At 40.6% G+C, this 991,924-nt stretch overlaps 4 protein-coding genes, 1 non-coding gene and 5 pseudogenes across 16 annotated transcripts; 3 read left to right on the top strand and 7 right to left on the bottom strand.

The window, feature by feature from the left end:
- The first annotated feature begins 9,432 nt into the window (after window positions 1-9,432).
- GLO1 (glyoxalase I) lies at window positions 9,433-33,823 on the top strand. Its single transcript, XM_002746507.5, has 6 exons — window positions 9,433-9,571; window positions 22,889-22,971; window positions 25,114-25,254; window positions 26,434-26,501; window positions 27,486-27,575; window positions 32,370-33,823. Exons 1-6 carry the CDS (start codon window positions 9,488-9,490, stop codon window positions 32,456-32,458), a joined length of 555 nt encoding a protein of 184 aa, XP_002746553.1. The 5' UTR covers window positions 9,433-9,487; the 3' UTR covers window positions 32,459-33,823.
- Window positions 33,824-64,020: 30,197 nt separating this feature from the next.
- On the top strand, window positions 64,021-564,570 carry BTBD9 (BTB domain containing 9). Of its 3 annotated transcripts, none has more exons than XM_054254942.2 (12): window positions 64,021-64,140; window positions 95,098-95,309; window positions 98,665-99,028; window positions 100,157-100,421; window positions 111,524-111,743; window positions 114,502-114,621; window positions 359,591-359,700; window positions 413,692-413,881; window positions 442,412-442,519; window positions 510,311-510,389; window positions 528,124-528,348; window positions 550,833-564,570. In XM_054254942.2, the coding sequence occupies exons 2-11, from the start codon at window positions 95,125-95,127 to the stop codon at window positions 528,319-528,321; spliced, it is 1,839 nt and encodes a 612-aa protein (XP_054110917.1). In that variant the 5' UTR covers window positions 64,021-64,140; window positions 95,098-95,124; the 3' UTR covers window positions 528,322-528,348; window positions 550,833-564,570. The 3 variants fall into 3 exon arrangements, with proteins under 3 accessions (XP_054110917.1, XP_035153584.1, XP_008992610.1); XM_035297693.3 differs by lacking the exon at window positions 550,833-564,570 and adding an exon at window positions 528,928-531,363; XM_008994362.5 differs by lacking the exon at window positions 550,833-564,570 and having other exon boundaries at window positions 528,124-531,363.
- Window positions 104,041-105,189, bottom strand: LOC118153122 (protein TFG pseudogene; annotated as a pseudogene).
- On the bottom strand, window positions 238,832-253,653 carry LOC144582281 (small ribosomal subunit protein eS26 pseudogene; annotated as a pseudogene).
- On the bottom strand, window positions 400,277-400,789 carry LOC100894890 (large ribosomal subunit protein eL42-like). The gene has a single exon (XM_003732659.4). It carries the CDS (start codon window positions 400,704-400,706, stop codon window positions 400,386-400,388), a length of 321 nt encoding a protein of 106 aa, XP_003732707.1. The 5' UTR covers window positions 400,707-400,789; the 3' UTR covers window positions 400,277-400,385.
- On the bottom strand, window positions 495,881-495,953 carry LOC118153360 (small nucleolar RNA SNORD45). The gene has a single exon (XR_004742599.1). It is a non-coding gene; the product is annotated as a small nucleolar RNA SNORD45 (small nucleolar RNA).
- ZFAND3 (zinc finger AN1-type containing 3) lies at window positions 554,584-889,911 on the bottom strand. Of its 7 annotated transcripts, XM_078369084.1 has the most exons (8): window positions 889,636-889,911; window positions 838,046-838,263; window positions 835,179-835,445; window positions 775,157-775,197; window positions 645,053-645,235; window positions 624,307-624,372; window positions 593,652-593,819; window positions 554,584-556,918 (listed from the first exon to the last, which is right to left on the bottom strand). In XM_078369084.1, exons 4-8 carry the CDS (start codon window positions 775,182-775,184, stop codon window positions 556,764-556,766), a joined length of 600 nt encoding a protein of 199 aa, XP_078225210.1. In that variant the 5' UTR covers window positions 775,185-775,197; window positions 835,179-835,445; window positions 838,046-838,263; window positions 889,636-889,911; the 3' UTR covers window positions 554,584-556,763. The 7 variants fall into 7 exon arrangements, with proteins under 7 accessions (XP_078225210.1, XP_078225214.1, XP_078225211.1 ...); XM_078369088.1 differs by lacking the exons at window positions 835,179-835,445; window positions 838,046-838,263 and adding an exon at window positions 883,543-883,666; XM_078369085.1 differs by lacking the exons at window positions 835,179-835,445; window positions 838,046-838,263 and adding an exon at window positions 872,719-872,827.
- On the bottom strand, window positions 737,639-775,198 carry LOC108591170 (small nuclear ribonucleoprotein G pseudogene; annotated as a pseudogene). Its single transcript, XR_013534205.1, has one exon. The product of XR_013534205.1 is annotated as a small nuclear ribonucleoprotein G pseudogene (transcript).
- LOC144582139 (large ribosomal subunit protein eL15 pseudogene) lies at window positions 780,564-832,391 on the bottom strand (annotated as a pseudogene). The gene has a single exon (XR_013534204.1). The product of XR_013534204.1 is annotated as a large ribosomal subunit protein eL15 pseudogene (transcript).
- Window positions 864,670-867,209, top strand: LOC103792421 (OTU domain-containing protein 5 pseudogene; annotated as a pseudogene). The gene has a single exon (XR_013534202.1). The product of XR_013534202.1 is annotated as an OTU domain-containing protein 5 pseudogene (transcript).
- Window positions 889,912-991,924: the final 102,013 nt, after the last annotated feature.

The raw sequence follows: 991,924 nt of genomic DNA, 5'->3' as shown, positions 1-991,924 counted from the left end.
TCTTTGAGAGTGCTTAAGCTTAGGTTTAGGGGGTGGCATGTGATGGCAAGTGGCATCAGATGTGCTCAGCAGTTACATCAAATGAGCTCAGAAGTTACATTAGAGCAAAAATCTCATCAAGGTTGGGGTTCGAGGGTGCATCTGGTTATAGATTATAGAGGCATACTCATTAATCCTATCAGCTATTATCTTATGTACAGGAAAAGACATGAGTTAGGATCCTTGAACTTTGGCAAGAAAAGATTCATGCAAGAGATGTTATCATCTTCAGGGGCATTGCTCTGGGGGCTGCACTTAGTCACTGAGTTAGGGGATTTGTGAAATTTGGCTGGCAGAGGATTCTCTGACATTCTGTTGGCAAGCAGAATGAGCAAACATAACTTCTTACATGAACTATTTTGTCTGGCAGTTGTTAAAGTCAGTCTTTGAATGTAGAGCAGATCAATGTGGAATGAGGAGTGAAAGGTCTGTCAACCGGAAAAAAAAGCAATGAATATAAAAAATCACAACTTAAACTGGTTCATCCATATTAACAGACATTACTCGGTGATTATACTGGGGGCAGGCAGTTGCTGCACATCTTTGCCGAGTATGCCAAAATGCAAGACCTACCTGCCCTCTAACCCTGAGCCACTTCTTAGCTAATGTGTAAGCAGCTAAGGAGGCCACGGTGACCATGCATGACAGGGCACAATTGCTCACTTCCCAGGGGAGAGGGACTAGCTTGTTTAATGCTCGATACAAAAGATGCTGAGCACTTAGCCCCAGATTCTTTACCTGACTCCCAGTCCACTGCCTGCATCTGAGCCCATGGGTTGCCCGGTGGGACTTGGGGTTGGAGAAACTGGCCTCCCATGTGATACTCCTACTATTTGTTGGCCAGTAAGTAATAAGTGCTCTCTCTCATCCATCGAATCTTGTTTACTTTTGGCACTGATGGAGCTGGGGCAGGTTTTATACTTGCCATCTTTTCCTGTCTCTGTTTTCTCTCTACTCTCACAGTAAGAAACAAAACAGAATATCATATCCCTTAATAAAGAGCTTTAAATATATTCATTCATTTGCTTTAACCTACAAATGCTTCTTCTGAAAATATATTCCTAAGAAATAATACTAAATATGGGACAGAGCTTTGGTTCTAAAGACATGGGTTGCTGTATTCGGTTTGTAGCATTGTGATCCCTGCAATAGTTTCATTAACTCTGGCAGAAAACTAGCTTCATGGAATACTGCCAAACGATAGCACCCCTGAGAATCCCTGAGATACAGGAAAAGTGTACCTTCCACAGAGTTCTCTTAAGGCTTAATAAACAGTAAACCCCATGCAGCACTTACATAAGACATTAAGTGCCCATGATCCTGAGAATTAAGTGTCCCTGAAAATACAAGGAGGGAACACACATAAAAACACTTAGCACGGTAGTACATGGTAATGACTAAATCAATGCTAGCTGTTATTTGTAATCATTTAGTATTAGTGTGTGCCGTAGAGAAAAGCACTGAACTGGTAATCAGGGAAACTGAGTTACTCCTGTGACTGTGCTACCCAATAAATAATGGTTTGGTTGACCAACCCTTGGATGTGAAACTGCTCTATGACTGGATGTCCTCATTTGTAAAAAGAAATGGGGGAGTTGAGATAATCTCTAAGTTCCCTTCCAGTTCCAAAAATGTCAACTCTATGATGAGTTTGGTTTCAAGCCTCATCGATTGAGAGAAAGAGGATACTATTGACAGAAATAAAAATGTCAAAACAACTACCTGGAAACGTCTCGGTACTGCAGGGAAGATGCAGTTAAGGTGCACAGATTATCAATATTTGTTATGTTACAATTGTCCTAAAGTACCACGTGATCATTATCAAATAACAATTCAAGTAGCCAGTTATTCAAGTAAAACATATATAAATATTGAATAACCATCCACAGCTCATTCCCTTGAGGTTTTCTTGAAGGATTGTCGGTTTGTGGCTATAATGGCACAATTATATCTTATTTATTGGTCCATTCTACTTGCAAACAAAAAGCTCTGCCATTGCAGAAACCCAAAACACCTGAGAGCAAGAACCTAAACAACTGTGAACCCAAAAGTATCTGAGACATGTCGCAATCAATTTAGAAAGTTTATTTTGGAAATATTTTGCCAAGGTTAAGTATGCACCCATGACACAGCCTCAGGAAATCCTGGCAACATGTGCCCAAGGTGGCCAGGGGACAGCTTGCTTTATACGTTTTAGGGAGATATAATACATGGGGGTGGGCCTTCTAGGCCATAGGTAGATTTTAAAATTTTCTGATTAGCAATTGGTTGAAAGAGTTATTATCAATGCAAAGAAATGTGTGGGTTACAATAAGGGGTTGTGGAGACCAAGGTTTTATCATGCAGTTGAAATCTCCAGGTATAGCAGGCTTCAGAGAAAACAGATTGTAAATGTTTCTTATTAGACTTAAAGAGTGTCCTATCAGTAATTCCAAGAGGGAGGAGGGTATAATGAGGCATGTCCAACCTCTCTTTCCATCATGGCCTGTACTAGTTTTCAATCTGTCTATTTTCCTACAGTTGGACATTTGGGCTTTATCATTTTTTTTCTTTTTTTTTTTTGCCATTCAAACCATGTCTCTTATATGTGTCTCCTGGAGTGCAGACACAATAACCCTTTTCATGCCCTTGGCCAAGAGGAGGGGTCCATTCAGATGGTTGGCAGAGGGGGCAAGGGCTTGCAATTTTATTTTTGTTTTACACAACTAATATAATGATGTTCATTAAGGAAAATAAATGTAATCATAAAAGTATTTTAAACATATTCTCAGCATTTCTAATCTTAAATCATTACCAAAAACAACAACAAAAAAAGCCATGTATATACCTCTTGTAATGGGTTGAATTGTGTATCCCCCAAAAAATATATCCAAGTCTTAACTTCCATGACCTGTGAATGTGACCTTATTTGGGGGAAAAAAAATCTTGGCAGATGTAATTAAGTCAAAAATCTCAAGGTGAAATCATCCTGATTTAGGGTAGATCCTAAATCTATGACTAGAGTCCTTATCAAAGAAAGTGGAGAGAAATTATAGACATCGAGACAGGAGGAAGGCCATGTGCAGATGAAGGCAGAGATTAGAGATACATTTCCACAAACTAAGGAACTCCAGGAGCCACCAAAAGCTGGAAGAGGCAAGGAAGGATTATCCGCAGAGCCTGTAAGTGGGGATGGCCCAGCTAACACCTTGATTTCACACTTTTTGCCCCCAGAATTGTGAGAGAATAAGTTTCTGTTGTCACCAAGTTTGCGGTAATGTGTTACATTGTCCCTGGGAAAATTAATACACCCCTTCTACCAAAAAGGAGAATGTGAAAGTTTTCATGTCAGTTTGAAATGTTTTATAAAAATCCTAAAATCTAAGAGTTAGAAGGGCTATGAAAAGAATGGTCTCATGCTTGTATGCCTGATAACAAAACTATCACAGAAGACTCTGTGAAGCTACGACCTTGTACAAAGTCCATCACAACCTTATGCAAAAAAATACTTCTGCAAGGACATCTGCCCAGGAATTCTGTCCTTCCTTAGATGGACATCACCTTTACCGTTGATCATTGTAGCCAAGGATAATTAAATCAATTACACAATCTTCCTTATTTTTCATTTAAAAACTTTTGTTTTCCTTTATCTCCCTGAATATGCACGTAGTTTAATATAGCACACATATTCCCATTGTGATGCCCTATGTTCAAATAAATACCCTTTTTTTTTTTTAAAGAGAACCTCTCTCTGTTTTTGTTTGTTTGTTTGTTTGTTTGTTTGTTTTTTGAGACAGAGTCTCACTCTGTTGCCCACGCTGGAGTGCAATGGTGTGGTCTTGGCTCACTACAACCTCTGCCTCCCAGGTTCAAGCAATTCTCCTGCCTCAGCCACCCGAGTAGCAGGGATTACAGATGTGTGCTGCCACATCCAGCTAATTTTGTATTTTTAGTAGAGATGGGTTTTCACTATGTTGGCCAGGCTGGTCTTGAACTCCTGACCTCGTGATACACCTGCCTCGGCCTCCCCAAGTACTGGGATTACAGGTGTGAGCAACCATGCCCAGCCCCTCTCCATATTTTAGTTTGACAAAGCACTTCTAAACTCTTTGGAATTTGTGTCTTCTCAAACAGGACCATTTCTAAACTTTTCCTTCCCCATTATCACTGTCTTCCCTTTTGTTTCTATATGTGGTGCTTGTTACTTTTTAGTTTAGACATCAAGACAAGGAGGAAGGCCATGTGCAGATGAAGGCAGAGATTAGAGATACATTTCCACAAACTAAGGAACTCCCGGAGCCACCAAAAGCTGGAAGAGGCAAGGAAGGATTATCCGCAGAGCCTTTAAGTGGGGAAGGCCCAGCTAACACCTTGATTTCACATTTTTTGCCCCCAGAATTGTGAGAGAATAAGTTTCTGTTGTCACCAAGTGTTAGTTTTTTAAAATGTGTGATAAAATATTTAAAATATACAGAGTTATAAAGAATAATACAACTTTCCATTTGCCCAACATCCAGCTTAAGTTATGAAACACTGTAAACACAGTGAAATTCCATAGTACATCCCTCCCCTATGTCTTCCGCTGCTGCCCCTTAAAGGATTTCATGTTCCTGAATTTGTTTATTCCCAGGCACTTCCTGTATCATTACTAGACGTGTATTTAGCCCTAGGAAATACATTATGTCATTTTGCATATTTTTAAACTTTACAAAAATGGCATTGTGCTATGTGTATTCTTCTGCAACTTGTAATTTTTTTCATTTCTATTAGATTTATCTGTGTTGGAATTGTACCTCTGGTTCATTCATTTTTACTTATGTGTAGTAGTCCACTCAATGAAAATAACACAAACTATTTTCCTACAGTTAGACATTTAAGCTTTATCATTTTTTTCTTCCTTTCCTTTTTAGCTTTTCAAACCACGTCTCTTATATGTCTGATGGAGCGCAGACACAATAACCCTCTAGGATACATACTCAGCAGTGGATCCCAGGATGTACTCGCTTCAACTTCACTCGATACTGTCAAATTACTTTCCAACGTGTGTCAAGCAGCAAGTGTTTATGCACTTCAGTTGTTCTACATCCACACCAACTCTTGATAGTGATAGGTTTTTAATTTTTTAATTTCTGTCCCTCTCAAGAGCATTAAAAACCCTCATTTTTATATTAAATTGCATTTCCCTATTTACCAGAAAATTAGAGCGATTTTTTTTTTTTTTTTTTTTTTTTTTTTTGAGATGGAGTCTCGCTCTGTCGCCCAGACTGGAGTGCAGTGGCACGATCTCAGCTCACTGCAACCTTCACCTCCCGGGTTCAAGAGATTCTCCTGCCTCAGCCTCCTGAGTAGCTGGGATTATAGGTGCACGCCACCATGCCTGGCTAATTTTTGTATTTTTAGTAGAGATGGGGTTTCGCCATGTTGGTCAGGCTGGTCTCAAACTCCTGACTTCATGATCTACCCCCTTCGGCCTCCCAAAGTGCTGGGATTACAGGCATAAGCCACCTCGCCTGGCCGTCTTTTTATTTGTTTCTTTTTCTCTTTTCTTTTCTTTTTTTTTCTTGAGACAAGGTCTGATTCTGTTGCCCAGTCTGGAGTGCAGTGGCATGATTTCGCCTCACTGCAACATCCACCAGGGTCAAGTGATTCTCCCATCTAAGCCTCCCGAGTAGGTGGGATTACAGGCATGTGCCACCATACTGAACTACTTTTTGTACTTTTAGTAGAAATGGGGTTGGGCAGGCTTGGAGCAATTTTTCATGTGCCTATATTATTTCTGTTCTGTCTTTTGTAAACTGCCTATTCTTCTCTTTGCCATTATTTTCTATTGAGTTGTGTGTCTTTTTCTCATTGATTTCTAACAGTTTTTACATATTCTGGATACTGAACCTTTGTTGGCCATGTATGTTGCCCATTATTTCTCCTGGTCTGTGGTTTAACATTTTACCTTTTAGGATGTGTTTTAGCTTTCTTTTATACATTATGTTTTTACATCTCATTAAGAAACTTCTACAACAAATTCACAAAGGCATTTTCTAGTATTTTATTCTTCAAGGTTTTAAGTTTTGCCTTTTCACATTTATGTCTGTAATCCTCTTGGACTTCTTATTTCCCTTACAGTATGAAATGGAGATCTTTTTATCATATACATAATCAATTGTCCTTAACCCATTCATTGAAAAATTATTAATCTTTTCCCCACTAGCACTAACATAACATATATCAAGTTTATATATATGTATACACACACACACACATACACACACACGACATCTGTGTGTATATTGGTTGCCTATTAATGCACAATGAATTATTCCAAAATTTAGCAGCTGAAAACAATAAACTTTTATTATCTCACAGTTTCTGTGGTTTAAGAATCTGGGAATGGTCTAGCTAGGTAATTCTGGATCAGGGTCTCTCATAAGACAGTGATTAAGGGGTTGACCAAGCAGCAGTCTCTTCGAAGCTCTACTGAAAAAAGGATCCACTTGCAATTTCACTGTGTAGCTGATGGCAGGCGTGTGGCCCTCACTGGCTGTTGACCAGAGACATTGGTTCCTTGCCACATGCATCTCTCCTTAGTGTAGATCACAATGTAACAACTTGCTTACCCTCCAAGTGAGAGATCAAAGAAATTGACAGAGCTCCCAAGATAAGAATCACACCCTTTTCCTTCTCTAATCTAAGAAGTGACACCTTATCATGTCTGTCATGCTCTTTGTATAAGAAGTGAGCCACTAAATCCAGCCCATATTCAAGGTTAGGGAAGTAGACAAGACTGTCAATACCCAGAGGTGGGGATCACTGGGGTTATCTTAGAGCTGCCTACTGCCGTTTCCATTTGTTGATCTATACTAGGATCCCCACCATACTGTCTTTTTTTTCATACCGTCTTCATTACTGTAGCTTGTACAAAGTCTTGTTATCTGGTAGAGAATATTCCTCTACTTAATTATTATTCAGTATGTCTTGTCTATTTGGGACCCTAAAAATAGAATCTAGGATCTGTGTGTTCATTTTAATTGAAAATCCCTGGGCCAGGCGCTATGGCTCATACCTGTAATCCCACTTTGGGAGGCCAAGGTGGGAGGATCACTTAAGCTCAGGAGTTCAAGAGCAGTCTGGGCAACATAGGGAGATGCTGTCTCCACAAAAAATAAAATAAAATAAATTGTCTGGGTGTGGTGGTGCATGCACACAGTCTCAGCTACTTGGGAGGCTGAGGTGGGTGGATGGCTTGAGCCTGAGAGGTCAAGGCTGCAGTAAGCTGAGTCTTCACCACTGCACTCCAGAATGGGCAACAGAGTGAGACTCTCAAAAAAAAAAAAAAAAAAAAGAGAAAAAGAAAAACTCTGTTGAGATTTTTATTGGAATTTCAGTACATGAACAGATTAATTAGTAAATGAATTTATAATTTATGATATTGAGTCTTCCTATTCATTTACATGCTTTATATCTCACACATTCTGAGAAACTCACCAGAAAGATTAATGCAAAAGAGCTGGGCACGGTGTCTCATGCTTACAATCCCAGTACCTTGGGAGCCCACAGTGGGTGGATCACGTGAGGTCAGAAGTTCAAGACAAGCCTGGCCAACATGGTGAAACTTTGTCTCTACTAAAAATACAAAAATTAGCCAGGCGTGGTGGCACGTGCCTATAATCCCAGCTACTCAGGAGGCTGAGGCAGGAGAATCGCTTGAACTCGGGAGGCGGAGGTTGCAGTGAGCCAAGATCATATCACTGCACTCCAGCCTGGGTGACAGAAGAAGACTACATCTAAAAAAAAAAAAAAAAAGAGTAATGCAAAAGAAGACAATTTGAGTGTCTTTTCAATAATTCAGTGGTAAAGTAGAGTAAATGGAGAGTTTGCGTATTGCCCCAATTCCTAGGTTTAAAAGGTTTAAGGTCTAGGTCCATATAGAAGTTCTATAGTTCTAATAGACTGTGTTTTGATGAAATACCCTCAATAAGTTTGAGGTATGCACAACATTTCTGCTGAAATCCTTATCCTGCCCATCCTTTGCAGTGGACATCTATGGTTCAGTTTACCCAGCAATCCTCCTTTCTTATAAAAACATAATTCCTCTTTTTTGGGGGTACGGATCTTCCCCAAACTCCAACCAAGTGGTTCTAATCCAGGTTTCCAATCACAGTGCTCCAATCACAGGAGTAAGCACAGGTCCTAGACCAGGCCAGTCACAGCGCCTTCCTAGCTTTTCCAACTCGATAAAATCCAGGCTGACTGGATAAAATCCAGAGGGAGAGTTTACTCAAAATGAAGCTGAGACACAGAAAAAAGCTGAGATGAGAGACATGGACATCTTAGCAGTGGCCAGGTGGTTAGTGCCATACACATCCCTGCCCAACCTCATTTTGGTTAGGTGAGCACTAGTCATTCTCATTTATTCTTTTAACAACAGAAGTATTTAATGAGCATCTACTATGAGCCAGTCATTGAAGTCACAGTGATGACTAAGCCTTCCAGTGATCACAAAATATGTTAATGTAAAAAGTATTGCAAGTCGTGGACATTTGGAACCTAAGTAGGCAAACCATGACTTACATCTCGTTTAGGCTGGGCCCAAGAGGCTAAGATGGGAGGATCACTTGAGCCCAGGAGTTAGCAGCCTGGGCAGTATGGTGAAACCCCATCTCTACAAAAAATACAAAAATTAACGGGGCATGGTTTTGCAACCTGTATTCCCAGCTAATTAGGAGAATGAGGCAGGAGGATTGCTTGAGCCCAGGAAGTCCAGGCTGCAGTGACTACAGTAAGCTGAGATCACACCGCTGCTCTCTAGTCTGGGTGACAGAGCCAGACACTGTCTTAGAAAAAAAAAAAAAAGAAGAAAAAGAAAACTAATTTAGTTCCCACTAAATCCTGTTAGGAAGCTCAGAGAGGGTCAGTAATTATTGCAAGCTTCTAGCGCTAATACATAGCCAAGACTTGAACATATAGAACCAAGACTTGAACATATGTTTTTGACTCAATTGTTTTAATTACTCTATGCTGCTTAAACTGAGACGCCTCTGAATCTTACAGTTTTAAAAGAACAACTCACAGTTCTCACTTTCCATCAGATTCTAATTTTCTACCAAACTGCAGCCCTGAGGTATGAATGGTTACCAACTTTAGTTAAACAAACAAAAGTTAGGTCATCAAGAAACAGAAAAACCACTCTTCCCAGCCTGCATTTGTTTGTTTAATGAGTTTGCCTTTTTAAGGGCAAGGCTCCTTGGGAGTTGTAGTCTGAGACATAGTCCTGTGGGTGGAGGCGCTGACTCACTAGGACCCAATCAGCAGAGAGTCAACTTGCTCTCCGCTCAGCGATTGGCTAAAAGTCAGCGGTCGCCCGCCCCGCGGCGCCGACGCGCGGTCCCTAGTTAAGGCGGCACAGGACTGGGGCCGAGTGTGGGTAGCTGCTCCATTCTTTGGGTCGGGTAGTTTGTGATACTGCAGCGCAGCCATGGCAGAACCGCAGCCCGCGTCCGGCGGCCTCACCGACGAGGCCGCTCTCAGTTGCTGCTCCGACGCGGACCCCAGTACCAAGGTGGGCACAGGACGGAAGGGAACGGCTCCCCGAACTCCGCTGGGCCGGGACTGGGCCGCATTCTATCCACCTCCATCCCGCCGCCGCTGCAGGTCCGCCGGCGTCAGGCGGACGGGAGTGTGCTGGGAAGAGGGATAATGGTGTTCGATGGGGGGATCCGTGGGGCCGGCGAAGTGTGGAGGGGATCCGTTGCCTCAGCCAGTTTCAAAGACTGCGACCTTGTTTTGAATTAACTTACATTGCGACGCCAGGCCAACCCAGGGTCAGGTTTCCCAAATCAATCGCCAAGGCCCACAACAGCGGTTTCAAAACTCCCAGAAAGAGGTTCAAAGGTCCCTGCCCTGTGCCAGCCCTGCTCAGCCTTGTTTTTCCTTACCGCCCTGACTCCAGTCTTAACTCCTGCAAACTGATTTGATCTAAGTTTAACCGCGCCCAGAATTTCACATTTGCTCGCTTGGCCTTTGCTGTTGCTCACTGCCGCCCTTGCCTTCCTTGCCTTCCTTGCCTTCGTGGGGCCCAGGAGAGAGTACAGAATCATAGAGTCTGGATCTGAAAGGAATCTTAGAAATTCCTTCTCTTACCCTCTCGTTCTGCAATAATAGCCCAGGAAGAGAAATGACCTGTTTGCATATGAAGGCTTTCACTTACCGAACGTGTCTTTACTGAGTAACAGTAACTCACTCAGGTGTGGTGTCTCGGTTGCATTAAGATCAGACCCAGTAACCGCTGTTTATTCCAGTGAAATCAGTGTCTGTAAATGCCTTTGTATTTATTCATTTGACAGCATCATGTGTAAATTCCTTGAAGATTGAATGTGTGTTCCCTGCAGACCTCTAAAAGGGGTAGGTGGATAAGTGGTCCATGACTCGGGTCCCTGCTTGTTCTTTACCTTCAGGGCAAAGAGTCAGACACCTCTCATTGCTAAAACTTTGACTAGCACCTGGTACTTGGTTTAGGAAAAATGTTAGTCATTGCAAAATTAAGGGGGGAAGGTAAAAAAAAAAATCCCTGTCACCTCATCCCACTTGTATATACCTTAATATTAATACCTGCTTATTTCATATAATATAAATTGAGTCACTCAGTGTAAAATAATTTCTTAGATACCTGGGAATTTTATGTAATGGGTTATTTCAAATAAACAAGAAAGATTCCTGGGAAACTTGTATAAAATATACTAAGCAAATGTCCTTGCATCTTAATTTACATTCTATAGTATCTAAATTTCTCTTGATGATTTGGAGTAATTAATTTTTGAGATCAGTAATTTTTGACCACAGAAAATACCACGTGGAGACATAAAATGGAATGCATAGTAATAGCTGGTATCTATGTGGCAGGCCCCGGCTTGGTATTTTAAGTACATTGTTAAATCCTAACAACAACCCTATTGACTCAATTTATATTATGAAGAAAGCATAATTATGATCTCTGTTTTACAAATAAGGACACTCAGGCACATAGAGGTGTTGAGTGATTCACGCAGGGAGGAGCCCACACTTCAGCCTCCACCCTGTTCTGCTTTGGGGGTGCTGACTCCAGCAGTAATTTTGGAGTTTCCCATGAAGGAAAATAAAAAATCTCAGTGAAGACTGGGTGTGGTGGCTCACGCCAGTAATCCCAGCACTTTGGGAGGCCAGAGCAGGTGGATCACCTGAGGTCAGAAGTTCAAGACCAGCCTGGCCAATGTGACGAAACTCCATCTTTACTGAAAATACAAAAATTAGCCAGGTGTAGTGGCAGGTGCCTGTAATCCCAGCTACTCTGGAGGCTTAGGCAGGAGAATCACTTGAACCCAGGAGGCAGAGGTTGCAGGGAGCCAAGATCATGCCACTGCACTCCAGCCTGGGCAACAAAGTGAGACTCTGAATTAAAAAAAAAAAAAAAAAAACTCTAAATGAATTAAATTCAGTTTGATCACTTGATACATTTACACTATATGTAAAGAAGATGGTAAGTACTTTGGGGATACTGGGATAAGCAAGATGAGGTCCCCTCCCTTCACCTGCTTAAATCAACTCTAATACACAGTGGACCTGGGATTAGTGTGCTATTGAAATTATAAATCACCCTGGGAGCACAGAAGAGGTAGAGGTTTTTAAAGGTAGCGTCAGTGGTATGGTGTATGCACAGGGTATTTGGAGCTGAAGACCTGCATTTGAATCCCCACTTCTGTCATTGGCTGCAGTGACCTTGGCAGGGCAGTTGGGCTGAGTTTGTAGAAGGAAGCATAAGGATATCTTAGAGAGCAGCTATGAGGATAAAAATGACATGTATTATGTTCTCTAAACTATGAAGAGTGATACAGACAATTCAGGGTTGTATTTCAGGAAAAATGTGGTTTTCGGATGGCAGAATTGCAATGCAGGGCAGGTCCTGGAGGGTTATTGGTGTTATGGTTGCAGTTGTTACGTTATTGGTTGCGGTTCAGGTTATCTAGGCAGCGGTGGGAAAGGCTATGGTAGGTTGGGGCCAGATCATGGAGACAGCTTTGGGCATCACATCTAAGGAATTTAGATTTTCTATAGATACTGGGGAATGAGTCAGGATTTTGAAGCATTCTATAAAGTAGATTGGAGGGGTCCAAGTCTGGAGGTGATTAGGCCATTTATAAAGCTCTTCCGGAAGGTAAGTTAAGTGATGAGAGTAGCAGTGGCACAGAGTTAACTTGGTTTTTGATCATTTGCATCTTCATTAAGTCCAAAGAATGTATGGCTATAGCACATTTTGGGCATCTTTCTTGGCTGACTTTCTTCGAAAGGTCAGATTCTCCTTCCAAATGGTGATCTCCTGGAGATCTTTTATTTTTTACTCTCTGTATCTGCATCCACTGATACAGTAGACAGTGTCCTCAGTGTTGCCATTATTTCTACCACCACTACCAATGTCCGCTTTCACATCATTCCACATATATGTATATATATGTATGAATGATGGGGCCCCTGTCCCATTGAGGTAGCTGGTAGAGTTGAATGCAGAAGAAGGGAGAATAGGGAATGGAAAGGAGGAAGAAGGACAGCGGCCAGATAAATGGGTGACTATTCTAGGCACTATTCTATCTGGGCATAGAGAATTATAATATATATAAAGGCATGATGGCATCAGAGAACGGAGGCAGGGAGTCACAGGTAACACAGTGAATGAAGTTATAAGCAGGGGGACTTGAGAGAAGGGTGAGCAAAACAATCATTGGGGAGCTCAAATAAAATATCAGAACTCCCATTATATTCATTTGTTTTTCCCACCCTGTAATGATTTCTATTTAAATGATAAGGCTATGAAATGGAAAATGTTTGAGATGACCAGTTGGGGGGAGTGGTGATAACTGCTGGTGTTAGAGAAGTATACAGGTACGTATGTGCCTGCTTTGGGGACTGTCTCTCAAACATGTTGAGGAACCACTGAGGTATTGATTTTTACCCAGAAAAGACATGATACGGTTTTCTTTATAGAAAGATGACTCCAAATTGCATGTAGATAAGCCTATGAAAAGCAAAGAGATGATCATCTAGGCAGGAAGTAGTGAGGACTTCTTGCTTACCTCAAGATATACTGAAAGCAGTTGAAAAGCTCACTTTTAAAAGTCTGGAGAACAACTTCGTTCATTTTTGTTTTGTGGGAGAAATGACACCTAGTAATAAAGAGTTAACAAACCCTTTCACCTTTTATGAAAATTTGACTTTTTAACTCCCTAGTTTTCCAAGAAACAATGAAAAAATGTGTTTATTGCTTATGGTAAAAACAACTCAATTGGTAAATTGCATCTGGAGAGGGAGAATTGTCAATACTTGACAGGAAGCCATAGCTTTAGACTTCATTGCATGTAGTGAATTTTTTTTTTTTTTTTTTGAGACAGAGTCTCACTCTGTCGCTAGGCTGGAGTGGTGCAGTGGCGTGATCTCGGCTCACGGTAACCTCTGCTTCCCAGGTTCAACTGATTCTCCTGCCTCAGCCTCCCAAGTAGCTGGCACTACAGGTGCGCACCACCATGCCCAGCTAATTTTTGTTTTATTAGAGATGGGGTTTTACCACGTTGACCAGGATGGTCTTGATCTCTTGACCTCATGATCCGCCTGCCTTGGCCTCCCAAAGTATTGAGATTATAGGCATGAGCCACTGCACCCGGCCTTTTATAACTGTCCCTTGTGGTGATTCTGGAAGCTGAGCCTATGGAGTTGCTACTAGAGATATTGGTTCCTGTGGTACATGGGACCTTCTGCCTTAGGGTGATTCTCATTTATACCCAATGTGAATCTTCTCCCTATACCTGATCTGCATAGACTCCTGTAAGGACTCCCACCGAAGAGGAACACCTGATACTTCTTTCCTAACTGATACCCTTTTGAGTAAACTGGCACCCTGTATGGCCTATGGCTATGGTTGTCTTATAAGTCTGGATGTTTAATTGAGTTTTAAGAAAACTTTTTGTTGGGGGCAATGTAACACCTTTAAAAGTTCTTTGAGAGACAAAGTAGATGGTTTCTAAAGGGAATTGGGTCAGTCTTATTAAGGCCAAAACCCAATGCTTTTTAAACCAGAGAAATTTTTTAATTTCTGAAAATGTGGCTAATGCAAGTGTGGAATTTCTCCTTTCTGAAGACTGAAGGTAATAGTGGTGCTATGCCCTGAATGTTTGTGTCCCCTCAAAATTCCTATGTTGAAATCCTAATCCCTGAGGCAATGGTATTAAGAGGTGGGGCCTTTTTGAAAGTGATTAGGTAGGACACGAGGACAAAGTCTTCATGATTAGGATTAGTACCCTAGAAAAGAAACTGTAAAGAATGATCAAGCTCTTCTGCCATGTGAAGTCACAGTGCAAAAATACCATCTATGATGACAGACACTAAATCTGCAAGTGCCTTGATCTTGGTCTAGCCTTCAAACCTATGAGAAATAAATGCTTGTTGTTTATAAGCCACCCAGTTTATGGAATTTAGTTACAGCAGCATAAATGGACTAAGATACAAGGCAATGAAGTTTTTAACTTTGAGTAAGATGTAACCTCTTACAAAGCTCTTGAGTAATACTCCTAGAGAAATAAGAATCTTTATCACTAGAAGAGAACTTGAGATTTCCTAGGTAGAAAACACAACGTCAAACAATGTTTTTTATCATTGTTGTGGCTTTTTGACCAGTTTTGATTCATCTTGAGAATAGACATATAGTAACCAAACACATTCATATCCCACTGTGGAAGGCAATTGTAATAAATTCATTTAGAGACTCTGCTTCTGGCAAAATGAAATAGACATGCTTTTCCTTATTCCTCTTGCTCAGTACAACTAAAAAACTCTGGACATGATATATAACACAGACATTGGAAGACGATGAAAGGTGGTGAGAAGAAGGTAGACTGGCTAAGGACCTTGAGACCCTAGGAGCAACATGGTGATGAGTTTCCTAAGTTTTCTTTTGGCCTCATACAGCCCAGACTTGAAGTGGAAGATGCTAGCAACCTGGAAATGCCAATGGACACAGACCAAAAAAAGCCTAATGAAAGCCTGCTCCCTAGCCACAGGACCTGGAAATGGGCAGTATTTCCTGGCAAGACAGAAAACTTATAAACAATAACTGCTCTACTCCAACTAAACACCATAGAAAAAACTGTGGCCTTAGTCCCACCCATGCCAGCAAAAACTGAGGGGGGAGCCTAGATTTTCACCCAACAAGATGTAATGAGCTGCCCAGCCTTCCCTTGCCAAATTGATTCTGGGGAAGACTGAGTAAGGAGCCAGGACTTTCATCCTGCCAGGCTTTCTCCTCTTGACATATCTAGTGGAGACACATGAAGAACCTAAAATTCTATCACAACCCAGCAGTGGAAATATTTAAGACAATTGTAAGTGGGAGAGGGTACATGGCTATAAAGAGACATGAGGTTTCTGTACCTTGTTCAAACTAATAAAATGATGTCACCAAATGACTATGATAAGTTATGTGTGTGTATATAGATATACACATGTATATATGTATGGACATATGTGTATGTCTATGTATATGTGTATACGTATATATATACCATATGTATATACATATGTTGTAACACCTAAAGGCACCACTAAAAAGCAAAGAGATACATACAAAAACACTATAGTTAAATCAAAATTGAATTTTAGAAATGTTCCAGTGACCCAGAGAAAGGCAAAAAAAAGAAAGAAAACATTAAAAAAGAAAGAACAAACAGAAAACAAACATGAATAAAATGGCCAACTTAAGCCCTAACATTGCAGTAATTACAGTAGATATAAATATGTTAATTAAGAGACAGTGATTGATAGAGTGGATTAAAAAACATACCCGAGCTGTATGCTGTCTACATGAAACTCACTATGATAGAGACAAGTTAGAAGTGAAAGGATAGAAAAGATGCATCATTCAGATACTCATCAAAAGAAAGCAGGAGTGGCTGTCTTGATATCAGATAAAGTAGACTTTGGAGCAAAGAAAATTACCAGAGATAAGAAGTACATTATATGGTGTTAGAAGAGTTGTGATTGACCAAGAAGACGTAGCAATCATAAATGTATGTTACTAAACAACACAGCTATGAAACACATAAAGCAAAACTGATATAATGTAAAGGAGAATCAGAAAAATCTAAAATTATAGTTGGAGACTTCAACACTACTCTTTCTTTTTTTTTCGAGACAGGGTGTCACTCCCGTCACCCAGGCTGGAGTGCAGTGGTGCATTCGGCTCACTACAACCTCTGCTTCCAAGGTTCAAGGGCTCCTCCTACCTGAGCCTCCTAAGGAGCTGGGACTATGTGTGTGAACCACCATACCCAGCTAATTTTTGTATTTTTTGTAGAAATGGAGTCTCACTATATTGCCCAGGCTGGTCTTGAACTCCTAGGCTCAAGCAGTCCACCCACCTCAACCTCCCAAAGTCCTGGGATTACAAGCATGAGCCGCAATGCCCAACCACACTCCTCTTTCAACAGTTGATAGAACTAGACAGAAAATTAATAAGGAAACAGAAGAACTCAACAACATCATCAACAAATAAGATTTAATTGGTATTTATAGAATGTTCCACCCAGCAACAACAACAGAATTCCCCTTTTTTTCAGGTGTCTAAACAACATATACTAAAGTAGACCATGACCTGGGTCCTAAAGCCAACTTCAGCAAATTTAAAAGAATTGAATCATGTATTCTTCAGCCACAATGGAATCAAACTAAAAATCAGTAGCAGAAACCTAACAGGAAAATCTTTAAGCACTGGGAAACTAAATAGCACACTTCTAAGTAAATAATCCATGGATCAAAAAGGAAATCTTGGGAAATTTACATTATACATGCATACATTATAAAAGAAGAAAGGTCTCAGATTAATAACTGAAGCTTCCTCCTAAGAAACTAGAAAAAGAAGAGCAAAATAAACCCAAAGGAAGGAAATAAGAGCAGAAATTAATAAAATTAAAATCAGTGAAACAGAACTGGTTCTTTGAAAAGATCAGTAGAATTGACAAACCTGTAGCAAGACTGACAATGAACAAAAGAAGACACAAACTACCAATACCAGGAATGAAATAGGGGATACACCACAGAACTTTCTGACATAAGAAATATTAAAAACTTTGTATACATAAATTTGACAACTTGAATAGGACAAATTTCTTGAAAAACTACCACAGCTCACCCAATATGAACTAATACGATGAGTCCTATAACTTTTTTTCTTTCCTTTTTTTTTTTTTTTTGAGATGGAGTTTTTGCTCTTGTTGCCCAGGCTGGAGTGCAGTGGCACAATGTCGGCTCACTGCAACCTCTGCCTCCTGGGTTCAAGCAATTCTCCTGCCTCAGCCTCCTGAGTAGCTGGGATTACAGGCACACATCACCACACCCAGCTACTTTTTTTGTATTTTTAATAGAGACGAGGTTTTATTATGTTGGCCAGGCTGTTCTCAAACACCTGACCTCAGATGATCCACCCACTTTGGCCTCCCAAAGTGCAGGGATTACAGGCGTGAACCTCCACACCTGGCCGAGTCCTATAACTTAAGGCAATTGAATGTATGATTAACAAACTTCCAAAGAAGAGCTCTCCAGACCCAGGTGATTTCACTGGAGAATTCTACCAAATGTAAAAGAAGAATTAACATCAGATATACACAATCCCTTCCAGAAAACTGAAGAGGAGAGAACACTTCTCAATTCATTTTATAAAGCTAATATTACCCTGATACCAAAAACAAATGAAGACAGTACAAGAAGAGAAAACTACATACCAATATCTCTAATGAATATCAATGGAAAACCCCTTAAAATAAACAGAATTCAACAATATATAGAGAAAGAATTCTACATCTTGACCTGGTTCAGAATACAGAAATCAGTCCGTATAATCCACTCTATTAAGAGGGTAAAGAAGAATCACATGATCGTATCAGTTGGTATAGAAAAGCCTTGACAAAGTTCAGGACTCATTCATTATTTTTTTAAGTTTAGAAAGGAATAGAAGGGCATTTCTTTAACTTGATGAATGCTTCTCTTAAAAAGTTAGAGCTAGTATTACACTCAATGGTGATGCTTTCTCCCTAATTTTGGTAATAAGACAAGGATGTCTGCTGTTATGACTCTTATTTGACAAAGTGCTGAAAGTTCTAGCCAGTGCAGTAAGTCAAGAAAAGGAAATAAGAGACATATAGGTTGGAAAGGAATAAATCAAACTGTCCTTATTTGAAGATGACATGACTGTCTACATAGGGAATAATAAGTAATTTATAGGAAGCTCCCAGAATTCATAAGTGAGTTCAGCAAGGTTGCAGGTTGTAAAATACACAGTCACAGAAATCAATCACATTTCTTTTTTTTTTTTTTGAGACGGAATTTCACTCTTGTTACCCAGGCTGGAGTGCAATGGCGCAATCTCGGCTCACCGCAACCTCCGCCTCCTGGGTTTAAGCAATTCTCCTGCCTCAGCCTCCTAGTAGCTGGGATTACAGGCACGCGCCACCATGCCCAGCTAATTTTTTTTGTATTTTTAGTAGAGATGGGGTTTCACCATGTTGACCAGGATGGTCTCAATGTCTTGACCTCGTGATCCACCCGCCTCGGCCTCCCAAAGTGCTGGGATTACAAGCTTGAGCCACCGAGCCCGGCCATCAGTCACATTTCTATATAATAGCAAAGAACACACAGTCACCAAAAATTAAAGAATACAGTACCATCTACAATTGCCCAATAAAAAGAAATACTTAGATGTAAATCTAATAAACGTTTACTGAAAGCAGCAATGGTGATGCAAGAAGCCATAGATGTAAGTAAATGGAGAGATCTATTGTGTACATGATTGTAAGACTCAGCATAGTAAAGATGTCGTTTCTCCCCAAATCAATATACATATTTAACACACTCCTTATCAAACTTTTTTTTTAGATAGAGACAGGGTTAAGGATTGAGAGGCAAAAAAAAAATAATAATAACAATTTTGGGAAAGAATAAAACGGGAAGAATTTGTCTACCTGATTTTAAGACTTACATAGCTACAGTAATCACTAATCGGAGGTATTGGCAGAGAGATAGATATATAGAACATTGAAACAGAGAACCCCAAAATACACCCACACTAGTATGCCCAACAGCTTTTTGACAAAGATGAAAAAGCAATTAACTGGAGGAAGGGTAACCTCAACAAATGGTGCTGACACAATTGGACATCCTTAGGTTAAAAATGAAGCTCTACCCTATTCTCATCCCTTATACCAAAAAAATCCATTTACTGGTGCTTAAAGGGGCCTTAATCCTCAGGTTCACATCCCTGCTTCATTTTTACAGTTTTGTAAGGATCGTATTGTAGGCATGTAGGACAGGCACTAGAAACATCCTCAATTGTACCTTTAAAGTTTTCTCATAGTCCTTTCGTTAATTAAATTTGGAGAATGACACTTCCCCAACTCCACCCCCCAAAAATCCCTTATTATGTCTATTGTCCCACCTTTTGATAAGACACAGGAGTAAATCTTTGTCATCTAGTATCCATCCCAGTAAAACCAAAGATAGTTTAGGCATAAAAGATGTCTTATTTTTATTGTTCTTTTTTTTTTTTTTTTTTTTTTTTGAGACAGAGTTTCGCTCTCATTACCCAGGCTGGAGTGCAATGGCGCGATCTCGGCTCACCGCAACCTCCGCCTCCTGGGTTCAGGCAATTCTCCTGCCTCAGCCTCCTGAGTAGCTGGGATTACAGATACGCACCACCGTGCCCGTCTAATTTTTTGTATTTTTAGTAGAGACGGGGTTTCACCATGTTAACCAGGATGGTCTCGATCTCTTGACCTCGTGATCCACCCGCCTCGGCCTCCCAAAGTGCTGGATTACAGGCGTGAGCCACCGCGCCTGGCCTTATTTTTATTGTTCTAAATTTAGAGCATGATAAGGGAAACATAAAGTTAAGGATTGTCAGGTGAGACAAGACACGAGCATAACATAAGTCTTACTTTTTAAAACAGGAGATACATGTATTTTAAACAACATTTTAGAATCATAATGCACAGCAATAATTTTTAGGAATTTTTTAAAACAGGAACTTTTTCTCAAGATCATGCAAGAGATACAGGGAGTTAACAGAATCTTTTGGTGAAAAAAATAAAACTCTGTTATCTGAGCATAGAATAACTTGATCATTTTATAAAAAATAAGCCCCACTTGTTTTTATATCATCCATATAACAAATTGTAGCAAAAGATTCCTAAGCCTCTATTTTATAGATAAATTCACTAACTATATCTTACTTTTTTGTCATGTATAGACTTTTTAAAGTTAATATTTTATGTGTATGTATTTAAGCAGATATAGTACATAGCTCTCTTAATAATAAAGGCTGTAACATTAATTTTAAGATATAATTAATCTCAATAGCATATTAAGTGGTATTTTCATATGCATGTGTGTGTATATATATTGTTTTTTAAAGTTCAGTATACTGTTGTGTAAATTCCCATGCCATTAGATTTAATATACCGTCTGTATATATCTCCATGCCATTTAATATACCTCTAAGCAGCATTTTAAATGTTTTTCATAATCTATTATGCCTGTGTCACACTATCTAACGATTCTTTGTTGTTAGAGGAAACTAGTGGTTAAAAGCAAAGACTTTGGAATCAGATTGCTTGGGCCGGAATTTTTTCTCTGCCACTTACTTTCTCAGCAGTAAAATGGGGATGATAATAATATGCATCTCATGGGGTTGTCGTAAAGATGACAAGATGGATGACCTCCCTCCAGAAACTGCAGTGTACTGGCTGAGCACCAGTGCTGGGAGGACAGCTTCCCCACCATGAGGCTTGCCAGCTAAAGTTTGTGTGATTGTGTGTGATCAGGCCTGAAAGATCATACTTAAGGCATTGTCCTGCAGGTGGCTTCCTCAAGCAAACATTGTAACCAATAGAGAAGCAGCTACCACTCATATTAGCTGGGAAAAAAAGGATGTTTGTTATTTTTATAGTGTTCACAGTGCCTTGTTTTAATATATGCTTAGACCAGAAAGTGAAGTGGACATGGTCTTGCTGCTTTAAGATTTTTTTTTTTTTTTTAATTTTGGTATCACTTCATGGCAGCCACAGAATGACTTTATGTATGTTCAACAGGAGAAAACCAAGGCCCAGCTGGGAGTACCAGGCCAGCACTTGGATGTGCACTTACTTTTCTCTTTCTCAGCTGCTTGATAAAACTGAGACCTTTAGGACTGTAGCATCTGACTGAGAAAAGTAACACAAATGTTCTAGAAACATGTAACCTGCCTGGCATGTGACTGATAATCGTGAATAAAGAATTTAATTATTATATTCATTAAGATCAGTTTTAGCCGGGCGTGGTGGCTCACGCCTGTAATCCCAGCACTTTAGGAGGCCGAGGCGGGTGGATCACGAGGTCAAGAGATCAAGACCATCCTGGTTGACATGGTGAAACCCCGTCTCTATTAATATACAAAAAATTAGCTGGGCATGGTGGTGCGTGCCTGTAATCCCAGCTACTCAGAGGCTGAGGCAGGAGAATTGCCTGAACCCAGGAGGCAGAGATTGCGGTGAGCCGAGATCGCGGTGAGCCGAGATCGCGCCATTGCACTCCAGCCTGGGTAACAAGAGCGAAATTCGGTCTCAAAAAACAAAAAAAAAGAAAGAGAAGAAAAAAAAAAAGATCAGTTTTAAGAAGATAAAGTAGTTTTTAGGCTAGTGTTGTTTTAAGTGAGAATTTTAATGCTTAAGAGTATATTTCAGTTATCTAAAATTTAGCAAAAGGGAAAAATGTAATTTCCTAATGATGCTCAATGAATTATATTTTGTATTTTATATGATATAAGGTATATAGGAGAAAGATGCCATGCAAACGAAGTGGTCAGAATTTTCAGGCCTGTTTTGTCAAGCCATGGGTATAACAGAAAAATCTGTTAGGAAGCACCAGTGAGGTTCACAGACTCATGGTCTGGAAGGTGCATACCAACAGCAAAGGGAGACCAAAACTTAGAGGCCTTGGACAGTTACTCACTCAGCGTCAGCTTCTCATCTGTAAAACAGGGTACGAATATCTATCGACAGTAATACCTCACAGAGTTATTCTACCTAGTTAAGTCCTAAGTAGGATTATTAATGCTATTGATAATCTTAACCCCATGAATTTACATACTTTCTACCCTTTTCTCAGTCAAGCCCTCTGGTTCCTGGTAAGTTAGTTGAACAGTTTCCCAAAGGTGTTAGCAACAGTAACTTTTTACCCTTTTAGTTATTTAGGAGTCTAGGATCTTGTGAATAACTCTTTGCTAATTTGCACGGTTACCAGTAAATGGTTCTGAAAGGGCATTTATAAATATTACAGTGAACAAACTCTTTATGTGTAAAATCAGTGTCTTAGTTTGGGTAGCCCCAAAGCAGACTAGAGAGATAGTTGTGGTTTTCAGTAGTTTTCTGAGAGGTGGTCACAGAAAGCTCTGTGGAGTTGGGGAGAGGGTGGTAATAGGTGTACACAAGTGGGTTACCACTGTGGGCAACTGAGGTTCAGTCCTGCTGGGGATTCTCTGAGGGACTTGGTGGTACTTGCCTCCGAATTGTCCCACCAAGGGACAAGGATGCCAGGATTTTTATCCACCATTGGTTGAAGGTGTCCTGGGGTAGAAACTTTCTGACACTTTGGACTTGCCCCACACAGGGGCCTGCAACCAGAAAATACCACTTGGCAGAGAGCCCTAGCAAGTTGCAGGTGGTAGGTTAACAATTGGGTTGTAATGGTGGACTGTTTTTGTATCTTGTTACAGAAAGCACAATTAACGTTGGTAATACATGGTAAAAGTTAAAGACGCTTAAATATTTTTCCTTAGGATTTCCTATTGCAGCAGACCATGCTACGAGTCAAGGATCCTAAGAAGTCGCTGGATTTTTATACTAGAGTTCTTGGAATGACGTAAGTACTTATTGGCACCTGAATATTTAAATATATAGCTTTGCAAATGTAGAGAATGTTTTCAGACACCTCTTAAAGTTGGTTTCAGAAGTAACAAAAGTTCTTTGGCCAGGAGTCTGTGATTAGGCCTGATGAGGCAGGGCTTCTCCCTTATTTTTCTTCTCTATCCCAGCCAGCCTCAAAGGGCAAAACAAGACACAAATACTTGGATTTTCTCCAATCTCCCTTCTGAGAGCGCCCAGCTAAATCCTTAACATGTTTAGACCCCTTTTGATGGTCTGGCCACTTTTAGCCTCTTGTTTACTTCAGAAAAGTTATAGATAATAAGGACTTATTACTCAGAAAGCGAATGAGTTTACTTAAAAAGTGACCATCTGTTCTATTTTTCTAGGCTGTGTTTTCTTTTGCTGAACAGTTAATATCCACTGATCTTGCAATCCTAAAGCATATTGATTTGTTTGTTTTCCTTTTTTTCTCCAGCTTTATTGAGGTGTATTGAGAAATAATGTTGTTATATTGTTGATTCATTTCCCTTAGTTATATGAGCATTTTGTTTGTTTTTGATCATATAGATATGTGAATAATGAAATAATCTTCAAATTTAGTGCCTAGATAACTTCCTTCACATTGAGAGAAAGATTGAAGTGATACATGTCTGTATTGAGAAAATTTGACCAGTTCAGGAAAATACACAATGAAAAGTGATGGCTTCCCTCCCCAAGTTCTTCTCTTAGAGTTAACTGCTGTTCAGTTTCTTGTGATTTTTTTTTCATTCATCGTCTGATCTGCTCTAATGCTGACTTTGTGTTCAGGTCCCCAAATAAGGTACAAGTTGACAGTAAACTGGAAGATAGGCACAGCTGAGAAAAGCCAGTTGCAACACTTCCATTTCCTTCAGTCCCATCCGATTGGTCCATAAGGTTGTGTAGTCTGCTTTACTAGATGCAGAGATTGTTTTTCATAATTGGAGTATTTGAGGTGTTTCATACTTTATTATAAACATATTAGAGTAAATCTTATTTGTGATAAGTCAATGCATGGATCTAAGTGGGCCAAGGCATATTATATAGCAGTGATCATGAAATAAAAGATTTGAAGCAGAACTCTAGAAACTTTCCATTTGTTATATGTTTCAGCCCTTTGCTCTTATTGATTATGAACAAGGTCATCTTTGAGCATTTAATTCTGAATAATCTGAAGAAAATCATATTTTATGCATTCTCATTCCACCTGGCTCCTTGCAGAATAATCCTACACCATTTAAAGTCACTTAAAGTTAATTACTTTGGTTATCTTTTTTAAAACCTCAGGATTCATAATTCATTCACTTTTTCTCTCATATCAGTCTCTTCTTTTCTACGATCTCTTTCCCCTCAGAGAAGCTTGAGTCTTCTCTGTTCTGGAATATTTCTTGCACTCTGCTCCCTTGCCCATCTCCCCACTGTCACCAACCATGCTTGCTGCTGTTTTACCTGCTCACCTGCCATTCTCTCTCCCCAGTACAACACAGGCCAGCTTATGCTTCCCCATGCTGCTGACATTGCTCTCACGGGAACTTTCCATATCTCATGACCTTTTCTCAGGCTTAATACTGTTTGACCTTTCTGTAGTATCTGATACCGTTAGCCACCTTACCATTGACATTCACGTCTTCTGTGATATTAGTCTGTTCTTCTTCCTGCTTTCTTACCACCTATCCTTAACTTCGTTTCCTAGATGTTTTGGCATAGTAAGAACTCAATAAATGTGTTTATGAATGGCATATTTATAAATGTGTTTGTATGTGTGTATGTATATGAAATATCAAGGCCCTTTATATTTTTTCACTACAAATAAACAAAATTCTCTTTTGGAGATAGCTGTTTCTATATGTAAACAAGTACCGTAATTTCAGCTAAATTTTATTATATTTAAAGAACTTATGAATTACTGAAGTTTTTAGTTTTTTTATTTCAAATATTTACAGATGTATTTTTTAAATGATACTTTTTCACTGATTTTTTTTCTCCTGCTTATCCCATTCAAATAGACTCACTATATATAGCTCTTCTTTTTAGTAAAACTTGAATATTAAGTTATGTTGATTTTAGTATGAGTAAGCCTTTCCTGTTGTTAATGATTCAGGATTTTTTTTCATTGCAGGCTAATCCAAAAATGTGATTTTCCTTCTATGAAATTTTCACTCTATTTCTTGGCTTACGAGGATAAAAATGACATCCCTAAAGATAAAGATGAAAAAATAGCCTGGGCATTATCCAGAAAAGCTACACTTGAGCTGACACAGTGAGTATGAGTTTCTATATTTGTATATATTCTCGATTTTTTAAGGTAGTTTTTAAAAATCTTTTTCATTTTGTTTACTTACTAGTATAATTCAAACCAGGTCTGCCTAATCACCTCACATTTGTAATAATATATTGAAGTGTTTTTATGCATCTTTTGATCTTTATATTGTTCTTGAGTAAATGAGATTCTTTTCTTAGAGACAGGCTCTCTGAAGCCTGTTTACTTCTAGGCAATCTTCCTGCCTCAGCCTCCTCAGCAGCTTGGACTACACGTGTGTGCCTCCACACTCAGCTTACTTTTTTTGTTTGTTTTTGGTAGAGGCATAGAGGCAAAGTCTCACTATGTTGCCCAGGCTTGTCTCATACTCTTGGCTTCAAGTGGTCTGCCCACCTTGGCCTCCCAGACTGCTGAGATTATAGGTATGAGCTACCACACCTGGCCCATTTGTCTTTTAGATACGGAATATAAGACCCTGAAATTGTAAGATATTTGCCATATTGTCACTAACTAATGTTTAGGTACTGTAATTAGTCTTCCAGCATCCAAAATTTTGTTCTTTTATTATTTTACTACATTTTTGATCCAGAAATGTGGTATCATACATTCCTTTAAAAACTCTTCAAACCATTTTATAATAATTAACATTCAAATTTGGTATTTTTATAACTTGAGCATTTAAAAATGTAAGCAACTTCTTTACGTTGTTTATCTGCACACTTTAACAACTACCAAAAGAGCATTTGTTTCAGAGTGTGTGATTTTGTGTGTCCCTAGATTCAAAATAAAGCTTTGGAATCAGGCAGACTTAGATATGAGTCTGTGGCTCTAAACAAGTAAGTGGCAGTTTCATCAATAAAATGGAGATATTCACATCTAGGCCATGGAGCTGTTTTAAGGGTTTAAATGAAATATATAGTACTTACCACAACACATGAGCATTATTAGTCTCATTATTGTTCTTATCTAGTACCTGTATTTACTGACTCCATAGTGTAATTAAAATCATACTTTGCCCATTTGCCCCTTCTATAGTTGAAAACTTAATATTTTTGTAGGAGGGGTTAGGCTAATTATGTAAAGTAGCATATAAACATGGTAAGATTTCAAAGATGTTACTTTCTTTTCAGAATATCTATTCCATAGGACATTATAGCTATGTTTTCTTTCCTTTTGTAGCAATTGGGGCACTGAAGATGATGAGACCCAGAGTTACCACAATGGCAATTCAGACCCTCGAGGATTTGGTGAGTTTGCCTGTTTGTATGTGATATATGTAGGTTTGTGTGATTTTGTCTTATGTATATAATTTTGATTTTAATAAACCTAAAATATTAATGGCCTAATTAAGTATGATCAATTTATTAGAAATATGATTATTTTTATTTTCCACAAATAATCTTATTTAGGAGTTAATTTCAGAGTCTCAATCTAAACATTACATTTACTCTCTCATGATGATTTACTTTTAAGTCTCAGAATTCATTTCCAGTAGACTTTAAAAAAAAAAAGCTATAGTTTATACTAATCGCAGTTTGTGCTAGCACATACACTTCTGCCTTATCTCCTATCTCTCAATCAAAATGACAGTATTCCAGGCTTCAGCTGGCTGCTGCAGTCAATGCCAACCACAAACCTATTAAGTATGAGTAAATGATTACTGTTTTTTCGTGTTGATTATTCTCTCTTTTTTTCTTTTTTTGAGAGCGAATCTTGCTCTGTCGCCAGGCTGGAGTGCAGTAGCGTGATCTCGGCTCACTGCAACCTCTGCCTTCCAGGTTCAAGTGATTCTCCTGCCTCAGCCTCCCAAGTAGATGGGACTACAGGCATGCGCCACCATGCCCGTCTAATTTTTGTATTTTTAGTAGAGACAGGGTTTCACCATGTTGGCCATGATGATCTCAATCTCTTGATCCTGTGACCTACCCGCCTCTGCCTCCCAAAGTGCTGGGATTACAGGCATGAGCTACCTCGCCCAGCCTGTTGTAGATTATTCTTAACTAATTGGATTGTGTATGAGCTGATACTGGTTAATTTTAAATAATTTATAATTCAGGGCAACTAATTAACTTATTATACCTACCCCATTGGACCTTTATTTGTTTTTTAATGTATTATACATTTTGAACCTACCTGACTAAGTCTGTTCTGGAAGCTACTTGTGATACTTGGACACCCTGTTGTAATTCTTTCTTCCTTCTCTCTGCTTTTTTCGGGGGATATCATGTAAGGTCACATTGGAATTGCTGTTCCTGATGTACACAGTGCTTGCAAAAGGTTTGAAGAACTGGGAGTCAAATTTGTGAAGAAACCTGATGATGGTGAGTCTACTACTTACTGTGTTCAGGCCTGTCTTTAGTCAGTATTTACTAAGCACCCACAGAGGGCACTGTTGTAGTAAAACCCTTTTGGCTACAAGTAACAGAAGTCTACACTTCAACCAGATTTTTAAAAAAGAGAAAGGCTGGGTACAGTGGCTCACGCCTGTAATCTCAGCACTTTTGGAGGCCAAGATGGGCAGATCCTGATCTCAGAGAGCCATTCTGGCCGACATGGTAAAACTCCATCTCTCCTAAAAATACAAAAATTAGCTGGGTGTGGTGGTGGGCACCTGTAGTCCCAGCTCAGGAGGCTGAGGCAGGAGAATCATTTGAACCTGGGGGCAGAGGTTGCGGTGAGCAAAGATCGTGCCACTGCACTCCAGCCTGGGGACAGAGTGAGACTTCGTCTCAAAAAAAAAAAAAAAAAAAAAAAGAGAAATAATTGGAAAACTATCCGAGTATCCAAGGGACTAGACACAGAACTGGGAGAGCCATCAAAACCCTGGGCTCTCCCACTCCCCAAACCTGCCACTTTCTTTCATTGGCCACCAGCTTTCACTATTTCAGTGTATATCTTTCTACCCAAAAATCAGTTTCTTAAAGTCCATTTTATCTGATATTAATGTAACGACACCAGCATTCTTTAGTTTATAATTACATGGTATTTCTTTTTCATCTTTTACAACCTTTGTATGTCCTTATGTTTTAGGTAGGTTTTTTGAAATAGCATATGTATGAATTTTGCTGGGATTACATGTATTGTAATTATTTTACTTAGATCTCTATCTGAAATATTTCAAATTAAAATTGAAATATTAAATATTTCAGAGTCTCAATCTAAAAATTTGAAATATTTCACTGTTTCATTTTAATCTTTTTTTTAATTAAAATATTTAATATCCGGCCAGTGCAATGGCTCACGCCTGTAATCCCAGCACTTTGGGAGGCCAATGCAGGCAGGCGGATCACGAGGTCAAGAGATCAAGACCAACCTGGCCAACATGGTGAAACCCCATCTCTACTAAAAAATACAAAATTAGCTGGGCGTGGTGATGTGCACCTGTAGTCCCAGCTACTCGAGAGGCTGACGCAGGAGAATTGCTTGAACCCAGGAGGCGGAGGTTGCAGTGAGCCGAGATCACACCACTGCATTCCAGCCTGGCACCTGGTGACAGAGCAAGACTCTGTCTCAAAAAATAATAATAAAAAATAAAATAAAATATTTAATATCCAAATCTTCTCCCCAAAAAGAAAGGAACTTGCTCTACTCCACCCTCACTGTGTCACTATTACCTAGACTGGGATAGTATTAATTTTATTTTTTAAAGATAATAATAAATATATCAAGGTGTTTGATCACCTTTTCTTCATATATCTCTTGTAGTATCTCCTTTGAGACAGGATCTCACTCACATCCAGGCTGGGTTGCTGCAGTGGCACTGTCATAGCTCACTGCAGCCTTGAACTCCTAGGCTCAAGCAATCCTCCTCCTAAGTAGCTAGGACCACAGGCACATGCCACCACACCCAGCTAATTGTTTTATTTTTTTTGTAGAGATAAGGTCTTGCTATGTTGCCCAGGCTTGTCTCAAACTCCTGAGCTCAAGCAATTCTCCCACCTTGGCCTCCAAAAGCATTAGGATTATAGGTGTGAGCCCCTACACCCTAAATACGTCAACCAAAATGGTCTTTAAAGGGTTTTGTTTGTTTGTTTTTGAGACACAGTTTTGCCCTTATTGTCCAGGCTGGAGTGCAATGGCGTGATCTCGACTCATTGCATCCTCCACCTCCTGGGTTCAAGCAATTCTCCTGCCTCAGCCTCCCGGGTAGCTGGGATTACAGGCATGGGATCCCATGCCTGGGATTACGCCTGGCTAATTTTGTATTTTTAGTGGAGATGGGGTTTCTCCATGTTGGTCAGGCTGGTCTCTAAAGTTTGACCTCAGGTGATCTGCCCACCTCGACCTCCCAATGTGCTGGGATTCCAGGCAAGAGCCATGGTGCACGGCCTTTTAAAGGGTTTTTAAGGCAAAACTTTTGAGACTGTATAACTGAGAACAATGCCTTTATGTGTGAAGGACAGTTTTAAGGAAAAGCCTACATTTAATTTCCTTCAATCTTAAAAATACTCTTCCATTTTCTTTTTGCATATGATGTTGCTGTTGAAAAATCTGTCAATCTCCATTCCTTTGTATATTCTTCTGTTTTGTTCTAGAAGCTTTTTATATTATTTCTTTGTCTTTGCCTGTGTTCTGGGAAATTTCCTCAAACTGGAATACCAGTTAGCTAATTTTCTCCCAAATGTGTCTGTTCTGATATTTAATTCATCTATTTTGTTTTTAAACACCTGTTATAATTTTGATCACTAATTTTTGCTTAATTTCCTTATTATGTTCTTGTTCTTTTTTTCATATTGTTAATATTTCATATTGCTTATTATTATTTTTTTTTTTTGAGATGGAGTCTTGCCCTGTTGCCCAGGCTGGAGTGCAGTGGTGTGATCATAGCTCACTGCAACCTCAAACTCCTGGGCTCAAGCAATAATCCACATCAGCCTCCTGATTAGCTGGGACTATAGGCAAATGCCACTATGTATGGCTAATTTTTTTTTTTTTTTTTTTTTTTTTGTAGAGACCAGGGTCCCATTATGTATCTCAGGCTGGTCTCAAACTCCTGCACTTAAGTGATTCTTCTGCCTCAGCCTCCCAAAGTGTTAGGATTACAGATGAGAACCACCACACCAGGCCGGTCATTACTTTTACATGTGTAGATAGTCCTTGGGGCTGGGCCTGTAATTGCAGCACTTTGGGAGGCTGAGGCAGGAAGATTGGGAGGATCACTTGAGGCCAGCAGTTGAAGGCTGCAGTGAGCTGTCATTGTGCCATTGCATTCCAGCCTGGGTGAAACAGCAAGACTTTGTCTCTACAAAAAGGTTTTTTTTAAAATTATCGGAGCATGGTGGCACATGCCTGTAGTCTGCATGCCTAGCTACTCCACAGCTGAGGTGGGAGAACACTTGAGCCCAGGAGTTGGATGCTGCAATGAGCTGTGATCACACCACTGTACTTCATTCCAGTATGAGTGACAGAGCAAGACCTTGTCTTCAGAAAAAAAAAAAATAGTTCTTGGTCCGTTATTCTAATATTTCTTCTGTTTGAATCTATAATCCATTGCCTTGGAGTTTTTTTTATGGTTATGTTTCTCAAATTCTTTCTATGTTGACCTCTGAGCTTTTTTTCCCTTGCAGCTGTTAGTTATTCTAACACATCAAGCAGTGTGAATAGGAGAATGGCCAGATCCCTGTCCTTAGCAACCCACTTGATCTCAGGACGATGGGCTGGATAAGCCGAGGCCAGAAATCCCTAGGCACCTAGAAATGAGACTTAAACATTTCACCTTCCACAAAACAACTTTTCAGATCGGATCTTCTCACTTTGTCCCACAGGGAAGCAGTAATAGTAGGAGACACTTCCAATAGAGTCATTCCTTAGCCCTGGGTATGGAGAGAGGGCTGGGGAGATCAGTCGGCCCCTACCCATTTTTGTCGGTTTCTCACAAGCACAAGGCTCCTGCACTGCCCTTGTTTACTGCTAAGAACAACTGAACAAGCGAGAGGGTAGGTGCTGATACACTTGGCAATAAGGGAAGAGCAAGAGCAAAACTCTCTTTATTCTCCCACAGCCATTATGCACTGCCTTCTGGTCCAGGCCAGAACTACCACCTCACACACAGCCCAAGTTAAAACTGTCACCCTACCCCATCCTCACCCATTCTTCTCCCCCACCATCATCAGCAGGGTTTCTTTTTTTAGTTTTTTGTTTTTGTTTTTGTTTTTTTGCATTTTCCATCTGTGTTCCTCTAGGATTGATGTTGGGGAAAGGAGCCAGAGATAAAAGTCAAACCAATTCAACATATTGGTCCCTAAATAAATTTCTAAGGCCACATTTTTTCCAAGCAATGTGTTTGTTTCCAAGCAAGCTGTTTGCTTGTTTGTCAAGCAGATAGCTCTGACATACTAGACTCTCAATCCCAGTTAAGAATTTGTGGGAGAAAGACTCTCAAAGAGCTTGACTTGCCTAGGATAGTGTTTAAGAGGGTTTGTATGACCCAAGCATCTAGGTCTTTTGTTCCTGGGGGTAAGACATGTTACCAGCTTCCTTCAGCACCTCCCTATTTTCTTTTTCTTCTTTAAAATAAGACAATTTCTGTAACTACTGAACTAGTAGCATGTTATCATGCAGGTGAGGCAAATGCCTGACGCCTGAAAGATCCCACAGTTTATTTCAGGAGGGCTGGTATTCACAATGTGTGCAAGATAACATTTTAGTCATTATGAAAAGTATGCATTTAGGTGACACTGACAATAAGAATTAAAAAAATTAAAACGCTAAACAAAGTAATACACTTCATTAAAATGCAAAATACAGTTTTAATTAATAAAAGTTTTTAAGGCCAGGTACAGTGGTTTGTACTTGTTATCCCAGCACTTCGGGAGGCAAGGCGGGAGGATTGCTTAAGGACAGGAGTTCGATACCAGCCTGGGCAGTACATTGAGATCCTGCCTCTACAGAATCAAAAGATTGGCCAGGCCTGTTGGTGCATGCCTGTGGCCCCAACTACTTGGCAGGCTGAGGGAGGAGGATCACTTGAGCCCAGAGGTCAAGCCTGCCTTAGGCCGTGATCGTCCCATGCACTCCAGCCTGACATTCAGAGCAAGACTCTGTCTCGAAAGAAAAACATTTTTAAGGTGTTTTCTTTTTTGGTCTTTTCAATAACAAAATATTTCATTTTACAGGTAAAATGAAAGGCCTGGCATTTATTCAAGATCCTGATGGCTACTGGATTGAAATTTTGAATCCTAACAAAATGGCAACTATAATTTAGTGCTGTGAGAATTCTTCTTTGAGATTTCAGAAAAAATGAAACCATTTGATTCAAGATATTTACATACCAGAAGGCAGAAGCATCTAGGACTGATGGATCACTGTCCCAATTCAAATTATTCTTCAGTCCATTTCCCCTTCCTATTTCAGCTGCTCTTTTCACCTAACTGTTCAGTCATTCTGGTTTTCAAGTAGTGCTTTATCTTATGTCCTTGGATATAGTTGTATGACTTTACTTTTTAGGTAATAATTAGAACAGTTCCCTTCAGAGCCTACATTTATCTTCTTCTGCCTCCTAAATATTACTTCTCTTCAAGTCTGCCTTTGAATTATCATTTTCAAAAAAAAACATTTAACATGTTTTTGTTGTGGTTATCTTCTGGGGTTTCAATTCCTCAGAAACAACTTTTTTCACTATGGAAAGTAAAGAATACTGAAAGTGTTCTTTCAGTAAAGTACAAAGTGTTTATTTTACAAAAGAGAAGGTACTCTTGAGAGCAATTCAGAATCATGCTGACAAGTATACTGATAGAAAAAGTAATTTCTTCTTATTTATAAAGTACATTTAAAGTTCAAGGACTGACCTCATTTATTTGGGAAAGGGGAGGAGGAAGGAAATGATACGGTGCCCAGACACTGGGCTAGGCTGCAGCTTTATCTCATTTACTCCCCGCAGCTATCATGTGAGGAAGAAAGCAGGCTAGACATGCGAAATAATGTTCATGGATAATTTAAGATAGCATAAATCGGCTTAACTCCTCAAGATTTCATCATCAGTTTTAGTATTTAGACCGTGCCTGAAAGTTGTAGTACCTCACAAGACCTCCTTCACTGGTTTCTTGTTGTAAAAACGTTCAGTGAGTTTGACCCCTTGTGCTCTTGGCTCTTGGGCCTGAGTACCATGGTGAGGGAATAAACACTACAACTCTTTAGTACAAAACTGTTCTAGGGACACCCGCTGATTCTTACATAAGTGATGTTTATATTTCTCATAAAGAGGCTTCCTACCCCAAGGTCTTCATGATGCCAGTAGCCATATTTGATAAATTATGTTCAGTAAGAACTTAGTTATCAGAAATCAGCTCAGTGGTCTTCCCTGCCATGATTGACATTTGATGGGTTTTTTAAAAGTCAAAGTGAGTTTTGAAACTCTCTAATGGCACAGAAAATGGAAACATCCAGTGTGTGGTTGACTATGTTTAGATTTTCTCTAGACTCTAGTGGAAAACCTTTGGAAAGGTCGTGCCACCCGTGCTTGTACTGCTGGAAGCACTTTACATGTCCTTTTTGGGTGAAATGGATTATTGGGAGTGCTTTAAACAAATAGCAATACTTATAGACTGAAATAAAATGAAACTTCAAATAAGACTAATTTGTAAACCTTTGTCCATCATGTTCTTTCTTTAAAAAAGAAAGAGAGCTGCCCTTAGGGAGTACTGAAAGGAGTTGAAAAAGCCTGTAGGCTCATTCTGAGCAGAGAACAAATGTGATTCTGTACAGCCTGTAAAGCCCTACATACTTTATGAAAAGTATGCATTTGGGTGACACAATAAGAATTTTTAAAAATTAAAACTATAAACAAGATAATGTACTTTATTAAAATGAAGTACAAGAAGTAAGCTGTAGCGTCTGGATAAGGAAGGGTGGGAAGAAGAAAGTGAATAAGGAATAGAGGATTGAAAGTACAGACAGAAGAAAGGCCAAATTCAAAAGGCAAGTAAGGAACTTACGAAGACCAGTTTCACATGTCGAATACTAGAACTGACAAATAGGAGGGCTAATACATTCACAAATTCAGTAACTTAAGCTGTATTTCCAGGGAAAGAAGCCTTCTCCTTTGCTTAGTAAAACTTGTCAAAAGATAGCCCTTTCTCATTCTTTAAATTCATTCCTATATGCATTTTTTTTAATGTGCAGTTGGCCCTTGAACAACATGGGTTTGAACTCCACTGGTTTATTTATATACAAGGATTTTTTGTCATGCAAATATGGGTTGAAAATACAGTACACAGAGCTCTGACTTTTCACATGCCCACAGTGGGACTTAAGTATGCACAAATTTTGGTATCCATGGGCAGTCCTGGAACCAACCCTCCACATATACCAAAGGACAACTGTATAAGATAACACTACACCTTGTTAGTGAAAAGAAAATTCACTTCCAAATTCACTTACCTGAGAAGTTGTATGAAAGTACAGAGTGGGTCACAAGAAGTAAGTTTTCTTATTTTCCATGATCACGGTCAATGTAAAACATCTCCCATGAGCCCTACATACTAAGGCTAGAACTGTTACAGTACAGGTGATTTGAATGAAGAGCAGATGGCTAAAAGGGAATCACTTGTGGCTTTCCTACACAGTATTTTGACCAGGATTGCATGGAGTGTGTCTTAGTTAAGGCAATTGTAACAAAAATGCCGTAGACTGGGTGGTATAAACAAACATCTATGACTCACAGTTCTGGAGGCTGGGAAGTCCAAGATCAACGCACCAGCAGATCCAGTGTCTGGTGAGGACCCACTTCCTGATTTGTAGACAGGCACCTTTTCACTGTGTTCTCACACATGCAAGAGAAATCATCTCTTAAAGAGGCACTAATTCCATTCATGAGGGTTCTACCCTCATGACATAACCTTCCAAAGCCCTCACCTCCAACCACCATCACATTGAGGATTAGCCTTAAACATAGGTATGGGAGGGAGTCACAGGACACAGTCAGTCCATAGTACACACATATAAATAATCCTCAGCCATACAACTGCTTATGAAGAGTGTTATATCAGTAAGGGTGCTTGCTATTGGCAATAAGAAAAAAAGCCAGCTTTCTGATGTAGCAGGCACTTAGGAGATTCTAAAATGGGTTGGTCAGCCAGGCACAGTGGCTCATTCCTGTAATCCCAGCACTTTGGGAGGCTGAGGCAGGTGGATCACTTAAGGTCAGGAGTTTGAGACCAGCCTGACCAACATGATGAAACCCCACCTCTACTAAAAATGCAAAATTAGCCAGGCATGGTGGTGGGCATTTGCAATCCCAGCTACTTGTGAGACTGAGGCAGGAGAATCACTTGAACCCAGGAGGTGAGCCAAGATCGCGCCATTGCACTCCAGCCTGGACAACAAGAGCAAAACTCTGTCTCAAAAAATAAATAAAATGGTGTAGTGGAAGGTTCAGAGATAATAAGAACCCCAGATTCTTTCCATCTTTCCCATCCTGTCATTTTTAGCATTCTTCTCGCTGGACCAATAATACGATCAAAGATGCTTACCATGATTCCAGGTGTCATGTGTAGACCAACAATGTTAATAGAGTTTGGCTGTGTTCCCACCCAAATCTCATCTTGAATTGTAGTTCCCATGATCCCCACGTTGCTGGAAGGACCCGGTGGGAGGTAATTGAATCATGGTTGTGGTTTCCCCCGTGCTATTCACGTGACAGTAAGTCTCATGAGATCTGATGGTTTGATAAGGGGCTTCCCCCTTCTCCTTCCTGCCACCCTGTGAAGAACGACGTGTTTGCTTCCCCTTCCATGATTGTAGGTTTCCTGAAACTTTTCCAGCCTGCAGAACTGTGAGTCAATTAAACCTCTTTCCTTTATAAATTACCCAGTCACAGGTATGTCTTTATAGCAGCGTGAGAATGAACTAACAAAAATGTCCAGTGAAAGAAAATAATCTTTTATTCCTCATGTGCCTTTAATGAGTGAGAAAACTTACTCTGAGCTCCTCAGCAAAATTCCCCTCATATCTCAACCTGTACTGGGTCACTTGCTTGTCTAATCACTGGCAAAGGGGGTGGGAAGACTCTGACTTAGATGGATCATATTTACCCAAGTTGGCTGCATGGTGGTGGACAGTGAATCAGAATTGAGACTGCCAGAATGGAGGAGCAAATAGGTGCTTCTGGGTGGATGTAAACAGAAACTGCACCCAGAGTCAAATTAGATATTGAGAATGAGATATTGGGTGCAGACTGCTGTAAGAAATGAAACATTCCTTGCCCTCAGAGCTGAGGTCCAAGATTGTGGTTCTCAATCATATTAGATTTAGCTCACCCTGTTTATAATAACATTGTAACATAATATCTATCACACCCACTATCCTGAAGTGGCATTCACATGATATAACCTACTTATTGACACCATATCAAGAAAGCTCAGTCAATACCTTTATGGTAATATGAAGGAGAAATATAATCAGGTGGTAATAAAATTGTGCATTTTAGTATTTCAGTGCTCACAGACTCACTAGGAGACAATGGAGTAGTCAGGTGCTTGCACTTATGTATGGAAGAAGAAAAATTTCAAAGAGTAATGTTGACACTTCAATATTTTAAATAAAGACTGGTTTATGATTCGTGAAGAGTTATAATTCTGAAACTTTAAATACATATTCATAACAGGTGTGTTTTACTGATAACTCAAAAACATGATTGATTTGCTACCATTGGAAACATTCTCCAAAATGTTGATCAATTCTTGCTAAAGTTTTGAATAAAAGAATAACTTTTTTGTTTATAGAATAGTTTTGTCCCTAGCAAATATTAAAATTATAAATGCAAATAAAGTTCTATGTTTAGATAATAAAAAGCAGGCTTCAATTTTTTTAAATTTTAGAATAGTTCTAGATTTACAGAAATGGTGCAAAGATAGTGCAGAATTCACATATACCTCATACCTAGTTTCCCCTATTTTTAAAATGTTAACATTAATATGGGACATTTGTCACAATTAATGAACCTATATTGATGTTATTAACTAAAGTCCATATTTGTTCAGATTTCCTTCATTTTTACCTGCTTTTTCCTTGCAGGATGCCATCCAGGAGACCACATTCCACTTAGTCACCATGTATCCTTAGATTCCTCTAGACTGTGAGTTTCTCAGAACTTCCCTTGTTTTTGATGACTTTGAGTGCTTTGAGGAGTACTAACTAGGTATTTTCCAAAATTCTCCCAGTTTTTCAACTGGGATTTTCTGAATTTTTTTTTGTCATGATAAAACTGGGGTTATTGCTTTTTAGAGGAATACCACAAAGACAAAGTGCTCACACATCAAGGGGACATACTATCAACATGACATGTCACTGATCTTACTAGGTTAACCTTAAGCATCCAGGGTAGTGATGAGGAAGAAACTCATTGTGTGAAGCCCACACTGGCTGAGGAGTTATGCTCCACCTCCTTGAAGGGAAAAGTAGGCTTTTTACCTATTTGAATACTCAGTGGGACTTTCCAAAGTTATACAGGTCATTTCACATGTCTAACATCCCTGCTCACCATCCACTGAATAACTACCAGAAATGCCCAAACAAAAATGCCCCTCAAATCTCTAAAGTAACCCCTAGGGGTCAGTACTGCTCTGTTGAGAACCGCTAGTCTAAGATTTCCCATTCAGACTTCCTTAGAGTGTGAACTTACAGCATTTATAAAGAAATCTGAGCACAGAATTCCTCATTTTATACTTTCCTCCTTATTTACAGATGCTTTTTTCCTGCCTCTAATTCAGGAGCTTATTTTAGCTATTTTCCTTTGAGTGCTCTTATTTTACCTAATTTTATTTTTTTAAAACCTCATATTTTACATAAACTCATTTTCTTTTTACATGAACTCATATTCTATTGCTTTATATAATATTTCACTAAATTATATATTCAAAATTACAAGGATGATTGGATTGAGCATGTTGGTAATAGACACGATTGACTTGACAAGTAACTCTTCTGAGGAAGTAGAAATGCACAGAGTGGCCAACTGGTTATAGTTACTCAGCCTGCCAGGGCAACAGTTCTTTACTGAGGAAATGGTGAGTCAGGTTAATCCAATAACAGGTTAAGTGGAAATTGGTTAAGAGAATTTCTACTGTAAATGTATCGATTTGAGTCCCATCGATATTAACAAAGGCTGAATGCAGGTGGCTCACACCTGTAATCATAACATTTTGGGAAGCCAAGGCGGGTGGATCGCTTGAGCCCAGGATTTCAAGACCAGCCTGGGAAACACAGGGAGGCCCCCATCTCTAGAAAACACACACAAAAAATTAGCTGGGTGTGGTGGCGTGCATCTGTGGTCTGAGCTATTTGGTAGGTGAGGTGGGAGGATCTCTTGAGCCCAGGAGGTCAAGGCTGCAGTGAGCTATGATTGCCACTGCACTACAGTTTGGGTGACAGAGTGAGACTCTGTCTCTGAAAAAAATATATATAAGAAAATATGACAAATGATTGTTTAAATGCCAGTACCTAGGATTGCTGTAGTTGTAATGAAATTGGTACTTTTATAGACTTCATCCAAACCACACATCAATTTCATAATACGTTTCAAGAGTTATTTTATAAAGACTTAAAATGTTCATATCTTATCTGGAAATATTATGATATTCTGGGAATTCTGTATCCTAAAAAAAATCAGAGAGAGTTTAGTTTTTAAATTATGTACAATTTATTGTTTGTATCACTTTTCATGATAGCGAAAAATAAACAAATGTCCAAAACTGAGGAAATTGTTAACTTTTATAGTACCCACAATGATAGAATATTATCAATTCTGCTTTAACACCATTAAATTGTGTCCCCAAAGAACACTTAAAGATGTAGAGAAATGCTCATGAAATATTAAGTGGAAAAAGCAAGCACATTATGCTTTTGTTTAAAAAAATACACATACACGGCTGGGTGCAGTGGCTCACACATGTAATCCCAGTGCTTTGGGAGGCCAAGGTGGGCAGATCACAAGGTCAGGAGATGTAGACCGTCCTGGCCAACATGGTGAAAACCCATCTCTACTAAAATACAAAAAATTAGCCAGGCATGGTGGCACACACCTGTAGTTCCAGCTACTGGGGAGGCTGAGGCAGGGGAATTGCTTGAACCTGGGAGGCAGAGGTTGCAGTGAGCTGAGATTGTGCCACTGAACTCCAGCCTGGTGACAGAGTGAGACTCTGTCTCAAAAAAAAAAAAAAAAAAAAAAAAAAAATATATATATATATATATATATATATATATATATATATATATATACCTGTACACATAGAAATGACTAGAAGGAAATATACAAATTTTGATTATTGCTGGCTGCTGGGGTTACCAATGATTTTATTTCCTTCATTATATTTTTCTGTATTTTCCAAATTCTCTAAAATGAACAAGTGTCATTTTTATAATATGGATTAATTAAGCCATATTGCTTAATTTGCTAACGTTTACTTTTTTACCTTTTGAGTAAAATGAGGTATTTTAACAAACATGTGTTGTCTGCTACCCAAACTTCTATTCAGGACAGTAGCATAGTCAAGATTAGTTCAAGATTCAAAATATAACTTTTATATATTAAGTTATTCAAAACTATGTATGCCCAGCCTTAATTTAAAATGACTTATAACTCAAAATGATCAAGTTCAATTTAGTGACAATCAAAATTTCTTTAATCATTTAAGAATAGTGTTTAGTCAATTTTTTTTTTAAGTTGACACAGGGAAGTAAAAGCCCGTAAAGGAAGTTAGCACTGTATTTTTATCTACACTGCCTTCTCTTAGCTGATTCTGAAGGAACTTTCTTTGTTGCTTATATTCATTGTGTATTTTAAAACTGTAGTCTAAAATTGTACCATAAACCTGTGATATAATTTGGCACAAATACCACCTTGTGTTCATGCCAGTGCATGTTGAAACCCAGCACAGTAGAGTTACCTTATCAGTATTCTGAACAGCCTCGCTACTCCAAGGGTGGCCTCTATACCAGCAGCATCGGCGTCACCTGGGAGCTGGTGAAAAATTAAGAATTTCAGGCTCCATCTCAGACCTCTGAATCAGAATTTGTATTTTCAAAGGATCCCCAGGTGATCTGTATGCACAATAAGGTTTGAGAAGCACTGTGGTAGACTTCTTTTTAAAGTCACTAGTATCAGCAGAGAAGCACATTTATGTCCAAAATATGATTTTTTTTCTTCCCACTCTTTAAATATAGTAAAACTCTTGTCATTTGTGGTAATAAATGTAAGGGTTTTGTGTATATAATCCAGAAACACAAGAATGTAACAAGTGGAATTTTTATTCTAATTCTAATTTTAAAGCCCCCTCCCTCCCCATTTTCTGAGAGGTTAGAAAATGAATCTCAAAAAGTCAGGATTTCTCCTGCTGCTTTTCTTTGGGGTAAAGTTTTGTCTGTTTGTTTGTTTGTTTGTTTGTTTGTTTGTTTGTTTGTTTGAGACAGGGTCTCATTGTGCTGCCCAGGCTGCTAAAGTGCAGTGGTGCAATCATGGCTCACTGCAGCTTCCGCCTCCTGGGTTCAAGCAATTCTCCCACCTCAGCCTCCCAGTAGCTGGGATTACAGGGGGTGTGCCACCACACCTGGTTAATTTTTGTATTTTTAGTAGAGACGGGGTTTCACTGTGTTGGCCAGGCTGGTCTTGAACTCCTGACCTCAGGTGATCCTCCTGCCTCGGCCTCCCAAAATGCTGGGATTACAGACATGCACCACTGTGCCCAGCCTTACTTTAAAGTCTTAAATTCCTATAAGGTCTAGACGGTTGGAGGGAGATGAGCATCTAGTCTTCCAAAGGTGACCCCTTCTATGGGCATTTGCCAAAATGTCAAATATCCCATTTGGTCCTTTGTTGTCAGTCTATATAGATTGCTGTTATACCATCATTCATTCTTATTGTTGAGGTTATCTCAAGTCTCCCTTGCTATTTGATTCTGCTATTTTCATGCCATGTCAGCATACAGAGAAATCTTTGGGGCTTAGATTTCTTCTCTACAACACTGACCCACAGAGCACTGAATCAGTTGCTCTAACAGCAAACAAGACCATGGGAAACTAACTCTATGAGATTTATAAAAAGTCCTGCTTAACAGACATATCTCATAGCCATTCTCAGGGAGCTTGCTGAGTTCCAAGGGTTCTACCTGGGAAATCAAATACGAGGACCCTCTTCTTTTATTTTTATTTATTTATCTATTTATTTTTAGAGATAGGGTCTCACTCTGTCACCCAGGATTGGAGTGCAGTGGCATTGTCACCTTAGCTGACTGCAGCCTCAAATTCCTAGGCTTAAGTGATCCTTCCATCCCAGCTTCCCAATTAGCTGGGACTACAGGTGTGTGCCACCATGCTTGGTTAATTTTTAAATTTTTTTTGTAGAGATGAGGTCTCACTGTGTTGTCCAGGCTTGTCCTGGACTCCTGGGTTCAAGTGATCCTCCCACCTCAACCTCCCAAAGTGCTGGTATTACAATCATGAGCCACTGCTCCTGACCACCCCCTCCTTTTAGATCCCCAGACACTTATGTCTCCAGACTCCATGATTTCTCTTACTTTAAACCACAGGTGCAGAGGAAGGTAGCATCTCTTCATAGGAGCTCATTGGACCTAGGGGCTCTACCCACTGACTCACCTCCCTACAACTCAGAGCTTGAAAGTTTAGATTTAGATTTAGATTTTTGGAAGTCAAAGGCCTTTTCTTTTTCCTTTGGTAACGTCCTTGGACCCATGGTCTAGCTGCCTGAATGGGGATGGGCCTTGTGTTACAAAGAAATGCAGGGAGAAAATATTTTAAAATATCCTATCATGTGAATAATAGGATAAAGGACTTAATGGGCTATGCACAGCGTGATCGAGAGCACACAATCACATGAAATGTTCTTATAGAGCCAGAGGGCTGCAAGTATGAGATGTAGATTCTATACTGAGAATATCATAATCTACAGATGCAAACTGCATAAAACAAAGACATATCCGCAAAATATAAACAAGAATAAAGTAGGTTTAAAACCAATACTAACTACACCATTTGGAACTCTTCATGAGGCTATTGGTGGCAAGTTATAGCACCTGAAGGATTAGTTTGAGGTGTTTACTCCTAAATCGACAGTTCTCAAAATTTGGCATGCATCAGAATCCCCTGGAGGGTGTGCCTAAATACAGGTGTCTGAGCCTCACTCTGATTCCGTGGCCCTGGGATGGGCTCTAGAATTCACATTTCTAACAAGTTCCCAGGTGACGCCGATGCTTGTATGTACCACACTGAGAAAAACTGCACTGAATATCAACATTTTCTATAGATTTGTGGGTTCCACTCTACAAACTCACTATAAAATCATCTATTCAGCAGCCCTTCCTGATATCCCTCATCCTTTCACCTGCAGACCCACCCAACATCATTAAAATGTGTCCTTCAGTTAGTCCCAATTCGCTTTCCAAAAATGGCATAAATGAAATCTCTATTCTTTTTTTTTTTAATAAGACAGAGTCTTGCTAGGTTGCCCCAGGTGGAGTGGAACTTTGTTCCACTGTAAGCATATTTTCCCACATTCTCAGCATTTCATTTCTACCTGCTCTCCTTGTTCAATAAGATTTCCAGAATCTGCTTCCAGAGATCTACCTCAATTTGATGCTTGTTAATAGACTGGAGACCAGCGGATGAGGAATGAATAAGCGAATTTAGTAAGATTGCTGGATATAGACTCAACATGGGCCCGGTGGCTCAAGCCTGTAATCCCAGCACTTTGGGAGGCTGAGATGGGTGGATCACGAGGTCAAGAAATCGAGACCATCCTGGTCAACATGGTGAAACCCCGTCTCTACTAAAAATACAAAAAATTAGCTGGGCATGGTGGCGCGTGCCTGTAATCCCAGCTACTCAGGAGACTGAGGCAGGAGAATTGCCTGAACCCAGGAGGCGGAGGTTGCGGTGAGCCGAGATCGTGCCATTGCACTCCAGCCTGGGTAACAAGAGCGAAATTTCATCTCAAAAAAAAAAAAAAATCTGTTGCATTTCTTCTTTTTTTCTCTTGAGATGGAGTCCTGCTCTGTTGCCCAGGCTGGAGTGCAATGGCATGATCTCGGCTCACTGCAACCACCGCCTCCTAGGTTTGAGCAATTCTGCCTCAGCCTCCCAAGTAACTGGGACTACAGGCGTGTGCCACCATATCTGGCTGATTTTTGTATTTTTAGTAGAAACAGGGTTTTGCCATTTTGGCCAGGCTGGTCTCGAACTCCTGACTTCAGATGATCTGTCCAGCCTTGGCCTCCCAAAGTGCTGGGATTACAGGCACGAGTCATGGCTCTGGCCAAAAATCTATTGCATTTCAATAAAACAATGATAAACAATTAAGCGATAACATTTTAAAAATAATTTCTAGCCAGGTGCAGTGGCTTACACGGATAATCCCAGCACTTTGGGAGGATCACCTGAGGTCAGGAGTTTGAGACCAGTCTGGCCAACATCTTTACTAAAAATACAAAACTTAGTTGGGCATGGTGGTGCATGCCTGTAATCCCAGCTACATGGGAGGCTGACATAGGAGAATCGTTTGAACTCAGGAGGTGGAGGTTGCAGTGAGCCAAGATGGCGCCACTGCACTCCAGCCTGGGCAACAGGGCAAGACTCCCTCTCAAAATAAAAAATAAAATAAATAATAATTTTATGGCCAGGTACGGTGGTTCACACCTATAATCCCAGCACTTTGGGAGGCCAAGGCAGGTGGATCACTTGAGGTCAGGAGTTTGAGACCAGCCTGGCCAACATGGTGAAACCCCATCTCTACTAAAAATACAAAAATTAACCAGGTGTGGTGCCATGTGTCTATAATCCCAACCACTCAGTAGGCTGAGGTAGGAGAATCTCTTGAACGTGGGAGGTGGAGGTTGCAGTGAGCTAAGATTGCACCACTGTACTCCAGCCTGGAAAACACAGTGAGACTCTGTCTCAAAAAAAATTTATTTAGAACAATATCTAAACATCAAATACCTAGGAATAAATCTAACAAGATACGCAAGACCTCTATAAACCACAGAACTGTAAAACTGTAATGACAGAAATTAAAGACATAAAGGAATGGATGGATATATCATTTTTATAAATTGGAAGTTAACAAGAAGTAAATTCTTCTGAAATCTATCTTTAGATTGAATGAAGTTCCAATAAAACTTACAGAAAGATTTCTATCGAAATTAACAAGCTGATTCTAAAGGACCAAAATAGTCCTTTTGGTCTGATCAAAGCAAATTGGATCCCATCCGATCTGCAGATTGGAACTGATCAAGCAAATTGGGTAACTTTCTCTGCCAGATATCAAGATTTATGACATTATAATAATTAAGGCAGGGTGGTACTGACAAATCAAAGGGACAGAATAGAAAGTCTAGGGACAGATCTTCATGTAATCTATGGACAACAAAGATTTAAAACAAAGCAGGCTGATGTGGCAGCCTGTAATCCCAGTATTTTGGGAGGCTAAGGCAGGTGGATCACTTGAACCCAGGAGTTTGAGACCCGCCTGGCCAACATGGTGAAACTGTCTCCACTAAAAATACAAAAATTAGCTGGAGTGTTGACACACACCTGGATTCTCAGCTACTCGGAAGGCTAAGGTTCGAGAATCGCTTGAAGTTGGGAGGTGCAGGTTGCAGTGAGCCAAGATCACGACACTGCATCTGGGTGACAGAGTGAGACCCTATCTCAAAATTAATTAATTTAATTTAATTAAAACAAGGTAGCACTGCAGAGATATAGGTAAAGGACAACGCTATAGGCAGGTGCCCAGGAAACAGGCTTCAAGATGGAGATGCACCTGCAGCTGTTTTATGGGGGAGTGCTTTCAGGAACAACAACTGTAAGGAAATAAAGCGCAATTGAGCAGGGAAGATCTAACTGTAATGCAGTTGCATCAGAGGCCTCAGCCAATCCCAGTCACCTTTTAGAGAGACTACAGTTTGAGACAAGGGGACCGTCCTTGGCCTTTGTACCCCTACACTAACCAGTCATTGGATGCAAGCAAGGGAACTTAACTTTGGATGATGCAGCTCCCTTCTACCACAGAAAATTCCTGGGGAAAGACTCAGTTATAAGCTATCAGCAGGCAACACTTCCAGTAGTTGGAGGAATGGGTATCTTGGTCCTGAAACAGGGATCTGGGAAGCTCACTACAGCCAACAATAAGTGGTAGCCCTTGTACCACTCAGATACTCCCTTTATATAATAAATTTCATGTATCTGGAAGCCATTCCTCTAGGATTCTGATTGGTCTTTTTTTCTAGAGAAACTTACTATGAGAGAAAGATTAAGTGGAATTAACTACTGATCCTACTTCTGCAGCTGATTTTGTGACCACAACTGATACTCATCATATCTCTCTTCCACTGCCACTGTAGATTCTCTTCATCTTCAGCTAACATCTACACTAGTCTGTGTAGCTCACCTGATGGTAACCCAGACTGTCATTTCCAGAAGCTCGAGCCCATGGTCACCATATCTCTCTGGGGCAAGCCAGGGTTCCTACATTTGTCCATTTGCTGTCAAAATTGAGCATAGGAATACCATGACCTAGGCGGATACCAAGACCAAGGAATGCTAAGCATATTACTTACTAACTGCTCCATTGTTCATCTACCATAGAAGATGCATTAAACAACCAAGTTTATACCAGCCAGCCTCTGTCATAAGCCATTGGTTTTGGACAACACAAATGAACTGGTCTCAGGGGCAGAGATGAAAGCCATTCATGGGTTCCATAGCATTGGCTCTCACTTTCCAAGCTGATGTAGCTACTGCCACTTAACTCTGCCAACCTGTCAGCAGCAGAGACCAGTGCTGAGCCCCTGATATGACACTGTACCTTGAGGAAAACAATCAGCGACTTGGTGGCAAGTTGATTTCATTAAGTCATCTTAATCTGTTAGGGGCAGTAATGTATCTTGACTGGAATCAGCATGTATTCTGGGTATGTGCTTACCTTTCTGACCGCAGGACCTCAGCCAGCATGAGTGTCCAAGGACCTAGAGAGCATTTGATTTAGCAACACTAGATTTTACATAATGTCTCATTAGACTGAGAGGCCCATTTTACAAAAAGATATATTAGGTTGTTGCAAAGGTAATTATGGTTTTTGCCATTACTTTCAATGGAAAAAACTGCAATTGCTTTTGCACCAACTTAACAGTAAAGGATACATGACCGTGGGATCTACTGGGCCTACCACATACTGCACTACCCAGAAGCTGCTGGTCTTTTCAAGGTACAGTTGAGGTGCCATCTTGGAGACCATACTTTGTGATGATGAGGTGATATCTTCCAGGACACATTAAATACCCTAAATAAATGATCATTATTAGAAGCTGTATTCCCAACAGGTATTATACATGGGTTCAGAAATATGAGTAGCCCCCTTATCACTGTTATCCACTCAGGGCCCTTGTGCTTCCCAGCCCCACAACTCTGGGCTCTGCTTGTCTAGATGTCCTGGTTCCCAACAGGAACCAATATGATGAGTACTATTAATTTTTAAGCTATCATTGCTGCCCTTCTACTTCAGGCAAAAAGAATAATCACCATTCTGGCAGAAGTAAGTGATCTAGTACTTAGGAAGAAGTGGGGCTGCTGCCCTTCCTGCTGCACTGCCTGTTCCTACTTTGGGCTCAACTCAGCTGGCAGCCTTGTGAGGTACTCAATAAATGAGTCTGGGTAATATTCACAAGTATGAGATATGCTGCCCTCATACTACAAAGAGGCTTTCCTGATGTTGTGCTTTGGTTTTTTGGTTATTGTTGTTTTTTGTTAGTTTGCTTTTGAGACAGGGTCTCATTCTGTCACCCAACCTGGAGTGCCATGGTGCAATCATAGCTCACTGCAGCCTTGATCTCACAGGCTCAAGTGGTCCTCCCAGCTCAGCCTCCCAAATAGCTGGGACTACAGGTGCACGCCACCACACCCAGCTAATTTTTGTATTTTTTGAAGAGACGGGGTCTCACCATGTTGCCCAGGCTGGTCTTAAACTCCTGAGCTCAAGCAATCTGCCCACCGCAGCCTCCCAAAGTGTTGGGATTACAGGTGGGAGCCACTGTGCCCAGCCTGTCCTCTGCTTTGGAGTGGATGACCTGTCATACCATAGACCCTGGAATTCCTAAAAACATCAGTGATATGTTCGGCTCCTGAATCTTTGTATGGTTTATTCATGCTTTTTGGAGTTCCTGTGTCTTACAAAGACCTTAAATATATTTGCCATTTCTTGCTCATCCAATTCAGTGAACATAGTGTCATTGATAAAGGGAACTAACGTGGTGTTCTACAGAATGTCCAGGTGGTCCAGGTCACTTCAAACTATGACACAGGGTGAAAGTCACCACAGCCTTAGAACAAGATAGTAAATGTATTATCTTGTCCGTCCCATGAAAATGCAAACTTGCATCTAGTCCTCTGGAAAAATACATCCAGATCAAATGGCTTCATACTGTCTAACTGAAGCTGTGTTAATCTGCCTAAACAAAGATTCCACATCTGGTAGAGCATCCATAATTTGGCTACTGCTTGTTGAACTTACGTTACAACACAGTTATCCTACAGGATGGACTTGGTGTTTACATAGGCCAGACTGCTGAGTTATATGGAGATAAGATGGGCTTCACCACCCTTGCATCCCTGAGATCTTTAAGGCTGGCATAAAGTTTGCCATTCCTCCCAGGATGTGATATTGTTTTTTTATTTACTATTTTGGCCAGAGTGGGGTATGTTGCAGAAATTTCTACATGACCTACCCCACTAGGATAGCTCTTACCCCACAGTCCAAGGAAATAATGTGAGCATTCTGTCAAATATAAAGTGTGTTCCAATTATATAGCCAGAGATTTTTTCATAATCTTTGATTTCTTTTGATTGTATAGATTAATACATTTTTTTTGTTCTGCTTAACATAATTCTTTTAATTACATTAATAGATTGAGCAACACTTTTGTTTGCTGCCCGTCTATTTTCCTTCTAGGGAGTCCATATTCTATTAACCTTCTCCATAACTCTCTCCAGATGATCCTCCTCTCCTCACACTGTCACCCTGACCTCACTGCTCATTACAATAATTGCACCCACCTTGTTTCTGAAGGCTAAGTGCACGACCTCTATTATTATGAGACCTTTCATCCCCATTATTGTCAGACAGCTTCGTTCTGCAACAGCATGTTTTGTCATCAGCTCTACAGAGTACAGAGTGACCACTGAGTTTTCAATGACACTAGTGTCATCACTGGCACTCTTTATTGTTTTGGTAAGTGGAATGTATTACAGGCATTTCTGTGGGGCACACTTAACTGATAGGTTTCTGGCCATACATAGACCATTCCCTCTGGCATGCCCTCTTCTCAAAATAATCCATTATATTACAAGTCAGGAAAATGGTTATTTTTGGGGAAGAGGGAAAGATAGTCACTGGGAGAGAGAGAATAGAGGTTTTCTGGAGTGATGGTAATGTTCTATTTCTTGATCTGGATTGCAAAAATCCAACAAGCTATATGGTTATTTGTGTACCTATTCTATGTCTGTCAGACTTCAATTGAAAACGAAAGTGCCAAGAGGAGCACTTTGTAGGTTAGAACCAAGATAAAGCATGTTCTTCCCAGGTTCTTCACGTGGATACCCCTTTACTGCAGAGTATGATTGGTCACTCAATAAAGAACACACAGTTTTCATTAAAAAAATGTTTTTTTTAATTCAATGGAACAAATGATATGGCCTTCCTTGAAACACTCCTTCCTTTGCTTCCATGAGACTGTACCCAACTCGTTCTGATCCTTCCTACCTGATTGTCCCTTCTGTCTCCATTTCTTCCTCTCCCCTTTGAATACAGACAAGATATACTGAGTAGAGAAGAAACCTCGACTCAACCACTCAACATGACACCCTGAGCAAATTACATTCCTGTGAGGAATCACGTCTTAACTATGGAGTCCAGATAGCGATATTCACTACTTCCTAACAGAGTTACGGCTAGATTCAAGGGAAGTGCGTATGATCCATTTTGAAAACTGCAGCATAGGAAAGGGAGATACTCCCCCAATATTCTATCCTCAGCAATAGCCTTTTATTTTCTGTAACATCTTCCTCCTTGGACAGTCTCACCGACTTTCATGGCTTTAACTATCATCTGTTTGATCATTATTTAAGGAGATAAAAGATTAAAGCTATAATATAGGCAGATCAAAACATAAATATAATATGTAGTTATATTTGGCCTCAGCGTCAGTCTTCCTGGACGTTGGGAACAAAGCTGGTAACTTATTTTCCCATATGGGAAAAAACTGCCTTTCACCTTTTGCTATTAATGTCCTTCTGGTGTCATTGCTTTTCTCTATCTCATGACCGGGGGCATTCCTCTTTTTTCATACTCTTGGTTTTTCACGTTCTCTCTGACTACTTCCTTTCCATTTCTACCCTAGGACAGCAGTTCTCAGATTTTAGCATATCAGAATTTACAGAGAAAAACACTATGCTTAGTGAAAGATGCCACAGAGGACTGCATGGTGTATGATTCCATTTCTATGAAATGTCTCGAACAGAAAAATCTGTAGAGACAGAAAGCAGATTAGGTATTGCCTGGGGCTGGGGATGGTGGTTTGGGGGATGAGGAATTACTGACAGCAGGAATGAGATTGCTTTTTGTGGTTATGTTTGCACAACTCTGTGAAATACTAAAAACCACTAAGCTGTACATTTTAAACAGGCTACTTACATCTCATAGTTGTTAGAAAAAAAAAAGAATCACAGGAAGGGCTTGTTAAAACACAGATTCCTGGTCCTCACCCAAAGAGTTTCTGATTCAGCAGGCATGATTCAGTAGATCTCTAATTCAGTTTCTGATTTAGTAGAAATTTGCATTTCCAACAAGTTCCTAATTGGTGCTGATGCTGCTGGTCCAGACCACACTGTGAGAACCACCACACTGGAGTAGTGCTGTCCAATAGAAAGGCAACACAAGCTACATGTAGAATTAAACATCTTTTCTAGGAGCCAGATAAAAATACAAAAAGAAACAAGTAGACCGAGCATGGTAGCTCTTGCCTGTAATCCCAGCCCTCTGAGAGGCCAAGGTGAGAGGATCGCTTGAGGCTGAGAGTTTGTGACCAGCATAGGGAACATAGCAAGACCTTGTCTCTACATAAAAAATTAAAAAAAATTATCCAGGAATGGGGGGTGGTGCACACCTGTAGTCCCAGCTATGCAGGAGACTGAGGTGTGAGGATCACTGGAGCCCAAGAGGTCAAGGTCGCAGTGAGCTATGATTGTGCCACTGTATTTCAGCTGGGAGGCCTGATGAGACCCTGTCTCTTAAAAGAAAAAAGTAAAATTAATTTAATATGCTTTAACAATATATAAAAAATATTTTCAATAGACCAGGCACAGTGGCTCACACCTGTAATCCCAGCACTTTGGGAGGCTGAGGCAGGCAGATCACTGAGGTCAGGAGTTCAAGACCAGTGTGGCCAACATGGTAAAACCCTGTCTCTAATTAAAAATACAAAAATTAGTTGAGTGTCCTGGTGCATTCCTGTAATCCCAGCTACTCGGGAGGCTGAGGCAGGAGAATCGCTTGAACCCAGGAGGCGGAGGCTGCAGTGAGCTGAAATTGCACCACTGTGCTCCAGCCTCGTTACAGAGCAAGACTCCGTCTCAAAAAAAAAAAAGTATGCAAAAATATACACTTGCTTCTTAAAACTCAACATTATACTGAAGTTAATCTGTGTTGATATGTATATGCTAATTAGATAATTCATATTCCCTGTTGTATACTGTGTTATTTTGTAAAATACCACAATTTATTCATTCTTCTGTTTCCAGATATTAAAGACTTTTCATATTTTTCTTATTGGAAGCAACACTACTATGAACATGCTTGTACATGTCTCCATAAATAGATATGGGGGAACGATTTCTTTTTCTTTCTTTTCTTTCTTTTTTTTCCTGAGACTGAGTTTCACTCTTGTTGCGCCGGCTGGAGTGCAATGGCACGATCTCGGTTCACACCGCAACCTCCTCCTCCCAGGTTCAAGTGATTCTTCTGCCTCAGCCTTCCGAGTAGCTGGGATTACAGGCATGCGCCACCACGCCCGGCCAATTTTGTATTTTGTATTTTCAGTAGAGACAGGGTTTCTCCATGTTGGTCTCCCATATCAATAGATATGGGAGAACGATTTCTTTTTTCTTTTTGAGATGGTGTTTCGCTCTTGTTGCCCAGGCTGGAGTGCAATGGCACATCTCAGCTCACGCTGCAACCTTCACCTCTCAGGTTCAAGCGATTCTTCTGCATCAGCCTCCCAAATAGCTGGGATACAGGCATGTGCCACTGTGCCCGGCTGATTTTTGTGTGTGTTTTCAGTAGAGACAGGGTCTCACCATGTTGGCCAGGCTGATCTCGAACTCCTGACTTCAGGTAATCCGCCCACCTCAGCCTCCCAAAGTGCTGGAATTACAAGCATGAGCCACCGCGCCTGGTCTCAAAAGTTCATTTATTTTTTTCTCTGAGAATTGTTTTGGTTACACAAGATAGCTTTTGATATATAAAGTGCCCATTCTTTTTTAATTAAAAAAATAGGATCAGAAAAGATAACTGTTGAGTGATGGGCTTAATATCTGGGCAATGAAATAATCTGTACAACAAACCCCTGTGATATGAGTTTACCCATGTACAAACCTTTACATGTACCCATCATAAACCTAAAAGTTAAAAGAAAATAATTGCAGTTTATATTTCCTCTATCTCAAGAAGATAATTTTTATTTTACAATTTTTTAATATTAATTCTAATTTAACTGTGGCTAGAGAACATGCACTGTATCATTTCTTCTTTTTGAAATTTACTGTTTTAAAATTTTCTTTGTGAACAAGCATATGATTGACTTTTGTGAACGTTCCTGGGAAAAGAATGTTGTATTTTCTGTTATAAGATACTAAGTTCTATTTAAAACTATTATATCAAGTTCATTGAGGATTTAATTAAAATCCTCCATAGCCTTGTTACCATTATTAGTCTATTTGGTACGTCAAATTTTAAGAAACACATATTAAAGCCTCCTAATAAAATTATAGTTTTATGAAAATCTTGCATTAAAAAAAAGTTTTTGCCTTATGGAGTTTGCTACTAAACTGCTTGATGTATCGAGATTTGTAACAATAGATTATATCTTCTTCTTCTTCTTTTTGTTTTTTTGAGACGTTGTTTCACTCTTGTTGCCCAGGCTGGAGGGCAGTCTTGGCTCACTGCAACCTCTACCTCCTGGGTTCAAGTGATTCTCCTGCCTCAGCCTCCCAAGTAGCTGGTATTACAGGCACGTGCCACCACACCTGGCTAATTTTTGTAGAGACGGAATTTCCCCATGTTGGCCAGGCTGGTCTTGAACTCCTGACCTCAGGTAATGCACCCACTTTGGCCTCCCAAAATGCTGGAATTACTAGTGTGAGCCACTGTGCCCAGCCCAATTATGTCTTTTTCATTTGGCTTTTTATCATTATAAAACAGTATTTGGGAACATACATTTCTCCTTTATCTTTCATTCTAATCTACCATTGCCTGATAGATCTCAATGGCCTAATCTGCACAGATGGTGACAGAATCCACGTAATATCAGTTAGTATGGGCTAGGTTATGCTACAGTAACAATGATCCCCCAAATCAGTGGCTTACAACAATAGAGATGTATTTCTCCTCACACCACACAGGCCACTGAGGGTCTCAGCAACAACCAATGGCACAGTCTTTCTCTGGAACACTGTTGGTTATCTTGGCAGAGGAACAGAGAGCATAAAAACTTCAGCTAGAACTAATACACATTAGTTTGATTCAGATTTCACTGGCCAAAATTAGTGTTCACATGATCTTGCTTCACTCGAGCAAGAGTGAAATCCTTTTACAAGGTGAGTTACTGAATATTTATGATACACACACTGATGTATGTAGACAATAGAAAAATTATAGTTATTTAGGGGTATTCAATAGCTTGAAGAAAGTAAACCAAGACACCCCCCCCCCCCAGAAAAAAAAAAAAAAAACAAAAAAAACCAGAATAGCTGACTCTTGTTATCAGTGGAATTAAATGGCTTCTCCTGGAGCTACTTTTCTCCTTCTACACCAGGGTCTACTGCCCCGGGTCCTTCAGGTAGTATTGCACTGAATATTCTTCTCCCCAGATTAGACAGAAGTAGGACTCTTTTGAGAGTGCTGGCTCTTTGATCCTTCTCTGACATAGTACTGCAGGCTTACAGATGTGTCCCTTTGCCTGTATCATAATATTTTACATCAACCACTCAAAAAAACCAGAGCTTCAGGCTGGACATTGTGGCTCATGCCTGTCATCTCAGCACTTAGGGAGGCAGAGGCAGGAGGATTGCTTGAGCCCAGAAGTTCCGGACCAGCCTGGGCAACATAGCGAGACCTCATCTCTACAAATTACAATTTAAAAGACATTAGCTGGGCACAGTGGCACACGCCTGTGGTTCCAGCTACTCAGGAGGCTGAGACAGGAGGACTGCTTGAGCCCAGAGGGTTGACGTTGCATTGAGCTGTGACTGAGCTACTGCACTTCAGCCTGGGTGACACAGTGACACCCTGTCTTAAAACAAAACCAAACCCAAAACCTTAGATTAAGATCCCTCTCAGGATCAAGCCTTTCTCTTAAAGAGAGAGGTAGTCAAGGGTGTTTGTGTACAAAACACTCTAACTCAACATTCAGTTCTTCATCATTTTGTCTTGGCTTCTTTCTCTAAGTCAAGAATTTCTCTAAAACTCATCCTAGCCTTCACATCTCTGGCATTCACCACTACTATGTGTGTCTGGAGGTCTCATCTGTCTTGCAGCATGATCACCATATTTCCTTTACCATCATTGTTGTAATCATTGGTTCTGCTCACCCTTATCTGGTTGTTTCTCTTTTGGACACATGGCAGGACTGCACTTTCTGGCTTCCTTAAGGTTGGTTCTGTGTTGAGTTCTGACATGTATTGTGAGTAGAAGTGATGACTGTCTTTTCTGGACTATTGTTAATGTGAGATCCTTTAGAGTTTTCTCTTTCCCTTTTGGAAAAATACATTGATGTTTTTGGATTTTTAATGTTGCATAACTAGCCTATCGTGACTGAAACATATCCTTTTTAAGTATCCAAAATGTACATGACAGATTAAAGACACTTATAATCTTTGATATGCCTTTAGACACCTAAAGAGTACAAAATGCTCCACAACACTTGAGGTACAAATGTACTCAAAGCACTCTTATCTTGCTAAGTCAAAATTAAATTGGCTCAAGCACCAGATGCCATTTAAATGGAAGTTCAGAATCATTCTATTAGGTGATTGCCACTTTCCCTACCTGATTTTTCTGTGTAGTCCACACGCCCTCTGCATCAGAATCACCTAGGATATTTGTTAAAAACACAGGCTCTCCTGGTACCTCTTAAATGAGAATATCTGGCAGCAGAAATCAACATACCAACCCCCTCAGTCATTCTTATGCATACTTCACACACGATCTTTCTGTCTGAAATTGCCTTGCCCTACTTTGCGTGTCTGATTCTCATATGACTTTTAGACAACACAATTCAAATGTACTTTCTGCAATAATAGAAATGCTGTATACATGCACTGTCCAATAGAGTAGCGATTGTGGCTATTGACAATTTTTTTTTTTTTTTGAGATGAGGTCTCCTCTGTTGTTGGGCTGGAGTGCAGCAGTGAGATCTTGGCTTACTGCAGCCTCAAACTCCTGGGCTCAAGTGATTCTTCTGCCTCAGCCTCCCAAGTAGCTTAGACTAGAGGCACACACTACTGCACCCTGCTATTTTTTTTAATGTACTTTTTCAGACATGGGGTCTCACTATTTTGCCAGGCTGGTCTCAAACTCCTGGGCTCAAGCAATCCTACGGCCTCGGATTCTCAAAGTGCTGGGATTACAGGTGTTTGAGTCACAGTGCCTGCCCACTATTGACTTCTTGAAATGTGGCTAGTGTGACCAAGAAACTGAATTTCTAATTCAATTAAAATAGCCTAAAGTGGCATGTTCTGAGGTGATATATTGACCACCTAAAAAAAAAATGAAATAAATTAAATTAAATAGTCACATGTGACTAAAGGCTACCATACTGGACGGTGCAGTTCTAGACTGCTAGTTCCTTTAGATTAGAAACTGTATCTTCAATCTCTGTATCCCCTCTGTGCCTGGCACAAAGTAACCAAATAAATGAAAATTGAAGTAGGAAATAGCCTAGGCTATTTTTGTTGTTGTTGTTTGTTTTGGTTTGGTTCAGGGTATATTAAACAAAAAATACAAAAATAGGACTACAAAACTTATAGAATATTTGACATGTTTATATTTACAAAACAGCTCAACTTTCCGATTTTCAAGATAATTACAGTATTAAAATATTAAACCAGACACACTGGTGTTGATGACAATGCCTAAGAATAGTCATAGTACTCAGCTACTTTTCTGCCTTCAGCTTAGCGAATATAACAGATGTATTAAGACAACAATGAATCTGCTTCAGAATCTTCCATGTGCCTTTAGTTAAAGTATGTGGAAATGGATACACTAGTGAATGCTATCAGATCATTAATATTTGAAATAAAAGAGTTTAAAACAAGGAGTAGGATTTAGATTAGACATATGGAGAGCTAATCCTTCAAATTCCAGCCTATTAGAAGAGAATACTGAGTGAGATTATGAGAAAATGATTTGATTAGAAAACCTGGGACTTGAAGCTTCCCACTTAATGCTTGCCAACCATTACTTCACCTATCCATCTCCCTCAGCGGGGGAAGGTGGGGGAAGCAGAGTTAAAAGAATGACATGCTGCAGAGTTGCAATAACATTAAAAGACAATTCATTGTTTTAGCTCTATTTATTTTACGTAAAATGCTGGAGAACTCATAAATAAGGTATATTCTTATCAGCATAGAAGGGTGTATAAGTTGTTGTTGTTTTCTGAGAAGAGTCTTGCTCTGTTCCCAGGCTGGAATGCAGTGGCACAATCTCAGCTCACTGCAACATCTGCCTCCCAGGCTCAAACAATTCTCATGCCTCAGCCTCCCGAATAGTTGGCATTACAGATACACACCATCATGCCTGACTAATTTTTGTACTTTTAGTAGAGAAGGAGTTTTACCCTGTTGGCCAGGCTGGTCTCAAGCTCTTGGCCTCAAGTTGATCTGCCTGCCTTGGCCTCCCAAAGTGCTGCAATTACAGGTGTGAGTCACTGTGCCTGGCCAGGTGTGTAAGTTTTAACTCTTGCCTGAAGTGAGGGCAAGGGACTAGGGATAAGATAGTCATCATAAGCATATTTACCATTCATTTTTCTAGTTTTCTCACTAACAACTTGAAGTGGCTAGTGAAATTATAAACAGAATGTAGAAAATTATAGATAAAGCAGAGAAGGAGAAAACCCAAATTAAGTACAAGATTCAGTACAAGTAGAAAACAAACTAGAATACAGATATACAGAACACAAGTTTCTACTCAGGCACTAAAATTGAGCCACACATTAGACTCAGAGCTTCATGGCAGCTAAGGTGAAAAGGAACACATATCCAGTTACACAATGCACTTACCGTAAGCAAGACACATCAGTTATTCAAGGGTAGCCAAGCATTTAATGATATCTGGCTCTGAAAAAAATTCCCGTGTGATCAAGTGCATAACAGTCCTATGGTAAATACTGTAGGAGCTTAGAAAATGATACCCCAATATATTGCACTTTCAAGTACTAAAGCAGCAGCTTCAAAGTCTGACACCTCTTCACCCACACCCCATTTCCAATCTTCTCTCTCCTAAAGCTCAGGATGAGGCTCTTCTCTAAAGTTCCCTTATATACCTATAAATTGGACCCACCAAAGAGGAACACAATTGCCTTTGATCCCCTCGCCGAAATTTCATTAACTAGAGATTAAACCTCATGTCAGAGGAAGAGACTGAAAATTAAATACCACATGCATAGCCCAAACTTTGTCCCTTCTCCTATCCTTCCCAATTCCCAAACAGAATCATTTACTAACCATTGCCTGAGCTTTGGGCCCATTTATTCCTCCTAAAAACAACTTACTGTCCCTTAAAATTACCACATCTCCCCCATCTCTCCTCTTGTGAAGAAGGGAATATAAGTATCTGGACCTCATTTTGTCACTGGATAATCATTCTCCTGTGATTCCTCTGTGTTTATATGTATTAATAAATCTGTATACCCTTTTGCCCTAATCTGCATATTGTCAGTTCATTTTCAGCAAATCTTCAGAGGGCAGAGGGGAAGCTCTGCCTGTTTGCCCACACGATGCACTGGTGGGCTCTGTCGAGTTGTCTCTTTCAGAATTGCTTAACACATGCAGAAGACATAATACTCAAAATACAAGCCATGAAAACACTCCTGGTGGTGGATGAGGAAGGTTTGTGTGCTCAGGAAAATATGGTCATGTATGCAATGTCCTGATATTGTGTGGCTGACTAAAGGCAGATGCATATTGTTTAGAATTCAGTAATCTAATCAGCAGATGGTAGAGGGCTGACAGCCTTTTGTGAAGAGTGAGTCACCCCATTAAGATTCTCACCTAAATAGGAACATTCCTCTCCATATGCTAGTGAATAGAGGGAGCCCCTGCAGGCAATCCAGAATTTTCCTTAAAAAACAACTCTTCAAAAATAAGAAAAAAATAAGTGTTCAAGACCATCAAATTCCATCCAATAGAACAAGAGATCTGCAAACTCAGACAACTCATATTTTTCTTTCTTTTAAAAAAATTCCCATTAGTTGCCATTATTTAGAGGTCAACAGATTTTAAATCTGGCAACTTTGGATGCTCATACCACATGGCAAATCTGCTGGGCTGAGTACGGAGTACTTACCTACCTGCCTGGACCATTTAGCATTAGAATGCTCTGTTGGAGAATGACCATAATTAGGACTGAAATTTTTCAAAGGAATGATCAGTTGCTCACTTGACCATAGGAAAATATGACTAATGCTCCCATAAAATGTATAGCTTTTAGTAAAGTGGCTGGCCATTAAATCTACCTGGAAGAATTACTGAACATACCCTTAAGTAAACAAATCAATCTGGTGTTTAGTTACTGGATTTAAGCCAATTAAATTTGAGGACATGTGCCAAAAAAATTATTTTAGTTTTGGAACAGGCGATCTTGATCCATTCTTTGGACAAATGGTGAGCAACAAGATCAGCTTTAAAGTTTAGTATAATAAGATATCATCAGCATATAGGAAGATAATAAGGTTTCTTATTTCTAAAGCAAGGGAGAATGTGTCCAAATAACCTAAAAGTGGTTTTAAATGACTAAGACATAAGTTAAAAACAAGAAGGGCTACAACTATTTTATACTACTTAAAATACTTTTTGATCCGTCTGAACAATTCTACTGATCTGGACTTTCAAGGTCACATAGAAGTCCTGGTTTTATATGAAGCTGGATTCTATATTTAACTCTTGCAACTTAACCTGAAACCAGCTCTTATTCAGAGTCAAAGCATGAGAAATCATTTAAAGCTGCAAACATTCTTTTAAGAACAAAGTTTATTTTTCTAATTATAAAAATTATCATTGTACACTGTCAACAATTTGGAAAATAAAGAAAAATTTACATTATTTTTCTCCCAACTATTTTTTAAAATTTCAAAGCAACAGAATACAGACATGCAAGCGAATCCACCCACTTCCAAACACCAAGCCAACAAATTTACTCAGAGCTTCTTGGCACTCAAAGTGAAAATGGAAAAACAGGCAGTTACATAATTCATATTGCCTATAAAGAGAAAAACACACCAGTTACTCAAGGGTAGCCAAATATTTCATGACTCGTGGCTCAGGGAGAAAATTCTCTTGTGTTCTTATGAGGAACACAGAGTGATATCACACACAACAACTTGTAAGCTATGCCTTCTAGAATCTCTCAGTGTAAGGGAAAGCGTACATAGTACGAAGCCTGGCGGTTAAAAGCATGGATTTGAATCCTTGCTTTATCACTTATTAATTGTACCTTGAGTAATTACTTAACCTATCTATACCTTAGCTTCCTGTTTTATAAAAAACTGTGAACAATATCACCTACTTCAAAGGGCAGTTATGAGGCTTAAATGAACTAATGCCTACAAAACACTTAAACAGAGGTAAATAGGTACAGGTACTATGTACCTGGCACAATGTAAACATCCTTATTATTAAAGCAAATGCTAAAATGAATGTGTGCATATGTTAACAGTACAGACAGAGGGCACTTAAACCAACTAAGGGCCAGTTTCCTGGAAAGAGGATGCTTGTGCTGGCTCTAAATCTTGGTCTACTCTGACCTCGGCCAAATTATTTAAACTTTGTACCCCATCTGCTAAAACAGAGATTTTGTCAGTGGGCTATACAATAAGCTAATGTTTACAAAATTAAGTGAGAGAACATATGAAGATTAGATAAGCAAATGTATTAAACCATGGCATTAGTGACAATGTTTCCTCTTGGATCTACTGAGAAAATATAAATTATTCTTGCATTTAACTCTTCTGTTCATTTTAACAATTAAACAATTTTAGTTTAGAAACAGTTGTACGTAAATATTCATTTAAATCACAACAAAACTACCTAGAAGGAATGTTAGGTGACATCACTGGTTTAGCACAATTCTCCTGGTCTTTTTTTCTCTCCATGGAAATGCCTTAATGTATTAGTGTCCATTTTTGAGGCATACTGTTCCTATCTGACAGTGTAGGTAAGTACAATATCCTTGACTTCCATTACATAGAACTGATTGCTCCCTTACCTGTATCACTTTATATAGCCCTCATTTTACTTCATACAGATTCTATTATAGTATATTGTATTATAATTACAATATTTACATCTAACTTTTAAACTTACTTTATTGTTTAAGACAGGGTCTTGCTCTGTTGCCCAGGCTGAAGTGCACTGGCAAAGTCATAGCTCACTGTAACCTCAAACTCCTGGGCTCACACAATCCTCCTGCCCCAGCCTCCCAAGCAGTTAGGACTGCAGGTGCCTGCCACGACACCTGCTAATTTTTAGAACATTTTTGTAGAGATGGGTTTCTGGCTACATTGCCCAGGCTGGTCTCAAACTCTGGGCCTCAGGTGATCTTTCCATTTTGGCCTTCCAAAGTGCTGGGATTACAAGCATGAGCCACCACAACCAGGTCTATCTTATACTTTATTTATATTTATTTATTTTTTTGAGACAGAGTTTAACCCTTGTGCCCAGGCTGGAGTGCAATAGCGCGATCTTGGCTCACTGCAACCTCTGCCTCCTGGGTTCAAGCGATTCCTCCGAGTAGCTGGGATTACAGGCACATGCCACCATGCCTGGATAATTTTTGTATTTTTAGTAGAGATGGGGTTTCATCATATTCGTCAGGCTGGTCTCCAACTCCTGACAAGTGATCTGCCCACCCTGGCCTCCCAAAGTGCTGGGACTACAGATATGAGCCACTGCGCCCGGCTTTTATACACACACACATACACACACACACACATATTTTTTTTTCTTAAAAAGAACTACAACAACTAGTTATATACTTGGTATTTTTTTCTCTCTCTCTCCAAATTGTGAGTTCCTTGAAAACTGTGTCATAGCCATAGTATCTAGGACAGAAGCTGGCATGTAATACTGGTTCTCACTGGTTGGTAAAATGATCTGAGAAGGATTTGAAGTGTGCTGTTATAAGCAAGTGAGTCTGATATAAAATTGCGGGGATTATCTAGGAATCAATGTGAAAATTATAGACTCAGCTTGATCCTATCCTTTGCCAGATGAGAAAACCAAAGCCTGGAATAGTTGAGGGATTTGTTCAGTTACCTAGCTAATCAATGGCCAGAATCAAGACTAGAATCACAAAACTGCAATCAACTCAGTCCAGAGGCCAATCTACTATTTTGGTCTGCCTTTCAGACCTCAGTGATTTGGAATCTATCTCTACTATCCCACTGAAGTTTGCTATTGTTGGTTACCAATCACTTTTCTGTTGCTAAATCCAGTGAATGGTTTCCAGTTCTTGATATACTTGATCTATTTGTGGTCTCTGACTCTGTTGACCCCTCTCCACCTTGCTTGAAGGGCTTCAGAGGCATTAGGCTCACCTATTCTCCTTTTCTCTCTCTGGCCATTCCTCCTCAGACTTCTTTTTGGGTTTCTGATCATCTGTACCTCCTTCTAAAGTTAGTGCTCCCCAGGGGCCCTATCCTTGGTTCTCCTTATTATTTCTTCTGTATTTTCTCATATATTCATCTCATCCATCCCTTGGGCTTAAATTACCAATTATAAATTTATTTCTTCCAAACCTATTTTAACTCAACCTCTTTCCTCATTCATAGAACTGTATAGTTTGACTGTTTACTGGACATTTTTCTCTAGATTTGGAGGTTCCCTCCATTAGGGCACAGTCTCTGAGGGGACCTACTGAATTGTACCCTTCTTTTCCAGATAAAGGAGAAAGCTGCAGGAAACCAACTATTGTCTTTATTACTGACTGTATTAGTTTCCTATTGCTGTTGTGACAAGTTACCACAAACTTGGTAGCTTAAAACATACAAGTTTATTATCTTACAGTTCAAGAAGTCAGAAGTCCTAAAATCAAGATGTTGGCAGGGCTGTATTCCCAGGGTGCTAGAGAAGAATCCATTTCCTTGCCTTCTCCAGCTTCTACAATTTGCTTGCATTCCTTGGGTCCATCTTCAAAGCCAACAGTACAGCATCTTCAAATCTCTCTGTCTGACCCCTGCTTCCATCATCACATCTCCTTCTCTGACTCTAACCCTCCTGCCTCCAGCCAAGTCAGACAATCCAGGATAATCTCCCTAGAGGCATCATTTAATCATATCTGCAAAGTCCCCTTTACCATATAATATATTCACAGGTTCTGGGTATTAGGATGTGGTCATGTTTTTTTGGGGGGGGGATCATTATTAGTGTATTAAATATTACCTGTGGACAGACAGCTTCCTAATGCCAAACTCTGGAATTAAATAACATTTACTCTCTTTGTAGACCCTTGTCCCCACCCATAGGCTCCAGGAGAAATGGAAGAGAATACCAGGACAGTTCCCTGAAGATAGCTCTCTTTTACGAGAAAAAGAATGGGATAGATATCACATGCCCAGTTTATTCACCAATCAGGAAGTCACTCCTCTAGGGAAGAGGGAGTTGGGGACAGGTGCAGTGAGAAGCCAGGAGACTATTACACTAATGGATGTCATTCCATACAGGAGACATTGTGAGTGGAGAGGAAATGTTTCCCCAACATACATATCCATATTTGAAATCATCATCATACTCCACATATCCCACCATCCTCCTAAGGAATGTCACCATCACTATCTATAATAGTAACGTAGACACCTGTAAATAATCAACCCTCATGTAGCTTGCCGTCTTGCTAAATGTTACCACTATCTCCCTTAGGACTTACACTGGAAACCTGGCCTACTCAAACCTGGCTGTGAATTCTACCACCTTAACGGCGCCAACATCTATCCACTCTTCTCTTCCCACTGCCAATGCTTTGTTCAATGTTCTTATCGCTTGTCTGGAGTACTGCAATATGACCTAAAAATGGGTCTCCCTACCCCAAGCCTTGCTTTTCCTGACCATTTTTACTTCCTACTTTACTCGTAGAGTTTCCTTTGCCTGGAATTAAGTCCTTGCCAATTTGTCTCCTCCAGCACGTGGTGGGTGGGGGGTCCCCTAGCTTACCCCAGCGCCGAGGGTAATTGACTCTCCCACATCAGCTAGTCAGAACTGCACCGGATTTCTAGGACTCTTATCTATCTGAATAGATACTATTTTTTTTGACACGGAGTCTTGCTCTATCGCCAAGCTGGACGGCAGTGGCACGATCTCGGCTCACAGCAACCTCCATCTCCCGGGTTCAAGCGATTCCCCTGCCTCAGAGATACATTGTTTTTTTGAGGCAGTGTCTTGCTCTCATCGCATAGGCTGGAGTGCAGCGGCACGATCACGGTTCACTGCAATCTCGAACTTCCAGGTCCGAGCGATCATCCCACTTCAGCCTCCAGAGTATCTGTGACTACAGGTGCGCTCGCGCCACCATACCCGTCTAGTTTTTGTCTTTTTTGTAGAGACGGGGCTTCACTATGTTGCCCAGGCTGGTCTCGAACTCCTGAGCTCAAGCGATCCACCCACCTTTGCCTCCCAAAAGTGCTGGGATTACAGGCGTGAGCCACCAAGTCGAATGGGCTTTATACTTACAAAGTACCTTTGCAGACTTATTTCATTTTCACCTCACAACTCTCCAGCTTAGGCTGGACCAGTATTATTATGCCCTTTTACTGAAAGAGGAAACTGAGAGTCAAAGTTGGGGCAGTTAACGAGCGTCACTTAGCAGCCTCGACATTAACCACGCTCTCAGCCCTTTCTGGTCCTACTCCTAGGAGAACCTTCCTGCACCTCCAATAACTTGCCGATCGGGTCTGCGGCGGTCTTGACGAGGTCACTCCACAGGCGCCCAGGACCTTCCCATCCGTAGTGACGCGCGCCGGTTACGTCATACAGTGACGTATGGTGACGCGACTTACCGGGAGCCAGGTGCCGGCAGGGCAGCCACACCCTGGGGTCCCCTGCTCTCGAAGCGCAGAAGGTCGGGCCGGTGCGGAAAAGCCGCAGAAGCCGCTTCTGGCGACCTTCCGGGCCTGCACCCCCGGACCCAGCAGCCGGCGGTCAATCGGTTGCTAAGTGACGCCAGCGCGCAGTGACGCGTGCGCGGCCACGGCGGAGTGCGTGAGGGTGGACGCGCGCCGCGACGGCGGCGGGGGCGAGGACGGCGGCCAAGGCAGCGACCAAGGGGGCGGTGGCAAAGAGGGGGGTGCGGAGCGGGCGGAAGAGGCGTCTGTGCCGGCGGCTAGGTCGCAGAGGAACATCGTTGGGGTGAGTAGCCGGCGCTTCGCAGGGGAGGTGGGGCCTGGCCGCACCTGCTGCGCGGGCCCGGGGCGCGGGGAGGCGCGCCCCCGCCGTATCTGCGCGCGCCGCTCTCCGCCCCTCCGCCGCTTTTTCCGGGGGCGGGGAAGGAGCGCAGACGGGGACTGACGAGAGTCAGTCTCTGGGCCCGGTGCTCTGGGAAGCGGTAGCCGGGGTCTGGGAAAGGCTCGCAGTCCACGAAGGTGTAGTGGGAAGTAGATGTCTCGGGGGTTCGGGGCGACTCTCCCAGCCTCCCAAAGAAAGGAGTTCGAATCAGGAGCAGCCCAGATTCCCTAGTAGCCTCGCATCCTGTCTGAGACGACGGTGCCCGGGACCAAGAGGAGCCGAAACCCCGGCCTCTGGGGTGGGGGTTCGGAAAGTTTGGGACTGATGGGGCCCTCATCTCCCCTGCCCTGGCCAGCCTCTGAGTAGGAGCTGGTTGTTATGGAGAGAGTTGTGAATCAGTGCTTGCGTGCGGCGTCAGACACACCCACGACCTAGGGAGGGTGACCTGTCAGTGTAGATCCGGGGCAGCCAACCTGTTGCCTAGAGTTTCCAACTTCATATGCATGTGCATCTGTTTCCTTGGCGTTTTAGTATATTGTTGCTACAGATTTTTAGACCAAGGTGCTGATAGGCATCCTCGTTTGTTACTTCCTCTTAGACTCAAATCTCTTGCTAAATTTCCCAGAACCGTGTTGTGCTTTTGTCATTAGTAGGGCCAAGGAAGTATGGAAGCATGTTTTGTTTGTTTGTTTGTTTTCCCTAAAGGTAGTACAGGCTGCTGTTTTCTGGGCAGAAAATACGGATTCTGTTCACTGTGTGGGCTGGAAAGTGTTGATGGGAGAACCCAGAGTGTAAAGGTGCAGCACATCATCAGCCCGGTGCTCTCTTCTCAGTGCTCCGGACTCTGTCATGGGTAGATGTATGGTGGTTCTAGGACCATACTTGGGAGCAAGGAGTATTGGAGACAGGGAAGAAGCCAATCTTTTCTTTCTGTTGATTAAGGCAATTAGAACCAGTGAAAAGATAGACTGTACTGAAATCTAATGTTTTGTGCAAGAGGATTGAGGAAAATAAGTTCAAGGTTCTCATTTAGGTCTAAGATTGTATGATTCAGTTTCATAACTGAGGATCTGTAAAATATGTTGCCTCTTGGAACCAGTAATAACCTTGCTTTGTAACACTTATTACTCGAAATTCGAAGTGTCTTCCTCCTTGCACTGTAATAGTTTTAGGACAGGAGTCACCTGTGTTCTCTTCCTTGCCCTATGTCCAACACATAGGAAAAAGGTGCTTGCCACAGAGTAGGCATGCAATGGCTATTTGTTATATATCACACTGTGCTCAAGTGGTGTAGCTGTTTATAGAAAGCATTTAGTTCAGTCCATCAAGTACTTAATTCAAGTGCCTCCCTCTGCGCAGTATCATGATAGATGTGGGAAGAGAATTATGGAGTTACAAATAACATAGAAGACCAATCTTTTTCTTTTTTTCGTTGAGAGCAGTAGTCTATCTAGAAGATATATATAAAATAATTATAAAACCAAGTTAAGTAGCATGTAACCAGTGCTGTTTGAGGACTATACATGTAGTAGAAAATCGGAAAAGATAGGATGTGTAGGCTGAGTTAGGGAACTCTTTGAAAGGGGTAAGATTTGAGTTGGTCTCTGGAAGAAGTGTAAAATTTAAATTAAAAAAGAAATAAACCAGAGGCTGAGAAAATAATAATGTGAATTTGGTTGTTGGAGGATATACCAAAAAGACTTTTGTGTCTGGTATCTGGAGCAGAAGGTCTCTTATAGCAGATTACTGGAGAGAGATGGCTTAGCAGGTTGGGAAGGCAAAGTGTTAAGGACTAAGGCAGGCCTATCAGGATCCCACTGTTAACAAGATAGAGGCTTCTTGTAAGGTGGGAAAAAGATTGTATTAATCAGAGTATAGTCTTTGACAAGAATAAGTGTTATCCTTACTTGAAAGTGGAGGATATTACACTTGAACCAATATCAGGTTGTTAATGCACTTTTGATTTCAATTACTAATTGGGATAAATATCTCACAAATGTGCATGAATTTTAGGTAGTCAGTGGTGCATGTCTAAGTTTCTAAAATCTGCCTGATGTACTTGGGCCGTTCTATTGGAAATTTACTGAAGTGATGTACCAGTAATCATTCAGTCACACTCAGTGACATAGTTTTACTTGGGTTCATCTCTCTGAGGTTTGTCATTACTGCTGATCCTGTAAAAAATACAAATGTTAGTTGGGAAAGGAGTCTTTCTGATGAAGGATACCTAAAAATACTGACAAAAGAGTTTTCCGAATAATTAAAGACACTAATGCTGAATATTGAACCCTTGGTCTTTATTCATAACATCTTCTGTTATGTGAAAGTTCTTTTGAGTGGTGTGTAAACCTGAAGTCGAATTGCTAACCAAGGTGTGCAAAGTTACAGCTGAAAATGTTGCATTATTTAACAACTCAGTAAATATTTACTGGGTGCTGGCTATGGCTTGCCACTCTATTGGGTGCTGGGAAGACAAAAAGAGGTTAAGACACAGTATATCCTCAATATACTAAGAGTTCTTTAGAAGAGATAAACCACTAACCATTATATGTTGTGATAAACTAATCACTGTTGGAATGAATAATGTGTTGAGGGAGCAGAGCGCTTTGGCTGGAGAAAAATTGATAGGCAACACATTGAGAAGAAGGCGATGGAGCTTATCTCTGAGGGTTAAATAGAATTTTGCCACATGTAGAGGGGGAAGAGAGCATCCCAGGCAGAGGGGCCAGCATAAGCAAAGTTGCTGAATATTAAAATTAAATGGCACTTTTGGAAATATCTTGAGTTGTTTTTTGTAAGCAAGAGAGAGGGGAGAGGGCTAAACTCAAGAACCCATTCCTGAGATAATGAACCCATTCCTGCTATAATGGCATTAATCCATTCATGAGGGCCTAATCACTTCTTATTGCATGGGAGAAGTGATGAGGCAGGAAGTTATTTTTGGAGCCAAATGATGAGGGGGTCTTCTCCATCTTAAAAAGTCTAGACTCCTCCCATCCATTGGCAACGGAGAGCCAACAAGAGTCATAATCAGAAAGTTGACAGTTTGTGGGAGAGGCAGGGTGACTAGAATGTAGGTGAGAAAGATTGGACAATAGGAATGGATAGATTTTGGAGACATTTTTAGATATTAAAATCTCTAAATGTATGACCAGCTAGAGGTGAGGGAGAGTGAGAAGTCGTTTGAGCAGCTGTTTGCTTATGATGACATTAAGTTAGAAAACACAGGAAGAGGAACAGGTTTGAAGTGAAGAGAAGAAATAATGGCAGTGTTAATTTTGAGGTTTCTATGGGGTGTTTAAATAGAGAGATACACTAAGTAACTGGAAATTCTACTTCAGAGTTTATGAGATGGTTAGGGACAACTGTAATATAAATGACAGCTGAGGTTATGGGAGTAGCAGCCTTCTAGGAGGCATGTTAGTATAGTAGTTAACTTAGTGTACTTTGGAGTTAGGAAGATGGCAGGTCAAATCTCTGTTACGCTGTTTATTGGTTGGCTGTCCTTGGGCAAGTTACTTAACATCTCTAAGGGTAGGCCTCCTATTTGAATTAAATAACTGTTGTAGAGATTAAGAAAGGTACTATGTGCACAGTGATTAACACAATGCCTGTCTTATAAATGCTTATGATAAGTGGCAGCTGTTGCTGTTATTGTTAGTAGTAGTAATAGATGTAGAGATAGTAGGAGAGGGCCCAACTACCCAGAATAATGGAGAATGAGAACTGAAAAAGATGGTGAACGGAACTTTTGGACACTTAAATCAGTATTTAAACTTAGATCAGTTCTTGTCTTAGTTTGTTTTGTGCTATTTCATATTTCATAATAGCAGCACAAAACAAGCTAAGACAAGAACTGATCTAAGTTTAATTTATAAAGAACAGACTGGTTAATTTATAAAGAAGAGAAATTTATTTCCTGATGGTTCTGGAGGCTGGGAAGTCCAAAATCAATGTGGCAGTATCTGGTGAGGGCCTTCTTGCTGCATCATAACATGGCAGAAGGCCATGGGTAAGAAGAGAGGGAAGGGGGCTGAATTCATCTTGTGAACCTATTCCCACTCTAATGGCATTATTTATGAGAGTGGAACCTTCATAATCACTAAAGGTCCCACTACTCACTGCAATTGCTTTGGGGATGAAGTCTCCTCCAACACATGAACTTTGCAGGACACATGCAAACCATAGCAGTTCTCAAACTTGAAAATGCATTAGAAAGAGCTGGAGGTGACCAGGCAGGGTGGCTCATGCCTGTAATCCCAGCACTTTGGGATGCTGAGGCAGGTGGATCACTTGAGGTCAGGATTTGTGACTAGCCTGACCAATATGGTGAAATGCCATCTCTACCAAAAATACAAAAATTAGTTGGGTATCTTGGTGCCTGCCTATAATCCCAGCTACTCAGACGGCTGAAGCAGGAGAATCACTTGAACCCAGGAGGTGGACATTGCAGTGAGCCATGATCAGGCCACTGCACTCCAGCTTGGGCAACAGAGCGAGACTCCATCTCAAAAAAAAAAAAAAGAAAGAAAAGGAAGAAATGGCTGGTGGCCTTGGTAAAGCACAGATTTCTGGGTCTCACCCCCATAGTTTCTGATTAAGTAGGTGTGGACTGGGGCTTGAAAAATTGTGTTTTGAACAAGTTCCCAGATAATGCTGATGCTGCTATTCCTGGGGCCACACTTTGAGAACCACTGTCTTAGAGGATAGGTGAAAGAAAAGGAACCAACACTAACAAAGTGGTTGAAGTTTATGGAGAACCAGGAGACAGTTTAGAGAAGAATAAGAATTTAACAGCCTCCGGACTCTCTAGGTCCACCAATGTGATTTCCAATTCCATAGACCTTATTTTTGTTTTCTCCAGAATCTATTATAATGCCTGATACATATCAATAACCTTTGAAGCTGCTTAATGCTGTCCTGGTGCATGATTGCATGTACCTCACACACAGATTTTATTTATCCTCTTTTATCTCTGATGATTCATGGGGAGGATATGATTTCTAATTTTACACACACACAAAATACAGAATATTTCTTTCATATATCCGATGTACAGCTATGTGCATTTGACTTTGTGTTAGATGCCCTCTCCCTTCTTTTTTTAAAAAAATGACAATCCAGTTTGCAAAATAATTGTTAATAATGTGTGTCAGGATTCCAGTCTGTGTCCTGTGTTAGGCACCTTGAGTCTTATAAGGGAAGCAAATAATGTATTCCCTGTTCCTGGGAAGTTTGCAAGTAAGATGGGTGAAATGAGCAAAACTCACAGGAGAGAAACAGGAAGAGTTATAATCACAGAAACGTGGATGTAGAAGAATCTGAATCTAAGGGCATATTCCTTGCTTGCCAATATTCTTTGGGTTTTACATGTACTGAAGCCTTTTAGCATATACTGAAGACTTTTGGCATATAGCACACATATTAGTCCTAGTTTCTAAGAGGAAGTTTAAAGAGTTCCACTACATAAGGAAGTAAAACAGTAACTGCAAAATTATAAACACATTTGTAAAAGGAGTGAAATTGGAGTCACATTGGAGCTTCATGACTGACAGGTTTAGCTACTCGCTGTTCTGCCTAGATGCTTGTTCTCTTTCATTTATCTCTTAGCTAACATTCATTAAGCATTTACAATGTGCCAGAAATCGTGTGAAGTGCTGGACATAGAGAAAAGGATAATTGCCTTGCACACCTAAGACTGGTTTTAGGTGGGGAAATGAGTGCGCACACATGTATGCATATTGTCCGGGCGAAGGTGCCTGACTTTTATAATCTTAAGATTATATTGAAGGAAGAGACATTGAGGACTTGAAGTTGAATTCATTCAGCCTTATGTATTCAAGGAGCCATGAAGACTATAGAGATGTATCTTTTTATTTTTAGCCATCAAATTTGTAATTTGATAGAGGAGAAAGAACACATTTGGAGTAATGCAAAGACTATGATAAGTGCTGTATAAATGTTGATTACAAACTAGGTATTCCTGCTTCTTAAGTAGCTAAGTGTTTGGTTTTAATGGCAACTCATAAGGTGTTGTAATGTTTCAGAAATTATAACATGTCATAAGTCCACATTAACCCCCTGGGCTGCCTTTGCATCTGCATATGAGACACAAAAATATTCTGGCAGTCTGTGTCTCTGTTTTCTTCATTTGGGAAGTATATTCATAATGCATATAAGTAAAAGAGTCATTAAAGACAAACTGCTGTTTATCTAATGGCTGTATTATGCAAGGCCCTTTCTATATACTGTTTAATCCTTATAATGACAACCTTGTAAATTTGACATTATCTCCATTTTTTTTCTGTTTTTGAGACAGAGTCTCGCTCTGCTGCCCAGGCTAGAGTGCAGTGGTGCAATCTCAGCTCACTGCAGCCTCCCCCTCCCAGGTTCAAGTGATTCTCCTGCCTCAGCCTCCCGAGTAGCTGGGACTACAGGCGTGTGCCACCACACCCAGCTAATTTTTTGTATTTTTAGTAGAGATGGGGTTTCACTGTGTTAGCCAGGATGGTCTCTATCTCCTGACCTTGTGATTCACCTGCCTTGGCCTCCCAAGGTGCTGGGATTACAGGTGTGAGCCACCATGCCTGGTCCATTATCTCCATTTTACTAATAAGGTAACTGAATTCCAGAATGGGAACTGTTTGTCTGTAGTTTGTGGCCAGTGAGAGGTATAATTATCTTTGTAAATGGTAGTTAATTTCAGTTAATTTTACAGTAAATATTTCTATAAATTTATAATTCTGCAAATGGAAAACTGTTAAATCAAATTCTCTCATGGGAGAATTGTGGGTCAGGAATTCAGGACCAGCTTAGCTAGGTGGTTCTGGCTAAGTCACTAACAAGATGCAATCAAACTTTTGACCAGTGTTACAGCAGTCATCTGAAGGCTTGACTGGGGCTGGGACTGGGGCTGGGGCTGGGGCTGGGGCTAGAGGATCTGCTTCCGAGATGGTGCACTCACATGGCTGTTGATGTGCACTCACAAGGAGGCTTCGGTTCCTTGCTGGCTATAGGCAGGGAACCTCAGAACTTTCATAGGGTTCCATGAGTATCCTTACAACATGTCAGCGAGCTTATCAGAGCAAGTGATGCAAGAGAGAGCAAGGAGGAAACCATGTGCCTTTTATGTCCTGTTTTTTTTTTTAGATGGAGTTTCGCTCTTGTTACCCAGGCTGGAGTGCAATGGCACATTCTTGGCTCACCACAACCTCCGCCTCCTAGGTTCAGGCAATTCCCCTGCCTCAGCCTCCCGAGTAGCTGGGATTACAGGCACGCGCCACCATGCCCAGCTAAATTTTGTATTTTTAGTAGAGACGGGGTTTCACCATGTTAACCAGGATGGTCTCGATCTGTTGACCTTGTGATCCACCCGCCTCGGCCTCCCAAAGTGCTGGGATTACAGGCGTGAGCCACTGCGCCCGGCCCCTCATTTGATTCTTTTTTGTGTTTAATGTTAGGCTCCCCTCTCTCCATTTTTAATTTTATTTATTATCCTTTTTTGAGTATGTGAAATGTTAACATGGTCCCGAAAAAATCAAAGTTATTCTGAGAAGTGTTACTCCCATTTCTTGTATCCCTTCTACCTTACTCCTAGCCACTCCCAGGTAGATAATCTGTTTATCAATAAAAAAGTTATGACCTTTTTGCACATGCCTCACAAGCACACCTTACTATAGGATATATGGAGCAGTTCTACAATTGCTTAGTCACATGATAGGCAGAGCTTCAGTTTTAGTAAATAATAGCAAACTGTTTTCTAAGGTGGTTAAACCAGTTAAAATTTTCTAGTTATTATTGATCCTTTTTATTAACGGCATGTGCATCACTCCTATCAAGCCTGCTAATACTCATGCTGCAGTTTTTAGTTAGTACCTTGATAAAGTCCTGGAGATGAAAGTCTAATAAATCTTTGTAACATCTCATCTAACCACTTGTTTAAAAAATGACTTTTTAAGGAGGTGATTTATAAACATGGCACAAAATTTTAAAATATGAAAGTGTTTACAGTGGAGATTAAGTCCCTCTCCCGTCCTGACTTCACAGAGGTCCAGTTCCTCCTCTCTGAAACAGCTAAACATTGGTTCACTGCCAACTCTGGTGCTGTTCTAGTGTTTGGGGATGCAGGGGTAAACAAAATAGGCCAAGATCCGCCTTAATGGAGCTTCCATTGTACTGGGGGAGATTGAAAATAATAAAGTTTCTTGCATATCTATTCAGAAATATGCCACATATATATGGTATATTCTAATGTTTATTCTTAAGCACATATGTATTGTACTGCATCTTGCTTTTCTCTCATTATATCTTGGAGGCTGTTCCATATTAGTACCTTAATGCCTGCAGAGTTCTATGTCATGGGTTTCTTAATATAAGCTTGTCCAAAAATGAGCTAATTTGGATTATGAGAATTTAATTTTACTAGTTTTATATGATACCTCAAACCTGGCTCATCAGCACCTCACTTCGTGAGTGCCACCTTTATTTTCCCACCTGCATTACAGGCACCATTGTGAAGCCATCTTTGCCATGGTGTAATTGGTGGGTTGGTGAAGTTCTCTCAGATAATTCATTTGCTGCTTTAAAGTAGTAATAACTCTGTATGCATTTGCATTGCTTTCATTGATTTCTTCGCTTTCTTTACTGTTCTGTCACTCCTAGATGAGAGGTTTAATTACCTAAACATTAAAATATGTATACTTTACCGAAGTAATTGTGTGCCATTTATTTCAGTGGTAATTAAATTCTTTTGATGGGGAGAAATCACCAGCTGAGTTTTTTAAGGAAGGTTAATTCTCCCAAGGCGGGATGTCTGTGTTCTACTACCTCTCTACCTCTTTGTGGTCAGTGCTGCTTTAGGGCCTTCAATTAATTCCTCATTTGTTTACCAGTAATAGAGAAACTTCTAAAATCATTTACACCTTTAGTTTTAGGCTTGATTACAGCAAGGAGCATGTAGTCACTGAGTGGAGTGTTGAGTAGCTCCTACTGTTTCTAACTTCTTCCATATAAATAGTTAAATTCATATAAGTTGAATTCGAGTATGGTTTGGCTCCTTGATGATAAGAATTGACCTAATTCAGGTAGAACTAGGAAGGAGATGCCCAGGCAGCTTCTCTTTCATCCATGCAAACATGTGTTGACCTGTTGCTAGGTAATATTAGGTGCTCTGGGTCCAAATAAGAATAACTTGTGGTTCCTGCCCACAAAATCTTGTAATCTAGTGGGAGATGATTAATGGGTACAAACAAATAAACAAAAAATAGAATACGACTTAGTATTTGAAAACACAACAGGATGACCAATAATTTTTTAATTGGTCAATAATAATTGTACATTTAAAAATAACTAAAAAGAGTATAATTGGATTGTTTGTAACACAAAGGATAAATGCTTGAGGTGATGAATACCCCATTTTCCATGATGTGAATATTATGCATTGCATGCCTGTATCAAAACATCTCATGTACCCCATAAATGTATATACCTATATGTACCCACAAAAATTAAAAAAAATTTAAAAGTATGTGTGGAGCACAGGGTTGAGCAGAAGGCTCTAAACTGCATACTCTCAACCCTGGGGAAGTTGGCTTGGGCTCAGTCCAACAAATTGAAAGTCCTTAAAACTTCTGGGGAGTATAGACTTAAGAGAGTTGGGGTCAGGTGCTTCCTCTGTAGCCTTCAGGTGACTCCAATTCTATAATTTGTTGTCAATGCAATATACATGTCAGAAAATCATCGCCAAAGTGCATCATCCTAAATTATATTTTGGCCAAAACAAAAACAAAAAAAAATGACCGACCCATGACTGGGGGGATTGTGGAGGAAACTGTGAGGAGGAAAATGATAGTATGAAATGACTGTTACATGTGAAGCACTGTACTATGTCCTTCATGTGATTGATTGATTGATTTGGTTGATTGAGATAGATTCTTGCTCTTGTCACCCGGGGTGGCGTTCAGTGGTACAATCTCAGCTCACTGCAGCCTCCACCTCCCCTGGTTCAAGCGATTTTCTTTCCTCAGCCTCCCAAGTGGCTGAGATTACAGGCGCCTGCCACCATGCCCAGCTAATTTTTGTATTTTTATTAGAGATGGGGTTTCGCCATATTGGCCAGGGTGGTCTCGAACTCCTGACCTTGTGATCTGCCCGCCTCGGCCTCCCAAAGTGCTGGGATTACAGGCATGAGCTATCACGGCCAGCCATGTGTTTTATTTTATCTTCATAGTTACCCTGTGGGGGCAGCTGGTTATGCCCATTTTCTAAATGAGGAAGTTGAGATGCGGTATCTCTCCTTATCTTATCCCAGGTTCTGCCTTTCAATGGCTGTGACTTTGAACAAGTCCCTCAGTTTTCTCATCTGTAAAAAGTCCTAGTTATGATGCTTAAGTTCTTTCCAGCTCTAGGTTCTAGGAATCTGTGAACATTTACTAACAGTGTTCTTATTTGGGCTAACAAAGGGCTATTCAGGGAATTACTCCCCCTTAGTGAATTAATAACTTAATAGTAACACTGTCAGGTTGTCCAGACCAAATAATTCATTTTCCCATCACAAAGTGAGTACCCATTATGTATATGGCCTTAGAAGGCTACTGTAAAATAAATCAAGTAAATAGGCTTGGTGACAGGCTCTCCATCAATTGTTACTAGCCCTGGGCACATGGGCAAATAGCTATCTGCAAGATTGTGTGATGATTTTAAAGCGTGTTATAGGTTAAGTGCTAAGTATTTTTATTAATTTAGGAAGTACTTTGGCATGTGGCCTTTAAAATTACATTATTATATTATCATAAATCTTGACTAAGGCAACAAAATATATTTACTATGGCCAACTTCACAGCTGGGGTGAAATATTTTATAGCATGTATAATGAGCCAGTAGATGATGATGATTTTCTCTTCACATCTGAAAAATGTGAGTTGGGAAATGAATTAGAAGTTTTAAAGGTCTACTTAATTGTGAGAATTAATTTCAAGGAATAGTGCCATGTACTCAGTGAGTACTTAATAATTGAGGAGGAGAAGGACAAAAGGGAAATTACGAAGCTTTCAAACCCAAGTCCATTTTGGAAAAAGGTTAGAATAAAAATATAATACTAATGTAACTATCAAAATTGCCTTACAACATGATATAACTTACAACTTAGCAAATACTAGACATTTTAAGATTAACTATTCTCCTCAATTGAAGTCCATGTATTCTAGGTACACTACCCCTTGAAACCAGTTCTTATTAGTGGAATCTTCCCTCATAGGGCATTATGAAAATTTATAGGAGCATCTTTGTCTTCTAGTGTAATTTTATGAGAAAACATTATTTCATTATAAATTATTATTTTTTATTTCTGCCTTATAGTTAGTGTTTTTCTTGGGGGGGTGGTTAGGATTTTGTGTACCATTCTGTTGCATACTTAGTGTATTTTTATTTTTATTTTTACTTTTTTACTATACTTGATCTTAGCCAAGAAGCCGAGAAGCAAGTTTTTATTTTTTTAAAGATGGGAGTCTCACTATGTTGCCCAGGTAAGTCTCAAACTCTTGGGCTCAAGCAGTCCTCCCACCTCAGCATTCCGAATAGCTGGGACTATTAGACATATGCCTGGCTTGCTAGTGCATTTTTTAAAAAAAGTGTTTAGTAGGTTGTGTATCTCTGAATCTTATTTCAGAATAATAGGTCGGTATAATAAAATATTTGTTATAAAAAGTGGGCATTGAATCTGATAGCATTGATGGCCGTTATGTAAGTAAAAGTCCAAGCATGACACAACTGGCTTCTCTGCTCAGGATCTCACTAGGCTGAAATAAAAGTGTCAGCAGGGCTGTGATCTCATCTGAGGCTCAGGGTTCTCTATTAAGCTCAGTGGTTGGTAGCAGAATTTGGTTCTGATTATACCACTGAGATCCTCATTTTCTTGCTGGCTGTCAGCTGGAGGTTGCTTTCAGCTCCTAGAGGCCACTCCCAAGTCCTAGTCAATGGGCCTCTCACAACATGGCAGCTTGCTTCTTAAAGGCTATTTGGAAAATCTCCCTCCAGTCAGCTACAAGAGTCTTATATAAAGTAAATGGAGTAACTATCCCGTATTTCCAAGTCCTGCTCACTCTCAAGGGGAGGGGATTATATAGGTGGTATGTGTACCAGGGAGCAGGGATCTTGGGAGCCATCCTACATTTCTGCCTACCATGGTCAATATTATCTCATCCGCATATCTGTAACTCTTCACTGTCAGTGGAGTTCAGTTATTTGAAAAAAGGACAGCAATAGCTAGGCATTCACACAGGTATTGAGTACCTACTCTCTATGGCAGGTACTTTTCTTGGCACTGAGGTGAATAGGGCAGAACCCTTGCTCTCATGGAGGTTATCTTCCAGGGCTGAGAGCAGTGAAGAAATTCAATTGGAGTAGAATGTTAGAAACAGTATGGGAGTGAAGAATGTAGTAGGGTATGTAGGGTGGTCAGGGAGCCAAGATCTGAATGGTGAGTGGCCAGTAGTGTGAAGCTTTGGGAACACAACATTCTGGTAGAGGGAAGGTAATGAGTAATAAGCTTTGACTGTGTTTAAGGAACAGGAAGGCCAGTGTGGCTGGAGCAGAATGTGCAGGGAGAGGAGTTGGAAATAAATTCAGGGAGGTGTTTGGGTTGCAAAGCTATAGATCTTGGTGGAATATGATTTTTTATTCAGCATGGGATAGGAAGGCATTGAAATGTTTTAAGCATTGGAGTGACTGACCTGATTTATATTTTCAAAAGATTTGTGTGGAGAAATGGCATGTAAGGGTGGAAATGTATAAATATAAGAGAGATACAATTTGTGAAGGAAAAGAACAGCCTTTTAAGTGCAGAAGACAAGAGCGCTGGCTAGACCAGGGTCAAGAAAGGCTGCCTGAGGAAATGGCAGCTGATTTGCACTTGATGATGGAAGATGAAAAGAGGAAGGGTGGTCCCAACCCAAGATCAACTTTGGCCAAGGCCCTATGGTATAAAGGAGCATGTCAGTGCTAGGGAACATCAGGGGAATGATTAGAGTTAGGCAGGACCCAAATTCCACAGGCCTTGCAGGCCCAGTTAAGTGTTTTTTTCTGTGGTTCTTTTAAGAGCCTTGGGATACCACTGAAGGGTTTTAAGTAGGGACAGGAGTGCTGGAGGGAGAGGCTAAGGGAAACAGTTCATAGTCAGTTTTGTAATTTAAGAAATTCTCTCTGCTGCATGGAGGACAGTTTAGAGGAGGTCTGAGTGGTAGGTGGTTGATCACTTAGGAGCTATGTGAGGGTCCGAGTGAGAGGTGAAGGTGGAGTGAACTAGAATGATAGCATGGAGGTTGCAAAGAAGTAACTCAACTTGAGAGCTATCTTAGGAGGTAAAAACAAAAGACTTGCTGATGAATTCGGTTGGGGGTGAGATGGAAGGCAGTGTCTTTCTGGCTTCCACAGCTGGATTGACTGAGCTAGGGAACATTGCATAAGGATAGGCTTTTACTGGGAAGGGTCATAGAGAGTGTGAATTCAGTTTTGAGGTACCTTTGAGAAAAGTAAGTGCAAATGTAAAAGTAGGCAATGGTATATAGGGATCTGGAATTCGGAAAAGTGGTCTGTTAATATCTGTATGGCCTCTTTTGTTAATTTTGAGGACGCAATGGTATATAGGGATCTGGAATTCGGAAAAGTGGTCTGTTAATATCTGTATGGCCTCTTTTGTTAATTTTGAGGACTTAAATGTGCCAGTCACTGTAAGGTACTGGGGATGTAAACATGAGTAAGATGTTATTCAGCATTAGTCGAGTGCCTGCAGTCTCTGTATTCTGGTTATTGTCCTCTGGGAGCTTACTTACCAACAAGACAGGTCAGTAACAAAATCATAGCAAGGTATGATAGGGCAGTGCTGGTGGAAACAATTTGACTGAAGAGCTGACCTAGATTGGCAGCATCAGTGAAGGCTTCTGCTCAAGGGCTTAAAGCCTTTTCTGAGGCTTGAAAGAGGCAGAATTAGCCAGACAAGGAGCATACAAAAAGTTCCAATAGTAAAAGACCTGGACGTGTGAGAGAAGAGACTTGACAACTCAGAAAAGCCAGCAGCTCGATGTCCCTGGCTCTCACTAACCTGCGAACAAGGTAAACAAACAGGAGGGCCCCTCACCGGCAAAATCTGCTTAAGTTGGATGTTTTTATGGTGGTAAGGGTTGTGGTGAGACTTGACAAAGCTGTTTGGAAGGAGAGGAAAAGAATATTCATAGTTGGAAGGGACTTCAGAGAACTTTTAGCCCTGTTTTCTAATTTACAAATGAGGTTACCAAAAGCCAAAGAGGACAGCTGTTTTGCTGAGAGGAAAGGTAGGGCCCACATCTCCCAGAATTGAGGTTCTTTACATGGCTACAGGAATGTCAATACCCCTTAATCGTTTATTCCCTTGCTCTCTCTGACATATAGAAACAAAATGTGCAGGAAATACACAGAATGCCGTCATTGAGTAATGCATGTGTCTGTATGAGCTGTGTTTTCTGGATCTGATGTCAGTTATATATCCTTCATGTATATGTTGAATGGACCTGTTCTTTAATGGGTCGCCTTGGATTTAAATGGAGTGTTCTCTCTGAGCTGCCAATATTTGGGCCCTCTCTGCATCTTATTTTCTAGATATTTGTACCTTTATCTTTTTCTTCATCATATGCCAGTAGTGAACAATAATCTTAGTTGTAATAGTGGCAATAGTGGTAATTCTTGAGTGTTTATTATATTCCAGGTGCCATATTAATTGCTTTACTTTGCCTCATTTAATTCTACCAACAGCCCCCTCAGGTAGCATTTTATCATTATTCACATTTTATAGAAGAGAAAAGTGAGTCTAGAAAGAGGTTAAATAATGTATCAAAGGTTGCAGAGTATTAAGTGGTGGTGCCAAGTTTTTTTTGTTTTGTTTTCTTTTGTTTTTTAAGATAGAGTCTTACTCTGTTGCCAGGCTGGAGTGCTGCACAATGTTGGCTTACTGCAGCCTCCACCTCCGGGTTCAAGCAATTTCCATGCCTCAGCCTCCCGAGTAGCTGAGATTACAAGGGACTCGCCACCATGTCTAGCTACTTTTTGTATTTTTAGTAGAGACGGGGTTTCACCATGTTGGCCAAACTGGTCTCAAACTCCTGAACTCAGGTGATCCACCTGCCTTGGCTTCCCAAAGTTCTGAGATTACAAGTGTGAGTCACCCACCATGCCTGGCATGAGATTTTAGTTTTGGCAGTGTGACTTTGGATACCCTTTACTGCCTTTCCTCAGACAGTCTCTAAAGCAGTGCTGTCTAACAGCACTATAATGTGAGATACAAATGCAAACCTTGTATGTAATTTTAAAACTTCTAATAGCTACTCTGAAGAAAAAAGTAGAAAGGACCAGTTTAAATTCATTTAATATATTTCATGAAGCCTAATATATTACCATTTTGACAGCTACTCAATAAAAAAAAATTTTTAACTAAGTCTGAAATATAATTTGTATTTTACACTTACAGCTCATCTCAGTTTGGACTTGCCATATTTCAGTGCTTAGTTCCCACATGTGGCAAGTGGCCACCATTGTGGCCATTGCAGCTCCAAAGTGACAGGAGAGTTGATGAAAAGTCAGACGCTGCATTTCTATTGCCTCATGAGCTTGAGAGAGCAAACCTTGCTGAAAATCAGCAGATGAGGCAATTGAAAGGAAAGAAGGTAAGAGTAGTAATTTCTGGGTCTGATACAGTGACTGCCCCCAGATCCCTTAGTCTCAGACTTGAAGGGATTTGGGGGTGGGGAGAGTGTGGAGAGTGGAAAAGAGTTAGCCCTTTTATTGCAGGGAGGCTAGTAAGGTTCTTCTCTTTCCAAATTGAGACTCTGCATTTCCCCACATTGTTACTCATCATGGTTAATTTCCATAGTACTCCATTCCTTAAGTCACCTTGGAAATAAATAGGCATTTGTGGGCTGGCCACCAGATGTTGTATCATTGCTTCCAAGGAAAAGACTTAACGAATTCTAAGGCTTATATAGAATTTGTTTTTGGAATGTCATCTTTTGTTGATCGTGGAGGGAGTGTTTGAAGAAGGAATCATAGTTATCTTTTGCCTTATGATCGCTAAGGTACAGCACAAGAGAAGGATTATAATCTTTATTAGTTGGTATCTGGGGTATCACCTGCTCTTTATTCCACTGTGGCTAGCTGGGCTTGGCTCAGAGTAGGCCTTTACCAATTGTTGGCTTGAATATTAGTTGAAAAGCAGACATTCTTGGAGCTCAGCTATGTGAATCATTTACTTCATGAACTTCCATTCTTAAACACTTGCTTTTCATAGATTCCTACTCATTGTAACTAAACTAACTAACTAACTAACATAGAAGTATAGAAAGAACAGAGTCCTAGCCTTCCTGTGTTCTGAAAATGCATATGTGTGCACTGTATAGAAACACCTGACCATGAGTTTTATATTTTTGTGAATGGAAAAATTGAATAATGATATGTCAGAGATTTTAAGGTGTTGATTTTCAGGATAATACCATTGTTAAGGTTTGTTTACATTCCACTCAAAGTATATATAAACTTAACAGTTGAAAAACAAAAACTAATGTAATCAATTGCTAGAGACTGAGAGAAAGGTGTGGTATGATAATTAAGTGGTTTTGTAAGTTTGAATACATTTGGAAAAAAATGAGAAAAAAAAGTGTGATAAGAAAGTAAAGTAGAAATGAGGAAACCAAATACCCACTGAATACGAGGGGAATGGTGAACTTCGTAATGAAAATATTTGATGATAAATAGTTGAGAGATATTTTTAAGATGGACACATATATTTTATAATCAACTCTCGAGATTCACATGGAGTCTCACATTTGTGTTTAGTGTCACAATCTTGTTTATTACATCTTGTGGAACACCAAGAATAAAGACCTAGTCACTGCCCTCCAGGATTTGCATTTGGGCACATATTTAGCTAATTCTAAAAAGTCTCTTAACTCGAATTCTATCTGCATCAGTGTTTGCTCATGTCTCATTGCATTGTTTCTTGGCACAAGTAGGAGGTCATCTATATTATTAAGAAAATGCATTTTAAAAAATGCATCTTTTTGACTCTTTTAATAATTTCCACTGTTTAAATTTTTCAAAATGTCATTTATGTAAAACAGAAATCCATTCTTGTTCTAAAAGAAGGAAACACTCAGAAATACATTGAATTTAATCGTAAAACTTCCCAGTTATTTCCTGTCTTCCCCCTCTGGAGGTTACTGCTGTCAATAGTATGATGTTTGTACTTGCAGTTCTTTTTTCTATGTGTATGCTTGCTTAATACTTAATAAATATTTAGGTACTTCCAGATGCCAGGCATGTACATATACATATATGTATTTAGATACACATATATCCTCCCATGTATTCCATATATTTAAATAAATGGGTCCTATTGTACTGAGATCTGCTTGCTCATGTCACTTACTATGCTTTGGTGCTCAAGTCAGAACATACAGATCTATTCCATTCTTATTGATGGCTGTATTGTGTGGATGCATTGTAATATATTTTCCATTCACTGTATTGATGAACATTTAGTCCCCCCAGCTTTTTGCAGTTACAAGCAATGCTGTAATTAATAACCTTATGTATTTTTAGAAACACAATTGCTGGGCCATAGGAAATGTATATTTACAATTTTGATAGACTGTGCCAAACTGACCTCCAAAAAGCTGAACCAGTTTATACTTACTACAGTATACAAGAACATGGTTTACTACATACATGATTTTGTTACAGTTTTAGAGCTTGAAGGACTACAGAATGTGGCTTCACCTTCCTTTCCCTTTTTTAAGGTGCTTAAAATGACACCCCCCACAGAACTACGAGTACTTTGCCATTTCTGATCTTTGTTCCTATGAAGACATCATAGTTTAGGCACATTTTATATTGCAGGGTTCTACCACAGTGTTTATTTGTTTCTGTCTCTTCTCTGTTGTTACTCAAAGCAAACTTCCTTTTCAGTCTCACATTTTCCGTTAGTGCCACTGAGTGTCTCCTCCCCTGGCTGTGTTGTCTGCATGGAACATCTTTCATTTAAAATCCTTAAAAAGCTACCTTCTTTAATTATTTAAACCTCACTTTATCCACAGGGTGTATGGGTTACTTTAGAATTACCGTGGCTACAGCAAAGAGAGTACTTTATGAATCTTATTTCGTCGTTAGCAGCTGATTCCTGTTAGCCAAGTAAAATGTAAACTTCTTGGTTTATATAAACTCTGAGAAGTTGACATTTGTCTGGTACAACATTTCTGCTACACTTGCTGGCTCTATGTTTGTCAAATAGTGTGATGCCATTTCAACTAATGAAATCTAGCATTTAAAAAATTCATTAACCACATTTTATTTTTTCTTTTACAAATGACCCTCAGAAAATATTCTGCTTATGAAATGTAAATAGGTTCTCTTCTTTTTGTATCAGTATATTTATTTCTAAGGTGCCTATATTGTAAGCTTCTGTTACAAAGCCATAGTTCCAGTATCTTCTTTTGACGGGCTATGAGAATTTGTGTCAGTGACATCCCAAGTTGGTGCTTTAGCTGAGTTGGTCACATACCAAGATTATGACTTCAGGTAAATAATCAACTGATGAAATTCTAAGGAACAGAGATCAGCCTTGATGCATATTTCAATCATGATAAAAGAAAGAGAATTCAATATTAGATGTGAATTAAATTTGGTCCATGAATGTTATTCAAAACTGAGGATAGCAACCTAATCATAAGCTCATCAATTATTCATTAGTGTCTTGAGGGTATTAGTGCACAGAATACAGAAGAACCATCTACTACCCTTTAGCATTTTTGTTCTAAAACAGAAGGAAAAGAAATATTATTCTCTCTTTTTTTTAATTGGATTTTATTCTCCCACCCTGTAGGTGAAGTGTATGTGTGGACAGAAGGCGGCGAAAGGCAGGCCACAAATTGGCTTATTCATGGGGGTTTGTGGAAGTCTGGTGGAAAAATTAAGCTTGAAACATGAAAGGCTGACAGTTTTATAGAAGTCTATTTTCCTAATACTGGGAGAGACATGGACTTCTTGGACTTAAGCTCTTTTTTTTTTTTTTTTTTTGAGACAAGGTCTTGCTTGGTCACCCAGGCTGCGGTGCGGTGGAATGATGTGCAGTGGAGTGATTATGGCTCACTGCATTCTTGACTTCCAGGGCTCATGTGAACCTCCTGCTTCAGCCTCCAGTGTAGCTAGGACCACAGGTGTGCGCTACCATGCTTAGCTAATATTTTCTTTGTTTGTTTTGAAGAGATGAGATTTCACTTTGTTGCCCATGCTATAAACGCTTTTTGCCTAAGCCTTTTTCTTCCTAAAATGGAAGTTGTTGGCTTGAGTTGTGCCTGTTCATTCCTTTATTCTTACATACACACTATAGATTTGGATTTGGAAGCATTCTTGGTCAATTTGGTGGCCCCTTAGTTCAGCCAGTCAATGGCTATAATTTTTGGACAGCCAGTAACTGGCTCCTAAGCTGTCATTTTGTACTCCTAGACTGCATGGGGATACTTGTTTCTGAATTTCTTTTTCTTCTGCTGCTGCTTTCTTAAAAATCACAGTAGAGAATGTTATGTTAGAGTTGGCATAAAGTCAATGTTCATAAAACAAATGGGGAACAGGTTATATGGGGGAAAAAGAGCAAAATACTAGTATAATTTGTGGAACATTTCCTTTGGATTATATTCTAGAATAGCACAAATACACTTATAAATCAAGATTTTATGTTGTACAAATTTCTGAGTTGATCTTTTTTTATTTTACAATTCCACAGAAAATAGCCAAGATACCGGATTTAACAAACAGTAGTGAAAGTATGCACAGTAGAACATTTTTACAACATTCTACAAATGAAAAGCCAATTTCCTTTACACAGACAGTAATGCAAATGTTCACAGTAGCTTTGCTACAAAGAAATTATATTGCTGCAATTGATGATTCCACTGCTTTAATGGGAGTTCATGCTGTAATAACCTTTATTAATTAGGAAAATATCATATAATTTAAATCTGAGCAAGAGTATTACAGACCCATAAGTTGCCACTGAAGAAATTAAACAGAAATGGCTTGTCTTGTGTTTTCAAATATTATTACAACTAATAACCTCTGCACTCATCATGACTTTTTCATTGCTTTTTGGCTCTAGGTGCATATATTTTTCTGTTCCCAGAATACAGATCATGCAGTTTTCAGTGACTCGGGACCAATAAGGCTGAGAGTATGAAAAAAGATAGTTATATAATCTCTGAAATACCTAAGTGATAGCAACTTCTTAGAGTTGCAATCTATGACTTGTCATTCCTAAAAGTCATCTTATTTTATGGGAGATTGCCTTATAAGGAATAACATACTAGAGCAAATGAGAAGTAAAAGACAGGGGAATGTTTGGTGGCTGAATGAGGTAGGTTATAGATAAACATTTAGAACTTAGATTATGAAAACCTGATCAGTTTTTGCACCTGATCGTTTCTGAAGGGAAGGAAGAAGAAAGCTTCAGGATTTTGGGGGACTTAAAAGTAGAATGAAGCTCAGTTGGGTCATTTGATATTTATTTTGTTGGAAGATATCTGATTTGAATGATTTTGTTTTTTTTTTTTTCACAGTTACTTGGGAAAGGATGTTTTTTTTAATTTTTTATTTATTTTATTTTATTTTTGAGACGGAGTTTCGCTGTTGTTACCCAGGCTGGAGTGCAATGGCGCGATGTCGGCTCATCGCAATCTCTGCCTCCTGGGTTCAGGCAATTCTCCTGCCTCAGCCTCCTGAGTAGCTGGGATTACAGGCATGCGCCACCACGCCCAGCTTATTTTTTTTTTTGTATTTTTAGTAGAGACAGAGTTTCACCATGTTGACCAGGATGGTCTTGATCTCTTGACCTTGTGATCCACCCGCCTCTGCCTCCCAAAGTACTGGGGTTACAGGCTTGAGCCACTGCGCCCGGCCGGGAAAGATGATTTAATAAGAGGTTGAATCCAGAGAGACTGAGAAAGGCTTGAATTGGATAGAAAATAAAAATAATTTGGCAAATTATAAATTGGGCCTCTTTTTTTTGCCTTAGGAGTCTTGATATTTTGTGATTAAATAATAAATAATAAAGGAGTAGCTTCTCCCAGCCACCACAGACTTAGTTATTATACAAAGTGAGCCTGGAGCATTTCATAGTCCAGAAGAACACTTCTCAAAAGATGGCCCAAGGCCACTGGTCCAAAACACATTGGTGAATAGCAGGAAATCTCATAGTCTTTTATTTATGTATATCCTTTAGCAACTTACTGATAACCAATCAAGTGAAGCATTAAGAGTATGGAAACTGTGGCATACATAAACCTACATTAGCATAATATTACAGTTTATAAAGGATTCTAATTTAAGTTTTCTACTAAGAAATTTGGATACTGTGCACTGCATAGCAACTTTGCAAAGCTTCACGTATGAACCTGTGAACATGCATAAGTTGGAATTACTTTACATTTTAGAAAGGCATATATCATCAGTATATGTTGAGTTGAGCTTTTCATTGGTTTCAATTATTTTTTCATTATAAATTACTGTTTCATTTTCAATTAAGTTTCTTATAAGTTGTTCACTTAACCCTGTAGTATATATTGATGCGTATATGTATTAACAGCATTCTTTTCTGTAACTTTTAAGTGACTAGGTTGTATATTGCAATTCTAATATTAATTATTCTCCTTGTATTAGCAAGGCACATCTATATGTAATCTTCCCAAAGAGGAGTGAAAAATAGCATTTGATTCTTATCACTCTTGGCATATTTTACCTGGTCTGAAGATGGTATGTTAAAGTTTGAGAAGTGCTGCTCTGAGGAGTTAGCTGGCAGATCTAGAAGTCAGAGTCAGAATCCTTTCCGACATCTTACATTCACTGTAGCAAGGTCTTTTAAGTTCAGGACCTTCACAAACCCTTTCTGAATCTGCTACTTACTGGGTATGTACAAGTTGAATGTTAAGTAAGATGATATATATAAAATGCTAGGACAGTGTCTGGCTTATAGTAAGTATTCAATAAATAGTAGCCATTGTTGTTAGATAAAAAGTCCTTTCAGTGGCCCTACTGTAAAATGGTCCATTTGTTACCGGATTCTAATTTTATTTTAAGCTTCTTTTCAGATTAAAACATCCAACAAATACATATTTGTTCAAGAAATATTTTAACGCTTTTTGTGTGAAAGTTCATTGTTAATTATATTGTATGTTTCAAATGATTTATTTAATCATTTAAAATAATCAAGTGTCGCTTTCTTATAAAATCTTTACTACTGTTAAGTAGTAAAGTTGTCATATTGGCCATTTTCTTATTATTTGTTTATATTGACAATGTTACCTTCAATCATTGGTTTCGTTGTGGAAAACTTTTTTATTTTTTAAGATAGGGTGCATTAGGGTTCTCTAGAGGGCCAGGACTAATAGGATAGATGTATGCAAGAAGAGATCACAAGAGATCACAAGGTAAAGTTCCACATTAGGCCATCTGCAAGCTGAGGAGCAAGGAAGCCAGTTTGAGTCTCAAAACTTCAAAAGTAGGGAACCTGACAGTGCAGCCTTTAGTCTGTGGCCAAAGCCTGGAGAGCCCTGGCAAACCACTGGTGTAGGTTCAAGAGTACAAAACCTGATGAACTTGGAGTCTGATGTTCAAGGGCAGGAAGTATCCAGCGTGGGAGAAAGATGGAGTCCAGAAGACTCAGCAAGTCAGCTGTTTGCATTCCTGCTTTTATGCTGGCAGCTGATTAGATGGTGCCCACCCAGATTGAGGGTAGGTCTGCCTCTCTTAGTCCACTGACTCAAATGTTAATCTCCTTTGGCAACACTCTCCCAAACACACCCAGGAACAGTACTTTGCATCTTTCAATCCAATCAAGTTGACACTCAATATTAACCATCACACAGGGTCTTGTTCCGTCACCCATGCTGGAGTGTAGTGGCATGAACATGGCTCACTGCTGCCTCAACTTCTTGGGCTCAACCAATCCTCCTGCTTCAGCTCCCTGGTAGCCAGGACCACATGTCCACACCATCATGCCAGGCTAATTTCAAAACAAAAAGTTTTGTAGAGAAAGGGTCTTGTTGTGTCGCCCAGACTGTGGAAACCTTTTTATAATTCACTTGCCATTTTGTGAGAAAGAATTTATTAAAACCAGATAACATTTAGAAAATTCATTTAAGCAAGCACACGTTAACTTAATACTTATCATGTGCTTTTAGCCCTGCCTCTTTAAGGAATTCCCTCTCTTTTCTCAAGTCACCTATTTATAACACAAATGACTGTTTTTCACATGTAGATTATGAGAGGGAGGCCATACTATCCATTTATTAAAAATTAGTAAAGCTGACTGAGTGTGGTGGCTCACACCTGTAATCCCAAGCACTTTGGGAGGCCGAGGCGGGCCGATCACCTGAGGTCCGGAGTTCAAGACCAGCCTGGCCAACATGGTGAAACGTCGTTTCTACTAAAAATACAAAAATTAACCAGGCATAGTAGTGTGTGCCTGTAATCCCAGCTACCTGGGAGGCTGAGAAAGGAGAACAGAGGTTGTAGTGAGCCGAGATCGCACCACTGCAATACAGCCTGGGTGACAGAGCAAGATTCCCGAAGAAGAAGAAGAAGAAGAAGAAGGGGAGGGGGAGGGGGGAGGGACTGATTTTTATTCTCATTTTTCCAGGTTAAAAGTTAATATCACTCCAGGCATGGGTGTGTGTACCTGTAGTCCCACCTACTTGAAAGGCTAAGGCAAGAAGAGAACTTGAGCCTAGGAGTCTAGCCTGGGCAACATAGCATGACCTCATCTCTGAAATACATACATACAAACACATCAATATAAGTGTTAATGTTTTCTTTCTAAATTCCTGTGGTTTGTATTGCAGTCTCCTTGGAATATGAGCAGCCCACTTTGGAGAGCATGTAGCCAGTTATTTGAATATTAACCCTTACTCTCATATAAGAATATAACTGATAATTTTCTGAGTTCCTGTTCATTTAATATTCTACTTAGCATCTTTGTGGTTGTTTTGGTATGGTACTTATGGAAGTATTTGACTTTCTAAATCTCATAAAATCATGGCCTGGCCTATGAGTTTTAGAATTTACACTATTTGTTATCTAGTCCTACTTTCCTTAGTAGACAATGCATTCTTCAAAGGTAGAGACTTTCATTATGTGTTTCTGTCACCTAGCACTGAGCCTGTATTGTAGAGAGAGCTTAATAAGTCTTTTATTGAACGAATTATATACATATTCAGAAACTAGTTTTTCCATTGGCAAAGAAATGGAGAATCAATGTGGTAACTGGTAATTGAAATTACATGCATACTCAATAAAATAATCTTGTGAAATATTTTTTATGATACAATTCTTTTTTTTTTTTTTTTGAGATGGAGTTTCGCTCTTGTTACTCAGGCTGGAGTGCAATGGCGCGATCTCGGCTCACTGCAACCTCTGCCTCCTGGGTTCAGGCAATTCTCCTGCCTCAGCCTCCTGAGTAGCTGGGATTACAGGCATGCACCACCGTGCTCAGCTAATTTTTTGTATTTTTAGTAGAGACGGGGTTTCACCATGTTGACCAGGATGGTCTCGATCTGTTGGCCTCGTGATCCACCCGCCTCTGCCTCCCAAAGTGCTGGGATTACGATATATTTCTTTAGTGGTCAAACCTGAGCATATCTAAAAACATTTATTTACAAACATAAAATAGAATGACAAGACTTTGGAGCTGAACTGGACACTCAGTCTTTCCCAGAGAAAAAGATACGTCAGGAATCCTATCATGTGAACTCCAGTCATGTCCTTACAGTAGCACTTTACTGAATGATCATTCTCTTCTGCAAGGTTTCGAATTGGTTTGCAAAATATCAGAGCCAAGGTTACGTCTAGCAGTATGGTCAGTCTTCACTTGTTTCCTTAGACTTTTAGATGACAAGGGCGGAGTGTATATCAAAAGAAGTGAAGTACCCTTCCTGTGAGAAGTAGAATGTGATTTTTATTTTGAGGGGTAGAGTGTTTAAGATGCAGACAGGACATCATTTATCTCCCCAAGAGATATTAATTTGAAGTTTAAGGAATACTACTTCAAATTACACACCACATGGGTACCAAGAGCAGAAAGAAATTGCTAAACCATATGCTTGTAAATGCCATCTCTTTCCTCAAGAGAAAGATAATTTATATTTTGCAATTAAAGAGCAGAAGGTCTTTCTTCCCATAAAAGCTTTTCAGTCAGGAAATACACTGGGCAGAGAGGGCTTCCCAGGGGAGATTCATACAGTGTTCAAGGACTCTTTGGTGTTCCCGCCTTGCGGAACCTCACTCTTTGACTATTTCCTTATTAAACACTGGAGAATAAACTTTAATTCTAAAAATCGTAGTTAGTTCTGGTTAAAGTAAAGTTTGTAAACAGATAAGTGAGCTTTAAGTAAAGAAATTATGTTTCGGTGAACTTGGTTTTTTCCCCTTTAAGGGGCAATTATAGCGTTACAGCATTATGTACTACATATGGTACTCTCAGTTTACTGATGGACTTTGTTTATTATTTTGGTTAGAACAAATGAGTGTTGGTTTCTTATTGCATAATAAGCAGGCAATAACCCTCAGGAGTTTAGTATTGCTGCTTTAGTCATTTTTGATTTTTAATGCATTTGAATTCATGAAAGTTAACTAGACAAGAAAAATAGTATAGTTTCTATACCACCATTCCTAATAAATAAATTCATATGAGGTCCCAGAATCCAAAACTAATAATTGTATATGGTACCATGAAAGGCACCATTTCCTGGTTGAGATACTCATGTCCTCTCAGTGTAAGTCCCTCGTCCCCGTACCTTTCTACCGTTCTTCCTCGCACCTTGAAGGGACAGTTTGAGTGAATAGATTACCCTTGCCTTATGCTGTGAGGATAAGCAAGTTTAGACTTCAGGACTGGCAGTCAGTAGGAGCAAATTGAAGAACATTTTGCATCTGAGAAAATCTGCCTTAAGTCTAGAAAAAGTCACACTGAAACCCTCTTAGGTAAAGATCTTTAGTTGGCATATGTCAGATGGAGTATCCTAGTAGGCCATGCTGCCCTGGTATCTGATTTACCTGTCCTAGTGTAATGAACTTTTTTTTCCTTGCTGGTTTTAGTGTAACGAACTCTGTGTCCTTGCCTTCAAGTTGTTAATTAATTTTTCTCTGTGCAGATAATATATAGTCCCTCTGCTTGCCATTTCTGTCTTAGTCACTAAATGAGGTTCTATTGGTTGTGGCAAATCCAAACACTTGTTATCTCATACACAAACCAATTTATTTTGTAATTTTAGTGGCCAAACTTCCTGAAATATTTGTTTACAGTTTTACTACAAATAAACACTTTAAAATTTGTAAACATTACAGAAGTATGTAGCACACTATTTAAAAGTGTGCCCCAATCTAGTTAACTCTTAGTTAATAACTTGATGTATATTCTTGCTTTTTCAGTGTTTTTTTTAAGCAAAATGTTTTACTATTGTTTTGTCTTTTGCATGTAAATGCACATACCTAAGATTTTTTCAGTTCATTAGTATCTAACTTTATTCTTTTTAAATCATATGTAATATTTCATTATATAGATGTACCATTATTTGTTTAACCAATTCTCTTTAAATGAGCCTTCAGGGTTTTTTCCCAGGTTTTTTTTTTTTTTTTTTTTGTTACAGAAAGTGCTGAAGCTGACATCCATATATATTTCATTTTGTACTTTAATGTGAATATTCAGCTTACTTTTTTCCAAATGGCTAGCCAATACCTTTTATTGAAAAAATTCTTACTTTCTCCCATTCAATTGAAATGCTACATTTATATAAATGATGCTTCTAGACTTACAATACGGTTACGTCCTGATACACCCATGGTAAGTTGAAAATATGGATCTCTTTATCATAATGGATCATTCTGTCCCCAAACAACTTATGTCTCTGTATTTTTCTTAAATCTTTCAGTAGAGTTTTATGATTTCCTTACATGTCCTATGAGTTTATTGCTATGTGTTACATGTGTTTTACAGTTACAAACTGCAGATCTTTTTACTAATATTTTCTGGCTGGTTGTTTTTGGCATGGAAGAATGCTATATATTTTCATATAATTATTTTATGTGGTCACTTTAGTGAACCGCTCTTATTTTCTCTAATATTCTTTTCAGTTGATTCTCATGGATTTTTTTATGTCAGCAGTCATTATCTGCAAATACTGATTATTTCACCTCTTTGTTTCCTAATCCATTTAACTTTAATTTGGTTTCCTTTTCTTTTTCTTTTTTGAGACAGGGTCTTGCCCTGTTGCCCAGGATGGAGTGCAATGGCACAATCATAGCTCATTGCAGCCTTTCACTCCTGGCCTCAAGTAATCCTCCTGACTCAGCCTCCCAGTTAGCTAAGATTACAGCCTCATGCCACCATGCCTGGCTAATTTTTAAATTTTTTTTGTAGAGACGGGGTCCTGAACTCCTGGCATCAAACAATCTTCACATCTTAGCCTTCCAAAGCGCTGGGATTACAGATGTGGGCTACTGTGCCTAGCAAGCATACTTTTTAAAATATATGTAGGTAGACTGAAACTATCACTTTGTAGATAAACTATCCCATTGGTGAGAAAAATACTCATTTTCTGTATAAAGTTGTGGTATTGGTAACTTTGTTAGTACCATTTGCATCTTTGCAATAAGATTCAAATTAAATTATATCCTAAATGAATTTTTTCTGTTTTTTTTTTTTTTTGTATATTTGCACACCTGAGCAAGAGATGGAAACCTACAACAATAGGAGTCTAAATCAGTGGCTATTTTTCTGAGTTGCTTAGTTGAAGCACTTCAAAATGGTGATTCCAGTGCCTCGGCCCCATTCTAGACTAGTTAAATACGAGTCTCTAAGGAGTGGGACTCAAGCATCTTCTTTTTTTTTTTTTTTAAGCTCCCCAAGTGATTCCAATGTTTGGCAAGCTTACTGAGAATCACTAGTCTAATTAAAATTCTATATGCCAATAAAATTGTGTTTATTTTATCCTAAGTGGCTATTTTCTGTACACGAAACAGTTTCATGTCTCCATTTGGAAAAACGTAATTAAAATAAAATGAAATTAGATATATTGAGAAGTAAAGATCTGGAGAACTTATTGTGGTAGATACATACATATATAATATTGTTTATGATATATCAGTTTAAGAATTATAAATTTCCCTTCTGAGCTGGTTAACCAAAAGACAATCATTGTTCATCAAGAGTCATTTAGTAAGTAATTTATTAGCCATGACATGGATAAAATATTAAGAAAGTTATTATACCAGAGAATATATTTATTGGGTATATACATTGCGCCTTTTCAGACAGGGAAAGTGTTTTGTTTAGAGTCATGCACAATCATTGAAATGTTGGATAGTGATGTGAGAGTTTGTATTGAAGAGGAATGAGGTTTTGAAGTCAGGTACCAGTAGCTTTCTGAATTTCCTGACCAACATAGGAAATGATCATAGATAGGAACATCAATTGGGTAACCCAGCAAAAAACAAAAAAAAATTCCCACTCTGATTGTTTGCCTAAAGTACAGTCAGTCAGTTCTTGATCACGGGTTATACCAGGCGTTAGCAAACTATGACCTGTGAGTCTAATCTATATCTTTTCTAGAAATAGTTTTACTGGACATAGCCATTGTTTGTTCATTTTCTTATTGTCTGTGGCTGCCTTTAGGCTCCTACCGTAGAGTTGAATCATTTGACATAGATTGTATAACCTGCAAAGCTTTATGTACTATCTGACCCTTGATAGAAAGTTTGCCAACTCCCGTATTACGCTGTTGTTATATATACACATTAAGACTATTGTATCACACATTACTTGCTCATACTCTCAAATAGATTCTCTTAAGCTGAATTTGGTCTTTCATACACAAGTGACTGGAGATCATTCTGTTCTTAGGGCTTTCAGATGAAGGCTGCAGTTGAGGGAGAGGGATTTACCTTGGCAGTTAGGGGATTATACTGCTAGTTCTCTGATGTTCCTACTGTAGGTAATCAGGATTTTGCTCACTTACCTGGGGCAGGTGTCTTCTTGCCTAGCTCATTTTCCATGTTCTTCTGCATCACTGCTGTTGCTCCCTCTTTTGAGGGTCGGTGTATGGTAGTAGGTTAACTGAAGCAGGCAGATTTGGAACCTGGTCCATGAAGATCTTCCATTGCAGTCACAGGAGAAAAAGACCATTTTGCACACACTTTGCTAATAATGGAACTGGATGAGGAAGATTAAAGATGAGGAGCTTTTCAGCCTTTAATTGTGGCTCAAGTGGAGAGTTAAAAAAGATGTGGAGATCTAGTAGAGGAGTTCGTATCTGGCTCAATTTCTCTAGTCTCGAATGCAGCAGAGGACTAGCTGGCTACCTCTGAGCTTCAGCTACCTCTTCACCTGGGGCATATGAATGCTAGCCAAGGTTCTGACATACTTGACCATTACTTACACTTATCAAAGCAGTACCTTTAATTAGCTGGCCATGATGGCACACACCTTTTAGTCTCAGCTATTTGGTGGGCTGAGGTGGGAGGATCACTTCAGCTGAGGAGTTCAAGGTTACAGTGAGCAGTGATTGCACCACTGCACTACAGCCTGGGCAATAGAGCAAACAGAGCAAGACCAACTTTTTTTTCGAGACGGAATCTCACTCTGTCGCCAGGCTGGAGTGCAGTGGTGCAACCTCTGCTCACTATATCCTCCGTCTCCCGGGTTCAAGTGGTTCTCCTTCCTCAGCCTCCCAAGTAGCTGGGACTACAGGTGCATGCCACCAGACCCAGTTCATTTTTGTATTTTTAGTAGAGATGGGGTTTCTTTATGTTAGCCAGGATGGTCTGGATCTCCTGACCTTGTGATCCACCCACCTCAGCCTCCCAGAGTGCTGGGAATTGCAGGTGTGAGCTACTGCACCTGGCCAACTTTTTTTTTTTTTTTAAACAGTACCTGCAAGTACATTCAGTATTAAAAATATAAACATTTTTAACTTTCTAAGACTATATCCCACCCCTTCTTACATGTAAAGCTGTTAATAATGTTTTAGCCCTTTGATTTTCAGGTACTTTTATAGAAAGGCATTGCATACAAAAGCAAGGAAGGTGCCTGTAAATGAGACAAAATGTAATGATGTGCTGGTAAACACTGGCAGCGTGATCATCAGAGCAACACGTTTGGAATAGAAGCTACAGTCTTGCAAAAAATATTGGAGTTATTCTTTTGTTGAATGTGAGAAGCTTAGGATGCTACTGCAAATGTTCATTAATAAATGTCAAGTTATTTTTGTGACTCCAGAAGATTGTTATTTTTTTAAATAAAATATTTGAGATGGTTTCAGACCAAAACTTTTTATTTGGAATCTCATTATTTCATCTATTCTGTTTGTAATTTAGGCCTAGATCTGTGCCTGAATGACTTTTCTATTGGGTGTAATTGTATCCAACCTTACTCAATATATCTATGTGAAAGAGAAGTTATTCTGATTGTTGATTTTTCTTTTCCTGAGGTACTTTAAGGAATGTGGGACCTGTGTTTGGACTCAGTTTTCTAGACTGTGATGACACCACATTCTGTTAGTGTTTGGAGACCCTGGCATTTATGCTTTCCTAGTGTGATAAGGCAATGAAGGGAGTACATTTAAGGGAAGCAGGCCGAATTGCTTCTTAGAATAAATGAGTTAATAAAGATACCACTGATTAACTCTCTCTCATGTGAATTTTTCTAAGCACTTTAAGTTTTTACTTAACTATGTTTATGGTATGTGATTTTTCTAAGTGTACTCCCCTCTCCCCACTAACTCTCATTCCTTCTTTATATGATAGATCAACAACTATCATCTATTCCACAAGATGAGTAACAGCCACCCTCTTCGCCCCTTTACTGCAGTGGGGGAAATTGATCATGTGCACATTTTGTCTGAACATATTGGTGCCTTGTTGATTGGGGAAGAATATGGCGACGTCACATTTGTTGTGGAAAAGAAACGTTTTCCTGCCCACAGGGTGATTTTAGCAGCCAGGTGCCAGTATTTTCGGTAAGTGTAATACTTTTTTGAAAATTCAGTTCACCTGTAGAAAACACTAGTATTTTCTGCTCTGTGAAAAATATGTAACCAAGCATAATGACAAATTCTTGCATCCCTCAATTGAATACCTATAAAGATTTCATCTTTGTAGACTTTGTTATTTTTTGAGAATTGCCTTTTCCTTTAGGAGCCATCTTAAAATTAAAGAGTTGGAAGGTTTCCCAGACCAGATAGTGCCCAATCAACCATTTTTCAAGGTCTCAAGAATGTTTCTCAGGCTGAGTCTTTGTTGTCCTCACCCTCTCCTCACAGTAGATGGCTAATGGGACTTAAGCTTCTTTTTGTGTAGGTAGACTGACCTCTGGACCTGCTAATGGGCACATTTACCCCCTTGGTTTGAGAATGCTGAGGTCTAGGACCTGTTAGTAACCCAGCAGGTCTAAGAGGTATACTTATATGCAGCTATTGTTTGTTACTTCAGTCCTTGATTTCCAGGGTTATAAATCTTAAGCTGATCTTTAACTAGCCTACATTTTACCTAATATTTGTCAAAAGTGAGTCATCACTGAATTACTGAGTTATAATTTATGCTTGATAATGGATCTTCTTCTATTTGTAAGGACAAAGATGGTCCACAGAGTTAGAGATTTATCTGGGAAACTTGGTACCTGAAATGGAGATGCCATTGGCTTAGAGAACATTTCAGTTACCATCTAGTGATAACTGCAGTCTGGCTTTTATAATCAGAATTAAGAGAGACAGCAATACCTAGAGTCAGACATTTCGTGGTAAAATGTGTCTCCTGGAAATATTTACTCTATAGCTAGAGCTCCTATGGTTTTTCATAAACTTCTTATCTTATGCATGTAAAATGCCACTGTAGGTGAAACCAGGAGCTTAGAAAAATGAGGAGTCTGTTAAAACTTCTAACACTCTCCTCTTCTTCCTAGTGGTCAACTCTACCAAGGCATCTGACCTTGGTCTAGTCATTATTTCTTACCAGCCTCTGTCCTCTGCACACTTTTCCTTTTGTCTTTATTTCCCTTTTAAAATGTTTGGTCCAGTCATTACTATTAAAGTGTTTTACAAGAGTCCACTTTTTATTAAGTCATAACTTCTCAGCCTGTGTTTATTATTTATTAATACTGTATACCTTGCCTTCTTTCAAAAATAATTTGAAACAACTCTATGTGGGTATCGTTTAGGTGATTAGTATATTCTTAAAAGAAACTCAAATACTTTTAGAAAGTTGAAGATTGTATTGAGTGAATGGAATATACTACCCCCACTTACTGACCTTGTTCTTGATGTCTTTGTAGATATTTAACCTTTGTAATATTTGCTGGCTCACTAAGCTAAGCTCAGAGTCTACCTTAGACTACCTTAGAGCTAAGCTCAATGCTGCCTTACTTAGATTCTCAATGCTCACAGTATTCATATGCAAAGGAGTGTTAATTGTCAGCTGTCAGAAGACGCCTAAGTACTGTCATAATAGTCTATCAATTCCCAGATAAGGAACTGTATAGGAGGAAACTTTTCATAGTAAACATCGAACCTGTGCCTGTCTTGGGGGTTCATATTTATTGTTCCAAGGGAGCCTCATCAAAACCACTTTTAAAGCATCGAGAATCCAGATAAATACCACAGATCATACAGGACTGGAGTTAAGTCTTGTTGAGGTCTCCCCCCAAAAAAGAGAAGTTATTTAATTTGGTAATTTTAGGGTAATGGGTTGGATGCTCTCTGGATTAATGGAAACCTTCAAGGGTATTATTAGGCAGAGTATAACCCAGTGAAGAGGTGTGCTCAGAATATTCATGAATCTTTGCTGGATGGTTTCAGCTATTTTCCTGGGGCAAGCAAGAATGCTAGGTCCTTGGGGAGTGTGGGACAAGTTCCAAATAGGTAACCCTGAAATGCTAGTCCTACTCAGAATTTTAGGAACAGAGAGAATCTCTTTCTTGCTTCTAGTCTCTTCCTGTCACTTTTCCATCTTTTCTTTCTCATTCTGTATTCTTCTCTCCCTTTTCTGTACTTCTCCCTTATCCTGTTCCTCTTTTCTTTCCTGATAGGTTGGAATTTTAATTGATTCATATTATTCCTTCCTGCTTGATTAATAGAGGTAGAAATTCAACACTTGATCTTAGCCAAAAGGCTGAGAAATGATCATAGAGGTAGAAATTCAAATTCATTACCTAACTGAATTATCTAGTTTTCATTTTTTTAGATAAGCAGTAATGTAGGGCTTTTGTTTAATCTGAAAGGAAAAAATAAAAAAAATCACCCAAATCCTATCAGTAATTTCATTTTTAATTTATAAAGTAACAAATGAAAGTCTTTGTGTCCCCACCATCTGATACCATTTCCCAGAGATAAGTGATGTTACAGTTTAATATGAATTTCCTCTGATTTTTAAAAAATCTTTAAATCCAATCTGATTTCCTCTGATTTGATTTAAAGAAATACCTGTATAGACATATGTGCATAAACATGTAAATATGTGGTTATATACTTTTTTCATGCAGTACATATGGATCTGCAATTTTACTTACTCAACTACTATGTCCTGGACATCTTTTCAAAACAGTACCTGTTGATCTCCCTTGATCTTTCTAAAGGCTGCATAGAATGTGTATATCAGAGTTTTTTTTTAACCATGTTGCTGTTGATGGACATTTAGATTTGTTCCAGTGTTTCAGTGTGCATTCTTACACATTTTTCTTTGGTGTATTACTTCTCTAGAAATGAGTCCTAAAAGAGAGATTACTTAGTTGAAGGGTATGCACATTTTAGTTTTGACTATATGCTACTAAATTTCTTTCCATAAAGGGCTGCGCATTTGTACTCTCAAAGCAGTGCATCAAACAACCTGTTCAGCCTGTTTTTCCATTGCTTTTGCAGCACTGATATTAACAAGCCTTTTAACTTCTGCCAATCTTACAGGGGAGAATGACATCATATTAGTGTTCGTCTTTATCTGGTTATATCTTTTCCCATAGAGTTTTACTTTTTAAATTGCCTTATTGACCTTTAACATCTTTTTATCAACTTCATTGTGCCTCTCAAAAGATCACACTCATCCTTCTATTTAATACCTATCACATATCTTGAGCTTTCAGAATATCTCAGAAAAAATTTCAGAATATTTCAGTGGTTTATAGAATTAATTCACATAGTTTTAAAATCATTCCTCTTGCTTCCTTTTAAAGAACCATTTTATATGATTACTTTGTGTTTTTTTCATTTGGATCTTTGTGTCATTAAACAAATTTATATTTGCATAATGTTGATAACTGTTATTTCCAATATTTTGTAGCAAATCCTATTTGAAGGTTTCTTCATGTGTTTCTTCCCTGATGTGCAGAGCATTATTGTATGGTGGAATGCGAGAGTCTCAGCCTGAAGCAGAAATTCCTCTCCAAGATACCACTGCAGAAGCATTCACAATGCTACTCAAGTATATCTACACAGGGCGGGCAACGCTGACTGATGAGAAGGAGGAGGTGCTGCTGGACTTTTTAAGCCTGGCTCATAAATATGGATTTCCAGAGCTAGAGGATTCTACTTCTGAGTATCTCTGCACCATACTTAACATTCAGAATGTCTGTATGACTTTTGATGTTGCCAGTCTGTACTCACTTCCCAAGTTAACTTGTATGTGCTGCATGTTTATGGACAGGAATGCTCAGGAGGTTCTCTCAAGTGAAGGTTTCCTCTCTCTTTCTAAGGTGTGTGTCATTTGTCTGCAAGTAATTTATAGGCATGCATTGTTTTATTTATACCTATAAAGCAGAAGTATAGCAATGAACTAAGAATAAAAAAATAAAAATCATTGGTATCAAAGAGGTTATCTGGTCTAGCCACTTGCCTCCAGCTACTAGGACTCTAGATCATAAAAGAGAGGGGCTGGTTGTTTGTGTTTTCTTTTAAGGTTCTTCTGGTAAGTTTTATGTGTGAAAGAGACTGTGCTGCTGAGTAGTTGTTTTCAGTGTAGAGACAACTACATAGGATCCTTTGTGGTATTGCATACTACCTTTTAGTTTTGTTTTTCTCTGACAGAGAGTGTGACTAATACTTCCTTAGAGCAAGCAGGGAAATTCATAAAAGAGATCTAATGCATCATTTGATATCTTTAAGTCACTGCTTTTTTTTTTGCTGGCTTAAAATTCAGTATTAGAGCTAGAGTAAAACTGTTTTGCTCAAATCGTCCTTTGAACTCTGGGTAGTGATTATCTCTCCATTTCTCTTGTTGTGTTCCTTCTAGAACCTGGATATTTCTAATGAGAAAACCTATTGAAAAGCTATATATCTTGATTTGAGTGTAGATTAAGATTTGTGTTATCCTATTTCTTTTTTTCTACTTGATTTTTAAAGGCAATTATCTTTGAGGGTTGCACCATTGTTGCTGGAGGTCAGTTTGGAGATCTGAGAGCCAAAAATATGGTAATGAAGTAATACTGTAAAACAAAACACTTGGAATTTTAAATGCCAGATGTATCTTTCTAACTTAAAAATGTACACCTTCTTGAAGAATCTGTATGTATTGACAGCTTTTCACTTTGGCATTTTTCTTTTTGCTGTTTTAAAAAAGGTAGATGCAGATGTGTTTGGAAAGACTAGATGTTTGTTGTAGTGGTACAAGATACCTGAGCATAAAAGAAAGGTGTTACCATCCTTGTTATTTACATAGCCATAATGAGCAGGAGAATATGTGGCACAAAGCATAAGGGAAGAAGAGGGTCAAAAAGAGTTAACTGACTAAATATAAGTTGTACTTGTTCTGTAAGCTTTTACTGATCGATCATGCAATGGTTGAACTTCATATGACTGGAATTTTACCTTTCTATCTTTTACAGACAGCACTTTTAAACATCGTGTTAAGAGATTCATTTGCAGCTCCCGAAAAAGATATTTTCCTAGCCTTACTAAACTGGTGTAAGCACAATTCAAAGGAGAATCATGCTGAAATCATGCAGGCTGTGCGTTTACCTCTCATGAGCCTCACTGAACTTCTGAATGTTGTGAGGCCTTCGGGACTGTTGTCTCCTGATGCCATTCTGGATGCCATTAAAGTGCGATCTGAGAGCCGGGATATGGACCTCAATTACAGAGGCATGCTCAGTAAGTACCTATCTATCCGAAACTCACCAAGAAACTTTATGTGCCTGTTATGCCATTCACGACTGCAAAGCTACTACAGAACTGTATAATGCAGGTGTACATGAAATATGTACATTGATAAACAGCTAGCTTTGCTTCCTGTGGAATGTCTTTCCCTGTCATTTTCCTGTCAATTCCTCCTGAGATTGATTATTAGCCTTTATAGACCCTAAAATAGATATTTCTTTCCATTCCTGGATAGATTTCTCAACTGCTCCCCCAGAATGTCAGAAATAGACACTTTCCTAAAAAGCTGCTTCTCATGTTAAGACCTTTTCTTCCTTCCTCCATCAAGTAAATTCTGAGTACATGATGTGTACTTATTATTTTGGGTACCATGAACATGGAGATTTTTTTTTTTTTTGAGACGGAGTTTCACTCTTGTTACCCAGGCTGGAGTGCAATGGCGCAATCTTGGCTCACTGCAACCTATGCCTCTAGGTTCAAGCAATTGTCCCGCCTTAGCCTCCCAAGTAGCTGGGATTACAGGTGCCTGCCACCATGCTTGGCTATTTTTTGAGTCTGGCTTATAAATATGGATTTCCAGAGCTAGGGGATTCTACCTCTGAGTGTCTCTGCACCATACTTAATATTCAGAATGTCTATATGACATTTGTGTAATAGCTTTTGTCTGCATATTAGCTAATACTTATGTAGTATTTCCAATACTTACCACCACTTAAGTGGTAATTTTTCTTATTAACGAATTCATAGCAATTAACACTTACAGAGTGCATAGTATGTATCAAGAACAGGTCCTACATGACCATTTAATTCTCACAATTCTTTGAGGTACATACTGTCATTAACTCCATTTTACAAACTGAAACAGAGAAATTAAGTAACTGCTCAAGGTCACACAGAAAGATAGCAGAGATGAGAGTCAAACCTATATAGTTTGGCTCCAGAAGCTCTGTAATTAACTGCTAAACTATGCTGTATAATTGTTACATATAGTATCTACTTCCGATCCTATTAATTTCATTGTGAAAATAAGACATAAACTCCCATGAAAAGTTAAATACAGCAATATTCAAGGGAGTACATGTTATAGAACTTCAGAAGAAGAAATGGCTTGGAATGATTGAGTGAGATTTCATGGAGGTTATGAAGCTTGAGTTGAGCCTTGGCACTTGATTCAAATATTGTAAGAGTTGGATGAATTTCAGATGGAAAGAATCATGAAGTTAATAGACAGAGGTTAGAGTATTTGAAGAGACCATGAATAGAAGAGCTTGATTAGAGTAGAAGGCTTTTATTGATTAATAGCAGAGAAACTATGTGAAGGTCAGCTTAGGCTAGTTTATGGAAGTCTTTGAAACTAGATTGGAATCTCCCTTATATGCAGTATGGAAGCAATTTGAGAGAGGAAGAGTGATATGCATACAATGGTGGTTTTGAAAAACTGATTCATAGTGCTGTATTTGAGGATTTAGAATAGGTAGGGGGAAACTGATTCAGGGAGACTAGTGAGGAGGGTATTCAATCTGTGCACAATTGATACTACCTTAAACCAGATTGGCAGCAGGGAAATTGAAAATAATGGATGATTAGAATGGACATTATGGAAAAAAATAGAACTTGGTGATTCAAGTGATTTAAATTTGGGAATTAAATTTAGGAGAGAGTTACCATTTGTTATCACATCTAAGAAGTCAGAAATTCTCAGGCACCATTATCTTATGTTCTACTAAGGAAAGAAACAATACTGCCAATTAACCATGACACAGTATGATGTCTACATTGCAATTTCAGAAATTTTAAAAACTGATCACCAAGTGTGTCTTAGTAATGAAATACAGTGAAGTACTTTTTTTGAAGAAGATGCTGAGCTTGTTTTAGATTGAGTTTGAGGGTTTTGGGACATGTAAGTTGTAAGTTCTGTCCTGTGCTAGTCATTTTCCTGAGTGTTCTCTTCTTGACTATGCCTTTGAAGACTCTCTGGAAACACTTACTGATCTTAAATAGATATCCTTAACAGACCTCTCTCCTGACTTATCAGGTCTAGATTTCTTTTCACTGATTATAGAAGAAATAACATAAGTTTTGGCTCAGACACATTTGACCTCAAATCCTGAATTAGTCACTTACTAGTTGTACGATCTGGTATTAAATTATTTAAAGAGTTTTACTTTTTATTTTATATCTCCAAGTATTGTTATGAGACTTAATTGAAATAATGTGTGCAAATAATATGTATAAGCTCTGTATAGGAAACTGTTGTTACCATATATCATTTTGATGTGTTTTTTTCTTTTTTCTGTACATCTGTGTGAGAATTACCACATTGATCACATTGTTTTAAACATTTTTGTTTACTTGTCTTTGATCCTTGAAGGCAGAGGTGATCTTTGTAGGCCTTATTAATCTCTATATTCTCAATATTTAACACACTTAATAGCATATAACGGGTACTTGGTGAATGTTACTTGTCTTTGATCCTTGAAGGCAGAGGTGATCTTTGTAGGCCTTATTAATCTCTATATTCTCAATATTTAACACACTTAATAGCATATAACGGGTACTTGGTGAATGTTTAGGGAATGAATGCAGGGAGAAATGTCTTGATACAAAGTAGGAACACATTACTGTTTAGGAAGCAGTCAGATCTGGTGATAAAAGAGTTGAAACCTGAGCTAGAGTATAGAGAAAGAAGTAAAAATCTAAGTCTGAGACTTGGAGAAAACCTATAGCCAGGGGACTTAAGGTAGAGAAGGAAGAAGGAAGATATTTGGGACTGAAGAGAGTTACAGAGGACAACCAGAGGAGAGAGCTTTCATATGGATTCAGTGGTCAGTGGTCTCATGATGGGGAGGTCAAGAAAATTCAGAGACAACTTTTGGATCTAAATCGTGATTAGTTGGTAAGTAATCTGGACAGAAGACTGGCTTCCGGGGAATTAGGCCATGGATGTTTGAAAACGTAGTAGAGATAACCTACTGCCTCTCTGATTTGTGAATTGGATTGAAAGGTAGTAAAAAAATAGTATTGTAGCTAGAGAGATCAGGCTGGGAGAGTCCAGAAAGAAATCAGAGGTGCTAGAGAATGGTATGAGTTATGGGTCAGCTTTGGATAAAATGTGGGATAAATGTATAAATACAAGGAAGCATGACACTTTTCTGTCAGACCTGAAAAAATAGTTTTTTTTTAAATTCAACCATCTTTATTAATCTATCAGTGTTACATTTTATACATAACATCTAGTTGTATTCTCAGAGGGCTTACTTTAGTACAACATCTTAATAGCAGAAAGCCAAGTAAGATGGCCAAAACTCACACTAGCATTTAATATCCTCTGGAAAAGGGAAGCTAGAAAGTCAGTCACTTTACATACATGTAAGAGTAGTGTTCCAAAATAAGAAAGAAGCTGCTACATTTTTAAGTAGGGAGGAAAAAACTTTCATTTTGGTCTCTGTGTTCCAGCAAATTATACTTTCAATTAACAGCAACAAAGATACCATAAAAAATGCTTTGCTTTTAAAACTTCTGAACTTCAGTACAAATTAAAATAGTCCTAAAGACTTTTTTTGGGAGGCCAATAGCTAGCAGCTACATTAATTGGTGTAGTTGAGCCTCCTTATCAATAACCAGATCCAGATTGGGTATAGCCCCTGACAAAGGGATTAGGATTAGGAAAGGATAAGGATTAGGCCTACTTGGAGGAAAGGTCATGGTACTTACAGGATGTGAAGTAAAACCTGGTTTTGGTCGATAGACCCGAAGTTGGCTTGGAGCCATTCCAGATTTAGAGATGGGGAGGTGGGGGGCCCAGTATAATTAGTAGGCTGAGAAATTTGGATATATAAATTTGTGCAGGATAATTGCTCTCGGTATTGCTGTGGCGGCTGAGCAGGCAGTTGTTGAGGCTGACCAGAAAGGCAGGAGCTGGTGCCTGGGTAGTTGGTTCCTGGCCATATTTCTGGAACTGCTGAGGTTATTGGGGTCCAGTCTGCTAACTATGGCTTGTCGAATACTCAGTACCATACTGTTGAGGCTGCTGAGGTGGAGCCTGCAGCTGCTGCGTACCATAGCTGGCCTGTTACTGTACTGTTGGTATAGGACTTTCAGTCTGACCTGCTTGTATCTCAGCTCCTGTATGTGGTGGTTGCTGTGGCTGAACTCCTGGTAGGTGAGCTGCTGCTGCTGCTGAGAAGGAGGCAATGCTGTCAGGTGTTCCTGAACAGTCTTCTGCAGGAGCACTGGGTTGCCCTGAAACCTGATCATCTGTTAAGCCAAATGACAACGTAACATTATTATTGATTTCATCTTGGTTTTTTAAAAGGATCAAAAGCTGACATACTTGCTGCCATAACCTGAGTAGACTGTTTTCCAGAAGAATCTGAAGAAGCAGGCTTTTCTTCCTTGCCATCCAGTGTCATTTTCAGGAATATTGGTGGAAGGTCCTGGTTCTTTATTTGGAAGTTCTGTCAGTTCTCGACAGGGATCACCTGACTTGATTCAAGGGGTCTTTGTTGACCATTAACAAATAATGTCAGTTTCGGTATCCTATCACACTGAATTGCAAAGGGAAGGTCAGAACTATAAAAAAATTGTTATAAGATCTTTATCTTTATACTTTTGTTACTTCATCATTACTCAGAAGCTTTCCCCTGAAAACTCGTTGCATCATTAGCACTAATTCATCATAAGTGATATTAATATCTTCATTATGAATAGGAATTTGCAGAATATCCTCCCCAAGTTGAGCTTTCATGATTAGCTTCCCACTTAGTTCATGGTGGACTCCAGGATGTTCTATATATTCAGCCCTAGAGAAAGAGGGCTTGTGGAGGTCACTGCCACCACCTCTCCACAGGTCTCCACTGACTGGGCCAATACCAGGCCACGAGGCTGGGGTGTTGTGGGGAGCCTGTGGTCACCGCCCACTCAGTTGCCCTCCACGGCTGCCGAATCTTGCTTGTAGGCTCATGTGGGCCCACCCGATTGCCACAGATAGGTTATTTTTCTAAGTAAATGTTATTTTACCATTCCTATTATTATTTTCTTTTATCAGAGTTCTTCACTACTAGGGGAGAAAAAGGATATAAAATTTCAGAACTATTCCTGGGCTGATGAGTTGAAAAGATAGGTCTGTTTGTTTTGAAATTATTGACAGAATTTAGTTTTGAGGTTGTTGTTCTTCTTCCCTGGATGTAGATTCTGTGTCTTTGGGGACTTTTCATGAAATGTAGAGGGGTTTTATCTTGGGACTGGGATATAAAGACGAATGCTTTTTCTTTGAGTTCGTTATCATCGGTTACTGTAAAGTTTAATTCTTAGAGCTGCATGTCCTAAGGCTTTTTACCAAATTACAGGGATTTTTTTCCCCCTTAAAAAAAAAAGAGGATCCAAAGGGTGTTTTAAACTTAACTATGATGGTCTTTATGGAAAGTAGTTTAGACTGGTTTTATGCATATATAATGATGAACTTTTTTCTATACAGCTGGGGAAAGAGAATTAACTTTTTAATGAAAATTTTTTTCTTAGGATATTTGAACTACCTGTACCTCTGCCTGACATTTAGCTTTGTCTTAGGTTGTGAAGATATTTCTGTCTGTCCTAAAAGTTAGTGCTTTTTTTGATTAAGGCTGAGTTATATTTTATTTTATATATCTCAGGTTTAATTTGGGGAAATTAAATTAAATTTAGATTTGGGGAAAGAGTAATTTCTTGTTTCTATACGTTTATAGTAGGGAGCATATCACAAATTCTATCCTCAAGATTTCTTTATTGAATAAAAAGTCAATCTGTTCATAGACTGCTAAGTTACATTATTGGTTAGTACATAAATGTGTGTGTGTGTGTGTGTGTCCTGTTCACATAAACATGTTTGTGTGTGTGAAGTCTGTCCTGTTTACATAAATGTGTGTGTGTGTGTGTGTGTGTGTGTGTGTGTGTGTAGTCTGTCCTCTTTACCCTGTACCTACCTATCCCTGTAGTTTTCATTCCCTAGACTGAGGGAGCCTGCTACTGTGGTATTATAATTCTTGGTTTATTTGCCTAGACTTCTACTAGGTTGAGCTTGTTGAGCAACATAATTATGCCATTTTGCCTTTGTTTTTCCAGCACCTCCCTAGCACAGTGCCTGAATCTAGACTTTTTTTTTTTTAAGTGATAAATGAGTGGCTGAATGAATCCATTCCTTGCTTCTAAACTGGAATTTAAAATTGTCTCATCTATCACATAAAGACAGTAATACAACAGTGAACCTGTAATACTTTCAAAACTCTTTGAGCTGGGTGCAGTGACTCACACCTGTAATTCCAGCACTTTGGGAGGTCAAGGCAGGAGGACCACTTGTGGCAAGGGGTTGAAGATCAGCCTGGGCAATATAGTGAGATGCAGTCTCTAAAAATTTTGTTTTTAATTAGCTGGGTGTGATGGGCCGTTCCTGTAGTCCCAACTGCTCGGGAAGCTGAGACAAAAGAATTGCTTGAGCCCAGTAGTTTGAGACTACAATGAGCTATAATTGTGCCACTGCACTCCAGCCTAGGTGACAGAGCAAGACCCTGTTTCTAAAAATATACAAATAAATAAAACTCGTTGACTTTGTATCTTCAAAGATAGAAGATACTTTTTGTATCTTCCCGATTCTGGTTTATTGTGACAGAGAAAATCTCATCTGTAAATAGGGATGTATAAATGATCTCTAAGGAGTATTCCTCCATGGGAGTGTGGTGTATCTGTGTCTGTGCTCTTGTCTCCTGAGATGGTGAGCTACGGAGGGCTTAGTCTAGTACAGAGAGCAGCATATAGGAGGCACCTTAGGATTTTTTTTTTTCTTTAATAGGATTAAGGTCCCTTTCAGCTCTGTGTTCTAAGTAACTTGTTTAAATTACCAAGTGAATTCAGTGCCAGAATTGGAAGTAAAGTGCTGGTCTTCTGACTCACCGGGCAAATGGTCTTCCATAGATTCTTCTGCCTGAGTTATTTTTTATTTGATTTTGTGGAGTGTTTGAGTACCAGTACTGTCAAATGTGGAAAGGAGGCCTGCAGAGAGTAGGAAAAAGGGGGAAATAAAGTTAAGGTAAGACAGGAATTGTCAAGAAAGTCGTTTGTAATGCTGCAGTTCTTGAGGATTATTCATAGGAAGGGAGCATCCATCCATTTCCTGGGGAAGTTGGGATGGGGAGTAGAAAATGATTTAGGTGAGAGAATTGGGTAAGTAGATTGCATTGGGCAGAAAACTAAGTCTGGATCCAGATATTCCACTGGGGTGAATGACCATGTTAACCTACTTGTAATAGAGAGTTCGATAAAAGATAATTAAGAACATAAAGCAATGAAAGAAAAGCACAAGGTAATTAACCCAGCACTCCTCTCAGATCTTGGCACTGTGAAGAAGTAGGTCCTGCTTCATTTCTCTTTATTTTTCTTGCTAATAATTAGCTAATTTCTAACTAGCTGTAGAACTTCAAAGCGTAATATTTTTCTTGATGCTTGTAAAATGCATTGAAATTATGTGTAAAACATTATGATTATCTACTATGTTGTTTATTCTCTACCACCTTGTTTTTTTGAGAGAGCCTTACTCTGTCACCCAGACTGGAGCGCAGTGGCACAATCTTGGCTCATTGCAACCTCCGCCTCCTAGGTTCAACTGATTCTCATGCCTCAGCCACCCAGGTGGCTGGGATTACAGGCATGTACCACCATGCTCAGCTAAATTTTTGTATTTTTAGTAGAGATGAGGTTTTGCCGTGTTTGCCAGGATGGTCTCAAACTCCTGTACTCAAGTGATCCACCTGCCTTGGCCTCCCAAAGTGCTGGGATTACAGGTGTGAGCCAGCATGCCTGGCCAGCACTTTGTATTTTTTCAAGAGCTTTTTTCTCTGCTGATAGACAGATATAGGCACTAAGAATATTTATGGTTTGATTTATTTTATTATGATTTGAATTTTCTCATGATCATTCTTCTTATTAAATTCATCACTTAGTTATAGATTTTGCAGAAAAATTCTTGGAGTTATATTTTTATCCTATGAGATACTCACATTATTGTTACCATGAGAGAATTTCCACTTGTGTAGATGTTCTCTGTTTTGAAGTGAAAAATATTCTCAGGAATGAATCTGTATCAAGAGTGGTTAGGAAAGTTTTCAAGTGCCCTTGAAATAAATTTCAAAAGAAGACTTAAACTTGTGGTAGAAATTTCATTTCCATTTTAGACTTTAGTCACAGTCACTTGAAACTCTTGTGCCTAGTATGTTATCCCTAGCTTGTTAAGTTTTAGTGTTGAAGAAGCTTATGTTTAGAGAAAATCCAAAGGTGGCATATTAGGTGGCATTAGTTTCTAAATCTGAGAGCTTGATGCTCCTGTCTTGGGCTTAGATTTTTTATTTTTTATTTTGAGATGGAGTCTCGGCTCTGTTGCCCAGGCTGGAGTGCAGTGGCACGATCTCAGCTCATTGCAACCTCTGCCACCCAGTTCAAGTGATTCTCCTGTCTCACTTTCCCAAGTAGGAGGATTGCAGGCTCATGCCACCACACCCGGCTAATTTTGTACTTTTAGTAGAGACAGGGTTTCACTGTGTTGGTCAGGTTGGTGTCGAACTCCTGACCTCAGGTGATCCACCTGCCTCAGCCTCCCAAAGTGCTGAGATTATAGGTGTGAGCCACTGTGACCAGCCTTTGGCTTAGTTTTGACTTGTGGTGTTAGGACTGCAGGAGATGGCTCTAGGGATCAGCAGCAACATACTTTGTACCTCCACATTTTATACCTAGCAAGAAGGGAAAACATGTTTATTTTTACCAAGTAGTTATGTATCACTGATTTCTGAAAAGTGTGGATTTGAAGCTTTTGTTTGTCTGCTTGCTTATAAAGTGCTTCATCTCTAGATTGGAGGTGTCAGGAGGGCAGGGCCTATCTCTCCAGAGTTCACTAATTCTCCCAATACCTTGCACATGGTACCTGGTACAGAATGAGTCCTCAGAAAAATGCTTTTTGACTGAATAAATGCTTTATGTTGCTTTAGCATATTATCTGTAGTATAATTTTTATGGTACCCTTATGAGGTTGGTTGGACAAAGTATTCTTTTTAGATGAGAGACAGATTCAGAGAGACTAACAGGCCTTACTAAAGGGGAGTTAATGATAGAGCCTGAATCTTAAGCTTAGGTTTTTTCACTTTAACATTTTTTTTTTCTCTGTCTGACTATTTGTTTCTTTCCTCTGGGTCTAAGGCAATCTTAGAGGGAAGTGGGGATTAGAAGGAGGGGGAAGATATGTCCATCCATCAGAAACCCTTCAAGAGGGAAGGAGCAGAATATTCTGTTAAAAATGGGGACCCTGCAGGCAGACTGCTTGGGTTCTAATCTCAGCTCTGCTACTTGCTGGCTCTGTGACCTGGGGCAAGTGAATCTGTCTAATTTTTCTCTGCCTCCACTTCTTATCTGTGAAATGGATGTGATAGTGGTATTGTACTCAAAGGATTATTATGAGGAATAAATCAAAGGAGTTAATATTTGCTAAGTGCTTAGAACAGCATCTAGCACATCATGTATTGTAGAAGATTTGTTAAATAGGAAGAATATGGATGATTATCACGCACTAATAGAATTTAGAAAGTTATAAATCGGTAACACTTAAACTTCTGATGGTAAGAAGTTACTAGGATGCTTTCTGTATTTTTGCTATGTTGCCACAGACTTTTGCTTCCATTTTAAACTTCCATTTTTCAGCTGTAATTTATTGTCCTCTTCTGGTGCCACTCTCTACTCATCTTTATTTGAAATTTAAAAAAAAACAATTTTTCAAGAAATCTCAATGATGAATTACTATCTTTTTGCCAAGAACCTGATTATCTCCCACACTTTTTCCTATTCAAATCATGCAGCCAAGATATATGTGTACTGTGAGAATCTGGCATTTTTTTTACAGTCTGTAAATTTGCATAGTTCTCTTATTATGTGCTTTTTAATATGTTTTCTTAATAGTAATGGCTATATATTTTGAAAAGCTTATATGTATGAGCAGAGCTCATAATATGCTTTACAAACGTCATCTCATTTAATTCTTAAACAGAAACACTTGGTGGATAGACATGGCCCTATTGAGAAATAGAAGTTGAGAGAGGGAAACTTCTCCAAAGTGATGCACCTGGCTGAAGATGGAGTCAGTGTTTAATCTCTGCCTCTTCAAGCTCTTAACATCTTTCTGTAGCCTCTTGTCTTTCCATGGAGAGTGTCAGTTTTAGAATGTTAGTACCTGGAAGATAGGTTCCACATCTGTGAAGCATAATTTACATAGAGGACTTCAGAGTCCCATGCACAATTGGTACTTAATAAATGTAATGTTGGTGAGGGAGGGGATTTAATAATAACCATAATACTGATTTTCATGACAGATTATCAGTTTTCATTTTTAAAAATTCTCAAGTGAAGAAAAAATATATCTTCCTTTAGACAAGCTTGTTTTATAAGCTGGATTAATTGAGTCAGCATTTTTATGTATGACTAATAGCTACGCTATATTGGAACCTTTCTTTTTCTGTTGTTTTATCAGATATCTGACCTGTTTGCTTTGCTTTTATACATTGTCCTCAGTCCAGATGGCAGGAACAGGTCATCTTAGATGCTATTTTTATTTAGTAGATATTAAAGTTACTAATAGAATGAACTCAGCAGAGCTGATTTATTTGTCCTATTACATGCCTTTTCTAGTTTTATTAACTTTTGAAAAATAACATTAGTCTCAAGAACTTTGTGGTTGTAATATTAAATTTAAACTCTAAGCAGTGTTCTGTTTTGTTTTGTTGTGAATAGGGACAGGGTCTTCCCATGTTGCCCTGGCTGCTCTCAAACTCCTGGGCTCAAGCAGTCTACCTGCCTCGGCCTCCCAAAGTGCTGGGATTATAGGCCTAAGCCACTGCACCTGGCCTCTGAATGGTGTCTCAGTCCTCCTAGATGTTCTGTATTTTCTATCCTCATAAACTTGCCTGTACTGTTCTTAAATGCAGATGCTAGAATAAACTGGAATGCTAGAATTGTATCTTTTTTCAAAAAATATAGAATAATTTAATAAATAGTCACTAACCCTGGGTTTTTCCTATTTTTAACTGTAGTACCAGAAGAAAACATTGCAACTATGAAATATGGAGCCCAGGTTGTAAAAGGGGAGTTGAAATCGGCCTTATTAGATGGTGATACTCAAAATTATGATTTGGATCATGGATTTTCGAGGCACCCAATTGATGATGATTGCCGTTCCGGCATTGAGATTAAGCTAGGTCAGCCATCCATTATCAATCACATACGGATACTCCTGTGGGACCGAGATAGCCGGTAAGTGATTAGCATGATTTAGAGAGAAACTGACATTACGTTTGACTGAGATGACCTAACTTTGTGGTCATCTGCTTTGGTTTTACAGATATGATGATTTATTTCTTTGTGATCATTCTGCCATCTCTTGAAGGTTAGTTTGGGGAAAGAGTTAAAGGGCATATTTCTTTAAAAGAAATACGCTTTTTTTAAATTATTGTAAAAACAATATGTATTTATTTTAGAAACTGTAGAAAATATAGAAAAGCACGTAGAAGAAAATAAAAATTGCTAGTAATCTCGTTACCCATTATCTTCATATGTATCTACCTAGTGTTTTTTTCAGTTATGCGTGGACATACACACAAAACAGAAACCTGCACATAGTTTTATAAAATGAAGATTAGACATACAAAAAGCTAATTTTACTTTTAAATTAATACATTGTAAACATTCTACCCTTTAAAAAAATTCCTCTAAAATGTATTTTTAATAGTTACTTGGTATTCTACCATGAGTTAACATTATTTACTTGATTCATTACTTTTGGCTATTATAACCTTTTAAGTGCATTTTACCCTATGGTGAAAAGAAACATTGTCTTTTAGTGTATAGATAAGTATTATCCTCAAAATGTGAAAAAATTCAGAGAACTCCAGTTTGGGAACTCACTCAGTTTCTCAGGGGCTTCAGGATTCTGCCTTTCTTCCAGCCACTGTGATGCTTCCACCCACTGTGGCCTGTGGGTTCATCCTTAGTGGCAAAAGTACCAGAGCAGTTTGGGTGACAAGGACTGAACTGTTTTTCTCATTGCATTGTTGTTTACCATAAACCTAAACCCTGGATACCCAGAAACTGTGTTCCAGGTATACCTCTTTCGATCTGGGCATGAAGGGCTTAAATAGTAATCGTGTTGATGCCCTGAAAATCTTACAATACGGTAGTGTGTTTCTTCTGTTAGCACTACTGCCACCACGCTGGCCCTTTGGGCCATTTGAGCCAAGTATGAGGGGAAGTGTTATGAAGTGTGTGTGAATCAGCATTTCCCATGTGCATAGGTGTGTGAGATTCCCCAGGTTATCTTTTCCTGTTTCCTTTTAAGAATATATTTTCTGATATGTATCTTATTGGATATAATTTGATGTTTTAAATTGGCAAAATGGAGCCAATCCACATATCTCATTTCCAAGAGTCTCTGATTAATAACTGCATAATCATAATACATATATTGCAGTACTTTCATTACGTATTATGTGGTAGACACTGTTCTAAAAGCTTTACATATTTCACTCATTTAATAGTGAAATTATTATAAAATATTAAAAGTTTAGTATGTTTGAAACAAAGTGGTTGTCATCATTTCTGTGACGTTAAATATTTATAGGCCACTTTGTTTTAGTATGTGCGTTACATTCATGGGGGATTTAGCTTTACCACCTAACTGTTCTTTCCTTACACAAGTAGTTATCATTCTAAGCAAAGGTGAAAAATTCAGAATCTGAAGCCAAAAAGATTCTGACATGTTGTAAAATTATATCCTGCGTTACTGATAACCCAGAGAGGTTCAATAAAAGGTTATAACCAGTTTGAGACTGAGCAATAAAATGAATGGGAGTGAGGGGACAGCAAAGAAAATGAGGGGATGACACAAAATAAGCTGACCTTTTCTGGTCACAACTGTGGGTTGCAGGCTGACATTTATGGTTACCTAAATCTTCCAAGATTGTTCCTGTTGATATTACAGTACAAGTAATAACTGCATCTCAAATTTAAATTTGGCTTATGACAGGGGAATATAGATTTGTTCAGGATGGGACCTGCATGCAATGGCTCAGAGTAGCTGACTAGGGAAGGATGATAGGCTGTTTTCATTACTGCCAGATTATCAGCTGGCAAGTTTTAAGTTGTACCCACGCATTATCTCTTGATTGGTGTCATTTATGTTTTTTGTTTTTTTTGTTTTTTTGCAGGTAGCTTGTGTGTGGGGGAGGGTAGGAGACTGGGAGGTAGCAGGAGATAAGCTGCCTTCTGTGGGGAACCATTTCAAGTTGGCTTTCTTCCTTAGAGGGGTGGCTAAACACGGTGGCCAGGGAAGGTAGAGAGAGAAGTTATACCTCCTGCTTCTCTATTTTCTGTTCTTTCTCTCTCTCGTGGCTTCATTTATCTTCAAATATGGTATAGGTGAGGCATCCTGACCATGTTTGAAAAGGAGTCAATATCTTGCTTGACTGATGTGCCAAGCATTGTGTGGGACCCTGGGGATGTGAATATAAATACAGGATGGCCTTTGTTCTTAAGCAGCTCATGATTTGAGAAGGCAGATGACAACCTGAGAGATAATTTCAGTGCATTGTAGGTGAAGGCTATGATAACATTCTCTTGTTATTAGAATTTGACTGTATAGAAAATGTAATTAGTTAATGCTGTATTTTTTGTACCTTTTAACATTTTATTTTATTTGTTAATCACTAAAGTAGAGAAAAACCAGATAATCAGAACACGCACACTGGCATTCAAAAATCTCCTCCGGTCCTGGCCGTTGCCAGGGAAGACTCCAGAAATATGTCTCATGGCCTTCATAAGGAGAATGCAGCCTCTAACAATAATTCTGCTTTCAGTGTATCACATTGAATATTACCATTCACTGCATAGCCCAGAGTTTGAAAAGCATTTCACTTCTCAAATGTTCCCTGTCCCTTCTCATTCATTCAGTATAGCTTTGTATTGTTATTTTAATGTGGTATTTTTTTTTTTTCTGCTTTCTCCTTTTGATTCACAGGTCTTATTCATACTTCATTGAAGTGTCAATGGATGAACTTGATTGGGTCAGAGTGATAGATCATTCACAATATCTGTGTCGTTCTTGGCAGAAATTATATTTTCCAGCCCGTGTCTGCAGGTTAGTTCTCAGTGGTTAATACATGATTTTTGTTTTTATATAAGGAGATTTGGACTTTGAGAAGCAGAACTGCATTTTTCATCTTGAAAAAAGTTTTTCAGGATGTCAACTAATAAACATATCCTAAGTAAAAAAAACTTAAGAAAGTATGGAAAATGATGCATCTTAGTATTTACAGTGTGTTGTGGAACTATTTATATAGCATGTCTTGTATGATATATGTATGTAGTACACACGTGAATGAATGAGAAGGGACAGGGAACATTTGAGAAGTGGAATGCTTTTTAAACTCTGGGCTATGCAGTGAATGGTAATATTCAATGTGATACATGAAAGCAGAATTATTGTTAGAGGCTGCATTCTCCTTATGAAGGCCGTGAGACATATTTTGAAGTCTTCCTGGCAATGGCCAGGACTGGAGGAGATTTTTGAATGCCAGTGTGCATGTTCTGGATATCTTTTTTTTCTCTAGGTTAGTGGTTAACAAATGGGGTTTGACAGAAGAGGTGTTTCAAGTGGGGTTGCATTTGGTGCAAATGATGCTTAGCTAGTGGGGCTCTAGGCTCAGACTCTTCAGCCAGAGCACCTCTGCTTTTATTGTTGTTATGTGTTGTAGCCCTCGGTATGGTTGTCTTTTAAAAGTATCAAAAAGCTACTGTTTTAATATTTCATCTTCTCCCTTTAGGTATAATACATCATTTAAAATGTCTGAAATTTTATGAAGCCTATACAAATTAGCGAATTTGTTTAGGTGATTAAAGACCCCCGAAGTTCTGTTGTTTTTTTCTGTTGTAGTTTTCTCACTGGAAATTGCCCTTAGATATTCTTTACCTTAAAGTCAAAAGATTAAAGGTAGAAAGTGATTGTTTGCTCAGGTGTGGCAGGAAGATAAGGGAAGGGATATGGTGAGTGGAAAGCAGGAAGAATGTGGGGCAGGCCCCTCACCCAGTGCCCTCCCTACCCTCACCCATGACCCCATCTGATCTGCCACTGTGGCTGATTGGGAGCAGATGGAAAGCACCACAGCACTTAGTCTCTTGGTCAAAGTTCCTCTTACACTTGTGAAACTTATGGTCTAACGGCAAGAGGCTGATTTTTTTCCCTCCACTTAGGAACTTCACAAAACTGTTCAGCCTCTGGTACAGCAAAGAATGTTGCCTACATTTTTTTTTTATTGGTATGACTGGACACAATATTATTATCCAGGGATATCTTGTGTTAAAATGAAGAAAATCAATTTTGTTTCCCCAAAGACAGACTAAAGTGTCTTAGGTCTGGCAGGTGCTCTTTTATCAGAGGAGTTTTGAATGGATTAAAATAAGAGGGACAAGAAATTGAGTGAAGATTCCATATTTCAGAGCTGCCTAGGGATACTTCTGGAATGACGGAGGGGTCTCCACGTGGAGGAGGAGATTGAGTCTGCATTGACTCAGGTTATTACCGTTGTATCTGATTAAAACATGGGCAGCATAACAAAGCGTCGGATACAGATTGAAGGACTGTGTGTTTGCATTTAATTTGAAGCAACAGGAACATGACTCCTACAACAAATCATCATGAATATAATAACACCAGCCATGACAGTCTATGTGCTTTACCCACCTGAAAGCTCCTTGTATGTGTGGAAACATGTGCCTTCGATCATGATCTCTGGCTTTTAGAAAATATACTTTACCTTTATACATTAGTGAGCATTATGATACTCTTCTTTCCTTATTTTGTCTTTCCTGTATGGCTGTGACTTTGTTGGCATAGTCGTTATGTGCTTAGGAGTTGGCTGTATTCATGATGATCGTTTTTGTCTTGGTATAGCCAGCTCCCTATTCTGGTTGAAAAAAACTGAGTCATGGTGATGTTAGAGATGAAGATGACTAGAAAAGGAAGGAGTCTTGGTATCCATGTTAATAAGAATGTTTTAAAAATTATAACCACTTTATTATATTAATTACTATTTTCCTTAGTAAACTACCTTTTTTACTAGATTATAATTTTGATAGTATTTAAAAATGAACCTAAGAATATGTCTCTATTGATTATCTGAGGATGTCTTGGTGTTTCTTATCTTCACAATTTATTGTCCACCTAAACAATGTACTAACTACACTTCTTCCAAGAACTTTGCTGGGTAAATACATTCTTTATTTCCTTAGCACGTAAGTGTTTGCATTATGTTAGTTAATTTGCATGTTTGTATGTCAGCTTTGTTCTTTAGTGTCCTTTGGGTGTTTATCTTGCCTCTGATACTAAAATTACAAGCTCCTCGAGGCAGGGAGTATGGATTCTAATCTTTTAGTATTCTTGCACAGTGCTCAGACTGTGACTTGTATGCAGTAGGTACTCGATAAATGTTAGCACAAGTTTCATGGTGCCAAGGCAATGACTGTGCAATGAAGAGAGATTGATTGAACATTAATATGTGCATTATTCATTGGGACTTTTTATCAATGTATTCATTAATACATATATGAGTGCTGAAAAATTCTCTGTAATAGTAATTGGATCTAAACTGTTTGCAAAGGTTACTTTGTTTTTTACTTCAGGAAACTGAATTTGGAGGTTAATCCTGAAGGATGTTAGTGTCATGTGTTGATGAAAGATTACATCTGATACATTCACAAAAATGATAATTTATTAATGGGAAATCTGAGATTACTCCGTCCTCTCTCTGAGTTAGGCTAAACTGCATGTAAATCAGAATCATGTAGTAGAAAAACAATGGACTGTGGAGTTAGGTATAGAGCTCTTCTCAAATTCTTGTTTAAAACAATAAACTGTGGAGTTAGGTAGAGCTCCTGTCAAATCTTTGATTCGCATCATCATTTGTGTTATAAGATTGTGCTTCTCTGAGCCCCGGTATCTGCATCCATAAAGAATAGGAATAACAACACCTCTTCATGGGGTTTGATGTGAGAGTTAGATGACAGCGTATTGACATCTTTGGGGCACAGTTCCTGGTAGAAAGGAGGGGCTCCATAAATGGCAGTCATTTTTATTATTTTTCCTAATTTTAGAAACTCCTGACTGGTGTTTGACCTTCAAAGAGAGTCATCCCTGCCATCTTTTTTGGTCACAGTGGCTCTCTTTGTGGGGTGACTCTCACGTCAGGAGCCTAGTGTTTTTGGTACTTTGTATTGCCAATCCATAAGTACAATCCCAAACATGCCTTAAACAGTCTTATCTTAACAACCTGCCCATCTTAGTATGTGTCTGGCAGTTTTCATGTATTTTGGTTGGTAAAATATATATAACATAAGATTTGCCATTCATCTATCTTCTGGAATGTAATTCAGTCAGCATTCACCTCCTCACCAAGATAGTCGATGTTATCAAATGGCAGATAACATCAGGCTTCAAAGCCAGTGTGATCCTGCCAGCCATGGTAATGAATGCAGGGAAATGGTCTGCTTTGCCTTTCTGGACTCTTTAGGAATGTTTGTGGGTTAAGTGGGGATTGCTTTTTGTAGCCAGAAGCTTAGACCAGTTACCCGCTTCAGCCTTTAACTGGAGATGGAGAAAAGGGACTTATCAATTCATGTTCAGTCTTTCATATGCTTTGAGAACCATGTTATGTCTTATCAGTCTTTTCTTTCTCGGCAAAGGCAATTTCCACTTTACCCATAATATGTAACCTTCAAATCAACTTCTAGGCTATTGGTAAACTCTCTCCCAGTCCTTTCCATAGCTTTCTTAGATGATTGAGCCTAGTACTCAAAAGAAAACACTAGTAAGGAATGGTGAATATCGAGTACCCTGTGATGCTTTTAAAATTTGTAGCTGTTCCTCAACATGGTGCTGTTAATTTGCAGCCATGCAATATTACTGAAAAATGAGAGAACTTGAAAACATGAGTGTGAATGGATAGAAGTAGAATTCAAAGTGTGCATGTGACTGGTGGCTGGAATTGCAGGTGCGATCTTGGTCTAAAACCTGGGAGCTAGGAGAGAAGAAAGCAGGGCCGAAAGCGAAGTTCTCAAGGTTTTGTCTATTGAGAGAGGGAAGAAGAGAGTAGGTGGGAGAGGTATTTGCCTCAGGGGCTGGTCAGAGATTAGAGGAGGAGTAGGAGTATTGTTTACTGGAGAAAAGGCCAAACAGGATGTTGAGATGGGTGTAAATTGACAATTTAGAGCATGGCATCAGAGAGATGAACTTGGTTAATACAAAACTGGGTTTCTTTATTTCCTTTTTAAAAAATTATCAAAGTGAAAATATCTCTCATCATAAAGTTATAATGTAATATATATTTTAAATATTGATAAAACTTGCCCTCTGGAAATGTACCCAGTTTTTATCAATTGCATGTAAAAATGCCCCTTTCTGTGAACCTTCACCAGTACAGACACTGTCACCATTTTACCAATGTAACGTATAATTTGTTTAAAACAAAAGTCCTGTTATGAAAAACCTGTTTTTGTCTTCTGCATATTTTTCTTCTGAGATAGTCAATCTTTTTCTTTTTGTCTTGTGAGAACTTTATATCAATGCATACATATGACATTATCCTTTGCTTGTCATATGTGAAATTTGTTACTCATTTTTAGTGTTTTATTGGTAGTTTTTGCTATGTAAAATTTTACTTTTTAAAAAATGTATTCAAATCTCTCATCTTTTTAATGATTTCTGGCTTGGTATTATTAGAAGATTATTTCTCACTCTAATATTAAAGAATGTTAAATATATGTATATTTTTCCACTACTTTTTTTTTTTTTTTAATTTTTTATTTGATTATAGGTTTTGGGGTACATGAGCAGAGCATGCGAGACAGTTGCGTAGGTACACACATGGCAGTGTGCTTTGCTTTTCTTCTCCCCTTCACCCACATTTGGCATTTCTCCCCAGGCTATCCCTCCCCACCTCCCCCTCCCACTGGCCCTCCCCTTTTCCCCCCAATAGACCCCAGTGTTTAGTACTCCCCTTTCTGTGTCCATGTGTTCTCATTTTTCATCACCCACCTATGAGTGAGAATATGCGGTGTTTCATTTTCTGTTCTTGTGTCAGTTTGCTGAGGATGATGTTCTCCAGATTCATCTATGTCCCTACAAACGACACGAACTCATCATTTCTGATTGCTGCATAATATTCCATGGTGTATATGTGCCACATTTTTCCAATCCAGTCTATTATCAATGGGCATTTGGGTTGATTCCAGGTCTTTGCTATTGTAAACAGTGCTGCAATGAACATTCGTGTACATGTGTCCTTATAGTAGAACGATTTATAGTCTTTTGGATATACACCCAGTAATGGGATTGCTGGGTCAAATGGAATTTCTATTTCTAAGGCCTTGAGGAATCGCCACACTGTCTTCCACAATGGTTGAACTAATTTACACTACCACCAACAGTGTAAAAGTGTTCCTTTTTCTCCACATCCTCTCCAGCATCTGTTGTCTCCAGATTTTTTAATGATCGCCATTCTAAGTGGCGTGAGATGGTATCTCAATGTGGTTTTGATTTGCATCTCTCTGATGACCAGTGACGATGAGCATTTTTTCATATGATTGTTGGCCTCATATATGTCTTCTTTCGTAAAGTATCTGTTCATATCCTTTGCCCACTTTTGAATGGGCTTGTTTGTTTTTTTCCTGTAAATCTGCTTGAGTTGTTTGTAAATCCTGGATATCAGCCCTTTGTCAGATGGGTAGACTGCGAAAATTTTTTCCCATTCTGTTGGTTGCCGATCCACTCTAGTGACTGTTTCTTTTGCCGTGCAGAAGCTGTGGAGTTTCATTAGGTCCCATTTGTCTATTTTGGCTTTTGTTGCCAATGCTTTTGGTGTTTTGTTCATGAAGTCCTTGCCTACTCCTATGTCCTGGATAGTTTTGCCTAGATTTCCTTCTAGGGTTTTTATGGTGCCAGGTCTTATGTTTAAGTCTTTAATCCATCTGGAGTTAATTTTAGTGTAAGGTGTCAGGAAGGGGTCCAGTTTCTGCTTTCTGCACATGGCTAGCCAGTTTTCCCAACACCATTTGTTAAACATGGAATCCTTGCCCCATTGCTTGTTTCTGTCAGGTTTATCAAAGATTGTATAGTTGTATGTATGTTGTGTTGCCTCCGCTGCCTCTGTTTTGTTCCATTGGTCTATATCTCTGTTTTGGTACCAGTACCATGCTGTTTTGATTACTGTAGCCTTGTAGTATAGTTTGAAATCCGGTAGTGTGATGCCCCCCGCTGTGTTCTTTTTGCTTAGAATTGACTTGGCTATGCGGGCTCTCTTTTGGTTCCATATGAAGTTCATGGTGGTTTTTTCCAGTTCTGTGAAGAAAGTCAATGGTAGCTTGATGGGGATAGCGTTGATTCTGTAAATTACTTTGGGCAGTATAGCCATTTTCACGATATTAATTCTTCCTAACCATGAACATGGAATGTTTCTCCATCTGTTTGTGTCCTCTCATTTCGTTGAGCAGTGGTTTGTAGTTCTCCTTGAAGAGGTCCCTTACGTTCTTTGTGAGTTGTATTCCAAGGTATTTTATTCTTTTTGTAGCAATTGCGAATGGCAGTTCGCTGTTGATTTGCCTTTCTTTGAGTCTGTTATTGGTGTAGACGAGTGCTTGTGATTTTTGCACATTGATTTTATATCCTGAGACTTTGCTGAAGTTGTTTATCAGTTTCAGGAGTTTTTGGGCTGAGGCAATGGGGTCTTCTAGGTATACTATCATGTCGTCTGCAAATAGAGACAATTTGGCTTCCACCTTTCCTATTTGAATACCCTTTATTTCTTTTTCTTGCCTGATTGCTCTGGCTAGAACTTCCAGTACTATATTGAATAGGAGTGGTGACAGAGGGCATCCTTGTCTAGTGCCAGATTTCAAAGGGAATGCTTCCAGTTTTTGCCCATTCAGTATGATATTGGCTGTTGGTTTGTCATAAATAGCTTTTATTACTTTGAGATACGTTCCATCGATACCGAGTTTATTGAGGGTTTTTAGCATAAAGGGCTGTTGAATTTTGTCAAATGCCTTCTCTGCGTCAATTGAGATAATCATGTGGTTTTTGTTTTTGGTTCTGTTTATGTGGTGAATTACGTTCATAGACTTGCGTATGTTGAACCAGCCTTGCATCCCCGGGATGAATCCTACTTGATCATGATGAATAAGTTTTTTGATTTGCTGTTGCAATCGGCTTGCCAATATTTTATTGAAGATTTTTGCATCTATGTTCATCATGGATATTGGCCTGAAGTTTTCTTTTCTCGTTGGGTCTCTGCCGGGTTTTGGTATCAGGGTGATGTTGGTCTCATAAAATGATTTGGGAAGGATTCCCTCTTTTTGGATTGTTTGAAATAGTTTTAGAAGGAATGGTACCAGCTCCTCCTTGTGTGTCTGGTAGAATTCGGCTGTGAACCCGTCTGGACCTGGGCTTTTTTTGTGAGGTAGGCTCTTAATTGCTGCCTCGACTTCAGACCTTGTTATTGGTCTATTCGTAGTTTCAGCTTCCTCCTGGTTTAGGCTTGGGAGGACACAGGAGTCCAGGAATTTATCCATTTCTTCCAGGTTTACTAGTTTATGCGCATATAGTTGTTTGTAATATTCTCTGATGATGGTTTGAATTTCTGTGGAATCTGTGGTGATTTCCCCTTTATCATTTTTTATTGCATCTATTTGGTTGTTCTCTCTCTTTTTTTTAATCAATCTGGCTAGTGGTCTGTCTGTTTTGTTGATCTTTTCAAAAGCCAGCTCTTGGATTTATTGATTTTTTGAAGGGTTTTTCGTGTCTCAATCTCCTTCAGCTCAGCTCTGATCTTAGTAATTTCTTGTCTTCTGCTGGGTTTTGAGTTTTTTTGATCTTGCTCCTCTAGCTCTTTCAATTTTGATCATAGGGTGTCAATTTTGGATCTCTCCATTCTCCTCATATGGGCACTTATTGCTATATACTTTCCTCTAGAGACTGCTTTAAATGTGTCCCAGAGGTTCTGGCACGTTGTGTCTTCGTTCTCATTGGTTTCGAAGAACTTCTTTATTTCTGCCTTCATTTCGTTGTTTACCCAGTCAACATTCAAGAGCCAGTTGTTCAGTTTCCATGAAGCTGTGCAGTTCTGGGTCGGTTTCTGAATTCTGAGTTCTAACTTGATTGCACTATGGTCTGAGAGGCTGTTTGTTATGATTTCAGTTGTTTTGCATTTGTTGAGCAGTGCTTTACTTCCAATTATGTGGTCAATTTTAGAGTAGGTGTGATGTGGTGCTGAGAAGAATGTGTATTCTGTGGATTTGGGGTGGAGAGTTCTGTAAATGTCCACCAGGTTTGCTTGCTCCAGGTCTGAGTTCAAGCCCTGGATATCCTTGTTGATTTTCTGTCTGGTTGATCTGTCTAGTATTGACAGTGGAGTGTTAAAGTCTCCCACTATTATTGTGTGGGAGTCTAAGTCCTTTTGTAAGTCATTAAGAACTTGCCTTATGTATCTGGGTGCTCCTGTGTTGGGTCCATATATGTTTAGGATCGTTAGCTCTTCTTGTTGTATCGATCCTTTTACCATTATGTAATGGCCTTCTTTGTCTCTTTTGATCTTTGTTGCTTTAAAGTCTATTTTATCAGAGATGAGAATTGCAACTCCTGCTTTTTTTTGCTTTCCATTAGCTTGGTAAATCTTCCTCCATCCCTTTATTTTGAGCCTTTGTGTATCCTTGCATGTGAGATGGGTTTCCTGGATACAGCACACTGATGGGTTTTGGATTTTTATCCAATTTGCCAGTCTGTGTCTTTTGATTGGTGCATTTAGTCCATTTACATTTAGGGTTAATATTGTTATGTGTGAATTTGATACTGCCATTTTGATGCCAAGTGGCTGTTTTGCCTGTTAGTTGCTGTAGATTCTTCATTATGTTGAAGCTCTTTAGCATTCAGTGTGATTTTGGAATGGCTGGTACTGATTGATCCTTTCTATGTGTAGTGCCTCTTTTAGGAGCTCTTGTAAAGCAGGCCTGGTGGTGACAAAATCTCTGAGTACTTGCTTGTTCACAAAGGATTTTATTCTTCCTTCACTTCTGAAGCTCAGTTTGGCTGGATATGAAATTCTGGGTTGAAAGTTCTTTTGTTTAAGAATGTTGAATATTGGCCCCCACTCTCTTCTGGCTTGTAGTGTTTCTGCCGAGAGATCTGCTGTGAGTCTGATGGGCTTCCCTTTGTGGGTGACCCGACCTTTCTCTCTGGCTGCCCTTAGTATTCTCTCCTTTATTTCAACCCTGTTGAATCTGACGATTATGTGCCTTGGGGTTGCTCTTCTTGCGGAATATCTTTGTGGTGTTCTCTGTATTTCCTGCAATTGAGTGTTGGCTTGTCTTGCTAGGTGGGGGAAATTTTCCTGGATGATGTCCTGAAGAATATTTTCCAGCTTGGATTCATTCTCTTCATCCCCTTCTGGTACACCTATCAAACGTAGGTTAGGTCTTTTCACATAGTCCCACATTTCTTGGAGACTTTGTTCATTCCTTTTTGCGCTTTTTTGTCTGATCTTGGTTTCTCATTTTATTTCATTGAGTTGGTCTTCGACTTCAGATATTCTTTCTTCTGCTTGATCAATTCGGCTATTGAAACTTGTGTTTGCTTCGCGAAGTTCTCGTATTGTGTTTTTCAGCTCCTTTAATTCATTCATATTCCTCTCTAAGGTATCCATTCTTGTTATCATTTCCTCGAATCTTTTTTCAAATCTTTTTTCAAGGTTCTTAGTTTCTTTGCATTGATTTAATACGTGATCTTTTAGCTCACAAAAGTTTCTCATTATCCATCTTCTGAAGTCTAATTCCGTCATTTCGTCACAGTCATTCTCCGTCCAGCTTTGCTCCCTTGCTGGTGAGGAGTTTTGGTCCTTTCTAGGAGGCGAGGTGTTCTGGTTTTGGGTGTTTTCCTCCTTTTTGCGCTGGTTTCTTCCCATCTTTGTGGATTTGTCCGCTGGTCGTCTGCGTAGTTGCTGACTTTTCGTTTGGGTCTCTGAGTGGACACCCAGAATGTTGATGATGAAGTATTTCTGTTGCTTGGTTTTCCTTCTACCAGTCTAGCCCCTTCACTGTACAACTGCTGAGGTCCGCTCCAGACCCTGCTTGTCTGGGGTGCACCTCTAGTAGCTGTGGCACAGCGAGGGATGCTACCAGTTTCTTTTTCTGCTCTCTTTGTCCCAGGATGATGCCTGCCTAATGTCAGTCTTTTGGATATAGAGGGGTCAGGGAGCTGCTTGAGGAGACAGTTTGTACTTTATAGGGGTTTAATTGCTGAGCTGTGCACTCTGTTGTTCATTCAGGGCTGTTATGCTGCTATGTTTGATTCTGCTGCAACAGAGCTCATTAAAAAACCCTTTTTTTTTTTTTTTTCTCAAATGCTCTGTGTTGAGGGGTTTGGGCTTTATTTTTGGATGTCCGATCAGGTGTCCTGCCCAGCTAGAAGGCAGACTAGCCACTGTTTGGCTGCCGAGGCTCCGCCCTGCTGTTGTGTGATTCGTGCTGTTCCTGCCGGCTCTGCTGTGGTCTCCGCCACGCCCTGCGGCGGAGTCTCTTCGTTGTAGCGTGTTGCCTCAGCAACGGCAGGCTGTGTCAGCAGTGGGCGTGTATCTCAGTTGGGGCGGGTTGCCTCGGCAACCGCTGGCTGCGTCAGCAGTGGGCGTGTATCTCAGTTGGGGCGGGTTGCCTCGGTAGTGGTGGACGCCCCTCCCCCACAGAGCGTCTCGGACCGTCTGCCCGAGATAGTTTGAAATCGCGGTTTTGTTCATCCCACTGGGTATCCCAATCCCTGCAATCCCCTGGGCTGGCCTATTGTCCAAGTCTCGTTCAGTCTCAAGTCCAGCCCTCTCAAGTCTCAGGTTGCCGGTTCAACAGGGCACCCGGACAAGCGCGCCCTGTGGGGATTGCTGGATAGGGCCGGCCGCCGCCGCCCCGGCTGCCAGCTTCGCCAGGCAGACCTACTGCCTGGCGTCCCGTGTCTTTTTTATACTTGGGAGTTTCCCCGTTCTGTGGGCAACAAAGATCAGTCTGGAAATGCCGCTCTGACTCACCGTTTGCAGATTCAACGAGAAGAGCTCCAATCCTGGGTTGTTCTCACAGCGCCATCTTGAGTCCTCCTACTTTTTTTTTTTAAAGCTTTATATCTAAGTATTTGATACAGTCAGGATATTTTGTATATATCTTTTCAGGTAAGGATAATTAGTTGACTAAAATCATTTATTTAATAATCATTTCTTGTTATCCTAATGTGATCATCCATATTTATCATGAGCTGGATTCTAGCATGCATTTTACTAAGTTCCACTAATTTTTTTGTCTCTTGCTGAAAGCCTTTTAGTTATTGTCGTTCCCTTCCCTCCTTTTTCTTCTTTTCTTAGAATGAGAAATTGTAGTGTGCCATATGTATCATAGAAAAATAAAAGGGTATCATAGAGCATCTGCTAGCCTGTCTTCTGGTTGCTGTGGTCACATTAGAGGCTCTAAGTGAAGATAAACATCTCACTAGAATGGTTCTACTTTCACTCACAGCAAGAAATTTAGGCATGCTTCACCAGCTAAGGAAATAGATTTCTCTTTATTTATTCACTTGTCACTCACCTGTTCAACAAATAAGTGCCTACTTTGTGCTGTTGGTGTACTTGATATTGAGGCCACAGCACTGAAGAGGGCTGCCAAGGTTTCTGTGCTCTTGGAATTTGGGAGAAACAGATATAAACAAACAAATGATAAGAGCACATCAGGTAATTTTAAGTGTTGTGAAGATGGTACTGTGATAGTAATGGAGGTCAGCAGCGAAGGGTTATTTTAAATAGGGTGGTTAGGGAAGGCCAGAGACGGGGGTAGGTGTTTTAAGCTGAGATGAAGGGGGGCTGATATCTTCGGGTCATTGTTTTATTTATTTATTTATTTATTTTTGTTTGTTTTTTAGACGGGCTTGCCCTGTCACCCAGGTTGGAGTGCAGTAAAAGATCTTGGCTCACTGCAACCTCTGCCTGCTGTGCTCAAGTGATTCTTCCATCTCAGCCTCCTGAGTGGCTGGGACTACAGGCATATGCTACCACACCCAAATACTTTTTTGTATTTTTAGTGGAGATGGGGTCTTTCCATGTTGCCCAGGTTGGTCTTCAACTCCTGGACTCAAGCGATCTGCCTGCTTCAGCTTCCCAAAGTGCTAGGATTACAGGTGTTAGCCACCATGCCTGGCCCATTGTATTAGATATTTACACAGTATGTGAATATTTTCTTTGGTGTACACTTAATGTTATTCAGCAGCAGCTGGTCTCCTGTAGAAGACCTCATTAGATGAATACCCTAAGTTTACTGTGTGTTGGTATATGGCATTTTAATCTCATTTATTGCTACTATACATTCTTCTAGGCCCTCCTCATTCCTACTGTCAATAGATACAGCATATTTTTTTCACCTGTTGTCATTAGATAATAGTACCTACACAGTGCTATAGATCTACATAAAAACAAATGAGAAAACAAGCATTGCTGTTTATAGAAGCATTCTTTCCCTACCGTATTAACACTTGTATAATGTGTGTCTTCTTTCATTTCTCTTTTGTTCCCTGCATCTCCACCCATAAGTGGGCATTGATATATTTATTTACTTTAAAAGGCAGACACTCTTACATTATTCAGTGTTCACTAGGTTGCTTTAGAATCCTAGCTAGAATAATGCTGAACCTTTACTTGCTTCTAGTGACTGGAGAGCTTCACAATTCAAGAAATGCCTTATTCAGATGTAAAAGAAACACAAATAGGGTTTCATTTAAAAAAAATAATCTTTTTGGTTCATACTTAGTTTGAATTGTCCATCTGCCTACAACCTTGATATTATAATTGAATTAGCAAGAGCAACCCTGCATAGAGGAACATTTTTCTTCTAAGAATGCAAAGCAAAATGTAGCCACATGGTGTCACTAAATTATAACACTTTTACTCTAAGCTAAAGAGAATTTAAAAATTGCTTTTTTACACCATCATATTTAATTATAAATTGTTCTGAAGGTGTGATTTGTGAAATAACATGCGAAACTATTTGTACTATTTAAGTCTTCCTGCTGATGTGGTGCATTAATTATGCCCAAAGTCCAGAGGTATATATTTAGGTGCTTGCTAGCTAGCTCTTGAGTTGTCATCTGCAAGGCATAGGAGAAATGTGGGCTTCTGTAGTCCAGTTATTCAGTTTCATGCAAATAAGTTTTTTTAATCTTCCTTTGGAATTTTGAAATAGAGGAGTAACTCAAAGGAGATAGGAGATAGATTCTCTAAATATTTAAAAGGAATCAGAAAACAGAAGAAAGGAGGAATAAGGATAAAGAGAAACAAGGTTATAGGACCTCAGAAGAGGGATAGGAAGGGAACAGTGTAACATTTATTGAACATCGTGTATGGGTCAGGTACATCTCATGACCTTGTGTAATTCTTATAATAGCCCTGTAGAAGAAAAACCACTACCTTAATTTTACAGATGAGGAAATTGAGCATTAGAAAAGCTAAATTTGTAACCAGGTCTGTCTGACTCCACATTACATTGCTGTTGCAAGAATCATGGCAAAGAAATAGAGTCGGAGAAGAAGGCATTGAGCCCATATGAAGCTCTCTTGCTGCCTCTTTGGAAGGAACAGTTTCCAGCAGTCCTGTAGGGGAGGGCCTGCTATGGCCAAATTCTGCTAGGGCTAGTCACAGCCACCCAGACAACACACACACGTGTACTAGTAATGATGACAAACAACCTCTGGGGATGTTTTCTGTTTTAAAATGCTCCAAAGGGAGTGCAGCAATCCTTTATCTAGGTATGTTTTTCAGTTTGTCTGTAGAGCTTTGGATTTTCCTGCCCCTTAGTTCTCTATAAGATCATTTAAAAAATATTATTATAGAGTGAACCTAATGTTCTTAAATCCTGGCTTGTTTTGATTCAGCTGTGTTTAGAAACAAATTGCACATATTTTGAAATTTTTCTTTACAAGATCTCTTCACATCTTGAATTGCTTTTTTTTTTCAGTTGGGAAATTTTCTGTTTATTATTTTTACCTAGAACCCTTTTATTGGGGGGGAAAGAACAATAACAACAACAAATTTAAAAACCCACCATGTTTTATATTCAGTAAGACCTTTGAGAAATGACTGTTTGTCCTTAAGTTATTCAGTTGAATCCAAGCTTTTTTGTTTTGTTTTGTTTAAAGGATAATAACATGTTAAGCTTCTTTTGTATGAGAAAATAGAACAGGGTTGCCCTTTTCCTTTGTATTGTATAATTTTAGAATATAAATTAATGTCTTAATAAGCTTATTGCTTGAGACGATGTTACTAACACTAATAACCTGTTGTTATTACTACAAATAGCCATTGTCTGTTTTTCATTCTGAAAAGGCAAAAACTATATTTGCTTCTGCTAACAGTTGCTTCCCAAGCAGTTAGGCCCAGGATTAAGTTTAGGTAGCACCTTCCATGTTGAACATCAAACATCTTTTTTCTCATCTTTTTCTTCTTCTCAGTACTCCTTTATTACTTATGAGACTTATTCATTCGGACATTGATGCAAGAAACCTTTATTGAACACATGCTGTATTGCAGGCACCTTGTTTAGGTGCCAGGCATAAAAAGATAAGCAAGACACAGTGGCTGCTCTCAAGAAGTTTATGATATAGTTTTTGCCCTTCTAGGCAAAATAGTGAATAAAAATGTTTTATGTATTCAGGACACTTAACCTAAGGTAGATTCTGCACTGGACTTGGCCACATCGAATCCCTTTTCTCAAAGCTCTCCATCATTAGGTCCTTCTGCTTCTATACTTGGTACTTACACAAATACCTTTTTTGTCTCACTAATCAAAACTGTCTGTTGACTATGTAAATACTCAGAGAATATATGTAAATGACAGTCTTCTCTTTCTATGTTACCTTGTATAACTGTGTCAGGTATCTAGGAGTTACTTGGTTTTAGTTAAAGCTATTCCTTTTAAGACTTCTTTCTACAAGATTAAAGGACTCCCTGTGAAGAACTGTAAATTAGGTTGTCAGATAAAATAGTAAAAATTCCCAAGAAGTAAATAAAGTCCCCACTTTGGAGCCAGGACTTGAGCTAGTGTCTTTTGCTTAAAAAAATAATACATTTCTGGGCCGGGCACGGTGGCTCACTTCTGTAAACCCAGCACTTTGGGAGGCCGAGGTGGGTGGATCACAAGGTCCAGAGATCGAGACCATCCTGGTCAACATGGTGAAACCCCGTCTCTACTAAAAATACAAAAAATTAGTTGGACATGGTGGTGCGTGCCTGTAATCCCAGCTACTCAGGAGGCTGAGGCAGGAGAATTGCCTGAACCCAGGAGGCGGAGGTTGCGGTGAGCCGAGATCGCGCCGTTGCACTCTAGCCTGGGTAGAATGAAACTCCGTCTCAAAAAAAAAAAATACATTTCATAGATATTTCATTGTTGGGTACATGCTGCATGTGAGGAAATGAATGTGAGTCTATCAGGTTTCCTATGCGAAATCTTTACGAGTCCATTTTGGTGTACTGCAACTCTCCCAACACTTATTTATGAAACTTAGAAAATCCTGAAGCAAGGAAGGAATAGAATGCAAAGCCATCTAGGACTTGGGGGCTTCTAAATATGAGCCAAGAGCCTCCAGCACAAGGAACACAGACAAGAGTGAGCTATGGATCTGGGAATGGAACCCAGGAATTAATGAAACTGATGAGGAAGTTTCCAGGACCTTCAGTCCAGCTTCTGAAGTGAGTAAGAAAATGCAGTCCATGAAATAAAACTTCATTGATTGCTTTTTGGATAACAAAGAAGATGGAAAGACAATTAAATCTTGCAGATAAACAAACTTAGATACAGATTTTGTGTGTGTGAATTGCATTGTCATTTTTCTATCCTGCTCACTTTGGAAATGGTACTCTGAAAAAGATATTGTTGAGTAAGTAGTAATTCTCTCAGTGGAGAGTTAAATCTTATACATTCAAATTTTACCCCATACTACTTAACAATGATTGCTCTGACCTTTCATAGTATTTATAGCTTGAATCACCCAATTAGCCATTAATTGTATATCTTGTATACTGTTACAATCATTTTGCAGTTCCTGGACCCTGCTTTATATTACTTTGATAGTAGTGGCTCATTAGATATCTTGTTGAATCTCTTTAGCTCTTTAAAACCCCTGAACACAGGTGTGTGGATAATAATCTATTTTTCTGGAAAATATCCTTTTAACACTGTTATTTTTTGCCAGTATTAGAAGAAAATAATAGGAAACAACATTTTATATTTTTTTCCACAGAAAATATATTTAAAGAAAACTGTGTACAAATACCATGGTTAATAAAATCATCAGAGCTTTCTCAGTTATCATTATAAATGGTAGATGTTCCCTAGATCAGGGTGCTGTCTGTGGATACAAGGTTAGCTCGCGGGAGAGTAGACCAGAAGTAAAACCAGATTGCTTGTCGGCTGCCAGAAAATCTGGGCAGAGTGCCAGGCCTGGTTCACCTTCTAAAAATTCATCTCCCATTATGAAAATAGAGGGCTCAATCCCTGCAAGGAATGGTGGTAGCATGAACACTTGGACTTCCTTCAGCCCAAAGCACTTTATAGATGCAAAGAACAGTGTAGGGAATGGATTGGAGTGGACTGTTGGCATTGACCTCATTTAAGAGCTGTAATATTTTCTTTAGTGTCCTTACTTATATTTTAAATTATAATTTTATAAGTTACTAATTGTTCTTCCAAATAATATGGGTCATATATACACATGAATATGTTCTTCTTGATAGGAAGCTATAGGTTTAATTTCTAATAGTCATAGAAATTCTGTGCACATTATGAAGCTATTAGAATGTAACAGCTGTTTTAGTTCATCTCATCCTGCAAAAGAAATGTGATGCAAACTAAAATGATCAGTAATTATGTATTTTGAAAGCTAAACCTTCAGTTATAGAAAGAACTAATTTACACATTAGTTACTGATAAAACTACAGTATGCTGTGAGTTTCAAAGTTAGTGTTATCTCCTGCCTAAGACTGAAAGTGAAATCTGTGCCAAAAGACGTTTTTCCTTCTTTGAAATCCTCTTTTGCATTGCCCGTTGTAATTTTGGACTTGCAAATCAACAGTAACGAAAAACTGCTTGATATTTTTCTAAGGAAAAAAATTAGAAGGACTGTTAGAGGGAGTAGGATTTAGAAGGACTTTATTTTATGTCTGTTGATCAGTGGCTACCATCTGCCTTCCATTTAATGTTGTAGAAGCATGCATGCGTTTCCCAGTTCTGAACAGATGATGTGCATGGTTTGTTGAGATATATGTGTATTCTGGATGTGTCTGTGTATGTATACCTACAGTGCTTAAAATCACACTTGAAGTGTAAAACAGATAATGAGTCTCCATTTTGGGCTCATTTGCATATTCAGCTCTTGTACACAAAACAAAAGACTACAATGACACTGATTTTCTTTTCTACTTGAGAATCAGCACTAACCAGCTGTCAACACATATTTTGATTAAACACTTTTCTTTATTGGGGAACTTTGGGGTACATTCTTTGTATAAACATAGTTTTCTTTGATCTCAAGGGACATATTTTCAATATGATTCATGGATACATCACACCGGTAAGCTGTCATGCACAAAAATATATTTTTCTCTGTAAACTTCCTTTTTACCATTGATTTCTCTAGGGCAAAAGTATGGTTAAGAAAAAAATTTCAGCTCAAGAAATTTGCCTGAAATAAAGGTGGAGAATATAGCTGCTTTAAGTAAACTGAAGATTTTAAAGTATACATTCATAAACTTGACTTCTCTAAGATTTTTCAAGATTTAGCCATTCTTTTAATACTTAAAATATGATTTGACTATAGAAAGTTTGTTAATATTTTGACATATATTCTAGCCTTCTATGTGTAATCACACATAAACATGTTGTTTACAAAAATGGTATTATGTAGTACATGTTATTTTGAAAGCTTACACATATATCTTCATATTTATTGTGGTTGTCATTCTATATCAGTAAAATCTACTTTCTCTTTACAATTTTTTTATCTTTAATTTTTTTTTTTTTTTTGTCAAGTGCAGTACTGAGAAGTGGAGAAAGAGTAGAATAAGGATTTCGATCTGTAACTGACTGTAAACAATCAATTGAGATAATTCACTACCTTCAGACCAGCCGACTTTATTCTTTTAAACAATAGCACAGTATTCTAAATGTATTGTTGCTTGTTGCTTACCAAACCAGTCCTCTAATAAGGGACCTTTAGGATGTTTCCAGTTTCGCAATTACAGAACAACGTAGTCTTTGCCCATTTGTCTGATCTAAACAAGCAGAGTCAAAGTATTATAATCCTCTCAGGGTGTGAAACATTTTACTAAATGCTATCTACAAATATTGTGCCAGTATATTTCTCTCCACAAATGATAGTTTCTATTTTCCCACATCCTTATCAACAATGGGCATTATCATTATTTTTAATCTTTGTTTGGACTGATAAGCACATCATGGTCTCATTTGTTTTATTATGCAGATTTTTGATTATTTGTAAAAGTTAACTGTGCAGTTGTTGTTGATAGACATCACAATTTCACAGAAAAGGTGAAAGTTGAGTTAGCCTCAAAGGATATTTAAGTTTTGATCAGATGGTTTTACAGGGCTTTCCCCATGAGGTGTCATCTCATAGGAACAGTGGTTCACAACTCAGGGTGAATTTGCTCCCCAAAGGTATATTTGGCAATATCTGGAGACAGTTTTGAGGGGGTGCATACTACTGGTATCTAGTAAGTAGAAACCATCTGTGGTTTCTCCCTACAACAAAGAATTATCCATCTGTAAATGTCAGTAGTGTCAAGGTTGAGAAACTGTTTAGGAAATGTTTGCAGTAATGTGATTAGTGAAGAGGGCTCGAATTAGAGTGTCTTTGGTTAAAGTGGTGAAAGTAAATAGCTGTGTAAGATAGTTCAGAATAAAAACCATTCAAACTTTATTACTGATTGAATATGGAGAAAAAAATCAAGAAGTTGAGCCCAAGAGAATTTTGAAGTTTGGAACCTAAGTGGTTAGGAAATGGGATGACATAGGTAGACAGAAGTTGTGAAGGAGTCAGTTTGAGCTAGTTGCAGAATTATTATTTAAGAAAAAAGTGGTGACATTTGCTGTTTTATCTGCTTTGTTTTTATATATAGTGAGATTCTTATTTTATGCTTGGTGCCAGGATTGAGTTGGATCTTGGATTACAAAATCTCTAACTAGTACCAAACATGTGGTCTCAGTTCCTCTTTCTGAAATGTTCTCCCATCTCCACTCTTGAAATCCCATCTATTGATTTAGCAAGCTGAAATGCCACTTCCTCCAGGGAATTTTTGATCTCCCAAATGAAATAAAATTATTTTTTCCTCATTTATTCAACAAATACATACTGAGTGCCTGCTACATGACAGGAACTGTACTGAGACTGGAACTACAGTGGGGAGTTTCAAACACACATCCCCTACCCTTATAGCTAACAGCTTAGTAGAAGAGTCAGATATTAAACAAAATAATTACAAGTAAAGAAAGAATTATAATATGTGATAAATATGGAGAGAGAAAAGCACAAGTGGGCATTAAAGGTGTAATACGAATACTTTTTTTTTTTTTGAGATGGAATCTTGTTCTGTTGCCCAGGCTGGAGTGCAGTGGTGTGATCTCAGCTCACTGCAACCTCTGCCTCCTGGGTTCAAGCAGTTCTCTTACCTCATTCTACCTAGTAGCTGGGACTACAGGCGCCCGCCACCATGCCCAGCTAATTTTTGTATTTTTAGTAGAGATGGGTTTTCATCATATTGGCCAGGCTGGTCTCGAACTCCTGACATTGTGATCTGCCTGCCTCAGTCTCCCAAAGTGCTGGGATTACAGGCATGAGCCACTGTGCCCGGCCAACAGGAATACAATTGAAACTGGGGAGTCAGGGGAGGTCCTTTAGGGAAGAGCTTTTTGAGACCTCAGTGATGATTAAGAGTTAGATAGGCAAAGACAAAAGGAGAAAAAGCAGAGACAGGTAGGAAAATCTTGAGGGAGGAAAGAACTTGGCTTGCTTAAGGAAATGAAAAGAAATCAGTGTGCTGGGAGTGCCAGCAAGGTAGAGGGAGAAGGGTGGGTAATGACTGGGTTGTTCAGGTTTGCATGTGTGTCATGGGCACCTTAAAGCACTTATAGTAGTCTATCAAAAGTGCAGCCCCTGGGAAGGTATTGAGGGATATCACATGATCTGACTTTAGTTTTTTAAAGACTTCTTGTGGGGAATGGATTGAGGTGAGTGGGAGTGGAAGCGGGGAGACCAGTTCGGAGACCTCTGTTGTAGTGTAAGAGAGGTGTGGTGGTCTTGTGTAAGGATGGTGGCAGTGGAGTCAGAGAGAAACAAGTGGATTTGAGATATGTTCTTCAGCTTATGCAACCTCTAGGTAGCACTGTTAGATACAGGCTTGAAGATGAAAAAGGAGGTCTGGGCTAGAAATAGAGACTTAAGGGTTGTTGTCATAGAGGATGATATTTGAAGCCATTCGAGCCAATTAGATACAAAAGAAATAGAATGTAGGAAAGTGTAGAAGAAAAAGAAAAGAGGACATAGGACTGAGTCTGAAGTGCATCAAAATTTGCTCAAATAGAAGAGGAGAAGTTGTAAAATGAAATGGAGAGGGAATAGCCAGCAAGAAAATGACAGTCAAGAGTGTGTGGCTTCAAGAAGGAGGGACAGGTCATCAATGCCAGGTGTTGTTGAGAGATCAAGTAGATGAGGAGTGTGAAGTGTCCATCAGCCCTGACAACGCAGAGCACTGTTCACCTTGGCAGGAGTAGTTTTATTGATACGGTAGTGATGGAAGTCAGATTAGAGTGGATTAAAGAAGTAAATTTATAATAAAATTAAACATACACACACCCATTGAGCCAGCAATCCCCTGTTCGCAAAATTCATTCAAAGAAAATATGTATGTAAGCAAGCTTATTGTAGCATTGCTTATAGCTTCAGAAAACTGAAAACTACCAAAATGCCTATCAATAAGGGAATTAATTAAAATTAGAAAGAATTAATTGTATCCATATGAATCAACCTAGAAGGATTTTAATAAAAATTGTTAAATGAAAAACACATATTAGAGATACTTCTTTGTCAGTAAACAAACAACTATACATACATGTAAATGTTTATTTGCATTTATATGAGAATAGAGAATGGTGTGGAAGAATATACACCAAACTTTAATATTGATTAAGCAAGTAATATTAAGATTTTTATTTGTCTTTTGTTAAACTCACTATACCATTGTTTTTAAAAATAAATAGGGTGTTGAAGTTACTTTGTAAAAGTTCTGAGAGATGAGGAAATGAAGAAAAAAAGAATAGATCACTTTTTTTTTGAGAAACTTTACCATGAAGGTAAATAAAGGTACCTGGTGGACACTAGAAATGTATATGCTTTTGAAAGATGAGAGGTGCTAAAGGATGTTTAAATACTGATTAAATGGATCCAGGAGGAAGAAACTGAAGAGGAAGGGAGAAAGACAGTCAGTGGAATAAGAAACACCTCCATTTTGTGTAACAGAAAGAAAGAAAAAATGTTACTTTTTTTTTTATTATGATGACTTCTGTTTTCCTATGCAATCTTCAAGACTGCAAGGCACATGTTTTTAAATGTATCCTACAGAATCTGGGTCTGAAGGAATCCAAATCACAACTTGATCTTTGCAGATTTTGGCTTTTTAAGAAAAATACAAATTGTTACATATTTTGTTTTGAAAATGGCGTTATCTGTGGGGTGTTGGTAATAAGGATAGATGCCTTATAGCGCTGGGTGCGGTTGCATGCTCTCTCTTCCTCTCTCTCTCTCTAATGTCAACTTTTATTTTACATTCAGAGGTCACATAGGCAGGTTTGTTACATGGGCATATTGTGTTTCGCTGAGGTTTATGTTACAAATGGTCCTGTCACCCAGGTAGTGAGCGTAGTACCCATTAAGTAGTTTTTCAGCCCCTGCCCCCCACCACCAGTAGTCCTCAGCGTCTGTTGTTCTCATCTTTATGTACATATGCACCCACACTTTAGCTCCCACTCATGAGTTAAGAACATGTGGTATTTAGTTTTCTGTTTCTGCGTTAATTCACTTAGGAGGATGGCCTCTAGCTGCATTCATGTTGCTGCAAAGGACATGATTTCATTCCTTTTTATGACTGTATTATTCCATGGTGTATATGTACTACATTTTCTTTATCCAATTCACTATTGATGGACACCTAGATTGAGTTACATCTTTGCTATTGTGAATAGTGCTGCAGGGCACATATGAGTACGTGTATCTATTTTGTAAAACAATTTATTTTCCTTTGGGTATATAACAAATAAAAGGATTCCTGGATTGAATGGTAGTTCTAAGTTCCTTGAGAAATCTCCAAACTGCTTTCCACAGTGGCCGAACTAATTTACATTCCCATGAACAGTATGTAAACCTTCCCTGTTTTTCCACAGCCTCACCAGCATCTGTTATTTTTACTAACAGCCATTCTGTATAAAAAAAATAACAGATGCTGGTGAGATTGTAGACAAAAGGGAACACTTATACACTGCTAGTGGGAGTATAAATTAGTTCAACCACTGTGCAAAGTAGTGTGGCAATTTCTCAAAGAACTAAAAACAGATTTACCATTCAACCCAGTGATCCCATTACTAAGTATATACCCAAAGGATTATAAATTGCTCTACCACAAAGACATATGTATGCATATGTTCTTTGCAGCATTATTTACAATAGCAAAGACATGGAATCAGTCTAACTGCCCATCAGTGGTAGACTTGGTAAAGAAAATGTGGTACATATGCAGCTGTAAAAAAGAATGAGATCGTGTCCCTTGCAGAAACATGGATGGAGCTGGAGGCCATTATCTTTAACAAACTAACCCAGTAGCAGAAAATCAAATGTTGTGTGTTCTCACTTATAAGTGGGAGCTAAGTAATGGACACAAAGAGGGGAATAGCAGACACTGGGGTCTACCTAAGTGGGGAGGGTGGGAAGAGGGAGAGGATCAGAAAAATAACTATTGGATACTATGCTTAGTACCAGAGTGATAAATAATCTGTGCATCAGACCCCTATAACATGAATTTACCTATATAAACAAACCTGCACATGTATCCCTGAACCTAAATTAAAAGTTAAAAAAAAATAAAAAACAAATTTCAAAAAAGGGAAAGCAAAATATTGTGTAGTTCTCCCTTAATGTCCTTTAATCCTTTAAAGGATTATATTTAGCGGGAATGTTATGTTTTTATTAATTTGCAAATATTTTGTGTACAAAAAGATTTTGGCTTTGCATATATACAAAGAAAACATTTTATTGCTTTCTCACAGTCAAAAATCATAGTAATAGTTATTATGACTAATGCAAGATGGAATCACATTGTGGTTTTGATTTGCATTTCTCTCATGATTAGTGATGTTGAACATTTTTATCATATGTTTTTTGACCACTTGAAGGTCTTTTGAGAAGTATCTGTTCATGTTCTTTGCCTACTCTTTAATGGAGCTGTTTTTTTTTTTGCTTGTGGAGGTGTTTAAGTTCCTTATAGATTCCGGGTATTAGACCTTTGTCAGATGCATAGTTTGCATATATTTTTTCCCATTCTGTGGGTTATTTGTTTACTCTGTTGATAGTTTTTTTTTGTTGTTGTGCAAAAGCTCGTTAGTTTAATTAGGTCCTGCATGTCAGTTTTTGTTGCTATTGCTTTTGAGGACTTAGTCATAAATTCTTTGCCAAGGCTGATGTATAGATAAATGGTATTTCCTAGGTTTTCTCTTATGCTTTTTATAGTTTGAGGTCTTACATTTAAGTCATTAATTCATCTTGAGTTAATTTTTGTGTATAATGAAGGGGAGAAGTCTGGTTTCATTTTTCTGCATATGGCCAGCCAGTTATCCCAACACTGTTTATTGAATAGGGAGTTCTTTCCTCTTTGCTTGTTTTTGTCGATTTCTTTGAAGATCAGATGGTTGTAGGTGTGCGGCTTTATTTCTGGTTTCTCAGTTCTGTTTTATTGATCTACATGTCTGTTTTTGTACTAGCACCATGCTGTTTTAGTTACTGTAACCTTATAGTATTATTTGAAGTCAGGTAATGTGATGCCTCCAGCTTTGTTCTTTTTGCTTAGGATTGCTTTACCTATTCTAAGCTATTGCTTTAGCCTCTTTTTTGGTTCCATGTGATTTTTAGAACAGTTTTTTATAATTCTGTGAAAATGATGTTGATAGTTTGATAGAAATAGCATTGAATCTGTGGATTGCATGGGTCAGTATGGTTATTTTCACAATAGTAATTCTTCTAGTCCATGAGCATGAAATGTTTTTCCATTCATTTATGTCATCTCTAACTTCTTTCAGCAGTGTTTTATAGTTCTCCTTGTAGGTATCTTTCATCTCCTTATTTAGATGTATTCCTAGTGGTGTTTTTGTTTTTGTTTTCCTCTGCATGTGTGTGACTGTTATAAACGGGATTGCATTCTTGGTTTGACTCTCAGCCTGAATGTTGTCAGTGTCTGGAAATGCCACTGATTTTTGTACATGGATTTTGTATGCTGAAACTATAATGGACACCTCTATGCGCACAAACTAGAAAATCTAGAAGAAATGGATAAATTCTTAGAAACACACAACTTCCCAAGATTGAATTAGGTAGAAATTGAAACCCTGAAAAAAACCAATATCAAGTTTTGAAATGGAATCAGTCATAGTAAACTTAGCAACCAACCAAAAAAAACAAAACAAAACAAACAAACCTGAAAAACAAAAAACCCTGGACCAGATGGATTCACAGCCAAATTCTACCAGCCATACAGAAAAGAGCTGGTGGTACCCATTCTACTGAAATGATTCCAAACAATGAAGAGGAGAGACTCCTTCCTACCTCATTCTCTGAAGTTAGCATCACCCTAATATCCTGGCAAAGACACAGGAAAAAAAACTACAGGCCAATATCCTTTGTGAACATAGATGCAAAAATCTTCAACAAAATACTAGCAAACCAAATACAACAGCACATCAAAAAGTTAATTATCCATGATCAAGTAGGCTTTATTCCTGGGATGCAAGGTTGTTTCAACATATGCAAATCATTAAAAGTGATTTACCACATAAACAGAATTTAAAACATATGATCATCTTAGTAGATGCATAGAAAGCTTCTGATAAAATCCGAAATCTCTTCATGTTAAAAACCCTCAACAAACTAGGCATCAAAGGAACATACCTCAAAATAATAAGGGCCATTTATGACAGACCCATAGCCAAAATCATACTGAATGGGCAAAAGCTGGAAGAATTCTCCTTGACAAAGGTAAAAGACAGGATGTCTACTCTCACCACTCGTATTCAACATAGTACTGAAGTCCTAGCCAGAGCAGTCAAGCAAGAGAAATAAATAATAGGCATTCAAATAGGAAGAGAGGAAGTAAAATTATCTCTTTTCATTGACAATGATTCTAAACCTAGGAAACCCTCTGGACTCCACCAAAAAGCTCCTTAGACCTGACAGTTTTTTTTGTTTTGTTTTGTTTTTTGTTTTTTTAAGAAAGTCAGGGTCTCACCCTGTCGTTCAGGCTGGAGTACAGTGGCAAAATCATGCCCCACTTTACTCTGGAACTCTTAGTCTCAAGTTATCCTCCAACCTCTGGAGTAGCTAGGACTGCAGGCACACACCATCACACTTGACTGGTTTTCTTTTTTCTTTTTTCTAGAGACAGGGTCTCACTGTGTTGCCTAGGCTGGTCTCAAACTCCTGGGCTAAAGTGATCGTCCTGCCTTGACCTCCCAGAGTTCTGGGATTATAGGCATGAGCCACCAAGAGTTCTTAAAACATCTCTTGGAGTCAGTCTTTATTTATTATCTTCATTTCACACAGCCTCAGAAATGTTAAGTAATTTCTCTAAGATCTCAAAATCAGAAAGCTTAGGATTCTAACTTGCCTATGTCCAGCTTCTCATTGTCACTGAGAAGGAACCTACTCTCATATCTAAATAACTTTCCCCCTCATTTGTAAGCCTTAGCAGATATGTGCCTTGCCTGGGACCTCTTTGTTTTTTGGGAAGCTTTGTTTTTAATATGGGCATTATCAGGGGATTCTGACAAAGTCCTCATGGTGATATTCTAATACCTTATTTTTCTAAACAGGTAGAAGGCTTACATTGTTATCATAATGCCTGGAAGAAGGAGGAAAATTATTGTTTATTAGCGAAGATATGGTTTGTAACATAGGTAATGCCCACAATTTTCCAAACACTGAGTATGTCATTTGGTCTTACCCAGGAGATACGTATTATTGTCCAACTATTGTGTTTCACAAATGAGGAAACTGAGGCTTAGAGAGCATATTGAACTTAAAATCACACAGCTAGTACATAACAGCTGGGACTAAAGCTGAGGTCTGTCTGACTCTAGAGGTCTTTTTAAACATACAGTACTGTCTTTTCCGTCTCTGTTTATCATCTTGTGGTAATATCTTTGTTTTTTTTGAGGCTTCGAATATTTTTTAAAATGTTTTATTTTGGACTTTGGATTCTGAAGCAATAGCTTTTACTCCAGGGCGATCAAATCTCTCTCTTTCAACTCTCTCTCTAACACACACACACACACACACACACACACACACACCCCTACCTCTTTATAGGACAAGGATACTGTCCATATGCTTGCTGTATATCTCTTAATATTCTAAAAGCATTTGCCATTTGACTTTCCAGACCCTTAGTAGGTCTGGAATCTGGGAGTTGTCAGATATACATTTGGATGCTTAAATTAATAAGTCAGGATTTTAATTTTGCTGTTATAGTTAGTAAATGGTGCCAGCTTGAAAACATTTTCATGATCAAAGAGTGGGATGCATACTAGTTATCATTTTATTTAGTCTGTTTATACTGTGATGATAGGCCATGCAGACAGGAAATATTAAAATGTAGAATGTTAGGATATACCTCTGGGATATGAATCTAGTCCCCTGAGAAACTTTTCTAGTTCCCGAAGACAGAGGCATTTCCATAATGACTGTGGCCTTTTGTATATGATGCCCTTGTTAGCTGAATATTCATTACCTCAAGCCTTGCAATTTTGAAGGTTACATAGGGAAACAGAAGTAATCATAGTATAAAAACGTTCACTAATGAACTGTCCACGTGTAAAATTAGTTCCCACTCAAACATTCATCCCTGATGAATTCTATTCCTGCCCATCCCATTAGTTATAGTGTTTTACTGATTGTTGGGAAGATGTAAAATCAGTGTACTCAATTGCAAAGTCAAATGGAAGATTTTGCAAAAATATGAGAAATAAAGATTTTATGAAATAGAGAAAAGTGAGGTTGAAGAGCTGCCAGACAGACATACGAAGCCATTGGAAAATAAAATTCTGGCATTATTAGACCAGTGAATAATTGAAAAAGAGAAAATACAACAAAATGATGACATGGTAGGCATTTCAAAAGAAGAATCTGACAATTAAAAATTGAGGGAATGTTGGTGATGTCCAGGTATTTTTGGAGGAATATTCTTTACTATAATTGTGCTGGGAAAGTTAGTAAATGCTAGAAAAACTAAAAGATATCTAACAACTGTTTATCACTGCTGCTACTACTATTACTATTTTGGTTAGCACATAGTTTCATTTATTAATACATTTTGTTAAGCAGAAAATTTAATATATACTTACATTTAATCTCAATTTTTAATGTAATGAAACCCCTTTTCCACATTCACTATGGAATTTTGATCCTTATTTTAAGTGAATTCACTTTAAATGTCCGTTTTCAGATAACTGTTGTTCTGGAGTAATGAGAACCTCCTATAATGGGTTATATATTTGTCTTTATGTGTCTATATGCCTTCCCTCTCCAGTTTTGTTGGTAATGAACAGTAGCAAGAAGCACTGGCAAGGAGAGTTAGAGAAGGGGTGAGTCATCCTTAATAAAATTGTCTTTTAACCAGTGAGACAAAGAAACAGAACCTTGATGAGCAATAATCTATTCTAGAAGAGTAGCCAACCAGCAGATTATACTTTTATATTGGAAAAAAGACTCCAGGTCACTCATTAAATCAAAAGGCCTTGCATAAATAAAGATTTCCAGTTTGGTGGTACTTCAGGGGACTGTAGCAGTATTGTTTTTGAAGTCTTTGTTTCTCGTTAGTAACATCATCCATAGCTTTAATGTTACTCAGACTCTAAGATTAATACATTTTGGAGCTTCCTGATCCATTTGAAAAGGAAAACGTGTTTGTAACTTTACCAGCCGTAATTTGGCCTGCTGGTAGATTTGGCAGGCTCCACTGCAACAGCAAGAGTGGAGTCTGATGTACCCTGCTGGCTGCTTTCACTGCAGCCAAGGTTCTGGAAGCCCATTATTTCTGAGGATAACATTCCTTTTTGGACTTTTTTTTTTTTAAGTCTTAAAGTCTGGGGAATACCCCAAGGTTGTGATAGTATCCAAGTATTCAGTATTTTGGGGATTTTGAAATCTGTGAAAAGAACATGTATTACCTGAAACTGTAATGCACAGTTGATTTTCTGGTAACTTCCAAACAGTGTGCAAGCCCCGACCTAATAAAATCAGAAGATTATTTTTGGGGAACTTGAAAAGTAAATGTATACCTTAAAGCCATTCTCTAAATAGAGCTCATTCATTATGACCCATATTTGCATTCATGCCTCATACATTTACTTGAACTTAGGCCAGAATATTTATCTGCAATTTAACTAGTAACACGTTAGCTAAGTGCTTGATTTAAAGTAAGTGGCTTTTCCATTTATTTTTCTTTTATTGGAAAAGTTCATACCTCTGAAAGGGGTTGAATTAGTCAGTATGAAGTTTAGATAAGTCCCTTAATCTGGAGGCAAAACATTCACAGGATTTGTGTGGCTGTCTGTATAGCACCTGTGTGATGGGTACATCATCCATCTCTTAATAGTTGTGAGATTGCTTTTCACTGAAAAGTATGAAAGTATGATGTGCGACCGACTCCTTCTCCTCCACTTTATGGCAAATCATCTAGCTTGTATATCATGCTAACTGTAAATCTTAATTTATGTTTGTCAAAGGATTTGACACTGAGATTTACCTTCTTAGAAGCTGAAAAGATTCAATACCATATGGTTTCTTTTATTAGTATGATCAAGAATATGTTTTCATCAAAATGTTGAAAAGTTGACACTGAGATTGCTAAACTAGTAACTAGTATATTTTGTTTAATGTCTTTCATGTGCCCAGTATGAAAAGAATATATAGAATTTCATTGAACCCAGAACTTCCTGTTCCCAATGGTTTAGTAATCAGTCTTAGAATTTTTTTTTTTTTAAGAGATAAGGTTTTGCCCTGTCATCCAGACTGGAGTGCAGTGGCGTGGTCATAGCTCACTGCAGCCTTGAACTACTGAGCTCTAGTGATCTTCCCATCTCAGCCTCCCAAGTAGCTGGGACTACACATGTCACAATGCTCAGTTAGTAAAAGATCTTTTAAATTCTATCATTTAGCTAGATTATTAATGGAAAGTCTTACCATTATCTCTTTTTTCTAAGGATGGAAGAATTATTTCTATTGGCTCTGGCTCTTATAGCAGAGAATATCCTACATTGTCTAGAATCTTGTAAAAAGGTTTTTTAGGGAGGTCTCCCTCAACTAGTATTAGGGACCGTAATGTAAGGGATAACCAGTTTGTTCTTTCCCAACACTCAAACCTTCAGGCTTAAAGATGCTAGAATTAAGTTAAGCTGGCTGAGATGACAGCTTTGTCTTGAATCTGTTTTAGTGACTAGCCTGTCCCCTCTAAATCTAATCAATTTCAAGTGAAATTATATTCCCTCACCACTATCTTGGCATTAATTTGACTTTCAGATTGACCCAACATGGTGTGGTAATCCAGTTCGTCTTCTGCTCCCTTCATCTTAGCGTCTGATGGCTTTTTCTAATACAGTCAGCCCTGTGTATCCACACATAGAACCAACTGCAGATCAAAAGTATTTGGGAAAAACAAAGAAAATTAAAATAACAATACAATTAAATATGTAAAAAATAATATAGTGCAACAACTATATACATAGCATTTAGATTGTATTAGGTATAAGTCATCTAGAGGTGATTTAAAGTATACAGGATTTGCCTGATGTGGGTTGAAGAAAAAATGTATACAGGAGGTTGTGTGTAGGTTATACTGTACAAATACTGTGTCAGTTGATGTAAGGGACTTGAGTGTCTGTGGATTTTAATATCCTTGGTAGCAGTATAGGGGTCCTGGAACCAATCCCCCAAGTATACAAAGGGATGAACATATATTAACAATATGCTCATCTAATTAGTCAGAGTCCAGGATATTGATCTGGCTGTATTTACCATGCAGCCATAGAGCATGCTCGCTCACGCTCTTGCATGCGCTCGCGCACTTGCGCCCGCGCTCACTCGCTCTCTCGCGCGCGCGCGCTCTCTCTCTCTCTCTCTCTCTCTCTCTCTCTCTCTCTCTCTCTCTCTCTCTCTCTCTCTCTCTCTCTCTCTCCCTCTCCCCCCCCCCCCTCTTTCTGTCTCTTTCTTTTTGTTGGAGTTTTTGCTCTTGTTGCCCAGGTTGGAGTACAATGGTATGACCTTGGCTCACTGCAACCTCCACCTCCTGGGTTCAAGCAATTCTCCTGCATCAGCCTCCTGAGTAGCTGGGATTACAGGCTCCCACCACCACACCCAGCTAATTTTTGTATTTTTAGTAGAGATGGGATTTCACCATGTTGGCTAGCCTGACCTCAAACTCCTGAGCTCACGTGATTCACCTGCCTCGGCCTCCCAAAGTGCTGGGATTACAGGCACAAGCCACTGCGCCTGGCCCATTTTTGTTTTGTTTTGTTTTAATCCTTGGGATTGGCCCAACTTTGCCATCTTGTTCTTCTCAAGAGTATCTTGCATACCTCATGAGGTAGTCCTGCCATTACTTCCTCTTTTGGACTACTTTTTTACTTCTACTTTCCATAGAGTCAGTGTAGTAAGTTCAACCAGAACACTTTGTGCCACCCAGGCATTCATCCTGTTGATTTCATTCTTACTCTGTCTTTGCATGAAGCCTACGTATGCTGGACACTGCTTCCGATTTCTGTACTGTGTGGTTGACTTGAAGATAGGAAAATTCCAAGATACAGAATTGGACTTAAGCAAAGATGCCCGTAATTGCATCTTGATCCTAAGCCAAATGTTCCAGTCCAGCTTTACTATATTCCTGCTATTTGGATGATATTTAGATCCTATTCCTGATATTTGGATGCTGAGCCACCTCATAGTATCATACTTTGATTTTCATTCAGTTTGTGATTTCTTATTCTTTTCTGTAAATGTAAATGCATATGGAGTGAATGGTTAATGGCAGAGTAGGAATTCCTGGGTCTTTGGCCACCACACTGAAAATCCCTAATAATTTCTACATTCTGGTGTTTGTAAAATCTTCCTTCCTGGGTGTTTGTAAAGTCTTCGTTTCTGTATACCCCCTGCCTTAAACCCTGTCTTCAACATCTTTAGCTTGGACCCTGCAAGTCTCTTTACCCTTTTCTAGTCCATTCTCCACATTGCTGTGGCCCTAAAATGTAGACTAAACCTGTTGTTCACCAGTGTAAAACCTTTGGGTGGCTCCTCCTTGTCTATACCATGAAACCCAAGATTCATAGCACAGAGGCAATATAGTACATTGGTTAAGGGTGCAGTTCTAGAATTAGTCTGCCTGGCTTTGAATTTGGCTTTCATTTAATAGCTGAGTGATTTTGGCCAAGTTACTTACTCTCTCTGTCATCAGTTTGCACACCTGTAAAATGGAGATAACAGTAGTGGCTTCTTTGTAGGAGAAGGTTTGCTATAATGAGTAAATTGCATAAAAATAGTATAAAGGAATTAAAACAATGCCTGGCATAGACTAACGCTTAGTAAGTGTTAGATGCCAGCTTACTTTAGTAGTCTCTTTTCCTGCTGAAACATTAAGCTCCAACCAAACCAAACTGCTTCTAGATTCCAAATGCACACTATGCTAGTCCATTGTTCGGTATCTTTAAACATGATATGCCCTTTTCCCAGAATGACCCTCGCCCTGCCTGATGCCTGAGCATTGTGTTCCCTCTGAAGATTTCCCAGACCAGTCTGAATAACCTGAGTACTGTTGGTATTGAGGATTCAGTGAAATACAGATTGCACAACATGTCTGTCTTCATGGAAATTATGTTCTAATGGGGAGAGAGAGAGACGACAACATAAATAAATCAGGGAAGAGGATGTTTATGGGGTAGATTTGCAGTTTCAAATAGGCAAGGCCTCATTATAAAGGTGACATCTGAGTAAAGACCTGAAGATTAATGAACAAGCCAATGTGGGCAAAGAGTTCGTGGCTGAGGGGACAGCAACTGGCCCTGATGTGAGAACATGCCTGCTATGCTTCTGAATAGTAAGGAGGCCACTAGGGGTGAAGCTGAAGAGAAAGTAGTATAAGATGGTGTCAGAAAAGAAGTGGGGTCATTGCATAGCACTTGGTTGAGTGAGATTGACAGCCACTGGGGGGTATTGAGCCAAGGAATCTTGTGATTTGATTGTTCTGACTACTAGGTAGACCTTAGGTTGTATAAGGGCAGACACATTCTAACAAGAATAATTTAGACAAAAGATAGTGGTAGCTTGGATGAGGGTAGAAGCAGTGGAGGTAGGGATTGCTTTAGATTCTGATATATTTTGAAGGCAGAGCCAATGGCTTAGCCAATAGATTTGATATGGGTAAGAAAAAAAGAAAGGAGTCAAGGATTATATCAAGATCTTTGGCTTGAACAACTGAAAGGATAGAACTATAGTAGACTGAGATAAGAAGGACTGTGAAGAATAGGTTTTGGAGTAGCTCATTTTGAACACTTTAAATATGAGATGGCTTTTAGATGTCCAGGCAGAGATGTTGATGAGGAAGTTGAATATATGTCTAACGTCCAAGGGAGAAGTCTGCACTGGGTACATAAATTTAGGAGTTATTAAGCAATGAGAGGTTCAGGACTGGAGAAGGTGCAGTATGCAAGATCGAGAAAGAGCTGCCTGTGAGGCAGGGGCAAAGTGGTGGCTTGGTGAGGATAGTTTTTTGAAAGCCAAGGAGGGAAGTGTTTTCACAGAGCATGGAGTGATCAACTATGTCGGGTGCCAAGAGGTCAGATGTAAGATGAAAACTGATGACTGATGACTGAATTTGGCAAAATGCAGATCCTGAATGCCCTTGAGAAGCAGTTTTAGAGGAGTGGTGGGAGGAAAGCTGAATAGGAGTGGGTTCAAAATGGAGAGAGGGACTGGGAGCAGCATGTATAGATAAGTATTTTGAGAAATTTACCTGTGAAAGAAAGGAAAGCAGGGTGCTGGTTTCCTACTCTCTGAAGGCTTAGCTGCACAGTCACCTCTGGTATCAACTGTCTGGGAAAACGTATTTTTGTAGAAACCTTGTTATTATCATTGTTTTTTTTTTTCTCCTAACAGCTGTCATTTTGGATTGCTTTTCTCCTTTAGTTTGACAGTTCCTAAGTTAGGACCTACTGAAATCTCACTTTCTTCTTGAAAAATATTGAGCCAGCCTGTTTGGGGATAAACATACTACCCTCTAAAGCAGGTTGCCAGGGCTCTCAGTTTAGAGACATCACGTTTCCTAAGACTTGGGGCAATGCCATATGAACAAAGGATAGCTAATATATATATTGAGTTGCTTCTGTGCTAGCGCAGTGTTGGGTGTTTTATATCCATTATCTATTTAACCATTATAGCTGTTTGGATGATAGAGATTCATAAACAGAATCTTACAGGTAAATAACTGGAATTTAGCATCATGTTTTATCTTACCAGATTTGATAGCTAATTGGAATACCGACGGATGTTTTATGAATGTCTCTGAAGTGCGAGGGACATTTATGAAACTGGGCATTAAAAGGAGTCACATTGTAGGTTACTTTTAAAAAATATTATTAACTTCTGGTTAAGAATATAGCCTTCACTTGTTTACACTGAAATGGTGGATTTGGGAAAAAACAGCCCAATCCAATGAAAACCCTCCAAAAGATCTTAAATCCTTAGAATTTACAAGTCAGCTTTACCCACGGGTTCTGTTGTCCCTTTCTGCAGTTATTGATTTTTCCTGGTGCCTTTTCTATAATGTCTGTCTCGCTGTATCCATTTCCTTATGGATTTATTGCTCATCTTTTTACATTGCTCTCTTCAGAGGAATATTATGTCAAACTTTTATCCCTTTTATCAGGTTACAACAATTTAGAAGTAGATTGTGCTCTTGGCCTAAACATATTGGCAATGACCCTTAACAATATTTGAATTATAGTGCGGTTTTCAGGTAAACATCTTAGTACATTGTTTCTTTTTATGTATGGTCTTCACTTCTTTACCTATTTACATATCTCTAGGGAAAGATTAATGCGTGAGTTGCGGAAAAAAAAGATATTTTACTTTGAAATTGCTCTATTCTTTCTTCCAAGATGCCATCTAGGAATGCACTATTTTGAACTTTGTAGGCACATTTTCATTTTAAAAGGAGAGGAAAATGACTTGAAAAAATGTGTTGGCGAAACCTGAAAAGAAAGCTCTACAAAAAAAGAAGTCTAGCCCTACAAGAGAACAGGAAGAAATTATTACTGATGATTTCAATTTTCAGTAAATTACAAAGCATACGTAATAGACTTCGAAGAGAGATGATTCCTATGGCATACTTCATGCTGCCTTCACAGATAAGTGTGTAAATGAAAGGGAAATGAATTGTTTCAGCCTGGCAAATCTATACCATTTTGGTGGAGTAAAAATGAGTGAAGTTGAAATGATTATGTTACTTCTTACTGAAAATATAACATATAAATGTTTTTGATGTGTTTCTAGAGAATAGTATACTTATAGATTTGCTGCAAAGAAACATAATATTGAATCAGAGATAACTAAATGAATATAAAAAATAAGGATATAATAGTGTTTTATGTAACTTTCATTGCAAAATTTGAAAATTTGAAATATTTCTGTGTAGGTAGGAATGCTTTTTTTAAAAAAACTCCTTAGAAATTAGCAAAATTTTCACAATAGAAAAGAAACTCATTCATGTATTCATTTAACATATAATTACTGAGAGCCGACAGTGTGCCAGGTAAGTCCCTGCCACCAAGGAACTTATATTTTAGAAGTAAAGATGGATAATAAATAAGCAGTTATATAGCTGATTCTACCATTTCACTTATCATGTGATATGTGCTGTGAAGTTTAGGATTCTTTGAGAGATCCTCCCTGAGGAAATGATGTTTAAGCTGAGACCTGAGGAAAGGCAGGAGGTAACCAGGTGAAGGGGAGGGAGAGGTGGCTCAGGAAGAAGGAACAGCATGCACAGAGACCCTGAGATGAGAAGGAACTTGATGGGTTCAAAGAACTGAATGTGAATGGAGCAAGTGAACAAGGGTAGAGAAGCTGAAAGTGCTGTGGATTTTGAACTTTATTTTGAGAGCAAGGAAAAGCTATTAAAGGATTTTTTAAAGCAGGTTTATATTTATTTTACATTATTATTATTATTATTTGAGACAGGGTCTTGTTCTGTTGCCCAGGTTGGAGTGCAGAATCATGATCATGGCTCATTGCAGCCTCCACCTCCTGGGCTTAAGTGATCCTCCCACCTCAGCCTCCTGAGTAGCTGGGACTGCTGGCATGTGCCACCACACCCAGCTAATTATTTGTATTTTTTGTAGAGAGGAGGTTTTGCCATATTGCTCAGTGAGAGATGTATCACTCTTCCTTTCACTTGAACACTTAGGGGGCATTGTCACATTATTAATTGGCCTACTTTCAATATTGTCATGTTTCAGGGAATAGGGAGGCCCGAGGAGAGAGAGGGACATGGGGGAACAGCCAGTTGATGGAGGAATCAGATAAATCGAGCAACATTTATCCTTTGAGTTCACCATTTTATATGGGTGAGGCTCGTGACACTCCAAATACAATTACAGTGGTAACATCAAAGATCACTGATAACAGATTGCCATAACAGATATAATAATAATGAAAAGGTTTGAAATATTGCAAGAATTACCAAAACATGAGAGAGATATGAAGCAAGCATACTCTGTTGAAAATACGGTGCTAAAAGACTTGCTCAACATAGAGTTGCTACAAACCTTCAATTTTTGAAAATCACAGTATCTGCAAAGTGTCAATCAAAGAGAAATAAAACAAAGTATATTTGCATTAAAAACATCACCATGTATATTAGTTAGGGATACATTTTAGTACAAATCACAGGAAATTTTGGCTTAAATAATTGGGGTGTTTTTTCTTATCAGATAATAGATTGGTATAGGAGTTCCACAGTACCTTCAGAAGCTAGACTATTTCTGTCTTTCCACTCTGATATTCTTGGTATGTTGGCATTTGTCCTCATTCTTGTCTTTGTAGATTCACTCCTAACCCCTTGTCGGTTTTCCAGGCAGTAAGAACAAGAAAGTCTTGCAGGAAGGGGGAGGGCCTGTTTCAGGAAAGAGAAACCTCCTTGGATAGAACCTTTGTGTCATCCTACATCGCTTTTTCTCATGTACCACCTCTAATCCATCAGCAAATCCTAGGGACCTACCTTCAGAATATGTAGAGAATTGTAACCACTTTTTGCCATATCCATTACTACTATCTTATCCAAGGCATCACCTTCCCTGTTAGATTATTGCCGTGGCTTGATACCTTGTCTGTCTGTTTCCATTCTCATATTCTGAGAGTCCATTCTCAATCCCTGGAGCATTTTGTGTGTTTTTTTAAAAAACATTAAGACATAATTCACATATGAAATTCATCCTTTTAAAGTGTGCAATTCAGTGTTTCTTAGTATATTCCCAAAGTTGTGCAACCATTGCCACTATCTAAACCCAGAGATTGTTCCTTTCTGAACATAAGTCAAACCTTCTTAAAACTGTCCAGTCATGGCCGGGCATGGTGGCTCATGCCTGTGATCCCAGCACTCTGGTAGGCCGAGGCAGGTGCATCACCAGAGGTCAAGAGGTCAAGACCAGCCTGGCCAACATGGTGAAACCTGTCTCCACTAAAAACACAATGTTTAGTTGGACGTGGTGGCATGTGCCTGTAATCCCAGCTATTTGGGAGTAGGCTGAGGCAGGAGAATTGCTTGAACCTGGGAGTGGAGGTTGCAGTGAGCTGAGATTGCACCACTGCATTTCAGCCTGGGAGACAGAGCAAGACTCTGTCTCAGAAAACAAACAAACAAACAAAAACCTGTCCAATCATTCTTCATCTCAGAGTAAAAACCAAACTTCTTGAATGGTCTGCAGTGTCCTACATGATCTGGCTTTCTCTTACCTCTCAGACTTCATCTCCTACAACCAACTCCTCTTATCACTCCTCTTTTTTTTTTTGAGATGGAGTCTTGCTCTGTTGCCCAGGCTAGAGTGCAATGGTATAGTCTTCGGCTCACTGCAGCCTCCATCTCTTGGGTTCAAGTGATTCTCCTGACTCAGCCTCCCAAGCAGCTGGGATTATAGGTGCTCGGCACCACTCCTGGCTAATTTTTGTATTTTTAATAGAGGCGGGGTTTCACCATGTTGCCCAGGCTGGTCTCAAACTCCTGACCTCAGGTGATCCACCTGCCTTGGCCTCCCAAAGTGCTGGGATTACAGGGGCGAGCCACCATGCTGGGCCCACCCCCTCATCACTCTTCAACTGCATTGGCCTCCTTGCTGTTCCACACCAGATGAGCTCCTGCGTTGGATCCTGTACACTTGCTGTTTCTTCTAGCTGGAATGCTTCCTTCCTCACCTCCTTCTAGTTTTCCTCAGATGACACCCTTTCAGTTGGCCCTTTCCTGACCACCCTCCTCTTATACATACATACACACACATACACATTGACTGACACACATTCGCAGCACTCCCTCTTTCCCCTTATATTTTTATTCAGTCTTTATCAGCTTATAATATATAGTTGTATCACATGGATACTAAAATCCACAGATACTCAAGTCTCTTATATAAAATGGTATAATATTTGCCTTTAACCTATGCGTATCCTCCTGTATATTTAAAGTCATCTCAAGAATACTTATAATACTTCATATGATGTGCATACTATGTAAATAGTTGTTATACTGTAATGGTTTTTAGGTTTGTACAGTTTTATTGTTATTTTTTAAAAATATTTTTGAACTATAGTTGGTTGGTTGAATCCATGGATGTGGAATCCATGGATGTGCAGGGCTAACTTACTATATATAATTTACTAACTTTTTGGTTTATCATCCATCCCTCCCTATTAGATTATGAATTCCTTCAGGGCAGGGTTTTTGGTTGTTTGATCTCAGTACCTTGAACAGGTGCAATGTATAGTTTTTGAATTTGTAAATGAGCTCTGTCATGGCACCCCAGCCTGCAAAAAAGGCTAGCCTATAGATTAGAAAAAATGAGAAATGAATTGTAAATGGATATTGACTGAGCCCATTGGAAATGATAAGAGCAGTTATTGTAGTGCATTGTTTATTTGACAAACATTTATTACTAAGTGCCAATCACTGGAATTACAATGGCAAATAAGACATTCATGGTCCCTGCATCATTTACATTCTAGAGGGGTGATATATACAATAGGTAAATAAATCAGTAAGCAAGGTAATATTAAAGAGCAATGATTGCTATGAAGAAAATAAGACAAGGTGATAGAAAGTGAACATGGTGAGGGCGGGTTATAAGCTTTGGTGGGGAAGTAGGAAAATACCTTTGTGGTCAGAGGAAACGTTTTTAGAGGGTCATGTTTGAGCTAACATCTGAATGACAGGGAAGAGTCACCCATGTGGATATCTGTGAGAAGAGCCTTCCTTGTTTGGTAGCAAGGACAAGAAAGAAGGCTTGTACAGATGGAGCATGGTGTGTCAGGGGAGGGGCAGGAGATGAGACTGGATAGGTCAGATTATGCAGGGCCTTTTAGGTAAGAGTTTAGATTTTTATTTTCAGACAATATGAAGTCATTAGAGGATTTAATCAGGGGAGTGATATGATCTGGTTCACATTTTAAAGAGTTAATGAAGTAAAATAGAATGTAGTTCACAAACTCATTTGCTTTCAGTGGCCAGGTAGCATAAAAGCATAAGATAGAACCTTATAAGCAAAATAATATTGCAACTGCATTGATAATAGCAACTTCTTTTGGTCTAAGTGTTAGGAGACAATAGAGAACATAGACTCCACATTAAGAGGTGTAACCTCTCATGAGTCCCACCCAGGTTAGGCCAAGTGGAATCATATGCCCAGTGTTGCCAGCTTTTTAAATTTTCCAAGAAAAGTAAGGAATCTAGAGTGTTTTTGTTAAACTCTTCAACTTATAAATATTATCAGTTAATTTAAGTAGTTTATAAAAATATTCTGGGCCAGATGGAATAGCCTTGCCAGTCAGATAGGATCTCGTAGATGGTACTTTGCAATCTCTGGATTAGAGTGATGGCAGTGGAAATGCAGGGGGAAAATGAAATTGAGGTATATTTTGAGGGTGATAATGACAAATGTGATGGATAGAGTGGCTGTGGAAGAGAATGGGTAAAGGAGAGAGTGAAAGGGAGACATCCTTGACACTGGGTTTTTGGCATGAACAAGTAGGTGAATGGGGTACATTTTGCTGAGATAGGGAAACATGGAAGAAAGACATACTGTGGGTATGGGAAGACCAAACATTTAGTTGAGACTTACCAAGTTTTAGATGCATGTAAGTCATCAAATGGAAGTTTCCAGAGAGAGTTGGCTACACAAGACTTGTTCTTCAAAAACAGGTCTTTTGTTATATGCATAAGATAACAAATTGAGAGTTACTGACATATAGTTTGGTTGAAGCTGTTGGGGTAGATGAAATCAGCTAGGGAGAGGGTAGAGAAGGCCATATGTCCAGCCGTAGAGGCATAACTGTACTCTCTTGATAACCATCTCTGCTGTCTCCTCTCTATGTATTCTCTGTATAAATTTATGGGTTAATTATATAGTCAAGTTCATAGAAGTTTCCTATTTCAGCAATACCTCTTTAGTAAGCATGGCAGAGATCCTAGGAATCTTAGAATTTCTACTCATATACAAATGGAAGAGATGGCTGGCTTTATATTAAACTTTCTAGAAGCAGAGGAAGAAAGCAGCTTTGACTAATTCTTAGCAGAGATTTCAGTGTGGGTCAATCCCAGAATGAAAGTTTTATAATTGGCTTCTATGTCCATCTTCCAGTTATAAAATACCCTCCTTTTTGAATTCTTCCCTCTTCCTGTTCTTATTTCCATATTCCTCAAATATTTTGAGTACCTTCTCTATGTAAGGTATTGTATATGCATTGGTAATATACTAGTAAAACAAAAAAACAAAACCATGGTCTTATTGTCTGTTGTCAGTAATAACATGTTCAAATATTTTATTATTCTTACATTCTTTTTTTTCGTGCTTTTTATATGGGGGAGGCTTAAAAACAAACATTTGAATAAATATGAATCATATGTACTTAAGGAGTCTTTCATCTGAGTTGACCAGAAACATTGTCTTTAAGTTTCTATTCATTGTTATACCTGTGTCCAACATTAAGACAGCTACTGTGTTTTCTTGACTTGATGTCCTTCTCATCAAGCTGTGAATGTGTGTGAAAGAGAAGGTCCTTGTTTAGTACACACCACGGGAAGGCAATGCTGTGTATAAAGTATTGCCACTCTAGCATGTAGCATCATAGAACGCAGCATGAGATACTTCACAGCTCTACTTTGCTTTGGACTTAAATTCAGAGTAGTGATTTTATGTTGTTAAAAAATTTATACCTAAACCCTTAGGTATCTTAACATTCGCTTCCAGTGAGGCACTGGTGAAGCTCTCCTGCTAGTCAGCACAAGTCTTTGCTGTCCAGGGATAGCAGTGTTTTCTTGAGATAGACTTTTTATTCTATAAATCTTTATAAAGTTTGCACTTTGGGTTGACCTTCAGGTATAAGACATACTGCTTTTGTTTAGTGCTTAAAAAAGAACAAAAAGTAAATCTGAACAGAGCCAGGCTTTTCTTTTTCTTAGAATTTTGTATCTGCTTTTATACCATATAAGTGCCCAGAGGCATCTTAAGATGGACATGATTTTATCAATCTTAAATAAAAAATAAATGCTTTATAGGTTTGGGATTTGCAAGTCTGTAATATGCTGTAAGCCAGCAGAATCTGTTGTAATACAATAAAGTTTATTGTAACATAAACCAATTTATCAAAAATATGGCTCATGGATTACTAGCCTAATCCGTAAAATCAGAGCCCCTATGGAGCATTTCATATTAATTTATTATACCTCCACCATTTGTATTATTACTTAGCATTTATTACATGCCAATGATTTCTTAGGCACTGAACAAAATCAAAAGATGGAACTTGACCCAGGCCAAAAGTTGTTTGATCTTTGGCACAGTAGCAAGGTAGAAGAAGAAAAATGCTACTTTTCTGTATGCCCCCTTTTGGTGCCTGTGCCCCTAGTATACTTTTGAGTTCCAAACTATTTCAGTCCCATTTTAAAATTTGGAGTACATATAGAAATGCTTATGATTAACATGTTCCATTCATTTTAGGTATTGATAAAGAGCCTTGACTTTTAAGAAAAAAGCACTAATAACATCAACATCTCTACTCTGAGAAACCTTTAAGATTGGCAGTCCAACCACCTAGAAGTTTCTAGAAATATTTATTTCTCTTAGCCTGTGAACTCTAATAGAGCACTATTTTTCTTTAGTTGAACATCTGTGAGCCTAACACAGAATCATGTTTTAAAATATTTTAATGCCTACAGTCAAATCTCATTTATCTCTTACAATTGGTTTACTTTCTATTTTATTTGTTGTGGGTTTTTGCACCCAAATTGAATTGGTTTAACCACTAGTTTTGCTTTCATCATTTGGCTTGTACCCAAGGAATATAGTCATTTTTCGTATTATCCTGAGAAAAATATAATCAAATAAATATCTTTTAAAAATTAATAGACCATTTAAAGCCAACTAATAGTGATTTGCAAATTATTTTTGATTATCTGTGCATCTGCCTTTGGTTAATATCAAAAGTTGGCTGTGGCACAATATAATTCTTGAGTAGAACAGTGGTCTTCTGGTTATAAATACTTGTAACATCAGCCACCTGGCCTACGTGAATTCAGACACCAGTGTCTCAGATTCTTTACTGAATGTCTACCCATATTTGAGATTAGTATTAACCCCAAGTTCATTTGGTTAGAGGAATAAATATACTTAATAAGACTGAAGTTGGTATTACTGGGTTGAACCAAGATACAGTCATTATTTTTACATTAAATATTGCAAATGTTATTAAAAATTTGGTAAACAGGTCTGGGTGCAGCCTCATGCCTGTAATCCTAGTGCTTTGAGATGCCAAGATGGGAGGATTGCTTGAGGCTAGGAGTTTGAGAGTTTGCCCAGGCAACATAGTGAAACTCTGTCTTAAAATTAGTTAGGTGTGCTTTAATCCCAGCATTTTGGGAGGTCAAGGTTGGTGAATCACTTGAGCTCAGGAGTTCGAAACCATCCTGGGCAACATAGTCAAGACCCTGTCTCAAAAACAAAAAAACAAAACAACCTCCCACCAAATTAGCTGGGTGTGGTGTTATGTACCTACAGTCCCAACTACTCATGAGGTGTAGGGAACACATGAGCCTGGGAGGCAGAGGTTTCAGTGAGCTGAGATTGCACTGGTGCACTCTGGCCTTGACAACAGAGCAAGACTCTGCTTCAAAAGAAAAAGAAAGAAAAGAAAAGAATTAGCTAGCTATGGTGACATATGCCTGTAGTCCCAGCTCCTCTGGAGTCTAAGGTGGAACGGCAGCTCAAGTCCAAGTGTTTGAGGTGACAGTAAACTATGATTGAGCCACTGCACCCAGACTAGGTGTTTCTTTAAAAACAAAAAGATAAACAAAGGCTATTTACTAAGGTAAATTTTGATGAAAAACTAATCTAGATAATAATTTGGTCGTATTGAAATCACTCCTGCTTATATATTAGAAATGTTAAAAGAAATTACTTCTGCTTATATATAAGAATGGTAAAATATTATGTAGATAATACCTGTCAGTCCCAGAATGTACTTGGGTTGCAGAATTAAAATCACAATGAATACTTATTCGTGTCTCCTACTCCTCCCACTCCCATTTGCCTTTTATTGTTAGTGTTGACAATGCGTGTGTTCCTCAGAAACCCCTTAATTTCCCCAAAGTAATTTGCAATTCTTTCTCTTGGGTTTAACACTATGGACTTAACCATTACTTTTTTATCTTAAAAAACTAATGAATTCCTAGGCATCAAGTGTGTAGGAATAGATTTATACTGAGATATTCTTTCTGACAAATTAGTACTTCAGTACTACAAATTTGCAAAGAGTGGTTTTGGACTCTAACATACGGGTCTGATGTTTAATTTTATCAGTAACTATTAGTAAGAGTACAGATTAATCAATTGCATCAAAGAGACCCAAGGACTTTGATAAAGAGTAGAAGGTTATTTTTCTTTCACTTAACAGTCCAGGGCTGGTAGCCAGGCTCTTTTTCATGACCTCATGGTACTCAGGCTGGTAGGGTGGCTCTGCCATCCTTCAGGGTGACTTCTATGGTTCCTTTGGTGGACTCTATGATAGCAGAGGAGAGTATGCCAGTGTATTAAGACTAAGGCTTGAAAGTGTTATATATCACTACGACTCGTATTTCTTTGGTGAGAACTTAGCTACTGGCTGTACTTACTGGCAAAGGAAAATGGAAAGTGTAGTCTTAAGTTCAGTAGCCATGTGCCAGCTAAAATTTGCTGTGGAAGAAGAGAGGACAAGTTTTAGACGTCTACCATTCAGTCTTTCATCTAATGTTTTCTTTGTGCAGAGCAGAAAATTCCATGTCATGTTGTCAATACCTGGTAATCAAAGTGAAGCACTTTCCCTAACTCCCCATTCTCACCTCTCAAAATTAAATAAAAATTAAAGAGAAACATTTGCCTTGTGTTAAAATGGAAGATTAACCAGACACATTAGTTCACAAAATCTGCAGAAATTGATAGAATTCTGTCCTGTCTTGCAGGAGTCTTTGATAATCTGTGTATATTTACATATCCACAAACATACATCCGTCAGAAGGCCTGCTGGCCATTTGTGGAAGATAATAAAAGGAAATTCAAACTGAAATAAATTCTGAGAGAGTATAGCTAAGCACTTTATAGGGGAGTGGTTGTTTCTGAGGTTAAGAGTATGGCTGTTGTAGTCATTTGTTCATTTGGATCATTTAACTCGGTTTTTTGGAGTATAGACTTATCAAGCACTACCTTAATTCCTATGTAATTCTCTATACACAAAGCAATGCAACAATTCTGCAATCTATAAGTATTTCCAATTAGATTTTTAAAGAACTTTTTGTGGCTGTGTAGTATATGTATATGTTTCTGAGTTACATAAGATATTTGATACAGGCATACAATGTGTAGTAATCACATCAGGGTAAATGGGACATCCATCATCTCAAGCATTTGTTCTTTTCTCTGTGTTACAAACAATCCAGTGATACTCTTTTAGCTATTTTCACATGTGTAATAAGTTACTGTTGACTGTAGTCACCCTATTGTGCTGTCAAATGCTAGATTTTATTCATTCTGTCTAACTAGATTTTTGTACCCATTAACCATCCCCACTTTCCTCCACTCCAGCACTCTTCTCAGCCTCTGGTAACCATGACTCTACTTTCTATCTCCATGAATTCAATTGTTTTCAGTTTTTTAGCTCTCATAAATAAGTAAGCACATGTGAAGTTTGTCTTTTCGTGCCTGGCTTATTTACTTAACATTACTATGTTGTGCAAATGATAGGATCTTACTCTTTTTTATGGCTGAATATTACTCCACTGTGTACCTCATTTTCTTTATCCATTTGTCAGCTGAGGGACATTTTGATTGCTTCCAAATCTCCGCTATTGTGAATAGTGCTATAGTAAATATAGGAGTGCAGATAACTTTTCGATATACTGATTTCCTTTCTTTTGGGTATATCCCTAGCAGTAGGGTTATTGAATCATATGGTAGTTTTATGTTTAGTTTTCTGAAGAACCTCCAAACTGGCCTCTATAGTAGTTTATACTAACGTACATTTCCACCAACAGTGTACAGGGGTTCCTTTTTCTCCACGTCCTTGACAGCATTTATTATTGCCTGCCTTTTGGATAAAAGCCATTTTAACTGGGATGAGATCATACCTCATTTCAGTTTTTATTAGCATTTCTCTGATGATCAATGATGTTGCACACCTTTCCATAAACCTGTTTGCCATTTGTATGTCTTCTTTTGAGACATGTCTGTTCAATGAATTATTATATTTTTTTCTTGTAGAGTGTTTGAGGTTCCTATTTAGTCTAGTTATTAATTGCTTGTCAGATGAATAGTTTGCAAATATTTTTACCCATTATGTGGGTTGTTTCTTCACTTTGTTGATTGTTTCTTTTTCTATGCAGAAACCTTTTCATTTGATGTGATCCCATTTATCCATTTTTGCTTTGCTTGCCTATGCTTTTAGAGTATTATTCAAGCAATCTTTGCCCACTTCAATGTCCTGGAGAGTTTCCTCAATGTTTTCTTTTAGTAGTTTCAAAGTTTGAGATAGTATATTTAAGTCCTTAATCCATTTTGATTTGGTTTTTGATGTGGACAGATTTTCATTTTCTGCATATGGATATTTAGTTTTCCCAGCACTATTTGTTGAAGATACTATCCTTTTCCCAGTGTATGTTTTCAGCACCTTTGTTGAAAATGCTTTCACTGTAGATGTGTTGATTTGTTTCTGGGTTCTCAGTTCTGTTCCATTGGTCATGTATTTTTTTTTTTTTTTAATGCCAGTAACATGCTGTTTTGGTTACTATAGCTTTGTCATACAATTTGAAGTCAGGTAATGTGATTCCTTTCAGTTTTGTCCTCTTGGGTTAGGATAGCTTTGGCTTCTGCAGGTCTCTTATAGTTCCATATTGACTTTAGGATTTTTATAGTTTTCATTGTAGACATCTTTTACTTCCTTTGTTAAGTTAATTCCTAGATATTTAATTTTATGTGTAGGTGTTATAAATGGGATTACTTTCTTGTTTTCTTTTTCAGATTGTTTGCCATTGATGTATAGAAGTGCTACTGATTTTTGTATGCTGATTTTTCTGTCTTGCAAGTCTACTGAATTGATCAGTTCTAATAGTTTTTTTGGTGGAGTCTTTAGATCTTTCCAAGTATAAGATCATACCCTCTTCAAACAAGGATAATTTGATTTCTTCATTTCCAAATTGGATGCTCTTTATTTCTTTCTCTTGTCTCATTGCTTTGGCTAGGGCTTCCACTACTACATTGGATAACGGTGAAAGTGAGCATCCTTGTCATGTTCCAGATCTTAGAAGAAATGATTTCAGTTTTTCCCTATTTAGTGATACTAGCTGCAGGTCTGTCTTATATGGCTTTTGTTATGTTGAAGTCTATTCTTTCTGCAACCAGTTTCTTGAGGATTTTTCTCATGAAGGGATGTTGAATCTTATGAAATGCTTTTTCAGCATCAGTTGAAATGATGATATGGTTTTTGTCCTTCATTCTTTTGAAATGATGTTCACATTGATTGAGTTGCATATGGTAAACTATCCTTGCATCCCTGGGATAAACTTCAGACTTCAGTCATGATGAGTGACCTTTTTAATGTGTTGTTCTATTCATTTTGCTAGTATTTTTGCATCAGTGTTCATCAGGGATATTGACTTGTAGTTTTATTTTTTCAATTTGTCTGTGCCTGGTTTTGGTATCAGGGTAATACTGGTCTTGTAAAATGAGTTTGGAAGTATTCCCTCCTCCTTTTTTTGGGCAGGGAGGAATAGTTTGAGTAGAATTGGTATCAGTTAAGCCATTGAGTCCTAGGATTTTCTTTGCTAAGATAATTTTTTTTTTTTTTTTTTTTTTTTTTGAGGCAGAGTCTCACTCTTGTCACCCAGGCTGGAGTGCAGTGGCACAATCTTGGCTCACTGCAACCTCCGCCTCCCAGGTTCAAGAGATTCTCCTGCCTTAGCCTCCTGAGTAGCTGGGATTACAGGTGCCTGCCACTATGCCTGGCTAATTTTTATACTTTTAGTAGATACAGGGTTTTGTCATGTTGGCCAGGCTGGTCTCAAATTTCTGAACTCAGGTGGTCCACCTGTCTCGGCCTCCCAAAGTGCTGGGATTATAGGGGCGAGCCACTGTACCCGGCCTGCTGGGAGAATTTTTAATGGATTTGATTGCATTACTTCTTCTTGGTCTGTTTAAGTTTTATATTTCTTCATGGTTCAGTCTTGGTAGGTTTTATGTGTCTAGGGATTGATGCATTTATTCTAGGTTTTCCAATTTATTGGCATATGATTGATTGCTCATAGCAGCCTCTAATAATCCTTTGAATTTCTGCAATATCAGTTATAAAGTCTCATTTTTCATCTCTGATTTTTTTTACAAAAAATGTTATCTTCTCTCCTTTTTTCTTAGTTAGATTAAAGGTCTGTCAATTTTCTTTTCAAAAAACTACTCTTCGTTTCATCTTTCATCAATCTTTCCACTTTGTTTGTTTCAATTTCATTTATTTCTGTTATGATCTTTATTATTTCTTTTCTTCCACTCATTTTTGGTTTGATTTGCTCTTACTTTTCTAATTCTTTAAGATGCATCATTAGGTTGTTTATTTGAAGTTTTTCTTTTTTGATGTAGGCACTTGTATCTGTAAACTTTCCTCTTACTACTGCTTTCATCAAATGCTGTAGGTTTCGGTATTTTCATTATCATTTGTTTGAAGAAGTTTTTCAATTTCTTTTTTAATTTCTTCATTGACTCACTGGTTATTCGGGAGCATATTGTTTAATTTGTATATGTTTGTATAGTTTACAAATTATTTTATTGATTTATTACATTGTGATCAGAAAAGATGATTAATATTATTTCAATTTTTTAAATGTTTCAAGACTTGTTGTGACTTAACATATGATCTAGTCTTGATAACATTCCATATGCTGTGGAAAAGAATGTGTATTCTGCAACCATTAGATGACATTTTCTGTAAGTATCTATTAGATCATTTGGTCTATAAGTACAGATCGAGCCTGATATTTCTTGTTGATTTTCTGTTTGGAAGATCTGTTCAGTGTTGGATGTGGGGTGTGGAAGTCTCCAGCTGTTTTTCTGTTAGAGTATCTGTCTTTAGCTCTAATATTTGTTTTACATATCTGGGTGCTCCAGTGTTCGGTGCATGTCTATTTGCAGTTGTTATATTCTTTTACTGAATTGACCCCTGTATCATATATAGTGACCCCTTTGCATCTTACAGTTTTTGTTTTGAAATCTACTTTGTCTGATATAATTATAGCTACTTCTGTTCTTTTTGGTTTCCATTAGCAGGGAATGTCTTTTTCCATCCCTTTATTTTCAGTCTATGTGTGTCTTTATAGGTGAAGTATGTTTCTTGTAGGTAATAGATTGTTGGATCTTGTTTTTTGTTTGTTTGTTTTGTTTAATTCATTCAGCCATTCTGTGTCTTTTGATTGGAGAGTTTAGTCCATTAACATTCAGTGTTATCATTGATAAGTAATTACTTACCCTGCCATTTTGTCATTTGTTTCCTGGTTGTTCTGTGTTCTCTTCATTCCTGTCTTCCTTTTAGTGATGGTGCCCGTTTGGTGCTCTGCTCCCCTGTGGCCAAGGTGGTACCTAAGGTGCAAGACAAAGCCCCTCTTACTTTTCCTTTCACTTTTCTCAAGCAGGAGTCTCTCCCTATAGCTACCACAGCTGGGCATATGCTGAGTCTCACCCAAGACCCATGGTATACTGCCTGGGTATTGCTGCTGGTTGTTAAGGGCCCAAGGGTGCTTTAGTCAGCAGGTGATGGATCCTGTGAGGACTGTGTCCTTCCCTTCAAGGCAGCAGGTTACCTTCTTGGCTAAGGTACGTCTAGAAATATCATTGGAGAGCTAGGGTCTAGAAAAGGGGCCTGAGGACTCTGACTGGTGTCCTTTCCTACTGTGACTGAGCTGGTATCCAAGATGCAAGACACAGTCCTTTTTACGGTGCCTTCTCCTCGGTTCAAGTGGAAGGAAGGGGTCTCTTTGGAGCAATAAGCTGTGCAGCCTGTGGTTGGGGAAGGGATAGCAAAAACACTCCTTTAGCTGCCCTGGCTGTTGTCTCAGTAGGTCACTTGACCCCTCAGTCCCTTGGCTCTGAGTCCAGTTCAGCACTATAACTCACCTAGGAGTTTAGTCTCTTATGGCCTAGACTGCCTTTCAATTTATTTAGGATCCCAGAGAACTTAAGCCCACGTTGGCGAGACTTGCTGAAACTCAAGTTCTAACTGCTGGGATTGGCAATTCCCCTCTGGCTAGGGCTCGTCTAAATGTTCCTCACTGTGGGTGGGCATCAGCTGAGTTCAGCCCAGTTTTGCTTTCTGCTATGACAGGGCACCACTGAATTTAATACAATGCCTTGCCGCTGCTGCTCTCCCTCTCCTAAGTGCACAGATTCTTTCTCTGCCTCATGTGGCTACTGCCAGGTGATGGGGAGCAGGTGGTGTTGGCCATTCAAGACTTCTTCCTATCCTCTTGGTATCTCTTTCAATGATAGGAAGTTAAAACCAGGTACTGTGAGTTCTCACCTGAGTTTTGGTTCTTATGAAAGTGATTTTTCTGTGTAGATAGTTGTTAAATTGATGTCCTTGCAGGAGCAAGGGTGGAGGTGATCAGTGGAGCCTTTTCTTCATCCACCTAGCTCTGCCTTCTCCCTGCCTCTCCCTGTTGTAGGTTTTTTGATTTGAGGTTATCGTGAGGCTTAACAATAATATAACCCATTATTTTAAACTGAGGACAACTTAATGGTGATTGCATAATTGCATAAACAAATACACAAACATAGAGAAAACTCATAAAAACTTTACACTTGAACTTTACTTCCTTGCTTTTTTAAAAACTTTGTTGCTTCTATTTATATATTATGCTGTCTGTCTTCAAAAGTTGTTGTAGTTTCTATTTTTGATCAGTTCGTCTTTTAATCTTTCTACTCAAGATGTGAATAGTTTACATACCACAATTACAGTTATAGTATTCCATTTTTCTATGTACTCTCTATCAGTGAGTTTTGTACCTTCAGATGATTTCTTGTTGCTCATTAACATTTTTTTTCTTTCAAATTGAAAAACTTCCTTTGGCATTTCTTGTAGGAAAGTTCAGGTGTTGATTAAATCCCTCAGCTTTTGTTTTCTACAAATGTCTATTTATCCTTTATGTTTGAATGATATTTTTGCTGAGTATACTATTTTAGGATAGAAGTTTTTCTCCTTCAGTACTTTAAATGTGTCACGCCTCTCTCTCCTGGCCTGTGAGGTTTCTTCTGAGAAGTCTTCTGCCAGACCTATTGGAACTCCTTTGTGTGTTGTTTCTTTCTTTATCCTTGACCTTTGCAAGTTTCATTATTAAATGTGTTAAGGTAATCTCCTTTGGGTTAAATCTGCTTGGTGTTCTATAACCTTTCTGTTCTGGAATATTCCTGTTTTTCTGTAGGTTTGGAAAGTTCAGTTATTAATCCCTTTGAATACCCTCCCCCCTATCCCTACCCCTTAAAGCTTGTAACTCTTAGATTTTCCCTTTGAGGCTGTTTTCTAGATCTTATAGGTTTGCTTCATTCTTTTTAAATTATTTTTCACTTGTTTCCTCTGATTGTATATTTTCAAATAGTCTGTTTTCAGGCTCATCATTTCTTCTGCTTGATCAGTTCTGTTAAGAGTCTCTGATGCATTCTTCAGTATGTCAGTTGTACTTTTCAACTCCAGAATTTCTGCTTGATTCTTTTGATTTCAATATCTTTGTTAAATTTGTCTGGTAGAATTCTGAATTCCTTCTGTTTCATCTTGGATTTCACTGAGCTGCCTCAAAACAGCTATTTTGAATTCTCTTTTTGAAAGGTCACCTATGTCTGTCTCTACAGAATTGGCTTCTGGTGTCTCATTTAGTTTGTTCTTGTGAGGTCATGTTTTTCTGGATAGTCTTAAAGCTTGTGGCTGTTCATCAGTGTCTGAACACTGAAACTAGTTATTTATTGTAGTCTTTATAGTCTGGGCTTGTTTGTATCTGTCCTTCTTGGGAAGGCTTCCGAGATAGTCAAAGGGATCTACATCTTTGATCATTGCAGCCATATCTGCTTTAAGGGGCACCTCAAGCTCAGTAACATTGTGGCTCTTGCAGACTCATAGAGGTACCACTTTGGTGGTCTTGGGCAATATCCAGGAGAATTTCTTGGATTACCAGGCAGAGACTCTTCTTTTCTTTCCCCAAAACAAATGGAGTCTCTCTGTGCTGAGATGCCTGGAACTGGCGGAGGGGTGATACAGGCATCCCTGTGGCCACCACCTGGGCTAGATCAGACCTGAAGCCAGTTTAGCAATTGGTCTTGCCTAAGGCCCACAGTGACCACTGCCTGGCTATGGCTGATGTTCACTCAAGGCCCAAGGGCTTGTCAGTAAACTTGTGGTGAATGCTGCCAGTCCTGATTCTCTTCCTTCAGGGCAGTGAGCTCCCTTCAGGCCCAACACAGTTCCAGAAATGCCACCCAGTAGTCAAGGCCTAGAACTGGGAGCTCCAGGTGCCCACTTGATGTTCTATCCCACTGCGGTCAAGCCGGCACCCAAGCTGCAAGACAAAGTCGCCTTTACTCTTCTTTTTCTTAAGCAGAAAGGATCTCTTCCTGTAGCCACCATAGCTGGGAATGTGGTGGGTCACATACCTGAAGCCAGCACAGTTCTTACTCTTACCTCAGGCCCACAAAGAGTACTACCTGCCTGGCTATTCCTGTTGTTTATGCAGGTCCCAAGGGCTCTTTAGTCAGCAGATGATGAATTCTGCCAGGACTGGGTCCTTCCCTTCAAGGGAACAGTTCCTTTCTGGCTCAAGATGTGTTTAGAAGTGTCATCTGGGAGCTAGCACCTGTAATGGGGGCCTCAGGATTCTGCAGGTGCCATATTCTACTGTGGCTATGCTGGTATTCATGTTGCAAGATAAAATACTCTCCCTTCTCCTCTCCTCAAACAGAGGGAAGAAGTCTTTCCCAGAGCTGTAAGCTGTGCTGGTTGGGATTGGGGGAGGGTTGTTCCAAGCACTCCTTTGGCCACCCTGGCTGGCGTCTCACTAAGTTATAATGCCCCCCCAGGTCCACTGGCTTCAAGCCCAGCACAGCACCACAACTTGCATAGACTGGACAGGGAAAATGTGGTACATATACACCATGGAATATTATGCAGCAATCAAAAATGATGAGTTCATGTCCTTTGTAGGGACATGGGTGAGCCTGGAGAACATCATTCTCAGCAAACTGACACAAGAACAGAAAATGAAATACCGCATGTTCTCACTCATAGGCAAGTGTTGAACAATGAGAACACATGGACACAGGAAGGGGAGCACTACACACTGGGGTCTGTTGCGGGGAATAGGGGAGGGACAGCATGGGGTGGGGAGTTGGGGAGGGATAGCATGGGGAGAAATGCCGGGTATAGGTGAAGGGGAGGAAGGCAGCAAATCACACTGCCACATGTGTACCTATGCAACTATTTTGCATGTTCTTCACATGTACCCCAAAACCTAAAATGCAATAAAAAAAAAAAAAAGAAAAAGAAATTGCAGTCCTTGTGGTCTAGACTGCCTTTCCAGGTCGTTGAAGGCCCCGGAACACTTTAGCCTATAGTGGCAGGGCTTGCCAGGACTTAGGTTCTGAGCCCTGGGGTAGGCGATTTCTATCTGGCTAGGGCTAGTCTAAATGCTCCCTCTATAGGTGCCAACTGAGTTCTGCCCAGTGCTGCTTTCTTTCCATTGTGACAGAATAGCACTGAGTTCCAATGCAAGTCCCATAGTCACTGTACTCTGCCTCCCTCCTAGTGCACAGATTCTCACTTTGTGCAACATGGCCACTATTGGAGAACTGGGGAGAGGTGTTGTAGGCGATTCAAGACTGTGTTTCCTATCCTCTTCAGTGCCTCTTCACTTAATATAATGTTATTATAAAAGCGGTATTGTGATCTCTTACCTGATTTTTTGTTCTTATGAAGGTACTTTTTTATGTGGATAGTTGTTCAATATGATGTTCTTGCTGGAGGGACAATCACTGGAAGCTTCTATTCAGCAATTTAATTCTACCTCCCTATTTCTGATTTTCACCAGAGTGATTTCTCATGATTAAAAAAAAGTGGGATTCATGGTGCTACAGTGTTTCCCTTCCTAGGAAATTAGTTTCTGCTTATGATTCTAACTTATATTGATGTGGTTTAACTACAAGGTAGAATGTGCTTGTATTTGTCCCTTTCATACTGCTATAAAGATACTACCCAAGACTGGGTAATTTATAAGGGAAAGAGATTTAATTGACTCATAGTTCTACATGGCTGGGAGGCCTCAGGAAACATACAGCCATGACAGAAAGGGAAACAGGCACCTTCTTCATGAGGTTACAGGAGAGAGGGCAAGCAAGAGCAGGGAAAACTGCCTTATAAAACCATCAACTCTCGTGAGAACTCACTAGCATGAGAACAGCATGGGGGATACTGCCCCTATGATCCAATCACCTCTCTCCCTCAACACCTGGGGATTACAGTTCCCTCCCTTGACACATGGGGATTACAATTAGAAATGAGATTTGGGTGAGGACACAGAGCCAAATCATACCATTCTGCCTCTGCCTCTCCACCACAAATCACGTCTTTTTTTTTTTTTTTTTTTTTTTTGAGGTGGAGTCTCGCTCTGTCACCCAGGCTGTAGTGTAGTGGCACGATCTTGGCTCACTGCATCCTCTGCCTCCTGGGTTCCTGCAATTCTCTTGCCTCAGCCTCCTGAGTAGCTGGGATTATAGACATGTGCCACCACCCCCAGCTAATGTTTATATTTTTAGTAGAGACAGGGTTTCACCATGTTGGCTAGGCTGGTATCAAACTCCTGACCTCAGATGATCCACCCTCTTTTGCCTCCCAAAATGTTAGGATTACAGGTGTAAGCCACCATGCCCAGCCATCTTTTCACATTTCAAAACCAATCATGCCTTCTCCACAGTCCTCCAAAGTCTTATTTCAGTGTTAATTGAAAAGTCCATAGTTTATAGTCCAAAGTCTCACCTGAGACAGGGCACACCCCTTCTGCTCATGTGCCTATAAAATCAGAAGCAAGTTAGTTACTTCCTAGATACAATGGGAATATAGGCATTGGGTAAAGACACCTATTCCAAATGGGAGAAATTGGCCAAAGCATAGGGGTTATAGGCTCCATGCAAGTCCAAAATCCAATGGGGCAGTCATTAAATCTTAAAGCTCTGAAATGATCTTTAACTCCATGTCTCTCATCTGGGGCATGTTTATGGAAGGGGTGCATTCCCACAGCCTTGGGCAGCTCCTTCATGGGCTGGCATAGAGTATCTGTGGCTTTACCAGGTGCACGGTGCAAGCTGTCAGTGCATCTACCCTACTGGGGTCTGGAGGACAGTGGCCCTCTTCTCACAACTCCAGTAGGTAGTGCCCCAGTGGGGACTTTGTGTGTGGGGGGGGTCCAGCCCCACATTTCCCTTATACATTGCCCTAGTACAGGTTCTCCATGAGTGTTCTGCCCCTGTAGCAGACTTCTACCTGGATATCCAGATATTTCCGTACATCCTATGAAATTTAGGTGCAGGTTCCCAGGCCTCAACTCTTGCCCTCTGCACACCCACAGGCTTAACATCACTTGGAAACTGCCAGTGCTTGGGGCTTGTATCCTCTGAAGCAACAGCCCAAGCTGTACTTTGGCCCCTTTTTGCCATGGCTGGAGCTGGAGTAATTGCAGTGCAGGGCACCGTGTCCCAAGGCTTCACAGAGCAGCAGGCCCCAGACCTGGCTCACAAAATGGTTTTCTCCTAGGTCTCCAGGTCTGTGATAGTCTCTGAAATGCCTTGGAGGCTTTTTCCCTATTGTTTTTGCTATTAACATTTGTTCTTCTTTACTTTTGCAAATTTCTGCAGCCAGCTTTTATATCTCCCCAGAAAATGGGGTTTTCTTTTCTACCACATGGCCAGGCTCCAAATTTTCCAAACCTTTATGCTGTTCTCTTTTAAATATTAGTTCCAGTTTCAGATAATCTCTTTGTTCATGCATATGAGCATACATGATTAGAAGCAGCCAGGCCATATCTTGAATGCTTTGCTGCTTAGAAATTTATTCCTCCAGAAGAAATAATCTCTCTCAAGTTCAAAGTTCAATAGATCCCTAAAGCAGGGGCACAGTGCTACCAGTCTCTTTGCTAAAGCATAGCAAGAGTGACCTGTACTCCAGTTCCCAATAAGTTCTTCATCTCTATATGAGACCACCTCAGCCTGTACTTTATTGTCCATATCACTATTAGCAATTTGGTGGAAACCATTCAACAAGTCTCTAGGAAGTTCCAAACTTGCCCTCATCTTACTGTCTTCTTCTGAGCCCTCCAGATTGTTCTAGCATCTGCCCATTACCCAGTTCCAAAGTCACTTCCACATTTTCTGTACCTTTATACCAGTATCCCACTACCTTGGTACCAATTAACTGTATTAAGTTCATTTTCACAGTGCTGTGAAGATACTACAGGACAGAGGTTTAATTGATTCATAGTTCTGCATGACTAGGGAGGCCTCAGGAAACTTACAGTCATGGCAGAAGGAGAAGCAGGCACCGTCTTCACAAGGTGGCAGAAGAGAGAGTAAGCAAGAGCAGGGAAAATTATCTTATAAAACCATCAGAGCTCTTGAGAATTCACTCACTATCCTGAGAACAGCATGGGGAAACTACCCCTGTGATCTAACCCTCTCCTTTGACATGTGGGGATTACAATTCAAGATGAGGTTTGGGTGGGGACATGGCCAAACCATATCAGTGCTGATCATGCCATCATGACATTCCCCATGCGACAAAATTTTAAATTAATAAATCATTCTAGTGCCTATGTCAGTCTTAAATGAATTTTACTAAGGGTGAGTCATATCAAAGGGCCTGATCACCCAGACACTGAACAGCTAGCCAGATTTTGCTGGCTTTCCTTTGTTTGACACTACCACCCACTCCAGATACAGAGAGATAAAGGGAGGGAGGAAGGAAAGAAAGGAAGGACCAGAGGAGGGAATGAGTGTTTCTGATCTCTGTTGACTCCTTCATTATGAGTCTTGAAAAATTTAGCTAGAGGGCAGAGTTCAGAACTCTTTATGGGTTTATTTTATAATGTTTATCAAGCAAGGGTGGCTTCAAGAAATAACTGAATTTGTTACTTGAATATTGCCAAAATGAATATCAGCTATGGCAAAACTAAAACTAGTTTCTAAATGAATGGAACTAGATAACCCCATGTTGTTTAGTCATTGTGTACATTTTTCAGAAGACTCATAATATTGGACTTACTGGACTGTAGTTCTGCATTGAAATCATGTTCTGTAAGAGATGACAGATAATTTTGTGGTCAAGGTATTTAATCATTCATTGATTAAATAAACATTGATTTAATTCTTGCTACATGCTTACTGTTCTAATACTAATCCATTTCTCTACTTTCAGGCAAGACTACTCAATTTTTTCTAGGCTTTTTTTAAACTTCTTAGGAATGTTAAGGAGAAGACAATTTTTTTTTTGCTATATCTTATACTTTATAATATGTAATCATTAAATAGTTTTTTCTTGATATTTTTCTAACATTTGGAAATGGAAACTCAGCTAAAATCAGCTTTCCTTTAATTAGACCTTCTACATACTTAAAAATGGTTTGAAGTCATCTCTCAGATTTTAAAATCTTGGCTAGTTACTCTTATTTCTGTCGCTTTCTTATATTTTTTATTTAATCTATAGATTAATATTTATTGATAGTGATTAGTAACTGTGAAGGAATCAAAATAATTAAAGGTTTACCCTCTGCTTTTTAAGAAATTTTTCTAGTTGGGGAGAAAAGATATAAGTATTTCTTGTAATCTAATAATTGAAGAGATGTCTCAAAGCAGCTTATAGACAAATGAACAGTATAGTCAAAATGCCAAAGGATTCAGTATAGGCAGCAGAACACAGTGGTTGAAGAACACAGACTTTGGAACCACACTGCTTGGGTGTGAACTGTGAATCTGCCATTCACCAGCTATATGTCTGAGCAGTTGCTTAGCTTTCCTGTGCCTCTGTTTCCCTATCTGTTAAATATAGATAATGATAGTACCTAACTTACAGCATTTTTATGAGATTTAAATAAAGTTAGCTACTATCTATAAAGAGCTTAGAAAAGTGCCTGCTAATCATGATGATGAAAAAATACTATAGGCTAAAATGTTGTTGGAAGAACTTATGGTGGGATTAAGCAGAAATTTGAAGAACTTATAGCATTTGAATCATCTTAGAGGAAGGGAGAGACCTGTCCATGCAAGGCAGGGAGACTCCAGGGTATGTAGAGGGCACTGGGTGGATTGGTTTGGTTGGGACAGGGTTCTCTGAAATATGAGGGTTTGAAGGCAGGGCATAAAGGTGGTAGGCTTTGACCCAAATCTCAGAGACTTGCTGACAGTCCAAACTGTCTGGAGTTAATCTTTGTAATTGGTACAGTACAAGCAGTATTTAATTTTGATATAAGATAGATTGCTAGATTGGGGTGATGGGTGGTGAATCGTGACAAGGTGGCCAGTTAGGATGTTATAGTACAGACCTAGACCGGGATGGTTCAGTAAAAATGGAGAAGAAGAAGTGTCTGCAAGAGGCATTGTCATGGAAAATTCAAAGGATTTTGCCTGCCTCTATGTTTTTTTTAAGTGAGACAAAGTCCCACTCTGTCACTCAGGCTAGTGTACAGTGGCGGAATCTCGGCTCACTGTAATCTCCATCTCCCGGGTTCAGGCGATTCTCCTGCCTCAGCCTCCCGAGTAGCTGGGATTACAGGCATGTGCCACCACGCCTAGCTAATTTTTGTATTTTTAGTAGAAAGAGGGTTTCATCATGTTGGCCAGGCTGGTCTTGAACTCCTAACCTTAGGTTATCCACTTGCTTCAGCCTCCCAAAGTGCTGGGATTACAGGCATGAGCCACTGCACCTGGCTCTGACTCTATTTTTTGAGCAGATTTCTTCTGCCTAGTGTACAGTCTCCCCACACTTGGTATCTTTCACTACAGCAGGAAAATCAGAATAAGGAGCTGTCTGTGGGTGGAATATCAGACTTTTCAGACACTGTTAGATTGAAAGACCAATTGGAAATGCCTGACCAGTAGTTGGAAATGAATGGCTGAAGCTTAAGAAGAAGGACTGAAACTGAGAAATCAGGACTGGAGTTAGATATATGGTCATCTCCTTAGAGCGACTACTTGAAGCCATAGGAAGCCTCAAGATCTCCAAGAGAGGGAATAGGAAGAACTGAGCTTATTTGTCGAAGAGCATCTGGTTTGAAAGAATGTGACAAAGAGCCAAAGAACTGGAAGAAGACTCAGATGGATGTCAAAGAAGCATTTGCAAACAGAGTGCATAGTCAGCAGTGTCAGAGGCTGCAGAACAGACAGAATGAGCCTAAAATAGTTATTGAATCTGGCAATAAGGCCATTAGTAGTCTTGTTAAGTGAGGTATCAATAGAGTATAGGGAACCAGGTTGTGGGATGTTAATTTGAGAAGTATAAATGTGAAAGGAAGAAGAAATACAGGATGGCTCTTATAGGTTCAAATTTTTTCCCCCCAAAAATGGCACATATATACATTTTCAGCCAGAAAGAGAAAAGCCAGTAGAAAACAAAGCCTAGCAGGCCCTATTCTAAGCATTTTAAAGATTGGGGAGAGGGACGTGGAATGAACTGGTGCAGATGGGAAGGATAAGATGGAGGCTGCGAGCTTAGCTTCAGAAAGGAGGAGGCCCGCGTTAGACAATGGGATGGCATCTTGTGCCTAGGACAAGGCACAACTGAATGAGGGAATAGGCTAGATGTAAAAACTGATTCTTAGAAATAGAGAGGAGGGTCTGGGCATAGTGGCTCATGACTGTAATCCCAGCACTTTTGGAGGCAGAGGTGGTCAGATCACCTGAGGTCAGGAATTCGAGACCAGCCTGGCCAACTTGGTGAAACCCCATCTCTACTAAAAATACAAAAATTAGCTGAGCGTGGTGGCAGGCACCTGTTATCCCAGCTACTTGGGAGGCTGAGGCAGGAGAATTGCTTGAACAGGAGGCGGAGATTGCAGTGAGCCAAAATTGCGCCATTGCACTCCAGAATGACAAGAGCAAAACTCTTGTCTCAAAAAAAAAAAAAAAAAAAAAAAAAAAAAAAAAAACAAGTAGAGAGGAGGTAGAAATGAGTGAATTCGTAGTGCCTGAGGAGTTAAAGTCTGTTACAGGTAAGCCTCCCACATCTCAAATTATAAAATCTCAATGCTCCCTAATCTGAAACTTTTTGAACACTAAAGCTTTTTGATGCTCAAAGGAAATGCTCATGGGAGCATTTGAGATTTCAGATTTCTTAATTTGGGATGTTCATCTAGTAAGTATCATGTATATATTCTAAAATCTGAAAAAAATCTGAAATCTGAATCACCTCTGGTCTCAAGCATTTCAGATAAGGGATCCTCAGCCTGTATTAAAGTAAAAAAGCTGTTGTTAATAAGAATGATAATAATGATAGTTAACATCTGCTGTGCTTCAAGCACCATTTTAAATGTCTATATGTATTATCTCATTTATTTCTCAAACTTGATAATAGTAAGATACTATTTCCCCATTTTGTAGATGGAGAAATTAAGGCATAAAAGATTAACTGATTTTCCCTAAACCATACATTTAATAAAGAGCAGAGTAAAGTCATGATTTTTTTTAAAAAAAAATGATTTTCAATTTTTGTGGGTACATAGTGGAGATAAGGTCATGATCTTAGCTCCTGCATCCCTGGCCCTGGGAAATAAATGGGAGAGTTAAGACACATATAAATATTTAGATCATTTACAGTGGGAATGGTGCCTAGGAAGCAACCCATAAAATAAATCTTTAAAAGTCTTTTTTTTTTTTGAGACAAGGTGTCACTCTGTCACCCAGACTGGAGTGCAGTGATGCAATTATGGCTCACTATGGCCTCTTTCTCCTGAGCTCAAGCATTTCTCCTATCTCAGCTTCCCAAGTAGCAGGGACTACAAGCATGCACCACCAGGCCTAGCTTATTATTATTATTTATTTATTTATTTATTTATTTATTTATTTATTTATTTTTATATTTAATAGAGATGAGGTCTCTCTATGTTGCCCAGGCTGGTCTCGAACTCCTGAGCTCAAGCAATCCTCCCACCTGAGCCTCACAAAATGCTGGGAGTATAGTGGTGAGCTACCATGCGTGGCCTTTTAAATATGTAATGGCAGTAAATTTCTTTTTTAAACTTTCTTTTTGGTTATTCTAAAAGTAATATATGGTTATTGAAGAAAATTTAGTAAGTAAAGTATAAATTTAAACAAAATCATCCTAAACCCAGAGATAACCAAAGTTGACAATTTTGTTTCTTTTCTTTTTTTTTTGAGATAGTCTTGCTCTGTCGTGTGATCTTGGCTCACTGCAACCTCTGCCTCCCAGGTTCAAGTGATTCTCCTGCCTCAGCCTTCTGAGTAGCTGGGACTACAGATGTGTGTCACTATATCCAACTAATTTTATTTTATTTAGTATATTAGAAGAGATGGGGTTTCACCATGTTGGTCAGGCTGGTCTCGAACTCCTGACCTCAGGTTATCCACCTACCTTGACCTCCCACATGCCTGGGATTACAGGCATGAGCCACTGTACCTGGCTGATAATTTTGTGTGTTTTCATGTGACTTTTTTCTGTCCGTTTTTTTTTTTTTTTTTTTTGCAAAATTGGATCATAATGTATATGTATGTGTGTATGCATGTGTATATAGTTTTATACATATAGTTTTGTGGGATTTTCATTTAATATTTTATCCAGAGTGTTATATCATGTCATCAAAAACCATAAAGTTTTCACCATCTTTCTTTTATTGAATGATCAGGTAATTTTTGTATTTTGTTCTTATAAGTAATGCTACAGTGGTCATCTTTCTTTGTCTGCAATGCTTATTATTACCTTAGGCTAGTATATTAGTCAAGACCGTGATTGTAAGCAGTAGGACCTCACCTTGATCTAGCTTAGGTGCAAACCAGAAGTTCTTGGCTTAACAGCTGAAATGGCAGGGATGCAGCTAGGCCTCAAGGGTAGCTGGAGCTGGAGACAACTTAGACAACTCAAAACTCTTCCTCTCCTTGTTTCTCATTCTTTCTGCATGCTCGTTTACTGAAACAAGTTACTTTCATACCCTGGAAAACATGACCAGAGAGAGCTCCTGAGCTGTTGCTCACAGCATTGCCAGCAGAGTAGGACTGCAGCTTGAGTTCCTCCCACACCCAAATTTTATTAGGAAGTTTTTCAAATGAAAAAGTAATGTTGAAAGGATTTTAAAGTGACACTTTACTATACGTTACAGTACAGGTATGTATAAATATAAGTATGTTACTCTGCTTGCTGTATCATATATCTATCAATCAGTCCCTCATCTGTCACTGCATCTTTAAAAAATATGCTTCAAAATAAATTGCAGCTATCAGTATGCTTTCTCCTAAATACTTCAGCATGGATATTATAGAGAGTTCAATACTTATTTGCCTTTCTCTTTTGATACAAAATGTACAGAGAAATACACAAGTCTTAGGACAAGTCCATACAACTGTGTAACCCAAATCCTTATGAGCGCTTTTCATCCCAAGTTTTTAAAACTCTAAGGAAATGACTCTGACTAGCTCACCTTGGGTCTGGCGCCCATCCCTGAGCTCAAACAGAATAAAAGAAGTCACATTTCCCACATGCAAGAGGATGCTGTGCACAAGTGATAGAACTATAGATATCTGGAGCAGAAAGCTTCCTGGAAGTTGAGTTACACTAATTGAATATAGTGCTACACAAGAAGCATATGTACTGGTTTTCTCTCTTTTAGAAAACTGCCTCTAATGTCCCTCACTGATGATTTCTTTATTCTGTGTACCTGTTGCTCCTTTATTTTTTCTTTAAGTGGCCTATCACCTTTTTCCCAATTTGTTTTATATCTCTTTTAAAAAATAGATTATAAGCTCTTGAGAGTGAAGACCAGTTCTTTTCAAATCTAACCTTATCCCTTGTATAATGGCACGTTATAGAAGCTATTCACATGCCTCTCCAACCAGCCAGATGCTTTATGCAGTTAGTGAAGGTGCTTGTAGCTACAAAGAAGAGGAAACTGACTCAAAGAGCCTTAAATAATAAGGAAGTATTATACATATCCTTATGTAAAAGCACAGAGATTGGCCAGCTCAGGGCTGGTTAATTTGGTGGCTTAATGATATTGTCAAGGATCTGGGCTATTCTATTCTTTAGACCCTGCCATCATCATTATGTAAGCTTTGTGCTCAAACTCGATCCTTTCATGATCACAGTATGACTGTTACAGGTCCAGGCATAAGGTCCAAATACAATACCATCTCTTCCCCTTATTGAAAGAGCTAAGAAACCTTTCCCAGAATCTCCCTAGAGATCTCCATATATAATTGGCTAGAACTAGTTGAAATTATCAGTCCCCTATCAATCATTGGTGAAGATAATTCAACCATGGTGATTATGATTCAAGATCTATGCTCGGAAAGGGCATTCTTTTCTTTTCACTTTGGGAGGAGAGAATACTGTACAATTAGGATTGACACAATTAGTAAGAAAATTCTGGAGGCAACATCTGTTACTCAGCATTATTCCTTAATGAAAATGCCTGATCTTGTCCTCTGAAGTTGGTTCTGGGGGCACATTAAAGAAATTCTATATGTAATTCTTGTTGCTGCCTCAGTGGTTTCTCAGTTAGTGATATTTACTAGGGTATTGGCTCTGGTCTTTTAGGTTTTTAGGTGTTTAATATTTTTTACTTCTTTTTAATATTTGTCATTCTTTGACTCTTAATATATTTTGAAAATGTGCATTTTAATGATTTCTTCTTAATTGCATCTGGAATTAATGCCAATAAGCCTACTGGCTAAGCCGTGGGTTCTCTGGCAAACAGAATCTGAGGCAAGTGTTAAGGTGTTAATGCTTTCTTGGAGGGTTGCAGGTACAGGTCTGTAAGGGTAGGGGCAAAGGAAGCAAGGAAAGATGCAAAGAAATGGATTTGGTGTGTTATTAGAGCCAGCTAGCTTTTGCTTTACAGCAAGCTATGAAGAGACATGGCAGATAACAAAGCAGCCATGCAGCTTTTCTCCGAAAGTGTTGCAAGGAGGAACTAGGAGTAGTCCTTGGAAAAGAAAAAGAAGGTGGGGGGGTAAAATTTATCTGCCTGATTTCTTCCTGTCTCCTGTTACTAGTTAATAGGAGTTTACTCCTCTATATGACCAAGCTGTGTCATTCTGACTCTCTGTGGCTACTCAGGATGCTAGATCCCATGTACTACAGTATGGTTTTTCATACAAGTCCAAAAGTGACTTGGATGGGGCACCAGCCAAGGGAAGGAGAGGGGAAGGTGGCCAGACAAAGGGTGGGGGAGGCAGAGAAGGAGTTGGCTACAGGTAGCTGAGAAGATATACAAGGTTTGTGTCCCAATATACCTAAGAAGGTTGAAGTCAAACTTTTTTTTTGCTGTAGCATTACTTTGATATTTAATTACTCAGAAGCATAATTTCAAAGTAAGCCAGATACTGCTTTTGTTATCCAAAACTCTAAAGTTTAAGGTCATCACCTTGTGGACTGGTTTACTTTCTCTGATCTGAGAATCTCTTATAAGAAGTGTTGGCAGTGTTCCAGAGCTCACAATTCATCTTGGCTGTTGTGGTCAACACTGACTTTTTTGTAGTCATTCTGAAATATGACCAAGGTAGAGTGGAGTGGCTTTGTGTACCCTTAGATTGTCCAGTCTCTCCAAGTGTATCAGGATTGATGGGCTCTTTGGAGCTCTGGACACTTGGAAAGCCTCTGAATATTAGCTTTGAATTCTGTAAGTTCTTACAAGGCCAACTTCATTTTAAAGAGAACAATTTTTACTTTTTATTCAGAGTGCAGTGAGACAATAGTGTTGAGTTGGTGGCAGAAGAGGCACAATTTGATGGAATGAAGGAAAGAATGTCTATTCTTGATTAGTCTGGTCTTGCATTCCTCTATATGTCCTCCATTTTTCTTTGGTGAAATATCTCTTTATTTCTTCCATTAATATACTTTACTCAGACTACTGTGACTGCTTAATAGATATTATAGAGTAATAGTAGCTGTTTTTGTGTAGGAGATAAATGGATGAACTTGCCAGAGATGACTGTTAATTGGGTGCACCTAATTAGCCTGAGATTTCCTGCCTCTGTGTCATCATGGGAACTGAGGCAGAGCATTTGGATCCTCCCAGCATGTCACTTGCTGAATGCTCTTGACTTGTTCTAAATTGCCTACACTGGGCAGCACAGGCATGACAGAGTCTCGGACCATGTAGACCTTCGAGCGGCATTGGAGGCGTGGAAATTCTTTGCTAGTCTCTAGCTTGTGCCATCCAGACTTTTTAAAGTGTTCTGAAGGGATCTGTGTTCTTTCAGCTGATTTTTGCTCCTGGCCTTAATTTAGGGACATAAAGTCACATTGGCTCTATTGGTGTTTAAACACATAGTTCTACATGTATCTGGTTAGTTGAACACCTCTATTTTTTTTTTTTTAATTCATGGAATGGCTGACTTATTTATTTCATTTAATACAACCTTGAAAATACAAAATATTCTCCTTCCTATTTTCTAGTCCAATGAAGGTGATCACTTTTCTCTTTCATTTACCTTGGTACTCGTTTCTTCCCTGAGGTATGAGGCTACTTGTAGGGCTGATTAAGGTGATATATTTTCTCCTTTTTGAGGCTCTACTTATGAGCTAGAATCATAAAAATTCAAGAATTGTGCCAAACTTTCTTTTGTTGATGACTGTGATTTAGTCTGTTATGTAACTACAATGTATAATTTACACATCCTGAAGATCATCAGTCTCTGTACAAAGTGACTATATTTAACCCTCACTTCTTTGGAAAAAGAGAACATTACCAATTATCTTCAAAACTGTGTTTGTGAGACAATGCACATCGATCCACCCTCTGTCTCCATTTTTAATTTTTGGTGCATCAAGTAGTGCTTTATGATTTATTCTGTGCTTTTCATGTATAAAGGCTAAGAAGAGAGAGAGCTTAGTAACTAGTGACTCTATATTGAGGCCTCCCATTGCTTATTTTGTCTAAACCAAGAATAATAGACATAATATCTCTGTCATCTCTCTTAATATGCAGGTCCAGAGAGAACAAAAGAGTAAATCTCTTCCCACTATTATCTTTCAGTTTCAGGAGAGGAGTGTGGAGAGAGGATATTGAAATAGATTATTTAATGCTGGACAGTTCTATGCTTAGTAGTAAGAAAATAACACTTTTTTCTGTGTCATGCTGCCATTAGTTCCTGTGTGATTTGAGGAGTGTTTGAGAAAGAAAATAGTATTTTCTTTCTGGTAGCCTTTTAAAGTCAAGTCTAGTTTTAAGCTCAAATTCCATAGTGATATCTTTTAAGCAAATTCACTTATTTACCACCCAGCATTTTGCTTCATTGCCTTGCCCCAGGCTCTGTTTGTATGAAGTTGTCATGATGTAAGAGGAAATGTTGACTGTTTTCATAGAGGACTATGTTCCCTTAAGAAAGAAAGCCTTGAATAAGAAAATGATGTTCTCATTAAATCAGCTCTTTAAGAGTAGGTGGGAGGAATTGCTATCGATCTAATGGATTTAATAGTTCATATAGAAAGTCTGTGGAATAGAAGTAATATTCTGCAGCTGAGTAACTGTAGATTAATCCGTCTTCAGACAGAATTCTGGAAGCATCTGTAAAACTGGAAAATTGCCTTTTTTTTTCCCACGCACAACTGGACTAAATGTATATCCCAAATACTTTGGAATTAAATTATATCCACATAAGTAGGTCTACTAAAAATTATATGAAAAATTGAAATAAAATCATAAAATATAAATGTTAGGTTCTTCTTGGCTACATTTACTCTTATGCCGATCTGTTTAGAAGGGCTGCAGTGTTGAAGGGTAACCAGAGTTCACTTGTAAAAATTCTTTCTTTGTTAGATGGTTCTCTAATAGCTAGTGATGGTCCATTTTAGTTTTTAGTTGGATGAAGTAGTCCTTTTAAGGTGGGTGGTGAAGTCAGACATTTAAGGTTCTCTTCAAGCTCTTCCTGTGACCCTTTTAAAACCTTTTTATTTTATTCCACTCACTGAAAGCACATCACCAAGCCCTCCTTCTTTGTCAAGAAAGGGCAGCTGTTTCTTTTCCCCTTCCTGCCCTAACCTTTAATGAGTGGTTGGTTCTGTGAAGATATGGGGACTCCCAGGACATATGAGAATTTTAATAGGTATGAGTGACATTTTATGGACGTTTGTAAGACATGAAAGGGGGTGGACTTTGTTCATGTTTCATTCTCATATAAATTACATATTTCATTCATGCCTTATACCTATAAGATATTCCATTTAAGCAGCATATCTTATTTGAAGGTTCTTGAAGAAATAAAGTAAAATAACAATGGTATTGACAATTACATCTCTTTATTGGAAATGAAAAAATGAACAAAGAATTGGGACTTTAAAAAATAAGTTTAAATTAAAAGAAGAATAGACACATATTAGGAATAACAGCAATAGGATGTATTTCTCTAGAGCATTGTAGTTAACAAAGCACTTTCACATACAGCATCTAAGTTTAGTTATACAATAACGGGTGCATTGGTTGGACCCAATGCCTTTAGCCTTCAGATCTCTAGATCCGCATCCTTACACCAGCTTATTTAATTGGCATTCTTACTGCACCATAAGACTGGTCAAATTGTCGGATAGTCTGCTGCTGGTAGCAGCTGTTCTTCATGTTTAATCCTTTCCCTCTTCTGCTTCTCTCATCACTGTCACTTTCTGGTTTGAAAACTAGAGCATATGTAGCCATCTTTATTTACTTTTGTTCTGTGCTAGCATTTGCCTTCTACTAAATGAGGTTGTCCTTTATGTGACAACTGGCAATTTGTTTCTACAGTCAAGACTCATATCCTGCATTTTGGAACCTGGAATATGTTAGTAAGGCTACAAAAATAAAAATATCTGAGTGAGCCTGCACTGGTGCACACACAGCCTTCCTCTCACCTGATTCCCAAAAAAAGCCACCATTGGGATGTGTCTAGTCATGGCATTGGTACTTTTGCTTGTCTCACCCACCTCTGCTGGTAGTTCTACAATTAATAATAGACTCTGAAAATAGCTATCAAAGATGTGTGTATGTGTGTGTGTCTTCATATTAATCTTTTTCTCCAAAGCAGAATCATTGCTTGGGTTCATTTTCATGAGTAGTAGTCCTAATTTGATTTTACTGTCAGCCCAAGGAACATCTCTTTCATTTACTTTGGAGTTGTTGGAAGTGCTGTGGGATTCTCTTTAACCAAGATGGGAGGACTTCTTTTTTTTTTTTGAGGTGGAGTCTCGCTCTGTTGCCCAAGCTGGAATGCAGTGGCTCGTTCTCAGCTCACTGAAATCTTCACCTCCTGGGTTCAAGCGATTCTCCTGCCACAGCCTCCCAAGTAACTGGGACTTCAGGCATATCCCACCACGCCTGGCTAATTCTTTTGTATTTTTAGTAGAGATGCGGTTTCTCCATGTTGGTCAGGCTGGTCTCGGGCTCTTGACCTCAGTGATCTGCCTGCCTCAGCCTCCCAAAGTGCTGGGATTACAGGTATGAGCCACTGTGCCCAGCTGGGAGCACTTCTTAAAATGAGCTTTTGTTAAATGAACCTTATAAGAAAAATTTTGTAAGCCAGGTAAACCTTATGATTGCCTGGATACTAATGAGTTTTATGGTTCGGGATTGGGGTAAGGGTGGGGCACTAAGATCTCCTTGGAATTTATACTAGGAGTGTATGGTCCAACACATTTAAGAACCACTGTACTTGTTAGCATAGCTTTTTTTTTACCAGCGTATTGTTATACTTTTGCTAACTTCAGTATTTTCAGGCTATACCTATCTTAATGCCTTGTTTTTACATTACATATACCATAATGTTAAACTTTAGCATTAAGCCTTATGGAAATACTTAGATCTCAACTGCAAAATTCTATCAATATAATAAACACATTTACACAAAGAACAGTTTATAATACATGTGAATTTATTAAAAATCTGCCCCTTCAGAGTTAAAAACTCACTTCTTAAAGGTAATGAAGATAGTTGGTGAAATTTGTTAAACTAGTGATGACTGCCTCTAAAAGAATTATTTGTGTGTTTGTTTTTATGTGGCTGAAAGGGCGGGCAAAATGGTTTACCTCCCAGCACAGTCCTGCTTGTTGTGGAAGCTGATAATGCTTTTGCAGGGCATGTTACTTAAAGGGGTGAAAGAATTCAATCAGCAAGCTCCCACACTTTTCTTGGCACTGGAGATGATACAGTGGTGAATGAGCCTGCATCCTTATTGTTAAATAGCTCGCAGTTTACTGGAAGAGTGAATTTTACATGGGTCATTTAAATGTTGACACCTAATTAATAGTCACCATATGGTGTTTGGTATGCATATGTTCCACAGGAATTCTCTGATTAAATGAGTGATGCAAACCATAGTATCTCTTTCCTTTTTTAAAACATAGTGGTAGGTTTTCATTGCTCTATGGATGAAACTCAAAATTCCCACTCAGCTTTCAAGAGGGCCCTAGATTATTTCATTCCCTTTCCTCACACGTACATGTCTAAGGTTAAGTCCTTCCCAGAAGTGCACCGTATGTGTGAAATGCCCTTCCTGTCATCTATCCAAGCAAATCTTTACCCTCTGCCCTTCTGTGTGAAACTTTTCCATATCCGTAAGAAAAAAATGACCCAAATATATGGTTTCTCCTCATTATTTGAATTGTACCTGATTATGAAGTTAATCATCATAATTTAGATAAGTTTCAAGCTACATCAAAGGTATTTACAGCCAGGAGCAGTGGCTCATGCTGTAATTTCAACACTTTGGGAGGCCAAGGTGGGCAGTTCACTTGAGCCCAGGAGTTCAAGACCACCCTGGGCAACATAGGGATATCTTGTCTCTACAAAAAACAAAATAATTAGCCAGCCGTGGTGGCAGGCGCTTGTCATCCCAGCTACTCGGGAGGCTGAGGCAGAGGGATCACTTGAGCCCAGGAGGTCAAGGTTGCAGTGAGCCCTGATCGTGCCACTGCACTCCAGACTGGGTGACAGAATGAGACCCTGTCTCAAAAAAAAAAAAAGGTATTTCTATGGGAACAGGCACAGAAGAGGAAGTGATTATGTCTGGGGAATTCAGACAATGTTTTGTAAAGAAGGTGACATTTTTCTAGGTCTTGAAGGATACATAGAAGTTTTTCAGGTGAGAAGGTTATTTGGGGCAGAGAGGACAGTAACAATTATGTGCTGCATAATAATCTTTCCATCAACAACAAGCCACATATAAAACAGTGATCCCCTAAGATTATAATGGAACTGAGAAATTCCTACTTCCTAGTGATGTCATAGCCATTACAACATGGTAGTACAACACATTACTCATGTGTTTGTGGTGATGCTGGTGTAAACCCTATATATAAAAGTATAGCATATGTAATTCAGCAATGCATAATTTTTAGAGTTATTTTAGAGCATACTCCTTCTACTTATATTTGAAAAAATTGCTGGAAAATGGCCTCAGGCAGTTCCTTCAGGAGGTATTTCAGAAGAAGGCATTGTTGGCCAGGCTTGGTGGCTATGCCTGTAATCCCAGCACTTTGGGAGGCTGAGGCAGGTGGATCATGAGATTAGGAGTTCGAGGCCAGCCTGGCCAAGAGGGTGAAACCCTGTCTCTACTAAAAATACAAAAACTAGTTGGGCATAGTGGCAGGCGCCTGTAATCCCAGCTACTTGGGAGGCTGAGGCAGAAGAAGCTCTTGAACACGGGAGGTGGAAGTTGCAGTGAACCGAGATCACACCACTGCACTCTAGCCTGGGCGACAGAGGAAGACTCTGTCTCACATTAAAAAAAGAAAAAGAAAAAGGAGAAGGAGGCATTGTTATCACAGGAGATGACAGCTCCATGCATGTTTCTGCCCCTGGAGGCCTTCCAGTGGGACAAGATGGGGAGGTGGAAGACAGAGATATTGATAATCCTGACCCTCTATAGGCCTAGGCTAATAATTATGTTTATGTCCTAGTATTTAACAAAAAAGTGTAAAAAGTTAAAAAAAATGTAAAAAACTTACAGAATAAGGATATAAAGAAAGATAATATTTTTATATAGCTATTCAATGTGTTTGTGTGTTAAGCTTAAGTATTATTTTTAAAGATTCAAAAAGTTAAAAAATTAAAAGTTTATAAAGTATTAAAATTTCAGTAAGCTAAGGTTAATTTACTACTGAAGAAAGAAAATTCTTAAAATGAATTTAGTGTAGCCTAAGTGTATAATATTTATAAAGTCAGTTGCAGTGTTCAGTAATGTTCCAGGCCTTTACATTCACTCACCACTTACTCGCTAACTCACCTAAAACAACTTCCATTCCTACAAGCTCTGTTCATGTTAAGTGCTGATTATATTTTTACTATCCTCTTCTATGTTTAGATATACAAATACTATTTTGTTAGAGTTACCTGCAGTCTTCAGTACAGTTACATGCTGTACTGGTTTATAGCCTAGAAGCAATAGGCTAGACCATCTAGCCTAGGTGTATAGTAGGCTGTAGCATCCAGGTTTGTCTAAGTATACTCCATGATGTTCACACCATGACGAAATTGCATTTCTCAGAATGTATGCTGGTTGTTAAGTATGAGTATATATGAAAACTGATGGCATCATGAAAGAACATGGCATGTTTAGGGAATGTGGCTAGACTGTATAGCATATGTGCTTATTTGTGGTGCTAGTGCTGGGAGACAAAGCCAACAGTAGGATTTGAATAATAATCTTGGAAATGCAAAAGCCAAGCTTATTTGGTTCTTTTGGTATGCTGTGTGCTAGCACATTACCAGGTAGGTTTAGGCACTTGATAAATATTTTTGATGAAACATGAAGCTGGGGTAACTGGCTCTTTGATCAGGATAGGAAAATATGAGTAATCCTTTCAGAACTGTGTTTATTTATCATTTATCAAGCATTCATTCAGCAAATATATATTGAGGCTGCTATGTTCAGGGCAACGAGGGAGATATAAAGATGTTTCTTCCCTGTTTGTGCAATGCCTCTTCCCTGAGTTCAGTTTTATTAGATTTTTCCTTTTGGAAGTGTTAATTCTGTGCCATTTTATTATATTTTATACATGCTTGCTACTAAAGTCCTGTGTTATTGCTGTCTCTGCAAGGTTCAGAACCGTTTTAACTCACCTCACTGCTTTGTTTCAGGAGTCCTCACTGCATTTTGAGGAAAGTACAGATGCTCAAATAGCTGGTGTTTTTCTGTGGCTTGTGCCTTTCCAGCCAGTATTTATAAGATCAAGAAGGCAAAGTATGCAGAATTATAGATGTGAAAGTTGGTTTTTACTGAACCTTTTAGGCCTAACATATCTTAGCTGCCATTCTTATGATGCAAAGAGAACAACACTGTTTAGTAGTAGCAAAGAAAAACTGTAACACCGAAAGCAAAATAGAAATTTCATTCTTAAAAACTGCATACCTAGTAGTATGTTCTTTTACCCTTGTGCAGAAGAACATCGAAATCTGTTCTTGAGGATTATTTTAAACGTATAGTCATTTCCCCCTTTCTCCTATTAAGTAACCTCCATGTGTCAGCACCATGGTGGGTATTGGGTTACGACAGCAAACACCACACTTCCTGTCTTCAGGGAAGTAAAACAGTTATCCCTCAATGCTGGCTGTGCATTAGCTATACAGGTAAGTCTTTAAAAGTACAGATGCTGTAGTCCCTATCCAGGAGACTCTGACTCACTGGTTCTAAGGTGTATAGGTAAGATTACTGACAAGTTAATAGGAAATTATAGTTCTCTGAAATAGGGCTCCGAGATAGTTCATGAGCACAGAACAGGATTGCCTAGCTTAGTCTTAGGTTAGGGTTGATAGAGGGGTGGGGAGGGTGTGAATACAGAATGTAAGTCAAAAGCCTGTCTTGGATTTTGGGGAATAACATGTATGGACTGCAAGAAGAAAAAGCATGGGAAATTGGTAGCTTTTGTGAGTGGAATGTAGAAGGGGAGGCAAGGAGTAGTGAGAAAGGAGACTGGAGAAGCAAGCAGAGTCCAAGTCATTAAGGGCTTTGTCCACCAGGCCAGGAAATCTGAATTTTATCCTGTAGACATTTGTAGCCATTGGTGGGTTTTAAGTAGTGGGGTGATGTGATAAGATTTGTTATGCTTTCATATAGTCACTCCTGCTGCTCTGTGAAAAATGGGTTTGAGAGGAATATGGAGAGAATTTGAAGACTTGCAAAAGTCTAGGCAAGAGATGCCAGCGGCAGGGGAAATGAAGAGAAGTGGACAACTTTAAGAAATACTTTGTTAGTAGAACATACTGAACTTGGTTAAAAGTAAATGTGTCTGTCTGGGGGAGGGGTTGAGGACATGAAGTATCAAGGACTGGGTTCTGAGCCTGGGGTCATGGGAGGGATAGAGGTACTATTCACTAAGATGGGAACACAGGAAAAGGCAAATTTGACAGAGAAAGGCGATAAATTCACTTTTAAATATGTTGAGTCGGTAGTGGCAAACTCTATTTAGTGGTTCTAAATAGAGCTGTCAACTAGATATTTGAGCAAATGATCTGAAGCATGGAAGCAGCATCTGGGCTAAAGATTTGGGAGACATGTTCATATTGATAGTAACTGAAACTCTACAAGTACATGAAATAATCTAGCATGTATATAGACAGAGGGTCACTAACATTTCAGTGAAAGAGAAGAGGGGGCCTTACAAGACTGAGAAGGAGTGGTAAAGGTAAGAGGAACATCAAGAGAGTGAATTGTTATTTAACTCAAGAACTTTTCAAGAAGGAAAGAGGATTAAATATCACAGAGAGGCCAGTAGGACATTTCCATTTGCTTTAACAACAAGCATGTCGTGTCAGACGGGAGAGCAGTTGCATGATGGTGAGAAGAGGGTTGAAGAGTGTGAAGTAAAATAATCATGAATAGACAATTGTTTCAAAAAGTTTCAGAGAACAGAATACATGGATAGGTGGTAGCTGGGGATGGAGGAGTTGAAGAATTGATGAGATGGGAGAAATTTGATCACTCTGTTCATTTCTTCCTGGAGTCATCTTTTAGTAAAAGTCCTCTGTGAGACACACTCTGTGTTACATGCTGAGAATAGATCCCAGTCCACATGGATCTTAATTTTAGGGGAGTAGCTACCCAATAAAAGAATAGCAAACAAATAAAGAATTAGAAGGGCTCTGAAGGAAGTAAGCAGCATGCTGTGGTCAGGAATAACAGTGAGGCCCCACTTAAGATTGTGTGGGGCCGGGCATGGTGGCTTACACTTGTCATCTCAGTACTTTGGGAGGCCAAGGTGGGCAGATCACTTGAGGTCAGTAGTTTGAGACCAGCCTAGCCAACATTATGAAACCACATCTCTACTAAAATACAAAAATTAGCGGGGTGTGGTGGTGCAGGCCTGTAATCCCATCTACTCAGTAGGCTAAGGCAAGAGAATCACTTGAACCTGGGAGGCAGAGGTTACAGTGAACCGAGATTGTGCCACTGAACTCCAGCCTGGGCCACAGAGTGACACTCTGCCTCAAAAAAGAAAAGAAAATTGTGCGGTCAGAAAAGGCCTTTTTGAGGAGGTGTCATTTCAAAATGAGATCCAAAGGATGCAAAGGAGACAGGTGTGAAGCACCTAGGAAAGAGTATTTCATGCAAAGAGAGCATCAGTACATTAGCTCTGGGATGGGAAAGAGCTTGGGTTATTCTAGAAGCCAGCAGGAACAGAAGATTTTTATGGCCATAGTATAAATGAGATGGTGCTGAAGAGATAGGCAATTATGAGACCAATTGGGTCATTTATGCCATAGTATTAGTTTGCATTTTATTCAGGAAAAATGGAAAGCCTTCGTAAGGTTTTAAGCAGAGTGACACAGTCTGATATGCATTCTTAAAAAAGTCACAATGACTGTTTTGTGGAGAATGGATTATAAATGGAGATGGGTCAAAAACAGAAGCAGAGGGATGGTGGCAATGGAGGTAGAGAGAGGCTGGCTAGTAAAATACAGATAGTCTCCAGTTTACAATGGTTCAACTTAGGATGTTTTGGCATTACAATGATGTGAAAGCAGTATGTGTTTAGTGGAAACTGTCTTTGACTTTTGAATTTTCGTCTTTTTCCAGGTTAGTGATACGTGATATAATATTCTCTCATGCTGCTGGGCCGTGGCAGCAAGCCCCGCAGCTCAGCCAGCCCAGGATCACAAGGCTAGCGGCCGATACTCTGCAGTTGACTTTGTTCAGTAAATTACATGAGATATCCAACCCTGTTTATAGAACAGGCTTTGTGTTAGATGACTTTGCCCACTGTAGGCTATTCTGAACACATTTAGGGTAGGATAGATAGGCTAAGCTATGATGTTTGGTAAATTAGGTGTATTAAGCACATTTTTGACACGATATTTTCAACTTATGATGGGTTTATTGGAACGTAACTCATTGTAAATCAAGGATCATCTGTGTAATGTATAGAATCAAGTTGATTTGGCTAATGTCTGAGGGATCAAGAGACAGGGAGGAAGGAATACCTTGATGTCTAGTTTTAGTATCAGCAGAAATGGTGGCACCATTTACTAAGGTAGGAAAAATGAGAGGGACCCAGAGTTTCAGTGCAGGTTGGAGCTAGGTGGAAATACAGAATTAAGAGTTCCCATTTTATATATACTGAAATTCAGTTGCATGGGGGATTTTTTTTTTTTTTTTTTGTCATCCAGGTTGGAGTGCAGTGGTGCGATCTCGACTCACTGCAACCCCCGCCTCCCAGGTTCAAGTGATTCTCCTGCCTCAGCTTCCCGAGTAGCTGGGATTACACCCAGCTAATTTTTGAATTTTTAGTAGAGATGGGCTTTCACCATGCTGGCCAGGCTGATCTCAAACTCCTGACCTCAAGTGAGCCACCTGCCTTGGCCTCCAAAGTGCTAGGATTACAGGTGTGAGCCACCACACCTGGCCTGAGAAGGGGATTTTAAGTTGGCAACTGAATGTAGACATGTGGAATGTAGACGTGGAAATTAGAGGAGAGGTTTGGTCTATAGATAGATACTTAAAATTTGTTGGCATGTAGATTTGCTTAAAGCCATGAAAATGAATGAGATCACCTGAGAAGAGGATGCAGGACTAGGCCTTGAGGAATGCCAGTATTTAGAGGTCAAACAAAGGAGATATAACTTTTAAGAAAAAAATTGAGAAAGCAGCTTATGAAGGAGGAGGAAACTCAGGAGAAGGTGGTATCGTGGAAGCTGAGCGACTGTCCTTCAGGATTTAAGGGGAAAAGCAACATGGTTAAATGGTTCTAATAGAGTCAGAAAAGTGCATATGAATTTGACATAATCTAGATTAATGGCTGCTGTTACAAAAGCATTTTTAGTGTTTTGGTGGAGACAGAAGACAGAAAAGAAGTAGAGCTATAGCAATTGCACTGGTATAGACCTAATTCATTCTTTTAAAGGCTGTATGATAGTTCATAGGTGGTTCTACCATAATTTATTCAACCTTTCACTCTTGATGAACATTTACTTTGTTTTTATTTTTGTCACCGAAAATAATACTACAATGAACATTCTTGTCTCTCTGTTCATCCTCACACACTGGTACATGTATTTATATAGGAAATATTCTAGGAGTGGGCTTCCTGGGTTGAAAGATGTATTTTATGTAATTTTAACTGGTATTGTTAATAACTTTTCCACAAGTCTAAAACAATTCACATTTCACCAGCAGTTTATGAGCGATTGATGATACTGGAGAAGAGGGATCTAACTGACCAATGACAGTGCAAAGTCCTCAAAGGGTGAGAGGAGATGTGGTCAAAAGTTTAATGGAGGGATTGGACTTTCATAAGGAAAGGGAGAAAGGAAAATTATAGATGCCCATAATTTTGTAGTTTGGGTGGTAGTAACATGAGGAAGTTCTATAATCTCAGTAAAAGAAAACATGGCAAATCATCAGTTGAAGAGGAAGTTACTTAGAAGGCTCAAAGTATAAAAGAGTTCCTAGAAAGTGGGAGCGGGAGTGTAGTAGGATTGCTGAGCAGTGTTGCATTTGAAATGAAGTTCAGTCGTGTGGTTTTTCTCTAGCTGTATACAGTTACTTGGGCTTGTGCCCAGAGAAGATGGATACTTGAGATCATCTAGGGCTGGAGTTTGCCAGGAGAGTGTGATGGAAAGACATGGACAGGGAAGTGAGGGTACACTGCAAGGGAATGATTATATGTAGACCATAGAATCTAAGCTGAACAGAAGACGGAAATGAGGGCAGAAAGGGGTTGTTAGACCATGATGGGATCAGTGAATTAGAAGGTTCAGTGAGGGGCAAGAATTTTTAGCAGTGGGGACGCTAAAGCAAATGAATAGGAAGGATGGGAAAGGATGTTAGAGTGTGATATGTTTGCATTTAGATTTTGGCAGAGTTACGACTTTTCTTGACCAACTGAAGGAGTTGTCCATGCATTTGAATCACTGAGGTATAGTGGAAGAAAGGGTTCCTGTAGATGAGGAAATGAAGAAGCTGGGAGTCCAATGTATTTTTTGCATAGTGTACATTATTGTTGGCGTGTGATGCCAGCAGTAGGAGTGGAGGAAAAAAGTGAGCCATGAGTATAAGTTTTTAGTTTGGTGGGATGAGTGTGAAGTTGATAGATAATGGAGACAGGTGTGGGTGGGGCCAGGGCTGTGAAAGGCAGGGAGAATTGCAAGCAAAAGGGGAAGATGTGGTTTGAGAGTAGTAAGGGGTAACAAAGACAGCTGCCTCCCATCTCCTGGCCCTGAGATTTATGCGGCATTGAGAGAAAAAAATGGTAACTTGAGAGGGCTGTTAGGGAAGCATGTTTAACTGCTAGTGATAAGAAATCAGGAGAGAGAGAGGTTGCAGATGGAGAGATTGAAGAGCAGAGGTGCCTAAAAAGGGAGATGGGATATAAAGTCTTGGTAGAGAGATTAGCCTAAGCCTTCTCCTGGAGTGAAGGGGGAGGGCAGCAGCCCTGTTCGTGGGTTGTTGGCTAGAGGCTGCTGCTCCTCTTTCATTTCTGCAGAGGGCAGCGGGAACAGCAGCTGAGAGTTGGGCAATAGGGAATTGGATAGGAGACATGAGAGGCATGGAGGAGGTCTGATGTAGCAGCTGTGGAGAATGGAATAATAGAAGTGACACATAGAAAGAGCCTCAGGAGACAGCAAGAGCTCAGCTGAGATTGGAAAGTGAGTTAGGCATGAACTCACTTCCCTCCCTTTCATTACACATATAATGTCAGTTTCCTTCTATTTCCACCAGACTGAATTAATTGCTTTCTCATCGGTTTCCATAGTGTGGAGCACCTACTTTTATATCACTTATTACATTGTGTTACAGTGATTTACCTGTTTTTCCTTTCAGAGTATGAGTTCTTGGACAGTAAGGCTTATTTATCCTCTCTTCATGATCACCTAGAATAATGACTAGAGTATAACAGGCACTCAGTTAACGTTCATTGAATTGAATCAAATTGCACAAGTATGGTCATTTTATTTTCCTAATAGCTCTTTCCCTTCATGAATCTGATGCCATATATTCTAAACAACTTACTCATTTCCGTGGGCACAGTGTGCTCATTAAGGATAAGCCATCCTATTTCTGTGTTACGCAAGAGTAAGACCTGTGCAGAAGATGAAGATATCCCACTCATCTCTGCAGGTTTGGTATTAATGTATTTGCCTTAGGGATTTCTGTCAGCAGAATGTTTGCCTCGTTATTGACCTTGGTCAATAGGACATTCTCGGAGTCCTCTTCCCTTAGCATTCTTTCCCTTCAGAGCAAATGATACTGGTCTTTGTGATTTGAACATTGTAGGAGGCTGGACATGAAAGAGAGAGCTTTTCTTGTAATAAAAACCCAACAAGCAAAATTTTAAAATCACCTTTCTTCCAAAATGTTGACATATTGTACCAACATGAAGAGAATACACCATGGGAAAACATTAATTTGCCCATTAATGTGCTCATATTGTTTCGTGAGTAGGAAAATGAAGATAAATTAAGTGTTATTCATATTCCATGTCAGTAGCCAAAGCTCTGAAAGGTTTCTCTAGGTTCTCTCTCAGATAGAATTATAGAATCTTATGTTAGAATGGACCATGGTGAGCAGCTGGCCCAGCCACCCAAGCCAACAGTTGAATCCCCTTTACAACATCCCCATCTGGCAGGTGTCCAGCATCAGCATCTCTAGGCATTAGCAGAGTTTTTGACAATAGAAACCAGCTTCTGCATTGACACCAGAATACTGCAGATTGCTGTCTTATAACAGTAGTTTTCAAGCTCTTGTTCCCAGGAGACCTTTATACTCTTAAAATTTTTTGAGGACCCCAAAGAGCTTTTGTTTATGCAGGGTATATCAGTATTTATTTATTTGTTTTCTTAAACCCACAGCAAACCCATTACATGTCAATATAGATATCATTTTTAATGAAAAATAACTATATTTAAAAAATAAATTTAGTGGAGAGAATGGCCTTGCAAATCTCCTTAATGTCTGACATAATAAATAGAAGACTGCTGGATTATCTGTTTCTCATTCAGTTTGTTGTGATAGAACAGGTGATGGAGCCTATGGAAAGCTCAGCTGCACAGACGTGGGAGGCAAATAATTTCTTCGAACTAAGAAGTTTTGACCTCACAGACTTCCCAGAAGGGGAACTCCCTGGACTCCCAGGAGTCCACAGACCACATTTTGAGAACTGTTGCTCTCTTATAACACCAAGGGATGGGATGAACTGGTGATGTAAATTGTTAGAGACTTAGTGAAAGAAAACCTCGATGCAAAAAGAGGCCAAGAAAAATGTACTTACATCTGTGATAACACGTGCTGAGTGTTTACTTGTGCCCAAGTGCAAAGCACTGAAGATACAGGTTGAGTATCCCTTCTCTGAAATGCTCGGGACCAGAAGTGTTAAGGATTTTGAACTTTTTTGGATTTTGGATAATTTGTATTATAGCTACTGGTTGAACATTCCTAATCTGAAAATTTTAAATCTGAAATGCTCCAGTGAGCATTTTCTTTGAGCATCTTCTTGGCACTCAGGAAGTTTCAGATTCTGGAGGATCTTGGGTGTTTGGCTCAGGGACACTCGTATCCGTTGTTCTCTGTCTTCTTCAATGTGAAGACTCATTTTGACCTAAAACAAATTTTAGAACTGTAAGTTAACTCTTTTACTCACAGGATCCATTGAGAAAGTAACAAAAAGCAACTGTGAATTTAGTTCTGGTTTTAATACATTTCTGTTTTATTAATCACAGCAATATCTATGGACATTAGATAAATTAATTAGAAGATGAATATTCTGACTGTGTTTTATACATTATACCTTTGGTCTTCGGCCAGTGCTTTGTACTCATGGGGATTTGCAGAACCCTTGCAGATACATCTGTGCTTGGCCTAGGTACCTGCCATGCCACCTGTGACCCACAGGTTGGGAATTGAATTCACTCATCTGTTCTTGTCACTAACATTAAAGACGATGAGTGATGGATTTGTTTTGGGGTTACTTTTAAGCCATTAAGACTTTTGATGCCTTCACTTAAGATGGTCGGGTATCATACAGAAAAGAAAAAGATGAATGCGTGTGCTTCCGGGGCTTCTGGTTCTCTTCACTTGTCCTTGTCTCTGAGAGCAATGGATAGGCATTTGCAGATCAGGCACTCTCACCTGAGCTGTAAGATGTTGCTCAGGGTTAATGGAAGAGAATTGTGTTGAGAGAGTTAATACTGAGTTAGAGAAAAGTGGAAGTGTGGCAATACTGCAAAGGGAGGAGTGAGAAATTAAATGGTATCTTTTTAGAAGTCTGCCTTATTGCAGTCTGCATTGCTCCTTGGGGATTTTTCTACTGAGTACAAGAAAATCAGCAAGCACTTTTTGAAAAACCCAGATGAAATTACTGCCATAAATTTTTATTTTTTTTTTTCATGGTATAAAACCCTTAATTTAGATGAGGAGGGTTTATTACCAGTGTTTTCTTGGCATGGCTAAGTTCAATTAATTTCAGATGACAAGCTCCAGGTCCCCCCTACTACCACCCCTCTGCTGCCTTTTCCTCCCCTCTCCAACTCCCCAATACATGGAAAATGCAATTTGTTATTGGTTTGCCTTTGGCTCGGGAGACCTCATTAAGGGCTAGAGAAAGAGCTTCTATCTCTCTTTCTTTGACACCTTTCTATTTTCTGCTGGGTTCAGACCATTTGCATTGCCACATGGAAAGTATGTGTGGTCTATGTGAGGGGAAGGTTAGCAGACAAATAGTAATGATTATACCTTTTAAATATTGATTTGAAATGACTCTTGCAAGTTAAGAAATTGTTAACCACAGTATTCAACTAAGATATGGAGCTCAGCTTAAGATGACATCTCTGAAAAGAATGTGGGCACATTTATACCATAAAACTTGCGCAGCTGCTGTGACGGTTCATATGTAACCTACCTGGTTGTTTGAAAGCAGGAGCAAGATGTCAACAGAATCTCACATTTACTCACAGTCCTAAGACATAGGATGCTGCTCCTTCAAGTCCTTGTTCCTATCAGAATAGTGTGAGCAAACAAGGGAAGTAATCTATGGTGTTTTGTTTTGTTTTTCTCTGCATGCTAATATAGAATCTATTGCAGTGTGAATAAAAGGAGTCACAAGAGATTCATTACTGTTTGTGAAGTGTACTGTCTGTGTCTTTCTGCATGGGATTCTTTATTTTACTTACAAAGCAGATATAAAAATTAGAATTGAGATGATAGAGAATATATATTACATAAATAAGCAATTTAAACAAACGGTTTACCATTATAACATATAAATAACGCTGCTTCAGAGGCTGGAGATTAGAATCCTGTTACATTAAACGCTTGACAATAGCTATTGTCTATAAAGTTCCCAAGATGACAAGTTACTTAAACACTATTATTAGGAGTATCTGGATTAGTAATAATAATGTTCAAGTGCCATGAGCAACAATGCGGAGATTTTAAAAATAAAAAGAAATGCATGTGATCACACTCAGAGTGATTTGTGTGCTGAGTGCCGAGCGGGCGGTCCCTGCGAGCAGGGTTTCCTTACCCTGCAGTGTGCAGTGGGCAATACTTGGCAGTGTGCTGAGGAGGATGAGACAAAAGTGCTTCATTTGTTAATATTTTTTCTCTGTTTTTTTATGTGTACTGCTTAACCTCTTGTCAAAATAGTTTTCACTTAGCAAAATTAAAGAGAAAATAAGAAAGCTGACAGAAAATAGGCTCAGCAAAAGACCAAGTATAAAAGATGAACCTCTAGCGGTTGCTGACAGGCATTGTTTAGACTCCAGTTATGTTAGATCATTCATTACTGTGGCTTTTTCTCTTTTAAATGGCACATAATTGATGTGGATAAAAATGTGTGGGGATTTAACTTGATTGTACAGGTTTTTGTTGTGTGGAATTTATGTATCTTTAGGGCTCCATTTGTTTTGAATGTAATTTTGTGAGAAGATCAACATGGAACTGAGGTCTGGCTCAGTATCAGTTGGGGTGGAGCATGGGGGATTACTGAAGTAGAGGGTACACACATCCGTGGTATGGTTAGTGAAGCTTTCAAGAGGAATGGAATGGGACTCCTTGGTTTTTAGAATCAAATAATTTTGAAATTGGATGGTGTGTAGAAGTGGTGCTGACACATATTTCATGTGTCCCCTTACATTACCCAGCCTTTGTTGCTGTTGGGTTTGGGCTTTGTGACTTGCTCAGGCCAATAAGCTGTGAGTGGAAGGAACATAGGGCACTTCTGAGCCCAGGCATTTAAAAGCTAGTGTTCCCCTTCCATCCCTTTCAGGGTTACTTGCTTTACTTTTTATCTTTATTTTAGTGCTAGGTAGAAAAAGATAGAACCATGCAAATTTTGAAATATATGTGTCTCTAAATAATGAAAGAAATTTAGCTTGTGTTATGTAGAGCTGTTTAGTACAGTCTGTTTAGAAATGTGCATAGCATTCCCTTGTCCGTGAACGCCAGACTCCATCCAGCTCTGGTGTTGTGACTCATCCTTGTTATCTCACCAGTCCTGGAACAACCTAGTTATGGAAAAACTGGAATAGGTTGGATTTGGGTTTAGATGTTATAGACAGGTGCCTCAGGCAGCTGAATTTGTACAGTAAACCACTTTTGTAAATGATCAGATTTCTGTGTCTGATAATTTGTTGGGAATCACTTGAATGTTGGTCATGTTAGAAATTCTTATTAATGTGAAAGACACTTTATAGTTATTGTTTCCAAAACGCCAACAAAATTCAAACAAAACAGAGCATCTTAGCCTTAAATCCATTTGTTTTCAGCATGCCTAACACACATTATTCTTATAAGTGCCTCTTTCTATAAACCTAGCTGTTGCTACCACAGTGGGTTGCTTGCAGTTTGACTCTAGCCTAGCTTACTTAATTAAGACTTAAAATAATACCTTCAGTTCTGCCTGGGACTTGAGAGAATAGCCAGCTCTGAAGGCTTTGCTTGCTGAATGGTTATTCAGTAGTTGGAGTTTTGTAGCAACAAGGTTTGGAAATCCTCTAGTATACAATGGCTTTATTGTTAATAGGTCTGGGTTTAAGTAGTTACCCTGATTGACATCAGTTCCTTCTTACTGTATACTTTATTCTTCTGTTTTCTTTTCCTCTCCATCTTTTCTGCTCTCTCCTTTCCTCTCCATTCCTCCCCTTTCCTCCCCTTCACTCCCTTTCTCGTTCTCTTTCTTTCCATATAATGAACTGGCAAATTTGCAAAAAGGAACTCTGTACTGCTGCCATCTGTAGGGTCTGGGAAACCTGATCATTTTGAAGAGCTAGCCCGTTCTAACGCTGTAGTTAGCAAACATCTTACTGAATGTTGCATCTTTTGTGATGGGTAAAATGACAGAGGGAATAGTTTTAGGGGAAAAATATAATCTTGGGTCCTACATTAGAGAGTATAAATCACATATCAATATCAATATAAAGTTCAGATAATACTAGATCATATAGAGCAACTGCATATGATAGCAATAGGAGGTAGGAAAAGTCCCCTCCATGTGTGCATTTTGAGAAATACACTGTTTTTATTTGGTACAGTTGCATATTCATTTCTAACAGACTGCATCCTAACAGAATTGGACTTTTATAGATTTCATGAATATTCAGAGAGTCACCAAAACCAATTTTGTCCTTTACCTTATGTGTCTAGACCCATCTGTCATTTGCTTGCTAGATGGTTGTAGTTGTCTATTGTGACATTTGCCTTTTGATAAAAAGGTATTTTCCGTGTTGATAAGGGGACATGCTGGTACCTTTGCTTCCCTGCTTGCAAGTTTCCACCCTCAGGGTAGATCTTGGAGAGAGCATGTGTGTGTGGCCAGGCCCTGGCTACTTGGCCGTCTGGCACCAGCTCTCTTAAGCTTTTAGGGCATTGTTTTAGACACTGATGGAGCAAGGGAAGGCATGGTGGCTGTTGCCACTAGTAAGTCATCAGGGTACTTGGCAAGCTGGCAAAAGCTAGAAGCCTTATTCATTTGCATTTTAATTGGAATGACCATTAGCCAAAAGCCCGAATTTAAAAAATTGTCCCATGAGTCCTTTTTCCCTTTCCCCTCTCATTTTCCTGAAGCCGATTTCCATCTGTTTTTCTTAAGAGACAGGGTCTTGCTCTGTCACCAGGCTACAGTGCAGTGCAGTGGTGTGATCACGGCCTGCTGCAGTCTCAGCCTCCTGGGCTCAAGCAATCCTCCTGCCCCAGCCTCCTGAGGAGTTGGGACTACATGTGTATGCCATCATGCCCAACTAATTTTTAAAAAATTATTTTTTTTTGGTAGAGACACAGTCTCACTGTGTTACCCAGGCTGGTCTTGAACTCCTGGGCTCAAGCAGACCTCTTACGTTGGCCTCCCAAAGTACTGAGGTTACAGGTGTGAACCAGTGTGCCTGGCTGATTTGCATCTTTAGAAAAATATGTTTCACAACATTAAAAAACTCGTCTCTTTTATAAACTTAGAAATCTTACATCTCCTTTAATATTATTTAAAATATTATAAAAAGTAAGAATTGTTAATAAAAGAAGGCAGTGATGACCTTAGAAGGTTGCCCTTTCTTTTCTTAAGTCATGTGAGTCATGTGTGAAAGTGGGGCTGGCTTGCTTGCCACAAGTGTTTTTCCTGTTCTTGCCAGTGTCAGAGCAGAGAGGAAGTTACTTTCACATCAAGCCTCTAAAACTGCTTTGTTTTTATGGTCACAATGGGAAGAAAGCCTGCTTCGCAAATGTTGTGTATTTTATTATAATTTTGAAAATGCTTTTTCAGATGACATATGTGCTCATCTCTTCCCTCCAAAAGATTCTGATAGGACTCCCATACCATTTCTCACCACCTCACTGCTCTTAATACTTAAATATGAAGAGAGAAACAGATGAAAGTAATTAAGATGGATAAGTAAGACATTCTTATTCATGGGCATATTGTCTCTCTGCCACCATCCCCATGAGGCTGTGTTATTGCGCTTCCTCTTCACTGTCTTACCCTCCTCCAGATATACCTGCTTGGTCATTTGGGCCCTGTCCTCCAGTCTTACTTGAATAAGAGGAAGCCAGCCTCACTGGTTCCCATCACAGTTCTAACGGCTCTGTAGAGTCCTGTGGTGCCCTAAGTAATACGATTATGTATAGAAAGGCTGGGTGCAATAAGTAGCGCATGAAGCATGTAGCAAAGGCCGGTTCTGTTCCTTTTCCTCTCCTTTCCAGAATTCAGTGTTTTTGCTTCCAGAACTATCTTTGGATCTTCTAATGTGTAATAAAGGAGGACGGGCTTTTCCTAGATGAAATTTTGAGTGAGTTTTATTGATTCATCCATGTTACTCCATACCTACTACCTCTGGTTCCAGTCCTTTTTCTGGTGAGAATAGATCTGCTTTCTTTTGTTGGTGAGAATGGATGGAGAAGAGAACTAACATTCTTTGAAGATCTCCTATGTGAGTTTCGGGCAGTCAGGCTTAGTATTTCACCTGTATCATTACAATGAATCCTCATCACATTCATTTCATAGATGAAGAAACTAAGCACAGAGATGGTATTTGCCTATCTTGGTCTGTGACAGTGGAAACAAGATGCAAGGCCAGAGCCATTGTTCTTGACATTGTGTAGAGTTGCTTTGTCAGTTTCAGGGAAAGGAATGATTCTTTCAAACATGATTAAACCTTTCTATTCTTTGGGTAGGCAGAAGACGGAAAAAATAGCTAATCATTATTATCCTTTTGACAATAAACTCCATCATTCTACCTAGTAGCAACTATTTGGTATAGGATCTGGGGCAATGCTATACACCCCCAGATGCCTTGCAGTTTTTACTTGGCAGACCAAGAATATTATAAGCGTTTACTCTATTGCAGTAGTTATTGAAAGTGGAATTTTGATCTCTTTTCATGTGAGAAATCAGTGTCTTTTCAAGAATCAAGTATTTTAAATTGGCCTAAGGGAGCTTTTCTGGTAACTTGCAAAGGGAGCTTTTCTGGTAACTATACAAAAAAGTATTTGGAGCTCTTTACTTTGGATTCATTTTAATAGGCATTGTAATAGTGAAAGAATGTGCATACAATGAAATCTTCTACACCGTTATTTAAAAAACAGAAATGTTCACATGTAGAAAAAATGAGTAAAAGATGTACTTACAACTTTGAACTCACCATATGTGCTCATCATGATGTGGATCAGGCTAAGTAACTGTATAATCTTACTCTGTAGTTTGGATTTTAACATTAACAAATTTATCATTACTACTCTAGTGCTGGCATTTGCCATTATCTGGGGCTTATAGATAATTCACTCTCATTGCAATTGTCTGAGTCCATGTTAGGTTTGTTTTGTTTTGCTTTGCTTTGATTTCTTTTTTACTTTTCAGAATGTTTCTGAGGAGAAACAAATCAGATTTGAATAGAATAATTTAAATTTGGTAAGGGAAATTTGGCAATAGAAAGATGGTTTGATATTGAAAATATGTGCTGAAATAATTATATTAAAAGAGAAAATAAAAGAAAAAATCAGCTGATGTTATCAGCTATTGAGCATGAAAAGATTTGCTCCGTTTGTCCTTTGAAACTGCATTTTGAATATTTGGCCACTGGAGGGCGCTGTGCTACTGCAAACCAGTTACTCAAGTCAGAAGTCATCAAATCTCTTCATTTTTTCTTCTCAGTAAAAAGATAAAGGATTTATATTCTTGTAATGCCAAATCAGTTCATACTTAACATTCAGCCTTTAGCTGCGGAAACTTGTTTGAATGACAGTAATGGCTTCATTTCAAGTTATTTAAATGTTTAATGCTGTGTAATTTACTCAAATGTGTGTAATCCTTTAACTAGATGAAAATAATACACTGTTAACATTGTTTTTAGCATTAATTAATGTTACCAATTAAAGTTAAAAACAGTAAAACCAATTTCCCTGTTTTGTTGCATGATGAGACTGTAGAGAGTTTTCCTCTGGCCCACAGTGATTTGGGTTCAGTGCTCATCTCCCCACAGCCTGCTCCATCCCCACACCTATCCCTGATGTTTTTGTAGTTAATTCAATTTCAGTGTGTCAGCGGCTACTCTTGTTAGCAAAACTGATTAACTGTAGATCCCTTTCCTCCTAAAACTTGTCTTCACAATGACAGGAATTTCTCAACATCCCTTTGTTATTCCAAAATGAATGAAGCAATGATTGAAATCACTAAATTACTACCAGCACTTAAACAAAGAGAAAACAGACCAACGCACGTGCAGACATCACTAGTCCTGGCAAATAGGAGATGGATGAGAACTCATTTTCCTCAGGAAAAGGTAGAACCTCAGTATTCCTGCCCAAAGACCCTGACAGCACAAATATTCTTGCCATCCACTGTCAATAATAAGGAGAAACAAAACCAAAAGCCCCTGCTGTTTTCAAAGCCTTAGTCTGGTCTTGGAAATTGAGTATAAGTCAAAACCTGGTAACACGTTTCTGGCTGCCTGTGTTACTGCTGTGATGTGTTACATTAAAACTACCCATTACGGTTCCGTGTTTGTAGGCATAAATAATTCTTTCTCATTAAACATTGCTCCTCCAGGGTTTCGGAGAAAGGAATATTTTTACCCAGTGTAATTGTTGATAAATATCCTTTACTCAAAGTAATTGGTAGGTTATAGCACACTTTCTTATTATTTTAAACTCTGTGGAGTTTGTCTTTAAGTTCGACAATTTTTTTTTCTTTATTGCGTAGTATCGAATGGGCAATTTTTTAAGGGTCAAAAATGCAGAAGTATCTCATTTTTAGATCAAATTCTAGATTAGAATTGTCTAAGTTTAAAGAACAGCTATAAACATAATTTGCCAACTCTTTCACATAGTATTTTATATCATCATGTAATTTTTTAATGTAGTGGTACTATTTTATTTTGTGAGTAAAATCTTAAAAGTGTACATTTAATTTAGAGCAAAATACAATTTTATTATTATTTGGCATATTGACACTGTTATTTGGTTTATCAACAATTTTAAAAAAGAATTTATATGCTATTTGTGCCACATAGTAATTTTCCTTACCATAAAATTTAAATATTATACATACATACAAAATAGTTCTCTCAGTTGATTCAAACAAATAATTGAAACAAAAAAATTATACTTATTCTTACATGTATACCATGTAGCACTTTTAGGAGATGAGGTTATGAAATTCATGAATGAGAGAAGTGATGTAAGTTTAAAAATCATTATCTTCGTTGTTTTATTCTTCTCTTTTAAATTCATAAGTAACACGAGTGGCCTGTACTTGAAAAGAGCTGGTTTCTCCATTTGAACTTTATAAACAGTGTGTTAGGAATAGGTATAAATATTATTTCCATTTTATATTGAAGGAAATGGAGGTATAGGAAGATGAAAATTACTTTCCCAAGATCGTTGAAATAGTATGGGCTAAAGCTAGGGCTGAGCTTCAGTTACCTGCACCTGGTCAGTGTTCTTCCCTGCACTCCTACCTCCTTTAAAAACTTAGGGGACAGTCCTGAAGGGGTGCTGCTGAACCCTGAATGGAGACTACGAACCAAACCGAGATCCTAGGAGAGGCCTTTGGATGGGAAGGCTGCCTTTGCTTCTCTGTGTATTACAGATGTGGGCCCATTTTCTCATCTCTGAAGTGGGACCCAGTTAATCTTTTTTCAGTTTTATCCCCAACAAAGTAAACAATAATGGAGTTTTAATTTATTGAGAACTTTGAGCCTGAGGGTAAAAGCTATTTGGAGTGTAGTTTTTGCCCTTCTGTGTTTTTTGGAAAAGGAAAGCTACTTTTTATTTACGTGAAAGTCATATTTCCAGCAAGCTTGAAAAAAGAAAGTATTGGAAGTGAACAGATAGATGAGGCATCCTTCATCACAGAAACACAAGGAAATATTACTTTAATAATTCTTAATACACTCCTTAATTATTCTTAATACACCCTGTTGGGCCAGACTCAGGATTTGTTTTTCTTCCTTCATTGCCTCCTTACTTTGTGATATTTTTCTCATTTGAACATGAGTTTTTTTAAAGAATATATTTATTGGTGTGTGATAATAGGCTAATTTTTTAAAGAGATGCAATGTCTTCAGTGTTTGACTGCTAAGATTAAATTAAGCCATAAATTAGGACATAACGTTTCCTAAAGACATTTTATGTTTTAATCGGTGCTAAAATGGAAAAGATAAATAACTACTAAAGTAACAATAAAGGGGAGAAAACCAACAGGTGTTATTACTTAATTTATGCAAGAAAAAATAATGAATTATTAAATACACATAAATAAATACTAGCTAGTTAGCAATCATTAATGTGATTTCTCATGACCCTGTGTCACCTGGACTCAGGGTTTTGTTAGTGGCACCCACAGCACAATGCCACTTTTATGTAACTATCATCTTACCTTTCTTGCCAGCACCTTAATACTTCAAAGCACATATTATTATTTCACAATATTGTGTTTGCAGGTATTTCCAAGGGAGAGAGGACATCCCTTTCATCTCTCCTACAAACCTGCCAAACTGTCTTGAGACCATTTCTTCCCCATGCTTGAGTTTCATTGTCTTTGTCATTTTTGTTTTTATGATCTGATACATACCTGCCCTCAAAGAGATGTCTCTCAACATGATGACCCTCATGAATAGCTTTTCCCTTTTACCTCAAAACCTGCACCACTTTTGTCACCCACATCCCTTTTGGATATTTTCATTCTGGCTTTTATGCCCATATCCAACATTTATAGTCCCCCAACTGGCTTAGTTGATTGGCGCAGTCAGATTACCTAGTGCCTTTTCTGGGGAAAATCTATGCACTAGAAGTAAGCCCTTTTTCAGTTTTGGTTCTCTGCTCCCTTTGACCTTCCAGATCATGCTGATTTACTTGAAATAAATTCTATAAGCTGCATGTCAAAAGGGCTGCAAGTTTTCTCCTGTCAGACGTTCGTTTTTACCATCTCTCACCTTCTTCCTTCTGCTCGTTGACAGGTCTCTCTGGGGTTGTGGATTCTGACTAGCCTGGAACATCTAGCATTGAGTTCCCTTCTTTCACATGTCAAATAAGAATGAGCATTACAACTGGATGTGTCAGCCAGGTGCAGTGGCTCACGCCTGTAATCCCAGCACTTTGGGAGGCTGAGGCAGGTGGATCACTTGAGGTCAGGAGTTTGAGACCAGCCTGGTCAACATGGTGAAACCTGGTCTCTACTAAAAATACAAAAATTAGCCAGGCCTGGTGGTGCGCACATGTAATCTCAGCTACTTGGGAGGCTGACGCAGGAGGATTTTTTGAACCTGGGAGGCAGAGGTTGCAGTGAGCCAAGACCGCACCATTGCACTCCAGCCTGGGCAACAGAGCAAAACTCTGTCTTAAAAAAAAGAAAACCAGAAAAGGTTGTGTCTTTTGAAATTGTAGCGTCCACACTTTTCATTTTGTTGATAGAGGGATATGGTACCCAGAGAGACTGGGAGATTTGCCTAAGGACTTGCAGCAACCAAGTAGCAAGCCCAGGACTAGCATCTGGGCCTCCTGACTCGTAGTCCATCTGGCAGCGTTTCTACTCCACATTCTTCCATCTGGCCACCATTGAGTGGAACCTCTGCGGGCTGTGCAGATTTGGGGGATTTACTCTGGCTGTTTTTTTAGAGACTAGTAGGTCATTAGCTAGCTTCAGTAGATCGTTCCTTACATGGCATTACAGAGGACAGATGCAGGGGATGTGACTAGCTGAAAATGCTGCATTTCTGGATTAAAACAACAACAAATTAAAAAGACAAAATTAAAAGGCAAATGGCAAAGTGGGAAACATACAATATTTATGATAGAAAAAAAGGTTAAAACCTTTTCTCTTTGGCTCTTATCATCAAAAAGAAGATGAATGCCTCAGAAGAAAAATGGGAATAGGACATGTGACATTGGGAACAAAAAATTTATAAAAGATGGCATATAAATAAATGCCACGTGAAGAAAGGATCAATGTCAGTGTAAGAGAAACCATTTTGTGCTTATCAAACGGAAAAAGATTTTGAATAATACTCATAGTCAGTGTTGCTGAGGGTGAGGTAGAACATTCTTCTTATAAGCTGGTCCTGGAAGTTACAGAAATTATTATACATATACACAATGGAATTGTATAATGTTAAGAGGTTTTAGGAAAATTTACATGATGCAAATATGCTGATGTTAAGTGGAAAAAAAATACTATAGTTAGTTAGTTATTTATTTTTGAGACAGGGTCTCCTCACTCTTGTCACCCAGGCTGGAGTGCCGTGGCACAGTCGTAGCTTATTGCAATTTTGAACTATTGGGCTTAAACTGTCCTCCCACCTGAGCTTCCCTAGTAGCTGGGACTACAAGCACATGCCAGCATGCCCAACTAATTTTTCAACTTTTTGGAGAGTTGGGGGTCTTGTTATATTTCCCAGGCTGGTCTCAAACTTCTGGGAATATTCTAATTTTTCAAATGGCATATGTATATCTGCATTTTTTAAAAAGCTGTAAGGGCCAGGCACAGTGGCTCACGCCTGTAATCCCATTTCTTTGGGAAGCAAAGGCAGGTGGATTACTTGAGCACACGAATTCAAGATCAGCCTGGAAAGCATGGTGAAACCCCGTTTCTACAAAGATACAAAAATTAACCAGGCATATTGGAGCATGCCTGTAGTCCCAGCTACTTGGGAAGCTGAGGCAGGAGGATCACGTGCTGGGAGGTCGAGGCTGTAGTGAGCCCTGATCATGCCACTGTACTCCAGTCTGGGTGACAGAGTGAGACTCTTATCTCAAAAAAAAAAAAGCTGTAAGGAAATAATAAAATGTTGAAAATATTTTATTATTGGATTGAGAGATGATGAATAATTATTGTCTTTAAATTTTTTGCATTTTCTTGAAAAATAATTTTCTTAATGAAAATTCTATAATGAATGTGTACCACTTTTGAAATTCAAGAAAGCATTATAAAAAAAGAAACACAAATTTTTCTTAATAAAATGTGTTGGGACTTCACCGTCAGATCACACATTCTTCGCAGAGCTTCTGGTTTTTGTTTGACCTTTTAAAAAGCTATCCACCACACCTGGTTTGCAGAGCATGTCTCTGTAATAAGGTAAAGGCCTCCTGGCACAGTGAGAATAGACCTGGCCCAGGAGCCTGGAGACAGGACTGTGCTATGCCAACACAGCACAGCCTGAAGTCACAGCCCTGTCCCTGGGCGTTTCTTCATTTACAGAGCTAGAGGACACTGGTCCATAGTTTCCATATGGTTCCTCTCAGCTCTAAAACTGGATAATTCTGATCGTTACTCAAGCTTTTCAGCATCTTCTTTTTCTTTTTTTGTCCCCTAATATCTCATTGATGCTAAGTTGGGAGGCCAGATCAATTTTAAAATCTGACTCTGGGAATCTTCATTGTTAATATTTAAAAAAATCTCTTGGACACTTTGAAAACCTACAGGGGCTGAGCATGGTGGCTCAGACCTTTGGGAGGCCAAGGTGGGAGGATTGCTTGAAGCCAGGAGTTCAAGACCAACAGCACAGCAAGACTATCTCTATAAAAAAGCATAAAAATTATCTCTATAAAAAAAGCTATCTCTATAAAAAGCATAAAAATTAGCCAGGGGTGATGGCATGCACCTGTAGTCCCAGCCCCTCAGGAGGCTGAAGTGGGAGAATCGCTTGATCCCTTGCCTCAAAAAAAAAAAAAAAGCAACCTTTAGGGAATTGCTTTTCTAACTAGGGACTTTATTCTCTATTACACCTATTTCATACTTTGTGTACCCATTTTTAAGATCTAGACCAGAGGTAAACAAACTTTTTTGATAAAAGACCAGATAATATTAAAATTTCAGGCTTTATGGGGCACATAAAGTCTCTGTTACATATTCTTCCTTTTCTAAACAATACTTTAAAAGTGTAAAATTTATTTTTGGCTCGCAGGCCATAGTTTGCTGACCTCTGTTCAAAACCTTAAAGGAGCAAGAAATTGTTTGAGTCATACCTGGTGATACTTGCAAACTTGATTTTTTCCCCCACCTACCTACCTTCCTTCCTTTTCTTTCCTTCCTTCCCCTTCCTTCCTTCCTTCCTTCCTTCCTTCCTTCCTTCCTTCCTTCCCTCCCTCCCTCCCTCCCTCCCTCCCTCCCTCCCTCCCTCCCTCCCTCCCTCCTTGTCTCCCTCCTTCCTTCCTTCCTTCCGTCCTTCCATCCTTCTGTCCTTCCGTCCTTCCTTGGTCTGGCTCTTTCACACAGAGTGGAGTGCAGTGGCTCAATCTTGGCTTATGCAGCCTCGACCTCCCTGGACTCTGGTAATCCTCCCACCTCAGCCTCCAGAGTAGCTGGGATTACAGGCGTGCGCCACCATTCCCAGCTAATTTTTGCATTTTTTTGTAGAGATGGGGTTTCACCACATTGCCCAAGCTTGTCTTGAACTCCTGAATTCTAGTGATCTGCCCTCCTCAGTCTCCCGAAGTGCTGTTATTATAGGCATGAGCCGCCACACCCAGCCTTCCTCCACCTAAGATAGGTCTTCAGATTAATATAAATAAATAAAATAATCCTTCAGAATGACAGAAGATAATTTATATAATGGATAACCACAAGCACATCATTTTTTCTCGTTCCTCAAATGTCTTTATAACCAAAAGCTCAAAGATGGAATCTACCTTACAGGACTGTTTTAAATTGTTCTTCATGTTGTATCCTTTGTGCTGTTCCTGAAAATATGTTAGAATCCTAGATTCGGGTACAGGTTCAAATGGTTAACTCTCCTGCTCTCAGCAGGGCCCCTCTAAACTCTCTCTTGTAAGCGTAAGCGTTAAGCACAGATTTTAGAGTTAAATGGACTGAATTAGGTCCCAAGTTGGTCATTTATCAACTGTGTGACCATTTGAAGTTAACATGAGAACAGTAGTGCTACAAGCATACCCCTTTTGGTTATACTTTACAGATACTGAGGTGTTTTGTTTTGTTTTGTTCTGACCAACCAAAGGTTTTGGCAAGTCCGTGTTCAGCAAGTCTGTTGGCCCTATTTTTCCAACAGCGTGTGCTTACTTAATGCGTCTGTGTCACATTTTGGTAATTCTCACAATATTTCAAACCTTTTCATTGTTATTACATCTATTGTAGTGATCTGAAATTGATGATTTTTGATGTTACTGTTGTAATTGTTTCAGACTGTCACAAGCCACACCCATATAAGACAGAATCTGATAGATAAATGTGTGTATTCTGACTGCTCCACCAACTGGTTGTTCCCCCATCTCTCTCCTCCAGCCTCCCTATTCCCTGAGACACAACAATATTGAAAGTAGGCTAATTAATAACCCTACAGTAGACTCTAAGTGTTCAAGTGAAAGGAAGAGCCACATCTCTCTCACTTTAAATCAAAAGCCAGAAATGATTAAGCTTTAGTGAAGAAGACATGTTGAAAGCTGAGATAGGCTGAAGACTAAGCCTCTTAAGACAGTTTGGCAAGCCACGAGGGCAAAGGAAATGTTCTTGAAGCAAAGTCCAGGCACTCTAGTGAGCACAGGAATGATAAGAAAGCAAAGCAGCCATTGCTGATACAAAGTTGGAGTGGTCTGGATCGAAGAGCAAACCAGCCCTACAGCCATTCCCTAAAGCCAAAGCCTGACTCAGAGCAAGGCCCTAACTCTTTAGTTCTGTGAAGGCTGAGAGAGGTGAGGAAGGTGCGGGAGAAAAGCTTGGAGCTAGCAGAGGTTGATTCATAAGAGAAAGAACAGAAGCCATCTCCATAACGTAAAAAAGCATGGCAAAGCAGCAACTGCTAATGTGGAAGCTGTAGCAAGTTACCCAGAAGACCTAACTAAGGTTATTGATGAAGGTGGCTTACGTTATAATGCAGCTTACATTATAGTAGGAGAGATAGAAAAAATGAGATGTGAAGAAATAAATATGCTACTGATTAGTCATGTTTTGACGAAATTGGAATGGGGGAATAAGCTAGCCAGTGGTTGAATTTGGGGAAGGAGCACTTGAGCAGAATGGTCAGGGAAGGCCTCTCTGAGGAAGTCAGTTGAGCCAAAACTTGAATTACAAGAAGTTGGCTATGCAGTAATCTAAGGGAAAAGTGTGAAGAGCAAGAGTAAAGACTGTGAAGTGGGAACTAGCTTAGGGTGTTTGAGGAACAGAAAGAAGGCCCTGTGTGTCTGAAGTCTGGTGGGTAGTCTGTAGGGTATTGGGAGGAAGGTATGTTTAGCAATGAGGGCAGACAAGTAGACAGGAGCCATGTCCTACAGGGACTTGGTAGTGTGGAATTCTAAGGGTTTAAACCAGGTGTTGAAATAACTTAGTTTAGATTTTTGAAAGATAACTCGAGTGTGATCTAGTGTGAGAATGGACTGTAGGGAAGACTAGGCGGCAGGTGGGCAAGGAAACGTGAATACAAGAAACTGGGAAGGAGCTGCCAGTGAGGCAGGAAGAAAGCAAGGACAGAGTTTGCATGCAAGTCTCAAAAAGTCAGTCTTTCAGTAAGGGCAGAGGGAAGATGGGAGTGGGCAGTAAGTAACAGAAAATCGACTCGTGGATGTAGCAGGATAGAGCTTAGTGGTGTCCTTTAAGAGCCATTTCAGTGGAGTCTAGGGAGAAGGGAATGGAGGCTGAGGAAGTAGGGGTAGCAGTACCTGTAGAAGATAAAGCATCACTGAGAGGGGAAGCAGAGAATGGTGAAGAGGATGGAGGGGGACTTAGGGTGAAGGGAGGATTATGTTAAGGTATGTGTGTGGATTGAAATGATACCACAGGGAGGGAGGGTTTGATAATACAGGAGAGTGGATCTTGGCAGGGGCCGTTACCTGATTATGGGAGAGGGGCTGGATCCCTAGCTCAAGTAGAAGATTGGCTTTAGGTTGAAGTGAGGTTCCTTCTTTTCCTATAACACGGGGAAAGGCAGAGTATATAGAATAAATGTGCACAGATTGAAAGAGGCAAAAATGGAAGCCTTACCTTCGTGTTCACAGTGCTTCTGTCTTGCCGATTTGTTGTGGTATGCCCTCAAGCTCTGTTTTTGCAGGTCCAACGAGTTATTTGTGCTGTATATATTCTTTTCCTACCCAGGCCATCTATCTCAGATACAGATCTGTTTACATGTTTGTCTCCCCCACTAAACTGGCATCTCTTCAACAAGTGTAGTTATCTTTGTATCTCTAGACATAGCTCAGTGTTTGGCAAGCACTGAGTTGAAGGAATGACAGCTACATCAGTAGAAAGGACTCATATAACAACTACACAAACGTGGTAGAAAGCACAGTAATTCAAAAGCAGGAATAAAATTAAGTGTCCATATCTTAGAATAAGTAATATGATTTCTCATTTTTATGTGGAATAAATTGTCACTGATCACCAGAATTGAGAAGTAGCTAAAAGGAAAAAGAAAAAGGATCACTTGACTACCATTTGGAAGAAGATGGGCTTTTAACAGCCCCTTTCAGTAGGGATGAGTTAGTTCCTGGCATGCTTTGGTGGGAGGTTCTAGGGTTCTAGGTTTAGGAGAAAGTGAGAACCAGCTGTGTATGGGAAAAGCACATCCCAGTGTGATCAGCTTGCTTGTGGAAGATTAGCGGGTGTGGTTGGGGGGCGGGGAGTAGAGGGCTTAGGGCAAGAGTAAATGTAAGGAGAGATGGCCTAGGCAACCTTGTGCCAAAACGAGTGAGAACAGTTTGACAGGAAGTTCAGCTGAGCGTAGGTAGCTCTTCCCCAAATGCTTAAGAAACACAACAAAACAAAATAGTTACTTTCCCCTTCAACATTATACAGCACATCCTAAATGAAACATTACTTTCTGAGTTACAAGCTGCCCCTGGCAAAGAGGCTGGTTGTAATCTCAATGCGTGCCCTGAAATTAATGTTCCATGGGCACTCCAGATTTGTGTGACATACTGTAAGTTATATCTAACTGAACTGTTCCTTTAACTGCCTGCATTAAGCATCGTGAAATGAGTTGCACTGAAAGGAACCACCTGAATAAAGGAGCTTTTATACCTTTATAAGTCCTCACCGCATGACCCCAGGTCACTGCTGTTGAACTTGGGAGCTTTCTCTCCCACTTTTCACTCTCTTGCTTTTAATGGATGGAGGTCTCCACACCAGGTTTTATTTCTCTCTTAGCTGCCAGGTGCTAGCAAATGGTGCTACCAGCCTCATTAGGGGAGGGAGGGGGGATGGTGTGGAGGCAGGCACTGGCCCCTCCGTCATATGCCCCGCTTCCCAGAGGCCTATGGGATACTGACTGAAAAGAGGTCGCTAGCAGAGTTACTCACCCCGGTGTTCATTTTCTCTAGACTCATTAAAATGCCGCCTTCACATTTCCCTTGGATTTTTACTTTTCAAAACACTTTACGATGTGCGGCCTCATTTTATTTTACATTAAGCTGACAACCTAACATCTCACCAAGTATCAACTGGGAATACAGTTTTGCACTGACTGTGCTGTGCCATCTTGCCAAGTTTTGTCTTTGTTACTCAGCTCCATTCAGAAAGGAACTGATTTGAATTATATGATGCTATGGTTGTCTCCTTGAAGAAGGGCTAGAATCTTGCACACCTCGGGAAAGTATCTATCGGAGAATGTACTTGAGTCCTCCAGGTTATATGCCATGCTTCTCTCTTCTTTCCCTTTCACATTATCGTGGGCTCTTCTCACGTTAGAATAAATCTTTCCATTTTGCCTTTCCCTACTCAATGGGATTTTCAAGGGTCTATTGTTTCTGTCTTCACTTCCTTTTACCTGGGAGAAGCTGATACTGATGGAAAGGCATTTTTGAGTCTTCGTATAAAGCTCTTTGTTTAAAGGGCATTTTTAGAAGAAGAGAATTTTTACATTGCCAAAAGTACCCAGGTGTTGCCTTCCTTCCCCATGAGGATTTTGAACAGAGCACACATTCATACCCATTATCTCTTAGTGTCCACCTGTGTGATGGCTATATGCTATCTACCAACAGTATAATCTGTTCAGGAAGAGCCAAATCTTGGATAGGCACTGGATCTAAAACTGGAGTCACCCACGTAGAGGAAGAAAGATTGAGGACAGGTGGGGAGTCAAACAGGCAAGTTGTCAGGCTTCTTTTCAGATGGTTCTCAGAGTACACTTCCATTATGTAGAACAGTGGCTTTGGTGGGGAGTTTTGGTGTGTTCTATAGCGTAGTGGCAAGCAAAATTAGAGCTTTTTACTTGTATACTTCTTTGCACGGAGATAGTCTCAGGGTCCCAGTTAAAGCACTGATTTCTTGAAAAGAGTTTGATGTTCTGGCCCATGTGTCATTTAAATGAGAGGCTAAAAGCAGATTGTGTAACCCACCAATGCCCCTGTGATAGGACTGCACCCATCTCCTCTACACTTTCATAAAAGCTCCTAAGCAGAGTGCTGTAAGAGTATTTATGGGTCTTCTGCCTTAACTCTAGGAATAGCAGAGTTAAGCTACTGTTTATTGAGCACCAACAAAGGGCAGGTACTCTAAGTGTTGAATGCATGCTGTCTCTCAGCCCACAAGAGCCCTGCAAAGGAAGTGCATCACTCCCTGTATTTATGGATGAGGAAGCTGAGTATCAAGAAGCTTGCCCAGAGTCATGCAGTTATCAAGAAGCAAGGCAGGGTTTCAGAGCTACATTTATCTGCTTCCAATGAGTATACTCTCCCCTCAATTCTCAGTGGTGCTTCTCAAGTAAATCTGAAGTACTGTATTGCTTTTTTCCCTTCTGTTTCTCTTAGCAGTCTTTTGAAAAGAGCATTTATTTAAAGATTTTAGTGCCCAGCTGGGTACAGTGACTCATGCCTGTAATCTCAGCACCTTGGGAGGCTGAGGTGGGAGGATCGCTCGAGCCCAGGAGTTCCAGACCAGCCTGGGCAATATGATTGAATCCCTTCTCTACCAAAAATGTAAAAGTTAGCTAGGCACGATGGTGTGCACCTATAGTCACAGCTACTCAGGAAGCTGAGACAGGAGGATCACTTGAGCCTGGGAGGTGGAGGTTGCAGTGAGCTGAGATTGTGCCCCTGCACTCCAGCCTGGGCAACAGAGCCAGCTTCTGTCTTAAAAACAAAAAGAAAAAGATTTTAGTGCCCCCTATAACCTGAGGCTTGGGTTCTGAAATGAAAGCTGTTGTTCTCAGATGTTTTGATTGAGCAGTAGTAATACAACTACATCAATGTGACTTGGTGGCCCAGTCACACAGAATTGGTCAGAAAGGGAGTGTTACCTCATACAGCAGTGATTCAAGCCTGGGCTTGGATTTTAAAATGTTGGAAAGTTTTGAAGAAATGGGATTTTTTTTCTTCCAAAGATTGTATTAACTTTGCCATTGTACCATTAACGTAATCACCACCTCCTGTTTGTCATGTGACCAATTTATGTTTTTACTAACATTGAGGAAAGAAATTTTTTTATGCTTCCTCCTCTCTGTCTTTCAGTTCTTTCTCATGTACACTGTGTGGGTCATCGATAAACTTAAACAGGAAGGTCAGTGCTCGCTTCCCTGGGGTTTGGACAGTGCTCAGTGAGTGGGAAGCCATCCTGAGAGGAGCCGGGCAGGTTGTGTGTCTGAACCCTTGTCATTTTGCTGTGCTCCTCATTGGGTCCTGTCAGCTTCCACTGACTTTTCATTGCATGTTTGGAAACTCTCATAACCAGGGCAAAGCCCAGGGAAATCTCCACTCTTATCGTGTTGGTTGCGTTCTTGTAGTTTCCATTTGATAGCAGCATAGTTTACAGATAACTTTTCGAGCTTTTGGAGAACTCCTGAGACTTATTTTGTCTTTGCCTGCAGCCAAAATAATTGAAGCATTGTCAGTCTATTTCAGCAGCACTTCTTCAGGTAGAATGTGATACTATTTGGGATGTTCAGACAGACCAAAGAGAACACAGATTGTAGCTCCTCCTGGAGCTATAATCCTGGTTTTATATATGATAAAAGTGAAATGGAATTTTAGTTCACAAGACATACCAAGGAAACTTGGTCATTATATAGTAGCAGCCTCGCTTATAATTTCCAAAGTTTCCTCTGAGTTTTAATCTGACGTTTGTTTATTCCATTCTCCAAGGAAAACAGGATTTCTCAGCTCTTCCCTGTAGCTGCTGAAATAAATTTACACAGAATTTGAAGGCAAGTGAAGTAGGTCAGAATCCATCCAGAAGCCAAGCAACCACCTCTCTTCCCTCCTTTAGTTTTCTGCTTTGTCTGCCCATCCACATTTCCTCTTAAGTCCTCTAAGGAGAGTATGTGAAGAAAGAGAGTCAAATTCAATGATGCAGAAAGTTTCAGAGAAAGTGGTTGTAGATGACTGATGAAATTTGATGCCATCCTCACTGCTGGCCCTGTAATTCTCTAAAAAAATAGGAGACAAGATAGAGATAGTCAAATCATACTAATAAACTATTTTTCAAGCATCCACATGCCCAGAGATGCTTAAAAGACCAGTAAAGGGATGTGTCAAATGATATATGTGAGTAAACTAATATGATAGTCAAATCAATAAAATAAAAACAAAATATTTTAAAGGTGGCAAACCTCATGAGAGCACAGTACTCACAAATATATAACCTTCTTTTGCACGTATTTCTCCTCACATATATACGCACATAATCAGATAGTGGTAGGAAAATTTTTGAACCTCTGACCCCTCCCCCTTCCTAGTAGGAAGCATTTGAGGGAAAAGAGAGGAAACAGCGTGTATTGACCACATGCTACTTCCTCTTAGGCACTCACAAATGCTTTTTGTCTTACCTAATCCTGTATAACATCCCTGTACAGCAGGGGTATTCTCATTTTTACAGATGAAGAAATTGTAGCTCAGAGAGGTCACACAGTTTTAAAAAGTGATGAGGCCAGATTTCAAAAACAGGTTCACCTAACTCTAAAGACCTTGTGTGAATTCTCTTTCCACTAAACCCTGCTGCCTCACCAGAGAGCCACTGATGTCTTTACTTGATGTGTTCATGGCATCTTTGCTCGGTTTGAGTTAAGTGAGTAATTCTTAAATGACTGTAGGATAAGAAGACCACCCGTAGAGGCTTTACAAAAAACAAATATCCCCAGTCGTATTGCTTTCATCCTCGCTCTCTTAACTATAATCAGCATTGATTCTTTCCTATTCCCTGATACCATTAAGTTATGATAACATTAGGGTGACAGAAAATAAAATCAGCAAATATAGATACTGCTCATTAGCTCAGTAAAATGTGAGAATTGGCAGTAAAGTAGGTCTTATCTAAAAGGTGGGACATAAATACAAAGCACAGGTTTAGAAGCATTTCAGATAAAGATAACTCTGCTAAACAAGCTTTTTTAGGTGTAAAGGAAAAGACAGTCTTGCTTCTGAGTGTCCTGTTGTAAGCATGATTCTGCCCCTGTGGATGAGAGTTTGCTCTTATAAAATAAGCCATGTCTGTTCAATTGTATTCAGATGTTACATCTAGTACATAGTAGGTACTGGGTAACAGTTGAAGTGAATTGCTCTTAGTCCCTAATAAAATGTCTTTTAACTGCTTCATTTTACTTCTGTTCCTTGTACAGCTGGATTACTTTACTCTCCTCAAATTTTGACTGTCATCCCCAGTGATTAGAGAAAGAAAGCACAGATTAAGCTTTCTCATTTCATTTCCCCAACTTCTGCCTCAGTGGAATTCTTGCCATTTCAGGAGCTCTTCCCTTTTAGGAAAGACATCTGTCTTTGTCATGCATCCCCTGGTCCTCAGTCAATCTTCGAAACCCCACCCATCCCAGGTGTCACTTCACTGAAGCCTGAATGTCACTGTCAGGGCCCCACAAAGTGTTATTGCTCTCCTCACTCCCTGTGCATATTTTAAAAATCACTTAACAAAAGTTTCTATTTAAAAGCTCCAAGGGAAAATTAGATATAGTAATAACATTTTCATATTATTATTTGCCATATTGGCATTGAGGCAGAGAAATCTGTTAGAAAAACTGTTTGCTCTTTTCCCATGTGTCTATATTGAATAATATAAAGCTGGATATGCTTTCTCTATTCTGAAGCTGTCATGTGTTATAATAACTGGTTTGACACTTATTATCTTTTTAATGCAAAGAGGAAATTGTCAGAGTTCACAACAGTAAAATAGATCTTTTGTTATTTGTATTATTTTCACTTGAAAGTATTTTTTACTGTCTTTGCCTTGATAAAACTGAAGTTTATGTGGTAAAAGACAACTGCATGACGTGAAATGCCAGAATTTGGACAGTATCAGAGCAAAGCAGGATTCAAATGAATCATTAATTGGTATTTTTTAGAACCAATGTTTATAAGCAAAGCTGTCAACTCAAATCACAGCCTAACCTCATAGGATCTGAGTTTTTATCAGAATAATTATTCATCAGTGACTTTAATATGTCTTCCTGGGATTGTTAAATGTGTACTTTTCATGCTGGTTCATAAGCATATATTATGCACCCTGGCTTCACTCAGGTCTGCATTCATTCATTCCAGGGGTATGAAAAGGGAAGATAAAGCCTCACAAATACACTGAATTATGCTTTTAATTTTATATCCCTGGGAGGAATTTGTGATCAGATGATTCTGGCCTTTGTGCTGTGCTGCCTTGAAAACAATTTTTAAAGTACTTAACAGTTAAGCTTAAAAACTACTTTCATCTACTTTCAATGAACCTTTGATATTTAATAGTGAAATTATACAGAGTGAAAAACACAATGAAAGCCCCAAATTAATTTTTTCCAGCCTGCCAAATGGACATTCAGGAAATGAATGGACATTTCCAGACTTAATTTGCCAGTTTACATTCTTTGAAGAGTTAGGGAGAAGAACTCTCAGAGTGAGCTGCCATAGGACAGACTGGGAGTAAGACCACTGAATCTAGAGCCATCATATTTCCAGGCCTGGCTCTGCTGCTGCCACTTCCTCCCCTAGAAACCCTCAGAGAGTCTCTCTGTACCTTCAGAACTCAGTGTTAATTTCAGGGGTCAAGCTAGACCTCACCTCATCTCTAGTCTCTTCCCTGTCCTAACAGTCTGTGATTCAAACTGGGAAGTATGGCAGCAGCTTTCGGCCTTTTAAAAAACAGCAGAGACCCAAGAGATTGTGGGTATGCAGTTTTTCTCAGAACCAAATAGTGGCCTTTATACTGGAATAACTTGTTCATTCTGGACAGTCAACAAATATTACATGCCTGTATAGGAGATGCTCTGCTTGGTGCTGTTGGGAAGGACAAAAGTCAGAAAACAGTGAATTGGACAGAGAAGATGAGAGTAAAGGCAGCATATGTTCTGTCAGATTAGTGCTTTCTGTAGTAAATGTTGAGAGCAGACTTTGGGATGCTAAGGGAAGCCTCACAGATCGATAGCTGCAGAGCAGGAGTATGCTATGTGCAGGCAATGGTAGAAGCGGGGCTGTGGGAAACACAGCCACAGATTTGAACAAAGATGGGTACAGCAATATGGATCTAGCTAAAGACTTTTTTTCCTGTTAAATGTAACTGTTAATAGGAGATTTTCTGAGAATAAAAGTATTACTATTGCAGAAAATTTGGAAAATAGAAAAACATACTGAGATGGTAAAAATCACCCATAATCTTACAGTCAGTAGATCACTAATTCAGTAGTACTTCATTTGACTTCTTTTTGGCCATGTGTATGTGTGTGTATTCTTTTTAAAATTGAACTTCAGATCATATTATGTATGTTTTATATTCTGCTTATTTCATTTAACATTGTTTTACTTTTCCCTACATTATTAAATGTTCCTTGAAAATATTTTCAAGGGGTGTGTAGTATTTCATTATATAGAGGTACCATATTTGACTTTTTCTGTATTGAAGCACATATAGATTGTTTCTGTTTTGCTGTTGCAAATAACACTCTGATGAATATTCTTGTATATAAATTTTTGTTTATCTGATGGAGATTTTTTTAAAGCATACTTTACTTTCATATGGAGTTTAATGTGGCAGTTGAATTTGAACTTTAGATTATAGGCATTAGAGATCACTTAATTATTTTATCATGATATGGACTAAAACTTTGGCTCTAGAAATGAATGTAATTATATCTAAGAGACTGGAGGATATCTCTATGCTGGGACAAGTAGAAATACTATGAAAAAAGAGATTTGAGAACTGTTGTTGGTATTGATTCATTTATTTATATGAACCAGGAGCTCTGCTAGGCCCTGGGAATGAAGATGGCTTTGATTAGTTCAGGTCACTCTCAGCTCTTTCCTTTTTCTGTTTTCCTTTCTGTTCTGTTTTCTTTTTTTCTTTCTTTTTTTAGGCAGACTCTCACTTTGTTGCCTAGGCTGGAGTGTAATGGTACGATCTCAGCCCCCTGCAATTTCTGCCTCCCAGGTTCCAGTGATTCTTCTGCCTCAGCCACCTGAGTAGCTGGGATTATAGTCATGCACCACCTCGCCTGGCTAATTTTTGTATTTTTAGTAGAGACGGGGTATCACCATATTGGCCTGGATATTCTCAAACTCTTGACCTCAGTTGATCCACCCACCTCAGTCTCCCAAAGTACTGGGATTACAGGTGTGACCTACCACGCCTGGGCTCATCTCTTTCCAGAACTACTGCAGTTCTACTCATAACTAGTTTTCCTGTTTCTACCCTTTCTTCTCTCTATTTTCTACCCAGCCATTAGAGTGTTCTTTTTAAGACGTAAATCAGACCATGTACATAACCCGTTACGATTCTCATTATATGGAAGTATGGAATAAAACCCAGCTTCTTAATATGGTCTGCAAAGGCCAGTGTACTGCCCATTTATTACCTCCAGCTTTACTGGCCTTTTGTGCATTTCCTAAAATGTACCAAGCTATTTCCTATCCTAGAGTTTCCCCATACATTGCCTTTCTTCCTAGAATACTCTTCCCCCAGTCTTCACCTAGCTATCTCATGCTTACTGTTTAGTCTCAGATCAGTTTTTACTATCAGAGAGAAGCCTTTTTGACTACCATCACCCCTTAATTAATTCCCCCATACCAAGTATTTTTCTTTCAAGTACTTATCACAATTTATTATTATTTCTTTATTTAATGTATGACTTCTCCACTAGACTGTAAGCTTGATGAAGGCAGGGATCATGACCATCTTGTTCACTTTTACCCAGTACCTATCACTGTCATTGTCATATGGTAGGGGTGAAAGAATGAATTAAAGGTGAATAAGAGACACCATCCCAGTGTACTTAGGATTTATACTCTTACTGAGCTTCCATGTTGGTTGAATGGATAAGAGAAGAGTAGGAATCAGAAGTGATGAATGGGGGCTTTAGTTTAGATGGTTGGTAGAATAAAAATAGCATTGACAGAAATGGTTAGGCAAAGAGATAAGTCAGATTGGGAAAGAAATGAATCTGGTGTTATGCATGTAGAATTTAAGGATGAAAACTGGATAATTCATTGGAAAAATTCATCATGCCAGTACCAGTTTCTTGCCTTCATAAAATAAAGCCATAACCCAAAACTATTGTTTGTTTCTTATTTGGGGACATTATTCATGAATCAGAGAACTCATTTATTTTTATTGAGGTTCTGGAACCCAATTTTTAAAAAGAATATTGCATTTGTCCCTGAATTGCAGATTGATAAACAGAAGAGAGAAAGCTGTCATTTTATTTTCACTTGAAGACATGGCATTCTGCCATCTCTATTACTGAATTCCTGATGACTTCTTGTTCTGTTTGGAATAGAAGTTGGACCTTTTCTTCCTTCCTCACCTCCCCAGCCAATCCTCACCTCCCATCAACTCTCACTTTATATTTTGGAAAAATATCTAAATTATAAATTTGAGGAGCTTCCATGGTGTTTTCACATACTTCATAGGATCCAACCATAGTATCAGGGTTACAGTATTAGATTTTTGAATACATTGTTAAAATCTTGATATTTTACAGAATGGCAAAGATACATTTAAATTGGAAGCCTATTTTCCCCAAGAAATCATAGAAATATTCTTTGCTCTGTGAAATGTGAGTAATGCAAGAGTGGGCTTGATTGTGACTTGAGCAGGATTATAGATCTTAGAAAGGCCTACCTAGATATAAGCTCATCTTTTCGCATTATAGGCTGAGCATATTTTTAGAAAACGAATAAAGGTAGGAACCAAAATTCCATCTCTGGCAGGTGCCTTTTGGCCTTTTGTCTGTAGAAACTGCAAAATTTTATTGCTGGACTGGTTGGTTGTTTTTATGTGTTTTCAACAAGTAAATCTGGGTTTCATATATAATTTTTTTAAGTTATGTAAAAGACTGAGGAATTGTCTTGCTGCTTGAGCACCTTTCTATGACAGCGCCCAACTCTCCTTTTCAGTAACCAACTCAGCCTGACACAGTTGTACTCTGCCTAACACTCTGTAAAATGTTATTTAAATATTTCTAACTTATTGTTTCATGCTGGGTTTTATGGAACATAAATTTCTATTTAGACCACTAATTTACAGTAGAAGTTTGTTACTAATATCACTGCAGGCTCCATCCATCTAAAAATATTGCTCATAACCTATGCTAAAAATATGTTATATATTTGCACTGTATGTAAACATTGTTGTGTTTTATTAGTGTGCAGTGCTTTGTCTATGGAAATGTTGGTATTGCAGCATATATTTAGCGGGGATAGGATATACGTGTGGTGGAAAGGCTACAGAAAAGTGAAATCCCTGCAGGATGGGATTTATGGAATTTTCAGAGCACTTTGCAGAAAATCTACATATAATACCCACATTTTCTACAGAAGCAAAGTGGAATCTTGCAGAATGTTCAGAGAAGCCCTGTTATTTCATGTATTCTCTGTATTTCTAACTGGCTAATGGAAGACTGAAATTGCAAATATATTCAGCTCAAAAGAGGCAGTCATTATTGCTTCAATGACCATGTTTTTACCTTCAAAAAATATTTTTTAAATGGGCCAGAAATAACGTAAGTTGGATCTTCTTTTTGGTAATAAAGAGACATAATTCCAATTAATGACATTTTGGTTTCTTTCTCTGAGTGACCTTGAGCTGGAGAAGATGATTCAGGGATGGAAGGTATAAGACTTTGGAAGAGTTTCTTTGGATCATTTTGAGTAAACTTCAGTCACAGCTGGGGCATCATGGCTAACACCTGTAATCCCAGCACTCTGGGAGGCTGAGGTGGAGGATCTCTTGAGGCCAGGAGTTTGAGACCAGCCTGGGCAACATAGTGAGACCTCATCTCTACTTAACAACAACAACAACAAAAACCTTTAGTGACTACAAGTCACTTAGACTTGTTACCTATATTTATTCTGAGCTCTAAATCTGCCTTTTATTAGTAGAAATGAGGGAAAGAGTGGATTAATTGTGGGTTAATAAATTGTTTAGTTGATACAAGTTGGCTTTGTCCTTGAGGTCCTAGCGGGTTGGATTCCTTAGGTGAGGCACACTGCCCTGACATGATCTCCCTTACTTCGACAGAAGCATCGCTGCTGTGTACCACCCGGTAAACCCAAAGTTGCTACCTGTTGACCAGTTGAAAAGATTATTGTGCTTTAAATATAAACTGGTTTAAGTTGCCAATTAGGTCACCCAGAGCTGAGCTTTTATCACTTTTCAAGGGTATGTTAAGATTTGATAACCAGTTTTATAAATGGAATGTCTTACAACTTGTTTAACATTTGCAGAAAATTAAGGCCACTGGTTCTGCCCCTAAAATAATGATGCTCTGGTAAGTTTACCAGCCTATATTTACATGTTCCCTAGAGCTCCAAAAGTCATCATCTTGTGATGAAGATTTTTTATAAACAACTCCCAAGGAATTTTAATGTAGCAAATGAATCTTGGAAAACTGCTCTTTTCTAATTTACTACTTCGTTCAATGCATGTTAAAGAAGCAGCAGTGAGTCATATAATTAAATATGATTTTAAAGGCTTCTGAGGTGGCACTTTCCAGTTGATACTCATGGCATTTTGCTTGGCCTGTTGGACTGAGGCAGGAGGGCTTCTAATGCTCTTCTCTTCTTAAGGCAGACTAAGTGTAAAGGGTGCTTTATCAGCAGAGTGCTGCTCACCATGCCTTTAGACGTCTCATGCTATCATCACCTGTTCTGCAGAGGCACACACTCTTTTCTTGCTGAGAACAAGGCCAGTTCTTCTCCTGTTGGTTATTTTACTTAGAAACTTCAAAAATGTTCACATTAAAACGCTAAAGCATTTTCTGAAAGCTAACCAGTAGATCACTAGGATAAATGGGATGCAATCTGCGTGATAAAGGATTTCTACAAAGGTCCTTTATTCTGAGTTCACAATAAAACCAACCCTCCCTAACCAGCCTTTATATCCACAGACAGGGCATTGTGTGCAATTCCTTTAGCTGTAACCCAGTCCCTCTTCAACCTATGCTTCCATTTTCAAGACCAAGACATCTTTTGGCGAGATAAACTTCCGTGGCCAGCATCATGGTTGTCCTCCAATCTCAGCTTGGCCAGTGCATACGCAGGCCTGTACTGGCCTGGATGATAAATGTGAAGACTGGACTACATTTCATGGCTAGGTTCTCCTCTTTGTTATTTTCTCTCCTCCTGTGGTTATTTTTTCTGTTCTTGTAGAAAAGAGAACAAAGCCCATTTAACAACTGCAAAGCACACAGTCTGCAGAGACCTTAAGGATTACTGGCAACAAAACATATTTATGTCTTTAATAAGGAATTGAAATTTACCACTCACTAAAAATTTTCCTTCTCTTTTCTTTCTCTGTTTTCTCTTTGGAAATGGTTGGAAATTTAGGAGGATAAGTCTGGTCTCCAGGATGTTATTTTGATGTCTTTTGTTTTCTGAGGAAGTGTTTTATAGTATTTTCTGACAGTGATACAATTTTGAGGTAATTCTAAATTCTTGTGTACATGCTCAATTTTGAATTAAGTATTAAAATACTTAGTATGGCTTCCAACTATTTCAAGTCTGAAATAGTATGTGGCATATAATAAATGAAAGTGAGAGTGAGAGTTTATTGAAAGGGCAAAATATGTGGCTGTGGAATAGAGGTGCTGTATTTCAAGATGAAATTAAATGATACTTGTACAATTCAAATTAAAACTATTCAGATGACAAAATCCTGGTGTCTGTGTAATGGTCCTCTAACAAAGTCTCTTAAAAGACAGGGAGGCTTTGATGCCACAAATCATGCAGGGTATTTTAAGAGGGGGTTCCTTATGTGCCCTGATCCTCCTTTTTGTACTCCTCAGGACACATGGTTAAGGAAGTTCCTAGAGACTTTTATTTGGAGCTGAGGGATATGAAAGCACTATTGAAAGTCAGTGAAATATGGTGAGGTAGGTCATCCACTGCAGTCAGTGAAATATGGTTAGGTGAGTCATCCACTGCTTTTGCTTCATTCAGATTAGTTACTTGTTCATCATTTATACGTTTCTAAATAGGCCTTTTTTTGATGCAACTTTAGATTTTTACAAACATCCCACTAAGATTAGTAGGACTGACATATGATATCTTATATCCTTCTTAAGGATTGGAATTCTTTTCATGGTTTTTTCAAAATGTTTTCATAGTCCTCTGAGTCCCAAATCTATCCTCTGGGGATTTTCCCTACATAGTCAAAGTTAACTATTTTGGTTGGGGAGTGAGGCTGAGAGAAGCTTTGCTCAGAGAGAGGTAAAGCAAACTTTGAGGAGGGATATAGAAACTGTATTTCTATCTGTACATGTTATTTTATTTAAAAAGTTTTATATTCTAAGGTTGTGATATTCATTCATCGATTCATTCACCAAACGTTTGAGTATCTTTTCTGGGTGTACTATATATAGTAGATGATTTGATCTCTTTTGAGTTGAATTTTAAAGGATTATCCTAGGGAAACTTGAGTTAGAGAGGAGATTAAAACATGATTTCTGCCTTCAAGGGGCTTACACTTTGATAGATGTAAAATAATAAAGTAGTGTGAATTAAGTGAGGTAACAGAAACACAAATGCTGTAGGAGTTTAGAGGAAAGAAGCCCGTATTGCAGGTACAATTTCCTAACAGTATTTGTACTAGACCTTGAAAGATGCATGGGATTTCTTTAGACAGGTGAGGCAGATAAATATATTTCTGGAAAAAGTGATAGGAGCGAGAAAGGACATATTTAGGAAATGGCAAGTGCTTCATTCAGTTTGTCTGCAATATAAGGTGCATGTGAGGTATGTAGGGAGGAGCAGGAAATAAGGTTGATATATAGGTTGGGGTCAGAGTAGAACTTTGAATGTGCCACACAAGAGGGGTTGAATTTATGTGATAGCTGATCTTGAAGATTGAAAACTAGGAAATTACCCAGTCAGACTGTGCTTTAGAAGGATGTGCTGAGGGGCTGGGCATAGTGGCTTACACTTGTAATCTTAGCACTTTGGGAGGCCTAGGTGGGAAAATTGAGGCCAAGAGTTTAAGAAAGATGTACTGGAAAGCCATGAGTAAAACAGATTAGAATGAAGGAGAGAGGGTACAGAGAAACTGGAATTCAGAAATTCCATTGGAATTACCTATAAAAAACAAAGGCAGCGCCACTTTAAATATGTACAGTTTATATATGCCAGTAACACCTAAATAAAGCTGTTTAGAGAAAAAAAAAATAAGGTATTATAATGAGGCCCTGAACTTGGAATGTGAAGGAAAGTTCAGATTTGAATGACATTTTGGAAATAGAATCTACAGAGGAGGATGGAAAGAGTGAAGAGTAGGAGTGGAGTCAAAGATGATGAAGTTTTTAAGCTTGGGTAATTTAGGAAAATTGTGGAGCCAGAATAGAAATAGAGAAGTCAAGAGGAGGGAGGAGAAAGCATCCTGATGAATCTCTTGGACACGTTGTAACCAAAGTATCCACAAGGTATCAGTGATTTTTGTCCAGGAGGCAGGTAAGAATGTGGAGTGGTGGTGCATGGCATAGGTCACCTTCTCAGTGGATGCTGTGCAAGCTGAAGCTATGGATATGGATGGAATAAATTGCTTAGCAATTTCTTGTAACTCTAACTTTCTGTGACCTGAGTTAAACTATTTCTAGCATATCTGAATAATATCTAAGTTGGTATTGTGGCCTAATATGGGGGGAGGTAATTTCTGTGATTTTTACATTGGTTTTATTACTAAGGTATTTGTATACATAGACTCTAACAGAACATAAATTCCAAAACAGATAAATATTTTTTACATTTGTTCACGTGAAAATGACAGGCATCCTCTCTCCTAGGTGTAGGGGGAGAAACTTTGAGGAAAAGAAGAGTCTGGGGGTTTCTGAAAACTGAAGCTAAAAGGGACAAAAATAGAATGAGATCCTTTTCTATCGCATTCTTTCTCTGTGATTTTAGGAAATTGTCTTAATAATTTCTTTTAATTCTGTAATTCTTTTTGTTTGTTTTAATTCAGGACCACAAATAGGAAAATCTGCCATTTGTATTTTTTGTTTAATCAGTTCTCTCATTAGCACATTCTAATGTCAGTGTTCCCTGATTTATTGACTGAAGTTTAGTGGATTCTCCATGTATGTTTGGTTATTTATTGCTGTTAATTGCTCTTGAATTTTGGGACTTTAATTTTATCAATAATAGAGCTCCTCTAGGCATGAGTGACGCTCCAGATATCTAGTTGTCTTGAAAATGTAGCCGAGGAAGGGCACGGTGGCTCACGCCTGTAATTCCAGCACTTTGGGAGGCTGAGACAGGCAGATCACTTGAGGTCAGGACTTCAAGACCAGCCTGGCCAACATGGTAAAACCCCTTCTCTACTAAAAATACAAAAATCAGCCGGGCCTGGTGGCAGGTACCTGAGATCCCAACTACTCAGGAGGCAGAAGCAGGAGAATCTCTGGAACCCAGGAGACAAGGATTGAAGTGAGCTGAGATTGCACCACTGCACTCCAGCCTGGGCAGCAGAACAAAACTTCATCTCAAAAAAAATTTAAAAGGTGATTGAAAAATGCCAGAGTTTACAATGAGTGGCAGGTATTTCTAGCTCTATTCATTCAAGGTGACTATTCATTCTTTGGGGTTAGCACTGTTCTACCCCACAACTCTACCTCTTTGGCTTTTCTACCTTGATTTTTGTATTTTTAAAATATTAAACCATTACAGTTTAGTACATAAATTATGTGCATATTCTAAAATATTTTATCCAGTTTTGTAACAGAATTGTACCTATAGAGAAATACTTTGAAGTTATAGTTCAAGACCACAAACCAACAAAAGGGGCCAGGTGTGTGGCTCATGCCTGTAATCCCAGCAGTTTGGGAGGCTGAGGAGGGCGGATCACCTGAGGTCAGGAGTTTGAGACCAGCCCCGCTAACATGGTGAAACCCTGTCTCTACTAAAAAAAATACAAAATTAGTTGGGCTTAAACGATGCATGCCTGTAGTCCCAGCTACTAGGGAAGCTGAGGCAGGAGAATCACTTGAATCTGGGAGGTGGAAGCTGCAGTGAGCCAACATGGCTCCATCGCATTCCAGCCTGGGTGGCAAGAGTGAAACTCTGTCTCAAAAAAAAAGGAAAAGGAAGTGTGGAGCTCAGATTTTCAGTCAACTTCAGAGATTTTGACATTAGTACAGATTCCATAGATAGTAAGACTACTAAAGAGCAATTTGAACAACTTTATGCTAATAAATTAGACATCTTAGTTATAATGGACAGATTTATTAAAAGATAAAAATTGTTGGCTGGGTATAGTGGGTGACATGCATGTAGTCCAGCACTTTGGGAACATGAGACAGGAGGATCACTTGAAACCAGGAGCTCGAGACCAGCCTGGACAGCATAGTGAGACCACCATCTTAGCTGGACATGTTGACATATACCTGTAGTCCCAGCTACTCTGGAGGCTGAGACGGGAGGATTGCTTGAGGCTGGGAGGTTGAAGCTGCAGTGAGCTATGATCACGCCACTGCACTCTGACCTGGACAACAGAGTGAGATTCTGTCTCAAAAAAAAAAAAGGAAGAAAAAGAGATAAAAATTACCTACGTCACTCAGGAAGAAATAAACAACTGAAACAACCACATATATTAAAGAAATTGGGCCAGGCCCAGTGGTGCACGCCTGTAATCCCAGAACTTTGGGAGGCCAAGGCAGGTAGATTACAAGGACAAGAGATAGAGACCACCCTGGCCAACATGTGGAAACTCCGTCTCTACTAAAAATTCAAAAATTAGCTGGGCATGATGGCACGTGCCTGTAGTCCTAGCTACTCAGGAGGCTGAGGCAGGAGAATTGCTTGAAGCCAGGAGGCGGAGGTTGCAGTGAGCCAGGATTGCACTACTGCACTCCAGCCTGGTGACAGAACAAGACTCTGTCCAAAAAAAAAATTGACTTTTTGTGTTTTTGAGACAGGGTCTCTGTCTGTTGCCCAGACTGAATGCAGTAGCACAAGGAGGGCTCACTGCAGCCTCAACCTCCCAGGCTCAAGTTGTCCCTCTACCTCAGCCTCCCAAGTAGCCGGGACTACAGGCACATACCACTACACTCAGCTTTTTTTTTTTTTTAAGGAGAGATGAGGTCTTACTGTGTTGCCTAGGCTGATCTTGAACTGCTGAACTCAAGCCTTGGCCTCCCAAAGTACTGGGATTACAGGCATGAGCCACCACACATGGGCAAGAAATTTAATTTAAAACTAAAAGATTTTCCACCGAGAAACACCAGGCTTAGATGGCTTTATTGATGAATTCTGCTAAACATTTAAGGAAGAAATGATGTTAATTCTACATAAACTCTTCCAGAAAAATTGAACAGAAGGCAATATTTCCCAGTTCAGTCTCTGAGCCCAGCATTACCCTACTTCCAAAACTAGACAAAGATATTACACAAAAAGAAAATTATTGGCCAGGTGAGGTGGCTGATGCCTGTAATTCCAGCACTTTGGGAAGCCAAGGCAGGCGGATCACCTGAGGTCAGGAGTTCAAGACTGGCCTGACTAATGTGGCAAAACCCCATCACTACTAAAAATACAAAAATTAGCCAGGTATGGTGGCGAGCACCTGTAATCCAAGATCGTGCCACTGCATTCCAGCCTGGGCTACAGAGTGAGACTCTATCTTAAAAAAAAAAAAGGAAAATAAAAGAAAAAGAAAATTATAGACCAGTATTCCTCATGGAAAACAGAATTTTAAATTTTTAACAAATTGAAACCAACAATTCATAAAAAGGACAACTCTTCCAAGTGTTTTTTTTTTTTTTTTTCATGGAATGCAAGGCTGGTTTAACAACCAGTGTAACTTAATATATTAAAAAAACTATTAGTTTGCCATGGCTGCTGTAACAATAAATCATAAATTAGATAAATACAACAACAGAAATTTATTTTCTCACAACTCTGGAGTTTGGAAGTCCAAAATTAAGGCATTGACAAATTTGATCTCTTCTGTGTTCTCTCTACTTGGCTTGCAAATGGCTGCCTTCCTCCTGTACTCTCACATGGTCTCTAAGGTGTGTGTGACTTTCTGTGTCTTAATTGCTTCTTATAAGGACACTTCTCAGATTAGAGCCCACCCTAATGAGTTCATTTTAAGTTAATTACTTTTTTTTTTTTTTTTTTTTGATACAAGTTCTCACTCTGTTCCCTAGGCTGGAGTTCGGTAGTATAGTCTTGGCTCAATGCAACCCCTGAATCCCTGGCTCAGATGATCCTTCTGTCTCAACCTCCCAAGTAGTTGGGACTACAGGAATACACCACCATGCCTGGCTAATTTTTGTATTTTTTGTAGAGATGGGATTTTGCCACGTTGGCCAGGCTGGTCTCCAACTCTTGGACTCGAGCGACCTGCCTTCCTCGGCTTCCTAAAGTGCTGGGATTGCAGGCATGAGCCACCATGCCCAGCCTAGTTACCTTTTAAAGTCTGTCTCCAAATACAGTTTCTCAGGTACCAGGGTTTAAGACTGTAACAAATGAATGAGAGAGTAGGAGGAACACAATTTAGCTTATTTGTAACACAAACTAAACATCATGTGATCTTAATAGAAGCAAAAAAAGAATTTTGTAAAGTCGAATACCTACTCCTGATAAATACCAGCAAATGAGAAACATAAGAAAACTTCCTGAAACTGATAAAGGGCTCTATAAAAATCCAGCAGTTAACTTAATGGCAAAAGACTGAATACTCTCCTCCTAATGTCAGGACTATGTTAGGGATATCCACTTTCATGTCCTCCATTCAGCTTTGTACTGGAATAGAAGTTCTAGCTAATGCAGTGAGGCAAGGAAGAGAAGTAAATTGAGAAGGAAGAAATAGAACTGTTTTTAATTCTCAGACATCATCATCTATGCAGAAAATCCAGTGGAATCCACAAAATTAATAAGTGAATTTAGCAAGTGGCAGGATACAAACCATTGTACAAAAATCAATTGTATTTCTGTATACTAGCCACAAACAATCAACAATTGTAATTGTTAAAAACTACGATAGCATCAAAAGATTTGAAATACTTAGGGGAAAAATCTGATAAAAGATGTGCAAGTCCAGGCACACTGGCTCATGCCTGTAATCCCAGCACTTTCGGAGGCTGTGGCAAACAGATCACTTTGAGCCTAGGAGTTAGAGACCAGCCTTGACCACATAGTACAATCCTGTTTCTGCAAAAAATAAAAAAAACTAGCTGGGTGTGGTGTCATGTGCCTGTAGTCCTAACTGCTTAGGAGTCTGAGGTGGGAGAATAGCTTGAGTCTGGGAGGTACAGGTTACAGTGAGCTGAAATAGCACCACTGCACTCCAGCCTGAGAGACAGAGTGAGACCCTGTCTCAGGGGAAAAAAAAAAAAACCACCAGGTACAGTGGTTCATGCTTGTAATCCTAGCACTTTGGGAGGCTGAGGCAGGTAGATCATAAGGTCAGGAGTTCGAGATCATCCTGGCCAGGCATGGTGGTGTATTCCTGTAGTCCCAACTACTTGGGAGGTTGAGGCAGAAGGATCATCTGAGCCAGGGATTCAGGGGTCTCTACTAAAAATACAAAAATTAGCTGGGCGTGGTGACAGTGCCTGTAGTCCCAGCTACTCGGGAGGTTGAGGTAGGAGAATTGCTTGAACCCAGGAAGTGGAGGTTGCAGTGAGCCGAGATCACCCTGTTGCACCCCAGCCTGATAACAGAGCAAGACTCCATCTCAAAAAAAAAAAAAATACTTGGAGAAATAGAGAGATTGTGTATGGGTCAGAAGTCTCAATATTATAAGGTTTTTGGCTCTCCCAGTATTTATCCATAGATTCAATATAATTCCAGTAAAATCCCAGCAGGCATTGTTGAAGAAAATGATAAGCTTATTTTCAAATTTATATGGAAATGCAAAGAAGCCACATTAGTCAAAATGAATTTGAAAACAACAAACTAGTGACCTAACATTTACCTGACTTGAAGATTTATTGTAAACCTACCTTACTCAAAACAGTATAGTATTCATATAGAAGGTAATGGCACAGAATAGAGAGCCTAGAGGGAGACCTGCACAATTATGGACAACTGATTTTCAACAAAGGTACAAAGGCAGTGGAAAAAAGAAAATCTTTTCAACAAATGGATATTCGTATGTAAAAATGAATTTTGAATTCATGCCTTGTGCTATAGACGAAAGTTGACCCCAAATGGATTATCGATCTAAATGTAAAACCTAAAATTATAAACTTTCTTTGGGAAAAAGAAAACATAAGAGAAAACCTTTGTTTTCTTTTATTTAGGCAAACATGATTAAGATATAGCATCAAAAGAACAATTCATAAAAGAAAAAAATTGAAAAATTGAACTTCATCAAATGTAAAACCTTTTGCTCCTCTAAAGACACTTTTAAGAAAATGAAAAGATAAGTTACAAACTGGGGGAAAACATTTGCAAATCATAAATGAACATTTATAACATCATAAGTTACAAACTGGTGGAAAACATTTGCAAATCTAATAAAGAACATATGAAGAATGCTAAAGACCTCAGGGGGGAAAAAGGCAAAATGTTTGAACTGATTCTTCACCCAAAAGGATATGTAAGTGGCAAATAAACAGATGAAAAGGTATTCAACATCATTAGATGTTAGGGAAATGCAAATTAAGGCTAAAATATGATACCACTATGTACCTATTAGTTTTTTTTAAACTGACCGTGCTAGATGTTGGAGAGGATATAAAGGAACTGTAACTCTTAACACTCTGTTGCTCTGTTGATGGGAATCTAAAATGGTATAACTGCATTGGAAAACAATTTGGCAGTTTTCTAAAAAGTTAAACATACGCCTACATATGATTCAGCCATTTCACTCTTAGGTGTTTAGAAAGAGAAAGCATATACCCTTACAGAGACTTACACATAAATGTTCATAGCAGCTTCATTTTTACTGAAGCAAAACTAGAACCAACCCAAAATGTTCATCAACAGATAAGTGGAAAAATGAATTGTGTTATAATTTATTGTGTACAATAAAATACTAAGTGATAAAAAAGAATGAACTATTGATTCATACAACAGTATGGATGAACCTCAAAATAATTATATTGGGTGAAATAAGCCAAACAAAAAATAATACATACTGTATGATTCATTTATATAACATTTTAGAAACCTCACAATAACCTATAGTGTCAGAAAGCACTACAGATTGGAAACAGAGGTAGGGAGTGGTGAGATATGAGAAGGGAGCATTACAGAATAGCACAAGGAAACTTCTCGGGGTGGTGGATATATTCATTATCCTGCTGTGGTGATGGTTTTACTTGTCAAAAAGTAACAAATTGCTCACCTCAAATATGTGCAGTTTATTTCCGTTAATCCTTAATAAAGTTGTTAAAAGCAAATAAAAACTTCACTTTCCGTAAGAAGGGAATATGAGATCTATAACAATAAAACTTACTGTGCCATTCCCTTTACCCCAAGAGGGTAAACGGAGTGAGCGTGAAATGCCTGGTTAGAACCAGGGACGCAATTTCTTGAAGAACCAAATTTAATTACTTTCATAGTTAGGTGAAAAACATTAAAGATTTCATTAATTATTAAAGTTATCCAGCCTTTAAAAACCCTGACTGTGAAATGATCAGTAATACATTCAGTGGGTTGGCTGAGTGTCTCTATGGTATATGAAGAAACATTTCTTTTTGTTTATTATAAATTCACTAGCTATTAGTTTAGAGTGTCCTATTGTTCTTACATTACGCTAGTAAATTCTTTTTTCTCTTGCAAGGGGAAATAAATAGACAACTGAAGTGTGCATAATGATGTTCAGACTAATGTTGTTACTAACCAAAAAACAAATAGGAATGTGTTGTCAGATTCCTGGGCAGAAATGACATAAGGGGCAGACTGGTTTTATCATTTCTCAGATCCAACCGTTTGATGATTGCTGTGATATTGCTAAATTGGAAAGGAAGAAAACACAGAACTTAAATATGCAGTACAGAGAAACTCATGTATTATAGAAATATGGTCGTTTACCTTTCCTTGCTGCCTAAGATTTAGATGCAGATCTTGGAAGTTTAGTGTCGTAACAGAGAAGTATGTTAACTTACGTGTTAAAATACAAACAGATTATCTCCCTGAAAGAATTGTATTAGCATTGACTTCCCACTCTATTAAATAGACTGTTTTCTAGGATTTTCTAATTGAAATTTATATCATAAGCTAGCTTGGGATGATCCTCTAAGATGATGAAACAAATGAAATAATATAAAGCTAAAACTCTATCCACATAATGTTGTAAATGACAATAGGCAAATCAATTTTGGAGATCACAATAAGAAATAAAATGGCTCTTTTAAAATCAAAGGCTACATATTGACTTCTACTTTCAAAGAAATAGTCTTTGTAAATAATTATACTTGCAAATTAAATGTACATGTGTAGTGAGAAGTGGGTTTTTTGACCAAATTATGGACATAGTTTTCAACTATGAAGGTATATTGGTAAGGATAGGCTAAGCTTGAAAACCTACCTTACTTAGGCTAAGCTGTGTTGTAATAACAGCAGCAAAAACAAATCTCAGTAACTTAGCATAACAAAGTCTTTCTCACTGACACTACACATTTGCCATAGGTCAAGGATTCTGTTCCTCATAGTCTCTCAGGGACCCAGGCTGATGGAGGCTCTACCCTCTTAGAGCTGTACCAACTAGAACATGTAGCTTCCTTCAGCACTGCAGCATGGGAAGCCAGAGTTGATGATTCGTACACCAGCATTTAAATTTTTCAGCATGAAAGTGACGTGTTCTTTAACTCGCAGCCCATTGGCCAGAACCAGTAACAGGGCTTCACCTAACTGCAAGCTAGTTGGAGAATTGTGGGAGAGCTCATGGATTTTCAGGGATAAATTTCTTTGTTATAAAAGGATGGACATAGCCAGGCACATGGCTCACGCCTGTAATCTGAGCACTTTGGGAGGCTGAGGTGGGGAATCACTGAGGTCAGAAGTTCAAGACCAGCCTGGCCAACATGGTGAAACACCATCTCTACTAAAAATACTAAATTAGCCGGGCATGGTGGCAAACGCCTATAATCCCAGCTACTTGGGAGGCTGAGGCAGGAGAATCACTTGAACCCAGGAGACAGAGGTTGCAGTGAGCTGAGATCGTGCCATTGAACTTACTCCAGCCTGGGAGCAGAGTGAGACTCTGTCTTCCAAAAATAAAAATAAATAAAAAAATAAAACCATGGTCAGACTTTTACATAATATGAATTCCACTTTGCCTGGCGTCTTTGAAATAATACCTTAAATAGAATATTTAATGTTATATAATTAAAGTATTCAACTGGTAAAGATGCTCATAAAATGGCCTTTTTATGTCATACTTAAATTTTTTGTGTATTCTCATTTGTTATAAGGAGGGGGAAAAGAGAATCAGTAGTTCTTCAATTTACCATTATTCATGTAAGTGGTAAATTGCCATTTTCCATTTTTCAAATAATCAAAATGACCTTGCTTCTGACCACAAAGTGAGATTTTTGTGTGTGTTATTTGTATAGAAATATGTTGCTACAATGAAAACTCACAGTATATTTCAAAAACTGCTAGAATGATTTCAGGTATCTTTGGTTAGGAGTTTCTCCTGTTAGGGATCTGTCTATTTTATTTTTTGCTGAGTTATTATGTTACATTTTTCCTTCCAGTAAAGCTAAACTGTTGAGGAGGGGAATCTTATATCTTATAGGATTATCCTGAGCTTTTGTTTAGGCTATTTTCTAAGCCTTTTAGGGAAGGCTATTTCCTGAGTCTTTTGAGAAGACAAATCAAATGTGAAAGGAATGTAGGGTAGCAGTGCAGGGACTACTGGGTCCTTTTGTATTCTTAGGAACATGAGAGGCTGTTCATACTCAGATCATCAAATCGGAGATATTCAGTTTCAATTTAGCCCAGTTATCTGACCTATTAGCTTGTAAACTCTAATAAAAGAACTCATTTTGCTGGTAGTAACTTAAAATTAGTAGAAAAGAGAACCCTCAGAATAGTTCTAGGTGAAAAGTGATTTCTTTTACTTGCAAACAAATATTTTAATCTGTTTTTTCTTCCCAATTGTGTTGTAGGAAACAATAATCTGCTGTTTTGAAGGGTTCCTTTTTGCTTGAGAGACTAGTTGCCCATCATGAATATGGCACATAAGGTTTGCTCTCTGGGACTATAGTCTCCTTAGGGTTGCTTGTCTTCACCGATCCTTATACAACACATACATGATGATGCCACCTTTCCTATTATGCCTTTGTGAGTTCCACAACCCTTAATAAGCACTTGTTAAGTATCAGGCAACAGGATCCATTAATTACCGATATGAAAAAGACATGATCTGTGCATCTGAAGAACTAACAGACCAGTTGGGGGAGAGACATGTAAACTGATATTTCAGTATGATGTTGGAGTGCTTAAGAGCTTGACTGAACTCCCTATTTTCTCTACTTATATTCTCCTTTCTTATACATGTATATGCTTCTAGCTGTCAAATTTAATCTCTCTGGCCAGGCCTCTCTCCATTGTGTTCTAGCCATTGACTTAAAATCTCTACTGTGCTATCTCTTAGGCATCCAGAACTTCCCAAATGGAAGTCTTGATTTTTCACTCCTCCAATCAGTTATTCTCCATCTCACTAAATGTCACTATTATTTATCCTATATTTTGGTCCCTAAGGCTAGGACTCATGATTGATTCTACCTTAAAAAAAAAAAAACAGCCAGCGCAGTGGCCCATGCCTGTAATCCCAGCACTTTGGGAAGCCAAGGCAGGTGGATCATGAGGTCAGGAGTTTTTAAGACCAGCCTGGCCAACATGGTGAAACCCCATGTGTACTAAAAATATAAAAATTAGCGGGGCATGGTGGTGCATACCTGTAATCCCAGTTACTTGAGAGGCTGAGGCAGGAGAATTGCTTGAACCTGGGAGGCGGAGGTTGCGGTGAGCCGAGATTGTGCCATTGCACTCAAGCCTGGGCAACATGGTGAAACCCTATTTCTCCTAAAAATACAAAAATTAGCCAGGCGCAGTGGTGGGTGCCTGTAATCCCAGCTACGCAGAAGGCCGAGGCAGGAGAATTGCTTGATCCTTGGAGGTGGAGGCTGCAGTGAGCGAAACGACATCTCGCTCACTGCAGCCTCCACATTTCAGTCCTTTGGAGAGTCATGTTGATTTTAATTCTAAAATAGACCTTAAATCCATCTACTGCAATTGAGTTGTACTACCACCACTGTAGTTGTCATTTCTTGCCCCAGATTGGGAGCCTCCTAACTGGTCTTCCTGCTAACTCCTCCACATAAAGTTCTTCTGTGGCGGCCAGAGAAATTTTCTTAAGGAGGATCAAATTACTCTCTGCTTAAAACTCTTCAATGGTGTCTCACCTCCAAACCCCTCCAAAGCCTATGCGACCTTAAATGGTTTGCTTCCTGCCTCTGCTTCTTGGTCTCCATCTGCTTTCTCATTCTGCCTCCCTGATTGAGCTCCAGCCAGGATGTTCTACGTTCTCTTCCTTGAACTTGCCTACCTTTTCTCTACCCCAGCGCTTTTGCTTTGCTCTTCTCTCTGCCTAGATATTCTTTTCTCTGGCTTCTCATCATTTAGATCTTAGTTTATAAATATCACCTTCGAGACTCTTTCCTGATAACTCTATCTTTATCATGTCACAGTATTTATTTCCTTCAAAGTCCTTGTTATAGTGCCAGGCCAATTTAGTGAAAGGGTATGGCAAATTGAGCAGGGGAATGATGCATTTCTTTAAATAGCTGATAATTGAGAAGATAAGTAAAAAAGGTTGGGGGGAAAATATTTGCAAACCAGATATATGACATAGGTTTTATACCCAAAATATATAAAGAACTCTCAAAACTCAACAGTAACTAAACAGAAAACCCAATTTTTTAAAGAAAAGAGAGAAAATATTTGAACAGGCCGAAAGATATCCAGATGGCAATCAAACACATGAGAAGATGCCCAGTATCATTAGTCATTAGGGTGATGCAGATTAAAACCACACTGAGATAACAAAAATTATTATAAGATAATGATTACACAGCTATTAGAATGACTTTATTAACAAAATAGCTGATAATACTGAGTCCTGTCAAGGATGGGGATCATCTGGAATCTGCTGGTAAGAATGCAAAATGGTATAACCACTTTGGAAAAATAGTTGTTCTTATAAAGTTAAACATAAACCTATATGTGACCCCGCCATTTCACTCCTTAGACAAATGAAATCTACGTTCACACAAAAACCTGAATAAGGATGTTTAGAACAACATTATTAATAGTTGACAAAAACAAGCTGGGCACAGTGACTCATGCCTGTAATCCCAGCTCTCAGGGAGGCTGAGGTGAGCAGATCATTTGAGATTGGGAGTTCAAGACCAGCCCAGCCAACATGTAAAACTGTGTCTCTACTAAAAATACCAAAATTAGCCAGGCATGGTGGTGGATGCCTGTAATCCCAGCTACTCAGGAGGCTGAGACAGGAGAATTGCTTGATCCTCGGAGGCGGAGGCTGGAGTGAGCCAAGATTGTGCCACTGCACTCCAGCCTGGGCTACAGAGCGAGATTCTGTCTCAAAAAAGAAAGGGGGCCACGCATGGTGGCTCACGCTTGTAATCCCAGCACACTTAGAGAGGCTGAAGTGGTGGATCACATGAGGTCAAGGGTTCAAGATCAGCCTGGTAAACATGGCAAAACTCTGTCTCTACTATAAATACAAATATTAGCCAGGCGTGGTTGTGGGTGCCTGTAATCCCAGCTACTTTGGAGGCTGAGGCAGGAGAATTGCTTGAACCCAGAAAGTGGTGGTTGCAGTGAGCTGAGATTGCTCTGTTACACTCCAGCCTGGGTGACAAGAGTGAGACTTTGTCTCAAAAAACAAAAACAGAAAAAAAGTTGACAAAAACTGGATATAACCCAGATACACTTTCAATTGATAACTGGATGAACAATCTCAATATTTCGATGAACAATCTGTGGTATATCCTATTATGGAATACTACTCACAATAAAAAGGAATGAGCAGCTTACAGCCACAACAGCATGGATGAATCTAAGTGAAAAAAAGCAAGATTCGAAAGGCTACATACCATATGATTCCATTTATATATCATTCTATACAAGGCAAAATAAGGTCAGGCTTGGTGGCTCACACCTGTAATCCCAACGCTTCTGGAGGCTGAGTTAGGAAGATGACCTGAGCACAGTTGTTTAAGACCAGCTTGGGCAATAAAGCAAGACCCCATCTCAAAAAAAAAAAAAAAATGAGGCATAATGATAGCAATGAAAAGCAGATCAGTGTTTACCAGAGCTAAGGGTGAGGTGAGAATTTCAGTACCAAAAGTCAGCACCAGTTCTGGGGTAATGGAGCAGTTTTGTGATTGTTGTGGTGGTAAGTATATGAATCTGTGCATTTTTTAAACTCATAGAATAGTACACCAAAAGGAGGACTTTACCATCTGTAAATTTTAAAATAACCTTAAAATGAAAGCAAAAAGATCATGGACAGTGCTCTTTATGTATTGAGTAAATCTTAATTTTGTTTGTTTGTTTGTTTGTTTCATTATAATGCTTGTTGTGCTGGCAGGCCAACAAAAATCAGTTTTATTCTTTCCAAAAAAGAGGTGTCTTGTTATAGGAAGTGTTGGTTCTTCTTGGACAGTCCAGATGGAAATGACATTCTTTAAGCTGATAATGTATGAATTCACTTCATTTATATTAGCTTTAGTTAAATGAGGTTTCATTTTATCATGAATTGGAATTATTATTTCCAGTATTTAATTCAATTTAATTTATTTTAAAGAGACAGTCTTGCTCTGTCTCCTAAGCTGGAATGCAGTAGCATGATCATTCATAACTCACTGCAGCCTCAAACCTCTGGGTTCAAGCAGTTCTCCCATCTTAGCCTCTCAGATAGCCAGGACAACAGGCACACACCACCAAGCCCCACATTTTAAAAATTTTTTGTAGAGATGAGGTTTTACTGTTTTGTCCGGGCTAGTCTCAAACTTGTGTCCTCAAGCGAGCCTCATGTGTCCTCCTCCTAAGTGCTAGGATTACAGGCATGAGCTACCACAAATAATATATTTAATTATGGTAATGATACTTCTTAAAAACCACTGTGAAAATATTTTTTTTAAAGTCTAATTTCCGTTTTATTTTTCTCCAGGTAATAGTCCGTCTTCAATCTTTTAAGGACGCAGCTCCTTACATGGGTTTTGGTGGGGCTTGTGGGGTAGCACCTGCAGGTCCAATTTGGGGTGGGGGTGTTCGGTCCTTGCGGGCTTCACGAAATCGATTCCTGATGACTTTGCTGTGAATTGCACAACTCACACAGTAATGTAGCTTCTTCTACAACTTGGGAAGTGCATAGGCATCAAAGACGCTCATTTCAGAAATGTTCCTGACTGCTTTGGCCTCCACTATGTTTCGAATGACGAATTTCTTAATGGCCTTGTCCTTGGGCATGCATCAGGCACAGTTCATGCAGCGAATAGGCTGCATGTGGGCACAGCCCTTTTTGGCACGACCATTTTACTTTTTTTCTTTGTCATCTTGGAGGCAGGGACTGGAGAGAGCAAAAGATGTCTTTAAGGTTGAATTTTCTTAAGAATGGGGCAGTTTTCTGTGCTTTACGATTCAACATTCCATATGTAAACTTTAAGGTCTTTAGCCTCAAAAATAATTCAACTATTTAGGTGTATAATAAAATATTTCTCCCATTTTTAAAGAATTTGTCCTCATATGCAATCAATAAAATATCTGTGTCCACTAGAGGACGTGAACATTGAGTTAACATTTATCAGACAGTGTTTTATACTTCATTATATTTTGTAACAATCCATTGTTCAAGTGTTAGGTTAATTACTTAAAACCCAGACCTACTTGCTGAAGAATTTTCATTTTGAAGCACATCAGAGTCATTAATCACTGCACCTTTTGATCTCCTTTGAAAAACTTCCTAGCATTTATTTTGCTATTATCTCCCTCAACAAAAAGGAACCACTTGTCCTGATGTATGACCTGGTGTATATGGCTCTATTTCTTGAGTATATAGAATACAGGTTTGGATTCGGAATGTGTCTTCAACATTCTTACACTATTTGAAACTTATTCCATTTTTGATATCTTCTTCCAAAAAGCAACTTGATTTATTTATATAGCAGTTATTGCAGTTGTAGCTTTTTTTTTTTTTTTTTTTTTGAGATGGAGTTTTGCTCTTGTTACCCAGGCTGGAGTGCAATAGGGCGATCTCGGCTTGGCTTGGCTCACCACAACCTCCGCCTCTTGGGTTCAAGCAATTCTCCTGCCTCAGCCTCCCGAGTAGCTTGGACTACAGGCATGCACCACCATGTCCAGCTAATTTTTTAGTAGAGACGGGGTTTCACCATGTTGACCTGGATGGTCTCGATCTCTTGACCTCGTGATCCACCCACCTCAGCCTCCCAAAGTGCTGAGATTACAGGCGTGAGCCACTGCGCCCCGCCAGCAGTTGTAGCATTTTAATTCCTTCTATCATCTTCTCTCTCCATTTGGGATGATATGCAGAGGGACATTTGATGTTCCAGTGGATATCATAAAAGAATGTTGAAGAGCTACGTAACTAAGGGGCATTCTTCACAGAGAATCTATCCAGTCGTCAGCCTGTCCTCAGTCAGAGGGGTGTTGCCGTAGCTACATCCTCAACTACATCATAGCATTTTTTTTTAACTTGTCATTTAAAAACGATAAAACCAAATACTTAAAAGCACTCTGGATGTTTACTTTGCTGAGCCTTACTGGTGATTTTGTTGTTTTATGGAATGCCGTAGAGGAGTCCATTGTTCATCACTTCCTAACCCTATAAAATATGTAACAAGCTGCTAAGCAGAATGATGACAACAGAGAACGGAGCTTCATTTGAATTCATGCAAATATAGAGGTTTCCCAGAAAGTCATTTTAAAAGTATGAGCCACATTTTGAAAATAAAACAAAGAATAACGCCTTGGAATAGAAATCCATAATGAAACCCATAATAGCTGAAAGATGACAATAAATTCTACGGAGAGAGCTTTCTATTTTCTGTTCCTTTTCAAATTCTAATACTAAACTCTATTAGTGGTCTGTATAAAATAATGAGACATGAAGCCCTGCTGGTGTAAAACTATTACTAATCTGTTACTTTGCATAAATTTTCACTCAAACTATTGTCTGTGGTCTCCTTATGAAGGACCTGTTACACGCTTTCTAGCCAAACAGATGAGACCTATTAGCTATCTCCTTTGAATGAATGGTGTTGCAATTTGCAGGCATTGCACTTTTTACGAGTTAGGAATAGAAAGGGACTGCATACGAGGAAAACAATAGTATTTGCTCCAGTCAGAGATCTGTGTTCTTAGGTGAATTGATATCCTTTTCCTCACTTTAAGCATCATATTAAGGAAAAGTCAGAACAGTATTTTTACTCTTATTTTAAAGATAGATGTATTGTAAAGTGAACACCTTCCTACATCTAAGTCATATCGTTGTTTTACTTTCAATAATAGTAATAAGAAATTTATCATTTTTCTCCCCCATAAACTCTGATCTTATCCTCGTTTTACTGATTTTTCACTTCATGGCACTCCTTTTGTTTCTTAGTCACACAGACTTATAATTTAAATCAGCTTTGATTCCTTTCCTCTCTTCATCTGTTTAAGCAGTTGCCAAGTTCTTTTGATTCATCTCTCATAATTTCTCCTATATTCATCTTTTTTTTTTCGATTCTCATTGCCAGCATCCTAGTGTAGACCATTATGGACTCATGCCTAAATTATTACATCTTTAATTGGTTTTCCAACCTCCAGTTAATTTCCTTCCTATCCATCTTGAACATCACCACTAGATTTATCTTACTAAAACATGGCTTTTGTTAAACTTAGCAATTTCAAAGTTTCAAAATGATTGCAATAGTAATTAAAGTTATTAATGTTATTAAGAGACAGCATAGTATAGTGGTACACTGTATTGACTTTGGAACGAAATAGCTATGGGTTGGAATCCCAGATTAATCCCTTAGTAAAGGTGTACTTTTGGGGACTGAGTTACCTGACCTTTTGGGGTCATAAGAATCCTCATTTGAAAATAGGGAGAATAATACAATAGTCTTATAAAAATTAACCAGTTTGTAAAATACGTAGTTTAGTGATATCAATTAATGATAGTTATTATTAGTAGAAGTACCGTTCCTGTTACTGTTATCTGTAAGGACAAAGTGGAGAAAGGGAACAGAGAGTAGAGGTTGGAACCAGATAGGATAGTTCCAATTAAAAGCATAAGGTAAAAGAGCCCTTCTACACTGGAAGGGCTGAGGACTTTTTAAGGTTTTGAAAGAATGAAGACTTAAAATTTTTAGTTCTTAAGATACTTACATTGTAAAATACATCTAGGTCTTCTCTCCTCAAGGACACTACAGGCAATATTTTTCAGGTACATGAACTAAAACTTCTTTGCAAACCCCAAGGATCAATGACCATTGGTTTTGATTATTAGAAACTTGATAGTGACTTTCCAGAGTGCAGGTCATAGAACAGTCAGTGTCAGATGAGAATGAAAAAGGTGGATAGAAAATAAATTATCAAGGATGAATCAAGACTTGGCAACAAATACTAGTAGTAGAGTAAACATGGTACTTGGGCCCTATCATCATCTTCATATGTGGTCACCACCGTCCTTGTTCTATAGAAAGGAGTCTTTGCTCTTTTGCCTCTCTTCTGCAACAATGTTTGCCATTTTCAAACAGTATGAAGGTATACATCTAAGGCTAGTGGGAGTTATAAGAGGTAATAGTGGCTACTATCTGAGACAACCGTTTGTAAAAATTTCTCATTACCTGAGAACCCCAAAAGAAAATGTCAGTTACTCATCAGTTAGTTTAAGTCAAGGTTTATCAGACCTTCTTGTCTATCTATGCACTGTGCTAGGACCACAGTGATAGAGATGAGCACCTGTCTTCAAAGAACTTACACTTTGGTAAGCACAAAATATCTATACTATAAGACATTTATTCGTTGAGCAAATATTTGTCAAGTTATGTTTATAACAAAGTATGTGGCTAGGCAATGAGAATAAAATGGGGAATGAGACAGAGATCCTTCCCTCAAAGTATTTTTAGTGATAGGTGAGTATTATTAACTCCATAGTGCAGTAAGAAGTTCCATTGATGTAGTACAAAGTAGTGATACGCAGGTTGAGTAATGGGGATCATATGTGATTGGAAAAGCAGAAAAGAATCACTTATTCATTTTAGCTCATCTTGAAGGAGTGGGTAGACTTTCAATAGACAGAGAAGAAGTTAGTGAAACCTGAGTTAGGATAAGTTTCTCACAGAAGCAACAAATAAAATTATCAAAGCAGAGAAACTATTTGGACAGCTTAGTGATATTAGAGGATAAGGGATAAATGAAGTTTCAAAGGTCAACTAGTCTAGTTATTAATCTTGAGTGTACGTTTGAATCACCTGGCAAACTTGTTAAAATGCACATTCCAAATTTTGTCCCCTTCTGAGTCACGGAACCCAGAGAGTGATTCAGGAACCTGCATTATTTTCTGAACTTCTAAGCCAGTGGTTCTAATTTAGTTTGTCCTAGAACGATACTTAGAGAAGCACTAACCTGATCCCAGACATTCAGTTAGGACTTAAACCTCTCTCTAAGCACCTCTGCTAAGTAGTTGTCTCCCTGTTGCCTGAACTGGGACTCTGTCACCATCTTCTTTTTTTCTTTCTTTATTTTTGGTTGACCCATAAAATTGTGTGTATTTATCATGCACAACATGATATTTTGAAGTATTATACCTGATGGAATGGTAAATCAAGCTAACTAATGCATTATCTTACATGGTTATCATTTTTGTGGTGAGAACACATGACATCCACTCTCTCAGCGTTTTTCAAGAATGCCATAAATCATCATTAGCTGTAGTTACTGTGCTATGCAGTAGATCTCTTGACCTTTTTCTTTTTGTCTAATTGTAAATATGTATTCTTCGATCAACATTTCCCCATCCCCTATTCCCTGCTAAACACCCCAGCCTCTGGTAATCACCATTTTACTCTGTACTTCTATAAGATCACCTTTTTTAGATTCTACATGAGAGTGAAATCCTGCAGTATTTGTCTTTTTGGCCTGGCTTATTTCACTTGACATAATGTCCTTCAGACTCATCTAAATAGCAGGATTTCCTTCTTTTTATGGATGAATACTATTCCATTTATCTATCTATATCTATATATATATAGATCACATTTTTTTATCCATTCATTTGTTGATGGGCACTTAGGTTGATTCCATATCTTAGCTATTATGAATAATACTGGAATGAGCATAGGAGTGGAGAAGAAGCTTTTTAGTTTGAAGCAATCCCATTTGTTTATATTTATTTACCTTTGTCGGCTGTGCTTTTGAGGTCATATCTAGAAAATCATTGCCCAGACTAATGTCATGGAGCTTTGCCCTTATGTTTTCTTCTAGTAGTTTTATGATTTCAGGTCTTACATTTAAATCCTCAATCCATTTTGAGTTGATTTTTATCTGTTTTTTTCTTTTTTAAAAAAATAGAGATAAGGTCTCACTATGTTGCCCAGGCTGGTCTCAAACTCTTGGTCTCAAGCGATCCTCCCACCTTGTCCTCCCAAAGTGTTGTGATTACAGGCACAAGCTACTGCATTCAGCTGAGTTTATTTTTATATGTGGTGAGAAATAAGGGTCTAATTTCATTCTTTTGTGTTTAGATAGCTAGTTTTCTCAGCATCATTTTTTTTAAAGAGACTGCCCTTTCCCCATTGTATATTCTTGTCACTTTAGTAAAAAATGTGTTGGCTATAAATACGTGGATTTATTTCCAGGGTCTCTATTCTGTTCCACTGGTCTGTGTGTCTATTTTTATGCCAGAACCATGCTGTTTTGGTTACTGTAGCTTTGTAGAATATTTTGAAATCAGATAGTGTGAGGCTTCCAGTGTTGTTCTTTTTGCTCAAGATTGCTTTGGCTATTCCAGGTGACAATCTGTCTTTTGAGGCATCCTATTCTTTCTTTGAGTAGACTTGCTGCTTAGAAAGCTTTTTCCTTTTATTGAGCTGAAATTTATTTACCTGTGATATTAGCTCTTCCCCCTTGAGGATACAGAAAACAGTAACCAGGTTTTATGAGAGCCCTTCAAGTGTTGGAAAGTCTCTCTTCTGTAAGCTGAACACATCCAGGTCCTCAGTTGTTTTGGTTTTGAGTTCTTTTCCTATCCTCAACATTTGCCTCTGACTATATTCCAGTTTTTTTTTATGACCTTTGTAAAGTGTAGCACCCAGAACTAAACACTATTACTTCAGGGTCTCTGAGTTCTAAGTGAATAGTGCCCAGATGGGCCATGTGGTTATATCAATTATTTTCTCATATGGTCCTCATAAATACTGTAATGGAAATCTGCGGTCAAGGGGCTGAGTGAAATAACCTTTATTAAGAGATTATATGCCACCAAAAGGGGCTGGGTGTGGTGGCTCATGCCTGTAATCCCAGCACTTTGGGAGGCCAAGGCTGGTGGATCACTTGAGGCCAGGAGTTCGAGACCAGCCTGGCTAACATGGCCAACCCTGTCTCTACTGAAAATACAAAAATTAGCCAAGCATGATGGCGCACACCTATAATCCCAGCTACACAGGAGGCTGCAGCATGAGAATCTCTTGAACCCAAGAGACAGAGGTTGCAGTGAGCTAAGATCGCACCACTGCACTCCAGCTTGGTGCTCAGAGACAGAATGAGACTCTGTCTCAAAAAAAGAAAAAGAAAAGGAAAGAAAAGTTTATATGCCTGCAAAAAAAAGAATGGGATAGGAACTGGCCTTTAGTGTGCTTGGTAGTTGTCAGCTACTAAATTTTAGAATGGAATATAATGAGCTAGAATATTGTCTTTGTCCTTTTTCCTTCCATGTTTAACTTTACTCTGTATCTTGGCTTATAAAAATATTTATCTCCCACCTTCATCTTCCGTCTTACATTGTATTCTTTCTCCCTTCTTCTTCTCTTTTCCTCCACCTTTTCTCAGTTGATAAGGATTTTGTATGTGTCAGGTTAGAGAGATTATCTGTGCTTTTCCCTCATCCCAGGTACTTTCAGGTGGGACAACATGATGCACTATTCTGGAGAATTTTGATTGCAGAAGAGGGGCTTTGAATGGGAATGAAGCAAAGTTTGCCATTTCTGTCCCTTTGGTTCCTCCTGTATGACCCTTGGCACACCCTGATTACTGTAAAAAAACTTGAGCTCTGCAGTTAACCAGAGCTGCAACTGAACAAGCTGAATTTAAATCATAAACTGCCTTTTGGAGAGTTACGTGAATATAGGTCCAGAAGTCTATTTTAAACCTATTGAACAAGGACTAAAGAATGTTCACATATCTTCCTTCAGTCTTCATTCATCCTATGACTAAAATTTTAATTTACTTTTTGTATTCCACCAGCTTCCTTAATTTTACCTGGAAAAGCTTAAATATCAATCGTGTCAAGATGGGATGTTTTTCTGACATAATAAACTATATTGTACGGTCTTCTTCCAATAAAGAGGCTGGTGAATAGGGCAAAAGAAGGAAGAGATACAGGGTTTTTTCTTTTTCCTGAGGCACACAGCTCCGTATTTTTTATTGCTTTTTAATCTCAATTATTGAGAAAAGCCGTCTAGTAATTAGCTCTTTTGTGTCAAAGTTCAGTATGATTGCACAGTCTGTACTGTAACATCCTTGAATTTTTCCCACTTTCTCACTCTTTAGCAAAATTGTAATTTGTTGATGACTGTTAGAGTTCTTGTTTCTTCTCCTGCTGGTGGTTTTCTTCTAGAATAAGGATGTCAGTGGGCTTAACATGAACACAGTCATAGTTTCCAAATATTACTAATGTTTAAGGTTCTTTTTGACTTTGCTGAATTATTTGCAATGTCTTTTGTTTGTTGCTTGTTATATCAGATGATTGAAAAGTCCCTTGAGCCTCTTCTCATTTTTCTGATCCCACAATTGACAGCCAAATTGTAATGAATTGCTATATACACTGACCCAAATTCTGTATCTCTAATTGATGGGTCATGCATGTTTCCATGTTGACAAACCAGCAGGATTTTTCGGAATCTTCACCCTACTGAAGCATTTTCCCTCAGTTCTAGTCAGCATTTACAGATCTTGATATATTTTCATTTACTTGCTAAAATACAAAAACTGTGGTCAGGTACGAGGCAATGACAATTGTTTGATGAGTTATAAAATGCTATTAAAGAAGAAAATATGAGTGGAGCATTGAAGAATTATTACTATTGATTTTTTTTAAACCAGGGAAGTTTTGAGGATCATTTAGACTTTCTAATTAGCCATGTGCACAGGAATTTTGCCTGCCCTGGTTTAATTTGTCTAGATTTTTATGCAGGGTTTCACTTTAGAACTTTGCAGTACATGCTAGAGAGATTGATCCCACTCTGCCTGTTTAGAATAGTATAGTGAGCATTTGCTTTGACGTCCAACAAACCGGGTTCAAGTTCAACTATATGACCTGAGGTAAGCTACTTGTTTAAGCCTCAATTTCCCTGTCTATAAAATATGGCTAAAGCTGGACCCTACCTCATAATTATTGCCAGGATTAGGTGAAATCATAAATGTAAAAATTTATATCAGTGCCTGACATAGAGTTACCACTCAATAAATGGCAAGTGTCAGTGGTGAGTAGGATCGTTCCATGAAACAATGGAAAATACAAGTGGACATGCCGAAATAAGGGGAGAGAGAGAAAGGAGCAGGGCATGCCTTGCAAAATGAATGTGAAAACACATGACCGAAACAAAAGTAAACAGCTACCTTATATTCCACTGCTAGAGACAGACTCTCAACAAATCCTTATAAAACTAGTTGTTTAGTTATGATTAACTGTGCTACATGGCAGAAGGACAGGGTGCATTTAAAAAGGCTGCCTTTCTGTGGTCAGTCTCTTGTGATGGTTTACACTGACTGAATGTGCTGTATCTTCAGCTGGACACGTACTTCTGCTAGAAAGTGGCAAGTCCTCAGTTATCTGAGCCATGTGACTGGAGCCCTCACTACTCACATGTCTCACTTTTTTTTTTTTGCTCTAATGTTTTACCCTTGGGTTCAGTGAGAACTTTCCTCAGAGGACCAGCAAGGCCTCTGTCTAGGGGGATAGAAATTGCATTAAAAACATTTAATATACTCTTTCTACTAACGTCTAAATTGTGTACTTCTAGAAATAAGTTTTCTAATTTTTTTTTCCTTTTCAGCAGTACTTGGCATGATAGGCTATATTTAGCCTCTCAGTAACTTATATTAGTCAAGAGATAAGCATGTAGCCCTTTGTCCCTCCCACCATACTTATCTTGCTAGATTATATGGTAACAGTATCAATACAAATGTCTTCTGGAATTGTAAATTCCACATATTCATTTTTAAGATCCGGTGATGCCATTTTTTATTTCAATATGTAGTCATTTAGAGATTTTTCTTTTTAAATTTGTGTCAGTATTTAATGAAAAAGCTGTAATGAGACAGATACCCAAAAAGAAGATTTTTTTTTTAACAAGTCTATTTTAGGAATATCTTTCATAAACAAATAGAATCTCCTGTATTCTTTGAATATGTAATACTTAAGAATAATAATGATAATACTAGACAGTATGACTTGGAGGAGACTTTGCTGGACCACACTAACTCTCTTTCAGGCTGACACATCTTACCTTACCTTGATAGCCACTGGTTGGTGAGTACCCTTCCTGGTAGACATTGACTTTCTCCAGCCTTTTATTAAACTCTTCAGCTTGACTCTGGTCAAATATGAGGGCAGTCAACAGAAAAATTGTTAAGATGAAAGAATCCTATCCAGGTTTCCTCTCCTATGGATTGATTAAGAAAGTAATCACCTGCAGATGTTATTATATCAGTCAGAATAGGGTAGGTGATACGATAATTATAGACAATTCTAAAATCTTAGTGCCATATTTCTCAGTCATACAACATAGAATTGGTAGGGTCTTTGCTCATTGTAGTTACTCAGGGACCCATGCTGACAGAGACTCAATACATGCTTCCATGATCACAGAGCCGGGGAAAAAGAGCTCTGGAGGGTCTCACTCTGGCAATTAAATATTCCAGCTCAGACATGACTCCTACCCCCTCCTACTCACAATTTACATGGCCCCAGCTAGCCAAAGAGGAATAGGAAATTTAGTCTTCCTTGTATACAAAGGGAAGAGAACTAGATCTGGATATCAATAAGTAGAAATAATGACTCTAATTATGTATGAATAAATGAATGAATTTTCTTGTAGTTAGTGAAAAGTTACTATGGGGGGCAAGTAACTTTTTAGCACTGTATTTGACAAGTCAGCCCATTTCCATAAAGCTCTTTTAACATTTAAATTGTGGCATACATGTAATATAAAACCAAGTAATAATAATAGTAGCTAACACCAACATAACAGTCTATATAATCCTCTTGGCAGTCCTATGAAAAAGGTACCATTTTATCCCCATTTTACAGATGTGGAATTTGAAGCACAGAGGGGTTAAGTAAGAAGCCCAAAATCATATGACTAGTAAGTAGAAAAGCCAGGATTTTAACTCGGGTGGTCTTGCTCCAGAGTCCAAGCTCATAATCACTAGGCTATAGGGTACTTTACATTTTTTTATAGCAGACCATTTTCTTTATTACTATTTGTTAACTATTCTATATGCTATAAGAAATACTCCAATTCTGTAGAGGAGGAGGATTGATGTCTCAGCAAAGGGCTAGACTAAGTAACCAAGAAATTTCCATCCAGCCATATGATTCTTTTATGATTCTGGAATAAGTTCACAAAATATTTATCAAGCATGCCAGGCACCGTGCTGACTCTAGGTATTTACCGTAGTGAATAAGACAGACATGACTGATCCCTGTTCTCAGAGTTTTTGTTCCCATGAAATAGACAGTCATTGAAGGAAAGCACAAAACATTCAATGGAGGCATATGGCCAGGGGATTTAACCTCTTCTAGATGGTTAATGCTGGCTCTTTGTCATTAGAGCTGAGATAGACAAAGAAGGGTGAAAGGTATGGACAAAGAAGGCCTGGAGCTTAGTGAGCAGGTACCCCGTGTGAAGAACTGGGAGAAGCCTGTTAAGAACAGAGCACAGAGACCAAGGGCAAGAGCAGATGAGGTCACACTGATGCAACGGGTAGAGGCAGGAAACCATGTTAAGCAGGGGAATGACACAAGCAGATTTGTGTCTTTCAAAACCACTCCGTTTTGAAGAATTATGCCTCTGGGCAGAGGTGTGGAGTGGATTAGAGAGACCTAGGAGTAGATCGGGAGACCAGTAAGGAGACTGCTGAGTAATTTTGGTGAGAGAAGAGGTGATAGGTGGTAGTTAGTCCACCTAGCTAGGGGACTAAGGTGGTAGCAACAGAGGCAGGAGATGTAAATAGATTTGAGAGATTTAGAAGGAAGCCAGTGTAGGACTTGGCGATTAATTGGATGTGTGCATGTGGGTAAGAGGTGGCAATGAGAGTGTGCATGTGCGTGAGAGAGAGAGACAGAGAGAGACAGACAGACAGACAAAGAGAGTGTGTTCAAGGCCAGTTTCCGGATTTTTGGCTCGAGCAGCTAAGTGCTTGCTAATCCCTATAATGAGAGAGAATGGTGGAGAAGCTGTGTTGGAGGAGAGAGGAAGAGGTAGCACTGTACAGTGGGAAATTGGGAAATATGAGTGGATATGCCAGAATAAGGGTAGAGTGAGACAGCGGCAGGGTATGCATTGTGAAATAAACATGAAAACACATGACAGAAACAAAAGTGAACAGTTAGGTGGTAACACATCTCTAGGCAGTGAGGTGTGGAAAGTTGATCCAGGGAAAACATATTCTCACCCCCTTCACCTAGAAGCAGGACCATTCTAAACTAATCTTAAGTGTGTTATATATTTGCTTTTCTGTTTACAAAGAACATTTATCTGTCAATGTCAGGGTTTCAGGCCCTGTTGATTCCCCTCACAGCAGCCTAAATTTTTCTTCTTCTCTGATAAAGTTAGTATAGAATTCCAGTTTTGTTTGTTAAATTGTTCATATGGTCCATTGTGTTACAAAGTTATACCACCACAACCCATTTGCCTGCTAAGTCAATATTTGCTTCACAAACATAGCAGAAATTAAGATGATTCTGTCTAGCTTAAGTTTCTTACAATTTTTTTTTTTTTTTTTTTTTTTGAGACGGAGTTTTGCTCTTGTTACCCAGACTGGAGTGCATTGACAACTCCGCCTACTGGGTTCAGGCAATTCTCCTGCCTCAGCCTCCTGAGTAGCTGAGATTACAGGCACGCGCCACCATGCCCAGCTAATTTTTGTATTTTTAGTAGAGACGGGGTTTCACCATGTTGACCAGGATGGTCTCGATCTCTTGACCTCGTGATCCACCTGCCTCGGCCTCCCAAAGTGCTGGGATTACAACAATTTCTTTTTTAATCCATGATCCTTTTATGGTTTTTTTTTTTTTTTGAGATGGAGTTTCGCTCTGGTTACCCAGGCTGGAGTGCAATGGCGCGATCTCGGCTCATCGCAACCTCCGCCTCCTGGGTTCAGGCAATTCTCCTGCCTCAGCCTCCTGAGTAGCTGGGATTACAGGCATGTGCCACCATGCGCAGCTAATTTTTTGTATTTTTAGTAGAGGCAGGGTTTCACCATGTTGACCAGGATGGTCTCGATCTCTTGACCTCATGATCCACCCGCCTTGGCCTCTCAAAGTGCTGGGATTACAGGCTTCAGCCTCCGCGCCCAGCCCCTTTTATGTTTAAGAGCACAAATGGGCTGAGCTCGGTGGCTCACACCTTTAATCCCAGCACTCTGGGAGGCCGAGGTAAGCGGATCACCTGAGGTCAGGAGTTCAAGACCAGCCTGACCAACATGGAGAAACCCCATCTCTACTAAAAATACAAAATTAGCTGGGCATGGTGGCATGCACCTGTAATCCCAGCTGCTCTGGAGGCTGAGGCAGGAGAATCACTTGAAACTGGGAGGCGGAGATTGTGGTGAGCCGAGATTGTGCCATTGCATTCTAGCCTGGGCAACAAGAGCGAAACTGTGTCTCAAAAAAAAAAAAAAACAAGCCGGGCACAGTGGCTCACACCTGGCACTGTGGGAGGCCAAGGTGGGCGGATCACCTGAGGTTAGGAGTTTGAGACTAGCCTGACCATCATGGAGAAACGCTGTCTCTACTAAAAATATAAAATTAGCTGAGCATGGTGGTACATGCCTATAATCCCAGTTACTCAGGAGGGTGAGGAAAGAGAATCGCTTGAAACCCGGAGGCGGAGGTTGCAGTGAGCTGAGATGGCGCTGTTGCACTCCAGCCTGGGCAACAAGAGCAAAACTCAAAAAAAAAAAGCAGCACAAATGAGACTGTTCTATATGACCTCCAACTTTCCTTCTTCACAGGAGGGACATTTGTTGTTGAACAATGTGGACTGGCTGAAGCTTCTGGGGGCATCATATTAACATCTTTGGGTGTATTCTTCCTCTCCATGTACTTACTACTTCAGTTTTTATTTTAAATATATATATAGTAAGACTCAATGGGTTTTTTTTTTTCTTTTTTTTTTTTTTTTCCTGAGACAGCACCTCACTCTGTTGCCCAGGCTAGAGTGCAGTGGTGGGATTTCAGCTCACTGCAACCTCTGCCTCCTGGGTTCAAGCAATTCTCCTGCCTCAGCTTCCCATGTAACTGGGACCACAGGCATGCGTCACCATGCAAGGCTAATTTTTGTATTTTTAGTAGAGATGGGGTTTCACTCTGTTGGCCAGTCTGTCATGAACTCCTGGCCTCATGATCTGCCTGCCTTGGCCTCCCAAAGTGCAGGGATTACAGGTGTGAGCCACTACACCCTGCCAAGACTCTATTATATGAGTTCACAGGCTAAATGTAGTCCCCACAGTATAGCAATGGAGTCTAACAAAAACCATCTCACCAACATCAGCATTATGAAGGCACTGTGATTTTGTGTATGTATTTCTATGCATTCCAGTACTGGGAAGCTATTCTCTCGCTATAGTTTTTTCTGGTCCCTTTAAATAGGAACTTGTACCATCTCAGGAATTTTCAGAGGAAGGCTTCATGCATAAAAGAGGGCTGTAGAACCAGACTGGGTTATCTCTCAGCTCTGTACTTTCTTATTGTTTCCCTTTAGGTATAACTGTATGACTTTAACTTTTGTTTGTGCCATATGTAAAATTGGACTGTTGATAACATCTACTTCATAGGTTGCTGTCAGGAATAATGAGGTAATATGCGTAAAGCACTTAGAATAGTATCTGGCACACAGTAAAAGCTCAATAAATGCCAACTATTATTGCTTTCTTAATATCTCCCAGAGGCTGGATGTGGTGGCTCATACCTTTAATCCCAATGCTTTTGGAGACCAAGGTGGGAGGATCACTTGAGCCCAGGAGTTTAAGACCAGTCTGAGCAACAAAGTGAGATCCGTTTTTACGAAAAAAAAAAAAAATTTTTTTAAACTATCCAGGCATTAGCGTGTGCCTGTAGTCCTAGCTACTCCTGAAGGTGAGGTGGGAGGATCTCTTGTACCCAGATGTTCAAGGCTGCAGTGAGCCATGATAGGCTTGTGTTGTCCAGTCTGGGCGACAGAGCAAGATCCCGTCTGTAAAACAAAAAATTCTCCCAGGACAAGGTGATAAGTTTTCTTCTCTGTAACTCTCTATAGTATCTCGTATAGGATTCTGTATTCATAAGCCTCCTGCAGCCATCTCCTGATCCACAAAATTGTAGGAATCGGCAAACAAGTGGGAAGGGGCTAGGTCCCTCCAGAGGATCTACTGCCACCCGAGAACACATTCTTACCCCTTTACCTAGAAGCAGGACCTCTAAACTGACCCTTTTGGGGTCACAGGCTACCTTGGCCAGCAACCCCATAACGCTTTGGGCCTAGAATTGGGTCATCCAGTGTTTCTGTGCTCCTTAGAAAGTTTCTCTTTTACCTTAGTGTTAGCTCTAAATTCTATGGAATTTACCCTCGGGGTTGTGATTCTGTTTATTGCCAGCTTCTCCATTTCTTCACAGGGTGTTTCTGGGAAGCATATGATAAAATGGATTATGTTTTCCTAGAGGAAAAATATAAGTGCAAATTACTTTGCTAACTTAGTAGTCAGTATCAAAAAAATTCTAGATTTGGCCAATAATGTATTAGAAAACCCAGATCTCCTGGCTCCCTGACCAATGTTGTATCTACTGTCGCTCATTATCTCTACCTTAAAAGTTTTATAAAATATCCATAAATCTTTAATTAGTATATGTGGTACAGAAGGCCCTAATACATTATAAAGTAGACATTCAACACATTAAAATATGATATGTCAATTATGCCATAAATTTGACCTACCTAAAAGTAATGTTACTATAATACACACTAAACATTTAATTCATATTAATGTTGCTTGCTTTTTACAATTTGTAAGGGACTTGATGGAAGAATTTTAAAAGCTTATCTAAGAATGTTTGAAAAAGAAAGTTGTCCAAAAATTGTCATGTTCTCTCTCAAACCTATTTCAAACAGGCCTCCCCTCACTTATACCTTTACACTGCTCTTATCAAGGTCACCAATTATTATTACAGTGCTGAGCCCAGTAGTTTGTTCCACGTCCTTGTCTTGCTTCACTTAGCAGCAGCACAGGGTTCAGTTATTAACACCCTGCTCCTTGAAAGATGTCATTTACATGACTTCCAGGACACCAGTCTTCCCTGGTTTCTTCCTACCCTACTGGCTGTTCCTGCATAGTCTGTTTGCCAGTTCCTCCTTCTCCCACGACCTCTAAAACGGAAGTGCCCTGGCCTTCATCTGTGACCCTCTTTTCTTCTCTACATACACTTGCTCAAATTTGGTGATCTCTAAAAGGCTTTTGAACCATTTCTATGCTGAACACTCCCAAATCTATATATCCAGCTCAGACTTCTCCCTTGAAATCCAGCTTCATAAATTCAGCAGCCTATTTGACACTTTTACTTGAATGTTTAATAGGATTCTGAAACTTAACATAAACAAGGCCATACTCCTGAGCTAGCCTCTACAGTCCCCTATCTTCTGTAGTCTTCAGGAGTTTGCTAGATAGTAATTCCAATGTCTTGCTTGGGCCATCATTCTGTCATATCCCTCATCTAATCTGCCAGCAAGTTCTGTTAGTTCTCACCTTCAGAATATTTCCAGAACATGTCACAGTAGATATGTGCCTATAGTAGCAGCTACTCCAGGAGGTTGAAGAGTGAGGATCCCTTGAGCCCAGGAGTTTGAGGCTGCAGTGAGCTGTTAAAATTGAAGCCCAAATTAAAAGTCACAGTTGTGGCCAAGCGCAGTAGCTCACGCCTATAATCCCAGCACTTTGGGAGACTAAGGCAGCAGATTATTTGAGGTCAGGAGTTCGAAACCAGCCTGGCCAACATGATGAAACCCCATCCCTACTAAAAATACAAAAATTAGATGGCCATGGTTGTGGGTGCCTGTAATCCCAGCTACTTGGGAGGCTGAGACAGGAGAATCGCTTGAGCCTGGGAGGCAGAGGTTGCAGTGAACAGAGATTGTGTCACTGCCTTCTAGCCTAGGCAACAGAGCGAGACTGTCTCAAAAACAAAACAAAACAGGCCGGGCGTAGTGGCTCACACTTGTAATCCCAGTACCCTGGGAGGCTAAGACAGGCAGATCACTGGAGGTCAGGAGTTCAACACCAGTCTGACCAACATGGTGAAACCCCCTTTCTACTAAAAATACAAAAAAAAAAAAAATTAGCCGGAAGTGATGGTATGCACCTGTAATCCCAGCTACTTGGGAGACTGAGGCAGGAGAATCGCTTGAACCTGGGAGGTTGAGGTTGCAGTGAGCTGAGATTGCACCATTGCACTCCAGCCTGGGCGACAAAAGCAAAACTCAGTCTCAAAAAAACAAAAAAACAAAATAAAAGTCACAGTTGCTACACAAGCCTGCAAGACCCCACATTATCAGGTACCCTGTTTTCTCTTGGACTGTCTCACTCCACTCTCTTCCTTGTTTTCTTCACTCCAGGACATGCTTTGCTGTTCCTGAACACACAAGGCACAGAGTTTTGCCACAGGACGTTTGAACTTGCTGTTCCCTCTGTTGGCAGCTCTTTTCTCCAGATATCTCCATGGCTTGTTTCCTCACTTCCTTCAGGTCTCTACTTCTATTCTGTGTTCTCAGTAAGGCCTTAGTAAGGCCAAGCATCTGTCTTCCTTCAGTTTTGTTTTTCTTCATAATATTAATCACCACATACCAAATATATTTTACTAATTTGTTTTGTCTTTTTAATCTATTGTCTCTATCTTTCCCCACTAAAATGAAGCTCTCTAGCACCTAGAACTGTACCTGGTACAGAGTGAATGCTCAATAAATATACTTGTAAGATTGAAAGAATAAACTTTCACCCTTCCTTGTAGTTTCCAAAGGAAAGGAATCTGTCCGTATAATCGAGACCTGAATGACTAAAAGGTTTATTTTCTAGTAGTGTTTATATTGGAAAGTGTTGCCTTGTTGGTAGAAACAGGAGATGTTTTGATTAGTGCTTTTTATTTCTTCCTCCACTGAACACATGCGCTCGCTGTCCCATCACTCACATGCCCCTGCCAGAGAATTAGAATTATCTGCTTGCCATCTTAGCTCTGAAAGACTGTCAGCTACAGTCTACACCTTGCACCATTTCTCCTCTTCAACGGTTTTTCTGCTGCCCAGCCTTATGCTGAGGATCCAAAGTATGTGAAAGCAGTTTTTATGTACGAAATTGCCATATTGCTTTTCCTCCCTCCCTCCCTCCCTCCTGCCTTCTTTCCTTCTTTCCTTCCTCCTCTCTTTTCTTCTTTCTTTCCTTTTCTTCTTTCCTGTTTGTCCTTACTGAATCAAGTAGTAGTATTCTTCAAGCTAGATCCTTTCCGCAAATTTTTTCAAGCTTCAGTAAGTGCTGTTGATGTGGGTGAAAATGTCCTCCCTTCGTATCCCAGGAGATCCCTGGGTTTTGGAACTAGTAGGCTTTGTTTAAATTAGAATTCCATCTTGAGCGTTTATATAGCCCTCTGTAACCTTGAAAAGATTTCTTAAAATCTGAGACTGAGTCTGACATGTCACCTTTCAACATAGGATACTTTCCTTTTCCTTTCCTTCGCCTTTTCTCTTTGTTTTCCCATTCCCCACCCAGAAAAGCCTGGGTGGGGAATGGGAAACTTGACCACTGGATTTTTCAAAGCCTAAATACAGAGATCTTATTTCAATGCTGTCCTCTCCTTAAAAATTGTATTTTAGTTTACTCTTGAATATTTCAGTATAATCTTTGACCTTAATTATCATTAATGAAACGTTCTTCTCTACGTGAACTCTGTACTAAGCAGAAAGCCTGGAATCTTTACAAGCATTACAAAGTAAGACAGATATGTCTTGGGTATAGGATTAAAGATGAAACACATCAGAAAACTTGTAGGAAGGGTATTACAGTTTTCACAGTCTTTCTCAAAATGTCTTTCCTTTTCAGAGAAATAACAATAAACCCAGTAAAAGATATATATTATTTTCACATGTCTTCTTTTCAGTGAATAGAAGTAAAAATTAATAATAATGGGAGAGAACATGAATCTAAATAAGGTATTTGCATCATCCTGTATTTCTTCCTCTGAAAACCATTGTGAGCTGACAAATCCTACAGTTGATAAACTCGAGAGCCATGAGGGACAGGGGTAAGATGCTGACTAGGACCACCCCCTTTCTCTATTGTCAGGAGTTACCAGCTGCTCTGACCCTCCCATGGCTACCCTGAGGCAGTGGGGTACATCCAAGGGAGCTTTGTCATTAGCATCTTTGGTTTCCCTCTGTCTTTGTGTCACATTGACCTTTCAATCTTAAACATATACACATAGTCATAGTTGACTCTGTATTTATGTATTCATACTCTTTAAGCCTTGGGTTTATTATAATTTGTATTAATTAGAAAAATGCTTCATATGCATTATCACCAACCCACCCCTTTTTGATACTGCATTTGATTCTGCATCTTTACGAGGATAAGGAAAAACTGACTTGCTTTAGATATCACAGAAAGCCACAAGAAAGCTGAGTGATTGAAGAGTGGTGTACATATACATATTCCTATGACTACAACTATTATCATTGTAGACTTGTGATTTATAGCACTTTCTGTTTACGGATACTGAGAGAAGATCACTCTGTGACTTGAATAATGCCAACAACCATCAGTCAGAGATGCTGTTCTTACTGATGATAAAGCTGAGGGGTGGAGAATGCAAGCAAGGCTTTTAAATCTGTCTGCACCCTTCTTTTTATAAAAAACTCCTTGAATGAGAATGTTAATGTCAACATGTATTCAAATTAGAATTGGGGCCAAGTGTGGTGGCTCATGCCTGTAATCCCAGCGCTTTGGGAGGCCAAGGCAGGCAGATCACGTGAGGTCGGGAGTTCGAGACCAGCCTGGCCAACACCACGTCTCTACTAAAAATACAAAAATTAGCTGGGCATAGTGGCACACACTTGTAATCGCAACTACTCAGGAGGCCGATGCCGGAGAATTGCCTGAACCTGGGAGGCAGAGGTTGCTGTCAGCCAAGATTGTGCTGTTGCAGTGAGCCAAGACTGTGTCATTGCATTCCAGCCTGGGCAACAAGACTGAAACTCAGTCTCAAAAAGAAAAAAAAAAAAAGAATAGGGGTAGATATTATTGCTTCATTAATTTCACATACAGAAGATTCTATAGCCTTTCTTCTCAGTGTTGGACAATAAAGTATTTATAAGAGGTGAAGTGGGAGATTTGGATTTAAGACAGGAAATTGGAATGTGCCTATTTAGGTGTTCCTCATTCTGCTTATGTTGACTATGGACAGGAATCTTTACCTCTCAACCTCATTTGTTACATTTAATGAAATGGTACTTTCTATTTATCTATTTATCAGTACTGGGCCGATTCTGTATAACTTTCTGTTTCAAGATACTTAAGGAATTTATGACATTTAATGATTTTGCTCCAAATTGTTAACTTTGTACTTAGAATGTTAATATTGAATGTCCCCATAATCAGGATACTCTCTGGGCCAGGTGCGGTGGCTTACGCCTGTAATCCCAGCACTTCGGGAGGCCGAGAAAGGCAGATCACGAGGTCAGGAGTTCGAGACCAGCCTGGCCAACATGGTGAAACCCTATCTCTACTAAAAATACAAAAATGAGCCTGCCCTGGTGGCAGGCACCTGTAATCCCAGCTACTCAGGAGGCTGAGGCAGGAAAATCGCTTGAACCTGGAAAGTGGAGGTTGCAGTGGGCCAAAATCACACCACTGCACTCTGGCCTGGGTGACAGAGTGAGAATCAGTCTCCAAGAAAAAAAGAAAGAAAGGGCTATGCGTTTTTTGTTTTGTTTTGTTTTGGGGTTTTTGTTGCAAAAGTTGGCTGTATTTTCTTTTCTAGTGTGTTCTAGATTTTTTTAGGATCAAAACTTTAACCATGCTATGTGTATATATATATATATATATATATATATATATATATATATTTATTTATTTATTTATTTATTTTTTAACATGGAATCTCGCTGTGATGCCCAGGCTGGAGTGCAGTGGTGCAATCTCAGCTCACTGCAACCTCTGCCTCACAGGTTCAAGTGATTCTCTTGCCTCAGCCTCCCAAGCAGCTGGGATTACAGGCACCTGCCACCACACCTGGCTAATTTTTGTATTTTCAGTAGAGACAGAGTTTCACCATATTGGCCAGGCTGGTCTGAATTCCTGACCTCAAGTGATCTGCCCACCTCGGCCTCCCAAAGTGCTGGGATTATAGGTGTGAGCCTGGCCTTACCATGCCTGGCCTTACCATGCTTTTTCTAGGTTTAAATTTAATAGTCTTCTGTGTCTCATGCTTTTGAAAGGCTGGGAGGAAAAGTGTGTGTACATGAGGCTGAGTCACTCTGGACTCACGGTGAGTGGTGACAAAAGAAGTCAAACCTATATTAAACATTGTATGTGTTCCTAGAACTTCTGGGATACAGAAGAAGTAAAAACATATTTCCTATTCTCTGAAAGTTTCTACATAGAGAGAAAGATATAGATATAAAACTAGCCCTCTGTATCTGTGTATTCTGCATTTGTGGATTCAACCAACTATGGTCAAAAACATTTAGGAAAGAAAATCTATACAACAGTAAAATTAGTACAAATAAAAAAATAGTAAAATTATTTAGATAACATTTTACATTGTATTAGGTAGTATAAGTAATCTAGAGATTATTTAAAATATACAAGAAGATATGCATAAGTTATATACAAATACACCATTTATTTATTTATTTATTTATTTATTTTGAGACAGTTTCGCTCTTGTTGCCCAGGCTGGAGTGCAATGGTGTGATCTCGGCTCACCGCAATCTCTGCGTCTCAGGTTCAAGGGATTCTCCTGCCTCAGCCCCCCAAGTAGCTGAGATTATAGGCATGTGCCACCACACCTGGCTAATTTTATATTTTTAGTAGAGACAGGGTTTCTCCATGTTGGTCAGGCTGGTCTTGAACTCCCGACTTCAGGTGATCCCCCGTCTCGGCCTCCCAAAGTGCTGGGATTACAGGTGTGAGCCAGCGCACCCAGCCAGAGACACCATTTTATATAAGGGACTTCAACATCTGCAGATTCTGTTATCTGCAGGGGTCCTGAAACGAATCTCCAGTGGATACTGAGGGACTACAATATACATACCTCGGTCTCTATAAAACAACTAAAACAAAATTTAGTGTATAATCACAAATTTTCTGAATGATAGACTACTACTGGGAGAGCATGTAAGAGAAGGCTATTTGGATTTCAATTTAGCCTTTTCTTGATGAAGAGTCAAACGATGTAAAATATTTTGAAGAGATTTATTTTGAGCCAAATATGAGTGACCATGGCCCGTGACATAACCCTTAGGAGATCCTGAGAACATATGCCCAAGGTGGTTGGGGTGCAGCTTGGTTTTATACATTTTAGGGAGGAATGAGACGTCAATCAAATATGTTTAAGAAATATATCGGTTTGGTCCAGAAAGATGGGAGAACTCAAAGCGAGGCTATAGGTACATTTAAACATTTTCTGGTTCACAATTGGTTGAGTTTGTCTAAAGACCTGGGATTAATAGAAAGAAATGTTCAGGTCAAGATAAAAGATTGTGGACACCAGGGTTCCTTCGAAGTCTTATAGTGGCTGCCAGTTAGAGACAGTAGATTATAAATGTTTTCTATTCAGACCTTTAAACGGTGCTAGACTGTCTGTTAATCTCTTCAGGATTGGGAGAGCCTGGAAGAAAAAGATCTAGCTATGTTAATAGAGATTCTTTACAGATGCAGATTTTGCCCCACAAAAGATGGCTTTGGAGGGCCATTTCAAAATATGGCAGAGAAACATGTTTTAGGGTAAAATATTTTGATTTTCTTCTTTGTCACATAATGTTATACCAGAGTCATATTGGAAAGTAAGCCACAATATATAGGGTTAGGTAAAATTCATCTGGTGAGAAAATATGGTTTTTGGACATGAATCCCCAGACCCCTTAGAGAAGAATTTGTCCAGCATGAGAAAAATCAGAGCTTAGTTCTCCTTTTCAACAAATATTGATTGAGCGTCAGGCACTGTTCCAGTCACTGAGTATGCAGCAGTGAACGCAACAGACATGATCTCTGTTGTTGTGGAACTTACATATTGTGGTGGAGGAAGGGAAGACAGTAAATAAACATGGCAGTTTCAGATATGATGAATGCTAGAAGAAAATAAAACATGGTAGAGGGATGAGAAACTTTTGAGTTGGATCATCATAAAGGTAAAGTTTGAGCTGAATGTTAAATGACAGGAAGCAATCAGGCAAGTAAAAATCTCAAGGGGAAGCATTTCAAGCAAAGGGAGAACTTTGCAGAATACTCAAGGATGGAATGAACTTGGAACAGTCAAGACACAGAGGAAGGCCTGTTTGTGCAAGAGGACAAACAAGTGGTGGTACGTGAGGCTGAAGATGTGGCTGAGAGCCTGATCACATAGGGTTATCTTATTCAGGTGTCTGTTGCTATAACAGAATACCTGAGACTGGGTAATTTATAAAGAGAAGAAATGTAATCACCTAAAGGGTTCTTCCTGCCTGCTGCACAGAGAAAACCAATTCACTGAGACTGTGCTATTGCAGTAGAGAAAGAGTTTCATTAATGTGAGGCTGGCCATGCAACAGAACTGGAGGTACCACTCAAAGCAGAAGTTAGGGTTTTTCAAGGATAGTTTCGTGGGCAGGGGTCTAGGGAATGGATGCTGCTGATTGGGGATGTAATCATAGGAGTGTGGAAAATGTTCCTCATACACTGAATCTGCCTCTAGGTGGGGAGGGTGGGTGCCACAAGACCTGTTGAATCATAAGTCATGAGTCCTGGGGTCAGTCCAGAATGCAAAAGTCTGAAAAACATCTCAGAAGACCAATCTTAGATTCTGCAATAGTGATGTTATGTGTAGGATCAGTCGTAGAATTCACAAATCTTATGACCTCTGTCCACATGATTCCTGAGCAATAAGGGGATTATAGAAACTATGCCTACATTTTAGCAGCATTCAGGACCCTCCCATAATCCCAATCATGTGGCCTTTCATTAGTCTTATGAAGGCTATCTTAGCCTCAAATAAGAAGGAGTTGTTTTAGGAAAGAGCTATTATCATACTTGATTCCAAATTCCTCCCATGGTTAGCTTGACCTGTGCTCAGGAATGAGTGAGGACAGCCAACGTATGAGGCTAGAGGCAAGATGAAGTCAGCCATGCTAGATATTTCTCACTGTCATGATCTTTGCAAAGGCAGTTTCATAACTGTATTTGACTTAGAGTGCTGGAGGCTGGGAAATCCAAGGGTATGGTAGCAGCTTCTGGCAAGGGCTTTTTTACTGCATCATAACATGGTGAAAAACAGAAGGACAAGACAGTTTGTGCAAAAGAGACAAAACATGATAGCCTCTCTTCAAAACAACCTACTCTTGAGGTAGCTAATCCAGTCCCATGAGAGGAAGAATTCACTCCCTTCCACAAGAATTAACCCAGTCCCAAAGGGCAACATAAGACCTTCTTAAAGATCTAATCATCTCTTAAAGGCCTCATCTCCCAACACCACCATACCAGGCACCAGATTTCCAACACATGAATTCTTTTTTTTAATTGCATTTTAGGTTTTGGGGTACATGTGAAGAACATGCAAGATAATTGCATAGCTACACACGTGGCAGTGTGATTTGCTGCCCTCCTCCCCTTCACCTATATCTGGCATTTCTCCCCATGCTATCTCTCCCCAACTCCCCACCCCGCACTGTCCCTCCCCTGTTCCCCCAACAGACCCCAGTGTGTAGTGCTCTCCTCCCTGTGTCCATGTGTTCTCATTTTTCAACACCCGTCTATGAGTAAGAACATGAGGTATTTCATTTTCTGTTCTTGTGTCAGTTTGCTGAGAATGATGGTCTCCAGATTCATCCATGTCCCTACAAAGGACACGAACTCATCGTTTTTGATGGCTGCATAATATTCCATGGTGTATATGTGCCACATTTTCCCAGTCCAGTCTATCATTGATGGGCATTTGGGTTGGTTCCAGGTCTTTGCTATTGTAAACAGTGCTGCAATGAACATTCACCAACACATGAATTCTGAGGGACACACTCAAACCATAGCAAGACCCCTGTAGGCCATGTCACAGGGTTGAATTTTATTACAAATTAGATGGAATGCTATTAGATTTTAAACAGCTTTTTAAAAACTAAAAAAGGCTCTCACTCTTGCTGTAATATGGATATAGACACACAAGAGTAGAAGCCCAGAGATCAGTAAGGAGGTACACTATTCTTTTATCGCTCTAGAGAAGAAGTGATGAGGGATGTGCATTGGGTGCTAGCAGTAGAAATAAAGAGCTGTGGTCAAAGTCAGGTCATGTTCAGAATTTGCTGACAGAGTAGATAGAGATTAGGAGAGATAATTTTTGTTTGAGCAAGGGTGTGAACAATGGCAGATAAGACAATGGGGAGGAGCAGATTTCAAGGATGGGAATGTAGGGTTTTTTTAGGCTATCTTAGTTTTTAAGTGCATGGTTCTAGCATTTATTACTTGTAAAATATTGAACAAATTATTACAACTTCCTCATCTGTGAAATGGGGTTGGTAATAGTATGTAAACAGGGTTGGTAATAATATGTAAACGGGGTTGGTAATAGTATGTATGCTATATGGTTGACATGAAAATTAAATGAATTAATGCCCTGAAGCATTTAAAACACAATTGGACACATATTATGTGTTCAGTAAATGTTAGCTATTGTTGCTGCTACTATTATTAATATTATTTCTATTACCCATAATCATAGTATTAGTATATATCCAAATGAAATATTGAAGAGGCAGTAGGATTTATGATTCTGGAACTCAGGAGAGAAGTCAGGACTGGAGACAAACTTTGAGAGTTATTAACATACAGATGGTTATTTAAAACCATGGGATTGGATGAGATTTCCTATGGAGAAAGGAAAGAAGAGAAGAGAGACAAGGACTGAGGAATGGGGCCCTCCACCTTTAGATGTCAAGACAAAGAGGCAGAGTCAACAACGAAATGAGAAGGAGCTGTCGAGAGGAGGTAAACTTGAAGGATGCGGCGTCATGGAAGCAAAGTATAGAAAGCATTAAAAGACAGAAGTCAACCATGTCAGATGATACTGAGAAGAGTAAGACCAGGACAGACCTGACCATCGAGTTGGCAAAGGGTTAACTGATGGCAGCCTTGACAGGAACCATTTCAATGCAGTAGTGAGAAGGAAAACCCCATTGGAATAGTTCACGCTGTAATCCCAGCGCTTTGAAAGGCAGACAGGCCGGAGGATCACTTGAGGCTAGGAATTAGAGACCAGCCTGGTCAACATAGGGAGACCCTGTCTCTACAAACAATTAAAAAACAAAATTAGCAAGGACTACTTAGGGTAGTCCCAGCAACTCAGGAGGCCTAGGCAGGAGGATCACTTGAGCCCAGAAGTTGAAGGCTGCAATGAGCTGTGATCATGCCTCTGCACTCCAGCCTGGGCAACAGAGCAAGACTCTGTCTCAAAAATAAATAAATAAATTTTTTTTTTAAATTGGTCAGCTCTGGTGGGTCACACCTAGCTCTTTGTGAGACCAAAGTGGGAGAATTGCTTGAGGATGGGTATTTAAAATGATCCTGGGCAGCATAGTGAGACCCTGTCTCTAAACAAAACCCTTAAAAAATGAGCTGGATATGGTCATGGCACAAGCCTGTGGTCCCAGCTAGTTGGGAAGCTGAAGCAGGAGGATCCCTTGAGCCCAGGAGTTCGAAGCTGCAGTGAGCTATGATCATGCCACTGCACTCCAGCCTGGACAACAGAGTGAGGCCCTATTTCTAGAAAAATAAAATAATTTTAAAAAATTTAAAGCCATATTTTGAATAATAAGGGGGGAAAAAATAAGGAAAAGGATAGTCCCCACCAAGGAAAAAATCATCTGATATTTTTTGCTATCAGTGACAAAGCAGAATTATAATCTCCTATCTTACTTTACTTTTCTTCAGTAAGAAGTTTGGCCTTCAAACAGGTAAGGCAAAAACAAACATGTTTGAGAAGGTATTTGAAGCCCAGGGTAGGTAAGAGAGTCAAAGGGAGAGGAAATGAGTATCTGCCACTTTAAATTATTTCTAATATCTAAGTTCTGCTGAATTACATCCCAGGAAGCTCAGAGATCTTTCAAATCTGATTTTGGAATTTTCATTCAGCATTATTTCTAACAAGAAGGCTAGTATTACAGGTGATTTTTTCCCCCAAAAGGAGAAATTCTCTATGCAAAGATTAATAGGCTTAGCTTTTATTCCTGGCAGTCATACTAGAACCAGTGATTAACCTGATGGTTTGAGCATTTGAGGAAAAATGCATAACACTAATAACCAATTTGAATTTTCTAAAAATAAGTCATTCCCAAATAGATTTTCCTTTAGGGTTTTGTTGTTAGAAAATTAGAACAACACTGTAGATACAGTGTATCTTTATTTTAGCCAAGTATTTGATGGAGTTTCTTAGGACATTTTGCAGATAAGAGGAAGGATAGGTTAACATTTAAGTACTTATGTGTGCAGAATGCTCAATAAGATAGTAAAATTATATTCACAGTCGTTGGATTTTTTTTTTTTTTTAAATTGAGATGGAGTCTTGCTCTTGTCACTCAGGCTGGAGGGCAGTGGAACGATCTCGGCTCATTGCAACCTCTGCCTCCTGGGTTCAAGCGATTCTCCTGCCTCAGCCTGCTAAGTAGATGGGATTACAGGCACCTGCCACCATGCCTGGCTAATGTTTGTATTTTTAGTAGTGACAGGATTTTGGGGTTTCACCATGTTGGCCAGGCTGGTCTCAAACTCCTGATCACAAGTGATCAACCCATCTCAGCCTCCCAAAGTGCTGGTATTACAGGCATGAGCCACTGTACCTGGCCCATTTGTTGGTTCTTGAATCAGACACCCATGAGGTGTCTAATGGGGTATGATGGGATTTTGGCTCTTGGCTCTCTCCTGACCAGAAACGAAGAAGAAAACATAATAGGCAAGTGGAAAGAACTAATGCAGTATGAGGCAGGAGAATCAATTGAACACGGGAAGCGGAGGTTGCAGTGAGCCAAGATTGCACCACTGCACTCCAGTCTGGGCAATAGAGCGAGACTCCATCTCAAAAATAAATAAATAAATAAATAAATAAATAGAACAAATGCAGTAGATGACAGAGTCAAATGAAAAATCATTTCAATGCCTGAATAATCTGTCTTATTTAACAGTTGTTTGGGAACTATTCATTGGTTCATTCATTTACTCATTTCTACGGAGAGCTATTGTGTCAAATACTGTTCTTGGTATTGGGAATACATAAGAAAACATAGAGAAAGAAGTCATGGATCCTGTGTCTTCAAGGATCTTATAGAGTGTGCCAAAAAAAATGTGTTAATATGGATCAGGAGAGCCCAGGAGTTCGAGGCTGCAGTGAGCCACAATCATGCCACTCACTCCACCCTGGGCAACAGAGACCATAGTTTTAGTAGGGAGTGGAGGGAGGGCATTAATAGAGCAAGAGCTAATATGCTAACATAGAGTTATGTACAAAGGTTTTTGGGGACCTAAAGATGGAGTGGTCAGTTCAACCAGGGTGTTAGTCTACTGCATGCTGTTTTTTCTTACAGGTGCCCAACTCCTGAAGAAGTGTGAGTTACCACTTCAAACTTATCAGTCCCCTTTTAAAAAGTCCTTCATGAAGTACCTCTTGATGTCAGGGATGTATCTCATTAATTTTTGGTGCCTGTTCTGCCCCACTGTTAACCCTATCACCCAAGAAGCTCCCTTCCTAGAAACTCCAGCCCTCAGAGTAGCTGCTCCTTGTTCCTCATTCCTTTGAAGGGGTCTGCTTACCTCTTTCTATGCAAATATAGAAAAGTACCTTCACTTATGCAAATGTTGAACATTAACACTTCCTAGTGCCCAGGAGCAATGTTCCCTCAAACATTACACTGTTCAGGAGTAACAAACTATGAAGGTTAAGCGCACAGGAACAGTTTAATCTTGTAATCAAATAAAACTTACTCTAGTTAACGCAGCACAGGTAATAACATACCTCATCGTTATTATGTTCATTGTAATTAGTCAAGTAGAGAATGGTTGACCTAAGAGAATGCAATTAGTATTTCTTTAATATGGTGAAAGCAGATCTTTGTGGGTTTTCTCTTTTTGTTAGTTCTCCATTACCTATAATTATCTTTACTGTTGACAGTTTTTTTTTTTTTTGAGACCACTATAATTTAATCTTTTCGGTTCACTCATAAACACACACGCAAATACTTTGACACACAGGTTAGAAAAACAAAACTCCATCATTTCTAGCTGCAGCGATTTTCTCTTTTCCTTTCTAGGGAGGTTTCTTTTCTGTGCATGGCTAGCCCATGCAGTATATGGTTGCTTTTGCTCCCTGATATGTACTTTTCTCAGCTTCAGCTGTGCACTGGAATCATTTGGGGAGCTTTTATAAAAGCCCAGTGCCTACAGCTCACCTCACAGAGAATCTAATGAAACTGGTCTTGGGTGGATCTGCTATCAGTATTTCTTTTTCTTTTTCTTTTTTGAAATGGAGGTCTTGCTTTGTTGCCCAGACTGGTCTCAAACTCCTGGGCTCAAGCAATCTTCCTGCCTCAGCCTCCTGAGTAGCTGAGATTATTATGGCTCCCTCCTGAGGTGGGAGCCACCATACTCAACATGGCATCAGTTTTTTGTTTGCTTGTTTGCTTTTAACCCCCTCAGGTGATTTAAATTTTCAGCTAGGGTTGAATTGCACTGCCACAAAGGGATACAGACAGGTACAGTGGTTTCTTGGTAATTTGTCCATGAGAACGAACATGGATATCAGGGTGTTGTGGAGGGCAGAGAGGTGATACAGCCCTAGGATGCAGAATACAGAACAATAGAGTCTGGGAATCTGGGGAGATGGGGAATTGAAGCTTCATTCAGGCATTTCAGGGGGCACTCGAGGCTGGATGGTGTCTCTCTCTTAGTCCAGATATGACACCACATCAAACATTCTCCATTAATTACTGCATCCCCTGGGAACAGGCTTGAAGCAGCTCAGGACAGGCGCTCCTCACCATCTGGAGGTCCATCTGATCCTGCTTTTTGTAAAGACATCAAGAATTATATCACACTGAGCTTCTGGGCTGGACTTGCTTTTGTTTTTGTTTTTGTTTGAGACAGGGCCTCACTCTATCACCCAAGTTGGAGGGCAATGGCTGAATTGTGGCTCGCTGCCGCCTCAACCTCCTAGGCTGAAGCAATCCTCACACTTCCACTTCCTGAGTAGCTGAGACTACAGGCACACACCACCAAGCCCTGCAATTTTTTTTTTTTTAATTTTTGGTAGAGATGGGGTCTCACTATGTTGCCCCAAACTGATTTCAAACTCCTGTGCCCAAGTGATCCTCCCACCTCAGCCTCCCAAAGTGCTGGGATTACAAGTGTAAGCTATCATGTCCAACCTTGGTTTATCATTAAATAATATGTGATTGTAAGGGAAAAACTAGAACTCCGTCTTCTATTCCCTCTTCCTGTGTGTACCTTACATGTAGTATCTCAGAGCCTAAAATGAAGCCCACATAATTCCTTTCATTTTTAGGTGAGATACTGAAACTGGTAGAATTAAATGTGCTGCAAACTGTCACATTAGTGTTAGAAGTGTTAGAACTAGGGTCGGGCATGGTGGCTTACACCGCCTGAATAGCTGTGATCCCAGCACTTTGGGAGGCCGAGATGGGCAGATCATGAGGTCAGGAGTCCAAGATCAGCCTGGCCAAAATAGTGAAACCCCATCTCTACTAAAAATACAAAATTTAACTGGGCATGGTGGCATACACCTGTAATTCCAGCTACTTAGGAGGTTAAGGCATGAGAATCACTTGAACTTGAGAGGCAGAGGTTGCAGCGAACCGAGATCATGCCACTGAACTCCAGCCTGGATAACAGAGCAAGACTTCATCTTAAAAAAAAAAAAAAAAAAAAAAAAAAAAAAAAAAAAAGACCGGGCACAGTGGCTCATGCCTGTAATCCCAGCACTTTGGGAGGCTGAGGTGAATGGATCACCACCACCAGCCTGGCCAGCATGGTGAAACCCTATCTCTACTAAGAATACAAAATTAGCCAGGTATGGTGGTGTGTGCCTGTAATCCCAGCTATAGGAGGCTAAGGGAGGAGAATCGCTTGAACCTGAGAGGCGGAGGTGGCAGTGAGTCGAGATTGTGCCACTGTACTCCAGCCTGGGCAGGAAAGTGAGACTCTGTCTCAAAATAATAATAATAAAAAAATAAAAACACAATTAAAAAGTAGTCTGGGTGTGGTCGTACATACCTGTAATCACAGCACTTTGGGAAGTCAAGGCGGGTGGCTCACCTGAGGTCAGGAGTTTGATTACAGGTGTGTGGCACCATGCCCAGTTTGAGACCACCCTGGGCAATATAATGAGACCTCATCGCTACAAAAAAATAAAAAAATTAGCCAAGCATGGTGGCAAGTGCCTGTAGTCCCAATTTTGCGGGAGGCTTAGGTAGGAGGATCACTTGAGCCTGGGAGGCGAAGGTTGCAGTGAGCAAGATTGAGCCACCAACATGGTGAAACCCCATCTCTACTAAATATACAAAAATTAGCCAAGCATGGTGCCACACACCTGTAATACCACCTACTTGGGAGGCTGAGGCAGGAGATTCACTTGAACCTGGGAGGCAGAGGTTGTAGTGAGCCAAGATTGCGCCACTGCACTCCAGCCTGGGCGACAGAGCAAAGATTTTCCATCTGACAGAGACTCCATCTCAAAAAGAATAAAAAATAAAAATTTATATATATTAGCTGGGCATGGTGGCAAGCACCTGTAGCCCAGCTACTCTGGAGACTGAGACATGAGGATCACTTAAAACTGGGAGGCAGAGGTTGCAGTGAGCTAAGATTGCACCACTGTACCCCAGCCTGGGGGACAGAGTAAGACAATGTCTCAAGAAAAAAAGCTATTTATAGCTTTTATAACTCATTCAGATTCAAGCCTTATAGGCTGAGAGATCTACCTAATATTTGTGGCTCATAATTAATTAAAAATTTACAGTGAGCTGGAGCATTGTCATTGAGCCAATTGTTGGGTGGTATTACATTTTTTTCTATATCACAGAGAATTTCTCAATTGCTTTCAGATTTCTTCCTTATAAACTGAATGGACCATATGACCTTGTGAGATGAATTTTCAATGAACTGTGCTATCTGCTTGCTGATACCTGAAGTTTCTTTAAAGGAGACAGAAATTTGTATTCCGCAATGAGAAGTAAAAGGCTAAAATGCAAATGCCTTGGAGATAAAATCCATGTGAAACTCATTCAGTCATTCACAAGTTTTCATTAGTCAATGAATGAGTATAAAATTCATGCGAATAGCCATCACTTCTTTAGTTCCTTTTGGGTACCTACCTCCTAGATGTGTTGAATACTACATACCTCCAATAATTCATACAAAAGGTTGAATGCCATATTATTTTCATTTTGCAGAGAAGGAAACCAGACCTCTGAAAGGTCAAGTAACTTGCCCATAGTCCTGTAGCCAGGAAATGAAAAAGCTGAACATGGCCTGGACCTGTCATAAACCACTTAAAAATATAGTCATTTATTCATCTTACACCAACCACCAAGACTGAATTGAATTTTTAATTCTGAAGACATTCTTTTAATCCATTTTATTTGACTTGCCATTTTTTATTGTATGATTTAACTACAAAATCCCAATACTTAACTTTTATGCTTTGACCTGGTGGATTTCACGTTTTGTTAATTATTTTGGTTCTGATTCCCAAGATGAAGGATATACGCATAATAACCTATTTGACATTAATATTGGTGTCCTTTGATCATTTTATGATAACTTGTAAAGAAGCTGGTCAGGTACAGTTGCTCACACCTGTAATCCCAGCACTTTGGGAGGCCAAGGTGGAGGATTGCTTGAGCCCATGAGTTTGAGACCACCCTGGGCAATATAGTGAGACCTCATCGCTACGAAAAAATTAAAAAATTAGCCAAGCATGGTGGCAAGTGCCTGTAGTCCCAATTTTGCAGGAGGCTTAGGTAGGAGGATCACTTGAGCCTGGGAGGCGAAGGTTGCAGTGAGCGAGATTACGCCACTGCACTCCAGCCTGGGTGACATAGCAAGACCCTATTTCAAAAAAAAAGGTTTTTGTATATTTTGTTTTGTTTAATTTTTGAGACAGAATCTCTCTGTTGCCCAAGGTGGAGTGCACTGGAGAGATCCTAGCTCACTGCAACCTCCACCTCCCAGGTTCAAACAATTCTCATGCCTCAGCCTTTTGAGTAGCTGGGATTACAGACTTGCACCACCAAGCCTGGCGAATTTTTGTTTTTAGTAAAGATGAGGTTAAAATCATGTTTGCCAGGCTGGTCTTGAACTCCTAGCCACATGTGATCTGCCCACCTCAGCCGCCCAAAGTGCTGGGATTACAGGCATGAGCCACCGCACCTCACCTATTTTTTAAAAATATATAAATAGAAATGGAGTCTCACTATGTTGACCAGGCTGATCACAAACTCCTGGCCTCAAGCAGTCCTCCCATCTCCCAAAGTGCTGAGATTACAAGTATGAGCCACCAGGCCTGGTCAAAAAGAAGATTTATAAAGGGGTCAAAGGATTTTGATAAAGGACATCAAAATATACCTGTGCCCAGAAAACCCTGTGTAAAATAATTAGGGAGGCAAATCATGACATCCGAGAAAGGTTTTTAAATGGAGATACTCTTGGTGATCATCTTGAGTTTTATTTTTCATAGAAGATACAGTCTTAGAATGTTAGATCCCTATTCTGTAGGGATCCCTATTTACATCTTCATTTCATTGGTTCTTATCCCTATCAGCATCAGTATTCCCTTTTTAAAAGAAATATTATCCCATGCCCCTTACTGTCCTGAAATAAAATTTATAGAAAATATAACCTGCCCACACACATAAACTTTTTAAAAAAATCAATATAACCCCAACTGTTTTTAGTGGAATTTAATAGTCTTATTCTAAAATGCACAAAATACAAAGATTAAAAGTAGCCAAGTTATCCATGAAGGAAAATAATAGGGTACAGGAAGGGGCACATGAGGGCTTCTGAGATGCTGGGTAGGAGTTCATTTTACAGTAGCTTGCTAACTTATACCTTTATGCTTTATCCATTTTTGTATCTATTGGTTGTATCACAGAAAGGGTGTTTGAATAAATCAATATTATGTTCTAGCTATGCCGTAAAAGAGAAATGAAAGGAAATAATTAGACTAGAAGGGTACAGTGCTCCAGCAGATTTCAGAATGCTCCCCAGAATGATACTACTCCCAACGAAAACCTCTGATTTAGAAAATTAACTTGGTATGGAGGTTTACAATTGCATTTGAAGGCACTGGCTTTTTGTTTAACAAATTGAAAATCTGTTTTTAATTAGTTATCCTAAATCCCTCATGCTTCATTCTGAACCTGTTATCAGTGAACTTAATGGAATCCGAGAGCATATGATCATTACTTTCAGTCAGAGACATGCATATATTTTGCCAAGTTTTCTGCATTTCATATTTGTATTCTCTATTTGCTTTCCTTTTCTTCTTTGTTTCTTTTGCATTACTGATGTACCCTGTACTTGTCATTAATGAGCTTAATGATTTCATTGATAATTTAACTTCGGTCAGACCTTCTACTGTCTGGCTAATGCCTAACTCTTTGCTGTCATCTGAAAATTCAATGGAGTCTGCCTCTCATCCATTTATCTGGTCATGGATGAAATGTTAGACATACAGCATGATTATGACTAGCTATATTACTATGAACCACTAAAATCTGCTGTCCATACCCTTTTATCCTGAGGCCAATATACAGAAGCAGGCATCTTTGAGATGGGCTGTTACCAGTCTTAGACATGTACATACAAAGGAAGACTGAAATCAGGCTTAAAATTATTAAATTATTAGTATATAAAAATTGTGAAACTAAAATGTATGTTCAAAAACAAATGAATAAAATAATATTGTCTACTAAATAATCTTGCTTCCTGTAACTGTTTCCTTTTTTGTTTGTTTGTTTGAGATGGAGTCTTGCTCTGTCTCCCAGGCTGGAGTGCAGTGGCACTATATTAGCTCACTGCAATATCTGCTTCCTGGATTCAAGTGATTCTTATGTCTCAGCCTCCCTAGTAGCTAGGATTACTGGCTCCCACCACCACGCCTGACTAATTTATTTTTGTTTTTAGTGAAGATGGGGTTCCCCCATGTTGTCCAGGCTTGAATTCCTGACCTCAGGTGGTCCACTTGCCTCAGCCTTCCAAAGTGTTGGGATTACAGGCATGAGCCACTGTGCCCGGCCCTATAACTGTTTTCTAAAACATTTTTATTATTAAATACCCTTTAAAACATTACAAAATAAAAGAATCTTAAAAGCTTTAGACAGTCTTATCTCTGTAACATTTTAATTTTTTACTTTGACAGTTATAAAATGCGTAAATTTAAAAAAGTTTGTGTTTTTCTTTTTCTTTTGTAATATTATTTTTTGATTGTATTATTCTAGGCTGTTATTTTTTTAAATCTTCTCTGTGTAGCCATCACAGGTGCCAGTTTTAATGGTTGTATGATATTCCATTGTTTTTAAACCTGACTGTTGGATTTGGATTTAACAAGTGGGAAACATTCACAAAGGTCCAGGACCCAGGGATTTTATTGATGCACAGGTTTGAGTCACTGCTGGTTTTGCCCCATGTGTGCCAAATGCATTTCTCAGCTTGTGAGTATAGTTTCTTGCCCAATAAAAGTGTTTCAGTGCCACTCTGTTGTTTTCTACTGGTCTTTAATATGCACAATAACTCTTATAAAGTCATTAAAGAAAAATATCTTCAGAGAATTATATAAGTTCCTGGATATCAGTCATAGTAATGATGCAGAACAGTGTTCATTTTCGTGGCAAAATTGGCATTATTAGTATTATAAATTGTTGTAGTCTTTTACTTATAGAATAATTAAAAGCTTAGAAGGATTGATTTTTTTTTTATTACTGGTTTGTCAGGAAATTAGATGTTGTCAATTTTTTTCAGAATTTGTAGATTTATGAGTACCTTGGGATGAATGAGTTTTGACTATTTCAGATCTAGTATCATTTATTTATATTCCCTTGTTGTTACACATTTTGTCTGTTGAAAGGAAGATTGCTTTGAATGCCTTAAAAAATGTTAAAGTAGTTTCCGTTAGTATTTTTAAGCAAGTATTTTAGAGTCTTCCTAAATTAGCATTTTCCCTTCTTTTACAAATAGATCATATCCTGATTCTTTTAATTACAATGAATTTTAAGTTTCAGATCAAGTAAGAGATTGACAGGTCTCATAAATGAAGTGTACAAATATTTTTAAATTATAAGTACTATTTTTTGTAACAGTTTTATTGAGATATGGTTTATATACAGTACAATTCACTTGTTTAAAGTATACAGTTTAGTGGTTTACAGTGCCATAGTAAATTTTAGAACATTTTCATCCCCTCAGAAAGCAACCTCACAGGTTTAATGTAATAGTGGCCCATGTCCTCTGGGCAGTATTTCAGTAGACCTTAACAAAAGAGACAGGGGTCAACACCTAGAAAGATTATAAAATATGTGCAGTAAAATAGTAAACTATTAATAGCAGTATTCTAAATAAAGGTAAATTCTATACTGTAATTTCATCTGCTACTTATTTTCCTTAAATACAAACACACAGGCTATCTTTAGCCTGTCTGTCTTACTGTTTTGTAAGAATGGGCTTAGTGATCTTCAGTGTACCTTGCTTCAGAACAGTGGTTATCATAGTTATATCCTCTAGTCCATGCATTCCCTTTTCATTTATTTTTATTTTTAGAGACAGGGTCTCACTTGTTGTCCAGGCTGAACCCAAACTCCTAGGCATAAGCAATCCTTCTGCCTTAGCCTCCACAATAGCTGCTGGGATGATGGCACGCGCCACTGTGCCCAGTTGCTCTTTTAGTCCATGCATTCTCATCCAAGATTCTATCACCCCAAGGGAGTAAAAATTCATTCCTGAGGCCTAAAAGAATTTATTCTTTTTATGTATAAAATACAGATATACATAAAATATATAAATGGATATACAATATAGCTGTGGGACTAAAATTTCTTGGGGGATAGGGAGCAATTGGGGAAAAAATGTTTTAAAAAACTCCTTAGGGTGGTCATGATTAAAGACAGGTTGAATAATACTGCTCTAAGGAGAAAACTCATTACTTTAGAGGGACCTGAGAAATTTCAGGTTCCATTAGAAGATTTTCCTAAGGTTCTCCTATGGCAGCCAGCAAACTCACTCACTCACTCACTCATATTGGTACACACATACATTCTCTTCCCCTCTCTGCATCCTTTTTTTCTCTTTGGTGGGGGAGGAGCAGAGTGGAAGTGGTAGAGACAAAGAGGAGAAATGTCCAGTGTACACTTGGGTAGATAAGTCCAGACTGTCTGATTTGTAAATGGACAGCCTTGTATACAGTTAGGCCAGTTTCTGCATCTGAGCCTTAACACGTTTACATGGTAGTTGTGCAACCCTAAACATATTTATCCTTGTGTTTAGAGTCAGAAAGAGTGATTTTGTGTAATTTATTTTTCTTGGAAGGCTCATCTCATACCAACGCTTTTGTTTCATCAAGATCTTTTATATTTTTCCCTTAAATTTCCAATGCAGTTAAATCTGACTTTTTATGGGCCGTAAGCAAGACATAAATGATAATAGAAAAAAGCATTCTTCAGTTTTAGGAGGCCAGAGTTCTAGGGTACATTGTTCAGCTGCTTTCTTTCTCATGGTACAAAGCTGATAAATGAATGACTTTTAAAAGGTGTGCCTTTTAAAAAATCTTCCCCTTTGTTAGCTATGATGATTGGTTATCCAAAACAAAGACTGCTTCATATTATGGGAAAATGAAAGTCAAATAAAATTAATATTCATATACTTGTTTATTTGAAAAATACCAGTTATGTGTCAATACTTTTTTTTCTCTCCTTGAGACACAGTGTTGCTCTGTTGCCCAGGCCAGAATGCAGTGGTGCAATCAGGGCCCTCTGTAACCTCAACCTCCCAGGCTCCTGTGATCCTCCCACCTCAGCCCCACAAGTAGCTGGGACTATAGGCACATGCTACCATGCCCAGCTTATTTTTGTATTTTTTAATACAGGTGTGGTTTTGCTATGTTTCCCAGGCTAGTCTCGAACTCCCAGACTCAAGTGATGCACTAACCTCCGGCTCCCAAATTTCTAGAATTACAGATGTGAGCCATTGCACTGAGCTGTGTGTTAACACTTTATTAGGTGGTAGGGGACAGGTGAATAAGACACCTCTTTAGAAGCCTAACCCTTTAGGAGATTGCATTCTAGGCAGAGGATATGGATTTAAAAACAATTAACATGCAAATTAGGTAAGTGCAATATTAGAGCATGTCCCAGGTGGTGATGTAAGAGTACAGAGGAGGACACCTGACTTGTCTACAGAACTAACTACAGCACTACTTCTTAGGAGCTGCCCTTACAAATAGAAGAGGTCAGGGTGGGCAGGGCAACTCAAGCCTGTAATCCTAGTGCTTTGGGAGGCCAAGGATCACTTGAGGCCGAAAGTTTGAGACTAGCCTGTGCAGCATAATGAGACCCTATCTCCACAAAAAAATTTAAAAAGAATAATTAGCAAGGTGTGGTGGCATGTGCTATAGTCCTAGCTACTTGGGAGGCTGAGGCACAGAGCACCTTGTTTGAGCCCAGGAGATCAAGGTTTCAGAGAGCTGTGATCGCACCCCTGCACTGCAGCCTGGGCAACAGAGCATGACTTAGTCTCAAAACAAAAAACAAAACAAAACAAAAACCACAAGATTTGTGGGGAAAGGATGGGACCTGCACGTCACACATAGAGCAATGTAGTTTCCAGATCTTGGACAGACCAGTAATTTGGCACCCTTTCTGGATATGTTATTTAATAGTACTTAAGAGATACCGAGGGCTGAAAAAGACAAGGGCTGAGCCCTTTGGTGACTGTGTCCCAAAGTGCAGAGCCTCCTCAGCCATGTTTTATAATTAAATACAGAGACTGAAAGATGTAAGATAAGTGTGACATTAGAGAGTGGCCCCAGGCAATGTAACAGTACAGAGGGGGACACCTCCACAGAGCTGACTACAGCACTACCTCTTAGGAGCTACCCTTACAAATAAAGGTTAGGGTAGGTAGGGTAGCTCATGCCTGTTATCCCAGCTATCTATAACTCAACACTCGACATCTATCTGTGCCACTGAAGAATCTCTCTGGGGCTTTCATTCCACCCTACCCTACCCCGCCCACCTCCCAGTGGCTAATTAGAGGTGTTTTTCTCCAGTCTCACGGAGTACTTGGTACTATGGAATTCTGCTAAGTGTAATTTTCCTCTTTCTTTATGTTTCTAGCAATGTATGGTGCCTCAGCAATGTTTTGATGCTACATCTAGCCACTCTGTCTGGTTCAAGCCAACTTCTCTGGCTCTGGTAGGACTTGATAGGCTCCGTTAGGGTGTTTGAACTTGATCCCAAAGTCAGTGAGGAGTCATTTAAAAGAGTAAGAGTGGGGCAGAATTTTTTTTTTAAGGACTCCAGCCTGGGCAGCCTAGCAAGAATAGAGGATTAATGGATAGGAATGGAGCTAGATGGGAGTGCCAAACTAAAGACAACTAGTAGGAGGTTGTGATAATCTAAATAAAATAGTGTCACGTTGCAGTAATGGGATGAAGAAGAAGAAGAGGAATTGGATTTGAAAGTTATTTAGGTAATAACTGCCACAATGCTCAGAGAGTAATTGAATAGAAGTAGAGGATAACTCTCCACCTTCTGCCTTGGTTGCTGTATTAGTTTCCTATTGCTGCTGTAACAAATTACCACAAACTCAGTGGCTTAAAACAACATGAAATAATTATCTTGGAGTTCTGGAAGTCAGAATTCCGAAATGGGCCTCACTGGTAAAATCGAGGTGTCAGGACTGCATTCCTTTCTGGAGGCTCTAAGGGAGAAACCATTTTCTCTCCATTTCCACATTCTAGAGGCTGTCTGTGTTCCTTGATTCATGGCTCCCTTCCCTCTTCAAAGCTAGCAATCTCTGCTGTCCTTTTCCACTTTTAAAGGCCTTTGTGATTACATTGTTCCCACCCAGATAATCCAGGGTAAAAAAAATCTCCCCATTTAAAAGTCAGCTGATTAGCAACTTTGATTCCATCTGCAACTTTAATTCTCTTTACTATATAATCTAATATACTCACAGATTCTGGGGAGTAGGACATGGACATGTTTGGGGAGAGTCATTATGCTTCCTACGAAAGGTATGCCTTCATAAGCTATGCCTATGTTGGATAATGATGCTATTTGCTACGTTGGAAAGGGGGAAAAAAAGCAATTTAGAGTGGGAGCATTGAGATGATAACTTTTATTTTAGATGTTTAGGGTTTAAAGTACCTGTAGAAATGTTTAGGGGAAGTGTCTAGTAGGCAATTAAAGTGTGGTTCTGGAGCTTAGTAATTAGAGTAGCTAAAATCATGACATAGATGAGATACCTAGGTCAGGTATAGAAAGTAAAAGGAGAAAGCCAGGCATGACTCTTAAATAGCACCCATGTTTATGGGACAGCATAAAGGGAGAGGACCATGCATGAAAGAGAGGGATACTGATGAAGAGCATAGGAGAGGCAGGAAGAAAAAAAAAAGAAAGAGTGATGTCACAGGAGAAAGGTGTAGTCAGTCACATTAAGAGTGCACAGCAGCCAGCAGGGCTGAAAAATATCTGAACAGATCCCATAGAGTAGTGGAGGCAGAAGACCAATGGCAGCATGCTGAGGAATAAATGGGAAGAAAGAAAGTGGAGATTGATGCGAAGGAAAAAAAAAGAGAGAGAGAAAGGGCAGTAGCCAGAGGGAGAAAAGGGTCATTTTGGTGGTTGTTTCTAAAAAGTAATATATGGTTTGGGGAAAAATGATGAATTCAAATCATCAGGGCCTTGCGACTTACATCCTTCATTATTCAAAGAATGAGTAAAATTTATTGGGAGAGCTACTATTAGCTATTGTGTTTGAGATGCCATGGAACACAAAAGACAGCTGTTAGAATGAGCGAATACCTTCTAAATGACCCCAGTAGTTATGGATGTCTTGCTATTCCACATAGCAGGGAGAGTATTACAACATATTATCAAGTAATCCACTTAAAATAAGCACCTTGACAAGCACAAGGCACTGAATAGCAATGATTTTGTTTTTGCAAATGGCGAATTTTTCCAGTGCTGTCTCTTTTAGTGATAGACAGTCTGCAGACATAAACATAAGGTAATAAATGTAACACCTAAACTTCTTTGAAACTTTTGGGGGTTCTCTAAACTGCGTTAAATGTGCATATTGCTGCATAGTAGCCACAATAACATCACTTGTCACTTTGTGGGTGCCAGGCATTGTGCAGAACACTTTACACATAATAAATCATTCAATCTTAACAGAAAACCCATCAATAGACATGTTATTACAACCATTTATGGATTATTATTATTATATATGTATTTTTTTGAGACAGTCTCGCTCTATTGCTAGGCACCAGGCTGGAGTGCAGTGGCACGATCTCGGCTCACTGCAACCTCCGCCGCCCCAGTTCAAGTGATTCTCCTGCCTCAGCCTCCTGTGTAGCTGGGACTACAGGCGCGCGCCACCACGCCCAGCTGTTTTTGTATTTTTTAGTTGAGATGGGGTTTTACCTTGTTGGTTTCACCCCAAGACAGTCTCAATCTCTTGACCTCACGATCTACCTGCCTTGAGCTCCCAAAGTGCTGGGATTACAGGCGTGAGCCACCACGCCTGGACATGGATTATTATTATTCTCATTTTATGGATGGGGAACTTGAAGGTTACACAGTAGGTCAGTGAGACAGAAGGACTGAACCAGGCATCAAAGGAATTGCTTTCTAATTAGAATGCTGTTTTTAAAGAATAATAATTGTGTGACTGTGGGCAAGTTCCAGCATAGGATGGGATACACTACTACTCTTTAAAAAAAAGCATGAGGTCCTAGAATGCTTGTACAGGAAGATGACATGTGAAACAGAGATGTCATACTGTGCGCCAGTCACATCACATTCTTAGAAAATTATGTCCCATTTTGATCTCTGTGTTTTGAAAGTGATGAGTAATGGCTGGTCAACCAGTTACTGAAGAGCAACATAGATGATTAATTGGTTAAAAATAAGCCTGCTGAGAAAAGATTTAAACAGGCCTTACAAACTAGAGGTCTAAACAGTGGCGTTTTTGTTTGGCCTATACAGTGTAAGGAAATCAAAATTGGATGTCAGCTCTTAAAAATTGGGAAATTTCTCATAAAAATATCCAAATCACCAGCTGCTCTTGAAAAATAGTAAACTTTCTCAACATCAGATCCACAGCCCCCGCTGCCTCACTATACTGAGTATAAGCATATGTTCTCCAGTCTGTCCTTTTCCAGTTCCCATGCCACCTACGTGGACCTTTCAGTTTGTCCTTCCTAGTTTAAGCCACGCCACTGAAGAGGAGTCTAGGTTTGGGAAAGAATACTTTTTAAAAGAGGGATGCTGTTGTCCTCCTTGAGGGCATAGTTAAGAAAAACAAAGGAAGGAAGGAGAGAAGGAAAGGATAGAGACGGAGGACTAAACTTAATTTGAATCAAAAAAAGAGTTTGGTAGGAAGAAATGATTTCCTAAGGGTAGGTAGGCACTTGGTAGCAGGGCCACACATTGAACAGTTCCAGTAAGTACCACTTTATGTAGTCCATGTGAAAGTCACCCTCGGAGTTGCACCTACTCATCATACTTGACTATATATATACAGTGGGCTAGATTGGGAATTTCTAAGGCAGTTTACTAATTTTGTAACTGTGATTTTTTTTTTTTTTTTTTTTTTTGGACAGTCTTGCTCTGTCGCCCAGTCTGGAGTGCAGTGGCCTGATCTCGGCTCACTGCAACCTCTGCCTCCTGGGTTCAGGAGATTCTCATGTCTCAGCCTCTGAATAGCTGGGATTTTGGGCACGTGCCACTACACCTGGCTAATTTTTGTATTTTTTAGTAGAGATGGGATTTTACCATGTTGGCCAGGCTGGTGTCGAACTCCGGACCTCAGGTGATCCACCTGCCTGGGCCTCCCAAAGTGCTAGGATAATAGGCATAAGCCACTATGCCTGGCCCACCAATCATTTTTCTTTGGTCTTTTTCTATAGCACTGGTACCTAAAGTAGTACCTAAGAATTAGAATTTCATATCACTTTCCCTTTGGATACTTCCTATGGGCTCTGTGTTTCCTGAGAATGGACTAGGCGAAGGAGGGGTGGTAGAAATGCTACTGCTTTTAGCTTTAGTTTTTCAGACAAAGAGGGGTAAAGACAAAATTAATTTGGAAGCCTATTGTTGGTAAGACTTGGGAAATAATTAAAGGTGTTCCCTCTTTGCATACATCTCTTTCTTTTTTCTGTTGATTTTACACAGCAGCTGTTTACTTTGGAGTATTTATAGTTTGCATGTTGAATGGTTTTTTGGGGATTTTTCTTGTTAAGCCAACGTGGAAATATAGTGACCCTTATTACAACTATATCTCTTGATGTAGGGCTAAGGTGTCAATGTGGCAGTCTGGGAATTATTTCAGCCCCGCCAAAGGAAAAACAAACATTGGTGGGTTCATCCCCTCTCCATATCACAAAGCTTTGGATTCTCTTTAGTGTATTTAACCTTTGAATATCAGAATAGTGGGCAAAGGGAGTAAGAGAATGTGAGAACTGTTTTTTTGGTTTTGTTTGTTTTGTTTTGTTTTGTTTTGTTTAGAGACAGGGTCTTGCTCTGTTGCTGGAATGCAGTGGCACGATTATAGCCTTGAACTCATGGGCTCAAGTGATCCTCCTGCCTCAGCTTTCCAAGTAACTGGGACTGCAGGTGCATGCCACTACACCTGGCTAATTTTTCGATTGTATTTTGAGATAGGGTCTCACTATGTTGCCCAAGCTGATCTCGAACTCCAGGCCTCATGTGATCCTCCTGCCTCAGTTTTTCAGAGTATTGAGATTACAGGCATCTACCATGCTTTTTCAATGCCATGATTTTAAATCATGTCCATCAAGTGTTAGTAAGTAAAATGGCTTAATTTTAGGTTATATATCCGTGTTTCATTGGGATTCCATTTTTAGGAAAGATAAATACATGATCTCCAGAAAGAAAGCAAAAAGCAGCTTTCTTTTGATCTGATTATACATCAAAATTGGTCCATTGAGGACCTTAAATGCAGGAATTCTTTAATTTATCTGGATGGGAAGGCAAGCATGATGGATTTTGTTAGTCTTCTAATTAAATCCAGTTTTGATAATTATTTCCATAGGTATTTCAGGATTTAGTATTGATCATGTTTATAGTTATGAATATAGGAAAACATTGTGAAAATACCCTCGGAAATGAAATAGTTTGGTTTGGTTGAAAGCAGTCACTTAACTGATTTTGTCTTGCATATATCCCCACGTTTAACTTTTTTTTTTTTTTTTTTTTAGACAAAGTTTTGCTCTTGTTGCCCAGGCTGGAGTGCAATGGCACTCTGTCTCAGTTCACTATAACCTCCACCTCCCGGGTTCAAGCGATTCTCCTGCCTCAGCCTCCCAAGTAGCTGGGATTACAGGCACCCACCACCAGGCCCAGCTAATTTTTGTATATTTAGTAGAGATGGGGCTTCGCCATGTTGACCAGGCTAGTCTGGAACTCCTGACCTCAGGTGATCCACCTGTCTCAGCCTCACAAAGTGCTGGTATTATAGGTGTGAGCCACAACGCCCAGCCTTCCCCACATTTAACTTTACCCAGCTTAGCTCCCTTTTTCTAAGTTTGAACTGAAGTCTAGCACATTGGGAAAATGACTTTTATTAAATGCATGACTAGAATTCTTCAGAACCCCAGCCAAACTCTGCAAGGGGCTGCTGCAGGTTGCATACAGGAAAGAACTGTGGCTAGTCTGCTTCTCATCCTGATCCGGGCATAGCCAGGTTTGTGCACAGGCGTACTGGATAATTAATTGGTCTTGAACATAACATTTCAAAGAACCAAAACTCAAAAATGATTCCCTACTGAAAGAGCTTCCTCTTTTATTTCTCTGAAATGGTCTTTAAATTTGTGCTCATTCTGAAAGCTGCCATTTGAATTGGACTGGGAACAAAAGTTGAAATTTATTGAAAACAACTCATTGCTTAATCTCTGGCAATTTCATTTTATATGTTATCAACATATGTGTTGCCAGTTGGAATTGAAAGGAAAATAAAAGTTTAAACAGTTAAAATGTAGTCATCAAATACTTTTCCAAACCTGTAGGAAAATAAAATTAAAGTCTATTTGAGAAATACTCAGGTGCAACATAGATTTTTATTCTGCTTTCTTCTTGTTCACTCCCATCTCTGCCTCCCATTCTTCTTATGCTTGCATGTTTGTTTACAAAAGACAGCCAGGTAGTGGAAGCAGAACAAGGAATTTGAACTCTAAAGACTTCATTTCCGGACCTGTTTTTGCTGCTTACTAACCATGTGACTCCTTCTTAGCAGACTGGTCATTGAGCTTCCCTGAGCATGGTTTTAATTCTAGTCAGGCATAGTGGCACTCACTTATAGTTCCAGCTACTCAGGAGGCTGAAGCAGGAGGATTGCTAGAGCCCAGGAGTTTGAGGGGAGTTTGAAGCTGTGGTGTACTGTGATCATGTCTGTGAATAGGCACTGCACTCCAGCCTGGGCAGTAAAGCGTGATCCCCATTAAAAAATCAAAATAGGCTGCGCATGGTGGCTCACGCCTGTAATCCCAGCACTTTGGGAGGCAGGCAGATCACCTGAGGTCAGGAGTTCAAGACCAGCCTGGCCAACGTGGTGAAACCCCATCTCTAAAAAGAAAAGAAATCATAATAGTAAAGTACTTTGTCCTACCTTCCTCACCAACACAATAATTGATTTCAGATGATATGATACCTGTAGAAACTATAATTTCCCCCGATATAATTCTTCTTGTTGAGATTGCATATCCAGGACTAGTCTTCTAATCTTCTGACATTGTTTTTGAGAGTAAGAATATCAGAAAATATTTTTCCAATTCTTCTAGTACTGCCACTGGGAATTGGGAATGCCAAGTCCTTACTGTAAATGAAAATGTAATTCCCTAATCTAAGAGGTCTTTTCCAAGTACGAATTCTGACAAGAAGTTTAATGGAATGGTAATGTATGTATATTCCTATACAGTGTGATATGGGGCTTGCTTAAACTTGCTGATAGTCAGTAGAATTTGGAGACTTAAAAAAAAAAACAATCAATTCTCAGGCTGTAGATCAAAATCTCAACAACACTTACAGCTTGGCAAAGAATTTTGCCTTTGGCCTATGCTGATGCTCCTTATGGTTACTCTTTTCTGAGACTCTAAAATGTTAGATCTGTGTAGGAGCCAATGATTTCTAAGAAGGTGCTAGTTCCCTCTCCCACAGAGTTGTGAAGAATTTCTTTTCTTATCTTCCCCTGCCTTTTACCTAAGGACATAGGAATGTATGTTGGATCTAAGCTCAGGTTTTGGCTTTAGAGGCCTAAAATTGAGCCCACTTGAATGGTAGCTTACCAATACATGTCTCTGCTGACACCTTAGCTCTTTAACATTCTCTCCACTACTGTTGATCTCTGAAACACCTGCATTCACTGCCCCTCCCCGCAGCATCTTCACAAAGTCTTCCTCAAAATTTACTCCCCCAGAGACTTTTTCAAAATTTCATTTGTAACTGTTGTGCACAGCTGACATGGAGAAATATTCTAGGTGCTGAGTTGTTTATCACTAGGATATTTAGACCACTAGAATATCTGTGATTAGTATGGAAACTCAAATAGGCTTTGTGGCTACTTTTCCTGATTGCATTGACTTCTACTTGTTTGAGAATAGTTTTAAAAACTTATAGAACACATCCGGATAAAATAATTTGAGGTTTTGCCATCACAAAACCACATATCATTTGCACTGAGAATGCAATACTAGCTGTATGTTATTGGAGGTTTTTTTACAACAGAACCAATAAAATGATTAATATGTGTTTTTGCAGGAGCTTCTCATTATACCTTCAATATTGGAGGAGAGATTAAATTTCTGATTATGAATCTGACTTTTCAGACTTCCAACTTTCTATAAGTTTTTATGTGCTGATGCAGAGTTGCTGTTTTTAGGTCATAGCAATTTGGCTTTTCTAGAAGCTATTCTTTTTCTAAGTGACTGGCAAGAATCATTACTCTCTGTGGCAAGAAACCAGAAGTTGACAGAAGCCTTACGATGACTGTCCAATTGATTTTTTTATTTAACTGTTCTGCCAGTTTCCAAATTTTCTTCACATGTCTTACAGGGTATCAGGTTCAAAGGGAGTAATACATATATAGTCACGGACCTGCCCAGGTCAGTTGTGAGGGTCAGGCCCTTCCTCAGATAGATTGTCTATGTAGCACTCTGTACAGAAGCCAGAGATCATGGTACGTTCCCAGAATTGCACACCTCAAAGCTACAACCATCAGGCAAGTTTTATATTTGTTCCTGAAACTCTCACATTGTGACTTTGATTTCTTCTGATTGTTTAGAGGTATGACTCAGACAAGGATTGCTTCATAATAATTGACAATAAGCACTGAAAGCCTCAGTGATTACAGTAATATTTCCTACCTCAGCCTCTTCCCAGTATGAATTCTACAACACTGAAAAGGGCTAGGGCTCTTACCTGAAGAGATTTCTGAATTTGCCTCTTTTCTGACAATTAATTGACGTAGTAAGTATTTCAAGGGGGCCACTCGGGAACTGAGCTCTACCTTTTCACCTGGAGTTAAACTGTCCTAATTTTATCCTCCTCTGTCCAGGGCCAATTTGATAATAGCATGCCCAGAATGAAACACATCTGTTTATCCCTTATCTGTAGTAACAACTAGAAGTGCTTTGCCCTCCCCAGAATCTTGGTATTTGTTTTGAATTTGGTTTTTGGCAGAATGAGATCCCGTGCATGCCAGGCAGGCTCAGGGATGTATAGTTAGCAGTTTGAGGCTTTGTTTTTTTATTGACTTGCTCTGGGCAGAAGCTTTCAGTTTTTAAATGTGTGATTCTTCTATTGTCCTAGCTTTGCTGTCAGTAATGAATGCATCCTCTATTTTGGAACTGTGCCAGATAAAGTGCAAATTTGTCTATTCTACTTTATCAAGTACGGTTACCTAACTGGGTCTACTACTGTTTTAAGATATTAGACTTACAAAATCATGCTATGGTAAATGAAGAGTACTGTTTTCTAAGACTGCTGAGGAAATAAAATGGGCTAGTGTGCTGAAGAAATGGATTCATATTAGCTACTTGTTTTGGAATTTTAAACGTTGAGATATAGTTAATATGTCATAAATTCACTAAGGTGTACAATTAAGTGGTCTTTAGAATATTCAGAAGGTTGTGCATATGTCACCACTAACGTATCACCCCAAAAAGAAACCCTGTAACCATAAGCAGTCACTTCCCAATTCCTTCTCCCGCTATCCCCTGGCCACCACTAACTAATGTACTTTGTGTCTTTATGGATTTGTGTATTCTGGACATTTCATGTAAATAGAGTCATATAGGATGTGGCTTTTTGTGTCTGGCTTATTTTACTTCACATAATCTTCTCAAGGTTCATCTGTGTTATAGCATATATAAGTACTTTATTTCATATAATGTTTCATTGTATGAATATACAGTATTTTATGTATCCATTCATCAGTCGATGGATATTTGGTCCATTTTAATCTTTTGGCTGCAATGAATAATACTACACATTTATGTACATGGCGTTGTATGGACATATGTTTTCAGATTCGTTGCATACATAACTAGGAGTAGAATTGCTGGGCCATATGGAAATTCTGTTAACTTTTTGAGGATCTGCCACATTGTTTTCTATAGAAACTGTACCATTTTACATTCCCACTAGCAGTATGAAATGGTTCTAATTTCTCAACATCCTCATCAACACTCATTGTTGTTATCAGGCATTTTTGATTATAGCCATCCTTGTGAATATATCAATTGTGGTTTTGATTTATATTACCTGATGGCCAGTGATACTGAGTGTCAAAAAAAGTGCTTATTGGGTATTTATTTATTTATTTATTTATTTTGAAAATGTCTTATCCAGATTTTTTACTCCTTTTTAAATTGAGTTGGTTTTTTTTTATATGCCCATTGTTTTTTAATTGGATTATTTGCTTCTTTAATTGTTGGGTTTTAAGATATATCTATATATTTATATATAGATATAATTTATATATCTATCTATATGTTTATATATTATAGAAGATAGCTATATTTATATTTATTTATATATTTCCCCTTTCCTTTCCTTTTCTGAGACAGGGTTTCACTCTATTACCCAGGTTGGAGTGCAGTGGTACCATGATAGCTCACTGCAGTCTCTGTGTCCCAGGCTTAAGTGATTCTCTCACCTTAACCAGCAGAGTAGCTGGGATGACAAGTACACACCACCATGTTCAGCACTTGTTTTTTTCTAATTTTAGTGGAGATGGAATCTCACTATGGTATCCGCACTGGTTATGAACTCCTGAGCTCAAGCAATCCTCCCTCCTTGGCCTCACAAAGTGCTGGGATGATAGGCATGAACCACCAAGTCTGGTCTATGTATGTTTCATTGCTAAGAAACTATTGCTTAATCTAAGGTTATAATAATATACACTTATATTTTCTTCTAGAAGTTTTATAGTTTTAGCTCTTAGGTTTAGGTCTTTGATCTACTATGAGTTACTTTTTATATGTGGTATGAGGTAAGAGTCTAAATTCATTCTTTTGTATGTGGACATCCAGTTGTCCCAGGAACATTTGTCGAAAAGACTATTTCCCCCTGTGAATTGTCTTGGCTGCCTTGTTAAAAATCAGTTGACCATAGATATTTGGGTTTATTTCTGTACTCTCAATTTTATTCTATTGGTTTATATGTCTATCCTTATGCCAGTGTTACACTGTCTTGATTACTGTGGTTTGTCATACATTTTCTAATCAGGAAATGTGAGTCTTCTAATTATTTTGAGGATGGAGGGTTGTTTTAGCTATTCTGGGTTCTTTCCATATGAATTTTAGGGTCCGGTTGTCAATTTCTACAAATAAGCATGTTGGGATTTTTATTTTTATTTTTTTAAACAGAGTCTTGCTCTGTTGCCCATGCTGGAGTGCAATGGCATGATCTTGGCTCACTGCCAATTCTCCTCCCTCAACTTCCCAAGGAGATGGGATTACAGGCGCATACTACCATGCCTGTCTAATTTTTGTATTTTTAGTAGAGACAGGGTTTCATCATGTTGGTCAGGCTGGTCTCAAACTCCTGACCTCGTCATCCGCCGACCTAAGCCTCCCGAAGTGCTGGGATTACAGGCATGTGCCACTCCGCCCAGCGAGTGTGTTGGGATTTGAAATAGATTGCATTGAATCTATGGATCACTTTGGGAAGTATTGCCACCTTAACATATTAAATCTTTTAATTCATGAACACAGAATGTCTTTCCATTTATTTAGGATTTCTTTCAACAATACTTTATAGTTTTCAAGGTACTAGTCTTACATATTTGCTAAATATATTTCTAAATATTTTATTCTTTTTATTTTTTTTTGAGATGCAGTCTCACTCTGTCACTCAGGCTGGAGTGCAGTGGCGTGATCTTGTCTCACTACAACCTCCGACTCCTGGGTTCAAGCGATTCTTCTGCCTCAGCCTCTTGAGTAGCTGGGATTACAAGCAAGCACCACTATGCCCAACTAATTTTTGTATTTTTAGTAGAGACAGGGTTTCACCATGTTGGCTAGGATGGTCTCAATCTCTTGACATTGTGATCTACCCACCTCGGCCTCCCAAAGTGCTGGGATTACAGGCATGAGCCACTGTGCCCTCCCATTTTATTCTTTTTGATGCTATTGTCAATGAAAATGTTTTCTTATTTGTATTTTTATTTTTTCATTGCTCATATATAGAAATAAAATTGATTTTTGTATACTGATTATATTAGCAATTTTAAAGAACATCTTTTTGTTATAATTTCAAATATATTGGAACCAATATGCAAAGCCAGTCATAGTCTTCCTTGGGATTCTTTTAAAGAACAGAATATGTTTAGTTAACATTTGCTGAACACTTATTAGGTGACAGGCGTTAAACTACTATGTATGTTACAATGAATTATTCTCATTTAATGCTAACTTCTGTCCTCATTTTACAATGACGAATCCTTGTTGGTGAGCCTATATAGGGAATTCATTTATTATTTACTGGTAACCTCATTTTATTGACAGGTAAACTGACACTTACAAAGGAAGGTTAAGTAAGCTGCCACAATTCATACAATGAGTAAAAAACAGCAGAAACAAAAGTCTTCATGCTCCCAAGTCCAGCATTCTTGTTTACTTGCACTGTTGCCTTTCATGTGATTATACATGTATAGTATTTACAGTTAAACTAGTAGACAGTTTTAAGATTTAGAGATTTACTTCAAGATATCCTAAATATTCTAAATCTAAGTAGTATTAGGTGCATTATATTAAAATCTAGAAAGATTAAGAAGTCAGTGGGATTTAGATGTAGTCTATTGAAAAGCTTTTTGTAATGGATTTAATTTAGTTTTTGTTCAAAAACTCATTTGGCTGTTGAGACACAGTCATTTCTCAGTGTTCTTGCAAGGTGTTTGCAAATTCTTCTCACCATAGGACCTGCTATTATATCATAAGGAACACTGTTGAAAGCTATTCCTGAACACCATTTATTTTAAAAACAAACCTTTTCCTAGTAAAACAAATGTTTCCCCCTCTTAGTGTTATGAAATGTTTCATCTTAGAAAACCCAAGATGAAATGAAAGTAGTGTGATGGCAAAAGGCTCTGAACTGAGGGCAGGGAGTGTGTATCTCCACAAGTTACTTCTTCTGGCCACAAATTAAATAATTATATTTTTAAATGAGTATGAGAATAATTTAGGAAAAAATGGTAAGTGCTTTGTTGAAATAAAGTTGGAATCAACAGATAATGTTAAACTCTGTTTCAGCCATTAGCTCATTTTCTTATCCTTTGTTGTCATAGCTAACTTCTTTGGGGGTTTCCTTCTTTTCTAGACCTGTGTGCCTATGAGGGGAGGGTGAGTGGGCAATGGAATCATTAAGAGCAAATGAGCGGGTAGACACAGGATGGTGAAGGGGCCTGGATGAGGCCATTGCAGAATAATCAGGCTGTGATTTGTATAGTCTCTTTTTAGTTTGGATGGTTTAATGATGGCCCTCAAGAGGGTATTTACTTCCTCCTTCCCATGTGTTTTTGTCTGAATATGTGACATTGATTCCTTGGTAGGGCCTCATATTCCTAACATTCAGGCTTGCTGTGTACTCAGTTATCTGAGTGTGAATGAGGGGAGGATTGGGAAGGGCAGAGAAGAGAGACTTGTGAACCTAGCACAAGTACAATTTAATTTTATTTTATTAATTTATTTTTTGAGATGGAGTTTTGCTCTTGTCACCCAGGGTGGAGTGCAGTGATGCCATATTGGTGCACTGCAACCTCCACTTCCTGGGCTCAAGCGATTCTCCTGCCTCAGCCTCCCTAGAAGCTGGGATTACAGGTATGCGCCACCATGCCCAGCTAATTTTGTATTTTTAGTAGAGATGGGGTTTCTCCATGTTGGTCAGGTTGGTCTCAAACTCCCAACCTCAGGTGATCCACCTGCCTCGGCCTCCCAAAGTGCTGGGATTACAGGCATGAGCCACCGCGCCCGGCCACAAGTACAATTTTATATTTTTCTCACTGATCTTTTAACCATAGACTGTTTAGGTTTAAAACCTAGAGAAGTCATTTAATATAGTGTTTTTAAAATTGTCCTCCATGGAACCAGTGATATGTAAGAACCAACTGGGTGGGGTTCCTTGTAGTTAGGAACATGTACCTTGAAGAAAGTTGTAAAAGTCAAACGAAGTCATGTCACTCCTCTACTAAAACTTCTCAGTGCTCCTCTTTGTCTATGGCAAAGTCCAGATCCACAGCTTAAAATGCAGAGCCTTTTGTGATCTGCCCACTCCGTGCCCATGCACTTTCTCCTGTTCCATGCCTCCTACTCTATTATATATTCCAATAGTACCAGACTCCTGCTCCTTCCATAAACCTGTCAGGCTGTTTATAATTCTTGGCATTTGCACTTGATGTTTTCTCCATAAAGAATGTGCTTTCTGTCCAGTGTACTTCCTTGTTCCCATCTCACTTATTCCCAAATTTAACCACTTGGCCCTATCCCATCACTCACTGTCTTGAGATTCTGCTCCATTTTCTGTGTAACACCTATCACAATCTAGAACAATATTTTTAATGTGTTTGTTTATGTCCTCCACTTTTCTTATTCTGCACACCCTTTCTTAGCAATTTCATGGGCTCACGTGGCATCTGTTAATAACACTTCTTCATCTCCTGCCTAGTTCTCTCTCCTGTGCTTGTGGTATATTTAGCATGCTGAAATATGGCCACTGCATAGCTTCACCAGAGTGATGCACAGGCACCCGAAATTCACAACAGAATGCCTTAAGATAACTAATCCTACCTTCCAACATGTTCGTCTTCCAAAGTTCTCATTTCAGTGAGTTGTCCCATACACGAAGCTGGGCATCATCTTTCATTCCTCCCCTCTTCCACAGCCAGTCATTTCTATTTGGCAGTGCTTTGTCCTTAAATTCTTTTTCAGTCTTCTTTTCTACATCTACATTGCAATAGCTAGTTGCCCTTTTCTTGCTTAACTTGTGTACTGTCTTATTCTAGGTCCTCTAGAACAGTGCTGTTTAATAGAAATATTGTGTTATTTTAAATTTTCTAGTAGCCATTGAGTTGGTGCAGAGGCTCACACCTGTAATCCCGGCACTTTGGGAAGCCAAGGTGGGCAAATCACTTGAGGCCAGGAGTTCAAGACCAGCCTGGCCAACATGGCCAAACCCCATCTCTACTAAAAATACAAAAACTAGCCAAGTGTGGTGATGCTATAATCCCAGCTACTTGGGAAGCTGGGGCACAAGAATCACTTGTACTCAGGGGGCAGAGGTTGCAGTGAGTCAAGATCGTGCCGCCACACTCCAGCCTGGATGACAGAGTGAGACCTTGTCTCAAAAAAAAAGGGGGGGGATTAATTTGATAATGTATTTTATTTAAACCAGTGTATTCAAAGTATCAATTCAACATTTAATCAACATAAAAGCGATGTGTTTAAAATTTCTTTTTAAATACTAGTCTTCAAAATCCACTTTACACTTATAGCTCATCTTAATTTAGATTAACCACATTTCTTTCTCTCCTTCCTTCCTTCCTTCCTTCCTTCCTTCCTTCCTTCCTTCCTTCCTTCCTTCCTCCCTCCCTCCCTCCCTCCCTCCCTCCCTCCCTCCCTCCCTCCCTTCCTTCCTTCCTTCCTTCCCTGCTCCCCTCCCCTCCCCTCCCCTCCCATGCCCTGCCCTGCCCTGCCCTGCCCTGCCTTGCCCTCCCCTCCCCTCCTCTTCTTTCTTTTTTCCAGACAGAGTGACACTGTCTCCAGGCTGGAGTACTATGGTATGATCTCAGCTCACTGCAACTTCTGACTCCCTGATTCAAGCAATTCTCCTGCCTTAGGCTTCTGAGTAGCTGGGATTACAGGCACGTTCCACCACACCCAGCTAATTTTTGTATTTTTAGTAGAGACAGTTTCACCATGTTGGCCAGGATGGTCCCGATTTCCTGGCCTCGTGATCCGCCCACCTCGGCCTCCCAAAGTGCTGGGATTACAGGCATGAGCCACCACACCCAGCTAGATTAACCACATTTCTACCTCTAAATAGGTAACTGTGGCCAGTGACTACTACAGGTGACATCGCAGCTGTAGGACATACGGCTGAAGCAAGAATTAAAGTGCTGTCATTTTCTTTGGTAACTTCCAGCCCAAGGTGGCGAGGGTAAAGGATAGAGGAAAATCAAGGAGGGAAAAGTATAATATGGCACTTACCTTGCTGGCTATGGCAATTCACACAGCAGGGTGTTCAGACACAGCTTTCTCCTAATTTTCTGTTTCCCATTGACTTCCTCCAACCCCTTTGCAACTGTTCAGAAAGCAGTATGACATTTTACCCAAGTTCACAGATAGAAGGGTGCCTCAATATACGATAAAGTGAAAGTTGGTGGGGGTTGGGGGATTCTTAGGGACATAGTAAGTTCACCTTCAGTACACTGACTCAGCTTTTTGGTTTTGGTTTTATCTTTCTTCAGTTTAGTTCCCAAACAAGAACAATGTAGCCAGATATTTTTGCTAATTGTAGATCTGTCATTTTCCTCTTTTAAAACCTCCAGTGACTCCCCATTGTTTTCATGATAAAGACCAATATCCTTTCATTAAAATTTATACTTGTTCTGACCCTATCTTTTTAGCTTCTTACCTCAGTCACCTTCCTTCCTCTCATCTTAAATGCTGTGTGTATTCGTTATATTTAGCTGTGTAACAGATCACCCCAAGCATAGTGACTTAAAACAACAATCAGCATTTGTTATCTCACAGTTTCTAGGGGTTAAGAATTTGAGAGTAGTTTAGCTGAGTGCTTCTGGCTTGAGGTCGCTATCTTAGTCTGTTCAGGCTGTTACTAACAAATGCTATTAACTGGGCAGCTTATAAACAACAGAAATTTATTTCTCACAGTTATGGAGGCTAAGACGTCCAAATTCAACTTCAAGGTGCCAACAATTTTGGCACCTGGTGAGGGCTGTTTACTGATTTATAGGTGGCACTTTTCAGCAGTGGCCTCACGTGATGGAAGGGACAAAGAAGCTTTCTCTGGCTTCTTTTTTTTTTTTGAGGCAGGCTGGCACGATCATGGCTCATTGTAGCCTTGAACCTCCCGAGTCTAAGCAATCCTTCCACCTCAGCCACCTGAGTAGCTGGGACTACAAGTGCAAATCAACATGCCCTGTTAACTTAAACAATTTTTTTTTTGTAGAGGCAGAGTCCCACTATATTGCTTAGGCTAGTCTCTAACTTTTGGGCTCAAGTATTCCTCCCCCCTCAACCTCCGAAAATATTTGGATTACAGGTGTGAACCACCACACCTGTCTCTCTGGCAACTAATCTCATTCATGACCTCCTCACTCATGACCTAATCACCTCCCCGAAGGCCTCACCTCCTAATTCTGTCCTGCTGGGGGTATTTCAACGTATGAATTTTGGGGGCGAGAAATAAACATTCAGATCTTCATAGTTCCTTTTTCTTTTGTTTTTATTTTTCTTTTTCTTTCTCTCTTTTTTTTTCCTTTTTGTCAGTCTCTCTTTCTGTCAGCTCATACCTACATCATAGTCTCTTATAGGATTAAAGTCAAGATGTCAGCCAAAGCTATAGTCATCCGAAGTTATAAATAGGCTTGAGAGATTCATTTTTCAAGGTGGCCCATTTGCATGGTTGTCAAGTTGACACTGGTCGTTGGCAGAGGCCTTAAGATCTTTCCACATTGTCCTATACAGAGGGCTGCTGGAGTGTCCCCTGCAGCATGGTGGCTGCTGTCCTCCAGAGAAAATGATCCAAGAGAAAGCAAAGCAGAAACTGCAGTGTTTTGGGTTATTTTTTTTTCCCTAGACTTGAAAATCAGATATTATCATTTTGGACTGACCTTTATAACCAATAGGATATTAGTATCAGAAGGAACCACATAAAGGATGAATAACAGAAAGCAACCATTGGGTGCCATTTTGGAGGCTGACTACCACTGTATGCACCTGTAGAATTCCTTTTTAGCCCCTCTGGCACGCCCTGACTTGTCTCTGGACATTCCTACATATTGTTCTGTCTTACCACAAAAAAACTTCTCTTCTGTTTCTCTTCTATTTATCCCTCAATCTGGCTATGTCTTACTGTGAGAAGCATTTTTTTTTTTAACCATGACAGCCCCACCCCATCACCACCCTCAACACCAATGACCTACTTATTCTATGCTATTAGAATGCCCTGTATTTCTCCTCTCAAACAGGCAAGTATGATAAAATCTATTTATTACATTTTATTCTAAATTTATTTATTACATATTATCATACTTGCCTGTTTTCTGGCCTGACTTCCCCACTGGACTCTTAATTTCATGAGGAAAGGTTTATTCTTATATTCCTAGTACCCAGCATAGTGCTTGATAACACATCATAGGTTCTCAGTAAATAGTTGTTGGTTGGAAAAATGAAGGAAGAGACGGATGGGTAAATGGATGGATGGATGAATGACCAGACATCTGTCTTTTCTACTAAACTCTGAACCCTTAGGGAACTGTGCCCTCATCTTTTCGTTTTGGTGTCCCCAGGATATTATTTAGTGCCAGCAGATAATAGGCCTCTATTAAATAACCTTTCTCTTTTCTTCTCTTTCTCCCAGTTCTTTTTAATAGAATGAAGATTTTTGAGAGACTCCAAATCTCCATCTGTCTGTCATTAGTGGTACATCTGATTATGTCAAAAATTCACCTTTTGGTTATTTTTGTTGTCAAATATTGCAGGCATTCCCCTGTAAGTCAACATGTAATACTATTTCAGATAATTTTACTTATAATGAGAGGCTTTAATAACCCTAGCAGTGTTTATTCAGACTTAAGCAAGTACCTTGATCATGAAACGTGTTTTGTGAATGATTGGTGAATAAATTCAGCATACTGCTAAGTGCTTTTTATTAAATAACTATGATATGGCTTAGTATGAGAACTAAAAAGTATTTCTTAGATTTTTGTTGTTGTTGTTGTTAAACCAAGGAATTACTTACTGGCATAGAAGTTGAATAAGTTCTTTCTGTTCTGCTTTGAAATTTAAGAGAAAATTGACCTACTATTGTGACTTTGGTTGTTTCTAAGACCAGTTCTCTTCTAGCTCTGCTAGCTATGTGGAAAGGCAGCAAGCAAAAGGGAGACTTGTTGACAATGTTGGCCCTGCCTCCTCCCCTCAGAATGTGTGAACCCTGAGTTAATTTGCAAGAATCCCTAGAATGAAAGCAATAATCTTAAATATAGTTCCTTCTACTCTGTTTATTTTCATTAAAAATCATTGTCTTGGCTGGGCGCAGTGGCTCATGCCTGTAATCCCAGCACTTTGGGAGGCTGAGGTGGGCAGATCACCTGAGGTCAAGAGTTCAGAACCAGGCTAGCCAATATGGCGAAACCCTGTCTCTACTAAAAAATACAAAAATTAGCTGGGCATGGTGGTGTGCGCCTGTAATCCAAGCTACTTGGGAGGCTGAGGACAATCGCTTGAACCTGGGAGGCGGAGGTTGCAGTAAGCTGAGATTGTGCCACCGCACTCCAGCCTGGGCAGTAGAGCAAGACTCCATCTCAAAAAAAAAAAAAAATTATTGTCTTAAGGATGAGCAAAATAAATAAATTTTTAAAAATTATCTTATTTTATATATTTTTTTATTTTTTGTGCTCTATAAATTAACTCTGTATTTTGGGGGGTTTTTTGTTTGTTTTCAGTTTCTCTCCTAGAAGTTCATTAAAAGGGCAGGGTCTTTGGAATTAATCAGAACTACATTTAGATTCTGACTGCCATTTCTTTCTTGCTATGTGTTATTGGACAGGTTACTTTATATCTCTGAACCTAATTTTTCTTTTTAATATGGCCAATGTGGATAAAATTAGCTCCTTCATAAGATTGTCATCAGGTTCAGTGAGATAGCTTATATAAACTACCTAACAAGGTCCTTGGTAGATAGTTGATGCCCAGTCAAGATTTCGTAGTACCCCCTTTTCCTAGGCTGCATTCCCTAGCTTGAAAAGGAGTTGTTGTGTTTCTAGTCGTGTCGTTGCTGCCCCAGGAATGAGGGACTCACCAATTCTAGCAGAGAGGCAGTTCCTAGGCCATCTGACAAAACTCCTAGTCTATTCTCTTTCTTGGGTCGTTTCCCAGCTAACCAAAGTAACAGTCTGAATATATTGTGTTTTTTCTGTGAGTTTTTTTTCTCTTTCCCTTTTCCTCTTTGCCTGTTTTTCCCTGTTTCTGTCTGATGATGATTGATATTTTTAACCCTCTTTGCTTCCTCTTGCTGGTCTATGCCATAGAATCCAGACTCTGGGAGGACTCTCCTCTTGGAAGCCTTTACTCCAGAAACTCAGAGCTGGGATTAGCCATTCTGGACTTTAGTTGGTGTCTTGCCAGAAAGTGGTCTTTTGTATGATGTGTACACTTTTTTTTTTTTCTCCATAACATCTTCAGAGACCTCTGTCTGGGAAGAATGTGATGGGCCCCACAAATAGACTGTCTGGGGTATCCAAACCCTTGAGTTGTGTGGCCTGTTAAAGCAGGTCCGTGTCAAAAGTGATAAATAGTTTTTGTGGATTTTGAGCAAGTTCCCAATCGATCAGCTACTGTTTAATGAGAGAGAGGCCCTGTAAGAGGAGCAAAAGCCCAGCTGCCTGTTCAGGAGCCACCTGCCTTTTCTCTTCACTTCATTTTCTTGCTAATGAAGGAACCAATTGGTTTAGAGCAATCAATGCTGACCTATTAGGATCAGACATTGTGTTGGCATTACCAAGGCAATTAAAAAGAAAGAGAAACAAGCAACTTTTTTTTTCAGAAACAACCACTCTGGTGTTTGAGGTATCAAAAAGATTAGTTAAAAGAGAATTAATCATTACAGCATTTTCTTTCTTGGTAAAATAATCAGAAGATTTGTTGACATTAGTTCTTAGATTTAAGAAGATCGGAAGCTCTACTTCCCTGATCTGACTTAAGGTACAACCTTTATTATTGCCTTCTTCCCTATTTAAAGCTGTGACTCATCCAGAAAGCCTTCTCTAAGAGACTGTGTATCGTGTAATGGGTACTGTAACCTGTACGTGCTAGATTTTCCAGAGCAGCTCTGATTTAAAATAGTCTGCCTGCTCATCATTCTATTAACAGATGATGTGATTACAAAATTGTTAACCAGTCTATAACTGAAGACTTGATAAAGAAGATAGTATGTAAAACCCTTGAGAGTAAGGTTCATGAGCTAATCATCTTGGCACACATTCCTCTCCTTAATTCTGTTCCCCTCAGCATGATGCCTTCCACTTAGATACTCAGTAAATATTTGAGTAAACTGATTGACTAACTGAATGAATAAGACATGAAGTCTTTAAAAATTGGTAAGATTTGAAGCACTGATATTCCAGGATTAGGGAGACAATAAGTATAAGCATATAAAAGTAGGAATGATAGAGTAAATTAGGGAGATCTAAGATCTTTTCTAGAGTGGAAGGTATGTACTAAAGGAGGAGTTCCCAGACTTTTGGATTTCACAGACCAGTGCAATTTCTAAAAGGAATTTTGCTAAGTAAATATGTTGACTGTCACTGTTGTTCTATAACGTCAAAAAGGACAGTTATTTAAATTGCTTATGATTGTATTAAGGAAGTGACTAAAGCATCACCATCTATCTCTTTGTAATGAGAGTGGAGCCATGTATCAGTTTAAGCAGTGGTGACAATGTAGGTGATACTGTATATGTTCCTTAGAGTTGTTTTAATCTCCTGAATTTGGAGGTACTGTCTAGACATCCATGTCTGGTTCACCTTTGATCCTCCGCTGGTTTCCCGTGCTTTTTGTCTTGATTTCACCTATCAATGTTCTTTGTTATTGTTCATGAAGATTTCAGTATGTTGAATATTAGCTATTATTGTTTCTTCAGAATGCTCTCTGGGGTTTATATTGGATAACTGTTCCTGAAATTGGTAGAGAACTTTATGCTAGTGGTCTCACAACTTTTTTGTATCGTGTACCCATTAGTAAAAAAATGTACGCATGGGCCAGGCAAGGTCCAGCACTTTGGGAGGCTGAGGTGGGTGGATCACTTGACGTTAGAAGTTCAAGACCAGCCGGGCCAACATGGTGAAACCTTGTATCTACTAAAAATGCAAAAATTAGTTGGGCATGGTGGCATGTGCCTGTAATTCCAGCTACTCAAGAGGCTGAGGCAGGAGAATTGCTTGAGCATGGGAGGCAGAGGTTACAGTGAGCTGAGATTGCGCCACTGTACTCCAGCCTGGGTGACAGAGTGAGACTCCATTAAAAAATAATCTGCACATTAAGAAGTGATCAACATCATTAGTCATGGGAAAAATGCAAATCAGAACTTGTGAGATACCACTTTAACCCAGGAGGATGGTTAGAATAAAAAAGTCTGATAACAAGTGTCAGCAAGGATATGGAGAAATTAGAACCCTCATAAACTGCAGGTTAGAATGTAAAAATGGTACAGCTACTTTGGAAATAGTCCGACAGTTCCTCAAAATTTAAATATAGAGTTATTTGACTCAGCAATTCCACCTCTAGCTGTATACTTGAGAAATAAAAACACATATCCACATAAAAACTCGACATAAATGTTTATAGCAACACTATTCATAGTAATTACCAAAAAATGGAAACAATCCAAATGTCTGCCAACTGATGAATAGATAAATAAAATGTGGTATATCCATACAGTGGAATATTATTTGGCAATTAAAAATGAAGTCAGTCCTGATACATGCTACAATGTGGGTAAACCATGAAAGGTTTATGCTAAGTGAAAGAAGTCAGTTACAAAAGATCAAACATTACATGATTTCATTTATATGAAATGTCTAGAATAGGTAATCTAGAGGAACAGAACATAGATTAGTAGTTACTTAGGTCTGAAAGAATGAGGACATGACAGCTAAAGGATACAAGTCTTTCTGAGATAATTAAAATGTTCTAAATTGTGGTGATGGCTGTCCAACTCTGTGAATATACTATAGACCATTGAATTGTATACTTAAGTGGGTGAATTGTATAGTATATAAATTATATCTTACAAAAACTGTTACAAAAAAGATTTTTGAATGTGGTCCACTGATGTATTTATTCATTTACAAATTATATATGTGTACTTCTAAACTAACATGTACATTATAAAACATTTTTTAAAAGGCATTTTAAAAGTATACAATAGAAGTAATGATAAGAGAAATTCTGGTATTTTCTTTTTATAACCAGTGACTCAGAATCTTACAAACCCCTGAAGTGTATGCATCCCACTTTGGAAACCATTCTGTTTGACCATGTGATAGAGATTAGTCTGTATGAAACAAGCCTTTCTAGGTAAGCTAGGTTTGCCAAGTCCGAAGAGCCTGATGTGTTGGTACTCTGAAAATCTTTGAGTGGCTCATACCTGTAATCCCAGCACTTTAGAAGGCCGAGGTGGGTGGATCACCTGAGGTGAGGAGTTCAAGACCAGCCTGGCCAACATGGTGAAACCCCGTCTCTACTAAAAATACAAAAAGTAGCTGGGCATGGTGGCAGGTGCCTACTCAGGAGGCTGAGGAAGACTCAAAAAAAAAAGGAAAGAAAATCTTTGGAAGTGTTTCTACATGTTGAGGAGAATGAAAGCTTCCTATATTGTAGCCCAGCACACTCTGAGATATGTGACGGCACCAGCAGAAAGGTATTTTCAGTCACTTCATCTACCATCAGGAAGAAGTTTGAGCGGCATATGATGACAATCAGTGATGGCCCTATAACCTCGTATTTCATAATTACCACTAGAATATATTCAATATGTATGTGGGACTCTCCGGAGAGAGAAGGGAAAAAATTCTATTCCCAGCTGCATAACATAAAGCTGTATTTTCATTAAGAGCTTTGACTGACAATATAAATCATAAATCACTAACATAAAGCTTAAGACACCAGAAGCCAGAGAGAAAATATAACCTGTAAAATGTACAATATTGGTATAGTTTAATATCCACAGTACCCAGGATTTTAAAACAATTACATACGAAATTAAGACAGCTAATTTTTTTTATTCCATATTTCCTTTTTTCGGTTAAGCTAGTCTTCTTGATCCTTTGTGCCAATTGTGTCCTGTCAGCTGACAGCAATCAATTTGGATATATATGCATTTGAGTAATTCATTCTTGAAAAAAGATGGTAAAAAAAATTGCAGCACATGGCCGGGCACTGTGGCTCACGCCTGTAATCCCAGCACTTTGGGAGGCCTAGGCGGGCAGATCACAAAGTCAAGAGATCGAGACCATCCTGGCCAACATGGTGAAACCCCGTCCCTACTAAAAATACAAAAATTAGCTGGGCGTGGTGGTGCGTGCCTGTAGTCCCAGCTACTTGGGAGGCTGAGGCAGGAGAATTGCTTGAAACAGGAAAACGGAAGTTGCGGTGAGCCAGGAGCGCACCACTGCACTCCAGCCTGATGATAGAGGGAGACTCTGTCTCAAAAAAAAAAAAAAATTACGACACATTTGCTGTAAAATCTTTCTATACCATGAAGTAACTGTAAGGCATAGTCAGTTGTGAATGAAAGTGAATGCTGAATGCCGTCCAGCATGGGGCTGTATGTGTAGTACAGGTATTTCAGATGTGTTTACTGCTGGCGACTTTGATGTTGAAGGGTTAAAGGGAGAGTATTTTGAAATTTCCTGGTTCCTTTTGGAATGTACAAAGAAGATGGTATTGCATTTGCCTGTTTTTTGATGCAGTAAGATATCATTAACAATTTATTGTGGTGTATCAAGCCATGAAACAGACCACATCAGAGCATATTTCTCTGACAGACAAAGGTGCTGATTTTATGAATTGAGTTAAAGGAAATGAAACTTTCCCAGCATAAGTAGAAAGAAATTTGGCCGTAGATATAATATATGTCTTTAAAATGTGGTGAAAATAAGTTTAAAAGATTCTTTGTTAAATTCTCACCTCTATTAATTAATCTCTATACTATTAATTATCACAGATTTCCTGACAGTTAAAAGATCTAGTGGAAAGTTGGGTATATTACATAGTGCTAAAAATAAATTATTATTGTACTGTTGTCATTTTACCCCTTATTTAAAAAGCTCTCTTGTTAGTATAAAACCTGTGGTATAACAAAACTCAGATTTCTTTCTTGAGAAAGGATAAGATGACACATCATAAAACACAATTTATTAACCTATTTTAAAATGTAGCTTTTACAATTACATTTTAATATTTCAGAAGTCCTGAAAGTTTAACCTTAGGTTTCAGTTAAATGACCCTCAGGTTCTTGGTGTTAGTATTTCAAGGTTAAAGTTTAGAAACAGAGTAGATGCTTTTGTACATATACAAAAAACTACTGGCCAAAGGATTGATGGACACTGTCATTTTCAACATACTTCATTTGAAAATGGCTATATTGAATCTATAAACACACTAAATTCAGTTGATATATTTCCTTTCAGTCAATATGAACTCTGGTAATACAGTGAGGCAACAGGAAAATCTAATATACCGTGTGCAGAAAATATACAAATAGCTCCCTATTCCAAAGCATTTTAGTTCCCTTCTCTTTGGTGGAACACATAAAGCTGAAAACAGATCATTATAAAAGTCTAAGTAGACTGTAATTTTAACAGCTAATACAGGTACTAAGTTATACCATCTTTTTTCCTTTCTTCTGAAAACAGAGCAAAACAGCTATTAATGTTAGAGAGCTGATGCTGCTGTCGGTGCACAAGTCAAATAGGAGAGGGCCGTAGTTACCAACAACATGGTCTGGCTGCAGCCAATTAAACTGTGAACCTCGAAGCTGTTGTAATAAAGTGGACTTTTTGTCAGGGGCAGTTATACCAGAAGCATTTTTTGGGGACAAAGTGCACATCTGAACATTTAAATCCAGATATGTTAACAGATGTCTCTTGAGGAAGAGCATCATAAAACCAGATTTCACTTGAGGAAGGAAAATACTTTTTCCATCATTTTTTAATTTTTCACTTGGAGATTACATTTCACTCTAGACTACAGTCCTAGGAACTATGATTAGAAAGGGTATCTGAGAAGGTAGAATTGGTGTCTCCTATCAGTGTGAGGTGAGTACATGCATTTCAAATTGATGCTACCTAGTTCTGAGAACATGGAATACTAATGAAACGAGCCATTATTTTTCTGTCTTGGTTTTCAAGCTTCTTTACCACAAACGTCTGACACCCTGTGAATTAGCTCTTCTCCTTTATGATTCTACATGGATCTATTTGGCATCTGGGCAAGTCCCTTTCCCAAGAATTTATCTATTGGCTGATTTCTCCTCTGGGCACGAATGGAACAAAATGAATGATACACTTTTAGAAGCTTTCTCCCAAATCCATATGTTATATCTTGTGGCCATTACTCAAAATGTCTGTCGTACTGACTAGATACCAACTGCTGAATCATGCATATTTGATACATAATGCCTTCATATGGCTTTTGTCTTATTTATTTATTATTGTTTTGGGTTTTTTTGAGATGGAGTTTCGCTCTTTTTGCTCAGGCTGGAGTGCGGTGAGGCTCACTGCAACCTCTGCCTCCCAGGTTCAAGCGATTCTCCTGCCTCAGCCTCCCACGTAGTTGGGATTACAGGCATGCACCACCACACCTGGCTAATTTTGTTTCAGTAGAGACAGGTTTCGCTATGTTGGCCAGGCTGGTCTTGAACTCCTGACTTCAGGGGATCCATCCACCCTCTTCGGCCTCCCAAAGTGCTATGATTACAGGCGTGAGCCACCAGGCCCAGCAAGTTTTTGTCTTATTATTCTAGACTTACTGTAGTCACTCCCTACAACAAAGAAATATGTAAAGATTTATATTCAGAAACATAATTATAGTTGAAAAAGAAACATGATTTGATTATTTAATTTGAAATTTCTAGGAAGGTGAACGTCCAAGAGTAAATTCTTAAGTGCATCCTTGTTCTATCTACAAGCATCCTTTCTTACTATACGATATAGAATGTCACATTAGAGGTGCATCAAATATACATTTGGCCAAATGGGGAATTGAGACCAGTAATATTACCAACACAGAGGGGACTTTTGGGAAACAAGAATAAATTGGGCCAGATACGTTGGCTTATGTCTGTAATCCCAGCACTTCGGGAGGCTAAGGTGGGTAGATGGATTGAACTGGGGAGTTTAAGACTACTCTGGGCAACGTGATGAGACCTTGTCTCTACAAAAAAATAAAAAATTAGCTGGATGCTGTGCATACACCTGTAGTCCCAGCTTCTTGGGAGGCTGGGGTGAGAAGATTGCTTGAGCCTGGGAGGAGAGGTTGCAGTGTGCCAAGATCATACTTCAGCCTGGCTGACAAGACCCTGTCCTACTCCATGCCAAAAAAAAAGAATAAGTTGGAAAATGTATCCCAAATATAATATAATTATAATTTTATTACATTTATATTGATCAGAATTTTAATATTTGACCTTATATTGCAGGAACCAGAATTCTTGGCACTCAGCACCTGTTAAATTAGCCTGTGAGCACTAGATTGCATATTTGTGATAGTAGACATTCACTTTCAACTGAAATCTTTGAGAGGAATAATATATTATATTTTGGAGCATCTCACATTTCTTTAATCTTATGTTATTTTCTTTGTTCTACTTATATTTATTCCATTTAATTTGAAGATAATTTATCATGGATGTTGTTATATATTTCTTTGGAATTTTTCCTTCTTATGAAATTTTGGGGTGGCAGAGTTGCCATCCTACCTTAAATTTATCCTGACATGAAGATTTCTGAAATAGAATTGTTTCTTGAAACATGTAGTCTTAGTGGAATGAAATAACAAAAATTAAATAGAGGATTTTTGTTTCGTGTTATAAATAATAATATTCTTACCAAATAATATGATAAAAATTGGAAATATGATACTATTGTTGGATGTGGTGGCTCATCCCGGTAATCTCAGCACTTTGGGAGGCCGAGTTGGGCAGATCACTTGAGGCCAGGAGTGTGAAAACTCTGTCTCAAAAAAAAAAAAAGAAGTATGATATTATATTATTTAATCTCTAATAGTCTGCTTGTTTTAAAAAAAAAAATGTTGTAGGCATGTTGATTCAAAAAACATATAATGTTCTTCTTAATATTTGTTTTATTAACCTGTCTCCCCATTTATTTGAGCATTCTAGTTTTTAATAATTAACTTTGTACAAAAGTTAATAATTTTTATATAATCACCATAATTATTGTAACATTTTACTTTTGCAATAATAAATACACATTTAAACTTCAGCTGACTGTTAAGATTTTAATATCAAAAGTACATAAGGGGCCTGGTGTGGTGGCTCACGCCTGTAATCCCAGCACTTTGGGAGGCCAAAGCAGGTAGATCACATGAGGTGAGGAGTTCAAGACCAGTCTGGCTAACATGGTAAAACCTGTTTCTACTAAAAATACAAACATTAGCAAGGCGTACTGGCAGATTTTTATAATCCCAACTACTTGGGAAGCTGAGACAAGAGAATTGCTTGAGCCCAGTGGCGGAGATTGCAGTAAGCCAAGATTGAGCCACTGCACTCCAGCCTGGGTAACAGAGTGAGACTCCATCTCAAAAGAAAAAAAAAAGTACATAAGATCTTCACACCCAGTTGTATCTAGAATACTTACAAAAGGAAGTGAAATAACAGATATTAACCCTAGATCTAAATAGCATACCTTGTTCATAATTCTGTGGTTATTATGCTAGTTGGATATGGTAGGAACCTATGTGATCACATGATCACTGATCATGAATACTTTCAGGGATACCAGCAATGACACTGAAGCAGAACTTAGGCTCTCAGCACCAAGGCTGAAGCCAAATGACAGATAGCTACAGTCAAAGCTGAACTGGATTATATTCCTACACTAACACTAGACTTGGTTTGCCTATGTTACTATTCATGCTAAAAGAATCCTGAACATTCCTGATACAGAGCAAGTATATTTTTGTCAATATATTACATCCAGAATGAGACAAAATTCCCTGTACACCCTAGAGGCCTTTTATCCTGGGAATGTTTTTCCAGGCCACCATATTTAAGCATTGTGTTCTTGTGAAATGTTAGGTTATTCAGGAGTTATCACATATTACCCCAATCAAATTGTTTTCCAGTCTTCTGAGACCTGAAAGCACTGTGATTTTCCTTATTTTGTGACTTAGGAAATACTAGTTGTGAAGACCTTCTAATATGTATTTCACAGTGATGGGTTATTGTAGTTTGTAAATGCTGACTGGTCTAACTTCTGTCTGAACTAAGCAGGCTTTTGTTGGAGGAATGTATTTTGCATATCCAAAGAACCATTTGCCAAAGGCCCAGGCTCAGAGGAAAGATAAAAAGGATTTATATCTGATAGCAGTCTTTGTCTCTTTTAATACCATTTTATTGAATTCTTCATAAGGTAAAACCTACTCAGTGAGTCTAAAGATATACAAATTAGGTCTAGAGAATCAAGCATATTTGTTGTTATAGCAGAGAAGCAGTAAAACTATATAATGCAGTGTGCTTTATTTTTATATACCCTTATTCACAGTATCACAAGACACTTTACAGAAAGAATCAATTGCAAGCTTAAAAGAAAAAGGAAGTTTTTAAAGGTGAGATTTAAGGGCAAAATATACTCCAGTTTTGCACTTAGCTTGGAACTGAGTCAGAATCACTGTGCCTTATGTGCTACCATTATTAAAGTGAGGCTTAAGGTTTTCCCGCCGAGCCCTATGCTGCCAGCCTGCCAAAGGAAGATAATGTATGACTGAGGAGGAGTGCATGTTCCCATGCAGCTTGTCAGCTATCCAGTACAAAAGGCACTGTCTGCCACAGCCCACTCAGTCATCCTTGGACATAGACAAAATTCTATCCAAAATCACCTCCCCAGTTTGTAAATACCATCAGCTTCAGGGGGTTAAGATGTCAACATATGAATTTGGAGGAAGGATAGACACAAACATTCAGTCTATAGCAATGAGTTTCCATAAAATGAGGACCCATTACTCACCATTTAGGGTAACAGATGGAATGTTACCAGTTCTTTTGGCACCTTTAGAATGTTGGATCCTCATATATGTGAACATGGTGTGTTCCTCCGTTTACTTTGGTCTTCTTTACAGTCATTCAACAAAATTTTATCATTTTCTCCATATCATCTACATCTTTTGTTAGGTTTATTTCTAGATGTAGCATCTATTTTTGTTGCTATTGTGTAGAGTATCTTTTAATTCAATCTATTCTACTTGCTTACTACAAAATGTGTAGAAATGCCATTGAACAGAAGGAGCAATGATGATCATCCTTCTCATGTTTGCTTGTTAATTTTAAAGGGAATGTTTCTATCATTTTACCACTGAGAAAGACATTTGTTATAGGATTTTGATAGATGCTCTTTAACAAGTTAAGGAGATTGATTGCCTTATATTCCTGGTTTGCTGTTTGTTAAATTTTTAAATAGTGGTTGGATTTATCAAATGTTTTTACTGGAAATATTGTGCCAATCACAGGGTTTTTCTCATTTAATGTATGAATGACATTATAAGTTTTTCTAATGTTGAATATACCTAGCATTCCTGGAATAAACCTAATTTGGTTATAATTATTATTTATATATCATTGAATTTGTTTGGCTGAAATTTTTTTAGGATTTTGCATTTGTGTTTATGAGGTTAACTAGAATTTTCTTGTACTTGTCTGATTTTGTTTTCAGGTTATGTCATCCTCATAAAATATGTTGAGGAGTATTCTTTTTCTTTCCCCTGGAGGAATTTGTATATATTAAAATTGTCTGTTTCTTGAATGTTTGGTAGAATTCTCCTATAAAACCTTGTGGGCCTTTTGGGAAAACTACTAACTGTTGATTAAATATCTTAATACTTATAGCATCACACTGGTTTTCTATTTCTTATTGAGTTGGTTTCGATAATTCATGTTTTTCTAGGAATTTGTCCATTTCAACCATGGTTTCAAATTTATTGACTTAAAGTTATTTATAATTTATTATCTTTTTAATCTCTTTAGCATCTGTGATTATATTCTTTTCCTCATGCCTAAAATTGTTTGTCCTTTCTCTCTTTTATTTATCCATCCCTCTTAAATTTTGTCAGTTAGCCCCTTCAAATACATTTCTTTGGATTTAAAATTCTCTGTATTGTATCGTTTCCCATTTCAGTATTTTTTGCTGTTCTCCTTATTATTTCCTCTTTCTGCTGCAGTTGTTTTATTTTCTCTTTTATTTTCTTTTTTTCTTTCTTTTTTGAGACAAGGTCTGGCTCTGTGTCCAGGCGGTAGTGCAATGGCACAATCTTGGCTCACTGCAACCTCCACTTCCCAAACTCAGATGATCCTCCCACCTCAGCCTCCTAAGTAGCTGAGACTACATGCATTTTGCCACCATGCCTTGCTAATTTTTGTATTTTTTGGTAGAGACACAGCTTCACCATGTTGCCCTAGGCTGGTCTCGAACTCCCGGGCTCAAGTGATCCACCCACCTTGGCTTCCCAAAGTGCCAGGGTTACGGACATGAGCCACCACTCCTGGCTGTACTGCAGTTGTTTTTCTAACAACAATTTTAATAGTAAATTTATTAGTCAAATGCCTAATTCGGTAATTTTTGTGTTTTCTTATTTTCTAATACAAGTATTTTGGACTATAAATTTTCCACCAGTGACCATATTAGCTGTAGCCTACAACTTTTAAAGTCTTCATCTAGTAAGTCCAATGCCTGGGTTTCCTCTTGAACAGTTCCTGTTAATTTTGGTGGAGCTTGTTTGTTTGTTTGTTTTTTAACCTGTGAATGGACCATGTTTTCTTGTTTGTGAGTCTCATAATTTTTTTCTTAAAAACTGGATATTCTGAATATTATAATAATGTGAAAACTCTGGAAATCAGTTTCTCCTCCCTCCCTAGGGTTTGTTGTTGCTGTTGCTGTGGGTTGTTGTTGTTTTGTTTAGTGACTTTTAAACCTGCTTTTGTAGTCTGTCCTCTTTGTTGTGTGTAGCCACTGAAGTCTGTGTTGTGTTAGCTTAGTGGACGTTAGTATTTTGACAGAGTTTTATTAAATGCTTAGGGGTGAAAGAAAAAACACTCTCCCAGGCTTTACACATTGGCTCTTTGTGGGGCACTACTTCAGCACCTAGCCAGTGCGATATAGCTAACTTAAGTTGGAACCTGTATACTGCCATCTTATAAAGGACAAAAATGTTTCCATTCTCCTCAAGGACTGCTAACCTTGGTTTCTGTAAACTGCTAGATCATTTGCAGGATGCAAAGAGAGGTAAAGCTGCATACCTTCTCTTATCTGCCAGAATTGCTGGCCTTTGTTTCCCAGAGTAAGCACCCCCAGATCATTCCATCCTGGCGCCAAGCAACTGAAAATCTATGGATCCCACCCCTACCCAGACGATGTGTAAATGAATGCTAATCTTAGCATCTGTGAACCCTTAAATAACAATCAGAGTGTCAAATAGTCCCCTGGCCCTCGAAATGTCCGGAACCCCCTCACCCTCCTCTCCGCCCAGAAGGTGATTTGAATCCACTGGCCCTCGGAATTTCTAAAGCCCCTCACCCTCGTCTTTGCCTGGGAATTGATTGACAGCTTTCGTTCCCATCTCCACCCCCACTCGCAAGGTGGTTTTTGCGGGTATAAAAAGGTCTTGTCTCTCTTCTTTCGGGGCCACGGGTTGGAGAGACGTGAGTCCTCCATGGTCGCCGGCAATAAACCCTGTAATTTGGCATACTTTTGTTCTGGTGTTGACTTTTTGTGCTGAGTCCGATATAACACCAGGATGTTGACAACTTTGCCTTAGCCTTTACTTCCTGCTGTCATAGAACCTGAAGGCCAGATAGACATGAAAGCTTAGGAGCCTCGTAGGCCTTTCTAAGCATGCACCAGTTCTGTGAATGGACATGGCCTTCTCTATTTCCCTATATTCTTGGGAGCTTTTAAGTCTCCCATGTGTCTCCTTGCTCAACCACTTCCTTCCCAGGATTCTCAGTCTATCTATTAATTGTCTTAACTTGTGTCCCTTGCCCCAGGCTGCTGTGACCGATAATTGTGCCTTTAAATGCATGCTGTAAAAGCTACTTAGGACGCCACGCAACTCCTGGGAAGGATCTGACGCTGGCAGAACAAAGGCAGACCTTAAGGGAGCTTACCAGATAGGTCAAAATCCAAAACCACGATTAGTTGAGAATAAGGTTCATATTGTTCCGTGTGGCACTGGACACCTGCACCAGCAGTGTGGGCTGCTGTCCTCACAGCCACCATGAATCTAAGGTGTTATGGAAGATAGTAGGTGGGCAATTTAAAACACCATGTGCTCTCTTATTGCAGAGGCTTCCTTCTTCACCAAGCCTTCCCCTAATTGTGGCAGAGTTTTAATTAGGTTTCATAGTTCTCCAAAAGTTGAATCTGACAGTTTTTGCCAGTACTTTAGTTGATTTTTGTGAAGAGATGGAACCCTAGAGTCCCTTATTTCACTATTTTTACTGATGTCATCCCACAAGTTTTACTATTTGTTATTTTCATTATTGTTCTTATATTATCTAGGTATTTTCTAATTTCTATTACTAGTTTTTCTTTGACCCATGGATTTTTGGGGAATGTATTTAACTTGCAGTCATATGTGTGTTTTTGGCGTTATTTTTGGTGTATATAGAGTTGTTAATTGTTTTCCAGTTGATTGATTGTGATCAGAGAATGTGATCTGTGTGATACAGATCTTTTAAAATTTGTTGATGCTTGCCTAGAACATAGTCTTTACAAGTGAAATCCTTTGTGTACTTGAAAAGAATGTATATTTTCCAGTTATTGAGAACATTATTCTCTTTATGTTCATGTTATTTTAGTTATGTTGCTCAAATATGCTATGTTTTTTCTGACTTTTTGTCTGGTTGATCTATCAGTTGCTGAGAGAAAGCAGTTAAAATGTGCAACTGATAGTGAATTTCCCAGTTTCTCAGTTTGTTATTTTTTGCTTAGTATATTTTGAAGCTATATTAGCTGCCTATGCACTTAGAATTGTTATATATTTCTGATTAAATGAACCTTTTATCAATATATAGTTACTCTCTTTCTTGAGTAGTACTTTCTACTTTAATGTCTGTTTTTTCTGATAACTTCTCTTTTTTTTTGAGATGGAGTCTCTCTCTGTTGCCCAGGCTTGGAGTGCAGTGGTGTGATCTTGGCTTACTGCATCCTCTGCCTCCTGGGCTCAAGCAATTCTCCTGCCTCAGCCTCCTGAGTTGCTGGGACTACAGGTGCATACTACCACACCTGGCTAATTTTTTTGTATTTTTAGTAGAGATGGGGTTTCACCGTGTTAGCCAGGATGGTCTTGATTTCCTAACCTTGTGATCTGCCCTCCTCAGCCTCCCAAAGTGCTGGGATTACAGACATGAACCACAGCATCAGGTTGATATTACTTTAACCTTTGCATCTACACTTGGTATATCTTTTTCCATACCTTTAGTTTCAGGCTTCCTTTGCCCTTATATTTTATTGTTTCTTGTAAATAGCGTGTCATAGGATTTTAATTTTCTTCTATTTGGTTATCTGTCTTTTAAACTGTAGAATTTAGTTGATGTACATTGATTATGATTTCTAATACATTTGATCTATTTCTCCTATATCATTTTTGCTATATGTTGAATTTTTTAAAATTTTACTTCTTTTATTCTTTCCCCCTTTTATATCGACTTTTATATTGTTGTTTTTCTTCATTCTGGTTCCTGACCCCCGCTTACTAGACTGGAAGTTATACATTCTGTTTCTATTTTAGTGGTTGTACTAGATTTCAGAAATTTTAACATGCATTTTTAATTTACTATTCTAAAGTTAAACCATTTGTTTAACCCTCTTTCCTTTTTCTTTTTAGAGACATAGTCTCATTGTGTTGCCCAGACTGAAGTACAGTGTCATGATCTTAGCTCACTGCAGCCTGTGCTCAAGGGATCCTCCCATCTCCGCCTCCTGAATAGCTGGAACTACAGCGCACGCTACCATTTCCAGCTGTGTTTTAAAAAAACTCTTTCCTTTTCCTTTTTAGAGACAGGGTCTTGCTGTGTTTCCCAGGTTGATCACTAACTCCTGGCCTCAAGCAGTTCTCCTGCCTCAGCCTCCCAAAATGCTGGGATTAGAGATGTGAGCCACCTTGCCCAGCCTACCCTCTTAGACTCTATAAGGATGTTAGAAGAGATTTATTTCCCATCGCCCTTGATCTAGCCTATATGCTGTTCTTTCCTAGAATTTTATTTCATTTTTAACTCTCAAGTGGGACAATACTATTGTTTTATCTAGTCAATGTGTGTTTAGCATCATCCGTAAAGACTTCCTATTCATGGCTCACCATTGCTTCTTGCGTCTCAGATCTTCCTTCTGGGATCATTTTTCTTTTTCCTGAAGTGTATCTTCCAGAATTTCCTTTAGTAAGAATCTGTTGGTGATGAATTCTTGTACTTTTCTTTGTCTGGAAATTCCTTATTTTGACATTACGAAAGTTCTGTCTTTATTTCACCCTTATTCTTGAAAATAACTTCATTTGATATACGTTTACAATTATTTTCTTTTTCTTTTTATTAAAGTAATACAGGCATATAATTGAAAAAGTCAAATAGTACTAAAAAGCAGATAGTATATAACAAATACAGCAATTCCCACACTCACCTTTCTTCATTTACTCCAGTCTCCATCTCCAAAGGCAATGACTTTCCACTCTTGTAGCTCTTTCTTTGGACATTTACACATACCTATAATTTCCTATGTGGGAATCTTCCTTTTGATTAATCCATTGTAGTCATTTTCTATTAATTTCCTATTATGACAATAGACGACTCTTTGGCTCTTTTACACTGCCATCTCTCATGCATTCCTTCCCTATCCTCCCAATATAGTTACCTTACAATTTGTAGTAAAATCAGTTTTCACTGTGGTCAAGCAAATATAATTCATATTTGAGCATATGTAGTATGATTGTTTCCCTTCTTGTTTTTCCTGAATTTAGTTTTTAATACCTATTGATGATCTTTTTTTTACACCTTTCAGTAGCATCTAAATACAGTTTTCTCTGGCACTCTGTTTCATTTTCTTCTTAGAGATATCCTTCCTAGATCCTTCTTTCTCTTCTTGCTTTCTCAGCCTTATGCACAGTTGTCAATCTGAGCCTCTCTTTTGTGGCTATCCTTGGAATTCTCTTTGCCTGTCTCCCAAGTTGAATTTTCTACTACTTTGATTTCTTCTTTTCCAGTTCTTGGATTAATCTCTTGTTTCTGTAGAGCAATCCCCTAGAATATTTGTCAGATTACAGAGATTACAATGGTAATGAGAGCCTTTAATATTCAAGTCTTTTGTATTAAATTACTTCAATCTGAACTGGCTGCCCTCTAAGCTTTCACCCCATTCTCACCTGTATTTCAACCCCAGTTCCAGAGGCATCAGCAGAGGCATCAACTGGTTTCTGAGACTTTTCAGGGTTCAATAGCTTAACAAAGATTGATTTCCTTTGGCGCTTGCTTTTAAAAATCAGCTCTCTTAGATCCATCTACTAAGCCAGTTTCCAGCCTCCAAAATTTTGTTGTTACCATTTTTCCTTTTCTTCCTATCTTTTTACTTTGAGTGTTTTGAAGTTTTTTTCATTGAACTTTAAAGAATTTCAGTAGGATTGAACTCTTAGTCAGTGATTATTTTCTTCTCAGCTCTTTGATATGACTCTGCTGTCTTCCATTGTTGCTCATCAGCTGTAAGCTGTCAGTTTTATGATCTGGCATAGTGTCGTCTTTGGCTGGCTGCTTTCCAGAACCACATTTTGGCTTTGGTGTTCTGCAGTTTTACTACTGTGTGTTTAGGTATGGATTTTTTTTTATTTTTCTGCTTGGGGTTCTTTGGAGTTTCTTTATCTGAGGATTAGTGTCTTTCAGAGGTTCTGAACAAATGTTCATCTACTACTTCATTGAATTTTCCTCTCATTCTTTATATTTGCTCTTTCTAGAATCTTCATTAGATTAGATGTTACACTTCCTTGCATCATTCTTCATAGATCTTAATGTTGCTTTTGTAGTTCCCATTTCTTTGTATCTTTATACAGCATTCTGAGTAATATCCTTTTTTTGTTTGTTTGTTTTGAGACAGGGTCTCACTATTTTCCCCGGGCTGGAGGGCAGTGGCAGGTCTGGGCTCACTGCAACCTCCGCCTCCCAGGTTCCAGTGATTCTCCTGCCCAGCCTCCCAAATAGCTGGGATTACAGGTACTCACCACCACACCCAGCTAATTTTTTGTATTTTTAGAGTAGGTGGGGTTTCACCATGTTGCCTAGGCTGGTCTCAAACTCCTGTGCTCAAGTGATTTACTTGTCTTTGCCTCTCAAAGTGCTGGGATTACAGCTGTGAGCCATTGCACACAGGCTTTAGCTTTACTTTCTATTTTATTCTACTTGTTTATTTCTTTATTTTGAGATGGAGTTTAGCTTTTGTTGCCCAGGCTGGAGTGTAATGGAGTGATCTCAGCTCACTGCAACCTCCATCTCCCAGATTCAAGTGATTCTCCTGCCTCTACCTTCTGAGTAGCTGGGATTACAGGCATGCACCACCATGCCCAGCTAATTTTGTTTTTTGGGGGGTTTTTTTTGAGACAGAGTCTCACTCTGTCACCAGGCACCAGGCTGGAGTGCAGTGGCGTGATCTCGGCTCACTGCAACCTCCACCTCCCGGGTTCAAGCAATTCTCCTGCCTCAGCCTCCCAGGTAGGTGGGTCTATAGGCGCACGCCACTACACTCAGCTAATTTTTGTATTTTTGGTAGAGATGGGGTTTCACCATGTTGGCCAGGATAGTCTCGATCTCTTGACCTCGTGATCCGCCCACCTCAGCCTCCCAGAGTGCTGAGATTACAGGTGTGAGCCACTGCGCCGAGCCTAATTTTGTATTTTTAGTAGAGATGGGGTTTCTCCATGTTGTCAGGCTGTTCTTAAACTCCCAACCTCAGGTGATCCACCCGCCTGGGCCTCCCAAAGTACTGGGATTACAGGTGTGAGACACCATGCCCGGCCTTATTTTCTGTTTTAGTATTTATCTCCAGCTGTCTTTGATCTGACTAACTCATTCAATAGATTTCAATATAAATTTTTTTTTTATTTCTGTAAGTATTATGTGCCTTTTGCCTTTAAACATGCTTTGCCAACTTTGATAGTCTTGTGTTGCATTGTCATACTTTCAAACTCTTCTTTCTTTAATTATATATGTATAAGTGTATGTACAGTCTTTAATAATTCTAGGATCTGCAGTTGTTAGCATCTGATTATGCCATTTGTTATTTCTGCTGTCACTCATGGAGGCTTGTTTATTCATGTTTTTAGTGATTCTTGTTATTGTGAGCTCATATTTCTTGGACATTTGGCCAGGGCAGGGGTTGTAGATTAATTGAGACTTTCATGTAAGTGTGTCCCTCCATGGATGACTAGTTCCTCTCCAGTGTTTAAGAATAGACTACCAACCAAAGATCATTTGAAACTAAATTTTTAATTTTGGGGTTTTCAGGCTATCTTGATAGTTCTTGCCTAAAACTTGAAAGAGAGTAAACTTCTGCTTAGGAGTCCTCGAGGGACTCTCTTCTCCTTTATTTATTTGCAAATACATACTTTTCCCCCTGTTCTACTCACAGTCAAGTCCCAGTTAAACAAACCTATCTCCTTTTGCAAGATAGATTTCTTTCTTTTTTTAAAGTCAGCAACTAAAAATGTTGCCTTTTGGGAGTCTGGACTTTGTTCAGGAGCCTCTGGTTCAGTATCTCTCCCTGTTCAGACCCCAGGCTTTATCTCCTTTCCCCAAGCCTACATGTGGCCTGTTAAAATCTAAACTGCTACTGGGGATCAGCAAATGACCTGAGAGTAAAGTGATCATGCATCTTGGTATGCCTGGAAAATTATTAATTTGCTGCAGCCTAGTTATTCATACTCAGAAGTGTCTGGGTTTGGGCAACAAATTGTATGGTCACCCTACATTAGAGCAAACACCAGCATCCTGGGGAATGGTTTCTTTTCAAAGATTCTTGCCTCCCCTTATTTCTTGTACTTTACTGCCAACTTTGTTTTTGTTTTTGTTTTTTGAGATGCAGTCTTGCTCTGTCACCCAGGCTGGAGTGCAGTGGCACCATCTTGACTCACTACAACCTCCGCCTCCTGGGTTCAAACAATTCTCCTGCCTCAGCCTCCCAAGTAGCTGGGATTACAAGTGTCTGTCATCCTGCCCAGCTAATTTTCGCATTTTTAGTAGAGACAGTTTCACCATGTTGGTCAGGCTGGTCTTGAACTCCTGATCTCAAGCAGTCTACCTGCCTCCCAAAGTACTGGGATTACAGGCATGAGCCACCGTACCTGGCCTTTACTGCCAACTTAAGCATGATTTTAAGAGAATTTAAGTGTTTTGTTTAGGGCTGATGCTGTGGCTCACACCTATAATCCCAGCACTTTGGGAGGCTGAGCAGGTGGATCACCTGAAGTCAGGAGTTCAACACCAGCCTGGCCAACATGGTGAAAACCCCTCTCTACTAAAAATACAAAAATTACCCAGGCATGGTGGTGCATGCCTGTAGTCCCAGCTACTAGGGAGGCTAAGGCAGGAGAATCACTTAAACATGGGAGATGGAGGTTGCAGTGAGCCAAGATCACACCACTGCACACCAGCCTGGGCAACAGAGCAAGACTCCATCTCAAAAAAAAAAATGTTTTGCTTGTTATTTTTAGATGTTCTTCATGAGGTGGGGTTTCTTTGTACATAAGCTAACTATATTGCTGGATAAGGATATCCTGTCAGTGATAGATGCAGGCGGCATATAAGGGGGAAAGTCCTCCAAGAGCCTTCAACTGGTCTGTGCACTCCACTGGGAGGACAGGGTAGAGCCACGGGAAGTTCAGAAGTTCATACTGTTTGCCAGGATCACAAAACCAGGAAAATTTAGGTACTGCAGACATTGAAAAGTGAGTAGAGCAGGATTTTAGCTGAACTAAGGAACAAAATTTTATAACACCTGTATATTTTTAAATATCTTTTTCAAGAAGGAATCTATGGTGAAACCCCGTCTCTACTAAAAATACAAAAAATTAGCTGGGCATGGTGGCACGTGCCTGTAATCCCAGCTACTCAGGAGGCTGAGGTAGGAGAATTGCCTGAACCCAGGAGGCGGAGGTTGCGGTGAGCCGAGATCGCGCCATTGCACTCCAGCCTGGGTAACAAGAGCGAAACTCCGTCTCAAAAAAGAAACAATTCCTAGATTAGAAAAAATAGTAATTCTAGTAACAAGAAAAAAAATACTATGTGGAAAATTAATGTTTTGGGTGATTATGATTATGAAAAAAAAGAGAGAAGAGAGGAACATCTAGTTAAAAAATAGCCTTCTCAAATAATGTAACTGAGAATTTCAAGGAGAGTCTAGAGTTATTAAAGTGAGTGAGGGATAGTTCTGGGTAGATCTGCTAGAACTTATGTGTGTGTGTGTCGGTGCATGTGCACGCCTGTGTGCACATGTGTATGTTCTTAATTTGTGAGAACCCAAGAGTGAAATGCACAGTGAATTGAGAAATACCAAAGTAGACATTAAATCTGGTTCCTTTTATTTGAGTAATAGATTGCTTTGGCCTCAGCTGTAACAGTTGCTTACTATCTTTCATTTCTGATATTCTTAAAAGGTACTATAATGAATAATATCTGTCCTTTCATCCCTAAATAGAGAAGATTATTTCATTCTGTTGTGAGTAATTGTTTCCAATGGAAACACTAGTCCTAGCCCCAGAGTAGCTTCCTTGCTGTGACCAACACGGTTTCTTCCAAGAAGAATGTATTAGGTAGTAATACACTGTTATATAATAAACTTCAGCTTCTGTAAAGGAGTATGAAAGCATTATGTAAAATGTTTACTTTTTATTTATCTAGAAATTGAAATTGACTAGTAACACTTTGAATGAGAAATTTATATACTCTCTGAACAGAATAAGATGATTATAAATGAAATACAGTAGGTTCAGGTAAGTTAACCTTATGAAATACTAGAGACCTCATCTATCAACTTAATAAATTGTTTTAGATAAGCCTAACTTTTCTCAAGGAACCTGTGTCCACCATGGAAGGCAGTCTTTAATGTCATGCCAGGGAAAGGGCAGGTGTATCATCAAGTAGAATAATGCACTTAAAGGAAATTATGACATAGTATATTCAGATGGCAGTCATTGTAATTCTAATTATCCAGTCTGTTCGAGGTACTGGATAGCTGTTTACAAGTATAACCACTCCAAGAAGAACAAATATAACATCATAAGCATACAGAGTTCTTGAGTACCCAGAGTACATAGACTAGCTAAAATGAGTGATATTGGAATACATCAGCTGGTCTCCAATTTTCTTTGTACATAATTGCAATAAAATTTGATGTGCATTGCAGGGTGTTAGGAGGTTTCTTAGTGGTTAATGATTTATATAATGATTTCTCTTTTATCAGAATGTTAACACAGCTTTTGTTTCTAGATTTAGAATAATTTTATTACAGCTTTCATTCTATTTAACTTGAATGCGTATCTGCATACATGCCTTTATCATTTGAGATGTGTGTATTTTATACATTAACTTCCTTATGTGGTATTGAAATCACATAGATTGTGAGAAAGTTCTAGCATTAAGGATACATTTTCCTTCTTTTAATTTTATTTGTATTTTTTCCTCAATTCCTTGTTTCCTACCACATTAATAAATATTACTTCTAAAATTAATTTTCGTTCTTGGAATACTCTTCAGCATTACATGTAGAGAGCAGGTCCATATTTAGTTGGCCCTTTGCCCACTTGTCTGTGTTGAACTTCTGCAGTCTTTCAGCTTAAGTCATTCCTTGTGAGCCTTTCTTCACATGGCATTTTCCCTAATTTTTCTTTACTTTGTATAACATCTTTCTTTCTCTTTTTTTGAGACTGAGTCTCACTCTGTCTTCAGGCTGGAGTGCAATGGCATGATCTCAGGTCACTGCAACCTCCACCTCCTGGGTTCAAGGGATTCTCCTGCCTCAGCCTCCTGAGTAGCTGGGATTACAGGCACCCGCCACCACACCTAGCTAATTTTTTTTTTGTATTTTTAGTAGAAACAGGGTTCACCATATTGGTCAGGCTGGTCTCGAACTCCTGACCTGATGATCCTCTTGCCTTGGCCTCCCAAAGTGCTGAAATTACAGGCACAAGCCATCGCGCCCAGCCCGAATAACATCTTTCTTTTGTTGGGGGCGGGGGAAGACACATGGGGAATTTTTCTTTTGTGGCTTCCCATACTCATTAAGCAGCAGGGATAATTTAGAGTTAGCTTTTTGCTCCCAAGTTTTGGGTATGCTTTCTGGTTGTATCGAACATGATATATAAGACTACAGACTTAGCTTAATTTTCTCGTCATAGTTACCCCTACACTTTTTTCTTTTTTCTTTTTTTCTTTTGTGGTTGACTCAAGATTAATTGCTTTGGGAAAGTTTTAGTTAAGTCCGAATTTACTTTTTTTTTTTTTTTTTGAGACGGAGTCTTGCCCTGTCTCCAGGCTGGAGTGTGATGGTGTGATCTGGGCTCACTGCAGCCTCCACCTCCCAGGTTCAAGCAATTCTCCTGCCTCATCCTCCTGAGTAGCTGGGACTATAGGTGAACACCACCATACCCAGCTAGTTTTTGTATTTTTAATAGAGATGGGGTTTCACCATGTTGGCCAGGATGGTCTTGATCTCTTGACCTCATGATCTGCCTGCCTCAGCCTCCCAAAGTGCTGGGTTTACAGCCATGAGTCAGTGTGCCTGGTCCATTTTTATTTTTGTGATAAACTGATGTCCAAAACATACTACTTGTATTTTAAAAGAATGTTGCAGAGTGTGCAGTGTTTGTGTGTTCATCCGTAGCAGCGCAACCATAGCTAGATTTTCCAACTTGCCCTTTTCCACAGACCTTGTCTTCCTTGAAGAAATCTATTCAATAATTCAGATAGTTAAATTCCTCTGAGCAAGAAAAGATCTGATACTGTTGTCAGAGTTCAGATATCTGGTAACCCTTGATACTATGGTTAGCAAGTGATAGGCAAAAATGTGGAATGTGTTCCCAGACTCAGCTGTCTGACTTTAATACTTGCTGACTTTTCATCCTCTGTAGTTAATGTAGTGCCTAGAATTTGGTTCTGAAAATTGTAAGCATCTTCAGGGTGTACAGACTTTCTAACTCACATTAAAACTTCTTAATGCCAAGCCCCTAACACAATAGCATGCATCTTATGATTGCTTAGTAAATATTTGATGCTGGGGTCAGGGAAAGAAGAAAAATATTTGATGGTAATAAAAAGCAAGATACAAGCAATTTAGTTGTCCAAATAAACCTTGATCATGATTTTGACCACATCTGCATTTTTTTATTACATTGATTGTCAGTGCTTTACATTTTGAGGGAAAGATCATGTGGACAACTCAACAGCATTTCTTCCATTAACTTTCCTGGCACTTATCTAGTCCTGGCACATCTTGCCTCCTGACTTCTTCACTGTTGGTTTTATCAAGGGACTTAGAATTCCGTAGATGGAAGGAATATTGAGAATGATTCAGTATATACTCCTGTCTTAAAGACAGAAACATATGAAAGACTGTAAGCCTCTTTCCCCCACCTCAAATCTCCAGAGTGATGGCTATCACATCTCAGCTACTCCTAGTGACCGCCTTGTGTTTTTCGGACATTGTGTTCCAAAGATCACTAAAATGTCGCTGCCAACTCTGACTTCCTTTCCTCGCCACTATAGTCAGGGAAAAAAGCCAGTGTACTTCTCTAAGACACAGTAGGTATATCCATAGGTCTATCAGTGCTTTCAGGGCCACATAAAAGGTATTGATTTGATGATGATTTCTACGTAGGGTTAGTTATCTTTGAAGCTGTCTATTGTGTGTGTGCAGGAGCTGGGGGTGAGTAACTTCTGAATGTATGCAGAATTTTTTTAATATAATTTGTTTTAAATTGAAAACAATTGGTTTGTTCATTTTATCGATTATGCTAAAAAAGAGATGTCCCAGCTGGGCATAGTGGCTGACACCTGTAATCCCAGAACTTTGGGAGGCTGAGGTGTCAGGGAGACAGTTGTTTTATTAGGACACAGTAAGTTAAAATATTCTATTTTAAAATAACAATATGATTCTTTAAAAATTTCTGAAAATAAATCTACCTCTGAAAGTTTATAGAACTTTTGTGTGCTGTCTCTCCTTACTCTTATATAGTTTGAATGTATGTGTGTACACACACACACACGTGTGTGTGTATATATATATACATGTATATGTGTATGTGTGTGTGTGTGTGTGTGTGTGTGTATATATATATATATATATTTTTTTTTTTTTTTTTTTTTTTTTTTTTGGAAACAAGGTTTCACTCTGTTGCCTAGGCTGGGGTATAGCAGCACAATCTCCACGCACTGCAACATCCACCTCCAGGGTTCAAACAATTCTCCTGCCTCAGCTTCCTGAGTGGCACGTACCACCATACCTGGCAAATTTTTGTATTTTTAGTAGAGATGGATTTCACCATGTTGGCTGGGTTGGTCTCAAACTCCTGACCTCAAGTGATCTGCCTGCCTTGGCCTCCCAAAATGCTGGGATTATAGGCATGAGCTACTGACCCAGCTGAGTGTAGATATTTAAAAAGCTAATTTTTCAGGAAGATGCTAGGCATGGAAGCAGAGTTAAATGTTGCTTGCCTTAATATCTGTATATTCCTTTTTCGGTTTTGATTTTTAATGATACAAACTTTTAAACTTGAATTTTAAACCAATATTAATAAGTTTTGCTGGGTCAGGTAGTGGCTGACACCTATAATCGTGGCACTTTGGGAGGCTGAGGCGGGAGGTTCAGTTGAGTTGAGGAGTTTGAGACCAGGCAAGGCAACATAGTGAAACCCTGTCTATACAAAAAATAAAAAAGCTGGACGTGGTGGTGTACACCTGTAGTCCTACCTCCTCCGGAAGCTGAGCTGGGAGGATCGCTTGAGCCCAGCAGGTCAAGGGTACAGTGAGCTGTGATCATGCCACTATACTCCAGCCCTGGTGACAGTGAGACCTTGTCTTCAAAAAGCAAGTTTACCTGTACCTTCCAACACTAGGTATAGCAGAATGCCTTCTGAAGTGCATATTTCATGGTTTATTTAAAAGGAAACTGTCACAATAAGTTTCCTTCAATATATAATGGGTCTTTAAGTAATGTACTAAGAATATGGGAAATACAGAATTATTTAATCTCAATTCCTATATTCAGTTAACTTAAAATCAGGTTCAATAGAGAAAAATAGATCAGCATACAGAATAATATGTCCCAAAAGCAACAGATTGGCACAAGTAGTCCATGACTAATTATTTATACGACTACTTGAAATGTACAGTCTGTCTACTAATCAGCTTCATCAGGGATTATTTTGAATCTAGATTATTTTCATTGCTGTTCAGGGAATCACTGGAAAGAGCAAAATGACACATTTAAACTCTTCTCATCTCTTATGGATATGTAGCCACCAGGGACCGTGGTTCTTGTCAAATAATGGTCCCTAAGTGCTTGCTGCTGGTCACCACAGAGCCAGCAGACCTCAAGCTGCAGAAAAGCTAATAAAAGGACCTCACTCTGCCCTCCGCCATAGAAAAGGAAATGCATGCTTCCAGGACATACAGAGAAACCTAGGATTGGGGAGGAAAACATGGAGAAAGAAACGGAAAAACAAGTCCAGCAAAGAATTTGTATAGAATTCAGCAGACCTTTGCTGTACATGTTTCATGGCAAGTATAAGATCATTATGGTTGGAATGGAAGGCATTTGGATGTGTCAGAGGTAGAAAGTGGTAGAAATCATGTCAGATTCAGGAAAATTGTTGGAGGAAGACTGGAAAGAGGCGCTCGTGTCATCTGAGTGGACGGTACAGAGGGACAAGTCAGGGAGTCTGAGCAGCCATTCTAGGACCTTCTCGCACTAGATGGGTAGGCCACAGTGTCAGTGCTGAAGACAACAAGAACATAGCCCCTAAAGAGGGAAAGTAAACACAGAAAATGATTAATTCATTGTTCCTAAAAATATGGATGCAAGGATTTTATCCTGCTCTGCTTCATACTTAAAAGTGTTATTTTTTTCTTGAAGGATGTGTAGATTGATGAGGGATTTTCTTCTAGTTGCTGTAGCACTGTTTGATTTTTAGAAAATGTGTTACATCAGACTACACCAACCCACTAAAACCCCAACTCACAGCTGCAGAAATAGCCTTAGGAAGTGACAAATTAGTGTACCTCATCATACTGCGATTAGGCTTAACGTCTTTTAATAACGAGTGTGACTCCACATGGCAAGAGAATAAACTAGCAGTTTGTACAAAGATATTATCTCCCAGGAATTGGGGTGACATTTAAATTTTAATTACTTTAGATTTTGGTTTGTGAGTGAGCTGAGGTGTATCTAAAAATTCTGTCACTCAAGGCCCAAAGACACTTGTTTCATTGTTGGCACATGTGACTGATGGCCCAGGAGATGGTGAATTATGTGAATTGTGTGATTCCCCTGGGATCCTGGGAGGAGTGGTGGGAGGAGGACATCTAATTGAACCTACTTTTACACTGAAGTGTTGTGATTTGTTATAGTTGTTACTCTGTGGATAAAACTGCCTTTCAATGTTTTATTTGGCTTGTCTAAAACTAGTATGTACAAATCTTCCCTTCAGTTTTATAAAAATTAGAAATTGACACTGAAGCCATAAAAGGTACAAGAATTTTAAAATTTTATTAATGTCCCTAATTGTAATCACAGGTTAGATATTGATGTAAACAGTTTGGAAACATTAACGAAAAACAGTCACATCATACTTACTGGACTCACTATGGGTCTGTGCCTTATTTTGTGAGCTGACCTTGTTTACATTATTTTCAATGTGCTGGTGTACAGATTACAGAAAGATTGGGAAGCTGAGAGATTTATTATTTACAGAAGGTGGACAGTGGAGTCTATTGCTTTAGGAAAACACAGCTCAAAGCAGCAGCCTGGCCTACATTAATGAATCATGGCTATAGCAGTGACCTTGAGAAGTCATCCATTTCATTCACCCCGTGGCTCTGCACAGGGCTGTGTCTCACAAACACCCCTGGGCAGAATGAGCCTGTCTGTCATGTGCTGGACAAGATCCTGGGAAGGAGGGCTCATGGTCTCCCCTAGTCCTCCCAGCCAGTGATCGTCTGGTAATCCTTAATGTTCTTAGTATCCATCACAATCACACTGGGCTGATTTTATTCATTGTTGCCTGATTGTTGGAACACTTTCAGAGTTTAAATTTCTTTGTCTTTTGGAGAGAGGGCCAAAGTTAAACTCTAACAAAATAAAAGGTCTCATCTGCGCACAATACACAGAATGGTAAATTGTCCCAGGCAGACTGGATCGTCTTTCAGTAAACTAATACTGCTGAGACCCATTAAAGCAATGGGGGGCTGCCAAGTATTCACACCCCAGACTCATCAACTTATTTTTTTGCTGACCACTCAGTCAGTCAGCAAGAGCAATGTGATAAGTCCTGGATGATAAACATGGTTCTGTTGCAGAGACAAAATGGATCACAGCAGAGAAGAAAAAATTTCTCAGATGAGAAAAACAAATGCCAGGAGCAAGGTCCTTTTAAGTGAGAGCAAGTTTTTTCAGATCTAAGACAGTCTCATTTCCCATGTGGAAACTGGAGGGAAAAAAATTTTTTTTTTAATGTCCTACACCAGGCCCTCAGCCTCAGATATCTGCACGTTTGCAGACATCTCCAGGGAAAGCCGTGACTCCGTGACATGTTAAGGGCAAACTTCAGCACTTGCTTAATAGAGTAGAGACATTTGTTGCAATGAAATGCAGATATGCTGTTAGTGTGAATTTATTGTGCTGCTATAGCATCTTTATTATTTCCTCTAAAATACAATCTGATTTAAAAATAACTGGTCCTATGACACTTACAAGGTTGAATCTGATGGGATGTCCATTGCAGATGAATAACTGTGTAAATAATTTATGTCTTTTGTCATTTGTGTGTGGATTCTCTTAGAGCTACAGTAATTAGCAATAAGTTCTGGAGTAAACTGGAGAGTGAAAGTACCAGAAAGTCATGTAGGTTAGTGAGTTCTATTGATTCTTTAAAATAATTTTATAGTAACAATCATGGGAAAGAAGCCAGTATCTTTCCAAGTCTGATTAATAGCTGATTTAATTCATAAGCCTTAAAGCCCAAAGCACAGATTCATTTGTTTTCAATTCTGTTTTATGTTTTTTGGAGCATTGAAGCTTGGATAGTTTATTTAAATGAGGTACATTTATGACTTTTAATATGATTGCCCTACCATTTACACAAAAAGTAATATATTATATTCAAAGAGGCAGGTTGAGTGAGTAATACTGGCTACGAAACAAAAGAAGGCGATCTGGATTCCATACTGGGTGTCACGTCTCTACTAATGCTGACATAATCAAATCCCTTATATTGCAAGGAACAGAAATCTGCTCAGACTGGCTGAAACAAACTGGATACAGTTTGTTTACAATCAGGATACAGAGATTGTTGGTGGAACCAAGGAAGGAAAAGATTGTCAGGCCTTAGTAGAGACCAGAATAAGGACTGGAAAGTGGTCATGAACTGATGTTATTTCTGTTGTCCTTCCAGGGCTGTGTAGTCTCCTGTCTCTCAGTACTGTTTTATCCACAGACATCCTCTTCTTCAGTGAGAAGACATAGCCAATGATAGTTGCCTTCATTTCAGGTTTATATTACTTCCCAAATCAAGAAACACCAACCAACCAACTAGAATCCTGATTGCTGATTCCAAATTCCTGAAAATAGAACCTGATTGGCCCAGCTTAGGTACTCAAAGAGCTCTGGCCAAGAGAACAGATAGCCCAGCACCAGAAGGGCAGGCAGCAGAGCTAAAGCTCCAATTTTGCCCAAGATATTTCTTGTATTCCTTCTCTCTTCCTCTCCTTACCTACCACTCTTCTTTTGTATTACAAACATCTTTCCTTGAAATTACTTTTCATAGAAGTTCTGTTCACAAGAGCAATCACTTCACAAGGTGCAGAAGGGGCGAAAAGGTGATGAAGTTGTTTCAGGCAGAGGAAGTGGTGGGAATGTGAAGCTGCACAAGGTCTAGAGTGAACTGCCCTCAGTTGGGTATTAACAGAGCATCAAGTAGGGAGCAGGGGATGGCATGAAAAGAAGACTTGAGGGGCAGGTGATTCGGAGATTCTATTAGGAATCTAGGACTTTACTTGGAAGGCCGTTACTATATTTGTGTTTCTTCAGGGGGTTGGTCATTAAAGTATTTTAAGCAAAACTAGTCAGATTTTGTATTCTAAGAAGCTTCTAGGGAGAATTTTGAAGAATGGAGTGAATGGAGGACAAGAGTAGAGGCAGAGGTATCATTTGAGTGTTTCAGGTAGGAGATGATAAGCCCTGAACTAGGGCAGTGTACTGAAAAAGAGGCATGGATTTGAGAAATAGTAAGTTAAGACAATGGGAAGGACTTGTTGACTGGCTGTGAAGTGAGGAGAAAGGAATCAAATATAAGCCACATTTTTCTCTGAGAAACTGGAAAGGTACGGTGACATGAATTAAGCTGGAATCTGGAAGCAGGTTCAAGTAGAAGACGATGAATTCAGAGTTGGACAATTGAGGTTGAAGTGTCTATGGGACACCTAAATGGCTATATGTCTTCAGCCTAAGCATCTGAACCTAAAACTGTGGTTGGTGATGGAGCTGTGAATTGTGATTGAAGAATACCCAGAAGTTAGATGGGTGAGAATGTATGCAGTCACCTAAGGAGAGCATACAGAGCAGGGACCCTTAGCCTGGGCTCCATGGGTAGGCTCCAGGGGATCCAGTGAATGGTCTGATTGTGTATAAAATTTTGTACATATTTTGGACAGGGGGATGAGAAAAGGGTCCATACCTTTCATCAGATTCTCAAAGGAACACATGAGTCAAAAAAAGGTCACGGAGCTCTAGTATAGCTCATGCATCAAAAGGGGCAGTGTTTTTCCCCAAAGGGATGGAAATTGGTTTTGGGGGATGAAAAAAGTCTCAGTCTTTTTTATGTATAAAGTGCAGATATACATGTGGTACATAGGCAGATAGACAATATATCTGTAGTATTAAAATTTCAAGGTGGGGTGTGATTAAAAATGTTTTAAAAGGTTCCTTAGGGAAGTAATAATAAAGGAAGAGATGCAAAACATTGGTGTGGAGTAAGAGGTGCACTGGGTTCTCTTCTGTTTTACTGTTAGGGTCTAGAAGCTAAGAACAAAAAGAATCTATAGTTTTTATTGCTGACAGCACTGTTGCTATACCACACTTTTCTTCCTTGCTGTTATCGCATCACCACCACCACCACCACATATACACTCTGAAAAGTTTATTACAGTGATTGGGTTTACTATGGATACACAGAATAAGGGAGAAACGTGGAGCTTTTCAGGCAGGGGTGGTTTCTCTTTTTGTCATTTCTGGTGTAACACTCTTGCAAGATGACGTACAAAATTGCTTTTATGAATATCTAGAGTTGGAAGCACATTTTAAATCAGTCTTGCACATTAATAGTTATGTTACTTACCCCGTCTGCCCACTGATAAAGAAAGCACCATTTGTGGTCTGAAAGGGCTTGAAACTTCTAAGGATTGTACTCTCCGGGTTTTTTTTCTCTATCTCCTCGTATGTAGCTAATAATTTTCCCCATTGAATAATTATTGAGCCCTCACTGCAAACATGACAGCAGATCTAAGTGTTGGGTCATTTTAGAGTTCAAATAGGGCCCAATCCAGTCCTTGAGGAGCTTCTCTTTCCCCAAAAGGGGAAACAGCAGTTCATTTCAGAGGTACACAGTTGCTATGGTGTAACTGTCAGAAATCGTGCTCTAAGTCCTCCTTCTCAAGAAAACCTAAGTCACTATAAAGTATCAAGAGGCTTCCACTTCACTGTGTAATGTATTATGTATATTTCTAATCTTAATTCTTTTATATGTTGCTTATGAAAAAAGATGGAAAAATTAACCAAATTTTACTAATCTTCCAGTATTTTATTTTAATGTAAATTATAGGCCACCCTCAGGGCCAGAGCTGAGAGCAGCAAGTTTTGGAAGGGGAAAGCAAGATCAGCAGGTTTCTGGCCACTGTGGTTCATTAAGTCAGAAATCATTTATCTATATTAACTTTTGTTCTAAAGTATTTACATTTTTGTGTGAGGGTCTTCTTAGGGTGTCTACTTTGTGCACTTCAAGAAAAGCAGCTTGGCCTTTGGAATCTGTATTCTCCTTGAAGCCTTATTACTGAAACTGGAGCCTTCATCAGGTCTCTATAGTCAGGACATTGAAAGCCCACTTTGTGTGCTTACCTTCCCTACCAAAGACCAGAGGCAGCAAAATTGCAGTAGTAACAATACAGGGATGCTAGAAGAAAGTGAGTATATATCATGTGAAGAAAAAATCATTCTTCTTTCCATTCCTAGTGAATGGTCATAAAGCTGAAAGCTTTCCCTTTTTTATTCTTCCAAAAAGGCCCCATAAGATAGATCACCATTACATTCATCATTCTTTTCCGTTTCCTTCATGGGACCAATCACAGTTGTGTGCCTGAAACTATTTAGGAGCATTTCAATGTTTAGCAGCTTCCAAAATATTTGGTTTTAAATATGTCTTTTGGCCTTAATTTATAAACCAACAATTCTCTTTTGTTAAGGAAAGCCCAGGCCTCTGTTTTACGCTTGGGTTCTGCCCTGTTATAAAGTATACAGTATACATATATGCTTTGTATAACATGCTTAGGGGACAGCTTTCCTTTTCAAAACCTGCTTCTTGTGTCAGCTTACGGGTACCCGATGTGCTGAGGAAATGGAGTAGTTTCTTGGTGACCCCAGATAGCTGTCAGAATTAATCCATGAACAAGAAAATATTTTCCTTGAAAGGAAGCTAGAGGCAGAGCAATGCCTGTGTATATCATTTTAAGGGGACACTTAGACTATGATGGAAGCAAGAAAGGGGGTACTTATTTTGCAAATTAAAATTGTGACCCTCTTATCTAGACAAGTGAAAATCAGATTCAATGGATTTTTAAAAATGAGCTTCTAAGTTCTTTACATTTTGATAAATCAAACTATATGCTTATGAAGCAGGTCATACTCTTCTTTTAATTCTGAGTTCATAAAGCTGGTATTTCTCACCCTGAAGCGCTGGAGAACTAGATACCTTTAGGAAGCAAAGACGAGAGCCAGAGTTTAACATTTTCATTCTTTTAAGTGAGAAGTATTGAGTTAACATGGAAATGAAAATCTCTGTTTTCTGTTGTTTCTTCTGAACCTTGTTTTTGAAAAACAGCAGTTGTCTACTTTGTGAGCAGTCTCTCCTTCCAGTTTTTAAATACAGAAATTATTTTTCCATAATTTATCTTCAAATTATTTATTGTGGGCCATGCAGAAATTGAGAGATTGTACCATCAGTACCTTTTTTTTTTTTTTTTTTTTGAGTCAGGATCATGCTCTGTTGCCCAGGCTGAAGTACAGCAGCATGAGCTTGGTTCACTGCAACCTCAACCTCCTGGACTCAAACAGTCCTCCCACCTCAGTCTTCTGAGTAGCTGAGACTGCAGGCATGTACCACCATGCCCTGCAAATTTTCTTATTTTTAAAATTTTGGGTAGAGACAAAAATTTTGTCTCCCTATGTTGCCCAAGCTGGTCCCTGAACTCCTGGGCTCAAGCAGTCCTCCCTCCTTGGCCTCCCAAAGTGCTGGGATTACAGGTGAGAGCCACCACACCCAGCCTGTATCTTCAGTATCTTGAGTAGCCTGTTACTCTTGCTGGTGTGGATGGTTCCAGCAATGTCACATTTTTTCTCCAGTTATTTTTACTTCAATTATAATGTTCTGAAATACATCCTTGCTATTCAGCCAGGCCCAAAGCATAGCTCACCAATTCCAAGTTTAGGAGCTTGAATGAGTTAGTTAAACACTCTGATTATGCCTTACTTTACTCATCTGTAGAATGTGGATAGTAATAATGCCTACTTCATAAATTAAGAGAATTTAATGAGTAAAAACAGGTAAGGTACTTAGCAGATAGACTAAGTATTTAACAAATATTAATTACTTTTTAAAAACTCATAAATATTGGCCGGGTGCCGTGGCTCATGCCTGTAATCTCAGCACTTTGGGAGGCTGAGATGGGCAGATCATGAGATCAAGAGATCGAGACCATCCTGGCCAACTTGGTGAAACCTCGTCTCTACCAAAACTACAAAAATTAGCTAGGCTTGGTGGCGAGTGCCTGTAGTCCCAGTTACTCAGGAGGCTGAGGCAGGAGAATCGCTTGAACCCGAGAGGCAGAGGTTGCAGTGAGTCAAGATCACACCACTGCACTCCAGCCTGGCAACAGAAATGAGACTCTATCTAAAAAAAAAAAAAAAAAAAACTTGTTATAAATATTATATTATTACAAACCATTCAACATTGCCTCAATGTTAAAAGTGTTACTATTTAGCCTAGTCCTAAAAAAGACGTTTGGAGTCTGGAATATTCACAGTCTCCCCCGAAGCACTTTGGAACATCTGCTGTCATAAGACTCCAATGTCCTAGGATGTGATTCATTTACACAAAGCTAGTACTGTGCTGAATGATATTGAAAATCTCCAGAAGTCTCAGAACAGAGAAAATCTCTCTTCCCAAGATCTACAGGGCCTTGTCTTATTCATCAATTTAGTTGGTTTAGTTTTTCTCCAGGGTATGATATGTTAGTATTTTCCATTTTATCCTGGTAGACACACTAAAAAAGAGTAAGGTTAAAGGATTTGCTCTAGGCTACCTGGGTTTGGTAGCAGAACTAGACACAAAACCATTTTGACTACTATTTGTGGATGATTTATTGTATAAAGTTCCTCCACAGCTAAGGTAACATGTGCTATATCACATTAGCTGCCAAGGTCAGGCAAGGAATATTGCAGTTTTTTTAATCTCCTGAATTGAATTGCTTAAGTGTTAATTCTAAATACTTTATCATAAATATTTAAAGCAAATAACCAATTTCCACTTAATCATAAAAAACCACTCTTGTTAGTCTGAAAACATTTGCATAGAAAATTACATATCACTTTAATGTATTTTGTGTCTGTTTTGTGTTCATATAAAAATAACAAACTGCAGATGCATGATGACATCATCATCACTGAACCAAAGAAGGGAGCAATGGAAATCATTTTGCGAGCTAGGGATTTAAACTGTTCCCTCTCAGCTTGGCAGTGCTTTTCTTAATATTTTTATGAGGGAGTTCCTGTGTGTAGAGTCATCTGCAAGATCAAGGACAGTTGACACTCATTCCTGCAAAATGAGCCCCAAATTTAAACACAGTGTCCTCCAAATGTCCCTTGGCACCGATGAATGTGATTTTTTTTTTTAATGCTACATTAGGTTCTCTAGTTCATCCCACTCAGCTCCATTGCATTTTCTCTAATGTCGTGTCCAATTTTAAATGACTTGAATGATGGGCCTTCCATCTTTTACCTGACTAATGTAACCCTCAAGTGTCCAGGATTCTCCAGGCCTCATTCCCTGTGATAGCCATACTGCCGCAGAACTCAGAGAGGAGAAGCAGAGCCCACAAGATTTGAATTGCTGTCTAATAGGCCATAGCAACCTGAACATTTTATTAAGAGGGCATTTGCAATTAGCATTATTATTCCAGAAGATGCTTTCATACCACAGTAAAAATCATGTGGAGAGAATTCTGATATGTAACCTAATTTCGCCATTTTTTTAATCTCTTCCCATTACTCCTAGTAATATACCTCTCAAGCCATTTTATATTCTTCTCTTTGTTCTTCTGATTACATAAATAATTTGATCTCTTCCCTTTCTGTTTTTCCCAAAGTAGTTATGATAAGTATAATCCTGCCAATAGAATTAGAGTGTATTACATGCAGGTTCTCCAGAGTTAGAGTAACTTTTTCTTGAGACAGGGTCTCTGTCATCTAAGCTGTAGTGCAGTGGTGCAATCATAGCTCACTGCTCCTAGGCTCAAGCCATCCTTCCTCCCCAGCCTCTGGAGTGTCCGGAGCTACAGATGTGCACAATATTAGATATGCCCAACTAATTTGGGTTTTGTTTGTTTGTTTTTATAGAGACTGGGGTCTCAGTATGTTGCCAGGGCTGTTCTTGAACTCCTGGCCTCAAGCATTCCTCCTGCCTTGGCCTCCCCAACATACTGGGATACTAAAAAACTTTACTCTCTGCCTACAGAAATTTTTAAAAAGTTGATCGGCTAGATGTAGTGGCTCATGCCTGTAATCCCAGCACTTTGGGTGGATGTCCTGAGGTCAGAAGTTCAAGACCAGCCTGGCTAGTGAAACCGTTTTCTCTACTAAAAATACAAAAATTAGCCAGGTGTGGTGGTATGCACCTGTAGTCCCAGCTACTCTGGAAGCTGAGGCAGGAGAATCGCTTGAACTTGCGGGGCAGAGGTTGCAGTGAGCTGAGATCGTACCATTGTACTCCAGCCTGGGCAACAAGAGTGAAATGTCATCTCAAAAAAAATAAAGTTGATGCTAGCCAGGCAGAGCTGCACACCTGTAATCCCAGCTACTCTGGAGGCTGAAACAGGTGGAATCCTTGAGCCCAGGAGTTGGAAGTGGCAGTCAGCTTCGATCACACTACTGTACTCTAGCCTGGGCAACAGAGCAAGACCTGTCTCTAAAAATAAAATAAAGTAAAATAAAATAAAATTTGATGCTGATGAATTCCATGAAAGAGCAATAATTGGGATATTTTTTATTTGCAGCCTCTTTTTTTCCTATTTTCTTCCATCATGTGGTTCTGTCATTTCTCCTGTTACTAAGATTCCCATAAGTAAAAACTAGATTTCAACAATATTATCCTTCTAGGGAGAAATTTTTATCTCTTCAGTGGTTATATTTGAGCAACTCTGCCATCATAGCATGATTATTTAATTCTGTTGTTTTTCTAAGCAGTTCTCCAGCCTGCTGACAGTTGTCACTTAGAAACCTTACTGGTGGTTTTCCTTTCTTCTGCTATACTCATCAAATTCTGCTGCCACTGTGCATCGTAATGTTCTCCTACCAATATATGGGTACCTTATAAAAAGGATTTTTGAAGTAAAAGACACTGTCTAATTAAGATTTATATGTACCAAGCCTTAAGCATCAAGTTTCATACTCTATACCACTGGGAAAATTATTTGTTCTGTGGGAGTAATTTATATTGTTCTAAGAAATAATTTCACATAAATATTATTTGCTGTGATGAATCTTAGCAATCTTTTAAAATTATTGTATTCTTCAGTGCAATTCTTACAATAATTATAATTTGTTTACCCACATTGATTCATTCATTTAGTAAACATTTGAGTGAATTCCATGTGCTGTACTGAATACTGTGTGGGTACTTTGAAAAGGAAAATGAACAAGGAATGGTCTTTGCGTTCAGAAAGATCATGGTCCAGTGGAAGAAGCTGAAAAGTAGACACTTAACTTTCATCCAACGTGAGACACACTGTAATAGAAGTTATATGAGCACTGATGAGGGAGAAATTAATGCTTCTTGGGATGTATCAGCACTCATGAGAAATAACATAAAATATGTGTCATTTGAGCTGGGCAAAAGTTATGGTTCACTATGAGATTAAAGAGAGAAAGGCATACCCAGGAACAGAATCCATATGAGTAAGGCAAGACACCTGAAGTACTTTGGGGAATTACCCATGATTCAAACATAGAACATGTGATAGAATAGCTAGTAATAGAGCCAGAAAAGTAAGTAGAGGCATGTTGGGTCCTCTACGTTGAAAAGGTGGACCAGCCATCTGTTAATCCAAAGGACCTTTAACTTCAAAGTAATTAATCTTTGCTTTTGAAATATATGTGGAGTGTTCTGGGGTGTGTGTGTGTGTGTGTGTGTGTGTGTGTGGTGGTGGTGGTGGTGGTGGTGGTGGTAGTGTTTGTTTTTTAAGAGACAAGATCTCGTTCTGTTACCCAGGCTGGGACGCAGTAGCATGAGCACAGCTCTCTGCAGCCTCCAACTCTTGGGCTCAAGTGATCCTGCCACCTCAACCTCCAGAGTAGCTAGGACTACAGGCATGTGCCACCACACTCAGCTAATTTTTTAAATTTATGTTTTTGTAAAGACAGGTTCTTGCTATGTTTAAGACCTAGGCTGGCCTTAAACTCCTGGCCTCAAGCAATCCTCCTGCTTCAGCCTCCCAGAGTGCTGGGATTACAAGCATGAGCCACTGCTCCCAGCTGCAATACGTGTTTTTATTTATATCTGATTATGGCTGTTTATTATGATTCAGACTAATAGTCCCCCACCCCGAGCTACATATTAGACTTTCTGCCTCATTTCCGTTAAATCACAGGCTCTAAGGGTAGCATGCATGTATTTCCAAAGTCCCCCATGTGATTCTGATACACAACCAGGGTTGAGAAACACTGACCCAGACCTGTCAACACTTGAACATGTTCACAGAGGCACCGAGGGAGACCCTCATTAACAGCGGAAATGGTTGCCATTAGGTCAGATCCTCTTCCTCTCTTACACAGATAGGAAGCAGCAACCTTCATCTCTTTGTTCATGGCTCTTTTCTTTGCAGCATTTAAACTTGCTGAAATCACTTCCACCTACTAATAAAACAAATCCCTCTCTTGACTCTACAGTCTCCCTCTAGCTGTTATCTTGTCATTTCAACCTGTTGTTCTCACAGCCACACCCTGTGATTCGGCCTTTACTTCTGCATCCCAGTTGGGCATAGACCCCAGCCCTAATGCACTCCCCTGTCTTCCCAGGCTCCTAGGGTCATATTCCTAGAGTTTACACATATTACTCTTCTGCCTGGATTTTCCTTTTCCTTAAACTCCTGGCCTCAAGCAATCCTCCCGCTTCAGCCTCCCAGAGTGCTGGGATTACAAGCATGAGCCACTGCTCCCAGCTGCAATACGTGTTTTTATTTATATCTGACTATGGCTGTTTATTATGATTTATTTCTGGCATCTCCTCCAACCCCCACTCATCTTTCAACAGTTAGCAGTCACATCTGAGAAGCCTTTCCTGGTTGTCTCTGTCTGGATTATGCACCATCCGTTCCTATGTGCTGCTATGCTATTTGTATGGAATTTGCATAACAGCGTTTATTAACATGTATTACAATTACCTGTCTGCATTAAAAGAGTGGGCCTTTTAGAGATTGACTTGTTTGTATTCATTTTCGTATCTAGTGCCTAAAAGTGCTCAGCATATAGTAGTGGCTCAATTAAAATGCTAATAAATTATTATATATTTATTTAACATTTTTGGGACCTACTCTATGCTTGCTACCATTTATTGAGCACTTAGTATGTGCCTGGTAAAGTGCTGACCACTTAACACATGTGTTATTTAATACCACAAACTCCCCACAAAGTTAGGTTCTGTTCCCCTTTCGAGATGAAGAAATTGAGAAGTGAAGTGAATAAACTAAAACTGGATTGTCTTTCTGGCATCTTTCCCAAATTAGTATTTCACTCTTAATCTGGATTGGGGGGCTTCTTTAAGCTGTAGAAATGTTAAATCACAGTATATAATGCATTCTGTTTGAGAATTAGGAGAGATGAGGTGATGAAAATCAACAAATCATGCCCCAGCCCCCAATTCTCAATCTTCTATCCCCACCAAAGAACCTCTTGAGCTGATAGTTTGAACACCTTTCCTAGGAAACCTGCTCATAAATAGAAAACTTGGCTGGTTCTGCTTCCCCCACCTTTCCTTCCTCCTCTTCCCTGCTGATGAGCAGTGAAATGGCCTAGTAACTGGGGTGGGAGGGAGAGGAGAATGGAGCAGAGAGCCTGAGTAATCTACACACTGAATTATCAGCCCCTGTGTAATTGAGTTTTCTTTGGCTTCCTTTTCAGAGGTCAGCATTTTAAAGTTATTGAGGGATGCACTGTATCTCTAGGCACTAGACATTTCTGCCATGATCATTTTGATTCAGTTCTATTGGGCTAGATGGCTTGTGCTTCTGACAGGGACTCCAGAAGACAAGCTGGGAGAACTCAGAATGACACAGTTGCCTTTCTGCTGAGAGTCAAACACAGAATGGCCTTTTAATGCCCCCGTCTGTTAGACTGAAGAGTGTTAAGGCTGAGGAGAGTTTGTGTGGCAGGAGCGGCCCTGAAAGAAAAGGAAGGTGCTGTGTAGAATTTGAATGCTGCCCAGTTTCACAAAGATCCCAGAATGGGAAACAGCTATTGGTGGCATAGGACGAGCAACGATCCTGGTTTGCCTGAGACTGAGTGGTTTCCTAGCATAGGGAGGCGTTCAGTGCTAAAACCAGGACAGTTCCAGGCAAACCTGGAGAGTTGGCCATCCTGCGTGTTTAACTTAACTTGCCTTAGCTTAACAAAAAGGTCAGAGTCCACTGAAATCATTTATTATTGTTCTTAAATCCTGTCTGACTCATTGAATGACTCAGGAAAACAAACAAACAAACAAAAAACAGAATTTCCTTGGCCTCCCTGGAGTCAGCCGTAAAACAGAATGGACCCTTGTTGAAAGCTTTCTTTCTACTCATCTGCGTCTTGCTCTCGACTTCTCTGACTTAGAACCCTTGGCCACCCTGCTCCCCATGCCTATGAGGTATTTATTTGTTTTTCCTCTCCTTTTGCTGCAGTAACTGCATGGATTAAAGAGGATGTACAGTATGTACTTTCTCCTACTTTGGCACTCAATTCCTGTACCTCTGCTTAGATGCAGCTGGCTGAGCTGGGGCATTAGGAAGCCTCCAGGGGATCCACAGCTGAATCTATCAGGTCCTTCTGAAGCAGCTGTTATCTGAAGCAGTTGGGCTGTGCCAACAGAAGCAAAGGAAGGGTGCAGTGTGGATGTGCAGGAAGAACCCCAGACAAACCCATCTCTGCTTGAGAGGATTGAAATCACCCCATCTGCATGTGGAACACAGTGATTGTTCTGGAGAGGAGATGAGATGATGTTTTTCTACAGTTATCAAGATAAACAGAGCAGCCAGTGCTGTCTGTGCAGCTGTTTCAGTGTGAGGATGAACTGAGTGATTTTATTTTTACTCAGTAGGAATTAACACACACCCTCTTTCTTTTGGAGAGAGAGAGACACTGGCTAACAAAATTACTTGATGATTTGAATCTTTCTTCAGAATGGTGATAATTTGTGGGATTGTCTGGACATATCCTTGTTTTGAATTTAATTAGTGAAAAAACAATTTCAGAAGATAAAATAACTAAGTAATCTGAGACAGCCATTTGAAGACCTGGTAGCAGCAATGGGACGAGGGGGATAGAGGAGCAGCAACAAGGTGAAATGTTATTTTAAGACAAGAAGGAACAAAGAGTTGTAGCCCCAAGGCGGAAGATGGGAAAGGAAATGAGGAGAAATGGTTATCAGCTCCTATATTGTTGTCATAGTGCTACACAGTCTCGGTGGTTGTACCCCAGCGGTAGCAGCCTAGAAAGGACAAGATCTCAGACTCAGTAAATCCACCAAAGATCCCTGCTCAAACTTTTATTTTTACAGGAATAACCAGAGGGAAGGGGGGAGTGGAGCAGAGAGCCTGAATAATCCATTTTGCTCTTGTGAAAAACAGTTAAGGTTTCAGGTTATGATGGCAAATTCTTACTCCCTTCAGAACAAAACTCCACTAAAATAACAGTAAAGAGATTTTCTTTTAGGTATAAACACACAGTGATAAAGAAAATGGGAAGAGGAGGCAAAAATGTGGAAGAGGAAGATGTAAAGCAGATGAACAAGTGGTAAATGACATAACAGGCCCCAAAAAACCGATTCCTAAGCTATTGAATTCTCAGAGGCTTAGGAATTAAAGACACCAGGTACCTCTGAAACTGTGATGAATGAAGTGGATAGGGAAGGGCTGCTATGAGGAGGACTGATTAGCTACATGTTTATGAAACAATCAAGAGCTCTAGATCCTCTCTCCTATATCATAGAACTCTCACTGCTTCTTTCTCATCCTGATGGAAAATTGAAAATTTATTCTCTGATGAGGATAAAACAGAGTGTCTGTAAACCAGGAGAGATAACATGCACAATTAAGAAAGGTCAAACCATAGGAGGATTAAATGGTCATCTGTTGAGATCCCCACCTCTCAGTAACACCTCCAACTCACATAACAACCCCTCAGCCCCCCCCCGCCCCCATCCACAAATTCTTCTATCCTGTTTCACCACTTAGCTTCTAGAACTCCAGTAGTCAGGTCCATGCCTTCCATGCATGGATTAGAGACATCTTCCTAGTATAGTCTGCCCATCCCAAGACGAAAGAGCTAAAGAATCTAAAAGTGCAGTTTTCCTAACAGTGAACCCATTTAGGTAATCCTAACATGAAGCTAAAAGTCTGTAAGGCTATCTGTATTCCTAGAATCTTCATTGCATTTCTAGTTTCCTTCCTGACAACCAGACATGAAGAAACTAATATGAAACAAAAACACAAACAGAGGGAACCTATATAAGGAGATGGAAACTTAAAAAAAAAAATGGCTATCTTTAAAGAGATTGAAGTACATGTGGCAACCCTAGACCAAAAAGAAAGGAACATTTAGAGAATAAGAAATACAATTAGAAATTTAAAATATGAAAACAGAAATGGAAAGCTCAGGAGGCAGCACAGATGATAAAATTGAGGAACTCTCTCAGAAAGTAGAACAAGATGACAAAAATATGGCAAATAGAGAAAATATAAAAACGCAGGTCAAGATAAGGAATCCATTATTCAAAATTAAGAGATTCATAAAGAAAAATTAGAAAAAATCCAGGAAAACAAATTAATAACAGCAATTCAAGAAAATTTGCTAAAACTAAACATGGGTTTCAAAATTGCAAGGGCCTTCTGAGTGCTCAGCTCACTGGAAGAAAATAGACCCACAGCAAGCCACGTCATCAATGTCATGAAATTTCAGAATACAAGGGACATAGAGAAAATCTACATACTTCCAGAACAGGACATGGTTTTTTAAAAAAAGACAAAAGGAAGAAAATAACCCAGTCAGGTATCATAGTGGCTTCTCAAAAGCCAAACTAGAAGCTTGACAGGCAGTAAAACAATACATTCAGAGTCCTGAAGGAAATCTGTTTCCAACCTAAGATTCTGTACCCAGCCAAACAACCAGTCAGATGCAAAGGTGGACTAAGGATACTGTTCAGACAATGTCTTAAAAATTGTGTCTCCTAGAAACCATTTCTCAGGAAACTGTAAATGTACTGCACCAAAATGAGAGAGTAGACCAAGAAAGAAGCAAGTGTGAGATGCAGGGTACAGCCTATTTACCGCAGGAGAGAGATTAAAGAATCCCTAGAATGATGGGGAAGGTAGATCCCAGGATGATAGCTTGCCGCAGGCTTAATAGAGGGCAACTAGACTTGACTGAAACTGTTCAGAAGGCCCAAGAAGACTTCTTCAAGAAGAAGAAATTATAAAAAATGCCTGATGTGTCAGAATGTCTTGAGAAGAGCTCAGTCAATTGAGAGAAGAAGGAGGTGAATTAGTGTTGAGCTCATACTAAACGAAGCAAAACAAAAATCAAGATTACTTTTAATTCTTGCCAGAAAAAAAAATTGTGCAGGAATGAAAAATACTCCATATATTCATTGTGAATAACATTTACGTAATCATAATGTGAACACTGAATATTGATCCAACCAAAGTCATAGAACAGTCTGTCTTGGGGTGAATGGGTAAGGGTACATGTGGAGAGGCAAAGCTAAATCCTTGTCTTCTAGAGTAGTAGGTTGGTAGATAAAACCTAAAATTGAAGAAAAAGATATAACATTAGAAGCATGTTAATTATAGGTGTGAGACAAATCCTAAAAGAATAAATTTAAACAGGTAAAAATTATTGCCTCTTGAGGTGTGGAGAATGGAGGCGTATTTTTCATAATAAACCTTATAGGCTGCTTGACTTCTTCAACTATTTTCCTATATAACATTATTTTAAAAAGTAAAAGAAAAAAAGAAATAGTGAAACCAGCTTTGTTTTAATGAAGAGGCCAAGCACCACAGCAGTAGCAGCGACTATTAGTAATATGATAGAATCTTCTTGCTTATTAAAAAAAGTCCTCTCTTACAAAGTACACAGTTTACTTTCCGTTCCTTCCACTCATTAAGTTTTTCCTTTTTTGAATTTCTGAAACAAGTGTGAGGATTGACGTTTTCTTTCTGATCACTGGCTTAGCACTAATGCTGTACCAGCAATGTCTAGGTCATGAATGGTTGAGCCCTCAAGAAGCTTGGGGGAGGAGAAAAAAGCAGCCTTGCCAAACTACTCCGTCTCCCAACCTGCTTGCTAATCCACCAGAAATATGGATTAGAGACAGGCTTCAAAATTGAACTTCAGCAGTGCATAGGACTCTTAAGTGTACATATGGGGAAGTATCTTTTTAAATGATTGGGCAGACTGTTAGGTTTGAATCCCACGTCTGCTTAGCCCCTACTATAAGCAGACTCTGTAGACCACCAAATAGTGCCACTTGGAGCATCATGCTGTTTTGGTTTCTGTTTTGCTTGCGTTAAATTTCTAACACATTGACAGATTTCAGCAGCAAAATTTCTTATACCAGTAGTGCTGAAATTAGTAGTCCTTCATGCTATTTGGAAACCGGAGTACAGGCTTCTACAGTGAAATTGGTCATGCACTTCCAGCTTTAACAATCGCTGAGATAGTGTATTATACATATCCATACTAGTTTTGACACACAACACAAAAATACTTGTGTATGTTTTCTCTCTCTCTCTCTCCCCCCCTCCTGCCCTCTCCCTTCCTCTTTCCCTCCCCCCCCCCCGTTATTGCTTGCATTTCTGTGCTGTGGTGAGCATTTTCCTCAAGCTTTCTGTAGTATTTTTATTTACTTTGACTATTCTGATTTTTTATAGCTTTATGCATAATTTTATTGATGCCCGGTATTTCCCAAGAGGAAAAGGAGGGTCCTTGAAATTTTCTGTGAACATTGAAGCAGTCTAGGGATAGTAGATAGCATAGATGAGACTTTAATGCATCTGGCTTGTTTTCGGTAAATACATTTTATTTAGTTCTCTGAGAAGCGATTCCCTGAACACAGCTTTCTTTACATAGATTATAGAGAATACAGAGGCTTCAAGGGCCATGTGTTTTGTTAAGCTTTGAAATCTCTAGCCTGAAAATGAACCTATGTTATTATATATAATAATGCTATATTCATTATATATATATACATATATATATATATGAACATATAACACAACTGGTTGTATGAGTGTGCAGAGTATAGGTTTTCCATGAAAGGAAATAATGCCTGCAGAGGCTGTTTGTGTAACATGCAGAAGTAATGAGCTTTTATTTTAATTCCAGTGCTAGTTTCTCAGGAGTCTAGAGTAGAGATTTGTGGGTTTCTAACTCCCTATGCTCTCTTTATTACTTTCTTGGTTTTGATGCTTAGTTTTCACTTCTGTTTTTTAAGCCATCTTGGGCAATTCCTGTCTCATTTCTCAGAGTATATAATGTTTACATTCTTAGAAGGGTTCTTAGATTTTTCTGTGGGGAGAGACTAATTCCTTTTCTTTCTTTTGCCTCTCTTCTTCCTCTAGTTAATCCTCTACTCTAAAAGAAAAAAAAAAAAAAGAGAGAGAGAGAAACAGTTTCTTCCAAACCTTAACATGTTAAGTTACAATTAAAGGCTTATGCCCACCAGAGTCTTAGCTTAAAACCAGGAAAGTCTTTCCTTACCCTGATACTACGGATACTAAGTAGCAGGCATGTTGCAGGTCACAGTCACCAAATGAATTCTTATAGATTTGTAGGGAAACTAACAAGTTTAATTTTCTTCTGCTTTTTCTCTAGTTCACAATTCTGTTAGACTCATTTGTCTACATTCATGGAAATGCATAGCTTATTGGATAAACTGAAAAAGATAATGCAGACATTTTGAAGATAAAACTAGTGAAATTCTTTCCCCTGCCCCTAGCATCTTGGGCTAGGGGAAAAGTTAATGAAAAAATGCAAATTGGCCGGGCGCGGTGTCTCAAGCCTGTAATCCCAGCACTTTGGGAGGCTGAGGCGGGTGGATCACGAGGTCAACAGATCGAGACCATCTTGGTCAACATGGTGAAACCCCATCTCTACTAAAATTACAAAAAATTAGCTGGGCACGGTAGTGCGTGCCTGTAATCCCAGCTGCTTGGGAGGCTGAGGCAGGAGAATTGCCTGAACCCAGGAGGCGGAGATTGTGGTGAGCCAAGATCGTGCCATTGCACTCCAGCCTGGGTAACAAGAGCTAAACTCCGTCTCAAAAAAAAAAAAAAAAAAAAAAATGCAAATTTTGAACTTTTGGTAATTTAGTTCTGTTTCTTAAAGTATACTTTGTGTTGGTTTCAAATGTTTTATTGAGTAATAAAATTGGTTAAAATTATTCTCATGGGAATTTGTTCAGATTAGCAGAGACAGAGAAGGGATTGGTTTGTTCATATTTGTTTTTCTCTTTCTCCCTCTCTCCTTTCTTTCTCTATCCCCTTCTCTTTTTTCTCCCCCTCTCTTCTTCCCCTCTCCCTTATTCACTTTTTATTTTACATACTCCATGCCTAATTTTCTCTCTTTATAACCCCTTGAAAATTATAATCTGAAAAAAATGGAAAAAACTAAACCATGAAATAAGCAAGACATTGCTTGAAATTCAAATTAGTTCATTTTTCCAGATGCTAAGAAGCCTGCTTAGTTAGATTTCTGCCTGTATCATGCTCATTTACATTATAGCCATGCTTTTAGACAGAGCTAGTTGTACCTTCCCATTTGACCCTTCTTTCATTCCAGAAGGTAGAAGTTTTATGTGTGTTTATCCTTCTAATTTAGCAACTTTGTCTATAAAGTTCAGTGCTAAATAGATCACCTATCAACCAGTGAATAATTATTTGATTTTTTAAATTTGTTGTCTCAACTTTTAATGTAAGTTCTGTGAGAGAGGGATTCAGGCCCATATCCCAGCACCCAGCAACAATAGCTACTACATAGTAAGTGCTCAGTTAATATTTGTTGATGAATCAGTGATCATGAGTTGGGAAGAGGGGGTAGAAAGAGAATTAACTCTCCTTTAGCTGTGTTTGTTTTATTTTGGTCTTTGAAGCAAGAGTAGTTCCTGGGAGAACTTTTAATATTCATGTTGCTAAATTCAGTGTTTCAAGATTAAGCTACCATATAGGAAGAGGTAATCAGCTCTTATGCTCTTCTCTCCACCACTACCACACATGTGGAGCCTGGGATTGAGAAAAATTAAGGAACTTACCTCATTTGTATTATCTAATGCATTACAGAGCTCTGACTAGAACCTGTGTTTTACTTTTGATTCAGTTCTGTCAAGTCATATAGTTGGATGTGTTTTTGTCTTGCTTTTCAAACTATATTATAAACTTGTCCAGATGAAGTCTTATGTCTGGTTTTTCTGGCTGATTCCTCATGGGGATTAGCATTATCTCCCATACCTAGTAGACTTTTTTCTTTTGAGGCAGGGTTTTGCTGTCACCCAGGCTGGAGTGCAGTGGTGTGATCATGGCTCACTACAGGCTGGACCTCCTGGGCTTAAATGATCCTCCCACTTCAGCCTCCTGAGTAGCTGGAACTACAGGCATACACCACCACACCTGGCTAATTTTTAAATTTTTAGAAGAAACAGGGTCTCCCTCTGTTGCTCAGGCTGGTCTTGAACTCCTAGGCTCAAGTGATCCTCCCACCTTGGCCTCCTAAAGTGCTAGGATGACAGACACGAGCCACAGCACCTGGCCCTAATTGATTTTTATTAAATCTTTTTTTTTTTTTTTTTTTAGCATTTTAGGTTTTGGGGTACATGTGTAGAACATGCATGATCGTTACCTAGGTATACACGTGGCAGTGTGATTTGCTGCCTTCCTCCCCTTCACCCACATCTGGCATTTCTCCCCATGCTATCCCTCCCCAACTCCCCCGGCCACTGTTTCTCCCCTATTCCCCCCAATACACCCCAGTGGGTAGTGCTCCCCTCCCTGTGTCCATGTGTTCTCATTGTTCATCACCCGCCTATGAGTGTGAACATGCGGTATTTCATTTTCTGTTCTTGTGTCAATTTGCTGAGAATGATGTTCTCCAGTTTCATCCATGTCCCACAAAGGACGCAAACTCATCGTTTTTTATTGCTGCATAATATTCCATGGTGTATATGTGCCACGTTTTCCCAATCCAGTCTATCATCGATGGGCATTTGGGTTGGTTCCAGGTCTTTGCTATTGTAAATAGTGCTTCAGTGAACATTCGTGTGCATATGTCCTTATAGTAGAACGATTTATAGTTCTTTGGATATATACCCAGTAATGGCATTGCTGGATCAAATGGAATTTCTATTTCTAGGTCCTTAAGGAATCGCCACACTGTCTTCCACAATGGTTGAACTAATTTACACTCACACCAACAGTGTAAAAGTGTTCCTATTTCTCCACATCCTCTCCAGCATCTGTTGTCTCCAGATTTTTTAATGATTGCCATTCTAACTGGCGTGAGATGGTATCTCAATGTAGTTTTGATTTGCATTTCTCTAATGGCCAGTGATGATGAGCATTTTTTCATATGTTTGTTGGCTCATGTATGTCTTCTTTTGTAAAGTGTCTGTTCATATCCTTTGCCCATTTTTGAATGGGCTTGTTTTTTTCTTGTAAATCTGTTTGAGTTCTTTGTAAATTCTGGATATCAGCCCTTTGTCAGATGGGTAAACTGCAAAAACTTTTTCCGATTCTGTTGGTTGCCAATTCACTCTAATGACTGTTTCTTCTGCTGTGCAGAAGCTGTGGAGTTTGATTAGGTCCCATTTGTCTATTTTGGCTTTTGTTGCCAATGCTTTTGGTGTTTTGTTCATGAAGTCCTTGCCTACTCCTATGTCCTGAATGGTTTTGCCTAGATTTTCTTCTTGGGATTTTATGGTGCCAGGTCTTATGTTTAAATCTTTAATCCATCTGGAGTTAATTTTAGTGTAAGGTATCAGGAAGGGGTCCAGTTTCTGCTTTCTGCACATGGCTAGCCAGTTTTCCCAACACTATTTATTAAACAGGGAATCCTTTCCCCATTGCTTGTTTTTGTCAGGTTTATCCAAGATTGTATGATTGTAGATAGGTTGTGTTGCCTCCGATGCCTCTGTTCTGTTCCATTGGTCTATATCTCTGATTTGGTACCAGTACCATGCTGTTTTGATTACTGTAGTCTTGTAGTTCAGTAGTGGGATGCCTCCTGCTGTGTTCTTTTTGCTTAGAATTGACTTGGTTATGCGGTCTCTCTTTTGGTTCCATATGAAGTTTAAGGTGTTTTTTTCCAGTTCTGTGAAGAATGTCATTGGTAGCTTGATGGAGACAGCGTTGAATCTGTAAATTACTTTGGGCAGTATGGCCATTTTCACGATATTGATTCTTCCTAACCATGAACATGGAATGTTTTGCCATCTGTTTGTGTCCTCTCTTATTTCATTGAGCAGTGGTTTGTGGTTCTCCTTGAAGAGGTCCGTTACTTTCCTTGTTAGTTGTATTCCTAGGTATTTTATTCTTTTGTAGCAATTGTGAATGGCAGTTCATTCTTGATTTGGCTCTCTTTAAGTCTGTTACTGGTGTATAGGAATGCTTGTGATTTTTGCACATTGATTTTATATCCTGAGACTTTGCTGAAGTTGCTTATCAGTTTCAGGAGTTTTTGAGCTGAGACAATGGGTTCTTCTAAATATACTATCATGTTGTCTGCAAATAGAGACAATTTGGCTTCCTCCTTTCCTATTTGAATACCCTTTATATCTTTTTCTTGCCTGATTGCTCTGGCTAGAACTTCCAGTACTATATTGAATAGGAGTGGTGGGAGAGGGCATCCTTGTCTAGTGCCAGATTTCAAAGGGAATGCTTCCAGTTTTTGCCCATTCAGTATGATATTGGCTGTTGGTTTGTCATAAATAGCTTTTATTATTTTGAGATATGTTCCATCAATACTGAGTTTATTGAGGGTTTTTAGCATAAAGGGATGTTGAATTTTGTCAAATGTCTTCTCTGCATCAATTGAGATAATCATGTGGTTTTTCTTTTTGGTTCTGTTTATGTGGTGAATTACATTTATAGACTTGCATATGTTGAACCAGCCTTGCATCCCCGGGATGAATCCTACTTGATCATGGTGGATAAGCTTTTTGATGTGCTGTTGCAATTGGCTTGCCAGTATTTTTTTTTTCTTTTTTCTTTTTTTTTTTTTGGGGGGGGGAGGAAGGCAGGAAGGAAGGGAATAAGGACGGTAGGGAGGAAGGAAGGGATGAAGGAAGGAAGGAAGGGAGGAAGCGGGGAGGGAGGGAGGGAGGGAAGGGAAGAAAGGAAATCAAGCAATGAAAGAGACATTGCCGACCTGGATCTAGAGGTTTACAAGTTGATTTCTTTTTATTTGAGAGAAGGAAAGAAAAAAAAATAATAATAAGTAAAGGAGAGGAAGAAAGAGGAAAAGAAAGAGGGAGAGTAAATGGAAATATTGCTTTATTTTGAAAAAAATTGGGTATTAATAATGGCCCATCAATGTTTCATTTAAACTAATGGGTAGGTGTGATGTGGTATTGACAAGAATGTATATTTTGTGTATTTGAAGTGGAGAGCTCTATAAATATTTATTAAGTTTACTTGTTCCGGATCTGAGTTCGAGTCCTTGATATCCTTATTAATTTTCTGTCTCATTGAATCTAAGTCTCCTATCTGGGTGTTAGGATCGTTAGCTCTTGTTGTTGCATTGATCCTTTTACCACTATACCTTTGTTGCTTTAAAATCTATTTTATCCGATACAAGACTTGCAACTCCTGCTTTTTATTTATTTATTATTTATTTTTGCTCTCCATTTGGTTGGTAAATCTTTCTCCCTCCCTTTGTTTTGAGTCTTTGTGTATCCTTGCATGTAAAACAGGTCTGGATGTAACATGCCGTTGGGTTTTGGCTGTGTCTTTTGATTGGGAATTCAGTCAATTTAAATTTAGGGTTACTGCCATTTGATGTTGACTGGCTGTTTTATCCATTTGTTGGTGTAAATTCTTCTTTATGTTGGTGCTCTTTACTTTTTGGTATATTTTTAGAAAGGCTAATACTGGTTGTTTCTTTCTGTGTGTAATGTTTCTTTCAGAAGCTCTTGTAAAGCAGGCCTGGTGGTAATAAAATCTCTGAGTTCTTGCTTGTTCATAAAAGATTTTATTTTTCCTTCAGTTGTGAAGCTTAGTTTGGCTGGATATGAAATTCTGGGCTGAAGGTTCTGTTCTTTGAGGATGTTGAATATTGGCCCCCACTCTCTTCTGGCCTGTAGAGTTTCTGCCGAGAGATCTGCTGTAAGTCTGATAGGCTTGCCTTTGTGGGTAATCTGACCTTTCTCTCTGGCTGCCTTTAGTATCCTCTCCTTTGTTTCAACCCTGGTGAATCTAACGATTATGTGCCTTGGGGTTGCTCTCCTTGAGGAATATCTTTGTGGTGTTCTCTGTATTACCTGGGGTTGAATGTTGACCTGCTTTGCTAGTTTAGGAAAATTTTCCTGAATAATATCCTGAAGGGTATTTTCCAGCTTGGATTCATTCTCTCCGTCGCATTCAGGTACACCTATCAAACGTAAATTTGGTCTTTTCACATAGTCCCACACTTCTTGGAGACTTTGCTCATTCCTTTTTATTCTTTTTTCTCTAATCTTTTCTTCACGTTTTATTTCATTAAGTTGGACTTTGACCTCTGATATCCCTTCTTCTGCTTGAACAATTCGAGTGTTTAAACCTGTGCATACTTCTCGGAGTTCCTTTATTGTATGCTTCAGTTCCATTAATTCACTCATACTCCTCTCTAAGTTGTATGTTCTCAATAGGATTTCATCAAACCTTTTTTCAAAGTTCATAGTTTCTTTACGTTGGGCTACAACATGTTCTTTTAACTCACCGAAGTTTGTTATTATCCATTCCTTGAAGAGTGATTCTGTCATCAGGAGGCGCTCGTTCTCCATCAAGCCTTGTTCCATTGTTGATGTGGAACTGTGATCATCTTTAGAGGGAGAGGCGTTCTGACTTTGAGTATTCTCAGCTTTTTTACACTGGTTTCTTCCCATCATTGTAAATTTATCCTCCTGTCGTCTTTGAAATTACCAACTTTCAGATTAGGTCTCTTGAGTGGACGTCCAGGTTGTTAGTTCCCAGGGCCAGAGCAGCGGCGTTAAAACTGTTGGTGCTTTTCTGCCCAGGATTCTCCTGTTGGGCTTCCTTCTTGTTTCCGTAGTAGTTTACTCTGCGCCGAGCGCTGCCGCGTGGAGGTGCCGGCGGAACCACTGCGCCCACCCCAAGAGTCGCGCTGGCGACTCGTGTGTTTCCACTACTGGGGGATCTTCTGCTCCATGAGCGACCAGACTGTCTGAAAGTGTGGCGTCCTCTAGTTCTCCGCGCCTTCCCTGAGAGCTGCAATCCCGGGATGTTAGCGATCGGCCATCTTGGATCGTTCTCCGGCTTGCCAGTATTTTATTGAAGATTTTTGCGTCTATGTCCATCATGGATATTGGCCTGAAGTTTTCTTTTCTTGTTGAGTCTCTGCCAGATTTGGTATCAGGATGATGTTGGTCTCATAAAATGATTTGGGAAGGATTCCCTCTTTTTGGATTATTTGGAATAGTTTCAGAAGGAATGGTAACTGTTCCTCTTTGTGTGTCTGGTAGAATTCGGCTGTGACGCCATCTGGACCTGGGCTTTTTTTGTGTGGTAGGCTCTTAATTGCTGCCTCAACTTCAGATCTTGTTATTGGTCTATTCATAGTTTCGACTTCTTCCTGGTTTAGGCTTGGGAGGACACACGTGTCTAGGATTTTATCCATTTCTTTCAGGTTTCCTAGTTTATGTGCATAGAGTTGTTTGTAATATTCTCTGATGATGGTTTGAATTTCTGTGGAATCTGTGGTGATTTCCCCTTTATCGTTTTTTATTGCATCTATTTGGTTATTCTCTCTTTTCTTTTTTATTAATCTGGCTAGTGGTCTGTCTATTTTCTTGATCTTCTCAAAAAACCAGCTCTTGGATTTATTGATTTTTTGAAGGGGTTTTCATGTCTCTATCTCCTTCAGTTCTGCTTCTGCTCTGATCTTAGTTATTTCTTGTCTTCTGCTAGGTTTTAAGTTTTTTTATCTTTCTCCTCTAGCTCTTTCAATTTTGACGATAGGGTGTCAATTTTGGATCTCTCCACTCTTCTCATGTGGGCACTTATTGCTCTATATTTTCCTCTAGAGACTGCTCTAAATGTGTCCCAGAGATTCTGATATGTTGTGTCTTCGTTCTCGTTGGTTTTGAAGAACTTCTTTATTTCTGCCTTCATTTCATTGTTTATCCAGTCAACATTCAAGAGCCAGTTGTTCAGTTTCCATGAAGCTGTGCAGTTCTGAGTTCGTTTCTGAATTCTCAGTTCTAACTTTATTGCACTATGGTCTGAGAGACTGTTTGTTATGATTTCAGTTGTTTTGCATTTGCTGAGGAGTGATTTACTTCCAATTATGTGGTCAATTTTAGAGTAGGTGTGATGTGGTGCTGAGAAGAATGTATATCCTGTGGATTTGGGGTGGAGAGTTCTGTAAATGTCTATCAGGTTTGCTTGTTCCAGGTCTGAGCTCAAGTCCTGGATATCCTTGTTAATTTTCTGTCTGGTTGATCTGTCTAATATTGACAGTGGAGTGTTAAAGTCTCCCACTATTATTGTGTGGGAGTCTAAGTCTCTTTGTAAGTCATTAAGAACTTGCCTTATATATCTGAGTGCTCCTGTATTGGATCCATATATATTTAGGATCGTTACCTCTTCTTGTTGTATCGATCCTTTTACCATTATGTAATGTCCTTCTTTGTTGCTTTAAAGTCTATTTTATCAGAGATGAGAATTGCAACTCCTGCTCTTTTTTGCTCTCCATTTGCTTAGTAAATCTTCCTCCATCCCTTTATTTTGAGCCTTTATGTATCCTTGCCTGTGAGATGGGTTTCCTGGATACAGCACACCGATGGGTTTTGGCTTTTCATCCAATTTGCCAGTCTGTGTCTTTTGATTGGTGCATTTAGCCCATTTACATTTCGGGTTAATATTTTTATGTGTGAATTTGATACTGCCATTTTGATTCTAGCTGGCTGTTTTGCTCGTTAGTTAATGCAGATTCTTCATTTTGTTGATGCTCTTTAGCATTTGGTATGTTTTTGGAGTGGCTGGTACTGGTTGTTCCTTTCTATGTGTATAGTGCCTCTTTCAGGAGCTCCTGTAAAGCAGGCCTGGTGGTGACAAAATCTCTGAGTATTTGCTTGTTTGCAAAGGATTTTATTTTTCCTTCACTTATGAAGCTTAGTTTGGCTGGATATGAAATTCTGGGTTCAAAGTTCTTTTCTTTAAGGAGGTTGAATATTGGCCCTTACTCTCTTCTGGCTTATAGGGTTTCTGCCGAGAGAGCTGCTGTGAATCTGATGTACTTCCTTTTGTGGGTTACCCGACCTTTCTCTCTGGCTGCCCATAGCATTTTCTCCTTCATTTCAACCCTGGTGAATCTAACGATTATGTGCCTTGGGGTTGCTCTTCTTGAGGAATATCTTTGTGGTGTTCTCTGTATTTCCTGGATTTGAATATTGACCTGCCTTGCTATGTTGGGGACGTTTTCCTGGATCATATCCTGAAGAGTGTTTTCCAGCTTGGATTCATTCTCTTCATCACATTCAGGTACACCTATCAAACGTAGATTAGGTCTCTTCACATAGTCCCACATTTCTTGGAGACTTTGTTCATTCCTTTTTGCGCTTTTTTCTCTAATCTTCCCTTCTCGTTTTATTTCATTGAGTTGATCTTCGACCTCTGATAGCCTTTCTTCTACTTGGTCAATTCGACTGTTGAAACTTGTGCATGCTTCGTGAAGTTCTCGTGTTGTGTTTTTCAGCTCCTTCAATTCACTCATATTCCTTTCTAGGTTGTCCATTCTTGTTATCATTTCCTCAAATCTTTTTTCAAGGTTCTTAGTTTCTTTGCATTGAGTTAGAACATGTTCTTTTAGCTCACGGAAGTTTCTCATTACCCGCCTTCTAAAGTCTGATTCCATCATTTCATCACACTCATTCTCCGTCCAGCTTTGTTCCCTTGCTGGTGAGGAGTTGTGATCCCTTGTAGGAGGCGAGGTATTCTGGTTTCAGGTGTTTTCCTCCTTTTTGTGCTGGTTTCTTTCCATCTTTATGGATTTATCCCCCTGTCATCTGTGTAGTTGCCGTTTTTTAGATTGGGTCTCTGGGTGGACGTCCAGATTGTTGATGATGAAGTTACTTCTGTTTCTTAGTTTTCCTTCTAACAGTCTGGCCCCTCTGCTTTAGGACGGCTAAGGTCCACTCCAGGCCCTGCTTGCCTGGGCGTCACTGCAGCAGCTGCAGAACAGTAAGGGTTGCTACCAGTTTCTTCTTCTGCTATCTTTGTCTCAGAATGATGCCCGCCAAATGTCAGACTGATCAGTCCTTTGTGAGGTGACTCTTTGGATATACAGGGGTCAGGGAGCTGCTTGAGGAGACAGTCTGTTCTTTATAGGAGCTCAAGTGCTGAACTGTGAGCTCCGTTGTTCATTCAGAGCTGCTAGGCGGGTACGTTTAAGTCTGCTGCAGCAGAATTCATAAACCCCCTTTATTTCCCCAGGTGCTCTGACCCCGGGGAGTTAGGGCTTTATTTATGGGTATGCGTTGTATTGCTGCCTTTTTTTTTTTTTTTCTTTTCAGAGCTGTCCTGCCCAGCAAGGAGGCAGCGTAGTCACTGCCTGTAGAGGCTTTACTTAGCTGCTGTGGGTTCCGCCTGCTGCTGGCTCTGCCCTGCTGCCGTGTGTATTTCCCTTCATTCCTGTTTATATGGGTGTGGTTAGAACTGCCTCGGCAATGTTGGCCCTCCTCTGTAATGGCAGACTCTCTTTGTTTTGGCGGGTTGCCTCGGCAACGGCAGGCTGTGTCAGCAATGGCAGACTACCTCCGTAGGGGTGGAGTGCCTCGGTAATGGTGGACGCTCCTCCCCCATAGAGCTGGGCCGCCCTGGTTTTAGCTGTGCTTCCCGTGAAACTTTCAACCCCAAGCATTTTCAATTGCTGTTTGTTTTTGTGGGCATGGGACCCACCGAGCCTGATCACCTGGCTCCCTGCCTCAGAGCCCCTTTTTTTTTTTTTAAGTTGAATGGTTGACTCTCTCCCAGGTGTTCCAGTCACCTGCTGAAAGGGCGCCATGATCTGTATGATTTCCCGTGTGGCGACCCACTGCGCCGGCCGAAACAACGTGGCTGCCAGGGAATCTCCTGGCCTGGCTTTATGCTTCAGTCCCGTTTAAACAGATGAATGGGCTAATCTGCCTTCCCGGATCTCCAACTGCCAGTTTAACAGGGCAACCAGACCAGTGTATTTTGTACGGAGAGCCGCTGCGCTTTGGCGCCGGCCAAAACAGCACGCTGGCCGAAACAGCCGCGCCGGCCAAAACAGCCATGTTGGTGACCCGTGGGGCTCCTCCACCTGGGAATCTCCTGGTTTTTGGGCAATAAAGATCAGTCTGGAAATGCAGCATCCACTCAGCCTCTGCATTTTCACTGGTAGCTGCAATCCTGAGCTGCTCCTATAGCGCCATCCTTATTAAATCTTGATAATAGCAGATTTACCTGGTATACCTTAAAGGCTATTGTCTGGTATATGTGCAAGCAAAAAATGTCCATGAATTAAATACATTTTGGATCTTATGTCATTTTTATATGATTTATGTAAATATTATTTTTGTGATATTAATTCAAAATATAATTTCCTACACTGAAGGCATATCATGGCAAGTTTTAGATTGTGCATATTTGGTGAACAGCCTACTGTTCAAAGTTCACTTTTCCCCCAAATAAAAAAAAATTTATCTCTAGTATTGGAATTACTTTCTGTATTAGTAATTATTTCTACACATCTCATCCCTTCCGTATACTTGATTCTATGTAGCATGAGTTTTCTGTGAAAAACAAGACTTCCTGTTTTGTTTGCCCTTCAGGTTGAATAGTGGAAGGAAGTGCCAGGACATGATTGCTCCCTCTGTAGGGCAAATGGTGAGATAGCATCAGGGCTGCTTTCTGAGACAGTAGTCTCTGCTTACACCTGTGTGCAGTGTTTAACCTTTCAATAATCCTTCCTCTCCCAAACAAGCAAATACTGTTGGAGCCCTTTGCTAAAGTCAGTACAGGAGAATCTATAGCTCCACAGATCAGCCAGAGGGAAGGTTTTCTAAGAGTAACAAATCTTTTCTTTGTAACATGCTTTTTCTAGAAGCTTTTTGTCATTCTGGCAGTAAACTTGTTTTCCTCTTGCTGCCTTAGCAACAAGGCCTGAAGTCACTCCCCCTCCAGTCACTGGCTTGATTATGAGAGCACTAACATTATACACAAAACTAGAAGAAAATTTTATGCTGGGGAAACCCATGGGCATTACCTACTTCTTAGGTTAGAGAATTATTTATGTATATTCTAGTATCTCCTTAAAGGAAAGGATCAAATAGGAATCTTGGAAATGATGGATCCAAACCTTGGCTGATCCCAAATCTCTAGTGAATGCCGTAGCTTAAGGTCTTGTTAGGTGCTTGCCTCTGGCCACAACAAAGAACAGTGTTTCTCTGCAGAGTCCTCTATGTCTACTTGAAGGAAAAGCCAAAATGTTAAGGTTCCCTTCTTTTGTACCAATCTCAGGCTAACTCTAGTTTTCAAGATTGTTTAATCCAAGAATATACAGTTCAATTGGAAAATAAATATTTATTTACCAAAGAATAGAATTCAGATGGATTTAGCTTTAGTTGATCCCTTGAGAGCTCATTTAAATATTTCTTGCCAAATTCAAGTTTATGTTGTAATAAAATGTTCTCAGTTAGGTGATCCCATAACTGAGGCAAAGGTTAAGGATTAACTATGACCACAGATAGGCTTGTGCTGAAAAACTGAAGACGGCAGAATACCAGGGGTTTAAAGTTGGAATGCACATGTTGCTGTTTTCTGTATTTTCTTTAGTATGTTAAAGATGTACAGTATGTGCCTTAGAAATTAAATCTGGTAGCATCCTGATAAGCAATGATGGAAAACTAGATTAAGAAAATGAATTCATACCTTCCCAGAACAGGCAGAGAATGCTCTCAAATCTCCAAAGCAAAATTTGTTTAGGTCACAGTACTACGCTGTCTCTCTGTAAAGCAATGCATTTTTTTCTTAATAGATTTAAATTCCTAACTTCCAGGGCTTACACAAAAGGAAATATATAAGTGCATACAGGTAGCTGGACCATGTGGCCCTGAGTAATCTCCCTGGATTTCACATTCTCTTCCAAGAAGGGATCCTGGGTTGGAGGAAGGGAGAAGAAGATACTTTAAACTTTAAATACAAATATGGTCAGAAGATTCTTCCCTTGCGTCCTCATGCTTAGCTAAGACAGGTCAAGAACATATTTTAAAAACCAGAGGATTAAAGCAAGAAGTGCTTTAGGAAATCTACATTCGGAATGTTGCTTGCTTTCTATGGTCCGTAGTCCCCATTCTGTGGTGCCCTAAGAGGAAGGACAGGCCCCTCCCTGTGTTTCTGAAGTCTTCTCCTTGGCCTGCTTCCCCATAGATGCATCATTTTAACATCTAAAGTCAGTAATACAGTAGTCCCCTCCTTATCCTCAGGAGATAAATTTCAAGATCTTCAGTGGATGCCTAAAACTCTACATAATACTGAACCCTATATATACACTGTGTGTTTTTCTATGCATACATACCTATGGTAAAGTTTAATTTATAAATTAAGCATAGTAAGAGATTAACAACAATAACTAATAATTAAATAGGACAATTATAACAATATACTGTGAAAACAGTTATGGGAATGTGGTCTCTCTCTCGCTGTCTCCAAATATTGTACTGTACTACAGGTAACTGAAACTTTATAGAAAGCAGAACCACAGATAAAGGGGACTAACTACTCTCCAAGAAAACCAGTGTTCTCAAAGTCCTAACCACAAAATTCTGTATCCTATCATCTACTCTTTGAATTTTGGTCTAATGGTATTCTACTCTGCCAAGCACTGCATTAGATATATAAAATACTTGTCTCATTTAAATACCCTGAAAAGTTTGTTATTGATCTCATTTTATAGAGGGGAAAACAACTTTAAAAAAAAAAACTGGGGGGGAGCCAGATGCAGTGGGTCACGCCTGTAATCCCAGCACTTTGGGAAGCTGAGGCAGGTGAATCGTTTTAGCCCAGAAATTTGAGACCAGTGTGGGCAACATCTCTAGAAAAAATTAGCTAGGCCTGTAGTTCCAGTTACTTGGGAGGCTGAGGTGGGAGAATCACTTAAGCCCAGAAGTTGAGGCTGCAGTGAGGCATGATCGTGCCACTGCACTCCAGTCTGGGCAACAGAATGAGACTCTGTCTCAAAAAAAAATTATATTATATATATATATATATGTGCATATATATAATTATATATTTTAATAATATAGAATTTATATCTATTTATATATAATATACATAATTATATATATATATTTTTTATTTTCTCCCCTTAAGTGACACAATTAAGTGTTGGAGCTGGGCTACACAACTGATTCTGTTGGACTCTAAAAGCCACGTTGTGTCAAAACTCTGTAGTACCTTTCAGTTTTCAAGTGCTGTCCTTGGAAGGTTTCAGTTTTATTTTATTAAAGAAGACAGAATCTCATTCACCCACAATCTTATAGCTCCTAGGAATTTCTGTACTGAAACATTCTGTTCTGAGCTATGTTCAGTATCCATTCTTTGTCAGCTACTTGAAGACAGCTAACATAGGGAAGGGAGGAGAATATTAGAAACAGACTATTACGCTACGGCTCACGTGGACAGCATTCATCCTCATCAGAAATGGCCAATCTGTTGCATATCTGCCTTCCTCTGCACTGTTTAAGTTTTAATTATCTTCCAACTGTCTGAGCTGCTGTTGAGGACCTCAGCAAGAACAAAAGATATCTGTTCTATTTTTCAGCAGTTGTCCTCTCTGTACACTGATGAAGTCACTAGCTGCCTCTGCCCTTATTATCTGGTTAAATCAGAGTCTGACTTGCGCTGAAAAGGCAAAGAAATAAATCTTAAACTTTACCTATATTCTTTAGGATTTCTTGTGACAGAGAAAATGTGATACCTGCTTCTCCTGTTTTGGTATTTAGAGGCAAGTTTAGTTTTGTCTTTCAAAAAAAGCAAAAAGAAGACTCTCCCATTCCTATCCCTTGGATTTTTCAATAACTTGGGTAGTAGTAACTTCTTTTACCTTGGGATGCTCCATTGTGAGCCCCATTAAGGAAATATGCTCATGATCAAGGATGGTACCTATGCTGCCTCTTCCTCTTTTTAGTCATTGCTCATGGATCAAGGCACTACTCCTGTGCTGGATAGGGCCTCTTTTTTTTCTTTTTCTTTTTTTTCATATTTTTGAGACAGAATCTTACTCTGTCACCCACTCTAGAGTGCAGTGGCACGATCTCAGCTCACTCCAACCTCCGCTTCCTGGTTCCAAGCGATTCTCCTGCCTCAGCCACCCAAGTAGCAGGGGTTACGGGAGCATGTCACCATGCCTGGCTAATTTATATTTTTAGTATAAATAGGGTTTTGCCATCTTGGCCAGACTGGTCTTGAACTCCTGACCTTGTCATCCACCCACTCAGGCCTCTCAATATGCTGGGATTACAGAGATACCTTGCCCAGCCCTGAATTCTTAATGTAGAGTTTCAGGCCACTCCTACTAGTCATTAATGTCAGGCCATTAGTTGAAGCCTTTTGTCATTTCTAGTCTACATCTTTAGATTGGGGAAAAGTCCAGGATATTTACAACTTTTTGCTTGAGAAGAAGGAGCTTGGCTTCTTTCTTTTGATGTCACATGTTTTTAAATGTGTATTTGAGTAGGGACTTTATGCCATTTTTGCAAATTATGCTATAATTTTCTAGAGACTTAGAAAGCATTGTATGACTAGAATAATTAAACTTGTTATGAGCGTTGCATGTAACAGGCTGATCAAAAAGTGTGGTGTACAATGGCAAATTGCTAATTTGACCTCAGAATTATGCAGCAGAGATAACATTATCTTCATTTATACAAAACTTTTTATCTGGAGGCATCTCTCAATGCTTTTCCAACCATATATATTATTTTGTTTGTTATCACAAATGCCATCATTAAGGGTATAAAATGTATTCCAATATAACTTTTTATTCTCAGCTGCCTATAACTGGTGGGTGGGGGAGGCGAAGTTTGCATATTTTCTCTCATTCCTAATGTTTGCACTAGGTAAAATTCAGGAAATTAGTTATCTAAACTTGGAAAACCTGATTCCACACAGTCTTTTAAAAAGAAAGAACAGGGGGAAGGAATGTTATTGCATCCCTTAGGTCAGCCTGGACTATATTAACCTTGAGAACCTCCAGTGGGAAAAAGTCCTGTTAGTCACTTCCTGACTCTTCTGTACACAGTAGGAGAGCTGCCTCTCCTTTGGTAGAGACTTGAGCTAGAGAATAGCAAAATTATCTGATCAAATTCCACTGAACCACATTCCCTCTATTCCCTCCAAGGTTGCAGACAGCAGCACTCAGGCTGTCACAGCCATATGAAGTTGAAAATGCTATGATGGTTGAGTTCCTGTGGGTTTTAGGAAATGGACAAAATTAGATTCAGGCCAAGGTGCCAGAATTAATACATCCCTTCCCTTCCAGAAAGCACCAAGGAGACTGTCGCTGCCAAAGTGAAGGACAATATGATCTTTACTACCCAGACCATTAAAAACTTATGTTGAATGAACTCACCCACCCACCCAAACCCAGTAAAATCAGCACCTTCTGTCTGCCTTGAGGGCTCAAAGGAAGAGATTAGGGCCAACTTCCTGCTTAACCAGTGGGCTCTGGTACATGTAGCAGTTGCCCTGATTCTCAGCACAGGAAAAATGGTGTCTCCCTGCAGTAGGTGTGAGCACACTGAACAGTCAGTTCAGGAGATAGCGTTAATATTGGTTATGAAGATGAGTGATCAGCTCATGTCAAGGAGCAGATGGCTAAATGAGGTGCACAGGGAATGCCATGAGAGTTAGGCTTGAAGAACCAGGAGGGAAAATAGCCCATGATATAAAAACCCCAGATATAGTCTCCTTAATGTAAATTTTCTAAATCAGCATTTACATTATATAGTTAACTTGGACTGATGAGAAATGTAAGGAAATTACCAAATTAGTGAACAGTGATTAACTCAGAAGTAAAATTATATCGTCTAAATTGAAGGTTGTTTTACACAGCAGAGGGGAAGATATTACTAAAACCTTGCCCAGTCTGTCTTATCCTAATTGAAATCTGTTCATTTGATATGCCCCATCCTTCAGAGTGCATAGTTCATAATTTGGGAGAGCATTATCAGTTAATCTAGTTATTTTTCCTGGTTCTTCCTTTGAATTCCAGTAAAACAGTGTCTGGCAGATCCCCTGTGGAACTGTGTGACATTCAGAAGAGTGAGTTTGTCTGTTCATTAACCTGTGAACTGTCAGGTCCCTTTGGAGAGCGAAGAGAGCAAGTTACTCCAAGGTTAATGCTTGTTTGTTGGAGATGAAGTCTCTAGGGAGTTAAAGAGGATGAACGGCCCAAGATGCTCAAGGGCTGCCCAGTGAAACTCTGCACTGTGTGCAGATGCCAGATTCATGTGGCCAGGAGGGAGGCTGCAGAGCAGGCTGGGCCATCTCTGCAGATCACTTCCTCTGGTCAGGAGACCTCCCAGCAGTCAAGTAGGGGGCTGGCGTAAGTATATGAGGTTAACTTCCTAAAAAGATTTAGGAACAATATTAAAAGAAATTGTGAGTAGTTTTCAGTAGTTTCTGGATTTTTCCTTTTAAACAAGAAAGCAGTATTGATTTCATGCATTCATTTCCAATTGATGAAATCTCCCATTGAGCTGGAAAGCATTTGATTGTGCACATGTGCTCAGGCGCATTCCTAACCATAAGAGGAGAAGCTATTTGTTATTCTCCGGTATAAATGTCTTATGGTCATGTACCTGACTGACATTCAAGGGTTGAACTGAACAGTACCTGGTTTGGTTTTCTGAATAAATCAAATTAATATAAGTTCTACTTAATTCTCTGCAAAATGACCTCTCCCTTATTTTGGTATAATTCTTCTAGGTTCAATAGGGGCTACCCAAAAGGAGCAGATATAGGTTTTGAAGACAAGCTCAGAGCCTCCTTTGGTCTATATTCTTGTGCACTACATGTTTAAGTGACGTGTCTGTTATCCTTGGATTGATTGTGGTGGGAGCTCATTTTCAACAGATTTTCTTTCCTTTTTACCATCAGGTATATTCGAATTGTTGGGACTCACAACACAGTGAACAAGATTTTTCACATTGTGGCTTTTGAATGTATGTTTACAAACAAAACCTTCACTCTTGAGAAGGGGCTGATAGGTAAGTATTACAATTACATTTTTTGTGTATATATTTAGATACTTTATCTTCAAATATTTGTTACTCTGTTAACTCATCTTAATCAGTTCCAAGGACTCTGGTTGATTTGAATGCCTTATTACTGAATGACATAGGGAATGGCTTACATTTTTTAGAAGTATTCAAAATAGTAATTCCAATGAACTTAAAAGAATGAATGTAAATATTGTACTAGTGGTTAGAATTGAAAATATTTTAGTAATTAATTCAGATTTGCTATGTAGGGAATGCTTGTGATAGTCAGGTGAAACCCTTCACACCAAGGGATTTAATGATAGGTGAGTTTGAAGAGAAATCTGTATAATATTGATTGGATGTTCAGACTTTCCATGGCTGTGCAGGTATTTTGGCCTTTGATTTGATATTAGTGGTATGCTTAGGTATGAGGGTATCTTCTTTTCATGGATATGTGAATTCATATTTGCCTGATTTAGCCTCAAGAAAGTTCATCTCACAGAAGTACCTCCATATAATATAAATAAGACCAAAGTGACTGAATTGTCACTTTTGTATTGTCATTGTACAAGTCAGGTAAGTGGGTGGGAAAAACTGCCTGACTGATATTTGGAAAGAGGATTTTAAATTTTGGTGTAATCCTTTGCTTGGTTTTTTGTCTTGTTTTGTTTTTATTTTCAGTCAATGGGTAGTGTAGGCATTGTGTAGAGTCCATCCCAGCTCTTGACATTCCACATATCATGAGTGGCTTTGCCATTCCAGACTGCTTATTCTGCTTTTTTCCCCATGCCCATAGGTTTCCAGTCACCTGCTGCAAAGATCATGCTTAGATCAATTAGATCCTTAATTCTGTCCCTTTATTGCAGTTTCCTTTGAAAAGGGACTTCATATGTTCCAGTGCTGGGGGATAAGATGGCCCTGCCTTGTGGTCTAAAACAGAATTCTGTATCTTTACAAAGGGGCTGATGTATCCTCTCCTTCCCAAGTTTTGTTCATGTTAGCACATGTGTCCATATTGACCTATGTCCTAAAAACATGGAAATAACTATAATGGGAAAGATGAGTGTAACTTGCAAATGTTTATTAACTCTTTGAATGGTCACAACCTAAATCTTCCTAACCTCTGCTCTGTCTAAAACCTAATCCTTTACTTATGGAGAATAATATTAATTTGGGGAATAATATTAGTAAAGTAGCAAGAGTGGAAAATATTCCAATACAGACAGTGTTTAGAGCACAACTGAAATAGCTGCCTCTGTTTTTTGTTGTGAATATAATTTTAACATTAAATATAAATGTTAATAATTTGTGTGACTTTTAGGTAATTTGAAAGTTAGCAAGTGTGAAGAATTACCTAATGTTAGTGTTTTTTACTTCTGTAGGCTGTATGTAGGCTGTATAGAATTGTGGTGATGGAGGGTTGTGGGGAGGGCATTCTTTTTCACAGGTTGTCCAGTCCCTTCTATAGACTGTAGGCCTCACTCTGTATCTGACTGTGCCTTCCATAAACTCAAGGCCCCACTGTCTATCTGACTGTCCCTTCTATAGACTGTAGGCCTCACTGTGTGTCTTACTGTCCCTTCTATAGACTATAGGCCTCACGGTGTAGTTGGGAAAGCCCTCAGTGAAAAGAATCTTAGAAACCAGGACCCTTCATATTTACAAGATGTGTAGCATTTGGCTACTCATTTCAGTTCAGTGCACTGCATTTTTGAACTTGCTGTATGGAAGGTACCGTCTACATCAGTAATCTCCCTCTTCTTAGTAGAGGAAAAACAGGTTTGTGGACACTGTAATTATCAAGGAAACAAGCCTATCTGACATAAAAGGCAGTTACGAGAATGAAATTCAGGATTGGTTGTAATTAGGGGTGCTGTTGTTGGTATGCATGTTTTGTCTAAATTGAACTAGTCAGCATCATCAGAAGCCATAACAGTCTCTGACATGTTGGTGATGAAAGAAAATTACAGAGATACAAGAAGGATTTTTGGTGTCTCGTTAAACATTCTTCTTCAAGCACTCTTCTCTGATCCTCACAAGTTTGACTCCAAAGAGCACTGTAATCATCTGCCTGTCATCGTCCCTCAGCCAAGTGAGAGCAGTGGTGCAGGTGGGCACATATGTACATGTGCTTGCCAGCAGATGGCCTGCAGTAGAACCGCCTCTGACCCTCCTTGGACCATCCTCACAGCTCAGAGCTGCTCATCCTGGGCAGTGATTGGAGTAGTGAGGGAGTTGCAGATCTGCTTAGCTTACAGAGGTGTTTAAAACAGTTATGGCCAACTTAAACCATGTTGATTATCTCAGGTGCATTTTAGCAGCACACAGGCCTTGGCCAGTCACCCTGCTGGTCCTCAACTGGTCAACTATAGGGGTACAGGTGTGTCAAAATCACCTGGGGTTATTTTTAAATTGCAGATGCTTACTTCTTACACTTTTATATCCTGTAAATATGCACTTCCTTCCTGAGAATCACTGATATGAACTCTGTATTTTCTTGGGGAAAAAAAGTAAAGGTAATGCCATCATAAGTGATTTGAGTATCAAATCCCACCTTTGTTTCTAGATTCAGCATGTTTTTCTTTCACAGTTCCTGGTCTTCTTTTCACAGTGCAGGCTCCTTTAAGTATTCTTCTGTAGGCCTTAAAAATAACTTCTATCATATTTGTAATTTAAAAAAACAGATCCTAATGTTATTTAAAATTTATAATGATGACAGAAAATACCATAAGTAAAAATAAGCACATCCACTATATAAGATTTTAGTCTTCCTTTCCACCAAAGAGGTTCTTTCCCATTTTTGATGACCGTGTGTCATGCCTCACTCAGCTTCACTTGCACAGATTCATGGGAGGTGTTGAAGTCCTTGGGTTCATGAAGCCATGAGAACAGGCCATAGCTCAACCACATTGCCCAGAGCTGGGCCTTTCTTACACCTTGCTGCTACCACCACAGCCTCTTCTCTTTTGGTGGCTGCATCTGGATCTTGCTGGAATGTATTCTTTCCTGGGAGAGTCAGGCTGTGAAGACTGTCTCCTTTGTGTTAGAGGCACTTGTAAGAAACCTTAACCTGTCTTACCAATGAGGCCTAGAAGAATTAATTAGAAGAGATGTGACTGCTATTTCATAAACATTCAACCTTCCAAAGACTGTATTTCGTTGGCCTCAGTACTCCACTTTGGTGATACTTGCATAGCATTTGCTAAGTCCTTCTGCTTTTCGTAATGATTTCCAGATCTTCCTTTTCATTTAATCTTGTGTTTAAATTCACTTTTTAATGCCCTACTAGTTATCCGGGTAGAGAGAATAGTACCTATCACCCAGCTTTAAATAATTATCAATTCACAGCTAACCTGGTTTTATCTTTATGTGATCTACTTTTCCCTATCAGATTATTTTGAAATTAATCTCAGACATTTTATCCTTTCATCCATAAATATTTTATTATGCAAATCTAAAAGTAAGGCCTCCTTTTTGTAGCCATAAGCACAATACCATCATACTACCCTAAAATTAAGCAGTAATTCCTTAAGAGCATTAAATATGCAGTCAGTGTTCCAATTTCCCTAATTGTTTCAAAGTCTGGAGTGAGAATGTGTTTTTATAGGCTGAGTAAATCAGAATTCAGATAAGGTCCATATTATGCAAATAGCTGTTATGATTCTTAAATCTCTTTAAATTCATAGGTTCTCTTCTATTTATCTGTCTATGTTTGTCTCTTTTTCTCTAATTATTTATTTGTTGAAGAAACTAGGCTTTTCTCATGTAGAGTGTCTACCAGTCTGGGTTTTGGTCATTAAATTTCCATGGTAACATTTAGCATGTTTATCTGTTGCATTTCTTGTAACTTGGTAGTTAGGTGAAGGCTTAATCAGATTCACTATTATTTTTTTGGTAACAGTGCTCCGTAGGTAGTGTTATATATATCTATCAAGAAGCAGAGAAAACCTCTAGTTGTCTCTCTCTTTTGTATGTTCACATCCATTGATAGTTATTTCCTAGATTCATTATTTCATAATTTTGGATTGCAAAATGGTTATTTTCCAAGTGTGTCATTCCTTCTTCATTTAGTCCCTAGAAAGAGAAAATTTTCTTCAGCACTCATTTAGTAACCCTGAGGTACAATTTGCTCAGGAAAAGAAGGATAAATGTTACATTCTTTTCCTTTGTTTACCAGTTTTCAAAATAAAGAGGCGGTTCCCTAGTGGCCTCCAAGAGTGACAAAGGAAGTTTGTTTGTGAGATTTCTTAGTGGGAGGTACTAGGTATCATTTTGAATTTGTGGGAATAAACACAATTGAAATCTTTTAACCACTTGCAGTTATTAGTCATGGTATTCAAATCATTGTATCTTTAGCCACTTCAAATTGTTTTTTTTCTTTTTTTAGTCCTTTTGATAAGACTTTAGTAGTCCTTGATAGTTCTGTGCTTTCTGGCATAACAAGATGTTCTGGGTTTGTCTTCCACATTTCCTACCCTTGATCTGGAATCAGCCATTCCTTCATGAGGGCTTGGTACTGTATAGTAGAAAATGACATTTGGAAACCTCAGATGATCCTTGCTACCCTGTCACTATTTCTAGACCCTTCAGTAGACAAAACGAGGAAGTACATGCACATATACTTAATTATTTATATGACATGTATTTAGCAGATGAAAATATCATGAGTATATGCTGACACTTTTTTTTTTTTTTTTTTTGAGAAGGAGTTTCGCTCTTGTTACCCAGGCTGGAGTGCAATGGCGCGATCACCGCAACCTCCGCCTCCTGGGTTCAAGCAATTCTCCCGCCTCAGTCTCCCAAGTAGCTGGGATTACAGGCACGCGCCACCATGCCCAGCTAATTTTTTGTATTTTTAGTAGAGACGGGGTTTCACCATGTTGACCAGGATGGTCTCGATTTCTTGACCTCGTGATCCACCCGCCTCGGCCTCCCAAAGTACTGGGATTACAGGCTTGAGCCACCGCGCCCGGCCGTGTGCTGACACTTCTAATTCAGATTCAATACTACAAGATTTTTAGTTTAAGCTTTTGATCTTTCTTTCATCTCTTTTTCTTCATAGGTAAAATCTTGGTTATCAGTGATACAGTGCAATATTCATTTGCTCTATCTCCAGTACATACAGAATATCTATGAACCATATGATTACTGAAAATAATTTTAAGATTTTTGTTACTGTTTTTTAGGTTCTTTTGTCTCTAGAAATGTACAGTAAAATGACGATGTTTTAAAGTCACTTGAAATGATTCCCTGTGTGGTTATGCCACTATTTCAGTATACACTGAGGTTCATCTGTTCCATTTTGCTTTCAATATTTAGGTATTGCCTTTAAAAAACTTTTGTTTCATAACTTTGTGAAATACTTTGTTCCAAAATCAAATCTACAAAAGTGCTATATTCAGAGAAATGAAGTGTCTATTCCTGCCCTGTATACCTCTGTAAATAATCTCTTTTTTTTCCTCCTTTAGCTTTTTGTTGTTATCCTTCCATTTAAAAGTGGAAAAAAATATTTATTTCTATATTTATATTGTGTATCCTCCCATTGTCTTTAAATAATTGGTAGCATACTGTACATATTATATATTTTTTAGCTTGCCTTTCTTGTTATTCTTTCTTTGCTTTTTTCTTTTTTTTTTTGAGACGGGGTCTTGCTCTATTGCACAGGCTGTTTTAGAACTCCCGGGCTCTAGGCATCATCGTGAATAGCAAACAGGCACGTACCACCACACTTAGTTTCACCCTGCTTTTCTGTACTTTACACTTACTTTGGAGCTAGCTAGCTACAGAGAAAAATATTATTTGTTTCTTTTTATAGCTGCGTGGTCCTCATTAGTGTGGGTATATCATTGTTTATTTAACCAGTTTTCTATTGATGAACCATTTGGGTTGTTTTCAGTCTTCCACTACTACAAATAGTGCTCTTGCCTTGTGTATTAAGCCTTTTCCTAGTTTTGCCAGTATGTCTTTGGGATAGATTCCTAGAGAAGGGATTGTATGATCAAAGAGTAAATGTACATGGAATTTTCCTAGATATTGCCAAATTCACTTTCGTAGGGATGGTAACATTTTTAAATTCTCACTGGTATTGTGTGATAAAAACTGTTTCCCCATAGCCTTGCCACTGGAGCATAGCATCAAACTTCTGGACTTCTGCCAGTCTGATAGGTGAGAAATGGTATCTCAGTCCAGTTTTAACTGCATTTCTCTTATGAGAGAAATAGAGCATCTTTTCATATGTTTAAGGTCATTTGCATTCTTTTTTTTATTTTTTAAATGACTCTTCTCTTCTTATGAGTCTGGTAGATGAATAGAGAATATGCTTTTAGTAAGACTTATGGGAGCAGTAAACACTTTACACAGAAATTAGAGTGTGGTATTCAGCATTACAGAAGTCTGGTTGTGCTTCCTAAGTTCTCCTGGTTCTTCTGGAAAATATACGTTCTCATGTTCCTCTCCATCGTTGTCCCTGGTTCTGCCTCTCTGCTTAAGAGATAATAACCAGGACATAGGGCTCTTGGTTCAAAATTATGGTTTCTTTAATCCTTTCAAAGAAGAGGAATAAGATTCTATTATCGGCTTCAGGTTGTTAAAGTGTTACTTTTGTGTCTTGCCAGCATGGGTCCAGGAAGACTGGTCGCTTTTTCTTCTAGTTTCTTGTTAGTACAGTAGACCCCCTTACCTGTGGTTTTGCTTTCTATGGTTTCATTTACCCGTAGTCAACCATGGTCCAAAAATATGAAATGGAAAATCCCAGAAATAAACAATTCATAAGTTTTAAAGTGCATGCCATTCTGAGTAACATGATGAAATCTTGTGCCATCCTGCTCTGCCCACCAGGGACATGAATCATCTGTTTGTCCAGTGTATCCATGCTGTATATGCTAGCTGCCTGTTAACATGAAGTTTTAAAAAAGTGTGTATAGAGTTTGGTACTATCTGAAGTTTCAGACATCTTGGAACATATCCCCTGCAGATAAGGGAAGACTACTGGGATTGATTGATCTAGGGCAATGAAAATCAGCAGCATAAGCACAAGAACTCTGTTGCTGAAGCTGTCCGTACACTCACTACTGCTGCCACCGCTGGAACTGTGCTATGTGAACAGAAACACTGGAGTCCATATTCACCTGCTGCTACCTTCAGTACCACCAGAAACAGATAGACAGAACATGTCTTTTTCCTTCCTCCTATATTGCAGTCTCCCATCAGGCTCTTCTGTTGGCAGAACAAAAAACCAGGCTGCAAAGGGAGTCTAGGAAACTATAGTTTTCAAAGATTTAGCCTCTGAGATACAGTGTAAAACAAGGGAAGGAACAGAGCTGAAAGCAAACAGATGACTGGCACAAAGTCAGGAAGACAGGGAGTAAAGGGGGCTCCTTTCAACAGGGAACTTACCATCTGATTCAAAGTAGCTGGACAGGCACATTGACAAGATGTGGAAATAATCGGAATGGAGAATAATAGACAAAGACAAAGGCATAAATGGGCATGGAGAAAAGTTAAATATTGATTTGGGCTGCAAAGGAACCTAACATACCTCTTGCCTAGAAAGATAAGGAAGGCTTCATGAAGATGGTAGTTTGAGGTAGGCCTTGAAGGATTCAGTATTAAGGAGCATTACAGAAGTGCTGATTTACCTAGCAACAATACTGTTGCCCTCAGAGCAGCTGAAGGTGGTAAACAGAAACAGGTTGCCTGTGGTTGCTACTGTCATCTAAAACTATTTTAAGATTGTAACAGTATGTTTAGAACACTGTAAAATTTCTGGGAAAGTAAACAGAGTTGGAAATCTGGGCTGTGAAGGGTTTTTGGCATCCAATGACCTAGGAATATAATATGACTTCTGAGCTTCACAGCTATGTTTAGTAAAGTGAATGTCCTCTAGAGCAGAAACAGATTTTGGAGTGAAGGAGCTCATTAGCAGGTGAAGGTGTAAGAATGTGGCAAAGAAGCAAACCTCCTGGCTTGGGGGAGGGGCCTTAATGCAGATAGTTTCCTACAGTGGCACTAGTGAGTCTTAACTAGTCTAGACCAGGAGGCTGTGCTTTTACCAGACCTATTTTTCTAACCAGATATTAAGGCTGGTTCTACTTGTCAGTAAAGCTTAACTTCTTTAGCTACTGTAAATTTCTTGGCATTAAGAGGCTGCTGAGTGTATCTTAGACACAGGGGAAAGAAAAACACATGGGTGTAGTTTCTGCCTTGAAGGATCTTAAGAGCTAATAGAAGAAAAAGACACTTAAACAGAAGGTGACAATGCAGTAAAATAAGTCATGTATTGGGAAGTTTCAGCAGATGCTGTAGGAATGCCGAACAGAGGGCACTAACCTGAGCTGGGGGGATGGCATCTGGAAGACTTCCTAGTGGAGGGAATAAATTGGGTCAGGGATATGGTTTGGCGGTGTTTCCACCCAAATCTCATCTTGAATTGTACTTCCCATAATCACTCATGTCGTGGGAGGGATCCAGTGGGAGGTAATTGAATCATGGGGGTGGTTACCCTCATGCTGTTCTTGTGATAGTGAGTGAGTTCTCATTAGATCTAATGGTTTTATAAGGGGCTTTTCCCCCTTTACTCAGCACTTCTCTTCTGCCATGTGAAGAAGGTGCCTTTCTTCCCCTTCCACCATGATTATAAATTTCCTGAGGCCTTCCCAGCCATGTGGAACTGTGAGTCAATTAAACCTCTTTTCTTTATAAATTACTCAGTCTCAGGTATTTCTTCATAGCACCATGAGAATGGACTAATACAATCAGTCCTTAAGGAAGGGAAGAGCGGAGAAGCTCAGGGGAGACCCAAACAAAATGGTCAATGTGTGCAAAAGCTTATCTCTGACCCATTCCACAGGCAGAGCCCCTTCTAATGGACCACCTTGCACCTGATAGAGGAATTGGAGTCGAAGTTACAGTTAGCTGTAGTCTTCTACTTTTCCTCTGCTGAACATACAGCATTATTTTCTCACAAGATCTTAGGTTTTAGAAATATTCTGAAAAGGAAATATACCACAGTGTTGCATACAGAATATCATACAGTTGGTTTGTTTGCCTTCCTCCCTGGGGAGCCCATGTTCTTAAACAAGAGTGGATATGATTCTTACATGGCAGAGAGTATAGAGTGGATGATTAGAAAATGGCTTCCTCAGCTTAGTGTGTGGTCAGTATGTGGGTATGTGTATTAGTCCACTTTCAAACTGCTATAGAGAACTACCTGGAGGCCGGGCACAGTGGCTCACACCTGTAATCCCAGCAGTTTGGGAGGCCAAGGTGGGTGAATCACCTGAGGTTAGGAGTTTGAGACCATCCTGGCCAATATGGTGAAACCCTGTCTCTAAAAATAAAAATTTAGCTGGGCATGGTGACGCATGCCTGTATTCCAAGCTACTTGGCAGGCTGAAACAGGAGAATTTCTTGAACCTGGGAGGCAGAGGTTGCAATGAGTCGAGATCATGCCACTGCACTCCAGCCCAGGTGACAGAGCAAGACTCCATCAAGAAGAAAAAAAAAACAACTACCTGAAGGCTGGGCACAGTGGCTCATGCCTGTAATCCCAGCAGTTTGGGAGGCGAAGGCAGGCAGTTTGCTTGAGACCAGGAGTGCGAGACCAGCCTGGCCAACATGGCAAAACCCTGTCTCTACTAAAAATACAAAAATTAAACAGGTGTGGTGGTGCATGCTTGTAGTTCCAGCTGCTCAGGAGACTCAGCCATGAGAATCACTTGATCCCAGGAGGTGGAGGTTGCAGTGAGCCAAGACTGAGCTACTACACTCCAGCCTGGGTAATAGAGTGAGACTCTGTCTCAAAAAAAAAAAAAAAGAAAGAAAGTAAAAAGAAAAGAACTACTTGGGACTGGATAATTTATAAAGAAAAGAGGTTTAATTGATTAACAGTTCTGCATGGCTTGGGAGGCCTCAGGAAACTTACATTCATGGCAGAAGGCAAAGGAAAAACAGGCACATCTTACATGGCAGCAGGAGAGAGAGCAAGAGAGCAAGGAAGTGCCACACTTTTAAACCATCAGATATCATGAGAACTCACTCACTGTAATGAGAACAGCATGGGGAAATTCCACCCCTGTGATTACCTCCCACCATGTCCTTCCCTCAACAAGTGGGGACTACAATTCAAGATAAGATTTGGGTGGGAACACAAACCCAAACCATATCAATATTATCCTCTCCTTTTTTTTTTTTTAAAGAATAAAGACTGCCTGAAAAAAAAATTTTTCCTGTTCTTGTTTTATAGGATTTACTTCATTTTACAGGATTGAACTTTTGGACTCTACTTATATATTCCCTTATTATCATAAGAATAGATATAGTAGTATGGATGTGTGTGTCAAGGTTTATTTATTTTATTTTTGAGATGGAGTCTTGCTCTGTCGCCCACGCTAGAGTGCAGTGGTGCAGTCTTGTCTCACTCACTGCAGCCTCTGCATCCCAGGTTCAAGCGATTCTCCTGCCTCAGCCTCCCAAGTACCTGAGATTACAGATGGGTACCACCATGCCTGGCTGATTTGTATATTGTTAGTAGAGACGGTTTCACCATGTTGGCCAGGCCTGTCTTGAACTTCTGACCACAAGTGATCCACCCACCTTGGCCTCCCCAAATGCTGGGATTGTAGGCATGAGCCACCATGACCAGCTGTTAAATATAAGTTCTAGTTTCAGATAATCTCTTTGTTCACACCTACAAGCATACAGTATTAGAAGCAGCCAGGACATATCTTGAATACATTGTTGTTTAGAAAGGTCTTCTGCCAGATACCCTAACTTATCTCTCTCAAGTTTGCAGTTCAATAGATTGCTAGAGTAGAGGGCATAGTGATGCCAGTCTCTTTGCTAAAACATAGAAAAAGTAACATTTACTCTAGTTCCCAGTAAGTTCCTCATCTGCATCTGAGACCCCCTCAGCCTGGACTTCATTGTTCATATCACTATCAGCATTTTGGTCACAATAATTTAACAAGTCTCTAAGAAGTTCCAAACCTTCCCTCATTTCCTTTCTTCTGAGCCCTCCAAGCTGTTCCAACCTCTACCCATTACCCAGTTTATTTGACTCATGGTTTTGTGGGCTATATGGACTTCTGCTTCTGCACAGGCTTCAGGAAACTTACAGTCACGGCAGAAGGTGAAGGGAAAGCAGGAACATATTTACATGGCCAGCAGGAGAGTGAGAGAGACTGAGGAAGAGGTGCTACATACTTTTAAACAGTGAGATCTTATGAGAACTCTATCACGAAAACAGCAAAGGAGAGGTCTGCCCCCATGATTCAGTCACCTCCCACCAGGCCCCTCCTCCAACACTGGGAGTTACAATTTGACATGAGATTTGGGTGGGGACACAGATTGAAACCATATCATGCATGTATGTAAATTTTTACCAGAAGAATGGAAATGCTGCGCAAAACTAACTTAACTGTTTTTATTTCACTTCATAATACTTGCACATTTTACTGATACCTTTGGCTTTTTGATGAGTAAGGAAGGACTTAAGGGAAGGGACCTATGCGTTGCCCTGTCTTGCCCTTTCTACATCATTATTTTCAGCATGTGTATTTGGCTGATACAGGGTCATAATAGTAAAAAAGGATATGATAGAAGCAGGCACATCTTTACATGGCCAGCATCTGCATCTGAGATTGGTCATTGGTGCTTCTTGGAATGCTTTTGCCTTCTTTCTACTTCATCACTAGTCATATTACCAAGAATCATGTACCCCTGACCTACCTCATGCCATTAGGGATGGGATAACAGCCTGGAACAGTGTGGGGGTAATAGGATGGTGTGCTCTCACAAATATTGTTGCTATGAAGTGAGCATAACAAGATCTGCTGGAGTTTTTAAACTTTTTCTCCACAAACAGTGAATGCCCACCTGGGAATACAGTTAATAAATCCAAAGGCTTTAATGTAAGGAAACTATATATTCTCCTGATTATGGTTTAAAAAAAAATTTTTTTTTTTTGAGACGGAGTTTCGCTCTTGTTACCCAGGCTGGAGTGCAATGGTGTGATCTCGGCTCACCGCAACCTCCGCCTCCTGGGTTCGGGCAATTCTCCTGCCTCAGCCTCCGGAGTAGCTGGGATTACAGGCACACGCCACCATGCCCAGCTAATTTTTGTATTTTTAGTAGAGACAGGGTTTCACCATGTTGACCAGGATGGTCTCGATCTTTTGATCTTGTGATCCACCCGCCTCGGCCTCCCAAAGTGCTAGGATTACAGGCTTGAGCCACTGCGCCCGGCCAAAAAATATTTAAAAAAAGAAAAAAAGAAACTATATCAGTCTTTAAGGAGCACTGAATAATGGAAATATTGACCTATTATTTGAATAATATTTTTGAATAATTATTTAAATATTCAAATATTGGAATTATTTGAATAATTATTTGAATATTCTATTATTGAATAATGGCATATCCTGGATAGGAAAATTTAATATTGAAAAGATATTGGTTCTTCCCATTTTAATCTATAAATTTAATACAGTACTACTCAAAATCCCATTGTGTCTTTTTTTTAAGTATTTTTTTCAGTTATTTTAAAATATTTTCCAAGAGAATAAATAAGTAGAAATATTTTCTTCTTCTCCCTACCCTCTCAAAAAAGCCTGAAAATAATAAAAAATAAACAAATAAATGAGGGTCTATTCCCAGCAGGTATTAAAATTAGTACTGCATAGTAATGTGTCATTAATGCAAGAACAAACTGGTAGATAAATAAAGCAATCATCCAGATTCTGAATTAGATGCCATTATATGTAAGAATGTTACGTGAGAAAAGGTGACATCTCACATCAGTTAAGAACAGAAGGATAACACAGCAAATGATGCTGAAGCAGTTAACAGCTACAGTTACATGAAATTTTTTCCTCATACTAGATACAAAAACATTTTCTTGTTAAAGAGGTAGATTTTACAATGTGACTCCAAAAGAGCTGTGGGAAACTGTATTAATAAGTATTTATTTTATCTCCAGGTGAGGAACAACTTCCTCAGCACAAAAGCAAAGGCATAAACAGAATTCAAAGGTGTTTGACAAACTGGGAAAAAATAATTGCAACATACATGACAAAATAAGTATGAAGAAAAGATGATCCCCTTACAGAAAAATGTACACAAACAGTGTTTGTTACTAAAAAAGAAAGAAAAACTTAATGGTTTATAAACTTGAAAGTGTTTGGCCTTGCTAGTAATTAAATAAGTGCTTATTAAAACAAGATACCCTTATTTGACTTGTTTAACTGGCAGATATTTTTCGTTAAAAAATTTTTTTAATATATAACACAAAATCATGTCTCATCAAAAATCAAACAATACAGGACAGGCTGGGCGAGGTGGCTCACGCCTGTAATTCCAGCACTTTGGGAGGCAGATCACCTGAGGTCAGGAGTTTAAGACCAGCCTGGCCAACATGGTGAAATCTCGTCTCTACTAAAAATTAGCCAGGCAAGGTGGCGGATGCCTGTGTTCCCAGCTACTTGGGAGGCTGAGGCAGGAGAATTGTTTGAACCCTGGAGGCAGAGGTTGTAGTGAGTTGAGATTGTGCCATTGCACTTCGCCCAGAGGGACAAGAGCAAGGCTTCATCTCATTTAAAAAATAACAATAATAAGTAAAATATTCCTGTTTCTGCTTTTTTTTTTTTTTTTTCAAAGACAGGGTCTCTGTCTGTCACCCAGGCTAGAGTGCTGTGATGCAGTCACAGCTCACTTCAGCCTTGACCTCCTGGACTCAAGTGATCCTCCTGCCTCAGCCTCCCGAGTAGCTGGGAGCACAGGCATGCACTACCACACTCAGCTATTTTTGTTATTATTGTTGAGACAGGGGTCCCATTATGTTTGCCCAAATTGGTCTTGAACTCCTGGGCTGAAGCCATCCTCCCAACTTGGCCTCCCAAAGTGCTGGGATTCCAGGTGTAAGCCACTGCACCTGGCCAAAATAAAATATTTTTGTGTTTTAACTTGCATTAACCTAGTTATTACTAAAATTGGGTATTTTAAAATATTTCTTGGCTTTTTTTTTTTTGATAGGGAGTCTCACTCTGTTGCCTAGGCTGGTGTACAGTGGCATGATCTCAGCTCATTGCAACCTCCACTACTGGATTCAAGTGATTCTTGTACCTCAACTTCCTGAGTAGCTGAGCTTATAGGCTTGTGCCACCATGCCAAGATAATTTTTGTAATTTTAGTAGAGATAGGGTTTTACCATATTGGCCAGGCTGTCTCAAACTCCTGGCTTCAAGTGAGCCTCCCACCTCAGCCTCCCAAAATGCTGGGATTACAGGCAATAAGCCACTACACCTGGCCTGTTGCTTCTTTCTTATTATTTGTGGATTATGGTTATTTATTCCTTGCCTTTTATATGCATTGCAAATATCTTCTCTCAGACAGTTAACTTTTTAACTTTGTTTATGTTGCCTTTCTGCATAGATGTTTTCAATTTTGATTTATTCTTATCGGTCATTTTTTTGTCTTCTGATTTTGTGATTTGCTTAGAAACTCCCTCCCAGTTCAAAATATAAAAACATGCTCTTCTGTAGTAGTTGTCAGTGATTCCTTGTTTTTTATTATTGTTGGGGTGTGTGTAAGCATCTTTACTCCATTTAAAATTTCTTCTGTATTTGGTCTGACATAGGGGTTTAACTTTTATTTCTAAAATTTGCGGCCAACTATCTTGAAATTCTTTCTTGCTTTTTTTATTCTTTATTTCATTGATTTTAAAGTAGCATATATCATGGATTTGTATATCTGTTCTAGCTTCTGTGCCACATCATTTAAATCACAGCATCTTCATCATCTATTTTGCTCTCTAGTGCTACAAATCTACATTCATAGTTATTCTTTTTCTAAGTTTTCTAGGCTGTTCTTTTCAATTTTCTTTTCCAATGAGCTTGAAAATCAGCTTGTCAAGTTTCATTAAAAAATTTTTTTTTAGAGATGGAGTCTCTAATAATTTGATGGTATTTTATTTTTTATGAGACGAGGTCTTGCTCTGTTGCCCAGGCTGTCCTCAAACTCCTGGGCTTAAGTGATCCTCTCATCTCAGCCTCCCAAGTAGCTGGGACTGTAGGTGCACACTAGTGCACCTGACTCAAGTTTTATTTTCAAAATCCTGTTGGCAACGACAATTTAAATGAAAATACTGGCCAGGCATAGTGGCTCATACCTGTCATCCCAGCACTTTGGGAGGCCAAGCCAGGTGGATCACCTAAGGTCAGCAGTTTGTGACCATCTTGGCCAACATGGTGAAACCCCATCTCTACTAAAAATACGAAAATAACTGGGTGTGGTGGCACACTTGTAATCTCAGCTATTCAGGAGTCTGAGGTGGGAGAATTGCTTGAACCCTGGAGGCACGGGTTGCAGTGAGCCAACGTCGCACTACTGCACTCCAGCCTGGGTGACAGAGTCAGACTCTGTCTCAAAAAATAGAAAAGAAAATATGTATCATCCTATACCATCCACATCTTGGCAGCATATGAGACTGCCTATTTCCTATCAGCCTCAGTAATACTAAGTATTTTCTTTATTTTTCTTTTTTTGAGATGGAGTTTTGCTCTTGTTGCCCAGGCTGTAGTGCAATGGTGCTATCTTGGCTCACTGCAACCTCCACTTCCCAGGATCAAGTGATCCTCTCGCCTCGGCCTCCCGAGTAGCTAGGATCATAGGTGCCCACCACCATGCCCAGCTTATGTTTCGTATTTTTTTTTTTTTGAGACGGAGTTTCACTCTTGTTACCCAAGCTGGAGTGCAATGGCGCGATCTCGGCTCACCACAACCTCCGCCTCCTGGGTTCAGGCAATTCTCCTGCCTCAGCCTCCTGAGTAGCTGGGATTACAGGCACGTGCCACCGTGCCCAGCTAATTTTTTGTATTTTTAGTAGAGACGGGGTTTCACCATGTTGACCAGGATGGTCTCAATCTCTTGACCTCGTGATCCACCCGCCTCGGCCTCTCAAAGTGTTGGGATTACAAGTATGAGCCTGCACCCAGCTGGTACATGTTTTCTAGAAGACAATCTGGCAATATCTATTAAGAGACTGGGCCAGGCATGGTGGCTCACACCTGCAAGCCCAGCACTTTCGGAGACTGAGGCAGGCGGATCTCCTGAGGTCAGGAGTTCAAAACCAGCCTGGTCAACATATTGAAACCCCATCTCTACTAAAAATACAAAAATTAGCTGGGTGAAGTGGCACACCACTGTAATCCCAACTGCTCCAGAGGATTCAGCAGGAGAGTCTCTTGAAACCGGGAGGCGGAGGTTGCGATGAGCCAAGATCATGCCACTGCACTCCAGCCTGGGTGACACAGCCAGACTGTGTCTCAAATTTAAAAAAAAAAAGAGTCTCTAAAACACTTCTTGATCTACTACTTTGACCTTTAGTAATTCATCCTAAAGGAATATTCAGGAACAGCATTTCTTCTACATAAATGTTCAGCACAGTGTTATTTATAATAACCCAAAAAGAGGAACATTAGAAATGTCTAATAATATGGCATTACAAAATAAATTATGGCACACTCACACATCAAAATTTCTGAATATTCATATATTTCATAATACAGGGAAATAACCATAATAGAATATAAAATAGAAGTAGGATGCCATCTTTATAGCCAGATTGATGCCAATATTTTTAAATTAAATATATGTGTTTAATTGCATATATGAATTTGCTGGGACAGCCATAAAACACCACACACACACACACACACACACACACACACACACACAGCAGCTTAAATGACTGAAATATATTTTTTCAGTTCTGGAGGCTGAAAGTCCAAGATCAAGGTATTTTCAGGTTTGGTTTCTTCTAAGGCCTCTCTCCTTGGCATGTAAATGGCCACCTTCTCGCTGTGCCCTCACATAGCCTTTCCTCTGTCTGAGTGGATCTGTGGTGTTTCTTCCTCTTCTTCTAAGGACATCAGTCATACTGATATCCTTAGTATGACTGGTATCCTAGTGCCCTACCCTTATGACCTCATTTTACCTTAATTGCCTTTTTAAAGGACCTGTCTCCTAATGCAGTCACATTCTAAGTTAGGGGTGAAACTTCAATATATGAATTCTGGGAGGACATAGTTCAGTCCATAATAGTGCATAAAAATGTGATGAAGAACATCAAAATATTTAGAGGTTTTCTAGATTATAGGAATACCTGAGATTATTGGGTTTTATTATATTTTTCTGTTTTTATATTTTCTATGAATGAAAATATTACATATTTTTAGTGCATATGTGTTACTTTTATAATCAGAAAAAAGTTAATTTTAAAAAAGTTATTTCCACATCACGTGTCTTAAGTGAGGGACAAGGCAGGTGAGCAGGGCCACCAGTGCCTTCTGGTACACCTCAGCACTCCATGTGCTCCCAAACAAACCCACTAAACTAAGAAAAGCCCTATTTCGGCTGGCATGGTGGCTCACACCTGTGATCCCAGCACTTTGGGAGGCCAAGGTGGGCAGATCACAAGGTCAGGAGATTGAGAGCATCCTGGCCAACATGGTGAAACCTCATATCTACTAAAAATACAAAAAAAAAAAAAAAGCTGGGCAGCTGGGTATGGTGGTATGCACCTGTAGTCCCAGCTACTTGAGAGGCTGAAGCAGGGGAATCGCTTGAACCCAGGCAGCGGAGGTTGCAGTGAGCCAAGATCTTGCCACTGCACTCCAGATGGGTAACAGAGCAAGACCGTGTCTCAAGGAACAAAAAAGGAAAGTTCTGTTTCTGGGTGATAGGGTAATTTCTTCATGAAATGTGGTGATAATACCTGATGAGTTTGCTGAATAAACCAAGAGTTGAGAATCTAGATGATAGATACCAAATGAAAAAGTGTGTGCTGTGTGATTCTCTTTATGTACAATTCTAAGTAATGAAAACTAATCTGTTTCATTACAATGAAAGCAGATCTACAGATCTCTGAAACTGGGGGGAGGAATTACAAATGGGCAGGGGGTGATAGGAAACTTTGTTATCTGGATTGTACTGATGGTTTCATGAGTGTCAAGGTACATATACTGGGACTCAAACTGTACACTTAAAATATGTGCAGTTTATTATATGTCAGTTATGTTTCAGGAAAGATGTTTAAAATGGGAGAGGGCACTGGAAGGAAAGATTTCTGTAGCCTTTGGGGCATGACAGTATTGTTTGTTTATTAAAATAGTGATGTGGGGCTGTGCTTTATGAACTAAAAGAAACCTTTAGGATTTGGAGGCTATTGGGGTTGACTGCTCTATACAGTTTTGGAAAGGGGCCTCTACACCTGCCAGCCCTTTCCTGCCTCATAATTCAATATAGGAGGGCCTGGGCTTTTCAGTGTTTTGCATAAAAAGAAATGATTGAATGGGAGTGGAAGCCTGGTGGGTGAGCCAGTCTGGGACGCAACAATCTTTGTAAATTTATTGGCTCATTAATATTGTGAAGATGAGTATGTTTCTTTTATAGCTGCATTAGATACTTTTTTTTTTAAAGACAAGAATTGGTACAGTGCTACAAGAGGGAAATATACTTAAAAATCACAACATTACCTGTGGTAAAATTATCATAAAAACTACCTAGTGCTCAAGCAGGGGATTACTTCAATTCTGCCCCTGTAATGACAGGAAATGGTCCTTAGTGAAGTTGTTTTCCATGAAGCTGTGATGAAATCAACTAAAGTGGTAATAAAGTACAGTGTAAAAGTGAGGGACTCAAGTGAGGTGTAAGAGTGCAGAAGGTGCTAGAATGTTTGAATTGGAATCTTCAGGAAATGATTCTGTAAAATATCAAACATAAATTGATTCAGTTCTCAATTCAGAACTGTCAGTAGTACAGGCAGGCTCCACAGCTGGAGTGAAAGTAGAGGAGGCGGACACCCCTACCCCAGCACCAGCCCCAACTAGGCAGCTACCAGTTAGCTCATGGTCAGAGGTGTAAGGCAGAGAAATGGACTTTGGTGGCAAATGATAGTTTAGGGAAGGGCTTAAAGCCCTTAAAAGGCATGATCATGCTTTCTTGGTTTTATTTTTTTTTTTTTGGCAGTGATTCTTTGATGAATTAATATTCAGTAGATGCCTGTTGTAAAAAACTGGAAGCACATATACATGATCAGAAATATTTTCTAATTATAGAAATAACTTTTATATTGATACTGTATCCCAAATGACAACCTGTTCCTCTTGTCACCTCTGCTACTGCCACCCTAGTGCAAGCCACCATCTCTCCTCACCATTGTCATTTCTGTCTACTTACTGGTCTCATGTCCTCTCTAGTCTTTCTCACTGTTCTCCATACTCCAGCCAGTGTTATCTTATCAGGACACTCTTTTACTAAAAATCACTCAGAGGCTTTTCATTGCCCTTACGAGAAAGTTCGAAATCTTCACCACAGTGCTCAAGGCCCTGCATGGTATGGTGCCCACATATTTGCTTCATCTTCTACCAATCCTCATCTAGCTTTCTATATTCCTGCCACACAAGGCTTTCCATTCCGAGAAAACGCCATTCATTCTCTGGCCACAGGGTCTTTGCACTTGCTGTTCTCTCTGGAATGCCTCTCACCCTCTCCTCATCCTTACTCTCACTTCCTCAAACCCCACCCCCTTCATTTAGATAATCTTCCATTAAACCTTTAAATTTCAGATTAATGTCACTTCTTCAGAAAAGGCTTCCCTGACTCCCCTACCTCTAGTCTCAGTAAAGTTTCTTAGTATGATGCTCATGGATGAGGAGTTTTTTTCTTTCAGAGCACTTAGTTTCAGTTGTAACTGTACATTTGTTTACATGGTTTGATAATAGAAGAGACTGTTTTGTTCCTGGTATATTCTCAGCACTTGGAGCCCTGATACTCCGTAAGTGTTGAATGAATGAGAAAGTGGAATGATGTCTTGCATTCTGAGGACCAGAAGATCAACCCAAATCCTGGTTTCTACTCCACTGCTCCTATACTATGTAATAAATAAGACAATCCTGAGCCTCAGATTTCTCAGCTATAAAATGAAAAAAACTAACCTAATGAGCTGGGGCTTTTTGTTGTTTTTAAAAAGGTATCCTTTAGGTATAGAGAGTTGTGTTAATCATGTATGCCATCCTTAGGGGTCCATGCAATACCTTCTCTTTTATTCATATTTTTCTTCTTTGAACCTTGCTCCTGTTTCCTTTTCTTTATGATACCATCTCTAGTATGTTTATTTCCTTAATATACACCTATTCTTGTAAAAATCTATAATATTGGGCAATTTTATATATGTGTTTTAATTTTCAAAAATGTTTTTATGTTATGTATCTTTTTTTTTATACTTTCTCACCCAGTATTAAGATTTATACATCATGTGTCTTAATGTTACTTAATATTCCATCATAATAATTACAAATATTAGCAAATCTATATAGTTCTTACTGTGTGTCATCACTGTTCTAAGCAATTTACATGAAGTCATTTAACCCTTGCAACAGTCATGCAAGGTTGGTACTGTTATTTTTCTCATATTTCATTTATTCATTCCCCTGGTGATGGAAACCTAGGTTGTCTTCAGCTTTCTGTTCTCAAAAATAGGACTGCAATGAATTTCCTTGTGTCTATCTCCTTTGCACCTATGTGATAGTTTCTCACTTTTATCCAAAAGTGAGATGCCTGAGTACCCAAGTATGCCCATATTTAATTTTGCTTCATGCTTTCAGATTGTTTTCATGCCAGTTCATACTCCCAGGGCCAGGAATACAAAAGAGCCCTTTTTCTACCACGTCCTCTTTGCAATTATGAAGGCCATAAAGTAGTACAACACTGCTGGCCAGTTTCTCACCACCACCACTGCTATCACCCTAGTGCAAGCTACCACCACCTCTTCTCTCCATTGCCATAGTCTTAGCGGGCCCTGCATCTTCTCTAGTCCTCATCCTTCTCCACACTTCAGTCAGAATAATCTTACTGGAACACGCTTTTGCTCAATATCACTGAGTATTTTTTCTTTAACCCATTGAAATGATAGATGTTCTAATGATGATCCACACTTGCATTCCTAGGACATTTGCTACCTAGACATGACATTTTCTGTAGTTATTGGCTTTGGTTGGCTAATAAGTATTTTAGAGTTTTTGTATCTGTTTCCTTAAATAGAATGGGCCTGTAAATTTCTTTCTTGACCTGTCTCTAAGCTGTTTTTATAAACAAAGCTAAATTAAAATAGCTTGAACAGCTTTCCCTCCTTTTCTGTTTTCTGGACCAATGTATAACAAGTTGTAAATTATCTATTTCTTGGACTAAGCGCTCCGCAAAGTTCTTCCCCGCCCTCCCCTTCCCCTGCGAGACAAGGACTCTCACTATCACCCAGGCTGGAGTTCAGTTCAAAGCTCACTGCAGCCTCTACCTCCTAGGCTCAAGCAATCCTTCCACCTCAGCCTTCTCTGTAGCTGGGACTACAGGCATATGCTACCACATGTGGGTAATTTTAAGAAAAATAGAAGTGTAGAGACAGTCTCCTTATGTTGCTCAGGCTGGTCTTGAACTCCTGGGCTCCAGCAACCTCCCATTTTGGCCTCTTAAAGTGCTGGAATTACAGGTGTGAGCCACCACACCTTGCATTTACAACGTTATTTTCTAACTATCAATTTCATGATTTGGTGAATCACATACCTATGGGTTTCTTACCAGGCCTTCACCAGTTGTGTGGATTGGCCAAGCAGATTAACATATATCCAAAACCTCAGTGATGGTAGGGAGAGTTAACCTACTATAAGTACAAAATGGTGTGTTTTCTCTCCCGTGCCCTTTGACAACTGTAAACAGAAGTTCAATAGTCCTCTCATATCTATTGCCACTCATTTATTTGTTTTACTAAATTTTTGCCACAAAATATTTGATGTATAAGTTGTATCTAATAGAATTTTAAGGAGCATTCCTGACCGCACATTCACCCAGCTGACTTCTTGGCTCTTCTTTCCTTCCCCTTGGAGACACACTGCTTTTTTTTTTTCTTTTTTTGAGATGGAGTTTGGCTCTTGTTATCCAGGCTGGAGTGCAATGGGGCAATCTCAGCTCACCGCAAGCTCCACCTCCTGGGTTCAGGCAATTCTCCTGTCTCAGCCTCCTGAGTAGCTGGGATTACAGGCACGTGCCACCATGCCCAGCTAATTTTTTTTTTTTTTGTATTTTTAGTAGAGACGGGGTTTCACCATGTTGACCAGGACAGTCTCGATCTCTTGACCTCGTGATCCACCCACCTCGGCCTCCCAAAGTGCTGGGATTACAGGCGTGAGCCACCACGCCCGGCCACACTGCTTTTTTTTACTCCTGCTTTGTCCCTTCTCTCCCTCTGCACTGTTTTTCTTCCCGTCTGTTTGATTTTTATGGCTCCAGGAGAAAACTGAGTTCTTTGAACCTAAAGACAAGGAGATTGCCAGAAGGGGTAGGTTTGGCAAAATTGGATTCATGGGTAGCAGAGGGAGGTGTAAATTTGTAAATTTGGCAGGTGGTGGGGAAAAAATTATCATGCTGCTGTGTATTTCATGACCCAAAGATTTTAGAGTAGATACATAATGTTATTGTAGACACGTAGCAGCTTTGGAGAACTTGGGCAGTGCACATCCAGACTTGTTAGCTTAAACTACGTCGATAAGCTTTGTGTCATGATTCCCTGAATCTCAGTCTCAGCTAGAATGAAATCAGAACACATGACGTTACTATTCAGACATCTCCTGTTCTTCTGAGTACAGATTACTTTAAACCATATTAATAATTTTCATATCATGCTATTTTTATTTTTCAATTGTCTTGAGGACACAGTACGTGCAGAGAAGATTATTTATCAGACAGTAACTGTCTGGCACACACAGCCTACATTATGGTAGTTAAGCTGAGATCCAGAAACTGACAAACAAGCTATAAAAGCTAAAAGGCAGGATTTCTTGTGGTAAATCAGTTATAATAATTTTATATCTCAGTGCTTTACATATGTGGCATATTGTATAATAAACAATTAACTGCCTGCTTTTGACATTTCAAAGTTAATGTGAAGTGAGTTATAAAACAGACACTGTAAACGTCACTTTCAAAAATGAAGTGGTAAATGGCTATTGGCCTCTGGGTGGGTAAGACCTAATTATTCCTCACTGTACCCTCTGTACCTTTTTACTACCAGTTGGTGTTTCATTGTCTTTGATAAACAAGATAATTGATATAAATGAATGTGATCCTGTAAAATGGTTCCCCAATTGCAGATTTTCATGCTGGAGGTATAATTTTCCTTATGGCACATTGCTGTTAATCTTTAAAGGGGTAGGTTAGTTAATCTGCCTTCCAGAAGAATGCATTAGGTCAGTCACAGCTGATAAAAACATTAGGTGTAACTAGGGCACAGGAAAAAATGACTAATGGTCACATTAATGAGCAAGAGCATGTGGATTTTTCAGCGGGAGGTTTAGAGTTGGAAATAACAGAAAAGTATCCTGGAGATGCAATCCTCCCCGGGGAAAGGACCAAGGCAATGCACAGTGAGAAGGGATACAGCTTGGCTGTCTCTTCTCCTTCCTCATCCCCACCCTTATCCTCCAGAATGCTGATTTTGCTGCACTGACTGACTTACAGGCCGAGGATCCTAAACAAGGAATCCTTAATGTGCTTTCTTCCTTCTCGTTTGGTGGAAAAGGGCTAGGGCCTTGCAAAGCTACCATTTTGTCTCATGTACTAATACTCAGCATTCTCAATCCTTTGTTGGAAGGCTCTTTTTAGGAAATGTCAAGGACAGAGCAAGCAGAAGAGCAATGTAAGTTTGCACACAGTTGGGAGGACTGGAATGAACAAATTGACAATGACTGCTTTGAAAAAACTGTTTCTCTTTATATATATGTAAATATGTGTGTATAGATTTGTGTGTGTGTGTGTGTGTGTGTGTATAAAACGTGAAAGAATTAATGAAAAAGAAGGTAGGCAAACAGGAGAAAGTGTAATATGGCATATCCATGGCTTGCTTCCCTTAGTAGAGTGTAGTGTAACTTATCACTTGGAGTCATGGTGCTATGACAAGTAATAATCATCATTTACTATCTAAGGAGCTCTAATATTTAGTGTTAGAAACAAATTTCAACTCATGATGAGAAAAACCATAGTGAAATGAGATTTCTCCCAGAACAGTTTTCTTTGCCAGTGTTATCACACAGCCTTTCAAAGATCCAGCATGTTAAGGGTGGTTTGCTGTCCAGTTTAATGTCATCCCTTCACCAAATGGATGGGCTGCTTCCCTCCCCCTCTTCCTCTCTTGAAAGGTTAGCCTTTCTTCAGAATAGTACAGGTTTTTCCTGCAACATCTGTCAACTTGGCAACGAGCACACCCTAAGGAAATTATGAACATTTGAAGACCATCTAAATACTGTAGGGAACCTTTCCTTCTTTCTCTCCTCTCTCCCTCTTCTCCCTCCTGCCTGTCCTCATGAAGAGTGGAGCAGCCACATGGCAATGTCACTGTCTGCTTTACTGATAAATTATAAGCCCATTGTGTCTGTGATTTGTTTAATATGTTTTGATTTGCTCATTGCTTTGTGATAGCTCTTGAAACCTTAAAGCAGTGACAGTCTTAAAAGGCATATTGTGGGAAGACCCCTTTGTTGAATGAAAAGAGACCTCCCCTAGCTACTGTACAACATGTTAGCACAGAGAGGCTACTTTGGTCAAATAACTCAGATGATCTTGATCTGATTCAGTAGGTCAGAAACTGCTGTCCCCAGCAAATATTGACCAGAAGGAACTGCTTTCTCGGTTATTCTAAAACTGCCAGCTGCATATGACACTAGGAGGTGCTAATAGTTTTTTGCAGGTCAGTAGAATTGTTATTGGGTCTTCTCTTGCCTCTTATCCTTTTATAATTACAAGGTGGCTTGTCTCCCATCTTGTGTAATACCCAGATTTATTAAATGCTGGTCCCACCTACCCATTCCACATGGGGAAAAATCTGGCTTTCTGTGTCTGGGGAAGTGCCAAGCCCAAGTCTTATGTTTCTCTGAAACTCTTAAAATTCTTTTGAAAAACATTATCTAACTTATTCTGTCAATATTCATAAAAAGGTAGGGAGAAGAAGGGATCATCTTTTTTTTTTTTTTTTTTTGAGACATAGTCTTGCTTTTGTTGCCCAGGCTCAAGTGCAGTGGTGCGATCTCAGCTCATTGCAACCTCCGCTTCCCAGGTTCAGGCGATTCTCCTGCCTCAGCCTCCTTAGTAGCTGGGATTACAGGCATGTGCCACCATGCCTGGCTAATTTTGTGTTTTTAGTAAAGACAGGGTTTCTCCTTGTTGGTCAGGCTTGTCTTGAACTCCTGACCTCAGGTGATCTGCCTGCCTCAACCTCCCAATGTTCTGGGATTACAGGTATGAGCCACCGCACCCAGTAGGGATTATTATCTTTATAGTTAGAGAAACAGAGTCACAGAATGGTTAAATGGCTTCCTTGACATTGCCTGGGAAGCTCTTTACAGAACTGACATTAGTTCTCTGAGTGCCTGCTTTCTAGTGCATTGCCTTGTCCAGTGGACTTTCAAGCAGAATTTGGGAAGGGAAGAGCAGCTGTTTTCTCCCCTTATAATTAATATGTAGATATGATGGAAAGAGAGTTAAAAATGCAGAAATGAGGTATTCCTTAAAAGGCAGATAGGAAAATATTTATAGTGAGGTATCATTTAAAAATACTTGTATTGAGAAGGAGACAGAGCAAGATGGCCAAATAGAAGCTTCCACCGGTCTTCCTCCCAGAAGGAACACCAAATCTGACAAGTATCTAGAGAAAAAGCACCTTAATGAGAACGAAAAATCAGGTGAGCGGTCACAGTATCTGGTTAACTCAATATCACTGGAAGAGGCACTGAAAAGGATGGAAATGACAGTTTTGAATTGCTGATGCCACCACTCCTCCAGTAGCCACGTGGCATGGAAAGAGAATCTGTGCTTTTGCGGGAGGGAGAGTGCTGTGATTGTGGGACTTTGCACTGGAACTTAGTGCCGCCAGCACTGGGCAGCACACAGCCAATTCCCATGGAGGGGGCATTTAGATGAGTCCTAGCCAGAGGGAAGTCTCCCATCCCAGCAGTCAGAACTTGAGTTTCAGCATGCTTCTCCACCACAGGCTAAATTGCTCTGGGATTCTAAATAAACTTGAAAGGCTGTTGAGGCCACAGGACTGGAACTCCTAGGCAAGTCCTAGTGCTATGCTGGGGTAAGAGCCAGTGACTTGGGGAGCATGCACCCTAGTGAGACACCAAGCAGGGCAGCTAAGGGAATGCTTGCACCACCCTTCTCCCAACCCCAGGCAGCACCGCTCACAGCAAGAAAGTGACCCTTTTCTTCTGCTTGAGGAGAGGAGAGAGAAGAGTAAAGAGAGCTTTGTTTTGCAACTTGAATACAAGCTCAGCCACAGTAGAACAGGACACTGGGCAGAGTCATGAGGGCTCCATTCCAGGCCCTAGCTCCCAGATGACATTTCTAGGCACACCCTGGGCCAGAAGGGAACCTGCTGCCTTGATGGGAAGGTCCCAGTCCTGGCAGGATTCATCACCTGCTGACTAAAATGCCCTTGGACTCTGAAGAGTCAGCAGTGGTAACCAGTAGTACACAGTGTGAGCCTTGGGTGAGACTAAGTCATGCTGGCTTTGGATGTGAACCAGCATATTCACAGCTGTGGTGGGCATGAGGAGAGACTCCTACTGCTTGAGAGGAGAGGGAATAATAAAGGGGTTATTATCTTTATTTTATAGGTAGAGAAACATATTGCAGCTTAGGTACCAGCTTGGCCACAGTGAGGAAAAGCATCAAGTGGGCTCTTTGGGTCCCCACTTCCAGGTCTTGGCTCTTGGATGACATTTCTGGACCTACTCTGGTCCAGAAGGGAGCCTCCTGCCATTAAGAGTGAGTTCCAGGCCTGGCAGCATTCACCACAAACTGACTAAGGAGCCCTTGGGCCAGAAGTGAACATCAGCAGTGTCCTGGCAATACTCCCTATGGGCTTGTGGTGGTGGCGGACACGGGAAGAGACCCCTCTGCTAGCGTTAAGGGGTGGGAAGCACTTTGTCTTGTGGTTTCACTGCCAGCTTAGTCACAGTAGAATAGAGCACCAGGTAGATTTCCAAGGTTTCTGATTCCAGGCCCTTGCTCCTACACAGCCTCTCTGGGCCTGCCTGGGACCTCGGGGAACTCACCACCCTGAAAGTAAGGACACAAGACTGACTGGCTTCACTGCCTGCTGATTGTAGAGCCCTAGGGCCTTGAGCAAATATAGGTGGTAGCCAGGTAGTGGTTACAGTGGTCCTTGGGCAAGACCCATTTCTCTGCTGGCTTCAGGTCTGACCCAGCACAGCCCCAGTGGTAGTAGCCACAGGGATGTTTGTGTCACCCTTTTCCCAGCATGAAGCAGAGAGGAAGAGAGAGACTACATTTGTTTGAGAGAAAGTAAGGGAAAAGAATGAGTCTCTGTCTAGCAATACAGAGAATTCTTCTGGATCTTATCGACACCCACCAAGGCAGTACCGCTTTGAGTCTATAACAACTATAGCATTAGGGTCTTGGGGTTCCCCTAATGTAGATATGGCTGCAGTAACCAAAAACTTAGATCACAATACCCAAGTCCCTTAGAATACCTGGAAAGCCTTCCGAGGAAGGATGGGTGCAAACAAGTCTAGACTACAAAGACTATAGTAAATACCTAATTCTTCAATGCTCAGACACTGATGAATATCTACAGGTATCAATACCATTTAGGAAAACAACCTCACCAAATGAACTAAATAAGGCACTAGGGGCCAATCCTGGACAGACAGAGATATTTAACCTTTCAGACAGATAATTCAAAATAGCTGTTTTGGCTGGGCATAGTGGCTCACGCCTGTAATCCCAGTACTTCAGGAGGCTGACGCAGGTAGATCACCCAAGGTCATGAGTTTGAAACCAGCGTGACCAACATGGTAAAACCTTGTTTCTACTCAAAATACAGAAATTAGCCAGGCGTGGTGGTGGGCATCTGTAATCCCAACTACTCAGGAGGCGGAGGCAGAAGAATCACTTGAACCCAGGAGGTAGAGATTTCAGTGAGCCAAGATCATGCCACTGCACTCCAGCCTGGGCAACACGGCAAGACTCCATCTCAAAAAAAAAAAAAAAAAAAAAAAGCTGTTTTGAGGAAATGCAAAGAAATTCAAAAATAACATAGAGAAGGAATTCAGAATCCTGTCATATACATTGAACAAAGAAAATAATAAAAAAGAATCAAGCAGAAATTCTGGATTGGAAAATGCAATTGACATACTGAAGAATGCATTTTAGAGTCTCTTACTAGCAACATTGATCAAGCAGAAGAAAAAAAACCTGAGCTTGAAGACAGGCTATTTGAAATTACACAGTCAGAGAAGACAAAAGAAAACACTGTAAAAAAGAATAAAGAATGCTTACAAGATCTGGAAAATAGCCTCAAAACGGCAAATCTAAGAGTTATTGGCCTTAAAGAGGGGGTAAAGATAGTGGTAAAAAGTCAGTTTAAAGAGATAATAGAGAACTTCCCAAACTCAGAGAAAAATGTCAATATTCAAGTACAAGAAGGTTTAGAACACTAAGCAGATTTAACCCAAAGAAAATTGCCTCACGGCATTTAATAATCAAATTCCTAAAGGTTAAGGGTAAAGAAAGGATCCTAAAAGCAATAAAAGAAGAGAAACAACATGCAGGGGAGCCCCAATACATCTGGCGGTAGGCTTTTCAATGGAAACCTTAGAGGCCAGAAGAGAGTGGCATGACATATTTAACATGCTGAAGGAAAAACCTTTTAGTCCAGAATAGTATATCCAGCAAAAATTATCCCTTAAACATGAAGGAAAAATAAATACTTTCCCAGACAAACAAAAGCAAGGGATTTCATCAACACCCGACTTGCCCTACAGGAAATGCTAAAGGGAGTTCTTTAGTCTGACTGGAAAGGATGTTAATGAGCAATAAGAAGTCATCTGAAGACACAAAACTCACTGGTAGTAATAGTACACAGAAAAAGACTATTTTAAGACTGTGATTGTAGTATATAAACAACTCATATCTTAAGTAGAAAGATAAAAAGATGAACTGATTAAAATAATAACTACAACTTTTGAAGATATAAACAGTACAGTAATATATAAATAGAAATCACAGAAATCTAAAAAGTGGGGAGGTGAAGTTTGACTATAGAGTTTTTATTAGTTTTCCTTTTTGCTTGTTTGTTTATGTAATCGGTGTTGTCATCAGTTTAAAATAATGGGTCATGTTACTTGCAAGTCTCATGGTAACCTCAAATCTAAAAATATGTAATAGATACAAAAAATAAAGAGCAAGAAATTAAAACAAATCACCAGAAAAAAATCACCTTCACTAAAAAGAAGACAGAAAGGAAGATAAGACCACAGAACAACCAGGAAGCAAATAATAAAATGACAAGAGTAAGTCATTACTCATCAGTAATAGCATTGAATATAAATAGGCTAAATTCTCCAAAGGACGTAGAGTGAGTGAATGGATTAAAAAAACAAGACCCAACAATCTGCTGTCTACAAATAACACACTTCACCCATAAAGAAATACAGACTGAAACTAAAGTGATGGAAAAATACATTCCATGCAAGTGAAACCAGAAAAGAACAGGAGTAGCTATTCTTTTATCAGGCAAAAATAGATTTCAAGACAAAAACTGTAAAAAGAGACAAAGAAGGTTATATATAGTGATAAAGGGGTCAACTCAGTAAGAGGATATGACAATTATAAATATATATGCACCCAACACTGGAGCATCCCGATATATAAAGCAAATATTATTAGAGCTAAGCGAGAGATAGACTCTAATACAATAATAGCTAGAGACTTCAGCACCCCACTTTCGGCATTGGACCGATCATTCAGTCAGAAAATCAATACAGAAACATCAGACTTACTCTATGCCACAGACCAAATGGACCTAATAGATATTTACAGAACATTTCATCCAACAGCTGCAGAATACACATTCTTCTGCTCAACACATGGATTATTCTCAAGGACAGACCATATGTTAGGCCACAAAACAAGTATCAAAACATTAAAAAAAAAAAACCTAAAATAATATCGGATATCTTCTGTGACCACAATGGAATAACACTAGAAAACAATAACGAGAAATTTTAGAAACTGTCCAAATACATGGAAATTAAACAGTATGCCTCTGAATGACCAGTGGGTCAAGGAAAAGATTAAGAGGGAAATTGAAAATCTTTTTTGAAACAAAAGTTAATGGAAACACAACATGCCAAAACCTGTAGGATTAAAAAAAAAAAAAATCTGTGGGATACAGCAAAAGCAGTACTGAGAGAGTTTATAGCTATAAGTGCCTGAATCAAAAAAAAAAGAATAAGAAAAACTTCAAATATCTACCTAGTGATGCATCTTAAAGAACTAAAAGAACAAGAGCAAACCAAATCTAAGGTTAGTAGAAGAAAAGAAAGAATAAAGATCAGAGTAGAAGTAAATGAAATTGAAATGAAACAATACAAAAGATCAATGAAACAAAAACTTGTTTTTTTTGAAAAGATAAACAAAATTGACAGATCTTTAGCTAAGCTAACTTAGAAAAACAGGGAGATTTTCTTTATTTCAAAAAAAAGAAAATCAAAGTTGAATACGAAGACAATTACAGGCAATACTGCAGAAATTCAAAGGATCATTAGAGGCTGCTATGAGCAAATATATGCCAATAAATTGGAAAACATAGAAGAAATGGATAAATTCCTAGAAAATTAGAGTTGAATATGAAGACATTACAACCAATACTGCAGAAATTCAAAGGATCATTAGAGACTGCTGTGAGCAAGTATGTGCCAATAAATTGGAAAACCTAGAAGACAACTTACTAAGACTGAACCATGAAGATATCCAAAACCTGAACAGACCAATAACAAGTAACAAGATTGAAGCCGTAATACAAAGTCTCCCAGCAAAGAAAAGCCAGGACCCAATGACTTCACTGCTGAATTTTACCAAATACGTAAAGAAGAACTAATACTAATTCTACTCATATTGTTTTGAAACATAAAGATAGAGGGAATACTTCCAAACTCATTCTACAAAGCCAGTGTAACTCTGTTATCAAAAGCAGACAAAGACACATAAAAAATAAAATAAAATTACAGGTCAATATCTCTGATGTAAACATCCTCAACATATGCTAACAAACAACAAATGTGATGTTGCTACTATTTTCTGTTTAAAATACATAAATATTTTAAATAAAAAATATTAGAAACATCACATTAAAAGGGCATTCACCAGGTGCAGTGGCTCACCCCTATATTCCCACCACTTTGGGAGGCTAAGGCAGGTGGCTCACCTGAGGTTAGGAATTTGAGACTAGCCTGGTGAGACCTCATCTCTACTAAAAATACAAAAATTAGCCAGGTGTGGTGGCATGCACCTGTAGTCTCAGCTACTCGAGAGGCAGAGGTTGCAGTGAGCCAAGATGATGCCCCTGCACTCCAGCCTAAGCAACAGAATGAACTCCATCTCAAAAAAAAAAAAAAAAAAAGGTATTGAACATAACCAAGTGGGATTTATCCCAAGGTTGCAAAGATGGTTCAACAACACATGCAAATCAAGCAACATGATACATCATATCAGTAGAATAAGGGACAACTATGTAATTATTTCAATTGATGCTGAAAAAGTATTTGATAAAATTCAACATCCTTTTGTTATAAGGCTCAAGAAACTGGGTATAGAAGTAACATGCCCCAACATAATAAAAACCATATAAAACAGACCCACAGCTAGTATCATATTGAATGGGGAAAACGGAAATTATTTCCTCTAAGACTGGGAACATGACAAGGATGCCCACTTTCACCACTTATGGCTTTCAGCATGGTAGTGGAGGTCCTAGCCAGAGCAATCAGATGAGAGAAAGAAAGAAAGAGCATCCAATTTGGAAATGAAGAAGTCAGGCTACCCTTGTTTGAAGATGATTTGTTCCTATATTTGGAAAATCCTGAAGACTCCACCAAAAAACTGTTAGAACTGATTAGTTCAGTAAAGTTGTAAGATAGAAAATCGCCAGTAGCATTTCTATATGCTAATGGTAAATAATCTGAAAAAGAAATCAAGAAAGTAATCTTATTTTCAACAGCTGCAAATAAAATTACATACTTGGGAATTAATCAAAGAAATGAAAGATTTCTACAATGAAAACTATAAAACATTGGTGAAAGAAATTGAAGAGGATGCCAAAAAATGTGTAAAGATATTTTATGTCCATGGATTGAAAGAATCAATATTGTTAAAATGTCTGTACTACTGAAAGCAGTCTACAGATTCAGTGCAATCCCTATCAAAATATCAGTGACATTCTTCAAGAAATAGGAAGACTAGGTCGGGCGCAGTGGCTCAAGCCTGTAATCCCAGCACTTTGGGAGGCCAAGGCGGGTGGATCACGAGGTCAGGAGATGGAGACCATCCTGGTCAATTTGGTGAAACCCTGTCTCTACTAAAAATACAAAAAATTAGCTGGGCATGGTGGCGCGTGCCTGTAATCCCAGCTACTCAGGAGGCTGAGGCAGGAGAATTGCCTGAACCCAGGAGGCGGAGGTTGCGGTGAACCGAGGTCGCGCCATTGCACTCCAGCCTGGGTAACAAGAGCGAAAAAAAAAAGAAATAGGAAGACTATTCCACAATTTATACGGAACCACAAAAGACTTGGAATAGCCAAAGCTATCCTGAACAAAAATAACAAAACTGGAAGAATCACATTACCCAACTTCAAATTATACTACAGAACTGTGGTAACCAAAACAGCATAGTACTGGCATAAAAACAGACACGTAGACCAAAAAAGCAGAATAGAGAACCCAGAAATAAATCCACACAACTACAGTGAACTCATTTTCGACAAAGGTGCCAGGAATATGTACTGGAGAAAAGATAGTCTTCAATAAATGCTGGGCAAACTGGATATCCATATGTGGAAGAATGAAACTAGACCCCTATCTTTCTCTCTCTCCGTATACAAATATCAAATCAAAATGGATTAAAGACATAAATTTACTATCTAAAACTATGAAACTAGTAAAAGAAAACGTTGAAGAACTCTCTGGGCCATTGAAATGAGCAAAGATTTCTTGAGTAATAACTTACAAGCACAGGCAACCAAAGCAAAAATGGATGATGGAATCACATCAAATTAAAAAGCTCTGCACAGCAAAAGAAACAATCAACAAAGAAACAGTCCACAGAATGGGAGAAAATATTTGCAAAGTACTTATCTGACAAGGAATTAATTACCAGGAAATATAAGGAATGCAATCAACTCTATAGGGAAAAAAATCGAACAATCTGATTAAAAATGGGCAAAAGATCTGAAGAGACATTTCTCAAGAGAAGACATACAAATAGAAAACAGGCATATGAAAAGGTACTCAGGTACTCAACAGTATTGATCTTCAGAAAAATGCACGTTAAATCTACAATGGGATATCATATCGTACCAGTTAAAATGGCTTTTATCCAAAAGACAGATAATAACAAATGTTGGCGAAGATGTGGAGGAAAGGGAACCCTTGTACATTGTTAGTGGGAATATAAACTAGTACAGCCGCTATGGAGAACAGTTTGGAGGTTCCTCAAAAAACTCAAAATAGAGCTACCATATGATTGAGCAATCCCACTGCTAGATATATACCCAAAAGAAAGGAAATCAGTGTATTGAAAAAGATACCTACTCTCCCATGTTTATATATTGCAGCACTGTTACAGCAGCCAAGGTTTGGAAGCAAGGTAAGTGTCCATCAATAAATGAATGCACTATTCAGCCATAAACAAGAATTATATCCTGTCATTTGCAACAACATGGATAGAACTAGAGGTCGTTATATTAAGTGAAATAAGCCAGGCTCTCACTTATTTGTGGGAGCTAAAAATTAAAGCAATTAAACTCATAGAGATAGACAGTAGAATGAGTGTTACCAGAGGTTGGGAAAGGTAGTGGTTGGGTGGGGGGAACTGGGGTTGGTTAATAGGTACAAAAAAATAGAAAGAATGAATAAGATCTAGCATTTCATAGCATAGCAATGCGACGATAGTCAATAATAATTGTACATTTAAAAATAACTAGAAGGGTATAATTGAATTGTTTGTAACACAAAGGATAAATGCTTAAGGTGTTGGATACCCTGTACCAAAATATCTCTCATATACCCCATAAATATATATACCTACTATGTTTCCACAAAAATTAAAAATTAAACACTGTATCCATTTTTCATTTTCAAAAGCACTGAATGTAGATCATTAAAAGAATTTAAAACAAGAGTAAAAGTTTCTTTTAAAATCAACTTTTATTGTACTTTTTTCATCATACTCTGAAAGTCTACTGAAAAACATAGCATGATTTTGTTTCCTCAGTGTGCATTAATTTTGGCCTCCAGAAGTTAGTATAAATTGTTAATTTTGTCCAGATTTTTTTTTTTTTCAGAAACTACCTCAAAAGTCTGATTAGGGTCATTCCAGGTGACTTGGAAGAATTTGCGTGCCTTTGAAGCCAAACTGCCCCAGGTCTCCAATTTCACAGCTCAGGAGGCATTCTTCACACTCAGGGGTTTGCCCAATTTACCCACAAGCCTGGACTGGTGCCTCAGGGTAGAACTGAGAGTGCCCAGTGAGACACGTTGTTCCCTCAGGCATCCTTTGTGGTTTGATTAAGGAGTCTCAGCTCTGAATGCAGTGTTCAGAAGTTTATACTCACTCCCCCACTCCACTGTTTCTTCTGTGTTCCAGTCTTGCTTTCATGAGATCTGCAGAGATTGTTTCCTTCTCAAACGTCTCACTCAATCCAGGATGGTTTGTGGGGGTTAAGACATACAAGAATTTGGTGTTATGTCTCACCTTTTTCTCTCTGCCTCCAAAGGCTCTGTCAGGAAGATTCTGCCAAAGTGGGATTATAGGAGCATACTTGCCACAGATCTGATGGGGACATTTTCTCTGTAACATACCCAGCTCCATTTAATGTTTAAACATCTCACTGTAATTACTACTTTTAGAAAAAACTCAAATTTTATAGTCATTGATGCATTTTAAAGAAATGTTAATGTTTGAACCAGATGCAGCCTCTAGCTTAAAAAAAAAAAAGAAAAAGAAAAGAAAGGCTACTACTTTATTACTTTATTAAAGGATCGTTTAAAAAAAGGTATTAAATATCTGGGCGCGGTGGCTCATGCCTGTAATCTCAGCACTTTGGGAGGCCGAGGCGGGTGGATCACGAGGTCAAGAGATCAAGACCATCCTGGTCAACATGGTGAAACTCCATCTCTACTAAAAATACAAAAAATTAGCTGGGCTTGGTGGCGCGTGCCTGTAATCCCAGCTACTCAGGAGGCTGAGGCAGGAGAATTGCCTGAACCCAGGAGTTGGAGGTTGCGGTGAGCTGAGATCGCGCCATTGCACTCCAGCCTGGGTAACAAGAGTGAAACTCCGTCTCAAAAAAAAAGAAAAAAAAAGTAGTAAATAAACCACCACTTTTTTGTGGGATTTTGTTTTGTTTTGTTTTTTGAGATGGAGTCTCACTCTGTCACCCAGGCTGGGGTGCAGTGGTGTGATCTCAGCTCACACGTCTGCCTCCTGGGTTCAAGCGATTCTCTTGTCTCAGCCTCCCAAGTAGCTGGGATTATAGGTGCCTGCCACCACGCCCAGCTAATTTTTGTATTTTTAGTAGAGTTGGGTTTCACCATGTTGGCCAGGCTGGTCTCAAACTCCTGGCCTCAGGTGATCCACCCACCTCAACCTCCCAAAGTGCTGGGATTACAGGCATGAGCCACCACATATGGCCTTTTTGTGGGATTTTTAACAAACTTTTGCATGTCCTCTGTTCTCTGCTCGATGTGAATGAGAAATACTCCCCAAGCTATGGTGACATCTCTGCTCTTGAGTCATGAAATTGTGACCTGACAAGCCCTTTAAACTCATAGTGTGGTACAAAAATAACTATTGGCCAAGGCGCAGTGGCTTAAACCTGTAATCCCAGCACTTTGGGAGGCTGAGGCAGGAGAAATGCTTGAATGGCAAACCCCATTTCTACAAAAAATACACACACACACACAAGCCAGTCTTCGTGGTGCATACCTGTAGTCCCAGCTATTCCAAAGGCTGAGATGGGAGGATCACCTCAGCCTCTGAGAGGTTGAGGCTGCGATGAACCATGATCATACCACTGCACTCCAGCCTGGGCGACAGAGTGAGACCCTGCTCAAAAAGAAAACAAAAAACAAAAGGAAACTGTGTTTATTTTAACTAGCAATTCTGCAACAATGTCAACATCTTTTAGGGAATAAGGAAAAATAAGTTTATGTGAAACTTACACTACTACTCACAGAAAAAGATGTCCTTTATATTAAAACTTAGTTTTTTTTTGAGAAATTGTTTCTAAAACTGCAAAACCAGGTTAAGTGACTATTTGTATGTTGGTTATTACTTTTCCTGTGTTTGTATAAATAACTTGTTATGTTTACAGTACAGATGTAAAGTCTGTTCCCTGACAAGTTATGTCTGGAGGAAAGGAAAAAAAAATCACCCATAGAGATATTGCCTGTTAGTTCAAACACAGAGTTGGATGTTTGGAGTATCTTTTTTCTTTATACTTGGAAATGCCTATGTCCTCAATTTCAAGGCCTCACCTTCGGAATGAATGCCTCTTTGTTATTGCTGCTAACATCTGATGCTTGATTCTTTGAGGCCTTTTTGATTTGATTTTCTCAGCTAAAACCTCCAGCATGTAAACTACAGGATTGTCAAACTACACGTAAGAGAGTAAACCATACCGTTATTTTTGGAGCGTGCTTTCATTCAAAGGCCCCAGTGTGAGGAGAGAGAAAATGCACTGATACTAGTGAACTTGTACATTTGAGATGTGCTGTTCCCACATCACCTCACCTCTGTCCCTGGGGATAACCATCTCTAATTTCTTATCTTCTAGAAAGCAGGCCACTTCCTCTGAAGTGTTTAGAGCTATAGCTTCTTAAAAATTGCATGTGTTTGAGGGGCAAAAGGTGGAGAGGAACACATCTAAGTTTAGGAAAGTGTTAACCTCTTCTTATCACTGGATAAAATGGGCTCAGCATGATTTCCAGAGCCCTTATAATCTCGAGATAAGATGTGATTTAGGCAACCTCGGTGATGTAAAAATTGGAGCTAGATCAGGGAGGATCAGAATACCAAGATTAATGCTAAGTAAACAGACAAAATAGAAAGCAAAGCAAGAAGGAAAAATCTATTAGGGGAAAGGGGCTCCAGGTTTCAAAAGGCATGGTCTGTTTTCTACCCATGGGCGGGCTTCACCCACAGGTATGGAGAGGTGATCAGGACCGAATCCTCTGGAAGTGTGTTCAAAAGCGGCCTTCTCACAGAAGCAGCTGAGGGAATCTTTGGGAAAGGAAATGCTTAAAAGCTATATGCCATATATAACCCATGATTTTTCTTTGGTGATGTGATGTATGATTGAAAAGTTATTTTCTTAACCTGATAGATAAAACTAGGAATTAATATAACTCAGTGGCTGTGTCATAGAATGCATTTTTACAGCTTTTTGATAGTTTCCAAGAAAGATGGGCTTGTTCTCTAATTAGCTATTGTTCTTTTACAGCTGTTAAGACATAACAGCTGTGGATATTTTTTTCCTTTCGAATAATTTGACAGAAGGTTGGATTAGAGTTGTGTTAGAGGCTTGCCTGATCAGCAACAAATTTCTGTGTAGGCCTGGGGCTAGGTGTTTTCCCCTTTAATAAAAGAAGCAGTAGGTCTGTTGTTGGATATCTAGGTAGGACCTTAAGCAACAGTTATCTTCTTAAACAGGAAATACTTTATATCTCTATGATAATCTTGGCAATAGAAAATAATCTCCACTGAGATTATTAACCATTTGATTGCTGCATGAACCACTGTGCTGTTAGGAAACAATTTTATAATGAAAACAGCCAGGGAAACATTGAAGAAAGCCCAACACAGCACAGTTTTTGAAGATGACAGTCCCTGTAACTGCTAAGTGTTATTTCCTTTTACACAGTCTGCTTCGAGTGGGCTTTTTTCCCCATCTCTCAAAGGTGATCTCTGGAGACAGTTAAATAACATGTCAGTCTTATCTTTAAATATAGCTGGTACAGGTGGCCCTGAGGTCATGTCCTACTGAAGTAATACTGCCTTTTAAAAAATTTATTACTCCTGAATTAAATTTACTGGCAAGTCGTTGGCCACCCCTGGTGCTGTGTAAGAACAGAGAACAGTAAAATTGTTTTCAGATCACTTTTTCTGCAGTTCCCTGCAGTCTGAGTCATTCCAATATTCATACACTTTGCAAAAATGTATATACTTTGTTAACATGCAACTTTTGCTTTCAGAAGCAGCAAATTAAATTTGTCTGAGCAGAATTGCTATGTGCACAGAGGGGGAAAACTAATTTCTGTCCAGGCAGTTCCCCTTTGCCTTTTGCTCCTAGCACAGGCTGTTGTAATGGGATGTAGGTGAAAGATGGCAAAGACACACCAAAAAGAGACAGACGCAAGATGCTGGGTTTTGGCAGCATGGTTTTGTAAACAAAGTGACACAAATTGGGGCAGAAATTCCAGTGGGACAACGGAGGAAACTGGAAGACTAGAAATACAGCAGAAAGCTCAGTCCCATCCAGATGGTGTTTTTAATAAATTTATCAGACGCATATGAAAGACGATAATGAACATTCAAAATGGGGAGTGGCCCAGTCCCTCTGGGAAGAAAAACAGTATGGAACCTTCTGTGTGCTGCAGTCAGATAGAGAATCATTCTCTAATTTTTCTCAGTAAAAAAGGCCACATTGAGTAATTATTTAAGGCAGTCCAACTAGGTAGGCTAAGGTTTGTGTTTCTAGGAAGAAAAATTCTTAACAGAATTATTCCCTGCTGAAATGGAGAATGTGACCTATGTATATTAGTAAACCAGTGGTGACATTTGGGACAAATATCTTCTCTCACAACTACTGTAAGTGTGACTAAAGCAAACATTTCTCCCCCTTGGGCAAAAAGACCTTTTATAGCCTAACAGCCAGGCATGGTGGCTCACACCTGTAATCTTAGCAGTTTTAGAGGCTAAGGCAGGTGGATCATTTGAGGTCACAAGTTTGCGACCAGCTTGGCCAACATGATAAAACCCCATCTCTACTAAAAATAAAAAAATTAGCCGAGTGTGGTGGCATGCATCTGTAGTCCCAGCTACTTGGGAGGCTGAGGCAGGAGAGTCACTTCAACCTGGGAGGCAGAGGTTACATTGAGTCAAGATGGTGCCACTGTATTCTAGCCTGGGCAACAGAGTGAGACTCTGTCTCAAAAAGAAACAAAAACAATAACCTCTTGTAGTCTTTAAAAGCTACATGTTATCTACATTCCTCTTCTCACTTTTGTCCCCCAATATGTTTTCTCCATCAAAAAATAGTTTAGTCTACCATGAGTGACCAAACCTTCTGTATGTGGGGCATACTTTTAGGTGAGAAGCTGAGAGAGCAGAAGGTGTGGATAATGCTTAGAAAGCAACTCTTCTGCCATGGGCATATTTATTTTCTTTTTAAAGTTTAGGTCAAGACCTAGAGATTGATCATATTTTACTTTTCTAAGAAAACTTCCACTGATAAAGCAATTTTTTTCTGCTTCATTCAGTAACTTTTATATTTTCTTAGCTTTTGGTAAGGAGTTATGTTAAGCAAGGTTAAGCACCACAACCTCACATAGACATCAATTTCTAGCTTCGATTCATTTACTCAGCAAATATTTATTGAGCACCTACCATGTGCTAGGCATTATTTCTTTGCAGTGGGAATACAGCTGCAGAAAAGCAAAACAAAACAAAAGTTCCTGCCTTTATGAAACTCACATTCTGAATCTGATTGTCAGGTTAGATCAGATTGAAGTACTGATATGGGTATTAAGAATTGGGACAGTGCTAGAATGATTGTCTCATCTTGGTGATTTACAGAAGGTACATCCAATGGGTTTGTGCCTTAGGTCCTTTTCTTCTTCCTTCCAGTTGTCAGCATTATTTGGTCATTATACTGTTAATTTGACTTATTAGCAAAAAGTAGGAATCTGAATTAAGAGAAGGCCAGGCCTATAATCCTAGCACTTCGAGAGGCCAAGGTGGGGGGATCGCTTGAGCCCAGGAGTCTGGGTTACCTAGTGAGACCCTGTCTTTATAAACAAAGAAACAAGAAAAGAATTAAGAGAGGTAGCACTCTTTTGATTTTGTTTTGTTTTGTTTTTTGAAATGAAGTCTCGCTCTGTCACCCAGGCTGGAGTATAGTGGCACGGTCTTGGCTTGCTCTTTTGCCTCCCGGATTCAAGCAAGTCTCCTAGCTGAGATTACAGGTGTCTGCCACCATGCCCAGCTAATTTTTGTATTTTTAGTAGAGATGGGGTTTCATTATGTTGGTCAGGCTGGTCTTGAACTCCTGACCTCAGGTGATCCACCCACCTTAGCCTCCCAAAGTGCTGGGATGACAGGCGTGAGCCACTTCGCCCAGCCTTCTTTTGATATTTTACCTTATGAATTAGATAGTAGAGTTGATTATCAAATTGCTAGTTGATTTCTTTTTTTTTTTTGCATAAGAATATCACTGTATTTATTTTCCTACAGGTAATTTTTCTATAGCTTCAACATTTTCTTTCCAATATTAAATGAAAAAATTCCAAAGTTTAGAACTGGATCACTTGGCCCTTTCTCTTCTTATCTCCTCCCAGTTCAAAATGCTTGCATCTCTTAATGGCCAGCATCCTCTTGGATCTGCAGTTAGGCTCAACACATTCCAGCCAGAGCACAATCTTCTTTGTGGTCTTAGCCTTCTTCCGGAAAATTGGCTTTGTCTGCCCACCATAGCCACTCTGCTTCCGATCATAGCGCCTCTTTCCCTGGGCATACAAGGAATCCTTGCCCTTCTTGTACTGTGTCACTTTGTGAGGCTGATGCTTGCCACACTTCTTACAGAAGGTTCTTCGGGTTTTAGGTACGTTGACCATCTTTGCAGAAGGGCTGGTCTGTCTATATGATGAAAACCAGGAACAGCGTCCGAGACACTTGCCTCGCGCAGCTCTCTCCTCGCTGCTAGTTGATTTCTAATAAAAGCTGTTTCTTTAAAGGAATGTGGGACTTGGGGTAGATTTCCCTGATATACACGTATCCATATGCATATATATCATTCATATATATACATATGTGTGAGTGTATAGAGTGTGTCTGTATGCGTCTCTGTTGGGCTCCTTTTGTAAATCCATACTTTAGCTAATAAACATTAATGAATAATTATGTCAAGATCAAAGTATAAACAGTAGTATGCTATTCGCCAGCACATAGATATAGAATTCCTTCTTTTTTATGCCATAAGACTTTTGTAAGTATTCCTTCTTAAGAAGACAAAATTCTGGTTTTTTGTTTGTTTGTTTTTGAGATGGGGTCTCACTCTGTTGCCCAGACTGGAGTGCAGTAGCACCATCAGGTCTCACTGCCACCTCAAACTCCCATGATCAAGTGATCTGCCTGCCTTAGCCTCCTGAGTAGCTGGGGCTACAGGCATGTGCCATCAGTTCTTGTATTTTTTGTAGAGATAGGGTCTCCCTATGTTGCCCAGGCTGGTCTCAAATTCCTGGCCTCAAATGATCCTCCTGCCTCAACCTCCCAAAGTGCTGGGATTATAGGTGTAAGCCACCATGCCTGGCCACAAGATTCTTTAATGTAGCAGCATTTTAGACCACCTCAAGATTGCAGAGGGTCAGAGGGTGATATTACTACATATTACCACCTTAGAAAATATGTTAGGGACAGAAATAATCTGTTTAATAAATCCGTTTATAAATGTGTCTGTAGAAAAGGAATTCTGAGTGCTTAGCCCAGCCTTTTTCTTTCCCAAAGAGCTTGAAAGTGTGATAATAATGATTTTGTGATAGTCTGTGGTGTCGAGGCTCTAATTGAATTAGATTACCTAGGGATAAAATTGTGAAGCAGTAAGGTAGCATAGGTGGAAACTGACAAATGAACAGAGTCAACAGAGACAACTGGTGAGACCAAGTTGTCTACAAAGGATATCAGCATTCAAAATAATCATAAAAGGTTTTCTACTTTCGGAGGCTTACCATCTTTCTGGTTTTCATAAAAGCAATGTTAAGATATATGAAACTTAAAAAAAAACAATATTCCATGTGTGCAAAAGAACATAAATACAATATATGTAAACTTTGACGAGCAGGAACACTCGCATACTCATCATGCAGCCTAAGAAATAGAATGTTACCTATACAAAAATAAACTCAAAATGAGTTCAAGACTTGAGTGGAAGACCTGAAGCAGTGAAACTACTGGAAGAAAACATGGGGGAAATGCTTTATGACATTGGTCTGAGCAAGAATTTTTTGGATAAGACCCCAAAAGCATAGGCAGCAATAGCAAATATAGATATATGGGATTACACCAAACTAAAAAGCTTCTGCACAGCAAAAGCAGCAGTCCACAATGAATAGACAGTCTACAGAATGGGAGAATATATTTGCAAAGTATGCATCTAATAATGGGTTAATATTCACAATATATAAGAAACTAAACTCAATGGCAAAATAAATAATCCAGTGAAAAATGGGCAAAAGATCTGAATAGATAGTTCTCAAGAAAAGATACACAAATGACCAGTGGGTATATGAAAAAAGACACTGCATCACTAATCATCAGGGAAATACAAATCACAACTGCAGGAATATATTACTTCACCTGAATTAGAATGGATAGTATCAAAAAGGCAAAAAATAACAAATGCAGGCATGGATGTGGAGAAAGGGGGAACCCTTATACACTGTTGGTGGGAATGTAAATTAGTACAGCCGTTGTGGAAAACAGTATGGAATTTCCTCAGAAAACTAAAAATAAAACAACCATATAGCCCAGCAATCCCACCACTGGGAATCTATCTAAAGGAAATGAAATCTATGACAGAGATATCTTCACTCCCATGTTTATTACAGCATAATTCACAGTAGCCAAGACATAAAATCAACCCAAGTGTCCATCAATGTGTGAATGCATAAAGAAAATGTGATATATATATACACAATGGAATATTATTCAGCCATTAAAAGAATGAAGTGCTGTCATTTGCAGCAACATGAAGGAACCTGTAGATAATTAAATGAAATAAGAAAGCCAGGTATAGGAAAACAAACACTGCATGATCTCATTCATATGTGAAGTCCAAAGAAGTTGATCTCATAGCTATGAGAATAGAATAGTGGTTACCAGAGGCTGAGAAGAGTTGGGAGTTAAGGAGAAACTGGTCTACTGGTAACAGAGAGTTACAGTTAGAGAGGAGGAGTAAGTTCTAGTGTTGTATTGCACAGCAGGGTGACTATGGTTAACAATGTTGCACTGTATATTTTAAGATAAATAGAAGAGAGGATTTTGAATGTTTCACTACAAAGAAATGTTAAATGTATGAGGCAGTGTATCCTGAAGATCTTGATTTGATTTTACACAGTGTATACATATATTGAAACATCACACTGTACCCCATAGATATGTACAATTATAATGTGTCAGTTTTAAGAAAAAGAAACTGCACATTATGAAACCTTTGAAGCCCTTTGTGTGTTCCTCGCCCAGTTGCATCCCCACTCTCTTTCTACCCAGAGGTAACCACTAATCTGAATTTTAGTGTCTACTATTCCCTAGCTTTCCTTTCTATTTCATCACATATGTATGTATCACTAAACAATATAAATGGAATTGTTTTCTATGTAGTTTTCTGTCACTTTTGCTTTGTAATAGTTTAATTTGTGAGATTGACCCTTGTTGATACATGTATTTGAAAAACAACAAACACTTTTTCTTTCTTTACATAGTTAACACTACACACTTGCAGTCACCAAAATGTGTGTATGGGACACATTTTCCCCCACATTAAGCAGTTCTCCAGCAGACAACAGCAGAGTGTTATATAGTTCAATTATAGCAATAATTTGGAATCAACCTAAGTGTCTATCAATAGATGAATGAATAAAGATGGTGCTTATACACAATGGAATACTATTTGGCCATAATAAAGAATGAAATCCTGTCATTTGTAGCAACATGGAGGGAACTGGAGGTTATCATGTTAAGTGAAAGAAGCCAGGCATAGATAGGCAAATATCGTATGTTCTTACTCATAAGTGGGAGCTTAAAAAGTTGATCTCATGGAGGTAGGGAGTAAAATAATAGACACTAGAGGCTGGGAAGGTTTTCTGTGTGTTTGGGGGATGGGAAGATGAAGGGATAAAGAGAGCTTGGTTAATGGATATAAACATACAATTAGATAGAAGGAATAAGTTCTAATGTTTGATAGTAGAGTAGGGTGACTATAGTAAATAACAATGTGTTGTATATTTTAAAATAGCTAAAAGAGAGGACTTGAAATGTTCTCAGTATATAGAAGCAACAGATACTTGAGGTGATGGATACCCTGACTTGATCATTGCACATTCTATGCAGGTAACCAATTATCACATGTACCCCATAAATAGATACAAATATTATGTGTCACAAATATTTTTAATTGCAAAAAATGTGTTAAGGTCTTTTATATTGGTCAGGAGACAGAGTATGTAATTATTAATTTTAGCCATTATTAAATCTGGTATGCTTGCCTAAAATTTAAGAGCAGTAAAAGGATAGAAATGTAATATGTAACTTCCACACCAAATCAATCAGGATAGCTGGTGGGGGAACTGAAAGAATCTTCACATTCGTTAGAAAACTGGAGCAGAATAGGCATAAAGGTAAGGGTGAGAGCGAAGAAGAAACATCTAAATAGAAAATAAAAGGGAGTTCAAATAAATTAGTAACAGTAATTAGGTGAGTCATGTAAATCTGCCAGTTAAGGACACTGACTCTCAAAAATCTATTATATGTTATTTGCAAGAGACCAGAAAAATACGAAGTGACATGATACTGAGGAAATAGTAGACAATACAAAGGTGTTATAGTTACTTGACATCAGACGATGTAGACTTTAGGTCAAAAACATTAAGAATAAAGAACAGTACATAATGAAGAAAAGTTCAAACTACCAGGAAGAAATAATTTCTAAAATGATGTACATGCTATGATGTGGTCTCAAAATATATAAAACAAAAATTGACAGAAATATAAGGAAAAACTGACAAATCTATATTCATAGCAGGTGATTTTCATAGACATCTCCCAGTAATTAATAAGCATATAAATATTTGAATTGTCAAGTTGGATCTAATAAACACATATAGAACCATACTTCCCCTAAATTAGAGAATATAAATTCTTTTGAGGCACACATAAGACATTAATAAGAACTAGCCATGTACTAGACCACAAAGTAAATCTAAGATTTTACAAAGTCATATCAGACACACCACAGTTTTTTGTCCACATTGCAATTTAATTAAAAATCAGTAACAGAAAGATAACTTCAAAAATGATATTTAGAAAGTTGGAAACATGCTTCTCAATATGTCATGTGTCAAAGGAAAAATGATAAAGGAAGTTAGAAAATATTTAGAAATGATTAACTTTAAAATACTATATATCAGACGAACCCAAATTGAGGGACATTCAACATGATACCTGACTGGTACTCTTCAAAACACTAAACATCAAAACTTAATTGTAGAGGTAAAACACGAGTTAAGAGTAAAATACTATGTTAGCTTTAAATATGTTTTTTAGAAAAGAAAGAGATTAGTGAGTTAAGCATTTGTTTCAAGTAGTTAGGAAAAAATAGAATAAACCCAAAGGAGCAGGAGGAAGAAAATAATAAAGAGAGAGAGGAATTTAGTAAAATAGGAAATAAAGAAAAGAATCAACAAAACCCAACACTGGTTCTTTAAGAGCACTAATAAAATAGACAAACCTGTATAGAGCAAGGCAAAAAAGAAAGGCAAGTACGATAAACAATAGTTTGAATGAAAAAGAGCTATACTGTGAAATACTGTAAGCCAGTATGTTTGTTTGTTTGTTTTTTGAGACAGAGTCTCTCACTCTGTTGCCTGGGCTAGAGTGCAATCTTGGCTCACTGCAACCACCACCTCCCCAGTTCAAGTGATTCTCCTGCCTTAGCCTCCCAAGTAGCTGGGATTAAAGGCACATGCCACCATAAGTGGCTAATTTTTTAATTTTTAGTAGAGATGGGGTTTCACCATGTTGGTCAGGCTGGTCTCAAACTCCTGACCTCGCAATCTGTGTGCCTTGACCTCCCAAAGTGCTGAGATTACAGGGGTGAGCCACTGCACCTGGGCATATGCCAGTATGTTTGAAAACTTAAACAAAATGAAAAATTTTCCTGAAAGGGCCAAGAATATATGACAATGTCAGAGAAAAGAGAAGGAAAAGGAGGGGGAGGAGAGGAGCTAACTACAATTTACGATTACCATAAAATTATAGTAATTAAGAGATCATGGTAAGGCACAAGGCTAGTCAAATCAACCAGTGAAACATAATACAGATCTTTTCTGTTTTTTTGTTTTTTGAGACAAAGAGTCTCACTCTGTTGCCCAGACTGGAGTGCAGCGATATGCCCTCGGCTCACTGAAACCTTTCCCTCCCGGGTTCAAGCGATTCTCCTGCCTCAGCCCCTGAATAGCTGGGATTACAGGTGTGCCCCACCATACCCAGCTAATTTTTGTATTTTTAGTAAAAATGGGGTTTCACCATGTTAGCCAAGCTGGTCTCAGACTTCTGGCCTCAAATGTTCTGCCTGTCTCTGCCTCCCAAAGAGCTGGGATTATTATAGGCATGAGCCACTGTGTCCAGCCTCAGAATACGGATCTTAAATGGAGATGCAAATATATACAAAAACTTCTGTGTTACTGAAGTAACATAAATTAGTGGGGGAAAGGATGGGCTCTTCATTAAGTTGTACTGGGGAAATTAGTTATCCTTATAAATAAAAGATAAAAATAATCCCCATCTCACAGCATACTAAAAATAAATTCTGAATAGATTAAAGAACCAAACATAAAAAGAAAAACTGAGAACTTTTAGGAGAAAATTAGGAAATATCTTTATTAATTTGGTGTAGGAAAGAACTTATAAACAAGAATGGAAAAGTTTGCCAGGTGTGGTGGCTCATGCCTATAACCCCAGCACTTTGGGAGGCTGAGGTGTGAGGATTGCTTGAGCCCAGGAGTTCAAGACCAGCCTGGGCAACAAAGTGGGACCTTGTCTCTACAAAAAAAATTTAAAAATTAGCCAGGAATGGTGGCACATGCCTGTGGTCCCAGCTACTCTAGTGGCTGAGGCAGGAGTATTGCTTGAGCCGGGGAGTTCAAGGCTACAGTGAACCATGATCACACCACAGTACTCCAGCCTGGGTGACACAGTGAGACCCTGTCTCAACAGCAAAAATAATAATTTTTTTTTTTGAAAAGGGAAAAGCACAAGTCATAAAGAAAAAGATTAAGTATTTCAACTCCATATATTGACCTACAAAGGCTTGGCATACTGAAAATCAGTGAGAAATATAATAAAAAAATAGGCAAAAGATAAAAATGTACAGTTTACAGAAGAGAAATTGAAAATGATTCCAGAGGGAAAAATGGGGGAAAATGTTCAACTTCACCTAACAAAAAAGTTAAAAAATGAAATCACATTTAGATCCCATTTCACACTCATCTGTCTGACATTACCAGAAGTTGGTGAGGTTGTGGAGCAATCAGTTGAGAGTATAAAGGTTTTTTTTTGGTACAAAATTTTACTATTTTTATTATACTTTAAGTTCTGGGGTACATGTGCAGAATGTGCAGGTTTGTCACATAGGTATACACGTGCCATGGTGGTTTGCTGTACCCATCAACCCGTCATCTATATTAGGTGTTTCTCCTAATGCTATCTCTTCTTTAGCACCCCAACCCCCAACAAGCTCTGGTGTGTGATGTTCCCCTCCCTGTGTCCATGTGTTCTCATTGTTCAACTCCCACTTATGAGTGAGAACGTGCAGTGTTTGGTTTTCTGTTCCTGTGTTAGTTTGCTGAGAATGATGGTTTCCAGCTTCATCTATGTCCTTGCAAAAGACATGAACTCATCCTCTTTTATGGCTGCATAGGATTCCACGGTATATGTGTGCCACATTTTCTTTATCCAGTCTATCATGAATGGGCATTTGGATTGATTCCAAGTCTTTGCTATTGTGAATAGTTCTGCAGTAAACATATGTGTGAATGTGTCTTTATACTACTATAAAGACACATACCCGGTAATAGTATTGCTGGGTCAAATGTTATTTCTGGTTCTAGATCCTTGAGAAATCTCCGCACTGTCTTCCACAATGGTTGAACTCATTTACACTCCCACCAACAGTGTAAAAGTGTTCCTATTTCTCTATATCCTTTTTAGCATCTGTTATTTCCTGACTTTTTAATGATCGCCATTCTAACTGGTGTGAGATGGTATCTCATTGAGATTTTGATTTGCATTTCTCTCTTTTTTTTGAGATGGAGTCTCACTCTGTTGCTCAGGCTGGAGAGCAGTGGTAGGATCTTGGCTCATTGTAATCTCTGCCTCCTGGGTTCAAGTGATTCTCCTGCCTCAGTCTCCCAAGTAGCTGGGACTACAGGCACCCACCAGCACGCCCAGCTAATTTTTGTATTTTTGGTAGAGATGAGATTTCACCCTGTTGACCAGGCTGGTCTTGAACTCCTGACCTTGTAATCCACTCGCCTTGGCCTCCCAAAGTGCTGGGATTACAGGCGTGAGCCACCGCACCTGGCCTTATTTGCATTTTTCTAATGACCAGTGATGATGAGCTTTTTTTCATGTTTGTTAGTGGCATAAATGTCTTCTTTTGAGAAGTGTCTGTTCATATCCTTTGCTTACTTTTTGATGGGGTTGTTTGTGTTTTCTTTTTTTTTGTAAATTTAAGTTCTTTGTAGATTTTGGATATTTAGCCCATTGTCAGATGGATAGATTGCAAAAATTTTCTCCCATTCTATAAGTCGCCTGTTCACTCTGATAATAGTTTGTTTTGCTGTGCAAAAGTTTTTTAGTTATATTAGATCCCATTTGTCAAATTTGGTTTTTGTTGTCATTGCTTTGATGTTTTAGTAATGAAGTCTTTGCCCATGCTTATGTCCTGAGTGGTATTGCCTATGTTTTCTTCTAGGGTTTTATGGTTTTAGGTCTTATGTTTGAGTCTTTAATCCATCTTCAGTGAATTTTTGTATAAGGTGTAAGGTCCGTTTTCTGCATATGGCTAGCCAGTTTTCCCAACACCATTTGTTAAATAAGGGATCCTTTTCCCATTGCTTTTGTCAGGTTTGTCAAAGATCAGATGATTATAGATGTGTAGTGTTATTTCTGAGGCCTCTGTTCTGTTCCATTGGTTTATATATCTGTTTTGGTACCAATACCATGCTGTTTTGGTTATTGTAGCCTTGTACTATAGTTTGAAGTTAGGTAGTGTGATGCCTCCTGCTTTGCTCTTTTTGCTTAGGATTGTCTTGGCTATATGGGCTCTTTTTTGGTTCCATATGAAATTTAAAGTAGTTTTTTTCTAATTCTATGAAGAAAGTCAATGGTAGCTTGATGGGGATAGGATTAAATCCATAAATTACTTTGGGCAGTATGGCCATTTTTAAGATATTAATACCATCTATCCATGAGCATGGAATGTTATTTCCTTAAGCAGTGGAGAAATTCACTCAAAACTGTATGACTGCATGGAAATTGAACAATCTTCTCCTGAATGACTACCAGGTAAATAATGAAATTAAGGCAGAAATAAAGAAGTTATTTGAAACCAATGAGAAGAAAGACACAACATACCAGAATCTCTGGGACATGGCTAACAGAGTGTTTAGTGGGAAATTTATAGCACTAAATGCCCATGGGAGAAAATGGGAAAGATCTAAAATTGACACCCTAACATCACAATTAAAAGAACTAGAGAAGCAAGAGCAGACAAATTCAAAAGCTAGCAGAAGACAAAAAATAACTAAGATCAGAGCAGAACTGAAGGAGATAGAGAAACAAAAAACCCTTCAAAAAAATCAAGGAATCCAGGAGCTGGTTTTTTGAAAAGATTAGCAAAATAGATAGACCACTAGCCAGAATAATAAAGAAGAAAAGAGAGAAGAATAAAATAGACACAACAAAAAATGATAAAGGGGGTATCACCACTGATCTCACAGAAATACAAACTACCCATCAGAGAACACTATAAACACCTCTATGCTAATAAGCTAGAAAACTAGAAGAAATGAATGAATTCCTGGACACATACACACTCCCAAGACTAAAGCAGGAAGAAGTCGAATCCCTGAATAGACCAATAACAAGTTCTGAAATTGAGGCAGCCTACCAGTCAAAAAATGCCCAGGACTAGACGGATTCACAGCCAAATTCTACCAGAGGCACAAAGAGGAGCTGCTACCATTCCTTCCTAAGCTTCCAAACAACAGAAAAAGAGGGACTCCTTACTTTATGAGGCCAACATCATTCTGATACCAAAACCTGGCAGAAACACAACAAAAAAAGAAAATTTCAGGCCAATATCCCTCATGAACATCAATGCGCAAATCCTCAATAAAGTACTGGCAAACCAAATCCAGCAGCACATGAAAAAGCTTATCTACCACAATCAAGTCGGCTTCATCCCTAGGATTCAGGGCTGGTTCAACATACACAAATCAATAAATGTAATCCATCATGAAAACAGAAGCAATGACAAAAACCATGTGATTATCTCAATAGATGCAGAAAAGGCCTTCAATAAAATTCAGTACCTCTTCATGCTAAAAACTCTGAATAAACTAGGTATTGATGGAATGTATCTCAAAATAATAAGAGCCTTTTATAACAAACCCACAGCCGATATCATACTGAATGGGCAAAAGCTAGAAGCATTACCTTTGAAAACAGGTATAAGACAAGGATGGCATCTCTCACCACTCCTGTTTAAAATAGTATTGGAAGTTCTGGCCAGGGCAATCAGGCAAGAAAAAGAAATAAAGCATATTCAGATAAGAAGAGAGGAAGTCAGATTGTCTCTGTTTGCAGATGACATGATTATATATTTAGAAAACCCCATCATCTCAGCCCCAAATCTCCTTTAGCTGATAAGCAACTTCAGCAAAGTCTTAGGATATAAAATCAATGTCCAAAAATCACAAGCATTCCTATACAGCAATAATAGACAGAAAGCTAAATCATGAGTGAACTCCCATTCACAATTGCTACAAAGAATAAAATACGTAGGAATACAACTTACAAGGGATGTTCTGAAGGACCTCTTCAAGGAGAGAATATAAAGCTTTACAACCACTTTGGTGAAAAATTTGGCAATATCTAGGGAAGTTGAAGTTAATTCATAGCCATGAATGTAATTCCACTTCCACATACATAGAAATCTTAAGTATTCCTTTAAGAAACTCTTACTTGGGAATACAAGAAGACACTTTTGTTTGTAATGGCAAAGAAAACAATGGTAGTAATCTAAATGTCCCTCAGCAAGAGAATAGATATATAAATTTTGGAATATTAATACATTGAAATGTTTTATATACTTGAAACAGATGACCAGATATACTGTATGTTAAATGTTTTTTCATCCTTGCTTAATGTTTACGGTAGGCATTAAATGTTGTACACCAAATACTCCCTATTTCTTTCTCCCTGGTGCTTTTCCCAGGCACATAGCAGGTTTGTGCTTTCTAGTCCCCTCTGAAGTTAGGTAAGGCCATGTGACCTGTCTTAGACAATGAAATTTGTGCAAAGTGACGTGTTACTTTTGGGGAAGAGTTTTAGGAGCCAGTGCCCAGCTTACTCTCTTCCCACTGCTGCTGTGATTGGGGAAGCACATGTCACTATGAAGCCTCTGTCACTGGGATCCCTGAGTGATACAATGAGCAGAACCTCCTGGCTGATTGTATTGAATAAATGTGTTCTATGTGAAGCCACTGAGACAGTAGGGGCTTGTCAGTTGCTGCAGTATAACCTGTCTACACAGTGTTATCCCTCAGCTCAATTTACTGTACATCTTGTGCCATTTCCTTTCATTCTCTCTTCCAAATCAAAGAATACTGCCCTTTTTCCAGGAGACAGCAGTACCATAGCTTACCTTCTAAATTTAGTCCACTTCTTTTTCTTTCCAAAGTCACAGGGAGTTTCTCTCTGAGCTCCTTCTCTGCCAGGAAACTGTCCTTACAGGTAATTTCACCACTGTTTTTGCTTGTTGCTTTGGAGTTAAGCTTTATAATCAAGGAATTTATCACCAGAAAAATAAATCCTCTCTCTCTCACTTCTCTCCCTTCCTTTCTTCTCTGTGGGTGGCTTTACTCAGCTACAGAGAGCAAAGCAATTAGTGAAGGCATATGAGATGAGGGCTTAAGTACAAGCATATCCAACTTTGGAAAATAAATGAGTTGTGTAGAAGATGTATGTAGAATTATGTTTTCTTTTCCAGTCTACTTTTAAATTATCTGAAGTAAGTTACAAACCTTGAATATAAGTAGGTTTTGGTTAAATAACTTAAGTGTCTGGAGAAAATTATAGGTTTTTGTTTTAAATGTGCAGAAAAGGTCCCAGGGGACTTAAAAGGCCCTTACCTTTTATTCCCTTCTCAGTGTTTAAAGAATTTACATCATATTGAGCATCCATCATTTTGTGGAAGTTCTTGACTTTTATAAATGAGCAGGTTGATGTAGATTTGAATTACAGAAAGAGAGACTCAAAATCAGAACAGCTGGGTTTTTAAGATGCAGCAGTTCACGAACAATGGGAAGAGCATATATATTGCAATGCACAGAATAGTAGACAAACAAAAAGAAATCAATCATGGCTGAGAGCAACTGTATATTCTGAAATGAGTTTGGTGCCACGTCCTGGATCACTTTCCTATTATGTGAGTTTCAGAATTCTGAATTAAACATGTTTCTTTAAGGAGACTTTCAGAAGAATAGATTAAATATCTGTATTAGACATAAAATTATTTTTTGTTTGTTTGTTTTTAAGAGCGGGTTTTACTGTGTTTCCAAGGCTGGAGTGCAGTGGTGTGATCTTGGCTCACTGCAACCATTGCCTCCCAGGTACAAGCAATCCTCCCACTTCAGTAGGCCGAGTCGCTGGGACCACAGATGTGTGCTACGACGCCTGGCTAATTTTCTATATTTTTGGTAGAGATGGGGTTTCACCACATTGTCCCAGCTGGTCTTGAACTCCTGAACTTAAGCAGTCTCCTCTCCTCAGCCTCCTAAAGTGTTGGGTTTACAGGCGTGAGCCACTACACCTGACCCAGTTAATATTTAGACCTTTTGGTTGGGGTGGGGGGGCTTCCAAAATTTCACCTTCCCTCTTCCCAAGCTATTTTATTGTTCTGTATTAATTTCCTAGATTCCCTTTTCAGTTTTACATTTATGTGTATAGCTCTAAACAAAGTACGTTTCATTGTGACTTTGTTGAAAACTTTGTATAAATGAAAATATACCCTGTATTTTTCTACACCTTTCTTTTCCTTTTCCCTTTTCTTCTCCCCTCCCCCGCCTTTTTTGAAGCAGAGTCTTGCTCTGTCACCCAGGCTAGAGTGCAGTGATGTGATCTTGGCCCACTGCAACCTTTGCCTCCTGGGTTCAGGCGATTCTCCTGCCTCAGCCTTCCAAGTAGCTGGGACTACAGGCTTATGCTGCCATGCCTGGCTAATTTTTTGTATTTTTATAGAGATGGATTTTGACCACGGTGGCCAGGCTGGTCTCAAACTCCTGACCTCAAGTGATCTGCCCATCTCAGCCTCCCAAAGTGCTGGGATTACAAATGTGAGCCACCGTGCCCAGTGGGTTTAACATTTTTTTTAAAGCTATTTGCCATGGAAAATGTATTCATATCTGAAGATAATCAAAATGTTCTAATTTTTCTTTTACCATTGATTTGAGATAGCAGTTAATTAATTTTGTTCTGAGCATACCATCAAGATATATTTGGCTTCCCTTATCCTGATGCCAAATCTTGTTTTTGGATTCACAGTTCCCATGGAGAACATTGCAACAATTGCTGATTGTGCCAGCGTGATTGAAGGAGTCAGTCGGAGCCGAAATGCCTTGCTGAATGGGGACACTAAGAATTATGATTGGGATTCTGGCTACACATGTCACCAGCTAGGAAGTGGTGCGATTGTGGTTCAGCTGGCACAGCCATACATGATTGGGTCAATACGGTAAGAAGATTACTCCTCATTCATTCGTTTTAAAATGGAAGATACACATACAGGTTGTATTTTGATAAAATGAAAATCTTAATAACTGTCAGCCAATTTTGTCATTGTGGAAACATCATGGAGTGTCCTTTCACAAACCTAGATGGTTTCAGTGAAGAAACACTACTGTTCTTTGCTCTAAATATCAAGAAAGGAGTGGGAGCCAAAGGAAGGGACAACAATGAGATATAGGGTGCTTGTTTGGATTTTCTGCTGGGGCAGTACACGGAAGTTAGACTCATGGAGGAACTAGACAGGAGGCTTCTCGCTGGGTGGCTTATGTCCTTCTCAAGGGTCAGTATGTATTGGTTAGAGACTTATAGGATAATGTCAAGATAGATTATATGGAATGAAAAATCATTTTCAACTTTAATAAATTGCATATGAACCAAACAGGTCTGAAGTTGAGATCTGGTTCTGAACCATCTTAGTGATCTTGGTGTCTGGGCTTTTCGTCGTTCCTTTTGTTTTGTTTTAAGAAGGGAGCTAACCTTGCATGATTTATAGGATTATATAATTTTTAAATGTGAGGCTGGTGATATCCCTCAGAGGATATACAGTCATACATTGCTTAATGGCAGAGATACAATGTAAGAAATGCACTGTCAGCCAATTTTGTCATTGTGGAAACATCATAGAGTGTCCTTTCACAAACCTAGATGGTATAGCCTACTACACACCTAGGCTAGATGGCATATCCTATTGCTACTAGGCTACAAACCTGTATAGCCTGTTACTGTACTGAAGATTGAATTATAACACAGTGGTAAGTATTTATGTATCTGAACATGTGTAAACATAGAAAAGGTACAATAAAAATGTATAAAAGATATATGTGTATATATATATATGTTTCTTACTTTTTTTGGCAGGGAGGGGGAAACAGAGTCTCACTCTTGTCACCCAGGCTGGCGTGCAACCTCTGCCTCCCAAGTTCAAGCGATTCTCCTGCCTCAGCTTCCCGAGTAGCTGGGATTATAGGTACCTGCCACCACGCTTGGCTACTTTTTGTATTTTTAATAGAGACGAGATTTCACCGTATTGGCCAGGCTGCTCTCGAACTCCTGACCTCAAGTGATCTGCCTGCCTCGGCCTCCCAAAGTGCTGGATTACAAGCATGAGCCACAGCACCTGGCCAGCAACACTCTATTTTTTTAATGAAGTAATAGCGCTACAACATTGTGATGTCATTAGGCAACTGGAATTTTTCAGCTCTATTATCTCTTGTGAGATGATCGTAGATGCAGTTCGTCCTTGACTGAAACATCATTATGTAGTGCGTGCCTGTACTTTCAGTTCAAGAGAGCCATCTGGGTCTTAAGTAGGCTGCTTTTTCTTTTCTCTTCTTCTTTTTTTTTTTTAAATTCTAAGAAGGTATCTGAAGGGCTAATGAAAAAATGTAATGTGTATATGTATAGGTATATGTATACCTTAGCCCACCTGAAGTAGTGGTGTTGGCAAGGCATAACTGCCTTTCCCCCCGCCCCCGTAATGTTTCACCACATTTGTTTGTCGTTTCCTGTTCTCATTTTAGAGTTAGTAAGTATACAGAAAGAAACAGCACAAAAAATAAGGTAGTAATATTCTAATAAGCAAAGGTTTATTGATGTTTAGGCTAATACCCGCAGAGGTTAATGCTGCTTGCTGGTTTCCCAGGGCACCCTAAGTAGTTGATGCTGGGTTTCTTGGAGAATTCAGACTGTGAGTTTTTCATTTAAATCGTCAGCCCTTTTTTACAAAGGGTCACACTACAAGCTAAGTACCATAGACAACCAATCACAGATAGAGAAGCCTTGAGTTCAGACCACAGGCCAGACCAACTTACTTTGTGCTTAGGAAGGGGAAGAGACAGGCCACATCCAGCTACCGGTACAAATCAACTTCCATCAAATAGCAAACAACACCCCACCTTCCTTTCTCTTATTTGTATGCATTAACTAAAGTACTCGTAAATTATCTATTTAATAAGCTGTTCAAGAATTTTTGTTAAGGAGGATGTGAAACTTATTTCTGTGTTTTCCATTACAATCTATCCCTCTTTACTTTAAAAATCTGGAAAACAGTTGTCTGTCTTTTGTCTACTGGCACTCCTGATAGCCTCCCCAATTTCTTGAAGATTACCAATCGTGGCTCTGAGATTACATCTGCAATTTCTTTCAGCAGGCTTGGGGTGTAACTCATCTGAGTCAGGAGACTCAAAATCATTTAAATTGACTAGATACTCTCTTTCACTTCACCTATTTGGGACTTCAATTTTCTCTTTATTATGTTTGTTCTGACATTTCTAATTTGAAGACCAGTCTCCTTGCCAGTGAAAATTGAAATAAACAGGAAGCTTAGTAGCTCTGCCCAGTCTCTTTTAATGTTCTCTGTATTCCATTTGCTTACCCGTTACCCCACACCTCCCTCCCCACCACCGCCGCCATCTAACAGTGCTCTATGCACATCTCAAACCACGATGTCTAAAATGGAATTCCATTATTCTTCCCTCCCTGTTCAAGTCACATCATGTCATGATTCCCCATCTCATTCAGTGGCACCATCCATTTGTCCATTACTGGAGCCAAAAACATGGGAATCTCCCTGATTTCCTACCTCTCCTTCACTTTCCTCTGTCATCCAGTCAGCCATAAAGTTCTGTCAATATGGCCTAAACATCTCACAAATTCTTTTCCTCTTCTCTGTCCGACTGTGCATAGTTGCAGAGTAGTTGTTTCAGTTTTCTACCTGATCTTCCAGACCTCCACTGGGCCCCCCACTTCCCCACCCACAACCATCCCTCCCACACATCTGATATGACCACACCCTCCTCTCAAAGGATTCATGATTAATACTTGCCTTCTGGAGAAAGTTCAGACTAAGGCATTTAGGAACTATTTGACCTACCTCTGTCTATACAGCCTTATGTCCTGCGTCAGCACCCCTCCCCACCCTACCCAACCCTGTGCTACTCTGGACTCTGTCACAGCCTATCCAGCTATTGAGAGCATCTTACCCTCCTGCCTTTAATTCTTTGACCATGCTGATATCATTGTTTGCATCTCTCACTACCTTCTCATTACCTCCCTTTCTACCTGGCTCTTTTTTTTTAATTCCCCCTTTAAGGCTTCACTCCTTTGGGAGTGCTTCTCTAACCGTCCGTTATCTCCTGGCCTTATTGATAGATCCCTCTTCAATAATCCCATATATTTTGTATACAATTTCTATCAAAGCATTTGTATTATAAATGTTCACTTGCTGCCTCCTCCCAGCCTTACTTGATATATAAAAATCTGTAGCAACTTGGAATAAGCTTCCTTTGAAAGATTCAATGTACTGATGAGGTAGTCTATCAAGAAAGAAAGGGAAACTGGGAGGAGAGTACAGTAGGAAGTCTAGAATTTTAAATCTAATGTGAACTGCATGAGGTTGTTATCAGAGTGACAACTCAGAGCGATAAACAGCCTCTTCACATGGCAAGGCCACCTTGGCCTCTAGCTCTACCCAGAGAATCCGAGACGTCGAATCTGACTCGAGAAAAGGCTGTCACTAGGACTTAATGCAAGAGAGAACAGTGTCCGTTTTGGTTTTCCTTAAATGTGGAATGAAAGTGGTTCTCCCAAACAATCTTTCTTTTCCTGCTTCAGAGTAGGGATGAGCATGAATACACCAAAGGCAGAATTGTGTATCTCAGCACAGTATGAAGCCTCCAGCCTCCTTAAGCCTGCTTTTTGTTTTTTTTCCAGTGGAAAAAAAATCCATGCAATTGAAGCTCTGTATAACTGGCTGAGCCTTCAAAGAGACACGTCTCTGTGAAACTAACATTATGTTGTCAGGAACTGCATTTGCCTCTTCTGTGACATTATTAAGAGGAAAGGGAAAGAGATTTCTTAGCTACCAATGCTTGTGGACAATGCTGGAGATCTTGGCAGACTTCAGTTAGCGACAGTTGATGTGGCCAGATAGACATTTATTGACTGGAAACTAGATGAGGGGCACCCCTTCATAGGGATGGGTAATTGACCACTGACAGGTTGATTAGTCAGTGACATTTGACCCACAGCTTCTATTGCTTGTGATGGCTGACTTGCTTTCCTAGGCATTGTATCTGAAAAAAACCAGTGATTCTGAATCAACACCAGAGGGAGAGTATTAGACAGCCCAGTGACTTTATAGTTTCCCCATCTAGGAGGAAGCAGATCTAGAAATCCTGGAAACCCTCTCTTACCCTGGCTGAGGTAGGGCCCAATAAATGGTATATTGGCGTTAAGTATTCAAGTTCCTTTATGTTTGGTGACTACAAAGGCAAAAGTCTCAAACACGATGGTGCAATCATGGCTCATTGTAGCCTTGACCTCCTGGGCTCAAGCAATCCTCTCACTTCAGCTCCCTGAGCAGCTGGGACTACAGGCATGCACCACCACACCTGCCTAGTTTTTAGAATTTTTTTGTGGGGACAGGGTCTTGCTTTGTTGCTTAGGCTGGTCTCAAACTCCTGGGCTCAAGTGATCCTACTGACTCAACCTCCCGAAGTGCTGGGATTACAGGCGTGTGCCCCTGCACCTGGCCAGACATGAATTATCTTGGTCACTGCATTTGCTGTTGCTAAGCGAAGGACATAATTGCCTTGTGACTAAGGATTAATTTTGTTTGGCTGATTTCATCTACAGAAGCCATTTCTTCCTTTTCTGAGAGTTTCCTCTGTAGCTGGGTAGGCAATAGAGCCTTCTTTCTTGACAGAAAATGCTTGGGTCTAACCAAGCATGGTCAGTGGCAGTCTAATCCTCTTAGGGAGTAAGATACCAATATCCTGCGTGTGTGTGTGTGTGTGTGTGTGTGTGTGTGTATGGTGTATATCTCTAGTAGCATACTAGAGAGGGTGGACTCAAAACATGATCTCTGACCCTCTCTCTATACCCGCATTTTCTTTCATTCATTCAACAAAATTTACTAAGCCTTTTTCTGTGTGCTAGGCACTATTGTAGGCATCGGGGATAGGGCATTGAATAAACAAAATAAACATTGGTGCTCTCACGGAACTGACATTCTAGTGGGGTTGAGGGGAGTGATAAATGCTATTTGTAAGATGGCTGATATTTAGAAATGTTATGGGGAAGTCAGGAGGAAAAACCAGGCAGGAGACGCAGTGCAGTTTTAGATTGGGTGGTCAGGAAGGCCTTACTAAGAAGGGTGAAGTGTAAGCACACCCCAAAGGATGGGGAGAGTAAGCCCTCTGAGGATGCGTATCACAGGCAGTGCCAAGCCCTGGAGTGGAGATTGCCTGGCAGGCGATAGGAGCAGCTAGGAGGCCAGTGTGGCTGAAGCAGAAAGAGGGAGGGGAGAGTATGGTCAGCTGGGAGAGAGCTTTGAGAGGTGACAGCCTGAGATGTTTCCGTGCCACCCACCAACTACCACCCCCGTTCCAGTGTTTCTTCAGCACCATCAGAACAGAGGAGGGGCAAGGATGGGGAGGCCCTCATGCCTTTAGAAGCCACTGTCTCTGCTCCTGACCTTCCTTGATCTAGGCCCCTCCTAGGAAAGAAACATCAGGAGGCGTCTAACTTTTACCATTTAACAGGAAGCTCTCTTGTCCCTTGCATTTATTTCTCATTCCCAAGGTAGCATAACTGGGAAATAAAGGAGTTTGTCCTTAGTGTTGCTAGGTTTACAAGCGCAGCAAAAGTTACTCATTTTATTTTCAAGAAAAGAGAGAGAAATTACCTGAAATGTGCCTTAAAAGTGGATAATTGAGTAGTAATTATATCATCTTCATGCCATTTTAAAAACATTAAAATTTAAATAACAGGAAATCTTCAGAGGCTTGACCACATAAAAAGACCAAAGTAGAGTCATAATAACTAACCAAATCCACCTAATGTCTTAGTTTATAGTTCTTTTATCACCTTAGTTTAAGACTTATTATCTTTCTACTTGCTAATTGTGATATCCTTTTTAGTGTTTTCAGGCTAGTATAAGAAATCAAATATGCTATGCATTAAGTATATCTATCATCCAGTCTTTCCCAGCTAATAAATGACAGCACTTTGTTGAAACTCTAATTATAAGAGAATCAATTAAATTAACCATTTTTACATTGGCTTGAACAATGGTATTGCAATTTGTACGTGCAGTAGTGTAAGTAAAATACCCCAAATCGTTTAAATAACAAAACTAATAGTAAGTAGGCTGTCAAAAGATGGGACTGAGTAGATAGATGCAGTTAAATAAACCCATTGTCTCTCTGGGTGTTAGGAGTATTAAAAAGTTAATGACACAAAACTATTTTGAGTTCCTCAGTTGGAAAATGTCATATAAATGCAATATGTTAGGACAAAAATATCTAGCCTAAAGTAGGTCCTTGATGGGTATTCATAAGCTTTTTAGTCTGTGGGATGAAGCTTTTTTTGTTTTGCAGAAGGAAAAAATACAGTTCCACCACTTTAAAAAGTTAATCTGACACGGAATGTCTGAACCACAAATCAGTTTATGACTTGTAGTTATTAAGTAGATAAAAAGAAGTAATAGCAAGTTGATCCTAAAAAAAAAAAAGAATTACATATGCCACTGTGGTCCTTATTCATCTGGTATATTTTTCTTTCTCTGTGAACTGTCAAGCCCATGGCAAGTTCAATTGTCCTTTCACTATTGTGTGGCTACAACCAACTCTAGATTGTCTATTCAGTTTGTAAATTACCATGACCTCCTTTAGACTGCTATTTTTTCTTCTTCCTGCTGTTTACCACCCTGCCTAGCTGTTGCTCATCCACTTCCCTTCAGAAGCATAAGTTCAGAAAAGAAAAAGGAGAGGAATTGCAAAAAATTCTCTTTTTTTTCTACTTAATAGCCAAATGAAGGCTTAGTCGATAAGGGTGGGTAGAGGAATTGAAGCTAATGACTCAAATAATGTTTTGTAATTATTTGAGTATTTTCTACATCTGGGCTGCCCTCAATGTCTAGTAGGACCACAGATAATCTCAAATTGAAGATAGTGTTTTTTAACATTGTGATGGGCTTGAGTCTTTGCAGCAGTTTCCAAATGCCTAGTATGGTTCTCTGTGCTGTGAGTACTCAATAAACATTCATTGACTGAACTGACAACATAGATGCTAGTGCAACTAAAGGGAGTTCTATCTATCAACTAAATTGGACATCATATTTGCTCAGTGTGTCTCATCTAAGTGTATGTGAGGAAACTGCTAAAGATCTGGCATCTCCAGCAAATGACTGAGATTGAGCTCTGGAGTTAGGCACTGACATTAGCACAGGTGAGAAGGTAAGAATGCTTGCCTCACTTGTTCCATGCCGCTTCTGTTTCATTCTGTCTGAGTGCTGCACAGGCAAGCAGTACATCTGTTTACATTAAGACAGCCTTCGTTGCAACCTAGAGAGCTAGAAATTTCCTTTTTATAGTCTGAAGAATACAACCAGCATCTAAATAAATGACTCTTCTGTCTTGGATTACGATTGCCTATAATTCTAGTCACAATTGGAAAGATATTTTACAAAATTTGCTTCATATCAGTCATGCTGAGTGTCATCTGTCACAGCCCTGAACCAAGGAATTCTTCCTTGTCTCACTGATCTGTGATTTATTACTAGGTGCTGTTTCTCTCTGAGCCTATCTGCATCACACTAAAGTCTTCTTTTGTCACCCTCAGACGGCAGAGCTCTGGTTCCCAGAAAAATCATAGAGTAAATAATTATGTCTGTGGTTCCCAGTACGTGCTGAAGTCTGAACTGTGTGAATGCTTAGAGGGCCAGAAACCCTGGATCCTGGAAACAGATAGCAGGATAGTTTGGGGGCATGGTAAATAGGCCTCAGCCAGTTTCATCCTAGAGGTATTTCAAGACCAGAAAGTATTGCTATGGCAACTAAGTTGTATGTTAAAAATATAGGAGGGACGCTAGAATTCAGATGTTCTTTGGAAAAGCAGGAAAGGTTAAATGCCAAAAATATATAATGTTTGTGTGTTCATGTGTGTGATTTACCTCACATGCCAACCATTTACCTCTCTTGAGTAATTGGAGAACTTGGCAAGTAGTCATCATAACATATATCTGGATATATGAAAAAAATAATCCTTTTAGCTTTCTAAGATTTTAACCCATCAAGAAGACATTTCTTACACAGGATTTCAGCCCCATCTGACCCAGTATTTCATGCACACATGCGTGTTTAGAAATTATCTAGAATTGTTAAGAACTGTTTAAAGCAAATACTTAGTGATTTCAGCAATCATTTCAAAAACCAGAATCATTCACCTTGGAAAACGAAATGAGTGGAAAGCATCAGCCTCCTGCTTCTGTGGCAGATGTTTTACATGCTGCTGCCCCAGGATAGGCCACACGGGGTCACAGAAATGCAGCTGTTCTCATGAGGGCTAACAGAAGCATAGGACTTTGAGCAAAGTGAAATTTCTACACATTTAATACATCAAATTGCTTTAATATAGCTTTTGAGTATTAAACGAATAAAGCTATTCTGAAAAAACTGATGAAGGATCACAGTCATTTAAGGTTAATTCTTGAATTAATTCAAAGCAGTAATCTACCTTTGAAAATCTTCATATTCTTTCCCCAAGTATCCTTAAATCGGAGACTCTTTTCCCAGGAGCCCAATTTTGTCACTTTGTTCGGATACTTTTGGTACATCTCTTGATAGCTACCTGATGTCAGTGTATCTCTCTCTTTTTAAAAAGCTTAGCCCTTTGTACATTGGTAACCACAGAGGCACTTAACCAAAACATTCTTGTATATCTGCTTAAGAACAAGCAGAAGCACTGAGGCCAAGAAAAACTCTTCTACGTCCTCTTCTTGCTCCTCCCCTCTGTCCACCTCCGTTTCTGCATTCTTCTCCTAGGAAAGATGATTATGATGACCGGCTGCTTGATGTCCATCAAAGACTCCCTTCAGCAACTTTCCTGGACACTCAGGGGCTTAGCTCTAGCTGAGGAATCATTTTTTGCCTGCTGCATTGCCTCTTTCAGCAGTGTATCAGGTTCAGCATAAGGGGGATTGGTTACATAGACAAATGCAGAGTGTGCTTTTACTTCTCCCTGGATTTTCTTTCCTTGCTGTCCTTAAGACTTAATGGTCAGGATCCTCTTTCTTCCTTTTACCTTATTACGTGTGAAACCAAGTCCCTCAATGATGATGACATTACCTGCCTTGCCACATTATTCTTTTACTGTAACCAAACACCAGCCAGGATTGTTTAGACCTTCTGTACAGTTTAACGTTTAGAAATGGCTGATGGTTCTTTTAGTTACCATGTCTTACAGTGGTTCTGGAGCTTTAGCTGCTCTTACTGTCTTCATTTACAAGATGAAGAAATCAAAGTATAGTTTGAGTTTCATCCCTTTCTCTCCATCAGAAGTAGGACGACACAACCCCTGCTAAAACTCCAGCTCCGAAGATTCTAATTTGTTGCATGATCTTGCAGAATCTCCTGTAGCCTTAAAAAGAAAATGAGAGGAGCCGTCACATCTGATGGTTCAGCCTACCCTTGTTTTCTATGGCCATAAATTATGAAAACTGCCATTTTATGTTGCAACTCAGACTTTACATTTGTTGAACCTAGTGGTCATTTGCTCCAAAGGAGCTTGCATTTGGCTGCAAATAACACTCTCGGTGAGAAAGACTTTTTTTTTGTTTTGTTTGTTTTTTTTAGTGTCACATAACAAAAAGTCCACAGGGCCATGGCTGCCCATGCTGGTTCTGCGATTCAGTGATCTCTGCAATTTTCTTGGTCTTTTCCATGTGTATTTTTGCCCCCAGAGAAACAAGACAGGAACTACAGCTTTAGCTACCATGTCTGTGTTTAGACAGGAAGAAGGAGAAGAACAAAGGAATACAAGGATAAAAGCCTACCATCCAAGTTTTTTTGTTTTTATTAGGAAAATCCAAAGCTTCATTTGAAGCACTACCCAGCCAACTTTCACTTAGAATTATTAGGTAGAACTACGTCATACGGTCAGCCCTATAAGGTTGGCTAAGAAACTGAGGGTCATGGTAAGGGGGTTGACTTAGCTAGCCAACAGCTCTGCCGCAAAACATTACCTCCTGCTTGACATTTCACATGTGCTTTGGAAGTTTAACAGGTCTCCATATTTCATGTATTTTTGTTTATTTTTAAAAACTGCTTTATTGAAATATAATTCACATGTCCTATAATTCACCCATTTAAAGTATATAATTCAGTGGGGGCTTTTTCCCATTTATTTTTAAAAGCTTCCCTTAGAATTCACAGCTTCTGGATATATCTTAAACAGTACTATAATATATTTTCTGTTATTCTCAGCTTCAAAAAGTTCTGTAGCTGGTCCGGTGTGGTGGCTCATACCTGTAATCCCAGCACTTTGGAAGGTTGAGGCAGGAAGATCACCTGAGGTTAGGAGTTCGAGACCAGCCTGGCCAACATGGCTGTCTCTAGTAAAAATACAAAAATCAGCCAGTTGTGGTGGCAGGCACCTTTAATGTCAGCTACTCAGGAGGCCGAGGCAGGAGAATCGCTTGAGCACAGGAGGTAGAGGTTGCAGTGACCCGAGATTGCACCACTGCACTCCAGAATATAAATAAAAGCCTATGTCTGCTTATTGCACAATTCCAACCCAAAGTAAGAGGCATTATTAACTATATATGTTTGATTTCATATTCATGACACTTACTTCTTGGCAAAAACTTACTGGCTTTCTGTAACTGGAGACCAGTTTGCTTTGCTAGCATAGTGATAATTCATGCCACAATGAAATTTGGGAGTCGGGGTGAGATCACCAGTAACTCCTGATTGATCAAAATCAGAATAAATTTTATTTGGTTTGGTTTTACTATAGTTAAATATAGTTTATCATATCCAAACTCTTATCTAAATTGTCAGTTAAAATGGAGTCTGTTAACCAGATATATTTGGCCAACCAAAGCAAAGTTGACTATTCTTGTATACATACAAAATTCTAAAATCAGAAATTTCACTGCATGTCTATATTATTTTGTAGTGACAGATGAATTATATCAAAAGTACCACTAGAAATAGTATTTTCGGTCTTTAAGATCTGGAGTTGAAAAAGTTAAGTCTATCTTCCTGGGAATGAAATGACAGATTTTTTGTTTTTAAAGACCTCTTACTTTCAAAGATCCAGGCAATGACTGTCATACTATCTCCAGTCTTTTCCTCTTCTAACTTCTTGGTTAGTGTGGTTAGTTTTTTGGTAGGATTATAATGAGTATTTCTGACTTTGGAGACATTTGAAACAAGAAGTACAGTCCGTGGGAGGGTAATTATAGCAATAGGACAATTTTGAATCTTGGGAGAAGAAGTACAGATAACCTCTGCTTTTCCTTCTGCCATTTCTTTGTGCCTTCCCCTATACCCATCTTCATGCCTTCCTAAAATTATGGTCAAGAAGATGCTGATCAGATTAGTCTGTTTGCAGCACTCAGATTAGGCTCAGAATAGTTCAGTGGAATCACTTGTGTCTTTGGTCTCCCACTGGACCCTAAGTGGCATGAGCCAGGATCACTACAACCTAGAAGGAGGCCCTGCCTTCCTGCTTTGTACCTCCCTCTCCTCCATCTCTCCTGACTGGTCTCTGTTTTGTTCTTTACAACAAAGTGGTAAGCTGATCCATCCTTTTCTCTCCTTGGATACTCTTACTTTCTCTTTCCTAGGGCAGTAAGGTTAAGAACCTTTAATGAAACCAATTTCTAACAGGGTTTATCTATTTCTAACTCCGCTCAGGGGCAGCTCAGTGCTAGGCAGTGGGGGGCAATGGTCTCCTCATATTTACTCTGATTCTCTGTTATGGTTTTTCCCTTTTATCTGTGGTTTTGCTTTCTGTGGTTTTAGTTACCTGCAGTCAGCTGTGGTGCCCAATATTAAATGGAAAATTCCAGAAATAAACAATTCAGATGTTTTAAATTGCATGTCATTATCTCTACTTTTGAATTGCATGACTGTGTGATGAGATTTCCACTGACCTGCTCCATCCTGCCTGGAACTTGAATCATCCCCTTGTCCGCCATGTCCAGCTGGACAGTAGTCCAGCATATCCAGCCAGTAGTCACTTACAGCTATCTGGCTGGGACAGCTATCTCAGTTATCAGATCAAAAATACATAGTATACAGTATATAGGGTTGTATACTATCTGTGGATTCAGGCATCCACCGAGGGTCTTGGAATGTACCCCACATGGTTAAAAGGACATTACTGTATTAGAAAGTGTATTGGGTTGATTTTTTTCCTAACATTGTAGTGGTAAGTACCAAGAATAAGCTTTGGATGTTGACAAAGGGACAGAGAAGGCCTCCTGGCTTGCTTTAGTTGAAGCTGTTCAGGCATAACAAACTTGGGAATAGGGAGTGCTCCATATCCTTTGCATTAGGGTTTGGGGCCAAAAATTGTACTAGTGCTAACAATAAAGTATCGCTTTGCTTCTCATTTGCTGGAACTTTCCTTGGCTTATACTCACCTCAAGAACCTTGTGAGAAGGGTCGGTTGGGATCTAGAACATTAGCTCTAATTCCTTTAGATAATTATATACCATTTAATTGTCCTCTGAGGTCCAGTGCAAATCTCTTGTCATTTCTTTTCCTGATATCTGACCTTTCTGTATCCATCTCTTTTCTGAGGTTAAGAGATAATAAAGATCATATAAAATCAAGTACTGTTTTTATTAGAACGTTCATAGTAACCCTGTTGGAAGTAGATAAACCATTATCTGTGAGAATTGCTTGAGAATTGGTGGTAACCAGATAAATAACATTTTGTTGATAATAGGCCTATTAGCAAAATAGGAAAATGGCTTTGTCACAATTGTGTTCACTATAGTGCGATTTTAGCTGTATACGTTAGACTCAGAAACAAGCAGAAAATTCTTGGAGATTAGCTGCATCTATTTGGGAAGAACATGTTAAACAGAGTCATCCATTTGAAATTGGTTTCATTAAAGATTCTAAATGAGTAGTTCTGTTAAAGTGCCAAGTACTATAAGATTTTTATTGTTCTGTGGTCATAGACTGCCCTGGCCAGCTATCTTGTAAAATGCTTTTTATAATCACAGTAGACAGAGCTGGCAACAGGACAGATCTTACAAATCCATTTTCTCCTAGTGACCAACAAACAACTCAGCACTGTGTGCTTAATTGGTGTGTTTTAGTCTATAGCGTCATCTTCCGCTATAACTGATATATTATTATTTTACTACTCTCATATTAACTGCCTTATCAATGAGTATAAAACTTTGTTCTTTTGACATATTGTTTATTGACTTTAAATGTCTCTATAATTTCTTCACCCTGCCCTACTACTTCCATCCCCTCTAGTAGGGATCTAGAGCATAGTGCTCAGTGACTATCCTATTTGCACATCTTCAGTTAGAGAATGTAGCTCCTGGGTACTTTATCAGTTCAGGGAGTAAGGAGGGTTTGGGGATGGTTTTCATTTTTAATTGGAGCTGCTGCTGCTTTTTTTTTTTTTTGTCCCATTTTCTTTGTAGTTCTTATACTCTTAGGAGAAATACCAGAATTTTAGGGTGAAAGGCAAGCCAAGAATTGCCACTACAGTTCTCACAGTAACAAAAATGAGATTGTGACTACAGCACAATCTAAAAGCTCCATGTAGAATTTGCTGCATTAAAATCTATTGAAACAACAGAAGAAAGGGAATTTAGACATTTCTAGGCTAAGCTCAGCCTTAAACTGTATCTTTATTTCTTACCTTGGTGCTGTAGCCCTTTACTGCTCAAATAGAACAGCTTTAGTTTTCTGTCTGTGCCTGGGGTTGATAAACTTTTTCCACAAAGGGACAAGTAGTAGATATTTTAGGTTTTGTAGACCATACAGTCTCTGTGGTGCAACTGTTCAACTCTGCTGAGGGGCATGGCTGTGTTCCAATAAGACTTTATTTACAAAAATAGGCATCTATAGGCTATGGATTACCAATGCTTAATACATTCAGCTCCTTTCCTCACTAACATCTCTGGCCCATACAGGCAAAAATGAAGAGTTAGGGAAGTTCATTTGTGCCTCATGGTTTTAAAAAACATGTGAATAATAATAATAAGCCTATTATTAAAAGATGTGAATATTAAAAATCACCATTTAGTTTGGGGACAAGATATAATACCATGACCACTGGGTTTTCCCTACGGTGTTTTATCATTGAATGGGCCTTGTGGGCTGCCACAAGTTGGGGCCAATAGGAAGTCCTTGCAGATGAGGCTTCAGTCCCCAACTCTGACCTCAGAAAAGCAGTTCTACTTTTAGCTGTTTTAGATACTGAGATTCTTCCAAGATGTTGTTTGTAAAAGAGATTCTGCTGCTAAAGAATATTTTTTAAAATATTGGTTTATATTTCTTTGCAAGTTGTATAATGCCTCTTTATAATGGATACTTTATAAAAGTGCCAAAGATTGTACACATCTTTGTAGGATGAAAAAAAAAGTGCCAAAGATTTGTCATATATTACTTTGTAATTAAAAGGAAAAAATAGTCTTGAAAAGGGAATCACAAATCACATAAATTAAAATCCATCTCCCTCCCTTCCCCTATCCCCCTACCTCCCACTTCCTGGATTATAAATCTGAGAGCATACAGTTGTGGAGCAAGACAGAGGCAGAGTTGTGACTCCTGTCTCCCATCTGATGCCACTACTGTTCATTACACAATGCCTTGGAATGTGTAATGAATAACGGTGGCATCAGATGGGAGTCAGGAGGCTGTGTACATCAGAGGCTCAAGGAGAGTCATGGGAACCCTTTATGGTCCTAAGAAGCTAAGGGGATAACTAGTAACCTCACTGTTTTCTTCTTACCTGCTTATGCTACCTCTTCCCTTTGGCTGCTAAGAGCCTCCAAGCTCCTCAGTTCCCCTAGGATATTCATGTATATCCTGTGCACATAGTTCCAGCACCAGCTTCTTGTAGGTGACCTCAGGGATATTTCCCAGCCCCGGACACCTGTTGACTTTCCAAACACTCTCATGTGTGACTCAGATAGGCTGGGGTCCTCTTCTGTCCCACCGCAGAAATAGCAATGCTGGCTCTTGGGGATTCAGTGCCAGAGTGGGAGGATCCTGAGAAATCTGAGATCTCACCCACTTGCGGCATGATTTCTTTCCTGGCTTGTGAAAATTCCTGATCTTTTTTGTCCATACCCTTCTCACTGGGAGTCACGGCAGTGATGCAGAGGGGTGTGGGGGGTGTGTGCTTGCATGCACATTGGATGCCTGCGTGGCATCAGGACAGTGTTCTCAGGATGCCCATGTAGGTCTTATCAGCCAAAATAAGAAGTTAAAAGGGGTCCAGCAAATAGGATTATGAGGCATAGGGGACATAAACGTTTGTTCTTGTTGAGGAAGAGTGAGCCGGCTGAACAAAAGAAACAGTTTAATTTGCAGAGGGCAATATTCTAATGAAGCTTCATGCTGTGCTTGAGTCAATGTCGCAAGGTCTAGCTGCAGCAGGGCCTTAGATAGCTAGAAGTGATTTATTCATCTCTGCTTCCATCACTCAGATTTCCTTCCCTCAGTCATCCAGTGTCTGTCACCGGAAAGCCTGGTTTCTGTACAGGAGTTTACCCTGGTAGCTTGCCTGGAATACATTTTGAAGGATTAGTGTACATGGCACGGAGACTGGCCTCTGTGCCCAGTACACTCTGGTGAATATTCATGTCGGCACCTGGGAGAGTTATTTCTAGAAAGGCAATTCTTGCAGAATCCATTCCAAAGAAGGAATGCTTTCCTTGTCTTGTGATCCCTCAACCAAATGTGGAAGAGGGGAAGCTACGCTGCAGTTCTGGGGAGTATTCATGAGACAGAAACAACATCCTCACATCTCTGGCAGTGGTGGGGAGAACTGCAGACCCTCCCTTTGCAGAATCTTTGCCTGGGCCTCCTGTTCAGTATAGGTGATTGCAGGTAAAAAAGAAAGCAACTGCCCATTTCGCCTTGGGTCCTATAACCCACACCAGTATGGTTTAATTACAGCTGTTTAGCAGTTAGGAAAGCTAGCGTTGTTAATGTTCAGCTGAAAACGTTTGAATTAAAACGTGTGATCCCAGCTTTGAAGACTTGGATCAAGAAAACTATACTGAGTGGCCAGTGATCAAAAGAATTGCATTGAAAAACTTAATTAGCCGTTTTTTCCTCTAGCTGTTACAAAAAAATACATAAAATATTGCTTCATTTTTCTGGCTTCTCACCATTCTTCAAAAGATTTATCACACAGTTACATATTAAATTGATTAATTATCTTTTGTTTATAAGAATTTATAGTTAGTAGTTAGGATTTTCACCTTTATATACTGGTGGAGATATTGCTATTATTATTCTCATTAATGTTGTCTCTTTTTTAATGGTAAGTCATGCACCACATGGAATTATTATTTATTAGACACCTCAGCTTTCAAACAGAATAATGTACTGTTTGAATTTTATAGCACTTGCAACTTATTATAGTTTTGTGTTTTAGAGGGTAGTTGTTTTCATGTGAGAGCCTTCACAAACTATTTCATGAAAGAAGTTCGTGAGAGAAGGGACTAACAGGAAGGCAATTCCAGAACAAGTAGATAGAGACACAGACAGCATTTCACTGTCCCTGCCCCACTGGGATAAACAGATTTGGGAATGCAGTGGGAGGAGGGCAGTAGTAACTCCGCCAAGGGAGAACCTGAAGGAGGAATGAGCCACAGCTCGCCCTGATGGTAAGGCTGAAGGAGGTCTGGATTGGATGGGCAAGTGTTTTAAAATCATTTCTAGCAAGAGCTCTAGACTGTAGATTGTGCCCTGTGGGGAAAAGAAGATGATTTAAAGCTGGAGCAAAGGTTGAAACCCAGATCTGATTTGGGTGAAAAGGTCAGTCTGATAAGAAAGAGAAAGAGGTGTGGGAAAATAGTACTGGCTGTGTTAAGAGAGCCCAGAGAAGAGATTTGGTAAGAACAAAAATAGAGAGATTACATGATTGAATAGGAAGAGTTTTGCCTGTCCTTCATCCCTGCGGGAACATTCTCATGACTGTACTATTTAGAGGGGAGCCTTCCCACCTGCTTTGCCCTTCCAGTCTTTCCCTTTATCACCAGGTCAAGAGAATGCAAAGATCTGCTTGTAGCTAAATCGTGAGTTCTCCCACAGATAGAGAGTCCTGTGAAAACGTGACCCGAGGGAACAGGAAGGAGCCATGGCTCTTATTAAATTTCTCTTTGGTGCTGCCTCTTGGTGTATTACAGGCTGTGTGCATGTGAGCACGTATTAGCCTGTGGTCAGAAGAGGGGCAGGAGAATAAGCTCAATAGATGAAATAGCAGTCAGAATGGATATTTTTCATAAATTATCCTTATACGAGACTCTCCGAAATGGTGTTGGGGCTGGGGTGGAGTACTGGTAGGGGGAGGTTGTTTTTGGATTGAAACATAATTTCAGAACACTGAAAATACTGTGCTGGAATAAGTGACCCGGGTTTTGTGAGAAGGTTGATTTATTTATGGTTTGCTTTCCGCCTCTCTTCTTTCCATCCTAACACACCTCTCCTGCTCCCCATTTCTCCTTTGGTTGAACTCTGTAGAGTGTATGATGTGTATGGCATTGTGCTGGGGAATACCAAGATCATTAGCCATGCATGATTTCTGTACTCTAGAAGCATGGTCCAATGGGTTCTCCTGAATGGACTTGGTCTGAAGAGCTGAGGGAGGCCCACTGGATAGTGTTATGCAGGGAACCTGGATCCCAGGTGACTGTACTTCCCTACCTGCTGGATGAAGGCCCACACTGGGGCTATTTTGTTTCACAGGAATCATAAACGTTAAGTAAAAATCCAAGAATTCTTAACACTCAGCTGTAGATGAGTACATTTTGAGCTCGTCAATGTGTCTCTTATCACCCTTCTAATAATTTCATAGAATTGAGGACAGAGAACAGAAAAGTTCACACAAATGCATATTGCCCTCAGCTATTAACAGAAGAAACTGATTCAGGCCTTTTAAATTCACAACAGCTCGTAATAGCCTTCCTAGCAAATGAAGCTAAAAGCCAGCTGGACCTGATGTCTGGGAGCTAAGACCTATGGTCTGGACAGGACCTCAGCATTTCTGTCTCTTAAACATCCTTTTCTTTCTTTCTCTCTCTTTCTTTCTTTCTTTCTTTCTTTCTTTCTTTCTTTCTTTCTTTCTTTCTTTCTTTCTTTCTCTTTCTTTCTCTTTCTTCCCTTTTTTTTGAGATGCAGTTTTGCTCTTGTTGCTCAGGCTGGGGTGCAATGGCTCATTCTCAGCTCACTGCAGCCTCCGCCTCCCAGGTTCAAGCGATTCTCCTGCCTCAGCCTCTCTAGTAGCTGGGATTACAGGCATTTGCCAACACTCCTGGCTAATTTTTTATATTTTTAGTAGAGACGGGGTTTCACCATGTTGGCCAGGATGGTCTCGATCTCTTGACCTCTTGATCCACCTGCCTTGACCTCCCAAAGTGCTGGGGTTACAGGTGTGAGGCACTGTGCCTGGCCTGCATATCCTTTTCTAATCCTGCTGGTGAGCCAAATCAGGCTGATCTCGCTGGTTGTATATACTCATCATGAGGAGGAAGCTACTAGGATCAAGGCAGATGGCCTTGCTGCAGAGAGGGAAATAGGTGATTCCAAATTTAAACACGGGAAAGATCGGTAAAAGCTGCATACCTGCCTAGTGTGTCACTGCAGTGCCCAAAAGGTCTGTAACATATTGTGACTTTACCTATTAAAATATCATAAGACTTGCCTTTGCATCATTATTGCAAAATTAAAAATAAAAATACCATTTGAAGGGTTCCCAATATTTTTGATGCCAACATTTTGCCTAAGGAAGGGGCTGTATTATAGTCACTTTGCAAAATATGAGAATGCTTTTCTTCTCAAGAACTGTTTGGCCTGGACAAATTTTTATCATATTTCCACGTTGAAATTTCTCTCTCTCTCTTTCTCTCTCTCTCTCGGTTCAATCAATTCTCCTGCCTCAGCTTCCTGAGTAGCTGGGATTACAGGTGCCCGCCACCACACCCAGCTAATTTTTGTATTTTTAGTAGAGACAGGGTTTTGCTATTTTGGCCAGGCTGGTCCTGAACTCCTGACCTTAGGTGATCCACCTGCCTCAGCCTCCCAAAGTGATGGGATTACAGGCATGAGCCACCATGCCAGCTGAGAATTTTTATTAAACTGGACTGTGTAGTATGAAGCCTAGATCATAAGCCTGGGGCAAAACTTGTTAAAAGAAAAAAGAGAGTTTGTCAAGTGATTAAATAATCTGTAAAAGATTGCTTGGGCAGTGTTTAGCCCATGTAAGAAAATTAAGCAGGAAACTTAGAAAAATAGATTTGCATTGAAAGCAGGAAGTGTGCTGATTATAATTTGTTTTTTTTCAAATGTGATAATGTATGCAAAAACATTTTGAAACTAGTGAGGTCTGTGTGAATGTGAGGTGGGACTATGATTAATTGTTCACCATTCATTCCACACTCAGTATCTAATGAATAATGCAGCTGCAGCCATGCTATTTGGTAATGTAGTGTTAGCTTTTATGTTATCACCTAAAACTTGAAATTAAAAACTTAATCCCTCTAAGAACTGAAAAGATAGCCTTAGTTAGCTGTTAAAAATTGGTAATTTGGGGCCGAGCATGGTGGCTCATGCCTATAATCCCAACACTTTGGGAGGCCAAGGCAGGTGGATCACTTCTGAGGCCAGGAGTTCGAGACTGGCCTGACCAACATGGCGAAACCCCATCTCTAAAAATACAAAATTAGCCAGTCCTAGTGGCGCGTGCCTGTCATCGCAGCTACTCAGGAGGCTGAGGCAGGAGAATCGCTTGAACCTGGGAGGCGGAGGTTGCAGTGAGCCGAGATTGTGCCATTGCACTCCAGCTGGGGCAACAAGAGTGAAATTCCATCTCAGAAAAAAAAAAGTTGGTAGTTTTAGCCAGGTGTGGTGGCTCATGCCTGTAATCCCAGCACCGTGGAAAGTTGAGGCAGGCAGGTCGCTTGAGCCTATGAGTTTGAGACCAGACTGGGCAACTTGGCAAATCCCCTTCTCTACCAAAAAATGCAAAAAAAAAAAAATAGCCGGACATGGTGGCATGCACCTGTAGTCCCAGCTACTTGGGAGGCTGAGGTAGGAGGATCACCTGAGCCCAGGAGGCGGAGGTTGCGGTAAGCTGAGATTGCACCACTGAACTCTAGCCTTGGCAACAGATTGAGACTCTGTATAAGGAAAAGGGGGGGAAAAAAAAAAAAAGGTTGGTAGTTTTGTATTGGCTCCATGTTTTGGAAAGTTTTGCCCCATCCAGCTATCCATAGTTACATCCTCCAGGTAGATTCTCCACTGATATTTTTCCACTTTCAGATAACCTACCTAGATTATACCATATCTCTCATGGTATATGGGCTTTAAATAAATGAAATGATTATACTATATCGAATATAAGATTTGATGAGAAAGAAAATCAGTCCTTAAATTTCCCCCTTTCTCAATGAGCCAGCCTACACAGTGGAGCCAAAGTATACTTTGCCACCTCCTCATGTGTTTGTAATCCTGGGCTTCAGTTGACTAAACAGGGAAACTACATATAGCAGATAACCAAGAGTTTCTGCTGGCCTTTTCCCTGGCTAGCTGCAAGAGAATATTGTTAGCTAGTACCATTGTTTCCTCCCGTTAGAGAAATCACCCTCCGTGTCCCAGCTGTGAGAGATTAAACGCTAGGAGACAGGAGGTAGACTCTCTGATGTCCTTTGACTAATGCACTTCCCAGGAACCCACTCCATCTGATGAGCAGCCAGGTTTTCCTTCTCCTGCTGGTGGGACACTGGTGTTCCCTTTGCCCTGGAAGGTCGTGGCCCATGCAGAGGCAGGCCCCTGTGTTGGCAACACCTCGGGAGTTCTCATGTCTGGAATCTGCAGGGCAGCCGCCTGGTCTACTTCACACATTTTTGAGAAAACATTGTTACTGGGCTCTAGGCTCCTGCTGAGAATCTCATTTTGGACTCAGTGTCCTCCCACAGCTCTTCTCAGCTGGACCTTGCTCCCCACCTGAGGGTGAAGCTACATCATCGAACCCTGTGACAGCTGACAATAAGGAGCCTTCTCATCTTTGGGAAAGTCCCTCTTTCTCACCAGTAAAGCTGTTTCTCTGAAGCTGTAGTAATTCCTTCTGGCAGCTGTTACAGGCTCCCTCCTGCCTCTCAGTAGCAGAGATTAGAATAGAGCCCCTACCATGTTGTTTGTCTTTCTGCTTCTCATTCTGAGGAGCAGGAACTGGACTTTTCTGAATAAGGTGAAAGTGCTGAAGTTTTCCTTTGTCACCACAACTCCTTACCTTTCTCCCTCAGCTTTACAGCTGTCGCATCTGTTCTTTGCATCCTGACCTCTAGTCCCTCTCTGTTCTGAACATTAGTCTGCCATCTCTGATCCCACTTACCTCCTCAGCACCCTACAAGTGGTCATTACTTTTCCTGGGCTTTCTTTCCCTGACCCTGGCCTGTATCCTCCTTGTCGCTGTTGGCTCTGGCTTCCCCAGTGCCGCTGCTCAGGAGAGTTATAAACTACGCTGACTGTTCTGTCTTTGCAAGGCTCTCCCTGCAGCTCCACTGATGCCACTGAGCCCACCCCAAAGCCTGTTTTGCCTTGCCACCGTGCACCACAGTCTTACCACTCTTAGCTTCTACCTAGAATCTTCTTTCATACTTGAACGAAAAGACTGCCATCATAAGGGAGCGTTCCCACTATCCCTGCTCTTTACCTCATTGTCTCTCTGGTCCTGTAGCCATAATGATACCATTTCCATCCTCATTGCTGTAACATCTGCTCTTGTTGAATACCTTTCCTCTCCAGTGCTCTCCGCTAGGAGCTTATCTTTGGCCCTTTTAGTTCCAAGTAACAGAAACCAAATAAAGATAGCTTAGGCCACAAATGGGGACTTTATTTAAGTGACTAGAAGATCTCTCATGGAATACTAGGGCAGAAACTCAGAGGGCCCTGTAGGTTCTGAAACCAGACCATGGAATATGTCGGCACCGCAGGCAGCCCTCCCTGGGCTGCACAGCCTGTGGTCTCTGCTTCTCATTGCAGATGTCTCTCTGCTTCTATACACCTGTGATCAAAGAGGGTCAACCCAGAATGCCTGTATTTTCATCATCTCATTTTAAGTGAACAGGGCACATTAAGCTAGAATCTCACGTAATCCTAAATTTTCTAGAAAGGAAACCTGATTAGCCCAGTATGGATTGGGCAGCTTCCTAGGATGCAGCAAATCCAGAGGATAAACTGAGCTCAGGAACCTCCCACGTCCACCTTGAGGTTGGGCTGGACAAACAGTTGTCAAAGACAGGGGAGTTACTGTGTAATGTAAAGACATACCCAAAAATCCTCTGCATATGCTGTAACAGAATTATTACATGTTAGAACTGGAAGAGTGCTGAGAAGCCATCAAATCTCGACACTTAACGTCACAAAGGATGAAACCAAAGTATACGTAAGTTAAGTAATTTGCCTAATGTTACTTAGTAGTTATTGAGTAAATATTTTTTGAATTGTTGAATGGAAGACAATTATTTCTGAAGAACTTAAAGGATCCTTAACAAAGAATAGCTGTATAAATTGTCATCACATGCATAATGCAGACTTTCCAATTAGAATGCTACAATTTGGATCTTTCTTCACAGACGGATGAGAGAGCAACTGTTTTAAAGACTGGAAAACTCAGTCCACTGGGTTTGCCTTGAGTCCCTTCTGACTCAAGCCACAAAGACAAGAGTTTTGAAAACACATTCGCTATTGAATTTTGTATCAAAACACCAGCAAGGAGAGAGCAATTAGTTGCTGTAAACTGAACCCCTGGTAATCAATGTTATGCAGTCAGCCAGAGCATTTATGGAAGATGTAAGCAAAATCACATCTGCTAATCAATTTTTTAAAAAAGCCCAGCACTTCACTGCTTTTAGGGAAACTTCACAATGAGAATAAGGGAAGATGGAGGAAACAACATATATAATACCACCAGGCATTTCATGCTGTGCTCATTAGTTAGAGAGGTTGTGGCAACAGCTAAACACCGACCTGATCTGCATCAATAAATCTTGGCCAGCAACTTCCTTTATTCAGCCCCTTTTGAAAATAGCTTCTGATCTATGGGTGGATGTGTGCAGTATGTGTTTAAGGAGCTCATCTCAGTTAAGGTCATAGAGAATGTCTGTCCTGGGCAAAGCAAGCTCACTATGCAAACATTCCCAGCTAGTTTACAAGTCAGAAATAGCTCTATGTTGTCACAGGCACAAAGACAGAAGAATATACTTTTCAGGCAGCCAAAGAAGTGAAGGGAGTTGGTAGAATAAAATTCCTCTCAATAGAAAAAGCAGAGATTGTATCAATTTTTTCTTTAGTGTTCTTCAGCTGCAGTTGCTTTTTTTCAATCAAATCAACAAAGGGGTTTAATTCCTGGCTAAGCCTAAATTCCAAGCAAATGTTCATCCTGGCGCATGAGTTAGAAGTCCTTTTTAAAACTTCAGTGTATAGGTTGAGTCTGAGCCCTAGGCTCAATGACCTGAGATCCATCAGTGTCCCTTTTCCACTCAGGAGTCACCATGACCCCACATCTCCAGCCCCTAGGGACTCTTAATAGAGGAATAGAGAGGGGATGTCTCAACCACTATGAGCACTTGGCTGCTGTTCAGAAAAAAAAGAATTTAGACCAGGAGATATTATTGAGGTAAAGATCGATAGACTAGGCTAATAAAAATTAATACCTTCAGCACGCAAACTATGATAGGCAGTGGATTAATATCCTTTAAATATAGAGGACATTTTGTAAGTCATTAACAAAAAGATAAATATAAGTAGAAAATGGGTAAAATGTTCAAGCTCAGTAAGTTAAAAATTGCAGATTAATGAGATACTTCAGCTATCAAATTAACAATATTTTTAAACATAATATATGATATTGGTGATGATGCACAGAAGCAGGCATTTGTTATACAATGCTGATAGTGTTAATATAAATTGGTATAGATTTTTGCTGGGGGTTGGGGGAATAAGAAGCCTACAGCTATTTTGTGATGTATATCAAAGCCTCAAAGTGTTTATATGCCCTGCTCCAGGAGTTTCACTTACAGAATTATTCAAAGCAATAATCATAGATTTAGCTTAAGAATGTTTATCACAAAATTTTCATAATAGGCTGGACTCAGTGCTCCATGCTTTTAATCCCAACACTTTGGGAAGCTGAGGTGGAGGTATTGCTTAAGGCCAGGAGTTGGAGACTAGCCTAGGCAACACAAAAAATTTTTTTGTAAATATCAGCTGGGTGTGGTGGTATGCACGTGTCGTCCTTGCTACTCAGGAGGCTGAGGCAGGAGGATTACTTGAGCTCATGAAATCAAGGCTGCAGTGAGCTACAACTGTGCCACTGCATTCTCCAGCCTACTGTTTTCAAAGAAAAAAAAAAAGAATTTTCATAACAGTGAACTATTATCAACTATTTAAGTGTCTAATAATGAGATTGATTAAAGTATGGAACATCCTTACAGTGAAATACTATGAAGTCAGTACATATGATATAGAAGAATATTTGATGATACAGAAAGATATTCATAACAGACCATTAAGCAAAAGTAGCAAGTTACAAACCATATGCACTGTGTGTATATGTTTTAAAAGTTACTGGAATTTCAGATTATCTTCATTTTAAAATAATAATTTGCCTTGAAACAAATAGGATTAGAGGACTTTTATAGAATAAGCTACTTATAGAGCATGATATATACAACTCAAAATTTTCCTCAAATATGTTATCACTCCAAGAATATCTACTAGAGCATTTATGATACTCATAATTTGTCTTCCTTTTTTAATCTTCTCCATATCCTGTATCCTCAACACAGTCATTTTCCATGAAATATTTTCAGATCTGGTTAGGTTCTATCCCAAAAGGGACTGACTGTTTTCATTTCGATCCTCTGTAGAAACACTAGTTTATGATTGCCTAGAAGGATAGGGATTATGATAAACCTGGCTCTCCATAAATAATTAAAAATTCTATTGGGGAAAATAACCTCAACATTATCCTCCAACAAACCTGTTACTACCAGAGCTGTTAAATGAAAAGAATGGTTGATTGATTGGACCTTTTCCCCTAGTTTTAGTCCACTGTGTCAGAGTTACGAATGATTTCAATCCAGAACATGTATGGAACATACGCCATAAATGGAGCCCACATGTCTGAAGCAGAGTTTTTAAAAAGAGAAAGATCAAATGTCTTTCTAAAGTTCTTATAATCAAAATGAGAGCCAAACATAGAAGCAAAAAATACACTTTTAACAGTTACTCAAAATAAATATAAATTAGCATAGGCTAACTGCATAAAAGTGCTAAGAGACTAGGATAATATTCGAGGAAATGACTAATGAAGGAAATGATTCACTTTCTTATAAGCAAATTAGTGTAATCTAAGAGTAGAATTTTAGGACACTTAAGAACAACAGAGTGGCATCCTCTGTGATTCATTCAGGGTACTTTGAGAGAAGAGATTAAACACTAAGGCGTATTAACAGGAATCAGTAGGTATCATCTGTGCATGCCTTCCAAACACATTTAAGTTTTCTCTACTTACAAGATGAGTTCAAAAATACTAGGTATATGGTTTAGTAACTGATTGCAAACAGAATTACAATAGGAAATAAAGAATGAAAGACAAGGCGAAACCTTTAGGAGGCCAGGCAAGAGGGTAGATAGGGGCCACGTGTTTGACCTCGCCTGGTCAATACAGTGAGACCCTATCTCTACAAAATAATCTGTTTGTTTTTTTTTAATTAGCTGGATGTGGTCATTTCAGCTACTTGGTAGGCTGAGGCAGGAGGATTGCTTCAGCCCAGGAGTTTGAGGCTGCAGTGAGCTATGATTGCACCACTACGCTCCAGCCTGAGCAACAGAGTGAGAAGCTGTCCCCCAAACTCCCCCCACTACTCGCCCCGCCACACACAAACAGACAATAGTAAAGGAAAACAGGAAATACAGGCAATCCTAGTCCTTGGTAATAGCTTTATATGTGACACTAAACTGAATTTGTTATGCAAAGGATTTTCACTGATTATAATCATAAGATTAAGGAAAAATAATACAAATGACTTTTATAGAGTGGTAGGCTAGAGGTTGTAAATTATGAACCAGATAATTTGGCATGATAATGGAAACATTTGGCAGTGGGATTACAAAAATGGGCTTTTGGTGAAGGTACCAGCTTAGAACTTTGTATCATTTCCACCACTCAGTTACTGTGTAAGTTTAGAAAAGTTACTTAACAAGCTTTAATCCTCACTTTCAACTAAGGGTAATAGTGCTTGCTAAGAGAATATTTAGAAGGATTTTAATAAGACAAATTGTATAGAGAACTTAACATAGGGCCTGATATACAGTAAACATTTAAGAAATGTTGGCCATCATGATCATTATTACTGGTGTTGTTACAAAGAATGTATTTGCTCAGCAAGCACTGACTGAGTTTAAGCTCCATGTGAGACGTTATGTCAATGGTGTAGAAAAAATTAGTAAGACATAGGCACTGTCTTCAAAGAGCTAACTGTCTATGCCCCTGGTAGAGGAAGCAAACACACCTGACCAACTATAAAGCAATAAGATTCATAGTTTGTATAGGAAGGGCTTTTAAGGCCGAAATAATAGAAAACAATATCTGTCTCCCTTGTGGCACTGTCAGAAGCAAAATGCTAATCCTGTATTGTAATGCTCAGATTCTTTTTTTTTTTTAAGAGGCAGAGTATCGCTCTATCGCCCAAACTGGAGTGCAGTGGTGCGATTTCGGCTCACTGCAAACTCTGCCTCCCGGGTTCTAGCAATTCTCCTCCCTCAGCCTCTCAAGTTGCTGGGATTACAGGTGCACATCTTCATGCCCAACTAATTTTTTATATTTTGGTAGAGACAGGGTTTCTCCATGTTGCCCAGGCTGGTCTCGAACTCCTGAGCTCAGGCAATCCACTTGCCTCAGCCTCGCCTCCCAAAGTGCTAGGATTACAGACATGAGCCACCATGTCCCGCCAGATTCTTTTTTTAAATTATTTTTTAAATTGAGGAATAACACACACAGAATGAACAGATCTTTTATGAATAGCTCAACTAATATTTACATGCGTATATACCCATGTAACTATAACTCAGATCAAAATTAGCACTTTTCCAGGATTCTAGAAAGTTCCCTTTTACCCTTTCCTAGTCGATACCTCCCCCAGAGCTAACCACTATTTGATTCCTGTCACCAAGAGATAAGTTGCTTTGAGGTTCATGTAAAAGGAATTACACAGTTAATGCTTAAGTTCCTGTCTGGGCAGAAAAGGGGCATAAGAACAGGACCAAGATAATCGATTTCTAAATAATGAAAGTTTTGCAAATGAATGTGTGTTTACCTATATCTCCAAATCAGATAACCCTACTACAGCTCTGTAAAAATCCAGGTGGGAATGAGAAAGAAGATAGAATATGATAATAAAGGTCATGGGGTTATCACCAATTAGAAAATACTATAAGAAAAGTTAATTAGACCAGCACAGTGACTTACACCTGTAATCCTAGCACTTTGGGAGGCTGAGGTGGGGGGATCACTTGAGGCTAGAAGTTTGAGACCAGCCTGGGCAACATAGGAAGACCCTATCTCTACATAAAATTTAAAAATAGCCAGGCATGGTGGCACATGTCTGTAACCATAACTACCTGGGGGGATAAGGCAGAATGATCACTTGAGCCCAGGAGTTGAAGGCTGCAGTGAGCTGTGATCACACCACTGCATTCTAGTCTGGGTAGCAGAGTGAGAACTTGTCTCTAAAAAAAAAATCAATTAGGCTGGGCACGGTGGCTCACACCTATCATCTCAGCACTTTAGAAGGCAGAGGTAGGAGAATCACTTGAGGCCAGGAGTTCAGGTCCTGCCTGGGCAACATAGTGAGACTGTGCCTCTACCAAATAAAAAAAAAGTAATAATAATAATGTGCTCCAGTAGTCCCAGCTACTCGGTAGGCTGAGGTGGGAGGATCACTTGAGCCTAGGAGTTGGATGCTACAGTGAGCTATGATTACAGCACTGCACTCCAGTCAGGATGACAGAGAAACACCTTGTCTCTAAGAATAAAAATAAAAAATAAAAATCAATTAGAAATTACATATTCTCCCATGAGCAGTGGTCAGCGAAGCCAACTAGAGAGGAGAGCTAGAAGAAGCTAGAAGGGCAATCTGGGGACATCTTCTTGCTCCTAAACCAGTCTGAAGAACTTTGCCACCAGCCTGGCAGAGGCTGCCTGGGCTTAGGTGACTTGTGAAAAAACTAAAGATCAAAAGCCTCTCACTGCAGACCAGCTCTGCCTGTTTTCCTCATACTTTTGTTGGGATTCACTACTTTGTCCAGTCCTAGAAATGTGCTGGACAAAGGAGGTGGGTGGGAGGGAGATGCCCACAGCATAAGGAAGCAACCAGTTAGAATGTTTACAGCAATCTTGTTTTTTCCCCTTTGTTTAGGTTACTACTTTGGGATTGTGATGATCGAAGCTATAGCTACTACGTTGAGGTTTCTACCAACCAGCAACAGTGGACCATGGTTGCTGACAGAACTAAAGTCTCCTGCAAGTAAGTTGTGTCTTTTTAGGAACTGATTCCTATGGAAAATGCAGTCTTCCCAGTGGATCAGAGGTTCCAAAGAAGACTGATAGAATCACCAGATTACATTCTTATTTCCAGGTTGAAAACATACTCCAGTGATCTTCTCTTCAGTTTTGACTATTAAATACTTATATGAAATTTACTTGGTGTCACCAAACAAGGTTTCTCTATTCTGTGCTGTGAATTTGACTGACACTTTTGAAAATGACATGTGTACCTTAATAGGGAAAAGAAAGATACTTTCCTAATGCAGTCCTCTCTCAGACCCCCCTCCCGCACCACATCTCACACTACTTTTTTAGCATTCTTTTCTCCCCTAGAGAACTTTGCTGACACAGTACATACTTTAGTAGTTATTATGGGGCTCTATCCTATTCCCCACCTTCATAGCATTCTCAGAGCTAGTGTCAATATTTGTCTCAGCTCAGTGTTAACTATGCTGTTACTCAAACTAAGGAAAGCCTGGCGCCTTATTTCTCCGCAGGCAAACAGAGGCACTTAATGCATATGGCACTGGGGCTGTTTGGACTTGTCTGCTTTCAGCAGAAGATAGGAGGAAGGAGTCTGTGGGTTCTGAGCAGCCTGGAATCATGGTACATGAAAAGAGCTCAGTGCCTCTTTGTGTAGAACCAGAATCTCTAAGAGACAAGGTGGAGCAAATGGAATTCTCTTTTTCTTTTTCTTTTTTAAATCGAGATATCCTTCACATACCATAAAATTCACCCGTTTAAAGTGTGTAAGTGAGGGGTTTTTAGTATATTCACAGCGTTGTGCAACCATCACTGCTATCTAATGTTCCACAACATTTTTATCACTCCAAAAAGAAACATCTTCCCCATTAACAGTCACTCCCTATTTCCCTTAAACTCTCCCAGCCCCAGCATCCAATAATCTACTTTCTTTCTTTTCTTTATGGATCTGTATACTGTGGACATTTCATATAAATGGAATCATATAGTATGTGACCTTTTGTTCCTTGCTTCATTCACTTAGCATAATGTTTTCAAGGTTCATTCATGTTATAGCATATATCTGAATTTCATTTCTTTTTATGGCTGAATAGTATTCCATTGTATGCATATACCATATTTGTTTATCTGTTCTTCAGTTGATAAACATTTGAATTGTTTTCATTTCTTGCCTGTTATGAATAATGCTGCTATGAACATTCCTGTACCAGTTTTTATGTGAACATATATTTTCAGTTCCTTTGGATATATGCCTGAGAGTAGAATTGCTGGGTCATGGGATAACTCTGTGTTTAACTTTCTGAGGAACTGCCAGAATTTTTCACAGCAGCTGTACCATTTTACATTCCCACCAGCAATGTTTGAGGGTTTGCATTTTTCTACATTCTCACAAGCACTTGCTATTGCCCATCTTTTTGACCATGGCCATCCTAGTGGGGATGGAATAGCATATCATTATGGTTTTCATGTTCATTTCCCTCATGGCTAATGGGTTGAGCATCTTTTTGTGTGCTTACTTGGGGTGGGGACAGGGTTTCACTCTGTTGCCCAGACTGGAGTGCAGTGGTCCGATCGAGGCTCACTGTAACCTCAAATTCCTGGGCTCAAGCCTTCCTCCCAGCTCAGTCTCCCAGGTAACTGGGACTGTAGATGCTTGCCACCATGGCCAGCTAATTTTTTTTTTTTTTTTTTGTAGACACGGCACCTCACCATATAGCCTAGGCTGGGCCAAGATTTCTTAACAGTATTACTGATGGATTGTTTGATGCAATGTCTGACACCATCACCATTATTATTGTAGTAATTATCAGCATAGATAGATAGATAGATAGATAATCAGCATATATATATATATATATGTGTGTGTGTGTGTGTGTGTTAACTCACTACTGTGACAAACAAGCTTCAGTATTTCACTGGCTTAACACAATAATTTATTTCTCAGTCATGGGACCATCAGTGTGGGTGTTCTAGTTAAGTGAATTTCCCAAAAGTGACTGAGGAACTCAGGCAGCTTCTTTCTTGTGGTTCTGCCATCTAGGTCCTTTTCAGCATCAGCCGCGTTTAGCTGGCAGGAGAAAGAACAGAGAAGGTACACCTAGTTCTGAAAAGCCTCACTCTAGGAGTAGCATACATGCCTTCCACTTACATGCCACTGAGATGAACTAGACACATTGCCATACTAGATGCTAATATGACTGGGAAATAGAGTCAGTTCCTGCCTGGATGGCCACTTCCCAGTGGAACATAGATCTTGTTACCATCTCAGCCTCTTCTTCCAGAAGCAGAGGTAAGAGTTAAACCCAGGTTCTTGCCACTATACCACATTGCTTCTCAGGACTCAAAACACTACTAAAGAGGACTGTACTAACCTAGATGATGAAAAGGGGGAAACAAAGTGGTTAACTTATTCCAAGCTCCTGGAACCCTTTTTATATGACAGGACGGCCTCCAGGGCCCATGAACAACTAACTGTGCATCTGTCTTTCCAGTCTTTGCTTATTAGGTCCATAGCTCTTAAACCAGACCTTGTGCTTCCTCAAAGCTTGTCATCTTATACATGTCTTACTGGTTACTGCCACCCATCTCTTTTGTCATTTCATTTTATAAACTGGATTCCTCTTCTTATTTGTGTCCCTCTGTTAAAGGTTGACATGCTTTGGCTCTATGTCCCCACCCAAATCTTATCTCGAATTATAATCCCCACATGTCAAGGGAGAGACCTATAATCCCCACGTGTTGAGGGAGGTGACTGGATCATGGGGCAGTTTCCCACATGCTGTCCTCGTGATAGTGAGTGAGTTCTCATGAGATCAGGGTGTGTTATAAGTGTTTGGAAGTTCTTCACTCTTCTCTCTCCTGCTGCCTTGTGAAAAAGATCCTTGCTTCCCCTTAGCCTTCTGCCATGATTGTAAGTTTCCTGAGGCCTCTCCAAACATGTGGAACTGTGAGTCAATTAAAACTCTTGTTTGTAAGTTACCCAGTCTCAGATATTTCTTTATAGTAGTGTGAAAACAGACTAACATAAAGGTGCGTAACAGTGCAAAAAAAGCCCATAACAGTGTGAGCTGTTTTTTGTTTGTTTGTTTGTTTGTTTGTTTGTTTGTTTGTTTGTTTGTTTGTTTTGAGATGGAATCTTACTCTGTCACCCGGACTGGAGTGCAGTGGCATCACCTTAGTTCACTGCAACCTCTGCCTCCCAGGTTCAAGTGATTCTCCTGCCTCAGTCTCCCGAGTAGCTGGGATTACAGGTGTGTGCCACTGCACCAGGCTAATATTTATATTTTTAGTAGAGACAGGGTTTCACCATGTTGGCCAGGCTTGTCTTGAATTCCTGACCTCAGGTAATCTGTCCACCTCTGCCTCCCAAAGTGCTGGGATTACAGGTGTGAGCCACTGGGAACCCCACAGTGTGGATTTTTAACAAGGGCTGGTTGACTAACTGTTGACCAGGTACATGTCATATTCGTTTTGTATTTAGTTAAATGGGACTTTTTTGGTTTCAAAGTCTTGTTCACTTACTAGATCTTCTTCTAGTAGCTTTGCATTAAGTTAACATCTTTTTCCCTTTTTAAATTTTTTCTTTTCATTGGTGGATTTAAATAATTTATATGTTTTTAAGTTTGTATTTTAGCACTTGGATGAGACAGCAGTGTTTTACAAATTAATAAATAAGTAATACATTAGAAGAACAAATGTAGTAATAAGAAGGCAAATGCCTGTTAACCCTCTAAGAATCAGTGGAACCAGAGGTTATGATTTGATGTTTATGAGTGTAACTTGAATGTATTGTACCTCCCGTTTTCAAGTTAGGCCTTAAGAAATATAGAAAACATGCAAATGATAAAAGGCAAAAGGTTTTTCTTTTTAACTAATATGCTACAGAGCAGACCTCAAGAGAGGACTCTATTATAGTTTCGAGAATTATAGTCTGCTCTTTATTGAAATAGAGTGCCTGAGTTTATAAATGAAATTATATGGAGTCCTTAAAAGATCATAGCTCCACCGCTTGATAGCATTCTACCTAGTCAAGAAATCAGAACATAGATTTTTTTTTTTCAGACAGAGTTTCGCTCTTGTTACCCAGGCTGGAGTGCAATGGTGTGATCTCGGCTCACCGCAACCTCTGCCCCCTGGGTTCAGGCAATTCTCCTGCCTCAGCCTCCTGAATAGCTGGGATTACAGGCACGTGCCACCATGCCCAGCTAATTTTTTGTATTTTGAGTAGAGACGGGGTTTCACCATGTTGACCAGGATGGTCTTGAACGTCTGACCTCAGGTGATCCACCTGCCTCGACTTCCCAAAGTGCTGGGATTACAGGAGTGAGCCACCACACCCGGCCAAAATATTTTTATAGTTGACAGGTTTTAAAAACTAAAAAAAATAAATGGTCAGAAGCAGGCTGGGTGCTTGCTTTGGGTGAAAACCCGTCTCTACTAAAAATACAAAAATTAGCAGGGCATGGTGGCAGGCGCCTGTAATCCCAGCCACTCGGGAGATTGAGGCAGAAGAATTACTTAAACCAGGGAGGCAGAGGCTACAGTAAGCAGAGATGGCGCCACTGCACTCCAGCCTGGGCGATAGAGCACTGACCACTCTTTAAAAAAAAAAAAAATTTACACCTCTTTTATTAATTTATCAACTTTACTAACTTCTTGCTATTAAAAAAAAATGAGAAATTTAGCTCTCTTAACCACTTCTCATTTTTGTTATGTTTTTAGTTTTGTTACTATTTATCTTTTAAAATTAAACAACATACTTAAACCTCTATTTTTTGATCCATCATTTCTTGACTCTTAACTACCGTGATGAAGATAGTACATTTTCCTCTGTTTTTCCCTTTCCACTTCCCATCTTTCATTAGCTGCTTTACCATACTGACATTGTTTGTGATACTTATTTTTTGTCCTATAACTTAAAGTTAAATCATCTATGTGTAGACTATACATTGATCCTGAAAAGGGAAAAACACTAAGAACTCATTATAATATAATGATTGTATAAACATTGTTCACGGCAGATCTAGTGATTGGTTGGACCTAGAGTTAGGGAAATATCATAGAGTTAGGGAAATATTATGCTATGTCAGTAAGCTTGTTCCCCTCCTGGAAGAATTGTACTGTTCTGATCAAACATGTTAGATTTTCTTACAAGTGCTCAGAATTATTCAGCATATTGAGTAGCTTCCTATTAGACAGCTTTTTGTTTTCTTGAAGTTCCTGATTAGTTTTTTCCTTTTGCAGAAGCTTCTAAAGCATACTGTTTGTTCATTGGTTGATTTCGAACAGATTGTTTATCTCTGTGATCCTAAAATTTCTTCTTTTCTACCGTTGGTTACACTGTTTCCTCAGTTTATTTTTATTTTTGTGTAATATAGGTAAATGGTTTAAAACAAAACAAATGAACAAAAAAAAAAAACCTTTTCTTAAGCTATTGACCTCGGACCCGTTACTTTTTTAGACCTGTTCTCCTGAAAATCTGATTATAGAGGAATATCTACTATATTATAAGCAACACTGCTTGTGATTTAAAAAAATTATCCCTGAATGGCAAATTGCATCTGGCCTGGGAGAACTGTAAATATATGGTCAGAAACTGTATCCTTATGCTTCCCTGAGTGCAGAGACTTGTAATTGGGCTTATTCCTTGTGATTCTGGGATCTGTGCTTAAGGAGCTGTCACAGGAAGTATTAATTTCTATTACTTGGAATATGAGGATTCTAAACCAGAGCAGCTCCACATGCACTTATTGTTGAGTCTTGTATATTCTTTTTTTTCCTTGAGTCTTATATACTCTCTCTTTTTTTTTTTTTTTTTTGATTCTTAATACTCTTATTTGAGCTGTCACCTGCAGGCCAAAATGAATAGCTCCCAGATATTTGTGTAGATTGCTACAAAGACTCCTAAAGGGAAGAAATACCTGGTGCTGTCCTGGTGGCTTACTGTGTTTCTTGTCCTCTCTCTTAAGTGAATCTAAAGCCAAGTATTGCTTGTTTTGGTCTGTTGAGCCTGAATATTTGGTTAAAAAGATTGCTGTAATCCTAGCACTTTGGGAGGCTGAGACAGAAGGATTTCTTGAGGCCAGGAGTTCAAGACCAGCCCAGGCAACATTAGTGAGACCTGTCTCTACCAAATAAATAAAATGTGAAAATAAAAAAATTAGCCAGGTATTGTGGCACACACCTGTAGTTCCAGCTACTTAGGAGGCCAAAGGGGGAGGATTGCTGAAGCCAAGGAGTTTGAGGTTACAGTGAGCTAAGATCACACCACTGCAATCCAGCCTGAGTGACAGAATAGGACCCTGTCTCAAAAAAATAAAGAAGATCACTTATGGCCATTACAGAGAGTAAATCTATAGGTAATTTTTTTTTTCAGAAAAGGGATATAGAAAACAAATTTTTAGAACCTCTGCATATCTGGATCTTAGTTTGACTGGGTATGGAATTCCGTTTTTTCAGAAGTCTGACACTTTGTATTTATTGCTATCTAGTATCTAATGTTGTAGATGAGAAATCTGATGTCAGTCTGGTTCATGTTCTTTATAGTAATTTATTTTTCTCTATAGAAGCCTTAAGATCTTCTCTTCATCCATGGTAGTCTCAAATTTCACAGTGACTTGGCTGGATGTGAGTCATTTGTCAGTCATCCTGCTCAGTTTTTTTCTTTGGTATGGAAATCTGCCCAGTTCTCCTCAATTTATAAATGAGTAATATTTGATGTGCATATCATTTTCTAGAAATTCACCAAAAATTTTAATTTACTAATGTCCTCTCCAATTTGCAACTTTTTTGAATGTATCATCTTTGTATTTCTTTGACGGCATGTCAGTGGTTTCCAGGAAGGGGGAGAGAACTGTGCCTACAATGTCAGCCATCTTGGGCCTGAATTCCCAAAAGCACCGCAGCATGGGCTGACTTGTAGTCAGCTGTTGGTAGTCCCCAGTGACCCCAAGTCATTTTCCTTTCCTTTTGTGTGCTTGGCTGTGCCTCTGCCATGTTATATAGCTGTGTTGTTTCCTGTCAGAGTATACTCCCTCACATATTGACCTCAATTGCATTCATTTTTTAAACAATTTCTTTGCTTTGTCATGGTCCTGTTGAATAGTAATTCTGTCTACCAAAGTATTAGTGACCTCAGCCATCATCTGGCCAAAACCCTACCCTTCACAAACATTTTAGCAAATAGAAATGATCACATAAAAATAATTGGGTAATGAAAATTTTCTTTTTCCACTTGAGAATTCTGTAGCCCTAGTATGGAACTACCTTATCTTTCTAGCTTTTAGCTTCTAATTTTATCACAAACTTTCTATTTCCTGCCAGATTTACTATCCAAATTCCTTTTTGAATAAATTTTTTCCCAACCTACATGTTTATTAAAAATGATGCTGCAAAGAGTTTTCTTTAATAACTTAAGGAAATACATAAGTAAGAGTTTTTAAAAGTAGTGTGCATCGCTTCTCGGCCTTTTGGCTAAGATCAAGTGTAAAAGTAGTGTGCAAAATTATGGAACTATTATAAGTAAGGAAAAATACGGAAGAAGAAAACCAAAAGGAAATATGCCAAAATATTAATCATAGTTGACTTTGTTTAGGGGATTATGGAAATTATTTCTAATATTCAACATTTTTCTGACCAATTTACATGTATTTCTTTTAAAATCCAAAAACACTTTATTTGAAAAAAAATTTTTTTGCTAGAGCCTTAAGTGTTTTACAGATGCTTGTCCTTGCCATTAGAGTAGCATATGCTGGCAGAGTGGCATGGTTTATTCACTGCCAGCAGTAAATCAACAAAATTAAGTGCTATACACGGAAATATCCCAGCAGCTCTTCAGAACCTTGCATTTAGCCCAAGCACGAATGTGCTTCCCTGAAAAGGACACTCCAGCCACATTTTCTTTATGTTTCTCTTCATGGGCTCCTTAAAGCCTTCTGCCTTCCCTCCCGCCCCCACTCCTAAAGTTCATTTGCATCTCAGTTTGCCCTCACAGAGGAGCCTAGCCTACTTGGGAGGGTGACACACCCCTTCGGAGCAGGCAATCTCTACAGCATCCTGATGTTGGGAAGTTTCTCCCCTGTGCCTTCCCTGAGAAGCATTGACTGTCTCTGTGTCACCTGGAAAGACCTGTGCCTGGTCTTCAGCATGATTACAGTCATATCCGAGAAGCATTGTGTGTCCCCTTGCTAAATGCGCTCCCACTTAGTCATGGTATCTGTTTCTGTATCTGGTGTTATTTATTCCCTAGGAATCTTAGAAAGAGGAACATGTTTCTTCTTCTAAGTGTTGCAGTGGCTGAGGACAACGGGATAAATTAAAGGTAGAGAGTTATAGCCTCAGTAAAGTTTTCCAAAGTATAGCAAGATTGAAAAATGGTACATTTAAACCTAGAGACAGTTTACTTTGCCTGTGATATTTTTGCATCTTCTTTGCCATTGTTAGTGACAAAGTTGAGAAAGGTTTTTTGTTTGTTTTTTGACCTGCTTTGTTTCTTAATCTCACACTTACAAAAACTCTGGGTTGGTTCCAGGAGGTCACCGCTAACCATGTGATTTGGAGGTTTGTGTAAAGAACTTGATGTCACATATGAGATACAACAGAAAGACAGTAGATTATAAAGGAGGAAATGTCTTTCTCATTGATACTAATCATGAGACGTGGTTCATAGTTGGATGACGTGTTAGTTTCCAAGAAGATTGAAGCACTTGACTGTTGCACAGATCCTATATTGATAACAGACAGGGCTGTTCTCAGATTTTTCTGCCCTACAAGATTGGAGGAGTAGGTTTGCTTGTTCCTTCTAGAAGTGTGAGCCAGTTAATGAGCTCTGGTTGTGTAATTGTCCCTTCTGAAATGCTCGATGAAGATTTTATTTTTCTCTTTTCATACCTAATTCCATTTTTCTACACAGCATTTGACAGTAATGCAAAAACCAGTCATGTTCTTTTCTGTTTTTTTTTTTAAAGGGCAAACATTGGTGTTAATTTTATCAAGAGTTTTAGAACCCGAACAATGAAGAAACATGGACCTGTAAGAGGAATGGTTTTAAAAAATGAAGAAAATAGCAGAAGTTAAACAACACACACACACGTCAAGTCTGACCCTAGACAGGTCCTTGTGTTGATGATGGGATATCAGCAGGCTTGCCCTATAGAAGTCACCTATGCATCAGGCCACACTTGGAGACACCAGTCATTCACACTTGTTTATGGTGTTATGAAGTACCTAAAGCTGATGATTATTTGGGGATAGAAAATAGCAGTAAGGAGTCCGCCGGTCATGCCTGCCATTTAAAGGGCTCTTTTGTATTGAAGAAAGTTTTTCTTAAAAATTAACCCAACATTGGGAGGCATGTGGAAAATAGATTTTGGTGCTAAATATCTGAATTGCGTGAGTTCTAAATTTAGAGCTATCAGCAGATCCTGTGGACCCCCAGTGAAAGACTCCTCTTCATCCAGAACATTTGGAAGTTAAAGGAGCTAGAAAGAAATGAAATCCTCTTGGGTAGCAAATGATTAGGAAGAAGAATTTGAGAGCTCCCATTTCCCTCTTTCTTACTTAACCTAGGAGCCACATTATTCTGTGAGCGTAATGATTTTTTCCATGTCTGTTATAAAAAAATGAAGCATACCTCAATAAGACTTTCTCAGTGAGCTGTGTGAGCACACAAAATGTACATGGTCAGAAAGATTTTTATTTTATTATGAAAATAACTTTTTTATTAATATTACATTCCAAATGATAAAAATAAATCAAGATCACATTAGTTCACGTATCATTATCACAAAGCCCAATCGGGAAGTTTGTCCATTCCAGCTCAGATTCTGTCACATGAAGCAAGGAAGAACTTATGGGCAAGAGTAAGAGTTGCCCCGATGATACAGTCCTTGTAAACTTACACATGTGTCTTTCTAACTTCTCTTTATTAATCCATTATTGATCTGTTATCCTTGGCTCATTTATAGCATTATTTCACAAATTTTAATTCAGTATTTCCAGATGCTCAGTTTTCTTTGGTTTTTACATCTGTCATTGCCCCTCACATTAATGATTTGGATCCCCTAGTAACAGTTTATCACTTCAAGTTCATTACTGGCTGGAAGTCCATTACCTTTATTTTTAACTACTCTTAGAGAGAGTAAAGCTAATTTTTATGGAGGGGCCAAGTACTTTTAAAACTCCTTGCCAGCTGTGCCCCTTTCAGTTCAGAAATTGATTTGATTTAAAATCCTGAGTTTGTCTGGTCAATGTTTCAATTGCTTCTTTGAAGTTTTAGAGTAAAAGGTTAAAAAAAAACGCAACCTTAAACTTTGAAGAGGGACTCTAAACTGTTTGCCAGCATCACATGTTCCTCTCTCAGCAAGAAAGAGGAATCCTAGATCTCTCTGTACCACCTCTCATGGTCTCAGGATGGCTACAGAGGGTCCAGCCCAGCACCATCCAGAGAGGTGCTCAGTCAGCATCCTTACCATAACCAAGCCTTGGTTAACCCCTTCCCTGAGATGGGCAGTACCGATATGGGACCTGTGCCCATAGTCAGTTAGTCACATAATCCCAAGGTAGGTTAGAAAACTGAGCAGCAGACACTGCAATAACAGTCAGCATGGGCGTCTGCAGAGAAAGGAAAGTAGAGCCTACCTGCTGGTCAGTGAATAAAGGTAACAGAAAGGAAAAGGTATGAAACTTTTGATTTTATCTTCTTAAAGTGGCTGCCTCAGTTTACTAAAATATAATCAGAATTGAGCAGCCAGCCTCTGGATCTAATGAGAAGGCTTTGTTTTGGTAATTCTGCTATGACTGATGCTTGCTCAGCTCTATCCCAGAGCACTTAAGAGGCTCATGGTTTTCTTCCCATGTTTAAAAAAGAAGGAAAAAGGTGTTTTTATGAATTCAGAGATCTAGCACACATATAGAATCACCATCTAGCTCATTCTCTTGGCTTCAGCTGTCTCTTTAATTCATATTTTCCATTGGCTCCTTCTAGAATGGTTTCTCAAATACAACTTTTCTCAAACTAAACTAATCATTGTCTTTCTCTGTAAAGCAGCCCCACTCCTTTGGTGTCCCTGCTATTGTTGTTGTAGCTCCCTTCTCCTGGGCATCTCTTACCCCTCTGAGTCTTTCTTCTTTGCCCTCCACAGCCAGTCGGGTGCTATATATCGTTTCTGTTATACCCTTTCATCTTTTATTTATATTCCCATTGCCTCCATCATTATTCAGACCTTCATACTTCTTTCCTGGAGTGTTTATAGTAGCTTTTATTGAGTTTTTCTCGATACTATCGCAGAGAATTTCTATACTCTGCATCTGTTGCTGTTCTAGATTCTAGAACACTGTTGCTGGGTTGTCGTTGCTCTGATTCCTTAATCCCTGTACAGAGACCTCCAGTGATCTACTGAGGAAAGCCTCAGATCCCTACCTGGCTCATCTTGTATCTCTACATGACCAGCTCTCCCTAAACATCTTGCTTTTAAATATTCTTCCTCCTGTTAAACAACATGTCCAGATTTCACATATATAATGACCATATATCTCTGACTCTAACCAGACTTTCTAACCTTTATCTCTGTAATTCTCTCTTTACAGTTCTTGTACTCCTACTTTCCTTTCAATCTGGCCCAATCACTGTTGTTAAATGAGCCCATGCTCTAGATCAGCTAATTATTTTTATTTGCTCTGGCTGATCTTCAAGTCTCCACCTATTCAGTGTTCCCTTCAAGACCCAGCCAAATGGTCTGTGAGTTATTCTTGTCTTTCTCTTCCCAAACACAAGTGACTGCTCCATAATAAATACTGCTTCACTCTGTAATTGGCATACATGTAACTTGATACATTTACTGTTTCTTGGGTCTGTTTCAGAAAAGGGAAGAAATAAGGGCCTAGTCTGGGAGAAAGTTTACTTCTTTATTTTTTTTCTTTGAGACAGAGTCTTGCTCTGTCGCCAAGGCGGGAGTGCAGTGGTGCAATCTTGGCTCACTGTAACCTCCACCTCCCAGGTTCAAGCGATTCTCCTGCCTCAGCCTCCCAAGTAGCTAGGACTATAGGTGCGCACCACCACACCCAGCTAATTTCCGTATTTTTAGTAGAGATGGGGTTTCACCATATTAGCCAGGCTGGTCTCAAACTCCTGACCTTGTGATCCATCCACCTCGGCCTCTCAAAGTGCTGGGATTACAGGTGTGCGCCACCACACCAGCTATACTTTTTTAAAATCTAGCCATTTTTCAAGGTACATTGGGATTTATCCCCTTGGATGTACAAGACTAGCTTTTCCCAGAGTAGCCTCTGTAGGTCTGTAATCAAATGCACAACTTTGATTCAGTCTAATATTTGTTCAGTGACCCTAGTATGTAGAGGCTCATACTGTTAATACATTGTGAAGGAAAATTCTGAGGAGACAGAAGACATTTCTTCTCTGAAAGAACTTACAGGTGATACAAAATATTTGGGAACCATCTTGCGCATGCATACACACATACACACACACAGTGTAAAATACAAAACAAGATCCTAGAATCAAACAATATTGTAACTGGTAGAAGTACCTTGGAAATCATAGTCCAAGCCTCTCATTGTACAGATGAGACAGCAGGCACAGGTGCCTTTCCCAAGTTTTCATCTACTGGCAAGCCCTGGATTAGAACCCAGGTCTCCTGAGTCTGAGTCCCTTTTTCCCAGAATTTTGCATGGCCTATAAGACCACAGTAAATATTTTAAAATCAGTGCTATAAGTACTGTAAGTATGTAAACATTATCAGAGTACAGGATGGAGTTAGGGAAGTTTTTCTGGAAAGATGCATTTTGAGCCTACCCACCTTCTACTGGCTCATGTTGTGACTGGGACCACTGGTAATTTCCCAACCCAAGGAACTTGTGAAATTCAGATTTTAAAATCATGTGAAGGTACAAGTCAAATGTCTACCTTCCAGAGGTATGATGAAGACTATGGATTACAAAGAAATCCACCTTTATTTTTATATGATTCCCTACCTTGCTCTCACTACTACTTCCACAGAATATTAATTTGTCCAGCCTATTAGCTGTATCATAATTCATACTTTAAAAATTGGTTTTAAAAGTACAGCTTCTACACCAGTGGTCAAATCTAAATTCTCTAGGGGTTCGTTATTCAGATTGTAGAGTATATTAGCCTGTTTTTCTTCCCTTTCCTTCCTATTGCCTACTTAAAAAAAATCATTACACTGTTCATTAGGCCATTTATTAGACTATTTCCTTCTACCAAAAGAGACTTGCATGTGTGATTTCTTCCCCTCTGTTTTAAGCCAAGCTCTGTAAAGCATATTTCCCCCACAGTTGACATTTTCTTTTCACTATCCCTTAAAATGGAATGTAAGTGAATTTCACCATGGTATTGTAAATTATGTACTGAGTATCAGTAATAAACATTTCTTACAAGGTTTTAAAGTGTAGTTTCAGAGTGGTGATCATCTGGAATTGAACACATTTACCAGTTGCTTTGGAGGGAGTTCGAGTGCTTTCTGCTCATACACTTTTCACTTCTTTATCCAAATTTGTACAGCAGTATGGAGCCCATGTAATAAACCAAAAGAATGTTTGTATTCCTAGTAATGTAGCTTAGCAATCTTGACCTGATGAGTGGTCATCTTGTTCAGCCTTCTACCTCCAGGCAATGTTGTACATCAAATTTGTCCCAGAGAGTTCGTGGTTTTCCTCAGATGAGGAAGACTGGATAATGCCCCTTGCTTCCTCATCTCCGATTCACAGAGCCTTAGTCTAAATGTCTGCTGTGAGGTGATTCTCAGGCAAAGGAAGATAGCACTTGTTGGTACTGCTCTATTAAAGGAGAGTAACTTGTTTATACTGTTCTTTTTCCCTTCCTGATCCTCTAGGGAGTTACTGAATTCTCTGTAGGATTTAGCAGTGGATATATAAGCTTAATAGAAATTCTGACTGCTGGAGCTTTGAAATATATAGTCTTTTTCTCTAGGGTATGCTAAGGGTGGGAGAAGAAGGGGCTCCTAGAAGCTTGTTTGTTTGTTTCGTATTTCTGAATCTTCAGAATTCATTTTTCCTAATTAAAATCAAAACCCCAAATCTACGTTAATCTAGTGTCAGGATCACAGATTTAAGCCAACAGGACTTCAAAGTCAGTGTTCTCAGAGCACCATTGAGCCCCTCATATCACTACCTCTGCCTATTTGAGGGTGAATCTAGCAGGCTAATTGAAAGCCCCAATTGCCCTGTGAAGACAGAACAATAACATTCAGAAGTAATCAAGTTTTTAGTAAGACATGGCACATACTGTGAATCTACAATTACAAATGCCTTCATTTTTGAATTTCTAGTCTGATTTTCAAATTTATACCTTCACATTGCATTAATATAGTGTTCTTACATTAATATTAATTAACTTTATAAATTTCTGAGGAGATGAGAAGGGAACACAGGGCACAAGTTTCTAAGCTTTTCATATTTGGGAATAGAACCACTGATATTTGCAGGCAGTAGTTTCTGCTTTTGCCATTTCCCTAAGTGAAATGATCATTCAGCCACTATTGAATCTTTTCCCTGCCAGGAACCCTAAACTGTGGGGCATGGGCTTATGTTAACTAAAAAATCTAGTATTTATCTAGGCATTAGTTTAGTGGACATAGTTTGAGCCACTGCTGTAGGTCAGGCTCTGTGCTGGGCACTTCCCTCCTCTCATGGGCTCACTAATTAATAATTAAGCCTTCCCAATTGGCTCAGGACTAGCTGAGACTGAGGGGCCATGATCCAAATGCAGATAGAAGCATTTGTGGATTCTGACACATGTAGTTAGCCCAGTTCTTCTCTGAGTGACTCAGCCTGGTTAACATTTATGGGAGCAGGAAGCATGCTAAATCTGGAAGCACATATTACCTAGACGGAAAGGGCCTGGCCTTGGCGGACCCATGAAAATCACTGGTTCTCTCTTCAGTCTGCCGGAGGGAAGTTCAAGTGTGCCTTGAGCTCAGATCTTCCCAGAGATGGCAGGATGGCAGCCTGCACACTCAGCCAGTCCACACCTTTGTTACCTTTTGTGTTGCCAACAATGACCTCAGCCACCGAGAGGCTTAGTAAATTGACCGTGTTTGGTTGTACTCCTTTGCCAAAGCCAGGCTGCTCTTTCTGATAAGGTAAGTGTGATGTTCAGTTTGTGATGAGCACTTGCACTTTCTGTAAATGTAATACTATGTAATAGGCAGTAATTTTCCACTGATACTTGATAACAGGTTTCTGTTTGGCTTTTAGTGACAGCCAAAATGTAGGTGTTTTCTCCCCCTCACCAATATGATGGATTTCCAGAGGCATCTTTTTTAACAAGATAGATTAGCAAGTTGTTTCCTAAGCTTGACCAAAATGTGTAATGGTTAATCTTGCTTTTAAAAAGTCAAAGTCAAATATATTGGCTCTGAAGTAGCCATTTATAATAAAACCACTATTTACATTCTTAAGCTCATTTTAGCTGTCTCCTGGCTGTGCTTTTACTCAGGAGTTTGGTATCTTGAAGCTTAGCCTGCTAGCTTGGGTGATCAAACTGCTATGTCTCAAGTTATTGTTTTAAATTTCCTATAAGAGATTATATCTTAAGTGTAAAGTGTACTTTCCCTATATGACTTTGTGCCCTTCCCTGAGAGAAGAAGAGGGCCTTGTACTGTACTCTTCTCCCGAGTCCCGCCCTGTTAAGATTCAGTGGCATAACCATCTGAATAGACCCTTCCTCTCAGCCAGGGGTATTCAAAAGTTAACCTAAAAAACTTGCTCAGGCCATCATGGAAGCAGGGGTTGGACATGTCTCATTATACTCTCTTCCCAAAAGCAGACCAGCATTAGCATCAACACAGTTCTCAAGTCTGATAAGAAACATTTGCAGTCTATTCTGTATGAAGCCTACTACTTGGAGGCTTCATCCGCATGATAAAACCTTGGTCTCTACAACCCCTTATTGTGAAGCATACATTCCTTTCTGTTGGTAATAACTCTTAACCAATTGCCAATCAGAAACGTTTAAAATCTATTCATGACTGACCGGGAAGCACCCATGCATGAGTTGCCCTGCCCTTCCAGATGGAACCAGTGTAAATCTTACATGTATTTGATTGATGGCTTATGTCTCCCTAAAATATACAAAACTAGGCTGTGCCCCAACTGACCACCTTGAGCACATGTTCTTGGGACCTCTTGAGGGTTGTATCACAGGTCACTCATATTTGGCTCAGAATAAATTTTTTCAAATTTTTTGTTTAAAAAAGATTGAGTGAGGTGCTTGCTGATTTTGTTTTGTTTTGCTATGCTTTGTTAGAGGCAAAGTTCTGCTCTGTCATCTAGGCTTCCAACTCCTAGCTTCTAGCCATCCTCCTGCTTTGGTCTCTTAAGTAGCTGGGACTAAAGGCACATGCCACCACACTCAACTAATTTTTCTAATTTTTTTTTTAAAGAAAGACAGGGACTCTCTTTGTTGCCCAGGCTGATCTCAAACTCCTGTCCTCAAGCAGTCATCCCACCTCAGCCTCCCAAAGTGCTGGGATTACAGGCATGAGCTACCATACCTGGCTGATACTTTTTTTTTTTTAGCACTGGAAAATATAATTGAAAAGGAAACAGATAAATGCTTTACATTGTAACCCTTCCCACCCCTGTTTAAAGTCATCTATTTTTTGTTGACACTTGGAACAGCATAGGATTCAGTACTTTTCTGTAAGGAATTAAGATTGTTTTCTCATCAGATCATCTCTTCTTCTTTCGGAGATATGGCTGGTATTATCTATTCATTTATTAATTTCTATAGGCGTCTTGGTAACCACTTACTCCTATCAGATGGCTTAAATAAGACCAGCAACTGTTAATTTTGTGATATCATGTGATTTTATGAATCATGGTGAGGGTAGGTCTGGTACTTCCATGACCACTGGGTACTGCCATGTATCTGCACACAGGTGGCCTTCCTGGAGATTTCTTCCTGATACTTTGGTGCATCTAACTTGCTAAAACCAGGATATTAGTGAATGGTGGCAACTAAGATGCAGAAGTTGTTTGAACTGACCTCACATTTAAGAAGTTATTTTTCCCTTTTGGCACAAAAAGTTGGATTTGTTGATCAGAATGATAGGTTTCCTCTGTGTGTGGAGCTCAGTGTGGAGTTAGGAAGAAACAAAAAGATAGACTACTTGCCTGTAGTCTGGTTTGAAAACAACATAAACCTCAAAAAGACTCCAATACACTGACTCCTTCCTAAATGTCACCTACAAAGCAAACCGAAGTTGAATTGTTGTTTGCTTAAAAATCTGTCCAAATCACAGACAAGTGTGCAATTTATGAAGACAGAACTAAAAAGCAAGTGAGTTACACCTTTACAGAGTTCAACTACTGAGCAGTGAGGTGTGGGAAAAGTGTGTGCTTGGCCTGAGACCAGGCTTTTCCTGGGCCCTGTTGCAGTGATGCTTGGGGACATTGCATCCTGTCCATTTAGCACAGCCATCTCTCATAGTTCTTTGTTTCTCAGATCTGAACCTGGACACACCATTCAATGACTGTGGGTTTGGGGAGCTATTGTTTTCTCCCTCCCACTGTGCCTTCCATTGAAACTTTTTTTTTTTTTTTTTTTTTTTTTTGAGACGGAGTTTCGCTCTTGTTACCCAGGCTGGAGTGCAATGGCGCGATCTCGGCTCACCGCAACCTCCGCCCCCTGGGTTCAGGCAATTCTCCTGCCTCAGCCTCCTGAGTAGCTGGGATTACAGGCACGCACCACCGTGCCCAGCTAATTTTTTTTGTATTTTTAGTAGAGACGGGGTTTCACCATGTTGACCAAGATGGTCTCGATCTGTTGACCTCGTGATCCACCCGCCTCGGCCTCCCAAAGTGCTGGGATTACAGGCTTGAGCCACCGCGCCCGGCCCCATTGAAACTTTTATTCTGCATGCTGAACTGAATCCACTCTGCACGTGAAATGCACTGACCCAGGTGGAAGCAGATTTTTAATCAAATGTCATTAGAATGTCATTTAATCAAATGTCATTTGCTACAGAAATCTCTGGAGTCCTCGTATTACAGTGCCCACATTTTCCAGTTGTTTACTGGGATTTGATTTCTAGCCCAGCAGGTTTCTTTGGGATTTACTTAGATTGGCTGAATTAAATTAGGATTTATAGCTCTTGTGACCCTTTTACTTAAGAATTTTATATGGAGATATCCCCCATTACAGACCTACCTGTGTTAGGTAACTGTTGTAATCCAAATGAGAGTTTTTCCTTCAAAACAGAAGTGGTTTGCCCTACACTTGATTTGTGCTTTATTCTTTAGCCTCTGTTAGGATGTTCGCTATTTGGATTTGTTATTTTACTACAGATGAAAAGTAAAGTGGGAAAAGGGAGCTATGGAGAACTGAGAATTGTGTTTTCAGAGAGGACCTAAGGTCTATACCACTGTTGCTAGTTCCTGGTCTCCACTGTATTTGGCAAAGGGGATGAAGAGAAAAGCACCTAACAGAGGACATGGAAAAGTAGAGTTAAAGCTGTTGCTGTTTTTATTATTTCTTAAGTGAGGCATTCCTTTCATACATAAGAACATGTAACTTAGGTTTTCTTGGAAAGTAAGAGTTCTGGCTGTAAAGAGATCCATAGTCTCAGTTTCCTGACTCTGATGTCTTGTCCCATGCAGCCCCGTTTTTGCAGCTGATAAAACCTACCCTTTCTACCTCTGGCCAGGGCTCTTTTATTGTCACTGTGCCCAGGGGGTCTGTGGACACAACTGTACTTCATTAACATGGGTTTCCTTGTGTGTTCTATTTTACACATTCGAAAACATCCAAGAAGGGAGTCACAGCCTTCACAGAGTGTCAGAGAGATCCATGGCACAAAAAAGGGAAGATCAAAGGGTCAGCTGAATGCCCACATGTGAAAACCTTTGAATAAAGCAGACATTTCAGTGAAAATAGAAAGTGTTAGTTACAGATATCTCTGTTATTGTGTCATTCCTTTACCTGTTGGTCTCCTATGACCTTTTCCATCTGGTGTGCACCCTACATCTGGGGCCATGTGCTATTAAGATGAGCACATCAAGCTCATCTTTGTCACTGACTATCCCTATGTTAAACCTTGAAATGTGACGATCTCACTTGTTAAACTTCAGCCAGTGGTACTGGAGGCCACACGGAGTTTGCAGCAAAACCTGAGCCCTCCTCACCAGCTCAGGTTTCAGAATCATTTCTCTCTTTGTAGCTTAGTTTGCACATCATTCCTTAAGGTTTGTTCTAAACGTTTGGGTCTGGGAAATGTGGCCAGCCCTTGGCTTTCCTTTAGCCTTTGCTCTGACCGTCCAGTCTTGACTATACCTTCTCTCAAGACTCTCTTTTTACTGATAAGAAAATGTAATATCTACCTGCAGGAAGTGTATGCAAACCTTTCTTCATTCATTCAACCCATTTTTATCAAGTAACGACTTCAGAAAGGTTGAGTACCATGGCAGGCAGAAATCTATCTGACCACAGAGTTAAAGAGCCCATGGTGATTGCCAGAGTGCAAAGTGCAGGCTCTCTGTGGAACAAGAGCTGCAAACCCCCTGTGGTTTAGCAATTTACTGTGTATGCACTATGTACTAGAATTTACCTGGTGGAGGGCTCAGAGCCTGTCCCCAGAAGAAGTACAGGCTCATTACTGGAACAAGGTGTGCATGTATGAAAGTGAAAATCTGTGTTGGAATTGTGTTTAATGTAGAATTATTTCAATCTTAGACTTTATACTAGGGATTATGTTCTTGGATTCTTTACTAGTATCTTGCCACCAGCAAGAAAAGTGTGAAATGCAGCAGCATTATCTGTACATGAGTGAAGTAAAAAAAGGCAAAATTGAAATCCCTGGGCTGAAAATCAGGAGGCTTGGCTCTTAGCCATGTTTCTGCCACCAACTAGCCGAGCATCTTTGGGCAAGGCGTTGACTCTCTCGGTGCCTCTGTGTCCACGTCTGTAAGATGCCATTCCTAAAACAAGGCTTGGTGCTAGTCTCCAAGGGCTGTTTTTATTAAAATAATACCATTTATTGTTATTTTATCAGTAAAAATGCATAATAGTTATGTAAAACATAAAATATAATGGACTTACTTCTAAAGTTTCCTCTAATGTGTGTTGCCTTGACAGATATACAGACACCCACATGCATGAATGCTATATATATAAAATGTATGTGTGAGCATTGAACTCTTCCACGTGAGGTTGAACCAACCCCTGTAACTGTTTCTCCCCACCTCCTTAGCCCCTTGAAACTGTCATTAACTGTCACATACTTGGGCCCAAGCAGCTGCAGTGTGGTAGCTCCACCTCTAGAGCAAAGCCTGCACCCTCAGTTGTTCTTTGCGGAAAGTGAGAAAACAAAATAACAAACTGAAATATATTAAACACCTTGAGCTTCCTGGAGATGAGGACTGTGACAGGCATAGTTATATATTTGAAAGAAATAGAGTCAGATAGAACAACAAATAGAGGTGCTGAAGCACAGGGTCAGATGAGTTTGTATTTAAAGAAGGGTCGGGAAGTTAGTCTTTTCCTTTTAAAATCACAAAGTACATACCTCATGACTGGAAGCCTTTTCCTAATGAAATATTAGCATCCATTAGATGTTGGGTATGCATTAAAAATGTCGTCACATTTGTATTTTTAGCATGGACACAGTGGTATCAGTTAAAATAATTAGCCTTTGCCTGTAATCTAAAAGCCTTATCTCTTTACTCTTACTTTTTTAGAAGGCAGATGTTTTAAAACTGATTTGAAAATCAAATTTGCCCTTCAGTGATTTCATTTGGAAGAAACAGAGAAGTAAACATGATAAAGAAGGCTTTGCAGTACATTATGCATGCAAATGTGGCAGCTGGATTCAGGTTCACAAGTGGAGGTGGATGACTGTTCTGGTTGAGAAAGGTTGAGATGTTGAAATTAATACAAAGGTCATCAACCCTCAGATTGTGTTCTTCTGTCATTTGGTAGAAGGGCTATTGCTTCCTGTTAAACTCTACCTGCCAAAAGGTAGGCACTGAAAGGCACTGGCAGGCCAAGTGAGGCCGCAGTCATAGTGCAGCGGCTGTGTTGAAGCTTCCAGGGTAGGCTGCCGCTGAGGACCTTGCTTTCTGCCAGCCTTGTGCTGGATGCAGCAGAATGGGCATAGGGGTGTGTGCTCTTTCCAGAATACTGAACTATTAGAGAATTTGAAGGCTATGGTCACAGACGTTAAATATGTGCTGCAGAGAACTGCTCTGATATATTATGGGTTTACCTGATATCTCTTCAAGGGTCAGGGACTATATCTTATTTATCTTTGAATCACCGCAGATTGGCACAGAGCCTGACGTGTGGTAGGAGCTTAAAAATGGTTTTGTTATTTTTTAAAAAAAATTAGTGATCACAAGGTCAAGAGATCGAGACCATCCTGGTCAACATGGTGAAACCCCGTCTCTACTCAAAATACAAAAAATTAGCTGGGCCTGGTGGCACGCGCCTGTAATCCCAGCTACTTGGGAGGCTGAGGCAGGAAAATTGCCTGAACCCAGGAGGCAGAGGTTGCAGTGAGCCGAGATCGCGCCATTGCACTCCAGCCTGGGTAACAAGAGCAAAACTCCGTCTCAAAAAAAATAAAAAATTAGCGAATGAATTTAGGAATGAAGGAGTGAGTGGTTATTTTTTGAGAACAACTTGTCTTTTTAAAAAATTGAATTGCAACACAGATTTTGTCCAACTTATAGTAAATTAGATAAAGGTTATCACTAGGGAAGGGCAGAAAATGAGATTTAAACTAATCCAAATTAAATTTTTGCTCACTATCCTGAAGATCAAATACTTGAGCCCTCCCACAGATGTGGAGAGAAAAGGTCTCCCACCAAGGAAACATGACCATCCTGCCTAAAATTTGAATTAAAAATCCAACTGGCGGCCAGGCATGGTGGCTTATGCCTATAATCCCAGCACTTTAGGGGGCCAAGGCGGGCAGATAATGAGGTCAGGAGTTCAAGACCAGACTGGCCAACATGGTGAAACTCTGTCTCTACTAAAGAATACAAAAATTAGTTGGGCATGATGGCTTGTGCCTGTAATCCCAGCTACCTGGGAGGCTGAGGGAGAATTGCTTGAACCAGGACCCGGGAGGCAGAGGTTGCTGTGAGCCGAGATCACACCACTGCACTCCAGCTTGGCCTATAGAGTGAGACTCCATCTCAAAAAAAAAAAAAAAAATCCAATTGATGCAGCTTCTCAGTGGGCAGATTCCAGACAGGGATGGTTACTCAGGGTGAACACAGCATCCTCTGGAAAGGACTTGCTGGAGTCCGCCAGGTTCAGCCGTAGCTGTAAGAGGAAGCCTGGCCTCTTATGTGTTACTAATCCGTGACCCAGAGAGACTCATTTAAAAAGGCCTCAGCCAGGCGCAGTGATGCATGCCTGTAATCTTAGCTACTTGGGAGGCTGTGGTGGGAAGATCGCTTGAGCCCAGGAGTCTGAAACTGCTGGGCAACATAGCGAGACCTTATATCCAGGAAAAAAAAAAAAAAAAGCTGCTGAAGGTTTATGTTAAAATAATAATAATAAAATAAATAAAAGTGAACTGTAGCTAGAAAGTCCAAGGACAAAAATCTTTTGGGAAGATCTTTGGGCTATACTACATCTCTCTTGTATCTTTTAATCTCTTTTCCATTTGAGTATGTCAGGTTCTTAGGGAATGTGAAGAAAACATTTCTAGGCTATTCTTGTTTCCACCCTCCTTTTTTGCTAGGAGGATTCAGATCAGTCGAGAGGTCTGCTCCATTTGGAATTCATATTCCCTTGCTGCTTTCTGCTAGCACTCCCCTCAGCCAGTGCAGACAACATTGCAGTCACCTCTGGGTTTGAACTGCTGCTGATGGCTCCCAGAGTTTTTCTGAATACATCAGGCTGAAGCTGTAGTGTCATCACATATTATAAAAGGGCTTTCTTTCAACAAGGATTTGAATAACCACTGCGTGCAAGGCACAGAGTCAGGTACCACATTTGTACTTGTCCTGTGTCCTGGGTGAGGTTGAGAATTCACTGAACTCATTCCTGCATCCTGGAAAGTATACTTTCAACATTGTAGGCCCCACACCCCAGGACACCTTTGGAGGCAAGACACTCAGCAGCCTATCAACAAACAAACCAAAAAGTCATATTTTACAAAAACAGTAAGAAATCTTCTCTAGCTTTCTTAATAGCTTAGTCAATCAGGAAAGAAAAAGAGGTGGGGTGGAGAAGCTGGGAGTCTGCCTGCCAGATGTGCAGAGACTGATCTATTAGGAAGTTGAAACTATGCCAGTCCTACTAATATGTCTTTGTGTCTCTCAAAATCTGATATGTGTAGGAATCGTGAAGGAGAAGATCTTGTATTGGTTTCCTTTAGGATTAGGCATTCTAGTGGGTGCAAGCCAAGAGAGGTAGCACCAGTGTTCCCCATTTACACCTGCCCCTGAGGCGGGCCCCCATCACCAAGTGACAGTGGCAGCCTGTGGGGCTCCACATTTCCAGAGAAGGGGAATGAGAAGCCCCCATGTCCAGCTTCATGAGATGACCTACAGTGTCTTCTAGCATGAAGCCCTCAGTGAGCTGTCTCACAGGCATCTTGGACTCATCCTGACCTTCTTCCCCCTCCCTTCCACATGAGCCAATGCCTTTTTCTATATTCATATCCATGTATTCGCCTAACCTAGAAACATCTAGTCATTCTCAACTCTGTTCTGTCCATTATGCAGGTCAATTCTGTCTGCTTCTGTCCTCTCATTGGCTCTCAGCTGGCCTCCCCTCAGCCTGTCTCTCTAACTTCAGTGTCTTCTATTCTGCCTCTCGAGTTACTGCTTTAAAACAGAACTATCCTACCAGCACTTGCTCACAATTCCAATGCCTCAGGCTGACTGTATAAGATGTAAGATCTTACACAGTCTGACCCCAGACATCCTAGCTACCTCATCTTTTCTTGCTTCCATATCTACCCTCTGCTTCCCCTGCTGTGGACCGTCTTGTTTTCAGGAACAGTCTACACTTCCACATCTTTGAGAAATTTCCATATGCCACTACCTGGAATGCTGTTTTGTTTTTGTTTTGTTTTTTGTCTATCCCCACCCTCTGGCCCTTCTGTAACTGGTGAATTTTAGGTCATCCTTTAAGCCCAGCTTAATATTACCTCTTCTGTGAATCCCATCCTGACAACTCCAGACTAAGAGTAACTACAATTCCTGACTCAGGCTAAATGTGGGGAAGATCTTCAGCCTGATTCATCCAAAAACTGAACCCAAAGACTTGGGGAGAGGGAAAGAAGGGTTTCAGGTCTGGCTAAATGATAAAAACCACTGAAAGCATTTGAAGGAAAGCATTCTAATTGCTTATCTCTTCTCTGGTGATGAGAGCAGGAGGAGGATCTGGTTTGTTCACTACTGCTTTCCTGCCATTTGGTAGAGGCTCAGTACATGTTAGTGTGAGTGAATGACCCAGGAGATCATCTGTTCCTAATCTAGAACTTAAAAGTTACAACTGGAACTTGAGGAACTCATAGGTAACATAATCAGTAAAAAGAAACTATGGGACCTAGAATTCTACTCCAAGGTATATACTCAAGAGAAATGAAATCATATGTCCATATTAAAACTTGTGTATGAATGCTCATAGCAGCATTAGTCATAATAAGTCAAAAGTAGAAACTGGAAACAATTCAGCTATCCATCACCTGATGAATGGTAAAATGTGGTATATCCATGGAATATTATTTGGCAATAATAATGTGGAATGAAGGACTGATACTAAAAAGGAATGAAGGACTGATACATGCTACATACAACATGGGCAAACTTTGAAAATATTCTGCCAAGTGAAAGAAGGCAGTCACAAAAGATGATACATTGTATGATCCCATGTGTAGGAAATGTCTGTACTAAGTAGACTGTTGGTTTCCAGGGGCCCTGGGGTTGGGGAGGAACGAGGAATGAGTGCTAAAGGGTTCAGGGCGATGTACCCTGTTTTTGGGTGAAGAAAATATTCCAAAATTGGTTGTGGTGATGGTTGTTACAACTCAGTGAATATGCTAAAGGCCATTGAATTGTACACTGTAAAAGGTGTGTGAATTATATCACAATAAAAATGTTATTAAAAAAGAAAAAAGAGACTATGGGACATTTCCAGACCAGGGCTGAAACTACCCTTACAGGAAGGACTGTCCATGCCAGGGAGCAGGGCAGCTCTGTGCAGTAGGAAGTCCCTCACTCCTATTTTGTGACCATGAATACTCCAGATTATAGAAGCCCTGCAGCTTTTGGCTGGCAAAAGGGCCACATGCTTTACATGGGGCTAAACTGACACTGTAGCAGAGAAACATGACTCCTCTGCTTTTTCCTTACAATTCCTTTGAGAAGGAGGAAGAGAGGTATGGTAAAGATTCTTTTTTCCCTGTTTCTTGCCCCTGCCCACCCTTTTCTTATTTCTCATGGTTCTCTCTCCACAAATATGTGGCTGGATTAAATACATTTTAATTTGTGTCTTCAAATTGAAAAAGTTCATTCTACAGGTGAGAGAAGGGCAAAACACAGACTAGAATGCCCTTCTGTCATTGTAGGAAATTTGGTCCTGTCTTGCTCCCATGTGGCTAGGCCACAGCACTGCTGGGTGCCAGTGCAGGTTCAGGTGAGTGGGCCAGGTGGCTTTGGGTTGATGAGCTGCCAGGCTCTTGAAGGACCATTCTAGCCTCTTTAATGGCCCACTTCATGTGTTGACCTCTGGGTCAACAGTATGGGTTCCTACTGTAACTAGAGTCTTCTACTGGCATTATGATGAAATTCTAAGTAAATGAAATTCAGAGTTTCAAAATCAGAATTATCCCTTCCCTTGTTATATTGGGCATAAGTATTTCTAAATGCAGGAGTTAGAGACACTGGCATGAACTTTACCTGATTGAGCAGCAACTCTCTTAAATGGTTCTTTTCGTATGAAAACAGTCTAATCCTGTAGCCACACAGCTGCATGTGAGATGTTAATTCTGCACCAGCAATGTAGAGGTCTCTCATAGTGCATGGTTTTTAAGTAGCATGTCTGTGTTATCCCACATAATGCATTTGTACTACCAATTATTGTCTGACCTAACTCCATGCTGGTAATTCAATTTGATTCTTTGATGGCATCATAAAATATTGATAACAAAGTAGATAATAATAGTGGTATAAAAATGGAACCAAGAGCCATTTTTATTAATGCAAGTTAGGTCATAGCAAATGTATTTGATTTCTCCCGATTCTATAATTCTCACCAGTATGCATTCATTCAACAAATAATAGTTGAGTACTTTTGAAGTCTTAGGCACTGAACAAGACAGACAGGATGCCTACTTTCATTATTTTGCATCCTAGTAGGGATAAATAACAGATAAATAAGGAATTTTCAACTACTGATAAATGCTATGAAGAAATTGAAATGGAGAGGTAATTAGAGAGTAACTAGGCTGTGGTAAGCAAGAAGCAGCTACTCCAGGCCACAAAGGCCTTTCTGAGAAAGTGACAATTGAACTGAGATCAGTGGTAGATAGAAGCCAGCCTTCCAAAGGCTTGAGAAAAGAGAATCTAAGGAAGAGTTAAGGCCCTGAAGGGAGAATTAACATATGTGTGCAGAACAGAAAAATGGCTTGTGCTGCTCAAGCCAGTGAAGGAAGCAGAGAATGAGATGAGATGAGATGAAGAGGCCAGTAGATCTCAGATCATATATGACCTTTAGGTTTGGTAAATAGTGTGAATTTTATTCTAGGAACAATGGAGAGTTAATGGAAGGTTTTAAGCAAGGGAGTAGTAAGAACTTATTTCTGCCTTTTTTTTTTTTTTTTTTTGAGATGGAGTTTCGTTCTTGTTCAGGCTGGAGTGCAATGACACGATCTCGGCTCACTGCGACCTCTGCCTCCTGGGTTCAAGCGATTCTCCTGCCTTAGCCTCCCGAGTATCTGGGTTTACAGGGATGCACCACCATGCTCTGCTTATTTTGTATTTTCAGTATAGACAGGGTTTCTCCATGTTGGTCAGGCTGGTCTCGAACTCTCGACTTCAGGTGACCCGCCCCCCCTCAGCCTCCCAGAATGCTGGGATTACAGGCATGAGCCACCACACCCAGCCCCTTATGTCTGCTTTTTAATGTTCGTACTAGTTGCTGTGTAGAGAAAGAATGGGAAGGGAGGTAAATATGGAACTGTGAGATCAGTAAGGAAGCTGTTGTTATAAGACAGATGAGAGATGACTTGAACTAGGGCAGTTACAGTGGAGATGATGAGAAGTGGCTGGCTGTGGAAAACTATTGCCTATAGAATGGACTGGGGTTCAGGGTGGGGATGAGGGAGAGGAGAGAAAGGTCTTGTTAAGTGTTTCTGACTCTGTCCTTGGTCCTGAACACTTCACCCTTTTTATCAATGCCCTGAAAGGCATGCTTCTCGGGTTTCTGGGTGAGACAAAGCGAGGAGGGATGACTAATGTGATAGATGACAGACATGAAATTCAAAATGATCTCTCCAGGCCCTAATGTGAGACCAGACCAACAGGATGGAATTTAATGGGGATAAATATGATGCTCTCCATTTAGGTTCAGAAAATCAATTCTCCAAGTACAGGATGGGGACAGTCAAGCTTCAGAGAAGTTTATGGGAAAAAGAACTGTGGTTTTGGTTGGCCTCAAACTCAATATGAGCTAATTGTTAGGTGGGGCTGCTACAAACCTTCTGCAGTCTTAGTGATCTGCCTGCCCAGTGATCACACACGTCCATATGACCTTCCTGTTATGCTCTGTGTTGGTCAGGACATATCTGAGCACCTGTGCCAAGACAGATGATGGGAGCTCAGGAAACTGTTTCATGGGGAGACCAATTAAAGGAACTAGGGATAAAACTAGATCCAGGTAAACCATCAAAGGGGCCATAGGGTCATGATAATTATCTTTAAATATAATTTAAAGAGCTGTCTTGTGGGAAAGAGACCCTGCATTCTGTTAACCCAGAAGTTTGTGCTTAACCAAATTTCTTTAATACTCTCAACTCTCATGTAGTGAACATCTGTATACCCTTTGCCAGTTACTATTTTTTGTGTTTATCAGATGAAGTACCTAATTAATATGTTTTCAGGATTTTTAGAGGCTGTTTTTTTAAGAGCAGTTTTAGGTTCGCAGAAAAGTTGAGAGGAAGGTACAGAGATTTTCCATATGCCTTCTGCCCCTCTGCATGCATAGCCTCCTGGATTATCAACATCCTCCACCAGAGTGGGACATTTGTTACATTTGATGAACCTACACTGATGCATCATAATCAACCAAAGTCCATAGGTTCACTCTCCCTCTCTTTTTTTTTTTTTTTTTGGAGATAGGGTCTTGCTTTGTTACCCAGGGTGAGTGCAGTGGTGTTATCATGCCTCACTGTTAACCTCAAACAGTCCTCCCACCTCAGCCTCCCAAGTAGCTGGGACTGTAGGCATGGCCAGCATGCCCGGCTAACTTTTGTATTTTTTGTAGAGACAGGGTTTCCCCATTTTACCCTGACTGGTCTCAAACTTCTAAACTCAAGCAGTCCACCCACCTTGGCCTCCCAAAGTACTGGGAGCCACTGTGCCTGGCCAGGGTTCACTCTTGGTGTTATACATTTTATGGGTTTGGACAAATATGTAATGACATCTATTGTTATAGTATCATCTAGAGTATGTGTTCCACCTATTCATCCCTACCCTCCAACTCCCCACTGCCAACCTCTGGCAACCACTGATCCTTTTGCTACCTCTGTAGTTTTGCATTTTCCAGAATGTCATATAAGTTAGGATCATACAGTATGTAGGAACTTATGGCACTCACTTATGGTCCAGATAGACAGATATGTAAGTAAATAAGTGCAGTACTATGTTCTAGATGCCACCATGAAATGCATTCATTGCATTAGGGACATGGCAGAGGGAGTGGCCATTCTACCTAAGAAGGGTTGAGAAAGGTCTCTTGGTGGAAATATCATATATGCTGAGTGTGAAACAACAAGTGGATGGAAAGATGCTAGCCAGGGCACTATCTGTGGTGGGGAAAGATGCCTGGAAGTGCTTCATGTAGAAGGGGCAGCATGTGCAAAGACATGAGGTGTGAAATAGCTGGGTACATTCTGGTAACTAAGTGTGGTTTGTCCTGACTGGAGAGCCAGGTGGGAGGTACAGGGACTGCCTCTTCCTGGTTTGAGGGTGAGGAGGGCTTGTCCAACAGTATAGTATACCCTGGGCAACACTGCCAAAGGGGAAGGGGCTGGAGAGGTGGTTGGAAGGGCAACCTGGGACTGGATTGTGGAAATCCCCAGATGCTATGTCAGGAAATTAAACTATATTCTTTTATTTTTTTGGCAGTGGGGCAGGGGACAGAGTTGTACTCTGTTGCTCAGGCTAGAGTGCAGTGGCGCAGTCTTGGCTCACTGCAACCTCCACCTCCTAGGTTCAAGCAGTCCGCCAGTCTCAGCCTCCTGAATAGCTGGGATTACAGGCTCCCACCACCACACCTGGCTAATTTTTGTATTTTTTAGTAGAGATGGCATTTTGCCACATTGGCCAGGCTGGTCTCAAACTCCTGACCTCAGGTGATCTGCCTGCCTTGGCCTCCCAGAGTACTGGAATTACAGGTGTGAGCCACCGTGCCTGGCCTTAACCATATTCTTTAGGTAGTGAGAGAGGATCGATAAAGGTGTGATTTATTTAGGTGGATTCTGGTAACAATAAATAGAATGAATGGGTTCTCTAGAGACAGGAAAACCAGGGAGCAGCTGTTACAGAAGAGAGATCATCAGAGTCCAAACTGGAGCTATGGCATTCAGAATAGAAAGTGTTCTGAGAGAAGCCAAAACTGGGGAAGGGAGTCCCTTTAGGGAGGGCAAGAAAATCCCTTTACGACCCTGTGCCCTAGTGCCCAGGAGCAGAGAGTGGAGCAGAGTTGGGGCAACCAGTGAGCAGGCTGAGCAGCTGAGGTCAAAATGGTCGGAGGCAGAATTTCTTCAGGAGAAAATACCACACAGCATTCCAGAAGTGCCCATTGCAGCAGAACTCACTGTTCTCCCGTCTGGCTGCTATTATCAGATCGTGAGATACCTGAATTCTTGGCAAGGAAAGACCACCAATCCCAGGCCACCTTCTCCATTATACTTTCAGAGCTCTGTCAGCAGCAGAGCTGCACACACAGAGGAAAGTGATCCCTTGTTTCTTCCTAGGTAGAGAACTGTGACCTTCTGATGGAGTCTTTATGGCCTCTCTGAAGCACTCTTGAACCTATTCCTCAGGCTGCCACTGTGGCCAGCCAGCCCGCCCTGCCGTCTCAGCCACCTTCTGATCACCTTCCTTCCCAGTCCCATGAGGCAGAGGGGGCAGGGACAATAACTGACACATTTGTCTGGGGCACTGTAGCACTTTGACGACCTCATTGTGTGCCTCCTTATTCTCCTGTTTTTGAGAGTTTCATTGCTTTGGCCTTCCAGCATCTTTGGATTTGAGATCCAAGGAATTCAAAGCCAGGGTATAGACGAATGTAACCATCTACTAAATATGTGCTCCTGAAACAAGACCAACTGGCAGCACTAATGACTGCAGTCAGAACTTCAAAGTATGAACCCAAAAGTGGTCTCATTTGGAGGTAAATCGGAATCCCAGAATCCTCAGAAAACTCAAAAGAACATGTCTGACCTGCTCTAAACAGTGTTGTGCATCTCCTTGCAGTATAGTATCTGGCATCCCTCTCTAGTGACTCTGCACGGGGTGACTAGAGGCACACAGTGGATGAGGATGCCTCCCCAGGACATACTTATTAAGTGTAACCCTCACACTACCTCAGCCTCTGCTTGTTGCTGCTGTAAAATCCTGGGTCAAACTGTGGTTATAAAGTCGATTACTTCCAGAGTAAAGCTGCTGTCTTTGGATCTTTGTTTTATTCAGGGCTGCTCTGTCAGCTGTAGCTTGCCTTTGATAGGCTGCAGCAGTGGTTTTCATGTCTAACTAGGGTTTTAATGTTTATGAGAGACTGTAGTTAATTGGATCCCCATGGTACCACAAATGACTTTAGAAGTCTCTTATGTCAGTGGAGGTAATTCTGTGTGTGTGTGTGTGTGTGTGTGTGTGTGTGTGTGTGTGTGTGTGTGTGTCTGTCTGACTGTCTCTAACATGGGTCCTTTCCTCTGAACAAGCACCTTGAGATTTAAGTGTTCTTGAGCCCAAATCTCAGGTTTGAGGGTTTTTCATACTTGTTTTTCCAAAGCAAAAATCTTGCCATCACCCCAAGATTCTTAACCTTTCTCTTTGCCAACTCTTCAGTTGTGTGTGTTGTTTTGGCAGCAGTCGGAGCAGACCAGCCAGATTCATCTGTGCCTCATCTGCAGTCACAGAACTAGAGGGTCTCTGTGAACCTCTGCCATCTTGCTGGCTGCTGCATGCCATCCAAGCCCCATTTCCTGACTCCTTTTGCATAGCTGGAACAGCTGCAAGGAACATCTCCCCCACTCTGTTGTCACTGGACAGCTCTGTTCAGTTACTATAAGAGCTGCTGAGCCCTGCCTGTTCCCCTGCTGTCATGAGAAGGGTGGCCACAGACCATTGCTGATACATAGGTTGCCATAGTTTGAATTGTGCGGTCTGATCACCTAGGTGGGGATCTGTATCTTATCAGTTCTCCACAAAAAAGGTGTTTTCACACTCCCATCCCCTCTCTGAAACCTGAAGGGACCTCTCCTGGTATCCTGAACAAGCTTAACATTCCTGTGGCTGGAGCAGAGAAACAGAGAGGGCAGGGGAGGCCCAGGCGGGTGGATCACAAGGTCAAGAGATCGAGACCATCCTGGTCAACATGGTGAAACCCCGTCTCTACTCAGAATACAAAAAATTAGCTGGGCATGGTGGTGCGTGCCTGTAATCCCAGCTACTCAGGAGGCTGAGGCAGGAGAATTGCCTGACCCCAGGAGGCGGAGGTTGCAGTGAGCTGAGATCGTGCCATTGTATTCCAGCCTGGGTAACAAGAGCGAAACTCCATCTCAAAAAAAAAAAAGAAAAAGAAAAAGAAAGAAAGTAAGCAAGGCACAGGAAGAGCTAAGTACTTTGGAGAAAAAGGCTAGTGTGCCTTAGATTTGGGAACCCTGGAAAATAGAGAAGCTAATCCACCTTTGGCCTTTGGCCTCACATTTCACTTTTGCCAATGAACTGTGCTCAGTCATCAAGTACCAGTATTGTTAGTCTTCTCTATGTGTGTGTCATATCTGCCCTAAATAAACTGATGCAGTGAAAGTAATCTGTAAGTGGTAAAACTCTATACCAGCATCAGATGTCATTAGGTCTCTTCAACTAGATTGTAGGTGCCTTGAAGTCCCAGGTTGCCCCTGATGCTTCCTCTTCCTCTCATAGATAGTCCTTCATATCCCTGCTCTTTGCCTGGCTGGTTAAGTGACCGTTTCCAGCCAAGCTAGAGTTGGCCTCTCCTGTTATTCTCTTTCAGAGTACTGTATTCTTTTCCTTCATAACAACTGTCACAATTTATAATTTAAAGCTATTTGTAACTTATGCATTTCCATTAGGCTTTAAGTTCCTTAAAAGTGGAGACCATGCCTGGCTTTGTTCATATCTACATTCTTAGTACCTATAAAATGACTGTCACATATTAACAGTTTTTTATTGATGGTTACTAAAGGAACGGTTCCCCCAGGAAGACATTAGTAAGTTTAGGCCCAGAGAATGTCTCTCCTCTCCTATAACTTAACACGGGGAAGCTTTTTGCCTTCACCTTCAGGGTCTGTGAGGCTGGCTTTCTAATGTCTCCTGAGCATTTTGCATCTTCCGATTACCTGTGAATTTCACTGCCGGTGACTTCGTTCAAATGAATCTCAGAGCCTCTAGGACACATCATTGGGCAAGACATGGCAGCTACCTTTGCTGATTTGTTTCTATTCCATTTGTCCATGGCACTGTGGGAGAAGAGATGGTTGGCTTTGGGATCCTAGCTGGAGAGAGATAGGTAAGAGAACTTCTGACCAAGTATTTCTGCCCTTTGAATTTTGGTACAAATGCAAAGACTGCCTTGGAGGGCCCCCACAGAGAGAGCATGCGTTTGCGTATTTTCCTGTCCATGGTAATGGTAAGTGCCCCTCTCATAGGAGAGCTCATTAAGACCTACATTCACCATCTACCAGCAAGAATTTCATCAGATGTTAGTTACCTTAAACTAAGCGTGACTTTCTGACTCACATTTATGGATTTTCCCAATTAGATTGTAGAATTGCAACATCATACTTATTACCTTGAAATTACATTTTTGTTCTGAATGACCAAGCCTTGTAAACAATGTAAGCACTACCTGACACATATATCACCCTTAGCTGGAAAGGGTGATATTTGGATAGTGCTAATTAAATATATAAATTATGAAAATCAGAAGTGGGAAAAAGTGAGCTTTGTGCTTGACCCAGCTACATATTGATCTTTGGCCAATAATGGATCATTCTCTCTTGCAGATCTTGGTCTCACGCAAATTTTTTCTCTTCTATTTTTACTCTTCAAGTAAAATAAACTTGTTTAGACTTTCCAGTTGATAGATCTTCTCCATTGTGTGTATTTTGGATGGTAATCTCTCAGAAGCCTTTGTGTGAGATTTTTAAGTATTTTTCATCCAACATTGGTTTTGCCCCAAGGATCCTCTTCCCGAAGCAGTGGCATTGGATTTGGGCAGTCCTTTTCTTTCTCATCATAATGAGATGGCCCTCATCCAGAAATACACTCATGGCTATATCTGAGATTAGGAATATTGCTCAGGCCAGGCACTTGCCAACTGAGCCAAGAAGATAGACAAATCAAAGAGGAACGAAAACATAGAAAAGGAGGTCGTGCAGACCATGAGACTCAAATCTTATTACTGAATTGTTCATACCTCATAAATTTTTTTTCTTTTGAGACAGTCTTGCTCTGTCACCCAGGCTGGAGTGCAGTAGCGTAATCTCGGCTCACTGCAACCTTTGCCTCCCAGGCTCAAGTGATCCTCCTACCTCAGCCCCCAAAGTAGCTGGGACTACAGACACGTACCATCTTGCCTATCTAATTTTTGTATTTTTAGTAGAAATGGGGTTTCACCGTGTTTCCCAGGCTGGTCTTGAACTCCTGGCCTCAAGCAGCTGGCCTGCCTTGGCCTCCAAAAATTCTGGGGTTACAGATGTGAGCCACTGTGTGGGCCATGCCTAATTATTTTAAAGAATTTCTAGTCACTCCAGAACACTATAGAAAGAAGTAAACCTAGAACAGGGGTTTCTAGAGCAAGAGGAAAAGTTTAGTGAAGCTGTTAGGGCTGGATGTAACCAATTTTTTATTTAGAAAAAAAAAAAAAGGAAATTTTTTAAAAATGGGAATGAAAGCAAATGTTTGGCAGAAATGTAAAATTTAGTATTACAGCTTGAGGGCAGACCTGTGGATGGGTGCAAAATTGAGGAGGGAGGAAGGAGACTGATGTTAAATTCAGAACTCTGGCTGAGTGCATTGGTTCACGCCTATAATCCCAGCACTTTGGGTACTCAAGGTGGGAGGATCACTCGAGGCCAGGAGCAACATAGGGAGACTTCATCTGGGCAAAACAATAAATAAAAATTACCCAGACATGGTTGCTCGTGCCTGTAGTCCCAGCTACTTGTATACTGAGGTGGGAGGATTGCTCAAGCCCAGGAGTTTGAGGCTGCAGTGAACTATGATTCCCCTACTGCACTCCAGCCTGGGACACAGAGTAAGATCCTGTCTCTAAAAAAATAAAAATAACTTCAGAATTCCTGTTCAGGAAAGCCTTTCCATATTTAGAAGGGTTATTATTTAATGATATAGTTTCATGGGATTGACTGTTAAGCTGCTGTTCAGTTGTTTGTTGTGATAATCTAAAAATCTTCCTCTAGCCCGGGCACAGTGGCTCACGCCTGTAATCCCAACACTTTGGGAGACCAAGGCAGGTGGATCACCTGAGGTCAGGAGTTGGAGACCAGTTTGGCCAACGTGGTGAAACCTTGTCTCTATTAAAAATACAAAAAAAAAAAAATTAGCTGGGCAGGGTGGCAGGAGCTGTTATCCCAGCTACTTCGGAGGCTGAGGCAGGAGAATTGCTTGAACCCGGGAGGTGGAGGTTGCAGTGAGCTGAGATTGCACCATTGGGCAACAAGCAAAGCTCCATCTCAAATAAATAAATAAATAAATAAAATCTTCCCCTAAACTCAGGATTGGAACTTCTGGAATAGGATGCCAGAAAGAACATGTGTGACTGCAAACCTTCTTACATGTGTCTAACATGTTTCGCTCTAAATATGTTTTACTTTGTCTGTCTACATTTATTTTTTGTTTTTGCTAAATAGTTCCCATGCCCTGCCTACCTTTTACCTCTATGTGTAAGAGTACAAATGTGGGTGTTTCTGTTTTTGAGAGACAGAAATGAGTGTACATATTCTGCAACTAGAACCTTTACCATCCATGGTGCCCTCCTCCCACAGTGATGTATAGTACATCTCATGTTGTCTATTATTAAATCAGGGTTCTTTGTTAAGTAAACAAACTGAATGAATTATTAATGCTAATTTAGTCCTTTCTCTCTTCACCAATATGATTTTTAATCATTTTTATTAAAATAATTTTAAGAATTATATTTGAGTAGCTAAAAGCCCTGTGATTTAAAACAAATCTTACATTTCAGGGCCAAACATATCCAATTCATGATAAATACTTAGACCAGTCTCTTCCTCGGCTGGACTTCAGTGAATAACTATTCCAGCTCCTCCCTACCCTGTAGGGATATTTGAAAGATAATGAGATCATATCTCTTGCCACACTGCTTACTCTTCAGAGGGAGGTCTGTAATACCGTTATTATGTTGTTACTATGGTTCTCTTCCATACTCTACCGCACACAATGCTTGTGGCATTCACAGTCTAGCTGGGCTTCCAGTGGCAAAGTTATTTCAGTGCAATGGCTCATTGAGGGGCTGCACTCAGGGATCACTGTGACATTCTGTGAGCAGGAATTTAGTGGTACTCTTACCCCTTTGTGTCTGTTTATTCGGGGTGCTGGGATGTCTGAGACTGAAGGGAAGATGGTGGTGGTGGCTCCCTGTGGGGAGGCTTTTGGACAGGAGGTGGCTGGGTGATTACAGGAAGGCAGATGCTGATTTACCTTTTTGCCTGTTTATTTTCTTTTGGGAGGCAGTGTTTCGATTTACTGCATTCCTTGGAGGTTTGACATATCAATTAGATGTTATCGACAGTAATAGAGGGGCAGTTGCTGTAGATGTGAAGTTTTTACTGGTAGGCCATGAAATGACACCCCAAGGGACTGTAACAGAGTAGCATGATAAATATTGTGTTACCTGCACATGGGCAGAGGGACTGATTAATTGGGAAGGATGTTTCTGTCTCCTGCTCTAAAATGTTATTTATTCATTTGCTGTCAATCAAACCTTCTGTTCTAATTGGCTGAAAGGTTAAATCATCAAGATCTGCTCATAAACCTGGTTAAGGTAGAAAGAAAAGCAGTGCTAAATCATAATCAGTGGCTTGTTTATTTACTGCATTCTTGCATCTATATGACCTTGGCGAGCCTTTCTCTACCCTCTGGTTATAGTAACAGCCCTGAGCCTAGACTCACATACATGGGTGGAAGGAGCAGGAAAGGAGAATATATTTGCTAGGCCTGGTAGCATCCCCAGAATCTCAAGAAGGCGGTGATGGTGCTCAGTGTGACATTGCCTTGGCACAATTAGACCGCTGCTATTCTTTCTGCTGCATTTTTAATGTATGGCTCTTGTGTTGCACGACGCTTGTAAAACAAAGAATTATTTTCGAAAAGACAAATATATTTTCACACTAACAGTTTTATAAAGATGTCAGCGAATAAGTATAGGCATCATTAAATCACATCTTAAAGGCAGCCTTCTCATTGTGATAAATCTGCATTATCAAGTCTCATTTCTGAAATGAATCATACATTGTAAAACTTTATGAGAGTTGAGTAAAAGATCCCTGTTGGCCAGTACAAATGTATATTTTCAAACCATGCATAAAGGATGGCTTCAAGTCCTAGTGAAAACACTGATAGGGTTATACTAGTTTCTTAGAAGCTGTATTTCAATACAAGCTACTTCGAGGTGGGGAGGAGCTTTTTTCACTGCCAAATTAGCTTATTCAAAGAAAGCCCGGAGTACACTCACATTCAAAGAACCTTTGTATTCCGTTTGGAGCTGTCAGAACACAGCCTGCTTTGCAGTGGGACTGCTGAACCTCAGGTGCTGAGGAAAGTGGGGCCATGCCCTGAGAGGACACCCTCACTGTCTAGGGCAGTTCCCCCACCGCCATTACCCACTACCACATTCTCTGCCTCACGCTCCCTGTACCCACCTCCACTGCCACCAGCCCAGAGAGGCAAAACACATCAGCCTAAGAGGTAGACACACTTTTTTATCATCTTGATAATTAACAAATTCACTTCCAGGGTTGGTTGAGTATTTTAAGCACAGAAAGCCACATCAGCATGTGACTCAGATACACCATATTGCCATATTAAATAACATGAAATATTACTGATATACCATATTAAAAATATATTCACCAAAGAGGGTCTAATGATCCAGCTCTTTGGAGAGCATCTCTGAGGAAATATGGCAGAGGTAGCCAAATGCCTTCCTCAGTGTTTGAAGTGATTTATAATTGTATATGTATTATTGGTTATCATATTGCAGAAGAGTGCAACAAATGTTTATTGGTGGCTCAGATGGCAAAACGAGCCAACAGGATCTGCTTTCTCATCTTTTATGCAAAGACCAGTGTGGCCTGCATGACCTAAAATATTTACTTCCTGGCTCTTTACAGAAAACACTTGCCACCCCTGGGGGTAGGCGTAGACTTGAATATAGAATAATTATTGGAACCAGAGTTATGACATACTGGTGAATTACCAGGAACCAGTGAGAGCCAGTTCCTAGGACTGAACTGTACAACCAGAGCAGGATCCAGACAGAGCAAGGCTCACCTGACTGCCGAGTTAGTTCTCATATTCCTCCTCCTAGGGAGTAGATAGAAGGTAGATCCCAGGGTAGACATAGCATGTAAGAAAGGGTCAGTTGGCCCTGGGTGGGACATCCCTCAGGGCCACTGGGGCAGCAGCAGGGTAATGCCTTACCTTCACAGGGATAGTTTATAGCAGCCTCTGCCAGCCTCTACCTCATTTGACTTGCACAACTACCTGCAGCATAGCGTTTTCCAGGTGTAACAGCAGAGACTCAAGTGATCAAGTGATTTGCTCAAGGCCATGCAGCTAGTGAGGGGCAAAACCTGGGCCCATCTGTTGGCTATCTACCTCAGTTAAAAAAAAAAGAAGGCTGGGTGCAGTGGCTCACGCCTATAATCCCAGCACTTTGGGAAGCTGAGGCAGGTGGATCACAAGGTCAAGAGATCAAGACCATCCTGGTCAACAAGGTGAAACCCCATTTCTACTAAAAATATAAAAATTAGCTGGGCATGGTGGTGTGCGCCTGTAGTCCCAGCTACTCAGGAGGCTGAGGCAGGAGAATTGCTTGAACCCAGGATGCGGAGGTTGCGGTGAGCCGAGATCGTGCCATTGCGTTCCAGTCTGGGTAACAACAGTGAAACTCTGTCTCAAATTAAAAAAAATAAACACACAAAAAGAAGAAGAAAATAATAATTTTTAAAAACCCAAACTGGGCCCAAACCCAAATGTTGTAATCCCTACTCTGGTGGACATTGTGTTCCATCACAGCCCTCTCCCATCCTAGTAATCCTGGACCCACAAACCTCTCTGCCTGACCAGGATACCTGTGGAATACTTTTGAGAGCTACATTTGGAACTTTCATGTCAGTCCCTCATCCTCACTGCCACTAAAATTATCTTCCTAAGTCTTCCTTACTTTCTTGTTCTTAAAGCCTCCATTGATTTTTTTCTAACTTGCTGCCTTCTACCTGGTGGAGAATGGGCTTGGCCTCTTTGTTGTAGAACAGGGATTCTTAAAGTGTTGCCCCCAGGCCATCGGCATCACCTGGGAACATATTAGAAATGCAAATTCTCAGGCCCCACCCGGTCCACCTACTGAATCTGAAACTCCAAGGGTGGACCAGCAGTCTGTGTTTAGCATCCCCCACAGGCGATGCTGAACTTCGTGTTTGAGAACCCCTGGAATAGTGCATCAGAACATGCATCAGAATCACTTATGGGTGCATACCCCTCCCCCACCGATGGTAAGCCCTGCACTAGAGCAGCACTGGAGCTGTGTCCAGAAGGTGGTTGCTGTGTTCTTCACTGACTCTGAAGGTGTTAGTGACAGCTGCAACGCAGTTTGTTGTATAGTAGTTCTGTTAGGAGGACAGTGAGAGTTTCACTGCCATGATAAATTCTTTAGATGCTTTTACCAGCTGCCAACCACTCTTGGTACAGAGGGAAATAACAGAGTTTAGGAGGATGGGACATAAATCTGCTATTATACATGCAGAAAATCTACTTCTCCAGGGACTCAGACTTGGGAATTCTAACATCTAAGATCTTCAGAGGGAACCTGTGTTTCCCAAATGCTTAACATTTCTGCAGAAGGCTGATAGACTTGTTTGGCCACCTAGCCAAGGCCTCTCAGGAGTGCTCCACAGATCCTGCACCAGTCTGCTGGTCCACAGGTCTACCTGCTAATTAGGGCATTTTGACAAAAAGTTGGGAGTCATGGTTTTTCTTTCTCATGAAGGTTATAAAATTGAAAATGAAAATCATAAAAACAAAGATGGATACCCCAAGGGTGCAGCCATCACTCAGTTAGAGACCCAGTCACCTGCTCTGAGTCAACAAACTGTACAATGTCAGAGTTGCATTCTTAATTGAGTGTGTTTCCCCTTTGTGATGTTTTGTTACATCTAGAAGAAATGGCCCCAAAAGAATACTTGTCATCTCTAATTATAGAACAGAGCCATGGTTTTTCACAAGAAGTGAAGGGTGAAAATATTGATATCCTCCTCAAAGCCTTAAAATTGATATTTAGGCAAGGGATGGAATGGAACAGAATGATTAGTGGTAGTGGCGTGGGGGGTGCAGGTGGGGAGGGTTTGGTCTGATTATTTGTCCCTTTTTTTTTTTTTTTTGGTTAATCTCTAAAGGCTCCTCAGTATAGAGTTTCAGATCTAGAGTTCTGCTGACTTGATGGGGAAAAAACAGCTGAAATTTCATCTGTCTCTGTATCTCCTGCCTCACACCCGGTCAGGGTTGCCCAGCAGGACACCGGTGTGATTCTGATGGCAGCAGAGCCATCACAAAATGGGGAGATGAGTACATCATCTGATAACTTCAGGAAAATCTACTTTGTGCTTTCACACACTTGGTTGAACTTTTCAAAAATATTGACTAAACAACTTGCCAGCTGTGATTACCAACAGCTCTATTTGACAATCTTTGACAGAAAGCCAATGGGCATGTGCGACGTCATCTAGCGCTAACAGGGCCTTCATTAGCAGCTCTTGAGGGGATGAGTGCTCTCCTGGACTGGGAAGAATGATTCCTGTCCCCTGGTGCTGTTCACTCGAGCGTGGGTAAACTGTTTGCTTAGCGAGCCCAGAGGCAGACACTGAAGCTTGCCTGTACGTCTCCATCACTCTGAGGGCTTTTTATGTTCAGATCTGCAGGAACACAAATAATATTCTTTCTAAGCTGCTCCAAAATACAAGTGATAGAAAATATCATGGAAAAGGTGAATTGCCAGACAGTAAGCCCTCATGACCGAGAGCTTATTCATAAAATGATGACAAATTTATTGCACACGTTCACTGCTGGCTTTCTGAGATTAATAGCTGATCTATCTGATTTTAAAGGCTGACAATAGAATCAGAAAGAGTTACTGGTTAGTTTTCTCACCCATCCCCTTCACCCAGCAACCTTCCTCCCCAAGAAATAATACAGAAAAATCAGCTGATGTAGCTTCAGCAAGTGCCTTATGTTATTTTATTGCAGGAGATTTCCATGTGCCAAGGAAAATTTTTAACCTTGTTGAATGCAATTCGACTTCTTGGCATCTGCCTTCAACTCTGCAAAACCGTCAGGGCAGGGGACTAGTATGTGAATAGCTAGGGGTAGACTGAAACACAGTCTGAAAGGAAGCCATATTTTCTTGTGTCTTGTGGCTGCTTGTTTACTGTGAAGTAGTAAAGAAGCTGTTGCTTGGTATCTTAGCCTTGAGAGCATGAGCAAAATTCAAAGCAGGCATAAAGAAATACATGGCATTAAACCTTGGGCACACACATACACAGGAAGCCCAGGCTGGCAAAATATGGGTTGGGAATCTCTGGGGTTGCTGGTTTGAGGGGAATTAGGATTCCTCCCTTGCAGCCTCCTTCTCCCTGTTTTCACTCTTCTCACCAATTAAAGTGACCTGCAGATTCTCCCTGGCCTGCCACACCTTTAGCCTCTCTCAGTGCCCATCTAATCCCCCTGTCTGTCTTGGCATCTGATTTTTGTGTCAAATGATTTAAATTTTTTATTATTTATTTTATTATACTTTAGGTTCTGGGGTATATGTGCAGATTATGCAAGATTGTTGCATAGGTTCATACATAACCAGGTGGTTTGCTGCCTCCATCCCCGTGTCACCTACATCTGGCATTTCTCCCCATGGTATCCCTTCCCGACTTCCCCCCCTCCACTGTCCCTCCCTTGCCCCCCCCAACAGACCCCAGTGTGTGATGCTTCCCTCCCTATGTCCTTATGTTCTCATTGTTCAATACCTGCCTATGAGTGAGAACATGCGGTGTTTGATTTTCTATTCTTGTGTCAGTTTGCTGAGAATTATGGTTTCCAGATTCATCCATGTCCCTACAAAGGACACAGACTTATCGTTTCTTATGGCTGCATAGTATTCCATGCTGTATATGTGCCACATTTTCCTTGTCCAGTCTATCATTGATGGGCATTTGGGTTGGTTCCAGGTGTTTGCTGTTGTAAACAGTGCCACTATGAACATACGTGTGCATGTGTCTTTATAGTAGAATGATTTATAATCCTTTGGATATATACCCAGTAATGGGATTGCTGGGTCAAATGGAATTTCTATTTCTAGGTCCTTGAGGAATCACCATACTTTCTTCCACAATGGTTGAACTAATTTACACTCCCACCAACAGTGTAAAAGTGTTCTTGTTTCTCCACATCCTCTCCAGCATCTGTTGTCTCCAGATTTTTTAATGATCGCCATTCTAACTGGCCTGAGATGGTATTTTGATATGGTTTTGATTTGCATTTCTCTAATAATCAGTGATGATTAGCATTTTTTCATATGTTTGTTGGCCTCATATATGTCTTCTTTTGAAAAGTGTCTGTTCATATCCTTCACCCACTTTTGGATGGATTTGTTTGTTTTTTTCTTGTAAATCTGCTTTAGTTCTTTGTAGATTCTGGATATTAGCCCTTGGTCAGATAGGTAGAGTGCAAAAATTTTCCCATTCCGTTGGTTGCCAGTTCACTGTAATGATTGTTTCTTTTGCTGTACAGAAGCTCTGGAGTTTACTTAGGTCCCATTTGTCTATTTTGGCTTTTGTTGCCAATGCTTTTGGTGTTACAGTCATGAAGTCCTTGCCTATGCCTATGTCCTGAATGGTTTTGCTTAGATTTTCTTCTAGGGTTTTTATGATGTTAGGTCTTATGTTTAAGTCTTTAATCCATTTGGAGTTAATTTCAGTGTAAGGTGTTAGGAAGGGGTCCAGTTTCTGCTTTCTGCACACTGCTAGCCAGTTTTCCCAACACCATTTATTAAACAGGGAATCCTTTCCCCATTGCCTGTTTTTGATCAGATGGTTGTAGATGTGTGGCGTTGCCTCCAGGGCCTCTTCTCTGTTCCATTGGTCTATATTTCTGTTTTGGTACCAGCACCATGCTGTTTTGATTACTGTAGCTTTGTAGTATAGTTTGAAATCAGGTAGCTTGATGCCTCCAGCTTTGTTCTCTTTGCTTAGGATTGTCTTGGCTATCCAGGTGCTCTTTTGATTCCATATGAAGTTTAAGGTGTTTTTTTTTTCCAGTTCTGTTAAGGTCATTGGTAGCTTGATGGGGATAGCATTGAATCTATAAATTACTTTGGGCAGTATGGCCATTTTCACCATATTGATCCTTCCTAACCATGAGCATGGAATGTTTCTCTATGTGTTTGTGTCCTCTTAATTTCATTGAGCAGTGGTTTGTAGTTCTCCTTGAAGAGGTCCTTTACATCCTTTGTTAGTTGTATTCCTAGGTATTTTATTCTGTTTGTAGCAATTGTGAATGGGAGTTTGCTCATGATTTGGCTCTCTGTTAGTCTGTTATTGGTGCATAGAAATGCTTCTGATTTCTGCACATTGATTTTGTATCCTGAGACTTTGCTGAAGTTGCTTATCAGTTTAAGGAGATTTTGGGCTGAGATGATAGGGTCTTCTAAATATACAATTATGTTGTCTGTGAATAGAGACAATTTGATTTCCTCTTTTCCTAATTGAATACCCTTTATTTTTTTTCTTGCCTAATTGCTCTGGCTAGAGCTTCCAATACTGTATTGAATAGGAGTGGTGAGAGAGGGCATCCTTAGCTAGTGCCGGATTTCAAAGGGAATGTTTCCAGTTTTTGCCCATTTAATATGATATTGGTTGTGGGTTTGTTGTAAATAGCTTTTATTTTGAGATATGTTCCTTCGATACCTAGTTTATTGAGAGTTTTTAGCATAAAGTGCTGTTGTTGAATTTTGTCGAAGGCCTTCTCTGCATCTATTGAAATAATCATGTAGTTTTTGTCTTTGGTTCTGTTTATATGGTGGATTACATTTACAGACTTGCATATGTTGAACCAGCCTTGCATCCCTGAAATGAAGCCTACTTGATCGTGATGGATTTTTGATGTGCTGTTGCAATCAGTTTGCCAGTATTTTATTGAAGATTTTTGCATCTATGTTCATCATGGATATTGGCCTGAAGTTTTCTTGTCTCTGCCAGGTTTTGGTATCAGGATAATGTTGGTCTCATAAAATGATTTGGGAAGGATTCCCTCTTTTTGGATTGTTTGGAATAGTTTCAGAAGGAATGGTACCAACTCCTGTTTGTACAGCTGGTAGAATTTGGCTGTGAACCCATCTGGACCTGGACTGTTTTTGGTTGGTAGGCTATTAACTGCTGCCTCAACTTCAGCCCTTGTTATTGGTCTATTCAAGGTTTCAACTTCTTCCTGGTTTAGGCTTGGGAGGGTGCAAGTGTCCAGGAATTTATCCATTTCTTCCAGGTTTCCTGGTTTATGTGCATAGAGTTGTTTGTAGTAATCTCTGATTGTAGTTTGTATTTCTGTGGAATCCGTGGTGATATCCCCTTTATCCTTTATTATTGTATCTATTTGATTCTTCTCCCTTTTCTTTTTTATTAATCTGGCTAGCGGTCTGTCTATTTTGTTGATCTTTTCAAAAAAACCCGCTCCTGGATTAATTGATTTTTTTGAAGGATTTTTTGTGTCTGTATCTCCTTCAGTTCTGCTCTGTTCTTAGTTATTTCTTGTCTTCTGCTAGGTTTTGAGTTTTTTTGATCTTGCTCCTCTAGCTGTTTCAATTTTGATGATAGAGTGTTGATTTTAGATCTTTCCTCCCTTCTCATGTGGGTATTTATTGCTATAAATTTCCCTCTAGACACTGCTTTAAATGTGTCCCAGAGATTCTGATATGTTGTGTCTTTGTTCTTGTTAGTTTCAAAGAACATCTTTATTTCTGCCTTCATTTCATTGTTTATCCAGTCAACATTCAGGAGCCAGTTGTTCAGTTTCCATGAAGCTGTGTGGTTCTGAGTTAGTTTCTTAATTCTGAGTTCCAGTTTGATTGCCCTAAGGTCTGAGAGACTGTTATGATTTCCGTTCTTTTGCATTTGCTGAGGAGTGCTTTACTTCCAATTATGTGGGCAGTTTTAGAACAGGTGCAATGCAGTGCTGAGAAGAATGTATATTCTGTGGATTTGGGGTGGAGATTTCTGTAGATGTCTATTAGGTCTGCTTGGTCCAGATCTGAGTTCAAGTCCTGGATATCCTTGCTAATTTTCTGTCTATTGATCTGTCTAATATTGACAGTGGGGTGTTAAAGTCTCCCACTATTATTGTGTGAAAGTCTAAGTCTCTTTGTAGGTCATGAAGAACTTGCTTTATGTATCTGGGTGCTCCTGTATTGGGTGCATATATATTTAGGATAGTTAGCTCTTCTTTATGCATTGATCCTTTTACCATTATGTAATGCCCTTCTTTGTCTCTTTTGATCTTTGTTGGTTTAAAGTCCATTTTATCAGAGACTAGGATTGCAACTCCTGCTTTTTTTTGCTTTCATTTGCTTGATAAATCTTCCTTCATCTCTTTATTTTGAGCCTATGTGTGTCCTTGCATGTGAGATGGGTTTCCTGAATACAGCACACCAATGGGTTTTGACTTTTTATCCAATTTGCCAATCTGTGTCTTTTGATTGGGGTATTTAGTCCATTTACATTTAAAGTTAATATTGTTATGTGTGAATTTGATCCTGCCATTTTGATGGTAGCTGGATGTTTTGCCTCTTAGCTGATGCATTTTCTTCATTGTGTCGATGCTCTTGACCATTTGGTACGTTTTTGGAGTGGCTGGTACTGGTTGTTCCTTTCTATGTTTAGTGCTTCTTTCAAGAGCTCTTGTAAGGCAGGCCTGGTGGTGATGAAATCTCTCAGCAATTCCTTGTCCATAAAGGTTTTTCTTTCTCCTTTGCTCATGAAGCTTAGTTTGGCTGGATATGAAATTCTAGGTTGAAAATTCTTTTCTTTAAGGTTGTTGAATATTGGCCCCCACTCTCTTCTGGCTCGTAGGGTTTCTGCAGAGAGATCTGCTGTGAGTCTGATGGGCTTCCCTTTGTGGGTAACCCAACCTTTCTCTCTGGCTGTGCCCTTAGCATTTTTTACTTCATTTCAACCCTGGTGAATCTGATGATTATGTGCCTTGGGGTTGCTCTTCTTGAGGAATATCTTTGTGATGTTCTCTGTATTTCCTGGACTTGAATGGTGGCCTCACTTGCTAGGTTGGGGAAGTTCTCCTGGATCATATCCTGAAGAGTGTTTTACAGCTTGGATTCATTCTCTCTGTCACATTCAGGTACACCTATCAAACGTAAATTAGGTCTTTTCACATAATCCCATATTTCTTGGGGGCTTTGTTCATTTCTTTTCACTCTTTTTTCTCTATTATTGCCCCTCATTTTATTTCATTGAGTTGTTCTTCAATCTCTGATATCCTTTATTCTGCTTGGTCGATTTGGCTATTGAAACTTGTGTATGCTTCATGAAGTTCTCATGCTATGTTTTTCAGCTCCATAACATCGTTTATATTCTTCTGTAAGCTGTTCATTCTCATTAGCGTCTTATCTAACCTTTTTTCTAGGTTCTTAGTCTCTTTGCATTGGGTTAGCACATGTTCTTTTAGCTCTGAGAAGTTTGTTATTACCCACCTTCTGAAGCCTGTTTCTGTCAAGTCATCAGATTCATTCTCCATCCATCTTTGATCCCTAGCTGGTAATGAGTTGTGATCCTTTGGAGGAGGAGAGGCATTCTGGTTTTTGGTGTTTTCATCCTTTTTGTGCTGGTTTCTTTCTATCTTAGTGGTTATACCTACTTGTGGTCTTTGTAGTTGGTGACTTTTGGATGCGGTCTCTGAGTGGATGTCCTTTTTCTTTTTTTTTAATTGAGACGGAGTTTCGCTCTTGTTACCCAGGCTGGAGTGAAATGGTGCAATCTCAGCTCACCGCAACCTCCACCTCCTGGTTCAGGCAATTCTCCTGCCTCAGCCTCCTGAGTAGCTGGGATTACAGGCACACACCACCATGCCTGGCTAAGGGCACTGAGATGTACAGGAAAAAGCAGGCTTTCAGAGAAAGCCCATCTTGCCTGCATCTAGGCCAGTGTATGGCAGGAATCTGGGAGAGGGGCCAGAAAGTGACTTGGAACCAGCCAGTGGGGAACCAGGGGCCTTGGAGAGAACATGCACCTTTTGTAAGCCTAAGGGAGGTCTAGGCTCACACAGACAGATCCAGAAGTCATCAACACCAGAGAGTGCTAGTGGTGACTTGTTTTAATCAAGAAAATGTTTGAAAAGAGGGAAAAATGATTTTTTTAAATCCATCTTTTTTACTGACAGAAAGTGTCCCCAGAAGAAAGATTGTTACGTGCCATACTGCCTCACATTGGCTTGCAGGTCATTCACTGTCTTGAATGTTCACACAGAAAGCAGTGCTTTAATCGTGTTTAATGTGACAGTTAATGCAGATCCTGGGAAGGGCCTTTATGGGGCCTGCCTCGAAGACTTGTCACCTTTTTTATTACAGAATTCATATTCAGAGATTCCAGAGCATTAAATAGCTCTAGGCTAATCTTGGGCGGCTCCATTACAAAGAGCAATAGTTTTCATCATAGAAAAACTTTTTCTTTTTAACTCCAGAGGTTTTTTTAAGCTCTCTCCAGTGTCCCTAATTTCTTATCTGTTCAGCTGCAAATATCAGCCCCTTAATGGCTGGAGAGGGAGAGTCTATTTTTAAAGTTTTTACTGAATATCTCCCCAGTGTCAGGTGCTGAATGAATTTGGTATGTCATCAGATCTGGAGTGCCCACAGGGGTTTAGTGTCATTTTAGGTTTGAAATTGATCAGGTTTGATTCTGAGAGCGTCTGGTGATCCTTCTGGAAGGCCACTGGCTTGCTTAGCTGTGTGTGATGTCATAGGTCAGGGCTGGGTTTTGTTTTGCATGGGCTTTTGACATTAATTTCCACAAAAGCAGCCTTAAAAAAAAACACCTGAAATTTCAGAGCCAGTTGGTCCTCATTGTGTTCTAAATCCCTTTGGTATTTAAAACATTAGGAAATGAAATTGCCAAATTCTTAACATTTGAAAATTGGCTCCTGCCATCCCTAGTCCTCACATTTCCAGGGTGCCTCTGGGAGGGAGTGTGCTGCTAGGGGAGAAGGGGGTGGTATTGGACAGACACACAGAGCCAGGGGAAGGAAGCTGTCTCCTTGGAGGTAGCAGCCTTTTCAGAGCTAGCCTGCCTTGCTCACAGGCTGAAAGGACCCGCTGATGTCATTAAATCCATAACTTTGTTGCATTGTATTTCCTGGGGGCAGGAAATCCTCTGGGGAACAGCTGACTGAAGTTTCTCCCTCCCGTCGCCAGCCTCCAGAGATGACTGCTGGCAGGGAGTGTGGCCGAGCTGCTGCCTCTTCTGCCATTGCCATTCAGTGGAGACTTACACCCTGGTTTTTGTTATTTTTCAGGCAAATTTCAGCAAAATTCCCAAGCTCCTAAGCTACGTACTGAGAGGTCAAAAGTAGGAACAACCTTCTGAGCCAGAGGGAGCAAATCAAAGTTTATGGAGCCTGTGCAGGGTCATGTCCCGTAGTCCTGTGTCACCCCTTCTCAACCCTCCTGTCCCCCAGCGCAGCCTGGCCCAGAGTAACCCAGCCTATTCTGTATAGGAATTTCACACATGTGAAACCACAGCCCCAGGGAGGCCCCTCGGCACAGACCAGTGTTTTTTCCAGGTCACTCTACCCAGCAGCCATCACTGAGGAATGGGAGTGATTAGCGCAGAGCCTGTACCATGGAAGGAGAGCCCTTGCTCAGAAAGAGTTCCAGGCTTTCCTGTTCTCCTGACCACCAAGGGAGGGCCACTTCTGTGCCCCTCTTTAACATCACCAAGGACAGGACCCCACAGCCTGTCCTGGGACCACAGTAAGTGGTTTCTATAATCATTTTTCTAGTGGGCCGACAGGTTACTACACAGTTGCCAGAATCAGGAAATTGCTGATTTCCCTTCCCCACATCAGCCAGCCATGGGCCAGTCACACTGTGTTTGCTCAACACAGTGGTGGCAAAATGTTGGCCAAGACACTCTGCCTAGGTCCTGAAATCTGCTCTGAGTGTTTATTTCCAAGGACAGCTAAGAATTTTGGCCTCCCAAGCAAGTGACAGCAAGAGTTTATTTGTTAACTACACAAATACAGCCCTGTAGCCCTGTTCAACATCAGACAAGTTTGAACCAGAGTGACTTTTTTTTTTGAGACAGTCTCACTCTGTCGCCCAGACTGGAATGCAGTAGTGTCATCTCAGCTCACTGCAACCTCCACCTCCCAGCTTCAAGCAATTCTCGTGCCTCAGCCTCCTGAGTAGCTAGGATTTTACAGGCATGAACCACCACACCCTCCCTAATTTTTGTATTTTTTAGTAGAAATAGGCTTTTAGTAGAAACAGGGTTGGCCAGTCTGGTCTCAAGCTCCTGGCCTCAAGTGATCCACCCACCTTGGCCTCCAACAGTGCTGGGATTACAGGCATGAGCCACTGAACCCGGCCCAGAGTGAATGTTTTATAGAAAATCCATATTTATTGGAGCCTTTGAGAGCTCCAAGGACATAGACCAAACCTGGATAATCTGGAGATAAAGACCCCTAACCTCCCATCTCTACACTGTATCATATTAATTGATTTGTTATTTTAGGCTCTGGGTCCCCAAACTTTGAGCAAGGTTAGCTTGAATAATAGCTATTTATTAACCCATTTCTTATTCCCTTATTTGTTTAGAATCTTCTCAAAGACCTGAACTTTGCAACATAAAAATGTTTATACCTAAAGAGCTCAGCTACAGTGACCAGCTGCTCTAGGAAAACCAACAAAGGCTCTGAGGAATACCTTTTGCCCAGAATGGGGAAGGGGAGGGGAGCTGTAAGGCTGAGGAAATCAGATGTGTGTGACCCACTTGGCGTTCAGGAGGGCCTGGGACTCCTGGTAATGTGTAGCAGTGTGTTCAAGACACTCTCCCTAAAGTCCCAGTTTCTCTCTCATACCTGATGGTCTCTTGGAGAAGGCAGATAATAGACAAGGGTAAAGGACATTAATTATAAGATCCAAGCATGACAGAAACTCTATTGGAAAGAACACATCTCTTCAAAAGACTTACTAGACATTTAGAACTGTTTGAATAGAGTTTAAATTTGGGAGCGAAACCATTAAACCTTGTAAGAATGAAATGCCAAACCAAGAGGGTACTTTATAGACATTAATTTGATTGACTAGGTATCCCCTGTTTCTGTACTACACAAAAGCTCTTTCCTAGATGCAGACACACACACACACACACACACACACTCTCCTTCTCTCTCTCTCTCTCTCTCTCTCTCTCTCCCCCTCTCCCCCCTACCGCTTGTGTACAAACATGAATACAGAGACAGGAAGAAACACAAATTCGCTTTTTTTCTGCATGATACTCAAAACGATTGCGTTTCTAGCACAGCTGCTGCTGCAGGAGAAAGAAAAGCACTTGGCCCCAGAGTCTGTTTATGTGTTTGAGCCGAGAAAGCGATTTTTGTTGCAAGAAGCTCTAAGTGAGACAGAGTCAGAGAATAAGAGCGAGAGAGATAATTATCTAAATTATGTTCATGCTATTATTGAAGACGAATATAGTTAAAATGTAATTAAATATGACGGGCTAGCAGGATGTAAGCCAAGCTTTGGAATGCTAATCATCAATTACTGCATCCCCTTAGGGGAATCAAGGAGGCTGTATGGCAGAGTGGGAGCGGGCTTGGGGCTGGGGGACTGAGTGAGACATGGATTATTAAAACAGCCCGCTCCCCTGCCTCCCCATGTAGTCATTCAGACCGCCATGAATGTTCCTGGGACACATGCCTTTCTTTAGCTGCCAAAGTGTTAAGACATGAGGAGCTGGTGGGAAGGTCCTCCCCCCTCTTTAAGAGGCAGCCCCTCTAAAAGGGAAAATTATGCTATGAGCACAGAAGGTAAAACCCAAGACTGGCTTATGTTAGAGCAGTAGATGCAAGTGCATTTACCAGACAGAGGTCTGAAGTTCCTCCTCTGCCAGAAAGCATCAAATCCCAGGAGGGAAGTCAGGCAGGGAGGTGGAAGTGGACTGTAGTCGGGACAGAAGATGCCACATGTCCATGCTAGTGAGGTGCTCCTACCATTCAGTCCCCAACCTGGGCAAGAGGCCCACCTTGGCCATACATTGAAATCACCTGAGGAGTTTAAAAAGGACTCAACCAGGGTTCCCCCACCCCGAGATTCTGAGCTTTAATTGTTGTGGGCTGTGGTCTGGGAGTTTGAAAGATTAGCTCTGCGGGTGCTTCTGATGTGCAGCCAAGGTTAAGACCCACTGGTCTGGCTATAACCAGACTTGTGCTAACCGCAGCCAAGGGGAAGGCAGACAGCAGGAACTGAGGACTGTGTTGGTTCTTATGTCCTTACACAAACCTCATCTGTACCTGTCTCAAGGCCAAGAAGAAAACAGTATAAGGATTTACTTTTCTTAATCCTAAAGCATAATTTGTATGTCAGTTCTGGTGGTAAATCTCCAAAGAATTTTGAACTTAATGGGATTACTGTACAAGAGTCCATTTTAACACCGAGCTCTATCTAAGGCTGGGGTAAAAACTTGACCACCTCCTTGGACCAGATGAGTGATGTGAGAGAGTGCAGCAGGCCAGGGAAGGCTGCAGGGAGTAAGAGAGACCACCAAAAGCTCTCCTCAGCCCCAGCTGTTGTCAGGCAGGGAAAAGGACTCATGCATGCCAGATCTTCTGGTTTTCAAGAGAAGCAAGGCATCTGTGTTTTGATGTGAAATCTTCCAGTGTTTAAGTGGCAGCTAACTCAACTTTTTAAAAAATACTCAGTAAACCAGCAAAGTATGTCTGTGAGGCTCCCATGTGCAACTTTTGATCTTAGTGAGCCTTATGCTAGTCAGCATGTGGCCAATCACTAATTCCCATAGTTCCTAGCGCAGTTTTCTACTGCCTCAGGTCTGCAGTCAGGTTAGACCAACTTGGCCCCATTTTTCCTAAGCCTGACATACAGAGTGTCTCTATACATAGTTGTTGAATGGACAAACAGGGTGAATGGAGTGAACCCAGAATTCCCTGTAAGTCTGAATAGCGAGACAGCTGTCAAATCCAGTTAAGCATCATACGGAACAAAAGAATTTACTCCTGGGGTGCCATATTAGACAGAGGCCTGCACACATAGTCTTCACTTTAGGCTTATATCAGAGATCTGGAGCCAAGGAAGCTCTTCAGAAGGGAATAAACAGGATCTGGGCTGATTTTGTGTCTCTGCCACATGAGACACCCTCTCTAGCTCTGCCTTTGGGGACCCAGTGGAAACAGACATGCAGGCCTGGTTTCAGGGCTATTAAAACGCAGTATTTCCCACCTCATCCAGTGTTCTGGAAAATGCCCTCTCTCTCATATCCCCAGTCCGTAGATCATCTTTAGATATGATTAAAGAGATGAATGTGGTCCTTGGCCTATCACTACAATGCGCCAGACAATAAGAACAGCATGCTTGGAGGGATGGCGGGCAGCTGTGGGGTCGGCACAAGAGGCTCACTCATAAAGAACTGTCAGAGGGATCTTCAGGCAAGTCTCAATGCTCACTCAAGGCCCTTAATACCTATCACGGCTCAGTGCCACGTGACTTAGAGAGGGCACCGCCGTCACTGCTGTAAGCTCAGTTGACAGGGGACAGCTTTTATTATTTCCTCCCTTTTCAAGACTCTGTTCCGAAGGCTCATGCCTGCCTTCCAGCCCTGCCCAAAAGCTGTAAATACATCTGCTTCCCATGTACCTTTTCTGCTCCTTGTTACCACAGACTCTGCTCCCTTTCTTAGGCTCTGCTTTTGTTTAATTGTAATTTTAAAAAATTCTATCAAAGTTATACCTGGACAGAGTTTTGAGAGTGAAGTAGAACCACAGCACTTAAAATAAAAAGAATCAGTCCTCTGCTTCACCCTCCCCACCCCAAGTCCCACTCTCCAAAGGCAACTGCTTTGCTTTTTCTTCTTCTAAAAATTTATTTTGAAAAAAACAATATATTCCAAAAAATAACATTTGATGTGATTTAAAAATCTAAAACTGTAGACAGTGAAATGTTTCCCTCCTACCTACCTCTTCCTCCAGAGATAGTTTATGCATAAACAAGTATATATATTCTCCCCATTTACTTTTTTTTCCTCCAAAGTTTCCGTGTAATTTTATTTTATTTTTAGTGTTTATTTATTTTTAAGATAGGGTCTCACTCTGTCACCCAGGCTGTCATGCAGTTGTGCAGTCACAGCTCACTGCAGCGGCTCAGGTGATCCTCCCACCTCAGCCTCCCAAGTACCTGGGACTACAGGCCTGTGCCACCACACCTACCTAACTTTTTAGTTTTTGTAGAGACAGGGTCTCACTATATTCCCCAGGCTGATCTTGAACTCCTGGGCTCCAGGAATCCTCCTGCCTTGGCTTCCCAAAGTTCTGGGATTACAGGCATGAACCACTGTGTCCAACCTCAGTGTAATTTTAGAACTCTTACCGACTTTGGATTCAGCTAATAACATGCCATTACATCATTGACCTAATTTTCTTTTAATACAGACTTTTCTGTACCTTGAAGATCTCTTGAGTTTCCTCCCTCTCCCCATCTCCCACTTCCCAGCTCATAGTCCTTCATTATAAGGATAGGGATCTACCATAATTTACTTAACTGGGTCCCCAGGGATGAGCATTTAGGTTGTTCTCTTGCTGTTCAAATGCTGCTGCAGTGCAATCCCTATTCCTGTTTCTTCCCTATGCTGCAAGCACATCATAAGTTAAAGCAGTAAAAGGGAATTGCAAGCTCTAGGGGTATGTGTATTTATAACATTTTGCTAGTTGAGGATATGTCTGTACTTCCTCTAGCAGTATATCAGAGTGTGTGTGTCCCCCACACCTTGTCCAATATAACACGTGATCAGACTTTTAGATTTTGAGGCCAACATAGTCATCTCTTTTAGACTTTCTTTTTTGGTCTGTACCTTCATATTCTAAACTATATGCTTATTCTACTATTTCTTAATTACATTACTGGAATTATCTATTGTGTTCCTACTTTGAAAGATAAGGATTTAGCTTCATTGCCCTTCTCTCTTGCAAGTACATGCATGCTCCCATCTGCTCCATCCTCCTGTTTAGTTAAATCACAATTTTTCTTTGTATCAGATTTCTTGTTGGCATTAGGATGACTGTGTAACTATTGTTCAGAACCAAGCCATGTAGTGTACTACAATCACCATTTTTTTTGGTCATTTGTTTTTCCTGGAGTTAAAAATTGCTTAGTTTTCTGTATAACTATCATTCGTTAATTTTCTATGTACTTATCACTGATTCTTCCCCCTAACTTTTGTCAGAGCAATGATAACCTGGCCTAACACATCTGGTCAGCTAGTTTCTCTTTCTCCCTTGCGATGTTCCCATGAGCTGCCCACCTTACCTCTCCAATCTGGACTAGTTGTTCTGTGGGCCTGTTTTACAGCTCTGGTCCTGGGATCTCCCATCCCACTATCTTAGGCATTCCTATTGCCTTTATTCCATGTCACATTCTCTGTTTTGTGGATCCCATAACTTTCTTTCTTTTTTTTATTTTTAGACAGAGACCTTCTCTGTCACCTAGGCTGGAGTGCAGTCACCTAGGTTGGAGTGCAGTACCACAGTCTTGGCTCACTGCAACCTCCACCTCTTAGGTTCAAGCAATTGTCATGCCTCAGCCTCCTGAGTAGCTGGTATTACAGGTGTACATCACCATACCTAACTAATTTTTGTGTTTTTAGTAAAGACGGGGTTTCGCCAGGTTGGCCAGGCTGGTCTCGAACTCCTATCCTGAAGCGATAGGATCCCATAACTTTCCTTGTCTTAAGTTAGTCCCTTTTTTTGGTGGAACACATTTTCTGTTAGTTTCTTGTGAATGCATTGGAGGTGAAGTTTTTATTTTTATTTTTTAAAATTTTTTCTTCACATAAATACAAAGAGAGACAATGGAGGTGAATTTTTTTTTATGCCTGAGTGAAAATTTCTTTATTCAGTTCTCACACTTGGATTTGTTTGTCTGGGGATAGTTCTAAGGCTGGGAACAGTCCCATGGCTGGGAACAAATTTTTCTCTCAGCATTTGGAAGGAAGTGATTCATTATCTTCTGACCCCCAATGTTGCTTTTGAAGAATTTATGTGAACCTGATTCCCAAGTCTTTGTGATGACCTGCTTTTTCCACCTTCAGAACTTTTAAGATCTTCTAAAGTTTCTAAATAATATACTTAAGTGTGGATCTTCTCTTGTTTCTTGTAATGGCTACTTAGTGGGATCTTTAACCTCGAAACTTATGTCCTTCATATCTGGGAAAATTTGTTGTGTGACTTTGGCAATTTCCTAGCTTGTATTTTCTCTGGACATTATATTTTTTACTGGAACATCTAATTAGATGATGGAACCCCTCATTTGATTCTTTATTCTCTTATACTTTCTATTCTATTTTTTGTCTTTGTCATTTGATTTGACATTCTGGGAAATTTCCTCAACTTAACTTTCTGACCCATTTGTTGAATTATTTATGTCACTCATAGTTTTAATTTACAGGAGCACTGTCCTGTTCACTAAAATGCCCCTTTCCATATCATTTTATTTATTCCTATCTCAAAGATGGAATAATGCTTCCTTTTATCTTTCTGAGGATAATTTAGGGTTTTTTCCTGAAGCTTTATTCTTCTTACTGAATTGTATCGATGTCCTCTGAGTTATTATTTTTCTTTATTTGCTGTTAGTTTTTATCTTTCATGTTACAGTCTTTCTTTGGTGATCCTTGACTGGCTGTTTCCACCCTTTTTTGGAACATTTTAAACAGCTTTATTGAGGTATAATTTATATACCATACAATTCACCTATTGAAAGTATACAATTCCATGGCTTTAGTACATTCACAGAGTTTGCATCCATCACCACAATCAATTTTTGAACATTCTCATTACTCCAAAAAGAAACCACATACCCAGTAGCTATCGCCTCCCAATCCCCCCAATTAATTCCCCAGCCCTAGGCAACCCCTAATCTACTTTCTGTCTCTATATTCTATACATTTCATACAATGGAATCATGCAGGACATGATCCTTTGTGATTGGCTTCTTTCACTTAGCAGATTCGTCAGTATTATATTAATAGCATATAATTAAAACTCTTATTATTGCTGAACAGTATTCTGATGTATAGATATACTACATTTTATCTATTCATTCATCAGTTGATGGACATTTGAGTTGTTTCCATTTTTATTATGAATAATACTGCTGTGAACATTCGTGAGCAAGTTTTTGTGTGGACACATGTTTTCATTTCTCTTGGGAATATATCTAGAAGTAGAATTTTTGGATCATATTGCACCTATTGAGCCATTTGAGGAAGTGACAGGTTGTTTTCCAAAGTGGCTCCACCATTGACAATCCCATGAGCAGTATATAAGGGTCCAATTTCTTCACATTTTCATCAACACTTGTTATTATCTTTTTTAATTTTTTCTTTTATTGATACATAGTGTTTTACATATTTCTGGGGTACATATGAATGTTTTTTACATGCATAGAATGTGTAATGATCAAGTCAGGTTATTTGGGGTATTCATCACCTTGAGTATTTATCATTTCTATGTGTTGAGTAACATTTCAAGTTCCTTTTAGCTCCTTCGAAATATACAATATGTTGTTGCTAACTATAGTCACCCTAGTCTGCTATGGAACATTAGAACTTATTTCTTCTATCTAACTGTGAGTTCCTACCCATTCACCTCCCTTTCTTCATTTCCCCCTCCCACCCTCACACCTTCCCACCCTTCAGCATCTATCATGCTGTTATCTATCTCTATAGGATCAAGTTTTTTTAGCTCCTACATATGAGTAAAACATGTGGGATTTGTCTTTCTGGGCTTGAATTGTATCACTTAACATAACGACCTTCAGTTTCATCCATGTTGCTGCAAATGACATGATTTCATTATTTTTTATGGCCAAATAGTATTGCGTTATGTAAATACAGCACATTTTCTTTACCCTTCCATCTACTGACAGACACTTAGGTTGATACTATATCTCTGCTATTGTGAATAGTGTCACATGAACATATGAGTTCAGGTATCCCTTTGAAAATGCTGACTTCTTTTCCTTTGCTTAGGTAGCCAGAAGTGAAATTGCTGGATCATTTGGAAGACTGTATGTTTCCAGGAATTTATTCATGTCTTCTAGTTCTATTTTTAGATTTTTGAAAACTTCTCACCTTGAAAAATAGTTGCAGTTTTTTAAGAAATTGCCACTGTATACTGTTTTCCATGGTGGCTGTACTAACTTAATTTACATTCCCACCAGCAGTGTATAAGGGTTCCTTTTTCTCTGCATTCTTACCAACATCTGTTATTTTTTGTCTTTTTAATAATAGCATTCTAACTGGAGTAAGATGATATCTCCTTGTGGTTTTCATTTACATTTTCCCAATGCTTAGTGATGTTGAGCAATTTTTTATATACCCCTTGGCTATTTGCATGTCTTCTTTTGAGAAGTATCTATTCATGTCCTTTGCCCACTTTTTAATAAGATTTTATTTTTTGTACATTTTGGATATTAGTCCCTTGTTGGGTGAATAGTTTGCAGATACTTTCTTCCATTCAACAGATTACCTTATCACTCTGTAGATTATTTACTTTGCTGTGCATAAATGTTTAAATTTAATATAGTCCCATTTGGCTAGACCAATATCCTGAACTGTTTTCTATATGTTTTCTTCTAGCATTTTTATAGTTTTAGGTCTTACATTTAAGTCTTAATCAATCTTGAATTGATTTGTAAATATGATGAGAGGGGTTCAGTTTGCATATGGATATCCAATTTTCCCAGCACCATTTATTGAAGAGGGTATCCTTTCCCTGGTGTAAGTTCTTGGTTCCTTTGTCATGTATCAGTTGGCTGTAAATATGCAGATTTATTTCTGGGTGTTCTAGTACACTCTGTTGGTCTTTGTGTCTGTTTTCATACCCATACCAACTGTTTTGATTACTATAACCTTGTAATATATTTTGAAGCCAGGTAGTGTGATACCTCCAGCTTTGTCCTTTTTTCTTAGGATTGCTTTAGCTCTACTGGCTCTTTTTTGGTTCTACATGAATTTTAGGATTTTTTTTCTATTTCTGTAAAAAAAAATGACATTTTTGATGGGGATTGTATTGAATCTGTATATTGCTTTAAGAAGTATGGTCATTTAATGATATTAATTATTCGAATCCATGAGGATGAGATGAGTTTCTGTGTGTTTGTATTCTTTTCACTTTCTTTCATCAGTGTTTTGTAGTTTTCCTGGTAGAGCTCTTCCACCTCCTTGGTTAAATTTATTTCTAGGTATTTTTTTCCATGGTAGCTATTGTAAATGGGATTGCCTTCTTGATTTCTTTCTTGGCTATTTCATTATTGGTGTATAGAAATGCTACTGAATTTTGTGTGATGGTCTTGTATCCTGCAACTTTACTGAATTTGCTTATCACCTCTAAGAGTTTTTTGGTGGAATCCTTTGGTCTTTCTGAATATAAGATGGCATCTGCAAAGAGGGACAGTTTGATGTCCTCTTTTCCAATTTGGATGCCTTTTATTTCTTTCTCTTGCTTGATTGCCCTGCCTGTGACTTCTACTACTGTATTGAATAGGAGTGGTGAAAGTGGGCGTCCCTGTCTTGTTCCAGTTCTTACGGAAAAGAATTTCAACTTTTCCCCATTCAGTACCATGTTAGCTACGTGTTTGTCGTAGATGGCCTTTATTATTTTGAGGTATATTCCTTATATGGCTAATTTGTTGAGACTTCTTATTATGAAGTGATGTTGAATTTTATTAAATGCTTTTTCTGTGTCTGTTGAAATGATCATATGGTTTTTGTCCCCTATTTTGTTGATCTAATGTATCATGTTTATTGATTTGTGTCTGTTAAACCATCCTTGCATCCCTGGGTTAGATCCCACTTGATCATGGTATATTATTTTTTTGGTGTTCTGTTAAATTTGGTTTGCTAGTATTTTGTTGAGAAGTTTTGTGTCTGTGTTCATCGAAGATACTGGCCCATAGTTTTCTTTTGTTGTGTTCCTGTCTGGTTTTGGTGTCAGGGTAATGCTGGTCTTGTAGAATGAGTTAGGGAGTATTCCCTCCTCTTCACTTTCGGAAGTTTTTTTGTTTTTGGGTTTTTTGTTTTTTTTTTTTTTTTTTTTTTTTTTAGAGACAGGGTATTGCTCTGTTGCCCAGACTGGCATGCGTGACACAATCATAGCTCACTGTCAAACTCCCACACTCAAACAGTTCTCCTGCCTCAGCCTCCCAAGTAGCTGGGACTACAGGCATGTGCCACCCAATTTTTTAGAATAATTTGAAGAGGATTGGTATTAGTTCCTCTATATATGTTTGGTAGAATTTGGCAGTGAATCCATCAGGTCCTGAGTTTTTCTTTGTTGGGAGACTTTATTACGGATTCCATTTCACACTCATTATTGGTCTGTTCAGGTTTTCTATTTCTTCTTGATTCAGTCTTGATAGATTGCATGTTTCCTGGAATTTATCCATTTCCTCTAAGTTTTCTAGGTGGTTACCATATAGTTGTTCAGAATAGTCTCTGATGATATTTTGTAGTTCTGTGTTATCAATTGTAGTGTCTCCTTTTTCATTTCTAATTTTGTTAATTTGGGTCTTCTCTCTTCTTGGCTAGTCTGGCTAGCAGTTTATCAATTTTGTTTTATCTTTTCTAAGAACCAATTTTCCATTTCGTTGATCCTTTGTATTTTTATTTAGTCTCTATTTCATGTAATTCTGCTCTGATCTTTATTTTTTTCCTCCTGCTAATTTAGGAGTTTGGTTTGTTCTTGCTCTTCCAGTTTCTTGAGGTACATTGTTACACTGTTTATTTGAAACTTTCTACTTTTTGGATATAGGCACTTAAATCTTTAAACTTCCCTCTGAGTACTGCTTTTGCAGTGTCCCATAGGTTTTGGTCTGTTGTGTTTTTATTTTCATTCGTTTCCCTGGAGAGGGCAGTACCACCTTCAGTGACAGTAGCCTAGGCCTGCAGGTGGGAAATGCCCGTGGTGCTCATACCTCCGCCCCTGCTGTGGTAGCCAGTACCTTGGTTGCACCTCAGCCCTGAGTGCATAACCTCCGCACATCTAAGCCCTGAGGATAGCAGGCCGTGCTTCTCCTGACCTCAGGTCCAGCTCCACTGGGCTCCAGGACAGTGTGCAGTCTGTAGGGGCAGGCCCTAAAATAGAGCCTTGTTTGTGCCTACACTTCAAGCCTTGAGGGTGGTAGCCTGTGGTCACCCCTGCCTACATTCTAGGGGCAGCAGCCCAGGCTTTTCTTGCCACCATTTCCCTTTAAATGTTAGGCATCATGAAAGCTGGCTGGAAGCTTTTAGAATATGGTTGGGTTTGTGGGCTTCGTTGAGTGTTATCAGGCAGGGATTAGATGTTTCACTGGGATACCCCTGCCCAGCACACTGGTGCTTTCTGTGCTTTCTCGCTGGAATGCGCTTTCAGATCTGCATGGCCCTGTCTTCCAGCTGTGTAGGTGTTAGCTCATTTGTCACCTTTCCAAAGAGACCGAAACGTGTTAACTAAAGCCGTGCATTCCTCCCAGTCTACTTAACACTGATTTGGGTTCCTCCATAGCCCCCTTTTAACTCTGATAAATTTGTTGCTGTTGTTGTTTCTGTCTCCTTCTCATTAGAACATAAGCTCTTTGAGGGCAGGGACTTTGTTGTGTGCTGTATCCTCAGGATCTAAAATGGGCTTATTCCATAGTAAGGACTTAATAAATATTTATGGAAGAAAGGAGAGAGGGACAGAGAGAAGGAAGGTCATTCAGTATCTGTACCTCTTTCCTCTTGGACTGGTCAGCGGCTCCTGAAAGGGACTCTCCAGTCTTTTGCCTAGGGTTTAAGACTGTATCACAGTGGCCTGAAAGCCAAGGGAGGGAATGGAACTGGGGGGTCTTACCATCTGGGATATGACTTCCATGTAACTCCTTTGCTCTCAGCTGCTACGGGATTCTGCTCTCTGCTGTGCCTAGGGCCCCAGAGTTCAGATCTTCTCTGTTCATGGTCTCCAGAGGGAAATATGTGTCTCCGTCAAAGTGAAGGAATGCTTGTCCCCACTATGCAGGAAGGAAGGGAAGGGATTTGAGGAGTGCATCTGCTCCTTTTTCGTGCTTTCAACCAGTCTTCCTGGTTCAGCCCCCTGCACACCTCCACTTTTAGAGGTAGCTGGTGACTTGAGGACCTGAGCCTTTCTAGGGTTCTGTGGTATGAACCACTTGCTTCCTGTGTGCTATCTCTCTGAGGTGCCAATGCAGAGAGGTGGTCACACCTCTTCATCCTTCCTCTTTGTTTTGTGGTCATGCATGTGTCTGCATGTATTAGTTAATATATAATACATATATTTGATGGGAAACATATATTTCTTTACTGCCCTTTGAGTGGAGAAAATAGAGACTATGCCAATGTGTTGAGTCTGCTGTGTTTACCTGCCAGTCTGGCCTTGGCCAAATGGTTTCCTGTCACCGTCTCCCCAGTGTTCAACAGGTCTGCTGCCGAAAAGTTCCGATATCTGCATTCTCTTTACAGCATGTGTAGTAGAGTCACATAATCTTCCAGATTCAAGAAAACTAGGCACCCTCACCCTTGGATCCTGAATCCGCAGAGAAGGCAGAACAAGGCTCAGGACAGAGAGCTGCTCTACACTGAGCTATGGTCACCCTTTCCCCCATTACCGGTGGGCCGGTGCAGTGTCCTCATCATCCAGAGCCACTCACATAAAGCCTGCCCATACTGATGGCGAACACACATTCCTTACACCCAGTGGCTCTCCTGTCCTCTACTTCCTTCCAACGGTGACACAGCTGGCTGGAGCTAGCAGCACCACCTGCCAAATCCACACTGCTACTGCAGGACCAACTCCACTTTTCCCCCTAATTTTTATGTTTGCAATTTAGCTAATTCTGTCTCCAGCAAATTCCTGCCCACATGAACACAGATACAATTTTAATCCCTTTCTCCTCTTCTGTCTCTTTATTTATTTCAAGAAATGTTTAAAATACATAAGATAATAAAAGTAATATAACATTTGCTCACATACTTATCCCCAGAATTGACCATATGTAATATTTTTTGTATATACTTCAAGTCTTTTATATTTTTATCAAAGAAATGAAACATTCTAGTTAATGTTGAAATCGCCTTTGTTCCCCATCAGCAGCCCCAGTCCTCACCCCCTCTACAGAGATAGTCACTGTCATGAATTTAGCATCCATCCTACCAGAATGTTTCCCAATATTTCACAGACCTGTATGTTTTCCTGAGTCACGCATACAGTTTAGTGTGTATAATCCCATATTGTACATCTTGTCCTCTAACTTGCTTTTGAGCACAGCCTTCTGTCTTAGATCTTTCTCCATATTGATCTTTTTGTAGAGAGAGCAGCTGCTGAGCCTCTCTTCTTTCCAGTTTGCCATATGTGTGAATGTGATGTGAGAGTAATAGCCAACAGTTAATTTGCTTTCACCATGTGCCATGCTGTTTGTGTGTTCTCCTTGAGTCCTCACAACCCCAAATGGTAAATACTGTACTGCTATCACTCCTACCTCACACAGGAAACGGAGACTTCAGCGAACTGTCACTTACCTGAGGCCACCTTATGATCCACTCGTGTGTATGATCCATACAGTGGTTCTGGCTACTGTGATTTCTGGCCCTGGAGTCATGACATAGACATGTAAGTGAGGTGTCAGTACTATCTGGGAGCCAGGAAAATAAAACCCAGGGGACAGTGACTAGTCAGTGCCTTGGCCTCTAAATTATTTGAAAGGTCCTCATCTTGCCCTCTGGTGGAAAGAACCTAAACTAATAGTCATTAAATCTGGCTTCTGTTGCTGACTGTATCCTGACAGCTCTAAGATGTCCCATAGATTACTTCTCTTTGCCTCAGTTTCCTTGCCTCTGAAATGGAATTCAGATTGATGGCTCCCTACCTAAAAGATTGTGTCAGGAACCAAATGCGATAGATCACGACTCTAAGATACTTTGTAAACCACCCAGTGGTCTGTGGATGGAAAAGGCTTTTAGGATGACAAACTTGGCCCATTTTTTAACTTTCCTTATTAATAGACCACCTACCATGTTCCAGCTACATCCCCAAGATTTCATTTGCATTACAGAATTGAATCCTCATTCCTCAAGCAGCAGCTTTAGAAGGATTGTTTTAAATCCCTTGTTTTTCTGGGTTTTGCTTAATTACTACTCTGGCAACAATATCTCTTTTCTTTTTTTTTTTTTTGAGACAGAGTTTTGCTCCGTTGCCAGGCGCCAGGCTGGAGTGCAGTGGCGCCATCTTGGTTCACTGCAGCCTCTGCCTCCTGGGATCAAGCAATTCTCCTGCCTCAGCCTCTCGAGTAGCTGGGACTACAGGCACGCACCACCACACCCAGCTAATTTTTTGTATTTTTAGTAGAGATAGGGTTTTACCATGTTGGCCAGGATGGTCTCAATCTCTTGACCTCGTGATCTGCCTGCCTCGGCCTCCCAAAGTGCTGGGATTACAGGCGTGAGCCACTGCACCTGGCTTTTTTTTCCTTTTAAACTTCATATACATAGTATTTTAGCTTCATCATGGGTTAAATTGAGTTTTTTGGGTGAGCCTGGGCACCCTCTCAAAATTTATAGCTTTATTCTGTGGAAAAACTGTTTCTAAGCAGCAGACAACCAATGACAAGGCGAGTTTTGGAACAGCACGGGTTTGTAAGTTGGGACCACTGTAGTGTTCGTAAGTTGGGACCACTGTAGTTTCCACAGACTCTGTAATGAGTCTGTGGAAGGATAGCTAATCTCCATGGTGAGATCACAGACTGCTTAAGGAAGGGGCACTACATCTTGCCTGTGTCCTCCATAACACCCAGCAGGTGCCAAGCTCAAGAACGTATTCAAAAAAATACTTGTTTAATTCTTCCAAAGCCCAGCTGCTTGTCTGCCTCTAAGACATGGCTGCTGATGGAAGTCGCCTTGGGTGCCCCTGGAACTTAGTCATTGAATCATACACTGTCAAACTTGACAACTCACAGATGAAGCCCAGGAACCCAGTGTATCTTGTCCAGCCTCATTAGCTGAATGTAATTATAGTGGTAATAACAATATCAGCTAATTTTTTAGTACTTAATATATGCCAGTACTTTTCTAGATGTTTTACATTTGTTAATGTACTTAATCTTTACAAAAAATTTGAGGTAGTTATTCCTATATTCCCATTTTACAGATCAAGAGACTGTGACCTAGAGAGGTTAAGCCACTTGCTTAAGGTCCTAGAACTGTTAAAAGTACAAGATAAAGATTCAGTCACTGGCAGCCCGGGTACAGGGCTCATGCTCTCCACCCCTGTGGCACATTGCCCCTAGTCCTGAAAGACCAGGAGTGAAGCCTGCTGTCTTGACTGTCACCCATGATCCTCTCTGCTGGAATACTTTGCATAATAATACAGTGCTGCCATTCTCACTAGCTCCATGCCGCATGATCTGTATTATTAAATCCTTGGATAATAGGCAAGATAGGTACTTTTGTTTAATGCTTACATGTATTATACATTGTACCAAGTTCAAACAGTACAGAAAAACACCAAAGTAAACCAAATATGTCTTGAAATTCTTTCATCCAAAGCTAAAATCTGGATCAACATTTTGGCAAACATTCTTATAGCCATCTATGTTTTGATACATATGTGTATAGTTTCGCACATGTGTGCATGGGAGCAAATAAGCAAAAAATATAAAAAGTAAGTTTAAAAACTTTTTTTTTTTGAGACGGAGTTTTGCTCTTGTTACCCAGGCAAAAATTTTTATTAAATAAAAAATAAAAATTTAAAAGCAACACATATGTGTATAGATACATATTTACAATTGGACATCATTGGGACCTCATTCTAGATGCGTTTCAGTGAGCAGGTGAGCGGTGTTCTTTCTGTCAACATTGCTTAAATGAGGAAAGTGCACTCAGGGGAGGATAATAGTTCATCCAGTCAGAACCAGTATGGAGGGGTTGGGACTTCAATCCTGTGTGGGGATTTTGATTTTATTAAGCTCTCAAAGCCAAGACCACATTTATTTTTTGACATTCATTGTTCCTGTTCAAACACCTTCCTCTCAGTGCCCAGCCCTGGCTCTGGAGTGGGTGGGCTGCCAGGCCTCCAGTGAGCTGTTTTTCCTGGAAGAACTGCCTCCTGGAGAAGAGATTCTGGGTACCTGGTGAGTTGGAATGTCTATGCAGCTATCAATAAAGCCCAGTAAAAGCTTTTGCATTGACCAAACAAATGCTGGTGGTTTTCTGGCCCTGTGAAATCTCAGCTGAGGCAGCTCCTTTGAGGTTTCACAGTGATTGCAAATGTGGCACAATCATGGTGGTGACCACTCCAATGCCACCTTTTCATTTCCCCTTCAAGCAGCATGACAAACTATTTTGAAGAAGTTTAGGGGAATGGAATCTGATGCGGGGAGAGAGATCCTCATTTCCTCATCCTAACCAACTTCCCTTTCTACTGATACTTTGGTCTTAGAATTGGTATCCGGCTCTGCTGAAAATGAAATCATGTATTCAGCGCTCAGGCTGAAGTCCAGTGTGATTAGATATTAATGCACTGTAATGGAGGGTTGGTATTAAACTGAGACCTTCTGATCTTGTTACTCTGCAAATGTTCCCTCGCACTCAGGCTGCTGTGCTGCCAGCCCTGCCTCCCCTGCTTCCCCAAGCACAAGCAAAGGCAGTGGGGCCAGAGCCCAGAGCCCTAAGCCCACTGCAGCAGCCTAGTGTAGGGAGAGGGGAGTGGAGGCAAGAGGAGCAGCAAGGGCGAGAGGGGAGGGAGACCCAGGCTCAGGCCGGCTCTGCCCAGGATGGCTCCCATCGAGACCTCACTGCCTGTGCTCCTTGAGTCTCCTCTACATCATGGAGGGAGGAATGTATGGGACCATATCGCCATGATTCTGGGCCTGCCTTCATTCTCAGAGCCACATGCATATTGTTGAGGACCAAGAGCTTCCAACTGTCAACTTGTACCTTTATGTCCAGAATCACCTGGAGATTTGACAGGCATCAAGCTGGAAGGCTGAGAAGAAGAAAATCTTTGCTCAGTTTCTTCCATTCCCGTTGCTTCCCCATACCAGTCCTTTTTGTGAAACTTCGACTTGAACCTAATAACTGTCACCAGCTATTGTCACTCACCCTATTTCTGTTTCCCTTTCCTGGAGGCGTGGCCTGAGAAGCAGACAGTGGGCCAGCTTTAATGTACTCTTTAGCTTCCTTTAGGGACAAGGATAGGACTCTGATGTCCCAAATAGTGTGAACATTGGCCGGGGTTGCTCCCTTCACTTCCCCTCCCCTGCTGGAGGAAGGACGTGAGTGTGTGGTGAGTTCCACTGCTTGGCTCACGAGAGACAGCTAGGCCCGTGGAAACCCCACAGCGCCTTGCAAGTCCCCCTGCCAGCCCATGGGCTGCAACCCATCTAGCAGACCTTCCCCAAGAGGGCTAGGGGTCTGAGAGGACAGCAGTCACCTACTAAGAAAATAGACCACCAGTGCAAGCCCTGGGATGTTCAGATGGTATCACCTTCTTGTGTGAAGAATAGCATTTTTACAGAGAGAGTGATTGTTCTTACTGTTTCCAGAAAACTGCTTTCAGGGACACAGACTTTGCACACAAGATGGTAATGACTTTTTAATGACCTTAAGGGGACTGGTGTCCAGGCGGCAGTGAATCAATCTCAGTGGGAGGTTCATAGTGAGAGGGAAGATGGAACACCTGAAACCAAAGGGGAAAAACAAACTGCAAATACATATATATTTTCTTTGCTAGCATTACTTGGTAATTAGACAATTACAGGAAACAGCTTCCCAGCAGCTGGCATTTCCACTGTGAGAGCAGAGGAGGGATGGCAACAACCGTGAACTCCTCACATTTATTACAGAAAATATTATTGGAGTTTACAGTCGTGGGTGCCATGCACTCCTCCGGCGCATTCTGATGAGCTGCTAAGCGTTCAACCAAGAGCAGAACTCCTCCTCTCAGGGTCTGTTCAGGGCTTGCTCTGCTGAGTCTTAAATGAGCTAGCCTGGCCCATGCTGATCAATGAGGAATTGCCTCTAAAATATTGGGGATGCTTTTGAAACCACCCAGACAGAGACAGGCCAGTCTTGAGAAAAGACGGTATCGGGGCGGCATTTGGAAGCAGGAAAGGAAAGGGTAGAGGTCTATGGGGAACTTGCCACCACCCCCATGTGCCATCACTCACGTGTCGGGGTCAGATGGTAGGGCAGGACCCCGGCTGCTCCAACCTGAGTCCTGGAACTCTGTAGCCCTCCCACATCCCTGCCCTCTTCAAAACTCTTGTCCTTCCAGAAGCCTCCTGTGCTGAGTAACTGCTCCTCATTGGATATATGTCTGATGAATCACTGAGGTCATTCTGCCAACAGCCCTGAGGTTGGCCCTGTCATGGCCCCATCTTATAGATGGAGAGATATATTTATGAACTCCTGCCACTGTGATTACATTTATTTGTCTGAACTCTTGTTGTAATGAGGGCTTGGTCTACACTCTGTGCTTATTTATGGAGGGCTTTGTAAGAACCCTAAGTGACATTCACAGATGGGGAGGAGTGCCTTCTGTGATGGAACTGTAGGTTCCTGAATAGGGACACTGTATATCCTGCATCTCTCAGCCATACATTAAGTGCAGCCCCGGCCCCACCCTCCTACAGTGCAGATCCCTGAGGACAGGAAGCCCTCCCTCCTCTGTGCATGTGACTCCACCAGCCACACTGTCAGAGTTAACTGCACCGTCTAACCAGGCAAATGGTTGTTTCCTCTCACAGGTCCTGGCAGTCAGTAACTTTTGAAAGGCAGCCTGCCTCCTTCATCCGGATCGTTGGGACACACAACACAGCAAATGAGGTAAGGGGCTCTTTTCATGAGAGGTGCTGTGAGATTCATGATGTACAGGTAAATGCTACATCCTGAGTTAAGTGGAACTGTTTGTTCTGCCTGCTAATGGCCTGTTGCTCAGACAGCTTGGTATGGAGAAAGTCCTGCAATTGCACAGTGGGGATGTCATTATCATTTCTGGATATCTCTTCACTAGCAAATGAAAGCCAGCTCCTACTGCTTTGCTAATTCCTACAGCTCTCTGTGGAATCAGCCAACCACAGAGGCCTTGAGAGGTCAAACACATCCCTTGTGTCTGAGTCCTTAGCCCTCCCAAATGACAGCAATTGTATGAGGTTCCTTGCCCCTCTGAGCTTGGTGTCTAGCAGGTGGCCATGCTGCTGACTTATCACTCCCGTGCTGTTATGTAGTCATACTGTGTCAAGTGTGTACCGCCAAAGAACCTCCAGTTTAAGGCAGGCAGCATAGGGAATGATGGTTCGAAATCCAAGCGGTAGATGAGAAACATAAAAATATTAATAGTTCTGCAACTGTACCTTTCCATGATCCTTCTCAGGTATATGCAGGATTGGCTCTATGGTGTGCCACCAGGACAGTCATGGAACCCAACGCTTGAGGTGTAATACTCTGTGGCACTATCTTGAAATCTTAGGGTCTTTTTCCCTTTGAATTGTTTTATAAGTGAAGCTCCGTCACACAGTGGAACACACACCAGGACCTTGGGGTTTCAGCCCACACACAATCCCGTCTCCTGCCCCTTCCCACCTTCCTGCGATGAGCTCTCAGCCACCCACTCCCTGAGCCAGGATGCCTGAGTTCTGCTTGGCCTCCCCCTCCTCATCTCACCCATGATCACTGCCTCCTCCATCCCCAACAGGGGCCCTGGCACAGGGATGGGTGGGGCCAGGGTCTGGTCTGAGACCTGAGCTTAAGTCACAGGATAGGGCCCTGGGTGCCCGTGAGGGGCCATACTGGCGGGGGGATGTTTGTCCCTGTGCCTGAGGGAGGGAGCACAACATTAAGTAGCAAGTAATAACCAGTGTGACAGCTTGAGAGAGAGATCCTAGATGAAAGCAGAAAGCTTTTTATCTGCTTTTTGAACACAGGGCTCCACATTTCCATCTAGCAAATGGACCCTGTGCTTGGGATTCATGTGTGGTCTTCATGGAATTAAAATTTTCTCAGAACACATCAAGGTGTTTCTGGTACTTCAAAAAGCATTTTTAAAAGTGAAAATATTGTGATAATTTAAATTCATTTTGCCTTTTTATTTATTTAGAATAAAAGTGGCCCACATCTCCAATGTGTTTCTTGCAGAGAGGAGCTTGTAAACAGAAACTTGGAACTTTTCCTTTTGCCTCTTTATTTCAAAACAAACCTGAAAACTATAAAAGTAAACCAACTGATATTTTCTAAAAAAAATTTGAGAATTATAAACATCAGGTCATAAACAATTGAAGTGTTTACATAGTAACATACTGAAATAGAATTAATTCTTTCTCATTTGCAGTTCCTGCCTTTTATACAGCGCATCCCCTAGTTTTCTTCTTTCATTCCTAAATGGAATTCTGAAATTTTGTATCACAAGGAATTCTCAAGTCAGAAAAGGCTAAGCAGCAGCAAGGCGAGTCTGCTCAGAGCCTTCTTCCAGGGCTGCCCTCAGTCCCAGTCCCATCACCTCAGTGACCAGGGAAGAAGAAAATCTTGGACATTTTTTTTCAAAGTTATTCTAGTTCAGGAATTATTTCCCATTACAGAGCTCTGAAGTTGGAGTGTAAAATCTCTCTTTCATGATGGATTTCCCAAAAATATCTGTGCAAGGGCCCCCAACCACTTTGGTGGAGACTGGTCCATTTAAAATGGGTTGGAGAGTAGGTCACTAGTTACCTTGTGATCCATCCTATTTAGCTAGTGAATAACTTGCTCAGTTGGATTGACCAATAATGGTCAATCCATTATTGACCGGGGGGAAAAAAGCTTCAAAGTAGTGTTGCCAACTGGGAAACATCTTTTTCTTTTTTTTTGAGATGATGGAGTTTTCCTCTTGTTGCCCAGGCTGGAGTGCAGTGGTGCAATCTTGGCTCACAGCAACCTCCACCTCCTGGTTCAAATGATCCTCCTGCCTCAGCCTCCTGAGTATATGGGATTACAGGCATGTGCCATCACGCCTAGCTAATTTTGTATTTTTAGTAGAGACGGGGTTTCTCCATGTTGGTCAGGCTGGTCTGGAACTCCTGACCTCAGGTGATCTGTCCACCTCGGTTCCCAGAGTGCTAGGATCACAGGTGTAAGCCACCGTGCCCCCTTTTTTTTTTTAGACAGAGTCTCACTCCATCACCCAGGCTGGAGTGTAGTGGCTCAATCTCAGCTCTCTGCAACCTCCACCCTCTGTGTTCAAGTGATTCTCCTGCCTCAGCCTCCTAAGTAGCTGAACTACAGACACCCACCACCACGCCCAGCTGATTTTTTATTTTTTATTTTTAGTAGAGACAGGTTTTTCCATATTGGTCAGGCTGGTCTGGAACTCCTGACCTCAGGTGATCCACCCCTCTTGGCTTCGCAAAGTGCTGGGATTACAGGCGTGAGCTACTGCACTGGGCCAGGAAACGTCTTAAGTCATCAAATAAATAATGAACAGGATCTCATTCTCAGAGTACACAAAAAGGCAGAGTAAGCCGGGCACATTGGCTCACTCCTGTAATCCCAACACTTTAGGAGGCTGAGGCCAGAGGTTTGCTTGAGCTCAGGAGTTCAAGACCAACCTGGGAAACATAGTGAGACCTTGTCTCTACTTAAAAAAAAAAAAAAAAAAAAAAGGCCAGGCTGGTGGTTCATGCCTTTAATCCCAGCTCTTTCGAAGGGCAAGGCAGGTGGATCACTTGAGATTAGAAGTTCCATGGTAAAACCCCATCTCTGCTAAAAATACAAAAATTAGCCAGGTATGGTTATGCATGCCTCCAATCCCAGCTACATGGGGGGCTGAGGCAGGAGGATCACTTGAACCCAAGTGGCGGAGATTGCAGTGAGTTGAGGTCCAGAGAGGGGCGGGCAGAGCAGGGGCCAGTGGGGAAGTGCAGCATGGAGGCTTCTGTAGGAAGGTATTCAAGAGGAGACAGCTGGGCAGTTTGGCGGTTGTGCCACTACATACCAATCTGGGCAACAGAACAAGACTCTGTTTCAAAAAAAGAAAGAAAGAAAACCAATTAGTAGGCATTGTGGCATGCACCTGTAGTCCCAGCTACCCAGGAGGCTGAGGCAGGAGGATCGCTTGAGCCTAGGAGTTCAAGGCTGGAGTGAGCTATGATTCAGCACTGTACTCCAGCCTGGGTAACAGAGTGAGACCCTGACTCAAAACACAAAAAATTTACAATAAAGGTGAAGTTTACTGGGCATCAAGAATATAGCAAAACCCCAGAGAATGTTCTTTACTACAGCATACTGGGTTCTGGGACATTATTTAAACAGAGTCATAACAGGTTAGAGAACAGTGGAAATGTGTGTAAGCCAGTATGGCAGAGTTCAGAGGTGTGAGGGACAGAGGTCACATCAGGGAAGGAGAATGGCTTGGCTTGGTCAGGCAGGATTCCTGGGAGAAACAGCTCTAGAGGAGAACATGACCACATGGACAGGAGCGCTTCCTGGAGCTGGGGAGGGCCACAGCATGGGAAAGGAGGCTGGAGACGCAAGTGCAACACCACCCTGATTCCCGGTCCCATGGGAGCCAGAACTCCAGAACTGTAGAGAAAAAGGGGTCAGGGCACCTCTCTCACTATGGAGGGTGGCCGGGAGGGCAGAGGATGTAAGATTTCCTCAGTGTGTCCCTGCTTGTTTGCTAAATAACATCAGCAGCTGTCTCAGCTGGCTAGTCCATTGACTAAAGTCACACATTCATTTCTCACAGTCCTGGAGGCTGGGACTCTGAGATCAGGATGCCCGCAAGCTGGATCTTGGTGAGGGCCATCTTCTGGGTTGTGTCCTCACATGGCCTTCTTAGGTGTCTGCACTCCCACAAGAGAGAGAGAGCAGGCACAAGTGTTCAGTCAGCACTTTTCCTGTAAGGACACCAGTCCCATCATGGGGGCTCCACCCTCATGATCTCAGCTGAACTTAATCACTTCCCAAGACCCCACTTCTAATCCTATTCCATTAGGGGTTAGGGCTTCCACAGAGTAATTTGGGAGGGACACAAGCATCAATCCCTTACAGCAGCCTTCAAGTCAGAGCAAGAGAAACACTGTTTCCCTTTAGCTTCCACTTTGCAGTGTTTGTTAACCCCCCAGATACTTTGTACTCACTTCAGAAAGTATGGATGGAATTGGTCTAGGCATGGAGAGGTAATACTGTCTGTGTGTGTAGAACAAAGGGAAATCTGGGTGAACAAACCCTTTGCCAAATGGCCCAGGTAGGCCCGTCTTCTGCAGCTGCTTCCCCATCCAGAGAGGGGTGGGCAGAGCAGGGGCCAGTGGGGAAGTGCAGCATGGAGGCTTCTGTGGGAGGGTATTCAAGAGGAGACAGCTGGGCAGTTTGGCAAAAGGTGGGCAGTGTCCTGGACAGTGAATAAGTAGCAACCTGCAGAGCAGCTGGCTGTTTAGAGAGACCTGAAGTCATTCTTGGGGCCAAGAACCCAATGAGTTGATAGCTCTGTGACAGTGACCATGGAAACTGCCCCGACCTCCAAACACTCTGTCTGCTGCTGGAATAGGAAAAGGCGGACAGCAGGTGGTGCGTGGAAGCAGGCCCCCAGGCTGAGCTGTCTGAGCTAAGGCGGACTGGGATTTCTTGCCCGCTGTAGGTGTGTGTCTGTCTTGCTCCAGTCAGCCAGGCCTTCCTGTATCCAAAGGCTCAGCCTCCGTCTGCTGCATGTTAATTTTCCCCACTTCCCTCCCATCCGTCCAGCTCTCAGGCGACGGCCGCCTCGGCAGTCTGTGGGTTTAGATTTTTTGATCACCTGCTCTGGCACGCTTCTGATTTCCTGCAGCGTTCCATCCCTCTCCTCTGGGAAGTGTACGTCTGCTACTGGCATCTGTCTCTCATCTTCCTTTGTGAGCACCACAGCAACAAATTCATTTAATTTTTTAGCTATGTTTATGACTTCTGTCAATAAATTCCCCCAATGCTTACCTCTAAAAGACTCCACCACTTCCTTCTGTGACCCTGTTTCTTGTGTACTCAGCATCATCCTTATCGTTTACCTTAACTCATCAGAGCCCTGCGCTTTCACTTCCCACCAGCGTGCTTCTGCGTCCTCTGCCCCCTGCTCGCCTGGCTCTGTAAGCTCCCCTGTGCTTGGCCCAGTGCTCACACGTGTCTCTTCTTTACCCTCAAACGCTTTCCCCCACTCCTTTGTCTTCCTCCCATGCTCAGCACTAGATGGCAGACATATGTCGGTTTGTCTTTCAGCACATCCGCCTTCCGCCTCATTGTTTCCATTCCTCTGGTTCTCCCCAGTGCCTGTGGCCAAAGAGGTCCTTCTTGGCCATTTCCTCAGTCACTTAATGGTGGTCTCAGTTGCTAGCTTAGCAAGCTCATGGTCATTCCTGTGTGGGTGCCCATCTGCCTTCGATGCTAACTGAGCCACTGGGGAGACAGATGTGTTCCTCTTCTAAGCCTCTCATGTCTAAGATAAACTGGACCTTGTCAACAGCATTACAAATGTCAATGGAATCTTTAGTTTCAGCCCCAACAACTGTGCTCAGAACCACATTGGTTCTGATGTGCGGGGTCTTCCAGCAACCCTTCCCTTTCATTTTATTATCTTAGCAAATAACAAAGGCACATACCTATATCCTTCAAGAAACACAGCTGGGAGTAAATGAGATCAAGTCTATGCAGCCATGAAAATCAGTCAATGGTGTTCAAGAGATAGAAGGTATGCCTGTTTCTTTTTATGGCTTTTATGAAAACTTAGGTTCGAAAGTTTTGGAGTGATTTTTTCAGTAGGCATGGAGCTCAGGGGCCCACAAGCAGTCTTGAGGGTTAAAAAGGACTGTAGGAAAAGCAAACTCTCTGCAACATATTACAGAAAGACAGGGTTTCTGCTCACAAGAACCTACATGAAAGTTTATGCCACGTCAATAACAGAAACTGAGGATGGTATTGCCAGGCTTTAGGCAGCTCTGAGGGTTCCATTTTACTTACTGAATTTATATAGTGAGGAGGGAGGCTGTGTCATATTCATCTTTGTATCCCTGGCACCTAGCATGGTGCCTGGCACGTGTAAGCCTAGAGGACCTGTTAGCTGAATGAATGGGTACCAGTTTAGGATGCAAGAGTGAGGATGCTCTCACTGCAGCCTTGTTCATCCTGGACCAACGGGACACCATGAGCGTCCATCCACAGAGATGGAAAAGCAAAGTGTAGCATCTCATACAGTGGGCAGCAGGGACTGTAGGTGGATGAAGGAAAAGTGCCAGACACCAAAGAACACCATATACTAGGATTACATTTGTGGAAAGTTCAAAAGCAGGCAAAGCTTCACTATAACATGCCTGCTTATACAAGTGGTAAAACTGCTAAGATAAAGGAAGCAAGGGAATGAATCTTATCTGAGCCAGAATTGGGGTTTCCTCAGTGTGGGGGAGGCACCGCTCGTTCTTGCCCCACATGGTATTTCTATGGGAAAGCTGTGCCTTTTAGCATACGGTTTTTGTAGTAAAGCATTTGGTTGTAAGCAAAGAGGCAACTGAGGCCAAAAGACGTTAACTAATTTGTACACGATCACCACAGTCTTGAGTGGCAGAATCAGAATGTGAATCCAGGCAGTCTGATTGTAACATCCGGGCCGCTGTGTCTCCCAGAAAGGTATAATAGATGGCAATGTGCAAAATAAACCCAGCTGCACCCAGGCCCAGAACTGAGTCAGGCATGATAAACAGGTGGCTCCTCTGGGCATGCTGTGTACACCAGTTTGTGCTAGATCTTGGGGAGAAACTGAGGCAGGATCCTTCCTTAAGGAGATGGCAGCTTCACCACCTGATACAAATTAATCCCCATAAAAAGCCCCTTAACTCTGGGTGACATTTCAAATGGCTGTACCTGATTGATGGCAGAGCCATCAGCGAATGAAAACAGCAGCCAGCCCTGAAGGAGAAGGGTGAATTCTGATCTGTAAAATGGACCGAGTGATCCTGGACCTTGGAGTTTGGGAGCCATGAATGAGTGAGTTTATATCTTAAAGGGCTTAGGAAGGTGAGAGGTTGCAGACCACTCTGCACGCTCATCGCTCCTTATGCCAGGGAAAGCGATCAGCCCATGAGCATGTTGGAGGGGCATCTGCATGAGCCAACAGCAGGACAGAAAGTCTGCAAGTGGCTGCTTGAGCTGCCCTCCAGGACCACTCAGCTCAGGGCCTGGAATGAGGCAGAATTTATTTACGGGCTGTGTCAAGGCCAGTGAGTGGCTCTGGGCTCCCATGCCATCCTTGTTCCCATAGCAACATGTGGCTCTAGTGGAAAAAAACAACAACAGGGAAACAGACTCTTCAAAAAAAAAAACGAACCAAATGCTCCTTCCTGGAGTGGTGATAATTATTTCCCAGGCACCCTGCCCCAGGTCTGATTCCACTGTCTCTGGCTCCCCAAGGACCTCCCCTGCAGCATCCTCCAGAGGACCATCGTCTCAGCCCAGAAGCAACTCAAAGCAATCACGTGCTGGCTCCCAGGGCCAGAACTCCCAGTGGACCAGCAGCAGCATGAAGCAGACATCCCAGTGGCAGAGCGCAGAGAGAGCAAGTGGAGAGGCAGGCCCCTCCCTGCAAAAGCTTTTGGTCTGCAGAGAACATCAGTTCCAGCCTTCAGACTCTACTTCTGTGCGGGAGAGTACCTGGCCCTCCAGGGGCTTCATGTCCCAGCAGCTGGGAATGGATGCCCACAAAGAAAACCTGCTTGGAAATAGAAATAATGGAAAGAAACTTACTTAGGTTTCAGATGGCAACATGGAGGCCCTGTCTGGTGTATGTAAGGTACTGGGCCAGAGAGGAGGCAGCGCAGGGACAGCAGGGATAGTCAGGTCCAGCAGGCAGCCTGGAACCTGTGAATCTGCATAATAGTCCTAGTGGGAGGCTCTGACTAGGTCCCCACCACACTGCAGTTCTTGAGAGCAGAGACTGTGTTGTGGCATCTTTATCACACAAAGCCCAGCCTGGCACGCAGTAACCCCTCCATAAATCAGACCATGGGCCACAGCATTGGTGCAGGATTCCAAGAGAAATGAGCTCTCAGGAATCATTTACAACAGCCTGAAGCCAGATCAAGGAATAAGTGAAGTTCGCACCAAGGCTGACTGCCATGCCCTTGGAGAATGGTGGAACTGTGATGGTTATGAGACAGCCTGGAAGCATGTGGTTGCACAAAAATGTAGGCTGGGGGAGAGGCAGGGAAAGGTTAGCCATCCAAAGGAAAACTTGGATTTAAGGATTATACCTGCAGATAATGATCAAAGCCAGGTGCCTCAGAAGAGCCAGGCTAAGAAGAAAGCGGGGTGGAGGCTCTAGAAGCTGGCTCCACGAAACAGCACCAGGCAGGCAGGGAGGTGGAGGACGCACTGAGGGGAGCGTGCAGTGAGGGAAAGGAACGGAGGGTACCTCAGCGCTGGTGCCAGCCTCACCTCCAGCCAGCTGTGTGGCCTCAGTGTCACTTCACCTCCCTGTCCCTCAGGTCGCTTGCTTTTGAAATAAGGAGAGTGAACTGGATCTTAAAGCTTCCCTTCTCAGTGAGACAGGAAAAAAGGCAGAAAAATACTTTAGTTTGTTTCATAATGATAAAAGAAGACCTTTTGTGGGCATCTTTATATTTAAATGCTTGTTATGGAAGATTTTATTGGAAGAAAAAAAGAGGAAAAGCAGCACAACATTGAGCACAGACGGTTGTTTCAGACACTGCAGTCCTTCTACCTGTCATACTGGAGCAGCAGTAATTCTCCATCCTCAACTGCTCTGGAAGAAAGTGCCCCCAGACCTGGGCAGATGAGCACCCCAGCAGTGAGATGCATGGAAGCAGCAGCTTGTGAGGGTTCCCTCAGATGAGTCCCATTGCTGAGCCAGCAGTGAGAGGTGAGGCTGGAAGCCTCCACGCAGCTAGAGCCCTTTGACATAGAAGGCACACACTGAGCCTGGTCACGCAAAGTGAAGAACAGCCCAGGCAGCTGGGGCTGCATGGGCCAGCACTGTGGGGAGAGCAGGGCCATAGTCAGGCTCTCCTGGTGCCTGTCTAGTGTGGGAAGGGGCCCTGGTGAGGCCACATCTACCAGGTGAGGAGATTCAGGCATCCCAGAAGCCTGCAAACAAGAACAAGAACGCTTCCTTTTTTTTTTTTTTTCCAGTTTTTTAAAAATAAATAAATCAAAGACACCTCTACCACTCTGTGGCCAAATCCATTAAGACAAGAGAGTAACTCTCTCTCTGGAACTCTGGAGTCTACACACACAAAAAACAGAGGGCAGGAATTCCAAGGCTGCCTGAGGTGATATGGATTGGAAAGGCTCTTCTTCCAGAACCTTCCAAGCATCAGAGTTCCAATTATCTGTGGGTATCCTGGCTTATGTGAATATGAGAAAATGACACTGGAAAGTTGTTTTAAAAAGCTGTTGCTGGCCGGGCGCGGTGGCTCATGCCTGTAATCCCAGCACTTTGAGAGACCGAGGCAGGGGATCACGAGGTCAAGAGATCGAGACCGTCCTGGCCAACATGGTGAAATCCCATCTCTACTAAAAAATATATATATATACAAAAATTAGCCGGGCGTGGTGGCACATGCCTGTGGTCCCAGCTACTAGGGAGGCTGAGGCAGAAGAATTGCTTGAACCCAGGAGGCCGAGATTGCACCACTGCACTCCAGCCTGGCGACAGAGCAAGACTCTGTCTCTCAAAAAAAAAAAAAAAAAGCTGTTGCCATATATAAAAATTGTCAACCAGAAACTTACTTCCATACCTAGTAGCGATAAGTACTTGTGCAAAAATATTTGGGTATCCTATCACCCTAAGCGGTACTGAAAATTTGCTGCTCACAATTTGGAAATGTCTCCCTATGAAGTGATTCCTTTTTTGAGACAGTGTCTCACTCTGTCTCCAGGCTGGATTGCAGTGATGAAATCTTGGCTCACTACAACCTCTGCCTCCCAGGTTGAAGCCATTCTTCTGCCTCAGCCTCCCGAGCAGCTGGGATTACAAGGCATGCGTACTCTACCACACCTGGCTAATTTTTATATTTTTAATAGAGACAGGATTTCAACATGTTGGCCAAGCTGGTTTTGTACTCTTGACCTCAAGTGATCCGCTTGCCTCAGCCTCCTGAAGTACTGTGATTACAAGGTGTGAGCCACCATGCCTGGCCCCTGTGAAATGATTCCTTAACTGAAAACAATGTGTTGGGCTGTTCAGATGCACATATAAAACCAAGTTTATAAAAAGGAATATTTTGTTGGAAGCATTTCATTTTTAAAGGAACAAAAACAAAACATCTCCGTAGTCTCTAGATAGACTGTTAACTTCAGAACAGAGGCCTCAAAAATAACGCCACACATCTACAACCATCTGATGTTTGACAAACCTGACGAGAACAAGCAATAGGGAAAGATTCCCTATTCAATAAATGGTGTTGGGAAAACTGGCTAGCCATGTGCAGAAAGCAGAAACTGGATCCCCTCCTTACATCTTATACAAAAATTAACTCTAGATGGATTAAAGATTTAAACATAAGACCTAACACTATAAAAACCCTAGACGAAACACTAGGCCAAACCATTCAGGACATAGGCATAGGCAAGGACTTCATGACCAAAACACCAAAAGCATTGGCAACAAAAGCCAAAATAGACAAATGGGGTCTAATTAAACTTAAGAACTTCTGCACAGCAAAAGAAACTATCATTACAGTGAACTGGCAACCAACAAAATGGGAGAAAATTTTTGCAATTTACCCACCTGACAAAGGGCTAATATCCAGATTCTACAAAGAACTGAAACAAATTTACAAGAAAAAAACAACACCATCAAAAAGTGGACAAAGGATATGAACAGACACTTTTCGAAAGAAGACATTTATGCAGCCAACAAACATATGAAAAAATGCTCATCATCACTGGTCATTAGAGAAATGCAAATCAAAACCACACTGAGATATCATCTCACGCCAGTTAGAATGGCGATCATTAAAAAATCTGGAGACAACAGATGCCAGAGAGGATGTGGAGAAATAGGAACAAGTGGGAGTGTATATTAGTTCAACCATTGTGGAAGAAAGTGTGGTGCTTCCTCAAGGATCTAGAAATACCAGTTGACCCAGCAATCCCATTACTGGGTATATACCCCAGGGATTATAAATCATTCTATTGTAAAGATATATGTACACGTATGTATATTGCAGCACTGTTAACAATAGCAAAGATTTGGAACCAATCCAAATGCCCATTAATGACAGACTGGATAAAGAAAATGTGGCACTTATACACCATGGATTACTATAATACTGTGCAGCCATAAAAAAGGATGAGTTCATGTCCTTTTGCAGGGACATGGATGAGGCTAGAAACCATCATTCTCAGCAAACTGACACAAGAACAGAAAACCAAACACTGCATGTTCTCACTCATAAGTGGGTGTTGAACAATGAGAACACATGGACACAGGGAAGGGAGCATCACACACCAGGGCCTGTCAGGGGGTGGTAGGCTAAGGGAGGGATAGCAGGGGGTGGGGGGATTGGGGAGGGATAGCATTAGAAGAAATATCTAATGTAGATGATGGGGTGATGGATGCAGCAAACCACCATGGCGTGTGTATACCTATGTAACAACCCTGCATGTTCTCCCCATGTACCCCAGAACTTAAAGTATAATTAAAAAAATAAAAAGATGTTAATGGTGACCATCAGCAGGATCTACTATGTCACTGAATGCTGGATGGGTGTGTGATGCCCCCCAGCCAGCCAGTGTGAAAGGGAAATAGGGAATCTTTAGAGGAGCGTAAGTTAGAAGCCATGGCTGTGCATCTGACTTACAGACAGACATCAAGAGGTAGGCATTTATTTTATAGAGATTTGTCAACTTGTATTTGTGAGTTGAAAGCTTGGATCAGAAATCCTATTTGTATCAGTTGGCATGGAAGCAGTCTGTGGAAATTACTCAGGAGGAACCAGGAAAGCATGGCAGAGTCATTGATCAACAATTATTAAATTTTCCCAATTTCTGCTACAGTTCACAGTGGACTCTTAGGCCAACTTGGGAAAATTCACAGAGGCTTCTGCTTTTAAAAATCTTGAAAATTTGTCAAGCAAATAGTGCTCAGGGAATCCCTCTAATGAGAGGCAGCAGCCAACTACCAACTGAGGAATTAGCCTGGTCACCAAGAAGGGGCTAGCCCATTTCTGTACGTGCTGTCGAGGGTTCACGGAGAAAAGAACGCCCAGACTATCTTCAGTATGTCGTGAATTATGGCTCCCAGAGAGGCAAGGCAAAGTGATCATAAACAGCAGCTACAGAAAAGGACACCCGATTGTGACAGGCTGTGTCGGATTCATACACACGACCACATTCCAAATTAGCCGGCTCCTCTCGGGGGAGAGATCGAGAGGCCATTGAAGACAGTTCAGGGAAGGTGCCCCTTTGTGAGCAGCGGCAATCAAACAGGCTAATGGGATACATGATTGCTGGAAAGGGGAAGGGAGGATGAGGTGGCTGCCGGAATAATGGTTTTGCATAAATCAGTGGTGCGGCTCTGCCCAGTAGGCCTCATCCACTTTCGGTCACATCCTTGCCAAGAGGTGTCGCAGTCTTGGGAAGGCTTGGAGCAAAGAAATGGAACCTCACGAGCTTCTGAGCAGAGACTCAGGCTTGGCTGTTCCATCTAGAGGGAGGCCCAGAGGTGCCTGATGGAAAGAAGTGGGCTGAGGAGCTTGGGGTTCCAGTGGTGGGGGGAAGGGCACATTCCCAGTATTTCCAGATTTCCCCACACCATGGTAGTGATGACTTCCTCCAAGCTGCCATCACCCTCCTCCAGCTCATGTGTATAAAAAGCACTGCCGCCTCCCTTCCCTCACACTCCTTTCCAGGGGCCGGAGGCAATTTCACGCCCAGTCCCAGCAGCATGGCCACCAGTGAAGGTGCCAGTTTCCCCATGACAGGTTTGTTTTCACTCCTGCTCCCAAGAACAGAATTGGGACCACCTAGAGGCCCCATCTAAATGCCCATTTGCACTATGTGCAAATCTGAGGATTTCTGGGGTACCAGAAGAAGTCACGCCAGCATCATACGTGTTGATGGGCATCTGAGTGGTCCAGGAGCTAGCTAGGTGTTGGCCTACACAGTTGCCATATTTGGCTGAAGGTTGCTAGGCTTAAATCATCACCAGAGATGACTGAGCCAGGCACACTGCTCCATAGAGGGGTGACCAGAGTGAATGGGGACAGGCTACCAGGAGTGAGGTACCAGGGCCTCGATCTTTATGTGGAAGTCCTCTCCTCATTCCCTCTGCCTCCCAACCCCTCAAGGCCTCGCCTGTGCAAACCTTCCTCTCTGTAGCCTTCTATGACCTCTCTTCCAGGCAAAATGAGTTTTTCATACACCTCTGATGTATTAAATATTACTGACCCCATGCTGGTGGAATGATGAGTGTGAGGCAGATATGTTGATACAGTGGAAAGGTCCAGGCTTAGGGGCTGCACAGCCCTAAGGTTCAGTCCCAGCCTGCCCTCTTAACATTTGCAGAAGAGGAACACAGGCCCCAGCACAGAGGTGCCTCTGCACCTGTCTGTCCGAGAGGTCCTGAGGGCAGGAACCACATTGTGGACACACCTGCTAGAGTCTGCACTCAGTGAAGTCATTGCAGGGAAAGGATCTGGAGAGTCCTTGGCATGAGCGCAGGTCTGAGCTGCTGTGCCTGGAGCCCCGGGACCTGCCGGTGCCACCTTCTATAGCACCACAGTACGCCTGTGCCCGTCCTTTCCAGGGAACACTGAGAGGCACTGTGGGCCCTTTCTTTTATCAGTCTCATCCAGTACATTACCGAATTCTGCTCTTTTTTTATTTAAAAATGACTCCTTCCTATTGATTCCAAATTGCTAAATCAGGAGATTCCAAGGTTTAAAGGTTTGTGGTCATCTACTTTTTTAAAACACTTATTTGAATTTGTCACTACAAATGTACATTCCTTTTACAATAACTTTTTAGTTTAAGAAAGATCAGTTTTTAAAGGCTCTCCTTTGTCCAAGAGTATCAGGCTCCCTGCCCAGGCCCTCACCCTGTGGCATTGTGTGTGGCCTCTGCACCCACCCCTCCACCCCACACTGTGCTGCACTCCAGGCTTCCCAGGCCCTCCTTGCTCTGTCGCTACCCTTCAGCTTCAGAATCTGGTAGTGCTTCCCTTTTTCCTCCCACACCAAGTCCTCCCTCCTCCATCCTCTCTAGCTTGGTTGCCTCTTCCTTCCAGACTCACCTCAGCTGTCTTCTCCCCCAGGAAGGACTCCCTGCCTGACTGGGCTCCCCTCCTCTATTCCCCTGGGGCTTCTTCTCCCTGGCTTAAGTGTATGCTGGCCTCACTGGACTGTGTACCCTCTGAGGGCAGCTGGGACCTCACCTAGTCAGGCACATAGGAGGTCCCTCATGCTTGTGGCATGGGTGCACCTTCTGACCCTGCTCACCCATGCAGTGTCATCATCGTCATGTATGCTGCATATGTGATGCTCATCCAGTGCTGTGTGTGTGTGTGCAGAGGCCTATTCCCTCCCTACCTGTCACCTGTAGCTTGCCCACTCCAACCCATGGCATGCTCTGCCTCTTCACCCATCAGTCCATTTGTGAAAACACTTTTTCACTGAGAAACTTCATCACAGTTTGTGATTTAATAAAGTTGCCCTTTGTATTGCCTTTGAATCTGCAGTGCCTGCGTGGCTTCTTGGAGATGCTCAGGGAAACTGTGCCCCAGTTAGTTGGGATTTTGGGGCCACAGGCTGGGACACAGCTCTGAGATGGCCCCAATTCCTTACAGAGCCACAGGGGAGCTGTCAGGCAATAACGGCCTACGGCTTCCAAGAGCTTCTAAGGTGTCCTAACTTGATGGAAGAGCCTGCTGTGAAAGCTCTGTGGTGTCAGGGAGAGAGATAGTTATGAGATCTTTAGGAGAAATAGCCATAGGAAAACAGAAACAGTTGAGATTGGCTGTCAGTCTTGTTAGGTGTGTTGGGAATAACAGCCATTTGCATATTATCTGAAAACAAATTGGCTAATGGGCTAAACACAGTTGTGCCCTTAACACTGCCCAGGTTAGACAAGAGATAAATGCAGCTGGAAATGATAATAACAATGAGAACCAGGGCACCGACAGGTCTGTGGAAGGTCTATCACGTGCTCACTACAGACAGCATCTCTTCCCAGCCTCTTACTAGCACCGTGCGGAGCAGAGACCCCACCCTGATCCCTCTTCCAGTGAGAGGCTGGCTCTGAAGAGCAAGCTGAGGCACTAGGCCACTCTGAGGTCTTTTTAAACTTTATTTCTCAATCCAGGGTTTTTATCAATTTGTTTATTCTAGTGCAAGAACCCGAGCAGGTAGAAGGACGACTAAGCCTTGCTCCTTGAGTCAGATAGGAGCTGACAGATCAGTAAGAGGCAGGCAGGTGGGTGGGCTGAGGAGCAGGGGCACCCTGAAGGCTTTCGGGGCTGGTGGGGGAAGAGCTAGCCTGGAAATGTAACAGGACAGTAGAGAACCTTGCAAGAGCAAAAGGAGAGAAAAGCCATTCAATACCGGAGCAGAGAGCTTGAGGAAAGGTAATAAGGAGTAGGACAAATGTAAGTCAATTCTAGGATTAGTGTCAGCCTGAGGCTCTGGAGAGCAGCCGGGAGATATTGACAGAGCAGGGAGAGCAGGGATTACACAAATAACCGATTAAAGAACATGACGGGGCGGGATAAAGAGCTCCAGTGTCAGCAGGGGAGGGAGCAGTACAATGCAGCCTGTCCTGAAAAGTCCTGTGCCTGGGTGTGGGAACAGAATATGGCTCTGGGTCATATTGCAAAGGAGAATGGCATATTTTCTGGTTACAGGAGGCTTTAGTGGAGGCGTGTTGAGGACTGGGGCTGCACTCTCAGGGCGTGTCCTGTCCCCGCAGAGCCTGACTTCACCTATCCCTGGGCATGGGAGGAGGAGCACTCACAAGGCAAGTGATCCTTGAGTGGCGGACCTGCCCAGCATGGTGTTCTTAGAGAAAAGGTGCAAAACTGGGAAGCTGACAGAGGAGTAGATTAATAGTTGTCACTAGAGGATGATTCTCAGATTCACCCGGCCTAGCCCAGAGCAGAGCTGATGCCCCAAATAGTGTTTAGATCTCCACATAAGGCCTTCCCCTAGGACTTGCCCCTCTGGCTGTTGACCAGTAAGCCCTGCAGATGAACCCACAGAAGGAGATTGTATAAAGGAAGGAAGGAAGGAAAGGAAAAGGAGGGAGACATAGGCTAAGTGTGGGCAGCTTCAGCCGTGAGGCAGTGAGGAATCTGCAGGAGGCAAGGACAGTGGCTGAGCGCCCGCCCTGTAAGGAGAAAAATCAGTTCCCTCTAAGACAAAATGGCAGCTGCCAAAACAGAGTGGACACACCAGGAAGATACGGTCTCAGTCTTCATGTGAGGAAATGTGAAATTTAAAACAGCAGTCAATAAATAACTGAAGTGGGAATACGGAAAAAACAGTGATGCAGGGAGGCGAGCATGGAATTTGTATCTTCAGTCAAATTCCGCAGCTGATACAACATTTGTCTCCTCTGTGAACTTGATTCTACAGTGGAAGGACGTGTGTATGCGTGTGCACACATGCTCGTGCTGTGGCAACGACAGCCCCCACCCTTCTCTCCTGCACCGCATGGCTCACACATGCACATCAGGTCCCCCCACAAGCACATCATCTACTCTCCGGGTCGGGGCCATGGCTCACCCTTGCTTGTGGGGCACTGAGCTCTGCAATGGTGCTGGCATGGCACAGAGTTCATGATACTTCCAGGCTGGCCTATTGCCAGGTATGCAAACTTCACTCCTACAGGGTGACTATTGGCCATGTGGCTTCTACACGTTGGGGCATTTGTTCCAGGCTGGCTTGAGCCATATGATGTTGAAGTCCACTCCCCAGCACAGCTCCCTCAGCAAGGTCTGTGCTCAACCATTGCAGGGCCAGGGAGAATTATGCATCAGGACCCAGCCCAGGACAGACACCATCCCGTTGCAGGGCACGCTCACACACATCCACATGCACTCAGACTGGGACCCTGCAGACGCACCTGAACATCACACGCACAGCTTTGGGATGTGGAAGAAAACCAGAGTACCAGAGACAACACACGCAGGCACAGGGAGAAGGCGCAGCTGCCACACAGACCATGGACGTTATCTGTGGACCTGCTCGCCCCAGCCTCACAGACTTGAACAACCTCCGCCACAGTCAACTCCTATTGACTTTTAACCCAACTGACAGATACAAAAATCTTAAAAAAGAAAAAACTAGACAGCGTGAAGATTTTGTAGGAATCTATGTCATGGTGTCTAACTTTCGGGCCACTGGCTCCTTTCCTTTCATCCTGACTAAAATGTATTTATAGCATGCCAGTTGCCATCAGGTGGCTGTGCCAGGGCAGGCATGGGCAGTGGGAAGGACCTCCTCTAACTCCCACCTGGTAGCACCCAAAGCTGGGCAGGGCAGAATCCTGACTTGTGGCAGCTCCAGGGTCGCACGCTGACCCTTCACTCATCGGGTCTTTTCCTTTTCTCTCCCAGGTGTTCCACTGTGTCCACTTTGAATGTCCAGAGCAGCAGAGCAGCCAGAAGGAGGAAAACAGTGAGGAATCGGGGACAGGGGACACCAGCCTGGCCAGTCAGCAGCTTGACCCCCACGCCCTGCGGGCACCCAGTGGCAGCTCGCTGCCCTCCAGCCCAGGCTCCAGGTCACGCTCCCCCAACCGGCAGCACCAATAAAGGAGGCAGCAGGCCTGGTGTGACTTGGTGGGCTCTAGCGACCACAGGAAATGGTCTCCTCCCTGAGCAGTGGTCTTTGGTTTCCGCCCCCACCCCCGCCCCCGCCCCCGCCCCTTCCCAGGGAGGAGCAGCCTGGCTGCAAAAGCGGACACAGAACAGGTTTTCTCTCAAGGACAGAAAGGGGCTGCTTTATTCTCAATTTGTCCAAATCAGGCTGCTCTCCAGGGGGAGAAAATGGGTCTTCAATCTTCATCAAGTCCAACATTAACACCCTACCTCTCTAATCTAACCCAGGCGCAGGGAACGGGGGAAGTAATAGACAGGCCTGTGTTGGAATACAAAAATGGCACACGAACGCTTAGGTGGAGGAGGACACATCAGGCCTTTGTTACCTGGAGGCGCCCTTTAGGAAATGGGCTTCCACAGAGTGCTTACTGTTACGGAATACATTGCCCTGGCAACTAAATGATTTTTTATTTCTTTTAGTTATTCTCATTCAGTGAATTGTAGGTGTTCCAGATCTATCTGAAATGCTCAAACAGCAAATCACTTGTTTTAATCCCTATTGATACTGTAATTTTCCTTCCTTGGTTTTGAACTGTTCAGCTTGTGGGGACAGTGACCCATCATGCATGTCTCCTAAATGAGACAAGACGCAGCTCATCCTGGCACCTGGCCACAGAAGAAAGCCTCTGAGGAAGTTCATCAAATGCACACGAGTAAATCAACCTGTGGACAATGGAAGTAACAGTCACTCACATGGCTGAGTTATTCACCTGTCATTCCTGAAATGTCTTTACGCTTGGGAGGCTGACAGCGAAACTCTTACTATGCCCACTGCTAATTCACCATTCAGAAGTCCATGTAAATAAACATACACTGAGTTCTGGTGTGGCCATACCTGCCCATGGCTTTGCTGCCCCTGCGGGTGTGTTTAGCAGAGTATCAGAGAGGCAGCTGCCTGCCCATCAGCACTGGGAATGCAGAACTGGGACTTGGTGCTTTCCCCACACCACAGTACTCAACTGGGGATTGAAAAATAGCACTTCTAGGAAGCTTTTCTCCTAATCCTCATTGAAAGGACCTCATTTGACAGTGGTGGCTTGATCTGGCTCCGTCTCTTAGTGATTTCCTTTCCAGTTCTGACTGCCCTGGGTAACTGCACACATCATTGCTTGCCCCTCCACTGTCTCCAGAGCTCCGGCCTCTGGCCATCGGTGTCTGCCTGGGAGTCTCCCCAGGATGGCACAGCATGCGAGCAGCATCTCAGTCCCTGGGTCCTCAGTGCCAACCTGCAGTCTTGATCAGAGGAAGGTGAGAGCGCAGAGTTTCCTTTCTGCTATCTCAAAGACATATCGGCTGGGTCTAGAAAGAGCCAATGGGTCAGCTGCCTCCTCCTGGCTTAACTTTGTTTTGAGTGATTCTCCATATTGAAACAGTTGGGTAGCATCAAACTGCATGATTAAATTGGAAGGCTGTCTTTCCACGTGAACACAGGACGGCAAACATCAGGGCCACCCGGGCAGAGCAACCAGGTTCCTGGGGAAAAGCCAGGGTCTGTGGTTCTCTGTCCTCCTCAGAGGCTCCAGCTGCAGGGCTGAGCTGCTTCCTATCCCCTCAGCTCTGATCTCCGCCACTTCCCTGTTGTTCTGTGGGTGAGCGGAACGCCCCTGGGGTTTCAGGCAATTCATAATGTGAGGAGGTTCCTGTAAGGAACAGTGGGCACCTGCTCATGGTGGGGGGCCCTCCAGCATGGTCGCTGACTCTGTCAGCCTCCAGCCCCAGGTTGCCAATTAGCCAGAGAGCCCCTGTGCACTCAGCACTTCCTTCCCCAGTGTGTTTTCTACCCATATGGGGACAGAGGAGCCAGATCAGTCATATCAAGGGCAGAGTTCAAATGTTTTGAAAGAGCCATTCAAATGCTTCTTTTAACATGGGTATCTGCTGTCCAGAGTCCCCAGGCCTGGAGCAGCACACTGCTGACCTTGGGAAGAGAGGGTGGGCTGGTGCAGGGGGTGGAGGAGCTGCCCAGCCCTGCATCTGCAGCCCTCCAGCCCCCTGCCCACAGAGCACACAGGGCCCTCCTATGCTCTGGGAACTACATGCCAGCTTGGCAGCTCGCCCTGGCATCTGAAAAGGAACATGCTGCAAAACCTCACCCCTAGACCCATATCTGCCATTCCTGGACCCGCGGGGCACTTTCCTTTGGGGCATGCACCTCCAGATCTCTGTCCCTTCTGAATTCCAGCACTTTAAAGATGCCCCTTATTATCAGATAAAGAGAAGTAAGGGGAAGATGGGGCATCGCTAGCAACAGATGTCTCACTCCCCACAGCCGCCCTGCCAGCTTGCCTCCCTCACTTTGCTGGGAGCCTGCCTCGGACTCCAGGAGAACTTCCAGGCAGGAGGGGCACTGCCCTTCCCCGAAGGGGCCTTCCGACTTGGGCAGGAGCTCTTTCTGTGTGTCCAGCTGGGCCTGGAGGCCACAGTCAAGGTGTGTCACACCACACACCAGGGCAAGGCCCTCATCTCCAGGGAACAGGGATAAGTGAGCAGCTGCCAGAAAGTCCCCAGCAGCCTGGAGTTCCCCAGAGCCTGGCTGGTCCTACAGAGCACTTCTCCCCTGGCCATCTGGACCAAAATGACCTAAAAACTTGAAGCTAAAAGCAAATGCTGATGATGGGATGGTCTGGCACGTGGCTGGGAGGATTCCTGGGCACCACAGAGCCCTCAGCCCATCAGAGAGTAGGGGCTGAGTCCTCGGGGAGCGGAGGGGTGTGAGGAAGGAGATAGGCTGGCACCCAGCAAGGCAGTCTCATAGGCGGGGCACCTGGAGCACTTTGGACCTCAAGCAGCTGTGAACCCCTCCCCATCCCCACACACACAGACACATGTTTTGCCATTTTCTCAGTGCTTTTTCCGCTTTCATTGTTTTGATTTTAGTTAGAACCATGAGCCATGATGGATGTGAGACTCTTCTCAATTGCTCTTTAAATTGTCACTTTTTTAATCCTATTAAATGAAGTGTCGATTCCTGACAAATACATTAAAAGTGTTTTATTCCTAGAAGAATTGGGAAAAAAGAAATTATTTTCAGCAAGAGTAGGATGTGTTTGTTAGACTGATTCCTTGGCAAAAAGAGAAAAAAAGCTTTTGAATTGTGCAAAAAATTGCCCAGTAGTTATGCTGTCGCCCCAGTTGTCAAACTGCTGTGCAGACGGCTGTAACCCAGTCAACTTCACCTTCTTTTTAATTTAGAAGATAACAAAATTGTACTCACTTATCCTTTCCAGAGCCAAGGGGGAAAAGGAAGGTAAAATCTACAACAAAAAGCGAGCGTTCTGTGTGCTGAGGCCACTCGGTAATAAAGAGACGGATCATTCCCCCTCGAAAACTTCAATTAAGAACCTCCCTTTGGACAGGGAAAAAAGGTGTCAAAGAGGAAAAGAAAATTAAATTGCCTCCTTCTAGTTCTTCCTCCTTAGCGCTTGGTTGTCGGTGTTATTATTTTAATCTTGCCTTCTGCGTGGTGACCAGCTCCTGCAAGCAATGCCCAGATCGGGTGCAGCTTGGGCAGGGCAGGTCCGCAGCGATGCCACGGCAGAGGTGGGCGTGCTCCATTGATTTTGGCAACTGTAGCCATTGATTCTGTGTGTTTATCCTGACAACAGCTCCAGCGGGAGTTCAGTTAGGAATTGAAAATGCAGTTCATGGTTCTGTGCCGCTGTGGCTTTATTATTACAATATTAAATTAGAAGTTGTCCTAGTGCCTGGTGTTTGCTCAGGAGTTTCCAGAAGAGAGGGAAGGGAATGGTTAAAACAGCATGCAGGAAAAACTGGAACGCTCCCATCTCTCTCTCTCTGACATGGACCCAGTCATACCTGGGGCTGGGACGGGCTTTGGAGGCCCTGGTCATTTGCAGAGTGAACGCTTGGAGAGAAGACCAGTTGCAGATAATGCCCAGCCAGTGCCAGTGCAAGGCAAGGCTGGGGGAGAAGGAGCGGATGCAGTAGGTCTTTGTGGTAGGTCTCTGGCTTCCTTTGGATCGGAGGGGAGAGGCTTTGCCCTTCTTGGCTCCTGGCTGCACCACTGAGGATGCTCCAAGGGACAGCATGCTCATCCTGGCTGTGTGTAGTGCTGGCCCCAAGCCCCGCAGCCCTCCAGCTAGGACTTCCTACTAGGTTCATGCAGAGGGAGGGGACAGGTGCACGGACGAGGCCCCCCCCCCCCCACACGCTTGTTTGAAAATCACTGTTCTCTTTACTCACTTAAAAAAGTGTACAGGGAACACCTGCTCCTGGCATAATGCTCCAACCTCACAGAAGGGGCCAGGGTGCCCCTCATCTGGCTCTGGCTGCTTCCAATCTGGGCCCACGCCATCGTTTGCTTCCTGTCTGACCACCACTGGTCATGGTGCTGCCTGGCCCTCACCCTGCCTCCGACCCACCCAGCACCTTGACCTCTCCCATGCCAGTCTGCTGCACCCAGGAAGCTCCCAGTCAGAAGCCAGGCTGAGCGGCCTCCTGCCCCATCGGGTTAGTGTCTTCTTTTTTTTCCAAGAACTGAAATATTCCCCCAGAGGTCTCATGGTCTAAAGACTCACAATCATCCACCTGTAATTTATGATAAATGTCTGGGAGCATTTACCATTTGCGTCGTGAGTATTTATAGCCCTGAGTGGGGAGGGTGGAGGAGGCCCTGCAGCCAGGAACCACACACCTGTCTCTGCTATTGTCTCCTGCTTGGCAGAGCCCCCCCAGCCTCCTCAAGGCTGTTCTGCAGCTCTGAAAGCTGAGGAGTGCCACCTTTGAAAACCTGTGGACAGTCACTCTGCTAGGGAGAAGGTGCCGAAGCAGAGGCCCAGGCCCTGGCACAGAGGAGGCGTTGCGAGGCTGGACATGGGCTGGAGGGACTGAGCAGCCTTCAGGGCAGGGACTGGGCCCTGGGTCGCTGGAGACATTGATATTAGTCCATCTGTCTGCTGCCAACTTGTTTGCTCCTCCGGCACCGTGAGCCCCAGGGGTTTATGTCCCGGGAAGGTGAGGGTGCCCATCTGGGTAGAATTGGGAGGGGACTGCACCAGCTCGTCTCCCTCAGGGCCTTCGCCTCCTGGTGCTGCCCTGGCAGCTGCTCCTGCACCACAGCCCCTGAGGGCTGCTACTTCCAAGTTCCCAGGTTTACTCCCAGCCCACATCTCCCACCCAGGCCTGAGGGTGCGGGCAGTCTTAGCTGTAAGGTCTTTTAGGCTGACGGCACCATGGACTGCATGGCAATCTCTGTGACCTGCACGTACACTCCAGATGAGTTCCTGGAAATGGAAAACCACAAACGGGAAGAATGACCAAGCCCTGCACACCTAATAACTTTGAGACACTCTCTATTGTTCCTTATCAATTGATAAGTCAGGGAATAGGACTTTGTAACTGATTTTGGCCAACCTCATGACTCCGGACCCTATGACAACCCCTCCCAGCTTGCAAAAACCTCCCTAAACTAACTTCTGTAACTTCCCACACCCTACCCCAAACCTATAAAACCAACTCCTATTCCTCTGCCTTCTGCTGACTCTCCTTTCAGACTCAGCCCACCTGCACCGGGTAAATAAACAGCCCTGTTACTCCCACAAAACCTGTTTGGAGGGTCTCTTCATTCAGAGCGTGTGTTTTAACATTTGGTGCCAAAATCCAGGACAGGGGTTCTCCTCTGGGGAGACCAGCCCCCTGTCCTCACTCCTCGTATGGGAAGAGACCCACCTGAGACTCAACACATTAGATCAGATCAGCAGCTTGTGCTCAGCGTGCCAAAAAGCTCTCGCTCTCTCTCCCCCGCCCCTTTTTTCTTTAGAGAAAAGGAGACTACTCTTGGAGACTTGTCTTGGAGTCTCTCTCTCTCCCTTTTCCTTTAAATCCCAAGGAGACAAGTCTCAGTCTCTCTCTTTTCCTTTAAATCCCAAAGAGACAAGTCTCCCTCTCAAAGTAGAGGCAAAGAAGACACTTTATCCATGTGCTCAAAAACTCCAGCATCAGTCATGGACTCGGGAAGACGGTCTTCCCTTGGTGTCTGATCAATCGAGGGATGCCTGTCTTGATCACTCACCCGTGTTACAGCCCAGGAATCTGTTAGGGACGCCTACTGAAAACCCTGGTACTGCTCACTCCATCTCCTCATCTCTACTTCTCATCCTTAAAACTTATCTCCTTCACCAGGGGCAATATTGCGCCCTCTATTCCTCTGTCTTTGCCTCTAGCCTGCGTCCTAAAACCTCTTCAACTATCACCCAATATGAAACCTAAACATCTCATTTTTCTTTTCCGTAACACAGCCTGGCCTCAATACAAATGAGGCACTGCTTCCAAATGGCCAGAAAACAGCACTTTCAATTTTTCTATTCTGTGAGACCAAAACCGTTTTTGTCAACGAATGGGCAGGTGGTCTGAGGTGCCCGATGTCCAGGCATTCTTTTTTATACTCCAGTCCCTCCCTGACCTCTGCTCTCAGTGCAACCCATCCCAAATTTTCCTTTTCTCCTGCCTTCTGCTCCTGCCTCTGCCAGTAACCCAGAATCATCCTTGTCTATCGACCCTTCCAACCTTTCTCCTCCACCCCATTCCAAACCAGACCCCAGTCCAGGCCCTAACCCCCACCCCAGAGCCTGCCTCCTCTTTCTCTGCTGACAACCCACCTTCTTATGCCCCTCCTGGCACCTCCCAACCTCTTACCCCGTCTGGCTTACAGTCGAGTCCCGAGGCTTCCTCCTCCACCCCGACCAACAATTCCCCCTTCGAGAGGTGGCTGGAGCCAAAGACACAGTCAAAGTGCACATTTCATTCTCTTTATCCGACCTTTCCCAAATCAACCAATGGTTGGGCTCCTTTTCATCAGATCCTCAGTACTTAACCCAGTCCTATAATCTCACCTGGAGTGACGTAAATGTCATCCCTACTTCCACTCTTACCCCTGAAGAACACTTAATATGCATTTAATCACCCAACTGGCCCCTGACATTAAAAAAGCTACAGAAATTAAAATCTGGCCCTCAAACTCCACAACAGGAATTAATCAACCCCGCCTTCAAGGTGTTCAATAATAGGGAAGAAGCTGCCTGGCGGCAGCACATCTCAAAACTCCAGATGCTGCCCCTGCCGTAAGACACACCCCAGCCACACCACCGGCTCACAAAGACTTCAAAGCGCCCAGACTGCAGGGTCCAGCCTCCCCTCCTAGACCTTGCTCCAACTGTCAGAAACCTGGCCACTGAGCCAAGGAATGCCCGCAGCCCAGGATTCCTCCTAAGCCCTGCCCCGTCTGTGCGGGGCCCCCATTGGAAGCTGGACTGTCCGACTCATGTCCCTGCTCCCAGAGCTCCTGGACGGAATCCTTCCCAGATCTCCTCAGCTTGGCAGCTGAAGACTGACGCTGCCCGGACATCTCGGAGGACCCCTGGACCATCACAGACACCAAGCTTTGGGTAACTCTTTGGCAGAGGGTAAGTCCATCCCTTTCTTAATCAACACGGGGGTCACCCACCCCATGCTGCCTTCTTTTCAAGGATCTGTCTCCTTGGCCTCTAACTGCTGTGGGAATTGATGGCAAGGCCTCCAGGCCTCTCAAAACTCCCCAAGTCTGGTGTCAATCAGGCCAGCAGTCTTTTCCCATTCTTTCCTAATCATCCCCACTTCTCCAGGCCCCGTTAGGCTGAGATATCTTAGCAAAACTGTCTGCCTCCTTAACTATTCCTGGGCTATAGCCACACTTCATCGCAGCCCTCCTCCCCGAATGGGTACCTCCCTCAATAGCTCCCCGTACGTCCCCCTCCCTTTACCCTAGAGTGCGGGACACCACCTCCCCATCGCTTGCTACAAGCCACTCACCCCGCATCATCCCCTTAAAACCTAACCACCCTTATCCCACCCAGCACCAGTACCCATCCCAGCACAAGCCTTCAAAGGCCTAAAGCCTGTTATTCCTCACTCACTGCAACATGGCCTGTTAGTTCCTACAAACTCTCCTTACAGTTCCCCTATCCTAGCTGTCCAAAGCCAGACAAATTCTACAAACCAGTCCAAGACCTCCGCCTCATCAGACCATACTTCCCATCTGCCTGGTTGTACCAAACCCTTACACCCTTTCTTCCTACCTCCTTCCATAACTCTCTATTGTGTTCTCAACCTCGAAAACGCTTTTTTCTAAAGCCCACATTTCTTCCCCATCTGTTTTAATCCTTTGCCAGCACACATGCGCTCTCCCTGCCAACCATATCCAGTTGATTTCCCAAACCCAACCCCATCCACTAAACAAGAGCTTCTCCTTCCCAGGCGCTGTAGGATACTTTCGCCTCTGGATACCAGGTTTTGCCCCCCTAACCAACCACTTCATGAACTTACAAAAGGAAACTTAGCTGACCCCATAGACCAAAAATCCTTCCCCCATTCTTCCTTCCATTTCTAAAAAAGGCCTTAGAGACTCCTCCTACTTTAGCGCCTACAACTCCTCTCAACCCTTCTCTCTACACAGCAGAAATAAAAGGCTGTGCTGTGGGAATTCTTACCCAGGAGCCAGGCCCACAGCCTGTAGCCTTTTTACTCAAACAACTTAACCTCTCAGTCCTGGGCTGGCCCTCATGCCTATACCAGCAATCCCTGAAAACCACAGGCTACGCCCCGCTTACCCTCTGCAGCTCTCACAACCTCCTCTTCACACCTCACACACTTACTTCCAGCCCCTCGCCTTCTCCAGCTCTGTGCTCTCCTTATTGAAACCCCACAGTAACCGCTGCTCTTGGACCTGACTTCAGCCCACCTTCTTACCGAATCCCCAGCACAGACCCTGAACCCACGGCTGCGTCTCCCTAATCCAAACAGCATCCTCCCCACTTCCCCATCTTCTTCTTTTTCCTAGTCCAGACCCAGACCACACATGGTTTATTGATGGCAGCTCCTCCAAGCCCATCGGTTGGCACTGGCCAAAGCTGGCTCTGCTGTTGGATCTCACTCATCTGTTACCGAGGCTGTCACACTCCCCTCTTCCACCACTTCTCAGCGAGCTGAACTGATTCCTTAACCCGTGCTCTTACTCTTGCCAAAGGACGTGTTAATATTTAACTGCCTCTGAATATGCCTTCCACACCCTACGCCACCATGCTGCCATATAGGCAGAAAGTTTTCTTGCCACACAGGGGTCCTCTATTTTCATTGCCCCCTTAATAAAGGCCCTCCTAAACGCCGCTGTCCTCCCAGCCATGGCCGGAGTTATCTACTGCAGAGGACTCAGGATTCGAGCCACTCCTAAAGAACCCACGGGGTATAGCCCCTTTGAACTCTCATATGGCCACACCTTTCTGCTGAGGCCTAACCTCACTCCAGACACCAGTACAAATGCTCCCTCTAACAATCGCACAATACCCCCTTGCCCCGAGATCTCCCAGCGTCTAAATTCCTTCCCACTTTTAGGTTTCTGCACCCCCCGCCCCCGCAATCCCAGTCAAGGAAGCCCTGAGAAACATCGCCCCATCGCCCCTCTGTGCCAGCCTTCCTAATACTCTACTTCTTTTTCCTTTATAAAAAGACAGGAAGGGAAGGTCTTTTAGGCTGAGGCACCATGGACTGCCTGGTAACCTCTGTGACCTGCATGTACACCTCCAGACGGGTTCCTGGAAATACAAAGTCTGAAGTAACTAGATAACCACAGAAGGGAAGAATGACCACCCCTGCTGCCTAATTAACTTTGAGACACTCCCTACTGTTCACTATTCCCACCTCAATTTTGATAAGGCAACTGGACTTAGTAACCCATCTCAGTCAGCCCCTTCCCAGCTTGCAAAATCCGCCCTAAACTGTAACTTCTGTAACTTTCCACTGCCTACCCCAAACCTGTAACACCAACTCCTATTCCTCCGCTCTCCGCTGATTCTCTTTTCAGACTCACGCCTGCCTGCACCCATGTGAATAAACAGCCATTTTGTTCACACAAAGCCTGTTTGGGGGGTGGGTCTCTTCATTCAGAGTGTGCGTTTTAACACTAGCCCCTACAGGAGTCCTTCTGAGGCCCGCTGGAGGCCCTGGGGTCTTCCTAGGCCCCTCGATCAGCTGCCCCCAGAGTCAGCAGGGCAGGGTGCCAGTAGGGACCGCAGGAAGCACAGCCCAGCTGCCTAGGCCTGGGGAACCCGAGACTGGGGCAGAGCTTCCAGGGTGGCGGGGCCTGACCTCCCCAGGGCGCTCCAGGCTGCAGGGCACCCTCCACAGTGACCGTCAGAGGCACACCTGCTCTGGAGAACAGCAAGACATCTCCCCACTGCACTCTCCCTGGTCCTTATGTCTCTGAGGCCACCGTTCCCCATTCCCAATGCCTGGAAAAGCAAGAGCAGAGTGGCCCGGGCAGCCTCCAGGGTGGGATCCGGGTGGCCAGGGCTCCTCAGGGCGAGGCCCGCAGCTTGGCTCAAGAGGTGCTTTTGCCAAGCTTGTCTCGAATCTGGATTCACCAGAGAACAAGAGTCTCCCAGCCTTTGGAGTTTCTGGGCCTGTAAAGACATGTGTGCCTCTCAGGCCTCTGATGCAAGGGCAGGGACCATGCTAGGCCTGGGCTGGGAATGGCTCTGTGACTCCAGAAGCTCCATCCAAACTCCAAAGACGCCCAAAGGGCCGCGCTGCCGTGTGGAATGTGTATTACTTGTGAGCACGATGCGGCTTCTTCCTCATTGTGCAGAGCAACCCAAGCAGGCAGATGTACAAACCGTGTGTGTTCAAAACGCTCACGGGAATAGGTGGGAATAGTGAACAGTAGGGAGTGTCTCAAAGTTAATTAGGCAGCAGGGGTGGTCATTCTTCCCTTCTGTGGTTATCTAGTTACTTCAGACTTTGTATTTCCAGGAACCCGTCTGGAGGTGTACATGCAGGTCACAGAGGTTACCAGGCAGTCCATGGTGCCTCAGCCTAAAAGACCTTCCCTTCCTGTCTTTTTATAAAGGAAAAAGAAGTAGAGTATTAGGAAGGCTGGCACAGAGGGGTGCCATGTGTGTAAGAACGCAGCTGTGGGTTTTCTCTTAGAAATAAAGTAGTGACTTGTGCCGTATTTGAGTCGTCACTCTCTGCAGCAACCCCTCTTGGCACCCAGGGACAAGCAGGGGGCCCAGGCCAGGGTCAGCCCCTCTGCCCCAGTGCCCTCATGTGGGCACTGCCATCCGGCCCTCTCCGCAGGCCCAGGCACTCAGGGGCATCTGCCCAGGCTCCTGCTCACTTCCTCTGGCTCGTGGAGGGAGGCAGACAGCCCTGGAGCCAGGCCAGCCACAGGGGCACAGCCAGGAGCGAGGCACAGAGAGGCAGGCTTGCTCCAGGGTGGCGGAGGCACGGGATTCAGGCCACACTGTCACCAGCTGTACAAGGCCTTTGCTCAGGGTGAAGGGGCCATCTAGCTCCCTTCCGCCCCCTGTGGAACCCTGTCCACTCCACCCCATGACCTAGTCAGTGCCACTTCTGGGGCGTTAGGAAGTATCACTTTGGACCTGGTTTCCCTTCCCTTGTCATTTCTCCTCCTCTGAGCTCAGCCCCAGCTGTTTTCTTCCTCATGTCTTGCTTCTACCTAACGAGCCCATGAGTATTTGGTGGCAAGTTCCCCCCATTTATCTTGCTTCCTGGGAGAGAAACCCGGAAGGGAACCAGTGAGCCAGGAGCCAGCCCCATGCAGGCACTGCCGCTCTCCCTGGCGCCAGCCCCGAGTCCTGGGTGTGTGAGCTCAGCCTGTGAGCCTGCCGTCTCAGAGCCAGTAGCTGCCTCTCTGTGCAGCCCCACAACCGGGCCTGAGTCTGCAGCAACTCTGCTGGCACATATGGGACCCAAGACTCCATGTGCTGAACATGAGGGACCCCGGCCACCTGGAGCCCTGGCCGCCTCCTCTGCTGTTTTCACGTGGAACCAGGCAGGGGTCTGCTCTTCTCAGTGTAATTTCTTCTTGGAACCTAAACTAGGGACTCTCCATGTTTTTGGTTTTAACTACCACCTGGTGGCTTTAGCTGAGCACTGGAGCCCCAAGTCTGGAGCTCCATTTCCAAACGATGTAGGCATCTTCTCGGGAGCACACCCTCCTAGCTTTGGATCTTCCAGAACTGACGTTTCCAATAATGGCTGATATGAGTGTTGAACAAGACAAAACCCAACCCAGAGAGCACTGGGCTTTGTCCTGCCACCGCCACAGGCCCCAGGTCATAGCCCCTCGGCCTACCAAGTGCTGGGGATGGAGCAGGGATACTGCCCCTGCTGTCCCCCTCACCAACCTTCCAGGGAGCAGACACCAGCGTCAGTGTCAATGTGGCCCAGCCCATGTGCAGAGGGAGAGGATGCCTATCTGGTCATACAGGTTGAAGTTTGTGGCCCAGGGAGGCTTCCAGAGAAGGTGACAGCTGAGTAAAGCCCTGAGGGGTGGGGAACAAGACTCATGGCCCCCTGGGGGAGACATCAGGAGGAGGGGGCCAAGGGAAGGTGCAGTGCCTCCTGGCTGGTTTATTTGCTCTGCTGATGTCTGAAGACAAGGCTGATCCTGTGGTTTGGGATAATGTGAGGAAGTTGCTGTTTTTTCATCACAGACAGACTAGTGTGGACATTACTTTGTGTCATTTTATTAAACTGCTTGTTGGGGTTTGTGTTTAGGATCAAATTCACATATAACAATATTAACCTTAAATGTGAATGGGCTAAATGCCCCAATCAAAAGACACAGACTGGCAAACTGGATAAAAAGTCAAGACCCATTGGTGTGCTGTATTCAGGAGACCCATCTCACGTGCAAAGACACACATAGGCTCAAAATAAAGGGATGGAGGAAGATTTACCAAGCAAATGGAGAGCAAAAAAAAAAAGGGGGGGGAGGGGGAGAGGGTTGCAATCCTAGTCTCTGATAAAACAGACTTTAAACCAACAAAGATCAGAAGAGACAAAGGAGGGCATTAGATAATGATAAAAGGATGGATAACAACAAGAAGAGCTAATGATCCTAAATATATACACACCCAATACAGGAGCACCCAGATACATAAAGCAAGTTCTTCATGACCTACAAAGAGACTCAGACTCCCACACAATAATAGTGGGAGACTTTAACATGCCACTGTCAACATTAGACAGATCAATGAGACAGAAAATTAACAAGGATATCCAGGACTTGAACTCAGATCTGGACCAAGCAAACCTAATAGACATCTACAGAACTCTCCACCCCAAATCCACAGAATATACATTCTTCTCAGCACTACATCACAATTATTCTAAGATCTTTAAAATTAAACTAGCTGAAATGAGTAGAAATACAAAAAATTGGCCAGGCATGGTGTTAGATGCCTGTAGTCCCAGCTACTTGGGAGGGTAAGGCAGGAGAATCACTTGAACCCAGAAGGCAGAGGTTGCAGTGAGCCAAGATCACACCACTGCACTCCAGCCTGGGCAACAGAGTGAGACTCCATCTCAAAAAAATGCCACCCCTGGGTCCACAGCAGCCCCCTGAATCAGAACCTGTAGGGGCAGGAGGTGTGGACATGCACTTTATCAATTCCCAGGTGATTCTTACCCACCACAGAGTTTGAGAACTACTGTTCTAATAGTCACTGAAAATGTGAACACACTGATGCAGGTGTCTGCTCCCTGGAAGGTAAGGGAGGGCAGGAAGGGCAGCACCTCTGCTCCATTCCCAGCACTTGGCAGGCCAGTGGGCTCTGACCTGGGGCTGGTCGGGGGGGGGGGGGGGCGGGGCGGGGGCAGTGGCAAGACAAAGCCAGTGCTCTCTGGATTGGGTTTTGTCTTGTTCAACACCCATGTCAGCCAATTATTGGAAGTTTTGCAGTCTCAGGTGAGGCAACAATGGAATGTGGAGCCACTTCAGGAGAGTCTATCCTGCCACGTCCTGGGCCAGTGAATCCTGGTATGGAAGACACAGGGTGGCTATGGGGAGCTGGTGGGAAACCTTGTCAATGGAAGAAATGCTAAGACTCTAGAGGTGGGCAAAGGGTGTTTTAGAGTCTGTCATCAGTCCCTACCAAAATGAAAGACCAGTGTGTTAGAAAGCCTGCAACTTCAGAAAAGGAAAATGGGGTCCCAGAGCCCACACAGGACCTTACAATGAGCCTCAGGGACTGTCCCAAAGAAGGGCAACTTCAAAAACCACATGAGTGCCCATCAGAGCCAGATGTTGCCCAGGGACCTTCAGCCTCCTTTTGCTTGAGCCAACATCATCCTGATACCAAAACCTGGCAGAGACACAACTAAAAAAGAAAATTCCAGGCCAATATCCATGATGAACATTGATGCCAAAATCCTCAATAAAATACTGGCAAACTGAATCCAACAGCACATCGAAAAGCTTATCCATCATGATCAAGTTGGCTTTATCCCTGGGATGCAAGGCTGGTTCAACATCTGCAAATCTATAAACATAATCCATCACATAAACAGAACCAAAGACAAAAACCACATGATTATCTCAATGGATGCAGAGAAGGCCTTCAGCAAAATTCAACAGCCCTTTACACTAAAAACTCTCAATAAACTAGGTATCAATGGAACATATCTCAAAATAAGAGCAATTTATGACAAACCCACAGCCAGTATCATACTGAATGGGCAAAAACTGGAAGCATTTCCTTTGAAAGCTGGCACTAGACAAGGATGCCCTCTCTCACCACTCCCATTTAACATAGTATTGGAAGTTCTGACCGGGCAATCAGGCCAGAAAAAGAAATAAAGCGTATTCAATTAGGAAAAGAGGAAGTCAAATTGTCTTTATTTGCAGACAACATGATTGTATATTTAGAAGACCCCATCATCTCAGCCCCAAATCTCCTTAAGCTGATAAGCAACTTCAGCAAAGTCTCAGGATACAAAATCAGTGTGCAGAAATCATAAGCATTTCTATACACCAGTAACAGACAGAGAACCAAATCATGAGGGAACTCCCATTCACAATTGCTACAAAGAGAATAAAATACCTAGGAATACAACAAACAAGGGATGTGAAGAACCTCTTCAAGGAGAACTACAAACCACTGCTAAAGGAAGTAAGAGAGGACACAAACATTACATGCTCATGATTAGGAAGAATCAATATCGTGAAAATGGCCAAACTGCCCAGTGTAATTTATAGATTCAATGCTATCCCCATCAAGCTACCATGGACTTTCTTCACAGAATTGGTAAAAACTACCTTAAACTTCATATGGAACCAAAAAAGAGCCCATATAGTCAAGACAATCCTAAGCAAAACAACAATAACAACAACAAAACAAAAACAAAGCTGGAGGCATCACATTATCTGACTTCAAACTATACTACAAGGCTACAGTAATCAAAACAGCATGGTACTGGTACCAAAACAGAGATATAGACCAATGGAACAGAACAGAGGCCTCAGAAATAACGCCACACATCTACAATCATCTGATCTTTGACAAACCTCACAAAAACAAGCAATGGGGAAAGGATTCCCTGTTTAATAAATGGTGTTGGGAAAACTGGCTAGCTATGGGCAGAAAGCAGACACTGGACCCCTTCCTGACTCCTTACACTAAAATTAACTCCAGATGGATTAAAGACTTAAACATAAGACCTAACACCATAAAAACCCTAGAAGAAAACCTAGGCAAAACCATTCAGGACAGAGGCATAGGCAAGGACTTCATGACTAAAACACGAAAAGCACTGGCAACAAAAGCCAAAATAAACAAATGGGACCTAATCAAACTCCAGAACTTCTGTACAGCAAAAGAAACAATCATTAGAGTGAATCAGCAACCAACAAAATGGGAAAAAAATTTTGCCATCTACCCATCTGACAAAGGGCTGATATCCAGAATCTACAAAGAACTAAAATGTATATACAATAAGAAAAACAAGCCCATTGAAAAGTGGGCAAAGGATATGAACAGGCACTTTTCAAAAGAAGACATTTATGCAGCCAACCAACATATGAAAAAAAGCTCATCGTCACTGGTCATTAGAGAAATGCAACTCAAAACCACATTGAGATACCGTCTCATGCCAGTTAGAATGGCAATCACTAAAAAATCAGGAGACAACAGATGGTGAAGAGGATGTGGAGAGATAGGAACACTTTTACACCGCTGGTGGGAGTGTAAATTAGTACAACCATTGTGGAAGACAGTGTGGTGATTCCTCAAGAATCTACAAATAGAAATTCCATTTGACCCAGCCATCCCATTACTAGATATATACCCAGAGGATTATAAATCATTTTATTATAAAGACAGATGCACACGTGTGTTTACTGCAGCACTGTTCGCAATAGCAAAGACTTGGAACCACACCAAATGCCCATGGATGATAGACTGGATAAAGAAAATGTGGCACATATATACCATGGAATACTACACAGCCATAAAAAAGGATTAGTCCATGTCTTTTTTAGGGACATGGATGAAGCTGGAAACCATCATTATCAGCAAACTGACACAAGAACAGAATACCAAACACCACACATTCTTACTCATAAATGGGTGTTGAACAACGAGAACACATGGACACAGGGAAGGGAACATCACACATCGGGGCCTGTGGGGGGTGAGGGGCTAGAGGAGGGATAGCAGGGGGTGGGGGGATTGAGGAGGGGTAACATTAGGAGAAATACGTAATGTTGACGACAGGGTGATGGGTGCAGCAAACCACCATGGCACCTGTATACCTATGTAACAACCCTGCACGTTTTGCACTAGAACTTAAAGTATAATAACACATTTTTTTTAAAAAACGGGATGGAAAACAAGATGGGGTATCAGCAGCTCAGGAAATGGTGGAAGCCAAGAAACAGAGGATGACCCAAAGCCCTGGGCAGGCTGAACTGGACATTTCCATATCGGACCTGATGGATGCACAACTGACAGATGACACAGTGCTCCTCAGACACGCGAGCAATTCAGAGTGGCCACACCTCTGCCAGGGCAGGCCCCACCTGTTCCAAGGCAAAGAATGCCATGGGGCTTCCTTCCACCCCGCACCCGCCCAGCAGCCTTGGTTTTCTCTTCTGTCTATTGGAGCTAACACTAGCACCTTTTGGGACCATGAGGATTAAATGAGCCTGGGGTGGGCGGGGGCGGGGTTGCAGGGTGGGTGAGTGTGTGAGTGTATGTGAGAGAGGGAGGCTAGCCGTCTCCATGATGATAACATTCTCTGGGTCTACACCAGTGGCCCTTTCTGCCTGCATTTTTCTTATTACAACATAGTCCCAACACTGCACTTCACCGTCCGGCGCCTCTGTCCACTCCACTCCTTGGCCTTCCTCCTGGCTGTTTCTCCTGTCTTTTCTGGGTCCTGTTTGGAAATGTGGGCTCCTCAGAGTATCTGGAGCCACCTTCCCCCCAGCACCTCCACCTCTAGGGACCCGGTCCTTTAGGAGTGGGCAGGGCCCTGGGGCACCCTGCTGGCCTCCAGCAGCTGTTGGGGAGACACCCAGGGAAGCCTGAGGGCAGCAGCGCTGGGTACAGGGTGGACAGGCCTGAGCTGAGAGGCCCTTCCACGGACCACAGACACCTGTCCTGATCGACGACACTGCAGATGTGAGCGAGGGCCAAGGGCACTGCTTAGATGCCCTGAGGTACACAAGGGCAGCTCAGGAGCTTACAGGGGCTGGGGTACAGAAACACAAGAGGAAGGTGGCAGCCCAGCCACCCCTGACCGCTGGACCAATGGGAGCAAGGTGCAGATATGGTGAGACATCTGCTGTATTTCTGCCATTCCCGGTGGTGCCCTGATGACTGCCTATCGCCACGGCCCTCTTGGGCCAGCCAATCACTAAGGATGCAAGAAGATGGTAGGTACTGCTCCCAGCAAACATGAGCATCCCCTTGCAGCTGCTAGAGGCTAGAGGTGTGCCCCAGGGCCCTGCCTGGAGGTGAAGGTGCCCAGGGGCCTATGAAATGCACCAAACACCCACGGAAGACAGTGACACCACGTGGGCCCAAGTCCAATGTCCTCCAGCACCCACCATTGCCCAGCTTCCATGGACTCTGCAAGTTTAAGAGGAAAAAAGACGGGAAGCCATTTTTGAGAAAATCCACCCAGGACTCTCCGTCTGGGGTGCTCCAGTTGAAGAAAGTGTGTGTCAAGGTTCCAGATTCAGGCTTTCGTGCCTTCATGCAGCAGGGCAGCAGCGAGGCTGCATTAGGGAGGTGGCTTCGGTCTGGCTGCTCCCTGGAATCACCTGTAGAGCTTTGTGAGGAACCACCCCTGACCAGTCACCCTAGAGACTGACTTGGTGTTGGGTGGATCCGGGCACAGACATTTTTAAAAACTCCGCAGGTGATTCTAAAGGCAGTCACGGCTGAGAGTCAGTAGGCAGGGGTCTGAGATGGTGGAACCTTCCATAATCCCCAGCTAGGGAACGGATGAGAGGGCATTAGAGCTCTCCCAGCCTGGGAGAGGCTGAGCTAGCCCAGAACTGCATCCTGACTCCAGGCCCAGGGATCCCTCCTTCCCTGCCGCCAGAGCTGACCAAGTGGAGGGGGAGCCGTGGGGCCTGGGAGGGGCAGGTCTTCCTTCCTGGGAGGGCCTCCCAGAAGGTGCCAGAACTCTCCCTCCTCCTGCCGTCCACTGTTCCACCCATACCTCCTGCCATGAGTCCACGAGGACTGCTGATGTCACACTTTGTCCCTGCTAATCTCGGGCCCCCCAGGAGGGCCCAATCCCCGATCCAGTCCCCCAGCAGCTCTCTAGTACCATCCTCACCTGGCACAGCCACCTGGGAGGCCCAGTGACACTCTCTGGAACCTGGCTGGCTGAGCCCATTCTCAACCCATGACTGCTGTGGGGCTGAGGGCTCCTGTAAGTCTTCCGATATCACAGCGCCATCCCTGCAGGACTTGGTGGCCTAAAACATTTGTTTTGCTCAGGAGCCTGCAGTTTGGCCAGGGCTTGACAGGGACGGCTCCTCCGTTCCACTTGGCACCACCCGGTCAGCCCTAAGGCTGAGGTGGATCATCTGGAGCCTTGCTTACTCGCCATGCATGTGGCCCATGCACAGCTGGGCACCTGGGCACCACTGTCTCCGTCTGGTAACTCCATATGGACTCTTCAGCATGGAAATCCTGCTCAAAGGAGCAATTTTTTTTTTCTTTAACTGAGGTGAAATTCACAGAAAATAAAATTCACCATTTAAAAGGAAACATTCTGTGGCATTTGGCATCACAGTGCTGTGCAACCACCACTTCCAGAACACCCTCATCACCACGTTCATCACCCCAGAAGGAAACCCCACACCCATTAGGCAGTTGCTCTTATCCTCTCCTCCCCCAACTCTTGGTGACGGCCAACCTGCTGTCCGTCTCTGCAGCGTTCCCTGCTCTCCGGCTGCATATATGTGGGCTCACACGTTCACCTTCACGTCTGGCTTCTCTCACTTTGCAGAACGTTTCTGAGGTTCACCCGGGCTATAGCTGGTGTCAGCACTTCACTTCAGTTACGGCTGACTTGCATGACTGCACCAGGCTTTGTTTGTCCTTCCGTCCCTTGACGGACACTTGGGTTGTTTCTACTTTGGCTTGTCATGAACAGGGCTGCCTCAAACATGGGGGGACTTGTGTGGGTCCCAGCTTTTAACTCTCTTGGGTATATGCCTAGCAGTGGCATTGCTGGGTCACATGGTAATTCCCTGTTGGATTTTTTGACACGCTGGCAGGGTGTCTACCACAGCGGCCGCACTGTTTTACTTTCCGCCAGCGAAACACAAGCCTTCCAGCCCCTCCATATCTTTCCATTTTTTAATTCTCACCAACTATTGATATGAATGGCCAGACTTCCTGTGCATCAGCCCGCGTTCCCAAGGCACATGTCACCTGAGAGTGCCAGATGGGTCTCTCATGCACCTTTCAGATGTAGCCTCATGGCCAGGAAGCATCACCTCCACCACATGTGCTCCTGGTTGGAAGTGTCACCAAGGCCTGCCCATGTCCAAGGGGAGAGGCTCCACTTTTCCATGAGAGGAGCATCAGAGAATTTAGGGAAAGGACATGTTTCGCAGCCATGACATCTCCCATCACTCTCTCAGACCAGCGCTACACAAAGTGTCATCTTGTGACAAGATAAGGAGCTTATGCCAGAAGAGGCATCAGCACGTGACTCCATCACCAGGACAGTCTGACTCTCACTCAGGGGCCTGGGACACAGTGAAAGACCTGTGCCCCCAGGGGGTGGGGCTCTTAGTCTCCCCAGGGTACACAGGGCCGGAGGTTCATACAGTTTAGGAGCCGCCCTTTAAGAAAAAAAATCTGACTCCAAAATTAGGTGCAAAATGGGAAAAGAAAATTCACAGCAAATGACATGTTTTAGAGCCGATAAATACTCAAAGGTCTGCAGTCCAACCTCACTGACAGTGACACGCCTGTCACACCGTTCCTATGTCGCTTGGCTGTGTCCTCTTTGATCACCCTTTCCATGATAATGATCTTGTAATATCATGTGGGAATAGAAAGACTCAATATTTCTGCTAGCATGGTTGGTCTCTGTTTTGAATTATTGATACTTTAGAAAGTTTCTTTCATCTTCGCAACTCTTACTGGCATAGTCATGTAAATTTTTAGGACTCATCAAATGTGGGAGAATGGTTATCATGTTTCTTTCATGTCTGAGCTGCAAGACTCTAGAGCACACCCTGCATTCGTCAACCCATCTTCAATGCTCTGACAAGAGGGTGGTGTGCTTCTGATGGGCTGTGCAGCCCTGTCGAGCGTGTTTCTGGCAAGAGTGAATGTCTGTATTGAGCAGGTATTGATGAGAATCAAGTCTTTCTGGTTTAAGTTCACACACCTGCTGGCGGGAAGAATCTTCCACAGACTTCCGGCTCCCCACATTTCAAGCCTCATCCTCCTCCATGACCCATACTCCCTGTTCCAGGTCCCGCAGGACAGGTTCCTATCACAGTACAACCGTGGCTCTACTCCTTCTGGTGGCCACACCAGGTGACAGGCAGTGGAAAAGGAGCATGTTCTTGAAGTCAATCCTACCCCAGAATGACTGGCGACGACCTGAATGCGGAAGTGACTGTGAACCGCACAAATAGATCCCACTAACCTCAAGAGAATCACGTCCCCAACTCTGCTAACCCTCAGCCAGATCCCAAAAGTGCCACGTGGCCTCAAGACCATCCAACAGAAGAGGAAGTGTGAAGGAAGCAAGTTAGCATGGAAGGAGGGAACGGTTTTAACCAGTGGCAGTTAAAGTATCTTGCTTTTGCAAATTTTATAAGATCTTGGGAACATGTGAACACACTGCCAAGGCCCAATCATGATGGAGGGGCTCAGGCACAGGCTCTGTCTCCCAATATACGCCACCAGTGCTCCACCAAACCCTTGCTCCCCTCACCCAACCTCACATACCCCTCACAACCCTGTTCCCTATGTCTAAACACAGAGCAGAAGGATCCCATCCCCATCTGCCTGCCCCATGCCCTCACCTGCCCCGTGTGCACTACAGCCCATCATGGGCATCACTCCCAAATTTCTCCCTCATTGTAGGATCATCCCAACAGCATAAAAATATGCAGCAACTTTTCCTTATTCAAAAATAAGCTCCCTTGTCCCCATATCCACTCTGCTGCCCATTTGTTTGCTTCCAGTGTAGCAAAACTCCTTGAAAAAGGGGTCCAGCTGGCCAGCCTTCCCACTCTCCCTCCCCACGAGTCACTCCCAGGTGCCAAGGTGGTTGGTGCCTGGAGAGCACGTCCCAGAAGGGGCCACTCCCTGCTCCTTGAAACGCTCCTTTCCCTGCTTTTCTGGCGGCTCCGTCTGGGTCTCCTCTGCAGGTTCCTCCTTGTCTCCTTGGATGGCCTCCCCAGGCACAGCCTCCATCTGTCTTTTCTCCATTTACAACCCTCAGCTCATGGCCTTAAATACTAGCTGTATGCAGGTGACTCAGAACTGCTTATCTCATTTGCCCACTGACAGCCACAGCAGCCTTATTCACAAAAACTACAACATGGAAGCAGCCCCAGTGCCCCTGACTGAGGGGCAGGAAAGCACAGCGTGGCTTGTCACACAGCGCAGTAGCACCAGCCTTAAGAAAGGACATAGACACATCCGCCACGTGGGTGAGCCTGGAGCACATTGTGCTAGGTGAAATCAGCCAGACACAGACAAGCACCGTATGATTCCACTTCAAGTCCTGGAGGTGGATGGTGGCGCTGGTTGTCCCACAGTGTGAACAGATTGGGTAATACTAAACTGTACACTTAAAGACAGTTCAGGCAGCAAACTGCACATTCTGTGTATTTTACTACCGTAAAAATTATTGGAAAATAAATGCCCATGTCTAGCCAGGACCTGTCCATGGAGCCCTGGAACTGCGTGTATCCAGGCACCCACCCACCAGATGCATTTCTAGCTGGGTGCCTCGTCTACACCTCAGCGGTCTGCTCTGACCCAACCCCCTTCACGCTCCTGCCCATCGTTCATTAACGGCCTCTCTGTCTTTCCAGTGGCTCACAGTGAAAACTAGAAGTTGTTTACCGTTCTTTTCTCTCACCCATACAGCCTCAAAAATCACTCCAGGATCTGGCTCTTCTCACCACCTCCCCGCCACTTGGGGCACTGAGTCTTCCCACTGATCTCCCGGACCAGCCAGCAGCGTCCTCTGGTCTGCCTCCTGTGCGCTCCCTGCAAGCTGTTCTTCCCTCAGTGGCTGCCTGACTGAACCCCCAGGCGGCAGGCAGGGCCCTCCATGCCCATGGCAGAGAAAGGCCCTCAGACCCTATGCTTCTCCCCCTGCGTGTCGTGTATGGTTGTCACCCCTCTAATATTCTCTGCACGTCCCTTATTTTGCTCCCTGTAGCTGTAGGCTGTCATTTGGGTCACCACCATATCCCGTGTCTGGGACAGTGCCTGGCAGATAGCAGGTGTTGAATGAAAGTCACCCTAGCCACGGCTGTGGGCTGGAAGACGCCTAATGGGGCTCTCAAGGCAGACTCAGAGCTTCCACCTCTGAGGTCTAAGTCTTGTCCCCACCCGTGCCCCAAACTTGAGTACCTTGTCACGCAGAGAGAATCCCTCTCCTTCTATCTGGGACTCCCTCCTCTTCAGCTCCTCCTGGTGCTTGGTAGGCGTGGCCTCAGGACTCCAGAGACCACTCCAGCTCCCTGTGAGTGAGTTCTCCCACTGAACCCTGTGATGTGTCCTCCAGGCCTCTTCAACTCACACTCCTCACTGCATGAATTCATGGGGCTGCCTGGAAGAGGTGGCCAGGAGGAAAGCCTGAGGTGTGGAGTCCTTCCCAGCCGAAATTCAAAAAACCTTTTAAGTTAGGTCCAGGTGTGGGGAGCTCGCTCACTTACCAACAGTTCAATCACCCAAACCTGTGCGATGCCCCAGATGGTGTGCAGGTGTGCAGCGGGAGGGCCAGGCCTGGGTCCGGCATGCACTCGAGGTCGACCACCCTCCTGCTCCAGGCACTGTATCCAACCCAGACTCTCTCCAGTGATGGGTAGGAAAGAGCCTTCTCTGTTTGTGTCAATTGGGGCACAGCAGTTAAGCCAAGGGAAAGCTGACATTTCATGCGTCTGCCCAGCCAGGCATCTGGGTTGCTGGACGTCACACAGTAGAAGCCCGGAGACAGGAACTTCTGGGGTGACCTGATTCAGGGAGTGAATTTGATTACTCCAAGTACCAGGTGGAACGACAGGATCACGGGAGAGTTTTTCAGGTGTCTGGCACACAGTTAAGTGCTCAACGAACCAAGGCAACTTTTCTCAAGGTGTGCTGATTAAGAAAAGCCTTCTGGGTAACAATAAACTTGGTGTTGCCACAGCCACCTTTCCCAGGGTTTTTCAATTAAAAAAAAAAAAAAATATATATATATATATATACACACACACACATATATATGTTTAGATATGGACTCTCAGGCTGCTGCCCACGCTGGAGTGAAGTAGCACAATCCTAGCTCACTGTAGCCTCCAATTCCCAGGCTCAAGCAATCCTCCCGCCTCCACCTCCGCACTAGCTGGGACTGTCAGGAATGTACCACCAAACGCCACCCCAAGCCCACAGCTATTAAAAATTTTCTTTGCATCACATGCCACGTTTGAAAAGAAAAAAAAATTTTTTTCATAGAGATGAGGTCTCACCATGTGACCTGGTCTCGAACTTCTAGGCTCAAGGGATCCTCCCAGATTGGCCTCCCAAAGTGCTGGGATTATAAGCATGAGTCACTGCCCTTGGCCTTCCCCATTTTAAAAGATGTGCTGTGTTGTGATGTGCCAGCTGCCCGCATCTTCCAAAGCAGCTCTGATGGAAACCAGCACTCCACATTGCATCTCAGAGACCTGAACTTCCTGAAATCTACTTTCAAAGAACAATGAAACAGGTTTCTGAACACTTGGCCTCCCAATTCCCAGGAAGGGCTCCCATCATTCACTTATTAACGCGTTTCAATTTTTTTTTTTTTTTTGAGACGGAATTTCGCTCTTGTTACCCAGGCTGGAGTGCAATGGCGCAATCTCGGCTCACCGCAACCTCCGCCCCCTGGGTTCAGGCAATTCTCCTGCCTCAGCCCGCGTTTCAATTTTTAAATGTTACACGTTTAATTGTAGTTGTAAATATAAGGCCTACTGCATTCCCATCTCCTACCCCAAAGAAAACCAATTTGAACCTTTTGCTTCTTCCTTTTACCTCCATATTTCTAAGTAACATACTGCTCTCTAGTTTTCGGCTTTAGACATCCTTTGTTGATTTCCTACTAAAAAGAACAAGAACTTGGCTCTCTTACCCTCTACCAACACACAGCCACATTCTTTCCCTCTTCCCGTCTCCTCCGTGAGATCCCGATACATTTCATCAGAGCAATATCACTATTGTTTGTATGTGTTTACATTATTTGTATATAAATATTATTCACAGATGAGTAACAGGATTTGTGGCTCCTCTTCCTATTTCTGGTCGGGCACTAATATGTTATTATTTGCTTAATTGTCTGTATCTATCTCTGATTCTTTGACCTTCTCCAGGCCATCTGACAGGCCCCCGTGGTGACAAGACATGGGGCCACCTTGCAGGCCTGGTGCTGTGTGCTGAGTTCCCCCAGAGCATGCCCTGGGTCCCAAGACTCCGTATGTCTTTCTCCACTCACTCCTCCCTTGCGGGAGCCTCCCCACTCCTGGTTGAGAACAGCTGTATAGGTAAGTCAGTTTTTGAGACTCCCTCCTGCAGACTTCTCCTCGTTATTTCTGTGACTGTTGTGCCCATCTGGGGCCCTCTCTCTTGGTGACCCCCTTCTTGGGGCTAGAGGGGATGCTCACAGTTCCTTGAATGTGCTGCCGGTGGCTCCATTGAAGACCAGGGCCCCCTCCCACCCCTGGTTTCCTGTTTCTCACACCACCCAGCAGTGTTTCTCCTCCTTTTCCCACCATTCCCTCTTCTTGCCGTGAATTTTTTTTTTTTTTTTTTGAAACAGAGTTTCGCTTGTTACCCAGGCTGGAATCCAGTGGCGTGACCTCTGCTCACTTGCGGTGTTTTTGTTGGCATAAAAGCCTTTTTGAAGGAATCAGGAGAGAGCTGATGCAGACCCAGTTCCTGTGGGCCGTGGGGAAGAGCGCAGCTCACCGCTGCCCGCAGGCCCGCCCTGCACCCAGGCCACCCAGCTCTTTCTTGCCCTTCGCCCACGTGGTGCTTCACTGCCACTGGGGACTTCTGATCTCCTCTGAGGATTTTTCATCAAGCTCGTGACAACTATGTAGTCAGTATCTCTGCCCTCAAAGTACTGGGGGCAGGTGCTACTCTTGTGCCTTGCCCGTCTCCCAAATGTTTTTAAAACATTTACAAATGTAGTAAGTTCATCCTATACACCAGACTGCCACAGCACGCACCTCTCTCCAAGCCAGTCTTCAGGAGCCTTCATCACCACCCTGGAGGCCCTTCCTAGGGTGGGGTTCAGGTCTGAGAGATGCTGCCTTCCCTCAGGACCCAGCACCCACCCCACCCACGCTGGGAGCCCTCAGGGTTGGGGCTCCTCTTCTCTCCCCGTGTGTAGCATCCTTGGCACAGGCTTGGCCTGCAGACCCATTTTTAGCCCAAGGCCAGTCCCACAGCTTCCCAAGACAGAGACCCCCAACAGAAAGCAAGGAAGTGGCTGTTTAGCCTGGACACTTACTGAATGAGTGCCCCCAAGTACTGCAAAGGGACTCTGCACACAAGGCCCCCATCTCTTTCCAGCCCTGGCCAGGGAGATGGGTCAGTTTTCCAGCAACCCAGGGGGCACTTAGGAGAATGGGTGAAACAAAGAAAGCCAAACTTCGTACGATTGGTTTAATTTTTTCAGCAGGAGAAAAAAGAATAAAGTTACAAGATTCTTTTAATATTTTCACAATGTTAAAACTAAACTGAGCTCTAGGCTATGTGTGTAAGTAAATCTAGAACACAAAAGGGTTAAATAAGATTTTCTCTTTTAAAGATACAAGAATTTAAGCTTTCCTTACATTTAACAAACTTCACAGAGCAGATACTGCAGGGGAACAAGCCCTCCCCCCACCCCCCAGCTCTAAGTCAGGAAGCAAACATGGGCTCCTTCCCACTGGCCTCCACACTGCAGGCAGCGGGTGGAGCCTGGGGAGGGACGGGAAGGGCACACACAGCCTCTTCGGGACCAGAGCTTGGCAGAGGCCTAGGCGGGGCTGCCTCACTGAGGATGGCCCATATAGTGGCCAAGGGCTGTGGCTTGACAGCAGTGGTAAACGCTGGGCAGACCTGGCCCCTCTGCCCTGGGCTGCCCTAGAGCAAGACACTGGTCTGGGTCCTGAAGCAAGAATTAAGGCTGGGATTTTGCAGCGGATTCCACTCTGGCGGGGTGGAGGGTGGGAAGAGCATGATTTCCTATTTCAGTACTTGGATCAAAAACATTTGCAGTTGCAGATGTTCAGCTGTTAATTTGCAGACAGAGTTGAACCATTTGTTGTTTTATAAAAAGGAAAGTTGCTGGGTTAAACCATTCCAGTAGCCTCTGTGTGGGCAGATCCGCGCTGCCTCTGCAGGGGCCTCCTGCCCTCACCGACCTGGATCAGATGCAGCACTAGGACCACTGGGACCGCTCACCCTGCCTGGGCTTTCAAGGGAACCCTGATCTATCCAACCAGCAGCAGCCCCACCTAACTGGTGGTGATTTCCTAACGGGGCAACCAGACCCATCTCCACCCTTCCCCACCTGGCCTGAGCAGCTGTAGCAGCTGCTGCTGAACTCCTCTGTGAACATGAAGGGGCACAGGTGGAGAAATGTACCCTCAAGCCCTCACCTACCAGAGCAAATATTACTCTCGGAGCTGGGCTACAGCCACAAACTGCTCTTCCAGAAAGATCTAATCCCACTGTGAAGTATGCTGCCTTCCCTTACTAAACTTACTATGTGGTAGATGTGGACTGGGTGTCCTTGGAGTATGGGGCTGCATAGAAAGGAGAATGGAGGCTGTGGCATCATCCTCTTGGCCCCTGGAGGCACGGGAGGTTCCGGCTGGAAGGGGCAGAGCCCGTGGGCGGCAGCTTTCCCAGCTGCCCCCAGCACTTCTACTGATTCTTGTTGGCTATGAAATGTCTTTTTAAAAAACTTCCAATATAGAAATCTGGCTGCAGAGGCCAGTGTGCAGACCCGGCCACCACGCTGTGCTGCCATTCGCTGCATCTGATCCATGCCAGATCCCTGCACTGGCGAATGGCAGACCAGAGCCAGCGGAGGTGGGGCACTCTGGCTGCTTCTCGTGACCTTGGATCCCGTGTAGAAAAGGCGGGTCTCGTTCGTGGACTAGTCTTGAGTGGAGCTAATTTTCAAAGTGAGGTTATTGTTTCTCTTCTTGTGTGATGAGTTTTTTTCATAGCAAGTCAGGTAAAAAAATTTCCGTTAAGAATCTGTCCCCCACCCCCCATTTCCAGCTCTGTGGGAGAGTGAGGCCACCACCCAGCCCAGCCATGTGGCCAATCTCAGCAGCCTCCCGTGGCCAAGGCACACGTGGCCATCAGGTATCCTGGCTACTGGGACTAAGGATAAGTGAAGAGGTGAAAGGCCGAACATTAAACAGAGTTTCTGGCAAAGCCATGTGCGTCGTGGGAACTTTAACACCAGCGTCTACTCCTCTATTAACTCAGAGTCTCCGTCTGGAATACTTTCCACTTAAGGCTTTTTAAAAGTTTGACTCCAGCAGTGACAGGTATGTGTTGTTTTAAATCCACTAGCCATGCTCAAAAAAAAATATTCTTCATGTTTTAATTTTATACAATGGCTAGCAGGCACCTTAGTAACCAGCCAGAAATCAATTTCAACCACCATCAACCCCTAAACTACAGTACCAGGATGGCTGGCTAAAGAAAGGAAACGGACTGGCTGTAGTCTGACGCGTGCCCAGTACAAGGTGTCTGGCTGACTTTGTCCTAAATAAGGCTAACATTAGTGAACTAAGAACAGCGTCATGTGGTGGCCATGCCTGGCCTTCAGGAGCAACCCTCCCCGATGCGCTGGCAGGAGCGCCCCACTTTCCGGTCCAGCTTCACCATTTTCATGATGGCTTCCTCCCGGCCACGGCCCATGTGGTCGAATGTGCAGTCATGCTGCTCGGGGAGGCGATGTAACATACAGAACACGTAACCTGCAGCAGTGGGAGAAGCAGAGGAAAGAGATTGTTAGGGTGGCCTCCAAGTGCGCAGAGCCTCACTCTCGCCCTTGTCCAGTAGATGGAAGGGCCTCCCAGTGGGTGGACGATGGTCACTGCAGGGGCTCCTGCTGCAGCAGAGCGCTCACTACAACACCCCCGCCCATAGCAAGAAGGTCAGCACTTTACATTCCACAGCTGCTCAAGCCCATCCGACATCCTCCCAACTCACAAGCTGTGGCTGCTCAGAGGCTACCCCTGCCTGGATGCTTGAAGGCTAGAACCCTAAGGTGATGGCTGCGGTGAGACACAGCCTGTCCTTGGAGTAAGTGGGCTTTGCGCCCCGCTCCAGCACCATGGAAGCAGAAGAGCACAGGCTGTCAGCTCAGCACTTTGGCTCAGTCAAACTGTGATTTCCACCACAGGATGCCCACCGTTTCTAGGAGGCAGGAGAAATGATTACATCTTAAATGACATTCCACCTCCCGTACAGCCAAGGCTTGAGAGAATGGTGGGAGTGATCAAACCACAACCCACAAGTGAGTGGGGGCTCTCAAAGGAAAATGGATGATTTCTAGTGCTAGAAAAGACCTTAGATAGAAACAGAGGAAAGGACAGCCACGTTGGGCTCTAATCACCATCTCCAAGGAACCTGGAGATGGAACCTCCAAGGAACTCCTAACTCCACTGGTAGGTGGGAGAGGTTGAGATTCCCACACTCAAGGCCTCCCAACTGACTCTTCCTCCCAGAAGTGCAGGAGGCTACAAGTCTCTTTTTGGAGCAGAGAAATCCAAGGGAGACACTGGTCTGGCAAATAAGAGAAAAGGACCAGTGATGAAAGATCAAGAGGCCTACTGAGCAGGGAGCCAGTACAGGTGAAGTTGCTCCGGGTCGGGAACAATGACGGGAGGGCTGCAGGGAGCCAGGAGGCAGGCTCAGGAACACAGGGGAGCACAGCTGCACCACCAGGGTGTCACCCATTCCCTCCCACTTCCCAGTCAATTTCAAGGGCAGTTGTTACGCATGTGTAGCACAGATATCTGATGTCTCCAGGGTCTGCTGGCCCTCTCAGGAACACTGGGGAGAACAAGATCAGGGCTAGAAAGACACCTGCCAATGCTGGCTGGCTCCTCACCACCTTCTCATCCCATCAGCATTATCTCACCACACCTCCAGGCCCCATGCGCTTAGATCAGGTCCACAGGAGCAAGCTTCCAGGTGAATCCGTTTCTAAACCTGCTCCCCGTGTCTGAGCAGGTACCCCATAGCAGCCTGACTAGGCAAACACTCTCCTCACTTGTTCTCCAAGCTGCCTTAAGTCCTCATCCAGGCCACAAAGAACAGGCAGCCACCCCTTGCAAACTGTGACTCATCCCGCCTCACATCCTCAGCTTCTTTTGGGAGATGTAGAGACTGTGCTATTAGAAGAACAGCAAGAGCCCAAGCAAGGACGAAGTGGCCAGGATGAACAGTTTCAACACCCTTAAGATGAAGGTTCAATAGCCTTAACTTTCAAGATTAACTTCACCTATATTCCTCAACCTGAGGGAAGGAGAGTGTGTGGTGTCCTCAATAGCTGAGGGCCAACCAGCCTCAAGGATATTAGGAAGCCTCGAGCCCAGGCTGTGTGCAAGGGTACGTGTACACAGCCCGGGGGGCAGAGTGACCCAGCTGAGCTTGGGCCATCCACTGTGTGAGAAAACACATTACTGACTGCTTCCCAAGGAGAGCAGGGCAATATGTTTGACTCTAAATTGGGATTGGGTTTAAGGAAAATAACAGTTGAAATTTTTGTCTCCAGAGAAGCCAAGCTCCCACTTGGTCCAAAAGCAAAGTTAAGATTAATGAGTTCATGTGTTATATTTACTGTTAAGTTCATTACTCGAAGATATTGGATACCCGTTGTCTTTCTCCTAAAGGACTTTGCAGCAGAGGCGTGGATGGCCTCAATATGCATCCCCCATCTAACAAGCAAAATCATCTTCTTGTAGGAAAGGCTACCCGGTAAGGGAGAACCTGATGCCAGTCAGGGCTTAGGGCAGGGGCACCAGCAGGATGGCATCAGGATGTGTCTGTAGACATTTTGTCACCAAGTCCTGACATATTTCTGTACTTTTGGCATTTATAATAAGGGGTGGGAGGACCCCTGCCTGCCCCTTCCCTTCCCTTTCTTCAAGATATTGGGATGATTCAGAAGGTCCCAGGGGCTCTCCTCTCCTTCTGATGAATGGTGCTGGCTGCATAAAAGCAGCAGGAAATGGATTACCACTGGAATTAACTTGGCTCCTGGCTCAGCTTAACACCTCATTAGTCAAAGACAGACTGGGGTGGAAGGGAGAGGCTCCGTCTGGCCCCCTATCCACGTTTGCTTAGCTTGCGTTCTGCTAGCTAGCAGGTGGCCAACTTGGTGGAGGTGAGAGCCCCAGGACTCTGGAAGAGGAAATAGAGAGTGACACCCACAGCAGCTGCCCTGACATTCCCTCTACCCTCTATCACAACAGCCACCTTGATATGCCTTCTACCAGCCCAAAACACCTTATTTCTCTGCTCAAGTTCTGTGTACCTGGTTAGACACATCTTGACCCCTGGCTTTTTTTTTTTTTGAGACAGGGTTTTGCTCTTTCACCAGGCTGGAGTGCTGTGGTATGATCCTCGCTAACTGCAGCCTCAACCTCCCCAGGCTCAAGGGATCATCCTGTCTCAGCCTCTCAGTAGTGCAACTACAGGCACACACCACCACATCCTATACTTTTTTGTTTTTGTTTCTGTAGAGGAAAGGTCTCACTGTGTTTCCCAGGCTGGCCTCACACTCCTGGCTTCAAGCATTCCTCCCACCTCGACCTCTCAAAGTGCTGGGATTGCTGGCATTAGAAGGCACCCTCTAATCACAGCACTTTGAGAGGCCCAGGTGGGAAGCATGCTTTCAAAAATCCATGCCTGGCCAGCGTGCATTTTTGAAAGGTAAAAACTATTAAACAGCAGATAAATTTTGGGAGCAGTGCTGGTAGCAATGAGAATATATGGCACTGTAATTCACTGGAGAAAAGTCTGGGGAGGCTCTAGAAGGCTAACTTCCCAAGTTGCTGCACTGAGGTTTTAGATGGCATAAATTAAGCTCAGTTCTTCCTGGTGTCAGGGTCATTCACTAAGAGGAAGTTATGTGCTGAAACTTGTCCCAAATGCTGAGCAGGTATTACCTACTGACAGCAGCCAATGGTGATATGCATTTTGGTGTCTGAGGGGGGTCGTCCTGGATACAGAAGATGGTATGTAGGGGTGGAGGGGAATGACTGGTGGGTGGGATTGAATCTTTATCCTCTTTTCTTGGTACTCACAGATCTGTTTCCAGAAACAACTACAAATTTTATAAACTTTGGATTGCTCTCTGATTGAATTCTGGGATCCAAGCTGGGCATGAAGAGAGATTCTCAGTGATGAGCAGTTTTAAAGCACAGGGGATTTAGGGTTGTGTTAGCTAGGCCAGTCTTAACACGTCCTCTACATCATTTGCTAGAAATCAGTAAGGGCCTTTCCAGAGAGGGCCAAGGATGGTGGCAACCAGAAGTGATAAAAACACTGTCAACATAGAACTGACCTGCTGGACTATGACGGCAGCTCTAGTTTATTATCCAGGGTATCATGTAATTCTTTTTTCCCCAGATTTAAAAAAGTTATATAGTATAATCAAATTCAAATAAAGCCACATATTCACAGACACTAATCTTTGACAGCCAATGAGAACATACACCGGGGAGAGGAAATCTTTTTCAATAAATGGTGCTTGGAGAATTGGCCTGCCATGTGCAGAAGAGTAAAACTGTACCCCTATCCAGAGTATACCACATAATCAACTCAAAATGAACTAAAGACTTAAGACCCAAAACTATAAAAACACTAGAAGAAAACCTAGCAAGAACCCTTAGGGACACTGATCTAGGAAAAGAATTTATAACTATAAATTTATAACTCAAAAGCACAGGCAACAAAAACAAAAACAGACAAACAGGACTTAATTAAACTAAAAGCTTCTGCACAGCAAAAGAAATAATCAACCGGGCAAAGGGAAAACCTGCCAAATGGGAGAAAATATCTGCAAACTATTCATGTGGCATGGGACTAATATTGAGAGTACACAAGGTACTTAATGGGGGAAAAAATCCTATCAAAAACTGGGCAAAGGACACGAACAGGCAATTCTCAAAAGAAAATGTACAGTCAACAGGTATATGAAAAAAATGCTCAGTGTCACTAATCACCAGAGAAATACAAATCAAAACCACAATGAGATATCTTACCCCTATCAGTATGGCTATTGTTAAAAAGACAAAAAAGTAGCAGATCCTGGTGAGGATGTAGAGAAAAGGGAACTCCCTCTGTTGGTGGGAATGTAAACTAGGAAAGCCACTATAGAAACCAGTACGGAGATTTCTCAAAAAACTAAAAATGGAATTATCATTTCATCTAGCAATCACACCACAGGATATCTACCCAAAGGAAAAGAAATCAATATATCAAAGGTATACCTGCATTTACATGTTTATTGTGGCACTATTCATAAAAGCAAAGATATGAAATAAACCTCAGTGTCCATCAATGGATAAAAGAATAAAATGTAGTATATATACATAAAGGAATACTCTTCAGTCAAAAAGAATGAAATCATGTCAGGTGCAGCAACATGGATGGAACTGGAAGTCATTATCTTAAGTGAAATACACCAGGCACACAAAGACAAATATCCCATGTTCTCACTTATAGTCAGGAGCTAAAAAATTTAAACATATGGAGGTAGAAAGTGAAAAGAGACGAGACTGGGAGGGTGAGTGTGGGGAGGGAGGAGGATGAAGAGAAGTGGATTAAAGGGTATAAACATATAGTAAGATAGAAGGAATAAATTCAATGTTGCATAGTAGAGCAGGATGACTATACCTAACAAAAATGTATTGTACTCTGGTGATAAAGATACCCTAAATACCCTGACCTGATCATATGCATGATATACATGTAACAGAATGTCTCATGTACCCCACAAATTTGTGCAAATACAAAAATCAAATTCACTCATTCACATACATAGAATCCCATATCTACACTCTCCTTATGGCCCTATTGTTCGGCAGCATGTGATTTTAAAACCATTTCAACAGATTTTTGCTTACTGTAGCTATACAGCATTTGGTGCTTTGAAGGGATAAAGGAGGATGAGGGGTAGGGGAATATAATTAAAGGATGTTCAACCCCCTAAAAAGAAAGGAGAATAGTCAAGGCAAAGTGGTTGAAGATGTGATCTGCCTGCTAAAGGTGGTTTAACCACAGCCCTTTCTCCTGCCAAGTCACATGACTGGTTACCCTGTTCCTTAGAGCCCAAGATTACTGGATTTTCATGAAATCTGGTCCAGGAGGAAGCTGCAGAGCTTCTTTAAGCATGCCTGAGTTGTGTTCGGCAAGTCTGTACAAAACACTCAATAACTTGTGTGGGTGTCTCTTTGCTTGCTGGCACTGAAGAGCAATTTGAGATGAGCCCTTGATTAAAAAGGGAGAGTGAAACAGCAGCTATGTAAGCACTCTGCTCCATGGCTCCACCTTCCATGGCCCTCTGGACTGAGGCCTCTCTGCCTGCCACCATCCTGGCTTCTGACAGGCCGCCCTGGGCATGGGAAGAGGGAGAGTAGGACTAGTGAGAAGGCCCAACCACAGCAGGTAGTACTAGTCATCCCCTGTGATCTGGGAGAAGGTCTCTACCAACTAAACCCTCCATCTGAGAAGACATCCTTCAAGTGAGCAGACAGCATCAGGAGGGGCACATGGAACAGGAACAAAAGAAGACGATGTCTGTCCAGACAGCCACAGTGGCTGAACCACTGGAGGCTGTCATCCCAGAGCCCCTCCCAAGCCTGTGGCTGTGGACAGCAAGTGATGGGGCAGAGCAATCACTTCCTTGACTGTCGCTACCGGAGATACTAGACTATGGCATAAGGCAAAAACACATTGAAGACCCATCTAAAGCTCAGTCCTAAAGAATCCCATGTGAATGAGAAAATGCAGGATGCAGTTTTCAGTTCACTCACCCTGAAATGCATGATGAGGGGTGGGGAGACTTCTCTCGGGAGGACAGGGTATTTCAATAGAGGCCACTCATGAATATTAAACCAGCACATCTAGACTCAGCTCTCCTGATGCAGAAATGATGGCCTAATGACCCATGTGCCACATAAACCTGAAGATGCCCAATACCTAACGGGCCTTAGAAACACATTCCCAGCAGAAAACTGAACTCAGGAGCATTTTTCCAAGTCTCATAAAGGTCTGACATGCAGATCTCAAAAACTGCTCATTTGGTGGGAACCAAACTTCTAACCCGACCCTACAATTTTTAAAGCTAACATCTGAAATGGACACAGTTCATTCAGATGCTCTCATCCACAGCTACACCTCCTTTGTTTACACAGGGAGGAGTGAGTAGGTTTAAGACTAAACCTACATGACTGAGAACAATCTTCACAAATGCCATTAGGCAAAGGTGCCACAACACCCAACGCCTTGTTCTAAGTGCTGTGAAAATTGTAACAACATCTCACTTACCTACAAAAATCAACATCAGTCACTGCCCAAAAGGAAAACTCCACAGTGTCACTCAACCTATTAGGCCAGGCCGGGTCTGTGTTCTGTGTTCTTTACCTCTCGGCAATGCTAGCAGGCTGGGCACTGAGGGGAGCTGAACCAAATCCGGTAGCAACCACTGGTTCCCTTCCCCCAAAGGCCACAGGAAATGGCTACTGTCAGGGTCTGGGGAGGTGGGTAGAGCAGGAGCTGGAGGGCAGAGGGAAGGAGCCCACCTTACATCCTGCCTGAGGGGGGGCCTCTACCTTTACCTGAGGCCCCAGGACCTTACAGGCCAGCATTTCCCTCCAACCCCTAAGAATTGAGCAGGTGTTAGAACTGTCCTTTTACACAGAATTTCCTGAGGGAGACAAAGAAAGTGATGGAGAAAGTCACAAAAGTTGAGTCCCTGACATTTTTATTCAATCAATGCCAGATAGTAATGTTGCTTACTGGCTTCGTCTTGAAGTAAAAATAATTATTTCAAGTTGGCAAACTGGACAGCTCTGGATATTTCTGGACGCTAATTAATTTGCTTTCTCGCAGATCCCTCACTTGGAAGCTCCCCCAAGTGGCTGTTTTATTAAAGCCACAGACCAGGGCAGGGCTGCAGCTCCAGCTGCTCAGGTGTTTTTACCTCATTTGCAAATGTTTTACACTTCCTTGCTGATTTAAATTTCAAACTGTCAAAAGTTGAAGGAGGACCTAAAAATACTGATGAACCTTGGGGATGAGGTACTGTAAAACACTCTGCTGGTGTGCAGCCCGAGGTGGCAGCATGCTGCTGTCTGTGCAGAGGCACCTGCGCACCACCCCCACAGCCTGTGCTGGGTGCAGCATGGGGATGGCGCCGAGGCAGGGATGTCCCGTTCTGCAGTAAATCAGAAACTGTAATTCCTATGGATGCACACGAGTTCCAGCAGACAGAACCTATCCAAGACCTCCCAAAGCATCCTGTGGTGACTCTCCAAATCCCAACTAATTCATAGGTACCACCTGGTATCTAAAGTATCTATTTCAAAAATAAATGACGAATATCTTCCTTAAATGATCAAGAAACCTTATTATTCTTTTTAATCACATTTTTTCAGCAAGGTAACAATTTTTTAAAGCTCAGGACAGCTCACTGACCTCATAGCTCATTTGTAAGTACATGTTGGGACTAGCAGGTGGTTACAGGGAAGCTTGTTGGAAAGCATTAGCCATTTATACTCCCACCAGCAGCAATCCCTGGATTACACCACATCCACTGACCCAATGCTCAAGGCAGAATGTGTAGCACAGAAATGTATTATATTAAAGGATCTCAATGCATTTTATTTCATCAGGCCCAGGGTACAGGTAAAGCAGCTGCAGGTGTTTCGGGAATGGAATGGATCCGCTTTACATTCTCCTCCATCCCAGGCTTTGCATGATAGGGGGAAAATTATTAGACTCCAATAAACAGAACTGGATCCCAGCTTTCTGAGTTGGCTGACATAATGCTCTACAGGGCTAAGAAGAGAACCAGTGGATAGACAGAAGTCAGCTGCCCAGGGTGCTGGAACCAAAGCCCAGTGAATCACCAAGCTGGGCATTGGTCTGTCGGCTTTTCAAAGAGAAGGAGAACTCGCAATGTAGAAAAGCCACGGTCCTCCTTAACAATTTCATAAAAAAACATTAAATCATATTGAGACAGTTCTAAAACAGAAACAATCATCTGCTTTCCCCCAAATCAATTAAAACATCAGTTACATGCAAGCTAAATGTCAGAACCAAAAGCAGTATGACAGAGGCAAAGATACAAAAGCCGTATACAAAGAACTCAGAAGGTAGCTGTGTGCAGTCAGTGGTGATTGAGAGCCCTCCCTTGGCATGTGCCATCACATCGCTCTCAGAGAGCCATCAACAGTGCAGGCAAAACTGTGTCACAGTCCAGCCTAACGAAGCTCTGCATGCAGTCTGTACACGTGTCATTTTAGAAGTATGAAAAACTTCACCACTGTTGATGTCCTTTATTATTGTTTCTCCAGTCAGCCCCATTCTTGCCAAAGCTCTAATTACCTCTTTCCTTTCCTCTGTGAAGAATGTCTGCTTCGTCCCAGTAATGTCTCCTTCTATCACCCAGCTCAGGCAGCCCTCACTTTACCTGACAATCAGAGAACAAGTCTTCCATCGCTCACTCTTGCCTCCACCTAGGAAAACCTATTTTTGCAACCCAGGGGATAGGGAGTTAGGATGCCCACACCATGAAAGATACTGTGACTTACGGGAACTCTTGTCCAAGCAAGCCCTTCAATGCCCAGCACACAAGGAGAAGGGGGCTGGCTGCAGGCTCATATGCTAGGCTGTTTTATCCGAAAATGAACATATATTTAAAAACTAAGAGAAAATGGCTCAAGGCAGTTTTTGCCACAGGAATAATGAAATGACTTGCTCTTTCAAACAGCATTTCATTTCAGTAGCTGAAAGCAGGTGGCATGAACCACTTGGTACCCAGGGCAGTCTTTGGAGTCCAAAAATCCCTAAGGAGGCACCTGCACTCCTGGCGGCCCCTCCCCCTCCTCCAGCCTCTAGGCAGCTCTCAGGAGAACAGTGCTGTGTTGGCAAGAAACTTCTGTTTTGGAGTGACCTTATCCTCTTTTCAGTAGGCTCCAGATTTGTTTGCCCTTCTCTTTCAGCATTTCCCTACTTTAAAAGATTATCTTCTCAAACGGAGCAGTCTCCTACAAAACCAGCTCCAAAATTAAAGTAGAGATGACAAAAAGGGCTGCACACATTCCATCCAGGAGCTGCTGAGGACTCAGCCCAAGCCTATGGGGGTAACTCAGTTGCCGGGCTCCTCGGGGAACTGTGGCCCGTTTAGCCTCTGTGAAGGCACCTTTGCAGGCAAGAGTCAGTTCATCCAAGTCACAGGATGTCCAAGTGGCAATGTAGTCAGAGGGCATCATACTATAAATGCCACACATCTCTCTACAGAGAAACACCTGGAAAAGAAAGGAACATTTCCCCCATCTTTCCCTACTGACCTTTCAATCAACACGCTTCGATCACAGGGAGTATGAAGATGAGAAACGAGTTGGGAGAGACCTGTAGCTTACTCCTAACTCTGCTTCCACAGCAAGTCCCTTAGCAGCTAAATACATATTCTCTTTCAGGATAACAGAGCACGGAGTGTGTGCTTTGGACCCCAAGTACTGACTTCTGGTTCCCGCTGCTCTGCTTTGACAGTTATGGGGCTCAGGGCAAGCCATTTAACCTTGAAGAACCTCAGCTGTGTCTGCTATAAAATGGGCTTGTTACGGGCATAAAAGAAAATGGTGCCTGTGAAGCACCCTGCACGTGCTCAAGGAAGGCTGGCTTGTCCTGGGATGAATTCTTCAGGGTGAGGTCGTCCCTTTTGCCCTACACAGTGCAGCTGACATGCTTGGCATTATGACTCCAACCCCCTCCCCCATCATGTCTGTTTCTTCCTCCTCCATTCACACAGCTTTCTTTCTGCCCCACTTGCTTTTGCCTCTACATCTAGATTCTGGTTCCATTCTCCTTTGAGAAGTCACTGCCAACAAAAGAGAATGAACGTGGAAATCTTCCTCTGAACATACGATGAACACATTTTCTCTATTTCCCTCCACAAGCCTGTTTTTACAGACTATAAATGCATGCTAAGTGACAAGCTCAGTAAAATTTCTGAAGATATGCAAATTTCAGGGAAATCTGATTTAAATATACAAAGACTACACACTGCAGCCTGGAAAGCACTCAGTGGTTTGGGATACCATAAAAGGGACACAGAAACTTTCCAAGGACATCAGAGAGGAGCTTCTCTGCTTTGGTAGAGGCACCTCCACAGGTACAGTTGAGCATTCTGCAAGCCTCTGTCACAAACAGAGGCAGAACATGTGTTGCCAAGTGTGGTCATGTACTGACCGCTTGTTGAAAAGCTCGTGTCTATTTCCCCAAGACTGTCAGGCTGGGAGCTGTAGTGCAAGGAAGAGCAAGAGAAAGGAATGGGCTGTGGATACTCTGCAAACAGTTTATGTTTTCACCCAAACTGTGCCAGCATCACATGCACTTGTTTTATGTGCTTGTTTTAAGAAAAGTTTCTCTAAGGGCTTCTTGTTTTTACCATGATAACTCAAAAAGGTCATTCCGAGGAGCGTAAAAGTACAAGCATGCTTTGCCCTGTTTCCATAAAATCTGAGCTGCAAAATCACAAGTCCTATAATGTTTCCCGTCCACTGTTATAAGACTGTGTGTTGGGGGTGGGGTTGGGGGTAGGCAGAGAAGCTGCTTTCTTGATTCTCCACGTTCAAAGTTGGTTTATTTAAAAACACCTCCCCTGAAGGGGAAGAGACTTATTCAGTGTCAGAAAAATATTTTCTGCAGACATGAGTTCAAATCTGAAGTCAGATTATACTGAAAGCCCTACTGAATGGATAGCCCACTAAAGGACTCTACAGATCTCCTGTGTGGAAGGTATTAATAACCCCATAGCCCAGTTCCATTTCAGCTGGGGGAGGGGTTGTGAGAGGGGGCTCAGAGGACTTCACCTAATTTGGGTACAAAAAAACACCCCATGAATGGCTGAGCATGGTGGCTCGTGCCTGTAATCCTAGAACTCTGTGGGGCTGAGGCAGGAGGATCATTTGAAATCAGGAGGTCAAGGCTGCAGTGAGCCATGATCGAGCCACTGCACTCCAGCCTGGGCAACAGAGCAAGGCCCTGTCACAAAACAAAACAAAAACAAAACAAAACAAAACACCCCATGAATGGAGCCCGAAAATTGCTAAATTTAACAACCCTTTTCAATTCTCATTTAACCTCTAGAAAGCTGACTACTCCTGTGGGTTCTGTGACACCTGCTTATTGTTTTCCTTCTCTTTCTGTGATAGCTCTTCATCTGCTGTCCTCGAAATATTAGAATTATTCAGTGCTGGACCTTTTCTTTTTTTGTCTTACCCTACACTCTTCTCCAAGGTTAAAATTCTAACTATGTATGCTAACAATTCTGAAATTTATCTCTCTGTCCCAGACCTCTCTTTGGAGCTCCATATCTCTGTATTCAATTACCTACTTAGCATCTCAGCTATTTCAGACTTGAGATGTCTAACATAGGACACTTGCTACTTCCTCGCAAACCTGCTTCTTCTTCAGTGTCTCCCATTGTCACAGAACAGGGGCAACATGCAGCCAGTGGCTCATGACACAAACCTGGAGTCATCACTGGTATCTTCCTTACTCTTCACATTCAATTACCGAGTCCTGTGGATATGATTTCCAAAAATCAAACCCATTCACTTCTTGCCATCTCTATTGCCACCACCTCATCAAAGCCACCAGTATCTTTTTTCCAAGGCTACTGCAATAGCCTCTTTTAGGTGGTCACCCCACATCAAATCCACCTTCCTCACAGCAGCCAGTGTGATGAAATCCAGCCCTGTCTGTGATGACCACACTCCTTTACTTAATGATTCCCCACTGATTACAATAAAAATTTCCCCACTGCAGCATGATCTCATCCCTGGCTGCCGCTTCCCCTTGTGCCATTTACCCCCTTGCATTCTATGTCCCAGACACACCAACTTCCTAATGAAATTCTTGCTTATTTAGGCCTTAGCTTCATGACTTCCTCAGGAAGATCTTTCTGGACTCCCCAGAATAGGTTAGGGCCCAGTTGGATGCTTTCAAGGCCTCTAAGACTTTTCCTTTAACCAGTAGTCACAATTTTAATTTAGTGTCATTTGTTCATTTAACCTGTCTCCTTGGCTAGATTTCATAAAATCAAGCACCATGCTTCTGTAATTTATCACATACTCTCTATGCCTAGAATACTGCTTGCTTCCCTCAAAATATTTTGTCGGGTTAGTTGAAGATCTTAGGCAACAAGCAAAGGCCAATCGACTGACTATTCAAGTGGCCAAATCCAATATCCTGATCTCAACCTCCACAGCATTTGTCCACTTTTCTATTTCTTGAAATACTTTTATTCTTCATCGTCTATGATATCATACTCCTGACTCTCCTCCCACCTCCGACTGCTGCTCCTTGGAATCCTTCATGGCTTCTCCTCTACAATCGCCCAAGAATGAAGTCCTCCTGCATTTTCTCCTTCAGGTAGTATCATCCAGATCCAAGTAAGGGACCAATGCTCATGCCTCTTGAACCTCTATTTCCATCCAGGAACTCCCTTCAAGTCCATATCCCGATATCCAATGGTCTACTTGACAAACACTTCTGACTAGAATGGCTGCTAGGAATGTCAACTGTACCATGTTTGAAACAGAACTCTTCATCTCCTTGACCTCTCCACTGGTTTATCTCCTCACCTTCTCTGCCTCGGTGAGTGGTGATATGTTCACCTAGCTGCTGTTCAAGTCAAAGCCTGGGCTCATTCTTGATTCCTCTCTTTTCCTTACTCCCCACATTAACTTTATCAGAGGCCTTGTTAGATGTAAAGGACGTCCTGAATCGGCCCTGCATCTCTTCTGCAAATATCCTGTGGTGGGAATGAGCTTGGCAAGCTGACGAAAGAGAAAGGCAGCCAGCAGGGCTGGAATGTGGTGAGGCCAAGGGCTCCACCGGGCTGCTAGAGCTGACGTGTGTCGCCTGCTTCTGCTTTGCTGCCCTCTAAGCAGTCCCCCTCACAGCAGTTGGAGGGAATTTCTGGATTTAAAAAAAAAAATAACTGACCTGATGTACTTGTTTTATATTTGTCAATTCTTCCTTTACCTAAAGATAATACATGAACATAATAAAAATTCAAATTGTATAAAATGATATTCAGCATAAAGTAAGTCTCCCATCCCATTCTCTCAGTTACCCTCTCCAGAAGGCCAGCAACCACCACCACTGTCTGTTTTTATGTATTGAGAGTCCATGCATCTATGCATACACAAGCATGTGTTTCTCTCCCAGAGGAATATATTTTTTCTTTTCCTTTTCCTTTTTTGAGATGGAGTCTCACTCTGTTATCAGGCTGGAGTGCAGAGGTGCAATCTCAGTACACTGCGACCTCCTCCTCCCAGGTTCAAGTGATTTTCCTGTCTCGGCCTCCTGAGTAGCTGTGATTATAGCCATTTACCACCATGGCCAGCTAATTTTTTTGTATTTTTAGTAGACACGGGTTTCATTATGTTGGCCAGGCTGGTCTCGAACTCCTCACAATGTGATCCACCCACCTCGGGCTCCTAAAGTATAGGGATTACAGGCGTGAGCCACTGCGCCCGGCATCTTTTTCCTTTTTTTAATAGAGACAAGGTCTCACTATGTTGCCCAGGTTGGTCTCCAACTCCTGAGCTCAACTGATACTCTCACCTTGGCCTCCCATGTGCTAAGATTACAGGCGTGGAACCACTGTGCATGGCCCTTCAGGGGAATATTTCTAAAATGTAAATCAGATCACTTCACTCCTTTGCTTAAAACTCTTCAATGCCTTCCAACTATGTTTATAATAGTCAGATTCTTTGCAAAGACATGTAAGCCCTCAGATGGTCCCTGCTACATCTCCACTCTCCTCCTGCACTGTGCTCCAGCCGAGCTGGCCAGCTTTCTCTTCCTTAGATACACTAAGTTTGTTCCTCCCTCCAGGGCCTTTGTTCTGTCTAAGGCACTTCTCTTCCAGCTTTTATGTCTCAGCTCAGCTTTCACGTCCTCCCAGGAGCTGGCCTCCCCTTTCCTATTTGTGGCTCCCCTTTCCCTTATCACTCTGTCACGTTATTTATTTATTTATTTTTTGAGATGGAGTTTCGCTCTTGTTACCCAGGCTGGAGTGCAATGGCGCGACCGCGGCTCACCTCAATCTCCGCCTCCTGGGTTCAGGCAATTCTCCTGCCTCAGCCTCCCGAGTAGCTGGGATTACAGGCATGCGCCACCATGCCCAGCTAATTTTTTGTATTTTTTTAGTAGAGACGGGGTTTCACCAAATTGACCAGGATGGTCTCGATCTCTTGACCTCGTGATCCACCCGCCTCGGCCTCCCAAAGTGCTGGGATTACAGGCTTGAGCCACCGCGCCCGGCCCACTCTGTCACTTTATTACATCACAGTGAAATTACCTTTTCTGTTCCCTTGCTTACTGCATCTCTCCCCCAAAGAATAAAAGCACCAAGAGGTCAGGGACTTTTGTCAGTTTTACTCCTTGCTCTTTCTCACAACTCAATAAAGATTAACAGAATGAATAATTTGAGTCAACATTTGACTCATTAAAAATTGAAAAGATTACAGTAAGAGAATAATTAATGGTAGTAACTGTCCCCCTCTCCACCCAGGAGGACCCCACCACCACAAGGTCTATTTCCAGTTACCTAGGTGAACTGGGGTGCACTGGACACAACTGAGCAACGACTACTGTCTGGCTTGTGATGTATCCCGTTTTTTGCAGTTGCGCATTTACTTTCCTAATAGTGCTTTTCCACAGCTGTTATTCACAGGAGCCTACGCTTGCTGAGCTCACTCTCAGAGGTAACCACAACTGTCCAAGATGCAATGGATACTCTCCTGGAACTGAAGCTTTGCTGTCACTCATAATCACAGAGTACAGACAATGCAGAACTGAATGTAACCACACAACTGTCACTGACCATCCATTTCCTATTCCACCCTGCTATTCTGGTCAGTTATTCCAGATTCCATGGAAAATTAATCCCGGGTTTGAGGAAGAGCAATTTAATTTATGCAAGAGTATTAAAATAAACGTAGCCCTTTACTTTGTAAATCTGGAACCCCACTCCCTGGGTGAATCTGGAACATAGGTACAGAACTCAGGGGAACAAATGTCATCCTGTGCATTCTCCACAAGGATTCACAAACTATACTTTGTGCTGACTCACAGCTGCCATGGTCCAAGAAAGAAGAGCATTGTGGAAAACAGTGGCCTGCTGTGCAGAGCATGTGTCCTTATAACTTTTAGGCTCCTCAAGGTACAGACAGGTGGCTGTCAGCCTGTCTCCTGGACCCACAGGACCCATCTTCACCTGTGGTAGCCACTGCCTGCTACCTCCCACCCTATGGCCTAGAGCAAAAACAAGTATTTTCACTAATACAGAAATCTAATATCGTCATGGGACACACTTATCCCTAGCTCCCTTGCAGCCCCAAAGTACTTTTCTGGAGGAACCATCAGAGTAAATGAAGCAGGCCTTCCTTGGATCATGCAAAGAGAGGGCTTCTGTGGAAGACAGCTATCAGGTGGTGCTCCCCACAAGCCAGAGTCATCTGTCTTCCAGTCACCCACCCAGGCAATGTATACTTTAGCATGTGTACCAATTGGTGTGGCCTGTGATCATGTGCAAGGAAATATCCAAACAGCATGGGGCATTCGCTGTCTTCTTTGGACTGTGTCGCAGGCACTGTATTGGGGTACAGCAACACACTAGACAGCACAGGGGCTCTACCTCTCTATTCCATGGGCAACAACAGAGAAAGGGAACACCCTTCAAATCTCAGGAGGAAATAAGCAGTGGCATCCTGAGGCGCCAGCGGCTATGGCCAAACACCACTCTCAGGTTAACGCCAGTGGACTTCCCACACCCACCATCACACCTCCATTTTTGCCCCGGCCTCCATTTCCTTCCATTTCTAGTCCCTTCTCTACTATGTCTCCTTTCTCTCCAACACATGGATTTCTTGCTACTTTTTTTGACCATTTTTGTTTCTCAAAAAAGTAAAAGGAAATCCATAGCTATGACTGCCTTAACATGTGCTCGACAGAGGAGGCAGCCTTCTGGACTGCAGGCTCAAGGGCAGGCCAAGCTTGGTGATGCTGGTAAGTGTCCATGCCAAGCAGCTCCTACGTGTTTACCTCTTATCTGTCCGCACAGCTCACTAGAAATGTGTTCATTTCTTAACTGAGCTCTGCCTAACCCTGAATTAGGGATGGAAATACCTGCATAAAACACAGAGATGTACAAAGGTGAGGAATCTCCTACAGAAGTCAGCTGATCTAATTATTTTAGGCACTTCTCCAGTCAACTATAGGACTAACCATTTACCTTTTTCAGTTTGTTTGTTTGTTTTTGCCTCTGACCTCTGCTGTAATATTTCATGGTCAGTCTCATCTATCCAGATCTGAAGTGTGCTAGCTCCTTTTCCCACTAGTTAAGAGTGCCACCTCTCAGCACTTCTTCCCAGCTTATCCAGGGCTTGTTCCTTTCGAGTCTCTTGGAATGTATTACCTGTCACACTCGTCATGGGTCCTGTCCCAGGAAACTTAGCTCCCTAGAATTATGACTTTGAGAGACTGAACAGTTCTATGGCCCCTGACATCAGGCACTAGGTGAAAGCCAACAACCCACGAAAGCTCCATTCATAGGGATCTGGTTACTGGCAGATATACTGACCTCTAAGGCAGTCTTTTCCATGTCTGCCTTCCAAAAGATGACAATGCTCTCAAAATGCAAATTTTCGTTTTTGTAACACTGACTACAGTATCCACCAACACTAGAGTTTATGCTGGCCCAGAATCTTACTCAGGCTCATTGCTGGCAGCAAGATGAAAAAACGTGAAGTGGTGAGGCTTTTCTTAGTCTGCATCTCCAGGCCTCAATAGCTGAGGAGTAAGGGCTGTCGTGTGATCTTATCAGGATTTTGGTCTGCTTAGGTAAAAAGCACTTTCCAGAAGCAGAAACAAACTTCACTGATATTGATCTTCTCAGAGCAGAGGTGCTATAGAAATCTCATCTAATAAATAAAGGATTCAGGCTTCAGTGTTGGGCTGTCAGTCCAGCAAGGAAAAGAAGCTATCAAGCTCAAGGAGTCAAAAGTATTTATTGGTCACCTGTGTGCTGTTTACAGAGCTCTATTCTAGGGCCTGGGTGGAGGAGAAGGGAAAAAAAGAAGTCACATGTAGAGAAAAATAGTTGAAGGTCACAAAGAGCAAAGCAAGAAATCAACTGCAAATAAAATCAATATATTTCAGCAATGTGTAATAAATCGGGGGCACCAAGGGGAAGTCAACTTCCCCTTGCATGAGGGATCTTGGAGGAGGTAACTTTTCAAGGAATATAAAAATTAGCACTTAGAAGAATGGAATGTGCATGTCAACAGAATTAAATGCCACTGTGTCTCATATTACCCAGGGGCAGCAGGAGACAAAAAGGTGGCCATGCTGTACATCCAGTTCTCCAGAAGCATCTTATCTAGATGTGGTATGCGGGACACAACTAAACACAGTGTACTGGATGACTCATTAACACCATCTTAAGTGGTTCTCACAGTCAGGTGCATACATTTTCACCATTCAATAAAAAGCACCTCTGAAATCACAAAGTGGCTAAGAAATGGACTAAATTCTATATGGTTGAAAATATGGACAGTCAATGCTGTAATCCTCTCCTCACTGTTTTGGGGACCCCATGGGCCATCTTGGGGATATGAAAAAGTTGTGGGATTCTGGGAGCTCGACAGACCTGGGCTCAAACCCCAGGTGCTACCTTCGTATTTCTAAGCTTCAAAGCTTCAGTTTTCTTTCACCTCTGTAAAAAAGGAGGTACCATTTGTTCAACAATGCTTTTAAGAGTCAATTGATCAAATTCAAGTACAGGTACCCAGGATATAGGAGGTGTTCAATAAAGCTTTTCCTTTTTCCTTCACCCGGAAAATCAAAACTGCAAGATGCAGGGCTCTCACAGCGTATTCAAGTGTCTATCAAGTGTCACAGCACACCAGGCACTGCAGAAAGAGCTGAGAACCGCAGAAGAATATCACAAGGTCCCTGCCCACAGTACTCATTGCCTGGAGAAAGGACAGGCATGTAAACAGACAATTTCAATATGCTCTGAGAAATTATGTCATAAACAGAGGCCAACCATGGACTCTGCAGAGGAGAAGCCTGTTGAGCTATCTCAGGAGGAGATCATCAGATGGTTTTGTTTAAAAAAAAGACTCTGGATTTTGTGAAGGCCTCAGCTGAGAAAAACTATAGAGAAAAACATGGAGCCCAGTCCAGCATTCCTGTTTCTGACCCTGTCCTTGATGCTCCAATATCAAGCTTTGAAGCTTAGAAATACGAAGGTAGCACCTGGGATTTGAGCCCAGGTCTGTTGAGCTCCCAGAATCCCACCACTTTTTCATATCCCCAAGCTAGCCCATAGGGTCCCCAATATCAGTTCTGTAGTCTCTGACAATGAATATGTTACTGGGGGAGCTGGGCTGCTGGAAAGCCCAGACCACAGTGCTCAAATCTGTGAATAGGCTTGAAGAGGAGGAATAGGATTTGTGACAGATTGCTCTGGAGGGCAGGATGAGGGGAAATGAGTATGTGTTCTAGAAGGAGTCCAGTTTAAGGTGGGTAGAGGAAGCACCTAGTCAATCTATGTTGCCCAGCAACAGGAGATGCTATACTCCCTCCATACAGGAGATGTACACAGTGGACTACCTGCCAGCAAACTGCTGATGGGGTTTATGCAGTGTCAATTTAGGGGTCTGGACTGGCACCAGATGGATGACATCTAAGGTTCTTTGATTGCTTGGATTATATGTCAAGGAGTGGTAGGTTTGTTAGGCAGGAATCAAGAGACTAATGTCATTACACACTAGATGTGTTACCTTCAAAGAACCCATATATTTTGTTATCTATGTGACAGGTCTCACTCTGTTACCCTGGCTGGAGTGCAGGGGCAGGATCACAGCTCACTGCAGCCTCAAATTCCTGTGCTCAAGTAATTCCCCTACCTCAGCCTCTGAGTAGTTAGGACTATAGCACATGCCACCACAGTAGGCTGATTTTATTTGTTGTAGAGATGGATTCTTGCTATATTGTCCAGGCTGTCCTGAACTCCTGGCTTCGAGCGATCTTCCCAACTTGGGGAAGTGTTGGGATTACAGGCACAAGCAACTGTACCCAGCCCAAAGAACCCATCTTATTCATGTCCAAGTACTAATAGAAACACAGGTTTTATTTGTGCAAATACACCCTTCCCCAAAGTTGAGTTATTTAATTAAACCCATAAGCATACTAAATAATTTTAATTCAAGTAAGCAAGCATACTACCCTATCTGACAGTATATGTCTAGTCAGATTTTTTTTCTCCTCAAAAATCTATCTAGATCTTACTCGTTTAGACAAATAATCCATTGGAAAATCCTGAGACTGCACCTCAAGAATTTACATGGCTACTGGCCCAGAAATATTCCCACTTAGCTGTGGTTGGGCCTGCCTGCAAAAACTATTCCAAAAGGGCTTTCCCCTAATCATAGCCAGCTGGCTTATGAGAACTGCACATTTCTTGGTCTTTCAATTTTTTCTTGTATATTATTAGTTACCACTGACTGGGTAGCCACCACAGGCCACATACTCCAAGAGGGGCTGTGGGAAGTTACAGAGCATCATATACTCCTACCTGCTGAGGATTTTTTGAGTCTGGCAGCAAAGAGGTGAACAGTGGGAAGAAGGCATGTGCTTTTTACCCACAAGCTATAAATCTCTAAATGAGAGAATGGAAGTGACTGGAATTGATACGTAACCTCATTGATTGGGTACTACTCATTTGCAACTTTCAGTAATTCTCTTTGGTCCTAAACAACCTTTGGGTTTCCTATCAAAACATGAGTCTATTAAACATACACGCAGCATGGTCTAACTTGGGGTACATTAAAATTATCTAAAGAACTGCATTTTTACTCTCTAAAGGACTGGGCTGAGGCCCACACTTCTTAGAAGTACTCCTTAAGAGAAAAAACAAACCCAGAAGAAGAAAAGAAATAACCAATATCAGAGCAGAACTAAATGAAACTGAAACAAACAAAAAACACAAAAGATAAATCAAACAAAGAGCTGGTCCTTTGAAAAGATAAATAAATGTGATAGACCATTAGCAAGATTAACCAAGAAAAGAAGAGACAAAATCCAAATAAGCTCAATAAGAAACAAAAGAGAGGCAGCTCTCAGGGAAGGCGCAGAGAACTAGAGGACACCACACTTTCAGACAAAGTCTGGTCGCTCACGGAGCAGAAGATCCCCCAGTGGTGGAAACACACGAGTCGCCAGCGCGACTCTCGTGGTCGGCGCAGCGGTTCGGCCGGCACCCCGGCGCTGCAGCGCTCGGCGCAGAGTAAACGGGACCGGTTCCCCTTCTGACCGAGGTTTGGAGCCCCGGGAAGGCAGAGTCGCCTACTACGGAAACAAGAAGGAAGCCCGACAGGAGAATCCTGGGCAGAAAAGCATCATCAGTTTTAACGCCGCTGCTCTGGCCCTGGGAACTAACAACCTGGACGTCCACTCAAGAGACCTAATCTGAAAGTTGGTAACTTTAAAGACGACAGGAGGATAAATTTACAATGACGCGAAGAAACCAGCGTAAAAAAGCTGAGAATACTCAAAGTCAGAACGCCTCTCCCTCTAAAGATGATCACAGTTCCACATCAACAATGGAACAAGGCTTGATGGAGAACGAGCGCCTCCTGATGACAGAATCACTCTTCAAGGAATGGATAATAACAAACTTCGGTGAGTTAAAAGAACATGTTGTAGCCCAAAGTAAAGAAACTAGGAACTTTGAAAAAAGGTTTGATGAAATCCTATTGAGAATAGACAACTTAAGAGAGGAGTATGAGTGAATTAATGGAACTGAAGAATACAATAAAGGAACTCCGAGAAGTATGCACAGGTTTAAACACTCGAATTGTTCAAGCAGAAGAAGGGATATCAGAGGTCAAAGTCCAACTTAATGAAATAAAACGTGAAGAAAAGATTAGAGAAAAAAGGATAAAAAGGAATGAGCAAAGTCTCCAAGAAATGTGGGACTATGTGAAAAGACCAAATTTACGTTTGATAGGTGTACCTGAATGCGACGGAGAGAATGAATCCAAGCTGGAAAATACCCTTCAGGACATTATTCAGGAAAATTTTCCTAAACTAGCAAAGCAGGTCAACATTCAACCCCAGGTAATACAGAGTACACCACAAAGATATTCCTCAAGAAGAGCAACCCCAAGGCACATAATCGTTAGATTCACCAGGGTTGAAACGAAGGAGAGGATACTAAGGGCAGCGAGAGAGAAAGGTCAGATAACCCACAAAGGCAAGCCTATCAGACTTACAGCAGATCTCTCGGCAGAAACTCTACAGGCCAGAAGAGAGTGGGGGCCAATATTCAACATCCTCAAAGAACAGAACCTTCAGCCCAGAATTTCATATCCAGCCAAACTAAGCTTCACAACTGAAGGAAAAATAAAATCTTTTATGAACAAGCAAGAACTCAGAGATTTTATTACCACCAGGCCTGCTTTACAAGAGCTTCTGAAAGAAGCATTACACACAGAAAGAAACAACCAGTATTAGCCTTTCTAAAAATACACCAAAAAGTAAAGAGCACCAACATAAAGAAGAATTTACACCAACAAATGGATAAAACAGCCAGTCAACATCAAATGGCAGTAACCCTAAATTTAAATTGACTGAATTCCCAATCAAAAGACACAGCCAAAACCCAACGGCATGTTACATCCAGACCTGTTTCACATGCAAGGATACACAAAGACTCAAAACAAAGGGATGGAGAAAGATTTACCAACCAAATGGAGAGCAAAAATAAATAATAAATAAATAAAAAGCAGGAGTTGCAAGTCTTGTATCGGATAAAATAGATTTTAAAGCAACAAAGATATAGTGGTAAAAGGATCAATGCAACAACAAGAGATAACGATCCTAACACCCAGATAGGAGACTTAGATTCAATGAGACAGAAAATTAATAAGGATATCAAGGACTCGAACTCAGATCCGGAACAAGTAAACTTCATAAATATTTATAGAGCTCTCCACTTCAAATACACAAAATATACATTCTTGTCAATACCACATCACACCTACCCATTAGTTTAAATGAAACATTGATTGGCCATTATTGATACCCAATTTTTTTCAAAATAAAGCAATATTTCCATTTACTCTCCCTCTTTCTTCCTCTCCTTTACTTATTATTTTTTTTTCTTTCCTTCTCTAAGAAAAAAAAAGAAACAAAAGAGATTACAACTGACACCACAGAAATACAAAAGATCATTCAAGGCTACTATGAATACCTTTATGCACATAAACTAGAAAACCTAGAAGAGATGAATAAATTCCTGGAAAGACACAATGCTCCTAGCTTAAATCAGAAAGAATCAGATACCAAGAACAGACTAATGACAAGCAGTAAGACTGAAATGGTAATTTAAAAATTACCAACAGAAAAAGTCCAGGATCAGAAGAATTCACAGCAAAATTCTACCAGATATTCAAAGAAGAATTCGTACCAACCCTGTTCACACTATTCCACAAGATAGAAAAAGAGGGAACTCTTCCTAATTTATTCTATGAAGCCAGTATTGCCCTAATACCAAATCCAGGAAAGGACATAACCGAAAAAGAACACTACAGACCACTATCTCTGATGAACACAGATGTTAAAATCCTTAACAAAATACTAGCTAACCACAACATATCAAAAAGATAATCCACCAAGATCAAGTGGGTTTCATACCAGGGATGCAGGGATGATTTTACATATAAGTCAATAAATGGGATACACCACATAAACAGAATTAAAAACAAAAATCACACGATCATCTCCAACAGATGCAGAAAAAGCATTCAAAAAAATCCAGTATCACTTTATGATTAAAACTTAGAAAAATCAGCATACAAGGGACATATCTCAATAAAATAAAAGCCATCTTTGACAAGCCTACAGCCAACATAATATTGAATAGAGAAAAGTAGAAAGCATTCCCTCTGGCAACTGGAACAAGACAAGAATGCCCACTCTCACCACTCCTCTAACACAGTACTGAAAAGTCTTAGCCAAAGCAATCAGACAAGAGAAAGAAATAAAGGACATTCAAATTGGTAAAGAGGAAGTCAAACTGTCACTGTTTGCTGATGGAAGACATGATTGTTACCCTAAAAAATTCTAAAGACTCCTCTAGAAAACCCCTAGAACTGGTAAGATAATTCAGCAAAGTTTCTGGATACAAAATTAATGTACACAAAATCAGCAGCTCTTCTATACACCAACCGTGATGAAGCTGAGAAGCAAATAAAGAATTTAACCCCTTTTACAATAGATGCAAAACAACAACAAAACAAAACAAAATAAAACTTAGGAATATACCTCCAAGGAGATGAAAGACCACCACAAGGAAAACAACAAACACTGCTGAAAGAAATCACAGACAACACAAACTAATGGAAACACATCCCATGCTCATGGATGGGTAGAATCAATATGATAAAAATGACCTTACTGCCAAAAGCAACCTACAAATTCAGTGTAATTTTCATCAAAGCACCACCATCATTCTTCACAGAACTAGGAAAAACAATCCTAAAATTAACATGGACTGAAACAAAGTCTGCAAACAAGTCCAAGCAAAAACAACAAATCTGGAGGCATCACATACCCAACTTCAAACTGAACTATAAGGCCATAGTCACCAAACAGCATGGTACTGGCATAACAAAAGGCACACAGAGCAATGGAAAAGAATAGAGAACCTAGAAATAAACCCAAATACTTACAGCCAACTGATCTTCGACAAAGCAAACAAAAAACAAAGTGGGGAAAGGACACCCTTTTCAACAAATGGTGCTGGGATAACTGGCTAGCCACATGAAGGAGAATGAAACTGGATCCTCATCTCTTACCTTATACAAAAATCAACTCAAGATGGATTACAGACTTAAATTTAAAACCTGAAATTATAAAAATTCTAGAAGATAACACTGGAAAAACCCTTCTAGACATGGGCTTAGGCAAGTATTTTATGACCAAGAACCCAAAAGCAAATGCAATAAAAACAAAGATAAATTGCTGGGACTTAAACTAAGGAGCTTTTGCATGGCAAAAGGAACAGTCTCCAGAGTAAATAGACAACCCTCAGAGTGGGAAAAAAATCTTAACAATCTATTCATCTGACAAAGGACTAATATCCAGAATCTACAATGAACTCAAACAAATCAACAAGAAAAAATCCCACCCAAAAGTGGGCTAAGAACATGTATAGAAAATTCTCAATGGAAAATATACAAATGGTCAACAAACATATGAAAAAATGTTCAACGTCACTAATGATTAGGAAAAGGCAAACCAAAACCACAATGCAATAATACCTTCCTCCTGCAAGACTGATCATAATCAAAAAGTAACAGATGTTGGCGTGGATGCAGTGAACACTCTACACCGCTGGTGGGAATGTAAACTAGTACAACCAGTATGGAAAACAGTGTGGAGATTCCTTAAAGAATTAAAAGTAGAATCACCATTTGATCCAGCAATCCTCCTACTGGGTATCTACCTAGAAGAACAGAAGTCATTATACAAAAAAGAAATTTGCACATGCATGTTTACAAAAGCATAATTTGCAATGGCAAAAACATGCAAACAACTCAAATGCCCATCCATCAAGGAGCGGATAAAGAAACTGTGGTGTGTGCATATATATATGTACGTGTGTGTGTATGCAATACTACTCAACCATAAAAATGAATAAATTAATGCCATTTGTAGCAACCTGGATGAGACTGAAGCCCATTATTCTAAGTGAAGTAACTCAGGAATGGAAAATCGAACATCGTTATGTTCTCTCATAAGAGGGAGCTAAGCTATGAGGATGCAAAGAAATAAGAATGACACAGTGGACTTTGCAGACTTGGGGGAAAGGGTGGGAAGGGGGTGAGAGATAAAACACTGCAAATAAGATACAGTGTATATTGCCTGGGTGATGGGTGCACCAAAATCTCACAAAGTTTCACCAAAGAACTTATGTAAATAAACACTATCTGTTCCCCAATAACCTATGGAAATTAAAAAAAATTTTTTTAAAAAGAGGGAATCACAGGAAGAATCTATTAGGGTGACTAAGAGTACCCAGTAGCAGCTATCTGCATACAATGTGCCCAGTAGCAGGCATCTGCATACAATGTGCTTAACATAAATTAGTTTTAACTACACATTAAAAGTCTTTGAAAAAAACATGTCTTTGGTAAAACTTTGTAATTTATTATTAGTCTGAAAGAAAAGATTTAAAAAAATCGATTATTTTGACTAAATGCTATCTACTGTGTGTGTGTGTGTGTGTGTGTGTGTGTGTGTGTATGCATGTTTACCATAACTGACCTTATTTGGTGGTTCTGCTGCAAAGGCTCCATATAGGGGACCCAAGTCCTGGACAAGGTTTTAGAGGCTGAACTAACAGGAAGAGGTTAAGAGAGTCTGGTGAATTTGGAAGACAGACCAAGAAATGTAAGTACTTCAGAAGAGATATGCTGGGTTCAGTGGAGACTACAGGGCAGGAAGATGTGACAGGGAGGTACAATGAATGTGGCTGAAACCTAAGCTGAAGGAACGGAGGAGCAGGCACTACCATGAGGGGTCCCTGAGCAGAAACTCTTCAGCAGACCTTGGAGTTTATTCAAGGGCTACATGAAATACCACTATTTAGCATACAGGTGAGATCTGAGGTGAAGGACCACCTTTCCGATCTTGGTTTTCTCATTTAAAAAAAAAAAAAAAGGAGATGAAACTAAATGATTACTAAGGCTCCTTCTAATTTTGGTGGTATATGATTCTATTATCTACACATAGATTTTAATGATTTTGCCTTTAATTCAAACAAAGCATTTCTAAACATCTCTCAGTGTAACTTGCTTTCATCGCCTCAAGTGAATATAACCTAGGGACAGCATCTTGGGTCTCTTATGATACTGGTTTAAAGTTAAGAGGGCCAGCGTTCAGGTTGCTGGCTTTCACCACTCTAGCCAGACACACATGGCATATGACTATCAACATAGGGAATATGCTTCATTTTGCAAACAGAAATGAGTCTATGGGATGTCAAAACTCTTTAGAACACAGCTTTGTTCACCAGTTACAGGCTTACATAGTAGCCTACCATGGGTTAATCATCTGTTGGGCTGGGTGCGGCGGGTGGATCAAGAGGTCTGGGGATCCAGACCATCCTGGCCAATACAATGAAACCCTATCTCTAGTAGAAATACAAAAAATTAGCTGGGTGTGGTGGCCCATGTCTGTAGTCCTAGCTACTCAGGAGGCTGAGGCATCGAGAATCGCTTGAACCCAGGAGGTGGATGTTGCAGTGAGCTGAGATCACGCCACTGCATTCCAGCCTGGGCAACAGAGTGAGATGCCATCTCAAAAAAAAAAAAAAAAAAAAAGTCGTCTGTTTTTGGTGAATGTATTTGACCATTTCCCATGTTTTCCTAGAATATATTAATCAACTATAACCTGGGGGGAGCAGCTATAAAAAATCTATAGCTGAATCATACTTAATGATGAAATACAATGTTTTCTACCTAAGAGCAAGGAAAAGGCAAGGATGACTCAACACTTCTATTCAACATTATGCTGGAGGTGCAATAAGGCAAGAAAGAAAAATAAAAGGCAAAATACAGATTGGAAAGGAGTACTGAAAACTGTTTTTGCAGATGACATGATCATGGATGTAGAAAATTCTAAGGAACTGAGCACTAACAAGTTAAATTTAGCAAGGCTGCAGTATAAAAAAATATATAAAAATTGACTGTATTCTAAGTCATAGCAAAAAAAAAAATCCACTCACAATATCATCACAAACTAAAATATTTAGGAATAAATTTAACAAGATATACATTGAAAATATAAAATGTGGCTGAGAAATTAAACACCAAAATAGAGAGACATATCATACTGATGAGCTGCAATATTAAGATGGCAATTCTGTGCATCTTTTTGTAAACATGGTTAAAAATTTTAAGTGTGAACAGACTTAATAAAAGAAGATATATGAGTGACCAAAGAACATATTAAAAAAAATCTGTTCAACATCACTGGTCATTAGGGAAATGCAAATCAATATACCATAATGAGATACTATCACAAAGCCACTAGAATATGTAAAGTTAAAAAGACTGACAGTATTAAATGTTGGCCAAGGATAGGAAGAAACTAGAACCCGAATGCCCCGCTATTGGGAATATAAAATGATATAGGCTTGGAAAAGATCTTGGACAAGTTTCTTAAAATGTTAAAAGCACACTTACCATTTAACCTTGCAATTCCATGCCTATGTATTACCCAAGAGAAATCAAAACACATGCTCATACAAGACTTGTGCATAAATGCAGCTCTATTCATAATGGCCCCAAACTGGGAAACAAGCCAAGTGTACGTCAACTGGCAAATGAATAAACACATGTGGTATATCCATACAATGAAATAATACTCAGCATTAAAGCGGAACAAACTACGGATATATAATATGAATGAATTTCAAAAACAACATACTATGTAGACAAAGGACTACAGACTGTATGAATCCACCAATACTAAAATCCTAGAAAAGGTGAAACTATCGTAACAGAAAGCAGATCTTAAGTGGCTAGCTGGGGCTGGAGTGGGAGAGAATAGGGGCATGAGGGAACTTTTTGGGATGATGGAAGTATTGTACAACTGAATTTGGTGATGGCTGTACAACTTACACAAATCTACTAAAACTCATTCAACTTCTGAAAAAAGATTTTAAAAAGAAATAAAAAAATGTAATAAGAACTAAAAAATTAGGGTCTGAAAAAAGATTAAAGAAATAAAAATAATAAAACTCATTTAACTGTAAAATGGGCGAATTTTATGGTACGTAAATTATTTCTCAAAAAGCTGTTTTAAAAAACTTATTAAACAACGAATTAACTAAAACTGTTTACTACTGGAACTAAAATAAAAAAACACTAATAATTCACTTCCTCTTACTATAATCATTTTTTCTCCCCATAAAACAAGTATTCTAAACAGGATAACCTATCCAAATAGCTTTGGTATTATGCTGTTACTGCCACTAAGATTAGACTACAGAAGTAGCTGCAAGTCTGCTAAAAAGATGGAAACTTATCTCACGCCTTGGGACAAGGGTCTTCCGGCATACCTGTCAGTAGGGGATGGGTGGGGATGTGACACAGGCTGCAGTGGATGTACCCTACACATTCTGTCTTGTAAGAAGAGCTCAGTCTTTGATACTCCTTTGCTTGAAGGGGTATCAAACATGAAGGGGAGCTCTTCATATTTCTGACATCTCTGTACAGCCCTGTCAAAGGACATGTGGTAGGCTGGATCTCTGGGACAGCACTGCACTAATAGGCTAAATACATGGAGTTTGTGTTCAGTAAGAGGTTTCATTTGTTTTGCTCGAACATCTCAAGTTGCAATTTAAGAGGAGTAGCAGAGGGACTAATCTATTTGGTTTCAGACTGGAACACTTAAACATCAAAGATTAAATTGGGAATACAGATAGCATACTTATGTTTAGGTAACAGCACAGTGAGAGTGAAGGGAGGAGTACAGCAAAGGAAGAAAATTTTCTCAGAATTTGCCTTAAGATACCTAATTAACCTTAGCTCTCACATATGTAATAACTCCCATCAAAAGGTTGTAGATTTTTTTTCCTTTTGGGAGGATGGATGGGACACCCCCTTCTCTTGAGTTACAAGTCACATACACCCCAATTGTTGCTGTCTTAGGAGTACTGGAGAAGCTTTCATCTTTTATCACCCAGACTCAGCATAAAAATAGGAGTTCCTAATGGGGTCTTTTGCTTAACCATGCTGTCTTCCTCTGACTCATGGTAGAGCATGCACTCTCCACTCAGTGGCAATAATGACAACACTTTAACCATTCAAATCAGTTTTGGTCATAATAAAATATCTCAGGTGTTTCTCTGCATAGCAGGGTTTTTCTGGTGGATCTAGTCTAGAACACTGTAAACAGAATAAGGCTTTTTATAAGAACATATTGCCTCACTTTCTTTTAGAGACATAAGACAGAATGCCAAACGTTCCTGACAGGTTCACACTTGGATGAGAATTAAAATTAAGGCACAGAGATATGGGCTGATTTCTGATGCTGGTGAAACAGATCAGCCTGGTAATCTCATGTCCCCAGCATGCTTCCTAATCACTGCAGCTCCTTGCCCCACTCTAGACCTTAGGTATGGTATCACTGTTTTTCATTGTGCAGCCCCCTGCAGTGGCAGCAACAGTTGTGACACATGCACATTCCTTTTCACTCAATCAGTTCACATTCTCTCTAGATCACTGCCTTAAAAAGACTGAACAACCTCCATGGCTTTCTGACATGTTTAATTTTTCTAATAGTCAGATTAGATCATGTTGACCATATTCAAAACTATTGATGGCTTCTCACTATAAACCAACATCCAAACTCCTCAGCCTGGAATCTGGAATCCTTTTCCTCACTTTCTAGCAGTCTGTCCTCACTTGACTCCAAGACTTCATCCAGCTGAACAGAGGTCATCTCCTAAACATCAGCTCTGCCCAAGCATCCCCTCTTTCCCCACATCTGAGTCCCAACCTTCCTTTAAAGCCCCAATTGTGGAACCTTGTCCAGAATCTTGAGTTGGAATTAATCTTTCCTTCTCCACAGGCTTCTCCTGTAACATAGGCTTGTACCTTGGTAAACGCTTATGATGGGCTGTTCCTGGTATCAGTTATTTTATGTATGCCTTCCTCTTGGGCCCAGCAAATCTCTACTTGAGTGCACATTAAAATCATCTTGGGGGGTCCTTGGAGAAGTGGCTGATTCCAGGATTGGGGAAATGGAGGCACACATGCTGTTATGCCAAAGAATAAGGAAAAGCTCTCAACCCTTCCCCCCACCACTGAAAAACGATGGGAAGTATGTCACAAGAACAGAGGAGCAAGTAGAAAATAACTTCCACCGGCTAAATCTGGGACAACCTGAGCACCAAAATAATTAAGTCCAGTTGGTTGTCTGTGGGGACGCTCCCATGTGAGACCCCCAAATAGTGGGTCACACCATGTGGTTGAGCTTGATCCCGGACACGGGCCCCCTGTTGGAGGTAGTTGAGCTATGGGGAAGAAGGACTGCAAGAAGGCTTATGTGATATAAAAAAAAAATAGCATAAGTTATTACTCTATTGTGCTGAGGTGATGGGAGGCACGGTGTCCACTTTTGGTTCTCATGGTGTCCACTTTTGGTTCTCACGGTGTCTACTTTGGTTCTCACAGTGTCCATTTTTGTTTCTCTATTCATTATAGTTTCTTCTTAAAGTTATGACTTAAATCTTCAAAGAAAGCTGATAGTAAAAATTGCTTTGTTTATGTCTTTCCTGCACCTGGACCCTTGATGTGGTATTTGCAATACTGCCTGTGACTTAATGATTTATAATATAGCCTGTGATTTTCTTGTGAAACTCCTGCCCTAGATAAATAGTTTCTTTTAAACTTAGATATTGCACCTGGACTCGTGACTGATAATTGCACCCCCCGCTTTAACCTGATTATGTATCTCCCTGCTCCCAGCATATTTATCCAAAATATGGTGACTTGTGATTTTATTGCAAAACTTTCTGTTCTCACGAAACACTGATCCCATGACATAAACACTTCTACTTGTAATGTATATAACCAGGCCATGAGTTCAATAAAGTTGTTGAGGAAGCATCTGACTTCTCAACCCTCCAGACCCCATCTGTTCTTTCTTCTTCTCTTCTGCGCACCCCCCTTTCCAGGTTGGGACCCTCTTGCTGGCCAAGAGCCCCCCGGCAGACGTGCCGGCCCCCACAGTTGTCCATATCCATGGGTTCCGCACTCAACAACCATGGATTGAAAATGTAGTTAGGTCTATGATGGTTGTGTCTTCACTCATGCGTATACAGATTTTTTTCTTTTTGTCATTATTTCCTAAACAACATAGTACATAACAATCTACATAGCATTTACACTGTATTAGGTATTATAGGTAATCTAGAGATGACAAAGTATATGAGAGGATGTACATAGGTTATGTGCAATGCTACAGCATTGGGACCTAAGCATCCTTAAACCTGGTATCCACGGGAGGCTCTGGAGTCGATCCCCTGCAGATACCAGGGAACAACTGTACTGTAATAAATCATAAACCATTAAAAAAGATAAGGGCTCATGAATCCATACCAGTAACAGATAAATAAATAAGGGAGAGAGGTGGCTTCACTTAGAGAAGAATGCTGAGTGCCAAACAGTAAACCATCATTTCGCAACCCTCCTAGCAGAGCCTGGCTTACGCAAGAATCATCAATGGATGATGAATCTAGGGGAAATTTTTCACGAGTTGCAGAGCATTTACTTCGTCTTAAAGTGTTTTCCCACAGACTGCTTTATAGGTACAAGGGGAAAAATAGTAACTACACAGTGGAGAAACCAGGTAATATCTTGACTAGGTGGGTGTATCAAAATTAACATCAACAATGAGGGCTGATGAACATCTGTGCCTTCCATAAAACACTGAGAAGGACACATGATTATTTATGTGGTATTTTGGCTGAGAATTCATAGACTGAATCTAATTATGAAGAAATATCAGAATAACGAGTCCTCTATTAAAACCCAAAATAAGGAGTTTTCTATTAAAAAAAATAGGTGAGGGGAGGGATAGAAGTTTGTATTCTTTAAAAATGTCAATATCATAATAAAACAGAAAGGTTGTGAAAATATTCCCTGGAAACTTGTTCCACCAAATCAGAACTTCTGGGGATGGGTCCCAACAATCTGTATTTTAACTTGCCCTCCAGGTAGATTCTGATGTTCACTCAAGTTTTGTTTTTTGATTTTTTGTTTTTTTAGTTTTTAAGAGACATGGTCTTTCTCTGTCGCCCATGCTGTTGGTAGGCTCATGGCAGCCTCGAACTCCTAGGCTCAAAGCCATCCACCTTGGCTTCCCAAGTAGTTGGGACTACAGGTGTGCACCATCTCACCTGGCAATAATTTTTCATTGAGACAAGGTCTTGCTATGTTTCCCATCTCTACAAAAAATAGAGACGGGCAACACGCTGGTCTTGAATGCCTGGCCTCAAGGGATCCTTTCACCCTGGCCTCCCAAAGTGTTGGGATTACAGGCATGAGCCACCACACCAGGCCCCTACTGAAGTTTCAAACTACAGATCTAGACTGTAAGTTCTTAGGTTTTACATTTCTAGCTCCTATATTCCCCATAAAAACCTAAGAAAATGCTTTCTTTCTGCATATGGTGTGACAGTGAATGATAAGGCAACAATAACCACTGAGGCCACTTAGAGATGATCAACTACTCCAAAGGCCTCAGGTAACACATCACTTCAGGTTTCTAAAGTGAATAGAACACTTACTTTGAAAACAATAAAGGATGCCAGATTACTCTGGAGGTTAGTAAAAGCACTACTGTCCCCAAAGGGAGTATATCCACTTAGTTTGTTAAGGCACCATCAACTGAAAATGGTAAACACACTCTTTGAATGGTATTTAAAAATTAGTTCTGTATTTCTAGAAAGCATTGTGCAGTGATTAAGAAGCCAAGAAGGCTGGGCAGGGTGGCTCATGCCTGTAATCCCAGCACTTTTAGGGGCCAAGGCAGGCAGATTGCCTGAGCTCAGGAGTTCGAGACCAGCCTGTGTAACATGGTAAAACCCAATCTCTACTAAAATACAAAAAAATTAGCTGGGCATGGTGGCATGCGCCTGTAGTCCCAGCTACTCAGAAGGCTGAGGCAGGAACCCGGGAGGCAGAGGTTTCAGTGAGCTGAGATCATGCCACTGCACTCCAGCCTGGTCAACAGAGTGAGAATAAAAAAAAGAAGCCAAGCTACGTGTATCATGCAAGATCTGCTTAGAGAAGACAGCATTTTGGTGGCTGTGACGTAGCCCAGATTTGATGAAGATGGCCAGATTTCAGTAGAACATCCTCTAAGTGGCAATTCAGGAGGCAAGACTCCTGCAATGAGAATGAGGTGATCAATTTGCCTACTTAGTAGAAAATGAAACAAACAGATCCATTTTCAGGCAATTGTTTTCTATCTTAAGAAGTTAAACTATTGAAAATGCTGTAGGATGCAGGATACCCTCCCCGCCTGGCAACCACATGAGTTTTCTAATTGGCACCCTGAAAGATTTCACAGGAAAAGGTTGTTATTTTGGTATTGTTGATTTAAAGGTTATCTAGTCACAGTGAGGCAGAGGAGAATTCCTCTTCAAAATTCCTCCTTATTGAAAGCCCATGGAGTGTCCTGGCAATTAACAATTCCTATCACCTCTAGCTGTTCCATATGTGAGAAGGCTCAGAACTCGCCTTACAAATTGCTCTTTTGAAGATCAAAGGGAAGCTGAATGTGTCTGTGTGTGCTCTCGATGAGACTGTAATTTAATGGAATTTTTAGAGAAGGCTTCACTGGCAGTGTTTAGATGACAGCCCTGGGGCGAAGGATTCAGGGGAGCTTGGCCACTCTTCCCTTTAGAGCGTCTTCCCTGCCTTTAATTGGCACCTCATTAGAAATTAATGAAAATGACATCCTCTGTTCTTCCTGCTCTAGGCATCGAATGCTACAAAAAGGCCCATCACAATTCATAACACATTCAATTTATATAGCAATGGCTCTTAAGCATTATTTATGAGATGTGAATTTCTTGTCAGCAGTTAATAACCTGTACAGAATGGAAGGCGAATGGAAGAAAAGATTGCAAATATATATGTATAAAAAGATTTTCTGCAGTGAAGAAGTGTTCTGTTTGAGCTCAAACTACCTTCTTGAGTCTTCACTTTCAATAGTAAATTACTGTGTTATTCCCTCTCTAAAACCTTTCAGGGAAGTTAAACGTCTCTCTAACATCCATGCATCCTCAAGGAAATAACTGTACAACTCACCCTTTCCTAGAGCTATCCAAGCAGGCGGGAGAAACACAAGAGCTATTTGTCAAAGACAGTCCCAGACTTTTTTTAATGGCATGTTCCCACTGTTGCCCTTCATCTTTCAAGGGGTGGCAGTTGACTCATTTTTCTGGGCACATAAGTGTAATGCTCTCAGTGGGTCAAACTGAATGCCCAACTGTCTCTAGGAAAGTGACATCTTGTTGAGACTGCAGTAAGCTCAGAGCTTTCTTCTCCAACAGAAAAAGTCAAATCTCCCTATAAGCAGACTCTCAGAATTGGGCAAAAGCCAAGAGATTACATGTTAGAACATTTAAAAAGGATGCATATTGCAGCAAACCCCCAGCCTCCTGCTCACAAAGGTGAAGATGTGGCAGAGTAATCTATATTTACCAGAGATTAGACAAGTTGGCTTTACTTGGGTGAATGTGAAGTCATCTAACATATATTATTGGGTTTTTTTCAGCTGGGTGCTCAGACTTTAGGAAATTAGGTAGTTTGAGTCAAAGCTGAAGGGTAAACTGGGAGTTCTGGTTATGCCTTTAGATCTCAGTGCTAAACTGTGAAGTCTCCTGTTTGTCTGACAAGGAGAAGGAAGCATTAGCCACTGCCAGGGGCAAGACAGCATACTTGACAGACCAATTGCTTGATCCGCTACGGCAAATCCTGTGTATTACCCAGGATTCAGTTACTTTCAAGGAGGAAACAAGAACAGAAGGTTCAGGAAAATCCCACAATTCTAACTGACGAACAACCAAAGGCCTATGTTACAAAAGCAATAGCTAAAATGACCAGGAAGGCTCACAACACTGGTAACAGACTGAACTGCTCAAATTCCCCAAGAGTTCACATGACCAAAGCAAGAATTTGCAGATCACAAAAGACGAGACAGCCTCTTCAGTGTGGGGTGAAGCTGGTTAGCCAACAGAGCCCAGATTTTCCTCAACCAACCACAGTGTCCCTGCACTACATCACCAAGAATTTAAAATCGCCTGGCAGGGTTGATCGAAATAGCCTAAGAATAAGGTTCTGAACTCACCTGGGCCATACTGCATGCATCAACACAACTGAAGTCTGGAAACTGCTGTCAGCCTCTGTTCCTACCACCTATCCTAACCCTCTTTACAGCTTCCCCGAAACACAATGCTATAAACAAAACGCCCGAAAAACCTTATCTGGTAACATCTGGACTCCCCACGCTGGCTCCGGTTTCTGCAGTTGAATATGCCTTCCAATGTTGTGGAGTATCACATACACCAGAATATGTAACAAACAGGAATCTGGTCATGACAGGAACCAGAGCTCTGACTTAGGTTTTTTTTTGTGCCATGACTCGGTTTTTATGAAAAGCTAATATCCTCTCTCTTCCTTCTCATTTCCAATAGGGCAGATAACTGAGAACTGTAGCAGCAAAGGCTGCTGCTTCGGAAGATAGTTAACTTCCAGTGACTGTTGCTTGATAACTGCTGAGTGAACTATTTAGTCCCGACTGCCAGCAATAGTACTTGTAGGGTATCTTCACTGTCCCAGAAATGAAAGGGGGCTTCTAAAGCTGGCTTCTCAGAAAGAAAGAAATAGGAATCTCAGAGGCTAGAGTCAGGTCTCAAAGTTAGTCTGATGATAGCTGAATTGGTCCTCAATTTTATATTATCATGTTTTAAAAGCAGGAAATAAAAACAGGACAGGAAAACTATAAATCAGCCTAAAATAATGCCGCTACACAATTTTGTACCTATGTGTCATGATACACTTGGTCAAGAAGAGAGAAAGGGTTGACTTAAGTTTTGTTCCACTGCAGGTAGGCATTCCTGTGCAGCAATTCTAAAATGTGGTAAATTGCACTACAGAATACAGAAGAAAAGGTTACTGTAAAGCTATTTCAGACTGGGTATGGTGGCTCACACCTGTAATCCCAGCATTTTGTGAGGCAGAGACAGGAGGATGGATTTAGCCCAGGAGAAAAAAAGGGGGGCTATTTCAAGGTATTAACTGACTTGATGAACTAAGGTTCAAAAGAAAATTTCTAAGCAAAGCTTAATTTAACAGGTATGTAGAGAAGAAATCCTCCATGTATCATAAACAGTAAGAAGCACATTCCAAATTAATTTAACATCTGAATTTTATGGTACATATTCCAGAATTTTGCTTGTTTGCTAAACTTCGAGGTCATAACTGAGAAAAAACCAGAGTAATAAGTGGTGAGGAGAAGCTGCAAGCACTAAGCAGTGAGATGCAGCTCTAAGGAGATATGCATAAGAAGAGGGGGTGTTTTTGTCTTTTCTGCACGTGTGAGAATAAAGGATGTTTAGAAGCAAACATCCCGTACTCCCGATTTCTCAAGCCCCAAACCTATATATAGCATGCACTATTGTAGCAAACCTACAGTACTCAGAAGAAGAATGAAAGAGTTCAGCCACTTAATTTCCAAAGCTAGGCCAAGGTGTTAAGGATATAGTCTCCCCATCGTGCCACTGGGGGAGTTGCTTACCGCAGCGACACGATCCCAATTCCTGCTGCACCAGTTCCAGTTTGGTTTGGCACTGGAAGCACCGACGTCGACTCTTCTGTTTAGATCGGCTGGTTTCCTCAGACCGTTCCGTATTCTCCAGTAGTCGTGGCCGTTTTACTGGTGAAGCCTCATTCTCAGACTGTGAATCTGACCAAAACAACATATTTGGGGATCAGGATTAGTGCTTGACCTGGCAAGCACAGCTGATTAATGTATTTCCAGGCATTCTCCTGACCGGCTACTGCCCTTGTCCAGGAAGGAACCAGACCCATGGGAACCAGCTCTGACTTGCTTGGATTATACTGCACAAACCATGACAAGTATGTACCTTTAGTGCTGACTTCTAACAAGCTAGGCCTGAGCTGGAGAGGAGGGTGCGGGCGGCTCAACAAAAACCAGTTCTATGTGTTTTTAAAAATAGCTGAGATTCTATGAGGAGACCATTCCAGCTAAAAATGGGGTCCTATCTTTGTACCCCCTTGCTGGGACCTAGATGGTTACTGCCTGTATTGTTTAGGTGTCTTCTCTCGGGTATTCACTTGCCCTCAAGTAAACTGTAATTCTTTAGAGATGGGACTATGTCTAATGTATCTCTGTATCATCACAACTCCGTTCCCAAAGCCAGTGTTTGATGAGTGATCTGTAATCTTTTTCAGTAAAATTACTCAAGTTTCTACTCTTAAAGACACAAAAGTCAGTTATAATACTGACAATTAGTTCAACTTGATTCAGAGTGAATGAAGGGGCACTCCGGCTGTGCACAAGCAAGCTACCCCATGATCTCCACCATGGGGTGGTGAAGGAGCAGCACTAGGCACTCCACCTTGAGGTGGAGCCAAAATGGCAGGTGGAGGGAGGTGTACTGTGTGACTTGAATAATCTGAAAAAAATAATTAAGATGCAATAAAATTCTTATCACAGACAAGGCTGTAAATGACTCTTGCCTTCAAAAAACTGGGCAGCTCTTTGGGACTCTGTATTCCTGAAATAGCTGCCTGCATACCCAGGATGTATCTCTTAGCAAGTTCCGAAGTTGTTTGTGCTAAATTACCTCTAAAAGGGAATCTCCTAAACAGTCTTCTTAGAAATAATCCAGATGCCACACCTTCTCACCCCTGTCACCCCCACCTTGGGGTGTCACCCTCACCTTGGTCTAAGCCATCACCAACTCATCAAGCGTACTACAAGAGCCTCTTAACGGTCTCTCTGCTCACTCCCTTGTCTCTACAGTCTATTCTCCACGTCGCAGCCATGTGACTCTGTTAAAAATCAAGTTAGAATTGGTTGGGCACGGTGGCTCATGCCTATAATCTCAACACTTTGGGAGGCCAAGGCAGGTGGATCACAAGGTCAGGAGATTAAGACCATCCTGGCTAACACAATGAAAAATATAAAAAATTAGTCGGATGTGGTGGCACACGCTTGTAGTCCCAGCTACTCAGGAGGCTCAGGCAGGAGAATCACTTGAATCCAGGAGGCAGACAGAGAATGCAGTGAGCCAAGATTGTGCCACCGTACTCCAGCCTGACAGAGCAAGACTCCGTTTGAAAAAACAACAACAAAAAAATCAAGTTAGAATCATGTTACTTCCCTGCTTAAAACCCTCTAATAGCTTCCCTTCCCAAAGTAAAAGTCCAGATACTTAGTTTGACTCTCAAATGCCCTGCATGACTTGCCCCATCCTTGCTTTCCTTCCTTGCTTATCTAAACTATTACTGTCTCCTACCTGTGGGACTTTGTACCTTCTGTTCCCTCTGTTGGAAACACTCTTCACCCAGATCTACATGGGATCTTATCTCTTTCGTATCTTTGCTCCAAAGTCACATTTTGATTGAAGGTTTTTTCCCTGATCATCGCTTCTAGGTCACCAAATCCACATTCCTAGCACTTCCCCTCCTTTGTTTCCCTGTCTTTTATTCTTCCACAGCACTTACCTTCAACATTACGCCCTAAAAGAATGTAAACTCCAAGAAGGCGGAAAATTTCACCTGCTTTGTTCACTGATGTACCCTCCATGTCTATGGCTCAATAAGTATTTCTTGAATGAATGAATTTGTCTTCTAGGCAGTCCTAATGTTCTACTTAAAGTGGTTCTAGTGAGAAGCCATAGCCCATAGGATGTATTTTAGTCAGTGCTGTCTGTATGCCTCTTCCTAGCCTCCCTGTGTGTGAGGCAGATGCAGCACTTCACCTAAGATGGTCCAGTGACCATCTTGGTCCCCCAGCCTTGCTGCCCTGTACTGGCATATGGAGGCCCTGCACCATTCTTAGCAACTACAGACTTCATTTTTCATCTCATTTAATTCATCCAGTCCTACATGACATTGTGCCCCAACACAAACCAACTAAACAAGGCCTCTGATGAAAACAATTGAAAGCAAGTTCAGCCTATTTCCCAGCTCTGCTGAGCAAAGCCGTCTAGACCGTCAGTGTGGTGACTAAGGTGGTCACACACAGGGCAGGCCCTCTCCCTTCTTCTACAAGAGCAACAAGCAACAATTTAAATGTAAATCATTACAAAGCAGTCAGCGGAAAGAAATTCACCTTGTATGAGCCACACTGCTCTCGGGGTGGGGGTCCTTTTACACAAATCAGTAATGGCTCTATTTGTATTAATAACCCTATTTGGACAGGGAGTAACAAGAAAATTCTAGAGTAAAAACTGTAACAAATAATGTTTTTTTCTGAGACAAAGTCCTAAATTCGAAGCATCCTTGTAGGAAGTTACTCCCACTAGAAGGCATGTGTCAGCACAAGATGGGGAGGCAGTTGAGGCCTTTTCATTATTAATACGGTTAAAATTTGGAGGGCCTTGGCAGAATGCCAGTGTATCTGTAAGATAACAAAAGACTGCTCAGACCCTGAGCCCCTTTCTTTCACATTGCTATGTCTGAATATGCAGAGTTCACATTTAGAGCTCTTTCTACATGACTATCCCAAACTGGCAAACATACTATCTGTCTGCAAAGCACCCACCTCCATTTCTAAAACAAACCTTTGCTGTAAGAAGACAATTTAATTTGTGTGGCAATAAAACTGGAGAAAAAATAAAGAAAAACAAAAAGAATTTCAGTGTGGCAATGCTATCCTTAAGCTAACTATGTCCAAATAAGTAAGGGAGTTAGATGTGTAAAGAAAATATTTTAAAAAATATATGAGTCCTATGGCTGAGGAATTCATATTTACATCATATCACAATCATCAGTCATCACCAAACAACCCACCTTGATGGGACCCCCTCTCCCCGCAAAGTTAGGAGGCCTGTCCAGGCTTGACTTCTTTTGATCTTAATTCCCCATCTCATGTGACCAATGGGCATTCAACAGCAACACTAAGGAATGTCTACATGGTCCCATGTTGAGATTTTCCTTGATCTATTCCACATTCATATGAAGACAATGAGTTATTTGTTCTGAAGGCAGCAGGCATTGAATATTCCTGAACAGTGAGTCCTAAAGGAGGTTTCTGTTGCTACCACAGCTTCTGGATACAATGTACTGGCCATCCTAAAAGAACACCAATGAGCCCTAGTCAGTCCTCTGACAATCAATGTCCCAACATCTGTACAAGTCTATGACCAAAAGCATCCATGTATAGAAAGTCTGAGCCACAGGAAGCAGTCCTAGGTGATTCTAAACTAAGGAAGAAGAAATGTCTAACGGAATGTGTTATGTTTTAGAATCAAGGACCTATTCCCTAGTAAGAGATCCACACCTTTGAAACTCTGGAATATGCCCACTTACTCTTCCCTAGTTGATGATCTGTTAGATGCTTTCTAATGCTCCTTCCCACAAAGAGGGAAGGTAAATAAGCTTCCAAAACTGCTCACCATCCTCCACATGCTATTGTCCAGACAGGTAGCTATATACATGTAATTTCTTGGAGAAGCAAACCATTCTTTGGCATTTTCTCACAAGTCAACTTAGTGTTTTACTGAAAAGCTAATGAAATAAATAGTAACCTACAGGATCATCCTCACTTGCATAAGAAATTTACACTTCCTCTGCTAATTACTTAATGAAACCTTGTGCCATGGGGTGAGTTGCTTAAATAAGAGAGAGATGTGCAGGGTAGGGGTTCTAATGACATGATAATAAACTAAATAATTCAACTATTCATTTATAACTTTATGTCAATTAGAAAAAGACTATCAGGGAAAAAAAAAAAAGATCCAAACATGGTTGACATTAAAGGAATCATCTACTGCCCATATTTGAATAAATTCAACTTTGATGATTTACTTTTGCTCACAAATATAATTCTCTGTTACCCTAAAGCACTGCCAATTTCCCAAAAACACCAAACGTCTACTTGCATACTCTGAACTTGGGCAGTAACGGTTAAATATGGAGGGAGAGGTGAAGAGAAGTAACTCTTACATGCAGCTTTAACTGTCAGAAGCAACAAGTCCTTGCAAGGAGCATGCTCATTAGCAGCAGGAGGAGGTGCCGTGCCAAGCTGGAAACCTTCCTACCCCAGGAGTTAAGAGTGACTTCTAATTAAGGTCCTTCATAAAGGGCCAACAAAGCAGATTTTTTTTCTAGTATGCTTTTTCTTGAGAACATAATCTAGTGTGGATATCCCCATGCAGAGCTGCCATTCCCCCCATTCCAGGTTCTCACCAGACCCCTGCCTTCTTTGCCAATGTTTAATGGAATGAGAAAGACATCACATCAGATCTAGTCAGAGGAAACTCTGATAAATAATTATGAGGTGATTAAATGAAGAAGGAAAATCTTAAGAAGGATTTTGCCTATTTAGCTTTCTTGGTTTGAAAGTAACTGCTGCTTAATTTTCAACAGAAAGACAAGTACTGTACAGTCTGGTCTCTTGGTATCCAAGGGAGATTGGTTCCAGGAACCCCCAAGGATACCAAATTCCACAGATGCTCAAGTCCCTTATATAAAATGGTATAGTATTTGCATATAACCTACATACCCCCTCCCATATACAGCTGACCCTTGAACAACATAGGGCTTGGGTGCTGACCCCCATTACAGTTGAAAATTTTCTAACTTCTGACTTCCTCAAAACTTAGCTAGTAATAGCCTCCTGCTGGCCAGAAGTCTTACTGATAACAATGACAGATCATTAACACGTTTTGCATGTTTTATGTATTATATACGGTATCCTTACAATAAAGTAGAGAAAAGAAAATATTGAGAAAACTACATGGAAGAGAAAATAGTTTCTCTTCCCTTAAGTGGAAGTGGATCATCAAAGTCTTCATCCTTGTCTCCACACTCAGTAGGCAGAGGAGTAGGAGACAGAGCGGGAGTTGGGGGCTGGTCTTGCAGTTTCAGGGATGGCAGAGGCAGAAGGAAATGTGCGCATAGTGGACCCGCACAATGTTGTTCAAGGGTCAATTGTACTTTAATCTTCTCTAGATTACTTATAATACAATATAAACACCATGTAAATAGTTGTTATACTGTGTTATTTAGGGAATAATGACCAAAAAAAAGTCTACGTGTGCAGTACAGACACAAACATCCATTTTTTTCCAGATATTTTCAATCTATGGTTGGTTGAATCTATAGATGGTGGGCTGGCTGTACAGTGATTTTAAAGTCATAGAACCTTCTGAAGAGAGGAATTCTAATTGTACTTTCCTAGCCAATCTCAGAAAGTAGTGGTAAGACTTTCAATTTAGGAATACAGTTAAACTGGAAGGCTTAACTGGAGACAACAAACAGAGCTACTTCTTTTAAAATTCTGTTTTGTCTCTGGCAGAAATTCACATTTGTTCCTTACTGTCACTGTTCTTGTCTTTATTACTCATGTTCTCTCCTGAAAATTTCCAAATAAATTGTGTCAGGCCTGTCAAAGCTGAATCTCAATCTCTCTTAATCTCCTGTCACCCTGCGGTTGGCAGCCTACACATACCCGAGGCACTAACCACGGCTGCGGCTTCCTGACATACCAGGCAGGCAGGCTCTTAGGCCTCTGTACAAGCCAACACTGACAATACGGAATAGAGAGTGGGAGAAGCAACGTGGCAACAAAGAGAAGAAAGCCTTCTGCTATTCCCTTCACCCACACCTTCCCTTACTTCTACGAAAGATGAATCTGTTTAATCTCAGGCTCTCTGACAGCTCTTGAGGTACTCAATCAGTTTTTTTTAGAACCTATCACAGTCTCTTGACAGATTGACATTTATGATCCCAACAGCCTGGGCAAACATCAGGAAGAGCAATAATTAATGAACCCTCACACATCACTGCTGTTTCTCCTTCGACCATTTAAAAGGAGCTTTAAGTTAGTAAAACCTTTTTGTCCACAAAAAATACCACACCCTCCTGGAAAAACTGATAAAAGAGGCTTGAAAAAAACTCTGTTTTATAGGTACTTTCTCCCTGTGTTTCTCCTCTTGCTTTGCTTTCAGGGTATATGCAGGGATTAGATTCATCCTCTCCTGACATTTTACTGTGTGCCATGAAAGACTTTAAGAGAGAAAACATCTTGCTACCCATTAAAAAAATTTCCCACCTCGTTTGGGATTTTCCCTTCCTTTCTTATGTTCCTAATTATCCTAAAATAATATTGGAGTAACATATCTGTTGAAAAGCCATTGTGTGGACAGAGAATGAGGTTCAAGAGGCTGATTATTAAAATTCTATGGAGAACGCCATCACCTTTATTTGATATAGCGATAAATCTAGCTTGAAATACTCCTAGGATGTCATGTCCTATATTACAAACACCTAAAAAGTCAGTTGTTCACAAATGCCAGGTGTATAATTCCTAAACATTAGTCTCCTTCTCCTGGTGGGAACACAAAATTGGGAGATCTGGAATGGCTGATCAGGAAAGCTGAGTGTCTTAGGAGTGCACCTGAGCTTTGGAGGTCTCTATCCTCAGTATGCTCAAAAAACACACGGCATCAGAAATCTCCTTGGGGCCTCCTGTTATCATCCACCAATCTGATTTTGGTCCTCTGGATAGCAATGCAGAAGCTGCTTCTGTGGAGGCCTTTTTTGACTAGAAGACAGCTTAAAGAACAGCAGAACACACAGAAGTCAGGAGTCATGATAAAATTATCATATGCCCTTCAGGAGATGACTACCCACATACCCCAAAGGTATGTTTTAAAGACTGAGATTAGGTTTCTCACTTCCTCACAGCCCGTCTTCCCCTCCCATTTCTGGTACACAGGAACTTGGAAGCTGATTTTGGCAGTACACCATGATACCAGAAACAAGTGACTATGAATTCATCAAAAGATCAAGCAGGAGAAGTTAATGAGCCATGGCAGAATAGCTCTCCATCAAATAGAACAATTTTAAATAAAAGTCATGGTACCGAGTCCAACAGTTTCAGAAAGCAAGGTTTTCCCTTTAACTCTTCTTTCTAATCTGTATGCCTTCTATTTCTTTTTCTTGCCTGTGCTGGCTAGTCCTTCTGGCATAATGCTGAACAGAAGTGTTGAGAAAGCACACCCTTGGTTTGTTGCCAGCTATAGGAAAAAAAGCATTTAGTTTTTACCCAACTTTTTATTTCAGAAATTTCAAACATATAGGAAAGGTTAATGAATAATACAATAAGTACCTGTGTGCGCTCCATTCAGATTCAACAATTAATATTTTATCACATTCCATTAACTCGACTGTAATGGTTAATACTAGGTATCAACTTGATGGGACTGAGGGATGCCTAGATGGCTGGTATTGTTTCTGGATATGTCTCAGTGTGTCTGCTGGAGGAGACTGACGTTTAAGTCGGTGACTGGGAGAGGAAGATCCACCCTCAATGTGGGTAGGTACCATCCAATCAGCTGCTAGCACAGCCAGAACACAGCAGGAGGAAGAAGGTGGAAGAAGCTTGTTTCCTGAGTCTTCTGGTCCTCTTTCTTTCCGAGCCATATGCCTGCTTCTGCTCCTCCTGCCCTTGGACTTCACACTCCAGATTCTTCAGCCTCTGGACCTAGGAGTTGCACCAATGGCTTCCCAGGGACTCAAGCTTTCAGCTGCAGACTAAAGGCTACACAAGTGATTTTGTGATCAAGTGATCCTGCAGACTAAAGGCTGTACAAGTGATGCAAACTACAGGCTGCTCAAGTAATCTTCCTGCCTCAGCCTCCCAAGTAGCTGGGACTACAGGAGTGAGCCACCACACCTGGCTAATTTTTTTGTATTTTTATTAGAGACAGAGTATTGCTATGTTGCCTAAGCTGGTCTCAAACTCCTGGCCTGAAGCAATCTACCCACGTCGTCCTCCCAAAGTGCTGGGATTAGAGGTGTAAGCCACTGGGCCCGGCAGGAAGGGAATATTTAAATGTATACTTTCTCTGTTACATATTCAGAACCAGAAATGTAAAACTTCCAGCAGGCACCTGACAAGTCCACATGGGATGGCTGGAGGACTGGCCCAAGTAAAGAAGGTGAAAAGTAGGTACTGTGTCATCAGCTCAGTTTCTACTGCACCTTGCAGTTGCCAGGGGGGTAGGCGGAAGAATGTTCCTCCTCCAACTGCCTCCACTGCACCTCTTCCACATACTGGACATCAGGATATGGCTGTGTGCCTTGGCAAGAAGATGCTTAGGCAAACATTAGGAGATAAGCTTGCTACTAGTGCTTTCAAACACAATTTATTTTAGTCTGATAGTATGCTCTGTGACTGAAATTCAACACAGAAGGCCACACAAGTCATTCTTCCAATTACCTCCTTTCCAATGGTTTCCTTGTCTTTTTCTCATTGCCCTTTACCTCCTGACTGACACCACACTGCTGTTAGTAGCTGCTATAAGACATCTCTTCATAGCTGGATTACTCAATTCTCTAAAATTCTTATTTTAAACCTAAGAAAAAAATTCACCAGACTAAAAAACATAAAGCAAAAAGCCCAGGCAGGTTCATTTGTAAAAATAACCACAATTTCATTTAGTGCAATAATATTCCCAGTTTACTTGATCTGTTTAATTTATACAGGCTTCTAGATTAATGTCTCCTCTGTCCAGGGCCATGACAAAAGTCAGTATCTGATTCATTATTTCATAAGTGCGTACTGTGTGACAGACACTGGGCTTTGAACTAACAAATCAAAACTGAGTACAGTAGTGAGCTGTCCCCTCAAGGAGACCACAATCCAGAAGGAAAGATACACACACACACACACACACACACACACACACACACACACACACACAAAACTAGGGCCATAGTAAGTGGTATATTAAAATATGAACGGAGTATAATCAACAAACAAAGTAAAAGTGATGAAGTAAAAGTGACAAACTCTGGGGCGTGGGGTGATTAAGAAATAGATGAGAGAAAAGTCACACAAAGTACCTCCTGGATTTAATTACTACTATATTTACAGGCATGCAGACAGATGATTTTTAGCTCATACTTGTCATCCCCACATTCTTTTCTCTTTGGCCGCTCTTTATGAATGTCGTTTGTATGTAAGTTCCTGCTCATCTACCTTCTTCTCTTTACCAAACACCATCAATAGACCATTTCACAGTCTAGGAAGCAAAGGCCCCTGAGGAACACCACTCCGATGGGTTTTTAGGGAAATTAAGCCATTGTATATCTTCTCCCTCCCTCTGACCCCAAGTGGTTCAGTTTTTTTTCTTGGAGGCTCATGAATGTCTCACTAAAATGTCAGTGGTCAGCTCAGTTTTCCTTCCATGATATTTATTTGCCTTATTTACCTAGTATTTCTATCTGCTCAGATGTACACATGGCTTTCACTGCTAATTTTTCTCTATTAGGAATCTTCCAAACCAATTTTCTTTTTATTATTAAATATTTTATTTTGAGGTACCTGTAGGTTCCCATGTAGTTATAAGAAATAATAGAGATCCCATGCACCCTTCATCCAGTTTTCCCTAAGGATAACATCTCATAGAACTCTAGCACAACTTTACAACCAAGATATTGATATGGATATCATCAACACACAACATTCCCATCGCCAAAAGAATCCTTCTTATTGCCCTTTTACAGCCATGTCTACCTCCCTCCCTTCCCCACTGATCCCTGACAACCTCTGACAAATCAATTTGTCCTTCATTTCTAGAATTCTGTCATTTCAAGAATGTCACACATGTGAATATATACATGGACTCATACAGTGTGTATATAACCCATGTGTCCAAACTCATTAAAAAAAATTTTTAAGAGGCTGGGTCTTGCTCTGTCACCAGGACTGGAGTGCAGTCGCATTATCACAGTTCATGACAGCCTCAAACTCCTGGGCTCAAGTGATCTTCCCCTCAGCTTCCAGAGTCGCTGGGATTATAAGCATGACCCACCATGCCTGGCCTTGTATAAGTTTATTTTTAAAGGCCATTTTGATTACAGAAGGTAGATATGACAAAACAGATTCCTTAAAGTTAAGCTTCAGTACTGCAATAATGAACACTAACACAAAGCACATATTCTTTATCAGCACTTTCTAAATGCTCTTACATATATTAATTCATTTTGGTGTTATAACAAGGCTATGAGGTAGCTACTACCTGCATTTCACAGATGAGGAAACTGAGGCACTGGTTAAGTGAACTGTCCACAGTCACACAGCTAGTAAGGGAAGAGGAGCCTGGCCTAGAGTAGCCTGGCCTGCTCTTAACTCCTATATAACCTGTCTTTAAAAGTCATTACACTTAAAGATGCTACTTCTGCTTTCCCATAAGAGAACCTTATCACGAAGACAAGTTTCTGCTACTTTCTGTGTATATAAAGATCCAGCTGTCTCTGGGATGAGGGCAGGGGACAGATCCTGAGGCAAATATGGGAATGAAAACAAGCTCCCCTCCCTATTCCATAAAATCCTCTTGTCCAGATATGATTATGATTTATCTAGGATATTTCTCTACTCATCCTCTGCTCTTAGAGTGTGACTTATAAGGCTTCTCATATGATTTTCTTTCCACTCCTGGTAACTTTCTGAATTTCCGTGGACTGTAGTCACAGTACTTATTTACTGTTTTCTGTTCTGATGTATGACATCATTCCATCGGTTGTATCTTAGGCTTAATCTTGCATTTAGATACTTGCGTGCTATTTTTTAAAAGTTCATCCACAAAAGTTTCTTTACTGATTACTTGTAGGATGATACAAAAAAAATTTCTCCCCATTAGCACAAGAAAACCCAGATACTTTCATTTGAAATTTTATTGATTTTAATAATCAGGTAAGGCAAAACATGTCTTCTCAGCTTTATATGGTCCACACAGGCAGAAAACAAAGCTTCCTCTTCTCAACCACCCTGATAGTATCCTAACAGCTCATAAACCAGGTCTCTTTACCAAAAAGGCACAGATGAGGATGGGTTCATCTGAAAAATTGCAGCCACCATCCTTGTTTGTTAAGTGCCATTTCCACTGCACTAATTACTGAAAGGGCATGGCCGGAAGCTAAATTCCTCAGAGGTGTCTAGTAAGTGGAACCTGTCAGGCTAGCAATAGCAGTCACAGCCTTTGTGGCTGATACTTACTTAACCTAACACCATTTCCTTGTTTTAGCTTCTCCATTAGCAAGACCTCTCCTGCCTGCCCAACTAAATCATATTACTTTTTCCCATAATTTGTTCAGTTCTCATTGCAACTGACAAATGATCCTCAACAGATAACCTTTCCTTTTTATAACATGCTTGGGGATTTTAGAGTGCAACAAAATTACAATGCATTGATGTTTAAAAATACTACATTTATAGCATCAGTAGAGTACCGAATAAGATAGTACTCTAAGGTAAGACAAAACAGAGAGAAAAGCAAAACTAAAAAACCTAAGAGAAAAATCTACTTCTCAAAGTCCACATGCCCAAATCCCGTAATTTCTGTTCCTTGGCCACAAATCCGTCTATGACCATGAGAATCCAAATATTTTTACAGTATTAAGACCAAACAGAACTTCTGTTCTACTGCCTTTTCCAGTATTTATCAGAAAAGCGAAATCAGCCAAGATTTTTCATCTGCTGAAAGAGAAACTTGAGAAGCCCATGAAGTGTGTGTGTGTGTGTGTGTGTGTGTGTGTGTGTGTGTGTGTGTATATACATGGATACACACACACACACACACACACACATCCAGATTTATTTTCATATACAGTTAAGTCCTCAATGTTGCTGACAGGCTCTTAAAAATTGTGACTTTAAGGAAAAAAACATATAACAAAGCCAACTTTTTTTTCTCATAACGTTATAACCAAATGATGTTATTCAAGAACCAGCTGTCCTTTCCCTTAAAGCTACAGTTTCCAAGAATCAATCAACAATGTTAAGTGAGGACTTACAGTAACTGTGTTTAAGATGGGCAATACTGGCCAGACGTGGTGGCTCAAGCCTGTAATCCCAGCACTTTGGGAGGCCGAGGCGGGTGGATCATGAGGTCAACAGATCAAGACCATCCTATCCTGGTCAACGTGGTGAAACCCCATCTCTACTAAAAATACAAAAAATTACCTGGGCATGGTGGCGCGTGCCTGTAATCCCAGCTACTCAGGAAGCTGAGGCAGGAGAATTGCCTGAACCCAGGAGGTGGAGGTTGCGGTGAGCTAAGATCACGCCATTGCACTCCAGCCTAGGTAACAAGAGCAAAACTCCGTCTCAAAAAAAAAAAAAGAAAAAAAAGATGGGCAATACTGTTTTCATTTTCTTAGAACATTCATTTAGAAGTTAAACTTCCAGCTGGGCACGGCAGCTCACGCCTGTAATCTCAGCACTTTGGGAGGCAGAGGCAGGAGGATCACCTGAGGTCAGGAGTTCGAGACCAGCCTGGCCAACATGGTGGCACATGCCTGTAGTCCTAGCTACTCTGGAGGCTGAGGCAGGAGAACTGCTTGAACCCAGGAGGTGAAGGGTGCAGTGAGTGAGCCAAGATAGTGTCACTGCACTCTAGCCTAGGGGACAGAGCAAGACTCTGTCTCAAAAAAAAAAAAAAAGTTAAACGTTCTAAAAATACAGATTAAGTGTCCTGATTACTCTGCAGTTACATGAAGCCTAGAGGTATTTAAATTCTGCCTTATAAAATTATACAAATTTGGGGTAGCTGGGTAGTACCTGTAACTGTGGCCATGTCCTCCTGTGGTTGACTTAACATTTGAACAGGTCTGGAGGGAAGAGACAGGTCAGAAGTCTTCAAATAATGTTATACCCCAAGACCTTGGTCTCTAAGAGATGACTCGCCCAGGAGTTAACCTAATCTGGCCCTGGGTCCTTGCCAAAAAAATTGAAAATTGATTTCCTTTATGGAGTAACACTGAGTGTAGGGGTGAGGTGGGGAAATGAGTAAAGATGAATGAGATGCTAATTCAAGTAAATTTTCTGAATTTTTATTAAAAACATACATACAGACAAAATGTCAGATATTAGCATGTAAATCATCCCACTCCTATGAAGCCTAACTACCCTACTTGCGGGTGTTTTTGATCTTCCAAATGTTTTGCCTGCCTGATTTATAATGCAGGCTTTTAGAGTCGGGGCAGAATTAGCTATGTTCAGTACTCCACTGGTGCTCAACAGTAAGATGATGATGATGAAGAAGAAGAAAGAAGAAGAAAGAGGAGGAAGAAGGAGAAAGAAGAAAGGAGGAAGACGATTTCTAAAACAGGACAAGTTGCTAATGATGGTAATCTTACAGTGAGAGACAGTCATCCTGTGGGATGTGCTCCAGGTTTAATGTAAGGGGGAATGTTTGAACGTTTATATTTTGCTGTTTAAAAAAATCAGCTTGAATGCATAACTGAGTAGATGCTAAAATTAAATAGCTAATTTGTTTTTAAACTATTTTTGTTTCTAATTTGGCATCAGCTTAATTCAGTTCCTCTCCCTGCCGTTTTTTTTTTTTTTTTTTTTGAGATGGAGTCTGGCTCTGTCACCCAGGATGGAGTGCAATGGTACAATCTTGGCACACTGCAACCTCCGCCTCCTGGGTTATTCTCTGCCTCAGCCTCCCAAGTAGCTGCAATTATAGGCTCCTGCCACCATTCCTGGCTAATTTTTGTCTTTTTAGTAGAGACAGGGTTTCATCATATTGGCCAGGCAGGTCTTGAACTCCTCAACTCAGGTAATCTGTCCACCTTGGAATTTAGTCCTTTGACTCACTGCTCTCAATGGAAATCCTTAAGCTTATAACAAATAACTTCTGCACCTCATGTGATATGATGCTAAATGAACCAAAAGTTAGATTTCTTCTGATATATTATGACAAAGGTGTGCCCAGGAAAAGCCTTCTTCCTTTTCTCATCCCTGAATGAGGGTATTAGATGCTCCTTAGTCAGGGTTGTGTCACTGTTGATGTAGGCACTACCAAGTGTGTAGAACATTTAGAAGGGCTGAAGAAAGCTGTTTTAAGAAAATGTTTTGGGCTGGGTGCGGTGACTCACATCTGTAATCCCAGCACTTTGGGAGGCTGAGGTGGGCAGATCACGAGGCCAGGAGTTCAAGGCAGGCCTGGACAACATGGTGAAACCCCATCTTTACTAAAAGTACAAAAATTAGCTTGGACATGATTGCCGGCACCTGTAATCCCAGCTACTTGGGCGGCTGAGCCATGAGAATCATTTGAACTTGGAAGGCAGAGGTTGCAGTGAGCTGAGACTGTGCCACTCCACTCCAGCCTGGGCGACAGTGCGAGACTATGTCTCAAAAAAAAAAAAAGTTTTATAACAAAAAAAAGAGAACTAACCCCATTTGCAAAATAAGCTGCTGAAAAATCAGAAGCAAGGAATTCTGTATAAAAACCATCATTAGGAAAATTGTCTTTAGTATATATTTGAAACATGAGAAGAGCAACTGTCTAACACTGTAACCTCAATTTAACCATCTTCACTGAAAGAATTGTGATTTATCAAGATGCCCACACTGTGAACCACCATACTAAAAATCAACTATATGATATACCAGTTTTAAGTTTGCAGTTTTGACAACTGTACTGTAGCTATGTAAAACAATTCCTTGGTTTTAAGAATTACACACTGAAGTTTTAGTATAAAAGGGTATCATGTCTGCAACTTACTCAAATGGTAAGGGTTATGGATATAATACACATACATACATACATGTATGTATACAGACAGACACAAAGAGGGAGAGAGATAAGGCTGATGTGGTAAAATGTTAACATTAGGGAATCTGGGCAGGGGGTAGAATTTTAGGAAATAGTCTTATAACTTTTAAAGTCTAAAATTATGTTAAAATAAAAAACTCCATGACTATATTCCAGAGTAGCTATCCTTAGAGATAAATGGCTAGAGTGCCTACTGAATTCTTTCCAAGAAATGTCGACACTGCTCAGGTCTGATGGGAAAGGACATGACAACATGGTTGTAGCTGGTAGTCAACAGTAAGGTCAGAACTCATGCTTCTCTAGGTTTGCAGGGAAGCCAAAACTTACCTGTAGGTACACTTCAATGATTACTCATAGATTTTACTTGTCATCTCTTGGTTCGTAATTCCTCCAACATCAATAAGAACCTATTTTTAATTGCATACACTGCAATGGCTGTTCCAGGAAGAATGACCACCAAGACCTTAAGATATGATTTTAATCTTCTAGAAATAGGTTTATCAACAGGATGCCAGGAAAAAGCAGAGCTGAATCTTGTCAGTTACAGGAATTATCAGTTAATGCCAAGCTGGAAAACAGTTCTGCTACAGCTAACAGGTCTCATTCAAAATGGTACTACACGAGTTCTCTCCCTGCATACAACTTTCTTTTAAAAGTCGTCTGCATATTTGAACATATAATTCAAGTTGTAATGTAATAACATTATCTTTGGAGAAGAGCTGCTCAACTTCTGTAGAAAAACAGAAGCAGCACCCCGCACATTTTTCAAGTAAATATGGGTCCCAAGGTAAAATTTTAAAGATGCCTGCTACAGTCTTTTTCTTCACCCCTTGCTAAAGTAACAGAAAAATGAACACAATCTGAGTTAAATACCCAATTTTCTTACTTATATATGTATACATTTTTAATAAGTTTTGAAAGGGTGAATGGATGTGGAAAGTGCATAGCATGTAACTTATTACCCTGTCTACTGAACTAATGGAGGTGTGGTTTATTTAAAATTCTGAGCTGTGGTTCTGCTACTCAGGAATGGCTTTCTGAAATGCTGTGGGTGGATACTGGTAATGAAACAGAGAATTCAGAATGACAGGGCGCATAAGGCCAAATAAGCTTTTATGGCAGAGTATGTGTATGTACTAGAAATAATTATACATATATAGTGGGAGGCTGGTTAACTGAACCCACAGAGGCACTTGGCTGTTCAGGTAACTAATCACAACATTAAGTCCCCCATGACAAAAATACCTCCAAGGTTAAACTGTTTGATTTTTAATCATAAACCAGTAAATTTATTGGCTAAAGTATCTTCTCATGTTGGTTTGGATGTAACAGCCAGTCTTTCTTACCCAGACTTTAATCACCAGAAACTATTAACCCTCTGTGGCCCCTAAATTGTGATTTGCCCTACAAAGAAAAGGAGTTCTCAGTTTTAAGTATACAAGCTTAGAGACCTCAGGAAATAGAAGTATTGTATTTTTAAAAGGCAAACTTGTGAAATATCTGTAAAGATTCCTTTCCACCAATACATACAGTGATATTTAACTTCCACAACCTAGACATGGAGTTCGAGACTAGCCTGAGCAAACCCATCTCTACCAAACAAAAACAAAAACAAACCATATATATATATATATATATATATATATATATATATATACATAGTCACAGTTTCCAAGAACCAATCAATAATGTTAAGTGAGGACTTACTGTAACTGTGTTTAAGATGGGCAATACTGTTTTCATTTTCTTGGAACATACATTTAGAAATTAAATTTCTGGCCTAGTGCAGTGACTCACACCTGCAATCCCAGCACTTTGGGAGGCTGAGGTAGGCAGATCACCTGAGGTCAGGATTTCGAGACCAGCCTGGCCAACGTGGTGAAACCCCATCTCTACTAAAAATGTAAAAATTAGCCAGGCATGGTGACACATGCCTGTAGTCCCAGCTACTCCAGAGGCTGAGGCAGGAGAACGGCGTGAACTCAGGAGGCTTAAGTTACAATGAAACAACTACATGCCTGCCTGTAGTCCTAAACTACTGGAGAGGCTGAGGTGGGAGAATCGCTTGAGCCTAGGAGGTCAAAGCTACAGTGAGTTGTGATGGTGGCGCTGTATCCAGCCTAGGCTGGTGGATCACGTGAGGTCAGGAGTTTGAGAACAGCCTGGCCAACATGGTGAAACCCAACTCTACTAAAAATACAAAAAAAAAAAAAAAATTAGCCATGTGTGGTGGGGACCTCTGTAATCCCAGCTACTCGGGAGGCTGAAGGCAGGAGAATCACTTAAACCCGGGAGGCGGAGGTTGTGGTGAGCCAAGATTGCACCCTTGCACTCCAGCCTGGGCAACAAGAGCAAAACTCCATCTCAAAACAAAAACAAAAAAACTTAAACTAGTTAATGACAGCTTGAATTAGCTACTAATTGTAGATGCTATGTTCCCTCCTCAGTCCACAATGGTTCCTTCCTTACAACCTCAGCTCTCTGCTGCTACTTACAGTTTATGGTTATTATTTTTTCTCTATTCAGAACATGGTTACCACCTTTTCTAGGAGGAACTCCCTAGTTCACCTTGTCTCAGCTAACCGTTTACTCATTTAATAAAAAAATCTCTATCTGTATGTCTTTCCTTATATACTCTTAGAGAGAAATAATGCCTCTGGGTTGCTGTCTCTGCTGAGTCTTGCTTATATGCCTTGTCCATTTCTCCTCTAATCTTTTCTATTTCTCTTCTGGATTCCTTTTCTTTGTATTTTAGTAGGGGCAAAATATTTCACTATTTTTACCTCCACACCAAAAAATGCCTGACCCTGTCTCTCCCCACAACCACCACCATTTGCTTGGTTTTAATGGTTCAATTAACTCCACGATGAATGATTTTTGTCTGCTGTCTTTATTTCCCTGTTATTAAGGCCTTCTTCAATGATTTCAGGCTTTGGTTTCCCACACATTACACCAACTTCTTTCAGGTTTCCAATGAACTTCTGCTAGCCACAGCCATAGTTTTCATGACCCCTCTTCTCATGCATCTTTCACCATCCTGTGAGAAGCGCTCTCCTTTCTTTAGCTTTCTTAATTCACTGGCTCTTCTTTCTCTTTCCTGCCCCTAAATACAGTATTTACCCCCTTTTCCTCTTCTTTATTCATTTGTACAGCTTTACTGCTTCTAAATTAGCAATTTCCAAAACATGTCCGTATTTGTAATTTTCCACAGGACTACAATAATCTAAGTTTAACTCATCAGAAACTGAAAATAGTTTCAGTTAAGTTTTCTTCCTACTCCTTCTGTGTCAGTTACATCTTTCTTCCCTCAGTTCTCCAAATTTATACTTTGCAGTATTTCTTCAGCCTACTCTAATCGGTCATCAAATCCTGCCAATTATTCTTTTCAAACACATCTTAATCAGATTTATTTCTCTTTCTCTATTCCACTGGCCACTACCCACAGAACGTTCTTTGAATAAATAAGTAGGAACTTATTTTTTTGGCAACTATTACTTTATATGCAAAAGGGAAAATCTATTTATATTAACCCAATGGCAAGGCATTTTATAGACTGAAGGACCCTCCTATAACATTAATTCTTAGTTTAGGTAGCTTGTAATATTGGGATTATCATGTATCAGGCTTCTTCCAAACTGAGATATACCTAGGCATACCTTAAGGCATCAGAGAAAAACTAAAATATCTCTAACAGCAAGAAGGCTCCTGATAGGTTAGTTTTGAGGTTACTACATAAAAAAGTGTATTTACTTAAAGGCACAAGTGAAATACCAGAATACTGATAAACTCCTGGATCAAACTGGAAAGCCCTTTCCAAAAGTATTCTTCTGTGACTCTGTTACAGATTTCTATGTCGAAGGTTTAATTACTGTGATTTAGTGAAGCTGAGTACTCAAAGTTGAACAGATATGCATCTCAGTTTTTACAAGTACTAGGTGCCTATGTGCTACTCAAAAGCATTGCCAAATCACATTTGAAGTTTTCCATTCACTAGAAAACACAGTCCTACTGCTAGACTTTGCCTCCACATTCTAGTATCCCTTCATGGGATCATTCCCCATGACTCTAAAGTGAATTCCAAGCATTTCACAAGGAAGGTAATTCTTGAAAAGAAAAACACAACATTAATTTTATATCTGCTCCTAATAATTGGCATAATCTATTTTCCTGGTCTTCACTTTTTGAAATATCTCTTGCTCTCAAAAGCTGGAATTAGCTGTACTTGTTTCTGTACTTATTCTCTCTCTCTATGGTGTAAGCTCCCAGAGACAAGATACACATTTATCACTTCTTTTGCATGTTTCTAGAGAATCTACTACAGGACTCTGTCACAGCAGTCTTTTAGTAAAATGCTGGACTGGCTGCCTAACCAGTGTCTCAGCTGGTCCTATAATCCACGTAAGCAACTCCTTCTGAGGGTGTGATCTGTAACTATGACAGCAGACAATACGCTAAGATTACAACTTTAATCGGCCATGATTATGAAATATTTCCGAAGACCCTTCTTGAGGGGGGTGCCTCAAGAAGCAGCCACAGGTATGAGGAATAAATGCCAGCCCACCTGCTGGGAGGCGAGGCAATGGGACCATCTCTTCAGATAGATGAGCAAACAGGAAAACAGAGAATACAACTTGTCTTGGAAGCAAGCAGCAAGATGAAGCAGTGAAACCCATCAGCATACATCATCCTATCATCGCCCACTGTCATCCACAGCCTATTAGCCCTCGCTGCATCAGCGCAAGTCCCAGATACTTTATCCTGTTTATAATTGCTGATGAGCAGTAATAAGGCCTCCATGCCTCAGCTCCGTCCGTTCCACTTCGGCACCCACCTATTAGGTAATAACTTTTATTTACAGCCTTGCTTGATGCGCTGTTCTATTAGTAGAGCCAGGAACTGAGTAGGGCAAAAAAAAAAAGGCTCCTTAATGGGCAGTATCATTGCAAGGCTCAGATGATTTATAATGCTGCTTTGTGGCTGTTCTATCATACTCCTTCTGGTAAGACTGCTTTGGGAAGGCTGAATTTCTAACATGCTGCCTTCCAACAGGCACACACATGCTATGGAGCATCACCTGAAAGGCACTCCCCAGACCTATCGACCCAACCAATAAAAAAAAAAAAGTCCAAAAGTTTCAAAGGAGGAGAGGGGAATTAAATTCCCCTGATATGCTTTTAAAATAGTATTGGCTCAGGCATTTTGTCCCAGTGGAGCAATAGAACAGCTAATTAATGAAAGTTCAGGGCTCTTTCTCCTTGGTAAGAATGCAAGCTATGATAAAATCGACTATAAAAAAAAAACAAAACCAAAAAACCCAGCTGTAACTGCATTTGTGGACCCATGCAAACTGACTTGTGCAAATCATGTACATCATGAAAAGCTCAACAGCAAAGCCTGGACTTCTTACATATACACACACATCTCCAGAACAGCAACAAGCCACATTTCCCTTTCCTTTTCATACTAGAGTGCAATTTCATTTTTCAAGTGCAAAAATCCCCCTTGATGAGACTGCATCCTGGCCTGATATTCCACTTATTCACTTATATTCAACCTTGTCTCAGAAGAGAAGTCCCTGCTTCTCCTGAGTAAAGCCCAAATGAGGCCTCTGAAACAAGCGTGTAACTTTAGGTATAGCAAACAGACACATTCTGTGTTGCACTGTAACACAAACATAGCAATTGGTGGCAGGGGGACCTAATTCTCATTTAGGGCTCTAATCACAAAACAGTACATTTTCCCTGATTTTATCTGAAATCTATACATTGTGCGAGGTGCTTTTAAACTCACCTATTATTTACATATTGAGTATCAAATCTAATTATTAATATATTTTATCTTACTCCTTCATTTCTATCTTCAACATAAACAACTGAAGCAGAGTGATTAGAGTTCTTCCAGGGAAAGGAAACCCAAGGAAAAGCATTTAGACTATTTCTCTTTTCCAGTATTGAATGGCAAAACCCACACACAGTCAGCAAATAGCCACTATGACATGCCATGATAAACTTTGGTGAGAACTTTGCTTTCTGTGGCAAAACATGGTCAGATGGCACCTTTTGATCAGAGAAATTCTTGCAATCTTGCCAAATATTTTATATTCTTTTTGTCCCCTGCCCCAGGAATCAAATGAACCCCTTCAGGACCCAAGATGATGAGTGCACAAGGTAAAATATTTCTTTAAATACTTTTTCCTTGCCATGACAGATTTACTGTTTTGATCTTTGTTCAATGGTTATATTAAATGCTAATAAAAAATGAAAGGTTTATATCTTCCCTAATATTCTCGTGATGGGAACTTGCATATTACGTAAGTAGTCAAATTTCTAATTTTCTGCCACAAATGCTGATACTGCAGACCTGAGGGAAGAGCTCTACTTAAAGGTCCAACAAGAAAGATTTAAAAAGTGAATTAAACAGTTGAACCCACACCTGAAGCTACCTTCCTTTAAAAAGCCACAGAGCACACCTGTAATCCCAGCACTTTGGGAGGCCTTAGTGGGTGGATCACTTGTGGTCAGGAGTTCAAGACCAGCCTGGCCAACATGGTAAAATCCCATCTCTACTAAAAATACAAAATTAGCTGCGCATGGTGGCGCGCACCTATAGTCCCAGCTACTCAGGAGGCTGAAGCAGAATTGCTTGAACCCAAGAAGTGGAGGTTGTAGTGAGCTGAGATCGCACCGCTACACTCCAGCCAGGGCAATAGACGGAGACTCCCTCTGAAAAACAGAAACAAAACTCCACAGAGCAGAGGAAGATGTGATGTCCTCCTTAGAAGAGCCAGCTATAGTGTGTAATATTGACAAATACAGCTTGTAGCCACTGATACAACTCTCTAGGATTAAATGTACTGGCCATGAATATTGACTCTTCCAGGAGAAAAGATACAAGTGTAGGTATTACTAAGATTTACTGGGCCACTTCTGATTTAATACTAACACCTTTTAGCTTCTGAATCAATTTTAAAAATCTCAAATAAACCTCTTGGTAACCTAACAACAATGAAACATTTCCCTTTAACTGACTTCCAAACACTGATGTGAAAGTCTTCAGCACATCAATCTTCTCTTAACTTCCAGATTAAAGGAGGTTTCTTCTTGTCTTCATAAGAAAAAACAATATCGGCCGGGCGCGGTGGCTCAAGCCTGTAATCCCAGCACTTTGGGAGGCCGAGGCGGGTGGATCATGAGAGATCGAGACCATCCTGGTCAACATGGTGAAACCCCATCTCTACTAAAAATACAAAAAATTAGCTGGGCATGGTGGCGCGTGCCTGTAATCCCAGCTGCTCAGGAGGCTGAGGCAGGAGAATTGCCTGAACCCAGGAGGCGGAGGTTGCAGTGAGCCGAGATCGCGCCATTGCACTCCAGCCTGGGTAACAAGAGCGAAACTCTGTCTCAAAAAAAAAAAAAAAAAGAAAAAAGAAAAAACAATATCATAAACAGACTGTACAAAAGAAGTGAGGCTGGGCTTGGTGGCTCACATCTGTAATCCCAGCACTTTCAGAGGTTGAGGCAGACCAATCGCTTGAGGTCAGGAGTTCAAGACCAGCCTAGCCAACATGGTGAAATTCTATCTCTACTAAAAATACAAAAATTAGCCGGGCATGGTGGCAGGTGCCTGTAATCCCAGCTACTTGGGGGCTGAGGCAGGAGAATAACTTGAACCTGGGAGGCCAGTGTGCCGAGATTTCACCTCTGCATTCCAGCCTGGGTGACAGCAAGATTCTGTCTCCAAAAAAAAAAAAAAAAAAAAAGAGAGAGAGAACAATGAACAATACAAAGCTATTCTAGTTCATGTCACTGTTTTGTTACACTGAAAGGAAAACAGGTGACCCAAACTAGGGAGGGAGGGTAAAAAGGAGGGACATAAAGTAAAATTGAATTAACATGCTTCTTACAGGGTGGAAAAATGACAATTTCTGAAAAAACTGCCTTGATAGTTAATGGGACAGTTCCTAGTCCCATCTGCTTTAATCTCAGACAGTTCTACAGCTCCCTTATGGCCTCACAAATAGTTATTTTATTTGCTGCTCTACTAATTATAATCACATTTTAAACATACACACAGCATGTTTTAACCGTCCTTTTTCAAGTCTATCAGAGAGAATATTATCTACTCAACAGATGTGCTTGAGGAAGAGTAAAAGTGAATACAGATAGAGGAGAGCAAAGTCTGCTGACAATACTGTCAAGTCTGCAAACTTGCCTATGAATTATTTCTTATTTTAACTTCAGAAATAAAAGGACTATAAAATGAAAAGGAAAAACTAAAGCCTCATATGAGTGGGCAACTAAGGCTGGAGTCCTTTTTCATAGGCTAAAATATCTATCCCTTGATATAGTCAACCTAAGGCTAACAGCTAGCCAATGCCCCACTTACATGATGCCTATCCCACCAGAGGAGCCAGCCCAGAGGGGCAGAATGCTTTGGCTCACCACTGGCCAAGAATCCCACTGGAGAGACTATTTGTCCAAGTAAATTTAAGGCTAGACCTGGTCCTATCTATTCCATTACAGCTCAGATTTTAAGGTTCATCAATAGGAAATGGTAATGAAAGAAATATAAAATATTTTGCCATAAACCTGCAACTGTCTTATTTTAATAGAGGTCACACAGTATGTCTTTAAGAAATCCTAATAAAAGGCAATGAATTTCCCTCCTTTCCCACAAGACCCTTTTTTTACAACAGCTTTACATTTTTTTTTTAATTTTGTGGGTTCATAATAGGTGTATTATTATGAGATACATGAGATGTGTTGATACAGGCATGCAATGTGAAATAAGCACATCATGGAGGATGGGGTATCCATCCCCTCAAGCATTTATCCTTTGGGTTACAAGCAATACAATTACATTCTTTAAGTTATCTAAAAATGTACAATTAGGTTATTATTGACTATAGTCACCCTGTTGTGCTATCACATAGTGAATCTTACTCTATTTTTTTTTGGTACCCATCCACCATCCCCACCTCCTTCCCCAACCATGCAGTACCCTTCCCAGACTCCGGTAACCAACCTTCTACTCTCTGTGCCCATGAGTTCAATTATTTTGATTTTTAGATCCCACAAATAAGAGAAAACATACAATGTTTGTCTTTCTGTGTCTGGCTTATTTCACTTAACATAATGACCTCCAGTTCCATCCATGTTGTTGCAAATGATGGAATAGATAAAAAAAGAATAAATGGATCTCATTCCTTTTTACGGCGGAATAGTACTCCACTGTGTGTAAGACATATTTTCTTTATCCATTCATCTGTTGGTAGATACTCAGGGTTGCTTCCAATGAATATTGATTCCATGAATATTGACTTTACCAGGAGATAAAACACACAAGTGTAGGTATCACTAAGCTTTTCAGGGTCACTTGTGACTTAATACCAACACGCTTTAGCTTCTGAATCAGTTTTAAAAATCTCATATACATTTCTCAGTTACCTAACAGCAAGGAAACATTTCTTGCTGGAAACATTCTTAGCTACCATGAACAGTGCTATGATAAATATAGGAGCGTAGATACTGACTGCTTCAATATATGGATTTCTTTCTTTTGGATATATACCCAGCAGTGGGATGGCTGGATCATATGGGAGCTCAATTTTTAGTTTTTTTGAGAAACCTCCAAACTGTTTTCCATAGTGGTTGTAATAATTTACATTCCCACCAACAGTGTACAAGGGTTTCCTTCTCTTCACATCCTTATCAGTACCTATTACTGCCTGTCTTTTGAATATAAGCCATTTTAACTGGGGTGAGATAGAACAACGTTTTGTATGTCTGTTTGCCATTCGTAGGTCTTTTGAAAAATGTCTATTCAATCTTTTCTCCATTTTTTTGATTGAATGATTAGATTTTTTCCTATTGAGCAGTTGGAGCTCCTTATATATTCTGGTTATTAATCCCTTGTCAGATGAGTAGTTTGCAAATGCTTTCTCCCATTCTCTGGGTGTTCTCCTCACTTTGTTAGCGGTATTCTTCACTGTGCAGAAGTTGTTTAACACCATCCATTTTTGCTTTGGTTGCCTGTGCTTGTCAGGTACTGCTCAAGAAATTTTTGCCCAGACCAATGTCCTCAATATTTTTCACAAGGTTTTCTTATAGTAGTTTTATAGTTTGAGGTCTGAGATGTAAGTCTTTAATCCATTTTGATTTTATTTTTGTATGTGGAGAGAGACAGAGGCCTAGTTTCACTCTTCTGCACATGAGTATCCATTTTCCAGCACCATTTGTTGAAGAGATTTTCTGTTCTTCAGTGTATTTTCCTGGCACCTTTGTCAAAAATGAGTTCACTGTAGGTGTGTGAATTTGTTTCTGGGTTCTCTATTCTGTTCTATTGGTCTATGTATCTGTTTTTATGCCAGTATCAGGGTGTTTTGGTGAGTATAGCTCTGTAGTATAAACTGAAGTCAGGTAATGTGATTCCTCCAGTTTTCTTCTTTTTGTTTATTATAGCATTGGCTATTATGGGTCTTTTGTTCTTCCATATAAATTTTAGGATTTTTTTTTTACTTCAGTGAAGAATGTCATTGGTATTTTGATAGGGATTTCATTGAATCTTGCCCACTTTAAAAATAAAAATATAATGTCATGAAGACAGCCAGTTAAATAGCCAAATACCTTCCAAATACAAGAAGATGACTATAACTTCGGTTACAATATTTTATTAGCTGAAGGTACCACCTGATGATCAGAAAAGATTAAAGACAAAAGGGAATCTCTGGGTGGTTTGTTGTCAAGGAAAGTCATCTCTTTCCTTCACAAAATACTTGTTCTTGGCAGGAATGTTGTGAGAATTAACAAGGGAACACGTAGAACACATTCTAAGGTCTGTGAAGAAATGTAAACTCTGTCTAGTAATCTGAAGGTGTGATGTGCTTTAATTCACACATTCTAACCAAAAGCAACCTAGGACTTGGTAGTACTTTTTAACTCTGCTGACTGTGGACATCCTAGAACTCTACAGAGATGGTAGGGGTGGGGTAGAGTGGGGAAAACCACACAACCTTCATTTAATTTCTGTTTAAATACAAAAATGACCATGGTGTTGCCTTTTTTTTTTAATCTAAAGATTACAATGAGTTTAACTGTTAATAGTTCTGTGTGGCTAAAAGCCAGCATCTAATGAAAAGTCTTTCCCATGTAGTTCACAAAGACAGACTGATCTTTCATTTGCTACTACAGCTACTTTTTGCAATCTTCTTCTTAGACTCACAGTGATCACAAAACAGTTTCTTAAAAAGACTTGCCTCTCTCGTTTTGATAGTTGTAGACCAACCACTCTACACTGCTGCCCACCTCTAAATTATGACAATACCCTTTATCTGATCAAAACAGTAGTTGCTTGAAATACAAATGGTGACTGATTAATCAACCACTGAGGTCTTCACTTACTAGACCACATAATGATGGGTCTAATGCTAATCCTTAGAGCTAATTTTCAAAGTTCCCAAAAGAAAATAATGTTTATTGAAGAAGTCACTAACCTTTTAAAACTGCATGATCCTATCTAAAATAACTGGCCATGTACCTTTAATACGTATATATTTGTGTGTGTATTTGCTGTTTACAAACTATATGTATGGGCTGAGCACGGTGGCTCACGTCTGTAAACCCAGCACTATGGTAGGTCAAGGCAAGAAGACTGCCTGAGCTTAGGAGTTCGAGACCAGCCTGGGCAACAATAAGACCTTGTCTGTATTAAAAAATTTTTTAAATAATAAAAATAAAGTATATGTATGAGAACACACACACATAATAAAGTGAATATGTCGCTATTAAAAAATAAAAAAACAATAAAAATAAAGTATATGTATGAACACACACAAATGAATTTGCAAAATATAAATTAAGGCTGAGCTTTTGCCGTTTTCTATTAAAAATTTAAAAAGTGATAAAAATAAAGTTTATGTATGTACACACATACACACAATAAAGTGAATCTGCAAAATATAAATTAAGGCTGAGCTTTTGCTGTTTTCTCTCCACACCTCAGACGGTACATGTGTGCCCTTTGTCAGAAACTGCGAACTTAAAGATCCACCTTAGTCTAATCTCAGTATCCTTTTTCTAACACATATCATTACTAAGTTCAAGGCTGCTTTAGGTCCAACCTTGTAAGACTGGCTGGAAAGAGGTAGGTAAGATCTCACTTAAGGTCCCACCCTGCAGCTCCTAAGAAATGACACGACTGTAAAGTAATTATTTACTGACCATCTGTGCCTGAAGGCCCATGTGGTTTCTGTCTGGGAGATCTTTGGGAGACCCCACTCATAGTAGAATCACTGTACAACACATGCCACTGACATGAATCCTCATTTGAAGAACCTAGACATAAAGACCACAAGGAACATTCCCGCAAAACAACTATAACAATTGGTAGTTTGAAAGAAAAATGATCAAAATATCTACCACGGGCAACCTCCATCTTTCTCTAACAGAGAATGGAGAAAGATGGAGACAAAGACAGCCAATCTGTTGTTCTCAAAATAAATCATTTAATTTACTTCTCAAAATCAGGAAGCTCTGTCCTTGAGAGTCAGGAATATTTAATGCTTAGGCAGTCTGGCTAGCCTAAGAGGCCACAGAACAGACTTCTTGAAAAGTAGTACAGCTGGCTTAACTTGATGACCTTTAATGTCCATGCTGAGAAATCTTAACTTTCCTTCAGGTGGTTTAGGAGATGACCTGGACATTGCATTAATTTCCTTCCAAGTCAGAAATTCTCAATCTTTTTCTAGTTAAGAGGTATGTATTCACCTAATGAAGGCCTACAAAGGTAAGCCTGAGAACTCAATGCTTATCATATCTCACTAACAGAGATCTAAAAATATTACCACCTTCAATTGCTATTATAATACTAACATGTAACAAAGAACGTGATCAATATAAAATCAGTTAATAAAACTGAGTACAGCAAAGAATGCCAGTACTACTGCTTTACTCTTTCTTCTGCTTAATCTGTTGATGTATTTATCAACACCATCTGACAGGTGCTCACTATAAAGACATAATCTTCATTAAGACAATGGAAGCTACCTAAAACTCAATGTCTATTATGTGAGTGTATTCTTTTCTTCTTTTTTGAGATGGAGTCTCACTCTGTCATGAGGCTGGAGTGCAGTGATGTGATCTTGGCTCACTGCAACCTCCGCCTCCCAGGTTCAACCGATTCTCCTGCCTCAGCCTCCTGAGTAGCTGGGACTACAGGCATGTGCCACCACACCTGGCTAATTTTTGTATTTTTAGTAGAGACAGGGTTTCACCATATTGGCCAGAATGGTCTCGATCTCTTGACCTCGTGATCTACCCCTCCCAAAGTGCTGGGATTACAGGCGCGAGCCACCATGCCCGGCCTTCTTTCTCTCTTACATCAAACCTGAGGGATTTATCATCCCATTTTATAAGCGAAGAACAAAATTTTGAGATGTTAATTTATTTACTTAAAATCACAACTTGTCAGTGGCTAAGCTTAGATCTGAAACCAGATGTTATTTGAGAACTCACATTTTCAAACTAGTTTACTATATGCTCTATTTTCAAATGTATATTTCATTTTTTCCATATTTCATTCAACAGTCTGTTTTTCCACAGTCTGGTTAGGAGAAGAAGCAATTACAATAAAATGTGAAAAGCAGTAGCATGACATACGGGAAAACAACGTAGGCTTTAGTGTCTTAAAGATCCGTGTCCAGCCAGGTGCAGTGGTTCAAACCTGTAATCCCAGCACTTTGGGAGGCCGAAGAGGGCAGATCACAAGGTCAAGAGATAGAGACCATCCTGACCAATGTAGTGAAACCCCATCTCTACTAAAAATACAAAAACAATTAGCTGGGCATGGTGGCATGTGCCTGTAGTCCTAGCTACTCAGGAGGCTGAGGAAGGAGAATTGCTTGAAACCAGAAAATGGAAGCTGCAGTGAGCCGAGATTGCGCCACTGCACTCCAGCCTGGCAAAAAAGCGAGACTGTCTCAAGGGAGAAAAAAAAAAAAAGGACCCGTGTTCAAGTCTTGGCTCCATCACTTACTAGAAATATTACCTCAGAAAATATACTTAAGTTTCTGAGTAACCACATTTTTTTCATCTGTAAAAGAGGAATAATAATAACTATCTTGCAGAACTGTTCTGAAGATTAAATCACTATGTCTATAAAGTATACTGAGTAGTGCCTGGCAATGTAATAAGCATATAATAAATATCATTATTAGTTTTAGGAACACAAAACAGTAGAGGATCACAGAGGAGGAAACAGGTCTACCCAAAAGATGGACACAAGAACATGATATTCACCTGAGTTTCCTGCCAGTTTCAGCATCTGAGTACCTGAGTCTCCTTCCCAAACCTCTGAGGATGACCCAGTGTGTTCAAGGTTCAACTCCTTGACTGCTACCTGAACATGGTGGTAGTGCTAACAGTAAACCCTTCTCTGAGGCCAACGTTGGAAGGAAAGACAAAAGACTAAAGTACTGATGCACCTGAAGTGCTGGACTGCAAATCAAAAGACTCTGAATGTTTTCAAGCTTCTGGCTGGAGTGGGCAGGTAGTTGGCTCTCTGACTTCCCACTGGGTAAAATCAGGATGGTCTATCTCTATCTCAATAAAATAGGGAAACCTACTCTACCTAGTGGAGCTTGGGAACTGGGCACAGGAGGGATAACGGCATGAAAAGACTATCTCACACCCACCACCCTTTCTCAAAGCTGGTCATCCGGAAGAGAAGAGTATAATTTAGAGTTCAGTGTCTGGATGTTACTTTGAAACTATGCAAACATGGACCTGACTGAGGTCTAGCATCAAACTATGAGCATTAAAAGGAGCTGAGGTTTCAGTGTATGTTTGTACATGGAAATAGTTTGTGCTATTTCTGCTGGGGAGTTACAAGGGTTTTTTTTAAGTTATGAAAAATACTCTGACGTGACCTTTAGAAAAACGATATAATTATTTTGACTCTTCCAAATACAATCCTTGAGATATGTTAAATAGCAGACACCATTATTAGAAAAGGCAAATATTGCTTAAAATAAATTAAGCTATAGGCAAAGGAACAATGGGTAGTCTGACTGCTCTTTAGAAAGCCACAAGATTCATGACTTCATAGTAAATAAAAATGTCACAGATGCACAAAGATGTTTTTGGGACTCTGTGCATCTAAAAAGAGAAATCTCAGTATATCCATGGCTTAAATCAAACGACAGAAAATAATTTTCCAAAAATACTGGAATACTACAATAGTCAATTAAAACACTGATTTCCTACCTTAAAATTTCTTTCATTAAAATTTCAATCCTGGCCCTCAGATTAGCTACATGTTACAAACTGGGCAATGATCTGCATTTCTGTTAAGTCTTAAAAATGTTCTTCAGATATTAGAAAGTATGTGTATTTTGATGTCCACCATCTTGAATCTAGCTGCCAGCATTTACTCAGTCCATCTGACTCTCAAGAACATCACTCCGACCTTTGCTGACACTCCACTGTCAATACTAAGCACATATATCACCTCACAATTGATGGAAGAAACGAGAGGACCTTGACAAGCACACCAAGCTGGAACCAGCTGCTGACTTCTGTGAAGAATTCAAATAAGGACGAATTCACATAAGAATGACGTACATACCTGTACCACAGGATCTTTTTGTTGGTGTGATTAATGAGACATGAGCTGTGTCTGTGCATGGCCCACCTAGAAACAGAAAGGCAGGTGTATCAGTCAGGACACATCCTTTACATGATCATATAGCTGCTTTCCTGAGTAAAGAGGAACTTAAAAAGGAAAAGATCAATCTACAAATATACATGAGGAGGAGAAGTAGGAAACATGGTGGTGGTGGGTTAATTCTAAGAACATAATTTTAGTTCAGCAATTTAGTCTACGGAGATGCATAGTCTTTCTACATTATAACATGCTTTTCATTAAAAAAAAATCAAATCTCACAAAATAAGTTGAAGAATAAAAATTTAATTAGAATTCAGATCTAGGTGAGAGGAAATTACCCAGAAGTTTGGGAGATGCGTTCTTCCATATAATGATGAGCAGGAGTACTCTCTCCTAGGCTGGTGTCTCAGCAGTCACTCTACCTTGGAATTTACTGAAAAACTAGCCTTACTTAATAAGAAGCAGGAGGGTCCTTAAGAAACAATAAACTGGTTGTCAGTAGAAATAAGGATCATTTTCATATACAAAGAAAGCACTGCTGACCAAGAAAGAATATCTAGTTTCATTATAAGAAATATGATATGAAGAGGCCCTTTATGGAATCTTGGCGGGCCCAGTGATCTGATGCATAGGCATAATTCAAGAGTATTCAAGAGACATAGTTGCTGGGTGAGTGAAGGCTTGAAAATCAATAATTTCATTCTGTAAAATCAAGATCTTCAGCACAATCTGAAGTTGATATTGATACATACCCCAACACTCCCCACTGACATGCCCTAGGAGGGGTAGTGGTGATCATCAAGGAATAGAACACACAGGCAAATATTACACATTTATTTTAAAAAGGGTCTCCAGGTGACTATAACTAGCAGAAGGAAAATATGGTCACTTGGTAGAGTCATGTATCTCCTACAACAAGAATTCGTATCATTTATGTTACTCACTGAAAAGGAGGGAAAGATCAAAGAGCTCTGAGACCTGTTCCTAGAGCGCATGCTGCCGAGATTCATGGGTTTAAGGACTTGGAGAGCCCACCTAAGGAGTTCACTCTTCGCTTACTCTTTACTGTAACAAGGCCATGACAACAACAACCCTTAGTGGGTGTAAAAAGACAGAGGGAAATTTTAAAAGAGAGGAAAACCAAGTGCATGCATTGTTGATTTCAAAGAACACTTAGCAAACACCTACTATGTGTCACCACAGCTTAGTCCCACCGTCAGGGAGATCATCATAATTTTTCTTAAAAAAAACAAAACTTATGTACATAAAGAACAATACATGACATCAATAAATAGCTAGATGGAAAGTGGTCGAATGCCAAAACATATGGAACATATGCTATATGTAGTCAGGAAGGACATTCATCATTGGCTTGTATTACTTGGAAATGCAAGAATTTGAAAATGAGTCAAGAATAAATTGCAGAGTTTCAAAAGTTAGACCACAAAGCAGAGTATTTCAATGGAAAATTTTTCTATAAATGTCACATTCGCCACAAAAAGCATAATGAACTAAAATTCCAGAGGTTCAAATGGGAAACTGTGACATGAAAATAGGCAACATGAAGAGACAATGATGCAAAGCTAACACAGCCTCAACATCCTCAAAAACCCTCTGGGCACTGGCTTCTATAGCTCCTTAAAATGCTGTAACTTCTGCTTCCATGTAAGGGCTCTTTGTTTTTGTTAGCTGAAGCCTTCTTATTTGTGGAAAAGTATAGGCTTTTTAGAAGACTCAGTTCAACTAGACTCTTCAAGTAGGGAAGTCTGATAATTACTCCCTACTTGCTGAGTAATCTTGAATAAGTGATCCTCAGTTTAACAAAACAAACAAAAAAAAGGAATTTAATCATCTGTATAGCAAGGTGTCATAAACCATAAACCTTTATATTATGCATTATTATCACTTTCTCTTCCACTTGATTTTATGCTCCCAAGGACCAAGAATCACACTGTCATCTACTACTGGGTCATGACTAGGTAGGCAGTGAGTGCTTAGTTAACATTCATCAAGTGACTACTGCAGGCTATTTAATCTAATCAGAAGAGTAACATTTATATATATTATAAAAATACATACATGTTTATTATACTTAAAGTTCTGGCGTACATGTGCAGAACGTGCAGGTTACATAGATATACACGTGTCATAGAGGTCTGCTGCACCACCCGTCATCTACATTAGGTATTTCTCCTAATGGTATCCCTCCCTCAGCTCCCCACTCCCTGACAGGCCCTGGTTTGTGATGTTCCCTTCCCTGTGTCCATGTGTTCTCATTCTTCAACTCCCACTTATGAGTGAGAACATGTGATTTTTTTTTTTTTTGAGGAACTTTTTAAATTAGGGTGTAACATTTGAGAGAATGCAATAAGAGAATGATGTGTATAGGTCTTAAATGTACACCCTGCGGGTTTAACACATATATGCTGTGTAATGACCAGAGATCAAAATATTAGAATATTCCCAACATCCAGAAAGTCCTGGGGATCATTTTTTAAAACACAGGTTTCCAAGCCCTGACTCTGGAAATTTTGATGTATTAGATTGGGGTGGACACAGGAACAAATTAGTGTACTTTTCTAAACCAGCTGAGCACAATGTAAATATTAACGGTCTAGTCAGTTCTAGTTTCTGATTATCCCTAACTTGGTATCTGGCCAAGATCACTGAGTTCCCACAACACTGTGAGCTGCACAGTACACAAGAGTCAGTAACAGCTTAACTAACAAAATATTTTTTTTAAAGGACATAAAATAATCCATCCAGTAGAATTATATGAGAAAAGAGAAACTGTCAAATCAAAACCCCTAAAGAAATCTGGATGATACTCATGAATTAAAACCCCATGTTTACAAATGTTCTGGATGATTATCAAGTAAGAGAATCTTTACCTCATCTTTAGTCTGAGAGTTTATTATTTTAAAAATTTCTAGTGAATACATTTCTATAGGTTTTTGCAAATAACTTTAAGGCTACCCAGCATGTCTCAACATGCATCATCATGAAAGTTTTCTCCAGAGAGCTTGTTAAACTAACAACCCAATCCAATGTATTCACTACATTACAGTAAAGTACAAATGGAACCATAGTTGAACCAAGACAAATTGACAGCAAGAGTAACTGGCAGTGATAATACATCCCAGCTTTGATAATTGGGCAATGTTATAAACAGAGAACTTAGAGTTAAATTTGTTCTGGCAAACTACAACCCATGAAACACTTTAAAATCCAGAACAGGAGCATATCAGCACTGCACATATATGCTATACTAATTGTGCTGTCATCCAAAACTATACTCTCAAATAAAAGGAGCAGCCACAGGAAATTACAGTATTTACCCTTACACAATTACAGGTAATTCCAAATATTAACTCTGTTAAAATCAATGCAGGAAATTAAGGGCCACTCAAGGAAAACCTTTTCAGGTTTCTGTCCATAACAATAAAAATATAACATGAGTAACATATGGTTACAGCAAACAAAATAGTTGACAGTAAGGGTCAAAATTCCTTTCTGGGCTTTCTAATGCCTGAGAGTGTGGCTGGCATAAGTCCCCATAAAGCACTGTAAACTTGGTTCCCATTTTTTACCTTTCTTCTTTACAAGCAACAGCGGAGACAGAGCTAGTAACTAAAAAACAAGGTGAGAACGCCTCTTCATGACTGTGGGTTCTATGGATGAATGTAGTGTTTATGTGTGTGTGTTGAGTGGGACTGAGGTTGGGACAATAAATGTATTTCTAAGCACAGAACAATTCAAATCATTATCTTCTAGCCTGCATTAGTGGCAAATGAGTTTGGAAAAACAAGTCTGGGTTTATTAATGTTTAAAACAATCATAACGTTCCTTGCCTAGTATGACAGGTTCTTGGGATTCTGAGCCAGATGATATCAAGATTAACCAACCTGAAGTAACTTTTAGGCAATCATCACAAATGCTTTTTGCTTTCTTTTGCTAAAGCAAATTAAATAACCTCATTTTTTCCAGCTTCTTCATTATCCAGAGATACTTATTAACAGACTAGCATTTTGCATTTGATATTACATTCAGAGGACTTAGTCCTTAAAAAATGTCAAGTTTCCGCAATTTAAAAGTCTGGAGTTCGCAAGTGAATAAAACCTCTGGTATCTGTGGTGAGTGACTATTCTACCTTTTCTTCTAGGGATGTTTCTATTCTTGTATTAAAGGTGTCATACATAATGCAGCACTACGGATCACATTTGCAGTTCTACATGAAAGCCATGAATCTATATTCTTCAGCTGTATCCCCAACAAGTGGAAATTGTTACAGCATTTGCAACAGGGCAGTAGATTTTCCTGGGGACATAGTACTGACTTCAGCCCTATAAAGTTGAAGACATGGGTCAAATCTGCCTACTACTCACTTCACTGTAACCTACGAAAACAGGACTAAATAAAGATACCCCATTAAATATCAACAAACACAATTCAAAGTGAAGTACCAGAATTCTTATATTTTTCCAGTCTCCTACAGAGTTACTGAGCATGTCAACAAACCCAGGGCTACCTACTTATGCAGTGGTCAATCCCATCAGCTAGTTGAAGACTACAACTCAAGGAGGAAGTCAAGAACAGGAGTTTGGAGGATAGCTGCATTTAGCCTCTCATGCACTCAAAATCCACAGGTGAGTAAATACAGAAAAATAGCATTTCTTCTTAACCTTGAAATAGAGATCAACAATCTACTCTGAAAAGTTTTTTTTTTAAACAGCTGTGATGACTGCTTATTTTTGGCTCCTGGTTCCACTAGCCCTCATTGGCTTCAATTAAATCATGTGCTAAAAGTCTTCAACACAGATAACAACACATCAATCAGAAAAAAAGACTATCAAGTAGTTGGTCAGCTAAAAATTGCCAGAAGTACAATAATCAAATATTCTGCTATCAGTCCTTTCATGGTAACTGTAAAACATTAATACACAAAAATAGCCATTCCTTCTGTAGATTTGTAACACTTCAATTTTCTTACTTAATTAACATGACATTTATATAACAGTATCTAATTAGTTATCAATTAAAGGCACTGTGGGCTAATTAAAAATGCATCATCCTTTTTTAACTGGCTTGTCAATTCTACTCTATCATAATCTGTACATTGTTTACCTTTGCAGCATCTCACTGTTCCAGGTTCACAGTTCTAAAGGTAATTTTGGACAATAAATTAAAGAGCTACAATTCTCTCCCCTCTGTTGAGATTCAGAATATCTTTTCTTTTTCTCCTAAGCCTCCCTGGGCAGAGAGAGATTCGGAATATCTTATCAAGAATTTCTTGATGAGGCTTCTTCTAAAAAAACAAAAACAAAACAAAACAAAGGACAAAATAACCCTCAAAAAATCTATGGAATGAAGACAGTGAAATAATAAACTATACTGTTTCCTGATGTGTCCATGTTAAAAATGTAAAATTATCTTTAAAAATTTCAAACAATCTATACTTATTGAGCAGTAAAATATTCCTTCTTTTGCCTGCAATATACACATGGAGATTTAAAATAACAAAGAATTGACAGTATTTAACAAGTATCAGGTATATATTAGAATGCACAAGAAAAGTCATCTCTTGAGAAAAGAAAACCCTAATCTCCAACCTCACCCTAAACCTGCAATTCATGAATTGTTTTAATCACAAAGGACACACCTAATCTGTCTACATAATTGAGTTTGAAAAGCACCATGGGGGGGGGGGGGGGAAGCATCATCAATTAAAAACAAGGATACTTAAAGATATAGTGAGAATCTAAAGAATTCTTCGACACAGATAACAGCCCTCTAATTTGTCCAAATGAAACTTCGAATCAAATCATTTACAAAGCTTTTTATGGAATCTAAGTGTTAATCTCCCAGTGTTAGAAGTTCTAATCCTAACTCAGCACATGATCTTTCACACTATTTAGATCTAAATTAGGGATTTATGAGACGGGAATTTTCAAAGTGAGTCAGACAGAAGTTGCTATTGGTAGCTTATCTATTTTGTTAAGAAGGGCTTCTTTCTCAACAAAATCTTATTACCACTCCACCTTAACTCCCCTACACAATTACAGGCATATCTCGGAGATACTATGGGTTTGGTTCCAGACCACCAAAATAAAGCAAATACAGCAACAGAGTTTGAGTTGCACAAATTTTTTGGCTTCCCAATGCATATAAAAGTTATGTTTATACTATGCTGTAAATTCTATTAAGTGTGCAACCGCATGTTGTCTTAAAAAACAATGTACATATCTTAATTTTAAAACACTTTATTTCTTAAAAAAATGCTAATGGTCATCTGAGTATTCAGTGATTCATACTCTTTTGCTAGCAAAGGATCTTCCTTCAATGTTGATGGCTGCTAACTGATCAGGGTGGTAGCTGCTGAAAAATGGGGTGGCTGCGGCAACTTCTTAAAAAAAGAAAATGAACCCCTACCACATCAACTGACTCTTCCTTTCACAAAAGACTTTTCTGTAGTAATGCTGTTTGATAGCATTTTACCCACAATAGGACTTCTTTCAAAATTGGAGTCAATCTTCTCAAATTCTGCTCCTGTTTTACCAACTAAGTGTATGTAATATTCTAGATCCTTTGTTGCTGTTTCAACAATGCTCACAGCATCTTCACCAGGAGTAGATTCCATCTCAAGAAACCACTTGCTTGCTTATCCATAAGCAGCAGCTCCTCATTCATTAAAGTTTTGTATCGAGACTGCAGCAATTCAGTCACCTCATCAGGCTCTACCTCTAATTCTACTCCTCTTACCATTTCTACCACATCTGCAATTATTTCCTCCGCTCAAGTCTTGAATCCCTCAAAATCATCCATGAGGGCTGGAACTACCTTCCTCCAAGCTTCTGTTAATGTTGATATTTTGACCTTCTCCCATGAATCACTAATGGTCTTAATGGCATCTAGAATGGTAAGCCTTTTCCAGATGATTTTCCATTTACTCTGCCAGATCCAACAGAGGGGATCAGTATCCATCAGAGGAATCATTATCTTTGCCAGATCCATCAGAGGAATCAGATGTAAAATATAGCTCTTAATTATGACTTAAAAGTCAAAATGACTCCTTAATCCATGGGCTACAGAATGAATGCTGTGTTACCAAGCATGGAAACAACATTAATTTCCTTGTACATCTCCATCAGAGCTCTTGGGTGACAAGGTGTATTGCCAATGAGCAGTAATATTTAGAAAAGAATTTTTTTTTTTCTCAGCTGTAGGTCTATATAGTAGGCTTAAAATATTCAGTGAATGATGTTAGAATAAGCACTGGCTTCCACTTAAAGTCACCAGCTACATTAACCCCTAAGAAGAGGGTCATACTGTCCTTTGAAGCCAGGAACGGACGTTTCCTCCTTAAAGTCCTGGATGTGGCATCTTCTCCCAATAGAAGGTTATTTCATCTGTTTTGAAAATCTGCTGTTTAGTATAGCCACTTTTGTTAATGATCTTAGCTAGGTTTTGGTAAGTTGCTACAGCTTCTACATCAGCAATTGCTGCTTCACCTTGAGCTTTTATAGAGATGGCTTCTTTTCTTAGCCTCATGAACCAAGCTCTGTTAACTCCAAGCTTTCCTTCTGTACCTTCTTTACTTCTCTCAGCTGTCACAGACCTGAGATTAGGCTTTGGCTTAAGGGAATGTTGTGGCTGGTTTGGTCTTCTATCTAGACTATGAAAAATTTCTCGATATCAGCTATAAGGCCATTTGACTTACATTTGTGTGTTCACTGGAGTAGCACTAAATTTCCTTCAAGAACTTTTCCTTTGCATTCACAACTTGGCTAACTAGTTGATGCAAGAGGTCTAGCTTTTTGTCTGTCTTGGCTTTTGACATGCCTTCCTCACTAAGCTTAATCATTTCTAGCTTTTGATTTAAAGTGACAGATATGTGACTCTTACTTTCACTTGAACACTTCAAGCCCATTGTAAGGTTATTAACTAACTTAATTTCAATATTGTGTCTCAGGGAATGGAGGTGGGGCTGATGAGAGGGAGAGAGATGGGGGAATGGATGGTTGGAGGAATAGTCAGGACACACACAACATTACTGATTAAGTTCACTGTCTTACATGGGTATAGTTCATGGTGCCCAAAAACAATGACAACAGTAACACTAGTCACAGAGCACCATAACAGATACAATATTAATAATGAAAATGTGTGAAATATTGCGAGAATTTCCAAAATGTGACACAGAGACAGCAAGTGAGCACACGCTGTTGAAATGATGGCACCAATAGATGTGTTCAATTCAGTGTTGTCACAAATCTTCATTTTTTAAAAAACCATACTATGTGCAAAGTATAATAAAGAAGAGTGAAATAAAAGGAGGTACGCCTATGCAGCGCTGGACAGCTCTACAAATACTACAGTATGTACATGTGTGCTTATCATTAGCTATTTGCTCAACAAAAATAAAACTAAAATTCACCCACACCACCTTTCCCCAGGGAACAATAGTAAGAGCAAACTGAAATCAGAAATGCTTTCCATTTGCCCAGTACTGACAGACTCTTTAAAGGAGTAGAAGTGGACATAACGACTGGGGCCAGGGGATGGAATGCTGTTTCCTGACCCTGTAATATCATTAATGGAATGAGCCTTGGGGGCAGGGGCATTCTTATTCATCTTGGTAATCCAGCACATTAGATGTTCAAAAATATGCTTTTTGCTAGTGAATGAAAATGATCCAGACCAAAAGAAATTACTAGATATATCTAGGTATTCAGAAATGCAATTAATAAAATTGATTTTCATCATATTTACATGTTCATCTAGCAAAATAGTCATCAAACTTATTCATCTTGAGATCTTTTAACACTTAAAAATTATGGAGGACACTAAAAAACTTTTGTTTATGTGGCTTATATCTACTGATATTTATCCCATTTGAAATCATAACTTGACAAAAATTATGTTTCAATTTAAAATTACATGCCAACATAAAAATTTATTATTTTATGAAAAATAACTGCAACTTAAAAAATAGTGAGAGTGGCCTGGCTTAAAGGAAGATACCTGGATTTTCATGTCTATATCTGTATTTAATCTGTTCCATGTGTTGTTTATATGAATATGAAGAAAGCTCACTATGACATAAATATGGAGTTGGAAAGGGAAAGATCTCAGGGATGCTGTGAGTGGCACTTGGTGACCTCTATAGGTTTTTGGACCACATTTTGAGAACCACTGGTATAGAACCAGTGAACCTAAAGGTTAATATAAGATCCAATTTTCCCACACTCCTTACATGTCAACTAATTTCTAGTCTTGCAGAAACCAACTGATGCATTAAGTGTAAATAATAAAAGGTTTTCCCAGTCTCAACAAAATGTTAATATTTAAGTAAATAAAGGCAAGGGATAGTGAAATAAACCAATCACAATTTCAACCAAGATATTCCATTTCTGCTACTTATGTAAGAAGAGTAAAAACATGTTTCATGGAACTCTCAAAGTATTCTGAGTAAGCAGTTAAATATGTTCAATTTTAGTTTCTCAGATATAATCTCTCACCTAGAATCCTATGACTGAAACAGCTTTCCATATGTTAAGATGCTGACAAACGCTTACCACCAATACTTCAAAATGTGATAAAGCCTAACAGCAATTAACAGTGACATTCTAAGACATCATCACCCTCTTGGGGATAAAAACAGAATGATCTCCATCTTGTTAGAGGTCAAAGTATCACCTGGCTAATAAAATCAGTACTAATTTTAGACACAGTTTTGTTTTTCTCTTGTGACAAAGCACATTTAATATGAATGCAAAATCTGGGGCTGTCACCTCTCCAATTTAGGCTTCAGTTTTGACTATTTACAGGCTTAACTAAGGCTCAACTCCGATTTCCACATTTGCATCATTTGCATTTTACCATCAACACAAGCATGATTCTCATAACAACATTAATGGAACACTATTCAGCACTGGAAGAGCATTTTTTTAAAACATGGTTCAGCTAGTAAGAGTATTCTCATAAATCTCAGCCTGCAGTAGCAAATTAAAGAAGGCTACAATGCTTTCCTTAGAAAGGGAAGTGACTGGTGCATGTTTTTCCTAAGAGGCTTCTGAAAAAATGAAAAAAGACATCTATTCAGGCCACAGGTACTATTCCATGGACTTGTAAAAACAACTCGGAACACAGGTGCCCTTCTCCTCTGCCTCTTTGCTGAACCTCTCCCATAGTTAGCTGTACAGCTGGAATATGATGAGTGACACTAAATGGAAATTACCTTAGTCCAACCTTCTTACTTTACAGACAGAAGGGAACACTGTCACATCTTTATAATAGGATCTCTCTTTGCAACTAATAGTTGAAAATGTCACAACTTGAATTGTGTAGTGAATGGGGTAATACTGATATTTTAGAATTTTTAAAATTCCTCATTAAGGTGACATCCTATTGTTTTTATTAAATCTAAAGAATCTGATGGATCAAAAAGTGAGCTGGTTTATAAAGTAATAGAGGCCATGAATATAAAATGTACAGTTGTGGCACTGGCAGCTCTGAATTTTCAAAATAGAGATTCACAAGCACAATTTAAATATATTTATGTAAGCTTAAAATGGCTACTTCAACACATTCACATAAATGCCATTATGTTTTTTTTTGCAGCCAAACATTTTTGTCATAAAGCTTAGATTTAATTTAAAATCAGCACAGTGTCACATATTACTTGTACCTAGACAAAATAAAAATATGACAAGTTCAAGAGCTAAAGCTGTGTGAAGTGTGGTTGTTTACTATGACCTTTACTTTCACAGAGAAGTACAGAGCATTTAATTTAATAAGAACATTTAAAGAAATCTATACTGGGGGCAGGGGAGACAGTGATGATGTTGCTTCAAAACCTAGTTTGAATATCAGTAATTGTATAATCTCATATGTGCCTGAGGTAATCTTTTGGGAAACTAACCTTTCAGATTCGCAGACTTCTTAAGGGACCTTTGAAAACAAGTATTAAAAGCTTGCCAGTATTCTCTCTTGCAAAGGGGAATCTTGAAGAGGGAAATTTAGGTGATAAATACCAACAAGCAAAAACGGTTATTTTACAACAGGCAAGTGCCTATTTGTACAGAAGAAAGAAACAGAGAAAGAGAGAGAGGGAGAGAAACAGAAAATGACTCCCATTATTCCAAAAGTCTGAGATCAACTGTTACCACCACAAAGCATCCAAATTTTCAAAATTTGGTAGGGACACTGCCTTTTTTTGAGTTGCTTTGTCTTAGGATTACTGTATGGTACAGAAAATTGTAAAAGAATATTAAGCAGCTACTCAAAAATCAGGTACAAGCAATGAGAAGCCCCCTTCTTTAATGTATCAAAACACATAAAAGTAGGTTTCTGAAAGTAAGAAAAATGAAAAACAAAACTTTTCCTAAATATTTAAATCAGTAAGCTTTTACTGAGTACTATGCTAGCAGTGTGCTAGGTGTTCTGGGATAGAGCAAGGAAGCATAAAATAAAACCTCTGCTAATTTTGAGTTTAGTTTCTAAACTTGTGCAGAGAGATGACATTCTCTTGTCAAGAACACAGAAGAAGGTTTGAATAAATGAAGACAAACTATATTCCTTGATGAGAAGACCCAAAAGTTTATTAAAATGTCAATTATTCTTAAATAAATCTATATATTCAATATAATCCAAATCAGAAGATACTGATACATACTAAAAGCTATACGCCAGTTTCAGGAATATACTGGTTGACCAATAAAACAAAGAGCCTAGGAATAGATCTATGTTTATGTAATACTATTAGCATTTTAAACCAGGACCATTCAATGAATGGTTTTTGCATAACTGGTTATAATCCCTGTGTCTTCATTATCAAATAAATTCCAGATGGGTTCAAGAGCTAACAATAAAAAAAGATAAACTACAAAAGTATTAGAAACATATAGAAAAATATGTCTGTCTATGATTCAGACAGCCTTCTAAGAAAGGCACAAAACTGAAGACAAAAGACCAACAGACTTACATTAAAATTTAAAAAATTCTAATGAATACAAGGTACCCAAGTGAAAAGTAAAAGCCAAGTAACATACCGAAAGAAACTGGCAATAAATGTAACAAATACTTATCCAGAATTTGTTACACATATAAAGAATTCCTACAAATCAGTAAGAAAAAAAATAGTTAATAAAAAATAAATAAGCAAAGAACAACACTGATAGGCAAATCACTAGAGACTTATAAATTGCTCATAAACATATAAAACTCTGCTCAATCTCACTACCAGGAGATGTCAGGACAACACAAGTTAAGATAACCTCTTCTTTTGCCCAACTTACCAAAAAAAAGAGAAAGAAACAAAGAAGAAGAAACTGCACCTAATACTGGTAATGCTGTGGTAAACAATCACTCTCAAACATCATTCTTAGGAATATAAAGTCATTTAATCATTTTAAAGAGTAATATTGCCATGTAGATCAAAATTTTAAAAATATATATATTCTCTGACTTGTTAGTTTCTCTTCTATGTATTTACCATGGAAAAATAACATGTGCACAATCAGCCCTGTACAAAAATGGTTACTTGACAGGGCTTATAATTGTGACATATTAGAAATGGCCTCCAGAGAAAAGAGTAAAGAAAAGACTAGTAAGGATAATATGGAATATTATACAGGAGTAAAGCGAATCTCCACGAGTGGACTTGGAAAGCTCTCTAAAATACATTAAAAACCAAGTTACAAAACAATATATAAAGGATGCTCTCATTTATATAAAAATAAAATCTTATATGCAAACATGTTCACAGGTGCAGAGAAAAAATATAACACCAAAATGAATAAACAATGGTTATTTCTGTAAAAAGTAGGAATTGGGTGGTGGTGACTGATGATACATTAGAATATTTTCATGTTCTAGAGTCTATCTAAACCTGTGTCTTTGTAATTAAAAAACTGAGAATGTAGTCATGCTTTACTTGAAGACTTAAAAATAGAATTAAAAGTTATGAAAAAGAAAAGCAAGCCAGGAAATAAATAACTTAAAAATTATGGCTTTGCTTTAATTTGGTTCTTATTTTGACTATAAATGGAAGGTCAGATGACACTACCAGTACTTGAACAAGTTCCTACCCAGCTGACATTATAGAACAGAAATAATTTCTATAAGAAAACACTGCCAAACTGCTGAAGTCTTATATTTTGACAGAGATTAACTTAATGATCCCATACACTGATTTTTGATAAATTATAGCTCTTCACTTCAATATAGCATATAACTGTACATTATCAAACTGTACTGCAAAGTATCAATCTTTTCAGAACACAGCCCTAATAAAAGCAGCATGCTTTGCAGAAACAGCTTTAGGATAAACAAATAAATGCACTGGGGAAAAAAAACACCGTTAAATTAAAATCAAAAGAGACATCTAAAATTTGGGCATTCTTCATTATGGGAAAGAATCTTCCACTTTGAGACTATTATATATCAGAAAAACTCCATCTGTTGTATAATTATATCTGATAAACGGCCTGATGCCTTGAGCTTCATTAGAGAAAAGAGAAGAGAAAGACACACACAGAGAGAACTGTAAATAAATCTCCCCACCATATTTCACTTAAAACCAGCCCAGCAGGAAGTCATATTTTTTAATAGGTGATATTTTTAATGCTTTACTAGAAGAAACCAGCCTATTTTGCCCAATATCCGGCCTCCTGAAATAGGCACAGTCTGAAAAAGGGAACACTGGTTTCATTTAGAGATTATCAGAAATTTAATTGGTAAAAACAAACAAATCAGAAGTTGAGCCACTTGGTGGCAGTGATACTAAATTTCCAGGTAACAGATCAAGGCTTGTCAGACAGAAATTAAGATGTGTAGCCAATGATGCCCAATGGATGTTCAGAGACCCAGGGCAGTCTAGTAAGGACATCTGTTGAAAGGTACTACCATTTTTTAAAAATCCCTGAGGGAGCTAGGATATCACCAGAAACCAGTTTCCAAGGAAACAATGGAAATCTCTCTTCAACCACATTAATTTAACTAAAGATAGAGATAGAGTATGTTCTCAAATTTCTATTTTGGGAATCAGTGTCATACTAAAGGAAAATCCAGTCAACACCTGAAAATGAAGCATTAGTCATTAAAAATCCTCACTAACACGCCAGTGAAAATGGTTCTCACTTTTTCTGTATATTTTATTTTGCTACAATAAAAGTATGTCTTAGGTAGATGCAGCAGAGAAGAGTAGGAAAATATCCAGAGTCCTGTATTATAGATGCAAAAGGCCCAGAGCAGAGTTCTGGCCCTGTCATGGGACTTAAGGAGGGTCACTATCTAAACCTCCCTTTTTCATGTGTAGAATAGAAAGGAGAATATCTGCCCTACCTATGCTGCACATTGTCAAGATGATCCTAGGAACATGTGCATCAAAATACTCTGTAAAACAGGGGTTTGCAAACTTTTTCTGTAATAGGTCACTGGGTCTCCAAAGCAACTATCCAACTCTGCTGTTGCATCACAGAAGCAGCCACAGACAATCCATAAACAAATGAGTGGGGCTATGTGCCAATAAAATTTTACTTATGAACACTAAATTAGGAATTTCATATAATTCCCACATTTTACAAAATATTTTTTTTCAATTGTTTAAAAGTGTAAAAATCATTTTTAGCTTTGAGCAGCATAAAACCAGGTGATGGGCTGGATTTGGCCTGTGGGCTATAGCTTGTCAACCCCTGTTATAAACTATGGTTTTATGTAAGTGCTGGTTGCTGTTTAATCCTTAATATGTGCCTCCACAGAGCTTAGAAGAGTGTTCTGTATGAGACAGGTACTCTCTAACTGCTAGTTTAAAATGTCAGACTATTTGAAAACAAGTCTATTTATTGACATTAATCTTCCCTAGCAGTATGTATCAGTTCTCTTCCTCTTCTGCCTATAAAGAAAAAAGACCAGCCATGACCCCTCCAACACCTCCATTTCCATCCAATATGCTAGTGGGACTGGGAAGAAAAACCCCAAAACTCAGGTAGACATGCACATCATAAGCCTCCCAAACAGGTCATAAATAGGGATTCTCAGGCCTTTAAAAGCATGACAACAGAAAAGCTGACTTGCATAAAGAATAAGAGGGGATTTCGTATCTTGTAAGTCTAATCTGTTAAGACTCCAACTTAGGGTGAGCAGTCATCTGCCTGTACCTTAAAAACAACAACAAGTGATGCATTCTAACTACAACCTGGCATTATCCTTTCTCTCTGCAAAAGTTGGGTAAAAACACTTAACTACAAATCACACTTCATCTCCCTTAGAAAAAAATCTGGAAATTGGGAGAACAGTAAATAGGTAGTAGCAAAAGCACAAAGAAATGTTTTAATCTTTTTAAGAGTTTGTCCAACACACCTTCCACTGTATAGCGTAATTTGCATGCAATGCCCTTTCAACCATAAATCACAACAGAGAATGGCAGCTATGGTGTGGTAGCAGAGAGCCATGACCTTGGAGCCAGAGTGCTCTGTGATCTTAGGCAAGATAATCAAACATCCTGTACCTCCATTTTCACACCTGTGAAATGGATACAATAGAAGCACCTATCTTACAGGGTAATTACGAAGATGAAGTAGATTAATACAGTTGATCCTTGAACAAGACCAGTTTGAACTGTGCAGGTCCACTTAGATGCACAATTTTTTCAAGTACACGCAGACTGAAAATACAGTATTGCCCATATATATGGAGGACCAACTTTTCATATAAGTGGGTTCCACATGGCTGATTGTGAGACTTGAGTATGTGCCCCTGTGTATAGTGAGGAACAACTGTGCATATAAAGTACCTGGAATAATGCCTGATACTTAGTAAGTATACTTGTTGTGAGCTATTACCATTATTATAGCATTTAAATGCTGTGACAAGCCCTTTAGTCACTATTTGAATTTTGTTTACGTTATTTTTGGAAAAGACTTCCAATGGCTAAACTCCATGACTCCTCTGCAGATACACACAGTTTGGGACAGGGAGACATATGTTTATATACAGACAGAGAAATATCACTTAGAGCTTTTGGATATCCGCTTTATTTACCTTCAGGGAAGTATATTAAGAAATTCTTTTGGGTAAAAATCAGTCCCATTTCTAAGTTGGACATACTTTTGTCAATAGTTATTGCTCTATCTGCAGTCTTTTCAAAATAAAATGTACCCAGACTCTCACCACTTTCTGTTGGTATGTTCATGGTTGAAGTTCATGTTGATAGCAAGATGATGAAAGCAGATTTAAGCAAAATCCATTTTCTTGTATATTAGGGAAAAAAAATAAAAACTTTTCACAAGGCCAAAAGAAAATGTAGCACTTCAAGTTCTATGCAAAAACAATGGATCCATGACTACTAAATAATCTACAAATTTCGTGGTACTTGTATTTGGCATCCCAAACCCATTTTCCAGCAACTGCTGTATCTTATTTCTCTACATCTCTTTAGGGGAAGCTAAGAAGGAACCCACAGATGAAATTCTGCTCCCTTGAGGATACTAAAATATCAACACAGGCAATCTCCTGCTGCCTCTTCCTCCATCCTTCATCACCTTGGCAGATCACAGCTAAAGAACTTTGCAAGATATAGATGAATCAGGTTGCCTAGTCTCACCTGGGCCTTCACTGCTACTAGGCAATCACTTTATCTCCTGTTGACTTTTAAAGCATCCACCCTAACAGCTCTTAACAAACTCAGGGTCACTTCTCTTATCCCCATATTCTCAACCCCCAATCTGGCACATATCTCCTCAATCCAGCACAGTTGCTTTCAACCTAGGTGAGGTAGTAAACACAACCTGAAAAACCTTTGCAAATGATATGCAGGTTAACCACTACTAGCTACTTCCTCCCTTCCACCCCAAAATGCTTATGCACCTGTTTGGGAAAACAAGTCAGACTCTCAGGGAGAAGCATATATAGTCAAAAAAGGTGACCTCCTTGTGTATAAAGACCTAATCTTACTCATTTCTATACTCAGCACTTAACTTAGTGTCTAACATATAGTGCACTCAGCAAAGATGCTAAATGAATATACAAACCACTGAAATAATTTCTTAAATATTTTGTTAAATATTATTGTTAAATAGTTTATTTAGGTAATCCATCTTATGATCACTAAATCCAAGTGCTTCTTTGTCAGTTTACAGCCTTGGCAGCATTTTCATAATATTGTGACAATATACTATAGTGACTGGAAGTGTAGGCTCTGGATCCAAATTCATGTGTTAGTGCATGGGCTGCACTGCCATGCAATAGCTCTGTAACTTTGGGCAGAAAGTTAATGAATCTCTCTAAGCTTTAATATCCTCATCTATAAAAACAAGTATAATAAAAGCACCTACCCTAATAAACTACATTGAAAATTAAATGTTACTGCATCTAAAGAACTTAGAATAATGTTTAGAATACAGCAAATGTTTCATAAATATGAGCTAACATTATAATAATTATTATTAAAGCCCACACTCTACACTGAAATTTGTTCCTTGGCTTTTGTGACCTTGCCCACTATCATTCTCCTCCTGACTTCTTCAGTTGCTTCCTCTATCTTTTTTGCTCCCCAAGTGTAGAGGTTTCACTTACAGGACTATCCTCACTTTCTTTGCTCTCACCCTTGGCAACCTCATTTAACCCCTATGGCTTAAACCATTATCCCCACGTGGATGAAGTCAACCTTGACTTCTCTCCCCTGAAAATCCAACTCAACCAGTTGCACACAATACAAACTTAAGTCATCACCATATCTCCAATTGGCAAATCTCATTTTCCTAGATCTGTAAAAACTTGAGCAATTAGGAAAGAGATTAGCTTCAAAAAGTATAACTCTAAGATGAACATACAATGGTTCAAAGCAATGATATCACCAAAAAGAGAGAGAAAGGAAATGAAGCTAGTGGAATTAGACATCCTTAATCAGGCTGAAGGTATTCATATTTTAAAAGAAAAACCAAAGCAATCTACAGTGGCCTAAACTGGCTAATAACTTTTGGTTATGATGTAGGTTCCCACATATCTTAATCAGAGAGAGAGAAAGCATTCTTCTTGCCCACACAAATATTAATCCCTGTGACAGTTATATTTCACATTGTGAATTAACTGATTAAAAGTACGAACTCTGAAGCCAAATGCCTAAATTTGAATGTGGTTTTGGTATCTACTAGTTTGTCACCATAGGCAAATTACTTAATCCTTTTTGTGTCTAATTCCTCATCTATGGAATGAGTATAATGACAGTATCTACCTCATTGGGTTATCACAAGGAACAGTGAGAAAATACGCATGTAGAATAATGACTTATACATAAAGTGCTCAATAAATGGTAGTTACTGTTAGCCTCACATGCATTTTGGCTGCTTGAATTGGTTTGCTGTGGCCCGATCCTGGTATCCATGAATTCAGTCCAGGTTCCACCAGATTAAGATCCTGAACAACCTTTTCCTTAAACCAGGAGTTCTGAATCCAAGGGCCATAATAAGCTGCAGAGAAATTTTATGCAAAATTGTGTATAAATGGATGGTGTATATTTTTCTAAGCCAAGGGGCTATAGCTGTCATCAGCTCCTCGTGACCTTGACTAGATTTTTGCAAACAAAATCTACTGCCTTAGCATTACCACTACCATTTTCACCATTTTTTTTTTCTCTGCTTACATGAATTCTACACCTGCCCTGGCCTCTATTCAATAAGTTACAATATTTTTAAAATTCTCTCTTTTCAATGTTATTCCTGTTTAATCCTTTCAATTTTCAATACAACCAAGGTTACTTCTCCAAAGAATTATAATAATATCACTTCCTCTGCTCAAAAACATGGCTACTGTCTCAAATCCAAATAGCTTAGCTGGACATTTACGCCTCTATGTCTTGGCCACAATTTACTCTTCCAGCCTTGTCCTTCATTCTCTTCCATAAATGGTCCTAACAGAGTCATTTGCCATTGAGAAACTCCATACAGCTTTCTTCCTACAGCTCATTCTACTGTCTAGTATGTCTCTTCACCACCTTCTATCCATCTTTAACACCACTTCCTCAGTAGGTCAATGTCCTTCAACAGTTGCTCTCTTTAATATATAAGGACCATTAACATGGGTATATGCAAACATGTATCAGAGTTTCTCAAGCTCAGCATTACTGGCACTGTGAGTTGAATAATTTTTTATTGCAAAGGACTGTCCTATGTGATGCAGGACATTTAGCAGCATCCCTGGCCTCCAGACATTATCAAATGTTCTGGGGCTGTTGGGTAGAAGATCACTCCTGGTTGATAACCACTGATATACTGTAACAAATATATTTAATTTCCCATTCAAATTCTTTGAGGACAAGGACTATGACCCTGCTTATTTAACATTCTCAGTATTACCAAATACCGTAGTTTATGATAGATTTAGGTATCTGTTTCCTGCTAACCTTTGAAAGTTAGTAAACAGAACATACAATGGTTCAAAGCAATGATATCACCAAACATTCTAACCTGTGTTTCTAGATATTCATTAAACTTGAAATACTAAATTTCAACTTAGCTTTTTTTAAAAAAAGACTGGGCCTCATAGGCTGCAGTGTAATGGTTAGACCATAATCCACTGTAACCTTCAACTCTTGGGCTCAAGAGATCCTCCTGCCTCAGCCTCCCAGGCAGCTGGGACGACAAACACACACCACTATGCCTGGCTAATTTTTTTGTTTTTTGGTAGAGCGAGAGTCTCACCATGTTGCCTAGGCTGGTCTCAAATTCCTGGCCTCAAGCAATCCTTCTGCCTTGGCCAAGCAGCGCTTTTAAAAGGCAAAACCTGCTATGTCATAATATCCCTATAATTTTCAACAAATAGTAGCAGTTTTCAGGTCAGGAGTTGAAGACCCTGTCTCTACTAAAAATACAAAAATTAGCCAGGGATGACGGCAGACACCTATAATCCCAGCTACTCGGGAGGCTGAGGCAGGATAATCGCTTGAACCCGGGAGGCGGAGGTTGCAGTGAGCTGAGATGGAACCACTGCCCTCTAGCCTGGGCAACAGAGTGAGACTTCATCTCAAAAAATATATATATATTAAGTAGACAATAAACTTCTATATCACCTACATAATGGCATTCTAACACTGAAGACTTATGGAAGAGTAATACCATCTCCTCCTTCCTTTAAATGCCCTATGTTCTAAGAAATACAGTGTTACCTCAGTTGAATGCTTAGAAACAGTCAAAGCCCAATTAGTGAGAGAGGTAAGGTTTCAATCCAAGGCTCCTCAATTAGGGTTAGAATCCCTACTGGTCCTTGCTGTACATTAGAATTCTCTGCAGAATTAAAAAGAACAGACCTCTGGGCTTCCCTCCAGATCAATTAAATGAGAATTAGAGAATGGTGCTAAAGATTAAAATTGTTTTAAAAATCCCCACTGTATTCTAATGTGCAGCCATAGGTGAGAACCACTGCTCTCTAGACTGGTTCAAAACTTCATATACTTTGATGGGTATAAAAGGCTATCTCTTCAGGAATGGCTGAAACTTATTCTCTAACTTGCTGGGCTTGGGTGTTGTATGTGGACACTTATCTTGAATTAAAAGAAGTGCTGTTGTTACTGGATGGAAAGTCTTGACTGTTGTAAAGAAAAAAATAAAATAAAATAAAAAATAAAAGAAGTGCTGTTTTTTTCTGGCATTACCAAGAAGCTTATGCCAAGGTTCTTAAGCTGCTCTACCACCCTCAGAAGCTAGGCACTTACACTCCTCTTTACTTGGTGAAGTTACATTCAGTTCTGTCGGAAGCGGCTGCTGGCTGGGACTAAGAGTGGGCGTGGTTATCGAGGTATTGTTGTTGTCACTGGTGGTCTCTTCAGAAAACAAATCTGATTGGCTGTTACTTGTACTTGGAGCGGAATCATCGTCTGGTTGTTTCTTTTGAAAATCTGAAGAAAAATAGAAAATCAGCTTAATTAAGGAGTTCACCGTCTCTGAGGATTAGAAAACAATGAAAGTTGATAAAAAATTAAATGCAACAACAGCAATAATAAAAGACTGATCTGGGTGATTGAAAAAAACCACGGAAGTAAAACACTGGTCAAAAACGTTTAAGATTAGTGGAAGGTGACTCGAGTTAAAAGTTTTCCAAGGTCCCTTATTATTCAGAAGAATGCAGACATACTGATTTTAATTGTTTGGCTCTACAACGCCAGAGATGCATGTTAAAAATTTAAGGGTAATCCGTTGAAAGAAAAAGGGAATAAAGAACAGTTTTGTAAACTTTTCAGAAGGAAAGGTCATAAGGAAAACGGCAGCACAGAAAGCAGCAGAGTAAACAGAAAACACATAACAAGATGGTAGCAATAAGTATAAATATGTCAGTAATGGTAATAAATGTAAACAGACTGAATTTATCAGCTAAAAGAAAATTTGGAGTAAAGTCAAGTTATATTCAGTTTACAAGGGACATAATAAAAACATAAATATGAGAGGATAAACAAAATGTTAAAGTACAGTGAATACTTGAACATCATGGGTTTGAACCATGTGGGTCCACTTACACGCAGATTCTTTTCAACCAAATGCAGATCAAAAATACAACATTCACGGGATGCAAAACTCATATATGGAAGGTCTACTTTCCATATACGATGGTTCTGCAGTGCAGACTGATGGATTTGAGTATGCCGATTCGGGTATATACAAGGGAGTCCTGTAATCCCCAAGTATAACATGATTGTATATATAAAAAGTACCTGGCAAATAAATATAAAGGAACAGGCAGGGCACAGTAGCTCATACCTATAATCTTAGCATTTTTAAAGACTGAGGTGGGAGGGCTGCTTGAGGCCCAAAGTTTGAGATGAGCGTGGGCAACACAGCAAGACCTCATCTCTAAAAGTTTTTAAAAATTAGCTGGGAATGGTGGGGCACACCTGTAGTCCCAGCTACCGAGAGTATCCCTTGAGTCCAGGAGTAAGACAGAAAGAGGGGGAAAGAGAAGGGGGAAGGGGAAGGGAAGGGGGAAGGGCAGGGGAAGGGGAAATGAGGACAGGACAGGAACAGAGAAAGGAGAGCGGGAGGAGAAAGGGGAGGGGTGTGGGAGGGGCTGAGGAGGAAAGAAAAAGAACCAAGAAATGAAAAGAAAGAAAAAGTAAAATGGGAGGGGAGGGGAGGGGAGGGGAGGAAATGAACAGAAAGCTAGTATGGTTTGAGTACTGTCAGAATATGTAGACTTTAAGTCAAAAGCATTATTAGACGTGAAGAAGATCATTAAAAAACAGTAAAAGAGGCTCCACCAAAGCCACAAAATACTGTTGTCCCTTACTATAGATGATGATTGGTTTCAGAACTCCTGCATATACTCACGTTCCAGAGTCAGCCCTACTGAACCACCATATATTAAATACTCCTCCAAATACACAGCTTTAGCATCCCGTATTTTCATTCTGGGTTTGGTTGAAAAAAGCTTCATATAAGCAGGCATACAAATTTCAAACTCGTGTCATTCAAGGGCCAATTGTACTTAAAGCAAAAATGGTTATATTCAAGAGAAACTGACAAATTTCCTACAGGGGACGATTTTAATATACTTCTCACACAAAATAATTAATAAGCATACAAAGACCAAGAATCCAACAATTAGAGAATGAATCGTTTTCAAGCACATGGAATATTTATAAAAGTGATTAAAACCTGGCTAAATTTTGACCACATACTAGAATACAAACCAAAAGTCTCAATGAATGCCAAAGAATTACCAAGATAGAGACAATACCTGACCATAGGGCAACTGAGTTAAAAACTGCTAAGAAGAAAATTCTATATATTTGGAAATTCCCCAAATAAAATAAACAAAAACATTTTAAACTTATGGGTGAAATCAAATTATAAAATACTTGTAATTAATGAAATTATTACATATCAATATCCAGTAAAGATAAAAATACACATACATTACCTAGACCCCAGTCATCTAATCCCTAAATACACACCTGAGAGAAACTCAACACACATATTCAAAGAGACATGTACAAGAATATTGTCAGAAGAAGCCTTAAGGTCGACAAATAATGGCACAAACAATGGAATAATGTACATAATGGAAACAACTATTGTCACATATATCAACATGAATGAATCTCACAATCATGAAGTTGAGGGAAAAAAGTAAGCCACTAAATAACAGTAGATTGTACTATTCTTATATAAACCTTAAAAACAGTCAAAACTCGGCCTGGCGCGGTGGCTCACGCCTGTAATCCCAGCACTTTGGGAGGCCGAGGTGGGTGGATCATGAGGTCAAGAGATTGATACTATCCTGGTCAACATGGTAAAACCCCGTCTCTACTAAAAATACAAAAATTTAGCTGGGCATGGTGGCTGTAATTACAGTGCCTGTAATCCCAGCTACTCAGGAGGCTGAGGCAGGAGAATTGCCTGAACCCAGAGGCAGAGGTTGTGGTAAGCCGAGATCATGCCATTGCACTCTAGTCTGGGTAACAACAGCGTTGTGATCACCAGAATGGCCCAAGAAAGAGACCTCCATGTCAAACCTCTGGCCATTTCCAGCACCATTAGTGAGTGCAATGAATGTAGCCAGTTAGTAACTGTTAAGGTGATCAATGCTCTAAAGCCCCCTCTGCTTCTTTTCTGTGTATTTCTCCCAGCCACTTTCTTGTTCTTCCATGTTTTGACATTTTAAAATGGCTTACTATCTCAGTGTTATTTGTATAGCACCTTCAAGAAAAAGGTACTATATCAATGGAATAAAAATACTGCAATAATGCTTCTTCTATATCATGTCATCTCATTAGCTCTCCTATGTCAATAATCACTGTGTCCCTCCCACAACTATTTAACATTTAATTGGAAATGTTATACCGTTCTGAAAGAACCGAAACTGAGTCATCATTGTACCATCTAGCACAATCCCCAATGCTTGGAGACAGATGCACACACGGAAACTTACTCAGGCACAATAACCCTTTGAAGGTAAAGGATGTTGGTGTCTAAAGACAATTATTAATACCAGATCCTACCCATACACTCTTCAGCCCATGCTTGCCATGCTCCTTTCATGCTCAGGTAACTTTGAAGTTTTCCTTTATAAACTGGCAATTCAGAACTTCAGGTACTCTTTTAGGAATAAGCAGTTGACACAGGGTACCTTCTTTTAACCTACACTCCTTCTTTGCCTTTTCTATACCTGCACAGGCTGATGATGTCATAACATCATCAGGCTAACATACAAATTCAACTGGCTGCTCACAAAGAGAGGAGTAGAAGCTCTTATACATTCTATGCTTGAATCTGAAACAGAATCCAGGAATCACAGAATGTTACAGCCAGTAATGACTTTAAAATTCAGCTCAATCCTCTTATTTCATAGATAGAGAAAGCAAGAGCTGAGAAAATTACTACAACTTACCAGAAATTCAAAGTTAGCAGTCTTCTAACTTCCATGCCAAAGTCTGTGCAATACAAAGAGCTTTAGAGTTAGACCTGGATTTAAATCCTGATTTACTAGGCATATAGCTGAAAGCAAATTGTTTGATCTTTTGGGGCCTTCTGTAAAACAAAGGGAGCTGGTTACTTACACCTCTCAGGATAATGTGGGTTAAATAAGATAATGTACATGAAAAACCTAGCATGTGAGTACTCAACAATGACAGAATTAAGAAGTAAAGGTATTTTCCTAACTTCAAGAAAGGTGCAGTAAGAGTTATCTTTTCAGTTTCGCCCGGATATTTGCATCGCAGTTCTTACTCTCTTATGCTTTTCGTTCCAAATCCCACTCCTTGCTAATGATTGGTCCAGGGATGGCTATGATTGCAGGGGCTGAGCAGGGTAGAGACATGTTTGATTTGCAACCAGCACCTCTCTATAAGATTCAAGTTCCAGTCAGCAGAGGAATGGAGTCATAACCTGACCTTTGGAATTAGCATCCAACTTCGGATTACTGCCCAAAAGAAAGAAATTCTCAGAAGCCTATTCCGAAAATCAAGGGGAACAGATTTATATTACATGTAAAGAAGTAAACAACAAAATATGAGGCACAGAGCCTGCCTCCCATCATTCTACACTGGAGAGCAGTGAAGATGAAAGGTCCAGAAACAGCCACTTCATCTGACTCAGACACAGTGAAGGTCTGTTCCCTTGATATACTGTATAATTCTCATATAAATCAGAAAGCTAGAAATCTCCAAGCTTATCCATCTCTCTAAATGAGAAAAAAACTTAGGAATAATTAATTTATAAGTTGGTTGAGTTTATGGTATATCCAAAGGTCTTAAACTTGTCTTTGAATAAAGTTGTGAGTCTGAAAGAGGTTTATGTGAATAAAGCTTCTCCAAAGCAAACTGTTACTTGTAAAAACTGAGTTTAAAAAAAATTGAACTTTAATGGGATTACTGAGTGAACCAGCAGTCCAGATCTTGGCAACTTACCTTATCTAAGGGGGAAAATAATTTCTCAACGAAGATAAGCTTGAAACCTTAGTACCCCGTAATGGAATGTCTCCACAAGATAAAGTGACCTAATAGTGCTAGCATAGCCAAAATAACCAGCCCTGAGACTGGCTGCCCACATACTCACTGGCGTATTTTTCTCAGCTGTTTTCAGAATGATTTTTCACATGTCAATCTTCTTACTACAAGATGCACTTGAAATACTGGGGGGCTATGAAAACACTTTGTCCTGCCCTGCTTCACAAGCCCATTAACCTGGGTGGTCTCTCTAGAACACCCTTATCTAGCCACTACGCAATACTCACTCTGATATGCACATGTCCCATTGCTTATCTCTCAGATGTACTATGCTGATTTGGCAAGATGCTTAGAACCCCAACCCCACTTCTAGATTATGACAATAATATGTCTTTCAGAATGATTTCTTCAAGATAATTTAGAAAGAATTTTGGTAATTTGGTTAAACTTTTTCTCTCATTGAAAACAAATTAATTCTTTTTAACACTGTTCCATAACCTTTTCTTTCCTCTTAGCAAGGTATCCTGAATGCTTCATTTTTGTCAAATATAAATGAGTGATCACTAATGAGTACGCAGTCTCATTCATTTACGATACATGAATTAAACAATCCACTATTATTACACATTTTCGTTTACTAACTTTTCACTATTATAAAAAAGACTTCATTGAGCTTCCTCAAGTTATATCACAGAAGTAGATCAACTGGTAACAGAGGATGTACATTTTTAAAGCATTTGTTACGTATTACCAAATTCTCTTGGCAAAGCCCTCTGCAATTTCCCATAGCACAAGACTTACTATGGTATAGAAGTATTATCTGTTCACTTGTCAGTCTCCTACATTATTCAGGATCCAGAACAAAAGATGATTCTCAAAAAATGTTAATTGGATAAATAAGTGGTTAATGTTCTCCTGTAGAAAGTCCATCACTGGATTATGTTTAAAAGTATTTATCAATTGTTATCTTAAACGGTTTATTTCATAAACTGTTTTGTGTGTCTTTAAGGGTACTCTTAGCATCATGTGAGTCAGCACTTCTAAAAGATAAAGTGCTTAATACCTGTGAATTTTTATTTTCACAATCAGTAAGTAGAGATGAGAAATTCAACTGCACTTGTTCCAACTCACTCATCAAGACTATTTGGACTCACTAATAAGGCTTTTGTCATCATTGTAGACACTAAAGCTGGGCATAAAGGAAATCAAATTCATAGTGAAAGAGGAACTAAGAGTTAAGTGTTTCCTATGAGTCAGGCACTCTGGCAGGGGCTTTGCATTCATTTTCTCATTTAGCCCTCAAAATAAACTGGGCAGTAGATGTCATCACCACATGTCGGCAGACAACAGTGTGTATGGCAAGCTTGGGCAACCTGCTCTCTCCTCAACAAATGCTAGAGCTAGGGTTTGAGACTCAGGTTTATTTGACTCTAACATTTGTGCTCTTTCCGCTATACCATGCACCACAGAAGCAACCATCTCCCAGCTTCCTAAAATCCAACAGCTTGTAGCCTGCATGGGGTACACTGCTGGTTTCCACATTTCCATTCTGTCTCCAAACCCCATCTGACTATATATCACAGATTATAAATCCACGTACCCACCGGAAGCTTTAGTTTGGTATTTCACACCATAAAACACTTCATGTTTCCAGTAGTCGAATTTTAAAAAATGGGAAAGATTGCCAGGGGTTTTGTTTCTCAATCCACTTAAAAATAAAAATTCATTTCCCATATCTCAAGAGTTTGGTTCATACAAGGCACTGTACAAAGTCTTCTTTAACAGAAGAGGGTTCTGTTCACCATCCCCTGTCCTCCCAATTTATGTCCATAACAGGCTACAGCTTCCATTCATAGAAACATTTCTACGTTTCTAAAGCTGCATTGTCCCCCCACTCCGATTTCAACCACAAAACTTGAACATCTTATTTTAAAAAGCCATAAAGCCATTAGTAGCCAGCCAATTCATAAACCAGACTTCTAGCCTTCTCATTAAAATCTTAATAAAATTCTGGTAGTTGGATGTTAACCTGGGTTAATAGCCTCAGCAATAATAAACTGGTTAAACAGGAGTTAGCAAGAACCAGTGCACTTATAGACTTGGTTACTATGAAAACCTTATTATATGCATTTACCTTATGCACATGTGGTAGCTTATGTGACAAACTGGGATCTATTGAATGTGACTAAGTTTACTTAGGTGTCCTTTCACGAATATTGTCTAGCTTCTTTAAAAAGCAAAAGCAAAACACCTTTACCCTATCATATTCTCACCCAAACTCTCACGGCGATTCCTTCTAAAAATCAGACTATCTTCTTTTTTTCAAAAAATTATTTTTATTAATTTTTATTTTTCTTTTAAAAATTACTTTTGGCCGGTTGTAGTGGCTCATGCCTGTAATCACAGCACTTTGGGAGGCCAAGGCGGGCAGATCACAAGGTCAGGAGATGAAGACCATCCTGGCCAACACAGTGAAACCCCGCCTCACTAAAATACAAAAAAATTAGCCAGGCATGGTGGCGCACGCCTGTAGTCCCAGATGCTCAGGAGGCTGAGGCAGGGGAATTACTTGAACCTGGGTAGCAGAGGATGCTGTGAGCTGAGATCATGCCACTGCACTACAGACTGAGCGACAAAGCCAAGACTCCGTCTCAAAGAAAAAAAAAAAAGAGAGAGAAAACAAAGATTATTTTTGTTAATTTTAAAAATCAGACTATCTTCACTGATCTCGGAATAGATGGACTGAATAACACTGCTTTGTTTTTGTGTGCTTCCTTTTATTTTTTTGAGAGAGGGTCCTACTCTGTTGCCCAGGCTGGCATATAGTGGCATAAACATGGCTCACTGCAGCCTCAACTTCCTGGGCTCAAGTGATGTTCCCACCTTGGCTTCCTGAGTAGCTGGAAGCTACTTCACCCAGCTACTCTAAAAAACATTGTGTGTGGTTTTTTTTTGTTTTTTGGGGGGTAGAGATGGAGTCTCACTATGTTGTCCAGGCTGGTCGTGAACTCCTAGACTCTTCCCACCTTGGTTTCTCTAAGTGCTGGGATTACAGCCACCATGCCCAGCCTGTGTGCTTTCAAATAAGGTCAAAATATATACATACAACACACACACACACACACACACACACACACACACACACCCTACATGTATATATCCTCCTAATGATAATAAATGACTCCTATCCTGTGTTTCCTATTTATGCCCATGAATCTGCAATTTGAGTAACACCTCAAAAATAAAATGGACCTTGTCTTCTGCCTTTCTTCCCAACTCAAGAGATGGCATCAACATTCACCTAGAGAATTAAGTCAAGCCAGGAATTATCATGAACTCCACGTTCTCCCTTCTTAATTTTACATCTCCCAAATCACCAATTCTAGTCACTTACAACTCCTAAGTATCTCTTGAATGTATCTACTTCTCCAATACCACCACCCTAGTCTAAGCCATCATCATCTGTCAGACTTCTTTGATAGCAGCTTTTTTCTTTTTTTTTTGAGACAGAGTCTCACTCTGGAGTGTAGTGGCTCCATATCAGCTCACTGCAACCTCTGCATCCTGGGTTCAAGCCTCTCGGGTTCAAGTGATTCTCATGCCTCAGCCTCCTGAGTAGCTAGAACTATAGGGGTGTACCACACCACGTGTGGCTAATTTTTATATTTTTAGTGGAGACAAGGTTTCACCATGTTGGCCAGTGTGGTCTCGAACTCCCAGCCTCAAGTGATCTGCCTGCCTTGGCCTCCCAAAATGCCAGGATTACAGGCATGAGACACCATGTCCAGCCTCTATAACATCTTACTTGAAATCTTTGTGTGCTCTTTTGGCTCAGTCTGATCCACTCTCTACAATGCAACCACGGCAATTGAAAAAATATATATATATATATGAAAACAAATTCTGGTAACATCACTTCCCTGCCTAAATCCTTGAATGGCCTCTCTTGGCCTTTACAACCAGATCCCAAATCCTAACCATGGCCTAGAACTTAGAACTGGCTGCTGGCTATTTCTTCAGCCACATTTGATGCCACTGCTCCTCCTCTCCCTCTCTTGCTTTACCTCCTTTTCCAGTGCTCTTGGTTTTTCAGACACTCTAGGCTCTTTCTCAACATGGTGTACTATTTCTTTTCTTTTTTCTCCCCTCCCCCCCACCCCAAGATGGAGTCTTACTCTATCGCCCAGGCTGGACTGCAGTGACACGATCTCAGCTCAATGCAACCTCCACCTCCCAGGTTCAAGCGATTCTCCTGCCTCAGTCTCCTGAGTAGCTGGGATCACAGGTGCACACCACCACATCTGGCTACATTTTATATTTTTAGTAGAGGCAAGGTTTCACTATGTTGGCCAGGCTCAAACTCCTGACCTCAAATGATACCCCTGGCTTGGCCTCGTGCCTGTAATCACGCTGGGATTACAGGCATAAGCCATTGCGGCTAGCTGTCAACACAGAGTACTATAATCATGACACATGGAAGATATTTTTATCTTCATATTCACCTTGTTAAATCTTACTCATATTTGAACTCTTAAATACACACTACTTCCTAAGGGAAGTCCTTGAGATTACCTATAGAAGGCACTTTATTAAATATTTGTTGGATGAATGAATGTCTTATTCACAGTGTGTCTCAGCCCCTAGAAAAATGCCTGCCACATAACACACAATATAAATTTGTTGAATTCAACATACTGGATACTGACAAACACACAAAGTTGAAGAGTATTAGTTCTCTTACAGACATTAATGGATTTTAAATTGCTACAAAATGTATTTATAGGAAGCAAGAGTGCTCCTACATACAGGAGAAATATTAAGCACCCCGTCAATAAACAGATGTTTGGATTTCATAAATTATCCCTGCACATATAAAAATTTCTTCCTTATTATTCATCATGAGTAACTTGTCCTCAAAGGACTTAAAAGGTCTTTCAAATCACTTCCTGCTTGCTTAGATACAAACCACAAAACTTTTTATTTGAGAATAATATAAGTAACATTAGATTGGCTCCCAAAAGCACATCCTCAAATATGTTTTGCAAAAACAGGCAAGAAGAGAAAATATGAAGTTGATAAAGCTTACTCTTTTCAGCAATTAAGATTACTTTATAATCTCGTTTATCACCAAAATTATACATTCTCTAGATTCTTCACACCTATAGAGCCTACTACTCAGAAGTGTGAACTAGCAAAAAAATTATTTGGAGTAAGGCTTGTTTCTTATACAGCATTTATTGTGCAGACTATACCATTTTCCCTGTAACAGTGTTTCATATTTATTTACAGGGCATAAATTAACAATGTTAGCATTACAGCAAATATCTAACAATCCATTAGTATTACAAAAATGTACATTTACCTTATTTCAGGCTAACCACAAAATGTCAATTTTTTGAAAACACAGGAAGAAGTTTTCTGAATACTGTGGCATTAATTTAGTTCTAACAAAATATGCACTTTATGATGTATGTGCATATATACATACAGTTCAACCATCAAAATGAACGGTAGAGTCTGGCATGTTGTGGAAAATTTGGGTAAAGCTGACAAAATAAAATAGGCAAGTTAGAGCCTAAAATCAAAACAAGAAACTTCTATTTGTTTAGAGTTGATCCTTGGTATCATCTAAAGACTTAAACCATTAGTCCTTAGTGTCTTTCATGAATTATTCCAATGGCACGGATGGGGCATGAATATAACTGCTGAAGAGGCTGGACTCTGGAATATTTTAGCCCAGACCTAAGACTCTGAATGTTCCACAAAGACTTCAGTGACAACAGAATAGAGAAGCAGGAAAGCATTTGGAAATAAATTAGAAAACATAGCAGGTTACCACCCCCCATTTTAGATCACTGATTGTTTTTTTGATTGTATCCGTAGTCCTAATGCTATTAGCCTTTTGTTTTACCATGCAGATGTGACAGGAGAAAAGACAAAAAAGTAACTCCTACCAGCACCTCTCTTTTGAGGGAGAGGACGGTGGTGAGACTGGGTAGAGCACAGGTGGGACTGCTCTTGCCCACCTATGCTCTTACAACCTGGTACTATTTGTTCTCGCTTCCTTCTATCGACAAAGGCAGCTCCTGACTTAATGAGCTATTCCTAAATACTCCCTCAACATTCCCTGAGTATTTCTACTCACTTCTCAGACTTATCATCTCATACCAGGACCACACACCACAAATCTTCAGGTCTCCTTCATTTAAGCTCTGCTACTAAGCTGACCACTGCATCTGTTTCAGTGAATTCAACTTAGAGTGGTGATACCAACTTTTGAGATAGATTTTCCCTTAAGATAAAACTTGCAAATGTTCAGCACAAACTCAAAAAATACAATATGCTATATTTTAAGAAGGTCAGCTGGGCACAGTGGTGCATATCTATAGTCCGAGTGTATTAGTCCATTCTCATGCTGCTATGAAGAAATATCTGAGACTGGGTAACTTACAAAGAAAAGAGGTTTAACTGACTCACAGTTCCGAATGGATAGGAAGGCCTCAGGAGACTCACAATGATGGTGGAGGGGAAGCAAACATGCTCTTCACAAGGTGGCAGGAGAGAGGTGTCAAGCAAATGGGGAAAAGTTGCTTATAAAACCATCAGATCTTGTGAGAACTCACTCACTTTCACAAAAACGGCATGGGGGTAACGAACCCTGTGATTAAATTACCTCCCACTGGGTCCATCTCATGACATGTGGGGATTATGGGTACTACAATTCAAGATGAGGATTTGGGTGGGGACACAGCCAAATCTTATCACCCAGCTACTAGAAAGGCTGAGGTGGCAGGATTGCTTAAGCCCAGGAGTTCAAGGCCAGCAAAGAATGAAGTGCCTTCTTAGCCAGGATAGTAAGGTGATTCATGCTTGTAATCCCAGCACTTTGGGAGGCCGAGGCGAGTGGATCACCTTAGGTCAGGAGTTCGAGACCAGCCTGGCCAACATTGTGAAACCCCATCTCTACTAAAAATACAAAAATTAGCCAGGCGTGGTGGTGTGCAATGTGATCCCAGCTACTCAGGAGGCTAAGGCATGAGAATCGTTTGAACCAGGGAAGCGGAGGTTGCAAAAATAAAAAATAAAAAAAAAGAATTGCCTTCTCAAAAGTGCTCAATGAAAGTGTCGGGGTGGTGATGGGGTAGGGGCAGCGGGGGTGGGAGTGTGTGGGAGTCTCTTTCCCAAAGAGTAAAAGATCAAGTAGTGGTTTAAACTTCTAAGATAAATTTTTTTTGAAGGATGAAATGATGGGCTTACTAATACTTTCTTCTTACATCTATTGAAGCATATCAAGAGGATGCTCAGAGAAAATGACAATGATCTTCACAAGATTAGAGCTAATGGACTAATATTTAAGCAGTGAATCCAAGGTATCAGAATATATGATGTTTACATAATTCGTAATTCCTAAAAGGTATCTATCTTCACATAAAGACTGTCAACTACAGATACAAAAGATTTCTCCACTAGTGAGAAAAGTTCATGCATAATAACCTATGTATCATCTATTGCAGAATGGTGTGTGTAATCAGACTGCCTGAGTTCAAATCCTGGCTCTATCTGTTAATAGCTATGTGACCTTGGGTAAATTGCTTAACTTCTTTTGCTTTAGTTTTCTCCCTACAAATGAAAATACTACTACTACCTACCTTATAAAGTTATTTTGTAGATTAGATAATACATGTGAAAGTCTTAGAACAGTACCTGACATAGAGTAAATCTTGAATTAACTATACCTCTTCTCACTCCTAGCATGCAATTTTAAAAGTTGCTAGGTTGAGACTAGGGCAGTGAAAATAGTTTCTCTGGTGTGAATTATACCAAAGTCCTGGTTCATCAACAATGCAGACTAACAAGCCAACCCTGGGGATGCAAATACAAAAGTTTTCAGGGACCAGGTAGGTATCATAAATGTGTTAAATTAGGTGGCCTAACACAACAGGAAGTGCTAGTCATTGTGGCTAACTGGCAAGCTCAAGTCTCACCTGAAGGCATGTGATTTCAAATGTAAAAACAAAAATAAAAACCTTCAAATACAAGATGTCTGTGCACTGAAAGCCATTAAGGTAAGACCCTTGATTTAAAGAGACAAAAGCACTTACTATATAAAAGTTTTGAAAACTGCATTATTGATTGTGCATATCGTAAAGAAATTATTGATCAGATATATGTGAAATGAATGTAAAGAACAAACAGGAAAGTTTAGGGGTATAATTTCAAAAGTTTACGGGTATAATAATCCTGTGTAGGATTATTCTGAGGATGTCAGTTAATGCAGGTGCCCCTCATAAAACAAACATTAAATATATTTTTTAATGACTAATAGAAAAATGCTGGGGCCAGGCATGGTGGCTCATGCCTGTAATCCTAGCACTTTGGGAAGCCAAGGTGGGCAGATAGCTTGAGCTCAGGAGTTCAAGACCAATATAGACAACATGGTGAAATCCTTTCTCCACATAAAATACACAAATTGGCCAGGCATGATGGTGTACGCCTGAAGTTCCAGCTACTCAGGAGGCTGAGGTGGGAAGATCACCTGAGCCCAGGGAGGGTCAGGCTGCAGTGAACCACGATTGTACCACTGCATTCCAGCCTGGTTAACAGAGTGAGACCCTGTCTCAAAAAAAAAGGTAAAATACCTAGGTCTAGAACAAATCTTCTTAACCTAGGGTTCTTACTATCAGTCAGCTTAGGCTAATTTATCTACAAAAACAAATGACCCTAAAATTTACACGTTTCATAACAATAGTTTGTTTTGATCATAATAGTTTGTTTGTTAGGGTAGACAGCAGCTCTGCTCCAGGTATCTTCATTTTAGGAACCCAGAATGAAGGAGGGGCCCTAAATGGAACACTGGGGGTATCATTGCAAAGGAAAAAGAAGAACGGAACCACACAACAGCTCTTAAAGTTTCTGGTCATAAAAGCCATAGAAACTTTTCGTTAACATTTTACTAGCTAAAAGAAGTCACGTAGCTGAGCCTGATGATAAGGACAGGGAAGTATGAGCCTCACACTGGGAAGGGCACCAAATATGTGGGGACAGTAATCTGGGATTTCATAATGTGTGTACACAGAAAATTTTGCATATAATTTTGAGCAATTTTCTTAAATTATATGCAATATTGTATATGTACATAGGCACATTTTCCCTCTCAGAAAAAGAAATAAAGACACTATATTCTGCAAAGCACCACAGATCATAAACCAAAAGGGCCAAAGAAAAAAATCAGACTGGGTTTGAAAAAGGTACTATTTCTTTTTCTTGAGACAGAGTCGCCCTCTGTTGCCCAGGCTGGAGTGCAGTGGTGTAATCTTGGCTCACTGAAATTTCCACCTTCTGGGTTCAAGTGAGTCTCCTGCCTCAGCCTCCTGAGTAGTTGGGATTACAAGCATGTACCACCACCCAAACACTTTTCGTATTTTTAGTAGAGACAGGGTTTCACAATGTTGGCCAGGCTGGTCTTGAGCTCCTGACCTCATGTGATTTGCCCACCTCAGCCTCCCAAAGTGCTGGGATTAGAGGGGTGAACCACCGTACCTGGCCAGAAGTCGTATTTCAAACATATGGCCATTACTAATAATTATAATACTCGATCAGTACACTTTAGTTCTAACTCTGATTTTCCCAGCTGCTGATTACTAGACAATGTGGGCTGGGGATATAAGCGGAACTTTCTACTAGGCTGTACTAAATTCTGTAACAGCCTTAACAAAAATCTGAATACATGAATGCCATAAAACCATATTAAGCAGATACTGGCTTACTGAAAAGAAAGTTCCATCTGAAACAACTATGTCCAGGCAACTAAAGACCTTGTTCTTTATAAAATACCAGATAATCTGACTCTAATTCAAAATTTTGTGTTTTAAATTAATAGGGCCACGATGTGTTGGTTTTATCTTCTACTGATTACAACTCAGGCTCATCCCTGATTCTCACGGGGACACAGGTTACTAGGTCAGTGTACTAGAGCTTTTATTTATAGCTCCCTATCAAACAGAGAAAACAAATTATTACGAAGTCCTTCTTAGGAATGAACTGCCTCATACCTAGTTAATCCAATCCAGTTTGGCTCAATTTCACTTAAGACAAGTGAAATCTGGCATAACTAACACATTTAAAAAATATTTTTCATTTGGAAATGTGCTTTTTATTTCACTTGTAAGTATGGGTCAATGTGCCTTGAATGGATAGTGGAAGACATAGAAGTTATCCATTCTGAAATTATCTTTCAAATATTTAATAGCATGTGATAGAGGCAAATTCCTGCAGATAATACTAAACAAATTAAATGATCGTGTTCTATGTAGGCAACAACTCCTATTATCTCTTACTCTTATTCTATGTAGCTCAATAGGAAGACTTACAGATCAAAATCCTTTATAACTTTTTCTAATTTAGGCAATTTATTAGGCTTAGATCTTGCATTAGTCTGAGAGATCGTGCTTACCATTAATTCTGACAAATGAGCAAAAGGAAAATGAGATATATTTCAGTCATCATCTTACTTTTCATTCATAATACCCTTGGCTCCTATAATGAGGTATGCTGTAAGAAAAAGCCATATAAAAAACACTTTCTGAAGAGCTGTTACTGAGAACACTGTTTGCTACTCTTCTCACTAACCACTTTAGAGTTCATAACACAATGATCTTTGAACTACTTATACAGTATTTCCATTTTTGCTTTGATCCCTAGGAAGCTCAGATTTCAATCTGAGCTGTCTTTAATGATTATACAGGTGTTTCTGTATGGATTTATGTGTTCAAATTCCTCATCTCCATCTTACTAATCAATCTGTATTTTCCCATCGTCCTGATACCATGATTTAAAATGAAAACACTATTGTAATATATAAATGATATTTTTTACTAAACTACCACCTATTAGAAAGAGGTAGTATTAAATAAAATAACCATAATCTTACTTTTTAAGTGGGAGACTTCATAAAGGTAAGCATTTGAGATAATATATATTTATACCTGTATCACTACTTAAGTGAAGGCTACTGATAAAACTAAAAGGAAGAAAAATTGCTAGAAAAAATGTGTATCAAATTAAGAACAAAATTTTATGTGAACTGTATTAGAATTCCTATATAAAGAACTACAGTTACAGATAATTATTTCATTTTGTCTTTCAAGGCAAAGAATGCATGCATAAGAAGTATCAACTAACGTATTAGAATTTCTACATAGGAACAGCTGGGCACAGTGGCTCACGCTTGCAATCCCAGCACTCTGACAGGCTGAGCTGGGTGAATCACTTCAGAGTTCGAGATCAGCCTGGCAAATATGGTGAAACCCCTACCTCTACTAAAAATACAAAAATTACCCAGGCAGAGTGCGGGAGGCCTGTAATCCTAGCTACTTGGGAGGCTGAAGCAGGAGAACTGCTAAACCCAAGAGGTGGGAGTTGCAGTGCCAAAATCACACCACTGCACTCCAGTCCGGGCAACAGAGTGAGATTCCATCTCAAAAAAAAAATTATACATGGGGAGATGACAGCTATAACTAAACAGGTTTTAAGGCAAGACATGCCAAGTCTAAATAACAGATGTAAAAACATGAGGAGCTGAAAAACCATGGACAAACAAAAATGAACAGAGGATGCTTAGGAGGCTAGCTACAATATTACAAAAGCAGAATGATTTCCTTAACACTTTATACTTCAATTGTCTCAGCACAAATTATACAAATCCAAAAAGACTGGCTCAAAAAAGAAATGGTAATTACTTTTGCATCTTCAAATGTACTTTATCAAGAGCAAAAACATCTTCCCCACACAACCAGCCCCTACGCTCCCATTTCGTGGAAGTGATTTACCGTTTCACTTAGCTCTGTATGTGAATAACATTGAAGTGCAAACTCAAGGGAAAAAACTAGCATGTCAAGAAAGGCTGCAGCACATTCCCAATTTCTCTTTTAATACTGTGTTTATCAATTCGATAGACATTAAATGCCATTCATCTTTTTTCCTGGAAATAAAAACTAAAACTAAGAGTGACAAGAAAAATTGTCATCTCTGCAGCAAAGTTCTCGCTGAGACATTAAAAGATGCTAGTCAAGAGTGAACTGTGGCTCTAGCACTCAGGAGCTCAGGTTCTTCTGCAAGATGGAAAAACCAATTTCATTTATTTCAGATAATTTAAGAACGTTACCCTGCCAATCTAAAAAAAGTAAGAGTGTTGACAGACCAGACTTACTTTCAACCAAATTAAAATCCAGTAGTAAGTTTTTTACACTAAATAAATCTTCTCCATTAACTAGTCATGGCCAGAAATAAATGCACTGAAGACAGTAATTAGTGTACTCGTGTGGGTTTAAAGAAAAGGGTGAAAAGGGCCAGTTCAAAGGAGAAAAAAAAAAACAAACACCAAAATTAGCTTGTACTAGTAGTGACTGTATTCAGAGGGACAGGTTAAAGAATTTGGAATGGCTTTTTATTGGATTAGTTTTTGTTGAGATGCCACAGTTATGTACACAACAGAAGCTGTTTTGACTGTTCACCCTGACAGACCTTGTCCCCAAATCTTTATTTTTTAAATTGTGTCATTTAAAAATAGTTTCACAGAATATACTCATGTAATTTCGTAGCTGAAAGGCTTTTAGAAATAATCTACTTAGGCTGGGCACAAGGGCTCACATCCTAGACGATTAGCTGAGGCCAGGAGTTTGAGACCAGCCTAAGCAACACAGTGAGACTTTGTCTCAAAATAATAAAAAAATTAAAAATAAAAATAAATTAAATTAAATTAGCTGCGTGTGCTGCGCCTTTAGCCTTTAGCTACTCAGGAGATTGAGGCAGGAAGAGTCCTTGAAGCCAGGAGATCGTGGCTGTGGTGAGCCAAGATCATGCCACTGCATTTCAGCTAGATGACAGAGCAAGACCCTGTTGAAAGGGAAAGAGTGGGAGAGGGAAAAGAGGAGGCGTAAGTGAGGGGGAAGAGAAGAAACAGGGGAAGGGGAGATGAGAGGGAGGGGAGAAAATGGGGGGAGAGGGAGAAGAAAAGAAGAAAAAGAGAAAAGAAAAGGAGAGGGGACGGGAGGAGAGGGGAAGGAGAGAGAGGTGGAAAAATCTACTACATTTTTTTTTTTAAATCTAAAATCAAGGTCAATGGTATTACCAGCATTTTAAAGAAAGGGAATAGAGGGCTGGGTGACAGTAAGGAGAAAGAAAAGGAGGGAGGGAGAAGGAAAAGAAAAGACAAAACATGAAGAGAGAAACAACAGAAAAAATAGCATGCGCTACCCATGGTTATAAGATTAAATTCTCTCTTATAAAACTTTTGACTTTGTAATATATATATTTATCATGCATGCATATGTGTATATTAGATCACAATGGAAAATATATTTCTTATTGTAGGTTGCAGTCAAAAAGATTATAATACCAATGACCTAATACATTATTTTTTATCTGAGCAAAGTGAGGTACAGAAGAGAAGACACCAACCTGTCCTGGGCATCTGCTGCAGGAGCTCAAGTGAGAAACATACAGAAATGTCTGATGTGAAAAGGGAAACATCTCACACCATGGATGATAATCTATGACTTTCCCAAGTAGGTTTTTATTACTTAATATAAATGATCTATTCTGTTAACCATCTATTCTTGAAAATACACCCTATAAATCTAGTTAAACCATTCAGATAGTTGTGAACTACTAGTCCTGAATGGCACTGAAAAGATAAACTCTTTTTTTTCTTATCTTCCTTTTTTGCAGATGTTTCTTTGTAGCTGGGAGTTAATAATGAGAAATTTTTCTTAATAAGAGAATTCTTAAAAAGCAGTTTGGCCTGGTGCGGTGGCTCATGCTTGCAATCCCAGCATTTTGGGAGTCTCAGGCAGGTGGATCACATGAGATCAGGAGTTCAAGACCAGCCCAGCTAACATGGCAAAACTCCATCTCTACTATAAATACAAAGGTTAGCTGGCTGTGGTGGTGGACACCTGTAATCCCAGCTACTACTCTGGAGGCGGAGGCAAAATAATTGCTTGAACCCAGGAGGTGGAGGTTGCAGTGAGCCCAGATGGCGCCACTGCACTCTACTCTGAGTGATGAGTGAATCTCAAAAAAAAAAAAAAAAAAGGGGGGGGGGAGCCAGCTAAAGAAGCGGTTACATGCATACTCTTTTCCCCCTCAAACTGGTCAAAAGTGTGATTTACTTAGTCCATGCATTGTTTGAAACGTATAATCTGTTTAATGCAACAAATTCTATGATAAAATCATTTCAAGAAAAAAAAAGTACACAAGATATATTAGGTCAGGCACAGGGTTCACACCTATAATCCTAGCACTTTGGCAAGCCGAGGTGGGTAGTTCACTTGAGGCCAGGGTTCCAGACCAGCCTGGCCAAGAAGGCAAAACCCTGTCTTTACTTAAAAAAAAAAAAATTAGCTGTATGTGGTGGTGTATACCTATAGTCCCCCAGCTACTTGGGAGACTGAGGCACAAGAATCACTTGAACCCGGGAGGCAGAGGTTGCAGTGAGGCAAGATTGCATCACTGTATCCCGAGCTGGATGACAGTGGCCCAGAGAGAGACTCTGTCTCAAGAAATATATAAAAACAGTGGAGACATCAAAAAAGAAAACAAAAATCAGTTTGAAGGGATGCCCAGTAGCCAAATCTGGAATAATTTAAGCATTAATAATAATAACAATAAAAATTAGTAATGGATAATGTACTGAATAACACGATCCATGGATTTATACTGATATAATTTAAGAAGGGGCAAGAGGAAAAGCTCTTTCTTACAGTGGAAAGCAAACTAATAAACACAGAAGAAATTACGCAGTTAACAAAAGTCATCAACGGATGCTAAAACTGGTGAGTGAAATTTTCATGAATAAAAATATATTTACATAGTCTCAAAGTATCTTCCATAATTTCTTATTAATTAGTAATAGAAATTTTATAGTGAAGAGACATGACGACAATACCTTAATCACATGCTTCCTGATGTTATGCACCACAGGCACATTACTTTTGTGCTATCACTCCCTAAAATGCGTAATTTCAATCTAATCATGAGGAAACATCAAGCACAAATTGAGGGATATTCTACAAAAAAACTGGCCTGTACTCCTTACTAATATCAAAGATCAAGAAAAATAAAAACAGGCTAAAGGAACTATTACATACTAAAGAAGCCTAACTAAATTAACTAATTAAAGAAGCCTAATTAAATTAACTAAATGCCTGAAATAAATTAGACCTTGATGGCGAGCGTAGGGGGGCAGGGGCAGCAAAGAATAGTAATCTATAAAAAGGATATTACAGGGACAAGTGATGAAATTTGAATATACACTGTGGATCAGAAAATAGAAGTGTGTCAATATTAGATTTCCTAATTTTGATAATTGTACTGTGGTTAAATTAAGAGAATGTCCTTGTTCTTAAGGAAGTATATATGAAAATATTTAAGGATTAAAGGCATGATGTCTTCAATTTATGCTCAAATAGTTCAGAAAAATATACATTTTTTTCTGTGTCTGTGAATGCTGTGTATGCATACAGAGAACGAAATAAGTGGGACAAAACATAAACAACTCCTATATCTGCATAAAGGATATACTGGAGATCTTGCATTAGTTTTTGGTACTTTTCTGTATACGTTTGAAATTATATCAAAATTAAAAGATTTACGTTTTTAAATGCTGTACTTCATGACAAAACTAAAGTTTTAAAAAGACATATACATGGAAGCAACTCAAGTGTCCAATGATAGATGAAGGTATAAACAAAACATAGTATATACATACATACAACAGGATGTTACGCTGTCTTAGAAGGAAATTCGGTCATATGCTACAGTATGAACTTTAAAACTATTAAGTGAAATAAGCCAGTCACAAAAAGATAAATACTGAACTGTATACTTAAGCACTGTTAAAATAGTAACTTTTATGTTAAATGAATTTTACCACAATTAAAAAATTTGAAAGATAATAAATTAAAAATTGTTTTAAGATATGTATGCAAGGATAGTCACTACAACCTTTTCTGTATGAGTTAACAACCAGAATGTCCTTTAAGAGCTAAGGAGGATATCTATGTACAGACAATGAGAAAAAGTAGAAAATGCAGCTTCTAAGACACTATGTTTTACATATTGACTGTACAAAAAGTTTTTTAGGTTTTTTTTTTTTTAAGTTTTTAATCCATTTCTGTCCCCAAAGTCTCAAGAGATGTGTAAAAGTTTAAGAGTAATAATATTCAGGTGGGAGAATGAGGAAGAAGAATATTGTTTTCCAAATAATAGTCGGCTTTCATTTACAGTAAGCATGCATTTTCAAAAATATTAAAAACAAAGCACAGAAAACATGACAAATACACATTTTGCCCACCAGCTAGAATTCATTTTAATATTAATCATATTTGCATTGTGCATATGTATGCATTTAAAATTTTTTTAAGTATTATGAATAAAGCTGCTGTTCTCCCTAGTGTTGTTCTGGCTCTGTAAACACAACCAATATCATGACTTTGGAATGTCTCCTTGTAGATCACATATTTATACTTGTATTATCTACACACTACAGAGCATTGAGTTTTAAAATTTACATAAATGGTACTGTACCGAATGTCTTACACTCTAACTAGCTTTTCCTCAAAGCTAGTTTTTATGTATATCCATGCTGACACATATGCATCTAATTTATGCATTTTATCTTCTGACTACTACTCCATCTTATGAATATATTATACTCCTCTTGTGTCGCCTCCTGAGGCAAATCCTTAGGAAAAGTATGACTCCTTGACAAAGCTAGAATACAAATGTGTACAGAAAAGGTTAAAGAGGAAGAAGGTGGCCAATTAGGTCATTCCATGACCTTAGGTATGTTTTAAAGCTGGCTATGAACAATTTTTATCTTCAAGTTGCTAAATCATTGACATGAGACAAAACACCGAAATTCTATAAACCCTCCGATCATCCCGTTCTTTCCAAAGAGTATTTATAGTCCTGTAAGATTGTCTTTTAGTAAGAAAGCAGATTTTAAGACAAATAAGACATATCATGTACAAGACAGACCCTATACCTTTTTAAACTTTATTAACAAAACACAAAGAAATACCGAAAAGAGATAACTGGCAAACTCCTTTAGGGTGAACTCTTTTAGGGCAAGGATTTTCAAACTTGTGAAATTTTGGAACACTAACAATATAGTGTGGTGATCCCAGATTGAAAAATGTGATCTAGGTTTTATTTCCAACCTATCTGATATTTAAAACAAAACAAAACCTGTTTACTTCAACACCCACAGTTTTACTTCTCAACAGCAAAACAGCCAGAACCCACTTAGCTTGAGCTTCAAATGAACCAGGTTTCAGGATGGGACCCAACAGCTTCTAAGACATTGTGCTGCCCCAAGCAGCTTATATAATATAGATTCAGCTCCTTTTCAGTATGCCTTGCTTTCAAAGACCTTTGCATCTAGAATAACATCCAAACATCTGACACTAATGTCATTTGGTAAAGACAAATTACTTGAAAGTCTACTGACCATGAAAAGGTACAGGTGACAATTCTGAATCTTCCATCTCATGCCAGAAACACTTTTTATTCTTTCTCTCTCTCTTAAAAAAAATAAAATAGAGCACCAGATGGGGGGAAATGACTTTCAGTCTACTCCTGTATGAATGTCTTTAGAGACCCTGACTCAGAATATTCTCCTGGAGGCCTAAGGTGAACCCTGCCATTTAAAAATTTCTCATTTTATAAACAATTTATTTTGTACATTCTTTCCAAATCCAATTAAAATGGTACATTTGCTTCAGTTTTAGTTGCTAAGATTCACTTAAAGTTCACACATTTTAAAATATCTGTATGAAATAAAAACTCAGGAGCTTTTTCAGAAAGAGCTAATTGACTAACATGCTAAGCAGAATCTCCTCTTTGATTGCAATCAAAGGCTGCACTATCATCTCTGCCTTTACCATAGAGGAGGAAGCAAAATGTATCGTCAACATGCCAGAGGGTAACAAAGTTCTCCAGCAGAGCTACTTCTTCTCTTAGGGTCTTCAATATCTCAATGGCAAAGAGAAGGACAGGATAAAATGTAAAAGGCTAGAGGTCTCGGACCAGCTGATTAATCCTTGAAGACTGAGCAGCCCTGAAGACCCTACTTGCAGACTGCCATGAAGGAGCCAAGTGTGACCCCCTTAGGCTTTTACCCCCCAATCTCTCTGTCCTTTGGCCCTTGTACTAATTAACTCATGCTCTTCTACACAACCCCCTCATATATAATACATATTAAGATCATGTGAAAGAAAAGTCACTCCCTGCAAGAAAGGATTGAAAATGTGCAGCCTGGGAAATTAATCTTTGATTCATACAACTTTGTAGTAAACATTTAGGAATATGATGGGGTTGTTATCAGTTATTTCTACTTGGTGAACAGGCATCCACTTGGCTGGTCTCTACAAGCCTGCATAACCTATACACCTGCCTTTTATTAGAATGACAAAGGTGAGCTTTTTTTAAAGGACCCAAAAAGTCTTCAGCCTAATTAAGGAGTTAGTCGTAGATGTGTGCCCGCTGTGCGGACCCATCCCAGTGGAAGTGCTACCTGTGTCTCCTACTCTAGGCATGAATAAGTTGTTTCCTTTATCTACATTAAAGCATGTATACCTTATACCTGTTAGCTGATGCTTTTCAATCAATTAAATGCTTTTTAATCACCCAAGTACACAGGCAATCTGGATCATGAGAAAATTTTTATCAAGAAGTTACATACACATCTATCTCTGAAATGGTGATGGATTGGTGATTAAAATGCCTGTTAAATAAGTACTGTCATACTTCTCTTAAAACTAAAAATCTGATATGAATTTACAACTCAGCTAACCTTTCCAGAAATTCTATTCTGCTGAACTGCATATTGCTACCTTGTATCAGACACCAGGGACACAACAAGAGGGCTACACCAAATTGGTTATCACTCAGATAACACCACAGATATTTTCTACTGATGTCCTGTTCTTTTATGTTATGTGTGCTTACCCATTCATTATACCTTACAAGCCTTTAAGAGGTTCTAAGGTAGACATGACCAAGGAATACCTATTCTCTGTGCACTAAAAGACTGCGTAGCTCAAAGAAAAAGACTGTGTTGTGTTGGCAGGATCTATGACTCGAGTTTAGAGCCTACTTAGAACAACCTGACATTTTTACAAACTCTGAAGCAACTTGGTGTGTTACATAAAATAAGAACTAAATGAAAAAGTGTTGATATATAAGATAAACTCCAATTTTACAGTTTCTGCATATCTCATCAGATGGTTTACCTTTGAAAATATGTATTTAAGACTGGCCATGGTGGCTCATGCCTGTAATCCCAGCACTTTGGGAGACCGAAACAGGAGGACTACTTCAGTCCAGGGGTTTGAGATCAGCCTGGAAAACACAGTGAGGTCCTGTTTCTATGAAAATTTTTTAAAGAAAAAAAAATTTTAAGAAAAAATATATATACTCATATATTTAGTATTTACATGTTATAGCATGCTTACCAACTTAGTTTCTGAAGTCTCTATTTCTATGTGGATTATTTTTAGAATCTCTTTATTGATATCTTTACTTGATGAGTCACTGCCATCATCTCTTTTATATTTACTTATAGTTATGTTAATTTTGACATGTATTTATAATTTGAAGTCTTGGTCTAAACCCAACATCTGGGACCCTCAAAGACAATTTCTACTTTTTGCTTTTATCCCCAGTAGATGGTCACACTTTCCAGTTTTTCTGCATACATTTTTGTTGAAAACTGGACATTTTAGATCATGGAACCAACGCTGGTTACTTACCCTCTATCTTTCCATCCTACTCCTGGTTCTGGTGTTGCTTGTTGTTTAATGGCTTGACTGGATTAATTCTGTGAAGTCTAATTTACCCTGCAATATGCAACCTCTGATGTCCCTGCTCAGATTTCCTTTTCAGCCTGGCTTCCTAGGGGTCACCCCTGGGTTCACATAAACTTCTTACTGGTCAAAGGTAGTACTTAAGCTTCCTTAGCCAGTTAGATTTTCACCTTTTACTACTGAAAGGGGTTTGGAAACTGCTATCACATTTCAGGGACAATATTATTCTGTCCTGTCTTTAGCCAGGGAGAGTACACTCAAGAGTCTAGGGGAGAGGGGATCCTGAATTCTTGGCTGTACTCTCCCATTCCATAACATGGAGATGGGAGAGGTAGTGAATTGGAGCTGGCTGTGGCTCAAACGCCACAGGGTCTCCTGTTCTTACCGAGATTTAGTAGACTTTCTTGAAACGATTTCTCCATTTGCCGTGTACCCTTAGGACAATTTCCAGAGACTTTGAATGTTTTAACTAAATGGTTTCTTCATTAAGAAGGTTTGATAATTTTAACTAAATGGTTTCTTCACTAAGGTCAACCAAGCTCCATGCACCACCATTCTAGAAATTCCCACGCTAAACAATTTCTAGAAAATTAAAACATGGATATGAGGTAGACCCTGCACCTTTCCTAGATTAGTATAAACTAGGTGTTTGCTGAGTTTTTGAATGGCTCAATACTGTTTACACAACAGTTTATATTACAGAAAAAGAAAAGGCAGAAATTTGTATTAAGTACAATAAGAGGATTACATTAATGAGGATCTCTCATATGCTAATTAAGCAACATAAGTTTACTATTTTGTCAGTGTTTAAATTAAAATAGTACTGATAACTCAGAACATGGGCACCTAAGAAAATAAGTTTCCGTTTTTGAGGATTATTTTTAAGAGTTTCAAAGCTAAAATACACAATCAATGCTGCACATACATGTCCATCCATGTATTACGTTGGTTGCTTAGAAACCACATGGCATGGCCTGAACTAAGAGAAATTAGAGCAGCATAAGGAGGGAACCTTTGTTAAAAAGCGGTCTAGAGAAAAATGCCTTGCTTATGATTACATATTTTGAAAATGAGACAGCAAAGTATACAAACATAATACAAGATTCAGGATGTCATGTGAAGATACTTTCTTAAGCAAAAGCACTTTAAGTCTTTGCAACTGCTCGAGTTACGCACTTCAGCTGTGGTTCACCAAGAAAAAGGAACCTTAATGCATGTATAAAACTTCCATATCCCATGCAACAAAAAAGCCAAGAAAGAAAAGCAGACAGGAAATCCACTTTCTAGAAATAGAAAGTGTAAAACTTAAATTTCCAGTAAACTGTGACCATTTAACAGTACAAATTAGATGCAAGGCAACCATCAACAATCCTGTATATAGAATCTTCTGTTCACGCTTTCTTAAAAACACTTCTCATGTGCTGCTACTTCCATGCTCAGAAAAAATAAAAATTAAAACCCTTTTTGGGGGGTGGTATGAGAATGATTGTATTTATCAAACTAAAAGTCAAATGTGAAGTATTAATCAGAAAGGCCTATGGTATAATAAATATCATTCAATGAACAAGCTACAATTCTTGCTGAGGGCTCAACTTAATTCCTCTTTTAAATGGATTTTTTTTTTTTTTTGTATTTTTAGTAGAGACGAAATTTCACTATGTTGGCCAGGCTGGTCTCCAACTCCTGACCTTGTTAAAAAGCCCAGTAGAAGTTTCTATTTGGGGAGTAGATCCATTATCAGCTTTTGACAAATACTCTTTCTTCTTCTCATTTGTTATTTAATATTGATTTTTAAACCACACTGGAAAAAATCATCTTGTTTATTTTTAGTTACTTTGGTCAGGAATCTTTCAAAAAATACTGTGTATTTTTCAAGACAACCCAGCAAACACATGATGTGCTCCCTCTGCTGGCTTTGTGGTAGTTCTTCCTTAGATGCTCCTTGCATCTTGAACTGGAAACGCAAATACTTTTTTTCCCAATAAAATAACTACTGAAGGGTGATACATCCTAGTGTATCAGGTGACTTTTCAGTAAAGCAGGTTTAGCAACAGTCTATCAGGCCAACCCCAGTGGAATTTCTCCCTTTCTTATTCTGCATTATTTTCTTGTATTTTAACATCTCCATTTCTTGCATGGGATGGAGTAGAAGTGGAGAATGTAAAAGCTTCATACAAAGAGAAAAGGAAGAGACTAGTCTACTTCACTAAATAAAAATACTGTAGTATGCAATGTGGCACATTTGAGTTCACACAAAAGATGAAACTGAATGCAAAATACAACAGGCCTTTTTTTTTTTTTTTTTTTTGAGATGGGAGTTTCGCTCTTGTTACCCAGGCTGGAGTGCAATGGCGCAATCTCGGTTCACCGCAGCCTCCGCCTCCTGGGTTCAGGCAATTCTCCTGCCTCAGTCTCCTGAGTAGCTGGGACTACAGGCACACACCACCACACCCAGCTAATATTTTGTATTTTTAGTAGAGATGGGGTTTCGCCATGTTGACCAGGACGGTCGCTATCTCTTGACCTCATGATCCACCCGCCTCGGCCTCCCAAAGCGCTGGGATTACAGGCGTGAGCCACCGCGCCCGGCCAACAGGCTTTTTTAAAAAAGCTGAGGATATCACTGTTTCAGTTGGAAGCCCAACATTGTACGGCCACTTTTTTCAGGTCCCCAAGTGGATAAAAGGTTAAAAAAATCAATGCACAAGCTAGAAAATATTTTTTTCATTAGAAGTCTTTTTAAATTCTAGAAAATTTTAAATCATTTGTAAAATAAAATTTATTTTGAAACAGTAAGAAGTACCCTTGTAAATAAAGCTTTAATTCTGCTTGTTTAGATAAACTATGAATTTTCATTGTTTTGCCAAGTGCCATTTAATAAATGTGACAAGAGTTGTCATAGAGATATCCTGTGATTGACTGAGTTATCCATGAAAGCTTCCAGAGAGAACATGAAAATCTACTCGTTTCTTGGCTATCAGTAAAATAAAAAATTAAAAAAGTTTCCATTCCAGGCACAGTTGCTAATTATGTAACAAGTACAGTCAATTATAGGCATTGACATATAAGGCTAACTGTGGACTGGCATGTAAAATTCAGTACAAATAGAGAAATGAGTAAATGAAAGGGTGAATAATCTTTTCAGACACAGCTGAATTACTACCTCAAACTACTAGCTGTCACACACATGCTGTTCTAATTACCTAAAGCAGCCCGCAGGCCACTTGTGAACCCGTCTCACAATGAGGTGAGGAGGGGAAGGTTGCAATAAATGTAAGTTCCATTAACTAGGTCAAACAAGTGGCTGCACAACGACATCAACTCTAACTAGAGAAACATTTCAACTTGATTTACACAGAGAAAGGTAAACGTTTTTTTCTTTCTTTTTTTAAGTAACGCAGATTGGAAAAGTTGGATTAATATTTTTTAGCCTATTCCTGAATACAACATCCCTTCTCATTATAAACTAGAGTCTGTATTATACATTGTTTAGTTTCTAGAGAGTAAATTAAAGCCAACCCATCTTCTTACAGGTCTCAATGAATTATTTCAAACAGCTCTCAGAAATGTAGCTCTTGGATAACAGTTTATTTGCAGCCATTTTGGTTAATGTGTTTAAATGTTTCCGCTAGCAGGCTTCTTCTTTTTTTTTTCCCCCCAGTAAGTTTCTCACTGGCTTCCTACCTAAAGGATAACTATGTAACTATGACAGCCTTTGTATTAGCATTTTGGGAAGGCAACCAAGCTTGGGTTTTACACAGAGTAGCAAAGTGGACTCTGCATAGTGAACTCATAGGCACAGAATCAAAACTTATCTTTACTTGTTACTTCCTAGATTTGAATAAATAATAATAATTCAATTCCAAACACAACACTCAAATCAATGAAATGCTGATTATAAACAAGGAAGTTTGCTAGGTTCAACGTAAGCTAAGACATGGCTACTCTGCAGGCACAACTTGAGCTAAACAAAGTCCAGGAACTCCTTTGTGCTTTACCATTCCCCTCCAGAGTTATTAGATAATCAGCTTCTCCCAGTTGCCCTTAATGCTAGCTTTTAATAAAAGAAATGCAGATATTTATCAAATGCCTTCTGAAAACAACTAGATCTCTGCCTTCCCCAACAGTTCCTCAGTATATACATTTTAAGTAAAGTAGGTGCTCAGAGTCTTATTCTTTTTTGGGTAATGAGGTCCATGTATTCCTACCATCTACTCTGACACTAAAAAGCTTTCCCGTCATACCTCCATGACCACTGAGGTGAGTTCAAGTGACATTTCTGATACAACTTAACTGTCTCAAAGACTTGACAAAAATGCCTCCACAAAATTATTCCTATTTGTGAAACTTTCAAACAACTGATATACTCAGTGATAAAATACTTAAATTATAATATGTCCTTTTAGTCTCAGATTATACCATAATTGGGAACATTTTCAAATATTATCTTTGCTATAAAATATAAATGTTAACTATTACATTGATTATATTACAACATTATCTATAATAGTATTATGAGCATTCTTATAGTAACACAGGTAAATGCTCATAATACATCAAAAAATACAGGATACAGGCCAGGCATGGTGGCTCATGCCTGTAATACCAGCACACTGGGGGACTGAGGCAGGAAGATCACTTGGGCCCAGGAGATTGAGGCTGCAGTGAGCTATGATTGCACCACTGCAGGGGTGCGAGCGATAGAGCAAGACCCTGGGGCAGCAGGGTGGTGGGGAGGAGCAGGATATGAAACTGTAAGTTGGATTCTAAATATGCCTAACAAAGGAGATACATTAAAAGGTATAAAAATGCCCAGGTGGGTACTCTGTTAAGCAATTAATCATTATCTCAATTAACAACAAAACTTTGAGGTAGCTATAATTATTAACATCTTCATTTACAATAGGAGAAGCTAAGGCTCCTAGAGGTTAAGAAATTTACTCAGAATCACAGATCTAGGAAGTGGTAGAGTCAGGATACACTACTCAAGTCTGTTGGACTCCAAAGTCTGAGAACTTTCCTCTAGCACCAAAGAAAGATGCCATAACTGAGAAATGTTTGCAAGTATATCTTGAATTGTGGACAGGACTGAACACACTAAAAGGAGTTTGCTGTTTCCAAAAGGCCAAGGTAAGAAAATGGCTGAGCACAATGGGGTCACTGATAAAAGTTTAAGGCATAAAACACAGAACTGCTGAAGAGCAGGAGAATGGCTTGATGAGAATACTATAGAGGATGAATCTGAAACTTTATTAAGGATTAGGAGGTGAGTCAGAAGATCAAAGAAACTTCAGCAAAATCCAGGTATGTGATTACAGAGTAACTAAGTATTTCTAGGAAAAAGAGGGAACCCAAATACGGAGGCAAACAAACAGGCAGTAGCACCAAGAATGGAGAAGAATCAAAAAACTCTGTGTAGTGGATACAGAAAGACCTGGGTCCTATCCTGGCTATGTAACCTAAGAAAGATTACCTCTCTCCGCTGGTTGTATCCTTGATTTATCACATTCTTATTCAAATTACTTTTACCCCATCTCAGGTAAGACTTAGAACCCTAGCAAGGTTTTCTACCATTTATTGCCCCTGTTCCATTATGTAACTACCATCCATTTTGGTTTTGCATCTATTTTCAACTCCAGAAAACTCTAGAATAGTTAATTTTCACAATCAACATTCATTTAAATTAAACAACAATTTTACTTTATCCTCTGTTCTTCTATCACTTTTCTGGCATCCCCTACCCCCATGAAGTTTTTTCTGTTTTTTTTTTTTTGGTTTGTTTTGTGTGTGTGTGTGTGTGTGTGTGTGTGCACTCTTCTTTCAACGTAGACCTGCAGGTTATAGACTCACTTGTTTTTTGTTTGCATAAAAATGTCTTCTCTCATTTGTTTTTGCAGGATATTTTCCTTGTGCTTACATTATAATTTGACAATTGTTTTCTTTCTCACCTTTTAAAGATACCTTCCTACTGGCTTCTGGAGTTCATTGTTTCTGTCAAAAAATCAGTTGTAGGTCTTATCACTGCTTCTTGGAATGAAATGTGTCCTTTTCTCTGAATACTTTAGTTTTGGGTATCTATACTATGATACCACAGACCCAATTCTCTGTGGTCCCATGGGTCAGCTTTACCATAATAAGCACTGGTGTAAATTGCTCTATATTTCATATGTTTTGATGGTACAGCTATAGAAAATACCCAAATTGAATTACAGTGAGAAAGAAGTAGTGCTTACTTTGGTAAAAATATATGCATAAATTTACAGCCAGGTGCAGTGGCTTATGCCTGTAACCCCAACACTTTGGGAAGACAAGTGGGGAGGACTACTTGAGGTCACCAGTGTGAGACCAGCCTGGAGAACACAGAGAGACCCTGTCTCTACAAAACAATATTTAAAAAAAAAAAAAAAAAGAAGAAAGAAAAAGGAAAAGACTTTTTTTGGCCAGCATAACTACATGAAAAGAAATGCTAAAGTTCTTCAAGGCAGACGAAATTTGGTATCAGAACCATGGATCTACACATAGAAATGAAGAGCATTAAACACAGAGTAACTTAAGGCAAATATAAACTTTGTTTTCCTTATTTGTATTTGCTCTAATCAGTAAAAGCTTAAAACAAAAGTAGTAGCAATGTTTTATGTGTTTATAGCATATATAAAGATAAAATACATGACACTAATTTATACTCCTACTGGAAATGCATGAGGATTGCTGCTGCTTCACATCCTCCCCAACACGTCATACTTTTTTTTTTTTCATACTTTCTTTGTATTTCCCTGATGAACTAAAAGGTTACACATTTTTCATACGTTTATGAATATCTCTCCTTTTTAAAGTACCCAAATTTTTGCCTCTTTATCTATAAGGGTTTTTTGAGGGGTAATGTCTCTTTATTTTAATTAATATGTAGGTATTCTTTATATGTTTTGGCTCTGAGTCCATACTTTAGTCATTATCTGAGATTATGCCAACTGCAACCATAAATGCTGTGCTGTTTCACTGCTATTAGAGATCCAAATGAATACTTAGGAAGAAAAGAAATCACAAGGAAGACATTTCATTAACAAACTTTTAAAAAATGCTTTGCTTGTTGGTATTCAGTAATATAGAAACTGATTTAGTAGAAATAAACTCAAAATATAAAACTAAAATCAATATAGCTACTCTTACTGAAATCCAAAGGCTGAAAATTTATATAATCAATTTATTCTGGCCACCCTGAGATCAGTAGTCAGAAAGAAAGGCTACCCACTTGTAATCATTTGTAGATATATCTTGATAGAGACATTTCAAAAGTGTCTTAAAAGCTGTACTATTATTTAAATAAGATGAGTAAAGAAGCTTGATGAACTTTTAAATGGCTTTTCTATAAACTTTCATTTTCTCAAGGAAGAGTTCAGATAAAACTGAAATAGCTATGCATGCCCAAGACCAGATTTGGGTTCTACTGACTTATTTTTCTTCCACTGGCTATTAGGTAATTTTCAATCAAGACAGTCAAGGGAAAGACATGATTCTCTAGTTAGAGACAAGGTCAACCTCACTAAAAACACATTTAATTGGAAGTCATTAAAACAATTTCTTATAAGCAAAAAATGGAGCTTGATTTGGAGTGAACTATTCTGCACCATGCCTACCTTCACAAAGAAAGGAAAAAGCCAAGTCACCTAGCTAAGCTATACTCTGTAATAGAAATCTACAGACAATACAGGAAATTTATCCATGATAAACAGTAAGCCAGACCAAGATCCCATAGAATCACTTTAAGCCAAGGTGAAAAGCTACAGCTTGGAATTTACACACTGGCACATCAATTTTGACCTTATTTTGTTGCTATACCACAAATGAGAGGTAAGCGGATTCTTTAGTGCAATAGTACCCTAGGTCAGGCAGACTTTAGTTGCAATGGAACATTACCTTTGGACCTAATCAAGTAGATCTGCAGTTGCCCAAGAAAATTAATTCAAAACAAGAATATCTTGACTAGACAATACATACAAGCATGGAATATAGACCACTGTACAAATTTGTAATTTACCAAGGTTGTGATGAGACACTTAAAAGATAATGTGAGAGGAATAGAATATTTCTGAAACAGTAATACAACACAGAAAATTTGGTGTAATGTGTATCTAAAATTCTCTTAATAATATATCTACTACATTAACATTTAGATCCTATAAACCCTATTCAAAGTTTACAGTGTAAGCCAGACACCTGTTTTCCAATTCATATACATCACTGTCTTGTATAAATATGCTATATAACCTGAGTACTCTTAAATCTAAATCTCAGTATGAGGCACAAACTAGAGAACAGAGAAACGGAAGAAAGTGCTTTATCCTGTTCCTGGAACTGATGCTCACTCTAGGATACTGGCTAAAGGGAGACTTATGAACCATTCATGATATAAGAAACTGAAGGCAAACTCCAAAAATTCTTGTAGCAAATGTGCTCTCTTAAATGAGTAGAAACTTGGAGGGAGCAAACAATGTCCTGGGGAGTGCTGGCTAACCACCTTTAAGCACAGCCTAGGAAAAGGCAATGTCTTCCCAGTCCCTGAACAAATTACAGAGAAAACAAAAGAAAGGCTCCATAGCAGGGCAGTCATGAGCTCTAGGAGCACTTGTGCTCAAATGAAATTAGCTGTGCTCCCACCCGAACTGTGGTTGCGGGCTCCCTGAGACGCTGTGCTGAGTCAGAGTCTTCCACTTATCCAACCATACCTCCATCCGCCTAAGACATCCCGATTGGTTTCAAAGCCTCTGCTGAGAGCATCAGCCTTTTGTACAAATATTAATATTTTATACCAACCAAGGCAGCCAGCCGTGAAGAACAGTTTTTCTTCAAAATTTTGCTTTGATTCCTTCCTACTCTCTCTGAGCTTCTGAAAGCTAGGTAAGTTACACACACACACACACACACACACACTCACTCACTCACTCACTGCTGGGTTTTTCAAGCCTTAGTACATTCATTAATATTTTACAGACTTAATTCCAAGGCAGCTAAACAATATATTCTATTAAAAACGCTCTATCATAAAAAAAGATGCCTTTAGAAAGGCAAGCTGCAGACTAAAATATACCTACCAAACGAAAAGTTAACCTTTGAAAAGAGGTTATCTCAATATGCTAGGCAAAGCTCTTTGGTTCTTGTGAGAAGGACTTTAAAGATTCCATAAATCCACCATGGGGTTTCTGAACATGTACTGAATAAGAAAAGACTATTTGTCAACAATAAAGTATTTAAAAGGCACTTGCCAAATTCATATTTGGGAGAAATATTTTAAAAAGCAAGAGGTAGGATGTCATGCAAGGAAAATCACTATTATTTACTCTCGTAACTATTCCTCATTTTGAGAGACTAACATGTTTGTATTCATTCCCAAGACAACATCATTTCACTTGAGCTAACTGTTCATTAAGTGTCACTAGAGCCTGTGTCCTGAGAGCCGTGTAGGCTCTTGAAGATCTCTCTTCTTGGACTGGGGAAAATATTTAGGGAATGAAATAGGAATTTACTTAGTTCTGCCCTACCCCACCAAAAAAAAAAAAAAAAGTCAGTAAATCTATTCCTTACTTAGTAAACACTAATCAATCAAAAACTTAGATCTGGAATTTGATCTGTAAGAGAGTAAATTAGCTAATGTGCAGTCAGGAAATAAAACTAAATTTTCTTCCCAAATAGAGTGTCCCAAACCTTGAAGGAGATATCTAGTATTAATCACACACACACACACACACACACACACACACACACGCGGTTATTAAAATGCAAAGAGCCATAATATGTACCACATAAGAGCCTAAAATTCGATTGGCCAGATACGCTAGCACACGCCTGTAATCCCAGCACTTTGGGAGGCCAAGGTGGGCAGACCGCCTGAGCTCAGAAGTTCAAGATGAGCCTGGGCAATATGGTGAAACCCCATCTCTACTAAAATTACAAAAATTAACCAGGCATGGTGGTGCAATGCCTGTAGTACCAGCTACTTGGGAGGCTGAGGCGTAAGAATCACTTGAACCTGGAGGCAGAGGATGCAGTGAGCCATTGCCATTTACTCCAGCCTGGGTGACAGAGTGAGACTCTTGTCTCGGGAAAAAAAAATCCTTCAAGTAACACAAAAAAACAAATGCTAGCACAATCCGTAATGTAATGCAGGATGTCCAATCTGAGTAAGCATCCTTTGAGACCTTACGTAGTTAGTATTTTCCTGATCACAATGCTAAAACAGGAGGCAAAAAGAGGACTAGTCCTAGAACTTGGGACTAAAGAAAGAGGATTCATAACGAAAAATAACACAATGTATCAAGTATACAATGATCCAGCATAAACTGGATATATGAGTATTTAGGAGACAGAGACATTAAGGGGTTTGCTGAAGAACTTTGCTTAGAAACTGATCTGAAAAAGAATTTGCCAATAATTTATCTTTTAAAGAATAGGTAATTTTTATAACCTATTCTTGAGATACAATTTGTATATTATAAAACTCACCTAAAGTGTACAATGGTTCGATAGTTTCAAGCACAGTATATTCACAGAGTTGTGCAACTATCACAGCCAATTTTAGAATGTTTCATCACCCCAAAAAGAAACCCTGTACTTTTTAGCAATGACCCCTCATTCCCTTCCAATCTTCTGGCCAACTCCCAACCACAGCTCTATGCAAACCAATCTATTTTCTGTCTCAGTAGATTTGCGTATTCTTCACGTTTCATATAAATGAAATCATGTAACATAGTCTTGTGATTGGCTCCTTTCACAAAGCATTAATGTTTTCAAAATTCATCTATGCTGTGGTATGTATCAGTGCTTCATTCCTTTATATGTCTGAATAATATCCCCTGTATGGATGAGACAGGCCAAAAAATGAGTAAGCAAGCTATTTGCCAAAGTAGTCTTCTGTTTAAGGCTAATGTTTTATAGTCATAAATACCACTAATTCACCATCACTATTTCATTAAGAACAAAACAGACCAAAAAAAGGGTTTACAAGATGCAGTATTTTCATGTACACTTTTTGTAGTGATCTGATTCTGATGTCAATTCAAGTTAAAAAAAAATTCAGAGAAATTATCTTCCTTTTCTTCTATACCATTTAAATACCACTTAAATTACCTGGATATTTTGCCTCCTAAAAACGGGGGCGGGAGGGGGATAGAGACAAATCACCACTTCTAATTAAGAGGTGAAAGTACCACCAGTAATTATGAAAAAGTATTGATGTGACCAAAAAAAGACCTTTGTCTCTTCTTAGTAATGTCCCCTAATAAAAGCATGTGACTTGTGAATTCCTATAGGGAAAAATGAATGGTTTTTTAATGTTGCGATTTTTATAGTAACTTAATTAAGCTCTGAGCCAGAAAATGGAAACATATTTCTAAAACAGAGGAATGCAATGAATGGGTGGTCCAATATTAAAATCGACTAGACATGTGAAATCTGAGATGAGTTTCACTCAGAATGATCATGTGACCTGTGAATGGGTACCAGATTAAACCAAATGAGAAATAATAAACAATACATATGTATTTTCTACTTTAGTAAAATTCAGAACATAAAATTAATCATTTTCAAGTGAACAACTTGGTGGCATTTAGTGCATTTAAATCTTTGACCACTCCCTCTATCTAGTTCCAAAACATTTTCATCACCCCAAAAGGAATTCCCATACCCATTACACAATTGGTTTCTGTTCCCTCTCCTACTGTTCCTGGTAACCACCAAATCTAAGTCTACTTCTATGGACTTACCTACTCTGCATATTTCATACAAACAGAATAATATAATATGTGACTTCTTGTGTCTGGTTTCTTTTACTTGACACAAATGTTTTTGAGGTTTGTCCATGTTGTAGCACGTATCATCTGTACTTCATACTTTCTTATGACAGAGTAATATTCCACTGTATGACATACCACCATTGATTTAATTATCCATCCAATGAAAGAAACAGGCTGCTCCCTGACACCTTCTGGCTACTGTGCTCTTACAAACATGAAGGTATATGTACTTTTTTATACACTTGTTTTGAATTCTTTTCAATAACCAGTACTGAAATTGCTGGGATGAATCACACATTTTTGAAAAAAGGAATACTGAACCCAGTGATTTCTACAGTTGGTGAATAGTAGTAACCTGGTTTTGTCTTGTTTGTTTGATTTAAAGAGACAGTATCTCATTGTTTTGCTCAGGTTGGAGTGCAGTGGTTACTTACAGGCTCAATCTGAGTGCCCTACAGCTTTGACCTCCTGGGCTCAACCAAGCCTCCTGCCTCAGCCTCCTGAGTTGCTGGGACTACATATACATACTACTGCACCCAACCTGCTTTTTAAAATTGGCTTTTCCCCCTAATAATGGAGTAATTTAGACAGTGATATAAAGTATTAGAGACCAAATTAAGTAAAGAATTAAAAATAACACTTAAAATTATTATACTTCAAATTTTTATAAAAGCTGATTCTTTTTCTTGAATTGTTCTGGATTGTTCCAGACAAATAAATGACATTTGTCTTATGGGTATATGAAATTGCTCTTACATTTTAGTATTTTCCTCTTGCCAAAATGAAATCCTTGTCTGTACCAAAAAGTCAGATTACAGGTATCTTAGAGGCAGCAGATTGTAGATTCAAAAACTTTCAAATCTTATTTAAGTTGACCAATAAAAATTACATATTCATCATATATAACATGCTGTTTCAAAATACATACATATTGTGGAATCACTAAATCAAGCTAATTAACATATGCGTTACTTCATATCCTTAGCATTTTTTGATCTCCCAAATCTTTTTAAAATACAAAACTTCCATGTTGTTATTAAAATGACTTAAAACGTTATTAAATGTCTTATGCATCTTCAATGAAAAGGGGTAATGTCTACCTTAAAATACATATTACACACACATGCATAGCTCCAAAAACCTATCAGAAGGATTAAACCCCCCTTGATTCAGTGTCTGGCTAGCTTTCCTCTGAAAGCCAATTGTAGCCTTATAGATTCTTGATTAGGTTGTATTTAAAGGTATTACCCACCACTTTTTCTCCCAGTAATTTTTACACGTTGAGGAACTCAAAGAATAGTACATTCTAGTAGCAAATTTGATTTTACTTTTTCTCAAAGAATATGCATTCTTTGTCCTTAAAACTAACCACTCCCAACACATATATGTGTTCCTTATGTTTACAAGGGAAAAAGGAAAGAAAACACAACAGTGATCAAGACAGCTAGTGGCTGAACTATACTAGAGTCCTTATTCCAGTCTAAGGCTCTTCCAACCAAGTTGTGCTGTGCCCTGCAGGATCAAAATAATGATAATCTAAACTTAAGTACATATCACAAGTTAGTAGAAATTACACAGTTTACCTATCTGCTCTTAGACAAATTCTGACCAAATGGCAAAGGGATAGAGAAGCCAGGCTACAGTCTTTAGACTCAAACAAAATCAAGTCTGAATCCCATTAATACTTAGTAGCTATGTGACCTGAGCAAGTCACATTAAAATTATTTGGGCCTATTTCTTTTTGAAAAATAGAGTGGAGAGAGGAGGGTATTTTAAGGATTAGAGTACTGTATAAACTTAATATAGTGTGTGGAACACAGCACTCTTAATAAATGGTGGCTGGTGTTATTAAAAGACCAGCAAAAAGTTGATTTATTTCTATTGCAGGATTAAGAAGAAATAGCTGCATTTAAAAACAGCATCTCCAGGAAGATGCAGAAACAGCACCAGAAAACATGGCATTGCTATGATATTAAAATCATGATCGGGCTTCCTGTTGGTGAAACAAAAAGCATTTTCTTTCTTTCTTTTTTAAAGCCTTCTTGCCTACTTTGGACAACAGGAAAAGTATAATAGATGCTGATTTTAGAAAAGTAGGCCATGGTTTATATCAGAACTTCTCAAATTTTAATGTGCATTCAAGAACTTCTGATCTTGTTAAAATACAGATTCTTATTTAGTACTTGGTACATAAGGGGCGAGACCTGAGATTCTGCATTTCTTACAAGCTCTCAGGTGATAAGGAGCATATTTTGAATAGCAAGAGTTTATAGGATACCAAATTCAAAAAGACAATAATAAAAATCTAACTTTGGTCCCAATACCGGACTTGATTTCCAAATCACAGGTTAGGTTTGTGCTAATACCACTCTAAGCCTACTATGATATATAAATCTATATTTAAGTATTGGTGGTTACCTAAATACTCACATAAGCTGTTCTTTCTCTATCAGGGCACTATTTTCACACAATGGTGCTTGTGCCACTCTCCCTGCCTCACACAGATCTCAGAAAACAGGAGCACTTACTGAATGGGGAAAGCAGGAACTGTCTTGGACAGCCCTACTGAGTCAGGAAATCGAAGGTTATATAACAGCAGCCCTGCTCAATTTTACCTTCAATGATGCATGCAGTGGGTGAAGAGGCAAAGTATTAACTCTACCATGACTAATTTTCACCCATGTATCTTCAGACATCTACCACAAGAAGACAGATTATGATACTACAATTCCAGGAAGGGGAAAAAGAAGATTTCATTGCTAATTGGAAGAAGTAAGAGCCTTCAATGTTACATAAGGACAATATTTTTTTCTCCAAGTTCCACCTTACTTTCCCTAGTCCATGAAAAATTCTAGTCCTGGGTGTACAACTGAAATTTGGAGATTCCTTGGTTTTATCAAGGGAAAAAAAGCTAGGGAATCACTAACTCATATGAAGAAGATAAACATGTAGCTATGAATAGCATAGTCCTCCCTTCTTCCCTACCTCCTCTCTCACCTCCACCTTTTAAAAAGGGCACAGCAGCAGACTTAACGCTCACTGGCTTTCATAGACAAATCATTAATCTTCTCCACATTACTTATCGCAGCAGCTGGGATAATGTTTGCGCTAATCTAACAGACTTTCATTTCAAAACCAATTGTAAAGCTCAGCAGGGTGCTATATACAACTTTAATGAGAGCTTCTTACCCAAGACTCCTCCAATATGTGCTTTTTCTGAACTGTTCGTACTAGTTGGAGGTTGTTAAATGAAGAAAGGAAAAGGTTAACCAAGAAACAGAATTTTAAAAATTCATTTCCTTTCATATCTTTTCTGTTCATATAAGCATAAAACACTAATTTCACCCAGCTGATGACAGAATTTGTTTACCTTCTGTGATTGCTAAGCCAGCTCTATGTAACTCTATCATAGACCATTTTACATAGCATCCTGTGGCTCCCTACAATTAATGCAGAGCAAGGGAGTAGCTCTGTAAACTTGCTGACAGCTGTTTAATGGGAGAGGTGGAAAGTAGTGGACATATCCTGGCAGAGTGCTTAATGGATACACAAACACCACAGTCATCAGCCTGAAGTGATTCTGGCAGAAAATTAACTTAGAGATGCAAAACTCATTTGGTGAGAAGATCCACAGCAATCTGGACAATATCATGCTGTATAATGGGGAGAGGGGCAAAACAGAAGTAGCATTTTCCTAAACTTCACTTTAAGAAAGAAGAGTTTTTAAAATATTTTTAATCCACATGCCATTACATGTCTTGTTTTAATACAAAAGCCTCCTCTTTGGAAAGCAAATGCTACCATTTAATTATAAATAATGCAATGGATAGAGGAATAGAGTTATGTTGGAGACTCATTTGTTAATACAAAAGTCTTACTAGAGCACGGTATTTTTTGAGAAAATTTGGAACATGTTTGTTTCTTTTTCAATAACCAAGTGATTCCACTTACAAAATTTTTTTAAATGACTTTCCCATCATTAGGTGTTGAAGTCAGAGGAAGAAAGAAGGAACAAAACTAATGTGTGTTGGATTATAAGTTATAACACTGTGCTCTAAGAATATAATTAATATATACATTATCTTCCAATTCTCATAGAGGCAGGTATAATTATCCTCATTTTACATGCGAGAAAACAGAGAGTTAGATACATTAATCTGTCCATCTCACACAGCAGTTGGGTAACAAAGCTATGATTTGCCATGTGTCTGGATCTACAGTCTAAACCATACAGGCCCATCATACAATAAAATAGCAAAGGCATTATGAGAAGATCAAAATGGTGTTTTGAGGTTGTGCATGGTGGCTCATGCCTGTAATCCCAGCACTTTGGAAGATTGAAGCGGGCAGATCACTTAAGGCCAGGAGTTTGAGACCAGCCTCACCACCATAGTGAAACCCCGTTTCTACTAATAATACAAAAATTAGCTGCATGTGGTGACACATGCCTGTAATCCCAGCTACTCGGGAGGCTGAGGCAGGAGAATCACTTGAACCCAGGTGATTATACCTGCCTCTAGTTATGAGAATTGGAAGATAATTTATATATTAACTGTATTCTTTGAGCACAGTGTTATAATTTATAATCCAACACACATTAGTTTTGTTCCTTCTTTCTTCCTCTGACATCAACACCACTCTATCACGCAGGCTGGAGTACAGTGGCACGATCGCAGCTCACTGCAACCTCCCCTTTGTTTTTTGCTGTTAAAAAACAAACAACAAAAACACACAAAAAATGGTGTTTTGACATTAATGTTTAAAATGTCTTTAATCAAAAACATAAGCGTAATTACAAAAAGCAAACCGAAAAAGCATTTAAAGAAAACATGAATTTTCCTAAGAGAAAGCTTTCAAAATGACCCCCCAAAAAGCCATAGAAGACTAATATATTTGACTACATAAATATAAAAACTTTCTGTATTTCAACATATCCTATATATGATCAAATGACAAATTCTTGGAGAAAATATTTGCAACACATAGCATAGGAAAAGGACTCATTTTCTTAATATGCAAGGGTTCTCACAAATAAAAAGACCCAAAGTCTAATAGAAAAATGGAAAAAGAGCATAAACACAAAATTCACAAAAAAGAAATCTGAATTACTCTTCAAGTGTATTAAAAATGTTCAACCTCCCCACCCCGCCCAAACAGATGCTGGAGAGGATGTGGAGAAATAGGAACACTTTTACACTGCTGGTGGGAGTGTAAATTAGTTCAACCATTGTGGAAGACAGTGTGGCGATTCCTCAAGGACCTAGAAATAGAAATTCCATTTGACCCAGCAATCCCATTACTGGGTATATATCCAAAGGATTATAAATCATTCTACTATAACGACACATGCACACGAATGTTTACTGCAGCACTGTTTACAATAGCAAAGACCTGGAACCAACCCAAATGCCCATCGATGATAGACTGGACAGGGGAAATGTGGCACATATACACCATAAAATATTATGCAGCAATCAAAAATGATGAGTTCGTGTCCTTTGTAGGGACATGGACGAACCTGGAAACCATCACTCTCAGCAAACTGACACAAGACCAGAAAATCAAACACTGCGTGTTCTCACTCATAGGCTGGTGTTGAACAATGAGAACACATGGACACAGGGAGGGCAGCATCACACACTGGGGTCTGTTGGGGGGAAATAAGGGAGGGACAGTGGGGGGTGGGGGGGTGGGGAGAGATAGCATGGGGAAAAATGCCAGATATAGGTGAAGGGGAGGAAGGCAGCAAATCATGCTGCCATGTGTGTACCTATGCAACAATCTTGCATGTTCTTCACATGTACCCCAAAACCTAAAATGCAATAAAAAATATATATATATTTAAAAAAATGTTCAACCTCAACATATACAAACAAAAACAAAGTAAGATATTATTTTTTAAATATTGGCACAAATAAAAAAGTTTCTTCTCTGCTGCCAAGAGAATGGACTCTCAAACATTACCAGTGGGGGTGTAAATTATTTCAACCTCTACAGAGGGCAATTTGGCAATATCAAAACTAAAAGTGCACATACACTTTGATCCATTAATTCTACATCAAGGAGTTCATCTTACAGATATAATCCTGCATGTACAAAGTACCCTACATACACAGATAGTAACTGGAGAGTTGTTTTAGTAAAAGCCTAGGAGAGGGTAATCTAAATACTCCAAAACAGAGAACTGGTTCAATATAATGTAAAACTATGTATCTGTAAAAAATAAGAATGAGCATTGGTACTGAGAGGAATGACCTCCAGGACATTCTAAGGAGAAAGAAAAGGGCTTGACAGAGGTGTAAACATGAAAAACAAAATATACATATGTGTGAATGGGGATCAGGAGCAGGTGGGAGATTTAGCATATACCCTTATACCTTTTTAAAAATTCTGCAGAATGTACTTCCTCTTCAAAAACATAATATGTTTTTATGTTAAAAATATAAAAAATTGTTTTGAAAACAATGTAAAGAGAAAAACATTATCTGATATGACTTTACTGTAATTGCCTATGATGTATTACGAGATAATAGTTTAAGGTTCTTTGTATTTCATTTCAAAATGCAAACCCAACTAAAATGTTTTTCATTTATTAATATGAGAATATATTAAAGGAATGTGTAATAACAGGGGGCTCCTTTTATAAAAAAGATTATGGATGATGAGGCTAATGACCATTGCATAAAAATAGGAGTCAGGTTACAGGTGACATTACTTGACCCATCTTATTTAGAAAGCCACATAGAAACACGCTAAATTCTATTATATTAAGATAACTGGTTCCTCAGCTGTGATAGTATAATGTCATTTTAGTCCAACAACAACTGCAAAAGGGAGTTGATCCTCAAAGTCTGCAAAAAGGAGGGAGAGGTAATTATAATTAGTTTTCTGGGAACCTAGGAAAAAGCATATTTTTAGAAATAATGAGATAGAGACTTGGGGGAGAGGACAATACCCAAAACTAGAGGTCAAAAATGCTGATATGAATATTATTTTCTGTGGTTTGAGAAAATATAGTTAACACCTATTTCCATAAAACAAACAGGTCCATATCATTGCCTAGGAAGGTAAAACGTAAAGGGAGTTTCCTAAAAGACTGAAATATACATTTATAAATACATGATTTTTTTTTTTTTTTTTTTAATGGGAGCAAGGGTTTTCCTCTCCAATGAGACACAAAACCAGGTCTCTTCCCTACTCCAACTTTTCAAGTATCAAATGTAGAAATTCTAAAAATGTATATTCCCTTTACTGCTTTAAGAACATCATTTACTTCACAGTTTAGTATTCACGAAATGAAAAGACAAGCTGTGCTAAAGTGCCTTCAGAAAAAAATTGAACAGGGTTTGGTGGAACTAAGCAGATCAAGCTTTCAGGCTTTATTTTAAAAACACTAAGCTATCTCAGAAATGCATGGCTCGCTGAGCACACTAATAACCAGCTTCAAATACCAGCTGAAGTCATCGTGGAATGGAAAGGCAATGCTTCTAACAGAATGCCAAACAGCTCTTGCCCAACCTCCCCACACAGGTTCTTTCTCCTATGCTTTATTCCAAAGCTTCTTGTCTCTCCACAAGCTGTGAGTTACCTTTTGGACTCGTGTTTCTACGCAGATCAATTCACTGGGAGATGCTGGATGAAGATGTTCCATCTTGAAACACTTTTCCATCACTTCCCTTGGCTGCAGAAACCTGCCAAACACCCATAATTCTGAAGTGCCTATAATCCTTTCACTGGGGAGAACTTTTAAAGTGAAATCTCATCAGATATGTGATGAATTTGGTCAGAAGGCAAGCAAGCAATGCCAGATTAGAAAAGGGACGTTCAAGACATTTAGGGGACAGAGGTCATCTACCTCCTTCTCTTTCTGACACATAGTAAGAAAGAGTTTTCCTTACTATGGATTGTAAATATCTGACTCTGGCTTGTAAGTATATTTAATAATATTTCTAGAGATCCCTAAAGCCAGCTCCCAAAGGTCAATTAAAATATACTAACAGTAACCCTGCACTGAAAATCAAGAAGAGGGTCACCAAAAATATAATCTTCACACATAGAAATTTTTTCCAGTCCAGGAAAATATTATTTCATCTGTTGTACTGACATCTGTCTTTATATACTCACATGTGTTCTTGTTTGTAATTTTCACTAGACAAATCCATTAAGAGTGAGGATTTGGGGTTGCTGCAAAATTATAAGTTTAACTGAACCTATTTTTAAAGAAGCTTTTTCCTTTTAAAAAGCAAGGTTATCCAAGAGGAAAGCACAATAACAAAGTTAACCTCAATAATCTTTCAGAATTAAGTTTGTAGGTAGAACTCGGTACAGAACATAACTCTAGTGTGTTCTCTAAGTTCTGGCATGGATTTGTATTTTAGAGAATTTTAATTATGCCAGTCATACAAAAAACAAGCAATACTGTATTTATAACATATTGTCTCATGGTTCTCTGCTGAAGTATGGTTCTTTGAAGCAAGAATTATTTAATCTCAGTGGTTAAAGGCTAAATGAAGCTATCCTATATTGAATGGGTATTACTTGAAGCATACTTTTTTTTCTTTAAATCTCACAACCCACCTCTAAGAGGTAAGTTTGATTGTGCTTCAAAGATGAGCACACTAAAGCCCAAAGTCAGATGGCTAATGAGTAGACAAAATGGAATTTAATCCAGGTATATCTGATTCCCAAACATAAGTTCTAACCTACTGCCTAAGGAACATACTGCCTTAGGTCTCACGTGCAAGACATAGTCTGCTGTTCTATGTTACCATTGATGACTGAATGTGTGGCCCATTACAAACATACTCCCCTCAATGAATCTAATCACATATTTTATAAATATACAGAAAGTTACAGAGAATAACATGACAACTGAACCTACTAGCTAGTTTCATCTAATCTATATTTCCTTCAGAGTTTTAATATGAAAGAAAACACCATAGTTCAAGTTGAAAATCTGTGTGTACTCCTCCAATCCTAATTCCCGTCTCTGTTTGCCAGGGTTAACTGCTGTCCTAAATTTGGCTCAGGATTTGCATTCCAATGCATGTTTTAATACTATTTTTACAAATAACCATCCACAAATGCATGATTTTGCATGCTGCCCAACTTTACATAATGGTATCATACATACACATCATTCAGAAACTTGTTTTTTAATTCAGCCATGTTTTTGAGATGTATTCCTTGCTAACAGCTGCATAGCGTTCTAGTGTATGAACAAACTACAATTAATCTAGTCACTTGCTGCTGGAAAGTTGGCTTATTTCTAAGCTTTTCATTAACATAAACACTGCTATGATGACTATTCTTGTACCTGACTCCTTTGCACAAGCATTTCCAGAGTACAGACTTAGAAACGTCAGGCCAAAAAGAACATCTCCTTTATCAAATATCGCCAAACTGTTCACAAAGGTAGTATTTAATTCTTACACCCACCAACAGCAGAGCCCAAACATCTTCATTAACATTTGGTATTGTCAGACAATTTTGCCAATATGATGGTGTATTACCTCATTTTTGTTTTAATTTGCATTTCTCTGTTTAGTAGTGAGATTTCATATGTTTTCATAATTACTAGCCACAATCCTTAAAGAAACTACAACAGCACATTTGACTACTTCAGCATCCAGGGCACAGATGTAATATAAAAATTTCCCCTAAAGGTAAATATCTAATGTTAAGTTTTAGATAATAGAGAAACAGTAAAATATATACTCCTCCTCCTTGTAGACCTTAAATAAAGTATAACTATATATCTACTAGTCATCATATTGTTAAAAAGCAGGAGGTTAAATTAAATGATCTAAGGTATCTTCCAACTAATAATTATTTTTTAAATTCGCAGAGTGGCACAGGCATCACTTTTAAGCGTCTTAGTGGAAACAGTATTTTGTGCCTATGAAGCAGAAAGAAAAAGAGGCAGAAAGAAGAGACAGAAAGAGAAGTGGGTTGATGCTTAATTCCAAATAAGGTGGGGCATCTTTTTCAAACATACTGATACCTGGCTTCCATTCCAGATACTTTGATTCAATTTGTATGGGGTGTGAACTGGACAATGGAGAGTTTTTTTGTTTTGTTTTTTAAACTCTCCAGTTTAAAAATGTGTGGCAAAGTTACCATTATTTTAGGTCCTAGGCACCTACACACCATTTGAAATATTGGTTCTAGGAAGATGTGTTACAATGCCATGCAATGGATTAAAATAAGTCAAATACCGTTACATCGCAAACTAAGGCAGGTAGAAGCTTTCAATATATGGTTTTGGGTAAATACTATGCGTTTTCTATGTGCTGTTCTGGGGTGGTAGGATGCAAAGCTAGGTAATAGGCACTACAGATAAATAACTACTGCAGAGAGCAGTATGTACTACATTAAACATGTCAACATGAATATGAACACGGAATATATTTATTTTGAAGGTTCACAGGCTGGTGAGTGGCCCTGAAAGAAGGTGAGATATTCATTATGGGAGAAAGACAACTTTACTGGGCAAGACTGAAGTAGCATCAGAGGACATTCTGGTAAACAACATCAGCAAGAACTCTGTGCCGCAAAAACGTTAGTGAACGACAGTGTTTCATTAAAACCCCAAATGAAGCTGAATAAAATACAGGACATAAATTTTGGATGTACTAATCAATGTAACTCAAAATCATATATCAGGAATTAGGAATAATATACATAACAGTGTCTGGCACACAGAGGTGATCAGTAAGTACAGCTTTCTTGCTTTTGAGTCTCCCTTTCTATTTCTCTGGCTTAAAACAAAAAGTTGACTGTGAAATTTAGAAAATACACTCAAGTATAATTATGAAAATAAAATCATCCATAGCCCTACTACCCAAATAACCAATGTTGATATTAAGGTAACTCCTTACTGAAGTTAATTCTTCTAGATTACTCCAGATGTTTGACTCTTTAATACAAAAAGAATTTTGTATAAACAATAACAAGCCCCTCAGCCATCACCCCTCCTGGTACACTCAGAGGATCAACTGAAGTTGCAATATGGTCGGAGCAGCCACTAGAGGGTGGCCAAGGCTGATGTATCCATCACCCTCCTCTACTTTCTCAAGGGCCTTTAACTGCCATTCAAGTTAAGATTTCTGGACCCTAACACCTCATCACATAAAGATTGAAAATTACTATCAAAAAAAGAAAAAAAAGGAGGAAGCTCTTCAGGGTAATAAGAAGTTAACAGTTTGGATATCAAATACAGCTACTATATCAAATATACCTACTGATTTGAGTTACACTGATTAGTATATACAAAATTTATCTGCTATGTCCTGTTTCATTCAACTACTTGATACTTTACCAAATTTCTCCCTTTGTGATTCTTGAGAACAAGATGCAACTTCTCCACTAGAAATGGAGTGCTTACATTACATAGCATGCAGCAGCATTCTACATTCCACTACTGCCTGCCACACCCCCTCCTCACCATTTAACGTGACTGACGCAGTGTGCTAAACATCTCAATTCTGAATGCATATACAGAATGTTTCAAAGTACTATAACACATCCCAGCTATTGAATGTCTAATTTTCAGTGTATCTTTGTTTTTATATTTTAAATCTTCATATTACAGTTTCCAAAAAAATAATGTGAAATATAGCTACGTATTCTTTAATTAACTGAGAAACAGATTAAACATTTTGCAAAGATTTATGTAAGGTTTTACCTTCCAGAATCCTCTTAATTGTGATCATAAATGATATAATAATTTATAGAATTTGATCACATTTTAAGTGTAATAGAGTTCCAGACAACCACAAAACCAAATTAATATAAAAATAATTCTGCTACTGATTACGGAGAATTAAATAATGTTCTGAAAACATACAAGTTACAAACCAAGATGATAACAACTTCCTCTTTGGTACTTTTAGCAAAAATGCCACAAAGTACAAATCCACGAACCAAAAAGAAATCCAAATTAAAACTACAATGAGACATCACCAAACACTCACTAGAATGAGTAAAAAAAAATTTTTTTTTTTTTTTGAGACGGAGTTTTGCTGTTGTTACCCAGACTGGAGTACAATGGCATAATCTTGGCTCATCACAACCTCCGCCTTCTGGGTTCAAGCAATTCTCCTGCCTCAGCCTCCCAACTAGCTGGGACTACAGGCATGCACCACCATGCCCAGCTAATTTTTGTATTTTTAGTAGAGACGGGGTTTCACCTCGTTGACCAGTATGGTCTTGATCTCCTGACCTCATGATCCACCTGCCTTGGCCTCCCAAAGTGCTGGGATTATAGGTGTGAGCCACCGCACCCGGCCCTAAAATGTTTTTAAAGACTGACAATACCAAGTGTTGACAAGGATATAGAGCACGTAGAACTCTCACATACTACTGATGGGAATGTAAAATGGTACAGCCACTTCGGAAAGCAGGTTGGCAGTTTCTTATAAAGTTAAGCATACAGCTGCTACACTTTATCATACAACCCCAAAATTCTACTCATGTGTATTTATGCAAGAAAATAAAAGCAATATGCTCATACAAACACCTGTACTCAAAGGTCCACAGTAACTTAACTCAAAATACTCCAATACTGAAAATAACCCAAATATCCATCAGCTCAACAAACTGTGGTAAATCTATGCAATAGAAAGCAATGAAAAGGAATGAACTACTGACACATGCAACAATACAAATGAGTACCAAATGTATTATGCAAATTGAAACAACCCAGACCCAACTGTCTATGTCCATTAATATAAATTTTTAGAAAAAGTAAAATGAGCCAGGCATGGTGACATACACCTGTAAGTCCCAGCTACTTGAGAGGCTGAGGTGGGAGGATCACTTGGGTCTAGGAGTCTGAGACCAGCCTGGGCAACACAGTGAATCCTCATCTCCTTTAAAAAAAAAAAAAAGGTTGGGGGAGAAAAAGCAAAATGATAGTGACAGAAAATAAGCCCATGTTTATCAGAGACCAGGGTGAGGGAAGGGGATAACTACAAAGCTGTACAAGGAAACTTTCAAGGGAGATGGAAATGTGTGTGTATGTATATGTGTGTATTGATTGTAGTGTGGTTATACAGCTGTATGCATAAGGCAAAATGATGACATACATATAGCCAAATAATTTTTCTCCTTTGGATCTTAAAGGACCCCTAATGAATGTTTACAGGTTCCTACATGTACAGATAAACACAGGCAAGAAACATTTTTAGGTGGTTATTAATTTCCTTTCCACAACACAGAAGCATTCAGTCACTGTTGCTTACCACATTAAGTCTAGAACATGTCTCCTTATCACTGTGCTCTCATGGTCATCACTATGCTGACCAGCCATGGAACCTTCAGAAATAAACACAGCCACCCCTCAAAATTCTGACTCCTAATCCTTAATAAAACATAAATAGAGAAATTCATTCACTACAACTTTAGAACCCTCCCTCGTTACTGGGCAGAGCAGCATAGCATGGGAAGCACCAAAATGACCTATTGTACACCCTTATTACAGTGTCCAAGCCTCCACACTACAGTCACTCTTTTAAGTTATTAAATGGTCTTTTAAAAGTCTTCAATTGTTGTGCAAATATGTGGTTAGGGATCCGCATTAAACATGATCAAGTGAATATAGTATACGGGTACTGAGTTTCCTTTTGGTAAGATGAAAATGTTCTAAAATTAGATTGTGGTGATGACTGCAAAACTGAAAATACTAAAAGCCACTGAACTGTATACTTTAAATGGGTAAATTTTATGGAATTGAATTATATCTCAATAATTCTATTTTTTTTTAAATCAACATAGTTTATCGTATTAGTTTAGAACTTGACACTAGAACCAGAAAATTTTTTACTGTAGCATGGAGGCACAAGAAAGATGGATATGGGTTAATGACTGGGAAAAAGTCAGGTGACAGAGCTTCAGTTAGCACTGGGATAGGAATATGGATGGGACAGAAAGGAGAGAGCGCTGGCTCCTAGTTGAAAGAGCCTCAGGAAAGAATGTTAAAAGGATGTCTGAAGGCACTCCAGGCTGGTTCTGAACCTCCATTGTCCTTAAGGTAAGTTTGTTTTTCTACAAATATTATAAACATTAGTGTTGCTTCTGCTCTTTCCAACATCACCATCATGATGTTTTTTTTCAGTCACCTACTAAAGTATCTTAGCCAATGTACTTCTTGATCCTATGAAACTGCCTTGAACTGTATAAAATTAGATGATCACAGAACATTGAGAGAAAGCAGATAACACACTGCCAACTTTCTTAATTTCATAAAAGAAAATTAATACACACAAGTAACTTGCTCAAGGTTATCAGCTAAAAACAGAGAAAAGACTAGACAGATATCTACTCCAATGCTGATTTTATAAACCATCATACATCACCTGTCTTAGAATTTCATAAAGGGTGTAATTACTTCTTAAAAACACATAATCAAGTCATTTAGTCATTTAAGTATACAATTCTTCATATATAAATATATAAAGAATGTGTGTGTGTGTGTATACATATATACACACACAAAACTTTTTAAAATCTACCATGAAAGCCAAATATGATTGTGGGCACAACCAATATACCAGTGATGTGACTCACATGGAATTCAACTGGTAAAGGAAGACTTTGCTATCCAGTTGCACATTTTACCAGAGTGGAGTAATAAATTATAGGTCCAAATTCTTTTCAGGGTTCTGACATAATCACAAACTATTAGACATGTAAAGCACAGCCCTATGAGAACATCTATCTTAAAATGTGATCTTGCAATTAAGCATTCACCACCTATCTTTTTTTTTAATTTCATTTTAGATTTTGGGATACATGTGAAGAACATGCAAGACTGTTGCATAGGTACACACATGGCAGTGTGATTTGCTGCCTTTCTCCCCATCACCTATATGTGGCATTTCTACCCATGCTCTCTCTCCCCAACTCCCCAGCCCCTGCTGTTCCTCCCCTATTTCCCCCTGACTGACCCCAGTGTGTGATGCTCCCCTCCCTGTGTCCATGTGTTCTCATTGTTCGACACCCACCTATGAGTGAGAACACGCGGTGTTTGATTTTCTGGTCTTGTGTCAGTTTGATGAGAATGATGGTTTCCAGGTGCATCCACCTACCTACAAAGGACACGAACTCATCGTTTTTTATGGCTGCATAGTATTCCATGGTGTATATGTGCCACATTTTCCCTGTCCAGTCTATTATCGATGGGCATTTGGGTTGGTTCCAGGTCTTTGCTACTGTAAACAGTGCTGCAATGAACATTCATGTGCATGTATCCTTATAATAGAATGATTTATAATCCTTTGGATATATACCCAGTAATGGGATTGCTGGGTCAAATGGAATTTCTATTTCTAGGTCCTTGAGGAATCGCCACACTGTCTTCCACAATGGTTGAACTAATTTACACTCCCACCAACAGTGTAAAAGTGTTCCTATTTCTCCACATCCTCTCCAGCATCTGTTGTCTCCAGATTTTTTAATGATTGCCATTCTAACTGGTGTGAGATAGTATCTCAATGTAGTTTTGAATTGCATTTCTCTAATGACCAGTGATGATGAGCATTTTTTCATGTTTGTTGGCCTCATATATGTCTTCTTTTGAAAAGTGTATGTTCATATCCTTCGCCCATTTTTAAATGAGCTTCACCACCTATCTTTTATAATTTGCATACAAAGTATTTAGAGAAAAGTTCAGCTACATTAACACACTAACACACTTTTCACAATCTGTCATTACTACATTCTCACTGAAGCTCTAATAAAAGCATGAAAAGACTTAAAAGCTGAAGACAAAAGCAAGCAGCATATCACCAAACCTGAATAATCTAATAAAAATGATACTATTATACATAAACTTTCAAAATCCCAGTTAAAGTCCTGTGCAACAGGTCCTCAAATAACACTGTTTCCTTCAACACCACTTCATAAGAAGGATGATAAGGGGGGATAAAATCAACTCCCAACTGGGGCCACTGTCTGTATGGCTCACCCCTTCTCCCCATGCATGTGTGCATTTTTTTCTGCATACTCCTCCCACTACCCAAAGCTATGCATGCTAAGTTCGTTGCTGAGTCTAAATGGTTCCAGTATGAGTGAGTGTCAGCCCAACCTGTGATGGGATGGTGCCCTGTCCAGGGCTGGTTCTCACCTGGCACCTTGAGCTGCAATAACTGGGTAAATATTATCTTGTGTTTATTTTCTCTCTTAAATGTATGTATAGTTCACATTTATGCCAATATTCAATGTCAGAAGTGTTTCAGTCTTTATTTATTTTTGTTAAGATGTTACCCAAACCTAGTGTTTTCTCCTCCTTCACAAAACTTAGCATCAGAGATCACACACTCTTAGTGGAAAAGTTTAGAAACTTTTCTCTTTAAATTTTATTTAATTATTTATTTGATTAGTAAAATAATCAAAAAGCTCAATTCAAAAGACACGAAAAGGTATAAAATGAAGACTCCCTATGCTCAGGTCTTCCATTCAGTTTTCCTCCTGAGTGGCAACTGAGGTACTTACTACTGATAACACAGATCTGCAAGGCAACCAATTCTAGTATAGGAGCTAATCGCTGGTCTGAACAATATGCTTACAAGCAAACTTTGAGGGGATTCTTAATTAATTACCAAAGAATTAATTAAACCCTGGATGAAAGCATAAAAGAGATGATTATATATTTAAATATCCATTAGCAGAAATCCCACTGTGATTTTTTACAGATCATACCATACTGAACTAATTTAAACCTGTACCCTTCAACTAGATCTTAAAAGTGAGCCATAGTCTTTAAGCATTCAAGTCCTCAAGAAGCTTAAACTTAACCCAGCTTAAACAATCCTGGGTAGGGGTAGGGAAGAGGAAAAGGAGAAAGAAAAAAGCACTGGGGTGGGGACAAAGAGAAGAAGATGAGAGAGATGGTGGGAATGCAGAGAGAGAGAGAGAGAAGGAGAGAAAGAGAAGCGGGGAGAGGGAGAGAAAATTTGTTGTCCAGAGTGGCAAAATTCTAGCTTTCAACAGTGCACTCAAACTGCTGGGAGAGAGGGGGTAGAGTACATGACTTCTAAAACAGTTAAGAACTTGGTCCAAAAATATCTTCCTACTTAAAAAAAAGTTCCTCTATCTATGATTTTACCTGGGTTTTCCTAAACATAAAACCAAGATTGAAAAGAAAAACTTAAAAACAGTTTCCAAGCTCTTTAGATATACCCCTGTATATCTAGTTGATAAGCTAATTATAAACTATATTATCATTAATGCAGGTCTCAAGGCCTTTCTATATAACTTTTTTTTTTTTTAGGCTAGTCTTAATTGTTATTCTAAACAACCTATTTCCTCTAATAATCCTGGTCTTGGAACCCTTGTTAATTAGATAAGGCAAAGGCTATGAGAAAGTTACCTAATTGAAACCCTTGTTTTCAGAAAGGTACTCTAAATCAGTATCTCAAACCTGCTATGCATGTGAATCACCTGGGGATCTTGTTAAAATGCAGGTTCTGATTCAGCAGGTCTGGGGTGAGGCCTGAATTCCAGCAGCTCCCAAGTGCTATTAACGTAACTAGTCCCTGTATCAGACTTTGGGTAACAAGGCCCTAAATCATTCTTCAAGATTTCAAGTTATCCCTTCCACAGTCTCACAAAAACTGTAAATAACTCAATATGACAATGTACAGCACCACCCAGCTTTGTGAGTATCTACAGAAACTGAGGTGGGTTGCTTTCTCATTTGTGTTCAAATTTTCCAAAAGCTTATTTAATGAGCCTAAAATAAATTAAAAACACTCTTCTGCAGCTGTGCAAGAATTCACTTAGAGCTGATATAAGCTACTACTATAGTTTAAAATTTAATGTTTATACTGTTAAATTATTGTTCAAGTGATTTATAACTACTCAATTAGCAATTCCTAAACCCTGGGCCATGAACTACATGATTTTTTTTTTTTTTTTTTTTTTTGAAATTGAAATAGGGTCTCATTCCATTACCCAGACTGGAGTGCAGTGGTGCAATCATGGCTCACTGCAGCCTGAACCTCCTAGGCTCAAGTGATCCTCCCACCTCAGCCTCCCAAGAGCTGGACTACAGGCGTATACCACCATGCCCAACTAATTTTTATATTTTTTGTAGAGATGTAGTTTTGCCAGGCTGGTTCTGAACTCCTGAGCTTAAGCAATCCTCCTGCCTCAGCCTCCAAAGTGCTAGGATTACAGGGATGTAATCCTCAGCCTCCCAAAGTGATAGGATTACAGGCATGGGCCACCATGCACCCAGCCAGTGATGAAATTTATCAGTTTTTCATAAAGCTAAATATATGCTACATTGTTACATATGTTATATTTTGTTATAATTTATAACTCTATGGTGATGATTTTCCTTTTAAATGTACAACTGAATAAAAGTTAGCAAGGGTATGTTCATCACTTTCTCTTCACTCTTTAATTTTTAAAAACTGCTTGACCTGATCAAAATATCTGAGAACCAACAAATTCAAATAACTTCTCCACACCTCTGCCTTCTCTTGGAACTCGGAACGTATACTCGGAGTATGTGTGTATATGACTGCAGGAGCACTTGGAACCACTTGTAGCCTTTTTTAAATTAGTTCTCCTCATTAATTCCCAAGTTGTGACTTCGTTTACTAATGAAATTGTGCTGATTCTCTTGGATGAGTCTGGACTGGAAGAAAGGCAGAGGTGCAATATTAAGACACACAATATAAGGCAATTCCTAAAGTCCTTGGAACTTGGACATCTGTGATTTCAGAGAATCCATACCTTTTCCTATTCCCTCCAAAGCGTGAGCCAAAGCTATCAATCAAAAAACACCTTCTTCCTCAGCTCCGCAGGCTTAGCACATGGCAGTGTTATGTTCTGAGAAGCATGTAGATGAGTTTTATACACCCTGCCCACTCTGTGTTATACATAAGAGAAAGAAGGTATGCTTTCTTTAGATGCATGTAAGCAGGTTGTCCTGCATTAATAATACTGAATGAAGACAAACGTACTCGAAACAGCAGATTTCAAGAAAGCCAAATTTATATTTAATTTAGAAAGGACAGCCTCTTAATTAGGCAAATCTCACATTTTATAAAAAAGAAACAATTAGAATTGTTTAGTGTGAATAAAATTAGTGTAAAATTTCTCACTATCCCACATTCCATTATTGCAAACACAGAGACACACAACAGCTGGTCAATTTAACTTATATCTCCTGTTATTAAACGTTACCTCGGTCCATTAAACTCAATTTCTTTCCCAACTGCTTCCCCACAAAAAAGACTATATATAAACTGTATACTGTATGTCATACTGGGAAAATGATGGCCTTTCTCTGGGGCATGATACATGAAGAAGCTGTAAACTACAAGAAACTGAGGTAAAAGTAACCCACAGTATACATCTTCAATGTTAAGTCTCGGAGACACACCATGCAGAGAAGAGCTGCTGAAATCAGCTGGCTCCATGTTCATCTGTGTTGGCTTAGCACACCATGAGAAGACTCTTCTGGTTCAATTATCTGTGATTAACTAATTAAGAACTTTAAAATGAGAAGGACCAGAAGTATCGGCTCAAGAAATCTGCCAAATATCCATTTATGTGCTGATATCCCCCTGAACTATATAGTTTAGTGTACATTGATAACAACACTCAAGTAGTCAACTTTTCCTCATACACAGTAAAGAACTATAAAATCATAGTAATGTTTTCAATCCTGTTTTAAAAACTGTTCTAGAAACCTGATGAAATTAAGGTTTTTCAGCTGTAATATTCTTCTCTTGGCAAGTCCACTTTATTTACCATGCAGAATGTAGTAACTAAATAATAATTAACATGATTTTTAAAAAATCTATCATTATAAGAAAAGTGATTAATTCTAAAAACAAGTTAACTGTCTATCAGGTAATTCAAATGACTTGCCCAAGTGCTCAAAACAGAGAGGGAAGGATAGAGGCTTGTCAATCCTATTTAAGAGCTCCTTTGGCTGGGTGCGGTGGCTCATGCCTGTAATCCCAGCACTTTGGGAGGCCAAGGCAGGCAGATCACGAGGTCAAGTAATCAAGACCATTCTGGCCAACATGGTGAAACCCCATCTCTACTAAAAATACCAAAAAAAAAAAAAAAAAAATTAGCCAAGCATGGTGTTGTGTGCCTGTAGTTCAAGCTACTCGGGAGGCTGAGGCAGGAGAATTGCTTGAATCTGGGAGGCAGAGGTTGCAGTGAGCCGAGATCACACTCCAGCCTGGCACCTGGCAACAGAGCAAGACTCTGTCTCAAAAACAAAAACAAAAACAAACAACAACAAAAAAAAAACGCCTTCTACCAAATTATGTGATTCTGATTTAGAAAAGTCAGATGCCACTGAAAGTGTATTTTGGCAATCAACTGTTAGTTCTTATTGCCAATGTAATAATGCACACCATACTCATTTTATAAACTGGTACTATACAGAAAATAAGACTGCAAGGAATTATCCTTAGAAACCATTCATCAATGTCTGCCATCTTTTGGTAAAGATATTAAAACCCATCTTTGAGACTTCAATACTCTTTATCAAAACATGCTTAGACAGATCTGTATAGTGACAGTAGATATATAGAATATGTCTATAAAGACCCCAAAATAAAACCATCCCATGTGGAGCTCCTGGGGTTTGAAATGCACTAAACAAATTTATCACAGATTCTCTGCAAATCTGCTGAGCAGACTCCATTTTTTATCTTACTCACACAAAAACTTCTCAGCCACTCAGAGGCTAATTATCTGACTGAAGATGGTCTATATCTTCTTGTTACAGGTTGACCATCTCATTATTCACACACACATCTCTATGCATTTGTGATGTCAAGAAAATCACCACCTTTTAGAATCAGAAGAGACCATAGTGATTTTCTAGTTCAACATCTTGGGATGTGGCTAAGCTCTGGCTAACTACTGACTGAGCCTCCCAAAAGAACTACCACTCTCTTTCTCAGTCTGGTATACCTTTGACACATGATGATGATCTGTGTCATAGCTAGACATTTAAGGGAAGAGACAAAAAATTTGACTTTAAATGGTTAAAAATAAAGATTAAGAATTATCTCTGGATTTCATACCTTTCATACCATTCCTACTCTACAGTAACATCATGTATTGGGCTAAAAATTCAAGTCTGAAGATTATAAACTTATATTCTGCACATTCTAATATTCGAAATTTAGAAAATATAGGATCAAAGTATAAATGAAAACAGTTACATTTAATACCGTTCAATCTGAAGACCCATTTATTCATTCGTGTGTGTGTGTATGTGTGTGTGCGCGCATGCGCGCATGTGTGCAAAAAGCTTTAGCATTACCAAGTGTGTTGCCTCTTATCAGGACACTGCTGTCCTAAGAAGGGATTGGGGGGGGCAGGGAAAGGGGGAGAGGAAGAGGGGGTAAGGAAATAAAGAAAAAAGAAAAGAAGAATTAAAAAGAAATAAAAATCCTACAGAGGAGGAACACTGACCATATCACCAAGGCAGGCAATATAATGCTATGAGGAAACTGTTGGAAATCAAATGCCTTCTTGGTAAGATCTACCAAATATGTACTATCAGAAATCACCTTCAAAATACATAAAAGTTTCTGACAATCACAAGATCTCAACCTGAGTATATCCAAGTTCTGCAATACAAACTGGAATCCCTTCCAATGGCCTCTCTCTGCATATTCTACACCAAACCCCATGTGACTAAATTTTTTAAATGTAGGACTCCAAAAATCCTCCAAGGGACTACTGTAAAAGCTAGAAAGCTGACACTGGAAAGCTTGATAATGAGACTTGACCATCCTTCAGTCTGATATGAAATATAACAACATTAATGAGAAAAGCTGAGAGAAAGAAAAGTTGAGTCGCCCCTCAAACAATATCAGAGTCATCAAGAAAAAATAAGCGAGTTTTTTCATTCAGACGAAAGATGATGATGGCAGCAGGTTAGAGCAAACCCACAGTAATAAGCAGCGAATGAAAGGCTGGCTCCCTGAAGGCAGAATGAAAAAGATACACAAAGAGCAATGTTAAGATTCTGGACCAGCCAGGTGCTGTAGCTCACGCCTATAATCTCAGCACTTTAGGAGGCCAAGGCGGACAGATTGCTTGAGCTCAGGAGTTCAAGACCAGCCTGGTAAACAATGCAAAACCCCATTTCTTAAAAAAAAAAAAAAAAAAAAAAACCCACAAAAATTAGCTGGGCATGGTGATGCATGCCTGTAGTTCCAGCTACTCGGGAGGCTGAGATGGAAGGATTGCTTGAGCCCAGGAGGTGGAGGCTGCAGTGAGCTGAGATCATGCTGATGCATTCCAGCCTGGGTGGCAAAGTGAGGAGGCAATGTCTCAAAAAAATTTTTAAAAATCGAATCTGGATGGTTTTTAATACTAAAGGTTCATATACTCAAATTTCATTAATTGCATATATAAATAAAATATAATATATAAGATGTTTTCATTATTACAAACTAAATTAAAACACAGTGGTATAGTAGAGAGGGAGTAGACTGCTACAGCAGTTTATTTGATCAGTGCATCCCAGGAATAGCTTTCATTTCAGGCCTACACTTTGTGCATCCAAAGTCAGAAGCAAACTTACGAGAGCAATTTAGTTCAGCATGTAGAAGAATGGCATTCAGTGAGCTGTGCCATCACTTCACACAAAGAAAAGAAAATGTAACCATGGCTGCAGAGATCTCATTGGGTCACTCTAAGTGAGTCAAGATGTAAGTGAACTGTGGATACTTTGAAACAGATCTCTATGTGAGGGGCTGAATACAGAGAACCAACAAACCAAGACTGCTGTCATTTTCCTAAAAGATGAGGAGTAGATTCTTTGCCGATCATCAATGGAGGCAACACTGGTGGCCTTCTGGTTTTGATAATTATAGTTACTGTGTCCAAGCGTGGCTTTTTAACCCCCAGTGCTTTTCTTGTGTTAGGAAGGTACATGACCTTTTTTTAAAAGAAAATATAGACAATTAAAACTTAGCAGAGGGAAGGCCCAGGTGAAGTCAGAGAATCTGCTCGCAGAAAAAAATTAGGATCTGCTCTCTCATTCACTGGAAGATAATATCAACCAATCCTTGAAATTCTAGAGACTTGGTGTCATACTGACTGCTGTTTGCTTTAGGATGATCTAGAGTGGCATCAAACAAATTGTGGGCCATCATGGGGTGTTTTCTTTTAATTTTATTGTGGTTTTTTTTTTTTTTGGTGACATTGTCTCACCCTTTCACTTGGGCTGGAGTGCAGTGGCAACTGCAACCCCCACCACCTGGGCTCAAGTGATTCTCCCACCTCAGCCATCTGAGTAGCTGGGACTACAGATGCAACACCACGCAAGCCTAATTTTTGGATTTTTTGTAAAGACGGGGTTTCACCATATTGCCCAGCCTGGTCTCAGACTCCTGGGTTCAAGCAATCCACCCACCTCAGCCTCTCAAAGTGCTGGGATTACAGGTGTGAGCCAATGTAACTGTCCTAGAATCTTTCTGTAACCATGTAGTCTATGATACCAGCTACTCGCAAGGCTGAGGCAGGAGAATCACCTAAACCCAAGAGGTAGAGGTTGCAGTGAGCCAAGATTGCACCACTGCACTCCAGCCTGAGCAACAGGAGTGAAACTCCATGTTAAAAAAATATATCATAGTATAATTTAGAACTAAACTTCCTGAGGGTATCATCTTTGTAACCATTATGTCTTCATAGAGGTTGGCAAGTATTTATTACTGAACTAAGCCAAGTTTATGTTTATATAGGCTTTAAACACATGAATACTTATAGTATATTTTCTTAAGAAAAATAATATCTCTTGAGTATTCTATAATTCAGGCTTCTTATTGAATTGGACAAAATTCTCAGGCTGTCTGAATTTAAAATGTTCACATTTGATTGTATTTTAACTGGTAAAAACACATACTTCTTGAGTAATACAATAAATTCTTAGTTCAACGATGCTAAACTCTGTATTCACCTAATATATCAATATTTAAGACTAAAAGAAAAGTTATGAGAAGAACTCAGACCAACAGCCATAACTCAATTCTTTTGTGTGCAACTACTCTTTACTCCTAGGGACAAAAAGCATTATCTTTACTTTTATTCCTCTGGCCTTCTCTAAGAGCTTGACGCTATGGGAATGCAAGTATACATGCTTGGGCCGGGCGCGGTGGCTCAAGCCTGTAATCCGAGCACTTTGAAAGGCCGAGGCGGGTGGATCACGAGGCCAACAGATCGAGACCATCCTGGTCAACATGGTGAAACCCCATCTCTACTAAAAATACAAAAAAATTAGCTGGGCACGGTGGTGCGTGCCTGTATTCCCAGCTACTCAGGAGGCTGAGGCAGGAGAATTGCCTGAACCCAGGAGGCGGAGGAACGGTGAGCTGAGATCCCGCCATTGCACTCCACCCTGGGTAACAAAAGCAAAACTCCGTCTCAAAAAAAAAAAAGAATACATGCTTGTCTGTGTTTTGAAAAAGATCTGCCAAGCTGAATCAACCAGACATCTCGCTCCGCCAACTACATCATACAAATTAAGTTTATTTACATATGACCAAGGCATGAATTAATGGCTGAAAAAGAACAAGTGCTAACATCAACCCTGTGATTTTATGAAGTAAAAAGTAATTCTATATTCTACAGCTCTGAACCTCTGGCCAAAAGCCCACTAAAAGATAAGACTGTTAATACAGCTTATGAAATGGACTCAAGATGGCGCGGTGAGAACAACCCAGGATTGAAGCTCTCGGTGAATGCGCGGAGGGTGAGTCAGGGCCACATTTCCAGACGGATCTTTGTTGCCCACAGAACGGGGAAATTCCCAGGTATAAAAGAGACAAGGGGCACCAGCGAAGAGGTTTTGCCTGGTGCAGCCGGCGGCCGGCGCTACATTGCAGCAGTGCTTCACAGCACTCCGCAAAGAGCGCACAGGTCTGGATGCCTTGTTGAACTGGCAATCTGAGACTTGAGACGGCAGATTGGCATATCCATCTGATTGAACGGGACTTGGACAGTGAGCCAGGCCAGGAGATTCCAGGGAAACGGTGTCTGGGCCAGCGCAGTGGGACAAACAAAACGGCGATTCCAAACGCTCCGAGTGGAGAGTTTCACTGCGGGCACAGCTGAACCCAGGATGGTGCAGCTGGGTGAGGGAGAGGCATCTGCCATTACTGAGGCAATCCGCCCCTACTGAGGTACACGCCCATTGCTGACACAGCCTGCCGTTGCCGAGGCAACCCGCCACAACAGAGAGACGCTGCCGCAGGGCGTAGCCCGTGGCAGCAGGGCAGAGACCGCAGCAGCAGAGCAGAGCCTGCAGCAAAAGGGCAGACCTCACACCAGCAGGGTGGAGCCTCAGCAGGCAAATAGTGCCTAGACTGCCTCCTAGCTGGGCAGGACAGAGCAATGGACACTCATAAAGAAAGCCCCAACCCCCCGAGACAGAGCATCTGAGAAAAAAAGGGTTTTTGTTTATGAGTTCTGCTGCAGCAGAATAAAACGTAGCAGCTTAACAGCCCTGAATGAACAACAGAGCTCACAGCTCAGCACTTGAGCTCCTATAAAGTACAGACTGTCTCCTCAAGCAGCTCCCTGACCCCTCTATATCCACAAGACTGACATTTGGCAGGCATCATTCTGGGACAAAGATGGCAGAAAAAGAAACTGGTAGCATCCCTCACTGTTCCGCAGCTGCTACAGGTGCACCCCAGACTAGCAGAGCCTGGAGTGGACCTCAGAAGTCATACAGTAAAGGTGATAGACTGGTAGAAGGAAAACCAAGTAACAGAAATACTTCATCATCAACAATCTGGGTGTCCACTCAGAGACCCAATCAAAAAGTCAGCAATTACTCAGACGACTGGTGGATAAATCCACAAAGATGGGAAGAAACCAGCACAAAAAGGAGGAAAACACCCAAAACCAAAACACCTCGCCTCCTACAAGGGACCAAAACTCCTCACCAGCAAGGGAACAAAGCTGGACGGAGAATGCCTGTGACAAAACGACAAAATTAGACTTCAGAAGGTGGATAATGAGAAACTTTTGTGAGCTAAAAGAACATGTTTTAAATCAATGCAAAGAAACTAAGAACCTTGAAAAAAGATTCGAGGAAATGATAACAAGGATGGATAACTTAGAAAGGAATATGAATGAATTGAAGGAGGTGAAAAACACAATACGAGAACTTCGCGAAGCATGCACAAGTTTCAACAGCCGAATTGACCGAGCAGAAGAAAGAATATCAGAAGTCGAAGATCAACTCAATGAAATAAAATGAGAAACCAAGATTAGAGAAAAAAGCGCAAAAAGGAATGAACAAGGTCTCCAAGAAATGTGGGACTATGTGAAGAGACCTAACCTACATTTGATAGGCGTACCAGAATGTGATGAAGAAAATGAATCCAAGCTGGAAAATACTCTTCAGGATATTATCCAGGAAAATTTCCCCCACCTAGCAAGACAGGCCAACACTCAAATGCAGAAAATACAGAGAACACTACAAAGATATTCTGCAAGAAGAGCAACCCCGATGCACATAATCGTCAGATTCACCAGGGTTGAAATAAAGGAGAAAATACTAAGGGCAGCCAGAGAGAAAGGTTGGGTCACCCACAAAGGGAAGCCGATCAGACTCACAGCAGATCTCTCGGCAGAAACTCTACAAGCAAGAATAGAGTGGGGGCCAATATTCAACATCCTTAAAGAAAAGAACTTTCAACCCAGAATTTCATATCCAGCCAAACTGAGCTTCATAAGTGAAGGAAAAATAAAATCCTTTGCGAACAAGCAAGTACTCAGAGATTTTGTCACCACCAGGCCTGCTTTACAAAAGCTCCTGAAAGAGGCACTACACATACAAAGGAACAACCAGTACCAGCCATTCCAAAACCACACGAAATGCTAAAGAGCATCAACATAATGAAGAATCTACATCAACTAATGGGCAAAACAGCCAGCTAGCCTCAAAATGGCAGTATCAAATTCACACATAACAACATTAACCCTAAATGTAAATGGACTAAATGCACCAATCAAAAGACACAGACTGACAAACTGGATAAAAAACCAAAACCCATCAGTGTGCTGTATCCAGGAAACCCATCTCACATGCAAGGATACACAAAGGCTCAAAATAAAGGGATGGAGGAAGATTTACCAAGCTAATGGAGAGCAAAGAAAGCAGGACTTGCAATTCTCATCTCTGATAAAATAGACGTTGAAGCAACAAAGATCAAAAGAGACAAAGAAGGACATTACATAATGGTAAAAGGATCGATACAACCAGAAGAGCTAATAATCCTAAACATATATGGACCCAATACAGGAGCACCCAGATACGTAAGGCAAGTTCTTAATGACTTACAAAGAGACTTAGACTCCCACGCAATAATAGTGGGAGACTTTAACACTCCACTGTCAATATTAGACAGATCAACCAGACAGAAAATCAACAAGGATATCCAGGGCTTGAAGTCAGACCTGGAAAAAGGAAACCTGATAGACATCTACAGAACTCTCCATCCCAAATCCACAGAATATACATTCTTCTCAGTACCACATCACACCTACTCTAAAATTGACCACATAACTGGAAGTAAAGCACTCCTCAGCAAATGCAAAACAACTGAAATCATAACAAACAGTCTCTCAGACCATAGTGCAATCAAGTTAGAACTCAGAATACAGAAACCAACCCAGAACTGCACAGCTTCATGGAAACTGAACAACTGGCTCTTGAATGTTGACTGGATAAACAATGAAATGAAGGCAGAAATAAAGAAGTTCTTCGAAACCAATGAGAACGAAGACACAACATTCCAGAATCTCTGGGACACATTTAAAGCAGTCTCTAGAGGAAAGTATATAGCAATAAGTGCCCATATGAGGAGAATGGAGAGATCCAAAATTGACACCCTGAAATATTATGCAGCAATCAGAAATGATGAGTTCGTGTCGTTTTTAGGGACATGCATGAATCTGGAGAAAATCATTCTCAGCAAATTGACACAAGAACAGAAAATGAAATATCACATATTCTCACTCATAGGCGGGCGATGAAAAATGAGAACACATGGACACAGGGAGGGGAGTACTAAACACTGGGGTCTACTGGGGGGAAAAGGGGAGGGTGAGCGGGGGGGGCGGAGCTGGGGAGGGATAGCCTGGGAAGAAATGCCAAATGTGGGTGAAGGGGAGAAGGGAAGCAAAGCACAATGCCATGTGTGTACCTATGCAACTGTCTTGCATGTTCTGCACATGTACCCCAAAACCTAAAATGCAATAAAAAATTAAAAAAAAATACAGCTTATGTTGCTCTGCTCTGTGCAAGGATCCTAGGAACGCAAAATAAATAGAGCAGGAAAGAATACCAGGATGAAGATCATTTATAACAGAACACAGACTGTCTTACAAGATACATTTGCATCAGTTCTTCAGTTCCCATCCTAACTATGATTTCAGGGGCACCTTGTGCCTTCCAGAAGGTCAAACACTAGTAGTAATGGACTTGTGAAGAGGAGAGCAGTGAACCAGTTTCAGAAATAACAGAACGTTGTTTCTAGGGGATTAAGAGTATTATTCCATTGGAAGTTGGGACTATCCTCCTCTATGTCAAGAGAGAGTAACTTATTTAAAGAAGAACGAATAAACATAAGTTAGAATACTTTCCACACTAAGGTGGTCAGAGTTATTTTGAAGATTTTTTTAAATCTCCTTGGCAAAAGGACATACAAGCATTCTTGCATTTCTAAATTACTCTGCATTTTTCAACCTGTTCCCCTTCAAGTGTGATTAGAGTGAATTCTGAGCTTTATTCAGGGCATTAGAGGAAGGTCCAGTGCCTCTAATTTTCTCATTCATGAATATTTCTACTTCTAAAAAGAAAGAAGCATTAAACAGAAGGTAGGCACAAGACTCAGTCAGTGATACGGTTTGGCTGTGTCCCCACCCAACTGTCATCTTGGAATTGTAGCTCCTGTAATTCCTATGTGTCATGAGAGTGACCCAGTGGGAGGTAACTAAATCATGGGGGCAGGTCTTTCTTGGGGTGTTCTCCTGATAGTAAGTCTCAAGAGATCTGACGGTTTTATAAAGGAGAGTTCCCTTACAAAAGCTCTTTTACCTGTCACCATGTAAGATGTGTCTCTGCTTCTCCTTTGCCTTCTGCCATGATTGTGAGGCCTCCCCAGCCATGGCAAAATGTGAGTCTATTAAACCTCTTTCCTTTATTAATTACCCAGTCTCAGGTATGTCTTTATTACCAGCATGAGAATGAATTAATACATTCAGGATCTAAAAACTTCTCACTCGTTCATAAACTTATTTGGAGGGCATGGAAAATCCAGTTTGTTTCTCAATAACAGAATTACAGGAATTTATATTTAATTAATGGAAGACGCTATGGGTCTCGCAAGTGATCAGTATCATTCTGAGATCAAGATCATCTTGGAACTTCTCAGGATCATCACAGGAAGCCTTTTGGTTTGTTTGGTACCTGAATTTACTTTTACTTTTTAAGATTTTGTTTAAATTCCATTAGAGGGATAAATAAAAGCAATTCTACCTGCTACCCAGAAGTATTTTCCTTTTTTAAAAAAAGTGTATATTTTCCTTCTAATCAATGGAATCTATAAAGCTTTATTTTTTAGAATAGTTTTACATTTATAAAAAAGTTGCCAGGATAGTACAGAGAATTCCCATATACTCAGGAGCCAATTTCCCCTATCATTAACATCTTACACTACTATGGGAGATTTGTTACAATTAATGAGCCAATACTGACACCCTATTAACTGAGGTCCATACTTGTTTAGATTTCCTTAGTTTTTATCTAATGTTCTTTTTCCAGTCCAGGAGCTCATCCAGGACACCACCAATTAGATTTAACTGTTGTGTCTCCTATGTTCCTCTTAGCTGTGACAGTTTCTCAGATATTCCTTCTTTTTGATAACCTTGACATTTATGAAGAGTACTGGTCAGGTATTTTGTACAGTGCTCATCAATTTGGGTTTATCTCATTGTTCTCATGGTTATACTGGATTAATAGGATTGGGGGACAATCACAGAGGCCATTCTCATCATATCATACACCAACGGTATATATAATCAACATGAATTATCACTGCTGATATTAATCTTGATCACCTGGCTGAGGCAGAGTTTGTCAGGTTTCTCCCTTAAAGTTACTTTCCCTCCCTTTGCACACTTTGGAAGTCATAGGCACAGCCCACACTTAAGGAACAGAGAGTCAGGCTCCCCTTGCAAAGTATCTACATAAATAATTTGAAATGCTACATGGCAAATTTATCTCTTTCTCACCCTTTTAGTTATCTGTCACTAAACAAATATCAGTATGGACTCATGGATATTTATTCTATACTTAAGGTTACAACTTGTTAGTATTTTATTTTGTTGCTCAAATAGTTCCTTCCAGCTTTGGCCAATGGGAGCTCTTCAGTTAGTTGGCTCCTGTGTCCTTCTGACACACCCCATCATTGTGGGGTTCTTTAAAGCATTTCTTTACTTTTTGGCACTACAATATGTTCAAAGCTCATTTTGTGTATTTCCTACTCCAGTCCTAGAACTGACCACTTCTCCAAGAGCTTTAGTTCCTTCTCCTGGAGAATGTTAATTAAAAAACATGATCTAGGTGCTACGTATAATCGCTGCTGGATCTAGGCCCTCTCAGCAGACAGAGCAAGAAAATAATGTATATACCAATCTGTGTATACATTCATCTCTGTAAATATTTCTGTATCCACATTAAGTATCCACATTACTGATATAGCCTTCTCTAATTCATTACCACAAAGACCATTCTAGCCTCCTCCCGTTACTCTTCTGTAAATACCCGCCCAAACAATGAGAAATCTAGCTTCTACCATCCATTTATTTAATTCCTCAATTCCAGTATACATGTATAGCACTATCAGAACTATTAACCTATACTACCATGAAAAACAACTTCATCAAATAGAACACAATACTCAGGTGCAGGTCCTATTGCCTTTGGTCTTTCAGAATCCACTTATTTCCAAATTTACTTAATTCAGCACTTTTTCTACCCAGCCAACCTCCTCACCGCCACCCCCCACATTACATCTATTTCATACATCTGTAATACAGTCTGTTTTAAAACATTCTGCAATTCTATCCTGGGATCTCCTAAAAGTTTTTTTTCATTATCATACATTAAAATTCATTCTTTGTGCTGTAAAAGTTCTGTATGTTTTGACAACTGTCATGTACCCACTCTTCCACAGGATCATACAGAATAATTCCGCTCCCCTAAAAATTTCCCTGTGCTTCACCTATTCAATCCTCCTTGCTTCCTGAACTCACGGCAACCACTCATCTCTACACTATTACTTTAGTTTCCCATCTTCCATGTCAGACTAATGAAATGATATAGAATGTAGCTTTTTAAAACCAGCTTCCACTTTGTAATTTGCATTTAAGATTCATCCATGTCATTTTGTGGTTTGATAGCCTATTTCTTTTTACTGAATAATATTCTACAGTTTGTTTATTCATTTGCCTGTTGAAGAACATCTTTAGTTGCTTCCATTTTCTGGAGATCATAATACAGCTGTTATAAACATTTATATGTAGGTTTTTGTGTGAACCTAAGTTTTCAAAAGAAATTTCAATAAAGCAGTTAACACCATCTCTTCCTCCTGGACAATCCTTCAATTCAACTACCTATACACTGAAGTCACCAAAGTCTCTCCCTACCAAACTGGTGCATCTGCCCAAGAAGCTCAATTTCTCAGCACAATTTTCATTGCACATGTGCTAGGCACTCTTTTCAAAGCTCACCTATGAATTCAACTAAAGCGAATAAACATTTACTATCATTATTAAGGGCCTACTATGTGTCAGACACTGTAAATACTAGGATTCAAAGGATGAATGAAACAGTGCTCATGACACAAAGCACCTTCAGTTAATTGACCTGAAGCACAAGGAACAACAGAGGTGCTTCACAGTGCATACAAGCTTACCCTAACAGCTTTCCCTCCCTCCTTGCATATCCTTACATATAATATGAACTGCCTGTGTATTTTTATTTGAGTCTGTCTCTCATACTATGCATGTATCTGAGCTAAGTTCCTAGCTTTCTGTATGAATGACGAATCCATCATAATTCTTATCATCAGAGTTAACAGGCATTCCTTAACCTCTTCTATCATTACAGTGCTATTCTTTCCTCCATTCTCATTTTCCTTAAAGGGCCTGGAATCATATGCCAGACTATACCAAAGAAGAAGACTGATAATGTTAAAGCACTTCTAATTTAATACTGCCTATATCTCCCCAATTCTTACTTTCCCCAATGGAAATAATAGTATAAATAACTCAACCCCCTTCTACCATTTGTATGCAAAACGACTGTACAATGCAAAATGACTTTACAAGGAATAGAATACATTTAATTCTGCAATTTTATTTCTCCCTACCTAATTCACATAATAAAGGTACCGCCAGGCACAAACTAGCATATGAAGTTCAAGAGTATGGGTGACTCTTTTCTGGAAATTTATCCTACAAAAATAATTCAATCAAAGAAAAATATTCTAAGCAGAAAATGTTCATTACTATGTTATGTGTAATAATGAAAAACTGAAACAACCAAAACAATCCCAAAAGTAGAGGAGAAGATAAGCAAAGGTGGATAAATTACTCAATGGTATAGTATGTAACAATTCAAAATAATTGGAAAACAAAATAGAAACATGGGAAATGTCTGATACTGTAGAATATAAGATTACAAATATATTTATACACTGAAAACATATATATAGGAAGAACCTGAAAGAAAATACATAGAAAATGATTTAGGAAATACAATTAATGAAAATGTTCCTTAATTTTTTTCTTTTACAATATTAGTCTAAAGAAAAGTTAATGTATCCCTTTATTTTAGAGTTTTACAGGTTCTTCCAAAACATACTCAGCAGAAAAAAAAAAACAGAACCTATTGCGGGGTAAAGGGCAGCTAATAATAACTGAACTCAGGAAATGTTGGATAAAGATCTGACTGCTTGGCTTGTATCTAGGCTCTGCTAAACTATTAGTTCTGTTAACTGTGAGATGGTTAACAACCTCTGCAAATCCCCAGTCAAACTGGGGACACTTACACTTTTGTGATAATTAAAAAGTGCATAACTAGTGTATGATAAATTTACGTTTTATTGTTCCATTCATGTATGTGTTGATCAGATAATGCTGAAGAGAAATACTGTGAAGACTATCAATATAATCTTACAGCAGCATATATTATCTGTCTGGTGATGGAAAACTATAACCATTGAAAATCTGCTCTTAAAATTCATTTTCTTCTGTAAGATAAGAGTCTCTTTTTTCTAGCTCTTTTATTTATTTATTTATTTATTTATTTATTTATTTATTTATTTATTTATCTATCTATTTTGTTCTTTTTTGAGATGGAGTTTCACTCTTGCAGCCCAGGGAAGAGTGCAGTGGAGGGATCTCAGCTCACTGCAACCTCCACCTCCCAGAGGCAATTCTCCTGCCTCAGCCTCTCGAGTAGCTGGGATTACAGGTGCCTGCTACCATGCCCGGCTAAATTGTTTTGTATTTTTAGTAGAGATGGGCTTTCACCATGTTGGCCAGGCTGGTCTCAAACTCCTGACCTCAAGTGAGCCACCTGTCTCAGACTCCCAAAGTGCTGGGATTACAGGCGTTTTGAGTCACTGCACCGGGTCGACTCTCATTGTTTTAAATTCCATTTAAAATTTTTAAATTTAGAATAATTTGATAGTATCTTTTAAAATAAAATCACCTGCTGACATTTTGATATTTCAAATATACTTTTAATCATTTTACTTTGTAATTGTGTTTGTTTTGCTTTTTGTGCTCATAAAAAGGTTTTTTAAAAACTAAAATTTAAGGAAGAGCCCCTGCTTTACTCATCTTTGTATTTCCCAGCGCCAAGCACAGTATATAACATATATATGCAACAATTAATACGTATTTATCAATTGAATTCTTATACATTTTTTATTCCCACTGCAAAATTAAATTTTGCAACAATGTGGCAAAGAAATAATTATCATTGTATGTTACTAATGCAAGTTTCCAAAAGGGTATATCTGTTTTACTCTAGAACCTCTCATTAATAGAAACCCAAAACCTATGCGCACAAGAAACCAAGAGACTGGGCTCTTTGGACTTAATACCTTGGGTTGCTGAAGACAACTTGGGTTGAGAATTTAATGCTTGAAAACACTAAGTTCTTCTAAAATGCTTGCCCCCTACAATTATAAATGTGACTAACACCCTAGATTAATTTCCCTCAGCTTAAGAAGGAGGTTAAAATTAAATTTCTACTAAGAAGATCACCTCAAAAGAAGAAAAAACATCAGGTTAACAGGATCTGCCAAGAGTCAACAGCTGCCTTGACATGGCATACTACACCCACAGAATTAATATTCTCACACAGGTGTCTCCAGCATTATCATGCCATCACCTCTCTGATTTTATCCTCAACTTTTACTCTCTCATTCGTTCATTCACTGACATATTCAAAGGATCTGCTCAACTGCTATACCATTGGCCTGCAACAAAGGCAGTCAGAACCACTGGATCAGCTAAAGACAACACTCTTGAGCATGATCATCAGGGTCACCCTCTCTTTACCCCCATCCCAGATAAGAAACATCTGGGCTAATCTCTACTGCACACCAGAAATTTGGGGGGACTTGCATGATATCTGACCACTAAAGATTAATGTTTGTTTACAAGACACTGAATAGCACCTGCAAAAATCTGGCCTTCTATCCTTGGTAAATCTTCATTATTTCAAATTACTCTAGTGAGCCACAAAATAAAACAAACTGCTTAATCCAGCCTGAGTTGTAACTTAGCAGCTATGCTTTATTGATGGAAATTGGAGAGTAAGAGTTACAAATCACATATTTAATATTATAAAGGCATCTACATTGTATTTGATAAATACAGACACCCTGAAGAAGTAAAGAAGTACTCTACACCCTGCCAAGCATACAACATCAAAACAATGAAAAATGTTAAGACTGCAGCTCATAATTAGTCATTCTACTATGAGGGGGGTGTTGGCCGGCAATTTCTGAGAGAATAGTAATGTCTGAGCTTGAAATAAGCAGTCTCTCTTTATCAAAGAAGTGGACACTTAAGAACTGCTTCAGACTGTTCATAAATATTCCCATTCACAGGCAGACACCAGGTGGTCTGCCTAAGCTGATTGTGAGTCGAAGCCATTCTAAGAAAAATAAAAACAAGAGTGTTTTCCCACTTCCTTGGTCCACTATGGGAGGGGAAATAAGCTGCTGTCCTATGTTAAGAATTTTTCCACCATTGACTCCAATCTTCAGAATCATAACATTATAATCGTTATGTAATCTTATTGTTTTCTAACAGAAGCCAAAACACACACACACACACACACACACACACACACACTCACTCCATCAACTTGTTCTTTGAACCACGGAAACATAGTTCTAGTAAGTAAATGCAAACATTTTTTAAAAAAGTTAGAAATCCAATTCTTTTACTGGTCCTATGATATACCCTGTTTGAGTGGTAGTTCAATAATGATTCATCTTTGTTGGTAACATTCACTCATTCAAGGATTTCAGTAACTTTGCAAAAAAATGGAAATATGACAAAAAGCCAAAAGAATTTAGAGTTGCATGCTAAACAAAACAAAAATACTACTGTGTTGTATAATATACATTTAAGATAATCCTCACATGACAATTTTGATCTGAGTAAGGTAAAGGCAAGCTATGAAACATTTCAGAAAACTTGTTCTACTTTAAATTCCTGAGTTTTTACACCGCATGTTCTCACTCATAAGTGGGTGTTGAACAATGAGAACACATGGACACAGGGAGGGGAACATCACATACCGGTTCCTGTTGGAGGATTGGAGGGGGCTAGGGAAGGGATAGTAGGGGGTAGGGGGATTGGGGAGGGATAACATTAGGAGAAATACCTAATGTAGATGACGGGGGAATGGATGCAGCAAACTACCATGGCATGTGTGTACCTATGTAAAAATCCTACAAGAGCTGTACTTGTACCCCAGAACTTAAAGTATAATTAAAAAAATAGAAAGAAAAAATAAATTAAAAAAAGATCATGTTGTCTGTAAAGACAAAAATTTCCTGAGTTTTTAAAGGAAGTGAGCAATGTGCATACACACTTTATTGGTAACAATGAACAGTTCAGGTTATCAATAATTTGGAGAAAAATTGTCTTTTTTTTTTTTTTTGAGACGGAGTTTCGCTCTTGTTACCCAAGCTGGAGTGCAATGGCACGATCTCGGCTCACCGCAATCTCCACCTCCTGGGTTTAGGCAATTCTCCTGCCGCAGCCTCCTGAGCAGCTGGGATTACAGGCATGCGCCACCATGCCCAGCTAATTTTTTGTATCTTTAGTAGAGACGGGGTTTCACCATGTTGACCAGGATGGTCTCGATCTCTTGACCTCGTGATCCACCCACCTCGGCCCCCCAAAGTGCTGGGATTACAGGCTTGAGCCACCGCGCCCGGCTGAAAAATCGTCTCTTTAAAAATAAAACAGGCCAGGTACAGTGGTTCATGCCTGTAATCCCAACACTTTGGGAGAGCGAGGTGAGCAGATCACTTGCGGTCAGAAGTTCAAGACCAGCCTGGCCAATATGGTAAAACACCATCTCTACTGAAAATACAAAAATTAGTTGGGCGTGGTGGCCTGCACCTGTAATCCCAGCTACCTGAGAGGCTGAGGCACAAGAATCACTTGAACCCAGGAGGTGGAGGTTGCTGTGAGTTGAGATGGGACCACTGCACTCCAGCCGGAGTGACAGAACGAGACCCAGTCTCTAAATCAATCAATCAATCATTTTTTAAAAGTAAACTGAAATCAACGAAGGTTATATTTTTAGCTCTATGGTTTCATTATGTCACATAAAGGAGATTTTAAATATGTGACATAGGCTATTAAATAACCTGGGTTTTTTTCCTTGATTGAAAAGATACTTCTTAACCACAAAATATTTAACCCTAAAGAGAGACTGGACTCACCAGATTACATAGTAATTGTAGATGGAAAAATATATGTGTACAATGAAATGATCTGGTGGTCATCAACTTAGAGCACATGATCAAACGTGGCAATACCAAGAGAAGCACAATCAGATGTTATGGAACTCTTGATGTGATGCAGTAACAAATGCGTGTCATCTAATAGTATTCTTGCCAAAAAATGTTTAGGCTGAACTGAACTGTGAGGAAACCAATTAGATGAATCCAGAATGTTGGGCACTGTATAAAACAGACTTTGATCAGGCTTAGACTCTTCAAAAAAAATTAATGTTAGGAAAAACAAAGAAACAAACAAAAATTGTCAAAGGAACCAGCATAGATGAAAATAAAATAAAGAGACATCGTCGAACACTTGAACCTTGATTGAATCTTGGATTAGTTTTAAAACTACAATAAAAAACATTTGGGGGGCAATTAAAGATATCTGAATGGGGTTGTACATTCAATGTTATGGAATTATTATTATTTTTCTTAGGTATTACATATTTTTTAGTTTTTGTGTCTATGTAAAATTATCCTTATTCTTGGGGAGAATATGCTGAAGAATTTAAGAGTGGAATGTCAATGTTTGCAACCAGCTACAAGCCAGCAAAAAAATGGAGAAGAAAAGAGGGAAAGCATATGTGGAGAAATGTGAGTAACTGGTCAGTCTCGGTGAAAGATATATAGGCATTCATTGTTCTAGTGTTTTAACTTTCCTGTAGGTTTGAATCTTTCTAAACAATAAAGTTGATAGAGGGGAAGAATGATGTTGGAGCTCCAGTCTTCTCATCTATTTGCACTACTAGTTTTTGCTTCTATTGCCAAGCACACCTAAATCATCATTACTTTTCTCGCAGCGGCAAAAGATAAATTAAATGCTGATACATGATGGGCACCAAAGATATAAAGTTCTTTTTTTTTTCTAAGCATAGGAAATACTGCCTAGAAATACAAATTCAAAAGAGAGCCCTTCAAGGGTGAATGAATTTAAAAGCCTAGTCTAAAAAAACAACACAGTTTTCAAACCTTGTTACATAAGTTACAAGTCCCAATTTTTAAAAGGCCAGTCAGCAAGAGTATTATTTTAAAAAAAATGCAAATCATATCGCCCATTTATAAATTTAAAGGTATTATCAAACATGACTTACCACCATAGGCAAGAAAATCTTAACATTTCATATATTTATTTTCAAATGGGTTAAATGTCAAAAGAATGCTCAACAAATATAAGTTTAATAACCAAAACTCTTTCTGGTAGGATTTCAATAAGTAACTTACAATACAAAAACTAAAAGATTAAACAACAATCACTGAAAAATATGAAACTCCAAAATAAGGTCTGTAAAGCATAAGAAAACTGTGACAGACACACAGTGGGTACTCAGATATTTGCTAAATGAATACTTCATTAAAAACAAAAGTATAACACATGACTTTGAAATATGCTACTGTCCAGAAAAACAGGGGCAAATCAAATTTCCCTGTTTAAAACTACAACAAACCCAGCACTTTGGGAGGCTGAGGCAAGTAGATCACCTGAGGTCAGGAGTTCGTGACCAGCCTGGCCAACATGGTGAAACTCCATCTCTACAAAAAATACAAAAATTAGTCAGGCACAGTGGTAGGCATCTGTGATCCCAGCTACTCGGGAGGCTCAGGCAGAAGAACCACTTGAACCTGGGAGCCAGAGGTTGCAGTGAGCCGAGACTGCACCACTGCACTCCAGCCTGGGTGACAGAGTAAAACTCTATCTCAAAGAAAATTTAAAATAAAAATAATCACAAGTCCTAAGGAGATACTCCTTCACAACTGTCTCCACAGACCTAGAAGGAAAATGCCTCTCCAATGAGTCAAGAAACTTGAGTTCTGGAAATCAATGTTAGCATATGTGACTAGCTTTTAAGAATCAGGTGGGGTTATTCCTTAGACTCCTGGGGTTTCCAGAGACCCTTCTCTAGTGGGAAATACTCAAACCCACATAACTTAAAAAAAGAGAAAGAACACTGGGTTATAAGTGACATTACATCCTTTAGTGAAAACTGACTCCCAGGAAAACAAACTCTTAGCCCTGACTGAACATTTAAGAGACAGAAAAGCCTGTCAAGGATGTCTGCCATGCCTGGGGTCATTCTTCCTGCATTAACTAAAACAAGTTTACTTCCATGTCTATAACTAATTAGACTAAGAATCTTTAATGGAGGTGGCCAAGAGGAAAGGGTGAGAAAGAGTGCTGGTTAAACTGGCACCATGAGAAACAGTAGTCATTGGCCACATGTGGTTATTATACATTTGAAATTTGACTGGTCTGAACCGAGATGTGCTTAAGTACAAAAGACACGCCAAATTAAGAGACTTAGTATAAAGAAAATAATATTTTAAAACCTTAATCATTTTATACTGATATTGTACAATTATTTCATGTATGTTGTGTTAAAATTATTTGTTTATTTTGTCTTGTTTTGATTTTGCTTATATGGCTACTAGAAGTTTTAAAATTATGTTACGTATTTTTATTGAGCAGCACTGGGTCAGACACTCTGACCAAAAAGAGCTCAGTAAAAGCACCAGTGACTCATATTTACTAGGACTACTTACCAGGTTTGAATCATGTGCTATTAATACAGTATTTCTCTTAGTCTTCACAGCAGCTCTAGGAAGTACATGCCCTGGGTTCAAGAAAAGCAAACTGTGGCTTAAGCAGGGTGGGGGGGAAAACACATACAACAGTACCCCAAATCACAGTCTAGTAAATACCAGAGCAGGAATTTGAATGCAAACCTCCGATTCCAGAGCTTAAGCTCAGAAACCCTAGGCCAGTGATTCTCAAAGTATTGTCCAGAACTATCACCATCACCTGAAAAATTGCTAAAAATGAATTCTCTGGCTCTTCCCCAGACCTAGAGAGTCAAATTCTGGAGGTGGGACTTAGTTAACAGTCTATAGTTTAACAAGCCCTCCAGATGACGCTGATTCAGCCCTTAAGCCAGAGAACCACTGCCTTGGGCTATACCAGTAACAGCCAATGAAATCCTCCCAGAGGATAAACGTAAGAAGCAAGAGACAAGGCTAGTCTCCATTACTGTATCCTTTCTTGAAACTCTTCAAGAAAACTGCTCCATGTCCCAGATGAGGTGAGCACTGTGCCTCTGGCTCTGCATCCTAACTTTCTAGGGTATCGCTTCAACAGCCTTCTTCTAGAAACAGCATTTCATTAACATCCAAATGGATTCCAGATTTAAATGCAAATAAAATCACAAGAACTACTGTGCCAGCCAACACTGGCTTTTCTGTTGTTCCTGAACATATCTTGCAACATTTGCAGCTTCATGTCCCTTGCAATTGGTGTCACCCTTGCCTAACACTCTTTCCCCAGCTAATTTATATGGGTTGATCTTAATCTATTGCTACAGACTGAAAGTTTGTGTCCTCCCAAAATTCGTATGTTAAAGCCTATTGCTCAATGTGATGGTATTAGAAAGTGGTGACTTGTGGGGCTAATTAGGTCATGAAGGTAAAGTTCTTATGAACAGTATTAGTGAATGGGATCAGTGTGCCCTTATAAAAAGAAACGAGACAGGTGACATCTTTCTCTTTCTGTCTCTGCCATGTAGACAAAACAAGAAGGTGTCTGTAAACTAGGGAGAGGGTCTTCACCAGGAACCCACTGGCCAGAACCTAATCATGGACTTCCCAGCCTTCAGTATGAGGAATAAATTTATTGTTTTAGCCACCCAGACTATGGTATTTTAAGATAGAGACTGCCCGTTTGACTTTCTGCTATATTCCTATGCTAGGATAGTACCAAGTATACCTTAAATGTTCAGCTAGGCCAGGTGTGGTGGCTCACGCCTGTAATTCTAGTACTCTGGGAGACCGAGGCAGGCGGTTCACCTGAGGTCAGGAGTTTGAGACCAGCCTGGCCAACATGGTGAAACTCCGTCTCTACCAAAAATACAAAAAAATGAGCCGAGATGGTGGCGGGTGCCTGATATTCCAGCTACATGGGAGGCTAAATTGCTTGAAACCGAGAAGTGAAGGCTGCAGTGAGCTGAGACCACACTACTGCACTCCAGCCTGAAGGACAGAGCAAGACCCTATCTCCAAAAAAAAAAAAAAAAAGCCCAGGCGCAGTGGCTCACCCTCGTAATCCCAGCACTTTGGGAGGCTGAGGCGGGTGGATCACAAGGTCAGGAGATCAAGACCATCCTGGGCAACATGGTGAAACCCTGTCTCTAATTAAAAAAATAAAAAAAAAAATCAGCTGGGCGTGGTGGCGCATGCCTGTAATCCCAGTTATTCAGAAGGCTGAGGCAGTAAAACAGCTTGAACCAGGGAGGCGGAAGTTGCAGTGAGCTGAGATTGCATCACTGCACTCCAGCCTGGTGACAGAACGAGACTCCATCTCAAAAAAAAAGAAAGTAAAAAATGTTCAGCTAAATATTTGCGGAATGAATAAAAACTAGACCCTTAAAAAAACATGCAAACAAGCACACCACTCAGGAAGCTGCTCTCTGCTCTATTTCTGGAGACGAAAAGATTCCCTAACATAGAGCAAATATGCAATAATGTTGAAGGAGGGAGGAAAGAAGGAGCTAAGAACCTAAGTTAAGGCCATATCCTTAAACAACCAACAGGAACAAGAGCTAGCAGAACTATGAAGACAAATCAGTGTTAGATATTTGTTTTAACTCGGAATGAGGCTGACTTCAAAGACACGGAGCCGAGTAAGCATTTAGGAAGCAGTATATTTTAATTTTGCAAAACAACAGTAAGTTTATAAACAGAAGCTATATTGAGAGGAAATGAGCAGCTTGAACAACATGGGGGGAAATAATCCATAATTAGGAATTGAGACATAGAACAACAAAACACAAAATTTTCAGAGCAATGACATTTCTGGCAGGGGCTGTAGATGAGGAAAAGTAGCGAGATACCACAGCAAGGACAAAGTCTGGCAGGAACAAAACCGTAAAGGTCAAACTGGAGACACATACTGAGACCACATATTTACAAGCTTACTAGAAAACACTATTAATGTTCATATGCAGCGATACGGAAAGAATCCTAAGTGCTTCTACATTTGTTAGGAAAAAGCATTATTCACACAGTCCAATGGGGTAGTAATAATGCAGCTGTGTAAGTGCAAAGATAACATTACTATGGAAACTTTGCTTCCAGTTTTTTCTACTTATTGGCAAAATTAATATTTCTTCTAAGGCAGCATTAAAAACTTTTTTACATTTTTTAATTTATACAATATTTCCTTCTAACTCCAATAACTTTAACCAGTAGTTTTTAAAACATGCTATGTAAGAGTAAGAATATGAAAGTACTTAGAATAGCTCTAGACTTGTCTGAGAAACTCAGAATTTATTTCTGGAAAATACTAAATCCATTCAAGAGATTATTTTAAAGAGGATATTTCATTTTGAAAGCATGTCCAACAGTAATAATCCCAACTTTCTAATGGAAGGGCAGCTGAGACCAAACAAACCATCACTGAGGGTCACTACATCTGTGTTGCTTTCCGAAAAGTCGAAATGTCACCCCAACCTGAGTATCTGGCTCCTGCTCCTCTTCCTCCCTCTCCATTGTGATTCAACAAAGTGCTAACAAATGATCTCAGAAGTTCTGTGGTAGAACAGCAGTGCTTACTCAGGCATTAATTCTGGGGCAGGGCCAGGATATTTAAAGTTTCCAAAGATTCTGCAGGTGAGTTAGAAAAACCATTTGAAAGGGGACAATCACTTTATTGAGATGCCTACTACATTTTTAGGTTTATTCAGGTTTATAGTCCCACTGATATACACAAGTATAGGTATCATCATCTTAATCAGAACGATTCACTCCAGAGTCCAAAATTCTATAAAATAAATTCTATGCCTACTGCTAACTTCTTATTTGATTGTAAACATTTTTGGCAATACTCACTAATTGAAAGAAAGGCTAGAACATGTTACTTAGGAGGACTTCTCAAGCAAATTCAAAACTAAAACATTTTTTTCCAAATCTAGAAATGTATTCCCCACCTGCAACCTCTGACTCGGTGTATCACAAAAATGAATTTCTCTCATGCTCAGAGTTCCGTGGCCACCCACTTTCGGACCCTGCTCCTTTGTTCTGAGTATTTATATTGTTTTCTAGAACTGGGGTTAAATTTCACATTTTACAGGAGGAATCACATAATCTGATTCAAAGTAAAGTCCTATTCCAGCCTAAATATTCTTAAATATTTTCAAGGCTACTAATTCTCAGAGATAAATCACTGCCCTATATTCAGGATATGTAAATTTTAACATTGATAAATTGTGGGCTATCTGAATGAGACCATGTCTTACTTATCTTTGTATTCCCTGTACCTGGAACACTGAGTAAACATTGCAATTTTTTTTTCCACTGATACAATCGTCACTTATTAGGATGGTACAAAACTAACTGTGGTTTTAATACTTAAAGTATTAATTGCTTTTTAATCTGGCTGCTGAACAATATTATGAAATAAAAACCAAATTTGCTTTTAACCACTATATTAACAATGAGGGGAAAATACACTCCTTCCTGGTTATGTACGGGTAGTTAAGTAACATTCCTGCCTTCTTCAGAGACGCATCCTTTGCTACAATGATTGAATTTTCTTAAACAGAGAAAGAAGAGTAAATTAAGTGAACTGCCAAAATGCAAAAATAAATAAGTAATTTTAAAAGCCAGGTCAACAAAAAAGCTGGACAGACAGGGGGTCGTAGAGTAGTCAGGTTTTTACTAATTTAAACTCTTATTTTTATCTACTAAACTAAGGATTAAAAAAACTACAACTCATTTAAGAAAATCTGGTGGTTATTTCTTCACTCCCTAAGGAAAGTAATTCTTTGGATAGCAGGTACTGGTAGTGGCTTACCGAACATAATTTCTGGTGTCTATAATAACATGCAACCGCTGCCACCACCCCAAAATCCATTTAAATCCTCACATAGGTAATAGGTGATGAACCCCATGAGAGCTCAGACACTTAAGGAAAAAGACCACAAATTTAAATGTCTAAAGGACAGGGTGGGTAACATAAGTGAGTAAAGCAAGCTAGGTTCAGGACAACAGGGAGTAGTTTTAGACTGGCAAATTCAGGGATGCCTGCCAGTCTAAAGGGCAATATCTAGTCAACTCCTGGCAACCAGAATCACAAAGCAATGTAGAAAGGAAAAACCTGTGTATTTTGTAAAAAGAAGCCAAACTCAGAATTTATTTGATATTTCCCCTACTTTGAAAATACTGCGGGCCAAATCAAACGTTTCTGCAGACAATGTCTATCTACTTTTGAGTTTTCTTTTTAAAATACAAATGTCCCTGAGAGAGCTGGTTATCTATTTTAGTCTTTGGACAGCAACACAATGCTTTTAGCACAGGAGGTGCTTGATAAAGACTTGTTAGATGGATGGACCTGAGATTACAAAATATTTCAGGTATAAAAGAGACTAGAATAATAAAAAGCAAATTTCACATAGCTTCACAATTTGACAAACATCTGCCTCTCCTGTCTCATCTACCTCTTCTAACTTAATTCTCCTTTATTTGTTCCTTTTTTCTTTCTCAACTACGTGTGCTCTACTATGCTGGTGGCACTGTGAACCTTAAGTAATAACACCAACCTAAACTTTACTTATGTTTTTTTTTTGGGGGAGACAGTATCACTGTGTAGCTAGGCTGGAGTGCAGTAACACAATCCTGGCTCACTGTAGTCTCAACCTCCTGGGCTCAAATAATCCTTCCACCTCAGCCTCCAGAGTAGGTGGGACCACAGCCAAGTGCCACCAGGCCTTTCTTTTTTTTTTAATAGAGACAGGATTTTGCCATGTTGCCCAAGCTGGTTTCAAATCCCTGGGGTCAAGCAATCCGCTCAACTCAGTTTCCCAAAATCCTCGGATTACAGGCATGAGCTTACGATCTTAATGTATCAATACTTGTTAAACTGAGTTATTTCATTACAAAGAAATGCTTGTTTTATTTTATTTTTTATTTTGCTACATTGCCCAGGCTGGCTTCAAACTCCTGAGCCCAAATGATCCTCCTATCTCGGCCTCCTGAGTAGGTGGGACTATGGGCACATGCCACCACACTCAGTTTAAATTTTTTTGTTTTTTTTTTTTTTTGAGACGGGGTCTTACTCTGTCGCCAGGCTGGAGCACAGTGGTGCAATCTCGGCTCACTGTGACCTCTGCCTCCTGGGTTCAAGCAATTCTTCTGCCTCAGCATCCCGAGTAGCTGGGACTACAGATACGTGCCACCACACCTGGATAATTTTTGTATTTTTAGTAGAGTCGGGGTTTCAACATGTTGGTCAGGATGCTAAATTTTTTTTAATAAAAGAATTCCCTTGAGTATCACATTACTCTAGTGCCTTACATACCTGATGCTCAATGAACACTCATTGCCTAGTTTCCAGATCTTTATTTAATAAGCTAGAGACTGAGAGAAAATAAAACTAAAGTACTGGAAGTCATATAGTTGAACAGAAATAAGCCATCCCTTTTTAATTTTTTCAGATAATTTTCATATTCAACTTTTTGAGACTGCTGAAAAAAGTATAACTGCTGCAGTAGCCCCATGAACATTTAACACATACAGCAATGACTTCTCTGATAATTAACAGACTAAGTCCCGGGCTTCTATAATCTCAAAAGGGAGATGCACTGACAACAACTACAACTGGTCCGTTCCACTTGTTCAGACCAGCTTAGTTGGATCTAGCTGAATCCTGCCTTAGACTCTGGAAGAGTAGCTCATGCTTGTAGACAAGAGTACTGGACACCTGGATGCTAGGATGTGGAAGTCCACTGGGCTTCAGTAGAAGTTTTAAATAAATCACTTTTAAGATAAAGATTTCTGCCAACAAGCAGTGAAATACTGTTTTGTTCAATTTATATAATCAAATACAATTTAAAGGTTTTCAGAAAGCACCATCATTACATTCTACCATCAACTATAGAGGAACTCATAAGGAAATGAATGTTGTTCAAATTTTTAGTTTGCTTTCTAGTACAGCCTGAGGGAATGTGAAAGCTAAGACCGCACATCTGAGCCTCCATTCTAACCCATGGCTCTGGCACTGATAATATGTTCCCTCTTCTCCTATGTACAACGGGAAACCTGGAAAGTTTTACCTTTAAAGCTCTTAACTCTTAGTTCATCTGACTCAATTTTAATTTTGAGTTTCTTTCTCAGCAGTTCTAACTAATTGTAAGAATTGGCATTTCATAACCTTTATTCTTTGAGTCACTGGAAGAAATTGAACGCTCTGTCTTGCAATTACCATACTGGTCCATCTGACTCATTTTATAAAGACACATTATAGAAGTTTAGTGATCTTACTTTTCCTATATCTTGAAACATGTTAACATTTCATCATTCAGAGAGTTACCACTACTCATCAATTATATCTAATATGCTTTCAAAAAGACCATAAAATAAGGACAAGAAAAATGATGGAATCACCTACACTGATGGATGATGCAATCATGAAATAAATCATTATCCTTCAGTTTTTTTCACTGCACTGCCCAAAGTACAGTCATGTGTTGCTGAACAATGGGGTTATGTTCTGAAAAATGCAATTTCATTGCTGTGTGAACATCATAGAGTGAACTCCACAAATCTAGATAGTGTAGCCTACTATACATTTAAGGTTACATGGTATAGCCTATTGCTCTTGGGCTACAAACCTGTATAAGCACGTTACTGTACTGAATATTGCAGGCAATTATAAAACAACGGTATTTGTTTAAACATATCTGAAAATAGAAAAGGTACAGTAAAAACACCATATAAAAGATGTTTTAAAAAGTGGGGAGAGTGGGGGAGCCGGGCACAGTGGTGGCTCATGTCTGTAATCCCAGCATTTTGGGAGACTGAAGCAGGCAGATCACCTGAGGTTGGGAGTTTGAGACCAGCCTGACCAACATGAAGAAACATCATCTCTACTAAAAATAAAAATTAGCCTGGCATGGTGCCAAGCTCCTGTAATCCCAACTACTTGGGAGGTTGAGGCAGGCGTATCACTTGAACCTGGGAGGCAGAGGTTGTGGTGAGCTGAGATCACACCACTGCACTCTAGCTTCAGCAACAGGAGTGAAACTTTGTCTTAAGGAAAAAAAAAGATAAAAAATAGTACACCTATATAGGACACTTACCATGCATGGAGCTTACAGAACTAGAAGGTGCTGTGGGTAAGTGAATAGTCAGTAAATGTGCTTAGCACATTACTGCAGGGTTTATAAACTGTACACATGGTACACTAAATTTATTTTTTTAATGTTTTTCCTTCTACAATAATAAACTAACCTTAGCTCACTGTAATTTTTTATATTATAAACTTAAATTTTTTAAACCTTGGACTCTTTTGTATTAACATTTAACTTACAACACTAATACAATGTACAGCTATACGAAATATTTTCTTTATATCCTTATTCTATAAGCTTTTTTCTAATTTAAAACATTTTTATTTCATGTTTTACTCTATAAACTTTTTGTTAAAAACTGCAACACAAACACATACGTCAGCCTATGCTAACACAGGGCCAGGATCATCAGCATCACTGTCTTCCACCTCAACAAGGACCTTTTCCCACTGGAAGGTCTTCAGGGGCAGTAACAGGCTATCATCTCCTATGGTAACAATGCCTTCTTCTGGAATACCTCCTGAAGGAGCTGCCTGAGGCTATTTTACAATTAACTTTATTAAAAAAAAAAAACCCACACTCTAAGGATGGTATATTACATGACTGTATTTCCATCATCTTTCACCCTCTAGAAGGCTGCTCCACTGCTTATGTCATTTACAAATGTAAATATATATATATATATAGCTGGCTAAATTTTTATTGTACAACTGTGAAAGGAAAATAAATCTCAGGACCCCAAAACGAAAAAGTCAGGCCAGGAACTGCATATGCCAAACCTGCCTCTCATTCTATCCCTAAATAAGATACCTACAATGATTAAAAAAAGCTACATAACTCCTTTGGCCTACAAATTTGCCCAAAAGGACATTCCTTGTGGACAAAGGACAGACAGAACTCAAAGTCATCCCTCTGCTCATGTGAGACAAATGCATATCTGATTGCTTCCTTTGTGCTATTGTTTCACTAAGCCAGACTAAGTTATTAAATGACTATTTCTGTAAGTTGCCTATTCCGTGAAAGGCTATCAGAAACTGGAAAGAATGAAACTGTCATTTACCTACTTAGGACCCAGAAGCCCTCTCCCTACTTTGAGCTGTCCAGACTGAACCACTATACATCTTATATATATTCATGTCTCATGTCTCCTTAAAATGTATTAAAAAACACGCTGTGCCCCAACCATCTTGGGCACATGTAATTAGGACCTTCTGAGGCTTTGTAACAGGTGCATCCTTAACCCTAGCAAAACAGACTTCCTAAATTGACTGAGACTTCTCAGATACTCTTTTGGTTTACACAATTCATGTTGATTTTCTACAAGGAAAAATGTTTTAAATAACATTATTTCCCCATAAGCCACCACCTAAAGTCATACTCTATATATATTTTGGTGTTTCACATCAAAAATATACATATATATTTATACATATTACATAAATATTTTAAATTTAGAATTTATAACAAAACTTCTTGAGAACTCTATGATCCTACAGTAACAATTAGTATTCTAAAGCACCTACCTAACCATGACCAAAATTCACAATACCCTAAGATCTCATTACAGCGGTCATAGACATGAAGCTGATCCCAGCTTCAATATGGGTAAAAATAGTTACTTTAAATAAATAACATTCACAGAAAAGCATCACTTAGTCCAAATTTTGAAACAAAGGTTAACAACTGTCTTCTCACTCCAGACATCTGAACAAGGTCATACTCTGATTTATAAGTGTTGACCTCATCATGTTTAAGTGCCCCAAATGTCTCTAAATATAAGAAACAAGTTATTCCTATGAACAAAAGAGTATCCTAAGTCAGCCCAAATTCTTCTACCTATACATCTATCACCACAAGTGTCTCTATCAGCCTCTAGGCTGGAAGTACCAGCTAAGTTATGGTTGCCTTAGGCTCAGACTGCTGATTTCTCATTTCCCTTTTAGAAAACTCTGTACTTTAAATTTACCCCCTGCTCCTTGCTATGTTCTCCTGGTGCCCTTAGAAGTATATTCCAATTGTGCTTTTTTGTGCACAAGAACAAATAGAAAGCAGAGAAATAAATTCCCGTTATAAATTTTCCAGCAGGAATCTACTTCACCAAGCTAGGTACTGCTTACCCTACAATTAATTTTAATATTGTAGCAGGGAAGACTTTTTTCCTTTATGTTTTAATCTGGGGACAAGAACAAATCCAGTAATAGAACGTCAACATTAATTTGAGGGGAGATGAAAAATGACTTAATAACACTGCAGCAGGATTAATATTGTATGATAGATCATGAAGCCATAAAACTCTTGACAAATTCATTTTTGTATCACTGTATATTCTTGCTAATAGGGCAGGGTATATCTGAAAAGCTGTTAATACCTTGCTGCACAAATGCCGATCAAATGCTGCAAGGGAATGTACTATACAGAAAGTGGAAAAAGAGAATTGTCCTCACCCATTGGCAGTTTGCATTTAAATGCAGTAGAAAGGTGCTTGATTTCAAGCACCAAGCTAACACTTGCTTGAAATCAAGTGATACAATTCAGAAAATGAGTTGATGTTACCAGGAAAACAAATTGGAAAACAGATCAGCAAATGATACGAGAGATTTTACCCAAACAGCTCTAAACAAGGCATCAAGCCAAGAGGCCAAATAGAGAAATTTGTGCCTAGTTTGACACAAAAGCAGATACAAAGTCCTTAAACAAAATGTACACTAAAAACGACTACATCCAAGCAAGGCAGGTTAACAGGGACTGGATTTATCTTCTTGCCTGAAACAACCAAAACAAAAAAACAAACAAAAAAACAGACAAAAATTACAATTTTCATGACTCCGGACATCTGGCAAAGAAAAGGACAGTGACCTCTAAGAGACAGGAAACAAAGGAGACCTACAACTGTCTTGGCTAACTGCACTGGAGAGAATTACTGGGCCATGCAACAGAGAAGGGAATGTGAAGTGGAGTCCAGCAGCAGTCCTGCTTTGGTAGCCATGTAACCTGTGCAGCTGCAGCTCAGAAGGGTGTAGGGCTTGTTTTAATGATCTGATTAAAATTAGAATTTTAAGAAACTAAGTAACTTTGAATAAAGACTCACATTTTCATTTTACACTGGGCCCTGCTAATTATATAGCTGGGCCTACTCAGCAGACGTGCTGAGTTAAAGAAATGAGCTAAAAGCCCTGACAAGAACAAAGCAGCAAGAGTTCACAGAACAGAAAAACATGCAAGAAAGAGTTGTATATGAGGAGAGGGTCCTGATTATTCAGCCAAGTACAAGTCAGTACATGCATATGAAAAAACTATCTGCAGCCAGGGAGAGAACCATCATAATGGATTGTTTTGACAGGGCTTGACATGCACATAGAGAAGGCAAGGAATAGGGCCTATGCCCAATGTCAGACTGGAAAAACTCATAATTCAGGGCTATTGCAAAAAGTACTCAAGAAGGTCTAATCTTGGAAGTAGAGAACAGTTAACTCCATACTGAGCACCTCCCCAAACCCACCTTTAAACACACACCCCATTCAAGCCAAAAAATGAAATTTCATCCAAAACATGAAATTGTTTCCAAGTAACTTAACTGCATCTTAGAACAAAGCTCAAGATTTGTAGGTTTACAGAAATATGTGACACCCAACAAAGTAAATCTCACAATATCTGCCACCCAAACACAGATAATCAAATACACAAAGATTTAAGAAAACATGACCCACCATGAAAAGAATAATCATGACCAACTCAGAACTGATGAAGATGTTAGAATTAGCAGAGATGGATATTAAAACACCACCACAGCAGAATTTGTAGGCTGCCACTGAAGCAGTAACGAGCTAAAAAATTTTAGCATTAAGTATCTTTATTAGAAAAGATGTCAAATCAAACTCAGTTCTGACCTTAAGAAAGAAGAAAATAAGAAAAAATTAAACTCAAAGTAGAAGAAATTAATAAAGATTAAAGTGGAAAGTCAAGAAACAAAAAAAGAGAAAAAGCCATGAAACCAAAAGAGGGGTCTTTGAGATGACCAATAAATTGATAAGCGTCTAGCTAGACCGACTAGGGGGAAAAAAAGACACAAATTATCAATATCAGAAATGAGAGGCGTCTTCACTAGTTTTAGAGATATTAAAAACATAATGAAATGTTATTAACAACTTCATGCCATATATGTTAAGTTACAGGAAACGTACAAATTAACTGAAAGACAAGCTCACTCAAGAAGAAATAGGTATTTCTGAATAGCCCTATACCTTTATCAAAGTAATTGCATTTGCAGTTAAAACCCTCTGACAAAGAAAGTGCCATGTATAGATGGCTTCATTCGTGAATCTTACCAAACATTTAAAGAAAAAACAGCAACTCTAAACAAACTCCTAACAGAAAATTAAAGAGAAAGGGATACTTTCTAATTCAGTCTGTGAGTTCAGAAGTACTCTAATAACAAAACCAGACAAAGACATTACAAGATAAAACTAGACTAACATCCATGATGAAATATAGACCCAAAAATTCTCAGCAAAATTTTATCCAACAATATAGTGCATCACAACCAAATGGAATTTATTCCAAAAATGCATGATTGCTTTAATATTTGAAACCCAACTAGTGTAATTAAGTCCTTATATTAACAAATTAAAAGAGAAAAACCACATGATCTCAACAGACATAGAAAAATCATTTTACAGCAGGGCATGGTGGCTCACACCTATAATCCCTGCACTTTGGGAGGCTGAGGTAGGCAGATCACTTGAAATGAGGGGTTCGAGATCGGACTGACAAAAACCCCGTCTCTACTAAAAATACAAAAATTCCCCGACCATGGTGTGGGCATCTGTAACCCCAGCTACTCAGGAGGCTGAGGCAGGAGAATTGCTTGAAGCCAGGAGTCGGCAGTTGCAATGAGCTGAGATCATGCCACTGCACTCCAGCCTGGGTGACAGAGTGTGACTCTGTCTCCAAAAAAACAAAAAAGAAAGAAAGAAAAGAAAAAGCATTTTACAAAGTTCAACATTCATTCTTGATTTGGGAAAAAAATGAAAATTAAAAAAATAATTCAGCAAACCAGAAATAAAAGGGGACTTCCTTAACCTAATCAAGAGCATCTATGAAAACCGTATAGCTTATCTCATACTTAATGGTGAAAGACTAAAAGCTTGCCCTCTCAGATCAGCAACAGAAAAGGATGTTTGCTCTCGCCACCTCTATTCAACATTGTAGGCTGGTCACAGTGGCTCATGCCTGTAAGGCATCCCTGCATTTTGGGAGGCTGTGGCAGATCACTTGAGGTCAGGAGTTCGAGACCAGCTGGGCCAACATGGTGAAACCCCATCTCTATTAAAAAATATAAGAATTGGCCAGGCCTGGTGGCAGGTACCTATAATCCCAGCTACTCAGGAGGCTGAGACATGAGAATCGCTTGTACCCAGGGGAGGGGCAGAGGTTGCAGTGAGCCAAAATCACGCCACTGCTCTCCAGCCTGGGCAACAGAGCAAGACTTTGTCTCAAAAAATAATAATAATAATGTATGATTTCATTTATATAGAAGTGTACAAAATGCAAATTAATATATAGTGACAGAAAGCAGAACAGTGGTTGCCTAAGATAATGGTAAAGCAGAAATAGGAGGGAAAGATTACAAAGGGGCAAGAGAAAACTTTTATAAATGATAAATATGTTCACTATCTTAATTGTGATGATTTCTCGGATATATACAAGTTAAATATACCTCAATAAATTTTTTAAATGTACTGTAAATATGTTTCAAATATAAACCACATAAGCTAATTCAGACTATTATCCTACCTCTATTAATAAAACTTTCTCCTTTTTTTCAGCATTTACAACACTACCAGTAAAGCACGTCTTGAATAAGAATAATGCCCTTCAAAACTTCCCTTAGTTTTCTACATTACAACCATGAGTGCTTTTAGACTTAAAAAAAAAAGTTGTAGTGAGTCCCTCCACCAAGCCAATCTTCCTACAAACCTATTTATCAGTGATGGAGTAATCTGGGTTATGGATAGAGTAAGGCTGCTGTAAGTGAGACCCTATTTATAAAAAGACAAAATTAGCCTTTTTGCAGCACCTGCTAAGAACCATTCATCTGAGTCACAAAATGAACTTGAGTGAAACCATTATTATGGTTATCTCATTAGTTCTATTAAACTTCCCAAAAATAAATTTTGTGCTGTGATAGTATAAGCACAGAAACTAAGGCACCTTATAATGAAGTACATGGAAATAGGAGAAGATCGCTCAGCAGTTCATGGCTAACTGGACAGTTTCTTGGGCATAGTATGCTTCACTTCACCCAATATATGATAAAAAATACTGTTTTGCTACTCAGGAGGCAGGAGAATTGCTTGAAGCCAGGAGGTGGAGGTTGCAGTGAGCAGAGATCACACCACTGCACTCCAGCCTGGGGCCTGGAGAAAGAGCAAGACTCTGTCTCAAAAAAAAAAAAAAAAAAAAAAAATACTGTTTTGGTACACTAACCTATATTCCCATTGGTTTACATAGATTCATTTCTGATTAATCTTCAACTGACAACTTGAATACCTTGAGGTTAATGACAAAACTTTAGGGCTGCTAGGAGTTAGAGGAACCTGAAAAGACTACCTTAAAAAGAACACTATTGTGAACAATCACTCCCAAATTCTCCTACATATGAAATTTTCTTAAAGCACAGAATCTTGTGGGTAGAAAGTTTTTCAAAGAAAATAACGAAGGTAAAGGTGACAGGTATGGGAAGTAGCCAAAAGAATAATTATTTGTTGTGGAAAGGCAAAAGCTGCTATTTCTACTTCCAAGTCTGGCAATTTTTAGTAAAGTAAAAGTTTATTATTTTCCTGCAGATAGGCAATAAACTCTCAGGTCACTAAAGCTCTCTCTCTGAGATAGAGTACTAATCAAACCTACAACACAATATACTGGCCACTGTATTGCTCATTGAAAGTGACAGTAAATTCTTTCTAAGTAGATGAGAAAGAACATTTCAGAATTTTCCCAGATTTGAAGGAGAAGACAGTCCTTAAATTATTTCATGAAAAAATCAAGACAAGTCATGAACAATTTCTCACTCCAGGCCATATGGAGGCCTTCACCTTCAAGAAAATCACAAAGGATCACTTTTTCTCACAAACTCTAGCTTAGGTACTCAGTGTAATGCTTCAAAGCTGTGCTATCTAATACAGGAACCAAGAGGCACATGTAGCTATTTAAATGAACTAAAATTAAATAAAATGGAAAATGTAAGTCACACTAGCCACATCTGAAGTACTCAATAACCACATGTAACTACCATGTTGGAGAGCACAGATAGAGAACATTTCTATCATTACAAAAAGTTGTATTGGGCACTGCTACAGCTCTTTCACAACTTTGTAGTTCTTCAGATATTTTCATAAGTGGTGTTGTAACACAGTTTTACGAATCCACGCTTTTTAAAGGTTAGTTATTGAGGCCACCCACCAATGAAATGAAATTTGCTTCAAATGCTATCAACCTAGAATGGAGCATAGAATTTACTCCCATAAAATTTCCTTTACCCTGGGTATATTTAACTACTCTGCAAAGGGCGATTAATAATCTATGGCACTCAAAGTTGTTCTGCCCGCTTTGGAACATTTGAAAACTGACAGAGAAGAATATCATGACAGTTTTACCAAACCAGCAACTCAGAAACTAAGAAAAAGCAGTGAAACAATTAAACGCCATGAATATACTGACAGAGTATATTCATGATAACGTTGACAAATGAACTTGAGGGAGAGAAATGCCAACAGAAACTAAGTGCAAAGTTTTTTTGTTTTTTGTTTTTTGTTTTTTTTTTTCAAAATAAACTACCACTTTATTAATGGATATAAATGTTGGCAAATTGCATGAATAATTCAGATTTTCACTTAAGTGGAATCTTCACTAAAGTCATAATTATTGACTTCGTAGCACATGTTTCTAGTTGACTGTTTAAAAAAAAACAAAAAACTATTCTAATCCCAGTTTACAGTCAATAGTGAAGACAAATATTATCTGTCACTCATCCACCCATTTAAAGTACCTTCAGCCAAAATAAACACTTACCCCAATGTTATAAAAACAAAAAACAAACGAACAAAAAAAATTAATAGGCCTGAAAGCCTTACAAAGGGAAGAGAGGGAATAAAGTATATAGCACCTGGTCCAACTAGCAATCTGTTAAATACAATCTCATTCAACTAAAATAATAGCTATTGTGTGTGACTCCAAGAGATATTCTTGGGTGTTTCAAATCATACCTGTAAGTCCTAACTCTTTATAGATTCTCAAAATGAACATTCTCACACTTCCATATACTTACAAAAGTCCAAAATAAGCTGAGCAGCCACATCTGCTATTCTAATACCACACTTGAAGTGTATGTGGTATCTGAGGGTGTATTTTCATTAACAGAGGATTCGTCCATTATTTCTGAAGCCTCACAGAGGCAAGTATAGACTTTGAGTGGCCAACAAAATAGAAAGACTGGGTTGGTGAATTAATGCTCTTCGAGTGGGGCTTTCGTGCTAAGCCCAGCTTTATGTGGGCCTTCTGTGTGGAGCTGCAAGAACAGCTGCTGCCTCAGTCACTTTAAAAAAGCAAAATGGGTAATGTGCTGAGTGAGGTATAACAGCTGGGTCCTACAAGGCCTAATAAATTGCAAACAGGTTAAAATAAATAGGAGCGAGGCTGTTTAACCCAAAGGAAGGGAGAGGAAAACTCAGCATATACAACTAACTTTCATATTCTATATTTTCTTTCCCTCCTATACAACCAAAAATCATCTTAGAAAGCAAGTATTATTATTTTCTTTTAATTTTTTTGAGACAGAGTCTTGCTCTATCACCCGGGCTGGAGTGCAGTGGCAAGATCACAGCTCACTGCAGCCTCCAACTTCTGGGCTCAAAAAATCCTCCCACTTCAACCTCTCAAGTAGCTGAAACTACAGGCACACATCACCATACTCGGCTCATTTCTTTTTTAAATTTTATACAGATGGGGTTTTGCTCAGGCTGGTCTTGAATTCCTAGGCTCAAGCAATCCTCCTGCCTTGACCTCCGGAAGTGCTGGGATTACAGGTGAACCACTGCGCTCAGCTAGAAAATAACTAATAAAGACAAGATATATCAATGAGAAGAATTTGATACAGATGCAAAATGAAGCCCTTGTTTCTGCTACTAAGACAGAGAAAAATATGCAAATATAAAAGCAAGCATTGCTGTTTCAGGAAAAAAATCTTAAGTAAACCTTGGAATTAAGTGTGAGACTGCTGACTGGAATGAAGAGTGGATTCAGTCACTGCAGAAGAACTTGGCAACATAAGGAAATGTGCTGGAAAACTTCAGGCATCAACAACAAATTTAGAATGTCTTCCTAATACTACTCAGAAGACAGTCAAATCAACAAGTACAAGCAAAAATTTAATCTCAACTAGTGAGACACTGGCCAACTCATGACTCATTCCCCTGCCAAGATACACAGAACAGTATCTCTTCAATTTAAAAATGTGTTCAGTATATACAATAAGAGAGTTCAGCAAGTAAGGGCTGGGGCACGAGATGGCTTAGGAAAAAAGGTCTTGGATTATGGGTGAAAATTAACAAGAACTACAAAAGCACTTTGTTCAATGTAAAGCACTTTACAGAAAATGGAGACTAATAATTATGATCAAATAAGAACTAAAAATTATTCCTAATGCTGAAAGCCATCACTCAAATGTCCAGGAACAAATACACTTATATCAACATCACAAACTACATCATTAATCCAAATTTTCAATGTGGATCATCACAGAAAAACTGAGGAAAAATAAATGATAGTCCTAAACCAACACATACTAAGTGTTTTTTATAATCACTGGGAGATTTCATTCCAATCCTATTCCAAGTTTTCTTTATTTCTTGTCCTGAAATTTGAGTCAAGGATTCCAAAGTGTTTAGTGTTAGGACACTAGGTAATTCTTGCCACAGAACCAAATTCTGTCAATACTTAGTCCCTAGAATGGATTCCTCTGGCCTCTCAGTACACCAGAAGAAACAGGCTAGAACCTTGACATGCAAAATCTTTTGCGGCTTTTAATTTTTACTTAATTTCAAACTTTTGAAAACTACAAGCATAATTCAAGGATCTGCCATATACCATTTACCCAGACTTACCAACTGTTCATATTTTCCCATTATGAAAAATCTGATACATTTTTGATACCTGACCTATATGTTTCTCTTCTGGGTATGACTTTAAATCCCAACAAGCCTTCTGAATTCTCTGATTTTAATGACACTAAATTATTATTTATTATTATTATACTTATTTTGTTGGGGGTGGGAGCTCTATCACCCAAGCTGGAGTGCAATGGCACCATCTCAGCTCACTACAACCTCTGCCTCCTGAGTTGAAGTGATTCTTGTGTCTCAGCCTCCTGAATTTTTGGGTTTTTTTTGTATTTTTGTAGAGATGGAGTTTTCACCATGTTGGCCTGGATGGTCTCAAACTCCTGGGGTCACTAGCTCCTGGCCTGATACTAAATTATTTTAATAACCACAGGGGATTTGATTGTTTCCTAAAAATAAATATTGAGCAATAATCTAAGAAAGGTTCCCATCAAAGAAGCAGTTTCCCTCAGATTTTAAGGGAGTAAATACCTACCAAATTACTGAAGTCCGGTACAGTGAAATAGAAAAAAAAAAATTGAAGCAAATTTCAGTAACCACTGGACCAATTACACACACACACACACACACACACACACACACACACACACGTTTTAGTTCTGAGTTAATCACCGTTCTGACCACTACTGTATATAGATGTTCCCTGATTTTGAATGGTTTGAGTTGCATACTTTTTCAACTTTACCATGGTACAAAAGCAATACACATTCAGTACAAACCATACTTTGAGTACTCATCCAGCCATTCTGTTTTTCACATTAGTACAGTATTTAATAAATTATGAGAGGTTTAGCACTTTATTATAAGATAGGCTTTGTGTTAGATGATTTTTGCCCAACTACAGTATGTTTAAGGTATGTTATAGCCTAAGCTATGATGTTTGTTAGCTTAAGTGTTATTAAGTGCTTTTTTGACTTTGGTATTTTCAACTTACAATGGGTTTACTAAGATGTAACCTAATTGTAAATCAAGAAGCATCTGTATTTGATTCCCTAATACATCTTTCTCTTGCTTAAAAATACTCCAAATAGCATAAACAGTCATGTGCCACATAACATTTCTGTAAATGATGAACCACATATATGACAGTGATCCCATAAAATTACAATGCTGTACTTTTACTATACCTTTTCTATGTTTAGATACACAAACACTTATCACTGTGTTTCAAATGCCTATAGTATTAGTCACATGCTGCACAAGTTTGTAGCCTAGGAGCAATAGCCTATACCAGATAGCCTAGGTGTATAGTAGGCTACACCAACCAGGTTTGTGGAAGTTCACTCAAGGAAGTTCACTCAGAACGTATCCTCATTGTTAAGTGACACGTGACTGCAGTTTGTTTAACTGCACTGAATTATATCTTTAAGAATTTTAGGCCAGGCACCATGGCTCACACCTGTAATCCCAACACTTTGGGAGTCCAAGACAGGCAGATCATGAGGTCAGGCGATCAAGACCATCCTGGCCAACATGGTGAAACCCTGTCTCTACTTTAAAAAAAAAAAAAAATTGCTGGGCGTGGTGGTGCATGCCTGTAATCCCAGCTGCTCAGGAGGCTGAGGCAGGAGAAATGCTTGAACCTGGGAGGTGGAGACTGCACAGTGAGCCTAGATTGTGCCACTGCACTCCAGCTTGGTGAGAGGGTGAGACTCTGTCTCAAAAAATAATAATAATAATAATAATAATTTAAGGGGTAGGAATTCATAATGTTGCCAGATTGCTGGACACACTCTTAGGTGTTTCAAACACATAGGGTCAACTTGGCATGGTGGCTTGCACCATGCCAGGAGTTTAGAACCAGCCCAAGCAACATAGAGAGACCCCATCTTAAAAAAAAAAAAAAAAAGAAAGAAAGAAAGAAAAGAAAAGAAAAGGCTTAAATTTTCTTTTTTTTTTTTTTGAGACGGAGTTTCACTCTTGTTACCCAGGCTGGAGTGCAATGGTGCGATCTCGGCTCACCGCAACCTCCGCCTCCCAGGTTCAGGCAATTCTCCTGCCTCAGCCTCCCGAGTAGCTGGGATTACGGCCACGTGCCACCATGCCCAGCTAATTTTTTATATTTTTAGTAGAGACGGGGTTTCACCATGTTGACCAGAATGGTCTCGATCTCTTGACCTCGTGATCCACCCGCCGTGGCCTCCCAAAGTGCTGGGATTACAGGCTTGAGCCACCGTGCCCGGCCCAGGCTTAAATTTTCTTAATGCAGGGTTTGAATAAATTTTATCAACTTGGTCTGAGAAAACATGTGGTCTTGGGAATGAGTGTGCCAGTCTTGCTTACTCCCTGTTCCATTTCTCACTGTGAAAAGATTTAAAGCCTCTCTCATAGTAACTGCTAGCCATCCTTACTGCTTATTTTCCCAATGGAGCAGCACACACCAAATATTACCAACACCACAACTACATATTAACAACCCAGCTTCAGACTTCCTACCGATCCTCTGTCAGGTGGTCTGCTTTTTTTCACCCTTCTAAGGAGGAGTCTCTGCATCTAGTATTCCCTAACCCAACTCTCTATCTTGTTTGGCTTACTGAATGCATAATATCATATCAATGGTTAGGCCTCATCCAATTAGTACTTTTAATAAAAATTCTTTTTTTCCCATCCATTCCTAGCCCTCTCGCCTACTCAGGAACATATCTCATTCTACATCCTCTAAAGAACAGTAAAACTTGTTTTTCTTCTAAATCTCTAATGAGACTTCTAGAGACAGAGCATTAAGTCCCGATTTCTTGTCAAAAGAACAATTCTAGTCTGTGATCACTTGCAGAATACTAATTATTGACCCAGGATGATCCCAGGAAATGTTATTTTTCAGTTCTAATCTTCAATTCCTCCCATTTAGATATCCTAGTTGGTGCTCTCCTACCAGCAGGGCAATCATTTTTGAGAACTTTTAACATTACAACTTATGTGTGGCAGCAAAAACACCGAACAAAAGAACTGTGTTAGTACAATCAAATCATTAAGAAAATTTACTTAAGAGCCCATGTGGAGAGAGAAGGGTGTCTACATCAAAAGACAAGAAGTGTCTGGAACATGGAGTCAGCACCCAAAAAGGAAAAAGAGGACACCCATGAAGGGGAGAAAATAGTGTCAAAGACAGGAGGTTGATAACATACAAGAAGACCAATCATTTAAGTGTATCAAGGATAATGGAAACCAAGTTTCTTGTTGTAAGAGAATACTAAAAAAGAAAGTGAGAAAACTAGAATGAATCCTGAGGTACTGGGCTGGAACTGAAGTTATCAGTACTAATTCACAATTTTCAGTATATTTAAATATAGAAATAAACATTAAAAAAAAATAGGTAAATGTAAATGTATCCACTGAAAGGATGTGGAAGTAGCAACACCTCAATGGTAATGAGCACACTGATTACCCAGATCTTGGCTTCTAAATACTTCTTTCCATTAAAAAGAACCAAGGCTCCTTAGAGATATGACTGATGAGCTAGGGCTGGGATAGGGAAAGTACAAGGTGAGCTTAGAATATCTTTCTTGTGCCAGAAAGAAAGACACTACTCAAAATAGACACAGAAAGCATAAAGACACTCTTATAGGCCAAATCTAGGACAATTTGGGCATCAAAACAGGTAACAGAAGATCAAAATCCACTGAATAAAACAGAAAACTGTGAGTCTAAGTAGATACAAATCTAATGAGTAAACAGTGTCACAAAGGTGGATATTTACATAGTTTTAAAATACATTCCCACAAAACATTAATTACAAAAATAAGAAGAGTAACTTTACAGTACTGAAGCCCAGCAGGTATCACCCCAATAAAGTGGTAAGAGAGGTTATCATTAGCAATGAGTCAAACTGAAAATGTGTGCCCTGTAACAACAGAGTACAATGAGAGCAACATAATATATATGATATTACTGCAAAGGTACACTGCTTGCATCACATGAGGAAATAACTGATAAAATAAAATCAAGGAAAATACAACAAAATAACTGGTTTGTCATCTTCAAAAGTGCCAAGTTCATGAACATCAGGAAAAGTCTAGGGAACTGTTCCAGAAGGAAATAAACAGACACTGTGGGGACATGTGCTATGAAAAACAATATTAAATCTGGGGATTAGATGATAACAATCTATCAATGCTAATTTCCTGATTTTGGACATTTTATTTTAGTTACCAAAAAAAATGTTCTTGTAGAAAATAAACACTAAAGTATTTGGGAGTAATGGGGCATCAAGTTGGCAACTTCTTCTCAAATGGTTCCAGCAAAGTTATTTGCAATTTTTTTTTTTTAAGGTAAATCCAGAAAATCCACTTACGAGAAAATCCAACTATGAGTCTGGCAAACCTAGGTTCAAAAGTAGGTTCAGTCACTTATGAACTGAATGCCTTGGACAAGCTGCTTAATCTGTCTAAATCTCATTTGCTCAGTAGAATAATGAGGATCAATCTATGGGGAGAATTAAGTGAGAGACATACAACATCTTAACACAATGTCTGGCACTTTATATGTGCTTTTTAATTGAAATTTGTAATTTCTCTGAAGATAAAATCTGATACTATAATGCTCAGTCTCCCCTAAAATACTTGGAAGAAATACCTAACCCTGGTCACATGCTAGCATTTGTAAAGACTTTTAGTCATCAGTCACAGTTACTGTTTCTAGAACCTGCTGTTTGCAATTCTGTATCACGGTCTGTCACTGTCTTTGCATTGAAGGAAAATGCAAATGCCAACCTCTTCTATGGTTTCTCCTTTGTCTACAACCATGCAATCTGGTTGCATGAAGGATCATTACAAGTTATTCTTCTGGGCCAGGAATTGTAGCTCATACCTGCAATCCCAGGACTTAGGGAAGGCAGGAGGATCCCCTGAGCCCAGGCTGGTCTCAACCAGCCTGGGTAACATGGCAAAACCCCATCTCTACAAAAAATATAAACATTAACTGGGTATGGTAGCACATACCTATAGTCCCAGCTACTCAGGAGGCTGAGGTGGGAAGGATACCTGAACCCAGGGAAGCCAAGGCTGAAGCGAGCCATGATTTGTGCCACTGCACTCCAGCCTGTGTAAGAGATCCTGTCTCAAATTTTTTTTAAAAGTTATTATTCTGATCACACTGCCAGTGATGGCTTCACTTCAGTCCATAAGACAGCAGTATTCAGTATCCTATTCTCAACTACTTAGCACAGTTGATTTGTCTAAGACAAATATCTGGCCTTTAGGGAGCACAGTTTCCTTATGAAGTAAAGAACAAGTAGGGAAGAACAGCACAACTCAGGAAAAAAAAAAAATGACAACCCTCACCTAGGAAGCAGCAGAATAACAACCATATAAGGAAGGAATTCCAGAGGTGTCAGATGTCCCTTGTACATTGCCCCCAGGTCAAGAAATGTATATATGAATTTCTGGCTACTTAAAACCTTACAGAAATAGTGGGGTATTTTTCCCCAACTACATGTGAGTGCATATATATTCTGATATCCATGAGATTGCCTATATACACCAGGACAGTGCTACTCACAGTCCACAGACCAGTGCCAGTCTGCAAATTGTTGCTGTTTTAAGTAAGTAGGCCAGTAACTGGTCAATAAGTAGTTACTGGTCTAAACAAAATAAGTAGAGAAATTAAGGATAAGAATTTAGAAAATTTTATAACCTGGCAGAATAAGTTTGCTAAATTATAATAATTAATTCAGGACTTATACTTTATATCTTTACAGTTGGTACTTTTAAAAATCTAGTTATTTTTATTGTATTTTACAAAAATATTGGATTGTCATAGTTTGAGAGAAAAAAAGAACTGGTCTTTTACCACAGATAGTTTAAAAAACAATAGACTAATTTTCATATCCTACATTTATATACAATAAGCTAACATTCACTGGGCATTTACTACATACCCAGTACCATCTGCTGTACACAGTATCTCATTAAATCCTCATGGAAATCTAAGCCCTATTACTACACTCATTTCCCAGAAGAGAAAACTAAGGCTCAGAGAGGATGTACAATTTGCCTAAGTTCCACAGTAAATAATATGAACTTAAGTCCTTAATCACTAAGCCACAGAGTCTTGAAAATCACACAAAGTAATAAAAGAAAATTGTAAAGTTACTGAGAAATGATGGGAGAAGGAATTCCTCAATATATGATAGACCCGTTGGTGTTCTTTGAATGTAAGTATTTTGGTTTTGCTCCACAGTATATAAGAGAGTACTCTATTTAACCTGGCTCAAGTAAAGATACAGCAGATACAAGAATACATACATCTCATAGGGATCTAATGGCAGGGACTGGATCAAGGTCAGAAACCAAAGACGGCTGGCTGTCTCTAAGGGGCTGTACACTCGCACTATGAGTGGTTCTGCTTTGTTCTCTTTGCCCAGGTCTTCTTCTTCAACCTGCACACAACCAAAGACGGCCCAGCCCAAGCACACCTGCAAATCACCAGTTTAATCTCTTTCTCTTTCCCCTCCCTCCCTCCCTCCCTCCTCTTCTCTCTCTCTCTCTCAGAAGTTCACATTTTCCCCAAGAGCCATACACATCAGAGGCTATGGATTGGCTACCTTATGAATCAAGCACCCCTTCTGGCCTTACAGCATGATAGGGTAGTCATGTGGTGCAGAACCTGGGTATATCCACCTGTAACAGCTAGGCATCAGAGCAGGACATCAAAGTCCATATTTCTTTTACTATATTATATTACCTGCTCTTTGAAAAGGCACCAACAGTCCAGAAGTCCTGAGAAAGATTTGGACTCAAGGATTTGTTTTATTTTGCAGGAGTTAGAAGAAACGAGGATGGGGTGAAGGGGAAGAATGAAACAGAAGGAAAAACAGAATTACAACAGAACAAAATATGGCAAGGCCCAAGCCAAAAACAGTTGACAATTCTTCCAGAAAAGTAGGATTTGTAAAATAACAGACTCATAATTTAGATCTTGGGAATAGTACAGAAAAACACTCAGCTATTTATCTATAATACCTTATGTACCTTGCATTATTGACTTATTCTGTTGCAGTATGATACAGTACTATATCCAATAGAGAGATCTTAGAAGGGGCTTGTCACCTAGATCAATAGAATAATGTCTTTAAATTCTAGATTCAGAGGAAAAACAGCAGAGTCAAAGAAAAAAGGGGGAAAAAAAGGAGGCTTCCACCTACAGAAGCAGATTGGAAACCACCAAAAAGAGAATGTGAACTTCTGAGAGAGAGAGAGAGAGAAGAGGAGAGAGAGAGGGAGAGAGGGAGGGAGGGAGGGGAAAGAGAAAGAGATTAAACTGGTAATTTGCAGGTGTGCTTGGGCTGGTGTTGGTGAAGCAGGATGAAAGATGAAGAACTAGAAACTAATTTTATTTATTTGGTTTTTTTTTTTCTTAGTCTGGCTAAAGGTTTACCTATTCTGTTTAACTTTTAAACAGCCAACTGTTTGTTTCATTGATCTTTTGTATTGGTTTTCGTCTCAAATTCATGTATTTCTGCTCGGATCTTTTTCTTCTACTAATTTTGGGTTTGATTTGCTCTTGTTTTCTTTCCTTTTTCTTTGAAAGCTATGCAGAGTGCATCTATGTGGATGCTCTTGCTTTTTTAGTTAAGATGCATCATTGTTTATCTGAAGTTTTCCTTTCTTCGTATAGGCACTAAATAGATATAAAACTTCCCTCCTACAGCTTTTCCTATAACCCACAGGTTTGGATATGTTGTGTTTTCATTATCATTCATTTCAAGAAATTTTTCCCTTTCTTGACCTTGGGAGTTTGATTATTAAATGCCTTGAAGTAGTCTTCTTTGGTAATCTACTTGGTGTTCTATAGGCTACATGTACTTGGATATTAACAGCTTTCTCTGGGTTTGAAAAGTTTTCTATTATCCCTTTGAATAAACTTTATATGCCTATCTCTTTCTCTACCTCCTCTGTAAGCCCAGTAACTCTTAGATTTGCCTTTTTATAGCTATTCTCTAGATCCTGTAGGCATATCTGTTATTTTATCTTTGGTCTCCTGACTGTATACTTTAAAACAGCCTGTCTTCAAGCTAATTCTTTCTTCTGTTTGATCAATTCTGCCTTTAAAAGACTCCAAAGCATTCTTCAGTATGCCAATTTCATTTTTTAACTTCAGAATTTCTGCCTGATTCTTGTTATTTCAATCTCCTAAATTTATCTAACAGAATTCTGAATTCCTTCTGTGTTATCTTGAATTTCGTTGAGTTTCCTCAAAACAGATGTTTTGAATTCTCTATCTGAAAGGTTACATATGTGTTTCTTCAGGATTTGTCCTGGATGCCTTATTTAGTTCATTTGGAAAGGCTGTGTTTTCCTGAATCATCCTGATACTTGTAGATGTCCATCTGTATCTGGGCATTGAAGTTAGATATTTATTGTAGTCTTTGCAGTCTGGGCTTGTTTGTACCCATCCTTCTTGGGAAGGCTTTCCAGGTATTCTAAAGGACTTGGGTGTTGTGATCTAAGATGCATGATTTAAGGGGGACATCAAGCCCAAGAGCACTACGTTTCTTGCAGACTCTTAAGAGGTACCACCTCGAAAATCTTGGACAAAATCCAAGAGTTCACTGGATTAATAGGAAAAGACTCTCTCTTCCCTTAAATTTCTCCTAGACAGATGGAGTATCTCTCTCTCTCTCTGCTCTGAGCCACCTGGAGATGGGGGTGGAGTTTCACAAGTACTCCTGTGGCCACCACCCCTAGGGCTTTGCTGGGTCAAACCTGAAGCCAGCGTAGGACTGGCTTTTACCCAAGGCCTACTATAACCACACCCTGGCTGCCACCTCTGTTTGCTCAAAGTCCTGGGGCTCTACAATCAGGAGGCAGCAAAGCCAGCCAGACCCACATACTTCTCTTCAGGGCAGCAAGTTCCCCCAGGCTCCTGGTGGAGCCAGAGGTGCTATCCCAGAGCCAGGGCCTAGAGTCAAAAACCTCAGAAGTGCACCTGGTATTCTACTGTACTGTGGCTGAGCTGGCACCCAAACCACAAGATGCAGTCTTTCCTATTCTTCCCTCTCCCTTCCAAAGGCAGAGGAGCCTCACCTCGTGTCCACTGACACCTCAGGCCAAAGGGAGTACTGCCCAACTACCATCTAGCAGTAACTCACTCTTTGGAGGAGTGGGCTCCCCTCTGGTGGCCCATGGCAGGATCCGAAATGCCGTCCAAGAACCAAGTCATGGAATCAGATGTCCTAAGAGCACCAATTATTTATTTATTTATTTTTAAAACAGGGTCTCGCTCTATCACACAGGCTGAGTATAGTACTGTGATCACAGAACACTGCAGCTTTGATATCCCAGGCTCAAGCAATCCTCTTACCTCAGCCTCCTGAGTAGCTCAGACTACAGGAACGTGCCACCACACCCGCTGATTTTTATTTTAATTTTTTGTAGAGTTGGGGGGGGGGGTCTCCATTACGTTGCCCAGGTTGGTCTCAAATGCCTGGGTTCAAGTGATCCTCTTGACTTGGCTTCCCAAAGTGCTGCTGTTACTAGTGTGAGCCCCTAAAACCAGCCAATTTTTTTTCCCCAAAGTGTAGGGAAGGCAGTGGGGAAGAATTCTCAGAGCAGATGATTGTCATTTAACTTTGAGATGAGTAACAACTTTCTACAAGATGTTTCTGTAACTCTAGAGTGAACAAACAAGTCAATACCGCAACTTTTTCTAAATTTCCCCTTTATTTCCCTTTATTCATAAAGGAAAGGCATGCACATAGGAAGGCAGCTACAGGGTTCTAAGGTAGTTGTTTGAACATCAGCAGAATGTGTACACACTAAGAAAATGTAATTTATGGAGAGTGACCAGTTCTGCAAAGGAATTAAGTTGCCGTGCTCAGACAAACATCACTGACGGTACTCCCCCACTGCCTTCTGTCCAGAGTGGAAGCTGTATATATATGAATGTGTGCTAGCAACAGAGACCTGAAATGTTTGTCACACTAAATATCTGGCATTCAAGGATCTGACATTTGGGGTTTCAAGGTTCACTGCATGTAACAAATGCTTCTGCTAAGTATGAATCTGAATTGCCAGTGTTGCAGGACACCTTTTAGGCATGAGTTACTTGGCTGCTCCATGTGCCTAAAGTTCAGTGTGGTTTTACTATTTTTATTTAACACAGGATCTCAATTAATTCTCAAAAAAATTGTAAGAAGTAGGGTTATTATTATCCCCATTTTATAGCTAAGAAAGATATATGCTACACTGGTGTCTTGAAGATTTCAGAACACATTTCATCGGTAGAACTGAAATGCAGAACACATTCTACCCTCCCCAATTACAATTTAAGGATTTTCAGAGTAGGAACTATATATTTACTTCTCCCTAAAGTGCTTAATATAAGGCAATAAACATAGTAGATATTCAAGAAAATATTTTGAATAAACGCAATTTATTTCCATATAGAATGCCTTCTCAAGTTACATGGGCCTAGGTTAGGTTTTAAGTGTTCTCAAGAAGAAAACAGTTGAAATTGTAAGCCTGAGAACTAGCCTCTATTTAGTCTCAATTTAATTCTGGATCTAGAAGATGAAAGTTACCCCAATTTGGAGAGAGATCCAAGATGGCCGATTACTAGCAGCTCAGGATTGTAGCTCCCAGTCAAAGCGCAGAGAACAAGAGGATGCCACACTTTCAGGTGAATTTTTGTTGCTCACGGACCAGGAGATTCCCAGCAGAGGAGCCCCACAGGTCGCCAGCATGGCTCTTGTGGCTGGCACGGCAGTTTTGCCAGCGCCTCAGTTCTCAGTGCAGAGTAAATGGGACTGGGTCCCCTTTTGGTCGACGTTTGGAGCTCCGGGAAGGCAGAGTCACCCATTCAGCTGATTGAAAAAGGGACTCAAGAGGGAAGCCAGACTGGAGATTCCCAGGCAGAAAAGCACCACGAATCTTAATGCTGCTGTTTTAGCCTATGCAGTGGGTTGCTCAGATTCCGGCGCTGGGAATCAACAAGTTGGATGTCCACTCAGAGACCTAATTTGAAAGTTGGTAATTACAAAGACAATAGATGGATAAATTTACAATGATGGGAAGAAACTGCCGTAAAAAGGCTGAGAATACCCAAAATCAGAATGCCTCTCCCTCTACAGGGGATCACAGTTCCTCATCAACAGGGGAACAAGGCATGATGGAGAACGAGTGCGTTCCATTAACAGAATTAGGCTTCAGAAAGTGGATAATAAGAAACTTCTGTGAGTTAAAAGAACATGGTCTGGCCCAATGTAAAGAAACTTGAAAAAAGGTCTGACGAAATCCTAATGAAAATAGACAATTTAGAGAGGAATATAAGTGAATTAATGGAACTGAAGAATACAATATGAGAACGCTGCAAAGTATGCACAGGTTTTAACAGTCAAATTGATCAAGCAGAAGAAACGATATCAGAGGTCAAAGACCAACTTAGTGAAATGAAACCAGAAGACAAAACTAGAGAAGAAAGAGTAAAAAGGAAGGAGCAAAGTCTCCAAGAAATATGGGACTATGCCAAAAGACCTAATTTACATTAGATAGGTGTGCCTGAATGTCATGAGGAGAATGAATCCAAGCTGGAAAATATTCTTCAGGATATTATTCAGGAACTTTCCTAACCTAGTAACGTGGGACAATACTCAACTCCAGGTAATATAGAGAACACCACAAAGATATTCCTCAAGTACAGCAACCCCAAGACACATAATCAGTAGATTCACCAGGGTTGAAATAAAGAAGAAAATTCTAAGGGCAGCTAGAGAGAAAAGTCAAGTTACCCGTAAAGGGAAGCCTATCAGACTCACAGCAGATCTCTCAGCAGAAACCCTACAGACTAGAAGAGAGTGGGGGGGTCAATATTCAATATCCTCAAAGAAAACAAGTTTCAACCCAAAATCTCATATCCAGCCAAATTAAGCTTCATAAATGAAGGAAAAATAAAATTTTTCACAAACAAGCAAGCACTCAGAGATTTCATCACCACCAGGCCTGCTTTACAAGAGCTTCTGAAAGAAGCATTACACACAGAAAGGAACAACCAGTATCAGTCATCCCAAAAACTTAGCAAAAGGTAAAGAGTATCTCCATAATGAAGAATCTACATCAACTAATGGGTAAAATAGCCAGTGAGCATTAAACGACAATATTAAACTCACAAACATCAATATTAATCCTAAATTTAAATGGATTAAATGCCCCAATCAAAGACACAGGCAGGCAAACTGAATAAAAAGTCAAAACCCACTGGTTTACTGTATCCAGATCCATCTCATAAGCAAGGACACATGAAGACTCAAAACAAAGGATTGGAGGAAGACTCACCAATCAAATGGAGAGCAAAAAAAAAAAAAACAAAAACAGGAGTTGTAACTTTCGTCTCTGACAAAATAGACTTTAATAGTAACAAAGACTAAAAGAAACAAAGAAGGACATTACATAATGGTAAAAGGATCAATGCAACAACAGAAGTCAATGATCATAAATATATATGCACCCAATATAGGAGCACCCAGATACATAAGACAAGTTCTTAATGACTTATAAAGAGACTTGGACTCCAGCATAGTAATAGCAGGAGATTTTAACACCACATTGTTAATATTCGACAGATCAATGAGATAGAAAGTTAACAGGGACATCTATGATTATAACTCAGACCTGGAACAAGTAAACTCAGTGAATATTTATAAAATTCTTCACCCCAGGTCCACAGAACATACACTTTTCTCAGTATCACATTACACCTATTTTTAAAGTGACCACATAATTGGAAATAAATCACTCTTCAGCATTTGTATAGCATTTCACGGACTTAAATGAAATACTGGTTGGCTGTTTGTTTTTTTCTTCCCTTGTTCCTTCCTGTCTCTGCTGTTAAGCACAATTATTGGCATAAAAGAGGTTTTTAATACCTATTTTTAGATTGCATTCCAGCCTAGGTAATAGAGCAAGATTCCTGTTCTTTCTCCCTCTTTCTCTTTCTTTCAAAAAAAAAAAAAAGATAACTGACTATAGGCTGGGGGTGATGACTCACAACTGTAATCCTAGCACTTTATGAGGCCAAGGAAGGAGGACAACTTGAGCCCAGGAGTTGAAGACCAGCCTGGGCAACATCCTGAAACCCTGCCTCTACAAAAAAAATTTAAAAATCAGCCAGGTGTGGTGCAACGTGCCTGAGTCCCAGTCATTCAGGAGGCTAAGGTGGGATGACTGCTTCAGCCCAGGAGGTCAAGGCTGCAGTGAGCCATGATCACACCACTGCACTCCAGCCTCGGCAAGAGAGAGAGACCCTGTCTCAAAAAAGGAAAAAAAATAATAATAATTACGTAAAAGTAAAATATATGACAACAGCAGCATAAAGATTTGGAAAAAAGAAATGAAAGTATACTAACTATTATAAAGTTTTATACCACTTATGAAGTAACAGAATATCACTTGACAAACTGTGAGAAGTTAAATATATATATGATACATCCTAGCCGAAGCACTAATAGAAGTCAACAAAGGAGGTATGTTAGAATCATTAAAAATGTTTAACTAATTGAAAAGAAAGCAGGGAAATAAGAAAAAAAGAAAAGATGAGACAAATAGAAAACCCAAACCAAAATGAGAGATTTAAACATAATTATACCAGTAATCATATTTAAATAAAATTATGTAAATACCCTAACTAAAAGTAAAGACTTGTAGTGCACATCAAAGCAAGACTCTATTACATGCTTTCTAGAAGAAATGTATTTTAAATATAAAAACACCACAGGTCAAAAGTAAAGAATTGAAAAAAACTGGAAAAAATGAATGAGAGAAGAGCCAAGACATGCAACTAGACAGCCAGGAAGAGCATCTCCCACCAAGACTACACCATCAAGAAGACAGGCACACTCCAAGCAGATCTGCAGAAGGAAGACACTGAGAGTGGAGAGAGGGAGGACACAGACTCTGGGCTAGAGGAGAAGGAAGCTGGGAACCCTGCTGAGCACCAGGACTTGTTCCAGACCCACAGTAGCTCCTGGGGAAGGGGTGAGTTAAATAGCTGAGCAGTAGTTCACTCTTACCATAGACCTAGAATCCAAGCTGCAGGAGACTCCAGGAACCCCAAAGACATTTGAGCTGACAGGAAGAAGTATATGGATAAGTGGCAGAAATGGGACCTCAGCAAGAGAGAATATCCAAATAAACACGATCATAAATGACAAAGAAGACATTACCATTGACCTCACAGAAATTAAAAAACCCTCAGAGACGATTACAAACATCTCTATGCACATTTCTTCTAGAAAATCTCGAAGAAATGGATAAATTCCTATACACATAAAACCTCCCAAGATTGAACCAGAAAGAAACGGAAATCCTAAACAGACCAATATCAAGTTCCAAAATTGAATGTGCAATAAAAAGCCTACCAACCCAGCAAAAACCCTGGACCAGAAGAAGACTCACAGCTCACTTCTACCAGACAAATAAAGGAGAACTGGTATCAACGATATTGAAACTATTCCAAAACACCGAGGAAGAGAGATTCTTCCCTAACACATTCTATGAGGTCAGCATCATTCTGATACCAAAACCTGGCAAAGACACACACAAAAATAAAAGTTCTCGCCAATATCCCTGATGAACACAAATGTAAAAATCTTCAGTGAGATACTAGCAAACAAAATCCAGCTGCACATCATAAAGCTAATCCACCATGATCAAGCAGGCTTTATTCCTGGGATGCAAGGTTGTTTCAACATACACAAATCAATAAATGTGATTTATCACATTAACATAACTAAAAAGAAAAACCACATGATCATCTCAATAAATGTATCTTAATGGCCTCAGAAGGCTTTTGATAAAATTCAACATAGCTTTGTGTTAAAAACCTTCAACAAACTAAGCACTGAAGGAACATACCTCAAAATAATAAGAGCTATCTATGACAAACCCATAGCAAACCTCATACTAAACAGGCAAAAGCTAAAAGTATTCCTCTTGAGAATCAGAATTAAGACAAATATGCCCACTCTCAGCATTCCCATTCAACACAGTACTGTAGGTCCTAGCCAAAGCAATCAGGCAAGAGGAAAAAAAAAGGGGGCATCCAAATATAAACAGAGAGGTCAAACTATCACTTTCTGCAAATGGTACGATTTTATACCTAGAAAACACAGTCTCTATCCAAAAGCTCCTAGATCTGATAAACAACTTCGGCAAAGTTCCAGAATACAAAATCAACAGACAAGTATCAGCAGCACTTCTGTACACCAACAATGTCCAAGCTGAGAGCCAAAACAAGACTGCAATCCTATTTCTATAGTAGCCCACTCCCTCCACACACACACACACATTAAACATAAAACACCTAGGAATACAGATAACCAGGAAGGTCAAAGACCTCTACAGGAAGAATTATAAAACACTGCTGAAATAAATCAGAGATGACACAAACAAGTGGAAAACATTCTCATGGATAGGAAGAATCAACAGGGTTAAAATGGCCATATGGCCCATAGCAATTTATACATTCCATGCTATTCCCATCAAACTATAAACTAAGACTTTTTTCACAGAATTAGAAGAAGAAAACTATTCTAAAATTCATATGAAACCAAAAAAGAGCCCAAATAGCTAAAGCAATCCTAAGCAAAAAGAACAAAGCTGGAAGTATCACATTACCCGAATTCAAACTATAGTAACCAGAACAGCATAGTACTGGTACAAAAATAGATCAATGGACAGGTTAGAGAACCCAGAAATAAAGCCATACACCTACAACCAGCAACGAAGTCAACAGGCCAGGCACGGTGGCTCATGCATGTAAACCCAGCACTTTGGGAGGCCAAGGTGGGTGGATCACCTGAGGTCAGGAGTTCAAGACCAGCCTGGCCAGCATGGTAAAACCCCATCTCTACAAAAAAAAAAAAAAAAAAAAATTACCCGGACATGGTGGCAGGCGCCTATAACCCCAGCTAGTCAGGAGGCTAAGCCAGGAGAATCACATGAACCCGGCAGGCAGAGGTTGTAGTGAACCAAGATCACACCACTGCACTCCAGCTTGGGCAACAGAGGGAGACTCTGACTAAAAAAAAAAAGTCAACAAAAACAAACAATGGAAAAAGGATTCCCTATTTAACAAATGGTATTGGAATAACTGGCTAGCCATATGCAGAAGATTGAAACTGGATTCCTTCCTTTTACCACATAGAAAAATCAACTCAAGATGGAATAAAGACTTAAATTTAAAGCCTAAAATCATAAAACTCCAGGAAAAAAACTAGATTTCATGAAGACTAAAAGCAATTGCCACAAAATCAAGTGGGACCTAAGACAAGACCTTCTGCACATCAAAAGAAATTATCAATAGAGTAAACAGACAACCTACAAAATGGAAGAAAATATTTGCAAACTATGCAGTCAAACAAAGGTCTAATATCCAGAATCCACAGTTCCTGGCACATGTTCCCCCGGCTCCCTTTTCTGACAGAGGGTCTCACCCTATACCCTGGGGGAAGAAATTATGATGTCATGAGGCGTCCATAAAAACCCAAGAAGAGAGGATTCAGTGAGCTTCCAGACAGCTGATCATGTGTAGGCCAAGAGGAAGGTGAAGGTGAACTCTTTCATGGGCAGGGAGGGTGGTGCACCCAACTACACAGGGTCAGAAGCTCCAGTGCTTAGGACCTTTTCAGACCTCATCCTATGTACCTCTTCATCAGGCTATTTATCTGTATCCCTTAAATATCTTCTTAACAAACATGTTTCTCTGAGTTCTGTGAACTGCCCACCCTAACAAATTAATGGAACCCAAAGAGGAGGTTGTGGGAATCAAACCCCTGTAACACATAATTTACCCATGTAACAAATGTGCACAAATATCCCTTAAACCTAAAAACAAAAGTTGGAATGAAAACAAAAAGAAAAAATCTATGCCATGTGAACATTAACCAAAAGAAAGCTAGCACAGTTAAATTAATCTCAAGGTAAATTTCACAGCAAGTAACATTATCTGCAATTAAAAGTCATTCCATAACAATAAAGGTATCAATTTATAAAGATGAAGAAATCCTAAACATTTATGTACCTAGTAACAGAGCTTCAAAACACATGAAGCTAAATATGACAGAAATATTTTTAAAAACTGTTTTAATCCATAATTGTATTCAGATATTTCACTATCCCTCTCTCAGTAATTGACAGAACAAGTAAGCTAAAAATCAACAGACATGAAAATCTTGAACACCATCAACCAACCTGACCTAACTGACATTTAAAGAACAAGCTATTCAACAACAGCAGAATGCACATTCTTTTCAAATACAAACACAACATTTTCCAAGACATATTTTGTCATAAAATAAGTCTCAATAAATGAATGAGGATCATACAAAATATGTTTCTTGAGCACAATGGAATAAAATAGAAGTAGCAGAAAGATCTCTGGAAAATCCTCCAAGAAGGGAAAAAAAAAGAAAAAAAGGATATACTAAGCTAAATGTTCCAATGTCATAATATTTACATACCCATAAAAACATAAATACTGAAGAATTATTTAACCAAAATTTCACTGTAAATATGTTGGGGGGAATAGGAGAGAGGGCATAAGGGAACAAAGGCTTTATATATCCTAACAAGGTAAAAAAAAAATGTGTGCAACTGAGAAATCAAAAAGTCAGCAATATATATACATTAATCACAAATATGGAGAAATATAAATTCAGAAGAAACAGCAGACAGAATTCAGAGTCATTGTTCCTCTCAATCACTGCATGTAGGGAAACTTGGGAGTAGAAAGGGCAGGGCATTTTGTTACATGTAATAAATATTTTGACTTTTTAAACTACATGCAAGTAGTACCTTAATAAAATAGCTTTAAAGAGATTTAATCTATATCATCTTATTTTATCCCCAGGGAAGGAGGTATAATAACCCCCCATTCGACAAATGAGGAAACTAATATTTCAGGTAAAGAAGCTTTCGCAAAATCAAAGCCACTACAACTTTTTAAATTTAATCATATATAATACCTGTTATGGCATCATCTACACAGATAAATACAAGAAGGGAAAAAATTGAATTGTTTTTAAATCTCAGTTTTATTTCTGGAAATATTTTTATTTTCTACTTTCTACTGTAGATGACTAGTTTATTGTCACAAAACAAAGACGAAATACACTTAATCTCCTGTTAACAGATTTTTTAAAGAAATTCGAACAAAAAGATTTTGGCAAATGTAAAGAACAAACTATACTCAAAAGTAAACACTATTTTAATCAATATCTTTAATTCGGGTAAAATGCACACAACATAAATTTTACCACCGTAACTGTTTTCAATCTTACAGTTCCAGTGGCATTAAGTACATTCACGCTGTTGTGCAACGACTGCCACCACCACACATCTCCTGATCTTTCTTCATCTTCACAAACTGACTTTCTTTATCATAAACAACTCTTCAGTTCCCCCACCCTCTAGCCCTTGGAAACCACCTTTCTATTTGTCTCTATGAATCTGACTAGTGTAGGTACATCATATAAGCAGAATCATATAGTATTTGTTCTTTTTGTAACTGACTTATTTCACTTAGCATAATGTTCTCAAGGTTTATTCACGTTATAGTAAAAACACTTGTTTAAAAGCCAGTTTCTAAAACAGCATAAACATCAATTCTTTGATAATGCTGTGGGAAAGTAAGGCATTGGTGAATTCAAGGGAAATTAGTAAAAAATTAATGCTTCCCTCTCTCCCCACCATGATTAGGACACCGGAAAAAAAAAAAAAACCCCACAGGTCACAATTGTTAACTATCCTGATAACTTCACAGTGAAAGGGTATCCTGGTAACTTCATAGCGTGCATGAAGGAATGGGGAGGAATATCCTAATTATGTGTTTTGAAAAACCCAATTACTTTTCTAAGGTTGTTGCTCTTTTGAGTTATGCAACAAAGGCCTATAGGGAAGGGCTTCTCAAAATGCAGATTGGGTCTTTGTTTTCCTTCTTAAGGTTAGAGCCACACAAAAGACAAAAGTGCTAACAATGTCTGATGTACACAAAACCTTGAATCCCGGGAAATATCTTATAAATCAGAAGTGAAATAGCCTCCATTCAGTCACATAGAGATCAAGTAGGAAATACAAGAAACTTGACCTTTACAGTGTACTTTGAAAAGGTTCCCTTGGTTGCAGTTTTTAAAAAGCAAACTTGTATGCCTTTACATTGCCCATTATTCTCTCACTCTGAACCTCCACAATGAATATCCTGTATTTATTTCCATCTAAAATTCAGAAAGAAGTCACAGGCAGCCTTTCAATGAAGCCACTGAACAAACCACACCAGGCCTTTAAGACACCAAACATCACTCTGATGTTAGGGTGGGGCTGTTTCTCTGAATTTTAATTTATAATGCAACTAGAATCACTGACAGAATTTTAACTGGAAGTGGTAACCAGCAGTGCCTCAGGTATCCAGGTGTCTGACAAGCCCTCAAGCAAGGGCTGTGCTTTTCATAAGCTCAAAATATTGACAAGAAAAAAGGAAAAAGTCTGCTAAAACAAGGTCAGGTATTTTATATGACAACTATATAAAACAGTGTTTTAGACAAGGCATTCATTTTTGCTTTATAAAGATTAAGCCATATGGTGTGTCCAAAAATAAATTGCCACTGATAACTAAAATAAGACTATGTCAGCCGGGCACAGTGGCTCATACCTGTAATCCTAGCACTTTGGGAGGCCAAGGCAGGCAGATCACTGGAGGTCAGGAATTTGAGACCAGACTAGCCAACATGACCAAATCTCGTCTATACTAAAAACACAAAAATAAGCCGTGCATGGTGGCGCATGCCTGTAATCCCAGCTACTTGGGAGGCTGAGGCAGGAGAATTGCTTAACCAGAGAGGGAGAGGTTGCGGTGAGCTGAGATCGAATAACTGCACTCCAGCCTGGGCGACAGAGCAAGACTCTATTTATTAAAAAAAAAAGATGCCACGAAGAGGCAGATAATTTTGGACAATGAATAAATAAATATGCAAATAAAAGATGAAATAATAAGCCACTTTACCCTCACTACCTCAGTTTACTTTTCAACTCATTAATTCAGCAGACATTTGGAATGACTACCAATGTTTCAGACAGAAAAGGGCTCTAAAATTCTTTCCACTCAGATATTCTATGATCACCATTTCCTAATATCACATGATTAATGGGAATCACACTACTAACTTCCAAAAAACAAAACCAGTGTTTAGAAATAGTTATGAAGTACACTGAGTAACTGAACAGGTAATTTCTCTTAAGAAATTAATAATCCAGCTTTCAGTTGCCATTGGAAGCCTAGTACCTGCATTAAAAAATTTTTTGAGAAAGACTTCTTGACGTTAATTTTTGCTTCACGCATGGAAATTAACAGCAACTGAATCCTAAACCATGAGTTGAGGAAAACACTGTTACTTTATGCAAAGCTGGCAAATTCAGTGTTGTCTATAGACGTCAAATTTTTTTTTTTTTTGGAGACAGGAGTTTCGCTCTTGTTACCCAGGCTGGAGTGCAATGGCGTGATCTCGGCTCACCGCAACCTCCGCCTCCTGGGCTCAGGCAACTCTCTTGCCTCAGCCTCCCAAGTAGCTGGGATTACAGGCACGCGCCACCGTGCCCAGCTAATTTTTTGTATTTTTAGTAGAGACAGGGTTTCACCATGTTGACCAGGATGGTCTCGATATCTTGACCTCGTGATCCACCCACCTCGGCCTCCCAAAGTGCTGGGATTACAGGCATGAGCCACTGCGCCTGGCCAGATGTCAAATATTTTTAAACAAAATTCAATCTCCTGGACTCTCAGTTTAGCAACAGGTTAAAATAGTGTTAAGGAGAAGTTGATAGCACATTTAAACTTTAATATCTTTACTCAGAAAACCGGACAATTTAAAGCACTAGCAACATGGCAGTTAATCTTCAAATATGAAGCACAGGGCATTTAATAATGCTGTTACAATGACTGTCTCGTCAAACCATCAGTAGGGCTTGCAAGACTTTCCCAGTACAATATTAGAAATGCATATGTTTAGTTTAACTTAGTCCAATTAACTGGCTTCCTCTAGCACAGAGCTCATTTTTCTAGAAACATTTTTTCCAACATGATACTCCTACATTTGAATTGAACTGTTCCACAGAAATGCATTCCTTTTGTTCGCATAAGTTAATACATGCTATAATGGTTTTTTTTCTTTTTTTTTTTTTTAGAAAGAAGGAAAAAAAGGAGTAAAGGAAAGGAAGAAAAAGAAGGAGAGAGAATGGGAATATTGCTTTATTCTAAAAATGGGTATTAATAATGGCCAATCAATATTTTGTGTATTTAAAGTGGAGAATGTATGTGTTGTGTATTTAAAATGGAGAGCTCTATAAATATTTATTAAGTTTACTTGTTCCAGATCTGAGTTCAAGTCCTGGTTGTCCTCATCAATTTTCTGTCTCGTTGAGTCTAAATCTCTTTATGGGTCTTATGTATCTGGGTGTTAGGATCGTTAGCTCTTATTGTTGCGTTGATCCTTTTACCACTATATCTTTGTTGCTTTGAAATCTATTTTATCAGATGCGAGAATTGCAACTCCTGCTTTTTAATTAATTAATTTATTTATTTTTGCTCTCCATTTGGTTGGTAAGTCTTTCTCCACCCCTTTGTTTTGAATCTTTGTGTATCTTTGGATGTGAAATGGGTCTGGATGCAACATACCATTAGGTTTTGGCTGTATCTTTTGATTGGGGGATTTAGTCGACTTAAATTTAGGGTTACTGCCATTTGATGTTAACTGGCTATTTGATTTATTTGTTTATATAAATTCTTTATGTTGATGGTCTTTACTTTTTGGTATATTTTTAGAAAGGCTAATACTGGTTGTTCCTTTCTATGTATAATGCTTCTTTCAGAAGCTTTTGCAAAGCAGGCCTGGTGGTAATAAAATCTCTGAGTACTGGCTTGTTCATAAAAGATTTTATTTTTTCTTCAATTGTGAAGCTTAGTTTGGCAGGATATGAGATTCTGGGCTGAAAGTTCTTTTCTTTAAGGATGTTGAATATTAGCTCCCACTCTCTTCTGGCTTGTAGGGTTTCTGCTGAGAGATCTGCTTTAAATCTAATAGGCTTCCCTTTGTGGGTAACCTGACCTTTCTCTCTGGCGGCCCTTAGCATTTTCTCCTTCATTTCAACCCTGGTGAATCTGATGATTATGTGCCTTGGGGTTGCTCTTCTTGAGGAATATCTTTGTGGTGTTCTCTGTATTACCAGGGGTTGAATATTCTCCTGCTTTGCTAGATTGGGAAAGTTTTCCTGAATAATATCCTGAAGAGTATTTTCTAGCTTGGATTCATTCTCTCCGTCACATTCAGGTACACCTATCAAACATAAATTAGGTCTTTTCACACAGTCCCATATTTCTTGGAGACTTTGCTCATTTCTTTTTATCCTTTTTTCTCTATTCTTGTTTTCTCGTTTTATTTCATTAAGTTGGTCTTCGACCTCTGATATCCTTTCTTCTGCTTGATCAATTCGGCTATTCAAACTTGTGCATATTTCGCTAAATTCCCGTGTTGTGTTTTTCAACTCCATTAGTTCATTTATATTCCTCTCTATATTGTCTATTCTTGTTAGCATTTCATCAAACCTTTTTTCAAAGTTCTTAGTTTCTTTACACTGGGTTAGAACAAGTTCTTTTAACTCCCAGAAGTTTCTTATCATCCACCTTCTGAAGCCTACTTCTGGTTAATGGAACACAGTCCTTCTCCATCAGGGCTTGTTCCATTGCTGATGAGAAACTGTAATCCCCTGTAGAGGAAGAAGGGTTCTGATTTTGGGTATTCTCAGCCTTTTTAGGCTGGTTTCTTCCCTTTGTTATAAATTTATCCATCTGTCTTCTTTACAATTACCGCCTTACTAATTAGGTTTCTGAGTGGATGTCGGGTTTATTGATTCCCAGTGCTGGAATCCGAGCAACCCACTGCACCGGCCAAAACAGCAGCAATAAGACTGATGGTGCTCTTCTGCCCAGGAATCTCCGGTCTGGCTTTCTTCTTGAGTCCGTAGTAAGTGGCTCTGCCTTCCCGGAGCTCCAAACATCGGTCAGAAGGGGAACCAGTCCCGTTTACTCTGCACGAAGAGCTGCAGCTCCGAGGCACCGGCAAAACCACTGCACCGGCCACAAGAGTCGCGCTGGCGACCCGTGGGGCTCTTCCACTGGGAATCTTCTGGGGCTCCTCCACTGGGAATCTTCTGGTCCGTGAGCGACGAAAATTCGTCTGAAACCGTGGTGTCCTCTTGTTCTCTGCGCTTTCACTGGGAGCTACAATCCCAAGCTGTTAGCAATCAGCCATCTTGGATCATGCTATAATGTTGTCTAAACCCATCACCAAGTCTTTCTACATCTAGTTTTCCCCTTGATGTCTTTATTTCAAAGATTTTGATGCAGTCCACCTTTTCTTCAAAATAAATTTTATGTTTTCCTTATGCCAATGATGAATAACAGAGTTTATCTGCTGTATCAGCTAAAAAGAGAACTGTATTTTTAGGGCAGATGCAAACCAGAAGTAACTGATGAGGGGCTCTCTATGATGTGTTAGTAAACTATTAGCCTATGAAGGTCTATTCAGAAACATCTGTGCTTTAAATGTTTGATGTAAGTGCAGCTAAACTTCGAAATAGCCTTAAGTCATTGATGGCTCAAAATTCAATTATCTGAAAATAATATTCCTACAAGATTGTGTAGAAGCCTACATTCATCTTCATAATTTTCAAGTATCTCTGGGAGGAGTGCCACCATTACATTGAAAACTTGGCTTGATATATTAGAAAAATCAAAAGAACACATCTATTTGTTTCATACACCCTCACCTTCTTCAACATGAACAAATTCAAAATTCAGCAGCAGCCATTGGTTCAATACTCAGAAATTTAGAGAACTTTGCTAACACATCTCAAATGATCATGAAGGAAAAAAGTGTATTTGAAATTACAAACTTTTACATTTATTTAGCTACCCGAAGAAACTTATAAAACCATATTTTATGGAGGTAAACCTTTATCGCTCTTTTCAAAAAAAAAAAAAAAAAAAAAAGTGATTTTTTGTAATGGCTCTTCTTTGTGAGTCAAGGAGTTAAAACCATCTCTTTTATTCCCAAATGAGTGTCAGCACCACTCAGAGGTACCATGTTTTATTTAAAACATACTCTTACTCAGTAACCACTTTGTTCTAATTGGCAAGGCAAAGCCAGGTCCCTAAAGCACACAGCTCGTTACATTCAGTTTGGATTACAAAAACACAGGATGAAACAAACTGCATCGAAATGTACAAATTAACAGCTCAGGAGTATAGGACAAGGAGGTGGAATTAGATTGTAATATGGAACAAAATCCATAGGGAGGCTAGGGAACAAATCACTAGTGTCTCTATAAACTATACAAGGTTTCCAAATGAGCAAATATACAAAGCAGATAGGCTTTTCCATATCTAAACCATACTGATAAATACAGATACAAAAAAAAAAAAACAGAAATTTTTTCCATACTATTATGCACACATGTATGAGAGAACAGGAATACCAACTGGAAGCTTTAACAAATGAAATCTGCAGGTTGCACAGTCTAAATATGAAATTCATCTTTGCTTTCACACTGACAATGTGCAAACAGCCTTGCAATTAAATCACACTTCCAAACATTTTCAAAAAAAATCTTCTGAGAAGCTAAACACAGGAGACTAAATTAGAAATGGTGCTTCACTATGCAGTGCAGAGAGCAAGGTTAATGAGCTAAAAGTCACATGAACGATAACAAGAAAGATGTTAAGAAATGAAGATCTCACTACCAAAACAGAAAATGTGTTAGACAAAAACACTCCCCCCACCACACATGCACACCTTTTCCTAAATTAGCTACTCTGTGAAGCTTTCAGCACTGTTTCTCTGATTATGACTGGGGATGATCCAGAGGCAAACTACAGCTGAGCTAAAAGAAAAGAGCACAGAAAAAGCAAATACTCTTACAACATACAAATGCAAAACAGTATTACTGCTCCATCCTCACGAAACAATCCCATCTAAATCTATTTAGCCTTGGTTTTTACAGTACAATCCCATCTAAGTCTACTACTTTCATTCCTAATAACATCAAACAGTGGAGAAGATTAGATCGAGTCTAAACTTCCATAGATCAAATCTCAGTTCTTCAAACTTTATTTAATCTTGGAAACATGAGTTAACCTATTTGAGTTGAAGTTTCCTGCTCTGTAAAATGGAGCTACAAAATCACCAGCATTGTGAGGATCAAATGAGATAACACTGTATTAAAAGACTTCATAACATAAAATGACTGCAGCAATGTTAGTTACAACTGAGATTTACTTCATTTTAGGATATATATATATATATGTATATATATATATAATTGTCCACACCTTTCCTCTTTTTCACAAAAATTATTTTTTTTACTATTACAAAGGTTTATTTAACAAAAAGTCTAATATGAAAATGTTACATCACAGAAAAAAATGCCCTATGGAGAGAGGACATGGGTTTCTCTGCTGAACAGCCATTATTTATACTCATTCCAAGGCTTCTAACATGATGATACTATTTCCTCGTATTACCACCATTCCAATATTGTTCTGTTGCCCACTAGTCGCCATCTCCACACTTTCATCTATCATAAGATTCACAAAGGGATCAAATCCCCGCAATATTCCTTGGATATGTCTGCCACCATTTAATTTCAATGGTAACTTCTTGCCCATAAATTTTTTCGACTTAAGAGGGGGGGCTTAGCTCATGATGGCTACTCCACGGGCTCACAGATGACCTGGAATGGAATGCCCACAAAAACTAATTCTTGTTCCGCTACTAAAGTATCTGTCTTTTGGCATTCCCCATTTAAGATTATATGTATTTCTTTTTCTTCAAACCACAAGTCTTAAGATATTTTTTCTTCTCTATCCCCAATATTTAGTCTAAAAGAAATTAAGAAATGTAGAACGACCTTTGATCATAATTAAGATTGTTGCTCACTCTTTCTTGCTCCTGCTTTGGCCATGTAATGTGCAAGTTCTCGCTTGGCCTTCTGCCGTCACTGTAAACTTCCAGAGACCTCCCCAGAAGCAGATGCCAGTACTATGCTTCCTGTACAGCCTGCAGAACTGCGAGCCAATTAAACCTCTTTTCTTTATAAGTTAAAAAAAAAGTTAAGACTGTTAACATACAGTTAAATTTACTTTACACTGCAAGAACCAGCTAAGTGCTGAGGCTTTTAAATGGTACAAAACTTTATAGCATGAAAGACCAAATTTTAGTCATACATTAATGGCCCCAAAATAATGTCCAATCTTTGTACTCATCATCCCTACTGTGAACTAAAAATCAAGTACAAGGGGGTTATATCCAGGAAAAATATCAAAAAGCAACCTTATATAATCTTCTAATTCACACACAAAGGAAATAGCAAGAACAAGAATTACACTGAGTATCTGTAACGTGGTGGAGCCAAAGCCTATGAAGCACAAAAGTCTCATGCTTATTATCTGAGTCTATCTGATAGCTATCCACATTCCTGACAAGTCTAAAAGGGAGCCCATAAACCAAATCCTGGTCATTCTGATACAGTAGTGTGTGCATTAGCCTACTGAGAACAAGAAACATAGGGAATATTAGCAATTAACTCTCTCCACAACCCCCCTTCCCCCGCCCCAGATGGAGTCTTGCTCTGTTGCCTAGGCTGGAGTACAGTGGTGTGATCCCAGCTCACTGCAACCTCCACCTCCCAGGTTTAAGTGATTCTCCTGCCTCAGCCTCCAGAGTAGCTGACATTACAGGCACGCATCATCCCGTCCAGCTAATTTTTGTATTTTTAGTAAATGAAGTTTTACCATGTTGGCTAGGCTGGTCTTGAACTCCTGACATGGTGATTCGCCCGCCTCGGCCTCCCAAAGTGCTGGGATTACAGGTATAAGTCACTTTGCCTGGTCTTAACTCTTACACTACTTTTCATGTCACAGAGGGTCATCTAATTACATGAAAAAAGGCCAACTGTATATCCAACCCAAACAGTTCTCTGAACTAGAAGTCTCCAAGCTTCTTTGATAAAGGTGTACCATCAGAACAAAATTTTAGTGCACGTCTCTTCCATGTCAGTTTTAAAAGTAGTTACATATTCTTGTAGTGGTTTGAATGATGCATCCTGTCTGTGCCCTCACCTCCCAAAATATGTCCACCTAGAATCTGTAAATGAGATGTTTTTTGGGGAAAAAAAAAAAAAAGCTTTTGTAGATGTAACTAAGGATTTCTAGATGAGATAATCCGGGATAAGACTAGGTCAATGACACTTGTCCTTAGAAGAGATAGAAGAGGGAAAGACAGAGACTCACAGGGGAGATGGCCATGTGAAGATGAAGGCAGACTAGAGTGATATGCTACAAGTAAAGGAATGCCAAGAACTACTGACAAGCCAGAAACAAGCACCAGCATGGAATGAATTCTCCCTCAAAAGTTCTAGAACAAACCAACCCTGCCATTACCTTGGTTTCAGACTTCTAGCCTCCAGAACTGTGAGAGAATAAACTTCAGTTGTTTTAAACCATCAAGTATATAGCAATTTTGTGGCAACCCTAGGAAACTGATATAGATACCAATGAGATTAGGTATACAGGATAAAAATAAACATAAATAGGAATTCTAACATTTTCTCTCTTTGCCACAATGGATAATCCTGTATACCACGAAGAGACCACAGCTTTAGACCAACATGTGGGAAGAAATAAAGCCAAGCGACAGACTAAATTACCTTAAAAGACCTAGTAACTACTAAATTGCCTATAACACTTTGCCTATAATACTCTAACATATGGTCACAATTTTTCCACTTGAGGCCTAAAAAGAAGTCACCTCTCAGCTATTTCACAGCACTGAGCACTTTGTTTCCCATTAGAAATGCAAAATTATTTCTAATATATTTTCCATAACATCATCATCACTTCAACATACTGCTTCATCTATCTTGACTAGCATAATAATTAACCAAACAATTTAAGAATGCTTATTAGTAAGACATCACACTGCTATAGACCAAGAGATTAGAAAAGGCTGCCATGGTCCAGCATCGCTAACCGAGTCTTGCTTGCATTTGATAGTAAAGGAGGCTACACCACAAAGAACAGTTTAAACACTCTTTTAACATATTCAAGTAAGTGCTAGAAAAAAAGAGAGAGAGGAAAAAAAAAAACACAGCGTTGCAACTGTGGAATAAAAATGGCAGTTGAAAACAAATGTCCATCTACAGGGGACTAGGTCAATCAGGGCATATAATAATGAAGGTGACCAATGAACACATCAAACATACTGATACACTTAGAAGAGTACCAGTTTGGTACAGAGAAGTGCTATTAATATTTTCACTGGCACAAAATGCATAAACTGAGATTGATCTAGGTAACTCTAGATATTAGTTATAATGGAATATTATAGTTAAAATGAACAAGAGCAACATGTCAACATGATTAGTTTCTAAAAGCATTATTTATAAGAATACAAGTTGTAGATTGACTAGCACAAAATACCATGTGAACATTTTAAAAACAGAATCATAACAGTATTTCTATAAATGCCCATTCAAAATAAAAAGTATAAATGCAAGGATAAGGAGAGTGTTTGTCTCCGAGACGGGAAGATGATGACAGGAGTAAAAGAAAACTGTGACAGTTTAGTACCCTTTATAATGTGATAAAGAAAAAGGCAAAACATTAGCATTTGTCACTTCTGGGTGGGTTTGTGGATATTCTGAATTTCAGACACCCAACCATTTAACAGATACCTACCAACAGACACACAATGGTTAAGGAGAGCCTGATGAGTTGAACTGTCCCTTTTTAACAAACACATGACCAAAATGTGTGTGTATAACACTTGAGAAATCCCTCTTGGGCTTTTGGCTTTGAAGAAATCAAAGAGTATACAACAGCAATCAAGTCAAACGGATTACAAAAGCAGGAATACTCTATTCAAACACTTTGTCCTAAGAGCAGCAGTTGCTTTCTTTTGGGGAAAGGTGAATTTAAAAAATCAAGGTATGACAAGCTTACAAATTCTCCACTATTCTGCCAAATTTTTTGCATTGGAATCGGTAATTTGTTTCTAAATTATTTGTGCACAGTTCCTACATTTCTAAAATAAAACATATATACAAAGAGCTTAAAATCTGTCAGACTCACTCTGTTCCTCTCACCGTACAGCCTCAAAATTTGGCTGTAACCTACAACTCTTCGCTTTCAAAAGTGACTAGAATCGGATCACTTTTACTCTGCATTCTAACGGGAGATGGAAGCTGGAAAGAGACTAGTGTGTAACTCCAACCACTAAGTTGCAAGTTCATAAGGAAATATTTTAATTTACTTGGTATGAAATGAGAATTTGTTATCCTCTTCTGAGAACTATAATGAAACTCAAGTCGCTTTCAAGAAAAACATTAGCATTCTGGTTTACCTACCATTTCATCCTGTGCCCAGCATTGTTATATCACTCACCTTGGATGTTAACATTTAGATTCCCTATGCTTCAGGCTACAGCTAATTTTATTTTGCTCATTCCAGAAAGAAACTAACCACTTTTGGATTGTATAAATTCACTTCACTTTTTAAAAATGTGTAATTTGTGCAATTACATTAATACTTAAATCTGAAAACACAGACAAAATTAAAATTTAAAGCTCCCCAATAACTCTTACCCTGAGACTACCAAAATTATTCACATGTCATCTTCCAGGTTTATTTCATGTAACCATACACTTGTACATGATATGTGAATCACATAAAATAGCAAATTTCTTAAAAGTTAGTCTTGGTATTTAAATATGTCTACAATTAATTAAAAATTAAATATGAACACCAAAAAGTCCACCAAACCAAAGGGAATTTTGTACACTGTGTAACATATATTAAGTTTGCCTTAAGCACTTGATCTGTCATCAGTGCTACTCAAACAACCTTCCATTTCTTGAAACATATCTTCTGATCACTGCCTTATAAAGTATACAATGATCAATAGGTTATAACTATTTCCCAGTCACCAGACTTCTCTCTTCCTCCAAAACTAGTATTTCCAAGGGTTTGTGGGGCATAGAGATGATGTCACATTAGTATAGGAGTTAACGAAGTCAGATATTTTTAAATCTGCCTTCCCCACTTGTGATCATTCTCTTTGATGCTTCTGCCATCCACAGATGCAGGTCAGCAAAATCATTCTGTCAAAAGCACTGTTTTAATGATAGCTGCCCTTCAATATGATAGAACAAGAGATCATCAATTAGGTACTAAATATTCCTTTGTAAGAGGCAGGAACATTCATTAGATTCTATGCCTGACTTTTCATATGTATTTTAACACTGTAGTAGTCTACTGGGTTTAGTTTCAGCTTCACTTCTCAACTAGTTGACAACTCAGAACTGATCACAAGAAACTATTAACCTCTTGCCTAAAGACACAAATGAAATATTCCCTATTTTACAAAGTGATTAGATCCCAAGATTTTCCAAAGCTATACTTCTACAATTCACTGGGTTTCAAACTTAAAATCGTAACAGTAATCTATTCATATTTACATCACAACCCATTACATGTGTTTTCAATTAACTCAATGTAAGTCAAAGGTTTCACAAAATAACTTTACTATTTGCAATACACTGATATTTTCTATTCTGTTCAGATTTTTTTACATGCTAATCATGACCCATTAAATTGTCTACCTACTGAGTGACAATACCCAGTTTGAAAAACTGCATTAGAAAGTAGTATTTCAACCAATTTGCCATAACTATGTCATAATTTTCTTACTTTCTATATTTATTTATTTTTTAAGTAAAATAATATATAAAACAATATTAAAATATTTAATGAAAGGATAGTATGACAGGTAGAATATTATCAAGGGGGTAAGTAAAGCCAAAATTATGCCAAAACAGATCCTCAGACCAGCTTTGATAATTGGAAAGAATTGTGGTAAAATCAATTGATAACTCGTGTCCCAGGGTATTTACATACCATCCTTTTCAATAGTTTAGAAAGTCTCCAAAACTTTGGCCGGGCACGGTGGCTCACGCCTGTAATCCCAGCACTTTGGGAGGCCGAGGTGGGTGGATCACGAGGTCAACAGATCGAGACCATACTGGTCAACATGGTGAAACCCCATCTCTACTAAAAATACAAAAAATTAGCTGGGCATGGTGGCGCATGCCTGTAATCCCAGCTACTCAGGAGGCTGAGGCAGGAGAATTCCGGGAACCCAGGAGGCGGAGGTTGCGAAGAGCAGAGATTGCGCCATTGCACTCCAGACTGGGTAACAAGAGCGAAACTCCATCTCAAAAAAAAAAAAAAAGTCTCCAAAACTTCAAACTGCAAAGCTCTTAAGCAAATCCTTTCTTCAGCAATAATATAAAAATAATCAACACTCTTGACTGGGAAAATTATTTATCAACTCAAAGGTGGGAGAATCCTTACCCAAACTCCAGGAATTTCAGGTTTCTCTACTCACAGAATAGTTTTAAACTTGAGAGGTATAGATCTACGTTTCCAAACAAATGTACTGAATTGTGATTTGAGAAAAGAAAATACAGAATGTGTGAAAGGGGGACAGGGAAGGTAGAAAAGTAACAAATAGAAATTCTTACAGGAATGGAGAAAATATAGTATGCTAAAATTAAGTCTTGCCTTTTTTTTTTTTTGAGACAGAGTCTTGCTCTGGGTTCACTGCAACCTCCGTCCCCCGAGGTAAAAGCAATTCTCCTGCCTCAGTCTCCTGAGTAGCTGGGAATACAGGCATGCAGCACCATGCCCTGCTAATTTTTTTTCTATTTTTAGTAGAGATGGGGTTTCACCATGTTGGTTAGGCTGGTCTCAAACTCCTGACTTCAAATGATCCACCCTCCTGAAGTGCTGGGATTACAGGTATGAGCCACCGTGTCCAACCTTTTTTAATAGACTAAATGCCCTCAGATAAAGAAAATCTAGATGAGCATTTTAAGTCCATTTTGCCTCAAATCCTAATACTTGAGTCAATCACTTCCTGGTGCTTCTCCAGAATCCTTACTGTAAGTGTCCTAGTGATCCTGGCATAGAAAATACTGGATGATAAAGGTTTCTACTCTAGGTCAAAGTCTTTCTCTTAAAACTGAGAAAGAAGCATACTATATCTTTGTAAAGAAACTCCTTTAGAATCGCTTGAACCCGGGAGGCAAAGGCTGCACTGAGCTGAGATCACACCACTGCACTCCAGCCTGGGCTATAGAGCCATACTCCAACTCAAAAAAAAAAAAAGAGAAGTGGGGTGGGGGAGGGAGTGCGTGTGCTCATGCAGCGTGCACCAGGAGCAAGAGACAGTGAGAGAGAGTGCGAGTCTTAAACAGTCTTAAATTATTTCGGCCTTTAAAGGTAATAGAGGCCAAACCAAGATTAACAATAAGACAGTTGTCGAAATGTGAAAAACAAAACAAAACAAAACAACACCTCTCTCTCATTTCAAAGAGAGGAATTTTGGTTGAACTTCGAGTCTTTAGCAAGTCCAGCCCGGTTGGGGCCTCTTCTACATACATGCAAAGGTCTGATACAAACAGTTCTCATTCTAACAATATACACATACACAGAATCAGTATTATTTGGTATAGAGTTGACCAGCAACTAACATTTCAATGAGTTTTAGCACTTCTTATTCCGCATATACTCACTTCTCTTCCCTTCTCATTCCTTTCCTCTAAATCCAAATATACCAAGAATATTTTATAAAGGAGAATATCTGAAGTAATGATGCTTATTGGGGCAGGTGTGTGCTCACCACTTAGCAGAATATTTCATCAGCAGCAAAACCAAGTAAACCTTAAACACACACCTCTAGTTCCTAATCTACAACACATTCTCTACGTAAGATTTTAAAGACTTTTTTCCCATTTCATTCAATTTTATGTAAACAAGTTATAACAAACTCAGTCTGTCACCACACAGATTTATTTTGAAAAGGAATCTTGAAAAAAAAAATTTAACCTAGTGGCAAACAATAACTATTTAAAAAGTGATTTTTCCATCTTTTAAAGTATACTGTACATTTTACAACATAAAGAGTCTTTGAAGATCACAGTGGCTTTAGCCAAAGTAATCTTGATGTTGTCTTGTCACACTCATGCCTCTTCTGTAAAACTGCATTCACTATACTCTCCTTATGTTCATACTGAGATGACATCCGAAAATGTATTTTGAAGTTCAATGATGTCTTTTCTTTTGAATTTCTAAAGGAACACAAAACTCTATTTCAGCAGGCAGGATGTTAACTAGTCATTCCATGCAACTGCAACTGGAGAGAGCAGTAGTGTGTGGGTAAAAATGTTGAGGAAAGAAGAAAATATTTTCTTCAGATACTTGAAAATGTTCTCCTAATAATTTTTAAAGCAAAAGTGGCAAAGCTGTATAAAAAATAAGTAGGCCAGGTGCGGTGGCTCACACCTGTAATCCCAGCACTTTGGGAGGCCGAGGCGGGCGGATCACAAGGTCAAGAGTTCAAGACCATCCTGGCCAACACGGTGAAACCCCATCTCTACTAAAAATACCAAAAAATAGCCAGGCGTGGTGGCACACACCTGTGGTCCCAGCTACTCAGGAGGCTGAGGCGGAAGAATCGCTTGAACCCAGGGAGGCCAAGGTTGCAGTGAGCCAAGATTGCGCCACTGCACTCCAGCCTGGTGACAGAGCAAGACTCCGTCTCAAAAAAAAAAAAAAAAAAAAGTAAATAGACACAGATCTCCAGAGACAGATAATTATAATCACAGAAAGTAAAACCGTCACAAGTCCAAAGAAACACAAAGACCATGGCTAAATTCTACCTTCACAGTTAAGGGCATAAGACAGTTCCTTGTAAGTATATGATGTGAACCACCTTATTCACAGGTGTCTGGCCTTCTCCCAAAACCATGCCAATAAAGCACGATTTACAATGGGGTCTCCATGTGGGGACAGATATATAATCTAATACAGGTTGAGTACACCTTATTCAAAATGCTTGAGAGCATAAGTGTTTGAAATTTGTTTTTCTCAGATTTTGGAACATTTGCACCTTGGAGCATCTCAGATTTGGGATTTGGGGTTCTCAACCTGTATAAATTGTGTCTCACTGCCACTTTCATCTTTAAAGGTAACCTTTCATCAGTGAGAAAGCATTTCTTTACATCTGCAATTGTAGATACATAAGGTAAGGTGCAGAATACAGTCCTTTTTTTTTTTTTTTTTTTTTTCTTTTTTTAAGAGCAGGAGTCTTGCTCTGTCACCCAGGTAGTAGTAAGACTCACTGCAACCTCTGCCTCCTAGGTTCAAACAATTCTCATGCCTCAGTCTCCCAAGTAGCTGCGATTACAGGCACACGCCACCACACCCAGCTAATTTTTATATTTTTAGTATAGATGGGGTTTCACCTTGTTGGCCAGATGGTCTTGATCTCCTGACCTCGTGATCCACCCACCTCAGCCTCCCAAAGTGCTGGGACTACAGGCATGAGCCACTGTGCCTGGCCTGTATATACAGTCCTTTAACATGGCATAAATATTGTCAAAAACTGTGTAAAAATCCATCAATATTTCTTTTCTTTTAAAAACCAAAACTATTTGACAAATTCCAAATTTTGAACATATAAAACCTGTCAGCTTCCCCAATTCTCCCCATTCCTTCCCACCTATCCCCTAGTTTAGGTACAAATGTAAAGGTCTAGAGCTTACACTATGATTACTTCCTTGCCCAAATAGCATAATGAATAGAAGATTAAAATTAACAACAACAAAAATCTCTTTGATAAAAATGTACCCAGGCTCCTCTGAGCCCTCTTTGGACCAGGCCTCAACCTGGGCCTTTAAAAACTAGGAACTCTCCAAACAAATGATTCGGTCTACTCTGTCCTTTCACATTAAAAGACTTAAACACTAATATTTCTAACAGCTCAAGGTTACCTCCTTAGGATGACCCTAGCCTCTCTTAAAGTGTCTGCCTCTTAAAGCTCAAGGCTGCCAAAGAATCTACTGTTTGTTCTAGCCAACATATGAAGATAGGTCCTGACCAACCTCTTTACCATAAAGGGCTTACAACTGTGAATCCTTCCTCTGTCCCTCTGAGCCGAACTCCTACAACTTAGGAGTGTCTTTTTCAAGGACTTGAAAGCCATTTCTTTAAAAATGTAACCATCAGGAAAAACAGGGTCTCTATTCCCCAGTCACAGTGCCAGCTAACAGGCACAGCTGGCCTAATCAGCATATTTTACCAATCTTTTTAAATTTTTCATTTCCTTGACTCTACAGATCCCGTTTATCTGCCCTGACGAATCCCCTGCCATTCTCGCTTTAAAACTCCCAGTCATCTCTGCAAATTGAAGTTGACTTCAGTTCATACCAGACTCTCTTCCCTGTTGCAGAAGTGTATTACTGACGAAAATCTGTCCTTAGAATTTAAGCTAGTATGCAGCTTTATCTTTGACAAAATGAATAAAGTTAAACATATCCTAATTAGTAAAGACTTATTTATATAGGATCACTAGATATAAAGTTATTTTTTTAAGTATAAGAAAAAAAAACCCTAAAGGTTTAAGGAGTCGTAATTCTAGGAGTTAACTAATTACCACTCGGGATCTAAAAAGGCCCTTGGCACACATCAAGCCCAAATCCTTCGTTTTATAATGATGAATCTAAGGTCCAAAGAGACTACATGACTTACCCAAGGTGATTTCAGTAAGGGATTTGCAGGAGGTTTTTTTTTGTTTTTATAGAGACAGGGTCTCACCATGTTGCCCAGGCTGGCCTCAAACTCCTGGTCTCAAGCAATCCTCCTGTCTCAGCCTCCCAAAGTGCTGGGATTATAGGCATGAGCCACCATGGCAGCCTCTACGATTGATTTGATAAGTGTCTAACTCAGCGTGATTCTCTTCCTGACTCCAACATGAAAATACTCTTCTGTTATATTCTCATTAATAAAGCAATATTAACCATTAATCATTCAAGTCAAGATGAGCAACGAGTATCTACAACCCCATTAAAAGCCACGCATTTTTACAGTTCTACTATACACCAACAACAGTAAACCAAGGAAAGGTTGTTTGGTGCAAGTACACAGGAGATAGGATTTCATTCAAGGAAGACTATTTCAACCATCCTAGGCAAATATATGAAGCACCCTGTGAAGGTGAAATTGCTTTCTCACACAAGCTAACAAAACAAAACCCCATGCATAAATCCAAAGGAGGGTCCAATTATTTAGTCTTAATAACAACCAAAAAAAAAAAAAAAAGAAGAAGAAGAAGAAAGAAAAAAAGAAAATGAAAGTAAATTTTAAAATCCTTTTTCTGCACTTACCAGCAAAGCATTTGGAACACAGATTCATAGTCTTGCTGGACCTGGGGCAAACAAAAAGAAAAGAAAGAAAGAAGAGCTAAAAGTTCTGTATGACTCTAATCAAAACATAAGATGTCCGAAATATAGGCAAAGAACTTTCTGGCCAGGCAACTGAACTAATAAAGTAATAACAAGTCCCTATCTAGCCACCACTCCCCCCACAACAAAATAAAAACAAAACAAAAATATAAATACTTGTTTTTTATTTTTTTTTACCTGTAAGTTAGCCAATGCTTTCTTTTCTTTATTGTGTATGTTAGCAGCTTATATAGCAACAAGTTCAGAAACATTATAAAATGCCCAGAAGATGGTATGAGAGTAAATCAAACCCACATGATTACCACATTCCTTGTTCATACTGGAAAATATACAAAGTTATCATTATAAACAACAAAGTCTTTGTAAATGGGTAAAACTTTCTCCTCATATACATAGTCATTTATCTCTACAACATTAGTTGAACTTTACTCTTTCCTATTTCAGCTCCTAGTCACATTATGATCTTCTTGTTTAAAATTCTTTCTTCAGGTGCTCCAATCAAATTATTTTTCATGTCCTTTCATCCATTACTAATAGCTACAATTCACTGAATACTAACTTGGATGGGCATTTAACATACATTATCTTATTAATCGTCCCAACATCACTAAGATGGGTATTACCATATTGCTTTGCTTCTAAAATGCACTTTTAAAAAAATCACATTAGCATTTCTGTAACAAGGAAATACCTTACAACTGGATACAAGAGATGAATAATTTAACCTATTTATGTCAGAGGTTGCAATTTTTTGAATTTTTGCAATGAGACCGGGTGATGACCTTGAGCGGGATATAAATTCTCATATGCTTAGTGTTCCAATAAAAGAACACATATTACCCCCTCCTCTGCCACGTTATTATTCAATTTAGAGGGGAGTCTTAGAAATGAAAGACAGACAGTCTCATCCCCATTACACAGGTGGGCAGCCTGTTCTAGGTCACAAAGCTAGTAACTACAGAAAAATATATGACCTTGAGTCTAAGCTAATTCCAAAGGCCAACCCACCAACATTTATTCACAACACAGCACCTGGAACCACACAGCACCCCAGGGCAATCAGTGACTTTTCTGGCCAGGTTCGGATGCTGATGCCTATAATCGTAACACCATAGGAGGCTGAGGCGGGCAGAATGCCTGGGAGTTCAAGACCAGCCTGGGTAACACGGCAAAACCTCATCTCTACTAAAAATAGAAAAAATTTGCTGGAATTGGTGACACATGTCTATAATCCCAGCTACTTGGGAAACTGAAGCATGAAAATTGCTTCAACCCAGGAAACAGAGGTTGTGTGAGCTGAGATGACACCACTGTACTACAGCCTAGGCAATAGAGCCAGACTCTGTCTCCAAATAATAATAATAAATAATAATGACTTTCCTGTTACATTCATCTCACTGCTGTTTCCCTTCCTGATCCTCTCCTAAGCAGACTCATTCTTACAGCTCCTCCTTCCAAAAACCTCCTAGAATGCTCTATGTTATTAGATAGGCAAGCTGACCTATTTACAAACTCATTCCTCAGCAACTCCATTCCCAATATTTCAGTCTTTGACCAGAACTGTCCCCAAAAATAAAATAAGCCGAACTTCTTTTGCCCCCCTTTTTTTTTTTTTGAGACAGAGACTTACTCTGTCACCCAGACTGAAGTGTAGTGGTGCAATCTTAGATCCCTGCAAACTCCTCTTCCCAGGTTCAAGCAATTCTCTGCCTCAGCCTCCCAAGTAGCTGGGATTACAGGCACCTGCCACCATATCCAGCCAATGTTTGCATTTTTAGTAGAGATAGGGTTTCATAATCATGTTGGCCAGGCTAGTCTTGAACTCCTGACCTTGTGATCCACCCACCTTGGCCTCCCAAAGTGCTAGCATTACAGGTGTGAGTCACCATGCCCAGCCTTGCCATCTTTAGTAAGTTTTACAGTTAAAGAAAGCCTCCCTCAGGAAGTATTCTCTGATGCTAATTATTTGCCCATATGCTGGAACCTAAGACCTAACAGTAATTGTCACAAGATGGAGAAAATGGGTTAATATTTCTTTCCCAAAAAAAGATGCTGTTCAGCAAGTAGATATTCCTTTAGAATTCTGCTTAATATAAACACAACAGCAATGAGGAAAATTAAGTATCAATAAGTGAATAAAAAGAATAAGTGGATAAAGAGATGTGTTAATGGTAGCATCTAACATTTATTACCTGCCTCTAATGTGACAGACATAATACCAAATGCCTTCAACCCCATTTTACCATTGAAGAAACAGAGGTCCCAAGAGGGTGTATAATTTACCTAAGATTAAAGAACTAGTAAGTGAATTAATCTGGTCTAACTCCAACACCTGTATTCTATTCATCATGCCAAACCTGGGCCTCTGTCCCAGTATAGAAGCTGAGGGGCATATACCAGTCCAGAACCAGCACTCTGGTAGTTTGTAAGAATGTCTATGGAAATCAAGTCAGCTCCCTGAAAAAGTAAAGCTTCTCATCTAAAAAAAAAAAGCACATCTCCTGCCCTCCCTGACCCTCCAGGCACATAGGAAAACAGCCCAAGATTCCCAGTTATTTCAGTTCTAATGCAAGGAAGAACTGAGAATGAAGAAATTCCTACATGTCTTTTTTAACTAACTGCACGTGAAGTAGAGGTACATCCCCATCCTAAAGAGACTCAATAGTATGGATGCAGTATACACAAATCTGTGGTTTATGCAACATTCTCTTCTGCCAGAATATCAGGATTGTCACCTCCCCTCCCATCTCCACTCAATTTCTCTGAAGGGGCCAGAATTTCCCCAAGAGAAGCAGAGCCCTTTCTGATGTGGTCACTATCTCTTGTCCACGCAATGTCACGAAAAGCCAGATATAACTCATATAACCTCTGCTACCCCCAAATGCCCAGCAGGAATAATGGAAAACTTTCAGAAAACAACTTGGCAAATAGTGTGCCAGTTTTAACAACTGTGTTTCAGAAACCTGGTAAGTAAAAATGGAAAAATGACATTTTTCTGAGTCTCCTTGATCTCTCTTCAGATAGTTTATGTATTTAAAATGCTCACCATATTTATATATTACCTAAATGACATCCATTTCACATTCTGAATGGGAATTTTTCAGCAACCTGTCAATCAGGTTATAAAAGAAATAACATAGCTACTGATATTATTACTGATAATATACTACTGATATATTTAAACAGAGATGTTTTAAATCTAAAATAAACCAGATTTTGGCTATCGAAATAATGGTCACTTCTCAACAATGCCAGCTTGGATCACATGGGTCAAGAACACTGAATCCAAAGGAAATAGCAGAGGCTCCTCTGAGAACTTTGATCCTTTCTCATGTTGAACATGTGAAACTTGAAGCTAACCACAGGGATACAACTACTCACTACCTACCAAAAAACAGTGTAATCAACTTGCACCATCTTGGAACAGAAAACAGAGCTCTCTGTGTGACAGTAAGCATGAAAGACAGTAAGCATGACAGTAAGCATGAAAGAAAGTTTCACGGCTCCATAATTCAGAAATTTATTATATTACACTGTTGGTTGTTGTATGGTATGTTCACAGGTGTTCATTTTATTATGCTTCATACCATATATACACATTACATACAGTCATGCACTGCATGATGATATTTTCATCAATGACAGATCACATACATAACAGAAGTCCCGTAAAATTATAATTAACAAAAAACTTCCTATTGCCTAGTGGCACCATAGCTGTAGTGTTAGAGCAACATATTACTCCCACATTTCTGATGATGCTGACGTAAACAAATCAACTGTGTTGCCAGTCATATAAAAGTCTAGTACATACAATTATGTATCGTAAATAATACTTGATTAAAAAAATGATAAATATGTGACTGGTTTGTGTATTTACTAGACTTTTTATCCTCATTTTAGAGTGTAATTCTTCTACTTACTAAAAAAAGAAGGCATTGTTATCATGAGATGATAGCTCCATACCAGTTATTGCCCCTGAAGACCTTTCAGTAGGAAAAGACGCGGAAGCAGAAGACAGTGATGCTCCTGACTCTGTGCAGGCCTAGGCTAACTGTATGTATGTCTGTGTGTTGGTGCTTCACAAAAAAGCTTTAAAAGCAAAAATAAAATAAAAACATTTTTTAAATAAAGGTGCCAGGCATAGTGAGACTCTGTCAATCAATCAATCAAGAAAACTTAAAATAAGAATATAATGAAAATATTTTTGTGTAACTGTACAATGTGTTTGTGTTTTAAACTAAATGTGATTACAAAAGAGTCAGATTTTTTTTTTTTAAAGAGATGTGGTTTCTCCATGTTGGTCTGGCTGATCTCAAACTCCTGACCTCAGGTGATCCACCCGCCTCAGCCTTCCAAAGTGCTGGGATTACAGGTGTGAGCTGCCGTGCTCGGCCAAGAAGTTTAAAATTTTTGAAAGTTTAGAAAGTAAAAACGTTATAGTAAGCTCAGGCTAATTTATTATTAAAGAAAATGTTTAAAATAAACTTAGTGTGACATAAGTGTACAGTCTTTCTATTACTGTAGATTTCTATTACTGTAGACATTATATAATATCCCAGTAGCTTCACATTCACTCACTACTCATTCACTGACTCACCCAGAATGATTTAAAGTCTTGCAAGCTCCATTCATGGTAAGTGCCTGGGACAGGTGTCACTTTTTTATGTTTTATGCCATATTTTTACCATGCCTTTTCTATGTTTAGATACACAAATACAACCGCCTACAGTATTCAGTATAGTAACATGTTCTACAGGTTTGCAGCCTAGGAGCAATAGGCTATACCATATAGTGTAGGCGTACTACCTAGGTATACTACCCAGATTTGTGTAAGGATACTCCATGATGTTCAACATTGTTTGCACAATGAAACCAACTAACAGCACATTTCTCAGAATGTGTCCCCATTATGAAGCAATGCATGACTATTTTCTTTTGTATATATAAAAATTTCATAAATGCAAAATGAAAGTCTACAGATAGCATTTTTCCTTTTACATTTACATTTAATATTTCTCATGCCTTATTCTTAAAAACGTATTTGTTGCTCTGTAATAATCCATTACATACTAATAACTATAATTTAGTCACACTCTTACTACTATTGAATGTATAATCATTTTCCCCAATTTTCTTCTATTATAAATATTGCTATAATGAGCATTTTTGGACTTAAATATTTAGTCATAAATCTGTATCTGAATGGCTTTAAGACTGATTCTGAGGAGACTTTACTAGATGAAGAAGTATGATTTCGGTTAAGTATTACAAAATTACCTTCCAAGTAAGTTCTAATATTATTTTCAATGCATCTTTGACAACAATGTTTATTTTATTTTCTTTGTTTATATATGAGACATGGTCTGGCTCCATCACCTAGGCTTAGTGCAGTGACATGATCTCAGCTCACTGCAACCTCTGCCTTCTAGGCTCAAGCCATCCTCCCACCACAGGCTCCCAAAAAAACTAGTCTGTAAAAACGCAATCTGTAAAGACTAGTCACATTTCTGAATTCAATCTCTTATAATAATCCAGAAAAAGCAGGAAAGGGGTGGGAAGGGTAAGAGGACAAAGTGAAGGAGATGGGGGCAAGGAGGGAGGTGTTAAAGGAAGGGAAGGAAAAAAACCACAATACCTAATACAATCTAAAAATCATCTCAGTTTTCTCAGAGGTAAAATTAGAGTATTAAAGACTAGTGACAATCTGCTTGCCACCTCATACACATATAGCCAGAAAATCTCACTTCCTACAGCAGCCAGGAAGCAGCCAACAGCTCTACTAAATCATCACTCTCTGCTCACCTCAGGCAAACAAGAAAAAGACCAGTTCAAACAGATGACATCCTAGCTGGCAATGACAAAGGAGGCTTTCACGGGTGCAACCAGCCTGTCGAACTGTTACACACCACTCTAAATCACTCAATGTCTGCAAATTTTCTTTTTAAGGAAATATTACAATGGAAAAGACAAAGCTATTAATAAGAAATACTCGTTTCTATAATGTAGCAATATGGATCCTCATCACTTTAAAAACTAATTTTAATGTAACAATTTAGGTTCCAAGTGGGTTATTGTAATTACCAGTGGTTTTAACATATTATGCCCAAATTCAAGGACAGCAGAGCAAAATGCCTCTGATTTTGTGTGTTTTAAGTATTTGTACTAAAAGTTATAGTGTATAGATGTAAAACCAGTCACATTATCATGTGTGGCCCCGTATATATTACTAAAGGCTTAGTCCAGCCCCATCTAACAATTACGGACAAGATGAGGCATGGCCATCAATAAACTAGTCAAAAGAAAAAGAAGAAAGAATTAAAATATATGAATGAAAGCCATGGTAGAAAAGGAGAAAAAAATACAATGAAGTGAATAAAAATGCCAAATAGTTTTTTCACATACGAGAAACTTAATGAGGCTATCAACTCTAACACACCCTACATATAGAATGATTGCAGCTGTCCCACCATAGATCCACAAACACAAGGTTTTCTTCCCTAAAATTATCTTTCAGAAAGAAAGAATTGCTTTACAGTTAAATCATTCCTTTTAAGGCAGATACCAATTATTTTATACTAAATACTAACAAGGGCCAAAAAAGAAAAAGCTTTAAAAAAAAAAAAAAAAACCTGGAAGTTAGAAAGAGAAATCCAAGCATGCAGTCGTGCCCAGGGAAATGAATGGTGGTTGGGATTTCAAAAGAGGAAAGTAGAGTCACAGTCCCAGAGGCATCTCTCCAGTTAAGAGTCAGTGAAATGAGCCAGGCGCAGTGGCTCAAGCCTAGTAATGAGAACTTCGCTGTCTCAGCCATTTCACAGACTCTTTTTTTTTTTTTTGAGACAGAGTTTCGCTCTTGTTACCCAGGCTGGAGTGCAATGGCGCAATCTCGGCTCACCGCAACCTCCGCCCCCTGGGTTCAGGCAATTCTCCTGCCTCAGCCTCCTGAGTAGCTGGGATTACAGGCACGCACCACCGTGCCCAGCTAATTTTTTGTAATTTTTAGTAGAGATGGGGTTTCACCATGTTGACCAGGATGGTCTCGATATCTTGACCTCGTGATCCACCCACCTCGGCCTCCCAAAGTGCTGGGACTACAGGCTTGAGCCACCACGCCCGGCCAAAAATTAAGTATTCTTAACCATCTTACAAATTTTTCCAGAATTCTGTATCAATCAAGGGCACTTTCTGGAGTGAAAAAAATCTTCTATATCTTGATGTGGGTGATGACTACAAGGGAATATACATTTGTCAAAATTAAGTTATGCATGTTAAGACTGTACATTTTACTATATGCAAATTACAACTCAAGTATTTTTGGTACAAAGAATAAACTGAAAAACTTCTACAATACATTAAGTAGTTCTACTGGTTTATTAAATAGGCATTTTCCATGTTATGAAAACAACACACAGAAAACTTCCCAACCACCTAGTATAACAGCAAATATCTGGGAATTAAACTGAGAATGGCAAAATTAAGAGAGATAACAATGAGGTATGCTCTGGCCTTATTTTTCTTCTGGTTAACCATGTTGCTTTTGAAAATAGGTGGGCTTGGAGGGACAATATTTATGGAGCTTAGAGTACTTTTTTCCCCAAAATGTATCAAAATAATTGAATATTCACCTGCCCTACACAAGTGGCAAGTATTTTTGCTTCATTCTGGGGAACTGTGCACTTACCTACTCACATTTAGATAATTCAGGCTTGCAGAGAGAGGCATTCATTTATCCACATTTAGGGTAAATTAAATCAAAAGCATGATAATTTTAATGAAAGATGAAAAGTAAATTAAAGTATTATTATTAGATCTTCTCTGTCTGCAAATGAGACAAAAACCTGGGAGATGACAGAGTTACAAGGGTTCAAAGTACAAGGTTTAAACAGGCTAGCAAGGAAGCTACACGGCTGCGAAAGAAAAGCACAAGGCACTTTCAGAAGCTGGAGGATATCCAGGTAAAAAGACATCTACACGATGCAACAGTTCTGTTCATGTCATTCAAGTAAGATAAAAATATCAACAGAACATCTACAAAATATGGAGGAGGAGAAAACAATATCTAGCAATATTGCACATACAAGAAAAATTTTAATGTATAGATAATATCACTGACATATTTTTTTAAATGTCATTTGTACCTCAACACCTAATTCCAAACATTTTATACCTTACATCAATCTACTAGGACATTCTCAAGGAGTTTGTGAAAGGGTCAGGACACCACACCTACAGTGAAGCTAGATGAGGAATGGTTGAAAGGTGACAGCAGAAAAGAAACTGCTTTCCTTATTCCCAGTCCAATGCTCATTGACAAGTAAAGTTCAAAGTTCAAAATATTCATTTCCTGACTATTTTAATCATTCATCAAAAAATACAAGATTGACCAGAGTTTGCAAAAGAAAATTCTCTGGTTATAACCCCCACCAAAAGAAAAAAAAGAAAAGAGAAAAGAGAAAAGAAAAAAAAAAAAAAAAGGAAACAGAGGGAACTCAAGAGTACATCTTTTCTATCTCTGCCCCAAAGACTTAAAGTATCCATGTTCTATAATCAACAGAGATTCTACTGCTACCTCTGTATCATATTTTACTGCCCCTGTAATCATAAATTTCTAATGCCTAACATATATTCCTCCCACTGTTGTAAACTCCCTTATAATTCTGTAATCAGGGTAAAAACAGTTGCTACAGGGTTAGTGTTAAGAGCAATGACCTGGGAAGAAAGGGCTTAGCTTGAAGGTGGAACCTCACAACTGGGTTTCGTCACCCATTAAAATAAAGTGAGTCATTTAGACCACTGACCGCTAACATTCTATAAATCTATGATCACACAATGATATCACACAATGATCCCCTATTATCCTTGAGAGATACATTTCAAGACTCCAAGCAGAAGCCTGAAAACATGGGTAGTACTGAACTCTACACATATTGTGTTCTTCTGATACAAACGGATTTCCTAATTTATAAATCAGACACAGTAAAAGATTAACAACAATAATTAACAGAACCATTTTAACACTGTATCAGCATCACTACGTTTGTGCTTTGGGGCCATTATTAAGTAAAATGGGATTACTTAAACACAAGCACTCAGATACCATGACAGATACCATGACAGTCTACCTGAAAACCAAGATAGCTACTAACAGGAAAATAGTGCATACAAAGTGTGGATATGCGAGAGAAGGGAATGATTCGCAACCAGGACAGGATAGAGCAGGACAGCATGAGTTTCCATCACACTTTTTAGAATGATATGCAACTTAAAACTTAAGTTTATTTCAGGAGTTTTCCATTTAATACTTTTATTCCATGGTTGACTGCAGGTACCAGAATCTGCAGAATGTGAAAACATGGATAAAAGGAGGCCACTGCAATTATACATCACATACATTGTTTTATAGCACTGTAGTTTACCACAATTTGCAGGTATTGCACTTTTTACAAGTTGAGGGATTATGGAAATCCTGCATTGAGAAAGTCTCTGTTTCAACAGCATGTGTTTACTTCATATCTGTTTCACATTTTGATAAAGTTCGCAATATTTCAAACATTTTCATTATTATATCTACAATGGTGATCTATAATCAGTGTCTTTAATGTTACTATTGTCATTGTTTTGGGACACCAAAAACTGTCCTTACAAGTCAGCAAACTTTTTTAAGTTAAACACACACACACACACACACACACACACACACACAGTGGCCAGGCACAGTGGCTCATGCCTATAATCCCAGCACTTTGGGAGGCTGAGGCAGGCAGATTACCTGAGGTCAGGAGCTTGAGACCAACCTGACCAACATGGTGAAACCCTGTCTCTACTAAAAATACCAAATTAGCCAGGCGTGGTGGTGCATGCCTGTAATCCTGGATACTCAGGAGGCTGAGGCAGGAGAATCGCTTGAACCCAGGAGGCAGAGGTTGCAGTGAGCTGAGATCCCACCATTATACTCCAGCCTGGGCAACAAGAACGAAACTCGGTCTCAAAAAAAAAATTTTTTTTTAATTAAAAAAAAAAACCACATAGCATCAGGGGAGAGTGCAAATGCAGTCTCCCACTATCACAAATTATGCAGTCAAGTTTCACACATTTCCAAACTTCATCAATAAATGTTAAATGTGTTCTGATCACTGCCAACTGGCCATGCCTCCATCTCTCTCCCATTTTCTTGGGACAATATTAAAATTAGGCCAATAATGCTACAATGTCCTCTAAGTGTTCAATGGAAAAAAAAAGTGTCACACGTCTCTTTCTTTAAATCAAAAACTAGAAATGATTAAGCTTAGTGAGAAAGGCATGTTGACAGCCAAGACAGGCCTAAAGCTAGGCCTCTTATGCCAGGTAGCCAGGTTGTGGATGCAAAGAAAAAGTCTGGAGGGAAATTTAAAATGCTACTCCAGTGAACACACAAATGACAACAGGGTGAAATAGCCTTATTGCTCCTATGGAGAAAGTTTTAATGATCAAGAGAGAAGATCAAACCAGCCAAAATATTCCCTTAAACCCAAATCCTAATCCAGAACAAGAGCCTAACTCTCTTCAATTCTATGAAGGCTGACAGAAGTGAGGAAGTTGCAGAGGTTGGTTCATGAAGTTTAAATAAAGCTATCTCAATAACAAAAATGTAAGGTTAAGTGGCAAGTGCTGTTGTACAGCTGCAACAAGTTATCCAAAAGATCTAGCTATAATGAAGGTGGCTACACTAAACAACAGATTTTCAATGTCAATGAAACAGACTTATACTAGAAAATGATGCTACAAGGACTTTACAGCTAGAAAGGATAAGTCAGTATCAGGCTTCAACATTTCAAAGAACCAGCTGATTCTCTTGCTAAGGACTAAGGCAGCTGGTGACTTTAAGCAGCCAGTGATTATCTGCTATTTCAAAAATCCTAGGGCCCTTAAGAATTATGTGTCATACCTGTGATCCCAGTGATCCAGGCACTTTGGGAAGTCATGGCAGGCTGATCACTTGAGACCAGGATTTTGAGACCAGACTGGCCAACATCTGTAATCCCATCTCTACTAAAAATACAAAAATTACCCAGGTGTGGTGGCACACACCTATAATCCCCGCTATTCATGTGGCTGAGACATGAGAATTGCTTGAATACGGGAGGAAAAGGTTGCAGTTAGGCAAGATTACACCACTGCATGCACTCAGGCACCCTAGCCTGGGTGATAGAATGAGACCCTGTCTCAAAAACAAAACAACAACAACAAAACTATACTAAATCTATTCTGCCTGTGCTCTAGAGACAGAACTACAGGGTATGGAAGATAGCACACCTGTTTACAGGATGGTTTACCGAATATTTTAAGCTCACTGTTGAAAACTACTGCTCAGAAAACAAGATTCCTTTCAAAACACTGCTGCTCACTGACAACGCACCTGGGTCAACCATGGGCTCTGATGGAGATGTACAAGAAGACGAATGTTGTTTTCATGCCTGCAAACACAAGATCCATTCTGCAGCCCATGGATCAAGGAATCATTTCAGTTTTCAAGTCTTATTAAGAAATACATTTCCTAAGAATATAGCTGCAGGCCGGGCGCAGTGACTCACACCTGCAATCACAGAACTTTGGGAGGCTACGGTGGGCAGATCACTTAAGGTCAGGAGTTTGAGATCAGCCTGGTCAACTTGGCAAAACCCTATCTCTACTAAACATACAAAAAAAATAATTAGCTGGGCATGGTGGGTTGCACCTGTAGTCCCACCTATTCGGCAGGCTGAGATAGGAGAATCACTTGAACCCAGGAGGTGGAGGTTGCAGTGAGCCAAGATTGTGCCATCGCACTCCACCCTGGGCGACAGGAGTGAAACTCCATCTCAAAAAAAAAAAAAAAAAAAAAAGAATATAGCTGCCATAGACTATGATTCCTCTGACGGATCTTGGCAAAGTAAACAGAAAATTTTCTGGAAAGGACTCACCATTCTAGTTGCCCTTAAGAACATTTTTGATTCGTGGGAAGAGGTAAAAAAAAAAAAAAGCCACATTCATAGGAGTTTGGAAATTGTTTCCAACTCTCATGGATGGTTCTGAGGGGTTCCAGATTTCAGGGGAGGAAATAACTGCAGATGTGGTACAAACAGCAAGAGAACTAGAATCAGAGGTAGAGCCTGAAGATGTGACTGAATCACTGCAATGTCATAATGCAATCGAAATGAATGAGGATTTGATTCTTATGAATGAGTAATGAAAATGGTTTCTTGAGATAGAATCCAGTCCTGGTGAAGATGTTGTAAACACTGTTGAACAAACAAAGAATTTAGAATACTACATAAACTCAGCTGATAAAGCAGCAGTAGGGTTTGAGAGGATTGACTCCAATTCTGAAAGTAGTTCTGCTGTGGGTAAAATGCTATCAAACAGCATTACATTCTATAGAGAAATCTTTCATGAAAAAGAGGCAACTGATGCAGAAAACTTCGTTGTTGTCTTATTTTAGGAACCTGCCAGAGATGCCAGAGACCCCACTCAGCCTTCGGCAACCACCACCTTGATCAAGGCAAGATCCTCCACCAGCAAGAAGTTGTGCTTCACTGAAGGTTCAGATTGTTAGCATATTTTTAATTGAAAGTATATTTTAATTAAAGTATGTATATTTTTAGACATAATGCTATTTTACTTAACAGATTACAGTATGGTATAAACAAAACTTTTATATGTACTCGGAAACCAAAACATTTGTGTAACTTGTGCTATGCTGTGTTGGTCAGGAACAAAAAGCAATATCTGCAAAGCAGATATTGTATAATATCTGTATAATCTACTAAGAAAATTATTAAACTTCCTCGTATTTCTAAGCTAAGTATCTACTAAAACATTCAGCTACAGGACTATTTACTAGTTTTTCAGTTTTCTCACTCAGAACATTTGCTTGCACTGTGAAGGTTTAACAAGTACAGTGAAGCCTTGTAATTTCCATAAGCACCATTCCAATTATATGACTGCTTACCAATGATTTTGAATGCAAAAGCATTATCAGCTTAACAATGACCCACAACACTCGGACCAAATACAAAAGCATTATCAACGACCATTATTTAACTGGTGTTCTCAGCACTTTGGGATACTTCGCACTATTCATGTGTAGTACAAAAACTCTATTCCCATACCTAATTTCAACAACTATTTACTTTCCTTAAGAAAATTATCTTGCCATATGTATATTCATCAATTTTCCTAAACCATCAGGTATTCTGAAATTTAATCAACTTTTCCATTGAGCCACCTATTCAATTTAATACCATTTCACAATCTTAATGAGCATACTCTGTGTGCCACCATCAAGGACTCTGGTGGAAGTATTTAGAAGCAGTGGGATCAGGATTCATCTGACATAATTCAACTCAGAGTGCATGGTCCCCCTCCTCAGTGCTGTGGACTGGTGCTGAGCCATGGCTAATTGTTCTCAGAGGATCTAGATAATCCTAGGTCAGTCCATCTTCTCAGCCATAAAATTTGCCACCTCTCACAAACATATGCTATCTATACCATCACACATACATGATAAAACACTGTAAGCTGGCAAAAAAACAGACCCATAGCAACCAACCTAGAGTAGGCACCCTAAGAAGGTGAATCTGCATCATACTCCTCTTCAAAGAAAGTAGCATTAAGTTTTCTTGGCAACACTCTACTCAACTGACTATAGTAACCTATGCTAGGGAGACCCCGCCCCCCCTTAAAACAGACTGACATAACCACAACTTGCCAAATGCCGTTTCAGGCAGTAGAGCTATTTTCCAATATACAGCACATCTCCACACCTACCTGTTGAACTGAATGTCTACCAAGAACCAGTGGTTTGTGTTTCCAAATCTGCCCTATAATTATGCCTGTTCTGTTAACTGCAGATAATTTAATTAGTTACAACCCAAACCAGTAAGTGCAAAAAGGATGCATTATTTCTAAAATCTGTTTTGACTGCTTTGAAGAGATCAAAAGACATACTGCTAAGCATGGCCAAGACAACTTAAAGACTGGGATACAAATCATAAAAATCTGGAAAGATTATACAAAGAAAAGCAAACAGTCAACAGAGTAAAAACACAACCTACAGAATGAGAGTATGTGCAAACCATACTTCTGATGACCACACTTCTTTGAACATCTAAAATATACAAAGAACTCAACTCAACAGCAAGAAAACAGATAACCCAAATTTAAAAAATAGTCAAATGACCTGAAGAGAAATTTCCCAAAAGATGACATACAAATAGCCAACAGATACATGAAAAAGTATTCGACATTAATAATCACCACAGAAATGCAAATTAAAACTGCAATGGGATAGGTATCATCTCATTCCTGTTAGATGGCCATTATCCAAAAAGATAAGAGATAATCAGTGTTGGCAAAGATGTGGGGATAAAGGAAACCCTTATACACTACTGATTGGAATTAGTACACCCAATATGGTAAACAGTATATTAAAATTATAAATAGAACTACCAGTGGAATTGATCCAGCAATTCCACTTCTGGGTATATATCCAAAAGAGTGGAATCAGGATGCTGGAGAGATATCTATACTCCCATGTTCATGCAGCATTATTCACAATAGCCAAGACAGAAAATCAACCTAAGTGCCCATTAATGGAACAATGGATAAAATGTGACATATATACACAACGGAATACTATTAAGCCTTAAAAGGGAAGGAGATTCTTTCATTTGTAAAAACATGGATGAACCTGGAGGACCTCATGTTAAGTGAAATAAGCCAGACACACAATGACAAATACCACATGATCTCATTTATGTCCAGAATGTAAAACAGTCTAACTCATAGAAACAGACAGCAGAATGGGGGGTTAGGGATATGTTCATCAAAGGACATAAAATTTCAGTTAGGAGGATTAAATCCATCCTATGGTGATTATACTTAGTAATAATTTGTTGTATACTTGAAAACTGCTAAGAGATTTTAAATGTTCCCACTCCCAAAAAAATGTTAGATGTGTGAGGTGTTAATTCGTTTGATTTAGCCATTACAATGTATACATGTATCAAAACATCATGTTCTACACCATAAACATACACAACTTATATTTATCAAATTAAAAAATGTTTTAATTAAAGTATTTTTTAAAATCTAGAAAGAGTACCTTCAGATTGCTTCACAAATGTCTTTAGATTCTCATGTCAATGAAAGAAAAACTGGACATTAATTAACAATTACTTAGGCACTTTCATGTCAGTTACCAGCAGGATTAAATGAGTTAATCATTTGAAAGTAGTATGTGTTTGACAATTGCTGACTCACTGGTATTATCTGCATTTTACAAATGAGGAAGCTGAGGCACAGAACTGTCAAGTAACTTGTCTTGGTTCATATGCTAGTAAGAGGAAGGAATGAGGCTCCCAGCCCAGGAGGCCTGGTCTCAGAGGCCACATTTCTACTAGGCTAAACTATCACAGACAATGTATTATTTGTGTGGCTTATGCAGAAACAGTGTATGGTTCTCAAATCAGTTGACTGATATGCAAAGAAAAAGTCATAGACCTACACTTAAAATACAAATCATGTAAATTTGTTTTAAATTAAACATTCAAATTGCTTTTTGAGATTCCATGCTTTAACATATTCTTTTACTCACCTATCAGTTTTATCAATTTGAATAAAAGACTTCTGCTGTACATTTCCCATATTCTGGGGTAAGCCAGTCATAAATCACGATAGAGCAAAGGGCTTCACATTAATTAGATATTACTGACATGCCATATTCTCTTTTCCCAGGAAAAGAAATAAAAGTATTTACAGGCTTAAAAGTGACATTCTGAGATTCTACCCATGATTAATCAGCACAACTATAGTCCCAGCAATTTCAGAAATGCAAAGGACAAAACAGGAAATTCCACCAAAAGCTGTAGTGAAACACCAAAAAAAAAAAAAAAAGAATTCTAAACAAAATTCTTAACATGCAGATATAAATCTAGGCCGGGTATGGTGGCTCATGTCTGTAATCCCAGCACTCTGGAAGGCTAGGGCTACCTGAGGTCAGGAGTTTAAGGGGAGCCTGGCCAACACTTTGAAACCCCAACTCTACTAAAAATACAAAAATTAGCTGGGCATGGTGGTGCACTCCTATAGTCCCAGCTACTAGGGAGGCCGAGGCAGGAGAATTGCTTGAACCTGGGAGGCAGAGGCTGCACTGAGCTGAGATCCTGCCACTGCACTGCAGCCAGGGCAACCGAACAAGACTCTGAAAAAGAGAAAGAGAGAAAGCAAGAAGGAAAGAACACAAGAATGCAAGCAAACAAGAAAGCAAGAAAAAAAGAAGTCAATCTTTTTTTTGTTTTGTTTTGTGAGTATCTATGAAGAAAGTCTTCCATATTAATGAATTCCATTATCTCTACCATCTTGTCCAGTGCTAAAGTGCAATCCAGTATCACTGTAAAATCAAAAGCAACTTCTAAAACAAAATCCATCTCCACACTTACTACCATAATAAATTCCTAACTAAATTCTTCTCTGAAAGAGTTAAGTACAAACTACAATGTAACAAGTCAATAAGACATGTGGTATATATTTACCCAAGAACAGAAACCTAAGGAGACCATGTTAAATGTCTTTTCAACTAGTATACAACTTAGGAAATTATTTTTTAAAGCGTTCTTCCAATGTAGTAATTATTTCAAGGACACTGAAACAATCAGGTAAAAAGTTACTGACAGATCCTCTTATGGGGCAAGATCCCATACAGTTTGAAAGTTTCATCCTACAAATTACTTAATACAAAGAGAAAGTAATACCATTAGAATCTGGCATTCAACACATCTAAGCAAGTGAGCAAACTTTTCTACACAAGAAAGGGGACAATCTCACATTACATTCACACTAATGACAATGTACACTTATGTTTTATACTCAAAGAAAGCATTTAAGGTATTTTTAGATTCATGCCATAACTCACTTTTTCACTTAATCACTGGTGTGCTAAAATGTACACAACCTCACCTTCATATTAAGAATCTGTCAAAATGGTTAACCTAAAACAAATCATTAAAAAACAATGAGACAAATCTAAATAAAATATGGAATGCTTGTATTCTTCCAAACCTCACTGACAGGACAAACAGAAAGGGAACCGTTCTAGATTAAGAGAGACTAAGAGAAATATCAAACCAACTGTGCTCCATAAATCATTTTGGAATGTTACATTAGAAAGGAGGGGTGTGGGAACCACAGAAGACATTTTTGGGACAACTAGTTAAGTTTCAACATGGACCATAAAGTAGTTGATGTGAGATTACTGCTAATTTTCTTAAATGTGATAAATGGTTTTGTGGTTATGTATATGAATGTCCTCATTCTTAGGAAATTCATGCTGAAATACATAAAGTATAATACCTACAAATGGTTTTGGAAAAGGTGTATTTATAGAAAAAGGCAAAGTACAGTACAAAAATGTTAACAGTGAATCTAGATAAAGAGTATATGAGTATTTCTTATACTACATATTTCAGTATTTCTGTGGGGTTTAAATTTTTCAAAATAAAAAGCTGAAAAAGGAGGTCCTCATAAAGACTTGTACATGAATGTTCATTATGCATAACAGCCAAAAACTAGAAATGATCCAAATGTCAATCAACTAGTAAATGGATAAATAAAATGTGGTATTACCCACAGAATGCAATACTACTCAGTAATAAAAAAGAAGTACAGATACATGCTACAACGCAGATGAACTACAAAAACATGTTCAGTGAGAGAAGCCAGTCTCAAAAGACTACACACTATGATTTCACTTACGTGAAATACATACACTTATGTGAAATACTCAGAAAAGGCAAATCAAGAGTAACAGAAAGCATTAGTGTTCACCAAGGGGATGGAAGCAGAAAATGACTTCCAAAAGACCTGAAGAAAACTTTCCAGAATGACAGAAATGTTCTAATATTGCACTGTGTCAATTCTGGTACAGTTCTGTAAGTTTACTACTGAACTATATACAGTTAGAATGGGTGTATTTTATGGCATGTTAATTATACCTCAGTAAAGCTATCAAAAAAAGTTGTGAGAGGAACATTCTATAATCTGAAAACAAAAATCAATGTAACACAATGATATTTTGGAAAGGAATAAATTTGATAATTTGTTAGTGCAGACAGAGAGTCAGTGCAAGCACGGAATCAGACATCAGACTAAGCTATAAAAGAGTTATATTTCTACAAAATAATACATTAAAATGAAACATCCAATAAAAGTTTACTTAAAAAGTAACACTCCACTCCTTTATTTTATATTCCAAAATAATTTTTTTATTACCAAGCATATATTTCCAAATAAGGTCCCTAGAGAAGAATACATAAATTAATTTCATAATCAAAAAACTGCTTTCAACAACGAAAAGACAACCCAATTAAAAAGTGGGCAAAGCACTTGAACAGCCATTTCTTCAAAGATGATATATGAGTGGTCAAAAAGCACAGGTAAAGATGCCTGTCATTAGCCATCAGCAAAATGCAAATCAAAACCATATCAAGATACACTTCACATCTACTAGGATGGCTATAAAATTTTTTTTAAAAATACAAGAAAACAGAAAATAAGTGTCGGCCAATATGTGGAGCAACTGGAACCCCCATATATTACCAAAAAAGTGTAAATGGTGCAGCCACTATGGAAAACAGTTTGGAGTTTCTCAGTAAGTTAAACATAGAATATCACATGACCTAGCAATTCCACACCCATGTGTATATCCGAAAAGAAGTGAAAATAGGTGTTCAAACAAAAACTTATATAAGCATGTTTGTGGCAGCTCCACTCACACAGCCAAAAGGTGGAAGGAACCTAAATGTCTATCAACTGATTAATGGATAAACAAGGCTGTTATATCCATACAATGGAATGTTATTCAATCATTTTTTTAAAAATGGAAGTTATGCAGTAACGACACATACATCAACATGGATAAACCCCGAAAACATTATCCAGTGAAAATAATCATTTTGTATTATTTCACTCATATAAAAGAGACTAAATAGGCAAATCCAAAAGACAAAAAATAGATTAGTGGCTGCAAGGGGATTAAGAGAAATGAATAGGAAGTGACTCCTCAATGGGTACAGGTTTCCTATTACCCATTTAGGGTAATAAAAATGTTCTCAAACTAGGTAGTGATGACTGCACAATACTGACTGTACTAAACACCACTGAATAGTTTTCTTTGAAATGGTTAAAATTGTTTAAAATGATGTATTTTGTAAGGATTATATCATAATTTAAAAATAAAACTGCCTGTGGATGTACAACATTTTAAACTTGAACTTAACTACTATTTTTTCTACCTCTTTTGGCTTTTATGCATACCATAGATCATATTACAGTTATGTCAAAATATTAAACATTTACTGAACACTTGCTACACTGCTACAAACAAGATAGATACTAAAAAATTTTTTGAATTTAATCCTAAAAAAACTATAAGGTAGGCAGGTATTATCATCCGCATCTATGCTTAAGAAATCATGACTGAGGGAAATGAGGCAACTTGACTAACAAAAGGTACACCCTAACATTTTTAAGAGTAACTCAAATATAAAAAGGAATAAACTAAATGATTTCTAAGGTACCTTCCAATAATACAATTCTATGAATACGCCACATTAAAAAAAAATCCTTCCCCAAAATGTCCTGACAATAACTTTCCAGTGAAATATATGAACAGAAACTCAACACTAGTCCTAAAAGATCTTTAGTATAACACATGTTGGCATTTCTTTCCTTCTACCAGTTTAAGACAATTATTAATTACCTTGCTGGTTACCACTTCCAGAGAACCCAGAACGTCCAAGGTAATTGTCACCAAATTTCAAAGTAAATCATGAAAGGTGAGGAGTAAAAAAAACTGTAGGTAAACACCCATGGAAAGGAAATTATTAAAAAATACCGATTCCTAGCCTTTCTACCCCTCACCCCACTCCCCACCCCACCCCCAGGATTTCATGAATTAAAATCTTCAGGTCATTGCCCAAGAATGCTTACATTTTCTTGAAAGTCCAAGTGGGCAGCCCAGTTTGAGAATTGCCACAGGGAAGTAAAACGTATATTTAGTCAAACAGGACATACAAGCCCAGTCAAACTACATTGATTTTGGAGTATAAGAGTACAGGATTTATAATCTAGTTACGATGTCAGAACTTTTATTGTACACTGACATTTCTAAGGACATGATTCTACCCAAAATGTACTTGAATCTTTGCATTAATTTATTCATGATATTCAACATATCAAATTGTACTTACATTACCTTTAAGAAATCTTTTAGTGATCAATTCCAACTGCTCCTATGCACAGATGTATTATATGAAATACACACACGTATACACTAGAAGCCTTACACTACATGTAGCAGGGTTCCTGACAATCTAACCCCAAATAGTTTTTAAATAAACAGACGCAAGTAAATCCAACATTATTGATACCCACATTATGTGCCAGGCACTGTTCCAGGTGCTATGAAGATAGCCAAGAGCAAGCCATATTCTCACATACTTATTATTAGCAGGGGCATGAGTCACTAAGCAGGCTACTAGGGAATTAATCACCCCTTTTCATAATTTTCCTTATTTTGCTTTTAGAAGTGAACATTCTGTTTCATCCTTCCCTGGGTCATTAGACGATTCTCGCTTCCTCACATCAATCCCTTTAAATCCCAGTTTTCATTTTACATGGGGAAAATGTACATCTAGGCAGCCTCCGCCACTATTTCAGTAAAACTGGAAAATCCCAGAAACCACATTTCCTTTGGGCTGAGTCTTTCCAATATGCCTAATAATGATACTTTATGACCTAGAAGTTCCAATGAATTGGTAGTAAGAAAACATTGATTTGCTTCAGTGGCACTGTAATTGGAATGGTGATTAAATGCATCATCTTAAATTTACCCTGGGCCTTTTCCAGTGTAGCAAATATAAAATGAGCTATCAGCATCAGCAGAGCCTAAACCACTCCTTCCTTCTAAATGATACTTCTCCTGCATGTCAAAGGTGATATGATGGAACTTCCTCATTAATAATCAGGTGGCATAACATGACAAACTGTATACACCCACACAGGCTTCCAGAGGATGCACACTTCCCAACATGGTTTATTCTATTTAGGAACTTGGGACACCCCTATATATGTCAGAGCAGCACATTTGCACCCTTATAGTTAATGATCTGTCAGCATTTCCATTATAAAGCAATTTTCAAAGGTTTATTGCTCAGCTGAAGAATTTGCTCTGAGCTGAAATTTGGCATTCCAGAAAAGCAAAAACTGTAGGCTATGGTTGTTTATTCCCTTCCAAGTAGTTTTGTTTTTGGTTTTTTTTTTTTTTTTAAAGAAAATCTGTCCCTTTATTTCAGAATTTCCTCATATAGCCCTTTGAGATTATCCACAGAACAAAAATCTCTCACCTCATAAATGGACTATTTAGAATAGCAGCTAGCAACTTACAAGGTACAGAGAATAGATTCCAACTTATTTATAGAAAACCATTTTTAAAAAGCAAGCATATTTTTTATGAACTACACGTCTAAAAATGTTTATCAGTCCTACCTTATGATTAAATTATTCATGCTATTAGAATGCGTGCTCTGCCACTGATATTAAAATTAATGAATGACTTTGAAATTCTCAATCATTAAACCTCCTTTATCCCTCCTAGCCAGGAACCACAGACTACTGACCTAATGTGAATGCTACATACTCTCTCTATTCCAACTTACTCTACTAGTTAAAGGGAATATGCGCTCTAAGTAAAAGCTTGGTAGCAAGAAAGGTGATACAGTAGATAGCAGAAGCTTTGAAAGTAATTTAGAAAATTCAGAGAATGGTTGATTAGCCCCTGAATGACAAAGTTCCCAGAAAACAAGTGTGGTAATCTAGATGACTGGTAAATTAGTGATAAACAATTTTATTCAATCTCTGGAAACTGTTCTACTAGTCTGAAAGCTTGCCAGAATATTTCATGTGTCAAAGAAGAAATAAAATATTCCTTTGTATTTTGTTGTTGACTCTAACTGGAACATTTACATATTTACACTTTAAATTTTAGGATTTTTCAATTATACAGATAATTATAATTCTGATACAACTCTACCCAATAAATAAAGGAGTTGTAACATAAAATTGGTTTTCTAAGCTTAAAAATTCTCAGTATGTGCCAATAAAGATCCTCTAAACATTAAAGACTGATGATCAAAGCAACCTTTTAAAAATGAATACTTTCTAGAGAAGTGTAAAGATTCATCTTAAATTACTGCACACAGCTTGATATGCTTTGCCAACTTTCCAGCTTTATGTTACTCTGAAATTATTACTATTTAAAAATCATCTAAGAAACTACTTCCAAATGACATAGGGTAATGTTTCTAAAATGTTAAGTAAATGGGACCTAGCCAGTGCAGTGGTTCATGACTACAGTTCCAGCTCCCCGGAAGACTGAAGCAGAGAATCACTTGAGTCCAGAAATTCAAATCCAGCCTGGACAATACAGTGAGAAATCATCTCTTTAAAAATAAAATAAGTAAGTAAAAGAAGCTTGTATCTCTACTTGAAAAGAAAAAGTCTACATTCAATTAAAATTATTTTTTAAAAAAAGAATATGGGATCTAATTCATGATCACAGCTATTGGAAACAGATATGGAAGCACCAGATAAGAACTAGAAGGGTCTAACACATCTGAAAAGATATAAACAAAATTTTCTTTTATGATTTTTACTAATGTTATATTTGCTTTTGTTTGTTGTTGTTTTTGCTGTTTTGAGACAGGGTCTCACTCTGTCACCCAGGCTCGTGTGCAATGCCATCTCAGTTTACCACAGCTGCAGTCTCAATTTCCTGGGCTCAAGCAATCCTCCTGCCATAGCCCCTGAGTACCTGGGACTACAGGGGTGCACCACCACGCCCAGTTAATTTTTTTGGGGGGCGGGATTCATCATCTTGTGCAGGCTGGTCTTAAACTCCTGGGCTTAAGCAATACTCCTGCCTCAGCCTCCCAAAGTCCTGGGATTACAGGAGTGAGCCACTGCACCCAGCCATAATGCTATTATATTCTTTTAATAACAAATATTTTATATTCAGATTCCAAATTAACCCCAACTTTTCCCTTGGCAGGCAATATCTATACTTTCCAAATATACAAAAATATAATAAAAACAGAATTATCAGAAGATATTCAACAAACAGAATATTTAAAATTAACCCTCAATAGCTGCAAGTGTTGCATTATTTGATATACAGCATCAGAGATCCAAGTAAGGAATTAAGTTACTTTTATCTTTTGCAGTTGTGTTAAAGGCCCCAGCAGTAAGGTCCCTCTGGTACTTAACCTAAGCACCTGTGAATCCTTTCAGCTTTTGTGAGAGAAATCTCAAGTCAGTATGCTAGTGGTTCAGATGCAGGAAACAGAAAAGCAGCAAACGCAGCACATGGCAGTGAGTATCAAACCATCATTCAGCCTCACTGCTTTCATTCAAACAGTTGAAGCCCCTTTAAAAGGCTTAACTAAAACATACTGGAAATTAGTCATTGGTGATTTCATTCCTTTTTTTTTTTTTTTTTTAAGAGATGGAGCCTTGCTCTGTCACCAGGCTAGAGCGCAACAGCATGATCTGAGCTCACTGCAACCTCCGCCTCCCGGATACACGCAATTCTCCTGCCTCAGCTTCCTGAGTAGCTGGGACTACAGGTGTGCGCCACCACACCCAGCTCATTTTTGTATTTTTAGTAGACACCGGGTTTCACCATGTTGGCCACGATGGTCTGGATCTCTTGACCTCGTGATCTACCCACATCAGCCTCCCAAAATGCTGGAATTACAGGCATGAGCCACCACTCCTGGCCAATAAATCCTTTTTTGTTGTTATTGAGACAGGGTCTCACTCTGTCACTCAGGCTGGAACGCAGTGGCACAATCTCGGCTCACTGCAGCCTCAATCTCCTGGGCTCAAGCAATCCTCCTCCTCCCTCAGCCTCCTATGAGTAACTAGGACTACAAGTGTGTGACACCATGTCTGGCTAATTTTTATATTTTTCAGGAGAAGGGGTTTCACAATGTTGCCCGAGGTGGTCTCAAATTCCTGGGCTCAAACGATCTGCCCGCCTTGACCTCCCCAAGTGTTGGGATTACAAGCATGAGCTATCATGCCTGGCCAACACAACCTTCTTAATGATTTTAAGTAACAGTAAAATGTTTTGCCAGATTTTATAACTTTTCATCTCTTACGCATTTACCACTCAAATCTCCCTGACTTCCTCAGTATGCCCTCTTCCTTCCTTAACATGCTATTAGTAGGAATATATGATTACAGAACCACTTACTACTCATTTCTGAGTAAGAAAGCCTGGCCAGTGTGAAAGCACCAGAATGAACTCCAAAAATTGGATGGCTTGCTCCCTTGCTCCCTCATCTCTAACATCACAGTAGCCTATCTTTCAATAAAACTGAATTTATTACAATAAACGTACTAGAGTTGTCTTGAAAAGAAATTCAGTAGGCACAAAAAAGTACTAGTGAAACGTATGCCTCATTCCCGCCCCTGTCTTTCAGAAACCAAGTTCCCCTCTATTAGAAGCAACCACCAGTTTCTTGTAGATCCTTCCCTAGGCATATACTATTTTAAACTCTGAATCTCGGCACTCCATATTCTGCTTGCATGCTTTATTTTTCTCCTAGTATTGATCACCAACAAGCTTGCCAACATATTTTCATTATTTGCAATTAATTATTTTATTCTTGCCCCACCCGAATCTGCAACTCCATAAAAGCTCCACGACAAACTCTTCATTGATGTATTTCCAAAGCATGGAATTTCTACTGACTGGAACATAATGGACCTGAGACAAGTATTTGTTGAATGAGTTAATAACCTTGTTACTACAAATACTAGCAACAAGTAAGTAAAGTATTCTTTACAAAATACTACTGCTTTTCCAAAGAGGGGAGAAAAAAAAATCTACAGAACTACTGCACTCTACCTAGGAAGCTAGATCAGTTTAAAAGTAATGAAAATTGCCAACAACTCAATATTGCCCAATTATTTGACATTAAAATTTTACACTGAATTTCTACACAAAAGGAAGTTTGCTCAAACACCATTTGTAACATTAGTTTCTCCTCTTGAAAATGAGGTGTATTCTACAAGTCTGAATGGTAATTTGTAATTCTCAGGAGTACTGAAAGGGTACTTTGCTATGTAGTTTTCTCAGAACACAGTATAAAAGAAGTTATAAATAAAAACATTAAGATAATATGGAAGAAATTCCCACACATATGCAGAAAAATTCGTTTCTGCAGTATTGTTTAAAATAGTTACATAACCAAATAACAGTTAAATAGTTAAAACAAGGTTGGCAATAACATGGATGTCCATAAAAAGAGACTAATTAAAGTATGCTAAAGCTATTGAGTATGACACTAACCAAAAGATTTCTACATATACTGACATAAAACAATCTATAAAACACACCACAAGAAGCTGAATAGTATGTATAGTACCCACCCAAAACATGCACTGTTTAAATGTATAATGGTTAAGCACAATAGAAAATGGAAGGACACTCCCACATCAAAAAGAAAGCCTGGTTACATAGGTTGCCCTCAGGATGATGGAACTGCGAACGTAGAAAGATGTAGTTTTCACTGTAAACCATTTTGAGCAGTTAAAATTTTTACCATGTGCACTGGTTGTATTATTTCTTCAAAATAAGGCAATTATAGAATTGCAAAGAAATTTTATTTGAAATGTGCAAAGATAATAATGAGCATCTAAAGTCTAAAATTTGTAAAATTATATTAATCCTATTTAAACAACACTTGATTTCAAGTATTAGTTTACATATACAATTTAAATACAAATACACAGCTAAATTGGACAAAGGAACAACAACTTTGGATCACTAAAGCATTCATGCAACCTCAGAAAAAAATCAAAACACAAAAGTAAACAGGCTGGCACAGTGGCTACTCAGCCACTACCGTTAAACACTAACAATAGGCCAGGCACAGTGGCTCATGTCTGTAATCCAAGCACTTTCAGAGGCTGAGGTGGGCAAATCACAAGGTCAGGAGATTGAGACCATCCTGGCTAACACGGTGAAACCCCTTCTCTACTAAAACTACAAAAAATTAGCCGGGCATGATGGCATGCACCTGTAATTTCAGCTACTTGGGAGGCTGAGGCAGGAGAATCACTTGAACCCAGGAGGCAGAGGTTGCAGTGAGCGGAGATCGCACCACTGCACTCCAACTGGGCGACAAAGTAAGACTTCGTTTCCAAAAGAAAATAAAAAAAGACTAACAATAACAGGTTAATATCACATTAAAATCAAATTAGAATCATAAGATTAGTGGTGCCAACATTAAAAGAAAAAGGAATCTTAAGAATTAGAAATGAAGACGTAAACCTGTCTTTATTCATACATAACCTGACTGGGTAACACGGAAAGAAATCTATCAACTATTAGAATTAACTAACAAATTTTCAGGGTCACTGAATAAAGGTCAACATACAAAAATTAATTTTATTTCTTCTTTTTTTTTTTTTGAGACGGAGTTTCACTCTTGTTACCCAGACTGGAGTGGAATGGCGCGATCTCGGCTCACCGCAACCTCCGCCTCCTGGGTTCAGGCAATTCTCCTGCCTCAGCCTCCTGAGTAGCTGGGATTACAGGAACGCGCCACCATGCCCAGCTAATTTTTTGTACTTTTAGTAGGGACGGGGTTTCACCATGTTGACCAGGATGGTCTCGATCTCTTGACCTCATGATCCACCCGCCTCGGCCTCCCAAAGTGCTGGGATTACAGGCTTGAGCCACCACGCCCGGCCCCTATTTCTTCATTTAAAGCAATAAACAAGTTAAAAATAAAATTTAAATCACAGTATTTACCACAGCATCAAAAGACATCAAATACCAAGAAATAAATCTAAAAGATGTATAGAATTGCTACACTAAAAATTATAAAACACTTCAGAGGGAAATTAAAGACTTATATAAATGGAAATATATAAACTATGCTTATATTCAACAGAATTTCAATCAAAACTATAGCATTTATTTTTAACTGAAATTGACAGACTGAAATTTATACAAAAATGCAACGGATTTGGAACAGCTAAGACAATAATGAATAATAATTTTTTAAAAACCTGAAAGACGGCTAGGCATGGTGGCTCAGGCCTATAATCCAGTACTTCAGGAGGCCGAGAAGGGTGGATCACAAGGTCAAGAGATCGAGATCATCCTGGCCAACATGGTGAAACCCCATCTCTAGCTAAAAATACCAAAAAAATAAATAAATAATTGAATGTAGTGGCACACTCCTATAATTCCAGCTACTTGGGAGTCTGAGGCGGGAGAATCACTCAAACCCAGGAGGCAGAGATTACAGTGAGCCGTCAACACCACTGCACTCCAGCCTGGATGACAGAGTGAGACTCCGTCTCAAAAACAACAACAAAAACCCTGGAGGACTTATACTGACAGATATGAAACCTATCTGAAAGTTACAGCAATAGAGACAGCGTGTCACTGATGCAGAAACAGGCAAACAGACCAATGGAACAGAATTAAAAGCCCAGGTGGGTGGGTGGGTGTGTGCAGGTGTAAAATAAAGAACTATACATCAATAAGAAGACTGATTCCCAGTTCTTTCTCAGCTTGCTGACTGTTGACTCCCAATTTAAACTGGACAAAAGACCTGAAGAGGCACTTCAAAAATGCAGACAGCTATGTGGTCAATAAAAAAATGGAAAACAGTTCAACGTCATTAGACATCTAACAATGCAAATTAAAATCAAAATACCACACCAATACACCTCCATCAGAGGCTAGAAGACTGGAAATATCCGAATACTGACAAAGGTGTGGAACACTGAAATACTAATGCACTGAGGCTGGGAGAGTTAACTGGTGGAGCCACTACCACGAAAGCTAAGCACAGATAACCTATGACTCACCAATTCCCTCCCATGTATATAGTCTTGAAATATGAGGCTGAATTTCTTCCAAGAGACATATAAAGCAACGTTCAAAATAACATTATTCCTAACAAAGACTGAAGATAACCCAATGTGTACCCATAAGTGAATAAATCTATAAACTGTTATGTATTCACATAATGCAATGAGAATTACTACCATACGCAACAACAAAAATGAACCTTAGAGACATAATGCTGAGCAAAACAAACCAGACAAGAAGTACCTATGATTCTAGTTATACGATGTTTAAAACAAGTAAAACTGAAACTATAGCAACGGAGATCAAAATAATAGTTACCTACAGACAAGGCTTTAACTAGAAGAGGGCAGGAAAGAGCCTATGCATGTAAAAAATATTCTTTACCTTGCTCTAGCTGTTGATTACACAAATATATACATATGTAGATAGAAATATACATTTATGAAAATTTATTACATCATAAATTTAACATCATATATGTTACTATATGTAAATCATATCTAAATTTAAAAAGAGGATATTATGAATATCATGTTAATAAATTTTAAATCTTAAACTCACAGGAGAGAAAAACTTACCAAAACTAAAAAGGATTTTAAAAAATCTAGCCAATCCTACAGTGAAAAAGAAAATAAATCCAAAATTTAAAACTTCATTCAAAATGAAGAAAACCTCAGTCTCAGTTGGTTTCACTGGCAATTTCTACAGAGTTAAGAAATAAATCAATCTTAAACATGGCAGAGCAAGAGAGGAGCACTCATCCACTTGATGAGACCAGCATAACCTTGATGGCAAGACTCAATAATAGGTATTAAATGCACACACACAAAACAAAACAGAGACAAAAAAAAAAAAACCAAAATGGGCAATAAAAGAACACCAAGGAGCAATAAAGTTAGGTTTTTTTCTTGGGAATCCAAGGTTAATTTAACACTCAAACATTTATGCAATAGGCCACATTATCAAAATACAGGAGAAAAAAACTTGAGCGTCCAATGAATGAAGAAAAGGAACTGGATAAAAACTAATATTCATTGATTTTTTTTTTTTTTTTGGTAAGAAAAATAAATCACAGGGAATAGAAGACTTGCTTTCAGAAAAAATGGATACTGCAAAATAAAAAGAAAAAAGGTTTAAATACAGCCAACAGGGAAAATCAAACTTAACGTGAAAGGCTGAGAGCTTTCTGTTTCAAATTGGAAACAAAGTAAGTATAACCATAACCATTATCATGACATCTGTAGAGGAAGGACAAAGATCTCTGAAAATAACTAGAGGGAACAACAGCCATAGCTCACACAGGGCCTGGAAGAGTGCCTGTTCCCATCAGTAAGAATGGAAAACCTCACAATTCATAGGACACCGCACAGAGTGCTCAAAAGGATTTTGCCTCAGTAGCAGAGCAAGTGAACCCTAGATTAAATGTTGATTTGGTACACCAAAGCCTAACATAACTTAGCCATGAAATGACTGAACTCTACCCAAGAAACTTAACAGCATATCAAAATAAAGTCAGGAATATTTACAAGAAAACAAAAATATCTATGAAAAACAAGGTAAAGTTCACAATCTCTGGTAAACAATTTAAACTTTTAATTAGCAGACAAAAATGCAGGAAAATATGGCCCATACTGACAGAAAAATCAGCTCCATCTAAAGTGATCCAGAACTGAAATAGATGATAGAACCAATAACCAAAGACATTAAAACAATATAAGTATTCCATTATGTTCATATTTTTTCTATTAAATTAAAAAAAATAAAATTTTAAAAGTCCAGACTTACATTAAAAAAAAACCTAATAGAACACCGATGTACATTGAGATGACAAATACACATATGGAATTAAGAGCAGATTAGACACTGCAGATGAAAAAAGGAACCTACCTGAAGACCTAGTAATGAACAGTCACAGTAAAACAGAAAGGTAAAAAAATGAAGAAAATTAAAAGGATGTATGAGAGAGGAAATTGTAAAAGGCTTAAGATAGATCACTCCTCTGCTCTTCTCCCAGGTGCCAGGACCAGGCAGCCACCACCACAGTCTCTACTCCACCCCACAGACATGATCCCCCTCTCTCTCCCCACAGAATACCCAGGCCCTAATCCCACCCACCCTAGGCCCCTGTGCCAAGTTAGTCTGCCACTTCTTGCCCAGGATCCTGGGGGTCGTGGCTGTCCCCTCCTCTGGCCGGCTCCTTGCTGCTCCTGTCATAGTGAACTTGTGCCATCCCCCTAGGATGGGGGCGTGGCCCTGGCTGCCAGATGCCCACAGCATCCTGACATGACCTGCCACCCCCTCTTCCACAACGGAGCCAGCTACCTCTCCTGTGCCTGCCACTCAATAAACACTGTCTGCATCCCAAAAATTATAAATTGGAGTCTATGAAGAGGTAGAAGGGAGGCATAAAAATTTTTGAAAAAATAACAGCAGAAATGTTTAAAAACTGATAAAAAACATAAGCCTAATGATCCAAAAATCTGAATAAAACTAAACACAAAAAATACAAAGAAAACTACACCAAGGCACATCATGTAATAAAGCTGCTTAAAACCAGTGATAAAGACAAATTATTTTTTAAAAAGCAGCCAGGAAAAAATCACATTATATATATATATAAAGGAAAGAAGAGAAGGACAGTGACAGATTTCTCATTAGAAATGTTGCATGCTAAGATAGTAAAGGAACATCTTTAGAATACTGAAAGAAAAAACCATCAACCTAGTATTCTATTCTCAGCAAAAGTATATATTTCAAAAAAGGAGAAATAAAGACATTGGTCAGACATATAAAAGGTAAAGGAATTCCTCACCAGCAGATCTGTACCACAAGAAATATTAAAATAAATTTAATATTTTATTAATTTTAAAAATAAAACAGGCCCGGCACAGTGGCTCACGCCTGTAATCCCAACACTTTGGGAAGCCGAGGCGGGTGGATCACGAGGTCAAGAGATCGAGACCATCCTGGTCAACATGCTGAAACCCCGTCTCTATTAAAAATACAAAAAATTAGCTGGGCATGGTGGCACGTGCCTGTAATCCCAGCTACTCAGGAGGCTGAGGCAGGAGAACTGCCTGAACCCACAAGGCAGAGGTTGCGTTGAGCCAAGATCGCGCCATTGCCTGGGTAACAAGAGCGAAACTCTGTCTCAAAAAATTAGAGACAGAGAGAGAGATAGATAAATAGAATATTAATTTTAGGGTGTGGTGGATCCTGCCTGTAATCCCAGCATGTTGGGAGGCTAAGGCAGGAGGACAGCTTGAGGCCAGGAGTTTGGGATGAGCCTGGGCAACACAGAACGATTCTGTCTCTACAAAAAATTTAAAAATAGCCTGGGCATGGTGGCTGATGCCTGTAATCCTAGCACTTTGGGAGGCCAAGGTGGGAAAATCACCTGAGGTCAAGAGTTCAATACCACCCTGGCCAACATGGCAAAAACCCCGTCTCTACTAAAAATACAAAAAATTAGCTGGGTGTGATGGCACATGCCTATAATCCCAGCTACTTGGGAGGCTGAGGCAGGAGAATCGCCTGAATGTGGGAGGTGGAGGTTGCAGTGAGCCAAGTTCATACCATTGCACTCCAAACTGGATGACAAGAGTGAAACTCCATCCCAAACAAAAATAAATAAATAAAATAAAAATTAGAAAATTAGCCAGACATGGTAGTGCATTCCTGTAAGTTCTAGCTACTATGGAGGTTGAGGTGGGAGGATCACTTGAGCCCACGAGTTCCAGGTTACAATAAGCTATGATCACACCACTGTACAACCTGGGAAACAGACTTTTAAAAAGCAAAAAAAGAAAAAGGAAAGGAAAGGAAAGATTTCAAGGAGCAGGAAAATTATACCAAATGGAAACATGGACCTACACAAAGAAATAATGAGCACAAGTAAATATACTTTTCTAATTATTCATATCTTCTTAAAAGACAACTGTTTTATTTTCAAGGCACGGTCTCACTGTCTCCCAGGCTGGAAGGCAGTGGTGCAATCTCGGCTCACTGCAACCTCGGCTCACTGCAACCTCCACCTCCTGGGCTCAAGCAATCCTCCCACTTCAGCCTCCTGAGTAGCTGGAACTACAGGCACCCGCCACCACGCCCAGTTAATTTTCTGTATTTTTGTAGAAACAAGGTTTCACCAGTTGCCCAGACTGCTCTTGAAATCCTGGACTCAAGGGATCCATACACCTAGGCCTCCCAAAGTGTTGGGATTATAGACGTGAGCCACAGCGCCAAGTCTAAGACAAACGTTTAAAGCAAAATTAATAACGTAGTACGGGTTTTAAAACATATGGAAAAGTGAAAAGTGCATGAGAACAATAACACAAAGTTAAAGAGATAGATACAGAAGGTCCTGGGCCAGGCGTGGTGGCTCACACCTGTAATCCCAGCACTTTGGGAGGTCGAGGCAGATGGATCACCTGAGGTCAGAAGTTCAAGACCAGCCTGGTCAACATGGTGAAACCCTGTCTCTACCGAAAATACAAAAATCAGCTGAGTGTGGTGGCATGTGCCTGTAATCACAGCTACTTGGGAGGCTGAGGCAGGAGAACAGCTAGAACCTGGGAGGCGGAAGTTGCAGTGAGCCTAGACTGTACCACTACACCCCAGTCTGGACGACAGACCAAGACCCTGTTTCAAAAAAAAAAAAAAAGAAAAGAAAAGAGAAAGAAAAAAACAGAAGGTCCTGAAGTTATATAATATCACTTGAAGGCAAACTGTCATAAATTAAAGATAAAAGTAACCGCTAAAATAACACAACCAAAAAATAATTATCTAGAAGCCTTTTACCAGACTAAGTTCCATTCAATTCATAGTTTGCTGAATGTTTTTATCAAAAAACAGTGCTGAGTTTTATCAAATGCTTTTCTGTCTCTATTGAGATGATATAATTTGTTTTTCATCCTGCTGATGTATTATATTAATTGACTTTCAGATGTTAAACCAACCTTATACTCCTGAGATTATCCCACTTAGTCATGGGATACAATTCTTTTTATGCTTCACTGATTTCGTTTACTAGCATTTTGTTAAGGATTTTCACATACATATTCATAACAGATATTGGAATGTAGTTTCCTGTGATATTTTTGGTCTTGGTGTTTGGGTATTAATGGCCTCATGAGTGGGGAAGTGCTTCCTCCTAAACATATGCGTGTGTGTGTGTGTGTGTGTGTGTGTGTAAAGAACTGATATTAATTATTTACATGATTGGTATAATTCGTCAGAATTCCATCTAGAACTAAAAGCTAAGTTTTTCTTTACAGGTAGCTTTTTAATTACTGAAATCAATCTCTGCACTTATTAAGGCTATTCTGACTTTCTTTTACTTCTTGAATCAGTTTCAGAAGTTAGAGTCTAAGAATTTACGCATTTCATCAAAGTTACTTAATCTGTTGGTGTACAATCTGTTCACAGTATTCTTTTGTAATCCTTTGTATTTCTGTAAGATCAATTATAGTGTCTTCTCTTTCATTTTTAACTCTGTTAATCGACTCTTGCTTTGTATCTTGTTCAATCTAGATAAATGCTTGCGGATTTTATTGCTCTAAGAACCAGCTTTTGGTTTCATTGATTTGCTGTTATTTTTTATTCTTCATCAGTTTCTGCTCATTTTTATTTTTATTTTTCCTTCTGTTTGCTTTAGGTTTTCCTTCTCTTTTTCTAGTGTCTTAAGGCAAAAGGACAGGATACTGACTTGAGATCTTTCTTGCCTCTTAATATAGGCATTTACAGTTATAAATTTCCCTGTAAGCACTACTTAAGCTCCATCTTATAATTTTTTTAAAAAAAATTTTAACAGGATCTCACTATGTTGCCCAGGCTGGCCTCAAACTCCTGGGCTCAAGGGATCCTTCCACCTCAGCTTCTTAAGTAGCTAGCACGACAGGCACATGCCACTTCACCCTGCTCATCCTATACATTTTGTTACGCTATTTCTTCATTTGATTTCATCTGAAAGTATTTTCTGATTTCTTTGACCAACTAGTTAAGAGTGTGTTGTAATTTCCACATATTTGAGTTTCCCAAATTTCTTTCTGCTATTGATTTCTAATTTCATCCCATATGGTCAGAGAACATCATTTGTATTATTTCTATCCTTTTAAATTTATTGAGGTTTATCTTATGGCCTACGACACTGTCTATAATGGAGGCTGTCCCATGTACATTTAAGAATATTGTATACTTTGGCCGGGTGTGGTGGCTCATGCCTATAAACCCAGCATTTCAGAAGGCCGAGTTGGGTGGATCACCTGAGCTCAGGAGTTCCACATTAGCCTGGGCAAAATGGTGAAACCCATCTTTATTAAAGTATAAAAAATCAGCTGGGCATGGCGGTATGCACCTGTATGTAATTCCAGCTATTTGGGAGGCTGAGAAAAGAGAATCACTTGAACCCAGGAAGCAGAGGTTGCAGTGAGCTGTTGCACTCCACGCCATTGCACTCCAGCCTGGGTGGCCAAACAAAACTCTATCTCAAAAAAAAAAAAGAATAATCTATACTTTGTTGTTAAGTAAAATGTGCTACGAATGTAGCTCTAGTTGGTTAAACAGTGTTACACGAGTCTTCTATTTCCTTGTCTCTGTCACCCAGGCTGGAGCGTAGCAGTAGCATGATCTTGGCTGGCTGCAACCTCCACCTCCCAGGTTCAAGTGATTCTCCTGCCTCAGCCTCCCAAGTAGGTAGGATTGTAGGCATGGTAAGCATCACCACACCCAGCTAATTTTTATATTTTAAAAAGAAGGGCATTGAAATCTCCAACTATTTGTCAAATTATCCATTTCTGTCAGTTTTGCTTCATGTATTTTGGTGCTCTACATTGAAACAACCAAAATGCCCATCAACTAATGAATGAATAAAAAATGGTAATAACCATATAATGGAATTATATTCAGCCATAAAAATGAGAGCAGCACTAATATAATGCAGGCTACAACATGAATGAACCTAGAAAACATTATACTAAATTAAAGAAGCTAGTCACAAAAGATCACCTATTGTATAATTCCATTTATTTGAAATGTCCTAAAGAAGGAAATTTTAGAAAGTGGATGTGAGAACTCCAGGTTTCTGGGACAGAGAAGTAATAGCTAAAACGTACAGGGTTGTGTGTGTGGTGATGAAAATATTTAGTTGCTATAACTCTTTGACTATTTTCCAGAGTTTTGATAAAGTTGATTCTGACAGTTTCTGTTCATCTTCCACTGTTGAGAGATTCGTGTGTTTGGAGCTGCCTGCTCTGTCATTTGACTGAAGTCACTTTTAACATACTAAAAACTAGGCTAAATTGTCAAATAGTTTAAACTGTTTCAAAATAAAAACTGAATTCAGAATAACTACTGCTGTTTTATATGTTGATATTTGAATCTCAAATTATCAGGAACTCTACAATACCAGGACTGTGTACTTATCTTGAAATAAACTGATAAAATAATGTGGTTTTGTGAATTAGCAACAATTTATAACTAATCTGATAGTGTTAGTTTAGTCATACTTTTGACACTTTGAGTACCTTTTAATATGTCTACTCCATAAAACTTACTATTAATGATAATAATATCAACTATATATTTGTGAAACTGTTTAGAGTATCCACAATTTAACTTTATCTACACAACAACCCAATGAGATAGAACAATACAGATGAGGTGGTAAAGAAAAGGCAACGACATCTCAAGGAAGGAAAGGTCTTCTTCACAGCCATTCAGATAGTAACAGTGTCAGAACAAAACAGCGGAGGGCTTCTGGCTCTCAGGTTCATGGTCTTTCCATTCAACCTGCAATCTCTCTCTATTAAGACCCGCTTGTCCAAAGAGCAGCAATCAGGGATACTTACTCATGTAAGTATTTGAAATTTCATAGTCAACACTATAGGGATTCAAATTGAAGCACTATTTACTTAAAAACACAAAATTGACTAAACAACTGTTAAACTGTTAACTGGGAAAGGATTTATAAACACACATGTATAAACTTACTATTCAAAATTGTTAATTTCAGAATATTCCAGCAAAGCAGGGCTTGTATGTGTCGCCAGCTAGAATATGGACCACAGGACTCATGTTATTATGAGCAGCAACATGTCCTTTTTGAAAATACCTGTTTTTCTTCCCTATCTAAAAGGAAGACCTGAGTGCTAAATGCAGGCAATAACAAAATACAAAAGGCCTAGTTGCTCAAATGAAATGTCATGAGAAGTACCTTGGAGATGATGGATAGAACATGTCTTCACTTTTCTAACAAACTTGCAAAAATAATGAGAAAAAATAAATTGCTGCTTAAAATATATACCATGTAGCTTCTAAAAATAAAACACAATTTAAAGTCCTAATAATATACATTACACAATAAAGGTTATATCAATAAAAATAATGTTCTATTGTTTCAAAGTGCCTGGCTAGTTATTAAATCATGATTCAAATCAGATACATTCTAGCCAGTAGCCAAGTACAGCAATGCCCAATGGCACATTCCAGACTCACCAAGAGGAGTCATAGTTCAGTATCAAGAACACTGGCTCTCAAAGGCCAATGCATTTACTATTTTCCTATCAACTTTTTATACCTTTCTTAACTATAACACAAAGAAACAAGTTGTTAATTTCAATGTCTAAGACACTTGTCAGGGTGGCAGTTAATACCGGCAACACAACTAGCTATTCCTGCATCCTGCTCACTAATAAATCCCCATTTTCTTCCGGTGGTCCTAGACACAGTGCCAGGGGAGAAATCAAAATTGTTCTAGATGCAGCTATGTGACCCAGATCTGGCAAATAATGTGTAAAGAGAAGCTTCCTGGGAGTCAGAAGTGGCAATGTGGCAGATGAGTCACTGGGGAAAGTTTTATTCCCCAATAATATAGAAAATAGAGAAAAAGGAAAGCTCCCTTTTTTTCCTCCTCCTTCCTTATGGCTTCGGATGTCCTAATTTGAGAAAGGAATGCTCAGAGGTGTTTTGGTCATTTTGTAACCACGTAATGGAGAAAGACAAGCAAATTGCAGAGCTGCTGAACCCAACCTGGAACTACCAAATCCAGGCTTCTTGTTAAGTGAAAGAATTGTGTAGTTTATGCCTGTGTTACTCAAAAGATGGTCGATGGACTACGGCCAGTCTGCAAAAAGGGGTTTGCTTCCAGTCCACAGTGGGATAAATAAAGGAACAGAGAGCAAGCACTTAGAAATTTCAAAGTAATTTTAATTTGCTGCAAGTTTGCACTCAGTTGAATTATTGTTTTTAAGGAGGTCAATTACCATATAGTAGAAATAGCATTTTTACACCACTTTCAGTTGGGTAGTAAGTCTATTGCAGTCAAAAACATCCAAGGTTTCAGCAACATCCAAGAGAAATAAATCTATACAAGTCTTTCTATATCCTCACCCATTTTAAGGGTAAACTTTCTGCAAATAATAAAAGATACCCAGTGAAATTAAACAAAAATATAAACTAATGTGATCTGGAAAATGGCATTTTGGTCTCCTGTCTAATCACATTTCCAAGGATCCCAGAGCACTGCAGGGAAAAAAGAAAAGGGATATACAATCCACTGCATATACAGTTTCACATAATTTGACTGCATATACAATCCAAATTATGTGAAAAAAATAAGCTCTGAAAAAATAAAGCATAAATGATTGAATCATTATGTATTCCTACTGATAATGCCATAATTATGCAACTACATTTCAGATGTTAATTCTCTTTAGAATATTATCTGACTTCATTAAACTACTTCAGAGCTAAGTCAAGCTAATCTATTACAGTATCAGACTGAGCTATGTGACATTGAAACTTGCAAGTCAGGTTTTAATGAAATTCAAATAATGCACAATGAGAAACTTTTTTACTCATCCATTAAAATTTATTTTTCCAATCAAATCTGCAAAAATTCTCACCATACTCTAATACAGAGAAGCTGAAACCTACATATAAAACAATTTATAGCTGTAGACTTAGGTACCTACCAGAAAGATGTAACACAATTAAGAAAAAAAAAATCCTTAACTTACAGTTCCACCTTATTTTTCCCCAATAATTAGAAAAAAGCTCAGGAACAAGAGTCTATGAATGCCTTCTTAGCATAGTCAAAAATGACGGATAGATGAGAACACACAAACATGAAATCTCAACACAGTGAAAAGCCCAACTGCACTTGAGATAGCATGACTTTATAAATGTCTTTGCCCAGGCCATCTGTTTTCCAAAAGGCTATACATTAATTTCTAAAATAATAATCCATATTTCTCCTTCTACAATCAGTGGCTAAGAGAACTTGTCCAGAAAAAACAAACATCTTCACAGCTTAATTAGATTTACTCTTGTTGATTAAATGCCAAATACAATATAAAATAACCATTTTTTAACAGATAAGATGCATATATGGTATACTTGTGACAGCTGCATCTAGCACCAAACCAGAGTTCCCCAATCTAAATAGAAGCAAAACTAAAATACAATTTTATATTTGTATTGTCCTCAGCTTAGATAAGATTCTTTCCACCAGGGAATACAATTTAAGGTGGATTATTTTATTTTTATCACAAGTTAATTCCCAACATCATAAGTTCTCATTTGATTATGACTTTCCTTATAACATACATTAGGGTTACCTAACTTGTTTAAAAGATATTTCTTTTAATAATTCTGATATAAAGCAAATGCTTTAGTTGGTACAAAGTACTAATGATTTTGATTTTTAAAAAGAAAGTCAAGATGATTATATATTTAATACAAATTCTTACATATGCCAAGAACAATAAACGCATTTCCTTTAAACTGAGAAGTAATTCTGATGTATTTTTACAAGAGAATTACTTGCAATTCTCTGTAATTTCACTACTTTCAAATTCAAGAGCAAAATTTATACCTAGAATGACATTTAAAAGAAAAGCCAAAGGGGCTTTTATCCATTATATCACTACACTTCTTACTTCATTAAAATATTCTTTATGCTTGGTAATTTTTACTGAATGATAATATGTTACCAGATTAAGGAGTAGGAGCATGATATACAATGATATACAACTAATAGTTTTTTGTACGTTGTTTTTTTCTGAGACAGGGTCTCACTCTGTCACCCAGGCAGTGGTGCAGTGGTGTGATGCCAGTTCACTGCAGCCTCTGCCTCCCAAGCTCAAGCAATTATCGTGCCTCAGCCTTCAGAGTAGCTGGGATTACAGGTGTGTGCCACCACACTTGCCTAATTTTGGCTGTATTTTGTTTTTCTTTTTTAGTAGAAACTGGGTTTCGCCACATTGGCCAGCCTGGTCTTGAACTCCTGGCCTCAAGTGATCTGCCCTCCTTGGCCTCCCAAAGTGCTAGGATTACAGGTGTGAGCCACATCACCCAGACAACTAACAGCTTTTTTTTTTTCATTTAGCCAGTTACATGTCAAGTTTAAAACTAAGAGCTTAATTATAAAATCCAAAACATGGAATTCTCACTAGTAGCATATGCATGGATACTCATGCACATGTACCTCAGTACCGCCTTCTTAAGCTTTAAAAGGTAATAGCTTTACCGAGCAAAAGGGTGCTGAAGAGATCAATGTGGAATCAAGGGTTCTTTTCATGATATGACTGTAGAAAATCTCCTGTGATTAGAAATCACTAGTTCCTACCCAAACAACTTATGCTATTTTAGCTTTCAGCCTTTCAAACCAACTAGGCTTGTGTTCTAACAAATCAAATTCTTAGGGATAACATGGGGAGAAATGCCAGATATGGGTGATGAGGGGTTGAGGGCAGCAAACCACACTGCCATGTGTGTACCTGTGCAAGAGTCCTGCATGATCTGCACATGTACCCTAGAACCTAAAGTACAATTTTAAAAAAAGAAAAAAAATACAATTTTTTTGCATATCTAAATTCTGAGAAATGTGTGCCCACTGCATAAGCAGAATAAATCCAATATCATATTAGAAACTAAAAAAAAAAATTTTAACTCCTAATCATACAGACAGAAAACTGAAGCCTAGAGATGCATAAGTGATTTCTCTAAGATCACATTACTGCATTTTAACCTAGCACTGGTTTCCTTGTCATTAAGTTTGGTTGTAGTAATCAAGGTTGAGTAACAGCACATTCTTTTAACTTCTTTTTATTTTTGAGATGGAGTCTTGCTCTGAGGCTGGAGTACAGTGGAGCAATCTCAGCTCACTGAAGCCTCCACCTCCCGGGTTCAAGCAGTTCCCTTGCCACAGCCTCCTGAGTAGCTCAGACTACAGGCACCTGACAACACGTCCAACTGATTTTTGTATTTTTAGTAGAGATGGGGTTTTACCATGTTGGCTAGGCTGATCTCAAACTCCTAACCTCAAGTGATCCACCCACCTCAGCCACCCAAAGTGCTGGGATTACAGGTGTGAGCCAACACACATGGCCTCTTCAAATTAAAATAGCTGTTCAGTTGCTTCTTTTTGTTTTTGTTCAGTTGCTTCTGCTCAGAAATATTCTGGCCGGCCACAGTGGCTCATGCCTATAATCCCAGCACTTTGGGAAGCCAAGGCAGGTGAGTAACTTGAGCTTAAGAGTTCGAGAAGTATACTGACTTTTTTTTTTCTTTTCCTCAACAAACTGTATGTCCAACTATAGCGCTGTCTTTTAAAGAAGTAATTTCAAGGAAATTATTCTGAATATCAACACCATTACTCAAATAAGGTTGAAATTCTTCAGAACTGTCTTCAGATCTACATTTATAAACCATAAAAGGGAATTAATATATGTGAAGGTCAACTATAAACCAGGCACTGAGTCTCTTATCTCCCATACCAATCCCATAAAGAAGATAATACTTCTGGTTTTAGGAATGAGGAAACCAAGGTCACACAAGTCTTGTGGCTAAACATCTCTGGAAATACTCTTTTCATTGCTTTATATAGTCACCTCAGTAGAGACCTTTATCCTGCAACTTAATAATTACCCACTCCTTTTTTCCCCAATCTTGTCTCTAAAAAACATTCTCATTAATCATTTCTCCCACCCAAAGACATATACAAGCTCCAAAAGATGACTGGCCACCAGAGATGTTCTTCAGTCCCTGAGTATAGATTCAAGAGGCCCCCAAGACATTCTGAGCAATGATGGTACTATTGGAAGAAAGAGGCTCAAAAACTAGATTTCTGAATACAATCATGTGGATGTCTGTTACAGGAGGCTTGTTACATTTACTCATCTCTGAAATGGAATTTGAAGGTGGAGGGAAAATATAGATGAATTCAAAATTCCATCCCAAAAATTCACATGTGGATTTGGAAACTGGTCGTATCTGGCAAGAGCTGGAGTGACTGAAGTATGATCAATGTTCTCTATGCAGCAGCAACTTGAGGAATCCACTGGTAATTTTTCTTCTTCATTCACATCTCTCAGAAAAAGTGTTCTGAGTGCCATCACTGCATACCTGGAATCACTCTACAATCTAACGTGCTTGTTGGTAATCTTGCCCTCCCACTTGATATTTAGAGTAGCAGATAAATGACAAATGAGAGATTTTCATTTAGTCTTTTGGTCTAGAGTATTTCATTGGTATTTTGGTCTGGAGCTTGAAGCCACACTGGAATTATGGCCTAACAATCTCTCAAAAGACATGCAACCTTACCTGATGTAATTCTTAATTCTCACTTTCCTGAATCAAGGTATGTATTTCATTTTCAATCACTTGTAAAACCCTGATTAGTCCCAAACAATATCAAAATCATCCCAATCTCCCACTTACATGTGATTGAGTTAAAAATCAATCTCTATTACAAGAGCTACACGTATGTCAGAACTCTATACATCTTTCTCTTCACAGAAGCTCTAGGGCCCTCTTAAAGCTCTCGGTCATCCAAGGTTTCTCCACCAAGGATGACTATAATCTTTAGAAATTCTGTGTGTACCTATGCAACTATCTTGCATGTTCTGCACATGTACCCCAAAATCTAAAATGCAATTTAAAAAAAAAAATCTTTAGAAATTCTGACTAAAGGTTCCCAGGACTGGCAAATCTTCTCAACATACATCATGAATTAGTTGGGTGGATGGGAGAAAAGGAAATAGATAATGAAAAGGTATACATCATTTAGATATAAGGTAGATTTCTAAAGTCTTAGCTCTTTAAAAATATCTGCAAACAAAACTCATGTGTAGTCTGGATACTTTCTATATGTTCAACAGCAAAGGTTGGGGGGGCAGGGGGAATCCAATGTTAATTCTCTTTACTGTGACAAATAATACTGCTGGTTCAATAAGCTAAAACTATTGTAAGCTAAAACTGTTACAGTGGCTCATGCTTGTAATCCCTGCACTTTGGGAGGCCAAGGCAGGCAGATCATTGGAGACCAGGAGTTCAGTACAATAAGCTAAAACGATCTTAGGATGCTAAACTTACTCTCCAGATGTGCTTTGTATACTGCTTGTACTATGTGTGACTCACGTTATTGACTTATTAATCAGGACTGTAAGATGTTTTAGTTTTGTTTGCGTTTTTGTTTAAAGACAGTCTCACTCTGTCACCCAGGCTGTGTAGTACAATGGTGTGATCATGGTTCACTGCAACCTCAAATTTCAGGCCTCAAATCTTCCCACTGTACCCTCCCAAGTGGCTAGGACTACAGGTGCACAGCACTACACACAGCTCTTTTTTTTTTTTTTTTTTTTTAATTTTTGGTGGAGATGGGGGGGTCTCACTATGTTGCCCAGGCTGGTCTTGAACTCCTGGCCTCAAATGATTCTCCCGTCTTGGCCTCTCGAAGTGCTGAAATTATAGGCGTGAGACACTGCACCAAGGCTAGATGTTTTAAATATAAACATATACTGGACAGTACTACTGAACTGTTAAGCAACCACTGGAATGTCCTGAGCAAGAGAAAATGTTCATGGGATAAACACAGAGAAATTCCAAAGTCCCACATTGAACAGATAGAAAGACACAGAAGATTTCTGTTGAGAAATGCCAAAAGAAGTAGCCAGCTACTCCCTGTTCATTATCTTTGCATGTAGCCCAGACCAGATACTGAGCTAAACCAGTCCTGGTCCACATCTGTAACATCCAAATGGGTGGAAGGATGGGGACACAAACACTCCAAGGCAAAAAAATGGTGGTGGTGGGGGTTGGGAGGGGCACAGACCAGTGAGGTTGGTATTTTTTAATTATACGGGAATTACATTCATTTCTGCTTTCCTTCTCCAAGGGAAAAGTATAGCAGCAGTGTATGTCGCAGGGACTAAACCCTAGGACTAATCCAGAAAAACACACTTTGCCATACAACCCTTTCAAGCATCAAAGGGATCCTAGGCCTGGGAGCCCTAACCTTAACAAATATCCTATCCTTTGGCAAAGGGAGGAGGAAGAGAATAGGGAGGGCTATATCATGCTTCTGGTTTGACTACAGCCCCAAAATAAACAGAATCTGAAGGGCCTAGGGTGAAAGGCTTCATGTGGTCCACCTCATACTGACAAGAAACAAATCACTGCTAGTGCAATCAGTGTTACTAACCCAATGTCACAGTTGGTCATTTCTATTTCAGGAGAGGCTGGACTGCCTACATGGCAAATAAAGAGTAATACTTTCACTAACACAAGGCCTACAGTTAAATCCCACACCATTCACACTCCAGCAACATGGCCACCCAACTGGACCACTGAAAAGGACCTTAATGTCAAAGCTATCTTTCCACGAGACCTACTTTAGAGAACCTGGAAAATTCAACATTGGACACATTTAGCTATAATACCAGTGAGATTAAATTGGCTATTAAAAAGTGAAAAGAACAAAACTGTCATGACACAGATGACATGCTGAGCTCTGCACCACTGACCTATGGTCTTGATGTGATTATACAGGGATGGTTTTGAATTCATTGTACTTTTTACCATATACTATCATCCAAAGGAATGATTTTTTTTAACTACGACTGTTGAAATTCTAAATACAAACAGCATTCAACTCTTCTCTTGTCCTAACCCCTATCTCTGCAGGCCAGCTCTCAAGACTGAACTTTTCTTTCAAATGCTAAGGAGCAAGAAACAAAAATCTCTATGAAGGTCCCAAAGACTAAAAATTCTTATTTTTAGTCCTCTATTGTTATGTTCAAAACCCTATATAGCACATATTTTCTAGCTAAGGAGATCTGAAAACAGCAAAGCTCTTGCAGCCCAGCTGTTTTTTTTCCCCCCTAATTAGTAAAAGAGGAACCTGTGGAGAGATTAAAGATTTAGTCTGCCCCAGAGCTAACAGCCTCCCCTCCAGCAGCAATCCTACCTCCTGCTGGCCTAAGCAGAAAGACAAAACAGACCGCCAAATCTAGATCTCTGGTATTAACCTTGACTGACAATCTTGCCAGCCACCCACCTAGGTTGGACACAGTGGCTCATGCCTGTACTCCCTGCACTTTGGGAGGCCGAGGCAGGCGGATCACTGGAGGCTAGGAGTTCAAGACCAGCCTGGCCAACACAGGGAAACCCCGTCTCTACTAAAAATACAAAAAATAAAATAAAAAATTAGCTGGGCATTGTGGCGCATACCTGTATTCCCAGCTACTCGGAAGACTGAGGCAGGAGAATCACTTGAACCTGGGAGATAGAGGCTGCAATGAGCAGAGATTGCACCACTGCACTCCAGCCTGGGCAACAGAGCAAGATTCTGTCTCAAAAAAACAACCACAAGTAAATAAAAATAAAGACTATCATAATCAGCTTTCCCTTGCAGAGTATTTTTCATAAGGTGCTAGCACACAACAGAAGGTGATTTAATCACAAACTTTTCAGAAAATAGATGATAGCACAGTAATTTGTGATTCAGAACTGTACGGCTTTTAAAAAAAATATTTTCCATTATCAAATATATCCTTCATGAAAGACGTTTTGTAAAGCACAAAACAGACCTGAAACTAAGTTCTGAATAATAGGCACTGTTTTCTCAAACCTTGTAATATACACTTTTTAACTCCTTTTTAAAAATTTAGTTCAGAGGAGCTATCTTATCTTGGAGGACATTTTCAACTTGATCTTCAGATTCTAAGTGGCTCATTCTAGTCAACATGGGACATCTCTAGCAAAAGATTTTCCCTGAACTCCCTTAGCAAATTATTCCATTGTTTGACCTCACTGTCAGGTAAAATTTTAGTAGGAGATTAGAACATTTTTCTTTTCCAGTTCCAGAACAAAGTAATTTTTAGATCAAAACGAATTGCTGCAACATCCCTGCTGACACAATAGGATAAAGCAAAGGAGAAAAGCACTGGTTAATACCACGCAGCTACTGGAGAGTTTATTTCTAAAGCTGTTAATACAGTTTTGAAGTATGAAGCTTAAAGTACCAAGACAGCCAGAGTGTGTTTTTGTTGCTACATTTTTAAAATTAAGCCCTTTATTGGCTTTTTGTCCATTCACCTTTCTTTTAATACTGAGAAAGGAGAAAAGAAAGACATTTCATGATGGTAAATGCTTTATTGACCTCTCTTATCTGAACAAAAATGACCCATATCTCACAACCTCTAAAAGCTGGTGAATTTTTTAAGCCAAATATACAAAACATTATAAGTAAAGATTTTGCTTTTAAGCCTTAGAATACAGCCAGGTGGTCAGTACTAATGGTTTGTCTCCACGCAGAGTCTATAACGCAGCCCCTTCAAAAATTCCAAACCAACATCTTCATGCTATCCTGAAAATAATGCAATATTTAGTTCAAAAGAATTAAGTATCAAATATATCTGGTTTCAAGTGTTATTCAGTATTTCATACCCTAACTCACATTCTGAAAGTTCTACAACAGGCAAGATAATACTACCAATAATGAATTTACTATCATCCATATTGAGAAAAAGCACGTTCATTCATCCCAGTTACTTGAATACTCTTTTAAAATATTCACCGAACACAGGCAAAATAAAATTTCAGATACACACATTTAAGTGCTTTTAATTACAATTAATTCATTTAATTGGTTTCTAGTACACAGATATACTGATATATTTGTTAGTTACATAGAGAGAAAACTCCATTTCACAGCCACAAGAAATAACCCAAGTTTGCCATGTGGGTCTCAAGAATAATAGAAATGGTTCCATTCAATTCCCCCGCTTTGTAAAACCAACCTTCCCCTACCAACTCCCCACCCCCTCTGCCCCCGAAAAACAAATCACTTCAGCGTTTGGAATTAGAAGTAAAGAAGAAACCTGTTCTTGCTGGATCAAAGAGCTTAGCTATAAAGCATCCCAGCAAACACAAAGATCAATCCTATCCAACTCTAGAATTAACTTACAGGGCTTGGAAAGGTTATCCGGAACAGTTGACCTGTCCTGAAGTAACAGACACTTTGTACCTACACAATAAATAAACTCCCATTTTTACCTCTCATTCCATCCCTGTGATTACTAAGTGTCTCTTCCTTGCCACTAAAAAACCTGATCAACCAGACTAGGACAAACCCTTTTCAGAAACTAAACTAATTCCCAAACCTAACAGTTTGAAGTTGTTTCACAAAACTATACAACCAGTGGGACGAACTGCCTCTGCCAGCAGTCACGGGTAGAGGAGGAAGCTACAGCTGCCGGTGGTGGACTCCTCGGCCACTCAGCCCCAGGGCACTACTGTGGGGTGTTCAGGTCATAGGGGCAGGGCTATGCCAAGTGTGAGGGATGTAGGCCCTACCTCACCGCTGAGAGCCACATCAGGCACTAGAGAGCCTAAAACACAACCCTCTCCTCAGCAGAACGACCTCAGCCTGCCTCTGTCTGAGCTCATTCAGGATAGGGCTCAAATGTAATGCTGCATCAAGCCCCCTTCATCATTCCAGTGATCTACCCTCAATCCCTCTCTCCCACTACCCCACGGATAGTAATGGCAGTGAGCTTCTGGAGTGACTCAAGTTGAACTGAATGACTATGTGGAGAGCCTCCATAAATCAAATAGGGATTGGATTGGATGGTACTTTCCCTCCAGTGTCACAGTTTGTCTACATTTGTACAAGTTCCTGCACAACTCTCACTGTATTGCTAATGTATTTCCAATCTGCCTACTTCTCTCCAACTACTGCTGTCACCAACCTTCTAGCCACCATCATCTCCCGCATGGACTGATACAGTTGTTCTTCCTACCTCCCTCTAAAATCTGTTCTCAATGAAGCAGCCAGATTGATCTTTTTGCACTGTGTAAGTCTAATAAAGTCATTCCCTGCTTAAAACCCTCCAGTGTCTTGTTCACTTAAAATTCAGAACTTCTTAGCTTGACCAAGACTTTATCCGGCTTGGCTCTCTATCTCCTCTCAATATGAGTAGTTCCCAGAACAAGCTATTAATACATAGTACCCTGGAGTGTTTGGAGCGCTAGCTTTGTGGTGAGCCTCCCTGGGTTTGAATCCCAGTCCTGCCACAAGTATTGCCACAAGTATTGCCACAAGTAAGCAATATTAAGCATAGAAAGTGTGTAACAAATTATGTTTAGGCAGTAGATTCTCTCACCTCAGTAAGTGGCAGCACCAGCATCCACTGGATTATTCAGTGCTCAAACCAGAAACCCGGGCGTTATCTCTGACTCCTCCTTCACGTCACATCCAGTCCATCACAAAGCTTGCAAAAACACAGCCCCAAACTCACTACTTCTTACCATCTGTTCTTCTATTACTACTTTAATCCAAGCCACCATTATCTCCTCTGGACTCCTGCATCTTTCTCTGCTACCCTTTGATTCTTTACATGGAAAAAATTAAAAAAATAAACTACACAACCAGCTACCAAGGAAACAGTCAATTTCCATGATAATCTGAGGTTCATATTAAATACGTACAAGATAATGGGAATGCTGCACTAAGGACTTTTTTCCCCTCACAAGCCTAGAATAAATACCAACAATGAAATGCTCCTAAAAAAGAAGTGATATGATTTATCCACGTTCAGGATAAACAATAAATCCCCACTTTATTGATTCCCACTGGTGAAAGAAATTTTCAAGAATGTTGCGTGCATGTGCGTGTAATTGAAGACCTATACAAAACCTCCAGCCCTCCTTTCACATACATAAAGTATTTGCATAAATACACAAATATTAAAACCCAGGATCCATGTGTCACTCAAGAAAATAATTGCTGCAGGCACAGAATTGATACATTTCCAGATTTCGCAATGGACAAAGAACATCTTCAAAGCAAAGGAATTTAGTAATAGTATAAAAACAACTAAACATTGAGAAAATAACTAATCTCAATTAGCCAATGTATATGTATGTATATTTTAATCTCACAATAAAGGCAAAAAGATCATGAGATGAGTGTCCCAAGCCAACAGGATCATTGCTATAAAATATTTTCCTATCAATATATGCAAAAGAGGCTTACTGCTCTTTCAACCACACTCTAAAATGTCTCTTACCTCTCATATCAAACAATCTTTACAAGTTCTTAGAGTATTAATTAACATGAAAGACTGACCAGAGATAAAATTAACTATCTTATTACCTCTGACCATTTCAACTACACGAATAAATACAAGAACTGCAACAATGAGAACATACTGCAAATATACAGCCTTTACAACAATAGGGGCTCTTTCTTTTCTCTATTTTCTTCTATAGTTTATTGGCAGTCAAGAAGTACCTTTAAAGCCTGCTTTGCCCTTATGCTGACTGAGATGCCTTCACTCACCACTAACACACAGGTAAGAAGTTCTCTCACCTTTTCAGGAGCTACCAGTACCTAAACGGGAAATAAGTTATATCTTCTAAGTTGAAGGCAGAAACTAATCAGTGCCCACAGGATTCTAAAGGTTGTCAAATGAAAACAAAACTTGGCCTAAAATTTGAGTTGATTTCATTTCTGCTGTGCCCTCTCCATCAAAACATTAACTCAATTTAAAATAACCAATTTTTTTTACATCCTGCTTCACCTTTCCCTATTTTTTACATATACTGAATCAGCAATTTTCCAAATTTTCAAACAGTAAAACTTTCTTTCAAATTAAACCTTACAAAGAACATGAATATAAAATTGAAAAAAAAAAAGTAATTTTAGGGTAAGTATATCTTCAAGTTTAAATGTAAAGCATTCACATATCATAAAGAAAATTACTGCTAGGCCTGTAATGTCAGCACTTTGGGAGGCCAAGGCAAGAAAATCACTTGAGCCCAGAAGTTTGAGACCAGCCTGGGCAACACAGTAAGATTTCATCTCTATCAATAAAATAATAAAATAAATTTTAAAATTAGCCAGACACAGTGGTGCATGCCTGAAGTCTCAGCTACTTGTGAGGCTGAGGCGGGAGGATCACTTGAACCAGAGGTCAAGGCTGCAGTGAACTGTGATTGCACCACTGCAGGCCAGCCTGGGCAACATAGTGAGACCAGCCTGACAACATAACAAGACCTCATCTCTATAAAAAAAAAAAATTACAGGTAAGAATCATATACAGAAATTATATGAACTAATATATAGATGACAATTAAGAAAGATGAACTAATTATATGATGAACTATATATTAGTTCATATAATTAAGAAATATGAACTAATATGTAGATGACAAGAACTAATATATAGATGACAATTAAGAAAATCTTGTTCACTAACATAAGTTGCTGATAATAACAGACTGATCTTTATTTTAAACAGTTCACCTCAGAGTTTTGGGATGCTCTTTAAGTAGAGCAGGCCAAAAAAACAAAAATCATTTACTTTTGAGATCTGCACAGACATTAACAGAACAGCAACAACTAATGCATTATCGGTAATTATGTACTAAAATTAAGTTTATGTTTTAAATAACATCTAAAATAACATTTTTGTCAAATGTTTATAAAATCCTTTAAAACATCTCTACAAAATGCTGGACAACTATTTCAAATCACTTTCTAAAGCATCATTTATTACATCATAACTCGACTCCCAAAAACATCTCCAATTGCAGGGTCAGGATGAGTCTATTCTTTCTAAAACTAAACATAACACAAAAATGGTTTTTGAACCTGAATTCTAAATGTCTGATAAGACATAATCTTATACTCAGTATATAAATCAGTACAAACTGCTATCCTTCATATTCAAAAATGAAACTGATTATTGCTCTTCTAGTGTACCTGAAAGGTCCACAAGATTAGCCATCTCAATCAAAGATATATCTACGTAGGCCTTTGGGGATGGTAAGATCTAAAGGTATCAACTCTCCTACAATCATATAAGCCAAGGGCTGAGAAAGTACAGCCAGCTGGTAAAGTCTAACCCTCTAGCTTTATTTTTCAGTCCCACAGGGCCAGGTGCGGTGACTCACACCTATAAATACCAGCACTTTGGGAGGCTGAGGCAAGAGGACCACTTGAGTCCAGGAGTTCGAGACCAGCCTGGGCAATAAAGCGAGACTCCCTCCCACCCACCTCAACAAAAAAAAGAAAGAAGAACGGTGTTATGGGTTGAATTATGTCCCTCCCCTACCCTAAATCCCTGGCAACAAAAACAAGGTATCTTGAAGACCTAACCCATAATACTTCAGATGTGACTTTATTTGGACATAGGGTTTACAGAGGTAATCAAGTTAAAATTAGATCATTAGGGTGAACCCTAATCCAGTATGACTGGTGTCCTTGTAAAAAAAGAGAAATTAGTACACAGAGACAGAGGAAAAATGATGTGAACACACAGGGAGAAGATGGCCCACTATAAGCCAAGACGGTAGTCCTGGAAAAGATTCTTCCTTCACAGCCTAAGGAGGAACCAACCGTGCCAACAAACCTTGGTTTCAGACTTACAGCCTTCACAAAGAATTAGGAGGCAATACATTTCTATTGCTTAAGACATCTAGTTTGCAACACTTTTTTACAGTAGCCCTGGCAGATTAATACAAATGGTTTCTATATTTTCAAGTGGTTGGAAAACAAATGTTATTTTAAGACATGTGGAAATTATGTGAAACTCAAATTTCAGTGTGGATAAACTTTTTCTGCAACACAGTCACACTTATTCCTTATTTCTTTATATACTGCCTATGACGAACTACTTTCATGTTCAAAATGGTAGGGTGAGTAGCTGCAACAGAGAGCTTGTGGCCACAAAGCCTAAAACATGGCACTTTACAGAAGAGTTTGCCAATCTGAGAAAAACCACTGTGTTACAAAGCATCACACCCTACCTTATAGGGCAGATACAACCTAAGAAGATCAATCCGTTATCACTTTCCATTTTTCAGCTGACCTTCAGTATTCTGCTTTTCTTCTAAAAATTAGCTCAATTTTATTATTTAATATGTAAATTAGATAATTTACATATTCCTGGACCATCATCTACTAAGTCCACTAATGTTACCAGAACTTATGTGACTAATAAAACTATATGAAAGACCTCATACAACTCTCAATGATAGATCCAAAAATCACAACCACATAAATGATTCCAATAAAATTCAGTATGTGATTATGTACAAATTAGGGCTGTGTTTACCTTCTATTATCAAAATACCAATTTATCGATTAAACACTAGGGTATAGGACATGAAAAGAATGATAAAATGATGAATTAACTCTTTAGGTTCCAATTTTCTAAAAGCTAAAAACTCAATGTTTATTAATCCAATGAAACAGTTAAGTTCTGCCCCATTAGCCAACTGGCAGTATGTACTATGACTGCAGAAATTCATACACACATATACCAAAAGACACGTAAAAGAATGTTTTAGCAGTACTTTTTGGAATAGCTCCAGACTGGAAGTCATCCAAATGCCCATCAACAGTAGAAGGATAAACTAATCACAGTAAATTCACACAATGCAATACTTTTCAGCAATAAGAATGAACAAACCACATGCAACACAGAATAACCTCATAAACATAAAGATGGAAGCCAAACAAAAAGCAAAACCTATGAATGACATCAATTTCAATAATAAGCAAAACTAATCTACAGTGCTAGAGTAGGAGGGTGGTACTCTACTTACAGTGGAAGTAATGACTGAGAAGGGACATGAAGAGAAATGAAAGGAGTTCCTGAGATTTTTGGTAATACTCTATTCCTCTTCCTACTGTGTGTATGAGACTTCAACAAAAAAAGGTTAACAAAAAACAAGTTCCACTTCCAGGTGCTACTTCCCTAAGATTACTAGAAGTGGAACTATGTTCCCACTGGCCCAATGGGTCCATAGGTAACAACTAAAAACTCTGGACAAAATATAAAAAGAAACTACCTGAAGGCACTGGACAGCAACCAAAAACAGGCAGAAACTGCAAGTGTGTCAGCACTGGAAAAAGGGAATAAAAATGAGAGTTTCCTTTTTTTTAATAAAATAGGTTTTTGCCTCAGGGAAGGCCTAGGTAAGCCAGGTTAGGTAATATAATCTGGATAAAAACTACTGTCTTGGGAGAGAGATCCAAGATGGCCGATTACTAGCAGCTCAAAATTGTAGCTCCTAGTCAAAGCGCAGAGAACAAGAGGACGCCACACTTTCAGATGAATTTTTGTTGCTCACGGACCAGGAGATTCCCAGCAGAGGAGCCCCACAGGTCGCCAGCACGGCTCTTGTGGCTGGCATGGCAGTTTTGCCGGCGCCTCAGTTCTCAGTGCAGAGTAAATGGGACTGGGTCCCCTTTTGGTCGACGTTTGGAGCTCCGGGAAGGCAGAGTTGCCCATTCAGCTGATTGAAAAAGGGACTCAAGAGGGAAGCCAGACTGGAGATTCCCAGGCAGAAAAGCACCACGAATCTTAATGCTGCTGTTTTAGCCTGTGCAGTGGGTTGCTCAGATTCCGGCGCTGGGAATCAACAAGTTGGATGTCCACTCAGAGACCTAATTTGAAAGTTGGTAATTACAAAGACAATAGATGGATAAATTTACAATGATGGGAAGAAACTGCCGTAAAAAGGCTGAGAATACCCAAAATCAGAATGCCTCTCCCTCTACAGGGGATCACAGTTCCTCATCAACAGGGGAACAAGGCATGATGGAGAACGAGTGCGTTCCATTAACAGAATTAGGCTTCAGAAAGTGGATAATAAGAAACTTCTGTGAGTTAAAAGAACATGGTCTGGCCCAATGTAAAGAAACTTGAAAAAAGGTCTGACGAAATCCTAATGAAAATAGACAATTTAGAGAGGAATATAAGTGAATTAATGGAACTGAAGAATACAATATGAGAACGCTGCAAAGTATGCACAGGTTTTAACAGTCAAATTGATCAAGCAGAAGAAACGATATCAGAGGTCAAAGACCAACTTAGTGAAATGAAACCAGAAGACAAAACTAGAGAAGAAAGAGTAAAAAGGAAGGAGCAAAGTCTCCAAGAAATATGGGACTATGCCAAAAGACCTAATTTACATTAGATAGGTGTGCCTGAATGTCATGAGGAGAATGAATCCAAGCTGGAAAATATTCTTCAGGATATTATTCAGGAAAACTTTCCTAACCTAGTAACATGGGACAATACTCAACTCCAGGTAATACAGAGAACACCACAAAGATATTCCTCAAGTACAGCAACCCCAAGACACATAATCAGTAGATTCACCAGGGTTGAAATAAAGGAGAAAATTCTAAGGGCAGCTAGAGAGAAAAGTCAGGTTACCCATAAAGGGAAGCCTATCAGACTCACAGCAGATCTCTCAGCAGAAACCCTACAGACTAGAAGAGAGTGGGGGGTCAATATTCAATATCCTCAAAGAAAACAATTTTCAACCCAAAATCTCATATCCAGCCAAATTAAGCTTCATAAATGAAGGAAAAATAAAATTTTTCACAAACAAGCAAGCACTCAGAGATTTCATCACCACCAGGCCTGCTTTACAAGAGCTTCTGAAAGAAGCATTACACACAGAAAGGAACAACCAGTATCAGTCATCCCAAAAACTTAGCAAAAGGTAGAGTATCTCCATAATGAAGAATCTACATCAACTAATGGGCAAAATAGCCAGTGAGCATTAAACGACAATATTAAACTCACAATATCAATATTAATCCTAAATTTAAATGGATTAAATGCCCCAATCAAAGACACAGGCAGGCAAACTGAATAAAAAGTCAAAACCCATTGGTTTACTGTATCCAGATCCATCTCATAAGCAAGGACACAAGAAGACTCAAAACAAAGGGTTGGTGGAAGACTCACCAATCAAATGGAGAGCAAAAAAAAAAAAAAAAAAAACACACAGGAGTTGTAACTTTCGTCTCTGACAAAATAGACTTTAATAGTAACAAAGACTAAAAGAAACAAAGAAGGACATTACATAATGGTAAAAGGATCAATGCAACAACAGGAGTCAATGATCATAAATATATATGCACCCAATATAGGAGCACCCAGATACATAAGACAAGTTCTTAATGACTTATAAAGAGACTCGGACTCCCGCACAATAATAGCAGGAGACGTTGACACCACATTGTTAATATTCGACAGATCAATGAGATAGAAAATTAGAAAATTAACAGGGACATCTATGATTTGAACTCAGACCTAGAACAAGTAAAATCAGTGAATATTTATAGAATTCTTCACCCCAGGTCCACAGAACATACATTTTTCTCAGTATCATATTGCACCTATTTTGAAAGTGACCACATAATTAATTGTAAGTAAATCACTCTTCAGCATTTGCATAGCATTTCACAGACTTAACTGAAATATTGGTTGGCTGTGTTATTTTCTTCCCTTATTCCTTCCTGTCTCTGCTGTTAAGCACAATTATCGACATAAAAGAGGTTTTTAATACCTATTTTTAGATTGCATTCCAGCCTGGGCAATAGAGCAAGACTCCTGTTCTCTCCCTCCCTTTCTCTTTCTTTCTTTCAAAAAAAAAAAAAAAGAAAGAAAAGAAACTACTATCTTACTGGCATGAAGAACCAGATGACAGAGTTCAGAGTGATTCTATCAGGTGGAAAGTGGTGGGGGAAATCTAGAAAAGGAGATAGCCAGAAAGGGAGAGGTTCAAAGTCTACATACAAACTTGGCCCAAATCTTACTACAGCAGGCCAGGTAAGACGAAAAACTGAATAGAGAATTTAGCTGCTGATGATGGTGGGAAAGATAGTTTGAATTCTGAGCTCATTCAAGTGAAATGCCTGCTAAAAAACAAAATAATAATTAGTATTATTTAATATTATTTGGATGTATGCAACAGAAACCAGTATTTCTACAATCAATTGTTGACAGTGTCTAGGATGCAATTCAAAATTCAAAGAAACAGGAAAACATGCTCCATACTCAAAGAGCAAAGGTGATCTATGAAGACCAACACTAAGATAACCTGAATGCATAACTAGAGAAGGATTTTTTTAAGCTACCTTCACGTAGGTTTCTCTAATGTTAGTACCTTACATAACCCTAGTACAGCTATAGAAATCAAGAAATTAATGTTGATACAATATTATCAAGTAATTTATAAACCTTATAGGAATTCTGTCAATAAATCCACTAATATCTTTATTCTGGCCCAGGATCCAATCCAAGATCCCACACTGCATTTAGTTGCTACGTATTCTCAGTCTCCTCCAGTCTGAGATAATTCTCCAGTCTTTCTTTGTAGATAAGAATTTTAAAGCAGCTACTATAACTATCTTCAAGGATTAAAGAGTAAAATAATCTCTTAATAAATGAATAGGAAATTTCAGCAGAGAAACAGAAACTATAAAAGAATACAAATTCTAGACCCAAAATTACAGTATTACTTTGTAATTTTCTAATTACAAAAATTACAATTCACTGGATACAAAATAAAGATGGCAGAAAAGTCAGTAAACTTAGAAGAAAGTTCAATAGATATTATTCAATCTGAACAACACAGAGGGGAAAAACAGTAAGAAAACTGAAGAGTACTGTGTATTACAACATCAAAGGTCTAAACCTACATGTAATAGGTATAATTATAATTCTATAATCAGAACTAAGAGAGAATGGAGCAGAAAAAATATTTGGAGAAATAATGACTGAAAATTTCCTAAATGAAGTACAAGATGGAAATTTACAGATCAATCAAACATTAGCAGGACAAAATACAAAGAAAACACCTAAGCACATCACAGTCTAATGGTCAGCAACGAAAAAGACAAAACTGCTAAAACAGCCAGAGAAAAATGACCAATCATATAAGAAAACAAGCATAAGAATTACTGATTTATAGCCAGGCGTGGTGGTACACACCTGTAGTTCCAGCTATTTGTGAGGATGAAGCAGATCACTGAAGCTTGGGAGTTTGAGGCTACAGTGAGCTATAATTGCACCATTGCACTCTAGCCTGAGCCACAGAACAAGACCCTGTCTCATTCACTCATTAAAGAATTACTAAATTCTCATTTTAAAAAATAACAAAGGCCAAAAGACAATGGTAGGTCATTTTAAGCGCGCATGCATGCATGCGTGTGTGCATGCGTATGCGCGCGCGTGTGTGTGTGTGTGTGTGCGTTTTGAGACAGTCTCACTCTGTCGCCCAGGCAGCCTCAACCTCCCAGGCTCAAGCAATCCTCCCACGTCAGGCTCAGGAACAGCTGGGACTACAGGCATGCGCCACTACACTCAGCTAACAACACACTTCTTTTTTTTTTTTTTTTTTTTTTTTTTGACTGTCCTAAATTGTTTATTAGGTATGAATTTTACAAACTTTACTTATATTAGCAGTAACGGTGTAGATGGAGAGTATTGCGCCTTCTCCAAGCTGCCCGGCGAGAACCACCAATAGTGTGGTGGAACTTATGGCCCTTTCCAAGGCCACGGCTCTTTCGGCCTGCAGATGTTAGCCCACACATCTCCCTGTGCTTGTGGACTGGTTTGGTGATCCATTGGGTGTCAGGATTTCTTCTGATAGCTTTATGGAATGGATCAATGAGAATAACCTCAAAAAATCTGTATGTGGAATCTTCGCCAACTCAGTAAGAATTCAGGACTCTTAGAGCCCCACAGTGGCGTCCAGCTCGCTCCTCTGCAACAGACTGAAGGCTTCGAGCAAACTTTAGCTGGTTAATACCATGATGGACAGGGTTGCCGTAAGTTGCACCCTTAGGAACTAGTCGTTTTCGGCCACCATGAATCCTATATATAATGTAACCTTGCTTGGCCTTGTAGCCCAGTCAGCCCGCTTTATCAGGCCGGGTGGGGCAGGGAGCCCTGTGGAGAGCAGAGAGCTGGCAGTACTGCCAGCAGCGGACCCTCAGAAGAAAGCACATGACATCAGACTGCTTCTTTCTCCATAGCTCCTGGATATACTTGTATGCACCCATCTTGGCTTACCTGATGGCTGCCACCAGACGGAAAGGAAAGAGCTCACAATACACTTCTAAATAACAACACAGTTCAAACAAACAAACAAAAAAATCACAAATGAAATTAGAAAATGCCTTGAATTCAATCAAAATAAAAACACAACATACCAAAATTTGTGATATTCAACTAAAGCAATACCGAAAGAAAAATGTATAGCTTTAAATGCCAATATTTGAAAAGAAGAAAATTATAAAATGCCCCAAGATTCCAGCTCAAGAAACTAGAAAAAGAGCAAATTAAACCCAACATAGAAGGAAAGAAATAAAAATAAAAGCAAACATGCAAACAAAAACAATAGAGAAAATGAACAAAGGCAAGAGTTGATTTTTTTTTTTAAGATTAACAAAATCAGGACTGGGTATGGTAGCTCACACGTATAGTACCAGCACTTCAGGAGGCAATGCAGGAAGGAGAATCACTTGAGGCCAGGAGTTCGGACCAGCCTGGTCAACAAAGTGAGACCCACCATTTCTACAAAAAAAATTTTTTTTTTAATAGCCAGGCACAGTGGTATGCACCTATAGTCCCAGCTACTCAGGAGGGTGAGGTGGGAGGATTGCTTGAGCCCAGGAGCTGGCATTTACAGTGAGCTATGACCACACTACTGCACTTAAGTCTGGACAACAAGACTCTATCTCAGAAAAAAATTATAAATAATAAAATAAAATAACAAAATTGATAAATACAGATTAACCAATATCAAACATGAAAAACAAAACCACAGCCAGGCACAGTGACTCACACCTGTAATCCCAGCACTTTGGGAAGCCAAGGCAGGTGGATCACCTGAGGTCAGGAATTTGAGAACAGCCTGGCCAACATGGGGAATCCCCATCTCTCCTAAAAATACAAAAATTAGCCAGGCATGATGCGCCTGTAATCCCAGCTACTTGGGAGGCTGAGCCAGGACAATAACTTAAACCAGGCAGGCAAAGGTTGCAGCAGTGAGCTGAGATCATGATACCGCACTCCAGCCCAGGCAACAGAGCAAGACTGCGTCTCAAAAAAAAAAAAAAAAAAGGAAAAATCACTACAGACCATACATATATTAAGTTATTAAATGAATAATACAATGAACAACGTTATGCTAAAAAAAAAATTGACAACTTAGGCAAAATGGACAAATTCCATGAGAAATGTAACTTATCAAAACTGACATAATACAGACTGAAATATCCTAATAGCCCTAACTCTACTAAATAAATTTGTTATCATATGTATCCACATAAAGAAAACCACAGGCCCACATGGCAAATTCTCTCAAACATTTAAGGAACAACTAATGTTAATTGAACACAAATCCTTCCAGAAAAAGAGGAATAAACATTTAACAACTGATTTTGAAGCAAGCATAATACCTCATATCAAAATGTGACGAAGAAAACATAAGCACATATGCAAAAATATTTAACAAAAATACTATACTAACAAATGGAGTCTAGTAAGATATTAAAAAACGATTCATCATGACCAAGTGAGGTTTATCACAGGAATGTAAAGTTGTTAAAACTCAGCAACACCCACACCGTATCACAGCAGAAGAGATCTTTCACAAAAATCTCATGACATTGCTCACTTTCTCAAAACTCTTTGGCTTGGTGTTTGGCTTCCCATAACCACATACAAGACAGAAAACATAGCATGTAATGCTCCTTTCACAACCCCAGCCCCGCACTGAAGCCACATCTCTAGTTACCACCCTCTACTATGCCCCCCATATTCCCACTACAATGGCCATGCCCTCTGCCCAAGATACACCACTGCCCTCTTTCCTTCCATCACAAATGCCAAAGCTCCATCTCAATCCAGTTTCTCTGAAAGTCTTTCTAACTTTATCAGGTTGATTTCATTACTCCTCTCTCCACATTCCCACTACATCTTTTGCAACCCTCAATTACAACAGATACTACATTTATTTGTTTTTCTTTCTATTCAACTATCACTCCTACAGGGCAGGGAGTGCCACATTAACAGAATAAAGAAAAACCATACCATCATTTCAAAAGACATTTGACACATGTCAATACATATTTGTGAAGTAAAAAAAAACTCATCAAATTAAGAATCAAAGGAAATTTCAACCTAATAAAGACACCTAAGAAAAATCTAACAACATCATTCTTTAACTTCCAAGTATCACTAATCTTAGTAGCAGCTGTTGACATTTATATGAGCTTATTTATCTCTCACTGGTCTTCACAACTACCCTGTTTAAATTTGAAACAACAAAAAAAAAGGAGGAAGTTATTGTCCCAACTGGTATAATAGCAACTCTCGGTCAGAAATGTTACATCATATACTCAAGTAAGAAAGCCAAGACAAGAATCCAGTCTTTCACCCAAAGTACTTTTTCACTAGAGTATGTTATCTCTAATGTTCAGGTTCATGTCACAATGGACAATCAGTCCCTCCTACAAAGCAGACTTTGGGCCCCTTATCAATGACTGAGTAATGGTCTTTGCTGTGACAATTCTCAACATTTTCTAGCAATGCCACTACTTTAGGTGACTATGGTGAATAGGCAGTAAAATCTGCAAACAGTTATCAAATAAAATTGGACAAGTACCACTAATGTGGAAAGAAAAATTTTTAAACCCACATTAAGGACCCATAGAACAACCTCAAATCCCCTTTCCTCAAATAGCTGTGCCACAAAGAGAAAAGGACATAATCACTGTCTGCTCCTTCCCTTCGCTAGTCTAAAATGCAGCAGATGCAGCAGAGAAACAAGTAATTCAAGGCCTTACTTGAATATGTATTTCTAATTACCTACCTGTCAGCAGCAAGCTTGGGACCACAGATCCTTAACAGAGAAACCAGAGTGACATGGCCAACAGTTCTGAGTTTCTGTCTGTGATTTACATGAATTTTTCATGCAGGAAAATATAAAGGTTGCCTTAACATCATTCCTTCTGTGATTCACCCAGAGCAAACAAGTTCCACAATGAGGTTAGATCCGCTTCTTTACTGCACAACATGTGCTTCAATTTCCAAAGCACACAGGGAAATCCAAGTCTCTTCAAATAATCTGTTTATAGAACTACAAAAAAAAAGATAGGAAGGATTTTTCTTCTTTAAACTAGCTTTGCCACTCAGCCGCCTACAGGCCAATCATTTCTATGCATTCTCTTTTGTATCCTTTTGGGTTCCCTGAAGGTGAACTTTGACTTTTGAGTCATCATTTGTCTGGGACAAATCATTAAACACTTCAGACAAAATAAGCCTTCTCCACAAGTGGAGTTGCCTTCTGCATGAGCATCCCAGGTCCTCAGTAAAAGAGTCCATATGTTTCATGATAACACAGTACTCTTTACAGACAAATTCCTAAAAGGCCTGGTGAATTTCTTATCTGACCTTACCACTGTTGAAAGTGACCACAGAGCTAACTCTCACTGACATTTACAGTGATTGAAGTGAAAATAAGAACCTCTTTTCTTTAAGTGACACAGAAAATTCAAAGATCACTAGATAATAGAGTACCAAGCACAGTCCACCAGTGTCTCAGATACTTCTACACTCAAAATGTCTGTTTTCAACAATCTTTGTGAGTGCCCTATGAAAATCACTGGGTAACCTAAATTTTTAATCAATCAGTCAACAAAACAGCCTTATCATGACTACTTCCTGGATAAGCCAATACTGTAATTTCAAACTTCCCTTTAATTCTAAGAATTCAGAAATGTCTGGACAGTCTAATAATGTCTTTAAAATTAAAAAGCCATCCTTTTGACGTAATTCTATTTTTACTAATTATCTAAGAAAAAAAGAAGTAGGGGTTATCAAGGTAATTTAGACTTCTCTCAAATACCACACCATATAACAATGCTGGGCAAACTACACACAGACCAAACCACCTAACTTCACAATAACACCCTCAAATCTAATTTCAGTAAGAAACAAAAAAGAATGGAAAATAAAAGAATGATAATGTCACCTAATCACATTCTAACATACTTTTTAAAAAAGCTTCCCTTTAACTGAACAATTCCAATAAACTCTCCTACTATCTACCTGGGACAAACACAGCTGCCAGTATCTATCACCAGGTTAAGGTAGGAGTTGCTACCAGAGGGCCTGTGGCAGCTCAAGCCTAGCAGTTCGGGAGGCAAAGGAGGAGGCAGGAGGATAGTTTAAGGGCAGGAGTTTGAGACAGACAGAGCAATATAGTGAGACCCCCATCTCTACAATGGGGTGGGGGGGGTTCAAAAAGATAGCAGTTGCCACCAGAGATATGGCATTAGGGCACACAGAACAGAAATTATGTAAAGCAGCTAAAGATTCAGGAAGACTGAAGGGTGAAAGTCCCACTCTTAGTTTCAGAGTTGGAAAAGAGAAGTTTTTGCACTTTTGCACCTACCATTCTACCTGCGACCTTCCTATGGACCACACTCTTCGTGACCTACTTGTATGTAACCCTACTCTCCATTCCAAATGGCAACTCCCTTGCCTCTGACTTCCTCTGCTCCTGTGTCGAAAGGAGTTGTGTCCTCCTTGGGGCACAACTGTCCTTTGTGTCCCAAGTCTACAACTGAACTCTGAAGTCAATTTATTTTAACCACCCAAACTTTTGAAACCACATTCCCAACCCACATAGTCACATTTCACATAGAATTTGTTCAAAGATACAGCATTACGGATGTTGCAATGTATGTGAAATATGCAGTTTCTAACTTTTCATCTAAAAGGGAAATAAGTCTTCAGTTCAGAGATAAGGCTTAAGTACAATGACAGATATTGTTTGATCTGAGTTTAAAAGGCCTAATTTCAACAGAGAAAAAAAAGTGTGTGTGTTTGTGTATGTGTGTGTGTGCATGTGGCGCGTGCGTGCCATATTTTACATACAGTCAGCCCTCTGTATAATGGGGGTTCTGCATCCATGGATTCAACCAACTGTGGATCAAAAATATTTGGGAAAAGAAACTGCACCTGTACCGAGCGTGTACAGATCTTTTTTCTTGTCATTATTCCCTAAACGATACAATACAACAACTATTTATACAGTATTTACATGGTATGAGGTTATTATAAGTAATCTAGAGATGATTTAAAGTATACGGGATGATGTACGCAAGTTTATGCAAACATTAAGCTAACTTTTTATTTTTATTTTTTTGAGACAAAGTCTCACCGGATCTCCCAGGCTGGAGTGCAGTGGTGTAATATCAGCTCACTGTAACCTCCATCTCCCAGGTTCAAGTGATTCTCATACCTCAGCATCCTGAGTAGCTGAGATTATAGGCACCTGCCACCATGCCTGGCTAAATTTTCTATGTTTAGTAAAGATGGGGTTTCACTACACTGGACAGGCTGGTCTCAAACTCCTGACTTCACCTCAAGTGATCTGCCTGCCTCCGCCTCCCAGAGTGCTAGGATTACAGGTGTGAGCCACCACACCCAGCCATATTAAGCTATTTATATCATGGACTTGAGCATCCTTGGATTTTGATATCTACAGGAGGTCCGGGGGGTGGGGGGGAGGGAGGAGGGAGAAAGGGAGGGATGGAGTGGGGAGAGAAGCGGGGAAGAGGGAGAGAGAGAGAGAAACAGGGAGAGAGACGGGGGTAGAGAGAGAGAGTGTGTGTGCACATGTGTGTGTGTAGCTATATAAACATACATGTACACACCCATACATATACATACCTATTTTTTTTCTTGGTCTTCAAACGAAAATAACTATGTCCCCTCTCCTAAACATTCGTCATCATGTTCCCCAAGAAAGAAGAATCTTCCAGAAAAATCTATAATCCTTCTCATTTAGAATTATGGTTACTACTGCACAGTACTCATATTTAATTAAGAAATCATCATTTTGCTTATCTCAGATCCTCATGTAAGTGTACAATTATGGAGAAGTTCATCTGTAAGAAAATAAAGGGGTGGAGAGGGAGGGGAGGGATAACATGGGGAGAAATGCCAGATATAGTATGCACCTAAAGTAAATCAAATAAATTTAAAAATAAATAAAGGGAAACTGTCTACACATGGGCATGTAGAAAGAAATCATGTAGATGGATTCAGCCCTCAAAGCAAAAACTCTATTTAATTTGAATTTTTACTTAAACCAAAAGCAGAACTTTTAAACTGTCACTAATCTTAACTGGTCAAGGAGTGCTGCATCAATCTCGTAACGTGATAAAAAACTGCCCTTAAATGATCAGGTCAGAAAGAGTAGGAGTCTCTATCCTGGTCCTCAGTAAGATAGAGAGCTCCCGAATAAAATATATGTATTAAACAACAATTCAGCCAAATACACAGACAAGTCTCCGATCTACAAATGGCCTGTACAAACAAACTTCATGTTCGTTAAACATGAGAATGCAAACACTAAACACAAATTTTGGGTTGCAAACCCCAATTCACATTCAAACTTTTAGAACAAGCAAAAGTTCTCTAAACAACATATGCTAACCTAGCCACTATTTGTAACTAAGTCTAGTTACAAATCATGGAACTAGATTAGACCTGAAAGCAAAAGCTGTATCTAATGTGAGCATTATTTAATTTGTCACTAGACTTAGTCCAGCCACAGTCCCTGCCCTCATGGAGCTTAGTGTATGCCATCAACCCAATCCATCCACCCATTTTAGACCAACAATGTGATATGACAGGATTCAGCAAATGGTCCAAACACTACTTGTCCTGGACTGATTTGCTTGTCTCCCAGAACAGATGACTGACTGCATGGTCCTAACGAGATATAATAATCAAAGGCACAACTGCTTACCCATTTGAAAACATGTTTGAGAAATCATTTTGCTTAAACTGGAAAGGAAAAAATAAATCTGTGAAAGCTAAAACTGTTCAACAGTAACAGTAAAACAGGTCATCATTAAAAATCAAAGAAGTCACTGCTCCTATTTATCAACCTTTTGATGTGTCTTTATGTTCATTTGGAGAGTCAAGGTGAAAGACAAGTGATACAGCACTTCTGTTTTTAATAATTACAGTTTAAACTATCTATAGGTTGATGAAAAAGTAACTGCAGATTTTGGTCGTTAAAAGGGACTTGGGGAACCTACCCAAGATTAGAGAAAAGTTTCTTTCTCTCTAATGAGATAGTTTGGCAATTTCCTAGTTTTGTATCTTTGATTCAATAGAAATATTTCAAAGTGGTATGTGACCACTTGATGTGGAGTCTGGGTTTCTCTATAATAAATCCTTTTGCCAAATGCAGGGAGTTGTAGACTTGCTACTGGCAAGAGTAAAGCAAATAGGTGAATAAACCTGTCCTGATGTGGAAGCATTCTCCTACTGGAGTTCAGTCTTGATCAAAGTGTCAGTAAAGGAATCGGACTCCTAAGAGGGTTACAGTATCTCCTGACAAGACCTGCCAACTATAGCAATAATCAGCCATTGCTTGATGACTGCCTTCTGATATATTTGGGTAAGTAGCTGAGCAAGCCAAGGAGAAGCTGGATGATTTAATCAGAAATAGGGGATTCTTAGTTAGACCAGACTTCATCTGAGAAAAAAAAAAATGTCAACAAATAATCACTTGGAAGTTGACCCACATATTTTCCCTGAAAAATAAGCATTTTTTCCCCAGCAAAATTGTGTTAGGGGTTATGTTATTGAGGAATGAAATGACATGAATATGTGGAGATGTTTTTTAACACCACACTATACTAGACATCTGAAGGCCTGTGGCAATTTTTTTTTTTTTTGGAGACAGAATCTCACTTTGTCACCTAGGCTGGAGTGCTATGGCACGATCACAGCTCATTGCAGCCTTGACCTCCCCAGCTCCAGTGAGCCTTCCCACCTAAGACTCCTGAGTAGCTAGGACTATAATATAGCAGGCAAGCACCACCGTGCCCACTTTTTTTTTTTTAAGAGATAGGGTCTCACTATGTTGCCCAGGTCTCAACTCCTGGGCTCAAGAAATTCTCCAGCCTTAGCCTGCCAAGGTGCTAGGATTATAAGCATGAGCCACTATGCCTAGCCCCAGCAGCAGATTTAAATTCTCTTACTATAACTTCTTAAAAGATTATGAAAATATCAAAATGTACATGAATCAAGTTTTAAGATACTGTGTAATAAATGAATTAGGCCATCCATTGTACCATTTCTTTCTCTGAATACTCAGGAATGGTTTGGCAGTGCAAGATCTCTGCAACATTAAAAAATTCACTAAAAAGTAAACACACAGTTAAAAAAAAATGTTAAAAAATAAAATTCACACAAAATTTCCTCATGCTATTTCCTCTTTGAGCACATTTTTTTAAAACGAATTCTGAAGTCATAGCCCAACTTAACAAGAAAGAATGTTATGAATCAATTATTCCATTTCCATCGTTAACACCCGAGGAAGACTGTAAGAAAATGCTTAAGTATATTTCATCTGGGGGGATGCAGAGCAGCAAAACACAACATATTTTCTATTTCTACTTGAAATAGTTCAGTAAACTTAGGAGACTCTAAAAACAGTGAAATATTAGAATAAAGCTCCATTTATTCAGATGGAATGCTTAAAAAGAAGTATTTCTAAGTAAATTTTGAAGTGTGAAAACCACACATACCTAAGACTGTGGTACTAACCAACTCTCTCTGAAGTTATTGAAACTTGATAAACATTCTCAGGTCTGAATTAGGATTCTGCTCTTCCTAACTCATTGTCTTTCTAAAACATCAGCCAGCAGGGCGAGTGCAAATTCATTAACATCACAGTTACAAAATACTTAATGGCTAACAAATTTTTGAAATTCTGTAATTTCTTTTTAAATAAAACTTCTGAATATTAGCCACAAAAACCACTGAAGCCCATGCATTTTTAAATCATAATATTTTATAATATTATTCCTGTATACTATGTAAATACTCCATAAAACTGCCACTTCTTACCTCAGGTCATTTTGGGTTAAGTGTTCATTCTAAATAAATAAATAAATAACCCTCTTTGGACAGGTGCAGTGGCTCATGCCTGTAATCCCAGCACTTTGGTAGGCCAAGGCAGGTGGATCACCTGAGGTCAGGAGTTCCAGACAAGCCTGGCCAACCTGGTGTACACCTGACTCTACTAAAAATACAAAAAAAAAAAAAAAAAAAAAAAAAAGCTGGGTGTAGTGGCAGGTACCTATAATCCCAGCTACTCAGGAGGCTGAGACAGGAAAATCACTTGAAGAGTGTTGTAAGGTAGAGGCTGCAGTGAGCTAAGATCGTGCCACTGCACTCCAGCCTGGATGACAAAGCAAGACTCCATCTCAAAAGAGAAAAAAAGAAAAAAAAAACCTTTTTAAAGACAGGAAAATAAATCATAATTAATCAAAATTCAAATGACAATGGAGAAAAGCTACTACATTCTAAAATATTACCAAAACTGACTGAGGTACAAGGCCAGTCCCATGATATTTGTAAGCCACTCATGAATTCAATCCTCACCTGACACTGATATCAAAGCCTCACCTGACAGTCTCCAACCTGCTGCTATCATGCCCCTACCCAATAAGCAAACATAAATTTTAGTTCATGACCATAAGATACGAAAATAGACCATAAGAGATCAGAAAACAGGTAGGCCCTGGAAATTATATATTTTGTGATAGACTAGCTAAGGAGCAGCACAGTCTCTAGTGACAACTACAGACAATCATAGCTACAAATAGTATTGGAGAGGGATGGAGAGAAGAAAGGTTTCAGCAACATAAAATACTGAAGGCCAAGTCCAAATTGCCAAACACAGAATACTAAAATAAAATTTAAGCAAAAGTGTGCCAGGATCATCTGTCTTCAATAGAAAGAACTCATGAGATGGATACAATCTAAACATACACATTCTCTGTTCAGCTAAAAAGTACTTGTATATACATTAACATACTTGATCCTTACAACAATCCTTCTGTAAAGCAGGTAATGGAACCGAAAAAAAGCGGGGTTATCTTATTCAAGGTAACAAAGCTAACAAGTGGTGGAACCAAAATGCTAAATTGGGCTTTCTGGTTCCAAAGCCAAAGTTCTTTGCATCACAACATGCTGCTTCTTGTTGAAGCCAAGGCTAAAACATAGATGTATCAGAAATGTAGCCGACCTGCTCGAATAGACACAGGATTTTTTTTAAGTAATAATACATGCATAGAAGTATGACATGCACAATGTTGGGCCTGGCAGCAAAACTTCTAGCTTCTAGTAAAAACTGCAGTTACTGGTAAAATCAAAAAAGGTGTTTGCAGCAGAGCACTATAAACACAAAAGAGCCAATTAAGCATTAATAGCTCCTCAAGGAGTAAACACATTGGTCTTCAAAACACTGCACCAAAAATTGTTTTTAAAAACAGCCTGACCTTTTATAGATTCTCTTCACCTTGTTTAACAAAACAGGTTTCACTCATACTCAGGAAATATTAAATACACAGTGTCAGAGAAATGAACAATATATGCATTCTTATTCAAGTCAGGAAAATATAACAGAATGTGTTTTATAGTCAATGCTCCATTTTTCAGTCATCTAGGTGGAAACAGTCTTTTGCTATATATTTACAAAGTAAATGTTTTACAAAATAAACTACCCTCCACTGCCAGAAGCCATCCTCTTTGAAAGAGCATAAAGCCTCGAAAAAGATCTCAAAGCTCTATTACTCCACAGTCTACTCAAATGCTGGTTTTCAATCTTATTTTAACTTTTGGCACTTCAAGCATAACCCTTCTTACAACCACATGTTGGCATTCTGGTGAAAAGTCTTGAAGGTCCTCAGTAACTGCTACAAACCACCCACAATCTACCATTCTCTCCCCAGGAAAAGCGTCCCAAGAAGTTCTTCCAGCATAAAGTTGCCAGTGTCTATCAGTGAAGACAACCCGATATTCTGGTTGTGCCAGACTGAACCAGCAATTGGTGCCCCAGCAAAGAAAGCCATACACTATGGCCAGGCGCGGCGGCTCACACCTATAATCCCAGTACTTTGGGAGGCCAAGGCGGGTGGATCATGAAGTCAAGAGATCGAGACCATCCTGGTCAACAAGGTGAAACCCTGTCTCTACTAAAAATACAAAAATTAGGTGAACATGGTGGTGGGCGCCTGTAGTCCCAGCTACTCAGGAGGCTGAGGCAGGAGAATTGCTTGAACCCAGAAGGCAGAGGTTGCGGTAAGCTGAGATCATGCCATTGCACTCCAGTCTGGGTAACAATAGCGAAACTTCGTCTCAAAAAAAAAGAAAGAAAGAAAGAAAGCCATAGACTGATTGGACAACTAGGGTCAAACTTGGCTTAACAGAGGCAACTACATAGGAATGTTAACAAACTGTCTAAACAGATCCTCTCTCAAACACTATGGCATGGAGAAGCAGGTCACTAGAGTTTACAGTTTTCCAAGTGATTTTTAAGCATCAAGATTACTCTACCTCCTAGTCTAGGAAGGAAGAGGACCCAGAGTGAATGCACAATTAATAAGCAGACACTATCCTATACTATTGTACACTCAAGAGCCCCATTCCTGAAGGTAGCATCTCTTCCTCATAACCTAAAACGTCTATCTAATGCAACTGACTAACTTCTCTAGGCATAACAAGTTCACTCATCACAGCCTAAGACACACTGGACCTGCTCATCTGGCCTTCAAGCCATCACATAAACCATTATATTCCTATGGAGGCAGGGGCTGGTAAAGTTGAGATTAGACCGTTTTCGGCTATTACCTACAATTTTCTCTTACTGTAATAATCCATAATAATCCTGAGCTGCTTGACAAGTCATCTCAAGAAGACTTCTGCAATCGATGAAAATGAAACTCCTTTACTCTATTAACCCTCCAAATATTTAGTTTGTTCCATATGATTTATGAAATAATGGTGATCCCATTATTTCAATGAATTTTTGAGATTCAATCCAATTTATAAATCCAAAAAACACTGCCCCATACTAAACAGTATTTGAAATTTGCTGGGCCTCTGATTTTCTCTTTAAAAATAGAGACTTTTATTCCCACATAGTTTGCCTGCTATGTTTACTCACCATTGTTTCCATAGTACCATGTTTTTCAGACTCACTTGTATTCACTTCATTTGTTTCCCCAATACAAGGTATTTATCATGTTATATGTTTCTGCAGAGCCTAGAACAGTCTTATTCTTCACAAACAACTGTGTTGACAAACATATTTATCCTAATGAGATTATTATGAAGGACATCTGAAGGTGGGATATTTTTATGATTCCATTATTCCAGATTTTCTATATATTTGCACAAACACGTAAAAAGGACAGTTATACACGGTGAAACCCCATCTCTACAAAAAGTATAAAAAAGCCAGACATGGTGGCGTTTGCCAGTGAACAATACATGGTGAAACCTCATCTCTACAAAAAGTAAAAAAGCCACACATGGTGGTGTTTGGGGAGGCTGAGGTGGGAGGTTCACCTGAGCTCAAGAGGTCAGGGGTGCAGTGAACTTTGATCATGCCACTGCACTCCAGCCTGGGCAACAGAGTAAGATCCTATCTCCAAAAAAAAAACAAAAACAAAGATTTGTCAAGAGTTAAAAAATAAATAAGATAAATCATCTAGATTTTGTGACTTTCACGTGGGTTGTCACCTTTTTTAACAAATAATTTGCTGTGACATCTTACTTCATTTTAAATAACTTTCACTCTCTTAAAAAAAAGACAGCTATAACCACGAATTTTGTTTTAGGTACAATATTTGCTGTTAATTAGCATTATCAAATATGTCCTCACAAAATTATCATATATAAAAAATAAGACGTGTATTTTATTATTTATGAAGTACAAAGGTACTAGGCACCGTATCAAGAGAACAAAATCAAATTGTGCCTTGAGGAGTTTAGAATTTAAAAGACTAAAGTAAATACAAACAGTACATAGGTGGAGTAGAGGGTGCCCCTGACTAAATGGAAAGGGAAATTAGGGAAGGTGGAAGTTGGCAGGCGGTATCTGCTTCACTTAGCAGGTGGAATTTTGAGTGTAATTTGAAGCAGTCACAAAAAGCTATATATGCTGAATACTGAAAGAAACACGTATCTAGCACAGCTAGAAGTGGAATATCAGGTTAGCAGAAAACAGAATGACATGGATCCAAGAAGAATGTTTCTACATGAAGCCAGGTAAGTGAGCCTGACAGGAAATAATACTAAAGAAGAAAAGAGAACCAGTTGGGAACAGTGGCTCATGCTTGTAATCCCACTATTTGGGGAGACCAAGGGGGGCAGATCACTTTGAGCTCAGGAATTTGAGACCAGCCAGGCAACATGGTGAAACCTGGTCTCTACCAAAAATATAAAAATTAGCCAGGCCTAGTAGCTCATGCCTGCTGTCCCAGCTACTCAGAAGGCACAGACTGGAGGATCACTTGAGAACCACTGCATGCCAGCTTGGGTGACAAACTGAGACCCTGTCTCAAAACAAAAAAAAAAGAAGAATAAAAAGAAGAAGAAAACAGAACCACCACCAAGGTTTTATGTCAGGAAATAGGTCTAAAAGTAAGAGCAAGAAAATAATAGAAGTCTACAGATCACCCGTGTGCAGCGTCAGCATTCAAGAAAGGCATAAATCCAATGCACTATTATGTCTGAATCATTAACAATGTCATTATTTTACAGTTTCTATGCAGAAAGAAAATTCTTCCTAGTTAATCCTTAAAGACTGAGGCACCAACAAAGTACACTGTATGTGCAAAGTACATGAAGGTCTACACATGCTCTTGTTTTTCAAAATGGAACCCAGATTTCACAATAGTTAAATCAATGCAGTCCTCCCACCTGTCCCCCAAACAAAAAAAAAATTTAGCATATTGATTCAAGTGTCCCTGGTAAGAAAAAATCTCTAATATTAAAACTAAATTCCCTTCTTCTTTCATTAGGTTCAAACCTCTGTCAAAAAATATGGGGGTCTGGTAAGCGGGGGGAACACCCGAATAAAATTATGGACACAAATTTCAACTGCTGCCAGGCACAGTGGCTCACACTTGTAATCCCAACTCTTTGGGAGGCCAAGGCAGATGGATCACCTGAGGTCAGGAGTTCGAGACCGGCCTGGCCAACATGGTAAAAAGCCCATCTCTACTTTAAAAAAAAAAAAAAAAAAAAAAATGTTAGCCAGGCATGGTGGCACACACCTGTAGTCAGGGAGGTGGAGGTTGCAGTGAGCCAAGATGGCACCTGTACTCCAGCCTGGGCAACAGAGCAAGACTCTGTCTCAAAAAAAAAAAAAATATATATATATATATATACTCAATTGCCACAAAAATCCAAAGTGACTCCAAAAGCAAGCACAAATTTGCTTTTTGTAAAGCAAAGATTTGTTGTTATCAGAGGAAAATCACCCAGAGATTAAAAAGAAGAGGTAATTAGTAAGTACCCATATTATAATCCAGCAAGATCCCAATTGTCTCACCAAAAAAAAAACTATTATTTTCTCTTGTAACCTTTCAACTGATAATAATTTTGCTTTCTAGACTATACTCATTACTAACTTATTAGCTTTAGCTTTTTTAGACCAAAGACATATGTAACAGCAGAGCTTGTGATAAGCATGAAACAATCATAATTATGTGACTCAATTTCAGATCAGCCTACTTCTTACTCAAAAAAAAAAAAAAGAAAAGAAAAAAAGGGGCATTTTAGCCTATGCAGTCTCATTAATAAAATATAGTAGTTAAAAGAGAGTTCTAGAATCAAATACAGCTACTATAATCATGGTTGCCCGATTTCAGACAAGGTACTTGAATCTGTTTCCTCATCTACAAAATAAAGATATTACTAATACCTGACCTGTCTCATAGAGCTCTTAAGGAAGAAAGGAAATAATAAATACACATAACACTCTTAGAACAGTGCCTGGCAAACAGAAAATGCTCAATTAATGTTTTAATCATTAGTGACATTTCTCTAGGCTTTAAAATATATTATAATAACCTAGGGACCTGGATCCATTACCACCTCCAACAATCTGTAAAGAGTAAACCTCTTGAGCTATAAAGTTCTGTAACTTTATGTCTTCAAATGTCCAAAATATGTGAAATTAAACTAAAAATACGCTTTTCACCATGTAAAACTGTCCTTTTCATTCATGAAAATGTTTTATCTGTTGTTTTCCTTCTACCTTGCACACTTAAAGTGGGTTGGTCCACTAAAAAAGAAAGGCAAAAGCTTTATTTTTATGTGTTTGAAGTTTCCGTCCTAAAAATACATTCTTATTATAATCAGAAAATACAATAGACATTATAAGATTAGTGCTTTCCCCCCAAATAGTTTATTTTGGCAGTCAATAATTCTTATACATCTACTTATTTATTCTGGCACCTAATAAAATAGTTTAGATTCTTAGGGGTTTTAGTATTTTCTTCCTACTCCTGTACCTATTACTTTGCTCATGAGCAAAAGCTTGCAAACAAAATGCATTTACTAAACCATATTATGTTTTATATGCCAGCAGTTCCCTTTTAGAATATAATCTATTTGTAATTCAATTGTTTGGAACTCAGAATTCATTTTCCCTTAAAAACAATGTTGTAAGTATGATTAAAGTTCCTACATTAACCCCAAAAAAATATTTACCCATAGTGTTACTGAACTCTAGTAATATGAGTTATTAGCTCAGATTCTGAAATCTAGGGTCATGCCACAGAAGAACTAGAATTGATCTATCTTCTTTTTTTTGAGGCTCAGAATGGCTATTGGCAACATTTTAAAGTAGACAGTTTGCCTTGGTATCTTTCATCCTACCAGTGTCACTGATCCCATTTAGATATTACAGTCAGATGAATGAATCAACTCACACTGAATTCCATATGCATTACTATTAATTACCCCTTAATTTTAACTTGGAGCATCTGACCATATAAAAGGAAGTGAAATATTCAGCTACATCAAAATAGACATTACAGACCCACAAGGTCACCAGTCACAATCAGCTTTACAGAACTCTTACCTTCTTCTAAGACAAACAAGTTTTGAAAAGTACCAAACCTTCTCAACCAAAACATCAATTTGTGCTCCTGGGCTCTCATGTTGCCCCTCAGGCCCACCTATGGCACCCCATCCAGGCCTGATCTTCCATGACACAATCTTAGCCAATTTTCTTATCTCGCCCATCCTACCAGTGTCACTGATCCCATTTAGATATTACAGTCAGATGAATGAATCAACTCACACTGAATTCCATATGCATTACTATTAATTACCCCTTAATTTTAACTTGGAGCATCTGACCATATAAAAGGAAGTGAAATATTCAGCTACATCAAAATAGACATTACAGACCCACAAGGTCACCAGTCACAATCAGCTTTACAGAACTCTTACCTTCTTCTAAGACAAACAAGTTTTGAAAAGTACCAAACCTTCTCAACCAAAACATCTATAGTGAAGAAAGTATTAGCAGCAGGGAATGGACACCCTTTGAGAAACTTAAAATTTAAGAAATACACATAAAGTCTGGGCATGGTGGCTCACGTCTGTAATCTCAGCTTCTTGGGAGGCTGAGACACGAGAATTGCTAGAACCCAGGAGATGGAGACTGCAGTGAGCTGAAATCACGCCACTGCACTGCAGCCAGGGCAACAGCAACACTCTGTGAGTGAGTGAGTGAGTGAGTGAGTGAGTGAGTGAGTGAGTGAACAAATGAAAAGAAAAAGGAAATACACATAAGAACATGTGAAACTAAAGAACTATGATTAGTCTAAATTAACACAAAGTGCTAAGAGAACATAAAAACTATGTCTGGAGAGGCTGTAAATATGAGGTGGCAGAAAGGTATTCCAAAATGAGAAGAAATAAGAAGGCACTGAGTTAGGAAATGACAAGATATGCGCATGAGGTGATAAAGACATCACAATGTGATAAAGTAGAGAACGAAAGTATGGTGTTGATTAGGTAGAAAAAAAAAAATCTTCAAGCAAATGAGTACAGGTTAGATTTGAATAGACAAAAAACTGAGTCACTGCCAGGTAATTCTTTGTTGTGAAGAATGTCCTCTACACTGTAAGATGTTTAGCAGTATCCTTGACCTCTACCCAATAGATGCCATTAGTACCACTTCCCATCAAGTAGTGACTAGCAAAAATATCTCCAGACATTGTCACATGCCCCCTTGGGAGATAAATCCAGCCTCCCCACCCCCATGGAGAACCACTTACCTAGTCCAAGACACTTTATGAGATAAACAAACTGATTTCCTAGTAAGTCACATAACTTGCTACAGTCACACAGCCTAGTTTTGGTTTTTTACAGCTAAAATATAAGCCCAAAAGTATGTCACATTAGGCTCTGTAATATTCCTACGTTATAATTAGAATGGCTACCAACAATTCTTTAGAAGGTAGATCAAAATTATTTTTGATACCTCAGATGAACAGTTTATCTGCAACATACAATGTACCAGCTATTGTTTCTGTGCCTTTAAAAAAATCAATCTTTAATTAACAAAAACAACAACAGAACTTGAGCTACTAAGGGAACTCAACCAGGCAATGTGCAACTTACACTATAGAAGCTGGTCAAATTTCTATGCACCTGAGTGTCCTACGAAGCCAATTCTTCCTAATGGCTAAAAACCTGTCCCTTTAGATATGCAGTTTTTTTTTTTTCCAATTTTAACTCTCTTGGATGGAAATGTTTACTTTTATATACTGCATTTCATTCTTGAACAAGAATATTTAAAATAATTAAACTCTCTTTTAGGATTCAGGGTCATTAAGAAATCCATTTGTAACTGTGCTACAACACTTTGAGATCGTCAGAATACTACAAGTAGGGAACAACAACTAGTTTTACGTAGCTCAAATACAGTATATGAGGGAAAGGGTAGGAGATTAGGCTAAACAGGATAGTTTGAAGGCAGACTAAGGAGTTTGAGTTTTATTTCCAAGAGCAAGAGCTTATCATCCTTTTTTGGTGGGTAGATGATGACAAGAACAGATCTGTTTTCCAAAGGCCACAAATGAATAAAATGGAGTGGAAAAAGACAAATCCAACAAGAAGGTCTAGTAACAGGAAACAGGCCAATGAATGGGTGTGGTGGCTCATACCTGTAATCCCAGCACTTATGGAGGCCAAGGTAGGTGGATCACCTGAGGTCAGGAGTTTGAGGCCAGTCCAGACAACGTGGTGAAGCGCCATCTCTACTAAAAAAATAAAATAAGACAGGCACGGTGCCGTGTGCCTGTTGCACCACTGCACGCCAGCCTGGGCAACAGAGTAAGACTGTCTCAAAAAAAAAAAAAAGGAGGCAACAAGGCAAACAACAAGCAGGGGCTGACTAAATTAGGGTGGCAGTGATGGCAGGAAGGGAGAGATAAGACAGATATAACTAAGAAAACCAATTTGGTGACTAATGGGGTGGGAAACAGAATGGGTATAAAGAGTCAAAGGGCAAGGTGCAGTGGCTCACACCTGTAATCCCAGCTACTCAGAAGGCTGAGGCAGAAAGACTGCTTGAAGCCAAGAGTCAGGGACCAGCCTGGGCAACAAAGCAAGACCCATCTCTGCCCCCATTAACTACAGGCATGCATTGCTTAACAATGGGAATATGCTCTGGGAAGCATGTCATTAGGCAATTTCATTGCTGTGCAAACAACATAGCGTACTTACAAAAACCTTGATGATATATCCTACTACACACCTAAGCTATGTGGTATGGCTTATCGCTGCTAGGCTACAAACCTTTACGTGTTACTGTACTAAATGCAGGCCACTGTGACACAGTGGTAAGTATTCCTGTATCCAAACATAGCAACAGTACAGTAAAAATACAATAGTATAATCTTATAGGTCACCAACAGACATGACTATTACTCATTAGATGTGTCATCCTCATGCAGGATACGTGAGGGCAGTGACTTGTTCTCCATATGCCCAGTGCCTAGAGCCATGCCTGGCACAAAGTAAACAGCAAAATATTTGTTGACTAATTCCCACTCCCAACCCCAGTTTGTAAGAGTCTATTAATCCCATTCTAACCTTCCTCAGTTAGAAAAACCTCATCTCTTCCAAAAAGCCTCTCCTGACTGGCTCTAAAGAGCTTCAACTGAAATAAACCATCCTGCTTCTGGTCATATTTCAATCATCTATGTTTTATTCTTCTCTATCTTCCAATTTAGATAAGATACTCAAGAGCTACAAGACAGACCTCCTACTATAGTAATAAACCTACTTGGGCTATGCCCAGGGTGAATGCAATGTTCTCTAATGGTCCATTGCTGGACTCATTGACGAGATAGCACATAACCATGTTATAGGTACCCACAGCAAGCAGTGATGGTAGCAGCAAGGACAGGCAGAAGGAAGCACAGAGGAAGGGGTACAGCAGAGAAAGCAATCATATTTAGGTGAGACTGAAGGAAAGGACAGGAGATGGTGGCAGAACCCAGAGCCTCACTCATCCCTTATTCAGGACCAATTCCACCCCGCAGGGGCACTTAAATCAAGTTCTAAGAAGTCCATCCGCTACCCTTTAGGACATTTTCCAGCTATTATCACAACTCCGTATCATTTTAAAAGGAGTGAAGTTTTAAACAAAAAACAAGGCCAGGCACAGTGACTCACACCTGTAATCCAAGTACTTTGGGAGGCCAAGGCAGGTGGATCACCTGACATCAGGAGTTCCAGACCAGCCTAGCCAACCTGGTGAAACCCCACCTCTACTAAAATTACAAAAAATTAGCCGGGCATGGTGGCAGGTGCCTATAATCCCAGCTACTCAGGAGGCTGAGGCAGGAAAATCACTTGAATTCAGAAGGCAGAGGTTACAGTGAGCCAAGATCACACCATTGCACTCCAACCTGGGCAACAAAAGCAAAATTCCATCTCAAAAATAATAATAATAATAAAATAAAAATACTAATGGCACAGGCACAAACTATTATATAATGCAATTCATCTGGGGAAGACAGATGTTTATAAATTACTTACCTCCCCTGTCCCCCAAAGAATGGGAGAGGGGGGAAAGTCAAAAAGAAAAATGGAACAGCACAAAGCAACTCTAAAAGGGGAGCTCTGGCTCAAGGATGAGGTGCACCTGTACTCTCCCACCCCTCCCCCATCTCTCCCATCCTCCTCCATCTTCACTCCAACCTTCTAGTTCCTTGCAGCCCCTGCTGATGAGCAGCAGGAATACAGAATCCAAACCAATTCGTCTCAACTTGCAAAGCAGTTTATTTTAATTACCAGAATAACAGAGACACTATTGGCTGATAGGCCTTAAGACTTCTGTCAAATCTTACAGTTGATTTTTTTATTTCAAATTCCCCTTCCACAGGAAAACACAATGTTAAAGAACTTCACTTGTCAAAACTAGATCAAAGGTTTAAAAGTTCCATACAAAATAGAAGTTTAAAGGAGAAGGTGACAGCTCTCTCAACAGTTCTCTTATGCCTGTCTATAATTGTCTTCAGCATCCTACAACCGTAGACTACCAGCAGTGAGACAGCAAACATTGGCGAAAGAAATTTGAGGAAAAAAAACAAAAGATGGCAAACACAACCCTCCGAAGTTTTTTTTTTTTAATATATCTTCAAAAATAAACTCAGTTACATTCTAACCACGACAGCTCTCTCGCCAGTTGAAAAGTTTCCTGGCTAGTTCAAGTTATGACAACTCAAGCAGTTCTATTTCTGTACTTCCTAATTAAAAGCTTACCAGAAAAATAATTTTTAACCAAAGCCAGAAAGAGGTTAGCAAGTAGTAATTTATGATGAGGCTACAGAGACAAAGGAAATACTGCACATAAGCAGAATAACCATTTTTCCCATTCAGTGCTGCAGCTCCAGGAATCTAATGATTCTCCATTTATTCAAAAATGAAAATGATTATAAAATTCCCTAGTGTTGACAGCAGGTGATTTTTAAATTCACTGCTGCCTGACAGGCACCTACAGGCTTTACCTGGCCTCAATCTGTCCAGTTTAGAACTGCCAATTAGTAGCTTCTCAAAAGCAAATCTCAATGTAAGCTATTTTTAAAAAGTGCTTTTCAAAGTGCCATATACAATGGACTAGTCAAGTTCAACATGATAGAACAAAATAAAACTTGAGTGCCTGATCCAGGTTGCAACTGTCAAAGTGGAGTGACAAAGAGTAAAGAAAGGATAAAATTCTCAAAAACAGTTATGACAACTGTACTTTCCTATTAAATATAAAGAATAGTGCAGCAATCTAACAGGGATCATCACTGATAATCTTAGCCCTTTCTCAGTTGAGGCTCCACAAGAGAGAATTAAGCATTAATACTCTAAAGCAGAAAAATTAACAAACCTTTTCTGTAAATATTTTAGGCTTTAAGGCACTAGATCTCTGTCACAACTACTCAATTCTGTCACTGTAGCACAAAAGTAACCATCACCAATAAGTAAATGAGAATGACCGTGTTCCAATAAAACTTTACTTAGAACATGCTGAATTGAATTTCAAATAATTTTCACATAAAAATTTTTTTTCAAGGTTCTTGTAAAAAAAAATTCTAAATTCATTGGCCAGATTTGGCCCTAGGCAGTAGTTTACTAACCTATTCCCAAAGTATCCATATGTAACCGATTAACTTCTTTCCTATGTATCTAGAATGGTACCAATTACATATCATATTATGGGGAATAGAGAAAATAATCCCTCGTATCACTTTCTGTGTGTCACAGTACTCTAATATTCCATCCAGTATAAAACTGATTGATGAGTTTTTCTGGGGCCACTTTTTAACTTGAGCAAATAACTTGACACGAGTTAATAAAATAATTCTCAAAACATAAAAAAACATAAAAAGTAACTTTCACATGTAGCATATTGCCAATGGGTGATATAAATCAAACTGGTGCAAATTAAATCTCTGGTTAATGTATCACCAGAAATAAAAATTCTATTAGTAAAGCCAAGAATTCAACTATCATCTTTCAATTTATTTTGTATCTTCAAATGCAAAACCTACCTGAATAAAAATCACAAGCATAAACTACAGGATTGCCTCAGACACCTACACCCTAGATTTGAGTTCCAGCTCTACCTCTTTCTGGATGAGTGAATTTCAGCAAGTTCCAGACTCTTTACTGTTAGGGAGATGAATAAATAACTGCAACCATCCAAGAGTTGTCAGAGTGTGCAATTAAACTTATGTGAAAGAGTTTGTATACTACATAGTGCTACAGAAACATCAGCTGCCATTATTAGGTGCTAAATGTCTTTCTTCATAACTTTAAAATTATAATTTTCCCGGCCGGGCACCGTGGCTCACGCCTGTAATCCCAGCACTTTGGGAGGCCAAGGCGGGTGGATCACGAAGTCAAGAGATGGAGACCATCCTGGCCAACATGGTGAAACCCTGCCTCTACTGAAAATACAAACATTAGCTGGGCATGGTGGTGCGCACCTGTAGTCCCAGCTACTCGGGAGGCTGAGGCAGGAGAATTGCTTGAACCCGGGAGGCAGAGGTTGCAGTGAGCCGCGACTGCGCCACTGCACTCCAGCCTGGTGCCTGGCAATAGAGCGAGACTGTCTCAAAAAAAAAAAAAAAATTATAATTCTCCCTTTTATTTTAAAGAGACAAAGGTCTTGCGATGTTCTCCAACCTGGACTTGAACTCCTGTGCTCAAGGGATCCTCTTGCCTCAGCCTTAAACAGCTGCACCTGGCTCAATTTTCCACATTTTTAAATAGCACTTGCTAGTTTCTGCTAAGGGGTAGGTTCTTAGTGGAATATTGTGCACCTAGGAGTATATCTCATGGAATACATTTAAGCAAAGCATAATGTAAGGCACTGTGGTGGAACTAAAGATCACTAAGATGGCCTTAACCCTGAAACAGCTCAAAATTAACTCAGACATGTACACATGATGAATCAGGGCTGTAATAGGAACAAGCAAAAGCCATTATGAACATCATGTGGGATCAGGAAAAGTTGTACAGGTATTTAATCAGGGCCTGCGTATGTGATGGGAGATACATCATTAACAGAGCAATTCTAAAAGCTGAGGTACAGAGATGAGAAAATACTTCACAAATCCCAGGATGCAGGGCAATGCGAGTTCTAAAACAAATTCCAAAAATCATGTTTCATTTAAAAATTCTAACCAGGAAAAGAAAAACTTCACCATTAGTCTTTAGACCTCTAAAAGGTAAGCATCATGAAGGATAAACTAAGACTCACTTTAAGCTCAGAAGTTAGGAAAATTATGAACCATGCTGGTTTCAACCCATCTCACCATTATTTCCCAAAGCACTTTACAAACATTATCTAAAAGGATATGTTCCAAGGACACTGAGCAGGAGGAGGGACAAGTCCAGCCTAGCAAGTCTCTAAGGGATAGAGACTGGCATACTCTATTCTATTGATGATACATGCAACCTGCTTCAAAAACCATTTTCCTAAATGCTGCAAGTTACCACAGTTCGAAGTACAAAAAAGCAATATAACAAGTTAGTTCTTACAAGATTAAGCTATACATGCTTCCTTTGAGGAAAACGGGCTAGGAAATCTACATTCTTCTAGGGTTTATTTTCTTATTTATATCATTAAAAACCTTTTTCCTAATCAAATCTCATTTATGTTTACCCTTCTGTCAACAAAGAAAACGAAACTGGTTTACTCTGAAGCTGTGCCCAGGCATGGTAAATTTCAACCCCAAAGAAAATTAAAAAAAAAAAAAAAAATTGAGTGATAAGAAGGGTGTATGTAACACATTCTAACACCCAAAAATAACTGCTGTCTGTAATTCAGTTACATCTCCCTCCCAAGATTGCCACTGTGTCAGTCACACCATCAGTAGAGGATTAAAGATGGTCCCAAACTCTGTGCTACTTCTCTCATTGAGAAATGGAGTCCAATTCCTCTTCTGAATCTGGGAAGGCTCCATAACTGCTTTAACCACAAAATATGGCAGAAGTGATGCTACATCAGTCTCCAACTGAGCCCATAAACTGTGAGAGATGTTAAGTGCTTTTTAAGATCCTAAGTTTTAAAGTGATTTGTTAAGAAGCAACAGGTAAGCAGAACCTCAGCCAGCAGGCCACGGCTTCAGCTTTCAGGTCTTTTCACCACACCAACAGCCTAAATGCTGTTTTACTTAGAAAAGAAAAAACTCAGGCACCATAACTTACTAAACAGAACATGCTATCAATGTTCAGAACGTAAAAAAGATTACCATGGTCCCCTAATTCTTCATAAGAAACGCAAACTGTCAAAAAGTAATACATCGGCCAAGTTCAATTAAAAAAAGGCTGTAAAGCATGGTACTGGTACCAAAACAGAGATATAGACCAATGGAACAGAACAGAGGCCTCAGAGGCAACACAACATATCTACAACCATCTAATCTTTGACAAACCTGACAAAAACAAGCAATGGGGAAAGGATTCCCTGTTTAATAAATGGTGTTGGGAAAACTGGCTAGCCATGTACAGAAAGCAAAAACTGGACCCCAGAAACTGGACCCCTTCCTGACACCTTACACTAAAATTAACTCCAGATAGATTAAAGATTTAAATATAAGACCTAACACCATAAAAACCCTAGAAGAAAACCTAGGCAAAACCATTTAGGACATAGGAGTAGGCAAGAACTTCATGACCAAAATGCCAAAAGCATTGGCAACAAAAGCCAAAATAGACAAATGGGACCTAATCAAACTCCACAGCTTCTGCACAGCTAAAGAAACAGTCATTAGAGTGAGTCGGCAACCAAAAGAATGGGAAAAAATTTTTGCAGTTTACCCAACTGACAAAGGGCTGATATCCAGAATTTACAAAGAACTAAAACGGATTTACAAGAAAAAAACAAACAAGCCATTCAAAAGTGGGCAAAGGATATGAACAGACACTTTACAAAAGAAGACATACATGAGGACAACAAACATATGAAAAAATGCTCATTATCACTGGTCATTAGAGAAATGCAAATCAAAACCACATTGAGATACCATCTCACACCAGTTAGAATGGCGATCATTAAAAAATCTGGAGACAACAGATGCTGGAGAGGATGTGGAGAAATAGGAACACTTTTACACTGCTGGTGGGAGTGTAAATTAGTTCGACCATTGTGGAAGACAGTGTGGCAAGTACTCAAGGACCTAGAAATAGAAATTCCATTTGACCCAGCAATCCCATTACTGGGTATATACCCAGAAGATTATAAATTGTTCTACTATAAGGACATATGCACACGAATGTTCACTGCAGCACTGTTTACAATAGCAAAGACCTGGAACCAACCCAAATGCCCATCGATGATAGACTGGACAGGGAAAATGTGGCACACATACACCATGGAATATTATGCAGCCATCAAAAACGATGAGTTTGTGTCCTTTGTAGGGACATGGATAAACCTGGAGACCCATCATTCTCAGCAAACAGACACAAGAACAGAAAATGAAATACCGCATGTTCTCACTCATAGGTGCGTGCTGAACAATAAGAACACATGGACACAGGGAGCGGAGCACTACACACTGGGGTCTGTTGGGGGGAATAGGGGAGAAACAGTAGGGGGTGGGGAGTTGGGGACAGATAGCATGGGGAGAAATGCCAGATATAGGTGATGGGGAGGAAGGCAGCAAATCACACTGCCACCTGTGTACCTAAGCAACTATCTTGCATGTTCTTCACATGTACCCCAAAACCTTATATGCAATAAAAAAAAAAGGCTGTAAAAATCAAGCGCCTTAAGTATACCCAAGTGTTGCATTTATTCTTTACACTGAAGAAAACCCTCTGGTCTAGAAGGTTAGATACCAAGATGTCAATTCCGGATAGTAGCATTTGGGAAGGGCAGGATGGCAGGAGGGGAGTGGCAGACAATTTTCACTTCACACTTTATACAATTCTGAATTGATTGAAAGAAGCATGTAATATATAGTTTTAAAAAGATAATTCATTTAGAAAAAGGCAAACCACTGTGGCCCTAACAACTTTTAAACACCTTCCTGGTACATTAAGAATGACAGCAAATGCCATTCTTAGTTATGCTTTCATAGAATAAAGGAAGGTGTCAGTTCCAAATGGATACCTACTTTAAACAGTGAGTAGAGTCCAGGCTCTAACTTGTGTGTCCTTCTATCCCACCAGCCACATGCTCCTAATGTGGCACTCCCAGTTAACACTGTGCCCAGCAAGGGGAGGATGACTGTAAAATTCCTTTGACTTCCTTTTTTCAAGCTTTGAAAGGGTACCAGATAAGAGGTAAATTCTTTGACAGTCCTTTTAGAGCTTTCCCCATGCCTCCAATAACTGTTAGTCCACCTTGCAAGTCAGACTGTGCTGGACACCATAAAATCACTTTCCCATGGTGTTCCTCTGCCACAATCCCAATCCCAAGAAAACTAGTAAGATGGTTGCAGTAAATATGAAAAAGAGTGGCAGCAAATCATGTCAGAAATATACAGGGCAGAAAAGAAAGATAAAATATTTCCTCCCTTGAATATCTAAATTTTCATAAAGTATCCCTGTATCTTGCTCTTGCTGCTTCTTTTTAAACCAATTCCTCGTTTCTAAGAAACTCCATCAGGAGACAGATAAGGAAAACACAAAAGTCAAAACAATTCATTCTGGTTCTGGTTATTAAAGTGAAGTAAAAAACCAAATTAAAAAGGAAAGCAACACAGGAAAGGGTTCAAAATTATTACAGAGTTATTAAGCGCTGAGATCTCGCCATAGCTGTAAGCACTTCCAAGAGCCCTTCCCAACCCCCAGTTTATCAGATTTCCTAAAGGGATAGAAACAAAAGTTAATCAAGTTCCAACTATCAGTATTTCTTCTAAGACATCATTTATTAGAATCCTATGACCTTACATTCAAGTATTTCTCTTTATTAAACCCTAACATTCCAATTTAGCTTTCATCCCTCACAGGAAAATACAGATACAAAAATTAAGATACAAAATGAACTGACAGAGTTCTATAAAAACTAGATAAACATACAAAAATATAAGTATAGTTTACCAAATTTAGATATAAAATATAAAACATTAGAAAATAGCCAAAGGATTGCCCATGCTGAATACATGAAGAATACAGAACAAGGCCGGGTGTGGTAGCCTGCAATCTCAGAACTTTGGAAGACTGAGGCAGGCAGATCACTTATGGTCAGGAATTCACTATCAGCCTGGCCAACATGGTGAAACCCCATCTCTACTAAAAATACAAAAAAAATTAGCTAGCCATAGTGGTACACATCTGTAGTCTCAACTACTTGGGAGGCTGAGGTTAGAGAATCACTTGAACCCAGGGGGCAGAGGTTGCAGTGAGCTGAGATGGCCTCACTGCACTCCAGCCTGGGTGACAGAGCAAGACTCCATCTTAAAAACAAAACAAAACAATTTAAAAAGCAGAAGATGAAAAGGAAGTCAGGCTGAGTTGCTGGGGTTTTTTTTAAATTAGTGTAATAATACATGCACAGTTTGAGAAATAATCTTGAGGCTGGGCCTGGTGCCTCACACCTGTAATCCCAGCACTTTGGAAGGCCGAAGCAGGTGGATCACTTGAGGTCAGGAGTTCGAGACCGGCCTGGCCAACATGGTAAAACCCCATCTCTGCTAAAAATACAAAAATTAGCCAGGCATGGTGGCAGGCACTTGTAATCTCAGGAGGCTAAGGCACAAGAAGTGCTTGAACCTGAGAGGTGGAGGTTGTAGTGAGCTGAGATCATGCCACTGCATTCCAGCCTGGGTGACAGAGCAAGAGAAAGAGAAGGAAGAAAAGGAAGAAAAAAAAGGGAAGGAAGAAAGGAAGGGAAGGGAGGGAGAAATCTTAGCCAGACGCAGTGGCTGACACCTATAATCTCAACACTTTTGGAGATCGAGGCAGGCAGATCACTGGAGTCCAGGAGTTCAAGACCAGCCTGGGCAACTGGCAAAACCCTGTCTTCATAAAAAAGGAAAAAAAAAAAAAAAAAACAGGCATGGTGGTCTTTCGGCCCCAGCTACTCAGGAGGCTGTGGTAGGAGGATCACTTGAGTCCAAGAGGTGGAGGTGACAGTGAGCCAAGATCACACCATTTCACTCCAGTCTAGGCAACAAAGTGAGACTCTGTCCCAAAAAGAAGAAAAGAATTAATTACATTGTATTCAGCATTTGTTAGTACTTAACTTTGGGAATATGTTCAAATTAATTTTTTTTTTTTTTAGAAACAACAAGGATCCATAGATGACAGAAAACTATCAAGAGTGTTAGAAATGTTAAAAGAATATAGAATATCTGACCTAGAAAAGAAAAAGAGGTCTCATTTACCAATAATTGTTGAGTATATTAAAGGTTTTTTAGGGGCCAGGCACAGTGGCTCACGCCTGTAATCCCAGCACTTTGGGAGGCCAAGACGGGCAGATCACCTGAGGTCAGGAGTTTGAGACCAGCCTCACCAACATGGCAAAACTCCGTTTCTACAAAAAATACAAAAATTAGCAGATGGGTGGCGGGCACCTATAATCCCAGGTACTTGGAAGGCTGAGGCAGGAGAATAACTTGAACCCGGGAGGCAGAGGTTGCAGTGAGCTGAGGTCGCGCCATTGCACTCCAGGCTGGGCAACAAGAATGAAACTCTGTCTCAAAAAAAATATATTTTTAACAAGGAAAATGTTGAGTAATTGCAAACACAGGCTCAGGTCATTAAGCAAACACTGGTCCCTGAACAGGAATAATGTGTACCACATAGTTCTCAAAACAAAACTCTCCTATTAGCTCTCAGATCTGACTTCAACTTCAGAGATTCCTACGTAACAAGCAAGGACAGAAATACTTTTAAAAATCACCTGAATATTCAACGCACGGTGGGCTTCAGAAATTAAGATTTTTTTTTTTGAAACACAGTTTCTCTCTCTCACCCAGGCTGGAGTTTAGTGGCATGACCTCGGCTCACTGGAACCTCCACCTCCTGGGTTCAAGCAATTCTCGTGCCTCAGCCTCCTGAGCAGCTGGGATTATAGGCATGCGCCACCACACCTGGATAATTTTGTATGTTTAGTAGAGATGGGTTTTGGTATGTTGGCCAGGCTGGTCTCAAACTACTGACTTCAAGTGATCTACCTATTTCAGCCTCCCAAAGTGCTGGGATTACAGGCATGACCCAGCACACTCGGAAAGAAATTAAGATTTAAAAGATCATCCTGGCCAGATGCAGTGGCTCATGCCTGTAATCCCAGCACTTTGGGAGGCTGAGGTAGATGGATCACCTGAAGTTGGGAGTTCAAGACCAGCCTGGCCAACATGGTTAGAAACCCCGTCTCTACTAAAAATACAAAATTAGCCAGGCATGGTAGTGCAAGCCCGTAATCCCAGCTACTCGAGAGGCTGAAGAAGGAGAATCGCTTGAACCCAGGAAGCAGAGGTTTCAGTGAGCCAATATCGTGCCATTGCACTCCAGTCTAGGCAACAAGAGCAAAACTTTATCTCAAAAAAAAAAAGATCATCCTGTAGTAGAAACCACAACACAATGAATAAGATGATTTGAAATTGGGATGCTCATGGGGCCAGGGTAGCTCCCAAACTATATCTAAAAATCAAATTAAGGCAACTAAAAAAGCAAGGATGGAACATAAAGTTATCTAAGAGAAGTCCAATCTATTCTAGTCCTTTTCTTGATGTCAGGTAAGGGTGTTTGCAGGTAATTTTTATATTATTATTATTTAAAAAGCAAATTAGGGTATATATAAACAGGAAAATAGAGAAACTGGTTGAATAGCTATACAATGAAATAATACTATTTAAAATAGGCAATAGAAATGAACAAACTGATTCACACAATACTGATAAATATGAAAAACTCTACCCTGTGTCAAAGAGTGTAATGTACACAGCATATGACTCCATTTATATGACTTTCAAAACATGCATAACTAATCTATCATGGGGAAAAAATCAGGACCATGGCTCCTAGTAGGGTATGAGAAACTGAGCAGAAGGGACCAGCCTGACTAGGAAGACACATGAGGAAACTCTGTGGAGCAAGAGTAGCATATATAGTATATATCTTCATAAAAGTTTGGGTTACAGAGTACTATGGTCTGAATGTTGGTGCCCTCCCCAAAATTCATTTGTTGAAACCTAACACCAAATGTGACAGTATAAAGAAGTAGGGCTTCTGCCTTAGTCATTAAGGCATCACCCTCATCAACAGAATTAGTGCCCTTATAAAAGAGGATAAAGGGAACACCTTAGTCCCTTCTGCCACATAAGAACACAGCAACAAGGTGCCACCCATAAGGAATGGGTCCTCATCGAACACTGAATCTGCCAGCACCTTGACCTCACCCTCCAGAACTGTGAGCAATAAATTTCTACTGTTTATATATTACCCAAGTATTCTGCTATAACAGCCCAAACTAATACATATAGGTTTGTGCATTTGTCAAAATTCACTAAATACTAAGCTTAAGAGATGTGTTTTTCACTGTATATAAATTGTACTTCAAAATGTAAAAACAAATGTTAAATTCTAGTCAATGATACGCATACTGAAGTACAGAGGGGTAAATGTGCTGAGTCAACAATTTACTTGGAAAATAATCAAAAAATAAGATTAATAGATGGATAGAAAGCAATAAAGCAAAATATTACAGAATCTAGGTAGTGGATAAATGGATAATTATTGATTTGTCATGATAAAATGTTATGGGGGAGGAGAAAATTAGATACAAGAGAAATAGTCTCTCTTTCCATTAAGCTATTACTTTTTTTTTTTTTTGAGATGGAGTTTCGCTGTTGTTACCCAGACTGGAGTGCAATGGCACGATCTCGGCTCACTGCAACCTCCGCCTCCTGGGTTCAAGCAATTCTCCTGCCTCAGCCTGCCAAGTAGCTGGGACTACAGGCATGCACCACCAAGCCCAGCTAATTTTTGTATTTTTAGTAGAGACGGGGTTTCACCAGGATGGTCTCGATCTCTTGACCTCGTGATCCACCTGCCTCTGCCTCCCAAAGTGCTGGGATTATCTTAAGCTATTACTTAAAGAACTGAAGCTCATCCGGAAACCCTTCTTAAAATATCCTCTTTCATTCATTACCCTCTTTCATAACTAAAGTGAAATATTTACTCAAGATCTCTAAATTTCCTCTGTGCTGATTTTTCTATAACCCAGCAACCCTTTAACTGATTACTGATTGTTTCTCAAGTATCTTGAAGTCACAAAGGGGAACTTCTGGACTAAGACAAATGTATAACAGATTCAAGCATTACAGTCACAAAGCATATTCTAAAAAATTTTAACAAATTGGTTCCTTGCTTTATTATTAAAATAATTAATCTTCCTGTTATCTGTTTTTTCTAATCAAATGGTCTCTTTTGTGTTTGGTTAGCAGAACCATCTCCCCCAAAAGCCCAGGAAACCTTCATTTAAAAAAAATAGTTTCTGGTTTTGGAAAGCAAAGGACCAGATCACTGCTTTCCAAACAATAGGCAATGTCTCAAAAAAAAAATACCAGCTCTGAAAAGGCAGCTGTGCCTAAAGCAATTAGCTGGTTTTCCTCATCAGTAAACACAGGATACCTGTCCCACCCACAACAAACTTGGGAGGATTACTGAGATAACATAGATAATGAAATATATCAGTATGATTCTCAGCCCAAAAATCTCCTGAAACTGGTAAGCAACTTCAGCAAAGTCTCAGGATACAAAATCAATGTGCAAAAATCACAAGCATTCCTATACACTAATAGCAGACTTAAAGAGAGCCAAATCAAGAATGAACTGCCATTCACAATTGCTACAAAGAGAATAAAATACCTAGGAATAAAACTAACAAGGAAAGTAAAGGACCTCTTCAAGGAGAACTACAAACCATTGCTCAACCAAGTAAGAGAGGACACAGATGGAAAACATTCCATGCTCATGGTTAGGAAGAATCAGTATCATGAAAATGGCCATACTGTCCAAAGTAATTTACAGATTCAATGCTATCCCCATCAAGCTACCAATAACCTTCTTCAAAGAACTGGGAAAAAACCACCTTAAACTTCATATGAAATCAAGAGAGAGCCTGCATAGCCAAAACAATTCTAAGCAAAAAGAACAAAGCTGGAGGCATCACACTACCTGACTTCAAACTACACTACAAGGCTACAGTAATCAATATAGCATGGTACTGGTACCAAAACAGAGATATAGACCAATGGAACAGAACAGAGGCTTCGGAGGCAACACCACACATCTACAACCATCTGATCTTTGACAAACCTCACAAAAACAAGCAATGGGGAAAGGATTCCCTGTTTAATAAATGGTATTGGGAAAACTGGCTAGCCATGTGCAGAAAGCAGAAACTGGACCCCTCCTGACACCTTACACTAAAATTAAGTCCAGATGGATTAAAGACTTACGCATAAGACCTAACACCATAAAAAACCTAGAAGGGGGGGGGGGCACTCGGTGGTGTAGCCATGACTATACTCCCCAAAAAGAAGCCGCCGCCGCCTCCAGACGCCGATCCTGCCAACGAGCCGCCGCCGCCCGGGCAGCTGCCCCTGGCGCCGCAGTGCGGCAGGGGTGTGGGCGTGGGCGGCGGCGGCACGGGCGTGGGCGGCGGCGATCGCGACCCTGACTCAGGCGTGGTGGGGGCCCGACCTCGAGCTTCGCCACCGCCTCAAGGCCCGCTACCAGGACCACCAGGCGCTCTTCACCGCTGGGCACTGGCCGTGCCGCCTAGTGCAGTGGCGGGCCCCCGGCCACAACAGGCTTCTCCACCTCCTTGCAGGGGCCCAGTTGGCGGGGGTAGTCCTGAGCGTGAGGAGGTCGGCGCAGGCTACAACAGTGAGGACGAGTATGAGGCTGCTGCAGCACGCATCGAGGCTATGGAGCCTGCCACTGTCGAGCAGCAGGAGCACCGGTTTGAAAAGGCCCTATGGGACAAGAAGGGCTTCATCATCAAGCAGATGAAGGAGGATGACGCCTGTCGCTTCCCGGCTGTAGCTGACCAGGTGTATGGAGACCAGGACATGCATGAGGTTGTGCGAAAGCATTGCATGGACTATTTGATGAAGAATGCCGACTACTTCTCCAACTATACCACAGAGGACTTTACCACCTACATTAACCGGAAGCGGAAAAAGAATTGCCATGGCAACCACATTGAGATGCAGGCCATGGCAGAGATGTACAACCGTCCTGTGGAAGTGTACCAGTACAGCACAGACCCTATCAACACATTCCATGGGATACATCAAAATGAGGATGAACCTATCCATGTCAGCTACCATCGGAATATCCACTATAATTCAGTGGTGAATCCTAGCAAGGCCACCATTGGTGTGGGGCGGGCCTGCCATCATTCAAACCAGGGTTTGCAGAGCAGTCTCTGATGAAGAATGCCATAAAAACATCGGAGGAGTCGTGGATTGAACAGCAGATGCTAGAAGACAAGAAACGGGCCACAGACTGGGAGGCCACAAATGAGGCCATCGAGGAGCAGGTGGCTCGGGAATCCTACCTGCAATGGTTGTGGGATCAGGAGAAACAGGCTCGCCAGGTCCGCAGCCCCAGCCAGCCCCAGAAAGCCAGTGCCACATGCAGTTCGGCCACAGCAGCAGCCTCCAGTGGCCTGGAGGAGTGGACTAGCCGGTCCCCACGGCAGCGGAGTTCAGCCTCATCACCTGAGCATCCTGAGCTGCATGCTGAGCTGGGCATCAAGCCCCCTTCCCCAGGCACTGTCTTAGCTCTTGCCAAACCTCCTTCACCCTGTGCGCCAGGTACAAGCAGTCAGTTCTCGGCAGGGGCCGACCGGGCAACTTCCCCCCTTGTGTCCCTCTACCCTGCTTTGGAGTGCCAGGCCCTCATTCAGCAGATGTCCCCCTCTGCCTCTGCAGGTCTGAATGACTGGGATGATGATGACATGCTAGCATCGGTGCTGGCAGTGTCCCAACAGGAATACCTAGACAGTATGAAGAAAAACAAAGTGCACAGAGACCCGCCCCCAGATAAGAGTTGATGGAGACCCAGGGATTGGACACCATCTCTCAACCCTAGCACTCCTGCCCTCTGGTGCCGCCTCAACCTTCTTTGGCTTCTTCCCTCTTGCCTCCTTCTGTTCTTCTGCTCTCCCCTCTTTTCCCTCCTCTTCACTTCCCTCTGGCTAGCCCACCCCTGTGCTCCCTCTCATTGCTGCTGCCACTATCAACTGTCTCTCTGCCAGCTGACGTGCCCTGTTGCCCCCCACCCTGCATAGCACCATCCCTGCATTCCACAGGGGACTCGGGCAAGGGTGCCGAGGATAGACAAGAGGTACACAGAGACAGACCAACTGGCAGCCAGGCAGCCCCAGAGGAGAGAGACATTCAGACAGGGGAAAATCTCCCTGCCCCTCATTCCTTCCAAGATGAGAAAAACTTGCTGCCCCCCCTCCACACTGATGCCAGGGATGTGGGAGGAAGAAGTGGGAAATTTCCCTTTCCAGTACCCCAAGAATGTCTGAGCCTTTGATCTTGAATTTTTTTTCTTTATGAAAATGTACTTTTATCTTATGAAATTAACTAATCAAAAATGATATAGATGACAGCACTGGGTCTGTGAAGGTGGCATCTTTCTGGCCAGGCAGGTCATGGGGCATGGAGGGGGGTGAAAAGATGTGGGTTGCTGTCTTCTAGCCTCCAGCTGCATGGAGGCAGGCCCAGGGCCAAGGTTGTGCACTGGGCAGGGCAGCAGGTGTCAGACCAGCTTGGACAATGAAACCCTGACCTTGCTGCATTCCTTTTGCTTCCACCATCACTAGTCTCTATGGAATCTTGGGGTGGGGGGGCATCTTTGGGGATCATGGCTGCCACCCGGGATTTGAGTGTAGCAAGTGTGGGAGCAGCCTTGGCAGATGGGGCACACATGCCCTGCAGGTGTTGACAAGATCCGCCATCTGTAACGTCCTTGGCACAATAAAACCAAATGTCAGTTTTCCAAAAAAAAAAAGAAACCCTAGAAGAAAACCTAGGCAAAACCATTCAGGACATAGGCATAGGCAAGGACTTCAAAAGCATTGGCAACAAAAGCCAAAATAGACAAATGGGACCTAATTAAACTCCAGAACTTCTGCACAGCAAAAGAAACAATCATTAGAGTGAATCGGCAACCAACAGAATGGGAAAAAATTTTTGCAATCTACCCATTAGACAAACGGCTAATATTCAGAATCTACAAAGAACTAAAACAGATTTATAAGAAAAAAGCCCATTCAAAAGTGGGTGAAGGATATGAACAGACACTTTACAAAGAAGACATATATGAGGCCAACAAACATATGAAAAAATGCTCATCATCACTGGTCATTAGAGAAATGCAAATCAAAACTACACTGAGATACCATCTCACGCCAGTTAGAATGGCGATCATTAAAAAATCTGGAGACAACAGATGCTGGAGAGGATGTGGAGAAGTAGGAACACTTTTACACTGTTGGTGGGAGTGTAAATTAGTTCAACCATTGTGGAAGACAGTGTGGCGATTCCTCAAGGACCTGGAAATAGAAATTCCATTTGACTCAGCAATCCCATTACTGGGTATATATCCAAAGGATTATAAATTGTTCTATTATAAGGACACATGCATACAAATGTTCACTGCAGCACTGTTCACAATAGCAAAGACTTGGAATCAACCCAAATGCCCATTAATGACAGACTGGATAAAGAAAATGTGGACATCATGGATTACTATGGAGCCATAAAAAAGGATGAGTTCATGTCCTTCACAAGGCAGATGAACCTGGAAACCACCATTCTCAGCAAACTAACACAAGAACAGAAAATCAAACAACACATGTTCTCACTCACAGGTGGGTGTTGAACAGTGAGAATACATGGACACAGGGAGGGGAGCAACACACACCGGGGTCTGTGGAGGGGGAACTAAGGGAGGGACAGCAAGGCGTGGGGAGTTGGGAAGGGATAACATGGGAAGAAATGCCAGGTATAGGTGATGGGGAGGAAGGCAGCAAACCACATTGCCATGTGTGTACCTATGCAATAATCTTGCATGTTCTTCACATGTACCCCAAAACCTAAAACACATATATAAAAAATATAAAATATACATATATAAATAAAATATATATACATAAAAATAAAACTTACCGAACTATTAAAAGAAGAAAAAAAAACAAATTAGTATGATTCTGTGATGTTACTAACAACCTCTCAAACTACCTATGTTTCTGGACAAATAAGAGAAAAGATTTTACTATCATTACGAAATTAAGATCAGGGTGTGGTGGCTCACAACTGTAATCCAAGCACTCTGGAGGCCAAGGCAGGCGGATCATCTGAGGTCAGGAGTTCAAGACCAGCCTGACCAACACAGTGAAACCCCATCTTTAAATTTTTATCTTTTAAAAAAAAAAAAAATTAAGATCAATTAAGAGAGATTTCCAGTACAAACACTTGGCCCATAATGATTAGTAGTGACTCATACAGAAATCCATGTGAGTCAAGAACTACAATTCTCAATTTACCCAACAGGTCGTTTCATATCACCCATATTCAAGTATACAAAGTACTGTTGAGGACAGTGGCTTAGTGACATCCTTGTCGAGTGCTACTAAATCCCTCTTGCAAACCCAAGGTTTGTGGCACCACAAAAGCAATTAAAAGGCCCTGATTCAAGTAGGTATCATGAAGTAAATTATCTTGTCCATTTTTGACAGATTCATAGGAAGATCATCATCGTCAGCACCTAAGGAACTCAAGACCTCTGAAAATTTTCTCCCCAATCCCTACAGTTGATTCAGCACAATTTTAAGTTTATTCATTCAAATGGGAAATAGTATATACTTGAAGACAAAGGTCCCCTGAAGAATGCTGAGATATACTTAAGAGCACTTTTCAAGGAAGGAGTGAAGGAGAAAGATTTCATTTAAAAGTTTTAGTTTGCATGAAAACAAGTGGATAAGATAAATAAAAGTAAGTTTTAGTTTCATCCTAAATTCTAGGCTTGAAGTTCACAATCACCACACCCTAAAGAGAAAAAACAAAGTGGGGGTGGGGGGTGGGGGTGGGTTGACAAAAACTTACACCAAGATCTTCATCATTCAATAAATACATGCTGATTAGTTACAAACTGCTGAGTGAGCATCACTACAAACTATAAAGGATTGGCCAGGCGCAGTGCCTCGCACCTGTAATCCCAGCACTTTGGGAGGCTGAGGCAAGATCACCGGAGGTCAGGAGTTCGAGACCAGCCTGCCCAACACAGCAAAACCCGTCTCTACTAAAACTACAAAAAAAATTAGCTGGGCATGGTGGCGGGTGCCTATCTCAGCTACTCAGGAGGCTGAGGCAGGAGAATTGCTTGAACCTGGGAGGCGGGGGTTGCAGTAAGCAGAGATCAAGCCACTACACTCCAGCCTAGAAAACAAGAGAGAAACTCCGTCTGAAAAATATATGATTAAGTAAACAAATGGTGCAGGGACTAGAAAACTGCAAAAGAATAAAGTTGGAACCCTGTCTCATACCTTCTACAAAAATTAACTAAAAATAGATAACCAACAGGCCAGGTGCAGTGGCTTACGCCTACAATTCCAGCACTTTCGGAGGCCGAGGCAGGCGGATCATCTGAGGTCAGGAGTTTGAGACCAGCCTGGCTAACATGGTGAAACGCTGTTTCTCAAAAAATTAGCCGGTGTGGTGGTGGGTGTGGAGATCATGCCATTGCACTCCAGCTAGGTAACAGGAGCGAAACTCTGTCTTGAAAAGCAAAAAAAAGATAACCAACTTAAATGTAAAATGAGAGCTAAAACTATAAGACAATTAGAAAAAACATAATGTAAATCGTTGTGACCTTGAATTGGGTAAAGTTTTCTTAGATATGACACCAAAAGCACAAGTAACAACAACAAAAAGATAAATAATAACTCATCAAAATTAAAACTTCTGTGCTCTAAAGGATATATCTCAAAAAAATGTGAAACCACCACCTACAAAATGGGGGAAAAAATTTACACATCACGTATCTGATAAAGAACGAGTATCCAGAATACATACATATACAAAGAACTTTCACAACTTACAAATATAAAGGCATATAACTCAATTTTAAAACGTGCAAAGTATTTAAATAGACATTTTTCCAAAGAAGATATACAAATGGTCAATGGGCATATTAATGATACTCAATATCATTAGTCATTAAGGAAATGCAAATCAAACCACAATGAGGTGCCACTAGAATGGCTATAATCGAAAACAGCAGCAATGGCAAGTGTTGGCAAAGATGTGAAGAAACTGGAGTTCTCAGACATTGCCGGTGAGAATGTAAAATAATGTAGTTGCTCTGGAAAACAGTGTGGTAGTTCCTCAAAAGTTAAACAGAGTTACCACATGATCCAGAAATTCCCCTCCTAGGTATTCAAATAAAAGAAGTGAAAACAGGTGTTCACCCAAAAACTTGTAAACAAATGTTCGTAGCAGTATTGTTCATAATAGCCAAAAACCTGAAACAACCCATTATCCATCAGCTAATGAACAGATAAACAAAATGTGGTACATCTACACAATGGAATATTATTCAGCCGTAAAAGACATGAAGTACACTACAGCATGGAAGTACCCTGAAAACGTTACACTAAGTGAAAGAAGCCATACACGAAAGGTCATACATGCTATGATTCCACTTATTATGTGAAATGTCCAGAATTGGCAAATCCATAGAACCAGAAAGTAGATTCATGGTTGGCAGGAGCTGAGGGGAGAAGGACTAATAGTGACTGCTATTGGGCATGGGATTTCTTTATGAAGTGAGAAAACTGTCTGAAATTAGACAGTAGTGACAGTTGCATAACTTTGTGAAGAGACTAAAAACCACTAGTTATACACACCAAAAGGATGAAATGTATGGTATGTGAATTATATCTCAATATTTTTTAAATTAAGCAAAAAAAAATTGCTAAGGAACAAAATAAATTTACCTTCCGCCTGCAAAAATGTTATAAACACTTTCAATCCCTTCATAATTAGAAAATGATAATCCAAAAGCTTCAGATAAGCCAAATATCAGCACTCCAAAGATTCATCTAAAACTGAGCCAGAAGTTCAAGAACAAACTTTCTACTCTTTCTAGGTTAAAATACACCAAGTTGTCCCTGTCTACAAATGTAGCACCACCCACATGACAGCCTTGGGCCTCCCTGACAGTCCCTATGTTTTAAAACAGAAGGGTGTCAAATCAAAACAGCTTCAACCTCAAAGGCCTCCAGAGATATTCCAAAATAAAGCAAAACCAAGTTGCCATAATACTTATGACACTATTAAAATTCTACCAATATAATTTTTAACAAACTTAAAGTGTACCTTTGTGTATATTTAACATATTGGTATATACACTGTTCTCTATACAGGCTGTTCTTTAATAAGAGCCTATCTGTATATTAAAAGGACCCATTGTCTTTGATTACACAGTTCCAGTGCTGAAATGCTTAACATTCCCTAAAGTCACAACGGAGTAGTTACATAGCTAAATAAACTGAAGAATGCTTACAGAAAATAATACACAGCAAAATCAGATTTTTAGAGTATCTGAAAAAATGCTACTTGACCTTAATCCTCATTCAGTCTCCTCTAATAATTCCAGTATGTCTTCTTCTTGTGTTATTTTGACACATACAGCAAATGTCATGAATAAAATAGCATAAACCAGTATCAGCCAAGAAGTCTGTCCTCTCATCTTAGCTCATACTTTACCCAACTTTTCCTAAATATATATACTGAGCTTTTCTTAAGAAATACGTTTCATTATCTCCCATATAAACATCTTCTTTCTACCCCATCCAACCTATAAGGAGGAGGAGGAGAGACAGAGAATATGAGTATCTAATATCTTTTCAGCAACATAGATACACTTCAAAAAGACATAACATACAACTCGAAAGACTTCAGAAAAGACATATGAATATTTATAGGAATTAAAGTCCAGACTAAATATAAGGGACTTCTTGCTGGAAGAACAAAAGCCGAGAGAGATGGTTAAGTCTATAAAATTAGGTCAAATACCAAGACAAATGAGGCGAATGCAATCTTGTCTGCCAGAACTTAGAAGACTAAGAAGCTGAAGTGCAAGGGTTTTTATAAAAACTACCCTAAAAACATATATATTATTGGAAGAGTGTTAATAGAAGTAAAAATATAGATTCAAGAAAAGTTTCTTTCCATTCATGATGGTTAGATTCATGAACCATTAATGAAAGGTGCTCCATTTCTGGTACACATAGGATATAATTACAGAAATTTTTCACAAAACATACCCTGGTACCATGCTGGGACAGAATACTGCTGAGACGTACAAGCATGACTTTAAAAGCATTACTCAATTTCTTCTAGGACCTTGACGCAGCAGAGAAGTCCCAATTATCATCTTAACCATTCTTTGCAGCGTGACCCTACTGCCATTTCTTCACTGAAATACCACCTCCTTTCCATACATAACCTTATACTCACCTGATTTATCTCCTATCAGTGTGTCCAACTCCTTTCCAAACTCCTGTTTTTCTACTTGTATTCCTCAGGATTCCATCTTCAGTTATCTTCCCACTCTATACCACTGGGTCTCAAAAGGAAAGTGACACTTTTTCAAGGAATGGAAGAAAAACAGTCAAGGATAAACTATCCAGACCTTATCATGGACCCATTAAATTGGAGCTGGGGAGAGCATGAGTAATGTGTTTTTTTAGTAGATTCTCCAAGTGATTCTAACAACTCCATTTCTATCCCACAGAGAACCACTGCCCTAACAATACTTTTTATGTGACCCTACCCTACTTTAATTCCTATAAATATTCCTATAAAAACCATACACATTGATGTCACCCTAAATGACAGGGCCCTAGTTCATCCTCTCTCCTAATTCAGACACCTAAGGCATTCCACTCTTAGATTGTCCATAAGCCCTAAAATTCAACACATTTGATGCCACTTTTGTAGCATAACAATAACACCCATGAAAAAGGAACTAGATAAACTGGTTAAATGAAATCTGGTACATGTACCTACCAGAATATTGTGCTGTCATTTATTATAAAGGATGCTAGAAATGTATATGCTCACTTGGAAAGAATTCCAAGATCTGCTAACTGAAAAAAGCAAGGTGAAGGATAGTGTGTCGTATGCTATTAATGTTAGAAAAAAAGGACAGATGCAGTACATGAACAGGAAACTTCAGGAAACATATTCAAAAAACGTAACCATGGCTAAATGGGACTAAGGCTATGGTCTCCCACTAAGAGACTAAAACCAGGAGACAGAGACATCCTTTTCATAATATATCCATTTGTATGTTTAGATGTTTTACCATACAAATATACTCATTTTCTAATTTTTTTAAAAAAGGATTTAGATAATATAAAACCATGATATCTAAAAAAGGACTCATCCAGAATACATTTTAAAAAAACTCTTACAGGCTGGGCATGATAGCTCATGCCTGTAATCCCAGCACTTTGGGAGGCTGAGGCAGAAGGATCACTTGAGCCCAAGAGTTCAAGATCAGCCTGGGCAACATGGTAAAACCCCATCTCTACAAAAAGTTTAAAAGTTAGCTGAGTGTGGTGCACACCTGGGGTCCCAGCTACATGGGAGGCTGAGGCAGAAAGATCACTTGAGCCCATGAGGTCAAGGCTGCAATGAGTCATGACTGTGTCACTGCACCCCACCCTAGGAGACAGAGTGGTAAGACTATCTCAAACGATGACAACAAAAAAACCTCTTACAGCTGGGCGTGGTGGCTCACACCTGTAATCCCAGCACTTTGGGAGGCTGAGACAGCAGATCACAAGGTCAGGAGTTCAAGACCAGCTTGGCCAACATAGTGAAATCCCATCTCCACTAAAAATACAAAACTTAGCCAGGTGTGGTGACACACGCCTGGAGTCCCAGCTACTTGGGAGGCTGAGGCAGGAGAATCGCTTGAACCTGGGAGGCAGAGGTTGTAGTGAGCCGAGATCACGCCATTGCACTCCAGCCTGGGTGACAGAGTGAGACTCCATCTCAAAATTAAAAAAAAAAAGGGAGGGGGGAGAACCTCTTAAAAATGAATGAGAAAAAAAAGTACATGACACAACAGACACTTAAGCAAAATGCTTCAACAGGTACTTCACAACAAAGTTTAGCCAAATGGCCAATGATGAAAGGTGCTACATTTTATTAGTCATCAGAAAAATATAAATTAAAAGCACACTGCAATAACTTTATATAACCAAAATGAAAGTGACCATCAATAGGAAGTACTGACAAACTGTGGACTAACCAGAACTCTCATATACTGGTGGTATGAGTGTAAACTGATATAGTCATTTTTGAAAACTGGTAGTATCTACTAAATTGAAACATACATACATGCATATATCATGATATTTGCATATTATATATGCATATATAATATGCAAATACCACTATAAATGCATTATATATGCATGATATATCCACATGTATCATATATCATAGTGTCAGCATTCAACACCACCAAATGCTGACAAGGATGTGGAGAAACAGGAACTCTCATTCACTGCTAATGGGAATGCAAAACAGTACACTCACTTCTGAGAATTTCATAATTTCTTTTTTTTTTCTTTTTATAACTAGATTCTATTTATTTGTTTTTATTTTACTTTAGGTGTGTATTATATCTGGAATTTCTCCCCATGTTATCCCCCCACCCCTGCTGTCTAACCCCCTACCTCCCTGACTGCCCCCAGTGTGTGATGCTCCTCTCCCTGAGTCCACGTGTTCTGAGAATAATGGTTTCCAGATTCATCAAAGTCCCTACAAAGGACACAAGCTCATCATTTTTATGGCTGCATAGTATTCCATGGTATATATGTACCACATTTTCTTTGTCCAGTCTATCACTGATGAGCATTTGGGTTGGTTCCAGGTCTTTGCTATTATATACTGGGCTGCAATTAACATATGTGTGCATGTGTCTTTATAGTAGAACAATTTATAGTTCTTTGGGTATATACCCAGTAATGGGATTGCTGGGTCAAATGGAATTTCTATTTCTAGATCCTTGAGGAATCACCACACTGTCTTCCACAATGGCTGAACTAATTTACATACACTCCCACCAACTGTCTAAGAGTGTCCTATTTCTCCACATCCTCTCCAGCATCTGTTGTCTCCAGATTTTTTAATGATCACCATTCTAAGTGGCGTGAGATGGTATCTCAACATGGTTTTGAGAATTTCATAATTTCTTACAAAACTAAACATACTCTTACCATATGATCCAGCAGTTGTGCTCTTTGGTATTTATCCAAATGAATCCAAAACTTATGTCTGCACAAAAATCTGCACAGATGTTCATAGCAGCTTTATTGATAATTGCGGAAACTTGGAAGCAATCAAGGTGTCTTTTAGTAATCAAGTGGATAAACTGCAGTATAATGCAGACACTGGAATATTATTCAGCACTAAAAATAAATGAGCTAGCAAGCCATGAAAAGGCATGGAAGAAACTTAAATGCTTATTACTATATAAAAGAAGCCAATCTAAGAAGGATACATACTGCATGATTCCAACAATATGACATTTTGGAAAAACCAAAATTCTAGAGATAATGAAAAGTTGTTGCCAAAAGTTGAAAGAAAGGGAAGGATGAAGAGGCAGAGCAGAGAGGGTTTTCAGGGCAGTGAAATATTCTGCATGAAACTATAATGGTAGATTCATTACACATTGTCAAAACCCACTGAATATACACCACAAAGAGTGAATCCTAATGCAAACTATGGGCTCTGAGTGATAATGATGTGTCACTGTATCTATGAAATGTACCACACTAGTGTAGGATGTTGATAGTAGGGGAGGCAGTGTGTGTAGACAGTTAATGAGTATATGGGAACTCTATATCTCTTTATACCTTCTCCTAAATTTTGTTGTAAACCTAAAACTCCTTTTTAGAAAATGAAGTCTTTTTTTTTTAAGACAAAGTTTCACTCTATCGCCCAGGCTGGAGTGCAGTGGCACAATCTCAGCTCAGTGCAGCTTCTACCTCCCAGGTTCAAAAGGTTCTCCTGCCTCAGCCTCTTGAGTAGCTAGGACTACAGGTGTGTGCCACCACACCCTGTATTTTTGTATTTTTTAGTAGAGATGGGGTTTCACTATGTTGGCCAGGCTGGTCTTTAACTCCTGACGACCTCAAGTGATCTACCTGATTTGGCCTCCCAAAGTGCTGCGATTACAGGCGTGAGCCACCATGCCCAGCCATGAAGTCTATTTTTTTAATCTACCAAAGTATACACTTAAAATGTTCAAAGTAAACTAAGTCATACTTCAATTAAAAAGCTGAAAAACATCTAAGAAGAAAAAAAATTTTTAAGTAATCTGTATGGTACAAGTTGGGATAGTGATTACCCTTGAGAGAGGAAGGGAGCAGTTACTGGAAGAGTATAGGACGAGGGAATCTTGGGGGCTGGAATGCTATTTCTTGGTAGCTATTCCTGGTTACATAGGCATATTCACTTTATGAAAATTCATTTAGCTATACACTGAAGATTCATGTATTTTTCATTATTTTATACTTCAATAAAAAGTTCACATTAAAAAACACGACACAATGGTAGCATGCCTGCAGTCCCAACTACTTGGGAGGCTGAGAAAAACTGCTTGAGCCCAGGAGTTCTGGGCAGTACTGCACTATGCTGATCAGGTGTCCACACTAAATTCAGCATCAATATGGTGACCTCCCATGAACAAAGGAGCACCAGGTTGCCTAAGTAGGAGTGAACTGGCCCAGGTTAGAAATGGAGCAGGTCACAACTCCTGTGCTCATCAATAGTAGGATCATGACTGTCCCAATGTTTTGGGAGGCCAAGACAGGAGGATCACCTGAGGCCTGGAGTTCAAGACTGCTCGGTCAACATAGAGAGATCTCAGCTCTACTGAAAAATTTAAAACTTTGCCAGGTGTGGTGGCATGCGCCTGAAGTCCTAGCTACTTGAGAGGCTCAGGAAGGAGGATCCCTTAAACCCAGGAGTTGGAGGCTGCAGTGAACTATGATTCTGTCACTGCACTCTAACCTCCTGGGCAACAGAGCAAGACCCTGTCGAGACAGAGACAGGGACAGACACAGAGAGAGAGAGAGAAGAAAGAAAAGAAGAAACTGTCTTAAGCTGTCAATAATTCACCAGAAAATAAACTCTACCTGTCTAAAACTAATCATCTTTCTCACGACCCACTTACTGTCTTCTAGTACAGATTCACTGAATCACTTCAACTTAAGAACTTCGAAAGTATAAACTTTTTCCTGCCAAACAAAACACAATGCATACCACAGACAGAGAGCACTACTGGTTGCTTCTCCAATTTCACTCTGGATTTGGGAACATATTCACAAATGACCTTTCATATCTAAAGAGCTGGTAAGTGAAGGAGCTTCTATACTCACAAGTGACTGACATCATCTTCCAACCTACAGTTTAGGTCAGTCCGTACTGCCTCTCTTCTCCTTTACTGTCACTCCCCACCATCCAACCTGTCGCTGCTCTTACACTCAAGCCCCCTCTTCATTCCCCACTGCCAACCTACAATTATTTTTGGCTCCCTACTGCAGCAGTCTCCCAGGGTTGCTTTATCTAGAGTCCACAGGCTCCCATGGTCCATGGGCTAACTGGTTTCCTTTGTAATCACAGGTGTTTTAAGCATTATTTTCATAAGGGGTCTACAGACTTCACCAGATTGCCAAAGGGATCCATGATTCAAAAAGGTTTAATTGCTCTAACTAGTCTCTCTGCCTATACATTACAATTCATTCTCCACATTAACTTTTTGAAACATATTATAAATATCATCTGTTATCCATGCTTAAAATCTTTAAATGCTTCCCAACTGCTTCCTGATCCTTAGCTCAACAGCGCAGCAATGAAGTGTATCTTCATAACTGGCCCCTCCTCATCTCCCAAGGTTTGTCTTGCCTGCTGCCATACACTGCAGCTAATATACTGAGTTGTAGTTGCAATTCTCTTAATTCAGCACACTTTCCCATTTCTCTGTTCCTCTGTATAGAAGATGTTCTCACAGCCTAGAAATCCCTTCCTTACCATTGGTCATGTGGTTAACTTCTGTTCATCTTTCATACCCAGCTCAAGCCTAACTCATGAGAAGCTCTCCTGGCCACCCTCATTACCCATCTAGGTAAGATGCCCATTAGTGTTCTTCTCATAATACTCAATGATCTTCCATAGCACTTTTCTAACAGTGTTTTGTCAGTTTATTGATCCACCTCCCCTTCCAGACTGTGTGCTTTCTTAGGGCAGAAGACAGACCAAGGTATCTTCTGCCTAGCATAGCTCAAGACACATAATCGAGTGCTTAACAAACTCTTGTTGAAAAAAGGACTGGCTCTGGAAAATGGTCAAACGGGCCAAAGGCTGGTCAGAAACTTCACCAATTAACAAGGTGGCATCAGTCTGGAGATCACTATAAATGCAAATCACCCATATGAGGCAAAATAGTTCTGTATTTATTAATCTGCCATCAATGCTCCTTCTTTCAAATTAGGAAGCTGGCCTTTAATAAATGTAATCACCATGACCAGGCACTGTGGCAAGGGCTTAACAGGCATCAGAGCTCACTAAATCTCGAAGCCAACTCTAAGATATTATTTCTTAGAGATAAAGAGACAGAGAGGTAAACTCACATCTTTGATTCCAATCCCCATGCCTAGCCACTTAGCTCAGTTGGTTTTCTGGAGATAAGAGATCAGTATGCTCTTCATCTTTAGAGTTTTGGAGGAATTGGAGATAGATGAGAGAGGGGGCCCTTCATCGGCCTCTCAGCAATTAAGAAAAGGTCCTATTCCCCAGGAAGTACTATTGCTAAATTCTTTTAAGATTTAGTGTAACTTCCCCGTATGTATTCACTGTAAAATCTTTCAAAAGAGAAGGGTTCATGTGAGTTGTTTTTCTAAGAACAGCAAGTTACACAGACAATGGGCAAGACTGTTGAATCCCCCACCAGGCATGGAGGGAAAATGGGAGAAGAAAAATCAATCCCAAGGAACTGAATTAACTGGTTGTGGCAATACCAATAAAGGAAAGGTAAGTTGAGTCTCCATGGCCTGCTGCAAGGAGAAACCATGAAGCATTATTCTTTAACTGGCTAAGAAGGTTCCTATGGTCTTAGCAGAAGAGCCCACGGGATTCTAACATGATGGAACACCAATTTTGCTGAAAGCTGTAGCTATTTCCACTAAACTTTAGTCAGCTGTCATCCTGTGATCTTTAGCACTTCCCTGTAAGGTCCCAGGGGACTCACATCCCACACTTCAAGAAAAGACAAAACATCTCATTAACCCTAACCACCACCTTTTCACATTAATTACTCTAGCCTTACAGATGAGACCACCTCTCACAGTTTGACTAGAAAATGATGGCCACAAAGCAACTTCATTCCCAATTATAATACCACCATTCTATTTCCCTCCACATGTCCCCATCCTTATCCCCCTTCCCCAGTCTTCCCCTCTGACCACCTTCTGTGTCCTTACCTTCCAACTCACCTCCAAATCTGTAGTCTTATATAGATCTGTCCAATGACTTTTCTGCACCGCAATTTTAAACACAAAACCAACAGTCCATTCTTCCTGCCCCTAACTCCAACCAAAAACACACACAATGTAAAAATCTAATGTATTTATAATGAAAACTACTCAGGTAAATTTGGTGGCTTTCAACTATCAGATTAGTATAATCCTAGAAAGTTTTAAACCAAGGGTAAGCAAATGCAGTCTATAGGGACATACACTTCCACAGATGAGCATTTTTGAGATTCCCTAAAGAGATCCTAGTATACAAGAGTGCAATACTCCACACATTTTCACTCAAGATTATATCTGTCATTTGCAAAGACTTTGTCATTTAAATCAACGCAACTGTTCCTTAACAGATCCTGCTCAATATTCCCTGAAGAAAAAGATTAGCCTTACAAATAAAATGCATGGTTTAAGCACATATTGGAAGTGCTACAACATGGATGGGGTTGGGAGAAGAGGATGAGCTAGTTAGCAGTGACTGATCCACAGAAACAGGGAACACAGGCCTCAGAGACTAAATGAACATGCCCCCAATAAATTAATTTAAAAAATTAAATGAAAAGTTCCTATGTAGTATTTTTATGGGTCAATATACAAAAACATTCCTCCACTTTTTTTTTTTTTTGAGCCAGAGTCTCACTCACAGAGCCCAGGCTGCAGTGCAGTAGCGCAATCTTGGCTCACTGCAACCTCTGCCTCCTGATTCAAGCAATTCTCCTGCCTCAGCCTCCCGAGTAGCTGGGATTACAGGCACGCGCCACCATGCCCAGCTAATTTTCCTTTAAGTTATATTAAAAGGAAACGGCAAACTAGACTAAACTGCATGCAATAAGGTCAAACAATGTGAGGATTTTTTATGTACAGGCAAAGTTTCACATGCGAACACATAAAGACTTGAAAAACCTGGTTTTCTCGATTTCTGTGGCAACTGAAGAAAAAGAACAATACCATCCATGCCTCCCTAGGCAAAGAAACCAAGAAATCATAAAACCAGAAATAACTCACATTGAAATCACCATACTGTCTCCCACCTCCGGTTTATTGTTTATTATTTCTTGCTAGTTAATACTTCTCCGACTAGTTTAAGAATAACTGTACTATTCAATGTACTTTATGTGTCTCGTGCATAAATCTTTTCAGGAGATAATTCTGCCAGCACATTTTTCCACAGAAAGCACCCTAGAGAGGGCTGCCATTAAAAAAATGATCTGAAACAGATAAAAGCTTTGAAAGCACAGACATGACGGCAAAGCCCACCACCCACTCTGTATTTCCCAATGTCCTACCTCCACTCTTCCAGTTAGGTACTATAAGCCACAGAAAACTTTTTTTTACTTTCTTGTAAAAGATAAACAAATGTAATTCTCAGAAAACTGACACAAGAACAGAAAATCAAACACCGCATGTTCTCATTCATAGGCAGGTGATGAACAATGAGAATACACGGACACAGGGAGGGGAGCTTCACACACTGGATTCTGTTGAGGGGGCGAAATGCCAGATGTAGGTGACGAGGGGGATGGAGGCAGCAAACCACATTGCCATGTGTGTACCTATGCAACAATCCTGCAAGATCTGCACATGTACCCCAGAACCTAAAGTACAATAAAAAATAAATAAATAAAAATAAACGAATGAATAAAATCAAGTGCCTGGACAAAGAAGCTGACTACAGAAGGAGTATTTGTGGTATTCTTCAATGGGCAGAATGCTTCTCCTTCCAGGAAGTGTGGCTGTGAGTATGATTATTTTATGCAAATGCACTTCAACTTATCAGTGACTCCAAGAAGTAGATAAGACATCAACAGCTATTACTCCACACCACTCTACTTCAGCAGAAATAAGTAAGAAAAGACACTCCACAAAAGGTCCTAAGTATATCACCAACCTCACTCTGCCAGGTAATTACTAAAGCATCAATACAGCTAACTAGAGCTTAACCACAACCTGGAAACAAAATGCTTTGGTGTGGCTTGGCCCTCCTCTTCCATCCAAGGCCAGAGTGGTAGCAAGCAGCATCAATGACCTCTCCCAGGACGTTGTTCTGCCCTAATACAAACTCGAGCTTGCCTGTGATATGGGACATCTGGTACAGCTAAATGAACAGATGCTGTTGGCTAGTACATCATCCTTCCTTAACAGCTATAGCCAAGACTTCAGGTGCCCACCACTGTTTGCAGCTCTGTCCCTCAGCCTCATGGATGACATGAATTTTCATTCACCTGTGCCATTATATTAGCCTGGTGCATCACAGATCAGTTTGGTTTTGTCCATCACTGCTGGAAATTCCAATATACCCCACCTTTCTCTATATATGGTAACCTGAATTTGCCAGAAAATCCAATGCGCTTATCCCTAATCACATATAAAAAGCTGCCATACGAGATTTACTTTTGTGAAAACAAATATTTTTCCTCTACAAAAGTCATAAAAGCTAACTAGAGCCTATCTACAACCTATGAACTTTCAAAAGGGTAAGTAGCTTCAAAAATTCTTTTAACCAAAAGAAACTGATTCTCTGTTAGACCAACACCTCCCTGTATAAGCCTCTGAAGTTGCCAGTTTAACAGGGCTAAAAGAGCTAAAATGACTGACTCAAAAGTAACACTTTTAAAAAGATTCAAATTACAGACTACATTTCAATTCCCATTACTGAAATTTTAATTCCCATTCCTGACCAAAGGAGCACTTCCCAGTAATCTGGATTAACAATAGCATTGCTTCTCCCAGTGGAAATAAACTATTTTGGAGCTGGAAAGAAATTTAGAGCTAAATTAGATAAATCCCTCATTTTCAGAATATGAGAGAAAAAAAAAGGATCTAAAGAGCCCACAAGAAAATAGTCTTGAAAATGCTGGCTGCCCATCAGTCAACATTCTAGATCAGCACTGTCCAACATAAATTTCTTGAAGGATGAAAATGTTCTGTATCTGTGTTCCTCAATAGGGTAACCACTAGTTACTGAGCTAGTGAGTACTTAAAAGTAGCTTCTGTGACAAAGGAACTAATGTTTTAAACTTTAAACTGAATTTAAATTGCTACTTACAGCTAATGGCAACCATAATGGGCAGTGCCATTCTAGAATAGTTTTAGATTCTGATTATTAGACACTTTTTTTTTTTTGAGACAGAGTCTCACTCTGTTGCCCAGGCTGGAGTACAGTGGTGCAATCTCCTTGCAACCTCCACCTCCTGGTTTCAAGCGATTCTCCTCACTCAGCCTCCCAAGTAGCTGAGACTACAGGTGTATGCCACCACGCCCAGCTAATTTTTGTATGTTTACTAGAGACAGGGTTTCACCATGTTGTCCAGGCTGGTCTCAAACTCCTGACCTCAAGTGATCCTCCCGCCTCGGTCTCACAGAGTGCTGGGATTACCAGCGTGAGCCACAACACCCGGCCAAGACACTTTAAATAAAGTTCTTCAACCTCCTTTTCTGCATGTGACACTTAACAGGACATGTCTTGTGTTTAAATAGCTCACTCAGCAATGTAATCTTATTACATACCGACCCAGCCCAGAGCAGGATCACTGTTTCTCAGAGACCCAAGAAGCACTGAGTAACATCAGGGTCATCCACATGGCTAGAATGAAGGCCCTCTTTTGCTAACCACTCTGACATGAAGTCCCATGAAATCCACAAAGCCAGAATCTGAATTATTTTTTAAGCACTGAATAAAAATTATACTACGTCACAACCAATCACTTCTTTCATGTAGCTTTACTGATATACCAACCTTAATCTTTCTTCAAAAACAGAAAAGAATTTTTTTTTTTTTTTTTTTTTGCAGGGGAGGGGACTTTGATAGGCTCAGCTTCCAGCCTCAGCCACAAAGCCAGGTGGCCCTGCCAGTTCCAGGCCTGGGTGGAAAAAAAAAAAAAAAAATCTTTTTTAACCTCAATTTTGATCTGTAATTATTGTAGGAATTCAAAATATTACGTCACTTTGCGCAGACAAGACCTCCCTATGGCCTAATAAAAAATCCAAATGATATCAGTTCTTACCCTCTTAGTATTCTGCTCTAAGTACATCCTCTTTTATAAACTGTTCTTGGTTTCTTTTTAAGGACTTTACTCTTTTCAAGGATTTTTAGTCTCTGATTTTTACAGCTAGGAAAAGGTTAATTTATGAAAACTAATGTTAATTTTCATACCATCAAGGATTATAAAGAGATTCTTAGTCAAAACTTTTCAGTATGATTTAAACTTTTGAATTCTCCTCTATTTTTAAAGGGAGGGAAAGAATGGAAGATGGTAAATGGAGAAGGGAAGATGATAAAATCAAAAGAGCCATATGGTAACTTGACCTAACTCTAAAAAGCTATTGCCTCAAACCAATAGAAAGAAGACTATGTTTGCTTAAATTAAAAAAAAAAAAAAAAATTCCCTGTGTGCCATCACATCAAAGGGACAAATTTCCTATTTTCTGAATCCTCCAAATGCAATAAGGAAAATAGGGCAAGTAGATAAATGAACCAATACTGAATACTTAATTTAAATCATGTTTTATCTTCAGATGCACACAATACTCAAAGATGCAAAGTAAAACTGCACAAGCAAGCTTTTTTGTTTTTTAAGAGAATGTTTAAGGGGGTTTTATAACCCAGGGATAAGTAGTGACATCAACAGAATGAACATTCTACTGATTAGTGATTCATACTGTGTTCACATGATCTTGAAAGCCCAGGTTAAGTTGGTTGAAGTGTGGCAACATGTTACAATTGGGAGACTGACACTGCAGAGGCAAAATGACTGTGAAGTCCATACACTGTGAGGAGCAAAGCACACTAGCCAGATGATCCACACAGTGACAGTAACAGAGATAATGTTCTACAGCAATTCACAAAGCCTGGGCTCAGAGGGAAAAAATATACATATCAATGCTAAACTAGTCAGTATCTTATGATTGCCAAAAATAAAGTGGAATAAAACAAATCATGTTTACGTTTTCAATCAACTTTCTACTAGTAGCCATTTCAGAAATGAAATTTATTTTAGGAGATTACCCCTATCCTTACCTCTACCCATCCTTATCTTAAAGTACATCTCTTATCCAGCCAATCTAGTTTGTAGGCAAAATGCTTCAACAGAAATGATTACAAAAGCTAAATACTAATAAAATATATTTCCCAAAAGAAAATAAACCCATGTAGTATCTGTTTTATGTCATGACTTGTTAGAACAGAAGAGCTTATTTTTTTAAATCATCAAAACAATGAATAGTTTACCTAATAAACCCCGTATTTAATATTCCATTATTCCCTAATACCAGACTGAACGCTTACGTCTACTATGCTTTAAGCTTATTTACAAAATAGTAATTCCCAAGGTTTCCATATGTCATCATGAGATTATCTCCAATTGTAAAAGCAAAATATCAATAATAATTATATTTTTGTACTTAAATAGAAAATACTTCCATCTTCCATCCTAATTACCCTATTATCCTATAATACACATAGTATATTCTTATACTATTTTTCTATCTTTTCTATAATATTCTGTCTTCACATTTACGAAAAATCTACATGCCTCAGCACTTTTTAAATGTCTAAATAATTTAAAATGCAGTTTCAACTAATAACACTATACCTGTACAGTTTAAAAGTGTTTTAATGTATGTATATATTTCAACTAAAGAAAATGTACTAATTGACTATTTCATTTCAGATACTGAATACCTAAAATGAGCCAAGAAAATACTCATATTTCACTAAAGGTTTTAATTTCATATCTCACGGAAAAATTTGTTTTAATCCTAAAAATATTATATTAATATATACTGGTCAGGCGCAGTGGCTCACGCCTATAATCCCAACACTTTGGGAGGCCGAGGCAGGCAGATCACCTAAGGTCAGGAGTTCAAGACCAGCCTGAACGACATGGAGAAACCCTATCTCTATCAAAAATACAAAATTAGCCAGGCGTGGTGGTGCATGCCTGTAATCCCAGCTACTCAGGAGGCTGAGGCAGGAAAATCACTTGAACCCGGGAAGCAAAGGTTGCAGTGAGCCGAGATCACACCATTGCACTCCAGCATGGGCAACAAGAGTGAAACTCCATCTCAAAAATATATACATACAACTTGCAACTTTATTATAAACAGGTTAATCTTCAACAATTTCCATGGCAGCAAAGTTTCCCAGTGGAGATGGTCTCTATAAAATAACTTAATTACTGTACACAATTACACAATATAAGCCAAGGAGAAGAAAACTGGAAACTAAGTGCTGCAAACACTAACACATGTGAATTGTACACTCCTCTTGGCATTCTTTAACTGCATTCTCACAAGGGAATACAGTTAAAGGTCTCCTATTCAACTAAGCCCCACTGATTAGTGTCCTGACTGGACAATGCTGGGCCGCAAGTACTGCAGCCTGAGTCACTGGAAAGAGCAGCAATCCTAAAGGAATTGCTGTTAGTCTGCCGGTGCCAGAACATTCTGCTGAGAGGCTCCTCAGCAAAGGGCTGGGTGTGGGCCCTGGCTAGCTGACTTTAGACCTAGAGCTTCCAAGGAGTGCAATGCTGCACAAAATTTTTTAGAACATATTCATCTTCATTTTCATGGAGGGAAAAGGCAAAAGATACCTCCTAAATGGCTTGCACTTCTATCTACTTCTCTCTTTTCTCCCCAACCACTATGTTGGTTCACGTCACCACTATGGCAAACCTGGACTTAGCAACATTCCAACTATGGCAAACCTGGACTTGGCAACATTCCACAAAAATACATACATCACATTCATATAGACACACAGAATCATACCACACACCCAGGCCACTCTCAAGATCAACCAATAACCTTTCACAAAAAGATATACATTACTCCCTGATCAAAGTTCTTCAGTAGCTCCCCACTGCACTCAGGATAAAAGTCCAAAGTCCTCAGCGTTACTTAAAAGGGCCACATCTCACAAACTTCTCTCAACTCCCCAGCCTTATCTCTAGCTGATCCCCCTTCACAATCTACCAACAGACCCAACAAACCTGTTGCTTAAATGCATAGTGCTCTCACTCACATCCCAGCCTTCAGATATGTTAGTCCCACCGCCTGAAAGGAGTATTTGTTTCCATACTCTCCTTCTACCCTTCATGTAGGTCTAGGCTAAAGTGTTACTTTCTCCAGGCTGCCTTCCTCTACCTCCACCCCAGCTAGGGTAAGTGCCCCTCCCATAGGGCACTTGTACAATGTACTGCAACTGTCAGTTTACTTCCCTGTGGCCCCTGCCCCAGACTATGGGGTCAGTACCTCCTTGTCTACCATTCTATCAGAGGCACTCATATATTTGTTAAATATATTCTAAGTTTACTCAGTGAACATAATATGAATGTGGCCCATGCAGTAAGGAAAATGTGTTCAAAGTCAGTTATGATATGATGAAAACAAGGCAGCAATTTTGTGATGCTTTGTTGTAAAATTCAAACTACATAGGTGTCTACAAACATCCTTAAGAAAGGTTAAAACATTGCACCAAAAATAATACTTTTCTCCATAAACATATTAGTTTTGTGGTCACTACTCCTGGTAGGTAAATTGCAGTTCATAAAAAGTGTCAGATTGAATGTATCAAAAAAAGCAGCCCTGATTGCTTATAGGTCAAGTACAACATTAGTATAACGTTTCCTTTCTGCTGCCATCAAACTCTCTTGGGATTATCAGAACGCTCTCAGCCAAAGGGAAAAGGCTGGCCTGGCGCTGTGGCTCATACCTGTAACCCCAGCACTTTGGGAGGCCAAGGCAGGTGGATCACCTGAGGTCAGGAGTTTGAAACCAGCCTGGCCAACATGGTGAAATCACGTCTCTTCTAAAAAAAATACAAAAACTAGCCTGGCATGGTGGTGTGCACCTATAGTCCCAGGTACTTGTGCGGTTGAGGCAGGAGAATCGCTGGAACCCGGGAGGTGGAGGCTGCAGTGAGCCAAGATCACGCCACTGCACTCCAGCCTGGGCAACAGAGCCGGACTCCATCTCATAAAAAAATAAACAAATGTAAAAGGCTTTTAACTCTGTCTCAAAAATAAATAAATACAAGTAAAAGGCTATCCATTTCCTTAGTTTCTAAGCCTTGATGTAAGTCCTTCAATATAGATTCCATTCATGATAATAGTCTGAAGGATATATAAACGTGTTGGCCAGAAAATAGACCTGATACATCCTGAGCATTAGTTGCCACCGGCAGAGACTTTCTTTAGGACACATGTCTTATAGTAAGTTACAATCTGAGGCTTGTGACACAGGGCAGCAGACTGATGTCACAAACATGATAGTTCTAAGCACTCCACACCAGCTCCACCCTACGCTCCCTGTGTGAAGGGGCAAATTATCCACCCTAAGCCTCAGTTTCCCCATCTCATGATGAGATAATGGTTCCTACCTCGAAAGATTCTTGGGGGAATTAAGACGACATGTCCATGAAAGCACTTCACAGGCAAACCACTTATTTTCAAATCAAAATGAAGGGAAGACTAGAAATATTTTCACATTTTCAGGACTTTGGATATGCCATAACTTATTTTTTACTAATGTCCTTCCACAGGGAAATTTTCGAGAAAGGCAGAAAAATGAGAAAATGAAGATCCGCTTCTGTCATAACCATGGGAATGACAACATCCATGGAACTCTACATTAAGATCCACTTTCTCATCTTTCTCTGCACTCCCAAAATCACCCTTAATTTCTGTTAACCATTCCTACAATATGGAAGATAGCAAAGGAAAACTACTTCAATACTTCTTTCCAAGATGTCCTCACCAGAAACAATCTTCATTCCTGCCTCTATGTCTCCAAATATACGGAATCTTTTTAAAAATAAAACTAAAACAAAAAGATAAAAGGGACTCAAATCACAAAAGCTGGCCTTCAAAGCCTCCGGCTTCCCACTGCAGAACTACAGTCATGTGGTATGACTGAGGCACCTGTTAGGTGGCACTCCATGAAGCTTAAAAGTGTTACCAGGAGAATTTAAACTGTAATGGGGGGAGGAAGAGGGAGCTGATTTCCCACTTCACATTTTTTCCCCTCTGACACATGATGGCCAAACAACAATACACGCTACCCACTGTGAACATTTTTATCATTTTTACCTAAATTGAGAAAGAGGAGAATTTGAGAGCCAACTGAGTAAACTGACTCTCATATTCTCCAATAAAGGCTGACTTTGGGTTTTGTGTGGGTTTTCTTTTTCCTTTTTTTCTTTTTGACAAGGAAATTTAACATATCCCCTGAAACGTGTTTTACGTGAAGGTGAGACCTCAACAGTAACTTTACCCCTAGCCTGGGTTCTAAACTCGGTTTTTACAAATGGGTGACGCGTGAACAGCTTCCTAAAAGCAAATGGGGCACTAGGATATAATCTAGGAAGTGATGATGCAAGTCTCTGGAGGACCGGGAGGAGGGGAGGTGAAAAAGTCAGAGGAAATACCCTCCCAATGCCTGGGCACCAACTCACGCCAAGGGAGGGAGTAAAGGCTGGCCTCCACATGCCCAGGGAAGGGGCACCCCTGCTCCTCCCAGAGCGGTCAACGCCGCCCCCTCATCTCTCCCCCGCCGCCCTGCCCCCCTCACCCGTGGCCCGGGAGGTCCCCGTGGGCCGGAGCTTCAGGCCGGCGATTCCCTAAGGGTGGCAACGCACCCCCGGCAGGGCCTTCCCTGCCCACCGCCAGCTCCCCACCCGGCACCCCTCCCCGGGACACGACCCCCACACCGTCCCCATAGGCCCGGGCTGGGCCCAGCCTCCAGGGTTCCGGCCTCCCGGGCCCCGAGGCCTGCCCAAGCAGCCCTGGCGTCCGCGCCCCCGGCCCCCGCCCCCACCCGGCCGGGCACTTACCCCCAGAAGCCGCAGGGACAGCGAGGCGGCAGGCTGGGCGCTTTGCTGCGCTCGCTCCCGGCGTCTCCCATGGTGCTCGGCGGCGGCGGAGCTCGGCGGCGGCAGCGGTGGCGGCGGCTGGGCCCGGGCCCCGCTCGGAGGAGGCGGCGGCGGCGGCTACGGCGTCGGGGGGCTCCGGGCGGGGGGAGGGAGAGGGAGCGGGCGCGCGGGCGGGCGCGAGTCCGGGGCTGGGAGCCGGGATTCCAGGCCGGTCAGCTGGAGGCGGGCCGCACCACTAGGCCTGCGGAAACGGGGGGCCGGGGAGGCGCGGAGAGGAGAAGGAGGGACCCGAGGAGGAGGGGCGTGCGGGCGCACCGAGGACCGCGGGGGAGGAGGAACACCGGCGCCCTCGGCGGCTCCCACCGCCGCTCCCTGCCAGAGCGATGTTCCTTGCGGCGGCACAGGGAAGGACCAGAGGCCCCCGCCGACTCCGCAGTCGCAGCGGTCGCTGTGACGCCGCGAGCCCTGACGGCTCCGTAACACCGTCCCCTCCCCCGGAGGCTGCGCTAACCGGACAATGGCCACTCCGCCCCCTCCCCTCCGCGCGCCCCTCCGGAGGAGTCACAATGGTTTCGCCCGGGGGAGCCTCCGCCTAAGCCCAGCAGCTGATCAGCTGGGATCCGGGCGTGCCACTTTGTTCCGCGCTTCAAAGGCGGAGTGCGGGGCTGTGGGAGAAAGCAAGAGCCTCAGGCTGTCGCCCGGCGACGGACGGCTGAGGCCTTCGTATTCTTAGCACTTTTAAAATATAAAACAAACTTATCTTCCCCGTCTGAAGAAGGGGAGCAGGTTTCTGAGTACTCTGGGGCGCGCTGCCTCCCCCCAAACGCGAATGGTTCGCTCCAAGCGGGAGGGGAGGAGCAGATTAGTTGTTTAGGGTAAATTGGGCCAGTCCCAGATCGGCGGCGCATGCGCCCGCAGACCCCGTAACCGAGGGCGAGGAGGGGCCTAGGGGAGCTTTGCCAAACGCGGAAGTGGAGCTCTGGCTTCCCGGGGACATACGAGTCAAGGTCCCCAGAGCTGTCGCTCTAGCTCCTGGACGATGTCTGGGAGCCTTTCTTCCCAAACTGCCGGCTACCCGGGAATGTCTCTTCCTAGTCCCCCCAAATCCCAAGCAACTCTTCCAGTTCCACCCGGTGAACTGGTCTCTTGATAGGAACTTCTGGGAAATGCCCCTCCCCCAGCCCCTTGGTCAATTCCTTGTTTCTTCTCCCCACCACCGGTGTGGGGGAGTTCCTTGTCTCCCCACTCACAACCACAGAGCTACAAGTCCATTCCCTATGCCTAGGCTAGGAGAGCCGCACTTCTTCCTACAGCTGACAGGTTTGGTTTTTGGAGGGGAAAGGGGAACTGTTTCGGAATCAGTAATGGAAATCGGTAAGTGACCAAAGAAGTTTGAACCACTAAAAAAAATGAGTCCTTTAACGCTTCTAGTCTTTGATCCTGAGCTTATTCTGATCTCCAGCCAGCCGTGAACAAAGAAACCGATTACTGATGACTAAGTTCAACGCGGATGCAACATTCTCCAGACCTCTCGGAGGGATGACCCATCGCTGAGACCCTTGTGAGCGAACTCTAAATTCCTGCTACTTCCAAGAAGACTTCCTGGCTCTTAGGAATAACTGCCATATATACCCTGCTGGTCTGACGGGGATAGGAGAGCTTCAGAGAGAGTATTATCTAGATTAATTTGATTACCAAATGTTGCTATCTTCTTTATATACCAAATCACATTTCTGTTTGCATTCTCTGTGGGTTTGTTAACATTGATATTTCGTTTGACCTCTAAAGAGCAAGGATCACATTAAGCTTAGTATGCCACAGATGACGGTGAAGTGAATGATTGCAAAAATCAAGCCACTTAAAGCCGAAACACCCCGAAACTTATTTATTATGCACAGTTTTTGTGGATTTTCCAAAGCCTTCAATAAGTATACCTGTAAGAAAGTTCATAGAAAGGCGGGTGCAGTGGCTCACGCCTGTAATCCCAGCACTTTGGGAGGCCAAGACGGGTGGATCACCTTAGATCAGGAGACTGAGACCACCAGCCTGGCCAACATGGTGAAACCCCGCTCTAGCTTAAAAAAAAAAAATTAGCTACTCAAGAGTCTGAGGCAGGAGAATCGCTTGAACCCAGAAGGCAGAGGTTGCAGTGAGCAGAGGCCATTGCACTCCAGTCTGGGCAACAAGAACAAGAGAGCGAAACTCGGTCTCAAAAAAAAGAAAAAGAAAAAAGTGCATAGAAAGGATGAAGCCATACAGCACACCTTGCTCTCATTGGATTCATATTACCCTTATATCTTCACTTAAACCGACATGAAATTGTCACATATATGAGATACAGCCTCTGAGTTCAACAAAGATTAAGTGGGACTGTCTCTCTATTGGCATCTTGATAATTTTATGTACAGCAAAGGAAACTTGGCAACTAAAAAGAGAATTTAACACGACATGTGATTGTCATCTTCCAAACTGCTTTCCCACCTGTTTGCCAGTTATTCAACAAACATTTATTGAGTACTCAGTATATGCAAGGAATTTCCACGCACTCTGGAGACTAAAAGGATCAATAAAATGTAGCATTCACTAACAAGTCCCTACATAGAAGTCAGATAATTTGGTTCCAGTCTTCTCAGACTTCATTTTCCACCTTTCTCTATTCACCCTGCAAAGCAGACACTGGTTGCCATTCCTCAAACACACCTTGCTTTCTCACATCTCCATTCCTTTGTTGTCAATGTTCCTGACTGCCTCAGCTGCCTTTCCTTTTACACATACACACGGAAATAATCTTATACAACCCAAGGGCACAGAGGGCAGTAAGATCTCTTGAAGGACTGAAATAGAGAACTAATATATCAACAGGAAGCCAAGTGTTAGGCTTTTTTCTATTTTTTTTTTTTCTCTGATCACATGTTCTTCCATCTCTGCTTCTCTCTACAAAGCTGCTTTATAATCTCTGCAGACCTGTTTTCACTGCTTTTTTGGGAACATAATCCAGATTTACCCAGCCTCACTTCAGGAACCAACAGACTAATTAGTATCTGAATCCCAATCCCCAGGAGAAAGAAGTTGATTGGTTCAATTTATGTCAGCTTGTGTACTCTTGGTACAATCACCTTTGACCAACAGGGCGATTTGTAGCCAGGACTCTTTGTTTTGTAATGCAAACATGGCTGCCAGAACTCCATCTTTGTAGGCTACGTTCTCAAAGAAAGTCAGTTCTGTACTTGGCAAAGATTCCAGAAAATGTCCAGCACAGACCAGAAAGGAATAAATCGCAGCTGAAATTCAGAAGCATAAAGAACAATGGACATGTTGAGGATTTTCAAAAGACTAACTCCTACTTAAACAATTTCAGACCTGAATTTAAATGGCTCTCCTTCCAAAAAGTCATCACTGACCCAAGCCCCAATCAAAATTAGGTAGCCCCATTATTATCTTATATGGTACTCTTTTTTCTGTACCTATCGCAGTTTATGATTAAATACATATTTGTGAGTCTCTTCTCCGAAGAATCATCTGTTTTGTTTACTATGATATACACAATACTCAAGGTGCATTTGGGAGGCATTCAATATTTGTTGCATGAAAAAGGCACAATAATTTGTTAGTTAATGTGAGACCCACAAATGGATTGGCATCGTAGTTAGACGATCCTGGCGGAATATCTCAGTCACCAACCCACCCTCCCTAGAAGATATTGAAGCTCACTGCTTTTTCCAGTTTTTTTCCTCTGAACTCATTTATCACAAGGCCGCCAGCTTTTTTGTCACACTGAGGTTGTATGAGATGTGCCACAATATTTATCTGCTGCTTATGATGTTCTTCCCCAGCTAACTCTTTACTCTTAGTTCCCAGTGTCTCTATCTGTAGAGCCCTTGATCCAGTTCCTATAACAAGCCCACTTAGCTGACTGAAAGCTCAGAGAGAGGACATAAAATTTCGGGGCATCATCAAATTAGGGGAGCAAAGTGTGGGGGTAATTGGCAGAAGTGCTTTTGTCGTAATTGTCTTGACTGTTTTCTATCATGGATTATGTTCCAGATGAACCTGTGATGTGACTCCTGGGAGTAGTTTGCAATAACCATTGGCCCAAAAGGAGTCATCTATGTGCTCAGTGGGGTCTAGTAAAGGATAATATTAATTCTTCAGCAGCAGAGCTCTTGAAGTAAGAACTGAAGGTGTACAGAAAAGAGCCTGGTATGATTCAAGGTCAGGAGCACACAATGGCTGCTTTCTTGGTAAGAATTCAAAAGACCTACTTAGCCCTGGAAGACATGACCAAAAAGAAGAGGCTTGTAGAGGCTTGAGAGAAAGCAGATGATCTTCCACTCTAATTCTAATCCGTAACCTCAAAATTCGCTCTCAGTTCAAGCTTGTCTTCATTATAATCCATCCTAACCTGGTATTAGCCCCAATGTCCAATCCAAACTCTAGCCTTAATCCTAATCCTAATATTATTTGTAAAATTTAATCTCAGATCCCAACTCTAATTCTATGAGCTTAACAAAGGCTCCTTGCCTTGCCACTGAGTTGTTTTCCCTAGCTCCTTTTTCTTGTGCCCCTTGACCCTGACTGACTCCTTGGAACAGAGAACACTATAATATCCTGGACCCCTGGAGAGAATAAGAGCCAATTTCAATAACCCAGGTTGGATCCAGGGCCTTGGGCTGCCAGAAAAGAGAAAGTGGGGCATCTGTCACCAGAGCAGGAGGCAGAGACCCTGCCCAATCACATTTCCTATTGCCTAATTCAGGGACAGCTAAGCCTCTGAAAGTCCAAAAAACATGCCCTCCAACTCACCTATGTACACTCAGGAATGTGAGGTACAGTTGGCCTACAGCGGAATACCTGAGACCCCTCTGCAAACAATATGATTAGACAAGTGGCTTTTATACTGTGTTCTCAGAGAGCAAGAATTCTGAGTTTTGCTCTCCTCTTTCATTTAAGTTCGGTTTTCCAAGGGGGTGAGGGTGGATTTTTTTCAAAAGGGACTGAACCAGATCCTCTCTAAGGTTCCTTCTGGCCCTTGAGTTTTCTGATGTGCGGTTGATTCTTTTAGTCACTTATGGTCCAGTTGGCATGGATAAACTCTCAGAGCCAAGGGAAAAGAAGGGCAACCAAGCATACCGTCTCCAGCCCATCTCAGGAAACTAAAAATAAATTAAATAAAATGAAGAGTGCGACGGGGAGGAGAGGAGAAAATGCTGCCATTTCACATCCCGTGTTCCTCGTGTTCACGAAGCAGTTGCTGATTTCCCTGCTTCTCACACCCATCTTGGTGTGAAATTTGATTTTGCTGACTTTTAAATTTCTTTTCGAGAATGGAAATAATTATTTTTTTCCAGAAATACTTGACCTTAGTGGGGGAAAAGAAATTCAAACAATGAGAAAGCAAAAGTTCTCCCGAATACCGTCACCCCCCCAGAGATACCCTTTATTAACCGTTTGGTGTATAGCCCTCGAGGCTTTTCATTTTTGTATGGTCATATAAATGGAATCATGTAATACAGTATACTCTGGCTGGTTGTTTTTTTTTTAACTTTGAAATACGTCATAGACATCTTCCTTGTGCACCTCTGCAGTAGAGTCTTGTAGTTAGATTTCTCTAAACAAACAGAACCAATGGGAAATAATTATACATGAGATTTATTATAAGGAATTGGTTTACACAATTATGGAGGCAGAGAAGTCCCAAGATCTGTAGTGTGAAGGCCTGGGAACCTAGAGAATCCATGGTGTAAGTCCTAGTCTGAGTCAGAAGCAGAAGACCAATGTCCCAACTCAAAGGCTGTCAGGTAGACAGCAAATTCTCTCTTACTTAGTCTTCTATTTGGGCCTTCAACAAAGTGGATAAGCCCTGCCCATCTTGAGGAGGGCAATCTCCCTTACTCAGTCTACCATTTTGTTTTAATTCATTCAAACTGCTGTGACAAAATACTATAAAATGGGCAGCTTGTGAACAACAAGAATTTATTTCTCACAGTTTTGAAGGTTAGGAATTCTGAGATCAAGCCACTGACAGATTTGATCTGATGAGAGCCCACTTTCTGGTTCATAGATGGCCCTTCCTTGCCATGTCTTCACATGGTGGAAGGGGCAAATGAGCTCCCTTGTACACTAATGCCATTCATGAGGACTGTGCCCTTATGATGTAATCATCTAAAAGACTGCCTCCTAATACCATCACCATGGGGATTAGGAGTTCAACATATAAAATGGGGACTGTGGAGGTGGGGGGACACAAATATTTAGACCATAGTAAATGTTAATCTCAACCTCAAAGACATACCCATAATAATATTTAACCAAATATCTGGGTACCCTTCAGCCTAGTAAAATTGACACATAACATTAACTAACACTTAACTCATGGGCTTCAAACTCAGGCTGCCTAAGTTCAGATGTGGGTTCTACCACCTACTAGCTCAGAGACTTTAGGGAAATTATTTAGCTGGTCTGTGTCTTAGTTTCCTTGTCTGTAACAGGAGCTGTGGTTTTTATCTGCCCACTACTCCCTGCTTCTCAGGGATGCACACAGTCACTGGTTTTGTCAGGGAGCCTATCCTTCTGGACTCAGGAATTCAGATTGACTCAGAGAATGGCAGAGCCCTCCCTAGGCTGACTTTTGAGCTTTATTTTCTGAGATCAAGTGTCCCAAAGACTGTGTAAGCTTGGAGCTGCTGAGGTACCCACCATCTGGAGTGAGGCTGCCTGGGGATCAAGCCAACAGAAAGGAAAGAAGAAAGATGGAAAGAGAAGGAAAGACTAAATCATCAAGACATTGAGTTACTGAATCCAACTAAGTCTGACACCAGAGTTACCCTCTAGACTTTTCAGTTACATAGGCCAATAAATTCATTCTTTTACTACACTAATTTGTATGGAGTTTCATTATGCTCCATGAGAAAATCCTGACCATCCCTAGTTCTAGTAGTATCTACCAAGTTCATGAGTTTATTGTAATGATTAAAGTATATAATCTGTGAGGAAATCTTAGCATAGTATGTAGTATATGATACAAGCCCAGGCCAGGCTCAGTAGCTCACACCTGTAATCCCAGCACTTTGGGAGGCCCAGGCAGGCAGATCACTTGATGTCAGGAGTTTGAGACCAGCCTGGTCAACATGGTGAAACCCCATCCCCACTAAAAATACAAAAATTAGCCAGGCGTGGTGGTGCACGCCTGTAATCCCAGCTACTTAGGAGGCTGAGGCAGGAGAATCACTTCAACCTGGGAGGCGGAGGTTGCAGTGAGCCGAGACTGCATCACTGTACAGTGGCCAGGGAGTCTGGACCACAGAGTGAGACTCCCTCTCAAAAATAAATAGGCCGGGCGCGGTGGCTCACGCCTGTAATCCCAGCACTTTGGGAGGCTGAGGTGGGTGGATCAACAGATCGAGACCATCCTGGTCAACATGGTGAAAACCTGTCTCTACTAAAAATACAAAAAATTAGCTGGGCACGGTGGCGCGTGCCTGTAATCCCAGCTACTCAGGAGGCTGAGGCAGGAGAATTGCCTGAACCCAGGAGGCGGAGCTTGTGGTGAGCCGAGATCACGCCATTGCACTCCAGCCTGGGTAACAAGAGCGAAACTCCATCTCAAAAACAACAACAACAACAAATATAAATAAATAAATAAAGGAATAAATAAATAAATAAAAATACAAGCTCCATAAATATTGTTGTTATTAACATTTGTTCCTTTTTAATGGCTACTGACTACTCCATTGTATGGGTGAATTATTTAAAGAATCTCCTCTTAATTCATTTATCTTATCATTGATTCATTTATTTTCATTTATTCAGTCAAAAGACACTGAGCACAGTATTAGGCCATTGTTGCATTACTGTAAAGAAATCCCTGCTACTGGGCGATTTATAAAAGAAAAGCTGTTTAATTGGCTCATGGTTCTGCAGTCTGTAGAGGAAGCATGGCATCAGCATCTGCTCAACTTCTGGGGAGGCCTCAAGGAGCTTTTACTTATGGCAGAAGGTGAAGCAGGAGCAGGTACTTTACATGGTGAAAGCAAGAGCAAGAGAGAGTTGAGGGATAGGGGAATACCACACACTTTTAAGTGACCCGGATCTTGCTAATACTATCATGAAAAGAGCACCAATCTGTGAGGAACCTGCCCTCATGACCCAAACACCTCTCATCAGGCCCCACCTCCAACATGGAGGATTACAGTTCAACATGAGATTTGGGTGGGACATCCAAACCATATTAGGCACCCATATCATATGTTAGACACTGTTTAAGGATTAAAGATACAATGGTGAATGAGTCAGATGTGTCCCTACTCTCGTGGTACTTATCTTCTAGCGATACAAGCAAGCAATGAACACTAAAAAATGACCTGAAAGACAGAGACAGCTTTCCCCCCCTTTTTTTTTTTTTTTTTTTGAGACAGTCTTGCTGTGTTTCCCAGGCTGGAGTGCAGCGGCGCAATCTTGGCTCACTGCAACCTCTACCTCTTGGGTTCATCTTGGGTTCAAGTGATTCTCCTGCCTCAGACTCCCAAGTAGCTGGGATTACAGACACATGCCACCATGCCTGGCTAATTTTTTTTTAGTAGAGACAGGGTTTCGCAGCGATGGCCAGACTGGTATCGAACTGCTGACCTCAGGTGATCCGCCCGCCTCAGCCTCCCAAAGTGTTGGAATTACAGGTATGAGCCACTACACCCAGCCAGCTTTTCACTTTTATAAACAATTTTACAATGCACATCTTGTCCATTTGTCCTATTAATGTCTTGGATAAATTTTTCAGGAGAAGAATTTCAGGCCAGAAGTGGTGGTTCATTCCTGTAATCCCAGCACTTTGAGAGGCCAAGACAGGAGGATCATCTGAGGTCAGCAGTTTGAGACCAGCCTGGCCAACATGGCAAAACCCGCGTCTCTACTAAAAATATAAAAATTAGCTGGGTGTGGTGGCAAGTGCCTATAATCCCAGCTACTCGGGGGGCTGAGATGAGAATTGCTGGAAGAGCAGTGATCTGAGATCATACCACTGTACTCCAGCCTGGGTGACAGAGCAAGACTCCATCTCAAAAAAAAAAAAGAATTTCAATGCCACTGAACGTTCATTATATATGGCCAAAATTCCCTCCAGAAAGCTCGTATCAATTTATACTCCCTCCAACAGTGAACAAGAAAGCAGATTTCTCCATACCTCAGTAGCCTTGGAATATCAGCATTCTCTTTGATCGTTGCCAATGCAGAGGTTAAAAAAAAAAAAAAAAAAGGGAGGCGGAGGTTGTGGTGAGCCGAGATTGTGCCATAATAAAAAAAAAGGTCACCTAATAGATGTTTTAATTTGCATTTTGAGGGTTATAATGAGGTCCAGGTTTTTAAATGTATATAAATGTACCATTTGAATTTGAATTTACTTTTGTGTGGCATTATCTGTGGATGTCCTTTGTCCATTTTTCTACAGGAGCTTTTTTTTTCTTATTTAGCTTAAGATATTAATGTTGGTTTTAAGAATATTAACTCTTTGTCATATGCATCACAAATTATTTCTGTCATTTATCTCTTAATTGTATCTAGGAATTTTGACTTTCAAGATATCTAAAATGCAGAAGAAATATGTGAATTAACCTTGGGTAATGTTTGATTGCCTACATGGGCAAATTTTTTTAAGGCCTCTATTTGTTGCTTAAAGGCAAAAAGGAAAGGAGAAAATTAAAGGGGGAAAGACAGGATATTGCAGGGTTTGGGGAGCAGGCAGCTTAGAGAAATCTTAACCCTCATCTCAGGCAGGTTCAGCTCAGAGACCAATAAATGGCCAAGAACTTAATGAACTGCCCAAGCCCATCAGGCTTGGTGCCAGCCCTGAGCTCCCTGGGGTGAAGCATCCAGGACATGTGAACCAGCTTTCCCCTTTTCCTGTCTAAAGGTTTTTAAAAGCAGCCAGAAGCCATCGTCAGGCTGCCATGTAACTCTGTGAGACCCCAGAGACTGGCCTGAAGTTTCCTATCAAGTCCCTTGCTTGTTTGTACAGATTATTTCTAGGGGTGAATGCACCACATGTGGCTGGGATGGACTCCAAGAACTGACCTAATGAGAAGAACCAAGGGTGTTTGTGAAAGAGAGAGTTTTAGGAGTAAAGGGTTAGAATTCATTATTAGGATGAAACTAGGGAAGGAGCCAGAGTTGGGGAGGTTGGGCTTGGGAGTCAGGAGCAGACATTTAGAATGCCAGACAGAATTAGTGGCTCAGGGAAAGGCTTATGACCTGGAAAGAAGCTCAGATGTACAGGATGAAGTTGAAAGATTAAGATTTGTGTATTCGTTTGGGTTCCCCCAGAAAGCTGAGCCTGAGACAAGGATTGAGAGGAAGAGAGAACACAGCTAGGGATGGCAAGGTGGCCAATAAAGGGTGTATCATGGAGCCAACTATCGCTGGGAGTACTACAGCTCAGTCCCAGGGGAGACCTAGTCCTATGGGGACTGTGCAAAACCTCACCTTAAAGCCATCCCATCTGAGGAGAGGGGGGAGGTGGCACACTGAGTTTTATATACCCACTTCCTTCAATAGTTGACATAGATCACTGCACTACAGCCTGCCTTTGCAGGCAAAGCAGGCTTCTCTGGTTTCAGAGAAAACCCTCAGGCAAAGACATGCAGAGACCGGCCATTGGAATTTGGTGGGATCACTGAAGTGGTAAGGGCTGAAGGACACAGACCGGCACCTATACCTCTGCTATACCTGGAGACAAGTTGTGTGTAGATTTGAGAGATGTGATGTTTGCTAAAATTATCCAGGGGTTTCTTCCTAAGGTTGTGATTAATCAAGTAAGGCTAGTTGTCTTTTGATTAGGAGTTAAGGAGCAGACTTGAGGTGATAACTGAGATTAGAGAATCAAGAGTTCTAATACCAGCACTCAGGATATTCATCTTGCCCCAAGTTATACAGCTTGGTGAGCCACACAGGTAGTGAACCAGGGCAGGCTTGGGGCCTGGTCTGTGTTACTCCAAAGCCCATTAAGAGGACAGAGGGCTACATGGCCTGATATAGGGAGTGTGGTTTCCACAGGAAGTTTGCTGCTGTGACTCCTTCCCCAGCAGCCAGGAAAATGGGCTAGAAGGAGGCTGTGTAGCTGCCATCTGTTCTCCCAGCTCAGCTGCCTGGCAACTGCCTGCCCATGTCTGCTCTCTGCTCTGGAGGAGGAGGCATTCCTCTACGGCCCATCAGGCAGGATGAGGAGCTGTGCCCTCGCCAAGGCTGCACCACATGATGGATTCAATGATGATGACTTTCTGATGTGGGGGCTGCTCAGTCATGTAGCAGACCCAATCCCATCTGGTATATGTTCTTGAAAGGGCTGTTGGAAGAAAAAAATCCTCATACTGCTCATGCTGGTGAGAGTGTATGTGTGTGAATATGCATGTGCAGGAGGAGTGTGTACATGCACATACACGGGTGTAGACATGAATATTGAGAATTCAAAACCATTGCATTCAATTTCCTTCTCAGAGATTATTGAGCAAATAAGTCATTGATAATAAAGCTCCTGTTTTTTAAATGCTTTCCACATGCAGTAACTTAGTAGGTGCTTTATACACATTGGTTATTATAGTTAATATAAATCTTACAAATGCCAAACAAAAGAAATTTTATCATCTTTATGCTACAGATGAGAAACCGAAGTTTGTGAGGCTAAATGAGCTGTCCAACACTCAACTTATAAGTGGCAGAGCTGGGTTTCAAGACCATGTCTCTTATTCCACAGTGCACGATATTTAATTTCCATCCTCTCCTAAATCTTCTCAATGAGAATGAACCAACAAACTACAGCTACACACAACAGCAGGAATGATTTGCATAAAACTAATGTTGAGCAAAAGAAGACAGACACAGAAGAATACCAACTACATGATCTCATTCATATAAAGTTCAAAAACAGGCAGAACTAATCTGTGATGTCAAGAGTTAGGAGAACAGTTAGCCTTGCAAAGGGCAGGGAATAACTGGAAGGGGACACCGGAGGGACTTGTGGCGGGCTAGTAATTGATAATATTTTCTTTTTTTTTTTTTAATTGAGACAGGGTCTTCGTCACCCAGGCCGGAGTGCAGTGGCACAATCACGGCTTACTGCAGACTCGAACACCCAGGCTCAAGTGATCCTCCTACCTCAGCCTTCTGAGTAGCTGGGACCACAGGCGTGCACTACTACACCAGGCTAATTTTAAAATTAGAGATGAGGTCTCACCATGTTGCTCAGGTTCGAACTCCTGGGCTTAAGCAATTCTGTATCCAGTCGGTAATATTTTATTTCTGGATCTGGTGCTAGTTACATGCATGAATTAAGTTTGTGTGAATTCATTGAGCTGTGTAGATATGATTTGTACACTTTTCTATATGAATGTTTTATCTCAATAGGAAGTTCAAAATGAAAAGCAAAACCTTGCCAGGTGCTGAGAGGAATTTAGAGAAAGAAAGGACCACAGGGCCTGCCCTTATGGGGCTTCCGTTCTAATCAAAGGGACATAGTCTGAGCCTCAGGAACTTTCCAGGCTGTGGAGTAGGAAGTGTTGAGGTCAGTGGACTCTGAACTGAGCGCTCCAAGGGAGCTTTCAAGGAGAACGTGAAGTGACAAGGAGAGTTAAGTCTAAAGACAGGGCCACCAGAGGCGGTCAATGTGCAGTAGGCAAGAGAAGATACTAGCATTGACACCCCAGCTGCATCCTCTACACCCTGTGGGATGTAGAGAGAACTATTCAACCCCTCAGAACCTTGGTAACCTTCCTTGCGCAATGCAGTCACTGGTAGTAAAGGCTTTTTGAGGATTAAGTGACATGAAATAGTTAAAACACCTGGCATAGAGCTTGGTACCTGGCTGGCATTCAAGTAAAGATGTGTTTGGAAAGTGGAAGAAAAGCTGCTCTGGAATCTGAGAGCTTCCTCAAATATCAGAAAGGCTGGCAGGTGGAAGATGCTTCATTCACACTGGATAGCACCATGGCCAGAACAAAGTGATTTATTACCCATGGGTGGGACCTGGTCTGTGACGGGCAGGCTGGCACAGGTTGGTGCCAGCAGCTGGGACTAACTGATAAGCTCTACAAGGAAAGACCCTGGGCTGGGTGTGGTGGCTCACGACTGTAATCCTAGCACTTTGGGAAGCTGAGACGGGGGGATCACTTGCTGTCAAGAGTTTGAGCCCAGTCTGGCCAACATAGTGAAACCCCGTCGCTACTAAAAATACAAAAATTAGCCAGGCATGGTGGTGGGCACCTGTAATCTCAGCTATTCAGGAGGCTGAGGCGGGAGAATCACTTGAAACGGGGGAGGGGGGGGTGAAAGAGGCTGCAGTGAGCTGAGATCGCACCACAGCACCCCAGCCTGTGTCACAGAGTGAGACTCCGCCTCAATAAAGAAAAAATAAAAATAAATTTAAAAAATAATAATTAAATAAATAAATACAATGAAAGTTTCCCTGGGAGAGATCCGAGAAAAGAGACCCACAAAAAGACATCTGCTTAGGGGAGCGAGGAGAGGTTCCAGGTTGGTAGCCCAGTCAGAGAGAACTCTGGGGGAGAACAGTCTAATTTAATAGAGGCTTATGAAGCTGTGTGCTGTGGGGTGGGACTTCTTCCCCTATGAAATTGTTTGGGATCTATCCCTCAATTTTTTTTCCCAAAAAATACACAGACTGATAGAATTTGTTTTGAAAGCTTGAAGGGACCTAGTTTGGCCAGACTGAGTGAGTGTCAGCAACTTGAAGACAACTGACAGATGAGTTACCTAAGAAAGAACTTTCTGACTCATCTCCAAACTCAAATGCCAAATACCCAACAAGGCTTATTTCCCAATATTCCTCTTAGAATTCTGCACTTTCTCATTCACGCTCCATACTGTACATGTTGCATGGCCCACAGGAACTGGTGCACGAAAAGAAGGCTTGCATCAGTTATCTTTCTGCTTATAAAAGGACACCCCTGAAAACAGTGGCTTAAACATAACAGCCGTTTATTTGGTTTTATTTTTAAAAAGCTGACACAGTGGATGGAGGCCACGTTGAGCTATGATTGCGTTATTGCACTCCAGTCTGGGCAGCAGAGCAAGACTCTGCCTCTAAATAAATAATAAGCAAAAAAAGAAAAGAAGTCCATAAAAACTCATGCTTCAAAAGATGCCATCCAAAAAATGAAAAGACAAGCCAGAGACTGGGAGAAATTTATCCAAGATGATGTACACACACATACACACACGAAACTCCATAATAAAAAGACAACAATTAAAAGTGGACGAAAGGAGACTGGGTGCAGTGGCTCATGCCTGTAATCTCAGCACTTTGGGAGGTCAAGCTGGGCAGATCACCTGAGGTCAGGAGGAGTTTGAGACCATCTTGACCAACATAACACCCTGTCTCTACTAAAAATACAAAAATTAGCCAGGTGTGGTGGCATGTGCCTATAATCCCAGCTACTCGGGAGGCTGAGACAGGAGAATCACTTGAACCTGGAAGGCAGAGGTTACAGTGCAGAGGTCACACCATTGCACTTCGGCCTGGGCAACAAGAGTGAAACTCAGTCTCAAAAAAAAAAAAAAAAGGACAAAAGGGCAGGTGCAGTGGATAATGCCTCTAATCACAACACTTTGGGAGGCTAAAGTGAGAGCATTGCTCTTGCTCAGTATTTCAAGATCAGCCAGGACAAAATAGTAAGATACTATCTCTACTAAAAATCAAAAAAATTAGCCAGGCATAGTGGCGTCCACCTGTAGCCCCAGCTACTTGGGAAGCTGATATGGGAGAATGATTTGAACCTGGGAAGCCAGGGTTGCCAGGAGCTGTGATCGTACCACTCTACTCCAGCCTGGGTAACAGAGTGAGACCTTATCTAAAAAAAGAAAAACAAAACAGACAAAACATTTAAATTGACAATTCACCAAACAAGATATATAAATAGCTAGCAGGCACATGTAAAGTTGTTCAACATCATTAGTGATTATAGAAATGCAGATAAAAACTACAGTGAGATATCACTTCACATCCACTGGAATTGACTATTACCAAAAAGACATACGGTAACAGGTCTTGGTGAAGATCTGGAAAAACTTGGACCCTCATCTAGAATGTAAAATGGTAGGAACCTTCATGTGGAATGTAAAATAATAGGAACATAAAATGGTACAGATACTTTGGAAAATCGCTTGGCAGTTTCTTGATAGGTTAAACATAAGTTTTCTATACAAGCCAGAAATTCCACTCCTATGTATCTACTCCCCAAGAGATATGAAAATATATTCCACACAAAGTCTTAGACACACATGTTCATATCAGTGTTATTCAAAGTATCCCCAAAGTGGAAACAACTGAAATATTCATTAACTTGCGAATGGTCTAGCCATACATCAGAATACTATTCAGCAATAAAAAGGACAAAAGGCCTGGTGCAATGGCTTACGCCAGTGGTCCCAGCACTTTGGGAGGCTGAGGCAGGCAGATCACTTGAGCCCAGAAGTTCAAGACCAGCCTGGGCAACACAGGGAGACCGACCTCATCTCTACAAAAAATACAAAAATTAGCTTGGGTATGGTGGCACAGACCTGCAGTTCCAGCTACTTGGGAGGCTGAGGTGGGAGGATCACTTGATCCCAGGAGGTAGAGTCTTCAGTGAGCTGAGATCATGCCACCACACTCCAGCCTGGGCAACATAGGGAGACCCTGTCTCAAAAGAAAAGAGAAAAAGGAGAAAAAGCACAGATGCATGTTATAACATGAATGCACCTCAGAAACACTATGCTTAATGAGAGACCATATATTGTATGATTTCATTTATATGAAATGTCCAGAAGAGACAAATAGGGTTTGTAAAAAGGCAGAAGTAAATTTGTGGTTACCTGTGACTGGGGGTGTGAAAAGAAATGAGGCCAGATGGGCAAAAGATTGTGATGAGGGTTGCAGCACTCTGTAACTTTCTAAAGTCACTCTTGTTGTTCCTTAATTTTTGTTTGGGTTTTTGCTGTTGTTGTTGTTATTGTTTTAGAGACAAGTCTTGCTTTGTCTCCCAGACTGGAATGCATGGCTCACTGTTGCCTCAGACTCCTGAGCTCAGGGGATCCTCCCACCTTAGCCTCCTGAGTAGCTAGGACTTCTGGCATGCACCACTATGCCTGGATAATTTTTTTTTTATTTTTGAGACTGAGTTTCGCTCTTGTTACCCAGGCTGGAGTGCAATGGTGCAATCTCGGCTCACCACGACCTCCACCTCCTGGGTTCAGGCAACTCTCCTGCCTCAGCCTCCTGAGTAGCTGAGACTACAGGCTTGCACCACCATGCCCAGGTAATTTTTGTATTTTTAGTAGAGACGGGGTTTCACCATCTTGACCAGGATGGTCTTGATCTTTTGACCTCATGATCCACCTGCCTCGGCCTCCCAAAGTGCTGGGATTATTAGGTGTGAGCCACCGCACCCAGCCGCCTGGATAATTTTTAAATTATTTTTTAGATACAGGCCCTCACTATGTTGCCAAGCTGGTCTCAAACTCCTGGCCTCAAGTGATCCTCCCACTTTGGCCTCCCAAAGCACTGGGACTACAGGTGTGAGCCAGCATGCTTGGCCAATTTTTGTTTGCTTTTATTGAAGTATAATGTATTAGGTCGGTGCAAAAGTAATTACAGTTTTTGCCATTATATGCAGTGTCAAAACTGTAATTACTTTTGCACTGACCAATACATACAAAAAAGTACACAAATCTAAAATGTACAGCTTGACTTAAATACAGAAAGACACAGAAACCACACCTCTGTGTAACCACCACCCAGATCAAGATAGTGAACATTTCCAGCACCAGAGAAGGCTTTTCCCTTAGCCAGTCCCTCACAAAAGCAATCACCACTCTGACTTCTATCACTATAGGTTAGAATGTTGCCTGTTCTTTTTGTTTTTTGTTTGTTTGTTTGAGACGGAGCCTCACTCTGTCACCCAGGCTGGAGTACAATGGCACCATCCCAGCTCACTGCAACCTCTGCCTCGTTGGTTCAAGCAATTCTCCTGCCTCAGCCTCCCAAGTAGTTGGGACTATAAGCGCCTGCCACCATGCCTGGCTAATTTTCGTATTTTTAGTAGAGACAGGGTTTCACCATAGAAACCCCTGACCTTGTGATCCACTTGCCTTAGCTTCTCAAAGTGCTGGGATCACCGCCCCCAGCCATGTTTGCCCATTCTTAGAACACAGAGCAGGCACTCAACAGTATTGGCTACTCTCTGTCATTGGAGGGGGTCTCTCCTAGGTTCCTTCTCGACCCTGTCATTGTGCTCTAGGCCCAGTGAGGAAACTATAAATCCCACCTGGAAGAGAAAAGCAGCCATGCATGGCTGAAGTGGACTGGGTGTAAGAATGGACCAGGATGAACCGTGGGGTACACACTCCATGAAACAAGCTCCAACCAGTGTTCCTGAGGTCTGCATCCAGTCAGTGCTATCAGCTGGGAACCCTGGCCTTTTCTGTCTTCTCATTTCTGGGCCTCCTACCCCATTCCTTTGCTATGCAAAGCAATTCAGTTCCTCTTAGCCTGGGTCTTCTCTTGCAGCCTAGGCTCACAGCCTCTCATCATTCCCACCGAAATTGCTTACAAAGACTCATCAAGTTGTTTTCCTAAATGAAAGAAACATCTACTCAGGAGGTAGGAGGAAGTGCATCCGCTTCTGAAAACAGCACACTTGTTTTTCCTGCTTTCGTTCCATTTTAGAGATGAAGAAACTGAGACCCAGAAAGGTTAAATTACTTGCCCTGATCACAAAACTTATAACTGGTGACTCTGGAAGCTGAATCCTGACTCCAAAATCTATGAAGTTTGGCTTGTTCATCTCTGTAGCCCCAGAACTTAGCAAAGTGTCATAACACATGGTCAGAGCTCAATTAGTACATGTCCTATTTGGATCTAATTAAAGGATGGCTGGTGGGTGCGGGCGGAGGAAGAGGTCCTGGGCCTGTGAGGGCAACTGGAGCAGAGAGAGAACACATCGTTTAAGGAGTCAGTGGAGGGTGCTGAAGGGAGAGGGGGCTGGCCCCCATGCTGCTGCCTGGAGAGGGCTGCCCCTCCCTGGTTTCTCTCCCTCCTGCCTTCCAGAGGGGCTGGTGCTCTGGGCAGAGGCTGCTGCCATCATTCATCAAAGCCCAGTAGCCTGAGGAAGCTCAGGGCCCATCCATAAGACACTTTCAATCAACTTTGGTTCAATTTATTCTCTCTAAATGACTCTGAAATGTAAATAAAATTAAATTAATGTTGCTGTATTTGTCTCTGGTTAGGGCTGTAATGGGCTTTAGTAATGCTGCCCCTGAGATCAGCTGTGAAGAGGGAAGCCCTGACAGCAGCAGCGTGGCCGGCTTTGTGCCCCCTCACACTGTCACCCCTCCATCCTCCCTGCTCTGAGGGACAGACTACACTCTCCACATTCATCATGGGAGGGGTGGGAAGCTGTGGCACCTTCACCCCTTCTTTTTTTTTCCTCACTCTGTCGCCTGGGCTGGAGTGCAATGGTGTGATCTCGGCTCACCGCAACCTCTGCCCCTCAGGTTCAAGTGATTCTCCTGCTTCAGACTCCAGAGTAGCTGGAATTACAGGCATGTGCCACCATGCCCAGCTAATTTTTGTATTTTTAGCAGAGTTAGGGTTTTACCATGTTGGCCAGGCTGGTCTTGAACTCCTGAACTCAAGTAATCTGCCTGCCTTGGCCTCCCAAAATGCTGGGATTACAGGCGTGAGCCTCCACACCCAGCCCAGCCCTTCTTCTGTCTCAGCACAAGCTGACTGCGACTACCTGATTGCTTGCCATAGACACTCACATTGCCACTGCTCCAGCCCCCTCGATGCCCAGTTTTGGAGCTTTAGAACAGGGCAGAAGGACTTTTTCTTTGCCCACCAAGCCAAGACCATACATTCCAGAAGCCAGTTTGTGAGGAGCCCCCCACAAATGCTTCCTCACCAGGACTTAATCACTGGGTCTGCTTCCCCTTCCACAGAAGGGGATCCCTTGGCCTAGAGCAGCATTTCTCCACCTTGGCATCATTGACATTCTTTGCCGTAGCTGGATAATTCTTTGTCGTGGGGCTGTCCTGTGCATTACGGGGGGTTTAACAGCATCCCTGGTCTCTACCAACCACAGACCAGTAGCATCTACCCACAGCCCCAGTTGTTACAACTAAAATGTCTCCAGGCTGAGCGCGGTGGCTCACACCTGTAATCCAAGCACTTTGGGAGGCCAAGGTGGGTGGATCACCTGAAGTCAGGAGTTCGAGACCAGCCTGGCCAACATGGCAAAACCCCATCTCTACTAAAAATACAAAAAAGCAGCCAGGTGTGGTGGCAGGAGCCTGTAATCCCAGCTACTCGAGAGACTGAGCAAGAGAATCGCTTGAACCTGGGAGGCAGAGGTTGCAGTGAGTCAAGATTGTGCCATTGCACTCCAGCCTAGGCAACAAGAGGGAAACTCCATCTCAAAAAAAAAAAAAAGTCTCCAGACATTACCAATTGATCTAAGGGTGCCAAAATTGCCTCTGATTGAGAACCACAGCCCTGGGGGGAAGGCAGGAAAAGGAAGGTGCATGAGAGAGGAGTGGATGACAGAATCCTACAAGATATCCACGTCTTTCCACTCTGTCAGTCTCATCTATCCTGCCCCTAAGATGGCATCTAAAAATCTATCAACATTGTTCTAACACAAATAATAAATGGCCATCTAAGTCTTTGGACTAAACACCAGGAACCCTTCCCTCCAGCAACCTCTTCCACCCTCTCCCACTCCAGTCCCCTAGTGTACCCAGCCCAGCCTCAGGAACCAAAAAACCAAGAAAGGAGGTTTCTTTGGGATTTCCATTAGCAGAGATGCCCCAGGTGAAGGAGGTTTCAATACATTGAGATTCTCCAAGAAGGAAGAAATTTCTTGTCAAGAGGAGATTTCTGAAAGAAGGAAATTCCAAATAGGAGGCTATTTTCCAACAGAAGTAGGGGACCAACACTTCTGACTGACTGGGCTATTAGAATGTATCAATATCTTTTTAGTATTCAACTGCTCACACCCCCAGAAGGGGCAGAGCAGGGCAGGGGCTGGTGGAAAACTCCCACGTTTTGCTCCCTCGAGCTGGGGCAAGAGAACGCTAAGAAGCAGGAGGAGCATTATCTCCCAGGGTTCAAAGTTCCTGGCGACAAAGACAGTGACAATGAATTTCCCCAGGGAAAGGGAGGACAGAGGCAAGTCCTCACTCCTGTGTCCTTCCACCTGTCACACCAGCCATCTCAATTTAGAGAACAAACTGCGGGGAAATGATCCTGTGACTTGAATTCTGTTTATACATCTCCTAAAGCTTTTGTGTGATCCAGAAGAAGGCTTGGCCAGAACATTCCGGTTTACACAGAGGAAATCAAAGAAAATGTTTATAATCACAGGACAAAGCCTGAGCCCGGATGTACAACACGAGCAGGGAAGGCAGAGGGGAAGGCATCTCTACCTCCTACTGGATTCATTATCACAAAATAATTAAAACCCACCTCCCATCTTTGTAATTCCTCATAATCTGATTTGTGTGTATGTGTTCGCTATATTTCTACCTCTTGCCAAAGTCTGTTCCTGGCAGAATTTCTGATTTGGGGAAGTCAGTAAAAATCCCTGGTCCAAAACTACATTCATAATCTGGAGAATTGTCCATCAACCAGCTTTGTGTCAGTAGGATGTTTATTTGACCCATGACTGCTGGGCTCATCAACTTAACGTAATGTGCTGTTCCAGATCCAACCGCTCTTGTGCTGTCTTTGGACGAATTTTGTTCCTGCTAATTCTGCCCTGCTAGGACACCCTGATGCAGATGATAAAGAATCCAGTGATAAGAACAGATGGGTGAGCACTTCACATATCTTCACTTCGTTTCGTTAGCATGGCAGTGACTTCCAAGTACAGGCTTCATCCTTCCAGGTGCACAGAAGTGCTGCTTTGATGGTTCCATACTGGTAGACACTGTGCATAGCCTCTCAGGACAGATGGAAAGGAGTGGGTTTAGAGTGCAGTGGCAAGGACTGACATTCCGCCCTCGGTGACTCCTCCACCTCCTCTACACCTCCCCTTTTCCTATCACAGTTTCCCTGGACCCTTGCCTGCCTGCTCCCTCCTGCCGCAGCCTTGCCTGGGTTGTCCCAGGCTCCCAGCTCCAGATGGAGCCTTGTCCTAGGGGCTGGGCCTGGCATACAAAGTGAACTCCATGGACTCTCTCTCTCCCTACCACGTCCCAGGACGTGGTCAGGAATAATTGCTGGAGTGTAAGAAATCCAGATTTTCTAGACACTTGCTGGAGAGCTAAGGTTTGAATCCATGCCGTTTTTACTCCAAAGCCCTTTTAGGAGGCTGGGCATGATGGCTTATGCTTGTATTCTCAGCACTTTGGGAGGCCGAGTCGGGCGGATCACGAGGTTGGGAGACTGAGACCATCCTGGCAACATGGTGAAACCCCATCTCTACTAAAAATACAAAAAATTGGCTGGGCGCGGTGGCTTACGCCTGTAATCCCAGCACTTTGGGAGGCCAAGGTGGGCAGATCACCTGAGGTCAGGAGTTCACGATCAGCCTGACTAACACAGAGAAAGCCCACTTCTACTATAAATATAAAATAAGCCGGGCGTGGTGGCACATGCCTGTAATCCCAGCTACTCGGGAGGCTGAGGCAAGAGAATCGCTTGAACTCGGGAGGCAGAGGTTGCAGTGAGCTGAGATCACACCACTGCACTCCAGCCTGGCAACAAAGTGAGACTCTCAAAAAAAAAAAAAAAAAAAAAAAAAAGAAGAAGAAGAAGAAAAGAAAAAAAAAAGAAAGGAAACAAAGTCCTTTTAGGACAAATAGGGCAAATCAAGACTCTCTGCCCACTGTGGCACTACCCTCCTACCCTGTCTCCACCAGTAGCTGGTGTCCATATCCCCAGCCTTCTCTCCAACAGCCTCCTCCAAAAGGGGGCATTAGCACTCTACTGATGGCACAGAACTTGGCCGCTGTGCTAGCTTCCCCTCTTTGACTGTGATGGATGATGAGTGACTGGAGTGGGAAGAGTGTGTGTGTGTGTGTGTGTGTGTGTGTGTGTGTGTTCTAAGCAGATGAGAGTACGTGAGGCAGACAGAAACAGAAGGCAGAATGAGAGGCCCGGATGCAACGGTTGACTGATGAAGAAAGAAAGCAACGGGTTGGAAGAAGAGAATCAAAATGGGACCCTAACAGAGACCAGGGTAGATGGAGAGGAGCCACAGGAACTGTTTATCACCTTGTGCCTGTTTCCTCATCTATTTAACGGAGACAATCATTGTACCTACTTCATAGGGGTATTGTGAGGGTCAAATGAGTTAATACACCTAAAGTGCTAGGACAGTGCTGGCTGGCTGGGCCCAGTGCCTCACATCTGTAATCCCAGTGCTTTTTGTTTGGTTTTGAGACAGAGTCTCGCTCTGTTGCCCACACTGGAGTGCAATGGTGAGATCTCAGTTCACTGCAACCTCCGCCTCCTGGGTTCAAGCAGTTTTCCTGCCTCAGCCTCCCGAGTAGCTGGAATTCCAGTGTCCCACCACTGTGCCTGGCTAATTTTTGTATTTTTAGTAGAGACAGGGTTTCGCCATGTTGGCCAAGCTGGTTCAAACTCCTGACCTCAGGTGATCTGCCCACCTTGGCCTCCCAAAGTGCTGGGATTACAAGCGTTAGCCACCACCCCACCCCCTGGCCTTGTATTTTTTTTTTTTTTTAGATGGAGTCTCACTGTGTCACCCAGGCTGGAGTGTCCAGTGGTGTGATCTCAGCTCGCTGCAACCTCTACCTACTGGGTTCAAGCAATTCTCCTGCCTCAGTCTCCCAAGTAGCTGGGATTGCAGGAACCTGCCACCACACCTGACTACATTTTTTGTATTTTTAGTAGAGACGGAGTTTCGCCATTTTGGCCGGGCTTAATCTTGAACTCCTGACCTCAGGTGATCCACCTACCTTAGCCTCCCAAAGCACTGGGATTACAGGTGTGAGCCACTGTACCTGGCCTGTAACTCCAGTGCTTTAGGAGGTTGAGGTGGGAGGATCTGTTGAGGCCAGGAGTTTGAGACCAACCTGGGCAATATAGCGAGACCCTGCCTCTATAAAAAATAAAAATAAATTAGCCAGGTATGGTGGTGCACACCTATACTCCCAGGTACTGGGGAGGCTGAGGTGAGAGGATCACTTGAGCCTGTGAGGTGGAGGCCACAGTGAACCATGACATGATTGTTCCACAGCCCTCCAGCCTGGGTGACAGTGTGAGCCACTGGCTCAACCAGGATTGGCTTTTAAGGATTATTAAATGCAGGATAGTATTTTAAGCTCTTCTCAGTCATTTACATCCTTGTGAGAATGAATTTCATCTACTTTCACTAGAGCAGGTTTTATAGCATACAAGAGAAAAGGCAAGAGGGTTTGGGACAATTCGGCCTGGGTATAGTTGGACCTGGCTGATAGAGACCCCATGGAGCCAGGGCCAGGCCTTTTACCCTAGACACTTTTCTGTGATTGAGCCTGGGCTAGAAGCCAAATAGAAGATGGCACACACCCGGGTCATGCTGTGCATGCATGTGGGGTGGGGGCCAACACTCACTCACTCACTTTGGGACACACAGTAAAATCTCCATAACATGGTGGGGGTGAGAAAGTATAATGCAATGGTTACAAAAGCAATCTGAAACCACACTGCCTGGATTCAAATCCGGTCTTCTGAATGTGTAACCTTGACTAAGTTAATAAATCACTTTGCCTTGACAGGTGTGCTCATCTGTCAAGTGAGTGTGATGACACCTACCTCATAGGGCTATTTTTGTTGTTGTTTTACAGATAGGGTCTCACTATGTCACCCAGGCTGGAGTGTAGTGGCATTATCAGAGCTCACTGCATCCTGGAACTCCTGGACTCAAGCAATCCTCCCACCTCAGCCTCCCAAATAGCTGGGACTGCTGACATGTGCCACCATGCCTGGCTTCACAGGGCTGTTTTGAAGACTAAATGAGCTCATACACTTAAAATGCTTCGAACAGTACCCAACAACAAAGTAAGGGTCTTCTTCTTTTTTTTTTTTTTTTTTTGAGACAGGGTCTTGCTATGATGCTCAGACTGGCCTCTAACTTCTGGCTCAAGCAATCCTTCTGCCTCAGCCTCCCTAGTAGCTGGGATTGCAGGAGCTCTCCACCATGCCTGGCCATGGCAAGGGTCTTATCATTACCCCCATTATTCCTACTATTAGTTCTAAGACTCTGAATTCAGAATAAGGACACCTTGATCTCATCTTGGTCTCTGTGGCTCCTCCTTCTTATCACCTACACTACTGAGGAATGACTTACCCAATCCCCCAGGGAGGACCCGGGAGGAAGCATGGTTTCCTCTTGACAGGACACTTTGCAACAGCACTCCAAAGTGGCCCAGTGCTGGGCTATTGAGAGGGCTTATCAGCTTTGAACAGGAAATTGCTGCATTTTGCTCCTAGAATTAAGCCTCAGTCACTTCTTCAGTAAAGGCTCTCAGGCTTAAGCCCTTTGGGATTGGGCAGGGTTCTGTTCTCCTGAGGGGACCCTCCCGTCAGGGGGAGGCACTCTGGCACCAGCAGGGAAGAAGCAGCAGGGAGAGGGAGAAGGCGAGGGAGGGTGTCGCTTAGGCCAGCAGAGGCAAAAGCATTTACTGCCTGAGGCTGGCTGCAGTGGGAAGTTTGGGTGCTGAGAATCGGGGGTGTGAGGACAGCTGCTGAAGGGGAAGTCTTGGTTCCAGCAGTCTTGCATCTTCTTTCAAGTTCTCCCACCGCCCTCTGCCTCCCAAAGTATTTTGTAGTATTTCTAGCTATGTGGCTTTGGGCACAGCAGTTCACTGTGAGCATCCGTATCCATCTATACATCTCTGAGCCTCAGCATCCTCATCTATGCAATGGGCAAAAATACTATATTGAGGTAGGAATATAGGTTACCTACAGGGCAGCCTTGACTTGGGTGAAGCATAGGGGATGCTGGAAATGATCTGTATCTTGATGTGGAAGACGTTTACACGGGTGTACTTACATGTAAAGATTCATCGGGCTGTGTGTGCACTTAAGATTAGGACACTTTACTACATGTAAGTTGTAGCCCAACACAAAAGTTAACAAACAGGCCAGGCGCAGTGGCTCACGCCCATAATCCCAGCACTTCAGGAGGCTGAGGCTGGTGGATCACCTGAGGTCAGGAGTTCAAGACCAGCCTGGCCAACATGGTGAAACCCATCTCTACTACAAATACAAAGAAAAATTAGCCAGGTGTGGTGGGGGCCCCTGTAATCCCAGCTACTTGGGAGGCTGAGGCAGGAGAATTGCTTGAACCTGGGAGGTTGGTGTTGCAGTGAACTGAGGTCACGCCATTGCACTCCAGCCTGGGTGAGGGAAACTCCATCTCAAAAAAAAAAAAAGTTAACAAACAGGAAAAATGACCCCTCATTCTCAAGTCTGTCCTAAAGTGTGATCATGAGGTTGACCACAGGGAGGGTGAGATCAAAGCATTTCACACGGGGCCTGCATGGCTCCGTGGCGTTCTCTCATCCCCTCTCTGCACCTGGGATGAATTTGCAAGATGCAATCTCAAGAAAAGTAGTTGCCCTATGTCCTCCTGGGCAACAAAACTGGAGTATGACTAAGTAAATCAACAGGGAGACTTCTCTGACATGCAAATTGAGGCATAAACACAAATGAGACGAGACTGAGGCACAGAGGGTGGCCAGGGGGTAGGAGGCCCGGGAAGGACTAGCATCCAGGCCCCCTGACTCCCAGTCCAGTGCTCTTCCCAGAACCGGAATCACCCAGATGGCCAGGATGTCAGGCCTGGCTACCCCCGCCCCCATGTGGCCAGCCTGGGAACTCTCCATTTGCAATGCTGCCAGGACCGTCTGTGCACAGATGGGCGAGACAGGCTGCCCCTCCTCCCTGTAACTCTGCACTTGATGACAGCTCAGTAATGACTCATCCCAAAGAATGAATGAGCTGGAGAACAAACTCCGCCTTCTGGAGGTGGAGGCAGGAATCCCAGAGTGGCTCCCCTGCCTGGCTGTTGCACATTCTTTGCAAATTTCCTTGTCAGGCCCCTGGGTCTACAAAAGAAGTGATGATAATGTTGTCTCCCAGGTGCCCTGGCTGACCTCTGTCCAGCTACCATGCCCAGCCCCAGAGTCCCTACATTTGATAGTCCCAGCAAGACTTCCATTCATTGACCAAACGGTTTTCCTACCCTCCCATAGGCACCTGCTCCCACTTCCTTTTTCTCTTTCTAGCCGCCCCTTTCTCCCTGCTCTCTGCTGTGTACTCTCTAACTCAACCTGATTGTCTACTGGACCCAACCCCTCCTGGCTGAGGTGAGAGCTTGTTGGCGGATCATTCATTACTGATACCCAGCAATTCCATTGCCTACCACAAGTTGGTTTCTCCATCCCAATAAATCCCACTCGGTAGCCAGTCTAAATCAAGGCTGAAAAGCAATTTTAGTGTGAATCTCTGGATCTATTTGTTCACTTCTCCATTCAGCCCTTCAATAAGCATGTAAGAGGTATAAAGACACAAGGCATTGTCATAGCCCCTAATTTGGCACCCCAAACTGTTCCTTTTTACTGTTTCTCCCTTCCCTTCAAAAGCTCTGTTTCTGAATTTTCAGCTTACTAGCTATGTGACCTTGAGCAGAAAACAAACAAGAAAAAAAAACTTCCATTATTATAGATGCCAAGTGCTATGCTAGGTGATTTACATCTGTTATTTAATTCTCCTGACAACACTGCGAGGTAAATATTATTGTCCCCATTTTTCTAGGTGAGGGAATGGAGGGTCAGAGAACTTAGTTAAACTTGTCTAAGACCGCACAGTTAGCAGCTGGCGGTTTGAACCCAGGTCATTCCACCTCCCCAATCCCCTGTTTCCTCATCTGTAAAATAGAATCTGTGCCATACACAAAATCCCAGGTAGGTACAGGCTAGCAGGTTTAGAAACCCTTTCTACTTTTCCTGCCCTCATGTTCATGGTGAAGACCTTGGTCAGGGCCTCAGCTGTGCCATGCAGGGCACAAAGACCCAAGACTGTAGTTGGAGGCTTATGGGGCCCATCCAGTGGGTCCTGAGGCTGTGCTCTTCTCCCATAGACACGTTCATGATGCAGCGTTATAGTGATCTCATCCCAGCATGGCATAGCCCAGTGGAAGGAGGTGGAAATGGTATGTTGCTATTTATTTTAAAAGTCAAATATGTGCCTCAAAATAATGTTATTGAATTCTCCAAAAGACAGGTAAAAGGATGCTCACAGCAGCTTCATTAAGAATAGCTAACAAGGCCGGGCACGGTGGCTCACGTCTGTAATCCCAGCACTTTGGGAAGCCAAGGTGGGTGGATCACCTGAGGTCAGGAGTTCGAGACCAGCCTGGCCAACATGGTGAAACCCCGTCTCTACTAAAAATACAAACACTTAGCTGGGTGTGGTGGTGGGTGCCTGTAATCCCAGCTACTTGAGAGGCTGAGGCAGGAGAATTGCTTGAACCCAGGAGGTGGAGGTTGCAGTGAGCCAAGATCCATTGCAGTGAGCAATGTTGCCATTGCACTCCAGCCTGGGCAACAGAGTGAGACTCTATCTCAAAAAAAAAAAAAAAAAAAAAAGAATAGCTAACAAATGGAGACAACACAAGTGTCCACCAACAAGAAGTTAAATAAATAAATTGTGGACCAGGTGCGATGGCTCATACCTATAATCCCAGCACTTTGGGAGGCTGAGGTAGGGGAATTGCATGAGCCCAGGAGTTTTGGACCAGCCTGGGCAACACAGCAAAACCCATCTCTACAAAAATGTTTTTTAAAAAATTAACTAGGCAAGGTGTCATGCACCTATACTCCTAGCTTCTTGGGAGGCTGAGGTGGGTAGATCATTTGAGGTTGAAGTTGCAGTGAGCTATGGTTGTACCACTGCCCTATAGCCTGGGTGACAGAGCAAGACCCTCTCTGAAAAAAAAAATATGAAAAAGTTGTGATACATACATGTATACATATATTTATACTCTGAAGCCCTACTCAGTAGTGAAAAGAATTTCTATAATCACATGCAATAGCATGGACGAATCCCACAGAAGTGATGTTGAGTCATAGTAACCAGGCATAGCAAAATCACATACAGTGTGATTCCATTTCTATGAAGTCCTAGAAGAGACCATATTAATTTATGGCAACAGAAATCATAACTGCGGCTACCTGGTTGGGGTGTTGACTAGGAAGGGGCATATACCTTTTGAGGTGCTGGAAATGTGGAAACCTTCTCTGTCTTGATCTGGGTGGTGGTTACGTGAGTGGACACGGAAGTAAAAACTAATTGAGCTGTACAGTGAAGCCTTATGCACTTTACTGCATATATGTTATACATCAAGAAAAAAATAGTGGTAATGTTTCCCAGGTGTTATATGTGCCTTGCTGCTCCCCCAGATCCTCTGTGCACACTCAGCGATGACCACCTGAAGCAGGATGGGTGAAGGAAACCTTGCCTGAGAAAAGGGCAGGGAGTGCGAAGCAGGTGAACATCAGCGGCTGTCAGAGAGGGCAGGATGGAGGCTTCCTTGTGGCATACACCAGCCCATTTCTAGGAGCAGGTGGATGCCCTTTTTCCTCAACTATCCACTAAGTCATCCATAAGGAATGTTGCCCTGGGCATGCAGGGTTGTGCCCTGGGATTCTCTCCAGACACACTGAACAAATGGCACCATCCATGCCCCCATCCAAAGAATGAGCTGCCATATTTCTTTTAAAAAGAGAAGGTGTTCAAGGTCCTTGCTGGCTCTTTATCTCATTCAAACCTCCAGGGTTTACTGCAGTTTACTGCTGAGGAAACAAGTCCTGAGAATTGAGGAGCTTGTGGAAGATCCCCGGTGAGTTAGCAGGGAGCTGGGGTTAAAGCCAGCCCTCCTCTCTCCTGGACTCCCTAGGTTGGAGTAGGTTACTGGTTTGGGGATGGGCTTCTCTGCTAATCTGGTGACCAAAGCCATAGCATGTCAGCATGGATACCTGCCTATGGGAAGGAATATAGGAAGATCTGTGTAGTCACTGGGCTGGTTATAGGGGTGTACGGGGTCCTTTGAAAGCTCTGTCTTTCCCCCCATCTCTCCATCCCTCCCCAAGGGAGAAGAAAGCTGAAAGCTTTCCTTCTTTTCTGTGTCCATGACACTACTTTCCTTACCCTTCCCCCATCCCACAAACCTCTGCTGGTCACCCTGAGAAATGTTGAAGCTTTTCAGTACAATTTTCAATGTGGTGTTTGATTTAAGACAATTTCCCATGTTTAATAGCTGGCTGGGAGTGCAGAGGGTGGAAGTGAATGCAGTGGAGACCTGGGGTGAGAGGCAGCAACGGAGAGAGCGTGGAGAAAGGAGGGGTGGGCTGCGCGCACTTGATGTGAGACCCTGTGGAACTACGCTTATTGGCCCCAGTCCAAGGGAAAGAACAGACACAGTTCCTCTGCTATGTGAGAAAGAGATGAACAGACACAACCCGGGCCCTCTAGCCAGCCCTGGGGTACCATAAGATCAGACCAATGAAAAATCATAGCTCCGACCTTCCCTTTATTATACAATAAAGTCCTACTCAGTAATGAAAAGAATTCCTATAACCACATGCAACAGCATGGATGAATCTTATAGACATGATGTTGAGTGAAAGTAACTAGGCATAACAAACTCACATACAGTATGATTCCATTGATTTGAGAACTTTACTTCTGGGAAGTTCTCTCTGCTATCTAACTTCCATCCCTCCTGTTACAGTTTCTTCCTAGCCCTTTTCTTCTGTCCTCAGAGGAAGTGGAGAGTCAGCAGGATGGCCCTCCTGTCAGCCTCAGGAGTGAAGGACTTTAGCCTTTAGACAGTGGAGCAGGGAAGTAAATGACACTCTCTCCAAGCCCCACCTCCCTTTCTTCTGAGCCCCAAGACAGCTCTACCAGACCCTTCTCACTTAGGGAAGACTCACCTGGCTATTATCTCCACCAACCCCTCCAGTCCATCTCTGATCTGGGATGGCACCTGGCACAACCCGAGCACCCCAACCAGGGTGCCCAGGAGGAGTGAGTGGCAGTTTGCTCCAAACCAAACCTATAATTCCATGCTCCAGGGCGTCCAGGCCATCCAAGTATTTTTGTATTATTCTTATTATTTTTTGAGAGAGTCTTGCTCTGTCACCCAGGCTGGAATGCAATGGCACCATCGCAGCTCACTGCAACTTCTGCCTCCTAGGTTCAAGTGATTCTTGTGCCTCAGCCTCCTTAATGGCTGGGATTACAGGCAAGTGCCACCATGCCCAGCTAATTTTTTTTTTGTAGAGATGGGGGTTTTACCATGCTTGCCAGGCTGGTCTTGAACTCCTGACCTCAAGTGATCCGCCTGCCTTGTTCTCCCAAAGTGCTGGGATTACAGGCATAAGCCACTGCCACCAGCCCCAACTAATTATTAAATATTTCTCGCTTAGTATTAATCATGTCTTTCTTTCTACTCCTATCTCCACTCACTCAGCTCTTCTCAGAGAGAATCATCTTATCAGTTTCTTCAGTATGCTTCTGAAGATATTATGTACAGATCCATAAATGCAGGAATATTCTGTTTTACATAAACACACACTGTCCTGAATTCTTTTTTTTTTTTTTTTTGAGACAGGATCTCACTCTGTCACCCAGGCTGGAGTGCTGTGGTGTGATCTTGGCTCACTGCAACCTCTGCCTCCCAGGTTCAAACAATTCTCCTGCCTCAGCCTCCTGAGTAGCTGGGAATACAGGCTTGCACCACCATGCTTGGCTCATTTTTGTATTTTCAGTAGAGAAGCGGGGTTTCACCATGTTGGCCAGGCTGGTTTTGAACTCCTGACCTCAAGTGGTCTGTCTGTCTTGGCTTCCCAAAGTGCTGGGATTATAGGCATGAGCCATTGCACCCCAACTGTCCTGAATTTTTGACAGTGTGTCTTGGTGGTGGCTCCACGTCAGCACATCGTTTTCCTCATTTGTTCCCTTGAATGGGGTTATAACACGTACATGCAACACCTACTAAGTGCCAGGCACTGTGCATTCACTGGGCAGTGAGTTTGTAACGGCAAACCAGCCAAAGTTCCTGTCTCCGTGGGGTTTACAGTCAGGGAGATGAATATAAGAACACAGACAAGTGCTTTTGTCTCCTGGTAAATTTTATAACGGGAGAACTAGAAAGGCAGAGGAGTGTTGGGAAAGGCTCCTAAGGGAAGTGGCAGTACAGCGAGACTGGGAGTCCGCCAGATGGGGCCTGAGTGGGCAGGGAGGAGAATCTCAAGTTGAGGGAACTTGCACAAGGCATAGACATAAGATGCTATGATTCAATACGGGGGAGCATGGAGGGCTGATGGCCCTCCTGTCAGCCTTGGAAAGAGTGAAGGACTTTAGACTTGATCCGTGCGGTGGAGAGCAGCCAACGGACTCAAGTGTGATTGACATGATCGGGCTCGTGTTTTGGAAAGATCCCAGTGGCTGCTGTGTGGGAGGAAAATGGATGGGATGAGGGGCCGCAGGAGCAGCAAGCAGGGAGGCCAGCTGGGCACTCCAGCCAGGGGTCTTGCCGCATGGGCTCAGCAGCCCACCAGGCCGTCCTCACATGAGCTTGGGGTAATCACAGCCTTTTCTGGCCACATTGTCTCACCTCCAAAATGAAGCAGGGAGGCAGATTCACTGAGCCCACAGCTCACTCATGACTTCAGCCTCCTGCTGAGTAAACCCAGGAGTCATCCTGGGTCCCCCGTCCCTGCCTGCCCACCTCTTCCAACACCATTTTCTACCTGGATGCTTTTATGCAGACTCTGTGCCCTGTCTGCCACCAAATGCTGCAGCCCCTCATCTCTTTCCAGTACTTTGGTGCTGGCCCCTTGTCATCACTCAGCCAGCTCCTCTCCTCCTGCCTCTTCTAGTCTTGAAGGTCGAATCCCGTTCAGGAAGCTACTCCCTCTCTCCCAGTGGTCATTCAGCTGCTTCTTGGGGTCCCTGTTCTATCTGGGTTTCTCTGGCTGCCCAGTTTATGTCTGGGTACAAGGACGCCTAACTTGGCACCTCTTGTGAACAGAAACTGGTGTCTCTCCTATTAGGAATTGTTTTTTACAAGACTGTGTGCTCTCTCTTCTTAACGACTCTAGTCTCTACGGGACTGAGTTAGCCCTTCTCTCTCTCTCTCTCTCTCTCTCTCTCTCTCTCTCTCTCTCTCTCTCTGTCTCTCTCTCTCTCTCACTCTCTTCTTTTTTTGAGACAGAGTTTTGCTCTCGTTGCCCAGGCTGGAGTGCAATGGCACAATCTGGGCTCACTGAAACCTACACCTCCTGGGTTGGAGCAATTCTCCTGCCTCAGCCTCCCAAGTAGCTGGGATTACAGGCACGTACCACCATGCCCGGCTAATTTTTGTATTTTTAGTAGAGATGGGGTTTCTCCATGTTGGTCAGGCTGGTCTCGAACTCCCGACCTCAGGTGATCCACCCACCTTGGCCTCCCAAAGTGCTGGGATTACAGGCGTGAGCCACCACGCCTGAGTTGGCCTTTCTCAAGGCTTGCAGGAGAACATCTCACTGGATGCTGGTTTCTGTCTTTCTCCACTTTGCTTTGTGCCTGGAGGCTGACCTCTACAACTGCATCACTGGACTCTCTTACCCTCTGGCTTCTAGTTGGGTGCAGGCAAGGGGAAGCACTGGCTGCAGATCTGAAGGCAGGAGAGAAAGGCCAGGGCAGTCTATGCGCCCCCTCTCTGCAGTTTGAGCAGCGGCTGCATTTCTGTACTAAGGCTGTGGGCTGCAACTCCTGTTGCGGGGGCTGCCAGCTCCCATGGCTACAGCCCCCTTCCTTTCCCCCTCTGCCTGGGATGGTAGCCACCCTTGGCGCTTTATCATGGTTTCCTTAAAGCTGCCCCCACCTCTGTAAATAGTCTCTTCATTTATGCCCCTTCGAAGAAACCTTCGCATGTTCCCTGTGTTTCCTGCCAGGACTGAGGGATACACTCCTCACCGCCCCCCCCACTCCCTCCCTCTCCCTCCGTGCTCTTGCAGGGAAGGGAGTTTGTAGATCTCCCTGGGTCACTGGTGATTCTTCCCTTTGACGTTGCACAAGTTGCTTTTCCCTGGGTTTTCGGTTGGGGAAAGTGGGAATAATGGTCAGACTTCATTCCCTGGATGGTTGCAAGGATTCGCTGCGTACTCACGAGTCGCATGCCTAGCCCCGTGCCTGGCGTCGGGCAGAACCTTGGAAACGCGGGCTCCTTCCCTGGCTGAGCGGCTTCCCCTCCACACCTGCCCGCAGCTGCCCTGCGGGGAGCGCGCGCGCTGAGGGGAACGTCGGGACAGAGGGAGTGCTCCTGAGGACAGATCCTGCTCAAAACCACGCCAGTGACTGCAGTCACCGAGAGAGCGCCTCTCCACGCTTCATTTGCCTTTTAAATGAAGAGTGGGGTGGGCTGGGGGGGTCTGCTCATTACAAGAGGACAGAAGAGGCCGCGAGCCCTCCCCAGGCCCACGCTGTCCGCCATTAGGGCAGCCCGGCCCGGCGCTGCTCTCACTCCATTAGCCTTCAGGAATAAAAAGAATGATTTCGTAAGTCAAGAATAATTATTTCGACCAGCTTTCCTCCTCAGCTCGCTACTGCGCCGCCTGGGCTGCGTGTGCTGGCTGACAAATTAATTTCCATTATTTATATAGGGCTAGAGAGGAAGCAGAAGCCCGGGGATGCGGGAGCAAGGGGGCTGGGGGGAGAAATGAGAGATGGAGATGGAGAGTCGGGGACCGGGAAGAGAAGAGAGAGGAGCACGAGGAGAGGCGGAGAGGATCGGAAATGCGGGCCCCGAAGAAGAAGGGACGGTGCCTGGAGGAGGATGAAGGAGCTGGAGGGCAGGCTGGGTGAGCTCCAGGCTTGGCAGGGCTAGACCTGGGCCCTGAGGTTGTGGGTATCGGCTCTGCTCCCGCACCTCTGGGGCGGCTGGGGTGGGCACATGAGCTGGCGGGAGTGGGCTTCTCCAGGAAGATCTGCCAGGGAGCCGGCCTCCCATCCTCTCCATCTGGGACATGCTCTGGCATATCATTGAGCACTCAGGGCAAATGCTCTTCAGGACCCATCAAAATGCACAGAAATGTCTCTCTCTCCCGGCCTCCCAGACTCCTGCCAGCCTGCCAGTCCCAGGCCTCCTCCTGGGGAAGCCTAAGAAGATCTCACTGAACTCACCCCACCCGATTCAGAACCAGGGGCGGCTTCGAGAAAATGTGCCCCTACTCACGCGTTGCCAGGTGGACCCAGGAAGCTGAGCTGCTGGCGGGGTGTGCTGCTGGGGACTCGAAGCTCGCACCCCTGTCCCTGAGTAAGGACTCAGAACCTGTCCCTTCAAAGGGAGAGTGGGCAGGATCAGCCTCCCCAGACCCAGGGGATGCACAGCCGGAGTTAACTGAGCTACCCCAGTCTTAGACCTGCATCTTTTAAAATGATATATATGACACATTTATTTATTGACTTTCTCTTTTGTTAAGAAAAATCTTAAGGGTGCAGCAGGATGAGTTTTTACATATGTATACACACACTCATGTAACTAACCACTTAGATCAGGATAAAGCACTTCCAGCACCCCCAGAGTTCCCTCATGCCAAAATCACTGTGAGCCTAAACCCATCCCCTCCCCACCCTAAGGCTACTATTTTTTTTTAAGCTGGAGTCTCTCTGTTGCCCAGGCTGGAGTGCAGTGCCACCCTCTCAGCTCACTGCAACTTCCACCTCCTCCTGGGTTCAAGTGATTCACCTCCTTCAGCCTTCCAAGTAGGTAGCTGGGATTACAGGTGCCCGCCACCATGCTGGCTAAGTTTTGTATTTTTTTGTAGAGGTGGGGTTTTACTATTTTGGCCAGGCTGTTCTCGAACTCCTGACCTCAAGCAATCTGCCCGTCTAGGCCTCTCAAAGTGCTGGGATTACAGGCATGAGCCACCGTGCCCAGCTGAGATAACTATTATTCTGACCTCTATTGCCACTTTATTTGTTGGTGAATTTTATATAAATAGAATCATGCAGTATACATCTTTTGATGTTGGCTTCGTTTTCTCAGCTCCTGTCTCTCTGTTGTCCATGTTGCTGTTTGTATCGGTAACGCATTATTTTTCACTGCTATATAGTACTCCACCATATGAACATTCCACAAGTCATTCTATCCTTCTCCTGTTGATAGGTAGCTGGATTCTTCTTAGTTTTTGGCTATTATGAATAAAGCTCCAAGCACAGTCTAATACCTGTAACATTCTGCACATTCAGAGCAGTGTGACCTTGGGCAGGCTACCCAACTTCTCTGAGCCACAATTTCCTCATCTCTAAAATGGGAAGGAAGGACGATATTAACTAATACATTAGGAAATCATGAGGATTAAATGGGATAACACATGCAAAGTGTCCAACACAGATCCAGTAGGTACTTAATAAACATCATTTCTTCTATCCCCATAGTTTGGGGAAAGCTGGGAAAGAAGGTTGCTATATAGCATTTCCAGCCTGGGACCTGAGTCAGAAAGACATCTCAAAAGCAATCACCACCAAATTAGCTGGGCACTGTGGCAGGTGCCAGTAATCCCAGCTATTTGGGAGACTGAGGCAAGAGAATCACTTGAGCCTGGGAGGCGGAGGTTGCAGTGAGCCAAGATTGCACCAGTACACTCCAGCCTGGGCAACAGAGTGAGATTCTGTCACACACACACACACACACACACACGCAATCACCACCACCACAAAGTAATACGAAGAGTACCCATGAGCATTTCTCAAGCACTCCCATGGCTGATGCTGTGCTGCAGACTCATATCATCATTTCTACAATCTGTGAATCATCTGCATCTGTGACAATATGCAACATCTGTGGGCTCCCTAAGACTTGATTCTCTGTGGCCTTTCGGGCTTTCTCAAGCATCAGATCTGATTCCCATTTTAAAGATGGGGAAACGGAATCCCAAAATACTTTAAAAGATTTGCCGCAAATCATCCATCCATTTTGATCAGTCATTTACTGAAAGTAAAACACGTCTCTTTCACTCCTGGACCTTCTTGTACCCAGCAGAGGGTCTGGCTCAGGGTGGGTGCTCCTGTTAGTGGAATAGGTGAAAACTGCAGCCCCTCTGTGCCCAATCTTTCCTGTTGGGCAGCCTTTATCAGGAAAGTATGGCTGCTGCCCACCATCCTACTCTGCACCTGATTTCTCACCGAGAGACGCCTCTTTGGCCTTAAACTGCTATGTGACAAACAATGGAGAGCTTTGCAACCTGTCCTGAAAGTGAAAGGGGTCAGGACCAATGTACTGAAGACCCCAGCATCCTGGGATGATGGGAAACTCCCAGGGGTCATTCCATTTGGCCTCTGGCCTGGGGGTCAGTCCCAACTAGATCAGTGGCCTGCCTGCCTTCCAAAGCCCTTGGAGAAAGTGCTGCCTTTCCCCACATTAGGGATGGAGGTAGAGGAGACTCGAGGTTGGGAGGCTGCAGCCTATGGCAGTTCAGCTTGCCCCACTGCCTGGTGGCAACGGCAAATTACTCAGTCTCTCTGGACCTTGCTTTCCTTGTCTAAGACAGGTCCTTTCTAGCTAAAGGGAGTACTTTGGAAGAGAGGCAGGAGCCACTTCCCTCCATCTCAGAGATTGGGTGAGTGGGTGTAGTGGGGAGGCTACAGTAGCTCTGCTCAGGGCCTTGGGCTGCTCTCCTCCCTTCCTGCAGCCATTGGGAGGAGGGGCCACTAATTATGAGGTGGAGGGCCGCTAATGAGTCCCCTAAGGACCTCAGAGACTGCCCTGATAGCACTAAAGGGCTTCCCTGAGTTTCCTTAAAAGCCTTGATGACAGAGAAACCTCCATTAGCAGGAAAATTAATCACCAGAGAGATCTTGGCCACTCCCTTCCAAGGTGCCCCTAGCTGCCCTTGATGTGCTCTCAAGTCAGAGAAGATGGAGTTTGGATATTCCCACCCATGACCTACGCTATCTGATCCCAGGTGACAGAGCAGGGTCTGTGGGTCTGGGCCTGGAGGAAATGGCAGGAAGACAGAGGGACAGGGGATGAGGCAGGGGCAGGGGCCTGTAGGGAGTGATTGCAGAGAGACCCCCAGGAGAATGCAAAGTAAATGCAAAATATGCAAAACATTAGTGATTGGTTGTGGGTCAATCACTCAGGTCCTCTCAGTCACTCAGTCATAAACTGGCAGCTGTGCACTTCAAGCCTCTGATTGGGCCCAGGGGAGGATCAGCTGGCATGACCTTGGGGGGGCTGGCCCAGGACCTCTAGCCCCTCAGGTCACCAGCCCATCTGGGCAGCCTCCCAGGCCACCAACCCTGGGCAATGAGAGATCCAGGCAGCTGCAGGATCAGAGAAACCCCTGTTCATGTAGGAACCTCCCCACCTGTTCCAGAGCCAGGGCAGACCTCAGCCCCGAGGTGCCATGCCAGGCTTGCCCACTGAGCTGCAGGGTGCTGGGGCCAAGTCTCTTCTCCTCCCTCCCCTTTCATGGTGTGCAAATTTCCCTTCTTCCCTCCCTCTCCACCCTACCCTTTCCCCTCTGGCCTCTCAGCCTCTGTCTGAATAGCCCCACTTGCTCCCTCTCTCCACCTGTTAAGGATTCTCAGTGATCTTGCCTCCAGCCTTGGATGGGAAATTTACCAACCTCAATGCTTTTGTGCCTCAGTCACTTAATTTGTACCTGGTCCTCATTTGACACATTCAGAGGGCCCAGCCAGCCCTGGGATGGGGAGGGAGAAGTCCTGCTCTATCATCTCACTTCATTGAGAAACCCCTCAGCTGCTGATGGGAGCTGCCAGTCACTCCTGCCTCTGAGGGCAGCTTGTCCATCTTGCTGCCTTCCTTTGGGCCATGCTGGTCACATGAGGAAGGCTTTCCATGCTTGCAGGACCCAGGGAGATCCCATCACCTTCTGAATACCTGAGCCTTCCCCCAGGATTCTTTCAGGGGGAAAATTCTTCCTGGGGTCTCTGGCACGGCAGGGGGAGAGAAGTAAATTAATCAACACAGTATTTGCCAAGTCCCTGCCATGTGGCCGGCAGTATTCTGGGTACAGTGCTATAAAATGAAGTGAAGGAGAGGGCACAATATATTCAGAGAAACCACCTTTTCTGAAACCCCCTTCCTCAATATGCCCTGCCAACAACACGACGTCTGGAGGCCTGTGGGCCTGAGTGGGGAACTCCATCTCTGGGGCATTCTCTGGGAAGCAGGTGGTGAGGGAGATCCAGAGGGTAGAAAGAAGAGGCGAGGCATCTGGCCCAAACTTTGCCCGAGGAGATGGGCTGGCAGGGGCCTGAGCCAGCGACACGGGACCCCACAGTGTCCATCCGCCCTCAGTAGTGGTGGATGTGGGTAGCAAGGGGGTACAGGCAGTTCTGAGCAGTTATAGACAGAGGACAGCAGGGGAGGAGCCCCCTAAAATCCTTATGCCAGCTCCGTGGAGTGCTGACTCCAGGGGGATGAGTTGAGTTTGGCACCTTCCTGCATAGTAACTCCTGGAGTCAGGCGCACTGTTGTCGTTAGGGGTGGCAGTGGTGGTGGTGTTTGTCTCTTATCTGGCCCAGGGACCCTCACCTGTTCCCCACTTTTCTCCATCATGCTCCCTTTCTTTCCATGAAGAGAGGCTAGGAGGCAAAGAGGAGGACCTGGGAGATGTGGGGGCTCTCTGAGCCATGATGAAAGTGGGAAGTCCCTGCATGGAATTTCCTCCTCTGTAAAAATCGGGATGCTCCTGCCTGCCTCCTGGGGTTGAGGTGGGAATCAGGTGAGAATGTGTATGGGCTCTGGGGACTTGAAAGTGCTATGTAAGGGTAGGGTCTTGAGTGCATGGCCCCCCATGAAGCTCACGGAGAGGTGTAAGTTTCGGCATGCTGGTTCTACCTGCCCTTCTCCTTCCACCACCCCTCCCGACCTTCCTGAGAACTCAGATACATACTATCTCCATTGCAGAATGTTTGTTAGCCACTTTCCTTTCCCCACAGCCTCAGGAAGACCCAGTCCTCTCCCAGTTTTCCTCTCCTCTCCCAGTCTCCTCCCTGCTCCCCCACAACACAGCAGTCTCCTTTGTGACATTGCTAGGATGGCTGGGAATCAGACCCCCTACTTCCCAGGGGCCTCTCCAGTGTGAGAGCCGCATCAGCTTTCCAGTATCCCCCCCTGTGGTGGCCCAGGCACCTGCTGGCTGCCCATGACCTTCAAGCAGTGCTAGGATCCTCTTTCAACTCTCCTCCCATTTCCCCAGCCTCGGGCCCCACTGCTTGTGGCCAACCTTAAGGCTGCTGTCTCTGCAGCTACCAGGGGAGGATCAGGTGTATAGTGACTGGGGCCCAACTCCTCCCTGGGGCCCAGGAGAAATCGAACATCTTCTCTTCCCGACTTTTGACTTGGCAGCCTGAGAGCATGAGCCCCCACTTCTGAAACTGGAGCAGAGAAGTGAGTGCAGAACTTGGCTGGATCCTGGGCAGCCTGAGATGCAGCACGCTTGGCTGGGCTGGGCTTGAGGATGGAAGAGGTGGGCCAAGAAAGATAGACAGGGCCTGGATTAGGGTGCCTCACTCATCTCAGGCATAAAATTTCAGGGGTGCCAAAAACTCAGCAGTTAAGAGACATAATACTTGAATGAGCTAGTTTTAAAAATCAAAATCAATGCAAAACAAGATTGTGATGGTGGCAGGCAGAATGATGCCCCCCTTCTGAAGCAGTCTACGTGCTCTTCCCTGAAACCTATGAATATGCTAAATTATATGGCCAAGGGGAGGTGGGGGCAGGTGGAAGAAAGGTTGTCAATCACAGACCTTAAGGAGGGAGAGGAGCCTGGGTTGTCCAGGTGGAGCCAAGGTAATCATAAAGGTCCTTAAAAGCAGAAGAGGGCGGCAGAAGAATTGGAATCAGGAAAAGAAATGTCATGGCTGAAGTGGAGTCAGAGAAATGTGATGTGAGAAAGACTTGCCTAGCTTTGAAGATGTAAGGGGGGCCACTGCCAAGGACTACAAGCAACCTCTAGAAACTAGAAAAGGCGAGAAGGCAGATGTTCTCCCAAAGCCTCCAGAAAGAAATGAAGTCCTGCTGACACCTTGTTTTTAGCTCAGTGAGACCAGCGTCTGACTGTGACTTACAGAACTGGGAAATAATAAACTTGTGTTGTTTTAAGGCACTTGGTTTGTGGTAATTTACAATGGCAGCAATAAGAAACTAATACAATGAAGAACCGGATACCAACCTTTTAAATAAAGACAGGATCAGGAGATGCTAGGCTTCCAGCCTCACAGCCTTCGTTCTCATGCCCACTCAGTTCAGTCCTTGAACTGCAGGTGAGATCAAGGGGGTGGGGGTGACAAGGCAGAGCTAAGAGAGGATTTGGGGGGCACTATGGCAGCTCCCGAGATTCATGGTCTTAGGTTGTGGTGGGGACGGGCAGATGGGAGGAAGTAAAGAGAGGAAAGAAGAAAAGAGAGGAACAGAAGAGCATTGACACACAGCTAGAATCAGGCACAGAGGGGGACTCAGAGGGCTGGACGTGGTGGCTCACGCCTGTAATCCCAGCACTTTAGGAGGCCAAGGTAAACAGATCACTTGAGGTCAAGAGTTCAAGACCAGCCTGGCCAACAAGGCGAAACTCCATCTCTACTGAAAATACAAAAATTAGCTGGGCACCGTGGCTCAAGCCTGTAATCACAGCTACTCGGGAGGCTGAGGCTGGAGAATTGCTTAAACCTGGGCGGTGGAGGTTGCAGTGAGATGAGACTGCACCACTGCACTTCAGCCTGGGCAACAGAGCCAGACTCTGTCTCAAAAAGAAAAAAAAAGGGAGACTCAGAGAATTAGAGCTGGAAGAAGAAGTCAAAAATTAGAGATTTTACTAATTTCAGTTTGGCTGGCATATTAGTATTATATTAATATTCAGTAATTTTTATAAATTAAAATTATACATACACACTGTTAAAAAGTCAAATACTAAAAGGCTGATAATGAAACAGCTGTTTCCACACTGGCCTTCTGTGCCCTGCAGTCCTGCTCCTGAGAGGCAGCCACTTTTAAGTTTTAACTGTTTTTGTTTTTTCCTAATATTTTCAGATTTCTATGCAAAAATTGCTTATTTTTCTACTTACGTTTCAGTTTAAGTATTAACGATTGACTCTATGGTATGGAAGATGAAAAGTTAAGTTTGCTAACCCAACTCTCCCACTTTTTCTCTGCCAGTGTAGTTTTATCACTTTATCCCATCTTTTTTTTTTAGACAGAGTTTCACTTTTCACTTTTGTTGCCCAGGCTGGAGTGCAATGGCACGATCTTGGCTTACCACAACCTCTGCCTCCTGGGTTCAAGCGATTCTCCTGCCTCAGCCTCCTGAGTAGCTGGGATTACAGGCATGTGCCACCACACCTAATTTTTTTGTATTTTTAGTAGAGATGGGGTTTCTCCATGTTGGTCAGGCTGGTCTCGAACTCCCTACCTCAGGTGATCCGCCTGCCTCAGCCTCCTAAAGTGCTGAGATTATAGATGTGAGCCACTGTGCTCGGCCTATTCTTTTAAATTAATTTATTTGATAGAGATGAGGTCTTGCTATATTTCCCAGATTGGCCCCTGAATCCTGGACTAAAGTGATCTTCCCACCCCAGCCAGAGTAGCTGAGACTACAGGCATGCACCACCACACCCAGCTCCAGTTTTATCCCATTTTAATAAATCAATATTTAATGTTTATTTTATTATGATTTTGCAAATATTATTCATGGTCGAGCCAAAAAGTGGACTCTGATTACATTTTAAAAATCATATTACCCTCCTTCCTGTGGAGTTAATTACTGCCTCTATTTAAAAAAAAAAAAAAATCTTAGTTTTTCCAATATATATCACTAATTTGACAAATTCTTTTTTTTGTTTTTCTTGAGACAAGTTCTTGCTCTGTTGCCAGTCTGTTGCCCAGGCTGGAGTGCAGTGGTGTGATCATGGCTTACTGCAGCCTCAACCTTCCCGCTCAAATTACTCTCCCACTTCAGCCACTAGAATAACTGGGACTAACAGGTGTGCACCACACCTGGCTAATTTTTTTTTTTTTTTTTTAGTGATAAGGTCTCCCTTTCTTGCCCAGGCTGGCCTCCAACTCCTGAGCTCAAGCAATGCTTCCACTTCAGCCTCCCAAATTGCTGGGATTACAAGAGTGAGCCACTGCACCTGGCCCCTACAAATTCTTTAACACTTTGAAACACGTTAGATGATCTAACCATTTTGTTTCTTCTTTAGTGATATCTTTCTGGAAGTGCCCTGTCCTCCACTCAGTCTGGATGGATTCTTCTCTGGGACTGCTGCCCAGCTCTCATCCTGGGAGTTCCCTTTACACTTGACTGATAAATGCCATCTACCTTTCACCTGTGCTGCATTTCTTCTTTCCTGGGCCATAAAATCTTCTCTTTCTTGATTGACTTACTCCCTTTTTTTTGAGACGGAGTTTTGCTCTTGTTACCCAGGCTGGAGTGCAGTGGCGCCATCTCGGCTCACCGCAACCTCCACCTCATGGGTTCAGGCAATTCTCCTGCCTCAGCCTCCTGAGTAGCTGGGATTACAGGCATGCGCCACCATGCCCAGCTAATTTTTTGTATCTTTAGTAGAGATGGGGTTTCACCATTTTGACTAGGATGGTCTTGATCTCTTGACCTTGTGATCCACCCGCCTCGGCCTCCCAAAGTGCTGGGATTACAGGCCTGAGCCACCGCGCCCGGCCGACTTCCTCCCTTTAGTGGAGCCTATTTTCCAAGAGATATTTGAGAAAGGGTCTATAGGAGACATATATGTTGAGAGCTTGCAAGTCTGAAAATGTCTTTATTCTACCTGCCCTTTGGTTGATAATTTTGTTGGATATACAGTTCTGGATAGAAAACCACGTCCTCAGTATTTGTGTGTGTGTGTGTGTGTGTGTGTGCACGCGCGCGCATATTTTTAGTAAAGATGGGGTTTCACCATCTTGGCCAAGCTGGTCTTGAACTCCTGACCTCGTGCTCCACCTGCTTGGGCTTTCCAAAGTGCTGGGATTACAGGTGTGAGCACTGCTCCCGACTTCATCCTCAGAATTTAAAATGCATTGATAATTGTCTTCTAGCTTCCACTCTTACAGATAAAAAGAATCTGAGGTCATTCTGACTCCCATTTTTGTAAGTAACCAAATTTTTTTCTCTCTGGAAGATTTTAGGGTTTCTTTTTCATCACTAGTGTTTTGAAATTTCATAATGATGTGGGCTTTGGGCTTTGTAGGGGTCTCTTTCTGTTCATTGTTCTGGATAATCTCAAACATGTATTTTAGTGCTGGAAATTTTTATTATTTCTTTTTTTTTTTAGACAGAGTTTCACTCTTGTCACCCAGGCTGGAGTGCAATGGCATTATCTTGGCACACTGCAACCTCCGCCTCCTGGGTTCAAGCAATTCTCTTGCCTCAGTCTCCCGAGTAGCTGGGATTACAGGCATGTGCCACCACACCCAGCTAATTTTTGTATTTTTAGTAGAGATGGGGTTTCACTATGTTGTCCAGGCTGGTCTCGAACTCCTAACCTCAGGTGATGCACCCGCCTTGGCCTCCCAAACTGCTGGGATTACAGAAGTGAGCCACTGCACCTGGCCTCTTTTATTATTTCCTTACTTATTTGTTTCCCTCTATAATCTCTGTTCTTTTTCTTACTTGCTTACTTGCTCATTTAGAGATGGGGTCTTGTTACTTTGCCCTGGTTGGTCTTGAACTCCTGGGCTCAAGCAGTCCTTTCACTCAGCCTCCCAAAGTCCAGGGATTATAGGCACGAGCCACTGCTCCCCAGCTATGTTGGACTTACTTGACTGATCTTCTTATTTTCTTATTTTTTTCTCTCATTTTCCCACCTTTTTTTTTTCTATTTCATGGGAGATTCCCACAACGTTATCTTTCAACCCTTATATTGTGTTTAAGCCATTATCCTTTGAAATTATTTTTAATTTTTAAGAGCACTTGTTTTCTGTTTCCTTTTATATTATTTTTATTACATGGATACAACATAGTCTCATCTATGAATAATGTTGATATTGCTTTTTTATTTTGTTTTGATCTGCTTCTTGCAGAATTTCTGTTTTCTCCTATTTCCTTTTTGTCTGTTTGTTTTGGTCTCTGTCTTTCAAGTTGGAGACTTTCTGTACCCATGAGACAATTCCTGCTGTCTATTCATATTTAAAAGAGGGTTACTAGGAAATCATTTGACAGCTCCATGGGAAAGCTGTCAACTCTGTGGGCCTCATGGAAGGGTGATCAGGTGGGGACCCAGCTGCTTCCTTGGCAGATGCCCAGTGTCAGTATATACACACTTTCTCTTGAGCCAGTCAGTTTCTCCAAGGAGAGATTCTTCTATCTCCTGCCTGGGGGTATAAACCCGACTGCCAGCATACTGAGAACTAAGCAAAGGGAGAGAGCTGTAGTTCCACTATTCAGAATACAGACTTTCACCTTAGCACCTTTTCCAGCAAAGTATCTGCAGTGGGTTGAATGGTGATATGTCCGTGTTATGAACCCTGAAACTTGTGGATGTCTTAATATGAACTTATTTGGAAAAAGGATCTTTGAATATATAATTAAGTATCCTGGATGAGGTCATCCTGAATTATGCAGGTGGGCTTCAAATCCAATGTCAAGTGTTCTGTAAGCAATGCACAGAGAAGAGATGCACAGAGAAGAGGAGAAAGGGCATGTGAAGATGGTGCCAGATATGGGAGTGATGGAGCCACAAGCCGAAGATCACCTGGAGCCACCAGAAACTAGAAGAGGCAAGGAATGGCATCTCTTTGGAACTCTTATTAGAAGGAGTGCAGCTCTGCTAACACCTTGATTTCAGACTTCTTGCCTCCAGAACTATGAGATAATACATTTCTATTGTTCTAAGCCATCCAATTTGTGTGAATTTGTTACGGCCATTCTTGGAGACGTATACAGGGGCTGAGCATGGTGGCTCAGGCCTGTAATCCCAGCACTGTGGGAGGCTGAGGCGGGAGGATCACTTGAGGTCAGAAGTTTGAGACCAGCCTGGCCAACATGGTGAAAACCCATCTGTAATACAAATACAAAATTAGCTGGGTGTGATGGCATGTGCCTGTAGTCCCAGCTACTTGGGAGGCTGAGGCACAAGAATCGCCTGAACTTTGGAGGCAGAGGTTACAGTGAGCCGAGATCATGCCATTGCATTCCAGCCTGGGCAACAGAGTGAGACTCTGTCTCAAATTAAAATAAAATAAAATAATCCAGCATGGTGATGCTTGACTGTAGTCCCAGCTACTTGGGAAGCTGAGGATTGCTTGTGAGGATTGCTTAAGTCTGGGAGGTTGAAGCTGTAGTGAGCCATGATAGCACCTGCACTCCAGTCTGGGCAACAGGGCAAGACCCTGTCTCAAAAACAAACAGACAGAAAACTGTGTCTCAAAAGCAAAACACCAAAGGCCCTAAGGAGTGGCTCATGCCTGTAATTCCAGCACTTTGGGAAGCTGAGTTGGGCAGATTGCTGGAGCTCAGAAGTTCAAGACCAGTCTGGGCAATATGGCGAGACCCCATATCTACTAAAAATATTTTTAAAAAGTCAGGTGTGGTGGTGTGCACCTGTGGTCCCAGCTGCTTGGGAGGCTGAGCTGGAAGGATTGCTTAACCCCAGGGGGCAGAGGGCAGAGGTTGCAGTGAGCCAAGATTGTGCCACTGTACTCCAGCCTGGGTGCAAGAGTGAGAACCTGTCTCAAAAACCAACCAAATAAAAAAACCCAACAAAAAAAACCTTTTACGTTATAAGATTGCCATCTTATAGCAGTTTGACTTACAATTTTTCAACTTTATGTTGAATTTATTAGAGTATTAAATGCATTTTCAACTTATATTTTCAGCTTATGATACGTTTATCTGGACATAGCCCCACTGCAAGTCAAGGAGCATTTGTACAGCACAACGCCTCCAGCTAGCCTGTTATTATTGTGACCAGGGGCCCTTTGGTTCAACATTCCCTGGGAATAAACCTTCAGTCTTTTGCTGGGGTGAGAGCAGAGTAATTGGCTGAGATCTGAGGTTCTCATTGTATCTACTAGAGGCTTTTAACTAATATTTCAGTTTTCAGCCTTCCCCTCACTCCCATCTGCAGTGGTACCCGGTGTCTTCACTTAGGCCTTGCTGAGGTTCTTTGGTGTGAATTGGCCGGCTTTTTGTTGGCAAATCCCCTCCTGACCCCCAAACCTGCAGGCTTATGATTCTCCTTTTTATACAGTAAAAATTCATTAACAACCTGTATGACTCAGGGAACCCTGAGAAACAGAATCAATGGAATATATATAGATAGATGAGAGGAGATTTATTATGGGAGTTAGCTCACACAATTAGGGAGGCCAAGAAGTCCCATGATATTGCCATCTGCAAGCTGGAGGACCAGGAAAGCTGATGGCACAATTCAGCCTGAGTCTGAAAGCTTGGGAACTTGCACAGGGGTCAGGGGAGGGGACTGGTGTGTGCCCTGGGGTCCAAAGGCCCGAAGACCAGCAGCTCTCATATGTAAGGGCAGTAGAGGACAGACGTTTCAGCTCTAGAGAATGAATCTGTGGCTGGGCCTGGTGGCTCATGCCTGTAATCCCAGCACTTTGGGAGGCTGAAGTGGGCGGATCACTTGAGGTCAGGAGTTTGAGACCAGCCTGGCCAAGATGCTGAAAACCCATCTCTACTAAAATACAAAAATTAGCTGGGTATGGTGGTATGCACCTGTAGTCCCAGCTACTTGGGAGGCTGAGGCACAAGAATTGCTTGAACCTGGGAGGTGGAGGTTGCAGTTAGCTGAGATCTCCCCACTGCACTCCAGTCTCAGTGACAGAGTGAGACTGTCTCAAAAACAAACAACAACAACAACAAAGAAAACAGAGTGGATTTGCCCTTCCTCCCTTGTTTTCAATTTTTGCCCTCAGTAAATGAAATGATATCCTTCCACATTGATGAGCCTGGATCTTTACTTAGTCAATTCAAATGCTGATCTCTTCCAGAAGCACCCTCACAGACACATTCAGAAATGTTTTATCAGCTCTCTGGGCCAGACAAGTTAACACATAAATTAACCTTCATACTACCCATCCATCAGCTTCCCAACCTCCAAAATTGTAATCTTTCTCATCTGCTATTTTCTTTCACTGTTTTGTGTGGTTTTGCCTTTATTTAAAAATATCTTTGACTGCCATTTAGTGGTATTTTAGGAAGGAGAAGAGATAAATGAGTACATTCAATTACTTTGTTTAATCAGGAGACTCACATTCTTAATTTTAATTATTTAAGATTGGTTGCTGTAAGAAAGCTCGTGCACTGTCTAGCTTGCCTCAGGCTTCCCCACTCCCTGCAGGGCTGCCCAAGTTCTGATTTGCACATTTGTTTTCTACCTGGCTTCCTTCTGCAGTTATCACTGCTTTAGGTGCCCTCTAGAGATCAGAATTCCAGAGAACCATGGCAAAGGGGGTATTTGGCAGTAAAACTCCCTAATTCTTCCCATTAAAAATATCCTGGAACTGGTCTAGAGAAGTAGAATGAAATTGGGGTAGGAGAGGAGAGAATTCAGGCTGGCTCACCTTAGGTTGGTTAACTTTCTGATTCCTTAGTCGTATAATCTATTGGCTCCTGTTTTCTTTCCTACCGTGTCAGTTTTCCCATTTGACTAACAGGCACAATCATCAATGCCCAGTGGAATGAGGTTGGCACAGTGAAATAAGACATAAGAAATCTCTGGCCAGGCACGGTGCTGCATGTCTGTAATCCTAGCACTTTAAAAGGCCAAGGTGGGAAGTCATTTGAGCCCAGGAGTTTGCGATCAGCCTGGGCAACAGAGTGAGACCTTGTCTCCACAAATAATTTAAAAAAAAATTTTTTTTTTTGAGACAGAGTCTCACCCTGTCACCCAGGCTGGAGTGCAATGGCATGATTTCGGCTCACTGCAACATCTGCCTCTGGGTTTCTAGCGATTCTAATCCCTCAGCCTCCCGAGTAGCTGGGATTACAGGCATCTGCCACCATGCCTGGCTAATTTTTGCATTTTTAGTGGAGACAGGGTTTCACCATGTTGGCCAGGCTGGTCTCAAACTCCTGACCTCAGGTGATCTGTCTGCTTTGGCCTCCCAAAGTGCTGGGCACCACCACTCCTGGCCAAAAAGTAAATAAAAAATTGTTTAAGACGTAAGAAGCCTCAATAGAAGAAAAGCTTGCTATTTTCACTTTTATCTGCACTGTAACGTGTTACCTTGATTGGCAATGAATTGTATTGCTCAGATATATTGACTCTTCCCCATTGGAACTAACTACTTGGCTTCATTCTTGGAAGGAGAGATCTTGATACTAAGAGGCAGTGGTTCGGGAGTCCTGTTTTTGGAATTGGTGTCTCCAGCTGGGAGACCACTCTGGGTTCCTCAGAAGTCCCCATACTCATCTGCTCCAATATTGGAGGGTGTGGGAATGTTTCAGCTATGAAAGAGACAAAAGGCAGTAACAGGGATTCCAGGAGGAGATACAGATGCAGAGGTAGTTAAGGCTGTTGAAATTATGAGAGGCCATTGTTTTGGAATGAGCTCCTGTACTAGGCTCCAGCAGACCAGCCCAAACCAAAATGGAGTCACTCATGCTAAATGGTACATAGTCAAACTGAAACTCTAAGGAAGCAGATCCCAAAATATGCCAGTTTTTTTTCCCTGAAAACAGGAGATTCTAGGCTACCTGAGTCAGTGTAATAAGAAAGCACTTTCTACTTTACCCCTTACAGAAAAGTAAGATGAACTAATCTGATGTTAATCAACTAATTTTTTTTCTATTGTTCTGTTTGCTTGTTCCCACTTTACAAACCCACCGTTCTGCTATTGCCCAGTGGGAGCTCTCATTCTGTTTTGTAGAATGGAGGCTCCCCTGATTGATGAATTGTGAATAGAAGCCAGTGAAATCTATAAATCTGTTGTAATTTTGCCTTTTGACAAAGCCAGGGTCTTTGCTCATCTCTCTCTGTCAGGGGGCTTCAAAAGGGATGCTGAGCAGTTGCTGTGTGTGGGGAGGGAGAGGGAGGTGAACTGGCTGTAATTCTCCAGTGAGAACCAACTAAGCACTTGGCAAAATATTCAACTCCTTCTTCCATCCCTCCCCTTCTCCCTAAAGCCCCAGGGGACCCAGACAGCTCTTCATACAGTGTAGGGAGTCTTATCGGCTGGGTTGCTGGTTGGGTTAAGTCTAATGGCTACAGCCGAACCTTCCCTGACCTCCCAGGGGCTGGGATCTAGGGAAACAGGATCCAGTAATACAGGCCACAATTATTCTAAAAGGTCAGCTGGGAGCACCCACATGCTCACTGCCCCCCAGGGCTGATTCCCCATGGTGCTGGTCCTGGGAAATGGAGGGCCAGAGGAAAAGCAGAATCTGACAGCCCCAAGACCCTGTCACCCCTTCCTCTTCTCTCCCCATCCTCCCTCTCCCCTGGCCTTCCTCCACCACCCCCCAGGAAGCAGTAGACACAATCAGCAACTTTTATTTTTTATTTTTTTAAATAAAAAGGCACTTTAGGGCTTTTATGGAGGAGGCTGAGACCCATTAAGACACAAATTAAATCTTTGTGGAAACAGCCAGAGTGCGATTCCCTGTGTGAGGAAGGCCCCTCACTGGCACCACTACCCCCAGCCCCAGGTTTCCACTGGCCTTGGGCCCACCGCCCTCCTCTCTCCCCCCAGGATTAAAGTGCAACTCAACAGCAAGAGGGGAAATTAAGCAGCCTTTGTATTAAGCAGGTTATAGGGCAGGGCCAGAGAGTGGTAGGAGGAGAAAGAAGCAGCAGGTGAGGGGGCTAAGGAGGAGGGGAGGGTGGAGGAAGGGAGCAGGGCCCTCTCCCAGACAGTTTACCGCTTTATTTAGCTCTCTCCCCAATGTAGGAGGGAATCGCTATTGCTAGCCCCCACGTTGCAGATAGGGAAAACTGAGCTTTCACCAAGTTAAGTCACATGACCAAGGTCATGCTAGTAATTTCAGCTGGGATTTGAATCTCCTTTTAGAGGAGAGGGGAGAAGAAAGGGCAGAGAGGGCTGGGCGTGGTGGCTCATGCCTGTAATCCCAGCACTTTGGGAGTCCGAGGTGGGTGGATCACTTGAGCTCAGGAGTTTGAGACCAGCCTGGGCAACATGGTGAAACCCTGTCTCTACTAAAAATACAAACATTAGCCTGGGGTGTTGGTGTGCACCTGTAATCTCAGCTACCCTGGAGGCTAAGGCAGGACAATCACTTGAACCTGGGAGACGGAGGTTGCAGTGAGCTGAGATCGCGCGACACTGCACTCCAGCCTGGGCCCCCGAGTGAGACTCCATCTCAAAAAAAAAAAAAAAAAAAAAAAAGAAAAGAAAAAGAAAAAGAAGAGAGATACACACATTGTTGCCCCCAGGAGCATTGCTCTACAGCCAGTTCAGGAGCTGGGAAGTCCTAACTGCACCTCCCTGTGACCAGTCACTCGCGAGGGGCCCACAGAAGAAGGTGTGTTTTATCTGGGAGGAGCACTGGATGGGTAGGTGTAGGGAATGGACCATTAGTAGCCTACCCAGGTAACCCCTTGGGAGCTGTGCCAGGTGTTGGGGTTTGGACAAAGGGGAAGGGGTAGAGATGGAAAAACCCTTGTCTTGGAGGCTCCTTAGCGAGGGATTTGGGAGCCAGTGGGAGGTGGAGGGGCTGGGCTCCCTTTGCCTTCCTCCAACCTGTGCTGACCTGCCAATCATTTGTTCGACAAATGTTTATTCAGCACTTGCTGCGCTGCTGGTGGGGGGCTAAGTGCTTCAGTTCGAGAGCAATAAGAATGAGAATAATGCCATATTTCTTCTTTCTAAGAAACATTTTTTTCCCACAATTTTAACATTTCTGAAACTAGGAATTGCCTTGCAAGCAGGAAATGTTATATTTCCAGCAGTTTTTTTTTCTTAGACATGAAGTCATGGTGTCTCCAAACCATGACAGCTTAGATTTAATAAAAATTGGTAGTAGCTGTGCTTATAGTACTTACGACACTCCAGTGACTGTCCTAACTGCTCTACATGTATTAACTCATTGGGTCCTCCCAGCCATCTGAGGTAAGAATTTTTACTGTCCCCATTTTAGAGATGAGGAAACTGAGGCACCAGGAGGTACATTTTTTTTTTTTTTTTTTTTTTGAGACAGGGTCTCACTTTGTTACCCAGGCTTGAATGCAGTGGCATGATCACCGTTCACTGCAGCCTCAACCCCCCGAGCTCAAGCAATCCTCTCGCCTCTCAGCCTTTCAGGTAGCTAGGACTACAGGTGAGTGCCACCATCTCTGCTTATTGTTTTCTTTTTTTTTATTTTTTGTAGAAACGAGGGTCTTGCTATGTTGCCCAGGCTGGTCTCAAACTCCTGGGATCAAGTGATCCTCCAGCGTTGGTCTCCCAAAGTATTGGGATTACAGGCATGAGCCACTGCTTCTAGCCAAAGGGTGAACTCTTATCTCCCCATCCAAAGTAGACAGCCCCATGGACTGCCTTGCAAACAGTAATGCCAGGCTTGTGACCAGGCTTGTACAGGGCAACAAAGAGAACACCAGAGAGGATGCCCACCCTGGAACCTCCCACCCAGGGAAGGCTGTGGGGGCCCTTCCAGTCCTCCCCTCTGCCCGCCCCCATTCCCTTCTCCTTGGTGTGTGGTCTGCAATGATTAATCACAAAAGCACCTGTCACTCCTCTTAGCCCGACAGCTGTCAGCTCAGCCCAGGAGAGGATGGGATGGAGAGTGGGATGGGGGAGCCATGGAGAAACTCGAAGCGCTGGAAGTGGAGCATCTCATCATTCCTGGTCCCTTCTTGAGAATATGCATGGATGAGGTTTTCCTGGTCTGTCTCAAGCTGGGGAGGCACCTGCTGGTGGGGAAGGTTTAGAGTAGAGAAGATAAAAGGGGAGAGAAGTCTCCAAGTTACCAGAAATCCCTCTTCCCTTACCACTCACACTGCAAAGCAGGCCAAAAGTCACCTTGGGAGGCAAAGGGCCTGGGATATTGCTCCTCTCTCTACCAAGCCTGTGACCCTAGCAAATCTCCAGCCCTCAGTTTCTCAATCTGGACAGTAGGATAAATTCTCCACAAGGAGACCCTAGATGAGAACCTAAGAAATACCAATTTTACAGGCCTTTCTTCTGCCTGCATCTTCTCTCTCTGGACTACTTCCCCCCTTCCTCCCCACCCTGCAACATTCAGTTCTGCCCCCTCCCCAGCCTGACTCTGCCAAGTGCTGGGAAATGAAGATCTCACCTGCCAAAAGGAACTGGGAGGGGTGCCGAGGGCCCTGCCAGCCGCTTGGAGCTGTCAGGAGGGTGATAATTAATTAATCAATCCATCTGGGGAGGCCCACGGCCGACTCTCCTGGACACAGCACAGTAGACAGAGACAGCAGCTACTGCAACCAGGTTAAGGCCAGGGAGGCCCTGCCAACCTGGACCACATGGACCTCGAGTCCTGCAGTCTGAGCCAGGCAGGGTGAATAGAAAGAAGAGGCTTGTCTTCCCATGCCTGGTGCATTTCACACTTGCTCATTCACTCAACGAATACTACTAAGCACCTGCTGTATATCTTGAATCAGGTTTGCTGGCAGCAGAACCTGAGACAGTGATTCAGGCACCTTTGCTTCCTTAGGGAATGCTCACTCTTCAGGAACCCCTGGCAGAGGAGGAGGCCGAGCAAGGATGAGCTTTCAGCTAAAGTTGAGCCTTGGCTTGATCCAAGAAAGCTCTGGAGCACACCTCACACTGCAGAGTTTTCTCCCCATTTAAGAAGAGGGGCAGCCCTTCCTACCCCCTCCTCAGTTGATCATTACCAGTGCACTGTGGGGGGTGGGTAGCCTCCAGAGCAAAGTGCTTCCTATTAGCAGAGGTTGAGATCCCAGCAGAGGGGCAGCTGGGAGCCATTAGCAGCCAATATCCCCAGGAGCTGAGGGATGGGTGCACCTGTGTGGGTGCAGGGGCTCCAGGCATGGTATCAACAAGTTTCACTATACCAGTGGTTCTCCAAGTGGGGCCTCTGGACCAGCTATTAGCATCCTGTGGAAAATGAAAAATTTCAAGTACTATCTCAGAAATCCTGAATCAGACACTCAGGGGGTGGGTCCCTGCAAGCCCTGTTTTAGCAGCCCTCCTGGTGCTTCTGGTGCTTGCTCACTTGGGAGAACACTGAACCAGAGGGCACAAGGGTGAACCATAGAGTCACAGTCTCAGTGCTCATGGGACTTAGAGTCTAGGGTGGCTGATCAGCAGGTGGCACGTGAGTCTGTTTATGGGTTTGCGGACCCAGGTCTGTGGCTGGTAGCTCTGCTGGTTTGACCAGGTTTTCCACATAGCGGTGATACTCCCAGCAGCTCCCGACACGGACCTTCATTCTTGAAGTCGTCTATAGCCTAGGACCCCTTTCATTACACCCATTGTATGGTGCCCTTCCCGTAACCCCCCACCATGGCCCCACTATGAAGAGAGGACATTCATATTTCAGCCAACGTGTTCTGAATCCCTTCTGGGCTCTTTCTTATAAGCTGCGGCCTGGATCCTCCCTGAAGCAGCTCCTGTGTTGTAGACATTAGCACCCCCATTTTATAGCAGAGGAAACCGTGGCTCAGACTAACTTGCCTAAAGTGGCACTGTTAACAAGGGGAAGAGGCAGGGCATAGTGACTCATGCCTGTAATACCAGCATTTTTGGGGGCCAAGGCAGGGGGATCGAGGCCAGGAGTTTGAGGTCAGCCTGGGAAACATAGCGAAACCTCATCTCTATAAAAAATACAAAAATTAACCAGGCGTGGAGGTGGTGTGTGTGTAGTTCCAGCTATTCCTGAGGCTGAGGTGGGAGGATCACTGAGCCCCAGAGCGGTTGAGGCTGCAGTGAGCTTTGATGGCATCACTGCACTCCAGCCTGAGTGACAGAGTGACACTCTGTCTCAAATAAATAAAATAATGGGAAGAGAAATCAGGACTTTTCAGTCCAAGCTCAGCTGGTGTGTTCTGCTAGAAATAAGTTTGGCAGAATTCAGGAATGTGGGTAGTGGTGGGAAAGGGGACACAAGAGACTTCTGGGGGCACTGGAGGGACCGTATCTGGGTTGTAGTAACACACATGAATGCATAGGTTAAAAAGTCACTGAGCTTTCCACTTAGGATTTATGCATTTTATTGTATATAAATTATACTTCATTTTTAAAAATGCAGAAACCAAACCCTAAACAGTCACAAAAAGACAAATATTGTATGATTTCACTTATAGAGGCATCAACAGTGGTCGAACCCGTAGAAACAGAAAGCAGAATGGTGGTTGCCAGGAGCTGTAAGGAGAGGGGAAGGGAGAGTTACTGTTTAATGAGTGCAGAATTTCTGTTTTACAAAAGGAAAAAGTTCTGGAATGTGGTTGCTGAGTAATGTGCATATACTGAACTTATTGAGATGTATACATAAAAATGGTTAAGATGGGACAGGCGTGGTGGTTCATGCATGTATTCCCAGCACTTTGGGAGGCTGAGGCAAGTGGATTGCTTGAGTCCAGGAGTTCAAGACCAGCCTAGGCAACAGGGCAAAACCCTGTCTCTACAAAAAATACAAAAATTACCTGGGCATGGTGGCCTGCCTGCAATCTCAGCTACCAGGGAGGCTGAGGTGGGAGGACTGCTTGAGCTTGGGAGCCAGAGGTTGCAGTGAGCTGAGATCACGCCACTGTACTCCAACCTAAGAGACAGAGCCAGAGCCTGTCTCAAAAAATAAAAAATAAACAAAATGGTTAAGATGGTAAATTCCATGTTATGTGTATTTTATCACAATTTAAAAAATTTGTAAGTCCTTAGAAATCTTGCTTTGGGCTACTCCATGAAGTCGAGGCACTAGATGATAGATGGCTGCCTTTAATAGCACGGACTGGGGATTTGATTCTTGAATAAACTGGTTAGAACTTTAGGCTCTTTAGGCTCTTGAAGTCAGCAAAGGCCAACCCTGCGCTCTGACATCCCCGGTGGGTGTTTCATCCTATATGGAAACCCCTTCTAGTGACGGGCGCTCCCTCTATACATGCTGAAAAGTAATGCGAGATGATGCTGGTTACTTAGAAGACACAGACAAACATGAAGAATGCCCGTCTTTCTTTGCATACCTCTAAAGTCTCCTTGTATGAAGCCCAAAACTCTGCCCGTGGTCCCTGTTCTGCAGGGCCACAGAGTATGAGTGACTCCTCATGCAGGACCAACCTGCAGGTTTTCCAGCCCCTCACATTTGAAACTATTTCTTCTCCACTGGGCACGTACTTCCAGTGCCAGGCAGGGCACGGTCATATGGAGATTTGCCCTCTGCCTCTGCACCTTAGAGTCCTGTTGCCCAACGAGACAGACAGCACAGTAGGTGTCAGGAGTATTCCTTAGCTGACATGGAGGTGACTGCAAATCAAGTAAATGTAGCCACTAAACCCAACCTAAATGGATCTCTTACTCAAATTCCCATGAGCTGGATCCCATAAAGGCCCATGGCCACTCCAGTGCCGCCCAACACCAGGGAAAGTGTGATGGAGAGAAAGTTAGAGTGGAAAAGAGACAGGAATCTTAACTGATCACGGTCGAAGTTTCTACATTTGTGAATTGTACAAAGCTCTATGACCACGTGCACATGTTTGCTAAAGCCCTTCGAGGGTCTTGGCAGGGGCCTATGTAAGTGCGTGGCCCTGAAGAGGCAGCTACGTCGGCTACATGGCGAATCCAGCCCTGTCCATGGACCGTGAGACCCTGGAGGACAGGGCAGCCCTGCGGGTTTTTGACGCTGATCATCCTCACCTGCCCCTATCCCCAGGCTTCCCTTTTCCCGGGTAGACATGACCAGTGGCTTCTGTGATTCCTTAGAAACAGCTCCCTGCTTCTTGTCTGACCTGGTGGTAGTTTGTCTACATTTCTTTAGACGGGCCCAGAACTGAGTGACAGTTTGCTGATTGCATCTGCCAGAGCGGGATATTCAACTCCGCACATCCATTGATTCCCTCAAATGGCCTTGGGGCCAAGGTGTCACAATCAGGCACTGCCCATCCTTCATTCATAGATTAACCTGGCAAAAGTTTCAGAGTGTTTCATTTGTGCCGGCCCCGAGGTAGGCCTCGGGATGCAGAGACAGACAGGAGAGTCCCCGCCCTTGGGGAGCTTACACCCTCCACTTGCATAGCTGCAGCTGGAACTGCATGACTCCCTCTGCCCCCATCCTGTTCCCATGAACTTAGCTTTTAGCCCCGCTCCCAGCGCCTTCCACAGATCCTCAACTCAATTTCATCTGATTCCATTTGCTCCATTTGGCCATTCTGCCAAAATCATTTTGGATCTTGTTTCTGCGTGCCCTGTCTTCTCTCTCTCTCCTGGCTCTGTGTCATCCTGGAAGGGGATAAGCCTGCCTGTTATGTCTTCATTGTAGTCCCTGATTACTGTGTTCGACTGCCCAGGCCGAGGGCAGAGCCTGGAGGCACTAGAAGTTTCCCTCCAGGTGGACACAGATTCCTTAATCAGTATCCTTTGGGGGCAATGGTTCAATCCACTTAATTACACAGTCACCAGGGCATGCTTGTCCATTTGTTCTCAAGGACATCACAAGGGGCCTTGTCACATTTCGCGGTGAAGACAAGACACATCACATCTGACATCGTTTCCTTTTTGTCAGTCTGGCAACCCTGTCAAGAGAAGAAAAGTGGATTCTGTTTTCCAGCCACTAATACCAAACTTTTTTTCTCAACTTTTTGCTGAAGAATATATTCACTGAAGTCACCAAATCATAACTGCACAGCTTGATGACTTTTCATAAAGTGACACACCATGTATTCATCACCCAGGTCAAGAAGTGGAACAATACCACCCTGCCTCTTGAAAGTGCCCTCATTCTTCCTTTCCATCACCTCCCCTTGCCAGGAGTAACCCTCACGTGACTTCTAACACCACAGACTAGCTTCTCCCATTTTTGAACATTTGCATAAACAGAATCACACAGAATGTATTCTTTAGCATCTGCCTTTCTTTGTTCAACATTATATATCAAATCCATTGTATGCTATCATAGATGCTCACTCCCATAGGTGCATAATATTCTATTATATGAATATAGCACAGTTTATTCATTCTATGGCTGGTGATTAGCTTTGCTTCCAGTTTAGGGCCATTATGAGTCGTGCTGCTATGAATATTTCATTATTTATAATATGGTGCCTATAGGCACTCTTATGTTGAGTCTGTACCTACGAGTGGAATCTCTGGGTCACGACAGATCCATTTTGCAGCTTTGCCAGAGTTTTGGAAAGTAGTTGCACCATGTTATACTTCTACCAGCATTATATGAATCTTCTCACCAACATTTGGTATTGGTAGTCTTTTAAACGTTATCCCTTCTATCACATGAAGCGGTGTCTCATTGGATTTGCAATTCCCTGATGACTAATGATGTGGAGCCCCTTGCCATGTGCTTTCTGGCCATTTGGATAGCCTCTTTTGTGAAGTGTCTGTTTAAATCTTTTGCTCATTTTTCTATTGGGTTGTCTACCTTTTTCTTATGGATTTGTAGGAGTTTATTTTTACATTCTGGATGTGTGCTGAGTCTACTCTTTAGCCAATTATTTTTGCAAATGAGCATATTTGATCGCAGGAGGCAGCTGGAGCAGAGTGAGCATCCCTTTGGTGAGAAGCTGAGTCACGGAGGAGCTGGCGATCCCAGTCGTCATTGTTCATGATCAGGATGCCATGTTTTTCTTGAAGAGTGATGAGGGTGTGTGCAAGATGAAGGAGTCCAGGAACAACATGTTGAGGGTAACAGGGCAAACCCAATAGGTTGGTGGGCGAGATGGCAGGGGAGGGCATCATGGTGTCGTGAAAGACTTTGAGGTTAGTATCAGAAATGCTAAGCTCAGGCCCTGGCACTTCCACTTCTGGATGTGTGACCTTGGATAAATCACTTCGCCTTTTATAAGCTCTGTTAGGGGATTCTGGATAATAGATAAAATATCCATTTCACAAGGTTTTCTGAGGTTAAATCAGAAAGTTTATAAAAATGTGTATATTTAATGCAAATGCCATATATATCTGGCAGTTGGGAGGACCCCACAAGTCTGGCTTAATCTAATAGCTGCTGAATAAATATTCATTCTTGCGTTTCTAGCATATACCAGGTAGACAGTCTAGTGATAGAGACTCTGATGTCAGTGACCACAGTTCTGTCACTTAGTAACTGTGCGTCATTAGGCAAATAGCATCTTCGTGCTTGTTTCCTTAAGATAGGATGGTATCTAACTACACAGGATCTGTGTGAATTAAATGAGATAATTTGTATAAAGATAAAAAATAATTTGGCCAGGCACAGTGGCTCACACCTATAATCCCAGCTCTTTGGGAGGCCAAGGCAGGCGGATCACCTAGGTTGGGGGTTTGAGACCAGCCTGACCAACATGGAGAAACCCTGTCTCGACTAAAAATACAAAATTAGTAGGGCATGGTGGTGCATGCCTGTAATTCCAGCTATGTGGGAGGCTGAGGCAGGAGATTCACTTGAACCCAGGAGGCGGAGGTTGTGGTGAGCAAAGATCATGCCATTACACTCTAGCCTGGGCAACAACAGTGAAACTCTGTCTCAAAAAAAAAAAAAATTTATGTATTGACCCATATCGGGCTCATAGAAGGCACACAAATGTTAATTATTGATGGGGAGCTTACTTACATCATCTCACATTTTCATCTGAATGAAGTAGAGTTTGTGCTGTCATCTCCACTTTGCAGATGAAGAGAGGTTAAGACAACTGCCAACATCACATGACCTGTAAGTGCTAAAGCCTCTGTGTGTCTGTTGCAGTCCAGTGCATCTAATTGGACTGCTATCCAGCTCATATTTGTCCATCCTATTTCCAGGAACACCAGGAAAGGTTTTGTCAAATGCCTCCCTGGATTTCCCAGGATGGAGGGAGGGGAGTGAGAGAGTGGACGCAGCTGCAGGGTGGGTCGGGAATGATTTGTCTGGTGTGTGGGAGGGGCTAAAAGGGTGAGGCTGGTGATTCCAGGAGCCCTGAGCTGCAGATTCATCAGGATCCCTGCATCAGGGGCTCTCCCGAGCCCCAGGCCCTGCAGCCCAGGATGGCCCCAAAGCTTTCCATAATGAGCCTGCCACATGGCTGGACAGAGACTTATGACTTTTGGTGGCTGGACTGCCTCCTCCCGCTTGTCCTCCCTGGTTATTTATCACATTTGTCCCTCTTGAGAGGCAGGGCCATTGCTTACACTGTCCAGAACAGGGAACGCAATAAAGCCAGTTCTATAGGAGGCTCTGAACCCTGCCCCCTTCACTGAGGGTGGGGAGGAGGCAGAGGGGCTGTCCTGGTGGGGGTGAGGCAAAGTCTCAGCAGCAATGCCAGCCTGAGTCCAACTACCCAGGAGGTCTCTAGCAGCCTTGCCACCACCATAGTGATGGACATCACTCTCCCCTTCAAGCTAACCCGGCCCTAGCAGGATCACTAATAGCATCCCTGTACCCACTCATGCTATTACCCCCACACCTCCCCAGGCACGGCCGCCATCAATAAGACAAATGGTGTCACTGGTGACATCACCGTCATCCTGCTGCAGTCAGCGTCACCACCACCACCATTATCACCCACAGGAAGGTAATTGCCAGCTTGGCTTCATTATCCACTTTAGCTTGGCTCAAAGAAACAAACAAATCAGAATTTTCACAGCTATTTCTGCCTCCACTTCCAACTTCTGTACCATGAGGGACCTCTGTGGAAGAGTCTCGAAGGCAGTGTCCTCCTTGTCCAGCATCCCTGGTTCTGTGGAGGCAGACTAGGGCCGTGAGAAGAGCTGGACCCTAGACAACCTGACCTTGGACTCCTTTGCGCCGCCAATTAGATGACAAGCCCGAAGCCAGTGCCTCAGTAGTCTTATCTGTAAGATGGGGATAGCGAAGTTCACCTCACTATGTTACTATAGGGATACATGTTAAGTATATGATACATAGTGGGTGTTTAATAAGTGGCAGATAAAATGATGATCATAGTTATCATTATTCCAGAGCAAAATTGCTCTCCTAGACACTCAGCTCCCCAAATGGCAGCCTCCTTGCCTCTGCCCAGAGAATATCCTGAGCCTCTTGCTGTCCTGGTCACCTCGCTCAGGACAGTGACTTCTCTCCCCATCTCCTGCTGCCTGACCCAGTTTCTGTGAAAACTCATGTTTCTCACGGAGCAGAGATGGCAGAGTCACATCTACAGGTCTCATCATCCTATTAGGACAACATCAGGGTAAACATTAGTTATTCACAAACCCAATTACATTTTGATTACTCCGACCCAAGTGAGATTGGGGTTACTCTCACTCCACATTTATTTTTTTGGTACAAGCTTCTTAAGTTGCCAGGAGAGGAAAACAACCCCACTGCCCTCCATTCTACCCAGCCAGGAATCTTCTCCTGGGTTCCTTATTTTCTTCTGTTTCCCTATTCCTAAATACAGCTGTATCTGGGCACTGGGCCATTAATGGGGAGCAGAAGGGGCTGGTCCAGGGAGAGAAGGAATTTCAGTTAGAGTGAAGGGAGAACTTCTGATAGGGAAGGGGGCAGGAGAGGACAGGAGGGGAAGTCAGAGTGTCTTTGCCCAGCTGGGGAAACTTGGGAGCTGCGTGCATTCAGGGCCGGGGGTGCTGGGCTAACCTCCCAATGCCTGGGAGGCGTCACAACATTATAGGCTGTGCCTCTGGTTAACATGTTCGGACTTGAACTCTGGATCTTCTGTGAAAACTTGCCTCTCCCATAGTCTTCCCCATCTCAGTAAAGCCTTCCAGTGGCTCAGGCTGAAACCCTTGGTGTCATCCACAGCTCATCTTTTTTTTTTTTTTTTTTTTGAGATAGAGTTTTGTTCTATTGCCCAGGCTGGAGTGCGGTGGTGTGATCTAAGCTGACTGCAACCTCTGCCTCCTGGGTTCCAGTGATTCTCCTGCCTCAGCCTCCCGAATAGCTGGGATTACAGGTGTGTGCCACCACACCTGGCTAATTTTTATATTTTTAGTATAGACTGGATTTCGCCATGTTGGCCAGGCTGGTCTTGAACTCCTGACCTCAGGTGATCCACCTGCCTCGGCCTCCCAAGTACTGGGATTATAGGTGTGAGCCACCGCACCCAGCCTACAGCTCTTTTCTTTCAATCCAATGCACTAGCGAATCCTTTGGTTCTACCTCAACCTATGTATCTCACCAGCCCCACAACTCCCAGCCCCTGGTCCAAACTGCCACCAGATGACTGCAGTCCTCAGGTGTCCCTCCCTTCCACGATGGTCCGTTCTCAACACAGCCACCAGAGAGATTCTTTTCAGTGTGCGTGGACCAAGTCACTTCACTGTTTGAAATGCTGCAAGGGGTTTCCTTCTCTTAGAGGAAGTCCTTGCAATGCCTCCCAGGCCCCTGCCACTCCCCTGCCTGCTCTCTGGCCAGGCCCCCAACGCGTCCCTGCCTGCTCTCTGGCTATGCCTCTGTGGGTCTCCCCTCACACTCAGCTCCAGTCACAAAGATGCCAGGCACAGTCCGGCCTCCGGCTTGGGCACTTGCTGTTCCCTGTGGTTGGTACAGGTTCCCTGTGGTTCCTCACAGATGACCACATGGCGTGTGCCTATCCTGCTTCAGACCTCTGCTCCAGTCACATTATCAAGGAAGCCATCTCTACCCGCCAGGTCCCAGCAGAAAGCAGAAGGGCATGCAGATTCAGATCCTGTGAGGAGAGTCTACACAGCTGTGGGTAGGGGGTTGGAACCCACAGGGATACGGCAGGACCCCCAGGCAATTGACTGCAGAGTGGTTGAGGGGAGAAGGGTGAGTGTTGCTATTGCGAGGCCAGGCAGGATGGGGAGGTTGTAGAAGGCAGCTGTTAGAGAATCCCAAAAACAAAAAGGGCTGCCTGGAAAGGATGGCCTGAGAGGGGCTGAGGTCCTTGGTCAAGGGAAGCATCCAGCCCTTTGCTTCTGGGCTCCTGGGGGAGTCCCCACTGGCCTAATTCCATGAAAGCCAGAGATTAGGGAGCTGGGTGATGCAGTCCGCGCAGGCCAGCCTCCCAGGGGGCAGACTTGGGTGGAGAAGTGTAGGCAGTAGGTCTGGAGGGGCAAAGGGAGGCTGTTGAGGTCATCATCTGAATAGGGACCACATTATTTAAATACCACACCCAGGACTCCATCCCTCTTCCTTATTTTTCTCTTTTTATTGAGATGGGGTCTTGCTATGTTGCCCAGGCTGGCCTCTAATTCTTGGGCTCAAGCTATCCTCCCACCTCAGCTGCTGGAGTAGCTGGGATTACAGGCGTGAGCCACCATGCCCGGCTCCTGCTTGTTTTTCTTGATACTGCTTAATACCTTCTTAAAATATCCATCATTTTTCTCCTCACTCACTGGATTGCAAGCACCCAAAGCTGGGGATTTTGCGTTTTGTCCATGAATGCATCCCCAACGTTGAGAACAATGCCTGGTATATCATAAATGCTCAATGAATGTGTGCTCGGGGAGTCCATGAGGGACTGAAGAAGGAAGGCATTAGGGGGAGGAGCCAGGTGAGAGCTAGTGTGGCCCGAGGTCTCCTCCTACAGCCCAAGGTCTCTGGGTTTTACCCAGAGATTGCCGTTTGTAATGGAGAGAGAATGCATTTGTTGTTCAGGTAATTGCTAGTAACTGACAGTAATTTCAAGTAATTAAACACTAATTAATTCAATGAGTCAGTAATGTATTTATTTATGGTATTTGTGTTTGTTCCCTTATAAATATTGGTATTACTTTTGTCAGGTAATTAGACTCCACTGGGAAAGTCACCGAGTTCCCAGGAGATTGTGGCAGCTTGGCTTGGTCTGGGACAAGAATGAGTGCTGGGAGGGAGTGGGGTGAAGGCTGGGGCTGGAGCTCATGTAGGATGGACTTAGATGCTGGTGAGGGGTTGTGTGTGTGTTTGGCTGATGTTGGTTTGGGGCTGGGGAATGAGACACTCAATCACAAAATCCTTGCCATGTTATTGACTTCCTCTTTCATTCCCCTCCCCAATTCAAAAGTATTCGTTTAGGTTGTAATACATGAGGTTCACTGGGAACACTGGGTTTAGACGGTCCTCTCCTCCCCAACTTTTTTTCCAAGGAAATAGCAGTGTCCCGAGCACCTGGACCTCTGCCCTGGGGTCTGATCCTCTTGGCACTAGACCACCCAATTATGGACTGGTTAGAAGATGGAAGGAGAGGAAAGGGAACCCTGGAGGACCCAGAGCAGGATCTGAAGGGGGTGGGAGAGCAGAGGAGATCCTGAGTTCAGAAGAGGCAAGCCCGAGGCTTTGGGGGTCTTGATGACTTTGGGCCAGGCAGGTCCCATAGATGGGCTGGCCTGGAAGGACAGCATGATGGCACTCACAGGAGATCTCACCCTCATCTTTCTAGATTCCCAGCCCACACTCCCCAACACCCTCTAACTAGCAGTGTCAACCTCAGGGTTTCTCAGAGGCTATGGTATTATGAGCCCCCCAGAACTTCTCTTCCTTTTCCCTATGTGGCCTTTCCCCCTCCAAAGTGACAGTGGGGAGGCGTTAAGGCAGAGACTCTGGAGTCAGATAACAAGGGGTCAGATGCTGGGCAAGTGACTTAACTTTTTTTCTGAGATGGAGTCTTGCTCGTGGCCCCAGCTGGAGTGCAGTGGCAGGATCTCAGCTCACTGCAACCTCTGCCTCCTGGGTTCCGGCAGTTCTCCTGCCTCAGCCTCCCAAAGAGCTGGGACTACAGGCATGCCCCACCACATCCAGCTAATTTTTGTATTTTTAAATAGAGACAGGGTTTCACCATATTGGCCAGGCTGGTCTTGAACTCCTGATCTCATGATCTGCCTGCCTTGGCCTCCCAAAGTGCTGGGATTACAGGCTTGGGCCACCACACTCCGCCATGACTTAAACATTTCTGAGCCTCAGTTTTATCATCTGTGAATTAGGGATAATAACAGTATCTGCCCCACAGAGTTGTTATAATGTTTAAATGTGCTTATGCCCCTAAAGCACTTAGCCCACATGGCCTAGCAGGTATGAATGCTTCCCTGTGAATGGAATGCTCCATTCACATTAGTTATTAGAATAGCTGATGTAGGTGACTGGCTCCCCTGTGACTCACCTTTTGTGTTCCAGTTTGACCTCACCTCTAACCTCAGAGAAGCTTCTATCCCTGTTGGTCCTGACCAGTGTTAAGAATATTGCTTCCAAGGGCTCAAAAGTTTCCCCAGTTATTTCCTTCCAGATCTGCAGTTGGCACTTTCTTAGCAGCAGACTTCTACTCCTGGCTCCTGGATGTCTGCAGAGATTCTCTTTCCTCTGCTCCTGCAACTCCCCTGCTTCCCAGCCTCTGGTGCCCAGCTGCACTGTGACCTCCAGCTTCAGGTTCCTTTCTTTTTGCTTTTTTAGTACTCTAAGTTCGGGATACATGTGCTGAAGGTACAGGTTTGTTACATAGGTGTACATGTGCTATGGTGGTTTGCTGCACCCACCAACCTGCCATCTACGTTTTCAGCCCTGCATGCAATAGGTATTTATCCTGATGCTCTCTGTCCCCCTCAAGTTTCTTACTGCATCTGTATGACCCACCGCCCCAGCAGACTTGCTCAGTGCCTCTGTCTCGCTCTTTCTGACTCTGTCCCTCTCTTCCGTCTCTCATTCCCCCTCCCCTCCCCCCACTTTGTTTTCTCTGTCTCCCTTAATTAGCAATACTCTGGAACAGGAGTGTTTTTATTATGTTTTATTTATTGAATGGATTTCCGTTTCCTGTTCTTAATTTAAAAGGCAGATCAATAAAATGCTTTATATTTCTTGTTTAAAACAAAACAAAACTAAGTTAAGTTGTTCTTTGTTGGTGTGGCTCTTCCTTGCTTATTTCTTTCTCTGCAGGAAGAAAAGGCTCCTCAACCACATTCTCTCAATTGACAAAAACACTTAATTCACCCACTGGTTCATTCATTCAGTAAATTATTCAGTAAAAGCCCCAGTTGCGGACCAGGCACTGTGCTGGACTCAGGGAGTATGTTAATCCGTTTTCACACTGCTATAAAGAACTGCCTGAGACTGGGTAATTGGTAAAGGAAAGAGGTTTAATTGACTCACAGCTCAGCATGGCTGGGGAGGCCTCAGGAAACTTAAGATCATGGTGGAAGGCAAAGGGGAAGCAAGGTACCTTCTCTACAAGGCGGAAGGAAGGAGAATGAACGTCAAATCTCGTTAGAACTCACTCACTATTACGAGAACAGCATGGGGGAAACCACCTCCATGATCCAGTTACCTCTACCTGGTCTCTCCCTTGACATATGGGGATTATAATTGAAGATGAGATTTGGATGGGGACACAAAGTCTAACCATATCAGGGGACATAAAGATAATATAAAGCAGTATTCTTGCCCTCAAGAGGCTCCTATCTAGCTAGGGAAACTGATTTGGTCACCAGTATCTGCCAGCAAATGTTAGAGCTGCTCCGTCAATGTGTATGGTGTTGGATGTGGTGTAAGGGAGTAGGGAAGGCTTCCTGGGAGGAGAGCAAAGTTGGGCTGAGAATTCAAATGTGAATAGATGTCTTGACTTGGGCTCACCCAGAAGCAGATCCTGAAACAAGGAAATGAGTACAAGTAGTTAACCTGGGAGGATCCCAGGGAGCACTAGCAGGGGAATGGGGAAGAGAGACCTGGAGGAAAGACAGGAAATCAATACAGAGTACATCAATGAGAGGTTGTCATTTTGGGCAACTGGGGCTCAGTTCCTCTGGGATCCTCAGGGAGACTGTGTAGAACACACCTTAGAGTTATCCCAGGGGAGTGGTGAGGGAGCTGGGGTATTTATACTCTTGTCAGCTACATCCATCACTGATGCAAATCTCGTCAAGAACAAGGAGGCCGTCTTAGGGAGGCATTAATTATCCTGGCCTGCTGCACACATGGCAACACGGACTCTCATGGCTAGAGAGAGTCTTCAAGCAAAGAAATGCAGGTTGTAGCAGTTAGGAGTCAGACTAGCAGGCTAGTATGTACTGAAGCCATAAGAATGAAGGAGTGTGGGCCGAGAACCAACATCACCTGCTATGGCAGGTGCCATGGAGAAGGGATGGGTATTCCAGATAGGTAGAAAGTGTGATCAAGGGCAAAATATGTGGTGAACTCAGGAGGCCACACATAGTTCGGGGTGGTTCTAAAATTCAAGTTCAGGAAATCTGTTTTTGTGTGGATTGGGCCTCAGCTCCCTCATTTATCAAAAGGTGATAAAAGTACTGTCCCCACTCATCCAAGATGATTTGCACAAAGCCCCCAACTTGGACCCTGCAGAACAGAGACCAATTCAGCCCCTTCCTTAAATTCCTCCACCGCATCTCCTGCCAGTCTGCAAGCCCTGGATATGTGAGGCTATTTATGATGTCCTGTCGATATCTGTCTTGGCAGAGGAGTGTGGAGGGGACGGATGGAGCCTGGGGTCCTATCCATCAGTCACTTGGCTGCAGTCTCTAAAGAGATTTTAATTGTGAGCTCAGATTTACTCCAGTCGTCAGCAGCGCCTGCCTGCCTCTTTACCAGTAGAGAGTGGGGCCTGCAGGCCCTCGGTGGTTTGCCAAATAGACGTCTTGTAGCAACGCTGAGGAAATATTTGCTGCAGTGAAACAATGTGCCTGGTGGAAAGCAATCGTCCTAAATCGCTCTGTGACAGCCCACTAGAGCTCTACCAGAGGCTCCTTCCACCACACACTCAGCTTATTCTCCAGAGTTATGCTTCTGCTACCTGCCCAGGGAACAGGATGATGACCTCAAACATGAATTAGAGGGAAACTGAGGCAGGGGCAGCATTCCCCTTCTTCTGGGCCATGTGGCAGAGGGGACAGAAGGAGAACAAGGAGGCAGGGGTGGAGGGTACTGTGGGAGCCCTGGGTTAGAAAGACCCAGACCAGACGGGGAGTAGTGGCTCATGCCTGTAATCCCAGCACTTTGGGAGGCCGAGGTGGGCAGATCATGAGGTCAGGAGTTCAAGACCAGCCTGGCCAATATAGTGAATCCCCATCTCTACTTAAAAAAAAATACAAAAATTAGCTGGGTGTGGTGGCACATACCTGTAATCCCAGCTACTTGGGAGGCTGAGGCAGGAGAATCGCTTGAACCAGAGAGGTGACGGTTGCAGTAAGCTGAGACTGCACCACTACGCTCCAGCCTGGGTGACAGAGTGAGACTCTGTCTCCAAAAATAAAAAGACAGACCTGGACCAGGCCCATCCTGAGCCAAAGGTCCAGGGGATGTTAGCTCTTTTCACAGCTAACAACCCCTGGGTTAAGAGAACTGAGCCTGAGTTTGTGTGGCAAGCGATGACGGGAATCTCGAGCTTTGGTCCTCTGGGTTTTTGCTTAAGATTCTGTTTTGGCCCTGCCCAGCATCCCTTTTTGAAGTCTCTTTCCTATGCCTCTGCAGGGGACCAGGGTCCCTTTGCCATCAGGATTTGCTTTGGGGAAATGATCTATTTCCAAGGTTTGTGCCTCCGAGTGAGTTTCAGTGGCCTCCTCTCCCAGAGGTGGCTGAAGTCTTCTCTCCACCTGTGGGGTCAAAGTGCTTACATCCTGATAAAGGGAGAACCTCTGGGGGAAAGGAGGATGAGGAAGAGGAGGCGGAAGAGGAGGCGGAAGAGGAGGAGGAGGAGTGGGGGCAGGAGTGGAGAAGAGACCCTTCCTAGACTGGGAAGTCACTCAAGCAGCTTCCTATTCTACCTTCAAAGCAGAATGGCCTAAGTGCGTATTCCTTTAAAGCATCAGCCTATTTTTGTAGAATGTATCGAACAGAAGCAAAACAAAATAGAACGAAACCACCAGCCCACAAGAAGAGAGTACTTGATATCTATTGTCACATTGCTGGTAACAGCAAAAACCCGGAAACCTGAACATCTATTGATAGAGGCATGGTTGATTAAGTTTTTATGGTCCAATTTTTGAATCTTATGTTGCTATTAAAAAGGAGGTAGGCCTGCTGTGGCGGCTCATGTGTAATCCCAGCACTGGGAGGCTTAGGCGGGTAGATCTGTTGAGCCCAGGAGTTCAGGATGAGTCTGGGCAACATGGTGAGAACTCTTCTTCACAAAAAATATAAAACATTAGCTGGGCATGGTGGCATGTACCTATGGTGTCCCAGCTACCTGGGAGGCTGAGATGGGAGGATCACCTGAGTCTGGGAGGTCAAGGTTGTGATGAACCATGATTGTGCCATTGCACTCCAGCTTGGGTTACAGAGTGAGACTCTGTCAAAAAAAAAATTTTAAATTTAAAAGGAGGTACAACTAGTTGTTGACTCACAAAATTGTATGTGAAAATTCAAGTTGCAGAGTGATAAGTGTGTTTTGGTCCTATTAAAAAAATCTGTATGTGGCTGGATGCGGTGGCTCACACCTTAATCTTAGCACTTTGGGAGGCCCAGGTGGGTGGATCACCTGAGGTCAGGAGTTTGAGACCAGCCTGGCCAACATGGAGAAACCCTGTCTCTACTAAAATACAAAATTAGCTGGGCATGTGGCACATGCCTGTAATCCCAACTACACAGGAGGCTGAGGCACGAGAATTGCTTGAACCTGGGAGGTGGAGGTTGCAGTGAGTTGAGATTGCACCACTGCGTTCCAGCCAGCCTGGGCAACAAGAGGAAACTCTGTCTCCAAAAAAAAAAAAAAAAAAAAAAAAAGTACAAACCTGTACTCTGCCTGTAATCCCAGCACTTTAAGAGGCTAAAGCAGGAGAATCACCTGAGTCCAGGAGTTTGAGACCACCCTGAGCAACATAGCGAGGTGAGGTCCTGTCTCTATATGAAAAAAGAGAGGGAGGGAGGGAGGAAGGGAGAGAGAGAGAGAGAGAGAGAGAGAGAGAAGAAAAGAGTATTATTTGTATTACTTCCGAAATGTTAAAAACCCTGATAACATAGTGTTATTTTTTAGTTATTTATATTTTACTCCATTCCAAATGTGTTCTTAAAAACCTCTTTCATGGCCGCTACAATTCTAGTATAAATTCTAAGTCTCCTAGCCTGACACCTGAGGCCCTCTCTCGGATCTGTCTGGGTCATCCTTTGAGCTTCCTCCTTCCTCCCTGCTGCCTTAATGTGGATTCCCAAAACACACGGATTCCCTCACTTTTCCTAATAAACTCCCTGCCTCTGTGACTTTGCATATTCTGGTTCCTGTCTCTAACATGCCTTTCCTGCTCCCCATTTTGTCTTTACAAATGCCGCCCGAAAGTCGTTTCCAGGGAGAAATCTTCCCTCCTTGCCTGGGCGGTCCTCCTCTGCCTGCACCTCTGCTGTCTTCAGCACTCTTTCTGAGCATGCACCGTGCGGTCTGGTGGTTTATTTTTCTGCATCCACTTTCCCCACTAGACCAGGGACTCCTCCAGGACAAGGACTGCCACTCATTTGTTCCTATCCTTGGGCATTCATAATAGCACCTGTTACATAGTAGGTGTTCAGTGAATTTGCCAGATGCTTTCTGCAAGCATTGCTCTCATTTGTCTTCACATCAACCTGTGATGTCAGTATCAATATTGCCCCATTTTACAGGAGTGGGTGGCAATATTGTGCAGTGGTTATAGATGACAGCCAGCAGCCCTGGGTTCCAGGAATAATATTTAGGTAAATTACTTAACTTGCTAGAGACTCAGTTTCCCCGATTATAAATTGGAGTTCAGGTCAGCATGCCATAGGCACTCGAGACATGATGGAGATTCCTAGCAGATGGCTGGGGCTGGGATCGTTCTCTTTTCCCTCCACTCTTTATCCCTCTTCCAGTTGAGTAGAGTCATGTTACCCACATCCCCTGCCGAGCCCTGTGGCTAGGTCCAAGGACATGTCAGGCCAGGCCCAGCCCACCCTCCCACCAGCCTGGACGTGGAAACTGGAGGTTCAAGGGAAGAAGGAGGAGGGCGGAAGTTTGATGGCCCTTAAGTGACCTAGCCCTTTCCCAGTGCATCCTCCCAGAGGTCACAGCCTATGCAGTGTCCCTGGTACTGGCTCCGGGTCCCTTCCTATTGATCAGAAGAGATCCTACCCACAGGATGTCACATCATCCTTTTGGGAAAGGATAAGCACTGGGCAGAAACAGCTCTTCAGGACGCTGAAGAGAACAGGTGCCCAAAATGGGGAGAGACCTTTACCTGGCAGCCCCCAGTGTCAGCCGATGTCCACCTCAGCAGCCTGCTCCACAGCCTCTGGCTGGGCAGCCCTCCCCCCATCCTCAGGTACCCATTCCCTGGGTCTGCCATGCCAGGAAGAGAGAAATCATCCTGAACACTGGGGAGAGGGACACCTTCAAGAGTTTTCCATGCAGAGGAACTTTAGGGGAGGAGGGAGATTCAGGTCTGAGTGCAGGAACCCTGCAGACCTGCGGGTACTGTAGACGTGTGACTGGACTCCACATACACACAGGCTGGCAGTGGCCTCTTGGGAACCCCTTGGCTCCTCTCCTGAGTCCTGTGAGGTCAGAGGACATTAAGCCTCCCACCTGCTTGGCATACCTTGTAGGCTATGGGGAGAAAAATGGCTGTCCTCTGGCATCAGCTGTGTCCGGAATCAGCTCCTCACTCAGTGCTATCTTCTAAGCTGGGTGAAGCAGCAGTCAGCAAACTGCAACTAGGTTCTGACTTTGGTCACACACACCCCCTGCCACCAAACAAACATGAGCAGAGGCATTTGGGAGACAGGACTCAGGAAATGAGCACGGAGGATTCTGGAAGGATCCCCATTCCTCTCCTCAGGTGGACCATGGCTCTGCAGCTGCGGGTACTGAGCAAATTATCTGTTCATCTCCTCCCCTACCCTCTCATGGTCTTTGTGGGTGAGGGAGGAGAGCCAGTGAGCTGAGGCAGGTGACTCTTAACTGGGCTAACTGGGTGACTTTTGGCTTCTGTGCTTGGAAGCCCTGGCTGCCACATGTCATCTTCTTTTGTTACTTGTTTCCCACCTTGAGATTGTATCTTTTTTTTTTCTTTGAGATTGAGTCTCTCTCTGTTGCTTAGGCTGGAGTGCCATGGCATGATCTTGGCTCACTGCAACTTCTACCTCCTGGGTTCAAGTGATTCTCATGCCTTAGCCTCCCAAGTAGCTAAGACTAGACGTGTGTGCCACCATGCCTGGCTAAGTTTTTGTATTTTTATTAGAAACAGGGTTTCAGCATGTTGGCCATGAACTCCTGACCTCAGGTGATCAGCCCACCTTGGGCTCCCAAAGTGCTGCGTTTACAGGTGTGACCACTGCGCCTGGCTGAGAGTGTGTCTTTTTTTTTTTATTTTTTGAGACAGAGTCTCACTCTGTCATACAGGCTGGAGTGCAGTGGTACGATCTTGGCTCACTGCAACCTCTGCCTCCTAGGTTCAGGCAATTCTTCTGCCTCAGCCTCCGGAGTAGCTAAGACTACAGGTGTGTGCCACCACACCCAGCTATTTTTTTTGTATTTTTAGTAGAGATGGGGTTTCACCATCTTGGCCAGGCTGGTCTCGAACTCCTGACCTCATGATCCACCTGCCTCTGCCTCCCAAAGTGCTGGGATAACAGGCCGGAGCCACTGTGCCCAACCGAGTTTGTGTCTTAATGGCCAAGTCCTGACTGTTCCTCCAGAGTGCCCCCTCAGATGGACGGAGTGGTGTGGCTACAGGAACTTCAGCTTCCTCTGCCAGAAAGGAGGCTCCTGAAGACCTGCACCAGTGTCCTTTGGCAGATGGGAAACCCAGCAAAGGCTGGGAGTGGACAACTCTCCTCTTACACTGGACACTAATTCCCAGAGGATGAGCCCTGCCTCCCCCAACAGACTGGACAGCCAGCTTGGCCTCAGGAGTCCCCCAGCTGAGGGGTGGTTCGGCCAAGAGGAGGCGGGAAGGGGCCTCTGGCCCCTGTCCTCTGTTTACACCCAAATTGCCTCCTTCACCTTTCCCAGGTTGTGTTTACCTTGTCCTCCTCCCACTGCACTGTTCTTCCAGCTGATCTGATTGCTGTAATTAGTTAATCAGTAACTGGCATAATTTCCCCCTGATTAATGCAGGAATAATCACCCGCCAGGGCTGCCAGCAATTTGCTTATCAGAGTCACTTTGAAACAGCTTTGAAAATGAATGATTGGCACCTTCCTTGGGGTTAAAATTAGAGCCCAAGGAGGCCGCCCTCTGTCGTGGGCGTCTGAGACTGTGGGGACCAGCAGGGGAGTCCCAACCCTACTGTCGGAGCCAGGGAACACCATGGTTCCCATGTCTGGCTGGCTCTAAAAATGTTTACTGAATGGGGAGAGAATGGATATGGATACTGTTTCTACCCACTGTGTGCTGGCTACCAGGGGTTCCCAGGGACACAAGGAAGACAGATGGAGGTGCTGGGGGTCCCTCTGGGATGAAGCCAGCAGGTGGAGACCAGGACAAGAGGCTTGTCCTGGAGTGGGAGGAAAGGGCAGTTGACAAAGTGGCGGGGGGCGGAAGGGGTGTGATAGGGCCAAAAGGAGAGGCCAGCTCTAGATAGTAATAATAGTAACAGTCCCATAAAACTGGATGCTGAGCCTACACATGCACAGGCCCTGGAAGAACATGTCAAACTCTAAACTGCTTGTGGTTGAATAACTTTGTTCTTTCTTATGTTTGTCAGTTTCCTCTAATGTGCTTCTTAACTTTTTAGAAATAAAGGTTGTTTTAAAAACAATAAAAAATAATAACAATAGTAATAGCAAACTAGCATCATTCCCACCTTTTATGGAGTAGAGGAACTGTACTAGTTCTGCATATACATTATCTCATTTAACCTTTTTTTTTTTTGAGGCGGAGTTTCGCTCTTGTTACCCAGGCTGGAGTGCAATGGCAGGATCTCGGCTCACCGCAACCTCCGCCTCCTGGGTTCAGGCAATTCTCCTGCCTCAGCCTCCTGAGCAGCTGGGATTACAGGCACGCGCCACCGTGTCCAGCTAATTTTTTTTGTATTTTTAGTAGAGACGGGGTTTCACCATGTTGACCAGAATGGTCGCGATCTCTCGACCTCGTGATCCACCCGCCTCGGCCTCCCAAAGTACTGGGATTACAGGCTTGAGCCACCGCGCCCGGCCCTTAAGATTTTTTTTTTTTTTTTTTTTTTTTTTTTTGAGAATCTCACTCCGTCACCCAGGCTGGAGTGCAGAGGCATGATCTTGGCTCACTGCAGCTTCCAACTTCCAGATTCAAGCGATTCTTGTGCCTTAGCCTCCAGAATAGCTGGGATTATAGGCATGCACCACCATGCCTGGCTAATTATTTTGTATTTTTAGTAGAGATGGGGCTTCACCATGTTGGCCAGGCTGATCTTGAACTCCTGACCTCGGGTGATATGCCTGCCTGGGCCTCCCAAAGCACTGGGATTACAGGTGTGAGCCATGGTGCACGACCTTATTTATTCTCTGTGCAATAATAATAAACACTTAATGAGCACATACTATGTACCAGTACTGCTTCACTTTTACAATTTTATTTCCCCCACCCCCTTTTTTTGAAATAGGGTCTCACTCTGTTAACCAGGCTGGAGTGCAGTGATGCAATCATAGCTCACTGCAGTTTCAACCTCCCGGGCTCCAGTGATCCTCCCACTTGAGCCTCCCAAGTAGCTGTGGCTACACGTGCACGCCACCACATGCACCACCACACCTGGCTAATTTTATTTTGTTTTGTAGAGATGAGATCTTGCTATGTTGCCCAGGCTGGTCTGGAACTCCTAAGCTCAAGAGATTCTCCCACCTCAGCTTTCCAAAGTATTGGGATTACAGCTATGAGCTGCTGCGCCCACCCTAAAATCTTATTTTTAATTATGGAAACTTTACATAAACAAAGAGAATTGCAATAATAAACTTCTATGAACTCACCCAGTTTCAAGTTACCCACATTGTTCTAATGTTGTTTTGTCTACCTTGCCCTCCATTCTTGTCCTTTTTGTTATTCAAGTATTTTAAAACCAGTCCCAGACATCATATCATTTCACCTGTAAAATGAGATGCAGGTAGTAAGAGCCTCTTCCTCCTAAGACTGTTGCAAGGATTTAATGAGATCATGCATGCTCAGATCGTAAGGCACACAGACACTCCATAGGTATTGGTTATGATTATTAAAGCAGTGGGGGAGTGTTAGTTTGCTTACCTGTTTAAATCTGCAGGGTCTAGAGGAAAAGCGAAAGACAGCCAGCGTGTGCAGCAGGTATGCTGCGCACTGGTTACTTGCCCAAGTCTGGTGAGACTAAGCACTCACACACACAATTTCCATGAAGCAGGTTTATTACTTACAGATAGGCAGCAGGGGCAACAGAAGCCCAGGCGCCATGATGAGGTGGTCCCCCAAGGCCCAGGAAAGCTATCTTGGGTGGATGAAGTCTTGTCTGTGTATGTCTGTGTGTGCTGTACTTGTATCATAGCTGAGAGATTCCAGAAAGCAGCCTGCCCTGGGTTTTATATCCTGGGGGGATGTGGTAATCCCTGGGTTAAGCAAGGATGGGGATCCTGTTTTTAAGAGGGACCCAGCTGGTCTAGCTAGTCCCTCCTTTTCTCAGGCTGTTGCATTCTCAGCACATTCTGCAATTATTTTTGAGAACTACGAGGAACGAAAGGGAGAGAGCTGGTTGGTCCAAGGCCACCCGGAGAACAATCCTACACAGGCATGTGCAAGATTCTCCAGGTACTGGTGAAGGAGTTGCTCAGACAGGTCTTGGGGGTACAGAGAGGCAAGGCTGCTGTGATTGTTAGATTGTTATTAGCATGTCCTGTGCCTGTGGGTTGTTGCAAGGATTTAATGAGATGCTGCATGCTCAGGGCTGCAATGGAGCTGACTGTGGGGCTGTGATGGGGGACCAAGGGAATGATCACAAAGGATGCTGCATCCTCACAGCAAGCAAAGGCCCCCAGCATGCTCCATTTGGCTCAGAGTGTACATTCCTTTATCTCCAGTTCTCCTCCATTGGCTTGAAGAAGTGAGGTATGGTAATCAGGGACATTGGAGGACTAGTTTCAATTCTCTCAGAAGGAGCATCAAGGCATTGAGTTGGGAAATCTGGGCAGTCCATTGGGTATCTCTTTGTGCTGGAGTGCTAGAGGTGCCGTGTCGTATTTGCTCCCAGGTATGCTGCTGGGTAATGAGGGAGATGAGAAAGAGATGATGGGAGCTGTTGCCCCTGCCCGCGCGGAGCACACAACCTGTTTGGAACAGTGAGTTAAGCAGTGACCTATACCAAGGCAAGCATTGTCATGTGGCAGTGTGTGATTGTCCAAGTCAGTTTCCATACCTGGCCTGCTAGGGCCCTCACCCCCGAGCATGGGAATGCCATGTGTGCAGGTGTTTGTGTGCACGTGTGTATGCATGCCTGTATGCACACACATGGACTCACACTCCTGGCTTGCAAATGAGCTGTCCTGTGCATACATGTCACAGAGAAGCTTTTGTCAGGGTGAGAAATAAGAAGTTAATTTAGAAATACCTCTCTGTCACATAGGTGAGACTATGACTAGCTGCACTTAAAAAAATAATTTAAACTCCACAAAAGAATTTTAAAATGGCCTTTATTTTAAAAGAATTGAGCTCTTTTCCATGCTTGGGAAGCTCCCATGACCCATTTGCAGGGAGTACAGGCAAATAAGCTTGAGAGATTAGGCACGGGAGCCAGTCTCCCTGATGGTGGGTAGGCTACGCTTTTCATGGGTGAGGAATTGGGTTTGCCCACTCCCTTTGCACAGCATGGGATTTCGTATCCATCTCCTTCCTTGTTAAAACTTGATGCCCTCCACTTTGTGGACACTGAACTCATTCACTTTTTTGTTTGCTCATTTGTTTTTCTGAGGCGAAATTTTGCTCTTATTGCCCAGGCTGGAGTGCAAGGGTGAAATCTCGGCTCACTGCAACCTCCGCCTCCTGGGTTCAAGCGATTCTCCTGTCTCAGACTCCCAAGTAGCTGAGATTACAGGCATGTGCCACCAGGCCCAGCTAATTTTGTATTTTCAGTAGAGATACAGTTTTACCATGTTGGTCAGGCTGGTCTCGAACTCCTGACCTCAGGTGATCTACTTGCCTCGGCTTCCCAAAGTGCTGGGATTACAGGCGTGAGCCACCGTGCCCGGCCTGAACTCATTCACTTCTCCTCATGCCTCTTTGATGGCTCTTCCCTACCAGCTCCCTGCTCTGTTCTCCCCTTAAATGCAGGTAGCCCTCTGTGACTCGATCCTCAGCTGAGTTCAGTTCCTGCACAAATGCCCCCTTGTGTGATCTCTTTGATCCTCTTGTCTTCAAGTATTTTATTACCACGAAGCAGACAACACCCAAATAATTCCCTAGCTCTTGTCCTAATCTTTCTCCAAGGACACCAGACAGCAGTTCCCCTTGTGTACTGGACACTTCAACTAGGCTGTCCTACTGGAAACTCAAATTCGATTTGTCTGTATCAATTTGTCAGCCTCTTCCTCTGCAAATTAGATTATCCTTCTGCAACCAAGCCTTCAACTAGCACCACCGCCTGCTAGTCTCTCAATCCAGAACTGTGGGAGTCGCACCCTGTTCCCACAATAACCATGGGGGTTCAGCTCTTAGCTCCATATCTTTTCCTTCTACTCCCTTCTCATCCTCCCCACTGAGCACTCTCCCAGCTGGAGCCTCAGACATCTCACAGAGACTCTGCCTCTCATCTTGTCCTCCTTTCATCCACCCTCCAAACCCTAACCAGGGTATCAAGTCCAGGCCACTCAGGAAGGCAGATGTGAGCTCTCCAAGACTAATCCCAACCAGCTCCATCCCTCATCTCCCTGTATTCACTTCCTTCTCAGGCATCACCTGAGCCCTGCACCCAGGCATCACCCTGTGCTATAGTTTGGATGCTTGTCCCCTCCAAATCTCATATGGAAATGTGATTCCCAGTGTTGAAGATGGGGACTAAAGGAAAGTGTTTAGGTCCTGGGGATGGATCCCTCCTGAATGGCTTGGTGCCATCCTCGCAGTAACGAATGGGTTCTCACTCTATTAGTTCTCATGAGAGTTTTCTCCAGAGCTGGCTGTTAAAAAGAGCCTGGCATTTTCCCCCACCCTCCCTTTCTCTCTCACCTTGTGACCTCTGCACAAACCTGCTTCTTTCCCTTCCGCCATGAGTGGAAGCAATCTGAGGCCTCACCAGAAGCAGATGCTGGTGTCTGCAGAACTGTGAGCCCAGTAAATGTCTATTTTTTATATTACCAAGCCTCAGATATTTCTTTATACAGCAATGCAAAACAGACTAAGATGCCCTGGATGTGGCACCTTTCCCAGAACACATCAGGCATGGGCATGCATTTGTCCCTCAGCCACTGTGATTTCTACCTATCCCATTCCTACTCTCTTTATTAGTTAGCATTAGGTTCAGCTGCCAGCAATAGAAACCCCACATAATAGTAACTTAAGATAGTCGCTATTTCTCTTTCATATAAAAGTCCATATATTCCTTAGGGACCCAGGCTCATTCTAGTTTATTGATTTGTCTCAAGGGTATGTTTCCCATCCTCACAATCCAAGATGGCAGCTAGGGCTCCAGCTATTACTTCTGTGTTCTTTAAAAAAATTTTTTTTATTAATTTATTTTGAGATGGAGTCTTGCTTCTTCACCCAGGCAGGAGTTCAGTGCTGTAATCTCGGCTCACTGCAACCTCCACCTCCCAGGTTTAAGTGATTTGCCTGCCTCAGCCTCCCAAGTAGCTGGGATTATAGGCACCCACCACTATGCCTGGCTAATTTTATTTTTTTTAATTTTTATTATTATTATTATTATTTTTAGCGGAGAGGGGTTTTCACCAAGTTGGCCAGACTGGTCTTGAATTCCTGACTTCACATGATCTACCCGCCTCAGCTTCCCAAAGTGCTGGGATTACAGGCCTTGACCCACCACACCCAGCCTAACTCTGTGTTCTAAGCATCAAAGAGGACAAGGGCATGTGTGGCTGCTTTGAAGGAAATCTACCCAAAGTATCATGCTACATTTTCACATCCATCCCATTGGCCAGCTGCAAAGAAGCAGTGTGACATTTAGTCTTTATTTTGAATCATGTACCTGATTAAAAATCTGATTTGGGATTGTATTACTGTGAAAGAAGGGGAGAGAGCGTATTAGGGAAGAACTAGAACTCTCTAATGTCATTTGACAGAGGCCCATTCAAATGCCTCTTCCTTTAAGTGCCTTCTCAGATCCCCAAATGGAATCAGCCACTTCTTCCTGAGCCCTTGCCTGCAGTGTTTACCAGATCTCTCTGTCATCCACTGCAGGCAGCTCTGGCGTTGGTTTCCCTCCTGAGTTATAAGCCCCTGGGATACAGGAGTGTTGCCTTTTATAATCTTGAACCTCCTCCTTCTATAACCTTCTATGACCTTGAGCCTGTTGCAAATGGGGGAGGGAACATGTGTTGACCAAATGAAACTGGCCCCTAAGCGGTCTCAGGTCCTTCCTCCTTGCGGACCAGTGGTGTAGCTTTGGAGGTGCCCAGTAGGTGTCAGGATCACAGCCTAGAGCTGATGCACACGCTGTTCTATTCTGTGTTTATGGTTTATTTGCTTTCATTTAACAGCACTTTATGGAGGTATAACTTATATACCTTAAAGTTCTCTCATCTGAAGTCTAAGCACAATGACTTCTTATAAATGTACACATTCATGTTACTACGGTTCAGAGCAAGAGAGAGAACATTTCCAGCACCTCAAAAGGTGCCCTTATGCCCTTTCTTAGTAATAGTCCCTGCGGAAGTAACCATTGTTCATACTTTGTGTGTGGCTGTGGCTTTATTGATACTTGTCTTAACTGCAGCAACAACAGGGTGCTTAGTGGGTGTGAGGAGAGCCCGGGCTGGGAAGCATCTCTCTCTCCAGCTCCAAGTCCTTCCCCAACTCTCTACATGCTGTCAAACTAGACTTTAAGTTCCTTTAACCCACTTAGCTTTCTCTGACCCGTGGGAAGTAGAAAAGTTCCTCTTCAAAGTTTCCTTTCTTGTTAAAGAATAATAATAATAATAAGTGTTAGAAATAATAGTCTTTTAAAAAGACTTTCTTCAAAGCCTTCTTGCTTTTTACTAGTGACTCTTTGTTAAGCCCTGTCCTATGAAGCTGTTCGATATAAAGGAATAAACACAATTCTATGTCCCTGTACTTTAACCAAGATATTTATGTTATTACTTTTCTAAGACCTTTCACAAGCAACTTCTTTTCTCTTCCTTGTTTGGGCTTCCTCTTTTCCTTTTGTTCTCTATTGCTTTTACCTGTTTAGAAAAGTTTTAAGTTGTTAGCCAATCAGGTTTTAGTTTAGATTGTGAAGTCTAGCTCCAACCAACGGAGATCAGACACAGCAGTAAGGATGACCCCAACTGCATAAAGGATAAATATATCTGCTTTTCCTTTGTTCGTTATACTCTTGTGGCAAGATATCTAACAGGAGCACCCTTTCTGCAGAAAGCAAGATTGCCTTGCTGAGAGATCCTTTGTCTCAGTGCTGATTTTTCTTTGCATCACTGAGCATCTGTTTCCAACATGGCTGCAGGACCTTTGCATGTGCCATTTCATCTTCCTGGAGCACTCTTCCCCCACATGTGGCCTATGTCATTCCTGTTTGAAATACAGGTCCCAGCTCAGACATTATTGCTTCATGAGACTGCCCCTGCCCCCACTCATACTAGGTTCTTCACTCCCACAGAGCATTGAACTTTTCCTTCTGAAACAATGATCACCCTTGTAATTCCATAATTTTTGGCATGTTGGTTGGACACATTCTAAAGTGACCCTGTGCCAGTGAGTCATGCCCTTGCATAATCCCCTCCCCTTGAGTGTGGGTGGGACCTATGACTTGCCCTTGGTCCATAGGCTGTGTCTAAGGTGAAGAGATTTAGCAGCTCAAAATCAGTTAATTTTAATTTAATAAAAAAGAGGTGTTTCCCTGGGTGGGCCTGACTTGATCAGGGGAAAGACTCTAAAGGAGGCACTGACGCCCTCCTTGAGATGAAAGACCCCTGTTGGCCTTGAAGAATCAAGCCACCAAGCAAGGAAATAAACTCTGCCAAGGATCTAAGGGAGCTTGGAAGCAGATCTTTTTCTGTTGTTTTAAGTGTCTAAGTGTGTAGTAATTTGTCACACAGCAATAGGTAACAAGTCCATCTTCCTTTCCCTCTAGAATGAGCTCCTTAAGAGCAGAGACCCTGGCTGAGTGTGGTGGCTCACACCTGTAATCCCAGCACTTTAAGAGGCTGAGGCGGGTGGATCATGAGGTCAGAAGATCAAGACCATCCTGGCTAACAGGGTGAGACCCCGTCTCTACTAAAAATACAAAAAATTAGCTGGGTGTGGTGGCACGTGCCTATAGTCTCAGCTACCCCGGAGGGCAAGGCAGGAGAATCACTTGAACCTGGGAGGAGGAGCCAAGATTGCACCACTGCACTCCAGCCTGGGCAACAGAGTGAGAGTTTGTCTCAAATTAAAAAAAAAAAGAGCATGGACCTTGCCTTGTTCTAAATTGCAGATATCCCTGTCCTCTAACATAGAGGTTTCCAGACTTTCTTGGGTCACAGTTCCTTTAGTGTCTTAATGTTTTTTCATGATGCCCCTAGATCAAAAGAAATACCTAACACTTCCATTTATTAGGTAGCTTTATCCAGGGAACTTAATATGTATTTATATCCTAGTAATTTAGTAGTCATTTGAAAAAGTAATACACATAAATTGAAAGAAAAAATAATATTTTATTTTTATTTATTTAATTTTTCTTTTTTTTTTTTTTGAGACAGGGTCTCACTCTGTTACCCAGGCTGGAGTGCAGTGGTGTGATCATAGCTCACTGCAGCTTCAAACTCCTACGCTCAAGCAAGCCTCCTTCCTTGGCCTCCCAAAGTGCTAGAATGCTAGAATTGTAGGTTTGAGCCACTGCACCCAGCCAATATTTTTATTTCTTTTTTTTTTTTTTGAGATGGAGTCTCACTCTGTTACCCAGGCTGGAGTGCTATGGCGCAATCTTGGCTCACTGCAACCTCCACCTCCTGGATTCAAGCGATTCTCCTGCCTCAGTCTCCTAAGTAGCTGGGATTACAGGCACCCACCACCACACCCAGATAATTTTTGTATATTTAGTAGAAATGAGGTTTCACCATATTGGTCAGGCTGGTCTTGAACTCCTGATCTCAGGTGATCCACCCTCCTTGGCCTCTTGAAGTGGTGGGATTACAGGTGTGAGCCACTGTACCTGGTCTTATTTCATTCTAAATTGTAGTTACTAACTTGTAGAATCTGTGTGCCTGTTGGCAAACCTTTTGTTTGTTTGTTTTTGAGACAGAGTTTCGCTCTGCAACCCAGACTGGAGTGCAGTGGCATGATCACAGCTCACCTCAACCTACACCTCCTGCGTTTAAGTGATTCTCATGCCTTAGCCTCCTGAGTAGCTGTGATTATAGATGTGCACCACCATGGCCCAGCAAATTTTTGTGTTTTTAGTAGAGATGGGGTTTCGCCATGTTGGCCAGGCTGGTGTTGAACTCCTGACCTCAAGTGATTCAACCACCTTGGCCTTCCAAAGTGTTGGGATTACAAGTGTGAGCCACTGCACCCGGCCGTGTTGACAAACCTTGAAATCAGGTTGAATGCCACCATCTTCATCCTCATTTCTCGTTCAGCATTGATTTTCGCATCAATGAAAATCTGTCTTCACAAAGATACGACATCATCAAAAGAAATGTATATAGTGCAACCTAATGTTTAGTATGAATGTGAACTACCTCAAGCTTGTGTGATTTTGCTGTTTTCTTTGAAAATTTAAGGCCAGGTGTGGTGGCTCACACCTGTAATTCCAGCACTTTGGGAGGCCAAGGTGAGGGAATCACTTGAGCCCAGGAGTTCAAGACCAGCCTGGTCAATATGGCAAAACCTCACCTCTACAAAAAGTACAAAAATTAGCTGGGCATGATGTGGTGTGCCTGTGGTTCTAGCTACTCAGGGGACTGGGGTTGGAGGATCACCTGAGCCCAGGGTAGTCGAGGCTGCAGTGAGCTGTGATCACGCCACTGCACTCCAGCCTCGGCAACAGAGTGAGACTCTGTCTCAACATATAAAAAAAGAAAAATTTAAATATCCTGTAGTGCCCCTGTGAGTTCGCTGGAGATATTACCCAGGGCCAGGAGCTTTCTCTGGAGGGAGAAAAGTCCCAGGACAGTCTATCCCATGGACTTTCCTCTGAAAGATGAAAGAGAGCTTATGGTTTGAGAGAGGGGACCACCTGACTCTGGAGGTATTTGCAGTGAGCTCAGGGAGGGGAATAGAGTCTGGGAGGCAGATTCAAGAGGCCCTACGAGATTGAAACAGGGATGTGAGCAGGGAGCTGGACCAGAAGTTGTCAAATGTCTCAGAGGCCTGGAGAACATCAAGGCTGGAATGCAGCCCCTACCAAGTGCAGTACTCTTACCTTACCAATGGGGAAACTGAGGTCCAGAGAAGGAAGGTGACTTGCTTAAGGTTCCTGCTCTATTTCCAACCACCTCTGGACTTTCAGCCTGGTTCTTTCCTGAACGACAGCTGTCTCCCACGTCAAACCCAGATCAAAACTCACTTGTTCTCTCTCATTCTGTCACAGCCTAAAGGCTGTGCTTTGGATTACCTGTTGCTCTTGCAAGTGAACCAAGTGGTGAATTTTCATCAAAACATGGGTTTAGGCCTGGTGCAGTGGCTCACACCTGTAATCCAGCACTTTCGGAGGTTGAGGTGGGAGGATCACTTGAGCCCAGGAGTTCGAGACCAGCCTGGGCAAGATAACGAGACCCTGTCACTACAGTAAATGTTTTAAAAACTTAGCTGGGTATGGTGACAGGCACCTGTAGTCCTGGCTGCTCAGGAGGCTGAGGTGGGAGGACTGCTTGAGCCACAGAGGTGGAGGCTACAGGGAGCCGTGATAGCACCACTGCACTCCAGCTTGGGGGACAGAGTAAGACCCTGTCTCAAAACAAAAACAAAAACAAAAACATGGGCATAACACACAGTGCTGCTAGAATATCAGTCGCGTGAAGCCCAGGATATCATCTGTTTTGTTTCCCACTGTATCCGTAGCACCCACGACAGTGCCCAACACCTCACTGGAGCTCTATCAGTGACTCCTCCTTGGAAACCAGAAGCCTGTTGAACAAGACGTTCTAGACACAAAATGCATCAAATGGTAGATGTTTCGGGTTTGGGTTGGGGAAGTTGAGGTTTTCCTCCTATGCTCCCCACACTCATCCTGTACTCCCTGCCAATGATCTCTGGGAAGACAGTTCGGTCCTTCCTCAGTCTGCCTCTCTCAATATCCTCACTTTGGAATTTCTCCAGCTGGATCTGCTCTACCACAAGAGTGTAAAGAGCGTTCCTCCTCTCTTTTGCTCTGCCCTGCCCCCAAATGTTTCTTTTGCTCCATCCCCCCTGCAAATGCAGAGGGTTAGGAGAGCAGTCAAAGACCCTCCCTCCCTCTTGGCCACAGACTGGCACTGCTGTTGGAGCTTTTTCTTCTGAAGATGCTATTTTCAAGCTGCAGGTCTGCATTCTCAAATGCCCATTTGGCATCTCCTCCTGCAGGGTTGCTGGAGGTTGAACTATGTCCTCAAAAAGATATGTCAGAGGTACCCGTGAATGTGACCTTATTTGGTCAAGTTAAAATGTGGTCATACTGGATTGGGGTGAACCCTAAGCCAATGGCTGGCATCCCTATCAGGAGAGAGAAAGTTGGACATTGATTTGGACACAGACCTAGGGAGAATGCCACGTGTCCACAGCGGCAGAGCCTGGAGTGACGCATCTACGAGCCGAGGAGAACCAAGTGGTTGGTTCTGGCAACCGTCAGTAGCTAGGAAGATGCAAGGAGGAACTCTTCCCTAGAGCCTTTGGAGAGAGCACGGCCCTGCTGACACACCTTGGCTTTGGACTTCCAGCCTCCAGAACTGTGAGCTAATATGTTTCTGTTGTTTTAAGCCACTCAAGTTTGTGATGTTTGTGATGGCAGCCCAAGGAATTCCATACAGTGATCTGCTGGAACCTCCAATTCAACACATTCCGGAGATAATCACTTTCCTTTTCAAGCCCGTGCCTCTCGCAGGTGCACTAATTCTTTCCATGACATCCCCACTGGCCTTTACCCAGGCTTGAAAGGTCTCAACTCCATCCTCATTCATTCTTTGGCACATCCTTGCCATGTTTTGTCCTTTTGTCCCAATCATCTGTCTCTGTTCTCCCTCTCTCCTGTCAGTCTCTCCATTTAGACTCTTAATCTGAACTCCTATAATCCCGGCTTCAAACCATCTCACATAGGAGTGAATAAATAACTTTCCATCATATAACTGTCATGTGATGCCCCACTGCCCCCAGCTGAAATGCAAAACAAATGCCTCTGTAGGGGCCTCTGCTGACAGCCCACTGGCTCTCCTTTCCCCGGCAGGGATGCTTGTGCCACTGCTGTGGGTATTGATTGATAACAATACAGAATGGCTCTATCTTTGGAGAACTGCCCTGGACCCTGGGAGCCATTGTTTCCAGGAAGTTATGCATCCCCTTGGGGCGGCCCATAGCAAATGGGGCACACAAGAGTATCTCTCTTGCCTCAAGCAGGGCTGAATCTGTGAAGGAATTCTTGCTCCATCGAGGGGAGAGTGACTTCCCCTCTCTGTGCTGTAGTTAACACAACGTCATGATCCCTGTCCTCTGACCTCGAGTGAGAGGCTGACCACGGACCAGCATCTCGTGGTCTTGTGCCAGGTGGATGAGTGAGACGGTGACAATGACAGTGATGATGACAATGACTGTTACCAGGACCAGAGAGTAAATGGATGGCATATGGGTGGCATGCCGTTGGTGTGGGTGGCATGTGGCTATGTCGTGTGCGTGCTGTGTTGGTGGTATGTGGGTAGAGTGTGGCTGACATGTGATTGTGTGCTGGCATGCCGTTGGCTTGTGGGTGTCAGCCAGTCTGCCTGGGCTCAGGGTGTATAGTGATTTAGCTGATTTGCCTTCCCCTGAGGAATGGGGCTAAAGCCAGGCTCCCCAGGAGACCACATCCTTGCGTAACCCCTTTCCCTGCTCCCCTGCCCTCCCCTGCTTCCCTGCCTGCCCTTCTCCTGAGAGTTCTTCCTCAGTGATCACATAACATGAGTACCTGTCTCAGGCTTTGCTTTTGGGGAGCCCACTTAAGAACACCCTCAACAGAGCAATGGGGTTCCTCAGTAAAACCTGCACTCCCTTACTTGGCATTCAAGGCCCTCTGTGGTCAGACCCAGAGCACCCACTTTCCCCACCTTGTCCTCACATCCCTCTTCCTTTGCTCTAAGTGCTGAGCACAGTAGATCATTGAACTGCGTACTGAGATGGAAACTTGTTCCTCCACTTCCCACCGTGGAGCCTTTGCTATGCTCTTCTTCTGTCTGGGCTTCTCCTCTGCCTCCCTCATCCGTGCACATCCAGGGTAGCAGGAAGTTAAATTGCATTATTTCTTTCTCAGTTGAGGCCCCAAAATCAACAGGTGCCAACTAGTCCACCACCAAAGTGAGGTTAGAGGCAACCTCAGCAGCACTTCAAAGAAGGTGCCGAGAGCTGGGAATCCTTCGGACTATTCACCTCTAGGCCATAGAGAAGTTGGGAGGCTCTGGAGCTGGAGGTTTTGAAGAGGGAGATATTGGTGAGCCAAGCCTCATCATGGAGATGTGCGGAAGGTGAGCTCTGCTGGCCGGGTTCAGGACTCATGCCTGGGGCAGCACCTGGCCACCTGCTTTGATGGAAGGTTAGTGTCTGCCCTTTTAGGAACAAAGGCCACCGAGGATTTCTCATGGAGCGTCTGGGTGCTGGCTGGGCTTGGCTTTTATTCTTTCCAAAGGGGTGAACCAGCAGGTGCTGAGATTGTAGGCGGATGAAATGACAGCGGGATAGTGCCACACCCATGTCCAGGACCGGTGACAGGTGAGAACACTCAGCAAAGCCTTTGGGAGAGGGTGTCTCCAAAGAACCTGCGAAGGCCCCCATGACAGGACGGGGCAGCGTTATCCACATGCTGAGCCCACAGAAAGCCTCACTAGAGTGTGTGACGGTATCGGGCAAGGAAAACCTCTCTTGCTTGATCTTTCCTCTATCCCAAACTTGGAGGGGTGGAAGTGGCTGGTGAGTGGGAGACGGGAAAAGGAGCTCTACTGGGGAAAGTGAAGAGAAGCAAGGAAAATATGTCCCAACCTTCCCACAGCAGGAGACTGGCCAGGTCGGCGCTCACCCAGGGTGGGCTGCCAGGGAGACCTTTGAATTCATATGAAAGGGCCCGCTCTGGCAATACAGTAGACTGGATTTAAAAAAACAGACAAGCTTTATCACGGAAAATTTCAAACATATCTCTGAGTAAAGAGAATACTATCACAGACTGGTTTATTGCAGGGCTCAGCGTCAATAGTAACCAGCACAGGGCCAGTCTTGTTTCATCTGCACCCCACTTTTTCTCCTTCCTCTTCCATTAATGGTTTTTTTTTTTTTCTTTTTGTAAGACTAGGTCTTGCTACATTGTCCAGGCTGGTCTCCAACTCCTGGGCTTAAGCAATCTTCCCACTTTGGCCTCCTATCGTGCTGGGATTACAGGCATGAGCTACCACACCAGGCCTAATGGATGTCTTAATTGCCAAGTAAAATAGTTTTTTATTTTTTATCATTTTAAGACAGAGTCTCACTCTGTTGCCCAGGCTGGTGTGCAGTGTCACAATCTCGGCTCACTGCTGCCTCACCCTCCTGGGGCTAAGCAATGCTCCCATCTCAGCCTTCTGAGTAGCTGGGACTACAGGTGTGTGCCACCATGCCTGGCTAATTTTTGTATTTTTAGTAGAGACAGGGTGATGGGGCTTCACCATGTTTCTCAGGCTGGTCTTGAACTCCTCAGCTTAAGCAATCCTCCCATCTCGGCCTCCCAAAATGCTGAAATTACCAGTGTAAGCCACCATGCCCAGCCTAAAACTGATGTTTTTTTTTTTTTGAGACAGAGTCTCGGTCTGTCCCCCAGGTTGATGTACAGTGGCACAATCTTGGCTCACTGCAATTCCTGCCTCCTGGGTTCAAGCAATTCTCAAGTCTCAGCCTCCTGATTAGCTGTGATTACAGGCATGTGCCACCGTGCCGGCTAATTTTTGTGTTTTTAGGAGCGATGAGGTTTTACCATGTTGGCCAGGCTGGTCTTGAACTCCTCGCCTCAAGTGATCTGCCTGCCTTGGTCTCCCAGAGTGCTGGGATTACAAGTGTGAGCCATCGTGCCTGGCCTGAAACAGATTTTTAAAATGCAAGTGAACAAAGGGTTTTTACTGCCTATGAGTAGTTTTGTCTCTGTGTGGCCAAGGGACAGTGACTTCCCCTCTCTGTGCTGTAGTTAATGCAAGGTCATGAACCCTGTCCTCTGACCTCACGTGAGAGGCTGGCCACGGACCAGCATCTTATGGTCTTGTGCCAGGTGAATGGGTGAGATGGTGATAATGACAGTGATGATGACAGTGACGGTTACCAGGACCAGAGAGTAAATGGATGGCATATGGGTGGCATGCTGTTGGTGTGGGTGGCATGTGGCTATGACGTGTGCGTGTTGTGTTGGTGGTATGTGGGTAGAGTGTGGCTGACACGCGGTTATGTACTGGCATGTGCTTGGCTTGTGGGTGTCCACCAGTTCGCCTGGGCTCTGGGTGTCTGATGGTTTATCTGATTTGCCTTCCCTCCCAGCGGCAGCCGACTGCATCTCATACATACCAAGGTTCTTATCACATCAAGAATTCATAATCATCCCAAAATATTCAATGGGGATATGAAATATTTACACGTGAGGCGCCTGACAATGAAACGAGCCTGTCCCCAGACCCTGGCAGAAACCTCTCTCCTGCAGGGATAGGAATGGGGCTGGGAAGGGGCTAGGGCTATCTTTGCAGGTTCCCATCTCTGGGGCCTCTGCAGCGCATACTGGGTGTCCTTGTTTGGCGGGGGCAATCAGCTCCCTGGCCTCCTCACTGCCCCTGTGCAGCCTCCACTCTCTTACCCTCCCACGAGGGCAGGATGTCTCTCCTTGGCAGAGCATGGTTGGGGGGAGCAGTGAGACAGGAACACAAAGAGACTTATATCACAGAAACCCAGAATGTTGGAAAGGAAAGCAATCTCAGAATTTATCCACACCTCTTTCCTCACAATGCTGCAGGGATCCTCATTTATCTGCTTGCTTAACGCCAGCAACAGGGAGCTCACTCCCCTTATTTAACAGCTGGTGACTTGTGGTGAGGAAGCTTTCCCTTGGATAGTGACACCTGCAGGCTCCACTTGCCAGCCGTCTTCAGCCCCTCTGAGGGGTCACCTTGTCCATCCCCCTGCCAGTCCGGGTCCTCAGTGTCTTGAGGCCCCCAACCCTGTCTGCTGCATGAGGAGACACCAGAGCACAGCTGGGCCCCTGAGCAGCCTTAATGGCCTTGTCTATTTAATTAGCATACAATTAGCCTAATGCATATTTTAACATCGCACCAGAGCTGTTCATCAATCATCCGCAGCCGGAGACAGACAGACAACAGATAGACGTATAGTCGGCCTGCAGAGTCAGGAGGAAGAAGGTTTTGTCAGTAACTTTTCAGGGTCAAAGCACCCCCAGAGGGTTCTGGAGCAGCCTGGAGCGCTGTGCCATTGCGGAAAGTACTAACCTGCTTTCCTCCAGCTTCTAGGGCAGGAAAATGAGGCTCAGGCTTCAGTATCCCCACTGTAGCTCTACCCCAACTTGGGCCAGCAGAATTGCTATGGCTTCCTGCCACTAACGTCAGCTCCCCAGGGATGCTGCTCCCCACACAGGCTAGGAATCCTGTGAGGATAAGAATCCTGTCTTCTCTTTCTTCTGTCATTTCCCCACTCCACCGAGAATCCAGCTAAGAGCGAAGATCCAGAACAGGAAGGGCATTGGACTGGGAATCACTGAACATGGAATGTTGACGGAGCCATGTCTTCTGGCAGAATATGTTTTCACCAAAGTGGAGTGGGGACAACAGAGGCTTACAAGCTCTGTGATCCGTTTCAGCTCCCTCACAGCCTAGCTGAGTGACCTTGCGAAAGTGTCGCAACCTCTCTGAGCTTCCATTACCTCAAATCAAATGGTTCTAATAATATTCACTTTATGGGGTTGGTTGAGAATTAAATGAATTAACACTGGACCAGCACTTAAGACACAATGTTTTCCTCCCCCACCTTCCTCCCTCCGTTCTGTCTGACTGTTGAATTCATAGATCTCTTCATGGAATCTGGCCACTTTGTGGTAGGTGGGGAGGTTCCCGGAGAGCAAAGGACCCTGTTGACAGTGCTGGGTGGAGCCCCAAGTGGGAAGAGCTGGGGAGACCTGGTGTTTGTGCTGAAAGGTGGGGTGCAGCCTTGGGTGGGTGAGGCTGGCATTCCTGATGGACACATCTTTCACGAGGATAAACTGGAATGTGGCACTGATACCGTCAGACCCTGAGCGGCAGAACACGGAGGAGCCTAAATATTTCATGGTCAAATTCATCAATAATGGAGACAGAGGCTAAATTACATAACTGTCACCTTTCTGTTAAATAATATTTTCTGCAGGGGGCTGGGCGGGGCCATGAGGCCTTTATTGCAAGTCATGAATGATTTAGGCCCGCAAATAAAGGGGATCAGGAACAGAGAAAGAGACAGAAATTCTTCTAAGATCGGCTGACACATCACGTGGGAATGGCTGGAGGGAATCTGGAAGATGTGAGAGTCCTGGGGAAGGGGTACTGCATATATTTACAGGGAGGTGCTGGGGGCTGGGGGCTGGGGACACATCTTCCAGAGCTGGGAAGGTGATTAATAGGCCAGCTCTGAGTCTCACCGTCACATTGTTCATTTTACATGGACATGAACAGAAAGAAGCTTGGAGACAACCAGAAAGCAGAGGCTCCCTATCAAACAGAAAGAACTCTGTTGCAAGGCTCAGTCTACCAAGGGCTTCCTGGGGGCAAGAGCTGTGCCTTTTTGGTGAGAGCTGAAGCCTCTATAGACAGGAACTGTGTTTTCCCCTGCTACACAGGGGCCTTCCAAAGCCAGGGCAGGGGCTGTACCATCCATTACAGACCTGGGGCTTCCCGAGGGCAGGGCATGACCTGACTGCAGGCACTTTGGAGTACTGGGATTCTTGGAGGCCAACTGTCTGTCCTTTCAATCAGAGCAGGGCCCCTGTCTGCAGGGATGGTGTCTCCCCTATTAGACTGGGGCTTTGTCAGGTCTTGGCCTATGCCCTTTCCATCAGCTTTGGGAAACCCTGAGGGCAGAGGCTGTGTTCCCCTACTCAGACTGGAAGCTCTAAGGAAGTGCTTGAGTCCTTTCTCGCTTCTCCTTTGCGTGGTGGAGGAAGGAAAGGATGAGGGGAGCCGGTGCCAGGTCTCAGCAGCCGGCCAGCCCTTCCCTCCCCAGAGAGGGAGCCTTGGTGGGCATGTGTGCAAACTCACCCTGCACAGTCAGCCCTCCGTGGGAAGGGTGAGGGTTGGGAGCACTGTGCCCGCTAAGTGTATAATTACACAGTACTTGGGGTAATTTTCCTCTTCCTCAAGAAGCGCACGTTGGCCCTGATTTTCCTATCTGCAGATTGTAAGCTCGTAATTAGCAGCAAATTACCCACACAAGTGACAAATTTTTGTGCTTTCAAGTAAACAGACAAAATACCCACAGTTCATAAATTGCCTCTCGGTGCAGCAGGCACCTGGTTCCTGGAGATGCCCAGCCTGCCCACACGTGTCAGGGAAGTGGGGCGGAGAGCCAGGGTGAGGGCCGAGGCTGCAGCCAGCGGGCTTCAGGGTCAATCAGCTGGCCTCTAGAGTTGGAACTTCCTGCTTGCTTACCAGCACCCACAGATCAGAGTCCTCAGTCCAGGTCAGCTTCGAGGTCTCCAACATGGATGTGGAGTGCTAGGGTGGCAGCACCAGCCTCGAGGATGAGAACTAGATCCCCATGCACCTGTCTGTGTCACTGAGGAGCTCATGGAAATTGGCTGTGTGTCTTCTCTCAGTCAGTACCACTTCTCTGGACACCAAACACCTCTCACTTGCTTTTGAACACGATTCTTAACTTTGTTTGAGTCATGGACCTTGGGGCAGCCTAGGGAAGTCTCAGAACCCCCTTTCAGTGTAATATTTCAAATGCATAAAATAAAACACACAGGATTGCAATGTGTTAAAACATAGTTCTGGCCTCACCCAGGGTTGGAATCCTGCCCCAGAACAACTTCTTGCCCTAGTTCTAGCACTCAAAAGAAGCCTAAACTTCAGCATCAGGTAGATTTGGGTTCAAACCCTGTTTCTGTCACTTTTCTGGCTGTGTGACCCTGGGAGAGCCAGGTAACTTCTCTGAGCTTGTCTCCTCCTAGGTGAAACAGATAAGAGTAGAGCCTGGCCGGGTGTGGTGCCTCACACCTGCAATCCCAGCACTTTGGGAGGCCAAGGTGGGCAGATTGTTTGAGGCCAGGGGTTTAAGACTAGCCTCGGAAAAATAGTGAAACCCTGTCTCTACAAAAAAATATAAAAACTAGCTGGGCATGGTGGCATATGCGTGTAGTCTCAGCTACTCAGGAGGTTGAGATGGGAGGATTGCTGAAGCTCGGGAGGTCGAGGCTGTGATAAGCTGTGATTGCACTACCGCACTTCAGCCTGCACAACAGAGCAAGGCTGCCCTGTCTAAAAACAAAACAAAGCCTCCCACTGTAAGGATTAAATGAGATAATGTATGTAAAATTTCTACCAGATCTCTAGCACATAGTAAGTGCTCAATATTAAGTATTGATAACAATGATAATGTTTCAGGATTTTGATGATTCAGTTCTCATTCTTCCTGCCCTTCGTCTTTGTGTTCATTCATGTCATTCTCCACCACACTCCCAGATCTGACGAGCACTTATTTAGTAAGAACTGATTTCCTGTGCTCCTGGATACACTCTAATACTGTCTGAAAACTCCAGTGCTCCCACCCTCCTGGAGAGAAGATGCCTACTACTGGAGGCAAATGGGATCCAAAGCTTCCACTGTGCCACCCTTCCTGAGCTCAACATGTTCATCATTAAAAAGGGGTTAATGACACCCACTTCACCAGGCTGAAAAGGGGTAGTATTTGCTAAATGCCTGGTAAAACACCTAGTATACCTGGTGAGCCCACTGGAACTGTACCTGTGTGATCAGCACTATTGTCCCTGGTAATCTGTTACTTTGGTGGTCCCCAGTGAGGCATACCTTCCAGTATTCCTGTCCTTGTGTACTCCTCTCTATCGTTGCTTCTGGGCTGGCCTTGAGCCCTGCCTTAACCAATAGGACAGGCAGAAGTGATGTTGTGTCAATTCCTGGCTTAAGCCTTAAGAAGGCCTGGCCGCTCTGGTGTGATGTACCAGCTTGCAAGAGTTAATAGTTAAATTTTCTAGAATTTTATGAGCATATCAGCATCAAGTTGGTAGCTTGAAATTAGTACTGGTAGAAATATTTCTACCATAGAGATTGGAAAAACTACACATCAGGGATCTTTCCTTCCTTTATCTTTTCTTTCTTGTAGAGTCAGATACCAGCACCCCATTGCCTGGTAGCTTTTACTTTAGAACTCTGGTGAGCTCTGAACCACCACCTAAGATGCTCTGCTACTCTTTGGGAAAGACAACCTAAGGAAAAGCCCAGTGGAGAGGAAGAAGCCCTAAGACCACATCGGGGAGATCCAGGGAACCCAGATATACGACCCAGTAGAGCCATTCCAACCACCTTCAGCCCCCTGAGCCCTCCTAGTCGAGGCACCCATCTGTGAATGAAGAAATCATGAATTTTCAGCTCCAGGGGACATCACATGGATCCAAGATGGTCTGTCCCTACTGTAACCTGTATGAATTCCTGAATCATAAACTTCTGATCAAATAAAACACTTACTGTCTTAAGCCTTTACATTTTGGGGTGCTTTACGTGTGGTACAGATAACTGATCCATCTATCCCTGAGGCGAAAAACCAGGTGGCCCCATGTCCCCTTCGATGGTCTCTTCATTCTGTGACTTCTCATCCCTTTCTGCATTATGTGAGTTCCAGGAAGCCCAGAGGAGAGTTCCCCAGCTCTCTTCACCCCAACGGGGGCACCTCCCTTGCCCTTGAGCCACCCTGATCTTCTAGGGATCCCAGGAAGCATCTCCAGCCACACCCATCCCCCATCCCATATGCACAGACAGGGAGATGTGGAGTGAAGGATTCTTCTAGGGAGACTGGTGTGGAACTGAGAGAGGAACAGAGCTCCCTCCCTTCCCTGTTGACATTTGAAAAGGACAAAATTGGAAGGAAGGTAAATGCTACTCTTTTCTTCTCCCAGGGAAGGAGGTGGCAGACACCCAGCATTCTATTTGCTTCAAGTTTAGCAAGGGTGCTGGGGTGCTAGGCACCTGGTCTCTACAGAATGAGGGGTGACTGCTAGCGAGCTTGGCATCCTCCAACTGAGGTTGCCTGGGGCTGGTGTCTGGCAAAACTGCCCTCCCCATCCATCCAGTGCCCCTGTGCCTGGTTGAATCCAGTGGTACCAACCACAGGGGATGCCACCAGTCTGCACAGTGTTTCCAAATTTCTGAGACTAATTTAGCGGTTTGGGAAATGAGAAACTGGAATCCCTAAGAATTCTTGGGAACTTTTGAAATCATATGTTATTCCGTATTTCTCATAATACTTTATTTTACACATTTTATTTTATTTTATCTTTGAGATGGGGTCTCACTCTGCTGCCCAGGCTGAGTGCAGTCACGCAATCTTGGCTCACTGCAGCCTCTGCCTCCCGGGTTGAAGCGATTCTCCTGCCTCAGCCTCTTGAGTTGCTGGGACTACAGGTGCACACCACCACACCTGGCTAATTTTGGGTTTTTAATAGAGATGGGTTTTCACCATGTTGGCCAGGCTGGTCTCGAACTCCTGACCTCAAGTGATCCACCTGCTTCTACCTCCCCAAGTGCTGGGATGACAGGTGTGAGCCACCTTGCCCGGCCCATTTTACACATCTTAAATAATGATGATTATTATCGTTATTAATGACTATGGGCCAAACATGGTGGCTCAAACATGTAAGCCCAGTGCTTTGAGAGGTCAAGGTGAGAGGATCACTTGAGCCTAGAAGTTTGAGACCAGCCTGAGCAACAGCAAGACCTTGTCTCTAAAAAATTTTAAAGTTTGTCTGGTATGTTGGTGCATACCTGTGGTCCCACCTACTTGAGAGGCTGAGGCAGAAGCCCAGGAATTTGAGGCTACAGTAAGTTATGATTGCACCACTTGCACTCCAGTCTGGGTGACAGAGTGAAACTGTGTCTTGAAAAAAATAAAAATAAAATGATTGTAAATAATGAGTGACCGTAAATAATAGATAGTGAATCATTTTTCTGTAATAGGTTATGTTAAAAGTTTCAGAGATCTTTCATTGCACTCTAGCCTGGGTAACAAAAGCGAAACTCCGTCTCAAAAAAAAAAAAAAAAAAAAGATATTAAATGCATGAATTATTATTTCTATGAACGAATATATTTTGACAAGATTATATATTTTAATAACATGTAAAATTGCTCCCTACCTGATGTAGACATTTAATGTAAGAAAACATTAAAATATGGGAACATTCACACAATATTAATGCCAAATCAAAGTCATTTAAAAATTGAAAGCAAACAGAAATATGTAATATTAAAATTTTGTCATCTTAAATGAAAATTCTATTGCATTCTTTTTTTTTTATTTTGAAACAAGATCTCTCTGTCATCCAGAATTGAATGTGGTGGCATGATCTCAGCTTACAGCAACCTGTCCATCCTGGGCTCAAGCCATCCTCCTACCTCACCCTCCCCAGTAGCTGGGACTACAGGTATGCACCACCATACCCAGCTAATTTTTATGTTTTTTTTCTAGAGATGGGGTTTTTTTTTTGTTTTTTTTTGAGACGGAGTTTCGCTCTTGTTACCCAGGCTGGAGTGCAATGGCGCAATCTTGGCTCACCGCAACCTCCGCCCCCTGGGTTCAGGCAATTCTCCTGCCTCAGCCTCCTGAGTAGCTGGGATTACAGGCACGCACCACCGTGCCCAGCTAATTTTTTGTAATTTTTAGTAGAGACAGGGTTTCACCATGTTGACCAGGATGGTCTCGATCTGTTGACCTCGTGATCCACCCGCCTCGGCCTCCCAAAGTGCTGGGATTACAGGCTTGAGCCACCGCGCCCGGCCTAGAGATGGGGTTTCACCATGTTGCCCAGTTGTCTCAAACTCCTCAGCTCAAGCAACCTGCCTCCCTTGGCTTCTCAAGTGCTGGGATTACAGGCATGAGCCACCTCCCCCAGCCTAAAAATGAAAACTTTAAAACACAAAGCATGAATTAACCCAATGGTCTTCTTGAAAAAAGTTTTTATTTGATTTGATTTTTAGAGACAAGGTCTCACTTTGTTGCCCAGGCTGGGGTGCAGTGGCACAATCATAGCTCACTGACATCTCAAATTCCCTGGCTCAAGTGATCCTCCCACCTCAGCCTCCTGACTAGCTGGGACTACAGGCGTGGGGCACCATATTCAACTAATTTTTTAGCATGACAGTCTTGGTCTTTGTTTTGTAACAAATATTCCAGATATGGAAAAAAATGTATTTTGTGTTGATATCGGTCGAATCGTTAAGCACGTGTCTAAACACATCTTCAATTTGGATGTTCGGTCATGTTATATGTTACATGCTTCATGTAAGCTCATTTATTTATCTTCCTTTATTATTATTATTTTTTTTGAGACGGAGTTTCGCTGTTCTTACCCAGACTGGAGTGCAATGGCATGATCTTGGCTCACTGCAACCTCTGCCTCCTGGGTTCAGGCAATTCTCCTGCCTCAGCCTCCCGAGTAGCTGGGATTACAGGTGCGGACCACCATGCCCAGCTAATTTTTGTAGTTTTAGTAGAGACGGGGTTTCACCTTGTTGACCAGGATGGTCTCAATCTCTTGACCTCATGATCCACCTGCCTCGGCCTCCCAAAGTGCTGGGATTATAGGCGTGAGCCACCGTGCCCGGCCCATTTATTTATCTTCTAACAAGGAAAGTACTTTGCTTGCCTTGATTTTCTTTTCACCACTGAAATAGATATTGCTTTTGCTCATTCAGACTTAAGATCAATTTCTGATTTTGTGTCTGAGAATTCTACCACATTCCTCTCTCCTTCTCTTTGCGTTTCTTCCATAGCAAATATTCAAATGCTGGGAAAGGGCAGTGGCCATGACTGCATAGTATTTGAAGAATGTAATATTCAGATCTCCTACCAAGGTTAACAGTAAGAACTACATGTACTACAATTGCCCATTTAAGGGCTTATTTTGCTTCCAAAACTTATTTCTTGAAATATTGCTCACGGGATTTGCATTAAGTATATTATGCTTATAACTTATTAATATTTATTTTATTTGTAGGAATGACTCACCATTGGCAGCAGACAGGGCCACAAACATGCATTGATATAAGGGCAGCACCTCCCAGTCAGGAAGACTGACCGATTAGACGGTGACTTTGCTGCCTACGAACCCCCGTCCCACCTCCCAGAAATGTCGACTTTAACCTTCAGTGCCACACATCAGGGTTTCTGGCTCTCGATTTCAAGCTGACATCACTTGACTCCTTTGAGGGAGTGACGTCTCTATGTTGATTTCAAAGCTCTAATGCTCACAGGAGAATTGTAATACTTTCCCCCACTTTTCAGATTTCTTGACTAGATTTTATGGGGATTTCGGATCCAGGGAAGGAACCTTCCTGAGGAATGCTTCGTTGTAACACTGGGTCCAAAGCATGACTGAAGGGAGGTGAGCTTCATCCAAGAAGCGTGAACTCTTGACACGCCTGCCTCTAGGTACATGATGTGATGCTGCTGCCCAAGGTTGGAGAATGTCATTAAAGACAGAGTTGGTCTGTAAAAAGGCTACCCAACTTCACGGGTTCCCCCAGGCTCCCGCCTCCCCTGCTAGACTCTGACAAGGCAGCGTTCCCATCGCTTTTTGGCCTTTTGGCTAAGATCGAGTATAGGCAACATTCCCCAGGGACTGTCTCTAGCTCTTTCCTTGTCTTCATCTTTATGTTCTCTGGGGCATCGCATCCATGATCTTGGTTTCAGTGCACCGATGAAATTCAAATTCATGTTCCCAGCCCAGATCTCTCCCATTCTTTTACCCAAAGACCCGTTTGTGAGTCTTTTCCTTCCCATCCACATGACTCCAGGCTTTGCTGGTTTAGAAGACTAATATACAAGGTAGGAATGCTTCCACTGCAAGACATTGAACCAGAAGGTGAGTTTGTCACTAGGCCCTTTTACTTCATCATCAAAAAAGGGAGATCATAGTGTTGACTGAAATGACTGACCCTAATTATGAATGAGAAACAATGGGGGCAGGGACGGACAGGACTTGAAGGACACATGGTTCTAGGTCAGGTGGCAAAGGTTAATGGAAGGCCATACCAACCCCAGACAGGCAGCACCATCCAAGGCTCAGCCTTCTCCAGAAAGAAGGTTAAGATGACCCCACCAGATAAAGACCTCTGACCAGCTGAGGTACTCTTGAAGACAAATGGGACATGGAATGATATGACAATACCAACTATAGCCTGTGATCAGTTGTGGAAACAAGAACTATAGCCTCCACCCAGAGTGTACTCCTTGTTTTTGGATATATTTGGATATATACTCCTTTCTTATGGATATATTTATCTCTTTTAACAAAATTTCCTTATTTCTCCCATCCTCACTCCCCATTGTTTTTATATGAGGATATTCTTTGATAGTTATATTTGCAATTTATTACATAGATTGTAGAATTTCAAAATGGAATCATGACAGAAGTAGAGGGAGAATGGCCCTCCCTGGTTATCCTGCAGTCATGACTGATATGGATCCGGGTTGCCCCCCTTTGGGGAAAAGGGTAAGTTTTCGTTGTGGGGAAGAATTACACCATCTTAGGTTTTGGAGGTGGCCATCACGGTGGGTAAGTCTGAGAAGGAAGAAGGGTATGTATTGAGGTTGGGCAGCCAAGGAGCGGACTGCAGCAGGTATTTGTCATGCTTCTTGGTTGCCTGGGGCTTTTAAACCTTCTTTCTTTATTTGGAACCTCCATATCTTATGTGTCTGCCTTTCCTCTAAGTATAAGTCAGAAGCTCACTTTCCCGGGCTCCGTTATACCAGATATGTAACTTAGGTTGCCCCAAACAAACGTGTCCAGAGAAGTCCTGAAGAAGCATGATCTCTATTTGGGTGAGCGTAGCAGCAGAGGCACCCAACTTCCAGAGGCTGTGATGGAAGAAGTTCAAGGAGTACCACCACCCCTTAGACCTGGGCAAGGGGAGCCCCTGTTTTGGCCCATGTATTTATAGAGTCCTACTCTGGTCCTCCTCCAGCCACACTCCTCTCGTCAGGGCCAGGAATCTGCGGGACCAGGGCACATGCCTACCCAGAGCCCACACCTCCACTTCTGGTTTTTTGTTTGTTTTTTTTTTGAGACGGAATTTTGCTCTTGTTACCCAGGCTGGAGAGCAATGGTGCGATCTAGGGTCACCACAACCTCCATCTCCTGGGTTCAAGCAATTCTCCTGCCTCAGCCTCCCGAGTAGCTGGGACTACAGGCACGCGCCACCATGCCCAGCTAATTTTTTTGGTATTTTTAGTAGAGACGGGGTTTCACCATGTTGACCATGTTCCTTCTCAGACTTACCCACCGTGATGGCCACCTCCAAAACCTAACATGGTGTAATTCTCCCCCACAACGAAAACTTACCCTTTTCCCCAAAGGGGGGCAGCCTGGGTCGATCTTTTGACCTCGTGATCCACCCGCCTCAGCCTTCCAAAGTGCTGGGATTGTAGGCGTGAGCCACTGCGCCCGGCCCATACCTCTACTTCTACATCACGCTTTGAGAACCAGGATTCTAGCTTTCCTGTCCAAATGGCCCCATGCCCACTTCCAGGGCCTGTACAGGCCTCTTTCCTGAGTCTGTCTTCCTAAGGTGGATCACACTGCAGTGGTGTACCCTAAAGCCTGAGAGGCAGCCCAGGGGCAGATGTTTGTGGGGGGTGTGAAGAGACCTTGGGTCTGTAGGTGGAAGTGTCTACAGGCAAGCACAGAGGCCCCTGCAGGGCCAAATAAAAAGAAGAAAGAGAAGGGGTGGGGGCTGGAGGCGGATTCCCAGCACCACCCTTTCACGGTACAGTTCTGAGGATTCTAAGTCTGAACCTGACCTTCCTGGCTGTTATAAAGGTTTGTGAGTCAAGGTGTAGAATCTGTGGAAGATTGCGTTTTCTAAAGATGGTAACAGCAGCATGTCATCTTGCTTGCTCTTTCAGATCTTTACATTTCCCACCAAGAGGCCGAGTCTACTTCCCCTCCCCTGCATCTGGGAAGCATGTTGTGACTGCTTTGATGAATAGAGTGTGACAGAAGTGGTACCTCCTGACTTTGGATACTAGGTCATAAAAGGCAATCCAGCTTCTTACGGGTGTCTCTTTCTTAGGAAACTTGCCCATGGAATCCATCCATCCTGCTGTGAGGAAGCTCGGACCCGTCCTCGTGGAGAGACACGGGGAGAGGAACTGAGGCCTCCAGTCAACTCCCCCAGACATGTGAGTGAGTAAGCCTACAGATGCTTCCAGTTCCCAGCCTCTGAACCCTCCTCCTGAGGCCTCAGCATTACAGGGAAGAGACGAGCCACTCAGGATCTGACTTCCTGATCCACAGACTCTAGGAGCACAATAATTGTTAGTTTGATACCATCAAGTTTCGGCACTTCTTAAGCAACCGTCTTAACAGGAACAGATTGTCCTTGAAATCCAAGTAGCTGGAATTTCATTTAATAGATTGCGAGTGCTGTGATTCTGAAATACTTTGATATAAAGTGTGAGAGCCTCCATTTGCCTTCTCTCCCAGAACCTCCCAGATGTTAGGGACAATCTCTAGAGTTCAGTGCCCAGTGTCATTAGTACAGGCTGCGGAGTCTGTGCCAGTTGTGGGGATAGATGGGCATCCACAGCAACAGGTCTAGGGTGTCATTTGGACACTGTTCCTGACTGTGGTTTCCAGGCTTTGTCCCCTGGTCCTCCCGGAGATGGTGTGAACTACCTGATTTCCTTTGTAAATTCCTTTTCTGCTTAAAACAGCCAGTGTGATTTCTGTTGCTAGCAACTTAGAAACCTTGATTCAGACAGAAACTGGCTCCAGGTTATTTCACTTTGATTCAGTTCAAAAGACATTAACTATCTGGCACACGGCTGGCCATATTTTTGGCAATAGTAATAGGAAGATGAATAGATAGAATCTTGTATTAGCTAATAATAGGTAACATTTATTGAGCGCTTGGATTGAGCTAGACACCATGCTTGGCACTTTTCCTGCTGCATCAAGATTCTCAAACCACTTTCTGTGGTCGGCCATTAGCCTCATATCACTGGAGACCGGGAAGCTGAGACTCAAAGAGGTTAAGTAACTTGCCCAAGATCACACCATTAGTAAATGGTAGAGCTGGAATCAGCACATGTGACCATCTGACTGCAAGGCCTGCTTTTAACCATCTGCCTCCAGGCAACATCTGTGTGTGGTGGGATAACACACAGATAATGTCATTACAATTTCAATGAGTTAAGAGTATTATTCTAGGAGTATGAAGAAGCATTTAGTGGAACTCCAGCAAGACTTCTGGGAAGAGATGTTGCCTGAGCTGAGTCATGAGGGATGTTGGGGGCTGGTCAGATGAAGGAGGATGGGGAGGACACTCCAGACTGTGCAAACTGCACGTGCAAAGGGCCAGAGGAATGAACTGGCATGACCCAAGTAGCCATATTGCAGTGCGTGGGCGGGGAGCGGAGGGGAGGAAGGCAGGCCCAAATCCCACAAGCCCTGGTGCTAAGCTGGAGAGTCTGAACTTGATCCTGGAGGCTGTGGAGGGACACCGAGGGATTTTCAGTGGATTTGTGATTCAGAAATCTCCTCTGCCAGCACAGGGAGTTGGCTTGTAGCATGTGTGGGCTGGAAGCAGGAAGCCGTTGCATAATCTAGGGGAGAAATGAGCGGGGATGCACCGAAGCTTCAGTGATGGGAAGAGGCAGTGGATGGAAGGATGGAGATGACAGCTGGAGGAGGCGGAGCTGCTGAATTTGAATGTGCATTTGAAGAGGAAAGGAAGAGCCCAGGGTTAGGTTCCATGCCTCTGCCTAGGTAATGAGGGCGAGATGAGCCATTCACTGAGATGAGAAACACGGGAGAAGGAAGGGGGTTGTGGGCTTTTTAATTTTTATTTATTTATTTTTATTTTTTGAGATGGAGTCTTGCTCTGTTGCCAAGGCTGGAGTGCAGTGGTGCGATCTCGGCTCATTGCAACCTCCACCTTCCGGGTTCAAGGAATTCCCTGCCTCAGCCTCCTCAGTGGCTGGGATTCCTGGCACCCACCACCATGCCTGGCTATTTTTTGTATTTTCAGTAGATGGGGTTTCACCATCTTGGCCAGGCTGGTCTTGAACTCCTAACCTTGTGATCCACCTGCCTCGGCCTCCCAAAGTTCTGGGATTATAGGAGTGAGCCACTGCACCCGGCCGGGGTTGTGTTTTAAGCAGAGAGGTGGGCAATCTCAGGGGGCTCAGCCAGAAGATACAGCTCATGTTGGCTAAACAATCACCAAGTGCAGGCAGCACTCCTGGCCCTGGACTAAGGGCCTACCTCACTGGACGTGGTGAAGATTCAAGAGTTAATAGTTGTAATTGGTGTAGAATAGTGCCTCTCAAAAAATAAGTACTCTGGAAGAATTTGCTGTTATTTTTACTATTGTTAACCTTTTTTTATGGACAAGGAAACTGGGGCACTGAGAGGTGATGTAACCTGCTTAAGGTCACACAGCTAAGAAGCTGGCAGTCTGACTCCAGAACAAAGCTCCTGGCCCCACACCATGCTGTCTGCCGGTCCCTGAGTTACGGTAATCGGAACCATGGGATGGATGAGCTCATGAGGGGCAGTTTGAAAAGGATAAAAGTGGGGGCCAAGGTCCTGGGCCAACCTAGGGAGACCCTGGAGCTCATAGTGAACTCGGTGCTGAGGGTCCTCTGCCAGAAAGTGCGGATAAACACAGCACCTCTTAAAGGGCTGCAATGAGGGTAGAGGAAGATAGCGCTGCACGTGGACCCTGTAAAGCTTAGTTATTAGGATTAGTGATGCTTGTGTTTGCATCTCCAGCCAC

Source organism: Callithrix jacchus, chromosome 4 (genome assembly GCF_049354715.1).
Source record: "Callithrix jacchus isolate 240 chromosome 4, calJac240_pri, whole genome shotgun sequence".
NCBI lineage: Eukaryota > Metazoa > Chordata > Mammalia > Primates > Cebidae > Callithrix > Callithrix jacchus.
This window is presented reverse-complemented; position numbering and strand designations above follow the sequence as displayed.

Coding starts and splice junctions, on each gene's coding strand:
- LOC100894890 (XM_003732659.4), bottom strand. CDS start 400,706: ATGGTCAACGTACCTAAAACCCGAAGAACCTTCTGTAAGAAGTGTGGC.
- ZFAND3 (XM_002746500.7), bottom strand. CDS start 889,706: ATGGGAGACGCCGGGAGCGAGCGCAGCAAAGCGCCCAGCCTGCCGCCT. Junction 775,198..889,635: donor TGTCCCTGCGGCTTCTGGGG/GTAAGTGCCCGG, acceptor TGTTTGCCCCAG/GTCCAGCAAGACTATGAATC. Junction 593,820..624,306: donor AAAAAGATCCTGTGGTACAG/GTATGTACGTCA, acceptor TGTTTTGGTCAG/ATTCACAGTCTGAGAATGAG.
- GLO1 (XM_002746507.5), top strand. CDS start 9,488: ATGGCAGAACCGCAGCCCGCGTCCGGCGGCCTCACCGACGAGGCCGCT. Junction 25,255..26,433: donor GCTACACTTGAGCTGACACA/GTGAGTATGAGT, acceptor TTCCTTTTGTAG/CAATTGGGGCACTGAAGATG. Junction 27,576..32,369: donor TGTGAAGAAACCTGATGATG/GTGAGTCTACTA, acceptor TTCATTTTACAG/GTAAAATGAAAGGCCTGGCA.
- BTBD9 (XM_054254942.2), top strand. CDS start 95,125: ATGAGTAACAGCCACCCTCTTCGCCCCTTTACTGCAGTGGGGGAAATT. Junction 114,622..359,590: donor TTTCCAGCCCGTGTCTGCAG/GTTAGTTCTCAG, acceptor TTTTACCATCAG/GTATATTCGAATTGTTGGGA. Junction 510,390..528,123: donor CACACAACACAGCAAATGAG/GTAAGGGGCTCT, acceptor TTTCTCTCCCAG/GTGTTCCACTGTGTCCACTT.